The sequence below is a fragment of the Ovis aries genome, chromosome 12 (assembly GCF_016772045.2).
Source record: "Ovis aries strain OAR_USU_Benz2616 breed Rambouillet chromosome 12, ARS-UI_Ramb_v3.0, whole genome shotgun sequence".
Taxonomy (NCBI): domain Eukaryota; kingdom Metazoa; phylum Chordata; class Mammalia; order Artiodactyla; family Bovidae; genus Ovis; species Ovis aries.
The window spans coordinates 34,228,950-35,382,382 of NC_056065.1; the positions used below are offsets into that span (position 1 = coordinate 34,228,950).

General features: G+C 39.7%; 7 protein-coding genes and 3 pseudogenes across 26 annotated transcripts; 5 read left to right on the top strand and 5 right to left on the bottom strand.

The window, feature by feature from the left end:
- Positions 1–2,829: 2,829 nt before the first annotated feature.
- Positions 2,830–46,769, bottom strand: EXO1 (exonuclease 1). Of its 11 annotated transcripts, none has more exons than XM_060396459.1 (16): positions 46,719–46,769; positions 46,116–46,310; positions 44,832–45,005; positions 41,792–41,911; positions 39,934–40,057; positions 37,459–37,596; positions 36,340–36,552; positions 34,690–34,877; positions 33,900–33,996; positions 26,918–27,143; positions 24,147–24,390; positions 15,251–15,809; positions 11,976–12,077; positions 7,176–7,361; positions 6,256–6,449; positions 2,830–3,399 (listed from the first exon to the last, which is right to left on the bottom strand). In XM_060396459.1, exons 3-16 carry the CDS (start codon positions 44,990–44,992, stop codon positions 3,261–3,263), a joined length of 2,691 nt encoding a protein of 896 aa, XP_060252442.1. In that variant the 5' UTR covers positions 44,993–45,005; positions 46,116–46,310; positions 46,719–46,769; the 3' UTR covers positions 2,830–3,260. The 11 variants fall into 11 exon arrangements, 9 of the variants coding, with proteins under 9 accessions (XP_060252442.1, XP_060252440.1, XP_060252441.1 ...); XM_060396457.1 differs by having other exon boundaries at positions 24,147–24,393; XM_060396458.1 differs by having other exon boundaries at positions 24,147–24,393; positions 46,536–46,769.
- Positions 46,770–57,235: 10,466 nt separating this feature from the next.
- Positions 57,236–192,116, bottom strand: WDR64 (WD repeat domain 64). 2 transcript variants are annotated; one of them, XM_027975586.3, is made up of 29 exons: positions 191,972–192,116; positions 178,521–178,651; positions 158,478–158,580; positions 155,677–155,780; positions 152,734–152,763; positions 151,395–151,505; positions 147,995–148,209; positions 144,256–144,390; positions 134,173–134,252; positions 132,458–132,597; positions 120,356–120,482; positions 116,306–116,454; positions 114,095–114,218; positions 111,666–111,841; positions 103,656–103,824; positions 101,772–101,782; positions 97,960–98,090; positions 95,194–95,295; positions 93,932–94,001; positions 93,019–93,055; positions 92,311–92,453; positions 86,024–86,129; positions 79,579–79,637; positions 76,453–76,562; positions 72,043–72,231; positions 69,069–69,174; positions 65,285–65,365; positions 64,368–64,481; positions 57,236–57,638 (listed from the first exon to the last, which is right to left on the bottom strand). In XM_027975586.3, the coding sequence occupies exons 1-29, from the start codon at positions 192,114–192,116 to the stop codon at positions 57,555–57,557; spliced, it is 3,282 nt and encodes a 1,093-aa protein (XP_027831387.1). In that variant the 3' UTR covers positions 57,236–57,554. The 2 variants fall into 2 exon arrangements, with proteins under 2 accessions (XP_027831387.1, XP_060252439.1); XM_060396456.1 differs by lacking the exon at positions 101,772–101,782 and having other exon boundaries at positions 103,648–103,824.
- LOC132657505 (protein-L-isoaspartate(D-aspartate) O-methyltransferase-like) lies at positions 75,773–80,681 on the top strand (annotated as a pseudogene).
- Positions 192,117–200,231: 8,115 nt separating the features above from the next.
- On the top strand, positions 200,232–211,580 carry CHML (CHM like Rab escort protein). 2 transcript variants are annotated; one of them, XM_012187226.5, is made up of 3 exons: positions 200,232–200,595; positions 202,423–202,508; positions 204,713–211,580. In XM_012187226.5, the coding sequence occupies exon 3, from the start codon at positions 205,045–205,047 to the stop codon at positions 207,010–207,012; it is 1,968 nt and encodes a 655-aa protein (XP_012042616.1). In that variant the 5' UTR covers positions 200,232–200,595; positions 202,423–202,508; positions 204,713–205,044; the 3' UTR covers positions 207,013–211,580. The 2 variants fall into 2 exon arrangements, with proteins under 2 accessions (XP_012042616.1, XP_004013714.1); XM_004013665.6 differs by lacking the exon at positions 202,423–202,508.
- A 23,009-nt stretch (positions 211,581–234,589) lies between these two features.
- Positions 234,590–303,911, bottom strand: KMO (kynurenine 3-monooxygenase). Its single transcript, XM_004013666.6, is given in 16 exon segments — positions 234,590–238,510; positions 238,513–238,650; positions 240,641–240,700; positions 240,789–240,890; positions 242,072–242,154; positions 253,024–253,081; positions 259,944–260,091; positions 262,039–262,160; positions 263,780–263,851; positions 264,937–265,102; positions 266,683–266,770; positions 270,622–270,670; positions 276,382–276,471; positions 277,669–277,766; positions 278,294–278,363; positions 303,764–303,911. Coding segments are annotated over 16 exon segments (1,461 nt in total). The 5' UTR covers positions 303,818–303,911; the 3' UTR covers positions 234,590–238,447.
- Positions 303,912–320,918: 17,007 nt separating this feature from the next.
- FH (fumarate hydratase) lies at positions 320,919–345,670 on the top strand. Of its 3 annotated transcripts, none has more exons than NM_001161891.1 (10): positions 320,919–321,050; positions 327,436–327,570; positions 330,756–330,866; positions 332,560–332,736; positions 334,857–335,039; positions 337,958–338,123; positions 339,654–339,857; positions 340,621–340,748; positions 342,642–342,795; positions 345,298–345,440. In NM_001161891.1, the coding sequence occupies exons 1-10, from the start codon at positions 320,919–320,921 to the stop codon at positions 345,438–345,440; spliced, it is 1,533 nt and encodes a 510-aa protein (NP_001155363.1). The 3 variants fall into 3 exon arrangements, with proteins under 3 accessions (NP_001155363.1, XP_042112771.1, XP_027831354.1); XM_042256837.2 differs by lacking the exon at positions 320,919–321,050 and adding an exon at positions 321,178–321,324 and having other exon boundaries at positions 345,298–345,670; XM_027975553.3 differs by lacking the exon at positions 320,919–321,050 and adding an exon at positions 328,451–328,587 and having other exon boundaries at positions 327,435–327,570; positions 345,298–345,670.
- Positions 345,671–453,407: 107,737 nt separating this feature from the next.
- On the top strand, positions 453,408–926,161 carry RGS7 (regulator of G protein signaling 7). Of its 6 annotated transcripts, none has more exons than XM_015099194.4 (17): positions 453,408–453,560; positions 454,791–454,919; positions 727,855–727,951; positions 811,964–812,014; positions 845,558–845,664; positions 851,428–851,479; positions 860,095–860,159; positions 861,512–861,588; positions 861,695–861,776; positions 891,026–891,100; positions 899,738–899,836; positions 901,040–901,101; positions 902,056–902,166; positions 903,410–903,535; positions 909,740–909,926; positions 913,019–913,108; positions 925,459–926,161. In XM_015099194.4, the coding sequence occupies exons 2-17, from the start codon at positions 454,842–454,844 to the stop codon at positions 925,507–925,509; spliced, it is 1,410 nt and encodes a 469-aa protein (XP_014954680.1). In that variant the 5' UTR covers positions 453,408–453,560; positions 454,791–454,841; the 3' UTR covers positions 925,510–926,161. The 6 variants fall into 6 exon arrangements, with proteins under 6 accessions (XP_014954680.1, XP_060252449.1, XP_014954679.1 ...); XM_060396466.1 differs by lacking the exon at positions 851,428–851,479 and adding an exon at positions 915,281–915,361 and having other exon boundaries at positions 861,512–861,598; positions 925,459–925,475; XM_015099193.4 differs by lacking the exon at positions 925,459–926,161 and adding an exon at positions 915,281–915,361.
- LOC132657506 (E3 ubiquitin-protein ligase ARIH2-like) lies at positions 547,968–597,284 on the top strand (annotated as a pseudogene).
- Positions 926,162–952,067: 25,906 nt separating the features above from the next.
- Positions 952,068–955,766, bottom strand: LOC114117269 (chromobox protein homolog 1-like). Its single transcript, XM_042229323.1, has 2 exons — positions 955,551–955,766; positions 952,068–952,670 (listed from the first exon to the last, which is right to left on the bottom strand). The coding sequence occupies exons 1-2, from the start codon at positions 955,764–955,766 to the stop codon at positions 952,068–952,070; spliced, it is 819 nt and encodes a 272-aa protein (XP_042085257.1).
- Positions 955,767–967,596: 11,830 nt separating this feature from the next.
- On the bottom strand, positions 967,597–968,376 carry LOC101121872 (small ribosomal subunit protein eS4, X isoform-like; annotated as a pseudogene).
- Between the last annotated feature and the right edge of the window lie 185,057 nt (positions 968,377–1,153,433).

The window sequence follows — 1,153,433 nt, forward strand, 5'->3', positions numbered from 1 at the left end:
CTTTTATAGGTCTTTTCCAAGCTCTCGTTTCTTTCAGTAAAAAGTGGTATATTAAGACTAGTGATTGGGATGCTCATTGGTACAGGATTGGTTACTTTTTTCTGGGTCTCTTTAGTACCTGTGGGTAGGTCTTCTGCTTTGTAGGCAGATGCTTTACCACTTAAGCTACCAGGGAAGCTATATGTAGGTACACATACACATATATGTATATGTGTGTACATATAGTATGTGTGTATATACACATTCATAAGTTTACCAGTACTTCCAACTCGTTTATAACTACATTCAAAAAAATTAAGCTGTTCTGTATTTTGTCTTAATCTCCTTTTTCCTAGACATTAAGAATCTTGGGGGTGGGGAAGTATCTTGGTTCTCAAGAAAATTGGGGATGAATTAAAATATCCCACAAACACTCATTTACCCTATCCCACATTATATACAAATAGTCCTAAAATAACAATTATCAGACTACTTCAAACTAAACCAAATGTTTTACATACGTTCTATTCTCTGTAGCTGTACTATCTATGTCATCTGGGCACATAGTCATTGCATATCATATTTCCCTTTTAGCTCTCATTTTTAGCTGTACAAGTCACTATGTTTGATGGTCATCATCAATCTTTATGGTGCTATTTCTCCAGTTATTTTGGTTATTTTCTGATTTCTCAGGAAGAGCTTAAGTGAGCAATAATTTCCAAATTCTTGTTTGATAGATGTTTGTATTCTATATACTTGAAAGTTGATTTTGTTGAATATAAAATCCTTTGCTTACATTTTCCCTTGAGTATCTTTAACACATTACTCAATTTCTTCAGGTATAAAGAATAATTGTGGAAAAATCTCATTATTATTCTTACATGTCACCCACTGTCCTTGCCTACCCAGAGGATTTTTCCTTCTTTAAAGTAACTTGTTACTTACATCTTGGTGTTAGCTGTTTTGGATCAATAATCCTGGGTGTAACAGTGCATTTTAAAAATATTGTTTCAAATCTTAAAATTTAAAATTTTTCTGAAATTATAGGTTGTTTTTCCTTCAGAGATTCTTTTTATCTGTATATTGGACCTTCTGCTCCATCTTCAATATCTGTGACTTGCTAATCTTTTAAGGTGTTTTTTCCTTTTTTTTTTTACCTATTTAAGGCATCATCTATCTGTATGATTATTTGTGTTCCTTCTAGCTTTAATTTCTGAAATTTTTATTTCTAATGCTCTCCTGAGCTTGCCTCTTTTTTTCCCCTCTTTTTCCAGTTCTAAATTTCCTTCATATTCCATAGCATTTATTTAACTTTTAGCACATTTTCAAATACACTGGTTTTGATTGGCTCAGTGGGCCTTTCTGGTAGATTTTCATTATTTATAGAGATGTTATACTGCTTGACTCTTTAAATCAGTTTTGTAAAGGAGTGACCTAAACATTTTTCTGTAGTTTCTTTTTAAGTAAAAATAAATTTCCTAAACTTTGAGCAGGCATGGCTCACGGGAGCTTCTCAGCTGTTTTGCTGCTATTGTTGCTTTTTCAGTGTTCAAAAAGTTTTCTCCTGAGATTTCTTGGGCAACTATTCCTCTTGCTTTGTGTCTACTGTCTCTTTCCCACTCAAGCTTTTGTTTTACTTGGCAGCAGTTTCTCTTCTGTGGGAGACCCTGTTCCCCTAGAAGGGAACCTTGGCAAATACGGTAAATCATTTCAAAAGTTCATATGGACTGCATTGCTTCAGTCCTTCAGATATAATTGCAGGCCTCTTGCACTCACTTACCATTGGACTACATAACAGTTTTAAATGCTGTTTGCAACTTGGTCCACTCTGTGTTTCAACAATTATTTTGTATAAGTTCTGTTCTCATGTCCATTAGTGCCCTATTGCCATTCTCTACTTCTCCCATACAGATGTCAGTACCACCTTGCAGTCTTGTGGCTGCTGGTGGTTTGTCTTCACCTACTTACAGTTTGGGATTTAAATATATGACGCCATCTGAATTTGTTGTAATGTTGTTCATTAGTGTTTTGACTTTGTCACCCAGTTGCGGTAATGTGGGGGTTCGGAGACTGAAAAACTACAGCACTGTTGCCATCTTCCCTTTCTTAATTTGTTGTGTAACAGGAAACATTCACAGAAAGTTCAATTTTGCTTTTGTTCTTTGTAGCCTTTTCCAGATTTTGAGAAAAAAATTGTCTCCATTTAAAAATTTTATGCTGTTTCTTAAAACATTATGTTTTTTTCCACTTGGACTCTTTATCCAAGTCCTCTACTAAGTCTCACATAAAAATTAAACTGCTCTGAATCCCTTTCATTTATCCTCTATATCTCAGACACTTTTACAATCGTTTTACTTCTGGTCAGATTGTCACTTTACTTCCTTACTTCAGATCTTCACTTGCATACCTGGTTTTAGTTCCCATCTATTTCTTTGCAGAGTATGGACAAATCATCGATTCTGTAGCTTTAGTATTAATATCTTACATCACACCTAGGACATAAGTTTTAAATATAAGCTAAGGAATTTTTAGCTTACACTTCAAAAAAGATATACAAGAGAAACAGGCTACTTTGGAAGCTTAAGAATATGAATGATGTAAGTAGTTCCTTTCATATGATGCTGAAAGCAATTGTCCTTCACTGTCAATCTGTAACCTACGAAACTCTTCAGGGATAACAGAGGACTGTCCCATTTATGCAATGATCTTTAACCCTTCCAACAACCCCTCCCATCCCAGCAACTGTATTTCCAATTCAACCCTGAAAGACAGGAAAGACAGGTGAAAAAAAATGAAAGCATGGAAAAGTATAGTAATTTCTTACAGTATAAAATGATTACAGAATTGTGGTTTTCCATTTATCATCTTTGTATTTGACATTATAGAAATCTTTAGAATAGATTTTTGTTTTAAAACTATTTATTTTGGCCGCATTGGGTCCTAGTTGCAGCAGGGGGACCCTTAGTTGTGGCAAGTGGGATCTAGTTTCCTGATCAGGGGTCGAACTCAGGTTCCCTGCATTGGGTGCAAGGAGTCTTAGCCGCTGGACCACAGGGAAAGCTGTAGAGTAGATTTTCCAAAGTTATTTCTCTAGTTAGCTTCTTATAAAAATATAAAAAGCCAAACAAGAACAGTTACAAAATTATTATAAAAAATTGTGTTCTATTTAAAATAAATAGCATAGATCTAAGAACAAATCTTTCAGAATGGCCTCATTTCCAAACAGGACTTGAAATTGATAGAGATTCTCTTGCAGGCAACAGTCTCCCAGCTGCTTGCGTTTACTGGAATAGTGCTCTCTGAACAAGCATACATTCAGAATTGTTAAATATATCCTCTTCTTCTGGAGTTAGCTGGATGTTATCTTTGACTGGAGACAGGGGATCTGGCTTCTTACAAGAAGGAAGCTTTTCAGAATCTCTGCAAAATATAATATAATAAAACGAATTTGGTGTTTTTATGGTAGTGTTTATTAGAGAATAATCTGCCTGGACAAAATAGAGGTATATAAAGAGGATAAGAACCTCTACCGTATAATTTCCCCCAATTCATTATGTAACACAGTCAAATTCTTCTGAGTACTCCCTGCAAAATTTGAGTTTTGCTTCTTAGTACCCATTCCTGCTTTCTAAGTCATCTTTCAAAGTAGGTACCACACCACTACTAAATAGACACCTGTCTTTGGAAGGAATGATGCTAAAGCTGAAATTCCAGTACTTTGGCCACTTCATGAGAAGAGTTGACTCATTGGAAAAGACTCTGATGCTGGGAGGGATTGGGGGCAGGAGGAGAAGGGGACGACAGAGGATGAGATGGCTGAATGGCATCACTGACTCGATGGACATGAATCTGAGTGAACACCTGGACATGAATCTGAGTGAACTCCAGGAATCGGTGATGGACAGGGAGGCCTGGTGTGCTGCGATTCATGGGGTCGCAAAGAGTTGGACACGACTGAGCGACTGGACTGAACTGAACTGAAGGTAGAATGATTTCAGTAAACAAACTTTAGTTTTTTTCTTTCTAGCATCCTTCTCAAGTCTGGGTGAGAAGCAGCATGAGTGGAGCATGAACCAACGTTTAAGCCCTATCTTTTCACTCCTTCCTCACTCCCAACTTCTGGAAGGAAGTTCTATGTCTATAGAAACTAATCCTATTCCCAAGACCCTTTTGAGAGGTTTGTAATATTTAAAACTATTTTCATAATAGTATTTAGACTTTATCTGCTTTTCATACTGTGCTGACACTTGTATCAGTAATCTAAAAAAGGACACTTGTGCTGATAATAAGTAAAGCTGCTGGCAATGAATCAACACAGTGTCACCAAACTGTTTAAGAAATACTGATAGTACTAAAAAAAAAGTCAGTCTCACTATGGAAATTCAAATTTAAGTATTTAGCAAAGGGCTTCTCTAAAATGAACAGAGATTATTTGTTATTTCTAAGGAAAAAAAAAACAAACCTAACAGCATTTGTTGCCAGAGACAAAATTCAAGCTTTCCAGTGAAAATTAGAATTTTGGAAAACTTTTATCTGCCCCTTGTCACTTTCCCAATACTTAAAAGACTGCTGGCAAGACTTCGATTTTTAAAAATATTGCATAACAAAAATGTGTCAACAATTGAAAGATAAGCACAGCTCAGTAAGTTCACATTTTTCAAATGATTTACACCAATGTTATAAAATTATGAATGAGTAAAAGATGAACACCAAAATACAATATGAGCTAATAGACTGTAATGTATAAAAATCAATCAATGTGGTTTCATATCCTATATTACAACTTTTAAGAAACTACCACGTACTGAATTTTGGTGTAATATAAAAGAAGAAAAATTAAAATTAAATAAAACATGCTATTAAGCTAAAGTGCATTTACATGTGAGATCAGATTTTCTTCCTATAACTTAACCAAGGCATAACAAATCAAACAAAGAAGCAGATATAAGAATTCAGTTCAGTTACATTAAATTGGACAGAAAAGATTTGCAAAAATGTAAAACAATGTCATTCTCATTTTTGTTCTGAAAAACATAGTTTTGCAAAAATATACTATCAATTTTAAGATGAAATGAGATTGCTATTTTAAAATAAATATTTTCTAAATGTCCTTTTTAATAACACATTAAAAAGAGATATAACACACATAAACCAAAGCACTTTTGGGCTCTCAGTAATTTTTAAGACTATAAAGTGTTCCTAAAGGCAAAAAGCTTGAGAACTGCTGCTATATGGTTTAATCTAGACTTTACACAATGTAAGTAAAAAATAATTGTCCAGCATTTATTACAAAGTATTTCCACTAATACTATCTCAACTGATTGTGATAACAATATTTACTAGGTAAAGTTTAATCTTTGGCCACCTCATGTGAAGAGTTGACTCATTGGAAAAGACCCTGATGCTGGGAGGGATTGGGGGCAGGAGGAGAAGGGGACAACACAGGATGAGATGACTGGATGGCATCACCAACTCGATAGACATGAGTTTGAGTGAACTCCGGGAGTTGGTGATGGACAGGGAGGCCTGGCGTGCTGCAGTTCATGGGGTCGCAAAGAGTCGGACACGACTGAGTGACTGAACTGAACTGAACTGAACTGAACTGAAAGTTTAATCTTATCACTCCATGTAAGACACCTCCCTCCACCCCTTTCTCTTTGCTTTTATTCTTGGCACATTTGCTGTAATAAGAACAAGAAAATAAATTAACTATAAAGTCATGCTACTCTTTGGTTAATTTTGTTGTCTAACGGAAGAAATGTGGTTCAAAAAATGTAGATATATGCAGGGTCAACTCTCTTAAAACACTGTTTGCCATATACAGTAGAAATCTGGCTAATTCATCATATAAACTCATAAACTTACTGACTCTTTCCATTTTAGATGAGGTAATTTAGGGAAACAAACTGCCTTAAGTCCAGAAGTAACCATACAGCATTATCTTTCCATTCTCAAGTCTGAAACAACTTTTAGAAGGAAAAAAAGCTGAGGCACTTAAGCCCTGGAAAAGTAGTTTGCTTAACAACATAGAGACCCCAAAGCCAGACTGAGAACTGAGGTTTTCAGTTGGCCATCTTTTCACTAAAAAGAAGATACAGAAACTGAGAGTACATATTCTTACAAAGAGTCAGTTACAGGGACCAGAGGAAATTAAAACTCTAAGGGTAAGAGGAAAAAGAAACTGATTCATAGGAAAACAGAAACAGGAGACAGGAATTGAGATTATAGAGAAAAAATGATTTATCCTATTTTAGAATCAGTAACATGGTAACTCACTTTTTAAATACAAAATTTTTCCAGAGTTCATTGATTTTGATCTGCAGTCCTGGCTTGTTTTCGGCATTGTGATGATTTCTCTTATGGATGCTTGATGGCTTCTTGCTCAGCCCACTGGCTCTGGCAGGTACTAAAGGTTTGATCTTGGTTGTAGAAAGACTGTCCACAGAACTGGATTTATACAGCCCAGGAATCTGAAGATTAAATGCTTGTTTTAATACTACTGTGTTAAAACAAACTACCTTTAATCTCAAACTTTATACACTGAAACAAATTATTTATACACTGGAACAAAAAATAACCTATAATCAACGTGCAAAAGTGGGTTTAGGTCTGCAAAACTTATATAATATTTTTAATAGGTGATCCATGTACCTAAATTCAAGAGTTACAAAAGAAAAGACAGAAAAGTGAGTCGCTCTTACTTCCTCACTGCCTTTAGGCAATTGCTATTACTGGTTTCCTGTGCAATGACTGAATTCATTTACACACACACACCACACGACTGGCAGCATACTAAAAATCGTGTCATACCACAACGTGCACTTTTTTTCTTGCTTAATATATCTTGATTTTACCGAGTAATGTATCTTTAAGATTTTTCCATTTCACATGTAGAACTGAATTTTGTTTTGAATAGGTTGCTTATCTTTTCCATTGTATATGTGTTCCATAATTTACTTAAACAGATCTCTACTGACATTTAAGTTGATCTATTCATTTTTAATTGAGGTATAATTTATAATATTGTATTAATTTCAATGGTACAGCAAAGTGACTCAGTTATATACACATATATATTATATATAGATTCTTTTCCCTTATAGGTTATCACAAGATACTGAGTATACTTCCCTGTGCTGTACAGTAGATCCTTGTTATTTTATATAGGCAATGGCACCCCACTCCAGTACTCTTGCCTGGAAAATCCCATGGATGGAGGAGCCTGGTGGGCTGCAGTCCATGGGGTCGCTGAGAGTCGGACACGACTGAGTGACTTCACTTTCACTTTTCACTTTCATGCCTTGGAAAAGGAAATGGCAACCCACTCCAGTGTTCTTGCCTGGAGACTCCCAGGGACGGGGGAGTCTGGTAGGCTGCTGTCTCTGGGAAGCACAGATTTGGACACAACTGAAACGACTTAGCAGCAGCAGCAGCAGCAGCAGCAGCAGCAGCAGTGTGTATATGTTAATCCCCAACACCTAGCTTATGTCCCTACCCTACTTTTCCCGCTAACCCCTTTGGCAACTTAAGTTTGTTTTCTATGTCTGTGACTCTATTTCTATTTGTAAATCAGTTCATTTGTATCATTTTTTTTTAAAGATAATTAAATGATGTCATATGATATTTGTCTTTATCTGCACCTTGGATTCATTGACTTGTATGCTGCTGGAAATGTGGAGCCATTAAAGTTTTGTTACTGTTTTTTTAGGACAGTATGAGTGTGGTAATATAAAACAAGGATTTAAAATTGATGAACCTAGTAGAGGGTGTATAAAGAATGAAAAGATTCACACCTGAAAGATGAAATATTAAATTAGGATGTTGGTGATAGGAAAAAAGGAGAGCAAGAAATGAGACAGAGAAAGAAACAGGATTTAGATAGGTATAGATGTCTTGATTGTTTTTCTTTAGCCTTTGAAATAGAAGGATCCAGCTGGATGTTATAAAGAAAGAGGACAACCCAAAGATTTTGGAACTGAGCAAATATTATTAAGTGACACAGAGCAAATATTACAGCTGATAAGTGCTTTAAGAAGTACTGGTTATATGTTTAAAAAGAAAGATGAGTTTGATTTTATATACTGAAGATGGACACCAGGGAGCAAGAGGGAAGGTTCATCGGGGGAGTTGTCACCAAAACAGAAGTGACAGTTAAAACACTGACAATGAAATCTGAAAGTGTAATAATAATAAAAACATGATGATTTAATGCTCAGATGTAACTTCTTTTGAGAAAGTACTTTCTATATCTTTAGTCCTACCACCGCAAATAATTTTAATTTCTTTCCAGACTTTTTACCATGATTATACAAACATGGGCTTCCCTGGAGGTTCAGATGCTAAAGAATTTGCCTGCAGTGCAGGAGATCCAGGTTCAATCTCTGGGTCAGGAAGATCCCCTGAAGAAGGGAATGGCAACCCACTACAGCACTCTTGCCTGGAAAATCCCATGGACAGAGGAGCCTGGTGGGCTACAGTCCAGGGGGTCAAAAAGAGTCGGATATGACTAAGTGACTAACAATCACATACAAACATATACAATATGCGTATTTTCAAGCATTTAAGCAAACAAAAACACCATACTACACATATTATATAATAGTATGGTTTCTCTTTTCATTCAAAAATAATATGGACATTTTTACAACACAGGATCTGTTTGAAAGTCTTTCTCACTCAGAGATTTTTAAAAGAAACTTATATTTCCTGTTGGCTCAGCTAGTAAAGAATCCATCTGCAGTGCAGGAGACCTGGATTCAATCCCTAGGTTGGGAAGATCCCCTGGAGAAGAGAACAGCTACCCACTCCAGTATTCTGGCCTGGAGAAGTCCTTGGACTATACAGTTCATGGGGTCCCCAAAAAGTCAGACATGATTGGGCAACTTTCACTTTATATTTACATATTTTGCATTTATATATATTTATATAGTATGAGATATGACTTTCTTTCAAATAGATATACTAGATCACTTATTAAAAACTTCTGTAAAGTTTCTATGCTTTTACAAATAAACATAAGAAGGTAACATATTAACTATATAAATATAGTTTTCTTATATAAGAAAAATAATATATGTTCACTAAAACCAACAACGTATTTAATGTATTTCACACCCTTATTTTTTAGATATTTAGATTTTTTTTTCCAATTTTTCACTATTGCAACCAATGCAAGAATAAGTAGTCTTGTATTTAAATTCTCATTATCTCTTTAGGCTCAAGTTCTAGAATGTACTTACTGGGTTAAATTATTTGAACTCTTTCAAATTGCTTTCCAGAAATGGCACAGCAATTCTTATTCTCCTCAATATGATTATCCTAAGTAATTATTATCCTAATTAATTAATTATTGGGATAATTAATCATACCAATTAATAGGATTATGCTATCTTAAATGTGATTGTTCACTTCAGCACTTTATACCCTTATAAAGTTCAGTAAATTAAAAACTTTTGGAAAAATAAGAGGTAAGAAATTATATTTTATTACTTTAATTTGTGTTATTTGATTATTAATGAGGTTGAACATGCTTTTATATGTTAATCATCCCCTTGCGCTTTTTGCTTTTGTGATCTCTGTTCATGTCTCTTGCCCATTTTGAAGGTAGGAATTAGTATTTTTATATTGGCAAGATACTTAATACATAAAATGGACTTTTGACTTATGAGCTTTCACTATGCAGGCACATAAATATTTATATAGTCTCACTGAAAAAAACCCTTGACTTATCAGGGACCCAGTTTCTAGAAGGCCTTTTTGCAATACACATCAAAGCTTTACAAATACCTGCCCTTGGACCAGTAATATCACTCCACAGAATTCATCCCCATGAAAAATCAAGAATGTGTATAGTACTCAAACATTTATCAACAAAATCTTCATTGCAGTACTGTTTGGTATAACAAAAATTTTTAGAGTAAAGGACAAACATAAGAAGATTAGTTAAACGCACACCACGGCATATTTTAGTCATTATAAGTAATGTTATTTAAGTACATGAAATAGATCTTTATATACTATAAAGAAAAAAAAAAAAGCAAGTTTTACAACTTAAATACCTATTAGGTTGGCCAAAATGTTCATGAGGTTTTTTCCATAAGATGGCTCTAATGGCACTTCCCTGTCTATAACTTCATTTGAAACAATTTTGTTAGATTGCATTGTGACAGCTTTCATATTAGTGTGCTTCAAAAAAAAAAAAAAAAATTAGTGAATTTCTGTGCAGTCATTTAATACTGAAGATGGAATTAAAAATTATTATACAAAATGAAGTCAGAATGGATCAAAATCTGCAAGCAATAAAATGCCCTACACTGTTGCAAAACTAGTTATGGAGAACAGTGTGGAGATTCCTTAAAAATTGCAAATAGAACTACCCCTGATATTGAAAGAGACACTGTTTATAATAGCCAGGACATGGAAACAACCTAGATGTCCATCAGCAGATGCATGGATCAGAAAGCTGTGGTACATATACACAATGGAGTATTACTCAGCCGTAAAAGAATTCATTTGAATCAGTTCTGATGAGATGGATGAAACTGGAGCCGATTATACATGGAATTTAGGAAGATGGCAATGAGGACCCTGTACCCACAGATCTCAGTGGGGATGATCATTCTGGTATACTATCATGCTCAGTTGGTAAAGAATCCACCTGCAATGCAGGAGACCCTGGTTCGATTCCTGGGTCAGGAAGACCCACCGGAGAAGGGATAGGTTACCCACTCCAGTATTCCTGGGCTTCCCTTGTGGCTCAGGTGGTAAAGAATCCACCTGCAATGCAGAAGACCTGGCTTCAATCTCTGGATTGGGAAGATCCCCTGGAGAAGGGAAAGGCTACCCACACCAGTATTCTGGTCTGGAGAATTCCATGGACTGTATAGTTCATGGGGTTGCAAAGAGTTGGACATGACTGAGCAACTTTCACTTTCATTTTTCACTTTTCATTCCAGAAAAGGTACAGATTTCTCACTAGACGAAGATCCACGGGCACGTAGACCAATTCAAGTTGACAGTGATCAAAGGGAGACACAAACTGAGATCAAAGTTATACCACACAGGAGATAGCTCACTCACATACTCAAAATATCCAAATCAAATGTTGAAAATCATATGCACCAGCTTGCTTATGTTAATTGCTTTGAAGTTTAGGTTCCACATAAGTGAAAAAAAAAAAACAAAACCTTCTTGACAGTATTTCGGCATGTGATTCTCTACTTAAACATAATTAAAACATTCTGCTATAAAAACAAATTGTGACAGGCAATCAAAAGTGGATACTGTTCAACAATGTGGAACAGAAGAGATTACGGAACAGAAGAACTACCAACCATACTGACGGACAGTCTTTATCCAAACAAAGTGATGTGTACATGGTGGAACTGGAAAGGAGTCCTCTATTGTGAGTTCCTTCTGGAAAACCAAACAATTAATTCCAACAAGTACTGCTCCCAACTGGACCAACTGAAAGCAGCACTAGGTGAAAGTCAACAGAAAACGTATCCATCAGGATGCCACAAGGTTTCTTTGATGACCAGACAAAAACTTACAGCTAGACTGGTTTTCTGATTTAACTGCCATATTCAGATATTATAACTTCGGATTTTCATTTATTTTGGTCTTTATAAAATTTTGAAAATAATGTACCTGGAACAATTCTTTACTCAAAATGATAAAAGTTTTGGGAAGATAGTTAAGACGTTGTCTGGAAAATGGCAGAAGGTAGTGGAACAAAACAACAAATATGTTGTTCAATAAAGTTCTTGGTGAAAATGAAAAATGTGTCTTTTATTTTTACTTAAAAATTAAAGGAACTTTTTGGCCAACCCAATACAAATCAAGTACAAAATGGTCCTAAAAGATCTGAAGGTAGACATTTTTGTGTAAATAAGAATATAGGCACTTTGAGTTTTAATTTTGCTTATATTCATATTTCCTGGTAATAAGCATGCTCTGCTTCTGAAATTTAAAAGTAATTTATATAAGTGTTTTACCTTGTTTCTTAGAAGCGTGTCTTTCTTTGAAAAATCAAACAAGTGTAGCTTGGATTTCTGATCACCTTGTTTATCAAGTGACTTAAAATTGCAATCAGATTCCTAGATCCCCAAGATCGAAAAATAAAGCAAAATTAGATTTTTACTATCAAGATTTTATGACAACTGACCAATATTCAACAAAACATAAAACAAGTAAATTGAGAAAAATCAGTGTAAATAAAATGTTGCTTCTCAGAAGAAAAAGGTATTAAAAGCATGAAATACAATAAAAGAAAATTAATGTGGAAAGAATGATCTTTGCCAGTTTCACTACAGAAAACTAGTAGGAAGTTTCAGCTGGAGAAGTAAACTGTATAAAATATCAATTAAAAAGCTCCAAGTGGGGTCTCTAGAACCAGAGGGAGCACACAGCTCTTCTTAAAACTGAAGGTGTTTATGACTGGTGGCTGAGATGGTAAAGAATCTGCCTGCAATGCAGGAGACCCAGGTTTGACTCCTGGGTCGGGATGACCCCCTGGAGAAGGGAATGGCAATTCATTCTAATATTCTTGCCTGGAGAATTCCATGGACAGAGGAGCCTGGTGGGCTATGTCTATGGGATCACAAAGAGTTGGACATGACTGAGCGGACATATGCCTGAGATGAAATTGACTTCTATCCAGGCAAGAGATACACTTCTGTGTGTACAAAGCAAAGAACAATGCTCAACAAAAACAGAGTAATCTGGGGAAAAGCAACTCATGTTCATGGGAACAGTGGCATGCTTCATGCCAAATTTCTAAGCAACCTTCTGGCTTAAGCCATTGGATACAGAATCCATGTGATGCTGTACCCTTTCAAGGACTTTAGAAAGTAAATAAATAAATTCAGGAGACTTTACATTTCTGCATTTTTCAAGAGGATTTAAAATATATATATTTACCTTGGGATTTTACATAGCATTATATACTTAAAAAGCAATCCAAAAGTCAAAATTTGGATTGTAATTTACAGAAACACTTCCTTACTCATAGTAGTGATGACTCTGGGCTATATTGTTTCTTAAAAGAAAGATCAAGAGTAAGATCCTAAGATTAATTAACCTCAAATAGGGTTAATGAACTTAATAAACATAGAGTATACAGTTGTTGCTTTTCACAGTGAACCACCAATGGAAATCTCCAACGCATTTTCTTCAGAATCATACAGTAAAAATGATATTCAAAATGAAACGTCAGTCACACTCTAAAACATTTTCTGAATAAAGAAAGATAACATAATTTTTAAGTTATCTGTTATTGTCCCAATTGTTTGACCATTAATCCTTTTATCGTAAGAGAAATTTACCACATCTGGTGGCAAGAGATGATTTAATGAATGATTTTTAGTTTAGTTTGGTTTTTTTTGGTGAGGGGAGAGAATTTATGTTTCTATAACTGTAAGCACAAAAATGATTGCCCAGAAGACAGACATGTGGAGCGTTTTGTCAGCATGATGAGCTCTTAGGCTGTGAGCTGGTAAGTCTTCTCAGTAAAACATGCTAAAAGCTATACAAAGTTAGTAAAACAGGAAGATGTCTGCTGGAAAAGGAACAAAAATACTCCAAAGGAGTTCAGAGGACTTGAAAGTATCCTCATAAAGAGATGGTGATTTTTAATGAAAGATATTCAAGAAACAACAACTACGATGGAACCCAAATAGTGCCATGAGAAAAATGCAGTAAGACGTGGAAAATGAAAAAGATGACATTAAAATGGAGGCTCGTATTAAAAGAAACAGAGTCTTTGAGACCAGTATGGATGAACTGAACACAAAGTGAGCGAACAAGAAAAGAGTAGCAAAAGCCTCAAGGGTTTGGTTTGGCATTTTGTTGTTGTTGCCAAGTCGTATCCGATTCCTTTGCGACCCCATGGACTGTACCCCACCAGGCTCCTCAGTCCATGGGATTTACTAGGTGAGAGTACTGAATTGGGTTGCTGGTTCCTTTTCCAGGGGAATCTTCCTGACCCAGGGATTGAACCTGCATCTCCTGCATTACAGGCAGAGTCTTTACAGCTGAACCACCAGGGAAGCCCCTCTTACTTAAAAATCTGGAATGGATTTGAATACATTAACTGATTTCAGCTTTCTCTAAATGAAAACAATTTGTTTCCACATTTTAACTAGGCTTTTTTCTTTGAGTCCAATACAACTCAAATTTCCTTTAGGAACTTGAATAAAATATTTTCCTTTTGATAAACATAAGATATACTGATTTATTGGGCTTCCCAGGTGGCGCAGTATTAAAGAATCTGCCTGCCAATGCAGGAGACACAAAAGATGTGGGTTTTATCTCTGGGTCAGGAAGATCCCCTGGAGAAGGAAATGGCAACCCACTCCAGTATTCTTGCCTGGAAAACTCCATGGAGACACAGGAGCCTGGTGGGCTACAGTCCATGGGGTCGCAAAAGAGCTGAATACAACTGAGCAACGGACCACAGGTACACAGAGACATACTGATTTATTAGATGTTTAATATTCAGGATTATCAGTCCTCAAAATTCCGTCAAATATTACCAAGGTTATAATTGTTCTTACAACTTGGTAACTATAGTTGTGAACATAAAATGAAGTATGTTAAATTAGTAAATTTGAGATAACTTATGCCATCATATCATTTTAAAATATGACATCACTGGGTCTTACTAGTAGTAGTTATTTGGAGCTTTGATTTAAGTAAGAATAAAGCTATTTTATGAATAAGAAAAAATTGGCTAGGATGCTTTTATTAATTTAAATAGAATAACATAAAATCTCTTACATTACTATCTTATTTTATCATAAAGGGGACTTACAACAAGAATAATACGAGTAAAAAATATATATATTTCTTAAGTATTAAAACTTAAGACAAACACCATCATGTTAATAGGGTTATTTAGTTATAAGGTTTCAAACACTGTCTGAATTCAAGACTATATTAAGGATTTAAATATTAAATTTATAATAACTTCAATAAGCTTATCATTCTTACGTCTTAAGTGTTCCACAACTTGAGACACTTATCAGTGGAACACATAGTGATGATTCAAGATATATAGCTAGATTAAAAGTATGAGTCTAAAATATGAAAGATACAGAGAAGGCCTTCAGATGAGTAAAACATGAACTTTCTACACAGTAAGGTCTAGAGTGAAAAATTAAAACAACCAATTATTTCCGTAACATGAGCAAAATTTCCTCAATTATCTGATTAACACCCTATTTTCTCTTACATATGAATTTGAAAACAAAGGCTTCAGAATGTGACTTACCTCTGAATCTGAATCCTTACTAGAAGGCTGAGAAAGTTTTGATGCATTTAAATTGTGCGGTGACAAGTCCATGCTTTCCTGAGACTGTGAGAAGCAACCCACGTCATGTAAGGGATGTGATTCATCACTTGACTCATCACTCTTTAACGGAGCTACATCAGACATCTCAATATTCTCAGGCAGAGAGGTGGAAGAATCACTCTTTCTACGGAACTGCTGCAATGCTGTGCTTGGAGAGGGGCTTGGAGTTCTTGAAATATCTCCAAGACTTCCAGACCAACTGAAACAACTTCTTAGTGTCCCCAAGGTGGGTGGTGAGATGGTCCTCGTGAATGCGCTGGTCTTAAAAGACTGAGACTCTTCAGCCATCACAGTCACACCATCTGGAGTCTGCTCACTGGAATTATGCGATACACTGGTATCACCCAACTTCTTGTCCTCTAGACAATCTGGTTCACCTGCATCGGTTTCTTTATCTGTGACAGCAGTTTCAGCTAGAGGCTGGCTGCTTGCTTTCTTTGATATACAGTCAGCAGAATCCAGAGAATTGGAAAAAAACCTAACAGAAAAAAACAACGGAAACAATGCAGAAATATTTGAGTTTGCTCACGAAGGTGACAACATTTATAATGGAAAGATGGTTGCTTCTTTTTAAAAATAAATACATTAATTTCCTAAGTAAAGGAAAAATACATTTTACACACAGCTGATCCACCTGCCAACACAGGAGCCACAGGAGCTGTGGGTTCGATCCCTGGGTCGGGAAGATACCCTGGAGCAGGTAATAGCAACCCACTCCAGTGTTCCCGGAAAATGCCATGGACAGAGGAGCCTGACAGGCTTCAGTCCATGAGGTCACAAAAGAGCAGGACACAACTGAGCAACTCAGCAGACATGCATGACACTCAAGTATTTGAGCAGATAAAGAAATATGCAACAGAAAGGATACTTAATAACTATTGTCTCTTATTTTGTAATTTGAATACAAATTAAATAAATAAATTAAAATACAAGTAAAATAAATTAGCTATTTACCTCTCATTTTAGCTTAATTCCTAGTAGTAAACCGTCTGGGAACATGTAGTAGCATACTAATCTACCAAGCTTTCTATAGACCCTATATATTTCTATACTATTTTAAATACTGAGGTTAAGACTTTCAAATTAATTACTAAATTCTCTATTACTAAAGAGGTACTACTTACTCAGGGTAGTAGCTTTAAAAAAGTCATTTTAACCTAAAGAAACTAAAGACCTACATATAGAAAACTATAAAACACTGATGAAAGAAATCAAAGAGGACACTAATAGATGGAGAAATATACCATGTTCATGGATCGGAAGAATCAATATAGTGAAAATGAGTATACTACCCAAAGCAATTTACAAATTCAATGCAATCCCTATCAAGCTACCAGCCACATTTTTCACAGAACTAGAACAAATAATTTCAAGATTTGTATGGAAATACAAAAAACCTCGAATAGCCAAAGCAATCTTGAGAAAGAAGAACGGAACTGGAGGAATCAACTTGCCTGACTTCAGGCTCTACTACAAAGCCACAGTCATCAAGACAGTATGGTACTGGCACAAAGACAGACATATAGATCAATGGAACAAAATAGAAAGCCCAGAGATAAATCCACACACATATGGACACCTTATCTTTGACAAAGGAGGCAAGAATATACAATGGAGTAAAGACAATCTCTTTAACAAGCGGTGCTGGGAAAACTGGTCAAACACTTGTAAAAGAATGAAACTAGATCACTTTCTAACACCGCACACAAAAATAAACTCAAAATGGATTAAAGATCTAAATGTAAGACCAGAAACTATAAAACTCCTAGAGGAGAACATAGGCAAAACACTCTCAGACATAAATCACAGCAGGATCCTCTATGATCCACCTCCCAGAATTCTGGAAATAAAAGCAAAAATAAATAAATGGGATCTAATTAAAATTAAAAGCTTCTGCACAACAAAGGAAAATATAAGCAAGGTGAAAAGACAGCCTTCGGAATGGGAGAAAATAATAGCAAATGAAGCAACTGATAAACAACTAATCTCAAAAATATACAAGCAACTTATGCAGCTCAATTCCAGAAAAATAAACGACCCAATCAAAAAATGGGCCAAAGAACTAAATAGACATTTCTCCAAAGAAGACATACGGATGGCTAACAAACACATGAAAAGATGCTCAACATCACTCATTATTAGAGAAATGCAAATCAAAACCACAATGAGGTACCACTTCACACCAGTCAGAATGGCTGCGATCCAAAAATCTGCAAGCAATAAATGCTGGAGAGGGTGTGGAGAAAAGGGAACCCTCCTACACTGTTGGTGGGAATGCAAACTAGTACAGCCACTATGGAGAACAGTGTGGAGATTCCTTAAAAATTGCAAATAGAACTACCTTATGACTCAGCAATCCCACTGCTGGGCATACACACCGAGGAAACCAGAATTGAAAGAGACACATGTACCCCAATGTTCATCGCAGCACTGTTTATAATAGCCAGGACATGGAAACAACCTAGATGTCCATCAGCAGATGAATGGATAAGAAAGCTGTGGTACATATACACAATGGAGTATTACTCAGCCGTAAAAAAGAATTCATTTGAATCAGTTCTGATGAGATGGATGAAACTGGAGCCGATTATACAGAGTGAAGTAAGCCAGAAAGAAAAACACCAATACAGTATACTAACACATATATATGGAATTTAGGAAGGTGGCAATGACGACCCTGTATGCAAGACAGGGAAAGAGACACAGATGTGTATAACGGACTTTTGGACTCAGAGGGAGAGGGAGAGGGTGGGATGATTTGGGAGAATGACATTCTAACATGTATACTATCATGTAAGAATTGAATCGCCAGTCTATGTCTGATGCAGGATGCAGCATGCTTGGGGCTGGTGCATGGGGATGACCCAAAGAGATGTTATGGGGAGGGGAGGTGGGAGGGGGGTTCACGTTTGGGAACGCATGTAAGAATTAAAGATATTAAAATTTAAAAAAAAAAAAAGTCATTTTAAAAACTCCAATATAAATTAAACAAAGATTGCATCATTACTTGGAAGGATGTATTCAGGTAGCATTTTTAGGTTTAAAAAGGAAATCCTAGAGCATAGAATCAGTTAAATATGAAACTTACAAAGGATGTATCTCCTTAATAAGCATTAGTTCAAAACCAAGATGATAAGCTGAATATTTACTAAATGCTCGAGAGTAAAAATCCTCTTACCTTTTCATCAAATCATTACCTCATCTGTGTAGGTATAAGGCAGAAAGGAAGCAGCATGTGAAAGGAAAAGTTTTATCTGGTTTTTCATTGAGCAGAAAACATCAGCTTCTTTAACTGATCACATAGTTCATTTTTCAGCAAACAATAACCTCTATGATATCTAAACATATTTCTATATATTATTTCATAGGTAAGAGAAGTTAGAATAACAGAGCCCAAGGTTATAAAATTAATCAGCTAAAGAACAGAGGATGATGGTTGGATGGCATCACCAGCTCAAGGGACATGAATCTTAGCAAACTCTAGGAGACGGTGAAGGACAGGGAAGCCTGGTATTCTGCAGTCCATGGGGTCACAAACAGTTGGACATGATTGGGTGACTGAACAACAAAGAACAGAATTAAAACCCAGAACTCCTCCCAGTTCATGGTTGCTTCTTTCCAAATAGCCTGTGGTGTTACTTAACTGTTAATTATACTTCTAGATCTCAAAAAATAAAATATGCATTATAAGTATCTATATAATAAAGATTAAAACAGACTTTCAAAAGACAGGCAATTGGAGACAAACTTTTGCATATTTAATACACTTCCTGTTATGTTACATTAAAAAGAATGGGTTGGGAATGACCACTGGCATATATATTAGTGACTGGGCACCTGTGCCAGCTGTCTGATTCACATAGCTTCTGCTAGTCTTGAAACAGTCTTATATATATTATCTTCTATATATTATTTAACCCATATTTTATATTTAAAAAGTAGGCTTAGAGAAGTTAAATGGCACGGGAAAGACTAAGTAAAGAACAGAGCAACAGTTCAAACCCAGGCCTACCTGACTGTGTGCTCCTTTCACACTACAAGGTATGACTAATCAACTATGACTAGGAGTCTTTCCTATCACTATTACTAACTATACAACCCTGGCAAAGTTTCTTAACCTCTTAGAGCCTCAATTTCTGAGCCCAGATCTGAAGAGATACACAAACATTATTCTCATTTGCTTTGCTTGTTTGTACTCAGTCATGTCCAACTCTTTGTGACTCCTGTAGCCCGCCAGCCTCCTCTGTTCATAGACTCTTGCAGGTAGGAATACTGGAGTGGATTGCCATCTCATTCCCACTAGCTGTCTTCAAAGAGGCAGAAAAAGGAAATTCTATTTTCACCCAAAAGGAAAGATAAAACACAAATTTCAAAAATTTCTCCCAATGACAGAATTCAACTTTCTAGAATGTATAAAGCAACATATATCATCTAGAAACCCATTTTCCATTTGTGCAGCCATGTTTTCATTATTGCATTGTTAACAAACACCTTTAATGAGGGTGGTAATTCTTTAACAAAGGAAGAATCAGAATGATCATTTCACTGTACTGTGAATGTTTCCTTGAGAAGATCTGATGGGAGAAGGGTTTGACACATCCCTTAGAAGGAGCTTAGGGATTACCAGTGGTTCATTTCTTCATGACCATTTCCCATCATCATGGTTAGACAAAATTGGCTGCAACCTAACTTATTAAACTTGAAAAAAAAAAAAAATCACATTCTAAGTCTTCTGGAGAAATAGAGAAGCTGATAAATTTTCTTTTTCTTAAAGTTACTAATTCTTGTTTCTAGCTGTGGTACCACTATCCGAATTCAATGAAACAGAGCTATTCATTGTCTGTCTACCATCTATTGGGCACTATTTTACATACTTTACTTATGTTAATAATTTAATTCCATCAGCAATCCTAAGATGGCTATACTTGAAGAAACTGAAGCACCCATAAATTAACTTGCGCAAGTCAAATATCTCATGAGTAAACAGGACAGGATTCAAAATCCAGGTGGTCTAATCCCAGGGTCCAAATTCCTAACCCCTAAGTAGTATTGACTCTTCAAATTCTTATCTTCACTAGCAGGGACTATGACAACAGCCACTGGCCCTCTAGAATCCACTCTTCACAGTGTGTTCAGAGTGGTCCATCTCAGGGGTCTCCAATCATGGAGACTGGTCCATGGCCTATTTGGAACCAGGCCACAAAGCAAGAGGTAAGAGAAGGGTGGATGAGCAAGTGAAGCTTCATCTGTATTTATAGTCACTCTGCATTGCTCACATTACTGCCTGAGCTCTGCCTCCTGTCAGATCACCGGTGGCATTAGATTTTCACAGAAGCGAGAACCCTATCATGAACTGCGCCTGTGAGCGATCTAGGCTGTGTGCTCCTTATGAGAATCTAACGCCTAACGATCTAAGGTGGAACTGAAGAGGTGATGCTAGCTTTGGGCAGCAGCTGCAAATACAGATTATCACAGGCAGAGATATACAGAGATCATAACAAATCACACGCTTGCAGACTTACATCAAAACTCTATCAGTGATGGCAAGTGACAATTAAGTGGCATCTGGTGGCAAGCTTTACAGTGGTAAGAGAGTTGATGTACTTCAGTTGTACATATACATCTGGTAGCAGGCTTTAAGTCAGAATCCAATGCTTATTTTTAGTTCATGTGTGGCCTGCCCATTATTTTATTTACTGCCTCTAATTCCTTGCCTCTTTTCTGCCCTGCACACTTGTCTCAGTCAGTTTTGGTAAGCCCACAAGCTAACCCTAGTGAAAATGAGTAAAAAAAAACCCAAAACATTACTGGAGAACTTCTTTGAAAAGGGGGAAAGACCCAATGATGAAACAGCAGAGCACTCTAAGACTGCCAACAAAAAGGAACCTGCATTTAAAAGAAAATACCAAGAGTCCTACTTAAACTATGGGTTCATTGAAACATGCAATTCACATTCTCCAAGCCTGCTTTGTATAATATGTGGTGATTAGCTATCTAGAGAAGCCATGAAACCTTCAAAACTACTTTGCCACATGGAGACCAAGCACCCAGGATTAAAAGACAAGCCTCTGGAGTTTCAAAAGGAAAAAAACGTGAACATGAAGAACAGAAGCAGTTCTTGAAGGCCACCACTTCATTAAATATGTCTACACTGAGAGCATCATTCTTAGTGGCTGACTGCAAGGCTGAAGCTAAGAAGCCCTTTACTCTTGGTGAGGAATTGATCCCACTAAGGACATTTGTCAGGAACTTTTAGGAGAGGCTTCAGTTCAAAAGGTGGCACAGGTTGCTCTCTTGGCTAGCACCATAACTAGACAAACTGATGAAACAGCAGAGGATATTGAGGCATAATTGTTAGAGAGGATTAATGAGTCACCGTGGTACACAATCCAGGTTGACAAGTGGTACACAATCCGATGTTGACAAGACAACAGTGCTTGTTTTTGTGTGATCTGGTTTTCAGGAGGATGTGCATGAGGAAATGTTATGTGCACTTCTGTTGGCAATCAACACCACAGTTGCAAAACTATTCAAGTCTCTGACTGATTATGTGTCAGGAAAACTGGTCATTTTGTGTTCAGAAATGCACAGACGGAGGGGCTGCCATGACTGGACAGCTTTCTGGTTCCACTACATGGGTCAAAAAGCTCATTTCTGAACGTGAGTCTGTGTACTGCGTCATCCATAGAGAAATGCTGGCTAGCTGAAAAATATTACCTGAACTTAACGTTTTGCAGGATATGATTAAAATAATCACATTAAAGTACACACCTTTAATTCAAGTCTATTTGCACAACTCTGTGAGGAGATGGACACACGTCTTCTCATACATAGAAGTGAGGTGGTTTTCTAAAGGTAGATCACTGGCCAGAGTTTTTGAGTTATGAGTCACTCCAGAGATTTCTTTTAGAAAAATAGTCACCACTGTTAGCACATCTCAGAGAAACAGAAGGGGTTGCAAAACTTGCTTGTGTGACATATTCAACCTGCTCAGCAAAATCAGTCTGTCACTTCAGGGGAGAACAACTGTGTTCAAGTCAGCAGATACAGTGGCTGCATTCAAAGCCAGACTGGAATTATGGGGGCGACAAGTGAACACTGGGATTTTTGACATTTCAAACATTAGCAGAGATTTTGAAAGAGACTGAGCCAGAGCCTTCTTTTTCCCAGCTGGATGCATGATCACCTGTCTCAGTTTTCAAAAGAGTTTGAGCATCACTCCCCTACCACGAAATACCCCTGGACTGGGAAGCAATGGATCCGTGACCCATTTGTGAACAAGCCAGGTGAACAGACTTTGTCCATGCTAGAAGGGGATCACCTGCTTGAGATCGTAAATGATGGTGGCCATAGAAGTATGTTTGAGACAACTTCAAACCTCCATACGTTTTGGATTAAAGTCAAGGTGGAATAGCCTGAGATTGCCACAAAAACACTAAAAAGTTGGCTTCCCTTTCCAACATCCTAACTCTGTGAAGCAGGGTTTTCTGCAGTGACAGCAACCAAAACGAGATTATGGAGTAGACTGGACATAAGCAACATGCTTCAGGTGTCACTGTTTCCCACCACCCCCAGGTGGGACCATCTAGTTGCAGGAAAACAAGCTCGAGGCTCCCACTGAGTGCACTCTCCCAGAATGCACCCATTCTGCATTATGGTGAATTGTATAATTATTTCATTATATATCACAATGTTATAATAGTAGAAATAAAGTGCACAATAAATGCAATGTGCTTGAATCATCTTGAAACCATCTCCTCATCCAGTTCATGGAAAAACTGTCTTTCAAGAAACTGATCCTTGGTGCCAAAAAGGTTGGGGACCATTGGTCTACTTAAACCAGGAATCAAATCATAACCCTCCCCTGATTAAAACCTTCTAAATGTTTCCTATCACCCTTAAAGACTCAAAGTTCCTTAGGTTGGCCCACAAGCCTTTCATGAACTGGCTTCCTTATTTCTCCTCCTTCATCATCTACCTTCCTGCTCCTTTTTCATTCTTTTTCCAATTTACATTGTGGTAGAAGTAAAAATAGCAGTGATCAACAGCAAAGACTTGCGCCCATGCTCCACACTGCTGCTCACCTCCATACCTCTGTCCAAGCTACATGAATCTGCTGTAAAATACCTGGCTCCATTCTTCATCTGCTTCACCCACGAATCATTTAAACGTAGGTAAGAGCACCTTACATGCGCCCCTTCCCTCTCACCCTTTCCGACCACTGTCTCAGCATTCAGTTCAGTTCAGTCCAGTCGTTCAGTTGTGTCTCAGCATTAGATGCCCTCAAAACACTTTATGCATGATTTTGTCACTGTACTTACCACACAGTATGGAATGATTTTGTTACTATTTTTTCAACTAGGAAAAACTATTTGTTTCTCAAGAGCAAAAACTATATCTCTCATTTCTGTAACTCAGCACCTAGTATTATATCAGATTATCAATTAATAAGACAATTTCATAATCATCTGTATTTAAATAGATTTATAAAAGTACTTTGTGAAATTATATATAACTCTTAGACAAACTAAAAAAATAGAAAAACAAGGTGGATCCTCCCTGCCCCCTGGCAAAGTAACAAAGGGTAGTCCAATACAAAATCCAACAAGGTCTACAATTCTTATTTTAGTTCTGTATCAAGAGATAACAAAAGTAACAGAAGTCCAAGTGGAACTAAGGCAATACATGATAAACTCGATTAAGCCAAATCCTACACCTGTTTCATTAGATTCAATGCTATTCATAACAATGAAAATAAACACCAACAGAGTATATAATCTAATAGACACACAACATTCTTTAGATGTAACAATACCTGCTTCTGGTGCCTGGAACCACAACTGCACCACTTTCTTCATTTTTTCTCTGTAAAAACGTTGCAAATTTGTTTCTTGTCGTAGGTGGTGTGCTTAAGCTTTTTTTAATAGTAGTTCCATCTACCAGGTCAGGCATAAATAGTTCAGAAGATTTCAATGACTTATTACCTTCACAACTATTATTCTTGATCTTCTTTGTAAAGGAAGTAGAATATTGATCCATCATATCATCTTCTGACAGCTCTTCTAAATAAAAATGAAATTATTTGTAAATTTTTATTTCATGACTAGTTAGAGATTTGGTCTCAGTTTCACAGCCTATGTTCTATTGCCCTAAAGATGAAGTCTTTTTTTTTGATTGTGCATCAGAAAAGGAAATAAAACAACAATTAAAAAAAAATTCCCTTGGCTGTGTTTTACTGTTTCAAAATTAACTATGATTTAAAGTCAATTATTTGTATGAATTTCAGAATACAATCAATTCTGCAAGGCTCTACACTCGTTATACTATTTGAATGTAGAAAAAAGGGTCTCATTTTGAATGCAAAAAAAAAAAAAAAATTAAGTGAAGTGAAAGCCACTCAGTTGTGTCCAAATCTTTGTGACCCCATGGACTATATATAGTCCATGGAATTCTCCAGGCCAGAATACTGGAGTGGGTAGCTGTTCCCTTCTCCAGAGGACCTTCCCAACCCAGGGACTGAACTCAGGTCTCCCACATTGCAGGTGGATTCTTTACCATCTGAGCCATCAGGGAAGCCCAAGAATACTGGAGTGGGTATCCTATCCCTTCTCCACCGGATCTTCGTGACTGAGGAATCAAACCAGAATCTCCTGCATTGCAGGTGGATTCTTTACCAGCTGAGCCACCACGGGAAGAAAAAAAAATTAAACCTATGATTAATCTATGTTTGGTTTAAAAGAATGTTTCATTAAAACCAGGTGCTATACTTAATATATATATACACCATCACTGAGATGGTTTTGAGGTATATTTGATTGTCTTATAGTGGAAAGTAATTTGTACTCTAGCTCTGATCCTCATTACATAGCTATAGAGTTCTAGAAGATTGTTGTGTAACAATCTAATGGTATAAGAATAAATCATAAGACTAAATAACGTAAAAGTGGTAAAGCTGAAATAGGCAAGCACATAGACATAGCATTAATGTGCTTAAAATTAATCCAACTACTTCTCAGTCTAAACAGCTTCCACTCACATGGGAGTAAATGCTCATGATTAAGGCGTGGGTAGAGCAGTGGAGGGTGCCTAAATACTAGAGACAAGGTGACATCGCAAATTCAAAAATGTACAGGTTAAAAAAAATACCTACAGGTCAGCAAACTTGTTTAAAATCTGTTTATTATGTAGGAAACTGTAAGTTCTACAGAAGGAAAAAAAATATTGTAGGATCCCCAGAAAACCCTCCACCAAGAAGTTACACTATGCTAACCTCATTTTCTTTTTATGATAACATTGTTAGACTATCTATTTGGAGAAATTCATAGATTTAATATATCCTGAATTGATCAAGACACTTCAGTGTCTCATATTATCATAGTGGACAATGCAGAGCAAAAGTTATTATATACTAGTTACAAGAATTTGCAGCAAGTTGAATAACCAGACAATTGGTGACTATCGGTCTGAAAGGAGGTCTGTCTCTACTACACGGCTCTAGATTTCCACTAGAACTAATATGTGATTTTAGTAAGGTTCAAAACACAAGATTAATATACAAAAGTCAAGTGTATTTCTATATACTAACAATGAACCAAAAATTGCAGTTAAAAATATCATTTATAACAGCATCAAAAACCTGAAATATAGGCATAAATTTGACAACATATGTGCAAGACCTGTACACTAAAAACTACAAAGCATTTCTGAAGGCTTAAACTAAAGAAGACTTATATAAATGGGTCCAAAAACTTGGTATCATTAAGGTGTCAATTCTCCACAAAATAATCCATGCGTGTGTCAAGTTGCTTCAGTTGTGTCTGACTCTTTGACCCTGTGGACTGTAGCCTGCCAGGCGCCTGTGTCCAAGGGATTCTCCAGGCAAGAATACTGAAGAAGATTGCCATGGTCTCCTCCAGGGGATCTTCCCACCCCAGGGATCGAAATTGAGTCTCTTACTAAGTCTCCTGCACTGGCAGCTGGATTCTTTACTACTAGCACCACCTGGGAAAATAATCTATAGATTTAACTAAATCCCAATCAAAACCTTAGCAGGCTCTTTTTTTTTTTTTTTTTCAAAGAAATTGACAAGTTGATTCAATCTGTATGGAAATGCAAAGAACACAAAATAGTCAAAACAACTTTCCAAAAGAAGAACAAACTTAGGGACTTACATTACCTGATTTCAAGACTGACTATAAAGGTACAGTAATCAGGACAGTTTTTCTGGCATAAAGTAGGAGGAGACCAATGGTACAGAATAAGAGAGCCCAGAAAGAGACCTGCACATATATGGTCAACTGACTGTCCACACACGTGCCAAAGACAATTCAATGGAAAAAGGATAATCTCTTAAACAAATGGTGTTTGAACAACTTAATTGCCATATACAAAAAAAAGTGAACCTTGATCCTTACCTCACACCATATAAAAAATTAATTCAAAATGGATCAAAGGCCTAAATGTAAGAACTAAAACTATTAAACTTCTAAAAGAAACAGGAAAAAAATATTAAGGACCTTAGATTTAACAAAGACTTCTAAAATGTGACCAGTTCTCACTAGTATTTCACGAAAACAAAATACATACCACTTCTTGGTCTTTTTACAATGGATGACTTCCTTGGAAGATTTAACCCTTTAGTACTAATCACTTGTTTAATGCCCACAGTACTTGGATTTTCCTTCACCCTTGTAGTATCTGAAACAATATCCAGTTCACGTCTAGGGCAATAATTCCTATGCCAAATGCTATTAATATTAGATGATTTTTGACATGCTCTGTCAGTCCAACTATGACTTCTTGATTGGGCAAGCTAAAGTGGTAGAAAGAAAAAGGTTAAAGAAGAAAAATAGTTAAATCATTTCCCTCTGTATCAACATTAATTATAAGCAAATAATTAAATTACTCCTTTGAACTGCTTTTGATGAAATATCCATCCTCTAATAACACTTTCTACTTTGCTAGTCCTATTTGCTGTTGTTGAGTTGCTAAGTCATGTCCGACTCTTTTGCAACCCCATGGACTGTAGCCTGACAGGCTCCTCTGTCCATGGAATTTCCCAGGGAACAATACTGGAGTGCGTTGCTATTTCCTTCTCCAGGGCATCTTGCTGACTCAGGGTATCGAACCCACATCTCCTGCATTGCAGGTGAATTCTTTACCATTGAGCCTCCTGGGAAGCTTGTTTGCTAGTCCTATGCTGCTGCTGCTGCTGCTGCTGCTGCTGCTAAGTCCCTTCAGTCATGTCTGACTCTGTGCAACCTCATAGACAGCTACCCACCAGGCTCCCCCGTCCCTGGGATTCTCCAGGCAAGAACACTGGAGTGGGTTGCCATTTCCTTCTCCAATGCATGAAAGTGAAAGTGAAGTTGCTCAGTCGTGTCCGACTCTAGTCCTATACTTTTCATTATATGTGTCTTGTATTCCTAGGTCTGTTTTTCCCCTAATTGAGGGTCAAGCAAACTTGTTAGATCATTTTTAAGAAATAAAAAATATACCTTCCTAAGATGAGTAGTGCAAGAAATAAAACTACACTTGAAGAAGTATGACCAGAAAAAAAATACTTTTAAAATGTGACTAATATTTCAATATAAAATATTTAGTTAATAATCATCTAGCAAATAAGCCTCTAGTTACTGACATACCCTTTACAAAGGATCTGAAAATCAAAACCATAAAATTACATATTTAATCAACTATCCTATCTTTAGAACTTGGATGAGCTCAAATGGAAACACTTATTTACAAAACAATAGCTTCTTTTTTAGTGGACAATATCTATGTATTAAATAGGCAAGTATTAGTGAACAATATCTATGTATTAAACAGAAAGCTACTTTGGTCTACACTAAGTCATGCATAAAACTTTCTCTGAGAAAGAGCTTATTGACAGTAAAGATTGGTAAATAATCATTTTAAATGCTAATACAAGTTATTCACAATAAATATATTTTAGATGACAATGAACTGCTTAAAGGGTGTCAATGATACTCTAATAGAGCAGAAGAGGCAAAGGGAAAAACTAACAATGGTATAAAAAATGCTGGTACTAAGGGTGTGAATTCCGCGTGACAAAAGTCCCACTCGAATTTGGAATCTAATCTTTCAATTAAAGAAAGGATTAAATATAAAAATAAATTAAAAATAAGGTGACATTATTCATAATATATTTTAAGAATGAATAAGAATCAACAATTAACTTGGAATCATTGAGAAAAAAGGTATAATAAAAACAGCTTAAGCAGTATATGCCATGGCATTAGATCTCACTGATGGTTTCATTAAAAAACAGAGAGAGAAATAGGAGAGTAGAAAATCTGATTGGGAAGAATACGTTTTTGATAAATAATAATAATTAGTTTGATATACAATTAGTGGTTCTGAAAGAAATGTCCTCATGAAATAAAAGATCTGATAAGGATTTGGTCTCACGAAGGATGGCCATCTTAGTGATCCATAACATTCCCAATGATATCTGAACATTTGCAATACAACCAATTATTTTTGAGTTTCTGAGACAAAGGAGAAACTTGAGAATCATTCTTGATGAAATTATATTAATATCAGTAATTCAAATGTGTAAAGAAGATAGCAGAATAAAGACTTTTCAGTCCCCTTAGTCTAGAAACTTACAATTATAAGATAAACAAGTCACACAGCTGTAACGTACAGCACAGAGAATACAGTCATCCCTTAGTGGCTGTAGGGGATTGGTTATAGGATCCCTTCAGAGATCAAAATCCATGATGTTCAACTCCCTTACATAAAATGGAGTAGTACTATCAGCCCTCCACATCCATGGATTCTGCATCCAAGGATTCAATCTAATTGGATCTGCGGTTGGTTGAATCCGCAGATGCCCATGGATATGGAGGGCTGTACAGTCAATGATATTGTGGAACTTCCCTCATGGTCCAGTAGTTAAGACTCTGTGCTTCCAATGCAGGAGGCATGGGTTTGATCCAGATCAGAAAACCAAGATTCCTCATGCTGGCATGGCCAAATAATAAAAATATAATAACTCTGTATGGTGAAAGATGGTAATTAGATTGATCATGATAATTTATTAATGTATATAAATACTGAATCACTATGTTTACACTTGAAACCAATATGTCAATAATAATTCAATAAGAACACAATCACGCCCAAACCAATAAGAAGAAACAAATACAAACTCCTTGTGCAGAAAAATTAGGAGATTTCTGTGACTTCCAAACCGTAGTGAAAACAAGAGTATAGACAGAAAAATTTAAAGAACCTAGCCCAAGGAGGGAGGGGCAAGTTAGGGGTAGGAGATTAAGAAGTACAAACTATTAGGTGTAAAAAAGCTACAAGGATATACTGTACAATACAGAGAATATAGACACTATTTTATAACTATAAAGTATAACCCTTAAAAATTGTGAATCACTGTGTTGTACACCTGAAACATTTATTATAAATCAACTATATCTCAATAAAAAGATAAAAATAAAGAACCTAGCTTAAGAAAGATCAAACTCATGTGTCTGCAGAAAAGAATGACGTTAATTCCACATACAGAAACTCAGAGAAAGACTTGAACCAAGTACCACGGAGGCTGCAATTAGGGGGAGAGCTGAGAAAAGGATTATATGGCTCCTGGGCCCTTATCTTTGATCTGTCCAATATGGTCAATTCATACCCATCTGCCTTCAGAGCAACCAGACCTTCGAAACCCACAAACAGTAACATGAAAACTTCAAAAGGTGAGAAGAGCCATTTGTCTACACAGGGACCAAATGCAAGGTTAAATATTGAATGGTGGGACTAGCCCTACCCCTTCCTAAAGAAAGAAAAGAATGTTAGTCACTCAGTCCTGTCAGACTTTTTGTGACCTCATGGACTGTACCCACCAGGCTCCTCTGTCCATGGGATTCTCCAGGCAGGAATACTGGAGTGGGTTGCCATCGGGTTGAGATCTTCCCAACCCAGGGATCAAACCCAGGTCTCCCACATTGCAGGCACTCTTTACTGACTAAGCCACTAAGGAAACCCACCCCTTCCTGGTCCACCCCAATTTATTTTCCCTATCTTGCTCTTAAAATGTTTACATAGCTAAGTAGAAACTGGAGGATCCCATTTTGGAAAAAGAACTATACAGACATGCTGATGTTTAAGAATTCACAAACAAAGCCAGCTTGTTGCTAACCAGTTCAACCAAGAGTAATAAAACCCAAGACTATAAGCCCCACTCATTTACACAAAGCTTCTTAAGCTTCTCAGTGCCTGTCCCTAAAAGGAACAAACTAACAAGAAGCTAGGTGTTAGAAAAGTCTCCACCATAAAAGAGAAAAGCCAAAACACATAGGAAAAAAAAAATCCAAAGCCAACAGAAATAATGCAGAGAGAAGAAAACGTACAAGAAAATGTACATGTATTTAATATTATAATTAAATTTCTGAGAGGAGTGGGAAAGAGGAGAGTATATTCATGAAATGAAACAAGGTCTTAAAAAAAACACAATTGTAAGGGTTCTTAGATATGAAAATGATAGCAAAAACTAAATATTCATCAGAATTTTCTATAATGATAGAAAAGTTCTGTGCTGTCCAACATGGAAGCCACTAAGGACTTGAAAAGTGACCAATGCAACCGGAGAACTAAAATTTAATTTAATGTTAATTTAAATAACCACATACTTTGCCAACAAAGGTCCATCTAGTCAAGGCTATGGTAGTCATGTATGGATGTGAGAGTTGGACGGCGAGGAAAGCTGAGCACCGAAGAATTGATGCTTTTGAACTGTGGTGTTGGAGAAGACTCTTGAGAGTCCCTTGGACAGCAAGATCCAACCAGTCCATTCTGAAGGAGATCAGTCCTGGGTGTTCATTGGAAGGACTGATGTAGAAGCTGAAGCCCCAATACTTTGGCCACCTCATATGAAGAGTTGATTCATTGAATTGGGGGAAGAAGGAGAAGGGGACAATAGAGGATGAGATGGCTGGATGGTATCACCGACCTGATGGACATGGGGTTAGGGTAAACTCTGGGAGTTGGTGATGGACAGGCAGGCCTGGTGTGCTGCAATTCACAGGGTTGCAAAGAGTCTGACATGACTGAGTGACTGAACTGAACTGAACTGAACTGTGGTCAGTGGCTAACATACTGGATAGCACAAACTTGAAAGACAAAATAGAAAAAAAGTTTCCCCCAGAAAGAAAAGAAGACAAAGACATGAGTAAGATAGAAAAGTTCCAGAATCTAAAGACCAGGATAAACCAATATCTAACTAATAGAAGTTCCAGAAACAGAACAGGGGAAACAGAAAAGAAACAGCAACCTGAATATAAGAATTATATAATTTGAGCTGATGAACATAAAGTTCTTTTTTAGTACCATTATACATTTGCGCTGTCTTAATAAGCTTGGCTTATTTCAGCTGACAGTAATGATTCTGCTCAATGCTCAACTTGTCACCAGTTTCTCTGCGGCCATCTTCTTTAGGCTCATTTCATTTTCTTTCTCAAGGTGCTCTGATTTGTTTAGCAGGTAAACACTGAGACTTTTCTTGGTCCAGCCAGAATGAACTACTTTGAGTACCTTTAACATGCTATCCTCTTCCATATATGCTATTCCTTTAGCCTCGAACCACTCACCCATTTTGAAAATCTCAACTCATCTTTGTAAATCCAGGACACAGACTAGCTCCTCTATTAGGAGACACTAGAGGGCTTGGCTTGGAATCAGAGCTTCCCTATGGATTAAATGTATGACCTGGCAAGTCACCTAATCTCTAATTGTTTCCTCATCTGTTAAGTAGAAATAATGGTACTGCCCTCAGAGGCTTGTACAGAGTAAATAAGTTACTATGTGTAATGTGCTTAGAATGGCACTTAGAAAACAGCTCAATAAATGTCTGTTATTAAAAGGTATTCTCTCTTTTGGTGGAGTTAAGTGCATCCCCTTTGTCTCCATGGAGCCTAGAATACATCTCTATTATGGGACATACCATATTTCTATGTATATAACCATGTGTCTTTCCGTTAGACAACGACTATGTTACAAGCCAGGATTATGCTTTGTTCTTCTTTATATTCCAGAACATTCCAGAGTATGTTCATTATAATAATTAATGCTTAGTAAAGGACTGAACGGTGAGTAAAGGTAAAGATCTGGATTAGACTAGAAACTATGAGAAAGAAGTAACTATTAACCAGAAAGACAAAAAAGAAGTAGGAGGACTTAGCAATGAAAGAGAAGCCAGGGGTGGGGGAGGAGCAAAATAGATGAAGGAGATTAAGAGGTACAAAAGACTAGGTATAAAAAAAATAAATTACAAGGATGTAATGTACAGCAGAGTGAATATAGTCAATACTTTATAATAACTTTGTATGCAATATAATCTACAAATCAGTTAATATGCTGCTGCTGCTAAGTCACTTCAGTTGTGTCTGACTCTGTGCGACCCCATAGACGGCAGCCCACCAGGCTCCCCTGTCCCTGGGATTCTCCAGGCAAGAACACTGGAGTGGGTTGCCATTTCCTTCTCCAATACATGAAAGTGAAAAGTGAAAGTAAAGTCGCTCAGTTGTGTCCAACCCTTAGCGACTCCAGGGACTGCAGCCTACCAGGCTCCTGTGTCCATGGGATTTTCCAGGCAAGAGTACTGGAGTAGGGTGCCATTGCCTTCTCTGAATTTATGGTGTAATATGTGTTAAAAAGAATAAAGGTTATAAAAGGAAGCTGATAAGAAATAGAGTTTGCTTTTAATTGTAGATAGATTTAAGGTTATAAGAAAGTATTTATGCAGACACAGGAGACATTTAGAATTACTGTGGCTGGTACACAGATTAGAGACTGTTAAAGATGTGCAAGTTCTCTGCATAAAATAAGATAATTAGAGTCATGGTGGTGGTGGTTTAGTTGCCAAGTCGTGTCCAATTCTTGTGACCCCATGGACTGTAGCCTGCCAGGCTCCTCTGTCCATAGGATTCTCCAGGCAAGAATACTGGAGTGGGCTGCTATTTCCTTCTCCAATTAGACTCATAAGAACTTATTAAGGAATAAATTTGAACACAAGAGAGAACAGAGACTGGAAATATGAACAGAAAAGAGAGAACGATGGGAGCATACATCACAAGAGATATATAGACATACTATTGGGAAAAAGTAGAAGAAAATAGGAAAGGACTGAATGACATACAGCAGAGGTACTCAGTAAGTACTGCTAAACTGTGAATGAGAGAAAAAGAACTTTTTACTCCCGAGAGGTATTTCTAGATTTGAGTCTTCAACAATGCCAAATGCTAGAGATGGGATTGGGTGAGATGAGAAAAAGGCATTAAGCACTTGGCATAGTCACAAAAAATGTTCAAGTATAAAGGTCTTATATTATGTGATCACTTTTTAAGAAAATTAACCAATATACCCATTGGTTCTAAGAGATATATTTTCTCTAGAATTGAGTTGTTTTCAATCAACACTCTGTACGGTGCTTGGATGTAGAAATGTTTAAAAGATGTTTACTACGTGAAGATTTGCCTTTAGTCTTAGTTCCTAAGCAATAACAAAACATGCTTTTAGAAAGAAGTCTTTAATATGTTACCATGGCAGTGTCTGGATTGTAGTCATCAATCTGCTCGAGAGTATTTATATCTTTATTCCCAAGTGCTATTTGAAGAGCTATGGAATCATCAACATATCTAGGTTGTTAAGATTAAGGAAAAACAATTTTACTAACAACCAAACAAACAATACTGTATTAAGACAGCAAAGTGTGGTCTATTGTCAGAGAAAACCTTCAGGTTTATGACTTCAGTGGACCCTACTTTCCACATTTGGCTTCACTGAAACCGCATCATAGTTTACTAGTCACAGCAGGAGCTGGCGATTTTCTGAAGCAGAGTCCCAGGGCATCACCTACTCCTCGTCAAGGGAGATGGAGAGGAAAGCCCTGCCATTACCCAGGTGACTCACAGCTCCACATCACCCTGTATGTGTGTGGCCAGTGGCTCTGCGGAGAGCAACCTCAACTGGTGTACTCAGATGACCAGAGTGTTCTTCCTGAACAATTGAGCTTGCTCACCATGAGTGGTTCTCTTCAGGGCCACCTCTGGAGTATGTACGTTAAGTGACTGACTACATGTTTCTGTCAAATCAATCTAAGTAATTAACAAGTTATGGATGGGCTTCAGGTTTATAAACAAATAGTTACTCTAAATTTTTAACTTGCATGATAGTTAAATTTAACAAAATAAAGATTCCACTATTAAAAAAAAAAAAGAAAGAAAGCCAAAAACAATCTGCCAGCTTTTGACTGAAAGTCTAGCTAAAAATACCACCACAAAGATATGGAAGGAGTGCAAAGTTCTACCATTCTGGTTCAGAAAGGATACTGCCCAGCATAGCTTAGTGTTTTGGGATCAACATCATCTTCATAGGCATTCAGAGGGATGAGTTTCCTTTCGATGGGATCAAAAACTAGCTGATAGAGGAAGGTATTGTTGGCCCGAATAAATCCTTTGATGTAATCTTCTGGTACTGTTATGTTCATCTTGAGATAATGTCCAATTTTCCTGATGACCTAATAATGAGTATAAATATATTTATGAGTTACTTAATACCTGAAGATAAAGAATAGGGGAAGTATTATTCCCAAGATCCATCACTTTGCATTAGAGTAGGATGAGGAGGGAAGAAAAATCAATTGCCTTTTTTTTAGGGGGGGAGTATAATTGCTTCACAATGTTGCGTTAGTTTCTGCTGTACAATGAAGTGAACCACCACATGTATACACAGCTCCTCCTTCCTGGGCCTTTCTCCCATTCACCCCAACCCACCCGTCTAGGCCATCATACAGCTACAGTAAAAACCTCAACCAGTAAACACGTCATGACTTAAAATTCAAAGATATGTTCTTCGCCTTCAAAGTCTCTTTCATCCAGAAAGCAAAAAACAAAACACACAATTAGTTGAGAATTTAAAAAAAAAAAAAAAAAAAAAACCACAAATATTTTCACATGATATTTCAAAAAAGAAGTCAACATTTTAACTTCTATTAGAGTCATGGATGATTAAAGCTGGAAGAGACGAAGAACAGAAGACCCAGAGAACCGAAGGGATCCTGAAGTCACAGGCTAGTTAGTACTATGTTGCTCTATTTCAAAATCTGCTACCATCTCCCAACCTTGAGACCTCTCTACTTTAGTATACCACCCTTGGCCCTGAGGACTCACATGTTATAATCTTGGAAATTCTGCTCTGCAAACTCTAAGGGCTTAAGAGAACTACCCAAGGTACGGTGAGGGTAGGAATAATCTACTTCATTTTTTAAGGAAAAGACATCAGAGAATTTATACAGCAGTGATGTAATGAGGTCTCAGAGTTTCTCTAGAAAATACATGACACTTCCTCAAATTGTATGAAGAAGTAAGAATCTGGCTGTATTTTATTAAGCCATGTTAAAAGGATTTACATACATGTACAATTCCTCTCATAACTTTCATTTGCTTTAGAAGACAACTACTTCTCATAAAAATATGATATCTATGTCAAAATGCAATGCATTAACTATTGGTAATTTTAAGTGAATTAATAAACATTAAAATTCTTCAATTTCTGACTCAGTAAATTTCAATAGCTATAACCCATATAAACAAAAATAATTGTCACAAAGAGTTTTTAAGAGTGTAAAGGGATCCTGTGAGACCAAAAACTTTGAGAATTATTACTACAGAGTAATAGGACAGAAATCAAAAAAATCATGCATTTTAGCATTAATTCAACCCTAGAATATCTTATTCTGAAGTTTCTTTATATTAGTCTTCATTTTCAAAAAAACTACTACTAATTTTTTGTCAACTGCTGAAAACAGGATTCATCTGCTGCCAAAAGCAAAGCTGTAGTGTTTTAATCATTTTGCCTTTCAATGACACAATATTGGTTATGGATATAATAGAATATTTAAGATCCATATTCTGATTGATTCATCTATTATTTAAGAATTGCTTAGAAACTGAAAACAACAGTTGGTAAATCACTCTTACCTTTAAAATATCTGGATTATTGGCTAGTCTTAGTAGTTTGCAGGCCTTGGCTAATCCAATCCCACGCAGTGATGAAAGATAGTCACAGCCTGAAAGAATGCACATGTAACGGAACTTCTCTTCTGTGAACACATCCCCAAGCTGTTTGCACATTCCCAGACGAGCCTGATCAACTTCTAGTCCATTTCCAAACTGGTCCATTTTTAAAATAACCTTCAAGAGGAAGGGAAACTGTGAACACCTGTAAGAGTCATTTTTATTTTTCATCATCTAATCCACTATAGCATTTCTAAGAAATCTTTCCTGTTCTTTATCATAAGTGAGCAGACAGATACGTAGGCCAGGTAGTTATTGTGAAATTTGCAAATAAGTTGAATTGAAACATGGGCCATGGCTGGACAGTGCCATATGCCAGTACTCAATCGTTCTGCCTCTGGTGTAAAGAAGGCCCTACTGCACCTACTTCCTACCTGCACTACAGGGTTATCGTGTCAAAGAGCAGTTCTTACAAAAAGCATCTTCTCCTTACCTTTCACTTTTACATATTAAAGTAACCCTTTGCTTAGTCTTAAAGTATTACATGTTACTTGTAGAAAATTTGGAAAACAGAAATTCAGGAAGAAAACAGAAATTGCCCCAAATGTCTTATCTATCACTATTACCCAGCATCAACCTTTTCACAGATCCTTCTCATTCATTTATAAAATAGATAATATAAATAACATAGATATTAACAAAAATGAGATCACCCTATAGTTTTATATCTTAATATCATAATAAAAATTTCCATTAGTTTTATACTTAATTCTAAAAAAACTGCAAAGCATCTCATTAGTAGATAAGTTGGCTTATTTACCTAATCTAATTGAGAACTATAAACCATATAAGTAATCATTATTAAAAAATGAGGCTACATTCCACTATAGAATTTAGAGAAAACAACAAAATCCTCTAACTTTAAGGGCTTAATCTGAAGAATCATTCAGATTATACAAATGTCAAGCAGCAAAACCTTTCTTCCCATTTTAAATAAAATAATTATTAACACCATAAGTAGATATTAGTTACAGGTATTATATAAGATAAAAAAACTTCAGCTCCTTTATTTATGTTAGGTACCTTTTTACAGCCAAAAGCAAGAAGATCAGAGTCCTCCGTAATGACAGCTTGTACAATGCCAGCCTTGTTAAGATAGGCCAGCTGTGCATCTGCTTCATATGGAGCCACAAGACAATCTACTCCCTGAGACCGAGCAGCCTGTGAGAAAGGATGAGTCAGTCTCAAGAACAGCATCTGGAAAGCACTGAACAATTTCCTGTATCAAACCCATTTATCACCAGCCTCAACAAATATTGAATACATGCTAGTATTATTTTTGGAAGTCATTTCCTTTGAAGTACAGGTTTCTAGTTTTAGTCCTAAATATTGAACTATTAGTTCAGTTCAGTTGCTCAGTCGAGTCCGACTCTTTGCGACCCCATGAATCGCAGCACGCCAGGCCTCCCTGTCCATCACCAACTCCCGGAGTTCACTCAGACTCACATCCATCGAGTTGGTGATGCCATCCAGCCATCTCATCCTCTGTCGTCCCCTTCTCCTCCTGCCCCCAATCCCTCCCAGCATCAGAGTCTTTTCCAATGAGTCAACTCTTCTTATGAGGTGACCAAAGTACTAGAGTTTCAGCTTTAGCACCATTCCTTCCAAAGAACACCCAGGGCTGATCTCCTTCAGAATGGACTGGTTGGATCTCCTTGCAGTCCAAGGGATTCTCAAGAGTCTTCTCCAACACCATAGTTCAAAAGCATTCGGCACTCAGCTTTCTTCACAGTCCAACTCTCACATCCATACATGACCACTGGAAAAACCATAGCCTTGACTAGACGGACCTTTGTTGGCAAAGTAATGTCTCTGCTTTTGAATATTGCTATCTAGGTTGGTCATAACTTTCCTTCCAAGGAGTAAGCGTCTTTTAATTTCATGGCTGCAGTTACCACCTGCAGTGATTTGGGAGCCTCAAAAAATAAAGTCTGACACTGTTTCCACTGTTTCCCCATCTATTTCCCATGAAGTGATGGGACCAGATGCCATGATCTTTGTTTTCTGAATGTTGAGCTTTAAGCCAACTTGTTCACTCTCCACTTTCACTTTCATCAAGAGGCTTTTTAGTTCCTCTTCACTTTCTGCCATAAGGGTGGTGTCATCTGCATATCTGAGATTACTGATATTTCTCTTGGCAATCTTGATTCCAGCTTGTGCTTCTTCCAGCCCAGCGTTTCTCATGATGTACTCTGCATAGAAGTTAAATAAGCAGGGTGATAATATACAGTCTTGACGTACTCCTTTTCCTATTTGGAACTGGTCTGTTATTCCATGTCCAGTTCTAACTGTTGCTTCCTGACCTGCATACAGATTTCTCAAGAGGCAGGTCAGGTGGCCTGTATTCCCATCTCTTTCAGAATTTTCTACACTTTATTGTGATCCACACAGTCAAAGGCTTTGGCATAGTCAATAAAGCAGAAATAGATGTTTTTCTGGAACTGTCTTGCTTTTTCCATGATCCAGCGGATGTTGGCAATTTGATCTCTGGTTCCTCTGCCTTTTCTAAAACCAGCTTGAACATCTGGAAGTTCACAGTTCACATATTGCTGAAGTCTGGCTTGGAGAATTTTGAGCATTACTTTACTAGCATGTGAGATGAGTGCAATTGTGCAGTAGTTTGAGCATTCTTTCGCACTGCCTTTCTTTGGGATTGGAATGAAAACTGACCTTTTCCAGTCCTGTGGCCACTGCTGAGTCTTCCAAATTTGCTGGTATATTGAGCTATATGTAATCCTATATATTGAATCATATAGCCACTAATAAATCTTTTTAAAAAATCAATGTATGAATTAGGGATAAAGAAATATTGCTACACATTTCGGGGGGGAATACAAGCTGCAAACTCAATTTTTCAAATTATAGAAATCGACCATCTGAAGAATGATTGTGCTCTAAAGAACACAAGTTGCTTGTTTCCCCATAATCTCTCACCACAGAACACAAGCCTGACACTGAATTGATGAAACCAACAGACTCTGTAACTATCTATCTTCCCATTTGTTTATCAAATAGTTTGAACACAGACCTGAAAAGGGGCTGTGTGGGCTGTGACTGTGGGTGTGCTGACACTAAGATTTATAGTAATAGGTAATAAGAAAAGAAGCTTCTAAAGCAGGTCAAGTGGAACTGATCTGCTGCAAATCTCCTGGGCTGGCCAGTTGACTTCAGCCGATACAAACACTCAAGAGTGAGTGTTGAAGATTATGAGAATGGAGTGGGATTGAACCTCTAGGAATTTATTCCTTCTGTCTCTGCAGAAAACATTTATCTACGTAAGTGACTCATCTAGAAAGTGAGAGCTGAGCTGTTTGTTCCTCAGATTTCTTCTTTGGAAATTGCTGGACTCCTCTCTTCTACCTAGATATTCTTCTCTTCTTCCTCTGACAACCAGCTTTCCTAAAGGTTAGACCCAGAGTAATCCTCCTCCCTTCACCTGCTTGCTCTCCCAGTAACCTAAATGAACCCTGTAATCTGTTAGCTTCTTATTTAGCTCACTTTAATTACGTTGTGGGCCATAGTATGTGTGATATTGATAGAACGTGTGAAACATTCTCTGGCTTCCGAGACCTTCCCTTCACGAAGAAGCTGCTTTCCCTTAAGGAGATTGGCTTGTCGTCTTCTGCAAGATTAAAAAAAAAAAAAAAGTGAGAAGAGGACTCAAATATTACAATATTATACCCTTGAATTGTATTCAAGAATTTTTTCTGGAATAAAAAATGCTTGACTCATATGAAAGTGCACACTTGTTCCTTGACTATGCTAACCCAGATCTTCTGGGCTTCTAGACAAAAAGAACACAGATTTACAGCGCCCACATGCACAAGCTAATCATCAGACTTTCTCACAGCACTGCCACATGACAAAAGAAAGTGAAGTAATGAAGACACGTTGGGAAAACGTAAGTCAAGGCTTTTACACCATTAAAACTAACTTTCCATTATAAAGGGTACAACTTTATCAACCCCATTTAGTGAGATTTACTTCTATTTGGGGCTGACTCACACTAGCTTTAACAGCTAAGCCCAGTGGTATCTCCCGTACAGCATAATGACTCCTAGAAACCAACAGAGGATAAAAACAAGAATAGATGAAAGTAGTAGAACAGACGCTTCACTAAAATGCAGAAATTCTTAAAAGAAAAATATAGTCTACTGTAAAAATACTAGATTCTGTTGAGTTAAATGTGAAAGATACAATTTCAATTAAAAGTACTAAAAGAATAAAAATAGAGTACATCACTTTTCAACTAGAAATAAGGGACAACAATAAGAGTGGAAGAAACAATCAACCCAGAAATCAAACAAGGTGGGAGGTATATATTAGTAATTAAGAGCAAGGTAAAAAGAATAAAACTACAGTTTTAAAAATGACAAAGACTGATGGAATCGATTAAAAAAATTACAGTGATGTGTTCTTCATAAAAGACAAACTTAAAACCAATGACATAGTAAAAGTTAACAGAAAAAGAAATTAGAAACATACAAAAGAAAATTGTTATGGCTGTATTAACATCAGACATAATAGACTTTAGAACAAAAAAGCACAGAAATTTAAAAAGTCAGTGCATATTGTTCTAATATGCCAAAAAAAATAACAAATTCTAAACCTGAATGCTACCGATAAAATAGCTTCAAAACAAACAAAGCAGGAAAAAAAAAGGACAGAACTACAAGGGAACTGACAATTCCGCTATTATAGTGAAATTTTAACATACTTTTCTTAGTAATTGATGGATTCAGTAAAGTGAAAGTTGCTTAGTTGTGTCTGACTCTTTGTGACTCCATGGACTATAGCCAGTCAGGCTCCTCTGTTTATAGAATTCTCCAGGCCAGAATACTGGAGTGGGTAGCTGTTCCCTTCTCCAGGGGATCTTCCCAACCCAGGGATCGACCCCAGGTCTCCTGCATTGCAGGCGGATTCTTTACTGTCTGAGTCACCAGGGAAGCCCAAGAATACTGGAGTGGGTAGCCTATCCCTTTTCCAGGGGATCTTCCTGAGCCAGGAATCGTACTGGGGTCTCCTCCATTGCAGGTAGATTGTTTACCAGCTGAGCTACCAGGGAAGCTCATTACGTAGGATTAAGTAGACACACATTTAAAAAAACATTCAAAAAATCAATAAGGATATGTAAGATTTGAACACAACCAATAAGCTTGATTTACTGGACAGACATAAAACTATCCACACAATAACTTAGGAATACACATTCCTTTCCAGCATATGTGGAACATTTAAGGAAATCAATTTAGGTACGAGTTTAAAACAAGCCTCGACAAACTAAAACAAAAGAGAAACTTGTATCATAGAGACCACAATGTCAGACCTTAAATAATTACGTTAAGGTATCACTTACTCTCTTCTAGATTTTTCCACTTCCTTTTTAGAAGGTAAAGTACATCCATCAAATACCAGGATAGGCTTGATCCCATGAGATAGTAACATATTTACAAATTTCATACAAAATCCTACATACCTATGAAAATGAAGAAAAATAATTAAGAAACATAAACTCTAATTTAGACTTGGATTCAAATCCTGCCTTGGATCTTAAATGGGCTATGGGCTATTTGTTTTCTTCAGGTGTAGATTAAAGACTTTTTCATTCCTGCAGTTCTGACATTGTATTATTCTAAATCTAATCTTTTTACCTCCCCACCCCTACCCCTGTTTTCTTTTGCTTTGAGAAATTGAAAAGTTAAAGGAATAGTAGAACACCTGATTTCTCCAACAACACCATTATTACACCCAAGAAACCTAATAGTAATATAATATTATCTAATATACAGTTATACAGTCTATGTTAAAATTTATCCAATTGTCTCAGTAAGGTTATAACCAGTGGTGACCTAATAAACGTGCAACAACCAGTTTTGGGGAAAGGGGTGGCTGATTTGTAGCATTTGTCAATTTCCTTGACATGAATATTCTACAGCGGTGGATAAACTACTAATGTAGGCTCATGAAATGCTGAACTGGGAGAAGATGGTGTATAGCAAGCTCATATAAGGTGACTGTAGCACAGCACTGCTACAGCTTTTCCCCCAGTGCAGGATGCAAACAAGAATCATGTATCACATTTAGATTTTTATTCTGGCAAGACAATTAAAATCACTATGTATAGGTTCATTCCAGGGTCACAAGGATGGTTCAACACATGTAAATCAAACAAGGTGATACATCATATCAACAAAAGAAAAGACAAAAACCACATGATCATCTCAATAGACACAGAAAAAAAATTTGACAAAATTCAACATCCATTCATGATAAAAACCCTTATGAAAGTGGGTAAAGAGGGAACATATCTCAACATAATACAAAGTTATTTATGACAAACCCACAGCCAATATAATACTCAACAGTGAAAGCTCAAAGCCTTCCCACTAAAATCTGGAACAAAACAAGGATATCCTCTCTCACCACTTCTCTTCAACATAATACTGGAGGTCTTATCCACAGCAATCAGATAAGAAAAAGAAATAAAATGTATTTAAATTGGTAGTGAAAACATGATACTATGTATAGAAAACCCTCAAGTCTCTACACATAAACCACTGGAACTGATAAAGGAACTTAGCAAGGTAGCAGGATACAAGATTAACATACAAAATCGGTTGCATTCTTTTATATTAACAATGAAATGGCAGAAAGGGAATGTAAACAAACAATCCCTTTTGAAACACTTAGGAATAAATCTCACCAAAGAGGTGAAAGACATATGCTGAGAAGTATACAACATTAAAAGGAAATTGAAGATGATTCAAAGAATGGAAAGATATCCCATGCTCTTTGATTGGAAGAATTAATATTGTTAAAATGGCATATGACCCAAAGCAACCTATGGATTTAATGCAATATCTATGAAAATACCAATGACATTTTCCCCAAAACTAGAGTAAATAATCCTAAAACTTAAATGGAACCATAAAAGACCTAGAATTGCCAAAGCAATCTTGAGGAAAAAGAAAACACAACAAAGCAGGAAGCTCCTGCTTAACTTCCGGACACAATACTGCAAAGCTATCATAATCAAAACAACATGGTACCACCACAAAAACAGGCACACGGATGAATGGAATAAAATACACAGCCCAAGAATAAACTCACACACCTCTGGACAGCTGATCTTCAACAAAGGAGGCAATATAGAAAACAGACTTATGGTTGCCAGAGGCTGGACCCGTGGTGTTCATTTCTGATAATAAAAGATATTCCCTGTACTCTGGATAGCTCTTTCAGTTACTCAAAAATATTAGAATCCTTAACAAATACCAATAAATAGGAGATAAAGTTCTCCTCCTAGGGAAGAGAATTAAAAGAGACACTGAAGGCAGCACTGAAAAACTTGCAGTTTTGAACTATTACTGCTACTGCTCAAATTCAGTTCAGTTCAGTCACTCAGTCATGTCCGACTCTTTGCAACTCCATGGACTGCAGCACGCCAGGCTTCCCTGTCCATCACCAACTCCCTGAGCTTACTCAAACTCATGTCCATTGAGTCGGTGATGCCATCCAACAATCTCATCCTCTGTCGTCCCATTCAAATTCAGTGGTGGAAAACAAATCACTTTGCAAAAATGATTACAACAGTTGAGAGTGGCTGAAATGCCCAGACTGTCCACTTTTGGTCAAATTAACTTGATAGGCCTGAAAGCCCCAAACATACAGCTCCTCTTCAATGATGATTTCTCTATTGCTGTCCTTCCCCACCCCCTCCTCCATTTTCTGTAAACAAAAAGGGTCATTAATGTCCTTTGTTCTTAAGTACATCAGACTAAGATCTGTGAGCCTTTCCTCTAGGAGATAAATTATGCATTGCAAAAAAGAAAATACATAATAGTGCCCAAATCCCTGTGGAAATCTCAGTCTAAAAAGTATGTTTGCTTGTTTTTCTAGTGTTTTTATTTAAAAAATAAAGAAGGCATTTGTCCTGCCTCAAGTGAAGGCACAGAGTTATGACTGGATATAAGGATGGCCACTGTTTTTGGCCCCAAGTGAAGTAAAAGGGAATAAGAACACCACGTCTTAGAAACAACTGCCAAAAACTGCCTTGTTTGGCTAACAGGGCTTAGCAAATGTGTTGCCTATACCCAGTAAAGTAGAATTCTGAAATCACCATGGATTTTTAGAATATTGTTGAAAAGTTTAACTTAGATAATAGAAAAAAGAAGAGTCTTTGGCTTTTGTCCATTAGTGTCCTAATACTCTGGCTTATTAGAAAGAATGGAAACTAGAACTACATCAAAGAAGGAAATGTTCCTTGGCAATATTCTAAAGTATATGTTCTCACTTCTTAATAACCCTGAACTGAATAAAAATGACTCCTTTCTGAAAAAAGGTCATTTTAAGTCTCATTCTTAACTGGCAAAGAGTTAATATAAGATCCAACTTACTTATCAGTAGGTTCACCTTTGGCTAGCTTTTCTGCACAAGCAACAGCTCCTTTGTGAAGCCAGCAATATGTATCCACAGCTACCACCTGCCCTTTATACTTCCTCATGTGGATAGGTTCAGAAGCTTCTTTGATAAATTGCAGCAATCCATGTATCCCCATAGTGCCAAGTTAACTATATGATATAAAAAGAGAAAGGGAAAACAGCAAAATTTAAAGCAAAATATATTTACCCCAAAGTTTTGGAAAAATAAAAACAGCTTGGAAATTGATAGAGCAACTGTTATTGTTCAGATATTTGAGAATCACTGCTTTTAATGAAAAATAAAACAAACAATTCTAGGACTAAAGCTGTACTTTTTTAGGACTGAAATTTACCACCATCAGAATGCTTTATTCCAAGCAACAAACATTCTGTAAATAAGCAGTGGTGGTGCCCAAGGGCAACTCCATCAGACTCTCTGAAAACTATCCCCAAATAAGGAGAAACTGCATCTGCTGTCCAATTAGTTTCAAGAAAAATGTTTTAGCTTTCCACCCTCTTCCATCCAAGTTGTAGCCCCAAGCCTCCTTTCTACACAGAAACCTGTAGCTGCCAGTCCTTTCCCAAGCAACTACTGTCCCCTTCTCTAAGCCCAGGACAAAAACTGAGCAGTTGCTTAGCATTTCCTAAAATAAATCTCTCCCAAGAGATAAGTCTGGGAGGAAAAGAAGAATGTACAAGATCAAAAGACAGACTCAGGCTGTTGATACCCTGTATCAAAGTTCTGATAGTCTAGTACAGCAGTTTTCAAATTTCAGTTCTTCCTACAGTCTAAATTCCACTCCTAGGGACTATGATTCACTAGTCCTCGAGTGAGGTGGGAATTCTGAATTTCAAACAAGGCAGGTCATTTGGATGCAGGCGGTCCTCACACCACAATTTATGAAAAACAATTAGCCTACCTCTCAGAGGTTCCTAAAAAGAGTTTTCTTTTTTTTGAGGAAAATTGACATAGTACATGCTGGTGTTTAGTCGCCAAGTCGTGTCAGACTCTTTTGCGACCCCATGGGCCGTAGGCAGCCAGGCTCCTCTGTCCATGGGATCTCAAGGCAAAAATACTGGAGTGGGTTGCCATTTCCTCCTCCAGGGTATCTTCCCCATTCAGTGATCGAACTCTCATCTCTTGTCTCCTGCACAGGCGGGTTCTTTACACTAGCGCCACCTGGGAATCCCCAAGGCGGATTATTTACCACTGAGCTACCAGGGAAGCCCGACATAATATATATATTTCGTGAAACTTACAAGTTTCTCCTAAATGTTTCCTTTTTAGCACAATGAAACAATGGAGGAGATCGGGGATTTTAGGCACAAAGCGTCCTCAGGGGACCGCCCGCGGCACCAGGTAGTACTGACAGCACAACGTCATCGCTCCATTCCTTCTCTCACGAAGTGGAAGGAGGGCCCACACGCCCTTTCCAGAAGACACGTTCCTTTGGCCTGCACAACGTGAAGAATATACTTGTCAAGCATTTGGAAGGTGGGAGGTTGCAGGTAAAACTGCCCTGGTAGCTTCCGCAGGAAAACGAAAGGACCCTCCTTCAGTCAGCCAAACCGCAGCCCTGGTCTGGCTGAGCGCGCTGCCCTGGTCTGGCTGAGCGCGCTCCCCTGGCCCATACACCCCCGCACCGTCCCCCAGGGCCGCTGCAGGGTCTAGTAACTTGCCAGATCCTCCTCTTCTGCCTCTAAGACCCGGGATCCCAAGGGCAGGAGCGGGGACCAGCCCGGATCCACCGCTTGCTGTGCACAGCCGGCTCCGCTTGCTTCCCGGGGAGGTCCCTCCTCTCCCGTCCGTCCGATGGCAGCTGGGTGCGGACTCAGAAGCCCAAGGCCACGGCCCCCACTCACCTGGGCCGCAGCGCGCCAGCCCGCTGCGCCGAAAGCTAGAAGCAGGGAAGCAGCGCAGCACGGAGGGCCGGACTTTTCAATTTGCGCGGGATGGCCCGAGACTCCGCCCAGAAGAAGTGACGTCAGCTCCTCTGCGACGTCTGCTCCGCTTCCCACGGCTTCCCGCTTCCGGCCTGAGTCACCAGGTCCTGGGCACCTGGATCCCTGCTGCCTCCACCAGAGTCAGCCCCTGGACTCCGAAGCGTCCTTATGGAGGGGTGAGCGGAGCTGGCTCAGCTGCCTTACAAGGCATGGCTCCGGGAAGGTGCGTTGAGTTCCTTCTCCTGATGGAGTCGTGGATCTCTCCCAATTACGGCCTCAGGTAGCTGAAGCTGGGAGAACGCCGCCCTGTGTTTATGTTGAGGTTTCTCAACTTAAAAAGGGTCCTGGCTGGATTTGTCCCTAGAGCTTGTGTTGTGGGGCTTACCCTGGCTCTTAACAGGCGCTGCACGTCGGTTCCAGGGACACAGAAAATGCAACTTGAGTTATATATTCCTTGGACCCTTCCTGTAGACTTCCGGAAGGGAAGGAAGCGCTTACTAAGTAATTTAATTGATAAGTGACAGAGAGTCTTTACTTAACCTGACTGGACGGGCTCCTCTGCCCTCTTCTCAACTAGGACTCAACCTTGGTCTATAAAGACTTGAACAAACAGTAACATAATTTGTAACATCAAGTCCACATCCTTTGGGCTTCCCTGGTGGCTCTGGTGAAGAACCTGCTTGCCAGTGCAGGAGACACGGGTTCCATCCCTAGGTCGGGAAGATCCTCTGGAGAAAGAAATGGCAACCCTCTCCAGTATTATTGCCTGGAAAATCCATGGACAGAGGAGTCTGGCGGGCTACAGTCTATGCAGTCGCAAAAGAGTGGAACCCGACTTAGCAGCTGAACAACTACCACCACATCCCTTAGGTCACCCCAGCCCCACTTGAAGTGCGTAACTGAAAAAGCTCAAGGCTACCAAAAGAATTCAGCATTTGTTCCCGTCAACATCCAAAGACAAGATCTCTATCCCCAGGGTCTCTAAGAAGGGAGGAGTAAATTCTGGTCTCAGGTCAGTTCTCCAGTTCTCCTTCCCATTCTGTTTTGTTTTTCACTCCTGACTCTACTGAATCACCACGCGCGCACACACACACACACCTATTTTCTCTTGAAACTGCCCAGTCACTTCTGTATAAATCCAAGGTGAGTTCACTTCATGATTGACACTTTTCCTTATTGCAGTGTATTACTGACTGAAGTCTGTCCTAACTACCTTACCTAGTTTCCTGCTTTATCTTTGGCCTGGAGAAACTAACCAAGCAGTCATGAAAATGAGTTATGGTGCATAGACTTTAAAGACATTTTTTATTTTGGCAGCCACATGGGGTGAAACTTCAAGTCCTCATGATACTCTGGGCCTGATTACTGTCCTCTTAGGAATATTGCAGAAAAAGAAATTGGAAAGAACCTTAGGTTAGACCACAGAGTATACTCTTGGCCCAGGGATGGGCATGAATGATAAATTCAGACTCAATTTAAGGAGTTAAAGGAGAAAAAGTGATTTTTTAAAATGCTCCCATTTTGACTGCTCCCACTCTGCATGTTTTTCCTCATACTTCTTTTTAAAGTCTTTTCATGATGAATCTAACATCTATCATGTCAACATACTACCTTATAAATTGTTGGAAAGGTGCCACTTGGGGGAAATATGCTAAGTGGGAATGTGGCTGCCTCCCCCAGGTCTAGTCTTAATAGCTGAGGCTAGGAGAGGAGGTCAGAAAAACGATCTTCCTTTGTGGTTCCAACACCTGTACAGTGGTAGACCTCACTCTGGATCAGCTTGGAGCTGCCTGTAGTGAAAGGTGGGGGACAGTTCCAAACTGTAGTAAGTGGAAAAAGGATCTAAATGTAGGGGGGATGACGGGAGGGAGAAGGGTGGGTCTTAGAAAGGAGCCCAAACATCAAAAATGTGCCCACTGCATCATGAGACTTGACAGATTACTACCCTACGAACAAGCCATTTCTTTATTACTAGTTTGACTCCAAAGGTTCTAGACAGGACCCTTGGCTATAGTGTTTAAAAACTAAAGAAGAAAATATCAGTTAACAATGATTTTCTAAACAGAATATTTTTACACTTTGGGAAGGTAAAACCATTTGAATCAATTCATGCAGTTACTTACTATTGGGTTGGCCAGAAAGTTTGGGTATTTCCATAACATCAGTGCATGCCTTAGGTGTGCCTGTCCGTACTAGGTGATATGGGGAACACAAAGAACTGGTTACTGTCTTTAAGCAAGTTTCTGTACACAAAACATATTCATCAAAAAGTAAAATCACAAATCATGAAGATGTGTTCATAATTCTGAACTGAGTGGCACAGACCACACAATTATTCAGCTTAAGATTCAGTTGTCTTAACAGCTCTCTGAAGTCTTTCCTGACACCTGCCCAAAGATCCTGTGATGACCTCTGCCTTGACCCTTCTCATACTATTTTATTTGACTTTGTCCCCCAGATTTACCAGATAATAATATAGGCCCAGTTACATTTGAATCTCAGGTAAACATATTTTTTTAGTACAAGTATGCCTAGTGCAATATTTGAAACATTCTAAAAAAGTTTGCTATGAAAATGGCATCTGGTCCCATCACTTCATGGGAAATAGATGGGAAACAGTGGAAACAGTGTCAGACTATTTTTTGGGGCTCCCAAATCACTGCAGATGGTGATTGCAGCCATGAAATTAAAAGATGCTTACTCCTTGGAAGAAAAGTTACGACCAACCTAGATAGCATATTCAAAAGCAGATACATTACTTTGCCAACAAAGGTCCATCTAGTCAAGGCTATGGTTTTTCCTGTGGTCATGTAGGGATGTGAGAGTTGGACGATGAAGAAAGCTGAGTGCCGAGGAACTGATGCTTTTGAACTGTGGTGTTGGAGAAGACTCTTGAGAGTCCCCTGGACTGCAAGGAGATCCAACCAGTCCATTCTAAAGGAGATCAGCCCTGGGATTTCTTTGGAGGGAATGATGCTAAAGCTGAAACTCCAGTACTTTGGCCACCTCATAAGAAGAGTTGACTCTTTGGAAAAGACTCTGTTGCTGGGAGGGATTGGGGGCAGGAGGAGAAGGGGACAACAGAGGATGAGATGGCTGGATGTCATCACGGACTCGATGGACGTGAGTCTGGGTGAACTCCGGCAGTTGGTGATGGACAGGGAGGCCTGGCGTGCTGTGATTCATGGGGTCGCAAAGAGTTGGACACGACTGAGCGACTGAATTGAACTGAACTGAAAAATATTTCCACGTTTTATCTGAAATTCAGATGCACCTGCACAACTGTGTACATAGCACATCTTCACCCATTCACCCATCAGTAGACACTTGGGTTGTTTTCACATCCTAGCTATTGTAAATAATGCCGTAATGAACATAGGGGTGCATATAATTTTCAAATTAGTGTTTTCAGATTCTTTGAATAAATACCCAGAAGTGGAATTGCTGGGTCATGTGATATTCCTAGTTTTAGTTTTTTGAGGATTCTGCATACTATTTTACATAGTGGCTGCACCAATAGTGTAAAAATTTTCTTTTTCTCCCACATTCTCTCCAGTATTTCTTATCTTTTTGATAATAGGCATTCTTAATAGAAGTGAGGTGATTTATCATGGTGGTTTTGGTTTGCATTTCTGTAATAATAAGTGTGCTTGAAAATCTTTTCATGTGCTTGTTTGACATTTTATATCTTCTTTGGGAAAATGTCTGTTCATATCCTCTGCCTATTTTTGTATTGTTTAGATTTCTTTTTATGTTGAGTTGAATGAGTTATATATATATACATATACATATACATATACATATATATACACCTATAAATTTAGGTATATAAATATATGCCTATATATATTTATATTTAAATATATACCTATTTACCTATATGTGCTTGAACATCTTTTTTTTTTTTTGTTTATTAATATGAATTTATTTTCCAAGTTAAAAATCATTACATTTATGTATCACAAAATCAACCAATGAGGAAAAATGAGCCTCTTCTGATAAACACAAAAGTCTGAAATCAAGGTTAAGGGAACTACATTCTTATACTAACATTCCATTTATTTTATTTATTTTTTATTTTGGTTTTACTGTATTGAGACAATTTATATACAGTCATGTATGCATGCATGCTAAGTCACTTCAGTTGTATCTGACTCTTTGTGACCCCATGGACTGTAGCCCACCAGGCTCCACTGTCCATGGTATTTTCCAGGCAAGAATACTGGAGTGGGTTGCCATTTCCTACTCCATTGAACATCTTTTCATATGCTTGTTTGACATTTTATATCTTCTTTGGGAAAATGTCTATTCAGATCCTCTGCCATGAACATGGAATATCTTTACATTTATTTGGGTCTTTAATTTCTTTCATCAGTGCCTTATAGTTTTCTGCATACAGATCTTTTATGTCCCTGGTTAAATTTATTCCTAGATATTTTATTGTTTTTGATGTAACTATAAATGGGATTATTATTTTTTTATTTCTCTTTTTGATAGTTTGTTATCAGTGTATAGGAATGCTAAAAACCTGTGTGTTGATTTTTTTAAACTGAAACTTGACTGGATTTATTTTAGCAGTTTTTTTGTGGAGTATTTAGAATTTTCTATGTATAGAACACTACATGTTTATGAAGGATATTAGCCTATAATTTAACCTTTTTGGATTGCCTTTGCCAGTCCATGGGGTCGCTAAGAGTCGGGCATGACTGAGCGACTTCACTTTCACTTTTCACTTTCATGCATTGGAGAAGGAAATGGCAGCCCGCTCCAGTATTCTTGTCTGGAAAATCCATGAACAGAGGAGCATAGTGGGCTGCCGTCTATGGGGTTGGACACGACTGAAGCAACTTAGCAGCAGTAGCAGCAGCAGTGTTTATATTGGGTTAATACTGATTTTGTAAAATGTGTTTGGAAGGGTTCCTTCCTCTTCAGTGTTCTAGAAGAGTTTTTAAAAGATAGGTATTAATTTTTTTGAATGTTTTATGGAATTTATTAATACCAGTGAAATCACTTGTTCTTGGGCTTCTGTTTGTTGGGAGTTTTTTACTATAGCTTCAATCTTGTTACAGTAATTGGTCTATTCAGATTTTCTATTGCTTCATGACTCAATCTGATAAGATAGTATGTTTCTAGAAATGTATCCAGTTCTTGTGTATTGCCCAATTTGTTGGTGTATAATTGTTCATAATAGTCGGGTATCATCCTCCGTATTTCTGTGGTTATCAGTTGTAACATCCACTCTTTAATTTCTCATTTTATTTATTTAAGGCCTCTTTCTTTCTTGGTTAGTCTAGGTAAAGGTTCTTTTCAAAGAATTAGCTCTTAGTTTCACTGATACTTTAGTCTCTTTCATTTATTTCCACTTTGATGTTTGTTATTTACTTTCTTCTAATTTGGGCTTTGTTTGCTCTTCTTTTTTCTTCCTAGTTCTTTTAAGGGTAAAGTTAAATTATTTAGGATTTTTCTTGATTTTTGAGGTATCCTGTGCTGCTACAAACTTTCCTCTTAGAATAACTTTTGCTGCATTTATAAATTTTGATATGTCCTATTTCTGTGTTAATTCTCTCTAAATATTGGTAAAGTTTCTCCTTTTATTCTTTGATGACTCATTCATTATTATTCACTGTCCAGCAGCATATTGTTAGGTCTCCATATTTTTGTGTTTTTTTTTTTCTTTTGATTGATTTCTAGTTTCATACTTTTGTGGTCAGAGAGATTGCTTGATGTGATTTCAGTCTTATTGAATTTACTGATACTCTTTTTGTGATCTAACAGGTGATGTATCCTGGAGAATGTTCCATGTACACTTGAGAAGGATGTGTATTCTGCTGATTTGGGATGGGATGAAGTATGTATATATTAAGTCTATATGATTTAATATCATTTGGGTCTACTTTTCTATATTGATTTTATGTCTGGATGACCACTGATATTTATTCTCAGGTGTCCCCAACTTGGAGGGAGCAAAATCTGCTAGCTTGGAATAAATCTAATTATGTCATCCTAAAAGGTGCTAGGATATCACCCAAAATATTCTAGCCACACCCAGAAGGTTGGGTGGACTTGGCTTCAAAACTGGGCCAAATAGCAGATGGGATTTCAGGATATTATGAAATAAAAATAACCAGGATTTTGTGACCAACAGTATATCTTCCACAATAAATGAATCCAAGAATTCGTTTAAATTAGTATAAAAAGTATAAGCTTTACCTGCATTTAAAAAGTTTATAATTTAATTTGACGAAAAACAAACTTAGAAAATAACAAAGCAAACAAAACACAAGATATATAAGTGAATACTAATAAAAAATGGCATATGTCCAAGCTTGGCTTCAACAGATTCTTTGGACACTCTGCTGAAGTGTGCATAGTCTGAAACAGCTCTGGTTAATATTTCTTTGTTGTTTGGTCCTGTATCAAAGTATTATATCCCTTATTCTGTAATCTTGAATTTTCTGTATTAGTAGAGCTACTTAGTGATGACAGGCCATTCCTTTGGTGTCAGAATATTTTACCATCTCCTTCACCCTCCTAGTTTACTACTTTTAAACTCTGACCGCAAGTTAGGAGTGATCATATAGAATGATTAACAACAACAACAAAAATGATGTCTAGACCTTGCCTCAGTTCAGTTCAGTCGCTCAGTCGTGTCCGACTCTTTGTGACCCCATGAATCGCAGCACGCCAGGCCTCGCTGTCCATCACCAACTCCCGGAGTTCACTCAGACTCATGTCCATCGAGTCCGTGATGCCATCCAGCCATCTCATCCTCTGTCGTCCCCTTCTCCTCCTGCCCCCAATCCCTCCCAGCATCACCGTCTTTTCCAAAGAGTCAACTCTTCTTATGAGGTGGCCAAAGTACTGGAGTTTCAGCTTTATCATCATTCCTTCCAAGAACACCCAGGACTGATCTCCTTTAGAATGGACTGGTTGGATCTCCTTGCAGTCCAAGGGACTCTCAAGAGTCTTCTCCAACACCACAGTTCAAAAGCATCAATTCTTCGGCGCTCAGCTTTCTTCACTGTCCAACTCTCACATCCATACCATGACACAGGAAAAACAGTAGCCTTGACTAGACGGACCTTTGTTGGCAAAGTAATGTCTCTGCTTTTGAATATGCTGTCTAGGTTGGTCATAACTTTTCTTCCAAGGAGTAAGCGTCTTTTAATTTCATGGCTGCAATCACCATCTGCAGTGATTTTGGAGCCCCCCAAAATAAAGTCTGACACTGTTTCCCCATCTATTTCCCATGAAGTGATGGAACCAGATGCCGTGATCTTCATTTTCTGAATGTTGAGTTTAAGCCAACTATTTCACTCTCCTCTTTCACTTTCATCTAGAGGCTTTTTAGTTCCTCTTCACTTTCTGCCATAAGGGTGGTGTCATCTGCATATCTGAGGTTATTGATATTTTTCCCAGCAATCTTGATTCCAGCTTGTGCCTCTTCCAGCCCAGTGTTACTTATGATGTACTCTGCGTATAAGTTAAATAAGCAAGGTGACAATATCACAATAAACTGTGGAAAATTCTGAAAGAGATGGGAATACCAGACCACCTGACCTGCCTCTTGAGAAACCTATATGCAGGTCAGGAAACAACAGTTAGAACTGGACATGGAACAACAGACTGGTTCCAAATAGGAAAAGATCTTGCCTAGGAGATTGAAATTGAAATTAACTATAGCCCCTTCTCTCTTTGTTTTTTTTTTTTTTTTTTTTCTGTTGCTGTAACAAAGTATGACAATCTCAATGGTTTAAAACAATACACATTTGTTATCTTACAGTTCTGGAGACCATATTTCTGAAATGAATCTAATAGGGCTATGTTCCTTCTAGAAGCTCCAGGGGGAATCTGTTTTGTTTCCTTTTCTAGTTTCAGCAGCAGCCTACATTCTTTGACTTGTGGCACCTCCTTCTATCTTCAAAGCATATTACTCCAAAGTCTCCTCTGTCAGACCTCTTTTTATCAACGTTGATCCTCTTGAAAGTAAAAAGTGAAAGTTGCTCAGTCATGTCCTACTCTGTGACCCCATGTAGCCCACCAGGCTCTTCTGTTCATGGGATTCTCTAGGCAAGAACACTGGAGTGGGTTGCCATTCCTTTCTCTAGGGCATCTTCCCAGCCCAGGGACTGAACCCAGGGCTCCTGCATTGCAGGCAGATTCTTTACCATCTGAGTCATGAGAGTAGCCCTTGACCCTCTTGCCTCCTATCTTATAAGACTTATGTGACTAGTTTCTGTGATTTGTGTTTATCTACATACCAGGATAAACTCCTTAAAACCCTTTTTCTCCCCATATGTCTGGATTGTAACGTAAATACTGTGTTTTAAATCAGTAAGGAAATTTAAAAGACACAATTTTTCTACATATTTTGTATGTCATTAAATATTATACTGCCATTCTTAACAGTGTGCTGACTAAGATATAATCATTTATTACATAATGTGCAAAAATTCCAAAATATTTTTTTAGTCATAAGAGGGTCAAGAAATTATATGTTTCTGTGTAAAGAGGCCAGAGAGACTCCTTCAGTCAAAAAAGAAGAGGCATGCTAATTTAGAGCCCTGAATGCCACATTAAAGGGATTTAATGCATGGCAGGGTATTCAGTATTGTTTTATTCTAGGAAATCTGTGGGGATGAAATGACCTTCTTTTACAACTGAGATTAAAGACAGGAATGAAATCATTTTTGTGAGGTCCTTTGAATTTTCATTTTATAGAATTTTTTTAAAAAGGGGTCTTCTGGGGGCAAAATGGGTGAAGGAAGTTAAAAGGTAGACATCCAGTTATAAAATAAGTGTCACGGGAATGTAACGTATAGCACTGTAATTGTGGTTAATGATCCTCTGTTGTATATCTAAAAGTTCCTGAGAGTACATGGTTAAAAAAAAATTCCTCAGCATCCCTCAGGTACCTGCGCTGTAGCTGCTCCCCCGTGTGGTCACAGAGAGTAGATCATGAAAGTCCTCTTGAAGTGAAGTGAAGTGAAGTTGCTCAGTCTTACCAGACTTTTTGTGACCCCATGGACTGTAGCCTACCAGGATCCCCAGTTCATGGGATTTTCCAGGCAAAAATACTGGAGTGGGTTGCCAATTCTTTCTCCAGGGGATCTTCCCAACCCGGGTTCGATCCCTAGGTTGAACCCACATTGTAGGCAGACGCTTTACCGTCTGAGCTACCAGGGAAGCCAGTTTGCCCACTACCAGGGAAGCGTGAAAGTCCTCTTCGACTTTTTTAACACCAAAAAAATTGTAACTAACTATGGGGATGGATGTTAAGTTAATTAGGCTTACTATGGTTAGTACATGCCTATACATAATAAAAGGTTTTTCTTAGTTTAGTTTTCCAAAGTTGTTATGATTTTCAGAACCATAAAACCCTTCCTAGAATGTAAAGGCAGTATCAAATGCTCAGGGACCATAGGTTTTTCTTCCCACATGGCCTTGTGCTTTGTGGAAAATAGACTAATACTTGACAGGGGAATGCTTTTATTACTTATAACCATAAATATTTTCCCAAAGAGACCCAGTTCAGCCAGTCTTCAGGCTTTAATTCTTGATACCTTCTTCATTTGACTTATTTAAAATCTCATTTATTATTCATCAAATGTAGATGCTTTTATTTTTTACATGAGTACCCAAAGGTAATTAATCATTTGATCAAAATACCAGAATTAGTTAATATGCTGCTGCAGCTAAGTTGCTTCAGTCGTGTCCGACTCTGTGTGACCCCATAGACGGCAGCCCACCAGGCTCTCCCATCCCTAGGATTCTCCAGGCAAGAACACTGGAGTGGGTTGCCATTTCCTTCTCCAGTCTGCTGCTGCTGCTGCTGCTAAGTCGTTTCAGTCGTGTCTGACTCTGTGCGACCCCGTAGACAGCAGTCCACCAGGCTTCCCCATCCCTGAGATTCTCCAGGCAAGAACACTGGAGTGGGTCGCCATTGCCTTCTCCAATGCAAGAAAGTGAAAAGTGAAAGTGAAGTCGCTCAGTCGTGTCTGACTCTTAGCGACCCCATGGGCTGCAGCCTACCAGGCTCCTCCATCCCTGGGATTTTCCAGGCAAGAGTACTGGAGTGGGGTGCCATTGACTTCTCTATCAGTTAATATAGGTATTAGTAAAAGACAGATCCTGGCAATATCACATAACCATTTAAATTCTAACATCTGGAGTCAATATAGACTAACTTCAAATAACTTCTAACTTTAAGAAACTCTAGACATTTTCTTCCATATGACATTTCTCTAAATAAATAAGATGAATGCTAGAGGCCTGACTGACACATTTTTTTTTAAAATAATAATTCTCTTCGATTGCACATGACCGGTAAGTGATTTGCCTCCTGCTGCAAGCATTCTGATAATAATTCAGATTATAAATTAGAGGTGGAAAACTAGTCATTGGTAACTGTATTATTTTAAATCTACTTTATGCTATTTATTTTCTTTTTTTCTTTATATGTCATTTTCCTGACAGTGAATGAGAAATATTACCTATTCAGTAAGTGATTTCCATGAAGGAAAAACATTGGCAAACTGGCTGCTTGCTACTTGCTTGATATTCAGAGATGAGGTCATCTGAGCACCCTGAGTAATCTTCCCCACAGATAGGATGGTGTGAGGATACAGAGATGGGTAACAATATCTGATTGATAGACCCTCACTTTCATCCTGAAATAAAGACTGGAGTATAACTGAGTCCTTGCCCTTTGATGTACAGCTCAGATAACAGCAGCCACTTCTAATTTTTCTCTTTTCACTTGGGGATGGTTGGGAAGAAAGAAGAAGCCAGGTTTACTTGTGGGACCAAATTTCTTTTCAGACTTCTCCTTCGTTGTACCTGAGAAATAAAGGACAGATCAATTAATAACTGGATTATATGATGAACACAATTTTTCGGAGTCAAGTTTTGCCACTAACTTTTGTAGATATTTTAATCCTCCTAAAAGAGGATAGTTAAATAATATCCTAAAGAGGATAGTTAAATAAATAGTAGTTTGACTCTCCTATGTGCCTCCAGGGTAAAAATGTGTTTAAAAAAATACAGGAGGTGGGGCTGCAGCAGGGCATGGAAGAAGAGCAAAGCCTTTAAAACTACTTAACTCTGCAGTTATCCATTCTTGGGATTTGTTGCCTGATCTGTAAAAGGTTAGTTAAAAGAAAACATAAAGAAGCTTCCTAGGTTTTTGTAAGGTATAAATATTCTATATTAATATCATCAGAGTCCACTGACTTACAAAAAAAAAGTGATGATTCCACAAATGAGAAAGTTTTCAATTAGATATTTTTGGAAGACATGCATATAAAAAGTTAAACTCATTTGATTTCAAAAGTCTAGGTTAAGAAATGTCTAAATTTGTCAGAGAGGAGACAAGATGGTACAGTAGAAGGACTTGAGCATACCTCTTCTCATGAAAACATCAAAACCACAACTAACTGCTGAAAAACCATTAACAAAAAAGACTAGAACCAACGAAAATGACAAGGAGATGATAGGAGGGGTTCATTTGCAATACAACCTGGCTCACCAGAGGGACAAAACTTAGTTCCACTGGCTAGAGGTTAGGTATCAGTTCCTTCCACCAGGAACCCTGCACAAACCTCTTAGGCCAGACTCAGCTACCAGGGGCAAACACCAGAAGCAAGAGGAGCTACATGCCTGCAGAATGGAGACAGTAAAAAGAAAGGCAAAATGAGATAGCAGAGGAATATGTTCCAGATGAAGGAACAAGACTTCAGAAGCTTAAGTGAAATGGAGATAGGCAGTATACCCAAAAAAGAATTCAGTGTGATGATAGTAAAAACCATTCTATATTTTGAAAAAGAATGGAAGCACAGATGAAAAAGATGCAAGAAATGTTTACTAAAGAGCTAGAAGTTATAAAGAATAACAAAGTTGAACAATAGAGTAACTGTGATGCAAAATACATCAGAAGGAATCAATAGCAGGATAAAGGAGGCAGAAAAATGGATAAGTGAGCTGTAAGACAGAACAGAGTGACATGATATATTTAAAGTGGTGAAAGGGAAAAACTGACAACCAAGAATACTTCTGCATAGCAATGCTGTTGTTCAGATTTAAAAGAGAAAAGGTTTATAGAAAAGCAAAAACTAAGAGAATTCAACACCACGAAACCAAACTAGCTTTAAACAAATGCTAAAGGAACTTTTCTCAGTGGAGAAGAAGACCACAACTAGAAAGGAGAAAATTGCAAATGGAAAAAAGCTCACCAGTAAAGGCAAACATGCAGTAAAGGTAGGAAATCATCCACTACAAACATGATGTCCAAAATTAGCAATTGTGGGACTTCCCTGGCAGTCTGGTGGTTAAGATTCACACTTCCAAAGCAGGAGGTGCAGGTTCAGTCCCTGGTTAGGGAACTTTTAGTTTTCCACATGCTGCACATCCAAAATAAATAAAAATTAAAAAAAAGAGAGAAACAGCAATGGTGATAATAGGCGAGTACAAATGCAGAATATTGGAAATGCATTTGAAATTTAAGAGAACAGTAACTTAATCTTGTTTATATATGGACTGCTATATCAAAACTTTGTGGTAACTGTAAATCAAAAATATACAATAGATATATACACACAAAATAGAAAAAATAATACCAAAACAACACTAAACATAGCCATCAGATCACTAGAGAAGAGAACAAAAGAGGAAGGGAAGAAAAAAAGATGAAAACAAATTCAAAACTGAACAGAATGGCAATAAGAACATACATTTTGAGAATTACCTTACATAAAATGATTAAACGCTCCAACAGTCTAAAGACTTAGACTGGCTGGATGGATACGAAAATAAGACCCATAAATATGCATTCTATGAGAGATCCACTCTAGATCTAGGGACACATGCATACTGAAAGTAAGGGGATGGAAACATATTTCATGCAAGTAAAATCTCTAGAAGCTAGATTAGTAATACTTGAATTAGGTAAAATAGACTTAAAGAGTTTTGAAAGAGACAAAGAGGGACACTACATAATGATCAAGGGATCAATCCAGGAAGAACACATAACAATTGTAAATATATGTGCTCCCATATATATTGGAGCACCTCGATATATGAGGCAAGGCTAACAGCCATAAAAGGAGAAATCAGCAGTAACACGTAATAGTGGAGGACTGTAACACCAACTTTCATCCATTGACGGATCACCCAGAAACAAAATTAATAAGGAAATATAGCCCTTAAATGACACATTAGACCAGATGGACTCAATATTTATAGAGCATTCCATCCAAAAGCAGCAGAATACATATTCAGGTGCACATAGAATTTTCTCCTGGATAGATCACTATAATAAAAAAGATGACAATAAAATAAAACCCACGGAGGCTGGCTGATTTGCAACCAAACAACCAGTGGATCACTGAAGAAATCAAAGAAGAATCTAAAATATACTTGGAGACAAATGAAAACATGATGATCCAAAACCAACGGGATATAGCAATAGCAATTCTAAAAGGGACGTTTAGAGCAATAAAAGCTTACCTCAGGAAACAAGAAAAATGTTAAACAACCTAACCTTACACCTAAAGCAACTAAAGAAGAACAATCAAACCCAAAGTTATTAGAAGGAAAGAAAGCATAAAGATCAGAGCAGAAATAAATGAAATAGAGATGAAGAAAAGAATAGAAAAGATCAATGAAACTAAAGTCTTGTTCTTTGAAAAGATAAATAAAATTGATAAAGCTTTAGCCAGACATCAAGAAAATGAGAAAATAAAAGCTTACTTCTCTTACGACTCAAAAAAAAAAAAAAAAGAGGCTCAAATCAATAAAATTAGAAATGAAAAAGGAGACAAGAAACAACACAGAAATATAAAGGATCACAAGAGACTATTGCCAGAAATTTATGCCAATGAAATGGACAAACTAGAAGGAATGGACAAATTCTTAGGAAGGTACAACCTCCCTAGACTGACCCAGGAAGAAACAGAAAACATGAATCTTCCAATCAGAAGTACTGAAATTGCAACTGTGATTTTAAAACTCCCAACAAAAGTCCTCACAGGCAAATTCTATCAAACATTTCCGAAACTATTAAAAAAAAAAATCACAGAAGAAAGAACACTCCCAAACTCAGTCTATGAGACCAACATCACCCTGATACCAAAACCAGACCAAGTTACCACAAGGAAAGAAAATTAGAGGTTAGTATCATTGATGATACTGTGATTTTGGGCTCCAAAATCACTGCAGATGGTGACTGCAGCCATGAAATTAAAAGACGCTTACTCCTTGGAAGACAAGTTATGACCAACCTAGATAGCATATTCAAAAGCAGAGACATTACTTTGCCGACTAAGGTCCATCTAGTCAAGACTATGGTTTTTCCAGTGGTCATGTATGGATGTGAGAGTTGGACTGTGAAGAAGGCTGAGTGCCGAAGAATTGATGCTTTTGAACTGTGGTGTTGGAGAAGACTCTTGAGAGTCCCTTGGACTGCAAGGAGATCCAACCAGTCCATTCTAAAGGAGATCAACCCTGGGATTTCTTTGGAAGGAATGATGCTAAAGCTGAAACTCCAGTACTATGGCCACCCTATGCAAAGAGTTGACTCATTGGAAAAGACTCTGATGCTGGGAGGGATTGGGGGCAGGAGAAGGGGATGACAGAGGATGAGATGGCTAGATGACATCACTGACTCGATGGACATGAATCTGAGTGAACTTTGGGAGTTGGCGATGGACAGGGAGGCCTGGCGTGCTGCAGTTCATGGGGTCGCAGAGTCGGACATGACTGAGCAACTGAACTGAACTGATCATTGATGAATATAGATGCAAAAATCCTCAACAAAATACTAGCAAACAAAATCCAACAATACATTAATAGGGCCATACACCACAGAGTGGATTCATTCCAGGGATGCAAGGATTGTTTGGTATCCACAAATCAATCAGTGTGATACACCACGTCAACAAGTTGAAGAATAAAAACTATATGATCATCTTAATAGATCAAAAAAAAGGTTTTGACAAAATTCGACACCCATTTATGATTAAAAACTCTCTAGAAAGGGGGCACACAGGGAACCTACATTAATATAATAAAGAGCATATATGACAAACCCACAGCTGACATCATACTCAATAGTGAAGAGGTGAAACCATTTCCTCTATGATCAAGAACAAGAGAAATTTGCCTACTCTTGCCACTTTTATTCAGCATAGTTTTGGAAGTCCTAGCCAAAAATAAACTCAAAATGGATTAAAGACCTGAATGTAAATCCAGATACTATAAAACTCTTAGAGGAAAATATAGGCAAAATAGACTTTGACCTAAATCACAGCAATATCTTTTTCAACCCATCTCCTAGAGCAATGGAAATAAAAACAAAAGTAAACAATTGGGACTTAAACTCAAAAGCTTTTGCACACCAAAGGAAACTATAAACAAAACAATAAAATGACCCACAGAATGGGAGAAAATATTTACGAACAATGTAATTGACAAGAAATTAATCTCCAAGATTTACAAACAGCTCCTGCTGTTTATCAGTATCAAAAAAATGAAAAAAAAATGAAAAAATAGGCAGAAGACCTAAATAGACATTTCTCCGAAGAATACAGACATAACCAAGAGGCACATGAAAGTTTTTCAACATCACAAATTATTAGAGAAATGCAAGTCAAAACTACAAGACACCAGCTCACGCCAGTCAGAATGGCCATCGTCAAAAAGTCTACACACAATAAGTACTGGAGAGGGTGTGGAGAGATGGGGACCCTCCTACACTATTGATTTGAATGTAAATTGGTACAGCCACAATGGAGAACAATGTAAAAGTTCCTTTAAAAACTAAAAATAGAACTACCATATCATCCAGCAATCCCACTCCAGGGCATATATCCAGAGAAAAACATGGGCCAAGATTATACATGAACCCCAGTGTTCACTGCAGCACTGTTTGTAATAGCCATGACATGGAAGCAACCTAAATGTCCATTGACAGAGGAATAGATAAAGAAGATATGGTGCATATATACAGTGGAACAACCGTAGCAAAGAGCAAAATGGTGCCACTTGTTGCACCATGGATGGATCCAGAGATTATCACAGTGGAGTAGTTTAGGCAGAGAAAGACAGATACGGTGTTTATATGTGAAATCTAAAAAATTATACAAATGAACTTATTTACAAAACAGAAACAGACCCACTTGACTTAGAAAAGAAACTTATGGTTACCAAATGGGAAAGGTTGAGGGGAGAGATTTAACAGGAGGTTGGGATTAACATATGTTGTGTGCTTAGTCGTGTCCAACTGTTTGTGACTCATGGACGGTAGCCCACCAAGTTCTTCTGTCCATGAAATTTGCCAGACAAGAGTATTGGAGTGGGTTGCCATTTCCTTCTCCAGGGGATCTTCCGGACAAAGGAATCAAACCCATGTCTCTTGCGTCTCCTGCATTGGCAAGCGGATCCTTTACCACTAGTGCCACCTAGGAAGCCCTGGGATTAAAACATACATACTACTATATAGAAGATAATCAACAAGGACCTACTGTATAGCACAGAGGAGACTAGTTAATATGCCGGAATAATCTATATGGGAAAAGAATCTGAAAAAGACTAGAAGTGTGTATATATGTAACCTAATCACTTTGTTGTACACCTAATATAACGTTGTATGGATAAATCAACTATACTCCAATATAAACTATAAATTAAAAAATGAAAATAGAATTCCCTGGTGATCCAGTTGTTAGGTCTGTGTGCTTCCATTGCAGAGGGCTTGGTTTGATCCCTGATTGGATAACTAAGAAATCCAACATGCCATGTGTTGTGGTCAAAAAATTAAAATTAAAATTAAAATTACTATTTGTTAGATCTTCCTCTTAATATTTTATCAATTTGAATAACTAGATACAAGGCCATAGTTTAAATTAGGCTCATACAAACTTCCTAGAACTAATAGAGCAGTTTTAAGGTTTTAGTTTTTTAGGCTGTTTAAGAGATTGAGTATGATATTTGGAGTAAAAAGTTGACTTCAGGTTATGACTTAATTTTATATGATCTTTGGTAAGTCATTTTAATCACCCTTTTGGTTCCATTTTTTTCCCAGTTCTGAAATGAGTGTATATTTTCTTTGTGATCTTTGTGAAAATCAAAGAATCATTTATAAAAATACCATGTTAGCTGTAAAGTTTTCTGTTAGTTTTCCTACTAATACATGGAAAACATTCTCCTTGACTTGGCTGGTGAGCCAGAAACTTACTGTTATCGTGGCTCCATCCTGCAGGTACAATAATGTTAGGAAGTAAGGATGGCTACGCAGCTATCAGATATGTCATGCCATACTGCCTGGCTTTTAAAATTAGTCAGTGAACCTAAGTTTGAAATTAACTCTAGGATGTTAATTTGCTCAGGCTCAGAGATCCTGCTTGATTTTTCTGTCTGTCCTGGAAATTTATGTTTTCCTTCTCACTGAGCTAAAACATATGCATCCTGGAATATTTGTAGACAGAGTCAGACCTGAGATAATTTTAGGCCCAGAAATAAGAAACAATCCAAACCAAAATGGTATGCACTGTGGAATTCTAAGTACTAACTCACTTTTTCATGTTGAACATGGCCTCCCTTCTTCTTTCCATGAATGCCATCTGAAGATTCCCTTTGTGCTTCTGAACCAATTAGTGGAAGGAATCTTAGACTAGTGGGGCTTGGTACCTAGGAGCCATAAATAAAGAATAAGACATACTTATGGTGATAAATTCTGTAATATGAATTCAGGGGTGGGGGATAGGGAGTGAGAAGGTCTAACTACTTTAAAACATACCCACCATCCCAGGAGTCCACTATTAATTCTGATGCTTTCCCCTTGGCAGCATCTATAGCTTAACTGTTTAATACCTGTAGGAGGTTATCAACATGGTCTTGGGAAAGAGAAGTAACATTTTATAAAACAATATTATATGTTAAAATTAGGGTGCAATGTTTTGTCTTTGGTTTATTATTCTTGGTTAATTTAACAGCAGAGATTATCTGGGTTGGAGACTTGAAGGAGAAGTAGGGATTTGGAGGGAAACAAGGGGTGGATGAGTTACTGGCAGAGGAGCAGCACAGGCAGTCACAGTGGAAGGAAGGGCAGTGATGTTTAAGGAATGGTAAGTTAGCACACTGGAGTGTAGGGTACATGGGAGAATATGGTGGAAAATGGGGTTATACAGTTCAGGTGGAGGTCAGATCATGAGAATGCCAGGCTAAAGGCATTTAGTTTTATCCTATAGGTGATGAAGAAGCAGGGTAAAGTTTGAAATACTCTTCTGTAGTATTTGTTCAGTGGGGAATGACAGAGAATGATCAAAGCCACTGACACACAAAACTAAAGGTTTCTCTGGTTTGAGATGCAGCATGTTTATGGAATCATCCTTCTGCTTGGTTCATGTGATTGCTTGCTCAGGGTCAGGAATGAGATGCCAGATTCCCTAATTGTTCTGGAATCACTCTAGTCCTAGATACCTCCAACTCACCCTGTATATGGGCAGAGAACCAAAAACAATCCCTGCCTCTCTGTTTTCAGTCATGAAACCTTCCAAGGCATGTTTTCGAATCTGCAAAGAGAGGAGTGAATGTTTAATGAAAAGGGCACATTATATCAGTGGCAAAATTCCTGGAATCAAATTTTTACTCTTCCACTTATTAGTTGCATGATCTTAAGCAAATTCTTTCCCTGTTGACAATTTATGAGGACAAAATGTATATAGTAAGGTGCAACTCAAATGTAAGATTTAAATCTATTGTATTATTATTACTAATAACAATATGTCAAAAAGAAATGAAAAGAAGTGAACAAATGTTATACAATTGTGAATGAAAAGGAATGGGAAAAATAAAATTGCTAGTAGAAATCAGATTCCTACGTGAAATGTATTTTTATATCAAGCATTAAACCTTTGTTATTTTACCAACCAACTGAGAAGATAAAGATGTGGTAAGAAGAGGCCAAGCCTTATAATATTGAGTGCATTCAGTTGTTTCAAGAGCTTTAAAACCTCTAAAGATTTTCCCAAATTTATTTAACATTTCAGTTAAATTACTTTAACAGTTACCACTTCAAATTGGAAAAGAATATTAAAAGTGAATATCAATCTTTATTTTTAGGTTGTGCTGTTCAGCAAAATCGAGCATTTGTTACGTGCTATACATCTATCTTTGCCCATAAAGAGCTTATGATTTATTGGTGGAGGGGAGAAGTAAGAGTCAGTATACCAATAGTTCAACTTCAGTGTAGAACATGGTAAGTGAACCTGTTATGAGACACAAAGCAAGGAGAGGTTGGGGCCTTTGGGGAAAGTGGAGTTCACATTTACTGAATGCCTACAATGTACCTTGTATACATTTTCTCATATAATCCTCAAAAAAACTTTTTGAGAGATTAGATTATTAGTTATTAGATAAAATAACACCTGTGAAGAAGGCTGAGCGCCGAAGAATTGATGCTTTTGAACTGTGGTGTTGGAGAAGACTCTTGAGAGTCCCTTGGACTGCAAGGAGATCCAACCAGTCCATTCTGAAGGAGATCAGCCCTGGGATTTCCTTGGAAGGAATGATGCTAAAGCTGAAACTCCAGTACTTTGGCCACCTCATGCGAAGAGTTGACTCACTGGAAAAGACTCTGATGCTGGGAGGGATTGGGGGCAGGAGGAGAAGGGGACGACAGAGGATGAGATGGCTGGATGGCATCACGGACTTGATGGACGTGAGTCTGAGTGAACTCCGGGAGTTGGTGATGGACAGGGAGGCCTGGCGTGCTGTGATTCATGGGGTCACAAAGAGTCAGACACGACTGAGTGACTGAACTGAACTGAAGATTAAACTGAAGTCTGTTACATTCCACTGCCAAACTCTTTCTTGCCTGTCACCCTGTCTTCTGGGTGAAGCTATCCGAGTTCCTTTTGGACAGAAAGCGAGGGCTTATAAAATGATTTCATTTGGAAAGTGTAAAATACTTATTGAACATGAAGCTGATGCTGTGAAAAATGACATATTTCCGTTTTATAAACTGGAACAATGTCCTCAACTTGAGGTTGTCAGTGTCCTGTGCCCAGTCCTCTTCATCTTCTCTTGAACATAATGACCATCTGAATGCTGTGTTCTTAATTCTCTTGCTTTTGTTTATATAATTTTACCTTTTATTTAACTTTTTGCCAAAACAATATTTTATTTACTTTTACCTTTCCTCTATTTTTATCAAAAAGAAATGACTATATATATATTCTTACACACAACTTGTCTTATTCAGTAGTATGTTTCAAACATCCATCCGTGTAGGGAAGTGTTATTCCAGTTCATTCATTTTTACTGCTCCATAGTATTTTAATTTATAAATAGGCCATAATGTAGTTACCAGTTATACTATTGATGAGCATTTAGGCTGCTTTCAGATTTTTGCTGTTACAAATAGTACTGCTAGGAGCTGTCTTGTTCCTGCCTCCTAAACACATGTTTAGGAATTTCTGTTGATACTTAGTAGAGTATGCCTATTTTCAATTTACTAGATAATGCCTGTCACATAATTTCCCAAAGTGATTCTAGCAATTTATACTACTTCCACCAGCAGATTAGTGTTCTGATTGTTCTAAATGCCCACCGATTGTCAGACTTTTTGATATTTGCCAATCTGGTGGCTATAAAATGCTACCTTATAATATTATTGATGTGTGTTTCCATGATTACTAATGAGGCCGAGCATCTTTTCAGTTACTTATTGTTGTTTTTTTTTCCTTTTGTGCGGTATCCAAGTATTTGACCATTTTTTAAACTGGACCATCTTTTCTGATTATTGATTTTTTCCTATACTGGATACTAATACTTTGTCAGTGGCAAAGTAGGATGGACTTTGACAGAGAGAGATGATGGATATGGCAGGGGTAGCCCAGGTGGACTGTAGGGATAGGAGACTGAGAGAAATGTTCAGAAAAAAACAATTAGTCTGATTTATAGAGGGTCAGATTGGAGAAGGAAATGGCAACCCACTCCAGTGTTCTTGCCTAGAAAATCCCATGGACAGAGGAGCTGGTAGGCTACAGTCCATGGGGTCACTAAGAGTCGGACACGACTGAGCGACTTTACTTTCTCTTTTCACCTTCATGCATTGGAGAAGGAAATGGCAACCCACGCCAGTGTTCTTGCCTGGAGAATCCCAGGGATGGGGGAGCCTGGTGGGCTGCCGTCTATGGGGTCACACAGAGTCGGACACAACTGAAGCGACTTAGTAGCAGCAGCATAGAGGGTCAGACAACTATAGGTTAGAAATGAGAGATAACTTTTAATCAGAGGTAAATTTGGTTTGTATTGTGCAAGATCTTGAAGAAATCCATTTTAACTAATTAATGCCAGTTGTTGGTGGTGATGATGTTCAGTCACTAAGTTGTGTCCTATACTTTGTGACCACAGGGACTGCAGCACGCCAGGCTACCTGTCCTTTACCATCTCCCAGAGTTTGCTCAAATTCATGCCCATCAAGTTGGTGATGCTATCTAACCAGCTCATCTTCTGACACCCTCTTCTCCTTTTACCTTCAGTCTTTCCCAGCATCAGGTCTTTTCCACTGAGTTGACTCTGCATCAGGTGGCTTTAGCATCAGTCCTTCCAATGAATATTCAGGGTTGATTTCCTTTAGGATTAACTGGTTTGATCTCCTTGCAGTCCAAGGGACTCTCAAGAGTCTTCTCCAGCACCACAACTTGAAAGCATTTAGACCTTAGCCTAAAGGCCCATGGGCTATATTCATTTTTTAGAAGTTTTAGAAATTGAAATAGAATAAATCAGTGTACATTTCTCTCCTATTCTGCATGAAGAGAAGTTTTTCTATCTGTGATAGGCAGAATAATGGCCACCAATGATATTCACACAGTATTCCTCCCACCCCAAATCTGTGAATATATTGCTTCATTTGGCAAGTGGGCCCAATCTAGCCACAGGAATTTTTAAAAGCAGAGAACATTTCCAACTGTTCAGAGAGATGAGATCACAGAAGAATAGGATTTTCTGGCTTTGAAGGCAAAGGAAGAGAACCACAAACTAGGGAATATGAGATTCTGTCTAGAGGCTCTGGAAGGAGGCACAACTCTGGCGACACCAGTGAGACGCAAGTCAGACTTCTACAGAACTGTGAAATAACTAACTTGTATGGTTTAAACCACCAAGTTTCTATTGACATGTAGCAGCAGCAATAGGAAACTAATACACTGGACATATTAAATTCAGAAAAACAAAAGCAAAGTGATTTTTTTGTTTGTTTTTTAAAGCTACCTTAGGAGAAGAAAGAGACTTGAAAAACTTAAAATCATGTTCCACTTCAAAAGCCTTAGGAGGTGTACGTCTGAAGAGCAAAGACATCGAGCTCATTTTTTGCCATCTGCATATAAAGATACACACACATATTAAAAACATTAAGGACATACCTATGCCTACTCAACAAGTATCCATCATGTCCTTTGTCTGGGCCTCCAAATTCTCTGGCTCCCATGGCACCAGTCCTAATGATGTGACCTTTGCACTTAACTCTTATTTTACTTTCCAGAGTTCCCTCCAAAGAAATCACCAAGATTTCTACTGAACCTCAACATTCCATGAAGTTAACTTCATTAATAGCCATTGGTGGGGGTGGGGGGGGGGACAAAAACAGAAATCTCTGGTATAAAACTAATGTTTGATTTTTTGTGACTCAGGTCAAACTTCCACTATAGTTAAAACTTACTCATGTATATATTTTAAAAGTCATAACTAAGTATTAAAAATGTAAATGTATGTATTCTAAATGTAAACATATATCCTACTTTAACGTAGCCCAAATATATCATATTGTTTCATACTTTGTATCTATCATTTATATCTGTTGCCTCTGCTTATAAAGTTCTCCATTAATCATTCTTTATTTGTTCCACAGTATCTTTTGAGTGCCTACTATGTGCTAAGCACTGAACTAAGAACTGGATATATAAAGATACATAAAACATGCTCCTAGTCTTCAAGGAACTCAAGAGAATGGTAAATAAGATGCATACTAACAAATCAGAATATAGTGTTTTAAGTACTAAGATACATGGATTCTCAAGACTCAGCAATTACCCAAGGAGATTCATCAACTTTGCCTGGTGAACTTGGCCATATCCTGATGAATCTTGGCTTTACTATCACACTTCTTACATTTTAGCCAGATTTTTCCCCAGTACTCCTTACTGCCCAGCTAAGACAAGCCTTGAACACTTCGGTGTTGTTTGGCAATCATTTGGAACCCTCGTTAATTGTTCCCCAACTGTTTCTGTTTTGAACCAAGTTCTGTGTGGCTTATGACTCTTAGCTTCAATTCCTGTTTACAACTATTCTACTGACTTTTGGACTAGATGATGGCGTTGTGTCTCCTCAGCCTTGACTTACTCAGGATTTCCCTAAAAGACTCTATCTTAGACACTCTTCTCTGATTCTTTCCACTTTGGACTCATCTTGTCAGTTATTCCAGTTTTAAGTGAGTGTGTGAATGAGTGGAAGTCATTCAGTTGTGTCTGACTCTTTCTGACCCCATGGATAGTCTAGGAATTCTCCAGTCCAGAATACTGGAGTGGGTAGCTGTTCCCTTCTCCAGGGGATCTTTCCAACCAGGGGGTTGAACCCAGATTTCCTGCATTGCAGGCAGATTCTTTATCAGCTGAGCTACCAGTGAAGGCCAAGAATACTGGAGTGATCTGCTGGATATTACCAGTCTAGGTATTCTAGTCCTATGAGGGCTAGACATTTAGACATCTACCATTTAGGGCTGGGCTTTGCTGATGTTGAAAGCTCAGGTGAGCACTAGTCACTTCCATTATGACAAATATTCAGCTGCAGTCAAAACCAGGACTGAGCTTTGCAAAAGCATAAAACAACTTTTCACCAGTATTTCATTCTTTACTGGGGACTGTTCTCCATCCCCTATGCCTATAAGCATGCTCAAGTCTCCCTCACAAACAAGCAAACTCATGAAACAAACTCTTCTTCAGTCCTACAGCTATTTGACTTCCTAGCAAACTAACCTATGCTGTCATCACCTCACAGCTCCCATTTATTTCTCAGCCATGATGATGCAATTTTTACCCATCACTCTTTGAAACTTAGAATCATTAGTGACCTTTCAGCTGACAGACATGCTGGATCCACTGTTTACTTTTCTGTTCTCCTATGTGATTTCTCCGCCACATTCTACAAATATGTCCTCTCACTTTTCTTCCTCTCATCCCTTGATTTCCATCGCCCCATTTGTTTCTGGCTTTCCTTTCAACCTATTGGCTATTCCTTCTTAATGGTTTTCACTGATTTCTTTGGTCTGCTCTTTACAGGCTATTTCTTGATTTCTTCCTCAGTTTTCTGTTTCTGCTCATTCTGTATACCGGACCTGAGTGACTTATCCAGATTGAAAATACTACTATGCTGAAAGACTCTGATGCTGGGAGGGATTGGGGGCAGGAGGAGAAGGGGACGACAGAGGATGAGATGGCTGGATGGCATCACGGACTCGATCGACGTGAGTCTGGGTGAACTCCGGGAGTTGGTGATGGACAGGGAGGCCTGGCGTGCTGCGATTCATGGGGTCGCAAAGAGTCGGACACGACTGAGCGACTGAACTGAACTGAACTGAACTGATGACACCAAAACTTTTACCTATAGGTCTGACCTCTTTGGGGAGCTCTAGACAGATCTGTCTGCTCATTAAATATCTCCACTTGGAAGTCCCACAAACATCTTGGACTTAAACCTGTCCAAAACCAAATTCACCATCTTTTTCTTCAGACCTCCTCTTCTCCTTATGTATTGTATCATAGTGATTTCTGTAGTTAAAAATCCTTATGTTGGGCCTTAAAAGTCTTATTATGCTTTGGCCCCTATAGACTTTTCTTGCTTTATATTATGCAAGATATTATATCCTCACTACTTGCTCCCTGGACTCCAAGCCTTGAAAGACTATAACATGGTCTTTCACTATTTAGTGTGTATGCTTAGGCAGTTCCTTGATCTTTGTTCAGTTAAATCCTGTCTGCCTTTCTGTGGTCATTTTAAGAACTCATGTTCCTAGAGGTACTATTATACCAAATTATAGCTTTTGTTTACTTATTTCTCCCTTTCCCTCAGTTGCAAAGTTACTGAAAAGTTCTGGGCTTTTCATCTTTGAATTCTCCATGTTCACCACAGTGTGACAGTATCATATAGTTTAATTTCATCTGCTCACCTAAAGAATACCAAATGCTCTTACCTTTGTCGGTCAAATACCAGAGGATATTCATATGTTAGCTTCTTCTCTGTGAATTTGCTTTCTTCTTTTATTTCTATGGGATATTCAGTAACATCACAAGGCAAAATAAAATCACTTGTCTGTGATAGTTCAAAGGTCCTGCGCTGTCCAAAATATCCACAGTAATGACCATTGAGGGCATGCCAGAGCCTGGGGAAAGGCAAAGGTAGGGAGAAGAAAGTAACTGGAGTTCAGTGGAAGTTACTCTGTTTAGGTCACTTATGTAGATTTTTCTTGGCCCAGCAGGGATTTTAAACTCGAGTCCAGAACCCTACCTATTAAATACGTGGAGCTAATCATAACTTAAACATTTTTACTAGTTGGAATTCTAATCTACAACAATTTTGGAAATGTCATTTTAAATCTATACTTATGATAACCACTTATTAAACTCAGAAGACTAGAAATGGATTTTTCCCAAAATAGTAGTGCTCATTCAACTGTCTAATTTCTGTATCAGCTGTCTAATTTCTGTATCAGCATCAACAGAACTTATGGGAGGAGACATCTACTAATGGTTTCACTCTTACCAAAATCATTTCAACTGCCATCTGCATTTTCTACTATTTTGGAAACGCCATACTATTTTTTACAACTGAGTTCTTCAATAAGGTGGCAAAAGAAGTGATTCTTTATATATATGCATTATTTCACTCCAAGAGGTCCTTCTAAATAACCCGCATGGTTTAAAGTCATACAGAATGTCATTAGTAAGAGTATGTACCCTATGTCTTATGGAAATAAGACACAAATAAAATAATGTCCGACAGATCTTCCACTTATGTCTTGATTTCAAGCTCAAAATAGCAAGTGATGAAAACAATCATAATGTGCCTACCTCAAAGACCCAGGAGGAGAATAATCTAAATGGACTAAGAGTAGATTCTACAAAGTCTAGGTAGTATCCCAGTTCGAAGAGGTAGGCACTGAGGAGGAGGTAAAACAGGGGAATCCAGTCAGGGGTCCTCACACCTTACAGTGGCCTGGAAATGTACCCTTCCTTTCATACTTTAATTCCCCAGTGCTACGTAGATGTTTTTATGGACTTCCCAGAGACCTGGCTAAAGTGGAATTGACAAGCCTTCTCAATGCAGAAGTTAGACAGATGAGGGACTGGCTTCAGGACAACTCTACATTCATTCTGCTGGAGGCAAGGACTGAAGTAATTTTTGGTCTTCTTGTTTTCTGGTGTTTCCTGCTTTATGTGCAATGTTCCCAAATGACTAATCCCATCTCTCAGCCTGGTTTTCTAGGAGTCAGATATAGGTTTGGATCTTTACCCCTCTCTAGCCTCTGTCCCAAAGCTAAGCCTTTATTGTGCTTTTTCCTATGATAAAATCAATCTTTTTGACAAACAAGATTTAGAGTGTTAAATGCTTCCCTGGTGGCTCAGTTGGTAAAGAATCTGCCTGCAGTGCGGGAGACCTGGGTTCAAACCCTGGGTTGGGAAGATCCCCTGGAGAAGGGCATGGTAACCTCCTCCAGTATTCTTGCCTGGAGAATTCCATGGACAGATGAGCCTGAGGCACTACATGCAGTCCATGGGGTTGCAAAGAGTCAGACACAACTGAGTGATTTTCACTTAGACTTAGGAAGTGGCAGTGAGTATTAGCAGAAAGACTTATTTGTGAAAAGAACTGTATTCTGAGATAGCTGTTAAATAGAGCTAAGTTTTTTGAACTGAGTATTTAGGGATAGCTTCACTTGAAGAAATTGTTAAGTAATTCCTCCATGCTATAGATAACTGGTTTGAGCAGGAAAAGCTTATAAACGATAGAGGTGTGCACACATATAACGTGTGGGGAGTGTGTGTATGTGTGTATTATAATGCCCAATTAACACTTCTGATGACCACTGAAAATAAGCTAGAGCAGAGATTCAAGGGAGAGAGTTTTGGAAAACATCTATAATAATTAAATGTAATTTTCATGTCAGTTCATTTTTCCTATGAATAAAACAACCGATCTCTTTGACAGAGAAAGCAGCTCTGTTTGCCCTCAAATAAGATCTTATCTTGAAGATTTATCTTTAACTCGGTATTTCTGAAGATTTTCATCTTTCCATATTTTAAATGTTTTCCTTTTTTAGTGCTTCTTTTCTCAATGAATGACACTAGTATTCATCTAGTTTTATAATGCCTGGAATCATTTGACATCTATCTCTTACCTTCTCTTTCAGTTAAAGTTTATGTCTTCTGGATTTTGCCTCCTGGATAGTTCTCAAATCCAAAATATTTATTCCTACCACTGTAACCACTCCCTGAGTTCACACCACTGTATTCACCAGTGACATCTAATTGGTCTTTGTGCTCCCAATTTTGCTGCTCCAAAATCCATACCTCACACATTATTACTTTTAAAACATATCTCAAATTAAATGAGTGTTAGTCGCTCAACTCCTCTGCCCATGGAATTCTCCAGGCAAGAATACTGGAGTGGATAGCCATTCCCTTCTCCAGGGGATCTTTCCAATCCAGGGATCGAACCCAGGGCTCTCGCATTGCAGGCAGATTCTTTACTGTCTGAGCCATATATAAGCTCTATTAATTATGTTACTCACCCACTTAATATTTTTTGGTGGCTATTTATTTCAAGATGAAGATCCAAATCCTGAACAGTGTCTGCTACATTGCTATATGGTCTTGTCCCTGTCTGAATCACCAGGCTCAAGCTCATATAGCTAGCTAGGGTCTTCTGAATTTCAGACCATGGTCATTCACACAACATAAAATATTTCTTCCTTTTCATCTTCATTATGTTTAAACTCTTGGAAACCCTTTGAAACCTCTTTATCTCCCTTGAGCTTACCTACTTTTATGCCCTTAAGAGGCCAATTTATTATCATGATTTTTAATGTAATTTTTTAAGCTTGCATTTTATATTAAAGTATAGTTGATTAAAAAAGTTGTGTTGGTTTCAGGTGTAAAACAGAGTGATTCAGTTATACATGAACATGTATATATTCTTTTCCAAATTCTTTCCTCAGGTTATTACAGAGTATTGGGCTTAGTTCCTTGTGCAGTATACTAGGTCCTTGTTGGTTATCTATTTTGAATAGAGCAGTATGTACATGTCAATGGCAAATTCCCAATTTATCCCATCTCCCTGGTAACCAAAAATTCATTCTCTAAGTCTGTGAGTCTGTTTCTGTTTTGTGAATAAGCTCATTTGTATCATTTTTTTAAGATGCTGCATTTAAGTGATATCATATGGTATTGTCTTTCTATGTGCGACTTTACTTAGTATGGTAATCTTTAGATCCATCCATACTGCTGCAAAAGGCATTATTTCATTCTCTTTAATGGCTGAGTAATAGTCTATTGTAAATATGTACTACATCTTCTTTATTTGACAGTGGACATTTAGGTTGCTTCCATGTCCTGGCTATTGTGAATAGTGCTGCAATGAACATTGGCTTGCACGTATCGTTTTGAAATATGGTTTGAATTATATATAGCAATTTGTCTCAAGAATGGTCACGAAATTTCCTTTCTCCTTCTGTGTGTGTGTGTATATATATGTGTGTGTGTGTGTGTGTGTGTGTGTGTGTGTATTTTTAGCATTTCATGTATGTATACCTAGCATCACTAGGCAATTAAAAACAAGTAGGCTTGGTAGAGCATGGCCACTATAGTTATTAATTCTGAAGTAGTAGATCTCTAAAGTCCTCAATAGAAGGAAAAAAAATTTTTTACTATGTATGGTGACAAGTGTTGACTTATTAAGGTGATCCTTTTACAATATATACGTATATTGAATCATTCTGTTGTATATCTGAAACTAATGTAATATTATCTAAAACCTCAGTTTTTTAAAAAAGCTGATCCTAAGGGGAGGCTTTCTAGAGACTATAATTGATTACAGTCCTAGTAAATCATCTCTGTTTGCTCCAAATGTAGCACTGTGCTCACCCCTCTGAAGTAAGAGGAGCAACCAAGGAAGAAAAGAACCACAAAAACAAGTAGACTTTAATGTCAATTACATTTTCATTGAAACAATTACTTCACTTTCACTTTTCTCAGTATTAGTTGTTTTTTCCTTTATTTTGTAATGACTTCTCATCCTGTGTATCCTGTAGTCTTCCCTGGGCTTGGGTCTATCTCTCTGAGCTATCCATATTGCTTAATGATTTGAAATAAGTCTATAAGAACACTTGTATTGAAAGTACACCTTTTAGTGTTGATGAGCATGGCATCTCATTTTCTTGAGTGTGGAAAATTACAAATTAGTGACTACCTTCTCAAAGTCCTTTGGTGCCACCTTTTATTTGTTTTAATCAGCTAATCAAGATTCCACTAATGGTATATACTCAAAGTTTAGCTTAAAATCCTTTACCTCATACAACCTAAATTCACAATATGAAGGTCCATACCTTACTGAGCCATCGATGGAGGCAGTAAGTACCACTTGTTTCTCTTCTACATAGATTATTTGAACAATTTCTAATGAATGAGCACGCCAGGCAAGAAGCTGCTTGAATTTCTAGATAGCAACAATAAAGCATATCTTTTAAAAAGTACATACTGATCCAAATACAATCTTGAACAAAAACATTAATCATTAAAGAGCTAAGCTAATGAATGAATGGTGTAGACATCTGTGCAAGACAGTGAAATCCCCACCCCAGTTATCTCTTCTATTGCTTGTTGAGGTACCAAAAATTCTATTTTTAGGTATTTGTTAATCTATGCATATCTCTGGGACAGGAAATATCTTACCCTTTAGCAGCTTATCATTTAACTGAGGATTAGCAATTCATTTAGTTGAAAACTAGTAGAAGACTAGATGAAAGAAAATCCTTAGAAGGGTTGTGGGGGGACTATATAATATAATATAGCAATATTACATATAATATAATCAGGAGCAGGAGAAAGCAGAGTTAAAAGAAGACGACCAAAGGGGAGATTGGCAAGAAGACTTTTCCTGTTTCCAAGTTTTATCCAGAGATTCCTGGGTAATTTTTTGTTTGTTTTGGAGGGGGGCTGTTGGTGATGATTGCAGGATATATATGTTACTTACATACCACAAAGAATTAACAAAAGGATTGGACCCAGCTCATTCTCTCACAAAGACATCTTGACACTTCAGTATGTGACTTATCCTCAAGTTTAGAGCCTCTAAATTGGCTCCAGAAGAACTTTTTAAACCATGTGGACTAGAGTTGTCAATTGGGAGACTTATTCTATAGTTATATCCCCATAAAACATGTTCCCTCTCTGTCACTGATGAACCCAGACTAAGTCCTTACTTCTTGCTGGTCATCTATGTGGGAGATAGAATTCTGGCAGCTCAGAGTTCTATGAGACCCAAATTCATTTAGACTTTAACATAGTAAGTTAGGTGTAATTCTTCCAATATTTCTTGACCTTCTGATTCAGTTCCCTATTCTTAAAGAACTAGGGTAAAAGCTACACCCTTCTACTTATTTTCTCAAAGCTTTTCAAGAACATTGGTTGCCCAAAGGTTCTTTCTCTGCCATGGGACGGAATTCTCTTAAGGCAAGGATTTCATGAATATGGACCATATCTATAGTAAGAAATACATTTTACTTCATGACCCAGTAAACACAAGCAGTACCTGCACATGCATTTGAAACCAGTTTCAGTATCCTTCACTAAGGATACTTAATCTATATTGTGTATAATGCACAATTGATACTGTCTGTTGTTCTATTGTATTGGGTTGGCCAAAAGGTGTCCCAAACATGATAAACTATTTGTCTTTGTGTACATAGATTTTGCCTACTGTATCTCTTAGACTATTGGTATTCCACAAATCATCTTTTAAACAGTATTGTCTCAAGAGAACCAGATTAACCTCTGATTTATAGGCTGACTTATTAAGTTTTCACTGTAGTTGTAATCCATAACTGAATCTTGTTTAATGCATGGTACATATTAGTGTATGTAATAATGAGATGTTTTATGACCAGAATCCATTGTGCATTTATAAATAGGCAGCCAGATACAAACTGGAAAATCACATTGTTCAAATAAAGAGAAGGTTGAAATCAGGTTGGATAGGGAAGAATTTAGACATGTTATTAAAATAGATCCTCTTCATTTCAATTGGTGAAAATGCTTTTAAAAGTCAATCCCACTATTATTCTAATTCAGTATCAACACATTACTTTGTTTTAAATATTTTCTCTAAATTTTGAAAGGTCTCAGTTGCCAGTTTGTAGGAAGTCCACTTGTGAAAATGAAGGTTTTGAATTGTATTTTTCATCTGCTAAAATTAATATGAGAATATTGATAATTATCACAAGTAAGAGAAAACGATTAGATAACCTTCTTCTCATACATGATTCAAGCATATGATTGTTTTTGTTCCTCTCACAGCATGCCATATAATTGATAGAGTAAGTTGAAACTTAGTGCTTTCCATTTGCTGGTGGTAAGTGCTACATGTGGAAAGAGAATTGGATTAGAGGACAGGAACCCTGATTCTGGCTCTGGCTTCATCATTAACTATGATGTGATCCCAGGCAAGCTGCTTTCTGATTTCCCTTCTGCAAACTGAAGATAGTCATACTGAAGCTAAGTATCTGAACTTTATAAAAGCTATAAAGGGCTCTTGGAAACAAAAACTCTGTAGATCAAATGAGATAATGTTTGAAACAATAAGCATTCTAAAACACTCTACAAGGAATCCCATCCTAATCTATGTATCTATGCATTAATAGTAATACCTGTAATCCAAAAACAACATTTCTGTTTAAGCTACTATTTGGCTTTTGGATTTGAAGAATTAACTTACAGGGAAATAAGCCTATGATAAAATAGTGTTTCCTTGCTGTAGTCTTTGATTAGTTTTGAATTTTTATAATATATGTAGATATATTGGCATATCCACACACACACACAAGAAGTGCATTTTTTTTTTTTTTTAGCCATGCTGCGAGGCATCTGGTATCTTAGTTCCCCAATCAGGGATTGAACCCGCTCCACTTGCAATGGAAGCATGGAATCTTAACCACTGGACTGCCAGGGAAGTCCCAGGAAGTACATATTTAAATGGTTATCAACTAAGGATGGTGACATTTACATTGCATTAACACTAAAAATAGAATAACATATTTAATCATAAGGATGATTTTAGACTATAGGGGAAGAGTTTCTTGAAAATAATAATGTCTGGGTACCAGGTGGGGCTTCTAGGAAAGGTTATGAAACTTCCTTCTATGAAGTTGTGTAAGATAAAGGCAATGACTGTGGAGGACTGCCTGATGTATGATGCTCTTAAGCTCTGGGCAGACTCTAACAAATAAGTCAAAACATGAAGTAGATGCAGAATGACCAGTGGCTTGTTTGCTCACTCACTCATTCATCCCCTATTTTCTCCTGTATTTGTCATATAGCTTATGTTTCAATAGTATCACATATGACTTGACAGTAGGTAGTCTTGTCCTGTATTTCTATCTTTTGTGGCATTTGGCACAGAGAAATGCTCAGTAAATGTCTTGATTCATTAATTAAACTAAAACTGAAGTTCTTACCTTTTCATCATGAGGTGATTCCAAGAAGGAACTGATACTGCAAAGGATAACGTGTCCTTCTGTATGAAATGTAAACATTGGACTTTTAAATTAAATATTCTCTTGTCTAAGTAATTATTAATACTACTCAGACTTGTTTTGATCAAGTTGTTTTGATTCAAGCATTTAAAATGGTAAATAAAATAGTATCTGAGAGGTGTAGTGCCGCCGCAGCAGCTACAGCAGGGACTCGAGCAGGGTGATGACCATGCGGGAGGTGGCCTCCCTCTTGGAGACACCGCAGGGCACCATTGCTGCACTGGTTCTGTACCTGCTCTGAGTGTTCTTAGCGATGGCCTGGAAATCTGGGGGTGCCAGCCCCTCAGAGCTAATCCACAACCTCCACAAAAACGGAATCCTCAAGGCAAAGTATTTGAAGTCATGTTGGCCTCAGACTGCTCTCACTATGCAAAATGCAACCTTTATATGGATTCTTCACATGGATTCTTCACAATCTATGGGGTTCCAAGCAACAATTAGTACTCCACATATGCATGCGTATGTACTAGAACTTCTGTTCGATCTGCTGCATGAAGGAGCTAAAGCTGTAGGAGCTGGAAGTGGGACCCTTAAACTGCATGTTTTGCATGTATGGTTGGGTCTAGTGGAAAAGTCATAGGAACTGATTACATTAAAGAGCTACTAAACCATTCAGTAAATGATGTCCAAAAGGGTGATCCAGTGCTTTTGTTTCCAGGGAGACTGCAGCTGCTTGTAGGGGGTGGAAAATGGAGTATGCTGAAGAAGCCCCTTACGGTGCTGTTCATGTAGGAGCCACAGACCCAGCTGTGTCCCCAGGCACTAATAGACCAGTTAAAGCCTGCCAGAAGATTGATATTACAAGTGGTCTGCAGATGAAAACTAGATATTGGAGTAATGTGGCAAGCTACGTGTTGGCAGTGTCAAAATGAAATCTCACAATATTGTGATGTGGACAGAAAGGTGATTCAGTTATATATGTATATCCTTTTCCAGATTATTTTCCATTATAGTTTGCTGCAAGATGTTAAATGTAGTTCCTTGTGCTGTACAGTTGTTGTTCAATCACTGTTGTGTCCGACCCTTTGCAGCCTCATGGACTGCAGCACACTAGGCTTCCCTGTGTGTCCTTCACAATCTCCTGGAGTCTGCTCGGACTTACATCCATTGAATCAGTAATGCCATCCAGCCATCTCATCCTCTGTCGTCCCCTTCTCCTCCTGCCTTCAATCTTTCACAGCATCAGAGTCTTTTCCAATGAGTTGGGTCTTCACATCAGGTGGCCAAAGTATTGGAGTTTCAGCTACAGCAACACTCCTTCCAGTGCATATTCAGGATTGATTTCCTTTCGGATTAACTGGTTTTTTATCTCCTTGCAGTCCAAGGGACTCTCTCAAGAGTCTTCTCCAACACCCCAGTTCAAAAGCATCAGGTCTTCAGTGTTCAGCCTTCTTTATGGTTCAGTTGCACATCCATACTCGACTACTCAAAAAACCATAGAGCTTTGACTATATGGACCTTTGTCGGTAAAGTGATGTCTTTGCTTTTGAATATACTGTCTAGGTTTGTCATAGCTTTTCTTCCAAGGAGCAAGCATCTTTTGCTTTCATGGCTGCAGTCAGCATCCGCAGTGATTTTGGAGCTCAAGAAAATAAAGTCTGTCACTGTCTCCATTACTGTGTACTGTGCTCTACATCTACAGTGGGACCTTGCTTGTCTGTTTTATATATAGTAGTTTGTATCTGATGATCTCAAGCCCCCAATTTACCCTAATTTATCCCTCCTCCCCCACCTCTCCATTTGGAAACCGTAAGTTTGTTTTCTGTCTCTGTGAGTCTGTTTCTATTTTGTAGATAAGTTCATTTAAATAAAGATAGCTTTAAATAAATGCTGTCAATCTACTGGTAATATTGAATGCAAACATAAATAATTATTTTCTACAATCTCCAGAAGACTCAGGCAATTGTTAATACAAAATAATACATTGAGACTTTTGTAAGGTAACTTTTGTAATGAAAAATTAGTTTTAAAAGAGGAGACATAAAATTTAAATATAGTATAATAGCAATATCTGGATGCAGATCTCAAGATTACATTAGAAAATAATAAGGTTTGGCTGTGGTAAAAAGAAGTATAGGCTAAGCTTGAGAGAAAAAAAGAAAGCTTAGGCTTAATTCAAAAGAAGAGAGGAAATAGGAAGGAAGCATTAAAAAAAAATAGTGTTACATGAAAGAATTAAGACCAACTATATTGGTTATGGACTTCCCTGGTGGCTCAGATGGTAAAGCATCTTGTCAACCTTGCAGGAGACCTGGATTCAAGCCCTAGGTTGGGAAGATCCCCTGGAGAAGGAAATGGCAATCCACTCCAGTACTATTGCCTGGAAAATCCCATGGACAGAGGAGCCTGGTAGGCTACAGACTATGGGGTCGCAAAGAGTTGGACACAACTGAGCAACTTCACTTTCACTTTCATATTGGTTATAACAATAAAAGTCCCCTATGAAGAACAAATAATCCCTTTCTTCTCGTGCATGACTCCCTTTAGAATGAAGGTTAATGCAACATAACCCTTTTAAGATTATAAATAAAATCTTTACATTATTCCCAATATGCAAATAAGGGAGTGGGAGTCCTATACAGAACTCCTACAGGACTGGGAAAGCAGACTATAGGAGGGCACAGCAAAACCTTATGCTCACCAGGACCTAGGAGAAAGGAGCAGCGACCCCACAAGAGAATAAGCCAGTCTTGCCTGTGAGTGTCCAGGAGTCTCTGGCGGAGCGTGGGTCAACAGTGGCCTGCTGCGGGGTCAGGGGCACTAACTAAGCAGTTCATGGAGCCATGGTGTGCTGACATAAGTCCCTTTGCAGGAGGTCACCATTATGCCATTAGCCAAAACTACAAGGAAGGAATACAGCCCCACCCATCAGCAGAAAATTGAATTTAAGGTTTATTGACCATGGCCTTACCCACCAGAACAAGACCCAGATTTCCCCACAGCCATTCCCTCCTACCATGAAGCTTCAACAAGCCTCTAATCCTCACCCATCAGAGGGAGACAGAGTGAAAACCACAATCACAGGAAGTGAACCAAACTGATCACATAGATCACAGCCTTGTCTAAATCAAAGGAACTATGAGCCATGCCATGTAGGGCTACGCAAGGTGGATGGGTCATGGTGGAGAGTTCTGACAAAACGTGGTCTACTGGAGAAGGGAATGGCAAACCACTTCAGCATTCTTGCCTTGAGAACTCCATGAATGGTGTAAAAAGGAAAAAAAGATGTGACATTGACGGATGAACTTCCCAGTTGGTAGGTGCCCAATATGCTACTGGAGATCAGTGGAAAAATAGGTCCAGAATGAATGAAGAGGCTGAACCAAAGCAGAAAGAACACCCAGCTGTGCATGTCTCCTGTGGTGAATGTAAAGTCTGATGTTCTAAAGAACAATATTGTATAGGACCCTGGAATGTTAGGTCCATGAATCAAGGCAAATTGGAAGTGGTCAAATAGGAGATGGCAAGAGTGAACATCGACATTTTAGGAATCAGTAAACTAAAATGGACTGGAATGGGCAAATTTAATTCAGCTTACCATTATATCTACTACTGTGGGCAAGAATCCCTTAGAAGAAATGGAGTAGCCATCATAGTCAGCAGAAGAGTCTAAAGTGCAGTACTTAGATGCAATCTCAAAAATGACAGAATGATCTCTGTTCATTTCCTCGATTACTCTCATAGTAATCGAGGTCTATACCCCAAACAATAATGCTGAAGAAACTGAAGCTGAAGACCTACAAGAAGACCTTCTATGAAGACCTACAAGACCTTCTAGAAATAACACCAAAAAAGATATTATTTTCATTATAGGAGACTGGAATGCAAAAGTAGGAAATCAAGACATACCTAGAGGACCAGGCAAGTTTGGCTTTGGATTACTAAATGAAGCAGGGCAACGGCTAACAGAGTTTTACCAAGAGAATGCACTGGTCATAGCAAACACCCTCTTCCAACAACACAAAAGATGGCTCTACACATGGACATCACCAGATGGTCAATACCGAAATCAGATTGAATATATTCTTTGCAGCTGAAGATGGAGTCACTATACAGTCAATGAAAACAAGACTGGGAGCTGACTGTGACTCAGATCATGGACTCCTTATTGTCACATTTAGACTTACACTGAAGAAAGTAGGGAAAACCACTGTGCCATTCAGGTATGACTTAAATCCCTTATACAGTGGAAGTGACAAATAGATTCAAGGGATTAGAGTGCCTGAAGAACTATGGACAGAGGTTCATAACATGGTATAGGAGATGGTGATCAAAACCATCCCCAAGAAAAAGAAACGCGAAAAGGCCAAATAGTTGTCTGAGGAGGCCTTAAGAATATGTAAGAAGAGAAGAGAAGCAAAAGACAAAGGAGAAAAGGAAAGATATGCCCATCTGAATGCAGCGTTCCAATGAATAGCAAGGAGAGATAAGAAAGCCTTCCTAAGTGAACAATGCAAAGAAATAGAGGAAAACAATAGAGTTGGAAAGAGAATCAGAGACACCAAGGGAACATTTCATGCAAAGATGGGCACAATAAAGTACAGAAATGGTATGGACCTAACAGAAACAGAAGATATTAAGAAGAGGTGGCAAGAATATACAGAAGAACTATACAAAAAAAAAAAATCTAATGATCCAGATAACCACAATGGTGTGACCACTTACCTAGAGCCAGACATCCTGGAATACAAAGTCAAGTGGGACTTGGGAAGAATCAGTACGAGCAAGCTAGTGGAGATGATGGAATTCCAGCTGAGCTATCTCAAATCTGAAAAGATGATACTATGAAAGTGCTGCACTCAATATGCCAGCAAATTTGGAAAACTCATCAGCGGCCACAGGACTGGAAAAGGTCCGTTTTCATTCCAATCCTAAAGAAGTTCAATGCCAAGAAATGTTCACCCTACCCCCACAATTGCACTCATTTCACATGCTAGCAAAGTAATGCTGACTTAGCAGCAGCAGCAGGCTTCAACAGTATGTGAACCAAGAACTCCCAGGTGTTCGAGCTGGATTTAGAAAAGGCAGGAGAACCAGAGATAAAATTGCCAACAACTTTTGGAAAAGCAAGAGAATCCCAGAAAAACATCTACCTCTGGCTGACTATGCTAAAGCCTTTGACTGCATGGCTCACAACAAACTGTGGAAAATTCTTCAAGAGATGGGAATACTCTATCACTTTACCTGCCTCCTGCGAAACCTATATGCAGGTCAAGAAGCAACAGTTAGAACTGGACATGGAACAACAGACTGGTTCCAAATCGGAAAAGGTGTACATCAAGGCTGTATATTGTCATCCTGCTTATTTAACTTATGTATGCAGAGTACATCATGGAAATGCCGGGCTGGATGAAGCACAGGCTGGAATCAAGATTGCTGGGAGAAATATCAATAACCTCAGATATGCAGATGACACCACCCTTGTGGCATAAAGTGAAGAAGAGCAAAAGAGCCTCTTGATGAAAGTGAAAGAGGAGAGTGAAAAAGCTGGCTTAAAACTCAGCATTCAAAAAAAAGAAGATCATGGCATCATGTCCCATCACTTCATGGCAAATAGATGGGGAAACAATGGAAACAGTGATAGACTTTATTTTCTTGGGCTCCAAAATCGCTGTAGATGGTGACTGCAGCCATGAAATTAAAAGATACTTGCTCCTTGGAAGAAAAGCCATGACATAGACATAGACATAGACATAAAAGCAGAGATATTACATTGCCATCAAATGTTCATATAGTCAAAGCTGTGGTTTTTCCAGTAATGTATGGATGTGAGAGTTGGTCAATAAAGATGGCTGAGTGCTGAAGAACTGATGTTTTTGAACTGTTGTGTTGATGAAGACTCTTAAGAGAGTCCCTTGGACAGCAAGGAGATCAAACCAATCAATCCTAAAGGAAATCCATCCTGAACATCATTGGAAGGACTGATGGCTGAAGCTGAAATTCCAATACTTTGGCCAATTGATGCAAAGACTTGACTCATTAGTAAAGACCCTGATGCTGGGAAAGATCAAAGGCAGGAGAAGGGGATGACAGAGGATGAGATGGTTGGATGGCATCACCGACTTGATGGACATGATTTTGAGCAAGTCCGGGAGATGGTGATGGACAGGGAAGCCTGGCATGCTGCAGTCCACAGGGTCGCAAAAAGTCAGACACAACAGAGCAAGTGAACAACAACAGTCCTATACCCAATTTAATGACAGAAGAAATCATATGTCTTGCTTTAAATACAGAGCTTCTGTTTGCTTGGCAGCTTGGGCATCCTTCCTTTTGTTTCAGTAAATTTCACAGTGTATCCTATATCCATTTTTATATCATGCAGGTTTTTAAGATACTTGTGGCCAACTGCATAACAGCAGTGACTTACCCGTATTTCCAGTCAGTAGTATTCTTGCACATGAATCAGTGAACAGCGATGTCAGAGAAATGGCAGCATGTTTTGTGAAAGGTAGAATATCTTTCAGTAGTCTTCCCTGTATAAAATATGATAATAAATTATATAAACATCAGTATTGGAGTTGAGTTTATAGATAATTTATCCCAAGAGCTATGTACTAATTATAACATGATTTCTCTTCTAATTATAGCATGATTTCTCTTCTTCATAATAAAAATAATTTGAAATTATGATGCTTTTGAACTGTGGTGTTGGAGAAGACTCTTGAGAGTCCCTTGGATGGCAAGGAGGTCCAACCAGTCCATCCTAAAGGAGATCAGTCCTGGGTGTTCATTGGAAGGACTGATTCTAAAGCTGAAACTCCAATACTTTGACCACCTCATATGAAGAGTTGACTCATTGGACAAGACTCTGATGCTGGGAGGGATTGGGGAAAGGAGGAGAAAGGGACGACAGAGAATGAGATGGCTGGATGGCATCACCGACTCGATGGACATGAGTTTGAGTGAACTCCGGGAGTTGGTGATGGACAGGGAGGCCTGGCATGCTGTGATTCATGAGGTTGCAAAGAGTCAGACACAACTGAGCGATTGAATTGAACTGAACTGATATAGACTTATTTCCTTGAAACTAAATATTAGTAAAAGTGGGGTCAACTGTTAATTAGTAGGCTGCAGTCCACAGGATCGCTAGGAGTTGGACATGACTTCACTTTCACTTTCATGTGTTGGAGAAGGAAATGGCAACCCACTCCAATGTTCTTGCTTGGAGAATCCCAGGGACGGGAGAGCTGGGTGGGCTGCCGTCTATGGGGTCACACAGAGTTGGACACGACTGAAGCGACTTAGCAGCAGCAGCAGCAGACTCTTATTACTGCAGATCACCTCTATACTTGTAGGTTGTTCTCTGTCGCTTCCGATAACCCTCTTCATGCAGTTCCTCAACCCCTTTCCAGTGATATTTCTCCTTTTAAATAAACATGATTTTCAGATTTAAGTGTTTCTCACTTACTTTAAGCCAGAATGTTGTATTTGTCCTTTCAGAAATATCTATTTTTGAATATTGGTACAAGACAGATTGCAAGAGATTCAAATTTGGCAGGTTGTTTTTCAGTGCTTAGTGTAAATCATCACTGACTTTCATATACAATTCTGTACTTACTTGGAGAATAAAAGTCAAAACATAGGAAGGAAAATTTTGAATCTGCTACTTGTTTCCTGAGATTTAGTTGGATATAGTATTTTCTCCTCCTATTGTTCTCACACTTTTATTATTTACCTATCGTGGGGGGAGGAGGAAATGTCACTGCTCTAATACCTGGGTCGTCTCAGGGAAAATCATTGTTTACAGTATTTCATAGCATTTTCAAACCAAGAAAGTGAAGTCGGTTAGTCGTGTCTGACTCTGCGACCCCATGGACTGTAGCCTACCGGTTTCTTCCATCCATGGGACTTTCCAGGCAAGAACACTGGAGTGGGTTGCCATTTCCTTCTCCAGGAGATCTTCCCAACCCAGGGATTGAACCTGGGTCTCCCGCATTGTAGACAGACACTTTACCATCTGAGCCACCAGGAACCAAGAGTTTCTCACTAATAAGTTAGAATCAACTGATCAACTGGAGGTTTTATACAGCAGACAGTATGCTGTTCTGTGTTGTCAAACCTCACTATCTGCCATACAAAACTTGCTGTTTTCTGGGTTTCCCTCTAGAAAGGAATCTTATAAGTGATGCCACCTCCCTTTCTGTTCACCATCATCAGTCTAACTCAAGATCCTTACTTCTGTCATTTCTGTCCATCTAATTCAAACCCCCTGCCCTACTTTCCACCCCCAAATCATTTAAAATCTTTCAGTAAATGAAAGTTATCCTTCATTGTAAAGTGTCTAGGACCCTCAGTATAATGTAATAACTTCTTCCAGTGGCTTGGAAAGCTAAATTTTCATGTATATTCCACATTTCAGTGTTCTTACACTCTTTAATGATGTATTCATCATTAATACTATCATGTTATTTAAATCTTAGTTTTCTGAATGCTGTTTTAAGCCAACTTTTTCACTTTCTTCAAGAGGCTCTTTAGTTCTTCTTCACTTTCTGCCACAAGGGTGGTGTCATCTCTGTATCTGAGGTTATTGATATTTCTCCTAGCAATCTTGATTCCAGCTGTGCTTCATCCAGCCTGACATTTCCTTGATGTATTCTGCATAAAAGTTAAATAAGCAGGGTGACAATATGCAGCCTTGATGTATGCCTTTCCCAATTTGGAACCAGTCTGTTGTTCCATGTCCAGTTCTGTGATTCCTGATGTGCATACATATTTCTCAGGAGGCAGGTCAGGTGGTCTGGTATTCCCATCTCTTTCAGAATTTTCCACAGTTTATTGTGATCCACACAGTCCAAGGCTTTGGCATAGTCAAGAAAGCAGAAATAGATGTCTTTCTGGAACTCTCTTGCTTTTTCCATGATCCAACAGATGTTGGCAATTTGACCTCCAGTTCCTCTGCCTTTTCTAAATCCAGCTTGAACATCTGGAAGTTCATGGTTCACATATTGCTGAAGCCTGGCTTGGAGAATTTTGAGCATTACTTTGCTAGTGTGTGAGTTGAGTGTAATTGTGCAGTAGTTTGAACATTCTTTGGCAGTGCCTTTCTTTGGGTTTGGAATGAAAACTGACCTTTTTCAGACCTGTGGCCACTGCCGAGTTTTCCAAATTTGCTGGCATATTGAGTGTAGTACTTTCACAGCATCATCTTTTCGGATTTGAAACAGCTCAGCTGAAATTCCACCACCTCCACTAGCTTTGTTCATAGTGATGCTTCCTAAGGCCCACTTCACTTCACATTCCAGGATGTCTGACTCTAGGTGAGTGATCTCACCATCATGGTTATCTGAGTCATGAAGATCTTTTTTGTATAGTCTTCTGTGTATTCTTGCCACCTCTTTTTAATATCTCCTGCTTCTGTTAGGTCCATACCATTTCTGTCCTTTATTGTGCCCATCTTTGCATGAAATGTTCCCTTGGTATCTCTAGTTTTCTTGGAGAGATCTCTAGTCTTTCCTGTTCTATTGTCTTCCTCTATTTTTTTGCATTGATCACTGAGGAAGGCTTTCTTATCTCTCCTTGCTATTCTTTGGAACTCTGCATTCAAATGAGTATATCTTTCCTTTTCTCCTTTGCGTTTCGTGTCTTTTCTTTTCTCAGCTATTTGTAAGGCCTCCTCAGACAACCATTTTCCCTTTTTGCATTTCTTTTTCTTGGGGATGGTCTTGATCATTGCCTCCTGTACAATGTCACTAACCTCCATCCATAGTTCTTCAGGCACTCTATCAGATCTAATCCCTTGAATCTATTTCTCACTTCCATTCTATAATCATAAAGGATTTGATTTAGATCATACCTGAATGGTCTTCTGGTTTTTGCTGACCGTATAGAGCGTTTCCATTTTTGGCTACAAAGAGTATAATCAATCTGATTTTGGTTTTGACCATCCGGTGATGTCCATGTGTAGGGTCTTCTCTTGTGTTGTTGGAAGAGGATGTTTGCTATGACCAGTGCGTTCTCTTGGCAAAACTCTGTTAGCCTTTGACCAGCATCGTTTTGTACTCCAAGGCCAAATTTGCCTGTTACTCCAGGTATCTCTTGACTTCCTACTTTTGCATTACAATCCCCTATAATGAAAAGGACATCTTTTTGGGTGTTAGTTCTAAAAGGTCTTGTAGGTCTCTGAACCATTCAACTTCAGCTTCTTCAGCATTTTTGGTCAGGGCATAGACTTGGATTACTGTGATAGTGAATGATTTGCCTTGGAAACGAACAGAGATCATTCTGTCGGTTTTTGAGATTACATCCAAGTACTGCATTTTGGACTCTTTTGTTGACTATGATGTCTACTGCATTTCTTCTAAGGGATTCTTGCCCACAGTGGTAGATACAATGGTCATTTGAGTTAAATTGCCCCATTCTGGTCCATTTTAGTTCACTGATTCCTAAAATGTCAATGTTCACTCTTGCCATCTCCTATTTGACCACTTCAAATTTGCCTTGATTCATGGACTAAACATTCCAGGTTCCTATGCAGTATTGCTCTTTATAGCATTGGACTTTACTTCCATCACCAGTCACATCCCCAGCTGGGTGTTGTTTTTGCTTTGGCTCTGTCTCTTCATTCTTTCTGGAGTTATTTCTCCACTGATCTCCAGTAGCATATTGGGCACCTACCAGCCTGGGAAGTTCATCTTTCATTGTCCTAATTTTTTGCCTTTTCATACTCTTCACGGGGTTCTCAAGGCAAGAATGCTGACGTGGTTTGCTATTCCTTTCTCCAGTGGACCATGTTTTGTCAAAACTCTCCACTATGACTCGTCCGTCTTGGGTGGCCCTACATGGCATGGCTCATAGTTTCACTGAGTTAGACAAGGCTATGGTCCATGTGATCAGTTTCATTAGTTTTCTGTGATTGTGGTTTTCATTCTGTCTGCCCTCTGTGGGATAGGGTTAAGAGGCTTATAGAAGCTTCCTGATGGGAGAGACTGACTGTTAGGGAAAATGGGTTTTGTTCTGATGGGCAGGGCTATGCTCAGTAAATCTTTAATTTCCTGTTGATGGGTGAGCTGTGTTCCTTCCCTGTTGTTTGACCTGAGGCCAAACTATGGTGGAGGTAATGAAGATAATGGTAACCTCCTTCAAAAGATCCCATGAATGCACTGCTACACTCAGTGCCCCTGACCCTGCAGCCGGCTACCACTGACCCATGCCTCCACCAGAGACTCCTGGGCACTCATGGGCAAATCTGGGTCAGTCTCTTGTGGGGTCACTGCTCCTTTCTCCTGGGTCCTGGTGTGCACATGGTTTTATTTGTGCCCTCCAAGTGTCTGTTTCCCCAGTCCTGTGTAAGATCTGGCAGCTCTATGGTCAGGTTAATGGTGACCTCCTCCAAGAGGGCTTATGCCATACCCACATTAACTGCACCCAGAGCCCCTGCTCCTGCTGCAGTCCACTGCTGTCTCCTCAGGAGACACTCAAACACAGTTCTGGCTCAGTCTCCGTGGGGTCTCTGAGCCCTGGTGTGCACAAGGTTTATTTGAGCCCTCCAAGCATCTCTGGCGGGTAAGGGATTCAATTCTAAATGTGATTTCACCCCTCCTACAATCTTGCTGAGGCTTCTCCTATGCCCTTGGATGTGGGGTATCTTTTTTTGGTGGGATCCAACATTTTCCTGTTGATGGTTGTTCAGCAGTGGGTTGTAATTTTGGAGATCTCACAGGAGAAGATGAGCACGCGTCCTTCTACTCTGCCGTCTTCACGACATCATCTCCATCACTTCATGGCAAGTAGATGGGGAAACAGTGGAAACAGTCACAGACTTTTTTTTTTGGCTCCAAGATCACTGAAGATGGTGACTACAGCCATGAAATTTAAAAATGCTTGCTCCTTAGAAGAAAAGCTGTGGGTTGGTCAACCTAGATGTCAACCTAGACATCATGTTAAAAAGCAGAGACGTTACTTTGCCAACAAAGGTCAATCTAGTCAAAGCTATGGTTTTTCCAGTAGTCATGTATGGATGTGAGAGTTGGACTATAAAGAAAGCTGAGCACCAAAGAACTGATGCTTTTGAACTGTGGTGTTGGAAAAGACTCTTGAGAGTCCCTTGTACTGCAAGGAGATCCAACCAGTCCATCCTAAAGGAAATCAGTCCTGAATATTCATTGGAAGGACTGACGCTGAGGCTGAAACTCCAATACTTTGGCCACCTGATGTGAAGAACTGACTCATTGGAAAAGTCCCTGATGTTGGAAAAGACTGAAGGTGGGAGGAGAAGGGGACAACAGAGGATGAGATGGTTGGATGACATCATCAGCTTGATGGACATGAGTTTGAGTAAGCTCCAGGAGTTTCTGATAGTTTCTGTTGCAGTCCATGAGGTTACAAAGAGTTGGACACGACTCAGCAACTGAACTGATTATTTAAATATCCAGTGAAATATATAGTGGGATGTATTCATAGCTCAATGTAAAGAAAGATTGGAAATACAGTAGTTGTCTTAGCAGTTTTGATGATTTGATCTTTTGAGTTACAAAATTGACCTAAATTTTTGAGTAGTATTTTCAGTGAGTAGACTGCAAAACCAGCCATTTGGCTAGAAGATTGAACAGTAATAAAATTAGATGCTATATCAAACCTTAGGGGCCTAAAGTTTATTCAATAATCCTTTTTATCTTTCCCATTTTTTGCTGTTCCAGGTAAATGACAGGCCCTGACCTCCATAGTCCACAAGCGGAGATGTCCGTCCTCATGTGCAGTGACAAGGATAGGTGGTGGTTGAGTATCTGTTTCATTGGTGCCTCCAGGAGGCTTTTTGTCCACTGGCTGTTGCTCTCTCATTGCAACATCTGTTTGCTCACCTGTTGGAAAATTAGTGAGTTACCAGTGTTTGTTATACTTGGCATTTCAAATTTTATAGAATATAAAAGAGGAAGCAAGTAGGAAAATAGAAAAAAAAAAAACTCACATTCTTTTCCCTAGAATTTTTTTTTTTTAATCTTAGAGAACTTCAGTCAGTGCAGAGAACAAAATACCTTTAACAAATGGAATCCTGTATCACTGGAAAAAACTAGAAGAGCTCATTTTGGGTTCTATTACAAAAGCCTCTGCACTGTACGTGGTAGTTAAAACTAGGTATACATCCAGTATGAGTCCTACACAGTCAAAAAAGGCTTATGAATCTAGTATAAGCTTCAGGGCAGCAGGCTGGAGGCTAAGAAGCTCAGTAGTACTTTGGATTTTTAAAATCTAAAGTTAATAGTCATAAAAGCATCATAATAATGTAAACTCTGCTTCTTAGATGACTGAGTCCTATAGCACCTCAGCGTTTAGTCACAAAAAAGAATACACATTAATTCTAAGCAGTCTATCACCTAAACTCCCTATGGCAAAGAGGTTAAGAAAGGGAGGCGATTGCACACTAACCTTTAACCTCACTCTCATGTATGCTCTGTTTGCTTCCCTAAATTCAGGGAGAAAAAGAGAATATTTATGATATTGTAAGGAAATGCGATACACTGAATGAATAGATTTTTTTCATAGTTAAATTTATATCTCTAAGCATTAATTTTAAAGTTATTTTACAATTACTTCTTTGAAAAGATGCATTGCAGTGATTTTCATGTTTATAAATAAGGTATTTATAACACAGCCTTTTCCTAGTGGCTCCAGTGTAGCATAATAACGAGAGTAATTAAATACCTAGAGCTTGCTACGTTCTTGGTGTATAATGTCTCTAATTCCATTAACAACCATACCAGTTAGGTTCTACTATTCCCTTTGTATTGCTGAAGAAATGGAAACTCAGAGGTTAAGTGACATCTCTAAAGCTAATCAGATAATAAATGGAGTGCTTAGATTTAAGTACAAGTCTGTTTGACACATCCTTACAAGCTGATTATTTCCACTGTGCTAGTGCTTTTAAAATAATTTATGCAGTGAAGACTTTCCTTCAAACAAAATCTTAACTAGAAATAAAAATGTGTAAAAAATATGAAATATGGAACCAAGAACACAGTTTGAAAACCATTTCATTACATTGTGTTGTAACATAATCACATGCTGTCTCTTTCCTCTGTGAAATGTATATAATACTTTTTAGTAAAAGAGATAGTCTAAATTTATTATTTAATGAACATAAAAATAGCCTATGTAATTTATTTTATTCATGATTATTTGCAGATAGGAAAGCCTTGAAAAATAGTGGGGAAAAAGATAAAAGCAGTTTAGACATTGCTTTTTAGGGAAAACAAAAAAGATTTTACCTACTACATGCAACAAATTATTGAGCCAACATTGGCGATAACAGGAAGGCACACTCTCCTTTTCTCTTGCTTACCTTGCTACTCTGTGGACCCTTGCTAGAATCACATTGGGATGAAGAACATACAGAATCCTGACTTGATCTCCTATAGGGAGAGGGAGGAAGCCCAAGGAGGAAAAGTTACAATACTCTTTCATACTCAGAAGGTGCTCTCCTCTGTTTTAATTTCAGCTGGTTACTTTTTTTAGCATCTCTGGATTTTAGCGTGGATACTGCTCAGGTGTAGGAAATAAAAATCTGTTCTTTCCCACTGTTAAGGCTAGACTTAGTCCCAGAGGCTCTGACACTGAAATGGTGGGGAGTGAGGTGGCTGTGAGGAGGCCTGGAAAACCTAGTAACTTCTGCTCTATAGTTTCTAATTCTGCTAGAATGGGCTGAAAAGGGGCTTAGTGTTCTGGTGCAGATATATACAGATGAGGTCCTCAAAATATTCTCAGAATGAGAACGTTTCAAGCCAAGGAGTAAGGAAGATGTTATATTCTGGCTCACTTCTGCATGATGAGATAGTATAGAAGCCTTTGACTTTTCTCCAGAGATGTGTTTTTCGTTGCCTATTGAAATCAGAGTTCTCGAGCAAATATAAATAGGAAAAACACCTTTTCTTAAACTTAAAAAAAAAATCCCCTGCTCTCTTGGGAATGGGTGACAGTTGCTCAGTTATAGCAGATGTCATATGAAACCTGTTTCCATATGATCTTTCATATTTGCTCTATAAATCTTTTTTTTTTTTCTGCTTTATATCAGTGCTCATAGAGTTGTATTTTAGCTGCAAGCAGGGTCAAGTGAGCATTTTTCCTCTCTGCTGTGAAACTGAAATGGTAAGGGGAAACTGGATAACCGCACAGCAATTAGATCCCCCTGGGGCCACCCATTTACAAAAACAGTAATAGGGAAGAAAGCTGAAGCCAAGTATGACAGTCCAGATATATCTTCCCTCAGTTGTGTGTGTGTGTGTGTGCTCACTCATTCAGTTGTGTCTGACTCTTTGTGACCCATGGACCGTAGCCCACCAGGTTCCTCTTGTCCATGGAATTTCTCAAGCAAGAATACTGGAGTGGGTTGCCATCTTCCTCCTCCAGGGGATCTTCTGGACCCAGGGATCGAACCTGCATCTCCTGCATCTCTTGAATTGTCAGGTGGAATCTTTACCACTAGTGCCACCTGGGAAGACCCTTCTCTCAATTGTACCTTCCTAAATGCTGGGATGAGGAGAACTCTTTTTATATCATCCACTTAAGTCCCCAACAATATTTTTTGATCAATAAATGCTGAGTTACCTTACACATTCAGGATTACGAAAGAGAAATAGTATGTCATTAATTCTAAAGCGTTTAGGGTCCAAATCAGGGTCTACAGTGAAGCAATCTTCTGGTCTATACCTAGGAATAAGCATACATTCACAAGATAAAAATTTACAAATGAGGTAACGTACATTATTATATATTCCATGCAGAGGTAATCAACTCCTGAAATGTTGATTATCATTGAACATGGAGAGAAAACCCAAAAGTATAGCATTTGAACTCTTTCTTAATAAACATCTATATAACAACATGATCTTTTAGTGTTTAGAAGTCTTTTAATTCAATCAGTTTGTGTATTAGTTCAGAGAGTGAGCTTATACAACCTCCTGGAAGTTTCATACAGTTTAAAGAATAGATTTCTACTCTTTGAATAAGTGAAATGAGACATTAGAATAAAATGTAGTTACTACCCTCAAGCACCTTATAATTAAGTGGAAAAGGAACGCAGGTAATTCAGTAATCACACTATTCTTCCTGCTCCAGTCTCCAATTGACTCAGATTCCCAAAAACACCTTCCTAGGTAGTTTCATGGAAGCAGAAGGATGGTCCCCCACTGTCTGCCCTGGCACTTCGTAGTAGGGTTTTAAAGCCATGTTTGCTATTCCTTATAGGAAATAGATGTTATAACAAACTGTTCTTTTTCCTTTAGTGAAAATTACCTCTCCTAATTTGGATCGACAAGTGATGAAGGACCTGCTGGGGAGTGAACCAAGCTCAAAGGAGGAAACTGCAAATTTGATGACTTGTTGAGCTCCAAATTTTTATGTATATCTGCTCTGCAAGTGAACTGCATGGTAAAGTGGATTATTCATTAGCAGTAACAACTTCTAGTTTGCATCCAAAAAAGCATAGGACTTGGAACAGAAAAATAAGGACTATTTCTCCTGACTGGTAAAAGGCTCTTAGACAAAGTTTGAGGTAGAGGTAGAGATAGCCATCCTTTAAATTTAGAGTCTTTAAACTGGACCTAAATTACTTTGGACAGTTGAATTATATGTTTTGCAAAATACTCCAGTGATTCTAAATCAGCTGTTTCAATATAATCATCCTTTGGTGGGAGGAGGACACTGTATGACCCATTGTAGTCAGCTGTTCTTCTGTGGGTGCTGGACTTGCATGCACCCTTGGCAGACTGCCTAGCACTCAAGAATAGGTTCAAGAAGCATCTCCACCTTTGAACTGGGGATATTCTCAGGGGAGCTGCGATCTCTTTTAAGCTGTGGCAGTAGATTATGGCCTTTGCTTTTTTAGTCTGGTAGATGCTTTCCCAAAATAGTGAGTCATACATAAGCTGACACAGTGTGGAAACTATATTAATAAGAAGATGAGGAATTGTGTGGTGTTATTATTTAGGAATAAAGTGACACGTATACAGTCTGTGAGAAAAGCCTAAGGGCAAGGATTGGAGGAAAGGAACTGAAGGATGACAGGAACTCTAGGGGCAGGGCCCAGCAGACCCTGAGCTGAGGTAAAGAGGAGGGGTTTGCAGAAACAGCTACTTCAGCTTAAGGTTCAAAGCAAAGCATACCCAGAGTCCCAGAAAGAAAGGAATATTTCCTCCCCAAACTTGGCGAAAAGAAAAAACTCTGACATAGACTGAGAAGGGGCATAGAGTCCAGGAAGACTGTGCAAGTGCTGTAGCTAGGAAAGGCAGAGATTTCTTTCGCCTTTTCTTCTTCTTTTCCCTTGTCTTCTCTGACTCTCTTCTCCTTTATACCTCTTTCCTTCCCCAAAATGCTTAAATAGAATTGATTTTATTTTTAATTCATTGTTAAGGTTCTTGGCCATCTTACACAAAGTACAACTTTAGAAACTCTCTTGATATAGGGTGACACATGGCCCTTGCTTAGAGCCCAATTACACAACTGAGGAAAGGTTATTATTTTTAACCCATCCATAACAAATAATACAATGTTACTTTATATCCTTTATAACCAGTGGTAAGCATGTTTAGAACTGGATTTTCAGGGGAGGGTAAATTTTGTGGAACAGAGCAAATCTAGTTGGTTGAGATGTAGAAATGAATGTGTAATGCCCTTGTTAGTACTGACCTGTAGTATTGGGTGGAGCTCTTTTTCCATAAGAGCTTATGGGAAAAACCCAAAAGAACTTTTTGACCACCCCAGTAAACTGGATGTGTTGGAGTGGTGAATGAGAAGGAAAACCCATCTTAATCACCTCTCACCATTTGATGCTGGTGTCACTGGGAATACCAGATGAGATGGGGGAGGGTAGATTGGGAAGAAATCTTGGGCATGTTGGACATTAAGGGTCTTGTTAGTCATCCATATGGTAATTGCCAGTAGGCAATTGGATATGTGTGCTTGAAACTCTTAGATTATTATTTAAAATTACTACATATTTTAAACATTTTTTAAAGTTATGTATTTGGACAAGATTGTACATGGAAAGCATATGCTAACTTTAGTGCATGCTTTAGTACATACTCTGGGCACATAAAGTACATACTCTAGTACATACTCAAGAAGAATAGATGTAAAAGCACTTGGGAATACAAATAATTAAGGTTTACTTTATTCATATCACTCTGGGATTTAGACACTTAACACATATGCTGCTTATAAAGATAACCTCCAGGAAAGGCTCCTTGAGAAAATCATCCTCACTTTTATGTATTGCTTTTTTTTTTTTTTAAGTAATGAATATTACTTTGACTCTTCTGCAGTGCAGCTTTTTAAGGAAATGAGTATAGTATTTAAGGAAACAATGCAACTCACACTTCTTTGACAGTTGATGTTACAAAATTCCATAAGATGATCACACCATTTAAGGTTCCAGCAGCTATCAAATTATATCCTTCTATTTGTAATAGATCAATGCAGTTCACTTCTATGCTAACAGCAGAATTCTGAAGAGGGAAAGAAACAGAACCAGTGACCATCATGAACACAGTATCTAAGCACAATACAAACCCAATGTGTATACTTTGTTGCTCTCTCACTAACAAACCAAAAAAAGTATATATTTAAATCCTAAAGCATGAAATTTAGTAAAATCTAAATTATTTTGGCATAAAATACTTTAATTTGTAGAATTTAATAAAGCAAGAAAAAATATACTCTTCATCAAGATCAGCCCTGGGATTTCTTTTGGAAGGAATGATGCTAAAGCTGAAACTCCAGTACTTTGGCCACCTCATGTGAAGGGTTGACTTATTGGAAAAGACTCTGATGCTGGGAGGGATTGGGGGCAAGAGGAAAAGGGGACAACAGAGGATTAGATGGCTGGATGGCATCACCGACTCGATGGACGTGAGTCTGAGTGAACTCCAGGAGATGGTGATGGACAGGGAGGCCTGGTGTGCTGCGATTCATGGGGTTGCAAAGAGTCGGACACGACTGAGTGACTGAACTGAACTGAACTGAACTGCTTGTCTTCTTCCTTCAGCCTAAACTATCAACCAGTAAATTACCTTTCCATCTTTCTCTTCTCTTCAAACTTTTTGAAAGAATATCCTATATTAGCTCTTCTAACTTACTGACCTTCCTTTCACCCATGGCCTAGCTTCTGCTCCATGCCACTCTATGAAAGCTTTTTCTAAATATCACTAGGGACTTTCTTTTACCAATGCTATTTGATATGTTTCAGTTGTCTTGCCTCAAGTACTTTTTGGTACCTACTATGTTAGGTTCTTGGGATATATAGTTAAACAGAATGTCAGTAAACCCAGAGAAAATTTTAATACAATTCAAGCATTCAGATAAACTGTTTAGATAACTGTTAATTCAGATAAATTGTTATTATGTACAATTTTTTTTTTTGAGAGTTTATGTTTTATTTGACAGACATACTAAGGACTTTAAGCCCAGGAGATAGCATGTTAAGTAATCCTGGAAAAACTGCTCCAAGGAGGTGAGGAGGAAGCTAGGATATATAGGAATATCCAACAAAGGACACAAAACATTACTGTTAATAAAAGAAAACTCAGTTTAAGGAATTTAACACTTTTCTGTGTATGAGAAGATGCAGGAGTCTGAGCTCTCTCCATGCCTTTGATATGCACCTCAGCTATCTGGAGCCAGTATCCTGTTTTCACATCCCGAGTTTCCTCAGGGCTCGCCATCAGAAGTGGCTGCAGTCTGATGGCTGCTAGATGGTAAGTATTCTTTGTTTCCTTCCTGAGCTCCCTCAGGACTTACCAGCTCACCATCAGAATTGGCTACAATCACTGAGGACTGTGATATCTTTTTTTACTGATATGGCAGACAATATTTTATTTCTCAGTTCTTCATCTTGGTCCAAAATTTGAGACATTTCATGACCAATTTTTGTCCCATGGTGCTGGGACGTTCTTCTTAGATCTGGCAAAAGTTTTTGTTGATTTTCCACTTTGGATGTTAATTTCTGGATTAGGTTCTGTTGATAGCTAAAGATTCTCTGGATCCTCTGTCTTACTAGTCCATTATGATCCAGGAAATGTTTTCAGCTTATTGCTTCTTTCCGTACCTAGAATCACACTGCTGCTAAGTCGCTTCAGTCATGTCTGACTCTGTGCGACCCCATAGATGGCAGCCCACCAGGCTCCCCCATCCCTGGGATTCTCCAGGCAAGAACACTGGAGTGGGTTCTCATTTCCTTCTCCAATGCATGAAGGTAAAAAGTGAAAGTGAAGTTGCTCAGTCGTTTCTGACTCTTAGCAACCCCATGGACTGCAGCCTACCAGGCTCCTCCATCCATGGGATTTTCCAGGCAAGAGTACTGGAGTGGGATGCCATTGCCTTCTCCAAGAATCACACTATTAGAATTATTTTATGAGTCATAAATGTGATATATTTCCTCAAAATGTTTACCATCATTAGTTTTGTCACAGGGTCTAGTTATACACTGGGTACAGTAAGAGACAACAACCTTATAAAATAGACAGGATATAAGTAATACAGCTAGTAATATTAACAAAGTCCTAGGGCGGCATGGAGACACAAAACACATTTGGAAATGAAGAACAGATTAAAACAACGATTACATCTTTGTTTACAAAGCTCTACTTTATTAACTTTGTTGTAAGTTATAGCATAAGAGGAAACCTCTTTTGGAAAACAAAGATTAAAACTAGTATATTGTCCAAAAAGTCATAAAATTATAAACCATGTTTATCCGTTCATCTGATCCCATAAAGTTAATTCCTGTTGATCTGGATGAAGTCATCAGATTTTCCATTAGAGTTTTGTTTTGAGAGTTCTGGGGAAAGATAGCATGTCTTTCAGTTTATCAGTCATTTTTTGTTGTTCATTTGCTAAGTCATGTCTGACTCTTTGTGATCCCATGGACTGCAGCACACCAGGCTCCTCTCTCCTCCACTATCTCCCAGAGTTTACTCAGATTCATGTCAGTTGGTGATGCTATCTAACCATCTCATCCTCTACCGCCCCCTTCTCCTCTTGCCTTCAATCTTTCCCAGCATCAGGGTCTTTTCCAGTGAGTCGGCTCTTCACGTCAGATGGCCAGAGTAATAGATCTTCTGCTTCAGCAACAGTCCTTCCAGTGAATATTCAGGGTTGATTTCCTTTCAGGTCAACTGGTTTGATCTTGCAGTCTAAGGGACTCGCAAGAGTCTTCTCCAGCACCTCTATTCAAAAGCATCAGTTCTTTGGCGCTCAGCCTTCTTTATGATCCAGCTCTCACATCTGTACATGACTACTGGAAAAACTACAGCTTTGACTATACAGATGCCCTAAAGCAATAAAACAATGGTGGCATGAGACCCACATCCTGCCCAGTGAGCTCAGTAAGTTAATGACCCCTAGGACAGGATACATAGTAGGTGCTCATTAAAAATACATGCAGTGACATACAAAAGTCTCAAAAACGTACTAAAGAATATTTAAGTATTACTGTGTGATTCAACTTACATAGCATTCTAGAAGAAGTAAAAACAAATCTAAAAAAAATTAGAACAGTAGTTGTCTTGAGTGAAGGGCAAATATTGATTGGCAAGAGTATGAAAGTGTGTTTTATCTTGATGGGGTTTGGATTGTGTTTTGAATATATTCCTATTCAAATTCATTGAATAGCACACTTGAATTCTGTGCATTTTATTATTTATAAATTTTACTAAAAAATGTAAATAGTGAATTCTAGTTAAAGATACATATACTGAAGTATTTAGGGGATGATATGTACTGATATCATCATCTTACTTTGAAATATATTTTAAAAACAAGGTGGATTGAAGGGTATGTAGGGGATGAATATGTAACTACATATGCAACAAAGCAAATATTACAAAATATTTGTAAGAGTAAATTTTAAGTGGAGGGTTTTATAGGTACTCATTTTATAAAGCTGCCAGTTCTATATTTGTGAAATTTTTCATAATGAAATGTTGAGAAAGAAATACTTATGAACCATACACTCTTCAGGAAAGAGATTTTATAATTACAAAGACTTTTTACACCCCTGCAAGTCCATCCATGGACTGAGAATTCAAGGATCCTAAATTAGGGAGTTAAGGACCCTGGTTCTGTAACTCTAAGGATCTACTACTAAGGACTTGTCAGGAGATACCTCTTTTTATCTGTGTGTGGAAAACAATATTGGTTTCTTTCAATTTACTTACAATTTTGAAAATCAGAGAATATCCTGTAACAGAAATAGTCTGATGATATATTTTCCTTATTTAGATTTTTCAAACAATATTTAGGACAGCAAGAAAAAATTAACCAGATATCAATAAGTGATATCACCAGAGCAATATAAGAAGCTTACAAAATAAAAGCTGAAAACAAAAAGTTGAAATTTTATTAACTGGTATTGGAAAATCTAGTTAAAATCATATAATGTAAACATGGTGAAATAATAATTAGACAGAAAATGTGAACAACAATTTTGTGACCTCTTGATATGACCCCAAACTTACCCTTCTTGTCAAAATCTAGGAGATGTTAAAACAACCTAGCTATTTTTAGATAGATGAAAACATGAAATGCTCCTGAGTGGAGCTGAAAGAATACTTGTGATTATTTCCAAGAGTAGTTTCTAATAAACTGTTGAAACTTCATCTACACCAAGCTGCTCAGAAATTAACACTGCCATGGGAAAAATGACCATACACAAAGTGAAAACACAAATAAGAAAATGGGAAAAAATATTTGAAACTTCTCTCACAGAGGACTGGTACTCCTAATTAATATTCCTAATTATTTATACATATATGTGTGTATTCTTATATTCCTAATATATAAAGAGCTTTTTAATATATTAGAAAAAAGAAAAATCTAGATAGAAATATAAACAAAGAATAGACAAATGATGCATGTACATAAACATTTAATCTAAAAACTTGTCATACCTGAAACTTATCCAGAACTACTAGGGTCATATCAAAAGAACTCAGAAACCTGAAGTGTCCAACTAGCTTGAGATGGGACAATTTGAGAATTAATCAATAATGCAGTAGATGGAAACACATCAAGAATATTTAAATTTGTTATCTGATAATGATACTGAACAAATAAGATCCACTGAACACTTTTGTAAGATGCTAGAAAACCAATTTCCTACTTTGAAAACTGATAAATGTAAGAAAACAGTCAGTTATTTTGATTTCCTATCTGAACTGTACCTCGGGAACACTAAATAATTGATAATAGTTTTTATTTAGAGACACATTCCAGCTAACAAATTAATCAGAATGGTAAAATGGCAACTCTGAGTGAAATAATAAACCTAGGTAGTGATCATTAATGGCTACTGACATCCCCTCCAAAAAAAAAAACATTGTGTGAATTTTAATGGAGGTAATGACACGTGTACTATAGTGACCTCCATGTAGTATAGAGTCTTTTTTTTTAATCAAAGCTGTATGCACCAGATATAATTACCAGGTTAAAGGAAGTAAAAAAGAACCTCTTCAGTTTACCACAAGGGTGCAATCAGCAAAATCTGGAAAGTGATAAACCAATTGTCTAGTATCGTCAAGAAAAGAATTACAAGGGGAAAAAAGATAGGGAAAGATAATTATAGCTTTAAAGAGACATCAACCAAATGGACCTTGATTGGATTCTAGTTGAAACAAACTGTAAGAAGTATATATTATATGAGAAGATCTGGGAAAATTGAAAACTGTGATGTGATTATATTAAAGATGTCTTATAAATTATTTTAGAAAATATTTGAGAAAATACTGGTACCATTGTTCTATTTTTGAGTCATTACTATTTAGAGATACATCCTGAAATATTTAGGGATAAAGTTACACAATGTTGAGGATTTGCTTCAAAATAATCCATCCATTGACAGTGGTCATGGAGAAGTCATAGAAATAATGAGGAAAAAAATTGGCCATAATAGATACTTTTTGAAGCTGGCTAACAGTACATGAAAATACATTGTATTATTTTCTCTGCTTTTGTATATGTTTGTAGTTTTTCACACTATAAAGGAAAAAAATTCAAGAAGAAACTTACACCAACACGCTGAGAAAAGTTTTTCTCAACTATCAACTCTACATCTGGGAAGGGAATAGCCATGCTTCTTTCTTTAGTAGATACCCTTAGATGCACAATACGATTCCCATTTTGTAGGACAGGCACAACATCAGGTAGCTCCCATATCACCGCAAGGTAAATATCATCTTCTTTACCCTTTAATAGAAATTCAGTGAGTACATGAAAAATTCAGTTAAATATTTTGAGCTGTTTTAATGGCATAGAGAAAAATAGAACATACAGTGATATACTTGCCACTCAGCTTTGGTGGCTCAGACAGTAAAGCATCTGTCTACAATGCAGGAGACCAGGGTTCGAGCCCTGGGTTGGGAAGATCTCCTGGAGAAGGAAATGGCAATCCACTCCAGTACTATTGCCTGGAAAATCCCATGGACAGAGGAGCCTGGTAGGCTACAGTCTATGGGGTATCAAAGAGTCAGACATGACTGAGCAACTTCACTTTCCCACTTTCAGCTTTATCAGATCTTAAGCTCTACCTGCCCCCGTCTAATATAATTCCTCTTTCTTATTTACTTTCTTGAGGTAACTAGTAACCTGAATAAAGTTAGTCATCAAAGTTTATACCCACATGCCATATTCAGGTTTTATTCATATATATAGCTTCCCTGGCAACTTAGATGGTAAAGAATCCACCTACAATGCAAGAGATCCATGTTTGATCCCTGGGTCAAGAATATCCCTTGGAGAAGGAAACGGCAACCCACTCCAGTAGGTGAAGAATCCCATGGACAGAGGAACCTGGGAGGTTACAGCCCACAAGGTCACAAAGTGTCAGACATGACCTAGTGACTAACACTTTTCATATGTATGTTACATGATATGATATTGCTTTCAGGCTTCTAACCTTTTTATAAAATGATATCAAACTTTATGGATTCATACTCACCTTGCTTGTTTCACTTAATTTATTTTTGAGATTTATACAAGTAATTACATGGCACTCTAGTTCATTTTAGAGAAGGCAATGACGCCCCACTCCAGTACTCTTGCCTGGAAAATCCCATGGATTTTGAGGGATTTTGAGGATTTTTGAGGACCCTGGTAGGCTGCAGTCCATGGCATCGCTAAGAGTAGGACATGACTGAGCGACTTCCTTTTCACTTTTCACTTTCATGCATTGGAGAAGGAAATGGCAACCCACCCCAGTGTTCTTGCCTGGAGAATCCCAGGGACAGGGGAATCTGGTAGGCTTCCATCTATGGGGTTGCACAGAGTCAGACACGACTGAAGCGACTTAGCAGCAGCAGCAGCAGCAGCAGCAGCTAGTTCATTTATTTTTAGGCAGCAGTATTGTATGAATATACTACTATTTACTTATCTATTCTCCTACTGGTGAATGTTCAGGCTGTGAATTTTTCACTGCATGTTTTTATGGAGAAATGGCATATTTTCTAGCGCATGTGCCTGGTATAGAATTATTAAATTGTAAGATATGTGCATCCAGTTCTTTCTTAACATTCTTGTCAAAACTTGGTTTCATTTGACTTTTAAAAAATTATTTTTGGCTATCTGATAGTTTTAAAATAGGACATTAAAATTTTTTAAATTTATTAATCACATTATTCACATTTTCCTAATTTTGTAAGTTGAACATATTTTTCATGTATTTTTGAATCATCTGATTTTCTTATCTGTTCTTTGTCCATTTTCTGTTGAGCTGTTTCTTTTTCTTCTGGATTTGTGTCGTTTATTTTGATAGTCTGGTTCCTAATCTTATTTACCTGGAGTGCATTTGTCTTTTCACAGTCTGTGACTTATTTTTCTACTTTGTTTTCTAAGACAGGTGTTTATTTTTAATTTGATTGTAGTGAAGATATCTTTGTGATATCTCATTTATTCAGGTTGTCTTCATGTCCATCAAGATCCTCACCGCAAGAACCTTGTATGTTACTGTTGTATTTGTTTTAGGTACCTTTGCTTTTTTTTTGCTATTGTCATCATTCTTTCTGTTTTCTAGTTGGTTATTGTTGGTGAGATGCTTTTAGTTTTAGAATTTTCAACTTTTATATGGGAATAAAAGCTACTCTGTAAAGGTTATTTTGTTGGCAGAGCAGGGATCTTTGTAGGTTGAAAGGCAGCTGTGGTAAAATGAGAATATTGGTTCTAGGCATGGTGACATTGTGTTTCTAGTCTTAGTCCTAGTGAGACCTAGGACAAAGTATATATCTTTATGGGGCTTTATTTTCCTTAGTTCATAGTTAAAAGTCCTATTTTAAAAAACTTTATGTTTCTAGGTGTAGATCTAACATCTCTGTTATCTCATACGTATGTTAATTCAAAAGTGTAACCCAATGGTACTCCTATATACTAGTTGATTCTTTAGTGTTTGCACCATCATGGGATTAGGAGGAATCTCAGCAATATCCAAATAGTGATCATATATGGATATACTGAGCAATAGCTTGGTTAGGGTGGTGGGCTCCCTTGATGAGATAAATTGGTTACAGTGGTTTTAATAAGTTTAGCTGCTTTTAGCTGAACCATTTCAGATAGTAGCTCTCAGACTTTCTGAATTCACAGAACACTAAATTTAAAAAATCTTTTAAAAGATTGATTTAGAGTTACTAATATTTCATTTTACCAAGAAAGGACATGGGGTGACCATTATTCAGAGACACTCCTAGGATGAGATTTGAGCATGATGTTTCATCTACAAGTATCCTTAAATCCCCAGAGGTGTGTGTGGAGGGGGCAATGTGTGCTATGGTTTATGCGTAGTTTTCCTTGCTTCCAAGGATGTAGAGGAGTAGCTGAACAAGTGTGTAACAGCCTTTGATACTTTTGAAATTGGGAAGAGAATGGGCAGCAGAAAAGCTTACTGATGGTATCCCAACAGAGGACTGCTGTGGGGAATGCTGAACCCCAACCCTCAAGAACACCATGGCTGTATACCCCTCTTTGGGATTGTCACCTCTTGCATTTTTCTAGTAGCCAAAGCCCAGTGAGAAGAAAAACTGTAGTTAAGTGGGCCTAGAATCTAGAGAGAAGAATGGACAAAACATGCAGAGCAGATGAACTTCTGGGAAGTACGATAACTTGAGCAAACCTGAACAATACTTCAGTTCAGTTGTTCAGTCGTGTCCAACTCTTTGCGACCCCATGGACTGCAGCATGCCAGGCTTCCCTGTCCATAATCAACTCCCGGAGCCTACTCAAACTCATGTCCATGGCGTCAGTGATGCCATCCAACCATCTCATCCTCTGTTGTCCCCTTCTCCTCCCACCTTCAATCTTTCCCAGCATCAGGGTCTTTTTCCAATGAGTTGGTTCTTTGCATCAGGTGGCCAAAGTATTGGAGTTTCAGCTTCAGCATCAGTCCTTCCACTGAATATTCAGGACTTATTTCCTTTAGGATTGACTGGTTGGATCTCCTTGCAGTCCAAGGGACTCTCAAGGGTCTTCTTCAACACCATAGTTCAAAAGCATGGGAGTTCAAAGCAGAAACAAAAACCAACACATGATCTTCATGTTTAAGAATTTGGTTGATGAGTTAAAGGAGACAGTGCCTGTATGAGACCTGAACTAATAGCCTAGCAGTAGAGAAATATTTCAAGAGTTAGCAAAGCTAAAACAAAACAAAAACAGAGGAAAAATATAAGAAATCTGGAGGACAGATTTAGAAGACCTAATGAGTCAGACACGACTGTGCAACTGAACTGAATATGCAAATAATATGAGTTTCTGAATTAGAAAAAGAAACATATGCCAAACAGACATCTAAGAAACAAATAATAATACAACGAAAATCCCCTGAGCTGGAAGAAATACCTAGGACTTCAGATTGAGTTTCCTGTGGAATTGATGAGAAACGATACACACATAGGCATAGACTTTAAACTTCAAGGACAAAGATACCATCTTATAAATTTGCAGAAAGAATAAGTTGCTTACAAAGGAAGAAGACTCAGACCAGTTTTGGATTGCTCATTGACAGCACTGTCACTTGAAGACAGTGAAGTTACATATAGACCAAATAAAAGGTCTTGTAACTCATGAATGGAGAAAGAAACAGCAACCCACTCCAGTATTCTTGCCTGGAAAATTCTATGGACGGAGGAGCCTGGCAGGCTACAGTCCATGGGGCTACAAAGAGTCAGACATTACTGAGCGATTAAGCACAAACAGGCACTAAAGTTTTGGTCTGCTATTTACTTACTATATTGTCATCTCTTTAAAACCAGCTAGGAGATGGCTCAGATGGTAAAGAGTCTGCCTGCAGTGTGGGAGATCCGGGTTCAATCCCTGGGTTGGGAAGATCCCCTGGAGAAGGAAATGGCAACCCACTCCAGTATCCTTGCCTGGCAGATTCCATGGACAGGGGAGCCTGGCGGGCTACAGTCCATGGGGTCGCAAAGAGTCGGACATGACTGAGCGATGTCACTTTCAGGAGATTTAGAAAATATTTTATCCACAATGTTTCATGGCTTTCAGTGACTGTCCTAAGTAGTTATCTAATATAGAATCCTGGGATTTAGAAAAATACCTACCGTATGGGGAGCACACAAAATATTTCTTGAATTGTGTTGAGTTTAGTTGGAAATCAGAGGAAAGCAGTCTTCCCTGACTCCCAGATTAGGCTAGGCACTACCTGCCATCATTAATTTCTATAGCACTTTGTGCAAGCATTCATAACACATAAAACAGGTGGGTTAATATCAGTCCTTCTTATTAAATTATAAGTTTCATTGTGAAATGGGAGATATCTCTCTGGTTCATGGTAAACATTTGGTAGATGGTTACTGAAAAAAAAATGAGTGAATAAATGAAAGTATTCCAAAAATTAAGTATGTAAATCAAACCATATTTTACTTTGAATAGGCAGATAATAAGTGGTAAGCAAATAATAAGGAATCAAAATAATAAAAATAATGTTTTCAACATTATCCTTATTGTAAATTTCCCCCCTCAAACATTAATAAAATACCCTAAAATGCCCCATAGATTTACTGTTGTATACCTTGCAAGGGCTTTCTTATATTTCTTCATTCTGTCAATCCTTAGTGAACACCTACTCTGGGCAGAGCAAGAATACAAATATGAATAAGAGAGGTTTTCAGTCCTCAAGTTCAATCTACAGAGTTCTGGAGACATAAAAAATTAAAATAATCAAGGCAAAAATGCTATAGTAGATCTAAAAGCAATTCTGACACGGGAACAGCACCATGCTACATTGCAGTTTTTAAAAAGGAGGGTTTATAATAGCAGATTTTGTCTGTCAGGATTGTACCAACTTAAAACAGAGAAACTAATACATTGTCACATTTGAGAAAATATTACTAATAAGTTCCTTTCTACAGTGCCACTTTTTTAGGGAGTAAGTGAGCTTGTTTAATTTCAGTTCAGTTCAGTTCAGTTCAGTCGCTCAGTTGTGTCCAACTCTTTGTGACCCCATGAATGGCAGCACGTCAGGCCTCCCTGTCCATCACCAACTCCTGCAGTTCACTCAGACTCACGTCCATCGAGTCAATGATACCATCCAGCCATCTCATCCTCTGTCATCCCCTTCTCCTCCTGCCCCCAATCCCTCCCAGCATCAGAGTCTTTTCCAATGAGCCAACTCTTCACATGAGGTGGCCAAAGTACTGGAGTTTCAGCATCATTCCTTCCAAAGAAATCCCAGGGCTGATCTCCTTCAGAATGGACTGGTTGGATCTCCTTGCAGTCCAAGGGACTCTCAAGAGTCTTCTCCAACACCACAGTTCAAAAACATCAATTCTTCGTGCTCAGCTTTCTTCACAGTCCAACTCTCACATCCATACATGACCACAGGAAAAACCATAGCCTTGGCTAGATGGACCTTTGTTGGCAAAGTAATGTCTCTGCTTTTGAATACGCTTATCTAGGTTGGTCATAACTTTTCTTCCAAGGAGTAAGCATCTTTTACTTTCATGGCTGCAGTCACCATCTGCAGTGATTTTGGAGCCCCCAAAATAAAGTTTGACACTGTTTCCACTGTTTCCCATCTATTTCCCATGAAATGATGGGACCAGATGCCATGATCTTCATTTTCTGAATGTTGAGCTTTAAGCCACCTTTTCCACTCTCCTCTTTCACTTTCATCAAGAGGCTTTTTAGTTCCTCTTCACTTTCTGCCATAAGGGTGGTGTCATCTGCATATCTCAAGTTATTGATATTTCTCCTGGCAATCTTGATTCCAGCTTGTGCTTCTTCCAGCCCAGCGTTTCTCATGATGTATGTATTACTTCTTTATTTTTTAAACATTATAGCAATTAAATATTCCAAGGGATAAGAGGATAGAGATGAGTTTAGTTTTATTTCATCTCTCTAGAAATTGAGTAGATTTGTAGACCAAGCTCTGATGAAAGTAAAGTTGTCAACATGAATGACTGCATGAGCTTGGGCAAGGGGTGTGCACGTGTGTGTCAGGAGCAGGTGGTAAAAAAAAAAAAGGGAAATAAAGAAGAAGAATGTTCAGTCTAAGGCCATCCATTGAAAAAAATGGTAAGCTATAAGAAAGACTAGTGCCATCTCTAGCCAAAACTTTATTTAGGCCCAAAGTTCCTACTCTGAAGTCACTCAGTCGTGTCCAACACTTTGTGACCCCATGGACTGTAGCCTACCAGGCTCCTCCATCCATGGGATTTTCCAGGCAAGAATACTGGAGTGGGTTGCCATTTCCTTCTCCAGAGGCTCTTTCTGACCCAGGGATCGAACCCAGGTCTCCTGCATTGTAAGCAGGCGTTTTACTGTCTGAGCCATCAGGGAGGCCCAAAGTTACAGTTTCCTAATGACCTCTTTGCTTTGTGTCATCTTTTAGGTTCTTCCTTCACAGGCTGAAAACCCACAAGTGTCTATGCCCAGTTTGCAAGGATAATGCTATTTGCAGGTTCTGTTTTCTGAAGGAATGTGGCTATGTTTAGATGATACTTAAATTATTGCTTTATTTTGTCAATTCAGCAAAAAAAAATCATACTAAACGTTCATTTAGTCATGTATTGACTTGGCTATCAACTTGTTTTCACTTTGCTACAAATTACTTAATACATAATTAAATAGAATTGTGTTGATTCCTTGACTGTGTCTCAATTATCTAAAAGAACATTAATCTTTTTCCTTTGGTCTTTATGTTATTCAAATTTTAACCCCGTTTCTCAGTATTTCATTTTATATATTGAGTAAATTGTGTCCATCAGTGAGAATTCCACATTCTCCTCATGGCAGAATTACAAAGAAAATCTTTTAAAAGAAATTTACAACTATTTCTTTCCACTGAAGAACTTCCTTTCTAGTACAGTGCCATTTTGGATTGCTCAGACAGCAAAGAAAGATTAGTTAAATTAAGGAGGTTTTTCACTCCTATCTTCAAAAGGGGAAGAATAAGGGCAAAGAATCCTTGAGTTCTAGGCAGGGAAATATCCACTCAACAGCCAGGGTAAATGATCTAGTTTTCATTTTAAATATGAAGAAGGCTTTAGTGTACTTAGGTGGTAAAAGACACTCAGGAAAAACAAATTTAGTCTACTTCAATCCTTCCAAAACATACCTAAACTGATTGCCATGTTAACCATTAAGTACACAAAGCAGTTTTGATGACAAACTGAAAAAGTGACTTGAACATCCCTGAATGCATTATGGGTTATATGGTTCAGAGCGGAATCATTGCTCCCTTTCATAAAGCCTACTGGGGAGCAGCTCTGCCAGTGAGTTATCCTCAAATGAGGATATAAACCATGTCAGAGGTGGTAGCTGTATGTAAATTTAAACTTTTTGATATCTACTCCAGAGGGATCCTGGCTAATCCCTTCAGCAAACATTGGATGGGCAGTGTCGACCAGCTAGTCTTTTTTGCTCTTTGCTTGGACATGGGCAAGGTTAATTAGGAACATCGTAGGAAGGCTGGTGGAGAAATACTATCCTCCGCTGGCTGGCAAGAGAAGAGTTAAATGGGGATTATCCACGCTCAGCTGATTTTCCCAAGAAGAGGACATAGAATACGTGGAAGTGGGACTGCAAACCTGGATCATTCTGATCTTTCCGTTGCGCTCCAAAGAGAGGAGCAAGTATTGGTGTTTCTCCTGAGCTTTCAGGAAAATCAGGCGGTGCAGCCAGTGCTCTTCCTCTTTCCAGTCTTTCCCTTCTGGTAACACCTTCAACTCTTGTCCACTGCCAAAGTCCCAGATTTTAACTGTTCCTGAACACACAGAGAAAAGATCCTATAAGCAAAAATCATTTCTAGGAAGAATGGCTTTTATCTCAGAGAAAATCAATCTAACTGAAAGCTTTCTGCAACAATTTATCCTAAATTTATTCCCTATTGAGATTGACACCTGAGTCTCCCTAGCATTGCTGTGTACAAAATATATTTCTGTATGCTTTCATTGTCACAGGCTGATAAAAAATGAACAGGACCAGGCAATATCTTGAAATTTGTGAACATATTCTTTGAAATTCTCAGACTCTCCTGTGTGAGTTTTCTGTCTTCATTGGGTCTTTTCTGCTTTTATTATCCCAACGCTTTCCAGTCTGCTAAATACTCTCCAATATCTATCTATCTAAAATCATACCACAGTGATTATTAACAGTAAAAGGTCACTCCAATAGTGTTATTTCCTAAGGTGCTAACATATTTTAGAACTAGATCCTACTGGGTAATAAAAGGATTAAAAGAATTCCAGCAGGTAGAAAACAAAATGTTTTGAGTTGTTGGTTACATAAAAAGGAAATGCAAAAAGGGTGTCTGACAAGTTTCTTCTTACATTGAAATTATACATTCTAATTAATCTGGTTCATGTAGGAGATCCTCATGAAAGGGCCAGGTGAAATGATAGCATACTTATTGAATGCCTATTTCTAAGTCATTACTCGGTGTAGAGAACTATCTTCTAACATGGATTTTTAGAGTGACCTCAGGTTGCATTATTCACACCCCATCAACTCAGCATTCTAGATTTTATTTCATGTATATTGTTATCTGCTCACACTTTTAAAACTCTGACTTTTACTGAAGATACTCAATTCATCAACTGGCTTACAAACAAGAATTTATCTAGTAAGTATATCCCTAGAAGAAATATAGGCTTCCCTTGTGGCTCAGCTGGTAAAGAATTCGCCTGCAATGTGGGAGAGCTGGGTTTGATCCCTGGCTTGGGAAGATCCCCTGGAGAGGGGAATCACTATATGTGTATAGTGACACAGAGGGTCGTATTGTCTAGGTCATGTTGTCTCTCTTGTGGGAGTTCAGAATAAGGTAAAGTGAAAGGAGAGAAGGCTGGTTCCAGCAAGTTCTATGAGCTCTCCACAGCAGCAAATGACACAGCCCAAATGGAGCGTGACATTCTCTCAGGGGTGACATGACACATGCCCTTAAGCATCTTAGACTTTTCAGTTCAGTTCAGTCGCTCAGTCGTGTCCGACTCTTTGTGACCCCATGAATCGCAGCACGCCAGGCCTCCCTGTCCATCACCAGCTCCCGGAGTTCACTCAAACTCACTTCCATTGAGTCAGTGATGCCATCCAGCCATCTCATCCTCTGTCGTTCCCTTCTCCTCCTGCCCCCAATTCCTCCCAGCATCAGAGTCTTTTCCAACGAGTCAACTCTTCGCATGAGGTGGCCAAAGTCCTGGAGTTTCAGCTTTAGCATCATTCCTTCCAAAGAACACCCAGGACTGATCTCCTTCAGAATGGACTGGTTGGATCTCCTTGCCATCCAAGGGACTCTCAAGAGTCTTCTCCAACACCACAGTTCAAAAGCATCTTATAAACAAGTCCAATGTAGAATCCTAAATGTGATATGGCAAAGTTGGATGGATATTTTGTCTGGTCCAATATTTTCAGTAAAAATATTATGAAAAGCACTAAATAGAATTTCTGTGTCAGCTGATGGGGCTTCCCTGGTGGCTCAGTGGTAAAGAATCCTCTTGTTAATGCAGGAGACATAGATTCAATCACTAGTGGAAGATCCACTGAAGAAGGACATGGCAATCCACTCCAGTATTCTTGCCTGGGAAATACCATGGACAGAGGAGCCTAGAGGGCTACAGTCCATGGTTGGGATCACAGAAGAGTTGGACATGACTGAGCGACTAAACACCAGTAATAACTATTAGCTGATGGTACTCAAAATTAGAGGGACAGAATGAGTCAGTGCAACACAGGTAAGTCTCATTTAAAATGGACTGAGATGGTATATATGAAAGACTTTGCAAACTGATACACATCTATATAAGTAAGGTATCTGTTACGATTAACATCAATATCAGGACATTAATACCCATTAGAGAAGAGCCTAGCACTGTTCAGTCAGTCACAGCAGTCTCACTGGCATGTTTACATATTCCAGCTCGATTCACACTTCCCCTCTAACCCAAACAGCTTGTGATGAGATCCTAGAACAAATTCCTGGGACACTAAAGCAAGGGGGCCATATTCTGGATATTGGTCTGACCGTTATATGCTCCTGTGGCAAAAAGAAATCCACTTTCATCAGTAGCTGCAGCAGTCAGTTCAACATTGAAGCCATGAGGGTCTAAAATCTGGTATATTTGGAGGCCAGTTTCGAGTTCCCATACCTACAAAAAAGAACAATAAAATACTTCATAAGGCCTTCAGTTTTCATCAATTTTATAATATTCAAAATAGCCTCAAAATTGGCACAGGGCATACCTAACACCTTTTCCAACATTCTGCCATGAATGTTGGTTTAATCAAAGAAAGGTCAAAAGATGTAGTCTAATAGTCACTGTGCTACCCCAGAGTGTTTCTGTAATATATATATAGGTGGGATGAGACAAGCCACAACTGTTCCAGGCAGCCCCTGTCTATCTAGGAAGCAGTCAGATGCTATTCTCAGCATGAGGCAAGCTTAGCAGCAGGCTAGAAATATAACAGGAGGTCAGCGGACAAAGAAATAAAGTTGAATGTATTCTCTGTTGTCATTTATCCAAATTATCTAGACATCATGGGACAGAATCTACAATTAGCAGTGTGAAATCTGAGAGACCCTGAGGAAAGGGCTCACTGACCTTTCCAAGGAGTGTTCTGATTAGGGACATGGGCCCAGTTCTTAACAGAGAGAACAGGGGAGGAAAGGCAGGGGAGGCTGAGACTTCAGAGAAGGTTAGGTATAATCAGAAAGCCTAGAAACATGTCCAAGCTCATCATTATCTCTTTAGAAATGCAGTAGAATCATGAAACCTGCAGTCTCGGTCTGAATCTTTCTCTCTTCATGGATCTGCCAACTTCAGGTGTCTATTAGACTTCCAGTAAACAAACTGAACTGGCAACACAGTTTGAACTCGAGGTATTTGGAAACAGAGGCAGCATAAACAAAGGGCCAGAGATGGGAAGGTACAGGGTTCCTCCAGGAAACTGAAAGTCAGTTGTTGCAGCTAGAGTGAAAGCAGGAGAGTGGGAGGAGATGTAGCTGATGTAATCACTGGTCTGGAGACCAGATAACAGGGGCCATTGACTGAGCTGTGGCAGAGCCAAGATCTGAATGAAGTCAGGCTGGCCCTAAGGCCCATGCTGTTAACCTGTGTGCTCCCCTGGGTGTAGATGAGGTCCTAAAGGGAGAATGAGGACTAAGGACCACTACAGGAAGGGGTCTCAGGGGCCACCCATTTCCTGGCTTAAAGTCTGATCTGTCTCCAACCAGTCAGGTTTGAAAATTCACCTAGATATCTTCTTTTCCCCTCCCCACCTTGCGAGGAAGACACTTTCCCTTTAAGAGGTCAGTGTTTCATGAAGATAGCCAGGTTTTAGTTTCCCTCTACTCATTCTGTGGGCATTATTAGAAATAACTGATAATTCCATGAACTTAGGAGATTTTGGTCTGAGAAAATCTCCAGCAGATGAGCACAGAAGGTCAAAGGTTGAGAGGGAATTTGAAGAGTCTCTGAGAAATGCTTTCTGCTGCTCCCTATGTCTCCTTTTGGAGAACATGCATGAAATAAAAGGATAAACACTTCAGGCAAACACCTCCAGCCATCACTGCTAGATGAAGTCAGTGGTCGTAAATACAAATACAGTTAGGATGGTCCAGAACTCTGGCCTCTAGGGAACACATTAATGACATGGCCTGAGGATTGCAGAGGAAAGTACGTTGGTATTCACCTCAGAAAAACCTGGGTTCGTATCCCAGCCACGATGCGTACTAGTTATATGAACTGAGGCAAGTTGCTTGATCTTTGAATCCTAATTTCCACATCTTTAAATGGAACTTCACACAGAGAACTAGTATGAGGATTAAACAAAATTGTGGATTTAAGACACTTGGCACATATCCCGTACCTATCGGGGTTAGAGTAAACATCTATACATTTCTTTCCCTTCTTCTTAACAGTCTCCTATAGCTCAGTTTAAAAATTTTTTACACACACACTAGGCTTTTTTCCTTGACATATTTCCCTTAAAATTCCTGTTTGATCATAAGAACTGGCTTCATTTTTAAAATTGAACTTGTAGCCTAACAGCAAGCAGTCTGAGCTGCATTAAAATGCTTTTTTTTTTCATGTGTTCATGAAAGCTTAAAAATAGCTCTAACATAAGGTTCCATCATATATGCCATTACCTTTATTTAATCACTCAAAGACTCATCTATAAGAAGAGAAAATTCTATCTTTTCTTTTTTCTTCCTGAAGAGTCAATATATACTCACCTTAATTATGGACTCAGAGCAGATGGTAAGTACTTGGTGAAAATATTTGTTGTAAAGCATGACATTGATTTCTCTTTCATGGGTGTGAGGGACCTGTTTTGTATCTTGTATCATCCTAGTTAAAGGATACATGTCCATAACACTAGATCCTTGAACAGAAATAAGAATCTCATAAATAACAAATATTAGAAGATTTGAACCACAAAGCATTTTATTCAACTAATTGTGTTTGGAAATAGCTGATCAGTGAGATTATTAATGCCTAGGAGACCGAATGAGGTAAAAATACATTCATTTATTCAAAAACATCTTTGACAAATGAAACAAATATGATTTAGCCAGAGAAAAACATTCATTTGGGGCTTCATTAATTTTCAAGTGTAGGGTACTTGGACTTCCTTGATATCTTCTTTTCAGTGACCACTATTTTCCTACTTTTTATAGTCTAGTTTGTTCCTTCTTTAGAGTGCCTGCTACATTATCTAGCGTACAGTAATAAAGATGATGGCCACCTTTTTGCTGATGGAAAACTTCCATTTAGTGATTGGGATATGTTAGAAAGCTGTTCCAACCAACAAATAGTAAAGCACTCTGTAAACATGGTCTTGTGCTTCCCTGGTGACTCAATGGTCAAAAAAATCTACCTACACAATGAAGGAGATGAGCGTTTGATTCCTGTGTCAGGAAGATACCCTGGTGAAGGAAAGGCAACCTGCTTCAGTACTCTTGCCTGGGAAATCCTATAGATGGAGAAGCCTGGCCAACGACAGTCCAGAGGGGTCACAAAAGAGTCAACCTTAGCAACTAAACAGCAACAACAAAACATGCCAGTGCTTGCAACAATATTAAATAAGATTAATTTCCAAATTACCATAGTGAGTTAGATGGAGAGCAGGTATTTCTTACTTGCATTTTTTTAAGTTATGTGTTTATTTTAATTGGAGGACAATTACAATATTGTGATAGTTTTTGCCATACATCAACATGAATCAGCCATAGATACACATGTGCCCCCCCAATCCTGAACACTCCCTCCCACCTCCTTCCCCATCCTGTCCCTCTAGATTGTCACAGAGCACCTGCTTTGACTGCCCTGCTTCATGCATCGACCTCGCACTGGTTATCTATTTTACATATGGTAATATAAATGTTTCCATGCTATTCTCTCAAATCATCCCTCCCTCTCCTCCCACCGAGTCCAAAAGTCTGTTCTTTATGTCTGTGTCTTCTTTGATGCCCTGTATGTAGGATCATCAATACCATCTTTCTAGATGCCATATGCAAGCATTTAATATACAGTATTTGTCTTTCTCTTTCTGACTTACTTCACTCTGTGTAATAGGCTCTAGGTTCATCCACCTCATTAGAACTGACTCAAGTGCATTCCTTTTTACAGCTGAGTACTATTTCACTGTATACATGTACCAAAATTCCTTATCCATTCATCATGGCATTGGTTTGCTTTTATAGTAATCCTATAAACTGCAAGTATGATTTAACTCTCAAAATCAACTATGTATTCTGTTTTATGATTCATAGTGTTATAGTTATAGTTGATAGTTGATATCTCTAGTGTAATGTCTAGAAATATACATAAGGATCTCAAAGCATTCCACAGTTCAAACAGAAAAGAAACTTCTTCCTAAGTTATTGGTGTGGAGATTAAGCTACCAAAGACTGGCCCTTCTTTTTCTCAAGTCTCTCCATAGAAATCTGCACTGCAGCAACAATTTCAGCAAGAGTTACTGAACACTTTCCTAAAGTGTTTGAATTCTAGGATAAAGTCTACTCATGTGTAAAGAGAATGGAGGGGGCTCTTCTGGTAGTATTTCTCAATGCAAATACAACAGGGTGGAAATCTGAGAGGGATGTGGAAACCAGATAATCAAACAACACATGGAGCGCCTTCATATTCTACTGACTGTAATGGATTTTATCTGCACTGACAACAAAGCTAGATATGCTTATGAACAAGTGGCAATCCGCTCCATGTTTGGCTAGATACACAGTTTAGCAGTATAGAAACAAAGCAATACAGAAAAAGAAAGTAGATCCTGGAGTCAGAAACTTTGGGACTGAATCCCACCTGTATATCTCAGTCCCACCTGTATATCTCAATCCCACCTGTATATCTCAAGTCTTTATACTAGTTAGCTGAAATAGTTAATATTTAGTCTTATCATTTATAAAATAGGACGAATAATAATTCCTACTTCAGTGGTGATTGCGCAGCTCAAATGAAATAAAGTCCATGAAAGCACTTTGTGAAAGAACTAATCAAATGGTAGTTGTCTTATTAGAGTAACAAAAACAACAATGGTGACAGTAACAGCAGCATATTCTATAACGTGGTGTTGCTGTCCCTGGGGTTTATAAGATTACTATGGCTGCTTCATTTGAACAAAAGCACAAATTAAAATCTGAGAGCTAAGCTTCATTAAATTCTGATGTCACATTGATGGTTGCCGTCAATGTATGTGATTTTAGTGATTAAGCAATACGCAGAGCTCTATATTGTAAGCAGAGTATTATCTGAATTACATAAAGTTAGGAAGAAATTTTGATCTTAGAGTTGTCTTTTGTGTTTTTGCTTTTACATTGATACATGAGGCTTTAGTTACTCTGATGATAAATGGGATGGAAATGCTGAGCATGGATGGGGGCGCAAAGAGTCGGACACGACTGAGCAACTTCACTTTCACTTTTCACTTTCATGCCTTGGAGAAGGAAATGGCAACCCACTCCAGTGTTCTTGCCTGGAGAATCCCAGGGAAGGCGGAGCCTGGTGGGCTGCCGTCTATGGGGTCGCACACAGTCGGACACGACTGAGGCGACTTAGCAGCAGCAGCAGCAGCAGCAGCAGCAAATCAAACATGCCAGTTGGGGCACTAAGAGAAAACTTGTTTGTAGCCATTTTTATGTTATTCTAAGAGGAGATAGTATAGAGGAGGGGTGCTTACAATGAGTTAATTTCTGTTTTAGAAGGTAGAAAATTATCCATCAAACATGAAGTTCTAGTTCACTTCTAATCCAAAAAACACCTAAAAGTTAAAAAGTGATTCATATTCTCCACTAGCAGAGATAGCACCAATCATTTCTCTGCCGTATTAATCCCACAGAAACTCAGGGAAGATGGTCAATAGGAAATGCATTCTGGGTTGGTGTTACAGAAGGAGGAACTGTTGTTAATACTGTTCATTTCTTCTAAAGCTTCTTCTGAGGATATGCATGTGAGTAATGTTCAACCCAAATGCCTAACAGGGTCTTTTGTCTCTTTACTAAGCATGTTTATCAGGGGCAGCAGGAAAAGGAGAAAAATAATCTGTGAGCATCAGTGCTGCTGGCTCTGTCATTCAGAACCCTATCTTCTCTCTTCACTGTCCTTTGTCTAGAAGCAAAGGCAGGTGGGAGGGCCAGCACCCTCCCCACTGAGTAACTGTCTCAGTACCAGAGTACATGGGGCCAAATTGCCTCCCTGAAGAAAAGGGGCACTGACTCAGCATGCTGGTACAGCTGTGCTAAGATGGGTCATATTCCTGCTCCAACACTCAATGCAGAGCTGGATTTGCCCTGTGTGTAGCAGCAGCTTTAACCCTACTACCTTGCATCCTAGGTTCAAGACCTCATCCACCAAGCTATAGAAAAATAGAAAGCCATAGAAAAATAGAATTGAACTGTTAGCTATTGTGAGAAATCACAGTTTATAAATTTCCCATCTAGTTTTGTTTTTCTTCTGGTCAGTGAGCAAGTGCTAGTTAAAAAAAAAGATTTAAAAAAATCAAGATTTTATTTGTCATTAACTGGGTACAGGCATGCTAAGTCGCTTCAGTTGTGTCTAATTCTTCGTGACCCTATGGACCATAGTCCAGCAGTTTCCTCTGTCCATGGGATTCTCCAGGCAAGAATATACTGGATTGGGTTGCCATGCCCTCCTCCAGGGGATCTTCCCAACCCAGGGATAGAACCCATGTCTTTTATGTCTCCTGCATTGGAGGGTGGGTTCTTTACCCCTAGTGCCACCTGGGAAGCCCATTAATTGGGTGCACTTACCTGTAATAAGCATGCGATGATTGGAATCAAATATCATAGAGTAAATCTGCATGTCTCCTGGTCCTCCTTGGCTATCGTGGAAGACTTGTAATAGTGAAAGAGTCTGTATATCCCATACTCTGAAAACCTGGAGGGATAAAGAACATGGGTCACCATTTTTCTACTTTACTTTCCCTACTCAAAGCTATTGAGGTGAACCATCTTCAGAATCTGCAATATGCTCTTAAAAACTTGCAAGAAAGTATGATTTGTATGATGAGCACTCATTTGCTAAACTTTAATTTGGTTCTTGATTCAATTGTTATTCATTAATGTCAGAAGAAAATAAAAACAGTGACTAAAAGTTTGCCAGTAGGAACTAGATTTTTTCTGTCCTCAAAAAAGATAGGGGAAAGACATAGAATTTATTATCCTTTAAGAATCTGGAGGAATAATAAAGGGCTCGTTATGACTAACAGTTTATCTGAAGCCATATTTCTCTTTACACTATAGATTCGAAAATAGAGACACAGCATAGTTCAGGTGAAGGGTTTCAAACTGCTCTTTCATGACTTAAGATGAGAACGTCTTGCTAAATGAGGTTTCTAAGAACCTTCCCTGTTCCTATCCAGGAATGAAGAATTACAGAAAGCAGTTCTTAGGGATGGTGTAGATATAGGAGGGACTTCCCAGGTGACACTAGTGGTAAAAAAAAAAAAAAAAATCTGCTAATGCAGGAGACCTAAGAGATGCAGGTTCAATCCCTGGGTCAGGACAATGCCCTGGAGGAGAAAGACTATAGGTAAATACATTATTAGTGCTCTCCTTAGAGGAAGGAAAGAGACCTAGGTTAGTTACTCAGATAGAACTTGGGATAATATAATTGAAAGAACAATAAAGTATAAATTCAGCAAAACTAGGTCAAGTTTGTCACTTGAAATAACTAGTCTTAGTATTCTTCATTATTCTTTTTTATTCTTTTTCAGAAAGTTACATTGTGATTAAACTTCAGGGAAGAAAAGTGATTTGATCAAGGATTACAAGTCCTAGCATGCATCAGCATTAAATAATATTTTTATGTCATAACAGTCATTATTATATATACTACCTATTGCTATATTATATAGTACTTACTAAATTGCAATATTTGTTGAATAAATGGGTGATAATTTTATAGAACTACATATAAAGATTTGAAAGGTAGTTTTGTTAACAGAGGTATTAACTTCTTACTTAAGACACCTAGAGTTAATTAAATTCAAAACTTCACTATTGTGAAGGCAGGTTGGTACTTATATGCAGGAACATAAATATGTCAAAATCATGTGATCAGGAGCTTGGATCACATGTATACCATCTACAGGCCACTATTACTCAGAACCTGTGCAACTGGGAGTCATTACTTCCTTTGTGCTAGCAAAAATATAAGTTTGGGGAGTAGCTACAATATTGAAACTTACCACTGTTTGCATGACAGAGTAGAGGAGTCCATTAGGACAATTTATGAAGTTGGGTTCAGAGCCTATTTATGAATTAGGTTCAGAGAGACCAGTAGGGGAAGAATCTAAAAGTGGAATCAAGGAGTGTCAAAGAAGTTTATCTCTGTTTTGTTTCCAGTTCTATTGTTTTGTTTGAGATGCTTCGTGGTTGGTGGTCTTTTTACTGTTTGTGTATGTGCTCTGAACTGTGGTTGGTGGAAAGAACAAAGTGAGAGTGAAAGTTGCTGTTGTGTCCGACTCTTTGCGACCCCAAGGACTTCTTCATGGAATTCTCCAGTCCAGAATACTGCAGTGGATAGCCTTTCCCTTCCCCAGGGGATCTTCCCAACCCAAGGATCAAACCCAGGTCTCCCAAATGCTGGTGGATTCTTTACCAACTGAGCCCATGGAAAGAACAAAGGATGAGGCTTTGGGTTTCAGTTCTAGTCCATCATTTAAATTTCTTAAGCCTCCGTTTTCTTGTTTCTGGAATGGACATAATAACACCAGCACTCTCCACCTCAGTGAATCAATACGAATATCTTTTGAAACCTGTGATGTTTTCTGCACAGTGATTCTATTTTCTACTTCTTTTGTGTGTTTTTAGGGAAGTGGTGATTGCTGGGCTGGCAGAAGGCGCAAAGACCTTCCTCATTATGTTGCATCTCTCCTCTAGGTTTTTCTGCTGCCCTCTCCCCTTAGGTTGTTCTAGTTACTGTCATACCAAACTGCTTCCAGTTCCTAAAACCTCTTTTTCTCTGTTGTCTGCACATTCACACATACTCTTGCTATCATCTACTGTTCCCTCTCCTCACTTTTATCTATCTAGCTAACTGCACAAGCTGGGATCAAGATTGCTGGGAGAAATATCAATAACCTCAGATATGCAGATGACACCACCCTTATCGCAGAAAGTGAAGAGGAACTGAAGAGGTTCTTGATGAAAGTGAAAGAGGAGAGTGAAAAAACTGGCTTAAAATTCAACATTCAAAAAACGAAGATCATGGTATCTGGTCCCATCATTTCATGGCAAATAGATGGGGAAACAATGGAAACAGTGAGAGACTTTATTTTCTTGGGCTCCAAAATCACTGCAGATGGTGACTGCAGCCATGAAATTAAAAGACACTTGCTCCTTGGAAGAAAAGTTATGACCAATCTAGGCAGCATATTTAAAAGCAGAGACATTACTTTGCTGACAAAGGTCTATTTAGTGAAAGTTATGGTTTTTCCAGTAGTCATGAATGGATGTGAGAGTTGGACCATAAAGAAAGCTGAGTACTGAATAATTGATGCTTGTGAACTGTGGTGTTGGAGAAGACTCTTGAGAGTCCCTTACACTGCAAGGAGATCCAACCAGTCAATCATAAGGGAAATCAGTCCTGAATATTCATTGGAAGGACTGACTTTGAAGCTGAAACTCCAATACTTTGGCCACCTGATGTGAAGAACTAATTCATTGGAAAAAACCCTGATGCTGGGAAAGATTGAAAGCAGGAGGAGAAGTGTATGACAGAGGATGAGATGGTTGGATGGCATCATGGACTTGATGGACATGAGTTTGAGTAGGCTCTGGGAGTTGGTGATGGACAGGGAAGCCTGGCATGCTGCAGTCCATGGGGTCACAAAAAGTTGGACATGACTGAGCGACTGAACTGAACTGAACTGAATGGATCCAACTAAGAGAGACATACAAAACGAGTGGGCTCCAGTCAGAGCCCAGGCACTGTCTGGGGCAGAGTGGCAGCAGGGGAGCAGCTCTAGCTGGGCAGACAGGGCCACAGGCACTCTCACCACTCCATGGCAGTGCCCAGAGCAGTTCTCCTGGTTCAGGAAAAGGAGACTGAGAAGGAACTAAACCAAAGCAACCTCTGGTTCAGGAACTAGATCTGTTTCTAAACTGAGGCCTCTGTGCCTATGTGAGGAGATATGGAGTAGCAAGCATATAGATACACACACACATATACAGACATCATGCTCCTAAATATTGAAAACAAACCTATTTTTAGAAAAGTTTAGAGGATATTTTTATGAACTTGAGTTTAAAAAGATTTATTTTTTTAAAAAAATCATTATTTTATCTTATTTTTTTCCATCATTTTTAAAAGTGAATAAGCTAAGCAAATACATATTTTAGATTTTTTTCCCATGTAGGCCATTACAGAGCATTGAGTAGAATTCCCTCTGCTATACGGTAGGTGCTTATTGGTTATCTGCTTTATTTATAATAGTATATTTATGTCAATCCCAATCTCCCAATTTACTGCTGCTTCTTTCCCCACTGGTGACCCATAGGTTTGTTTTCTACATCTGTGACTCTATTCTGCTTTATAAATAAGTTCACTGATACCATTTTTTGAAGACTCCACATATAAGCAATATCATATGATATTCGTTTTCTGTGTCTGACTTACTTCACTTAGTACGACAATCTCTAGGTGTATCCATATAGCTGCAGATGGCATTATTTTGTTCTTTTTATGGTTGAGCAATATTCCATTTTATATATATACCACATCTTCTTTCTGCACTCTTTTGTCAGTGGACGTTTAGGTTGCTATCATGTCTTGGCTATTGTAAATAGTGTTGCAACGAACATTGGGGTGCATGTATCTTTTCGAAATAGTTTTTGTCCTTGCCAGATATATGCTCAGGAATGGGATTGCTGGATCATATAGTAACTCTATTTCCAATTTTTTAAGAAACCTCCCTACTTTTTTTTTTTAGAGTGGTTGCACCAATTTACATTTTCACCAACAGTTAAGGTTCCCTTTTCCACACACCCTTTCCAGTGTTCATTGTTATAGCTATGTTAATAGTGGCCATTCTGATTGGTATAAGGTGATATCTTATTATAGATTTGATCTGCATTTCCCTAGTAATTAGTGATGTTAAGCATCTTTTCACATGCTTGCTGGCCATCTGTATGTTTTATTTGCAGAAATGTCCATTTAGATCTTCCTCCCATTTTTTAATTGTTTTTTCATACCGAACTGCATGAACTATGTGTATATTTTGGTGGTTAATCCCTTGTCAGTCACTATGTTTGCAAATATTTTCTCTCATTATGTGGGTTGTGTCTTTTCATTTAAAATTATTTTTAATTGGAGGATAATTGCTTTACAATGTTATGTTGGTTTCTGCCATACAACATGAATCAGCCATAAATATACATATGTCCCCTCCCTCCTGAACCAGATCACTTACTCTTTCTTCTACATCACTCAGTTTACTACTTATGGCTTTTTAGCTCAGCTTTCATCTTGGCAAATGATTTTTTTTTCTAATTTTAATTGGCTCTTCTTTATAGTTTCTTGTGTGTTTTTTTTTTCTTCTTAATATTAATAGGCATTTCTGTCAATAGCCTTTCTTAATTTCTTCAGTATTTCTATTATCTTGGGATCTAGTAGGCTGGACAGGTCTGTTTCATTGTTCTTTCATGGGAATTCTCTTTATCTTTTAACTGAGAGGCTCCTGTGCATCTTCATTTTACTTATATTTCTCTACAGTTTGACAGTTGCCACTGTCATCTTGAAGGGCTGCTTTCACGTGAGACCACCCCGTGTACCCGCATGAATCTTACATTTTTGGCACGAGGGCCCTTTTTACTTACGGATGCCTGGCGCATCTTTCCTCAGTGTGCCACTCTTCTTTTCACTTGAACACTTAGGGGACGATATGGTGTTATTAATTGCCCATTTTCAATCGTATCTCAGGGAAGAGGGAGGCAGAAGAGGGGAGATATGGAGGAACAGCCAGTTGGTGGAGTCAGAACACAAACAGTATCTGTCGATCATATGGGCATGGTGTATGGTGCCCTGAAACAATTACAGTAGTAACGTCAAAGGTCACTGATCACTGTAACTCATGCAGTATTAATTGTGGAAAAGTTTGGAATATTCCAAGAATTCCTAAAATTTGACATGGAGACACAAAGTGAGCAAATGCCATTGGAAGAATGGTGGAGATAGACTTGCTGAACTCAGGTTGTGGCAAACCCTTACTTTGTAAAAACCTCAGCATCCTCGAAGTGAAATAAAACAAAGCACCATAAAACAAGGTCGGCCTGTATTCTGTTATCCTCCTCAGCTTTCTCAAATGGCTCACCCAAGGTCATAAATTATTAGAGCCAGAACTTAAATTTAGTTTTACCTGATTTCAGAGGCCATGTGTTAAGCCATGTGCCTGAAATAGAGACAGGGCAGGAAAAAAATCTTCACTTAGGATAATATCTTAGACATAGTCATGGATAAGATGAAGCCCAGCTGAGCAACAGGCCAGATGGGCAAACCTCTGACTTGCTATGAGTTATCCACTTGGCACTTGGTTTCAGGACATTGCTTCTTGCTCTAAGCCATACCCACAGCCTAGTTAAACTTTACCTTTCCTGGGGTCCTTTCATATCACTTTCCAAAGCAAAAATTTAAGAAAATAACAATGTTTAAACCCTCATTTTCATCTGTTATAAATCATAAAAGCATGTCTCCTTCTCAGAAAAATAACTGCTGATAACTGTAGAGTTGTGCTTGGCAAGATTGCGTGTGTGCTAAGTTGCTTCAGTCATGTCCGATTCTTCGCGACCCCATTGACTACAGCGCGCCAGGCTTCTCTGTCCATGGGATTCTCCAAGCAAGAATACTGCAGTGGGTTGCGATGCCCTCCTCCAGAGAATCTTCCCAAGCCAGGGATGGAATCTGTGTCTCATGTCTCCTGCATTGGCAGGCGGGTTCTTTACCACTAGCGCCACCTGTCAACCATTATTCTTGTTTTTGTTAATAAAATAAAAGCAACTGAAATTTATTTCTCTCTACTTTTTCAATGTTTGTCAGCTCTTCAGGAGCAATAAATGTGGCATAGCTATTAAATACTTGAGCTCTGCAACTAGAAAAATTTTTTTATCAGTGCAGGAGAAAATAATATCCTGGTGGAAAGTCTGCAAATCTCAGAGGAATGATGAAAATCTACTCTAAGAGCTTAGATAAAAGCATAGAGTAGGCATATGACTACCCGTGGTGATTTATTAAAACTTGATGTGATGAAAGCTAATTTATATGAAGTAATATGAAGGAATGTTAAATGTGTAAAACCTGTCTATGATTTTTATTGAGAAGAAGAAGGAGAAAGGGGGGAAAGGAAGGAGACGGAGAAGAAGAGGAAGCTAGCTTAAGCAAAAATATGTATGTGCCTGTATTGCCATTCTTTGCGCCTAAATTGCTCCTTGCCAAGATCTTCATGGGGCTGGCTCCTCTGGTCATGCAGGTTTCAACATTTATGTCACCTCTTCAGAGGTGATACTCAATCATATCACATTGTTGTATTTTCTATTCATTGGAATAGTTATCATTTTGTTTTCTTACGTGTTTGTTACTTTGCTTGTCTCCCTCTTCCCCTAGAATGTACACTTCCTGTGGCAAGGTCCCTGACTGCCTGGTTCAGTTTTCTGTCTCCAGAACCCAGAACAGTACCTGAAACAGACAGGACACTCAAGAAAGAAATGCTTGCTGAATAACTAAATGAATGATCTCTCTCTAACAGTCTTGTGAGCTAAGCACCACTACAGTTTATAGACAAAGAAATTGGGGGGAAAGATATTAAGTACTTTGCCCAAGTAGAGCTGCTAGGGTGCCTGAAAGAGCATCACTGAGTACACTCACCACATCTAAAGGAAAGGGGAAAGCTAATCTCTGCTGTCTCTTCACCTCTGGACATGAATGGCCTGAACTTTTTTTGTTTGTTTTAATTAATTAATTTATTAATTGAGGGATAATTGCTTTACAGAATTTTGTTGTTTTCTGACAAACCTCAACATGAATCAGTCATAGGTATACATAAATCCCCTCCCTCTTCAACCTCCCTCCCATCTCCCTCCCCATCCCACCCCTCTACGTTGATACACAGCCCCTGTTTGAGTTCCCTGAGACATACAGAAAATTCCCATTGGCTGTTTATTTTACATATGGTAATGTAAGTTTTTCCATGTTACTGTCTCCATACATCTCACCCTCTCCTCCCCTCTCCCCATGTTCGTAAGTCGGTTCTTTATGTCTGTTTCTCCATTCAGTTCAGTTCAGTTCAGTTCAGTCACTCAGTCATGTCCGACTCTCTGCGACCCCATGAATCACAGCATGCCAGGCCTCCCTGTCCATCACCATCTCCCGGAGTTCACTCAAACTCACATCCATCGAGTCAGTGATGCCATCCAGCCATCTCATTCTCTGTCGTCCCCTTCTCTTCCTGCCCCCAATCCCTCCCAGCATCAGAGTCTTTTCCAATGAGTCAGCTCTTCGTGTGAGGTGGCCAAAATATTGGAATTTCAGCTTTAGCATCAGTCCTTCCAATGAACACCCAGGACTGATCTCCTTTTGAATGGACTGGTTGGATCTCCTTGCAGTCCAAGGGACTCTCAAGAGTCTTCTCCAACACCACAGTTCAAAAGCATCAGTTCTTTGGCACTCAGCTTTCTTCATAGTCCAACTCTCACATCCAAACATGACCACTGGAAAAACCATAGCCTTGGCTAGACAGACCTTTGTTGGCAAAGTAATATCTCTGCCTTTGAATATGCTCTCTAGGTTGGTCATAACTTTCCTTCCAAGGAGTAAGCATCTTTTAATTTCATGGCTGCAATCACCATCTGCAGTGATTTGGGAGCCCCAAAAAATAAACTCTGACACTGTTTCTACTGTTTCCCATCTATTTCCCATGAAGTGATGGGACCAGATGCCATGATCTTTGTTTTCTGAAAGTTGAGCTTTAAGCCATTGCTGCCGTGCAAATAAATTCTTCAGTACCATCTTTCTAGATTCTGTATATATGCTTTAGTATACAATATTTCTCTTTCTCTTTCTGACTTACTTCACTCTGAATATAGGCTCTAGGTTCATCCACCTCATTAGAACTGACTCAGATGTGTTCCTTTTTATGGCTGAGTAATATTCCATTGTGTACATGTACCACAATTTCTTTATCCATTCATCTGTCGATAGACACCTAGGTTGCTTCCTTGTTCTAGCTATTGTAAATAGTGCTGCAATGAACAATGGATACATGTGTCTTTTTCAATTTTGATTTCCTCAGGGTATATGCCAAGAGTAGGATTGCTGGGTCATATGGTGGTTTTATTCCTAGTTTTTAAAGGAATCTCCATCATAATGTCTTAGTTTTTATGTCTCAACAATTTTACTGTCTTTCCAGTACCATTTTAAAAATTAAAAATAGTCTTATAAAAGCAATGTATATTTTTTGTTAAAAAGATATAAATACAAGAAAAAAAGAAAAGAAAAACACAAAAAGGGGAAAAAAATTAAATCCATCCACAACCTTGCTACCCATGTAATCACTATCATCCCTGATAATATATGAAGCGAAGAAGCGAAGTTCTGTCTGACTCTTTGCGACCCCGTGAACTGTAGCCTACCAGGCTCCTCAATCCACAGAATTCTCCAAGCAAGAATGCTGAAGTGGGTTGCCATTTCCTTCTCCAGGGGATCTTCCCAACCCAGGAAACAAACCTGGGTCTCCCGCATTACAGGCAGATGCTTTACTGTCTGAGCCATCAGGGAAGCCCGATAATATATGATAGACACATATATTAAAAATGGGTTAATATCTTACATAATATTTTAATATATTTTGCATAATATAGTGTGTATACATTTTCATATCAATATTCACCCATTTGGTGTTGAAAGTCTATGTGACAATTTCTATGATATAAAAAGAGATCTCATAAATTGCTGATTTAAGGGGAAGAGGAAGTAGAGAAAGGTGGTCAAATGATACAAACTTCCAGTTAGAAGAAATATAAGTACTAAGGGTGTAATGTATAGCATGATAACTATAGCTAACACTGATGTACGACATATAAGGAAGTTGCTAAGAGAATAAATCCTAAATATTTTCATTAGAAAGTTTTTTTAAAAGCATTTTTTTTCATTTTTTGGTTTCAATATTAGATAATGAATGTTCATTAAACCAACAGTGGTAATAATCATTTCATGATGAATGTAAGTCAGATCATTATGCTTAATGATACATTAATCTTAATCTCATACAGTATCATATATCAATTATATCTCAATAAAACTGAGAGAAAATAAATTACTGAGTAAAAGCCTTATTTTTAGAAATTGAATTTCTCACTCCCTATCCCTTACCTTTCCTTTTCATCTTCCTTTTTATTCCTTTTCTTTTTTCTTTTTTAAACCAATATAAGCAATAGCACCATAAACATCCTTTTACATTGATCTCTGGGCACTTATCTGATTATTTTATTATAATAAATGCCCCCCAAATTTTTGCCAGCTTTACCCCCAGCAGCACTATGTAAACATGCCTGTATTCTTTCCCTTCTCCTTCCTTCATCCTATTTTCCTACTGATTTGTTAAAGTTTGTTTTTTATTTGTATAAGAATAGTATTCCAGTTTATGTCATTTATGTTATACACTTCCCCGTCTGTTATCTGTCTTAACTTTTTTATGGGGGTAAGAAGGCTGTCTGGGGTCAGGATAGACACAAGATTGGCTACATTTATTTAATGCAAGTATGCAGATGTCATTTTTCTTTACATGTGCAAAATTGGGATAATTATAGGATTGTTACCAGCATCAAATAAGTTGTGATGTAAAATAATGAGGACAGTGCCTGACTCTTGGTAAGCATTTGATAAATGACAGCCTTTATAATAATTTACAGTTTGAGTGTTCATGTAGTCACTTTTTTTTTCTTTTGTTGTAGATGTCATACATAGGAATTACCTGATGACTATATGAATATTCACCTGTGTTTTACTACTATACATTTAAAATATTTAATCTATATGGAATGTATTTTGTTGGTAATTATGAAATAATGATTTGATTACTTATTTTTTCCTAATATGGTTAATCAGTTTTCCCAACATTTAATGAACAAACCATCTTTTGCTCACAAACTTAAAATGCTACTTCTATTATATCTGAAATTCCCATTCACACTTATGTGTGAATCTTCTCTTGTTTCATAGATGTGTCTATTGCTGCCTTGACTGCTGTTCTGTTTTATTTATTGATGCTTTATTAAATGTTTTAATATCTGATAGGGAAAGTGTCATCTTGTAATCTTATTTTCTAAAGTTTCTAGGGTATATTTGTATGTCAACACTTTTATAGTAACTTTAGATTTGGCAAACTGAGGTCTAAATAATCCTTTCCTGTCTGTGCTAAGTCACTTCAGTCCTGTCCGACTGTGACTCTATGGCCTGCAGCCCACCAGGCTCTTCTATCCATTGGATTCTCCAGGCGAGAATACTGGAGTGGGTTGCCATGCTCTCCTCTAGGGGATTTTCCTGACTCAGGGATTGAATATATGTCTCTTATATCTCCTGCATTGGCAAGTGTGTTCTTTATCACTAAAACCACCTGGGAAGCTCCTAAATAATCCTAAATAGCATTAAATATACCTAACTTTATTTGATGCAGAATACCTTTTATAGTACTATACTCTCATTTAGGAAAGTCCCTACATTCATGTTCTTAAATAAATGTACCTCAGAACTTCATAGTTATCTTAACATTAATAGTGAATATTGTTTGTTAAGATTGTTTCTAGGCATTTCATACAATTTTGCTCTTGTGAATGCTATCCATTTGACCGTTTTTTCCTAACTGGTTTCTATTCTTATATAGAAATTTATTTTTATAAACTGCAATCATGAATATAACCACCCACTTTACTGAATTTATCTGTCTTAAAACTTTTAAGCTGGTTTTCTTGAATTTTCCCAGCAATCACATTATTTGCAAATATGCAGTCACCTCATTTCTAATAGTCATAAGTCATTTTTTCTTTTTTATTACTTTGTTTAGAATATTTAAAACACTGTAGTGATAGCAACAACAACAGAAATACTTTTTTCTTTCTTTGCTTTTTTAAAAATTGAAGTATGGTTGATTTGCAATGTTATGTTAGTTCCTGGTGTAGAGAAAAGTGATTAGGTCATACAAATATACATATTGCTTTTCATATTCTTTTCCATTATGGTTTATCACAGGATATTGATATAGTTCCCTGTGCTATACAGTGGTGGTGGTTTAGTCACTCAGTCGTGTCCGACTCTTGCGACCCCATGAACTGCAGCCCACCAGGCTCCTCTGTCCAGGGATTCTCCAGGCAAGGACACTGGAGTGGGTTGCCATTTCCTTCTCTGTGCTATACAGTAGGACGTTTATTTTGTTTATCTAATAGTTGTTTATCTATTTTATATACAGTAGTTTGTATATGCTAATCCCAAACTCCTAATTTATCTCTCTCCCACCCACTTGCCCCTTTGGTAACCGTAAGTTTGTTTTCTGTGTCTAGAAATCCTTATTTTTTCTGTCTTTAATGATCACAGAAGGGCCATATTATGTTTTACTATTGAGAATAATGGCTCTCTTCCCAATGTTCTATTCCTTTTACTCTTGTCTTTAAACATATGTTCTTTCTTCTGTTGATATCAATAGAAACAGAGAACAGTGACTTCTTATTTTCTCACCCATATTAACAACATTTTTCTCTTTGACTATCAGCTATTTCAGTGAAAAACTATGTATTCTGTATTTTCCAATAGTTGACTTTAAGGGAAAGAATCGTTCTGTTTCATTTTTGTTGTTTTCTTTTGGTTACCTTTGCAGAAGAAAGGCTGATAACGTGTTGCTCTTTCTCGTTTGTCACGATCTCGGTGATACTGAACATGTGCCCCACAAGTTTCCCCACTGGCTTGGTGCTGATGTTGGGGTGCCACAACCGGAGCACTTTATCATCTCCTGAAAGAAGGACATGTGCAGATTGTTATGTTCTCAGGAACGCAGACGGGCACAGTTTAAAGCGTCTTTCTCATCTTTAATCATGTCCTAATAGCTCAGCTGGAAAGAATTCTCCTGCAATCAGGAGACCCCAATTTGATTCCTGGGTCAGGAAGATCTGATGGAGATGGGATAGGCTACCCACTCTAGTATTCTTGGGCTTCCCTTGAGGCTCAGTTGGTAAAGAATCCTGATGCCTGCAATGCGGGAGACCTGGGTTCCATCCCTGGGTTGGGAAGATCCCCTGGAGAAGGGAAAGGCTACCCACTCCAGTATTCTGGCCTGGAGAATTCCATGGACTGTATAGCCTATGGGGTCACAAAGAGTTGGACACGACTGAGAGACTCTCACTATCTTTCTTCTAATATCAAATCACAGTCTGTTTCTTCCTGGATGCTATGATTGACTTGCTTTGGATCTGCTTCTTCTTGTCAATGCTGTTTTGTAATCATTGTATTTACATATATAAATTTGAATTCTCATAAATATTCTATGAGTTCTTTTCTTGATTTAATATGTTCCTACTCATTTATGCATTAATGTATTATGCGTGCATGCTCAGTTACTCAGTTGTGTCCGACTATTTGCAACGCCATGGACTGTAGCCTGCCTGGCTCCTCTGTTCATGAAATTTTCCAGGTAATAATACGGTGTGGGTTGCCATTTCCTATTCCAGGAGATCTTCCAGCCCAGGTATCAAACCTGTGTCTCTTGAGTCTTCTGCACTGGCAGGTGGATTCTTTACCACTGCACCACCTGGGAAGCCTGAGATTGAATCTTAGAGGAGTTAAATAACCTATCCAAGGCTTGCTAGTAAAAAAAAACCCTAGTATTTGTTCCTAGACAGTCTGACTCCAGAGCCTAGGCTGAAAGCCATCACAGGCCTAGTATCCTAGCTTGACAGGTAAGGAGTCAGGCCAGCAGGATAGCTTAGTCCTCTCATCTTTCTCCTCAAGTCTCTTATATTTGTCATCTTTCCTGTTACTCTCAGCAGATAATCTGAGCCCTTAAATGTTGGTAGTTACAAGCACTCTATCGTTAGTCCACTTCTCTGTTAATGCTAAATCGTTGGCTTTTGATCTTTTTGTCAAGGACTCCTTGAGGATTTGATAAAATTTTGGACTTTCTGTCCAGAAAAATGCATGTAGACACACAGTCATTCAGCCTAAGGGGCTATAGGACTCCCTTAAAGTCCACACATGGGCCCCAGACTAGGAATTCATGCTCTCACACACTGAAACAGATTCTAGAGAGATTAAAGGTAAACTGTAAAACGAACAGATTTGTAGTAAATATAGGAGAATTTGTTTCACACAGTCTCAGGCTAAGGAGGGCCTTTCTAAGTGTGCGACCACACCAAAAAGCCACAAAGAAAAAGAATGACAGATTTGACTTTAAACAAACTTAAAAATTCTCTAAAAGGTTTTGTTAGCAGTAAAATGCTATAGCTGTGTGAAAACTCTGTAACTGTGCTAATTAAGGAGAGCACCATTTGCAAAGTAGAAAATCCCTGTGTAACGTGGACTGTCCTCTTACCTCCAGTGACAATCACGTTTGCTTTCATACAGTAACAGAAAGTGTTTGCTCCTCTTGGCATGGCAAACTCTCTGACAGGCCTGCAAAACACAAGCTAAATGTAAAACTTGTTTATTTTTCTTTCTAAAGTTAATTCCAACTTATAAACAATGTTCAAGAAGTTCATCTCTAAGTCATTGTAAATCTATTTACCCACAGGAAAACAATTGTAAGTAATGATTAAATTCTCACTGACCCACAGAATCTATTTGTTCTATGATATGATATTAATACAGCATTTGCATTGTTTCTGTTTAAAAAGAAATCCATTCCTCTTCCCTGGAGCTGAAGTTGTGCTGGTGTTAAGAATGGACAGAGATATATCACCTCTTAAGCCAGAAAGTACATTGTTCAGCTCAATGAGTCTTTCTCGTAGAACAAAATGGCAGGAATGTGTTTGGACATTTCTCCCTCTCTCATTACCCACATCCAACTTTCTGTCAAGTCTTGTTGATTTTCCCTCCTAAATAGACATGAAATTGACCACTTCTTCCCATTTCCATCATAATATCTTGGTTTGGGCTTCCCTGGTGGTCCAGTGGTTAAGAGTCTGCCTTGCAATGCAGGGGACACGAGTTCGACCTGTAGTCCAGGAAGATCCCACATACCATGAGGCTACAAAGCTCATGCACCACAGCTACTGGGCCGCAGACCCTAGAGCTTGTGCTCCCAGCAAGAGAAGCCACTGCAGTGAGAAGCCCACACACCACAACAGAATAGCCTCTGCCTACTGCAGCAAGAGAAAGCCCACCTGCAGCCAAAAATGAATAAATAAGTTAAAAACAAATAATATCCTGATTCAACTCTCCATCCCCTCTCACCAGAACTACTGCAATAAACTAATTTCTCAGCTTCCACTATTTTCTATTCCTCTTTCCCCAATCCCACTCCAAATCCCGTTAAGCTGCAGCCAAAGTGACCTTTCTAAAACATGAATGGATCACATCACTTTTCTCCAGTGGATTCCTGATGCTCTCAGGAATACCAGGTTCCATCACTTGGCCCACAAGGCCTAGGTAGCACTGGGTGGTCCCTGTCATCTTTCCAGGCTCACCCTACACCCTCTTCTTCCCTTTGATCAAGCCTTGTGGTCTCTTCAGCCTCCTTTCTAACCTCACTGAACTCTCTTCCTCCTCAAGAGCTTCTGCACAGGCCAAAGATGTTTCTCCCCTGGATTGTAGCCACACTAGCAACCACCCTCCTCCAGGTGTATGTGCTGTGCTTAGTTGGTCAGTCATGTCTGACTCTTTGCGAACCCATGGACTCCTTTGCAAACCCACCAGGCTCCTGTGTCCATGGGGATTCTCCTGGCAGGAATACTGGAGTGGGTTGCCATGCCCTCCTCCAGGGATCTTCCCAACCCAGAAATCAAACCCAGGTTTCCCTCATTACAGACAGATGCAGGTGTCCACTTGAATATTAATATCCTCTGAAAGGCCTTTCCTAGACTCCACCCTCCTGCCCCCACCAACTACATTAAACCTTTTGTGTTATTTTCTAGTCTGGTACCGTGTTATTTTCCCTTAGGCATAAAGCACCTGACCTTAGTCTACTCTTGCCCTGTATGTTTCCTTTTCTTTGTTCATAAATAAAATGGTAGTATATACTATTCTGTTCCTTGATTTTCCACTTAATAATAAATCTTGAAGATCTTTCCAAATCTGTACATTAAAAAACGTTCTTATTCTTTTTAAAATTATCATAGAGTATTCCCTTGAATGAATAAATCCTTTAATCTCTGAGGAACATCAGACTGTCTCAAATTTTTTGTGATTACAAATAATATTGCAATGAGCAGTCTTGTAAAATTGCCATTTTTATATAAGTTCTTAGAAATGATACTGCAAGTCAAGGGATACTTGCATTTGTAATTTTAAAATATATTATAGTTTCTTTTTAATTCTTTTTGCTCACCAGACTACACTTCTTTAAATGGGGCTCTTTCCAAAAACTGGGCCTTATAAAGCATAATTTATTATATATAGCTTGTATTTGAGGGCTATCTTTGAAATAATGAACCTTAAGGGACAATACCCAGAAGCACCTTGGATTGCAATTATCACCTTAAACATCAGGTAAGAATAAATTTTCTTTGTAAGTGCCCAGTTGTGGATTTGGGTTATAAAAGAAATAGATATGAATTAAACACAAGCTGTAGAGTTCCCAGAACACAATCACAGAGTCAATGAGAGAACATGGAAATGAAATCTGATGGTTGGACATCATGTCTACAGGAATACTTGGAAGAGTACTGAGATGAGGCTAATTGGAGAGGAGAGCCTAGGGCAATAGAGATACAGAATACAAGAGATTCAACAAGAATTTATTAGGCAATATAGACAAATTTGTGATTGATTATTTGTGAAAGTTGAGGGAAAAGGGAGTCATGTGGGGTTGCTATTTTTCTGCCCAGAATGATTTGATGGATCATGGTGCTGAAATAGGAGGGAAGGGGGCATGGCACAAACGTTTAAAACATGATGTAGCCCAAAAACACGACATGGACTGATTAGAATTAAATAGATCCTCAGATGTTCGAGAATCTGGCTGCAATGCAGGAAACCTAGGTTTGATCCCTGAGTCAGGAATATCCCCTGGAGGAGGGACGAGCTACCCACTTCAATATTCTTGTCTGGAGAATCCCATAGACAGCAAAGCCTGGCAGGCTATAGTCCATGGTATCACAGAGTTGGACACAACTGAGCAACTAACACCTTTCAAGATGGCAGGCTAGTCAACTTCCACTAGACCTTGAGCCTCAGTATATGCTCACTGTACACCGGAACGTTAAATGACACACTCATTGGCACCATGATAGTTCCAAGTACAACCATCAAAGATCAAAAAGTGGGCAGAGGCCCAATTTCTGAAAATTTCTGCCCTCTCCCCAAAATAGTTAGAATAATCCTCTCACTCATTAGCCTATGAAATTATTAACCAAACCGCATTTCAAGGCTTCTCTCTCTCATTCTGAGATAGCCCACACTGTCCATGGAATATGTTTCTCTCCAAATCTATTTCTTACCTATCACTTTGTCTCTCACTGAATTTTTTCTGAGCTTCATTAAGTCCTGAAACCAGGTGTGTGATCTCAGCTAAAAGGTTCAAGTCCCAAACTGAGGTGCATAGTTTCAGCTGGCGAGTCATGAAGGGACAGTGATAAGGTCAGAAAACGCGGAGAGTTAGCTCTCAGTCCTAAAGGGGCCAATAGGACACCATGAGCCAGGTGTACTGGGGAGGATGCTCTGCCAATGTCTGCTCATTTTTGACTGGTGGGTCAACCCTGTATGCTTATGCATATCCAGCAGCAGGTCCAAGACAGAACTATTAATCTCTGTACTCTTTGAGTTTTTGCTCCTACATTCTTAATCACTCCTGCTATATTTCTTTCTTTTGTTAACCCCAGAACACCTGTGTGACCACCAAGATGAACTTTATTTTACTCCCCTCCCTCTGATCCTTATAAGTATTGACCCTTTATTCCCAGCTTGCAGCCACAGCAAGTCCCACTCATAATGGACACCACTGGGGATAACTTCTGTTCAGGTACTAACACCTGGTTGGAAAAATACCTCGGAAGGGATAGCAGCTAAAATCATAAGGGCAGTCCTTGACCAAATTATGGATGGATTTTGACTTGAATGGAATTTTGGATAGCATGGGAGTTAATCTCCTCAGGTTTAGGTCTGAAATGAATCAGATTGCATCAATCCCAACAAATTACCTCTCTGGGCCATATCCTCCAGGACTGGGAAAGATTCAGACAACAGAAATTAAAAAGAAAAATATTTATTAGGTACATAACCTACCATATGGGCTTCCCTGGTGGCTCAGTGGTAAAGAATCTGCCTACAATGCAGGAGACACAAGTATGATCCCTGGGTCAAGGAGATCTCCTGGAGAAGGAAATGGCTACCCACTCCAGTATTCTTGCCTGGGAAATCCCATGGACAGAGGAGCCTGGCGGGCTACAGTGCACAGGGTCACAAGAGTCAGACATGACTTAGCGACTAAACCACCGCCAACAACAACCTACAATATGAGTTAGGAAGCCAAAAAATGTGACCACTCAGTGGGTCCCTGAGTTGTACTATATTGCAGTTGGAAGCAGCTTTTTCAGTAGGAGCTACTCCCTGACCGCTAGGAGGAGCTATTGCCCCAGGGGAAGCCAAGGTACTAACCTCGGCGACCACCATGCTGGCGGAAGCTTCTCCTTCAGCTAAGGCTATTACCCCAGGTGGAGTAGGTAGGGATGAAAAGAGGTGCCTCCCCTCATATTCAGGAACCTCTTCTTTGTACCCTGAGACACTCAAGGGGCCCATCCTTAGCCCAGCTTGCATTCACAGTAATTATAAGTTACCAACCAACTGCCCCTTCAGTTTTGCCTCTGAGAGAAGGTCCTGATAGAAATCAGGGAACAGTAAGAGGTCCATGTACCTTCCTCAATGTCTGATCTAAGTATGGCAGAAGACAAGCTGAGAAGTTTATCTGAGGATCCTGAACTTTTTCAAAGGGGTTTACCCAACTAGCGAGAACTTTTGATCTCACCTGAGGAGATTTACAGAGCTTACTATCCCGCTGTTGCACCCTTGAGGAAAAGCAGCGCACAATACTGGTGGCCAGAGCCCTTGCAGACCAGCTGGCAGCCCGAGTCCAGTAGACCCAGGCAGGGTCTACCCCCAGTGGGGAGTGACACTACTCTTAGACAGACTCACAGTGGATCGCCAGGTAAATTCTACTGATAGAGACTGGACCATATGATTAACTGGTTAATAGAAGATATGAAGGAACTTGGGCTTCCCAGGTGGCGCTAGTGGTAAAGAACCCACCTGTCAATGCAGGAGATATAAGAGACATGGGTTCAATCCCTGCTTCAGGAAGATCCCCTGGAGGAGGGCATGGCAACCCACTCCAGTATTCTTGCCTAGAAAATCCCATGGACGGAGAAGTCTGGAGGGCTACAGTCCATAAGGTTGCAGAGTAGGACATGACGAAAGCTACTTAGTGTGTGCGTGCACACACACACAAACACACACACACAACACACAAATAACCTTAGAGTAAAACCCGTTAATTATGAAAAAGTACAAGAGGTCCCCAGATATCAGGTGCAAAATTCAGAAAGCTACTGCTGGTCCTCAAACTCCAATGAGTGATTTGCTCCAATTGGCTTATTCAGCTTTCAATAATGGGGATATAGCCAAAAAGGCTGAACACACCCAAAGAAATATACTAAGAGTCCAAATACTTGCAGTGACTTTGTCTGCTCAGAGACCACCAACTGGGAGGCTGACTTTGCTAAGCCAATCTGTCCCTAGTGGACCACAGGGTCCATGGGTACCCATACAAGGCCAGTGTACTCTGTGTGGACAAAAGGGGCACTGGAGGGAGGATGGCAATTAACATGCCTTTGCAAACAGCCAGAACATTGGAAGAGGGAATGTCCTAGATGCCAGAGAGTGACCACTGAGGACCGCTAATGGTTTCACAATCAAAAGACTGACAGGGCTCAAGGCTGAAAGCTTCTCTGCCTAGAGATACTATCTACATAACAAATGTTGAGTCATGAGTGATCATTGATGTGGTGGGCCATTTGATAGAATTTCTTGTAAACACTATTGCAACCTTCTCCATAACAACCCAAAGGGTTGGAAACCTTAGCAATCATAAGGAATACATAATGGAGTGTCAGAGCTTCCCTGGTGGCTCAGTGGTAAAAAAAGAATTCACCTACCAGTGCAGGAGACTTGAGTTTGATCCCTGGGTCAGGAAGATCAGAAATGGCAACTCACTCCAGTGTTCTTGCCTGGGAAACTCCATGGACAGAGGAGCCTGGCAGGCTATAGTCCATGGGGTTGCAAGAGTCAGACATGACTTAACAACTAAACAACAACAGAGTGTCAGGGAAGAGACAAGGGCGTGGTTTCCTGGAACCCCTTCTGTGAAACATCAGTGGCTAATTGTCTTCACATTCAGTTTGTGCCTGATTGTCCCATCCCTTTAACAGGGAGAGATTTATGAACTAAATTAGGGACCACTCTGTTTCTGGAGGAGCAAGGAGATCACCCTCATCACCAAATGGTTCTAACGGAAAGTGAAAAGGAACAGATTGAAGCTGATATGAAACCCTTAGTAGACCCTGGAGTGTGGAGTATGGAGGTTCCAGGCTTGACCAAAAATATCCAGCCGGTGGTTATTAAGTTAAGACCTGGGCAGGAATATCCCTGCAAAAAGCAATACCCCCTAAAACCAGAGGCACAGAGAGGAATCTTTTCCTTTAGTAAAGGAATAACTTTTGGATGGATTGATGGTGCTCTGTCAGTCACCATGTAATACGTCAGTATTGAAAGTGAAAGTTGATCGGTCATGTCCAGCTCTTTGTGATCCCATGGACTGTAGCCCTCCAGGCTCCTCTGTCCATGGGGATTCTCGAGGCATGGATACCAGAGTGGATTACCATGCCCTCCTCCAGAGGATCTTTCCAACCCGGGGATTAAACCCAGGTCTCCCGCATTGCAGGTGGACTCGACCAACTGAGCCACCAGAACACAGTTTCAAACCCACTAGGGAGTATCAATTTTTACAAGATCTAAGAACTGTTAATGAAGCAATGGAATATATCTACTCTATTGTGCCTCATCCTTATACTATCATGACTCACATGCCCAAGTCCAGATGATACAAATATTTATTGGTAGTGGTAGACATTCACTGGATGGGTAGAGGTTTTTCCCACATAGAGAACAGGCCTCAGAGGTAACAAAACACTTGCTTAAGGAGATAATCCCATTTTGGATTACCTCAATCTGTACAAAGTGATACCTCTGAATTTACCTCTAAAATGCCCCAACAAGTAGCTAAAACCCTGGGGGAAAGTACTCCCTTCATACAGCATAGAGACCCCAATCCTCAGGGAAAGTGGAAAAAAATGAATGATACTTGGAAGTGAACTATAGCCAAATTATGCCAAGAGACTCAGGAAAACTGAGTCCAAATATTACCAATTACTCTAATGAGAATAAGGGCAGCCCCCCAAAAAAGCTAAGATGCAGTCCCTATGAACTAATGTATGGGAGACCCTTCTTAACAAATGATTTTGTATTAGATGAAGAAACAGCTGTGCTTCTCTGGTGGCTCAAATGGTAAAGAATCTGCCTGCAATGCAGGAGACTCGGGTTCAATCCCTTGGGAAGATCCCCTGGAAAAGGGAATGGCAACCCACTCCAGTATTCTTGCCCAGAGAATTCCATGGACAGAGGAGCCTGGCTGGCTACAGTCAATGAGGTCCCAAAGAGTCAGACATGACGGAGCAACTAACACACAGAGAGATTACAAAGAGATTATACTATAAACTCGGACCAAGTACAACTTGTCCTAATAGATGGGAGACCCCTGTAATTTAATGATCACTCAAGAAAGCTATCGGATCTTTGCGGAATAAAGCACGCCTGCTTAACTATAAAGTGTGAGATATGCCTCGAGTCATTAAGTGAAAGAAAAAAATGTTACCACCTTTCAGCTGATTTGAATAAGCACTATGACAGTCCAATGGCGTCCCACTCCAGTACTCTTGCCTGGAAAATCCCATGGACAGAGGAGCCTGGTGGGCTGCAGTCCATGGGATCGCTGAGGGTCGGACACAACTGAGCGGCTTCACTTTCACTTTTCACTTTCATGCATTGGAGAAGGAAATGGCAACCCACTCCAGTGTTCTTGTCTGGGGAGTCCCAGGGATGGCGGAGCCTGGTGGGCTGCCATCCATGGGGTCGCACAGAGTCGGACACGACTGAAGTGACTTAGCACCATGACAGTCCTAGTTTGACCTCATATGGTCAGACACTCTCCCACCCAATAGGAATGAGGAGCTAGTGATGTAAGCCTGGCATCTACTTGAAGAATGAGGAAGAAGGCAGTCTTTTCCCCCTCCCTCACTTTCCTTTGATTATAAAAATGTAGCTCACTTAATCCTCAGGGTCCCGCCAGCCTGTCTGCATTTCTCACAAGTGTCCTATGTTAGTAAATCTACTTTTTGCCTATCACTTTGCCTCTCACTGAATTCTTTCTGTACTTAGGTACAAAGAACCTGAGCCACAGTAAGTTCTGACACCAGGAGAGTGATTCTAATTAAAAAATCGTGAATTCAGGTCCCAATCTGGCTTTAGCCTGAGTTCGCATCCCACTACATGGGGTCAAGTCTCATTCTGAGGTGTACCATTTCAGTGCTACCAAGAAAAGTTAAAATGCTATAAAAGGCATAGATTAAAAGGGGAGGGAAGTAAAATTTAGCTATGAACAATAAATTTAAGGGGCTATGAGATATCTAGGTGGACATGGTGAGTAGGTATAAGTAAGTCTAGTTTCAAGACAGCTTGGGTTTCATCAGTATACAAGTATTAATATATTGGGATAGAGGAAAATAGCCCAAGATTTGCAGAGAAAGTGACTATTAAGGTTGGTTAAGGACAAAACTCCGGAGAATGCCACCACAAAAATAGTGGATGCAAAAAGAGAAATCACAGGGGAAAAGAACAAACATAAGATATTGGGAGAAAACTCTGGCTTCCCAGAAGCCAAGAGAATAGAGTTTTAGGGAGGGTGATCAGTAATACCGCCAAACTATCTTCCAAGGTGGCTGTGCTCATTTTACATTCCCAGAAGCACTGAATGAGAGTTCCTATTGTTCCACATTCTTGGCAGCATTTGATGTCAGTGTTTTGGATGCTGGGCACTTGTAGGTGTGTAATGATCTTATTGTGACTTTAGTTTGCATTTCTCTAGTGATGTAGGATGTGAAACATCTTTTCATATACTTATTGCCATCTGTATACCTTCTTTGGTAATATGTCTGCTCAGATCTTTTGCTTATTGTTCAATCAGGTTGCTTCATTGTTGTATTGTAAGAGTTCTTTGTATATTTTGGATAACTCTCCTTTATCACATACATGTTTTGCAAATATTTCTCCTAATCTAGGGCCTGTCTTCTTGTTCTCTTGATGGTGTCTTTTTCAAAACAGAATTTTTAATTTGAATGAAGTCTGGTTTGCCAGTGATTTCTTTCATGCAGTTGTATCTTAAATGTTATTGCCAAACCCAAAGTCATCTGGATTTTCTTCTAGGAGTTTTATAGTTTTTCATTTTATCTTTGGGTATATGATCCATTTTGAGTTATTTCTCTAAAACTTGTATAATGACTATGTCCAGATTGAGAGTTTTTATCAGGAATGGGTGTTGGATTTTATCAAGTGCTTTTTCTGCACCTATTGATGTGATCATGTGATTTCTTTCTTCTTCAGCCTTCCCTAATCCCAGAAAGTTCTCTCACGCCCACTTGGGATCCCTACTTCCCCCTGCTCCCAGGCATCCACTAATATACTACTTTCTGTTTCCATCAATTTGTTTTTTCTGGGCATTTCCTTTAAATGGAATTCTTTATATGCCGTCTTTTGTGTCTGGCTTGTCACCTAGCATAACATTTTTGAGGTTTATACATGCAGTAGGATATATCTCTCTTTAAAAAATACAATGGCTGTTTTACAGTTACTGTATATTAGTATAAACTTGCTATACATCAATATAACTATTAATAAATATTTAACTAGGGAGGAACTAAGATTATACACTAGTCAAACTCACCTGTCTATAAGAAAGCCATTTTGTTTATTTATTAAACATGAAACATGATGATTGTGCTATAGATACTCGTAGGTAATTGGCTAGTCAATTGACCTATGAGAATGATTTTTAAAGTATAAAGTTTTACCAATCGAATTATATTTGGAAAAAATAGATATATCAACATTGATTTAATAGAATACAGCAATAAACAACAAATGAGCAGAATTGCTTCTAAGAAAAGAGAAATCATGTTCATATTTGTATAACTTCAACTTCCTTCTGAAAAATCTAATTAATCTTATTGAACAAATGGGATATTTAACATCTGATTCTTCTAAAAACCAATTTAAAAGCTCCAAGGCTGCCGTGAGTTTAAGGAAAACACCTGAAAGTCACAAAATGTTTATGTATATAAACAATTGTACTTACAAATTATCCTCAATTCTTTTCAAGGATTCCAAAACTAATGAATGAACATTGTCTAAGGAGCAGGATCCAAAGCAATTTAAGGCTGGAATATATCTAATTTTCATTACCCAGTCATTATGTAGCTTCCTTTTGACACTGGGAATTACAAGAAAAAAAAGGGGGGGGGGATTATGTTAGACTCACAGACACATCATGTTGAATTTCTGTTTGGTATTTCACTTTTGCTTTAACCAAATTGCAACTCTGAGCTATAGTAAAGCCTCCATGTATTAACAGTATCCTATGCATTGTGCAACTTTCAACTGTTTAACTACATATTCATCATCTAGCATATTTTAAAATAAAAAATAAAAGTTTGTTATCAGATTTGGAGCTATAGATTCAGAATTAAATTTTAATCAAGATGAATTTCTGTCCAATATTAACCCTATCATCTTTTGTTGCTGTTGTTTAATAGCTAAGTTATGTCCAACTTATTTTCAAACCCATGGACTATGACCTCCCAAGCTCCTCTATTCCTGGAATTTCTCAGGCAAAAATACTAGAGTGGGTAGCCGTTTCCTTCTCCATAGGATCTTCCCAAAGCAGGGATCAAACCTGAATTTCCTGCATTGGCAGGTAGATTCTTTACCACTGAACCACCAGGGAAGCCACTATCATCCTTACCCTATTGAAAAAATTCTGATCAAGCAAACGGAAGACTGTTTTATAATATTTTTTATCTTCTGTGAGTCAATTCATTTTCATATTTCCCATGAGTACATTCAAAACTGAAGAACAAGGAATTTTGCAATCCCAGATCACTGGTGAAGCTGAGGCTAGGACATCTGTCATACGGGTGCCGTGTCTGTGCTCAGTCGCTTCAGGTGCATCTGACTCTTCGCGACCCCATGGACTGTAGCCCAGCAGGCTCCTCTGTCCATGGGATTTCCCAGGCAAGAGTACTGAAGTGGGTTGCCATGCTCCCAAAGATAAAACCCATATCTCTTGTATCTCCTGCATTGCAGGTGGCTCCTTTACCTGCTGAGCCACCAGGGAAGCCAATGTATTTGTTTCCTCAGTCAAAAACACTGGTTGAGCTTTATGGCCTCAATCCTAGGTACTGAGGACATAAAGATGATTAATGTAAAATCCTTACCATCAAGTTTCTTAGATTGTAGTTGAGAAATAAACATGATTATAACTCAAGGCAGAAAAGTTTGACAATATTGGATTAAACAGAGTGAAGAGGGAGATTTCTTTTTTCCATGTCACATTGTGTTAAATTTTGAACTCTGGATACTGGCTACTTTTTTCAATTTCTACAATGTTTTGCCTCAACACTCAGCCTAAATGTGTGTGTGTGTGTGTGTGTGTGTGTGTGTGTGTGTGCACTTAGTGGCTTAGTCATGTCCAACTCTTTGCAACCCCATGGACTGTAGTCCACCAGGCTCCTCTATCCATGGGGATTCTCTAGGCAAGAATACTGGGGTGGGTTGCCATGCCCTCCTCCAGGGGATCTTCCCAACCCAGGGATCAAAGCCAGGTCTTGTGCATTGCAGGCAGATTTTTTACTGTCTAAGCCACCATATATACTTCAGTCTCAAATAATTTAAGTCATACCCAGGTGTCTCAATGGTAAAGAACCCACCTGCCAATGCAGGAGACTTGGTTTTGATCCCTGGGTAAGGAAGACCTTCTGGAAAAAGAAATGGCAACCCACTCCAATATTCTTGCCTGGGAAATCCCATGGGCAGAGGAGCCTGGTGAACTACAGTCCACAGAGTTGCAAAGAATCAAACACTGCTTAGTGACTAAACAGCAGCAACAGCAGACACATATCTCAGTAAAGAGAAGATTCATGTCTCGGCATCTAAGAGCCTGTCGTAATAGGAATAAAGTGCTTGATAATGGATAGAACAGCCCATCATATTTTGGGAAAGTCTCCCATTAGAGGCTAGTACTTTGGTGGAACTAAGTCATACTGTTCATATTTGAAAGATGGAAAATGGAGCCAGACAAGTGTTATGTCATTCTTAGGGTTTCAGCAATGGACTAGACTTAATCCTGTTGTAGCAATAGCTGTAAATGAGCTTTTAATTACATATTCTCACTCTGGGATAAAACATTTGCTATATTAACAACAAAATATAATCCTGTATTTTTAAGGTTTTTTCTTATTGTGAAAGAAAAATTTTGTTTGTACAAAATTTAGAAAGTAGAAAAACATAAAGAAGAAAATAAAAGTCACTTCTCTTAGGTTCCAAAGAGAATCACTGTTAACATTTGGGTATATTTCCATTCATCATTTTTCTTTCTACGTAGAAGTACACAGACACACACGGACACATATACATATGGATATCTGTGCATTTTTTAAATTAAACTAGATTCAAATGTACATAGAAAAACAAAAGTTTTTTTACTTCATATTATATTATGAATATTTTCCATATTATTAAATATTTTTCAAAACATAATTTAATGGGGATGCATGGCATCCTCTAATATGGTTATACTGTGATTTATTTTCAAGACTTTGATGCCTTAAATATTTTTTAGGACTCTGATAAAAATGTATTTTACATATAAATATATTACACATGTATAGACACTTTTAAAATATGTAAATATACTTATAGAATTTATATTATATTAAACATTTATATAATGCATGAATTATTTATTTAAATGGTTCCTTATTTAAATTAATCATTCCCCTATTGTTGGACACTAGATGTTTCATTATTAGAAATAATGCTGTGATAATCATGCTTAAATTTTTAAACACATGGGGATCACAGGTCTCAATGTATAAATGTTTTTTAAGATGCAGATGCATCTGCACAAACTGCTTTCTAGAAAGGGATTCAATTCATTTTTTCACCACAAGCAGTAAGTGAGAATGCCTATCTCACAGCATGTACCCATTTTTAATCTTTTCTAATTTTATAAGTGAGAAGTTGTATATAACTTTAAGTTGCACTTCTTTGATTAATAAAAAGGTTGTATTTAGTAAAAAGTCTGTTTTTCTGCTAATAAAATTAATATATACCTTACTCTAAAAACTTCAAAAACACTACAGTTATAAAGAAGACAATAGAAATCACTCATAATCTCATCAGCTGGAGACATCTGTTGTTAGCATTTTTGCCTGATGATCAGTTTGAAACTTTCATTGACTATTTCTACTGTGTGGGTATGTGTGTAAATAATCTGTTCATCATCTTTGCCAATTTTTATCTTGAGAAATTATTATTTTTAACTGAATTCTAATACCTATTAAAGATTAGTAACCTACTGTCTGTCATATTTTTATATTTATCCCAGTTTGCTATTTATTTTCAAGATATTATCTTTTGATTTTGTGTACAGTCAAATCTATCAAACTTTTTGAGTCCTGTATCCATTGGTTTTATGTTTAGAACATTCTTGCATATTTAAATACTAGTAAACAGTTATATGTACCTTTTCCATTTTTATGATTTAATTTTTCATGGAACTCTTTAATTCATTCAAGTATCTATAGATTTTAACTGTCAATAGCATTTGAAATAAGGATTTCAGTTGCTGATTTTCCTGTCTTCCCTGTTATAATGGAAGTCCCTTGAGGTGAAAAAAAAAAAAAACAAAAAAGAAATTCTTTTTTAGCTTTGTGTTTAAAATATCTACCATGAGGTCTGGCATATTATTTTCATTATATAAATAGTTGAACAATGTCTACATTAAAACTATTGGAATACCCATATAATATCCTTACCTTTTGAAGTTCTTTGAATCTAAGACCTGATTCTGTAATCTTTTTTTTGATTTTGCCTGCTTTAATCCAAAGTCTTCACTATTTACTGTGAATTTGCTCACAAAACCACCATCATCCCCCAAGAGGATGTCATCTCGGCAGAGTTGGTCAGGCAGAGACACTACACACACACAGAGGAGGCAATGATCCATAGGTCTTATGACAAAATAGTTTTCCTAGAAACAGAAGAATGCTTTAAATATTATTGTGTTGCTCTAAATATCTAAATATTAAATTTAAATATTGCTCTTATTCTTTATAAGATTTTACTTTTCTGATGTTTTTCATTTTAGATACTCCCACTGTTAAAGGAACTTGAAAAAAACTAAGTTAACTAAGTAGAAGTTAATGAACACTTGTTGTGAGCCCAACACTGTGCTTTTGGGTGTTTTGTTGGAGAAAAGTGTGAGGTATCTATCTTTGGCCCAATAAATAATGAGATTTTCTGATATATTACTATGCATATTCCTTTCTTGAATTTGTAAGGCAATATTAACAGGAAGCAAAAAAAAGTTCAGGTGTTAAAAGACCATTGAAATAAAAATGATTGGTAAATAGGCAAATCTAATATCAAAGTCCCTATTACTTTACAAGGATAAAAATGTCCTAACACCTACATGTATCCAGAAATATTCAGCAAGCATCTGTCATGCTGGCTCTGTATTATCAAACTGGGTTCACTAAGCTATATAGCCATTGCTTTCCTGGAACTTAGTTTCTACCTAAGAGAGAAGAAAAAAGTATTTAAAAATTTCTAAATCTCTCTTGTTTCCTATAGAATGAATAAAACTTGAACATTGACAGGTTCATTCAGTCATTCAACAAATATTTATTGAGCACCTACAATATGGCAAGAACCATTCTAGGCACTGGCTGTTAGTGATGAACAAAAGTTTCTGACTTTGTGGAACTACTATCCCAGTTGGGGGAGACAGATGAATAAGACAGATAATTCCAGATAATGGGATGTACACTTTAAAAAATAAGCCAGAGAGCTGTGATAAAGAGTTACTGAAGAGGTCACTTTGGGTCCCATGGTCATGGAAGTTGACCTTGGATCTGGGATCTGAATTGGTTGAGAGGAGGATTCAGAGGAGGTTGAAAAGGAAGATCCTAGGAGAAGAGAATAATGCCAAAAAAAGAGAAAGGTAAGAAGCCTTGTTCCGGACAAGGCAGAAGAGGATGGGGGGTGTGGGATACAGAGAGAGTCAGATTTTGTTTTTAGAGAGAGGAACAAAGAAAGGAAGGAAGTAGTGTTGCATTCTTAGTTAAAGCTTAATTAAGGCTGGAATGTGAAAGAGGACAAACCTTCCAGACTCACTATTCTCAGAGACAGGAAGAAGTTAATCTGCTGAAAGGGAACACTTGCCAGGAGTGGGAAAGTGAGTTGGCAAGAATCAGAAACAGGTTGATAGAAGACACTTGAGTGCTCAAGTAAGGTGGCAGACCCTTACTTTGTAGCGATGCCAAATAGTTGGTTCTGAGTTCTTCTCTAGCAGTGCTTAGCCACTGCAAGGGAGTAAAGCAGGGCTATAGCATCTACCTGAGATTCAAGTTTTGAAGGACAGAGATTTAAGAGATGACCCGTCTTGGGGGTAATATGAGAAGGGAAAGAGAGAAGAAGCAGGGGTACTGAAGCATGGAAGAAGATGCTTTCAACACAGTGTGCCTCATAGACGCTTCGATGAGATTGAAAAGCAAGAGTGAAAACGAGTGAGAAGCAAGAGATTATAATCAAACTATATGACATGAGATAGTGATGCTTTTGAACTGTGGTGTTGGAGAAGACTCTTGAGAGTCCCTTGGACTGCAAGGAGATCCAACCAGTCCATTCTGAAGGAGATCAGCCCTGGGATTTCTTTGGAAGGAATGATGCTAAAGCTGAAACTCCAGTACTTTGGCCACCTCATGCGAAGAGTTGACTCATTGGAAAAGACTTTGATGCTGGGAGGGATTAGGGGCAGGAGGAGAAGGGGACGACAGAGGATGAGATGGCTGGATGGCATCACTGACTTGATGGACTTGAGTCTGAGTGAACTCCGGGAGTTGGTGATGGACAGGGAGGCCTGGCGTGCTGCGATTCATGGGGTTGCAAAGAGTTGGACACGCCTGAGCGACTGAACTGAACTGAACTGAGTGACAAATCTCATATTAAAACACATTAAGCAAACACCTGTCTTCTTTAAAATCATCTTGGCATCATTAGTGATAGTGAAGTCGCTCAGTCGTGTCCGACTCTTTGCGACCCCATGGACACCAGGTTCCTCCGTCCATGGGATTTTCTAGGCAAGAGTACTGGAGTGGGTTGCCTTTTCCTTCTCCAGGGAACTTCCCAACCCAGGGATCGAACCCAGGTCTCCCGCATTGTAGACAGACGCTTTACTGTCTGAGCCACCAGGGATTAGTTGGCCAATATTGTGGACAAGCATAGGACATTTACTTTTCATTGAGATGAGTATGGCACAGAGGAAGGGTAAATTATTTCTTAATCTTCCATGTCCTTCAAAGTCAGCCTGCTTCCTGAGAGCATATTTAAATAACCCCAGTTCTTAGTAATCTCACCTTTCCCTGAGCTCTTGTTCTTTTTTGCTTTATAATTTTCTGTACCATTGTATTACATATTATGTTTGTTCACGAGATTCCTCAAGGCTGAGTTTTGTTTCAGTACAGGGAACATGTTCTTTGTTTCTGTAGATGCTCAATAAATACTGTAAATTGGTTAAGCTGTAACATTTCATTTACTGAAAGGATTAACATTAACATCTACCCCATTAGATTGTTTTGCCACAATTAGGTATTTGATTTTAGTAATTCTCTTGCCAAATAAAGCTGGACTGAAGGGAAAGTCTGAACTGGATAACATGAGCATAATCAAAGATAATACTTGGATTCAGAGAAAGGTGTAAAATGAGAAATGAACTAGTCAATCTCTCGCTCTCAAAAACAGAACAAATTAAACATACGCTAAATGAAAATATGTTTCCTTTTAATTAAGGCTCAGAATATTACTGCTGGACTAGACTATTATATTAATAGTTAATCCCTGATTTTATGGGCTTCCCTGGTGGCTCAGCTGGTAAAGAATCTGCCTGCAGTCCTGGAGATCTGGGTTCGATCTCTGGATTGGGAGGATCCTCTTGGGGAGGGAACGGCTACCCTCTCCAGTATTCTGGCCTGGAGAATTCCATGGACTGTATAGTCCATGGGGTTGCAAAGAGTCAGACACAACTGAGCAACTTTCACTTCACTTTCATTTTATATATGAGGAAACTGATGTTCAATAGAGAAAGTGAGCTGCCTCTATCCTACCTGTATGGAAAAGACAATCCAATTTCTTTGAGTATTTCCCTTAACACAGTACCTGGCTGTTCCCTTGAGCTTTATAATCCCAGACAATAATGGTCCTTTCAGTAGTAGCAACAATTCGTTTCAGCTGTGAGAGGTAATCACATCCTGTAATCCAGGAGGTATCCTGATGGAAAAAGATGGAATCGGAATATTGTGTTTTGGACTATATTGTGTTTTGTTCTATCACATAATGACTGGCTTCTAAGGAGTAGATTAGTTACATTAAAAGCACCGTTTTGCAGAGGAGCCACACAATATCTCTTCTTTGATGTCTTGACAAGAGGGTCTCATCTTTTTCCCTTTTATCCTGAGTTTCTCAGCACCATCAGCTGGAGAATGGCACAGCCAGGGCCTTGGCACAGCTCCCTGAAGCACATAGCCACTGGCCAAGCAATCATCTTTGTGCACTGTTCTTCTACATGAGAACACTTTTTCATAGGACGTAGGACTAGATTTATAGCACTGATTAAGCAAGTGCTTGGGCCCTGTCCTCATGCTTAACATTTTCCGCTGGATGAGACCTTGATGATCATCTGGTCAGGGGTCAACTTGAGGCCAACAAGTTTGCCTCATGCCTTCCAAAAGCCACCAGGTTGGCATGGCCTGGACCCATACTATCACTGACAGCACACGATGTTACAGGAACAAAGGCTCCCCCTGGTGAGTGTGTCTGTGCCAGAAACTGCTCCAGGCGCTCCAGGTATGCCCTGAATCTTCTGTAAAACCCATTAGGAATTTTAAGAAAGTTTAAGAAACAGAGACTCAGAGACTCCTCTGCCTGGTATCTCAGTGCATTTCAGTGCATATAGGCAAGGTGAAAGCCAACCATTCCCCATCCCCCATAAAGCCACCGTGGGAAGCCAAGGATTCTACAGCGGGAAGTCACCATAGCTTTACAACATTTGCCACAAGATTACTGTTCCAATTAGTAATATGGATTAAATCAATTACAAAATTGCACTCGAGTTTTTTATGCTGTTTTCAAGTTTTAAATGTTTTCAAATAACTATCACTGACTAATTCCTTGTCCTCACAATGTGTGGGTTTTACCCCCCTTTTTTTTTTTAACATTCCTTAATAGTGAGCACTTAGAAAAGCAGCCAAAGCTTTTAAATTGAAGCTTTCAGGGAATAATCAGTTTCCAAGCAAATTAACTTAGAAAACAAGATCTGTATCCTCTTTGCTGTTGCTCAAGGTTTAGTTTGGATCCTAATCAATAAAGATAAAACTACAACCTATGAAAATATCTTATTCTCAGAGCCTATTCAGGCTCTTCACTGAGATTTTGATTAGTTATGGAAGAATCATCATCAATCATCTTAACTTGATTAAGAATTTTAAAAAGTACTTACTGTAACATTGGTACTGGTCTGAACTTTCATCTATTAAAAAAAAGGAAGAGAATAGTGAACCCCCATTGGCACTATAATTAAAGATGAAAATGCTGGTTATAAAGCACTATGGTATCTCCTTGGTTTAATCTCAATTGTCATTTCTGCCTTCTGTGAGTCTTCTGGTTCCTCCTGCTTCTGAAAAGCCTGTCTCTGTGGAATAATGCACTGTTCGCTTTGGGCAACTTTATGCTTCTGTGTCTTATCTTTAAGCCCAGTTACTGTGCTCTTAAACTTTATTAATTATTTTGTTCCTTTTATTTGCATACTTCCTCACATTCCTTAACTATTCAGAGCAACTTCTGATACTAAAATTTGGGACTGCAAAATAATGCTAACAGCAAATGGTAAGAATGGTAAATAGGTCAATATGAATAGAGATTGAGATAGAAAAAACAGCATTTTATTTGAAAGTTATCTCTCAAGTTACTGAGATTTAAGAACATTCTATCTAGTGGGTTTTCTCTTTTATTCAATAAATATATGTGTATGTGTTGGTCCCTCAGTCATGTCCTACTCTTTGCGATCCCATGGACTGGGATCCTTTGTCCAAGGAATTCTCCAGGCAAGATTACTGGAGTAGGTTGCCATTCTCTTCTCCAGGGGATCTTCCCAACCCAGGGGTCGAACCCAGGTCTTCTGCATTGCAGGCAGATTCTTTACCATCTAAGTCACTAGGGAAGCCCCAATAAATATGTATTGAGTGACTATAATATCCTAAGTATTATACTAGTGAAGAATCATAGATTTATCTAAGGAGAGCTAGTAAGTGCATGAGCAGCCTCTTATACCCTTGTTGTTTAGTTGCTAAGTCATGTCTAAGTCTTTTGTGACTCCGTGGACTCTAGCCCATCAGGCTCCTCTGTCCATGGAATTTTCCAGGCAAGAATACTGGAGTGGGTTGCCATTTAATTCTACATAGTATTTTCCCAACCCAAGGATCCAACCCTCATCTCTTGTGTTTCTTGCACTTGCTGTTTACCACTGAGCCCCCACGTAAGCCCTCTTATACCCTTAAGACATGTTAACTGCTCCCAAGGTAAAGGTAAGGGTCGGAAGTTTATTAATGACTTAGTTTCTTTTGCATGCTCAAATGGTATTTGGGAAAGCTTAGAAAATGGCTTTCTAGAAGGATGGATTATGTGAAAAGAAGAAAATGTGAATCAAAGAGATTACTCGAACTGTTAGTTGTGGTCATCAAAGACTGTCTTTCATCTGAAGAGTTCAAAAATACTTTTCCAACCAGGGACTTTTTTCGAAAGGAAAAAATAAAGGGATTAGAGAAATTCCTCTTCTATTTCTCTCCATCTTTAGTGGAATTCACTTTAAAATTCCCTTATCTGCTCTAAAATTTTCATAATCCTTTGTGTATATAAAAGAGAAAGAGACACACACATGCATCTCTGGAAATTTGATAATGCCATCTCATTTATTTCACATAGTCCTAAACTATTTCATTATGAACATCATAATTTTTCTTCTCACTGTTTTTCTTTAGATACCATATTAGTTCTATTTTTGAGGAATTAAAGGTAAAAAAAGGAAAAGGATAATAATGCATAGAGAAAAAAAGAGACTGAGGAAGGTTTCCATGCTTAATGAGTGAGTGTCCAACTCTTTGTGACCCAGTGGACTCTACAGTCCGTGGAATTCTCCAGGCCAGAAAACTGGAGTGGGTAGCCTTTCCCTTCTCCAGGGAATCTTCCCAACCCAGGGATCGAACCCAGGTCTCCTGCATTGCAGGCAGATTCTTTACCAGCTGAGCCACAAGAGAAGCCTACTTCATGAGGCAAATCCATTTTTATTTTCACATTATTTGTTCATAATTACAATTGTCATTATATATCAAGGGTTTACAACGAAGCTAAGTGATTTATGTTGATTAAATCATGCAAACAGCACAACTACCTAGGGAGAGATGTTCTCTGGTCTGGATAAGGAGGAACTGGGGCCTAGAAGTAACATGCATAGCTGTGGTGGAGCTCGGTAGGGGGAGCCAGTCTCCATCCACATCTGCACTCAGAATCTCCTGCTGCACCTCTGGGTGCAGGCGGTCCTCTTTGACGCAGTCTGGCTGCCTGTGATGAAAATCACTGAAAGGCTGAAAATCATTGTTGAAATTTCAATCACGTGATAATTATTTTAAACATATTTTATTTGTATAAAGCTTGACTCTACTTAAAAATAAATTAATAATTAAGTCAATTTTTGTATATTTAACACCAAACACTTGTCTAGATCATATTTTATCATGTCATCATATATTCCATTACAATCGCTCATATTTTGAAAATAGAAGTCCAAAAACATAAATTTAGAAAGAAATGACATTAATAATAATAATGCCTTAAAATGTTTCCACATTCATTATCTCATTTGATGTTCACTATAGTGCTCTGAGGGTGAGGGGACTGATCCTGTTGCCCTCATTTTACAAATATGAGAAAAAGAGACACGAAAAGATGTAAGTTGGCTCATTAAGTTTCCTGCTTAACATATAGGATGGTAAAATAGAGGAGCTAGCATCTGAGCCTTTTTTTAAGCCTCAAGCACAAGGTTTCCAGTTGGAATCTTTTATTACTTGGTAGTATTATGACAAAATCGCTTGACTTGTGAGTTTTTATCATTTTATTTGAGAAATTATCTAAGGGCATCCTTTAATTGTGTTGATGCACGTGGTTCAATAGGGTACCCTGAGGAACAATGACAAATGTGGTTACTAAATTCTCAAAAGCTGCTCTGGGGTTGAGCAAGCTTCTTGTTTTAATAATACCCGGCTTTGTTTCTTGTAATAATTCTTAAATATGGTTATGGTTTCTGCTGCATCTGATACATAGGCGTAATGCATAGACAAAACAAAAGAGAAAGGTAGGAGAGAGGATGGAAGCCAAGCTCTCAAATTACCTGGCTATTGAAGACTGTTATCATTCCTTTCTGAGAAGCTGTTATTAGTAAATCCAAGTGAGGAACCTTGACAATGCACTTAATCACATCCCGTCTTCTACTCCCTGTAAATGGCACACACTCATTTCAGCTCCTAGCAGTAAAGACCCTAAAAGTCACTTGTTAGAGTTTTAATCAGAAAAGAAAAAGGAAACAACCAACATTAAGCTAGAAAGGCTCTAGTTACTTTAAAACTAAAGTAGAATATAACCCAAAAAACGAGCAACTATTGCTTTTTAATTATCCTTAGAGATACTAATCTGACTTTTTAATGCTTTCCAACTAAACGTAGTCCATGACTTCCCATAGAAGTTGTTAAGATCACAACCTAGCCCCACCTTCAAGTGCACATTTCAGAGAAATGAGTTTTCCAAATGTCTTTTAGAATTATTTCTATCTAAAGATCTTCACATTCAGGAATTCTTTCTTTGAACTGTCACCATATAATTTACAAAGAACGAAAGTTTAATACTATCTCAGGCCTTCCAGTACAAAAAAATGAAACTGCCTTAATACTGTTTTAGGCCTTCTTTTTTTTTTACTTTATGCATTTTTGAGAAAACACTTTCATGTTTCTTTGCCTACGTGCTGAATGATAAAGCCACACATACTGAGCCTCTTCCCAGGATGATTTAAATCAAGTTTTTATAATTGCAAATGTTTAGAAAGGAAAAGCAAGGGAACAAATTTCATACTCCAGTATTATCTGCCTAACCCACACATTCTCAACAGAGAAATTATTTTCTCCAAAAGGGTACAAATTGGTTCTTGGTGGGCAAGGCATGTAAACAACTCTTACTCTCTGTGTCAAAGTTTCGGATGTACATACAGTACATAGGCAGAGACACAGTATCTGAGAGATTAAAATGTCGGAGGGTTGGGGGAATGAGGTTGAGAGGGTGTTGGGGATGGAAATTTTTCCTGCAGGATTTACCTGCAATTAGGAAAAAAATTCCAAAAGACTCCTTGGAGGAGTCAATATGAAAAAAAAAAAACCACAAAAGCTGTTGAGAATATTTTATGCCAAGCCACCATCATGTTTTCTGCTTCCATTTCTTCCCCACTATAGACCACTTTAGTCACAGAAGCCAGAACATTCATTGAAGTGTAACTCAGGCCAGGCCCTCTCACAGCTTTGTCTCAGAAGTCTTTATTGTGGCCACAAGGCCCTGGACATCAGTGCCCTCACCGCTGATGCTTCTCTGACCTCCCCCGCTTCTGCTATTCTCCCTCCCTCACCACTCCACTCCAGCTTAGAGGGTGTGCTTTACCCTCATATCTCCTTCAGGTCTTTCCCAAATACCCTGTTTAAAGTCCCAACACATGCTCGCATGTCCAAACCAACTTCTTCCCTCACTCCTGCTTTATTTTTCTCCACAATCTGCTCACTTTATTATTTTTTTCTATAGCGCTTAATTTACTCACTTTTTTTTTTTTAAATTGTCTGTCTCTTCCCCTATTAGAATATAGATTCCAGGAGGTCAGGGATTTATGATTGTTTGTTCACCGCTGTGTTCCCAGCACTTAGAAAGTCACCTAGTTCACAAAGTTATTTAGTCACTAAGTCATGTCCAGCTCTTTTGCAACCCTATGGACTGTAGCCAGCTAGGCGTCTCTGTCCATGGAATTCTCCAGGCAGCAATACTGGAGTGGGTTGTCATTTCCTTCTCCAGGGGATCTTCCCAACCCAGGGACTGAACCCACGTCTTCTGAGTTGGCAGGCAGATTCTTTACCACTGAGCCACTAGGGAAGCCTGGCTTACAAAGTAGACCTTAACAAATATTTGTTGAGTGAATAAACAAGTTACAGAACTCAACAGCCATCTATAAAGATGCTTTTGAAATTCTAATTTAGGAGGCCAGAAACACATCTCCCCTGGTCACTGGCCCCTCCTGAGTAAGTGATGACAGCAGCATCACCGCTGTTCCCTGGCTTCTGTTCTTTGATGACAGTTGCCATGGAGAAGCCCAGAGTTTAGGCTCTGGTGAACAAGGAAGGGTCAAAAACCAGGGTGGGTTTTGTTCACAAAGGACTGACGTAAGTTCAGGATTTTTTTTTTTTTTTCTTCTCTTTTAAAGAACACCAGATTTGATCTAGACTATGCCCTTCATCTCAGAATTTGAGATGAAATGCTTGAGGACAGAGACAGATTCTGGAGGATTCCTTTCCACATCCTGGGAAGAAAAGAAAGAAAACCCATGGCTTCAGTAGTGGACAGGGAAATGAGTTCATGGGACCCAGGCTCAAATTTTAAAGCAAATGACATATCTAAACTGGAGACCTCAAACTGAGCTAACACTCCTCTGTTATTGACCCAAATTCACAGTTTGAGAGGTGTTAATGCTAACCTCCATAAGATAATCAAGGGTGGGAACTTGGGAAGAGTTCTAATAAGTGAAAACTTGAAAATTCCATTTCAAGAATATATATTTTTTTAAATGTGATTGATCCATTTGGTACTGGAGCACACCTTATTGAGGTGACATTGTGGAGACATTTAACTTGAGATCTGAACCATTTCTGAAAAATGGGAATTTTCCCTCCTTATATTCCCTACTTAGTATCTTTCAGAGCAACAATAATATTTCCAATTCGACCGTAAGTTTCTTCTGATACTGCATTTGAAACTGTCACTCCCCTCTCGTTTTAATTACTGATCAAGTAAATAAGATGGAAAATGGTTCAATGTTGTATTCCCACTATTTATTTTTGAGAAAATATTAAAACCCACGTTAATTTGTTAGGGAAATTAAATTATCACCTGAAATTACAACTCGCTGTTTTCTAGAAACGAGGAAAACCAAATTTTCTTGATCCATTTGGTTAATAAGAGACTCTTCTTCAGAGGAAAAGTAGCCAAAGATCTGAAAATCCAAACAACACAGGGAAACACTCACAGTATCTCAGAAATGGCTGCAGAGTAAGAGATTTAATGTCGGTTGAATCTGAAGGCTTACTTTGAATTAACAATCAACACGTTGCTTTATAAATACGAACTTCTGATATAAATATCAGGAGGCAGTTTAATATTATTCAGCATACTGCATGCTGATGGGCATGAGTTTTGAGCAGTTATAGATTTTTCTTTCCAATGGATAAACTGATGTCCCAGGCTGATGTCCTTGCTCAGACTGATAGTTCAATTAGGAGCTGGCATGTGCTTGGAAATCAAATCAGTCTTCATCAGACAGTTCTCAGTGCTCAACTGAGAACCCTGATGCTGAATTTTGCCACTGTCCAATAACTCCTACCCATTTTCCATAAATCTTCCTGAATAAGACTTTTCATTTCTTTATTGGTGGAGGTTGGGGGGAGGTTGGGCTTTCCCTGGTGGCTCAGGCAATTAAGAATCTGCCTGCAGTTCAGGAAACCCGAGTCTGATCCCTGGGTCAGGGAGATCCCCTGGAGAAGGGAATAGTTACCCATTCTAGTATTCTTGCTGGAGAATCCCATGGACAGAGGAGCCTGGCAGGCTACAGTCTATTGGGTCACAAAGAGTTAGACACAATTGAGAAACTAACACTTTCACTCACTTTGGAATTTTGCTGTTCCAAATCCTACCCTCCAGGAATTGCATTAATCAATTGCTATAAAAAGAATATCTTGAAGAAATAAAGTGCTTTTTATTTGTGAATAAATTGTCAAGATTGTGTAATTCCAAGGAATTTGAAACATGAGATAGCTATTTTTCAGTTGTCTTATGATATGCAGAAATAAAGTTCTTAGAGGTTAATGACACACTGTATTTCTCATAAACTTGAGACTAGCTGGTCTTGTTAGTAAATGAACAGAATGAGCTTCTGAAACTCAAGTGTGGATATGAACCACTGGATCTTACTCAAGTGCAGTTCTGACTTGTAGGCCTGGGAGCGCACCTTTCTAAGAAGCTGTCCGTGAGGGACCAATCAGTCTGTTACAATAACATTTGTTTACTTTGATGTAGATAATGGCTTAGCATTATGTGTTTACATGTCCTTCCATCAGTTATTTCGCAAAGGTAACTACTTCCTCCTTTACATTCTCCCACATCCAAACCTCACAACATCTATCCACTGCCTGAATAATTTCCTACAGTTAGGTTTTATTCCTTGGGAAGACAAAGATTATCAAAGACTCTTTTGTATTTTTCCATTTTTCTTTCCATCAGAAAAAGCAATATTCATTAAAAGATTAAGACATTTATTACTTTTCAGAAATTGCTGTTAACTTTCCATGAGTACAAAACATGGTGCATGCAGCATCTAAGTCCCTTTGAAGGATTGAGAGCATGCTGAAAGGAAGGCCCAAGGTCCTCATGTCCTTGCTAACTGTCAGGTGGGGCTGCCCCTACCTTTCAGAGGCCTCTTTTCAGTCCTACTACTTGGGGCCTTACATCTCAGCACCAGCAATGGTGCTTCAAATCCTTCACACTTAGAATCTACTTCCACCTTCTTCTTCCCTTTTTAAGGACTCCTGCGATTACATTGTGTCCACCCAGATAATCCAGAATAGTCTATTTTAAGGTAACTAATTAGTCATGATTAGCAATACTGCATAGGAACCTGGAATGTCAGGTTCATGAATCAAGGCAAATTGGAAGTGGTCAAGCAGGAGATGGCAAGAGTGAACATCGACATTCTAGGAATCAACGAACTAAAATGGACTGGAATGGGTGAATTTAACTGAGATGACTATTATATCTACTACTGTGGGCAGGAATCCCTTAGAAGAAATGGAGTAGCCATCATGGTCAACAAAAGAGTCCAAAATGCAGTACTTGGATGCAATCTCAAAAACGACAGAATGATCTCTGTTTGTTTCCAAGGCAAATCATTCAATATCAAAGTAATCCAAGTCTATGCCCCAGCCAGTAACGCTGAAGAAGCTGAAGTTAAACGGTTCTATGAAGACCTACAAGACCTTTTAGAACTAACACCCAAAACAGATGTCCCTTTCATCATAGGGGACTGGAATGCAAAAGTAGGAAGTCAAGAAACACCTGGAGTAACAGGCAAATTTGGCCTTGAAGTACAGAATGAAGCAGAGCAAAGGCTAATACAGTTTTGCCAAGAGACCACACTGGTCATAGCAAACACCCTCTTCCAACAACACAAGACAAGACTCTACACATGGACATCACCAGATGGTCAACACCGAAATCAAATTGATTATATTCTTTGCAGCCAAAGATGGAAAAGCTCTATACAGTCAGCAAAAACAAGACCAGGAGCTGACTGTGGCTCAGATCATGAACTCCCTATTGCCAAATTCAGACTTAAATGGAAGAAAGTAGGGAAAACCACTAGACCATTCAGCTATGACCTAAATCAAATCCCTTATGATTATACAGTGGAAGTGAGAAATAGATTTAAGGGACTAGATCTGATAGACGAGAGTGCCTAATGAACTATGGATGGCAGTTTGTGAGGTACTGGAGACAGGGATCAAGACCATCCCCATGGAAAAGAAATGCAAAAAAGCAAAATGGCTGTCTGGGGAGGGCTTACAAATAGCTGTGAAAAGAAGAGAACTGAAAAGCAAAGAAGGAAAGGAAAGATATTTCCATTTGAATGCAGAGTTCCAAAGAATAGCAAGGAGAGATAAGAAAGCCTTCCTCAGTGCAATGCAAAGAAATAGAGGAAAACAACAGAATGAGAAAGACTAGAGATCTCTACAAGAAAATTAGAGATACCAAGGGAACACTTCATGCAAAGATGGGCTCGATAAAGGACAGAAATGGTCTGGACCTAACAGAAGCAGAAGATATTAAGAAGAGGTGGCAAGAATACACAGAAGAACTGTGCAAAAAAGAGCTTCACAACCCAGATAATCACGATGGTGTGATCACTCACCTAGAGCCAGACATCCTGGAATGTGAAGTCAAGTGGGCCTTAGGAAGCATCACTGTGAACAAAGCTAGTGGAGGTGATGGAATTCCAGTGGAGCTCTTTAAAATCCTGAAAGATGATGCTGTGAAAGTGCTGCACTCAATATGCCAGCAAATTTGGAAAACTCAGCAGGGGCCACAGGACTGGGAAAGGTCAGTTTTCATTCCAATCCCAAAGAAAGGCAATACAAAAGAATGCTCAAACTACCACACATCTCACACGATAGTAAAGTAATGCTCAAAATTCTCCAAGCCAGGCTTCAGCAATATGTGAACCATGAACTTCCAGATGTTCAAGCTGGATTTAGAAAAGGCAGAGGAACCAGAGATCAAATTGCCAACATCCGCTGGATCATGGAAAAAGCAAGAGAGTCTATTTCTGCTTTATTGACTATGCCAAAGCCTTTGACTGTGTGGATCACAATAAACTGTGGAAAATTCTGAAAGAGATGGGAATACCAGACCACCTGATCTGCCCCTTGAGAAACCTGTATGCAGGTCAGGAAGCAACAGTTAGAACTGAACATGGAACAAGAGACTAGTTCCAAATAGGAAAAGGAGTACATCAAGGCTGTACATTGTCACCCTGATTATTTAACCTATATGCAGAGTACATCATGAGAAATGCTGGGCTGGAAGAAGTACAAGCTGGAATCGAGATTGCCGGGAGAAATATCAATAACCTCAGATATGCAGATGACACCACCTTTATGGCAGAAAGTGAAGAGGAACTAAAAAGCCTCTTGAAGAAAGTGGAAGAAGAGAGTGAAAAAGTTGGCTTAAAACTCAACATTCAGAAAACGAAGATCATGGCATCTGGTCCCATCACTTCATGGGAAATAGATGAGGAAACAGTGTCAGACTTTTTTTTTTTAGGCTCCAAAATCACTGCAGATGGTGACTGCAGCCATGAAATTAAAAGACGCTTACTCCTTGGAAGGAAAATTGTGACCAACCTAGATAGCATATTGAAAAGCAGAGACATAAACTTTCCCAAAAAAGTTCTGTCTAGTCAGGGCTATGGTTTTTCCAGTAGTCATGTTTGGAAGTGAGAGTTGGACTGTGAAGAAAATTGAGCACTGAAGAATTGATGCTTTTGAACTGTGGTGTTGGAGAAGACTCTTGAGAGACCCTTGGACTGCAAGGAGATCCAACCAGTCCATCCTAAAGGAGATCACTCCTGGGTGTTCATTGGAAGGACTGATGTAAAGCTGAACCTCCAATACTGTGGCCACCTCATGCAAATAATTGACTCATTGGAAAAGACCCTGATGCTGGGAGGGATTGCAGGCAGGAGGAGAAGGGAACGACTGAGGATGAGATGGCTGGATGGCATCACTGACTCAATGGACATGAGTTTGAGTGAACTCCAGGAGTTGGTGATGGACAGGGAGGCCTAGCATGCTGTGATTCATGGGGTCGCAAAGAGTGGGACAGGACTGAGAGACTGAACTAAACTGAATTAGTCATCGTAAGTGCATCTGCAAAGTCCCTTCACAGCGGTACCTAAATTACTTTGATGTTTTATTGGATGACCACAGGACAAGAATCTTGGGGCCGGTGGTTGGCATGGGGGACATCTTTAGCATTCTGCCTATCACATCCTCCTTTTATAAATGCAATTCAATATAATAAGCTATTTGTGCAAAATACAACACAAATACCAATATTAGCAGGCTATTTAACTTCAGATAGTCATGTGAGATAATTTTCAGATAATAATTAGAAATGACAATAGGAATGAATATTTGTGTTAACATCCTCTTTGAAAGTTCTAAACTGTCCACTGGGGCACCTTTGCTGCTTGCCTGGTCAGTACATTAGCCACGCAATCTGTCATATATGTGGTTTATAGTCAAGTCTATGATAGGTGCCATCCTATAGGACATCTGCTCTTATGAAAATGATGCATTTTGCTATTTTTAAGCTTAGTGATACAATATTGCAATGCTTACCATAAGCAATTTCCAAAGAACACTAAAAACACCAAATTACTAACATTTATTGAGAAAAAAATTGAGATATTATACCACATAAAGGCCTTTCAAAGAGACCCCTCTTTAGCTGTCTTTATCTGTTATTACACTTTGAAAGAAAATGTTTACAATAAATGTTTTTAAAGAGCAGAAAACATCTCCTTTCTTGTGATGGGCTATAGCCTCAAGAATCTCAAAATTTCTCTTTCAAAAGTTTAAATTTCAGTCTAGTAACCAGCGGAACATTTTAGAGAATTTTATGACTATTGATGATGCTTTAGAGTATTAATTTTCTTTTAATTATTTTATTTAAAGGGCTTGCTACATGCATTAAGTGATCCATCTTTTTTAACTATACTTTTTTTTTTCCTGATTACCTAAGGAATGCATGTTCAATGTAGAATATTTGGAGAAAATAAAAAGCAGATAAAGGAAAATAAAACCAGTATGCAGCTCATTTTTTAACCTATCCTGGAGCATTCTTTTCATTTTTTAAGTTAACAAATAGTTTCAGATTTACAGCATTTTTGTTGCTTAGTCACTAAGTCACGTCCAACTCTTTTGTGATTCCATGGACTGTAGTCGGCTAGGCTCCTCTGTCTATGGGATTCTCCAGGCAAGAATACTGGAATAGCTTGCCATTTCCTTCTCCAAGGGATCTTCCTGACCCAGGGAGGGTTAAGTGAACCTGTGTCACCACCTGGGAGGCAGACTCTTTACCACTGAGCCTCCTGGGAAGATTTAAACTAGCTCAATTTAAATTTACTTTGGGGGAACACAGTCATAGACATCCCAGGTGTCTATGTGCTGGGATGGCTCTTCTTTGAGTTAACTGGATGTGCTCCTAGAAGGAACATGTTTGTGAATTGCTCACTGGAAATTTAGAATAACATACTATTGCAGGAAAAGAAGATTGTATCTTCTTTTGAATCTTCTAGTGACTGGCTTTATAAATTTAAGACAGTCACATTTCTTTAGATCTCTTTACATTTACTTTCCCTCATTATAAACTAAAAGCACAGGTCTAGAGGACATTTTAGTTGAGTCTTAAAGTTTCATTACTCTATAAACATCAGTTTTTTCCAAGTACATTTGTATCTAAAACCTAGAGAAAGAAAATGTACCTTTTTGTGGCATTGCTAATACAATGAGGGTGGCCAAAATGTTTTTTTTGGGGGTTGGCCAAAATGGTATTTTACTTATTTTTTGTAAGATGGCTCTAGTAGCACTTAGTTTTCTTTACCTTCATTCAAAACAACTTTGTTATGCTTCAACCAAAGGACACAGTCTTGATGAATGGATACAAAACAAGACCCATAGATATGCTGTTTACAAGAAACCCACTTCAGACCTAAAGACACATATAGACTGAAAGTGAAAGGATGGAAAAATATATTCCATGCAAATGGAAGCAAAAGAAACCTGGAGTAGCTGTCCTCAGGTCAGACAAAATCAACCTTAAAATAAAGAAGATTATAAGAGATAAGGAAGTGCCAGGAGCCACCACGGGAGATCCCACCCATGACAAGGTCATGTGGAAAAGAACTGTTAAGCAAGGCTTCAGAACTCAACGGGCTCCCTAGGCTTTCTTGAGTATCTACCCCCCAAACCAGAATCTGTCTGTTTTACTATTTCATGACTTTCACCAACTCCTCTGACATTAACAGGAGGCTATTCCTGACCACATTTCTCTGGAGAAAATCAACTTAGGGCTATAGCTAATAAGTCTTCTGGACATGAGAAGAATATTTCCAATCAAAACCCCCTCTGTTAGCATTTTAGCTTTCTTGGCAGATATATCCAGACTCTTGCAGCTACGCGTATGATTATTTACATCCTCCCAACTGTGAGAGGCATGGAAAGCCTAAAACATAGAGCCTTTCAAAGAGTTAAAAGTTATTAGAGTAGTGTTAATGTAGGATTTCATTATTTGGCCAATGCTTGTTGCTAAGTTCCCATATCTCTTATCCACTGTGCACCTGGGAGTGCATTAGTTAACATAGTTGGAAAGTAAGAAAAACAAGTGTAGCCTTGAAATGAACCACATCAGACTTTTGAGCTAATTGGTTCTTTCTTGTAACTCACTGCACCTTTGCTTCGTGAGAATGTAACTCTGTTTAATACTTTTTCAGGCTGACATAGATTAGAAATATAAGAAAAAACATTTCAAGGGAAAATAAGTTTTCTGGTTAAGAAGCCTTTGTCAAAAGAGGGTCATAAAATGTTCACAGGCCTCCAAGGACAAAAGATAATGTACACAATATTGTTTATGGGAAAGGTTTGCGGAAAAATCCTGGTTTTGATAAAGACAAAACAGATATAATGTTTGGGCTGACTCTGTATGACTTTGCATCTTTCATTTCCCTCTTTGTACAAGTAAAGGTATAAAAGACCCTTTTAAAAATAAAAACAATGGGCCTCGCTTGAAGAAGCTTGGTCACCCCGTGTTTTTCTTTTTTCTCTTTTTTTTCTCTCTTACTTTCTTTCTCAGGCTGATCCCTTAGAACATAGAGGCTCCCTGAGTTCACTTATCTGCCCAGGTTTCTAAGACCTAAACGAAGAGACGTTCTGCGTCTTCACTCCCTCGGGAGACCGGGAAGGCACCTGTGGCCTCTATGAACAGGGCGAACTTCTTGTCTCGAAGTTTTATTGGCTTTCTATGTAAACCAAAAAATATCAGCCTCTTTCTCTCCTTTATTTTCTTATCTACAATATTCTTTCCTTATCTCTCTCTAAATCATCTGCCAACGCCATTTTTCCTTCAGGTTCCCCTGGATCCTGCAGGGGCTGGACCCCAGCAAGGAAGGACACTACATAATGATCAAGGGATCAATCGAAGAGGAAGACATAACGATTGTAAATATCTATGCACCCAATATAGGGGCACCTCAATACATAAGATAAACACTAACAGACATAAAAGGAGAAATTGACAGTAATACAATAATAGTAGGAGACTTTAACACCCCACTCACACCAATGGTGGCTCAGACGGTAAAGCATCTGCCTGTAATGCTGGAGACCTGGGTTCAATCCCTGGGCGGGGAAGATCTCCTGGAGAAGGCAATGGCAACCCCCTCCAGTATTCTTGCCTGGAAAATCCCACGAATGGAGGAGTCTGGTAGGCTACAGTCCATGGGATCGCAGAGAGTCAGACATGACTGAGCAAATTCACTTTCACTTTCACACCAGTGGGCAGATCATCAAAACAGAAAATTAATAAGGAAACAAAAGTCTTAAATGATACATTAGATGAGATGGATCTCATGGATATCTTCAGGACATTCCATCCAAATGCAGAAGAATACACCTTCTTCTCAAGTGCCCATGAAATATTCTCCAAGATAGACCACATCTTGGGTCACAAATCAAACCTCAGGAAATTTAAGAAAATTGAAATCATATCAAGCATCTTCTCTGATCACAATGCTATGAGACTAGATATCAATTACAAGAAAATAACTGTAAGAAACTCAAACACATGGAGATTAAACAGCACATTTCTAAATAACCAACAGGTTACTGAAGAAATCAAAAGGGAAATAAAAAAATTTCTAGAAACAAACGACAATGAAAATACAACTCAAAACCTATGGGATGCAGCAAAAGCAATTCTAAGAGGGAAGTTTATAGCAATACAACCCTACCTCAAGAAACAATAAAAACATTGAATAGACAACCTAACTTTACATCTAAAACAACTGGAAAAAGAAGAACAACAACAAAAACAAAACAAAACAAAACACCAAAACTAGTAGAAGGAAAGAAATCATAAAGATCTGAGAAGAAATAAATGAAAAAGGAATGAAAGAAACAATAGTAAAAATGAATAAAAGTAAAATCTGGTTCTTTGAGAAGATAAACAAAATTGACAAGCCTTTAGCTGGGCTCATCAAGAAAAAAAAGAGAGAAGAATCAAATCAACAAAATTGGAAAGGGAGAGGTTACAACAGACAATGCAGAAATACAAAGGATTATAAGAGACTATTAGGAACAACTATATGGCAATAAAATGGATAACCTGGAAGAAATGGACAGATTCTTAGAAAAGTTCAATCTTCCACGACTGAACCAGGAAGAAATAGAAATTATGAACAACCCAATTACAAGCACTGAAATGGAAGCTGTGATCAAAAATCTCCAAAAAAACAAAAACCCAGGATCAGATGGCTTCACAGGAGAATTCTATCAAACATTTAGAGAAGACCTAATGCCTTCTAAAACTCTTTCAAAAAATTGCAGAGGGAGGAACACTTCCAAACTCATTCTATGAGGCCACCATCACCCTAATACAAAACCAGACAAAGAAAACACACAAAAAGAAAACTACAGGCCAATATCACTGATGAACATAGATGTAAAAATTCTCAACAAAATTTTAGCAAACAGGATTCAGCAACAAATCAAAAAGCTCATACGCCATGATCAAGTTGGGTTTATTCCAGGGATGCAAAGATTCTTCAATATATGCAAATCAATCAATGTGATACACCGTATTAACAAACTGAAAGATAAAAACCATATGACAATCTGAATAGATTCAGAAAAAGTCTTTGACAAAATTCAGCACCCATTTAAGATTAAAACTCTTCAAAAAAGGAACTTACCTCAACATAGTAAAGACCATATACAATAAGCCTACAGCAAATATTATTCTCAATGGTGAAAAACTGAGAGCATTCCCCCTAAGATCAGGAACAAGACAAGGGTGTCCACTTTCACCACTATTATTCAATATAGTTCTGGAAGTCCTAGATCCAGCAGTCAGAGAAGAAAAGAAAATAAAAGGAATCCAGATCAGAAAAAAAGTAAAGCTCTCACTGTTTGCAGGTGACATGATACTGTACATAGAAAATGCTAAAGATAGTATCAGAAAATTACTAGAGCTAATCAGTGAATTTAGCAAAGTTGCAGGATACAAAGTCAATACACTGAAATCACTTGCATTTCTATATACTAACAACAAAAAATCAGAAAGAGAAATTAAGGAATCAATTCCATTCACAATTGCAACAAAAAGAATTAAATATCTAGGAATAAATTTACCTAAGGAGACAAGAGAACTGTACACAGAGAATTGTAAGACACTGATGAAAGAAATCAAAGACAACATAAACAGATGGACAGATATCCATGTTCCTGGGTAGAAAGAATCAATATTGTGAAAATGACTATACTACCAAATGCAATCTACATATTCAATATGATCCCTATGAAATTACCAAAGGCATTTTCCACAGAACTAGAACAAAAAATTTCACAACTTGTATAGAAACACAAAAGACCCTTAATAGCCAAAGCAGTCTTGAGAAAGAAGAATGGAGCTGGAGGAATCAACCTTCCTGACTTCAGATTATACTGCAAAGCTACCATCATAAAGACGGTATGGTACTGGCACAAAACCAGAAATATAGACCAATGGAACAAGATAGAAAGGCAAGAAATAAACCCATGCAACTATGGGTATCTCATTTTTTACAAAGGAGGCAAGAATATACAATGGGGCAAAGGCAGCCTCTTCAATAAATGGTTCTGGGAAAACTGGACAGCCACATGTAAAACAATGAAATTAGAACACTTCCCAACACCATACACAATGATAAACTCAAAATGGATTAAGGACCTAAATGTAGGACCAGAAACTTCCACTAAAACTCTTAGTGGAAAACTTAGGCAGAACACTCGATGACATAAATCAAAGCAAGATCCTCTATGACCCTCCTCCTAGAGTAATGGAAAAAAACAAACAAACAAAAAAAAATAAACAAGTGGGACCTGATTAAACTTAAAGGCTTTTGCAAAGCAAAAGAAACTATAAGCAAGGTGAAAAGACAACTCTCCAAATGGGAGAAAATAATAGCAAACAAAACAACTGACAAAGGATTAACTTCCAAAATATACAAGCATCTCATACAATTCAATGCCAGAAAAACAAATAACCCAATCAAAAAGTGGGAAAAAGATGTAAACAGACATTTCTCCAAAGAAGACATACAGATGGCTAACAAACCCATGAAAAGATGCTCAACATTGGGCATTATTAGAGAAATGCAAATCAAAACTACAATGAGATTATCACCTCACACCAGTCACAATGGCCATCATCAAAAAGTCTACAAACAATAAACACTAGGGAGGGTGTGGAGAAAAGGGACCACTTTTGCATAGCTGGTGGGAATATAAATTGATACAGCCACTACGGAAGTCAGTATGGAGATTCCTTTAAAAACTAGGAATAAAACCACCATTGACCCAGGAATCCCACTCCTAGGCATATACCCTGAGGAAACCGAATTGAAAAAGACACATGTGTCCCATTGTTCATTGCAGCACTATTTACAGTAGCCAGAACATGGAAGCAACCTAGATGTCCATCGATAGATGAATGGATCAAGAAGTTGTTGTACATACACACAATGGACTATTACTCAACGATGAAAAGGAACACATTTGAGTCAGTTCTAACAGGTTGATGAACATAAAGCCTATTATACAGACTGAAGTAAGTCAGAAAGAGAAAGATAAATATTGTATACTAAGGCATATATACAGAATCTAGAAAGATGGTACTGAAGAATTTACTTGCAGGGCAGCAACAGAGAAACAGACATAAAGAACAGACTTATGGACATGGAGAGAAGGGAGGATGCCAGCGTGAGGAACTCCGCCCATGGCAAAGGTCATGAGAAAGGAGGCTTCGGCATATGCAAAGGCGTGATCAAGCCTCAGGAAACCCCCTGTTTCCAAGCATCTACCCCCAAAACCAGGGTCTGCCTACGTTACTGTTTTATGCTCTCACCTATACCTCTGACTTTACGGGGGGCTGACCCCCATTACCTCTCTCGGAGAAGGAGTTAACTTACAGCTCCAAGTCAATAAAAATTCCTGGGTGTGACAAGGGTGTCTCAGGTCAGACCTCTCTGCTGGCAGACTAGCTTGTGTGACAGGATTATCCATACTCCTGCCACTAGCACATGATTGTTTACTGCCTCTCAACCATAAACAGCACAGAGAGTTTAGAGTATTTTGAAAATCTTAATTAGCATAGGACTTTTCTCATTGTTGAGTCAACTATTGCCGCCAGGCCTCCATATCCTTAGGCACCTGGGAATACACTAATTAATGTATTTGGAATATAGAAAAGGAAATATAGTAGTTCTTGATGTTAGCAATACTAGACTTTTTGAGTTAATGAATTTTCTCTTTTGTTATAGATCACTGTACTTTGTTATAAATCACTGTGTCCTTGCTATGTAAAAACGTAACTTTATCACTATCTTAAGACTAACTAGATCTTAAGGGGAACATTGGTGAAGGGTTTTCATTTGTTGGGTTGGTGTTTGCTGCTAAATCTCCATATTCCCTGCCCTTATAATGAATATAACAAGCATATAGGAGAAATAAGCATTAACCTTTAAGATTAATCATGTTAACTTTAGGTTAAATAAATTCCTTTCTTAGTTGTAACCCACTACACCCTCACCCTATAGGAATGCAATCTGGTACCTTCAGAGGGTGGCAACTGGTTTAAGAAAAAACACCCTTGGAAAAAATTAGTTTTTTGGTTATCAGAAAGAACGGGTCATAAAATGTCAGCAGGTCTCAGGCCAGAACATGATGTAAAACCCCTAAGACCTTTTTTTAATACATTTATATGAAGCACCTGATTTTGATAAAGGTCAGGACTGCTGACCCCCGCGTGACTCTGTATTCATCCCTATGTATAACAAAAGGTATCTAAGCAAACTTAAAAATAAAGAAATGGGATCAGTTTCTGGAAAGACTGATTCCCCCATGTCGTTTCTTTCTTGCTCCCCATTTTTCTGGCTGAATTCCCATCTGGAATGTGGGTACTCACCAAGCCTGCTAATTTTGCCTGGGCTTCTAAGATCGGACCGGGGAGGCCTCAGTGCCTCCTCTCCTTCAGGAGAACGGAAAGACACCTGTGGCCTATGTAGGTGGTTATTGGTATTCCATGTAAACCAAGTTATTCAGCCTCTTTTTCTCCACTAAATTTCCTACTACACTGTCCGTTTCTAATCTCTCTATATATCTGTAATTAAATAAATTTTTTCCTAGGACGCCAATTCCGTCCCCACCTTCGAATTACCCTGGATCCACTGGGGCTAGACCCTGACAGGAGGAGAGGGTGAGATGTATGGATAGAGTAACATGGAAACTTACACTACCATATGTAAAATAAATAGCCAGTGGGAATTTTCTGTATGTCTCAGGAAACTCAGACAGGGGCTCTGTATCAACATAGAGGGGTGGGATGGGGAGGGAGAGGGGAAGGAGGTTGAAGAGGGAGGGGATTTATGTATACCTATGACTGATTCATGTTGAGGTTTGACAGAAAACAACACAATTCTGTAAAGCAATGATCCTTCAATTAAAAAAAAAAACTAAAAAAAATGAGAACAAAAAACACTAGGGATGTGAAACAGTGTTTAGCAATAATAATTATACTGGGAAAATAGATACATAAAATATGAATTTTGTCCTCAAAGAATTTATGGTCTCCCAAAGTATATCCACGATGGCAAGTCCTTCACAGCAGTGTTGTATTTGAAAGAGGACATGGTAAGCCTGGAGGCTGGACCAGCTCATGACGAGTCTCAGAAGCCAAGTAAAGAGCTTGAAATTGACTCTATCAAAGGTGAGGAACCAATGAAAGCTTTAGTTAGGCTGAGAATTTAGAATAATCACAGTGGTATGAATGAGATTTACAGCAGGAGTGCAGACAGAAAGACAAATTTAGATGTCATTTTGAAGGTTCAGATGAAAGGGTGATGGCTTGAACTACAGCTGAGGCAGCAGTGTAGAGAAGAGAAGACGGATTTTGCTCTAGTCCTTGAGTTTTGTTGACTGCTTAGCTGTGGGACAAGGGAAAAATTAATGGCTCCCTTATTTCCATGATTGTGCTTTCAGGCAAGATGATGAAAATTAAATGAAGAGAAGGTGTGTCCAACATAGACATAAATGTTGTTAATACTCAGCAGTGTACATTCCTCATATTTGGTCTCAAAGGGAAGTATCCAGTTAACATCTTCTCTTGGACTCATTTTATTTTAATTTTGTAACTAACACCTGTTTGTATGGCTCTAATAAAAGTAACTATTAAAGTTGGTATCACACAGCCCAGAAACAAAAAAAAGTTACTTATGTCTCCACATAAGTAATGTATTCCCTCTCATTCATAATTTAAATCTCCATTTCTAAAATCTATGACATTCTTAATTATTAGTTTACAGATATTTTGTTTGCTGCAATTTAAAAAAATTCTCACTTCCTTTTCTCCTAAGTTTTGTCAGTGTGGTTGTAGTACCCTGAGCCCTTCAATTCAGTTCAGTTCAGTTCAGTCTCTCAGTCATGTCTGACTCTTTCTGACCCCATGAATGACAGCACACCAGGCCTCCCTGTCCATCACCAACTCCCAGAGTTCACTCAAACTCATGTCCATCGAGTTGGTAATGCCATCCTGTCATCTCATTCTCTGTCGTCCCCTTCTCCTGACCCCAATCCTTCCCAGCATCAGAGTCTTTTCCAATGAGTCAACTGTTTGCATGAGGTGGCCAAATTATTGGAGTTTCAGCTTTAGCATCATTCCTTCCAAAGAACACCCAGGACTGATCTCCTTTAGAATGGACTGGTTGGATCTCTTTGCAGTCCAACGGACTCTCAAGACTCTTCTCCAACACCACAGTTCAAAAGCATCAATTATTCGGTGCTCAGCTTTCTTCACAGTCCAACTCTCACATCCAAACATGACCACTGGAAAAACCATAGCCTTGACTAGATGGACCTTTGTTGGCAAAGTAATGTGTCTGCTTTTCAATATGCTATCTAGGTTGGTCACAACTTTCCTTCCAAGGAGTAAGCATCTTTTAATTTCATGGCTGCAATCACCATCTGCAGTGATTTTGGAGCCCCCCAAAATAAAGTCTGACACTGTTTCCACTGTTTCCCCATCTATTTCCCATGAAGTGATAGGACCAGATGCCATAATCTTAGTTTTCTGTATGTTGAGCTTTAAGCCAATTTTTTCACTCTCCTCTTTCACCTTCATCAAGAGGCTCTTTAGTTCCTCTTCACTTTTTGCCATAAAGGTGGTGTCATCTGCATATCTGAGGTTATTGATATTTCTCCTGGCAATCTTGATTCCAGCTTGTGTTTCTTCCAGTCCAGCGTTTCTCATGATGTACTTTGCATATAAGTTAAATAATCAGGATGACAATATACAATCTTGACCTACTCCTTTTCCTATTTGGAACCAGTCTGTTGTTCCATGTCCACTTCTAACTGTTGCTTCCTGACCTGCATATAGGTTTCTCAAGAGGCAGGTCAGGTGGTCTGGTATTCCCATCTCTTTCAGAATTTTCCACAATCTATTGTGATCCACACAGTCAAAGGCTTTGGCAAGAACCCTTCAGAAAGCAAGAAATGACAAAAATCAAATTTATGGGGGTGATGTTATTAATCATGATATTATATCATGATAACTCTATCATATGAAGGGGTTTTTAAATCATGGTTATATTTAATTTCAAAAAGAGTTTTATTTGGTAATCAGCTAGTCTCAGTCTGTTATAGCTGGAATATAGACTTTTGTCTCATGTGGAAGCTGAAATAAGTTTTACCAAATACTCATCTCCATGTTTTGAAATAGAGCTGGAGGGAGCTTTATGCAGACACCAGTTAATTATACAGGGAGTAGTTTTACCCTAATAGGAAAAAATAAGGTGGTAAAATCTAACAAAGTGTTCAGGAGAGTTAAAGAAGTTTGTTAGCTAGACTGCTTTGAAATGAAGAGGCACAAGCTGGAATCAAGATTGCTGGGAGAAATATCAATAACCTCAGATTTGCAGATGGCACCACCCTTATGGCAGAAAGTGAAGAGGAACTAAAAAGCCTCTTGATGAAAGTGAAAGAAGAGAGTGAAAAAGTTGGCTTAAAGCTCAACATTCAGAAAACGAAGATCACAGCATTTGGTCCCATCACTTCATAGGAATAAATGGGGAAACAGTGGAAACAGTGTCAGACTTTATTTTTCTGAGCTTCAAAATCACTGCAGATGGTGATTGCAGCCATGGAATTAAAAGACACTTACTCCTTGGAAGGAAAGTTATGACCAACCTAAATAGTATATTGAAAAGTAGAGACATTACTTTGCCAACAAAGGTCCATCTAGTCAAGGACATGGCTTTTCCAGTGGTCATGTATGGATGTGAGAGTTGGACTGTGAAGAAAGCTGAGCACCAAAGAACTGATGCTTATGTGGTGTTGGAGAAGACTCTTGCGAGTCCCTTGGACTGCAAGGAGATCCATCCAGTCCATCCTAAAGGAGATCAGTCCTGGGTGTCCATTGGAAGACTGATGCTAAAGCTGAATCTCCAATACTTTGGCCACCTCATGCGAAGAGTTGACACATTTGAAAGACCCGGATGCTGGGAGGGATTGGGGCAGGAGGAGAAGGGGACAACAGAGGATGAGATGGCTGGATGGCATCACCGATTCAATGGACGTGAGTCTGAGTGAACTCCGGGAGTTGGTGATGGACAAGGAGGCCTGGCATGCTGCGATTGATGGGGTCGCAAAGAGTCAGACACGACTGAATGACTGAACTGAACTGAATATACAAAATGCATTCAACGCAGTTTTAAGTGTGCAATGAACCTTGAGAACCTGGCTGTGATAAATTGGATTTTTTCAAAATGTAAAAAAATAAAAGCCAATTTTATTAGTTTGTCACAGCTGTCATATCAGCATGCATTTTTTTTTAAACATCAAATTGGTGGATTTTTATGTAGCCATTTTTAATATTGAATAAAGGGAAAAAAGCAACATTTTGGCATATTATGCTTCATTATTTCAAGGAATGTTAAAACATAGCTGCAATGCAAAAAAAAAAAAAAAAAAGGCAAAATGTTTGTCCTCTGTATGGAGAAGGTGCTGTGACTGATGAAACATGTCAAAAGTGGTTTATGAAGTTTCATGCTGGAGGTTTCACACTAGACAGTACCTTGTGGTCAGGTAGAGTGGTTGATGGCAATCCAATTAAGACACTCACTGAGAACAATCAATGTTATACCACGTAGGAGATAGCCAATATACTCAAAACATCCAAATCAAGCATTGAAAGTCACTGGCACCAGCCTAGTTATGTTAATCACTTTGATGTTTGGGTTCCACATAAGTTAAGTGCACAAAACCTTCTTGACCATATTTCTGCGTGCAATTCTCTACTGAAATGTGATGAAAACTTTCCATTTTTTGAAAAAAAAAATTATGACAGGCAATGGAAAGTGGATACTGTATAATAATATGGAATATAAAAGATTATGGGGCAAGTGAAATGACACCAACCACACCAAAGGCCAGTCCTCATCCAAAGAAGGTGATGTAGTGTACATGGTGAGACTGGAAGGAACTCCTCTATTATGAGCTCCTTCCAGAAAACCAAAGGATTAATTCCAACAAGTACCACTTACAATTAGACCAACTGAAAGCAGCACTCAATGGAAAGTGTCAGGAATTAGTCAACAAAAAGTGCATAATCTTCCATCAGGATAATACAAGACCTCGTTTCTTTGATGACCAGGCAAAAACTGTTACAGCTTGGCTGGGTAGTTCTGATTCATCCACCATATTCACCAGACACTGCACCTTCAGATGTCCATTTATTTCAGTCTTCACAAAACTCTCTAAATGGAAAAAGTTTCAATTCCCGTGAAGACTGAAAAGGGCACCTGGAACAGTTCTTTGCTCAAAAAGGTGAGAAGTTTTGGGAAGACGGAATTATGAAGTTGCCTGAAAAATTGCTGAAGGCAGTGGAACAAAGCATTGAATACATTGTTCAATAAGGTTCTTGGTGAAAAATGAAAAATGTGTCTTTTATTTTTATATTAAAGGCCAAAGGAGCTTTTTGGCCTACCCAATATATCCAGTGATCATTTTTGGATGCAAGAGTTGGACCATAAAGAAAGCTGAGCACCAGTCAATCCTAAAGAAAATCAGTCCTGAATATTCATTGGAATGACTGATGCTGAAGCTGAAGCTCCAATATTTTGGTCACCTGATGCAAGGAACTGACTCCTTAGAAAAGACCCTGATGCTGGGAAAGATTGCAGGCAGGAGGAGAAGGGGATGACAGAGGATGAAATGGTTCGATGGCATCACTGATTTGATGAACATGAGTTTGAGTTGTTAGGTTAGATCAAAGGAAATCCTGCTGTTTGCATTAACATGCTGGACCTTGAGAGTATTATGCTAAGTGAAATAAGTCAGATGCAGAGAATCAGGGTATGTGATCAGCTTGTGCTCACAATCAAAATCAGCTTGAGCTCAAATTCCCTGATTAGCTGATGTGTTGGAATCTCCATTTTCAGGTTTCTGGTTCTAACTAGTCTGGGGGCTACATGCCAGGGGCATACTGATACAGCGAACTTCTGGTTAAAGTTGCAGTCAACCTGGTGGGTGTTTTAATATCTGCAAAAGTTAGGTACATGTTTCATACTTAGGGTTATGTCTTTAAAACAGAATCTGAGGTCTTTGTGATAGATTTGTTATGTTTAACTCCTTAAGCTATAGCCATACTGCTCAAGTTATAGGAACTCTCCTGCCTGACTCTCCTGTCTTTGTTTCTTCATTCTTTACTTCCCCAAACATTAACTGCTAGGGCCTGTCCTTTGCTCTACATGGAGAGCCTAGGGATTCATGGTATATTTCTAAGACTGCTTTTCCCAATCAACAACAAGCGGGGACACAGAGCAGTCTATATTGTCCCAGACCTTCTGGGAAGGTCCTGCAGGCTCTTTCTTGGTTTCAGTTCAGGAATTTTGTGTTCCTTAAAGTCTTAATAGAAATACTTTTTTGTTTGCAACTTTTTCCCCAAAATTAATTGATGAATTTATTTGTTTGACTTTGAGGATCTGAGCTATCATCTACTATTGGTTTCTAATTTTATCAAATTGGAATCAATTGAAATATTACTTTTAGCTTTCCACATAGTCAATTTTGTGATGGCCCCATATATAATTGAGAAGATATATCTCTTCTAAATCTTTGATGCAAAATTCTATATACACATATTTACTAGTTCCTTAAATGTGATAGTCAAATCCATTAAATCCTTGCTATTTGTTTCTCTACTTTATCTACTGATTTTTCAGAGACAGCCAAATAATTTAAGAGATCATTTTGATGACTCTGTGTGCAATTTTTTCAATTCTAAGTTACCTCAAATCCTTTTAGATTTATAAACAAATCAATAGAATGCAGTCTCCTGTGAGTTTTAAATGAGGAGTGAAGAATTTCCCCTCTCTTTTTCCATAGTTCACAGATTACTTTGCAATCAAATATGCTTCCTCACATTTATTCTTCCAATAACACAGAATGATATCTAAGGAGTCAATACTGGATTGATAAGAAAATGTCTCGGGAAACATAAGAGCTGGTCAACCTCATTCTTCTCTTAAAAATATGGATATACTGAAATTTATATACATTGACACTACTGAAAAAGAATATCTCATTTAGAATGTAATGAAAACCTTACTCTGTCTGCCTTCTGCTGCTGCTGCTGCTAAGTTGCTTCAGTCGTGTCCGACTCTGTGTGACCCCACGGACGGCAGCCCACCAGGCTCCCCCGTCCCTGGGATTCTCCAGGCAAGAATACTGGAGTGGGTTGCCATTTCCTTCTCCAATGCATGAAAGTGAAAAGTGAAAGTGAAGACGCTCAGTTGTGTCCGACTCTTAGTGACCCCATGGACTGCAGCCCACCTGTCTGCCTTACTCACTTTTAATTATGGGCAGTGCCTTGCCTTCAATGGATATAGGCATTGAAACGTGCCACAGGCACACTGTGGTTAACCCTTATGGGGTTAACACTTTTTTTTTTTTTTTTGCTAAACAAGGGAAAGTAATACCAGGATTTCATATTATAAACAAGAAAAGTGGATACCTCACACCAGTCTATAGATGCATCTGGGTTGTTGCAGAGCTTCCTATAAAAGCATTTCACATCTTGACTCTTAACTTCTGGACCAAAGAGTTCCTGTACCATCTTGTAAAACTTGTCATAATCAACTGCGTCTGCATTGTAACAAAGAACAAGAACTTTGTCAGAAAATTCAAAGGACTATACTGCATTTTTAGTTGCTTTTTCTATTTTCTAATTTATTTCCTGGTGGTGATGGTTTAGTTGCTCAGTCATATCTGACTCTTTGTGATCCCATGGGTCACACCAGGCTCCCACCAGGCTCCTCTGTCCATGGGGATTCTCCAGGCAAGAATACTGGAGTGGGTTGCCACACCCTCCTCCAGGGGATCTTCCCAACCCAGGACTGAACCCATGTCTCCTGCACTAGCAGGTGGATTCTTTACCACTGAGCCACCTGGGAAGCCCAATCTATTTCCTTATTTCAACCTATAAAAACTTCTAAAGTTTAAAGATATTTCCATGGGAACATAACTAAGTTCTTGGCTAGAATATTACATAGTCAGAAAGAAATAATTTACTTTGGTGTTTAGTATCTCCCCCATAGACTTTATTTCAATTATTTTAGAAGTCTTGTTCAGGAATACAAAGGTAAGAAAGTGAATTACTTCTTTCCTATTAGGAATAAGTTTTACTAACAGGAGTATTTCCTCAAACTAATATTGGGTAGATGATAAAAGTGAGCAAAGAGCATGTCTTCTTTGGTTTTGTTTTGTTTTGTTTTGTTTTTCTCACCAAAATTATATTATTTTTTCATTATGTCATTAGTTCATCTCAGCATATTTTTATATATGATGTAAAGTGAGGGTGTTTCATTTTGGATTCTCTAAGAAGCAGAGCCCAAGACAGATGCAGAATTGCAAGAAACTTACTGGGGGTGGGGGGAGCTCCTGTGAAAGAAAGAAGAATGGGAACAGGAGTATGTGATGAGAGAGTTCAGCTCATAATAAAGTTCTGATACATGTTAAGGGAAAGAAAGGTGAATTCATTCAACACCTGAAAGACAGGTCTCCATACCACCTTTCAGTGGAACTCCCACAGATCCTGAGCCCTCACTTGCCCCTTACTCTTCTTAGGTTTCAGCAAAGAGACTGTTACTGGAAGTGGTGTGGTAACAATCTACCTGCAGGTTCCTTGAAGAACCAGAATTCTCCTGCCCCTACACCCTTGTAATGCATTATTTTTCACAGTTTATCCCAATCCTTTACATGCAGAACTTATTCAGTAATGTTCTTCGTCTCTATTGTCATTATTTGTGTAACTTCCCTCTTTCTCTTTAACATTTGCGGTTGTTCTGTAATTGTTGAAAGGCTCCAATCTGTTTTCCACTATCTCTTCTGACATATCTCTCCTTGAAATAATTTCTACTAATGTCAAGTTTCCCAAAGTCTTGATAACATCTGACTTTTCCTGAATTTTTATCACTAACTTGCCACATGCTGCTGCTGCTGCTGCTGCTGCTAAGTCACTTCAGTTGTGTCCGACTCTGTGCGATCCCACAGATGGAAGCCAACCAGGCTCCCCCATCCCTGGGATTCTCCAGGCAAGAGTACTGGAGTGGGTGCTAGAAAAAGTAAAAAAAAAGAATCTGGACTCTAACTGTATGTAGGTCAGGAAGCAACAGTTAGAACTGGACATAGAACAACAGACTGTTTCCAAATAGGAAAAGGAGTACATCAAGGCTGTATATTGTCACCTGCTTATTTAACTTCTATGCAGAGTACATCATGAGAAACACTGGGCTGGATGAAGCACAAGTTGGATTCAAGATTGCTGGGAAAATATCAGTAACCTTAGATATGCAGATGACACCACCCTTATGGCAGAAAGTGAAGAAGAACTAAAGAGCCTCTTGATGAAAGTGAAAGAGGAGAGTGAAAAAGTTGGCTTAAAGCTCAACATTCAGAAAATGATGATCATGGCATCCGGTCCCATCACTTCATGGGAAATAGATGGGGAAACAGTGGAAACAGTGTCAGACTTTATTTTGGGGGGCTCCAAAATCACTGCAGATGGTGATTGCAGCCATTAAATTAAAAGACGCTTACTCCTTGGAAGTAGTTATACCAACCTAGAGAGCATATTCAAAAGCAGAGACATTACTTTGTCAACAAAGGTCCATCTAGTCAAGGCTATGACTTTTCCAGTGGTCATGTATGGATGTGAGAGTTGGACTATAAAGAAAGCTGAGCACTGAAGAATTGATGCTTTTAAACTGTGGTGTTGGAGAAGACTCTTGAGAGTTCCTTGGACTGCAAGGAGATCCAACCAGTCCATCCTAAAGGAGATCACTCCTGGGTGTTCATTGATAGGACTGATGTTGAAGCTGAAACTCCAATACTTTGGCCACCTCATGCGAAGAGTTGACTCATTGGAAAAGACCCTGATGCTGGGAAAGATTGAGGGCAGGAGGAGAAGGGAATGACAGAGGATGAGATGGTTGGATGGCATCACCAACTCAATGGACATGAGTTTGGGTGGATTCTGGGAGCTGGTGATGGACAGGGAGGCCTTGCGTGCTGCGATTCATGGGGTTGCAAAGAGTCAGACACGACTGAGTGACTGAACTGAACTGAACTTTGTTAATTATTGATTTTTTGTGAGCCATACTAGTAACTTAATATTCCTGACTTTCTACTTTCCCATGTATTAAATGGGCATAATAATTACAATCATTATGAAGAACAATTGTTGACTATTTGACACTGTAAACACACATGTAGACAAACCACACCATTGACTGAATGTTGATTTTGACAAATTTTGTGATTCACTAGGGCATAGCTATTGAGTTACAGGACAACAAGGAGTTATACACAAATATACATTACGCAACTCATGTGTCAGACCTGAGCTAGACAGTGCTCATAGAATGGAAAACTAGGTAGCCAAGACCCCTTCTTCTGGTAGTTTATATTCTAATGGAATAAACAGAAAATCAAGTGAACAAAATATTTATGGGCTGTGACAGGCAAGACTAATTACTAGAGATGGACACTGGATTAGTGGTTATCTGTGTAACAGGGCATGAGAACATTCTGGAATGGTAGAGATATTCTCTGTCTTGATCTAGTTGATACCTACAGGCATGTGTACATATGTCCAAATGTATTGAGTTATACACTTAAGAACAGCACGCTTTCTGTGCTTTACTGTAAGTAGGTCATATCTTAGTAACAATGTGAGAATCACTAAGTTGAAAGTGAGATAAATGCTCAGAAGGAAATCAATAGGGAGATGTGATATTAACAGAATTGTCCTGTGCTGGTGGGTGAGGGTGGACCTGAGGGAATCCCTTTCTAAGGACAGATAAAAAGCAACAAAGCTGAGACCTGATAAGCAAAAGGAGTCAGACATATGCTAAAGCTAGAGAAGAGCATCTTAGGTAGAGGCTGACAAACACAAGAATGCTAAGGCAGGAAAGAGCTTGGTGCATTCTTTAAAGGTCAGTGATATGAAGTATAGTGAGAACTGGGGAAAGTTATCATGAGGTGAGATCAGAGAGGAAGGAGGGCCAAATTAGAGTTAGAAGTTTGTATTTTATTCTAAGCATGATGGCGAGCTATCACTAGAGCGTTTGAAAGACCCTGGTTGCTATGAGGAGACAAGGATGAAAACTATAAAGTTAGTGAGGAGTTTGAGATTCAGATTTTAGATGTGGAGGCTTAGGTCAAGAAGATACATTTATGCCTCTTTTCTCTGTGAGTGTGTGCTCAGTTGCTCAATTCTGTCTGACTCTTTGCCACCCCATGAACTGCCAGGCTCCTCTGTCCATGGGATTTCCCAGACAAGCATACTGGAGTGAGTTGCCATTTCCTCCTCCAGGAGATCTTCCTGACCCAAGGATTGAACTCACATCTCCTGTATTGGCAGGTGGATTCTTTACCACTGAGCTACCTGGGAAGCCCACCTATTTTGTCCACTCAATTATTAACAACAACCCCTTTCATTCTTGAAAGTGTCCTCAGCTGGATGATAAGTGGTATAGGCACTGATGGTAAATAATCTGCCTGCAATGCAGGAGACCTGAGTTCAATTCCTGAGTAGGGAAGATCTATACCAACTCCCAGAAACCAGTCCAGAATTCAATGGACAGATGCTGGAAGCCAGCACGGGAGATCCCACCCATGACAGCCTGGGGGGCTACAGTCCATGGGGTCGCAAAGAGTCAGACATGACTGAGCAACTCATACACACCTACACACACAGGCACCGAAGAGAGATCACTGAGATGGTGAGATATGGCTGGAAGTAGAATTGCAAAGACTTGCTAAGAGCTTGGAAGTTTGGGGGACAGAATTTGTGAGTGAAGGACAGGCTGGATTCTAGAGTAATGGTTGTTATTGGGAGAGTTTGACCTACCTCTCTCATAGGCTATTTGGCAATGTAAGCAGACATTTTTGATTGTTACAATGAGGGATGAGGATGCTACTGACATCTGGTGGGTAGAAGCCAGAGATGCCACTAAATATTCTGCAGGGCACAAGATAGCCCGCCCCCATTCCTGGCCTCACACACATACACATAGAATACACATACAGACAGAACAAAGAATTATCAAGCCCCAAATGTCAACAGTATTAAGGTCGAGAAACCTTGCTCTAGAATGACACTCAGGTTTCTGATTTCAAAACTGAACAGATATTGGTACTATTTACCAAAACAGAGGCAAACGAGTAAGAGTCATATTTCTTGAGAAAAATAAACCATTCAATCTTGGTAATATTAAGTTTGAAATTCATATGAGAGATCCAAATAGCTTAGCTGTTTTAAATTCATACCAACTAGTACAGATAGATGTCTATTCTAAATGCCACTAGATAAGAAATGTAAGACTTTTCTTTCCTCAGATGATTTTAAGTCTATTGGGTAATTAACAATAAGATTTAAGAGCAATATTGCACAGATGAACTCCTACAATATACTTGATACAGTTTTTGAGGTAAACAATGGTGCCGTTAAGAAACATTCTCTGTAGTTCTCAGCTTCTTGCCTATCTTGCCTATGGTGAGAGGTAGACCCGATTTGGGGCTTCCCAAGTGGCTCACTGGTAAAGAATCCACCTGCCAGGGAGGAGACACAGGTTCGATCTCCAGGGTTGGAAACATCACCTAGAGAATGAAATGACAATCCACTCCAGTATTCTTGCCTTGGAATTCCAACGGACAGAGGGGCCTGGTGGGCTACAGTCCATGGTATCTCGAAAGAGTCAGACACAACTAAGCAATTAAACAACAACAACAACAAAAATGAATGTATGCCAGTATTAGCAGTCTGATCAAAATTCAGATTACATTTCTCCCTTCGCAATCTTTTAGTTTAGTCCCAGTCATAAAGGTAATTTATCTAGCAGTACTTAGTTTTGATCAAATCTAATACACATACATATACATATATAACTATAAACTACAGTCACTAGTACATTGCACTTCAGTAATAACAGAATGTACTATAAAAATGTATATATATATGTTTATAAGATATGTGTTCTCTCTCTAAACATAAATATATATATATATATATATATATATATATACGTATATGTGTGTGTATATAAACATATATTGATATTTCTCCCGGCAATCTTGATTCCAGCTCGTGCTTCTTCCAGCCCAGCGTTTCCCATGATGCACTCTGCATATAGGGCGTCCCTGGTGGCTCAGAGGTTAAAGCGCCTGCCTGCAGTGTGGGAGACCTGGGTTCAATCCCTGAGTCAGGAAGATCCCCTGAAGAAGGAAATGGCAACCTACTCCAGTATTCTTGCCTGGAGAATCCCATGGACTGAGGAGCCTGGTGGGCTACAGTCCACAAGGTCACAAAGAGTCGGACATGACTGAGCAAGAGATTTCACTTTCTTTCAGTTCAGTTCAGTTCCTTCCGTTCAGTGGCTCAGTCATGTCTGACTCTTTGCGACCCCATGAATCGCAGCATGCCAGGCCTCCCTGTCCATCATCAACTCCCGGAGTTCACCCAGACTCACGTCCATGGAGTCCGTGATGCCATCCAGCCATCTCATCCTCGGTCGTCCCTTTCTCCTCCTGCCCCCAATCCCTCCCGGCATCAGAGTCTTTTCCAATGAGTCAACTCTTCGCATCAGGTGGCCAAAGTACTGGAGTTTCAGCTTTAGCATCATTCCTTCCAAGGAAATCCCAGGGCTGATCTCCTTCAGAATGGACTGGTGGGATCTCCTTGCAGTCCAAGGGACTCTCAAGAGTCTTCTCCAACACCACAGTTCAAAAGCATCAATTCTTCGGCGCTCAGCCTTCTTCACAGTTCAACTCTCACATCCATACATGACCACAGGAAAAACAGTAGCCTTGACTAGACAGACCTTAGTCGGCAAAGTAATGTCTCTGCTTTTGAATATACTATCTAGGTTGGTCATAACTTTTCTTCCAAGGAGTAAGCGTCTTTTAATTTCATGGCTGCAGTCACCATCTGCAGTGATTTTGGAGCACCCCAAAATAAAGTCTGACACTGTTTCCACTGTTTCCCCATCTATTTCCCATGAAGTGATGGGACCAGATGCCATGATCTTCGTTTTCTGAATGTTGAGCTTTAAGCCAACTTTTTCACTCTCCTCTTTCGCTTTCATCAATAGGCTTTTTAGCTCCTCTTCACTTTCTGCCATAAGGGTGGTGTCATCTGCATATCTGAGGTTATTGATATTTCTCCCGGCAATCTTGATTCCAGCTTGTGCTTCTTCCAGTCCAGCGTTTCTCATGATGTTCTCTGCATATAAGTTAAATAAGCACAGTGACAACATACAGTCTTGATGTATTCCTTTTCCTATTTGGAACCAGTCTGTTGTTCCATGTCCAGTTCTAACTGTTGCTTCCTGACCTGCATACAGATTTCTCAAGAGGCAGGTCAGGTGGTCTGTATTCCCATCTCTTTCAGAATTTTCCACAGTTTATTGTGATCCACACAGTCAAAGGCTTTGGCATAGTCAATAAAGCAGAAATAGATGTTTTTCTGGAACTCTCTTGCTTTTTCCATGATCCAGTGGATGTTGGCAATTTGATCTCTGGTTCCTCTGCCTTTTCTAAAACCAGCTTGAACAACTGGAAGTTCATGGTTCACGTATTGCTGAAGCCTGGCTTGGAGAATTTTGAGCATTACTTTACTAGTGTGTGAGATGAGTGCAATTGTGTGGTAGTTTGAGCATTCTTTGGCATGAGAAACGCTGGGCTGCAAGAAGCACAAGCTGGAATTAAAATTGCCGGGAGAAATGTCAATAACCTCAGATATGCAGATGATTCCACCCTTATGGCAGAAAGTGAAGAGGATCTAAAAAGCCTCTTGATGAAAGTGAAAGAGGAGAGTGAAAAAGTTGGCTTAAAGCTCAACATTCAGAAAATAAAGATCATGGCATCTGGTCCCATCAGTTCATGGGAAATAGATGGGGAAACAGTGGAAACAGTGTCAGACTTCTTTTTGGGCTCCAAAGTCACTGCAGATGGATGGTGACTGCAGCCATGAAATTAAAAGACGCTTACTCCTTGGAAGAAAAGTTATGACCAACCTAGATAGCATATTCAAAAGCAGAGGCATTACTTTGCCAACACGGTCCGTTTAGTCAAGGCTATGGTCTTTCCATTGGTCATGTATGGATGCGAGAGTTGGACAGTGAAGGAAGCTGAACACCAAAGAATTGATGCTTTTGAGCTGTGATGTTGGAGAAGACTCTCGAGAGTCCCTTGGACTGCAAGGAGATCCCACCAGTCCATTCTGAAGGAGATCAGCCCTGGGATTTCCTTGGAAGGAATGATGCTAAAGCTGAAACTCCAATACTTTGTCTACCTCATGCAAAAGTTGACTCATTGGAAAAGACTCTGATGCTGGGAGGGATTGGGGGCAGGAGGAGAAGGGGACGACCGAGGATGAGATGGCTGGATGGCATCCCTGACTCAATGGACATGAGTCTGAGTGAACTCCAGGAGTTGGTGATGGATAGGGAGGCCTGGCATGCTGCAATTCATGGGGTCGCAGAGTCAGACATGACTGAGCCACTGAACTGAACTGAACTGATAAACATATATACTAGAGAAAGAAATTTTCAGTGTGGCTTTGTAATTGCAAGCATGTCGATTTAACCAAGGTTTATTTGTTTAGCACACATTTAAGGAGTGCTTCCTGGCTTCAGATTCTGGGCTAACCCTGAGGTTGCCAAGTCTTCAAAGCACTCACAGTTTAATGCTGGAAAGAAAGGGCAGAAATACAGCATGTATATCAATTTCAACAAGTTAAGATTAGCAGGTAATTCCTTGAGATGCAATAAAGTGCATAAAAATTTCTAAGGATGGCTTTGTTCAGGAAAAGTTTGGAAGTTTTTGTAAAGAAGTGATGTTTGATTTGGATCTTGAAAAATACGGAAGTATTCATAGACCCTCCAAAAGGGAGGAAATGTACATGCGATGACATGTGCAAAATCAGAGTGGTTAACAGTATGCCAGGTTTGGAAATGCTGAGAAGTTAATGTTAAGACAGAAGGTGCAGGCAGGGCAATTCCAAGGAGCTACAACTGGAGTAGGTTAGGGGACGATGCCATAATGTATATGGATTTTAAGAGTGCTCTAATATACTAGGGATGTGGAAATTCCAAACAGATTTTTAAAGGAAAGTCTCCCAGTAGAACTATACTGAAAGGAATCACTCTTGGCAAGAAGACCATTATATAAAGAAGCTGTTATAATAACCCAAGAGTGAGATGCCGTGAAATAAAGAGTCAAAATTTATACCAAGACACCTGGCTTAGAAGACTAGGTAGTTGATGTCTATGCTATAAGACTGAGAGACAATGAAGGCAATGCTCAAGAAAAAAAGAGGCAAAGAAAGAATGAGAAGAGGAAAAAATAAGAGGAGAGTGGTGTTAATGAGTAACACAGAAGATAATTTCTAGAAGCAGAAGCAGCTGTTTATGTAGTGAAATGGCCAAGTAAGCTGGAAAATATAAACAAGTTGTTGAATTTGGCAGGCATATTAGATGATCGAATACTTTGGTAAGAGGATTTTTCAGCAAAGTGATGAAGGAAGCCATACTTGATTGAAAACGAAGTGGTGACACTATGGGGAAATTTAGCAGAGAAGCAAAGGAAAAACATACAAGCTTAAAAAGGAACAGAAAGTCAAGGTAAGGACTGTCATCATAATTTTAGTTTTAGAGAACAAAACCAGTGGGAAAGGAAGATTTTACAGTTGTTGCAGCAAGGTAGCAACAGCTCTGGAGGGGAGGAGGCATGGAAGAAAGGACAGGTATTGCTTCAGGTAATTTGAAAGTGGAAGAAAGAGAGTTTGAGGGAATTCTTATCTTTTGGCTTTGCTTTCACTTATGATGTTGAAAGCTTGACTGAGAGAAGATGAGATCCTATTGAGGACTCAGAAAAAGTGCAAGGGTTTGGAAAATCAGTTACAGAGAGAGTTAAAACAAACTGACAAGGGGACTAAGGAAAGATGAAAGCTTATTGAGTAGTTTAGAAAACCCAGGCAAGTTCTCAATCATTTAACAAAAGCATATCTATTAATAAAAGGTCTGAGTCAGCTCTAACACTTAGGAATTGAGTGACTTGAACAGATGATTTTTACATATTTGTCATTTGTTAACAAATAAAATGGAGCTAATAGCAATAAGGAACCTGGCAGACTAGAGTCCAGTTCAGTTCAGTGGCTCAGTTGTGTCCAGCTCTTTGCGACCCATGGACTGCAGCATGCCAGGCCTCCCTGGCCATCACCAACTCCCAGAGTTTACTTGAACTCATGTCCATAGAGTCGGTGATGTCACCCAACCATCTCATCCTCTTTCATCCCCTTCTCCTCCCACCTTCAATCTTTCCCAGCATCAGGGTCTTTTCATATGAGTCAGCTCTTCACATCAGGTGGCCAGAGTATTGGAGATTCAGCTTCAGCATCAGTCCTTCCAATGAAAATTCAGGACTAATTTCCTTTAGGATTGGCTAGTTTGGTCTCCTTGCTGTCTAAGGGACTTTCAAGAGTCTTCAACACCACAGTTCAAAAGCATCAATACTTTGGCACTTAGCTTTCTTTATGGTCCAACTCTCACATCCATACATGACTACTGGAAAAAACATAGCTTTGACTAGACATCCATGGGGTCACAAAAGAGTTGGACATGACTTAGCAACACAACACCAAAAATAGCAATGACAGTAATATTTGCCTTTTAGAATTGTTGTGAGAAGTAATTAAATTGTATTTATTAAAATGATTTGTAAATTCTTAAATACTATCAACTACAAATTGGCAGTTGCCAAGGGCATTTGCCATCTGCCTTTGCTGGGATTAAATCTGTGCTGCTGTAGCAGCTGACCTTTGACACTTCCCAAAGGGAGTTCAGGGTGGAGAGCAGGGGTTCCTAGGTAGCACTAGTGGTAAAGAACCCACTTCCCAATGCAGGAGTTGTAAGAGACTTGGGTTTGATCCCTGGGTCGGAAAGATCTGGAGGAGGGCATGGCAACCCACTCTAGTGTTCTTGCCTGGAGGAAAGGAGTCTGATGGGCTTTAGTCCATAGGGCCACAAAGAATATGATAAGACTGAAGCGACTTAGCGCAAGCTCCAGGAAAACTGGTGGAACAGGTCTTTAGATAGTTAGATATTTTCAGGAACTGATTTAATGATCCCAACCCTTGCAATCTCCTCCTATCTACAAAAATCCTAAATCCCTTAATGGTGACATCAGCTCCTTGTGACTAGCAGAAAATCTTTTGTAAGGTAAGTGCTTGATTGCATGAACTCCCATTTCACCAAAATCCCATATGTTGACCTTCCCCCACTACCTCTTGGAGCAGTCTCTCAGAGGTATCTGAGGTGCTGTCTCCCAGACGGCAGTCCCCATTTTGCCCCCAATAAAATTTAACTTGCAACTCTCAGGCTGTGCATCTTTTTTAAGTCAACAAGGCTATTCCAATAATACTGGTTTGGGTCTGAACACCCAAAGTCAACATTTTCACTTGTTTATCACTATGTTGTTCTCACTGTTGTTCAGTCACTCAGTTGTGTCCTTCTCTTTACAACCCCAAGGACTGTAGCCCAGCAGGCTCCTCTATCCATAGGATTTCCCACACAAAAATACTGGAGTGAGTTGCCATATCCTACTCCAGCCTGGCATATTAAGAGGCTGGCCATGCTGACCCTCTAGCAGTCATGTGAGCCCCACTACTTCCCTTACAACAGCAGGATTTGTTCTGTTAGAATTTTACTCTATCATTAAGCCTTACTGCTGCTGCTGCTAAGTCACTTCAGTCGTGTCCGACTCTGTGCGACCCCACAGATGGCAGCCCACCAGGCTTCTCCGTCCCTGGGATTCTCCAGGCAAGAACACTGGAGTGGGTTGCCATTTCCTTCTCCAATGCATGAAAGTGAAAAGTAAAAGTGAAGTCGCTCAGTCATGCCCAACTCTTAGCGACCGCATGGACTGCAGCCTACCAGGCTCCTCTGTCCATGGGATTTTCCAAGCAAGAGTACTGGAGTGGCTTGCCATTGCCTTCTCCCCATTAAGCCTTACTCTTCACTGCTATTCTCAATGATCTGAAGCTACACACTACACCACTCCCCTTCAACCTTGACCATGGAGCTATACATTCAGTTCTGTGTTGGTATCTGATTCTAGTAATCCTGGCAGATCACTGCTCACCACCATCTGCTTACCTTGGCATGCTTGAAATTATTCCAGCCTAGAGACAGGAGGAGAGGCCCAGAGGGTGAATCATGGTGAGGGAGGAAACTTTGCCTTACTTAGAAAATTCTTTATGATCTTGTGATACCCTTAAGTAAAGTGATGGCAGGTAGTTCATGTGGCTTACTAGTGATCACTATGCACTAGTCACTCAAGTGGTAAAGAATCTGCCTGCAATACAGGAAACTTGGGTTTGATCCCTGGGTCAGGAAGGTCCCCTGGAGAATAGAATGGCTACCCACTCCAGTATTCTTTCCTGGAGAATTCCATGGACAGAGGAGCCTGGCGGTCTGCAGCCCACGGGGTCACAAAGAATTGGACACAACTGAGTGACTAAGCATGCCTGCAATGCCCTATTGAGAGTCCCAGAGCAACCAGTAAGACGTCAAATGATAGATTCCACATAAGAAACCTTAGAAGTCATTTAACCCATCCCTCTGATTTTACATTTGAGAGAGCTAACTGGGAATACCAGACCACCTGACCTGCCTCTTAAGAAACCTGTATGCAGGTCAGGAAGCAACAGTTAGAACTGGACATGGAACAACAGACTGGTTCCAAATAGGAAAAGGAGTACATCAAGGCTGTATATTGTCACCCTGCTTATTTAACTTCTATGCAGAGTACATCATGAGAAACGCTGGACTGGAAGAAGCACAAGCTGGAATCAAGATTGCCAGGAGAAATATCAATAACATCAGATGTGCAGATGACACCACCCTTATGTGAAGAGGAGCTAAAAAGCCTCTTGATGAAAGTGAAAGAGGATAGTGAAAAAGTTGGCTTAAAGCTCAACATTCAGAAAATGAAGATCATGGCATCTGTTCCCATCACTTCATGGGAAATAGATGGGGAAACAGTGGAAACAGTGTCAGACTTTATTTTGGGGTGCTCCAAAATCACTGCAGATGGTGACTGCAGCCATGAAATTAAAAGATGCTGACTCCTTTGAAGGTAAGTTATGACCAACCTAGAGAGCATATTGAAAAGCAGACACATTACTTTGCCCACAAATGTCCATCTGGTCAAGGCTATGGTTTTCCAGTGGTCATGTTTGGATGTGAGAGTTGGTTGTGAAGAAAGCTGAGCACCGAAGAATTGATGCTTTTGAACTGTGGTGTTGGAGAAGACTCTTAGAGTCCCTTGGACTACAAGGAGATCCAACCAGTTCATCCTAAAGGAGACCAGTCCTGGGTGTTCATTGGAAGGACTGATTCTGAGGCTGAAACTCCAATACTTTGGCCACCTCATGTTAAGAGTTGACTCGTTGGAAAAGACTCTGATGCTGGGAGAGATTGGGGGCAGGAGGAGAAGGGGACGACCAAGGATGAGATGGCTGGATGGCATCACTGACTTAATGGACAGTTTGGGTGAAATCCAGGAGTTGGTGATGGACAGGGAGGCCTGGCATGCTGCAATTCATAGGGTCACAAAGAGTCAGACATGACTGAGTGACTGAACTGAACATTCAGAGAAATGAAAGAGCTTCTTCAAGTCCACTTAGCTATTCAAGGACAGAGTCAGATGAGGAACTGTACACCACCCTTCCATTCAATGTCTTTGCTATTCAGCTATGTTGCCTCTCCCTGTTACAAGAAGTAATTAAATTATATTTATTAAAGTAATTTGTAAATTATTAAATTCTATCATCTTCCTGTTTGATAGTATTCCCAGTTCTAATCAACAGACCAAACTGGACTGCCCCATGTTCACTGATCTTACCTTCTTTTTGGGCAAACACACCAGCTCTTTCATCTCTTTTCTGTGCTGCTACATGTTCAACCAATCTTTCAAACCCTCTCAAGGCTGTCCTGAAACTGCTAACCTGCAGTGCAGTGTTGATATGCTTTTCCTCCCCGATATCCATAAGGACACAGGGAATCTTTTATTTTGTCCAGAAATAACAGTGTAAATTTGCCAACTTGGAAAACCTTCCAGTTGTTGCAATGCCTCCCTGCTGCCTCAATTTTTGCCCTAGGTCTCATTCCTTTGATCTTAACATCCCATACTGTGGGTAGGAGTATAGCAGGGAAAACACTGACTTAGGTCTAACGCATTTCATATAGGCAAACACCAGTAAAACTCCTGACCTCATAATGTTACCAGTGCCCTTCATATGGTCCTTATTGCATCATAATACCTTTGTAACATCCTCCTTCCTTCATAAAGAGGAAATTGAGATTTCTTTCTCCACAAATTTGTGTGTATGTATGTGTGTGGGTGGGTGTGGTGTGTGTGTATATATTGCCTAAGAGGAAAGAAAAATGGATAAAGGCCAAGTATGGAAACTGGGTATTACCTTCTCCCCCCATATCTCTTTTCACCTCATTTTGCCTTCCTTAGGATATGCCCTGGAGAGTAAAATTCACATTCATTCTTGCAGCCATACTTGATTGGATACCTGAACTTCTAAAAATGAAAATGTATTTCAGTATCTGACCTTTCTATGACAAATGAAGATAGTTTTTGAGGTCATAGAGAATAAAAATACTTTTTCTTCGTTTATGTATTGTCCTTCAATTAAAATAATAAAGCAAGTCAGTATGAGGAAGAGGTAGTTCCTGACTGAGAGGAAAGTTCTTTCAAGGTATCATTAGTTGAATGAGAAGAAGCTTTCTCTTTGTCTCCTTTCCTCTAATTGCAAGCTCCAATACTCCAATACTATTTAGTGCAATTGCTATTAAATCAAGTTTTCCAATATTTAACTCTTTATGGGAAGGAGAGATTATCTAATATTTTATCCACCATGAGCTAACTTCCTATGCTTTAGGTGAGTTAGATGAAGTCCATCTTTAAAAACATTTGCAAGACCTTGCATTCAGAAGTGAATCAAGTAGCATTGCTGGGTATAATACTGGGTGTAATACTGTCTCCTTAATATTCATCTCTGGCTACTAAAAGGACAAAATAAGACTTTCACGTAGGAAAAAAATCTCCTAATTTCTTTTGTTCCTTTTTTTCCCTTTAAAGCTTTCAAAATATAGGTAGTGACACATGAAGGACCACTTTTCCTACCATTCTCATGCATTCTCAGTCTCATTCATTCAGCAGATAAGCACCTGCTTCACCTTAGGTACTATTTTAGGCACTGAGGAAACAACAATGAACAAAAGAGCTTATTGAGCTTTCAATCTGATGGAGAAGACACACAAACAAGCCAGTAAGTAATATGGCAGTAGGTGATAAATACGCTAAAGAAAAAGAGTATAAGTATGTTGGGTTGGGGGATAAGTCAAAGGACATGGATGAGGGAGCTCAGAAAAGGACTCATTAATAGAAAGACACTTGGACACAAACCAGAGAGAAGTAAGGTAGCAAGCCATGTGGACAAATGGTAGAAAGGTATTCCAAGAAAAGCATGCATAAAGTCCCGATATCAAACTGTGCTTAATACGTCTGAGAAGCAAGGAAGCAGTTATGTGACTGGGGTGATATGGTATGGGAAGGGAAGGTGGGGAGATAACATCAGAGTCAGAGGTGGAGCCAAATCTGTTGTAAGCACAGTCTATACAGTAATCACTATTCTGTCATTGAGTAGAATGCTGATGTCTGAGTCACAATTGAAAAGGATTGTTTCAACTGCTTGTTAGTCGCTCAGTCGTGTCTGACTCTTTACAGCCCCATGAACTGCAGCCCACCGGGCTCCTCTTTCCATGGGCTTTCCCAGGCAAGAGTACTGGAGTGGGTTGCCATTTCCTTCTCCATTCAACTGCTTAGTAGAGGTAAGTTGAAGGAGAGAAAGAGTAGAAGCAGGAAAACCAACTAGGTGGCAATTTCAGTAATCCAAGTAAGAGATGATAGTGGTTTAGATGAAGGTAGGGCTAAGATGTCAGGCTCTATGAAGATAGATGTGATAGAATTTGCTGATAGATTAGATGGGAATGTGATAGCAAGAAAAGAATCAAGAATAATTCCAGGGATTCTGGGAGGATAGAATATTTACTCACTTCTGGGGAAGAAGTCAGTGGGAGAAGGCAATTTTGAGGGGAGAATTAAGAGTTTAATTTGGGATGTGTTAAGTTTGAGATGTCTATTAGATAAACAATTGTGGATATTGAATAGTCAGATGTAAAAATCTAGGGTTCAGGGGAGAACTTAAAAACCATCAGCACTTGCTCTGCTGTGTATAGTTGCTCAGTCATATCCAGCTCTTTGCAACCCCATGGACTGTAGCCTGTAAGGCTCCTCTGTCCATGGAATTTTCTAGGCAAGAATACTGAAGTGGGCTGGCATTTCCTATTCCAGGTGATCTTCCCAACCCAGGGATTGAACTCACGTCTCCTGCATTGGGAGATGGATTCTTTACCACTGAACCCCTGGGAAGCCACCATCAGCACTTAGGTGGTATTCAAAGCCATTGGACTAGATGAGATCTCCTTGAAGAAACAAAAAAACTGAGGACCAAACCTTGAGCATGCCACTGTTCGGAGGTCAGAGTGATCAGGAAGAACCACTGATGGAAACTAAGTAGGAGTGGCCAGTGAAGTACGAGAGTCAAGAGAAAGGAGTATTTCCAAAACCAAGAGCAGAAAGTGTTTTGAAAAGAAAGGAGGTGTTGGAAAGACTAATAGTTTACTCAATAAAGAAATTCAGCTGTAGGTGTGAAGAGAATTGATGTTCAGAACTTGAAGGTATGCTAGATTTTCTTTAAAAAAAAAAAAAAAAAGTTCAATTACATTCACTAACTTATGTTTCCTAAGACCGGAAATGGTTTAGATATATTTGGCCAGAATTTCCTCAAGGCTTCTTCTTCTTCTTACTGGGGATCAAAGTTTAGACAGGCCTGGGAAAGATTTGCTCCTTGGAGAGAGATTACTTGGTTGAGTAAGTATCGAAGTTTCCTCTTAGCTGTCATGTGCATGACACAGAAGGCTAAGTATTATTAGTGATTCTGAACAAGAGTGGCAGATAAAACCTGTCTTCTTGGGGACTTCCCTGGTAGTCCAGTGGCTAAGACTCGGTGCTACCAATGCAAGGGGCCCAGGTTCAATTCCTGGCCAGGGAGCTAGATCCCACATGCTATGACTAAAGATCCCACTCTGATGCAGCAAAATAAATAAATTAAATTAAAAACAAAAATACCCCAAAAGCTTGTTTCCATTGACACTGCCATACTTTGTAAAAGACTGGTTTGAAATATAGAGGTTGTAATGAATTAATGCTCCCAGTATGGGAGGATACTAAAATAGTCTTCTTTCTGTCTTGCCAGAGGTTCCATGGTACAATAGGCTTGAGGAATTCCCCCATTTTTTTAAAAAAGGGTCTATACAGCCCATGAAGGATGATGTACAGAGGCACTGAGAAACCAATTCTTCACACATTAGTCTATTCCCTCCTTCAGAAGGCTTAAGAGAAAGCAGGTTCATTACGAGGTTGAGGAGACCCTTAATGAACACCTCCAGACAAAATTTTTAGAGTAGTCATGTGACCATAACTTTGGGAGGAATGCTATTGGAGAAGACTGCCTGGAGGGTCTAGGGGACCCTAATCAGGGTCTTAGAGGGAGAACTAAGGCTCCAGCTGACAGAGAGGCACTGCCACTGTCAACAGAGTTGTGGGAAAAATTTCTCCAGTGACCTCAGGTCCTCTAAAGACTCCATAGATCACCCTAGGAGAGAAAAAGGCAGACTGAAAATTTGCATAAGCAGAGGGCACCAATATCAGATGACAACTTTACCAATCAAGGAAGATTTTCCTCAAAATCCCAGAGGGGCCCAGAGAAGCATCAAAGGTGGTACTTAAGGAAATGGGAGAAGCTGGTTATTGTTCCCTCCACTCCCACCTCCCCACCCCCCAAAAGTTCTCCAGGCTACAGCACGCTCTGTTTTGGAGGGTTGACAGATGATTTTTCTATGAGTTTTAATGTGTCAGTATTACAATATTCTGGACTTTATATTACTTGAAAGTGATCAGAAAGGCTTTGAGAACTGATAAAATGTCAACCAAGGGCAGTGAAGAATAGGTGGAAAGAAAATATTTGAAATGAGTAGTACCAAAGAGAATAAAATTACTTTTTGCTTGCACTGTGCTGGACAAAGGAGCCTGGCAGGCTACAGTCCATGGGATCGAAAAAGAGTTGAACAGGACTTAGCAACTAAACAACATACTGAGTCCAGCTCACTCAGTAAATTGTTTACATTTGCATATACTGTACTTTTCCTACTTTGGGGGAGTGAGATGCAGGCATAATTAGCATATGCTTTTTAGTGCATTAAAATATACATCACATAAAACTTACCATTTCAGTCATTTTAAATGTGCAATTAAATGGCATTAAGTAATTCACAATTTTGTGCAACCATCTCTACTATCCATTTCCAGAACATCTGCAACACCCCAAATTGAGGTTCTGTACCCATTAACCACTAATTCCCCATTTCTTCCTCCCCTCTGGTGAGTGCTACTCTACTCTCTGTTACTATGAATGTGTCTATTCTAGGCACCTCTTATTACTGGAATCTATAATATTTGTCCTTTTGTGTCACGCTTACTTCACTCAGCCTAAGGTTTTCAAGGTTCATCTATGTTGTAGCATATATTAGAATTTCATTTATTTCTATTACTGAGTAATATTCCATTGTATGTACATATCTCATTTTTTATTCATTTGTCTATCAATGGACATTTGCTTTATTTCCACCATTTGGCTATTGTGAATAATACTGCTATGAACACTTGTGTACAAATACATGCTCCAGTCCCTGCTTTCAATTCTTTTGGCTATACTTCTAGGAGTAGAATTACTAGATCATTGATAGATGTGTTTAACTTTCTGAGGAACTGCCAAGCTGTTTCCACAGTGGCTACACCATTTTACATTCTCAGTAGTGGCACAGCAGGGTTCTAACTCCTCCACATTCTTTCAATGCTTTTTAGTTTCCTTTTTGTTGCTGTTTTTAGTTTTTGGTAATAGCCAGTCTAGTAGGTCTGAAGTGGTATTTCATTGTGGTTTTGGTTTGCATATTTCTAACAACTAAAGACTCTTTATTTTAAATTTTATTTAAATTTTAATTAGAAGATGCTCCCAGGAAGGAAAGCTATGACAAACCTAGACAGCAAACTAAAAAGCAGAGACATCACTTTGTGACAAAGTTCTATGTTGTCAAAGCTATGGTTTTTCCAGTAGTCCTATACGGATGTGAGAATTGGAACATTAAGGAGACTAAGCGCGGAACTGATGCTTTCAAACCGTGGTGCTGGAGAAAACTCTTGAGAGTCCCTTGGACAGCAAGGAGATCAAACTAGTCAATCCTAAAGGAAATCAACCCTGAATATTCATTGGAAGGATTGATGCTGAAGCTCCACTCCTTTGACCACCTGATGCGAAGAGTCAACACATTGTAAAAGACACCGATGATGGAAAAGACTGAAGGCAAAAGGAGGAGGTGGCAGAGGATGTGAAATGGCTAGATAGCATCACTGACTCAATGGACATAAATTTGAGAAAACTTCAGGAGACAGTGGAGGACAAAGGAGCCTAGCATGCTACCGTCCATTTCCTTCCATGGTTGCTATTTCCTTCTCCCTGGGATCTTCCTTACCCAGGGATCAAACCTGTGTCTCTTTCATCTTCTGCATTAGGAATTGGATTCTTTACAACTAGTGCCATCTGGGAAACCCCAAGTATAATAGATAACCTTAACAATTCATAGTATTATAAAAACAAATCTACCAAAATTCTTAAACATTTACCAAAAGCCTCTTATCCCTTTTTCCCCCCACTATTATTCCTCTTACATAGGCATTGCCTTAGACTTTAAAGCCAAAGTCATTTTACTAAAATAGCCAAGAACCTGCAGCCAATCACTGCTCACCTACTTCTCTGCCCTTATTTTGCAATTCTCATTCCACCCAGCCACACTGGTTTCTTTATTTTTCCTCCAATATGTCAAGCATGGACCCACTCCATTACATCTACCCTGTGCCTGTTATACTCAGGGTGGCTATGTGTAACCATGCTATACAAAATAACAAACTCTTCCCTTCCTCCCAAATACCTTTTCTCTGCCTTCAGTTCAGCCACTCAGTAGTGTCCAACTCTTTGTGACCCCATGGACTACAGCTCGCCAGGTTTCCCTGTCCATCACCAACACTTGGAGCTTACTCAAACTCATGTCCATCGAGTTGGTGATGCCATCCAACCATCTCATCCTCTGTCATCCCCTTCTCCTCCTGCCTTCAATCTTTCCCAGCATCGGGACCTTTCCCAATTAGTGAGTTCTTCACATCAGGTGGCCAAAGTATTGGAGCTTCAGCTTCAGTATCAGTCCTTCCAATGAATATTCAGGACTTATTTCCTTCAGGAATAAAAGATAATTAGGAATTATTTGCCTTATATATCTTTAAAAAAATTGTATGTATTTATTTGTTTTTGGCTGTGCTGGGTCTTCACTGCTGTGTGAGCAGGGCCTACTCTGTAGTTGCAGGGCTCAGTAGCTGTGGTTCCCAGGCTCTAAAGCACTGGCTCAATAGTTTTGACACACAGTGTTAATTGCTGAGGCATGAGGAATCTTCCCCCACCAGGGATACAACCCTTGTCTCCTGCATTGGCAGGTGAATTCTTCACCACTGAGCTACCAGGAAAGCCCTGCCTTATTTTTCTTAATGCCACATTTCACAACACTACATATGTACTTGGTTGATAATTGTCTGTTCTCCCAACACCACCACAATGCAAAGTTTATGAGCAGAGACTCAGCATCGATGAATGAATGAATGCTTTAGGGAAAAATATGAGTATTTCTTCATTCATTCAACTAATATTTATTGAGACCTTGCTGTAGACTAGCCATCAGGGAAGCCCTCGACAGTAAACATAGTCAACATTAAATATATAGAACTTGTTAAACGGTTGCATAAATCTAAAATACAAAATTATATGAATTTTTTTTTTTTTTTAAAGAAGTGCTTGGGTTAATCTCATAGGTAAGTCCAGACTGGAAGCCTTAAGGACAAATCAAGATTTTGAGGGCAGAGCACACTGCCCCTCAGCTATTGCTCAATGCACCATGATGGAGAGCCACCCTGCCCTGACCATTAGACATTAATTCCAAAACACTTGTAATGGGAGTTCACAGACCCTACTCATTCTCAACCCATCTTTTGAATAGAGGAGGGAGGAGGCATACACCTTCGTGGAGGGCAGGTCCTTTGCCCTTGAACAGACACTGTGCAGGCCAGCGGCGCCCAGGACAGCTTGCGGGCCTGGATAATGGCTGCATTCTCCTTGGGCCCTTTTGTGGCTTGCGTAGAGGCAGTGGCGCAGCCCTGTAATGACTTTTCGGTTCATGGACCTGTGTTTAACTTGCCATCTATTTTCACAGTATAAAAGGTCAGAGGAAGTGTTCTGCTTCAGAGACCACCTCTGAACCTGCTAGATGTGGTGTGGAGTTGGAAGGTGGCCGCAGCGAGGGCCTTAGTGACTGGGAGTATCCATTTCTGTTGCAGGGAGGACACGAAGGACTATGAGCAGGCCTGGGGTGCTGCCTGGGTTTGCATTAAATGTGCGACACCATTTGGCAGCGGTTCCTAACAGCTTCCTGGGAGGAGAGAAGCCAAGGCTAGGGGTCGCTCGTGTAACCCCTCATGAGCACGTGGTGGGCCAGAAACCCATAAATGTTCCTGAAGGAGTGAGTGAGTGGTGAACGCCAAGAGGTCTTCCGGCTGGGCTGGGGGAGCGGTGGGGATGCGAAGTGAGGAGCCACTGTGGTCGATCTCCCTTCCGGCTCTCACGGACTGGGAGGGCTGGAGCCCGCATACAGGGTGGGGAGGGAGAAGGGGGCCAAGAGACCGCGGACTCCGTCAAGACTGCGACAGGGGGCGGGACTAGGCGGTGCGCCGGTGGGGCGGGGCTACAAGGCGAGTCAGGGCGGGGCCACAGTGGAGGGAAGGGGCGGGGTTACGAGGCGCGCCGCGGGCGGGGAAAAGCTCCGGAGCCGCATCTTATACCGTCTAATGCCTCGGGGCGCCCTGCGCCCCGCCCAGAACCGAGCGCGCCGGCGCCTGTGTGCCAGCCGGGAGGCGCGGCGGCGGCTGGCGGAAGGGCGGGGTAGTCAAGCCTCACCGAGCCTGTCAGCGAGGGCGCCTACGAGCGCGTGTTTTGCTTGGCTCCGTGGGGCTTCCGGGCGTGGGCAGCAACCTGCTAGTGCTCGTCATCTACCTCAAGTTACCGCGGCTCTGCAGCCCCGCCCGCCTCCTCCTGCTCCGCGTCAGCCTCGGCGATCTGCTACCGTCCGTCCTCCAGGCCGCGCTGGCTTTCGCGTTCCCCCTGAGGGGCAGCAGGGTTGGGGGTCACCACGATCGGCGAGTGGGACGGCGAGTGGGCTTCAGCAGCAGCAGCCTGTGAGGTGAGTGGTCGGGGTGGACCTCCCTCCCGCTCCTGCTCCCGGCCCCGCCCCCTCCCGCTTCGGGACCTCAGCCTCGCGGCGGGGCTCCTCTGACTTCACCTCCCCACTGACTTCTATTCCTCTGACCTCCCCTCCTCCCCAGCCCGGCTTTTCCCTCGTGACTTACCTTCCTCCATCTCACCCACTCCGCGCACCTCTCCTCCTCCCCCGTTGACCTCGTCCTCCTGCGCTCGCTCACCTCCCTCTTTCCCTGTGCTCACCAGGCCCCACGCCCACCAAAACCCCAGCCTGTCTGCAGCCCCCGCTCCCCGGTGGGCCCAGTTCCTCCATACCCCATCTCTGTCGCTGTCCTGCTCATCTACTTCTCTGCTTTCTGTCTCCTCATTTAATTCAACAGGGCACGAGACAATGGCTTATTACTTTGAGAAAAGAAATTAAGGGCCGTGGAGTTGAGATTCAAGGAAAAAGATGATTGATTTGTGAAAGTTGGAGAGGGTGATGAGATCTAATTCCTATATTAATTTCCTAAAATGAGAGGTAGAAACCTAACATAGTCGCGATGTGTAAATTCTTTTTAAAAATTTGCCCATTAGCAGTTGTAAACCTTTGCTTCCTAGAAAGTGAGATAGTTTTATTCAGGTCCTCAGAATGCACACTGGCATGTACCCTATTAGCCATTTTTTCTGTTTTCTTCCCTATAGTTTCCAGCACACGAAAGTCTCAGGTGAGATTGCAAATGGATGAAAGAATCCCAACTCAAAATGAACATATAATTAGCTGTGAAACCAGTAGGTTTCATTAAGTAGAATTTGATAATACAGTACTCTTAACCCAGATGCAAGATTTAAATCTCACTAACACTTGACATTTTGAAGGATGAACCACCCAGCTGTTTCACTGAGGACATTATTTTTTAAGCTTGGAAAAGAAATTATCATTTTGTATGTGCTCCAGAAATTTCATTTGTACAAAAGTTTGAAATAGAAATGTATATTTCTCAGGTCTTAAATTTCCTTTAAAAAAAATTGATAATTCATTAGTGCTTTTACCGTGGCAAGTTTATAAGAATAAAATCGTTGTAGCATTATCAAGCGTATTTTCTTGATCACCAACCTTCTATGTGATGACAAACCCGCATATTATATTTGTTATGATTCCTTTTTTATATGTTGAGGGACACAAGAAAATGTCATAGAAATCATAATTTTATTTGTCTCTGATTCTAATATTCTACTACTACCTACCCCTTCCCCAATAAGCACTTAAAGTTCTTATTTTCAAGAAGTGCATTTTCTGTGCTGGGAAATTCAGTTTCTATTCTAACTCAGTGCTTGGGAGTTTGGAAACAGGGGTGTGTTGAGTTTTTTCTTAGTACCAGCATTTGTTTTCTTCCTCATCCCTTCTATCTTGTGGCCTCACTCTACTGTATCTCCTTTTCTCTTCCATCCTCTTCCTCCCTCATCATCCCTGCTCCATTCCCACCCCAATCTGAAAGGATTTTCTAAGACTGCTAAAAATGTTCACCACACAGTATTTTGCCTGACCACTACTCTTTTTCTGGGCATTTAGTTAGTGCTTTCAACAGTGGCTTTCACCTGCCTTTAAGTTAGAGGTGGAAACTCTGGGACAGAACGTTCTGAGTCTTGTTCAAGCCCTGGGAGACAGGTCAATAGTGGATTATGATAGAGCTGAAAACATTTTTGTTGTTTAATTGCTAAGTCGTGTTTGACTCTATTGTGACCCCGTGGACTATAGCCCACCAGGCTTCTCTGTCTATGGGATTTCCCAGGCAAGAATACTGGAGTGGGTTGCCACATTTTTCCCCAGGGGATCTTCTCAACCCAGGGATGGAACCTGTGTCTCCTGCATTGACTGGCGGATTCTGGAGTAAATTCCAAACATTATGCTTCTAGGTAAGAGTTAAAGAGAGGGAGGGTGCTTTCCTCATTGCTAGCCCTAAGCAAGAACTAACTAACCCTGGAGTAGTGAAGGGCAGGACATTCTAAAATATCAAAAGTGACTGCTTACTTCAGAGGCTTCTAGAGAGGCTGCTCTGTCAAATGGAAAGACCACTGGCCTGATGGTGTGAGCATGGGTCCCACTTAATCCTGTGGCTAACCCATCATGTGGACTCTCCCAGTCACTTAATCTCTCCAGTCATCAGTTCTCTTACCTGGGGTTACAGGGTAATTGAGCTAAATGTTCTTTAAGGTTGTCCTGCCTTGCCTTGTATTATGAGAATTCCGTTGATACCTGTAGGTTAGGAGGTGGCTGGTTTCAGCACTTATGGCTTATATCCTTTCTCTTACTCCCAACCCTCTGCTATATCCCCTTCTAAGCCAAAAATAGGTACATACTATGGTTACACTTCTTCACATACCCTCATGGGTTCTGGGTTCTGTCTTCCTCTCCACACTCTGCAGGAAGAAAGCAGAATAAGTAATTCACATATATATATGAGTAGGCCAGGCGACCACTTCATTCTGTGCTCAATTCCTGGTTTCTTAGGGAATGCTGAAAGCAAGTGGAATCCCTAATATTCTTTAGGCAGAGGCTTTGACCAGATAAGACTATGAAGATTGCCATCTCATTTAAACTGAACTATCAATTCAGTGAATTAGTCACTTCAAGTTCCAGTTGAATGGCTTGTTATATGGGTATCCAGGATACCCATCTAGTCATCTCAGCCTAGGCAGGCCCAGTATGCACTGATCTAGGTTTCAGTAAGTGTAGCAGTAGGAAAAATCAGAGCTCAAGAAACTTACTCTTACCACGCAATGATAGGAAGGCCATCAAGCATGTGGTTTGTGTAATACTTCAATCTAATAACTTCCAGGTGAGTATGCCTTTCAGCCCTTTGGCTATTGCACCTCTGGCAACACCTACCACCATGCAGGTGTTCTGCACGTGGAATACAACAGAATGATGCTACAGATTAACAGGAGAGACTTTCTTTACTACCACCTCCTACCCCTTCAAAAATAAGAACAACAAACAACATGCTAATCTTGGCAGAGGATGTTTAGACCTTCATCTTGAGATGAAGAGATTCAGTCTCAGAGCTAGGGTCTCATAAAATGCATGTCACCCTATGTTGACATAGGTTTTTAGAAGCTGTACTTCAGTCACTCAGTTGTGTCCAACTCCTTGTGACCCCATGGACTGCAGCATGCCAGGCTTCCCTGTCCTTCTCTATTTCCCAGAGTTTGCTCAAACTCATGTCCATTAAGTCAATGATGCCATCCAACCGTCTCATCCTCTTGTTGTCCCCTTCTCTTCCTGCCCTCAATCTTCCCCAGCATCAAGATCTTTCCCAATGAGTCAGCTCTTTGTATCAGGTGGCCAAAGTATTGGAGCTCCAGCTTCAGCATCAGTCCTTCCAGTGAAGTAGATGTTATTTTATACTGCAGTGTTTTAACATATGGACCCAGGACTTTTCCTTTTTAACTTACACCTAAAAACCAAACCTGTGCATATGCACATTTATATAAGGATTTCTTACAAATGCATTTTCAGTAGACTGATTCTTTCATATACCTAAACATTTCAATATGCTATTTTATTGAATTAATCCTTTTCTGATTATAGCAGTGGCCCATTCAATAGAAATAGTCTCATGTTGTTCCCATAAGAGCCTAAAGGTGGGTGGGGCATGAGAAAGTCTTTTATTCATCATTTGTCTTAGAAGCATCTACAGACTGTATGGGCCACAGAAATATGCATAATCACAGCAGCATGCACATAGTATATAGTATGTTTCCATAAACACAGTGGAGCCACCTGTTACTTGCAATTTAATCTCCTAGTTGTGTACCATTTATTCAAATACTTAAAACCAAAAGTTATAGAATTGTACTCCACTAATTCTTTATTTTTGTGGGATGTTGTTATATCCATTCTTCATTGTTGAATTGCCTGACTTGGAGGAGTCTATATCTTTTGCTTATTTTCAAGAAGTTAGAAAACATGTGAGAAAGCATGTAATGACTTGCTTTAGTAAAATCTTATGTCCTGATATCAAGTTGTGTTCCATAGGATTATAATTGTTGATGCTTGAAATTATTATTCTCTTAGTGTTGTTAATAATTGTATTCTTTCTTGAATTTTCTCCTTTCAGAGCAGAATTCCAGTCACAAATCCATATGTGATACATTTTGACATGCACTGCTAAGATGAAACACAAAAATGAACACCGTATACTTGTTTTATTATTCTCAGATATGATTAGATGTACTTTATCATGGTTTTATGCTACTGACCTAGAAGAAAATAATACTAAAAAAGGGTAGCAGTTGAATACCTGGGACCTGCAACTTCAGTATTTCTGGGATGATCTGGAATATCACAAGGAGAGATTTTATTACAGCATAGTCACACCTTCTCTGAACCCTCAGCCCAGATTCATACACATTTTCTTCATTAGAAGTTGTCACCAGATACTTTTCCAGGATGGCCAACAGTCTCCCAACAGAATTTGATGTGATAGTGATGGGGACAGGTCTGCCTGAATCCATCCTTGCCGCTGCATGTTCCAGAAGTGGTCAAAGGGTTCTGCATCTCGATTCAAGAAGTTACTATGGGGGAAACTGGGCTAGTTTCAGCTTTCCAGGATTGCTGTCCTGGTTGAAGGAACATCGGCAAAACAGTGACACTGTGGAAGAAAGCCCTGCTGCATGGCAAGACATGATCCATGAAACAGAAGAAGCCATCCCTCTTTGCAAGAAGGATGAAACCATTCAACACGCCGAAGTGTTTTGTTATGCCAGTCAGGGCATGGATGGCAATATTGAAGAGCTTGATGCTCTGCAGAAAAATCCTTGTGTAGCATCTAGTACCCTCATAAAACCTCTGGATTCTACAAGCTTGTCTGAGGAAACTCACTCATCACACATTACTAGCTATGAAGTGCCTACACAAGACAACAATGTAGACAACAATCCAAAAAACAATGAAGAAATAACTGATACGGCAGAAACTTCTGTGAAAGAAGAATATTGTGGGTATGATACTTATAAACACACACTTTCAGATGGCACTAAAGATGAAATCAAACCTGTATTGGAAAACAACAGTGTGCCACCAAAGAGAAAGAGGATTGCTTACTCTCAAATAGTTAAAGAAGGCAGGAGGTTTAATATTGATCTGTCATCGAAGTTGCTTTATTCTCAAGGACTGTTAATTGATCTGTTAATCAAATCAAATGTTAGTCGTTACGCTGAATTTAAAAATGTCACTAGGATTCTTGCATTTCGAGAAGGAAAAGTAGAGCAGGTGCCTTGTTCCAGAGCAGATGTCTTTAATAGCAAAGAGCTCACTATGGTTGAAAAGAGGATGCTAATGAAATTTCTTACATTTTGTTTAGATTATGAACAACATCCTGAGGAATACCAAGCTTTCACACAATGCTCATTTTCAGAGTACTTGAAAACCAAAAAATTAACCCCCAGCCTCCAACATTTTATACTTCACTCGATTGCCATGATGTCAGAATCATCTTGCACTACAGTAGATGGCCTTAAAGCAACAAAAAACTTTCTTCAGTGTCTTGGACGGTTTGGCAACACTCCCTTTTTATTTCCCTTATATGGCCAAGGCGAAATTCCCCAGTGTTTCTGCAGGATGTGTGCAGTTTTCGGTGGAATATATTGTCTTCGCCATAAAGTACAATGCCTTGTAGTTGACAGAGAATCTGGAAGATGTAAAGCAATTATAGATCACCTTGGTCAAAGGATAAATGCTAAATATTTCATTGTGGAGGATAGTTACCTGTCTGAGGAAACATGTTCCAGTGTGCAGTATAAGCAGATATCCAGGGCAGTGCTCATTACAGATCAGTCTGTCCTAAAGACAGATTCAGATCAGCAGATTTCCATTTTGATAGTACCTCCAGTGGAACCAGGAGCACATGCTGTCCGAATCATTGAATTATGTTCTTCAACCATGACATGCATGAAAGACACCTACCTGGTACATCTGACCTGTTCATCTTCCAAAACAGCAAGAGAAGACTTAGAATCAGTGGTGAAGAAATTATTCACCCCGTATTCTGAGACAGAAGTAGACAAGGAAGAACTTCCAAAGCCAGGACTCTTGTGGGCTCTTTATTTTAACATGAGAGATTCCTCGGGAGTCAGCCGAAGCTCATATAATGGCTTGCCTCCCAACGTTTATGTCTGCACTGGGCCTGACTGTGGACTCGGAAGTGAGCATGCCGTCAAGCAAGCTGAAACACTCTTCCACGAGATCTTTCCAAGTGAAGAATTCTGCCCCCCACCTCCAAATCCGGAAGACATTTTCTTTGATGGTGATGAAAAGCCATCAGAGCCTCTTGGAACCAGTAATATAGTAATGGCCAAACTAGAATCCTCTGAGGGAAGTAAAAACCTAGAAAGTTCAGGGAAGCACCTTCAAAATTAGAAAAAAAAACAAACTGGAAATGCTACTTTGGGCCTTTGTCCTGGCATCAGAATATTCTCATTTAAAGGACAGTTTCCTATAGGAGTAATTAGATGTGGTTATATGATGAATGTCATGCAGATGTCTATAATTCTCTTTGTGACTTTTAGTCATTGGATGCCTTTGTTAACCTATCAATGACTGATGTATTGGGTATTGGACTTGTTTTGTTTCAGAATGGGCTCCATGACCCAGAATTAGCTTTATTTTAGTACTGGGTATATATGTGAGAGTTCCGTGTTAGCAATGGTGCTTAAAGGAAGATGATATTATATCTGCTGATTATCTTCAAATTTTATTATTGTCTACAGAACGGTGATATCTAAGGAATATTTAAATTATTTTTACAGCTATTACAGTTGCTACCACCTCTGAGTAGTGAAACACAGGAAATTATGTGGGTCTTTTGTTTATAATAGAAACATATAGATATGGTGGCAGCAATAGCAACTAATGCAAGTGCCAATGTGATAAAATATGTAATTGTTGGAAGAATAGTTTTGCATGATCTTTTATTTGTAAAGGTGATGTTTAGAATTCACCTTGCAGTTTAATTCTCCTGGTTGACCCTTGTAGTCAATGAGGCAGTGATGTCATCCCAGTCTTATACATTGGAAAGAGTCAGAGAGTTCAGTTAGTAGTTGCAAAGCTCATTCTTGGGAGGTTTGGTCCAAAGAAAATCTAGGGGGAAAGATTAGTTCTGGTTCAATACTTCAGAAGACTTATGCAGAGCACAAAAGAACTTCTAAGTAATTCAGGCTAAAGAAAAAATAAACTGCTCCAGGAAAAGATATTTCAGAATGCCTGAAGCATTTTTAACCTGGGATTACAGATGGTTTTAAAAATCCATCTGTGAGTAGATTTCCCAAGATTTCTCAATGGAAGTGAAGTATACCATTTTGTTGGCACCACCGCTTTAATTAGTAACACTACAGTTGTTAGGAGTAAATCAGAGGAAGCTTTACCATGCCCCTTTGGTTGTGTCCCAGCAAGTAACGAGGTGGACACCTTCATAATCAGCTCCTGCCTCTTAGCTGTTATCTAGAAGATAGAAATATTTTTTTCCAGAACCACCAGAAGTTATAAAGCTGCTTATATTCTAGCAGAGCAAGCTTGTGAAACTCAGAAGAAGTAAATTTCCTTCCTAAGTCACCATTTCTATTCCTCAGACAGAGAATGATAATCCTATAGGAAATAAGCCCTTTAATTACATTTCTTTTGCCCTGGAACAGAGCATTTACTGTGTGCTACGCACTCCAGTACTCCTGCCTGGCAAATCCCACGGATGAAGGAGCCTGATAGACTGTAGTCCATGGGGTCGCTAGGAGTCAGACACGACTGAGTGGCTTAACTTTTCACTTTTCACTTTCGTGCATTGGAGAAGGAATGGCAACCCACTCCAGTGTTCTTGCCTGGAGAATCTTAGGGATGGGGGAACCTGGTGGGCTGCCGTCTCTGGGGTTGCACAGAGTCGGACACGACTGAAGCGACTCAGCAGCAGCAGCAGCACACACTTACTGTACTCTCTCATTATAGTTTCTCAACAACTCTGTGAGGCAGATAATACATTTTCAGAGAGGAAGTAAAGACAGTAATTCACTCTGAGTGTGATTTGTGGCAGAGCCAACATTGAAATCCAGGCTTCCATGATTTCAAAATCTTTCAACTAATGTTAACTGTTAGTAGAGTGTAGGTACTGAAGGAGAAAGAAAAGATTACTGGCTCATGAGAACCAGTCCAGCATTGCTAGTGAAGCAAAGTAGGCAGACTCTCAGCTTATTACTGAGTCAGAGAAATAGGAAAGTAAAGATTAATTAAAAATACATGTAACTTAGAGCTATGAATCTCACTGAAGTAGAATTTGTCTAAGCTTTAACACAATTATTCTTTTTAATTTACCTTTTGATTATGATGTTATAAAAAGTAACATGTTACTAGGGCAAAATACGCTCTAAATAGACTTTTGTTGCTCTTCTGTATGTGAGAAAAATGAAACAAGAACAATTTAAATTTCAACTTACTGAAGTAGAGAAGTCATGAATTGATATTAATATATATATTTTGAATCTAGCAAATCTGTTATTGCTTGGCTTCTAGGCTTATACTTATCGAAACAAATGAAATGTCTGAAATAGACCTAAAAATTAGTTATTAAAATGTAAAAGAATTTGAGATGTTAAATGGAAGTGAAGGTAACCCAGACCTATTGAAAATATTTTAATTTCAATATGAGGAATATTTTTACTCATAAGAATTTGAGAATATCAGTGAGATGTTGCAAAAGATGATAGAACCACAGTAATAGAAACAGGAAAATGTTAGATTAGATAAAATAAGTGTTTTGAAAACTAAGAAATGAATTTATTATTTTCCTACTTGAATACAAATAAGTTGGAAATAAAAAATTATTACCAGAGAAAAGCATTTTAAAAATTAGAGGAGAGTATAATTTTCTTTTCATCCTTTTTTTTTTTTAAAGATTTATTTTTGATGTGGACCATTTTTCTAAAGCCTTACTGAATTCGTTACAGTATTGCTTCCTTTTTATTTTTTGGTTTTTTGGCTGTGAGGCATATGAGTGGGATCTTAGCTCCCAAACCAGAAACTGAACTCACACCTCCTACATTGGAAGGAAAGTCTTAATCACTGGATCACTAGGGAAGTCCCAACCTAGTATAATTTTCTGACAAACCCATTTTACTGTTATGGGCTTATTGGTGAATTTTTTCAAATGTTCAAAGAATAAATAATATCTATGTACCAGAAAGATATATACTAACACTTGCATTTTGAAGTTAATATCGCCTCAGTACTAGGAGGAAACATTTTGAAAAGGCTCTCATCTGAACAAATGCAAAATATTAGCAAATGGAAAATAGTTATTTACTGTCACTCAGAATTATGCAGTTAGTGTTCAACAGGATAACCATTAAATCAATATCAACAGAACAAAGTAGTAAAAATTCAAAGTATTAACTACAGGTAACTAAAAATATTAATAAAAATATTTATCTCTGTTAATGACTGTGTTGGTTTCTCATTGTGATAAGTAGTTATTAAAACTGAGAACTTATATCATTCCTGTTAGGGAAAAATAAATAATTCTCAACCGGAAATTAAATAATCTTGGTACTATTTTTTGTATATAGTTGAGGAAAACTCATCATTGTAATAAATCCTTAATAAGCATATGTAAATGAGAAAGATAAGGAGAGCACAAATTTTTCCTATTAGTATGGCTTTTAAATTAGTGAAACCTGTAGTATCATAAACAAAAGACTAATTCAGAAAATTGCAGGATATATAATGTTTAAAAATTAATCTTATTTCTAGATTCCAGCAATGATAAGCTACAATTTAAAGTGTTTGGGTATTAGTATATGCAAGCCATTTAAAGAAAGTTACACAACCGTGTTGGGATAAATTAAGAAAGATGCTTATATAGAAGCAGATTGAAGCAGATATACTACATCCTAGTATAATGGAAGGGAAGTAAATAGGAAATCTGAAAACCATAATTGTAGTCCTCACTTTACTACTTACAGTTGTATAATCATGGGAAAATCATGCCTACTTTTCATCATCTATAAAGTAGAAATAATGTTTTCAGAATTATTGCGAGGATTAATGTAAATGAAATTATGTCCGAAGAACTGGCAATAAGGTGAAGTTAGTATGTAAATTTGCTACACTCCCACTTAACATGTATGGATGGATGATTTATATAATTTGACAGAACTGTGATAATTTAGGCTAATAAGCAAGCAAAGATATGTCTTTTTAACTTAGGAGGAAAACGGGATTCTTGCCTCCCAAGAGATGGGATAAAACCTACCTGCATTATACAAGGATAAAGTACTCTATTTTTTAAAAGGTAAATGCAAATCCATAAGGCTTACTCGGCAAATTTATGAAAGAATTAAGTTCAAACAAGAAGATAACAAATAGAAGTTAATTCTTAGAATGGTATTCAGATTTCCTAATATTAAAAATGCAAACTAAGCAACTTTGATGTAGTTCATGCAAAAAAATTTTAGTTGCATGTATCCTCATACCAGTAGCATTATTATATCTGTTTTTTGAAGAACTATTTAGAAAAATATAAGAATCCTATAACCAGTCTGTCTTTTTATAGATCTAATTCACTCTGAGTTAGCATATGCCCAGGAAAATATTTTAAAAGAAAAAAGGCTATTTGTATAAAGATATTTCTAGTGAGTGCATTTATTTGAATTTTTAAAAGAGCCCAGTAATTGGGAACTGGATAAGTAAATTTTCATGTATTGCTATTGCTTTCATAGACTGTTATATAGCCATTAATAGTATTGATATATGTAAAACAGTATGGGAAATGTTTTAATGAGCCTCAAAAGTGTTAAGTTATTGTATTTACTGATTGTGTAAAAATTGAGGTCTCTACATCGGAAAGAATCAATAAAACATTGTAATTAGAGTGTAACATTAAGAGGCCCTTTTTTTCTATAAAATATTGATGTGTGAAATAAAAAATAAAAGATTAATTGATAAAATGGTTTACTGAATTGGAGACAATATTATTGATTTCTTTGAAACTTCTAAAGTTCTCCTTTAAATTAAGAATATATATTTAAATGTTAGTGTCAAAAGATAATCTTCAAAAGCATGGACAGAAAGTTTTCCAGCTCTTGTGGTCAAGATGGATTTTGTGTCTTTTGTATCTTTTCTCAGTTGCCCAGCATTAAGGTATACTATGACTATAGATAGACTTTTTTTTCCCCCCAATGGTAACCTCAGAACCAGAGGTTGAAATAATAGAAATGATATTAATACATTCCAGGACATCAGCATGAAGCCATTATATTGAACACACGTTGTATTGACACAGTCACACAATACACATGTTGTATTCACACATTAAAGTGTATGAATGTCGCTCAGTTGTACCCGACTCTTTGTGACCCCATGGACTGTACAATCCGTGGAATTCTCCAGGCCACAATACTGGAGTGAGTAGCCGTTCTCTTCTCCTTTCCCTTCTCTGGATCTTCCCAACCCAGGGATCGAATGCAGGTCTTCCACATTGCAGGCAGATTCTTAACCAGCTGAACCACAAGGGAAGCCCCACACTAATTAAAAGTATCACGCCAAATCCAAGAACAAACTTCATTTTGGAGTCTTGGAGGCCAGGGGAATGAAAGTTGGGTTTAGACTGGCAGTGAGAAATGAAATATTTCGTATCATATCAGTAAACAGGGAGGTCTCAGTCATTGTAGTCCTCCAACGTGAGCTGGTGAGCCCCATGGGCGCTTAGGAAGAATGGGAGCCATCAGACCACACCAGTTCCTATGGTGAGCCCCGAGGAAAGGAAGCTCAGGATGTGGAAACACAGGCTACTGTCCTGGATAGCAGTGAGCCCAGACTTGCATCTTCCCACACATAGAAAAGCACTAAATTCCTCAAATTAGTATATCTGGTTTTCTTTAATTAACAATAATCTTTTGATGTTCATGCTACCTGCTCTTTGTTACAAAGCTTCTATATAACCTGGCTCCTCCCCTCACCTCCTTGGAGCAGTTTTATCAGAGTTACTTGAGATGGTGTCTCACAGGCTTGAAGTTCTAAGAAGTCTTGCTGAGTAAATCAGAACACTCAATTTTTAGGTTGTAAATATTTTTTAAGTCAGCAGTAGTGGCCAAGCCTGGGCCTGAGGAGTGTTTTCAGGGAGACAGGTGCTAGGGACAGATCTCAAGGTACTGAGGATGCTGGCAGACTCTTATCAATCTGAGAAATCCAAATCAAGGTGATTTAATGCAACAAAACCAAATCAAGGTGATTTAATTCAAACAAAGAATTGTGGGTTATGAATTTGCATTGTTCTAGGGATTAGAAATAGGAAAATAGATGACAGATTCCCTGTAGCTGAGTACCAGTCCCTTAGAGGATGTGTGTTTTATTTTACTTTAATTTTTCTATCAATCATACTCCCCATTATAACCACCTCCTCTCTCTTCCTCCACCCCAGAAGAAAAGGAAAAACAAAAATGTGATTTGTGATGCATGTACCAGGGGGTACCAAAATCTTTGATTATGCAGTTGGCAACAAGTAGCTTAATAAAAGTTAAAAGGTAGATCAGCTAATACTTTCTGAAATCTTTTTCCATTAACATTCAGTTAATTAAGAAGTTTCTGCCACTAATCAAGCTTTCTGGTCTACCTGGGGAATGGCGCGAAGAGATGGTACGAAAGATTGGTTAGGGTCCCAGAAGCCCAAAGTGTTTAGAGGTCAGGAAGTAGAAGTACAAAGAAATCAAAATGAGAAGCAGATCATACAGGTTCAAAACCAAAAAAAATCTGATTAGGATTAGTTTTACCTACCTTGGTCTTGGCAGGAAATTTGGAAGTCGTGGTTTTATTGCATTAGGGTAGTTGCTTCATTTTTGAAGATTTAAACATTTTTATTTCAGTATTTTTACTCTCATAAAGGGACATTGTTTCCAGTATAAACCATATGTATGTGGTTTCCCTGGGCTTCCCTGGTTGCTCAGGGAACGAGGCGTCGCTCAACCAAGGGCTTCCCTCAACCAAGGGCTTCCCTGGTGGCTCAGATGGTTAAGCCTGCACTGCAGGAGACCTGGGTTCGATCCCTGGGTTGGAAAGATCCCCTGGAAGGAAATAGCAACCCACATCAGTACCCTTGCCTGGAAAATCCAATGGACAGAGGAGCCTGGTACAGTTCATGGGGTCGCAGAGAGTCAGACACGACTGAGTGACTTCAGTATATGTATACTCACATTTCAACAGCAGGGGGCACAATACCTTCAGCTTTCTGTAAGGCATGAACAAAGATGCTCAGGGATTCAACTGAAATAATTTAACATGAGTATTAACAGTTCTGCTACAGCATTTGTAGGATTTTTTCTCCTAACAATTACATTTTTTATATGAACTTCAGGACAAGTGTGTAAGGTAAGATAGGGCAGATATTTATATCCATTTTACAGATAAGACTTGGAAGAATTAAGTGATTTGACTTGCCTGGACTCTCTCCTAGTAAATATTCAGATCTGTTAAGTAGAATTGAGATGTAGCTTCTGCTTTGCCTTCATCTCAAGATGGTTATTTATTGCATATAAAAATGTACAGCACATCACTATTTTAAAAGTGGTTGTTTCTAGAATTTTAGAGTACCTTTATTTTTTAACAAATAAATCATCTTATAAATTACAGTTTGTGTAATTAAACTGGGTCAACTAGAATTGGAAGAAGGAGAAGGGAGTTTAAACTCACACTTGAAATCAAAGCAAACTGTTTCTCCTGTTTTTTATGTCAAGAGCTTCATTTCTATAATATAGTATTTTTGTTTCTGTTGATATCCTATAATTTGCTTGTGATATAGGTTTTTAATCCTTAGTACATGAATAAAGGGATAGATATCAGAGGAAAAGACATGACTTTGGATTTGAAGGTGCAAGGTTAACAAAGTGTAGTAGGAAGATAAATATGTGTTTGTAATTCAGTCAGAAGGAAATACATATTTAGGCATTTTACAGTTTTAAAGAAACAGGAATCCTAGAGGATACCAGTGCGATGGGGTTTATGTCAATTCTTTTGATTATAGGTCATAAAATTAATGCCCCTGGGTGTCCCATTTCGGTTTGTTTGACACTTTTGCTTGTTCATTCATTCATCTTGAGAAATGGAATATTTCCTGCCATATCAGTAAACAAGGATGTTGTGACCAGGAAGCCTGCCATCACGGATGGAGAGCTGGTGAGCCCTGAGGGAACTCAGGAAGGAAAGAAGAGCTGCCATCCTACAGCTATCAAACGGCAATCACTCCCTTCCATGAGCCCCGAGGAAGCTCAGGACATGGAAACAAGATCCTGGCCCCAGAGAGCTGAGGTGCCTATCAAAGGAATTATTTCTGTGAGTCCATTCTCTAGCATCGTCCCATACATAGAAAAGTGCTCAACCCAATACTTTGGATATCTGGTTTTCTTTAACAATAATCTTTTGCTGTTCCTGACTACCTGCACTTTATTGCAAAACTTCCATGTAACCTGGCTCCTCCCCTTGTTTCCTTGGAGCAGTTCTCCCAGGGTTGCTTGAGATGCTGTCTCCCAGGCTCGAAGTCCTAAAAATTCTCACCAAGTAAAACATAACTCTCAACTTTTAGGTTGTGGATATTTTTTTAACTCTACAATCTCATACAAATACAAATAAGAACAGAAATATTATGAATCAGTATGGGGAAGTATTAACTTGACTTCATTATAACTTCATTATATGTGTTTATCTTTAATTGATTGGTACAAAGACTTTGTACTAAATAAACCATCCATATGGTTGGAAAACTAAATAAATATATGGATGGAAGACTAAATTTCAGTAATGAAATTTGGGGGAATGGACTGCTGAGGAAGAAGCAGGGAATCTTGTTTTTAGCTAATTAATGTAGCTGTTAAGTTACTAAAATGATTTAAGTGAAGTATTAAAAAAAGCTGTATGTCCTTTTGTTTCTTTAACAATTCTATTTTATGACTACATACCTTTATTTGCAATGCCCTCTGTTGCTGAAACAAGTATAAACCAGGTGTTTATTAAGAGGAAAAAGCAAAAGAGAACTGCACTGGAAATTGTCATGAGATCGTAATCTCTTTTAAAACAAAGTCTGTGTATGTTGTACCTCTGTATTCCCTACAATGTCTTGCACTTCACAGGCATGCAAAAAAATTTGCAAAACGAAATACCAACTAGCAGTTTCCAGCACCTCTGTTCTAGTTTCAAACCGAGGAACAGAGTACCACTGGGAACAGTCTGGGAAAATTTATCAAAAACCATAGTCCTGGATCTTTGTATTATTAGCACAGGTAATTAGTTTTAGGGTAAACCTGTATGAGTCAATAAAGCTACTTAAAAATAGGGAACATTTCAATAATCTATGAAATGTTTCATCTAATCATTTTACTAATTTTCTCTCATCAAGGCAGTGGTTCTCAAACCAGGGTGATTTAGCTCTTTGGGGGACATTTGACAGTGTCTGGAGACATTTTTGGTTATAAAATCTCAGAAGGGGCTACAACAGGCATCTAGTGGGCAGAAGTCCTGCTAAACATCTTAAGATGCCCAAGATAGCCTCCCCACAAGAATTATTCAGCCCAAAATGTCCAGACTGCCAAGTTGGAGAAATTGCGTTTGAGTAAAAGTTTCTTTTATGCACCCCACGTGAGCCTTTCTTCCTCAGCATCTTCAGACTCCCTCAGTGCTTCTTCATCAGGGTCACTGTGGGCAGAAACTGCTGTTGCTCCCTTACATACCATCCCTCTACTCCTTCACCTCTGTTCCCTCACAGATTAGCAGAGGCTTCCACCCGAAGGTTCATGATAAACTCCAAAACAAGACTCATAGATATAGCGAATATATCTGATCCTGCCCCAATAGTCAGATACAGACTAGAGATGTTGGGGAGTTTTAGAAAAAATCATTCATCTCATTCAGGTATAGAATAAGTCTGCAAAGCAGTTATAGAAATGAAAGGATGATATTTTTGTATTGTTTTTGTTTTAGTTTTTTTGGTCGTGTTCTCTTATTATCTTTTAAATATCTTTTTAAAAAATATGTTTCTCTCTACACACTCCAAACAGCTACCTCAAATCAATGTAAAAGTATTTTAGCATAATTTTCTTGGAGTGGTATTATTTACCTGACAGGCTATGGGCAAATGAATCAAATTATACGTATATAATAGCCAGTATCTTGATTACCAGACTCTGTCCGAGACTTAGATCAAATAGAGAACAACCAAACCAGTGACGGGAGGGGAGAAACATAATTCTAGTGATATATTTCAGGTCCTTAATTTATCTGGCTCACATTATATTTCTATTGGAAATACAAAACTGGCATAGAAATAGGAGATGAGTCAGGACAGAGGTTGTAGAAACCAAGGTGAATTTTAAAAAGAGCCTGGTCTAAAGTGTTGATGCTGCAAATGTTTTCTTAATAGCAAGTGATGGGTCAATTGATAAAATCATAGAGCTATGGTTTTAAATTGAAGAGTTCTTATGATTCAAATGGGAATGTCTTTAAAATACAGATTACCAGGGACCACTCTTACATTCTGGGTCAGTGAATATACAAAGAGCAATTGTAGTTGATTGCTGCGTGGGTGGTGGCTTATCATGCAAATGACATTAAAGCAAATATCTTATGATAAGGTAGTAGGGATTTAGTCTATCTTCTGGTGGATAGTTTAGAGAGTTGTAGTGAAGGCATTAAAGTTTTGTACACTTTCTCACCTAACAATTATATTGCCAGAATTTATCCTAATGAAGTAATCATGGATGTGCGTAAATATATAGCTAATAAATTATAATACCCATGGCTAACACTTGTTAAATATGTACCCTATGCCAGGTACTGTTATAACTGCTATATGCATATTCATTAACTCTATCTTCATCCCAATTCTGCAAGCTAGCTAGATAATATACTATTACCCCATTTTATAAAGAAATTAATGCACCAGGAGATTGATTTTCCAAGGTCACATAAAAATTGGAGGATATGGAACCTGAACCTAGGCCCCCCGTGTTGTGCTATCTCTTCTCATAGCACTGTTAGAAGAGTGAAAAATTGCAAATAATCCAGAGACCCAGAGTGTGACATCTGAGGGAGCACATGTTCCAGAAACGAACATACCTCTGAGCAAATCATTCAGGTCCCAGCCTCTGGAAACACATTTTATCTTCTCCTGACCCCGCAAAAGATGAGGAGAACAAATCTGGTCCTACTTCACAGCCCTGCTGAGGTCAGTCTTCACCAAAAGGGAAAGCCTTTTATTGGCCATGATTGCATCCACATCTCTTTATGTTGTTCAGTTGCTAAGTCGTGCCTGACTCTTTGCAACCCCTTGTACTGCAGCACGCCAAGCTTCCCTCTCCTGGAGACGGTTCTCCTGGAGCTTGCTCAAACTCATGTCCATTGAGTCAGTGATGCCATCCAATCATCTCATCCTCTGTTGCCCCCTTTCCCTCCTGCCCTCAATCTTTCCCAGCATCAGGGTCTTTTCCAATGAGTTGGCTCTTCGCATCAGGTGGCCCAAAGCATTGGAGCTTCAGCATCAGTCCTTTCAAGGAATATTCAGGATTGATTTCCTTAGGATTTCCATTAGGATCTCTTTATGGCTCAGTGTTACTTCTTGTTATGGTCCAGTCCTGAGCTCCCACCATGTGCACTCAGAGCATCCTCTCACAAGCAGCAAACTCTCCTATACCTTCAACATCTTTCCAATATTTTCTGTACCTACTTACTTTCCCTTAACCCTTGGTGCCCTCAAGGACCTGATTTCTCAACTCCAGGCAGGAGCTAGGTTTTTTTTTTTTTTTTTTTTTATGGTGAGCTGATGTTTCAATAACGGCCCATGAGAGAAAATGAAATAGAGTTTATCACTCACAGCCCTGGAGGAAGGACATGGCACACCTCAAGGGGTCACACAGGGAGGCTAAGGCAGAGTGCAGCAGAGAGGGTCAGGACCTGAGACACATTACAATCCATGGGTTGAGGGCTTTGGGGTTGGTGGACTAAAGTCGGATATTCAGTTCAGTTAAGTTCGGTTGTTCAGTCCAGTTCGGTTGTTCAGTCGTGTCCAACTCTTTGCGACCCCATGGACTGCAGCACGCCAGGCCTCCCTGTCCATCCTGTCCAGCATCAGTCCTTCCAATGAATAGTCAGCACTGATCTCCTTTAGAATGGACTGGTTGGATCTCCTTGCTGTCCATGGGACTCTCAAGAGTCTTCTCCAACACCACAGTTCAAAAGCATCAATTCTTCGGTGCTCAGCTTTCTTTATAGTCCAACTCTCACATCCAAACATGACCACTGGAGAAACCATAGCTTTGACTAGACAGACCTTTGTTGGCAAAGTAATGTCTCTGCTTTTACAAAAACTGTCTAGGTTGGTCATAACTTTCCTTCCAAGGAGTAAGCATCTTTTAATTTCACGGCTGCAATCTCCATCTGCAGTGATTTTGGAGCCCCCAAAATAAAGTCTGACACTGTTTCCACTGTTTTCGCATCTATTTCCCATGAAGTGATGGGACCAGATGCCATGATCTTCGTTTTCTGAATGTTGAGTTTTAAGCCAACTTTTTCATTCTCCTCTTTCATTTTTATCAAGAGGCTCTTTAGTTCTTCCCTTTTATTCAAGCCAAAATATAGCAGGGTTTTGTCAAGTTCCACAGGGATATTTAGTGGCCAAATAGGGGAAATGACTTGGTTCTCAAGCTTGTTATTCGGTCACTCAGTGTCCAACTCTGCAACCTTATGGACTACAGCATGCCAGGCTTCCCTGTCCTTCACCAACTCCTGGAGTTTGCTCAAACTCATGTTTATTCTGTCAGTGATACCACCCAACCATCTCATCCTCTGTTGTCCCCTTCTCCTCCCGCCTTCAATCTTTCCCAACATCAGGGTCTTTTCCAATGAGTCAGTTCTTTGCATCAGGAGGCCAAAGTATTGGAGCTTCAACTTCAGCATCAGTCCTTCCCGTGAAAATTCAGGATTGATTTCCTTTAGGATTGACTGGTTTGATCTCCTTGCAGTCCATGGGACTCTCAAGAGTCTTCTCCAACACCACAGTCCAAAGACATCCGTTCTTCAGCGCTCAGCCTTCTTTGTGGGCCTACTCTCACATCCATACATGACTACCGGCAAAACCATAGTTTTGACTAGATGGATCTTTATTGGAAAAGTAATGTCTCTGCCTTTTAAAATGCTACCTAGGTTTGTCATAGCTTTTCTTCCAAGGAGCAAGCATTAATAGACTTGTATTTAAGCTCCTGAGTTCCACCCACTCCTGTGCCTTTGCTAACTTTCTACCACTTAAAGCAATTTGGCACCCAGCTACTCAATTACTCAATAATAATACCTTCTATATGACCATTTTACTAACTACGTTTGTATTCTCATTTAATACTTACACAAATACACACAATAAGACAGCATTTTGGTACAATTATTCCTATGTTACTGGTGAGCAGATGGAGGTTCAGAAATGTTGATTAATTTTCCCAGAGACATGGTAGTTATGTACACAAATTGGAATTGAACTCAAGACTTTGGCCTCAAAAGCATTCCTCTATCGTAGAATTTATCAAATTGTTTCATAATCATTTATCCCCCTGTTTATAATTCATCTTTGTTTTTCCATTGTCGAGCACAGTGCCTGGCATATTATGTGTGCATGATGTATGTCTGTTGGTCAGTGCTGTAAATAGTGCATAATCATCAAGCTATATCACAAAGAACTTTACTGGACTCAAACTAATACGTGGAGTTAACATTTGAATGCCTCTTTTCATGTCCATGCTTTTGTGTGCACTATATCCTTGAAATTTCCTTTTCAACTTGATAAACTCCCTCCATATGGTCCACATCAAAAAATAAATCTTTAAAAAAAAAGAATGAGAAGAAAATTATACCATCCTCTAATTTTTAAAATGCTTTTCTTTGGTAATAATTTTTTATTTCAACTTACTTGTATTCAGGTAGGAAAGTAATAAATTCATTTCAACTTGATAAATTTGCTCCAAATATTGGTTTCTCTTAAAATCTTCCCCAGCAAAGAGTTAAGTACTTCCTTTATTGCATTCTCCAGGTCCCCAAACACAGCTCAGTTTTAGTACCTATCACATGTTTATAATTATTTGTTTACATGTCTGTCTTCTCACGTGTCTGTGAGATCTTTGTCATATCTGCAGGCAGAGGGAATAGCAATATGAAAGCAGCTGACTTTCGTTTTGGTTAGGGTTTGGCTTTGAGAATTTCTGATGCATTTTAAAATTTTTATTGAAATATAGTTGATTTATAATGTGCTAATTTCAAGTTTACAACAAAGTGATTCATTATACATATATAATATGTATTTTTTCAGCTTCTTTTCTCTTATAGGTTATTATAAAATGTTGAATATAGTTCCCTGTGCTATACAGTAGGTCCCTGTTTGTTATCTATTTTACATATAGTAGTGTATATATGTTAATCCCAAACTCCTAATTTATCCTTCCCCACCTTTTCCTGTGAGTAACCATAAGTTAGTTTCCTATATCTGTGAGTTTATTTCTGTATACTTTCATTTGTATCATTACATTTTAGATTCTACATGTAAGTAATATCATATGATATTTGTCTTTGGGTCCTCCCTAGTAGCTCAGCTGGTAAAGAATCTGCCTGCAATGCAGGTGACCTGGTTCGATTTCTGGGCAGGGAAGATCCCCTGGAGAAGGGATAGTCTACCCGCTCTAGTATTCTTGGGCTTCCCTGATAGCTCAGCTGGTAAACAATCAGCCTGTAATGTAGGATACCTGGGTTTGATCCCTGGGTGGGGAAGATCGCCTGGAGAAGGGAATGGATACCCACTTCAGTATTCTGGCCTGGAGAATTCCATGGACAGGGGAGTCTGGTGGGCTACAGAGGAGTCATGGGGTCTCAGAGTTGGAAACGACTGTGCAACTCAGCAGAGCATAGGCCTATTTCACTTAGTGGATGGGAGAGGAATAGATACATACCTATGGCTGAGTGCTTTTGCTGTTCACCTGAAGCTATCACAGCATTGTTTGTTAATCAGCTGTGGACCAATAATAAAAAGTTTAAAAACAATTTAGAGGAAAAGCAGAAGGGAAACATGAGTCTAAGTAGTTGATCATTTATGTGTGTGTTTTTATGTATACATGTCTAAGAATAAATACACAAATTAGATACAAATGTGTATATGGAATTACTAACATTTATGAATCATTGGATATATTTAAAGAGGAAAGTAATCTATTTTCCAACGTTTATGTTACCGAATCCAAGCTCATATTGCTCACTGAACAATAGGCCAATAAGTCAAAGATGAGTTATTGGGGCAAGGAAAAGAACCATCTTACCTGAATTTGAATTCATGCCTCTTTTATACTGAAAGAAGAGGCAGTAAAGTCAAACACTTACTGGTTCCAGTCAGCCTCCAGAAGAGATATGTTCATTTCTTCTTTCCTACAGTCTTTCACAGGTAGGCCTGGTCAGGATGTTTCTGGAGCTAAACAAAGTTATATTAGTTTAATGTTTAGTTATTCTAGCTTAAAATCCATTACCTGGGAGTCAGTGTTCCCAGAGGTAGGTCATTATGTATAGTTGAAGCTTACAGGTAACATCCTTTTAGTGATTAACTTGTAATAGAGTACAAGGTTTCTTCCCTAGTACAGTCATATTTACATTACTCAGCTCTTTAAACATGTGGCAAAAAATTTAAATATATATCTTTTAAAATATGGGAGTATATATAGTTTTTCAAAATTCTATTAGGAAAAATACTAGAAAAAAAATTGAAGATCCCTACTGTCGACCATGGACAGCCATAAAAGGCATGGTCAGACTTGTACCAGCCTGGTAATGACTATTATTTCTACCTCTCCACATATCTGGAGTCTAAGAGGTTCTTAGAAGAACTCAAAGAGGATTGCTTTACCTTCATAGAAGTTCTCCTTTCAGTCAGAAATGCGCACCCTGATACTTTGTTAACACTGAGCTCATCTTTTAAGATCCAGCTTATCTTCCATTGCCTCATGAAGCCATTGGGATTTAATTTTTCTGGCTTCCAATCCAATTCCAATGTTCACTCAGTCGTGTCCGACTCTTTTGCGACCCCATGGACTTTAGCCTACAAGGCTCCTCTGTCCATGGAATTTTCTAAGCATGAGTACTGGACTGGGTTGCCATTTCCTTCTCCAGGGGATCTTCCCGAGCCAGGGATCAAACCCAGATTGCCCACATTGCAGGCAGACACTTTACTGTCTTGGCCGCCAGGGAAGCCCACTGGTTTATTGTTGCACAGTAAACTTATGATTACATATCACCTTACATTGCCCACCTTACACTTATGAGTTGGTCTTGGCTTTATAAGAGTATTGTAATCTCCTTGAGGGACCACGTGTCTCTGGTTTCTCCTACAAGACATACTCAGCAGACTGTTGTTGTTCAGTTGCTAAGTCATTTCTGACTCGTTGTGACCCCATTGACTGTAGCCCACCAGGCTCCTCTGTCCCTGAGATTTCCCAGGCAAGAATACTGGAGTGGTTTGCCGGCTCCTTCTCCAGGGGATCTTCCCCACCCAGGGATTAAACTGCATCTCCTGCATTGGCTTGGGGATTCTTTACCACTGAGCCCACTCAGCAGACTAACAGGCACTTAATATGTACGTGATCAATTCACATCTTTACAGGGTAAGCAGAGTCATCACACTTCCCGCATGGATGTTGTGGGGTAATAGAAGTTGCCCCACAGTACAACAGGTTGTGTAACAACAAAATCATGAGTTTTGAAGTCAGCCAGTCCAGTCCTGAGTTGTCAAAACTATCTTCACCATCTCTTACCCATTTTGAGCCGCAGACTGCTTTTCTCAGCAACAACAAAAAAAAAGGGTAGAGGACATCTTCCATAGAATGATTGCCTTGGGGCTTGTTTCATAATAGATGCCCAGTTTGCAATAGTCACCTTCCCCTCTCCTGTCCATAGTCAAAGGAAATAGAGGTTTAGGCTTAACATCAGTTAAGTTTTAATACAGTCCATGCATTTTCATCCTCCCAGGATGTGTTCTGGGAATCAACTAGAGTATAACAAGCAATTAGGACTCAGGATTGAAATCCATTAGTAAATAAAGTATTAAGGTGGGGGAAAGGCTGATATATGTATTTTGCAAGAAAGGGATGTAGTTTAGTTCTGTTTAAATGAGCCAGGCTGGAAGACTAAATCTGTGTGACTAGGCCCGCTGCTTATATACACCCATGCTATTGGGAGGACCTAAGCAATGTAAGGTTTGCTGTCTCTAGGTCTCTACTAACTAGTCATGGAACAGAATAATAGTAATTTAATTCAGGACTTGAAGCCCAGTGTGCTTTCTAAGACACAGGTATAGTCAAATTTTATTATATTAAGTTTATGTAATATTTAAAAAATCTTGGGACTTCCCTTGTGGATGCAGGGGATATAGGCTCGATCCCTGGTTGGGGAATTGGGATTCCCACATGCTGTGGGGCAACTAAACCTGTGCACTCTGGAGCCCGAACGTTTCACCTAGAAAGAAGCCTGACATTGCAAGGACGAGCCCTCTGGCTGCAACTATGACCCAGTGCAGACAAATAATACATAAAGAAAAAATTTTTCGTTGACCGAAATAATAAGAAGGGAAAATGTAGTCAATTCCTGCATTCTGACATCACAAAGCTGGGCTCCCTGTTTCAGCTCTGAGCACAACGAGGCTTTAGTGACATGTGCACCTTTCCCTTATGACTTCTCTCATCTCACCTCACCTTATTCTCTGTCTCTGAGTTATCTCGTCTTTTCATAGCACTTCACTAGTTTACCTGTTTTACTTTCTGGGTTGTTTTTATCTCTTCTCTTTTACCCTCTGGACTGTGATGAGTTCCACAAAATGCTTGCTTCACTCACCACTTTATGCTGAGTTTCTAGCACAATGATTGACACATGTACTTAAGGAATAAATGAGTGAATATATGAAAGTTAAAATTATACTAATTTATTGTTTTAACCATAAGAGCACATTTATTGGTCGGTAAAGTGCACTGAGATTTGTTAACCTACAACATAATTATTTGCACTAAACTTCTTTGCCAGTAAAGGATTAAATCTTGCTGAAATTGAAGGTCAAGCTATGCTTTAACATCAAGTATTAATACATAATTAAACACCATTATACTTAATAAGAAAGTTTGTAAATTAAATAAAAACAACAGTATTTTATCAGAGTCAGTTTATTGTGTCACTATTTTTAGATTTTCTTCTATGAATATACTCAAAGAAGATAATATCAGTCTTTCAGAAATAAATGTAAAAGGTGAAAATAGATGACTAGCTCAAAGATAGCATATCTAATTGGACGTTATTTGGCCTCCAGAATTTCCTATTATATTTAAATTTAAATCCATCCTTTACTATTATTATCACTATTTTCTGAATTATTTCCTTCTACCATATTCCAAAACTTGATCTTTCAGTTACTTATGTATTTACTAAATACTCACTCATTTATTCAGTGAGTGTTTATTGACTAGCACATGTATCAGACCCTGGGAGTTATACTGTCCTTGCAACAAAATATTTATCATGGTATAACCTAGTCTCCACACTCCTACCGGTTATCATGACACCAGTTTTATCTTCATTCTCCATCAGAATCACTTTTCCTAGAACCACTCTTTTTTTTTTTTTTTTTTACTTTAAATGATTTAAAGCATTTATTTTTTTTTAAGATTATTTATTTTTGACTGTGCTGGGTCTTCATTACTGCACAGCACTTCTCTAGTTTGGGCAACTGGGGGCTACTTTCTAGCTGCCATGAACAGGCTTCTCATTGTGATGGCTTCTCTGTTGTGGAGCCCTGGCTTTAGAGTGCTTGGGCTTCAGTAGTTGTGTCTCCTGTGCTCTAGAGCACGGATTCAATAATTGTGGTGCACTGGCTTAGTTGTTTTTCGGCATATGGGATCATCACAGATCAGAAATCGAACCTGTGTCTCCCTCATTGGCAGGCGGATTCTTTACCACTGAGTCCCCAGGGAAACCCTCCTAGAACTACTCTTGATCCATGCATTCAACAAATGTTTATGCTGCTGTGTTCTAGGGATCTCACAATTTAATTTTCTCCCTCATATTGAAAGGGTTAGCAGTCAGGTAGGAAGGTCCCCAAGTGGCAGGAGGAAACAAATGACAAGCCAAGCAGCTGACTACCCTACTCCACCTCACCCCACCCCACTCCATTCCTTTAGCCACAGGAGGCTCCTTTTGATCCAATGTTGTTGTGCTAAGATGATAACCTCCTTAAAGTAACTTTTTTCCCAAACCTTGAGCTGCTCACTTCAGTTCAGTTCAGTTCAGTTCAATCGCTCAGTTGTGTCTGACTCTTTGCGACCCCATGAATCACAGCACTCTGGGCCTCCCTGTCCATCACCAACTTCCGGAGTTTACCCAAATTCATGTGCATCATGTCGGTGATGCCATCCAGCCATCTCATCCTCTGTCGTCCCCTTCTTCTCCTGCCCCCAATCCCTCCCAGTATCAGGGTCTTTTCCAATGAGTCAACTCTTCGCATGAGGTGGCCAAAGTATTGGAGTTTCAGCCTCAGCACCAGTCCTTCCAAAGAACACCCAGGACTGGTCTCCTTTAGGATGGACTGGTTGGATCTCCTTGCAGTCCAAGGGACTCTCAAGAGTCTTCTCCAATACCACAGTTCAAAAGCATCAATTCTTCGGCGCTCAACTTTCTTCACAGTCCAACATGACTACTGGAAAAACCATAGCCTTGACCAGATGGACCTTTGTGGGCAAAGTAATATCTCTGCTTTTTAATGTGCTCTCTAGGTTGGTCATAATTTTCCTTCCAAGGAGTAAGTGTCTTTTAATTTTATGGCTGCAATCACCATCTGCAGTGATTTTGGAGCCCCCCAAAATAAAGTCTGACACTGTTTCCACTGTTTCCCCATCTATTACCCATGAAGTGATGGGGCAGAATGCTATGATCTTAGTTTTCTGAATGTTGAGCTTTAAGCCAACTTTTTCACTCTCCTCTTTCACTTTCATCAAGAAGCTTTTTAGTTCCTCTTTACTTTCTTCCATAAGGGTGGTGTCATCTGCATATCTGAGGTTATTGATATTTCTCCTGCCAATCTTGATTCCAGCTTGTGCTTCTTCCAGCCCAGCATTTCTCATGATGTACTATGCATATAAGTTAAATAAGCATGGTGACAATATACAGCCTTGACGTACTCCTTTTCCTATTTGGAACCAGTCTCTTGTTCCATGTCCAGTTCTAACTGTTGCTTCCTGACCTGCATACAGGTTTCTCAAGAGGCAGGTCAGGTGGTCTGGTATTCCCATCTCTTTCAGAATTTTCCACAGTTTGTTGTGATCCACACAGTCAAAGGCTTTGGCATAGTCAATAAAGCAGAAATAGATGTTTTTCTGGAACTCTCTTGCTTTTTCCATGATCCAGCGGATGTTGGCAATTTGATCTCTGGTTCCTCTGCCTTTTCTAAAACCAGCTTGAACATCTGGAAGTTTATGGTTCACGTACTGCTGAGGCCTGGCTTGGAGAATTTTGAGGATTACTTTACTAGTGTGTGAGATGAGTGCAATGGTGCGGTAGTTTGAGCATTCTTTGGCATTGCCTTTCTTTGGGATTGGAATGAAAATTGACCTTTTGCAGTCCTGTGGCCACTGCTGAGTTTTCCAAATTTGCTGGCATATTGAGTACAGCACTTTCACAGCATTATTTTTGAGGTTTTGAAACAGCTCAACTGGAATTCCATCACCTCCACTATCTTTGTTCATAGTTATGCTTTGTAAGGCCCACTTGACTTCACATTCCAGTATGCCTGGCTCCATTATGATTATCTTGGTCATGAAGATCTGTTTTGTACAATTCTTCTGTGTATTCTTGCCACCTCTTCTTAATATTTTCTGCTTCTGTTAGGTCCATACCATTCCTGTCCTTTATCGAGCCCATCTTTGCATGATATGTTCCCTTGGTATCTCTAATTTTCTTAAAGAGATCTCTAGTCATTCCCATTCTGTTGTTTTCCTCTATTTCTTTGCATTGATTGCTGAGGAAGGCTTTCTTATCTCTCCTTGCTGTTCTTTGGAACTCTGCATTCAAATGGGAATATCTTTCCTTTTCTCTTTGCCTTTCGCTTCTCTTCTTTTCACAGCTATTTGTAAGGCCTCCTCAGACAGCCATTTTGTTTTTCTGGCATTTCTTTTCCATGGGGATGGTCTTGATCCCTGTCTCCTCTACAATGTCACAAACCTCCGCTAATTGCCAAAAAAATACATCTCACTCAAGAAAATGTTTTTCTTAAACTATGTTAATGAAACTATGTATCTTGCTTGGAGATCTGTTTTCCTTCAAGGCATGACAATTGTTTTATGGATTCAATATATCTTGCCCAGAGACAACTCTTCCCCAGTCATTGCCCCTTGTGCAGATATGTATGTTGGGGGAGAGAAACCCAGGTGCAACTCTCTCAGCCTTGAGGTGTTTCTTTTATCTGTGATCAACAGCTTGCTAACAAGTATAAGATGCCTTGCTAAAAACTGGCAAGGGAGTGTCTTTTCTGTCCCCTTCTGATGTCTATGTCAGAAGCTTTCTTTCTCTTTTAGACTTTAATAAAACTTTGCTACATAAAATCTCCATGTAACCAAGCTTCCTATCTGGCTCCAGATGGAAATCCTCTTCTCTGGAGGCCAAGAATCCCGGTGTCATCCATGGGTCATAGCCGCAACGTCTCACTATCTACCATATATTTTGTAGTAGATTTTTGTCTTCATTAACCACTCTCTTTACTCATCAGGCAGGTCAGAAACCTCCAAGTAATTCTGACTCAACTCTCCTCTCTCTTCACATTCAAGAAGGTGGAGGATTCTGATGATATTAATTGCTAAATGTCTCTGGAATACAGACTTCACTGTTCATGCCTATAAAAATATCCTAATTCAGGCTCCATCATATCTTGCCTGGACTATTGCAAAAGCCTGCTAGATGGTTTCCATGCATTGAACTGTGTTTCTGATTCTACACAGCTGCTTCAATGACTGTTTTTTTTTCAGAGGAAAAAGACAGAGGAAGAAAAAGAGAAGCTAGCTATTGTCACTTCTATACTTAAAAAGCATGACAATGTAATGGATTTATAATTTACTATTTTAAGCAGGAAAAGGTCAAAAAGAAAAAAAAAAAAAAGGAACAAACAACCAAATGAAAACTTCAGCAAGAAATTAACAGCCTTGCTTAGTAAGACCCTATCTGCTCCTTGTGACGTTATTTTTCTTTTCTAGTTATTCTCTGAGCCCCGGTATCTTGGAATCCTCTTTTCATTGTTAGACCATTTTCTGTCGTTTATTGCCTCCATGTTCCAGGACATAATTCTTCATTCTTCCTGGAATGCACTTCTCTTGCCTTATTTACAAGTGCCTTTTTCTGTGATTCCTACGGTATATTGTATCAAAATTGTAACCTTTACTTCCTGTATGGTTTTTACAACTGCTTAACTCATCTGCCTCCCCTCTAAAAATCTAGATTTCTGAGTTTCCATCATCGTTGAGTTGCCAGTGTTGGCTCAGTACCCAGCACACAGTAGGTACTCAAAAGGAGCTTAATGCATGAATAAATCACTCTCTCAGGAGGTGCAGAGAAATAAAAGAATAATATTGTTAAAGCCTAATTGTTGCAAAATAGAGGCATAGAGGAAGACACAGTCTCGCAGACTTCCATCCCTTGTCAGAAGTCATGCACGTGAAAGCTCAGAGGCTGTCAGTGCTAGTAGGTAGGTTGACACAGCTCCTGCACGATTTTACCATCCCTTTGGGCAGTTCACACCTGCGGAACCTACTTTGACATCATATCTGTAGCTGAGTCAGACAGTTGAGAGAAGTCAAAACCAAGAGATGACTGTTTCAGTGACTCTTCCTGAACCACTCCAGAGTTTCTCTTTGGAGTTTTTCTCTCTCAGAAAATTTAACACAACAGCTGCACCATTATGCCAGAGCTGATTTTAGAGCTTTTATTTTTGTCCTGCTATAATTCACATGGGCTTCCCTGGTAGCTCAGCGGTAAAGAATCTGCCTACCAATGCAGGAGACTCGAGTTCAATCCCTGGGTTGGAAAGACATCCTGGAGAAGGAAATGGCAACCCACTCCAGCATTCTTGCCTGGGAAGTCCCATGGACAGAGGAGGCTGTTGGGCTATAGTTCATAGGGTTTCAAAAGAGTCAGATATGACTTGGTGACTAAAGAATGCATGCCATCTTCCACTCCACACTTTCTGAGTAAATGTATCTCCAGTTGAATTTCCTGAGGACTGTGAGGCATAATTTCCTCTTAAGATATTTTGGGTTTTGGAGCACTTTGTTGGTTCCAGATGCTCTGTAAGGTATTGTGGTGATGAACGTATCACTCCTGGTCAGTCTTCCCAACTCCCCTATACCCCCACCATGCCCTGCTATGCTGTCCCACTTTCTCTCCTTGAAGGGATTGTTTCCATCATCACCCTAACCAGGCTGGCATATGAGTGTTATATTTGCATGATCCATGCCAGAGTGATCAATTTTCCCCAGGCCTGGAGGACCATTCCTTGCATCTGACTGTCCTCAATAGTGTGGTCAGGATCATCTCTCCTGGGCTGGAACAACCACATCCTGGACATGCATGGACCAGGCTGCATTGGGGACTGGCCATCCAAGGACATCCGCCACTCCTCCTTTGTGTTTGTTTCTTGGCTGCCTGATGGTGTCACTGCTCATTGTTACGGCCATATTCTGTTTTCCATTCAAAATGTGAGCCGAAGACTATGAACACCCCTCCCTCAAACTGTCCTCAGTAGAAATTTTCCCTCAGAAGAGAATCACTCTTCCCCCACAGCTGGTGCAGCTCTCGGGGACTTCCTGTTTGATAAATTTTGCACGATGAATCACTGTCTTAAAAATAATCAATGAGGAATTTACTCTCTCTACGTCACTCTCTAAACCAGAAAAAGGAAGGAAAAGTGTTCTTGATGGGCACAGTCAACAAACCCCAAAACCCTACATTCTCAAGCTCTCGTAAAGGGGATTTCGCACTTCCCATAAGTTTATTCACCGAATCTGCACTAGAGAATGGTACAGATATTTTACCTGGAAATCACTTTTTGAGTCATAAAAGACAAGAACTGACAATGGCAGGTTTCTTGTTAAGTGCTAACAAGAAGGAAGTCTAAAGTAACAGACCGGGGCCATGCTTCATATTCCAGTTTCTAACTTCAGTCACGTATGTTTTCCTTACTCATTGCTTTTTCCTACTTTTTTCTCTTCTCTCATCAAAATTCTCTAGTCTCCCGCTCAACCTGCCAAACCCCTCTAACTTTCACCTCTTTAAAATCACTAGTCACTTGTATTATTTTAAATCATGACCCATTATTCTCAACTTCATGTTCCAACATTTTTCATGCACATTCATTCTGAAAACAAAATCAAATCCGTTGTTCAATCCAACTATGTGTTTTCTCCATGACTGTAGTCAATAAGATAAGCTGGAGAAAAACAACATTGGATTCCCAGCATCTGTACTCAGTGAGCAGTGAGACTTTCTGTTACTGTCTAGTAATCTTTGGATCTCTGGATGATCCAGTCTGTGTGTTTTGTGTGTGTGTGCGTGTGTATGTTAAGTCACTTCAGTGGTGTCTAACTCTTGGTGACCCCATGAACTGTAGCCCCCCTGGCTCTTCTGTCTGAGGGATTTCCCAGGGATTGAACCCAAACCTCTATGTTTCCTGCATTAGCTGGCAAATTCTTTACCACTAGCACAACCTGGGAAGCCCAATCTACTCTCTACTTAGTTGCTATTGCTATCACAAATCATCAGTTCTCAACTTACTCTCTTGTCCTACTATGCCCCACCTCATTTTTATGAAACAATCATGCTTCTTATTTGTTGGGCAAAATAAAGTAATTATCAAGAAATTCCTCAACTCCTTGACTCCATGTTCAAACTCATTCTTAGACCTCACTCTTTAGTTGCAGGGTAATGGGAGGGATCTCTCGGGACCAATCTGATTCTATATTCTTGTTTTCTTCCCCACCCCCATTCTCTGCCTCAGGGACCTCTCTCAAGGAATAATTTTCTCTTTTACTTAGATCCTCAATTTCTCCCTTACTATGGGCTCAGTATCTCTAGCATGGTGGTGGTGGTTTAGTCACTAAGTGGTGTCTGACTCTTGTGACCCCATGCCAGGCTCCTCTGTCCATGGGATTCTCCAGGCAAGAATACTGGAGTGGGTTGCCATTTCCTTCTCCAAACTCTAGCATATAAGCATGCAAATTTAATTCAAAATATATTCTCAACTCCCTCTAGCTTATCACTTTATTTTTCTCCTCATCACTGTTAACTAAAAGAAAATTGATGCCACATCATCACTCGATAAGCATTTATTTGACCAATATTTATCAAACATCTAAAATGTACCAATTGCTTGCTGTTATGGGCTGAATATTTGTGCCCCTCATGTATTCAATGTGATGGTGTACGAGATGGGGCCTTTGGCAGGTAAATAGGGACATATGAGAATGGGGTCATGAGGGTGGGGTCCTCGTGATGGTTCAGTGCCCTTATAAGAAGACAAAGAGAAACCACTCTCATTCTCCCTCTCAACTGACAGGAGAATGTAGAGGGAATGTGGCTATCTACAAGCCAAAAAAAGAGGCCTCAGAATGAAAACCTTACTGGCAGCTTGATCTTAGACTTCCCAGTCTCCAAGTCTGTGAGAAATGAGTTTCTATTGTTTAAGCCACTCAGTAGTAATGTGTTATGGAAGCCCAAGCGAAGACAATTACTAATCACTGAGGATACGTAGTGAATAAGGTTGAGCCACAGCCTCAGAAAGTCTACCATTTAGCAAATTCACATATTTGTTCCTCAACCCATTGCCAATTGGCGATTCCTTCTTCTACCACACTCTCACAGAAACAGGACTCATTAAGGTCATTGATGGTCTCCCACATGTTAGAGCCAGTGGACAATTTTCAGGTTTTTTTTTTTCCTGGCATCTGTGGCATTGAGACTTGTGACATTGTTGACAACTCCCACTTAATTGTGAGTTTCTGCTCTCGGTGTTTCTAGGACGCCTTTCTATGTTATTTTTGTTACTGACTCTCTGGCCCCACCTTCTTGTCTCATTCAAGGGCTTCTTTTCCTTGGGCCTCTTTATTCTCACTTTCTTTTAAATCCATTCACTTTATACTGCTACCAGATTAATTGTTCTCAAGTGCAAATTTTCTTGCATCACTACCCAGAATAAGTCCTTTAAGGGTTCCATTGCCTTAACAATTAAAAATAAGGCCCCTGAGCTGACTCTCAGGCCCTGCATAGCCATCTCGTTTTTCACACACCAGTCTCATCCAGTCTCATTTTTTCCACACACCGTCCCTTTAGCCACCTCAGGCTCCAGGCAACTGTAGTATTTCTTGTCCTCAGAAATTGACATGTTATTTTACTTCTTTGTCTTAGCCCATTTCCTTTCCTTGGAACATTTTGTCTCTCCTGCTTTTCTAAACTCCTCCTCACCTCAGAAGGCCTGAGATCAGGATCTACTTGCTATTACCTACCTCTGGATTGGTTCTCTCTTGTATATTCCCATAGCCCTCACCAGTCACCTCCCTCGTGGCATGTATCACCTTTGGCAGCAGCATATTTATGTACTTGTCACCCTTGCCGAATAGCGAACTTCTCAAGAGAGACTCAGTCTTATTTCATTTCTACATACGTGCAATAGGGACAAGCAACTATTTTTGGAAAGAGTTACAGAGGGCATAGGAAGAAGGGGTGAAAGTACAAAGAGGTATGGCTGGGTCTCTGCTGCCATTTCAGTAAACAAGTGTTAGGGGAAACACACTGACTGAAAGTGCCCACTTTGACCAAGCACCAAAGTAATCATTTCCATGAGTTATTTTATGACAGGAGGTCCTAATAAGGAACATGGAACTAACAAGCCACTACCAACCGGAAGAATTTGGGAAAGGTCAAAAGGAGATGCCACGTGTCCTACCACCTCCCAGAATCCTCCTTGCTGAAATGCATCTTGGCTGAGCAGTATGTGCACCCCTACGAATGACCCCGTGTCAGAGTGATTAGCCAGAGTCAACCCGGAAACTAATCCTGTTGCTGAAACTGCAAGGCACGTGACAGAGTAGTTCTCCTGGGTTCTTTTACCTTGCTGCTCTCTGCCTGGGCTTCCCTTCCCAACAAGATCTCTTGCTTTGTCAGCCCATGTCTCTGTGGACAATTCATTTCTGAGTGTTAAACAAGAGCCCACTCTCAGGCCCTGGAAATGGTCCCCCTTCCTGAAACACAAGGATGTCAGAGTCACCAGCAATTGCAGCCACCACACGTTTATAATACTAATAGGAGGAACTTCTGTTACTGAGTCCAAGATTGTTCCGCAAGCCACATGACATGTAAATAAATTGGGAGACAAGGTTTTGGGATGAGGAGTGAATGACTTTATTTTAAAAGCCAGGAGTCCCAGAAGATGGCATACTAATGTCCTAGAGAACCATCTTGCTGGGGTCGGGATGGTAGCTTCTTTTATAGAACAAAGAGTGGGGAGATGAGGAGGTAAAGTAAAAAGGGCATATGTGTGTGTGTGTTTGTGTGAAGTTGCTTCAGTCCTGTGTTCAATTCTTTGCAATGCTATGGACTCTAGACTAGCAGGCTCCTCAGTCCCTGGAATTCTCCAAATAAGAATAACTGGAGTGGGTTGCCATGCCCTCCTCCAAGGGATCTTCCCAGCCCAGGGACTGAAACCATGTCTCTTATGTCTCCTGCATTGGCAGGCGAGTTCTTTGCCACTAGTACCACCTGGGAAGCCCCAAAAGGCCATAAGTTGCAAATATTTCCTGGTTTTAGCCAGACCCTTGGATGGGATGTGTAGGATATTTCACTGACTATAATAACAATTCTAAAACCTACCAATAGAGGCTTGCACTTGTTAGGTAAAATTTTATTAAAATCAGAGTTTAATACATCAGAAAACATTTTATGTTTAGTAATGATAACAAATACAAAGTTAATAATTTATTTACAATTCTTACTGTACTATGCAGATTACATCCATTATCTTTGCAAAACTCCATGAAATAGATACTAATACTATTTTATTTATGGATTTATGAGCTAGGTTCAAAGGAGTTAAAATTTACTTGCTTCATGACACTTTGGTGCCTGGATTTTAACCTGGTTTGCTGTTGTATATTTTTACCAACTGATATGTAATCTTGATACAAGGAAAAAAACTCTTAACCTAATTAAAGGGACATTAGAAAGTACATCAAGCTGAAACTCTGCTAGGAAGGGCCTTTTCTGTCTCTGCTTCCCACAATATCCCCAGATTGTACACCTCATAAGGGCTCATTAAATATTTGTGAAATGAATTAATGTTCAAAATGCCTTAAAGAAACACATCTAGCTGCCTTTATGGAAGGTTCATGCAGTTTGAATCTATGGATATTATACGGCATTGAAAGAGACTTATGTAGTAAAGTTAATAAGAATTATAAAAAATGAAAGACATTAAATTCCAGGGTTAATTAAGTAGACTGAGCATTACCACCTAACTCCACATCAGCTAATAAGTAAAAAAGAACAACCCAAATTAAATTAATCCAATTTTCCTAAATGTCAATCCAGAGTAAGGGCCAAACTTTTACTTAATATTCGACTTTATTTTCTCCCTGCCCAGTTTTAAAGAGCCCTCTTGCAGCTTTTATGTTTCTAACTGATGAGATGCCAGACACCAGATAAAGACCTATCTGCAGTTGGGAGAGAAATGCGTTTAAGATCCATTGTGATGTCACAGAAAGACAGGGACAGGCCAAACAAAAAAAGTGACTTTTAACTCTTCTTCCATCATTTTTATCATCACTAATGATGAATCATTATCAGTGGGTGACAGTGACAGAACCAATGGGTCAAAGTTTGATGTAATCCAAGTTCATCCTTTATAGGATTGAATAACAATAATGAAAGATGGGACTAAAATCAGATGCTACTTAGACTATCATTAAAAGGACCATTTTGAAATTCCCCATTATATATAATATTAACAGAGCTTTTGTGATTCAGAAGGAAATATGAATTGCTCTTGGACTCTTTGACCTCAGGGAGTAATTGAGCAAGATAGATTCTTTTAATTCAGTGGTTGCTTTATACAATGGAAAATCACTTGTGGCACAAAGTGTGTATCAGGCACCATCAACTTCTAACATGTCAGAAATTTTCACTTTAATGCATATTTTTCAATGACTGAATTTTCCAAAGGACATAATGTATTTCTCAAAAAAAAAAAAAAAAAGAAAGAATGAAAGAAATCCTTGGCAGTTAAAACGCCTGTTTCATACACATGTGTGAAATTGCTAGAAAATCTCGGATTTTCTGTAGTGTTGGGTCCTATTTAGTGTCATGTCAAATGTTTGCTCAATCAAATTTAATTCTAGGATGAAAAAGAAAATAAATTCCTTAATTTTATGTGAAACCAAAGACTGTTGCTCTATGTGTAACATGATAAAGAGGAGCTTCAGACAAAGTGTTGCTGAGCAACTTCTAGAAGATACCATTGCAAAGCAACACACAAGGATTTCGCTGGTGGCTCAGATGGTTAAAAGCAACACACACACATACATACAAATGATGAATTTCAAGGTGATCAAGATTTATAGGCAATCATGCATTAGCAGTGGATGTACATGGTAAAGCTGGTGTTTATGGAAGATAGATGTCTCCATCTATTTCATTTCAAATATGAACATGGTAGGATTAGCCTCTCTTAGTGATTTCTCATAATTTTCCAAGAATTCTAGATTTAGAAAAAAGGTTCCAGTAGAAACCAAACAAAGCTACATTTGAAGGAGAATGAAGTAACTGTAGGGCTGTATTCATGAAATGTGTTATTTAATCTTCATTGCTTTTCAATAAATCCACTGCTTAAAGAGTGGTCAGAGCTACTGAAGAGGCCATTTTTTCATAGTCATTATTTAGACTAAACATGGATTGTTAGGACTCAAGGATTTCTTTCACAATGTAGGAAAGTAAGTGAATCATTTCATTTCCTAATTTTTATTTCTTATATGACTATTCTAGTGGTGTTGCATCTTCATAATTAATCACACTTGAAAGAAAGTGAAGTCGCTCCTTTGTGCCTGACTCTTTGTGACCTCATGGATAGTAGCCTGCACCAAGCTCCTCCGTCCATGGAATTTTCAAGGCAAGAGTACTGGAGTGGGTTGCCATTTCCTTCTCCAGGGAATCTTCCCAACCCAGGGATCTAACCCAGGTCTCTCACGTTGTAGACAGACGCTTTACCGTCTGAGCCACCACTTGAAAGACTGCTAAATGATCCAGTTGGCCTACTGAAGAAGGAAGAACCAAAAAAAGAATTCAGTAAATGAACTTTCTTGCTTTGTTTTTGAAGAAACAGATTTATTTTTTGTTTTCTCTGAATTGTTCTTTATTCTTGTATTTCTAAATCATATTTAAGTTGATACTCTAAGTTATAACAACCTAAGATCATGTATAACAACAAAAACAAATTCCAACTGTCAGTGCAAATGAGAATGTCTATATAATTTAGAAAAGACAAAAGTTCTCCACATAAAAATTTAAGTTGTCTAATTGCATATATTTCTTTAAAATTGAGTAATAAAGCTTGAAGGTACTTGGTGGAGATTTTAGGAGGGAAAAAAAAAAAAGCTTTTCCAGGCCTTGTTTTAATTGTCAATGATTCTGAAACTTTAGTATTTCTGTGAAAATTACTGACATTCTCAAAAGAAATGTAAAATTGCATGATTTGGAAGAATACTGATTTCCTGTAAGATAATTAATGCATTTAACAAAGTATATCCAATGATTTAGAAATAATACAGAGGCCCAGAGATGTTAAAAACATGTCCAATGCCACACGTTTAGTTTCTACTGAATCTTGGACCAGAGCTTTGCTTTTCTGATTCACAATCTAGTGTTCTAATTGAACTATTAAACATCAAGTTTATCCCTGGTTTTGCAGTATATAGTTTAAGAATGTTATTAAGTTACTTCTGAAATGGAATAAACATGGCTTCATCTTTCTATGAAACTGTTTCCGCCTTTATGTATATAGATATTTAATTTATAAGACTCTTCCTATCCTTTACTTAGTATGGCTTTAATAGCCTTAAATATGGTTAAAATAGTATGTTTTATATTATGACTTTTACCACAAAATTTTTTTAATTAAAAAATAAATTTTAAAAATCTTCAGAAGGTAATACTGGCATTTGAAGACTGGGAAATAAAACTGATTCATTTTAAACTCTTGAGAAAGCCCCCTTTGTTTATTTATACTTCTAGTTTTAGCAAGAAAATCTGAGCTCTGTGTTTGAGTAAGTTTCATCCAAGTGATGAAAAGTACAATTACTACTAATCCATTAGGCAAATTGTGACTTTTAGTCCCAAGTGTTAAGTCAATCCTATCATGATTTCTATTAAGTCCTTTAAAGAAAAGTATGATCGTGACTTCTTGAGGTCTCTAGGGCCTTACTTTTTGAGAAGTGAAAGAGACCTTAGTCATTGTGCTTTTATATTTAGAATGATCTGACCTAACAATAGTGCTGTGGGAAAACTGCATTTTACAACTGAAAGTGATGGGTTATTTTTTCAATAATTACAATAAACTTGCAGAGAAATTCTACATTGAATTTGATTATAAGCTGATAAATATCTTCCATTAGTGAATTAAATGATAATGGAAACATGATTTTTTCCTGTTTTGGTTACAGAGAAATCAAATATTTGCTACTTCAGGATCTTTTTATCACTTGCTAATGACATAGGGAATTTGTTCTAGTGACTCCAAGGAATTTACAGGGAAACATGTCCTGTATTCTGGAAGTAAGTGACCCACTCTGACGGTCTTCTCAAGTAGTCCAGGGGTCTCGGTGATTTGTAGCGCATAAGTAGGTAAGTACCACTGACAGCTATCAGTGTTCCAAAGAGAAAAAATCCTCTATTTATCACCTGTAAAAAGAGTAAGAACTTTCCTTTTATTTGTTCAAGAGGTTAAAATCTTGAAAATAGACTTCATTCTTAAACAGCATTGTTTCCTTTCCTATTTGTTCTTCAATGTGAAACAGATTTCATTGCATGACCACTAGGTGAAGTCCTGCAATGGCTGGCAATTTGAAGCTTCCTACCTTCTTCTCTTTCTCCTCTCTCTTCCCAGAAATTCCTGATTCCACATGTTCTGTGTAAAGAATTCTTAGCATTCAGTCTTTGTCCAGCCACAAAGAAATCCACAATTGAAAAAAAAAAAAAAAAAAAAGAACTTTGAACTCTGTCTTGGAAGAAGCCACAAGTGATTCAGTCACTGTTCAGACCCTGCATGAAGTGTCCCTAAGAAGAGTGGTGGGTCCAATGAACCTCTGTGACTTGGAAGATGCACATTCAAAGACTTAGGCACCTTCACTGTCTACAGTCTATCAACCATACAAGCCGAGGAGTCCAGCCTGGGTTGTGTGCATTCCCGTATCATCCTGGCCTCTAACATTACACCAATGGTCCTACATTTAACTGCCTATTGCTATCTCTTTCCCTTTGGACTTTTAGCTTTTTGAGGGCAGGGACCTTATTTTATTCATCTATGTATGAATAAATCTCGATTCATTCCAATCTAGTCTCTATAAGCAAAGTAATATTTCTAAAATCCACACCTGAGAATGCAAGTCTCCTTTGTTTTCTGATTTTCCTTAAAATAATATTCGTGATGTTTCAGGTCCTACTTGCTATTCCAGCTCCTTCTCCTGTCATTCTCACACATATGAGCTTCTTCCAGCTCCACCGAATATTTGCCACTCTGAATGTCTGAGAGGTTTTTTCAACCTCCACCCTCCTTCCCCAAGTCTACGACCATTCCCCTCCGGGGCAGTGCCTCTCCACTGCAAGTGGCCATTTCCTGTACTAGTCTCTGGCTATACAAAGGGTAAGGGCTGCCTCATGTTCATCACCTTGCCTAGCTCAGTGTCTATGTACTAAATAGAACTATTTATTTAGTGAATGAAGTTGTAATATTTCCACAGTGGAAGATCAGGAATCTGAATCTCCATATATGGCATCTGTGAGTGGACTGCCCAAAATTAATGTGGATTAGATTGTGTTTTATAAGTGATTTGACTTTGTCCAATTTTTTATGTTAAAATCATAGGAATCTCAGCATTGGAGGGAATCTCATTGCATTCCCATCTTAAGTCATTGTCCATCACTACAATACTTAGATGTTTTTCTCAAAGAACAAATATAATTTTGTATTACCTGTGTTTTTTTTTTTTTTTTTTCAGAAATAGAATCATTTGTACTTGTTGTTCAGTTGCTAAGTTGTGCCTGACTCTTTGCAACCCCATGGACTGAAGCATGCCAGGCTTCCCTGTCCTTCACTATCTCCAAGAATTTGCTCAAACTGAAGTCCATTGAGTCAGTGATGCCATCCAACCATCTTACCCTCTGTCACCCTCTTCTCCTCCTACGCTCAATCTTTTCCAGCATCAGGGTCTTTCCTAATGAGTCAGCTTTTCACATCAGGTGGCCAAAGTATTGGAGCTTCAGCTTCAGCAAAAGGCCTTCCAAAGAATATCAAAACCAGTCAATCCTAAAGGATTTTGCCCAATTTTATAAATTAAACCCATAGGAGTATTGCATGAAGAAAGTCAACTGCTAAATAAAAGTAAAAGGTCATGCTGCTAAAATAAAATAAAAAGTTTAGAAATATCAGCATCAGTTTCTTTTTGGAATTTCTTCTCTTTAAGAATTGCCTCTTAAGAGGCAATGGGAGTTGCCTCTTCTTTGTAATTTTGTTCATTAGGCATTCTATCACCTGTGTAGCCAGGACATTTTTTATTGGAAGGCAAACACTTGGTGTCTGTTTCATTATTTCCATATTTGTCTGAGGTAAACATAACCATAACACTGTAAACGTCAACATATCAAATTACAAGTAAGCGTAACTTGTTCCCACCTTTTTCTGCCAGTACCAATGCAGCACTGCTTCATGGTACCTTATTCTGGAAAAGGTGACCTGTAAAAGTTTAAAAAGTATTCTTCAGTATTCTGTAATGACTAAACAGAAGATTAAAATGAGGAAAAGTCTTAAATCCAGACCTTACCATGGTATAAAGAGGAATAAAGGTAGATGGCATAATAGCATGAAGAAGTCTCTCTATGTTCTTTTGGAAGATGAACCACCTTGAGTTGACGTGTGCTCGCATCTGAAATAATGTAAGGAGTCCCAAAGCGTATCTTTTGAAACGTACCTTTAATTGTTTACTACAACTTATTATCACTCTTCATTCCCATTCACCACAAAGCCAGACTCAAACTAGTCAAATAAATTCTTGCTTCCTATCCATTTCAGTCATTTTCTTTTCAACCAGTGTCACAGGACAATAACTTGAAAAGGTACAGCAATTATGCAAAACCTGTTAGAACTCTATTTTGCTCGAGGGTCAATTCTATTTCAGCAAGTGTTTGCATGAATCTGTGAGTTGTCTGTGAGCCCAAGATTTGATTAATTTCTGTTATTTTCTGGTCAGTTTGCAACATTATTTTGGCAAGAAGAGATCTTTTTAAAGCTATGCCTCTAGGTTTAGTCCATATTCAAGATAAATCTTATGTTATAATTGTCTTGTTTTAAAGACAAGACAAGATATCTCAATGAGAATTCCAGAAGCTTACAGAAGCTTAACTTCACCACATATGAAAAATTCTGCTTAAGTTGAAGTCTACTTTATTTATTTCTGTCTTCAGGAGATAGAAAATGGCTACACTCTTTGTAAAAATTTATCTTGTAAATTTCTTCATTTGATTGAAAAACTATAACCATAATCATTTACTGTGAGTTTTCATGTGACTGGCTCAAAATAGAATTGTGGTTTCCTTCTGAGTATTAATCTATTGACTGTGAATTTCTTTGGTGTTACATATTTCTTTCAGTACAAAAACCCCCAAAGATTATTTAATGCTACTGTAAGTTCACAGCTTATAATGTTAAGAATGGAAAGGTTATTCAATGTCTCTTAAATTTTCCAAATATATTAACTCATATCAAAAATATTTTTCATTAAAACAGTGTATTACAAACTCTACTAAATGTCTAAGGCTTGAGCTTATGAATGATCAGATACTGAAACCAGACACTTTTTCATTTTTGTTACCTTCTAAATGTCCCTGAAATACAGATGAAGATGGTGTGTGGGGGTCATTATCACTGTCTCTGCCTTCATATCTCAACCATGTAAAAAGGAATGCTCTGTGTGTGTGTGTGTTTTCTTTTTGCACCTATTCTTACACAGCATGCATAAGGTGGGGCTGGAACAAAGATAAATTAAAGAATGTTTATTAGAATATCAGTGCATGATCTTATTGAAAAGAACAAAACCTTCTCACTTACCTCTGTGTAATTGTACATGGATAGGTCTGAAATTGCATGGTCATCTGGAACTCTAAATCTTGAGAATTCTGGAAGACACATACCTAGAATCCAAGTTAAATAAGATATCTTTCCCAAAACTGTCTGTTAAAAAAATGTGCTGAACTCTATACAGTTCAAATTAAATGGTGTATTCTCTACCAGTGTTCTCTCTAACCTTATAAAGCTATGGACAACAAAGCTGTATGACCAACAATCTATGAATACTGAGCAATAACAATGGACATTTCCCATCACCTATAGTTTAATAAAATTATGATAAAGACTATGAAATATACTAGATTAGTAAATCATCATTTTTTACTTCACAAATGGAAAGCAGTACATACTCTCCTTTTTGTTCTTCCTTGCTACCCCATGTAAATTTGTTTCATTTGAACCTAAGTCACCTGGCTTCCTTGGTGGCTCAGATGGTAAAGCATCTGCCTGCAATGTGGGAGACCGGGGTTCGATTCTTGGGTCGGGAAGATCCCCTGGAGAAGGAAATGGCAATCCACTCCAGCACTCTTGCCTGGAAAATCCCATGGACAGAGGAGCCTGATAGGCTACAGTCCATGGGATCGCAGAGATTTGGACACAACTGAGCGACTTCATTCCACTTCACTTCACCTGTTTCTGTAGTGTAGTGGTTATCACATTCGTCTCACATGTGAAATGTCCCTGATTCTATACAGGCAGAAGCAGTCTTCGCTTTGGGCTTCCCTGGTGGCTCAGACAGTAAAGAGTCTGCCTGCAGTGTAGGAGACCTGGGATTGATCCCTGAGTCAGGAAGATCCCCTGGAGAAGGGAATGGCTATCTGCTTCAGTAGTCTTACCTGGGAAATCCCATGGGCAGAGGAGCCTGGAGGGCTACAGTTATGGGGTCACAAAAAGTCAGATATGACTGAGCAACTAACACTCACCTCAGCTCACCCTGTTAGCTTAAACATCAGCTCCTCCATTATTCTCTTATCTCTCAGTGGAAGGCCCCATGTTTTACTCATGTTTGAAAACTTAAACTGGTATATGGTAAATACTGAATAAATATTTTATAAAGTAATGATTGATATAACTTCACAGGGCCAAACAACTCTCATTTTTGGGAAGCCATTTCTAAAGTCTGAGAGTGCGCATGAGTACAAGTCCCAGCTTCATCACTTTCTAGCTACTTGGCTTTGGGCAAGTTACTTAAGCTTAAATTTCCTAAGTTGTAAACTCTAAGCTTAAATTTCCTCGGCTGTAAACCAGGCACAAGAATAGTACCTATGCCCCTTGTTTTTCATGAGATAATACATTTTAAAAAAAATTGCAAGATCCCCAACACATATTACATGTTCAGTGATGTTAGTTATTATTGTGATAATTAGTTTTATCTATGTCTTATAACTAAAACCAATATTGACAGTATGTTCTGCTATATAAGCTCTCAATCTATCTCCACCATTGTCATCACATGCTAACCAATGACACAAGGACTAAGAAGAGAGAAAGCAAAATACCTCTGGATCCTAAGCATCTCAGATAACTGGGAAAGAAAGTAAGAAATCCAGAAGAAATTTACCTAGAATCCATAATCTTCTCAGATTCAGACACTATAGTGTCCACTGACACCCTATAACACTCAAAATTTTTTTTACTCTGAGCTTACTTTATTCCAGCCTTTTTTTAAAACTTTTTTTTTTTCCCTTGAGGGATAGCTGATGTACAATATCTCAGAAGGTGCAATGGTAAAGAATCCACCTGCCAATGCTGGAGACCCTTGAGATTGGGGTTCAATCCCTGGGTTGGGAAGAGCCCGGGAGTAGGAAGTGGTGACCAACTTTGAAAGTCCATGGACAAATGAGCCTGGCAGGCTACAGTCCTTGGGGTTGCAAAAGAGTTGAACACCACTGAGCCCACACAAACAGTCACAGTCACATTACATGAGTTACAGGGGTATAACAGTGATTCACAATTTTTAAAGGTTATACTCCATTTATAGTTATCATAAAATAGTGGTTATATTCCCTGTGTTGTACAGTATATCCTTATAGCTTATTTATTTTATACCTCATAGTTTGCCCCTCACCTTACCCTTTTACCCACTAGTAACCACTAGTTTGTATCTGTGAATCAGGCTTTTAAAAAAAAAATGCTTTACACAAGTCACTTGATTTAACCCTCACAGCTTTCTGAAGTTGGTATTATCCCCACTTTATTGATGGAAAAAAAAATGAGACTTTAAAAAAATAAAGTGACTAGTTCAAGGTCAGAGGGCTAATAAGTTGGCAAGTCAAGACTGGAATCTGGAGAAAACAGAAGGCAGAGGAGTAGGTGGACATGGAGTACAACTCTCTCCATGGACACATCAGGAATGCACCTTCAGACACAGAAGTGCATGCAGAACACTAGCTGAGTGTGGACAGGAGTACCTGACCAGAGGGAAAGAATATATAGAATCACGCAAGACTTGGTAGGATGAAGGAACTAGGGGAAAAAACAGGAGTGTTAGAAGGACTGGACCTGCCCTCAGTGGGTGGGGGCACTGAAGCAGGGGTCCGATCCCCTCATCGGGGCAATTGTCTGAGTCAAAGGAGAAACATTAAAAGCTGAGAGTGAAACAGCTGATCTGTGGCAGCCTAAATGGATTGAGAATCAGACAGTCCTTGCTGCAGCCGTACATACCTCAGAGAGGGACACAGGTCTCCTGGAAGGCGCAGTGGCTGGGAGTTGAAGTTTAGGGATTGTGGAGCAATCCCAGGCTGAGGGCTGCTGTTGACTGTGGAAAGACAGATCAAGGGGATATGAGGGAAGAGACTGTGGTGGGAAATGCCTGTGGAGGAAAGCCAGGCAGCCACGGAAGCAAGGCGATACTGCTTTAGCCTCTCTCTCTCCACATACCAGCATCAGCTGCTGAACAATAGAGAGGCTGGCCCATCAAGCGCCTGATGCACTGAACTACAGAGCAGGACCCCACCCGAGGTGCTCCTTTAAGTGACTGATGTGCCGCTGATCTACAGAGTAGGATCCCAGCCACGGAGGCCCCTCTATGCGCCTGATGCATGGAACAACAGAGAAGGACCCCAGGCAAGGGAGCCCTCTAAGTGCCTGAATGGACAGAGCTACAGAGAAAGACTGGCCAAAGAGGCCTACTGATCGTCAGCTACTAGAGGCTCGAAACAAGACTGTTAGGGCCATGACTCCTATGGTGGAGGCAGTCCATGTTCCCACACACTTGGTGCTGCCAGGGTCCCCACAAGCCAAGCAGCTGCACCACCTTCACAGTCAACTCTCACTGGGGCAGAGCTGCCACAGGCAAAGAAGTCTTAAGTCTATGGGCACAGGGTTGCTTCGGTTGTGTCTGAGTCTTTGTGACCCTGTAGACTGTGGCCTGCTGGGTTTCTCTGTCAGGGAGCAGGGTTCTTCAGGCAATATTGGAGCATATTGGCCAATACTGGTTGCCATACCCTTCTAGAGCACTATATTTCTTGCTGTCCTAGCCGCCAACTACCCTGAGTACCTGGTGCTGCCAAAACCCCTGCAACCCAAGCAGAGGTACCACCTCCATACCTGGCCCTCACAGGGGCAAACCCAAGTACTCCAGGGGGGACGCATGAGCAAACCCCAGTGGATGACCCACATGCAGAGGTGGAAATAAAACCACAATTAAAACCCAGGGGCAAGGTGGCTAAGGAAGAAGACCCAAAACCTTCCCACCAGCTGTACAAGCTGCAGATTAAATCCACAGGATCCACTAGACAGAATCTGTGTCTACGGAATATACAAAAGATCATTGAGAGTACCCGCAAAAGAAAATGCACTAGTTCTGATAGCTGCGGACATTGGAGGCAAGAACACATAGGAGCAGGACCAGATCAGAATCTGAGCTGCCCCCACAGCAGGTCCAGAGATGAGCACAGTGTTGGAGGACATCCTAGGCAGGTGAGGTGGACTGTGACTCCCATTGAGGGAAAGGACTCTGACAGCAGTAACTCAAGAAAAACATTTATTATTCTTATGTTTTGACTTGTTGTGTAAATTCTTTTGGATCTTTTTTCTTTGTTTTTCCTCCACCCCCCCCCCACCTTTCTGTTGTAGTTGTAAATTTAATTGGCACTGTGAAATCTAATTAAGCTTTTGAGATTTTTTTTCTTTTTCTATGTCACATTTTTTATTGTTGTTATAAACCTCTGCCTCTACACTGGGCTTTTGCAGTTCTGTGGAGTTTCCCCCCACCCCCACTTTTTTTCTTCTTTTCTCTTCTTTTCAATTTTAATTTTTTAAACCTATTATTATTATTATTTTCTATATTTATTCCTTTGTTTGCTTTTCCTACTATTCTTTTCTCCTTGCAGTTAATCTTGAAAGTATATAAATCTTCTTCATATACCTCTATTTAACTTTACATATCTATTTTTTCTTTCTTTTCTTTCTTTCCTTTTCTCTCAATATATTTGTTAGTTTTATTTTTATTGCTTTATTCCCCAATTGGCACCTTGCCTTAGTTTTGTTTTCCAGTTTGTGCTTTAGTTAGTTTTGTTCTCATAGATATAATTTTTTATTTCCTTTGTTCTCAGGGTCAGTCTACTCTATTTTTGTTGGACTGTTTTGACTTTGCTTATGGGTATATATGTATATGTGTATATTCTATTATTTTAATTATTACTTGCCTGATTTTGTAACTGCCATTTGTCTGAGGTTCATCTATGGTTTCTCGTTTTCAGATATTTGCTTTAATCTCACTTAATGCCATAACAAACCACTTATGGAAACTTTATTCCTGACCAGAGATCAAGCGTTGAGCCTTTGGAGTGGGAGCACTGACTTCAAGACCCTAGACTACCAGAGAACTAACCCTAGGAAGTATCAAATAGTGAGAACTCACACAAAAGGAAACCACTTGAATACACTACCCAGCATTGCCCAACCACTAGGAGAACCCTGTGCAGGATGCCTCATCTAAACAGCAAACAAAACAAAAGTACACACCCAATTGTCAGCAGACAGGATTGACAGGATTACCACCTCTCTCAGCCTTGCCCATCAGAGGAAAAACAAACAAACAAGAAAAACTCAGCACAAATGTCACCCTATACAAAGCTTACACAAACCACTGGACCAACATTAGGAGGGCAGAAACCAAAAGGAAGAAAGAATTAAACCTTGAAACCTGGGAAAAGGAGACCTCAAACACAATACGTGAAAAAAAATAATGAAAAGGCAGAGAAATACTATACAAATGAAGGAACAAACTAGAAATACAGAAGTCCAAATAAATGAAGAGGAAATAGGCAAACTATCTGGAAAAGAATTCAGAACAATGATAGTAAAGATGATCAAAAACCTTGAAAACAAAATGGAGAAAATGCAAGAATCAATTAACAAAGACCTAGAAGAATTAAAGAATAAACATACAGAGACAAGCAACACAATTACATAAATTAAAAATACTCTAGAAGGAATCAATAGCAGATTTTCTGAAGCAGAAGAATGAATCAATGAGTTAGAAGATAAAATGGTAGAAATAACTTCTGAAGAGAAGAATAAAGTAAAAAGAATGAAAAGAACTGAGGATAGTCTCAGAGACCTCTGGGACAATATGAAATGCACCAACATTTGAATTATAGAGGGCCCAGAAGAAGAAGAGGAAAAGAAAGAGTATGAGAAATTTTTTTAAGAGATTATAGTTGAAAATTTCCCCAACATGGCAAGGGAAATAGTCAATCAAGTCCAAGAGGCACAAAGAGTCCCATACAAATAAACCTGAAGAGAAACACCCGAGGCACATACTAACCAAACTAACAAGACTAAACACAAAGAAAGTATATTAAAAGCAACATAGGAGAAGCAACAAGTAACGTGCAAGGGACACCCCATACACTTAACAGCTGATCTTTCAGCAGAAACTCTGCAGGCCAGAGGGAATGGCAGAATATATTTAAGTATTGAAAAATCTACAACCAAGATTATAGTACCCAGCAAGGATCTTATTCAGAATTGATGGAGAAATAAAAAGGTTTTCAGACAAGCAAAAGTTGAGAGAATTCAGTACCACCAAACCAGCTTTACAACAATATTAAAGGGACTTATATAGTCAAGAAATACAAGAGAATAAAAAAGATCTACAAAATAAACCCAAAACAATTAAGAAAACGGCAATGGGAACATATATATCAATAATTACTTTAAATGTAAATGGATTAAATGCTTCAACCAAAAGACACAGATTGGCTGAATGGATACAAAAACAAGACCCATATATATGCTGTCTACAAGAAACTCACTTCAGACCTAAAAACATATAGACTGAAAGTGAAAGGATGGGAAATTATATTCCATACAAAAGGGAAGCAAAAGAAACCTGTAGTAGCAGTCCTCATATCAGACAAAATAGACCTTAAAATAAGGAAGATTACAAGAGATAAGGAAAGACACTACATAATGATCAGGGGATCAATCCAAGAGAAAAAATGTAATGATTGTAAATATCTATGCACCCAACATAGGAACACCTCAATACATAAGACAAACACTAATAGACATAAAAGGAGAAATTGATAGTAACACAATACTAGCAGGAGACTTTAACACCCCCTCACACCAATGGACAAACCAAAAAAACAGAAAATTAATAAGGAAACAGAAGTCTTAAATGATACATTAGATGAGCTATATCTCATTGATATCTTTAGGACTTTCCATCCAAATGCAGAAGGCTAGAGCAGCAGCAGCAGCATACCTTATTCTTAAGTGCACATGGAACATTCTCCAGGATAGACCACATCTTGGGTCATAAGTCAAACCTCAGTAAATTAATTGAAGTTATATCAAGCATCTTCTCTGACTAGAATGCTATGAGACGAGATACCAAGTACAAGAAAAAAACTGTAAGAAACACAAACACATAGAGATTAAACAACATGTTTCTAAATAACCAATAGGTTACTGAAGAAATCAAAAGGGAAATCAAAAAATTTCTAGAAACAAATGACAATGAAAACATGACAACTCAAAACCTATGGGAAGCAGCAAAAGCAGTTCTAAGAGAGAAGTTTATAGCAATACAATACTACCGCAAGAAAGAAGAAAAACATTGAGTAGACAACCTAACTTTACACCTAAAACAACTGGAAAAAGAAGAATTAAGCCCCCAAATTAGTAGAAGAAATCATAAAGATCCAAGCAAAAATAAATGAAAAAGAAATGAAAGAAACAACAGTAAAAATTAATAAAACTGAAAGCTGGTTCTTTGAGAAGATAAACAAAATTGACAAACCTTTAGCCAGACTCATCACGAAAAAAAAGAGAAAAGAATCATATCAACAAAATTGGAAATGAAAAAGGAGAGGTTACGACAGACAAAGCAGAAATACAAAGGATTTTTAAGAGAGTATAGTTGAAAATTTCCCCAACATGGCAAAGGAAATAGTCAATCAAGTCCAAGAGGCACAGAGTCCCACACAGGATAAAACTGAGGAGAAACACCCCAGACACATAATAAACTAACAAGACTAAACACAAAGAAAGTATATTAAAGCAAAAATAGATACAAAAATCCTCAACAAAATTTTAGCGAACAGAATTTAGCAACCTCAGAAAGTTCATACACCATGATCAAGTTGGGTTTATTCTAGGGATGCAAGGATTCTTCAATATATGAAAATCAATCAATGTGGTACACGATGTTAACAAATTGAAAGATAAAAACTATATGATAACCTCAACAGATGCAGAAAAAAGACTTCGACAAAATTCAGCACCCATTTCTGATTAAAACTCCTCAAAAAAATGGGCAGAGAAGGAATCTACCTCAACCCAGTAAAGGCCATATACATAAATCTACAGCAAAAATTATTCTCAATGGTGAAAAACTGAAAGCATTCCCCCTAGGATCAGGAACAAGATAAGGGTGTTCACTTTCACTGCTATTATTCAACATAGTTCTGGAAGTCCTAGCTACAGCCATCAGAGAAGAAAAACAAATAAAAAGAATTCAGATTGGAAAAGAAAAAGTAAAGTTCTCACTGTTTGCAGATGACATGATACTGTACATAGAAAACCCAAAGATAGTATCAGAAAATTACTAGAGCTAATCAGTGAATTTAGCAAAGTTGCAGGATACAAAATCAATACACAGAAATCATTTGCATTTCTGTATACTAACAACAAAAAATCAGAAAGAGAAATTAAGGAATCAACCCCATTCACCACTGCAACTTAAATAATTAAATATCTAGGAATAAACATACCTAAGGAGACAAAAGAAATGTACACAGAAAATTATAAGACACTAATGAAAGAAATCAAAGACAAAATAAACAGATGGACAGATATTCTGTGTTCCTTGGTAGGAAGAATCAATATTGTGAAAATGACTGTATTACCAAATGCAATCTACATGTTCAATGTGATCCCTATGCAATACCAAAGGCATTTTTCACAGAACTAGAACCAAAAATTTCACAATTCATATGGAAACACAAAAGACCCGAAGTAGTCAAAGCAATCTTGAGAAAGAAGAATGGACCTGGAGGAATCAACCTTCCTGACTTCAGATTATATTGCAAAGATACCATCATCAAAACAGTATGGCACTGGCACAAAAACAGAAATATAGACCAATGGAATAAGAAAGAAAGGCAAGAAATAAACCCATGCACATATGGGTACCTCATTTTTGACAAAGGAGGCAAGAATATACAATGGGACAAAGACAGCCTCTTCAATAAATGGTTCTGGGAAAACTGGACAGCTACATGTGAAAGAATGAAATTAAGAAACTTCCTAATACCAAACACAAAGGTAAACTCAAAATGGATTAAAGACCTAAATGTAAGAACAGAAACTATAAAACTCTTAGTGGAAAACATAGGCAGAACACTTGATGACATAAATCAAAGCAAGATCTTCTATGACCCACTTCCTAGAGTAACAGAAATAAAAACAAAAGTATACAAGTGGGTCCTGATTAAACTTAAAACTTTTGCACAGCAAAGGAAACTACAAGCAAGGTGAAAATACAATCCTCAGAGTGGGAGAAAATAATAAACAGCAAATGAAACAACTGACAAAGGATTAATTCCCAAAATATACAAGCAGCTCATACAACTCAATGCCAGAAAAACAAACAACCCAATCAAAAAGTGGGAGAAAGACCTAAACAGACATTTTTCCAAAGAAGACATCTAGATGGCTAACAAACACATGAAAAGATATTCAACATCGCTTACTATTAGAGAAATGCGAATCAAAACTATAATGAGATATCACCTCACTCCAGTCAGAATGGCCATCATCAAAAAGTCTACAAACAATAAATGCTGGAGAGGGTGTGGAGAAAAGGGAATGTTTTTGCACTGTTGGTGGAAACGTAAATTGATACAGCCACTATGGAAGACAGTATGGAGATTCCTTAAAAAACTAGGATAAAACCACCATATGATCCAGCAATCCCACTCCTAGGCATATATCCTGAGGAAACCAAAATTGGAAAAGACACATGTGTCCCATTGTTCATTATAGCACTATTTACAATAGCCAGAACATGGAAGCAACCTAGATGTCCATCGACAGATGAATGGATCAAGAAGTTGTTGTACATATACACAATGGAATATTACTCAACCATAAAAGGAACACATTTGAGTCAGTTCTGATGAGGTGGATGAACGTGGAACCTATTATACAGAGTGAAGTGAGTCAGAAATAGAAATATATATCATATTCTAACATATATACAGAATCTAGAAAAATGGTACTGAAGAATTTATTAACAGGACAGCAGTGGAGAAACAGACATAGGGAATAGACTTATGGACATGGGGAGAGGGGAAGAGAGGGTGAGATGTATGCAGAGTAACATTTGGAAACTTACACTACCATATGTAAAATAGATAGCCAATGGGAATTTGCTGTATGGCTCAGGAAACTCAAACAGGGGCTCTGTATCAATCTAGAGGAGTGGGATCGGGTGGGAGATGGGAGGGAGGTTCAAAAGGGAGGGGATATATGTATACCTATGGCTGATTCACATTGAGGTTTGACAGAAAACAACAGATTTCTGTAAAGCAATGATCCTTTAATAAAAAAAGAAATTAAAAAAGGCTGGAATCTGGGTGTAGATTCAAAACTGGTTCTTTAAGTAGTCCCTTATCTGCCACAGGTTTAATTTCAGAGGTGACCTTTGAGAGCATGTGGAGCTGAGAAGCAGTATAAATTATCCAGTTCTATTGTTTTCAATTTCTTTTACAGATGAAAATTATGTACATTTAATTATTTTGAGTTATATATAAAAATTTAAAACTTCAATACTTGTAAAATTATTTGTGGAATTCATTTTAATCAAAATGTAAATGGAAGTATTATATGCAAACTATGACAAAGCGAAAAACAAGAAAATGCTGGAGCATCCAAAGGTGTTCTGAGGGCAAGCTGTAGGGAATATAGGCATGCGTGTTAACTAGACTGAGAGGGAGATAAAGGGGTATGTGTGCATGCTAAGTAGTTTCAGTTATGTCTGACCCCATGGACTGTAGCCTAGCCAGGCTCCTCTGTCCATGGAGTTCTCCAGGCAAGAATAATGGAGTGGGTAGCCATTCCCTTCTCCAGGATCTTCCTGACCCAGGGATCAAACCAGGGTCTCCTGCACTGTAGGTGAATTTTTTGCCATCCAAGCCATCAGGGAAGCCCAGAAAGGAGTATACCTTCACCAAACTTTGGTACTCAGAACTTTTTTTCTTGGTATAGACCTCCATGTAAAAACTTAAAAGAAACTGTTTTTTCCTTTCTGGGTGTTTCTTGTCTGCAACGAGCAACAACAGTGGCATAGAGTGTTTTAAAAAATTATAATTCTGATTAGGAAATCTAATTCATAATTTAAATTCTTCCAGGATCAGAAACAGGTGTACAATTAATCAGCAAGATTAATCCATGTCCCACTGAGAAATTTTACTTACTAAAGTCATTATTGAATTTATCCATTAACTCATCAAATACCAAGCAGTCTTCAAAGCCCTAAAACAAGAAAAAATGGGAAAAAATGAACTGGAAATAATAAATATTTCATCTAGCAATTTTGAATAGACTTTTCATTGGTGGTATAACTCACAGGATATTTGTACCCTAAACCAGTATGTAACAGCTGAATAGTCACACGTGGTATTGAATTCTGATTAAAAATATCATTAACAGCATGTTTGAGGGTTTTGTCTTTGCCCACTTTATTCATTTATATATATATAAATATATATAAATAAATAAATATATATATATATATATCAGTTCAATTCAATTCAGTTCATTTTAGTCTCTCAGTCGTGTCCGACTCTTTGTGACCCCATGGACTATAGCATGCCAGGCCTCCCTGTCCATCACCAACACTCAGAGTTTACTCAAACTCACATCCATTGAGCCGATGCCATCCAGCCAGCTCATCCTCTGTTGTCCCCTTCTCCTCCTGCCTTCAACTTTCCCAGCATCAGGGTCTTTTCATATGAGTCAGTTCTTCACATCAGGTAGCCAAAGTACTGGAGTTTCAGCTTCAGCATCAGTCCTTCCAATGAATATTCAGGACTGATTTCCTTTAGGATGGACTGGTTGGATAGCCTTGCAGTCCAAGGGACTCTCAAGAGTCTTCTCCAACACAACAGTTCAAAAGTATCAATTCTTCGGTGCTCAGCTTTCTTTATAGTCCTACTCTCACATCCATACATGACTACTGAAAAAACCATAGCTTTGACTAGACAGACCTTTGTTGGTAAAGTAATGTCTGTTTTTTAAAAAGCTGTCTAGGTTGGTCATAGCTTTTCTTCCAAGGAGCAAGTGTCTTTTAAAATCATGGCTGCAGTCACTATCTGCAGTGATTTTGGAGTCCCACTGTTTCCCCATCTATTTGCCATGAAGTGATGGGACTGGATGCCATGATCTTAGTTTTCTGAATGTTGAGGTTTTTTTTTTTAAATTTATTATTTTTTTAATTTTAAAATCTTTAATTCTTACATGCGTTCCCAAACATGAACCCCCTCCCACCTCCCTCCCCATAACATCTCTCTGGGTCATCCCCATGCACCAGCCCCAAGCATGCTGTATCCTGCGTCAGACATTGACTGGCAATTCGATTCTTACATGATAGTATACATGTCACAATGCCATTCTCCCAAATCATCCCACCCTCTCCCTCTCCCTCTGAGTCCAAAAGTCCGTTATACACATCTGTGTCTTTTTTGCTGTCTTGCATACAGGGTCGTCATTGCCATCTTTCTAAATTCCATATATATGTGTTAGTATACTGTATTGGTGTTTTTCTTTCTGGCTTACTTCACTCTGTATAATCGGCTCCAGTTTCATCCATCTCATCAGAACTGATTCAAATGAATTCTTTTTAATGGCTGAGTAATACTCCATTGTGTATATGTACCACAGCTTTCTGATCCATTCATCTGCTGATGGACATCTAGGTTGTTTCCATGTCCTGGCTATTGTAAACAGTGCTGTGATGAACATTGGGGTACACGTGTCTCTTTCAATTCTGGTTTCCTTGGTGTGTATGCCCAGCAGAGGGATTGCTGGGTCATAAGGTAGTTCTATTTGCAATTTTTTAAGGAATCTCCACACTGTTCTCCATAGTGGCTGTACTAGTTTGCATTCCCACCAACAGTGTAGGAGGGTTCCCTTTTCTCCACACCCTCTCCAGCATTTATTGCTTGCAGATTTTTGGATCGCAGCCATTCTGACTGGTGTGAAGTGGTACCTCATTGTGGTTTTGATTTGCATTTCTCTAATAATGAGTGATGTTGAGCATCTTTTCATGTGTTTGTTAGCCATCCGTATGTCTTCTTTGGAGAAATGTCTATTTAGTTCTTTGGCCCATTTTTTGATTGGGTCGTTTATTTTTCTGGAATTGAGCTGCATAAGTTGCTTGTATATTTTTGAGATTAGTTGTTTGTCAGTTGCTTCATTTGCTATTATTTTCTCCCATTCAGAAGGCTGTCTTTTCACCTTGCTTATATTTTCCTTTGTTGTGCAGAAGCTTTTAATTTGAATGTTGAGTTTTAAGCCAACTTTTTCACTCTCCTCTTTCACTTTCATCAAGAGGCTCTTTACTTCTTTGCTTTCTGCTGTAAGTGTGGTGTCATCTGCATATCTGAGGTTATTGATATTTCTCCCGGCAATCTTGATTCCAGCTTGTGCTTCATTCAGTCCAGCATTTCTCATGATGTACTCTGCATATAAGTTAAATAAGCACGGTGACAATATACAGCCTTGACGTACTCCTTTCCTGATTTGGAACCATGTTGTTCCATGTCCAGATCTTACTCTTGCTTCTTGACCTGCATACCGATTTTGCAAGAGGCAGGGCAGGTGGTCTGGTATTCCCATCTCTTGAAGAATTTTCCACAGTTTATTGTGATCCACACAGTCAAAGGCTTTGGCATAGTCGATAAAGCAGAAGTAGATGTTTTTCTGGAACTCTCTTTCTTTTTCAGTGATCCAGCGGATGTTGGCAATTTGATCTCTGGTTCCTCTGCCTTTTCCAAATCCAGCTGGAAATTCATGTTTCATGAACGGTTGAAGCCTGGCTTGGAGGATTTTGAGCATTACTTTGCTAGCATGTGAGATGAGTGCAAGTGTGTGGTAGTATATGCAGATATAGATATAAATTTAGAATATAAAAATTTTAGATTAAGTTGTAATTTTGACAATTCTGTTGCCTCTTAAAGATGCAAAAATAATTATATTGTTCTACCATGAGCATTAGAATAATATTTAAACTATTTAGGGATTTAAGATTCACATTTAGAGTAATTTAATGACAGTATAGAACTCTCATATGAATTCATTTCCCATAAGTCAAAATTAAAGCAAATTTCTAATCAACAAATCCACAAAATTAGTAAGGTACTCTGCTAAGTGCAGTAGGGAGAAGAAAATAGAAAGCTATGTTTCCTGCATTTTAGGAAATCAAACTATGGTTTTTAAGATCATATATAAATATGTAAAGGTTAAGAAATAAAATACTTCTATATCAATTACACATATCAATATTATACTAGAGGCAAATAAATTTGTCAATTATATAGGCTGTTAATGCTATAGGAATATAGAGATAAGAGATATCATATAGTGATGAGACAATACTCTTGAATTCTTTAATTAATTCATTTATTCCTGGAGAATTCCTATGAGATAGGTCCTATTAAAATCTGAATTTTGAGGGGGGGAGGCTCAAAAAGAAAGGGATGTATATGTGAATATGGCTGATTTGTGTTGACTACCGCAACATTGTACAGCAATTATTGCCCTCCCCCAAAAAAGCTTGTTAAAAAAAAAAAACAAGAAATAATAAAGCAGAAAGTATTAAAAATAAAAATCTAAATTTTACAGATAAGGAGTAAAATTAGTTGTGTGGGAACATATTCTAATAAATCATGAAGCCAGGCTTTGAACAAAGGAGTTCTAATGCCAGAGTCCACACCATGCATCCACTGCTAAAATTGATGTGTTTTTTAGTTTTAAAAAAAATTGAAGTATAGCTGACTTACAATATGTTACTTGTTTCAGATATACAACTTAGTGATTTGATATTTTTATAGATTATACTCCATACAAAGTTATAAAATATAGGCTATATACTATGTACTGTGTATTACAGTTTGCACCTCATAATCCCCTTTTTCTTTCTTGCCTCTCCCCCTCCCCTTCTACCCACTGGTAACCACTAGTTTGTTCTCTGTATTTGTGAGTCTGTTTCTGTTTTGTTATATTCATTTACTTGCTTTATATTTTAGATTCCACATATAAATGAAAACAAACAGAATTTTTCTTTCTTTGTCTGACTTATTTCACTAACCATAATACTATACAGGTTCATCCATGTTGTTGCAAATTGCAAAATTTCATTCTTTCTTATGGTTGAGTAATACTCCATCATATATACATACCACTACTTTTTTATCCATTCATTTGTTAATGGACACTTAGGTTGTTTCCACATCTTGGCTACTGTAAACAATGCTGCTATGAACATGGGGTGCATATATCTTTTTGAAGCAGCATTTTCATTTTCTTTGGATATATACCATGAGTGGAATTACTGGATCATGTGGTAGTTCAGGTTTTAATTTTTTGAGGAACCTCCATACTGTTTGCCATAGTAGTTGCACTAATTTACATTCCCACAAACAGGGTACTAGAATTCTTTTTCTCTAGATCCTTGACACACATGTTTGTCATTGTCTTTTTAATGACAGCCATGGTAGCAAATATGAGGTGATAGCTCATGGTGGTTTTGATTTGCATTTCCCTAATGAACAGTGAATGGCAACCCACTCCAGTACTTTTACCTGGAAAATTCCATGTATGGAGGAGCCTGGTAGGCTGCAGTCCATGGGATTGCGAAGAGTCGGACACGACTGGGCGACTTCACTTTCACTTTTCACTTTCATGCATTGGAGAAGGAAATGGCAACCCATTCCATTGTACTTGCCTGGAGAATCCCAGGGAAGGGGGAGCCTGGTGGGCTGCCGTCTATGGGGTTGCACAGAGTCGGACACGACTGAAGGGACTTAGCAGCAGCAGAAGCAATGAACAGTGATGTTGAACATTTTTTCATATGCCTGTTGGCTATTTGCATGTCTTCTCTGGAAAAATTCCTATTCAGTTCTTCTGCCCATTTTTGAGATCCGGTTGTTTGTTTCTTTGACACTGAGTTATAAAAGTTTAATATATTTTTGGATATCAACCCCTTATCAGACATTACATTTGCAAAGACTAAGTTATTCAATTGCAGCTAATTTTGTTCTTTTTGAATTTGATTAAGGTCTCCCATTCAGTAGGTTGCATTTCCATTTGTTGATGGTTTCTACAATTTTGTTTAACTTTCTCTTGTTGTTCAGTCATGTATCACTCTTTGTGACACCGTGGACTGTAGCACACCAGACTTCCCTGTCCTTCACTATCTCCCAGAGTTTGCTCAAACTCATGTCCATTTAGTTGATGATGCCATCCAACCGTCTCATCCTCTGTCACCCACTTCTCCTGCCCTCAATCTGTCCCAGAATCAGGGTCTTTTCCAATGAGTCAGTTCTTCACGTCAGGTGGCCAAAGTATTGGAACTTCAACTTCAGCATCAGTCTTTCCAATGAATATTCAGGGTTGATTTTCTCTAGAATTGACTGGTTGGATCTCCTCGATGTCCCAGGGACTCTCAAAAGAGTCTTCTCGAGCTTTTACCATCTCTATGAAATTATGTGAAAGTTACCTATCCTGGTCTTGAAGGTATGTTCTGTGATGTCTTATTCAGTCTGCATGCACCTAGTGGCTTTGGTGGGAGAGCGTATATGAAGTGAGCATGGGCCACACTTTCCCTTAGGGTGTGCTGGCAACCACCTCCTTGGTGAGAGACAGGACTGGTTTTAGAGGGACTAAAGCCAGATCCGGGTGCAGCCAGGACTTCTCCTTGGGAGAAGGGAGGAAGGGAGGAAGTAAGCTCAGGGTCCTCCTACTCTGCTAACTTGATCCCACCTCCCATTATGTTTTGTAATACAAATATTTACCACTAATTAGATGAAAATATAATTGATTATACTCAACTCACAAGTTATTTATTCTTGGAATATATTCCATAAACCAAAACAATATAAGACTATGGTTATAAAACTATAATGCTAAGTCTGCTAAGTCACTTCAGTCGTGTCCGACTCTGTGTGATCCCCTAGACAGCAGCCCACCAGGCTCCCCCATCCCTAAGATTCTCCAGGCAAGAACACTGGAGTGGGTTGCCATTTCCTTCTCCAATGCACGAAAGTGAAAAGTCAAAGTGAAGTCACTCAGTCATGTCTGACACTCAGTGACCCCATGGACTGCAGCCTACCAGGCTTCTCCATCCATGGGATTTTCCAGGCAAGAGTACTGGAGTGGGGTGCCATTGCCTTCTCTGATAAAACTATAATATTAGTAAACAAACACACATGCACATAAAATAATTGTTTGTCTAGACAGTTATTTCAGAATTCCTTAAATTAACATTCAATATTTGAACAGTATTCCTTTCCTGATATATTGTTGTAGCCAGAATGGTAAAATTTCCATGGAAGCAGTAGTATTTCATGTCTAGTCTGTTTTATCATTCTATTCAACTCTATTAATTGTGTTTTCCTTTCCTGTGGAATGAAAAAGCAGAGGGGGAAAGAAAAGATAATTTGGGATATTTTTCTTTCTTCTTTTTTAATTTTTGGCTACACCCCATGGCTTGTGGGACCTTAGTTCTTGAACCAGGGGTCAAGCCCACCTCCCCTGCATTGGAAGGCAGAGTCTTAACCAGTGGACCATCAGGGATGTCCCTGGGATATTTTTCTTTTTTGATACTAACATTATAATCTCAAGAAAAAATATACTTTAAAAATGAAGTGTTGGAGACTTCCCTGATGGTCCAGTGGCTAAGACTCCGTGCTCCCAACGTAGGGGGCTTACATTTGATCCCTTGTCAGGGAACTAGATCTCACATGCCGTGACTAAGAATTTGCATTTCACAACTAAGACTTGGCACAGCCAAAGAAATATATACTTTTAAAAATTAAGCCTTGAATTTCTGACAGTCAAGTTCCTAAATTTCAAGTTATCAATACATTTTCTAACTGAACAGAAAACTATCTTATGCTTTATCCTTTTTTATACATTAAATGTCTGGATCAAGTAATCCAAGAATCGATTATACATAGAGATCAATCTAGTTAAATAGCTGGTGAGGTTGTTGAATTGATTATTTTCTCAGAGATTATGTAGGGGTAGTTTTAACCTTTTCTTTTTTCTTTAAGCTTTTTTAGTTGAGATGGGCCCAGAAAAGTTTGAGGGACTTACCTACTGAAAAAGAACTTACCGCATTCATTCCTTGCCCGAAAAAGGGCACTATGGCATGGGCAGCATCTCCCATCAGCAAGCAATGTGATTTAAAGTGAAAAGAAGAGCACTTAACGGATATCATAGACTGGGCAGGCAACAGAAAGAAATCTTGTACGAGGGCTTGCCTTCAGAAGAAAACAATCAAAATGTAAAAATGTTAAGCTGGGTATTAAATACTGCATAATTCTTTCAGATTTGCTGGCTTTGTCAACATAATATTTCATTGAAAAATACATGAGAATGCCAGGAAGAAAACAGGAGAGGAAGTGGTGAAGTTTCTCCTAGTTCCCAAATTCCATTGTTCTGATTGCATCCTTAATTTGAAACAATGTTAATCACATCCAAAAAGAACAAGAGTAGCTGAATTTGAATAATTTGGAATGTGCCTGTGTTATATGTCAGGAAAACGTCGTTATCTAGCACATAAATCACACAACGTCCAGCTACGTTGGTATGTTTCAGGTTTCCTTGGAAAAAATTGAGATGCAGTTGTGTATTTTAGTAACACCCAACAAACCAAAATTAAGTTAAGTGAGTCCATGTGTATCTGGAAATGAACAACTGGACTCAAGCTAGTATCTCTCAAGCATCTACAGAGGTTTTGTGGGCGCTTTTGTGGAGAAGTACTATGTACATTTATCACGTGTACTCGCTCAGTCATGTCTGACTCTTCGTGACTCTATGGACTGTAGCCTGCCAGACTCTTCTGTCTGTGGAATTTCCCGGGCAAGAATACTGGAGCGGGTTGCCATTTTCTCCTCCAGGGGATCTTCCCGACCTGGTGACTGAACCCATGTCTCCGGCATCTCCTGCACTGGTAGGTGGATTCTTTACCACTGAGCCATCTGGCAATCCTGTGTACATACACTAGATGATTTTACATCTAGTGAGAGATGCAAGCCACAGAACAAGCTCCAAAACTATCTAAGGGCTAAATTTGGCATGCAGAGATTTCCCTTCAATGCCAGAGAAGGAGAAACCAACAGCAATTGAATTGATATGCAGGAAAGGACGAGAACTGACAATTTTTAAAAAGATCTGCTATGACTTGGCAGTGGGCTATCCCTTTTACATAATTAACTCATTTAATTTTCAAAATTGCCCTAAAAGTAAGGCATCCTGATGTCTATTTCAGTGATGAAAAATCTGAGACCCAAGGAAATCAGGGACAAGAGTAGTGTTAAAACCTTGCTCTTTCTGCAGCATTGTGCTGCCTTCATGAAGATGTCACTGGAGGTGGAATATGAGTTAGGTTCTAGGACAGAGGGATAGGGGAGAGAGGCACTGAGTGAGACCAAATGACAAGGTCCATGTGGTGATGTTGAAATGGCCCAGAGGAGCTAAGACTCATAAACCAGATGGCTGGTACAATTAGCTATCAGTTTGGAAAAACTTTATACATGCCTGGCCCTGTGCTGAATGGTTTATAGGCATTATTCCCTTTACTCTGCACAACAACCCTTTGGGGCAGGTACAACTATCATCAGCATTTTAGAAGGGTATGAGACATAGAAAAGCTTATACAGCTAGCAACTGGTGGACTTGAGGGTGCCATCATATAGATTTGTGTTCCCACCAGCAGAAGGAAGCATAGCCAAGCTCTGTGACACACCGAGACCTATGGGGCCTGAGCACCTGCACAGGGAACATAAAAGGCCCAGGGACAATGGTGGCTTGTCTTTCCCAGAGAAACTGGCCCCACCTGTTTTTTTTTTTTTTTCAGAATTCCTGTTTGCAGCACAAGATCCTCTTGGACTTTTGCTGTAATCTAGGTTTCCCATCCAGGTCACTGCATGATCAGGAGATCCCCTGGAGGAGGGCATGGCAACTCACTCCAGTATTCTTGCCTGGAAAAACCCTGTGGACAGAGGAGCCTGGCGGGCTACGGTCTATGGGGTCTCAGACTCGGACATGATGGAAGTGACTTAGCACACAGGCAGGTTTCCCGTCCAGGTCACTGCATTACAGGTCATTTTTAACAAAAGCTGAAATAAGGTGCATTAGCCTTTATCTGAATTTTGAATACCTCAAACAAGGGGGCAAAAGGCATAATTGGACATCTTGAAACTTACTTTCCAATTAGAGGGATGGAATCCGGAAAGTATTTCTGGAAGAAGTCCAGCACATCACGACTAGTTAGCAGTTTTTCAAACTCTTCAAAAGGCATGAACAAAGTACATGTGAAAGATTTGTTCTGTGATGAGAAGAGGAATAGTGTGTGAGAGATTGGGGGTCAGGCAATGCTGGCCCTAAGACAGATCCCTCAATCTCTGAGTGCTTGCTGTGGCTTAGGGGGCTCTGGGAGGAGTGTCCAAGCAGACAGGAAAGGCACCCTCACTTTCTTCCCTCACTCCCCAGGAAAAGCTCAGTAAGGGGTCCCCAGGTACACCCCTGCTTCTTGGTTATTAGGAAACTTTCTATACTGTAAACTTCAGATATTTTCACCAAGCAAACACTGCACTCCTTATACTATTAATAGGTGCATTGGATTTGAATTCTCTTTTTTTCTTTACTGTTATTCCATTTAAGACACTATGACATTAGGGCCTTGGACCCCAGGATTCTTGACAAGAGAAAGGAAAAAAAAGGTAAATAAAAGACCAACCAGAGAAATATAAATAGATATATGTCTATATTATATATAGAGATTGTTGTTGTTTAGTCACTAAGTCATGTCCAACTCTTTAGTGACCCCATGGACTATAGCCCGCCAGGTTCCTCTGTCCATGAGATTTCCCAGGCAAGAATACTGAAGAGGATTGCCATTTCCTTCCCCAGGGGGTCTTCTGGACTCAGGGATTGAATTCACGTCTCTTGCACTGCAGTTGTATTCTTCACCACTGAGCCACATGGGAATCTCCATATAGAGATAATAATAACTACATATATATTCTGTTCAGTTCAGTTCAGTTCAGTCACTCAGTTCTGTCTGACTCTTTGCGACTCCATGAACTGCAGCACGCCAGGCCTCCTTGTCCATCACAAACTCCTGGAGTCCAACCAAACCCATGTCCATTGAGTCGGTGATGCAATCCATCCATCTCATCCTCTGTCATCCCCTTTTCCTCCTGCCCTCAATCCTTCCTAGCATCAGGGTCTTTTCCAATGAGTCAGCTCTTCACATCAGGTGGCCAAAGTATTGGAGTTTCAGCTTCAACATCAGTCCTTCCAATGAACACCCAGGACTGATAGCAAAAATGTCTCTAAGGTCTAATGAAAGAACAGTCATGTTCCTTTTTGATAATGAATATTCAAATATCCTACAGACCTTAAAGATGAAAAATACTTCCTAATATATAACCTAAATATCTTTGGCTTTATTTGGGGCAGTTTCTTCCTGCACTGTCTTGGGGGAGGTGGCAGTCAGGTACCACCACACACAAACCCCCATTAGTCATTTGTATATCTTAAATATCCTTTCCAAAGTAAATAATTGTATTTCTTCAGGCTTTTCTTGAATATCCCCAAGTTTCAGATATAATCATTAAACAGACTAGACAATGATGAAGTTGACTACATACATGTATATAGTATATAAAAGTAAGTAATGCCCTGTAGCTCAGTGGTTAAAGCATCTGCCTGCAATGCGGGAGACCCGGGTTTGATCCCTGGGTTGGGAAGATCCCCTGGAGAAGGAAATGGCAACCCACTCCAGTATTCTTGCCTGGAGAATCCCATGGATGGAGGAGCCTGGTGGGCTACAGTCAACGGGGTCGCAAAGAGTAGGACACAACTGAGTGACTTCACTTTCACTTTAATGAAAAACATTAATCATATAGGCAAAATGACAGTTAATAAAAAAATTTACACTACCGTGTTAGGAAGTGCAATCATCATAAAGGTATCTCTAGGCCAAATATGTAGATAATTAGGTTCCATGGCATACTGCAGGGGAAAAAATATATATATAATTAGTGTATTAATGCAGCTCATCTGCATTAACAAATAAGGCGCACCAACTCTGTTAATGTTGTACTTGTACACACAGCAATTTAGATCACTGCAAGTCCCTCCAAACATAAAGTCTAAGCAAAGACAGTTTGCCTGCTGTGAAAAAATAGCTTTAAGATGAACTCCCACTTAATTCCCCAGGTGTTAGAAGTGTTAGTCATTCAGTCATGTCAGACTCTTTGCGACCTCATAGACTGTAGCCCGCCAGGCTCCTCTGTCCATAGAATTGTCTTGGCAAGGATACTGGAGTGGGTTGTCATTTCCTCCTCGAGAGGATCTTCCCCACCCAAGGATCAAACCCGTATCTCCTGCATTGGCATATTCTTTACCACTGAGTCACCTGGGAAGCCCACAAAAGTGGTATATAATATTGCTATCCCAAACAGACTAGATGTTTGAATTTCAAATAGGATGGGTTAAATCAGTACCTTAAAATGTATGTTTTACATGCAAATCAAGTATTTAATGCTGTGTACCTTTTACTACTTATAAGCCAAGATCCTCATTGCTTCTGTGGGTATTTTAATTTTCCTCAACATACAATACACACACTACATATTTGCCTCTGGCCACATATGGTTTAACATGGACTCCAGGAAATAAAAAACATACAATGCAAGTCTCTCTGAAACAACTCCCTTTTCACTTTATTTAATAACTTTTTAAATTTAATCATGAGTATAAGAACTCTGGACTGTCAGTACACAAAGCTGATTCCCAACCTGTTTTTTTTTTAAATTTTTTTCCCAAGATATAATAGAAAAAGTAGTTGTAATTCCTTTCCTTTCTTCCCTATTCAAGAAAACATATCGAAAGGTAAGGGAGTGAGTGATATTATTAAAAGGATACCTGTACATCCAGTTTATTATGTGTTATGGAATACATAGTACTTTGGCAAACCTTAAAATGGATCAAGACATGCTGCTGAGAACAACTGTACTAGAATACACTTCTATACTAATATGCGGCAGGGGAGGGGGAGAGTTGTAGGAAGGAGGAAAGAAAGGGAAAGGACTTACATCCCCATTCTTAGGTGGAATACTCAGCTCCATGTACCCATGAGGAATGTATTGTTGACTGTAATCAAAGCGGGGTTTCTTCATGAGGTGAGTTCTAACAGTGGAAAAGGCTCCATCACATCCTACAATGAGGTCACAGGTGACATCTTTGGGAACTTTGTCCTGTCTGAAAAATAAAATAAACCATCAAAAGAAAAAAAGTTTAGTGGTGAAAATGATGAAGTACCTCTATTGGGTATGAAAAGTAGTGACTTAATAGTGGAGTCACTGCTCACTTTTACATATCTGATTTAGAGCTTTGAGTTGATAGCTATAAAATGAAGATAACACTTGTCCCAGTCATGGGTTTGCTATGAGAATGAGGGTAACACACAATCATACTGATTCCTACAGACATGCTAAGCCACAGAAGCCTAAGAGCTGAGTTCCCTGCATGAAGGAAAAGAACCTTGAAAAGAAGGAAAAGTCTTTCAAATGGAGAAAGTATATGAACAACCACAGGGACGTGACCAAGATCTTCTAGGAGCAGCATGTTTGTCTTAGAGGAGATCAGAAGAGGAGTTTAAGAAAAGAATACAACTGGAGAGGGAGGAGAAGAGAATTTTGAATGTTAAGATGCAAGGTTTAAATACATTATTCTGGCAGCTGGGAGAAAACAATATATTTCCATTGGGCAGGTGGTGTATGAAGAGTAGTCATTTAAGACAACTTAAGAGTAAGTTACATGCAGTGGAGCCACAGTGCAGAAGGAAGAGGAAATGGAGACAAAGTGATCATAGTAGCCTACATGCGTGGGGGTGAGAGCCCAAAGGTTGTGGTGCTCAGGAAGAAGGTCAACATAGGCTCTGAGGCCGACAAGAAGTACGAGACACTGGGAAATGTTTTCAGGTCAAATGGGAGAAAATAAGGAAAGGGGTACATCAAAAATGATTTTAATTATTTGGTTAAAAGTACTAGGTAAGTCAGCTTCCCAGGTGACTCAGTGGTAAAGAATCTGCCTGCCAATGCAGGAGACACAGGTTTGATCCCTGGGTAGGGAAAAGCCCCTAGAGAAGGAAATGGCAGCCCACTCCAGTATTCTTGCCTAGAGAATCCCATGGATGGAGGAGCCTGTGGTCTATGGTTCACAGGGTCACAAAGAGTTGAACATAACTGAGCGTCTAGACAGCAACACAACAAACTAGGAAAGTTAGGAGTAGGACAAACAGATGTTCAAAATTTTAGATACATTTGAGATTATGGCAAGAAGTACTTGCGAAGGTGTTTAAAGGAAAATTAATATTAAGATTGAAATAAGGGTTATTATTATTATTATTACAAATAGAAATGCGAATTTACAAGTAGTTGTTGAACAAACTGTGAATCCAAGATATTTCCCCCAAGTGGGATATGAGGCTTGGAACTTTAGAGGAAATGGGCTCGGCCAAGGGGAGACAGACAAATATTATTCAGAAAGAGGAGAGGAGAAGCAGAGCAGTGCAGAGTTATCTGTTTCAAGTTAGGAGAGGGTTAGAAGCAGAGTGTGGTTACCAGTCTAGAATACTGTTAAAAAGATGAGTGAGCAGGAGAATCAGGAAGAATACTGGTACTACTGATCAACATAAAATTACTTGACTGTAGAAACTACTTGAATTACCCTGTTAGTAATCATTTAACTCTTTCAAAACAGTCAAGAGCAAAGTTTACAGGCACAATTCTCCACTTCAACCCTTCACCTCTGAAGTCAAAGGGCCGACCGGTTCTTACCCAAGAACTGTGATTACTCCTTTCTCAGGATAACATTTCACCAGCTTGTGGCCAAAGTGCACTTTTACATTGGAGTATTTCTCAACAGCTGAAGAAACAAAGAAAGAAAACTAATGGAAATGAAATTCCAATTCTCATTTCACTTAAATTGAATTCATTATTTTCTGAGAATGGTGTGATAGAGATACTTAATAATGTAAACACGAATTAGTTAAACTGTGATTTGGCAACTGTTGTGCAAATGTTCTAGGATAATCTGGTAGTAAAAGAGATAAATAAAAATCAACTGTCTCCATCTCAAAAAAAAAATATCTAACTATGTATATTCTTGCATCACTGTAATTGTTGGCACCCTAGGAAAGAAGCAATCATTACATATTTTAAAGCTGCCCCCAAATTAAGGCTTAATTTGTGATTGGAAATATTCAGTCAAATTTCTTTTTACATACTATGTCTGACTCTGTATCTCTTTTTAGCAAGTCCTCTAGACTTCTGAGTCAGTTTGTTATAAATATAGATCATTGATATATAAATATAGATCTTTTTGTAATCAAACGCTGAAATAGTTACGGGAAAGTGAATAAGAAGATTGGAAACTTCTTAATAGATAGAATCAAATTATTTTAGTGCTTTTTTGGCCTGCTAAAAATCTATAGTGAATTTCATTTTCTGAACTATTAATTATGTTCTTATCACTGTAGTAAAACATTATTTTTGTTCCTAGTTTTTTTCATGAGCAGGAGATCTATAATTAGGGGCTATTTATTGTTCTTAAAGCCACAAATCAGAATGTAGATGTTAGAGCTGGTGTAGACCTCAAGATAGTCTATTTCAAAACTCTTCATTTCAGAAATGAAGTAACTGAGCTTCTGGAGGGAAAGTAAGATGACTAAGATCACACAAAGTAAAGGATTTAGGAAAAATAAGCCAGAAGTCTGACTTCCAATTCAACATTTCTATCTGTGCCCATCTCTCCTTTTCATCTCAGGTTTTGTATTTTTGTTGTTGTTGTTGTTGCTGTTGTTCTGCTTTGCTTGAGTTTGATTTGGGGTTTGCAGACTTTCTTGAACACAGGATTGGAAGCTTCAGAATATTGAAATTGGAGATATGCCAAAGACTTATCTATGTTTAAGAAATCTTTTGACAAATAACTTGGAGAAATCAGCGTTTACTCGAACCACTATGGGTATCTTTGAAAAATACAATATGTGTTTGTGGAATCAACCTTTTTGTAAATTTTTTTTTTCAAATTAAATGTAGAGAAATGCAGCTCAAAGAATTTTCCGTGGAACACTAGTCTGTGATAACTGGAATAACTGTTCCGTGGTCATAGTCATTACAGAAATGCTCACACTCTGACCCTCTGACTGTGCTGTCTTAGTCCCCAGATACAGGTGGCTCTTAAGTGCTTAAAATGTGGCTGTTCTGAATGGAAATGGGATGCAACCACTGGGTTTTGACAACTTAGTAAAAAAAAAGAATAAAATGTCTCATGAGTAGCATTCTTACATAGATTATACATTGAAATAATATTTTGGATACATTAGGTTAAATATACTATTAAAATTAAGTTCACTGATTTCTTTGTAGGTTTTTCTATTGTGATTAATATAAGGTATTAAATTATGCATATGGCTGGCATTTGTGGTCACATCTTAGACAGCATTACCCTGGAAAATCCACACTGCAGACTAGTAGAATAAAGGCCCTGAAAGTACTGTAAGAAAAGACTTTTAATAGTTACTTATGTATTTATCTGGTGGCACCGGGTCTTCATTGCAGCGTGTGGGATCTCTTAGTTGTGGCAGGTGGGATCTAGTTTCCTGACAAGGGATTTTACCTGGGCCTCCTGCATTGGGAGCATGGAGTCTTAGCCACTGGGTCAAGGGAAGTCCTAGAGCTTTAAAAACTAATTTGATGCAGGGTTTGCCTGTGTGTGTGCTAAGTCACTGCAGTTGTGTTCAACTTGTTGGGCCCCAAGGACTGTAGCCCACAAGGCTCCTCTGTCCATGGGATTCTCCAGGCAAGAATACTAAGGTGGGTTGCCATGCCCTCCTCCAGGGGATCCTCCCGACCCAAGGATTGAACCCACATTTCTTACGTCTCCTGCATTGACAGATGAGTTCTTTACCTCTAGGGCCACCTGGAAAGTCCAATGCAGGTTTTAAGTTTATCAAATTTACCTGACCACATATCCTTTTTATGTTTGTTTTACTTAACAGTTATTAACATCCCACAGGACGGTAAACCATGAAACAACCGTACATGAAAAGCTGATGCAGGAAAATGATTTAGTTCCAGCACTTTCAGAGGAGAGCTGTTCTATCAGAAGGAATGAGTATTTATTTATCTGTGGAATAGGTGGCTCACAATCTGATGCCATGTAAAGGAATAAGAGCTGTGTAAAAGAACTTTATATGCCAAATAGTTTAGAAGTCAAGAGGTTCAGCATTCTTTTTATTAACATATTTATGCCATTTATGAAATTGTATGCTGTGCAGTGTGTACCTAATGAAAAACAGGGGAGCATGCAAGATGGGTCTTCCCCATGTTTTACCTCCTTATTATCAGTGTTTCATTTATATTACTGGAGGCAGTGACTGTAATAGTTAAAAGCATGGACTTTGGAATAGACAAACTCAAGTTCAATCCAGATTCTGCTACTTATTAACAGTGTAACCTGCTGTACTGTGGCCCTCTCTAAGCTTCCTTTATCACGTACAAAACTGAGGTAAACATAATTCTTACGTCATAGAGTTGTTTGGAGGCTTATACAAATTGATGCAATATAAAGCAGTTATTAACATAGTGCTTAACACATAAAAGATATTTTCTATTATTTTTAAAAGCTGTCTTGTAGTTTCTTTTCTTAAGATCAGCTTGAATATATAAAGCAACCTAGCCATGTATCTACTCATCCAAAAGTCAGCCTTACAAGTAAAGAAATGGAATTAAGATGAATACCAAACCCTATTTCTGAGCCCTCATGAATCAACTGGAGTGACCTTCCCCTTCACTCCTCCTCCCAGTTCAGTTCAGTTCAGTTCAATTCAACAGATATGTTACAAACTCACCCTGGGTAGGGGATTGTGGAGAAACACAGATAAATAACTGGAACCTCTGGTCTCCAAAAGTCAGAGGTTGCTGGAATGCATTGAGAGGGATTGATTGATTTAAAAGATAGTAGAACTACTAATGGCATGCTTTGCATGGAATGAATTTGTTTAGTACAAATGCTAAAGAAGAAAAAAATATGATCAAGGGTTACATGAAATGTGATTGGATTGATTATCCAGGATACAAATTTAATTTGCAGTCCAGGGGCTTTTCAATTAATGGATAGGTCTAGGTCTTTTTAGTTACACACATGAGAATCTTCAGGCTTATGTACACCTTCCTCTTTATCAACTTCCTATACCCTGCATCTAATTTTGTCTCCTACAGATATCTTGAATCTATACCTCCTCCCAACTGGAGGGCTATAGCTTTAGTCCAGACTCTTGTTTTTGCACACAGCAATTTTCATAATACTTAAAAAAAAACTTCAGTCCTCTATCAGCCTTCACACTATTGCTTTTCATATTTCTAATTAAAAAAATCTGCTTGTGTCTCTTTGAAAATTGTTATATATGTATATCTGTTTTTCCACTAGATTGTGAGTTCTTCACTGAGGCACTCATTCAACCCAGTGCCTAGAAGACAATAGAATTCAATACATGCTGAACAAACAATTTTTATTTAGACCACTGATAAGATGGAAAAGAGATGCTGGAAGATGTACTACCAGTATTTTTAAAGAAACACTTTGCATTGTACATAGTCTTGCTCTTAATAACTCCTAAGAAGGAATGGTAAACAAGTTTCAGTTAATCATATGACGAGATCAGTCTCATGCGCTTTGCTGAAAATGAGGGCTGGTGAATAAAGCATTGGACTTACCCGTCAGTAGATCCTTGTTTAGATTTTCTCTGCTTATAGAAAGAATATACTGCAAAAAAAATATAGTAGATACTATTTGTTTCTGGAGAATGGGCAAATATGCTTCTATGTTATTCACTTAGCAATAGAAAATACTAATTATTTATCAGAAGGTTGCAAGCTCAGCTTTACAACCATTTAACTAAGTAGCCTTTTTTTCTATAAACACTTTAATCAAATATATGCAATACAATGTTCAGGTTTAAACCTAGGCTTTTTCAAAGTTTGATACTATATAAAAACAAATCTTTTTTGGTACCAAAAATATTATTTTCATTAAGATAGTTTTGTTTTAACTATCAAACATAAATCTCAAATATTCATCTTAGGTCTCCAAATCACGGTGTGTAAAAAAACTTCAGAAATGACAACATTCCTAGAATAAATGTACCATTTCCCAAAGAAACTACTTTGAAATTTTCATTTCAATTTGAAAGGCTGTGTGAGTGTGTGGTGTGGTTGTGGCAGGGTGAGGGTTTTTAGGAATAGGTAGATCCCATACATGGTACATGGACTGGCTGTTTCTGACTTCACAGTACCGATTGTTCCATGGGACCCAGTCAAACAGTGCATAGGGCCTATGATACTTTTAGGGGTTCATGAAAATAATTTTAGTTTATTTCAAAATCATAAGAAAAAATAAATATAAGAATATGAATATATATTAATTCTTTAAAAGATAAGAATAAATCCAGTCTGGATTATATTAAAGCTTAATGTAATCTTTATATCAATGTGCTCATATAGTCTAATTTTTAATATTTATTGATTTATAGGGTCCCACAAAGCAAAAGTATCTATGTGTTTCCCTGGTGGCTCAGAGGTTAAAGCATCTGCTTGCAATGCAGGAGATCCAGGTTCAAACCCTGGGTTGGGAAGATCCCCTGGAGAAGGAAACAGCAACTCACTCCAGTATTCTTGCCTGGAAAATCCCATGGACAGAGAGACCTGGTAGGCTACGGTCCATGGGGTTGCAAAGAGTTGGACATGACTGAGTGACTTCACTTACTCTTACTCACTTAGGGCTCATGAAAGCCATAATGCAGTCATGCAGTTCAGGACAAGTCTATTGCTTTAAAAATTTAAAGCACATAAATTTCAAAATTATGGGACATTACAACATTTAACACAAATATTGTCTTTTATTCATCTTGATCCCATTCAAATATAGGCATGTAAAATTAACAGCTGAATCTATACTTGGTATAAAAATAACTTGCTCATGCTAAAGAGGCAATAGTAGACTGAGGAGGAGCTTCCTGTGTCTTTGTCGTAAATTAAAATTAACAGGAACTTCGTAATTCTCTGCCTTATGGTTCTGTTTTCCAGTCTTCTACATTATTAATGTTTGTCTTTCAACAGAAACCACACTTGTTATACTTCTAAGTATACTAGGAAACATTCAAATTATGAAGTCTTATTAACATAAGGAAAATATTCTTTCCTTGCCAGTTGATCCCTATCAGGCTTAGTTGAGATAAACTGGGGACTGATCATCAGGGAACCAACAGACATGTTGGTCCTGCAGAAGACCAGGGAGAGTCCTGGTCTAATATCCTCCATATCTTTGGGCAGTTTCCTATTATAACCATAACTTAGAGTCACTGACATCAAGCTTCACTTCTCCAACACATATTCTAAAAGGCTTACCATGTGAAGAATAAGTAAGAACAAGAACAAACAAATGAAGAGCTGTAAAGTGAGTCTTGTAACCAAAAAACCCACTAAGAAAACCTAAAGGGCATAGGACAATCTTTGGAGATTTGTAAGACAAAAGTTGCAGTGCTGACTTTTTCAAATATGCTAGGAAAAAGTGTTTACATTGTTGTCCTGATAGCCTTCAAATGAGAATGTTTTTTAGTAAGGGGGTGTCATTTCTTTATTTTGGGCTCAGGAGTTTAAGAATCGGAATTGGGGGAACTCTGGCCTGCTCTGTATATTAGAGAATATTTTGATATTTGGCAATTGGGGAAGGAAATGAGAAGAATCCGCAAGACGGTCATAGCAAAGGAGAAAGGGCAGAAAAAATAACAGCTAGAGGAGGAAGGCTCAGAGAAAGGGGTATAGAAAAGATTTCAGAAGTCAAATTGTATACAGTAGGAAGTTATGAATCGTTTGCTATGCACTGCACAATGTGGGCCTTCCATGACCCCCCAGGTCTTCAGTATATTCATGTATGTTTTTTTCTTCAAATATAATTTATTTAACACTGTGCAAATTACCATGAGCTTTACATACTGTAATGAGTCATGGATTATTTTTAGCTGTTTGTACAGAGACCTGACCACAGCTGCTTATATAAACTACACTTTTTCTTTTTCCTGCTTAATAAAAAGTCTAGAGGTATCTCAGGGACATCCACAAATTCATCAGCGTCCTCCTCCTTTCTACTCCATCATTTTTGGCATGTAGCTTCCTTCTGTAAAGTTACCTCATGGTCAAATATGGCTGCTTCTGCCCTGGCAATCTTATTTGTGTTCCAGGAGGAAGGCTATTAATATGTATTTTGCATGTGGAAATGGGTAAAAATCATGAGTTTCATGTATGGTCATCATGGTACATAACCAAAACTAGAGGAGAAGGAGTGGACACCAAGAGGCAGCAGAGGCCAATATGTATACTCCCTGGATATTGGAAGAAATCTTGGGGTGACGGGGATGACTTTGCACTTCCACAGGTTATGGAATCGACCAATTCAAAGCAAATGTATACAGTTCTTAAAAGATAAGGAGGGCCCATTTTCAACTCCAGTATAAAAATAATGATGCAAACCTATAAATTTAGCATTAACTCAGTTCTTAAGAATTGAGGAATGGCAGGATTGATGTAGAAGGATCATTTCCTTCTTCTGTATTAAAGGCCTTGAAATGAGAACTTGCACTGACATTTTCACCTTCCTGGGGAGTCACTGGTGATGAAACTGTTTCTCCCTCACCCCTCTCTCATTCTCACTCGGTGAAGGTAAGGAGGTTAGCAGTTTTAGTCTCAGGTCCAAGTCACTCTCCTCATCCGCTTTCCCTGCTATTTTGAACCATATTTTCCCCCTGGATCTATTCATACTCTATTGGGCCAATCTCCAAGGAAGAGATGAATACAATGAATTGAATTTCCTCAGCACAATCGGTATTAATCCAAAAGAAAGGTGGAATGACTATTATGCCTATTATGGGAAGAATATCACTCTCATTTTAGAAAAAAGAAATAGTGTAACTAAGCAGCACTTCCAGCACTCCTGTGAGGGCTTCCTACACCACGCTCACTGGTTGCTGTCTATAAGGAAACTTGTCCAGTTTCTCCCTTAATATTGACCTCCTGTAGTCATGCAGCCTGTTTCTTTATCGTAAAGCAAGGTGGTTGGAGTCCATGCATCTAAAGCTGCTGACCACTGTGAGATTCTGTTATCTGAAAGTACATTTGCAAGCTATCTCATCCAATACACACCTGACACTTAAAAATTTATGTTTTTTAGAAATTTGGTCTCACCCAATTCTCCCCATAGGAAAATTATCATTTGATTGGAATGATGCTATTTTGTTGCCAACTGAAGATTTAAACAACTATCTGTTTCAAGCCTTACTTTCGCTTGTCTGAAAGTGAAAGATTTCCTCCCTCTCTGAAAGTAAGAGCTGAGTGCTCCTACCATCCCTTGGCTGAGGTCTGTTCATAGTGAACATAGAGAACTTTCAATAGAACAGGTTGCAAGCTCTTCAGCAACTCGCCCACAGGAAGACAATCATTGTTTATAGAAAAGGTGCATTTAGTTAGTGTAGTCTGTTCTTGACTTGCATGTGCAAATCACGTCATGTCCAACTCTTTGAGACACCAATGACTGTAGCCCACCAGGCTCCTCTGTTCATGGGATTTTCTGGGCAAGAATACTGGAGTGGGTTGAGATGCCCTCCTCTAGGGGATCTTCCTTTCCCAAAGAAAGTGAAAGTGAAGTCACTGAGTCGTGTCCGATTCTTTGCGACCCCATGGACTGTAGCCTATCAGGCTCCTCCATCCACGGGATTTTCCAGGCAAGAGTGCTGGAGTGGGTTGCCATTTCCTTCTCCAGGGGATCTTCCCAACCCAGGAATCGAACCTGGGTCTCCCACATTGCAGGCAGACGCTTTACCGTCTGAGCCACCAGGGAAGCCCCTCCTAAAGAAAGGCAATGCCAAAGAATGCTCAAACTACCACACAATTGCACTCATTTCACACGCTAGTAAAGTAATGCTCAAAATTCTCCAAGCCAGGCTTCAGCATTACGTGAACCGTGAACTTCCGGATTTTCAAGCTGGTTTTAGAAAAGGCAGAGGAACCAGAGATCAAATTGCCAACATCCGCTGGATCATCGAAAAAGCAAGAGAGTTCCAGAAAAACATCTATTTCTGCTTTATTAACTATGCCAAAGCCTTTGACTGTGTGGAACACAATAAACTGTGGAAAATTCTGAAAGAGATGGGAATACCAGACCACCTGACCTGCCTCTTGAGAAACCTATATGCAGGTCAGGAAGCAACAGTTAGAACTGGACATGGAACAACAGACTGGAAATAGGAAAAGGAGTACGTCAAGGCTGCTTATTTAACTTATACACAGAGTACATCATGAGAAACGCTGGGCTGGAAGAAGCACAATAATCAAGATTGCAGGGAGAAATATCAATAACCTGAGAAATGCAGATGACACCATTCTTACGGCAGAAAGCGAAGAGCTAAAGAGCCTCTTGAGGAGGTGAAAGAGGAGAGTGGAAAAGTGGGCTTAAAGCTCAACATTCAGAAAACTAAGTTCATGGCACCCAGTCCCATTACTTCATGGCAAATAGATGGGGAAACAGTGGAAACAGTGGATGACTTTATTTTGGGGGGCTCCAAAATCACTGCAGATGGTGACTGCAGCCATGAAATTAAAAGATGCTTACTCCTTAGAAGGAAAGTTATGACCAACCTAGACAGCATATTCAAAAGCAGAGACATTACTTTGCCAACAAAGGTCCATCTAGTCAAGGGTATTGTTTTTCCTGTAGTCACGTATGGATGTGAGAGTTGGACTGTGAAGAAAGCTGAGTGCCGAAGAATTGATGCTTTTGAACTGTGGTGTTGGAGAAGACTCTTGAGAGTCCCTTGGACAGCAAGGAGATCCAACCAGTCCATTCTAAAGGAGATCAGTCCTGGGTGTTCTTTGGAAGGGCTGATGTTGAAGGTGAAACTCCAATACTTTGGCCACCTGATACAAAGAGCTGACTTATTTGAAAAGACCCTGATGCTGGCAAGGATTGAGGGCAGGAGGAGAAGGTGACGACAGAGGATGAAATGTTTGGATGGTATCACTGACTCAATGGACATGAGTTTGGGTAAGCTCTGGGAGTTGGTGATGGACAGGGAGACCTGGAATGCTGCGGTACACTGGGTCACAGAGTCGAACATTACTTCTGAACTAAACTGAGGGGATCTTCCTGATTTAGGAATTGAACCTGCGTCCCGTGAGGCTCCTACATTGCAGGTGGATTCTTTACTGCTGAACCACGGGGGAAGCCCATTGAATGCTTATTAGGGACTGGGCCGTTTCTAAGCATCTCCTATGAATTAGCTAGTATATATATTTGAATTCTAAGCAAGCAAACAATGTCAAAACAGGGCTAGAGAAGAAAGGCAGGGTCAGCAAGCAAGTAGCTGGTTCAAGATATTAGACTCAGCTATTACCATTTTACAAAAAAGTATCTCCAGGTAAACCTACCTGTGACTTTGTCCCATAGGGGATAGCAGACTTTTTTCCTGAAAGAGAATGTATCATTCTTGCCCTCATGGGGATACCATAGGCTACAACCTGAAATAAAATCAGAGATGTCTATTTCAATTTGCATAATGTGGCATCATGTCAATAAAATAGATATTGACTTTACAGTGTGATTATTCAAACATTTTCCAAAAATCAAAAAATAATGTAAAAGACCATGGGAATACAGTATGGTAGAAATTTAATAAAAACTATGCTCCTACAAATTTTAGTTTTTAGGGTTTTTTTAACTTTAGGTTTTAGAATAGACTTTAAAGTTAATCTAGACCTAAGTCGAATATTACAAGTGAGGAAACGGTTCACTGTCAGAGATTAAGTTCTTTTTTATGATTGCAAAAGAATAAAGCACGAGGAGTAAGTCACAGGATTCCTGAAATGCAGTGCAAAGTATTTTCCTACACATGCCTAAGAAAAATGTGGAAATGCAAATAGCACTTATGTGAACTTATCATTTCAAGGACACACTCTCACAAAAATACTGTCAATAAAAATATACTATTTCTCTTTACATTTCCAAGATACACGATAGTGAGAAATTTGACAATCTTGAGTCTGTATGAGGAAAATCTATAACAGGCCCACAATCTTTATCCAAACACTGAAAGCTCATTGGTTTCAGAATTCAGAACTTTTCAAAGTTTAGATAGGTAATGTGTGCATATGTGGGTAGTTTATGACACACAGACCAGTCTAGGGCACCACCCCATGACACAATATTTCTTTAGTAAAACATATTCACAGTAAATGAGATTTCTTTTAGAGGCTATAAAAAGTCTGCATCAGGTCAAGTTTGCTGCCGAATGGGTGATGAAAAAGCTTTCTAGTCCCAGAGTTTTTTTGGAGTACAGAATTGTGATAAGAGATTATGGACCTAAGTAGTCCAAAGAATGGGTGTCGCCTGCCTCCTCTCACCCCAGAGGCCATCCCAGGTCAGACACAAATAAAAGGCAAAGATTAACCATCTTGTTGATGGCCCAGTGTCAGAAGTGATAATCAGGTTTCCACCTGATGCAACTTCCACCTGCCCTACAACGTACTCTGCACCCTCTGCAGTCATGTGCCTCAAGTGTGGGAATTTAGAAGTTTGAAAACCTTTGTAAAACAAATTCTCATGCAGCAATTTTTGTGGCATTGAGTGCTGCTTCGAACTAAGAGAAATCAAGACCATGCAATTGTTGAAAAACAACAGGTGTTATCTTCTGTAAGGAAAATGCATTCACAAGGTACCTGATCTTCCAGGCCAACGGCTTTCAAGGCTTGTCGTCCTCTATAAGAAAGGGCCAAATTAATGCTTCTTCCACGTGCAAATTTAGTCACTCGGATGTCTAAGACATTGGAAGTAGACCTCATGTTACACGCAATTCTTATATCCTAAGACAGGGTGAGCATAGACACCTCAAAAACGGGTGCCATCTGGACCAAATTAAAAGACTTTGTTAACTCTTTTAAAGAAAACACAGATAGTAATGAATTTGAATTAAATTAAATTTAGATAGTTGAGGGTTTTAATGAAGTCTAACAGTTTACCTTGGGCTTCCCTGGTGGCTTAGAGGGTAAAGAGTCTGCCTGTAATGCAGAAGTCCTGGGTTCAATCCCTGGGTCTGGAAGATCCCCTGGGAGAACGCAATGGCAACTCACTCCAGTACTCTTGCCTGGAAAATCCCATGGACGGAGGAGCCTGGTAGGCCATAGTCCGTGGGGTCGCAAAGAATCGGACACGACTGAGTAACTTCATTTTTTTCTTTCACTTTCAACAGTTTACCTTAAACATTTTTTTTTTCTTTTTAAAATCTAAAGGAGTAAGACGTCAAAGAATCAGAACCACATCTCACATTGTTCAGTATTGTCTCACCTTCTCTAGCTTCATATATATCAACTTGGAAATTCCTCTTGGCAAGGAAGCATGCATTTAATGATCCAACCTAGGAAATCAAAGCAATTTTTTTCATATTTTTATCTGATTTCACAAATATAGGGAATTTTTGCTGGCTAAGTGTTGAAGCTGAAACTCCAATACTTTGGCCACCTGATGAGAAGAGCTGACTCATTTGAAAAGACCCTGATGCTGGGAAAGATTGAAGGCAGGAGGAGAAGGGGATGACAGAGGATGAGATGGTTGGATGGCATCACTGACTCAATGGACATAAGTTTGGGTAAACTCCAGGAGTTGGTGATGGATGGGGAGGCCTGGTGTGCTGTGGTTCACGGGGTCGCAAAGAGTCAGACACGACTGAGAGACTGAACTGAGCTGAGGTGCAACATCATGTGTGGCCATAACCTTAGTCATCATATTGATTCACCCAGTCACTAGTGGAAAATGCCATTTGCAAGAATAATAGGATTAACTGAAGATTAAACTATATAGTTTTCAAGGAAGATTTAGGGTTTTTTTTTCTTTTTTAACTCTCATATCATGAGATATAACTTTCATACAGAATGACCACAAACCATGAGTACGGTTTACAGAATAATTAGAAAAAAAACCCAAATACCCATTTACTGACTCTGATCAAAAAAAGTACAACATTTCCAATCTCCTATAGCTCCCCCAGCTTCCCCATAGTTACAGTCCTCAAACTTTCTCCTAGAGGTAAACATTCTGACTTCTGTGATAACCAAACTTGGCTTCTTTATAGTTTTTCCACTTATGTATACATCCCTAGGCAACATAATTTAATTTACATGCTATTGATACTTGTGTATTTTTTTGCATCTGCTTCTTTAACTCACTTGGAGAAGGAAATGGAAACCCACTCCAGTATTCTTGCCTAGAGAATCCTGTGGGCTGAGGAGCCTGGTGGGCTGCTGTCTATGGGGTCTCACAGAGTCGGACATGACTGAAATGACTTAGCAGCAGCAGCAGCTTTAACTCAGTAGTATCCTGGTGAGATCATCTGTATGATCCCACATAAACTCCAGGCCATCCTTTCATTACTGGTTGATTCTTTTTTTTTTTTTTTTCCTGTTTGATTCTTCATTGTATGAAATCTCACAGACTACTGCAGATAGTGACTGCAGCCATGAAATTACAAGATGCTTGTTCCTTGGGAGAAAAGCTATGCCCAACTAGACAGCAGACACATTACTTTGCCAACAAAGGTCTGTTTAGTCAAAGCTATGGTTTTTCCAGTAGTCGTGTATGGATGTGAGAATTGGACCATAAAGAAAGCTGAGCACCAAAGAATTGATGCTTTTGAACTGTGGTGTTGGAGAAGACTCTTGAGAGTCCCTTGGACTGCAAGGAGATCCAACCAGTCCATCCTAAAGGAAATCAGTCCTGAATATTCATTGGAAGAATTGATGCTGAAGCTGAAACTCCAATACTTTGGCCACCTGATGCAAAGAACTGACTCATTGGGAAAGACCCTGATGCTGGGAAAGATTGATGGCAGAAGAAGGGGACGACAGAGGATGAGATGGTTGGATGGCATCACCGACTCGATGGACATGAGTTTGAGCAAGCTCCAGAGTTGGTGATGGACAGGGAGGTCTGGAGTGCTACAGTCCATGGGATCAAGAAGAGTTGGACATGACTGAACTCAACTGAACTGATTTAGCCATTTTACTGTTGAAGGACATTTGAGTTGTTTCTGGCCTGACAATATTATTTTTCCAGTTTTATTGAGATATAATTGATATATTGATTATACAAGTTTAGAGATATACAGAATAAGGGCTTGATGTATGTGAATATTGTGAAAAGATGGCCTGAGAATATTAAGAAGCTGCAAAGAACATTTCCATACATGTATCCTGGTGCATGTGTGCATGATATTTCTTTAGCATTTTATTCACAGAAGTGGAATCTCTGGTCAAAGGTTTATGTATCTTCAACTTTATTATGCCAAACTGTTTTCCAAAATTTTGTACTAATGTGTTTTCCCACCAGCAGCCTCTGAGAGCTTATATTTGCCAGATGTTCATGCTGGGTTTAGAAAAGGCAGAGGAACCATAGATCAAATTGTCAACATTCACTGGATCATAGAGAAAGCAAGGGAATTTCAGAAAAACATCTACCTCTGTTTCATTGGCTACACTAAAGCCTTTTGACTGTGTGGATAATAAAAAACTGAGGAAAAATCTTAAAGCGATGGAACTACCCTACCTATCTTACCTGTCTCCTGAGAAACCTGGATGAGGGTCAAGAAGCAACAGTTAGAATCCTGTATGGAACAACTAACTGACGGACTCAAGATTGAAAAAGGAGTATGGCAAGGCTATGTATTGTCACCCTGCTTATTTCACTTATATGCAGAGCACATCAAGCGAAATGCCAGGTTGGATGAGTTACAAGCTGGACTCAAGATTGCGAGGAGAAATATCAATAACATCAGATGTGCAAATGATACCACTCTAATGCCAGAAAGTAAAGAGGAACTAAAGAGCCTGGTGATGTGTGTGGATCATAATAAACTGTGGAAAATTCTGAAAGAGATGGGAATACCAGACCACCTGACCTGCCTCTTGAGAAATCTGTATGCAGGTCAGGAAGCAACAGTTAGAACTGGACGTGGAACAAAAGACTGGTTCCAAATAGGAAAAGGAGTACTTCAAGGCTGTATATTGTCACCCTGCTTATTTAACCTATATGCAGAGTACATCATGAGAAACGCTGGACTGGAAGAAACACAAGCTGGAATCAAGATTGCAGGGAGAAATATCAATAACCTCAGATATGCAGATGACACCACCCTTATGGCAGAAAGTGAAGAAGAACTAAAAAGCCTATTGAGGAAAGTGAAAGAGGAGAGTGAAAAAGTCGGCTTAAAGTGCAACATTCAGAAAACGAAGATCATGGCGTCTGGTCCCATCACTTCATGGGAAATAGATGGGGAAACAGTGGAAACAGTGTCAGACTTTATTTTTGGGGGCTCCAAAATCACTGCAGATGGTGATTGCAGCCATGAAATTAAAAGATGTTTACTCCTTGGAAGAAAAGTTATGACCAACCTAGATAGCATATTCAAAAGCAGAGACATTACTTTGCCGACTAAGGTCCGTCTAGTCAAGGCTATGGTTTTTCCAGTGGTTCATGTATGGATGTGAGAGTTGGACTGTGAAGAAAGCTGAGCGCCGAAGAATTGATGCTTTTGAACTGTGGTGTTGGAGAAGACTCTTGAGAGTCCCTTGGACTGCAAGGAGATCCAACCAGTCCATTCTGAAGGAGATCAGCCCTGGGATTTCTTTGGAAGGAATGATGCTAAAGCTGAAACTCCAGTACTTTGGCCACCTCATGTGAAGAGTTGACTCATTGGAAAAGACTCTGATGCTGGGAGGGATTGGGGGCAGGAGGAGAAGGTGACGACAGAAGATGAGATGGCTGGATGGCATCACTGACTCGATGGATGTGAGTCTGAGTGAACTCTGGGAGTTGGTGATGGACAGGGAGGCCTGCTGTGCTGCGATTCATGGGGTTGCAAAGAGTTGGACATGAGTGAGCAGCTGAACTGAACTGATAGCATCTTCAGTGATGAGAATCTCTTTATTTTCGTGTAGTAACATTTATCGGAGAAGGCAATGACAACGCACTCCAGTACTCTTGCCTGGAAAATCTCATGGACAGAGGAGCCTGGAGGGCTACAGTCCATACAGTCTCTAAGAGTCGGACAAGACTGAGCAACTTCACTTTCACTTTTCAGTTTTCACTTTCATCACTGGAGAAGGAAATGGCAACCCACTCCAGTGTTCTTGTCTGGAGAATCCCAGGGATGGGGGAACCTGGTGGGCTGTGGTCCATGGGGTCATACAGAGTCGGACACCACTGAAGCGACTTAGCAGCAGCAGCAGCAGCAGCAGTAACATTTATCAATCTTTTATACTATTGCTAATGCATTTGGTATACTGCTTAAGAAATCTTTCCCTACTTTGAGATTATGAAGACTTTTTGTTTATTGTCTTCTTGAAGCTTTAGTGTGTTGCTCTCCTGAATAGCTTTATACAGATTGCAGTGATTTGCTTATCACTACTGAGCAACTTGAATTTGATAACATCATCTACATATAATTATCACAAATTTTCAGCAGTGTTCAATACTGCTAACTAACCTTTCTCCTTGAAACACTAAACTTTCTTCATTTTCTTTTTTTTTAATGCATCTCTAGCCATTTCCTCTTTTTGTCTTTCACCCATGCAAAGAAGGACAATCAAATGTTGGGGTTTCTTTTTTTAGTTGGTGAAAAATTATTTTACAACTTTGTGTTTTGTTTTCTGCTGTACAACAACTCAAATCAGTCAAATATATATACACACACACACACACATATAAATACATGTATGTATGTGTGTATGTATATATATCCCTTCCCTCCCTCCCTTCCCTCCCCTCCCACCACCCCACCTCTCCATGTCATCACAGAGCACCAGGCTGGGCTTCCTGTGCAATTTAGCAATTCCCCACCACCTATTTTGTATATGATAGTGTTTATACGTCAATGCTATTTTCTCAACTCATCCCACCCTCACCCTCCTCTGCTGTGTCCATGGGTCCATTCTCTGCTAGGTTCATCAGTACCATTTTTCTAGATTCCATATATATCTGTAAATATACAGTACTTGTTTTTCTCTTCCTGACATTTCTCTCTGTATAAGAGACTCTAGTTTCATCCACCTCACTACAACTGGCTCAAATTCATTTCTTTTTCTGGCTGAGTAATATTCCACTGTATATATGTACCACATCTGTCAATGGACATCTAGGTTGCTTCCATGTCCTAGCTATTGTAAGTATTGCTGGATTGAACATTGAGGTACATATGTCTTTTAGAATTGTGGTTTTCTCAGGGTTTGTGCCCAACAGCGGCATTGCTAGGTCATATGGTAGATTTATTCCTAGTGTTTTAAGGAAACTGGATACTTTTTTCCATAATGGCTGTATCAGTTTCCATGTCCACCAAAGTGCTGGGATTTCTTAAGCATCCATTGTGGTCCACCTTCTATACCCATGGTGATGCAGAAACTTACATCTCCCACTCAGATCTCCTTTTTTGAGCTCATGCATATAGATGTTTAAGGGCTTCCCAGGTGGTTCGTTGGTAAAGACTCTGCCTGCTAACAGGGAGCTGTGAGTTCAGTCCCTGGGTCAGGAAGATCCCCTGGAGAAGGAGATGGCAAACCACTCCAGTATTCTTGTCTGGGAAATCCCATGGTCAGAGGAGCTTGGCAGGCTATAGTCCATGGAGTCACAAAGAGTCAGACACAACTTAGTGACTGAATACCAACACAACCACACATATTTAATTGATGTAGCTTATAAAATGTCTCAAAACACATCTGAATCAACAGATACAAATTGAAACTTATGATCCTTACCCCAAATCATGTCAGTTCTCTTCACATGGAATGGATGGGATATCTCAGAGAATGGCATCTCATCCATCCTGTTGCTCAGGCTAGAAATCTAAGAGTCATCTGTGGCGCTTCATCCTCCACATCCAATCCATTCTAAGTTCTGTCAATTCTACCCTGTAATTTTTCTCCATCTATCCATCTCTTCTCATTTTCACCATTCTGCTGCTAGTTATCATAATCATTCTGCTTGATTAATGTCAAGTTTGCTTCTATTCTATTAGCATTCATCTGACTTCTTGACCATTGATTCTCTACAAGCAGTCATTTAATGACCATTTAATGATTGTCTACAAGCAGTCATTTAAAGACCATTTAATTATCTACAAGCAGTGTAATGGTAAAATAGGCGATTTGAATGAACTCTTCTGCTAAGAGAAAAAGAAAGCCCAGACAAGAGAACTTGGCATTTGGAGCCACATCTAGGGTTATCTACTGATTGCAGAGGAGGCAACGCATTTCAACAGAATTTTGGATAGACCCATGATGCTACAAGGACAAAATCTGGAGTTTAGGACACATACCCTGACATCACGCTCAGGAGGGTTTAATAAATGCCCAGGCTTTGGGCTAGGACCCTCAATAAGTATCTAAGAAATAGGGTCACCTGGAAATAAATCAATGATCAAAGGGACCAAAGTAGGTCTAAGAATCTTCTCTAGCACTGATTGGATTGTGTCCATCCAGGATTGCTGGTAACCACAAATATAATCCTCCCAGCAAATATGATATAATCCTCCCAGAGAAACATGACATCACTGTAGGTCTAAGATTTTCTTCATAATATTTTTAAATTATGGAGATCATATCACTTTCCCACCTCAGCTTTGCTAGCCTTCTTTCAGCTGCTTGTTCTCACCATGCTCTCCTTTACCAAAAGATTTCAGTGGTGAACAATCTTCTCCTCTTTTCTCTTTCTAGTAAATACCTATTCATCCTCAAGTTTCCACTCAGCTTTACTTCCTTAAGAAAGCCTCCTTTAGCTGTTGTAATGATCTCAAACTCCCTACTTATGAGTTCTCATAGCACTACAGACTTCTTCTTTGAGAAGCATTAAGGGTTGAACTGTGGTTCCCCAAATTCATATAGGGCTTCCCTGGTGGCTCAGCAGTAAAGAACCTGCAATGCAGGAGACTGAGGAGATGTGAGTTCTATCCCTGGGTTGGGAAGATCCCCTAGAGGAGGAATGGCAATCCATACCAGTATTCTTGCCCTGGAAACCCCATGGACAGAGGAGCTTGGAGGAGAGGGCTACCATCCATAGCACTGCAAAGCATCAGATATGACTGAGCAACTGAGTGCAAGAATGAACATGAAATTCATATGCTGAAGCCCTAACCCCAGTACCTCAGAGATGAGCTTATTTGGAGACAAAGTCTTTACAGAATTAATTAAGTTAAAATGAGGTAACTAGAGTACCCCTAAATCCAATATAATGGGCATATTTATAAAAAAGGGGAAAACTGAGACACTCTCAGAGGGAAGATGATATAATGAGACACAGGGAGAAGACAGCCATCTACAAGGCAAGGAGAAAGACCTGGGACAGATCTTTCTCTCATAGCCCTGAGAAGGAGCCAAACCTTTGGACACCCTGATTCTAGACCTCTAGCTTCCAGAACTGTGAAATGATAAATATCTTCTGTTAAATCACCTGCTTGTGGTACCTGGTTATGGCAGCCCTAAGAAACTAATAGAAAGTGCTTATCACAACTGAAAGCTTACATCCTTAGGATATTCCTATAATCAATATCTATTTACCCCACTGAGCTGCAGACTGTTTTTTCTAATCATTTTATCCCTGGCCAAAAGCATTGTGTTTGAAACATAATAAACACTGGATTGATATTTGTTGAATTTATAAATGAATTACATTTTTAAGTAAAATTTGTAACCAAATCAAGCCACCTATGTATATCTATGGAAAGGAAGAAAACCACTGGAATCAAGCAGAGTAGGATTCAGCCATGTGGTTGGAATAGAAAGCAAGGAGTTGAAGTATTAGTTGGATTGAAGGACAATAGCAATTAAGCTAGATGGGAAGGAAGGAAAACAGAAAAGGCTAATGAATGAGGTGGGTAGGAGGTCCCTGTGAAGAACAGATGTAGCAGAAGCAACTGAATGAGAGAGTTAGGAAGTCAGGAGGTTTTGAACAAAGAGCCCTATATCCAACATTATTATTGTAGATGAGGCAGTTCTGTGGAATGACAGTGTCAAGGTCCAGGGTGTCATCATGGGACTTGGAGGCTGAAGTACAGTGGAGGTGGAAGGGGTTGAAAGTAGAGAAACCAAGGAACTGAGAGGCTAGGGGATTGGCTAAGACAACAATGCAAACTTTGATAGTCACTCAAGGCAATGGCAGGGCTGGGATACAGACAAAAGATTAGATGTGAAGTCTTCAATATTGGGTGGAAATGGCCTAGAGGTTGATTGATGACAAAAGTGAGGGGACAGAGGTGATAAAATAGTGCAGGTAGCCTCAAAGGATTTACAGATAAAAATGGAGACAGAAGCTGCAGGCTGGAAGTTGCAGTGTAGAGTAAGGATACCATGGCAACTTCCAATCCTGAGATGCTTGTGCTGTGGGAGAGGGCTGTCAGACTGTTGCTGTCCTCAGGTTTAAGCTAAGGTCAGGAGTCTCAGGGGCAATGCAGTAAGTAAAGAGAAAACACTGGAAATTTTGCATACCAAAAAACAGATCCAGTGGACTCTGTGCAAGATTTTAGAAGGAACAATAGCAAAGAAGTCAGCAGGGAGACAGGATTCACAGTGCTGGATGAGGGTAAATACTAAACTAGAGAAGCTCTGAGATGTGAGGCTGGGGGGTTCACAGCAGCCCCCAGTGAATGTGGGAATAAGTAGAGGGTGTTGCACCTGGGCAGTGTGTAGGGGACCTATTAGTACAGTTGTGGAGTCACAAGAGCTTCCCAGGTGGTGCAGTGGTAAAGAACCCACCCGCCAATGCAGGAGATGCGGGTTTAATCCCTGGGTTGGGAAGATCCCCTGGAGTAGGAAACGGCAACCCACTCCAGTATTCTTGCCTGGGAAATCCCATGAACCAAGGAGCCTGGTAGATTACAGCCCATGGGGGTTACAAAAGAATTGGACACAACTTAGTGATTAAACAATAACAACAACATATCACTCTGGTAGGGGAGGTTGATAATGAGGCCAAAGGTATATGAGGTGGGGGGATAGGAGGGAGGTCCAAGCAGTGGAGAGGGGGCACAGAATATGTGTATACATGTGGCTGATACACTTCATTGTACAGCAGAAACTAACACAGCATTGTCAAGCAATTATACTCTAATTTAAAAAAAATAATATCTAGTAAAGGCAATAGTAATAAGTTGTATCAAGGAAAGAAAAACTGTAAGCTAACAGTAAAGTTCATGCAATAAAATAAATTTCTTCAAATGGCTAAATTGCTCTGTTGCATTAGAAAAAAAATAGAAGGGATTAAAAGCTAGATTGAGTAAGTCTCACTGAAGAAAAAAAGGTTTGTGAATCTCCTCTTTCTTTCACAGTGTTATGATCACTGGAGAAGAGAATGGCAATCCACTCCAGTGTTCTTGCCTGGAGAATTCCATGGACAGAGAAGCCTGTCAGGCTACAGTCTGTGGGGTCACAAAGAGTTGGACACAACTGCACAACTAACACACACACCCACAGTTCATGATCATAACTGCTTTTATGCTTATGGAAAACAGGACAGGAGAAGGATACTGATCAGGAGACCAAGAGGGTCAGGAAAGCTGGAATGAGGGTAGAGGAAGTAATTCCGAAATTAGGTTTTTCTTTTATTTCCTTATTTACTGGGGTATAGTTGCTTCACAATGTTGTGTTAGTTTATGTTGCACAATGGAGTGGACCAGCCACATGTACACATATATCCCCTCCCTCTTAAACCTTCCTCCTAACCCACATCCCATCCACTAGGTCACCAGAGGGCACTGAGCTGAGCTCCCTGGGCTGTACAGCAGGTTCCCATTAGCTATCTCTTTTACACATGACAGTGTATATTTGTCAGTCTCGATCTCCCTATTCATCTCATCCCCACCCCGCTCCCTGTCTCCACACACCCATTCTCTATGTCTGCATCTCTATTCCTGCCCTGTGAATAGGTTCATCTGTACCATTTTTATAGGTTCCACATACATGTGTTATTAGACAATGTTTGTTTTTCTCTTCCTGACTTACTTCACTGTGTATGACAGGCTCTAGTTCCATCTACATCTCTGCAAATGGCCCAACTTCATTCCTTTTTATGGTTGAGTAATATTCTATTGTATATACTGGGAAAACAGTCCAGGGAGAAAGACAACAGGACACGAAAACCACAATCTAAACAGCAGAAGATCAGTGAACTTAATATAGGGAAATGATATAACTGAGCAGGACCATATGGGGCCTTTCCGGGGAAGTCCATTCTCCCGTAACTTCTGCTTTAGCTCCTCTCTGAAGTACCTAGATAACAGTACCTGATGCACATTTCCTGAGTCACTTTTTAACAGATGTGAAAGCCCCAGACCTCCTTGAGCCTAAACACTGAATGTTAACCCCTGCAACACCACCCTTTCCTTCACTATTAACCAATCAGAGAATTGTGCACGAGCTGATCATATACCCTGTGACCACCACCCACCCTCTCCACCTCACCTGGCCTTTTAAAATGCTTTGGTGAAACTCTTCAGGGAGTTCATGGTTTTTTGGACATGAGCCACCAGTCTCCTTGCATGGCCCTACAATAAACCTTCCTCTGCTCCAAACTGACATTTTGGTTCGTTTAGCCTCACTGTATGTCAGGCACACCAACTTTCCTTTAGTGACAATAATAGAAAAGTAGAGAAACTGAGATTCAGACGCAAGAAGAACATTCATTTGTTTCCAGGGAATTCAATTTGAATTATGGAATAAATGAGTTATAACAAATGATGTACAAATATTAATGAGAGTCAGTGACTGGGCTCAGAAGGGGCTCATTTCCATGACCTACCCTCATGGGTTTGTTGTGTTACTTTTCTCTGACCAAAATTTGATTCCAGCATCTAGGGAGACAAAGCTGACTCAGGTGAAGATATGCTTCAAATTTTTCTAAAGTTTCCAAGTGTTGATCCCTACCTCTCCAACACTTCCTGTATGTTTGCCAGTCAAGCCTGCATAAATAGTTCCTTATGAGGCAGAAGGAAAAGAAGGAATATCACATGATATGGAAATAATAGGATTAAGTATAATCTTGTTTCATGAAAATTTTAAGTGCTAGAGAGGGTGAGGGTCAGTAGGATCTCATATGCATTGCTTGCAGCGATTTCAAGTTGAGTTTTCACATCTCTGACAAATCAGCAATTCCTCTTCAAGGCATATACCCAAGGGAAACTCCCAGAGACATATGCCAGAATATCCAGAGCCACAGTTTTCATAACTGAAAATAAGTAAAATTCTGGAAACAGTTTAAATAGCCATAACAGAGGTAAGGACAAATAAATTATGGTATGCTGCTGCTGCTAAATTGCTTCAGTTGTGTCGATTCTGAAATTATGGTATAATTACATGATAAAATAGTATAATATGAATATATGAGTAACACTATGAGTAAAAAAGTCCCAGATGACTTCAAACTGCCTGATACTCACATAATAAAGACAACTACAACTAAATCACATGTATGTGTATATACACAAGTTTTAGAAGTATGTTATTTACGTGTGTGTGTGTATATATATATATATATATATATGACCAGCGTATATCATGTATACATCATAAAACTTTTACATATATTTATGTAAGCAAGAGAAGCAAGATTTAGAGCAATGTAATGGGTTTTTCCAGTGGTCATGTATGGATGTGAGAGTTGGACTGTGAAGAAAGCTGAGCGCCAAAGAATTGATGCTTTTGAACTGTGGTGTTGGAGAAGATTCTTGAGAGTCCCTTGGACTGCAAGGAGATCCAATCAGTCCATTCTGAAGGAGATCAGCTCTGGGATTTCTTTGGGAGGAATGATGGGAAAGCTGAAACTCCAGTACTTTGGCCACCTCATGCGAAGAGTTGACTCATTGGAAAAGACTCTGATGCTGGGAAGGATTGGGGGCAGAAGAAGGGGATGACAGAGGATGAGAGGGCTGGATGGCATCACCGACTCGATGGACAGGAGTTTGGGTGAACTCCGGGAGTTGGTGATGGTCAGGGAGGCCTGGCATGCTGCAATTCATGGGGTCGCAAAGAGTCGGACACAACTGAGTGACTGAACTGACTGAATGGGTGGAAGAGAAGCACAGAGGTTATTGTAAGTCATTGCATGCTCAATCGCTTCAGTTGTGTCTGACTCTTTGCAACCCTATGGACTGTAGCTCACCAGCCTCCTCTATCAATAGGACTCTCCAGGCAAGAATACTGGAGTGGGTTGCCATGGCTTCCTCCAGGGGATCTTCCCAACCAAGGGATCAAACCCTCATCTCCTTTGGCTTCTGCATGGGCAGGCGGGTTCTTTACCACTAAGCCACCTGGGAAGCCCCATTAGAAGTCACTGCACTGCATCAGTTCCAGTTGAGTGGTGAGTTCAAACATACTGCTGCTGTTTCTTATTATTAATAAGCACAAAAGAATAAACAACAATGCTTTCTCCAAGACCAGTCATAATAAGATGTCCAATTCTGTATTACTAAGGTTTGAATCCATCCTAAAGGAGATCAGTCCTGGGTATTTATTGCAAGGACTGATGCTAAAGCTGAAACTCCGATACCTTGGCCACCTCATGCGAAAAGTAGGAAAAGACCCTGATGCTGGGAGGGATTGGGGGCAGGAGGAGAAGGGGACAACAGAGGATGAGATGGCTGAATGGCATCACCGACTTGATGGACAGGAGTTTGGGTAAACTCCAGGAATTGGTGATGGACAGGGAGACCTGGCGTGCTGCCATTCGTGGGGTCACAAAGAGTCAGACACGACTGAGCAACTGAACTGAACTGAACTGAAGGTTTGAATAAAACTAAAAGGAAAAGTTATTTGTAGATATTATATAAATTCAGCTAGAAAGATTAGTAACATGGCTTATAAAGTACTTTTTATACTCACTCTAACTTTATTTCTCCTTCTCACTTCTACGTAAAATGCTCTTAATCAGGAATTGGACTGTAGCCCACCATGCTCCTCTGTCCATGGGACTCTCCAGGCAAACATACTGGAGTGGGTTGCCATGACCTCCTCCAGGGGATCTTCCTGCCCCAGGGATTAAATCTGAGTCTTCTGTATTATGGGGAGATGCTTTACCATCTGAGCCACCAGAGACTCTTTAGTTGTTACACAGGCAAAAATGCTAGGAAGACCCAAAGATATAAATGGAAAGGAAAATATGTGTATATCATGCTAAACCCAACACATACTATTGGGTAAGGCCCAGCTGCTTCCTGTGATTCAATAAGGAGGGAGGCTGGTGAGAGGAGGGAAGAAACTATATGTGGTTAGACGCCTAGGAGCTATTAGCAGTTTTCATGCCAGTTCTTAGAGTAAAGCCTGAAAGTGAAAAGTCACTCAGTCTTGTGCAACTCTTTGCAACCCCATGGACTATACAGTCCATGGAATTTTCCAGGCCAGAAAACTGGAGTGGGTAGCCTTTCCCTTCTCCAGGAGATCTTTCCAACACAAGGATCAAACCCAGATCTCCCGCATTTTGCCCGGATTCTTTACCAGTTGAGCCACAAGGAAAGCCCAAGAATACTGGAGAGGGAGGGTAGTCTATCCTTTCTCCAGCAAATCTTCCCAACCCAGGAATCAAACCAGGGTCTCTTGAATTGCAGGCAGATTCTTTACCAACTGAACTATGAGGGAAACCCAGACAGAGGTAAGCCTGGACATAGACTATTATGAAAAATCTCCATATTTGTTTTGCAGCATCAACAGTTCGCAGCAGTAAACAGTTTTGATTTAAAAAAAATCTGAAAAGTAAATGTTTTATTAACAACTGGCTTAGCTTGTTTGTGCTTCAGCAGATTCTGAGGTGATTCCTTGGTTATGTAATCATGGATTTACCCAACTTACTGCTCTTCCATTTCCCCACTTTGTCTCTTCTAACTTCCTTCTTTAAGGGTCATGTGCCTGGACCATTATAGTCATGCCTAACTCACTAATTTAAACGATAATTTGAAAATTTCTTTTATATAAATGTGGAGTTATGCTTCTCAGGCATTCAGCCAGTGTATATCATGTGAATATCATGTTGAGCAGTAGGATCTACTACCTTTCCGCTGATTCCCATGTGACCTCGGCAGCAAGGATTGTTCAAGTATCCATTGATCATGAGAAAACTAAGTTTATTGGATTAGCCCAAAATTTATTCAGGTTTTCTATAACATCAGGAAAACTCAAACAAACTTTTGGGCCAATCCAATATAAATGCTGACCTTGATAGGAAGAGACATCATGATTTTTAAAATGTCATACTTTCTATGCCTTTTAATATAGTATGTTTGAAATTGATCTGATAATGTATTGTTAAACATCAGTCAACTAATTTTGACCTCATGAAGCATATAAAACTCTCCCTAGTCACATAGATTGCTTGTTTCTGAGTCTGTCACCAAACAAGCTTTAGCAAAGCTTATTAATAACCTCCTACTCATGGAACTGATGCTCCATCACTTCAGTCCTGTCCAACTCTTTGTGACCCCATGGACTGTAGCCCACCAGGCTCCTCTGTCCATGGTTTCTCCAGGCAAGAATATTGGAGTGGGTTGTCATTTCCTACTCCAACTCATGAAATTAATGTAATGTTAAACATGTGTCAACTATTTGTGACCTACTGAAGCATGTAAAACTTTCTCTAAGAGTCATAAAGATTGTTTGTTTCTGAGTCTATCACCAAACAGGCTTTAGTAAAGCCTGTTAATAACCTCCTACTCATGGAACTATAGCTTGGTCTTTGAAGAATTCGATCTTTGACCATAGCAATGTAATGAGAAGAACCAGATTGTTAATTGCGCTTACTCTGAAATTAGCAAATAAGAATGTCTTCATACTTTGTAACTATTACATCTGCTAGAATTGAGAAAGTGAAAGTGTTAGTCTTTCAGTCATGCCGGGCTCTTTGCAACTCATGGACAGTAGCCCACCAGGCTCCTCTGTTCACAGGACTCTCCAGGCAAGAATACTGGAGTGGGTTGCCATTCCCTTCTCCAGGGGATCTTCCCAGCCCAGGGATCGAACCTGGGTCTCCTGCACTGCAGGCAGGTTCTTACCATTTGAGCCATCCGAGGGCTCTAGAATTGTGAATGTTGTGTCAAATGTTTTATTATTTAGATCTTACTCTGAACTCTCTTACCTGTATCATCTGAATTTGGTCTCTAAGGTCAAGCAACAGTTGTGATTTTCCTTCCTTTGTTGATGATAAGATGAATGTCCCACACACTTTCAAGTTGGGGCTCTTAAGAAAGTTTGTTCATGACTTTTTCTCTAGCCTAGATACTCCTCCAGAACACCATCTCTGACTACTGAACCTCTCTTCCTGGGTGTCTTCGTAGGAAGATTCCTAGGAATCTTCATTTCAGCATACCTCACATTCAACTTACTCCCCTCCTCAGTCTTCAGACCCTTCTCCTCCTCTGCATTCATTCTCTTAGTGAATGACGACTCTACCTGCTATTACCCAACGAGGGTAACTCGAAGAATAGTTAATGCCCTCTCTACCTACAAATATATGTTTAACGAGGTAACAAGTCCTATTTATTTCACCTTTCAAATCTCTCTGAAAATAGATCTCCTTCCCATACCTTCCACTGTTCATATATGGGGCTCCCATTGCCTATCACCTGAACTACTAGAAGTTTTCTAGTAATTCTTCCTCCCCGTCAGTTCAGTTCAGTTCTGTCGCTCAGTCGTGTCCGACTCTTTGTGACCCCATGAATTGCAGCACGCCAGGCCTCCCTGTCCATCACCAACTCCCGGAGTTCACTCAGACTCACATCCATCGAGTCAGTGATGCCATCCAGCCATCTCATCTTCTGTCGTCACCTTCTCCTCCTGCCCCCAATCCCTCCCAGCATCAGAGTTTTTTCCAATGAGTCAACTCTTCGCATGAGATGGCCAAAGTACTGGAGTTTCAGCTTTAGCATCATTCCTTCCAAAGAAATCCCAGGGTTGATCTCCTTCAGAATAGACCGGTTGGATCTCCTTGCAGTCCAAGGGACTCTCAAGAGTCTTCTCCAACACCACAGTTCAAAAACATTAATTCTTCGGCACTCAGCTTTCTTCACAGTCCAACTCTCACATCCATACATGACCACTGGAAAAACCATGGCCTTGACTAGACAGACCTTTACTGGCAAAGTAATGTCTCTGCTTTTCAATATGCTATCTAGGTTGGTTGTAACTTTTCTTCCAAGAACCTATTTAAGTCATACTTCCAGAAGAGCTGGCTATTGTCTAAAACAGAAATTGAATGATGCAGTTCCTTTCTTAAAATCCTTCATTGGCTCCTCATAAATCTTTAAGAAAAAGTCTCAAGTTTTCAACATGGCATAAAAGATTCTTACATTTGATCCCAGCCTCTCAAGCTCATTTTTTTTTTTCTTATTCTCATGTACTATCTGTAAGAGGTAGACCAAAGTCACTGTATATTTCCTGAATATGCCTTGTACTTTTATACTTGTGTGCATTTGAATCTAATGTTCCCTTTGCCTGTGCTGTTTTCTCCTCCTTTAGCCTTCATTCAAGAATCATATCCTCTGTACAATTTCTCTCAGTATCTCTCCAACTCCAAAAGACGTGTTTTTTCTTCTTTAATTCCATGGATGTGTATATGTGTTTTAATATCTTTCCTAATTAGCTGAATTATTTATTTACCTTCCTGACTGACTTTCCCACTAGGCTGTGAATGCCCAGGGATTCATGATATGTGTATGGCTTATATTTTGTCCATCTTTCTATTTCCAGTACAGACCTGATACTTAGTAAAAGACTCAACAGTTTGTAATAAAAATTTAGAAAGTATTTGAAAGAAAATGTAATCTTCCACACCCTTATCACCAGGGAGAACCAATATTAACATTGCCTATGTATATAAAGCAAATGATATTTCTTCTTAAAATGGTAGTAGGATATATATTTTATTATATAATTATCTTTTAAAAAGGAATAGTATACTGTGAATGTATTTCCAAGTCATAAGATATTTTAAATCATAATACTTATGAATTGCTTTACATTTTGTTGTATGCAATGCCCTTATATTTGTACATTGGAGTTATTTTAAATTTTTAGGGTTATAAACAATTGCATGGTACCCACTGAGTTCTTTGGGTAAAATCACAATAATGAAATGGTCCATCAAAGCACAGGTTTTAGTGACAGGGACCAAACTCCCAGAAACTTCTGAGATCCATACTCTCTTTCTGCCTGCCCTATTGGTTCTTGGGCCTTAGTATCAGGAGGAATGGAGGAATTTATATTGTTTAGTATCAGGAGGAATTTATATTGCTTAATTATAAACAGGTAATGAAAGAGGAGTAGAAGAGAGTCTGAGATAAGTTGAGGAGAGGGTTTTGATGGCTTGGAGTGTGGCAGGAGTTAGTTGTATCTTCTTTGGTTTTGCTTTTGGAATAACTGCAAAGTACGTGGAAGAGGTTGAGAGTGAACGAGATTTTTAGAAGGTTTTGTTACAGGTTTTGTGCATACTCCAGATCTGGTGTATTTGAGAGTCTGTATTAGATTCTAATGCTTTTAACTCCCCTCAGATTAAAGGATAATCTTCCCTCTAAAGGCAAGGCATTGCTGAAGCTGACTTTCAGAGAGAGAGGGAGCATGTTGCTTTCTTCAATTCCTCCATATTTTTAAGACTATCAGCATATATTTTTTCCAAATTGTCTTCAAGAAAAAAGTGCCAACTAAGATTATCATCACCAGTGGAGGAGTGTTCTTTTCTCTTTGAGTTGACAGACATATGAATAGCTGAATGAAGAGATGTGTATGGACAGATGGACAAACAGAGTATTTTGGAACCAATAAAAAGAAACGTGAACGTGAAGTCGCTCAGTCATGTCCTACTCTTTGCGACCCCATGGACTGTAGCCTACCAGGCTCCTCTGTCCATGGGATTTTCCTGGCAAGGGTACTGGAATGGATTGCCATTTCCTTCTCCAAGGAATCTTCCCAACCCAGGGATCGAGCCCAAGTCTCCCACATCTTTAACAGACGCTTTACTGTCTGCGATCTCAGCCAAAAGGCCAAGAAGCAGAACACTTTCTTGGTAGGCAGTTAGCAAAACTGATCTGTCTAAAGTTATTGGTTCCATTTCAGATACTGTTCATTAGGCAGCAAATGAACTAAACTCTGAACAAGGACTTTTGTTTTATGTAGGTGAGAACAGGGTTTATGAGGTACTTTATCTATCAGTGTAGCAAAAAATACTCAAAATGTTAGTCAGGCCTGTTAGAGAAATACAGATACGTGAGTGAGATAGCTGAAAGAAAACTTATTTGGTGAGAGGAATTGGAACATAAGCAAAACTACAAGAGAAATTGACAAAAGCTAGTAGAGTGAGATGAAAACTTGTCTCTTACTTATTGAGCAAATTCAGGATGACATCTGTGGTCACAAAGAAACTGACTGCACTTCTGTTTTTACAAGGTGCTAGAAATCAGGGCAGTAATACAGGTTTATCATACATTGGTTTTTGTGCCTGAGGAGCGGAAAACAAGAGTGAAGTGAACAGATATTTTAATATTAATGAAACAAAATAATAATAGTTATTAAGCTATTTGCATGGTTTGGCTCATCAATATTTGCATAAAGTAAAAAGTATACACTTGAACCAACTATTAGTTCAGTTCAGTTCAGTTCAGTCACTCAGTCGTGTCCGACTCTTTTCAACCCCATGGATTGCATCATGGCAGGCCTCCCTGTCTATCACCAACTCCCAGAGTTGACTCAAACTTGTGTCCATTGAGTCGGTGATGCCATCCGACCATCTCATCTCCAACCATCATCCCCTTCTCTGGCCTTCAATCTTTCTCAGCATCAACTATACAGAGAACTATCAGTTCAGTTCAGTTCAGTCACTCATTCGTGTCCGACTCTTTGCGACCCCATGAATCACAGCAAGCCAGGCCTCCTTATCCCATCAGCAACTCCTAGAGTTCACTCAGACTCATGTCTATCGAGTCAGTGATGCTATCCAGCCATCTCATCCTCTGTTGTCCCCTTCTCCTCCTGCCCCCAATCCCTCCCAGCATCAGGATCTTTTCCAATGAGTCAACTCTTCACATGAGGTGGCCAAAGTATTGAGAGTTTCAGCCTCAGCATCAGTCCTTCCAATGAACACCCAGGACTGATCTTCTTTTGGATGGACTGGTTGGATCTTCTTGCAGTCCAAGGGACTTGCAAGAGTCTTCTCCAGCACCACAGTTCAAAAGCACCACAGTTCAAAACCAAAAGTTATGAAACATTTGATGGTTTATACATGTCTAGAATATTTATTTTGGAGAAAGTGAAAAATCTAGGTGACATTTGATTTCTATGTTTATAAAGACTAGATTGAGAACAAAGCTAGTGACCTGTGAGGAAGGAAGTATGAAAAGGAAGCAGCAAAACTGCAGAGCTAAAAGACTTAGGGACCTAGTCTTAGCCCATGATGAAGAATCCAAGACCTGGAGAGGGTAAGAGTTCCTGCACTTCCAGCAGATTGCAGCCTTTCCTGTGCATTCTCCTCACTGTCTTTTGCTGCTTCTATCCAACTGAATTGAGTGAAGAGTGAGCTGTGAGGTGGAAAGACCCTAGGGAGACAGGGTAGAAAACACTGTCTAGGGCCAATTTGACATAAGGTCCATTTTGAGCCTATAAATTTGTGACAGAATTTAACATCTCTAGACATGAGATATAACCTCTCATAGCATCACAATCAAGCAGTTTCAAAGGAAGTTTCATCAGTTGTTGTTTAGTCCCTAAGTCATGTCCAACTCTTTTGCCACCCCATGGACTATAGCTCACCAGGCTCCTCTGTCCATGGAATTTTCCTAGCAAGAATACTGGAGTGAGTTGCCATTCCCTTCTCCAGGGGATCTTCCAAACCAAGGGATTGAACCTGCATCTTCTGTGTCTCCTGCAGATTCTTTACCACTGAGCCACCTGGGAAGCCCCAATTTCACCAGTAGAGGCCACTAACAACTTGAATACTAGGGGACAGGGCCCCAATTAACAATAATAAGTCATGGAAAACACATCTCCTTGACCTGATGTTTTGAACAAATTTACCCTCTATATAAGCTCTTAATGAAGAATTTTGCTGGGTCAAACAAAGGGGAAAAGGAGTTGCTTATCAGCTAGGGAGACAGAAGAAATGCTTCAATATTGCCCTAAAATACATCTTCAAAGTGTGTGCTAGAACAATGGACACACACTACAACAGCAGGCAACAACTAAGACTGCTATTCTCAATAATCCTTACAGCTGAAACTCTAAACTTCAGCCAAAAAATGAGAGATCAGTAGCTGTAACTGTCACTGAAAACTCTGATCATTTCCATCATACTTGTAAACACTGAAAACAGTCACCTCAGCAGCAGCATTTCCAGATACCAAGAAACTGAATACCTACACATCTTCAGGACACATGTGCAATGGCCTTTCTTTTGACTTCTCTGGATTGTCATTTGGTAAAGAAAACCAGTCTCACTCTAATGTAAACTCATGTGGCAGTTTTTTACCCCTGGGTTGCCTTAGGTTAGAATTGGAAGACTGTAAAACTCCTTCCAAATGGCAACCCACTCCAGTATTTCTGCCTGGAGAATCTGAAGGATAGAGGAGCCTAGTGGGCTCCATAGTCCATGGGGTTGCAAAGAGTAAGACGCAACTGAGTGACTAAACAACAACAAAACTCTTTTCAGCCTGAAAAGTAGAGATTGTTTTTTAAATCTTCTTCTTTTTTTTTAATGTTAGTCCTTCAAAGTATTGCATTCATTATGACTCCATTCTGAAAAATAGTGTCTTTGTTTTATTTTCCCATAACATCTAAGAGCATGATCCTCCACTTTGTTCTGAAAGCAAACTCACGCACACAAGATATTTTAGTGTGTTTGACAATACAAGACACTGGGATACCGTTATAAAAGAAAAGGGGGCAGGACCCAAAGATAAGAAAATATTTAGACTCGAAGTTACAGAAGCTTCTATGGGGAATAAACCATGCATATCTACAAATGTGGGTGGCTCAGTGGTAAAGAATCCACATGCTGGTGTAGGAGATGCAAGAGACACGAGTTCGATCCCTAGGTTGGGAAGATCCCCTGTAGAAGAAAATGGCACCCCACTCTAGTATTCTTCCCCGGGAAATCCCATGGATGGAGGAGCCTGGCTGGCTGCAGTCCGTTGGGTCACAAAACAGTCAGACATGACTCAACAACTAAACAATTATCTCTTTACAATCATTATGTCTATAACTTTAACAGAATGCAGTCTGTGATAAAGGCAAGCACAGTCCTGTGTACATTCGCAGGAGAAGTTACACCCCCAACTTCCAGGAGATAATCCCTATTGCAGGGGAAGGGATTGGGAGCAGCGTTTCACACAAGAAGGAAAATAACTAAGTGAGTATAGTGATTTTTGTAAATACTCAGATTAACATTCTTGAAAAACTGTTTTAACGTCTTTTCCCACTCTTCAATAGATAACTTTAACCAGTTTATGATCATTGTTTACAATTTCTTTCACCTTTAGTTTCTCAAAGACCTTCATTGATCTATTGGTTACTTCTGACCTCTTTGACTTAACATGTTTTCAAAGAACAAAAATCAATTGGTTAATCACAGAATCAGATGATCACTACACTAGAGCAAAGACAAATTCTTGAGTAATCTTTCACTAGGCAAGGTATCATTGGGGAAAAAAATCAGTTCGTTATATTATTTGGACTTCTGAGTAAAGGTTCTCGGCTCTTGCAGTTTTTCCCCTGGGGTCCAGAGAGAGCCTTTAGTGTATCAGCCTTTAATAATCAGAGATCCTATTCTAAAGGACTAGGATCAGTCCATGGGGAGGAAGATAAGGGGAAGGGTGAAACACACACACACACACACACACACACACACACACACACACACACACACACACAAGAAAGTAGATGGGCAAGAAAATAATTTTGTCCTTTATGTATTGAATTTAACCTTCTTGAATCACTTTATGTAATCAGAATTCTTTTTTAATTTTTTAAATTTCCTCAATATTAAGTCTTTCATCCACTATGAAATTTCCTTTACCTTCATATCTTTAAGAAGAGTTTTTCATTCCTTTCATTAATTTATCTGTCAAATACTAAATAATGACATTAAGTAATATTAGGTGTGGTTCCAGCCACGAGAGGCTATATCCTTGTAGGAATAGATGCTTAATAAATAGCTTACCTACTTACTCCAAACAAATAAAGTATATAATTTCAGGTGCTGATAGGTAATATAAAAAACAAAAACATGGAAAGGATGAGGCCAGGCAGGTAGACAGACTCAGTTCCTGTAGGGCTTTTGGTAAGGAGTTTAGATTTTACTTTATTTGTAATGGAAGGTTGTAAGCAATGAATGGTAATTATCACACTAATGATTTGAAAGGTTGATTCTGGCTGCTGTGTGACTGCCTATGGATAAGAGTAGAAGCTGGGAGATCATTTAGGAGGAGGCTGCAGGAGTATGGATAAAGAATGATGATGGCCCTAACTGATGGTAGCAATGACCAGAATTGAAATATATATTTCGTTATAGAGGCACCAAGGCTTATTGGTAGAACGAAAGGAACGGGGGTTTTCATAAAATGAAAAGAAATGAATCAGACATGATTCCTAAGTACGGACCTGAGCAATAAGGTGAAAAGAAGTCCTTTACAGAGGAATTTTAGTTGCTTTTTAAATATGTGTATTAGTTCATGTCTTCCATTTTCTATCACGTGTATGTGTGCCCAGATAATGAAGTGGTTTGATGATGAAGAGTTCAAGTGTTATTCAGGGAGAAACCTGTGGATGATACTCACAATTTTATGCCTTCCAAAATCATATATCCAATCACATATTTGTTATCTCCCCTAGCTCAGTTGACAAAGAATCTGCCCGTAATACAGGAGACCCCGGTTTGATTCCTGGGTCAGGAAGATCTCCTGGAGAAGGAACAGGCTACCCACTCCAGTGTTCTTGGGCTTCTCTTACGGCTCAGCTGGTAAACAATCTGCCTGCAATGCAGGTAATCTGGTTTCAATCCCTGGATTGGGAAGATCTTCTGGAGAAGGGAAAGGCTACCCACTTCAGTATTCTGGCCTGGAGAATTCCATGGACTGTATAGTCCATGGGGTCACAAAGAGTTGGACATGACTGAGTGACTTTCACTGTCACTTGGATATCTAAGAGCCATTGTAAGAGATATCACTGCTGCCACCCTAATCCAAGCCTTGGACAAACACAACAGCCTCTTAACTGGTCTACCTGGTCTTAAAAATTTCCCAGTTCTTCTCTATATAACAGCCTAAGGAATCTTAAAATCACAGCTTGCTTTCATACTTAAAATCTTCCAACAGCTTTCCATTGCATCTAGGATAAAATCTGTCTGCCTCGCACCCTAAGATCTTAGACTCTCTGGGTATATCATTCTCCCCAGCCTCAGTGGCTACTCCTTTCCAGTCTCACTCTTTGTGCCTTTCTGTCTGCTCCAAGAAAAGTGCTCAGCTCTTTATCTCATTGTTTCTCTCCAGTCCTTCATCTACCCCAAAAGCTCTTTCTGTAGCCCTTCACATGATGGCTTCCTTCTCATTTTTCAGGTCATATGGCTCCTCAGAAAAGCTGTCCCTGACCACACTCTATAAATGGGTACCTCAAGACCCTACAGCATTACCTGCTTGAATTTTTTTTGGAGTGCTCAGGCCTCACTGAACTTACTTTTCTTCTGCATTGTCTTTCTCTTCCCTGAATGCTCATCACTATATTCCTGGTACCTAAAACACTGTTGGCACATAGCTGGCACCCAATAGGATTTTGTTGACTCCATAAATTCACATTTTATGCAAAATTTTGATAGGAACAATTGGATTGAAGCCAGGTATGAAGTATGAAGAAATGAGGATGTGTGCCACATGCATCGGCCAACACAGCATGTGATAGTGAAGGAGGAATCAGAACAGGCCCTATCTTGAAAGTGGGACTCCATCTTGGGCTAGACTGTGGACTCTGAGCTATACTCCCAGTTTCCATGCCCAGTATCCATGGAAACGACAAACCAACTGGAAAACCAGGCCCCAGGAAGGAAGAGCCCTGGGGCTCTTCCTTTGCTAAAGAGTACCCTAATTATCTGTGTAACCAATAGAATCATACATTCTGTTATACTTATTGAGGTATGACCACAGGCCTATTGATAACTGTCCACTGTTAACTACCTAGGCTTAAGGCAAATGAATCACAGGTTAACTTTGATTGTCAGGGAATATGGAGAGGTGAGTTTGTGCATGTACACTTCGGGTATATAAGGTTTTCACAAAAACTGTTTTGGGGGGGGGGGTCCTTGGCTAAGAGAAGACTCTGCCTTGGGCCCGCTGGTGTAATAAACTGCACTCCACTATCTGCATTGTCCTTCTGAGTGAGTTTGTTTCCCAGAACATGTGGCTACAACAATAGCAAACCAGAAATGTTAGAACTGTCATCATACTTTAGGGAAAACACAAAAAGGAAGGCAACACCCAAGTCAGAATTAGCACAAACTGTATAACTCTATATGTGGTACAAAATGTACTCATTTACATACAACCTAGAACAGTGTCTGGCACATTATTAGGCCCTCAGCAAATTTTCGCGGAGTAAGTGAAATAAATAAATACCTATGATCTAAAAGTGTGCACATGATTAAAACAAATGCAAAGCCAAAATGATTAAACTTTAACTAATGGGGATATTTTGATTCCACAATAGCTGTTCTGCTAAGGGAGGGGAAAATACAGTTTCACTGAGGCAGCCCCACGTTAAGCAGAACTAGCTTTCCTATAATAATGGTGGAAGCAGAGAAGAGACACCTCCTCCTCTCATCTTGCTAGATGTGGGGCCATCTCAGCCCATTCATCTCACCTGCTCTGTGCCTCACTCCACCAACTTGGGACCAGCCAGTTAGGAGGACTGAATAAGTATTACTCCCACTTATTCAGAGAACTAGTGAACATTCAATGTGATAATTCTGCATTAACTTCATGTTTCTTGATACTTTTATTCTTACTAGACAGTATAAACTCTTATTAACCAAAGCAGGGCAAATATTTTGATTAAAATAACTATTTATATTAATATTTGTTTTAAAACATAGTCTATTCAGGGATTAATCAAATTCAATTTGCTTTATTTTCCATTTTGAAAAATGCTATACAGAAAAAACAAGGGAAAATGGACACCTTTGTATTTAATGGAAATAAGATAGCTCTTTTAGGAAAGAGCAAACTAAACTAATACCACATTTTTAAAAGGTGTATTTAAATATCAGAAAAGTTTCAAAAGAAAGTGAACAATCCTTACAAGTGATTAATAATATTAAAATAAGTGAAATAGGTGAGGAAGATTAAAGGTATAATATCTTTATACAACAACAAAGGTGGTCAAAAAATACAAACTAACAGTTATAATATAAATAAGCACCACAGATGTAACAAGTAATGAACGCCACTGTATGTTGCATATGAAAGTTGTTAAGAGAGTAAATCCTTAGAGTTCCCATTACAAAGAAAAAATACGTTTTCTTTTTCTGTTATTTTATATCTCTCTGAAATGAGAAATACTCACTAAACTTCTTGTGGGAATCATAATGTATGTAAGTGAAATCATTATGCTGTACATTTGAAACTTACAGAGTGCACTATGTCAATAACACTGCAGTAAAACTGATAGAAAAAGTATTAATAAAAGCAATTAATCTCTGATAAAAAAGCAAAAAAGAGTAATGATAATATAATACCACTACCAGGAATAATATATCCAAATAGATTCTTACCAAGCCACCACCAATGATAGCTATATTTTTCCTTTGAGTATCAGAAGAATCCATCACTGCTGAAGTGTTTTTCACAGCTGTTACAGCTCTTGTCACAGAGAAAACTGACTCCTAGACACTGACTTCCCTCGTCTTTGCCTTAAGCCCTGCATTGGTGAGCCAGCAGCAGCATTTGAATAGGGCTGTTTTTCCTTGAACTTAGAACTTAGAAGGTAGCATTTAACCCATTATTTGCCTGAAGGACAATCAGCTCAACTTTACTGGAAAGGGAATTTGTTGCAATAACCAAATTTTGAAAAATCCAACCAAGTGAAGGCTGAACACTCTCCTATGTGTAAGACAGAATTTTTAAAGCACAAGTTTTGTGGCTTTTCTTCTTCCTTTTCTATACCATGTATTCTTAGTTTCATTTTCAACCATGACTAACCCATGAATGAAACTTCCCTGATCTGGTGTCCCAGAGCATCTTACACTTCTCTCAATAAGATGGCGTGGTTTTCCAATTGTTTTGTGGATTAGTCTTGTTATTAAGACTGGTCAGGAATTTCACCTAAACAGTCCTTATGGATTGTCTTTAACAGACTATACCAGGGAAAACATTTTTCATACTCTGAATATTCTCCTGAGCAAAATTTTGAATTATAAAACTGACAATACTTCCTTTTTTGTATCAAATGCTAGAAACATTAGAATCTAATTTGTGAATTAGTCCTAGGGGAAATGGATAATATTATGCTTTTTGTAAATTCATTCATGGCTTCATACTGTCTCTTCAATTCTTTGTCTTCTTTCGCTCCATTTTAAATGTATCTTTTAAATTTCTGTGCGTATTTTTGAATTGGAGGTTTTTTTATAAAACAGAACATGACAGGTAAAATCAAGTAAGAATGTAAATGAAGATGCTTCTTCACTTCCTGGTGAGAGCAGGAAGACTTCAGACTGGTTTTCCTCTGATGAGGAACTAGAGTTCAACATCATTCGATAGTGACCTCTTGTGGATAAGTATAATCAGCATTGACGTTAGGAATTTTTTTTTCCTTTTTTTTTTTCTTTTTGGAGTGCTTACTTATTTATTTAGAATAGTTAATGAGCTCCCCATGTGGCAGTGGTAAAGAATCCACGTGCAATACAGGAGACATAGCAGACAGGGGTTTGATCCCTAGCTTGGGAAGATCCCCTAGAGTAGGAAATGGCAACCCACTCCAGTATTCTTGCCTGGAAAATTCCATGAACAGAGGACCCAGGCAGGATACAGTCCATGGGGTTGCAAAGAGCGGCAGGATATAGTCCATGGGGTCACAAAGAGTGAGACATGACTGAGTATACACACACACACACAGAATAGCTGATACATTTACATGGTATGAAATACAAAAAGTACAAAAAGGTATACAATGAAGAGTCATTTTTCTTCTAATCTTGTCCCTTGGCCACCTATTTCTCCTAAGATAACCACTGTTTTTTATTCCCTCTTTTATGAACACCTCTCTCCTGCTTTCTCTCTCTGTCTCTCCCTCCCTCATACCTTCTTCCTTTTTTTTTTTCATAAAAAAAGGAATTGTTTACACTTTTCCACACTCCAGGTTTTCATTTACAACATAAACTCAAGAATTATTTAATGTCAGTATACAGAGAGCTGTTTCATTTGTTTTTTAACATTGTGGACTATAACACCAAAAACTAAAGCACGTAAAACCCAAGTATACAGTCCAATAACTTGTTGTAAAGCAAGTACTCATGTATTTACCACTCAGACTATGAAAAAAAAAATTGCCAAGGCCCCAAAAGTCTACATGTGTCCATTGCCAAAAGTCTCTTCACAGAGGTAATCGCCATTCATACAGGCAACCTTATAATCCTTTAGTTTTGGACTTCCCTGGTGGTTCAGAGGTTAAGAATCTCCCTGCCATGCAGGGGACACAGGTTCAATCCCTGGTTGGGGAAGATTCCACATGCCTCAGGGCAACTAAGCCTTTGTACCACAACTACTGAGTCTGCACTCTAGAGCCCACTAGCCACAACCACTGGGGCCACACAGTGCAACTGCTGAAGCCTGCATGTTCCAGAGCCTGTGTCTGCAGCAGGAGAAGCCACCGCAATGAGAAGCATGCACACTGCAACTAGAGAGTAGCCCCTGCTCACTGCAGCTAGAGAAAAGTCCGTGCACAGCAACAGACTCAGTGCAGCCAAAAATAAATAAATAAGTAAACTTTAGTTTTGCCTCTTTGCTTCAAGTTTTACTGCAGTGAATTTATGCTGGTTTTTTTCTTTGAAATTTGCTTCTTTTCCTCAGTATTTTATTAATCTGTGTTATTCCACGGTGTTCTAATTCCCTTGTTTTCATTTATCCATTCTACTGCTGATGGACGTTTGGGTGTTACCAGTTTTTCAATACTGGGTGGCCAGAAAGCTTGTTAGGGCTTTTCCATAAGATGTTACAGAGAAACCCAAATGAGCTTTATGGCCAACCCAATATTTAGAATAATGCTGCTATGATCAACCTTGGATATATTAGTACAATGTAGTACAAATACAAGTGAGCATGTATATTAGCACAGTGTGGTGCACATACATATGAGCGTGTATATTAGTACAATTTAGTGCACATACATATGAGCGTGTATATTAGAACAGTTTAGTGCACATACATGTGAGCTACATTAGTACAATGCAGCACACATACATATGAGCATGTATAGGAATTATATACTGGTTATGCTTATTTTTAACTTTCTGAAAGAAAGTTATGTTCCAAAGCATTTCACTTTTACTTGACACAGTGTATAGAAATTTCTCTTCTGCTACATCCTCATCAACATGTATATTGTTGGTATCAACATGTATATTGTTGGTATCTCCAGCATTTGCTGGTGGATGTGTACTCTATCCCACTATCATTTTAATTTGCATTCTTTGATTATAAATAAAGGTGGGCACCTCGTTCACATTTGCTTTTCTTCATCTGTATACTGCTCAATTTTCATTTGGGTTGTCTTTTTTAACTGACATTGGATATGAGTTTTATTCTTTATGTATATTGAAAATAACTTCTTCCACTGTCTGGCTTGCCTTTTTGCTTTCTTAGTGATGTCTTTTGATGAAAAGATATTCTGAATTTTAGCATATCAAATGTACCAACCTTTTCCTTTAAAGGTTTGTTTTGATAGTTATTTATTTGGGTTCAGGAACTCATGTTACTTAATTTAATTATGATTATTTTAAACTGAGTGCTCAAAGCTGTATTTAAAAAAAAACAAAACTGCAGGAGGGAAATCAAGAAGGCAGAACAGAAGGATGTGGATCTTACCACCTCCCACAAAAGCATCAAAAATACATCTACATGTGGAACAATTCTCACAGAACACCTACTGAATGCTGGCAGAAGAGCTCATACAACCAAAGTTACAAGATAGGTTACAATGTAACCAGGTAGGATGAAAGAAAAAAGCAAAGGATTTGTAGGGGAGGGGGTCGCAAAGAGCCAGACACCACTGAGCGACTGAACTGAACTGAACTGAAGCATCCCAGAGCTGTGAAAGAGGAAAGTTTCCCTTACTCAGGAACACCCTTCAGAGCCTGAGATGACAGACAGGATAGATTGGGAGCTTCAGAGGCTCAGAGGAGAGTGTAGCAGCCAGATTGTTTGGGCAGAAAGGAGAAAGACAAGCACAGACAGTCCTGGTTACCTTCCTGCGCTCCCTAGTCCAAGGTGCAAGTCTGCTGGTGTGGAGAAATCTGAGCTTCAGCAGACAGACCAGGGGAGAGAACTGGGGATGGCTCCATGGAAACAGCCTGAAGGGGCTGGAGTATGGTCCAAACAGCAACCAAGGGTGTAGACAGGAGGAGCCCTGGTCCATCAGAGAAGCCCTATCATTAACATAAGCATAAAAGGAGGGACATTGCCCCACCATAACAGTCTCATTTTCAGCATGCTCACTGCAGGCAAGGCTCCAGTGTGCAAGCAATGGTGGGTTGTGCACAAGCAGAGGCGGAGTGAAATCTGAACCTATGCCCAAGGGCTGCATAATTTAGGAAGAAGGACTGAAATCTGAGCCATGGCCCAGAAGCTGTGATCTAGATTTACACCATCAGTGGCCAATTTGTGAGCTCAGGTCCTGATGAACTTTAGAGTGGGTTATTAGCGCTCCCACATCTGGAGTGGGTCCTGTGGTAGCAGCTTGCAGTCTTTGTGGGTGGGCACATGCAGAGGCAGGGCTGGGACTGAAATGATTCCATAGTCCCCATAGCAGATGTAAACATACGACTATCGTGGTCCCAACGCCTGACTGCAGAGAATCTGTACTGACGAATCTGCACTCGCGACTTTGTGAGCACACTGCCTAGGGACACCCAGGCCAATCACCTGCATTTCCCTGGTAGAGCTGGGTCTGAGGGCATTGTCAAAATCCAACCGTGTACTTTGTGAGCCCGCACAATGGGTGACAGATGACACCACAGTGTACACTTCATGGGGGACAGCTCCTGTGAAGGGATACCCTTCTACTGGAAGAGAAGGTCAGTTTCCCAGGGCAATAGAAATAAAACACAAAAATAAAGGAAAGTGATCAAACCAAACGTTAGAGCTTTTGCACAGCAAAGGAAATGAAGCGATGTGGAACGTGAGAAAGTATTTGCAAACAATGTGACCAACAAGAGCTTAATTTCCAAAACATTCAAACAGCTCATAATATGTTGGCCAAATAGTTGGCAAATACAAACTACTACATACAAAACAGATAAACAGTAAGGTCCTACTGTATAGCGCAGGAAGCTATCTGCAATATCCTATAAAAACCAGTAATGGAAAATAGTACCAAGAGTAATATACATATGTATAACTGAATCACTTCGCTATACAGTAGAAGGAGCTCACACCTGGGTGTTCACTGGAAGGACTGATGATGAAGCTGAAACTCCAATACTTTGGCCACCTGATACAGAGTTGACTTATTGGAAAAGACCCTAATGCTGGGAAGGATTGGGGGCAGGAGGAGAAGGGGAGGAGAGAGAATGAGATGGCTAGATGGCATCACTGACTCGATGGACATGGATTTGGGTAGACTCTGGGAGTTGGTGATGGACTGGAAGGCCTGGTATGCAGTGATTCATGGGGTTGCAAAGAATTGGACGCGACTGAGTGACTGAACTGAAGAAACTAACATTACATTGTAAATGATTATACTTCAAAAAGAAAAAGAAAAAAGACTGCAGTAGTCTGAAGCTCAAGCTAGCAGTACACTCACTTAGAGAGGATTTATTTTTGCCTCTGCCTTGTGCCTATAGGTGATTTCACACTCATTCGGTATATAGAATTAGCAAGGTCTGTCTGTTTCTGAAATTGTTGTTCCGTTGGTGACTGCATGTCCCATATGACACTAAACAAGTGATCTTCATCTTTTTGCTCTCTTTCAACCTCGGAATTGAATAACTTTTTTCCATAACATGTCATGTGCTTATTTTGAATGCTATTTATCTGAAAGACAAATCTTTTGGAAGTATTCATTGTCAGTTTAGCCACAGATAAAATAGCCTGAAATTTCCGTATAATTTTCTGCTTGATAACTGCAAACTTTTTCTCTTCTGCTCAAAAAGTACATCTGATAAGATATTATTACCCGAGTAACAGTCTGTCTGTTTCAATTATTTTTTAAAAATCTTAAAAAAAATTTCAAACCCTAACTCTATATATGACATTGTTGATCCACTTCACAAATGACCTAGTTAAAACAATGTATTAGTACATTAAGAGTGACTATGAGGATGGTGATAACTGTTATCTTAAGATGTTTCAAGAACATTAATGGAGTGGATCAAACTTACCATGTTTGAGCCAAAGAAACATACATCAAGCAAGTAGATTATGTAAGAGTTAATGATGAATCATGTGGTTCTATACAGTCTACAACAACATGCTAGTGGACTGATAGGTGATGATCATCATCACTTTAATTACTTTACTGGCAAGACTCTGGTCTTATCTCAGTTCACTCTCAGTAGAATAGGTAAAACTATTCTGCATTATTGCCTCCCAGGAATTTCCCCAGTCCCCATATCAGGGCGAATCAGTACTACTGTTTCTCCAATTAGGTGACAATTTTCAAGACTCATTTGCCTTTCTTTTTCTTTTTTGACAATACAAATCTAAATGAAATTTGAATTATAAAGTAGCTACATTTTGTAAGACCTGAATAATGTGGATTTGATGTTCTTTGGGTTGGAGGAGAATGAAAGAGAAAATTAACTTTTTGTATGAGGTTTGACAGGAGAAAACAGATCTGAGTAGATTAATAGAGTCAATAACTTTATAAATTGAAGGATAGCATGAGGTCCCTGCGCATCTGTGAGAGAAAGGGCACCAAAAGCTTGTAAAAAGTTTTAACTATTACAAAGCTATAATTTTGGCCATGGCTACTTGTCTTTCTAGCCTTCCTAAAAATCTAGTAGAAAGAGTTGCTTCAGAGGGGCTTCAGCAAAGTTAAAGATGACAACATTCCTTTTCTCTGGAAGATTTTCTTAAGAAAAAAAGAAATTAATAAATTTGTTTTCCTCCTCCTCTGAGCCTGAAGAATGTGAGGCTGTGGGACAAGGAATTTATGGGGTAACTATTGTGTCAGGAGCAGCTGCATTTCACCCTCCTTGGGATTTGATTACTTGTTAATCCTTTAATCAGGTCCTTTTCCAACAGAATGACTCCAAGAGGGGCATACTTTACAGTATGTTTACTTTACAGGAGACACTGAATATTTCTATGTTTCTCTACATTTAAGTTTTTAAAAATCTGCATTATTGGGAGTAATAAAGTTTATAAAAATTAAAATTTAGTAGAGATTACAAAGGAGGCAAGAATATACAATGGAGTAAAGACAATCTCTTTAACAAGTGGTGCTGGGAAAACTGGTCAACCACTTGTAAAAGAATGAAACTAGATCACTTTCTAACACCGCACACAAAAATAAACTCAAAATGGATTAAAGATCTAAATGTAAGATCAGAAACTATAAAACTCCTAGAGGAGAACATAGGCAAAACACTCTCAGACATAAATCACAGCAGGATCCTCTATGATCCACCTCCCAGAATTCTGGAAATAAAAGCAAAAATAAACAAATGGGATCTAATTAAAATTAAAAGCTTCTGCACAACAAAGGAAAATATAAGCAAGGTGAAAAGACAGCCTTCGGAATGGGAGAAAATAATAGCAAATGAAGCAACTGACAAACAACTCATCTCAAAAATATACAAGCAACTTCTGCAGCTCAATTCCAGAAAAATAAACGACCCAATCAAAAAATGGGCCAAAGAACTAAATAGACATTTCTCCAAAGAAGACATACGGATGGCTAACAAACACATGAAAAGATGCTCAACTTCACTCATTATTAGAGAAATGCAAATCAAAACCACAATGAGGTACCACTTCACACCAGTCAGAATGTCTGCGATCCAAAAATCTGCAAGCAATAAATGCTGGAGAGGGTGTGGAGAAAAGGAACCCTCCTACACTATTGGTGGGAATGCAAACTAGTACAGCCACTATGGAGAACAGTGTGGAGATTCCTTAAAAAATTGCAAATAGAACTACCTTATGACCCAGCAATCCCACTGCTGGGCATACACACCAAGGAAACCAGAATGGAAAGAGACACATGTACCCCAATGTTCACCGCAGCACTGTATATAATAGCCAGGACATGGAAACAACCTAGATGTCCATCAGCAGATGAATGGATCAGAAAGCTGTGGTACATATTCACAATGGAGTATTACTCAGCAGTAAAAAAGAATTCATTTGAATCAGTTCTGATGAGATGGATGAAACTGGAGCCGATTATACAGAGTGAAGTAAGCCAGAAAGAAAAACACCAATACAGTATACTAACACATATATGTGGAATTTAGGAAGATGGCAATGACGACCCTGTATGCAAGACAGGAAAAGACACAGATGTGTATAACGGACTTTTGGACTCAGAGGGAGAGGGAGAGGGAGAGGGTGGGATGATTTGGGAGAATGGCATTCTAACATGTATACTATCATGTAAGAATTGAATCGCCAGTCTATGTCTGACGCAGGATACAGCATGCTTGGGGCTGGTGCATGGGGATGACCCAGAGAGATGTTATGGGGAGGGAGGTGGGAGGGGGGTTCATGTTTGGGAACGCATGTAAGAATTAAAGATTTTAAAATTTAAAAAATAAAAAACTAAAAAAAAAATTAGTAGAGATTAATTAGTACAATATTCACTCTGTTGTTTTCATCATTGCTAAACCATTGAAGTTGAAAGAATATGGTCTCACTTTGTTTGATGAACTCTGCTTGCTCAATAATTGTTTACTCATTTCACCAGGTCTTTGGCACTTGCAGCTCTATGTTTTCTTCTATCTTTGCAGGGCTGGCTCTGAGTGTTTAGGTCCAAAAAGAAAAAAGGTGTAGGGAACGAATGTGCTTGGTCACTACAGTTGTGTCTGACTCTTTGTGACCCAGCAGACGGTAGTTGCCAGGCTCCTCTCTCCATGGAATTCTTTAGGCAAGATTACTGGAGTGGATAGCCACTCCAGGGGATCTTCCTGACACAGGGATCAAACCCGTGTTTCCAGCATTGCAAGCAGATTCTTCACCACTGAGCCACTGGGGAAGCCCAGGGGATGAATAGAAATGAAATGAAATATTAAAATAAATTAAGAATGGATCTAATACTCTATAATGTGCCATAAATTTAGGTGTGTGGTTAATTCAACCCTTGAGGTCGCTAAAAAGATTTTTTTTTTTAAACCAGGGAGAAAAAGGAAAGATCCTCTAAGACGGAGCTCTGAGTCACTTCTTCATCTTCCGGTGAAGGGCTAACAAAGAATAGTAATGAAGGAATAACTATAGGGAGATTCAATATTGCAAGATCAAGAAAGAGATTTCCAAAGGGAAGGAGAGTCAATGGCATCACTGCTACGGAAAATATAGGACATTGCCTATCGGATTTGTGTTGCAGCAAAAAAGAATTGAAGTTTCTCCTCTCCTGAGAACAAGTAAAGAGAACAGAGAACAGGAAAAATGAGCCTGAGTTGATCAATCTTAGTTTTTTAACTTACTAATCTGCAGTGTCACTAACTAGATTTTTCCTTCACAAAGTTAACCTATCAGTGCCCCCTCCCCCAACCAACCTCCTCTGCCACACTGTGTAAATTATATCCTGCACCTGGTGTTTATTCTCCCTGAACTCTCTTGCAGCAAAAAACCAAACAAACAAACGAAAAAAAAAAAAACAACCCTTATAGCTGTTTGTATTTCAGAAAGAGGGGTACAGGTCAATAACCCAGAGACAAACAAACACAGTTGACGCCAGCTGAGACTGTTTTGAAATAATGCAGGAAGAAGGATGCAAGACCTTCATTCAGTTCAGTTCAGTCACTCAGTCGTGTCTGACTCTTTGTGACCCCATGAATCGCAGCACACCAGGCCTCCCTGTCCATCACCAACTCCTGGAGTTTATCCAAACTCATGTCCATCGAGTCGGTGATGTCATCCAGCCATCTCATCCTCTGTCATCCCCTTCTCCTCCTCCCCCAATCCCTCCCAGCATCAGGGTCTTTTCCAATGTCTTTGCTTTTCAATATGCTGTCTAGGTTGGTCATAACTTTTCTTCCAAGGAGTAAGCGTCTTTTAATTTCATGGCTGCAGTCACCACCTGCAGTGATTTTGGAGCCCCCCAAAATAAAGTCTGACACTGTTTCCACTGTTTCCCCACCTATTTCCCATGAAGTGATGGGACCAGATGCCATGATCTTCGTTTCCTGAATGTTGAGCTTTAAGCCAACTTTTTCACTCTCCTCTTTCACTTTCATAAAGAGGCTTTTTATTTCCTCTTCACTTTCTGCCGTAAGGGTTATGGTATCAAACCTCTTGGTAACACTGTTTATGTTATTTTGTTGCTTATGAACTTGATTGGTACATATTTAAAATTTGAAAATTTAAATGAGAGAGGATAATAGTTGAAATACCATCTAAACATTGAAACATTGTAGAAACCCACCACCACCAACTTTTTGTGTTTCAGTATCTTCTCCTTCCTTTAAATAGATGAAGAATTTTTTAGACGTTAGAAGGTCAGAATCAAAGATAGTGGAATGGTTTTAGAAAACAATGAACCATCCATCCCATATGTTTATGCTTTCCACCATACTAAACAAAAAGACAACACACCAAAGTTTAGTATGAGGATTGTACTGTTAGTGTTGTCATCCATTTGATAGAAAACTACAGAAATGAGCGCTTAAAATTACTATCATTTCCTAGGAAATGCTAACATTTTAACGTACTTAATTTATACTTTGTAAAATAAAATAAATTACAAATAGTGAAGTGGCATTGTCTTCCACATCTCCCTAGAAACTATTCTTATTTTGATATACTACTCATCAGTGTATTTTTTTGGTTTCCATATTGGTATGCAAACAAAGCTTTTAAAAATTTATGGTTTTATACTTGAATATACCTGTTCTATACCTGAATTCTATTTTTACCATCTAGCCATTATCTTTTTACTTAATAGTATTCCATGGCTTGTATTTAGCACATATTATCACATCTTCTTAATCTTTTTAACAGTATTTCATTGAATGAATATAAAGCTTTTTATGCAGTTTCTTAATGAACAGTAATTTTTTTGCTATTATATATACAATGCTTCAAAGATTTCTTTATAGGTTGTCTTTCTTCATTGGGTAACATCACTATTTCTGTTACTTGTTATTTAACATTTTTTAAAAATATTGATTTCTATGACAGTTTTATATTAGTTATTATTTGCCTGATATATGTTTCTCATTTTATTTTAGATAATTCTTTTTTATTTTGAGGATATTGCCTGTTTCCATGATACAGGTTGTCTTAATGTTAACTGACAGATGTTTTATAAATGAGCTGTTTTAATCCCTTTTTGCAATCACCTACTGATACATGTTATGATTTAGAAAATTTTCTACATGTTATAAGTTATAAATTCTTTTAACACTCAGAACAACCTTATGAGGTAGGTCCTATTATTATTCATACTTATAGAAAAGAAAATTGTTGCCTAAGATCATCCAACTAGCCCACAATCTTTATTATTTTGCAGACACATTGTGGGGTTTGTTTTTTGTATCATTAGTAATATTTCTCAGGAAATGGAACATGGCACTGAAGAATGATTAAAAATAATTTTTAAAATGTGTATGGCAAAATTTATTTTCCAACAACAATATCTGCCATCCCATTTGCTTTTCTCAGTGTGACTTTTTCACATGTGAGTCTAAATGGTATCTTCTCCTTTAATAGGCAGGCAGATCTTATGACTCACTGATAGCCAATAGAATCTGAGAAAAGTGACCGCTGAAAGTAGGTCAGAAAAGGCTGTGCTACTTCCCTGTGATTCTCTTGAGACAACTGCTGCTGCTAAGTCGCTTCAATCATGTCCGACTCTGTGCGACCCCATAGACGGCAAACCACTAGGTTCCCCCATCCCTGGGATTCTCCAGGCAAGAACACTGGAGTGGGTTGCCATTTCCTTCTCCAATGCAAGAAAGTGAAAAGTAAAAGTGAAGTCGCTCAGGTTCAGGTTCAGTCGCTCAGTCGTGTCCTACTTTTGCGACCCCATGAATCGCAGCATGCCAGGCCTCCCTGTCCATCACCAACTCCCAGAGTTCACTCAGACTCAAGTCCATTGAGTCAGTGATGCCATCCAGCCATCTCATCCTCTGTTGTCCCCTTCTCCTCCTGCCCCCAATCCCTCCCAGCATCAGGGTCTTTTCCAATGAGTCAATTCTTTGCATAAGGTGGCCAAAGTACTGGAGTTTCAGCTTCAGCATCAATTCTTCCAATGAACAACCAGGACTGATCTCCTTTAGGATGAACTGGTTGGATCTCCTTGCAGTCCAAGGGACTCTGAAGAGTCTTCTCCAACACCACAGTTCAAAAGCATCAATTCTTCGGCACTCAGCCTTCTTCACAGTCCGACTCTCACATCCATACATGACCACTGGAAAAACCATAGCTTTGACTAGATGGACCTTAGTCGGCAAAATAATGTCTCTGCTTTTCAATATGCTATCTAGGTTGGTCATAACTTTCCTTCCAAGGAGTAAGCGTCTTTTAATTCTGTGGCTGCAGTCCTCATCTGCAGTGATTTTGGAGCCCCCCAAAAAATAAAGTCTGACACTGTTGCCACTGTTTCCCCATCTATTTCCCATGAAGTGATGGGGCTGGATGCCATGATCTTCGTTTTCTGAATGTTGAGCTTTAAGCCAACTTTTTCACTCTCCTCTTTCACTTTCACCAAGAGGCTTTTTAGTTCCTCTTCACTTTCTGCCATAAGGGTGGTGTCATCGGCATATCTGAGGTTATTGATATTTCTCCCGACAGTCTTGATTCCAGCTTGTGTTTCTTCCAGTCCAGCGTTTCTCATGATGTACTCTGCATATAAGTTAAATAAGCAAGGTGACAATATACAGCCTTGACGTACTCCTTTTCCTATTTGCAACCAGTCTGTTCCATGTCCAGTTCTAACTGTTGCTTCCTGACCTGCATACAGATTTCTCAAAAGGCAGGTCAGGTGGTCTGGTATTCCCAATCTCTCAGAATTTTCCACACTTTATTGTGATCTACACAGTCAAAGGCTTTGGCATAGTCAATAATGCAGAAATAGATGTTTTTCTGGAATTCTCTTGCTTTTTCCATGATTCAGTGGATGTTGGCAATTTGATCTCTGGTTCCTCTGCCTTTTCTAAAACCAGCTTGAACATCAGGAAGTTCATGGTTCACATATTGCTGAAGCCTCGCTTGGAGAATTTTGAGCATTACTTTACTAGCATGTGAGATGAGTGCAATGGTGCAGTAGTTTGAGCATTCTTTGGCATTGTCTTTCTTTGGGATTGGAATGAAAACTGACCTTTTCCATTCCTGTGGCCACTGGTAAGTTTTCCACATTTGCTGGCATATTGAGTGCAGCACTTTCACACCATCATCTTTCAGGATTTGAAATAGCTCAATAGGAATTCCATCACCTCCACTAGCTTTGTTCACAGTTATGCTTTCTAAGGCCCACTTGACTTCACATTCCAGGATGTCTGGCTCTAGATAAGTGATCACACCATTGTGATTATCTGGGTCGTGACGATCTTTTGTTACAGTTCTTCTGTGTATTCTTGCTACCTCTTCTTAATATCTTCTGCTTCTGTTCAGTTCAGTTCTGTTCAGTTGCTCAGTCGTGTCTGACTCTTTGCGACCCCATGAATTGCAGCACGCCAAGCCTCCCTGTCCATCGTAGGTCCACACAATTTCTGTCCTTTATCGAGCCCATCTTTGCATGAAATGTTCCCTTGGTATCTCTGATTTTCTTGAAGAGATCTCTAGTCTTTCCCATTCTGTTGTTTTCCTGTTTCTTTGCATCGATCACTGAAGAAGGCTTTCTTATCTCTTCTTGCTATTCTTTGGAACTCGGCATTCAAATGCTTATATCTTTCCTTTTCTCCTTTGCTTTTCGCCTCTCTTCTTTTCACAGCTATTTGTAAGGCCTCCCCAGACAGCCATTTTGCTTGTTTGCATTTCTTTTCCATGGGGATGGTCTTGTTCCCTGTCTCCCGTGCAATGTCACGAACCTCATTCCATAGTTCATCAGGCACTCTATCTATCAGATCTAGGCCCTTAAATCTATTTCTCACTTCCAGTGTATAATCATAAGGGATTTGATTTAGGTCATCTAGCGGTTTTCCCTACTTTTTTCAATTTAAGTCTGAATTTGGCAATAAGGAGTTCATGATCTGAGCCACTGTCAGCTCCTGGTCTTGTTTTTGTTGACTGTATGGAGCTTCTCCATCTTTGGCTGCAAAGAATATAATCAATCTGATTTCGGTGTTGACCATCTGGTGATGTCCACGTGTAGAGTCTTCTCTTGTGTTTTGAATCCGCTCCATCATGTTCAACTCTTAGCGACCCCATGGACTGCAGCTTACCAGTCTCCTCCATCCATTGGATTTTCCAGGCAAGAGTACTGGAGTGGGGTGCCATTGCCTTCTCCGCTTGAGACAGCTACTGTGTGCTAAGTCATTCACCAGTAAAAAGTGTGACTGCCTTGAAACAGTTGTGCTTATCAAGCAGGCATTCTAGTCAACAGCTTAGCAGAGCTCCCAGCTGACACTTACCATCAATTCTCACTCTCACTGTGAGTGAGCAGTCTTGGATATCTACCCCAGATGAACTCATATAACTAAAACTCTACCAAAGCAAACTTGGGTCTGCTTGCCTGTGCACAGTAAAGCCAACCTACTGACACTCTTCTTCCTACATTATCAGTTTTGTTACAGGGAAGAACTGACTTCATTTCAGATGTGTTTCTTTTACAGATCTTTTACCTTGTTTCCCATTGCTTTTGATCTCTAAAAAGACACTCTTCACACCTAATGGATGGCCTTGGGGAACCCTGCTCCTCTGCCTGAATGTTTAACCAAAATGCCTTTGTTCAGGATCCTGTCCACCCATTGCTGTCTACAGGAAGGAAGAAATTAACATCTCCTCCCTGAGGCTTGCCATTCCAGGAAATATTTGTAAGATTAATGGCCTTTTATATTTTACCTCCTCACCTCACCTCCTTTCTCACCCCCATCTTTGTTCTATAAAAGAACCTGGCATCCATACTCCAATAAGATGGTTATTTTGAGACATTAGTCTGCAATTTTCTTGGTCAGCTGGCTTTCTGAATAAAGTCCTATTTCTTGCCTCAACACTTGGTCTCTCAGATTTATTGGCCTGTAGTGTAGCGCAGAGGGAACTGGGATTTAGTAACAGTTTATTTCTCTTTCTTGAACCATTGCCGTAAACAAATACTGTGAATTTTCTGTATTATCTCCTATGTTTAAAAACAAAGCAAAATGAAAAAACTGCCTCAACGTTGCATTCTGCTTCAACTACCTCTCCATTCCTAGGGCATATTTGCTCACCATCTTCATTCTTCACCTTTCATTTTCTCTTCAGTTTACTACAGTCTACCTTCAGCTCACATTACTCCACTGATACTGCTCTTGTTAGGTTCACCAGTGACCACCAAGTTATAAATATTGTCAAGATCCTGACTCCTTGTCCATTGATGCTGAATAGAAATAAGCAGACAGAGTTTGAAAGAAATAGAAAGTGTGGCTTTATTCGTTTTGCCAGGTAAGAGGGAGAACACAGGAGACTAACAGCTCAAGAACTCTACTCCATTCACCTAGGGGGATTAAAAGAGGTTATATAGACTGGGACTCATTGTCTGAGGTAGAAAAATGATAAGCCTCAAACTAATGAAGGTCTTATATGCAGAGTACATCATGAGAAATGCTGGGCTGGAAGAAGCACAAGCTGGAATCAAGATAGGCAGGAGAAATATCAATAACCTCAGATATGCAGATGACACCACCCTTATGGCAGAAAGTGAAGAGGAACTAAAAAGCCTCTTGATGAAAGTGAAAGAGGAGAGTGAAAAAGTTGGCTTAAAGCTCAATATCAGAAAACTAAGATCATGACATCTGATCTCATCACTTCATGCGAAACAGATGGGGAAACAGGGAAACAGTGTCAAACTTTATTTTTGGGGGCTCCAAAATCACTGTAGATGGTGATTGCAGCCATGAAATTAAAAGACGCTTACTTCTTGGAAGGAAAGTTATGACCAACCTAGATAGCATATTCAAAAGCAGAGACATTACTTTGCCAACTAAGGTCCGTCTAGTCAAGGCTATGGTTTTCCAGTGGTCATTATGGATGTGAGAGTTGGACTGTAAAGAAAGCTGAGTGCCGAAGAATTGATGCTTTTGAACTGTGGTGTTGGAGAAGACTCTTGAGAGTCCCTTGGACTGCAAGGAGATCCAACCAGTCCATTCTGAAGGAGATCAGTCCTGGGTGTTCATTGTAAGGACTGATGCTGAAGCTGAAACTCCCGTACTTTGGCCACCTCATGCGAAGAGTTGACTCATTGGAAAAGACCCTGATGCTGGGAGGGATTGGGGGCAAGAGGAGAAGGTGATGACAGAGAATGAGATGGCTGGATGACATCACCGACTCGATGGACATGAGTTTGGGTAAACTCCAGGAGTTGGTGATGGACAGGGAGGCCTGGCGTGCTGCGATTCATGGGGTCGCAAAGAGTTGGACACGACTGAATGACTGAACTGAACTGAACTGAACTCTAGAAAGTTTGGCTTTGCAGGTCCTGAACCTTTGACTCCTGGACATCATCCAAGGGTTCTCTTTCTTGATTAACTGTCAATTGGTTTCAAGCAATTCAAAAAGACAAAAAAAGAAAAAACTGTGGTTTCAATGCAATTTTATATCTGTTCCTACTCTTCTATCATGATCTATAACAATGATACACCTTTAATTTGAAAACATATGTTATCAATGCAAAAGACTAGAAGAGCCTGAATGTAAACAATAACAATTCGGAAAGCACCTATGACTATGGACATCTTCAACACTATATTTAAAAACAAGAGTTCTTAGTGTACCTACCTATTCAGAAGAGAAAGGAAACTGTACAGACCGCAAGACAAGTTAGACGAACTGAGTAATTATCAGGGTTGGTTTTTTTATACATAATTATTATTTCATTCTCTGTTTTCTAAAATTTCTATACGGAAGATGTAACCTGGAACAGATGAAAATAGAGCAAATAGAACATGTATTATGTGATTACATGGTAGATAAATGACCCAGGGATCGAACTCGGGTCTACCACATTGCAGGCAGATTCTTTCCTATCTGAGCCACCAGGATGTTCCACATAAATGAATAAGTAAATTCTTCTCTCTACTCTAAGCCACTAACGAAATACAGACTCACTAGATATTAGCCCTCTGTTAACCACAGTAACACAGGAAAACTACTCCTGTCTTTGAACAACGAAACTACTGGTTCAACAAACCACGAACTCTCTTTCCCATCATTCCTTTCCCTTAAGCTTCCCAGGAATCCTAGGGCTCAAGAGGAGGCAGTTAAGCCCGCCCCCTCACGCTTCCCTGGTCATTGGCCGTTGGTCCCGCCAGCTAGGTTTTGAGGCTGTTGATTGGATACGAGTGGGGACCGTGGGCGTTCTGACAGCCTGTGTGGAGGCGTGGCCATAACGCCCGGAAGCTCTACCAAGGCCGCCTCGCTATGGATCGCGCGCTCCGGCTCCTCGCGCGTTCGCGTTTACTCTCGCGGAATCCAGGTTCCGCCCCCAGCCCTGGCCTTGGCCCGGGTGGCCCAGCAGTCCTCCTGCTCCGGCCTCCGAACGCCGCTCGAATGGTGAGCTCGTGCTGCCCGACCGCCCTGGCCGCCCCGCGGTGACCTTCAGGCCTCCCGCCCGCCGGCCTTAGGGTCTCGATACTGGCCCATGTGTTGGAACTTCGCTGCGGGCCCGGGGCGCTTCCTCAGTTGGAGGAGCGCTCTGGAGGGGCGGCAGCTGTGGGAGAGAGTCACGCCGGGCCTCCTGGACCGTGCCCGTGCCGCGCTCATTTCTGCGGCGACTGCCCTTGCGAGGATGCTGAGGTGGACGGTGTGAGGAGGGGGCGGCCACGAGGTGGTACACTGTCGGGAAGGGGCAGCTCCGCTCCTGCCCTTGGTGGGCCCGGCTGAATCCAGCCCCTCGGAGCTAGCTTCTGGGGTCACAGCTGAGCAGTCGGTCTCCAGGCGGGATTGGAAGGGTCTTGTGAACTTAAGAGATTTTACTTCTCATGAAATTGGCCATTTAGTTTGTGAGGTTGTTTTTCCCCACGTAACTTTTGTAAAACCTGGAAATATGAAACTGGCAGAATGTCCTGAAGTACGTTGGAGGAAATTGCATGGGACCTAACTATTGCTGAATCAGCACTTTTAATTGAGGCACGCCTTCCAAGGAACTAAACGTCCAATTTCAGGTTGGATACCCTTACTTAGGAGAAGGCAATGGCACCCCACTCAGTACTCTTGCGTGGAAAATCCCATTGATGAAGGATCCTGGAAGGCTGCAGTCCTGGGGTCGCTGAGGGTCGGACATGACTGAGCGACTTCACTTTGACTTTCATGCATTGGAGAAGGAAATGGCAACCCACTCCAGTGTTCTTGCTTGGAGAATCCCAGGGACGGGGGAGCCTGGTGGGCTGCCGTCTATGGGGTCGCACAGAGTCGGACATGAGCGACTTAGCAGCAGCACCCTAACTTACACGAGCTCTTTTTCAATTTAGAAAGTAACCTCCGGAAATTTGGGCTTTAGTAAATAAACATTGAATAGGTATGCTCACATGTGTGTTATCAGGAAAAGTTTGAGAAATAAATGCTGGTTTAGGAAGGCTTACTATTTTACCCTAGTCACTCTGATTTGTGATTTGAGCTTTTATTCAGAGAGATGTGACTTCAGACTCTATTCTGTTACTCAGAGTTGGGATTTTGGTCAGGTAATACTGTAATACATACAGTATTATGTAATACATAATACATGAAAATAATTACAGATACTCAGCAATGTTGTCCCTGTGGAAATTCTTTGAATTTGGGACATGGTGAGTGCTTTATTAAATGAATGCTTCCATCTAGGGGATTTCAAAGGCCCAAGACATTTTCTGGACTATACACTTTAAGATAATTTGATGACATCATTATATCTGAAACTAGAAATCAAGGATGCTTTATATTTCTGCAACTCCCTGATCGAATAATTTTAGTGCACTTTAAAGCCTTTTAAAAAGTTATTTTTCACTTACTTAGTGTTTTGTAAAAAAGGAATAAAAGACTGAAGAACTGAATCTATCCTGCTGTTAATGTAAAAAAAAAAAAAAAGAAAAAGGCACCATCTCGCGTTTAGTGTTGTAGTGTTAGCTAACATCAGGTGAGGATAGATTTTTTTTTCTTCATAATTCTAAATACATCTTTTGCCCTCTAATCTTCTCAGCTCCAAAAGCTCCGAGTTGATCTAAGTTTTTCTTGTTCCTAGTGTTAAGAAATAAACTATATTCAATACCCAGTGAGAAACCATAATGTAAAAGAATATGAAAAAATATATACGTCTAACTGAGTCACTTCGCTGTACAGAAGAAATTAACACAATACTATAAATCAGTTATACTTAAATAAACTTTTTACAAAAAGAACTTCAAATAACCCTAAATGCCCTAAATTACCTTTTGTCTCAGTTAAGAATACAAATTCATCAGATAGGAAGATTATGTTGAATGCCCCCTGTGTGTGAAGCAGTCAGTGTGGGCACAGAGTTTAGACTGCTTGTGTGTGCCTGCATCCCTGCTCAGTCGTGTCCAGCTCTTTGCAACCCCATGGACTGCATGCAGTCTGCCAGGCTCCTGTGTCTATGGGGGTTGCCATCCCCTTTTCCGGGGATCTTCCCAACCCAGGAATCAAACTCATTTCTCCTGAATTGGCAGGCAGATTCTTTACCACTGTGCCACCTGGGAAGACATTAGAGACTACTGCGGCATGTTAAGTAAATAAAGCAGTTATTAGTAAATAAGCAAAGATGTCACGCACAGTTAATTAAAATGTGATACTGAGGAGAAAAATAGAGAATATACAGTGGAGACCTGCTACATGATACTGCCTTGGTAGCATGGTGGACAAAGAAGTTCTACATTTTTTAAAGTTACTTCGTCTTCAAGATGGCCATCAAGGCTGAAAACATGGATAATACCTTACTCTATATTGCAGTACAGTATCAATAAACCACTTATTACATATTTGTCAGTATTTTAAGACTTGGTAGTCACCCTGTACTTTAAGAACTGAAAGACTTTAAAAAGTCTGTTTAGAGAAACTGGAAACCCAAACACAATGAAGTCACATTTGGGATTTTTAACCTCTTAAGATAGTCTTTCTGCCTAAGAAATGGTTTGGATTTTCTTGAATTCTGAAATATTCTTTGAAACCACCTAAGGCTGAGAATGTGAAAGGCATTTTACCTTTTATGTAAGAGATATCATGGTTTAGTTCATGGTTATCTTACACATTCGTGGGGATATATTATAGGCCTAAGGCCTGTACCTTTTTACTAACCTTTAGACGCTTTAGACTCTGATAATTCTCCAAGCCAGGCTTCAACAGTATGTGAACTGAGAACTTCCAGACGTTCAAGCTGGATTTAGAAAAGGCAGAGGAACCAGAGATCAAACTGCCAACATCTGTTGGATCACAGAAAAAGCAAGAGAGTTCCAGAAAAACATCTTATTTCTGCTTTATTGACTATGCCAAAGCCTTTTACTGTGTGGATCACAACAAACTGGAAAATTCTTCAAGAGATGGGAATACCAGACCACCTTACCTGCTTCCTGAGAAACCTGTATGCAGGTCAAGAAGCAACAGTTAGAACCAGATGTGGAACAATGGACTGGTTCCAAATTGGGAAAGGAGTACATCAGGGCTGTTTATTGTCACCCTACTTATTTAACTTATATGCAGAATACATCATGAAAAATGGTTGGCTGGATGAAGCACAAGCTGGAATCAAGGTTGCAGGGAGAAATATCAATAACTTCAGATATGCAGAAGACACTACCCTTATGCCAGAAAGCAAAGAAGAACTAAAGAGTCTCTTGATGAAGGTGGAAAAGCTGGCTTAAAACTCAACATTCAAAACCAAAGATCATGGCATCTGGTCCCATCACATCATGGGAAATAGATGGGGAAACAATGGAAACTGTGACAGTCTATATTTTTGGGCTCCGAAATCACTGCAGGTTATGACTGTAGCCATGAAATTAAAAGATGCTTGCTCATTGGAAGAAAAGCTATGACAAACCTAGACAGCATATTAAGAAACAGAGACATTACTTTCCTGACAAAGGCCTGTCTAGTCAAAGCTATGGTATTTCCAGTAGTCATGTATGGATGTGAGAGTTGGACCATAAAAAAAGCTGAGCGCCAAAGAATTGATGCTTTCGAACTGTGGTGTTGGAGAAAACTCTTGAGAGTCCTTTGGACTGCAAGGAGATCCAACCAGTCAATCCTAAAGGCAATCAGTCCTGAATATTCATTGGAAGGACCAATGCTGAAGCTGAAACTCCAGTACTTTGGCTACCTGACTCATTGGCTGGGAAAGATTGAAGGCGGGAGAAGGGGACGACAGAGGATGAGATTGTTGGATGGCATCACTGACTGAATGGATATGAGTTTGAGCAAGCTACGGGAGCTGGTGATAGACAGGGAGGCCTGGCGTGCTGCAGTCCACGGGGTCACAAAGAGTCAGAAACAACTGAGTGACTAAACTGAACTGACTCTGACTGATAGCATGTGAACTTGGAGACCACCTCATCAATTCCAGGTTACTGGGGTTAGTGGATGGTAATTGTACTTGAGATTTCAAGGACCAAATAGCTATCACACTGCAATGCACACTGGCCATATTATCCTTTCATGCTTTTCTTGGAGGGGAAGCAATTGTGAATAAAGATGGATCTCCCAGGACACTGGGAAATTGCAGTTTGTGCCTGCACTATGCCTAGCTGGTTAGACTCTGTAAATGTCTCCCAGAAATTCTGTTCTCTGAATTATGGGATATAAAGACATGATTAAAAACAATTTTTTTTAATAATAATGGATTATAATAATTAAAAACTTATTTATATTTAATAGATTCCATCATAACCTCACTTTTTCATCAAAAGCACTGATAATTGTTTTCATTAATTTAGTTGAGCAGTCTTCTTGCCTAAGCCAGTGGGAAGAGATAATGTAAGAAGGTTTTGAAAATCATACACGTGTTTTTCAAACTTCAGGTGGACTCATTAGTGGATGGAGAAATCAATGTAGTGGACAGTTAACAGCATTGGGGTTTTGACTGAATAACATAGATAGAAAATATGAGGGCAGGACAGATTGTTTCACAAAACGTTTGTTTCTGGCTTGTGTGTATATACACGTGTGTTTATGTATAATATAAAGGTTTTTTCCTCTGTAGGTCATTGTAGAGAGCCAGGCTCTTTTCAAATTACTGCTTCTGCCCTGGGTGCCAGAGTGTGAAATTTTGTCTGCACTCTTTGAGAGGGGAGTTTCTATTTCCCACAGACCTCTGGCCAAAAGTGAGGCCTGTAGCCTCCAAAGCCAAGGAACTCTTCTCAGTGCAAGACCCCCAGGCTAGGGACCCTGACACTGGACCTGGACCTCTTTTTCCTGGGGGAGAATCTCTGCAATTGTAATTATCCTCCTGTTTGTGGGTCACCTCCCCCTAGGGGAGTATAGGTCTTGACTTTACTATGTCTTCACTCCTCCTACCTATTTTGCCATGGTACCTGTATATCTTCAGTTGTAGAAGCCATTTTCTGCTAATTTTTCAGCTTTACTCATCAATCATTGCTCTGTAAATAACCATAATTTTGGTGTGCCCATGAGAGGAAATGAGCTAAGTCTTCCTTCTCTGCCATCTTAGCCACTCCTCTCCTCTGCAGACTTTTAGACAGAAGAAAAAAATGTACCTCATTGATTATACTCCTGTATTTCTCACTAGATACAAGGATATTTTTCTTTTCATACAATTTAAAAAGTTTTATACAAAGTTTTGTTTGTTGTTGTTGTTCTGTCTTTCTAGTCCCAAGGGATAACTACAAAATTATTTTTTTTCCTATTCAGAGGACTATTTACTAAAATAAGATTACTTTGCTAGGTATTTTTAAATCTTTTGAATCATCTGATCATCTTTATTTTATAATTAATGCAAGGTGAACATTAATTAAAATTCTGAGTATCTCTTTGAACTCTCTTTAAAATAAATATATGTAGATTCCAAATGTCTATTTTTTTTTTTTAATTAGTATAAGTTGATGTACTTGGTAGAATCTTATGTTCTCCATAGAAGGGATTTTGGGTCATGGGTTCTTATCCTGGGGAATGAGTTGACTTCAAGGTATAAACCCCTTAAAATCATATATAAGATTTTACATATATTTATATTTATGTTAATTTTTCTAGAGAGATGATCCATAGCTTTCCTCGTATTCTCAAAAGGTTCCAATACCCTGAAAAAGGTTAGGAACTGATCTGGCCCATGTCTCTGTAATTACACCGTTTACTGTAATTATAGATTAGAAAAGCTGACTTGCTGAAGATGACACAGCTATCAGGTGGTGGGCCATCTCACTGCAAAGCCTGGAATATTTTGTGTTGCACTAAGCGCTCTCTCATGCATAATATTTGTAGACAATGGTTGAGCTTTGGTTAAATATATAATATTTTCAAACTCTAAAAGTATTGTTCTTAGGTTATTTTCCAAATTTCTTAGTAAAATCATAGATCAAAGATTGACCAATAATAGGCATATTCCTGAATTGGAAAAGATTACTCTTTTGACTTCAAAGGCTTTCTTTGTATTTATCATGTGCATAGTGTATGGATCCTAGAATACATAATTAGCATCTGTATTAATTTGTGTGACTAAAATTTTCAAGAAAAAAACTGGAAGTGGGGGAGAACAATGAGAATCAAAGTGGAATTTTTTTGTCTTTGTGGTACTTAAGGATTTCTCTTCCCAGATATCATGTTTCCTGTATATTGGAAACATATTTCCGATTATTTTAGAATTATAAATTTATATTTCCAATATTAAAAATTTCCAATTATTTCCAATAATTTCCTGTGTATTTCCTGTATGTGATGTTATTTCTCCTGATACTTGTTTTCTTTTCAAGCTGTAACAGTGTCTTGTCTTTATTTTTAGGCAAGCCAAAATTCTTTTCGGATAGAATATGATACCTTTGGTGAACTCAAGGTCCCAAATGATAAGTATTATGGCGCCCAGACTGTGAGATCTACAATGAACTTTAAGATTGGAGGCATGACAGAACGCATGCCAGTAAGTGGCTTTTGTGGAAATGTTGGCTTATTTTAGATGAACTAGACATTATTCAATATTATGAGTTATAAATTACCTTATAAATATTTTACAGAATTAAAATGTAAAGTCATTTCGAGAACTAGCTACAAAGCTAGTAATCAAGTGTTTCTCTCTCGTTAAACTTTTTCAAGTTTAGTATGTTAGTGCTTTAACCTATGACTTTGAGTCTTTTTGATTTTTATTTGATAGAACTAAGTGATTTGTCTTTCATTCTTGCTTGGATTTTTCATATTTTTGCTAGAATGTTGTAGTTTGTAAACATTTTTAATTTTGATTCTTCTTTATTGATATAAAGCTTTTAAGAAACTGATTTAAAAGAAAACTTTTTTTTAAACATTTTATTTTGTATTGTGGTATAGCTGCAATATATTTATATGATTAATCAAAGATTAATAAATATTAATATATTAATTAATAAAGAATGCTGTGATAGTTTCAGGTGAAGAGCAAAGGATCTTAGCCATACACATACGTGTATCCACTCTCCCCCAAACTCCCCTCCCATCCAATTTTTCTTTAATATTATACTTTCTATCTTGGCTTCAGTTTGTAGAAAAGTGTACACTAATTCATAAAAGTACTATTTGTCATGATGTCTGGCATATAACATAATATATAAGTATTTGTTCAGTGCTACATAATGATTTAATGATGAGAAAACTTTTTTATTTATATGAAAACAAATATTTCATACAAATATATATGAAAACCATATTTCATTAAACCCTTACCTTAGAACTAATCTTCAGTTAGACCTGATATGTACTGCTAAGAAAGAAAAAGTCTGCCAGTTAAAATTGTGTCATGTCATTGATTGGAAGATACATCTTGATTTCAGAGATGTTAAAGTGTGAAAAGAATTGACGAAATATATTGGATTGGCTTCATATCCTACTGGAGCCCAACTAGAGTATGAAAAATAGCACAAGAATGCAGGATAGGCTAGTAAGCCTAGAAGTCCCCAAGCCTCATCTGGTGAGATACTGCTACCTTTATCTTTTAAATATACTTTTTATCTAAACAATTTTAACTTCCATATTTTAGCTCATTGCTAGGATTTCAAGACTGAATCTTGACAGGTTCATACACCTTTCCAAAGTGCAGTGGATCTCCTTAGAAAAATACTTCTGACATTGTTAACCCACAGCCAATCTAATGGTGAGGGCCAGACTACATGGTTGGGAGAGAGAGGGTAGCAGCTGATCCTGAATATTCTCATATAGTTCAACTCCTGGGGTTAAAAAGATCAGTCTTAAGCAATATTAATTGGAGTAAGCATGGCTCATGTTTTGACTTTCCTGCTTCAACCAGCAAGGTGTGTGGTTCTGGGGTGGCGTCATTGCTGCTGCTGTACCAGAGACAGAGCAGTTGTTTGGATCTGGACAGGTGTCTGTAAAAGATGGATACAAGGGCTATCAATTTTTACATATTTGGCTTCATCTGGATTAATTTTCTGAACTACATAAGATATAAAGCAGACTCTTTGTACCTGAGGTCCTTAGGAAAACAAAACCAAAAAAAAATTATGGACTGCTAATCTGAGTAAAGAATGATGAGACCCTTTCATCTTCAATGATATATTTACCATTTTGTTTTAGTAGTGCCCAGTGAAACTCTGTACTGTGACCTTTTTTTGTTTTTATGCATCCACAAACACCGTGGGGTCAGTCACTCCATTTTGGTAGCCAGAGTTGATTGGCATTTGGTTGTGACTTCAGCATTTGTTTGACCCACTGCAGTGTTCCTGTAGAAAATGAAACTCTGATTTGTTTCATTCATGTGTACGCCTATGTGTCATATATCTCCATTTCATTTGGGTGAAACACTTGTAATGTTTTAATTTCCTGGATTTAGCAGGAAATACTCTGAAACAGATTAGTGCTGCTAACCATGGGGGAAGAGGGGGGTGGTGCACTGTGGCATACTGGTTCCTGGTCCCTCACCAACCCCCAGGCCCTACATGTGGCCCCCCACCCCTTACATCCTCCAGCCACCACATTTTCATTCTCTTGATGGTTTACCGTGAAGAGGCTTTTTAGTTTGACGTAGTCCAATTTGTTTATTTTTGCTTTTGTTGCTTTTTCTTTTGGACTCTTCCAGAAAATCATTTCTGAGACTGATATCAAGAAGCTTACTGCCTATGTCTTCAAGAGTTTTATGATTTCATGTCTTATATTCAAGTCTTTAATCCTTTTTGAGTTCATTTTTGTGTATGGTATAAGACAGTGGTCCATTCTCATTCTTTTGCATGTGGCTATCCAGTTTTCATAGCACCATTTTGCTGCCTTTATTTTGCTTGTTATTTTATTCTTTTCTAAAGAGAAAGAAAAATTATTACGTAGCATGGAATCCAGTGAGGGGAAATAATGTTGTTGTTCAGTGGCTAAGTGGTGTCCAACTCTTTTGAGACCCCATGGATTGTAGCCCACCAGGCTCCTCTGTCCATGGGATTTTTCAGGTAAGAATACTGGAGTGGGCACCCATTTCCTTCTCCAGGGGATCTTCCCAAAACAAGGATTGAAGCCCCTGTATTGGCAGGTGGGTTCTTTACTACTGAGCCACCAGGGAAGCCCAAATAATGGTATGAGTGAAAGTTACTCAGTTGTGTCTGACTCTTTGTGACCCTATGGACTGTAGCCAACCAGGCTCCTCTGTCTGTGGAATTCTCCAAGCAAGAATAGTGGAATGGATTGCCATTCCTTTCTCCAGGAAATAATGGTGTAGGCTGTTGAAATGGTTGAGTATCATTTGTTTTTAAATATGTGATGTAAAATCATGTGTGTTGTAATATCTTTTAAAAAATAGGACAAATGGTATATTGTACATCTGTGTGAATATGTGTGTATGTGTGTGTAAGGCATACATACGTGTCTATGAAAAGTCATTGTATTTGCTTTTGTTTGGTTGCCTATACAAATAGATAAATGATGGTTCTTGGTTTTTATATGCCTATCTTTAATCTTTCTCTATATCCTAAACATTTTAATATCATAATATTATTTTTATTTTTTAAATTTTTTTAATATCATAATATTATTTAAGTTATTGTTTTCTGTACAATGTTTGTACCTGCATAAGATAGTAATTTTAAATTTTCCTGCTTAAATTGCAAATTGAGATGTTTTTCTGATTAAAAATTTTAGATCCCAGTTATTAAAGCATTTGGCATCTTGAAGCGAGCAGCTGCTGAAGTAAACCAGGATTATGGTCTTGATCCAAAGATCGCTAATGCAATAATGAAGGCAGCAGATGAGGTAAGAGGTGATAAGAGTGTTTACTTGTTGGCATTAGATCCCTATTATCTTCTGGATAATGATAAGCTCTGGCCTGAGGAAGGTGAATTCGCCTAGTTGTATCCGACTCTTTGCGACCCCATGGACTGTAGCCTACCAGGCTCCTCTGTCCATGGGATTTTCCAGGCAGTAGTACTGGAGTAGATTGCCATTTCCTTCTCCAGGGGATCTTCCCTACCCAGGGATCGAACCCGGGTCTCCCACATTGTAGACAAGCATTTTACCGTCTGAGCCACCAAAGACACTGAGGAAAGGGGCACTGAATTCTTGAGTTAATGTGTTTTAGCATAGGATGACAATGTTATTGTTTGGTGAGGATATTAATATGATGCTTCAAATATATACTGTGGCAAATTTTCTGGATGATTTTATACCTTTCATTTCTGATTCTCTTTACTTTTCCTTGTAATTTATATAGTTTAAAGATAAGTTTTTAAAGAGGCACTCTTTGAACTTATATATTTAATTTCTTATTTTATGTATAAATGATTCCCTTTAAAACTAGTTGGTTGTTTGATAATATGTGTGCAGAGTGTAATTTCACTCTTCCACCAATAACATGATTGTTGTGCAAAGATAAGCAGAGATAACAGTTTAAAAGCTTTAGATATAATGTTCATTGCAGTACTGTTTTTTATAGCAGCTGTTTAAACAAGTTAGATTGTGAAGCCATAGAAATTTAGTGTTTTAAAGAATGTCATAGAACAAAGCCTAGCGTATAGCAAGTGGGGAGGAAAGATTGCAAAATGCATATATTTTATGATCCCAATTTTGTTTAGAAAAAGTAAATAGAAAACATGTTTGTCTGCATATATACTCCCATCACTTGAAGTAGAGACTAGAAGGAGGTGCCAAAGTTCTAATCATCTTTATTTCTGAGGGTAGAACTATGATGACTGTTACACTTTTCTTAGTTCTCAGAATTTTTTACACTAATCACCTATTATTTTTATTCAGTTAGGAAAAAAGTTTTAGTTTTAAATGAACCAGTTTTTTTAAGGTAATAGATTTCTAACATGCACGCTGATTTTCTTAGCTTAAAACTAAAATCATTCCAGAAGATGAAGTTAAGCACTCACTTTCCCAGAGAACTTAAAAAACTAACTAACTCAGAATACAAAAATATGGCAAAAATAGAGACAAATCTAGACATGTTTATGTCTGAGCTTGGAGGTTGCTACTCATGGGACATTTGTGGGATGCAGTAGCTACTAGTGAACTCACACTGATAAGTCGCTTGTTGGTTATAATGCTGACTCTGGCTGTAGCATCTGTTGGGTATTCCTGCTGAGTACCAACAGTGAATTTATCTAGAGACTTAACACATTTGCCAGCATTAACAAGTGGCCCTGTCTGAATATTACAGAGGGCAGATGGAGAAATAGAAGAAAGATATCTTTGATTCAGTTTTCATTTGGAATCAGTGAAATTTTTATGCCATTTACAATAGATTATCTTTCACCTTTTAAAGTAGCAGTGGTTACACTGCAGAAGCTTCAATTTGCTCGACAACCAGGAACTATAGTAGCACATGAAAAATATGCTTTAAAATAGTACTATAAATGATGCCGGCAATCATTTGATTCAAACAGCTTAATGAATATAGAATTTTTCTTATTTTTTAAAATACATTTTTTAACATTTTGTTCTGCAGGTAGCTGAAGGTAAATTAAATGATCATTTTCCACTCGTGGTATGGCAGACTGGATCAGGAACCCAGACAAATATGAATGTAAATGAAGTCATTAGCAATCGAGCAATTGAAATTCTGGGAGGTGAACTTGGCAGCAAGAAACCTGTACATCCCAACGATCATGTTAATAAAAGCCAGGTCAGTATATGACTTCTTTTCCTTGTATAAACTGAAAAGAATCCTGAGATTTTCCTTGTAAAACAGGCATTAACTTTTGACAGGGAGGATTAATTCTGCTTATATTCTTTAATGGAAAGGACTTCTTTTATGTTCTTCTTATTTATTTTAGGAATCTTGAGTCTATGTCTTAAATTTCATGAAAAGCACCTTTGGGGGTAAAAATCACTTTTAGGATACTTGAATTTAGTATATGTGTATATTTTCATTGATTTATATTTTTAAAACTCTTTCTTTTGAAAAATAAAATTATTTATAAGAATTGCAAAGATATTTCAGAGTGTCTATGTACCCTTTACCCAGCTAACCTTAATGTTAAATATTTTACATAACCCTAGTAGATTTGTCACACGAAGAAATTGAGATTGGTACAATACTCCTAAGCAGGCTTCATTAGTTTTCTATTGATGTCCTTCTTTTAACCAGGATCCAGTCCATGCTCCACATTGTATTGTCATCACATCCCCTTAGTCTTCTCTAGTTTGAGAGTTTGCCTTTTGTCTTTGTGACTTTTGAAAGCAGTGGTCAGATATTTCATAAAATGTCCCTCAATATAGGTTTGTCTGTTGTTTTCTCATGATTAGACTGAGACTGTGGATTTTGGGGAAGATTGTTAAGAAATGAAGGGCTCTTCTTGCATCATATCAGGGGTACATGATAATAGCACAAGTTGGTACTGGTGATGTTAACTCGAATCACTTGGTTAAGATGGTGTCTTCATTTTCCAATAGCCTATACTCCAGCTACTGCACTTAAGCTCTATTTCCTACAGGGAGGAATATCAAAAAATTTGTGGACATGTGTTAAAATAACCACGAAATTAATAGAGAACTTTGAGACTATGAAAACAGCCTCTTTTTCCCTAAACTTTTGCCTATTAATTTTTAACATTCATCAGAGGATCTTGCCAATAGCAATTACTGCTGTGATGTTTTAATAGTAATTTTCTTTTCCCCCTTTCTTTTTGCATTTATTAATTGAAATTTTTCTGTAAGGAATATTTGTCTTCTCTCTCCCCTCAGATTTATTTCTTTATTTAATCATTTATGTATGTAAGCATGAATTCATTAGTATTTTTTAAGGTTATAATCCAGTATTTTTGTTCTTTATGTTGCTACTCATATCGTTCCATAAAGCCACAGCATGTTGGCTCCTGTGTCCTTTGAACATGCCACCATCCCTTTTTTATTTTTAAGGCACTTATTTTTTCCACTACAAGCTGGTCCAGGCTTATCATCTTGTATTTTTCCTATGCTAACCCCCCTAAGCAATCATTTTTCCAAAGACCTTTTGGAGGATCTTATTGGGAAGTGATATTTAAAAATCAGGATGTGGGTACCTAGCGTAATTTAAAATATAGGGAAGTTTATTTATTTTTCCCATAAATGCATGGTGTGAAGGATTTTGCAAACCTAGGACTTGCATTTCAGTATGAGTTTATCTTTTATGTATACTGAAGTCTGAAATCTACTTCAGAATAACCTAGTGTGTATGGTCAGGTAGAGGACTGAGGTGGAGTTAAAGATAACATCGTAATTTAAAAGTACAGGTTTACATTTGACAAAAGAGCATGGTGTTTAGACTACCTGGTCAGGTTCCAGTTCTGCCAACCCTAAATACTTCGGCATGGCACATAATTTCTTTGACAGATTCTGTTCTGTTTTTAAAGTGGTGACCTATCACAGAATTTTCCTCAAGTTCAGTGAAGGAAGGAATGTTTGTGAAAGACTGTATGTGTTATTTAACTGTAAGATGTTTTATTACTGCTATCCTTACATCTGCTAGGTGTATTTCTTTGTGTCTTGCTGTTATTTATTAGCAGGTAGATATAGTAATATGTAATACATTCATTGTAGGTAGTCTGTGTAATACAAACCTAAATACCTTCTGCAAAGGAAATCAGGTTGCTTCTTTTGCTTCTTGTTTGATCCTAAGTGACTTGGCACACATAAATATAATTGAGTACTAAATATGCTACGTTTTGAGTAGTCACTTAGTGAGATTTTTAACTGAGACATTGAAGTTTGTATTTTTTGCCTATGATTTAACATTTTATGTTTCTTTTGAAAACTTTCCGACAGAGCTCAAATGATACTTTTCCCACAGCAATGCACATTGCTGCCGCAATAGAAGTTCATGAAGTGCTGCTCCCAGGACTGCAGAAGCTGCATGATGCTCTCGAAGCAAAATCCAAAGAGTTTGACCAGATCATCAAAATTGGGCGTACTCATACACAGGACGCTGTTCCACTTACTCTTGGGCAGGTATGTTGAGTGTGATTAGATTTGGTTCCATTGTGAGCTTGGTACAAATGGCCAATATATTACCCTCTAAATCACACTGGTTTAAATGGACAAGTTTATAACAATTCAGTTCAGCAACAGAGATGATTCCGCATTAACCTGTCAGTGATTTTTATTGGCATCCACTCAGGAGAAGAGCAGGGCATACTGGTTATGAGCCAGATTCCACATCAGTCCTCTTGAGTTTAAATCTTAGCTTTGCTATGTGCAAACTATTGGACCTTAGGAAACTTAGCTTTTCTTTGTGTCAGTTTTTCTAGCTGTAAAACCAAGAAAATAATATCTCTTTCATAGAATAGTTATGAGGTTCAAATAAGCTAATTCATGTAGAATGCTTAGAACTATTTCTGACACATTGTAAGCACATATTGGTGTTAGCTATCATCATATTCATCAGTATCATTATCATAATTTCTTCCTTTGTCTCTCTTATTCTAAATTAGTAAGTTCTTTAAAAATTAATTTTAAAGTAGTTCAATGTTTTGGCCACATGTAAAAGAGGTATTACTCTTTTCCAAAATACAGAAAGCATTTTTATGTTTCTTTATGATGGCTCAGAGGGTAAAGCGTCTGCCTGCAATCTGGGAGACCCAGGTTTGATCCCTGGGTCAGAAGGATCCCTTGGAGAAGGAAATGGCAACCCACTTTGGTACTCTTGCCTGGAAAATCCCATGGATGGAGAAGCCTGGTAGGCTGCAGTCCATGGAATCGCAGAGTTGGAGACTACTGAGCGACTTTACTTTCACTTTCAGTGATACTTTAAAGAATGTCTAATAGTACACATTGCAGAGGAAATACAAGGAACAGATTTTGTCTCAGTAAGCTCACCACTTTGAGGTAGGACATACACAAATTCTATATCAAGTATCAGTAACAGTATTTTTGTAGAAATTCAAGTTAGTGTGAGAGTTTGGCTGCTGGTTATTTGGAAGGATTTCATTTGTAGTTTTGTTCATCTGATAGCAAACGATGGAAAAAAACATGATCGTTTACCTTAAGTTTATGACAGCAGGAATAAGGAAAACTGGAAATGATTAATTGAAGTACACATGATGTGACTAAATTAAGGTTACTAAATTAAGTTGCTTCTTAAGCTGTATTTTATTTCTCTTTACATCATTGGCTCTTCAGTTCAGTTCTGTCACTCAGTCCTGTCCGACTCTGCGACCGCATGAATCGCAGCACGCCAGGCCTCCCTGTCCATCACCAACTCCCGGAGTTCACTCAGACTCACGTCCATTGAGTCGGTGATGCTATCCAGCTATCTCATCCTCTGTCGTCCCCTTCTCCTCCTGCCCCCAATCCCTCCCAGCATCAGAGTCTTTTCCAATGAGTCAACTCTTTGCATGAGGTGGCCAAAGTATTAGAGTTTCAGCTTTAGCATCAGTCCTGCCAGTGAACACCCAGAACTGATTTCCTTTAGAATGGATAGGTTGAATCTCCTTGCAGTCCAAGGGACTCTCAAGAGTCTTCTCCAACACCACAGTTCAAAAGCATCAAATCTTTGGCGCTCAGCTTTCTTCACAGTCGAGCTCTCACATCCATACATGACCACTGGAAAAACCATAGTCTTGACTAGATGGACCTTTGTTGGCAAAGTAATGTCTCTGCTGTTGAATATGCTATCTAGGTTGGTCATAAGTTTCCTTCCAAGGAGTAAGCGTTTTTTAATTTCATGGCTGCAATCACCATCTGCAGTGATTTTGGCTCTACCACACATAAGTTCTAAGGAGATACAGTATCTATTTTTGAAACTTTTGAGTATCCCTCTGATTTCTAGTTTTTTTCCTATTTTGTGTGTGTGTTACATGTAGGAAAACCGTTATATGCTAAAGTCCATTTGGGCTATGACTCAGCTTCCTATGTAAAATCATTCTTTGTGACAGCAAGTTACATTTTTCTGTTTATCTTACCAGCGGCATTTATACTTGCTTTTATTGAAATAGTCTTTTGAGTTTCTTGAGTGTAATTTTTTCTCTAATGTATTCCTTAAGTGAATTAACCTGGTATATATGTAAGTGATATTAGATCAGATGGAAAGAAGTTGTATCTTCTAAAAAATGTTTTCTTTAGAGCAGTGTGAAATCCCAGTAATAATCAAAAGTATTCATGGTTTTTCAGTGTTGTCAGACAGGGGAAAGAAAAGATAGATTGAGTGTAACCATATATCCTCGCTTGCTCAGTTGAGTTCTAGTTTATGCCCTCTGTCCTTGCATAGTTCTTAATAGGGCCCTTGCTGTGTTCCAAACGTGATGATTTCTGTGGTTACTTTACTTAAAGTATGTTGTACTTTGGGAACCAGTATGGCATTCATACCAGAGTTAAAATGCATCATGAAGCTACCGAGGGTCTTATTCTACCCTGTTACCTTCTTAGGCTGTTCAGTAGGTCACTTAGCTTCTTGAGACCCTTTAAAACACTCTCAAATTCCATGTCAGGTTTTTTAACTGAAATTGTATGGAGGCTATTTCTATATTTGCATTTTTCTTGAGGAGATTCAGTTTTTTTCTTTCTTCAAGTTATTTGAAATACACCAACAAAATAAATCATTTGCATATAAACCAATAATTTAATCTAGTAAAGTTGTTTTTTTTTATGTTTATTTCCTATGTTGGTTTTCTTCGTTTTCTATTAAAAGAGTAGTTTATAAGTAGCTTGCATGTTGCTATCAGTGGCATTGGCTAACTGATAGGTTTATAAATGCCCTTTCACCCTTGTACATTGTTTATCATATAAATTAATATAATTGCCACTTGAGTAGCTTCTAATTTTGTACCTGAGATGTGTTTTCTAAAAACTTATATTTAATGCAGTTAGAGTGACTTACATGCCATTAGGAAATTGTATACTCTCTCATCTTAATTTCTTTATTTTTTCAGGAATTTAGCGGTTATGTTCAACAAGTGAAATATGCAACAACAAGAATAAAAGCTGCCATGCCAAGAATTTATGAGCTTGCTGCTGGGGGCACTGCTGTTGGCACTGGTTTAAATACTAGAATTGGCTTTGCAGAAAAGGTTGCTGCAAAAGTGGCTGCGCTCACAGGTAGGTGATAACATGGCTCACTACTCATTACCATTAGACCAGTCTGTGTTTTTCTCGGTGTTTCTGCTTTGAATTCTTACAGATTAAAGTTAGAAATAATACTTCCTCATCAGTCATCTACTTTGTGTCTGTTTTAGAAGTTGTGATATTAATCCTGGTATTTTTAAAAAGTTTTCCCTCTGTAAGTTCATACAGCATGTAATTATTAAAATCTACTAGTGCTAATTTCATTTACTATCTGGTAGTATTCAATTATTTTCCATTTAAAGCTGTTTTAGGCTTCCCTGGTGGCTCAGTTGGTAAAGAACCTGACTGTGATGTAGGAAACCTGGGTTGGGAAGATCCCCTACAGAAGGAAATGGCAACCCACTCCAGTAATCTTGCCTGGGAAATCCCATGGACAGAGGATCCTGGTGGGCTATAGTCTATAGGGTCACAAGAGTCACATGACTTAGCAACTAAATCACCACCAAAGCTGTTTTGAATACTCTTTTTCAAAGCAGGAAGAATCAAATGATTGGTGAGAAATTGATTTGAATGACAAATATGTTAGAGATTGGCTGGCTTAATTTCTTTTTTCCCTATGGTATACTGTGACATTTCTTTGAATTAATGACCTTTTTGAAGGTCTCAATAATGGTAACTGTTAATAGAGCTATTGTCTCCAGAAAACTCTTTTTAACATGCAAATCTTAACAGAGAGCACAGATAATTCTACATTTCTTATTATTGCTTGCTAGCAGAGATTTGACTTTTAATTAAACTTTAATCAGTGAGAATTGTAATATGGGGTCTAGAATATGTAGATCTTTAAAAATTTGAACATGGGAGCGACTGAGAATGTCTAGTTCATTTTGACTTCCTAATCTCTGAGAGGAGCTTGTAGGTCCTGGCTAGAGGAGAGAATGCATGTGTGCTCAGCCGTTTCAGTCGTGTCTTTTGCGAGTCCATGGACTCTAGCCCACCAGGCTTCTCTGTCCATGAGATTTCCCAGGCAAGAATACTGGAGAGGTTTGCCATGCCTTCCTCCAGAGGCTCTTCTCAACCCAGGGATCAAACTTGCAGTTCTTACATCTTCTGCATTGGCAGGTGTGTTTTTACCACTAACGCCACCTGAGAAGCCCAGAGACAAGAATAGGATGCCTAAAATGGGGGGGAAATTGTACTAGAAAAGGAGTTTGGAATCGAGTGGAATGAATTTTACCTACTTTTCATCTTTACGCACGGCATCATACACGTGTTTGCAATATCAGAATGCTTTTTCGTTTAGTATTTTATATTTCTTTCAACATTTATTGTACTTGTTTTATCTTTTAAATGTGCTACTATCATTAGATTCCTTCTACTCCTCAGGACATCTTGATGAAATGTGGAGAAAGCTTGAGTCTTAAGCATTTCTTTCTGAAGTTGAATTTTTATTCTGTTTTTGCTTATGTTCATATACTGACAGTTTCTGTTTAACTTGCCGATATTAGAAAAATGTTTAATTTTACCTGTTAACTCATACAGGTTATTGATTTTTTTCTTCAGGCTTACCTTTTGTCACAGCTCCAAATAAGTTTGAAGCTCTGGCTGCTCATGATGCTTTGGTTGAACTCAGTGGAGCCATGAATACTACTGCTTGCAGTCTGATGAAGATCGCAAATGATATTCGTTTTCTGGGTTCTGGTCCTCGCTCGGGACTGGGAGAACTAATTTTGCCTGAAAATGAACCAGGAAGCAGTATCATGCCAGGTAATCATGTAGCTGGCTCCCAGGTGGCTCAGTGGTAAAGAATCCACCTGCCAAGCAGGAGATGCAGGTTCGATCCCTGGGTCAGGAAGATCCCCTGGAGAAGAAAATGGCAACCCACTTCAGTATTCTTGCCTGGAAAATTCCATGAATAGATGAGCCTGGTGGACTATAGTCTGTGGGGTCGCAACTAGTTTGACATGACTTAGTAACTTAACAACGACAATCATCACATAGCTGGTAAATGTTAGAACTGAAACTTGATTAGAACCCAGGCATTCTCATCTACAAAGCATGTCATTTTTAGTTTAACATGATCTGTAAGTAGATGGGGATATGGGTGGCACACTTGTTTCAGAATGTGTTTAGAGCTACCTTTGATCAGAACTTCTGGGAGCATCACTAACAATATAGGAGAAAACAATTTTAGTAAGTATCATGTATTCTGATTTCCACATTAGAAAATGTGCAAATAGTTCTGTCTTTCACAATCCAAAGCAAATAGAATTCTAGAACAGGCTATTAAAGTGATCTTAATGGGTTGAGTAAAAAGAATTACATCACATGTCTCTTATTTCATTTTTTGCTCTGGGCTTTGGCCAGTGAGGTATGGGAGGCTACACCCATATAGTTGGGGCCTTGCTTTATTATATGTCTTGCTTTGTCTTTGCTTCTTTTCTTGTTTATTGGACATAAAACCTAATTCTAACTCACACTTGAAGCCATCGGTGTGTTTGATGTGGTGTCTTTGGTGGTTTTCTTGAAGGAAAGGTGAACCCCACGCAGTGTGAAGCAATGACCATGGTCGCAGCCCAGGTCATGGGGAATCATGTTGCTGTGACCGTTGGAGGCAGCAATGGACATTTTGAGTTGAATGTTTTCAAGCCAATGATGGTAAGTTTTTTATTTTTATTGTCTTTGACCCAAAGCTAGTTACCTTGGTTTTTGTCTTTCATAAAGATTTCTTAAAGTTTGTTAGGTACTAAGATAATATGAGTAGCAATTGGAAGTCAAGCATATATTAATGTTAGAGGATTAATCGTGGGTATTTAATTAGGTGACTTTTAGCTTAAGTAATCAATGGTTTGCTTTTTGTAACAGGAAGAAAAATTCTGGAAGTGGGTTATAGGTTTCTTTCTTGTCCCTAGCCACTGGGGACACCAACTGCTAGAATTACATTCTAGTTCCTCAGTTAATAAACAGAGGAAAGAAACTCTCCCTCCATTCTGTCTCCTTTTCATACTGCTGCTTTCTTCCTCTCCAAATTCAGCCGTTTTAAAGGAATGCCCGCTCTCACTTGCATATGCACTGCAGTTGGGCTTCCACCCTTGCACTTGTATTTGAATTGTTCTTTTAGCACTGTTGAGTCCAGCAGACATGCCACAGCTCTTAACTGCCATCTGACCTAGACTTGTCCCTTGAAACACTTTTGTCCTTGGTTTATTCACTAATTTCTACCTAGTTCTCTTCCCTTTCTCTCTCAAGGCTTTCATTGGTTTTGCTCTTCCACATACCTTGAAAACATTGTGTCCACTCAGTGTTCAAGTCTGTTCTTTTTCCTTCATCTTCGTGAAGATGGAACAAATGGCATCATCTTTTATCCAGTTTACCCAACTTCAGATAATGGAACTGTTACCATTTAGATTCCTTTATTTGTGCGAAGTGTTATATCTAAATATATATTAAAGTCTTATTTCCAGTTTGTATCTGATGTAAAGTCTTATTTTAATTTGATAAGAACATGCAAATGACAAATATTATGTTTATTCATTCACTGTATTCATTAAATATTGATTGAGTACTAGTCTATGTAAGGCACTATCCTGGTTGCTAGTGATAGAGCAATGAACAAAACAGATTTTTTTGCCCTTATGTAATGTGCATGTTAGTGGAAAATAGAAGACAGACCAAAGCACATCTCATATCAAAAAGCTTTTCCTTTCAGGTCAGATTCCAAATAGTTAACACCAGCTGCCTGGCAGATACATGTGCATAACATTAAATGTCTTGCAGTTTTTTTTTAAAAGATCTGTTTTGTTTTTAATAGAAAGTAAGTTGAGATAATCAACATTTGCCATATAATAAATTCATTAGTATTAAATTAAACCTTGGAAGTTCTGTGTGAGTCCACTGTTGGAAGTACTGTTTTCAGACCCTGGGATTTTAGACCAGAGAGATGAGGATGTGGCTATATATATATTTATTTTAATATATGTTGGAAATGTCACAAAAAAATGCTAAAACTAACTGACGTAATACTGTTTTAAAATGTGTGCAAGGTTATTTTCAAGTGACCATGGAATATTTGTTTTGTGAAGCATAAAAAACATGCTGATCATTAAGAACTGAGAAGCCCTGGCTTCACTGATTGCCTTACACACATGCTGAACTTTCCAGCCTCTGCATCTTTGTTTCTCTTTCTTTGCTTGGAAGATTCTTTTTCCATCTCCGGCTATTTCAGTTCTCTCCATCAGTAGAACTTCATCAACTCCTACAACTGGAATTGATTTTTCTTTCTCTGCATTCTTTAACATTTCATACCTGTATTTTATAATACCACAAACTATCTTGTGCTTTAGTTATTTGTGTTTATGCCTTTTTACCTCTTAAAAGAGCACTTCTCCATCCTCAAATGTTTATAGTTTTCTTTCTTATTTTCTGGGGGTATGATTCCTTACAGGTTGTAAGAGTGCTATATGTTAATTGAATTATATTCACTTATGAAGCAGCAAATGTGTTATTGAACAAAGAAAAAAGCTATGCTTAATAAATCTGTCTCTCTCTCAGATTAAAAATGTGTTACACTCGGCCCGACTGCTGGGGGATGCATCAGTTTCCTTCACAGAAAACTGCGTGGTGGGAATCCAGGCCAACACAGAAAGGATTAGCAAGCTGATGAATGAGTCCCTAATGTTGGTGACAGCTCTTAATCCTCACATAGGTATGTGTTTAAAGAATAATAATGCCATTTTGAATATACAGTTTAAAAGCTGAGAAAGTTTTAAGAGACTAAGACTACTGGATCAATGTTAGTGAACAACAGATTTCTTTTGAACATTGTCTTAAGACATTTGGAATTGTTTTGAAAGACGCTATATGTATATTATTTATAACCTTTATGGTATAATATTTCTTTCAAAAACTTGATTGATTATACTTCATTTTATTTGAAATGTGGCAAGTTCAGAAGTAGAACTTAAAGCTTATTTTAATCTTAATAGAATTTAGATACTTGGGACATTGAATTCAGATACTGAATATCCTCTCAGTTTGTATTGTTGGGACTTGCTTACTAACAACACTGAATGAACTCATTTTTCTACCTTCTCTAGATGTTACTATACTTTTTTTATTGTTGTTTTATTAACTCAGAAATGGATTAAATTTTTTTAAAAAAGGGTTATGTATGCATTTCTTATAGGGAAAGAGGGGAAATATTTTGTCTAAAACTGTGGCTTTTGTGTTGCAAGCCTTTTCCAGATTTATAAATATTTCATTATATAGATTCAAATTTGTTAACTTGGGTTATAGATCGACCATAATGATCCCTATTAAATACACTCTTTTAACTCATAGATTTTGAGGCACTCATTTCTTTATGTTGTAATGTATTAAAAGCCTTTTCCCACCATTTCCTTACTGCTGAGCTGAAGTTATTAATGTACTCTTTGGTTTTGTACATTAGAACAAGTTATGATGCAGTCTTTTGGTGTGATATGAGTACTGTTTTAAAATAGTCTTCAATAATCCTATACTTCCAAGGCTGATTTTCTATTCTTGGCTTCATGTTGAGCTATAATTTCAGTCTTATGAAGTTAGAGCTCATGACTGCTTCAGGTAGCTGTGAGCCCAATATGCTGTCTGTTTTTGGAATAGTATGAAAAATAGCAATAATCCTGGATTCTTTTGAAATTATTTTACCTTAGCATTCAGCTGGAGAGATATACTGAGGAACCCAGAGGTTCATGGGAGAAATGTTTCACCATGTTTATATTCCAGAATTTGTTACTAAAATGTTTAAATTAGAGATACTCCTAAAGCAGAATGATTGATACCTTTCTTAGAGTCGGTTTAATGTGAGGTAAAGGCCGTTCAAGGATAAGTGGGCAAAAGTACACCTGACTGGTGACAAAGCATGAGCCTTACAACTCCACATCATGGGTTCTGATTGTGCTCGTTATGTGTAACAGGTAGTCATGTTTTTGGGACTTGAATGAAAACTGAAAGGGTTAGCATAATGCATAGACTTTAATGTCATTATTAACTTTAAAGTATGGAATGTCTAACCCCAAAGGTTTAACATGAGAATTCTTTCAAAGTTGGTTTGATCAGTAAATGCCCATTTCAACATGTTCTAGCATTCAGTGTTAATTTTATATTAACTATGTCCATAATGTTTTATAGGTAGATTAATTGATACTATGCGTAACATCTTATATGTGGTTGATAATCACGCATGACACACAACGTTTTGTAGGTGGTTAATAATTGCACATGACACATAACATTTTTAAAAAATATTTATTTATTTGGCTGCACATCTTGCTTAGTGGATAATCATTGCAGACTTCTCTTTGTTCATATCCCTCTAATCTTGTTTTTTTTTTTTTTCTCCTTCATTGGTTTCATTTTTGTTAATTTCTCTTTTTGGTTTTTGCCATTTTAAAAAAATTACATTAAATCAAGATAACCAGAATTTCCCTGCCTCTATTAATTTTAAAAGCAAATAACTTTGATGTAAACAGTAGACCTGTGACCTCTTGTGCAAGTGTATGTTTGTACTGAAACTTCCCTACTTGTACTGTGTAATGTCTGAAAAGAGTGCAGAACAGAAAGAGATGCTGGAAGCTCTGAAGGTGTGTGTCTCCTCAGAGCCCTGCCTGCCCCTCCCTCATTGTGAGAGGACTCTCCTCTCTTTTCCCTCTTAGATCCCTTTACCTTTACCACAGTTCCTGGGCATGCAGTCCTTTATTTTTTGTAGTCCTGCAGCATTGAGCTTATTAATGCTTTGTTAGATAATTATTTTTGGTTAAACATACTATTGAAACAGCACATTTATACTACCCAGGTGTATATTTCTACGTCTTGGTGCTACATGTATATGTGTGTGTTTGTATGTGTAGAGAGAGATGTCTATGTGTATATATTTTCCCCCTTATGAAAATATCTGGATTAGTGAGCATTTCTGTTTAGGGACACATCTTATAGAATGTGAGGTACGTGTTATTTAGGAAAAGTAAAGAAGGGTTTTATTCTGTATAAGAAATGACAGCTATCAAGATAACCCACTGCTAAATATTTTTAAGATTAAAAAGTGTTTACTTAAGAGGTTGGTTCAGTTCAGTTCAGTTGGTAGTATCAAATAAATAATAATGATTACTCTTGCTTTAGAAAACCAAGTTTCACTACTAACTCCTATGTTACCTTCTAATCTTTTCTTCAGGGTATGACAAAGCCGCCAAGATTGCTAAGACTGCACACAAAAATGGATCAACCTTAAAGGCAACTGCTATTGAACTTGGCTATCTCACTGCAGAGCAGTTTGATGAGTGGGTAAAACCAAAAGACATGCTTGGTCCAAAGTGATTTAAATAAATTTATAATAAAAATGATTATGTCATATAAAATAAAAAGTGATACAGACTCCTTATATTTCTTAAACAAAAATGGATAAATGTGAAGGAAAATTGCTATTGAACTTGACTGTCTAGCAGAGCAGTTTGGTCAGTGTATAAAACCCCAGGACATGCTAGATCCAAAATGAATTTTAAAAGTGTCAAATAAAATCACTAAATTGTATAAAATCAAAAGGAAAACAGACTTATTTTTCTTTTATCTTAGTTGACACAGTTGAATCTGTGCTTTTTGTGTATGGGTGTTCATCATTTCAGATGTTTTGTAAGAGGCACATGAATTTTTAGAGTTTTCATTTTTTCAGTTGGTGGTGTTTTAAACAAATTTTCCTGTAGTAAAAAAAGTACCTGTGAGCTCATTCCCAAGGTATGTGTTCAGACATCTTTTATTTTCCTGTAATTTGGGAGCATAAGCTGACCGAGCTTTTGCCCTCCTAAGTGAGAATGTGAGCCTGTGTGCGTGTGTGTGCATGCACATATATATAAGGTAACAGGCTGGATTAACAAAATTAAGAAATACACCTATGTGCTAATTGCACAGATACACACACACCTCCTGTTCTTATTTGAATTATCGTAGAAAGACTGAAAAGACTATGAATCAAAAACTATAGGACATGGATTAGATTAGAAAGGACAAGGGGTGCAAGCAGGAAGCTTGGAAATAAAGGGAGGCTGTCATGAAAGAGAGTCTTGCCCATCATCTCTCTGCAAGAGTGCGAGGATTTTTCCATAGGTAGCTTCAACCTCAGGGAATTTTGACTTAGCAGTTCTAGGGAGATCCAGGTTAAGTTGATTTGAGCTTGAAACTGAAGGCTTCATTTAAAATAGACCCAACCTCAAGTATGTAGGGAGTTGGAGCAATTTGGTTTGTTTTTTTTTCCCCTTCAGCATGTATAGAGTCCTGAGTTCTATCCCTGGGTTGGGAAGATTCTGTGGAGGAGGGCACAGCAGCCCACTTGAGTATTCTTGCCTGTAGAATTCCATGGACAGAGGAGCCTGGTGGGCTACAGTCCGTGGGGTCAGAAAGAGTCAGACGTGACTGAGCAACCAAGTACACACACATGTATACAGTATTACAAAGACCCACTACTTAAAGCATCTTGTCTGTAAGTAGTATTGTATCAAGTATCTTTAAAAAACAATGGATACTTAACCTTGATATGTATTTCTTAGAAAAACAATCATTAATACCAACTCCCCAGTGGTATTTAGAGGATAGCATAGATGGCATTTAAAAGCATAATTAAAGCATTAAAAGCATAATTAAATTCTAATGTTAATATGCCAATTGTATCTCAGTTTTTAAAAGTTGTAGAAGCATTGTGATGAAAAAATGAAATTACATTCTTATAACTAATTTCTTAGGCCTGAGTGGGTATTCTTTTCATTACTGTGAAAGGGATTTCAAACCGTTTAATGGAAGTGTTGAGCCCATAGATTCTTTTAGCCCATGCTGCATTGTTCTCAGCAGTGTTTTTCACATGTTGATGATGATGTGATGCTTGTACAGTTTGATTTCCTACAGCCTATATTGTTTAAAATGAAAGATTTTTATTGGAAAAAAAAAACCAAAATCAGATTGTACCCGTAACTCAATAACCAGACTGGCAACTGAATGCTATTTTGCCTTAGCAGACATCCTCAATCTAAACAGGCTGATATTTGAGGGCTCAACGAGAAACATAACCACTTATATAATAAAGATAACAGCAGATCAAGTTTGTAGCCTCCAACAATCTCTGTATGGCTGTCTACTATATGCTAGCATATTATGAGCCATCATTGAAACCTTTGAGCTGAAACCTTTGCGTGATGTTAGTCAAGTTTAAAACACTAGACTTTCTGATGAAATCCTAAATAAGGGTCTTAGAATTCTCTGTGAGAAGGTTGTGCTGAAAATCAACTTCAGGATTTGTACACTTGGGACAGTGTTGTCTCACAAGACATTTGGTAGTGTCCAGAGAAATTTTTGGTTACAACTGAGAAAGGTGCTACTGGTATCTAGTAGGTGAAAGTCAGAGATAACTGCTGAACATCCTGTAATACACAGGACAAACCCCAAAATCCCCAAGGGACTTTCTACTCCCCAGATGTCACTAGTGGTGAAACTGAGAAACTTAAACCCCAGAGCTATTATTTCTGGAGATGCTCACCATTCATTTAGGCTTCACTGCTTGTGTATGTGTATATGTTGGCATCACAGAGACTTTATTAAACCATGAGGTATCTCAGATGTGAGCATGAACAGAAAAGTGTTAATGAACCACTAACTGATCACGGTGCTCACTCCTTGGAATGACCTACTCCCAGCAGGATGTCCAAGAGTTTGTGCTGGATAACCATGATGATGGAGGAGTGGTAGTCAAGAATTTACAAAAATGCCAAATAAATATGTCTTAAGGTGGAGACAAAATCAATCCATTGATCCTGGTTAGCAGGTATATAGAATGACAGGCAAACAAATTTCAAACGAAAAAAGTCATGGGACTTAAGGACTGATTAGACTGAAACGACACCAAACTTGCCACGCAGACACAAAAGGGAAGTTCATAGAAAGCCATGGGCCAGAAAAAAATATGCTTTCACAAGAACTTATGAGGATATTTCATACCCAAATATATTTTAAAGATCATGCTTCAGTATGGCCATGTTATTTGTCTTGCACTGTTCTTTTGCCTTGCACCAGCAAGAAGTATTTGAGAGACAAGTTTAATGTTTTTTTAAAAGATATTTAAAAGATTAAAACTTCTTGATAAGGTAAAATGAATTGTTTTGTTTTTTTAAAGCAAATTCATTAAATTGGCCATTTAGTAACTGTCTTTCAGCAACTAACCTAGCGCTGCTTCCATCTGGAATCTGAGTGAGATAAAAGAAGCTGCTGATCACTGTCTGCCATTTGTGATGCCAAGAAGCAAAGAGTCAAGACCACAACACAACTGTGTGAAGCCAGGCAGTTGAGGACATTGTCTTGATATCTTCTGATTAACCTGAGATACTGGCTGACACTTGACGCTGTTCTTCAGAGCTCCCACAAAAGACAATTATGGCTGTCCAGCCACAGGGCAGGGTGCTGAGTACCAAAAGAGTTCATTAAGATCTATTTGCTGTATTAGCATCAAACGTGTTGTTTAGTCGATAAGTTGTGTCCGACTCTTTTGCGACCCCATGGACTGTAGACCACCGAGCACCTCTGTCCATGGGATTTCCCAGGCAAGAATACTGGAATGTGTTGCCATTTCGTCCTCCAGGGGATCTTCCGACCCAGGGATCAAACCAGTGTCTGCTGCATTGGCAGGCAGATGCTTTACCACTGAACTACCTGGGAAGCCCCAGCATCAGACATACTCATTGATAAACCTATGGGGTCCAGGATTGAGAAGACCTCTGTCTCTAGTATTAAGGGGTAGAAGATAATGAAATATGTTTCCTATATAAAGCACTACTCTAATAGGTGAGCCTTCTCTTTAAGAATTTGTGATCAAGTGTGCTTATTTTTTGCCTCAGTCAGATGAGAAAGGGATTTAGAATGAAGAATTTTCAATGGAAACTACTCATTTTCATCAATAATTTGGGGCTATTCATACCAAGACATTTAAACAAAGGAAATCTGAAGCTGTAAAAGAGAATGGCCAAGCAAGAGGCAGAAGGAAAATGAGAAGTAACCACTGAAGTAGATAGATGTGGTCATGGAGGTTAAATTGGAGTGGCTCCTAGATACTAAGGTGGAGAAGGGGGAAGCTGGTAAATCCAGTACAGTTCAGCTTCACCTCTGCTGCCCACTAGTCATGTTCCTGGCCACCACTTTATGTCTATAAACCCATTTCCTTATCCTTAAAATGGAGTTACTGATAACATTGCATACTTATAAAGTACCAAGTGCAATCCCTGCCTCAATTATCTTTTTCAGTCCGCCCCCCCACTCCCTGAAGAGAATGGACAAAATTACTAAATACCTAACAGATTTTAGAGGTAAAATTGGATTAGCCATTTTTTCCTTCAGGAAGACTGCTCAACCACATAAGTTATAATATCCAAGCTGGAGAATTCTGTGTTCCAGTACAAAAGAAGGTGCTAAAATAATTAAAATTGTATAATTAAAACTTTCATTGACTGCAATTTTATCATATTGATGGATCTATTAATCAGGCTACTCAAACTTTAATTTTGAAGATTTTCCCCCCAAATACCCAAAACACAGGTGTATATGTGTACATTAAAAGGCAAAAAATTTTAAACTATTACCTGAACATTAAAAGTGAGAGAAGCAAAAAAAAAGTGAGAGAAGCAAAGTTAACATCAGCATCATGACTGGGTGAGACACTCATCTCTCCCCTTCAATCTACAACCAGCAAAACACTGACAACGAAGGTTCCTCTGCTCAACGCATGGGACCCTGGAGAATTCCACATACCTGTACATCTGAAAGTGGGTAAACTGGAACTCATAGAGGAGAGGGAACCTGGAGACAGCAGAGGCAGTGCCTGCAATCTTGGCCCTCTGATTGCAGCAGCTCGGCCTGCCATCCCAGAGAACCCGGGAGCAGCAAGGGAAACCACACACCACTCTGGCCTCTCAGCTACAGTAGCGCCCACAGTCAGATAGATAGCGGGGCAGCAGTGGAAGTGAAACGTGCCTGCAAGAATCTGGTCCCCTGCTGCTTTCCCACACCAGTGCAGCCCATGAACCTGACATGGCAGAAGGGGCCGCAACCCAGGCACCTCCAACCCTCCACTCCCTGTGGTGGCTGAGCCTGTGGCTCAATAAATGGCTAATGTGACTTTAGTGCCCAATGTCCTGGTACCCCTGGCAGTGATGACAGAGAAAACAGCAGCAGCAGGGCACAAGTGACCCTGGAGCAGAAGCAGCGACCATGGGGATACTGGGCATCAACTCTAAGCAGAGACAGTGGGTGGAAAAATGCTGCTTTTCAAACACAAGTAGCACAGGCAAAAGAAACCGAACACTTGTGCTATAGCACCACCTTCTGGAAAACTCAAGAAAGGCCTCTAATTTTTGACCTGTTGAATCCTCGAGTGTGTGTGTGCTCAGTCGCTCAGTTGTATCCTATTCTTTGCAACCCCACGGGCTGTAGGCCACCAGGCTCCTCTGTCCATGGGATTTCCCAGTCAAGAATACTGGAGAGGGTAGCCATTCCCTTCTCCAGGGAATCTTCCTGACCCAGGGATTGAACTCAAGTCTCCTGCATTGCAGGCAGATTCTCTACCCTCTGAGCCACCTGGGGTGCCCAATAGGAACATACATATCGGTAATTACCTTAAATATAAATGGATTAAACACTCCAATCAAAAGGATAAACTGGTTGAATGGATACCAAAACAAGACCAATATATATGCTGTCTACAAGAGATCCCCTTCAGACCTAGGGACACATCCAGACTGAAAGTTAGGGGATAGAAAAAGATATTCCATGCAAATAGAAAAAAAAGATGGCTGGAGTACCAATACTCATATCAGACAAAATAAGACTTTACAGACTGTGACAAGAGATAAGGCAGAACACTATATGGTGATCAAGGGATCAATCGACGAAGATATCACAATTGTAAATATACATGCACCCGTCTTCCCTGGTGGCTCAGAGGTTAAAGTGTCCCCCTCCAATGCGGGAGACCTGGGTTCAGTCCCTGAGTCGGGAAGATCCCCTGGAGAAGGAAATGGTAACCCACTCCAGTATTCTTGCCTGGAGAATCCCATGGACAGAGGAAACCTGGTAGGCTATAGTCCATGGGGTCGCAAAGAGTCTGACACGACTGAGCGACTTCACTCAGGACTTCACTCACTCAACATACGGTACTCCAATTTATAAGGCAAATGCTAACATTGATGAAAGGGGGAATCGACAGTTACACAATAATAGTGGGGGACTTTAGCACATCGTTTGAGGACTTCCCTGGTGGCTTAGATGGTAAAAACATCTGCCTACAATACGGGAGACCTGGGTTCGATCCCTGGGTCAGGAAGATCCGCTGGAGAAGGAAATGGCAACCCATTCCAGTACTCTTGCCTGGGAAATCCCATGGATGGAGGAGCCTGGCAGGCTACAGTCCATGGGGTCGCAAAGAGTCGGACACAACTGAGCGACTTCACTTCACTTCACTTCACTTAGCACATCATTTACACCAAGGTACAGACTTCACAACAGGATATTTTTGTTGCAATTTTATCTTAATAATAAAATATTTTTCAAAAGCAGTTTTTCTGTATTACTAACAGCCTTTTGGTGAGAATAGTAAAATCACAGTTTCTTGGAATGTTGTGACACTTTCCCAAAATAAAAATTTCCCCCACTCCCACATGCACGCGTAGCACATATCATCTACTGCTATTCTGATTTTAACGTAATATGTAACTTTATACTTTCATAATTGTTAGATGTCATTTTATTGAGATTCCCCACTGTCACTTTCAATACTCCCCAATCATAAATGAACATGCATTCTAAAAAATCATCCTAAATTTATGAAGAAAATAAATATCACATATTTTTCATTCTATATAACTCTCCTTGTCATAGAATCATAATAGTCAAACCGAGCTGAAGACGAAGGTATTTGCATATAGTTTACTGTGGTTAAATCAAAGAACTTCTCTATTTCTCAATCATTTTAACTGAAAAATAGGATAAAAATCTTCCCATCATCTAAGTTTTCTAGATATTTGACCAGCATCCTAGTGTTTGCCTCACTGACTACCCACTATTCTTATTTTACCTTATTTCATTGAAATATTATTTTGAACTATTATAGACTTATAGACTTACAGAATGGAGAAGGCGATGGCACCCCACTCCAGTACTCTTGCCTGGAAAATCCCATGGATGGAGGAGCCTGGTGGGCTGCAGTCCATGGGGTCGCGAAGAGTTGGACACGACTGAGCGACTTTACTTCACTTTTCACTTTCATGCATTGGAGAAGGAAATGGCAACCCACTCCAGTGTTCTTGCCTGGAGAATCCCAGGGACGGGGGAGCCTGGTGGGCCGCCGTCTATGGGGTCACACAGAGTTGGACATGACTGAAGTGACTTAGCAGCAGACTTACAGAAAAGTTGAAAAAATAATATGAGAAAATGTTCCTTTACATCTCTCACCCTGCTTCCCCTAATGTTATCATCTTACATAACCATGATACAACGATCAAGAACAGGAAATTGCCCTTGATACAGTATTATCAACTAAACTATAAGCCTTTTTCTCAAATTTCAGCAATTTTCCCACTATTATCCATTCTCTGTTCAAGAGCCTCTTGATGAGGGTGAACGAGGAGAGTGAAAAAGCTGGCTTAAAACTCAGCATTCAAAATGCTAAGATCATGGCATCTGGTCCCATCACTTTGTGACAAATAGGGAAAAAAGTGGAAGTAGTGACAAGTTTTCTTTTCTTAGGCTCCAAAATCATTGTGGAGGGTGACTGCAGCCATGGAATTAAGAGACACTTGTTCCTTGGAAAGAAATGTCTGACAAACCTATACAGCATATTAAAAAGCACAGACATTACTTTGCCAACAAAGGTTCATATAGTCAAAGCTATGGTTTTGCCAGTAGTCATGTACAGATGTGCGAGTTGGACCCTAAAGAAGGCTGAACGCTGAAGAACTGATGCTTTTGAATTGTGATGCCAGAAAAGACGCGAGAATCCTTTGAACTGCCAGGAGAGCAAATTAATCAATCCCAAAGGAAATCAAGCCTGAATATTTATTGAAAAGACTAAGGCTGAAGGTAAAGCTCTAATACTTTGGCCAACTGATGAGAAGAGGCAACTCATTGAAAAAGACCCTGATGCTGTGAAACATTGAAGGCAACAGAAGGGGGAGGCAGAGGATGAGATTGTTAAATAGCATCACCAACTCAATGGACATGAATCTGAGCAAATTCTAGGAGATTGTGAAGGACAGGGGTGCCTGGCGTGCTGCAGTCCACAGAGTCACATAGAGTAGTACATGACTTAGCAACTGAACCACAACCATAAAATCTTAAATGTTTTTAATAATAATAAAATTTTTAACTTTTAATGAGTTTGAATATCTTACTGGTGGTAAGATATTAGGAAATTAATCGTATCTTGAGTATAGTTAGTATTTCCTAGAAGCAACCACAAAGGGATAGATATCCATTTTTGCAGGTCTCACAGCCCAGTTTTCTCTGAAGTATAGATCTCAGAAGGCCAATATGCACAGAGAGAACCACAGGAAAAGAAGAGTGGAGGAGAGGGAGTAGGGGAAGAGAAGTAACAGGAGCATGGGTTGAGTAAAGGAACGAAGACCAGGGATAAATAGGGCTAGAAAGGAAAAAATGAGATGCCAACAATCTGAGAGTTGCCTGCCATTTAGTTACCTGAGCTGTGTTTCAAACCTCCTGCTCTACTCAATTATTTCTTGGCATAGGCCAGAGTCCTCAGATAACTTTTTTTCATTTTTCCTATCATTCTCATCCACAATCTCAACTACAATTGCCTTTGAAAGGTACTCATCTGCTTCTCAAATGTTGTTCCCACAGAAAGAAGTCTTTAGAATCTGAATACTATTGTGTGTCCCAGCCATTAAAAAGAGCATTTATGGAGAGAAATTGGACAAATTGAGGTTATAAACCCCAGAAGGAACAATGTATTTTGACAAGAAAAATTGGTTGGCAAATGTTGAGATTTTTATGAGTAACCATGATGATTTTTTAAAGTAATTTATAATTTGTTCTGTGCTTTGTCACTGTTGTTTTGACTTGTGGCTTTTATCAGTGCATAAAGTTATTTTGTTGTCCTTATTTTTAGGAAGAGATTCACAGTACTGAAATATTTCAAATGCCAGTGATGTTAAATTTCTTGAATATTTTCCCTTTCTAGTGCCTGATGAGTCACTGGACTATCATTCTGTCCCAAGAACATTATGGTGACACCAGTCTTAGTCACAAATCCATTACCATTGTGGAGGCGGGGTGGCAGGATATGGGAAGAAATCTACACAATGAGAAGAATCTGTTTTAGCTTTAAAGTTGGAATTATTACCCACATATTAAAAGCAAATGTATTTTAAAGTAGACTTCCTAGCCTATAATTGCTCATTTACCCTATATCAAGTCTTCCCTGGTGGCTCAGATAGTAAAGAACCCACCTGCAATGCAGGAGACCTGGGTTCAATTCCTGGGTTGGGAAGATCCCCTGGAGAAGGGGACGGCAACCCACTCAAGTATTCTGGCCTGGAGAATTCCATGCAGTCCATGGGGTCACAAAGAGTCAGACACAACTTTCACTTTCACTCTCACTTTCACCCTCAGTTCATTTCAGTTGCTCAGTCACGTTGACACTTTGTGACCCCATGGACTGCAGCACACCAGGCCTCCATTTCCAGCACCAGCTCCCAGAGTTTACTCAAACTCATGTCTTGAGTCGCTGATGCCATCCAGCCATCTCATCCTCTGTCGTCCCCTTCTGCTCCTGCCTTCAATCTTTCCCAGCATCAGGGTCTTTTCAAATGAGTCAGTTCTTCCCATCAGGTGGCCAAAGTATTGGAGTTTCAGCTTCAACATCAGTTCTTCCAATGAATATTCAGGACCGACTTCCTTTAGGATGGACGGGCTGGATCTCCTTGCTGTCCAATGGACTCTCAAGAGTCTTCTCCAACACCACAGTTCAAAAGCAACTGTTCTTCGGTGCTCAGCTTTCTTAATAGTCCAACTCTCACATCCATACATGACTACAGGAAAACCATAGCCTTGACCAGACAGACCTTTGTTGACAAAGTAATGTCTCTGCTTTTTAATATGCTGTCTAGGTTGGTCATAACTTCTCTTCCAAGGAGTAAGCATCTTTTAATTTCATGGCTGCAGTCACCATCTGCAGTGATTTTGGAGCCTCCCAAAATAAAGTCTGTCACTATTTCCACTATTTTTCCATCTATTTGCCATGAAATGATGGGACCAGATGCCATGACCTTAGTTTTCTGAATGTTGAGCTTTAAGCCAACTTTTTCACTCTCCTCTTTCACTTTCATCAAGAGGCTCTTTAGCTCTTTGCTTTCTGCCATAAGGATGGTGCCATCTGCATATCTGAGGTTATTGATATTTCTCCTGGCAATCTCAATTCCATCTTGTGCTTCATCCAGCCAAGTGTTTCTCATGATGTACTCTGCATATAAGTTTAATAAGCATGGTGACAATATACAGCCTTGATGTACTCCTTTCCCTATTTGGAACCAGTCTTTTGTTCCATGTCCAGTTCTAACTGTTGCTTCCTGACCTGCATACAGATTTCTCAAGAGGCAGGTCAGGTGGTCTGTATTCCCATCTCTTTAAGAATTTTCAACAGTTTTTAAAGATTTACTGAGAATGACCCCACCCACCAGAACAAGACCCAGTTTCCTCCTCAGTCTCTCCCATTAGGAAGCTTCCATAAGCCTCTTATCCTTCTCCATCAGAGGGCAGACAGACTGAAAACCACAATCACAGAAAACTAACCAATCTGATCACATGGACCATAGCCTGGCCTAACTCAATGAAACATGAGCCATGCCTTGTAGGGCCACTCAAGACAGGCAAGTCATTGTGGACAGTTCTGACAAAATGTGGTCCACTGGAGAAGGGAATGGCAAACCACTTCAGTATTCTTGCCTTGAGAACCCCATGAACAGTGTGAAAAGGCTGAACATTAGGACACTGAAAGATGAACTCCTCAGTTGACAGGTGCCCAACATGCTACTGGAGATCAGTGGAGAAATAACTCCAGAAAGAGTGAAGGGATGGAGCCAAAGCAAAAACAATACCCAGTTGTGGATGTGACTGGTGATAGAAGCAAGTTTCAATGCTATAAAGAGCAATATTGCATAGGAACCTGGAATCTTAGGTCCATGAATCAAGGCAAATTGGAAGTGGTCAAACAGGAGATGGCAAGAGTGAATGTTGACATTCTAGGAATCAGCGAACTAAAATGGACTGGAATGGGTGAATTTAACTCAGATGACCATTATATCTACTACTGTGGGCAGGAATCCCTAGAAGAAATGGATTAGCCTTCATAGTCAACAAAAGAGTCCGAAATGCAGTACTTGGATGCAATCTCAAAAACAGACAGAATGATCTCTGTTTCTTTCCAAGGCAAACCATTTAATATCATGGTAATCCAAGTCTATGCCCTGACCAATAATGCTGAAGAAGCTGAAGTTGAACGATTCTATGAAGATCTACAAGACCCTCTAGAACTAACACCCAAAAAAGATATCCTTTCAAATATAGGGGACTGAAATGCAAAAGTAGGAAGTCAATAAACATCTGGAGTAATAGGCAAATTTGGCCTTGGAGTATGGAATGAAGCAGGGCAAATGTTAATAGAGTTCTACCAAGAGAATGCACTGGTCACAGCAAACATCCTCTTCCAACAACACAAGAGAAGACTCTACACATGGTCAATACTGAAATCAGATTGATTATATTCTTTGCAGCTAAAGATGGAGAAGCTCTATACAGTCAGCAAAAACAAAACCAGGAGCTGACTGTGGCTTAGATCTTGAACTTCTTATTGCCAAATTCAGACTGAAATTGAAGAAAGTAGGGAAAACCATTAGACCATTCAGGTATGACCTAAATCAAATCCCTTACAATTATACAGTGGAAGTGAGAAATAGATTCAAGGGATTAGATCTGATACAGTGCTTGATGAACTGTGGATGGAGATTCTTGACATTGTACAAGAGAAAGGGATCAAGATCATCCCCAAGAAAAAGAAATATAAAAAAGCGAAATGGCTGTCTGAAGAAGCATTACAAATAGCTGTGAAAAGAAGAGAAACGAAAGTGAAGGAGAAAAGGAAAGATATACCCATTTGAATGCAGAGTTCCAAAGAATAGCAAGGAGAGATAAGAAAGCTTTCCTCAGTGTTCAGTGCAAAGAAATTGAGGGAAACAATAGAATGGGAAAGACTAGAGAGCTCTTCAAGAAAATTAGAGATACCAAAGGAACATTTCATGCAAAGATGGGCTCAATAAAGGACAGAAATGGTAGGGATCTAACAGAAGCAGAAGATATTAAGAAGAGGTTGCAAGAATACACAGAAGAACTGTACAAAAAAGATCTTCACGACCCGGATAATTATGATCACTCGTATGATCACTCACCAAGAGCCAGACATCCTGGAATGTGAAGTCAAGTGGGCCTAAGAAGCATCACGGTGAACAAAGCTAGTGGAGGTGATGGAATTCCAGTTGAGCTTTTTCAAATCCTGAAAGATGATGCTGTGAAAGTGCTGCACTCAATATGCCAGCAAATTTGGAAAACTCAGCAGTGGCCACAGGACTGGAAAAGGTCAGTTTTCATTCCAATCCCAAAGAAAGGCAATGCCAAAGAATACTCAAACTACTGCACAATTGTACTCATCTCACATGCTACTAAAGTAATGCTCAAAATTCTCCAAGCCAGGCTTCAGCAATAAGTGAATGATGAACTTCTATATGTTCAGGCTGGTTTTAGAAAAGACAGAGAAACCAGAGTTCAAATTGCCAACATCCATTGGAATATAAAAAAAGCAAGAGAGAGTTCCAGAAAAACATCTATTTTTGCTTTATTGAAAGAGTACGTCAAGGCTGTATATTGTCACCATGCTTATTTAACTTCTATGCAGATTACATCATGAGAAACGCTGGGCTGGATGAAGCACAAGCTGGAATCAAGATTGTTGGGAGAAATGTCAATAACCTCAGATATGCAGATGACACTGCCCTTATGGCGGAAAGTGAAGAAGAACTAAAGAGCCTCTTGATGAAAGTGAAAGAGGTGAGTGAAAAAGTTGGCTTAAAGCTCAACATTCAGAAAACAGACATCATGGCATCCAGTCCCATCACTTCATGGGAAATAGATGGGGAAACAGTGGAAACTGGCAGACTATTTTTTTGGACTCCAAAATCACTGTAGATAGTGACTGCAGCCATGAAATTAAGATGCCTACTCTTTGGGAGAAAAGTTATAACCAACCTAGACAGCCTGTTAAAAAGCAGAGACATTACTTTGCCAACAAGGTCCGTCTAGTCAAGGCTATGGTTTTTCCTGTAGTCATGTATGGATGTGACAGTTAGACTATAAAGAAAGCTTAGTGCCAAAGAATTGATGCTTTTTAACAGTGGTGTTGGAGAAGACTCTTGAGAGACCCTTGGACTGTAAGGAGATCCAACCAGTCCATCCTAAAGGAAATCAGTCTTGAATGTTCATTGGAAGGATTGATGTTCAAGCTGAAACTCCAATAGTTTGGCCACCTGATGCAAAGAGCTGACTCATTTGAAAAGACTCTGATGCTGGGAAAGATTGAAGGCAGGAGGTGAAGGGGATGACAGAGGATGAGATGGTTGGATGGCATCACTGACTCAATGGACATGAGTTTGAGTAAACTCCAAGATTGGTACTGGACAGGGAGGCCTGGCATGCTGCAGTCCATGGCATCACAAAGAGTCAGACATGACTGAGCGACTGAATTAAACTGAAAGCCTTTGACTGTGTGATCAGCACAAACTGTGTTTTAGCATCTCCTGTGGAGGTACGGGTCAGCAGTGGACTGCCGCAGGGACAGGGGCTCTGGGTGCAACAGAGTTGGGTATGGCATAAGCCCCCTTGGAGGAGGTCATCATTAACCCCACCATAGAGCTGCCAGAACTTACAAAGGCCTGGGAAATAGACTCTTGGAGGGCACAAACAGAACCTTGTGTTCACCCAGACTCTGGAGAAAGGAGCAGTGATCCCACAAAAGACTGACCCAGACTTGCCCCAGAGAGTCTTGAGTCTCCAGTGGAGGTGTGGATCGGTGGTGGCCTGCTGCAGGGTTGGGAGCAGTGAATGTAGCAGTACACGGGATCTTTTGAAAGAGGTTGCCATTATCTTCATTATCTCCACCATAGTTTTGCTCCAGGTAAATGGCAGGAAGGGAACACATCTCCACTCCCCAACTTTCACCCTATTATCATGCTATCTCCATGTCCATGAAGTCCTGGGTTTCAGGGATATGCAGTTTGGATGCTATAGCTCATAATTCAATTTTCTTTTCATCAGCATGATAATGAGGTTTGGGTAGATTATCCTACAGAAAGACTGCATTCAATTACTAGATAGAATGAATGTAAGTCTTGATGTGTCCTCTTATGCCCTGTTATACCCCACTAAGAACAAAGCTGGAACACACCTACAGACTATCTGCTTTGTTTCCTTATTAAGCATGAAACTCATAAAAACAAGGCTCTGATAAACTTTCATATAGAGGAGATGAATACCAAATGTTGGCAAATTAGCAAAACATTGCATATTGTTGAAAAATCTAAACAGAAGAGCTTTTTTTCAAACATGATAAATAGATCAAATAGTTCTGTAAGAATTAAAACAGGTTGTTTTCCTAGTTATAAATATAACACAATATTAAGCCTTTCAGGTTTTCAGGGAAAATGAATTACAAGTGGAACATCAAGTAGTATTGACTTTGTTTTTCAATGCACCTCCAAGCTGGATGTTCAGGGATGTGATGATAGCCAAGGTCTGAATGGTAAACGCTGCAACTTGTCTCCTTTTTTAAAAAAACAAATTCAAACTCAAAGAAACTGGCATGGATATTCCATGCCATTTAATATTTTTCAACAGTTGGTGTATAACATTGACTACATCTTTGGTTTAATTGGATCTAAGTTTTGAAAGATAAATAAGGTAGTCTTGACCTTACCATTCAAGTATGACCTAAATCAAATCCCTTATGATTATACAGTGGAAGTGAGAAATAGATTTAAGGGACTAGATCTGATAGACAGAGTGCCTGATGAGCTATGGACAGGGGTTCCTAACATTGTACAGGAGACAGGGATCAAGACCATCCCCATGGAAAAGAAATGCAAACAAGCAAAATGGCTCTCTGGGGAGGCCTTACAAATAGCTGTGAAAAGAAGTGAAAAGCAAAGGAGAAAAAGAAAGATATAAGCATCTGAATGCAGTGTTCCAAAGAAATAGCAAGGAGAGATAAGAAAGCCTTTCTCAACGATCAGTTCAAAGAAATAGTTGAAAACAAAAGAATGGGAAAGACTAGAGATCTCTTCAAGAAAATTAGAGATACCAAGGGAACATTTCATGCAAAGATGGGCTCAATAAAGGACAGAAATGGTATGGACATAACAGAAGCAGAAGATATTAAGAAGAGGTGGCAAAAATACATAGAAGAACTGTAAAAAAAGATCTTCATGACCAAGATAATCATGATGGAGTGATCACTCACCTAGAGCAGACATCCTGGAATGTGAAGTCAAGTGGGCCTTAGAAAGCATCACTATGAACAAAGCTAGTGGAGATGATGGAATTCCAGTTGAGCTATTTCAAATCCTGAAAGATGATGCTGTGAAAGTGCTGCACTCAATATGCCAACAAATTTGGAAAACTCAGCAGTGGCCACAGGACTGGAAAAGGTCAGTTTCATTCCAATCCCAAAGAAAGGCAATGCCAAAGAATGCTCAGACTACCGCACCATTGCACTCATCTCACATGCTACTAAAGTAATGCTCAAAATTCTCCAAGCCAGGCTTCAGCAATATGTGAACCGTGAACTTCCAGATGTTCAAGCTGGTTTTAGAAAGAGCAGAGAACCAGAGGTCAAATTGCCAACATCCGCTGGATCATGGAAAAAGCAAGAGAGTTCCAGAAAAACATCTATTTCTGCTTTATTGACTAAGCCAAAGCCTTTGACTGTGTGGATCACAATAAACTGGAAAATTCTGAAAGAGATGGGAATACCAGACCACCTGACCTGCCTCTTGAGAAACCTATATGCAGGTCAGGAAGCAACAGTTAGAACTGGACATGGAACAACAGACTGGTTGCAAATAGGAAAAGGAGTATGTCAAGGCTGTATATTGTCACCCTGCTTATTTAACTTCTATGCAGAGTACATCATGAGAAACGCTGGGCTGGAAGAAGCACAAGCTGGAATCAAGATTGCCAAGAGAAATATCAATAATCTCAGATACGCAGATGACACCACCCTTATGGCAGAAAGTGAAAGGAACTCAAAAGCCTCTTGATGAAAGTGAAAGAGGAGAGTGAAAAAGTTGGCTTAAAGCTCAACATTCAGAAAATGAAGATCATGGTGTCTGGTCCCAGCACTTCATGGGAAAATAGACGGGAAACAATGGAAACAGTGGCAGACTATTTTTTGAGGCTCCAAATTCACTGCAGATGGTGATTACAGCCATGAAATTAAAAGACGCTTACCCCTTGGAAGGAAAGTTATGACCAACCTAGATAGCATATTGAAAAGCAGAGACATTACTTTGCCAACAAAGGTCCATCTAGTCAAGGCTATGGTTTTTCCAGCGGTCATGTATGGATGTGAGAGTTGGACTGCGAAGAAAGCTGAGCACCAAAGAATTGATGCTTTTGAACTATGGTGTTGGAGAAGACTCTTGACAGTCCCTTAGATTGCAAGGAGATCCAACCAGAGTCCCTTAGATTGCAAGGAGATCCAACCAGTCCATTCTAAAGGAGATCAGTCCTGGGTGTTCTTTGGAAAGAATGATGCTAAAGCTGAACTCCAGTACTTTGGCCACCTCACGCGAAGAGTTGACTCATTGGAAAAGACTCTGATGCTGGGAGTGATTGGGGGCAGGAGGAGAAGGGGACGACAGAGGATGAGATGGCTGGATGGCATCACCGAGTCGATGGAAGTGAGTCTGAGTGAAGTCCGGGAGTTGGTGATGGACAGGGAGGACTGGAATGCTGCGATTCATGGGGTCGCAAAGAGTCAGACACGACTGAGCGACTGAACTGAGATGAACTGAACTGATCTGATCTGAAAGACAGAGGACTGCTCAGGGCATCATGGCAGACAGTGATGGGAAATTATCTCTAGCAGATAGCTTGGCACATGTGGGCAGAGGGGAGCCAGTAAGGCAGTTGTCATAGACTGAGGGCCAGGGCCTGTCATCATTTATTTGAATTTCATTTTTAAAAAAAGATTGGTAAACTTTAACTTCAGGCTTTAGGTGACAGTGATATATCAATGCAGATTCAGTAATTATAATAATAAATGTACCACTCTGGTGGGGGAGTTGATAATGGAGGAGGCTATGCATATGCGGGAAAAAAATGCATATGGAGAATCTCAGTATTTTTCTCTCAGTTATGCTGTGAAGTTAAAACTACTCTACAAAAGACTATTAAAAAAACATTAAATAATAAAATATGATAATTTCTATTCTTTTACTTCCCCTCATAGGCCTTACTTACTTTTAAGTAGTTTGAAATTACTATTATTTTCTCAAACAGCACTGCTAATTTATACATATATTTGATACACAGCATTTTGATTCAACACTTGAAGCATCCTAGTAAAGAAATCATTTGCCTTTAGTTTCATTTTATAGCCTAGAAATACGTGTAACACTAACCCTTACCTCATTGCTGATCTCCATTCACATCTACAGGTATGACAGTGCGAAGGAGGAGGTATATGTACCTTATGGCCTCAGTTTTTCTCCATAAAACAGAAAGTTGACCTTCCTAACAGACCTTCTACAGATTAGTTAGGTTGGATGTCTGCAGGAACATTGCCTTTGAAATGATCTTATTTTGGGTACTACTTTGTTGTACCATTTTAGTAAGTGGATTAAGAGATATGGTTTCTGTGTTCTTCAGGCATTGATTTACTTTGGTTTTTCTATTTCATCATAATTAACACTTGAAATTACTAAAGAGTTTTAGAAACAAAATAAGTTCTCATGGAAGTGTTAGTAAAAATACTGTTAATCCTGTTTTATATAAATTTTATACATATTAATTTTTAGTCACTCAGTTGTGTCCGACTCTTTGTGACCCCATGGACTGTAGCCCACCAGGCCCCTCTGTCCATTGAATTCTCCAGGCAAGAATACTGGAGTTGGTTGCCATGCCCTTCCTTTTTCAAGGGATCTTCCTGATCCAGGGATCCAACATGAGTCTCCTGCATTGCAGACAGATTCCTTACCATCTGAGTCACCAGGAAAACCCAAATTGTATACAAAGAGATTGAAAAAGATCCCCTAACACAGGATATCTAGAGAGAACTGACCATTTGATCCAGTTCTGGTGATCAGAACTAATGTTTAATTGGTTTTCCAGAAATTGACCAAACCTGCAAATTGTTTTTGCCATTTGTAAATACAATGATGATATATAAGCTGAGACTTTCTGTCTGCTTCAGTTCAGTTCAGTTCAGTTCAGTTCAGTCCAGTCGTTCAGTCGTGTCCGACTCTTTGCGACCCCATGAATCGCAGCACGCCAGGCCTCCCTGTCCATCACCAACTCCCAGACTTCACTCAGACTCGCGTCCATCGAGTCAGTGATGCCATCCAGCCATCTCATCCTCTGTCGTCCCCTTCTTCTCCTGCCCCCAATCCCTCCCAGCATCAGAGTCTTTTCCAATGAGTCAACTCTTCGCATGATGTATTTCTCCAAATTCCTTTCTTTCCTGTCTGTAAGTTGATTGTTGAATGAGGAAAAATTATTTTACTTGGTTCTGACTATTAGGCAATTAATAGTCAATCTTTCATTATTCATCAGGGTTGGAAGGAGGAAAACTATTTGTCTGATGTTAGCGACTTAACATTATAAGAAATTATTTTTGGTGCTTAAAAAAATCTTATCAAAAACAACATATTTTAAACAGTGCATAGAACTAAAAATATTATTTTATTTAGAGGTTACTTTTATTTTTATTGCTAATGAAAATTTCTGATGAAAACTACTCATGCTTTTTTAATTTGTTAATTAATTTTAATTTGTTAAATAATTTTACTTGTGAATTATGTAAAATGTTTTATTTTGGAAAATTAAAGAAGCAAAATATGCAAAGAACTTTAAAAATTTAACAATAAACAGCCCAATTAAAAAGCGGGCTAAGAATCTGAGCAGAAAATCCTCAACAAAGATATACAAATGGAAAATGAGTGTATGAAAAGATGCCCAACATCATACATCATTGTCACTGTGCTATGCTTAGTCACTCAGTCGTGTCCTACTCTTTGCGACCCCATGGAATGCAGCCCACCAGCCTTCTCTGTTCACAGGATTCTCCAGGCAAGAATACTGGAGTGGGTTGCCTTGCCCTCCTCCAGGGGATCTTCCCAACCCAGGTCTCCCCATTGCAGGGAGATTCTTTACTGTCTGAACCACCAGGGAAGCCCAAGAATACTGGGGTGGGTAACCTATCCCTTCTCCAGGGGATCTTCCCAACCTAGGAATTGAACTGGGGTCTCCTGCATTGCAGGCAGATTCTTTACCAGCAGAGCTACCAGGGAAGCCCATCATTGTCAGTAGGGAATTGCAATCATAATGATGAGATACCATTACCACCTATTCGAACGGTGAAAATATCAAACACTGATAACACCAAATACCAGGGAGAATGTGGAACACCAGGAGCTCACGCTCATTGCTGGTGAGAATGCAAAATGGTACAGCCATTTTGGAGGACACTTTGACACGTTCTTACAAAGCTACACTTACCATAAAACTAGCAATTGCTCTGTATATTTTGCTCTGTTTGTTGTTTATACAAATGAGTTGAAACCTCATGTCCACACAAAAACATGCACCGCTTTATTCATAGATTCCAAAAATTAGTCTGGTATATCCATACAGTGGAGTAATATTCAATGATAAAAAGAAATGAGCTATCAAGCTATGACAAGACATGGAAGAAACTTAAATGCACATTTAGTGAAAGGTGCTAAATGAAAGTAAGAAAAACCAGTCTAAAAAGGCTGGATACCATATGACATTCTGGAAAAGAAAACTATGGAGACAGCAAAAAATGAGCTGTTATCAGAGGTAACATGAACAATTTTAGAGCAGTGAAACTATTCTGTACGAAGCTATAATGATACATACATGACACTATGCATTTGTCAAAACCTGCAGAATGATACAACACAAATAATAAACTCTACTGCAAAATATGAACTTCAGTTAATAATAATGTATCAATATGTTGTTTATCGATCATAGCAAATGTACTTTCTGCTAAGTTAATTTAAAATATGCAAAAGTGTACAGAATATAAATGGATTTTTACAAAACAAATACTATAGTCAAATACATATACTATAGAATACTTGATATAGAATAAGCTTACTAGAGAAGACTTACTATGGAGAAAACAACAAACAAAACTAATCAAAGCTGTTGAGTGCGGTGCTATGCTTTGTTTTCACCTGAGAAGAATAGCATATACTACCTGGATGAGTTTCTAATTTGGAGGGAACGCCAATATGTTACCATATTTTAACAATTGTAAGATGGTTTAAAAAGCTTTTAGAGCTACATCTCTAAAATTGAATGTTCCTTACAATTGATGGCATTTTATAATTGGTTAATTGTCTTTTTCTCAGTGATACATAAAATTTTTGGATTTTGGAATTCAGTAAAATGTGGTAGCTGTTACTTTGTGGCCTCTCAGATTTTCTTTCTAAACTTAAACAGAGCTGATTCAAAGATCTAGGAGACCAGATTCTGATGTTGGCACTGTCATGAATCATGTATTGACTGTGGCCACATCCATTACTTTTTCCGATCCCTGGTTTCATCATCTAAAAAATGGAAGAAGTTAAACGATCCTTAACGTTCTTGCTTACTCAACATTTGAATCTAGGCCACTTGGTAGTGAGATAGGCTAGACATTTACAGCTAGCTTCATGTTTACACTTCCAGGTAGAAATAACACCAGGAACAGGATAAATAGCTGGCCTTTGTCTGTGGTGGACACTCTGAGATAGCAGTAATGGTAGGGGCAGAAAGAGGCTAAATACTCTTGGTTAAAAGATCAAGAGACATATTTCTCATCCTTGGGGCCAGTGAGAACTTAACTACGCATATGGTAGAAAGGCTCCTCCCGGTCAAAAAGGGAGGGCCCTGAGTCAAAGTAAAAAGTAAGACTGGTCAGAGGAAACCAAATACCCAGAAGATCACCCCCTTATAAATGACTCATGCTTCCCAAAGGCACGACTTCTATCTGAGCTTGCCCATGCACGTACTCTGCTTTTGTAATAAACGCCTTACTTTCCTCTCTACCTTCTGTCTCCTTGACAAAAAACATTTTTTTTTTTTCCCAAGGCAGGAAAGAACGGGGACCCAAACTTTAGTCGCTGGCCCTCGTGGTCTCTTGGCTAGGATTTGGCATTCTTACTGTCCTGGTCAGTGTCTGATCTTGCTTCCAGCTGCTGCTCACTGCTATCTCTCTGAAATCAGCAGAACAAGACAGTCAAAGTGCCAGAGTGATACAAATGAAACTGAATTATTCTTCTCTCCCTGTGAAGCACCTGGGTTGTTTCCAAATAGAAAATGCACTTACTAATAGTTGTGAGCAAGAAGTAGCCAAGCTTAGTGAGGAAATAGCAGCAGAATCACAGGACTTGGAGTATGCGATCACACATTTTATATATTTGGCACTACCTTGGGCTTTCATATGAATAAAAATGAAGAAGTTTTTAGTTTTTGAAAATAAAATGTTTCAGATTTGATTTGCCTCTGATTTATACTTAGAAGTAAAGGGAAATTAACTAAATCTCCAAGACACCCTCCAACTCTCCATCTGTCTGCTCACCCCATGCATTCCCAATATCCTTCTGCCTACCCCACCACCAGTGCCACTGAGTATTGTTCCCAAGCCACTTCTCCAGGCATCTCCCATGGCTCAAGTTTCTGCATATAAACCTATACTCTGCAAATTACCTTCACTTCCCAAGGCTACTCTAGAGTACAGACTCTATCCTTCCAAACACTCCCTGCAAGTCTGCAAACAGTGTCCCAAATGTCATAGCTAATATCAAAAGCTAGAGAGCCTCTTTTAGGGTTGACTATGAAACTGTGGATTTTATATTTCTTATAGTTGTGATTTGTGAGCAAATTAACAAATTCAGAAAGGGTGCTAATCTTTGCTATTTGCTTACATTAACACTGGAAAAGACCCTGATGCTGGGAGGGATTGGGGGCAGGAGGAGAAGGGGATGACAGAGGATGAGATGGCTGGATGGCATCACTGACTCGATGGACGCGAGTCTGAGTGAACTACGGGAGTTGGTGATGGACAGGGAGGCCTGGCGTGCTGCAGTTCATGGGGTCGCAAAGAGTCAGACATGACTGAATAACTAAACTGAACTGAACTGAACATGGTTTTAATAATATAAATACATTATTTGTTAATGATAGTGATGTTTTATTATAGTAATGAACTATTGTTCTTTCAAATTAATGCCACAAGGGCATTACATTAGTTATAGCCTTGAGTCTTGCTTAAATCTATTAATTAAGTGGCCAGAGGTATCTATGTAAATCAACTGCATCTCCCCTGTAACCCAAGAGCCATCTACGTGACAGAAAACTGCTGATCGTTTCCTTGAGAATCTGTCTCCTGACAGTTCTGGTCAGAAAGAAAGATGAGTAATGTAATGAATAAGCATCAGAAGGGAAGGTTTAGGACAATTAAAATTAAATTATTTGTTTTTCTGAATTCCCCACATAGAATGTGATAGAGAAATTAATTCATGATTTTAAATACTGGAGTCATGAAAGCCAACAGTATTTTCATTAGAACTTGAGAACAGATATACAGATTTGTCTTCTTCTTCAGCTTATTGATAGTTATTATTTTCATACTGTTGTAAACACACGTTCTGGCAAACAAACTCACTCAGAAGGACAACACAGATAGTGGAATGTAGTTTATTACACTGAGGGGCCCAAGTCAGAGTCTCCTCTTAGCCAAGGACCCCAACTAGTTTTTGTGAAAACCTTATATACCCTAAGTGTACATGCTCAAACCCACCTCCCCAAATTCTCTGAAACTAGTCAGAACAAAGGAAAAGAAAGATACAATCAAAGTTAACCCATGATTTGTATGCCTTAAGCCTAGGTAGCTAACAGTGGACAATTATCAGTAGGCCTGTGGTCATACCCCAATAAGCATAATAGAATTGAGGATTCTATTTGGTTACACAGATAATTAGGGTATTCTTTTAGATGATGGAAAGTCTAGGTATGAGCCCTGGGGCTCTTCCATAAAGTGGCAGGGGTGGGGGTCTAGTTTTCCAGTTGGTATGTCGTTTCCATAGATACTGGGCATATAGCTCAAAGTCCACAGTCCGGCCCAAGATGGAGTCCTGCTTTCAAGATGGAGCCTGTTCTGTTTCTTCCTTCAATACATTCTGTGTTTATTGGTTATCTTGGTTTTTGGAGGATAATAGATTTTAAGAAAAGCCTTTGTTTCTCTTTTTACATCTCTCACCCTGTTTTCACAGGTTAAGCAGAATAAAAAAATGATCACTTACTTCTCCCTTCTTTCTTCTTCATCACCTAGTCTATATCAATAATTACTTTTTAGATTTGTATAAGTATAGAGATTGTTATATTTGTGAGTTCATAGCAATCAAAATTAACTTGATAACAGCATTCAATAAATAAGCTGGCCAACTAGTAAACTAGCTACTTGAACTATTTCTCAGACTTTTGCTAGCATGGTTGCTACTGAGAAAAATACAAAGAAAATGCTTTTGAGCAAGATGGTGGCATGAGAAAAAGGCATTTTTATTCCTGCTCCCAAATTACTATTTAAATGAACAGTAAAACATACAAATACATTTTAAAATAACTAAAAACTAGACATGAATAGCATCGATACACTAGGGGAAGGAAATACAAAACCCTAGAAGAATTCTTCTAACAAGGTATAAAGTTCAAGAACTGAAGCAATAACTCCCTCTTGCCTTTGTCCACCAGTAGGATTTGTATTCCACCATAAATTCATAGGTCCACATGATCATTCTTGTATCAGCCTATAAAGTAGAAAACTAAAGTCAGCTATGGTTTGCTCCTTACTCTTGTGAGACTATGAGGAAAAAAGTGGCAGGAGACTTGTCTCTAGTGAACTAGCAATAACAATCGTATAGAAAAGTATTCATTAGGCAAAAATCTATGATTTGTGTTTGGAGAAGGCAATGGCACCCCACTCCAGTACTCTTGCCTGAAAAAATCCCATGGACGGAGGGGCCTGGTGGGCTGCAGTCCATGGGGTCGCTAGGAGTCGGACACGACTGAGCGACTTCACTTTCACTTTTCACTTTCATGCATTGGAGAAGAAGATGGCAACCCACTCCAATGTTCTTGCCTGGAGAATCCCAGGGACGGGGGAGCCTGGTGGGCTGCCGTCTATGGGGTCACACAGAGTCGGACACGACTGACGACTTAGCAGCAGCAGCATGATTTGTGTTCCCTCTCCATGCCCTAGACCATTAGATCATGACAATGGTTTATAACTGTAAACTTTCCTTTAAAATGTGTGGCCTGAGATAAAAAATATTCATCTTATTTCTTGCTTGGTTCAAAAATTCACAATGAGATGAGTTAACTGAAATATTGTAGAATATATGAAAATACACTGCAGTTCACATAAAATGGATCACTCAAAAATAATTACATCCATTGCCTTCTTCTGAAACGGATTTTCTGCCTGATTGAGAAGGAAATTCTAACTTCTAGTGAAATTGTTAGTTCATTGTATATATATGATTTTATCATAAGTATTTGTGAAGTGAAGTCAACTTTAGAACAGAAAGATTATATGGAGGTGAAAAAAATATATATTGAAAAGCAAAGGTGGTTAGGAGAGGGCATAGGAAAAGAAAAAGTTAACAATTAATAATAATAAATGATAGGGAGGCTGGGAGAAATCAGGTTAGTCTTTCATTCCCTTATGTAAGAATTAGAAAAAAGTACAGAACACTTAGGGGGAAGATAACTTTTCAAACACAGTTCATATAGCCGAATAGGCAAATGCAAGAAGAGAACAGAAATTTTTAAAATGAAAGAAAGTATGATATTTGATATATTATGCATATCAATATGTTTGAAAATGTAAGTGGATTAAAATCCTGGATTAAACAGAAAAAAACTTTAGATTGGATTAAAAGAAAAACAAAACAACCCCAAATCCCTGATATATACTGTTGGGGCCCAGAGGCGGTCACACCAAAATGTGCCTCAATGGCACATTGATTATTCTGAATTAAACTTACTTAAGAAGTGGTGAAAACAAGGGGGACACTGACCCTCTTGTTTCCCTGTAAAGCAAATTTCCCAAGTGAAATATATGCTCCCTGCTTCAGGAGGGAGGACATACTTATCACTAAAGTTAGGAAGTTCAGGCTGAGAAGCCTGTATAAACAAACCTTGCTACTTCAAGTTACTACCCCAAGTCCAAACTCTGTTTAGCTTCTTCACTAATTGAGCACCCAAACCCTAACTTTCTTTGTCCTATCAATTCTTCACACATGTATTGTTTCTTTGTTTAAAAAAGTATAAAACCTGCCTACTTCGGTCACTTCTGAGGTCCCATTTCTTTTTCTAAAGTTCATTTCTATTTGTTTTTGGCTGTCCTGGGTCTTCATTGCTGCAGGGCTTTTTCTCTTGCTGCCGTGAGCGGTGACTACTCTTGAGTTGAGTGCACAGGCTTATCACTGCAGTGGCTTCTTTTGTTGCAGAGCATGGGCTCTAGAGACTCAGTAGTTTTTGCTCCTGAGCTCTAGAGAACAGGTTCAATAGTGGGTGCAGGGGCTTAGTTGTTCCCTGGCATTTGGGATCTTCCTGGATCAGGGTTCGAACTCATGTCTCCTGCATTGGCTGGTGGATTCTTATCCACTGAACTTCCAGGAAAGCCCCTGTGGTCCTGTTTCTATGCGACCTCTAGGTACATGAATTAAAATTTATTTCTGGAGTCAAGATGGTGGAATAAGAGGACATGGAATTCACCTCTCTTCACAAATACATCAAGAATACATCTACAAGTGGAACAAATCTCACAGAGTACCTGCTGAATACTATTGGAGGACCTTGGACACCTAGCAGGACAAGAAAAATCCCCACACAACCAGGTAGGACTAAAGAAAGAAAAACAAAAAGAGGAAATGAGAAGGGACCAGCACCCCTGAGGGGAGCTAAAGGTGAGGAGAGGTTCCTGCACTCAGAGAAGTCCCCTCACAGTGGGAAAATCAGCTGGGACAGAGAGGGAGCTTTGGGGGATCAGAGGGGAATGCAGCAACTGGTCAGTGGAAGGCAGGACAGAGTAAGATCTGCACTCACGGTCCATGCTGCAGCCCCATGCACCCCAGCCTGAGACATGTGTCTGCTTGTATGGAGGGGGGTTGTGTGCTGGAACATGGGGTTTGGAGAGTGAACCCTGGAAGGGGACAGCTGTTAGATGTGAAGAGACAGCCTGAAGGGACAGGAGTAAGTTTGACCAGGAAAGTTTCTGGGGGAAACCTTGGTCACCATAGAATAAAGGTGCTGCTGTTGAGTGGCATGGAAAGGGTGGGACGGCCATTGTAACCCCCCTCCCCACCCACTGGCCCCTGCCTCCACAGGCACTGGGAGGGGTACTCGTCTGAGCGGGCCCACCTACCCCTCAAGCCAAGTCCTCTCTGGCCCAAACAAGCTGCAGGGACTCACACACCACCCCTGCCAAAGCCTCCTGGGGAGCTGACACTGGGCACCCCAGGCTGAGGTAAGTGTCTTGCCCATGCTGGAGGGAGCAGGATGCTAAAGTGTGGGAGAGTGGACCAGGGAGAGGACTGCTGTTGGTTTCACAGAGATGGCCTGAGGGACAGAAGTAAGGAGCTCCCTAGCTGGGAATGATCTTAGAGGAAGCAAATCTGCCTTGGAAATGAGGCACCACTGTTGAAAGGCAAGCAAAAGGTGGGGCCGCCATCATGGACTCTCTCCCCGTATGCCAGCCCTTGCCTCTGCAGGCACTAGGAGAGACTCCCACTAGAGTGAGCGCACCCCATCTGACTCAGCTTCCTGTCAGTCCCTGCCTCCGAGGGCACTAGAGGGGGATCCCATCAGAGTGAGTATGGACTCCCCAGGTGTGGCTGCCTTATCCCTTTCTGGCTGGAGTTGAACAGGCCAAAGACATAAATGGACATTTCTCCAAAGAAGACATACAGACGGCCAACAAACACGAAAAGATGCTCAACATCGCTCATTATTAGAGAAATGCAAACCTAAACTAGAATGAGGTATCACCTCACATCAGTCAGAATGTCGATCATCAAAACATCTACAAACAATACATGCAGGAGAAGGTGTGAAGAAAAGGGAACCCTCCTGCACTATTGGTGGAAATATAAATTGGTACAGCCACTATGGAGAATAATATGGAAGTTCCTAAAAAAACTAAAATTAGAGTTACCATATGACCCAGTAATCCCACACCTAGCCATCTATCCGGAGAAAACCATAATTTGAAAGGATGCATGCCCTGTGATATTCTTTGCAGCACTAATTAAAGTAGCCAAGACATGGAAGCAATCTAAATGTCCGTCAATAAAGGATGGATAAAGAAGATATGGTTCCTATATACAATAGAACATTTCTCAGCCATATAAAGGAATGAAATAGTGCCATTTGCAGAGATGTGGATGGACCGAGAGATTGTCATACAGAGTGAAGTAAGTCAGAAAGAGAGAACAAATATTGTATAATATCGCTTGTATGTGGAATCTAGAAGAGTGTTAGCGGTGAACTAATATGCAAAGCAGAAACAGAGACACAGACATAGAGAACAAAGTTATGGTTACCAAGGCTGGAAAAGGGGGTGCGCTGAATTGCGAGATTGGGGCTGACGTATATATATAAAACACTGTGTGTAAAATAGATAACTGAGAACCTGCTCTATAGCACAGTGAACTCTACTCAGTGCTCTGTGATGACCTAAATGGAAAAGAAATCCAAAAAAGAGGGGATATATGTATATGTAAGGCTGATTCACTTTGCTAAACAGCAGAAACTGAAACAGCATTGTAAAGCAACTATACACCAATAAAAATCAATATAAAAAATGGGAAAAACAATTTTTTTTTCTGCTGCTAATCTGTCTTGTGTCAATTTTATGGGTAATCCAGCCACAAGAATTTAAGGGGAGTAGAGGTGGAAAATTTCCCCTCCCAACAATATCATTTACAAGGAACATACCTAAAATAAGGAAAATGAACATTTAAAAAGAAGTGCAATGATTTATTATACAAATACAAAATATAGAATATTGATGTGTTTATTATATTCCTGTTCATTCATTTTCCTTTTTCTGTAACCTTGTATGTGCCAGCCAGGTAATTTCCTAGGCACAGGAGATACAACTGACTAACACAAAGCTCATGCCCTACTTGAGCTTGCTTTGTAGCGGGGACACAATCTAAGCAAATAATTACATAATATAAAGTAAAATAATGATAAATGCTACATAGGAACTAAAGCAAGGAAAAAGGAGACAGTGAGAGAAGCAGCATTTTAGAAGAGAAGGCTTCTCTGAGGAAGTGACATTTGTTCCAGGGCTTGAATGAAATGAGGAGCTGTGGAGTAGTTATTTGGGGGTACTTCAGTGGTCTAGAACAGCATGGTGTATGGAATGTCTATTTCTGATTGATGGTAAGATAAGGAGAATATCCTAGAATGCAAACCAACTTCATTATGAAACACTGTTCAGTCCTGCTAACATTTTTCTTTCGTATTGAAAGACATTCTTGATGAAGAAAGCTGTGTGTCAGTTTGCACTCTGGCTCATTATCTCTGGCTTTTTATCTTGTTAAATTTTGAGTAATCCTGGTAGACAGAGGAAAGAAAGGACAAAGTTCAGTTCAGTTGTCGCTCAGTCACGTCTGACTCTGCGACGCCAGGTCTCCCTGTTCATCACCAACTCCCGGAGTTCACTCACACTCATGTCCATCGAGTCAGTGATGCCATCCAGCCATCTCATCCTCTGTCGTCCCCTTCTCCTCCTGCCCCCAATCCCTCCCAGCATCAGAGTCTTTTCCAATGAGTCAACTCTTTGCATGAGGTGGCCAAAGTACTGGAGTTTCAGCTTCAGCATCAGTTCTTCCAGTGAACACCCAGGACTGGTCTCCTTTAGGATGGACTGGTTGGATTTCCTTGCAGTCCAAGGGACTCTCAAGAGTCTTCTCCAACACCATAGTTCAAAAGCATCAATTCTCCGGCGCTCAGCCTTCTTCACAGTCCAACTCTCACATCCGTACATGACCAGTGGAAAAACCATAGCCTTGAGTAGATGGAACTTTGTTGGCAAGGTAATATCTCTGCTCTTGAATATGCTGTCTAGGTTGGTCATAACTTTTCTTCCAAGAAGTAAGCGTCTTTTAATTTCATGGCTGCAATCACCATCTGCAGTGATTTTGGAGCCCCCCAAAATAAAGTCTGACACTGTTTACACTGTTTCCCCATCTATTTCCCATGAAGTGATGGGACCAGATGCCATGATCTTCGTTTTCTGAATGTTGGGCTTTAAGCCAACTTTTTCACTCTCCTCTTTCACTTTCATCAAGAAGCTTTTAGTTCCTCTTCACTTTCTGCCATAAGGGTGGTGTCATCTGCATATCTGAGGTTATTGATATTTCTCCTGGAAATCTTGATTCCAGCTTGTGCTTCTTCTAGCCCAGTGTTTCTCATGATATACTCTGCATATAAGTTAAATAAGCAGGGTGACAATATACAGCCTTGACAAACTCCTTTTCCTATTTGGAATCAGTCTGTTGTTCCAAAGGACAAAGGCCTGAGGCAAAAACATAATTAGCATATTAGGCAAAGTAGATAGATTGAGTAAATACAGCTAAATGAGTATATTTAACCTAAATACACTAAAAAGTAAAATAATCATTTGACTTAAATGATTGTCTTAATTATTGAAATTAATAATATTCCTTTCATAGATATCAAGATCTGTAAAGATCTCTATCCTGAACTCATGACTCATATAGATATATTCAATATATAATTTTCAATTAGAACTCTCCATTTATGAGTAATAAACATTAAAACATAACATGCTCCAAATTCAAGTTCTGATTCCAGTCCCTCATATCTTGCCTTCCCAGACCATAGTCATCACCACCTTTGTTCAGTCCACCAGCCTCTAGTGCAGATATTCTTGCCATAGATTCCTAGATGTCCTCCATGCTTCTATCATTGCCCTCTCTCCAGCCTGTTCTCCACTTAGAACCCAGAGTAGTTCTTTCAAAATGTTAGTCAGCTCATCCCAGGATCTTTGCTTGTTAGCCCTTTTTCTCATTTCTCTTAGGACTATTTGTATATGTGAAATTTTATCTGACAATCGCAGATATAAAGGGCTTCCCAAGTGGCACAGTGGTAAAGAATCTGTCTGCCAAGCAGGAGACACAAGGGACAGGAATTTGATTCCTTGGCAAGGAAGATCCCCTAGAGTAGGAAATGGCAACCCACTCCAGTATTCCTGGCTGGGAAATCCCATGGACAAAGGAGCCTGGTGGGCTACAGTCCATGGGATTGCAAAAAGTCAGACATGACTAAGCACACACACACACACCATAGATTCAATTTTGACTCATCCCCAAGCAAACATTCTCTCACTTACCTAGTTTTATCTCCAAAACACTTCATATCATTTAATGTTTGTTTTTTCTTATCTGTCTCTCAACCACTCCAATAGGCATGAGAGAAGGAATTTGTTGTCTTTATCCGTAGCACTAAGAATGAACTCAATATACATAGTTATAGATTTACATATCTAGATACATATATATATTCATTTACTAGATGAAAACAAGAAAAAGCACATTAACAGAAAAGACTAGAGGTAGAAGAGAAAGTCTAGTTTTCTCCTGTCAAACAAAAAGCAGATATGGAAAAACTACTTATAAGGATCATTGCAATAGGGGTAGAGAGACAATTGCATTGGATGGGGGAACTATTACAACAGTGGGAGGGTGTCCATTGTAGTTCAGTTCAGTTCAGTTGCTCAGTCACTTCAAACTCTTTGTGACCCCATGGACTGCAGTATGCCAGGCTTCCCTGTCCATCACCAACTCCAGGAGGCTACTCAAACTCATGTCCATTGAGTTGGTGTTGCCATCCAACCATCTCATCTTCTGTCATCCGCTTCTCTTCCTGCCTCCAATCTGTCCCAGCATCATGGTCTTTTCCAACGAGTCAGTTCTTCCCATCAGATGGCCAAAGTATTGGCATTTCAGCTTCAACGTCAGTCCTTACAATGAATATTCAGGACCGATTTCCTGTAGGATGGACGGGCTGGATCTCCTTGCTGTCCAACAGACTCTCAAGAGTCTTCTCCAACACCACAGTTCAAAAGCATCAATTCTTCAGTGCTCAGCTTTCTTAATAGTCCAACTCTCACATCCATACATGACTACTGGAAAAACCATAGCCTTGACTAGATGAACCTTTGTCGGCAAAGTAATGTCTCTGCTTTTCAATATGCTGTCTAGGTTGATCATAACTTTTCTTTCAAGGAGCAAGCGTCTTTTAATTTCATGACTGCAGTCACCATCTGCAGTGGTTTTGGAGGCCCCCAAAATAAAGTCTGTCACTATTTCCACTTTTTCCTCATCTATTTGCCATGAAGTGATGGGACCAGATGACATTATAGTAGGGAGAAGGCATAATGTGTACAAGTGTCTCAAAGTTCAGGTAGAAAAGGCTTTTTCTGTTTTAAAGAAGGCAGGAGGAGAAGGGGACGACAGAGGATGAGATGGTTGGATGGCATCACTGACTCGATGGACGTGAGTCTGAGCGAATTCCGGGAGTTTGTGATGGACAGGGAGGCCTGGCGTGCTGCGATTCATGGGGTTGCAAAGAGTCAGACACAACTGAGCGACTGAACTGAACTGAACTGAATGAAGTTTAAAGAGAACTCTGTATTCAGGAGTCGAATGAGTAGGTGATATGAACAGGCACTTCATACAGGAAAGGGCCTTTAAGGGGGAGATATTCTGCATTTTAGTGCTTGCTTAAGCTAACTTAAGCTTATGGATGAGACAAGCTTCTGCCGCCTGGGGGAGGGAAAGAAGCCTGCTAAAATTTAAATGAGTTAAGTTAGTGGACAGTTTTCAGATTGTTCAGTGTGGACCAATGATTTAGCTAATCATTCATGAGTTAGAATCAGAACTTGGAGAACTTTTGTCTGCCTTGCCACGGGTACACAGGAGCCACCCATGAGCCCCATCCAAGTCGCATGGGTCAGAAGGCTTTCTGCAGCCAGCTGTCTCCTAAAACACAAAACAGGGGAGGATTATTGCCCGTCATTGCTTTCCAGGAACACTGGGCTCAGGTAAAACTCCACATTGTTAACGCATAGAAGTTTGGCCCCAGTGAGGCTTTGCACTATCTTCACGGCTGTAAAGTGGCAGCTGTGGTGCCATTGCTCAGCCAGCCCTCCTTCTACCACATGTAGTGCAGGACTTAGGCAATGGGTCTCCATCTGCCACCCAGCTCACAGATTCTTGAATCTCATTTTGCTACCTTTCCTTTGGGTCATTGAAAGAAATTAAAAGGTAATTCAATGGAGAAAGTCAAAATAAATGTCCAATTTTGTTTACTGCTCTGCCAACCATTGTGATATGATATTATTAGAGCTAAAATAGCAATGATTTCAATTATAAATTGTTAACTATCCCCCAGAAAAGTGGGAGTTAAGTTGCTTATGCTTTCTTCATTTTAAATAGCTTACTCAGGGAGCCAACTGTTTCCTAAATCCTCTTTGGCAGTGATGTCCAGGATTCTATAGATTTTATTAAATACATAAATCTTGTGTTTTCTAAAGCACTGCTTTATATGAACAAAGCATCTCAAATTCTTACCCTAATTTTTAAGAGATAAGAACTTTGGGGGATACTAGGGCCATATTGGTCTTATCCATAAAATTCTAACATTTAAAGGATGGATATATAAGAATGGCTTTAGAGAGGCCACGCCCAGCCACCTAGCTCAGTTCAGTTCAGTGGCTCAGTCATGTCTGACTCTTTGCGACCCCATGGACTGCAGCACACCAGGCTTCCCTGTCCAGCACCAACTCCTGGAGCTTGCTCAAACTCACTTCCGTTGAGTCGGTGATGCCATTCAACCATCTTATCCTCTGTTGTCCCCTTCTCCTCCTGCCTCCAATCTGTCCCAGCATCAGGGTCTTTTCCAGTGAGTCAGTTCTTCCCATCAGGTGGCCAAAGTTTTGGAGTTTCAGCTTCAGCATCAGTCCTTACAATGAATATTCAGGACTGATTTCCTTTAGGATGGACTAATTGGATCTCCTTGCAGTCCAAGGGACTCTCAAGAGTCTTCTTCAACACCACAGTTCAAAAGCATCAATTCTTTGGCACTCAGCTTTCTTTATGGTCCAACTCTCTCCTCCATACATGACTATTGGAAAAACCATAGCCTTGACTAGCCAGACCTTTGTTGGCAAAGTAATGTCTCTGCTTTTTAATAGCTGTCTAGATTGGTCATAACTTTTCTTCCAAGGAGCAAGCATCTTTAATTTCATGGCTGCAGTCACCATCTGCAGTGATTTTGAAGCCCAAGAAAATAAAGTTTGTCACTTTTTCCATTGTTTCCCCATCTAGTTGTCATGAAGTGATGGGACTGGATGCCATGACCTTCATTTCTTGAATGTTGAGTTTTAAGCCAGCCTTTTCACTTTCTGCTTTCACTTTCATCAAGAGGCTCTTTAGTTCCTCTTCACTTTCTTCCAAAAAGGTGGTGTCATCTGCATATCTGAGGTTAAGTAATGCTCAAATTCTCTGTTTATAGAGAAAAATCTCAGGGTACCAGTCCTATGAGCAACTTCTCCCAGGCTTCCCTATGATAACTCCAAGATATGAAGAAAATTCAGATATCCCATAAAAGAAGGATCAAACTGATATGGCCTCAGACTCTGGCACTTGAAAGAAGTAAAACTGTAGCACTCAATAAGCATTGAAAATATTACTTTACAGTTATCTAGAATTTAAGCTTTACAGAGCACTTTTAAATATACCATGTCATTAAATTTCACAACAATTTGGCAAGAAAGAAATTATCTCCATTTTGTTGATGAGTAATACGAGCTATTATCTATTTCACACATTTCTTGCCAGGCACCATGCTAAGCACTCGTTTAATCCTCACAACAATCTTATGACGTAAGTGCTATTATTATCCTGGTAATACACAGATTGGAAGTTAGACTCAGAAAAACTAAGGAAATTGCCTAGGGTCAGGCAACTAGAAAGTGGCTGAGTGAAGATTCTCCCTTTTCTAACTCCAAGTTTTTCTGACTCACAACATTCTAAATCATCAGCCTTCATGCAAGTTTGGCCATGTAACTTTAAACTTATCTATGTACTACTATGGGGGCTTCCGAGGTGGTTCAGAGGCAAAAAATCCACCTGCCAATGCAAAGAGATGCAGGGCACATGAATTATACCTCTGGGTTGGGAAGATCCCCTGGAGAAGGAAATGGCAACCCACTCCAGTATTCTTGCCTGGGAAATCCCATGGACTGAGGAGCCTGATGGACTACAGTCCTGGGATCACAAAGAGTCAAACATGACTGATCTACTGAGCACATGTACTAGTCTTTGAACATGTGCATTAAACACACAAAATAGTTTAGAAGAGACTAAGATAAAGATACATGTAAATAGAAGTTCTAGTTTCTCCTTATACCTTAGTATAATGTTTTGTATCAAATTGCCAACATCTGCTGGATCACCGAAAAAGCAAGAGAGTTCCAGAAAATATCTATCTCTGCTTTATTGACTATGCCAAAGCCTTTGACTGTGTGGATCACAATAAACTGTGGAAAATTCTGAAAGAGATGGGAATACCAGACCACCTGACCTGCCTCTTAAGAAACCTGTATGCAGGTCAGGAAGCAACAGTTAGAACTGGACATGGAACAACAGACTGGTTGCAAATAGGAAAAGGAGTATGTCAAGGCTGTTTATTGTCACCCTGCTTATTTAACTTATATGCAGAGTACATTGTGAGAAATTCTGGGCTAGAGGAAGCACAAACTGGAATCAAGTTTGCTGGGAGAAATATCAATTACCTCAAATATGCAGATGACACCACCCTTATGGCAGAAAGTGAAGAAGAACTAAAGAGCCTCTTGATGAAAGTGAAAGAAGAGAGTGAAAAAGTTGGCTTAAAGCTCAACATTCAGAAAACTGGTCCCATCACTTCATGGCAAATAGATGGGGAAACAGTGGAAACAGTCACTGAGTTTATTTTTGGGAGCTCCAATATGGAGATGGTGATTGCAGCCATGAAATTAAAAGACACTTACTCCTTGGAAGGAAAGTTATGACCAACCTAGACAGCATATTGAAAAGCAGAGACATTACTTTGTCAACAAAGGTCCGTCTAGTCAAGGCTATGGTTTTTCCAGTGGTCATGTGAGAGTTGGACTAAAAAGAAAGCTGAGAGCTGAAGAATTGATGCTTTTGAACTGCTGTTTGGAGAAGATTCTTGAGAGACCCTTGGACTCCAAGGAAATCTAACTAGTCAATCCTAAAGGAGATCAGTCCTAGGTGTTCATTGGAAGGACTGATGTTGAAGCTGAAACTCCAATACTTTGGCCATCTGATGTGAAGAGCTGACTCATTTGAAAAGACCCTGATGCTGGGAAAGATTGAAGGCAGGAGGAAAAGGGGATGACACGGGATCAGATGGTTGGATGGCATCACCAACACAATGGACATGGGTTTGGATAGACTGGCAGTTGGTGATGGACAGGGAGGCCTGGTGTGCTGCGGTTCATGAGGTCTCAAAGAGTTGGACATGACTGAGTGACTGAACTGAACTGAACTCTATATGAACTGTGCGGATGAAATAACTAAGGCCCACTGTGTCTTGGTAAGGTGCCTATCAAACAATCCAGGAAAAGACATTAGAATCTCAACTCTCATCTTCTAACTCCACATGCCTTCCCTAGTCATCCACTGCCTCTTGATCTGCCTCTGACTGTGATAGTCTGTGCTGTGTGCTCAGCTGGAAGCCTACAGTTGCCACCTCCCTCACCTTCCCCTCATTCCTACATATACACAGAAAGACCCACTTGTCTCAGAAGAGAACCCTCCTCAGACTCTATGAAGAGCAAGAGATGTTAGCACTCTAACTACTGTAGTTGTTCGAATGAATTGGGTCCAAGTACACTTCAAGCCCATTTCTCTTGATAGAGAATATCTGTTGTCACTGAATAATTCCTAACCTCTCATTACTTGATGCTGTGGAGGACTGCCTCTTTAGCATGGTTCAACATAGATTTATTTTGGGGAGGTGTGGAGTAGAGCTTGTATATCACAGACTGTACTCTTATTTGGGGGCTGAGCACTCCTTAATTTAATATTCATCACTTTACTTAGTGCCTTTTGGTAACTTCCAGTGATTCTGTGAGTTCATTTTAATATGAACAAAACACACTCTTGCTCTAGCCATCTACACATTCAAATCAATGTAATTGGGCTTAACTTTGCAGGTGTCCTCAGCATACAAGATCCATTTTGTCAGAGCCCTCATTGCCAGGTGGCCAGAGTGAATTAGTCCCTGGATGTGGAGTGAGATAGAATGAGAAGCCTAGAGTCATGTCTTTACCCAGAGGGAGTATGAGCCTAAATAAGCTGTGTCTTGTCAACAAGGATCCTGGACAAGAGTCCCCAGGGCTCACCACACAAACTCAGGAGCAGGAATAGGAATCCTGAAGCTCAGAACTCTGGAAAGTCAGTGAGGGGAGCAATTGCTTTATCAAGCTTCTCATTCCAAGGACCCCAAACCTTTACCTCTAAGAATCACTAGAAAACTTTCCAGCTTTAGCCATTTTTTAAAAAAACAATCCACTCTCACCAAATTATAATACAAGGCAGATACAACAGAAATACCAGAATGATAATAAAATATATATGATCCTCCTGACCACCTATTTAAACTCTCTGTAGAACCAACTCTTTGTGCTTTACATATCCCTCAACTGTGCCCCTGATACAATATCTTCATATGCTTCTGGGCTCTGTGGTCTCCAGCTGGAATGTAATCAGCTTGACACAGCGCCCTGGTCTGTTGTGTCTCCCATTCACAGAACACTTCTTGGACCTTTACCTGTTAATTAATTTAATGAATGAGCAAAACAATGAACAAACAAGTGCATATCTTGCTCTGTAAATATTTTGCACAAAGGCTAATTCTGCTAGATTCTTGCCAAGGGAGAGTGGTTACATTCAAGGAGACCAAAGGTTTGCCTTTCACAAACCAGAGCTCCAGTATTTATGATCCGCCATTCACTTGAGGGCATTAATTTACATATCCACAAAGCCTTGTAGACCCTTGGCTAGAGTTGTCTGACTGACTGAATTCATAGAATGACTTTCACACGCGACAGATGTCAAGTCTTCCTAAGAGGAGTGAATTATATTCAGATAATAGAGTGTTCTGCACACAAGAGTCCCAGGATAGTTCCTCAGGAAAAAAAAATCTTTCTATCATGTTTAAAAAAATTTTTGATTGGCATATAGTTAATTTACAATGTTATGTTAGTTTTTGCTGTACAGCAAAGTGAATCAGTTATATATATACATATGTATAACTTATTTTAGATTCTTTCCTCATATGGCAATACAGAGTATTGAGTAGAATTCCCTGTGATATACGGTAGGGATATTTTAAGCAAGCACTTTTAACGCAAGAAACAAAAACTGTCTCATGCTACCCCTAGTGATGGCATGTGTATGGAGGAAGAGTGTGGTTGTTATTGTAATGGCATATATGCAGGAGAATGCAGGGGAACCTGGACAGTTAGGCCTCAGGAAAATGGTAGTTCTGGATGAAAGTTCTGGATCCAGCAAAACATAGTGGATTCACTCAGATAGTCTAGCTACATGCCATACATCTGTTTCTCTTATCAGTGTGTGTGTGTGTGTGTGTGTGTGTGTGTGTGTATGCATGTGCTAAGTCGTTTCAGTCGTGTCTGACTCTTTCACAGCTCCATGGACTGTAGCCCACGAGGCTCCTCTGTCCATGGGATTCTCCAGACAAGAATACTGGAGTGGGTTGGCATGCCTTTCTCTAGGGGATCTTCCCAAGCCACAAATCGATACCGCATCTCTTAGGTTTACCTACATTGGCAGGAGAGTTGTTTACCACTAGCGCTACCTGGGAAGCCAAAGTCCTCTCTTATCTCTACGAACTCTCAATTATAGATATTGATATAAATACGAATATTGAAGCAGGTGTCTTTTGTCTACTTCAGAGCTTCTGTTTAGTCATTTTTCTGTTACCACTTCACTTTGGCTTACACTGGTCCACAATGACACCCTCCGCCAACCTACTCCAGACTACCTCTACATCACAGTCTTTGTAAGGACACACAAAGATATGAGGAAAGAGATTTCCCTCTCCTCCTTTTTCTTTGAGCATTTACTGTAGAAAATATCTAATTATAAATGCTTTCTCTTCTCTGAAAGTGAAGCCGCTCAGTCATGTCCGACTCTTCACAACCCCATGGACTGCAGCCTATCAGGCTCCTCCATCCATGGGATTTTCCACGCAAGAGTACTGGAGTGGATTGCCATTGCCTTCTCCAGAGGATCTTCCTGACCCAGGGATTGAACCCAGGTCTCGCACTGTAGGCAGACGCTTTACCATCTGAGCCACCAGGGAAGTCTTCTCTTCTCTGAAATGTATATAAATCCTTTTGAATGCTAGACAGGTCTTACTGCTGCTAAGTCGCTTCAGTCGTGTCTGACTCTGTGCAACACTGTAGACAACCTCCCACCAGGCTCCCCCCTCCCTGGGATTCTCCAGGCAAGAACACTGGAGTGGGTTGCCATTTCCTTCTCCAATGCATGAAAGTGAACATTGAAAGTGAAGTCTCTCAGTCATGTCTGACCCTTAGCGACCTCATGGGACTGCAGCCTACCAGGCTCTTCTGTCCATGGGATTTTCCAGGCAAGAGCACTGGAGTCGGTTGCCATTGTCTTCTCCAGAGGATCTTCCTGACCCAGGGATCAAACCCAGGTCTCCCACACTGTAGGCAGACGCTTTACTGTCAGAGTCACCAGAGAAGTCCTTCTCTTCTCTGAAATGTGTATAAATCCTTTCGAATGCTAAAGTGAAAGTGAAGTAGCTCAGTCATGTTCGACTCTTTGCAACCCCATGGACTGTAGCCTACCAGACTCCTCCCTCTATGGGATTCTCCAGGCAAGAATACTGGAGTGGGTTGCCATTTCCTTCTCCAGGGGATCTTCCCAACCCAGGGATCGAACCCAGGTCTCCCACATTGCAGGGAAATGCTTTAACCTCTGAGCCACCAGAGAAGCCCTTTGCTAGATAAGGGTTACCTATTTGAATGCTAGCTAGGTCTTAGGTCAGCTTTATTAGGAGGAATGTCTTTCTTAAGGATCCAGGAGCCATCTTTCTGAAATGCAGACATCAGAGAAGCTATTGACCTTGCCTTCTAGTTTCTGCATCAGGGCAGAAGTTTTCATTGGATTGTTAAACTACTTCCAGGCTTGATTTTCCTTTGGATAAAGCCAATTGGCTAACACAGATGGTTGACCCAACCACCAAGTAAAGTTAGGAAGAATTGCGAGTGACAAATGGTCCTGTCAAGTTCTTGTATTGAAGACTAGTGATTGTTTATTTTGAGCACATGCACGTATCTGGTTGTGTCTACTTGGCTATGTAAAATGGTGGGGTTTCTTTCTGTCTTTGCAGTCTCTGAGCAGATTGCCTGTGGTGCTCATCATGTCCTGGTTTAATGCTTATTCATGAGCAAGAGTGTTTTCTTTCTCTAGCACTTTGTGAAGAAGCTTTCTGGGTCAGGAGAAGATTCTGCTTTTACTTATTCCCCCCTCCACCCACCCCCCCCCCAAAAAAAAAACTTTCACTTTTATCTCCTAAGGCTACTTCACTGATTTTTCTTTTTCTTGCTCAAATTCCTTGGAGAATGACTGTCATTTGGTCAGGTCTCCTTTTGGAACATGGTGGTCACCCTACGAACTGGCTGTCCATGGGTAAAGTGCCTGTCCCTGGTCCAATCTGTAAGGCCAGGGTTGAAGCTGGATCACCTGTTCTACGTATGTGCTGAGGTCTGCTCCATGGCAGCGGTTGTGCTTGGAGGTATCTTTTCTTAGTGGCTGTGTGTCAGCAAATATTTTTGACAAGTACACTGCCTGGCTTATCACCTGAGACTTTCAAATTGGCAATTGGCATTTAAACTTCAGATAGCTACACAACTTTTCACAGAGAAAAAGTCCAGTTCAGCTCCAGAACACCAGGTTCTACTCATAACCTTGGGGAGTCATCTTGTAACTTAAGGTGCTAGAGGCAGAAAGAGATCATGGGGAACGGGGAGCTGAATATAAGCCCATTTGGAAGAGATTACTCAGTGAGCACATAGTTTCCTGTGGTGGTGGCTCAGTGGGTAAGAATCTACCTGCAATGCAGGACATGCAGGAGATGTGAGTTCGATCCCTGGGTCAGGAAGATCCCCTGGAGAAGGGCATAGACACCCACTGCAGTCTTCTTGCCTGGAGAATGCAATGGACAGAGGAGCCTGATGGGCTACAGCCCATGAAGTCTCAAAGAGTCAGGCATGACTAAAGTGACTGAACTCTCACAAATACATATTTAGGGAGCACATTGTTTCTGGTGGCAAGAGTAACAATTTCCACAGGAAAGAGGAACATTGAGTATGATATTCACAAGGAAAAAAAGATGTGGATTAAGGTAGAGAAAAGAATAGAAAGTGGGAGGAGATATCAACTACAATATGGAGACAAAACAGGAAGACCTGAGCTCAGAGGAAAAACAGCAAGAACAGAAGAGAGAGGTCCCTATTGTTTTCACAGTACAATGGGAAGAAGGAGCTTTTGCTGGAGTCAGATACCTGCGGTGATTTTAAGTACTATGAATGATTACTATGCATATATTTTAGGAATTTAAATCAGATCATATTTCTTTAGCAGAAAATCCTGCTATTCTTTGATAACACAAATTCTGGGTTGCTTGGCTCCGCTGCACAACTATGACCATCAGGCTCTGTGAAATTTCCCATTTCCTCTGGAAAACATCACACAATTTCATAAACTAACTTTTGTCTTCAAGACAGAGTTTTATTGGTTCTACACACAGTCGAGGGATTGAGGGCAGAAGGAAAAGGGGACGACAGAGGATAAGATGGCTGGATGGCATCACTGACTTGATAGATGTGAGTTTGAGTGAACTCCGGGAGTTGGTGATGGACAAGGAGGCCTGGCATGCTGCGATTCATGAGGTCACAAAGAGTCATACACTACTGAGTGACTGAACTGAACTGAACCGAACACACAGTCCAGAAATTATCCCTTTTAGAGTATGGGAAGTCTTGATTATCCCTTCTAAGTTAGATTTTTCCTCCTCTGTGTAACTTTTAATCAGTACAGGTTTGCCAGGAGTAAGGCAGTACATCCATAAAGTGAAACACCTCAGGCTTTCCAGACTGACATTTCCCAGAAGACATATCATTTCTTATTTCATCCTATGAAGAAAAATGGTGGAGAAAGAAAACACTTATGGAGACATACTATGTTCCTCGCTCTATGTGAGGTGCTTCATATGCAATAAGACTTCATTGTGTACCAGCAACACTCTTATGATGTAGATAACATTTTTAAAAGGTTACCTGACTCTCAAAGAGACTGAGTAATCTGCCCAAGCACTACCGTGCATGAAGTGCTGGAACATGGATTTGAATCCAGCTTGGACTCCAAATCTTTGGTCTTTGTATTATAACTGCTTAGTACTATTAGCCTTCAGTTAGGCCTGGGCTAAAAACAAGGCTGAAATATTGCTAAGCACATATGATTAATGCAGTTGAACCACCCCTTTGCCGTATACATGGAGTAATGAATCTTAGAAAGCTCTTCCCCTTATCTAGTACAAGACCTCAGCTCTAATTTTGTTCCTGTATTGGAGACACTATTTTTTTTAAAACTCCCTCGGAGGTGTTTTCTCTTTGTTTTCTTTCTTTCTTTCTTTCCTTCCTTCCCCTCCCTCCCACCTCTCCTTCCTCTCTTTTTTCTTTCTTTCTTTCCTCTCTCTCCCCTTCTAGGAGGTGGAGTCAGAGGCACTGACCAGAAAATCTTTTCCTTAGCTTATAATGTATAGTGAAATAGCATGGGCTTTGGGTTCAGACAGATTTGAGGTTGGATCTTCCTTGGCCACTTACTCCCTGGTACCATTGGGCAAAACTCATCTGCATAAGGGGAGAGCATACATTTAGGCAATTTAAGGTGCTGTGAGAAGTAAAGAAGACTGTCAGATGTCCAACATTGTGCCTGTCATGTGGTTGGTAGCTATTGATTTTAAAGTCTAAAAGCAAGGGCCATTCTGACGTGCTCTGGAGGTTTCCCTGAGAAGATGACTATTAAGAAGTGAGTGGGAATGAAATATATGCTCTGGACGTGGTGGCTCAGAATCGTGTAGAAGCATGTGTGGTAGTTTATGCATCTCTTGCTGAGAGTCTGAGTACTCTGGACACAAAATGAGAGCCCTGTTCAAGTGCCTCTGGGTAGTTGACTCAGTGACTCTAGAAAGCCAAACAGAAATAACACCTGTTCCCTAAAGACCCCCAGACCTCATTTTCTTCTGGAGTAGTTAGCTTTGTAGCTTTCCATGAGGATGATTTGATCTGTGGCTTTCCTAACCAGCTCACCTATGGCTTTATCAGGCTGTCCTACTTATTAAGTTAGAACAAGGAGCTTTCCAGAGGTCAGCCCAGGGAATCTACTTTGGGGTTCTGGAGGTGCTAGCGGCACTTACAGGGAGTAAAGATGATGGACACTCCTTTTTTGAGACTATATTTTACTCTGGTCAGGATCCTTTGTGCTACCACTTCTTATTTCCTATTTAAAGTGAAATAAATTAGGAAGCATATAAATCAGAATGGGAGTGGAGAGCTCTGAGTCTATGAGAAAGGGTGATTTGAGGATTCCTATTGTGTGTACGTAACCCAGATATGCCTGACTCTTCTTGCATTTGCACTTGCCCTTGTCCTTTCCAGTACCTGACACACACAAAGCTTTTTATTTTTATTTTTTTGCCTGTGTTGGGTCTTTGTTGCTATGTGCAGGCTGTCTCTAGTTGCAGTGAGCAGGGGATACTCTCTAGTTGCAGTGTGTGGGCTTCTCATTGTGGAGGCTTCTCTTGTTGTGGAACACAGGCTCTAGGGGACCTGGGCTTCAGTACTTGTGGCTTGAAGACTCTAGAGCTTGGGTTCAGGAGTTGCAGCATACAGGCTTAGATGCCCCAGGACATGTGAGATCTTCCTGCACCAGGAATCTAATCTGCCTCCTCTGTATTGGCAGGCAGATTCCTAGCCACTGGACCACCAGGGAAGTCCATACAAAGTTTTAACAGCTGTCCCATCTTGACTGCCCACCTCTCAACTCCACTCCCTAATTTTAACCATGTTGTCAAGGTATTGAAAATGCTTTATGGGAATATGAAGGAGGAAAATAAAGAAGGACATTGCACAAAATATTTCACTTCTAGTCTTTATCTAAAGTTGATTTCCACATGGCAGTGGCCACATCTCTCTTTTTTGATCACTCCCTTACCGTTAACTTCCCACTTAGTCATCATAGACCATAAACTCCTTGCACCTTTTCCTCTCCTCTATTTCAAATTCCCCATATAATGTATCCATCTACAAAAGATCTCTAGCCTGCCTTAGATTATCCTATCAACTGCATTTCCTATTTTGTATTGCTAATATTGGGCTTCCTAGGTGGCACTAATGGTAAAGAACCCACCCTCCAAAGCAGGAGACATAAGAGACACAGGTTCGATACCTGGGTAGGGAAGATCCCCTGGAGGAGGGTATGGCACCCCACTCCATTATTCTTTCCTGGAGAACCCCCATGGACAGAGGAGCCAGAAGGGCTACAGTCCATAGGGTTGCAAGAGTCAGACACGACTGAAGCAACTTGGTATGAATGCATGTATTGCTAATATTAATCTAAACTTTTTTGGTAATTAATCATAAGAGAACATCAGTCAGTTCAGTTCAGTTCAGTCTCTCAGTTGTGTCTGACTCTTTGCAACCCCATGAATCGCAGCACGCCAGGCCCCCCTGTTCATCACCAACTCCTGGAGTTCACTCAGACTCACATCCATCAAGTCAGTGATGCCATCCAGCCATCTCATCCTCTGTTGTCCCCTTCTCCTCCTGCCCCCAATCCCTCCCAGCATCAGAGTCTTTTCCAATGAGTCAACTCTTTGCATGAGGTGGCCAGTACTGGAGTTTCAGCTTTAGCATCATTCCTTCCAAAGAAATCCCAGAATTGATCTCCTTCAGAATGGACTGGTTGGATCTCCTTGCAGTCCAAGGGACTCTCAAGAGTCTTCTCCAACACCACAGTTCAAAAGCACCAATGCTTTGGCGCTCAGCTTTCTTCACAGTCCAACTCTAGAGCCTAGGGCAAAGACTGATACATTAAAGTAAAAGTAAAGTGTTGTGTCCCACTCAGTTGTGTCCCACTCCTTGTGACCCCATGGACTGTACCCCACTAGGCTCCTCTGTCCATGGGATTTCCCAGGTAAGAATACTGGAGTGGTTTGTCATTGCCTTCTCCAGGGAATCTTTCCCACCCAGGGATATAACAGAGGTCTCCTGTATTGCAGGTGGATTCTTTACTGTCTGAGCCAGCAGAGAAACCCAATAAAAATTTGTATTGAATTTAAAATAAATATTATGCCTGAGGAGATATTTTAGATGACTGGAAGGGTTTATTTGAACATTTAAAAGGTTTATCCTTTACTCTGAAAATTGTAAAATTCTGTTCTAAACTGAAACATGGAAATGACATTGCTTGAAAATTCCTTACAAATCTGTGGTCTATATAAGCCATGGAGGTCAATACTGAAAGGTTGGCAAGAATACATAGAACTATACAAAACAGAACTTCATGACCCAGATAACCACGATGGTGTGATCACTCACCTAGAGCCAGACATCCTGGAATGTGAAGTCAAGTGGACCTTAAGAAGCATCACAATGAACAAAGCTAGTGGAGGTGATGGAATTCCAGTTGAGCTATTTCAAATCCTGAAAGATGATGCTGTGAAAGTGCTGCACTCAATATGCCAGCAAATTTGGAAAACTCAGCAGTGGCCACAGGACTGGAAAAGGTCAGTTTTCATTCCAATCCCAAAGAAAGGCAATGCCAAAGAATGCTCAAACTACCGAACAATTGCACTCACCTCACATGCTACTAAAGTAATGCTCAAAATTCTCCAAGGCAGGCGTCAGCAATACATGAACCATGAACTTCCAGATGTTCAAGCTGGTTTTAGAAAAGGCAGAGGAACCAGAGATCAAATTGCCAACATCCACTGGATCATGGAAAAAGCAAGAGAGTTCTAGAAAAAACATCTATTTCTGCTTTATTGACTATGCCAAAGCCTTTGACTGTATGGATCACAATAAACTGTGGAAGTTTCTTCAAGAGATGGAATACCAGACCACCTGTCCTGCCTCTTGAGAAACCTATATGCAGGTCAGGAAGCAACAGTTAGAACTGGACATGCAACAACAGACTGGTTCCAAATAGGAAAAGGAGTACGTCAAGGCTGTATATTGTCACCCTGTTTATTTAACTTATATGCAGAGCACATCATGAGAAACACTGGACTGGAAGAAACACAAGCTGGAATCAAGATTGCCAGGAGAAATATCAATAACCTCAGATATGCAGATGACACCACCCTTATGGCAGAAAGTGAAGAGGAGCTAAAAAGCCTCTTAATGAAAGTGAAAGAGGAGAGTGAACAAGTTGGCTTAAAACTCAACATTCAGAAAACGAAGATCATGGCATCTGGTCCCATCACTGCATGGGAAATAGATGGGGAAACACTGGAAACAGTGTCAGACTTTATTTTTTGGGGCTCCAAAGTCACTGCAGATGGTGACTGCAGCCATGAAATTAAAAGACACTTACTCTTTGGAAGGAGAGTTATGACCAACCTAGATAACATATTGAAAAGCAGAGACATTACTTTGCCAACAAAGATCGGTCTACTCAAGGCTATGGTTATTCCAGTGGTCATGTATGGATGTGAGAGTTGGACTGTGAAGAAAGCTGAGTGCCAAAGAATTGATACTTTTGAACTGTGGTGTTGGAGAAGACTCTTGTGAGTCCCTTGGACTGCAAGGAGATCCAACCAGTCCCTCCTAAAGGAGATCAGTGCTGGATGTTCATTTGAAGGACTGATGCTAAAGCTGAAACTCCAGTACTTTGGCCACCTCATGCAAAGAGTTGACTCATTGGAAAAGACTCTGATGCTGGGAGGGATTGGGGGCAGGAGAAGGGGACGACAGAGGATGAGATGGCTGGATGGCATCACCGACTAGATGGATATGAGCTTCAGTGAACTCTGGGAGTTGGTGATGGACAGGGAGGCCTGGTGTACCGTGATTCATGGGGTCACAAAGAGTCGGACACGACTGAGCGACTGATGTGATATATATACATTATTTTTTAAAATATTCTTTGCCTTTATGGCTTGTGAATATTGAATATATTTCCCTTTGCTATACATTAGGACCTTGTTGTTTATCCATCCTATATATATTCGTTTGCATCCACGGAATCCCAAACTTGCAATTCTTCCCTCTCCCACCCCTCTTCCCCTTGGCAACCAAAAGTCTGTTCTCCATATCTGTGAGTCTGTTTCTGCACCATAGATAGTTTCATCTGTGTCACATTTTAGATTCCACAAATAAGTGATATCATATAGTGTTTGTCTTACTCTTTCTGACTTACTTCACTTGGTTTATTGATCTCTAGTTGCTTCCATGTGGCTGCATATGGCATTGTTTTGTACTTTTTTGCTGACTATTTGTAGACATTTTTGACTAGTGTGTGGTGGTACCTCACTGCAGTTTTGATTTGTATTTCTCTGATAATTAGCAATGTTGAGCATCTTTTCATGTACTTACTGGCCATTTGTATACCTTTTTTGGAGAAAGAATATTATATTTAGATCTCCTGCCCATTTGTTGATTGAGTTCCTTGGTTTTCTCTTGTTCATTTGTATGAACTATTCGTATATCTTGGAAATTATTTTTCTTTTCTTTTTTTAATATAAATTTATTTATTTTAATTGGAGGCTAATTACAATATTGTATTGGTTTTGCCATACATCAACCTGAATCTGCCACGGGTATACACGTGTTCCCCATCCTAAACCCCCCTCCCACCTCCCTCCCCGTGCTACCCCTCTGGGTCATCCCAGTGCACCAGCCCCCAGCATCCTGTATCATGCATCGAACCTGGACTAGCGATTCATTTCATATATGATATTATACATGTGTCAATGCCATTCTTCCAAATCATCCCACCCTCTCCCTCTGCCAGAGTCCAAAAGACTATTCTATACATCTGTGTCTCTTTTGCTATCTTGCATACAGGGTTATCATTACCGTCTTTCTAAATTCCATATATATGCATTAGTATACTGTATTGGTGTTTTTCTTTCTGGCTTACTTCACTCTGTATAATCAGCTTCAGATTCATCCACCTCATTAGAACTGATTCAGATGTATTCTTTAATGGCTGAGTAATACTCCATTGTGTATATGTACTACAGCTTTCTGATCCATTCATCTGCTGATGGACATTTAGGTTGCTTCCATGTCCTGGCTATTATAAACAGTGCTGTGATGAACATTGGGGTACACGTGTCTCTACAATTCTGGTTTCCTTGGTGTGTATGCCTAGTATTGGGATTGCTGGGACCTATTTCCAGTTTTTTAAGGAATCTCCACACTGTTCTCCATAGTGGCTGTACTAGTTTGCATTCCCACCAACAGTGTAAGAGAGTTCCCTTTTCTCCACATCCTCTCTAGCATTTATTGCTTGTAGACTTTTGTATCTCAGCCATTCTGACTGGCGTGAAATGGTACCTCATTGTGGTTTTGATTTGCATTTTTCTGATAATGAGTGATGTTGAGCATCCTTTCATGTGTTTGTTAGCCATCTGTATGTCTTCTTTGGAGAAATGTCTATTTAGTTCTTTGGCCCATTTTTTGATTGGGTCATTTATTTTTCTGGAATTGAGCTGTAGGAGTTGCTTCTATATTTTTGAGATTAGTTGTTTGTCAGTTGCTTCATTTGCTATTATTTTCTCCCATTCTGAAGGCTGTCTTTTCACCTTGCCTATAGTTTCCTGTGTTGTGCAGAAGCTTTTAATTTTAATTAGGTCCCATTTGTTTATTTTTGCTTTTATTTCCAGGATTCTTGGAGGTGGGTCATAGAGGATCCTGCTGTGATTTATGTTGGAGAGTGTTTTGCCTCTGTTCTCCTCTAGGAGTGTTATAGTTTCTGGTCTTACGTTTAGATCTTTAATCCATTTAGAGTTTATTTTTGTGTATGGTGTTAGAAAGTTGACCAGTTTTCCCAGCACCACTTGTAAAGAGATTGTCTTTAACCCATTGTATATTCTTGCCTCCTTTGTCGAAGATAAGCTGTCCATAGGTGCGTGGATTTATCTCTGGGCTTTCTATTTTGTTCCACTGATCTATATTTCTGTCATTGTGCCGGTACCATACTGTCTTGATGACTGTGGCTTTGCAGTAGAGCCTGAAGTCAGGCAGGTTGATTCCTCCAGTTCCATTCTTCTTTCTCAAGATTGCTTTGGCTATTTGAGGTTTTTCGCATTTCCATACAAATTGTGAAATTCTTTGTTCTAGCTCTGTGAAAAATACCGTTGGTAGCTTTATAGAGATTGCATTGAATCTATAGATTGCTTTGGGTAGTATACTCATTTTCACTGTATTGATTCTTCTGATCCATGAACATGGTATATTTCTCCATCTATTAGTGTCCACTTTGATTTTTTTCACCAGTGTTTTATAGTTTTCTATATATAGGTCTTTAGTTTCTTTAGGTAGATATATTCCTAAGTATTTTATTCTTTTCATTGTAATGGTGAATGGAATTGTTTCCTTAATTTCTCTCTCTATTTTCTCATTATTAGTGTATAGGAATGCAAGGAATTTCTGTGTGTTGATTTTGTATCCTGCAACTTTACTATATTCATTGATTAGCTCTAGTAATTTTCTGGTGGAGTCTTTAGGGTTTTCTATGTAGAGGATCATGTCATTTGCAAACAGTGAGAGTTTACTTCTTTTCCAATTTAGATTCCTTTTACTTCTTTTTCTGCTTTGATTGCTGTGGCCAAAACTTCCAACACTATGTTGAATAGTAGCGGTGAAAGTGGGCGTCCTTGTCTTGTTTCTGACTTTAGGGGACATGCTTTCAATTTTTCACCATTGAGGATAATGTTTGTTGTGGGTTTGTCATATACAGCTTTTATCATGTTGAGGTATATTCCTTCTATTCTTGCTTTCTGGAGAGTTTTTTTCTTTTTTTTTTATCATAAAAGGATGTTGAATTTTGTCAAAGGCTTTCTCTGCATCTACTGAGATAATCATACGGCTTTTATTTTTCAATTTGTTAATGTGGTGTATTACTTTGATTGATTTGCAGATATTGAAGAATCCTTGCATCCCTGGGATAAAGCCCACTTGGTCATGGTGTATGATCTTTTTAATGTGTTGTTGGATTCTGATTGCTAGAATTTTTGTTAAGGATTTTTGCATCTATGTTCATCAGTGATATTGGCCTGTAGTTTTCTTTTTTTGTGGCATCTTTGTCAGGTTTTGGTATTAAGGTGATGGTGGCCTCATAGAATGAGTTTGGAAGTTTACCTTCCTCTGCAATTTTCTGGAAGATTTTGAGTAGGACAGGTGTTAGCTCTTCTCAAAATTTTTGGTAGAATTCAGCTGTGAAGCCATCTGGTCCTGGGCTTTTGTTTGCTGGGAGATTTCTGATTACAGTTTAAATTTCCATGCTTGTGATGGGTCTGTTAAGATTTTCTATTTCTTCCTGGTTCACTTTTGGAAAGTTGTACTTTTCTAAGGATTTGTCCATTTCTTTCAAGTTGTCCATTTTATTGGCATATAATTGCTGATAGTAGTCTCTTATGATCCTTTGTATTTCTGTGTTGTCTGTTGTGATCTCTCATTTTCATTTCTATTTTTATTGATTTGATTTTTCTCCCTTTGTTTCTTGACAAGTCTGGCTAATGGTTTATCAATTTTATTTATCCTTTCAAAGAACCAGCTTTTGGCTTTGTAGATTTTTGCTATGGTCTCTTTTGTTTCTTTTGCATTTATTTCTGCCCTAATTTTTAAGATTTCTTCCCTTCTATTAACCCTGGGGTTCTTCATTTCTTCCTTTTCGAGTTGCTTGAGGTGTAGAGTTAGGTTATTTATTTGACTTGTTTCTTGTTTCTTGAGATATGTCTGTAATGCTATGAACCTTCTCCTTAGCACTGCTTTTACAGTGTCCACAGGTTTTGAGTTGTTGTGTTTTTATTTTCATTTGTTTCTATGCATATTTTTATTTCTTTTTTGATTTCTTCTGTGATTTGTTGGTTATTCAGCAGCGTGTTGTTCAGCCTCCATATGTTGGAATTTTTAATAGTTTTTCTCCTGTAATTGAGATCTAATCTTACTGCATTGTGGTCAGAAAAGATGCTTGGAATGATTTCAGGTTTTTTGAGTTTACCAAGGCAGATTTATGGCCCAGGATGTGATGCATCCTGCAGAAGTTTCTGTGTGCACTTGAGAAAAAGGTGAAATTCATTGTTTTGGGGTGAATTGTCCTATAGATGTCAATTTGGCCTAACTGGTCGCTTGTATAATTTAAAGTTTGTGTTTCCTTGTTAATTTTCTGTTCACTTATCTATCCATAGGTGTGAGTGGGATATTAAAGTCTCCCACTATTATTGTGTTATTATTAATTTCCCATTTCATACTTGTTAGCATTTGTCTTACATATTGCGGTGCTCCTATGTTGGGTGCATATATATTTATATTTGTTATATCTTCTTCTTGGATGGATACTTTGATCATTATATAGTGTCTTTCTTTGTCTCTTTTCACAGCCTTTGTTTTCAAATCTATTTTATCTGATATGAGGATTGCAACTCCTGCTTTCTTTTGGTCAATATTTGCATGGAATATCTTTTTTCCAGCCCTTCAATTTCAGTCTGTATGTGTCCCCTGTTTTGAGGTGGGTCTCTTGTAGACAGCATATATAGGGGTCTTGTTTTTGTATACATTCAGCCGGTCTTTGTCTTTTGGTTGTTGCATTCAGCCCATTTACAGTGTCAGACTTTATTTTTTGGGGCTTCAAAATCACTGCAGATGGTGACTGCAGCCATGAACTTAAAAGATGCTTGCTCCTTGGAAGAAAAGTTATCACCAACCTAAATAGAATATTCAAAAGCAGAGACATTACTTTGCCAACAAGGTCCATCTAGTCAAGGCTATGGTTTTTCCTGTGGTCATGTATGGATGTGAGAGTTGGACTGTGAAGAAAGCTGAGCGCTGAAGAATTGATGCTTTGAACTGTGGTGTTGGAGAAGACTCCTGAGAGTCCCTTGGACTGCAAGGAGATCCAACCAGTCCATTCTGAAGGAGATCAACCCTGAGGTTTCTTTGGAAGGAATGATGCTAAAGCTGAAACTCCAATACTTTGGCCACCTCATGCAGAGTTGACTCATTCGGAAAAGACTCTGATACTTGGAGGGATTGGGGGCAGGAGGAGAAGGGGACAACAGAGGATGAGATGGCTGGATGGCATCACTGACTCGATGGATGTGAGTCTGAGTGAACTCTGGGAGTTGGTGATGGGCAGGGAGGCCTGGCATGCTGTGATTCATGGGGTCGCAAAGAGTCGGACACGACTGAGCAACTGAACTGAACTGATGATCCCATTTTCATTTACTTTATTGTTTTGGGTTCCAGTTTATATACCTTTTTGTGTTTCCTGTCTAGAGAAGATCCTTTAGCATTTGTTGGAGAGCTGGTTTGGTGGTGCTGAATTCTCTCAGCTTTTGCTTGTCTGTAAAGCTTTTGATTTCTCCTTCATATTTGAATGAGATCCTTGCTGGGTACAATAATCTGGGCTGTAGGTTATTATCTTTCACCACTTTTAGTATGTCCTGCCATTCCCTCCTGGCCTGAAGAGTTTCTATTGAAAGATCAGCTATTATCCTTATGGGAATCCCCTTGTGTGTTATTTGCTGTTTTTCCCTTGCTACTTTTAATATTTGTTCTTTGTGTTTTATCTTTGTTAATTTGATTAATATGTGTCCTGGGATGTTTCGCCTTGGGTTTATCCTGTTCGGTACTCTCTGTGTTTCTTGGATTTGGGTGATTATTTCCTTCCCCATTTTAGGGAATTTTTAAACTAATATCTCCTCAAGTATTTTCTCATGGTCTTTCTTTTTGTCTTCTTCTTCTGGGACTCCTATGAATAGAATGGTGGGGCATTTAACATTGTCCTGGACGTCTCTGAGATTGTCCTCATTTCTTTTAATTCGTTTTCCTTTTTCCCTCTCTGAAACATTTGTTTCTACCATTCTATCTTCTACTTCAGTAATCCTATCTTCTGCCTCTGTTATTCTACTATTTGTTCCCTCCAGAGTGTTTTTTTAATCTCATTTATTGCATTACTCATCATATATCGACTCCTTTTTATTTCTTCTCAGTTCAGTTCAGTTCAGTTGCTCAGTCGTGTCCGACTCTTTGCGACCCCATGAATCACAGCACGCCAGGACTCCCTGTCCATCACCAACTCCCGGAGTTCACTCAGACTCATATCCATCGAGTCAGTGATGCCATCCAGCCATCTCATCCTCTGTTGTCCCCTTCTCCTCCTGCCCCCAACCCCTCCCAGCATCAGAGTCATTTCCAATGAGTCAACTCTGCATGAGGTGGCCAAAGTACTGGAGTTTCAGCTTTAGCGTCATTCCTTCCAAAGAAATCTCAGGGTTGATCTCCTTCAGAATGGACTGGTTGGATCTCCTTGCAGTCCAAGGACTCTCAGGAGTCTTCTCCAACACCACAGTTCAAAAGCATCAATTCTTTGGCGCTCAGCCTTCTTCACAGTTCAACTCTCACATCCATACATGACCACAGGAAAAACCATAGCCTTGGCTAGACGGACCTTGGTTGGCAAAGTAATGTCTCTGCTTTTGAATATTCTATCTAGGTTGGTCATAACTTTTCTTCCAAGGAGTAAGCGTCTTTTAATTTCATGGCTGCAATCACCATCTGCAGTGATTTTGGAGCCCAAAAAAATAAAGTCTGACACTCTTTCCAGTGTTTCAGCATCTATTTCCCATGAAATGATGGGACCAGATGCCATGATTTTTGTTTTCTGAATGTTGAGTTTTAAGCCAACTTTTCGCTCTCCTCTTTCACTTTCATTAAGAGGCTTTTTAGTTGCTCTTCACTTTCTGCCATAAGGGTGGTGTCATCTGCATATCTGAGGTTACTGATATTTCTCCCGGCAATCTTGATTCCAGCTTGTGTTTCTTCCAGTCCAGTGTTTCTCATGATATACTCTGCATATAAGTTAAACAAGCAGGGTGACAATATAAAGCCTTGGTGCACTCCTTTTCCTATATGGAACCAGTCTTTTGTTCCATGTCCAGTTCTAAATGTTGCTTCCTGACCTGCATACAGATTTCTCAAGAGGCAGGTCAGGTGGTCTGGGATTCCCATCTCTTTCAGAATTTTCCACAGTTTGTTGTGATCCACAGAGTCAAAGGCTCTGGCATAGTCAATAATGCAGAAATAGATGTGTTTTCTAGAACTCTCTTGCTTTTTCGATGATCCAGTGGATGTTGGCAATTTGATCTCTGGTTCCTCTGCCTTTTCTAAATCCAGCTTGAATATCAGGAATTTCATGGTTCACATATTGCTGAAGCCTGGCTTGGAGAATTTTGAGCATGACTTTACTAGCGTGTGAGATGAGTGCAATTGTGCAGTAGTTTGAGCATTCTTTGGCATTGCCTTTCTTTGGGATTGGAATGAAAACTTACCTTTTCCAGTCCTGTGGCCACTGCTGAGTTTTCCAAATTTGCTGGCATATTGAGTGTAGCACTTTCACAGCATCATCTTTTAGGATTTGAAATAGCTCCATTGGATTTCCATCACCTCCAGTAGCTTTGTTCATAGTGATGCTTTCTAAGGCCTACTCGACTTCACATTCCAGGATTGTTAAACCCATCATGCATCTTCTCAGTCCTTTTCTCCAGGCTATTTATCTGTGATTCCAAGATTGTGGATCATTTTCACTATCATTATTCAGAATTATTTATCAGATCGATTCCCTATCTCTTCCTATTTTGTTTGGTTTGTCGGGCATTTATCCTGTTCCTTTACCTGCTGGGTATTCCTCTGTCTCTTCATCCTGTTTATATTACTTTGTTTGGGGGTGGCCTTTCTGTATTCTGGCAGTTTGTGGAGTTCTCTTTATTGTGGAGTTTTCTCACTGTGGTTGGGATTTTACGGGTGGCTTGTCAAGGTTTCCTGGTTAGGGAAGCTTGTGTCAGTGTTCTGGTGGGTGGAGCTCGATTTCTTCTCTCTGGAGTGCAATGAAGTGTCCAGTAATGAGTTATAAGATGTCAATGTATTTGGATTGACTTTGGGCAGCCTGTATATTGAAGCTCAGGGCTATGTTCCTGTGTTGCTGGATAATTTGCATGGTATGTCTTGCTCTGGAACTTGTTGGCCTTTGGGTAATGCTTGCTTTCAGTGTAGGTAAGGAGGCGTTTGATGAGCTCCTGTCGATTAATGTTCCCTGGAGTCAGGAGTTCTCTATTGTTCTCAGGATTTGAACTTAAGACTCCTGCTTCTGGTTTTCAGTCTTATTTTTACAGTAGCCACAAGATTTCTCCATCTATACAGGACCATTGATAAAACATCCAGGTTAAAGATGAAAAATTTCTCCACAGTGAGGGACACTCAGAGAGGTTCACTGAGTTACATGGAGAAGAGAAGACGGAGGAGGGAGTTAGAGGTGACCTGAATGAGATGAGGTGGAATCAAAAGAGGAGAGAGCAACCTAGCCAGTAATCACTTCCTCATGTGCTCTCCACAGTCTAGACCTCTCAGAGATGTTCACGGAGTTAGACAGAGAAGAGAAGAGGGAGGAAGGAGACAGAGGTGGCCAGGAGGATAAAGGAGGGGGACTCATAAGGAGCGAGAGAGATCCAGCCAGTAATCAGTTCCGTAAGTGTTCTCCAACGTCTGGAACACACAAAGAGATTCACAGAGTTGGGTAAAGGGGGAGGAAGGCGAGAGAGGTGACCTGGTGGAGAAAAAGGAGAGTCCATAGAGGGAGAGATCAATCAAGCCAGTAATCTCACTCCCAGGTAAAAATGGGTACTGAAGATTGGGTTCTTAAAGGTACAAATTTGATAACAAATACCAAAAAGCAAAGATTAAAAAATCTAGAGATTGGATTTTCAAAAATACAATATTAAAAAAAGAAAAAAAGGTCACAAAATGATTATATATATATATATATATATATATATATATATATATAAAGTTTGCTTTAAAAAATAGGGTCTCTTTTTTTGCAAAGTAATAGCAGGTTATAAAAATGAAAATTAAAGGAGTAATAGAGGACTTAAAATTTGAAATAAATTAAAAAATGATAGTAAAAATAGTAAAAATATATCTAGGACTTTCTCTGTTGTTGTTGTGGGCAGTGTGGGGCCAGTTCATTTTCAGCTAGTTCCTTTGTCTGGCTTATATTTCTCAAGATCTATAGACCCCTTCCTATGTAGTCGGTACTAACTACAGGGTTTTAATCTATTGCACCTGTCACTTTCAAGACGGTTCCCTCTTTTTAGCTTCTTCTGTTTCCTGGTCTCTTCAGTGTCTGATTTCCACCCTGACACAAAGGGGTGGTGGTGGACACTTTTTTAGGTTCACTTGTTCAGTTGCGCTGTGAGGAGGGAAGGACGCTGCAAACAGATAACACTGGTGAGTGCTTGCAGTGTCTCAGCCACACTGGGCCTGCCCCTGCTCACGGCACATGTGCCCTCCCTGCCCACACTGCTCAGGCTCTAGGTTGCTCTGCCGGGGACTGTCTGAGGCTGGCCCTGGGCTGCATGCACCTCCCAGGTCTAAGCCGCTCAGGTTTAGGCATTGGGGTAGTCCTCAGAGGTGCACATTCGGTTGGGCCTGCATTTGCGCCCTTCCCAGGTCCTAGCAGCTTAGGTGATGAGGTGTTTGGTGAGCACAGTTGCTGCGACTTATCACCTCCCTTGTCCCTGCCGCTCAGTTTTCTGGGCGTAAAACAGGTGCGCCTTCTCAGGCGGATGTTGACCGTCCAGAACACCAGGAAGTGTTAGTTAGCAAAGAAACCTGCTTGCAGTTTGGTAGATAATGTCTCTCTGGGGCTGCGATTGCCCCCTTCCGGCTCTGCTGCCTGTCACTGGAGAGGGATGGTCTGCTGTCGGCTATCTCTGTTCAGTCCTTTGTTCTGTGAGTGGGCCTGGCGGTGTCTTAGGTTAGGGCTTTCCGCGTGGTAGCTATCCCACAGTCTGGTTTGCTAGCCCAAGTTAGTTTCCTCAGATTGTCCTCGGGGCATTCAGGCCCGGTCCTTACTCTAAGCAGTGGAGTCTGTGCCTCCTTGCCCAGCCCCCACTTGCTAGTGGCGGGTGCAGGTGTCTGCGCTGCTTCTCCGCTGGGGGAGTTACTGTTGGGCTTGTAATCTGTGGGTTTTAATTATTTATTTATTTTTCCTCCCAGTTGTGTTGCCCGCTGTGGTTCCAAGGCTCGCCACAGACTTGGCAGTGAGAGTGTTTCCTGGTGTTTGGAAACTTCTCTCTTTTTAAGACTCCCTTCCTGGGTTGGAGCTCTGTTCCTACCTCTTTTGTCTCTTTTTTTGTCTTTTATATTTTTTCTTACCTCCTTTCGAAGACAATGGGCTGCTTTTCTGGGTGCCTGATGTCCTCTGCTGGCATTCAGAAGTTGTTTTGTGGAATTTACTCAGCGTTTAAATGTTCTTTTGATGAATTTGTGGGGGAGAAAGTGGTTTCCCCATCCTACTTCTCTGCCATCTTAGGACCGTCTCCTATCTTGGAAATTAAGCTCTTGTTGGTTTCATCATTTGCAAATGTTTTCTTTCATTCTGTAGGTTGTCTTTTCGTTTTGCTTAAAGTTACCTTTGCTGTATTAAAACTTCTAAGTTTGATTAGGTCCCATTTGTTTGTTTTTGTTTTTATTTCCATTGCCTTGGGAGACTAACCTAAGAAAACATTGGTACGATTTATGTCAGAGAATGTTTTGGTTATGTTCTCTTCTAGGAGTTTTAGAGTGTCATGTCTTATATTTAAGTCTTTGAGCTATTTTAAATTTATTTTTGTATATGGTTTGAGACTGTGTTCTGATTTCATTGATTTATATATAGCTGTCCAGCTTTCCCAACACCATATGCTGAAGAGACTATGTTTCTCTCATTGTATACTGTTGCCTCCTTTGTGGAAGAATACTTCACCATAGGTGTGTGGGTTTACTTCTAAACTGTGTATTCTTTGCCATTTATCTTTATGTCTGTTTGTGCCAGTGCCATACTGTTTTGATTACTGTAGCTTTGTAATATTGTTTGAAGTCTGGTAGGATTATGCTTCTTGCTTTGTTCTTTTTCCTCAGGATTTCTTTGGAAATTCTAGGTCTTTTATGGTTCCATATGTTTTAGGTTTATTTGTTCTAGTTCTGTGAAAAATATAGGTAATTGATACTGAAAAAGTCAAAGTGTTAGTTGCTCACTTTGCAACCCCCTATACTATAGCCCAAGAGGCTCCTCTGTCCATGGAATTCTCCAGGTAAGAATACAGAAGTGAGTAGCCATCCCCTTCTCCAGGGGATCTACATTAAATCTTTAGATTATTTTGGGTAGTATGGCCATTTTAACAATATTAATTCTTTCAATTTAAAAGCAAGGGGTATCTTTCTATTTCCTTGAATCATCTTCCATTTCCTATATTAATGCATAATTCTTATGTATAAGTTTTTCACCTCCTTGGTCACGTTTATTACTAAGTATTTCATTTTGGGGCTTACAATTTTTAAAATTTTGATTTTTTACATTTCATTTCTTATATTTTATTGTTAGTGTAAAGCAATGCAACTAAGTTCTGTATGTTAATCTTGTATCCTGCTATCTTGCTGAATTCTTTTTTTAATTCTAGTAGTTTTGTGTGGAGTCGTTAGGGTTTTCTATATATAATATCATATCAACTGCATATAATGAGTTTTACCACTTTCCTTCAACTTTGGATACTTTTTATTTCTTTTTGTTTATTTGTTTGATTGCTGTGGCTTGGACTTCCAACACTATGTTAAATAGAGGTAGTGAGAGTGGGCATCCTTGTCTTGTTCCAGATTTTAGTAGGAAGGCTTTCAACTTTTCACCACTAAGTATTATGTTGGCACCAGGTTTGTATCAATAATAAATACCTTTTATTATGTAGGCATGCCCACTTTGGTAAGAGTTTATCATGTGTAGATGTTGAATTTTATCAAATTCTTTTCTGCATCTAATGAGATGATCATGCAGTTTTGTCTTTTCTTTTTTTGATGTGGTATGTTACATGATTGGTTTGTGTACATTGAACCATCCTTGAGAACTTGGGATGAATCCCACTTGGTTGTGGTGTATGATGTTTTTTTTATGTGATGTTGATTTGGTTTGCTGATATTTTGTTGAGAATTTTTGTCTCTGTTAATGAAGTGAAAGTGTTAGTTCCTCAGTTGTGTCTGACTCTTTGTGACCCTATGGACTGTAGCCCACCCAGCTCCTCTGTCCATGGGATTCTCCAGGCAAGAATATTGGAGTGGGTTGCTTTTCCTATCTCCAGGGGATCTTCTCAACCCAGGAATTGAACCTGAATCTCCCACATTACAGGCAAAATCTTTACTGTCTGAGCCACTAGGGAAGCCTGCATCTATTAATATATTTACAAAAGAATATTGGTCCAGAGGACACTAATAGATGGAGAAATATACCATGTTCATGGAGCGGAAGAATCAATATAGTGAAAATGAGTATACTACCCAAAGCAATTTACAAATTCAATGCAATCCCTACCAAGCTACCAGCCACATTTTTCGCAGAACTAGAACAAATAATTTCAAGATTTGTATGGAAATACAAAAAAACCTCGAATAGCCAAAGCAATCTTGAGAAAGAAGAATGGAACTGGAAGAATCAACTTGCCTGACTTCAGGCTCTACTACAAAGCCACAGTCATCAAGACAGTATGGTACTGGCACAAAGACAGACATATAGATCAATGGAATAAAATAGAAAGCCCAGAGATAAATCCACACACATATGGACACCTTATCTTTGACAAAGGAGGCAAGAATATACAATGGAGTAAAGACAATCTCTTTAACAAGTGGTGCTGGGAAAACTGGTCAACCACTTGTAAAAGAATGAAACTAGATCACTTTCTAACACCGCACACAAAAATAAACTCAAAATGGATTAAAGATCTAAATGTAAGATCAGAAACTATAAAACTCCTAGAGGAGAACATAGGCAAAACACTTTCAGACATAAATCACAGCAGGATCCTCTATGATCCACCTCCCAGAATTCTGGAAATAAAAGCAAAAATAAACAAATGGGATCTAATTAAAATTAAAAGCTTCTGCACAACAAAGGAAAATATAAGCAAGGTGAAAAGACAGCCTTCGGAGTGGGAGAAAATAATAGCAAATGAAGCAACTGACAAACAACTAATCTCAAAAATATAGAAGCAACTCCTACAGCTCAACTCCAGAAAAATAAACGACCCAATCAAAAAATGGGCCAAAGAACTAAATAGACATTTCTCCAAAGAAGACATACGAATGGCTAACAAACACATGAAAAGATGCTCAACATCACTCATTATTAGAGAAATGCAAATCAAAACCACAATGAGGTACCACTTCACACCAGTCAGAATGGCTGAGATCCAAAAGTCTACAAGCAATAAATGCTGGAGAGGGTGTGGAGAAAAGGGAACCCTTTTACATTGTTGGTGGGAATGCAAACTAGTACAGCCACTATGGAGAACAGTGTGGAGATTCCTTAAAAATTGCAAATAGAACTACCCTATGACTCAGCAATCCCACCGCTGGGCATACACACTGAGGAAACCAGAATTGAAAGAGACACATGTACCCCAATGTTCATCGCAGCACTGTTTACAATAGCCAGGACATGGAAACAACCTAGATGTCCATCAGCAGATGAATGGATCAGAAAGCTGTGGTACATATACACAATGGAGTATTACTCAGCTGTAAAAAAGAATTCATTCGAATCAGTTCTGATGAGATGGATGAAACTGGAGCTGATTATACAGAGTGAAGTAAGCCAGAAAGAAAAACACCAATACAGTATACTAACACATATATATGGAATTTAGGAAGATGGCAATGACGACCCTGTATGCAAGACAGGAAAAAAGACACAGATGTGTATAACGGACTTTTGGACTCAGAGGGAGAGGGAGAGGGTGGGATGATTTGGGAGAATGGCATTCTAACATGTATACTATCATGTAAGAATTGAATCGCCAGTCTATGTCTGATGCAGGATACAGCATGCTTGGGGCTGGTGCATGGGGATGACCCAGAGAGATGTTATGGGGAGGGAGGTGGGAGGGGGGTTCATGTTTGGGAACGCATGTAAGAATTAAAGATTTTAAAATTTAAAAAAATAAATAAATAAAATAAAATAAATTTAAAAAGATTTAAAAAAAAAGAATATTGGTCCATAATTTTCTTTTTTGGTGGTGTCTTTTTCTGGTTTTGATATCAGGTTGGTGGTGCCTTCATAGAATGTCTTTGGGAGTGTTCCTGCCTCTTTTCTTTTTTTGCAAATCTTATTTGCTTTCTGATCTTTATTATTTCCTTCCCTCTGCTGACTTATTATTTCACTTGTTGTTTCTAATTCTTTTAAGCATTAGAATAATTGGTTGAGATTAGGTTAGGTTGTTTGAGATTTTTCTTGGTTTTTGAGGAAGGTCTGTATTGCTATGATCTTCCCTCTAAGGACTTCTTTTGCTGCATCTGATAGATTTTATATGGTTGTGTTCCCATTGTCATTTGTCTCAAGGTATTTTTTACTTCCCCTTTGACTTCATTGTTGACTATTGGTTTTTAGTGACATAGTATTTAGTCTCCATGTAATCAATTTTTCCTCACTCATTTTTTACTTGTTGATTTCTAGTTTGTGCTGTTTTGGTCAGAAAAGATGCTTAAAATAATTTCTATACTCTTAAATTTTTTGAACCTTGTATTGAGCCCTAGTATGTGGTCAGTCCTATAGAATGTTCCATGTGCACTTGAAAAGAATGTGTATTCTGTTTTTGTTTTTGGATGTAATGTCCTGAAAAATCAATTAAGTCTAACTGTTCTATTCGATAATTTAGGATCTCTGTTGCTTTATTGATTTTCTGTCTAGAAGATATGTCTGTTTATATGGGTGGGGTGTTGATATTTCCTACTATCATTGTATTCCTATCAATTTATCCTTTTTTAAAATCTGTGTATTTCTTTTATGTATTTGGGTATTTACGTATTTGGGTGCTCCTATGTTAGGTGCATATATGTTGATGAGTGTAAAGTCCTCTTCTTATATTGATCCTTTTATCATTAGTGTCCCTCTTTATCTTTCTTTAGACCTTTGTTAAAACTTTTATTTTGTCTGAGTATTTGATCTGAGTATTGCAACTCCTGCTTTCTTCTTATTTCCATTTACGTGATATATAGTTTTCCATTCCCTCACTTTCAATCTATGTGTGTGTTGCCTGCCTTACAGTGCATCTCTTGCAGGTAGCATATTGTGGGTTCCTGTTTTATTATCCAGTCTGCCACTTTGTATCTTTTGATTGGAGTATTTTGTCCATTGATATTTAAGGTAATTCTTTACATATATGTATTCACTGGCATTTTAAACTAGTTTTCCAGTTGATTTTGTGTTTCTTCTTTGTGTGGTTTGTTGATTTCTTTTTATTTTTTCCTTGTGCTTTTTTTTTTTTTACACTTACTGTGTTTTTATTTGTGGCTACCTTGTTTTTTTGAGTGGGTTAACTGCTTCCTATATCTACTTGTCTTAGACTGACAGTCATATAGACTCAAATGTATTCTTTAAAAATAAATTTTTAAAATCTACTTTTTCTTACACCCCTTCTCCACATTTCATAATTTTGATGTCCTCTTACATCTTTTTGTTTATCCTTTACTATTCATTGTGGTTATTATATTCACAAAAAAATTTTTTTTTAAATCTGTGTACTAGTTTAAATGATTTACTTTTCAAGTGTAATTTTCTCTTTCCTATAGATTCTTGCTTCTTTTCTCTTTAGAGAAGACCTTCCAATATTTCTTTTAGGATAGGTTAGGTATTGCTGTATTCTTTTAACTTTTACATGTCTAAGAATTTCTTTATCTCTCCTTCTATTCTAAATGATAATCTTGTGGGTAGAGTATTCTGGGTTGCCATTTTTTTCCATTTCAGGAGTTTGAATATATCTTGTTTCTCCCTTCTGTCCTAAAATGTTTCTGTACAGAAATCAGCTGATAACCATATGAGGGTTCCCTTTTAATTAACTGTTTGTTTTTCCTCTTGCTGGCTTTAGAATCCTCTCTTTAAATCTTACCATTTTTATTATAATATGTTTTGGTGTAGGTCTGTTTGGATTTATCTTGTTTGGAACCCTATGTGCTTCCTGTATCTGGATTTCTGTTTCCTTATTCAGGTTTGGGAAATTTTTCAACCATAATTTCTTCAAGCATATTTTTGGTCCCCTTTTCTCTTTCTTCCTCTTCCAGGATTCCTATTAAGTGTAAACTGTCATGCTTTGTATTATCTCATAGTTCTCTTATATTGCTTTCATTTTTTTCATTTGACTTTCTGTTTGCTGTTCTGATTTGATGATTTCCATTGTTCTATCTTCCCAATTACTTATTCATTCTTCTGTATTATTCATTATGCTATTCATTGCCTTAAGGTCTGTTTTCTCTCTGCAAATGTGTTTTCTGATTTTCCTGGGCTCTTCTTTATAGTTTCTAGATCCTTTGTATAGTACTCTGCATTTCTGTCAATAGCCTTCAGTATTTTTATTACCTCCTTTATCGAACTTGGGATCTAATAGACTGGAGAGATCTGTTTCATTGTTTATTCTTTGAGGGGAATTCTCTTGGTTTTTTAACTGGGAGTGGTTCCTCTGCTTCTTCATTTTATTTCTATTTCTTTTACTCTGTGAGTTTAGGAGAAACAATTATCTACTGTGGTCTTGGAGGGATATTTATATATGCAAGCAGCCCTGTGTAGCTTGTGTGGATTTAATTTTTGGCATGAGGGCTGTTTTTAGTATGGGTGCTTGCTGCCTCTTTCCTTAGCATGTACTGGCCATTATTCCCTTGATAAGGGTGTGTGGATGCAGTGGCTGGTGTCCACTCCTGTGTTCCTGGCAGCAGTGGCAGCTTGTGAGCGCCCCTGGAGCCCTAGAGGGCAGCTCATGTCTCTCTTGGTGCCCAGGAGGGCAACAGCTGCCATGCTATCTTTTGAGCAAAGGGAGTTGTGGATATGAGAAGCAATAACAACAATTCAAGCCAAGACAGCATATCTTATTTCCCAAGGGAGCAAGAGTCACAGTTGAGAGGACTCTGTCTTTCAGGCCCCTGCAGAAGGCATTGCTGGATGGCCCCCAAGGCTGGTGGAGAAAGTGAGAAAACACACAGGGCTCCTCCTAGAGACTGTCTCAGGCATCTGGTTCAGGTGCCTGGGTGCTGTGCCCTGAATCTGGGGTCTTATTTTGGTGATTTAGTGGCCTGAAGGAGCTTTTGGCAGTGATTACATACACTTGGCTCAGGAACGAAGCATATGCTTGGCAGAGCCCAACTCATTATTTTCTGATAATGTTTTCATCCTGAGCAGTGTCCTCAGATTAAAAATATCACCCATTGTGTGGTGGTGTCCATGTGCAAATGCAGCTCAGGACAAGAGTGCAGGCTCTGTTCTGGGCTTTCCACAAAGTTTCTCATGTGGCTACAGGCACACTGACTTGCACTGTAGTTCTCCTTTTCTTCTTCTGTGATATACTTATACCCCAAACACAGATTTGATGATTAAAATGATCAAATGCTAAGAAGCACCAGTTTTTTTCCATCACTCAAATCTAGATTCAAATCCCAGCTCCAAAACTTAGTAAATGGGTAAAACTTAGCAAGTAATCTAGGCTCCAAGCCTCAATTTACTCATCAGCGAAATGGGAATACTAACTTACCACTCACTGCCTAATTTTGAGGAATACATTATATCATGCATTTAAGCTGCTCTTCAAGGAAATTGACATAACTAGAGTGTAAGAAACACTATTACTAGTGGCAAATCTGTCTCCAGAGCTGCTTCTGTGAGTGGGGTGGTAGGCAACCATTTTCCTGCTGATTTATTCAGTGCCTGCAGCTGAATTCATTTCACCTGAAATAGAAATTTTTATCTGGAAGGGGATGCTGCAAGTAAGAGTCTAAAATGTGGAATTGGCTGAGTGAAAGAGGTGGGACTTTGGTCAGTGAGGACTCAGATATTTCAGGCTACAAATCTGGTGACCCTCATTACTTGGTAGAAAAACATTTGGTCAGATTGCCACCTGCTGTTCGGAATATAGACCATGTGCCATGGCAGCTTTGCCATTAGCATAAGTAGTAGGAGAAATTCAGAATCCTGGCATATGGTTACACATTTTTTTTTCCCCCTGAAGGAGAGGTCTGTACTCAGACTAGAGTTAGCTAATCTGTAAGCAGAGATGGGAGAGGTATTCTTTATCTGTGGCCTGCATTCTAAATTCACTGAGAAGCCTATATTTTAAAAATAAGCTTTTAAAATAAATGTGTTTTACCAAACTGAGACAACAGATAAGGAGAGTGAAAGCAAGACTGAAGATTTAGTAGATCAGTACCCTAGGACTTTTCTTGTACACAGTTCCCTAAGCGTTTTCTTCAGTCAAATGCTAATTAACTAAGATCACATTACACTTGTTATCTCCCCACTAAAGCCTATTATATTGTAAATTACCTCAAAGCATGGCCATTAAGTTATGGAATAGAGGACTTGCAAGAGCCAAGAGATCAGTAGGTGAAAGAAAGGAAACTTCTGGCTAAATATCATGTCCGAAGTGAAATGAAAGTGTTAGCCCCTCAGTTACGTCCAGCGCTTTGCTATGCTATGGACTGTAGCCTACCAGGCTCGGGCCTGCATCAAACAGGGTTACCCTACCTGGGTCTCCGGACATTGCATCAAGCTTTGCTAGTACCTGTTGGGACTCAGGTGGAAGAATTGGCAGGATGATCTCCCCAAATTCTGGACATTCTGTGAAGAGGCGTGTTTGGGTTGTATCATGGGTCTTCTGCTCTTCTGCTTTTTTATAGTTTAAGCAGGAGAACAGTCATTCACAGGACTAAAGAGGCTGGGTTTAGGTTTTGTGCTGGCTGTTTAAGGGAGTTGTCTGGGTTTGCTGCTTTCTAACGTCTAGCTTTTCCTGAGGAAAGCTAGGGCTAGGTAGGCAAGGGGAGCTATCATTCAGGCCTCCAAGCCACCCTCAGTTAATCCTGTTTGACTCTAATTCCCTGGGAAGACATTTATTTGCTTTTAATATATATTTTTCCCTCACTAACTTCATGAGATGTAATATTAAGCATAGAGTCTCCTTGTCTAATGAATATATAACTGAATTCTAGTCATGAAAAGTGATTACATCTTAGTTACCTATATAATAAGCATCTGAATGATTTCATTGGTTTTTCTAATTTTTCCTGATTTTTGTTTCTGGATTTTTAGGCAATTACAAAGGAAAAAGCCCTATAAAAGATAGCAGTCTTCCAAACTCCAAGCAAACCTTAACTTGGAAGGCCTGAAATTGAAAGCACTTGTAACGTATTTGCTCAAATCAAGCAGAATAAAGTCTTCACTGCTGGCATGAATAAAATCAATCATAATCTTCAAGAAACGTGTACTAGATGTTGTGATTATGCATCTCCTTTTAACATACTGATAAGGCAAACACGAAATGGCATAAAATAATGAGGATTTCTGCCTGTCTCTCCTTTTGCTTCCATTATTACTTTTAACAGAGATTATAAGGTCATAGTGGCTTACCAGTCAGACCTGGCTCATACACCAGCTATGTTTGGCCCAGTATTTTAAGAGATTTTCTAAGTACTTGTTAAGCCAATGGATCAGAGACTGTCTAAGAATACATCTGTAGTTAAGGACATTATATTTCCTTATATTGTTGCTACAAGGGTGATTGTACTCTGGGGAAACCCCTGGGAAATTTCTGGTAAAGGGTTGTTTTCTTTTAGAGGTCGTTTTTTTGTATTAGATTTTGAGGAAGAATTGGGAAACAAAAACTAGTTCTGGATTTCAGGCTACCAAGAAGCTAGGAAAATTCAGAAACTGAGTATCTTAATAATTTGTATCTATGATGAGGGAGCATTAAAAGAATCTAAAGACTGGTTTGTTAAAGAAGCAGTATCCATTCAGAAATAGGCGATGTTAGCCAGAAGAGGAGAGGTTTTAGCCATTTTCCTGTCATAGGGTAACCTCATCTGACTTGTTCTCAACATGGTCTTGGAGTTGCCTTATTTATTTTGTTTTGAGTATTATAATTTGGGGGCAACATTGTGGTTTGGTTGTCAACAAGTTCATTGTTTTACTTTCTCATTATTAATGTTTAAAAACCAAGAGATTTTCACTTAATCTGAATGTGTCTTCTTTTGAAATGATGAAAATATTGGAAATTGTTGGTCTTTATTTCTAGATGACACTAATTGGCTATTTTATATCCAGTTTGCCAGTCTCCACACACTTCTTAATGTTTACCAGGCATGCTTTATTCTTTTATGTTATTTTCTTTAACTTTATAGACATATGGATTTTAACCTCCAGTCTAGATACTTAGCTAACTTCTGTTTTGTAATGGCCTATGATTTTTTAAACATTTTTAAGCAATGAAGATGTTTAATTCTCAAAATATCTTCACAGTTATTAAGATGAAAGTGGTTGTTAGTCACTCAGTCATGTCCCGCTCTTTGCCACCCCAAGGACTGCAGCCTACCAGGCTCCTCTGTCCGTGGAATTTCCTAGGCAAGAATACTGGAGTGGGTTGCCTTCCCTCCTCCAGAAACTGAAAGCATTTGCCATTATTTAACTAAATCACACAGACTGGTTCCAAAGAGGAAAAGGAGTACGTCAAGGCTGTATATGGTCACCCTGCTTATTTAACTTATATGCAGAGTACATCATGAGAAACTCTGGACTGGAAGAAACACAAGCTGGAATAGAGATTGCCAGGAGAAATATCAGAAACCTCAGATATGCAGACACCACCCTTATGGCAGAAAGTGAAGAGGAACTAAAAAGCCTCTTGATGAAAGTGAAAGAGAAGAGTGAAAGAATTGGCTTAAAGCTGAACATTCAGAAAACAAAGATCATGGCATCTGGTCCCATCACTTCATGGGAAATAGATGGGGAAACTATGGAAACAGTGGCAGACTTTATTTTGGGGGGCTCCAAAATCACTGCAGATGGTGACCGCAGCCATGAAATTAAAAGACGCTTACTCCTTGCAAGAAAAGTTATGACCAACCTAGATAGCATATTGAAAAGCAGAGACATTACTTTGCCGACTAAGGTCCGTCTAGTCAAGGCTATGGTTTTTCCAGTAGTCATGTATGGATGTGAGAGTTGGACTGTGAAGAAAGCTGAGTGCCAAAGAATTGATGCTTTTGAACTGCGGTGTTGGAGAAGACTCTTGAGAGTCCCTTGGACTGCATGGAGATCCAACAAGTCCATTCTGAAGGAGATCAACCCTGGGATTTCTTTGGAAGGAATGATGCTAAAGCTGAAACTCCAGTATTTTGGCCACCTCATGCGAAGAGTTGACTCATTGGAAAAGACTCTGATGCTGGGAGGGATTGGGGGCAGGAGGGGAAGGGGACGACAGAGGATGAGATGGCTGGATGACATCACTGACTCGATGGGCATGAGTCTGAGTGAACTCCGGGAGTTGGTGATGGACAGGGAGGCCTGGCGTGCTGCGATTCATGGGGTCGCAAAGAGTCGGACTAGACTGAGCGACTGAACTGAACTGAACTGAACTGAACTAAATCACTATGCATTAAATTTGGCCTATATTACTTTTAGGAAAATAAGATGAGAGCCTCAAAGCATCATATATCATATTTCAACTGATTGATCAGTCTCTAAATGGTTCAGCTGATATATGTTGAATTTTAAAGGGAGTAGCTAAAACACATCTTTCAATCAAGTTAAATCCCATAAAATACTTAAAATTTGTACATCAGTAGGGCTGTTGAATACAAGTGATAGAATAATCTCACTCAGATTGGCTTTAACAAAAAGAATCTATTGACTCATATAACTAAAAAGGCAAGGGGAATATTTGTCTGTACAACCCGATCTAGGCACATAAACAGAGCCATCTCTGGATACAGTCTTTTCCATTTCTCATCTAGTTTTCTTTATTTTGGCTTCCCTCTCAAGCTTGGCATGATAATGGCAAATATATATTAAACTACAAACATAGTTTAATATTTTACTCTTCTTCTTGAAAGCTGCACATTCATTTTTTAAAAAATTTCTCAATTTGATCAATCCATTGCATCCCTTTTGTGAAGAAATCAACAAATCTCATTAAAAAATCAGCATTGTATGCTACACCATATAGCAATGCCACATTTTTTTCTTTCAAAGAGAGTATAGTTCATTAGAATATTTAGACAAATGGGCAAATAGTCACAGTCTAGTGGGATGAATGCTATCTTACCTATATGTATATGATGCTAAGAGACCATAGCTATCAGATCCAGCTCTGCCTGAGGAGGGTGTGGGTGGGAAGGGAAGGTTGCATACAATAAGCAGTCCTTGATCACTTATGCTGTTCAGATGCTATGCTGAGGGATGGGGTCACAGTGGAGATAAGAAAGCCCTCACATACTTTACCATCCTTAAAAGATGAGGAGGAATTTGTCAGATGAAAGATTGTTAGTGGCATTCCTAGCAATGGAATAATAGATAATTGGTGCTGAGATATGAAGACATGGCTTGTTTAGAAATTCAGTGTGCCTGGGAGAGGGGCAGAAGGTGAAAATAAAGAGAAAGGAAAACTATATCCCAAAAACCCCTGAGTAAATGAATTGTACATTGTAAAAATGAGAAGCATTTGAAGTCTTTTCATTAGGGTAGTAGTGTAATCAAATTCCTATGTTATGAAGATAATTCTAGCATTGATGCGGAAATGGACTGGAGAAAGCTGAGATAGGAAGAAGGAAGACTAATTAGAGATATAAGTTAATTTTTGAGTTTGGGGTTTGGACTAAGGGATGAGCAGTGGAGGGAAATTTTAAGAGATATTTTAGAAGTAGCATTATTTGAAATGAGTCAAGTCCACAAATGAAGGTTGAAATGATTCTTGGGCTTTGCCCTTTGGCATCTTGGTGATTAGTGGTGCCATTAACTGAAGCAAGGAAAGGAACAGAAGACTGGATGTCAGCAACTGCAGTGGCTAGTGACTGCTTTCCTCCGCAACCAGATGGCAAGCAGTAATATTTTAGCTGCCAGTCTTTTTCATAGTATCAGTTTATTAGCAAAATTACCTACCAAGTGGTTAATTTTCACACCATGCATATACTCTGACTGGGGTCGGGGCAAGAAGTCCTCCTGCATATCATGTTGTTCTCTGAGAAAGAGTAGTATTTGAGGGCATTGCTACATTGATGCAAAGTTGAGTGGTTTGTCATGGTTATTACCAAGTGACAGATCTTATCTGAAGTGCTTTTAACTATTCTGCATACTTCATATGTCTTCATTTTAATTTCATCTTGGAAGTCCTTGGCTCTTGACGGAATGCTAACTTGAAGGTAGGCTCTGCTCAGTGGCTCTGCTGTCTCTTTGGGCTATCTTTTGGCCACACACCAGACGGCTACTGCCACTTCTCTTTCTGTGCAGTTATTTGAGCCCTGAAACCCTCCTGTGGAACAGCTTTTCCTCTTCCCCACTTTTGTCTCCACTGGAGAGTCAGCAGCTTCTGTGGATGTTTTTGAAGCTTTGGAGCCCAGTGGAGACTGAAATTTCCCCCTGTGTTTCCTGCAGATTTTAGACTCTAAGCACAGTTCCTTCTGCTCCACCTTGTCTGCAGGTGTGGGATACAGCTCTGCTGTTGCACTTTTTAGAACTGACATGTTGTGTTCAATTTGTTGATTTTATTCATTCTTTTCTTTCTCTAAAACTTGCAGGGCCCTGTTGGCTTCAGGCCTTACATGTCCCTGAAGTTCATTCAGCTACTCTGGAAGTATTTTAAAATGTTCAGCCTAAAAAAAAAAAAGAAAGAAAGAAAAAGTTCAGCCTTTTGACACGTGTGTGCTCAGTCACTTCAGTCGTGTTGGTCTCTTTGCGACCCTATAGACTGTGACCCTCAAGCAGGAATACTGGAGTGGGTTGTCATTTCCTCCTCCAGGGGATCTTCCTGACCAGGGATCTAACCTGCATCTCCTGCATTGCAGGCAGATTCTTTACCGCTGAGCCACCAGGGAAACCCCAGCCTTTCGAAAAGCTACCTCTATTCAAGGCTATCCAATTCAGAGTTTGCTCCTTCACCCTGAGAACAGAATGGAGTTTGAGCAGTGATTCTAGCATTTTCCACCTAGGCTTTAAATTAATAATTTAAAGGTAAATTCTCCCCAGGGTCCTGACAATATTTGGAATGTCATTGCCTTGAAAATTAAAAGCAAAACTTTCTACTCAACAATACCTAAAAGGTACATAGAGAGATTCTCTTTGTCTGAAAGTTGAATCTTTACCTCAGTTACAAGTACTCAGAGAAATTATGCTTTCTAGTCCAAGGTCAGCCTGTGGAGGCTAGCACCTCCCTGCATGCTGACAGTTTGCACTATTTTCCAGCGTGCTGGTGCCTGCAGCTTTGTCTCCATAGAAACAGCAGTTCACTGTGGCAAAGTTGCCATAAACTCATGTGAACCGCTAAGATGAAAAACCCAACATGGCTGAGCCTCAGGCCCAAAGGCACATGCCTTGGTGATAACAGCTAAAAACTAAATAAAGCTGTAGTCGTTAAGACACAGCCCCATGGCTCAGAATGGCCTCTCTATTTCAGTATTTTAAAAACTAAAAAGAAAAAAAAAATGTTCATATGGATGTAAAGTAATTGAAACTCTCTACACTGGTGGTGGGAATGTAAATTGGTAAATCCCTTTGTATAAATTGTAAATAAAATAAGTTATAAATCCCTTCAGAAAACTGTTCATACATTCTAAAGCTAAGCACGTGCCTACCCTATTACCCAAGAATTTCATTTTAAGCTGTGTGCTTACCAAAGCCCACACCTAAATTCCTGTGCCCTGGCCTCGGCTAAAGACTCACCACATGTTATTTTGGTCTGATTCTCAGATTTCTGGCCCAAACCAGTAGATGTTGTACAAATCTGCTGTTTTCCCCCTCTATCCAAATATTGAACCACTTGAAAAAAAAAAGAAAATATACATATACTATAGACTGGATGTCTGTGTCCCCCTGCAACCTAATGCCTAAAGTGATGATCCTAGGATGTGGGGCCTTTGGAAGGTGATTAGGTCATAAGAGTGGAGCCCTCACAAATGAGATTAGTGCTTTCACATTAAAGAGAAGCCAGAGCATTCATAGAATTATCACAGTAGCACAAAGATGAACTCTAATGGTGTGGGTCTTTTGGTGAATTTATATTGCATTTCTCTTGGGTAAACACTTGGAAAAGATCCTAATGCTTGGAAAGATTGAAGGCAAAGGGGTGACAGAGAATAAGATGGTTGGATGGCATCACTGACTCAATGGACATGAATTTGAGCAACCTCTGGGAGATGGTGAAGGATAGGGAAGCCTGGCGTGCTGTAGTCCATGGGGTTGCAAAAAGTCAGATATGACTTAGCAACTGAAAAACAACAGCAATAACAAACACTTAGAAATGTAATTCTTGGGTTATAGGGTAGGCACGTGCTCGGCTTTAGAATGTATGAACAGTTTTCTGAAACTGTTTGAATAAGCTCCCGGAGTTGGTGATGGACAGGGAAGCCTGACATGCCCCAGTCCATGGGGTCCCAAAGTGCTGGACATGACTAAGTGACTAAACTGAACTGAGGGTAGGCACATGCTCAGCTTTAGAATGTATGAACAGTTTTCTGAAGGGATTTATAATTTATTTTATTTACAATTTATCCACAGGAATTTACCAATTTACATTCCCACCACCAGTGTAGGAGAGTTCCAATTACTTTACAACACATGAACATGTTTTTCTTCAGTTTTCAAAATTTTGGCCATTATGATGGTTGTGTCATCATTATCTCTTCATGCTTTTGGTTTCTATTCTTGTAATGATTAACAGTTATAAACATGTTTTCGTATGCTTACCTGCCCTTGAATATCCTCTTTTGTGAAGTACTTGATGAGGCATCTCATCTAATTTTCTATAGGGTTGTTTGATGTTTGCTTATTCATTTATAGGATTTCTCTATACATTTTACATTTGCATCCAGACTCAGGACATCTCTTTCAATACTGCAGTGTGTCCTTACATAAGCAACCTGGAAGTGTAGGGACTTATATCACCTTTTAGCATAAAAATTTGACCAGCAGGGACAAAAGTTGAGGGGTTAATGGGTTCTCTTTTTATCTCACCTGGACAAACATCCTGAAAGCATGCTGTGTAGTCTTAGTCAGTCCCATGGAACTGTACAGCCAGTTGTCTGCATCAGAGGCCAATAATTTGTCCTTAAATTATTTATCAATGATTTATCCTTAAATTCCAATAAGCTTCCCTGGTGGCTCAGATGGTAAAGCATCTGTTTGCAATGCAGGAGACCCAGGTTCAATCCGTGGGTTGGGGAGATCCCCTGGAGAAGGAAATGGCAACCCAGTCCAGTACTCTTGCTTGGAAAGTCCCATGGACGGAGGAGCCTGGTAGGCTACAGTCCATGCGGTTGCAAAGAGTTGGACATGACTGAGCGACTTCACTTTCTGCTTTCTTTAAACTCCAATATCAAAAGCATTTTTCCAAGATTTTTTTTTAAAGAGCTGTCTACCCTCAACTTATCACTTTGATGAATTTCTCTAAATATCACATAGCATTTTTTTACTGAGTAGCTCAAATTTATTTACCTCTAGCTTCTACACAATAGGTAAGTTTGAGAATGCATTTGCTATGTTTACAGCACAGTGCTCAACCCTTTATATGTATATCAGCAAATTCTCTCTCTCATACACACAAAATATTTACTATTGTTAGCTGTATTTTACAGATAAGAAGATTGTATGTAGCTGTTTTGTAATTTACTCAAGGTTATGTAACTAGTATGAATTGAAACAGAAAACGAAACTCAGATATTTTTTCAAAAATCCTGTTTGATTATTTACAATGCTCTACTGCTTTGCTTTGATTGTAGTTCTAAATTCAAACATGATAAATTTGCTGCTGATATAATATGACATAATTTTCATCGTATTTCCTAAGATTTTTTTCTCAGTGTTTTCATATGATAATGAAGAGGCAGAGAAGGAGGATAAAGATGAGGATGATGACAGTGAATCACCTAGTCTGGCTTCCCTTATGAAAGAAAAAGTAGGAAAATCTCTGGGGGAAAATGTCATTCACCTCAAGAGGAACAGATGGCTCAAGCTTACGAGGAGCTACGCAAACACAACTGGGAAACTGGAGCCTTTTCTAAGCATACAGTGGACTAATAAAGAAAACAAACATTTACTAACCAGTGTTGGATGAGATAACAAGAAAAAGAACTGTACCATAATAATAAAGAACAGCAAGCCAGGGAGAGCATAAAGGGAATCTTCCCCATATAGCAACGTGATTAGCTTCCCATTTGCCCATCCTGAGAATATTTAATCTCTATTTTACTACTGCTGGTTTGCTGAAGGTAGAGACTGGAGTGAGAGGACCAAAGACTTCGGGGCTCTGCATACTTGGGCTTAATACCAGGACTAGGCTGCTTACCAGCTCTATGTCTTTGGGGAAGTTACTTTCTCTCTCTATGACTCACTTTTCTCATCTGAAAAATGAAACTGATAAAAAGCCTGGTGTTCCTGGAATTTTGTGGAGGTAGGTGTCTGGGTTTGTTTCCTTGGCAAACATAATGAAATAATAATTTGCATGCAAGAGTTTTATTGGGCTGTGTTCTGGATCACCGCCTGGTGGGGAGCAAAGGAAGCAAGTCTGGGCTGAGCAAGAAGCTGAGGGCTATTGCAGCAGAAACCTCAGCTGATCCTGCAGGAGCTCTGAAGCTGAGAGGACACTCAAGAGTTGTCCTGCCTGAGGCAAAGGGCCAGGTTTTTATACCCCCCTCCCTGTGGACCAGACATTGAATATGGGTTGTTTCCAGTGGGGAGCTTAAGACCTTGTTCTAGGGGTCTCTCTTTAGCTTAAGCAGATTACCCAAGAACTGACATGCTTCAGGGATGGCAGAATGAGTGCTTCCATTGTGAAGGGGGGGTGGGGCACCTAGGTAGTGGCCCACAGTATCCACTAGAGTAGGTAAAGCCCCAATCCCATGACTCAGCAGGTGCCTCTTCACCTTAACTCTCCTCCCCAGAGTCTCACTGTGTGTTTCCTTAAGACATTATAGTTGGCACTTTGAGCTGCCACCGTTGGAGTCCACTCTAGGAATCGCCCATCTTCCAGGCCCCAGTTTCAGCTTCCTTACCTGAGGTGACAGCATGCCTTTTAGGTAAGACCCAGTCATTCAAGTCAGAGACTATCTTTGAGAAGTTCCTGAGAGCTACCACCTTGGAAAGCCTAGATCCTGGAGCTGTTTATCTTGAGGGTCTTCGCATATTTCTGTGTATCTCTGCTTTACTCCACATACTTGAGTTTAATTTCTGAACACACACCTGGCACAAGTCAGCACGAAAAAACTGCCTAGCCTGATGCTAGCTGGACAATCAGGTAGAAATCAACAAAACAAGCTCCACTGAACGTATTTGCACGGAGGTCAGGCCTTTTCCCATAATAGAGTCAGAAGAACAAGTGATCTGGTTGGGAATAGCTAGCTAGCTGCCAGATGGCACCCTTCTCACATGCCCTGGGGCTGAATGTGTTTTAGTTTGTATATTATGTGAACCCTGCAAGGTATCAGTGCCAGCTTTGATTAATGGCAGCTAATATTTATCGAGCCCTTCCCATGGGTCATGTGGGTTATCTCGTTTTATCCTCGCTGTAACTGTGTGGGGTTCCTGTGAGGAGGGGAGGACTAGTGTCTTCATTTTGTATCCTAGGAAATTGAGGCTTAGCATGAATTTACTTGTCTAGGGTCAATGTGATTTGAATCTAGGTAGTCTGACTGTCAACATCTATGTGGGAATTATGGCTTAAAACATTAGATGTGCAGAGTACAGAGCCTTCTCCCTTAGATCTAGGAAGGATCTCTTTATGTCAAGGGGGAACATGGTATATAGTGGGTTGAATGGTATTCCCACCAAAATTCACGTCTAGCCAAAACTTTGAATATAATCTTCTTTGCGAACAGGGTCTTTATAGTTAAAATTAGCTAAAGATCTTAAGATAAAATCATCCTAGGTTTAGGGTGGCCCCCAAATCCAAAGACATGTTATTAGAAGATGAGAAAGAGTATGTCAAGGCTGTATATTGTCACCCTGCTTATTTAACTTATATGCAGAGTACATCATGAGAAACGCTGGGCTGGAGGAAGCACAAGTTGGAATTAAGATTGCCAGGATAAATATCAATAACCTCAGATATGCAGATGACACCACCCTTACGGCAGAAAGTGAAGAAGAACTAAAGAGCCTCATGATGAAAATGAAAGAGGAGAGTGAAAAAATTGGCTTAAAGCTCAACATTCAGAAAATTAAGATCATGGCATCTGGTCCCATCACTTCATGGAAAATAGATGGGGAAACAGTGGAAACAGTGGCTGTCTTTATTTTTCTGGGCTCCAAAATCACTGCAGATGGTGATTGCAGCCATGAAATTAAAAGACTCTTACTCCTTGGAAGGAAAGTTATGACCAACCTAGACAGCATATTAAAAAGCAGAGACATTACTTTGTCAACAAAGGTCCATCTAGTCAAGGCTGTGGTTTTTCTAGTGGTCATGTATAGATGTGAAAGTTGGACTGTGAAGAGAGCTGAGTGCCGACGAATTGATACTTTTGAACTGTGTTGTTGGAAAAGACTCTTCAGAGTCCCTTGGACTTCAAGGAGATCCAACCAGTCCACCCTAAAGGAGGTCAGTCCTGGGTGTTCATTGGAAGGACTGATGCTGAAGCTGAAACTCCAATACTTTGGCCACCTGATGAGAAGAGCTGACTCATTTGAAAAGACCCTGATGCTGGAAAAGATTGTGGGCAGGAGAAGAGGGGGACGGCAGAGAATGAGATGGTTGGATGGCATCAAGAACTCAATGGACATGGGTTTGGGTAGACTCTGGGAGTTGGTGATGAACAGGGCGGCCTGGCGTGCTGCGGTTCATGGGGTCACAAAGAGTCAGACACGACTGAGTGACTGAACTGAACTGAAGAGAACACCAGAGTGACACACACACAAAAGGAAAGTCCACGTGGAAACAGAGGCAGAGATTTGACTGATGTGGTCACAAGCCAAGGAATGCCTGGAGCCACTAGAAACAAGAATAAGCAAGGTAGGATTTTTCCCTAAAATCTTCCAAGAAAATGTGGCTCTTTTGGTACTTTGATTTCAGATATCTGTGCTCCAGAACTGTGCAAGAGTAAATTTCTGCAGTCTTAAGCCAGCAAATTTGTATAATTATGTCATCCCTAGGAAACTGATCTGTGATAAAACAAAAACAGACCTAAACTGGGAACCATTGGCACCAACTTCTTCTCCTTCTATAAAATGAGGAGTTTGTTTTAAATGACCTCTAGAATCCCCCACATCTTTGGAGTGTATGATCCTAAATCTTGCCTTTCCCTAGCATAACCTTAGCATCAGCCATTTCATATCACAGTCACTCAGATCCTTCACTATACATTTTAAAATTTTATTTTATTTTATTTTTAATTGGAGGATAATTGCTTTATAATATTGTAATGGTTTCTGCCATATACCAACATGAATCAGCCATAAGCGTACATATGTCCTCTCCCTCTTAAAATTTCCTTCCACCTTCCTCCCCATTCCACTCTCTAGGTTGTCACAGAGCACCAACTTTGGGTTCCCTGAGTCATACAGCAAATTCCCACTGGCTATCTACTTTATATATGGTAAAGTATATGTTTTAATGCTACTCTCTCAAATCATCCCAGCTTCTCTCTCTCCCATTCAGTCCAAAAGTCTGTTGTATATGTTGGCATCTCCATTGCTGCCATGTAGATAAGTTCATTAGTACCTATCTGTCTAGATTATATATATGCATATATGTTATTATATATATATAGCATGGCTTTTCTTCTACAAGTCTCTTAAATATAATCTAAAATGAATTCAGTTTTGAAAATACTCTTCATTTGTCCTTGTGACCTCTTCACTTCCTAATATGGACAATTTTAGCAGAGATGACAGCATCCAAAATTAACGCAAACATTTCAATTTGCCTGAATTTGTCGCTTTTCAATGGGCTATGTCAGTAATGATTAGGTTCTGGAGAAAACTGACTCCCAGAAGTAGATAATCATATCAATAACCTAAAAAGGCAAAAGGCTATGAAATGCAGGATAGATAAAGCCCGTGTAAATGGCCTTCCTTACTTAAACATCTGCAAGACAAAATTGTGACCAATACCTCTTCATTATGGGAGTGACAAAGCTAAAACAATGCAAAAGTAGATTTCTATCCCTAAAACACTTTGCTTCTCAGTAACCCCACAACAATCTGATATGGCTCACATGCCTTCACAGTAGAGATCCTGTTTATATGCCCATGGCTGAGTGTTAAAAGCAACAGGGAGCTGAAGAAAACTAAGGTTAATTAACTTGTCCAAGGTCACCCAGTCAATAAGTAAAGGAGCCAGGTTCAAAGTTAACAGTCTGACAACAGAGGGTGTGCTTTTAATCCCTGCTGTAGTTACACAACTTCCCCAACTGTGATTTGGAGAATGGATTTGATAGAATCAAGAATGAAGAAAATGAGACCAGTTAAGAGACTAATGTAATTCCCTAGGCAAGAAGTGATACACAGTTGAATTAAAATAGGAATAATACTGTAGAAGGGAGTAGATTACAACATTAAAAAGGTAGAAGTAAGATTGATTTGCAGGGGAGAGAGATTTGAGATAAATGACATCCTGCTTTGCCTCTTGGTCAGTGAATAATGGTGGTGTTATTCACTTGGGTAGGGAGCACAAAAGGAGACAAGATAAGTTTGAGTACAGATAACAAGTTCAGTTTTGAACACATCAATTGTATCTCTATTCCTGTGAAGACGTTCAGTAGATATCTAAATGTTTTATGTGCTATGCTCAGTTGCTCAGCCATGTCTGACTCTTTGCAACCCCATGGGCTGTAGCCCATCAGGCTCCTCTGTCCATGGGGAGTTTCCAGGCAAGAATATTGTAATGGGTTACCATGCCCTCCTCGAGGGGATCTCTCCAATCAAGGTCTCCCACATTGCAGGAGGATTCTTTACAGTCTGAGCCACCAGGGAAGCCCAAATATTATACATCTTAGTCCCAATTTTTACACGTCTCAAGATTTTCTTGGCTTCTCCTGCTTTCCAAGCACCTGAACACATGCTCAGAGAAGAACTTGGATGGTTGCCACTTTGACTGTCAACATTGCTGGTAGTTCTAGTCACTGCTGGGGAAGGCCAGGCTCTCACAGTCTCCATTGTCCCCAGGACTGTGGGAGCCACTGCAGTTCTGGCGTCCTAACCTAGCCTGAATGGATCAGAGATGTTGCATCTCTTACCACTCTGGACATAGATAAAGTACTACCCTGGGAGGTTGGTTTCTCAACAGCTTCCCACAGCCTGGAGGTATAGAAAATAAATGTTCCGGGTGTTGAAATCTGACTTATAAGAGACAAAAGACAGAGAGAGCCAGCAGGTACCTTGTTCTTCCTACTTCCCCATGACAACTATTTCATGGCACAATAGTTCCAACACCTTCTCTGGAGACATCCCCTGTAGAAAAGGAAAGCAACGGTGCTTATTTGGAGGCTGTAGCAACTTGGCCATGTACCACATTGTATTTGTTTTCTTTCTTTTTCTTTCCCCCTCACTCTTGATTTCCTGGATTGTACTTCTTCCCTGAATAGAGTACTAATATTAGCTTATAAGCTTTGCCTTTGCCTCTGTTTTCCAGGGCGTGCATGCTCAGTCACTCAGTTGTGTCTGACTCTGTGAGATTCTTTGGACTCTAGCCCACCAGTGTCCTCTGTCCATGAGATTTTCCAGGCAAGAACACTGGAGCTAGTTGCCATTTCCCTCTCCAGGGAATCTTCCTGACCCAGGGATTGAACCTGCATCTCCTGCATTGCTGATGGATCCTTTACCACTGAGCCATTGGGGAGCTTGGGTTACAACAGTTGGTATAAGAAGTGGCTCTAGAAAGCAGACGGTGGCATGAGGTTTTGACAGTGTTTCTGTCTCCTCTCTGAACTCAATAAGAAGTTACTGCTGGAGCAAGTGTGATGGCAAAACCCCTCTGGCACATAGAACATAAATACTAAAGCCTTCACATGCATTTAATTGGCACAAGATGCAGGTGGAAGGGAAGAAGAAAAGAGATCAAGTAGTCTCTAGATTGGTATAAGGGCAAGAATAATTGCAAGTTGTGCTATGAAGTAAGTACTTTTTGAGAGCAATAAAGACCTTGCAAGAAGTATCAATAAGTCCAGAGTAGGTAATTGCCATCTTAAGGAATACTGTGACAGTTAGGTTACCTTTGTGGCAATTTTGAAAGATTCAACTATAGCCTCAGGGCATGCTCTGCTGGAATATCAAGTCATATATTTCATATATATCAGATATAATTTGATCAAATTATAAGTGCAGTTGAGTTATAAACAAGGCTTGATGTATAGACTGATAGGCTTTCTACATCAAAGTCAGGGCCTTTACAGGGAAACAGTATACCTTGTGATCTGGGATGAAGACATTTTGGTTGGACTAATCTGAGCATCTTATATATATTTACTTGTAAATTCCCATAGATCCTTCTAGCAAGGAAAATAACCTTTTTTCCATTGCTGAGAAGAACAAATTTTACTTGCCTGGAAATTGTACAAAAACCTCATCTGAATGAAGTTACTTTCATCCTATCCACTCCTAATTGGCTTCAGGCCAAGAAACAGGGCCAGACATCAGTACAGTTTGAGCAAGGAAATGCAGCCTCTGTTTCATAGCCAAACATATCAAAATATTCAAAGGGCATGACTACTATGTCCCAGTAGGAAAGGGGAGAATATTTGTGAAAGGAGATATTTAGGGTATTATGTTGTGGTATGGAGCAAACTGGCATCGGATGAACAGGCAAGAATTTACTGACATGGGGCAAAGTCACTCATGACTTGGGATTTAATCTTCTTTCCTAGAAAGACATATGTGTGCTAAGTATGTCAATTTCAAGGGACTGGCATGTTGGTGAAGTTTTCAAGCAAAAACACTTGCCTAAAGCTGATGGCTCAGACGGTAAAGCATCTGCCTATAGTGCGGGAGACCTGGGTTTGATCCCTGGGTCAGGAAGATCCTCTGGAGAAGGAAATGGCAACCCACTCCAGTACTCTTGCCTGGAAAATCCCATGGATGGAGGAGCGTAGTAGGCTACAGTCCATGGGGTCGCAAAGAGTTGGACACGACTGAGCGACTTCACTTTACTTCAAAGCTGATTCTTATGTTTTGCTGGGATGACTCCTTGAAGCCTAGACATGACGTTGGCCTCAAAGAGATAAAATATAGAGGACAAAATCTCCTTGGCCCAAGATTGAGGAAGGAGTCACATGTTCAGGGGATTTGCATGTAAAACCCTGAAGCCATCACTTGGCAGTGCTGCCGCAGGAGTAGTCAGGAGGAGATGGCTGCTTCACCAAGGCAATCAAGAAGGACAGAGTCTTTAAGAGGCTTGGTAGCATTCTATTATGAGGGTTGGCAGAAGGGTAATGCTGCCATGGAACTGGACTCCCCCTGTCTTTTTTAAAACGTTTTAAAAATAACATTTATTTCTTAAAAGTTAGCTTGTGCATAATAGGAAACCAAAAAACACAAGAAGCATAAAGCAGTCATTCATAATCACAAGAAGTTTACCATTTGATGTGTACTTCTGGGTCTCATTTGTATATTTTCACAACTAAGAATCCATTTTTATATAATTTAAATCATACAGTTATGTATCATGCTGTTTTACAGATCATGAATATTTACCATTTCAAAGTCCCAAAGTTTTGAGTATTTTGATAACCAAGAATACACTACACCAAGTCAATCTGGAAGGAAAAAAATGAAATCCTGCCTCTCTTGGCAACAAAAATTTCAGAGAAGACAAAAATGGCAACAGGCCTCTAGATAAAGATATTGGCAGAGCTATGATTAAAATACTACATTCCGTTTTAACAATGGGTATGATGGGGTTCTGGAAAGTCAGAGGCCAGATGTAATATTAAATCTCAGAAAGCAAGTAGACATATGTGTTACTTATATATTGCTAAGTTCATTTATTAATTCTAACAGTATATCTGCAGATTCTTTGCATAAAATCTTCTTTCCTGTATAAAAATGGAGCGTCATATTACCTCCTTTCCAGTTCTCGTTATCTTTTATTTCCTTTTGCTGTCCTATTGGTTTGGTTTAACAAATTTCACCTTTCTCACACTGCTAACATCTTTATCTCATCCTTGATCATGGGAAAATATTTCAATGTTTCACAATTAAATGTGATGTTTGCTATTGAATTTTTTTGTAGGTATCTATGACTAGGTTAAGAAACTTCCATTGTCTTCCAAGTTTGCTAAGAGTTTTCTTTATTATTATTTATTGATGCTAAATTTTTAAACTTTTTTTCTGAATTTATTAACATGATTTGTCTCCTTTTGTTAATGTGGTGAATTACCTTCATTGTTCTTAAATGTTAAAATGTTTGTAGAATAAAATCAATGTTTTTGTGATGTATTCCTGTTTTGTATCACTGGATTTTATTTGCTTTTTTAGCTTAAGATTTGACATCTTTCCATGAGAAACATTGATCTTAACTTTCCTTCCTAGTAATGTCTTTGTCACATCTTGGTATTTTGTTAATACTGTCTTCAAAATGAATTGGGTGGAAGAATCAATATTGCTGAAAGACCATATTACCCAAAGCACTCTACACACTCAACGCAATTCCTATCAAATTATCAGTGGCATTTTTCACAGAAAGTGTTAGTTGCTCAGTCATGTCCAACTCTTTGCAACCCCATGGACTGTAGCCTGTCAGACTCCTCCATCCATGGAATTCTGCAGGCAAGAGTACTGGAGCAGGCAGCCACTCCCTTCTCCAGGGGGATCTTCCTGACCCAGGGATCAACTCCAGATTTCCTGCGTTGCAGGCAGATTCTTTACTGTCTGAGCCATTAGGGAAGACCCTTTTTCACTAAACTGATGCAAAATTTTTTTAAATTTGTATAAAAATACAAAAGACTCTGAATAGCCAAAACAATTTTCAGAAAGAAGAAAGAGCTGGAGGAATCATGTGCCTTGATTTCAGAGTCGTCAAAACAGTATGGTACTGGCACAAAAAACAGTCCCATAGATGAATGAAACAGGTATAAGGTCTAGAAATAAGTCTATGTTCTTATGGAACAAAGAAGGCAAGAATACACAGTGGAAAAAGACAGACTTTTCATTAAGTGGTGTTGGGAAAATGAGACAGTTATATCTACAAGAATTAAACTAGAACATTCTCTAACACCATATACAAAAATATACTCAAAATAGATTAAAGACCTACAGGTAAGATCAGATACTAGAAAAATTCTAGAGGAAAATATAGTTAGAAAGGTCTTTGACAAAAGCCAAAGTAATATTTTTTGGGATCCATCTCCTAAAGTAATGGAAACAAAAGCAAAAGAAAAAAAAAGGGGGGGCCTAATTAAACTTAAAAGATTTGGCACAGCAAAGGAAATCATCAACAAAATGAAAAGACAGCCCTTGGAATGGGATAAAATATCTGCAAATGATGCAACCAAGAGATTAATTTATAAAATGTATGAACAGTTTATACAGTTCAACAACAACAAAAATAATTGAATCAAAAAATGACAGAAGACCTAAACAGACATTCCTCTAAAGAAGATATACAGATGGCTAACAAGCACATGAAAAGATGCTGAACATTGCTAATTATCAGAGAAATGCAAATCAAACCTCCAATGAGGTATCTGACACTGCTCAGATTGGCCGTCATTAACAAGTGTATAATATAAAATACAAATAATAAATGTTGGAGAGGATGTAGAGAAAAGGAAACCCTTATAAACTATTGATGGGAATGTAAATTTGTGCAGCCACTATGGTGAACAGTACGGAGGTTCATTAAAAAACTAAAGATAGAGTTGCATTTGATCCACCAATTCTACTCCTAGGCATATATCCAGAAAAGACTAAAATTCTAATTTGAAAAGAATCAGGCACTCCAATATTCATAGCAGTACTATTTACAATAGCTAAAACACGGAAAGAAACTTAAATGTTCGTTGACAAATGGATAAAGATGTGGTAGATAAATGCAATGGAATATTTCTCAGCCATAAAAAAATTAAATAATGCCATTTGCAGCAACATGGATGGATGTAGAGATTATCATACTAAAAATGAAGTGAGTCAAAGACAAATATCATATTATATCACTTGTATGTGTAATCTAAAATAAAGATACAAATGAACTTATTTACAAATTAGAAAAAGATTTGCAGACATAGAAAACAAATTTATGTTTACCAAAGGGGAAAGAGGATGGGGGAAAGGATAATTTAGGGATTTGAGATTAACATATACACAATACTATATATACAATAGACAAGAAGCTTTTATCATATAGCATAGGAAACTATATACAATATCCTTTAATAAATCATGAATAAAAACTTGAATAAAAAACCATGAATAAAATTTATGAATAAAAATATTCATTAGAATATAAATATATTCTTATATATATTCTTTCTATATATATACCTGTATATGTATTTCTGTAACTGAATTACCCTGCTGTATAGCTTAAACATTGTGTTGCATGCCTGAATCAACTATATTTCAATTAAAAAAATAATCAATAGCAAAATAAACTAAAAAGAAACAAATTAGGAAATGTTCCTTCCCTTTCTAATTTCTGAAAGAGTTTGTTTAACATTGGTATTACCTCCTCTTTCAATATTTGGAATAATTCATTAGTGAGACCATCTAGACCTGTATTTCTTCATGACAAAAACTTTAATAATGTGTTCAGTTTTGGTCATTATTTCATGAGTGTGGCTAAGTTATTTTTTCAATGAGTATAGAAGAACTAAGGAGTAAGGGTCAGTATCTCTCAAAGGGCTAAAAAAAAGGGAATGAATTCAGAGAGAGGAACCTCTTGAGGTCTATTAGAGATGTCCAGCATTTGAACTATTTTAGTATTCTGAGGCAGGGGCTGCTTTATAATAATGGTGTTGAACACCAAGAATGTAGCTCTGGTGTCATTAAGGATTGGAAGAGATTCATCTCCAGTATGGAGAAAAGTTTCTCCAAGCCAATTAAAGAAGAAGATGGGGAAGATCCCCTGCAATTCCTTGGAGCCCCCTTTTGGAGTATGGGGAGTAAGTTAGGAAGGTTGATTAGAGAACAGTCATTTCAATTTGTAACAATCTCTTTTCCAATGTCCTGGCTCTTTGCAATAACGCCAGAAATCAGGAGAGTTTTGGTTTTGATTAGGAACCTTCATCTGATGGAGTGTAGATTAAGAGCTGATTGCCAGCATAGCTAAATTAGGAGTGGACATAATTTCCATCCTATCCTGTTCTTTTTTACCAAAAGAAAAAGGTCCTGGTTCAGCAAATTAATAAACATAGAGTTAAAAGCTACTGAGCTTCCCTGGTGGCTCAGGCAGTAAAGAATCTGCCTGTGATGCAGGAGACCAGAGTTTGATCCCTGGGTCAGGAAGATCCCTTGGAGAAGGGCATGGCAACCCGCTCTAGTATTCTTGCCTGGGAAATCCCACGGACAGAAGAGCCTGGTGGGCTAAATCTATGGAGCTGCAAAGAGTCGGACAGGACTGAGAAAATAACACTTTTACTTACTTTTACCAAAAGCTACCAGAGCAGAATCAATATCTGAAGGAAGACCAGAATTTCCTTTAAAGACAACCTCAAGGTGCTTGTAATAATCATAAACAGGTTTTTCAGATTTTTGTATTTCAAGACTGAATTTTGTTTCAATCAGTAAGCTTCAGAAAAGTTCTAGGAATTGCTAGGTTGATAAATCTGAATGACTATACTAAATTCTTCAGCAAATCTGTGAGGATCTTCAGTTAGTTTGGGAACATCTTTGACTATGGCTTGTAGTTTTAGCCCAAGGAGTATAAGAAATTAAGAGTTTAACCTTTGGATTCTCAGATGGCTTAATTTTAAAGGGACAGGTTCTGACCAGTTCAGAGGAAGATGGAGTGGAAAGATTTTCAGAGAAAGGGAGAAGTTTGGGAAGATACTTAGTATCAGAGAATTGAGGCTACTATGGAGGCATAGGTGGCATAGAAGGGAAGAAGGCAAAGTCTGACCGCAAGGAGTTGAGGTAGACAAGATGGTCCTGGAGGCAGAGCCTGAAAGAGAGAAGCCAAAAGAGAAGACCCTGGGCTCTGGGAGCCATTTTATCTCTCTTTGATCATTTGTTTGCCTCAGTTAATCTCAAAATATTATTCTTTAGTGAGGCAATTTCAGACTGCTGACATTAGGAAGCTTCAGAATACTAACAGAAATAAGCATTCCACAATACTCTGAAAAACTTTGAGCCATTGTAGTCCAATTGTTTTAAGAGAATAAAGTTTGGGGATTTCAAAAACTCCCCAGAAAGGCTATTTATCTTCTAAATTGTCTTTGATCATCAGATCAGTCCATTTAATTAGAAATGCATATGAGGAAAGATTGTGTTTTTGTTTTTTCAGTTGTGCTGCGTGGCTTGCAAGGTCTTAGTTCTCTGACCCAGTATCGAATCCAGGTTATAGCAGTGAAAGCACAGCGTCTTAACCACTGGGCTACCAAAAAATTCCCAGGTTGTGATGTTTAAACATAAAATCAACTGGAGTTCCTGTGAGGGGGCATCCTCAAAATACTTAGATAACTGGGATCCCATTTTCTAGAGGTCTTTTTTTCTCTAAAGAACAATTTTCAAACAGCTTAAACAGCTGACAGCACAAATGGCTCAATTCAAACAGTTTGCAAGCCTAAGAAGATAACTTATTCTGGGAGGAGTCAGGTCTCCAGAAGACAGCTCCTTTAAAGGGACAGACTGTGAGCTGAAAAACCAGCACGGTTTCAGTTGAAGCAGCCCCTTCCCAATGGAATTGAGCTGAAGGTATTCTTAGCTAGCTTTGGTTGAGTATCCACAGACTTCACACAGAACAAGGCCTAACGAGGATGAAACCTTTAAATAGATCCCAAGTAAAGCCTGTGCTCAGTTGCTCCATCGTGTGCGATTTTTGGTGATGCTATGGACCATAGCCCACCAGGCTGTGTCTAGAGGATTCTCCAGGCAAGAATACTGGAGTTGGTTGCCATTTCTTCCTCCAGGGGATCTTCCTGACCCACGGATTTAACCTGTATCTCCTGCTTGGCAGGTGGATTCTTTACCAGCCAAGCCATCAGGGAAGCCCCAAATAAAACCTAGAGAGCTTCAAATGCAAAGAAGGTGTGAGCCTGGACCCAGGAGAAAGATGTGCTTTCAAATTCCAGGGTCAGAGAGAACAGCAGTGAGTGACAATGGGCTCCGCTGTGGATACCGCCGCACCTGTTTGCTTACCAGCCACTGAGCTGTGGGGGAACTCTGTGGTCCCCACACATGCCACCAAAATGTTGATCTGAAACAAAGAGACTGCTAGATATTTCTCCGGCCAAGATGGATGTATTCAGGATGAGCAGAGAATTGTACAATTGTGAGCCACATGCAAGTCTCCACATGGCAAGAGAAGGAGGATGCTTTTACGGAGAGGAAAAAGAACTTGGGAAGGCCACAATAAGCAGAGTCCATGGCTTTTCACCGGCTGAGTCCTTGCCAGGAAAGAAGAGGAAACCTTTTCTTGTTGGATTCTGCTTTTGTCCTAGGGCATGGGAGCTCCCTTTCTGGTTTCTGAGCTCTATTTAATTGAGTTTTCTGTTTATTATTTTTTCACATTTCTGATAGCCTGATATGTTCACTGGAAGCCTTCCCCCTAGCAAATCCTGAACTCTAATTTTTAGTGAGACTACAAAAACCACTGCTATGAATTTCAGATTTCTGCTCAGGTGTCTATCTTTCCAAGACATTCAGCTTTAGAAATAGGCAAATTCCTAGAGGGCAGAATGATCCCCCACCAGATTCACTTTCATTCTTCCTTACTCACTGAAATGTTGCCTCCTTATTTCCAATGTTGCTTCCCTAGTCTTGTGAGATTTACATAGCGTTTTCTGGTTTCTGTTCTCCAGCTATGGTCCCTTGCCTGGGAAAACCCCAAATTATCAGTCTCAGTTTGGAACTGGGATTAATAATTGCCCTCAGGAACAAAATAGCTGCCTTTGTGGATTCAATTTGCATTTCCCTGATGACTAACGATGTTGAGCATCTTTTCATGTGCTCATTGGTCACAGGTCTATCTTCTCTGTGATATACCTGGCAAAAATCTTTTGTCCATTTTTAAACTGGGTTTTCATCTTTCTATTGTTGCATTAGAGTGTTCATACATTCTGGGAACTTTCCAGGTGGTGCTAGTGGTAAAGAACCGGCCTGCCAATGCAAGAGATATAGGAGACATGGGTTTGATCTCTAGGTCTGGAAGACCCCCTGGAGGAAGAAATGGCAACCCACTCCAGTATTCTTGCCTGGAGCATCCCCATGGACTGAGGAGCCTGATGGGCTGCAGTCCATGGTATCAAAAAGAGTCAGATACAACTGAGCAACTAAGTACACACACATATACACACAGAAGTGTCACTAGACATAAGAGATGTAGTTCAATCCCTGGGTTGGAAAGATTCCCTGGAGAAGGAAATGGCGACCTGCTCCAGTATTCATGTCTGGAGAATCCTATGGACAGAGGAACCACAGCCCACAGGATTGCACAGAGTTGGATATGACTGAAGAGACTTAGCATACAGTGCATTTGTTCTGGACACAAGCTCCTTATCAGATATATAATATCAAAATATTTTCTTCCAATCTGTGATTTATCTTTTCATTTTTTAATGGCATCCTTTGAAAAACAAATGTTTTTAACTTTAATGAACTCTATTTATATCCTTTTATCCTTTGTTCTTGTGCTTTGGCTGTCATACCTGAATTTTTTCCCCTAACTTAAGACCCGGAGAAGGCAATGGTACCCCACTCCAGTACTCTTGCCTGGAAAATCCCATGGACGGAGGAGCCTGGTAGGCTGCAGTCCATGGGGTCGCTAAGTCAGACACGACTGAGCAACTTCACTTTCACTTTTCACTTTCATGCATTGGAGAAGGAAATGGCAACCCACTCCAGTGTTCTTGCCTGGAGAATCCCAGGGACAGGAGAGCCTGGTGGGCTGCTGTCTATGGGGTCGCACAGAGTCGGACACGACTGAAGCAACTTAGCAGCAGTAGCAGCAGCAACTCAAGACCATGAAGATTTATTCCTAATTTTTTCTTTGAGTTTTAGAGTTGACATTAAAGTCTATTATCCATTTTGAGTTATCTTTTTAAAAGTGGTATGAGTAGAAATCCAATTTCTTTCTTTTGTGTGTGGGTGCTAGTTGTCCCAGCACATTATTGGGAAGCTATTCTTTCCCCATTGAATGGTCTTGGCATCCTTATCAAAAACCAACTGGCCATAGATATATGGGTTTTATTTTGGGCTCAATTATATTTCTTTGATCTATGTGTCTATCCTTATGCCAGTGCCAGACTATCTTTATTTCCATAGCTTTGTAATAAGTTTGGAAGTATGTAAGTGTGATTCTCCAATTTTTCCTCCTTTTCCAAGATTGTTTTGGATATTATAGATATTTTGAATTGTTATGTGATTTTTAGAATCAGCTTATACATTTCTCAAAACAAGGCAGACATTTCTATAGGGCTTGCATTGAATGCATTGCCAGTGTAGTTTTAAATTACATTTATCTTATGAATGAGGAGAACATATTTTTCATATTTTAAAGTCCATTTGTATTTCTTTTACTGCAATAAGAGCTCGTATCTGACTCTTTTCTCATTTGAGTGTCAGTTCCAGTTCTATTCTTATAACACTCAAATTATGTTTGAGAACAAGCCTAGAGGGATGGACATTTTTCACAGCTATCCTCACATATAGGTAGGCTTCTCATTGCAGTGGCTTTTCTTGTTGTGGAGCATGGGCTCCTGGGTTTCAGTGGTTGCGACCCGTGGGCTCAGCAGTTGCAGCTCCCGTGTTCTAGAGAACAGGCTCAGCAGTTGCAGTGCATGGGCTTAGTTGCTCCACAGCATGTGGGATCTTCCTGGACCAGGGATCGAACCTGTGTCTCCTGCATTGGCAGGTGGATTCTTTACCACTGAGCCAATGAGGAAGCCCCAACCAGGCCCATATTTCAATTATCAAGGGAAAGCCTGTTGTTTTTTCTCTTTCCTCAGAAGACCAAGTGTATTATTATTATGTCCATGAACTAAAAATTCCAAAATGACTTTTCATCAAAATGGCTAGACAACTCATACTCTGAAGAAAGTTGTTTCACAAGACACATCAATTTATTATTAATGGTTTTTTAATTAGTGTCTTTCTCTTCAGATGTTTTATTTCATTACTGTCCTTGGAGAGAATTTGTGGAATTCTTGCCCTCTTTCTGTTTTGAAGGAATTTTCCCTGAGTTCTGTGTATGTTATTTTTCTATCATCCCCTTACCTGGTATGGGCTAGCAATGATTTATGATTCTTTTGTATTTTTCAGTTTTCCAACTGTAATTTGAAGGTCTTAAATTTAGCCAAGTCATGATCCTTGAAAGAAAAAGGCTTAGGTGTATAACTATGTCTTGGTTAGTGAGAAAAATAGCTCCCAGATGTTTCAAGGCCAGATATGCAATGTCAACCATGTTATGTCCAATTATAGAGAAATAAGAAACATCAACATAGTGACCAGGGGTCAGTGGTCAGTGGTTTTGCTGTCCTCTCCACTAAGCGAGGAATTAGCTTATAAACACAGGTGTTTCAGAGCTTTTGTTTCAAATAGGAAGGCCTCTTATTCTATTCCCCTAGAGTGCTGAAATGGAGAAGGCAATGGCACCCCACTCCAGTACTCTTGCTTGGTAAATCCCATGGATGAAGGAGCCTGGTAGGCTACAGTCCATGGGGTCGCGAAGAGTCGGATACGACTGAGCGACTTCACTTTCACTTTTTCACTTTCATGCATTGGAAAAGGAAATGGCAGCCCACTCCAGTGTTCTTGCCTGGAGAATCCCAGGGGTGGGGGAGCCTGCTGGGCTGCCGTCTATGGGGTCGCAGAGTCAGACAGGACTGAAGAGACTTGGCAGCAGCAGCAGCAGTGTGCTGAAAGGATGGGATGCATTTTCATTTACTCCAAACCGACTCTCAGTGTCAATGGTCATTAATCAATTCTAGATCACTAAACAGCTCTGTGAATTCCTAAATGGCTCTGACTGTTCTTGATAGCACATTAGAGGAACAAATAAGCAGTGAAATTATAATAACTAAATTTAAATCATAAGCAAAGATGACCATGTGTTTTAAGGCAGTTTTCTCTAAGAGCTCGGTTCTGTATCTTTTCATATTTGTTTCTGGGAGCAGCTAATGTTCTCTATCTGTCCAGTCTTTCTCACTTCTTTATTGTAAATTGTCCTGTGTGCTGTCTCATCATTCTTCTTGGTGACAGACACAGTTTTTCTAAACATTGACCTGAGTTCATAGCATAGAAAAAAAAGAAGAATATGTTAGGGTTTTAATGTGGTTAAGCATGGCATTTCCAGTGAAGAATGATAAGAACAGAATTTTGCTTCTATCTATTTAACATCTTTCTCCTAAGGAGGTCAAAACACTTTATAAATGTGACTGTGAATCCGCTTTGCATTATTTGCGAGTGGTACCAAATTCACAGTTTTCATGGCACTAGTATTAACAGAAAACACTGACAATTTGCCATTTTCAGTTAACCGTGTCCTCTAGGTTTTTTTCAGTTTAGTTGTTTCAGAGGACAAGATTTTTTTCTAGTCCAACTAAAGCTATTTTATCAAGAAATTGAGGAAAGAAAGAAACTAACCTCTATGTAGGTCCTGACGTGCCAGAAAGTGAAAGTGAGAGTCACTCCATTGTGCCCGACTCTGCGACCCCATGGACTGTGTAGTCTGTGGAATTCTCCACGCCACAATACTAGAGTGGGTAACCTTTCCCTTCTCCAGGGGCTCTTCCCAACCCAGGTCTCCTGCACTGCAGGTGGATTCTTTATCAGCTGAGCCACAAGGGGTCATGTGCCAGAGACCATGCTAAATGACCAAGAGATGTTACCACATTCGGTCCTACCACAGGCTTATGGAAGTGAAAGTGAAGTCACTCAGTCGTGTCTGACTCTTTGCAACCCCATGGACTGTAGCTCACCAAGCTCCTCCGTCCATAGGATTCTCCAGGCAAGAACACTGGAGTGGGTTGCCATTTCCTTCTCCAGGGGATCTTCCCAACCCAGGGATCGAACCCAGGTCTCCCACATGGCAGGCAGATGCTTTAACCTCTGAGCCACCAGGGAAGCCTGAGGTAGTGTTTATTATCTGCCTGTTTCAGATGAGGAGACTGCGGGTTCTGACACTACAGAAGAGGGCTCTGAATCCTAGTTTAACTCCACAGTTTGAACCTCCTCTCCCATATACACTATCCCAGCACCAAGGAGGGAGCCTGAAGGGCCTGTGCTCAGGATACAAAAGAAGTAGTCTAGAGTCTCCCTGGCCGAAGAGACTCTAACTCCCTCGTGTTCCATACAATTATGTTTCTATTATATTTCAAAGTGTGTGTTTTTTCCTATGAAGTTTTAGAAGATGTTTTCAGTTCCTGTAGGATAAGGGCTATATATCACACTTCTAGCCAAGTTTACCGAAAATGGGACTTTTCTCAGAAGAGGCTAAGCAAGACAGAAGCCTATGACAAGTTAGCTTTATCAAGGATTGTTTATGAATGGCAGCTGGGGGCCCCTTCACTCTCTGCAAATGAATTCAAAATCAGAATGTTCACTTGTGGAAGCAACAGGGATATATTGTACAACACAGAGAAATATAGCATTATTTTTTAATAACTTTCATTTCAGTTCAGTTCAGTCACTCAGTCATATCCGACTTTTTGCAAACCCATGGACCGCAGTATTTTTTAATAACTTTTATTTCAGTTCAGTTCAGTCACTCAGTCGTGTCCGACTCTTTGCAAACCCATGGACCGCAGCATGCCAGGCCTCCCTGTCCATCAGAAACTTCCGGAGTTTACTCAAACTCATGTCCCTTGAGTCAGTGATGCCATCCAACCATCTCATCCTCTGTTGTCCCCTTCTCCTCCTGCCTTCAATCATTCCCAGCATTAGGGTCTTTTCCAGTGAGTCAGTCCTTCACATTAGGTGGCCAGAGTATTGGAGCTTCACCTTCAGCAACAGTCCTTCCAGTGAATATTCAGTACTGATTTCCTTTAGAATGGACTGGTTGGATGTCCTTGCACTTCAAGGGACTCTCAAGAGTCTTCTCCAATACTACAATTCAAAAGCTTCGATTCTTCTGCTCTCAGCTTTCTTTATAGATCAACTCTCACATCCTTTAAATCGTGTATAACCTGTAAAAATATTGAATCACTATGTTGTATACTTGAAACTAATATAATATTGTAAATCAACTATATTTCAATTAAAGAAAAGGCTCATTTGTGGAGAAGTCGTGCTTCTGTTACTATGTAGGCATGTCCAGAAAATGGGAGGAAAAGGAATATGGAAGTAGCTTAGACCAAAATTGAAAAAATAAATGAGCTAAATATGCCTGGGAATTGATGGCCATATCATGTCAACTCCACTGACAGTGCTAAGGCTGATCTATCAGGGATATCAGAACTGTAAGAAAGCAGAACATTCAGTCTAATCTACCCATTTTTTTCAGATGAAAAACTTGAGCTACATGGAGATTAAGTGGCCTGCCCAAAGTTAGCAATGTGAGTCTCAACACTTGGTCCCATACCCATCCCATGGCACTGCAATTACTTGAAGGCTCTGAGATAATACATGGCTTATAGTTTTCCTGTGTTTAATCTGAGCTATGATGCATTTTATATACAGTGCGTGCACTTAATCATTCCAGTCATGTTTGACTTTTTGTGACCCTATGGACTGTAGCCCACCAGGCTCTTCTGTCCATGAGGATTCTCCAAGCAACAGAATCCTGGAGTGGGTTGCCATGCCCTCCTCCAGGGGATCTTCCCAAGCCAGGGACTGAACCCAGTACACTTAATTTAATAAGATGGAATTTTCTTGGGAAAGCAATAAGCCCCTCTTATTTTAGCTACAGAGATTTTGTTATCTGTCTGTCACCACAGCATAGCCTGCCTGTCCTGAATAATATGTTTCTCTATCGAGTTGATCACACTGTTTTCTCTCTTCATATATTTATTGAAAGGTAATGTTAAAAGATTTTGATATTGACTTATCCTTGCATTCTTGAGGTAACTCCAAGATTATGGTATAGTATACTGACAAGGCCAATTTGATATATACTACATTTAATAAAATTATTTTATCTATTTCCTGACTCTAGGATCACAAGTGAGATGACTCTATCATGTGTTCTTCTCACCCTGTCCTTGTCCAGTTTTGACATTAGATTTCACTACATTGGTTGGCTTTTCCTCTTTTTCTATTTCCTAAAACAGCTTGTGTAAGACAGAGATGATCATCTCTTGAATTTTGGGCAAGGAGAAATATAGCATAAGATGAACTTGGAGAGGTGATGAGGGGCCAAATGATTAAAGATTTTGTAGGCCACAGTAAGAAGCTTGAATTTTATTCTAAGGGAATTAGGAAGCTATTGAAAGATTTAAGCTGCCAAATATCATCATGATTTATTACATATTTTAAATATATCACTCTGGCTTTATTTGAAGACTGTGTGAATATAGCTAAGAATGGAAGCAGAAAGAGTAGTTAGAAGGCTATTTGAGTAGTCTGTGTAGAAAATGATGGTGGCTTAGTCTAGGAGGTGGCAGAAGAGGTGGGAGAATAGAATTATCTTGATATGATATTTATTTTGATATATACTGAAAGGACTTACTAATGTATTGTACAAAGGAATGAGTAAAGGAGAAGGATTATGGTTTCCTTGAATGATTCTTATATTTTTGTTTGTATACTTGGGAAAAGAGTATTCTACTTACTCACATGGGGAATTCTGGAAAAGGAATAACTTGGGATGTAGGTTGGGAAAATAGAATTTCTGTCTTGGACCTCTTTAAATAGAAATGGCTGTGGTGTCACAGTGAAGATGTAAACAGTTGTAAATGTGAGTTTGGAGTTCTGAGGGATGGGGTAGAAATCAGGATTGGGATGTAAATTGGAGTGTCATCAGCATGATGGCCTTTGTAGCCAGTGAGTGGATGAGGTCACCAGGAAGAGTACTGGGGGCCAGCAAAGAAAGTGAGCTGGGAAGAGACATTCTCCAGGGCACTTTACTAGCACTCTGGTATTCCTAATTTGGGTCTGGGTGATTCTCCATCTATTTGGTCTGTGATATTCGTTTAGAAACTTGTCAGACACAGTGTAGGTGCTTAATGAATAAAGATTTAATGATTCAGAAAAGACACTGTTATTTTGGGGGGAGATGCTTGGGAATCCACAGGAGTTGTTACAGTGACTTCCTGGGCCTTCCTCCACCTGCAGTGGCTTGATAGAGAACTTCAGACCCTCCCTCAAAGATCTAGAATAAATGATCTGCTTTCAGTCAGCATAGAATTGCGTCAGCCAGATAGTTGAATTCAACTGGACTTTTCACAAATGAGTCTCAGAAGAGAGGGAGACCCTTAAGCCAGGATCATTCCTGAAGGCCTGCAATGCCACATCCTTGGGTCAGGGCAGGACTGTTAATCAGTCATAGCATTCTTTCTGCTGATCGCACAAATGATCACCTCTTTCTCATCAAGCAGAGCTCAAAGCATCTAAGCAAAAACTTCATTGCCAATCAAGGAATAGACAGCTGCTAGATTTAAGAACTATGGTATTTGGAGCACTCAAGAACATGTTTAGCAGCCCCAGAGGACCAAAAGAGATGTCTCCCAGGGCCTTGCTCTGCTCTTTAGGGCGTTTCTCTCCCAGGTGGCCACAGACTGTACTGGGAAACTCAGAAAAGCCTTGTTTTCCAAATTTGGGCTTTATTAGTCAAAAACAAATAACATTGACTTTTGCACCTTGAAAAATTATCACTGGAGTAACCAATGGTAAGAAAGAAAAAGAACTCTTTCTAGGGGTCTAATATTTAAGGAGAGTTGGAAAATGCCATAAGGATTGTCAAATAGATTGAAAGCTGCAGGTAGAACTCTTATGGTTAAAGTAGCATAAAAGCAAAATTACACAGCATGGGGAGAATCTTAATACTGGTTCTAAGTTCTTTGCTGTAGACTGCTTGGCCATCTTTCAGTTACAGCATTATTCTTTGTACAGTTTTTGAAGTTGATAAACATAACTAATTTAAGGTCAACTTCATTGGCAGGCAGATTGTTTACCACTGAGCCACCTGGGAAGCCCAATGGGTGTATACATGTTCATATAAAATGCATATCTTAAAGTTATCTGATCAATCAAAAAATGCTTTTCTATAAATTATGAAAGTGTATTCCATAATTTGAGTCTTCAGTTTAATCTTTCTTCCCCCCATTGCTTTTTTTTTTTCTTTAAAACGAGTTTGCTGTTGTTGTTCAGTTGCTAAGTTGTGTCTGACTCTTTACAACCTCATGGACTGTAGCACTTTAAGACTCCTTTAGGTCTGCAGAAATTCAGTAGTGTTAATGCTTGGCTAGTTAGAAGAGCTAGGAAATATTTATAAGTAGAGAGAATGGAGAATCAAAGGAAAGGAGAATAAGAGAATTACAAATGAGGTTTTGAATCTTGGGGTGAACAGTTGCTCTTTGTCCTGAGCGTGATAAATTAGCAACCTCTGAGAAACTACAAACTGCTGATGAACAGATACATATAAGACAACTGTGTGGTGAAGACCAACTTGTTGATATCAGATAACACATGTTTCTGGGTGTGCAGCTTCTCTCACAGTCACACTTCAGCAACAACCAGCCCACCCCTTCTGTACCCAATATTTAAAGCTAAGCAAGTCCCTTCTCCTGCATAAGGTCTCCCCTGACACAAAGAAAGCCCAAATAAAATCAAAGAGATGTTTTATTATTAGTATTCTTTGTCTGTCATTTTTAATATTTCAGGTCAATCCTGCCTCAGTTTAGATGAAAATTATTGTAAGTCTTCCTAGGAAAATGGTGTTCAGTTTTCAGGGTTAAGTTTCAAATCATTTTCTCGTATGCCATCTCATTTTGTAGTTGGACAACATGGATTAGAAGTGACCATTGCAGTCACCTACCCCAGGAGCCTCAGTGGAACAATAATCCCTAAAGACCATTCATCAGGTCCTCAGACACCTCCAGGGGCATGCAACTCACCTCCTCAGTAAGGCCGTTTTGAACAGCCCTAATTGTTAGAAATTACTTCCTTGCATCAAACTGAAATCCACCTGCCTGAAACATCTACCTTTTAGATTTAAATTTGTCCTCTGGTGCTTGAAAGATTGTGTTTGATTCTTTTTCCACAAGAGTCCTTTAATGTTTTAAGACAGTCATCACAAGTCACCCATGCCTTTTCTTTTTAGGACAAAGTTTCTCTGTTTCTCCTCCTCATCAGAGTGGCTTTGAGCACTTTCACATCCTAATTACTTGCCTCCAGATTAATTTCATCACTCCTTCAACATGTTGTTCCCTGCTACGTGCCTGGCACAGGTGTAGGCACTGGGTGTACAATAGAGTGCAATAAGTAGTAAAAACAGAACAAAATCTCTGTGCTCATGGATTTTAAATAGCAAAGGAGGAGGCAGAGTTTTAACAAATGATGGAGTGTGGCATTCTATGTCTTTGGTATGTGGAATCATATGTGTCTATAGAGAGCAGTGCTGTGGCAGGCCCTGTTTCTAACTCCATTCATTTCATCCATATTTCCCCATCACTATGTTTATAGCAATGAAGATTCAACCAGCCTGCCTTGATCTCCCTGGGTGTTGCTGCCATTATCCAGTGTATTAACTATTCTTCATAGCTTTGTGCCATTTATAAATTTGATTAAGTGGGCTACTTACACTTTTGAGTCATTGCATAAGCCCAATTAGAACAGGGAAATTCTAATGTCAAAACTCTGAATCTTCTCCATGAAGTCCTCCCTTCTGGTGTGTCCTAATCTGTTGATCAGCTCTTTTTTCGGGTTTTATTCAGTCTATTATGAATCCAGCGAACTGTTATTCAAGTCCTTACTTAGTAATCTTCATGTTTACAAAGCTCTCACAAAAGAAACTGTCAAATGCCCTGTTGAATAGTACATTTTACCTTCATGTAGTCCTCATTTGCCAGTCTAGAGACCATACCTACAGAGGAAATGCATACCTGCCGCTGATCTGCTTGAGGTTGTGGTGGGTGTACGCTCATTTGGCTCTTCATCATCCCGGCTCTTCTCTTCAAATTTTCAAACCCCATCCACTTTCTGATTGCTTAAACCCCAAACTTCCAGGGTGAGCTGTAAGTTCTTCAAAATCTGGCCCCAGTTTATATACCATCTTCATCTCCATCAAAGTCATTCCTTCTATTTGCAACCATCCATATCAAACTTCTTGCTGTTCATCAAACATTTGTCTCTTATTTATATAATTCAGCACATGTCATTCCACCCAACTGAAATGCTGCTGTGCTATTCCTCTCCTTTGACCCTCTGGAAAATTTCTATCACTTTTAGAGACTGATAAAATGTCTTTGACTTTAAATTCTATGCTTCCTTACCACTTTGTAGACACATGCATTGAATACATCACATTATAGTGATTTGCCCATCTCTCTTCTATTGGACTTTGTTTTGGAAAAGATCAATTCATCATCATGGACTAGCATAGTGTCTGGTATGTTGTAAAGGACTTAATAGACATGTGTTGAATTCTATTGTAGAACTTTCTTATGGGCAGGCTCTAGGTGCATTTTCTTGTGCAATTTCTCCCTTATTTTGGGCAAACTGGCTCTATTTTACTATCGTCTTTCCTCTATCATGCTTTGTAACTTCCTGAGGATTTCACTTCCAAATCTCTCAGTGCCAGTGACCAGAACGTCTCTGACTCTAGAGATAAATTACTTAAGACAACTGAGTGCCGCCTTTTTTCTTCCTTTATCCTGGGAAGGGAAGTTGCCTCTTAGAGGCAGTATCACATAATGTAAGAATCATTAGATTTGGAAACTTAAGATTTAAGTCCTGACTCTTACTCTGCTGAGCTATGTGACCTTGGGAAGTAAATGCAAGTAATTGAAGCCCAGTTTCTTCATTTGGTTTTTGAAGGTTACCCCTTCCATTAAAAAAATAATTTAAAAAATTTATTTATTTTTGGCTGTGCTGAGTCTTTGTTGCTGTGCCAGCTTTTCTCTAGTTGTGGTGAGCACAGGCTAGTCTTCATTGTAGAGCATGGACTTCTCATTGAGGTGGCTTCTCTTTTGTGGAGCATGGGCTCTAGGGTACACAGTCTTTAATAGTTGTCACATGTGGGCTCAGTAGTTGCAGCTTCAGGCTCAATAGTTGTGGTGCAAGGGCTTAGTTGCTCTGGGGCATGTGGGGTTTTCCAGGATTAGAGATTGAACCCATGTCTCCTGCATTGGCAGGTGGATTCTTCACCACTGAGTCACCAGGGAAGCCCCAATCCCTTCCATTTTTATTATTTTAATATTCTAATATTCTAATCACATCTTCTATCATTTCTAATTTGAAGACTGTTCTTGGCTCAGAATTTGGAAACTAAATAGGAAGTGAGTTGCTTTGTGTTTTCCTACCTTCTGAGGCCATGACCCCACTTACCCTTGTCCAGCTGCTGGACCAGACATCCCAATACCAGCCCTGTTGAAAGCTCCAGACATAGCCTGTTCTTGCCATGCTTAGCCTTCCTTCGGGAGATCTGCCTTCTATCTCTCATTATACCATTCTGATTTTGTCATCTGGTTTTCGATACTTTCTAGACATCCTACCTTGCCTGTTGGATGAACTGTTTCAATTACTGTAGCCCCTGGTGTCTGACCAACGGAAATGAGGGTCTATTTCTAGGTTTCTGATCTGATCAATATGACTGCTATCAGATTGTCATTCTAAATACTTTATTTACCTTTCAATAAAAAGATTTTCACAGCAGAACAAAACAGATAATATGAGTTTTGTTTTATTGTTAAGGACACTGAGGCTTAGAATGGTCAAGTCACCCATGTGACCTAGATTTTAAGCAGTGGAGTCAGTTAAAACTCAAGCATTCTCATGCCCTCTCTAGTCCTGTTCCAACATGCCAAAAGGTCAGGAACAAAGTTGCAACATTTCTATATTCCTTCCCAAACTTTATACAGCATCTCACTCATAATATGTGCTCAACTAATTTAAAAGTGTATATAACATTTAAAAATTGTGTCATTTTGAAAGTAATCTATATCAGAATTTAAACATTTTAACAACAAGGAGGGTTATGATATGATTTCTTTTGTGTGATGATTCCTACTTATCCTGAGTGAAAGTTGTAGGATTTATGCTATGTTAAGCCATGCTAAGTAGTTCAAAATGGAGTCACAGTGGCCAATGTGCTTTCATATTAGTTGATTTGACATGTCTGCTGTAAGACTGCAAGTGTCTTTGAGCAATAGACTAACAGTGCTAATTTAGATAAGCGATTTACTAGGCAAATTGGGATTTATGTCACTAGAACTGAAGGAGCAACCGATAGAGACAAGATCCCCTGGCATGTAACTGTTTCGCCTACTGACAGATAGACTTCTTAAAATTAGACCATGGAGCTGAGTAACTGTAAGGCTCTTTGCTGGAAGACCTAACTCTGAGATGGTGAGAGTTGTTCCAAGGATACTGCTGGGGGCTCCCTCAGAGCTTCAGATGACTTTCCACTCATACTTGTCCCTTGCAGTGAGCCTTGCTGCTGAACTTGAGACTCCTCCTGTCCAGGCTTCTCCTTAGGGCATTTCATTACCCCTTTCCATTTCCCCATTTTGACTAACTCACGTTGTGCAGTTATTCTGTGCCATATACCTAGTGATTTGTGAATTGAATTGGCTACAATTCATATGTCTCTAATTTTGTGACTCTTACCTGGCTTCATGGCTGGACCCTAATAAACAAGGGGAGAGGAATGTACTCCTGATAAAGACAAATTTTAGTTTAAACTTTTTTTTTTAATGCCAGCCCTCTGACATTGGTATGGGAGTTCTAATTAGGAAGGAGATGCCCATAAAATAGATAAAAGGATGGTAAACGTGGGGAATAATTCATTAATGAGAGTATTGTGCCATAAATAATTGAGTGTTGACTACAAAGAAGAAAGTATTTCTTAAAAATCTGTTATTTGGGAGAAGATTTCTTCAACTGCTTTGTGTTTTTCACTCTGCCTATATCAATCTCAAATCAATGATCCCTTAAAATGCCAATGTAATCCATTTAACATGTCCTCATCTTTATCCTTGCCCCTGTGTCACTTACAGTTTGTTCACACAATAAAAGCCTCAAATTAATAAAGTGCTTTCTTCTAGAAATTCAGAATGCTTTCTCCATGTTGCTGTTTAATTAATTCTCAAAGCATTTCTCTGTGGAGTGGGAGTGGAGTGGGAAAAGGAATTATTCTTTCCTTTTATGACACAGGAAACAGGTTTGAAGAGCAAATCATGTCTATATACTGTGAAACTTGATGTTAATTCAGTCTTGTTCAAACTCATAGACCATGGTCTTCTAGCACACCTAATCTTTCAAACAGAGTCATGTTCATGGATTTATTCACTCAATAAATCATGAAATAAGTATTGGGTGCTCACTATATGTCCGGAGAAGGCAATGGCACCCCACTCCAGTACTCTTGCCTGAAAATCCCATGGACTGAGGAGTGCGACTTCACTTTCACTTTTCACTTTCATGCATTGGAGAAGGAAATGGCAACCCACTCCAGTGTTCTTGCCTGGAGAATCCCAGGGACGGGGAGCCTGGTGGGCTGCCATCTATGGGGTTGCAGAGTTGGACACGATTGAAGTGACGCAGCAGCAGCAGCACTATATGTCGGGCTTCCCTGGTAGCTCAGTCGTAAAGAATCTGCCTGCCAAGCAAGATCCCTGTGTTGAGAAGTTCCCCTGCAGAAGGAAATGGCAACCCACTCCAGTATTCTTGCCTGGGAAATCCCATGGATAGTCCATGGGATTTCAAAAGACTCAAACAAGACTTAGCAACTAAACAACAACAACACAATATCCTGTTCTAGACCCTGGGGATGTAATGAGCAGGAGAGGAAAAATGCCTGACCTCACAGAACTTAAATTCTTTCAGAGGGAGAGGGACAACAAACTAGTCAATTGCACTGTATATTCTCCATGACTGGACAAATGGATACATTATTACACCTTACAAATCAATTTGTTTGGGAAAAATATCTCAAAATACAGGGTTCATGAGGAAAAAGATAAGTGATTTTGAATGATGATAGCTAAAAATCACATATTTACATGGTTTTGGAAAGAGACAGAAAAACATCTTAGAGTAACCATGTTGTTTTGGTGCTTGCAACATAAAAAGTCATTAAATGGGCCAAAAATACAACAAGAACATATTAAAGCCTCATGTTATAAGACCCAGCTGGACTTTGAGGGATAATCTAGTCTAATTCCCTCAGTATACATATGCAAAATGTGAGTCATAGAAATGTTGAGATGATGGACATGATTTTGTTTCCAGCACCCTGTAACAAAAATTATGAATTGCCTAATGAGGCTTAATAATAACAGTAGAAGAAATAGTGAAACGTGCTGTTCCTTGAATCTTCGTCCTTGATATTTGCCTTGCAAGGGTAAGTGGTCAGAAGCATTCTTGAGTCATAAACGCACAGAGAGAGAGAGGTGTAAGTCAGGTACATGGAGGGATGACAGTGAGATGAGAGATGAGACAGAAAATAGAATGAAAGGCATCTTGGTGGGAAACCCCTGGAGTTTTTTGAGCTCACACTGTTGCTGGAGGCATTTTTGCACATTATTTTCCATAGGACTTTGGAGACGCACAGAGGCATATTTGAATCCGATTTCTAATAGAAGGTATATGACCACGGTCAGGTTTCCTAACTTGAACCCGTTCCTTTACATAGCTTGTGGGATAAATTTTGTCAGAAATTTTAAAAAATGTTGAGAAGGAATGTAGATACAAATGATGTCTATATATAAATACAGATATGGTAGGAATCCAGCAAATTTTAGTCTCATTACAGTAATTTTCCTAATGTGTTTCAGAACTTCTTGTGTCTTACTGGAAACCCTTTGCCTCTCATCATCTCTACATGGAGATATGCTATCAGTCCTTGAAGAGTTCAGGCTTAATGTCGCCCCGTTTCCTTCAGTCAGTTCACACACCCTCGATCACCCAGTTTTGCACTTTCACATAGTTATTGGTCTCAGGGTTTTATCTCCCTAACTTGGATTTCTTGTAGAATAGTGAAAAGCACTAGGAGGACTTGGATTTGAACTCTGCCAGCCACTCAGTTTGAATTTGAGCAAACTCCAGGAGACAGTGAAGGACATGGAAGCCTGGCATGCTGCAGTCCATGGGGTTACAAAGAGTCGGCATGACTTAGTGACTGAACAACGAACAACAATAACAAGCCACTCAGGGAAATAGAACCAGTATGAGTATAAAGGAATAAGAGGCGTACTACAGGAACAGTAGTTTATACAATTGTGACGGAAGCTGGGGAAGTTACTTTCTAGAAGGAGCAACTGAAATATCTGAGAAGAGTCATTACCAGACCCTCTGAAGCCATTTTGTGAGTGGGTAAGTTGAAGCCTACTTGTTGAAGCTTATCCCTTCCCAGGGATATCGGGGAAGCCAGACATAGCCAGGTACTGGAAGGTACCTGAGGGAGCTGGTAGAAAGTCAGTGGGAAGCTGTGGTCTTCGCATGGCTGCTGCTCCTTTAGGTCCACATTCAGGCCCTTGGTATGTGCCTGGGGTGACTGTTGCTCATAAGGGTTGGGAATTAGGAATATCTGAATGTGAAGTGAGAGCATGGACATGCTAGAACATTCTGGGACTCTGAGTGTGTCACTGTAGTCACACTACAAAGTCCTTCAGAGAAGAATAGGTGTTATCTCACTATTTTCCTACTTTTGCACAAATTCCTCCTTTGGCAAATTCCACTCACATGCATACAGAGAAGGCAATCCTGAAAAATGTAGTTTTAGCTCAGCAAGCTGGCACAGTACAAATCAACACAGCCACTTATTGGTTATGTAGGTTGTATCCAGCAGTTTATGTAAGCTTTCTAATCCTCCCCTTCCCCACTGGTATCCAATATAAAAGAGATGACAATTATAACTACTTTCTCATGTGGCGCTAGTGGTAAAGAACCTGTCTTCCAATGCAGGAAACATAAAGAGAGATGGGTTCTATCCCTGGGTTGGGAAGATGCCCTGGAGGAGGGCATGGCAATCCACTCCAGTATTCTTTGCCCAGAGAATCCCATGGACAGAAGAGCCTGGAGGGCTACAGTCATAGGATTACACAGAGTTGGACATGACTGAAGTGACTTGGCATGCATGCACACATTCAGGGTTTTACTAAGGATTAAATGAGATAACCTAACACATTGGAGAAGGAAATGGCAACCCACTTCAGTGTTCTTGCCTGGAGAATCCCAGGGATGGGGGAGCCTGATGGGCTGCCGTCTATGGGGTCACACAGAGTTGGACACGACTGAAGTGACTTAGCAGCAAACAATGTATTCTAAATATAAAAAATTACTTATCATATTATTATTATTAGATGCATCAGTTCATTTAGTTAACATGCATCTACTGTGTGCCAGAAACTGTACTATGCTTGGGATGTTACACAGCAGTGAGATAGACAGACAGTATCCCGCCTGTCATGAAGCTGATCAGACACCAATTAGACATTCAAATAGAGATGTTAAGGAGGCAGTTGACAGACTGGATTTCAGAACATGAGTCTACATGAAAGGAATACATTTGGGAGTTATTACTATTTAGGAAACATTTAAAGGTCTGAGTCTGATTTATCTCACCTAGGGAGTTCTCATAAAATGAGAGGAGTAGAGGCCCAAAGATTGGGATATGAGGCATTCTAAAATTTAGAGGCAAAAAAGATAAAGAGGAACAAGCAATGAGGCTGAGAAACAGCAACCGGTAATGTAGAAAAGAAATAAAAAGGGGTAGGGGAAATGAGAGAAATAGGGGAGAGAGATTAAGAGGTACTTACTTTCCATTTATAGTAGTATGGTGGTTTAGTTGTGTCTGACTTTTGCCATGCCATGGACTGTAGCCTACCAGGCTCCTCTGTCTATGGGATTCTCCAGGCAAGAACACTGGAGCGGGTTGCTATTTCCTTCTCCAGGGGATGTCACGGGTATAAAATGTACAGCGTGGGACACGTAGTCAATAATTATGTAATATCTTTATATAGTGGGAAACAGTAACTAGTCTGACTGTGGTGATCATTTTGAAATGTATAGAAATATTGAATCACTATGTTGCAACAGGAACTAGCAAGCCTTGTAGGTCAATTATACCTCAGAAAAAAACAAGGACATGAACACATTCAAAGAAAAACAGATCAGATTTGTGGTTACCAGATGTTGGGGGTGGAGAAAGGGAATCAGATGAAAGCAGCCTAAATGTACAAATTTCAGCCACAGATAAATAAGTACTAGAAAGGTAATGTACAACAGGGTAAATATTAACACTACTGTACATGGTATATGAAAGTTGTTAAGAGAATAAATCCTAAGAGCTTTCACCACAAGGAAAAAATAATTTTTTTTTCTTTCCCTTTGCATCTATGAGATAATAGATATTCATTCACTAAGTTTACTGTGGTAATCATTTTACAACGTATGGAAATAAAATCATGGTGTGTACAGCTTAAACTTATATAGTGCTGTATGTAAATTATGTCTCAATAAAACTAGAAAAAAAAGAAATAACAGCCAGTGGTACCCTGATAACCAAATGTAGAAAGTTTTCGAGAAAGTGAGAGGCATAAACTTTAACTTATGTCAATTCACATATTAAGAACTGACCATTGATATAGTAACAAGGAGATTATTGTCAGAATAGAATGGGTTCAAGGCAGAATGAGGGAAGAGGACGTTTTTGGTGTAAAAGCAGAAAAATAGGACAAAAGTAAGTGGGAAGTGTGACAAGGGAGAGTTTACACATACCCATATCTGTATCTATGTATAGATGTTTTATGTACATATCTTATGTGAGATAGTCTACATATAGATATTGACATATAATGGGCAGATAGGTGGATGAGGTAGATGGATAATGGGTAGACAGATGGATTTTATACTCTATGCATACAACTGGTGCATATTTTACACCTCATCCATAAAATATAAAATGTTAGCTCTATTCTGTTAGTTTGCTGATTGATGGGAATGTTCCATCAGTGCTGAGCTTGGGTGAGACCCCACTATTGGGATAAAATCTCTATCTTTAGATGTGAGGGAGAAAGACTGCTTCTTCCAGGCAGTCCTCCTTAACACAGTATTAACCAGAGACATATCTCTTACATAACAAATCACCAGCCACAGGTGTTAGTTTCTGCAAATATCCTACAGTCAATAATGAGTTAAGAGAAAAATGTTCAAACAGTTCAGTTCAGTTTCTCAGTTGTGTCCAACTCTTTGCGACCCCACGAACCGCAGCATGCCAGGCCTCCCTGTCTATCATCAACTCCTGGAATCCACCCAAACCCATGTCCATCGAGTCGGTGATGCCATCCAGCCATCTCATCCTCTGTCGTCCCCTTTTCCTCCTGCCCTCAATCTTTCCCAGCATGAGGGTCTTTTCAAATGAGTCAGCTCTTCGCATCAGGTGGCCAAGTGCTGGAGTTGCAGCTTCAACATCAGTCCCTCCAGTGAACACCCAGGACTGATCTCCTTGCAGTCCAAGGGACTCTCAAGAGTCTTCTCCAACACTACAGTTCAAGAGCATCAATTCTTCGGTGCTCAGCCTTCTTCACAGTCCAACTGTCACCTCCATACATGATCACCGGAAAAACCATAGCCTTGACTAGACAGACCTTGGTTGGCAAAGTAATGTCTTTGCTTTTTAATATGCTGTCTAGGTTGGTCATAACTTTCCTTCCAAGGAGCAAGTGTCTTTTAATTTCATGGCTGCAATCACCATCTGCAGTGATTTTGAAGCCCAGAGAAATAAAGTCAGCCACTGTGTCCACTGTTTCCCCATCTATTTGCCATGAAGTGAATATGCCCAATTATTCTTTCCAAACTTATTACTCCAATTCATGACAACTTCCCAGAATTGACTGAATGAATGGCAAGAGAGAGGGGCTGAAGGGGAAGAAGCAGGTTTTGGCTACAATAAGAAAGTTAAGGACATATTTAGCAAAGAAGTTGAAAAAGTGGCAATTTTTCTGAAAAAGATCACAATTTCTAGAGCACACCATGGAAAGATTTTGGGAACTGGGGAAGAGAGGGAGATGGTCAGACTAGGGTGTGTGTAACATAGTTTGGGCTAGGAATCTCTGCCCTGTATTATTCAGAATACAGGGTAGGTTGAAAAAAAGACATGTTCCCTGGTTAAAACCTGACAGGAGCCAGGTGGGACTGAGGAAATGCACTTGAGGACACGTCCTGGGTTTACTTTGACGGGCTCTCCTGACCAGCTGTAAGTTCCATTTTTATCTAGGAGGTTAGGAAGAGGCTAGCTTGATTATTTTCTGTTTCTCCCCCACACCTGGCCCAGCTGTGGAAGGAAAACCTCAGATATTTTTAACTGCACGACCCTGCCCCTGAAAGCCAGACACACAGCGTTCTTTACTATAATTGGGACAAAAGTGATTTTTCTTCTTAATGTCACGCTAATCCTTACAGAAGAACTAGTGACAGCACCCTGAAGAATAATTATGCGGAAATCATCACTCCGCCCTCATTCTTTGAAAACTGCTGGAGGGTGAGAGTTAAGTGGGTGACAGGTCCTCCGAGCATCTCTTGTCTAAAAGAGAAACCAGATACTGTGACTATACCTTCACTGTAACAGGTGGCAAGATGTGCACTTCGAGTTGGCCGTCTCCAAATCGTTTCCCATTTCTAACTTAGGGGGAAGCTGTGAAATTTGCAGGCAAACGAGCTGAATGACTCATTTGATCCTGGACATTTCTTTCACTCCTAGGATGTCTCAATATCTCTCTACTCCCGTTTTTAAAGCACAACGATAATCAGTCATCGGCTACCCTCGCACTGTCAGCGTAGTCACCGGGCACGTGACCAAACGGGCCCGCCGCAAGGGGCTACCTCCATTCCTGCATGCCTCCATCCATCCATCCACCCACCTACCCATCGCCCTTTCTGTTCTCCGGCTTAACACTCCCATCTCCAGGCCTTCAGCGGCGCGCACACTGGCGAGCCGGGTGTGCAAGGGCCCGGGTTGCACGCGCTTGGGGGCAGGGCGGCCACTTTCTCTGCCCGAGACGGTGGGGCGGCGGAGGAGACAGGGCAGCGAGGCCGCGCGGAGCCGAGCCCCCCCAACCCCGCCCGGCTCCCCTCCCCGAGCCGGCACCTAGGGACGCCGGGTCCCACGTGACAGTCCCCTCCTCCCTCCCCAGTCGCGCGCACGGGCCGGGCGTCTCGGTCCCGCGCGCGCTCGTGGTCCGGGAGTCCGGGAGCCAAGCGAAGGAGGGAGCGGTGGAGCGCGGGCCGTCAGAGCCCTGTGCCCGCGCGGAGGTGATGAAGCTGGCCGCGCGCTGACACCGCCGCACCCAGCCGCCGGGAAGCAGGCGCCTCGGGCCGCGACCTTGAGGAGGAGGTACGAGGCTGGGCACGGGGATGGGGGTGGGTTGGGGTGGGGGCGGAGGTCGGAGGCGGTGCCCCGGAGCCCCGCGCCCGGGTCCGCGGGGCTGACACCGCCGCCGGCCCGGCTCCAGTGCGCGGCTCGGGCTCGCCTGCCATTTGCTGCCGCCGCAGGCGAGCCGGGCTTGCTTGTTTTCCCCTGTCTCTGCCTGGTCGCTCCGAGGCTTCCGCAGTTGGCGCTGCTCACGGTGACCCAGGTAATTGCCTGAAGGGCCGACCTCCCACCTGGTCTTGTTGCCAGGACACCTTCTCTGCCTTCTGGCCGGGGTTGGGCAGGGTTACGCCGTGACTTCCGAAGCCGAGTTGGGCCGAGGGGAGAAGCAGCAGTGGCCGGGCAGTGCAGGCAGGTGAAAGTCGAGGAAGCTCCCTTGACTCTGTGCGGGAGACCTAGGGGAATGAAGAGGAAACACATGACTGGAGAATGGCCCAGGAATGGGCCTCTGATGCGCTAGCATGCGGGGAAACTAGACAGACACCTGGGAGAAAGTGCTGCCACAGGGTGTTGCCTTTTTAACCATTCGGGGAGGGAGGGGGAACACCATCCGGTGGAGATGCAAGTATTGGGAGAGAAGAGAACTCTGTAGGATGGAAATGGTAACCGTTTTTTTTTTTTTTTTCCCCTCTCCAGTGAGCCTCAAACACTTTAAAAAATGAATATCCAGAAAATCAAGTCAATTAAAACCCTAGTCAAGTGACAATTTTAACTAAAAGATTGTCATTTCTTAAAATTTCCTGGGAGGACTGTAGGTGTAAGTTCTTTTTTTTTTTTTTTTTTTTTAATCTGTTTCTGTGCTACTTTCTACAAGCCAGCCCCAGCATATAAGCATGCTCCAATGTTGGATGAGGGAGATGAATCAAGAGTCAACCTTCTTGGATAGTTAGGGAGTTTGGAATAGTCATGTACACGCTGCTGTATTTAAAATAGATAACCAACAAGGACCTATTGAACAGCAAATGGAACTCTGCTCAATCTTATGTGCCTGCCTGGATGGGAGGGGGTACCTGGGGGAGAATGGATACATGTATATATATGACTGAATAGCTTCACTGTTCACCTGTAACTACCACAACATGGTTAGTCGGCTGTACTCCCATACAAAGTAAAAAGTTTGAAGTTTGGAAAAATAAGAGTCAACCTTCTTAAGTACTACCATTAAGAACTCACTGAAGTCTCTGTCTCTTGCAGGGTAGACTGATAATTCCTGTATCTGAGAGTGGACCACGGGTGTGTGGTGACATGGCCCAGGGGAATAATTATGGACAGACCAGCAATGGGGTGGCAGATGAATCACCCAACATGCTGGTGTACAGAAAGGTAAGGATTTCTTCACTTTCCTGGAAAAAGGGAAACTTCTGGCTTCTTTGAATATTTCTTTTCCCCCTCAGATCAGAGTATCTATCAATTTTGTGACCTTAGGGATTCTCCAAATCCCAGATGACTGCACATTGTACTTGAGGATGAGCTGACATTCATATGTGTAATGCATATGTGTAGAGACATAGTGAAATACATGAGGCTACTGATACTCTGTTCTCACACTTTCCCAGTGGATCCTACATGGATGAAGCTGCAGGCAGCAGCAGCAGCAGCAGCAGCAGCAAATTTGGACATCCCACATATTTTGTTGGTCACATACAGGATTTTATAGCATCTGTAATAGTTTTTAAAAGCTTTTTTTCTAATACTCCTCCTAAGCATTTGGGTTGTAATGATCATGCAGATGTATAACATTTTAGAAATGAATGAAGACTACATTGCATTCCTGGGGCAAGAGTGAATGTGGCTATGTCTGTATGGTTGGTTTAATAATTTTGCTTCTAACTAAATAATTCCAGTTTCTTTTTTTAAATCTTAGCTTAAGGTATTTTTTACTTTGTGTTATTTTTATAATTTTACTTATGGGTATTTATGTTCTAGTGCCATATGCCCATTAAGTAAATCTTTATATTTTAGAAGCTTTTTTTCCTCCAAACTAATCTGGCAGCTTTATGCATTTTATAACGATGCTGTCAATACCAAACGTTTAGATATTGAGCCACCATAATAAAGGTGTATTTGAATATTGTATGTGCTTCAGAGTGGTTGCTTAGGTAAATTCTTTCTGCTTAGAATCAATAATCTGACTAAAATTAAGGAAGCATCATTCTTCATTTAAATGCTGGTACAGAAATTACTGCATTTTCTGGGGGATTATTTTTCTTTATCATATTATCTGTAGTGCTTGTTGGGGTAGGATTTCTTTAGTTAACACTAGCAGTGGTAAAAAGGAGGTTGGGCCTGGAAACCAAGAAAACTGTTAACGACTTTAATTAGTGTGACCCCATTGAAGAGTCTAGGATGAGTTTACTAGAGGATCAGAACTGGTTATGGAGAAAGATGAAACGCTTTCCACCTTGACCTGTACTAAATTCAGACTTTCCTTCAGTGTGGCCCAGTGTCATTAACAGGTGCTGATGATATGTGTTTGCAGAAATCTTGTTATTGTTTCTGTGTGAATATGCATGGATATCCTGATGATGCTAACCTTGTAAACTATAGTATGTTGTGTACCTGTGAATGGAGGGGTGTCTGTGTGTGTGTCACAGCACAGTAAAACTTTTTCTTCACAGGGAAAAAAATTGCCTATTTTAGTCTTAAAGCATCCCGACTGGATAAATCAAGGAAATAATCCCTTTGAGCTTAATTATTACTATTCTATTCCTATCCTGATTGAAATTATTGGATATTTGCCCATTCTATATAAATTCAGTTAGAAGAAGACCTATTTTGGGGCAAGCTACATGTTTCTAAGGAAGTTGTAATATTCCTTATTTTTTTGTATGACTTAGAATATCGTAATATGAAAGATATGAGAATTGTAAATTCTGTCTTGTAGGTTTGTGCAGTGTTGAGAGTTGGACTTTTGTAAAATTACTAAGTTAGCTATTTTTGTTAGGTCAAACACTGTATTCTCCATTTCCCTATAAATGATCCTAGGCTAAATGGATTGGACACCTAACAGTTAATCTTGATTAGAAATAAACAATATGACATCAATCTGTGTGTCTCATTTAGTCAGTTATCATGAGAATAAGTGAAAACTGAGGCTGGGAGTTTTATAGATAGTTATTGGATTGTTTAGTGTACCTAAGGTTCATACTGCTAACTTTGAAACACTAAGTTGTTTAGTATCAAATTGTCATTATGGTTACTTAAAAATGAACAGGCTATGATGACTTCATAGCCTGGGGAGAGAATGTAATTCTTTTTCATTCTTTTAAGCCTTTCTGTTCTGTTGTGTAAGCTTGGAACTACTTTTGCTACTTCTTTTGCCCTCCTTTGTTTAGGGTAGTGACACATATAATTAATTTCTAGAAAAGATTTCCCTGAGAAATCCTTATTAGAAAAATGTAACTCCAGTAAATTTTACTCATAATGCTTAATTGTGGGTTGCTTGTCTATCCTTTTATTCTCTGAATGTATATATTTTTTGTTTTTGTTTGTGAGACAAATAATAATATTAATACATAAATACCAGATAATTTATATAAAGAAACACAATGTTCTTGATTATCATTTGCTGGTTACCAAGTCTCATGGTCTGTCTCTGTAGGCAGATATACATCATGACATCATGTGACCATTTAACTTCTGTTTTTTTGTATCTTATGTGGGCTTTGACATTTAATATCTTCTCCGTAGAGACAAAATTTTAATGTGAAGAACAGCAAAGTAGTTGGAGGAGGGTTGTAGGTTAACTTAATGTATTAGAATATTTCAACTGGTGGACTTGCATGAAAGAATAAGTGACATGTTGCAAATTCTAAATCAAAGGTAAGGAAAGAATTTCAACCTCACAGCGCCTTGCTCAGTATCAGTGAGGAGAATGCTTGGAGAAATTGCTGTTTTATTGATTTATGCCAATTTTCCACTTCTGGTTAATTGTGGAAACATAGCTTTTAAAGTAGGCTCTGAACTAGAAATGTTCATGGTGTTCTCACTATTTCCCCTCCCTGCAAGCCACCCAGGATTCAGATGGCTTATACCTACTAAAGATACGCATGCACTAATTCCGTGTTCTCTTGGTAAGTTATGCATGAGGTTTAGGAATGTTCTCGTGTGGGATAGGAAACAGTGAATGGTTGTCAAAGTGGAATACACAAAAGAGTTGGGGTTTGTGAATTTCTTGTGTTGGTCTGATGCCCCTCCACTATGATTGCCCTCATATGGATTATTGTGGTTCCTGCAAATAATGGGAAAATTCCAGGAATCTTTTTTCCATGGAGAATTCCTTTGTGATATTATGGGGAAAATGTACAATGGGTAGAACTATGATCTTCCAGGTAGAGTGAGTGCTACCATTGTAAAAGCTACAGGCATTACTAACACAGTTACTGACCAGGGTTCTTGGACTCCTTAATCAATAGAAATTGATAAGATTCTAGATGAGAAATTCAGGCAAGATTTTATTGGCTTTAAGGCTTTATTGCTTACTCCTCGAGGTGGAGCAAGGTAGCCCATTAAATGGGGTGAGGGTAAGGATGAATGTGTGGTTTGGACTGGACAGATGCCTTGGGTGGTCTGCCAGCCCCCTTGGTGGGGCTGTGTGCAGGGATCATGCACAGTACCCGGCACGCCTCAGAAGTGGCAGCTGGGTTTTTGGTCTTTTTGTATCTTGTTCATAATTTGCCAACTGCATATGTACGCAGTTATTTTTAGTGTCTTACAGTTTCTTTATATTCTGTTGCTTGAGATGAGCAGATGAGGAGATGTTCATCCAGGTGCAAGCATTGCAGCAAAGGGTCCCAGGTCCAGTCCCAGCTTGTCTCAACACTGCTTCATGATCGGGGTTGGTACCTGCAAATCAGTCTTGGATATTTGCTGGTACCTTTTTGACTTAATGTGAGACTCTCTGTAGGCTTCGTTTGATAGCAGAGGTACATTTTAAAAAATCATACGGACAAAATATTATCCTTACCAATTTTTCAATTTATAATGTTGCTTTTTCCACAAGCGAGTGATGAAACTAGAGTGGTTATGTCATTTTATATATCTGAAAACATTAAAAAATGTATAAAATGTGAGGCTTAACCACTTTTATTGGGGGCTTCCTAAGTTCCTTTTGGTAGGCCCTAACTAGAATGGAATAGAAATAAATCAACTTCCCGAAGAAGAGACCCACCTAGCTCCAACTCACCCTGGATTCAGACTAGCTTCTTGAAATGTATGTAGAGGTGACAACTCACATGTCAAACACTGCTCTCTTTCTTGGTCCTCTCATTCCTGGGGGTGGTACTGGCTGTGAAGGACTGCTGAGCTAGAACCCAAGATTATAGGGAGACACATTCTAAATTTGGTATCTGGCCAGCATGCTGCCCACTAGACAGCATACATCACTTTTCGTCCAGAAGCTGACATTCCTGCATTTGAAAAACAAAATATCTAGGGCACCTTGTGGGCCAGTATTTCAAATTGGCTGGCATGCTGGCTTCGTACTAGCAAAAATGTTCAGAATGACCAATAATTTCTGGTGTTATTGCAACAACCATTTATGCTCCAGCTGTCAGAAAAGAAAAGGAAAATATTTTCCTCATTTACTGTTTTAGTGGAATGAACACATCTTTTGGAAATAGCAAACGTATAAAGTTCACTATGCCTCTCCCCTCCACAAGCACCCTGACCCTTTTCCTCACCCCTTCTCGCTTCCCTTCCTCTCTCTTTGTTGTCCATCTAGTCACTCTCTTTCCATTTGTTTCTTCCTTTTTATTTTTCTTTTCAAAAAAGACCTAAGGGTGAAGATATAATTTTCCGTAAGATGCTGCTCATTTTAATTGTGAAACAAAAAGTTATGTTTTGGAGGTGAGAGCAGGTACTAGCCTTGTTTTGACTACCTCTTAGGCACAGACACTCAGATGGGTGCTTTTAAACTTGGTATCGTATTGTGGTTGTGGCAAAGGTTTAGTCTTGAAGGACTCAGTTCAGTTCAGTCGCTCAGTCGTGTCTGAGTCTATGTGACCTCATGGACTGCAGCACGCTAGGCTTCCCTGTCTTATCACCAACTCCCAGGGCTTGCTCAAACTCCTGTCCGTAGAGTTGGTGATGCCATCCAACAATCTCATCCTCTGTCGTCCCCTTCTCCTGCCTTCAATCTTTCCCAGAATCAGGATCTTTTCCAATTAGTCAGTTCTTAGCATCACGTGGCCAAAGTACTGCAGCTTCAGCTTCAGCTTCAGCGTCAGTCCCTCCAATGAATATTCAGGACTGATTTCCTTTAGGATTGCCTCGTTTGATCTCCTTGCAGTCCAGTGGACTCTCAACAGTCTTCTCCAACACCACAGTTCAAAAGCATCAATTCTTTGGTGCTCAGCTTTCTTTATAGTCCAACTCTCACATCCATACGTGACTATTGGAAAAACCATAGCTTTGGTTAGATGGACCTTTGTTGGCAGTGTCTCTGTTTTTTAATATGCTGTCTAGGTTGGCTATAATTTTTCTTCCAAGGAGCAAGTGTTTTATAATTTCATGGCTGTAGTCACCATCTGCAGTGATTTTGGAGTCCAAGAAAATAAAGTCTGCCACTGTTTCCCCATCTATGTGCCATGAAGTAATGGGACTAGATGCCATGATCTTCGTTTTTTGAATACTGAGTTTTAAGCCAGCTTTTTCACTCTCTTCTTTCACTTTGATCAAGAGGCTCTTTAGTTCCTCTTCACTTTCTTCCATAAGGGTGGTGTCATCTGCATATCTGAGGTTATATTGATATTTCTCCCTGCAATCTTGATTCCAGTTTGTCCTTTATCCAGCCCAGCATTTCTCATGATGTATTCTTCATATAGGTTAAATAAGCAGGGTGACGATATACAGCCTTGATGTACACCTTTCCCAATTTTGAACCAGTCTCTTGGTCTGTGGCTGGGTCTGTGGCCGGTTCTAACTGTTGCTTCTTGACCTACATACAGGTTTCTCAGGAGGCAGGTAAGGTGGTCTGGTATTCCCATCTCTTTTAAGAATTTTCCACAGTTTTTTGTGATGTACACAGTCAAAGGCGTTACCATAGTCAATGAAGCAGAAGTAGATGTTTTCTGGAATTCTGTTGCTTTTTCTGTGATCCAGCGGAGATTGGCAATTTGATCTCTGGTTCTTCTGCCTTTCCTAATTCCAGCTTGAACATCTGGAATTTATCTGTTCACATACCGTTGAAGCCTAGCTTGGAGAATTTTGAGTATTACTTTGCTAGCGTGTGAGATGAGTGCAGTTGTGCAGTAGTTTGAACATTCTTTGGCATTGCCATTCTTTGGGATTGGAACAAAAACTGACCTTTTCCAGTCCTGTGTCCACTGCTGAGTTTTCCAAATTTGCTGGCATATTGACTGCAGCACTTTCACAGCATCATCTTGTAGGATTTGAAATAGCTCAGCTGGAATTCCATCTCCTCCACTAACTTTGTTTGTAGTGATGCTTTATTGAAGGACTAAGATGGCTCTATTTTTAAAGATTAAGATGGGACAATTGGCCTTTCTTACATAAAATGTGTAGGGGAGCTCTCAGCCCAGTCAGAAGATCACCTCTGCTAATTGCTTTGACGTAGACATTGCCTTGGGAAGCTCTTTGTGTAGACAGTCTGTTCTGTGAAAACAGATATATCTGCAAGAGAGGGGAGTGACTTGTTTTCCTCTTTGGAAGAGAGTGAGTCACAGACATCACTAGTTTCTTAGTGGTGAGTTAGCTGACATTTTCAGCATTAACTCAGTGAATTTGTCTTTTCAGGATTGTCCAGTCTGGTCAACCCTGAAGTTTTCACATTTCTCCCTCCTCAAGCTCCTTTATGAAAAATAGCTTTTGACATTTTTGCACTTTCATTATCTTGATCTGTCTGTGTATAGGGTGCTGCTGCATGTTAGTGTAGAATATTTATAGGTGATAAAATGAGAAAGGTTTGTTAGAAAACAAAGGAATGTTTGCAAATGGATAATCACAAAAGGCATTTAGGTCCTCAGATTTCTAAACTAGGGGCTCAGATGGAAGGCAGGCATCTATTCCATTTCTAGAAAATTCCAGAATGAAGTGTCTTCTGTATATATGACTTGAAAGCTCCTTCCTAGACTAAAGGATGTGTCTACTGTAGATATGAGTTTAATCTGTTTGAATCAGATGCAGACCTGTTTTTTCCCTCAGTGATACTAATGTGCCCTGAGATAGAATAGGACCATCATCTGTGATACTTCTGAGAAGTAGACAGAGATGTTTTATGAGTAATAATTTAATAATGAATTTTGGATAATAATTAACATGAGCTTGGAGCAAAGAAGCCTTCCATTGAGCTTTTTTCCTCACCAATTGTTGCTTGTCAGTGCTGTTTGTGGGATTAAGGTAAGGATTTGTGGCTTGAATTTTATTTCCTTCCTTTCTCACCTCCAGCCTAACCGAAATCTTAATTGATCAGAGGAAAGTGCAGATGCAGAAAGGAGAAACTATGTAGAGGTTTTTAATGCCTTATAATAGCCTTTGTGGCTTTGTTGAGTGATGGAAGCAGGGTATATTTAGGTAGAATGGTTGATGGAATGGGATCACTGCAGAGAATATGAAATTATTTTGGATTTGGATATTTATGACTTAATAAATGTTAGGTCTCCTTGAAAACGATATTGCAGCACAAGTAATTGGCCCTTGCTCTCCGTTTCTCCCTGTGCAAAGGAGGCATTTGAATGTCAGTGTTACGGAGGCTTCTATCTTACAAAATATCAATCTAATTATAAAATAATTGTAAATGTTAAAGTGGGTACGCAGTTCCTCAGGGAAAAAAAGACCCAATTCTCTGACATTTGCCCAAGGCAATATGAAAATTTAACTTACCCTCCTTTTAATTCCCTTTGTCTTGTGTCTAATTCAATTAACAAAGGTCTCAGGACATTGGAACTCTAATAGACAATCATGAACTTGATTCCAGTTCCATTAAAATTGGCACTTGGCCTAGGCTAGAAAGAATTTTGGCTGAGGGGCCTATCCAGGGAAATAAGTTGTTGTTCTGTCTTCTGGAAAAATATATAGGAAAATGGTAGCTTTGTGATATTAGCTGGGTTCTTAACAGTAGTCTAGGAGCCTTCTTATTTTAGGTCTTCTTTTTTTTTTTTAGTTGAATTTATTTATTTATTAAATTTAAATTTATTTATTTTAATTGGAGGCTAATTACTTTTGCAATATTGTATTGGTTTTGCCATACATCAACATGAATCCGCCATGGGTAGGTCTTTTCTAATGATTAGCACGTAAAATTCTCTTTAGGAGTCAATGTGCTAAAGTAGAAGCATGTGCACTGCAGCTGAGTGGTTTTGGTTTTAAATCATGACTCTGCCATTGTTTAGCTCTGCAGCTGTGGGTTAGCAACCTGCTGCTGCTGCTAAGTTGCTTCAGTCATGTCAGACTCTGTGCAGCCCCCGGAGGGCAGGCCACCAGGTTCCCCCGTCCCTGGGATTCTCCAGGCAAGAACACTGGAGTGGGTGGGTTAGAAACCTAACTCCCTTCATTTCAGTTTTCTTACATGTAAAATGTAAAATGATAAAAAAAAAATTTCCTTCATAGAGCTGTTTGATGATGAGTTCGCCTGTTAAACAGCCTCAATAAATGTTTCAATAAATGCTGTAATAATAATAATATAATTATGCAATTATAACAATGTATAATATGTCATAGTTACATTATATATTATAATTCTAATAATTATTCTTCCCCTATTACTATTTAATGAGACACATTATATATGCCATAGGGTCCAATATGTTGCTATATTTTTTGATAAAGGTAAAAATATGAACATTTTAACCACTCCCAGTCATGTCTTTCTGGTAGTTAAAAAGGCAGATTCTGTAGAATGCTGTGGTAATACCATTTTTATGACACAGTGAGTGTCCTAACTTACATTCTATATAGCTAGCTTCTTCTAATTTTAATAAACCCTTTGATATATTATCTAATATATGCTTGAAGTCTGCACAGTTCTTTAGATATTACATAAACTAAATAAAGCCTTTGCCTCTGGAATTTCAGAGGTGAAAAGAAACTAAGAATTTATCTTTTTAATTTTACAGATTATGAAATTTAAGATCAGAGGAGTAACATGATTGGTCTAAGTTACACAGGATGACTTCAGGTCTTTATTTATTTGTTTTTCTGTGTTATATGTATTTCTCTTTCTCTTAAAATAAATGCAATAAGTCTTGTGTTTACGGTTTAGTTTCAGTAAGAAATAAGTGTCCTGGTTATGCTGTGGCATCCATGGATTATTCCAGGATATTTAATCACCCACTATACTAGATGACTAGATTCCCTTTTCCCTTCAACTATAGTTTAGCATTTGAAGCCCTAGGAATAAGATTGAGAACTAGTCTGACCTACTCTGGTAGTAGTTTTGTTCTTGATTTAATCCTGACTGGAAGTTCTAGGCTGATGAAAACCCAGAATTTTATGTTCTGTGGCAGCACTGTCCAAGAGAGCTTTCTATCATGATGGAAATATACTATGTACTATCTAATATAGTAGCCACTAGCCACAGAGGACAGTTGAACCCTTGAAATGTGGCTAATGTGACCAAGGACTTGAATTGTAAATTATATTTAATTTTAATTAATTATAATTTAAATTTAAATAGTCCCCTGTGGCTGGTGGCTATTATATTTGATAGCACAGTGATTATGGAATAAAGCTCATAGAAAAAGCAGTATCAAAGAGAAAAGATAAAAGAGAAGGCTGTACTTAGCTTGAGACTTGGCATGCAGTGCTTGTAACAATGTTGCAACAAAAAAATTGTTCAACAAACAGTTTTAAAAATTATAGTACAGCTAAGATGGCGGAGGAATAGGATGGGGAGACCATTTTCTCCCCTACAAATTCATCAAAAGAACATTTAAACGCTGAGTAAATTCCACAAAACAACTTCTGAATGCCGGCAGAGGACATTAGGCACCCAGAGAAGCAGCCCATTGTCTTCGAAAGGAGGTAGGAAAAAATATAAAAGACAAAAAAAAGAGACAAAAGAGGTAGGGACAGAGCTCCGTCCTGGGAAGGGAGTCTTAAAAAGAGGAAAGTTTCCAAACACCAGGAAACACTCTCACTGCCAAGTCTGTGGCGAGCCTTGGAAGCACAGAGGGCAACATAACAGGGAGGAAAAATAAATAAATAATTAACACCCACAGATTACGAGCCCAATGGTAACTCCCCCAGTGGAGAAGCAGTGCAGACACCTGCACCCACCACTAGCAAGCGGGGGCTGGGCAGGGAGGCGCGGGCTGCAGTGCTTACAGTAAGGATCTGGCCTGAATGCCCCAAGGGCAATCTGAGTGAACCAACTTGGGCTAGCAAAACCAGACTGTGGGATAGCTACCACCCGAAAAGCCCTAAGACACTACCAGACCCATGCACAGAACAAAGTACTGAACAGAACTAGCCGGCTGCAGACCATCCCACTTGGTGACAGGCAGCCAGAGCCAGAAGGGGGCAATCACAGCCCCAGAGAGGCATTATCTACCAAACTGCAAGCCGGCTTCTTTGCTAACTAAGACTTCTCGGGGTTCTGGACAGTCAACATCTGCCTGAGAAGGTGCGCTGGTTGTACACCCAGAAAACTTGAGTGGCAGGGATGGGGGAGGTGATAAGTCGCAATGACCACACTTGCCAAACACCTCACCATCTGAGCTGCTTGGACCTGGGAAGTGCACAAAACACAGGCCCAACCGAATCTATGCCTCTGAGGACTACCCGAGTCCCTGAACCTGAGCGGCTTAGACCTGGGAGGTGCATGCAGCCCAGGGCCGGCCTTAGATCGTCCCCAGCAGAGCAACCTAGAGCCTGAGCAATGTGGGCAGGGAGGGCACACATGCCGTGAGTGGGGGCAGACCCAGGGTGGCTAAGGCACTGCAAGCACACGCCAGTGTTATTTGTTTGCAGCATCCCTCCCTCCCTACAGCGCGACTGAACAAGTGAGCCTAAAAAAAATGTCCACCACCGCTCCCTTTGTGTCAGGGCGGAAATCAGACTCTGAAGAGTCCAGGAAACAGAAGAATCTAAAACAGAGGGAACCATCTCGGAAGGGACAGGTGCAATAGATTAAAACCCTGTCGTTAGTGCCGACAACATAGGAAGGGGCCTATAGATCTTGAGAAATAGAAGCTGGACCAAGGAACTATCTGAAAATGAACTGACCCCACAATACCCACAACACCACCAGATAAAGTCCTAGATATATTTTCACTATTTTTACGATCATTTAAAAAAATTTTTTAAAATTTTAAGTCCTCTATTAGTCCTTTAATTTTCACTTTTATAACCTACTATTACTTTTCAAAAAAAGACCCTATATTTAAAGCAAACTTCATATATATATATATTTTATAATTTTTGTGACTTTTTTTTTTTCTTTCTTTCTTTTCTTTAATATTGTATTTTTGAAATTCCAACTCTACTCTAGATTTTTAATCTTTGCTTTTTGGTATTTGTTATAAATTTTGTACCTTTAAGAACCCAATCTTCAGTACCCATTTATACTTGGGAGCAAGATTACTGGCTTGACTGATCTATCCCTCCTTGGACTCTCCTTTTTCTTCACCAGGTCACCTCTGTCTCCTCCTACCCCCTCTCTTCTCTACCCAACTCTGTGAATCTCTGTGTGTTCCAGATGGTGGAGAACACTTAGGGAACCTATTACTGGCTGGATCTGTCTCTCTCCTTTTGATTTCCCCCTTTTATCCTCCTGGCCACCTCTGTCTCCTTCCTCCCTCTTCTCTTCTCTGTATGACTCCGTGAACATCTCTGAGAGGTCCAGTTGTGGAGTGCACATAAGGAAGTGATTACTGGCTAGCTTGCTCTCTCCTCTATTGATTCCACCTCATCTCATTCAGGTCACCTCTAACTCCCTCCTCCCTCTTCTCTTCTCCGTGTAACTTTGTGAACCTCTCTGGGTGTCCCTCACTGTGGAGAAACTTTTCATCTTTAACCTAGTTGTTTTATCAATGGTGCTGTGTAGAAGGAGAAGTCTTGAGACTACTGTAAAAATAAGACTGAGAACCAGAAGCAGGAGGCTTAAGTCCAAATCATGAGAATACCAGAGAACTCCTGACTCCAGGGAACATTAATCAACAGGAGCTCATCAAACGCCTCCATACCTACACTGAAAGCAAGCATTACCCAAAGGCCAACAAGTTCCAGAGCAAGACATACCACACAAATTATCCAGCAACACAGGAACACAGCCCTGAGCTGTAATATACAGGCTGCCCAAAGTTACTCCAAAACCATTGACATCTCATAACTCATTACTGGACACTTCATTGCACTGCAGAGAGAAGAAATCCAGCTCCACCCACCAGAACACCGACACAAGCTTCCCTAACCAAGAAACCTTGACAAGCTACCTGTACAACCCCACCCACAGCAAGGAAACTCCACAATAAAAGGAACTCCACAAACTGCCAGAATACAGAAAGGCCACCCCAAACTCAGCAATATAAACAAGATGAAGAGACAGAGGAATACCCAGCAGGTAAAGGAACAGGATAAATGCCCACCAAACCAAACAAAAGAGGAAGAGATAGGGATCTAGCTGATAAAGAATTCTGAATAATGATAGTGAAAATGATCCAAAATCTTGAAATCAAAATGGAATCACAGATAAATAGCCTGGAGACAAGGATTGAGAAGATGCAAGAAAGGTTTAACAAGGACCTAGAAAAAATAAAAATGAGTAAGTATATAATGAATAATGCAATAAATGAGATAAAAAACACTGGAGGCAACAAATAGTAGAATAACAGAGTCAGAAGATAGGATTAGTGAAGTAGAAGATACAATGGTAGAAATAAATGAATCAGAGAGGCAAAAAGAAAAATGAATAAAAAGAAATGAGGACAACTGCAGAGACCTTCAGGACAGTGTTAAATGCCCCAACATTTGAATCACAGGAGTCCCAGAAGACCATGAGAAAATACTTGAGGAGATAATAGTTGAAAACTTCCCTAAAATGGGGAAGGAAATAATCACCCAAGTCCAAGAAACACAGAGAGTCCCAAACAGAATAAACCCAAGTTGAAACACCTCAAGACACATATTAATCAAATTAACAAAGATCAAACACAAAGAACAAATGTTAAAAGCAGCAAGGGGAAAACAGCAAATAAAACAGAAGGGGATTCCCATAAGGATAACAGCTGATCTTTCAATAGAAACTCTTCAGGCCAGGAGGGAATGGCAAGACATACTTAAAGGGATGAAAGAAAATAACCTACCACCCAGATTACTTTACCCAGCAAGGATCTCATTTAGATATGAAGGCGAAATCAAAAGCTTTACAGACAAGCAAAAGCTGAGAGAATTCAGCACCACCAACCCAGCTCTCCAACAAATGCTAAAGGATCTTCTCTAGACAGGAAACACAAAAAGGGTGTATAAACTGGAACCCCAAACAGTAAAGTAAATGGCAACAGGATCGTACTTATCAATAATTACCTGAAACATAAATGGGTTGAATGCCCCAACCAAAAACAAAGACTGGCTGAATAGATACAAAAACAAGACCCCTCTATATGTTGTCTACAAGAGACCCACCACAAAACAGGGGACACATACTGACTGAAAGTGAAGGGCTGGAAAAAGATATCCCATGCAGATAGAGACCCAAAGAAAGCAGGAGTAGCAATACTCATATCAGATAAAATAGACTTTAAAACAAAGGCTGTGAAAAGAGACAAAGAAGGACACTACATAATGATCAAAGGATCAATCCACAGAAAGAATATAACAATTATAAATATATATGCACCCAACATAGGAGCACCGCAATATGTAAGACAAATGCTAACAAGTATGAAATGGGAAATTAACAATAACACAATAATAGTGGGAGACTTTAATACCACGCTCATACCTATGTATACATCAACTAAACAGAAAATTAACAAGGAAACACAAACTTTAAATGATACAATAGACCAGTTAGACCTAATTGATATCTATAGGACATTTCACCCCAAAACAATGAATTTCACCTTTTCTCAAGCACGCAAGGAACTTTCTCCAGGATAGATCACATCCTGGGCCATAAATCTAGCCTTGGTAAATTCAAAAAAATTGAAATCATTCCAAGCATCTTTTCTGACCACAATGCGGTAAGATTAATTCTCAATTACAAGAGAAAAACTATTAAAAATTCCAACATATGGAGGCTGAACAACACACTGCTGAATAACCAACAAATCACAGAAGAAATCAAAAAGAAATAAAAATATGCATAGGAATGAATGGAAATGGAAACACAACAACCGAAAACCTGTGGGACACTGTAAAAGCAGTGCTAATGGGAAAGTTCATAGCAATACAGGCATACCTCAAGAAACAAGAAAAAAGTCAGATAAATAACAACTCTACACCTAAAGCAACTAGAAAAGGAAGAAATGGATAACCCTAGGGTTAGTAAAAGGAAAGAAATCTTAAAAATTTGGGCAGAAATAAATGCAAAAGAAACAAAAGAGACCATAGCAAAAATCAACAAAGCCAAAAGCTGGTTCTTTGAAAGGATAAATAAAATTGACAAACCATTAGCCAGACTCATCAAGAAACAAAGGGAGAAAAATCAAATCAATAAAAATAGAAATGAAAATGAGAGATCACAACAGACAACACAGAAATACAAAGGATCTTAAGAGACTACTATCAGCAATTATATGCCAATAAAATGGACAACATGGAAGAAATGGACAAATTCTTTGAAAAGTACAACTTTCCAAAAGTGAACCAGGAAGAAATAGAAAATCTTAACAGACCCATCACAAGCATGGAAATTTAAACTGTAATCAGAAATCTCCCAGCAAACAAAAGCCCAGGACCAGATGGCTTCACAGCTGAATTCTACCAAAAATTTCGAGAAGAGCTAACACCTATCCTACTCAAACTCTTCCAAAAATTGCAGAGGAAGGTAAACTTCCAAACTCATTCTATGAGGCCACCATCACCTTAATACCAAAACCTGACAAAGATGCCACATAAAAAGAAAACTACAGGCCAATATCACTGATGAACATAGATGCAAAAATCCTTAACAAAATTCTAGCAATCAGAATCCAACAACACATTAAAAAGATCATACACCATGACCAAGTGGGCTTTATCCCAGGGATGCAAGGATTCTTCAGTATCCGCAAATCAATCAATGTAATTCACCACATTAACAAATTGAAAAATAAAAGCCATATGATTATCTCAATAGATGCAGAGAAAGCCTTTGACATAATTCAACATCCTTTTATGATAAAAATTCTCCAGAAAGCAGGAATAGAAGGAACATACCTCAACATAATAAAAGCTATGTATGACAAACCTACAGCAAACATTATCCTCAATGGTGAAAAACTGAAAGCATGTCCCCTAAAGTCAGGAACAAGACAAGGGTGCCCACTTTCACCACTACTATTCAACATAGTTCTGGAAGTTTTGGCCACAGCAATCAGAGCAGAAAAAGAAAAGGAATCCAAATTGGAAAAGAAGAAGTAAAACTCTCACTGTTTGCAGATGACATGATCCTCTACATAGAAAACCCTAAAGACTCCCCCAGAAAATTACTAGAGCTAATCAATGAATATAGTAAAGTTGCAGGATATAAAATCAACACACAGAAATCCCTTGCATTCCTATACACGAATAATGAGAAAGTAGAAAAAGAAATTAAGGAAACAATTCCATTCACCATTGCAATGAAAAGAATAAAATACTTAGGAATATACCTACCTAAAGAAACTAAAGACCTATGTATAGAAAACTATAAAACACTGGTGAAAGAAATCAAAGAGGACACTAATAGGTGGAGAAATATACCATATTCATGGATTGGAAGAATCAATATAGTGAAAATGAGTATACTACCCAAAGCAATCTACAGATTCAATGCAATCCCTATTAAGCTACCAACGGTATTTTTTCACAGAGATAAGACAAATAATGTCACAATTTGTATGGAAATATAAAAAACCTCGAATAGCCAAAGCAATCTTGAGAAAGAAGAATGGAATTGGAGGAACCAACCTGCCTGACTTCAGGCTCTACTACAAAGGCACAGTCATCAAGACAGTATGGTACTGGCACAAAGACAGAAATATAGATCAATGGGACAAAATAGAAAGCCCAGAGATAAATCCACACACCTATGGACAGCTTATCTTTGACAAAGGAGGCAAGAATATACAATGGATTAAAGACAATCTCTTTAACAAGTGGTGCTGGGAAAACTGGTCAACCACTTGTAAAAGAATGAAACTAGAACACTTTCTAACACCATACACAAAAATAAACTCTAAATGGATTAAAGATCTAAATGTGAGAACAGAAACTATGAAACTCCTAGAGGAGAACATAGGAAAAACACTCTCTGACATAAATCACAGCAGGATCCTCTATCACCCATCTCCCAGAATACTGGAAATAATAGCAAAAATAAACAAATGGGATCTAATTAAAATTAAAAGCTTTTGCACAAAAAAGGAAACTATAAGCAAGGTGAAAAGACAGCCTTCAGAATGGGAGAAAATAATAGCAAGTGAAGCAACTGACTAACAACTAATCTCAAAAATATAGAAGCAACTCCTGCAGCTCAATTCCAGAAAAATAAACAACCCAATCAAAAAATGGGTCAAAGAAATAAATAGACATTACTCCAAAAACATACAGATGGCTAAGAAACACATGAAAATTTGCTCAACAGCACTCATTATCAGAGAAATGCAAATCAAAACCACAATGAGATACCATTTCACACCAGTCAGAATGGCTGAGATCCAAAAGTCTACAAGCAATAAATGCTGGAGAGGGTGTGGAGAAAAGGGAACCCTTTTACATTGTTGGTGGGAATGCAAACTAGTACAGCCACTATGGAGAACAGTGTGGAGATTCCTTAAAAAACTGGAAATATAACTGCTTTATGACCCAGCAATCCCACTGCTGGGCATACACATTGAGGAAACCAGAATTGAAAGAGACACATGTACCCCAATGTTCATCACAGCACTGTTTATAATAGCCAGGACATGGAAGCAACCTAGATGTCCATCAGCAGATGAATGGATAAGAAAGCTGTGGTACATATACACAATGGAGTATTACTCAGCTGTTAAAAAGAATTCATTTGAATCAGTTCTGATGAGATGGATAAAACTGGAGCCGATTATACAGAGTGAAGTAAGCCAGAAAGAAAAACACCAATACAGTATACTAATGCATATATATGGAATTTAGAAAGATGGCAATGATGACCCTGTATGCAAGACAGGAAAAAAGACACAGATGTGTATAACGGACTTTTGGACTCAGAGGGAGAGGGAGAGGGTGGGATGATTTGGGAGAATGGCATTGTAACATGTATACTATCATGTAAGAATCGAATTGCCAGTCCATGTCCGACGCAGGATACAGCATGCTTGGGGCTGGTGCATGGTGATGACCCAGAGAGATGTGATGGGGAGGGAGGTGGGAGCGGGGTTCAGGTTTGGGAATGCATGTACACCCGTGGTGGATTCATGTCAATGTATGGCAAAACCAATACAGTATTGTAAAGTAAAATAAAGTAAAAAAAAGAAAAAAAAAAAAGAAAGCTATGGTATATATACACAATGGAGTATTACTTAGCCATTAAAAAGAATACATTTGAATCAGTTCTAATGAGGTGGATGAAACTGGAGCCGATTATACAGAGTGAAGTAAGCCAGAAAGAAAAACACCAATACAGTATACTAATGCATATATTTGGAATTTAGAAAGATGGTAACAATAACCCTGTATGTGAGACAGCAAAAGAGACACAGATGTATAGAACAGTCTTTTGGACTCTGTTGGAGAGGGAGAGGGTGGGATGATTTGGGAGAATGGCATTGAAACATGTATAATATCATATATGAAATGAATTGCCAGTCCAGGTTCGATGCATGATACTTGATGCTTGGGGCTGGTGCACTGGGATGACCCAGAGGGATGGAACGGGGAGGGAGGGGAGAGGGGGCTTCAGGATGGGGAACACGTGTATACCTGTGGTGGATTCATGTTGATGTATGGCAAAACCAATACAATATTGTAAAGTAATTAACCTCCAATTAAATAAATTTATATTAAAAAACAAACAAAAAGATCTCCATAACAACAGGATTATAAATAAGAGTGGAAGGTTGTGAGAGTCTGAAATATTTATTAAGGTCATCTCTGGATGCTGTTTACATATTTTATACCATTTTCTATTTTGTCTAATGAAGCATTGCTTTTTATGGTCAGGCAAAACTAAATGCTATAAAATAGACTATTGCTTCAGGATAAACAGCATAATAGAAATAAAATAAACACACAATTGACTGAAAAAAATTATAGTACAGATGTAAAGCTTTAAAGGAGATCCATGGTCTGCTAAGGAAATATTAGGAGATATTGTAATAGATTACACCAAAGGTTTATGTTTTGGTTTTTTCCCCACCATATGGAAACTGAAAGTGGTCTGCAGAGGTGGCCCTCCAAAGGTCAGATGATAGAGGTTGTTTTGCAGTAAGACTAAAATCTTCATGCACCATGAATATCCCAGGAAATGCACTTGCAGCATCTTAGGTGATTTACTAATGTTGAAAGCATTCTAATTAACCTATGTATCTTATGGAGTCTCAATCATGCATTATAGCCATTCCAATTCCTGTTAAGACTGAGGGGAAAACCAGAAGTTCTGGGTACAAGGAATTTAAAGTGGTTGTAATCCTTGTTGAGAATTTAAAATTGGGGTGTAAAGAAATCCATTTTTTTAAAGCTTACTTCTTTTTCATATATATCAGAATGTTGAAAGGAAGGCAGTAGTCTAGGGAAAGTAGTTAATTCATGATGCAGTGACAGAGTCTTCAAGTCAGAAGAGCTGGATGTGAACCCCTGCTCTGCCCTTGATTGGCTGCATAAGTCAGGGCAAGTTTGTTAACTTCTCCTAGAGACTACTTTACAGAATCATTGAAAAGATGAACTGTAAGTGAGAATGTTTGACTGAAAGTGATTGACAGGTTATGGTACAGACTGTTTGGGAATTGTGGAAGATACTGAGGTTCCTTGCAAGAATAAATTTTGCTAAACTCTCCTTGACCAAACTGGGAAGAAGTTTGCTGAGTGTCCCTGTGGCTATAGGTCATTTAGAAGCCTAGCTTCTCTCCAGTTGGTCATTGAGGGAAGTTGTCGTCAAGATTGATACACACACACATATATATATATATATATATATATATATATATATATATATATATACACATACATACACACACACACACACACACACACACACACACACATGACCATCTTTGGCCACACAAAACCTTTTGAAAAATCAGGCAGACTGGTTCAGTAGAAAGTTTTTCTCTAGTACAGAATCTAGGGAAAATGTTCAACTTTAGTATTTAAAATGATGTATACCAAAGCATTTTGAAGGAAATTAAGTATCACATAGAACATATTATTATTCATATTTCTCTTGCCAAACTTTTGAAAATACATTTTTTTCCTGGAAATCAGGGCTATTTGTCACTTGCTCCAAGTATTATATTTAGTATTTTGGGTTTTGACTTTCAGTTTATTGTTAACTAGAATAGTTGTCATTTATTGAATGCTTACCATGTATCAAGACCTTCATGTATATTATCTGATTTCCTTAAAATATATTGCATATTATTACCATCCTGCTTTTCTAATAAGAAAGCTGAAACTGACATACGCAGACTAAGCGGCTGTCCAAGATTGCTCAGGGATTAGTAACAGAGCTGGTGAGCTCCATGAGGATGGAGACTCCTATCTTCAGTGCTATGTTCACAGCACCCAGAGAAATGGTACATAGTAGATGTTTCTGAATATTGAGTGCCTAAGCACATGAATCAGTGAATGAACAAATGAATGACTGCACAAGTGAATGAATGCTTGATCCAAAGTCTGCATTCTCGCCTCTTCACTGTGTTGCTTTCATTTAGATTAGTGAATGGATAGCATGTTCAAAATTCAATTCTGTACACCATACATACATTGAGACTCAGCTAAGATTGAACCTTGTGGTGGGCCTTGGGAATAGAGTTTTGAACTAGACAGATAGGGTTTGAATCCTCACTGAGCTTACTTTACAGTGGTGAGATCGGGTATCAGATAACTTACTGTAGAGTGATTATTGCCGTGAAAAAGGAAGAACCGAGTGTTAGGAAAGTAAATATATATTGGGTCATCTGGTTTCTAAAATAAATATGTTGATCTGTGTCTTCTGTTTGCAGTTCTAAGTGCTTATCACAGTGCCCAGCTTCTGACACTTAGTAAGTGCTCAATAGATGAACTAAATTGAGCTGAGCTAATGTTGAAAGTCTTCAGAAATTTACAGAGACAGATGAGGCAAGAGTGTTGATCTTATCCCTTCTATCTTATGATAGAAGATCAAATCTCTCCTTCCATAGACTTAAAATTTACTCAATACGTGTGAACTTGAATAAAATTATTTTGCCTCTTTGAGTCCCAGTTTCCTCATCTATAAAATGGAGATAGTAATAATAATAATGATGACGATGACAGATTATTATAAGGATTAAATAAATAGTATATGTAAAGCTTGGATAGGTAGGAAACATTCAATATATGTTAACTATTACTTATAAATGCTGCCCCAAAGGGTTTCTTTATAAGTGGAAGAGATGTCATATGGAATTCTCCAGGCAAGAATACTGGAGTGGTAGTTATTCCCTTCTCCAGGGAATCTTCCCGACGCAGAGATCCAACCCAGGTCTCCCACGTTGCAGGCAGATTCTTTACCATGTGAGCCACCAAGGAAGCCCCTTATAATGAGCATGCCCCTTAAAATTTTTTCTTTCTTAGGCTTATTTTAGAATTTAGAATTTGCTGCTCTTCATTGGCTCTTGATGATTTTGTTTAAAACTTTTTCATATGGTAAATGTACAAAAACAATATTAAAATTTTTCATTATAGCACAATTCAAACAAGTGCAAAAGTAGAGAAAAATAACATAAAGAATCTTCATGTGCCAATCCTGTAGTGTCAACAGTTCTTAACTTGGTAAATCCTGTTTCATTTATATTTCCTCACTTTGGAGTTCCCCCAGTTGGTTGTTTGAAGCAAATCTCAGAAAATATATGACTTAAGATATAAGTTTTTTAGTGTGTATAAGTACTTTTAAGGACGATAAAGGTAACTAAAATGATTATTATTTGTACTACATCCTTAAAACAATGACATATTTTACTCCATAAGCTTTTAAATTCTTTCACATTGCTCAAATGAGTCTATCATTCTTTCCATGTTTCCAAAAAAAAGAAGCACAACTTTTTTTTTTTTTTTTTTACAACTTTTTTTATGTACTTATTTATTGGCTGCTCTGGGTCTTCGTGTTGTGGCTCACAGGCTTTAGGCTCGAGGGCTCAGTAATTGTGGCTTACAGGATTAGTTGCTCCACAGCATGTGGGATCTCCCTTGACCAGGAATGGAACCTTTCCCAATGGAACCTTTCCTTTGGGCTTCTCTTGTGGCTCAGTAAAGAATCCCCCTGCAATGTGGGAGACCTGGGTTTGATCCCTGGGTTGGGGAGATGCCCTGGAGAAAGGAAAGGCTACCCACTCCAGTATTCTGGCCTGGAGAATTTCACGAACTGTACAGGCCATGGAGTTGCAAAGAATTGTACATGATTGAGCGACTTTCATTTCTTTACCACTGGAACACCAGGGACGTTTGTTTCTGTTTCTTTTTGGTAAAATACATATAACATAAAATTTACCATTTTAAACATGTTTAAGTGTACAGTGGATGAAGCACAGCTGGAAAGAAGATTGTTGGTAGAAATATCAACAACCTCAGATATGCAGATGACACCACCCTTATGGCAGAAAGTGAGTAAGATCTAAAGAGCCTCTTGATGAAAGTGAAAGAGACTGAAAAAGTTGGCTTAAAGCTCAACATTCAGAAAACTAAGATCATGGCATGTAGTCCCATCAATTCATGGCCAATAGATGGGGAAACTGTGGAAACAGTGACAGACTTTATATTTTGGGGGCTCCAAAATCACTGCAGATGGTGACTGCAGCCATGAAGTTAAAAGACACTTGCTCCTTGGAAGAAAAGTAATGACCAACCTAACAGCATATTAAAAAGCAGAGACATTACTTTGCCGGCAAAGTTTCATCTAGTCAAAGCTATGTTTTTTTCCAGTAGCCAAGTATGGATGTGAGAGTTGGACTATAAAGAAAGCTGAGCTCCAAAGAATTGATGCTTTTGAACTGTGATGTTGGAGAAGCCTCTTGAGAGTCCCTTGGACTGCAGGGATATCTAACCAGTCCATCCTAAAGGAAATCAGTCCTGAATATTTATTGGAAGGACTGATGCTGAAGCTGAAACTCCAATACTTTAGCCACCTGATGTGAAGAACTAACTCATTTGAAAAGACCCTGATGCTGGGAGACTGAAGGCAGATGGAGAAGGAAACAACAGAGGCTGAGATGGTTGGATGTCATCACCGACTCAATGGACATGAATTTGAGTGAACTCTAGGAGTTGGTGATAGACAGGGAGGCCTGGCATGCTGCAGTCCGTGGGGTCACAGAGAGTCAGACACGACTGAGTGACTGGACTGAACTGAACGGAACTGAAGCATACAGTTCAGTGGCATAAAGTACATTCACAATGTTCAGCAACTATTACCATCATCCATCTCCAGAACTTTTTTCATCTTCCTAAGCTGAAACTCTGTACTCATTAAAAAACAACTCTTCATTCTCCTTTCCCTCAACCCCTGACAGTCACCCTTCTACTTCCTGACTCTGAATTTTACTGCTCTTGGTCCCTCATCTAAGTGGAATTATGCAGTGCTTATCCTTTTGTGATTGGCTTTTTTAACTTAGTATAATGTCCTCAAAGTTCACCCATGTTATCGCATGTGTCAGAATTTCCTTCCTTTCTAAGGCTGAAAAATGCTCCATTGTATGTATGTACCGCGTTTTGTTTATCCTTTCATACATCAACGGGCATTTGGGTTACTTTCTCTTTTGACAGTGTGTGTCATGCTGCAGTGAACACTGGTGCATAAATATCTGACCGAGACCCTGCTTTTAATTCCCAGAATTAGAATTGCTGGATCATATGGTTATTGTATTTCTAACTTTTTAAGGAACGGCCATATTGTTTTTCATAGTGGCTGCACCACATTTTACATTCCCACTAGCAATGCACAAAGACTTGAACTTCTTCACATTCTCGCCAACACTTGTTACTTTTGATAATAGTTTCCTAATGGGTATGAAGTGGCATCTCTTTGTGATTTCGGTCTGCATTTCTGTAATAATTGAGCATCTTCTCCTGTGCATGATTGGCTCTTTTCATATATTCTTTGGGAAATTTGTGAACTTTTAAAGACAGACTAGATTGTCCATATCTAGAAATGGTTATATGAACTATATGATCATATATGTCTAACTATATGTCTAACCAGAATTCTGTTATTTTTGTTTGGATTTCTGAGCTACCTTTTAAATAATGGTGAGATTTTCAAAATCCTTTCTATCTTAAGGTTCCAAGTTTATACAGTTAAAGTGTAACTTCCATTTTTGACTCTTTCAGATGATGGTAGGGATGAAACTTAATGAATACAAAAATTAAAAAATAGCACATTTAAAGATAAAATTCAGTCTTGTTTATCTTGAATCTATGAAATAACTGCTTTTGGGGCATTGAGGTGGGACAGGCAGTCCACATCTCTTAAAGAATTTTGTAAATGTTTGAAAGAATATCCGACTCTCTGAAATTATATATTGTCTTTCTTTAACTTTTATTTAGTCTCTCCACCTTTTTATTCCTGGCACATTTAAATGTACTAGGACAGTGCTAGTGAATATAGAGCACTCACTCTATTCTTTTTTTTTAAATTTAAATTTATTTATTTTAATTGAAGGCTAATTACTTTACAATATTGTATTGGTTCTGCCACACATCAACATGAAACTGCCATGGGCGTATACGTGTTCTCCATCCTGAACCCCCCTCCCACCTCCCTCCCCGTACCATCCCTCTGGGTCATCCCAGTGCACCAGCCCCAAGCATCCTGTATCGAACCTGGACTGGTGATTCATTTCTTATATGATATTATACATGTTTCCATGCCATTCCCCCAAATCATCCCACCCTCTCTCTCTCCCACAGAGTCCAAAAGACTGTTCTATACATCTGTGTCTCTTTTGCCGTCTTGCATACAGGGTTATCATTACCATCTTTCTAAATTCCATATATATGCATTAGTATACTGTATAGGTGTTTTTCTTTCTGGCTTACTTCGCTCTGTATAATCGGCTCCAGTTTCATCCACCTCATTAGAATTGATTCAAATGTATTCTTTTTAATGGCTGAGTAGTACTCCATTGTGTATATGTACCACAGCTTTCTTATCCATTCATCTGCTGATGGACATCTAGGTTGCTTCCATGTCCTGGCTATTATAAACAGTGCTGCAATGAACATCGGGGTGCACGTGTCTCTTTCAGAATTGATTTTAACCAGAAAAGTTACTATTCATTTAGATTAGGGTAAAAAGATAATTGCAAATGAATTTCTCCTTTTATCTTAAACCTTGCTTTTATACAGTTATATATTCTTTTCATAACATTTCTTTTAACTGATTTGAAGTGATTAACTGATGTGAAGGTGTTGGGATGGGACTTTCAGTGGCTTCAATCAAAATAATTTATCTGTTGGAAATGTGTTCCAGGATTCCTAATTACTGTCTTACTCTGAAAGTTTACTAGAATAAGTTAATTTGCTGTACACTGTGATTTGTTTGACTTGTACCCTATTGATTTGTTTGACTCAAAGCTCATTATCACTTTATAAAACTATGTAAACCTGTCTGCCATTCATATTTCTTTTCTTCTTCCATAGTAATAGCACCCTGCATTTTCATCAAGGCATATGGCCTTTAGAATAAAGATTGCATTTCCCAGGTTCTCAGGCAGCTAGGTGTAGCCCTGTGATATATTCTGGCCAATGAGATGTAAACAGAGGAGATGTATAGTATCTGGGAAGTGCCCTTAAAGAAAGGATTCCTTTCTTTTTTTCTTTTCTTGCTCTTCCTGTTTGGAAAGCAGTCATCTTAGCCAGGAGGTGAAAACTGAGTTGTGGATAGCAGAGTGAAAAGGGAATGAACCTGGTTCCTTGATGGTTATAGAGGCAGCATAGCAACTTAATCTGCCTATGTAATTGTATTAGAGAAAAATTAACTTATGTCTTCTGTTTTTTTAAGTTTTTTTGTTTGGAGTAGTTCTAGGTTTACAATAAAATTGAGAGGAAGGTGAAAGTCACTTGGTTGTGTCTGACTCTTTGCGACCCCATGGACCCCAGTCCATGGAATTCTCTAGGCCAGAATACTGGAGTGGGTAGCCCTTCCCTTCTCCAGGGGATCTTCCCAACCCAGGGTTTGAACCCAGGTCTCCTGCAAGGCAGGTGGATTCTTAACCTGCTGAGCCACCAGGGAAGCCTATGAACACTGGAGAGGGTAGCCTATCCCTTCTCCAGCATATCGTCCCAACCCAGGAATTGAACTGGGGTGTCCTGCATTGCAGGTGGATTCTTTATCAGCTGAGCTACCAGAGAAGCCTGGTAAAAGTCTGGGAATTGAGAGGAAAGAACAGAGATTTCCCAAATATTCCCTATCCTACTTAACCAACCTTATCAATGTTCATCAGAGTGGTCGATTTTTGCCAAAGATGTACCTATATTGATGCATCATTATCATCCAAAGTTCTTAGTTTACCGTAGAGTTTGCTATTTTTATAAAAAAAAACCCTATTTATTTATTTTGCTTTTGATTGTGCTGGGTCTTTGTTACTGTGTGGGCTTTTCTCTAGTTGCAGTGAGCAGGGGCTACTCTTTTGTTGCAGTGCTTGGGCTTCTCATTGAGGTGACTTCTCCTGTTTTGGAGCATAGCCTCTAGGGTTCAAGGACTTCAGTACTTGCAGTTCCCAGGCTCTAGAGCCCAGGTTCAATAGATGTGGTGCATAGGCTTAGTTGCTCCAAGGCATTTGGGATCTTCCTGGACCAGGATTTGAACACATGCCTTCTCCATTGGCAGGTAGATTCTTCCCCACTGAGTCACTAGAGAAGCCCCAGGATTCACTATTGATGTTGTACATTCTGTGGTTTTAACAAATATATAAAATGTATCCATCGTTATAATATCTCTCAGAGTATTTTTATTGCCATCTTTATGTCTTCTAGATATTATGGTTTGAATTTTCTGTAACTTGCGACCAAATCAAATTCTAACCAACTCAACAGTTATATCCAAAACCTTTTATTTTTAATCTGTAAGATAGTAATTGGGAAGAAGCTTTTTTATTTTGAATATAAGTTTGTTGTTTTATTTAAAAAACCATCTATTTGTTTTCTAGGAATAAATCTAATTTCTTTTAAGCAATATAATTTGGAAATTCTGACAAATAATTATGTAAATGGTTCAATTTAATTTAGTAAAAATTTGTTGAACAGTTATTTTGTGCAAGTTAATATGCTAGAAGTATCAGGGGATAAAGAATCAGTGATGACAATAATATATTCTTTATTAGAGCACTTTACAATCCCAAGATAGGAGGATCAACATTTTTACAATTAATTTCATGTATGTATATGTGTAGTTGTAAAACCTCAAAAAATTGATGGTCCACTTATTCAGTTAACAAAAAAAGCTCTTGTTTTCTTTTGGGGAAACTAAGGCCTGGAAATATTACTTGTCCATGTCAAAAAATGCACATTAAAACCATATATTTCATTTTGTGTCTTAGTCGCTCAGTCGTGTCTGACTGTTTGCCACCTCATGGACCCTGCCAGGCTCCTCTGTCTATGGAATTCTCCAGGCAAGATTACTGGAGTGGGTTGCCGTTCCCTTCTCCAGGGGATCTTCCCAACCCAGGGATATAAGAGGAAAAACTTCATAAAATTTTGAATTTATTTCTTTACCTTAGAAATTAGTTACTCATAGGACAGTTTTTATAGCTGAATATGTTCTTAGAGTGCCTTTGTTGCTTGTAAGTTTAACTGATTTGAAAATGGAATCATTTTACATAATAAAACACAAACCACTTGAAAGTTGTGGAGCCAGGCCAGTACTGCTTAAATTTATTTGAACAGTATATTTGAACCTTATTTTATGTCTGGAAGCATTTTGTTGAAATTATTTATGAAAAATAGTATGAATTTCCCTTCTTGGTAGCATCTTTGTTGGAAATTGTACATTCTTAACCATGTAGATAAGGTCCTGAGTTGAATTTTAACAAAGCGAGTCAAATCAGTGCAATGAAAACAATTTATTTACACTAGCTATTCCATCAATCTGTGGTGCCCAAGTATATCAGAAATATCCACACAACAAAGCAAAATATAGGCATTTCTGCTGTGGCATAATACATTCCATTAAAGAAACACCACACTCTGCAAAATCACATGCTAAAAATAACTGGCATTTTGAAGGAAATAGAATAGGAATAGATCACTTGAAATGTTTTACTCACCCCAAACATTTAATGTTATAATTAAGCAATAACCAAAACAATCTTATGAAAAATTCTAGCACAGCTATAAAAACATGCTGACTTCCTTATAAGTAAAGCAATAACACAGTGATACAAGCCATTGCCTTTAGAAAGTAAAGGAGAGGGTGGCTTGATGGAAGAGTGTATAGGGGAGTATTGTGTGCTGAATTACGGAAAGGAGAACAGAAGGACATTATCAGATGGAGAAAAAGTAACAGGCTTACCATGAAATAGTCCTAGCCTGTTATCTAGTGTTTGCTTGTTCATTTTGTACAGATCTCTAAGAGAAATGTGGAGTAAACCCTTTTGACACCTAATGGTTAAGCCAGAGGAAGAACGGGTCATATGAGCAGTGCTACATTCCTCCAGAGCTTGCTGTACCCACACCTTTTGGCTTGTTCCCACTTTCCTGGATATTTGAAATGATTAAGGATATATGACTTAATCATTGTATGACTGGATATTTGAAATGATTAAGGATGTGTGGTGGGGGTCATGCTTTATACATATAGTCTATAGGTTATAGGAAGTCCTGTGGTTATGAAGGTAGAGCTCAGGAAAGCTTAGTGCTAAATGAAGTCTTGTGATGCCTTCAGGCTTCTCTGGTGGCTCAGATGGTAAAGAATCTGCCTGCAGTGTGGGAGACCTTGGTTCGATCCCTGGGTTGGGAAGATCCTCTGGAGAAGGGAATGGCTATCCACTCCAGTATTCTTGCCTGGAGAATACCGTGGACAGGGAAGCCTGCGGGGCTACAGTCCATGGGGTCACAAACAGTAGAAGATGTCTGAGTGACTGACACACCAACACTGTATATATATATGTGCATGTGTATAAAAATTTATATAAATATGAACATAGATATAGTAGTAATGCACCAGAGTCAGCTTAGTGCACATCGCTCCCTAACACCATGTTCACATACAGCCTGTGTACAGATTGAAATCTGCCATAGTGGGAATTGGCAAATGCTATAAAATCAGGGTTCTTTTACCCTCTTCCTCTTCTTAAATGTTAAACATTTACTAGGACATCATGGTGTGTGCGTGTGTGCCCGTGTGTGTGTGTGCCCATTTGTGCATGTGTGTGTGTGTATGTGTGTGTGTGTTTTAATCTTTTTAAGTATTTAGAAAGAGGATCTGGTTCTGGTTTCCCTTTGTGTCCCTAGAGAAACTAACGTATCACCTGGCAGAGTTAGTGAATATTTAATATTACCCTGGTAGCTCAGCTGGTAAGAATCTGCCTGCAATGCAGGAGACCTCGGTTCCATTCCTGGGTTGGGAAGATGCCCTGGAGGAGGTCATGGCAACCCACTCCAATATTCTTGCATGGTGAATCTCCATGGACAGAGGGGCCTGGCAGGCTACAGTCCATGTGGTCGCAAATAGCTGGACACAACTAAACAGGCACACACAATAATTGTTTGACAAATTTAAGAAAGAGAATTGTGGTTTAAAAATTTTACAACAGACTCACTATATTTGTTTCTATAATTTTATTAAAAAGTAATTACACAGACTAAAATGAAAATAGCATTTTTTTTTGCAGTTTGCTGTGTAAGTTGTTAAATTGATAAGAGTGGTATTAATGCCCCAATCCCAAGATTGTTTAAACAACCATTTAAGCCTCCACATAGTAGAAAGTACGTTGGACTGATGTGAAGTCCCTGGTCCTGACTTTGCTTATCTTTATTGGCTTTTTGTTTTTGACGGTCTGTCTGGATCTTAATTCTTTGATTTGTGGAACTTGCGTGTATCAGTGCATGTCAGAGGGGCATAGCTGATGCAAAGATGCTTTCCAAAGCCGTGCAGAGCTTTCAAGGCATGATTCAAGGTGCCAGAGTAACTTCCTGTACTCTCCTAGTAACCTGAGAGATGTAATCCATTTCCCAGTCCATTTCCCCCTTATGAGTGAGCTTAGTCTTTAGTTTCATGCTGCACTGTTTCATTTTATCTGGTTTAGGCCTTCTTATTAGTGTGGAGATTGGAATAATCAATGTGCAGGAAATTAATTGTCTCATGTATATTATTTTTGACTGTTTAAATGTTAGATTGGCAAAACCTAGTGTTCCTGCTTGCTGATTGTTAATGACCTCTAATATGTCATAATTTAATAATGCTTGTGAAATAAATGTTTGCTTTATTTTGTGTTTGTGTATATTAGAGTCTTTGCATAATCAACTGATTATTATTTTTTAATTAAATAACTTATTTTAATTGGAGGCTAATTACTTTACAGTATTGTGGTTTTTGCCATACACTGACATGAATCAGCTATGGATGAACATGTGTCCCCCATACCGAACCCCTCTTCCACCTCCCATCCCATCCCATCCCTCTGGGTTGTCCCAGTGCGCTGGCTTTGAGTGCCCTGTTTCATGCATTGAGTTGGACTGGTAATCTATTTCACATATGGTAATATACATGTTTCAGTGTTATTCTCTCAAATCATCCCACCGTCACCTTCTCCCACAAAGTCCAAAAGTCTGTTCTTTATATCTGTCTCTTTTGTTGTCTCGCATACAGGATCATCATTACCATCTTTCTAAATTCCATATATATGTGTTAGTATACTGTATTGGTGTTTTTCTTTCAGGCTTACTTCACTCTGTATAATCGGCTCCAGTTTCACCCACCTCATTAGAACGGATTCAAATGAATTCTTTTTAATGGCTGAGTAATACTCCATTGTGTATATGTACCACAGCTTTCTTATCCATTCATCTGCTGATGGGCATCTAGGTTGCTTCCATGTCCTGGCTATTATAAACAGAGCTGCGATGAACATTGGGGTACACGTGTCTCTTTCAGTCCTGGTTTTCTCGGTGTGTATGCCCAGCAGTGGGATTGCTGGGTCATAAGGCAGTTCTATTTCCAGTTTTTTAAGGCATCTCCACACTGTTCTCCATAGTGGCTGTACTAGTTTGCATTCCCACCAACAGTGGAAGAGGGTTCCCTTTCTCCACACCCTCTCCAGCATTTATTGTTTGTAGACGTTTGGATAGCAGCCATTTTGACCAGCGTGAGATGGTACCTCATTGTGGCTTTGATTTGCATTTCTCTGATAATGAGTGATGTTGAGCATTTTTTCATGTGGTTGTTAACCATCTGCATGGTTGGTTGGAGATATTTGGAGAAATGTCTATTTAGTTCTTTGGCCCATTTTTTGATTGGGTCATTTATTTTTCTGGAATTGAGCTGCATGAGCTGCTTGTATATTTTTGAGATTAGTTGTTTGTCAGTTGCTTCATTTGCTATTATTTTCTCTCATTCTGAAGGCTGTCTTTTCACCTTATAGTTTGCTTCGTTGTACAAAACCTTTTAAGTTTGATTATGTCCCATTTGTTTATTTTTGCTTCTATTTCTATTACTCTGGGGCATGGGTCTTAGAGGATCTTGCTGTGATCTATGTCAGAGAGTGTTTCGTCTATGTTTTCCTCTAGGAGTTTTATAGTTTCTGGTCTTACATTTAGATCTTTAATCTGTTTTGAGTTTATTCTGTGTATGGTGTTAGAAAGTGTTCTAGTTTCATTCTTTTACAAGTGGTTGACCAGTTTTCCCAGCACCACTTGTTAAAGAGATTGTCTTTAACCCATTGTATATTTTTGCCTCCTTTGTCAAAGATAAGGTGTCCATAGGTGCATGGATTTATCTCTGGGCTTTCTATTTTGTTCCATTGATCTATATTTCTGTCTTTGTGCCAGTACCATACTGTCTTGATGACTGTAGCTTTGTAGTACCGTCTGGAGTCAGGCAGGTTGATTCCTCCAGTTCTGTTCTTCTTTCTTAAGATTGCTTTGGCTATTCGAGGTTTTTTTTTTTTTTTTTTGTATTTCCATACAGGTTGTGAAATTATTTGTTCTAGTTCTGTGAAAAATACCTTTGGTAGCTTGATAGGGATTGCATTGAATCTACAGATTGCCTTGCGTAGTATACTCATTTTTGCTATATTGATTCTTCTGATCCATAAACATGGTATATTTCTCCATCTATTTGTTCCATATTTGATTTCTTTCATTTCAACTGATTATTCTTGAAGTGATTTTATAGCTAGGACTAGTGATAGGATTCTTTGCCAAGGCATAGCCTTTTTCAATGCAATTCCTTCTTTTTATAAAAATACATAATGGTCATAATATTAAAAAAAAACAAACTGAAAAATCCATTGTTGTTCAGTTGCTAAGTCATGTGTGACTCTTTGTGACCCCACAGACTGCAGCATGCCAGTCTCCCCTGTCCTTCATTGTTTCCTGGAGTTTGTTCAAATTCATGCCCATTGAGTTGGTGATGCTATCTAACCATCTCGTTCTCTGCCACCCCCTTCTTCCTTTTGCCTTCAATCTTTCCCACAGTCAGGGTCTTTTCCAGTGAGTCAGCTCTTTGCATCAGGTGGCCAGTTTTTGAGCTTCAGAATCAGTCCTTCCAATGAATATTTAGGATTGATTTCCTTTAGGATTGACCAGTTTGATCGCCTTGCAGTCCAAGGGGCTCTCAAGAGTCTTCTCCAACAGTTCAAAAGCATCAGTTCTTCAGCTCTCAGTTTTCTCTGTGGCCCATCTCTCATTTCCATCCACAGTAATTTTGGAGCCCAAGAAAGTTAAATCCATGGACTTAATGTTACTTTTTAAAAAATACAGTAAAGAAGGAGACTTTTGTCAACTGACTGGGGGGTCCTGCTTCTTGGGAGGAATTTTTAGTTTGCCCCCTCCTCACTATATTGCCCTGTGATAATACAAAATAACTTTTTAACAGCCATTCAACTGGAAAACGAGTCCCTTCAGGATAGGAAGTCTTTCTCTAGGACTTACCTGGTGGCTCAGACGGCAAAGCGTCTGTCTACAATGTGGAAGACCCAGGTTTGATCCCTGGGTTGGGAAGATCTCCTGGAGAAGGAAATGGCAATCCAGTCCAGTATTATTGCCTGGAAAATCCCATTGACAGAGGATCCTGGTAGGCTACAGTCCATGGGGTTGCAAAGAGTTGGACACGACTGAGCGACTTCACTTTAAGAGTGAGACTGAGTGTCATTGAGGTTGTTAAAGCATTCTGTGGTCTAGAATGATTCTTAGAGATCTTTATGACCCAGACAATCTCTAACTAAGAATGAACTCCTATTTCAACCATTGCCCTTGTTCTTAGTAGAAACTTTAATTACTGTTTAAAGGGAAAACTGTTTTAAGCTACCAGTTAACTACCATGTTCATAATGTCTAGAAGCTGAGAATTCTGAAAAGCTTTTACTTTTTCTCTTCCATCATTGCTTATTCTAGAGGATTTTATTTCTGGTTTACTCTCTTTTTGAAGGAAATAAAACATTTTTGATATATATTACATTGAATTATTCTGATAATAGATTTCTGAGAAAGTTCCCTGTGGTTATGGCTTTTGTTTTACTTAAATATAATGAAACCAAACAGTGTTCACAAAATTATATTATAATTGCTATTTATGTAGAACTTTCACAGAAGCTTATTAAAATAGAGAAATACAAAGGACTATTTTTCTACTAAAAATAACACAGATGTAAAATAAATATAACATTTTTATATTAATAAAGAAATCTAAAAGTCAAAATGACCTTTTGATCTTGCTAATAGATCATACAACCTATACAAATAGTTTTGATGGTCTTACAAAAAATAATAAACTATAGGACTTTCCTGCTGGCACAGCATATAAGAATCTACCTGCTGATGCAAGGGACACGGGTTCAATTCCTGGTCTGGGAAAATTGACACGCCTTGGAGCAACTAAGCCTATGTTTCATAACTACTGAGTGCACACTCTAGTGCCATGTGTTGCAACTCCTGAGCCTGTGAGCTGCAATCACTGGAGCCCAGTGCCTAGAGCCCATGCTTTGCAAGAAGACAAGCCAATGCAATGAGAAGCCCATGCACCACACCCCAACAAGAGAATAGCCTCCACCCCCCACAACTAGAGAATAGCCCCCACTCTCCACAACTAGAGAAAGCACTTGAGTAGCAACCAAAGACCCAGAGCAGCCAAAACTAAATTAAATAAATAAACAAATATAATTATATAAAAAGGAAAATATGGTGTATTCCTTTAAATCATTGTTAAATTATTGAATTTAAGGAGTCACATCATGACTATTAGGCTCAGTGAAAGATTGCTATAGCTAACATCTAAGCAGTATTTTGAACTTTACAGAGTACTTTTAAAGATGCTATTTCTTTTTAGTCCTTATCCTGTGGAAGTTATTTTCCTTATTGAGTATGGCAGATGAGAAAGTTCAGTCGTAGACTTAGCCAAGATTATAGATATGAGGACACAAATCAAGGTTTTCTAACTCACAAAGTGGTTCTCGTTCTAACCTAAGTCTTTACTTAGTCATCTAGATGCCATTTTGAATGCATCTGTTATAATGGCCTCAAAGTAAAAATTGGAATGATCTGGCTGAGATATATCTAGTCACTACTGGATTACTCACAGCAGATTTTCACCTGTGAATAAACAGACTTTATGAAGTTGCTGTACCTCAGTAACCTCATCTCAGCAACTGTGTGTTTTTCTGTCAATCCCTAGTAAGCTAGCAGGACTTCAAAAGTTAGTGGTGAAGAAAGCTAGGGGAGGCAAATGACAGTGTTATAGTGGTTGATGCCTTTAAGGAGTGACTGGGTCTGCCTCTCTATTGATCTGTTTGGAAACTCTTTCTAAACTCCCAACTACTGAATTTCCTCTCTGTGAGAGACTCTTCAGAACAAAGCCTTGATTTGTTATCCTTTTCTCCCCAGGTGAGAGTGAATTGAGACAAACTCAGTCATGACTATTCACCATTTTGGAATAAAACTCTCCACCCCTTGCAAGAAGCAGTGAAAACAAAGGCTGGTGGGGGAAATAGGACTATCTGTTGCATTCCTGTAATGTCTGAATGTGGTTCAGAAGTTGAAATGTTGATTTTTCTGTTCATGTCAGTTAGTGGGGAGGATTCAAAGGCTTTATTTTATCCACATTCTAGCTAAATTCTCTAAGGAAGGTCAAGTTGCCAGTAAGTTTCTGCTTCTCATTTGTTTATAGTATGCAACCAGGAAATACACCACGATCAAGTTTTCAAGGGTTTACACAGTTAATTAGGTTTTCTCTAAAAGAGAAGTACCTCATTGTTTTTGATATTTCATTGGCAGTTTATGAAGTAAAAAATTATAAATCTGAATGGTACTTTTTGGAATAAATGTCTAGATGAAAGGACTGGAGTGGAGGCTGATGGTACAGTGGGTGAGAGGAAGATTCACTGTGAAAGTACAAGAACAGTTTTGGAAACTAGCCTGTGCTCTCAGTCTATTAACAATTTTAACCTTCATGGAATAACAAAACTCCTCTATCTGCTGAACTCTGCCAGCATTTGACTGATGTTTCTTTTATGATGCTAATCACTTTTCATCTCTGCCTTACCATATATCTTTGTATTTGTGTGTATGTGAATGAAAAATTGCCATGTGACCCTCTAACTTGGAATATCTAAATATAAGCTGTATTTCTCTCTCTTTTTTTTTCTATAAAACATCACTGGGAAAACTGCTAGCTGGTTAATAAAATCACCCAGAGTTCTGCCTATTAGCTACGTTTGGCAGAGCCAGGATTCAAGCCCACATTAAAAAAAAATGTTCTTTCCACTATTATATTATTATAATGCAGTAAATTAAATAGATTCTCAATCAGGTTTCATTAACAGTTTCTCACCCTCAAAGTGAAGCTAAGTGGTTTTGCAACCTTAGTGATGACTTTAAGCTCAGTAAACAAAAGCACAGTGGATAAGTAATAATACCCGCTAAAATTAGAGTTTTTCTGTCATTTTTGATAGAGAGGATCTGAAATTGGCAATAAAATAGTACGTATATTTAAGTGCCTCTTTAGTTGGATTTTGATATCTGACAGAGTAGTTTTAGAAGGAAAAATCCACTAAATGGGAATTAATGTAGGAATTATGTATAAGCTATACTAAATAGGGATGAAATGATGAGTGATGAAGACACTTCATCCAAATAGAAACAGGGTTTTATTTTGCTTTGTAGTATGAAAGCGTATGCCTTTAGATTCTACAGTGAATAAATAGTTTCCATAATAAAATTCAACCACAGAGTAGCTTGATTAGTAGAGAGCTCTGGACATTATAAATCTGTTTTTGCATGAGTGTTTTCAACAGCTCTTTGTTTTGTCAACCACCTTACAGTTTAGTTCACATTGAACTTGCAATCAAAGGAAGACTCCAGGTATTTTTCAGAGAAGTCTATTATATAGCAAGGCCCCCTTCAAATTCTAATTTGATGATTATTTAAACCTAAACGCTGGCTTTACATTGAAATGTGTCTGATTACATTTTATTAAATTCAATTCAGCTTTCCATTGTGTTGGGTTTTTTTTTGTCTGACAGATTATATATTCTATTCCATTTCACTATCAGATGTGTGACATGGGCCACTTAAAGCTGATCATATCAGAAGACAGAGCCATGAAGCCTCACTTTAGTTAACAATTTCCCACCAAGTTTTCACTGATATATTTACCAGCATTTTCTGTAAACTCTAATTTGGAAACATCATATATATCTTGTACCTATATATTACCCACCAGGAGCATATAAGGAATTTTTTCGTATATCTTCCAAGATTTCAGTTAAGTTCCTAGAGCTAAAGAACATTGTCATTTTATCTAGTATGAAGGACAGCACCACACTGTTCAGCAATTAAGAACCCATGGGAATCTGCCCCTTAAGTGGTTGCTGTTGACTTAGCTGCCTTACGGAACAGTGTTAGTTGGAATGTATGGTCAGCTGATATCACCAAGCCTTATGTAGAAGATTAACTCTTCATTGCATTTTCACAACTGTAAAGTCTCTTGTGAACCATTTTGTGTAGCATGATACAGGAAAGAGACTGATATTTCACCTTTAGTGATGGATGTACCATCTGTGAACAGTTCCAAGCAACTGTAACTGGATTCACAATTATTTGGACATTTAAATACCCTTAAGCAATTGAGTGCATTTTGTATGCTTTCTGATCTTCATTGCTGTTGTTCAGTCCCTAAGTCATGTCCGACTCTTTGCAACCGCATGGACTGCAGCGAGCCAGGCTTCCCTGGCCTTCACTATCTCCTGGAGTGTACTCGTGTCCATTGAGTTGGTGATGCCATCCAACCATTTCATCCTCTGTCACCCCCTTCTCCTGCCTTCACTCTTTCCCAGCGTCAGGGTCTTTTCCAGTGAGTCGGCTCTTTGCCTCAGGCCTCTCTCTTTTTACATTTTATTGTTTGTTTATTTATTTATGACTGCACTGGGTCTGCATTGCTGCAAGCAGGCTTTGTCTACTGTGGTGAGTGAGGGCTTCTCGTTGCAGGGTTTCTTTTGTTGTAGAGTGCGTTCTCCAGGTGTGTGGGCTTCAGTAGTTACAGCACATGGGCTCAGTAGTTGCAACATGTGGGCTTCATAGAATCTTCCCAGACTAGGGCTCAAACCCGTGTGCCCTGAATTGGCAGGCAGATTCTTTACTGGGATACCAGGTAGGTTCTCTATTTTCTAATGATATTATCTTTGTATCTTATCAAGGTCAGATTGGAATGATTCTGCAATTCTTTTGATACATATTGATTATATATGTAACTCATCTGTGGACCTTGGTATAGAAGGTTTTGGTATAGATATGGGTTATAGTCAAATTTGCCCTGAGAAATTTAGGGGATAAGTGACAGCCCCAAAGTTGGCCAGTGAGGGACGATAGATGTTGCTACTAATATTTTACAGATTGCTTTTTTATTAACTGGAAATATATCAACTACCTAACAAAAATGATTCTTTTCATTCCTTTATGTTGTCCATAAGGGAAATGAGAGAAAGTATTGTTTACGAAGATAAGTCATGTTGGCCTCTATTTCACATTTATTGTTGATTTTTTGATGTGAGTCTGTGTTCTGGAGGAAAGAAAAAAATCTTTGTATCCTTGGTAGACCACTTGCCTGAGCATCAGCTTTGTTTTCAGGATGATTCCACAAAAGAAATCACCCCACTATAGATTTATTTTTGGATATTTAACAAAAGATAAGATGGACTTTTCTAAAATGTTATTATAGAGACTAAAGATTTAATAAACAGGGTTGCAGGAAGACATCATAAGGTATTAAAACAAGCATCCCAGACATTAGCCAAACCTGGGAAATGAAAAGGGCTTCCAAGGGGTGCAGTGGTAAAGAATCTGCCTTCCAGTGCAGGAGACGCAGGAGACTCAGGTTGCATCTCTGGGTTGGGAAGATCCTCTGGAGTAGGAAATGGCAACCCACTCCAGTAATTTTGCCTGGGAAGTTGCATGGACAGAGGAACCTGGCGGGATATAGTCCATGGAGTCACAAAGAGTTGGACATGACTGTGTAACTGAGCAAGCACACACACAGGAGATGAAGAAGCATGCTGGAGAGTTTAGCTGTCAGAGATCAGAACAGATAGCCATGATGCCAGTGGGGCATATGGAAATTAGAGGCCAGAGCAGGTGAAACGTTTGAAGTTCAGACAGGTTAAATTAATCTATGTTGAAAACTAAATTAAAGTCCTAGCCGTTAGATTATGGTTAGCTCACACTGGCATAAACACTTCATTTAAAACCTGCCAGGATAGATATTAATTCTGTAATAGATGTGGACCTGGGCCTGTAGTTTCTGATAGTTAGAACAGCTACACCCTGGCTTGGAGTTGGTGAGCAGTTAGTGGTCTCTTCAAAAGTCTACAGTTGACAAAATATTGGGGATTCAGTGGACCAGGTAGTCCAACAGTTTTAGTTTATATATGAGAAGATGAAACTTTCTAGAAGCTAAGTCATTTGTCCAGGGTTACTAGCTAGGGGCCGTAAGGCTCTGAACATGCTGCCTACCACATATCTAAAGATGGTAACATGAAGAGACTTTTGTGAAAAATTAGGATAGGATTTCACTTATTTTCCCCCCGGGGTTTCATTTTTAACAACTTGTGAGTGGATCAGTTTTTAGCCAAACACACATTCCAGGCTTTTCTGTGGCAGTTCTGACTTCATAAAAATTTTCAAAGAGCCATTAGATGTAAAATCAAATTTAAAATGTATGTAATCTTTTATACTGGAGAAGCCAATGGCACCCCACTCCAGTACTCTTGCCTGGAAAATCACGTGGACAGAGGAGCCTGGTAGGCTGCAGTCCATGGGGTCGCAAAGAGTCGGACACAACTGAGCGACTTCAATTTCACTTTTCCCTTTCATGCATTGGAGAAGGAAATGGCAACCCACTCCAGTGTTCTTTGCTGGAGAATCCCAGGGGCAGTGGAGCGTGGTGGGCTGCCGTCTATGGGGTCGCACAGAGTCGGACACTACTGCAGCGACTTAGTAGTAGTAGTAGTAATCTTTTATACAAATACTGCACCCCCCAATCCAATACTTTTTCAAGTCATATCTCCTTATTTCTGTTTTGAAAAATTTGGTCACTTTAGCTGTATTATAATGTGACAGTTGTACTGTTAGGAACAATTTAAAATCAAAACCCTGAGTTAGACTTTAGCCACGGAATGAATTCTTTAACTTCTAGGTTAGTCGGTTGTTAGATTTTTTCATAAATGACAAACAGCAGTGTAAAGGTGTATATTTGTACTTAAATTGTATTATTTAATGACTGATTTAGTTGCTTATGTGATAAAATGGTGAACTTTTGTCCTTGTGCTGTCATTTACTCAATAATAAATCCAAAATGCAGTACTTGGATGCAATCTCAAAAACGACAGAATGATCTTTGTTCATTTCCAAGGCAAATCATTCAATACCACAATAATCCAAGTCTATGCCCTGACCAGTAATGCTGAAGAAGCTGAAGTTGAATGTTTCTATGAAGACCTGCAAGACCTTCTAGAACTAACACCCAAAAAAGATGTCCTTTTCATTATAGGGGTCTGGAATGCAAAAGTAGGAAGTCAGGAAACACCTGGAGTAACAAGCATATTTGGCCTTGGAGTACAAAATGAAGTAGGTCAAAGGCTAACAGAGTTTTGCCATGAGAATGTACTGGTCATAGTAAACACCCTCTTCCAACAACACAACAGAAAACTCTACACATGGACATCACCAGATGGTCAATACCAAAATCAGATTGATTATATTCTTTGCAGCCAAAGATGGAGAAGCTCTATACAGTCAGCAAAAACAAGACTGGGAGCTGACTGTGGCTCACATCATCAACTCCTTATTGCTAAATTCAGACTTAAATTGAAGAAAGTAGGGAAAACCACTAGACCATTCAGGCATGACCTAAATCAAATCCCTTTCGATTATGCAGTGGAAGTGAAAATAGATTCAAGGGATTAGATCTGATAGAGTGCCTAAAGAACTATGGATGGATGTTTTGACAAGCTCTAGGAGGCAGTGATCAAGACCATCCCCAAGAAAAAGAAATGCAAAAAAGGCAAGATGATTGTCTGTGGAGGCCTTACAAATAGCCGAGAAAAGAAGAGAAATGAAAGGCCAAGGAGAAAAGGAAAGATATAAGCATCTGCATGCAGAGTTCCAAAAAATAGCAAGGAGAGATAAGCCTTCCTCAGTGATCAATGCAAAGAAATAGAGGAAAACAACAGAATGGGAAAGACTAGAGATCTCTTCAAGGAAATTAGAGATACCAAGGGAACAGTTCATGCAAAGATGGGCACAATAAAGGACAGAAATGGTATGGACCTAACAGAAGCAGAAGATATTAAGAAGAGGTGGCAGGAGTACACAAAACTATACAAAACAGAACTTCATGACCCAGATAACCACGATGGTGTGATCACTCACCGAGAGCCAGACATCCTGGAATGTGAAGTCAAGTGGGCCTTAGGAAGTATCACTATGAACAAAGCTAGTGGAGATGATGGAATTCCAGTTGAGCTATTTCAAATCCTGAAAGATGATGCTGTGAAAGTGCTGCACTCAATATGCCAGCAAATTTGGAAAACTCAGCAGTGGTCACAGGACTGGAAAAGGTCAATTTTCATTCCAATCCCAAAGAAGGGCAATGCCAAAGAATGTTCAAACTACAGCACAATTGTGCTCATCTCACATGCTAACAAAGTAATGCCCAAATTCTCCAAGCCAGGCTTCAACAGTATGCGAACCATGAACTTCTTTTCTTGGGCTTCATAATCACTGCAGATTGTAACTGCAGCCATGAAATTAAAAGACACTTGCTCCTTGGAAGAAAAGCTAAGACCAACAGCATATTAAAAAGCAGAGACATTACTTTGCCAACAAAGGTCTGTCTAGTCAAAGCTATGGTTTTTCCAGTAATTGTGTATGGATGTGAGAGTTAGAGTATAAGAAAGCTTAGCACTGAAGAATTGATGCTTTTGAGCTGTGGTGTTGGAGAAGACTCTTGAGAGTACCTTGGACTGCCAGGAGATTCAACCAGTCCATCCTAAAGGAAATCAGCCCTGAATATTCATTGGAAGGACAGATGCTGAAGCTGCAATCCTTTGGCCACCTGATGTGAAGAACTGACTCATTGGAAAAGACCTTGATGCTGGGAAAAATTGAAAGCAGGAGGAGAAGGGGACAAGAGAGGATGAGATGGTGAATGGCATCATCAACTTGATGGACATGAGTTTGAGTAACCTACGGAAGTTGGTGATGGACAGGGAAGCCTTGGCGGCAGTCCATGGGGTCGCAAAGAGTCAGACAGGACTGAGTGTGAACTGAATTGAAATAGTAAATATGAATGTGTCTAAAAAAGCCCCCTGAGTTAGGGTAATTATTTTATTGGGAAAATGAAATGAAAGAGTTTCAGATTTCTATATAGTTATTTTTTCCTGTAGAAATTTCAATAGTAAGAACTGTATAAATACCTTTATATGTGTAACTGTAAGACCTCAACATATAAACTGATTGATTCTTGATTACTTCTGACTTTTGCTCAAGAGTAATAGTCTTTCTTTTCTTTCCATCACCATCACTATCTTCAGCATAGCATTGTTTGACATTCTTGTCACATTTCCCATTGAATGACAGCCTTATTTTGGGTGTCTAGTTTTGATGCTGCTGTTTTTGTCATTATAATACTGACTCACATAGTGGAACTCAGGAAACAATTGATGTCCATATCCTGGGCTCAATTATGAAAACTTATGCTACAGTGTTTTCTTATTGCTTACTATGTATTGCTTATTAAGAAATCTCATGCAAATATATTTTTATTTTTCAGGCTGTTTTGTTCATCTCCTTTAACACTGTAATAGAAAAATACCCATGCCAGGCCAGTATTACAAAGTTTATTTATGATACTGTGTGTCCTATAACCAACTGCGCTTTCCCTCAAACATTAGTATGTTTAGAGGTCATATCTGTGGCCTGCCTTGAATAGAGTGTAAGGATGAGAGGCAAGTATTATAATTACCTAATCATGCTTATGGTATCATTCTACTTTTTCTTCTGTCATTTTTGCTTCCTTGGGATTTTCTAATCATTGAAATTTAATGTATCTTCATAATTGACCATATATATATTTTTTTAATAAGGCGTGGCATAAATAATAACGTAGATAAACTTCAAATACATTTTTTAAAGAACAAGATGAAGTACAAACAATAAATATATGCAAAATTTGGTACAGCTCTTGTTGGCAGACTTACAGATAATGTTGGTTCACAACCTCAGTAGCTTCCTGGCTGAAATCTGAAACCTGCTGATGGAGGGGAATGGGAAATGGAAGAGGCAGACACTCCAGGTTGTTGTTGTTGTTCAGTAGCTCAGTTGTGTCCGACCCTTTTCAACCCTATGGACTGCAACATGCCAGGCTTCCCTGTCCTTCACTATCTCCCAGAGTTGGTTCAAACTCATATCCATTGAGACGATGATGCCATCCAACCATCTCATCCTCTGTTGCCCCCTTCTCCTTCTGCCTTCAGTTTTTCCCAGCATCAGGGTCTTTTCCAGTGAGTCAGCTCTTTGCATTAGGTGGCCTAAGTATTGGATCTTCACTTTCAGCATCAGTCCTTCCAATAAATATTCCAGATTCCAGGTGGCAGGTGGAATAAGCAGGAAACATACATATGAGACTTGCCTTGGGTGACTGTAAGACAAATGGGTCTCCACACCTGCCCTCCAGAATCTTAAAAGTTTACCTGGTTGTATCAACTGTACCTCAGTAAAAAAATAATAATGCTAAGTTTGAGAAACTCGGAAGGAAAATTTATCTGGAGGCCTCAATAGGATTCAGTCATGTATTCATTTCAGATGGTCTCAACACCACACTGCTCTCTGAAGCCTGCCTCTGTCATCATGGCTCCTGTTGGAGAGCCCTGCATGGAATGTGTACTCCAAGGACAGGGACCAGGTGAGGAGTCTCCGAATGCCTAGAGGCAGCTCAGGAGTCGACCTGCAGTCCTATCCTCTCCATACTTTGTTCCAGCACATACACAGAGAAACACTCTCATAGGGATTGAAGAAAGGAAGGCGTTAGCTGAAGGATTCTCTACGTTGAAGTGATGGTGCAAATGAGGAGGCCAGATATGCACAACAGACAGTCTGTGGCAATAAGCCATCTCTCCTGGAGTGACCTGAGAGAAAGCCAGACCAAGAGTGGTTTCCTCTGCTCCTCACTCAGGAGTTGATGTCATAGCACAACTGGGGTCCCCTAAGTTGGATGTCGAGGGATTTCTTCTTTCCCTTAGTCTTTTTCCATTAATGGTGAAACTGGAGATGTAGCTCTTAAAGGTACCTCTGTCTGGATATGAATCCTGAGGGAGGAAAATTGAAGTTATTAGTGCTTGAACAGTGTTATGACTTTTCCGAGAAGCCTAATAGCCCCTGGGGAAGCTGACCTTTGCTGGGAGAGGTGGCAAAGGAGTCCCATTGTTTTATCAGTAGATTCTATTACCCTGTACCTGAGTTTATTTAACAGTATAGTCTCTAGAGAAGCAAGTACTTGTGATATAGTAAAAAAAAAAAAAAAAAAAAGGAAAAGAAAAAAGGAAGACGAAAAAGCTAATGGTTGTTCCAAGTTATCCTGTTTACCTGGAGAAGTGAGGAAAATTACATTTTCCTCTGATCAACTTACAGATATTCCCTCCCTCTTTCCTTCCTTTCCTCCCTCCCTCCCTGCCTTTCTCTCTCCTTCCCCCTTCCTCTTTCTTTCTCTCCCTCACCCTCTCTTTGTGTCTTAGTACTTGATTTGTATTTAATTAAAAAAGTACATAGTTTCTGAGCATGTTATCCTACAACCCAACAGACACATGCACAACAGATACCAGATCTAAAATCTGCACTTGACGCCTTGGAGTTTGAAGAATGATCTCTATAAGAAATATTGGAGTGACCCAAATGGGTCACCGTTTCTCTTGCCAGTAGGCATATCCTGTTACTCTCCTGTAGAAATGAAGTGAATGTCAAACAAGCAAGTAGGTTTGTGTACCTATGTCTCACAGTGGATTATGCATACATGAAAGATGTCTTGAAGCTAGTCAGATCCTTTAATTTTCTCCTGATTCCAGCTCTCATGTTAGCAACATAAATATCCCTTTTACCATTGTGTGGTCATAATGTAGTTTTGTATTTACAGCTTTATGGGAGGTACTGGAGATGGATGAGTGCAGTAGTACTTATTGTATGATTATTTTTGCCTTTTAATTTTTCCAGTTTTGTTGAGATATAATTGACATATAACATTGTTTAAGTTTCAAGTGTACAACATAATAACTTGATATTTCTATATATTGTGAGATGATTACCACATTAAGTCAAGTTAACATTGCATCACAGTTATACATTTTTTTCTCTTTGATGGGAACTTTTAAGATCTACTTTCGTAGCAACTCTCAAATATACAATATTGAGAAATGTATTGAAAATGTACATCATGCTGTACATTACATCCCCAAAACTTATATCTAGAACTAGAATTTGTACCTTTTGACCACCTTCACCCACCCCACCCACCTCACTGGCCTCTGGAAACTACCAATATGATTTCTGCTTCTATGAGCTTGGTTTATTTATTTTCTTAATATATGTATTTTATTGAAGTATAGTTGACTTACAGTGTTTCAGGTTCCCAGTATAACAGATTCAGTTATACAAATACATATGTTATTTTTCAGATTATTTTCCATTTTAGGTTATTACAAGATATTGACTATAGTTCCCTGTGCTATACAGTAAATCTTTGTTGCTTGTTGCATATCTATTTTTTTTTAATTAGATTTTTTTTAAGATTCCGCATATAAATGAGAACATACGGTATTTGTTGTTTTCTGTCTGACCCACTTCTCCTCGAGTAATACTCTTGGTACGGTGTGTGTGTGTGCTCAGTCGTGTCTGACTCTTTGCAGCCCCATGGACTGTAGCCTGCCAGGCTCCCTTGTCCATGAGATTTTCCAGGCAAGAACACTGGAGTGGGTTGCCATTTCCTTCTCCAAGGGATATTCCCAACCCAGGGATGAAACCCATGTCTCTGGAGTCTCCTGCATCAGCAGGCTGATTCTTTACCACTGGCACCGTCCAGGAAGTTCTCATAAATGCCTTTATGGTTCACCAATATCATTGCAAATGGGGGTGCAGACATCCTCTGGGGTAGTGTTCCTGTTTCCTCAGACACACATCCACAAGTTGAACCACTTCACCATATGAAAGATCTGTTCCTAGTTCCCTGAGGAACCTCTTCACTGTTGTCCTCAATGACTGCATCAGTCTGTACTCTCCCCAAGAATGCATGAGGCCCACCCTTACCCCTGCCAGCACTGACCATCCCTCAGCCCCCTGATGACAGCCATTTCATCAGTTGTGAGGTAACTGTCGTCCTGCTCTGACTGTCTTAATAATTCCATGCATGTGCTAGCCACCTGAATATCTTCTTTGGAAAAAGACCCATTCAGGATTGTATGACTTCCACATAACTGGTAGATATGAGGATCCCCTGCTAGTGTGGGTCATGGTGATCATTCATTAAGAATTTGGTGAAAAAGGTTGCATAGCTCCTTCATGTCTGGTTTCACTTTGTTGTGCTTAACACCACCAGGAAGGCCTGCCATTGTAGTGAGTAAAAAGTTTGTCACGTTGATATAGGGAAAATCTTCATTGTGTAAATGATTGTTTTGTTTTCCGTCATTAGGATCCTTGAAATCTCCTTAGAGTCCAATTGTTGTTGGGGACATGTTGATGGGGAACTGTGGATGTTGAAATATATTATGCCAACTATTTTTGAATACATTTGCCAGTATTTTTCTCATATCAAGGTTACCTTGTTTATGAACTCTACATTCATTTTATTTTTCCATTCCTCTTCATTTGAAATGTAGCCACAGGTTTTTAAAACTTTTATTTATTTATTTATGTTTGGCTGCATTGGTCTTTTGTTGCTACAAGTGGGCTTTTTCCAGTTGCGGTGAGTCAGAGCTACCCTATTGTGGTGCCCAGGTAGGCTCTAGAGTGCGGGCTTCTGGTAGTTGTCGTGCACGGGCTTAGCTGCTCCAGGGCATGTGGGATCTTCCTGGACCAGGGATCAAACTCAGGTTGCATTGGCAGGCAGATTCTTAACCACTGGACCACCAGGGAAGTCCCATGGCTACAGATTTTTAAGAAAATGTATAATTATAAGTTTATAATAGAATGTGAAGTGTTATAGTAGAAATACAGATTGCTCTGACCACAGAAAAGGAAATTTTAGATTCTGAATATAAGTATTAAATATATTTCATAAGGAAAGAGCAATATTCTGAACCTTGAAATAGGTCAGATTTTTACATAAACACATAAGTTAGAAGGGGTATCTAGCCAGGGAAAATTCATCGATATGAGAATGAGCCATGAAAAGTTGATAGGCAGCAGTAGAGAATGATGCCAAGAAATGAGATCAGTTTGTAAAAGGTCGTCATAATAATTATAATAGAATTTAGCCTTTATGCAGCAGATGGTGGTGCTCTATAGGAGAATTTTTAATTGAAGATGACTGTGAATTAGGAGGTCTTTTGAAGCAATACAAAGATTGCATGTGTGAGAAGACAGGAGACTCAATGATGAGGTCCTCATAAAATCCCCAAGAGGGTAATGAAGGCATAAGTTGTGCTGTTTGTAGAGAAAATGGGGAAAAGGGCATTGGTTATATATGAGATATAGCATCAGTAGGTAGTGATGGATAAGCAACCATCATCTAGGTTAAAAGGCAAAATATGTTCTGGGTTTCTGCTTCCATATCTATTCTTTTCCTTTACAAATTTTCTCCATGACAATGCATTGTAGATTTAAAATATTCACTATTATATCTAACTGTTTGAAGTGATAAGATAGTGATAAGTAGTTAGGTAGTCAGTTTAAATTTAAAGCTCATTTATTCCTCTATTGAGTAGAAAAGAAAATTCTCATTATTATTGTCATTATCACAATTGTGATCATCATCTAACAACATTGAAGGGTATTTGTGCTCAGCACTATTGTTCATAATTTCACTTATTGCTTATAATAGCCCTTTGAGGCCCTCTTATTATACCCATTTTACACATGAGATACACGAGGCTTAGAGAGATTAAATAGCTTCAGTTCAGTTCAGTTGCTCAGTCATGTCTGACCCTTTGCAGCTCCATGGACAGCAGCACACCAGGCTTCCCTGTTCATCACCAACACCTGGGGCTTGCTCAAATTAATGTCCATTGAGTTGGTGATGCCATCCAGCCAGCCATCTGTCTTCTCCTCCTGCCTTCAATCTTTCCTAGCATCAGGGTCTTTTCCAGTGAGTCAGTTCTTTGCATCAGGTGGCCAAAGTATTGGAGCCTAAGCCTCAGCATCAGTCCTTCTAATGAATATTCAGGACTGATTTCCTTTAGGATGGACTCGTTGGATCTCCTTGCAGTCCAGGGGACTCTCAAGAGTCTTCTCCAACACCATACTTCAAAGCATCAATTCTTCGGAACTCAAGTTTTCTTATGGTAAAACTCTCACATCCATACATTTCTACTGGAAAAACCATAGCTTTGACTAGGTAGACCTTTGTTGGCAAGGTAATGTCTCTGCTTTTTAGTATGCTGTCTAGGTTGGTCATAGCTTTTCTTCCAAGGTACAAGTGTCTTTTAATTCATGGCTGCAGTCACCATCTGCAGTGATTTTGGATCCCAAGAAAATGAAGTCTGTCACTGTTTCCATTGTTTCCCCATCTATTTGCCATGAAGTGATAGGACTGGATGCCATGATCTTAGTTTTTTTAATGTTGGGTTTTAAGCCAACTTTTTCACTCTCCTCTTTCACTTTCATCAAGAGGCTCTTTAGTTCTTTTTCACTTTCTGCCGTAGGGCCACATAGGTAGTAAGTGGCAGAGCTGGACTTTGGGTTCAGGCAACACTGGCTTTAAAAAATGACACTTTTGCCTTTGTGCCTCTTTGCTGCAGCAGTTTATCAAGAAAAGATTAAATTCTTTTATTTATGAACTTCCAGAATTTACTCAAATTATTTGGACATATTATGAATCTGCTGTGTTGGAGTTTGGGTTATATTTCAAATAGTCATAACCCAGTGGGTTGACTGAAATCAGATTCTCAAGGTATCAGGACCTCAGACAGCTCTCTAATGGCAACTACTTTGGTCTGGCATCTTTTAAAAATAATTCTATTTATTTATTTTTGGATGTACTGGGTCTTTGTTGGTGCATTGGCTTTTCTGTAGTTGCAGTGAGTGGGGACTACTCTCTAGTTGTGGTGCTTGGGCTTCTTATTGCGGTGGGTTCTCTTGCAGGTGGAGCACAGGCTCCAGGGCACATGGGTTTCAGTAGTTGAGGCAAGGCTGTATATTGTCACCCTGCTTATTTAACTTCTATGCAGAGTACATCATGAGAAATGCTGGACTGGATGAACCACAAGCTGGAATCAAGATTGCAGGGAGAAATATCAATAACCTCAGATATGCAGATGACACCACCCTTATGGCAGAAAGTGAAGAACTGCTAAAGAGCCTGTTGATGAAAGTGAAAGAGGAGAGTGAAAAAGTTGGCTTAAAGCTCAACATTCAGAAAACGAAGATCATGGTACCCGGTCCCATCACTTCACGGCAAATAAATGGGGAAACAGTGGAAACAGTGTCAGACTTTATTTTTGAGGCTCCAAAATCACTGCAGATGGTGATTGCAGCCATGAAGTTAAAAAGTTATGACCAACCTAGACAGCATATTAAAAAGCAGATGCATTACTTTGCCAACAAAGGTCCGTCTAGTCGAGGCTATGGTTTTTCCAGTAGTCATGTATGGATGTGAGAGTTGGACTATAAAGAAAGCTGAGCGCCAAAGAATTGATGCTTTTGAACTCTGGTGCTGGAGACTCTTGAGAGTCCCTTGGACTGCAAGGAGATCCAACCAGTCCGTCCTGGGTGTTCATTGGGAGGACTTATGTTGAAGCTGAAACTCCAATACTTTGGCCACCTGATGTGAAGAGCTGACTCATTGGAAAAGACACTGATGCTGGGAAACATTGAGGGCAGGAGGAGAAGGGGATGATAGAGGATGAGATGGTTGGATGGCATCACCGACTCAGTGGACATGAGTTTTGGTGGACTCTGGGAGTTGGCGTACAGGGAGGCCTGGCATGCTGTGGTTCATGGGGTCGCAAAGAGCTGGACATGACTGAGCAACTGAACTGAACTTGAAAATCCCTTGGACTGCAAAGAGATCCACCCAGTCCATCCTGATGGAAATCCGTCCTGAATATTCTTTGGAGTATTCCAAAGATGCTCAAGGTGAAGCTCCAATACTTTGGCCACCTGATGCAATGAACTGCCTCCTTGGAAAAGACCCTGATACTGGGAAAGACTGAAGGCTGGAGGAGAAGGGGATGACGGAGGATCAGATGGTTGGATGGTATCACCAACTCGATGGACATGAGTTTGAGTAAACTCTTGGAGTTGGTGATGGACAGGGAGAGTCCTGGTGTTCTGCCGTTTATGGGGTCACAAGAAGTTAGACACGAGTGAGTGACTGAACTGACTGACTGTCATTATCTTACATTTCATAGAATGTTTGTTAGAAAAAAGTAGGGCCACTGACACTATGACTGTGTAGAACTAATACTTCCTGCTCTACTGTCAGTAGGATTTCCAGAACTAACACCATCAATAGTAGTCATGTTGGTATTTATTATTTGATGCCATAAAGACCTTCAAGTTTTCTGAGGGTGGAACTTAAGGAACACCTGAGGGGTTGCCTAGCATCAAGGTTTAGTTCACCCATAAAGGAGAATTTTTGCAGCTGACAATTCAGTTCAGGGTGGTAGATAATAAAGTCTTTTTTACTTTCACTTTTATAAGTAGGTTATTCAACCATCAGATTATTTTTCATTAACTTTCTTGATATGAAATATAAACAAATGGCAGATAAGCCGCTATGTAGGTTTTCTAAAACAAACTTCTGATATCAGTTATAGCGTGCTCATAGAATGACTAATATCTTACAATACCTGAATCTATTAAGGAATGGCACTAGTAGATTATGTGGAAAAGGAATGTGTGGATTATGTGGAAAAATAAAATAATCCTGGAATGTCTTATGAATAATTATTTTAAAAGATCCAGTCATTCACTTATAGTTCTGAAGTTGTATACCTACTCTGTCCTCACTGCTGTGAGAGGCCATAAAAATGAGAAAGATATGTTAGAGGTGTCAAGAGAGATATAAGTCAAATGATTGAGAGTGTAGAGGACAGAGATGTTACCCTCGTATGTGCAGACTCATGGAGGAGAGGTGTGGATGAGTTGGGTGTGAATAGACAGAATGGAAGGAATGTTAGTCCAGTTGAAAAAAAAGAGGAGAGCACAGATGTAGGGTTGAAGGCGAGTTCTCTGAATGCTACAAGACTACCACAAAACCTTTTGGAGATGACGTATAGATTTTTACAAAGGGTATATGGTTTACCAGTGAAGGAGGCAGGTTGGAGCCAGTTTGTGAAGACCTTAAATTCTAGACTCAAGGTTTGGACTTTGTTCTACAAATAATGAACAGGAATTATACACTTTAAGTCAAGGACACATTTTTGAGCTATATTTTAAGAAGTCTAATCTGGGTACTATGTTTGGGATATACTAGAAAGATTGTTTAGGATTATGGTTATAAATTCCTAGGTATATTTTATTCTTTAAGTTTTGGAGTAAATATCTGATACAGATGGTAATTCTATGTGATAATTCCAGATAAATGTGGTAATTCCAGATACATGTGGTAATTCCAGAACTGAAGCAATCACAGCCTCCTGTGTTTACATTGTTATGTATAAATGACAGTATTCTTTGGTTTGAAGTAGTAATTTTAGGAAAAATGTTTGAAACAGTCTGATGTTGAAAACTAGACAGCATATTAAAAAGCAGGGACATTACTTTGCCAATAAAGGTCCATCTAGTCAAAGCTATGGTTTTTCTAGTAGTCATGTATGAATGTGAGAGTTGGACTGTAAAGAAGGCTGAATGGCAAATAATTGATGCTTTTGAACTGTGATGTTGGAGAAGACTCTTGAAAGTCCATCGGACTGCAAGGAGATCAAACCAGTCAATCCTAAAGGAAATCAGTCCTAAATATTCTTTGGAAGGACTGATGTTGAAGCTAAAGCTGCAATCCTTTGGCCACCTGATGGGAAGAACTGACTCACTGGAAAAGACCTTGATTCTGGGAAAGATTGAAGGCAGAAGGAGAAGGGGACGACAGAGGATGAGATGGTTGGATGGCATGACCGACTCGATGGACATCAGTTTGAGCAGGCTCCAGGGGATGGTGATGGACAGGGAAGCCTGGTGTGCTGCTGACCATGAGGTCGCAACGAGTAGGACGTGACTGAATGACTGAACTGACTGATGTTGAATTAGTTAGAAATCTGGCTTTTGATTCTGAATCAAGTGGAAAGTTTTTCACTATCCTCTTGGAAATTGAGTCTGTGTCCATTAAACTTCATATTTGTGGAATGTCATGGAAGAATGTTGGTTGAATTAAAAGAGATGTAGGGTCCAGATCCATCTGGGGACTCTGAATTGCTTGGAAGCAGAAAGCATTGGAGACAAAAAGACTATTCATGCTTATTAGGTTATTAATACAAAAACAACTTTGTTTCTTTGGTAGGTAGGAAGGACAGTAATGCTGAAAGATGAGGTGGCTAAAAGTGACTCTGATCTTCTGTGATAATTTGATCTGAAAGAATTTCTCCCTGTGGCGGTACAGTTTAAGGAGAAATTTATTATCTCCTCCCCACCACCCTGCCCAAGTTTGGACCTAGGAATCATACTCATGCTTGTGCTAAGTCATTTCAGTCGTGTTCAACTCTTTGTGACCCTATGGACTGTACCCCACCAGGCTTCTCTGTCCATGGGATTCTCTAGGTTTGGAAACTAATGAAATTGTTGCCAGATTTAAATATTTATAAAACCTTCATGAAATTCCCTTTTTCAGATCTAGACTTCCTGTAGTGAGTGACAGCATGTCCTCCAATCTTTCTCTATGGGCCAGTGCTTATAACAGTGAGTTTTTGCTGTTTCCTCTGTCCATTCAAGTTATATAATGCTGCTAAGTCGCTTCAGTCATGTCCGACTCTGTGCAACCCCAGAGACGGCAGCCCACCAGGCTCCCCCATCCCTGGGATTCTCCAGGCAAGAACACTGGAGTGGGTTGCCATTTCCTTCTCCAATGCATGAAAGTGAAAAGTGAAAGTGAAGTCCCTCAGTTGTGTCCGACCCTCAGTGACCCCGTGGACTGCAGCCTTCCAGGCTCCTCCATCCATAGGATTTTCCAGGCAGGAGAACTGGAGTGGGGTGCCATTGCCTTCTCCAAAGTTATATAATATTGAGTGTTTACCCTGATGTTAGTCAGGTAACTGTCCAGTCCAATTTCTATTTTGCTTTGTATTGTAGACATAGCTGCATTTGGATTTTTTTTATTACAATATCTTTATTTATTATTATTATTTTTTAAATTTTAAAATCTTTAATTCTTACATGCGTTGTTATTGGAACAAGGAAGTCTTATTCCCACACCCCAACCAACCCCCCCACCCCCACCCGTTTTTTGCTACTGTTGTGGAAAGTGCCTGCCTCAGTCCAACACTCAGCAACCTCTACTGTAACTGTTAATGTACCTCCTGTCTCCACTAGTCTGTTTGTTGAGAGAAGAAGCAGTGTCTCTCCTTTCTGTGTGCCAGTGCCTGACACAGGGCCATCAAGTGATGTTTAGTCAGTAAATGCTGTTGCTGCTGTTTAGTCACTAAGTCTTTCTGACCTCAAGGACTGTAGCCCACCAGGCTCCTCTGTCCATGAGGTTTCCCAGGCAAGAATACTGGTGTGGGTTGCCATTTCATTCTCTGTGGGATCTTCCTAACTCAGGAATCGAACTCGAGTCTTTTGCTTGGCAGGCAGATTCTTTACCACCGATCCCCCTGGGAAGCCTCAGTTAATAAATACTGCTAATTAAATTAATGGATTGACTCTTTAACAAGTGGTGCTGGGAAAACTGGTCAACCACTTGTAAAAGAATGAAACTAGATCACTTTCTAACACCGCACACAAAAATAAACTCAAAATGGATTAAAGATCTAAATGTAAGACCAGAAACTATAAAACTCCTAGAGGAGAACATAGGCAAAACACTCTCAGACATAAATCACAGCAGGATCCTCTATGATCCACCTCCCAGAATTATGGAAATAAAAGCAAAAATAAACAAATGGGATCTAATTAAAATTAAAAGCTTCTGCACAACAAAGGAAAATATAAGCAAGGTGAAAAGACAGCCCTCGGAATGGGAGAAAATAATAGCAAATGAAGCAACTGACAAACAACTAATCTCAAAAATATACAAGCAACTTATGCAGCTCAATTCCAGAAAAATAAACGACCCAATCAAAAAATGGGCCAAAGAACTAAATAGACATTTCTCCAAAGAAGACATACAGATGGCTAACAAACACATGAAGAGATGCTCAACATCACTCATTATTAGAGAAATGCAAATCAAAACCACAATGAGGTACCACTTCACGCCAGTCAGAATGGCTGCGATCCAAAATCTGCAAGCAATAAATGCTGGAGAGGGTGTGGAGAAAAGGGAACCCTCTTACACTGTTGGTGGGAATGCAAACTAGTACAGCCACTATGGAGAACAGTGTGGAGATTCCTTAAAAAATTGCAAATAGAACTACCGTATGCCCCAGCAATCCCACCTCTGGGCATACACACCGAGGAAACCAGAATGGAAAGAGACACATGTACCCCAATGTTCACTGCAGCACTGTTTATAATAGCCAGGACATGGAAACAACCTAGATGTCCATCAGCAGATGAATGGATAAGAAAGCTGTGGTACAGATACACAATGGAGTATTACTCAGCCGTTAAAAAGAATTCATTTGAATCAGTTCTGATGAGATGGATGAAACTGGAGCCGATTATACAGAGTGAAGTAAGCCAGAAAGAAAAACACCAATACAGTATACTAACACATATATATGGAATTTAGGAAGATGGCAATGATGACCCTGTATGCAAGACAGGAAAAAAGACACAGATGTGTATAACGGACTTTTGGACTCAGAGGGAGAGGGAGAAGGGAGGGTGGGATGATTTGGGAGAATGGCATTCTAACACGTATACTATCATGTAAGAATTGAATCGCCAGTCTATGTCTGATGCAGGATACAGCATGCTTGGGGCTGGCGCATGGGGATGACCCACAGAGATGTTATGGGGAGGGAGGTGGGAGGGGGGTTCATGTTTGGGAACACATGTAAGAATTAAAGATTTTAAAATTAAAAAAATAAAAAACTAAAAAATAAATAAATAAAAATAAATAAATTAATTAATGGATTGAGTTTACATGACTAATTGTAAGTAACCTTTCTTAAGACTTCAAATCACCCAGTTGGTTTAACTGTTCTAGTCAAAGGGCCAATCATTGAAATGAAAGAAAGGACAAAGGCCTACCATTTATTTAACTTATGGGAATGTCAACGTTGTTCATTCATTCATTTTTTTAATTCAGTAGGTGCTGTGCTAAGTCACTTGGGAATAACACTTTCTGCAGGTATTTCAGAGTGATAAATCCTTACTGTTGATGAATACAAGGAGGGTGTTGTCCAAAGGATAAGCACTTATATTGCACTTGAGAGCCCAAAAAGTCTTCCTGGAGAAGGTGATGCTGAGTTTTGGAGGAAAATTGGAGTTAGTTACTTTAAGAACATAGGGTAGGATGCTTTTTAGGAACAGGAAGTTCCTTAGTGGTCCAGTGGCTAAGACTCCGCACTCCCAATGCAGGTGACTTGGGTTCAATCCTTGGTCAAGGAATTAGATCTCACATGCCACTAAGAGTTTGCTTGTTGCAACTGAAGACCCAGAATGTCGCAACTAAGACCTACCAGAGCCAAATAAATAAATAAATAAGAGTGTATATTAAAAAAGATATCAGGTATAGATCTACAATGGTGCAGAGTTGGAGTCAGCATAATGCTTCAGTGAACTACATGTACTTCAGCATGGCTAGGGAAAAGCCTGGGAGAGTAATTAGCTTCTTTTGGACATTTACCTTAGATAAGAAATTATAAAATATTTTCTTAAAGATATTTAACTAGTAAAATGAGATGGTAATGTTCTCTTTTTTTTAATTTATCCTTATTAAAAATAAAACTTACTTTCTTCAGCCCAGTAGTAATATATGATTGTTATGGAAACTTGGACTACACAGAAAATAAAATGAAACTCCTCCTTTAATCTCTCCATTCAGAGAGCCTACTGCCATTAATATTTTGGTGTATTTTCTTACTGATTTTTAAGATATCAACATTTAACAGATATCAGTAACAATAATAATTGATGTGTTTTTATATTTTTTCTTTTGTATGTTTCATATCTAATTCCATTAGATGTGTAGAACATGAGAAAAGTCAAAGTCAATCAATAAATCATTTCATCAGTAAATCATTTAATGATCAATAAATCATTAAACCATTCTCCTTTTATTTCAGAAAAGGAGAAGAAAGTTAGCATCATAGACAAAATGTTAGGTATTTTCCTATGAAATATTGTCAGCCAACCAAGTTAGCACTGCGAGAAGAATTCAGACTATAATCCCTAGAAGTACTCATTGGATGTTATGTTTCTGTGGATTACCTGCTGCAGTTCTGGTTGTTCATGTGGTCATTTTAACAATCTGATGAATTACATGAAAAATCACAGATAATCCTAATGTAGTTTATGGATCAGTGCTCTTCATTTGATCATTTCTTTCTACCTTCTGTGTTTTTTTTTTTTTTTTAGGGTCATGTACCATGCATGTTTAAAGGGTTAAGCCAATGCAGTCTTTTCTAAAGGATACAGAGAAATGAATAACCAATTGCTTTATAATAATTTAAAAAAAAACAGTACAAATGTTGACTATTTTTACTTGTAAAACAGAACTCCTATGTTGAAAGCCCTCAGAGTAGGAGCACTTAAATGCTGGCAATTGCATGCATGTATTAATACATAAGAATAGTTTAAAATGCTATCATATATAAAAACCAACTTTTAAAAGTGGCAAGCTCTTAGAGATAATCCACTTGTTATATTTCAGCCAAGTATTATTTTACAGTTAATGTGAAATACTGTAGATGTGTATAATTTTATAGCTATTTTCTTGTTAGAGCTGAGATATTTCCAGTAGTGTTTGATGTTTGGATTACCATATTGACTCAATAACTTTAACTTACTGTCCATATATATGTCTTTATTTTGCCTTTTCTATCAGAATGTTTACTCTTTGGCTATAAACTCCTGAGTGGCAGGAGATATATCTGTAATACATAAGCAAATGTATTAAACAAGGAATAAGTATGCTCATTCTTCATTGAGGAGGTGAAATGGGTCAGGAGCATCAAGATGGCAGGAAATAGCTTTTATGTGGAATATGCAAGAAAGGATTTAGTTTATGTAAGGAAGCCAAGGCCCTGAAAGGGAATCTCAGAATAACTGGTACGGCATATGAATCACTGTTTACTGCACAATGTTATCTTCTGCTTTGGCAAAGAAGATGATGATATTATTGTCCTTTAAGATATATTCAGAACCTAAGAATACATCCAACAACAGCAACTGAGGAGTGGCTGAGAAACAGATGTGTGAAATCTTGATAATCCAAAGAGATATGTCTATAGTGTAAATAATTTATATGTTTATTCCATGATGTTTTATAAAGGTTGCATACTTTGATATGTGGGAACCACACTGGTCTCTCTTTTCAAAACCTGTCATCAGAATCCTGGATGACTAGGCATGTGGTTTAGTATGGTGGGTTCCTACATGAGATCTTAAAAAGCCGCAGCTGAAGGGTTGATGGCAGCTTCTTCTAGGCATATTGAGAGACCCATGAAAAGATAAATGCAGAAAGCAAGAGGCAAATCTATTCCCTATTTTTGGCTCCAAGTCGTCTTGCTTACTGGAAACCAAGCTGCAATTATAAAGCTGACTTGTGATGTTTCACAAGAGTCAGTTGTTAAACAGCTCATACAACTCAATAACGAGAAACAAAACAACTCAATCAAAAAATGGACAGGAGACCTAAATAGACATTTCTCCAAAGAAATAACACAGATGGCCATTAGGCACATGAAAAGATGCTGCACATTGCTAATTATTAGAGAAGTGCAAACCAAAACTATAATGAAGTATCACCTCACACAGGTCAGAATGGCCATTATCAAAAATTCTGTAACTGACAAATGCTAGAGAAGGTGTGGAGAAAAGGGAGCCCGCTTAACACTGTTGGTGGGAATGTAAATTTGTGCAGCCACTATAGAGTACAGTGTGAAGGCTCTTCAAAAAAACAAAAATCAAGTTACCATATGATCCAGCAATCCCACTTCTGGGCATATATCCAGATAAAACTCTAATTTGAAAAGATACACGCACCCCTATGTTCATAGCCACACTGCTTACAATAGCCAAGATATGGACGCTAAATGTCCATTGACAGAGGAGTGGATAAAGAAAGTGCGGTATATATATATACAATGGAATAGTACTGAGCTATAAAAAGAAAAATCAAATAATGCCTTTTGCAGCAACATGAATGAACCTAGAGATTATCATACTAAGTGAAGTCAGACAAAGAAAGGCAAATGCCATAGGATGCCACATACATGTGGAATCTAATATGACACAAATGAACTTATCTATGAAATAAAAACAGACTCGCAGACATAGAGAATAGACTCATGATTGCCAGGATGGGAAGGGATGGATTGGGAATTTGGAATCAGTAGATGCAAGGGAGCCCTGGTGGCTCAGAGGTTAAAGAGCCTGCCTGCAATGTGGGAGACCTGGGTTCAATCCCTGGGTTGGAAAGATCCCCTGGAAAAAGGAAAGGGCAACCCACTCCAGTATTCTTGCCTGGAGTATCTCATGGACAGAGGAGCTTGGCAGGGTACAGTCCAGGGGGTCACAAAGAGTCAGATACAAGTAAGCGACTTCACTTTCACTTTCTCTTATTATACATGGAATGAATAAATAACAGGGTTCTACTGTATAGCAGAGGGAATGGTATTCAATATCCTATAATAAACGTAATGGAAAAGACTATAAAAATAATAGATGCATATAACAAAATCACTTTGCTATACAGCAGAGATTGGCACAATATTGTAAATCAACTATACTTTAATAAAATGAAAAAAGAGTCAATTGTTAAAGTCTCAGAAAGTTTTTGTGTTGGTTTTTAAACATAGCCATAAATAATATAAATTTACAATTCTGTAAATTATATTAAATGAGATAATAAATACTAAAAGCTCATTATTTCCTATTGTTTTTTTTTCCAAATTTTATTATTTTCTGTGCTTTTGAAATTATTTATCTTGTCAATAAACAGCTTATTGCTTCCCAACTTTGGGTTCCAGATTATACATTGTGTGAGTACTAAGTCGCTTAGTCATGTCCTGACTTTTTGTGGCCCTGTGGACTGTAGCCCCCCCGGCTCCTCTGTCCATGTGATTCTCCAGGCAAGAATACTGGAGTGGGTTGCCATGACTTTCTCTAGCAGATCTTTCCGACCCAGGGATTGAACCTGCATCTCATATCTCCTGCATTGGCAGGTGGGTTCTTTACCACTAGCACCATGTGGGAAGATATATTATTCATCGGAAGCTTGAAATCAACCACAATGGGGTTGTTATACCACAAAAATTAGCTAATAGTATGAATGAGTTGCTTACTTGACTGTTTCTTATTAAATTCTAGGTCTGAGAAAGTGATGGTGAAAACATTGACAATGAAGATGCAAACATATAATACATTGTGTTTGTAGCTGTTACATTGTGAACAGCAAAGAAAACAGAAGTGTTTTAATATTCAAAAACTGTTATCTGAATAAAAAAACTTACGCACATCATTGATAAGCAAGTTAAATTTTGATAATCATCGTCCCTGTTTTACTTGTTAAAATAAAAATATCAACCAGCATCCCTGCCACATATAAAATTATAACAAAAATTTTATTTGGAAAGGAGCTATGGCTTGAGATTCAACTCCATTTGTCAAATCATGGTTGAATTCCAACCATAGTTGGCTGTGGATAGGACAGTTGGGTAGGAATCAATGAAAGCATCCTGTGAGAATCAATTGACTATATAGAATTTACAATAGAAGTATGTTTATTTTATTCTTGGTTAATTATGTGGCAGTCATTCTGCCAGTAAGTGTGTGTGTGTGTGTGTGTGTGTGTGTGTGTGTGCGCGCGCACACGCTCATGTGCTCAGTCGCTCAGTTGTGTCTGACTCATGGCCTGCCATGCTCCTCTGTCCTTGAAATCTTCCAAGCAAGAATACTGGAGTGGGTTGCCATTTCCTCCTCCAGGGGATCTTCCCAACCCAGGGATCAAACCCATGTCTCTTATGTCTCTGGCATTGGTGGGCAGATTCTTTACCACATGGGTATAATTTATAATAAACTTATGTTTATACTTACATTTTTGGAGAGCCAGGTTGTCATTTATTAACATAGTGCTGCCAAAATAGAAGCTGATTGGCAATACCACCTACCCCTTGACCTTCAAAGTTGGGCTTGTTTATCGGACTCTGATTATGAATCTGTGGAAAAACCCTTTCTCCTCCTTCATCTTGATTAGAAATTTATTTCATAGACTCAAAGCTTCCTGTTTGTTTAAAATGTTAACATTCCCAAGAGAAGTGGCATGTTATTCTTTATTAGTCATTAGCGTTATCGTATGCTTGAACTTATTGTATTGCTTCATTGATAAGAGAGTCAGGGATATTGTGGCAGTGAAAAACTCAAAACGGAGAGTCAGAAATCACAGAGGAATTTTACCCACTTCATTATTTTGTTCAAGGGCAGCAAGGAATTTAGAGTTAGATTTATTTATGAATATTGGCCACAGGAGAATTTAGCATCCTTTGTGGGATAGCGATCTTAAATTACTTGCTTCTTTTACTGGGGTCTTTTCTGGTCAGCGGTTCTATGTGACATTCCACAGCTCAGGGGCGGGAAAGTTAGTAAGGTAGGAATTTTGGTATTGTTCAAAACATAAGTCAGCTGAAATTATCAGGAAGAACTCGTATTAGAGAATGCATTCAAATCTTTGGTACTACAAGGAAGTGACTCGCTGATTACTGATATATTTTTTAAGCCATTAAATTCCTGAAATCTATTTACTCCTAATCTGAAATTTTTCAACAGTAAGCCATAGCAATTTTCAGACATCAGAGAGTTAACAGGATAACTATGCTGGAGGAAATACAGGACTCAAGAGGAACACTTTAAGTTCATTATTTAAAAAAACATGAAGTCAAAACTTTAAAATTCCTTTGGTAAACAAAGTGGGGTGGTTGATTTTGAGACTGATCACTATTCAGTTTCAAATAATTCTGTATGAGGTTTGTCTTTTCCTTAGGTTGAACTCTGAGCACTATTAAGTAGATCTTAAATGCTGGCACTCTTGTACTCCCTAGCCCCACCCTCATTTCTGTCATCATCGACATCTCAAAAAGTGGTACTGCCATTCATTCCATTGTTTAAGTAAAAAATCTGGAAGGTATTCTTGATTCTGTCCTTTTTCTTTTCTTTTCTTTTTTTTTTTAAGAATAGTGTTTTTATGTCTTTATTGAGTTTGTTACAATATTACTTCTGTTTTATGCTTTGTTATTTTGGTCAAAGACATGTGGTATCTTAGCTCCCCAATGAAGAAACAAACCCACGCCCTCTGGGTTGGAAGGTGAAGTCTTAATAACCACTAGACTGCTGGGGAAGTCCCAGATCCTGTCCTTTTCCTCAAGTTATAGTCCATACATCAACAAGTTCCCTTGGCTCTACCTTTAAAATATGTCATGACTTCATCCACATTAAGTCATTTCCATAGTTACCACTATCATCTTTTACATGAAAGTGAAAGTGAAGTCGCTCAGTCGTGTCCGACTCTTTGCGACCCCATGGACTCTAGCCTACGAGACTCCTCCATCCATGGAATTTTCTAGGCAAGAGAACTGGAGTGGGTGCCATTTCCTTTTCCAGGGGATCTTCCCAACCCAGGGATCGAACCCGTGTCTCCCGCATTGCAAGCAGACACTTTTATCACCTGAGCTACCAGGGAAGCTGTGGCTTTACACAGCTGTGTATCTTGTCCTAGATTACAAATCCGTATGGGATTTGCTGTGGTCATTGCTATGACCGCTTGTTTCACCAAATCTGTGAAAGGCAAGGGTCTGTCCCTGGCCCTTTGCTACAATTGCATTGGTCTCTGGATGAGTTTCCAATGTGCCAAGCTCATCCTAATGCAAGCAGTTTACACCTGCTGTTCTTCCGTCTGAAATTCTCCTTCCCCAGATAGTCACATGAGTCTTGATTTCACTTAGGTCATTTGTCAACTTGCTTGAATTCCCTGCATTATTCTCTTTGTTTTCACCCTGGTGTACTTCTCAGCATTAATCATTATATGATATTATATTAGATATGATTTTTAGTGTTTGTTGTCTGCTTTTCAATGAGGACTTCTCCTTGATCACATAATTTAGTAATGCTGTTTTCCTGATATTTCTAATTCCCTTTCCCCTTTACTCTTATTCATAACATTTATCACTTTCTTACATTGTATGTAATTTGTATATTATGCTTTTGTTCCTAATTTGTTTCCCTCACTAGAATGTAAGCTCCATGAGAATAGGTACCTTTGTAGGTTTTATTCACTGATGTATCCTCAGTGCCTAGAATAGTGTCTGACACATAGTCGGTGCTCAGTAAATAGTTACTGAATGAATAAATATCAGGAATGAACATTTGCTGAGTGATTGGAAAAAGTAAGGAAAAGTTCCCTATGGTTTGTAATCTAGTGATATTAATTCCCTAATCAAATGTCCTTTGTGAGGCTTAAAGTTAATAATATGCTAGGAAAGTCCCAGTTGTGGCAAAGTCACTTTATTTTTTAATAGTAATACCTTTTATTGAACACCTACTATATGCCAGTCTTTTTACATTCATTATGGCATTGCATCATTATAACCCTCTTAACTAAGAGCTGGACATGGAACAACGGACTGGTTGCAAATAGGGAAAGGAGTACATCAAGGCTGTATGTTGTCACCCTGCTTATTTAACTTCCATGCAGAGTATATCATGAGAAACGCTGGGCTGGATGAAGCACAAGCTGGAATCAAGATTGGTGGGAGAAATATCAATAACCTTAGATACACAGATGATACCACCCTTATGGCAGAAAGAAAAGAACAAGTAAAGAGCCTCTTGATGAAAGTGAAAGAAGAGAGTGAAAAAGCTGGCTTAAAACTCAACATTCGGAAAACAAAGATCAGGGCATCTTGTCCCATCACTTCATGGCAAATAGATGGGGAAGCAGTGGAAACAGTAGCAGACTTTCTTTTTTGGGCTCCAAAATCACTGCAGATGGTGACTGCAGCCATGAAATTAAAAGATGCTTGCTCCTTGGAAGGAAAGTTAAGACCAACCTAGACAACATAGTAAAAAGCAGAGACATTACTTTGCTAACTAAGGTCTGTCTAGTCAAGGCTATGGTTTTTCCAGTAGTCATGTATGGATATGAGAGTTGGAGTATAAGGAAAGCTGAGCGCCAAAGAATTGATGCTTTTGAACAGTGGTGTTGGAGAAGACTCTTGAGAATCCCTTGGACTGCAAAGAGATCCAACCAGTCCATCTTAAAGGAAATCAGCCCTGAATGTTCATTGGAAGGACTGATGCTGAAGCTGAAACTCCAATACTTTGGCCACCTGATGTGAAGAACTGACTCATTAGAAAAGACTCTGATGCTGGGAAAGATTGAAGGTGGGAGTGCTATGTATGTATTCTACTTAAGTATCAGGGGCAAAGAGAATCAGTTTAAATTATTTGGGGGCCTTATTTTCCATTTTGGGAACACATTCCATGGTACAGTCAGTTTGGCTATACCACTCATTTGAAATCACAAATTTGTTCCAAAACAATTGCTATATTAGAGAGCAGTTTGCATATAATAGAAAGTTGGCTTTTGAGTGAATGAAGAAAATGGCACCCAGCTGAATTGAACCATATAAAATGCATAAAATGTACATTTCATAAACATCTACCAACTACCTCACATTTCAGACCCTTGCCATGATCCACACTCACCTCCATATGGTGGTGGTGTTTATTGTTTAGTCACTTAGTCACCACGTCTTTATTTGTTTTTATGTTGATGGACATTTAGGTTGGTTCCATGTCCTGGCTGGGCTTCCCTGATAGCTCAGTTGGTAAAGAATTTGCCTGGAATGTGAAGTCAAGTGAGCCTTAGGAAGCATCACTGTGAACAAAGCTAGTGGAGGTGATGGAATTACAGTTGAGCTTTTTCAAGTCCTGAAAGATGCTGCTGTGAAAGTGCTGCACTCAATATGTCAGCAAATTTGGAAAACTCAGCAGTGGCCACAGGACTGAAAAAGGTCAGTTTTCATTCCAATCACAAAGAAAGGCAATGCCAAGGAATGCTCAAACTACCGCACAATTGCACTCATCTCACATGCTAGTAAAGTAATACTCAAAATTCTCCAAGTCAGGCTTTAGCAATACGTGAACTGTGAACTTCCAGATGTTCAAGCTGGTTTTAGAAAAGGCAGAGGAACCAGAGGTCAAATTGCCAACCTCTGCTGGATCATTGAAAAAGCTAGAGAGTTCCAGAAAAAACATCTATTTCTGCTTTATTGACTATGTGGATCACAGTCACTTTGACTGTGTGGATTACAATAAACTGTGGAATATTCTGAAAGAGATGGGAATCCCAGACCACCTGACCTGCCTCTTGAGAAACCTGTATGCAGGTCAGGAAGCAACAGTTAGAAATGGACATGGAACAACAGACTGGTTCCAAATAGGAAAAGGAGTATGTCAAGGCTGTATATTATCACCCTGCTTATTTAACTTATATGCAGAGTACATCATGAGAACCGCTGGGCTGGGAGAAGCAAAAGCTGGAATCAAGATTGCAGGGAGAAATATCAATAACGTCAGATATGCAGATGACACCATCCTTATGGCAAAAGTGAAGAACAACTAAAGAGCCGCTTGATGAAAGTGAAAGAGGAGAGTGAAAAAGTTGGCTTAAAACTCAACATTCAGAAAACTTAAGATCATGGCATCCGGTCCCATCACTTCATGGAAAATATATCTGGAAACAGTGGAAACAGTGGCTGACTTTATTTTTCTGGGCTCCAAAATCACTGCAGATGGTGATTTCAGCTATGAAATTAAAAGACACTTACTCCTTGGAAGGAAAATTATGACCAACCTAGACAGAATATTAAAAGCAGAGACATTCCTTTGCCAACAAAGGTCTGTCTAGTCAAGGCTATGGTTTTTCCAGTGGTCATGTATGGATATGAGAGTTGGACTATAAGGAAAGCTGAGCACCAAAGAATTGATGCTTTTGAACTATGGTGTTGGAGAAGACTCTTGAGAGTCCCTTGGACTGCAAGGAGATCCAACCAGTCCATCCTAAACCAGTCCATCCTAAAGATCAGTCCTGGGCGTTCATTGGAAGGACAGATATTAAAGCTGAAACTCCAATACTTTGGCCACCTAATGAGAAGAGCTGACTCTCTGGAAAAGACCCTGATGCTGGGAAAGGTTGAGGGCATGAGGAGAAGGGGATGACAGAGGATGAGATGGTTGGATGGCATCACTGACTCAATAGACATGGGTTTGGGTGGACTCCAGGAGTTGGTGATGGGCAGGGAGGCCTGGCATGCTGTGGTTCATGGGGTCACAAAGAGTTGGACACAACTGAGTGACTGAACTGAACTGAATTGAATGCAGCAGACCTCGGTTCAATTCCTGGGTTGGGAAGATACACTAGAGAAGGTATAGGCTACCCACTCCAGTATTTTTGGGCTTCCCTTGTGGCTCAGCAGGTAAAGAATCCACCTGCAATGCAGGAAACCTGGATTCAATCCCTGGATTGGGAAGATACCCTGGAGAAGGGAAAGGCTACCCACTCCAATATTGTGGCCTGGAGAATTCCATGGACTGTAAAGTCCATGAAGTCACAAAGAGTCAGACACCACTGAGCAACTTTCACTTCACATGTCCTGGCTATTGTAAATAGCGCTGCAGTGACCCTGGGGTTCATGTATCCTTTTATGGCTTTTTTTGGGATTCATGTCCAGAAGTGAGATTGCTGGGTCATATGGTAGTTCTGTTTTTAGTTTTCTAAGGAGTCACCATAGTGGCTGTATCAATTTACATTCCTATGGGTGAAATTTTGAGTGCTGTGCTTCTAACTACATTTTCCCTCTGATAAGCTGTGTGGATTTTATTGCACAGTTTTTTGTACTGCACCGTTTTTAGGAACACCTATGTTGTGTTTTAACACAACAACAAAAATAGCAAAATTGTGTAACAAAAATGGTATGCCATTTTTTATTTTCATAGTGATTCTTTGAGGAAGATATAAATGAAGAATCAAAACATGAGAGAGAGTTGAGAACCTTGTCAAGAGTCAAAAATCAGTCAATGTCAGAACTATAGTCAAACCCAAGCCTCTGTCTCTTAAGTGCAGTTCTCTGCCTCAGCAACTTCAAGGACGAAGATTCGAGGATGCTGGCTTATTTCTTTGATTAGTGTCTTGCAGATGTGCATTCCATATTCCTCTGTGGGAAACTGTCAAATGAATACCTTTGATTGAACAATGAATTTTAAAAATAACAACAAGAATATTAAGGGTTTTAAAATTTCCCATAACAGCAGAATATTGTTTAGTCACTAAGTTGTATTCAACTCTTTGCAACCCTATGGACTGTAGCCTGCGTGGGTCCTCTGTCCATGGGATTTCCCAGGCAAGAATACTGGAGTGGGTTGCCATTTCCTTCTCCAGGAGATCTTCCCGACCCAGGGATCAAACCTGTATCTCTTGCATGGCAGGCAGATTCTTTATCACTGAGTCACCTGCAAAGCCCAACAGTGCAGTAGGAAAAAAAAATTTTAAATTGGGTGAGGGAGGTATTTATAGGCTATGGGAGCATGATTTCGTCATCAGTTGCTCCTAAAAGTCCCTTTTCATGGATAGTCATTACCTCCCTGGGAATTTTATGATGCTGTGATTTTGCCCTGGGTTTTGATAACATTCTTTACTGTAGCAGATGGTATGTTGGTAAAAAGAACACATTCCTGTCTTCCTGTGTTGACTGCTTCGTTCTGTCTTTCATATCTCTCTCTCTCTCACACACACACACACACACACACACACACACACACCCACTACTTCTTCATCCAGGTCTTAACTTACACTAAGATAAACATACTTAATGGAACATGGTTGACTTGACTAAATTAGAAGATAGATTTGCTGCTAGGAGTCAATTTCTCAAGTTCTTGACTTTTTTGATAAAGAAAAGAATGACTGCAAGTATTGGTTTTTTGCTGTCCTTAAAATGAAAGTTAGTCCTTTGAAAATAATCCACCTTTCAGACATCAGGAAGAAGCAAACATGCTGTGTGCCTTGGAAATATGCCTTATTAACTTATAATGGAATTACTCACAAGACAGCTTTAATGGCATTTTTGGGCCGATGCATCTCCTATCTTGCTCTGGAATGCTAGCATATTTGTGAGTAGCAGAGTCTGCGGCATTTAAACTCCACTTACTAGGGTTCTTAAAGATACTCATGTCAGTGTGAAAAATAGATTATTTTAAATTAATAAGAAGCTGAGCACTGTATGGTGAGAGGTTAAACTGAGGCAATCATGCAGATTCATGAATCTGTGCTATTTCAATTCTCACGTTAACCGAAGTATTGTAATTTTAGATTAATTCTAACATTTGCATTTTGCCTTGCCTCCTCTGCCAGAGAATTAAATGTCACAATCTGTATTCTTTTCTTGAGTTTTTGGTGAATCAGGAATCTTTTATAGGAAAAGACACTGTAATGCATAACATTGTAACACATTATTCCTCAGATCTTTGTTATTATACTGACTTTATCACTTTTGCATTCTAGTAATGCTTCACTATATGAGTTTGTTGTTGAAATCTTCTGTTTCCAGGGGCAAATGTCAGATCCCTACAGTTTTATTGCCAGATGCCATGGCTTTTGAATGATTTCTTTTGATAACAAACTTTCTTTACAACAGCTTGGAATATGACCTAGATGATTGGATGATTTCTGTTCATTATGGACTCCTTGGCTTGCTTATTCTTGTCATTTTCTAATGAGTGCTTGCATGCCTTGAATATTACAGGAGAGATTATTGGAAGATGAGTGAAAGAAAGTGAACAGTTTTGAGCTCCTCATTTGTCCATGTGCTCAGTCACTAATGCCTCTCTGTCATAGGTGATGGCTGTTCCTCAGTTTAGAGAGGATGATGGCGAGGAAAACAAAGGAGACCTGATGTTATAAGAACCAGTATTTAAGGAGTTACAAACATTTTTAGTTTAAACATCTGCATTAGCTCGCCTTTTTTTTTTTTTTTTGTAAATAAATCCTGCTTGCTTTCTTTTGCTGACGATTTTTGTCTGCGTTAAGCTTGGAGGACCCCCAGACAGTGGGCTCATTGTAAGTATCTGTGGTGTGAATCAGTGTTTAATTCTGGAAGCATGCTGTAAAAGGCAGTCAAGAGTCATGGTCAGATCTACTAGGTTACAGATACTTATACCCTGGCTATGTTAGAAACTTTAAAAGTACTTAGCAACGGTCTAGCTCAAGGCCTTAAAAGTACTTACACAGCTGAGCACATCCCTTTCTAAGTCTTTCAAGAAACAGTTGTTGTTGCACTGTGGCCCACCAGGCTCCTCTGTCCATGGGGTTTTCCAGGCAAGAATACTGGAGTGGATTGTCAATTCCTTACTGAAGGGATCTTCCTGACCCAGGGATCAAACCTACATCTCTTGTGTCTCCTGCATGGGCAGGTGGATTCTTTACCCCTGAGCCACCAGGGAAAGCTTCTCAGGAAATAGATCTGCTGATAAAATATACAAAAAACAAACAAAAAAACCAAACTATTTGCTCTGACCCCGTATCAGGCTTGTTGCTGTCATCTTACAGAGCAAATGTTCAAAGTGTGATACTTTATTCAGGTGCTTGATCAACATGAGTGTAAAAATGTAAAGTTGATTTAGTTTTGCTTAAACATGACTAGAATATTTTACTATAGCTGAGTTGTAAGGCGATACTTTTATGGTCCTGTTTTAAATACCAAAATGGCATCACAGCTCTTTCTGTCTTTAGTGGACTGTAAGGGATTTGTTTGGAGGCTGGACTGGTGGTGTTTTTCCATTCTGGTCAGTATGCCCTGGGCTTCAGGCTAAAGAGAGCACTAAGTGCCCCCCTGCCTCATCTCCCTAGCAACTGCAGTGGCATCAGTGCCTGAAACAGCACTTGAGAAAGGATAAAGATCATTGTGTCCAAAGTTATTCCTAATTTCCAAGAGGTAAGGATGTGTGTACATCCATCTGCACATTTTAAGTAGAAAATCACGAGAGTGAAAAACATATTAGAATGGGGGAAAAAACAGTATCAACAGAGAGCTGGAATTCTCATTGAACACATATTCCTATTGCCATCTATATCTGTATCCTGAGATCAGGAGAAGCTTTGACTTTCTCACCAAGGATACCCTCTGAATGCTGTGGAGCTTTGGGTCAGCAAAGCTGTCTTCTGTTAGCTGCCTTGTTAGATAAGACATTCCATTCATTCAGTTGTTTGTGTGTTTATCCATGCTAAGTCGCTTCAGGCATGTCTGACTCTTTACAACCCTATGGACTGTAGCCTGACAGGCTCCTCTGTCCATGAGATTTTCCAGGCAAGAATACTGAAGTAGGTTGCCTTTTCCTTCTCCCGGGGATCTTCCCAACCCAGGGATCTAACCCACGTGCTATTGTGGGTTCTTTACCACTCGTGCCACCTGGGAAGCCCTCAGTTGTTAATATTAACTGAGTATTTATGTGTATCAGATTCTGCAGGTGCTGGGAGACACAACAGAAACACAGAACAGATTAAGACCCCTGCTATTACAGAATTTCTTTTCCAATGTATACTCATTCATGTATATGACTTATGAAAAGGGCTTAGGAAAATACCTTTCATATAATGGGTGATCAGTGACCAGCATTCTCTGGTGAAGATGAAGAAGTGACCTATCTTCTCTTTACCTGAATTTCAATTTCCCTAAAAAAATCATGTGTCTTTTAGTTGGTTTGAATGAATAACTAAATCTCTTAGCAGTTTGTTGCGATCTATTGAGGAATTAATAGAAATGTCTTTGAAAGGCCTGTTTACTGCCTTTGCTCAATGGGAAGTACCGAGATAATCGATGCACTCAAAACAGTCTGTTGTTTATTTTTATATAATATGCATTTGGTATTTATCTCCTTTGGCAGTTGGTTACACCAATTTCTATTAGACTCTTCCTCAATAACAGATTAGTGAATTTAGGAAATTTTCCTTTAACCACTTTTAAATTCATTAGGATGTAGGAGAAAGTACACACTTCCAGGCTCACTTGGAGTGTTTTGGATGTTCTCAAAGTGTTCCTATAAATATCTCATTCAATAGATTGCATGTAAAGATTGGAAAGGAAGAAGAGCATTTTTCTATGGTCACATTTATAATAAAGCTGAGGAGGCTCAGGAAGGAGGAGATATATCCATACACACACACACACACTATTATGGCTGATTTGTGTTGTTGTAGTCAGAAACCAACACAACATTGTAAAGTAATTATCTTCCAATTAAAAATTTAAAAATGTACTACTAATAAAGCCGGAAAAAGCTAAACCACAAGACACACAGTAGATTTCAATGAAAATCTATTTTAGCAAAAAACAGTGGATGAACAAATACTCATTTGCCTGCCAGGGGCTTGATTTCATTTTTATAGCCTTTCTCCCTTACAAACCACTTCATTACTTTGTTACATTTTTGTTAGTGTGCTATGAAAGGAAATACTGTAAAACCAGTCATATGATGCTATTTTGCCTAACCCCTTCTGTTCCACAGTAGGCTTCTAGAGGTGTGTGTGAGTGTGTGTGTGTGTGTGTGTGTGTGTGTAAGAGAGAGAGAAAGAAAGAGAGAGAGAGAGAAAGGAGAGAGAATGAGTAGGGTGTCTTCTTGTAGTTACTTAGAAAATATATTAGTATTTCTCTTTTCTAGTCTACATTCCATCCTCCAAGGCCATGAACTATTTCCAACTTCATTTCTACTGGTTAGTTGCAAGTTAATTACCTTGGAGGAAGTTACTTCACCTCTTCACATCTTTTTTCCTTCTATAAAAAGAGAGTGGGAGAGTAAAGTTTGTCAGAAGACCTTTGAAGTTCATCCAGTTAAGAGATTATTTTATTCTTTTAATAATCTCTCTGAGGAAAATGCCCACCCAGGTTCTTTGCACACTTTTTCTATTATCCTGACACATATTTTAGCAAGTGTGGTCATGTCTGATCCTATGAGAGCATGGCAGTCACTGAGGTTGAACTTGATCTAGAAAACAGGCTGAAAATAATGTGGCATTGAGCATCAGCTTCATATTAATGCCTGTTTCTCCAGTTATATATTTCTTAGTTAACATAGGAAAACTGGACGGTCAGTTCATTTCTCTACCTGGCATCTCCTGGCACCTCCCCCAGTACCCTCTCAGCCCTTTGCTGAGTGATTTTATTTTATATACAGCTTGTGGCACTTAGAAATTGAAGTCCTGCCTGAGCCATATTACACACTTTTAATCATCAGATACCTCCTGTGAAGTTGCCCAGTCGTGTCCAACTCTTTGTGATCCCATGGACTGTAGCCTGCCAGGCTCCTCCAACCAGGGGATTTTCCAGGCAAGAATACTGGAAGGGAATGCCATTTCCTTTTCCAGGGGATCTTCCTGACCCAGAGATCAAACCTTGGCCTCCCGCACTGCAGACAGACTCTTTACCATCTGAGCCACCAGGGAAGTTGGAACCAGATACCTCCTGGGCCACTTGCAAATAGCAAAAACAACAACTGAACAACTCCAATCCATTGAGAACTTTGATTGGATGTTGTCATTCAGTCCCTAAGTCCTGTCCAGCCCCATGGACTGCAGCACACCAGGCCTCCCTGTCCATCACTATCTCCCGGAGTTTGCCCAAGATTCATGTCCATTGAATCAGTGATGCCATTCAACCATCTCATCCTCTGCTACCCTCTTCTTTTGCCCTCAATCTTTCCCAGCATCAGGGTCTTTTCCAATGAACTGGCTCTTTGCATCAGGTGACCAAAGTATTGGAGTTTCAGCTTCAGCATCAGTCCTTCCAGTGAGAATTCAGGGTTGATTTCCTTTAAGGTTGACTGGTTTGATCTCCTTGTAGTCCAAGGGACTCTCAAGAGTCTTTTCCAACACCATGATTCAAAAGCACCGATTCTTTGGTGCTCTGACTTCCTTATGGTCTAATTCTCACATCCATACACGACTACTGGAAAAATCTCAGTGTTGACTATACAGACCTTTGTTAACAAAGCGATGCCCTTGCTTTTTAATACACTGTCTAGGTTTCTCATAACGTTCCTTCCAAGAAGCAAGTGTCTTCTAATTTCATGGCTGCAGTCACCATCTGCAGTGATTTTAGGGCCCAGGAAGAGAAAATCAGTCACTGCTTCCACTTTTTCCCCTTCTATTTGCCATGAAGTGATGGGACTGGATGCCATTGTTAGATGTACTTCAAGACAAATCTAGGATCTGATGCTTCTCACCACTTCAACGGTTGTTCAGTTACTCAGTTGTGTCTAATTCTTTGTGATCCTATTGACTGCAGCACAGGTAAGGCTTCCCTGTCCTTCACTGTCTCAGGGAGTTGCTGAAACTCATGTCCATTGAATTGGTGATGCGGTTACACCATGCCATTAAGCATGACTGTGGCTCTCCCAGGTGGGTGAAACACCTAACTCTTATCTCTGCTTCTACACTTGCCTCTCTGGTCTTTTCTCTGCTCAGCAATCAGAGTGGCCTTGGTAAAATGTAAACTCATCAGGTGGTAGACCAATGAAAATTTCTCTTATAGACATATTCAAATAATAAGTGGATAGAATGTAAAATGTTATCATGTTGGAATGATCATCAATAGGCTCTTACTAACATAAAATAAAACTTAATCTATATTACTGTTCCTCCTGATAAAAATACTCTTTCTTCACCTGTAAAGGAGATTTGTCCAAAAAATGGAAATGAGTCTGCACTAGCCCCTTGATCTTACGGCCAGTTTATAGGAGATGGGATCATGTTATGTGAAGTCAGAAGGCTGCAGTCGGCAAAATCCAGTCACTTCAGTTCAGTCACTCAGTCGTGTCCGACTCTTTCCGAACCCATGAATTACAGCACGCCAGGCCTCCCTGTCCATCACCAACTCCCGGAGTTCACTCAGACTCACGTCCATCGAGTCCGTGATGCCATCCAGCCATCTCATCCTCTGTTGTCCCCTTCTCCTCTTGCCCCCAATCCCTCCCAGCAGCAGAGTCTTTTCCAATGAGTCAACTGTTCGCATGAGGTGGCCAAAGTACTGGAGTTTCAGCTTTAGCATCATTCCTTCCAAAGAAATCCCAGGGCTGATCTCCTTCAGAATGGACTTGTTGGATCTCCTTGCAGTCCAAGGGACTCTCAAGAGTCTTCTCTAACACCACAGTTCAAAAGCATCAGTTCTTCAGTGCTCAGCTTTCTTCACAATCTAACTCTCACATCCATACATGACCGCTGGAAAAACCATAACCTTGACTAGATGGACGTTTGTTGGCAAAGTAATGTCTCTGCTTTTCAATATGCTATCTAGGTTGGTCATAACTTTTCTTCCAAAGAGTAAGCGTCTTTTAATTTCATGGCTGCAGTCACCATCTGCAGTGATTTTGGAGCCCCCAAAATAAAAGTCTGACACTGTTTCCCCATCTATTTCCCATGAAGTGCTGGGACCAGATGCCATGACCTTAGTTTTCTGAATGTTGAGCTTTAAGCCAACTTTTTCACTCTCCTCTTTCACTTTCATCAAGAGGCTTTTTAGTTCCTCTTCTCTTTCTGCCACAAGAGTGGTGTCATCTGCATATCTGAGGTTATTGATATTTCTCCTGGCAACCTTGATTCCAGCTTGTGCTTCTTCCAGTCTAGTGTTTCTCATGATGTACTCTGCATAGAAATTAAATAAGCAGGGTCATAATATACAGCCTTGACGTATTCCTTTTCCTATTTGAAACCAGTCTGTTGTTCCATGTCCAGTTCTAACTCTTGCTTCCTGACTTGCATATAGGTTTCTCAAGAGGCAGGTCAGGTGGTCTGGTATTCCCATCAAAATCCAGACCGTGGCAAACTCTGTGGAGTAGACAACCTGTTTTTTTCAATAACAGCAAAAACAAGTGCAAGGGAAAAAAAAATGTTGGTGACTCTGCAGATTAAAAGCAACTTTAGAAAAAGCAACAATTGCAAAGTGTGGGTCTTATTTTGATCTTTGTTCAAACACACAGACTAAAGAATATTGTAAGTTTACCAAGGAAATATGACCACTAACTGGGCATCTCTGGATATTAATAAAGCATTGTTAATTTTTCAAGCATGAATCTAAAGTATGATGGTAAATATTTAACAAATGGATCTCCATAAATTAAAGTCCTGATTTTCATATTTGTTGATTTCTGTGAAGTATGTTCTCCCTTTGTGGCCAATTTCAAGTAATCTGTTTGAGATCAGTGATCCCTAAATGGGAAGGGATATGCACACTAGTGCTTACTGGCCAAGTCAGTATGAACTGCTTCAGCCCACACTCTGGGTGATAATTATTGATATATTACAGTGGTGTTAAAAAAGAGTGCCTATATAAAATACATGGGTTTCTGTGGTGGCTCAGCAGTAAAGAATCTCCTATCAATGCAGGAGACATGGGTTTGATCCCTGGGTAGGGAAGATCCCCCGGAGAAGGAAATGGCCAATCAATCCACTTCAGTATTCTTACCTGGAGAATCCCATGGACAGAGGAGCCTGGAATCGCAAAATGAGTGGGACATGACTTAATGACAAAGCAACAACCACCACTAAAATTCATATATAGTATTGTAAGGTAATTAGTCTCCAATTAAAATAAATAAATTTATATTAAAAATATATTTTAAAAATTCATATAGTTGAAATGACAGGATGTCTAAGGCTTTCCTCAAAATGATCTGGGGTGAGAGTGGATAGGGAGTATAAATGAAATAGTATTTTAGACTTAGTCACAAGTATACTGGAATTTCTTATACATTTTCCTCCACCTTATATGTGTCTTAAAAAGTTATATTTTCTACTGAAAATCCTCCAGGACTTCCTATCTGAGTAGATGCTGAAGTCCTACCTACAGGAGGACAGAAGGTTAAGAAGCCTACACTTAACCTTCTCCTTTCACTCTGCTCCACTGCTGTTTGCCTACCTGCTGGCCTTCAGTGTGCTAAGCCTGGTCTCTCCTTTGGGCCTCTGTGCTGTCTCTGCCCAGAATACTTTCCCCAGATGACCATAGAATTCACACCCTCACTTTCTTCAAGCCTTTGCTTAGATGCTGTCATCCTAACAAGGGGCCTTTTTAAGGCCCCTTTCTGCTCACAGCTCCAGCCTAGTACTCTTGATGCCCAAAACATCATTTTCTGACACATAATATTATTTACATATTTAAATGAGTATAAACTACACATTTAAGTAGTAAGAAGCGCCTGGAATGCAGTGGTTACTCAAAATAATTTTTTGTTGAACAAAATGAGTGAATGAAGGTGACATCTGTGAATGTCACAGAATTTTTCTTCTCTTTTATTTGACACTTCTGATTTTATTACCTGCACTGACTACAAGATTTTTATTTCTGGAAGCTGTAGCTGCTGGAAACACTTCTTAATATTGATAACAGTAGTACAGATTGTCTTAGATTCTCTTCAAAACGTCAATATTAGCTAGTTTCCACACCAATAATGCAGAGGTAGAAACCTTTTATAAAAGACTCCATTATCAGTTCAGTTGCTCAGTCGTGTCCGACTCTTTGCAACCCCATGGAGTGCAGCATGCCAGGGTTCCCTGTCCATCACTAATTCCCAGAGCTTGCTTAAACTCATGTCCATCGAGTTGGTGATGCCATCCAATCATCTCATCCTCTGTCATCCCCTTCTCCTCCTTCCTTCAATCTTTCCCAGCATCAGGGTCTTTTCCAATGAGTCAGTTCTTCGCATCAGGTGGCCAAGTATTGCAGCTTCAGCTTCAGCATCAGTCCTCCCAATGAACATTCAGGGCTGATTTCCTTTAGGATGGACTGGTATGATCTCCTTGCATTCCACGGAATGTGCAAGAGTCTCCTCCAACACCACAGATCAAAAGTATCAATTTTTCAGTGCTCAGCTTTCTTTATGTTCCAACTCACACACCCATTCATGGCTACTGGACAAACCATAGTTTTGACGAGACAGACCTTTATTGGCAAAGTAATGTCTCTGCTTTTTAATCTGCTAAGTTTGTCATAGTTTTTCTTCCAAAGAGCAAGTGTCTTTTAATTTCATGGCTGCAGTTACCATCTGCGGTGATTTTGGAGCCCCTCAAAATAAAGTCTGTCACTGTTTCCATTTTTTCCCCATCTATTTGCTATGAAGTAGTGGGACTGGATGCCATGGTCTTCGTTTTCTGAATGTTGAGTTTTAAGCCAGCTTTTTCACTCTTCTCTTTCACTTTCATCAAGAGGCTCTTTCGTTTCTCTTTACTTTCTGCCATAAGGGTGGTGTCATCTGCATATCTGAGGTTATTGATATTTCTCCTGGCAATCTTGATTCCAGTTTGTGCTTCATCTAGCCTGCGATTTCTCATGATGTACTTTGCATATAAGTTAAATAAGCAGGGTGAAAATATATAGTCTTGACGTATTCCTTTCCCAATTTGGAACTGTTGTTCCGGTTCATTGTTCTTAAGTGGCTCTAATTGTTGCTTCTTGACCTGCATACAGATTTCTCAGGAGGCAGGTAACTTGTGTGGTATTCCCATCTCTTGAAGAGTTCTCCAGTTTGTTGTGATCCATACAGTCAGAGGCTTAGGCATAATCAACAAAGCAGAAGTATATGTTTTTCTGGAATTTTCTTGCTTTTTCGATGATCCAGCAGATGTTGGCAATTTGATATCTGGTTTCTCTGCCTTTTCTAACTCCAGCTTGAACATCTGGAAGTTCATGGTTCACATACTTTGAAGCTGGGCTTGGAGAATTTTGACCATCCTTTGCTAGCATGTGAAATGAGTGCAGTCACACAGTAGTTTGAATATTCTTTGGCATTGCCTTTCTTTGGGATTGGAATGAAAATTGACCTTTCCTAGTCCTGTGTCCACTGTTGAGTTTTCCAAATTCGCTGGCATATAGAGTGCAGCACTTTAACAGCATCATTTTTTAGGATCTGAAATAGCTCATGTGGAATTCCATCATCTCCACTAGCTTTAAAGAGATCATAACACATATCTTCAAAACAAAATCAGTAAACTTCAAGAGGAAAAAGAATGACACTTTGATTAGTTTACTTCTAAAATGTCTTGATCATTATTTTAGAGGGTTAACGATTTTTAGTTAAGAGCTGGTTCTTTTGGATTTTAGCATATTTGCATGAATCAGAATTCCCCCACCTCCACTGTTCCCCCATTATCTTGCAGGGCATACTTAGATAACTTGCTTTTTTTCAGTACTTATTCATCTAGGTAGATTAATGTAGACACTCCATAACCATCATCACTAAATGTTCAGGGGAACATATTGTCAGAACTTCAATGAAAAACAAATCTCCTTACTTTTTGGACCTCAAAGAAGCACTGATAATGCTAGGTAAAATTCCTAAGCACTGATAATGCTAGGTAAAATTCCTAAGCACTGATAATGCTAGGTAAAATTCCTAATTGCCATGGCCCAAGCAGGGAACTCCAAAACTTGTCTGAATTTTTTTTCATACGTGTTATTAGGGTGTATGCTAAGTCACTTCAGTCATGTCTGATTCTTTTGGATCTTATAGACTGTAGCCTGCCAGGCTCCTCTGTCCATGGGATTCTGTAGTCAAGAATACTGGATTGGGTTGCCATGCAACTAGGGGATCTTCCTAACCCAGGGATCGAACCAGTGTCTCATATTTCTCCTGCATTGGCAGGTGGGTTTTTTACCACTAGTGCCATCTGGGAAACATGGGCCTGACTTCTGTATTGAATTGTGCTGTCATTTTTTCCTCTTTGTTTCTACACAGATTTGTTTTCCCTAACTATCAAAGTTAGCTATTTCAGTGACCCAGGAATAGGAGCGTTTCAGTGTAGAATGTGAAAACCATGGTTGGTTTTTTTCTTAAATCACAACCAGCTAATGACTGAAGGGCTTGGTTTTCATTCTGTTGCATGGCTTTCAGTGGGACACTCAGGTATTGAGTAAAAGGAGAAAGGCTTAGAAAGTAAGCATATGTGAAGGTGCTCTACTTTGTATGGTGTTAGTCACTCAGACATGTTCACTCTTTGCAGCCACATGGAGTGTAGCCCACCAGGCTCCTCTGTCCATGGAATTCTCCAGGCAAGAATACTGGTGTGAGTTGCCATGCCCTTCTCCTTCCTGACCCAGAGATGGAGCCCAGGTCTCCCTCATGGCAGGCAGATCTTTTACTGTCTGACCTACCAGGGAAGCTCTATCTTCAGTTCAGTTCAGTCACTCAGTCATGTCCGACTCTTTGCAACCCCATAAACTGCAGCAAAGCAGGCTTTCTTGTCCAACACCAACTCCCAGAGCTTGCTAAAACTCATGTCCACTGATTGGTGATGCTATCCAACAGTCTCATCCTATGTCACCATCTGCAGTGATTTTGGAGTCCCCAAAAATATAGTCTCTCACAGTTTCCATTGTTTTCCCACCTACTTGCCATGAAATCATGGGACTGATTGCTATGATCTTAGTTTTCTGAATGTTGAGTTTTAAGCCAACTTTTTCACTCTCCTCTTTCACTTTCATTGAGTGGTCCTTTAGTTCTTCACTTCCTGCAATAAGGGTGGTGTCATCTGCATATCTGAGGTTACTGATATTTCTCCCAGCAAACTTGATTCCAGCTTGTGCTTCATCCAACCTGGCATTTCACATGATGTACTCTGCATAGAAGTTAAATGAACAGGGTGACAATATACAACCTTGACCTACTCCTTTCCTGATTTGGAACCAGTTCATTGTTCCATGTCGGGTTCTAACTGTTGCTTCTTGACCTGCATACAGGTTTCTTAGGAGGCAGGTGAGGTGGTCTGGTATTCCTATCTCTCTAAGAATTTTCCATAGTTTGTTGTGATGTACATAGTCAAAGGCTTTGGAGTGATCAATAAAGCAGAAGTAGATATTTTTCTGGAATTCTCTTACTTTTTCTATGATTCAATGGACGTTGGCAATTTGATTTCTGATTCCTCTGCCTTTTCTAAGTCCAGCTTGAACATCTGGAAGTTCATGGTTTGCATACTGTTGAAGCCCGGCTTGGAGAATTTTAAGCATTACTTTGCTAGTGTGTGAGATGAGTGCAATTACACAGTAGTTTGAACATCCTTTGGCATTGCCCTTCTTTGGGATTGGAATGAAAACTGACTTTTTCCAGTCCTGTAGTCACTGCTGAGTTTTCCAAATTTGCTGGCATATTGAGTGTAGCAGTTTCACAGTATCATCTTTTAGGATTTGAAATAGCTCAACTGGAATTCCATCACCTCCACTAGCTTTGTTCATAGTGATGCTTTCTAAGGTCCACTTGACTTCCCATTCCAGCATGTCTGGCTCTAGGTGAGTGATCACATCATTGTGGCTATCTGGGTAATGAAGATCTTTTATTGCATAGTTCTTTTGGTATTCTTACCACCTCTTCTTAATATCTTCTGCTTCTGTTAGGTCCATACCATTTCTGTCCTTTATTGAGCCCATCTTTGCATGAAATGTTCCCCTGGTATCTCTGATTTTCTTGAAGAAATCTCTAGTCTTTCCCAGTCTATTGCTTTCCTCTATTTCTTTGCATTGATCACTGAGGAAGACTTTCTTATCTCTCCTTTCTATTCTTTGGAACTCTGCATTCAAATGGGTATATCTTTTCTTCTCTCCTTTGCCTTTAGCTTCTCTTCTTTCCTCAACTATTTGTAAGGCCTCTGCAGACAACCATTTTGCCTTTGTGCTTTTGTTTTTCTTGGGGATGGTCTTGATTGCTGCCTCTTATACAGTGTCACAAACCTCCATCCATAATTCTTCAGGCACTCTTTCAGATCTAATCCCTTGACTCTATCTTCACTTCCACTGTATAATCATGAGGGATTTAATTTAGGTCATACCTGAATGGTATAGTGGTTTTCCCTACTCCCTTCAATTTAAGTCTGAATTTGACAGGAGTTCATAATCTGAGCCACAGTTAGTTTCGGGTCTCATTTTTGCTGACTGTATAGAGCTTCTCCACCTTTGGCTGCAAAGAATTGCAGCCAGATTGGGATTTGGCAGTCAAATTGGGATCGACCATCTGGTGATATCCATGTGTAGTCTTCTCTTGTGTTGTTGGAAGAGGGTGTTTCCTATGACCAGTGCTTTCTCTTGGTAAAACTCTGTTAGACTTTGTCCTGCTTCATTTTGTACTCTATAGTCAAATCTGCCTGTTGCTCCAGGTGTCTCTTGACTTCCTACTTTTCCATTCCAGTCCCCTATGATGATAAGGACATCTTTTTTGGGTGTTAGTTCTAGAAGGTCTTGTAGGTCTTCATAGAACTGTTCAGCTTCTTCAGCATTACTGGTTGGGGCATAGACTTGGATTACCATGATACTGAATGGTTTGTCTTGGAAAAAGCAGAGATCATTCTGTTGTTTTTGATCATTCTGTCTGACTTAGGGAAATGCAAATTAAACAACAAGATACTACTATATGCCTGTCTGTTCTGGAAATCCAGAACCCTGACAGCACCAAATGGTGTGAAATATGGAGTAACAGGAACTCTTCATTCATTTTTGGTTGTATAGTTACTTTGTAAGACAGTTTGGAAGTTCCTCAAAAAATTAAGCATAGTCTTATCTACAGTCCAGCAATCACTTTTCTTTGTTATTTATCCAAAGATATTGAAAACTGTATCCACACAAAAGCTTGTGCATGGATATTTATAGCAGCTTTATTCATAATTGCCGAAAGTTGAAGGCAGCACAACATCCTCTAGTGGGCTAATAGATGAATAAACTGTGGTATAACCAGACAATGTAGTATTATTCAGCACTAAAAAGAAATGAGCTTTTAAGCCATAAGAAGACATGGAAGAACCTTAAATGCATAGTACTAAGGAAAGGAAGTCAATCTGCAAAGACTACATACTGTATAATTCCAACTATGTCACATTCTGGGAAAGGCAAAACTATGGAGACTCAAAAGACAGGTGATTTCCAGGGATTAGCAGGGAGGAAAGGACACATAGGTGGAGAACAGTGGATTCTTAGGGCAGTGAAATTACTCTATATGATCCTATAATGATATTTACATGTCACTATACATTTCAAAACTCACAGAATGAAAGTACAATACCAAAGTGTACCCCTAATGTAAACTATGGACTTCGGGTGATTATGATGTGTGAGTGTTATTGGAGTAACAAATGTACCCCTCTGGTGGTGGATTGATAATAGGGAAAGCTTTTTGTGCATTGGGAGTTAGGTGGAATATGAGTACTCTCTGTATTTTCAACTCTGTTTTGCTGTGAACCTAAAACTGTAAAAAATAGTCTATTTAAAAAAAAAGAGACAAACAGGAAGGCTTACTAAAACTGAGAGGAGAGTAAGTTAATGTGTTAATGTGACTAGTTAAGGAATGAAATGAGAGGCTGCTCCATAATTCTCATACCTTTGTTAATAGATTGTTATCTGTTGATATGCAAGTATAACTGTAAATAGATTTCAGGAATGAAAATCAAAGCTATATTCAAAATTAGAGTGTATTAGACCTCATAGTCTTTCCTGTTTCCTGCAAAAGATGCTAGATGTGTAGCGATACTGGCTTCAAATCATTTTCTAAATATTCCAGTTGCCATAGCAGCCAAAGCTGATGATGGAATTTATATACAGAGTCTTCAGAAAAGAGATTTGCTAAAAAAGTCTTAATAGTTGCTCAGGACGGTTTTTCATTTCTCATCTTCAAAACATTTTTTTGATTATAAGTTTTCTGCATTTATTTTAGTAATTAATATGGTAGTATAAATATTTTTTGACCTAAAATATGGGCCTATCATCTAAGTGACATATATGAAATGGTTAGTGTAGTAAGTAGTCAGGATAATTGAAACACTGACTTTTCCGGAGAATATGAAGACTGTCAACAAATCTGGGAGTGTCAGTGGCTGAACGGGGAAGCTCAAGAGTCTTTAGAACTCTATTAGCTCAGATTTGTTAGCCCTTCTTTCTCTTTAAACATATTATTATTTCTTGGGGATTGATCCTAGATTTCAGATTGTACACACTGGAATTAAAATTAAAGTGGGGAGTGAGAAGTACTTGTCATGTCCTGGGTTCCCCTGGGTATGTAGTTTTGCCGCCTGTTTGTCTGCGATCTATGTGGTGGCAAACATGCCTCAGCGTTGTGCACAGCTCAATTGACCTTATTACATTTATTTTTGTATTTCTTTTCTAGATGTTTATCTTAAGGTTGCCAGAAATGTTGTGAAAGGAGTGAAAACAATGGACACTAAATTCTTTCTCCGTGACTCTGTGATATCCTTGGGAGTTCTGGAAACTTTGAGAGAACTGACCTTTATCAGTGTTTCTACTACCAATTAACATGGTTTCCCTGTTGACTGGTGCCACTGTCTGCTTAGTGTTTAACATTCATAGTAAAGAACAAGCCTTATTTGGGGAAAAGTATTTGTGAGTTGCTTGTCTACCCTCTGTAGGCGCCAGAACAGTCTCTAAAGTTGGGTTGTGGTTTCTACTTAGCCTAAGCGTCTCTTTCATAATACACAAGGGGGTAGATGACTGTGCTCAGTGCAATGAAGAAACAGTAAAATATGCTATCAGGGAATATGGAAAAACCTGAGTTAGTTGGAGAAGTGAGATGAGAGAGGATCTTCCTGAAGTGGTAACATTTAAGCTGGGATCAAGAGAGTGAGTAGGTGTCAGTCAGGCAAATGACTCTTCTTGGATTAACTGACCTTATTTTAACTTTTCAAACATAATGAAAGCTTCCTGATCAGGGTCTTCAAGTTACTTAACATTGGCTTGATGTGCGGGTCCTCTCCTGGTTTCTGATGATTTTTGTGATCATCCATTTCTTAGTCTTCCCTAGTAATCCACAGTCAGGAAGTTAAGTTTCTTTCTTTATCATCTGAACTTGAGTAATACTGAATAATTTTGTGATTCCTCTTCTATGTCCCATTAGTCACTGTCCACCCAACATCTCCTTTGAGGGGAGTGAGTTAATGTACTGGTAGTAGATCCAGTGGGAATTGAATCAGACTTGGCTTGAAAAAATTTCTGTGTTGTTCAAGTTCCCTTTAATAAAATAATTTTAGTGGTTTTCCGGTTGACTTTCTTTAATACATTGCTTTACCGTATATATGATGTTTCAGTGTTCGGTTTAAATCTTGTAGTAAAGTTCGCAACATTGCAGTTGTTTCTTTACCATTTCATTGGGCACCTTCAGACTGAAGTAGGTGCCACTTTGAGTCACTTTGACTTTGCTTTCTTTGATTCTGTTCATTAGAAAAGGATTCTTTACCATCTGAGCCACCAGGGAAGCCCAGAAAAGGATTCTTACTACCTTGTACACCTAACATCTCAGGATTAGGACACTCTGAAAATCTGAAACTGCTTGTATCAACCCATTATTGAAGTCCAGATTAATGGGGGCTTTAAGGATTTATGAAGTCAAAACTGTCCATGGCTTAGTGCTATAATTGTTTACATGTCAAGAATTCAGCCCTGGCTTTTATAGACTTCAAAGGCCCTCAAGCTTTACCATGTAGTTTTTCCTGGTATTGGCCAATTACACTGTTAAATTTTCACCCAGTGGTGGTGTCCCTAGAGACAGGTTCATTCTTATTTGCTAATGAATTCTTAAATTTCTGAAATGAGGTTTTTAGAATCACAGAGTTTGTTACTGATTTTTCTCCTCATGGAGCTGAATAATCAAAGCCATGTTCAAATTACATATGAAGAAAACTGATATTCCTATACCTTGTTACAAAAATTTCTATCTTTTCCTTATATTAGTAGGGCATTCTTGTTGTGTCCTCTCTGAATTGAGTCCACTCATCTTAATTGAGTGCTTCTAAAATGATGCTGCTATGCTTCTGGAAATTTATTCTCATAATTTATCTGTCCTTTCCATCCCTCCTTTTACACATTAATCCCATAAACATTCATTGAACACATTCTATGGGCCAGACAGCTATCTAGGTTCTAGGACTACAGCAGTTAATTAAAGATACACAAATCACTTTCTTGATGGAGTTCACATTCTAAAGGCATGAAGTGAGTGAAAGTCGCTCAGTCGTGTCTGACTCTTTGCAACCCCATGGACTATATAGTCCATGAAGTTCTCCAGGTCAGGATACCAGAGTGGGTAGCCTTTCCCTTCTCCAGGGGATCTTCCCAACCCAGGGATTGAACCCAGGTCTCCTGCATTGCAGGCGGATTATTTACCAGCTGAACCACAAGGGAAGCCCAATCTAAAAACATGAAGCAATGAATAAAAGAAATAGAGAAATACATCATCTTAGTTGGTGATGAGTGCCATAGAAGGAGAAAGGAGAGAAATGGAGTGCTGGTGGGCAAATTCAATTTTAAATCAGGTGGCTAGAGGGGGAAAAAAAACCCTAGCTGAGAAGCTTCCCTTGGAGTACAGATGTGAAGGAAATGAGATGATACTATCGGAGGAAGAACGTCCAAGCAAAAAGAGTAGCAAGAGGGAAGATCCTAGAGGAGAAAAGATGCCTTGAAAGATCAGGGGTCAGACTGGAAGGACCCGCAGCAAGAGGGAAAGAGAATAAGGTCAAATACGTGACAAGGACCAGGACATATAGGGCTATGTGGGCTACCTAAAGGACATTATAGATTTTACTGTGAGGGAGATGGAAAAGGCCCTGGAGTTCTGAGGAGAGGAGTGATATGATCTGATTTACACACAAGCAGGTTTACTCTGACTGTTATATAATAGGCTGAAGGGGATATAGGGAGACTGGTTAGGAGTTTGTTGCAACAATCCGTGCAGGAAGTGAAGGTGGTATGGATCATAGTGGTGGCTGTGGAGGTGGTGAGAAGGAGAAGGATTCTGGGTGTATTTGTCAGGTAGATGTAGAGAGTTTGTTGATTGATTGGGATGTGAAAGAAAGCATCACATCAAGAAGGACTCCAACTTTTTTGGCTCAAGCAACTGGAAATGTGAAATTACTATTAAAAGAGGTGGGGGCTTCCCTGGTGTCTCAGTGCTAAAGAACCCGCCTGCCAATACAGGAGACGTGGGTGTTCGATCCCTGGTCTAGGAAAATCCCACAGGCTGTTGAGCAAATGAGTGCGTGTGCCACAACTGCTGAGCCCACCCCCTAGGGCCCTTGAGACACAGCTGCTGAGCCCCCGTGCCCCAACTACTGAAGCCCTTGAGCCCTAGAGCCCAGGCTCCTCAACAAGAGATACCACTGCAGTGAGAAACCCGTGCAGCACATCTAGAGAAGAGCCCCTGCCCTCTGCAACTAGAGAAACGCCTGCACAGCAACGAAGACCCAGCACAGCCTAAATTAATTCATTAAAAAAGAGAGAGTTGGGGAAGGTTGGAGGAGTATAGGTTTGGTTGAAGATCAGAAGTTTAGACACGGCCTCTTCCTTCCTCCTCCTTTCTTAACAGCTACAGTTGTTCTCAGTCCTGGCACACACACGCTCACTCCTTCCCCACTGAAGGTGGTTGACAGCTTCCTAGGCACTAGAGTCTCATTCAGTGCTGAACAAAAGGGGCTGGAGCAGGGGAGAGGATCTGTGTAGAGACAGAGTTGCCTTTGTAACATTTGAATTTTGTATGGAGTCCTGGAGGGCCAGGGACTTGAAGAAAAAAATGCAAATTATATTATACTTCATATTTAATTTTAATATAATCTCAGAAAGAGTCAAATGGAGAACTCTGGTTGTAGTTGTTCTGATACACTGGTGTGTGTTTTCCTCTTTCTAGTCAGAGTTGAGACCTCAAGCTAGAAGCCATTCCTCTGGGATTCAGATTTTTAATTCCCTCATGCTATCCCTCTACTCCTAGGCCCCTTCTGCCTAGATTTAGATCTGGCTCCCAGCCTGGTATATTGGGTGCATATTTGCTTCTTCACTGCTGAATTTGTTGACTGAATGGGGTTCAGATCTATGATATGACTTGTGCCTTAAAAACTTCTCCTTTTAGAACAGATCATACTCTCATTTGTAAAAGGATTTCACATTAAGATTGGGCTTCACTGGGAAGAGATTCATTAAGATATGGGTACATAAGCTATTTGAATGTAACAAAGAAAATGGAATCTTTGAGATTCAGAATTCTCAGAGATAATAGCATGTTAGTCGTTTGTTAAACTGTATTTTATCTAGTAATGTTTACATGTTTATACTATAAGGCCACTTTGAAAGAGGCTCACCTAAAAATATTGATTTAAACAAAAGTTAAGTAAGTAATAGTACAGGAGGGTCACAGTAATAGCAAAAATTGTGAAAGTTTGGATGTAAATAAAAAGTTAGGAGCCTTGTTGTTACTTAGTTGCTAAGTTGTATCCAACTATATTGTGACCCCGTGGTCTGTAGCCCGCTGGGCTCCTCTGTCCATGGGATTTCCCAGGCAAGAATACTGGAGTGGGTTGCCATTTCCTTCTACACGCGATCTTCCTGATCCAGGGATTGAACCCCATCATCTGTCTGGCAGGTGAGTTCTTTACCACTGAGCCACCAGGGAAGCCAGTTCTAAATAATCAGCTGATACTTGGAAGTATTCTTCTGTATCTTTGCACATTGATCATTCAGCCTATCATTGTGTATGTTGAAGACTGGAGATTTTTCATGGCACAAGGTCATTTCAGACATACTGGGATTTATGAGAGTTCTCGATTGTATTAATGATATTTTCTACTGAATCTAGTAATTGTAAGAAGCATATAAGGATCTTGAACTCTCAGTTCCCCTGGGCTGCTTCTCAAGCATGTTTTATTTGTTGTTTTAGTACTGTTAGTAACAGTAATTAGATAGGTAGCATGTGTATGCGCTCAGTTGCTCAGTCATGTCTGACTCATTGTGACACCATGGACTGTAGTCCACCAGGCTCCTGTCCATGGGATTTTCCAGGCAAGAATACTGGAGTGGGTTGCCATTTCCTCCAGGGGATCTCCGTGACCCAGGCATAGAACCAGTGTCTGCTACGTCTCCTTGCATTGGCAGGCAGATTTTTTTTACCACTGAGCCCCCTGGGAAGCCTATTGGTAGCATTGATTCAAATAGTTTCAGGTATTATCTACTTTGGCTCATAGAAATGCCAATAAAATGAATAAAAGAAAAATCAATTTAGGTGAAAAAGAGAATAGACTGAACAGCTGATTCTTGTCCTTTTCCCAAGCTGGCCCTTCGGGACAAGGAGAGACATAAGCAAGACCCAGTGTTTGATGTAGGTCTTCCCCAGTGTCTCAGTCGGTAAAGAGTCTGACTACAATGCAGGAGACCCAGGCTCAGTCCCTGGGTTGGGAAGATCCCCTGGAGAAGGAAACAGCAACCCACTCCTGTATTCTTGCCTGGAGAATTCCAGGGACAGAGGAGCCTGGTGGGCTACAGTCCTTGAGGTCACAAATAGTTGGACACAACTGAGTGACTAACACTTTCAATGTTTGGTTTGCTTTTGCAAGGATGTTTAGGTGTAAAAATTTCCTCTTCAGTACTAAGGAAAAGTATTAGTTTGATTATGGAGTCGCTAAAACTGTGTCTTAAAAAACAATTAAATCCAATTTGAATTGATAAATATATTTTAGTCCACAAAGCTAAGAATTAGTCTGTCTCTCCCAACTGGTACCAAACTGCTTGGTAGATTTTTATCATTCTAGTTTTTAAAGAAAATATCCTAAGTCAGGCAGTGTTCACAGACACCTGCAACCATGCTGAGTCCCGCACAACAGGATTTGAAAGAACAGCTTCATTTCTATGCATTTCACAGCCTGCAATGTAGTTGGCGATGGGCAGAGTTAAAAAACAACAGTTGTCCTGTTGGTTGCTGTGGTGATGGCCTCAAGCTGGTAGCATTCCAGAGGTGAATGTCTTAGCTCATTTGGGTGAGGCAGAAATGACGCGCTGCTTAGAGCCCGGCTCTCCAGGTGTGTTTTTAACGTGACAGTTACTGCAGAGAAATGTCTATTCTGAGACTGGTTGATTTTATTTTTAATGTTTCACCTGAAAACATTTTAATGTCACTTGACACCCGCCGCCCCATCACCATTTCCAGCAGCCGTTCCTCAGTGCTCAGTCTCTCTGAATGTGGGGCCACGTTTACCATTGAGGGTGGCGTAGCATTCTTGGCTCCTTTTCTCCATGGTACTGAAATAGGGGCTCACCTTTCTGTTTGTCTTTCGTGGCTCTGTCAGCGTCCACTTTTCTTTGTTACAAAGTATGATTCTCTGAGGTTATTCCTGTGTCCTCTGTCTGACTCTTTCTTTGTCCCTTCTCCCTTCTCCTCTCTCTCTCCTACTCTTAATTTCCCCACCTTCTCTTAGCCAGCCACCACTCATGTCTATACAGATGATTCCTGAATCCATGTAACCAGCCCAGAATTCTCTCTCAAGTTTCAAATTCACGTTTCTAATTCACTATTAGAATCTTAAGATACCCCTTTGTTGTTCAGTCGCTAAGTCATGTCCGACTCTTTGTGACCCCATGCCAGGCTTCCCTGTCCTTCACTATCTCCCGGAGTTTGCTTGAACTCATGTTTATTGAGTCAGTGATGCTATCCAACCAGTTCATCCTCTTCTGCCCCCTTCTCCTCTTGCCCTCAATCTTTCCAGGCACCAGGGTCTTTTCCAGTGAGTCGTCTCTTCGCAGCAGGTGGCCAAAGTTTTGAAGCTTCAGTTTCAGCACCAGTCCTTCCAGTGAATATTCAGGGTTGATTTCCTTTAGGATTGACTGGTTTGATCTCCTTAGATGCTTTAAACTCAACTTGTTGAAAATATACTCCTACCTCAATTTTTGTGAATAATATGGGTCTCTAATTAGCCACCCAGAATTGAGTCCTTGAGGCCATCTTTAATCCTCCCCTCTCCCATCTGTATCCAAGCATTGGTTGAGTTATAATCAGACACTCAGGTCTACCACATCCTCACCTTCGTCACCCAGGCTTAGCCTGACACTTAGACTCTTAAAATAGTCTTTCACTTTAATTGATTCAGGATGCTACTTGCTGGAGTAATCTCCAGAAGCACAGTTTCAGCCGAGCCTTCCCTGGTACTCAGAATATGCTCTGTGGACAGAAGAAAATCTCTGTTCCTAAGTGTGGTATTCAGGGCCCTTTCTGCCCTGTCCCCTTTCCCTATATTCTGCCTCAGCACAGCTATCTGCACCCACATGCCAGTGCTCTGGCTGCTCAGGAAATGGGTTTTGTTTTCTTTTTATAAAATAATTTTATTTATTTATGTATTTGTTTTCGACTCTGCTTGGTCTTCTTTGCTGTGCAGGCCTTTCTCTAATTGTGGTAATTGGTGCCTACTTTCTCATTTGTGGTGCATGTGGCTTCTCTTGTTGCAGAGCATGGGGCTTTAGGGCATGTAGGCTTCAGTATTTGCGGCACATGGACTCAGGAATTGCAGCTCCTGGGCTCTAGAGCACAGACGCAGTAGTTGTGGCTCATGGGCTTAGTTGCTCCACAACATGTGGGATCTTCCTGAACCAGGAATTGAACCTGTGTCTCCTCCACTGGCAGGTGGATTCTTTACCACTGAGATACCAGGGAAGCCTGGGTTTTACTTTCTTACTGACTTGTCTTTGCTTTGAAAACTCTTTCCCTCAACCTCTGTCATCTTTACATTTTTCTTATTATATAACAAACTTTAAATGATGAATATAACCTCACAGAAATTTTGAAATACAACAGAAAAATTTTAGAAAGGATCTAAAATTCTTACATAATCACGTCACTCAGATGCAAGAACTGGTGTGTGTTTATATATAAATATATATATATATTTACCATACATTTAAGGGCTTCCCTGGTGGCTCAGATGGTAAAGAATCTGCCTGCAATGGAGGAGATGCAGGTTTGATCCCTGGGTAGGGAAGATCCCTTGGAGAGATGACAACCCACTCCTATATTCTTGCTTGGAGAATTCCATGGACAGAGGAGTCTGGCTGGCTACAGTCCATGGGGTCGCAGAGAGTCAGACACAACTGAGCTACTAACACACATGCCAAACTTTTAGTTTTGTGATATTGATAAACACTGTATGTACAGATTTTACATCAGCTCTTTTTACATTAAATTATGTTTTAAGCACTTTCTGGTGCATTAAACATCATTTTAGAATATGTGTCTAATGTCTGCAAAATATTTTATCATATGAACATACTGTAACTGACTTGAAATCTACTGGTCTGTGTAGTAAGTAATTTTAAAGAGGTGTAGTTTTCCGTTGCATTTTAAAGATGATTATCCCTATACTGTTTCTTTAGGACACATGGTTTATTTCCTCTGTCCTCTCTCTCTTATCTCTGTTATTATCCCTTTATTTTCCCTAGAATGAGGAGTGTTCAGTGTAGATTAAGCATTTGGCTGTAAGCAGGGGCATGGGCTTGTCCATGGATCCACCCACCCTTGGCTTGAGTGCTTATAATGTCTTCTCACACCCACAGCCTGGACTGGTGGTGCTATGAGCAGTTTCTAAGTCCTGCACTGGTCTGTTGGATTAATGGGATCCTCTTCTACCCTCACTATTTGTCTCTCTAATGGGCTAATAAAGGGACAAAGCACATGAAAATCCACAGCCCTGGTGTCTCCTAATGTTATCAGGGCTCTTCAGACTTTGCTGTAGAAGCCACCTTATAGCGTTTTGCTTTGTACAGTCATACCCCCTTTCAAGAAGTGCTTTAAGTCTTAAGTGATCCTGTTTACATCCTCTCTTCTCGTTTTAAGGAGTTAGTTTGAGAAAAGTTGAGGAAAGAATAGTATGCATTAAAGTTGAAGGCAAGACACCATTCCTCTCATTGATTGCACTACAGAAGGAGTGCTCCTAGAACTTTGAATACTGAGAATTCCTTGGATGGAATTAGAAGAATAAGGAGTGTCCAATCTCTGCTCAAGCTGGTAACACTGTCCCATTTTAGGCAGTAAACCATGTTCTGGCCAGTTACAATCCTCAGTTCAGCTCTGCAAGTTGGTGACCAGTGGAAATTCTTTAGAGTTCTTTATTGGAGAACCGTCTGCCTTAGCCTCTCTTTCTGTGTTAACATGTTACTTCAGTTGTGAGACTTATTAACTGTAAGCCACACATCAAAAGCGCCCCATGGCTCTGTGAAGCCCATCTAAAATGGCCTTTGCATGAACTGATCCTGATGTCCAGGGGAACTTGGCCCCAAATCTTTCTCCCTGTGTTCTCTTAACATGTGGGTTATTCTACTTTCATTTGGCATAATCTGTGTACAGTGGCCACAGGACTGGAAAAGGTCAGTTTTCATTCCAATCCCAAAGAAAGACAATGCCAAAGAATGCTCAAACTATCGCACAGATGCACTCATCTCACATGCTAGTAAAGTAATGCTCAAAATTCTCCAAGCCAGGCTTCAGCAATATGTGAACCGTGAACTTCAGATGTTCAAGCTGGTTTTAGAAAAGGCAGAGGAACCAGAGATCAAATTGCCAACCTCTGCTGGATCATGGAAAAAGCAAGAGAGTTCCAGAAAAACATCTACTTCTGCTTTATTGACTATGCCAAAGCCTTTGACTGTGTGGATTACAATAAACTGTGGAAAATTCTGAAAGAGATGGGAATCCCAGACCACCTGACCTGCCTCTTGAGAAATCTGTATACAGGTCAGGAAGCAACAGTTAGAACTGGACATGCAACAACAGACTGGTTCCAAATAGGAAAAGGAGTACATCAAGGCTATATATTGTCACCCTGCTTATTTAACTTCTATGCAGAGTACATCATGAGAAACGCTGGACTGGAAGAAGCATAAGCTGGAATCAAGATTGCAGGGAGAAATATCAATAACCTCAGATATGCAGATGACACCACCCTTATGGCAGAAAGTGAAGAGGAACTAAAAAGCCTCTTGATGAAAGTGAGAGTGAAAAAGTTGGCTTAAAGCTCAACATTCAGAAAATGAAGATCATGGCATCTGGTCCCATCAGTTCATGGGAAATAGATGGGAAACAGTGGAAACAGTGGCAGACTTTATTTTGGGGGGCTCCAGAATCACTGCAGATGCTGACTGCAGCCATGAAATTAAAAGATGCTTACTCCTTTGAAGAAAAGTTATGACCAACCTAGATAGCATACTCAAAAGCAGAGACATTACTTTGCCGACTAAGGTCCGTCTAGTCAAGGCTGTGGTTTTTCCAGTAGTCATGTGTGGATGTGAGAGTTGCACTGTGAAGAAAGCTGAGCACCGAAGAATTGATGCTTTTGAACTGTGGTGTTGGAGAAGACTCTTGAGAGTCCCTTGGACTGCAAGGAGATCCAACCAGTCCATTCTGAAGGAGATCAGCCCTGGGATTTCTTTGGAAGGACTGATGCTAAAGCTGAAACTCCAGTACTTTGCTCACCTCATGCGAAGAGTTAACTCACTGGAAAAGAGGTTGATGCTGGGAGGGATTGTGGGCAGGAGGAGAAGGGGACGACCTAGGATGAAATGGCTGGATGGCACCACTGACTCGATGGACGTGAATCTGAATGAGCTCGCGGAGTTGGTGATGGACAGGGAGGCCTGGCCTGCTGCGATTCATGGAGTCACAAAGATTCAGACACGACTGAGCGACTGAACTGAACTGAACTGTGTACATTTTAACCCCTTTGCCAGTCTAAACTCATTAAGGAAAGAAGTACCTTATTTACCTTGCCATTTTCTCAATAGAAATCTGGGAAAAGAGGTGGGGTGAGTGGAAACAAAAGATGAGTGCATATAGCACACTAGGTCAGGTGCATGATACTTTCCTTGTGCCACTGCATATGGCCGTTATATTCTGATTAATTGCACACCTGTGTGTGGGTCTCCTTTTCAGTGCCAGTGTCACATTAAAAAGGAGTGATCACAAATATACACATATTTACAAATAAGTTTAGTTATTAAAATCCATCTAGTCAATCTTTGTAATGTCTACACTCATTTCCCATTGACACTAGAGAAAACGGAGCTTTGGAGAGTTTACAGAATTTATCCAGACTCACATGACTATGAAGCGACAAAACTGGTATCAAAATCCAGATCAGATCAATGGTAAAACCTCTTTGTCTTCCTCCCACACCCCCTCCTTCTGATAAATTCATGCTGAGGTGTTCAGTTAATGTGCAGTTGAGTACAGAGTGCATTATCTTTCTTTAATACTTGCTTTTAATTGGAGGATAATTGCTTTACAATGGTGTGTTGGTTTCTACTGTAGAAAAATGTGATTCAGCTGTAAGTAGACATATATTCCCTCCTCGGGAGCCTCCCTCCCTTGCTCCCATCCCACCCCTTTAGGTTGTCACAGAGCACTGACCTGAGCTTCCAGTGTCACACAGCAGCTTTCCGCTAGCCGCCTATTTGACATGTGATGGTGTATATATGTCAGTGCTACTTTCTCAGTTCACCCCACCCTCTCCTTTCTCCTGCTGTGTCCACAAGTCTGTTCTCTATGTCTTCATCTCTATTGCTGCCCTGCACATAGGTTTATCAGTACCCTTTTTCTAGATTCTATATATATATATATATATTCAGTTCAGTTCAGTCGCTCAGTTGTGTCTGACTCTTTGCAACCCCATGGACTGCAGCACGCCAGGCCTCCCTGTCCATCACCAACTCCCAGAGTTTACTCAAACTCATGTCCATTGAGTCGGTGATGTCCTCCAACCATCTTATACTCTGTTGTCCCCTTCTCCTCCCGCCTTCAATCTTTCTCAGCATCAGGGTCTTTTCCAGTGAGTGAGTTCTTCTCATCAGGTGGCCAAAGTATTGGCATTTCAGCTTCAACATCAGTCCTTCCAATCAACATTCAGGACTGATTTCCTTTAGGATGGACTGGTTGGATCTATATATATATGTATGTATACATATGTATGTATAATATGTATGTATACATATTATACATATATATGTATTAATATACAATATTTGTTTTTCTTATTCTCTTTTTTAAAATCAATCTTACTTGAGAAGAAGCCAACATTTCCTTTCTATTTTGCAAAAAAAATATAGAAACAGAAGATTTTTATTTTGCATTCAGAGATAGTGAATAATGGGAGAGATGTTTAGGTATTTGGATTTCATGTAACTATGCTAATTTTCTACCTCTTTGCTATCTTTTTGTAAGCTTTTGTTAGAGAAGTTACTCATGTATCTTAAAAATTTAATCTGTTGGCTAGTGGACTGTGTCTGAGGGAAGTTTGCCCATGTTCTTTGGAATGCTACTTTGTTTTCAAACCATCTGAGTTGCACATTTGGCATCAGCTGCTGCTATTTTTCTCTTGATCATCTTGCCTATAGCAGTTGTGGGTGAGACATTATTGCATATGCACTCCCTAAAATACATGCTTCTCATTTACAAACACTTGTACATATGAACCCTACTTGCTAATGTGGCATTTGATTTTTTAAAAAGATTTAGGTATTTATTGACTGGTGGGTCTTTCTTGCTGCATGTGGGCTATCTCTAGTTCTGGTGCACGGGCTTCTCATTGTCATGGCTTCTCATGTTGTGGAACATGGACTCTAGCTGTTTGGGCTTCAGTAGTTGCGGCGTGTGGGCTCAGAAGTTGCCACATCCTGGCTTAGTTGTTCCATGGCATATGGGATCCTCCTGGACCAGTGATCGAACTGGTGTCCACTGCTTTGCAAGGCGGATTCTTAACCACTGGACCAGGGAAGCCCCAGCATTTGATTTTAGAGGGAGATTTTCATATGTGTTTGCAATTAAGTGAAGTCTCTCAGTCGTGTCCAACTCTTTGCAACCCCATGGACTGTAGCCTACCAGGCTTCTCCATGGGCTTTTCCAGGCAAGAATACTGGAGTGGGTTGCCATTTCCTTCTCCAGGGGATCTTCCTGACCCATGAATCAAACTCGGGTCTCCCGCATTGCAGGCAGACGCTTTACCCCCGAGTCCCCAGGGAAGCCCCGTTTGCAATGAACTAGAACATAAAAACTGAGGTAGAAGACTGAGATACACTGCGGCTTTCTTTTCATATGTTCTAATGATATCATCTTTGGTGAGATCAGAAATTCCTTGAGAGAGGATTCCAGCTGAGTTTGGATAAGTGATGACACCACCCCCTTCCAGTGCACTGGGTGGAAGGTGCCTCTGTGCTCTCCCTTGCCTCCATAACTCCTGCTCTTACTTAAGTAGCACCAGGCACAGTCATGCCTCAACCCTGTTGTCTTCCCTGCCATTCCCCGTCTCCCCTCCAAGCAGGTTGTTTGAGAGTGTGTTTGATCTCTGATGCACAAGAAAAAATGAGATGTGATGAAGGCTTCCTTCACTTAGAATAAGAACTCAGGAACCCATGTGCTTTCTAAATATGCTTTGAGGTTGCTCTGTAAATATTGGTTCACTCAATAAGTAAGATAAGTACACCATTTTGTTAAGGACTTATTTAAACTACTGTGTCATTGAATCTGAAACTATAAAATTGGATGAGTTGTATAGAATCTAATTGTTGAGGAAGGTTACTAGATGTTACTGTACGACATGGTGAGCATTATGATAGAAGCCTGGAAAGGCTATTAAGTGAAGTTCTGTTAAGTTGCTCAGTTGTGTCCGACTCTTTGCGACCCCATGAATTGCAGCACGCCAGGCCTCCCTGTCCATCACCAACTCCTGGAGTTCACTCAGACTCATGTCCATTGAGTCGGTGATGCCATCCAGCCATCTCATCCTCTGTTGTCCCCTTCTCCTCCTGCCCCCAATCCCTCCCAGCATCAAAGTCTTTTCCAATGAGTCAACTCTTCGCATGAGGTGGCCAAAATACTGGAGTTTCAGCCTTAGCATCAGTCCTTCCAAAGAAATCCCAGGACTGATCTCCTTCAGAATGGACTGGTTGGATCTCCTTGCAGTCCAAGAGACTCACAAGAGTCTTTTCCAACACCACAGTTCAAAAGCATCAATTCTTCAGCACTCAGCTTTCTTCACAGTCCAACTCCCATATCCATACAAGACCACTAGAAAAACCATAGCCTTGACTAGACGGACTTTAGTTGGCAAAGTAATATCTCTACTTTTGAATATGCTATCTCGGTTGGTCATAACTTTCCTTCAAAGGAGTAAGCGTCTTTTAATTTCATGGCTGCAATCACTATCTGCAGTGATTTTGGAGCCCCCCAAAATAAAGTCTGCCACTGTTTCCACTGTTTCCCCATCTATTTCCCATGAAGTGATGGGACCAGATGCCATGATCTTCGTTTTCTGAATGTTGAGCTTTAAGCCAACTGTTTCACTCTCCTCTTTCACTTTCATCAAGAGGCTTTTTAGTTCCTCTTCACTTTCTGCCGTAAGGGTAGTGTCATCTGCATATCTGAGGTTATTGATATTTCTCCCTGCAATCTTGATTCCAGCTTGTGTTTCTTCCAGTCCAGCGTTTCTTATGATGTGCTCTGCATAGAAGTTAAATAAGCAGGGTGACAGTATACAGGCTTGATGTACTCCTTTTCCTATTTGGAACCAGTCTGTTGTTGCATGTTCAGTTCTAACTGTTGCTTCCTGACCTGCATATACGTGTCTCAAGAGGCAGATCAGGTGGTCTAGTATTCCCATCTCTTTCAGAATTTTCCACACTTTATTGTAATCCACACAGTCAAAGGCTTTGGCATAGTCAATAAAGCAGAAATAGATGTTTTTCTGGAACTCTCTAGCTTTTTCCATGATCCAGTGGATGTTGGCAATTTGATCTCTGGTTCCTCTACCTTTTCTAAAACCAGCTTGAACATCTGGAAGTTCACAGTTCATGTGCAGCCTGGCTTGGAGAATTTTGAGCATTACTTTACTAGCATGTGAGATGCGTGCAATTGTGTGGTAGTTTGAGCATTCTTTGGCATCGCCTTTCTTTGGGATTGGAATGAAAACTGACCTTTTCCAGACCTGTGGCCACTGCTGAGTTTTCCAAATTTGCTGGCATATTGAGTGCAGCACTTTCACAGCATCATCTTTCAGGATTTGAAATAGCTCAACTGGAATTCCATCACCTCCACTAGCTTTGTAATGATGCTTTCTAAGGCCCACTTGACTTCACATTCCAGGATGTCTGGCTCTAGGTGAGTATCACACCATAGTGATTATCTTGGTTGTGAAGATCTTTTTGTACAATTCTTCTGTGTATTCTTGCCACCTCTTCTTAATATCTTCTGCTTCTGTTAGGTCCATACCATTTCTGTCCTTTATTGAACCCATCTTTGCATGAAATGTTCCCTTGGTATCTCTAATTTTCTTGACGAGATCTCTAGTCTTTCCCAGTCTGTTCTTTTCCTCTATTTCTTTGCATTGATCGCTGAGGAAGGCTTTCTTATCTCTCCTTGCTATTCTTTGGAACTCTGCATTCAGATGCTTATATCTTTCCTTTTCTCCTTTGCTTTTTGCCCTTCTTCAGAGCTATTTGTAAGGCCTCCCCAGACAGCCATTTTGCTTCTTTGCATTTCTTTTCCATGGGGATGGTGTTGATCCCTGTCTCCTATACAATGTCACGAACCTCCATCCATAGTTCATCAGGCACTCTATCAGATCTAGTTCCTTAAATCTATTTCTCACCTCCACTGTATAATCATAAGGGATTTGATTTAGGTCATGCCTGAATGGTCTAGTCATTTTCCCTACTTTCTTCAATTTAGTCTGAATTTGGCAATAAGGAGTTCATGATCTGAGCCACAGTCAGCTCCCAGTCTTGTTTTTGCTGACTGTATAGAACTTCTCCATCTTTGGCTGCAAAGAGTATAATCAGTCTGATTTCAGTGATGACCATCTGGTGATGTCCATGTGTAGAGTCTTCTCTTGTGTTGTTGGAAGAGGGTTTTTGCTATGACCAGTATGTTCTCTTGGCAAACCTCTATTAGCCTTTGCCCTGCTTCATTCTGTATTCCAAGGCCAAATTTTCCTGTTACTGCAGGTGTTTCTTGACTTCCTACTTTTGCATTCCAGTCCCCTATAATGAAAAGGACATTTTTGGGGGGTGTTCTAAAAGGTGTGGCTTCCCTGGTGGCTCAGACGGTAAAGCGTCTGCCTACAATGTGGGAGACCCAGGTTCGATCCCTGGGTTGGGAAGATCCTCTGGAGATGGAAATGGCAACCCACTACAGTACTCTTGTTTGGAAAATCCCACGGATGGAGGAGCCTGGTAGGCTGCAGTCTATGGGGTTGCAAAGAGTCGGACATGACTGAGTGGCTTCACTTCACTTCACTTCTAAAAGGTGTTGTAAGTGTTCATAGAACCGTTCAAATTCAGCTTCTTCAGTGTTACTGGTTGGGGCATAGACTTGGATTACTGTGATATTGAATGGTTTGCCTTGGAAATGAATTCTGTCATTTTTGAGATTGCATCCAAGTACTGCATTTCAGACTCTTTTGTTGACCATTATGGCTACTCCATTTCTTCTAAGGGATTCCTGCCCACAGTAGTAGATATAATGGTCATCTGAGTTAAATTCACCTATTCCAGTCCATTTTATCTCGCTGATTCCTAGAATGTTGATGTTCACTCTTGCCATCTCCTGTTTGACCACTTCCAATTTACCTTGATTCATGGACCTAACATTCCAGGTTCCTATGCAATATTGCTCTTTACAGCATCGGACCTTGCTTCTATCACCAGTCACATCCTCAGCTGTGTATTGTTTTTGCTTTGTCTGCATTCCTTCATTCTTTCTGGAGTTATTTCTCCACTGATCTCCAGTAGCGTATTGGGCACCTACTGACCTGGGAGTTCCTCTTTCAGTGTCCTATCATTTTGCTTTTTCATACTGTTAATGTGGTTCTCAAGGCAAGAATACTGAAGTGGTTTACCATTCCCTTCTCCAGTGGACCACATTCTGTCAGACCTCTCCACCATGACCCGCCGGTCTTGGGTGGCCCCACATGGCATGGCTTAGTTTCATTGAGTTAGACAAGGCTATGGTTCGTGTGATTAGACTGACTAATCCAATCGCCCGAGGTCGGGGCGATGGCCAGTGAGGAGATACCCCTCGTCCAAGGTAAGGAGCAGCGGCTGTGCTTTGCTGGAGCAGCCGTGAAAAGATACTGCACGTCCAAGTTAAGAGAAAGCCAAGTAAGACGGTGTTGCGAGAATGCATAGAGGGAAGACACACTGAAACCAGAATCACAGAAAACTAGTCAATCTATTAAGGGAAAGCAGAAGACAAATAAATCAAGCTTGTGAATTAGGGAATATTTCCTGATAACTGGACAATGGAACTAAAATTTTAAATATGAATGGGCATTTACTAGGTGGAGAATGTCCACAGGATAGAAAGAAGAAAAAAATGTATGCAAAAAAAAGTGCAGTTTTAAGAGAAAGATGATACGTTTAGGGACCTGCAGTTAGTTTGAATTGATGGACTGGGCTGAACTCGAGCATCAAGAGAAGCTGAGCAGCTTCAAGGAGTCCAAGGGTGCCCTTGGTGAGCGTGTATGACCAGCTTATTAGCCTCTGTCCTAAATGTACCTCACTGAGTTGCTAAACTTACAGTAATTAATTTCCACTGGCAATTCACATAGATAGTGGGCTAATACACGTCTAATTCTGCTCAGCTTCTCATTGAGACTCGAGTTCAATCCATTCATTGAAACATGTCCCCACAGCCCATCCCCTGACCACTGCACAGTGTGTGTGCGGTTTGTGTGGAAGGAAAACCTACTTTCTCTAGCCTGTCATCACCAGTTTTGCCACAGCCACTGGGAGAAGCACTGCTCAGTACTTGTCAAGGATGGTCTGGGTGTGAGTGTTTCTTGCATGGCTCAGGACTCCCTGCTTCAAATACCAGAGGACTTCTTGTTTCTGTTGCTGCTCAGTGAAGAATCGAGACAAATACAGGCACTACCTCTTCAGGGACTTCGTGGAGAGTCACTGCCAGCTCCAGCTGTGTCCTGGTGCACACTGCCCCATGGTTATCAGGGTACAGGAGCCCTGAGCTCACCAAGTACAGTGCCAGTGGTACAACAAAGTCTTCTGTTTTAAGTGTCATCAGATGTATCATGCCTCCACAGACTGCGCTACAATCTGGAAATGGATCTCAAAGTGTGCAGATGACTCTGAGTCAGCCACTGCATTAGTGCTCACACTAAAGACTGTCCCAAGCACAATATTTGCATTGAGAAGAATGAAGACTGCAGTCACATGCAATGCTCCAAGTGTAAATATGACTTTTGCTGAATATGTCTAGGAGATTGAAAGACCCACAGGAGCGAGTACTGTGAGTCGTGGAGTTGGTACAAGGTGAACCCTGACATTGTCAATCAGAGACAGCAAGTCCAGGCTAGGGAATCCCTCAAGACATTCTTTTTCTACTTTGAGAGAGGCACAGACATACCAGTGGATTCATGAGAAGATTCAGGAGAGGATCATGAATAATCTGGACACACGGATCGATCAGTAGTACCTACAGAAGGATGCCAGCTCTTGGACAAGTGTTGATATATACCCTGCAGGACACATACCTGTGTGCATAGTACATGGAGTCTGGACTCAGGAAGAAACTGAATACCAGTGGATTCAGCTGGAGGTTGAGATCCAAAACCTGTCATTAAAGGTGAAGCGTGTGGACAACTATGACCAGATGCATATACCAGAGCAGTGGAGGAGAACCCTGCTGAAGGGTTTTTGTGACACATAGGTTGGGACATGGACAGACTGGTGGGAGGAAGATGTGGCTGCAAGGTCTTGCAGTTGGCCTACTGCATGCTGCAGGCTATCACAACCCTAGGCAACAGCCAGAGCCTCACTCCTAAGAGACGGTGGCCACATACCTCTTTTTTTTCATCTTTTCTTTCCTACCAGGGTAGAGGCCATGTTGAATTGGCCTCTTCTCAGGACCTTTAGTTCCCCCAGGATGGTTGTTGGGAGGGGGGAAAATTTTTCCTAAATGACTGGTAACAGTATAAGATCATTGTGCTTGTGCTTAGTCACTCGGTTGTGTCCGACCCTTTGTGACCCCATGGACTGTAGCCTGCCAGGCTACATGGAGATTCTCCTGGCAAGAATACTGAAGAGGGTTGTCATGCCCTCCTCCAGGGGATCTTCCCAATCTAGGTCATTACAACCTATGTAATATTTAGTGGTTGTACAATTATATGAAAAAGGAAGGAGGGGGAGCAAAGAAACCATAGAATTACACAGAACTCTTTTAAAAATAAATTGGCATTGGAATGTTAAAAAGTAAACAGAAAGTAAGTGATAAAAGATGGAATCTTAAAATATCAGGAAGGAGCAAAGAACATGTTAAGTGAAAGTATGGGTAAACACAGTAATTTTCCTTCTCCTCTTCAGTTTTCTGTTTTGTTTGACAATTGAAGCAGAAACTACAACTGTGTCTAATGTGGCTAAGTGCATATGAAGGAAATATTTAAGGCAACTATATTGTAAAAAAGAGAGGACAAAGATAGATAAAGTGAGTTAAAGTTTCTGTATGTCACTCAAGTTGGTAAAATAATGATACCCAAGTAGATTTTGATAAATTATGTGTCTATAATGTAAAACCTTAAAGCAACAAAAAAGGATTACTCACAGAAATTCACCTAACAAGACTATAAAGGTATCAAAATGAAATTTTATAAAATTTCAAATAATCCACAGGAAGGCAGGGTAACTAACGCATATGCAAAAAACAGAATAGAAAAAAATTACAAAGGCAGACTTAAGACCTAACATTTCAGTCAATCATTACATTAAGAATAAATCACTCAGTGAAAGGTTGTTGCTGAACCGCAAAAGACGCCAGGATTCTTGGCCTCCCGAGGAGAAGAATTCAATCCTGGGCCAGAGACGAGGCTTGATTGCTCAGAGCTTTTGTGTAATAAAGTTTTATTAAAGCATAAAGGAGATAGAGAAAGCTTCTGACATAGGCATCAGAAGAGGGCAGAAACAGTACCCCCCTGCTAGTCTTCAGCTGGATGTTATATAGTCACTAGCAGTTTGTTAATGAAAGAAAGGAGTGTCTTAAAATTCAGAATGGCACCAGGCCCCTTATCCATAAGATGTATTTTGGGATAATCTTGGCACCAGATGAGTCATCCCCAGCCATAAAATGATTGACTTGAATCTTGTAGAAGGGCAGATTACCATACAAATAGTTTTGTTTACATAGATTAGGGGAACGATGTCTGAGTACAACATACTGGTTTGTCAAGTAGGTTCTGAGCCATTAGGCGAACTGACTTGAAGACAGAGTCTGGGGTAAATGCATAGTACATTAACATAGCTTAAGACAAGTATTTCCATAGGAAAAATACATTGGTTAACTCAAAGTTTGAGAATAGTTAACTTCAGGTGGAACCAGGTGTCATTAGGACAACACAGTATTTTAAGAGAAACCTTTTAAAATTTGTATAGAGAAGGGAAGAGAAAAAAATCACTAGTTTGTTTCCTCCTGCCACTTAAGAGAGAGAGAAGAAAATGTCTGACACTTGCAGCCTATTCCCTCTGTTTGGAGACCCCTGGCCTTCTTGTGTTTTAGTTACCCTCTCATCAAGTATACCAATAAAAACAGAGTTTGGCAAAGTGGATCTGAAAACATGACCCAACTATATGCTGTCTATAAGGAACTGACTTCAAACACAACAATAAACAGATAGAAAGTGAAGAATAGGAAAATTTATACAAATATTAAAAGAAACAATAAGTGACTATATTAATATTATATAAATTAGGCTTCAAGGTCAAAAATTACTAGAAACAGAAGGGGACATTATGTAATGACAAAAATGTCAATCTAGCAAAAAGATAGCAGTCTGAAATATGTATACATCAAAAAGTAGTTGCAAAATATTTCAAACACAGCTCATAACATTGAAAGGAGAAGTAGACAGATCTACAGTTTAGCTTGAGACTTCAACAATTCTCTCTCAAAAGTGGATTAGAACAATTGGATAGAAAAACAATACGGTTGTAGAAGAACTGAGCAACACCTTCAACCAGCAGGATCTAATCAATATTTAAAGAATACTCTATAAGTAAGATATATATTTTGGTTCAATCCCTCGGTCATGTCTGACTTTTTGCAATGCTATGGACTATACAGCATGCCTGACTTCCCTGTCCTTCACCATCTCCTGGAGCTTGTGCAAACACATGTCCATTGAGTTGATGATGCCATCCAACCACCTCATCCTCTGTCATGCCCTTCTCCTCCTGCTTTCAATCTTATTATAAAGACACACACACACACACACACACACACACACACACACACATACATTTCCAAATCCTTATGGAACAATGCCAAGATAGACCACATCTTAGGACATAAAACTTCTTTCAATAAACTGTAAATAATCTAACCCATAAATAGTGTGTTTTTTGACCACAGTGGAAACAAATTAGAAATTAATAACAAAATAATAATAGGAAAATCTCCAAACACTTGGCCACTAAACAACATAGTTTCAGATAAATCATGAGTCAAAAAGGAAGACAAATAGGAAATAGTTAAGATAGATCTGAATGAAAATGAAAGTACAGTATATCAAAGTTTGGAAGAAAAAGGAATTCTCTCTAAAATTGAACAAAGAAAAGATGTTTACCCTCACCACTCTCATTCAGCACAGTGCTTAAAGTTTTAGCCAGTACAGTAACTCAAGAAAAGGAAAGGACATTCAGTTAGAAAAGAAGAGGTCTCTGTTTGCCGATGACATGATTGATTATGTGGAAAATTCCAGTGAATCTATGAAAAAGCTCCTAGAACTATGAAGTGAGTTCAGCAAGGTCATGGGATACATGATACAAATCTTAAACTCACTTGTATTTCTATTATCATAGCAGTGAAAATTGTGAACACCAAAATTAAAAATGCAATGCTTTTTACAACTGCTAAAGATAAAATTGTAATGTTATATATAAATATAATGAAACAAGATATATGTTGAAACTGTTCAAAGCTGATCTAATAAATGAAAGATTTAAATGAATGGAGAGACATACTATGTTCATGGATTGGATGACTCAAAATATTACAGTGTTGATTCTCCCCTGAATTGATATATAGGTGTAATATAATTTCTATCAAAATGCCAACAAATATTTTTGTAAATATAGGCAAGAATGCTCGAAAATTTATAACGAAAAGCAGAGGAATTAGAATAGCTAAAACCATTTCAGAAAGAAAAATAAAGTTGGAAGAATCTGTTTTCTCAATTTTAAGACTTATTATATAGCTACAGTAATCAAGATTGTGTGGTATTGTCAAGAGGGACATATATATAGATTAATGGAACAGAATAGAGTAACCAGAAACAGACCCATACAAATATGACCAACTGATTTTTGACAAAATTGCAGAATTTGAAGGAGGAAAGGTAGCATTTTCATTGAAAGGTGATGGGATAATTGGACACTCGTGAGGAAAAGTGAACCTCGACCTCTCATATTTCTCATACTAAAATTAACTGAAAATGGATTATGAGCTTAATATAAAGTAAACTGATAAAGCTTTGAAGAAAAACTTAGGAGAAAACTTTAAAAATAAAGAGTTAAGAAAGATATTAAAAGCATAAAATATAAAAGGAAAAAAATAAAAGTGGACATCATCAAAATTAAAAGCTTTTGCTCTCTGAAATACCCCATTAAGAGAATGAAAGGCAAGCTTTGGATTAGGAAAGAATATTCGCAAACAATATATTTGGCAAAGGACTACTACTAGGAATATATAAAGAGCTGTCATGATCCGTCTTTGAAAAACCAAACAATGCAGCTTAAAAAATGGCAAAAGAAATGAGGTTTTACACAGGACAAATGACAAGTATATAAAAATATGTTCTACATCATTGCTTATAAGGGAAATGAACCTTATTGTTGTTAGAACCAACAATAAGAAGCAACTACACAGCTTCAAATGTCTAAAATAAGAAAACAGTAGCAGTAGCAAATAATGGGGAAAATGCAAAGAAACTAGATGATTCATACATTGCTAGTGGGAGTGCAAATTGTGATAGGCATGCTGGAAAATAATTTGACAAGTTCCTAAGAAAATAAACTTGCAACTATTATTCTCAGTTCAGTTCAGTTCAGTCGCTCAGTCGTGTCCGACTCTTTGAAACCCCATGAACTGCAGCACGCCAGGCCTCCCTGTCCATCACCATCTCCCGGAGTTCACTCAGACTCACGTCCATCGAGTCCGTGATACCATCCAGCCATCTCATCCTTGGTTGTCCCCTTCTCCTCCTGCCCCCAATCCCTCCCAGCATCAAACTCTTTTCCGATGAGTCAACTCTTCACATGAGGTGGCCAAAGTACTGAAGCTTCAGCTTTAGCATCATTCCTTCCAAAAGAAATCCCAGGGTTGATCTCCTTCAGAATGGACTTGTTGGATCTCCTTGCAGTCCAGGGGACTCTCAAGAGTCTTCTCCAACACCACAGTTCAAAAGCATCAATTCTTCAGCGCTCAGCTTTCTTCATAGTCCAACTCTCACATCCATACATGACCACTGGGAAAACCATAGCCTTGACTAGATGAACCTTAGTCGGCAAAGTAATGTCTCTGCTTTTGAATATACTATCTAGGTTGGTCATAACTTTTCTTCCAATGAGTAAGCGTCTTTTAATTTCATGGGTGCAGTCACCATCTGCAGTGATTTTGGAGCCCAAAAAAATAAAGTCTGATACTGTTTCTACTGTTTCCCCATCTATTTCCCATGAAGTGTTGGGACCGGATGCCATGATCGTTGTTTTCTGAATGTTGAGCTTTAAGCCAACTTTTTTGCTCTTCTCTCTTACTTTCATCGAAAGGCTTTTTAGCTCCTCTTCACTTTCTGCCATAAGGGTGGTGTCATCTGCATATCTGAGGTTATTGATACTTCTCCTGGCAATCTTGATTCCAGCTTGTGTTTCTTCCAGTCCAGCATTTCTCATGATGTACTCTGCATAGAAGTTAAATAAGCAGGGTGACAATATATAGCCTTGACGTACTCCTTTTCCTATTTGGAACCAGTCTGTTGTTGCATGTCCAGTTCTAACTGTTGCTTCCTGACCTGCATACAGATTTCTCAAGAAGAGGTTAGGTGGTCTGGTATTCCCATCTCTTTCAGAATTTTCCACAGTTTATTGTGATCCACACAGTCAAAGGCTTTGGCATAGTCAAGGAAGCAGAAGTAGATGTTTTTCTGGAACTCTCTTGCTTTTTCCATGATCCAGCAGAGGTTGGCAATTTGATCTCTGGTTCCTCTGCCTTTTCTAAAACCAGCTTGAACATCAGGGAGTTCACGGTTTACGTATTGCTGAAGCCTGGCTTGGAGAATTTTGAGCATTACTTTACTAGCGTGTGAGATGCGTGCAATTATGTGGTAGTTTGAGTATTCTTTGGCATTGCTTTTCTTTGGGATTGGAATGAAAACTGACCTTTTCCAGTCCTGTGGCCACTACTGAGTTTTCCAAATTTGCTGGAATATTGAGTGCAGCACTTTCACAGCATCATCTTTCAGGATTTGAAATAGCTCAACTGGGATTCCATCACCTCCACTAGCTTTGTTCATAGTGATGCTTTCTAAGGCCACTTGACTTCACATTCCAAGATGTCTGGCTCCAGATTAGTGATCACATCATCATGATTATCTGGGTCTTGAAGATCTTTTTGTACAGTTCTTCTGTGTATTCTTGCCACCTCTTCTTAATATCTTCTGCTTCTGTTATGTCCATACCATTTCTGTTCTTTATCAAGCCCATCTTTGCATGAAATGTTCCCTTGGTATCTCTAATTTTCTTGAAAAGATCTCTAGTCTTTCCCATTCTGTTGTTTTCCTCTATTCTTTGCATTGATCACTGAAGAAGTCTTTCTTATCTCTTGTTGCTGTTCTTTGGAACTCTGCATTCAGATGCTTATATCTTTCCTTTTCTCCTTTGCTTTTCACCTCTCTACTTTTCATAGCTATTTGTAAGGCCTCCCCAGACAACCATTTTGCTTTTTTGCATTTCTTTTCCATGGGGATGGTGTTGATCCCTGTCTCCTTTACAATGTCACGAACCTCATTCCATAGTTCATCAGGCACTCTATCTATCAGATCGAGACCCTTAAATCTATTTCTCACTTCCACTGTATAATCATAAGGGATTTGATTTAGGTCTTACTTGAATGGTCTAGTGGTTTTCCTTACTTTCTTCAATTTGAGTCTGAATTTGGTAATAAGGAGTTCATGATCTGAGCCACAGTCAGCTCCTGGTCTTGTTTTTGTTGACTGTATAGAGCTTCTCCATCTTTGGCTGCAAAGAATATAACCAATCTGATTTCGGTGTTGACCATCTGGTGATGTCCGTGTGTAGTCTTCTCTTGTGTTGTTGGAAGAGGGTGTTTGCTATGACCAGTGCATTTTCTTGGCAAAAGTATCAGTCTTTGCCCTGCTTCATTCTGTATTCCAAGGCCAAATTTGCCTGTTACTCCAGGTGTTTCTTGACTTCTTACTTTTGCATTGCAGTCCCCAAAATGTGCATTCCTGGATATTTTTATCCCAGATAATTGAAGATTTTTTGTAATTTTTTCTTAGTAATTCACGTCTGACTTTTTGTGACCCCACCTACTGCAGCACACCAGGCTTTCCTGTTCTTCACTATCTTCTGGAATTTGCTCAAACTCATGTTCATTGAGTTGGTGATACCATCCAACCATCTCATTCTCTGTCATCCCCTTCGCTTCCTGCCTTCAATCTTTCCCAGCATCAGGGTCTTTTCTAGTGTGTGAGCTCTTCGCATCAGGTGGCCAAAGTATTGGAGCTTCAACTTCATCATCAGTCCTTTCAATGAATATTCAGGGTTGATTTCCTTTAGGATTGATTGGTTTGATCTCCTTGCAGTCCAAGGGACTCTCAAGAATCTTCTCAGTACCACAGTTTGAAAGTATCAATTCTTTGGCGCTCAGCCTTTTTCATCGTCCAACTGTCACCTCCATACATGACTAATGGAAAAACCATAACTTTGAGTATACTATTACTTTTGTTGGCATAGTGATGTCTTTATGTTTTAATATGCTATCTAGGATGTCATAGCTTTCATTCCAAGGAGCAAGCATCTTTTAATGGCATGGCTGCAGTCACTGTCTGCAGAGATTTTGGAGCCCAAGAAATTGCAATCTGTCACTGGTTCTACTTTTTCCTTTTAAGCCAGCTTTTTCACTCTCCTCATCACCTTCATCAAGAGGCTCTTTAGTTCCTCTTCACTTTCTGCCCTTAGAGTGGTATCATCTGCATATCTAAGGTTATGATATTTCTCCCAGCATTCTTGGTTTCAGCTTGTGATTCATCAAACCGGGCATTTTGCATGATGTACTCTGCATATAAGATAAATAAACAGGGTAACAATATACAGCCTTGCCATTCTTCTTCCTTGATTTTGAACCAGTCACTTGTTCATGTTAGGTTCTAACTGTTGCTTCTTAACTCACCTACATGTTTCTCAGGAGGCAGGTAAAGTGGTCTGGTATTCCGGTCTGTTTAAGAATTTTCCACAGTTTGTTGTGACCCATGCAGTCGAAGGCTTTTGTGTAGTCAGTAAAGCAGAAATAGGTGTTTTTTTTTTCTGGAATTCCTTGCTTTATCCTGATCCGACGAATGTTGGCAGTTTGACCTTTGGTTTCTCTGCCTTTTCTAAACTCAGCTTTGTACATCTGTAAGTTCTCACTTCACGTATTGCTGAAGCCTAACTTGAAGGATTTTGAACATAACTTTACTAGCATGGGAAATGAGCACAATTCTCTGATAGTTTGAACATTCTTTGGCCCTGCCTTTCTTTGGGGTTGGAATGGAAACTGACCTTTTCCAGTGCTGTGGCCACTGCTGAATTTTCCAAATTTGCTGGCATATTGAGTGCACTTATTTAACAGAATCATCTTTCATGATTTTAAATAGCTCAGCTGGTATTCTAAACTCCACTAGTTTAGTCTGTAGTAATGTTTCCTAAGGCCCACTTCATACTCTAGGATATCTGGCTGTAGGTGAATGACAACACTATCATAGTTACCTGGGTGATTAAGACCTTTTTTTTGTATCATCCTTCTATGTATTCTTACCATCTCTTATCAACGAACTTCCTTTGGTGGCTTAGCTGATAAAAAACTCGCCTGCAATGCAGAGACCTGGGTTTGATCCCTGGGTTGGAAAGATTCCGTGGAGAAGGGAATGGCTACCCACTCCAGTATTCTGGCCTGGAGAATTCCATGAACGGTATAGTCCTTGGGGTCACAAAGAGTCAGACGCAACTGAGCGACTTTCACTTTTTTCTTATCTAGTCTTTCCCATTCTGTTGCTTTGCTCTATTTCTTTGCACTGTTCATCGAAGAAGGCCTTCTAATCTCTCCTTGATATTCTTTGGAACTCTGCATTCAGTTGGATGTATATTTCTCCTCTCCTTTGCTTTTCACTTGTCTTCTTTCCTGAGCTATTTCTAAAGCCTCCTCAAACAACCACTTCGCTTTCTTTTTCTTTGGGATGGTTTTGTTCACTACCTTCTTATGAACCTGCATCCATAGTTCTTCAGGCACCTCGTCTACCAGGCCTAATCCCTTGAATCTATTTGTCACCTCTACTGTACTATATAATCATAAGGGATTTGATTTTGGTCAAACCTGAATGGCCTAGTGGTTTCCCTTACTTTCTTCAGTTTAAGCCTGAATTTTGCAACAAAGAGCTCATGATCTGAGCCACAGTCAGCCCCAAGTCCTGTTTTTGCTGACTATATAGAGCTTCTGCACCTTCAGCTGCAAAGAATATAATCAATCTAATGTCAGTATTGACCATCTGGTGAGGTCCATATGTAGAGTTGTCTCTTGTGTTGGAAAAGGGTGTTTTCTATGACCTGTGTGTTCTCTTGACAAGACTCTGTTAGCCTTTGGCTTACTCTAAGGTACTCCAAGGCCAAACTTTCCCATTACTCCAGGTATTTCTTGACTTCCTACTTTTCAATTCCAATTCCTATTCCAATTTCCTATGATGAAAAGGACATCTTTTTTTGATGTTAGTTCTAGAAGGTCTTTTAGGTCTTAGAACTTCAACTTTTTCAGTGTTAATGGTTGGGGGCATAGACTTGAATTACTGTGATATTGAATGGTTTGCCTTGTAACGAACAGAGATCATTCTGTTATTTTTGAGGTTGCACCCAAGTACTGCATTTCAAACTGTTTTTTTTTGTTTTGTTTTGTTTTTTTGGACTGTGAGGGCTACTCCATTTCTTCTAAGGGATTCTTGCCCACAGTAGTAGATATAATGGTCATCTCGATTAAATACACCCATTCCCATCTATTTTAATTCACTGATTCCTAAGATGCCTATATTCATTTTTCCTATTTGACCATGTGAAATTTGCCTTGATTCATGAACCTAACATTCCAGGTTCCTATGCAATATTGTTCTTTACAGGACTGGACTTTGCTTTCACCACCAGACACATCCACAATTGATGTATGGATCATTTCCACTTTGGCCCAGCTGCTTCATTCTTTCTGGAGCTATTAGTAATTGCTCTCTACTCTTCCCCAGTAGCACATTGGACACTTTCTGACCTGGGAGGCTCATCTTCTGGTATCATATCTTTTTGCCTTTTCATACTTTTCATGGTGTTTTTGTGGCAAGAGTACTGGAGTGGTTTGCCGTTCCCTCCTCCAGTGGGCCATGTTTTTTCAGAGCTCTCCACTGTGACTCATCCATCTTGGGTGGCCCTGCAAGGCACAGCTCGTAGCTTCATCGAGTTACACAAGCCCCTTTCCTATGCCATGACAAGTCTGTGATCCATGAAGGGGGAAATTTTCATTATACAAGATGAATAAGTCCTAGAGATCAATCATTCAGCATTTTGTCTATAGTTAACAGTACTCTATTGTAGACTTAAAAGTTTATTAAGAGGATAGATCTTAACTTTTTTATCATAAAAGTAAATAGAGAAGGCAGTAAGAAACTTTTATAAGTGATGAATATGTAAGCATAGATTATGTTGATGGTTCTGTGAGTGTATACTTTTCTCAGCATACTTAATGTGTATTAAGTATTGAATACTTAAATGTGTACAACTTTTGTATGTCAGTTGTAACTCAATAATGCCATTTGAAAACTGTGGTTAAAAATATAAGTGTGATAGCATTGAGGAAAGCAAGCAGAATAAGATGAGCAAAAGTTATAATGATTTAAAAAAATGATAAATATGTAAGAGAAAATGAATCAGCATACACATATTTACTATTTCTGAAAAAAAGAAGCAATGAAAAGAAAAAAAAAAACTAAAGACACAATTTAAGAAAATTTTTCATAACCAAAGGAAGCCTTGAACCCAGGATTCAAGTGCCAAAAATTTTTGATGCAAAAGAATCAAAATACCTGTATATTCTAGTAACTTCACTAGTTCTCAAAATTAGAAAAAATGATTTGGGTATAATATGATAAAAAAAAAAAAAACTGAGCCCAGTTTTAGACATTCAACAAATTATCTACAGCAGAAATAGAAGCCATTGGAGCAATACCCTCTATTGTTCTTTACCCACCTCCCCCCAATTGCAGCAGTGCTTTTAACAGCAAAAGAATCAAAGCAATATGTAAATGCAATAATTAGAGATCTATTTAAATGAATTATAATATTAAGTTATAGTATATACATGCATTGGGAGATTATATAGCTATTAAAAGAATACAGCAGCCCCAGTGGTAATATTTGGAAAGACTTCAAAGATACACTTTAAACAAAAAATCCAGTGACATGCTACTCTGTATTATTTTAAGATATATTTTTAGAAACTAATAGTAGAGGTTGTCAGCAGAGGTAAGAGGGATACTGTTAGCTCTGTCTCTTCTTTTTTTTTTCTCTGTGCCCATGCTATTAAGTAAAAGAACTGAAACAAAAAGAAATGAACTTGTTTATTCAAAATATGTTCTCTACCAGAGCCTGAAAATTCTGTTAGAGTCAACCTTCAGTTTAGCCACTGATTTCCATTATAAGGTGATACTCATAGGTCCAGAGAAGGCAATGGCACCCCACTCCAGTACTCTTGCCTGGAAAATCCTATGGATGGAGGAGCCTGGTAGGCTGCAGTCCATGGGGTCGCTAATGGGGTCGCACAGAGTTGGACATGACTGATGTGACTTAGCAGCATTCATAGGTCAGGTAGCATACTGTGGTTTCCTTGGGAGAAATGGACCATTATAATTCGTTTGTTTTTCTTCAGAACCAGAGAAGATGCTCCACAAACACTGCTTGTCTGAACATTCACTAAACTAAAATGAAGCAACAGAATAGAATCCTTAAGATGATTCATATTATTGCTTGAATATGAAAATTTTACCAGATTGTCAGCATTGCTCCTGAAACCCATTTAGCCAAATGAAACAGGGAATTGAGAACTGGAAATAAAATTAGCACTTCCAAGCCGTTTTTCACTCTGCTGTGAGACTTGTATTTTTCCTTTTTGATCAGCAAGATATATCTGTGCCTGTCAGTAGAATAATATTAACCTTTTAGGCTTTATCAGGAGCTAAGTATACTAATGACAGGAGTTATCCTAAGTTAATTGTTTTTAGTCTGAACTGTTTATAGAATATTTTTGAGGTCCCTAGAGCATTCTGTGTTCTGATCCATTTTGAGCTGATCTTAACGTCTCTTACTTCATTTCCAAGTTCTGTAGGACAGATCTCACTGTAACCCCTGTGGTTCCACTATTGACACAAGAGTTATGACGGAAAAAGCTCCAAGGGATCTTCCTGACAAAGGGATCGAACCCGCATCTCTTATGTCTCCTGCATTGGCAGGCGGGTTCTTTACCACTAGTGCCACCTGGGAAGCCCCTCTTAAATAGGGTAGGGTGATAAAATCATTGGATCATCTCAGTGTTTCCCATACAATCACATGATTATTTCTCAGCCATCAGCATGGATCATTTTGGTGTTGATTTAACCCCCACAAGCCCATGTAAGGCACCTTTCTAGATTCATTAAAATCTTCAGATAACTAAGTCTCCATTTGAATGATTGGTGCTTCTAAAAACAAGTAGGTTTTTCTTTTGTGTGCTCAGTCACTTTAGTCATGTCCAACTCTTTGCGACCCCATGGACTGTAGCCCACCAGCGTTTGCTGTCCATGGAATTTTCCAGGCAAGAATACTGGAGCAGGTTGCCATTTCCTCCTCCAGGGGATCTTTCTGACCCAGGGTTCAAAACTGTCTCCTGTGTTGCCTGCATTGGCAGGTGGATTCTTTACTTGCTGAGCCATCGAGGAGGCCAGGTCTTTCTTTTACTGACTTAGTTTTGTTTCCTACTATAACTTTTTGAGAAATGTATATACAAGTGACAGAACTGAGTGAAAAGAGCAAGGGAGAAGTAGCTAAAATGCCATCTGGAATGGCAGTGCTTGGACTCTGGCTAGTTTAAAGCATGCAAGCTTGATTCTTTCCCTATTGTGCTCAAGTAGGGCTCTATGAGATCACTGAAAGCTTTTATAGATGAATACCTTGCCTGCTCTTAACTCTGTTTTTTTTATTCAGGCCATTAATAAAGGCCTACTAGCTAATCTTAATTGCTACAAGAGAGAAAAAGGTGCCCTCAACTGTGGCCAACATTTCCTATCACAGAAGATTTTAAAAATATCTTAAGCTACTATAAGATGCAGATAGAGAGACACAAAACTCAAGATGGCGGAGTAGAAGGACATGCGTTTCTTATGAGAACACCAAAGTCACAGCTCACTGTTGAGCAACCATGGACAAAACTCTGGAACTTACCAAAGAGATACCCTACATCCAAACACAAGGAAGAAGTCACAGTGAGATGGCAGGAGAGGTGCAATCATGATAAAATCAAATCCTGTACCTGCCAGTTGGGTGACTCACAAACTACAAAATAATTATACAGCAGGAGTTTTCCCACTGGTGTGAAAGTTCTGAGTCTTATGTTAGGCTTCCCAGCCTAGAGGTCTGGCAATGGGAGGAGGAGCACCCAGAGAATCTGGCTTTGAATCTAAGTGGAGTTTGATGGCAGGAATTACACAGGACTGGAGGAAACAGAAACTCAATCCTTGGAAGGTGTACACAGGGACCCATGTGTACCAGGACACAGGGGGGGGAAAGCAGTGATCCCATAGAGACTAGGTTAGACATAACCTGCTTGTATTGAAGAGTCTCCTGCAGAAATGGGGGCTGGCTTTGGCTCAGTGTGGGGACAAAAACGTTGGCAGCAGCATTCTGGGAGTACTCATTGGCATGAACCTTCCCAGAGGCCACCAGTAGCCCTACCCAACAGACAGCACAATGATCCAAAACTTACAGGATGCAGGATAGGCACTTTTAAGATGGAAGTTTGTAGCAATACAATCACAAATAAACAACCTAACTTTACACCTAAAGCAAATAGAGAAAGAAGAACAAACAAAGCCTAAAAATAGTAAAAGGAAAGGGATAATGAAAATCAGAGAAGAAATAAACAAAATAGGAATAAAACAATAGAAAAGATTAAGGAAACTGGAAGTTGATTCTTTGAAGAGATAAACAAAATTGAGAAACCTTTAACTAGACTCGTCCAGAAAAATAGGGAGAAGGTTCAACTCAATAAAATAAAAAATGAAAAAGAAGTTACAGTGCACACCACAGAAATACAAAAAATCATAAAAGACTACTACAGGTAACTATAGTCCCAAAGATGGAAACATAGAAAAAAATGGACAAATTCTTACAAATGTACAATCCCATAAGACTGAACTATGAATAAGTGGAAAATATGAACAGGCTAATCACAGGCATTGAAACTGTGATTAAAAATCTTCCAACAAACAAAAGTCCAGGACCAAGTGGACTCACAGATGAATTCTATCCAGCATTTAGAGAAGAGTTAACATCTACCTTCTGAAACTATTTCAAAAAATTGCAGAGGAAAGAATTCTCCCAAACTCATTCTATGAGGCCGCCATTACCTTGATACCCAAAACAAAGATACCACAAAAACAGAAAATTACAGGCCAGTGTTACTGATGAACATAGTTGCAAAAGTCCTCAACAAAATACTATCAAACTGAATTCAACAATACATTAAAAGAATCATACACAGTGATCAACTGGGATTTCTTACAGGGATGCATGGGTTTTTCAATATCTGTAAATTAATCAGTGTGATTTGCCACATCAATAAGCTGAAGAATAAAAACCATATGGTCATCTCAATAGATCCAGAAAAAGTTTTTGATGAAATTCAACACCCACTTATGATAAAGACTCTCCAGAAAGTGGGCACAGAAGGAAAATACTTTATCCTAATAAGGGCCATATATGATAAACCTATAGCTAACATCATATTCAACACTGCAAAGTAGAAAGCATTTCCTTTGAGATCAGGAACAAGGCAAAGATGTACACTATTGCCACTTTTGTTCAACATAGTTTTGGAAGTCCTAGCTATAGCAGTCATAGAAGAAAGAGAAATAAAAGGAATCCAGATTGGAAACAAAGTAAAACTATCACTGTTTGTAGATGACATGATACTACATAGAAAATTATAAAGATGCTACCAGAAAATTACTAGAGCTCCTAGAGCTCATCAATGAATTCAATAAAATGATGAGAAACAAAATTAATATACAGAAATCTGTTGTATTTCCATACACTAACAATGGAAGATCAGAAAGAGAAATTAAAGAAACAATCCCACTTACCATCACTCAGAAAGAATAAAATACATATAAATAAAGCTTCCTAAGGAGACAAAAGAATTGTACTCTGAAACCTGTGAGATGCTGATGAAAGAAATCATGGACAGCACAAACAGGTGGAAAGATATACCATGTTCTTGGATTGGCAGAATCAATATTGTTAAAATGACGATAGTACCCAAGGCAACCCACAGCTTCTGTACAATCCTTAACAAATTACCAATGGCATTTTTCATAGAACTATAACAAAAAAATCTTAGAATTTGTATGGAGACACAAAAGACCCCTAATAGCCAAAGCAATCTTAAGAGATGAAAAACAGTTGGAAGAAAGGGCTCTCTGACTTCAGACTATACTACAAAGTTCAGTTCAGTTCAGTTCAGTTCAGTCGCTCAGTCGTGTCCTACTCTTTGAGACCCCATGAATCGCAGCATGCCAGGCCCCCTGTTCATCACCATCTCCTGGAGTTCACTCAGACTCATGTCCATCGAGTCCTTGATGCCATCCAGCCATCTCATCCTTGATTGTCGCTTTCTCCTACTGCCCCCAATCCCTCCCAGCATCAGAGTCTTTTCCAAGTTACAACAGTCAAAACAGTCTTGTACTGGCAGGAAAAAACAACAGAAACATAGATCAATGTAGTACATTAGAAAGCCCAGAAATGAACCCATGCACTTATGGTCAATTAGTCTACAACAAAGGAGGGAAGATTACACAATTGATGAAAGACAATCTTTTTAATATATGGTTCTGGGATAACTGGACAGCTATATGTCAAAAAATGAAGTTAGAACATGCTTTAATACCACACATAAAAATAAACTCAAAATGGATTAAAGACCTATTTGTAAGACTGGATACTCTTAAACTCTTAGAGGAAAACATAAGCAGGACACTGACATAATTCATAGCAATATCTTTTTGGACTCATCTCTCAATCTCACACAGTAATGAAAGTAAAAACAGAAGTAAACAAATGGGACTTGATCAAACTCAAAAGATTTTTTGCACAGTAAAGGAAACCAAAAAAAAAAAAGAGAGAGAGAGAGAGAGAGAGAAAACAACCCACAGAAAGGGAGAAAATATTTATTTTCCATTATACAACCAACAAAGAGTTAGTCTTCAAAATTTACGAACAGCTTATGCACCTCAGTATGCCAAGAAGCACGTGAAAAGATGTTCAACACCACTAATTATTAGAGAAATGAAAATTAAAACTGCAGTGATATAGCACCTCACACCAAGCCAAATGGCCATCATCAAAAAAGCTATAAACAATAAATACCGGAGAGAGTGTGTAGAAAAGGGGACTCTTGTACACTGTTGGTGGGAATATAATGTGGTACAGCAACTATATTGATACAATGGACTACTACTCAGCTGTTAAAAGAATGAACTAATGCTATTTGCAGCAACATGGATGGACCTGGAGATTATCATACTAAGTGAAGTAAATCAGGCAGAGAAAGACAAATATTATATTATATTGCTTATATGTGGAATCTAAAAAATGATAGAAATAAACTTATTTACAAAACAAAAACAACAAAGTTTTGGTTACAAGGAGGGATAGAATTGGGAGTTTGGGATGGACATGTACACATTACTATATTTAAAATAGATAACCAACAAAGAGTTACTGTGTATAGTACAGGGAACTCTGCCCAACATTCTGTAATTATGTAAATGGGAAAGAATTTGAAAAGGAATGGATGCTTGTATATGTATAACTGAATCACTTTGCTGTACACCTGAAACTAACACAACATTGTCAATCAACTGTACTCCAATATAAAGTAAAATTTTTAAAAACATCCTCAGAAAAATAAGATGCAAATAGGAAGTTCACATACTCCTAAGGTGACCAAGTCTAAGAATGTATAATCTAGTATCCTGTTAAGGGTATGTTATACCATGTGTGTTTTAAGGAATCAAACAACTGATTGTACAGACTCTTCCTACTAAATATCACCTTTCTTCAGAAAAGATAGCTTCTTTCACTCATCATAGGAATTAGTAAGTACTTAGCAATGTCTTGTCTGTCCTGCATCAAAACATTATTGCTGGACTGTGGCTTTAATGTATGACTGTGGTTGCTTCTGAAGTGTCAGCTATTATCAGTCTTCATGGTGAAAATCTGTTATGCTGAGCCACCCCTAACTTTCCTCTGTACTGGGTGCCATGAGTGCAGTTATAGTACACTGTTTTGACTGTTAACTTTCACTTCTGTCAATAAATCCAACTGGCTATCCAGATAATACAGGAGTGCATCCACCTTGCCAAAGTTAACTTGAATAATCAATCCATCCTGTATAAGGAAAGGTCTTAGTGCTCTGGTTGTGGTATGATCTGAAAGAATGTATTTAGAAGGTGAATGATACAGATAATTTAATATAATTTCTCAGTTTAATATAAACCAGGAGAAATTTAGGATTGCAATTTTCCATTGTCAGTCATGAGATTGGGAGGAAATACCAAATGTAACCACAGGGCATTTCCATGGGCAGTAATTAGGTTTTACTAGTAATATAATTGTATTCATTTTAAACCTGGGAATGTCATGAGTAATAAGCCAATTCAAACCATCCATTAAAAATTTTCTAACTTAATTTCTGTATTTTCCATCTAAATACATTAGAGTTTAGCCTTCTCAGTTAATATCATAATCATATCTCATAGATTAAATGGATATTTCTTCATCTGTAAAATTGCAGCAGATATCCATGGTATAAAATCACAATAAATAATATTAGTTCCAGGTAGAAATTGATTTGGAATGGCATTATTACTAAAAGTTATTTGAATAGTTCTGTTATTTGTGCTGTTACTTCTTCAAAAAGTTCAGGGGACGTTTAGTTTAATTAACCTTTGTCCAGCTAGGTGTCTGGGTAACACAAGCAATTTGGTGTCTAATTGTGTCTAATACCACTTTCCTCTTTTTACACATTCAGTAAAAGTTTGCACATTTACACATTAGAAAGTGGTGTCTAATACTACTTTCCTCTTTTTGCACCTTCAGTTAAAGTTTGAGTGGCTACCAAGTATCAGCACCAGTCCAGATGCTGAAAATATAAAGATGAAGAAAATTTCTGGTTGGATGAAGGAAGTTGCAAGGGAATATCACTCCCACACTAACTTTGACATCAAGCCACATACTCTACAGTATTATAATCTTTCAAATCTACCAGAAAAGAAAAGAAAAGAAAGCCAAATTAACTAAATGCCAGATAGCCAAAAGCTGTTTTTATGAGAGGAGAGACTCATAGTTGCTTTCATTCTTGGTAGATCATCAGGAGAGCAAAAATCTACCATAAGCAAAAAGATAAAGAGAAACCAGCTTAACTTTTTACAGTTGCATGTGAGTTGGCATGAAAGATTAGAATTCCAAGGAGCTCCAGACACAGACTATCTGCAGCCATTTGCCAACTCTTTTCTAGGGCCCTTCACCAAATGTACAGAGGTACAATGCCAAATAATGGCATCAGAACAAGTTTGCTGAACTCACTTATCTCTGAGATATGAGAGGCCTTCCTGAAATACAAGTCAGAAGACTACCGAAAGCTAGGGGTAGGGCATGAGGGATAAGACAGCTCTCTCTCAGGGGTTTTAGACCTTTGTCAAGTACACTGTAATAGCCACCTTCATTGGAAGCACTGATGCTGAAGCTCCAATACTTTGACCATCTAATGCAAAGAGCTGACTCATTAGAAAAGACTCTGATTCTGGGAAAGACTGAAGGCAGGAGAAGGAGACGACAGAGGATGAGATATGGATGGCATTGCTGACTCAGTGGACAGGAGTTTGAGCAAGCTTTGGGAGATGGTGAAGGACAGGGATGCCTGGCATGCTGCAGTCCATGGGGTCACTAAGAGTCAGACATGACTGAGCAACTGGACAAAAACAGAAGGCTGCCAGTGAGGCAAGAAAGCTGAGATCATCTCCCTAGAGTAATTAGGAACTTCACAGAATGTATTGGAAAAGCTTTCCAAAGACTAGGGGTCAGGTAGTAATGCTAAGAGAGATATCTTGAGGTGCACAGAGCTATTAGTGGGACTGGAATAAAAAAGATAACTCCCTAGAAACCCAAACAAACAAACAAAAAAACTAGAAGATGGACTGAAAAGTAAGTAGAGATTTTTCAGAGCTTGAAAATTGGGTGGCTGAGTGCTAAAGGAGAACTTTAGCAACTCTTGTAGACTTGCCAATGGGCCAGTCTTGCTGAAGGGAAAGTCCTAATCATGTCTTTAAACTTTTGAAGCCAGTGCAGAAGTAAATGTGAGTAAAGCTAAATTTCAGCCTGGATGCATCTCAACTACAGATTATTTGAACTCTGTCCTGACAGAAGAAAGAATGTATTCTTCCTTGGGAATTACAATTATTTTCTTTAGCCTCTAATATTATTTTACCTACAATGTCTGAACCACAATAAAAGTTTATGAACTGTGCAGAGATATAAGGAATATGACTTGACGTAAAGAGAGGAAATAGTCAATAAAAGTGGACTAAGGGATGGACTAGATGATGGAATTATCAGACAGACTTCAAAAGCCCATAATATAATTCATTAAAGGATCTGTGGAAAAGTGGACATAATATGTAAACATACAGGCAATTTCAGCAGAGAGATACAAGCTATTTTAAAAAGCCAAAAACTATACTAGAAATGAAAATTACAAAATAAAAAAAAATTACTTGATGAACTTAATAGCAGATAGAGGAAAGGATCAGTATATTGAACAAATGAAAAGTGAACAAATGACCCAAACTGTAAAATAAAGAGAAAAAAAGAGAAAAGTATGAAAGAAACTACTTGAAACCTGGGCAGAATTTCAAATGGTCTAATCATAAGAAATTAGAACCTATGGAAAAACAGCAAAGTAGCAGAGAAAAAAGAAATATTTGATGGGAGAGTAATGGAGAATTTTTCAAAATTGATTGATGATCTCAAACTTGACAGAAAATCTAGAGAAAGACTGGATATATAGATGGGGTCAAGAACCTTTCAGATTGGATTTTCAAGGAATGCTTATATGAGATTAGCATAATTTGAACATAAATCATTAGCCATGGTAAAATATAGTTGAGAGAATTTTAGGGCAAGAAAAAACCAAGCAAAGCCCTAAATTAGTATTAATAGTAATCCTTGCGTGTTTGAGGGCAGCAGAAAGCCAGTAAAGGAAATGCTGTGGAAATAATGTGTAGAGATCAACAGAGTGATATCACATGACCTTGAGTATGCCGTTGAAAGATGTGATGGGCAAATTCTGCTAAGGGAAGATATTGGCAAGTCTTTCTGCATTTAATTGGAATAGTTTGAACTTTGGAAATACCCAGACAAATTTTGACATCTGATTTCCTTTTTAATCCTTTTGAGATAAAAACTTTTCAGTTCAGGAAAGGGTATTTACTGGTTTTTCTAGTCAAGCTCATCAGGAAACTCTGACATCATCCTTGGGTAAAGATCATAATAATTTTATTATTTTTGATTTCTTGATGATGATATTTATTAGCATTGAATTATATAACTGTCTCCAGATAAAATTAGAGAATTTCTGTTTGTCTTAGTTTACTACTTATTTATTTATTATTAAAATTTTTTTTACTTATTTACTTACTTTATTAATCTCTATTAGAGTATAGTTGCTTTTCAATGTTTTATTAGTTTCTGCATATAGCAAAATGAATTTGCTATACATATATCCCCTGTTTTGAATTTCCTTTCCATTTAGGTCACCGCAGAGCATTGCATAGAGTTCCCTGAGCTATACAGTAGGTTCTCATTAGTTATGTATTTTATACATAGTATCAATAGTATATATATGTCAATGCCAATCTCCCATTTCATCATACCCACTCTTACCCCCTTTGTGTCCATATGTTTTTTCTCAATGGCTGTGTCTCTCTTTCTGCTTTGCAGATAAGATCATCTATACCATTTTTCTAGATTATACATATAAGCATTAATATATATATTTTTTCTCGTTCTGACTTACTTCACTCTGTATGACAATCTCTGGGTCCATCCATGTCTCTACAGATTTCCCAAATTTGTTCTTTCTATGACTGACTGGACAATATTCCATCATATATATGTACCACATCTTCTTTATCCTTTTTTCTGTCGATAGGTATTTAGATTGCTTCCATATCCTGGCTATTGTGGGTAGTGATGCAATGAACGCTGGGGTACATGTGCCTTTTGAAATTATGATTTTCTTTGGGTATGGCCTATTAGTGGGATTTCTGGGCCATATAATAATAGAAACCTCCATAGTGGCTGTATCAATTTACATTTCCATTAACAGTGCATGAGTATTTCCTTTTCTCTGAACTCTCTCAAATATTTACTGTTTGTACATTTTTTAATAATGGCTATTCTGACATGTGTGAGTTGATTCCTCATCATAGTTCTGATTTAAATTGCTCTAATGATTACTGATGTTGAGCATCTTTACCTCTTGGCCATTTGTATGTCATCTTTAGAGAAGTATTTATTTGGGTCTTCCACCCATGTTTTGATTGGGGTATTTATTTGTTTTATTTTTTGATATTGAGCTGCATGAGCTGTTTGTTATTTTGGAGGTTATTTCTTTGTCAGTTGCTTGTTGCAAATATTTTCTCCCATTCTGAGGGTTGTCTTTTTTTTTTAATTTTTATTTTTACTTTATTTTACTTTACAGTACTGTATTGGTTTTGCCATAAATTGACATGAATCCACCACGGGTGTACATGAGTTCCCAATCCTGAACCCCCCTCCCACCCCATATCATCTCTCTGGATCATTGTCTTTTTGTCTTGTTTATTATTTCCTATACTGTGCATAAGCTTTTCAGTTTAATTAGATCCCGTTTATTTATTTTTATTTTCATTCCTCTAGGAGGTGAGTCAGAAAAGATCCTGCTGTGATTTATGTCAAAGAATATTGTGCTTTGCTTTATTGTGCTGTGCTTTCTTCTAAGAGTTTTATAGTGTCTGGCTTTCTATTAAGGACTTCAGTTCATTTTGAGTTTATTTTTGTGTATGGTGTTAGGGAGTGTTCTTATTTTGTTCTTTTATGTGTAGTTTCGCCAGTTATTGAAGAGGCTGTCTTTTCTCCATTGCATATTTTTGCCTCCTTTGTCATAGATTAGGTGACTATATGTGCATGGGTTTATCTCTGTACTTTCTGACCTGTTCCATTGGTCTATATTTCTGTTTTTGTGCTAGTACCATGCTGTCTTGATTACTGTAGCTTTGTTGTATACTCTGAAGTCAGAAAGCCTGATTCCTTCAGCTCCATTTTTTTTTTTCTCAAGATTTCTATGGCTATTTGGTGTCTTTTGTGTTTTCATACAAATTGTAAAATTCTCTGTTCTAGCACCATTGGTAATTTGATAGGGATTGCATTGAATCTGTAGATTGCTTTGGATAATATAGTCATTTTCACAATATTGATTCTTCCAGTTCAAGAACATGGTCTATTAGTCCATCTGTTTGTGTCATCTTTGATTTCTTTCATCTGGATCTTATAGTTTTCTGAGTACAGATCTTTTGCCTCCTTAGGTAGGTAAGTTCCTGGGTATTTTATTCACTCTCTGGCAATGGTACATGGTATTGTTTCCTTTATTTCTCTGTATTATGTTCATTGTTAGTGTATGAGAATACAAGAGATTTCTGTGTATTATTTTTGTATCTTGTGACTTTACTAAATTCATTGATTATTTCTAGTGATTTTCTGGTGGCATCTTTTGGATTTTCTATGTATAGTATCATGACATCTGCAAACAGTGACAGTTTTACTTCTTTTCCAATTTGGATTCCCCTTATTTCTCTTTCTTCTCTGATTACTATGTCTAGGACTTCCAAGACTGTGTTGAATAATGGTGGTGAGAATGAAAATTGTTGTCTTATTCATGATCTCAGAGGAAATGCTTTTAGTTTTTCACCACTGAGAATAATGTTTGTTGTGCATTTGTCATATGTGACCTTTATTATGTTGAGATAGTTTCCCTCTATTTCATGGAGATATCTTCCCTCTATGTCCACTTTCTGGAGGGTTTTGTTTATTTGTTTGGCTGCAGCAGGTCTTAGTTGTAGCATTCAGGAACTTTAGTTGCAGAAATGTGGGATCTTGTGCCATGACCAGGGGTCAAACCAGGGCCTCCTGCATTGGGAATGCAGTCTTAGCTACTGGACCACTAGGGAAGTCTCTCTGGAGAGTTTTTATTATAAATGAGTGTTGAATTTTGTTGAAAGTTTTTCTGCGTCTACTGAGATGATCATGTGGTTTTTGTTCTTCAGTTTACTAATATGGTGTATCACATTGATTGATTTGCATACATTGAAGAATCTTTCCTTTTTTGGGATAAAACCCCACTTGATCATGGTGTATTATCCTTCTAATGTGTTGTTGGATTTGGTTTGGTAGTATTTTGTTAAGGAGTTTTGTGTCTATGTCCATCAGTGATATTGGTCTGTATTTTTCTTTTTTGTGATATCTTTGTCTTGTTTTGGTATCAGGGTAATGGTGCTGGTAGAGTGAGTTTGGAAGTGTTCCTCCCTCTGCAGTTTTTGGAAGAGTTTGAGAAGCACAGACGTTAACTCTTCTCTAAATGTTCGATAGAATTTTTCTGTGATACCATCTGGTCCTGGACTTTTGTTTGTTGGAAGATTTTTATTTTTTTTTTTTTAATTTTAGTTTTTTATTTTTTAAATTTTAAAATCTTTAATTCTTACATGCATTCCCAAACATGAACCCCCCTCCCACCTCCCTCCCCATAACATCTTTCTGGGTCATCCCCATGCACCAGCCCCAAGCATGCTGCATCCTGCGTCAGACATAGACTGGCGATTCAATTCACATGATAGTATACATGTTAGAATGTCATTCTCCCAAATCATCCCACCCTCTCCCTCTCCCTCTGAGTCCAAAAGTCCGCTATACACATCTGTGTCTCTTTCCCTGTCTTGCATACAGGGTCGTCATTGCTATCTTCCTAAATTCCATATATATGTGTTAGTATACTGTATTGGTGTTTTTCTTTCTGGCTTACTTCACTCTGTATAATCGGCTCCAGTTTCATCCATCTCATCAGAACTGATTCAAATGAATTCTTTTTAACGGCTGAGTAATACTCCATTGTGTATATGTACCACAGCTTTCTTATCCATTCATCTGCTGATGGACATCTAGGTTGTTTCCATGTCCTGGCTATTATAAACAGTGCTGCGATGAACATTGGGGTACATGTGTCTCTTTCAATTCTGGTTTCCTCGGTGTGTATGCCCAGAAGTGGGATTGCTGGGTCATAAGGTAGTTCTATTTGCAATTTTTAAGGAATCTCCACACTGTTCTCCATAGTGGCTGTACTAGTTTGCATTCCCACCAACAGTGTAGGAGGGTTCCCTTTTCTCCACACCCTCTCCAGCATTTATTGCTTGCAGATTTTTGGATCGCAGCCATTCTGACTGGTGTGAAGTGGTACCTCATTGTGGTTTTGATTTGCATTTCTGTAATAATGAGTGATGTTGAGCATCTTTTCATGTGTTTGTTAGCCATCCGTATGTCTTCTTTGGAGAAATGTCTATTTAGTTCTTTGGCCCATTTTTTGATTGGGTCGTTTATTTTTCTGGAATTGAGCTGCAGAAGTTGCTTGTATATTTTTGAGATTAGTTGTTTGTCAGTTGCTTCATTTGCTATTATTTTCTCCCATTCAGAAGGCTGTCTTTTCACCTTGCTTATATTTTCCTTTGTTGTGCAGAAGCTTTTAATTTTAATTAGATCCCATTTGTTTATTTTTGCTAGAATATACAATGGAGTAAAGATAATCTCTTTAACAAGTGGTGCTGGGAAAACTGGTCAACCACTTGTAAAAGAATGAAACTAGATCACTTTCTAACACCGCACACAAAAATAAACTCAAAATGGATTAAAGATCTAAATGTAAGATCAGAAACTATAAAACTCCTAGAGGAGAACATAGGCAAAACACTCTCAGACATAAATCACAGCAGGATCCTCTATGATCCACCTCCCAGAATTCTGGAAATAAAAGCAAAAATAAACAAATGGGATCTGTTGGAAGATTTTTAATCTCAGTTTCAATTTCACTACTTTGATGGGTGTGTTCACATTTTCTATTTCTTCCTGATTTAGTCTTGCAGGACTCTACTTTTTGTCCATTTCTTCCAGGTTGTCCATCTTTTTTTTTTTTTTTTTTCATATATTCCTTATAGTAGTCTCTTTTGAGCCTCTATTTTTCTGTAGTGTCACTTATAACTTCTTTTTAATTTCTAATTTTATTGATTTGTGTCCTCTCTCTTTTTTTTCTTGATGAATCTCACTAAAGTTTAATCAGTTTGTTTAACCTCTCAAAGAACTGTGCTTTGGCATGGACCCTCTCTGTAGGTCTCACTCTGTCCAGTCTGCCACAGACTGGTTGTTTCACCCTTCTCCAACAGCCTCAGATGCTCCTCCTCTGTTCCAACTGATCTCCCTGTTGCTGAGGGGTCTTCCTGGATGTGGGAAACTCTCCTCTTCCTCAACTCCTCTACGAGGGACACAGGTCCCATCCGTCCTGTCCTCTTCTTTTTCCCTTATTCTTCCTCTCATCATAGCTGGCCATGTGGGGATCTTTCCTATCCTTTCCAGTGTCCAGGGTGTTCAACTAGTGTTCAGCCAGTGCACCGTGATAGTTGTTCCTTCTGTAGGTGTATTCTTGATGCATTTGCAAAGAGAGATAAACTCTTATTTTCTCCTACTCCTCCACCATCTTGAAATCCCTATGGTCATAATAGTTTGATGTTTTAAAATTAATGTATATGTATTTTTTGTCTGCACTGGGTCTTTGTTGCTTTGCATAGGCTTTCTCTGGTTGTGGCAAGTGAGGGCAGTTCTTCATTGTGGTTCGAGGGCTTCTCATTGCAGTGACTTCTCTTGTTGTAGAGCACAGGTGCTTGGTACAGGGGCTTCAGCATTTTGAACACCTGGGGTTTAGAGCAGGGCTCAGTAGTTGTGGTGTGTGGGCTTAGCTGCTCCATGGCATATGGAATTTTTCTGGACAAGGGATCGAACCTGTGTCCCCTGCATTGCCAGGTGTGCCAATCCACTTATCCACTGTGCCACCAGGGAAATCCCATAATAATTTTAAAGGTTATAAAGTATATTTACATTTTTTGAGTTTTAAATTCACATTTTAAAAGAAACATTTTAGCTAGGTTAGTTTCCACCACCAGAAAATAGGTCAAATTTCCACATAGGTCAGAAGTGAGATGATGAGTGTTTCGGCCATTGTCATGATATTTAAAATATCATGCAGAAGTCAAAAGGGATGTTAAATATCTGAATGGGGAGTTTTATTTCTATGAATGTTGCTTCATAGTCATTCTGAATGTCAGGTCTTTTGTACTTCTCACGACTTAGGACAATAACCTACCTGAAGAATAAAAAGCAAATTCACTAGAACTTCAATTGGTGGAATTTTCTTTAAACTTAGAATTCTTTAAACTAAGTTAAAACTTGAAAGTTTTCTTTACTAAGACAGATGCTTGACCTTTGAGTCATCAGTATGCTTTCCAAGGCCAGGCTGGAAAAAACTGCTTGAATTTTCATGTAAGCCATGGAAATATGGCTTAAATTTTGTCTGTTAAAAAATAAGTTTAAGTAGGTTTGGAATGGGTTTTTATTATTGTAAGATTTATAATTCAAAAACCAAATGACCCCAGAATCATTTAAAGAGGAGTATTTCTGCCCCTTGAGATTGATGGAAGGAATAGATGTCTGCTGTTTCATGTGTTCAATTTTAAACATGCTTCTAATTAGGCCAAGGGCACAGACATATTTGTGCCATAGAATGTTTTTAGCCTTATTCTACTCTGCCTACTGAGGTGGAGAATTTCAATGGGAATTGACCCTGCAGGAGAGGGACTGACATTTTAATGGATCCTTGAGAGCAATCAAGGAGGCAGAAGCAGGCATCCATCAGTGGAGCCAGTGGAAATCAGGCAGGGCTGACACAGTAGGTCTCCCAGAGTGGGTGAGGCTTACACCAGTTCTGAAATTAGTGAGGTGAACTAACTAAGATTTTGTAATACTCAGGGTCTCTGAGTTTGTTTTAAAAAAGCTTATATCTGTTCCTCTGTGCTATCCAACTCATTTCAGGCTTGCTGATAAATGTGCTGCCAAAAGTAATGATGTTCAGAAAAAATGAGCTGTTTTTAATTAAGCTTCATAACACCCTAAGTTTGCCAACTACTTTTAAGTCCATGGCCCTAAATGGCTAGGATGATTTACAATGATGGATTTGTTCTTGTATTGTTCGGGCACTAATGTGAAAGTCTACTGGAAAATTCATAGATAAAGTTTTGAAAAACTGGCACTTCTAATTTGGGATACTGATGATGCTTTTAGATAGAGGAAATGTTTTTATGGTTCAAAGAATATCAGATCGCCCCATTGTCATCAGAATGACTTTCCTTTATTTTTAAGTTTCTAACTGTTCCATTTTTCTCTTTCTTTTTCAGTTCTTCTGACTTAGTCTTTTCCTTTTCCTTGGTTTCTAAATCTGACCAGAGGCATATGAATAGACAGGCTGAGAGCGTGCATGTGTGGGTACGTGCTCAGTCATGTCCAACTCTTTGCGACCCCATGGACTATAGCCCTCCAGGCTCCTCCATCCATGGAACTTTCCAGGCAGGGATACTTAAGTGGGTTCCTATTTCCTCCTCCAGGAGATCTTCCTGGCCAAGAGATTGAATCCACATCTCTTGTGTCTCCTGCATTGGCAGGTGGATTCTTTACTTATGTGTCACCTAGGAAGCCCAAGCTGAATGCACATTTTTGTCAGTTGTTCTTGGAAAAAGCTTTGGAAAATTGTATGACAGTTGTATTACCACTCCCACCTAATAAAATCTATCAAGCTAGAAAGACATGACTTGGCAGGAGTCCTTGTTTGAGGAACCCTGGGAATGAGATGTGTGGTACAATCCTTCACATTTATTTTTACTTGCTGGCACCCCCAGATGTTGTGGTTGTCCAGTGGGAGGCCTGGGAGGTATCCCCTCATTTTTCCAAAAAAGCATCACTGGACAAGAGTGTCATCTCCTTAGTCCTCCTACCTGTTCATCTGAGGCTTTTGAGAGTTTTAAGTTTTAAAAGGTTACAGAAGAGTTACAAAAAGAGTTTTCTTAAAAAGAGGCCCTGGATTCTGTCAGCTCCTCCATTTTCCTTAAACTATTAAAGATAATCTCCTGGAAACATGAGGTAATTGACTTGAGTTAGGAAAAAAAATGACAAGGATGATCAGTATCATGCTATATAATCAGTCCATAAAATTTTTGGGATAACTGCTGAAGAAATTTCTCCTATATTTATCTAAACAAAGAATTGAAGTTGTAAAATAATAGTACAAATTGCTAGTTGAGCATGGAGCTTTGAACACGTGGTTCACCTCAGCATCCTAAAAGTCCTCGTAAATGCTGGTGCAAGATATAAAAGTTTAAGTTCAGTAGTCAAGAGGAAGGAGAGAAGTCAGGAGTGGGCTGGGAGTACCCAAACATTTCTGGAATAGGTAAAGAGGTTGTAGGGGTGGAGACTGATACAGTAATGGGATAAAGCTATAATTTGTGCTTGTAGATGTTATCAAACAACACTCACATGATTCTCAGAAAGGCAGCATGATTGGAGGTACCGATCATGGTATCCCCAGGTATCATAGATAGCAAGGATAAAGTACAGGAAAATCAATTTACGTACGACATTTAAACCTGCACTTTCCCTCCCATACCCCACGGTGCCAGGCAGCCACTCCTACCGTTGCTTCTGTAGGAGCCTAGGCATCTGCAACTGGGAAAACAGACTGGAGAAACTGCTACCTCAGAGAGCCCAGGCACTTGGCAGGCCTGGGTTCTCAAGCAGGGACTGTTTTGCTCCCCACCGTCTGGGGGAAGCTTGCCAATATCTAGAGACCTTTTTAATTGTCAGAACTTGGGAAATTTCTGGTGTCTAGTGGTTATAGAGGCTAAACAGCCCAGCAGTGTCCAGGATGGCCTCCCATAGCAAAGGATTGTTTAGCCCCAGATGCCATTAGTGCTGAGGCTGAGAAACCCTGCTCTGGGGTGAGCAGAGGCACAGGGCTGGATGAAGGGAATGAAACCAGAGTCTGCCTGTTGAACACTGGGAACCCCAGTTCCTTTCCCTACGCTACTCTTGGAGTACCAAACGGCAGGCAGTCGCTCAGAGGTGTCTCTTCTGCAGCAGAGAAGAAAAGGTCATGGGACAGTGTCCAACCAGCAACTGGCAAGACCACCAATACACACAGAGATCAGTCAGCTTGTTACCATTTTAGCTTTAAATATGAGTGACAGGAATTAATGTTAGAAATATTTCAGACTCAGGTTGTTATTTTAGAACAACCTCTGAAAGAAAGCACACACATACTTACACTGAAATTAAAACTGTACAAAGTATAAACAGAGAACACTAAAAAAAATGTGTAGAAAAGAGAACGCTTCAAAAAAAAAATCTCATAATATCCTCAGAGAGATATTAGAAGTTTCAAGGTATGCTATACTAAAAAGAGAAATCAGAGAGCAGGAAAGAGCAGAAAAAATGTGTGGTGCTAAATAAAATGGGAGCATTAAATGAAAGTTGAACTTTTCCAGGAAGTAAAATAAGAAGCAAAGAAACTGACAATTGGAGAGAAAAGATGAGAACTGCAGTTCTATGTGTCTATTGAAAGTTATGTAGAAAGAGAATAGAGAAAATATAGGTGAAGAAATGAATGAAAACAGTAATGTGAGATTAATTCCCCAAACCAAGGAATTTGAGGCTCAAGAGGGGAAGAACTGCCAAGCAATCAGCACCAAAACTTGGAAGAGAAAAATCAGGTCAAATTGTTGTGAATTTTTGGAACACTAAGAGAATTAATAGGTCCAAAGAAAGGATTGGGAATAAAAATTGGATCAGGCTTCTTAGCAGCAACCTGATCCACTAGAAGTTAATGGAACAATCCCTTCAAGAGTTATGAAGAACAAATGGTGTGGCCTGATCACAGTCATCAAACTAGAATTCTAAACCCAGTCAGACCTTCTGTGAAAGGTGAGGAAGAAAAAGGCATTTTCAGATAAGCAAGAGGCCCCAAATCTACATTTTATGCAGCCTTTTCTGGGGGAAGATACTGAAAGAGGGGAGAAGCTATCAGAGATGAACCTGGGATCCTGGAAGCAGGGTACCAAGGTACCTCCCAAGCACTTTACCTAGGGAGCACAGTGGGTAAGGGAACTTGCAGTTGGGCCATTCTGGACCCCTCCTGGTTTGCTGCAGATTGTTAAGACACATATAATGTTGTGCCTTGATACCTCAGGGTCTTTCTTTTATCTCTTGCTCTGTGTATGTGTTGTCTACTTAATCCTTTCCTGCACTAATTACTGCATTTACCTTTCCCTCTCTTGTGACATCATGGGAAAAAAAATCAATCTACAGTCACTGCTTTGATATACTCAGTATTATGAGATAAAATATAGCTTGATGGAAACCTCAAGATTGTCTCCCTTGATAACTTCATTTCGTAGCTCAGGGAATGAAAGCTGTGGCATGACTTGATCATAATCCCATAGTATTGCTGCTGGGCATAATGTTATTAAGATAAAATAGTCATTTATTTGATTGACAATGAGATACTTTGGAATTTCCATTCAGGAGCCATAGACGGCTTGGGTCTTCACCAGCTGAAAAGGGACCTTAAATATTTTAAGAATTAGAACAAGGGGTCATTAGCCACATACACATAACTCTCCTGTGTCATCTGCGGTACTTGGGATCCATCCAGAGAGGCCTCCTTCCCTTCTTCTCCCTAGCACACTGTAAATGACTAAGGCATTGCAAGGGGGAAAGATTAATAGAGTAGGGCAGTGGGCTCTAACCCTGAAGATGAAGAGCTGAAATTCAGACTTTGAGGATATATTGTTGTGGTTTAGTGGCTAACTCATGTTCAGCTCCTTTGCAACCCAATGGCCTGTAGCCCTCCAGGCTCGTCTGTCCATGCAACTTTCCAGGCAAGAATACTGGAGTGGGTTGCCATTTCCTCCTCCAGGGGATCTTCCTGACCCAGGGATTGAACCCGCATCTCCTGCATTGCAGGTGAATTCTTTACCAATGTGCCACCTGAGAAGCCCCTGAAAATATATAAATGTGCTGTAATGTTGTTAAATAATTTTATTTCACTTGAAAAATCCTTTTTCCACCGATCTTTGAAAATAACTTATTTTTCCTGGCCCATCCACAGAGTATATATGCAATATATATTATTTTCATTTCAATCTGAAAAGTGCCTTCATTTTTTAAAAATGTACAAACACACTATAAAAATCAGGGCAAATAGCATTTTTTACTTCCGGCTTTCCTAACTATCATAATTTTCTATAGGTCGGAAAATCCCATGGATGGAGGAGCCTGGTAGGCTGCAGTCCATGGGGTCGCTAAGAGTCGGACATGACTGAGTGACTTCACTTTCACTTTTCACTTTCATTCATTGGAGAAGGAAATGGCAACCCACTCCAGTGTTCTTGCCTGGAGAATCCCAGGGACGGGGGAGCCTGGTGGGCTGCCATCTATGGGGTTGCAGAGTCAGACACGACTGAAGTGACTTAACAACAGCAGCAGCAGCAGTATTACTAAATGGTTATTTTTCTCTACTTGGTTACAGTTAACATCAAGACTACTGGTCCTTATTTAGCAGCTGTCTTCCAGGTATAAAGGGTGGCATAGAATTCTAGAGCTGGAAAGGATTTTTGTTACCATCTCAATTATTGCCCTTATTTTTTAAAGAAGTAACTTGAAACCCAGGCAGAGCTGAGACTGGAATATATATATATGAGAAACCAGACAATTTGAGGCTCCTGTTTGTGTGACAAGGCTTGAGGAGTGCCAGCAGGACTCCTTTGCTAAATGTCTGCGCCACTGTCTGTCATCCAAGAGGGCATTGGAGCCTTTGAGGCTTGAGGAAGCTTTACGTTAGAAGTATTCTGTTGAAACACAGATGTCTGATGGAGGAGTCCCATCTTAAGTCCATTTTATTTTATTTGTTTAAAATTTTTAATTAATGTATTTATTCTGCTGTGTCAGGTCTTAGCTGTGTCATGATGTGGGGTCTTTGTTGTGTCACGTAGGATATTTTGTTGCGGCACACAGATTCTCTAGTTGTGGCTCAAGGGCACAGTAGTTGTGGTGTGCATGCTTAGTTACTCCATGGCATGTGAGATTTTAGTTCCCTGGTTTGGGATTGAACCCGTGTCCCTGTATTGCCGGGCCGATTCTTAACCACTGGACCACCAGGGAAGTCCCTTAAGTCCGTTTTAGCCAACTTTGTGGATGTTTGCTGGAACTGTATAAGGAGTTAGCAGAATGAGGCACAGGACTGATCTGGATTTAGGTCACAGAGAACAGTGGGATATAAAAGAAAAGGGCATTCCAATGCTTTGTTACTGACTTTCATGACAATATTGTCTACATATAATGTAGATACTACTATCCCCATATTAGAGATAAGGAGCCCATGATTCAGAGAGGTTAAGTGACTTATCCAAGGTCTACCTACAGAACAAAATAAAATGTTCCCAAACTAAACAATAGAGCACTTTAATCTTTTGTCCTATGCAAACCTAAGTTGAATGTCTTTTGAGTTTTTTTTTTTTGTTTGTTTGTTTTTTGAGTTTTGAAACATGAATGCTTGGATTAGCTACCTTGTGAGAAAGCATATGTTACTTTGAAGAGAAGTCAGGCTTTTTCAGGCAATAAAGGTAATTAATATACTCAACATAGGTGGACAGAAACAATTACGTTTCATTTCATGATGATTCAACCACTGAACAGGTATTAAGAGCCATGTTGTCTGTGTCCAGTAGAAACCAGGAACAGAAGAGCAGTAATCAGTCCCTACCCTCCAGTCACCTACAGTGTGTTTGTGAGCATTTCCTACGAGGAACAATAGAATGTTATTAGGACAACTGTGTGGCTTAGCCTACAAGTGTTGTAGGAACTCAAAGAAGACTGAGACCAGTAGAGCCACAATGGTTAGAGGAGTTCCAAGGTGAAGGTGGAGCTTTCAGTGGACAAGCAATGAGAATTTGGATGTATACAAGACAAATGTAGTATGAATAGGAGGCAATGTGGTGTAGCTGAACAAACATAGGGAGTCAGATGACTTTGCATTCATTCTGATCTTCACCATTCAACAAGCTGATTATGGAGTTATAAACCAATATTTTAATCTCTAGTCTGACTTTTAAAATGAGGGAATAAGACTACCTGTCCTCTAAGGTCCCTTCTAGTGCTAGCATTTTATAATCTTAAATAGTGGCAACTAAGTGGGTATCAGGGGTATCAGTAAGAGTGGGTATCAGTTGAGATTTGAGTACTATCTCATGGGACTCAGTGATGCAGATGATGTGCCCTGCTTCGTCCTAGACCCTTTCACTCTTTGGCCTCAGAAACAGTTGTGTTTGCTATTAGATTAGTATTTTAGTGGTACATAATTTGCTCCTGACTTTGTTCTTTCTTTGTTTGTTCTTTCTTTTTAGTCTTTATACTTACCACATCTTTATATGTCATCCCAGTGAGTACATTAAGTGATAAGCTCCTTGAAAACAGGACCATACCTAATTAATACTTGCCTTGTACAGCGTGTGCCACACAGTTGCTGCTAAATATTTTTCAGATAGAATTAAATAGAACGTTTGAAATGCTTCTTGACTTTTTATGAGAGATATTGCATTGGTCATTAGAGTTGGTGCTGGAAACTGAGACGAGGGAGAGTGGGACAAGAAGGGAAAGTGGCCTTGGTTATGTGGGCTGAAAAACCGGAATTGGGGCTCATATCTCTATCTGTCTATAATTTCCTGCTGTGTAGCATGGTTCACTGATGGAACTGACATTTCCTGTAGTATTGGAGAATCATCATTTCTATTTAGATGTAGAAATAAAAAAAATGATGGTGTAGATTTAGACTAATTGTTTTCTCTGAGGTACTGTAGGATGGTAGTATGGAAATGTGAATTCCCATGTTGCTGGGCAAAGTCACTTGGTGTAGAAATTTTTGCTTATATCTTACGGCTTGTAGATCATTTGAGTATTCCTCTCCTTACTTCCCCCTTGAAGTTTTGCTTGTTAAAATTCAGGCTTCGATGATGTCCACAGAATTTCTAGCCCAAATCAGTTCTATTAGAAACTACCTACACTTGTCTGTTCCTTAATGGGCTTGTAAGTTGTTTGACTTGCGTGACCTTAGCCTTTCCTAGTGTAGGCATGGATTGAGAAGAACCTGTGGTTGCTTGGGGGGAAAATTGCATTTTATGACTTCCTCATTTTTTCTACTTAATTATGTTCCTTAAAAGGCATGGCATGCATATATGAGTACTGAAAGGCTGCTGTGGTTCTCACTAAATATTTAAGTAAATTGCCTTAGAGAAGGTCATCAAAATCTTTGTGTGATTCAATACAACTGAATTCTGCCACTCAAATTCTATTACTTCTTGTGTCTGAAACATGTAAGACTTTTAGTCCGGAATAGTTTTTTCATTTCTTTCCCACCCACATTTCCTGTCAATTTGTTTTATCTACTTTGAATCTTGGGCTCTTCTCTCATTTTCACAGGGATTATGGGGTTCACTAAGATTATTAAAGTGCTGCAGTTAATTCCATTTCTGGAAGAAAGGGGAAGTCTTTCCACTTTCCATAAATTAAAATGAATAGGATGAAATGAAAAAAAAGAATTAAACCTCTTGCCAACCTGGTATATCAGATCTCATTAGATAGTCACTAGACAGTTCTTTAATTGTATTCAATCTCTGAAGGAGATCTAAATTTTTATAAGGTTGTGATATATATCTTTATTATTTAAGTCCTCCTATGTGTGTGGTGTTGTTCAGTTGCTCAGTCCTGCCCAACTCTTTGTGACCCCATGGACTGCAGCATTCCAGGCTTCCCTGTCCTTCACCATCTCCCGGAGTTTGCTCAAGCTCATGTCCATTAGGTCTGTGATGCCATCCAGCCATCTCATCCTCTGTCCCCTTTGCCTCCTGCCCTCAATTTTTCTCAGCATCAGGGTCTTTTCTTTTTTTGCATCAAGTGGCCAAAGTATTGGAGCTTCAGCTTTAGTGTCAGTCCTTCCAGTGAATATTCAGGGTTGATTTCCTTTAGGATTGACTGGTTTGATCTCCTTGCTGTCCAAGGGACTCTCAAGAGTCTTCTCCAGCACCACAATTTGAAGGCATCAGTTCTTCGGCATTCAGCCTTTTTTTATTGTCCAGGTCTCACATGCATACATGACTACTAGAAAAACCATAGCTTTGACTATACGGACCTTTGTAGGCAAAGTTATGTCTCTGCTTTTTAATACACTGTCTAGGTTTGCTTTTCTTCCAAGGAGCATCTTTTAATTTCATGGCTGCAGTCACCATCTGCAGTGATTTTGGAGCCCCCCCCCCCAAATAAAGTCTCTCACTGTTTCTATAGTTTCCCCATCTATTTACCATGAAGTGATGGGACTGGACACCATGATCTTAATTTTTTGAATGTTGAGTTTTAAGCCAGCTTTTGCATTCTCCTCTTTCACATTCATCAAGAGGCTCTTTAATTCCTGTTTACTTTCTGCTATAAGGGTGGTGTCATCTGCATATATGAGGTTATTGATATTTCTTCAGGTAATCTTGATTCCAGCTTATGCTTCATCCAGCCCAGCATTTCACATGATGTACTCTGTATATAAGTTAAATGAGCAGGGTGACAATATACAGCCTTGATGTACTCCTTTCCCAATTTTGAACCAGTCTCTTGTTCCGTGTCTGGTTCTAATTATTGTTTCTTGACCTGCATACAGGTTTTGCAGGTGGTGTTCTGGTATTTCAATATGTTTAAGAATTTTCCACAGTTTGTTGTGATCCACACAGGCTTGGGCATAATCAATGAAGCAGAAGCAGATGTTTTTCTGGAATTCTTTTGCTTTTTCTATGTTCCAATGGATGTTGGCAATTTGATCTCTGGTTCCTCTGCCTGTTCTAAACCCAGCTTATATATCTGTAAGTTCTTAGTTCACATATCCTTGAAGCCTAGCTTGAAGGATTTTGAGCATTACTTTGCTAGCATGTGAAATGAGTGCAATTGTGCAGTAGTTTGAATATTCTTCGGCGTTACCTTTCTTTGAGATTGGAATGAAAACTGACCTTTTCTAGTTCCGTGGCCACTGCTGAGTTTTCCAAATTTGCTGGCATATAAAGGCAGCAGTTTCATAGTATCATCTTTTAGGATTTGAAATAGCTCAGCTGGAATTCCATCACCACCACTAGCTTTGTTTGTAGTTGCTAATTTTCAATGATGTAAAGGAACTGGGTTCTTTCTGCTTATTTAATGATTGGTCTAGTAGACTAAAACTTAATTCTAATTCTAGCAAACACTTTTTGCATGAAATTGGGCATTCCATTTCAATTCTCTGCACCTCTGGTTCCTTATCTGTGAGGCAAGGTACAAAGTTTTTCTTCTCTTTTCTTTCCTTTGTGTGTACCTGCACGGTGAGTGAGAGAATAAGAAGTGGGGAGAAAAAAAAGATGAGGAGAAGGCTGTGGACAAACAGTGAGAATTTGGGTGTCGACAGTTAATCTTCACTTCCCTCATTCAGTTTAAACACAGGGGATGTTTTTATTTTTGTTGTTCCCTCAAATTCAGTGTCTGTTCATTTTTCTGTCTGTCCTTAGAATGCTTTTGGGTTGGTGTTTCCTGTCATAAGCATTGAATTCCTCGAAATTGTTTGATTGAGTTTGAATGACACTGTATTGAAGTAATGGGCATTACTAACTGCTTCTGTCAATGACATAGTGGAAAGAAGGTTTTTAGGTGATGATTAATGCCAGTCTCTCTGTAAAACTTGGCTTCAAAACTAAAATCAGAGTTATTTCTAATTCCCAGGAGAAGCTTAAAATACTGTTAGTAGACCTGAATGATTCAGAACCAGTCATATCTCATTGCTTTGTTTCATGTTTATCATCCAAATAAGTTGAAAATCAGTAGTTGCTAACTAATAATTATATAAATAGAGTCAGTGTGAGATACTGTTCACTTATTTAGAAGAATTGTGAGAACTTTAGCAAACTAGTTCCTAAGGTTATATATCCTCAGGGTTAGAAAAGATTTCAACAGTCATCTTCAGCCCTCTTTGTGCCCCAATTTCTTCATCTTCAAAAGGAAAGAAGGCCGAATAATTGGATAAGATGATCTACCAACTCTGAAATTCTTTGAAATTTTGTGTTGTGGGTGTTTCAGCACTTGAGTAGGTGAATTCTAGGATCAGTCTCAAGAATAAATCAAATATTTCAGGGGAGAATGTTAGAAATGTTGGTTTCTAGCATTTTCCAGGTGGTAAAATACTTGGTAATATAATTCTTAGTATATAATTATTGCTTTGCAATTTATCCAGTTACTTTTCTGAGAATATTCTGAGATTAGACAATATTATTCTGAAAATAGTCAGCATCTTATAACTAATTTATAAATAGACAGCTAAGACCTCAAAACCTAGCATCCTATGGACTAAATGTTTGTATTCCCCCAGAGTTTTATGTTGAAGTCCTTAATTCCTAATGGGATGGTATCTGGAGGTAAAAGTTTGGGGAAATAATTGGGCTTGGATGAGGTCATGACAGTGGAGGCTTCACGGTGGAACTGGTGCCTTCATGAGAGGAGAACAGGCCAGAGTTTTCTCTCTCTGCCATGTGAGGGCACAGTAAAAAGGCTGTATGTAAACCAGGAAAAAGAGGGCCTTCACCAGGCTTCCCAGGTGGCACTAGTGGTAAAGAAGCTGCCTGCCAGTGCAGGAGACATAGGAGATGCAGGTTCGATCCTTGGGTCAGGAAGATCCCCTGGAGTAAGAAATGGCAACCCACTCCAGTATTCTTGCCTGGAGAATCTCATGGACTCAGATGAGCCTGGCAGGTTATAGTCTATGGGGTCACAGAAGAGTTGGACTTGACTGAGGCGAACCAGTCTGGCACCCTGATCTCAGCCTTCCCAGCCTTCAGAACTGGGAGAAATACATTTTTGTAGTTTAAACTACCCAATCTATGCAATTTTGTTAATAGCAGCTTGAAGAGAACAAAACACATCTCAAAAAAAAAAAAAAAGGGAAAGAAAAACTCAGTCGCTCAGTCGTGTCTGACTCTTGGCGATCCCATGGACTGAAGCCCACCAGGCTTCTCCGTCCATGGGATTCTCCAGGCAAGAGTACTGGAGTGGGGTGCCATTATGTGACAGCAAATGATAGGCAGACTCTAGGAGCTGAGGGCCTTACTACTACAACCTCAAGAAATAAATCTTGTCAAAAAATGGTGAGGTTGGAAGAAGACCTCAGACAGGAGTGCAGATTAGCTAACGCCGTTATTGCAGCCTTCTTTAACCCTGAGCAGAGGACTGATGTAAATTGTGCCGAGATTTATGACCTGTGGAAGCTATGAAGTAAAAAATGTATGTTGTTCAAAGCTGCTAAGAAAACACATCATGTCAAACATCTGTGTAGAGAAGGTGAAAATGCCATAACATCTATCCTTGAAGGATTTAAAATTTATTTGTAGAACTAGCTAAATTGGATATGTATGGGTGGGGGGAGTTGTGAGGCTTAGGAAAACTCAGGTGAGAGACAACCAAGTATGGTTCAAGACCTCCTATCCCTCTAAATTCTATGATCCTCATGGAAAGGGGTCATCCAAGATCTTTTAGAAGGTGAAAAGTGAAAGTGAAAGTTGCTCAGTCATGTCCAACTCTTTGCCATCCCATGGACTATACAGACCATGGAATTCTTCAGGCCCAAATACTGGAGTGAGTAGGCTTTCTCTTCTCCAGGGGATCTTCCCAACCCAGGGATCGAATCCAGGTGTCCCACACTGCAGGTGGATTCTTTATCAACTGAGCCACAAAGGAAGCCCAAGAATACTGGAGTGGGTAGCCTGTCCCTTCTGCAGTGGATCTTTCCGACCCAAGAATTGAACTGGGGTCTCTTGCATTGCAGCCAGATTTTTTACCAACTGAGCTATCGGGGAAGCCCCAGATCTTTTGGAAATAGCTACTAAATGAACTGAGAAAACACTGAGATGAGTGTAACATGTTTCCCAAGTATTGAGACTTGACTTTGTGATGTTTCCCAAAGAAAGAAAATCCCAATGTGTTGTTCACGGGGCGTGTCAGGGAGATGAAGAGAACTTGGTCTTCACCTCCTGGTGATAAGCTCACTTTTCAGTTCCATTTGCTTTTAGAATCATCAAGAAGGAAGTGCAAAAGTTAGCCTTTTCTTAACATGTGGTTATGAAGGACCATGTCATACCTGCAGTGCCATTCTCTGCAGCCTCATCCTGTAAATCTGGGTATGGCTGGTGAGGGTTCTTTTGCTCTTAGCAGATCTCCCAAATAACTTGCTTCTTCTGGTGGCCAAAGGATTGGCTCCTTATGATTTAAATGTGTGGCTTCATTTTTGGAACTTGAGCATACATTCTTGAAAAATTCTGGGCCTCCTGTGAACTGGAGAGCCCTTTGACTGGAATGATCTTCACTCCAGTCAAACTTCATGTGCTTTATTCCTTAGACTATTTCATTTCTTTGCTTTGTTCCTCACCGTCATATACTCTCTACAGTGAGAGCATAATAGAACACATTTCAGGAGAGGTTCTTTTCTTGCTGAGCTGCAATGATAAAGGTAAGATATCTGAGTAATAATTAATATCTTTAAAGCCCAGGGTGGTTGTTGAAGGCTTCAAGTACTTTTTTATTAGCAGCAAACACAAAATTTAATTAAAAGCAGCCAGGGATTAATTTTTAATCTGTACCACTGGTAGTACCTTCTCAGTATCAAATAATTACTTGATTAATGTCTCCAAAATGTTGTGAAAGTGTGTTTAAATTTTCAAAGGATTCAGTATTTGGTGCAAAAATACAGGATTTGAAAATATACAGTGGAAAAGACATGTTATTATTTAAAGAGTCATCAAAAAATAAATGTCAGAGTATCAATCAAGAACACTTATTAAAAACCAGACCTAAGTATAAAGGATTCAAACATTAGCAAGGCTTAATCCTGCCCTTGAGGTGAGCAGAGGAGGCAGACCTAAAAATAACAAATATAGCGAATAGCTTATTATTCAAAGGGCCTTTTAGAAATCACCTGGGCTCAGCCTTCTTGTTTTTTTGAACTTCCTGATGGTATCAATATTTCTTGGTTTGAAAGAGCTGTTATTTCCTCTTTAGTTACAGAGTCTCATATTTGCTGCGTGACAAATGACAGGCGTCATCTGACACATGTCCAAACACCCATGGAACAGCCATTTATCAAAATGACTAGTGCTTTAACGACACAGTGCTTACCCCCAAGTACAGAAGGTTTGTGCACCAGAGAGATCTGAAAGAAAATGGAGAGGCAGAAGAGAAAAGCACTGCCTGCTTTATCTTACATGGTATTTTTTACAAAGATTAATTCTCACAGTTTAAAGTACATTTGTTACTCTGGAGGTAGTGAATGTTGAAAACCACAGTGTTAAAATGTTCATATTGGTGACTCCAGGTATTATTTAGAGCATCATTTTGTTATTCATAGGTCAAACATAGAAAGATATGTTATGAATAAGCAATTACACATTTTTAAAAGCAAAAGAATCATAAGTGCTCGTCATCAACTGAATGTTTGTGTACACCCCCACATTTATATCTTAAAATCCTAACTCCCTAAAGTGATAGTATTGGACTCTGAAACCAGGAGGTGATTAGGTGATAAAGGTGGAGCTCTCATGAATGGTGTTAGTACCCCTATAAAAGAGACCCAAGAGAGCTCCCTCCCCACTTTTGCCATGTGAGAATGCAGTGTGACATCAGTGTACTGGGAAGTGGGCTCACATTAATTTCCCAGTGCCTTGATCTTGGACTCCCAACGTCCAGAACTATGAGAAGTAAATTTCCATTGTTTATAAGTCTCCTAGTATATTAAACAACTTAAATGATCCTTAACAGAGGAGTCAGTTCAGTTTAGTCGCTCAGTCATAATGCATACATAGTGTGGAATATGTAATTATCAAAAGCATTGATTGACCAGTTTCTCCCGTTTCCAGTCATCCATTTATCTTTCCACACATTTCTGTGTGTGTGTATTCAGATTTGTGTAACTAGGGGGAGTGACTCCTGTATTAAATGTTTCATGTTCTAAGTCACAAACTGTTACATATTCTAAGGCACAATTGAGTTTTTCAATTGGAGGGAAAAGTGCATCCCCTGCTTGAGGTGGTAGCGGGTTTAAGAGAGGGGGGTGGGTCCAGGAAAAGCTGAGAAAACACATACTGACAAGTAAAAATAACGAGATGATGGTTTTAAATCATAATAGACTATTTTTCATGGCTCAAGTAAACTTATTGCCAAATTCAGACTTAACTTGAAGAAAGTAGGGAAAAGTATTAGACCATTCAGTACCAGACCACCTGACCTGCCTCTTGAGAAATCTGTATGCAGGTCAGGAAGCAACAGTTAGAACTGGACATGGAACAACAGACTGGTTTCAAATAGGAAAAGGAGTACGTCAAGGCTGTATATTGTCACCCTGCTTATTTAACTTCTATGCAGAGTACACCATGAGAAACGCTGGACTGGAAGAAACACAAGCTGGAATCAAGATTGCCAGAAGAAATATCAATAACCTCAGATATGCAGCTGACACCACCCTAATGGCAGAAAGTGAAGAGGAACTAAAAAACCTCTTGATGAAAGTGAAAGTGGAGAGTGAAAAAGTTGGCTTAAAGCTCAACATTGAAAAAATGAAGATCATGGCATCCGGTCCCATCACTTCATGGGAAATAGATGGGAAACAGTGGAAACAGTGTCAGACTTTATTTTTTTTGGGCTCCAAAATCACTGCAGATGGTGACTGCAGCCATGAAGTTAAAAGACAATTGATTACTCCTTGGAAGAAAAGTTATGACCAACCTAGATAGCATATTGAAAAGCAGAGACATTACTTTGCCGACTAAGGTCCATCTAGTGAAGGCTATGGTTTTTCCTGTGGTCATGTATGGATGTGAGAGTTGGACTGTGAAGAAGACTGAACACCGAATAATTGATGCTTTTGAATTGTGGTATTGGAGAAGACTTTTGAGAGTCCCTTGGACTGCAAGGAGATCCAACCAGTCCATTCTGAAGGAGATCAGTCCTGGGATTTCTTTGGAAGGAATGATGCTAAAGCTGAAACTCCAGTACTTTGGCTACCTCATGTGAAGAGTTAACTCATTGGAAAAGACTCTGATGCTGGGAGGGATTGGGGGCAGGAGGAGAAAGGGACGACAGAGGATGAGATGGCTGGATGGCATCACTGACTCGAAGGACATGAGTCTGAGTGAACTCTGGGAGTTGGTGATGGATAGGGAGGCCTGGCATGCTGCGTTTCATGGGGTCGCAAAGAGTCGGACACGACTGAGTGACTGAACTCAACTGAACTGATTCAGGTATGACCTAAATCAAATCCCTAACAATTATACAGTGGAAGTGAGAAAGATTTAAGGGACTATACCTGATAGACAGAGTGCCTGAAGAACTATGGACGGAGATTTGTGACTTTGTACAGGAGACAGGGATCAAGACCATCCCCAAGAAAAAGAAATGCAAAAAAGCAAAATGGCTGCCTGAGGAGGCCTTACAAATAGCTGTGAAAAGAAGAGAAGCCAAAAGCAAAGGAGAAAAGAAAAGATATATCCATTTGCATGCAGAGTTCCAAAGAATACCAAGGAGAGTTAAGAAAGCCTTCCTCAGAGATCAGTGCAAAGAAATAGAGGAAAACAATAGAATGGGAAAGACTAGAGATCTCTTCAGGAAAATTGGAGATACCAAGGGAACATTTCATGCAAAGATGGGCTCAATACAGGACAGAAATGGTATGGACCTAACAGAAGCAGGAGAAATTAAGAAGAGGTAGCAAGAATGCACAGAAGAACTGTACAAAAAAGATCTTCATGACCCAGATAATCACGAAGGTGTGATCACTCACCTAGCGCCAGACATTCTGGAATGTGAAGTCGAGTTGGCCTTAGGAAGCATCACTAGGAACAAAGCTAGTGGAGGTGATGGAATTTCAGTTGAGCTATTTCAAATCCTAAAAGATGATGCTGTGAAAGTGTTGCACTAATATGCCAGCAAATTTGGAAAACTCAGCAGTGTCCACAGGACTGGAAAAGGTCAGTTTTCATTCCAATCCGAAAGAAAGGCAATGCCAAAGAATGCTCAAACTACCGCACAATTGCACTCATCTCACATGCTAGTAAAGTAATGCTCAAAATTCTCCAAGTCAGGCTTCAACAATACATGAACCATAAACATCCAGATGTTCAAGCTGGTTTTAGAAAAAGGCAGAGGAACCAGAGATCAAATTGCTGACATCTGCTGGATCATCAAAAAAGCAAGAAAGTTCCAGAGAAATGTCTATTTCTGCTTTATTGACTACTCCAAAGCATTTGACTGTGTGGATCAGAATGAAATGTGGAAAATACTTCAGGAGATGGGAACTGAGAAACCTGTATGCTGGTCAGGAAGCAACAGCTAGAACTGTATATGGAATAGTAGACTGGTTCCAAAAGGAAAAGGAATACATCAAGGTTGTATATTGTCACCATGCTTATTTAACTTCTGTGCAGAGTGCATCATGAGAAATTCTGGGATGGATGAAGCACAAGCTGGAATCAAGATTGCCGGGAGAAATATCAATAACCTCAGATGTGCAGATGACACCACCTTTACGGCAGAAAGTGAGGCGCTAAAGAGCCTCTTGATGAACGTGAGAGGAGAGTGAAAACGTTGGCTTAAAACTCAACATTCAGAAGACTAAGATCGTGGCAACTGGTCCCATCACTTCATGGCAAATAGATGGGAAAACAGTGGAAACAGTGTCAGACTTTATTTTCTTGGGCTCCAAAATCACTGCAGATGGTGACTGCAGCCATGAAGTAAAAAGACGCTTACTCCTTGGAAGAAATGTTATGACCAACCTAGATAGCATATTAAAAAGCAGAGACTTTACTTTGCCAACAAAGGTCCGACTAGTCAAGGCAATGGTTTTTCCAGTGGTCTTGTATGGATGTGAGAGTTGGACTATAAAGAAAGCTGAACACTGAAGAATTGATTCTTTTGAACTGTGGTGTTGGAGAAGACTCTTACGAGTCCCTTGGACTGCAAGGAGATCCAACCAGTCCATCCTAAATGAAATCAGTCCTGAATGTTCATTGAAAGGATTGATATTGAAGCTGAAGCTGCAATACTTTGGCCACCTGGTGTGAAGAACTGACTCATTTTAAAAGATCCTGATACTGGGAAATATTGAAGGCAAGAGGAGAAGGGGACGACAGAGGATGAAATCGTTGGATGGCATCACCGGCTCAATGGACATGAGTTTGAGTAAACTCTGGTAGTTGGTGATGGACAGGGCGGCCTGGCATGCTACTTTCCATGGGGTTCAAAGAGTCGGATAGGACTGAGCGACTGAACTGACTGACTGAAGTAGACTATGCTTGTGGTAATGTCTACATCTGCCCCATGGACTGAGGTAACCTTTCTCCATACGATGTTTCTAGGGAAAGAAGAAAGCGTTTTATGCGGGATGAAATTCAGAGTCAGAGATAATACCTAACTTGAATATTTAAAGAGATGTATTATCAATTTGTTCCATAACTGCTGAAAAAAATGTACTTGTTACAGCAGTGTATGCTTATAAGAGGGCTTTCCGTATGGTGCTGGTGGTAAAGAACCCGCCTACCAATGCAAGAAATGTAAGAGATGAGGGTTCAGTTTCTGGGTCAGGAAGATCCCCTGGTGTAGGGTATGGCAACTGACTCCAGTATTCTTGCCTGGAGAATCCCATGGACAGAAGAGCTGGGAGTGCTACAGTCCATAGGTTCACAAAGAGTCAGACATGACTGAAGTGAATTAGCATGCACTCATACTTATAAGAAGAGATGTCTGGAATATAGTCACTTAAAAGCTCATGGTGGCCATCTTTGAGTAGTGAGATTTCGGGCTTAAAGTTTCTTCTTTAATTTTTATACATTGTTTGATGTTTTCCAAATAGCCAAGTATTATTTTTACAAAGTCCAAAAGATGATTTTAATAAAATGCCATTAGTCTTTGCATGTGATCATTTCATTAGGGACATGAAGCTGACTAATATTTAAATATGTTAATTACTTTTTGAACTTTGATAATGTTTTCAACCATCTACAGATATTCTTGTACAAGCTTCTAAAATTGAAAACGAACTCTAGAAAGAAAATTCTTCTTTTCTGACTTGGGAATGTTATAATTTTGAAGATAATCTGTGGATTTACAAGAGTCCCTCTTTTGTCTTTACATCTTTGCTATTCAATTTTCACCTCTTTACCAATTGTCATAAATAAGTTCAACAGAGTTACCAGGATATCTGAAAATGGTATGTGTTTTGTAAAAATTTTCCTTAAGATCTCAGAGATAAGAGCGGAGATGGCCAAACAGTTGTTTTTTCAAAAAACAATTTCATTTATTTTTGGCTGTGTTGGGTCCTCGTTGCCAGGCAGGCTTTTCTCTAGTTGCGGTGAGCTGGGGGCCAGTCTCTAGTTGTGGTGTGCAGCTTCCTCATTGCGGTGGCTTCTCTTGCTGTGGATCATGGGCTCTAAAGCACAGACTCCGTAGTTGTCGTGTATGAGCTTAGTATCTCTGTGGAATGTGGGATCTTCCCAGGTCAGGGATGGAACATATGTCTTCTGCACTGGCTGGTGGATTCTTTAGCACTGAGCCACTAGGGAAACCCCAAACAGTAGTTTTTAATCTACTTAAAAATTATCTTGAAATAACTTTTGTAGTAGACTCCATATAAAATTGTGGACTCAGGAAACCATTTAAAGTATATCTCAGATACAGTATAGTTTGATGACACTGCTTTAATAAATTACTTTCCTGGTTTGACGTCCATTAAGCTACTCCTTGTAATAAGTAGAGGAAAATCAAAACAGGAATCCTTCACCATCTCCCAGAGTTTGCTCAACTCTGAGTGATGCCATCTAACCATCTCATCCTCTGTTGCCCGCTTCTTCTTCTGCCCTCAATCTTTCCCAGCATCAGGGTCTTTTCCAGTGAGTCAGCTCTTTGCATCGGGTGGCCAAAATATTGGAGCTTCACCTTCAGCATCAGTCCTTCCAATTAATATTCAGGGTTGATTTCCTTTAGGATAGACTGGTTGGATCTCCTTGCAGTCCAAGGGACTGTCAAGAGTTTCTCCAGCACCACAATTAAAAAGCAGCAATTCTTCAGCACTCAACCTTCTTTACAGTCCAACTCTCACATCCACATATGACTACTGGAAAAACCACAGCTTTGACTATATGGGCCTTGATACGCAAACGGATGTCTGCTTTTAATATGCTGTGTAAATTTGTCATAGCTTTCCTTCCAAGGAGGAAACATCTTTTAATTTTATGGCTGCAGTCACCGTCTGCAGTGAATTTGGAGTCCAAGGAAATAAAATCTGTCATTACTTCCACTTTTTTCCCTTCTATTTGCCATGAAGTGATGGCACCAGATGCCATGATCTTAGTTTTTCGAATGTTGAGTTTTAAGCCAACTTTTTCACTCTCCTCTTTCACTTTCATCAAGAGGCTCTTTAGTTCTTCTTCACTTTCTGCCGTAAGGGTGGTTTTATCTGCATATCTGAGGTTATTTTTATTTCTCCCAGAAATCGTGATTCCAGCTTGTGCTTCATCCAGCCAGGCATTTCTCATGATGTACTCTGCATGTGAGTTAAATAAACAGGGTCACAATATATGGCCTTGACTTACTTCTTTCCCAATTTTGAGCCAGTCCATTATTCCCTGTTCAATTCTAACTGCTACTTCTTGACCTGCAAATAGTTTTCTCAGGAGACATGTAGGGTAGTCTGGTATTTGCCCTTCTTTAAGAGTATCATTTGTAAATTTATGGAATACAGCCTGGTAATTTGATACATATATAATTGAAAATGATTGTCACAATAGGATTAATTAATATTATCTTAATAAAACTGGAAAAAGCAATATAGGATATAGGAATACATTAAAAATTTTTATTTATATTGTGTTATAGTTGATTTAAAATGTTATATACTTTTAGGTATCCAGTTATATGTACACATATTTCTATTCTTTTGTAGTTTCTTTTCCCATTTATTATAGTATATTGAGGAGTCCTCTGTGCTGTACAGTAGGTCCTTGTTGATTATCTGTTTTATGATAATAGTGTGTAATATATTAATTCCAAACACCTCATTATCACTCCCCTCCATGTTCCCCTTGGTAGTCATAAATTTATCTTCTAAGTCTGTGAGTCTGTTTCTTTTTGTAATTAAGTTCATTTGTATCATGTTTTTAGATTCCACATATAAATAATATCATATGATATTTGTCTTTCTGTGTATGATTTATTTCACTTAATATGATAGTTTTCCAGGTCTATCATGTTGAAAATGGCATTATTTCATTCTTTTTTATGGCTAAGTTATAATCCATTGTATGTATGTACCGCATCTTTTTTATCCATCCTGCTATTAATGGAGATTTATTTTGCTTGCATGCCTTGGTTATTGTGGATTGTGCTGAAGTGAACATTGAGGTGCGTGTATCTTATCAAATTATATTTTTCTTCAAATGTATGCTTAGAAGTGGGATTGGTAGATTATATGGTAGTGCTATTTTTAATTTTTTTAGAAACCTCCAAGCTCTTCTCCACAGTGGCTATACCAAGATTCCCACCAACAGTGTAGGAGGGTTCCCTTTTCTCCACAGTGTCCCCAGCATTTATTGTTTGTAGATTGTGATGATGGGCACTCTGACCAGTGTGAAGTGATACCTCATTATAGTTTTGATTTGCATTTCTTTAATAATTAATCCACTCATCTCCCATGCTAGTAAGGTTATGTTTAAAATCTTACATACTAGGCTTCAGCATTATATGAACCCAGAAATTCTATATGTCCAAGCTGGACTTAGAAAAGGAAGAGGAACAAGAGATCATATTGCCAACATTTGCTGGATCATAGAGAAAGCTAGGAAATTCCAGAAAAATATCTACCTCTGTTTCATTGATTATGCCAAAGCCTTTGGCCTTGTAGATCATAATAAACTTTGGAAAGCTCTTAAAGAGGTGGGAGTACCACAGCATCTTACCTGTCTCTTGAGAAACCTGTATGCGGGTAAAGAAACAACAGTTAGACCCCTGTATGGAACAACTGATTGGTTCAAGATTGAGAAAGGAGTACGACAAGGCGGACTGATGTCACTGTGTTTGTCTAATCTATACGCTGAGCACATCATGAGAAATGCTGGGCTGGATGAGTTACAAGTTGGAATCAAGATAATTGAGAGAAACACCAGCAACCTCAGCTATGCTAATGGTATCACTCTAATGGCAGAAAGCAAAGAAGAACTAAAAATCCTCTTGATGAGGGTGAAGGAGGAAAGTGAAACAGCGGGCTTAAAACTAAATATTAAAAAATGAAGATCATGGCATCCAGCCCCATTACTTCATGGCAAATAGAGGGGGAAACAGTGGACGTAGTGACAGATTTCCTTTTCTTGGGCTTTAAAACCACTGCACATGGTGACTGCAGCCATGAAATCAAAAGATATTTGCTTCTTGGCAAGAAAGCTATGACAAACCTAGACAGTGTATTACTGTCTAGGTAATTACTCTAGCAGAGATTACTCTGCTGACAAAAGTCCATATAGTCAAGGCTGTGGTCTTTGCTGTGATCATGTACGGTTCTGAGAGCTGGACCATAAAGAAGTCGGAGCACCGAAGAATTGATGCCTTTGAACTATGGTGCTGGAGAAGACTCCTGAGGGTCCCTTGAACAGCAAGATCAAACCAGTCAATCTTAAGGGAAATCAACCCTGAATACTCATTGGAAGGACTGATGCTGAAGTTGAAGCTCCAGTATTTTGGTCATCTGATGCAAAGAGCTGACTCATTGCAATGTCCCTGGTGCTGGGAAAGATTGAGGGCAGAAGGAGAAGGGGGCAACAGAGCATGAGATGGCTAGATGACATCACCAATGCAATGGACATGAACTTGGGCAAACTTTGGGAGATAGTGAGGGACAGAGAGGCCTGGCATGCTGTAGTCCATGGAGTTGCAAAGTGTTGGACATGACTGGGACACTGAACAACAACAGTAATTAGTGAGGTTGAGCATCTTTTTCATGTGATTTTTGGCTAAATGTATGTTTTCTTTCTAGAAATGTCTATTTTGATCTTCTGCCCATTAAAAAAATTTTTTTTATATTGAGCTGCATGTGATGTTTGTATATTTTGGAGGTTAGTCTCAGGGCAGTCACATCATTTGCAAATACATTTTGTAATTGTTCTTTCATTTTGTTTATAGTCCCTTTGCTGTGCAAAGGCTTTGAGGTTTAATTAGGTCCCATTTATTAATTTTTGTTTTTATTTTCATTGCTCTTTGAGGTGGATCTGAAAAGATGTTTTCTATGATTTATGTCAGCAGTATTCTGACATACATAGAAAATACAGCAGTATTCTCTAAGAGTTTTGTAGTATCTGGTCTTACATTTAGGTTTTTTCTGTGTATGGTATTAAAGAATGTTCTAATCACATTCATTTACATGTAGCTGTCCATTTTTCACAGTACTACTTATTGAAGAGACTGTGTTTTCTCCCTGTATATTCTTGACTTTTTTTTTCATAGGTTAATTGACCATAGATGCATTGATTTCTGGTTTTATATCGTGTTTCATTGATCTATATTTCTGTCTTTGTGCCCATACCATACTGTTCTGATTACTGTTGCTTTCTAATATATTTTGAAGTTGGGGAACCTGATGCCATCAGCTCCATTATTCTTTCTCAAGGTTCCTTTGGTTATTCAGGGTCTTTAGTGTTTTCATACAAACTGAAATTTTTTTGTTCTCATTCTCGGAAAAAATGCATTGGTAATTTGACTGAGATTGCATTGAATCTGTAGATTGTCTTGGATAGTGTAATCATTTTGACAATATTGTTTGTGCTGATCCAAGAACATGGTATATCTTTACATCTTTTTCTATATCTTTGGTTTCTTTCATCAGTGTCTGAGAATTTGCAGAACACAGTTCTTTTGCCTCCTTCGTTGAGTGTATTCCTGGAACTTTATTTTCTTTGATGTGATGATAAATGAGATTGTTTCCTCAATTTCTCTTTCAGATCTTTTATTATTAGTGTTAGAAATGCGGCAGATTTCTGTGTATTGATTTTGTATTCTGCAGCTTTACTGAATCTATTGATGAGCTCTAATAGTTTTCTGATAGCATATTTAGGATTTTCTATGTGTAGTATCATGTCATCTGTAAATAATGACAGTTTTATTTTTCCAGTTTGAGCTCTTTTTTTTCTTCACTGATTACTATAGTTAGGACTTTAAAAACTATGTTGATTCAAAGTGGCAAGAGTAAAAATTCTTGTCTTTTTCCTGTTCTTAGAGGAAATGCTCTAGACTTTTCACTGTTGAGTATGATGTTAGCTGTGGTTTTGTCACATATGGCTTTTAGTATATTGTGGTATGTTTCTTCTACATCTACTTTCTGGAGAGTTTTTAATCATAAATGAGTGGTGAATTTTGTCAAAATCTTTTTCTGCATCTATTGAGATGATCATATAGTATTTACTCTTTAATTTGTTAATTCAGTGTATCACACTGACTAATTTGCAAATATTGAAAAATCCTTGCATCCCTGGGATAAATCCCACTGGATCATAGTGTATGAGCCTTTTAATGCTTTGTTGGATTTGTTTTGCTTGTATTTTTGTGCCTATGTTCATCAGTGATATTGGACTTTGTGTTTTATTTTTTTTAGTGGTATGTTCTTTAGTTATGGTATCAGGGTGATGATGGCCTCATAAAATGAGCTTGGGAGTGTTCCTTCCTCTGCAGTTTTCTGGAATAGTTTAAAAAGGATGAGTTGCACTCATCTCACACACTAGCAAAGTAATGCTCAAAATTCTCTAAGCCAGAGTTTAACAGTATGTGAACCATGAACTTTCAGATGTTCAAACTGGATTTAGAAAAGGCAGAGGAACCAGAGATCAAATTGCCAACATCCATTGGATCATCAAAAAAGCAAGAGAGTTCCAGAAAAACAGCTACTTCTGCTTTATTGACTACAACAAAGCCTTTGACTGTGTGAATCACAACAAACTATAGAAAATTATTCAAGAGATGGGAATGCTAGACCACCTGACCTGCCTCTTGAGAATCTGTATGCAGGTCAAGAAGCAAGAGTAAGAATTGGACATGGAACAACAGACTGGTTCCAAATCGGGAAAGGATTACATCAAGGCAGTATATTGTCATCCTGCTTATTTAACTTCTATGCAGAGTACATCATGAGAAATGCTGGGCTGGATGAAGCACAAGCTGGAATCAAGACTGCTGGAAGAAATATCAATAACCTCAGATATGCAGATGACACCATCCTTATGGCAGAAAGCAAAGAAGAACTAGAGAGCCTCTTGATCAAAGTGAAAGAGGAGAGTGAAAAAGTTGGCTTAAAACTCAACATTCAGAAAACTAAGATCATGGCATCTGGTCCCATCATTTCATGGCAAATAGATGGGGAAACAATGGAAATAGTGAGAGACTTTATTTTTGGGAGCTCCAAAATCACTGCAGATGGTGACTGCAGCCATGAAATTAAAAGACACTTGCTCCTTGGAAGAAAAGCTATGACCAACCTAACAGCCTGTTAAAAAGCAGAGACATTACTTTGCCAACAAAGGTCCCTCTAGTCAGAGCTATGGTTTTTCCAGTGGTCATGTATGGATGTGAGAGTTGGACTATAAAGAAAGCTGAGTGCTGAAGAATTGATGCTTTTGAACTGTGGTATTGGAGAAGACGCTTGAGAGTCCCTTGGACTGCAAGGAGATCCAAACAGTCCATCCTAAAGGAAATCAGTCCTGAATATTCATTGGAAGAGCTGATGCTGAAGCCGAAGCTACGATACTTTGGCCACCTGATGCAAAGAACTGACTGATTGGAAAAGACCCTGATTCTGGGACAGATTGAGGGCAGGAGGAGAAGTGGGTGAAAGAGGATGAGATGGTTGGATGGCATCATCAACTCAATGGACATGAGTTTGAGTAAGCTCTGGGAGTTGGTGATGGACAGGGAAGTCTGGCGTGCTGCATTCCATGGGGTTGCAAAGAGTTGGACATGACTGAGTGACTGAACTGAACTGAAAAAGAATAGGTGTTAAATCTGTACATCATTTATAGAATTTGCCTCTGAACCATCTGGTCCTGAACTTTTCCTTCTTTGGAGTTTTAAAATCACACTTTCAGTTTCTGTATTTGTGACTGATTTGTTCATATTTTTATTTCTTCCTGCTTCTGTTTTGAGAGATTGTACCTGTCCACAAATTTTTCCATTTCTTCTAGGTTGTCCACTTTATTGGCACATAGGTCCTTGTAGTAGTCTCTTATGATCCTTTGTATTTGTATGGTATCAGTTGTAATTTTTTGTTTTTCATTTCTAATTTTATTGATTGAGCTCTTTCCCTTTTCTTCTCCATGAGTCTTCCTAAAGGTTTATCAATTTTATCTCTTCAAAGGTCTAGGTTTTACTTTCATTGATCTTTTCTATTGTTTTCTTATTTTCTATGCTGTTTATTTCTGCTCTGGTCTTTATGACTCTTTCCTTCTACTAACTTTGTGTTTTGTTTGTTCTTCTTTCTCTAGTTTGTTTAAGGTGTAAGGTTAGATTGTTTACGTGAGGTATTTCATGAGGTAAGCTTATATTACTGTAAACTTCCCTTTTAGAACTTCCTTTGCTGTGTCCAAAAGTCTTTGGATTCCTTTTTTTTTTTTTACATTTTAATTTTTCTTTAAATATTTTTTGATTTCCTCTTTGATTTCTTTAGTGATCCATTGGTTGTTTAGTAGCATATTGTTTAGCCTCCACATGTTCGTTGTTGTTTGTTTGTTTGTTTGTTTTTGTAGTTGATTTCTAATCTCATAGCGTTATGCTCCAAAAGGATGCTTGGTATGATTTTAGTTTTTATAAATTGACCTATGCTTGTTTTGTGGCCCAGCCCATGATATGTCCTAGAGAATGTCCCATGTGCACTTGAAAAGAATGTGTATTCTTCTGCTTTTGGATAGAGTGTTTTGTAGATATCAATTAAGTACATTGGATGTAATATGTCTTTAAGGCCTGCATTTTCTTATTTTCTGTCTGGATGATCTGTCCTTTGATGTAAGTGGAGTGTTAAAGTCTGCCACTATTATTGTGTTGCCATCAATTTCTCCTTCTTTGGCTGTTAGCATTTGCTTCATATATTCAGGAACTCTTATTTTGGGTACACTTATTGTTGGAGAAGGGAAGGACTACCCACTCTGGTATTCTGGCCTGGAGAATTCCATGGACTGTATAGACCATGGGGCTGCAAAGAGTTGGACACAACTGAGCGACTTTCACTCACATTGTTGTTCAGTCTCTCACTTGTGTCCAATTCTTTGCGACCCCATGGACTGCAGCGCACCAGGCTTCCCTGTCCTTCACCATCTCCCAGAGCCTGCTCAAACTCATGTCTTTTGAGTTGGTTATGCTATCCAACTGTCTCATCCTCTGTCATACTCTTCTCCTCCTGCCTTCAGTCTTTCCCAGCATCAGGGTCTTTTCTAATAAGTCAATTCTTCACATCAGATGGCTCAAGTATTGGAGTTTCAGCTTCAGCATCAGTCCTTCTAGTGAATATTCAAGGTTGATTTCCTTTAGGATTGACTGGTTCGATCTCTACATTCCAAGGGACTCTCAAGAGTCTTCTCTAACATCACAGTTCAAAAGCATCAATTCTTCGGCACTCAGCCTATCTATGGTCCAACTCTCACATCTATACATGACTACTGGAAAAACCAATAGTTTTTTGGATGCGTGTATATTTATAATGGTATATCTTTTTCTTGGATAGATCCCTTCATCTTAATGTAAAGTCCTTCTTTCTTTTGATGGTATTTAAAGTCTGTATTGTCTGATATGAGTATTGCTATTCCAGCTTTCTTTTAATTTCCATTTGTGTGATATAGTTTTGCCATACCCTTACTTTCAGTCAGTATGTGACCCTTGAAAGTGGGTCTCTTGTAGACAGCATATATTTGGGTCTTGTTTTTGTGTATGTTCTGGAGAAGGAAATGGCAACCCACTCCAGTATTCTTGCCTGGAGAATCCTATGGACGGAGGAGCTTGGTGGGCTACAGTCCACGGGTCGCAAAGAGTCGGACACAACTGAGTGACTTCACTTTCACTTCACTTTGTGTATGTTCATCCAGTCTGTGCCTTTCGCATGACGCATTTAGTCCACTTATATTCAGTGTAATTGTTGATATATATGTTCCTATTGTCATTTTGTTGTTTTGGTTTACTTTAGACAGGTTTTTTTTTTTTTTTCCTTTCCTTTTTGTACTCTTCGCTTGCGATTTGGTAACTAAATTTAGTGTTGTGTTTGGATTCCTTTTTCTTCTTTGTGTGTATCTATTGTAGATTTTCACTTCGTGGTTCCCATGAAATTTGTATATAGCAGTTTATGTATGAACAAGATTGTTTCAGTTTGTTGCTTTTTAAATTTACAATTCACTTCAAATAGCCTGCGTTTGTACTCTCCTAAGCTTTCTTGGAGTAGGTTGCCGTTAACCCCACCATAGAGCCACCAGAACTTACAAACGGCTAGGGAAACAGACTATTGGAGGGCACAAACAAAACCAGGAGAAAGGAGCAGTGACCTCAAAAGAGATTGATCCAGATTTGGCTGTGTGTGTCCAGGAGAATCTGGCAGAGGCATCGCTTGGCAGTGGCCGGCTGCAGGGTTGGGGGCACTCAGTGCAGCAGTGCATGCCTGGGGCCTTTTGAAGGGGTCACCATTAAGTTCATTACCTCCACCATAGTTTGGTCTCAGGTCAGACAACAGGAAGGGAACATAGCCTCACCCACCAACCGAAACTTGGATTAAAGATTTACTGAGCATGGCTTTTCTTGCTCCTTGGAAGAAAAGCTGTGACCAACCTAGACAACATATTAAAAAGCAGAGACATTACTTTGCCAACAAAAGTCTGTCTATTCAAAGCTACAGTTTTTCCAGTAGTCATGTATGGATGTGAGAGCTGGACTATAAAGAAAACTGAGTGCTGAAGAATTGATGCTTTTGAACTGCAGGGTTGGAGAAGAGTCTTGAGAGTCCCTTGGACTTCAAGGAGATCCAACCAGTCCATCCTAAAGGAGATCAGTCCTGAGTGTTCATTGGAAGGACTCATGTTGAAGCTGAAACTCCAATACTTTGGCCACTTGATAATGAAGAGCTGACTCATTGGAAAAGACCCTGATGCTAGGAAAGATTGAAGGCAGTAGGAGAAGGGGACAACAGAGGATGAGATGGTTGGATGACATCACTGACTCAGTGGACATGAGTTTGAGAAAACTCTGGGAGTTGGTGATGGACAGAGAGGCCTGGCATGCTGTGGTCCATGTGGTTGGAAAGAGTCGGACATGACTGAGCAAGTGAACTGATTGGTCTATAATTTTCTTTTCTTATAATGCTTTTATGAGATTATCATAACAGGGTTATGCCAGCCTCATTAAACTAATTAAAAATTGTTTCCTTGTATTTTCTGAAAGAGTTTGTGTAACTGCCATATGAGTTTTGACCTTAAACCTTTGGTAGAATTTGTGAGTAAAGCCATCTGGTTTGGGATTTTCTCTGTTAAAAAGCTTTAAAAATTTGTATATATATATTTGGTTGTTCTGAGTCTCCATTGCTGTGTGCAGGTTTTCTCTTGTTGCAGCAAGCAGGGACTACTGTGTTGCAGTGCATGGGCTTCGAATTGTGGTGGCTTTTCTCTTTGCAGAGCAAGGACTCTAGATGTATTGCAGCTTGCAGGGGCTCTAGAGCACAGGTTCAGCAGTTGTGGTATATGAACTTAATTCCTCTATGACATGTGAGATCTTCCCAGACCAGGGATCAAACCCTGTCCTCTGCGTTGGCAGGCAGATTGTTTTCCACTGTACATCAGGGAAGTCCTGTTAAAAAGTCTTTAATTATGAATTCAATTTTGAAAATGGATACAAAGGTCTTTGAATATTTCTGTTTTTTTCTTGTGCTAATTTTGGTAAGATGTGCTTTTCTAGAAATTTTTCCACTAGCTCTAAGTTGGTGCAATTACAGGCAAAAATCATTAATGTTTTTGTCTTCTTGGAAATTTGAATCCCTTTTCATTATGTAATAAGCCTTTCCAGTGAGTAGTACTAGTGAGTGATATTTCTTTTCTGACATCTACTTTAATATTAATAAAGCTATTTCAGTTTTCTTTTGAGTTGTGTCTGAATGGAATATCTTTTTTTCATTCTTTTGCTTTTAATCTATTTATGCCTTTATATTTAAAATGGTATTCTTAGTATGCAGTATATAGTTGGGTCTTGCTTTTTGTCTAATCTAAAACTAACAGTTTATCTTTGAATTAGTATGGCTTACATTTAATCTGATTATTGATATGGTTGAATTCAAATCTACCATCTAACCAGCTATTTCCTTTTACAGATCTATTATTATTATTATTAATCTTATTTGATTGGCAATTTTGGGCTTCCCTGGTGGCTCAGATGGTAAAGAATGTGCCTGCAATGTGGGGGACCTGGATATGATAAAGGGTTGGAAAGATCCTCTGTAGAATGGAATGGCTCAGTATTGTGTCCTGGAGAATTCCATGAACAGAGGAGCCTGGTGGGTTAGTCCATGGGGTCACAAAGAGTCGGACACAACTCAGCAACTTTCACTTTTCGCTTGATTTTCAGTGCTGTGTTAGTTTCAGGTAAATAGGGGAGTGCTTCAGATTTTATATTATATACATACATACATATATATATATATATATATATATATATATATATATATATATATCAGTTCAGTTCAGTTCAGTTGCTCAGTCATGTCTGACTCTTTTCGACCCCATGAATCGCAGCACGCCAGGCCTCCCTGTCCATTACCAACTCCCGGAGTTCACTCAAACTCATGTCCATCGAGTTGGTGATGCCATCCAGCCATCTCATCCTCTGTCATCCCCTTTTCCTCCTGCCCCCAATCCCTCCCAGCATCAGGGTCTTGTCCAATGAGTCACCACTTCGCATGTGGTGGCCAAAGTATTGGAGTTTCAGCTTCAGCATCAGTCCTTCCAATGAACACCCAGGACTGATCTCCTTTAGAATGGACTGGTTGGACCTCCTTGCAGTCCAAGGGACTCTCATATATATATATATATTCTTTTAAGAATTCTTTTCCTTTATAGGTTATTGCAAGATATTGGGTATAGTTCCTTGTGCTATATAGTAGGTTCTTGTTGGATATCTATCTTATATATCAGTTCAGTTCAGTTGCTTAGTGGTGTCCCACTCTTTGCGACCCCATGAACTGCAACACACCAGGCCTCCCTGTCCATCTAATAGTGTATATATTTTAATCCCAAACTCCTAATTTATCTGTCTCCCTTTTCTTTTTTGGTAACCCTAAGTTTGTTTTCTGTGTCTTTGAGTCTTTTTCTGTCTTCAAATAAGTTCATTTGTATAATTGTTTAATATTCCATATCTAAGTAATATCATATATCTTTCTCTATCTGACTTACATCACTTAGTATGAAAATCTTTAGGTCCATCTGTGGCATTATTTTATTTTTTTATAGCTGAGTAGTATTGGTGTATAGGTATCACATTGTGTTATCCTTTCCTTATATTGTTCAATATTTAAGTTGTTTGCAAGTCTTGGCTGTTGTAAATAGTGCTGTAGTAAATATTGGGGGGCATATATCTTTTCAAATTAGAGTTTTTTCATTTATGGATTTATACCAAGGAGTGGGATACTGAATTGTGTGGTAAGTCTGTTTTTAGTTTTTTTAAGGAACCTCCATTCTGCTTTCCATAGTGGCTGTACCAGTTCACATTCCCACCAGTGGTGTAGCGGGGGGTGGGGGGGTGGGCGCGGGGGAAGAGGGGTGGGGGTTGCGGGGTGGGGAGAGTCCTTTTTCTCTTCACCCTCTCCCTCATTTAATGTTTGTAGACTTTTTTGATGATGGCCATTTTGATCAATGTGATATAGTACCTCACTGTAATTTTTATTTGAATTTCCCTACTAATTAGTGATATTGAGAATCTTGTCATGTGCTTGTTGCCCATTTATATGACTTCTTTGGAGAAATGTCTGTTTAGATCTTCTGCCTATTTCTTGATTGGCTTGTTTGTTAGTAATGTTAATTCTTGAATATTTTAGGAATATGGCAAAAGAATCTCTGCTACCACACTCAATTTTATTATACCTATAATTGGATTGTGAGTGAGTGCTCATGCTCAGTCGTGTCTGACTCTTTGCAACCCTGTGGACTGTAGCCTGCCAGGATCCTCTGTCCACAGGATTTTCCAGGCAAGAATACTGGAGTGGGTTGCCATTTCCTCTTCCAGGGAATCTTCCTGACCCAAGGATCGAACCCCTGTCCTGGCGGGGGATTCTTTACTATTGAGCCACCTGGGAAGCCCCCATAGTTGGTTTATTGCTTACCATTTTTCCACTTTTTCCTTTCCTTTCTGGTTTATACAATCAGATTTGACCTAGCACTTGTCTGTGTACTTAAATCACTTTCTAAAAAGGCCATAAACAGTTCTTGATGTACATTTTCCTTATCTTGCTCTTCTTGGGAAATGCTACATAATAAACCAAAATAGGTAAAGCAGAGGCTTTTGGAAGGCAGAAAAGATTTATTCTTTGTAGCATTTAATAGGGCCTAGATTTTTTTCCCCCTGAAATTTATATATGTTAATCATAAGATGGATTTTTAAAAAAAATACTAGAATTATTTTGAGCCCTTGGTCTATGGAAAATTTTCTTCCTATAGCTTTTCTGCTCAGCACTATTGTCAATTTTTAACCTATGTCAACTTCAAATTCAGACCGAAATCATATTGGTTTTTTAATGATTGTAACTTGGGCATGATAATAATGCTGGGACCTTTCACCTGAGTTTTCCTGGTCCTATATTATTCACATTCTCTCAAATCTAAACAAGCTCAGCACAAATCTGACTGAGATTATGGCTCAGTTGCAGATAAAGTGCACAGTTTAATAAGATATGTCTTCCTTATCTGTAACCAATGTGTTAATTAGAAACAGGAAATCAATAAGTTAACACTATTCTCTCTATGTGATGGATGTGCAGAAGTCCTTGTTTTGGGTCAAATGACAAGGTGTTAGCAAGAGAAATTAGCATCTGTGGGAGATTTAAGTGGGTCATTTGGTGTCTGTAAATTTGTTTCATGACTAACTCTACACACTGAGGAAAAATAAAAACCTTGAGCTGTGAAATTGCGTATTACATAATATAATATCCTGAATACATTTCACTTTGTATTAGTTTCCAGATTAAAAAAAAACAAAAACAAAACAAAACAGATGACTGCTTCCTTTCTAGGTGTTTAAATATGTGCATTCATGTGCTAGCTTGTTTGCTTTGTGCTAATCATGAATTCAGCTATGTTCCTATTAATAAAACATCAGGGACATAGAATATATATATCAGGGATATTTGTTACCTTGGGGTATTCTGCTTGCTTCTCCTCTTCCTCTTCCCCACAGCATCTCAGTGGGAAGCAAATCAAGGTATTTGGCTTCATGTTAATAAATCTGGAAGACCTCAGAGGTTCCTTGCACTGCCTCGTTTCCACTCAGAGGCAGACACAATATCCAGAGTTGACTAATCAGAATCTTTTCCATATACTTAAAGTCCTGAGTGACATATAAGCTGGAATACTTTGTGACTGAAAATAGGAGATGAGCCAGCTTACGGGTGGCTTAAGCAACAAATATATGATCTCATATAACAAGAGCTCTGGAGGGAAATATTTGGTGGAGTGAGGAGTCATCAGCCCAGAAACATCACTGAGGACTCCCTGCTTCTCTTCAACGTTTCTCAGAGGGCTGAGTTTTTTTCATTCTTATGTATATCATCTCATGGTCCCAAACTGTGGATGTTATATATTCACATCGGCACACAGAAGATTTAAAAACAGAGTATGAGGGGTTGTCAGGAAGCTGGAAAACACACACACACAGTCACATACACACACTTTCTCTCAAAAAACAAACATTTCCTAGGGCACTTCAAGAGACTTCCCCCTGTGTTTCATTTCCCTATGGCTAGTTAAGGGAAACCGGGAAGATGGACACTTGGCAGTCTGAGCCGCTATCCTAGGAAGCTGGTTTCAGTCTGCAGGGAAGAATGGAAGAGGGGAATGGGCCCAAAACCAAAAGCAAAAATCCCACAACTAGAATGAAGAAGCAAGCAGTAGATATTGCTGGAGCTTATAAATCCATTCCATTGGCCACATCACCATAAGTCATGGAGCTAATATTGCCATGGAAATTTTATAGAGCTGCCTGGTGTCTGTCTGTCCCAAATCTTGATCTTTTACATACCCAGATTTTAAAAATATTTCCCATTTTGCTTATGTTAGCCAATTTGCTCTTTACCAAAAGAACCCTAACTGATTCAAAGAATACTAAGTTGGAAGCCAGATTAATCTGGGTTCTGACATCAGTTCTGCCATTCAGTGTTTGTGTGACCTGGAATTAATTGTGCAACCTCTTTGAACTTCAGCTTTTCATCTATGGAATTGGATTGTTTAATGGCTTTGCATGCTATTGTCATTAACGGCTATGATTTTGTACAATCTATTATTATATTCAATTATAGGCCTTCACTCTGCTTGAATATCCCCAGAATAATTGCATAAATTAGTCTTTTTCCTGCTACATCAAAAAAACAAAGAGCTTATTAGTATCATGAGAAATAAAATAAATTAGATTAAAAAAATCTGAGAGGCTTCTGAAGGCCATATTGTATACCTAATATATTATAAATTTAGTACCCTGGAAATAGAATGAAACTTGAAGGTGATATTCCATGAAGTTTTTTTTTTCTTCTACTTTTGCTATTTCTTTGCAGTAAACCAGCAGATATCAGCTAAACACCTACAAGGTGTTAACACTACATCAGTTACTGAGGATGCAGTGAAGTGTGGTGTATATGTTTGGATTAAATTTGGCAATAGGTAGCAGAGACCCAGAGACACAACAACTTGAATCAGGGAGCAGTGCATGTCTTTCTCATGGAAAGCCCAGAAGCAGGTGACCAGAGTTGCATGTAGAGATGCAGGCTCTTCTCTTATTGTTGCTTTGCTATATATGGTGCCCCATTCCCAAGATCACCACATGGTCAGGATGGCTGCTGCTGATCTGCCGGTCAGGTTGGAGACTGGCTAGCAAGAAGGAGAAAAGCGTAAAGAAGGAAAACGTGAACACGGGCTGTTTTGGAGGGAAGATTTCTGGAAGCTGCCTCATGAAGTCCTGCTCACTGATCACGCCATACTCACGCTGCTACATCTAACTGCTGGGAGGTTGGGAGATCCGGTCTTTGGTGTCTTTTTGTTTTTGTTTTTGGCGGTGTTGTGCTTACTAAAAACTTAGGGACTCTGTTTCTTTGGAAGGAGAAGGTGAATATTGATGAACAACTAGCAGATTTTCCTATTCACGGTTATTCAGTTTCTCAAGATGTGTATATAAGAATTTAGTTAAAATGCAATATGGAAAAAACAATGATGGACCTCCAATTTTAGAGTTTTGGAAGCACATAAGAGGAGCTCTGTGTGTGCGTATGTGCATGCGTGCACTGTGCTCATGCATTTCACAGTGGAAGGTAGGGCAGGTGGAGAGAAATCAAAAGAGATTTCTAGGATACGAATGTATAAACTAGATATAAGATATAAATGAAAATTTAAGCAAGAAACATCGTAGGATTGCAGGGTGCTACCAGTGCGAAGGAAAGAAACACTCTTGAGTTGTGGGTGATAGGAAATGATGTTAATTAGCAGGCTGATATGGTGTCATGAAAATCTTTTCATACATTACATGACTTCTGTAGAAAGGTTATAAGATTTTACTTTATAAAAACCAGTGGTCTACAAAACTAATTTTATGTATACTGGCAGCAAGCAATTTAACAATGAAAAAAGAGCACAGTTTCATTCATAATAGCATTAAAAACTCAAGTCACTTAGGAATATGTGTAACAAAAGAAGTGCAAGGTGTGGACATTGAAAATTACAAAACATGGATGAGAGAAATACATGTTCATGGATTAGAAGACTTAATATAGTCAAGATGGTAATTCTCTAGTTAATCTATACAACACAGTTGCTGAATCCCCTCTGGCTTTTGTTTTTTCTAGAAATCGATGAGCTAGTTTTAAAATTTATATGAAAATGTTAAAGACTCAGAATATCCAAAGCAGTTTTGAAAGAAAAAAGTAGACTACTCAACTCAAAAACTTATTATGATCTTACATTAACTTAACAGTATGTTATTGGCTCAAGAATGCACATATAGATCAGTGGAACGAATAATGAGATCCGAAATAAATCCTATATTTATGGTCAACTGATTTTTCAACAACAATGTCAAGATGATTAAGAGGGAATAAGAACAGCTTTTATAGTACTGGGACAATTAGATAACCACATGTAGAGTGGTGAATTTAGATCCTTACCTTCTATGATACACATAACATAAAATAGATCATAGACCTAAATATAAGCTCTAAAATTATAAAACTTCCAAAAGAAAACAGTAGAAATTTTTTGTGACCGTGAATTAGTTAACAGGTTCTTAGACATGACACCAAAAGCACAATCATGAAAGAGAAATTAATAAACTGAATTTTGTCAGAATTAAAACCTTTTGTTCTTCAAAAGACACCATCAATAAACTGAAAAGACAAGCCTTAGCCAGAGAAAATATTTGCAAATTATGTGTTTGATAAAAACATGTGCTGTAGAATATATAGAAAAATCTTACAACTCAGAAATAAGATAATTTGGGGAGGGAGAAGGGAGGGGGTTCAGGATGGGAAACGTGTATACCTGTGGCGGATTCATGTTGATGTATGGCAAAACCAATACAATATTGTAAAGTAATTAACCTCCAATTAATTAAATTTGTATTAAAAAACTGAAGGCAACAAAAAAACAAATAATAGCAAAAAAAAAAGAAATAAGATGATTTAAAAATGGGAAAAAAGCTGAGTAGCTATTTCATCAAAGAAGATGTATTAATAACCATTAAGCACTTAAAAGATGTTCAACATCTTTTGTCATTAGGGAATTGCAAATTAAAACCACAATGGAGTACCACTTCTCATCCAATAGGAAATGTCTGTTATCAAAGACAGACAATTACCAGTGTTGGTAAGGATGCGGAGAAAATGAAATTCTCATGCATTACTGGTGGGAATATCAAATAATTCAACCACTTTGGAAAACAGTTTGAAATTTTCTTGAAAAGTTAATTATGAACTTATAACATAGCACAGCAATTTTATATTTATCTATTTATCTAAGGGAATTGAAAATATAAGTCCACACGATAATATGTACCTACATGTTCATAGCAGAACTATTCATAATAGCCGAAGTTGCACACAATCCAAATATCCATCAAATGGTGAATGACTAAAAAATGAGTATATGCATACAGTAAGCATATTTATAGCCTTTAAAAGGAACAAACTACTGACACAAATTATAATGTGTAGGAATCTCCAGAAAGAAGCCAGTCTTAACAGGTTACATTTATGTGAAATGGGCAGTACATGCAATTCTATAGAGAAAAAAAGCAGATAGTGGTTTCCTAGGGATAGGTTGGAAGCAGGCTTTACTGTATATGAACAGAAAATCTTTTCAGTTCAGTTCAGTTGCTCAGTCGTGTCTGACTCTTTGTGACCCCATGGAGTGCAGCACGCCAGGCTTCCTTATCCATCACCAACTCCCGGAGCTTACTCAAACTCGTGTCCATCGAGTCAGAGATGCCATCCAACCAACTCATCCTCTGTCATCCCCTTCTCATCTTGCCTTCAGTCTTTCCCAGCATCATGGTCTTTTCCAATGGGTCAGTTCTTTGCATTAGGTGGCCAAAGTATTGGAGTTTCAACTTCAGCATCAGTCCTTCCAATAAATATTCAGGACTGATTTCCTTTAGGATAGACTGGTTGGATCCCCTTGCAGTCCAAGGGATTCTCAAGAGTCTTCTCCAACACCACAGTTCAAAAGCATCAATACTTAGGCACTCAGCTTTCCTTATAGTTCAACTCACACATCCATACATGACTACTGGAAAAACCATAGCTTTGACTAGATGGACATTTGTCAAGAAAGTAATGTCTGTGCTTTTTAATATGCTGTCTAGGTTCATCATAGCTTTGCTTCAAAGGAGCAAGTGTCTTTGAATTTCATGGCTGCAATCACCATCTGCAGCAATTTTGGAGCCCCTCAAAATAAAGCCTGTCACTGTTTCCATTGTTTCCCCATCTATTCTCCACGAAGTGATGGGAGTGGATGCTGTGATCTTTGTTTTCTGAATGTTGAGTTTTAAGCCAGCTTTTTCACTCTCTGCTTTCACTCTCATCAAGAGGCTCTTTAGTTCTTCTTTGCTTTCTGCCATAAGGGTGGTGTCATCTCTGTATCTGAGGTTATTGATATTTTCCCCAGCAATCTTGATTCCAGCTTGTGCTTCATCCAGCTGGGCATTTTGCATGATGTACTCTGCATACAAGTTAAATAAGCCCAGTGACAACATATAGCCTTGACATACTGCTTTCCCGATTTGGAACCAGTTTATTGTTCCATGTCCAATTCTAACTATTGCTTCCTGACCTGCATATAGGTTTCTCAGGAGGCAGGTCAGGTGGTCTGATATTCCCATCTCTGGAAGAATTTTCCACAGATTGTTGTGATCCACACAGTCAAAGGCTTTGGCATAGTCGATAAAGCAGAAATAGATGTTTCTCTGGAACTGTTTTGCTTTTTTGATGATCAAGTGGATGTTGGCAATTTGATCTTTGGTTCCTCTGCCTTTTCTAAAACCAGCTCAAACATCTGGAAATTCACGGTTCACATATTGCTGAAGCCTGGTGTGAAGAATTTTAATCATTACTTTACTAATGTATGAGATGAGTTCAATTGGGTGGTAGTTTGAACATTCTTTGGCATTGCCTGTCTTAGGGGTTGGAACGAAAACTGACTTTTTCCAGGCCTTTTAGGCATTATAGAAATGTTCTGAAACTGAATTGTGGTTAAGGTTGCCAAAGTTTGTAAATTTATGAAAACTCATTGAATTATGCACACACAATGGGTGAACTTTATAAATGTAAATTATACATCATTAACACTTTTAAAGCAAAACACAGCAATCTGAATTAGAATGGTCCGTGTTCTGGATTAGAGAGGTCCGTGTTCTGGATTAGAGACACATGTCAGAAGTTCTGAGAAGACTTCTTAATATATACATGCTCAGACACCCTCCCTCCCTGCCTCCTGCCCCAAGGTAGTCCTGATTCTGTAGGTGAGGAGTGGGCGTAGGCAATTTATTTTATGAAAATTTCCCCAGCTGATTTTTGCAGCCACTCTTAGATGATACTGTATGCAAGAGACACTGAAGACTTATAGTCAGGAGAGACCCAGGGTGACATTTATCTATTAATGAACAATGGCAATTTAGTGGAGAGTAGATTTGAAGATAATTAGACTGTAAGCAGAGCATGTTAGAGGAGATTATTACACTTGTTCAGGGAAAAAATGATAAGGACCCAAATGGAGATAATCTAAAGCACCTGTTTCCTTATCTATAAAATGAGCATAAGAGACTCATTTTTGTTAGACCATAGTTCATAGAGTTGTTGTGAGGATTAAATGAGTTTGTATGTGTCATGTGTTTAGAACAGCTTCTGGCAGAGTATTATATAAGCATTTGTAATTATTATTATATTATAATTAGCAGCAGCTTGTTATTGTTGTCATTGTTTTAGTCACTTGGTCATGTCCAACTCTTTCGTGATCTCATGGATTGTAGCCCGCCAGGCTCCTCTGTCAATGGGGTTCTCCTGCAAGAATACTGGAGTGGGTTGCCATTTTCTTTTCCAGGGAATCTTCCCAATCCAAGGATTGAACCTGGATCTCTGGCATTGGCAGGCAGATTCTTTCCCACTCAGCCTCCAGGAAATTAGCAGCAGCTTAAGACATGTCTAATCATCAGAAATACAGATTCGAATAATCCGGTGAACAATGGTAATACTGACTCTATAAGAGAAGGAAAGTCAGTAGGATAAGGAATCAAGATGACCCAGGAGAGAAGTGGGGAGGTCGGGGTGGGATTGGACCCATCACCCTCTGTGACAGGAGGAACTCAAGTATGGATGTGGTGGTGGGTGTGATTGCAGGTGAGGAGGAGATGGGGAGCTGCGCTTGCAAACAGGCACTGGGGCGGCATCTCGCTTGCTTGAGGGAGGAGAAAACGAGTTTTTCGGCTGAGGGGGCATAGTTGTGGACCTGGGGAAGTCATATAGTGCCCAGTACATTCTTGTTTCCTCATCTCGAGTTTTACCTCTGTGCATTAGTACTTCTGTTAGTTCTTTGTACCCTCTCCTGTTTCCCATAGTGACCTTAAATTCCTTAAATTTTCTATGCTTTTCTCTTTATCCTTAGGTGAAAATTTTTTCAAGTTGGCTTTGATGAAGCTAGGTCTAAAATGACTTCTGTTTTATTACTTTGTTTGTAAAATAATTGTATGACTGGACAGAAGGATGACATAAATGCCCCTTGAGGCCAGACAGAGAAGATTCTGCCAGTGTTTTTGCATTTTATAAAGCAAAAGAGCATCCATTTATTTATCCCTTTTGAGGATGTAAAACATAACAGGCTATTTGATGAAAATTAATGTTACCCTCTTCAGTTCTAATGAAAATTTCTTTGTTAGCATAATATCTTAATAGATATCAAGTGTCTTGCTTTTAATGATTTTCCAGAACACCAGTGGTAGAATCACATTTTGCTTTGCTCTTACTCTGGAAGACAGCTGGGGATGAGAACAAGTAGCCTGATGAAGTGACTGTAGTACAGACCAAGACCTACAGCTTTGAGGAGTTATTTGACATCTTATGGAAATAATAAGATGTGATTTAATTTCATAAATAGTGAAGTAATTGAAGAAAGAAGAGAGAGAAATAAATTCTTCCTGAATATAAAAAAGTGAAAATGAGCAGGGATATATAGTACTTGTATAATGAGCTAGTTTATCCACTCTGGTTGGAGAACAGTGCATTCTAGTTTTGTATGATTCTGGTAGTTTTCTGTACAAACCTAAGGACAACTAATTTTCAAGGACTCATAATAAAAGAAGTCATATTTGACCCTATGGCTTTATGCTCAGTTGTGTCCAACTCTTTGTGACCCTTTGGTCTGTAGCCTATCAGGCTCCTCTATCCATAGAATTTTCCAGGCAAGAATACTGGATCAGGGTGCCATTTTCTCCTCCAGAGGATCTTCTCAACCCAAGGATCGAACTCCCACCTCTTGTGCCTCCTAATTCTTTTGCTGCACCATCTGGGAAGCCCTATGGCTTTATTAAACATAAGTTACCTATGCTTAATGATTCGGAAGATGCTCTCAGGCATTGTACAGACTTTGGGGTCAATATTATTGCTCTCTAAGAATACTGAACTATGAGAATAAAAGATGGACCATGGTTAATGGCTCTGTGTAGAAAAGTGAGTCTGTGTGGCCCCAAATTGTTGTGTTTTCTTACTACATTGACACACATCAAATAGGAATTTCCAAGAATGATAAGGCAAGGACTTCAGGTAGAAAGCAGTCTGATATTAGAGAGACACAATATAGTACAGTAAAAAGAACCTTGAATATGGATGTTGGAGGTTATTAGTTTTATGAACTGATGAAGATTGGTCATCTTGTAACCAAAATTCTGAATGTTGGGCAGCAACCCTTAACATTTAACTATAGAAGTTACCTGTTTTCTGTTATAGATCCAAAAACAATATGTTTTTGGAACAGTCTGTTCTTTTGGTTTCGAGACAGGAGGCCAAGCCCAATGCTATTCTGCTCCTTTGGTATCTTTATGTTCGTGAAAGTGAAAGTGAAAGTCACTCAGTCGTGTCTGACTCTTTGCGACTCCGTGGACTGTATAGTTCATGGAATTCTCTAGGCCAGAATACTGGAGTGGGTAGCCTTTCCCTTCTCCAGGGACTCTTCCCAACCCAGGGATCAAACCCAGGTCTCCCACGTTGCAGGTGGATTCTTTACCAGCTGAGTCACAAGGGAATGCCCTTTATGTTCATTGATAAGTTTTATGAATGTCCCCAGGATTTGAAGATGGGAGTTGGCAAAATTATTTTTAAGTGATTCTGATTATTGACCCCAGAGTTATCCTTCGCTTTCTCCTTTATGGTATGACAGGGTTCCCAGACCCCTGGTAGATTGATAAAATACATGTTTCCTTGAGGGAAAAAGGAATTGGCCCACTCTACCATTTGTAAAAGCTCTTTAAATATCTTACTCAACCTTCTTTGGTGCAACCTCATTTTTTCACATATTAATAGTTAGAGCAACTCAATTAGCTTTGGAAGGCAGTTTCAGAGAGTGTTCAGCTAGTTTGTGGCCGCAAACAGATGGCATCTAATGGTGTCTCATCTCTGAACAAGGGCAAGTAGAGTGGAAGCTACAGGTGTGAGGACTCTCAACTAGACGAGAGCTTGTGTCTGCCAAGAACTCAAAGACCAGAGAAGAGGTCTAGACATTTCACTACTGTGGAAAGTTTCCCATCATCTACTTCTGAAGTTAATTTTCTCAAAAATGTTTTGGCTGCAATGTGCTTGACTGTAGCTGCAGTGTGTTAGGATACTGCCTCCAAAACAGGGCCTGAACTACCAGTCAGTTGACCGTCTATTCTGACTTTATCAGAAAGTTGCGATGGGTGAAGCAAACGAAAATGGAATACTTTCTAATCACCAACAATGGTATTTTCCAAACACAGTGTTAAAAAAACCTTACTAAGTAACTAGTGTTTTCCTTTTTTAAAAAAATTTAGGTCAAATTTTATTTAGATCCGATTATGCCTTAAAAATTTTGCAAAAATACTATGGAAATCTTGTATACCCCTCTCACAGCTTCTCTTAATATCAGCACCTTATATATTGTCTTAGTGGAATGATCAAAACCAGAGGATTAACATTAGTACAGCTCTATTAATTATAGATCTCATTCAAATCACTATGATTTTTCTGCTATTGTCCTTTCTCTGTATTCTTCCATTTTTCAATATATAAGGACACTGAAACATAAGGAAGATTTTTAAGGACATAATCAGCTTGGATCAGATTCTAAAACATGTGATTTTTTTTGAAATGGCAACCCACTCCAGTGTTCTTGCCTGGAGAATCTCAGGGATGGGGGAGCCTGGTGGGCTGCCGTCTCTGGGGTCGCACAGAGTCGGACACGACTGAAGCGACTTAGCAGCAGCAGCATGATGTTTGGTCTAATGGGATTTCCCAGGTGGCTCAGTGGTAAAGAATCCGCCTGCCAGTGCAGGAGATGTGGGTTCTATCCCTGGGTCAGGAAGATCTCCTGCAGGGGGAAATGATAATCCACTCCAGTATTCTTGCCTAGAAAATTCCATGGACAGAGAAGCCTGGTGAGTTGCAGCCCATGGGGTCACAAAGAGTCAACAATGATTGAGCACACAGGCATGCTTGGTCTAATATTTTGGAAAGAACGCTGGCAGAAATCTAAATTCCTTTCCTGGATCTGCCTTTAACTATGTATCTTGATCCAAGTCATTTTTCTCTGGGTCTCAGTGTCCTCAATTGAATGTCAGATGATCATTTTATTGTTATGATTTTATCATTCTATTTATTTTTCTATGATCTAGTTAACTTAATCTTGCTGTGCCTTAGATTTTTCATCTGTTTAATGGGCTCAGTGCTCATACTAACCCTTACAGGGAAAACAAAAACCAAAACATTTGTTTTAGTCATTTATTTTTGGATAACAAACAAACTCGCTAAGCCTGATGGCTCTAATTTATATTTACACTATTTCATTATGCTTATGGTTTCTGAGAGTCAGGAATTTAGACAGTGGGGTGTTTTGTTTTTTTTTTCCCCCCTGCTCCATGATGTCTAGGGACTCAGCCGGAAGGACTCAGATGGCTGGGAGAATCACTTCTTAAACAGCTCCTCTATTCTCTTTTTGACCTCTTGGCTAGAATGGATGGAAGACTGGGCTCCCCTGGGACGAGTCTGGAGCATCAGTACGCAGCCTTTCTAGTGTGGCAGTCAGTCTTGGGGTGGTCAGACCCTTCCGTGGTTATGGCTTCTCCAGAGCAAGTGTCCCAAGAGAACCAGGCAGAAGCTCCATGGCCTTCCTGACCCAGTCTGAAAAGTCACTCGGGGTCACTCCTACCACATTCTGTTGGCTACTAACAAGTTATAAGGCAGCCCAGATTCAAGGGGAGGTAAATTAGGCATCACTTTTTTTTTTTTAGGATAATTACTTTACAGTGTTGTGGTGGTCTCAGCTGTATATCAACACAAATCAGCCATAGTGTATGTGTGTGTGTGTGTGTGTGTGTGTGTGTATGTATCTATATCTTCTATCTTGAGCTTTCTTCGCCTTCCCCATTTGACCCCTCTAGGTCACCACAGAGCTACAAGCTGGGCTCTCTGTGTTGTACAGCATCTTCCCATTAGCCATCTGTTTTGCATATGATCGTGTATATATGTTAGTGCTGCTTTCTCGATTTGTCCCACCCTCTTCTTCCCCCTCTGTGTCCACCAGACCATTCTCTACATCTACATCTCCATTTCTTCTCTGTAAATAGGTTCATCAATACTATTTTTCTAATATATGATATTTGTTCTTCTCTTTGGATGTCACCTAATGGAGAAATGAGAAGATCTCATTGGAAAAGAATATGTGGGAGGAGAGATATGGTGGGGAACATCTTTGGAAAACCGTAGTATGCCACCACATTAAATAAAATAATGATAATAAAGAGTTCTAAGCTACATAGAAGTGCCCTCAGGGTACCTGGTTAATCAAATCACTATTGCTTGTTAAAATTCTGTGCATCTTTAATTTGAAAAATGTCTTTTTTCGACCCTGAAATCTGGCCTTTTGCATAATGAAGCCAAATAAAACTTTTGAGCTTTAGGCTTCATACCAATTACCTGCTATCTGACCTTACCTTTTCCCTCTATGAGCAATTTTTGCCACTGAGTTTATTTTACCCATAGGTAGATTTCATCATATTCCAGTGCATTCTCAGCCATTATCACTTGCTGGCTGAGCAACCTGAGCAGTATCTCTTATCTCTGTGAGTCCCTTATCTGAAGTGTGAGGAGTTCAGGATATACAGTTCCTATATTCCCCTACACCTCTTCTCTCGTGTATGCATGCACATGGATCTATTCCAATACATGGGCTTTATTTTGCTATTCTAGATCCCAGCTAAGAAAACTTTTCCCCAGCTGACATAAGTGAATCTTAACAAGTTTAGGCTTACTCACCAGAGCTGAGCTTTGCATTGTCAGTTCACAGTCATTATTGCATCAGACCCCAGATTGCCTTCCCAGATTGCAAGAGTGACACATGTTCTTACACGTTGGAATGTCGTGAATGATCATGACAACCTTTAGTGATGTCATCTGGGCAAGTAAAACCCATTTTGTGTTACCATATTTTTTTTAAACTTTTGATAATTCAGAATTTTAAAAAATCAAGCAAGACAAAGCAAAAACCTTGTGCAGAATAAATTGTTGAAGAGTTTTGAAAAATAATGATTTGTAAATCCATCTGAGGGTAAAATAAACTTGGTGGCAAGAATTGCTTATAGAGGGAAAAGGTAAGGTCAGATAGCAGGTAATTGGTATGAAGCCTAAAGCTCAAAACAGAGTTTTATTTGGCTTCGTTATGCAAAAGGCCAGATTTCAGGGTCAAAAAAAGACATTTTTCAAATTAAAGATGCACAGAATTTTATTTTTTATTTTTTATTTTTTTAGTTTTTTATTTTTAAATTTTAAAATCTTTAATTCTTACATGCATTCCCAAACATGAACCCCCTCCCACCTCCCCTCCCCATAACATCTTTCTGGGTCATCCCCATGCACCAGCCCCAAGCATGCTGCATCCTGCGTCAGACATAGACTGGCGATTCAATTCACATGATAGTATACATGTTAGAATGTCATTCTCCCAAATCATCCCACCCTCTCCCTCTCCCTCTGAGTCCAAAAGTCCGTTATACACATCTGTGTCTCTTTCCCTGTCTTGCATACAGGGTCGTCATTGCCATCTTCCTAAATTCCATATATATGTGTTAGTATACTGTATTGGTGTTTTTCTTTCTGGCTTACTTCACTCTGTATAATCGGCTCCAGTTTCATCCATCTCATCAGAACTGATTCAAATGAATTCTTTTTTTTTTTTTTTTTTCCGTGATTTGATTAACCAGGTACTCTGAGGACACTTCTACTTAGCTTAGAGGGCACTTCTACCAGGCTTCCCTGGTAGCTCGGTTGGTAAAGAATCTGCCTGCAGTGCAGGAGACCCGAGTTCGATGCCTGGTTGGGGAAGATCCCCTGGAGAAGGAAATGGCAAATCACTCCTTTATCCTTGCCTGGAAAATCCCATAGGCAGAGGAGTCTGGCAAGCTGCAGACCATGGGGTCCCAAAGAGTTGGGCATGACTGAAGGACTAACACACATACCTGTCAAGGGTGATGATGACTTTCTCTGATCAATTCCTTTTTATCCTTTATCATTCACCTGAAATGTCACCTGGAAGTAATCTGTCAATTTTACCAATTTTCTAAATTCCTAATCTTATTTATCTCTTTTATAACATTTGCCACAAATGTTATATAATTGAAAAATTATTGTGTAATGGATATTATATTGTTAATTATTTTTTACCTTCACTTTTGTATAAGCTTCATGATGATCTTACTCATTATATTCCCCACTGCCTGGTCATTAATAGGTGCTCAGCAAAGTTTCACTGTCTATAGAAATGTAGGATAGGAAATGCCCTGAATCCTGTATATTGAGATAGCGTGCATGCTTGCGTGCATGCTCAGTCATGTCTCACTCTTTGCAACACTATAGACTGTAGCCCACTAGATTTCTCTGTCCATGGGATTTCCCAGGCAAGAATAGTGGAGTAGGTTGCCATTCTCTCCTCCAGGGATCTTCCTGACCCAGGGATTGAACCTGTGTTTCCTACATTGGCAGGCAAATTCTTGACCACCGAACCATCCGGGAAGTCCCATATTGAGATAGAGAGATCATCTAAGCATTTTACCTACCAGACTCGGAGACTTGCCTTATCTTGAACATGACTGGAGCAAGTACTCACAGAAAGGATGCTAGCCTTCCTTGAGCTCCTTCAAGGGTACGTGCAGACTATGATGTAGCCAGCTTATTGTTTCATACATTTTAGAGGAGTATTTAATATTTAATAAAACATTTTATTTGTGTTCCTCACTTAGAGGGTAAAATAGATTTTCTCATTCTCTCTTCCTTTTCTCAGAGAGCATCTTTATTTGGCTAATGCAGTTATCTGCTTTTGTAGATGGGTGTTAGGGACATGAGGTGCTCTCACCTCCAGCATTCTTGGTGTGAGATGTAGCTGCTGAACTGTCCTTGTGGATGAAACAGTACCCTCTTGATGATGTGTATTTCTCTTGGCTCTGAGCCCAAGTTTCAAGTGGTGTTGCAGATATCAGTGCTCTTGAAGAGGTTTCAAATATTTAGTTCAATAGATCAATTTTTCCTTACTCCTAGTACTGCTAAATGGCAGTCTTTTCTCAGTGGCAGCAAAAAAGGCGACTTAACATGGAAACTGCAATTGGGAAGTTGGCATACAGCTCCTGTTTATATCTCGCTCAGGCTGGACTGTTATCACTGTTGATTTCTGTACCTCACAAGTCAGAAATAACTGAGCTCAAGAAAGTATTCATACTTTTACCCTCTCTGTCAACATGAACTTTAAGATGCTAAATAAGTCATATGCTCAAAGAGCAGCTTGGTGGAAATATCATAGTCACTCAAAGGTCTTGTAATATCTCTTTAAAAGGCACATTAAACATTTCATTTTCAAAGCCTGCTCATTCATTCATTTAGCCTGTCTTTGTGGAGCAGATGCTGTGTGCCAGGTGCTGGGATACAGCAGTCAATATGAGAAGAATCCTCCCTGACTTCAGTGTACTACTATATTTTATAAGGGAGGAAGCTGAGCATAGAATTTGAAGATTCATTAAAGTTCTTATGGTATCAGCAATGAAGTGTATGATGCCTTAAGCCAGTATATTTACTATATATGTCTTTTTTGGAAAATTGCATGAATTAGATCTTTTAAGCCTAATTCTTTTACTTTTCCCTGAATTATAGGAACCTGTCTAAAACATACTTTTCCTGAATTACACATTTTCCTCAATTTTCCACTATGCTCTGAGTGCAGAAGCACAAACAACTTTTTTTTGGTCTAGGTCATTTCCAAATCAAACTTTTGTTGAAGACATTCTATGTGGCAATCACTCTGCTATACATGGTAGGGGAACCAAAACTGTAGTTTGGGCCTGTTTAGAAACTCAAGTGAAAGAGGAGAGTGAAAAAGTTGGCTTAAAGCTCAACATTCAGAAAACTAAGATCATGGCATCTGGTCCCATCACTTCATGGGAAATAGATGGGGAAACAGTGGAAACAGTGGCAGACTTAATTTTGGGGGGCTCCAAAATCACTGCAGATGGTGATTGTAGCCATGAAATTAAAAGATGCTTACTCCTTGGAAGAAAAGTTATGACCAACCTAGATAGCATATTCAAAAGCAGAGACATTACTTTGCCAACAAAGGTCCGTCTAGTCAAGACTATGGTTTTTCCAGTAGTCATGTATGGCTGTGAGAGTTGGACTGTGAAGAAAGCTGAGCGCTGAAGAATTGATGCTTTTGAAGTGTGGTGTTGGAGAAGACTCTTGAGAGTCCCTTGGACTGCAAGGAGATCCAACCAGTCCATTCTAAAGAAGATCAGTCCTGTGTGTTCTTTGGAGGGACTGATGCTAAAGCTGAAACTCCAGTACTTTGGCCACCTCATGCGAAGAGTTGACTCATTGGAAAAGACTCTGATGCTGGGAGGGATTGTGGGCAGGAGGAGAAGGAGACAACAGAGGATGAGATGGCTGGATGGTATCACCAACTCAATGGACATGAGTTTGGGTGAACTCTGGGAGTTGGTGATGGACAGGGAGGCCTGGCGTGCTGCAATTCATGGGGTCGCAAAGAGTCGGACACAACTAAGTGACTGAACTGAACTGAACTGAGAAACTCTTGTTGTGGAGAAGGTGAGACAGGCACAAATTCAAGAAAATAAATGGAATGATCACTCCTGGTAGCTGCTAAAGAGAGACATTGGCCTCCGTTCTCTCTCAGGAAATCTTTTATCCACTGATGTATTTGGTGGTGTTTACATTAAATATCGGAGAAGGCAATAACAACCCACTCCAGTACTGTTGCCTGGAAAAATCCCATGGACGGAGGAGCCTGGTCGTCTGCAGTCCATGGGGTCACTAATAGTTGGACACGACTGAGCGACTTCACTTTCACTTTTCACTTTCATGCACTGGAGAAGAAAATGGCAACCCACTCCAGTGTTCTTGCCTGGAGAATCCCAGGGATGGGGGAGCCTGGTAGGCTGCCGTCTATGGGGTTGCGCAGAGTCAGATATGAGTGAAGCAACTTAGCAGCAGCAGCAGCAGCAGCATATTAAATATAATGAACAGTTCACAGTTAGCCTCCTGTTAAGTTTTCATCAAGCAACACCTGCCATATTATTGTCATGAATTTTTGCTAATTTTAGTAATGCGAAAAGAGAGACCATATTCTACTGACGTTGGAATCAATACACTATATAAATAGAGAGTGTGTATTTTATTCACTAGTTATAGGACAAGACATTTCATAAAACATCTTTTCCTGGAAACCTATGATATGTAAAGATAGAATCTTAGAAATACACTTGGCTTTAACTATCTTCTTATTCCTTTCTAGTGCCAAAAAACAATTTTAGTATCTACTTGAACATTGCAATGGATGAGACCTCGCAAATGTGATAATAGAAACAAAATTACCTAGCATTTTATATGCTTTTTACAAAATACGTTTTCTCATTAAATTACCCCAGAAACCTTGCTTGTTATTTTTAGAACAGCACTAATTATTATAAAGTCTTCTTTATATCAACTACAACTTCCTTTTCTTGCAAAATGCAACTTATGATCCTAATTTAAATCTCTAGAGATAAGCAGAATCTGCTTATTTTATTTGGATAAGCACAATAACCTCTTTTAGTTGACAACTTTCACAATATTTGAAGGTATTACCAATCTTCTCTTTTTCCAGTCATTTTTTCTCTCCACTCATCAAGTTAATTTTGCCTTTTTTGTGTCAAACTCTTACATATTATTTTAACCTCTCCCTTGTGGAAATTGCTTACAGACTCTCCAACAACCTGATCATCCCTTTCTGGACACAAATTTGCTATTGTCTTTAAAAAGAGGTGCTGGGGCTAGAGCATAGATACCTGACTGTATGTTGCACAGTGAAATTCTTACTTATCTTTTTTTAAATTTTATTTTATTATTTTTTTTTTTAGTTTTTGATTTTTAAAATTTTAATATCTTTAATTCTTACATGTGTTCCCAAACATGAACCCCCTCCCACCTCCCTCCCCATACTTATCTTAATCAAGTCATTTTATTCAGGTGGATGGGAGGTGTCATAGCCTAGAGTTCAGAGTGTAGACTGAAATCAGCAAGACCACTGGTTTAAACTATGGCTATCTGACTGTGGCTATAAGCTCTTGAGCAGTTTACCTAGTCTTCTCAGTTTGAGCTTTGGTTTTTTTCAGCTAAAACACGCAAAGCATACTATTTACAAAGCAGTTTTGTTGTGAGATATGTGTATAACCTTCTTGTTACTATTAATAACAATAATAATATAGCTCAAGGACTTTGCTGTGAGGCAGGCACATCATGCTGTTCTTTTATATTATGCTTTTCACCCACAGACTCTTGGTTTCTCTTACACGTTACTTTTCAAATCTGGTCTCTGTCATCTTGTGGACCATTTGTTCTCCAACTTATCACCTGGGGAGCATTTAGAAATTCCAGTGCTCAGGCTGTACTTCAGAAACCAATTAAATTATACTTTCTGGGAGTAAAGACCAAGCACCAGTATTTTTAAAGGCGCTTTTTTTTTTTTTCATACACAGCTAATTTTGAAAGCCATTGCTGTAGAATGTAGCTTCAATATGATCTAATTAAACATCTACCATGTTATTCCTATTAAATACACAAATGTTAGTAGTTGAGCACTGTGAAAGTCCATTTCCCATTTACTCCACATCCAATATGGGTGTTTCTAGTTGTCAGGAGGACTTCTGATGCACAAATTCGAACTCCTTCCATTTTGTCTGTTGTTTTTGTTGTTGTTGTTTAGTTTCTAAGTTGTGTCTGACTCTTTTGTGACCCCATGAACTGTAGCCCACCAGGCGTCTCTGTCCATTGAATTTTCCAGGCAATAATAATGGAGTGAGTTGCCATTTCCTTCTCCAGGGGATCTTCCCGATCTAGGGAATGAACTTCCATCTCCTGCATGCGTCTCTGCATTGCAGGCTGATTCTTTACTACTGAGCCACCAGGTCTAATTCTTTTGAGTTCTTCCTAAAAAGTTATTGTCTTGATTAGGGCTCTTCAGAGACACCAATAAGTAGGATATGGACACACACACATATAGTACATATTCATGTATGTATGTATTGGGAGAAGGCAATGGCAACCCACTTCAGTACTCTTGCCTGGAAAATCCTATGGATGGAGGAGCCTGGTAGGCTGCAGTCCATGGGGTCACTAGGAGTTGGACATGACTGAGCAATTTTACTTTCACTTTCATGTATGTATTTATATACATAATATGCATAAATACAACTATGTGCTGTGCTTAGTCACTCAGTTGTGTCTGACTCTTTGCAACCTCATGGACTGTAGCTTCCAGGCTCCTCTGTTCATCAGGCTTCTCCAGGCAAGAATACTGGTTTGGGTTACCAGTTCCTCCTCCAAGTGGGTCGCCACTTCCTCTTTCAAACTACAACTATATATATATGTATATTAAAGGATTTGTTTTAAGGAATTTGCTTACACAGTAGTGAAGGCTGTCAAGTCTAAAATCTTCAGGTTGGGTGGCTAGTAGGCTGAAGACCCTGAGAGGAGCTGATGCTATAGTGCAAATCCATTGTCCCTCTATTGTAGAATTCTCCTCTGCTCAGAGGATATCACCTTTTTCTTCTAGTCAGACCTTCAACTGATTGAGTGAAGCCCACCACATTATGGCGGGCAATCTGCTTTATTCAGATGGAACTAAATATGAATTTATTTCTAAAACATCCTCACAGAAATATCCAGAATACTGTCTGACCATCTGTCTTGGCACCCAGTGGTCCAGCCATGTTATGCATGAAAAGTTTTCATTAACCATCTGTTCATATCACACTGGCTAGAATTTAGTCACATCACTACAATCAAAGACAAGAAAAGTTGGAAAACATGGTTTAGGTGTCTACTTAAGAAGAGAAGAAACAGGTAAACATCTAGGCTGTATAAGGGCTTCCTTGATAGCTCAGTTGGTAAAGAATCCACCTGCAATGCAGGAGACCCTGGTTCAATTCCTGGAGAATGGATAAGCTACCCACTCCAGTATTCTTGGGCTTCCCTGATGGCTCAGCTGGTAAAGAATCCACCTGCAATGCAGGAGACCTAGGTTCGATCCCAGGGTTGGGAAGATCCCCTGGAGAAGGGGAAGGCTACCCACTCCAGTATTCTGGCCTGAAGAATTCCATGTGCTGTATAGTCTATGGGGTCACAAAGAGTTGGACACAACTGAACAACGTTCCCTTTCAGGCTGTATAAGCCCACCTACATTAAAAAAAAAAAAAAAACAGAGAAATAAATATTAGCTCTTATCAACTAATAGAGAGTTGTGTTCTTGTTTCTTCTTTAACTAAAGTGAAGAACCTTATTTTTGTCTCCCTCTGTTTTTTAAGTTTTTCATTTCTTCTTTTTATTTCATTAGAATCTAAATCCTTAGTATACTTGTAGAGTATCAACAATATTAATAATATTAACAGTTACGCTGCCACTATAGGAAGAGTCTCCCTGCCCTAAGATTAAAATGGTCTTTATAAGAACCCAATAGGGTTCATAACACTATAACACCGCATCTAATTTGAAATCTGTCTCCCAGTATCTTCTCTCCCTTATTTGAGGAGTTTTCTACCTTTCCCACTATAAAAAAACAGAAAGAAGAAAAGGGAGAATGAGAAGGAAGAAAAATAATTTTCTTGTGGGAATAGACTACTTTCAAAAGTTATTGATCCTAAACACACATTAGAAATACCTGTGGAATTTAAAGTATATTCTGTGTTGGCCCTGCCTCTAGACATTTTAACTTAATTTTTCTGCAGTTCAGCTCAGGCATTGATATTTTTAAAGAGATTCCTAGGCAAATGTGACCAGAGTTAAGAACTCAAAATTACTTTTATTGGCAGGGTTAAAATCTAAAATTGCAAAATTGAATATTTATTTAAATACTAAATACTGTAAAGTTATATATATATATAACATTTTCAAATAGGTAACATAACCAAATGAAGCAGACCATAATCGCAATCAGGTGGAAAATGTATATGACAGAAGTGTCGAAAGTAGAAATGTACTTCTTATTTGCATATCAGGTTAGTCAGTCAGTCAGTGGCCAACTCTTTGCAACCCCATGGACTGCAGTGCGCCAGGCTTCCCTGTCCATCACCAACTCCCAGAGCTTGCTCAAAGTCCCGTCCATTGAGTCGATGATGGCATCCAACCATCTCAACCTCTGTTGTCCCCTTCTCCTCCTTCCTTCAATCTTTCCCAGCATCAGGGTCTTTTCCAAGGAGTCGGTTCTTCTTATCAGGTGGCCAGAGTATTGGAGTTTCAGCTTTAGCATCAGTCCTTCCAATGAGTATTCAGGACTGATTTCCTTTAGGGTGGACTGGTTGGATTTCTTTGCAGTCCAAGGGACTCTCAAGAGTCTTCTTCAACACCACAGTTCAAAAGCATCAATTCTTAGCCACTCAGCTTTCCTTATAGTCTAACTCTCACATCTATACATGACTACTGGAAAAACCATAGCTTTGACTAGACAGACCTTTGTTGGCAAAGTAAAGTCTCTACTTTTTAACATGCTGTCTAGGTTCGTCATAGCTTTTCTTCCAAGGAGCAAGTGTCTTTTAATTTCATGGCTGCAGTCACATCTGCAGTGATTTTGGAGCCCCCGAAAATAAAGTGTCACTGTTTCCATTGTTTCCCCATCATTTTGCAATGAAGTGATGAGACTGGATGCCATGGTCTTCGTCTTCTGAATGTTGAGTTTTAAGCCAGCTTTTTCACTCTTCTCTTTCACTTTCATCAAGAGGCTCTTTAGTTCTTCTTCACTTTCTGCTGTAAGGGTGGTGTCATCTCTGTATCTGAGGTTCTTGATAATTCTCCCAGCAATCTTGATTCCAGCTTGTGCTTCATCCAGCCTGGCATTTTGCATGATGTACTCTGTGTATAAGTTAAATAAGCAGGGTGACAATATATAGCCTTGGCATACTCCTGTCCTGATTTGGAATCAGTTTATTTTTCCATGTCCAGTTCTAACTGTTGCTTCTTGACCTGCATCCAAATTTCTCAGGAGGTAGGTAAGGTGGTCTGGTATTCCCATCTCTTGAAGAATTTTCCACAGTTTTTTGTGATCCACACAATCAAAGGCTTTGGCATAGTCAATAAAGTGGAAATAGATGTTTTTCTGGGACTCTCTTGCTTTTCAATGATCCAGTGGATGTTGGCAATTTGATCTCTGGTTCCTCTGCCTTTTCTAAGTCTAGATTGAACATCTGGAAGTTCATGGTTCATGTACTGTTGAAGCCAGGCTTGGAGAATTTTGAGCATTACTTTGCTAGTATGTGAGATGAGTGTAGTTGTGTAGTAGTTTGAACATTCTTTGGCATTGCCTTTCTTTGGGATTGGAATGAAAACCTTTCCAGTCCTTTACCAGTCCTGCTGAATTTTCCAATTTGCTAGCATATTGAGTGTAGAGCTTTAACAGCATCATCTTTAGGATTTGAAATAGCTCAACTGGAATTCCATCACCTCCACTAGCTTTGTTCATACTGATGCTTCCTAGTGCCCACTTGACTTCGCATTCCAGGATGTCTGGCTCTAGGTGAGTGATTGCACCATCATGGTTAATTGGGTCATTAAGATCTGTTTTGTATAGTTCTTCTGTGTATTCTTGTATCAGGTTAGAGATTAGCAAGTATTCTTGGTATGGAATTTAAAGATTGCCATTATGTGGAACTTGTGATATCATATACATCAGATAAAAAAATGTCCATTGTCATCTGAATGGCAATTTAGAATGAAGGTGATGTTTATGAGGAAGCCCAAAGCAAACTACCACTTCTTCTGTTGGAATGATCATTTCAACTCTTGGCTTTGAGATTTAGTTAAGCCAAGAATGAAAAAAATTAAGGAATGAATGAAGAAATTTTCTACACATTAAAAAAAAATTTTATTCACCTTTTAATACAGGAATATAATATGAATTAAGATATGTATGTAGTGGGCAAAGAGTAAACAAAATATCCTTTTCTCTTTGACCTTCGTTTATCTTCCTTGTACTGTTTTCCTGGAAACAGATAAAGATGGCTTGGGTCAACTTTGTTACCAGGCTTCATTGTAAAACTGACCCATGTTGGTATTGATTGGTCCTGTACCTGGACTGAGAGACCTATAAATGCCTGATAGGAAGGTTTAATTTTGGCCCCAGACTGTGACTTGAGTAATCAACATGTCCCTTTTGGGGGTCCTGAAACCTAGGTCTGTGGAGTTACTTTAGAAATATATGAGGCATGTATTTTCTGAACCAGGATGCTCCTCACACCTACCAGAGCTGAACCTGGCAGCTCCTGATGACCGGGTGAGGTACTACAAGGACTCCCCGGAAGGCAAGATGTATCTGTAGCATTTTTATTAGTGGTTCTTAAAGTGTGGTTCTCCAGGTTAGCAACATGATTATCTCCAGGGAACTTACTGAAAGTTCAAATTCTGGGGCCTTATCTCAGGACTCCTCAGTCAGAAACCCAGGTGGAAGGGGAGAGGTGGGGAATAGCAGTCTGTGTCTTAATAGTCCCTTGAGGTGATTCCAGTGCATACTCAAGATTGAAAACCATTGCTCCAAGTGAACTTGACACTAAGTGTGGCCTATGGTAGTCTTATGCTGAGTGTTTAATTGAACCTATGATGGTGCTCTTCTCTCGTGGGCATTGTACATTAACTATACTCGAAAGTGTGTCAGGGAAATGCACTTGTTTTTCCCAGGGGTTAGAAGTGGTTTTAGTGTTTACTGAGGATTTGACATGTATTTTATGGACCATAACATGAAATAATGTTCCTATTTGTGGTAAAACTCACTGAGTCCATTTTACCTATTAAATTGCATTTCACAAGAGCGTGGTCCGTTGGAGAAGGGAATGGCAAGCCACTTAAGTATTCTTGCCTTGAGAACCCCATGAACAGTATGAAAAGGCAGAATGATAGGATACCAAAAGAGGAACTCCCCAGGTCATTAGGTGCCCAATATGCTACTGGATATCAGTGGAGAAATTACTCGAGAAAGAATGAAGGGATGGAGCCAAAGCAAAAACAATACCCAGTTGTGGATGTGACTGGTGATAGAAGCAAGATCTGATGCTGTAAAGAGCAATATTACATAGGAACCTGGAATGTCAGGTCCATGAATCAAGGCAAATTGGAAGTGGTCAAACAAGATATGGCAAGGGTGAACGTTGACATTCTAGGAATCAGTGAACTAAAATAGATTGGAATGGGTGAATTTAACTCAGATGACCATTATATCTACTACTGTGGGCAGGAATCCCTCAGAAGAAATGGAGTAGCCATTATGGTCAACAAAAGAGTCCAAAATGCAGTACTTGGATGCAATCTCAAAAACGACAGAATGATCTCTGTTCATCTCCGAGGCAAACCATTCAATATCACAGTTATCCAAGTCTATGCCCTAACCAGTAACGCTGAAGAAGCTGAAGTTGAACGGTTTTATGAAGACCTACAAGACCTTTTAGCACTAACACCCAAAAAAGATATCCTTTTCATTATAGGGGACTGGAATGCAAAAGTAGGAAGTCAAGAAACACCTGGAGTAACAGGCAGATTTGGAATGCGGAATGAAGCAGGGCAAAGACGATATAGTTTTGCCGAGAAAAAGCACTGGTCATAGCAAACACCCTCTTCTAACAACACAGGAGAAGACTCTACACATGGACATCACCAGATGGTCAATACCGAAATCAGATTGATTATATTTTTTGCAGCTAAAGATGGAGAAGCTCTATACAGTCAGCAAAAACAAGACCAGGAGCTGACTGTGGCTCAGATCGTGAACTCCTCATTACCAAATTCAGACTGAAATTGAAGAAAGTAGGGAAAACCACTAGATGATTCAGGTATGACCTAAATCAAATCCCTTATGATAATACAGTGGAAGTGAGAAATAGATTTAAGGGCCTAGATCTGATAGATAGAGTGCCTGATGAACTATGGAATGAGGTTTGTGACATTGTGCAGGAGACAGGGATCAAGACCATCCCCATGAAAAAGAAATGTAAGAAAGCAAAATGGCTGTCTGGGGAGGCCTTACAAATAGCTGTGAAAAGAAGAGAAGCCAAATGCAAAGGAGAAAAGGAAAGATATAGGCATCTGAATGCAGAGTTCCAGAGAATAGCAAGAAGAGATAAGAAAGCCTTCTTCAGTGATCAGTGCAAAGAAATAGAGGAAAACAACAGAATGGGCAAAACTAGAGATCTCTTCAAGAAAATTAGAAATACCAAGGGAACATTTCATGAAAGATGGCCTCGATAAAGGACAGAAATGGTATGGACCTAACAGAAGCAGAAGATATTAAGAAGAGGTGGCAAGAATACATGGAAGAGCTGTACAAAAAAGATCTTCACGACCCAGATAGTCATGATGATGTGATCAGTAATCTAGAGCCAGACATCTTGGAAAGTGAAGTCAAGTGGGCCTTAGAAAGCATCACTACAAACAAAGCTAGTGGAGGTGATAGAATTCCAGTTGAGCTATTTCAAATCCTGAAAGATGATGCTGTGAAAGTGCTGCATACAATATGCCAGCAAATTTGGAAAACTCAGCAGTGGCCACAGGACTGCAAAAGGTCAGTTTTCATTCCAATCCCAAAGTAAGGCAATGCCAAAGAATGCTCAAACTACCGAACAATTGCACTCATCTCACATGATAGTAAAGTAATGCTCAAAACTCCAAGCCAGGCTTCAGCAATACGTGAACTGTGAACTCCCTGATGTTCAAGCTGGTTTTAGAAAAGGCAGAGGAACCAGAGAGCAAATTTCCAACATCTGCTGGATCATGGAAAAAGCAAGAGAGTTCCAGAAAAACATCTATTTCTGCTTTATTGATTATGCCAAAGCCTTTGACTGTGTGGATCACAATAAACTGTGGAAAATTCTGAAAGAGATGGGAATACCAGACCACCTAACTGCCTTTTGAGAAATCTGTATGCAGGTCAGGAAGCAACAGTTAGAACTGGACATGGAACAACAGACTGGTTCCAAATAGGAAAAGGAGTACGTCAAGGCTATATATTGTCACCCTGCTTATTTAACTTCTATGCAGAGTACATCATGAGAAACGCTGGACTGGAAGAAACACAAGCTGGAATCAAGATTGCCGGGAGAAATATCAATAACCTCAGATATGCAGATGACACCACCCTTATGGCAGAAAGTGAAGAGGAGCTAAAAGCCTCTTGATGAAAGTGAAAGAGGAGAGCGAAAAAGGTGGCTTTAAGGTCAACATTCAGAAAACGAAGATCATGGCATGCGGTCCCATCACTTCATGGGGTATAGATGGGAAAACAGTGGAAACAGTGTCAGACTTTATTTTTTGGGGCTCCAAAATCATTGCAGATGGTGATTACAGCCATGAAATTACAAGACCCTTACTCCTTGGAAGAAAAGTTATGACCAACCTAGATAGTATATTCAAAAGCAGAGACATTAGTTTGCCAACAAAGTCAAGTCAAGGCTGTCGTTTTTCCTGTGGTCATGTATGGATGTGAGAGTTGGACTGTGAAGAAGGCTGAGCACCGAAATATTGATGCTTTTGAACTGTGGTGTTGGAGAGGACTCTTGAGAGTCCCTTGGACTGCAAGGAAATCCAAACAGTCCATCCTGAAGGAGATCAGTCCTGGGTGTTCTTTGGAAGGACTGATGCTAAAGCTGAAACTCCAGTACTTTGGCCACCTCATGCGAAGTGTTGACTCATTGGAAAACACTCTGATGCCGGGAGGGATTGGGGGCAGGAGGAGAAGGGGATGACAGAGGATGAGATGGCTGGATGGCATCACGGACTCGATGGACGTGAGTCTAAGTGACCTCCAGGAGTTGGTGGTGGACAGGGAGGCCTGGCGTGCTGCAATTCATGGGGTCACAAAGATTCGGACACGACTGAGCAACTGAACTGACCTGAACTGATCTGATAAAGCAAAAGTTCTCACCTTGACAAATGGTAGTGAAGGAGGTTAAAAGAAGATATTTGAGACTCTTTTGCAAGAAGCGCATTGTGTCCTTCCTATTAGAGTTAACAGAATTTGAGGGTGACGAAGAGTGTAATTCAAGGACACATAACACACCCACATACATACATACATGGGCTTTCCTGGTGGCTCAGATGGTAAAAAATTTGCCTGCGATGTGGGAGATCCCCGGGGGTTCAATCCCTGGGTCAGGAAGATCCCCTGAAGAAGGAAATGGCAACCCACTCCAATATTCTTGTCTGGGGAAATCCCATGAACAGAGGAGCCACACACACTCTCACACTTACATGCACAGACACACCAGTTACCCTCCCTTTTCCCCTTTGACCTTTCTTTCCTTCTTCCTTCCTCCTTCCCTCCCTCCTTCCTTATTCTTCAATTTTTTTCTTTTTTCTCCAATTATTTAATTCTCATAAAAATATTTCTTTTTGTTAGTGCCTCAAAATTGGAAAGAGACATACCAGTTACATGGTTAGCCTTGTTTGTTTTTAGCACTTTTAAAATTTATTGAAAGCCACCTGAGAGTTTATCCTATAGTAAAGAATTTTTTATTCCTATTTTCAGTATTGTCCTCTTGTGTCAACTTGAGATAATCCTGAGTGGCTTATGTGAAATGGCTCTGGTTTGAGGAAAATGTAATTAGTCCAGGCTTAACACATAATAGTTAAGTGAATAATTGATGGCAATTGTGTGATTGCAAAGTCCCTTTAGTTTAATTGGAACCTTGATTTTTGCCAGTTAACTACTTGGAAAGGTAAAAGGAAAATTTTTAAAAGTAAATTTTAAAGCTTTTTGTTAAAACAGTGGATTTTTAGTCTTAATGGGGATATTTTACTGAATACAGTATGGTTTTTCTTGAAGGGGAGTTTTGTCAGTGGAGTAAATTGGCACGATAGGGTTGTAATACAAATCTACCTATGGAACCCTTACTGCCGTATTGTATGGTAACAATATTCATAGTTTTAAGTGACTCTTAACTATATTAGCCTACTCTGGCTGCCATGACAAAATTCCCCAGATTGGGTAGCTTAAACAACATGCATTGATTTTTCTCATGATTCTGAAAGCTAATTATCCATCATCTACTAGTTCTGAAGGCTAGTAGTCCATTATCAAGGTTCCAGCAGAATTGGTTTCTGGTGAGGACTCACTTCCTGGCTTGTAGACTGCCACCTTCTCCTTGTGACCTCACATGGCTTCTCCTTAGGGTGCTCATGGGGTTGGATGAGTAGGAGAAGGAGAAAGAACTTTCTGATAGCTCTTCTTTTACCTTATTTAACCTTAATTTTTCCTTTGAGGCCCCATTTCCAAATACAGTTGCACTAGGGGTTTAAGGCTTTAACACGTAAATTTTGGAATGACACAAGCATTCAGTCTGTAACACCAGCTTAATTGAAAATGTCTTGAGGGCTATTAATGTGGTCAAATAAGTGAAATTTCAGATCCGTTTATCAAAGTTGCTGGATGCAGGCTTAAATGAATCTGTTGGGACTCTTTTCTATATTTCTTAGCTTTGATTTTTATTCTCAGCTCGACTCTCAGCAAGAGATGGCAAATGATCACTACCAAGTTCCAAGTTTATGTTCTGTCATCTAACTCAGTGAAAGAAAGCTTCACGTTACCAACTGTTCTGTTCAGATTCCCATGATGGTATCTTTTTAAGCATATTTGAGCCACAGATTCATTCCTGAGTCAATTACACTGATCAGGAAACCAGCTGGTCAGACCCAGGTTATGTGGCCAGATCAAGGACTGGGGCTGCTGCTGCTGCTGCTAAGTCGCTTTAGTCGTGTCCGACTCTGTGCGACTCGATAGACAGGGGCCCACTGTCTCTGGGATTCTCCAGGCAAGAACACTGGAGTGGGTTGCCATTTCCTTCTCCAATGCATGAAAGTGAAAAGCGAAAGTGAAGTCGCTCAGTGGTGCCCGACTCTTAGCGACCCCATGGACTGCAGCCTACCAGGCTCCTCCGTCCATGGGATTTTCCAGGCAAGAGTACTGGAGTGGGCTGCCATTGCCTTCTCTGAGGATTGGGGCAGACATGTACAAAAACACGGATCAAGATTAAAGAAGAGGGTTTCCCCGCTAACTCAGTGGTGGAGAGTCTGCCTGCCAGTGCAGGAGACAGGAGTTTAATCTCTCATCCAGGAGGATCCCACATGCTGCGGGGCAGCGAGGCTCTTCTGCCACAACCGTTGAGCCTCTGCTCTAGAGCCCAGAAGCTGCAACTATTGAGCTCATGTGCTACAACTACTGAAGCCTATGTGCTCTGAGCTGGTGTTCCACAACAATAGAAGCCACCGGGTTGAAAAGCTCCTGCACTGCAGCTATAGAGTAGCCTCCGCTCATTGCAACTAGAGAAAAGCCTACGCAGCAACCAAGACCCAGCACAGCCATAAATAAATAAAATTACTTAAAAAAGAAGAATTTACACAAAGGAAACTCTTTATGCTGTTGATGAAAGAAAAGCCCGTTCTTGGCATGCAGAAATGATACCTGCACCATAACTTGCTAAGCAGAGTGGACTTTCCTCCAGAAAACTGCTTATCTCTTCCTGCAAATCTGGCTGGTATTGATAGGATTCTGTCTTAGTTGATATGTATTTTTTCTAAATTTGAGCTGGATACCTGAATACTTTTTGAAGGTTTAAGTATAGAAAGTCATAGTCAAACCAGGTATGTTTTAAATCTTTAGAATTAAACTGTCCATGGTTTTTTCTTTCTTCTTTTTAAAGAAGAAATGTACATAGTTATCTACCCTTACAAATAGATGAGCTGAAAGATGAGATACTTCAATAGTACCAATTCTTGGAGTATACTTTTTTCTGTTGGGAATTTAAAGACATTATTCTCCTCACTCATATGAGATACAAAAGGCATTGGATATTTACCAGCTGCAGCTACTGAGCCTGCACACTCTAGAGCCCATGCTTTGCAGCAACAGAAGCCTGTTCACTCCAATGATGACCCAGGGCAGCCAAAATTAAAAAAAAGATAATAATGAAAAAACTTGTAAAAAAGAATGGTAAACTCTAGGGGAAAATTTTAAAAACCAAGTCACTGGGAAGTAATCAAAAGCAGACAGAAGTTAGAATACATCTGAAACAAGTCCTTAAGCTCTGATTATATAAGAACAGTGTATTTTGCTCCAGGACATGTTCCTCCTTGTTAACAAGAACCTTCTGACTAATTTTGTTATCTTAAGATATATGTTGTGGGAGTGGGTCTGTTAAAAGTAAATAAGGCCTTGATAAGACTAGCAGGGGAGCTTTCTCTGTTCTTTTTTCTGTAATAAAACTTCTGCCACATAGGTACAAGAAGAAGAATCTCTAAGAATCTTAGCCAATATATGTAAAAAAAACACACACACACACATAGGTGCATCTACTGAAGTCCTGAGATTAAAAGAAAACCTTAAGATCAACCAGAGAAAAAAATAAATACTACATCTTGGATAAAAATGATGAGAGTTTAAAAGTTTTTAAAGATATGTCATTGGAAATAGTTGAGGCCAGACAAAATGGAATGATATCTTTCAAGTATTGGGGGAAAAACATTGTTGATCTAGAAATCTGTATTAAACAAAATCATATTAAAAAAAAATAGAAGCACAATAAAGGTGTGTGTGTGGGCTCAGTCACTAAGTTGTGTCTAACTCTTTGTGACCCCATGGACTATAGCCTGCCAGGCCTCTCTGTCCATGGGATTTCCAGACAAGAATACTGCAGTGGGTTGCCATTTCCTTCTCCAGGGGATCTTCCCAACCCAGAAACTGAACCTGTGTCTCCTGCATTGGCAGGTGGATTCTTTACCACTGAGTCACCTGGGAAGCCCACAAGAAAGACATTTTCAGATAAATAACAACTTAATTTGTTGCTGATATGTCTGCAATTCTAGATAGGGTAAAACAGAGTATTCAGGCTAAAGGCTAAAGTATTCAATATTCAGGAAACTTAGAAATACAGGGGAAAAAAAGCAAAGGACATTTTTGGTATGCAGATAAATATAATGAATGTTTTAGTTTCTAAAATTACTTGAAGTCAACTGAATGTTTATACCTAGACTAATGACAGTGTATTTATGGGGTTAATAACATGGGTTTTCTCCTTGGGATAAAAGCTATGACCAACCTAGACAGTATATTAAAAAGCAGAGACATTACTTTGCCGACAAAGGTCTGTTTAGTCAAAGCTATGGTTTTTCCAGTAGTCATGTATGGGTGTGAACTGGACCATAAAGAAAGCTGAGCACCTAAGAATTGGTGCTTTTGAACTGTGGTGTTGGAGAAGACTCCTGAGAGTCCCTTGGACTGTAAGGAGACCCAACCAGTCAATCCTAAAGGAACTCGTCCTGAATATTCATTGGAAAGACTGATGTTGAAACTGAAACTCCAATACTTTGGCCACCTGATACGAAGAACTGGCTCCTTGGAAAAGACCCTGATGCTGGGAAAGATTGAAGGCAGGAGAAGGGGATGACAGAGGATGAGATAGTTGGATGGCATCACTGACTCAGTGGACATGAATTTGAGCAAGCTCTGGGACTTGGTGATGGACATGGAAGCCTGGCGTGCTGCAGTCCATGGGGTCACAAAGAGTCAGACATGACTGAGCGACTGAACTGACTGATTGACTAAACATGGGTGAGTGTACTTTGCCTGCATACATGTTTAGACACTTAGCTGTGTCCAACTCTTTGCGACTCTGTGTACTTTAAACAATGTCCTAATTTTTATGGTGGCAATTAAAAGATTGCTATAAAGGGGAGTACCAAAAAATTCAGTAATAATGTTGAGTGTGACTCTGAGGAGGGAGGTGGGTGTTGACTAATGTTTTTGTTTGTTTGTTTGCTTTTCCAGTAATCTTTATACGGAATTCAAGGGGGCTTTCTTTTTTCCATTCCTATGGCTAAGTTTCACCTCCTGTCATATATGGTCCAGTTTCACTTGAGTTATGACAGCCTAAGATAGATAACTTGATTTGCATTCAGGATTCATTCTGATTTGTATGCGATGGGCACAAAGTAATAACTGGAGCAGAGACATTTCAGTCCTTTGCCACCTCAAGTGAGATTTATGATTGGTAATGAAAGCCCAGTATCTGATACCCAAGGACATGCTTGTAAACAAGACATTACCTAGCAATAAGTCCTCATCCTTCAGGAGCAGTTTAATAGATAAATAATGCATTCCAAATGCTTTCCAAGTCAGCAGCATCAAAGCAGAGTCCACAGTATGTGGCTGAAGGTTATTCTCAGGTATATTTCACCAGGAAGCTAAAAATAATTGAGGGTAAATAGAAACAAGGAAAAATAAAAAAACACACTTGGATTAATATAAGGTTTGACCCATTTTCTCAGTAACTGATACCAGGAACTTTGGGGAAATGTGAGAGAGTTCCCAAATAAATGGACCTCAGACCAAGGAGCAATAGAAGGATGTGTTGATTCTGGAAGCAATATTTATAACCTGGGACACAAAGCTGTTCCTGCAACATCTCTTTATGTTCCTGGGCAAGTCATTCATTAGACAGAATGCAGAGAGTGTACCGCTGATGAGCTGGGGACCTTGGAAAAGTCGCCAAAATTCTGGAGGCCTTTGTCTTCAACTGAAATGAGAAGGTGGGACTGACTGATATCCAAGGTCCCTAGGGTTCTGATTCAGTGCTGCAGTGCTGAAGCCCTTTCCTGCTCAGACAACCAGAACTTCCTCCTCTAAGCCCACCTTTTTCTCTTTCTCCCCCACCCTTGGTACCTTTAGATTCAGCTTGTATTATCACTGGCAGGACTGGCTACATAATTTGTGAGGTCTAGTGCAAAATGAAAATGCAAGGCCCCTTGTTCAGATACTAATTAAATTTCAGGTTGCAGAGAGCAGAGCATGTCTTAGAAGCACAGGGCCTTTTAAACATATTGCCCTGTGTGACTGCCCAGGTTACATGTCGGTGAAGCCATCTCTGCTCCCTGTGCTTTGAAGATGAACGCTTAGCAGTGACACAGATTATCCCAAAAGACAAATATGCAAGTATTACATTTTGATGTTAGAGTATTTATAAACTATAAACTGTCTCCTCATAGTATAAATCCAATATCTGACATGGTAGAGAAATGGTGATAGGGTTAATAATAATTTTTATTGACTGAATTAATTTAATTACTGGTAATGATGTTGATTTTCTAATAGATTTTATTTTTTTAGAGCAATTTCAGATAGTGAAATAGAATGGAGGGTATGTGTGTGTGTCTGTATCACTCACCCACCTCACCACACACACACATAGCCTCCTTTTCTTTATCAATATCACTCACCAGAGTGCTGCATTTGTCACAAATTGTTGAGCCTACAGTGACATGTCATTGTTACCCAAAGTCCATCGTGTACGTCAGGGCTCACCCTTAGTGCTGTATATTTTGTGGGATTAGGCAAATTTAAAATGACTTGTACTCATCATTACAGTATCATATACAGTAGTTTCACTGACCTGAAAATCCTTCATTCATGGTTCACATATTTGTCCTTCCCTCCCACTTAACCCCTGGCAACTATTGATCTTTCTGCTGTCTCATAGTTTTGCTTTTTCCAGAAGGTCATACAGTTGAATTATACAATATGTAACTTTTCAGACTGGCTTTTGTCACTTAGTAATATGCATTTAATTTCCTCCAGGTCTTTTTGTGACTTGATAGTTCATTTCTTTTTAGTGTTGAACAGTCCATTGTCTGAATGTACCACAGTTTATTTATCCATTCACCTACTGAAGGGCATCTTGGTTGCTTCCAAGCTTTGACATATATGAATAAAGCTGCTGTAGACATTAATGTATACGTTTTGTGTGTATGTAGTTTTAAATTCTTTTGTACAGTTGCTGGCTTGTGTAGTAATGTAGTCAGACACTCAGTCGTGTCTGACTCTTTGCAACCCCAGGAGTATAGTTGGCCAGCCTTCTCTGTCCATGGGATTCTCCCAGCAAGGATACTGGAACAGATTGTCATTTCCTACTCCAGGGGGTCTTCCCGACCCAAAGATTGAACCGGCATCTCCTGCTTCTCCTGCATTGGAGGGAGGATTCTTTACCACTAGTGCCACCTGGGAAGCCCGGCTTGAGTAGTAAGTGAAAGTGAAAGTGAAAATGCTCAGTCTGGTCGGACTCTTTGCGACTCTGGACTGTAGCCCACCAGGCTCCTCCATCCATGGGATTCTCCAGGCAAGAATACTGGAGTGGGTTGCCATTTCCTTCCCCATGTGTGGTAAGAGTATGTTTAATTTTGTAAGAAACTGCCAAACTGTCTTTGAAAATGGCTGTACCATTTTTTATTCTCACCAGCAATGGGTGAGAGTGCCTATTGTTCCACATCCTCACCAACATTAGGAGTTGTCAGTTTTCTGAACTTTGGTCATTTTAAAAGGGGTGAAGTGATAATTCATTGTTTTAATTTCTATTTCCCTGGTTACATATCATGAAACATATGGAACATCTTTTCAAATGCTCATTTGCCATTTGCCTGTATTCTTTGATGAGGTGTTTGTTCAACTCTTTGACCATTTTTACAATCAAGTTGTTTTCTTATTGTTGAGTTCTAAGAGTTGTTTGTATATTTTGGGTGACAATCCTTTATGAGATTTTTGTTCCCCTAAAATATTTTCTCCTAGTCTTGTCTTCTAATTCTCTTGACTTGTTTCTTGTTGAGCAGTAATTTTAATGAAATCTAGCTTTTTCATTCTCTTGTTCATGGATTGTGCCTTTGGTCTTGTATCTAAAAAATGTGATTTGCAGACTGAAAGTTATCTAGATTTTCTCCTATTTTATCTTCTAGGAGTTTTATGGTGATACTGGTTTTCTGCTTGTATGACTTGTCACCATACACTGAGTGCTTTTCACCTAACATAATTACATTGGGTTTTTAGAGTCCCGTGAAAAACAGTTGTTTTCCAGATTAAGTAACTGAGGCCGTGAGACAGAACAATGATTCAGAGCCATTTCTTTTTACTCTTGGTCTAGTTTTCTTTCTTTGAGACCATGATACCCCACTGCATTACCTCCATGGACTAAAACTAGATGAAATACAGAGACACTTTTCATTTAGGAAGTTCAGACTGCTCTAGGTGTGGTTACTTACATAAGATTGTTTTGGTTGTTTTGTATAAATAACACCGATACAGCTGTGTGTGTGTTGTGTGGTCAGTGGCTTAGTCATGTCCTACTCTTTGCGACCCCATGGACTGTAACGTGCCAGGCTCCTCTGTCCATGTGATTTCCCAGGTGAGAATACTGGGATGGGTAGCCAGCCCCTTCTCCAGGGGATCTTCCCAACCCAGTAACCCAACCCATGTCTCTTGCGTCTCCTGCATTTGCAGGCAGATTCTTTATCACTAGTGCCACCTGGGAAGCCCCCAAAACTGGTATAGCAGATGCTATTAAAAAAAAAAAAAAAAAGCTTTATGACTACCAGCCATATGCTAGAATAGCCTTGGCTGCAAAGTCTTTTGTGATTTTTTTTTCTTTTGTTGAGTACAGAGGAGACTTACCTCTGCTCTGAATGGCTTGGTCCCCATGCTTTGCATTTCTTGTCGTTGAGCTAGAGTAATGGGGTCTTTACTTATGAAGGTTAAGAGTTTCTAAACTTTACAATAAAGTTGCTGTTTTAAGAATGAAATGCATTGTTCAAAGATAATATTGAAAATATTATCTACTTGATACTATACTATGCCTATCTTTCATTTTATGGTGGGATTGGGATAGTTAGAAGAGGATAGCCTGATGAATTAATAGGAGTTCAGTTCTATCACTTACTAACTCTAACACTTTGGACAAGTTACTTAATCTTCCTGTGCCACTAAAATATTGGAAAATATTGTACCAACAAAAAAGGGTTGTGCTGACTAAAAGAAATAGAAACCACATAGTTAGCTCCCTAAAATTCAGATAACAGCAGTTTATTATTTTAGAAGGAAATAAAGTGAAGAGTTGATAGAACAATGTTCTATGAGTGATTTTGTTAGTGACTTGATGACACACTCCAGGAACTAGCATGAACATTATGCAAAATGGGAATATAGTGAGATGGCAAAAATGGAATGAAAATGACAAAAACATAATTTAGGAGAAAATGTTAATAGTAAAAAAAAAAAAAAAAAAAGCAAGCACACAAAAACAAACAGCTCAGTCAAAGCAAAAAATACCTGAACTAAGCTTTGGAAAAGTAAAATTACCCAAATCAGATTATGTAGGAAAATAAAAGATGCAACCTTTAATTCAATTAATTTATTTATCCAGAACAAGCATTATTCTGAAAGGCAATTTAAAACTAATGTAAAATGGATTTAGGGACTTTTGAAAACAATTAAGGTCAAGGTAATGTGTGCTTAAGTTCAAATTCATATGATTATAAGTTTGCTTTACATCAATATACTCTTGAAATATCTGTTTGTAGCATATTTCAAATTAGTAGATGGGAATTCTCTTAAAATAGTTACTTTGCTCAGGGGAAAGTAAGCTATAAGCTTATGAGTAAGTCACAATCCCTGCCTATGGGTAATCAGGCATATAAAAGTCAATAAATGTTTATTGAATTTAATGGAAACACACAGAGGTACAAGTGGAGGCCTTCTCAGAGGACTTTTGGTTTGGTAACCATAATATACTGTTAGCCTTGGATTTCATTATATTGATGTGTTATCAAAACAGTGCCTTTAATTTATTGATAGACTCGCAGGGTAATGATCCTTGGCAATCACTTGGTCCTATGTCATCTTGTGTCTACAGCTTGTTAATCCTCCACAAGGTTTGATTCCCACTAGAAATCTTTTTATTGACTTTTATTAAGTCCCTTCTTATTGTCCTTCACATCTAAACCTTGTTCTTTGTAATTTGGGAAACAAAGTAAACACTCTGTGGAATGTGCCTGCTATTATTTCCATGACCACTCCCTGCAGAAGTGCAGACACCAGGGGGACAGCCCAAGGCTTGAGGACCCCTGCAAGCTGTTATGTTTTTCTCTTTCTGTTAAATAACAGAAAGGTCTAAATATACCAATCTAGTGGTTGCGTAGCCTCTCTTAAAGAGAGTTAAAGAGAGACTACATTTTTTCTACAACAAAATATAATACTTTCAGTGCAGACTGATGTGGACAAACTAGAGAAGCATTATTAATTCTCTTGTTCTGGGCATTATTCTTTAACAATGCTTGGTGGTGGTGGTTTAGTTGCTAAATTGTGTTTGACTCTTAGATCACATTAATATTTTTGACAATCTCAATTCAATATTGATGCATTTTAAGTTACTTTATAGTTGTTTGTTCACTTGTAGAATGGGAATGCCAGTAATTTATTACACTTCAAGGGTTTTGTACAGAATGAATGAGTTAGTGATTTTGAAATATTAGACACTTTAAATGACTAGAGCAGTGCTCGGTACATGTTAAACCCTTGATATTTGTTAGTTGCTATTATGTTATGATTTTATTATTATTCTTATTGCTGTGCTTAGTCACTCAGTTGTGTCCAACTCTTTGCAACCCCATGGACTGTAGCCCACCAGGTTCCTCTGTCCATGGGATTCTCCAGGCAAGAATACTGGAGTGGGTAGCCTATCTCTTCTCCAGGGTATCTTCTGAACCCAGGGATCGAACCCAGGTCTCCCGCATTGCAGGTGGATTCTTTACCGTGTGATCCTTATTAATGATCAGTTAAGATTCCTGTTTTAATCATATTGATGTTCAATAGCATTCTTCCTATCCATTCTAATGGGGGTTTTGTTTTATCTTTAAGGGAAAGATTTGGATTTACTAAATAGAATCTCATTAAAGATCCGTTATGCCACATTATCTGAATCAAGATACTCTTATCCAATTCATGCTGTGTTCTTGTGGACTGTGCATTATTTCACATGTGATAAGTGTGTCATCTGTGTGCCCCAGGCTGTTAAGTCTCTGTTAAAGGTGTCAGGTTGGACAGTGCCCTGCAGCAGACCACTAGAGACACTGCTCCAGGTTGACACTGATTTAGTAATTAGTTTTCTTTGGAGATAGATGCTCAGCCAGCAAAAAGCTGACCAGAATTTATTACCATTCCACCTGTATTCCATGTGCAGTAGATCCTGCATCCAGAGACGTGGTGTTGACAGAGGCCTCTGCCTTCATAGGCGCTCTTCTTCTGCCTGAGTGCTCCGAGATTTTCAACTGTGGTGCTGTGATCTCTTTGGCAAGTTCTTTCACTGCCTGATAGTGCCATTAAAACAACGAAGCTCCTCTTATCTCACCTGAATATCTCTCTGTTAATTATATTTTCAAATCTCTCAGGGTTTCTTCCCTGTTTTCTGGACCACCTAGGCACATTGGAAAGAACAAAACCATTGCTTGAACACAGAGCTTCTGTAGTATTGTGAGCATGTTTGGGATTTTGTTTCTGATTCTGGTGTGGCACTGGCTTGGGACATATAGTTGGAATAGGGAAACTACAGTATCCTACCCACCTGGAATGTTTTTCTTTGTCATGGTAAAGGAAATTGTATAGGGATATGGCTAACTGGGAAGGGCTAAGGGTTGAAATTAGACCAGTTGACTGGGGTGCTCATTGTCACTGCCTTTCCTCCATCTTCAGAAAGAGAATACTCGTGTGGTTTTGGAAATGCCTCCTGGTCTGTGGACATCACTGAGCCTGTCACAGTAGCCTCATTCCAGTGATCATTGATTGACTCAGACATGAGCATGAGATGTAGAGTGTGAGGCACAGGCCAAGTAGGAAGATATGTGTCCAAAACAAATGCTAAGAATTACAACTATTTTTATTTTAGATAAGAAAACAGAAGGCAATGATATCAGAGCTTCTACTCAAAATCCCACAATATGTAAAGAGGAAAGAATTAGTCTACTCTTTAGTCTGAACACTGAGCCATTATTTTCTTTTCCAGTGGCAGCAGTTCAGTGAACCTTCCGTTTGAGGAGTAACCCACTCCAGTGTTCTTGCTCCAGGGATGGGGGAGCCTGGTGGGCTGTCGTCTATGGGGTTGCACAGAGTCGGACACGACTGAAGCGACTTAGCAGCAGCAGCAGCAGCATGGACAATTAACTGCTTCTGTTAATTGATCCAGGGGACTGAGATATAAAAATTTTTCCAAAACATTTTTACTTGAACACTTCACTTGATTTTTTGGTGAGTTTGGTTAATGAACCCTTTTGAAAATGCCCATTGTAAAGCTCTTTGCCAGTACCTCTTATTTTATTACCAGCAGTTATCGCAGCCTGAAATTTTCTTCTTGTCCATTTTCTTGTTTGTTTTCTGTCCAGCTCAGTGTGGGTTGCATGAAGACAATGGTGTTTTCTGTCTCATATTTCAGTGTCTGGAATATGTAGTTGCTTTATAAATGTTCACTGAATGAACAATCAGATTTGTAGCTATCTATCATATCAGTATGTAAACACATTTTCAAGTGCTTTCTCTATTCCTGGCATAGTGGTAAGCAAAATATCTCATATGTGATTCTTAATTTTTAAAGGAGAAAACCAGAGAAGGAAGGATGGTAGATAGGAGGAGAGAGAGAGGAGGAGGGAGGAAGAGATGGAAGGAAGCGAATGAGGGAAGAAAGGACGAAAGGAAGGAGGGAAAGGGAAGGAAAAAGAAAAAAAGGAAAGAAGGAGGGAAGAAAGGAATCACAGTTCTGGAGGCTGGGGAGTGTGCAAAATCAAGATGCCAGCCAATTTGTTCCCTGGTCTTGCAAATAGCTCTCTTTCTGGTTTGCAAATAGGTGCCTTCACCCTCTGTTCTCACCTTGTCTTCCCTTAAAGTGTGCATGTGGAGATCTCTGTCTCTCTCACTCTTCCTTTTCTTATAAGTGCTCTAATCCCATAATAGGGGCCACATCCTTTTGACCTTTTTTGTCATTGTTCACTGAGTCTTGTCTGACTCTTTGTGGCCCTATGGTGGTTTAGTCGCTAAGTCGTGTCCGACTCTTGCAACCCGGTGGACTGTAGCCTGCCAGCCTCTTCTGTCCATGGGGATTCTCTAGGCAAGAATACTGGAGTGGGTTACCAGTTCCTTCTCCAGGGGATCTTCCTGACCCAGGAATCGAACCCAGGTCTCCTGCATTGCAGGCAGATTCTTTACCAACTGAGGTATGACCCTATGGACTGCAGCAACCTAGGCCTCCCTGTCCTTCACTGTCTCCTGCAGTCTGCTCAAACTCATGTCCATTGAGTTGGTGATGCCATCCAACCATCTCATCCACATTCACCCTCTTCTCCTCCTGCCCTCAATCTTTCCCAGCATCAGGATCTTTTCCAGTGAGTCAGCTCTTCGTATTAGGTATCAGTCCTTTCAGCATCTGCTTTGACTATACAGACCTTTTGTTGGCAAAGTGATATTTCTGCATTTTAGTATGCAGTCAATTTTGTCATAGGTTTTCTTCCAAGGAACAAGTGTCTTCTAATTTCGTGTCTGCAGTGATTTTAGAGTCCAAGAAAATAAAATCTGTCACTGTTTTCTCTTTTCCCCCATCTATTTTGACCTTATGTAACCTTAATTACTTCTCAAAAGTTTTATTTCTAAGTACTATGATATTGGGACTTATAACTTCTTCTTGGGGGTGGGAGATGCATTCAGTTCACAAAGGAAGGAAAAAAAAGAGAATATGAATGAAAGAAGAAAGGAGGTAATTTGAGATAGCATGAAGCATTATGGAAAAAAATTAGGTTGAACCATGTAATGTGACTGGAGAATTGTTAAATTGGATGGTCACATGGCCTCTTCAAAGAGGTGACATTTATTTAAGATTGACATGTGTAGGTGACCAAGAAGAGATTTCCAAGCAGAGTACTTAGGTAGTCCAGTGTTCTGAGGAGGAAATAGCTCAGTGTATTTGAAGAACTGAAGGTCAATGGGGTAAGCATGGTAGGTGAAAAGATGGTGACAAGGAATAACGTTAATCACATTCGTGGGAGTTCCATAAAAGATAGATATGTAAATCATGGTTAAGAAGTTCTAATTTATGCAGAAAGTATGGGAAGCCAATGAGAAGTTTTTAAAAGAGTAAAACCCTCTGATTAGATTTTTTCAAAGTTCACTCTTTCCATCATGAGACAAATGTATTATAACTCAGTAAGAGTGGCAACAGGAGACTTAAAAAGCTATTGTATTAGTTCTTGACATAATAATGATATGTGGGACCAGGTTGGTTATAATGGGGATGGGGAGATGTATTTTGGAATCAACTAAAATTGATAATAGATTAGAAGTGGGGGCTTAAATGCAAAAAAGGGACATACTGCTTAGTTTTGGATTGAGCAATGAGCTTCACAGCTGTGAGAAAAGTCCAGTGTCTTGCAAATTTCCTCCACAGTTCTTTTCACCCAAACTGTGAATTAATTATCAAGACCCATTACCTCTTGTTATCATTACTGGTACCTTATAATCCCTTTTTTGGCCTTCTCTGGTGTCTTAGTTGTGAACAATTTACCTGCCAAGCAGGAGATGTGGGTTCGATCTCTGGGTTGCAAAGATCCTCTGAAGAAGGAAATGGCAACCCACTCCAATATTCTTACCTGGAGGATTTCATGGACAGTGGAGCCTTGTGAGCTACAGTCTATAGATTGCAAAAGAGTTGGACACAACTTGGCAACTGAAAAACAACAATAATCCTGTTTTAGGAGTTTCTTCAAAATTAGAATCAGGAAGTGTTCAAGATAATGAGTTTCCATTTTTCTTCATTAGCTAATTATTTAATGAATTAGCAAAAATGTTCAAAAATAATGATTAACATGAATGTAGGGGCCGATCTATGGATTCTGTTACTGATCCTTGAATTTAAGATTATAGATAGAATGAGCTAAATCTATTAATGAATAATTTCACTTTTGTCTATATGTGTATACATACAGTATGCCTATATATGTATGTGAATATTACTTGAAACTCAGCACTTCTGAGAGCAAGATGTTTAAATATGAATTTTTAGTATAAGACATTTAAAAGCCCTCAAGTGGAACATTTTATTTTTGATACTATTTAAATATATTTTCTGTTTTATGGCTTATGTATTGTTACTCTGTGAAAAGCCGATTTAAAACATTAATGAAAACCACAGAGTTTTCCTCCATTAACATTTCTTTTAATATATTCACTATTTTTTTTTTTTTTGGTAGCAGATGGGAAGAAGAAAAAAAGCAAAAAGGCAATTAAGACAATGGTCTCTTCTCTTTTGTTGATACATCTACTAACTTTAAAGAGAGCTCCCTAAATTGGATTCTTTCATTTTTAAATATTTCTGTTCTAAATTGGCAGACACCATAATTGTTAGCTTTTGAGAGAGAAAGGAGTGCTCTAGTTACCTTGATTTTATTTTTTTGCCTAATGAATGTCTCCTTTATTCACCAAGAAAACTGTACAGTACCCACTTCACATTTATGATGTGTGCTATGTGTTTTAAGACTTTGCACATCACACCTGTCTGCACCCCTCCCCATGGACTATAGGATAAAGAACATTCTGGAACTTCACAGGCAATTGCAATGCTTAACCTTTTCTTCTTCAGAGTTCTCTTTCTGTGGGCTCCTTTCCATTTTAACCAGTATCCTCTTCTGTTATTTGTTAACTCTGATGCTTGAGCTCCCTTCTTTGTGTGGTTTCTAAGAGTATTTTACCCCATATCATTCTATCCCTCCCCCTTCACACATGTCTAAGTTCTTCCATTCTTTTAAGGTTCATTCTTTCTGATCCCTGCAAACATTTTATCTGTTTTCTGTCCCTATATTTTGTCTTTTCCAGAATATTTTATACCTTTTATACAGAGTAATGGAGAAGGCAATGGCACCCCACTCCAGTACTCTTGCCTGGAAAATCCCATGGATGGAGGAGCCTGGAAGGCTGCAATCCATGGGATCGCTGAGGGTCGGACACGACTGAGCAACTTCGCTTTCACTTTTCACTTTCATGCACTGGAGAAGGAAATGGCAACCCACTCCAGTGTTCTCGCCTGGAGAATCCCAGGGACTGGGGAGCCTGGTGGGCTACCGTCTATGGGGTTGCACAGAGTCGGACATGACTGAAGCAACTTAGCAGCAGCAGCAGCATACAGAGTAATATTGTATGAAGTCTTTTGAATCTAGCTTATTATACTTAATATAACATTTCAGATTCAACTATGATATTGCCAGGTATTAGTGTTCTATTTTTATTGCCAAGTCATAGTTTATTTCATAGATGCATCTTTGTTTATTTAACCACGAGATTAAAGATATTTGGATTGAAATTATGAATAAATCCTCTATGAAATTCATAAACAGGTTTTTGAGTCGAGCATAACAGTTTGAAGGGTAGGTCAGTTCAGTTCAGTTCAGTTCAGTCGCTCAGTCATGTCTGACAGAAATGGCTTAGTATCTGCTTTGTAATATTTTTATTATCCTTTCGGTATTTGTTAAGGTTTATAGTGATGGGCATTTTGTATCTCCAGTGTTGATATTTGTATCTTCTCTCTTTTACTCTTTATCAAACTGGCTAAATATTTATCAATAGTGTATTTTTCATGAAGGAACCTTTGATTTTATCTATTGTTTTTCTGTTTTCAGTTCCACTGGTTTCTTTTCATAACTGTCATTTTCTTTCCTCTGTTTATTTTGGCTCTGGTTTGCTTTTATTTCCCTAACTTTTAATATGGAAAATTATTCTTTTTAAATTTTAGTCTTTAATGCTATGAATTTTCCTCTAAGCAGTCTTGAATGCATCTGATCATGTTTGATATATTGTTTTCATTTTCATTCAATTAAAAATCCTTTCTGTTTTCCACTGTGACTTCCTTTTTGGTTCATGGCTATTTAGAGGCACGTTTTTAAATTTCAAAACATCTGGGGATTTTCCAGTTTCTTTTTGTTGTTAAGTTCTAGTTTAATTCTATTATAATGAGAATTTGCAAGATTTTAATTTTTATGATTTCTTAAGTTTTGTTTCATTGCTGAGATTATGGTTCAGCTTGGTGGATGTCCCAATGCACTTTAAAAGAATGTGTGTATTCTGCTGTTGGATTGAACATTCTATAAATATCAATTGGTAACTTTGGTGCCATGGTTGAGGTCACCTGTTTCTTCACCTTTTCTGTCTGTTCTGTTGATTACAAAAAGTCTTGAAATATTGAACTGTAGTTGTGAATTTGTTTCTTTCAGTTCTATCAGTTTTTGCTTCATGAATTTTGAAGCTCTGTTTTTATGTGATCATGGAGATTTCATATTAAAATAGGATGAAGAAGTAGAATCAATTGTTGTTCAATCACTCAGTCCTGTCCAACTTTTTGGAATCCCATGGATTGCAGCACGCCAGGCTTCCCCGCCCTTCACAGTCTCACAGAGTTTGCTCAAACTCATGTCCATTGAGTCAGTGATGCTATCCAATCATCTTATCCTTTGTCATCCCCTTCTCCTCCTGCCTTCAATCTTTCTTTCCCACCATCAGGGGCTTTTCTAATGAGTCAGCTCTTCACATCAGGTGGCCACAGTATTGTAACTTCAGCTTCAGCATCAGTCCTTCCAATGAATGTTAAGGGTTGATTTCCTTTAGGATTAACTGGTTTGACCTCCTTACTGTCCAAGGGACTCTCAAGAATCTTCTTCAACACCACAGTTTGAAAGCATCAATTCTTCGGCACTCAGCTTTTTTATTGTCCAGCTCTCACATCTGTACATGACAACTGGAAAAAACATAGCTTTGATTATATGAACATTTGTCGGCAAATTAATGTCTCTGGTTTTTAATATGCTGTCTAGGTTGGTCATAGCTTTTCTTCCAAGGAGCAAGTGTCTTTGAATTTCATGGCTGCAGTCACCATCTGCAGTGATTTTGGAACCCAAGAAAATAAAGTCTGTCACTGTTTCTATTGTTTCCCCATCTATTTGCCATGAAGTGGAAATAATGGAATTGTTTATTTCTCTTTAAGAAATTAGTTTAAAAGGAGAATCATGTTCATTCATAAATCATGTAGGCACAGTTTTTGTTGTTCTGTTCATTAGATTACGTGGTGGTTCTCAGACTTTAAGTTAAAAATCCTACATGATTGTAAATCCACATCCATGTATACTTCATGGATAACTTCAGAAATTTAAAAGGATACATTTAACTTCCTTTGATTTTTCCTTATGTACTTACTTGAGAGCCCAATCTCTTATAAAAACGTACCTCCACAATATTTTTTCTCCTTTTTTCTACATGAAAATGTTCAAATTAAAGGTTAATTTCTCCTTAGTAGATGAATCTGAACTTGTACATCTTTTCAATTATGTCTGTATCATGGCACTTGAAAATATATTATATCTGATAGCTACCTTCCAAGAATAACTTAGCCATCTGTTTATCCATTGCTTGTCATAGCAACCTGACATGTGCTTAGGTCAATAGGAGTTGTTTTTAAAATAAGTAGGTATAAAAATAGCTATAAAAATTAATATATTCTGTCATCTTCAACAAAGCAGCTAGGTAATTTATTTTTTTCTGGGCTCCTGACATCACAGTAATTGTGGACTCATGATCCTTAGTAGAATGTGGTGGTTGTTGGTGGTTTAGTTGCTAAGTCATGTCCAACTCTTGGATTGTAGTATTCTATCCATGAAATTCTCCAGGCAAGACTACTGTAGTGAGTTGCCATTTCATCCTCCAGGGGATCTTCTCACCCAGAAATTGAACCTTGTCTCCTGAGTTTCCTACATTGGCAGGTGGGTTCTTGACCACTGAGCCACCTGGAAAGCCCTTTAGTAGAATATGTCACTCAATACATTTTTAATTTTTTACTCAATGCATTTCTTGATTAACAAGCCAGAACTCTTTATGTTAGCTATTAAGTGACTTTACTTTTTTAATAATATAACCCTCTTTTTGTCTGTTGATTGGCACAAAGTTGCCTCATCCTTACTTATAATACCCAGAGGTGAATTGCGCTCCATTTCCCACCCTCTTCTGCTGTATCTATCTGGCTTCTACCAAGTGACAATCACTTCTTTTAGCTACCTGGTGTCTTTTTCCTGACAGTGATGCCACAGATGTTTTTTGGTCTGAAGATGCCTAAGGGATGTCAGGTTCTCTGATGTCATCCTTGTGCCAAGGTCATACAGAAGTAGGGAAAATGCTCTTCTCTCATTACTTTTCCATTTTTTCCACATGGTTCCCATGGGGTTCACAAATGTTTTTCTTTTATAACCTCTCTTTCCCAATCTCTTACTAGAATTCAGACAGGAATATATGGGAAGACTGGGCTGGATGACAAATCTGAACTCATAAAATTAGTCTTCTTCTTTACAAATTATCTTTGCACTTGACCCAGCTTGACTTCTTCCTAAGAGTGAACTATTTCCTTAGGAAATTTTTCAGTACCATCTACAGATAGACTGTTTATAGGCCTGACCCATCTATCTACCACACATACATAGATTACTTTTTTCCAGTTGTCATCACAGTTGTGATAAATGAAGGATGATTTATTGTGCCTTGAATATCTACAGGGCCTATTTAGCCGTCTGCAACAGGATAAGCCAGACGAGAAAGGTTCTACTCCTGTCTGGTGAGATAGAGCAGACCGTGGCTGAGCTGAACCTTTCTCAGATGCTGACAGTAGAAATCAAGTCCCAAAGATAGACACACACTCAAATCACACTGCAGTCATTGTTGCAAAGAAATAATTATTGATAGAGATTTCTAGAAAGGGTAGTGTAATAGGCATATGTGTGAAGTCCAAGGACTGAGAGCTAAGACATAGTCAACTTGTATATCTAAGCAGGAAGGCAAGTCATATTTGGGTGATCTCTAATAGGGAGAAGGACCAGTCCTCAGACTTAGCTGTGAATCTGGGCTTCAGGGTTTGGTGAATACATGGCAGTTGTAAATTTCACAGACAAATGTAGAGGAAGGTACAGTGGTTTCCCTGCTGCTACACATGCATAACCTCCCCCACTACTGGCATCCCACTCTAGAGAGGCTGTCAATAGTGAGATAACCTGGAGTAACAGGCAAGTTTGGCCTTGGAGTACAAAATGAAGCAGGGCAAAGGCTAATGGAGTTTTGCCAAGAGAATGCATTGGTCATAGCAAACACCCTCTTCCCACAATGCAAGAGACAACTTCTCATCCAAGAACTGGACATCACAAGATGGTCAATACCAAAATCAGATTGATTCCATTCTTTGCAGCCAAAGATGGAGAAGCTTTAGACAGCAGAAATAAGACTAGGAGCTGACTGTGGCTCAAATCATGAACTCCTTATTGCAAAATTCAGACTTAAATTGAAGAAAATAGGGAAAACCACTAGGCCATCCAGGTATAACCTAAATCAAATCTCTTACAATTATACAGTGGGAGTGACTGTATAATTCAAGATTAGATTCAAGGGATTAGATTCAAGGGATAGATTCAAGGGATTGGATCTGACGGATAGAGTGCATGAAGAGCTATGGACAGAGGCTCATAACATTGTGCAGGAGGCAGTAATCAAAATCATCCCCAGGTCCAGGTTTGATGCAGGATACAGGATGCTCGGGGCTGGTGCACTGGGATAACCCAGAGGGATGGTACGGGGAAGGAAGTGGGAGGGGAGTTCAGGATGGGGAACACGTGTACACCCGTGGCAGATTCATGTTGATATATGGCAAAACCAATACAATATTGTAAAGTAATTAGCCTCCAATTAAAATAAATTAATTTAAATTTTAAAAAATAAACAATAGAAATGACCCAGGAAAAAAATAAAAATAAAAGTACAAAGCAAAAAAAAAAAAAAATCATCCCCAGGAAAAAGAAATGCAAAAAGACAAAATGATTGTCTGAAAAGATACTAAAAATAGCTGAGAAAAGAAGAGAAGTGAAAGACAAAGGAGTAAAGGAAAGATATACCCACCTGAATGCAGACTTCCAAATAATAGCAAGGAGAGATAAGAAAGTCTTCCTAAGTGATCAGTGCAAAGAATTGGAGGAAGACAAAAAAAATGGGAAAGACTAGAGATCTCTTCAAGAAAATTAGAAATACCAAGGGAATATTTCATGTAAAGATGGGCACAGTAAAGAACATAAATGGTATGGACCTAACAGAAGCAAAAGCTATTAAGAAGAGGTGGCAAGAATACACAGAAGAAATATACAAAAAATATCTTCATAACCCAGATAACCACGATGGTGTAATCACTTACCTAGAGGCAGACATTCTGGAGTGCAAAGTCAAGTGGGCCTTAGGAAGCATCACTATGAACAAACCTAGTGGAGGTGATGGAGTTCCAGCTGAGCTATTTCAAATCCTAAAAGATGATTCTGTTAAAGTACTGACTCAATATGCCAGCAAATTTGGAAAACTCAGCAGTGGCCACAGGACTGGAAAAGGCCAGTTTTCATTCCAGTCCCAACAAAAGACAGTGCCAAAGCATGTTCAAACTACTACACAGCTGCACTCATTTCACATGCTAGCAATGTAATGCTAAAATTCTCCAAGCTAGACTTTAACAGTACATGAACTGAGAACTTCCAGATGTTCAAACTGGATTTTAAAAAGGCAGAGGAACCAGAGGTCTAATTGCCACCATCCTTTGAATCATAGAAAAAGCAAGAGAATTCTAGAAAAACAGCTACTTCTGCTTCATTGACTATGCTAAAGTCTTTGACTGTGTGGATCTCAACAAACTGGAAAATTCTTAAAGAGATGAAAATACCAGACCGCCTTACCTGCCTCCTGAGAAATATCTATGCAGGTCAAGAAGCTACAGTTAGAACCAGATATGGAATAACAGACTGGTTCCAAATTGGAAAAGGAGTATGTCAAGGCTATATATTGTCACGCTGCTTACTAATGCAGAGTACATCATGCGAAATGCCAGGCTGCGTAAAGCACAAGCTGGAATCAAGATTGCTGGGAGAAATATCAATAACCTCAGATATACAGACACCACCCTTATGGCAGAGAGTGAAGAAGAACTAAAGAGCCTCTTGATGAAAGTGAAAGAGGAGAGTGAAAAAGTTGGCTTAAAACTCAGTATTCAAAAAATGAATATCATGGCATCTGGTCCCATCACTTCATGGTGAATAGATGGGGAAACAATGGAAGCAGTGACAGACTTTATTTTCTTGGGCTCCAAAATCATTGCAGATGGTGACTGCAGCCATAAAATTAAAAGATGCTTATTCCTTGGAAGAAAAGCTATTGACATCTTATTACAAAGCAGAGACATTACTTTGCTGATAAAGGTCTGTCTAGTCAAAGCTATGCTTTTTCCATTAGTTAGGTATGGATGTAAGAATTGGACAATAAGGTTGAACCCCAAAGAATTGGTGCTTTTGAACTGTGGTGTTGGAGAGAACTTATGAGAGTCCCTTGGACTGCAAGGAGATCCAGCCAGTGAATCCTAAAGGAAATCAGTCCTGAATATTCGTTGGAAGGACTGATGCTGAATCTGAAGCTCCAATACTTTGGTCATCTGATCCGAAGAACTGACTCATTAGAAAAGATCCTGATGCTGGGAAAGATTGAAGGCAGAAGGAGAAGGGGACGAAAGAGAATGAGATAGTTGGATGGCATCACTGACTCAATGGATATGAGTTTCAGCAAGCTCTGGGAGATGATGAAGAACAGGGAAGCCTGGTGTGTTGCAGTCCATGTTGTCGCAGCGTCGGATATGACTGAGTGACTAAGGTGTCTGACAGAGCAACTGAACAACAGTAGTAACTAGAGCGGTGCATTTGTTACAGCTGATAAACCTACACTGACATAGCATTACCACTCAAAGTCTTTAGTTTACATTAGAGTTCACTCTTGTTATTGTACATTAATGAGTTTGGACAAATGTATAATAACATGTATATACCACTCTAGCATCATGCAGAATAATTTCATGACCTGAAAAATTCTCTGTATTCTTCCTATTCTTCCCTCTACCCTCTAGCTTCTGAAAACCACTGATCTTTTTACTGTTTCCATTGGCTACTTTCACTTAGTTACATTTTAGATTCTAGTGGTACTGTTCTTCTCGGTTTATAGATGAGAAAATAACAGTGAAAGCTGTGTGACTTGCCTAGGGTCATACAGAAGAAGTTTAAGTGGCTATGTGTCCGACTTCAGAGCTGGAGAGAGCTCCACACCCCCTTCCTCCTGCTGACCTTTGTTGGTAGCAAAGTCAGGAATCCCCAAGCCCCTTGACTCTTGATCCATTGCTCTTTCTATGGTGCCATTTTGTTTCTCAAATAAGGTGCTATTACAATTTAAGAGAAGGGCTTTCCTGGTGGCTCAGGGGTAAAGAATCTGCAGTGCAGGAGATACAGGAGATGTAGGTTCAGTCCCTGGGTTGGGAAAATTCCCTGGAGCAAGGCATGGCGGCTCACTCCAGTATTCTTGCCTGGAGAATCCCATGGACAGAGGAGCCTGGCGGGCTATAGTCCATGTGATCGTAAAGAGCTGAACATGACTGAAACGACTGAGCACACATGCACTCATAAAACAAGAGGGGGGCTTCCCAGGCGGCTCAGGTAAAAGTATCAGCTTGCCAAGCGAGAGATGCAGCTTCAGTTCCTGGGTCAGGAAGATCCCTTGGAAAAGGAAATGGCAACCCACTCTAGTATTGCCTGGGAAATCCCACGGACAGAGGAGCCTTGAGGGCTACACTCTATGGGGTTGCAAAGAGTAGGACACAACTGAACGACTGAACCACCACCACCACCACATACAAATGCAAGAGTAATTATAGGGATGGAAACCTTATTCTCTGCTTGGAAACACAGTGCCACATGCGGGCTGTGTCCTAGAGATCTGTTCCTCCGCATTACATTTCCTTATGGTTGCCATGCAACAAGAAACATGCGTCAAGGTGTGTTCTTATATATGATGTTCTGGGACTGATAATTTTTAAGGGAGAAGAAAACACACACACACACTTTACTATGTTCTTGTGTTCACCAAACATTCAGCTAAAGATTCGTATCCACCTTATATTTGAATTATACTGAAGAGTGGATGACTATTAACTATGTAGGACCTCACATTTGTAATTTTTCTATTATTACAATGTTATATTTTTATTTAACATTTCGTAAAGTGAAAGACATATACCTAAATAGATTTTAGAATTCCAAAAGGCCTGGAAATGTACTCTATATTCCTTTGTATCCCTCATAGTACCTGTCGAAGTGCTTCCTGTGAGTATGATTTAATATAGATTTGCCAATTAACCTGTCCCTAAAACCAAACTGTGATAATCGCACACCTTTTAGCAGAAACTCTTGGTGAATTTCTTCTTGGGTGTCCACATACTGTGATATTATATTCTTCTGGAATTTGGTGGAGAATTTGACTAAGAGGCTTTTTAGATCAACTGTGTATCAGTAGACTCTCTATAATTATTGTGAGGGAAACTGTAGGTCAGCGTTGTCCATCTGCACCTCTGTGGCAGTGAATCGTGTGCTTGTGGAGATTTTTTATGCACCAATATTATGAATAATGGCAGGCTTTAGAGGTACATTGCTATTTCCCTGCTTACACAGGACTTTGCTCAATTTTGGCTACCTCATTTCAGTATGTCAAATGGGAGTGCTAACCATCTTTTACTTGCTCTAATTTAGTGCTGCAGTGACTCAGAATAAGTGATTGATGATTAAATTATCTATAAACTGGAGTTTTTGAGAATCTACAAAGTATTTGACATCTGTTAAATTCTAAGACTTTATCTATGAACATATCAGGCCTGTTCCCACCCTCATAGATCTAACAGTTCAGTGAAAGTGTATTCAGTGATGCATGTGTCTTTAGGCTGAGCTACAATGTTATAGGCATCTTTAAAATTCTACACAGTGAGAACTAAAGATATATAGCATAGTTTGATATATATCTTGGTATATAGAGCACAGATTGATATTTATCAGTCTTACAGTAGGATCTAAAACTGATGCATGAGAGATAAATAGAAGTGATAATGAATAAAAGTTTATCTTTATTCCAAACATCTGGTGTGAGTAAATGTATTAAATTTTACCTGGATTTTCATGTCATATCAGTAAAACCTAAGATGCATTCTTTAGAAACTATATCCGCAAGAAATATAATCTATTTGCAGAGTATGATAGTGCCTTATATTATGCAGTGTATCAACCTCATTATATATACTATTGACCACATCCTCCTTGAAACATCTGTTTCTATTGGCTTCTGTCTATCACATTCCTTTGGTTTTCCTCTTATTGCAGTGGTCCTTGATGGCTATTCACTATCAGCCTCCAAATGCTCAACTCCCAGGCATTGATATTGGGCATTCTTCTCATCTCTATGATTAGTCTCTCCCTAAGTGATCACAGCTAGTGCCACAGCTTTAAAGCCATTCAAATACTGATAATTCCCAAATTTGTATCTCTTACTCTCAATAATATCCTAGACTCTTAACTTATGTATACAACTACCTTTTTCACATCTTCATCTAATTATTAGTAGAAGTCTCAACTATAATGCAACTAAATTGAATCTCTGGATTTCCCTCTTGTTTATTCGCTAAGTTGTGTCTGACTCTGCAACTCCACAGACTGCAGCATTGCCAGGCCTCCCTGTTCCTCACCATCTCCCAGAGTTTGCCCAGGTTCATGTCCGTTGAGTCAGTGATGCTATCCAACCATCTCATCCTCTCCTGCCCTCTTCTTCTTTTGCCTTCAATCTTTCCCAGCATCTGGGTCTTTTCCAGTAAATTAATTGCTCCCATCAAGTGGCCGAAATATTTGAGCTTCCAGCTTCAGCGTTATTTCTTCCAGTGAGTATTCAGGGTTGATTTCCTTAGGATTGACCGTTTGATTGAAGTAAATTGAACCTCTGGATTTTCCCCTGCCCTTCCCTTTTCCTCCAGTTTTCCCAGTCTCAGTAAATGCCACCTCCATCTAGGTAGTTGCTTAGGCACTTAAGAATAAGACCTAGGATTTGGCTTTATTCTCTTTTTCTCCTCATTCTTACCCCATTCTCACCAAGAAGTCCTGCTGGCTCAATCTCCAATATATGTCTTAATTCTGTTCATTCCTCTACCTCCCCACTGCCACCGTCAGTCCAAGCTAGTATTGATTTTCACCTGAATTTTGGCAGTAGCCTTGTAACTATATTTTATCTCAAAATTTGCTTTCCTGCAGTCCTTGCACTCAGCATTCAGAGTGCATAAAGTTATTTGAATAATTTTATTTGTCCTAAAAGGACATTCCCTTGTTCAAATTTTTCCAGTGGCTTCCTATATTCACAGTAAAAGCCAAATTCATAAATACGGTCACAGATGATCTGGCCAGCATGAACTTCTCTAACCCCCTTTTCCAGTGTGTTCCTCATCCATTTTTATGCTTTAGGTTCACAGGCATTCTTTGTTTTCATTGAGCATGCCATATGTGTTCTTGTCAGAAGACCCTTAGATCTATTACTTCTCTCTGTGTTTGATGCCCTCCTCTGGCCCTTGACTTTTTACCACGCTGGTGTCTGCTCATTCATTGCTTCTTCAGACAGGTCTCCTTTGGCCAGCTCTATGAAGTAGCCTTTCACTCACTTTGTGATGTGATCAGAGTTTATTTCTTTCATGGCCTGTTTCATTATCTCTTTACTGACTGTGACAGGAATCTTTATCCCCAGACCTGAATGTAAGCTCGCTGAAAACATGTGCTTTTCCATATTGTTTATTGTTCTCTTCTAGTCAGTCAGAATACCCATCAAGCCCTCAGGAAGTACTGCTTGCATAAATCCCTTAGCTCTGTGCATAGGCTCAAAGTCCTATTCAGTTTGGTGAGATGGTACTGTGTCAACCTGATACATCGCCATTTTTAGATCTTGGAAGGCCAAGTTGCATAGGGTCCTACTCCAATACTTTGGCCACCTCATGAAAGAGTTGACTCATTGGAAAAGACCCTGATGCTGGGAGGGATTGGGGGCAGGAGGAGAAGGGGACAACAGAGGATGAGATGGCTGGATGGCATTACCGACTCGATGGACATGAGTCTGAGTGAACTCCGGGAGTTGGTGATGGACAGGGAGGCCTGGCGTGCTGCGATTCATGGGGTTGCAAAGAGTCGGACGACTGAATGACTAAACTGAACTGAACTGATTGCTGGACAGTTTCTCCTGCCTAATCCCAGTATTTCCCAGAGGAGGGAATCAGCACAACAGACTACCAGAGGATCCTGCCTTGTGACTTCACTCTCCAGGATTTCCCTCAAGATGTAAAGACTTCAGAGTAGGGTTTATTTTTCCTTATAAGGTTAATATTATTTTTGCTGTTCAATCACTGTCATGTGTCTGACTGTTTGCAACATTAAAGAATTGATGCTTTTGAACTGTGGTGTTGGAGAAGACTCTTGAGAGTCCCTTGGACTGCAAGGAGATCCAACCAGTCCATCCTAGAGATTAGTCCTGGGTGTTCTTTGGAAGGACTGATGTTGAAGCTGAAGCTCCAGTACTTTGGCCACCTGATGTGAAGAACTGACTCATTTGAAAAGACCCTGATGCTGGGAAAGATTGAGGGCAGGAGGAGAAGGGGATGACAGAGGTTGACATGGTTGAATGGCATCACCGACTCAATGGACATGGCTTTGGGTAGACTCTGGGAGTTGGTGATGGACAGGGAGGCTTGGCATGCTGCGGTTCATGGGGTTGCAAAGAGTCAGAGACAACTGAGCGACTGAACTGGAACTGGAACTGGACTGCAGCACACCAGGCTTCCCTGTCCCTCACCATCTATAATGCTGTTATTGAGCTGTGCTGTGCTAAGTCACTTCAGTCATGTCCAAGTCTTTGTGACCCTACGGATGTAGCCCACCAGGCTCCTCTGTTCATGGGATTCTCCAGGCAAGAAACTAGAGCGGGTTGCCATGCTCTATTCCAGGGGATCTTCCCAACCCAGGGTCTGAACCCACATCTCTTATGTCTCCTGCATTGGCAAGTGAGTTCTTTACCACTAGCGCCACCTGGGAAGGTGAGTATTATTGTTAGTCATAACCTAGAGCTCACAATACACTTTAATGGGGAGACTTGAGAGTTTATGAGTTTTAATTACCTCAAATGCAGCTGCATTTTACCTTTATTTAAAATATAAGCTCCTGGTCCATGTTTCCTGTCCCAGTGGTTGTGTATATTTCTCAGACCTTCATTTACTACTCTTGGGTTTAGGATCCTTCAGTTCAGTCACTCAGTCATGTCCAACTCTTTGTGATCCCATGGACTGCAGCATGCCAGACTTCTCTGTCCAAAACCAACTCCCAGGGCCTACTCAAACTCATGTCCTTTGAATTGGTGATGCCATCCAACCATCTCATCCTCTGTTGCCCCCTTCTCCTCCCGCCTTCAATCTTTCCCAACATCATGGTCTTTTCCAGTGAGTCAGTTCTTTGCATCAGGTGGCTGAAGTATTTGAGTTTCAGCTTCAGCATCAGTCCTTCCAATGAATATTCAGGGCTGATTTCCTTTAGGATGGACAGTTTGCATCTCCTTGCAGTCCAAGGGACTCTGAAGAGTTTTCTCCAATACCACAGTTCAAAAAGCATCAATTCTTGGGCACTCAGCTTTCTTTATAGTCCAACTCACACATCCATACATGACTACTGGAAAAACCATAGCTTTGACTAGATGGACCTTTGCTGGTAAAGTAATGTCTCTGCTTTTTAATATGCTGTCTAGGTTGGTAGCTTTTCTTCCAAGGAGCAAGTATCTTTTAATTTCATGGTTGAAGTCACCATCTGCAGTGATTTGGGAGCCCCCCAAAATAAAGTCTGTTACTGTTTCCATTGTTTCCCCATCTATTTGCCATGAAGTGATGGGACCAGATGCCATGATCTTCTTTTTCTGAATGCTGAGTTTTAAGCCACCTTTTTCACTCTGCTCTTTCACTTTCATCAAGAGGCTCTTTAGTTCTTCACTTTCTGCCATAAGTGTGGTGTCATCTGCGTATCTGTGGTTACTGAGGATCCTTAGCCAATTAGAAAAGTTCATCTGACTTCTAGGTAAGTAGTGTTCTCCTAGAGGGTAAAATGAGTGCTCGGAAGATATTGACTCAGAAATAAAGCACTTCAGATGAGTGTACAAACAAGCGAACAAGCTAATAACTAAGATTTTAAAAGCATCTCAGGCAGCTTTGGTCTTCCCAAAGCTCGGCTCTGAACCTAACCCTGAAAGAAATCTTTCAAAGCTTTCCATTGCTGACACATCCTATTTGAGGATAATGCTCAAGGACTTTTGATTTCTGCCATGACCCCCCTTCACGACCGTATCCCCCATGTCTTTCCTTCCTAGGATGGCAGAATAACAAAGGGAAGCCGGGGTCTGGCTGCTGGTGTGTCTGCCTTGTTTCAGCTCTTCCTCCTTTCACATATGATCTTCCCTTGTTTAAATTTATTGAAGTTTAATCCTTTTTGCCTCCTTTGTCATGGATTCCTCCCACCGCACTTCTGACACACTTCTCTCCTTTAAATCTCATATTTCTCAGTATCCTCTTATATATTAAATTACCACATTCTGGCTACCTTTCTGGCTTTGATGCAGATGTTCACTTTCTTTCCTAGTCTGCAAGCACCTTATAGTCTTGCAGGTCTGTGAAGATCTGTAAGCCTTGCACAAAAGCCTGGGCTTCCTTCTGAGAGGACCTCTTCCTCACATGTGGCATCCTGGGGGGTTATTCATGGAGCAGTGAGTGAGGAAGTGATACTCAGAGAGTTACATGAGATCCCCACAGACTGGGGTGGTGGTGACTGAAGCCGCCCTGCTGTGACATCCCGTTCTGCTCTCTCCTATGTGCATGTTCAGTCGCTCAGATGTGTCTGACACGCTGTGACTCCCATGGACTGTAGCCTGCCAGGCTCCTCTGTCCATGGAATTTTTCAGGCAAGAATACAGGAGTGAGTTGCCTTTTCCTACTCCAGGGGATCTTCCTAACCTGGGGATCGAACCTGTGTCTCTTGCCTCTCCTGCATTCGCAGGAGGTTTCTTGCACCACCTGGGCAGCCCCTGGTAACCATATAAAAGTAGTGATGAATCTTACATGCTGCTAATGTGTAACAGGAGACAGAGATGCCTTCTGTTTCTCACGTATCTTTCTTTTGATATTTTCTGTGAATTGGAATCTAGAAACACATGGAAGATATTTTCCCTTTCAAATCTTCTAAAAAAGAGCTCCATTATTTCTTTTCCAATATTCATAGAGCTACACAGAGTGCTCTTCCTACTGATCACTAAGTGTAGAGGAAAAGAAAGGGGTTGCCCTGGTATAAGCACTTTGCCACTTAATTTTTAAAAATAGCTCAAGATTGTAATGTGTTTTAGCTTTGGGTCCACCACTAATATGCTAGACTTCCCAAGTGGCTCAGTGTTAAAGAATCCTCCTGCCAATGCAGGAGATGCAGGTTTGATCCCTGGGTCGGGAAGATCCCTGGAGGAAGAAATGGCAACCTACCCCAGTATTCTTGCCTGGAAAATTCCATGGACGTGACTGAAGTGACTGAGCATGCACGCTAACTAGCTGGTTCCTCATAAAATGGGAATTAGTAATAGTCTCACCTGAAAGAGTTTTAAGGATTAATGAAAATACTTCATGCAAAGCACTCAGCCTAGTGTCTGGTGAAGAGAATGATTAAGATATTAAAAATAAAAGTTTCCCTCTGGTATGCCGTGTAACACTTTGAGTTTTCATTAGCATTAATAGCTCACTCTAATTCTGTGGATCTGAACCAATGCAGTTCTTATTGGAACAGAAGAATCAGCCTCTTACAAATTTGTACTTTGGGCAAAGTAAAGATTTACATTTCTAAAATTGCCTCTTGCTTTCTGACTCTGGTTTTAACACATAGAAATTGCTTTTGTGGACAATAATTTTAAGTGGTGGAATGCTTCCATGATAGATTTTCAATTCTCTCAATGTGGGACTTCAAGCAATGTTCAAAGTTAACCATGTTATTTAAAAATTGGGTTGTGTCTTATTAATTTCTTAGGATCACTAAAATTCTTGGTAAATTCCTCAGGATTAATAAAAGAGGGCTGTGAGCTCCTATTTTTCTTTACTTTCCCTTCAGCAGATCTCAAGGTGGGTGGTAAGTGAATATACGAAGTCAGTCCACTTGGAAATAAATTTGTACTTTTAAACGGCCGAACTCTCCATACACTGACTCAGAAACATGAATAGCACTTCCTCTCTTGTCCTTCCTCCAGAGTAAGCGTGAGTAAGTGTGTTCTGAGTAAACTAGAAGAATGGGAATATGGACTCGTTTCTCAGTACTGTCTCAAGCTGCACCTCTTTCTGTAAAACTGAAGTATCATCTGGCTTGACTAGTAGGAGAGCAGAAGTGGTGGTTGGGTGGATGGGTAGTTGGGAGACAAAAATTGGCAATTATTAGATTATCATAAAAATAGCTAACTTAGAGCCATGTAACCACTTTTCTCTCAGGCAAGTCAACCATACTTTCTATATGCTTTGAAATAAAAACTTCTAGCTATTAAATTTCTAAAATATGTTGATATACATTATGATGTTTGATATTCATAACAACTCTATGACCAAGGTAAGTCAGGTGTCTTTATTTATTTATACAGAAAAGCAAAGGAAGAGTCAGGCAATCAAAGTATCAAAATTCACTGGAAGAAGTTAACTAGAACAGAGGCTTGTGTATGGAATCCAGAGGATGTGGTTCAAATCCTAAACCTGCCCCATGTTAATGGTGACTCTGCCAAAGGATATAAAACCTCTGAACCTCAGCTTATGAATCTAAAAAATGATTATAACTGACATTATGTATGATTTATTACAGGGAACATAAGTTGGAAGCTACATTTAAGATATGAAGATGGTTTAATAATCTCTAAGGAAAAAATTTGCAGTGGCTTATTTATGCTTCTCTTTCAAGGACCAAAAAGTTATGCCAGGAAAATTCCTTGGCTCCCTTTTACTGCAAAAATGTGATAGAAAGGCCTGACTGTCATGTATCCTTCAAGTTGCTTGCCTTTTTGCTCTTTAAAGGAGCATTGTGAATTTTGGGGAAAAAAAGGAAAAAGAAGTGCAGTTACTGGTAGATAATCTCCACTGTTTATTGCATTCTTTATGAATTTTAGAAATAAAATTTCCTTTCCTGCTGATTTTGTTCTTTCCTACTTGACAGAAACAGATGACTCATTTCTCCAGGTTTGAGGACGGCAACGATTTAATGTTTTCAAAGTCATCAGCAAATTAACTGACATCAAAATCAAAGCTGAGTTTAGACACAAAATCAGATTACTTTGTCCTTGGATTGTCAGCTCAAAATCTGGTGAATTCTTTCTAATGTGAGTCCAACTTACTGTTCACAAAGCATTAAACTATGCTCTGTGTGTGTGTGTGTGTGTGTGTGTGTGTGTGTGCATACTCAGTTGTGTCTGACTCTGCAACACCATCAGCTCCTTTATCCATGGAATTTTCCAGGCAAGAATACTGGAGTAGTTTGCCATTTTCTTTTCCAGGGAATCTTCTTGACCCAAGGATCAAACCTGTGTCTCTTGCATCTCCTGCACGGCAGGCAAGTTCTTTACCAGCTGAGCCACCACTATGGATAGGACCTTAATTTTAGTCAGTAATTTATAAATGTACAGTCCAGCGAATCTATCCTATTCTTTGCTCTAGTCTTCTGGTTAAGTATTGGATTTTGAGATACTGTTTTTTTTTTTCTTTACTATGAGTAAATGTAATTATTTCAAATCCTGGATTTGAAATAATATTTCAAATAAAAATATTTTTGTTTTACCATTATATCTTTATGTTTTGCAATTTCTTTATCAAAGTCAATGTGTTCATTCCCCCCAAAGCATAGCTAGTGATGCCAGCAAAGATCATAATATCTAGACTGCTACAGGAGCTGTGCTTTTTGAAAAAATAATGTGGCAAAATCAGAAACAGAAGACAAAACCAAATATCTTAGCAGCACAGAAGTGACTGTATAAACAATAGTTTCATTGGAAAAGCAGTTTCTAAAATACACTGAGTCCTGGTAGAGAAATCCTAGTTTGCTAAAGGCTCATCTGAGTATAATCAGTTAGGCTGACCTTTCCATCACATAATTTTCCACTCGTCAAATTGTGAAGATGATGCAGTCTTTTTTTTCTTTCTGGGTTGTTAATTGGGATATTTCAAGAGTAGCACAAACACTAAATTTACACAGTTTTAACAGAAATACATTGACTAAAGAAACCTGTAGTCAATCCCTTTGTGACAGATGTATTAACTTTGATTTCTTTGCACTACTGGAGTGAGTGATTAAGAAAGCATTACAAAGGTGTTCTAATTAACTAATTATCTAATGAATATAGAGAAAGCTTGAGTCATTTCTATTTACTGTACCTATTTCTCTCACAGATTAGGTACAGAAATAGTCTGGTTTTCAAAATATCACATGTGTTAAGATATTCGCACATTGTTAACTAATGACAGGTACTAGAAAGTGATTTAAAAACCTCTAGAACTCACTTTTTATAAAACTGAGCTTCAGAGGAGTTTTGAATCATATTGTACTATAATTGTAGATTTACATTTATATTTAAAGTTTCTGGCATTTTATTTTGTGGAACTATTGGTCATATTAATGTTCAATAAATTTGTGTTGAATGAATGAATGAATGGATCTGTGAAAGAACATTTATAGAAGTTAAAAGAACTGCGTGCTTGCTAAGTCACCTCAGTTGTGTCCCACTCTCTGTGACCCTATTACCCTACCAGGCTCCTCTGTCCATGGCATTCTCCAGGCCAGAATACTGGAGTGGGATACCATATCCTCCTCCAGTGGATCTTTCTGACCCAGGGTTCGAACCCAATTTTCTTATGCCTCCTGCTTTGGCAGGTGGGTTCTTACCACTAGTGCCACCTGGGAAGCCCTGAAAGTACTGAGTCACTGTCTAAGATTGTGTGGCTGTGTCTCAGTTAAATTGTCAGCACAGTGGGACTGATATCTGATTCATGGGATTATGGTGAGAAATGAAAGAAAACCACTGATAATTATTTAAATGTAATGTGATGCTTTATTTAGTGTGGTAACATTTAGTTTATCCAACATTGGGAAAATGATATGTTTGATGAATGAAATTTCTAGGCATTCACCAATTCAGTTCAGTTCAGTTGCTCAGTCATGTTCGACTCTTTGCGACCCCGTGGACTGCAGCATGCCAGGCTTCCCTGTCCTTCTCCAACTCCCAGAGCTTGCTCAAACCCCTGTCCATGGAGCCGGTGATGCCATCTAACCATTTCATCCTCTGTCATCCCCTTCTTCTCTTGCCTTCAATCTTTCCCAGCATCAGGGTATTTACTAATGAGTCAGCTCTTCACATAAGGTGGCCAAAGTATTGGAGCTTCAGCTTCAGCATCAGTCATTCCAGTGAATATTCAGAATTGATTTCCTTTAGGATTGACTGGTTTGTTCTCCTTGCAGTCCAAGGGACTCTCAAAAGTCTTCTCCAACACCATAGTTCAAAAGCATTAGTTCTTTGGTGTTCAGCTTTCTTTATGGTCCAACTCTCACAACCATCCGTGACTACTGAAAAAACCATAACTTTTGACTATATGGACCTTTTTCAGCAAAGTAATCTCTGGTTTTTAATATGCTGTCTAGGTTGGTCATAGCTTTTCTTCCAAGGAGCAAGCGTCTTTTAATTTCATGGATGCAGTCACCATCTGCAGTGATTTGGGAGCCCCCCAAAACTAAGTCTCTCACTATTTCCATTGTTTCCCTATCTATTTGCCATGAAGTGATAGGACCAGATACTATGATTCTTTTTTTGAATGTAGAGTTTTAAGCCAACTTTTTCACTCTCCTCTTTCACTTTCATCAAAAGGCTCCTCAGTTTGTCTTTGCTTTCTGCCATAAGAGTGGTGTCATCTGCATATCTGAGGATATTGATATTTCTCCCAGCAATCTTGATTCCAGCTTGTGCTTCATCCAGGCCAGTAATTTGAATGATGTACTCTGCATAGAAGTTAAATAAGCAGGGTGACAATATGCAGCTTTGACATACTCCTTTTCCAATTTGGAACCAGTCCATTGTTCCATGTCCAGTTCTAACTGTTGCTTCTTGACCTGCATAATTTAAATAGTATTAAAAATAACTAATTTGACAGAAAAACTCTAAAATGTGGCATGTATTTCTTTCCTTTATTGAACAGAACATAATGAACATAATTTAACCTTGCTCTAATGACTCATTGTTACAAAGTGTGCTGCAAAGTAATAATTTTTTCTTGATTATTCAGTTTGTAGGACTGATGGCTCCTACATCAAATGGCCCCTGACTGCTTTGCTTTTAGGTTACTCCTATCACCGGTCACTTCTAACTATCTTAAGAAGATGACTTTATTGCTTGTAGTCTTTAGTTCTCTGTGTCTTGGATGAGGTAGGATTCATAGGAGAAAGTGGGGATCTAAACATGTTGAGTAATATATTGTTTTTTTGTCACTAATTTGTTTCCGACTCTTTTGTGATCCCCTGGACTGTATTAGAGTGACTGCCATTTCTTCCCAACCCAGGGATCGAACCCAAGTCTCTTGCATGGATAGTCAGACTGTTTAGTACTGAGCCACTGGGGAAGCACTTTTGAATAATATTTGTTATTGTTGTTCAGTCCCTAAGTCAGTCCAGCTCTGTGACCCCATGGCCTGCAGTATGACAAGCTTCCCTGTCCTTCACTATCTCCCAAGTTTTCTCAAATTAATGTACATTGAGTCAGTGATGCTATCTAACCATTTCATCCTCTGCCACCCTCTTCTGTTTTGCTTTCAATCTTTCCCAGCATCGGAATCTTTTCCAGTGAGTTCACTATTTCCATCAGGTGGCCAAAGTATTGGAGCTTCAGCTTCAGCATCAGTCCTTCCAATGAATAGTAAGGGTTGATTTCCTTTAGAATTGACTGGTTTGATTTCCTTGCAGTCCAAGGGATTCTCAAGAGTCTTCTGAAGCATCGTAGTTTGAAAGCATCAATTCTTCGGTGCTCAGAGTTCTTTATGGTCCAACTCTCACATTCATACATGACTACTCTAAAAACCATAGCTTTGACTATGCAGACCTTTGTTAGGAGAGTGAAGTCTCTGCTTTTTAATATGCTGTCTAGGTTTGCCATAGCTTTTCTTCCAAGGAGCAAGTGTCTTTTAATTTCATGGCTGCAGTCACTATCCACAGTGATTTTGGAGCCCAAGAAAATAAAATTTGCCACTGTTTCCGTATTTTCCCCATCTATTTGCCATGAAGTGATAGACCAGATGCCCCTGTGAGTATGTGTAAATAGTATAGTTTAGTACTGTGGTTATGGTTATAGTCATTTGAGTTAAATGTTTTTCAGTGATATTCAGATTATGTAAAACCTTATTGGAAAATCTGAGAATAGTTACTTGCATTCAGACTGAGGACAAAAGTTTCCTCAATATTGGAGTTTATTGATCCCAAGTACATGTTAGGATATGTCCGGTTGGTTATTTGCAAACTGGTGCCCCATGGACAAAATCTGCCTAGTTGATAATGTTTTGTTTGTCTTGCACAGTATTTTTTAAATGTGGCAAACTTCACATGCATATTTAGATACCTGGCTTCTTGATAATGTCCTTAGCAATGGTCTGCCAGGTCTAATTAGAAGCTACCATATTCAGATGGATTAGGGGCTTCTCAGAGTAACAGTACCCCACTGGTCATCTGACACCTGGCTTTCATTCCTTTATGTTACTTCCTTGGCCCTCCTGTAGACTCATGAGTTTTAAACCTGTCATCGTGTTATATAACAAGCATTAGTAAGCATGTGTGATGTGAAGAGATGATTAAGACAGCCCTAGGCCTCCAAGCACACACAGTCTGTTGGGAAAGACAGGCACTGAAGCAAATAATTATAATGGTAAAGTGCCATAATGAAGATTTGCATAAAGTATTAGAGGAGTTATTACTACTTACTGCAAAGAAGCAAGAGAAAAGGAGAAAAAGTATCCAAAGGTTTTTTGTTCTTTAGAGATGAAATGCCACAGATATGAGGAAGATTTTTTTTTAATGCAGAATAATTCTTGGACAAGTGCATGATTTCCACTGGGCTTGTCCTTCCCTTTTTTCCCTTTTTATATGTAACTGTTTTGTTTATTGAAAACATTTGATATGTGTTCCTCTTATCTTTACCACTGAAGGTAGCAATGTAAGGTTATTGATTTTGTCTTTTTCTTTCTTCATGTTGTCATGCACGTGATAAAATATTTCATTTCAGATTACTGCTTTTTCAGTGTCACCAGAAACAAATGATAATAAAAAGTAATTAAGCAAAGCACTACCAACCACCACCACCCAATGTGTTTTGTATTTGGCTGACACTGTTTTTATTTTAGCTTCATCAATGATTTGTTTTACTTTTCATCAGAATCATTGTTTTTAACCTGAATGTATGAAACATGATAATTGCCTGGGTAATTATGACAGAAGTACTATTTCATGTAGGATTTAGCATAGGAACACTTGGAGAAATGTCTCCCTGTAATTTGTGATAGCATTCATATTTGTTTGTTCTTGTGACCTCTGCCCAAAGGAATTTTTGTTCCTCCCAGGAGTATGTACCTCATTTTATCTGTGTTAACTGGGCTTCCTAGATGACTCAGCGGTAAAGAACTCGCCTGCCAATTCAGGAGACAGGTTTGATCGTTAGGTTGGGAAGATCCTCTGGAGGAGGAAATGGCAACCCATTCCAGTATTCCTCCTGAGATAATCACATAGACAGAGGAGCTTGGTGGGCTACAGTTCATGGGATTGCAAAGAGTCTCACACAGCTAAGTGACTAAAGCACATCTGTTTTAATTACTAGTGGAAAAGGAATGAAGCACTGGGATCACTAGAGAAAAAGAGGTTCTCAGGCTAAAAGTCTAAAGATTTTTGTGCATGAGACTATCTTTGTGTTTTTTTTTCTCAATTGGAAGGTAGTTGCTTTACAATGTTGTATTGTTTTCTGCCATATAAAAATGCAAATCAGCCATAAGTATACATATATATATATCCCCTCTCTGTTGAATGACATAGTAAGGTCTATCAACAAAGAATTTTCTCTAAAATGAAGGTGAGATACTAAATGTAATACTCAGTTTAGTTCAGTCACTCAGTTGTGTCCGACTTTTTACGACCACATTGACTGCAGCATGCCAAGCCTCCCTGTCCATCACTAACTCCCGGAGTTTACTGAAACTCATGTCCATTGAGTCGGTGATGTCATCCAACCATCTCATCCTCTGTCATCCTCTTCTCCTTCTGCCTTCAGTCTTTCCCAGCATCAGGGTCTTTGCCAATAAGTCAGTTCTTCTCATCAGGTGGCCAAATTATTGTAGCTTCAGCTTCAGCATCAGTCCTTCCAATGAATATTCAGGACTGATTTCCATTAGGATGGACTGGTTCGATCTCCTTGCCGTCAAAGGGACCCTCAAGAGTCTTCTCCAACACCACAGTTCAAAAGCATCAGTTCTTCGGTGCTCAGCCTTCTTTATAGTCCAACTCTCACATCCATACATGACTACTGGAAAAACCATATTTTTGACTAAATGGACCTTTGTTGGCAAAATAACATCTCTGCTTTTTAATATGCTGTCTAGGTTGGTCATAGCTTTTCTTCCAAGGGGTAATCGTCTTTTAATTTCATGGCTGCAATCACCATCTACAGTGATTTGGAAGCCCCCCCAAAATAAATTCTGACACTGTTTCCACTGTTTCACCATTTATATGCCATGAAGTGATGGGACCAGATGCCATGATCTTAATTTTCTGAATATTGAGTTTTAAGCCAATTTTTTCACTCTCCTCTTTCACTTTCATCAAGAGGCTTTTAGTTCCTCCTCACTTTCTGCCATAAGGGTGGTGTCATCTGCATATCTGAGGTTATTGATATTTCTCCCTGCAATCTTGATTCCAGCTTGTGCTTCATACAGCCCAGCATTTCTCATGATGTGCTCTGCAATAAGCAGGGTGACAATATACAGCCTTGATGGACTCCTTTACCGATTTGGAACCAGTCTGTTGTTCCATGTGCAGTTCTGACTGTTGCTTCTTGACTTGCATACAGAATTCTCAAGAGGCAGGTCAGGTGGTCTGGTATTCCCATCTGTTTAAGGATTTACCACAGTTTGTTGTGATCTACACAGTCAAAGGGTTTAGCATAGTCAATAAAGCAGAAAAACCACTCCTGCACCGTGCATCTGCCAAGTGTAATACTGGATCCTGGAGTGTCAAAAATTTTTTTAATTGATTTTTTAAAAATAATTAAAAGCAGAGCAGAACTTATTAGTTTACAGTATAAGTTGACAAGAGTGCTGAGATCTTGTGTCTTCGAATCAACCAACATGCTCTCTACAGATAAAACACATGAAAAACTACATTAAAAATGGAAAGTTCGTTGTGACCATGTTGTATATAACGTTGCATATAACTGTTCCAATCATACAGTTTCAAAGTAAACCCCAGGACAGCTGAATTCCCATCTTTGACAAGATGGGTGTTATGCAGTTATCTCCTCAAAGCTGCATTTAAGCCCTGGGACTGAACGTGTTGAGGTAAATCACCTTGTTTTCGGCAAAAGGGTTGGAAAGTCACTACAGTTGCTTTCTTTAAGTACCTTCTTTTCCTGCCTTCTTCTGATTCAGCCCCTATTCATCTCATTGACTGAATTAAGCCACAAGTGGTCCTGCTTTCCTACCCATGGAAGTAGTCTTTCTTTAAGGAGCTGTTGTGTATAACTTCCGATTGTATAATTTTCAAAGTAAGCCCCAGGATAACTGAATTCTCATCTTTTCCAAGTTCTTGGAACATAATGCTGTCATTTCCAATATACTAACTCTTAAGTATCCATTCTAAACATATAATAGGCTTAATGAAGGAAATAGCTATCAAGGAACTGGGAACTATGATTTAAAAACAGTTTCAGACTGCCTTAATTCAAATAAGTGCTCTGCTAATTACTGGCTCTGTAGATTTCACAAAGAAACGTACAACTTTATGTCTCAATTTTAACATCTGTAAGAATAGTTATGATTAAATGAGATGATATACACATAAAGTTAAGCAAGTTTCCTGACATTTATTGAAGTAAGCGTTAAGTTGAATGTTAGTTATTAGTATTATAGTACATGGCATTTTTAATCATATCTTAAAAACACCAATCAGATGCAGTGGGCTGACCAAGTCTTGATTTTCTGGGTGCAATGAGTTCTCTGAGTCAGGGGTAGAATTTTCAGGATCCTTCTGACTGCTACTTTTGATCCATTGGTATCTATCATCCCCTCTCATAACATACTGCATCAGAAATTATATTTCAGTTATTTCAGACCTCTGCATATGCAGATACAACCTGGGAATGATGTAGTTTCTATTTTGTAACTCCTTAAAGAGGGTGTTTTATTTTATGAAGATTTCTTAGTCATTCCTATAGATTATTTGGGTGTCTAACTAAATACACAATGCATCAGCTATCATATTCCTTATGATTTCAAACCAGCAAAATGTGATAAACAGTATGAATTCCTAGCATAGTGCCTAGCCCTTGAAATGATTTGCTGGAAAGATTAACTGTAATTAATGTCTGACTAGGCATCATAATCCCTATGGTAATTACCTTAATTTTATTTAGTCATATAGAAAGAAGTAATTGAGGCTTAGAGAAAAGAAGACGGAACCCAAAAGGATTTCTTATTTTCAGCCTGTGGTCCATTTGGCCTTTTCTAAAAACCAGACAAAACTTAAATATTATCTGAAGAATCACTCTACATGAAACACAGTGCTCAGTTGTAAAATTTGTGTCTGTTTTTTTATTTTTTAAAATAGAAGCTGACTGGAATTCTCATTTGCAGACTAAATTGTTTATTTGCGGATAAACAATTTTACTTTAAACATACATATTTTACAGAACTTTATTTTGAAAGGTGTTTGATTTCTTAATTGACTGAACAGCACAGGTAATTACCTTGTTTTTCTTCAAATGAGCATAAATTTTGGATATTGGGCTTCTCAGGGCTTTCTGACAGTTCTCAAATTTCTTGGCTTCTCTTTGGATCCTGTAAAAATACAAATGATGCCTTGTTTCTTTTTTTTTTTCTTTTCACAAATTGTTCTGTGCAAATCTCCATTTTTATTTTTTGAAGAAGATGAAAAGCAGAGTGAAAAAGTTGGCTTAAAGCTCAACATTCAGAAAACTAAGCTCATGGCATCTGGTTCCATCAGTTCATGGGAAATAGATGGGGAAACAGTGTCAGACTTTATTTTTGGGGGCTCCAAAATCACTGCAGATGGTGATTGCAGCCATGAAATTAAGAAGCTTACTCCTTGGAAGAAAAATTATGACCAAGCTAGATAACATGTTGAAAAGCAGAGACATTACTTTGCCAACAAAGGTCTGTCTAGTCAAGGCTATGGTTTTCCAGTGGTCATGTATGGATGTGAAGAAAGCTGAGCGCCCAAGAATTGATGCTTTTGAACTGTGGTGTTGGAGAAGACTCTTGAGAGTCCCTTGGACTGCAAGGAGATCCAACCAGTCCATCCTAAAGGAGATCAGTCCTGGGTGTTCATTGGAAGAACTGATGCTGAAGCTGAAACTCCAATACTTTGGCCACCTCATGAGAAGAACTGACTCATTGGGAAAGACCCTGATGCTGAGAGTGATTAGGGGCAGGAGGAGAAGGGGACGACAGAGGATGAGATGGCTGGATGGCATCACCGACTTGATGGGCTTGAGTTTGGGTGAACTCCGGGAGTTGGTGATGGACAGGGAGGCCTGGAGTGCTGCAAGACACGACTGAGCGACTGAACTGAACTGAATCAGATTAATTATTTTGCAGTATCAACCAGTTAAAAGTATTTCTTTTGTTTTCATTGTTTGTGTGCTCTCAGTAGCTCAGTCATGTCTGACTCTTTGCAAATTTACCATGAAATTTGCCTTTTGGCAGTTTATCTTGAGATCAGTGAGTTTGTGATAAAGTTCTTTTTTATCCTCTTTATTGATTTTTTTTTTTTTCATATCTGGCCTGCACTCTTTTTGGAAAATAGCATGGCTGTTTGGACAATTTTTTTTTTAACTTTTTGCAAGTTGCTGTCATTGTTGATTATATCTTCCCTTGGAGTGATCATTTATTAGACAGTCTCATATCCCATCTCTGCTGTCACTGACAATAAAATCAGGTAGCTGACCCCAAGTTGTCTATCATTTCTCTCTCCTCTTTGCCCTTGTCAGGCAGTATGTCTCTGGGATTTGCCACCTTTACCTTGGTACAAGTTTTCAGATTTTGGCATCTGCAATAACTGCCTAAGGCTAGGTTCTACTTATCTTGCACTTAAAATATTTTAATGGCCTCAGCCCTGTTTCCTTGGCATTCATGGAATGAATATATATATATCCAGCAATGGGTTCATTTTCAAGTTAAAGTTAAGTCGCTCAGTCGTGTCCGACTCTTTGCAACCCCGTGGACTGTAGCCCACCAGGCTCCTCCATCCATGGGATTCTCCAGGCAAGAGTACTGGAGTGGGTTGCCATTTCCTTCTCTAGGGGATCTTCTTGACCCAGGGATCGAACCCAGGTCTCCCACATTAGAGGCAGATGCTTTAACCTCAAGAGCCTTCTAACAACTTTTCCTTCTCTGGGTGCTGCCCTGGCTCTCACTGACCTTTTCTTAAAGTCCCCCTCCTGTCACTGCTACCTTTACTCTTATGTCCTGGGCTCACCCCTTTTCTTCAGCGTGAGCCACACTGGCCTCCTAGGAAGACACACTGGTTTCCCCTTGAGCTCTAACAATTGCTGCTTCCTCAGTTTGAGACTCTGCTCTCCCTATGTCTCCTTGAGGCTCTTTCCCTCCCTACACCAGGACTCTAATAGAATTCTGTTTTCACAGACCAGAGTTAACCATCTGCCCAAAGAAGCCAGACCCACTCTTCTCTATCCTCTTGCTCTTCCTTATTTTTCTCCACGGTACTCATTAGTATGCAAAAATATTTTATATACTTATCACTTGTTTGTTGTCCATCTTCCCCCATGACAATATCACCCACAAAACAAGACTTTGTCTGTCCCCTTCACTGTTTATTCTGTGTCCTTATGCTGGCAAAGGTCAAAAGTCAAAGGCAAAGATTCGTACACTGACTATCTGAGAAATTATACATCTTGATAAAATTACACATTAAAAAAAACTTTTTATTTATGTATCTTTGATTTACAATCTTTTATTAGTTTCTGGTGTACAACCAAGTGATTCAGAGATATATATATATACACACACATATGTATATTTTTCATATTTTTCATTTTATGCTTTATTACAGGACATTGAATATAGTTCCTTGTACTATATATAGGACCTTGTTGTTTATCTTTTTATACACAGTAGTTTATATCTGCTAATCCCAAACTCCTATATTATCTCTCTCCTATCTCTTACCGCTTTGCTAATCATAAGTTTGTTTTCTATGTCTGTGATTCTTTTTCTGTTTTGTAAATAAGTTCACTTGTATCATATTTTAGATTCCATATGTAAGCGATATCATATTTGTTTTTCTCTTTCTGACTTACTTCACTTAATATGATACTCTCTAGGCCCATCCATGTTACTGCTGCTACTGCTGCTAAGTCGCTTCAGTCATGTCCGACTCTGTGTGACTCCAGAGACGGCAGCCCACCAGGCTCCCCCATCCCTGGGATTCTCCAGGCAAGAACACTGGAGTGGGTTGCCATTTCCTTCTCCACTGCAAGTGACATTATTTCATTCTTTTTTATGACTAGTATTTCATTTTATATACATCCACACATTCTTTATCCATTCTTCTGTCAATGGACATTTATGTTGCTTCCTTGTTTGGCTATTGTAAATAGTATTGCGTGAACACCGGGGTGCACACATCTGTTTGAATTACAGTTTTCTCTGGGTATATACCCAAGAGTGGTATTGCTGGATCATATGGCAACTCTGTTTTTTGAGGAACCTCCATACTGTTTTTCATAGCGGCTGCAGCAATTTACATTCCCGCCAACAGTGTATTTGGGTTCCCCTTTCTCCAAACCTTTTCCAGCATTTGCTATTTCTAGACTTTTCAATGATGGTCATTCTGACCACTGTGAGGTGGTTCCCCATTGTAGTTTTTTTTTTTTTTTAATTTTAAAATCTTTAATTCTTACATGCGTTCCCAAACATGACCCCCCCTCCCACCTCCCTCCCCACAACATCTCTCTGGGTCATCCCCATGCACCAGCCCCAAACATGCTGCACCCTACGTCAGACATTGATTTACATCAAGTTAAACATTTTCATCATAAATAGAAACACTTGCAAGCATTTAAAATATACCCAGATAAGAATACTATCCTTACTTTTGTGTAATAGTACTGTACCCCCTGGAATACTCTCATCCTCCTCACTTCCAAGTCATTTGTCTTCCCTCTTTCCAACCTTAGCCTGTGGCTGGGGTCTTCTCCATTAGACCTTTCTGCTGCTCTGTTTGAGGTGCCTAATAAACAGTGCTTGCTTCCCTGCCCAGATTTTGGGCAAGTGGAGACACAAAGCATAGCGGTAAGACTGAGGAGACCACATTACCACCATTATTCCTGGTGAAGGCTACCCTGAGAGATGGGGTTTAGATCTGCAGGCAAATATGCTACCCAGTGCTGAGCATTCAAAGTAGATACACTGATCTGTGTGGCCACAGGTGGCACTCATCTGGGCCAGACCCCTCCTCTGCTAGGAAAAGCTTACCTTAGGGGTACAATGGAGAATATTTCCATTAATGCATTTTTATGTAGAAGACCATGGATCTAACCACTTTTCCCCCAAATGATCTCATCTCATATGTATAACTTGCACAACTCTCATCTTCACCAAATCATGCAGTACCTCATTATGTACATTATAATGTCATGCTCATACCCAGCAATTATTTTTACTTTTAAAGTTGATTGAGCTGAATTGCATAACACCTTGAAGGCAGTGCTTGAGTCTCAAGGTACCTGTAGGATTACTGTGCTGTCATTGTAGTTGTTAGCACTTCTGACACTATTCCTTACAACGCTACCCCTCATTTATCAGTCTGATATATGTACCTCATTTCTGTCTTACAAAATGAACACAATCCATCTGTGGGTTTATGTATAGATCCACAGTGCCTATTCATTACCAGTTGATGTTTACTGAGTGACACTTAGATGGGGAATGTACTACCTAAATTACTCTGACTTCCAATCAATCAATTCATAGACCTTTTTAAATAAAAATATTATACTGACTTCCAGTCCAGGCATATTTAGTAAATGACCTGATCAGCAAATATCAGTATAGTGAAGTGAAATCGCTCAGTCATGTCTGACTCTTTGCAACCCCATGGACGGTAGCCTACCAGTCTCCTCAGTCTATGGAATTTTCCAGGCAAGAATACTGGAGTGGGTTGCCATTTCCATCTCCAAATATCAGTATAGAGACATGCAATAATACATTTATTACAGTCAGACTCAGTTAGGGTATGGAAACTAATAACCTGCAAATCTCAGTGGCTTAAAACAAAGTATTCTTCCTTACTTTTGTCTTTACCCATTGAAACAGTGCTGGCTACTGGGATAGGAGGAAGAAAGTGGTCTCCTCCCAGCAAGTGTGCAAAATTCTTGGCACATCTCTCCCACTCACACAGTGGCCAGAGCTAGCCATTTAGCTCTGTTCAACACAAGGCTCCAACTCTCATACTCGTAACATTTCCCTAGACAGTGGGGAGCCAGGAATGCTCGGTAAAGGGCATCAGGGACTATGTCAGCACGGTAGCACGTGTGACGTTGTAGCATATGTAGCCTATAGCTGCACTGAGTCAGAAATTAAGCAGACTGTATTGTGGCTAAAAGCATGTGGAACATTCACCAAGCTTAGTGAAAAGACAAAAAAATGACAAAAAAAAAAAAAAATAGCAGTTACTATTAGATACAGTTCTCAGTATTTCTAAATAACTTAAAAGAGCCATTCCTAGGGTACTGCTGCTGTATCTTCAGTGAATAATACTTTTTCAGTAACAATGCAAAAATATACCACTTGAGACCTATTTTTAAAGTAAGATACATTGCGTGACATTAGGACATTATTTTGTTGATACTTTGAAACTGGGAGGATTTTGTTCCAGAGTTAGAGTTAAATTATCAAGAAAAGTATCAGATACATATGGCACTGGTGTCCAGCTCTACACTTTCCTTTCTCTTTAGGACTTTGGTCTGCCCTAAAATCCCACTTTTTTCACTCTCAGTGAACTAGAGTCACCTTTCTTCCTCATTTTCCATTAAGTCACTCATTAAAATTTCCATCAGCATCAATAAGAATACTATTTACAGGGTCACACATTAGGTAATAAAGGGAAATAAGAAGCAAATAAGTGGAATTTCTGGACTAACTTTGTTGTTTAAGTGAATGTACCATAGACATAGTTTGCAAAGATGGCTCAGTTCACACCCCAAGGTACAGTAAAAGTTGGTATAAACAATCCCCTGGCATCAAGAAGTGGTGTCCATTCACAACACATATAGACGTCAACGTAAAAATGTGTCACTTCCTCTGAGATGAAGTTCTTTGCTATTAATTTAAGAGAAATTCTACTTGATGTTTTTCTGGTTCTTCTAGCAAATGTGTGATAGTGCATTTTCTCATTATAATAGCAAAGCAGTGGAAGTGGAGTCATCTTATTAGATGCACCCCAAGTGTTTTGGCAGCCTGGAATCCAGACCTAAAAGGATTCCTAGTTCACTATTTCCTGTATTCACCTGCTAGCTCCCGTCTGTGCTCCCCTTGACCGAACTAGAACTGGATGTTTCTCCTCTGGTCCTTATTTACAGTCCCTTCTGAATACCACGTGCTAAGTGAACGCCTCAGTTTCCTTCTGCTAGAGTCTCTACACATGCCTAGGCTGCTTTCATGGACATGGTCTAAGGAGCTCAGGCTTTCTTTACTCTGACACTTAGGGGGCACAAATTGTAGTACCCACTCTTCGGGGCGCCTTCAGAACTAATAGCCAGCACCATCTCTCTTATAGATTTTCAGGCATCAGTCAGACAGACATCAGGCCAAGCCCTACCTGCCTTGTCTATCTGTTTTATTTTATGGGTGAGGGAAACATCAGGTGCCGTGACATGCCTTAGGCCACACATAGTGTAACGAGTGTTATCATTTAGTATTATGATTATTATTTACATTTCAACTGACCCTTAGAGTTGTACAGGGCTAAGTGCTGGGAATAAAGTATTGAGACATAGTCCATGAGAAGTTAAAACATACTTAGGAAACAAAAGGATTTCTCACTTACACTAACCAGTGTTACCAGCAGAATCTATCCATTACTTCATGGCTAAATGACATGAAGTGAACAGAACATTTAAAATAACCACATAGTACCTGTAAAGCTGTTTTGCCACTGGGCATATCCATATAGTTACAGCTTCTCAGCCTTAATGTGTTTCCTCGAAAGGAGTAGTCATTCGATGAATATTTGTTGAACAAGGAATGAATGAGAAAGAAGTAAAGAGGTTAGAAAAAGGCATATTTTTTGAGTCCCCTTATGGTATTGTGCTGCTTTCTTACAGTGTAATACTTAATCTGGATGGGATATTTAATCTGCTGAAAAAGAAAAAGAATAGTTACTTTGTGGAGTAACTGATTCTCAGAATGCTTTAAAGATGCATTTTACTGGTACCCTGCATAGAAGTTACATGTTGAAACTGTGATTTACTGGGGGTATTAGACCTATTAGACAAAAGATTCAGATGAATCATTTATGCTTATCATTATCAAATCTTTTTTTTCTGTTTTTCTTTAATCATAAAATATGGAGAAAATAAAATTCATTGTATTTTACAGACAGAGAAGACCCAAACAGGTAATGTGGCTTAATCGGTCATATAGCAAGTAAATTCACCCAAAAATGAGAAGAGAATCCTACTTCTAGGTTAAGGCTCTAGGTTAAGGTTTGCTTGTTGTTGTTCAGTTGCTTAGTTGTGTCTGACTCTTTTGCGACCCCAGGAGCCTGCCAAATTCCTCTCTGTCCATGGGATTTCCCAGGCAAAAATACTGGAGTCAGTTGCCATTTCTTTCCCCAGGGGATCTTCCTGACCCAGGGATCAAAACCATGTCTCCCTGCATTGGCAGGCAGATTCTTTACCACTGAGCCACCTGGGAAGCCTAAGATTTGGTAACCAGAATGAATAGTAGTGGTGGTCTGATCTTGCAGCAGACTGAGATTAATTTAGATTTTGCCTTTTTTTTTTGGTATGTAGGGAACGATCATACTGGATCCAAATGAGTGGGGAAGGAAAAGAACCAAGGACTGTGAATTTCTTTGCATTAATCAGTGTGTCTCCCCATTCTTATAATAATCTCTGGACCTTTCTCTGACTAGCCAGAGAGTAATTTTTTTTTTTTTTTCCTGGAGGTTGCCTTTGCTAGAATGGAATCTTGTGTGTATGTGTTGTTAGTTACATGTGGTATGCTAGAAGGAGATGGTGATTGTCAACCCAAGGGATGCTTCAGGTATGAAAGAGATGTGCAAGTGAAGTCACAAAACTTAGCTATCAATAAAGCAAAAAAAAAAAAAAAAAAAGCCTTGAGAAATGCAATGAGTGCCCTGTGGGGAGAAAGAAGAGAATATCTTATTTTCTTATTTTCTTGCTTGGATATGTAGTTTATGTTGGGAATCTTGTCCCCAAATTATCTATGTCCAGAGCTCAGCTATTGTGACAGGTTTTCCAGATGAGTCCTCTGATGCCGACAGTTTACTGAGAAGGATAAGGGAGCAATTGTGTGACTCTGCAGCTGCATCAGTAGCTTTTGGAAGTGCTTTTGGAAGAGCACATTGCCTTCCCTTCGTCAGCTTTCTTTATCTGCCATCCCCACCCCCAGCAGAGCAGAGATGTGGTTACCTCTTTATCTCCAGCCAACAGACAAAAACACCTTGCCCTTTCCAAACTGTGACTTTTCCCTTCAAAGGTCCACTTAAGGGATTAAAAAATCTTATAGCTTACATCTTCCTCAAAATAGAAATATCAGGAAATTTGCAAGGCAGGAGAGCCCTCAAAGAAAATGCAAAAATTCACTCTAATTATCACCACTAGAACTGCTAAGTAAACTGCGGATAAGAACGTGGGATTATAGAATGTAAAAACATAGCAGAGGGACCTTGAGGGCTGTCTAATTCAACTTGGAACCTAAAGTGCAAAGTTCTTGTCAAAAATCCTGCTTGAGTCCTTCCAGTGGCGGAAGAGTTGGTTTCTCTCAGGACAAAATGCTCCCTTTTTATAGAGCTCCAATTAGTGTGAGAATGTGCCTTTCAGACTCTGCCTGGAGCAAATAGGCATAGAAACCTTTTTTTTAAAAATAAATAAATAAATAAATGATACCAAAGCCTGAGGTGGGGAAGCAGGAGAAGGAAGGGAGAAAGAGCCAGCTCCTCCCAACTTACTAAGCCGTCTTTTTGGAGAGAGTAAGATGTCAAGGAAGAAAAAGAGGCAAAAAGAAAAGAAAAAGAAAAAGAGGCAGGAGCGGTAGCAGACCTCATGCTCTCTTGCAACACTGACTTGTTCAAGGGCTTCCTGCCCCGCTGGCAGCTTTGAGGTTGACTGGTTGGATGTCAGCCCTGTGCATCAGGCTTGTGGCTGCTCGGGGGATGGAAGGCTCCAAATGCCAAGTTTAGCATCCCTCTGCTTCTGTCTGGCAAATGATAAACAGCACTTACTGAGGCAGGCCCAGTACGGAGCAGTGGCAGAGATGATTAGGTTTCTGCTGAGGAGGCCAGCCCTTTGAAAGCACTTGCCTGGTGGGTTAATCTGCTACCGCAGTGCACATCAGTGAAATACTACGTTTATGGCTTCCCAAGGAAGGTGGGGTATTTTGAAAGTTTACAGAGCTGCCTCTGCAGATAATTCTCTGTGCCTCAGTAAATGATAATGGGGTCTAGAAGTTCTTATTGATAAGGCCTTTCGCCAAACATCACTGTGAGACTGATAGGGGGCTCTACGGGACATACCTACTGTGTATGTTGCTGTGTGCACACATGCCCGTGTGCATAGTACCTCCAGGGTGTGCACATGTGTGCAAGGGCATAAGATAGATGCGTGTACAACAAAGATTTGGTTTAAAGACCAGTGGAGTAAATAGCATACGCACCAGCACACAGATAGCAGTTTGAATGAGAAGTTGAGTTTTTTAACAGCATGTGCTGTGGTCTCTCTTCCAGAAGCAGGCCATCTGAAGAATGCTTTTAGTTTTATATATATTGTCAAAACAAACTTGGAAAATCAGTAAAATCTGTGCACTACTATTTCAGCTAAGTAAGTAGTTTAATTCTATGGAAAATATATTCCTTCCTTGCTTGCTTTAAATATTCCATTCAGAGCTGCCTGCTTATAGCAGTGGTTCTTACTTCAAGAGGGAATAGCCATCTCTTTGAGGGCTGTCAGGAATGCACATTTCCAGTCTTGCTGCCAGAGAGTCCAGCCCAGTGGATCTGGGAGGTCAGGGCCCTGCACTGGAGGGACTGGTGATTCTTAGCCTCTTGATCAGGCCTCATAACTGCTCCTTCTTGGGCTGTCCCTCCAAGGGGTTTTGGTTGGGGCTCTGATCTTCGCTTGCCTTCACTCCCCATCAGGAGTGAAGTTCAACAGTCAACAATCCATAGCTCCAATTTGGGTAGGGAACATCTACTGTAAAAGCACACTGGCTCTTAGAGACATTGTACACTTTTGGGGTTGAAGAAAGATGCTTTGGCAACTTTAGGAAAACTGAAAGTGTACCTTTCTTATTTTTATACTGAGAAGGGTGAAGGCGGTGGGATTGTCTTCTACTGCAAGTGACTGCAAAAACAAGATAGGGAGGTGACTGTTCTCACAAGAAACCCAAAAGCTGTGAAATCAGAGGGGAATGGACGCTAGTGGGTAAACTGTGTCAACTATGCCTAAATCAATGACTTCAAGATAACTGTTAATATTATATTTTTGTTTTGTGCATATTAATAATAATATTTTGCTTATTTTTGGTGTCAGTCAGTGAGCCAGAAGGAAGGAGGATGGACATTTGAAAGTGGCTATTTGAAGAGAATGAAAGATGCCCAATCCAGAGGGTGGGCAAGGTTAAGGAAACCATCAGGGAATGGGGGAAAATAAGGGACCAGTCACTGCAAGGAGCCCTTCATGGCTCTGTGCTGATGGTACAAGGGGAAGGAGGTCTTGGTGGGAGCTGTCAGGAACCTCCAGCCACAAGAAAGGGCCTGCCTGGCAGGACTGTTCAATAGGAAAGGATACAGGGCATGGTTCTCCAATCCTGCTATCCTGCTGCCTGTGTTCCACTCATAAGCCAAACACAAGGAGCTTAGTGTGGAGGAAGAGAGAAGGGGTGAGGCATGAGTATGGCAGATGTGGAGAGCCAGTGAGAGTATGCTGTGAGGTCTGTCTCTGCAGGGTAGTTTGTGTAAGGAGCAGCACTCAGAAACAGGATGGTTGTTGGGTATGCTCTCTTAAAAAATCTATTTGGGTTGAAACCAAGATTATGACTATAAATGTTAGTTGAGGCAAAGCTTTTTGGGAGAGTGTTTTACTAAATTGGGGAATTATAACAATGAGAAAAAAATAGTTGAGAATTTATTGTTGTGTTGTTCAGTCTCTCAGTTGTGTGTGGACTCTTTGCGACCCCATGGACTGCAGCATGCCAGGGTTCCCTGTCCATCACCATCTCCCAGAGCTTGTTCAAACTCATATCCATTAAGTCAGCAATGCCATCCAGCCATCTCATCCTCTGTCATCCTCTTCTCTTCCTGCCTTCAATCTTTCCTAGCATCAGGGTCTTTTCTAATGAGTCGGCTCTTTGCATCAGGTGGTCAAAGTATTGGAACTTCAACTTCAGCATCAGTCCTTCCAGTGATTATTTCAGGACTGATTTCCTTTAGGATTGACTGGTTTGATCTTGCAGTCCAAGGGACTCTCAAGAATCTTATCTAACACCACAGTTCAAAAGCATCAATTCTTTGGTGCTCAGCCTTCTTTATAGTCCAACTCTCACATCTATATATGACTATTGAAAAAACCAGTTAAGAATAGTCAAATGAAAGTATTTTGAAATGAACACTTTATAAGAAAGCCTGGCATAAACACACAAGAAGATACAGAGTATCAATAGTCATTAGGGGAATGCAAATTAAAAGTACAGTGAGATAGAACCACACACCCAGTACAGTGGCTATCATCAAATAGACAGAGAATAATATGTTGTCTACCATGTGGAGAAATGGGAGCCTTCAGACTTGTTTGTGGGAATGTAAAGTGGTGCAGCCACTATGGGAAATAATTTGGCACTCTCTTAAAAAGGTAAACAAAAGCTTATCATCTGACCCATTGTTTCTAGTCCTAAGAATCCATTACCTACCCAAAGGAAAGAAAAATATATTTGCATCTGAAGAATAGTATGTTAATGTTAGTGGCTGCATTATTAATCATAGCCCCAAAGTGGAAAAAACCCAAATGGTCATCACAGCTGGTGAATGGATAAACAAAATGTGCAAATATTCACTCAGTGGAATGCGATCTGGAGAAAAGAAGGAAGGAGGAAAGGGAGAAAGGAAGGGCACAATCCACCAAAACATGAAACAACACAGATGAACCAAAAACAGCATTATCCTAAATAATCAAGTCAGACATATATTTTATGATTCTATTTTTATAAAATGTCCAGAAAAGGTAAATCTATGGAGGCAGAGTTTTGAAGCATTTTTAATCTTTGATGATATTTTACTTCTCTTCCTTCCTAGGAATTGAGTATTACTGATTGATGATTTTGTATCAAATATGCAAAAAGCCTGAAGCTGATACTTCATTCACTTCATATTAGGTACAGTCCTTTAGCCCTAGTCTGAATTATGAAGATCTTTTATTTCTTAAAAGCATATTATGGGAGGAACTTCCACAAAGATGTTTAAGAAAATTGGAAATAATGCTAAAAGCTTTTAAAGAAATATATTAATAAAATAAATATTTATGTGGAGAAATTCAAGTAGTAACCGGAAAGGGTGGATGACTTTTTTTTAGATACAATTTTTTAAGAAATGGGAGTTAGTGAAGTAAGTAAAATAAAGAGGTTGCAGAAGACTCTACACATGGACATCACCAGATGGTCAATACCGAAATCAGATTGATTATATTCTTTCCAGCCAAAGACGGAGAAGCTCTATCAGTTCAGTTGAGTTCAGTTCAGTTCAGTTCATTCGCTGAGTTGTGTCCAACTCTGCAACCCCATGAATCGCAGCACGCCAGGCCTCCCTGTCCATCACCATCTCCCAGAGTTCACTTAGACTCACGTCCATCGAGTCTGTGATGCCATCCAGCCATCTCATCCTCGGTCACCCACTTCTCCTCCTGCCCCCAATCCCTCCCAGCATCAGAGTCTTTTCCAATGAGTCAACTCTTCGCATGAGGTGGCCAAAGTACTTGAGTTTCAGCTTTAGCATCATTCCTTCCAAAGAAATCCCAGGGTTGATCTCCTTTAGAATGGACTGGTTGGAACTCCTTGCAGTCCAAGGAACTCTCAAGAGTCTTCTCCAACACCACAGTTCAAAAGCATCAATTCTTTGGCGCTCAGCTTTCTTCACAGTCCGACTTTCACATCCATACATGACTACTGGAAAACCATAGCCTTGACTAGATGGACCTTAGTCGGCAAAGTAATGTCTCTGCTTTTGAATATACCATCTAGGTAGTTCATAACTTTTCGTCCAAGGAGTAAGCGTCTTTTAATTTCATGGCTGCAATCACCATCTGCAGTGATTTTGGAGCCCCCCAAAATACAGTCAGCTACTGTTTCCACTGTTTCTCCATCTATTTCCCATGAAGTGATGGGACCAGATGCCATGATCTTCGTTTCCTGAATATTGAGCTTTAAGCCAACTTTTTCACTCTCCTCTTTCACTTTCATCAAGAGGCTTTTTAGTTCCTCCTTCACTTTCTGCCATAAGGGTGGTGTTATCTGCATATCTGAGCTTATTGATATTTCTCCCGGCAATCTTGATTCCAGCTTGTGTTTCTTCCAGTCCAGGGTTTCTCATGAGGTACTCTGCATATAAGTTAAATCAGCAGGGTGACAATATACAGCCTTGACGTCCTCCTTTTCCTATTTGGAACCAGTCTGTTGTTCCATGTCCAGCTCTAACTGTTGCTTCCTGACCTGCATACAGATTTCTCAAGAGGCAGGTCAGGCGGTCTGGTATTCCCATCTCTTTCAGAATTTTCCACAGTTTGTTGTGATCCACACAGTCAAAGGCTTTGGCATAGTCAATAAAGCAGAAATAGATGTTTTTCTGGAACTCTCTTGCTTTTTCAATGATCCAGCGGATGTTGGCAATTTGATCTCTGGTTCCTCTGCCTTTTCTAAAACCAGCTTGAACATCAGGAATTTCATGGTTCACGTGTTGCTGAAGCCTGGCTTGGAGAATTTTGAGCATTACTTTACTAGCATGTGAGATGAGTGCAATTGTGTGGTAGTTTGAGCATTCTTTGGCATTGCCTTTCTTTGGGATTGGAATGAAAACTGACCTTTTCCAGTCCTGTGGCCACTGCTGAGTTTTCCAAATTTGCTGGCATATTGAGTGCAGCACTTTCACAGCATCATCTTTCAGGATCTGAAATAGCTCAACTGGAATTCCATCACCTCCACTAGCTTTGTTCACAGTGATGCTTTCTAAGGCCCACTTGACTTCACATTCCAGGATGTCTGGCTCTAGAAGAGTGATCACACCATCGTGATTATCTGGGTCGTGAAGATCTTTTTTGTGCAGTTCTTCTGTGTATTCTTGCCACCTCCTCTTAATATCTTATGCTTCTGTTAGGTCCATACCATTTCTGTCCTTTATCGAGCCCATCTTTGCATGAAATGTTCCCTTGGTATCTCTAATTTTCTTGAAGAGATCTCTAGTCTTTCCCATTCTGTTCTTTTCCTCTATTTCTTTGCATTGATCTATACAGTCAGCAAAAACAAGATTGAGAAGCTGATTGTGGCTCAGATTATGAACTTGTTGCAAATTTCAGACTTAAATTGAGGAAAGTAGGGAAAACCACTAGACCGTTCAGGTATGACCTAAATCAAATCCCTTATGATTATACAGTGGAAGTGACAAATAAATTCCAGGGATTAGATCTGATAGACAGAGTGCCTGAAGAACTATGGACGGAGGTTCGTGACATTTTACAGGAGGCAGTGATCAAGACCATCCCTAAGAAAAAGAAATTCAAAAACGTAAAATGGTTGTCTGAGGAGGCCTTCTGTGAAAAGAAGAGAAGCAAAAGGCAAAGGAAAAAAGGAAAATTATACCTGACTGAATGCAGGCTTCCAAAGAATAGCAAGGAGAGATAAGAAAGCCTTCCCCAGTGATCCCCAAAGAAATAGAGGAAAACAATAGAATGGGAAAGGCTAAAGATCTCTTCAAGAAAATTAGAGATACCAAGGGACTTTTCATGCAAAGATGGGCTCGATAAAGGACAGAAATGGTATGGACCTAACAGAAGCAGAAGATATTAAGAAGAGGTGGCACGAATACACAGAAGAACTATACAAAAAAGATCTTCATGACCCAGATAACTACAATGGTGTGATCACTCATCTAGAGCCAGACATCCTGGAATGTAAAGTCAAGTGGGCATTAGGAAGCTTAATGATGAACAAAGCTGTGGAGGTGATGGGATTCCAGTTGAGCTATTTCAGATCCTGAAAGATGATGCTGTGAAAGCGCTGCATTCAATATGTCAGCAAATTGGAAAACTCAGCAGTGGCCATAGGACTGGAAAAGGTCAGTTTTCATTCCAATCGCAAAGAAAGGCAATGCCAAAAAATGTTCAAACTACCGCACAGTTGTACTCATCTCACATGCTAGTAAAGTAATGCTCAAAATTCTCCAAGTCAGGCTTCAACAGTACATGAACTGTGAAATTCCAGATGTTCAAGCTGAATTTAGAAAAGACAGGAGAACCAGACATCAAATTGCCAACAACCGCTGAATCCTCGAAAAAGTAAGATAATTACAGAAAAACCTCTACTTCTGCTTTATTGGCTATGCTAAAGTGGACTGTGTGGATCACAAGAAAATGTGAAAATTCTTCAAGAGATGGGAATACCAGACCACCTGACCTGTCTCCTGAGAAATATGGATACAGGTCAAGAAGTAACAGTTAGAACTGGACATGGCACAACAGACTGATTCCAAATTGCTAAAGGTATAAATCAAGGCTGTATATTGTCACCCTGCTTATTTAACTTATACGCAAAGTACATCATGTGAAATGCTAGGCTGGATGGAGCACAAACTGGAATCAAGATTGCCGGGAGAAGTATCATTAACCTCAGATACTCAGATGATACCACCCTCATGGCAGAAAGCGGAGAATATCTAAAGAGCCTCTTGATGAAAGTAAAAGAGGAGAGTGAAAAAGTTGGCTTAAGACTCAACATTCAAAAAAAGATCATGGCATCTGGTCCCATCACTTCATGGCAAATAGATGGAGAAACAATGGAAACAGTGAGAAACTTTATTTTGTGGTTCCAAAATCACTGCAGATGGTGATTGCAGCCATGAAATTAAAACAACAACAACAACAACAACAACTTGCTCCTTGAAAGAAAAGCTATGACCAACCTAGACAGCATAATGAAAAGCAGAGACAATGCTTTGCTGACAAATGTCCGTCTAGTCAAAGCTATGGTTTTTCCAGTAGTCGTGTTTGAATGTTAGAGTTGGAGCATAAAGAAAGCTGATTGCTGAAGAATTGATGCTTTTAAACTGTGGTGTTGGAGAAGACTCTTTGGAGTCCCTTGGACTGCTAGGAGATCCAACCAGTCAATCCTAAAGAAAATCATTCCTGAATATTCATTGGAAGTACTGATGCTGAAGCTGAAACTGCAATACTTTGGCCACCTGATGTGAAGAACTGACTCTTTGGAAAAGACCCTGATGCTAGGAACGTTTGAAGGCGAGAGGAGAAGGGTATGCCAGAGGATGAGGTGGCTGGATGGCATCACCGACTGGATAGACATGAGTTTGAGCAAGCTCCGGGAGTTGGTGGTGGACTGGGAAGCCTGGCATGGTACAGTCCACGGGGTCATAAAGAGTCAGACATGACTGAGCGAATGACCTGAAACTGAAACAGGGTATCAAATTATATTAATTATCAAATTCTAAGCATCTGTGACCCTCGCTGGATCAAAACAATAGGTGTGATAATTTTAGCAAACATTCTGTGGAAGTCAGGTGTGCCTGGGGGCACTTTCCTTCTCAGAGAGGCACTGTGCCTCATGTTGGCCTCCTGTTTACCTGCAGGGTATTTAGCTTCAGTTGGCAAACTCTGCTTAGCCTGTTCAGTATCCTTAAATCTCTCCTCTTCCCACTCTCTTTGTACTTCCTCTCTAATGCCTCCTTCTTAATTTTCATTCACTACAACACCCTTTTCTGGTTGCCCATAGCATTTGTTACTGATGTTACAAATTTTAGCTTTTGATTAAAATAAACTTGTATTTTATGTTATTATTCTCTAATAGCCTTGTGTTGATTAATACAATCATTTCAAATTGATAGCATTCAAGTTCCCCTTGGTAGTATAAAACCATACTTTGTGATTGAGCGACTGAACTGAACTGAACTGAACTGAGAAATAGTGGTTTACTGGTAAACCAGCTCTCTGGGAGAAAGAAAAGGCCCTGATTTGTAACATTTGTCAACTTTTGTGGTTTAAATACTCCTGCCATGGCCAGTTTCAATCTAGCTATTATTTAACAGGAACTTCCCTGGTGACTCAGAGGTAAAGAATCTACCTGCCAACACATGAGACTTGAGTTTGATCCATTGGTTGGGAAGATCCCTTGGAGAAGGAAATGGCAACCCATTCCAGTATTTGTGCCTGGAAACTTTCATGGTTGGAGGAGCATGTCTGCCTATAGTCCACGGACTCACAAAGAGTCAGACACAACTTAGTGACTAAACAACAAACAACAAATTGTTTAATGATCTCTCACACAATTCCTGAAAATTTAGCCTTTGGCTCCTGCAAACAGGGGTGTGCCAGGTCCAACCCACACCACAACTAGGTAGAGACTAATGATGTCCAGCAACTGGCTTGGAGAGTCTGAATCAAATCACAGTGGAGGTTCCGGCAATTGAAATTTTAGGATCTTATAATGAATATTAAAATTTGGAAGCTCAAAGTCATAAAAGACCCCTTTGTACGCCCTTGTATGTTCATACTCCCTACAACAACAATAAAGAAAAAAAATAGACTAATAGCGTTCTGTATTAAAAGGGCTCAGTATTTTTTATTCAGATATGATTCATTATTTACCTGATGTAGACTCTGTGCCACTCTCTGACTTAAACACCAGATAAGTGAAGACTTAGGAGACATAACTACTCTTCTCGATGAATTCATGGTAGGAAATGGAAAAAAGTAAAAAGAAATGCCTATAAAATACAATTTTTACTGGAAAGGAATGATGTCTGAGCAGAGCCCCTAGAGACCATCTCTCCCTGAGAAACTAGCCTTCTCAGCTTACTGGGCAGCAATTAATCATAATAAACATTGTTTTAATAAAGAAATTTATAATAGAATTTTCCTTTTTTTTGAATGGACATCAAGATGATCCAGGCAACCAACAGATTAACAGAAGGCACATCTTCATGGCTTCTTTGGGCTTCTCGTAACTCTAACATATGAAAAGTACACATTTTTTTTTTTTTATGCAAAGGATGAGAAAATAGTCTAGATGCCAAGTCATTGTGAAAGCAAAATAAGAATAATATAATTCCCATTTGTAATTTTTTAACAGGTGAATTTACAAATGCACTTGAGCTGGGACTGTGGACATTCCCCCTACCAATTGAAAATGAAAACAAGGTAGAACAAATTAGCTATTTTTTGGTATTCTTTAAAAATAAAGAGCATAATCGTTTTCAGGTGATCAGGTAATTTTGTTGCTTCTTCACCCCAACTTTCCCAGTTGCTGCCTAGCACCTTTGTTCCTGGAGCTCCTGACCAGATGCACAGTGCTGCACATGGCCAATCACTGAGATTTTGTGCTGACTGTATGAGCTCTCTCAGATGACACACACCTTTTGGGTGTCTCCACTCACCACTAAACCACTAGGAAAGTTTTCATAATGTGCTTTCCAAGGAAAATCTCCATTGTGACCATCTGTGGAGACAGTGGAAACCTGCATTTACTTTTTATTTTTTTGACTTTTTTATTTGTTCTTTTTTTTTTTTAATTGAAGCATAGTTTATTTACAATGTTGTGTTAGTATCTGATGTACAGCAAAGTGATTTAGTTACATTTATATGTATACATATATACAGGGGCTTCCCTCATGGCTCAGACCGGGAGAATCCATCAGCAATGCAGGGGACTTGGGTTCACTCCTTGGGTTGGGAAGATTCCCTGGAGAGGGAACAGTAACCCACTCCAGTATTCTTGCCTGGAGAATTCCATGGGCAGAGAAGCCTGGTGGGCTACAGTCCATGAAGTTGCAAAGAGTTGGACACTACTGAGCAGCTAACACTTTCACTTTTCATACGTATACATACTCAGTTCAGTTCGGTTCAGTCGCTCAGTCATGTCTGACTCTTTGCGACCCATGGACTGCAGCACGCCAGGCTGCCCTGTCCATCACCAGCTCCCGGAATTTACCCAAACTCATGTCCGTTGAGTCAGTGATGCCATCCAACCATCTCATCCTCTGTCATCCCCTTCTCCTCCTGCTCTCAATCTTTCCCAGCATCAGGGTCTTTTCAAATGAGTCAGCTCTTCGTATCGAGTGGCCAAAATATTGGGTAATTTACATGAATTAGCCAGCAACACCTATGCTGCCTGCTCTTCCTAACCCACTTTCTTTCATTGCCTCATTGCCCCTGGCTTATCTCTGTGTCATCCTTATACATATTCAGTTATATATATATATATATATATAGATAGATAGATAGATAGATAGATAGATAGATAGATAAATACATAATATATACATGTATCTATTATTTTCTGTTATAGGCTAGTAGAAGATATTGAATATAGTTCTTGTGCTATACAGTAGGACCTTGCTGTTTATCTATTTTATACACAGTCGTTTGTATCTGCTAATCCCAAACTCCTAATTTATCCCCTCTTGCCCTTTTCTCCTTTGGTAACCATAAGTTTGTTTGCTATGTCTGTGAGTTTGTTTCTGTTTGTAAATAAGTTCACTTTATCATATTTAAATTCCATATAAGTGATGCCATATGGTATTTGTCCTTGTGTATTGTACTTCACTTCGTAGGATAATCTCTGCATCCATCTGTGCTGCTGCATTATTTGGCATTATTACCATGGCATTATTTCATTCTTCTTATGACTGAATAGTATGCCATACACCAAATATTATTTATCCATTCATCTGATGATGAGGATATAAATTGATTTCATGTCTTGATTACTGTAAATAGTGCAACAATTAATATTGGAGTTCAGTGAATATGGTTTTCCCTGAATATATACCCAGGAGTGGGATTGATGGATCACGTGTGTGCCTGCTAAGTCTCTTCAGTTGTGTTCGACTCTTTGCTTCCCTATGTGCTGTAGACTGTAGACCGCCAGGCTCCTCTGTCTATGGAATTCTCTAGGCAAGAATACTGGAGTGGGTTGCCATCCCCTTCCCCAGGGGATCTTATCAAACCAGGGATCGAACCTGTGTCTCTTATGTCTCCTGCATTGGCAGGTGGGTTGTTTACCACTCGTGTCACCTGGGACCTGGGAAGCCCTTGCAGGATCTTATGGCAACTCTAATTTTTAGTTTTTTGAGGAACATATATACTGTTTCCCATGGTGGCTCCAGCAATTTATATTCCCACCCGTAGTGTAGGAGGATTCCCTTTTCTCCACACCTGCTTCAAAATTTATTATTTTTAGACTTTTTGATGATGGCCATGCTGACCAGTATGAAGTGATACCTCTTTGTAGTTTTGATTTGCATTTCTTTAATCATTACTGATGTTGAGCATCTTTTCAGGTGCCTGTTGGCCGTCCGTATGTCTTCTTTGGATAAATGTCTATGTAGATCTTCTGTTCAATTTTTGATTGGATTATTTGTTGTTTGTATTGAGTTGTATGAGCTGATTGTGTATTTTGGAAATTAAACCCTTGCTAGTTACATTATTCTCAAATATTTTCTCCCATTCTGTAGGTAGTCTTTTAATTTCGTTTATGGTTTCCTTCACCATACACAGCTTTTAAGTTTGATTAGGTCCCATTTGTTTATTTTTGCTTTTATTTATTTTGGCTTGGGAGAATGGCCTTAGAAAATATTGTTATAATTTATGTCAGAGAATGGTTCGTGTGTGTCCTCTTCTAAGAGTTTTCTTGGAAGAAGTCCTCTTCGTAAAGTGGTGTCCCATTTTATATTTAAGTCTTTAATCCATTTTGAGTTTATAGTATTTGAGGGTATGCAGTGAGAGAGTATTCTAGCTTCACTGATTTATATGCAGCTGTCCAACTTTCCAACATCACTTCCCAAAGTCATGTATGTTCTTGCCTTCTTTGTCATAGATTAATTGAGTGTATGTGTGTGGGCTTATTTTTGGGTCTCTGTTCTGTTCAGTTGACCCATATGTCTGTGTTTCTTGATTCAGTTTTGATAGACTGTAGGTTTATAGGAACTTGTTCATTTCTTCTAACTTGTTGAGTTTGTTGGCATATAATTGTTCATAATATTATCTTATGTTTTTTTTTTTATTTCTGTGGCATCAGTTGTTATTTCTCCTCTTTCATTTCTTGTTTTGCTTATTTGGATTCTCTAAAAGATGACCGATTGTCACATAAACAGATATTCTACTTATAACATATACTTTTATGTTTGTATCTCCTTTCTCTTAAAAGTAAACATCATGGTTCCTAACGTCATCAAAACATCTACTTATTTTCTCTATTGTACTATAAAATCCACTAAACAGTTTCAAAAGTAGAATACCAATACTACTAAAAACAATAAACCTACTAATATTAAGATAGGTTTTTCAGACTATTTTCCCCTTAGACTTATATATTACTAAAATTGGACAGCTATATTCAAAAGTTATTTGTAATAATTTTGTTCTGTGTGGTTATCAATTTGAAGTACACTTAATCTTGTTTCTGTTCCTATTTAATTTTATATAAAAACTTTTTTCTTTTTTATAATTACTTTCATAACTGTATTTCTTCACTTTACTAATGTAAAAAAACAGTATTTAAGTTTATATTACCGTTATTTTATTGCAGGATGATTAACCTATGATATTATATTAGTTTCAGGTATAAAACATAGTGATTTGATTTTATATATTACACACTGATCTCCATGATAAGTGTAGTTACCATCTGGAACCATGCAGTTATTATATTATTATTGACTATATTACATATGCTGTACATTACATCCCTGTGACTTACCTATTTTACAACTGAAAGCTCATGTTTCTTAATCTCCCTCACTCATTTCATTCATCCTATCACTTATCTCCCTTCTACAAACATTTTGTTACGTGTGCCTATAGGTCTGTTCCCCTTTTGTTATATTTGTTCATTTTCTGATTCCCAATATAAGTGAAATCACATAGTATTTACCTTTCTTTATCAGATTTGTTTCACTTATCATAATACCTTTTAGGTCCACCCGTGTTGTCTCAGAGGCTGGATTGCATTCTTTTTCATGGCTGAGTGTATATATATATATATATATATATATATATATATAAATACACACATACACTACATCTTCTGTGTCCACTCTTCGTTGATGGACACTTGCTTCCATATTTTGGCGGTTTCAAATATTGCTACAATGAACATGTGAGTGCATGTATCTTTTTGAATGAGTATTTTTATTTTCTTTGAAAAGTATACAGAAGTGGAATTGCTGGATCATATGGTAATTCTACTCTTAATATTTGGGAAAATTCTATACTGTTTTCCACAGTAGCAACACCAACTTACAATCACAAAAGTTCCCAAGTGTTCCTTTTTCTCCACATCCTTGCCAACACTTTATGTTTGTTATCTTTTTATTAACATGTTCTGACAGGTATGAGGTAAAAATCTCAAGGTTGTTTTGATTTGCATTCCCCTGATAATTAGTGATGTCTAGTATCTTTTCATGTTACTGTTAGCCATCTATCTTCTTTGGAAAAATGTCTATTTAGGTCCTCTGCCCATTTTGTTACAAACCAGATCTTCAAAAACATTTTGAATAGTATGAGTTCTTTATTTTAGATTATTAACCCCTTTTTGAGTATGTCATTTGCAAATAAGCTCTTCAGCAGGATGCCTTTTTTTTGTTGTTGATTGTTTCCTTTACTATAAAAAGCCCTTTTATTTTATGCAGTTCCATTTGTCTATTTTTGCTCTGGCTTGCCTTTGCCTGAGGAAAGTGAAAGTGAAAGTCACTCAGTCATGTCCGACTCTTTGCGACCCCATAGACAATACAGTCCATAGAATTCTCCAGGCTAGAATACTGGAGGGAGTAGCCTTTCCCTTCTCCATGGGATCTTCCCAACCCAGGGACTGAACCCAGGTCTCCTACATTGCAGGCAGATTCTTTACCAGCTGAGCCACAAGGGAAGCCCAAGAATACTGGAGTGGGTAGCCTATTCCTTCTCCAGTGGATCTTCCTGACCCAGAAATTGAACTGGGGTCTCCACCTTTGCAGGCTGATTCTTTACGAACTGAGCTACCAGGGAAGCCCAGTAGGAGACATATTCAAAAATGCATTGCTAAGACTGTTGCCAAAGAGCATACTGCCTATATTTTCCTGTAGAAGTTTTATTATGCCTACATTTTCCTCTGGAAGTTTTCTGGCTTCAGGTCTTTCATTTAAGTCTGCAATACATTTCGAATTTACTTTTGGATATGGTGTGAGAAAGTAGTTCAGTTTGGTTCTTTTGCATGAATATATCCAGTTTCTCTAGCACAAATTATTGAAGAGGCTATTTTTCCCCCATTGCATATTATTGTCTCCTTTTTCGTAGATTAATTGACCATATAATCATGGGTTTATTTCTGGGTTTTCCATTCTCTTTCATTGATCTATGTTTTGTTTTTTGTGATACTATATGGTTTTGATTACTGTAGCTTTGTAATATAACTTGATGTCAGGCAGAATTATGCTTAAAGCTTTGTTTTTTTGTTTTTTTTTTTGTTTTTTTCCTTCTAGATTCTTTAGGCTGTGCGGGGCCTCTTTGTCTCTAGTCAAATTTGAGAATTAGTTACTCTGGTCCTGTGATAAATGCCATTGCTATTTTGGTAGATACTGCAGTGAACCTGTAGATTGCCTTGGGAAATATGGTCATTTTACAATATTAATTCTTGTGTCTGTTAGCATGGCATATTTTTCCATTTTTTTGTGACATATTTCTTTCATAAATGTCTTACAGTTTTTCATGTACAGGACTTTGATATCTTTGATTAAGTTTAACCTATTATTTGTTTCTGCTGCAATTGTAAATGGAATTGCTTTTTAAATTTCTGTTTCCAATTCTTTACTTTTAATGTATAGACACAAATTTCTGTATATTAATTTTGTATCCTGTAACTTTACTGTGTCATTGTTTCTAATAGGTTTGTGTGTGTGTGTGTGTGTGTGTGTGTGTGTGTGTGTGTGTGTGTGTTCTTTATGGAAAAGTCTTTTTCTGGACTTTTTATATATAGTATGTCATCTGCAAGCAGTGACAGTTTTATTTATTTTCTGATTGCTGTGGCTAGGACTTCAAGTACCATGTTGAGTTTCTTAAAAGTGTCAAGAATGGGCATTTTTTTCTTGTTCTTGATCTTAGAAAAGTGCTTTCATAGTTTCCCTGTTGAGTATGATGTTAGCTACATTTTTGTCACATATGATCTTTATATATTTAGATGTGTTCCCTCTATACCTACTTTGTTGATAGCATTTTTTAATAATAAATGAACGTTAAATTTTGTCAAAAGTCTTTTCTTTATCTATTGAGATGATCATATGAGTTTTATTCTTCAATTTCTTAATGTGATGTGTCACAGTGATTGATTTAAGGATCTTGAATCATCCATTAATCCCCAGGGTAAATCCACTTGATCGTGATGTATGATCCTTTTAATGTATTTTTGAATTCAGTATATTATAATTTTGCTTTTGTTATGCTGCTTTTAAAATTCTTTCTGTATCCTTTTTTTTTTCCATTTTATTTATAATGTATCTCGAAGTGGAACTCTTTGCAAAGATTGGTCATGACCCTGTATGGCTTCTGGTATCTGGATGTCTGTTTCCTTTCCCAGGCTAGGGACATTTTCAGCTATTATTTCTTCAAGTAAGTTCTCTGCCCCTTTCTCTCTTTCTTCTTCTTATGGAACACCTATAATGCAACCATAGTACATGTCATGTTGTTCCAAAGGCCTCTTAAACTATCCCAATTTTTAAATATTACTTTTACTTTTATTCCCTTCATTGGGCTATTTGCACTACTGGGTTTTTCCTTTTGCTGATTCATTCATCTGTATCATCTAACTTACTGTTGATTCCTTATAATGTACCTTTTATTTCAGTTGTATTTTTCAGCTCTTTTTCTTCTTCTTTATGTTTTCTGTTAGTTAAACCTTTCACCGTTGTACATTCTTCGCTCAAGTTTGTTGAGCATCTTTATGATCATCATTTGAACTCTTTATTGGGTAAATTGCTTTATCTCCACTTTGTTTAGTTTTTCTTCTGATGTTTTATCTTCTTCATTTGTGATATATTCCCCATCTCCTCATTTTGCCTAATTTTTCATGTTTTTTTCTATGTATTATGTATGTAGGTTGGTTACATTTCGTGTACTTGGGGAAGTGGCGTTATATAGGAGCTCTCCTATAGGGCTCAGTAGCACATTATCCTCTGGTCACCAGAGCTGTATGCTCTAGGGGCGCCCCATATGTGAGTATGCCCTGAGCCCTTCTGTTTTGCCATGGCAAACTAACGTGTGAACACCGGTAGGTGGTGCTTGCCCCCAGCCTGGTTGGCTATCAGCTCCTGTCTCTAGTGGTGGCTTTCAGCCAGCTGGTTGGTGAGGTTGGGTTCTAGGGTAGCTGGCTAAAGGCTAGCAGTGGCCCAGGGCTTGTGCTGACCTGCTGGTGGGCAGGTCCAGATCCCAGGGCAGCTGGATGCAGAGCCTAGGGGCTAGGTCTGTTCCTGGCCTACTAGTGAAGTACGCTGGTTCCTGGGGAAGCTGGCTGCATGGCCTGAGGAATTGTGTAGCTGGTGCTCACCTGCTGGTGGGCAGGGAACCCCCACCCTGGCACTAATAGGCTAGTGGGAGGATTCTAATGCACCAGCACGGATGTCCTCATGATTGAAGGAACTCCCCAAAATGGTTGCTGCCAGCATCTAATAGATCCTCAGAGGGATTCCCAGTTGGCTCCTGCCTTTCAAAGAGGCTCTCTGAAGTGTCTTGAGTGAGGCTGCTTTTAATTTACTGCCTCTCTGTTGGGACTCAATGTACATGTGATTTTTGTTTGCAGCCTTTTACAGAGTCTCTGTTTCTTGCAGCGCTCCCATTCTCCCATACGCAAGCCCCACTGGCTTTCAAAGTTGGATGTTCTGACGGCTTGTCTTCTTGTTGCAAGGCCCCCAGGCTATGGAGCCCAGTATGGGCTTGAATTCCTTAATCCTTGGAGAAAACCTCTGCAACTGTGATTATTCTCCTGTATGTGGGTTGCCTGCTCAGGGGATATGAATCCTGACATACTGCATCTTCACCCCTCCTACCTGTCTCATTGTGGGTACTTCATGTGCCCTTTAGTTGTGGAAATCTTTTCTGTTAATCTTCATGTTGTGCTTATCAATAGTTGCTGTGTAAGTAGTTGTAATTTTGGTATGTCTATAGGAGGAAGTTAGCTCAGCATCTTCCTACCCCATCATCTTGGCCACATGTCCTCTGCATTACAATTTTTACAACCTGTTACATTTCTACAGTGTATTATGATATAGAATATTTTGCTCATTTTTTTTTATTTTGAAATTCCTTTCTTATAAGTCAAGTTGTTGAAAAATTTTAATAATAAATCTAATTTTTAACCTTGAGATTGCTTCTATTCTGTAAGATTTGGGGCTAATGTACCCCCTCAAGAAATGCAAGTATCTCTTATAAACTTGTGTCAATGTATTCCATAATGTCCTACACTCATGCCAGTTGTATTTAGTTATTTAGTTGCTTATTTTTCCCTTTGATTAAAAAAAATTTGCTTGAGACTTTTCTCTCAAGCAGTTGGTGTATTTTTGTTCCTAGCTGACAAGCTGTCAAAACTGATGAAGAGAGGGATTTTTTTTTTTCCTATCCAAAGCACAGACCTGGGCCTATGCTTTCCATGAATGGTTATTAAGTAAATATGCAAATGAACATTTTTCTGAGCTTCATTCTACGCATGGAGACAGGGGAAACATTCAGTGAAGTCCTTGTGCTATTATAATAAAATATTTATGGATTTCTGCATGAAAAATATTAGTCTACCCCAAATCATCCTCCTTCTTAATTTTTGTAAGAAACATGTACAAGCAGAATATTTTGCATTGTCTGTAGGCTCTCAGAAAGCTTTGAATTGTATTTGTGAGAATTTTCTATTAGTGAAAAAAGGGGCAGAATCCTTGGCTTGTGAACAATGACAGTCCTTCAACAGGTCCCTCACTAATAGACTGCTGCTGCTTTCTTTCCTTTTATTTAATCTAATACGTCACATTTTCTAGTTAGGGTTGATAATAATGCTGCATTTGGTTTGCTAAATTTTTGAGCATCATCTATTAACAGGATATGTAATGTGATTCAAGCTAGTATAATGAACCAGACAAGTAAAAGAAAAAATGTCCTTCATTCTCTGCTTGATTAATCAACATTTCTTTGCATTTTATGGTAAGATAGCTAGCAAAGGAAGTCAAAGATTTTTTGTTTCTTTAAGAGAGAAAAAAAAAAATCAGTGAAGTAACATTGGATGTTGGGTTTAATCAGCTCCAGCTTGTACATTTGTACTGCTCAGATTTGGAATCATAAATAAGTAGAAAAATGAGAGCTGTGATGTTATGAGAGATACATGGTATATCCTTAACAGTTTAGGTGTCCTTTTTCTTATGAAATATTTTCCTACGCTGTGCCCAGTTCCCGCATGTATGTCTAATGAGACAGTCTCTACTTCATACTTACCAATCATTACCCATCTTCTAGAACAATAATCCCTAACTGTGGACCTGATACCATTAATGTCAACCACCTTATCCTGGAAAAATGTTACAAATGCAAATTTTCAGGCCCTACTTCGGATCTACTGACTTGGAAACCCTGGGGGTGGGACCCAACACCTCTGTTTTAATAAGCCTACCAGTTGATTCTGATACAGGCTCAAGTTTGAGAACTGTTGTTCTAGAAAGAGTGAAATATCATTATTTTGGTGGTTAGATTCAAGTGAGTGAGCAGAGATCCAAATTCCTTTACTTTTCCAAATAAACATTTCATTTCTTTCACATGTGCTGAGTGTTTAGTTTAATTCAAGGATGAGTATGACTCATGAGTGACTCTGGAAAGGTGTTTTTAAGGTACAGAGAGGAAAGTCTATAGGAGAAACACATAGTTTGCTTAATTTTTTTTTTAAAGTGAATCATGTCATTGGTATGGACACATCATTCTTCAAACTGGCATTAATTCAGTTAATATACCTTCTTAAATTGTCGCCATCTCTATCATGTTAGCCATGAAATTAAAAGACGCTTGCTTCTTGGAAGGAAAGTTATGACCAACCTAGACAGCATATTGAAAAGCAGAGACATTACTTTGTCAACAAAGGTCCGTGTAGTCAAGGCTATGGTTTTCCAGTGGTCATGTATGGATGTGAGAGTTGGACTATAAAGAAAGCTGAGCACCGAAGAACTGATGCTTTTGAACTGTGATGTTGGAGAAGACTCTTGAGAGTCCCTTGGACTGCAAGGAGATCCAACCAGTCCATCTGAAAGGAGATCAGTCCTGGGTGTTCATTGGAAGGACTGATGCTGAAGCTGAAACTCCAATACTTTGGCCCACCTGATAGGAAGAACTGACTCCTTGGAAAAGACCCTGATGCTGGGAAAGATTAAGAGCAAGAGGAGAAGGGGATGACAGAGGATGGGATGGTTGGATGGCATCACTGACTCAATGGACATGGGTTTGAGTGGACTCCAGGAGTTGGTAATGGACAGGGAGGCCTGGCGTGCTGCAGTTCATGGGGTTGCAAAGAGTTGGACAAAAGTGAGCGACTGAACTGAACTGGACTACCATGTTACAACCAACTCTCCTTTCAGATCAGAATTATCCTGGCCTCTTATTTTCTTTTACTTTGTAGTTAAAAACCTTTTTTCCTATTATTTCATATTTAATTGCTAATAACACTTATCTCCAAAGATGAATGGTGCAGAGGAAGGAGTTGTCACCTTTAGACTGTATTTGAAAGGAATATTAAAAAGCAAAGACATTCAATCCAAACCCTTAATGCTTCATTCAGGTAAGGAAATGGTGTTCAAGAAAGTTAAGTGGCTTGCAAATTTAGGATGCTTGGTGGTTTAACAGAGAATGTTTACTGGTGTTTGTTGTTAGCAATTCTATATAGTTAGGAAAAAGATTTTAGAATTATTGACTAAGAAATATGTATTTTTGGCATGAAGTCATGACTGATTTTATCTTTGCCTTTTTCTTATTGTCTCCTTTCTTATTAATAGACATGAATAATTGAAAGCTTCCTATAGAATTTATAGAAGTAATTACTTGCTCATTACAACAAGTAAATGTTGCCAAGTAGAAGGGAGATTCATTCCAGGACTTTTTTTGTGAGTCAAAATGATTCTGGTTCTCGAAAATGAGAATGAACAGTGGTCCATAGTACAATTCAAAGCATCAGTAGAGAGCTTAGTGCTTTTTTTCTTTGTTGTTGTTAATCACTTAAAATGTGTAATTAACTCTCAAATTAATCCCTGGAAAATTAAAGGAGCATCTGGTGAAGTGCATTGTTTTGAATTTTTTTACTTAAAAGTGGTTACCAAGTGAATGCTTGCTGGGCTAGAAAAAATTGTAACCTCAGCCTCTTTTTCTTCTCCTTTTTAAAGTCAGCCAAATAGTGCTCATTCTAAATAGAAGTAATGGCTCCATCTATAGAAAGCCTGATTGCTTAGTTGGTAAAGAATCCACCTGCAATGCAGGAGACCCTGGTTTGATTCCTGGGTTGGGAAGATCCACTGGAGAAGGGTGAAGTACCCACTCCAATATTCTTGGGCTTCCCTGATGGCTCAGCTGATAAAGAATCCGCCTGCAATATGGGAGACCTAGGTTTGATCCCTGCGTTGGGAAGATCCCCTGGAGAAGGGAAAGGCTACCCACTCCAGGATTCTGGCCTGGAGAATTCCATGGACTCCGTGGACTTTGTGTCCATGGGGTCGCAAAGAGTTGGACACAACTGAGAGACTTTCACTTTCACGCAGTAACACTGATGATTTGAAGATTGTGTTTACTGAGCAGTGATAGCAACTTTCTGAGTTATAGTCTTACCCTAGATTCAGATAGATAGATCAGTAGTTATATACATCAAAAGCTTGTGATTCTAAAATACCTAGAAGATATTCAGTTATGTCATTAATTTGATCTAAAAGTAATGGATGAAAAGCAGTTTTAATAATATATCTGAGATGAACTTTGGTTGATTACCTAAGAGTTATTCCCCTGACCCCTGCACACACACCCAGTTTTATGTAGGCATTCATACTCACTCGTGCTTTAGAGCAATACAAAGCATGCTTACAAGGATCAGCATCACCTAGGAGCTTTTTGAAAATGCAAACTCATAAATCTGCATTTTAATAAGCTCTCCAGATAACTCCAGTGCATACTCAAGTTTGAGAACCACTGCTTTCTGGGTGGCTGATTTTGTGTATTCCATTCTCTTTGCCAGTGATGGGCTAATCAAGCACATGTAACCAAATTCTGGCTGATTTGACCTTAAGAGATCTCCTTTATAGGGCTGCTAGGAACATTTCTTTGCTATTTGAAGGAAGCACAGTAAGTGCTAGGCCCATTTTGTTTGTATTTCAAACTGGAGTATGAAATGTGATGCCTGAAACTGTTGCAGCCACCCTATGATTATGAAGGTCACAAAGATGTAACCAGATCTCAAGCCACTCTATCTCAGGGCCTCTCATTTTGTGAGATCTTAGAACAGACAAAAATAATCTGTTATTTTACTGCTTAAAGAATTTTCATTCAGGTTTGTTTTGTGTGTGTGTGTGTGTGTGTGTGTGTGTGTGTGTGTGTGTGTTTCCCCTGTTTGTTTCTGGTGGCCGATAGCCAAGTGCACTTGAACACACAAATTATTTATGGCATTTTGCAAATAAATCTTATGGTTGATTTCAGTGTTGAGACTGAGGGTGAAAAACTCACTTCTTTTTTTGACTTCTATTTGGAAAGTTCTTTTTCAGTGTTCCGTTGCTCAGTCATGTCCGACTCTGCGACCCCATGAATCGCAGCATGCCAGGCCTCCCTGTCCATCACCAACTCCCAGAGTTCACTCAAACTCATGTCCATCGAGTCAGTGATGCCATCCAGCCATCTCATCCTCTGTTGTCTCCTTCTCCTCCGGCCCCCAATCCCTCCCAGCATCAGAGTCTTTTCCAATGAGTCAACTCTTCGCATGAGGTGGCCAAAGTATTGGAGTTTCAGCTTTAGCATCAGTCCTCCAATAAACATCCAGGACTGATCTCCTTTAGGATGGACCGGCTGGATTTCCTTGCAGCCTAAGGGACTCTCAAGAGTCTTCTCCAACACCACAGTTCAAAAGCATCAATTCTTCAGCGCTCAGCTTTCTTCACAGTCCAACTCTCGCATCCATACATGACTACTGGAAAAACCATAGCCCTGACTAGACGGACCTTGTTGGCAAAGTAACGTCTCTGCTTTTCAATATGCTGTCTAGGTTGGTCATAACTTTCCTTCCAAGTGTCTTTTAATTTCATGGCTGTAATCACCATCTGCAGTGATTTTGGAGCCCCCCAAAATAAAGTCTGACACTGTTTCCACTGTTTCCCCATCTATTTCTGATGAAGTGATGGGACCAGATGCCATGATCTTAGTTTTCTGAATGTTGAGCTTTAAGCCAACTTCTTCACTCTCCTCTTTCACTTTCATCAAGAGGCTTTTTAGTTCCTCTTCACTTTCTGCCATAAAGGTGGTGTCATCTGCATATCTGAGGTTATTGATATATCTCCCAGCAATCTTGATTCCAGCTTGTGTTTCTTCCAGCCTAGCATTTCTCATGAAGTACTCTGCATATAAGTTAAATAAGCAGGGTGACAATATACAGCCTTGACATACTCCTTTTCCTATTTGGAACCAGTCTGTTGTTCCATGTCCAGTTCTAACTGTTGCTTCCTGACCTGCATACAGGTTTCTCAAGAGGCAGGTCAAGTGGTCTGGTATTCCCATCTGTTTCAGAATTTTCCACAGTTTGTTGTGATCCACACAGTCAAAGTATTAGAAAAGTATAATTTTGATAAAGTTATGTTTCCCTCTTCTCCATAGTGTTAATTGGCACATAAATAGAAGCTGTCCTTCTGTCACTATTTCTTGGTAGGAACATCAATACAATCATTTAGCTGTTTAAGCATTATTTAATTTGTCTTCTTTCTGAGCTTAAGAGAGCATATAGGATAGAGGATGAAAATGTGAGTGTATCCAAACTGAAAAAATCTTAATAGAGTTCCCACCTCTTTTGTAAAGTTCCCTACCTACTTCTCTGATGAGCTGTTTTATTATTATTATTATTCTGTATGTTCAAATAACATTTAAGTAGTCAGTTTTTGAGCAATTGCTTTGTGAAATAATTTTGAAATATTTTGTAGAGTTGTAGAATATTCATAGATACTTACATAAATATATGTGTTTTATAATTTAAATTTTTTGATATAGTGAAGTCATTTCTGACCTTTTAGTTACATATCTCTCTATATTTCCATTTGAAGCTAAAGATTTGTTTATCCTTATATATTTATGAAATATGTTACATTTTTGCAGAGAAAAGTCTCTAAAACTATGTTTTTACATCTAGATGTATATACCTAGATGCATGTTAATACCATAGTTGGCAGTCTACCTTGTTCAAGTATTTACTTCTATTTTAAATTTAATTGATAAAATAGTATGGAAATTCTTTTTAAATGGCTATTTCATCTTTACTACTGTACCTAGTTTAATACTGTACCATAATGCACATGGGGCTTCCCAGTGGCCTCAGTGGTAAGAACTCACCTCCCAGTGCAAGAGACTTAAAAGCTGTGGATTTGATCCTTGAGTTGGGAAGTCCCATGGAGGAGGGCATGGCAACCCACTCCAGTACTCTTGCCTGGAGAATCCCATGGACAAAGGAGCCTGGCAGGCTACAGTCCATAGGGTTCCAAAGAGTCAGACATGGCTGAATTGACTTAGCATGCATGTGTAGTACACTTAGTAGGCACTCAGGAAGTATTTCTGGAGGGGAGGAAAGAAGGAAGAAAGGAAATAAAAAAGGAAGGAAGAAAGGGAAGTGATAGGAAAAAGAATGAAAAGAAAGGAGGGACATGAACAATAAAATGGTAATATGTTCGATTTAATCATATGCTTAGTATTCTGCAAGGTTGGTTTCTGTAGTTAGACAATGCTGTCACCAAGAGAAAAAAAAATCGACTCAGGGTTGCTAAAAAAGAATGAGCAATTTGAAAAGAAGACATAATTATAGCCAACAGTTATGTGCTGTTTTTTTGTACCAGGCACTTTTCCTAAGCTCTGTGGTAGGTGTATGGGGAGCTGGGGGTAGGAGGGTGTAAACTCATTTAATCCTCACAATAGCTCTGTGAGGTGGATACTATTATTTATCATTTCTATTTTTCAGATGCTGAGATTGAGGCGATAAAATGTTGACTAAGTTTCTCAAGATCAGAAGCTACAATAGCAGATCTGTGATTTTTATCCAAACAGTGTTGCTCTAGAGCCTAGTTTGAACCACATGCTGTGCATACTACCCCAATAAGTACAAATGGGAAAAAAACCCTCAGATTTTAGCGATTTTGAGAGAAAGCGCAAAATTTGAAAACTTTTTTCTTGGTGAGACAACATTGTCTCCTGGCCCTTGACTTGGGTTTTTAAAACTCCAGGTTCTAGCTGTTGTTCTGCCCTTTGCTGCCTGAAGGCCAGTTTTGGAGTCATTTAATCCACTTCTGTCTCCTCTTCTCTCTCTCTGCACATTGAAAATGAGAGCATTTTTCCTTTGTTAGAGGGCAACTGTGAGATAATGTCTGACGTTCATATTCCTAAGAGGAACTGAGATCTGTGTAGTTAAGGGGAATTAATATATGCCTTTCCCTTTATAAATTGAATGGTGTGTGTGTGTAAAACTCTCTGTCAGCCCAGGCTGTTTCCATGCCAGCTCACAGCGCAGAGAAGCCTCTATACTCAGAGAAATAAATATGTATGTATCTATTATATTCTAAACACCTACTGTGTGTCTAAATTAGTTTTGAAAAATAGGATGATTGCTTTATTCTTTTTGCAGCTGGCATGAGAACTTTTCTTACATAGAGAATTGACTTGGTTGAGAACGCATGCTTGGAATAGAAGCTGAAGGCTGAGTGTGGGGGAAGAAGCTGATGTTCAAGAGAGCCAAGGAGAAACCCATGACTCTTCTGCAGAAGAAAGGAAGGATGAAGTCAGTGTGTCGCACACACACATACGAACATGCATACATGCATCAGAAGTATTTGGATGAGGGAAAAGGAGGAACAGAGACCAGAGCAGCCTTCTCCATGTTATCTTCTCAAATACTGAGTGAATTCTAGAAAACCTTTAATTGATGTGAGTAGCATTCTTATGGAGAGCTATGTAATTGTTGATCTTGAGCTCACTATATGCAGACACAGAATGATGACCCTCTGTCTGTATAAATCTGAGCCAGGAAGAGATTAGCCGATATCCCAGAACAGCCTAAAACTTCCTCATGTCATTCATTGGAAGGTCAAAGAAATTCTACATTAAACTCCAAGGACATAGCATTCCACCTGACATCTAGATTGTGGTTCATGAAGCAAAACGACAAGACCATGCCTCAAATATTTAAGATCCCAAGAAACATTTTCCACGTAATATCTTTGTTTTTGTTGTTGTGTTTAGTCACTAACTCATGTCCAACTATTTGCGACCTCATGGACTGCAGCAATCCACGTTCCTCTGTCCTTGAATATCTCCTGGAGTTTGCTCGGATTCATGTCTTTTTAATCGGTGATGCTGTCCAACCATCTCACCCTCTGCTGCCCCCTTCTCCTTTTGCCTTCAATCTTTCCCAGCATCAGTGTCTTTTCCAATGAGTCAGCTCTTTGCATCAGGTGACCAAAGTAATGGAATTTCAGTTTTAGCATCAGTCCCTTCCGGTGAATATTCAGGCTTCATTTCCTTTAAAGTTGAATGGTTTGATCTCCTTGTAGTCCAATGGACTCTCAAGAGTCTTCTCCAGCACCACAGTTCGAAAACATCAATTCTTCCATGCTCAGCCGTCTTTATGGTCCAACTCTAGCATCTGTACAGACTACTGGAAAAACCATAGCTTTGACTATACAGACCTTTGTTAGCAAAGTGATGTCCCTGTTTTTTAATACATTGTTTGTCATAGCTTTCCTTCCAAGGAGCAAGCATCTTTTAATTTCACGGCCGCAGTCACCATCTGCAGTGATTTTGGAGCTTAAATTAAAAAAAAAAAATTGTCTTGGGGAAAGACAAATCCTTTATTCTCTTTCTGAGTGTGGGGAACTCTCCTCCCCTTCAGTTCTCCTCACCTTTAGCTTCCCACTATGATTTCTGGTTCCTTTTTTGATTCCTCTTTTCCTTTTTTTCCCCTTCTTTTGTCCTACCCAGTTGCAAGGAGATTTTTCTCATCCTTTTAGGTATTTGATGTCTTCCTTCCACTAAAGTTCAATAGGAGCGCTGAGAGAATTGTTCCATTTGTGATATATTGTTGATGTACTTGTGAGAAGCAACGAATTCTACATCCTCTTCTGCTGCCTCCTTGACTCCTCCTACAGTTGTGTTTTGGATGTCTTTTGGGGGATAGGTGATCTCAATATTTTCTCTTAGTGTGCCACCTTGGTTGATCTCCTACAGCCTGATTTTTAACATATATATGTACATCATGAAATGATTAACACAATCAATTTAGTAAGCATCTATCTCATAGGTACAAAATTAAAGACAAAGCAGCAACTTTTCCTTTTGATGAGAGCTCTTAGGATATAAAATTACCCTGGAATACTGTTAATTCATGCTATACAACATAATGATTCGATATTGCTTTGTATTTCAAAATAATCACAATGATAAGTCTAGTTACATGTCACTGTGCAAAAATATTATATAGTTATTGACTGTGTGTCCCACACTGTACATTTCATACTCCTGACTCATTTATTTTGCAACCAGCTGTTTATACCTCTTAATTTCCTCACCTACTTCTTTTTTCCCTCTACTCCCCTCCACCTGTATGTTCTCTGTATCTGTAATTCTGCTTCTGATTTGTTATGTTTGTTTATTTGCTTTGTTATAAAAATTCCACCTATACATGAAATTATACCTGACATCTATGCTTTAACTATAAAATAATAGACACAGATGTTCTAGGAGGAAGTTTAAGGCAAACTATTTTTTTATCATGAAATTGTTGAGTATTGTCAGGAAGAAGGCAGCTAGGAGTTCTGAATTCCTTGGCATGAGAATTTTGTTTTCAAGAGGAAAAAAAATCAAAGTATGGGTGATATAAAAGAAATGTTTATTCAATGAGAAGTGATATATTTTGTGTCTAGTTTTGGACCTAATTTGTATAGGAATTTTGTATTAGCTTGATTATTATGTATCCTAGTTTGTCTTTTAAGAGTCGAGTTGAGTGAGTGAAGAGCTGCACTAAATTCGGTGTAGAGAGCTTTTTTTGGTAGACATATCAGTTATTAACAGGTGATTTTTGCCAAATCCCCATCTCCAACCTTCTACATGTGAAGGGTGAATCAGAAAAGTCACATGGAATTTTCCCTTATTTATAGCTAACTGTTCAGTAGGTTGGAAACATTAATATTTCTGTTCAAATGCTTTTGAAAAAATAAAACCCATTTTTGCCTGGTAATGCCTGAATTGGTAGCTTTATGACAGATAAAAGAGGAATTTTTCCCCTTTTGATTTCTACAATTTACTTATTGACTTCAGAAGAATTCTAAGAAACTGAACTTTAAAAATCATTTTATGAAATAAGTAAACCAAGGAATTCATGTAGAGAAGATCAACATCAGCAGCAGTGAAAACCAATTTAAAACTTTGAAAAACATGAAATATAAGGCAGATAGCCAAATCATTGTATTTTCATTTTTAGAGTGTGCCTCTGAAGTAGGTAAACCTTCATCATTAGCATGAGTATGCTTTTGTCCATTTAAAGTGCTTTTGATTTACCTTCAGGTTATAATCCTTAATTTTTTTTCAAAATGGGAGCCACAGACAGAGTATTAATTCTTACGCTAAGCAGGCTGGATTAACCTGGGCTAAACAGTAATCACGTATCTGGTGGTGGTGATCATAAAACATTGTTTTGGTCATTCTTGTTACAACAATAGTGAAATCATTCCCGTAGCCCTTCTACCCACACTTAATCTAAAGCCCTCATTTTTTCTCAGCGGAAACAGAACATAGCTAGTGCTAGTGACTCCAAAAATAACACTCCATGCACTGACAGGTCTCGTCTGGAACAGAACGCTCAACCAGGATTTTCTGAGAATATTAAACCCTAATTGCCTGAGGGTTCCATGTTATGTAAAAAGTTAACTGCTATACTATCAGAATGCCACTACCCCACTACCAACTTTGAGAGAATTCAGAAAATAATCACGAATATCATATTTTGAAGGGCTTAATTCTCTTATGGAATCCCTGATGGGAAAGAAGCCTGGGCAGAATAGTACTTCCTCTGTCATTGTCTTTTGCAGTTTTGCGAAGGAACGAATAGTCCAATCTAGGAGAACCTAGGTTATCAATGAAACCACTGGATAAACTTTTTTTAATAGTCCCTGAAAAGGGTCTCACATTTCTGACTCCTGAGCCCTGACAAGAATGTTCAGATTCTAGGTCTTCAGGCATATAGATGGGCAAAGAACTGCCTGGTGCTTCCAGGCTGGGAAAAAACACAACACATAGTGAATACAGATCTTGTCTACCTAACTCCGAAAGTTTGCCATATTTTTCTACTTGATCAATGCTGCAAGTACACTTGTCTCTTAAATTTCCTTCTCAGTGCACCTTCCTTTCTGGTCTTAAAAATCTCTTGACAGTTTTCTATATCTGAAGTCTTCCTGGGGTAGTGATGAGACTTAGGGAACTTAACCTTATATTTATAGCTCTAGCTGGACTGCTGGTTTTTCGAATAGTCATGTATGGATGGGAGAGTTGAGGATAAAGAAAGCTGAGCACTGAAGAATTGATGCTTTTGAATTGTGGTGGAGAGGACTCTTGAAAGTCCCTTGGACTGCAAGGAGATCCAGCCAGTCAATGCTAAAGGAAATCAATGCTGAATATTCATTGGAAGGACTGATGCTGAAGCTGAAGCTCTATTTCAATACTTTGGCCCCCTGATACGAAGAACCAACTCATTAGAAAAGACCCTGATGTTGGGAAAGATTGAAAGCAGAAAGAGAAGGGAATAACAGAGGACAAGATGGTTGGATGGCATCACTGACTCAAAGATACTACTGGAAGTATTATGGTCTGAGGTCTTTCATTTAAATCTTTAATTCATTTTGAGTTTATTTCTGTGCTTGGTGTGAGAGAGTAGTTCAGTTGGATTCTTTTGCATGTAACTGTCTAGTTTTCCCAAAAGTGGCCTTGTTGAAGGTTATCTTTTCCTCACTCTATATCCTTGCATCCTTTCCCATAGATTAATTCCCCTATAATTGTGGTATAGTTTCTGTGGTCTCCCTTTTGTTCCAGTGATTTATGTGGCTTGTTTTGTCCCAGCATCATACTGTTTTGATGCCTGTATTTATGTGGTACAGTTTGAAATTAGGAAATGTGATACCTTCAGCTTTGTTCTTCTTTCTACAGCTGATTTTGGCTTTTGTGGGTCTTCTGTATTTCCATACAAATGTTAGAATTATTTGTTCTAGTTCTGTGAAAAATACAGTGTGTATTTTGATAGACCTTGCATTGAAGCTGTAGATTAATTTGGCTAGTATGGTATTTTAGCAGTATTAGTTCTTCCAATCCAAGACCGTGGTATATCTTTCCATCTGTTTATGTTTTCATTTCCTTCATCAGCATGTTACAATTTTCCATGTTCAAGTCTTTTACCTCCTTAGATTTATCCCTATATATTTTATATTTTGCTGCAATTGTAAATGGGATAGTTTTCTTAATTTCTTTCTCTGATTGTTTGTTGTAAATTGGTAGAAATGCAATAGACTTCTATATATTAATTTTAAATCTTGCATCATTGCCCAGTTCGTTGATGAGTTCTAATTTTTTTTTTTTTTTCGGTGACTTCTTTAGGATTTTCTGGGTAATTTGTCACTTGAAAATAACTGTTTTACTTCTCTTCCAGTTGGAATTCCTCTTTTTTCTTGATTGCTGTGTCTAGGACTTCTAATACTATGGTGAATAAAAGTAGTGAGAGTTGGCATCCTTTTCCTGTTTGTGATCTTACAGGAAAGAAGTCCTTTTCATCCTTGAGTATGATGTTGGCTGTGGGTTTGTCATTGTTGTCGTCCAGTCACCCAGTTGTGTCTGACTCTTTCTGACCCCATGCAGCACACCAGGCCTCTCTGTCCCTCACCATCTCCTTTTGCCCAAGTTCATGTCCATCACATCGGTGATGCCATCCAGCCATCTCATCCTCTGATGCACTCTTCTCCTTCTGCCCTCAATCTTTCTCAGCATCAGGAACATTCCAATGAGTCAGCTCTTTGCATCAGATGACCAAAATACTGGAGCTTCAACTTCAGCATCAGTCCTTCCAACGAGTATTCAGGGTTGATTTCCCTTAAGATTGATGTGTTTTGACTTCCTTGCTGTCCAAGGGACTCTCAGGAGTCTTCTATACCACCATAGTTTGAAGCTATCAATTCTTCAACCCTCTGCTTTCTTTAGTGTCCAGCTCTCACAATTGCATGTGACCGCCTATGTGGGTTTATCATATATGGTCTTTTTACATGAGGTTTGTTTCTGTTATACTCACTTTGTTGAGTGTTGTTTTAAATCATATATAGATATTGAATTTTGTCAAATGCTTCTTTCTGTATCTGTTGAGATGTTCATATAATTTTTATTCTTTAATTTGTTAATGTACTGTATCACATTAATTTACAGATATTGCACTGTTGTTGATTCAGTTCAGTTCAGTGCAGTTGCTCAGTCATGTCCAACTCTTTGTGACCCCATGGACAACAGTACATCAGGCTTCCCTGTCCATCACCAACTCCAGGCACTTGCTCAAACTCATGTCCATTGAGTCGGTGATGCCATCCAACTATCTCATCATCTGTCATCCCCTTCTCCTCCTGCCTTCAATCTTTCCCAGCATCAGGGTCTTTGCAATAAATCATTTCTTTGCATCAGGTGGCCAGAATATTGGAGCTTCAGCTTCAGCATCAATCCTCCCAATGAATATTCAGGACTGATTTCCTATAGAATTGACTGGTTCAATCTCCTTTCAGTCCAAGGGACTCTCAAAAGTCTTCTCCAACACCACAGTTCAAAAGTATCAATTCTTGGGGACTCAGCTTTCTTTATGACCCAACCATCATATCCATACATGACTACTGGAAAAACCATAGCTTTGACGATATGGAACTTTGTTGGTTAAATAATATCTCTGCTTTTTTAATATGCTGTCTAGTTTGTCATGCCTTTTCTTTCAAGGAGCAAGCATCTTTTAATTTTGTGGCTGCAGTCATTTTTTCTGCAGTGATTTTGGAGTCCTTGAATATAAAGTCTGTTACTGTTTCCATCGTTTCCCCATCTGTTTCCCAGGAAGTGATGAGATGGGATGCTATGATCTTTGTTTTTTGAATGTTGAGTTTTAAGCCAGCTTTTTCACTCTGCTCTTTCACTTTCATCAAGAGACTCTAGTTCTTCGCTTTCTGCCATAAGGCTGGTGTCATCTGCATATCTGATGTTATTGATATTTCTCCCAGCAATATTGATTCCAGCTTGTCTTTCATCTAGCCTGGTATTTCATATGATGTACTCTGCGTATAAGTTAAACAGGGTGACAATATACAGCCTTGATGTACTCCTTTCCCAATTTGGAACCAGTCCATTGTTCCATGTCCGGTTCTAACTGTTGCTTCTTGACCTGCGTACGGATTTCTCAGGAGGCAGATAAGGTAGACTGGTATTTCCATCTCTTGAAGATTTCACACTTTGTTGTGATCCACACAGTCAAAGGCTTTGGCATAGTCAATACAGCAGAAGTAGATGTTTTTCTGAAATTCTCTTGTTTTTTATATGATGCAACAGATGTTTGAAATTTGATCTCTGGTTCCTCTGCCTTTTCTAAATTCAGCTTGAGCATCTGTAAGTTCTCGGTTTGCATACTGTTGAAGCCTGGCTTGGAGAATTTAGAGCATTACTTTGCTAGAGCATGAGATGAGTGCAATTGCTTGGTAGTTGGAACATTCTTTGGCATTGCCTTTTTTTGAGAAATACAGATAGATAGGTAGATAGATAGATGTATATATACATGTCTTATTTGAAAGGTAGGACATCTGAGTCTTTAAATTAAAGGTATTAAATTAAATTAAAGCTATGACATCTGAAGCCTTAAATTAAATCATCTCAAAGGGTTTTATCATTTATTAGAGTTACTTTTTTAGTCTCTTCCTATCTAGCTTGCTATTTAGTTTGTCTGCTCTTATTTTCTAATCTTATAATGAGAATGCTGGTAATCAAGCATGTTAAAACCTGCTTATTTTAAAAATAGACTCTGAGTGAAAGCTTAAATGAGTTTAGAATGATTTTTTATTATATGTGGCCTTTGTGACTGATCTCAGCTTTTAAAAACTAGATTGAATTTATCTTTGTTTTCTCATTTTGTTTACTCTTTCTATTTCATGAGAGAGTTCATGCATAGATCATATCTGAATTAAGAAAAAAACAGATGAATTCATTTTGATCATCACATTTTCAATCTGGAATACAAATCCTGTTTTTACATGAATTTTTAAACTTTTTTCTTCCTGTGGAAATTATGGCTCAAGAAAATGGAAGATTTTAAAATACAACCACATAGTTCAGTTCAGTTCATTCAGTCGCTCAGTCATGTCCAACTCTTTGCAACCCCATGAATCACAGCACGCCAGGCCTCCCTGTTCATCACCATCTCCCAGAGTTCACTCAGACTCACGTCCATCGAGTCCATGATGCCATCCAGCCATCTCATCCTCGATTGTCCCCTTCTCCTCCTGCCCCCAATCCCTCCCAGCAGCAGAGTCTTTTCCAATGAGTCAACTCTTCGCATGAGGTGGCCAAAGTACTGGAGTTTCAGCTTTAGCATCATTCCTTCCAAAGAAATCCCAGGGCTGATCTCCTTCAGAATGGACTAGTTGGATCTCTTTGCAGTCCAAGGGACTCTCAAGAGTCTTCTCCAACACCACAGTTCAAAAGCATCTTCGGCGCTCAGCCTTCTTCACAGTCCAACTCTCACATCCATACATGACTACTGGAAAAACCATAGCCTTGACTAGACGGACCTTAGTCGGCAAAGTAATGTCTCTGCTTTTGAATGTACTATCTAGGTTGGTCATAACTTTTCTTCCAAGGACTAAGCGTCTTTTAATTTCATGGCTGCAATCACCATCTGCAGTGATTTTGGAGGCCCCCAAAATAAAGTCTGCCACTGTTTCCACTGTTTCCCATCTATTTCCCATGAAGTGATGGGACCGGATGCCATGATCTTCGTTTTCTAAATGTTGAGCTTTAGGCCAACTCTTTTGCTCTCCTCTTTCACTTTCATCAAGAGGCTTTTTAGCTCCTCTTGACTTTCTGCCATAAGAGTGGTGTCATCTGCATATCTGAGGTTATTGATATTTCTCCCGGCAATCTTGATTCCAGCTTGTGTTTCTTCCAGTCCAGGGTTTCTCATGATGTACTCTGCATATAAGTTAAATAAGCAGGGTGACAATATATAGCCTTGACGTACTCCTTTTCCTATTTGGAACCAGTCTGTTGTTGCATGTCCAGTTCTAACTGTTGCTTCCTGACCTGCATATAGGTTTCTCAAGAGACAGGTTAGGTGGTCTGGTATTCCCATCTCTTTCAGAATTTTCCACAGTGTATTGTGATCCATACAGTCAAAGGCTTTGGCATAGTCAAGAAAGCAGAAATAGATGTTTTTTCTAGAACTCTCTTGCTTTTTCCATGATCCAGCAGATGTTGGCAATTTGATCTCTGGTTCCTCTGCCTTTTCTAAAACCAGCTGGAATATCAGGGAGTTCACAGTTCACGTATTGCTGAAGCCTGGTTTGGAGAATTTTGAGCATTACTTTACTAGCATGTGAGATGAATGCAATTGTGCAGTAGTTTGAGCATTCTTTGGCATTGCCTTTCTTTGAAATTGGAATGAAAACTGACCTTTTCCAGTCTTGTGGCCACTGCTGAGTTTTCCAAATGTGCTGGCATATTGAGTGCAGCACTTTCACAGCATCCTCTATCAGGATTTGAAACAGCTCAACTGGAATTCCATCACCTCCACTAGCTTTGTTCGTAGTGATGCTTCTGTTAGGTCCATACCATTTCTGTCCTTTATCGAGTCCATCCTTGCATGAAATGTTCCCTTGGTATCTCTAATTTTCCTGAAGAGATCTATAGTCTTTCCCATTCTGTTGTTTTCTTCTATTTCTTTGCATTGATCGCTGAAGAAGGCTTTCTTATCTCTTCTTGCTGTTCTTTGGAACTCTGCATTCAGATGCTTATATCCTTCCTTTTCTCCTTTGCTTTTCACCTGTCTTCTCTTCACAGCTATTTGTAAGGCCTCCCCAGACAACCATTTTGCTTTTCTGCATTTCTTTTCCTTGGGGATGGTCTTGATCCCTGTCTCCTGTACGATGTCACGAACCTCATTTCATAGTTCATCAGGCACTCTATCTTTCGGATCTAGGCCCTTAAATCTACTTCTCACTTCCACTGTATAATCATAAGGGATTTGATTTAGTTCATACCTGAATGGTCTAGCGGTTTTCCCTACTTTCTTCAATTTAAGTCTGAATTTGGAAATGAGGAGTTCATGATGTGAGCCACAGTCAGCTCCTGGTCTTGTTTTTGTTGACTGTCTAGAGCTTCTCCATCTTTGGCTGCAAAGAATATAATCATTCTGATTTTGGTGTTGACCATCTGGTGATATCCATGTGTAGAGTCTTCTCTTGTGTTGTTGGAAGAGGGTGTTTGCTATGACCAGTGCTTTTTCTTGGCAAAACTCTATTAGTCTTTGCCCTGCTTCATTCCTCATTCCAAGGCCAAATTTGCCTGTTACTCCAGGTGTTTCTTGACCTTTTACTTTTGCATTCCAGTCCCCTATAATGAAAAGAATATCTTTTTTGGTTGTTAGTTCTACAAGGTCTTGTAGGTCTTCATTAAACCGTTCAACTTCAGTTTGTTCAGCGTTACTGGTTGGGGCATAGACTTGGATAACTGTGACACTGAATGGTTTGCCTTGGAGACGAACAGAGATCATTCTGTCGTTGCTTCTCCCGAGGTGGCTTCTCCTGGCCACCCCTGACCTTGGACGTGGGGTAGCTCCTCCTGGCCACCACTGACCTCGGACGCAGGGTAGCTCCTCTCGGCCGTTCCTGCGCCATTGCAGCCTGGCACTCTAGGCCGCTGCCCCTGACCTCGGACGTGGGATAGCTCCAGGTTACTCTTAATTCCCACGCTCATAACCTTGGTCCTTTGAAATTCAGCAGACTGAGAGGCAGACCTTAATTCCACACCCAAAACCAGAGGTGATGATCGTTACATGCTGGGGAGCTGAACTAATTAAAGTGAGAGTCAGAGAGGTTTCCATGTCCAAGCTGATCATACAAAGGTTTACAGGCTGATATTAGGTAAAGCAAAGCAGCTTATTCGTCGTTTCTGAATGTTGTGTCAGATGAATGAAGGACAAACAACAACAAAATAAAAGTCATAAAAGTGGATCTTTTTTCATGATTCTGTAATTGGATGAAATATATTTACTACATGTGAGGAATTGAATATGTTGGGGTGTTTGGGGGTCTGATCTTAGGAAAAAGACTTCCTTTCCTATCTGAATTCAGAACCCACTGAAACTCACAACCAGAAAGTAAAGCAGTTAGAGATCACAGTAGCACCTTGATTGCTGACAAAGCTATTATACTAAAGAGTATTTGTGAACACGGGAGACTTAATCCTAAAACCTAGTACCTAACTGACTACTCACCCACTGGGGTGGGCCTCTCTAAATCAGCAGATTTGGGTAGGGGCTTCCCCACAGGATAGTGATGGGCCCAATAGGCCAATTTCTCTTTACCAATCCTTCTGCTTAAGTCAGCCCAGTTCCCCAGAGTGGAATGGATTAGGGAACAGAGAGAGGCAGGAGAATTCAGCTGATGGTGCTGCTTTCACATGGAAAAGGGACATAAGGAGTGGAAAATGCACGTCTCCAAGTATCAGGGGTGTTTATAGACATCGGAAGCCCAGTATGTGCTGTCTGCCCATGTATGGTGCTTTATGTATGCTAGCTGGTTTAGTAAATTACCCCTTTTGCCCCAACCCAATCCTACAAATATTGTGAAAGAGTAATTATAAATATTATTATATGCATTTTATACATGAGAAAATGAAGCCTTAGCAAACTTACATAGCTTGTTCAGAGAGTCATAAATGATAATAAGAGCTTATATCCATTCTTCCCACATCTCAGTTTCTCATGTTAATAAACCTGAAAATACTTACCCACGCAAGTAAGATTTCTTCACTGAATATTGTTCTGAAGTTGTATTGGTTGATAATTGATTGATAAAACAATTAGACATTGAGGGGAAGAATGGGGGGAAGGGATATTTAGGGAGTTTGGATGGACATATATATACATCTATATTTTAAATGGATAACTAAGAAGGACCTACTGTATAGCACATGGAACTCTTCTCAATGTTATGTGGTGGCCTGGATGGGAGGGGAGCTTGGGGGAGAATGGATACATGAATATGTATGGCTGAGTCCCTTTGCCACTCACCCTAAACTATCACAACATTGTTAATCGACTACACTCCAATACAAAATATAACTTTTTTAATGTTTTATTTTGAATAATTTTAGATTCACAGAAAAAGATGCAAAAATAATGCATAAAGTTCTCTATATGTCCTTTACTCAGTTTCCTCTAATTCCAGCATATTATATAATTATAGTATAATTTTCAAAAATGGGAAATTTATATTGGTACTACACTATTTAATGAAACCTTACTCAAATTTTACCATTGTTTTCAGTATTGCCTGAATTTTTTTTGAAGGCAGCCAAGTGTATTATATTCATTTTCACATCCATAGTGCCTTCCGTAAGTCTGGTCTAGAATCCAGCATCAGTAATTTTGTTGTTTTTTAGTCGCTAAGTCGTCTGTAGATGGACTTCCTAGGCAAGAATACTGGAGTGGGTTGCCATTTCCTTCTTCAGGGGATCTTCCTGACCCAGAGATCGAACCCGCATTTCCTGTGTCTCCTGCATTGGCAGATGGGTTCTTTACCACTAAGCCATTTATAGGATCATAAATGAATAGATTTTGAGATGAATACTGTTCATACAACATATGTATCTTTGTGTGTAAATATATGCCATAGGTTTAGAAGCACATACAAAAGTCTGAAGCTGTGATTTGAACAAATGTTTTTTAGAACTAAATTTCATATTAGACTTTGTAAAGCAAAGCCCTTTAAAACTGAAAAATTTATAGAAACAGAAGAGAATGTACTAATCAAATTGAAAGAAAAATACATATCTTGGAAGGTAGTAAATAGGCAAAAGGCTATCATGTGACATTTATTTTATTAATTGTGTACATGTGTGTTCATGCATGTACATTTCATATCTCACTTTAGTAAATGCCTGAACAAGAGAAGCAACAGTCCTGTATTTCTAGGCAAATCACAGGTTGTAGAAGTTAATGTTAATTTAAATCATAGAAACTCTCTTGTTTGAAGAGGAAATCCCAACTGATGCTTTTAAGTCTTCTATTTTCTTTTGCACTGAGTTCAAGAGATAGCACTAATGAAATGTGGATCTTATTATCACAATATTTTCTATCATTTATAACCAAAGAATATGAAAACAGGAGAGAGGCAATATTCTAAGCACAAAATTATTCTTAAGCTTAGTGGACTCAAAAAAACCCATCTTTCTGTTTTCTCAATCATCTTTTAACCAAACTGAAAATATTTATATGATAAAGTGTAGAAAGACAAAAATATGGCATTATTCTTAGCTAAGTAAAACAGATATTCAAAATTCTTATGAGAACTTTTTTCAAAAGGTTCAACTTTTAAAATGCTTTAATCATTTTATTATTGTTATTTAGATGGAAGACGTCATAGCACGCATGCAAGATGAAAAAAATGGAATTCCTATTCGTACTGTCAAAAGTTTCCTCTCCAAGATACCTAGTGTCTTCTCCGGTAAGTCTGCATTCAGTGTAACACTATTTCCTCCAGCACTTTTCACAAAACTATTTAAAATCTGTTCTAGCCATTTACTTATTGAAGCTCTTTCTAACTCATTAGGTCAACATTATGTTGGATACTTGACAGTAAAACAAGTCAAAACTGCAAAAAAAAAATCATAATCTTACCAAAATTTAATTGCAAAAATGTAATAAATAAATGTGAAATAATAAAGAATAATATTAAAATAAAAATGTGTGAACCAGTATGATGTAGATTATATAAAGAAGTCTGAGGGTGACTGAAATCAATGGGGAGTCAAGAAAGGGTTCCTGAGGAGTAGTGATAAGCTGAGTTTGAAAAATGAAGAATTTTATCAGGCTTAAGACTACTACTCCAACCAACTCTGCATGTAGAACTTGGAGGGACCAAACTGCTGAGAACTGGGTGGATAGATGGAAACAGCTAGAGTTGGGTCAAATAATGAGGGTCTTTGAAAGCCAACCAAAGAGTTTAATTCTGATACAGTGGGAAATATGGAGACATGTACAATGTTTGCTGCGAATGTTATGATGAAAGTGCTTAGGAAAATGTGTTCTGGCTCCAGGAGACAATGAACGGCCAAGCTCAGGGTACTCGGGTGTGCTCTGGCCTTGGCTTGCACAGCTTAGAAAAGAGAACAAAATCAGAAAGACCAAAGCCTTAGCAGTGATTAAGCATAATAAGGAGGCTAGTGCTGACCATGTGGAGGGGCAGTGCTTGATAAGAGTCATCAGCAAGAGTTGTACAATGCTTCCTTGTGAACAAGGATCAAAAGAAGACCAGTGATCGAGAAGAATTCAGCCTTGGGACTGTGCTAATAACTAGGACCAGAACACAAGAAGGCAGGCCCAGATGTTGGTGTTTAATAACTGCATTGCTCTCAGATGAAAGAGAGAGAGCAATGGAGCAGATGAAGGCTGAAATAGAATGATATTTTGCTCTAATGAAATGTATTCTCTTTTTTCCTGTTACTGTCTTTTAAGCCCACTTTGTTCTAGTTTCTTGTTCTTTCTTGGTGACGCCTTATATTTTCCCACATCTGGGACTTCCTTCATCACTTATCCACTTCCAGACTTCCAGGTCATTCTGACCATTAAATACTGTCCATTCTTCAATGGTTATCTCAGAAAGCTCTTTGGAGAAAACTATTCTGAACCTTTTCCTCTGTTCTCTCAAAACATTTGTGATTATTATTTTGCCTCTATTATTATACCTCACCTTGGCTTATAGTTATTTTCTGTATGTCCTATGCTTGCATGCTTGCTAAGTCACTTCAGTCGTGTCCAACTCTTTGTGACCCTGTGGACTGTCAAGCTCCTTGGTCCATGGGATTCGCCAGACAAGAATACTGGAGTGAGTTGCCATGCCCTCCTTTAATATGTCCTATGTCCTCAAGTAAATATTAAACTCCTTGCCATCAGTAACTCAAGAGAGTTAGCTTTACGTTTAAACACAAAACTACTTATTTTGTCAACCATTGAAAAAGAGAACGTATATCCTTAAACTACTTCAATACAAGGGCTGTAAACTGAAATGCATTCAGAATCCAGGCACATAAGTTCACTAAGTTTTCCATCTGAACTGGGATTATAGTCGATTCAATAGTGCATAGCCAGCTTCCCTGGTGGCTCAGTGGTAAAGAATTCACCTGCCAATGCAGAAAACATGGGCTGAATAGTATTCTATTAGCCTCAAGTTTTAGGCTCAAAAAAGCTCCCTTAATTCTCTAGAATCCATTCAGTCCATTTTTTCCCCTCTCTGTTCTATTCTTATTCTCAGCAAGTTTGATAACAAAGGAAGCCCTTACCAGTAATATGTTGAGCTGCTCCAATTACATAGAAAGAGGAACTATTGTATTTCATATTACTGGATAAGGAATCATTATTCATATTTCATTATTATTTTGGCCCTCTAATAAATTATACAGTTCTCTGTGATCTGTTGTTGTTTTCAGGCATATATATAAAATGAGTAGTATGTATGAGCTTAAAAATTAAGTTGCTCTTAAATGAGATAATTTGAATATGTCCTGCCTCTTATATTTTCTTCTTCCAAGGCTTGTATGAATATTTGTTAGTTATCATGGAGAAATGATCTGTGTAGCCTTAAAGTTATCTTGTGGGTAGCTGCATGGGTAAGAAGAAAAAGGAGAAAGCTTGATGATATGAACTGGCTGAATGCAAGTTTAGTTAGTGTATATTTTATACCTAAAAGTTTTTGAGAAAGCTTTTAAGATGCCTTATCACTTAGACTTGACTACATCTGGAGTCAACTTAAAGACAATAAAAATAAATAATGTGGAATATTTTTCATAGAGACTGTCTAGGTAATTCTAAGATACTTCTAAGAGTCTAAGATACTCTTTTCTGAAACTGACATCTTACTGTGAAATATTTTTCATCTGTCATTGGAATGGCTAGCATGGGTTCTGCAGAAACTCAGAGAGAAATAGATTGCTTTTCAAAACAGTTATAAAATATTTTGGCATGAATCATGCTTATAATATTTTGCTCTTATAAATAAGCTAAATATGAACCAGAAAAAAATGGCATACTTGGGTTTTATCCTTATTTTTTTATGTTGATTGTTACTGGGAATTTCAATATTTCTGTGTGTAGTACACAGGAAATGAGCACTAAGTGGAAAATTAGTGTAGTTAATATCAATAATATTATTACTTTTATTACCACTTTCAGAAGCCTGGATTAGGCCCAGATTAGACATTCTCCGTCCTCCTAGATAGTTCGTGTGTTGCAAGATCATGAGTAACCACCTCTGTTGGAGACTCTGTAGCATGTACCATAAGGTTTTTTTAGTACATCCTTAAAAGGTATTTTTTGAATGCCTTCATTAATTGGTGATGATTCCCCACATTCTCAAGGTATAGCTTATAGATTTTAACACTATTTAATGTCTCCTATCTTTTATTTCTCACAAGTAACTAAGCATATGAAATTGAAATCTCCTACGGAGATGAATGCATGTTGATGGCTCTTTCGTATAGTTATCATTGGAACTTAAGATCATTACATATAGATACTGATTTTTCCTTAAATAAATCACATTTTGGCTTTCTTTTTTTTTTTTTTTAATAATTTTAAAATCTTTAATTCTTACATGCATTCCCAAACATGAACCCCCCTCCCACCTCCCTCCCCATAACATCTTTCTGGGTCATCCCCATGCACCAGCCCCAAGCATGCTGCATCCTGCGTCAGACATAGACTGGCGATTCAATTCACATGATAGTATACATGTTAGAATGTCATTCTCCCAAATCATCCCACCCTCTCCCTCTCCCTCTGAGTCCAAAAGTCCGTTATACACATCTGTGTCTTTTTTGCTGTCTTGCATACAGGGTCGTCATTGCCATCTTCCTAAATTCCATATATATGTGTTAGTATACTGTATTGGTGGCTTTCTTAGCTAATTTTTTTTTCATTATCATCATGTCAATACCCAGCTAATTATGCCATCTGTGCTTTAGTGAAACAATAGTGTAGTGAAAGTCAGAGGCAACCTTCCAAATTTGTTTAAGGAGATTTAACTGATGTGGGTATGTTAAATTTTCATTTTGTATTTACCTACTCTGTGAAAATTTTCACAAATGTTGACCTGTCTTTAAAGCAACAGACCTGAAAACCTTAATTTTGTTCATTGGTGAGTTATTTTCTAAAATCCTAGAAATGATAGATTGCTAAAGAAAAGCCTGTCAATGTGGAGCTTTTCTTCTTTTAATTAATGCATTAGCATTGCTTTCTTTGGGGAGGAGATCAAAATTGACTGTAGAGACAGACACTTAGTTGGGATGACACTAAAGCCTTAATTATCTCCAAGAATGAATAAATCTTGATGACTGAATTGCTGGTCTGGATATGTTTTTGAAATGATGAATCAGTGCACGATGATTGAGGTACACCATTTTGCTCTGCCTTCTTATCCTGATGCCACCTAGGTTTCTCTTCATTTCTGTCTCTCTCTCTCAACATACTTTGAAGGGTTTCCATTTTTCACATCCTAGAAATTCTAGGGTAGAGAATTATCCTGTCTTTATCCCCATCCCACCCTATCTGCATCCCCAAGCCAGCCTGAATTAATCATTCCTTTCTTTGGGTCTTTCTAGCACTGCGTCCTTTTTAAAAAATGTACTGATTTTTTAATTGAGTGATAATTGCTTTACAGAATTGTGTTGTTTTCTTTCCAACTTCAACATGAGTCAGCCATAGGTATACATATGTCGCCTCCCTCTTGAAACTCCCTCCTATCTCCCACCCCATCCTACTCCTCTAGGTTGAAACAGAGCCCCTGTTTGAGTTCCCTGCAACATACAGCAAATTCCCATTGGCTATCTATTTTACATATGCTAATATAAGTTTCCATGTTTCTGTCCCCATACATCTCACCCTCTCCTCCTCTCTCCCTGTGTCCATAAGTCTGTTCTCTATGTCTGCTTCTCTATTGCTGCCCTGCAAATAAATTCTTTGGTACAATCTTTCTAGATTCCATATGTATGCACTAGTATACAGTATTTATCTTTCTCTTTCTGACTTACTTCACTCTGTATAATAGGCTCTAGGTTCATCCACCTCATTAGAACTGACTGACTCAGATACTTTCCTTTCTATGGCTGAGTAATATTCCTTTGTATATATGTACCACAACTTCTTTATCCATTCATGTGTCAATGGACATCTAGGTTGCTTCCATGTTCTAGCTATTGTAAACAGTGAACACTGGGGTATATGTGTATTTTTTCAGTTTTGGTTTTCTCAGGGTATATGCCTAGGAGTGGGATTGCTGGGTCATATGGTGGTTTTATTCCTAGTTTTTTAAGGAGTCTCCATACCATATTCCATAGTGGCACTATTGATTTACATTCCCGCCAACAGTGCAGGAGGGTTTCCTTTTCTCCACCACCCTCTCCAGCATTTATTGTTTGTAGACTTTTTGATGACGGCCATTCTGACCAGTGTAGCACTGTGTTCTTCTTCATGGAATTTGTTTTATCTCACATTTTGTCCTCAGTGAGCATGTGTTGTGATTCTTACTCATGGCTGTAAGCACCTGGAGAACAAGAGTAACTTCTCATTTCAATTTGTATCTTCTGTACATCCAGTGTCTGGCACATGGTAGATACTCAGCAAGTGTAATGACTTCTCACAGGACAGCTGATATCCCAGGCATTTGGGTACATCCACAATGAATTTCACTTTTTGATTCAGTAGTGGTGGAAAGAGCACTCAGGATAATTATTTGCTATGTTGGCATCCAGCGCTGTATGATCCTTTTATTTTAGTAGAGAACACTAGAAAGCTGACAACTCTGCATTGCTGTCATCTACTAGCTTAGAAGAGTTTCAGGATGGAGACTCAGGATAGATTCCAGAGCCCAAAGCACCCTCGATTTAAATTTTATTATTTGGTTTAAAGTGAATGTTTAGAATGTCAGACATTCCCATATTTAAATGTATTCTTCAACATCTGCCTAGAATAGTGGAAAGAGTATATATGTTTTGGTATATATTCTCTTGTGTATATACTTTTTTATATATATTCTGGAGACCTAGATTTCCATCCTATTTTTCATGTTGTAAAGGAGAACATTATATGTTAAGTGATAGCTCTAGCTCCAGTGCATTTACGAATATGAATGTTTTGGTCATAACTGCTGTATAGGAACTACTGGCACTCACAATATGCTTGATATTCAGTAAATATTTACTTTCTAGATGTATTCATTTATGTATCATTGTCCTTACAAAAATAAGTAAAAGAAACTACAGAGAAACTAAATAACTTGTCCAAGGTAATGCTGTTAATAAGGTCCTAGGTATTTTCATCATCAACACCTTTGCTGGAAATAGTTTCATAGCAAGCTAACTGGCTATAAAGGCATTTTGCTATAAAAGAAAAATAAATGATTAACAGTTTTTTTGGATTGCAGTAGAAAATGATAAACCAGTTTTGCAAATCCTTTGGTGATCCCTCCCATATGTCAGAATCAGAAGTTCTCCATGGTAAGCAAATTTTGTAAGAGATGGCTAGAGATTCCCAACAGTTTTTGAGAGCACTAATGATCGATCCTTTACCTAATTTAGTTACCATGACTTGTTCTCTCTTGCTGTCTTTCCCAAAGTTATGACATAATATTAGAAATTGTAAGCAAAAGAAGAATAAAATCAAGCTCCTTCTATCCTCCTGCCACCCCTCTACCTCCCAGAATTGGTTACATGATTCCTGACTCATTTAAGTTTCTTGGAAACATTGAAAACTTTAATAGAATATGGCTAAATTAGATCACCAAAGGATTTGCAAGAACTGATATGTTACTATTTTCCAGTGTGATGAAATGGTCAATCATCTTATCTTCTACAGCAAAATGGCCTCACAGCCAGTTAGGTGTATGAGAAACTGCTTACCTGGAAGTTATTCATAGGAAAATAGTGGACATGTATTAGGTAAACTGTAGAGCTGATGTTAATCTAGTGTGTGTGTGTGTGTGTGTGTGTGTGTACAAATGTATACAAATTATGATAATACATATCATTATATAGATAGTATATATCATGGTACATGATAATACATAATATGTATATCATTATATATATAAAACATTTATATATATGTAAGACATTTATGTTGAAAGAGGGTGTTTGCTATGACCAGTGCGTTCTCTTGGCAAAACTCTTATTAGCTTTTGCACTGCTTCATTCCATATTACAAGGCCAAATTTGCCTGTTACCCCAGGTGTTTCTTGACTTCCTACTTTTGCATTCCAGTCCCCTATAATGAAAAGGACATCTTTTTTGGGCGTTAGTTCTAAAAGGTCTTGGAGGTCTTCATAGAACCGTTCAACTTCAGCTTCTTCAGAGTTACTGGTTGGGGCATAGGCTTGGATCACCATGATATTGAATGGTTTGCCTTGGAAACGAACAGAGATCATTCTGTCGTTTTTGAGATTGCATCCAAGTACTACATTCTGGACTCTTTTGTTGACCATGATGGCTCCTCCATTTCTTCTGAGGGATTCCTGCCCGCAGTAGTAGATATAATGGTCCTCTGAGTTAAATTCACCCACTCCAGTCCATTTTAGTTCTCTGATTCCTAGAATGTCGACGTTTACCCTTGCCATCTCCTGATTGACTACTTCCAATTTGCCTTGATTCATGGACCTGACATTCCAGGTTCCTATGCAATATTGCTCTTTACAGCATCAGACCTTGCTTCTATCACCAGTCACATCCACAAATGGGTATTGTTTTTGCTTTGTCTGCATCCCTTCATTCTTTCTGGAGTTATTTCTCCACTGATCTCCAGTAGCGTATTGGGCACCTACCAACCTGGGGAGTTCCTCTTTTGGTATCCTATCATTTTGCCTTTTCACACTGTTCATGGGGTTCTCAAGGCAAGAATACTGAAGTGGTTTGCCATTCCCTTCTCCAGTGGACCACATTCTGTCAGACCTCTCCATCATGACCCGTCGGTCTTGGGTGGCCCCACACGGCATGGCTTAGTTTCACTGAATTAGACAAGACTGTGGTCCGTGTGATCAGATTGGCTAGTTTTCTGTGATTATGGTTTCAGTGTGTCTGCCCTCTGATGCCTCTCACAACACCTACCGTCTGACTTGGGTTTCTCTTATCTTGGAAGTGGGGTATCTCTTCATGGCTGCTCCAGCAAAGTGGAGCCACTGCTCCTTACCTTGGACGAGCGGTATCTCCTCACCTCCACCCCTCCTGACCTTGAACATGGAGTAGCTCCTCTCGGCCGGGAGCTGACTGTGGCTCAAAAACAAGACTGGGAGCTGACTGTGGCTCAGATCATGAACTTCTTACTGCCAAATTCAGACTTAAATGGAAGAAATTAGGGAAAACCACAAAACCATTCAGGTATGACCTAAATCAAATCCCTTATGATTATACAGTGGAAGTGAGAAATAGATTTAAGGGACTAGATCTGATAGATAGAGTGCTTAATGAACTATGGATGGAGGTTCATGACATTGTACAGGAGACAGTGACCAAGACCATCCCCATGGAAAAGAAATGCAAAAAAGCCAAATGGCTGTCTGGGGAGGCCTTACGAATAGCTGTGAAAAGAAGAGAAGTGAAAAGCAAAGGAGAAAAGGAAAGATATAACCATCTGAATGCAGAGTTCCAAAGAATAGCAAGGACAAACAAGAAAGCCTTTCTCAGCAATCAATGGAAAGAAATAGAGGAAAACAACAGAATGGGAAAGACTAGAGATCTCTTCAAGATAATTAGAGATACCAAGGGAACATTTCATGCAAAGATGGGCTCAATAAAGGACAGAAATGGTATGGACCTAACAGAAGCAGAAGATACTAAGAAGAGGTGGCAAGAGTACAATAAGAACTGTACAAAAAAGATCTTCATGACCAAGATAGTAATGATGATGTGATCACTCACCTAGAGCCAGACATCCTGCAGTGTGAAGTCAAGTGGGCCTTAGGAAGCATCACTACAAACAAAGCTAGTGGAGGTGATGGAATTCCAGTTGAGCTATTTCAAATCCTGAAAGATGATGCTATGAAAGTGCTGCACTCAATATGCCAGCACATTTGGAAAACTCAGCAGTGGCCACAGGACTGGAAAAGGTCAGTTTTCATTCCAATCCCAAAGAAAGGCAATGCCAAAGAATGCTCAAACTACCACACAATTGCACTCATCTCACACGCTAGTAAAGTAATGCTCAAAATTCTCCAAGCCAGGCTTCAGCAATACGTGAACCGTGAACTCCCTGATATTCAAGCTGGTTTTAGAAAAGGCAGAGGAACCAGAGATCAAGTTGCAAACATCCACTGGATCATGGAAAAAGCAAGAAAATTCCAGAAAAACATCTATTTCTGCTTTCTTGACTATGCCAAAGCCTTTGACTGTGTGGATCACAATAAACTGTGGAAAATTCTGAAAGAGACGGGTATACCAGACTACCTGACCTGCCTCTTGAGAAACCTATATGTAGGTCAGGAAGCAACAGTTAGAACTGGGCAGGGAACAACAGACTGGTTCCAAATAGGAAAAGGAGTACGTCAAGGCTGTATTGTCATCCTGCTTACTTAACTTCTATGCAGAGTACAGCATGAGAAACGCTGGGCTGGAAGAAGCACCAGCTAGAATCAAGATTGCTGGCAGAAATATCAATAAGCTCAGATATGCAGATGACACCACCCTTACAGCAGAAAGTGAAGAGGAACTAAAGAGCCTCCTGATGAAAGTGAAAGAGGAGAGTGAAAAAGGTGGCTTAAACCTCAACATTCAGAAAACTAAGATTATGGCATCTGGTCCCATCACTTCATGGGAAATAGATGGGGAAACAGTGGCAATCTTTTTTGGGGGGGAGCTCCAAAATCACTGCAGATGGTGACTGCAGCCATGCAATTAAAAGACGATTACTCCTTGGAAGGAAAGTTATGACCAACTTAGATAGCATATTAAAAAGCAGAGACATTACTTTGCCAACAAAGGTCCGTCTATTCAAGGCTATGGTTTTTCCAGTAGTCATGTATGGATGTGAATGTTGGACTGTGAAGAAAGCTGAGTGCCGAAGAATTGATGCTTTTGAACTGTGGTGTTGGAGAAGACTCTTGAGAGTCCCTTGGACTGCAAGGAAATCCAAACAGTCCATCCTAAAGGAGATCAGTCTGGGTGTTCTTTGGAAGGACTGATGCTAAAGCTGAAACTCCAGTGCTTTGGCCACCTCATGCGAAGTGGTGACTCATTGGAAAAGACTCTAATGTTGGGAGGAATTGAGGGCAAGAGGAGAAGGGAACGACAGAGGGTGAGATGGCTGGATGGCGTCACTGGCTCAATGAACATGAGTTTGAGTGAACTCCTGGAGTTGGTGATGGACAGGGAGGCCTTGCATACAGCAGTTCATGGGGTCACAAAGAGTCAGACATGACTGAGTGACTGATCTGAACTGAAGACATTTATGAAACATATATGTATATATATAATGTCTCCTACTCTGATCCCATAAAATAACTTGAATGCTTCCTGTTTCATTCTGCATTCAGCTTGGAAATGCCTCTTCTATTTTATCCAAAAAAAAAAAAAAAATATATATATATATATATATATATATATATATATATAAGTCCATTAAGAGACCTATGAGAAGATAAGGTAAGGCATTTTTTGTTTTTCGAGACTTGATTACTTTACAAACATCCATCCATTCACCATAGTATTTGGGTGTTTTATCCAATGAAAAACTGCCATGTTTATTTAGGAGATATGCACTGTAGATGGGACTATAACCATGAAATAAAAGATACCTGCTCCTTGGAAGGAAAGCTACGACAAAACTAGACAGTGTATTAAAAAGCAGAGACATCACCTTGCCAACAAAGGTCTGTGTAGTCACAGTTACGGTTTTTCCAGTAGTCATGTACGGATGTGAGAGTTGGATCATAAAGAAGGCTGAGTGCTGACGAGCTGATGCTTTTGATTTTTGGTGCTAGAGAAGATTCTTGAGAGTCCCTTGGACTGTCAGGAGATCAAAGCAGTCAATTCTAAAGGAAATCAATCCTGAGTATTCATTGGAACAACTGTTGCTGAAGCTCTAATACTTTGGTCACCTGATGCAAAGAGCTGACTCATTCTAAAAGACCCTGATGTTTGGAAAGAGTGAAGGCAAAAGGAGAAGAGGGCGACAGAGGATGAGATGGTTGGATAGCATCACCAACTCAATGGACATGCATTTAGAGCAAACTCCAGGAGTTAGTGGGGAACAGCGGAGCCTGGGTTCATGGGTTTGCAAAGAATTGGACATGACTTAGTGGCTGAACAACAATGATAGTCAGTGAAGGAGAAGAGAACACTTGCTGACAACAGTGGAGTGGAAAGAAATAGAACAAAACAGAGCAAAAACAAATAGAACAATAGCTAGAGTGTTGAAGAAGGGACCATACTTATGTAGATTTCCCTGGGGACCTAACACTGCAACAAATACACTTCCTTCCTTTCCACTTACTCTGAGCAGCAAACACAGGGACATCCCACGAATATTCCCAGAACTGGGGCACACTCAAAATTCCATAGCTCTGTGCCCATCACTTTTATCCAAATACCGAGACTGTCACGTTTCATAATTTTCACATTTGTACTTATTATTGGTCACCACAGAATGGTCTTGTGTCCCAGTTAGCCATTTTGTCTCTCATTTATTTTGGGGATCAGATTTCTACTAACTTGTGTAATTTGCATAACCACTCAGATCTTTTTCCAGCGAAACAGTTATACTTTTCATGTAGATGTAAGTTTTTTGTCCTAACTCCACTTTGTCACATTTTCTTACAAAGAGATATTTCGGATAGTTGTTTACTTTTACAATTTCTACCTTGAAATGATTTCTTGTGGAAATCATGTACAAAATGACTTATCCCTTTTACTATATGCAGAACTTTATTGAGAAATGAGAACGTTGACTGAAGATCATTTGTTTGGCCAAGGGAGAGTTAGAAAAGTTATAAGATTGGACTTTTAGTTTTGTCTTTAGCCTATGGTGTGGAATTAATTTAGAGTGTGATTTCTCCAGCATGAGCTGGAGATTTGGGAAATTATTTACACAAGATCAAATTTTCCATGAGAGCAAAATGACGATTTTGGAAACTACGCCCTTTCTTTTGCAGCGTTGGAGTTCTTCACTGAGTCAAAATTTCCCCACTGTTTATTGCAGAGTGCTGCATTGTCTGTGTCTGTGGTTGTGAATGGTGGAGGGAAGGTATCATGAGGGCTGGGGAGGGGGAGGCTCATCACTAAAAGGGAGAGGGATATGGAGGCAAATGAAGAACATTCTGTTAGTAGAAGAGGCTCAGTCTGAGAAACATGACACTTGAATCGAGTAGCATCATCTTTTCCACCCATCATGACAGATATGAATCCCTCCTGTGGAGTCCTCCAGGTAGACTGGCTCAGTATAACAAGAGGATGGCTTTGAGTGTTAATCCATTGCAAGTTGAAACTGAAAACTGCAGATTTCAAATTGTTTGGGAACAGAGTTTGCTGATGGATGAATCATTTTAAGAGCCAGTCTAGAAAATACCATCACTAGAGTTACACTGATGATTTAAAATGTTTGGAAAGCATCTATGCTCATCAGTGATATTGGCCTGTAATTTTCTTTTTTTGGGGCATCTTTGTCAGGTTTTGGTATTAGGGTGATGGTGGCCTCATAGAATGAGTTTGGAAGTTTACCTTCCTCTGCAATTTTGGAAGTTTGAGTAGGATAGGTGTTAGCTCTTCTCTAAATTTTTGGTTGAATTCAGCTGTGAAGCCGTCTGGACCTGGGCTTTTGTTTGCTAGAAGATTTCTGATTACAGTTTCAATTTCCATGCTTGTGATGGGTCTGTTAAGATTTTCTATTTCTTCCTGGTTCAGTTTTAGAAAGTTGTACGTTTCTAAGAATTTGTCCATTTCTTCCAAGTTGTCCATTTTATTGGCATATAATTGCTGAAAGTAGTCTCTTATGATCCTTTGTATTTCTGTGTTGTCTGTTGTGATCTCTCCATTTTCATTTCTAATTTTATTGATTTGATTTTTCTCCTTTTGTTTGTTAATGAGACTGGCTAATGATTTGTCAATTTCATTTATCCTCTCAAAGAACCAGCTTTTGGCTTTGTTGGTTTTTGCCATGGTCTCTTTTGTTTCTTTTGCATTTATTTCTGCCCTAATTCTTAAGATTTCTTTCCTTCTACTGGGCGTCCCTGGTGGGTCAGAGGTTAAAGTGTCTGCCTGAAATGTGGGAGACCCTGGGGTTCTTCATTTCTTCCTTTTCTAGTTGCTTTAGGTGTAGAGTTAGGTTGTTTATTTGACTTTTTACTTGTTTCTTGAGATGTGCCTGTATTGCTATGAACTTTCTTCTTAGAACTACTTTTACAGCGTCCCACAGGTTTTGGGTTGTTGTGTTTTCATTTTCATTCATTTCCATGTGTATTTTGATTTCTTCTGTGATTTGTTGGTTATTCAGAAGCGTGTTGTTCAGCCTCCATATGTTGGAATTTTTATTAGTTTTTCTCCTATGATTGAGATCTAATTTTACTGCATTGTGGTCAGAAAAGATGCTTGGAATGATTTTGATTTTTTTGAGTTTACCAAGGCTAGATTTATGGCCCAGGATGTGATCTGTCCTGGAGAAGTTTCCGTATGCGCTTGAGAAAAAGGTGAAATTCATTGTTTGGGGGTGAAATGTCCTATAGATATCAATTAGGTCTAACTGATCTATTGTATCATTTAAAGTTTGTGTTTCCTTGTTAATTTTCTGTTTAGTTGATCTATCTATAGGTGTGAGTGGAGTATTAAAGTTTCCTACTAATATTGTGTTGTTAATTTCTGCTTTCATACTTGTTAGCATTTGTCTTACATATTGAGATGCTCCTGTGTTGGGTGCATATATATTTATAATTGTTATATCTTCTCCTTGGATTGATCCTTTGATCATTATGTAGTGCCCTTCTTTGTCTCTTTTCACAGCCTTTGTTTTTAAGTCTATTTCATCTGATATGAGTATTGCTACTCCTGCTTTCTTTTGGTCTCTATTTGCATGGAATATCTTTTTCTAGCCCTTCACTTTCAGTCTGTATGTGTCCCCTGTTTTGAGGTGGGTCTCTTGTAGACAACACCTATAGGGGTCTTGTTTTTGTATCCATTCAGCCAGTCTTTGTCTTTTGGTTCAACCCATTTACGTTTCAGGTAATTATTGATAAGTATGATCCCATTGCCATTTACTTTATTGTTTTGGATTCGAGTTTATACTCCCTTTTTGTGTTTCCTGTCTAGAGAAGATCCTTTAGCATTTGTTGGAGAGCTGGTTTGGTGGTGCTGAATTCTCTCAGCTTTTGCTTGTCTGTAAAGCTTTTGATTTCTCCTTCGTATTTGAATGAGATCCTTGCTGGGTACAGTAATCTGGGCTGTAGGTTATTTTCTTTCATCACTTTATGTATGTCCTGCCATTCCCTCCTGGCCTAAAGAGTTTCTATCAGCTGTTATCCTTATGGGAATCCCCTTGTGTGTTATTTGCTGTTTTTCCCTTGCTGCTTTTAATATTTGTTCTTTGTGTTTGATCTTTGTTAATTTGATTAATATGTGTCTTGGGGTGTTTCGCCTTGGGTTTATCCTGTTTGGGACTCTCCAGGTTTCTTGGACTTGGGTGATTATTTCCTTCCCCATTTTAGGGAAGTTTTCAACTATTGTCTCCTCAAGTATTTTCTCATGGTCTTTCTTTTTGTCTTCTTCATCTGGGACTCCTATGATTCGAATGTTGGGGTGTTTAACATTGTCCCAGAGGTCTTGGAAAGCAAAGTTTGATATAAACTTGATGTGAAAAGTCACTGGCCACTTGGTCATTCTCATCCCACAAATAACGGTATCTTAAAGTGACACACTAATTTGGTAGTTCAATTTAGGACACTTTTCAGTGCCCATATGTCTTTATTGGATCATATGCTTTTTAGTGATCTTTCTTACTCAGAACAAATTTCATGTTAGAAATCTTTCAGGGCCCATCTGTGGAAGGTACTAATATGATAGAGGACTGGATTGCCTATGGAAGACCTGCGTTCTCTCTTTGTCCCCCTTATCAGACATTTTAAGAGAGGGTTAATGAAGCCTAGGTATGAAATATTTGGTTTTTAAAGCTTTTTGCTACCTGACCTCTTTGTTAGACTAAGCCTTAGAGAACCAAAACACAGAGTTAAAAATAGAGTTAACATTTTCTTTAAAAATTTAAGCATCTTCCTCTTTTGGATGAGAGCAAGGAGGTTTCTTTTAATATTTGACTTTTCCCCCCTTCTCTTTTTTGGCAGCCTTCAGATGTACAGATCTCACTGAAGTCATTCCAGAATGAAAGCATTTATGATCAAATACCAGAAACTAAAAATAATTATCCTACCCTTTCTCTAGAGGTTATTGAATATTTCTCTTAACTATTCTGGTCAGGTGGCCTTTTAACAAGAGATGGATTTTTATGGTTGCAGGGGCAGGGGGTGAATGTAGTAGAAGATTAGTAAATAACTCAAAATAATTGCACTCAAAACCACCCTTTAATGCCAAGCAATCTGGCTTGTTTCACAATTCAAATAGTTTTGGAAAACGGTGATGCAGCTCAAACTCCAAGGCAATATTAGATTACACCAGTTAGTAACTGTTGTGTTTGGTGATGTCTCAGCCATCCTCCCCTTTCCTGGCACTATCTCCGTAGATTTACATTGTGCAAATATCTCGTCCTACTCTCAGTCCAAGTGGTTTGAGTGGGGCCACCCAGTCTGTGGATCAAAGTGAGGGGATGGAATGTGACTCAGGTTTGGTGAATCTGAAAGTCATGACCAGTAGTTTTGCTGAAACAATTGGAGAAAGAGACCTTTTCTTTCTGCATGTTGTTGTTAGTAGGTATAAACCTAAGGTGAAATTTGTCTGAAAATGAAACCAATACAGAGAAGAGCAGAGTCATAGAGCAGAGTGAAATTTGGTCTTGACAACAGCTTTTTTTTGGCTATTATTTTATCTATTTTATGTTTTTAATTGGAGGATAATTGCTTTACAATGTCGTGTTGGTTTCTGCTGTACGTGAACTAGCCATAAGGATATATATAAATATATACGTGTGTGTGTGTGTGTGTGTGTGTATACAGCTGTGTGTATGTGTGTGTGTATATGTATACCTTCTCTCTTGTGCCTCCCTCCCTCTACCCACCCCTCACCCCTCTAGGTTGTCACAGAGCAACAGGTTGGACTCCCTGTGTTATATAGCAGCTTCCCATTAGCTGTTTTGTTTTTTTTTTTTTAGTTCCTCCTGGATTCCATGCTGTAATTGAAGCTTTTCAGTTACTGAGCTAATAAATTCCCACTTTGCTTAAGTTATCTTAACCTGGGCTTCTGGTAATGAGTTATGAATTATACATTCCTCTTAATTATATTCAGTCCTAATTTTTCCCTAGAAATTCTTTGCATCTGACACTAAACTTGGTTATTTTGATTTGTTTTGCGGGGGGGGTGGGGGGGGGTGGGGTGGGGGGGGGAGTAAAATTTTTCTTTCTAGGTTTCATGTTTTTATTTCTTTGAGCTGCAAGGCTAAAACAATGCATCTTTTGTCCCTGTTAAAAACAGAGCAATCTAGGACACAAAGTTAAGCTCTGTCTACTTGTATCTCTGAGGTTTGTGGCCTAGACTTGACTTGTCACAGTTGCAGAGATTCAAAGAAAGTTCACATTTGTAAAGGATGTTAAATGGTGCATTTATTTTACAGGATATTGCCCATTAACTTTTTAATTATTTGACTATAATAAAGTTTCTGTGGCTTTTTCTTCTTCTTAGGTGCTTAACACTAGAAAGAAGCATGGTCATGCATACTCTTGTTCCTATTGCAAGTTTTCAGAGTCAAACCTTTCTGAAGGAATTTCACCACAGTATAAACCACAAGAAGTAAAACTTGTGTTTTATTTACCCTCAGATCATGTGTCAGTGGTCAGTGCCTCTCTGGAACCAGAGAAGTAGATGGGAAACAGCCTCATTGCAGCCTTTTGCAGAATGGAGGGTCTCCTGCAAGGTAGTCTGTGCAACAGTTTCTCACAGACCACTTGTCTTGCCATGTACCAGGAAGGATGGCCAAGAACATTCTGCATGAACATGATCAGATTGTAATGGAGCCTAGCCTGCATGATCTGTGTGAGCATATGCAAGGTCCCAGGGCACTCTGGCAAAACTGTCCCCGACATGTGTCATTTCTCAAGGTCTTCTGCTGTTTCTTGCACTGTGATATTTTAATGACAGCTTTAGTTTTAAACTCTACCCAGTTTAACTCATCAGATATGCTGTGTTTTTATCTGATGTCTTTTAAAATGTTTACCGCTTAGGTGACTAGATTATGGATCTATTCTGAGAGGTGTCAGAAATATTACCGTCTAGTTCTATCCATTTCCTTATTTCAACCTTTACACATTTTGTATAATTTGAAAGTGATAAGGCATCTTTCAGTAAAAGGAAAAGACTAAGGGTCACATTTTTTAAATCATTTTTAAATCTTCATTCCTTCCCCTTTTCTTTCTCGTTTTCATACTTCCCTTCCTCTTTCCTTTTGCCTTACTTGGGGTTTGTAGTGTAATGTTATGTTTGTCTATGGATGGAGGTACTTGGAATGTGATTTAATTAACTTTATTGAGTGAGGAAATGGCAATCCACTCCAGTAATCTTGCCTGGAGAATTCCATGGACAGAGGAGCCTGGCAGGCTACAGTCCGTGGGATTGCAAAAAGTCAGGTATGACTGAGCGACTATTACTCACTCAGAGAGTGAGCGAAAGTCAGGATATAGGTCTAGATTTCTTGAGTGGACCTTTTGAAAGGTTGTTGTTGAATCATGACGCCGGGATTCTTGGCCCCCGGAGGAGAAGAATTCAATCCGGGGCCAGAGACGAGGCTTGATTGCTCAGAGCTTTTGTGTAATAAAGTTTTATTAAAGTATAAAGGAGATAGAGAAAGCTTCTGACATAGGCATCAGAAGGGGGTAGAAAGAGTACCTGCTTGCTAGTGTTAACAATGGAGTTATGTGCTCTCCAGTAAATCAAAATCCATGTCTGGAGGTTGTAAAGACCTCACCAGACCTACTCCCATAATTTACATTGTAAGATAACGGAATTAGCCAGAAGGTTTAATCCAGAGACTGTCCTCAGGCAGAATACATAATACATTGTTGTTATATAATCCTTGTAAAGAGCAGGTCTACTCCCATAATTAAAAGAATTAGCCAGAAGGTTTAATCCAGAGACTGTCCTCAGGCAGAATACATTGCTGTTATATAATCCTAAGGAATGTAGAGAAGGAAAAAAAGTTTGTCCTTTCTTCCTCCTTGAGAATTCCAGACCCCTCTCTCCTTGGGGACCCCTAGACTTCTTATCAACCTGCCTAGGAAATGACTCTCTCACTTTGATTGTTAATTGTTCTTTGTCTGGTGGGATTAATCATAAAAATAAGAAATGTGTAAAAATTTAGCACAGCATACTTTCACATATTATATTCTTAGTAAAAGTTTACCTTAAAAGTAATTTAGTATCTAAGGATTAACAAAGATTTTACATGCCATTTTATTTGAGCCTGTCAGTACCCTATGGAGAAGGCAATGGCACCCCACTCCAGTACTCTTGCCTGGAAAATCCCATGGACTGAGGAGCCTGGAAGGCTGCAGTCCATGGGGTCGCTGAGGTCGGACACGACTGAGCAATTTCACTTTCACTTTTCACTTTGATGCATTGGAGAAGGAGATGGCAACCCACTCCAGTGTTCTTGCCTGGAGAATACCAGGGATGGGGGAAGCTGGTGGGCTGCCGTCTATGGCGTTGCACGGAGTCGGACACAACTGGAGTGACTCAGCAGCAGCAGCAGCAGTACCCTATGAGGTAAGCCTGACTGCTTTTTCACTATTTATGGCAAAATAATTAAAGATTGGGGCTTTCCAGGTGGCTCAGTGGTACAGAATCTGCCTGCCAATGCAGGAGACTCAGGAAACACGGATTCAATCTCTGGGTCGGGAAGATTCCATGAAGAAGGAAACGTCAGCCCGCTCCAGTATTCTTGCCGGGAAGATCTCACAAAGGAGACTCATGGGCTACAGTCCATGGGGTCACGAAGAGTTGGACATGACTTAGTGACTGAGTATGAGCGCAAACTGAAGACCAGAGAACAACAATGTCTTGACCAAAACACACTGCCGACAAATATAGAAATAAGATTTGAACCCAGGCCTGGCACAGTTGTCCGTAGTTATAATTATCTTGAATCTCACACATGTTCTCTCAGGCGCTGTTATATCCTGAATTGTGTCCGCTCCAAATCCATATGCTGAAACCCTAATGCTTCGTAATTCCGAATGTAACTGTTTTGAGGTACAGGGCCTTTAAAGCAGTATTAAGTGAAAATGAGGCCCTTTGGGGTGGGCCCCAATCCAATCTGACTGGTATCCTTATAAAAAGAGGCGATTAGGACAAAATAGAGACACCACCTCAGAGAAAAGCCACAGGAGAGCACAGTGGAAAGGTGGCTGCCTGTAAACCAAACACCAAGGCCTCAGGCAAAGCCAAACCTGCGGACACCTTGATCTCGGCCTTCTAGCCTCCAGAGCCATGAGAAAGCAAATTTCTATTGCTGAAGTCATCCAGTCTGTAGTGTTTTTTTGTTTGTTTGTTTTTGCTTTTATGACAGCCCTAGCAAACTAGCATAGGGACAAACAAAAACTAAGGAATTCGTTAATTCAACCATGTTCTTACATCAAAACCAGCTTTCTGTTCAGGACTGGTTCTGAGCGGAAACCATGGAATATCTACTCAATTAGTGCTATGAAAGATGAATGGATAACTTTCTATACTGGAGATGTTTAAAATATCTGCCAAGGCATGCTGTCTCTGAGAAATACCCTGTTACCTAAGAATATAATCAGTCCAGTCCAAAACCTCCTACTGAGAAAGTGAGTTAGAAAACTAAAATTGCAGAGAATTCTCTTCCAGCTATAAACTAAGGTGAAGTACCGATAGCAATAGGAAAAAATTAAAATGGTCATAAAATACCAAGTTTTATAGACAATGCCACATGCACCAAGGTAACTAGAGAACATGTTTAATAAAAACCAAAGAAAGGAAGACAACTGACCTTTTAAAATATTTATTTATTGTATTGGAGGATAATTACTTCACAGCATTGTGATGGCTTTTACCATCCATCAGTATGAATAAGCCATGGGAATACAGTTGTCCCCTCCATCCTGTACTCCTCTGCCATCTCCCTCCACACCCCATCCCTCCATGTTGTCACAGAGCACTGGCTGTGGGTGCTCGATGTCATACATCAGATTGCCTTATGGGAATTTACTTATGGTAAATGTCAATTCACTTATGGTGATGTACACGTTTCAGTGCTATTCTCTCAGAGCATTCCACCCTCTCCTTCTCCCACTGAGCCCAAAAGTCTGTTGTTTATGTCTGTTTCCTTTGCTGCCCTGCACATAGGATCACTTCACTTTTACCATATATATTGTATGAGGTTGAAAATGTCTCTCTAACAGGGCTATTGTGAGGATTAATGGGGCTTCCCTGGTAGCTCAGATGGTAAAGAATCTCAAATCATCCCAGCTTCTACCTTCTCCCACTGAGTCCAGTTGATACAGTTTTTATAAACTACACACAAAATGGAAGCCCAATGTTATTGTCAAACTTTTTGAGAAGAAATGGGCATTTTTTAATCCCCATCATTCAGTTTGTCCTTCTGAGTTATGTGAATATGATGAATTTTGTGCCATTTCTCTTCTAAACAGAGAATATCCCACATAGTACCTGTTAACTGGTTACCCAAGCATGACCTTCTGTTGGGCTGTTTCTCACAATATTTTCTTATAATGGTTTGCCAAATTGTATGCCTAAGGAAATTATTACCCATCCTAGGCATGCCCTGCACACCATCTGGGTCTCTTCTTGTGCCTGCTTCCCAGCGGGGCAGCTCTGCCCACAGTGTGGTCATCCTCCTCTGGAGGCTTGTCTTGTCCCTAATCAAGCCCTGAAGAGGCATCTCCTTATGGCACTCACAGATGGCTGTGTGGAAAACATTATCTCATCTTGGGAAAGCTTTTGTAAGGTCATCTTTAGGCCAAGGTGAACTTAAAAAAAAAAAAAAAAAAAGTTGTTCAAAGAGGCTAGAAAACAATTGCTTGGCTAACATTGGAAAACCTCTAATTCCCCAGCTTATAAAAGTGACAGAGATCATAGATAAACTGATTTTGTTCAGCCTACTCTACTTCCCAGGTGGCTCAGTGTTAAAGAACTGACTTGTCAATGCAGGAGACACGGGAGACATGGGTTCAATCGCTGTGTTGAGAAGATCCCCAGGAAGAAGGCATGGCAACCCATTCCAGTATTTCTGCCTGGAGAATCCCATGGACAGAGGAGCCTGGTGGGCTACAGTCCATGGGGTCACAAAAAGTCGAACAAGACTGAGCAACAGGCATGGAACTAGCCTAATCTAATGGCTTCTTGGCTGGGGCCTTCTTTGAATTTTTACCAAACTATGGAGAGAATCTCACGGGTTTATTTGGATTACTGAGCAAATTGTCAATGAACAGCTGATCAACTTATGTTTCATAAAAGTGACCAGTTCAGCTGCTGCTGGTGGACTTTCTTCCCCTGCTTACCTTTCTAGATGTTACATTTGCAGTCCCTCTTCATGTGTCCTCTCTAGCCCTGTCCACTTGCTCCCTACCCTTGGGGTCAGGGAGCAGTTGTGCACATAGTCTCCTTGTCAGGAAAAAGAATGTTTCCCTTCTTTGAATGGTCCTGTGTTATCATAGACAAAGGCTTTGTCATCTGAGCTTCTTTGAACCTGCCTAGCTAGTACATGCCACTAGGAAAAGTATTTAGTGTATCTGAGACTCAATTTTCTCAGTAAAATGAATATAACCATGCCTTTCTGTTAAGATTGTTGTAACATTAAATGTAATTTATATGCATATATATCTCATATCTGCAAATGCATATATACCGAAAACCAGTAAATATAAGATTTCTTCTAAGTACAGGTTCTGTTTGATTGTTTTGTTTTTTTCCTTCAGTCAGTTAATTTGATTTCATTGTAGTTTTTTCAAATAGCATGTTCCTATCAAGGGCACTTTTGACTAGTACATTCACGCATTTTCACATGTCAGAAATAAGTCGGGAATGAAATGTGTTTCTTTTACATTTTCATGAATCTTTCACCATCTCAGTAGTACAAAAAGCCACATATGAACAATTAAATACATGTAAAAGATGCTATACTATCCCTTCCTTCCTTCCCAAAGTAATCTGAAATCATTGCATGATTTCTTCTCCTCATGAAATATTTAAATTTTTCTCTTACTGACTTACATAGGAAAGATAAATTGTATTAGCATGTTTGCACCTGTTACTCTTTATTGCTCTGAGGTGTTGGAGGCTCACTACGAAGTGCTTATGCTTTTAAATTAGGCATAGTCAGATTTCTCCATTTCTCTAGAGACATGGAATATGGGGGAATCAGAGTTACCAAATACACTACTAGTTTTAAAATATTTATATGTATCTCTGATAATATAAAGATTGTGATATTGACCAAAGATGAAAAAACATTTACTCCTATTGTGCTTCTTGTGTTTTAAACATCTTTCTCCCCAGTGCCAAGACCATACTGCTTTCCTGTACCTTCCATTAACAAACGCCCTCAGAGAAGAAACAGTGAGAGGTCATGGATATGAGTGCAGACCCTGAAGCCACACTCCCCAATTTAAACCAGCCCTTCTGTTCACGAACTTTGTGACCTTAGATTCTCTTGTGCTTCTGTTTCTTCGTCTGTGGAAAAAGAACGATGGGAGTTGTTGTAAAAATTAAATGAGTGAATAAATATATGTAATCTATTACTGTAGTAGCTGGGCCATGATAAATGCTCAGGAAATTTTTAGCTATGGTTCTTAGCTGTCATAGAGATGAACAAGAAAGAAAAGCTAAAGGGAATCCAGAGATTCCTTATTTCTTAGGTTACAGGATGGTTCTATAAAAAATTGGATTTACAAATAGTATTTTAGATAGATGATTAGAAAGGAAGAAAGAAAAGAAAGAAAGAAATGAAAGAAGGAAGGGTGAAAGGGAGGAAGGAAGAAAGGTAATGAACCCCACAATTTAGTAAGCTTTATTTTCTCTGGTCCAAATATGGACCCACCCATTGAATTAATACAGTGCATTCTGTATTGGCTTCTTCATTAGCTTCTTTCCACTGCTGACTGGTGGAGAAGCTTATGGTCAGCAATAACACATCTCCTGAGTTGCTGTCAAGTCTGCTCCCAGTTGATATTATTGCTTTAAAAAAAAAAAAAAAACAACCTCAATGTATGACTTGACTTTATATTCCATTTTGGACTCAGCCCAGATCATTTAGATGGGAGCAATTACCTGTACATCTTACTATTAGATAAGAAACCAACCATAGAAAATGTAACAATTTATTGTTCTGATTATACTGATTTCTATAATTATTAATATATTTGCAGATCTTGTACTTAGAAAAATTCTAATTTTCAAGTAGGCTGTTGATTTTTCATGACTATTGACTAGCTGTATGTATAGGTATCTGGAAGTCCTGGAAAGCTACCTCACTCAGTCCTTGCTTACTTAGACATTATAAGTGTCTGCTAAGTGTCAAGCTAATGTCATGGAATACAGAGTTAAATCAGTGACGACTCTTACACTTAAGGAGTTCCCAGCCTACTGGGAGAGTAAAGCAGACACACAATGATCTTCATAACACGGTGTTGTAAATATTATAATAGAAAGGAGAGCATAGCTAAGTCAAGCTACAGCACACAGAAGAGTTCATCCCTTTAGCTTCGTTTAACTGGTGTGGAATTTCACCAGAATGAGTATGTTAAGGCTTAACAACATTCAACTGGAAACTTCACACAGCTAATTAGTACTTAAGCCCTTTGGGAAATCCAAACCTCCTGATGCTAAACGATGTAAAGTTGGACAGTGTGTTTTAGTGAAGGAAAGATACATTTCTCCTCTTTTTACCAGATCAACAAATTAGTGATTATTCTTGCCAGTGATTGCAAAAGCTCCTTAACAACCAAACTCCTAAACAATCTTACCTGAAGATTCTTTCTTATTTCCTCCTACAACAAAGGGGCAAGGGGTTCAGTTTCACAACACGAGGAAGTCTTGCAATAAAGAGCCACACCATGCATCTGATGGATTTCAGTTTTGCTGTTCTTGTTCCTCTGTCAATCAAGTACTTTCACTTAAAAGCTTCAGTGAGTGTCTAAGTGGGTCTTAGATGGGAGGGTAGTTATTACTGGAGAAGTGAAAGATGAGAAGTAGACAGTTGGGCACATCTGAAAGAGATGAGGGCTCGTCAGAAAAAAAGAAAGAAGTCTGTAAGAACTATGTATTTAGGGCACAATGTTGCCCACTGTAAATGTTTAATCAAATCCCATAGTTTAATTTTTTAATAGTAGTGAACTTGGTGGATGGTTAGAGAGAAGGAAACAAAATGAGCTATTCAACTAACCATTTAGCTACAGGACTTCTGCAAGTGTAGTTCCTTTATTGGTGGTGCTTATGCTTAAGAAGCCCAGCGCAAAGCAGAACTGAAAGTGTCTTTTTTTCAGCATGATCGTTTGCATGGACCATCCTAGAATGAGCTCGGTGGTTCAGAGTTATACTGCTCTTCATAACATGGGATCAATGCATGTACGTTTCTGATTGCTTATCCATTCACTGATACAGATAATCTTGAGGGTAAATGAGGAGTGCCTTTATAGATAATAGGTTAGAGTTAAGAGTGAAATAAAGATCAAAATTTCATAAAGGTGGTAATTGATTTTTCTAGCATGAGATAAATGAGTTTGTCATTTACTGCATTATTATAGTGTATGCTTGTGCTAAACTTAATTCTTCATAAGAATTGAAATAGCTTACATTCTCTTTTTATGTATTGTCAGTAACTACTCTCTGTGTGGTAAATAATACTAAATAGCATTATTAGAGTGCATACCATATGCCAGATATTGTTCTAAGTACTACATATGATTTACTTTATTTAATCTCCATAACAATTCTATGAAAGAACTATTAGCCTAATTTAATACTTGGGATGTTTGAGGCTAATAAATAGTTCATCTAACTTCACTCAGCTAATTAATATTATTTACATCCACGTAATCAAATTATAGCTCTTCCATGTGACAATACACAGTCTCAATAATATCTATTGGATGGATAAAAAAATTGATGAATAAATTAAAAAGTGATATTTTAAAAATAAATGTAAGCAATGTAGAGAGAATAATAAATGTTTTCTGTTATTGAACATTAACTTTGTATCCAGACTTTCTGGTAACTTAAACTAAAATATTGTGGTATGTATAATTCACATTGATATCAAAGAGAAACAATGTTTCAACCAAAAAAAAGTGAACTTGATTCTGGTGCCATATTCTAAAGGGAATTTAACATCTGACATTTTATATATCAGAAAGGTAAGATCTTAAAGAACAGCATTTCAGAAGAGTTTTTATATGGCTACTATTAGTTTGCCGACTAAGGTCCATCAAGTCAAGCCTATGGTTTTTCCAGTAGTCATGTATGGATGTGAGAGTTGAATTGTGAAGGCTGAGTGCTGAAGAATTGATGCTTTTGAACTGTGGTGTTGGAGAAGACTCTTGAGAGTCCCTTGGACTGCAAGGAGATCCAAGCAGTCCATTCTGAAGGAGATCAGCCCTGGGATTTCTTTGGAAGGAATGATGCTAAAGCTGAAACTCCAGTACTTTGGCCACCTCATGCGAAGAGTTGATTCACTGGAAAAGACTCTGAGGCTGGAAGGGATTGGGGGCAGGAGGAGAAGGGGATGATAGAGGATGAGATGGCTGGATGGCATCACTGACTTGATGGATGTGAGTCTGAGTGAACTGTGGGAATTGGTGATGGACAGGAAGGCCTGGTGTGCTGTGATTCATGGGGTCGCAAAGAGTCAGACACGACTGAGCAACTGAACTGAAGTCACTGACTCTGTTAAAACTGGCAAAATTGATGGAGGGAGGGTAGGTAAAACTTGGAGAGCACCCATCCAAGCCATCTTTTGCTGGGTGTTTATCTGTAAATATTTCAGTCTCAACAACTAACTTGTCATTGTTCCTTGCTAACTGTCCCAGTTTTATAGAAGAAAAAACCAAGACCTGCACAGATTAATTAGCTTGTCAAGCTTATGCAACTAGTAAGGAGTGAAGGTTTATCTTTCTCTTTCCAAAATCCATGCTTTCTTCACTACACCATGTTTTAAACATAATGATGGCTCAAGCTAGAGTCTCATATATATGACTTTCTAGCAATGTTACACTTAAAGGAAGTAATTTTCAAAGAAGCTCTAGCACTAGATTCTATTTTTTCTGGGTATATTACACAGTAACAAATAAATTTTAAAAAATTAAAAGAGAGAATAGAATGTCTAGGATAATTATTTATTGTGACCTGGGAAGTTTCAGTCTATCCAATTCAAGATGAAAGATCTATCCAAGACTGGATGTAGAGGGGGTATGGTATGGAGAGATTGAAATCCTATTAATTCTCTAGTCATTTGTTACTTCCGAGCATTTTCTGATACTATAGGATGGCATCTAAAGAAAGGAAAGGCAGGTGAAAGCAGAAAGTTTTAAATGGCTATCAATTAGATAAATCCCATACTTTAAAAAAGAACAGATCCTCTGTTTGAGGTGTCTGTTCGGGGGCTAAATTGCTTGCTTTCTGAATTTCCCATGCTCAGTAGCTGGAATTCTGCTCTGAATCTCTGTGTAAGAGTCTGCAGTTCTCCTGGCAATTGATGAGGCCCTAATCCAAGCCAGAAAAAATACTCTTATTGCGTATTTTAGAGGGGAATAATGTGTGCTTGCGTATGAAATGTTCTAATTCTTCAAAACTAGTAGCTGTTAACTCTCATCAAAGTATTTAGTATAATTTGCGGGTTTCCTACATCACTCACACAAATCAGATTTTCACCAGTAATCCAATGTTGGTGGGAAAATTTGAAGGAATACAGCTAAATAAAAACTAGGTGAGGATTATACAGTTTTGGTGTTGTTCTGCCAGGCACTTGAGATGATGGACAGTATGAAACAAGGAGAGGTTGGCTACATTTAGCTGGAAAATTTACAGTTTTGGTTAAATGAATTAGTTATGCTTAGCCATACCGATTTCTATATTGTCTGAATATGTATTTATGAATACAGAATTCTAATCAGTTGGTCATTTTTCATTAGAAGGGAGCCCCTTTATGTGTACTTGTCTATACTCTGTGAGAGACTTCCTATAGAAGAGAATTTCTAATAAGACTTTGAAAGGTAGTGATTATACAAACTGACATTTTTAATGATCACTGAAGGAAAAGCAAAAACGGAAACTGAGCAACTACCTTAACTGGAATGGAACAAATTGATCTATGATTCTTGACTGTTGGGATGCAGCCAAGCACGAGTCTTGGAGCTTGAGATACTTTTCAAGTGATAGTGAAGATTCAGTGCAGCAGATTTAGTAGGTTACAGAAAAAAAACAGATAATGATTTCAGTTCAGTTCAGTTCAGTTCAGTTGCTCAGTCGTGTCTGACTCTTGGCGACCCTATGAGCTGCAGCACACCAGGCCTCCCTGTCCATCACTAACTCCCACCCAAACCCATGTCCATTGAGTCGATAATGCCATCCAACCATCTCATCCTCTGTCATCCCCTTCTCCTCCTGCCCTCAATCTTTCCCAGCATCAGGGTCTTTTCCAATGAGTCAGCTCTTTGCATCAGGTGGCAAAAGTATTGGAGTTTCAGCCTCAACATCATTCCTTCCAATGAACAACCAGGACTGATCTCCTTTAGAATGGACTGGTTGGATTTCCTTTCAGTCCAAGGGACTCTCAAGAGTCTTCTCCAACACCACAGTTCAAAAGCATAAATTCTTTGGCACTTGGCTTTCTTTATAGTCCAACTCTCATATCCAATAATGATTTAGGCCCACATGAAGTATTGAAAGCGCTGAGTCAAGATAATGAAAAAATCCTACCAAAGGAGTTGCTTGTTTCACCTAACTTCCCAAACCTTCATCTGGTGAATTTATCTCTCAAAATCTAGTTCAAGCATCACTTCTTTTAAAGTCCTATCTCCTACCCTCCCCTTCCTTAACTGATTTAATTGTCTTCCTGTATGCTCCTGTTGCTGCTGATGCAAGGCATGTCAGTCGTGTCCGACTCTGTGCGACCCCATAGATGGCAGCCTACCAGGCTCCTCCGTCCCTGGGATTCTCCAGGCAAGAACACTGGAGTGGGTTGCCATTTCCTTCTCCAGTTCATCAAAGTGAAAAGTGAAAGTGAAGTGGCTCAGTCGTATCCGACTCTTAGCGACCCCATGGACTGCAGCCCACCAGGCTCCTCCATCCATGGGATTTTCCAGGCAAGAGTACTGGAGTGGGTTGCCATTGCCTTCTCCGGTATGGTCCTGTAGAATCCTGTTTATGTCTGTAGCTGCGCACTTACTTGGAATGGATGGGCCTCCCTACTGGCTCAGGCAGTAAAGGATCTGCCTGCAATGGAGGAGACCAGGGTTCGATCCCTGGGTTGGGAAGATACCCTGGAGAAGGAAATGGCTACCCACTCCAGTATTCTTGCCTGGAGAATTCCATGGATGGAGGAGCCTGACGACTACAGTCCACGGGTCGCAAAGAGTCGGACGTGACTGAGTGACTAACACTTTCACAAATTTTAGAAGTCTTTTATACTGAGATGGCAAAACTATTGTGTAACTCTACAATGTAATAAGAATTAAATAATACCAAATAACAAAATCCACAAAGCTCTGAATTTGTCCACTGGTGCTTGTTCTATATGAACTTTTTTGTTAAGTATACAACAGTGCCGGGAGCCAGCGTGAGGAACTCCGCCCATGGCAAAGGTCATGAGGAAGGAGGCTTGGCATACGCAAAGGCGTGATCAAGCCTCAGGAAACCCCCTGTTCCCGAGCATCTAACCCCAAAACCAGAGTCTGTTTTATGCTCTCACCTACACCTCTGACTTTACAGGGGGCTCTCCCCCATAACCGTTTCTCTCGGAGAAGGAGTAAACGTGCAGCTCCAAGGCAATAAAAATTATTGGGCGTGACAAGAGTGTTTCAGCTTACGGACTCCTCTGAAGGTTATCTAGCCCACCTGTATAGGTTCGTCCAGCCACATGTGATTGTTTACAGCCTCCCAACCTGAGAGGCATGAGATGTTTTAGACTTATTAAAGGCGAATTCTTTTGGGGAGTTAGAAATTATTAGTATAATGGGTTGGTTAGGAATTATATTGGTGAAGGGTCTCTTCATTTGTTGTGTCAATAATTGCTGCTAATTCCCTGCTCTGGGTGGGACAAGGATGTTTCAGGTCAAACCTCTCTGCTGACAGACTAGCTTGTGTGACAGGATTATCCATACTGCTGCCACTAGGCACATGATTATTTACTACCTCTCAACCGTAAACAGCACAGAGAGTTTTGGAGTATTTTAGAGTCTTAATTAGCATAGGACTTTTTCTTGTTGTTGAGTCAATGATTGCCGCCAGGCCTCCATATCCTTAGGCACCTGGGAATATATTAATCAATATATTTGGAATATAGCAAAGGAAATATAGTAGTTTTTTATGTTAGCAATACTAGACTTTTTGAGTTAATGGATTTTCTCTTTTGTAATAGATCACTGTACTTTGTTATAAATCACTGTGTCCTTGCTATGTAAAAATGTAACTTTATCATATCTTAAGACTACACAGATCTTAAGAGGAGCATTGGTGAAAGGATTTTCATTTGTTGGGCTGATGTTTGCTGCTAAATCTCCATGTTCCCTACCCTTATAATGAATATAACTAGCATATAGGAAGAAATAAGTATTAACCCTTAAGCATATAGGAGAAATAAGTATTAACCTTTAAGATTAATCTTGTTAACCTTGGGTTAAATAAATTCCTTTCTTGATTGTAACTCACTACACCCTCACCCTATAGGAATGTAACTTGATTTGGAGGGTGGTGCCTGGTTTAAGAAAAAACACCCTTGGAAGAAATAAGTTTTTTGGTTATCAGAAAGAAAGGATCATAAAATGTCAGCAGGTCTCACTCATGGCCAGAAGATGATGTAATATCCCTAAGACCTTTTTTTATGCATTTATGTGAAGCACCTGATTTTGATAAAGGTCAGGACTGCTGACTCCCACGTGACTCTGTATTCATCCCTATGTGTAACAAAAGGTATATAAGCAAACCCAAAAATAAAGAAATCGGATCAGTTTCCGGAAAGACTGATTCCCCATGTCGCTTCTTTCTTGCTCCCGTTTTTCTGGCTGAATTCCCATCTGGAGCATGGATGTTATTCCACGTAATCCAAGTTATTCAGCCTCCTTTTCTCCACTAATCTTCCTACTACACTATCCATTTCTAATCTCTCTATATCTGTGATTAAATATGTATTTTTCCAAAGACTCCGACTCCGCCCCCACCTTCGAATCACCCTGGATCCACCGGGGCTGGACCCCGGCACAACAGTATAGTTTTTTTTTTTTTTTTTTTTTGTACTAACTGTATCAAACTCTTTTAATTTTTTTCTCAGCATCTTTGGTTCCTTGTTATGCTAGTATTCTAAGTATGAGGTTAATCTTCCTGTTGGACAGTTTTGTTTTGTTTTTTTCTTTTTACTTAAATGGCCCATTTGTGTGTTTATTTTCACCAATATACAGTGAGTTTTTAAAAGGAAAATGTGTGTTACAAACTCTGTATTACAAGAGTTTGTCAAATATTGGTTGAACTGGACATAACTGTTCCTTGATAGACAATAGAGAATTTGGTTGCACTGAGTCCAGAATATTGGTCAATAGGCATTAGTGATTCATCTCAGTCTGTAGGTTTGGGGCCTACTCCAGTCCTTAAGAAGCAAATTGGTGGATGGAGGTGGAGTGGAAGGGGGAAAAAAGGAATCACTTCCTTTCCTAAAGAGACAAGAGAATGAGATGGATGCAAATGTAGGATTCAATATATCAAGGCTAGAAAAGCAGCAAATGTAATTTAATAGTGAGCTTGAAGTCTTAGATCATTATTTCTTAATTCCACATTACTTCCCATTCCCAGTAGGCTAAGAATTGGTTCTTGAAATCAAGATACTAGAAATCATGCTGAAAATATTGGCTTATTAATTGATTTATTGAAGTATCTCCTCATTCATATTTATTCATTTGTTCAACAACAGGCTACTGCATGTCAAATTATGTGCAAAGGATACCAAGGTTAACACTGACATACCTAATCTATAACATAACAGAGTATGCATACTGCTGCTGCTGCTGCTGCTAAGTCACTTGAGTCGTGTCCGACTCTGTGCAACCCCATAGATGGCAGCTCACCAGGCCCCTCTGTCCCAGCGATTCTCCAGGCAAGAACACTGGGACCAGTAGGAGTTATAATTGCATGAATGACATGACTTGTCCAAAGTGGTGTTTAGATCAGTTTCTCACTGTAAATGGATTGGTATTTGCTCTGACTGTCTGGTGCATAGATATTTTTAATATTCACTTATTTTACAGTGAATAGCTACAATGTAATTAGAACACAGATTTCCATTTTTATGAGTTACTTTGACTGACGTCATAGAAAATAACAGGAAGAAAGTCATTGTAGTGACCTAGGAGAGATGGGAGAGTGCTAGCAGCCTAGATATTGGAAGTGCCAGTGGAGATGGAGGGAAAGAGATGGGTCGGAAAATTACTTAGGTGATAGGGTTAAGGGAGCATGGTACCTGACAGAATGTGGGAAATGTGGGAAATTCTCTTGATCTTTTCATTGGGAGTGGTCCCTCTGCTTTGTCATTTTACTCATATTTCTCTGAATCTTTGAGTTTAGGAAAAACAGTTTTCTACTGTGTGCTTGAAGGACTATTTTTATGTGGAAGTATCCCTGTGTAGCATGTGTGATTCTGATATTTTTGGTGCAAGGGCTGTTTTTAGTCTGAGTGCTTGCCATGTCTTTTCTCAGTGTGTGCTAGCCATTATCCTCTTGATAAAGGGGTGAGATTAGTGTTGCGTGACCAGGAAAGAATGTTGGAGTGGGTTGCCGTGCCCTCCTCCAGGAGATCTTCCCAACCCAGGGATCAAACCTGCATCTCCTGCGGCCCCCACATTACAGGTAGATTCTTTACCACTGAGTCACTGGAGAAACCTGCTTATACTTATCAGCTAACATCAAATATATGGTAACGTGTTTCATGAGTCTCTAAACTAACAATTCTCAGGATGAGTCTCTCAAGGTGATTCTTCATGAAACAACTGACAAGGGATTAATCTCCAAAATGTATAAGCAGCTTATTCAGCTCAATACCAGAAAAACAGCCCAATCAAAAAGTAGGCAGGAGACCTAAACAGACATTTCTCCATAGAAGACGTACAGATGGCTAATAAACACATGAAAAGATGTTTAACATCACTCATTATTAGAGAAATGCAAATCAAAACTTCAGTGAGGTATAACCTCACACCAGTCAGAATGACCATCATCCAAAAATCTACAAACAATAAACCCTGGAGAGGGTGGGGAGAAAAGGGGACCCTCGTGTAGTATTGGTGGGAATATAAATCAGGACAGCCAGTATGGAGAACAGTATGGAGATTCTTCAAAAAACTAAGAATAAAATTACCATATGATCCAGCAATCCCACAACTGGGCATATACCCCAAGGAAACCATAATTGAAAAAAACACATGTACCCCAGTGTTCATCGCAACACTATTTGCAATAGGTAGGATATGGAAGCAATCTAGACGTCTATCAGCAGATGAATGGACAAAGAATCAGTGGTACACATACACAATGGACTATTACTCAACTGGAAGAAGGAATGTATTCGACTCAGTCCTAATAAGATGGATGAACCTAGAAACTATTATACAGAGTAGTAAGTAAGAAAGAGAAAGACAAATATTGTATATTAATGCATATATATATGGAATCTAGAAAGATGGCACTGTTGCACCTATCTGCAGGGCAGCAATGGAGATGCAGACATGGAGAACAGACTTGTGGACTCAGCTGGGAGAAGAGGAGGGTGGGGTGAACTGAGAGAGATATGTTATGGGGTGAACTGAAACATATATGTTACCATGTGTAAAATTAGATAGCTAGTAGGAAGTTGTTGTATAACACAAGAAGCTCAACTTGGTGTTCTGTGACAATCTAGAGGGGTGGGATGGGAGGCTCAAGAGGAAGGGGACATATGTATACCTATGGCTGATTCATGTTGCTATATGGCAGAAACCCACGCAATATTGTAAAGCAATTATCCTCCAATTAAAAATAAATTAATTCAAATATTAAAAAAGTTTTTTAAAGATGATTCTTCATGAGAGAAGTACTTGATCAAATAATTGAAGATTGTGTTATATACTGTAACTTCTTTATGGAGTTTCGCAATGTTCATTAGCATTTTTAAGGTTCTGAAAATTCCTGTAGTAATGATACTTAAAAAAAAAAAATATTTCTTAACCCAGCACTTCTGAGCATATTTGAAAATAAACTCTCCCCATCTTTTTTTTGAAGGCAACCTCATTTTCAGTTTAGAGTGTGCTTTGGAAATTTATGTTCTAAATTAAATATTCCCCAAAGTTTAAGGGGCTGTCATCCAGTTACTAACCTTATTTTGCCAAGTGAAGACATAAAAAAAAAACCCATATAATCTGTTATTGTTATAATTTATTAAAAGAAAGGGCATTTTATCACCCTAAAATTTTAGAAAGGGTAGTAAAAAATAAACTTTTAAAAATTAAGGATATTTAGTTTCATAAAAACTTCAACATGTCATTTTAATTTTTCTCCCTTCATTTTAAACCAATGAGAATTTCATCATGAGTATATAAGACATTTCAGTGTTGTTTTTTTTTTTTTTGCTGTGGAGCATCCCTTCCTCCTTTTAACATCAGACCCTCCTTTTTTCAATAAGAAGGCCTGTATTCAATGTAGTTTGTTTGGGGGTGGTATGAGGGAACTCACTGTTCCCTGGTCACAGGTATGAGTGTGATTTGGGGCTGGTCCAGCTGAGCTCCCCCCATCACCTGATATGACCTTGAACTGTCAGCCTCCATTTTTGTTATTATGTGGATAGGATTTTCTAAAGAGGAGTCTGTTTTCATTATTACTTTGGCTGTTGTGTGAAGAATGGCTTTAGGAGGAAGAATGGAAACCAGGAGACCCAGAGAGGTCCCATGGCATAGTCCAGGGGAAAGATAATGTTGCTTAGACTAGGGTAGTGACCGTGGAGATGAGAATGAATCAGGTTTTGAAATTCTTTTGCTGATAGAGCCAGTAGGACTTGTTGATGATGGGGATGAGGAAAAGAAAAATCAAGGAGACTCTGGTTTTGGATTTGCACAACTGGATGGGAGGTGGAACCATCTGCTGAGGGGTGCATTTTTTATGAAAAGTTACATAAGTTGTGGTAAAAACAGACCAACTTAAAAATTTATCTTGATGCTCTGAAGGAGAAAAGAAACTAACCTCTCAGTCAGTACCCGACGTACCTTTTGTCTCAACAAATCATGGCTGATGTGAAAGAAAAGAGAAACCACTTTTAAGCCTCCCAGTCAACCCAGTTTTGTCACTACCTGGATGGAGTAGGAGGGAAACCATACCCAGCTATTCCTTTAAATAAATTTCCAAACATTATTGAGAAAGTGGCAATTGAAGAAGAGTGATCTTTACACTTAGCTTAATTAATAGCTTAAATCAAAGGCTCTTGCCCAAACCTGGAAGCTGTATATTGTGATGTGCATCACTCAGGAAGGCCTTCAGAAGAAAGCTGTAAACCATCATCAGTAAAATAGAAATGTCTGTTATTTGTGCCTCTTCATTTCACATGTGGGCTTCCCTGGTGACTCAGACAGTAAGGAACCTGCCTGCAATGTGGAAGACCCAGGTTCTATCCCTGGGTCTGGAAGCTCCCCTGAAGAAGGGAATTGCTGCCCACTCCTGTATTCTTGCCTGGAGAATTCCATGGTTATTGGAGCCTGGCAGGCTATAGTCCATGGGATTGCAAAGAGTCAGACACGACTGAGCCAACTAACACTTCCACTTTCCTTTCACGTATAGCAACTATCAACTATATTTTAAAAGGTGAATACCATCCAGGAGAATGGAAATAAGTTAACGCTAATACAGTCCTTTTGGTAGCTGTTGTTTAGATCAGAACTGATGCACACAAGAAACCATATCTGTATATTTGTGTATCAATGTTGTGAAATCAAAGGTTAGAGACAAGCTGTCAGTAAGAGTGTGGTATCCCCTGTAGGGGGAATTAATTATTCAATTTAGCAGTAAATAGATTAGTATGCTGGGAAAACTGATGTTAAATTAAACCCTGGAATGCAGGGTAATAGAATAATCATGGGTTTTATTCTTGTTCAGATTAACATTCATCTTAAAGGCTTAAAATATTAAATGTCTTAGTTTTCACATGCCACTGAACTCAGAATATTCTGCTCAAAAGGCAACAACAGGCTCTACAGCAGATGGGTGGAAGCTCATTTACAAAATATTTCACTTGCCACCAAAGTCTTTTTAAACCACAATTCCAAGACCTATTTCAGCCTTTTTTAATTAAAATGGTAGACTTGAGGAGAGGTTATGTTTAGAATGAATGAACATAATTTTATGGGTTTTTAAATTTCATGAAAAAAAAAAAACAACACTGAAAGTAAATATTCATGTCTGTTCCTGAAGCTAAAAGAAAAACGGGTACTGTTGACTTTACTGAATTCTTAATTTTTTCTGCATTTTTTTGTCAGTGAGAAAATCACTGGATTTGTGCCGCCTGGTAGAACATCTTCCTCTAATTTCTGCTTTTTTTCCTACTTCATAAACCTCACCCTACTTAGCCATTTCCAAATTGCTCCTGACTTCAGTCTTATTCTCCATTATCCTAAGGATTATTTTGTAACCCAACCGAACAACTGATTTCTCCTACCTGCCAACATTGCTCAGACCCGTACCTGGAACATCCTTTTTCCCTCTCCGCATGCATCTAACTCCTAGTTTCTCAAAAATATGGATGAAATCTTGTATCTTTCAAAGCTTGTTTTGGATTTGTCCTAACTACCCAGATGAAAAGCCTCTCAAAAATAAGAATATTGTTGAATACAGTTGTTGACTCCTTCATGTCTGGTTTGTGTCTCTTTACTTGGCCTCTCCCTTTTTACCTATCTAAAGGTATCTATACTATACCCTCAATGGAACTAGCATTGCCTATTTGGATTCTCATTGGTCTCCTTGTTTGCTTTCATCTTACTTGACTCTTAAGCAGCATCTCTTGGCTGAAACACTTTCTTTGGTTGGCTTTTGCAGTGTGATGCTCTCTGGGCTCTCCTTCATCTCATCCTCAGTTATGTATTCTTGGCTCAAAAATCTAATACGAAAGTTAATCCACTGGCACAGACTGTGTATCATGCTAGCTTTTTTGATTCTCTAACTACATATCATCTGTAGCTATATAACAAGTATAATGTTATAACATTAAGGCTTTGGATATGCACACACTATAATTGCATTTATTTCTACAAGCTGAGTATGAGTTCCAAACTCTGTCCTAGCAGACAACTTAATCTAGACACTTTCAATTCAATAATGTGATTTCTTGGTCGAAGGGATGATTGTTAACATGTCCCTGGCATTTAGTAGTGCCTCTTATTCATAAGATCTTTTTGATTTTCTTCAGAGTGCTTAATATCTGAAATAATTTCACTTATGCAATACTACAATTGTCTGTCTTCTTCACTACTATGTAAATATACATGATCTTGCTTATTGACTCATTGTTATGAAAGTGGCTGTTCCCATCCAGAGCTTAACATTTCAGATACCAACCAAATAAATGTTCATTTAATTATTTACAAATCTTTATGTACTACAAAGAGGTTTAAAATATATTAAAGAGACAACTTGCCGATATCCATCTAGTACTGCTACATTTAGAATATATGCCTACATTACCATATGCCATTTATACTACATACTGAATAAAAAGTATAAATAATTTAGACTGTATTTCCCCTGGGAATTTATCATCCCATTATGATTCAGTTTTAACACCAGCATGCCTTCACTTTAAGAAAATTAATATGCTATTGCTTACATTATTGATCTGTTAATCATCTAGTAGGCATCTGGGCATTTGGGTTCTGTACTACAGTAGCTCCATCAAGTAACTGATTTCACTGAAAATGATCCCCATACTAGTTATGTTCTTTTTATGAAGTGTGGTATTCTCTATTAGAAGAGGCAGAGCAGCCAGAGATCAAATTACCAACATACATTGGATAATGGGGAAAGCAAGAGAGTTCCAGAAAAAATATCTAGTTCTGCTTCATTGACTGTGCTAAAGCCTTTGACTGTGTGGATCACAACACACTGTGGAAAATTTTTAAAGAGATGGTAATACTGGACCACCCTACCTGTCTCCTGGGAAACCTGTATACTGGTCAAGAAGCAACAGTTAGAACTGGACATGAAATAGCTGGCTGGTTCAAAATTGGGAAAGGAATACATCAAGGCTGTATATTGTCATCCTTCTTATTTAACTTATATGCAGAGTACATCATGAGAAACGCTGGGCTGGATGAAGCACAAGCTGAAATCAAGATTGCCGGGAGAAATATCAACAACCTCAAATATGCAGATGATAGTACTCTTAATGGCAGAAAGTGAAGAGGAACTAGAGAGCCTCTCCATGAGGGTTAGAGAGGAGAGTGGCTTACAACTCAACATTCAAAAAATAAGACCATGGCATCCAGTCCCATCCCTTCATGGCAAATAGAAGGGGGAAAAAGTGGAAGCAGTGACAGATTTTCTTTTTTGGGGATCCAAAATTACCGCAGAGAATGACTGCAGCCATGAAATTAGAAGACACTTGCTCCTTAAAAGGAAAGCTATGACCAATCTGGGCGACATAATGAAGCAGAGACATCACTTTGCTGACAAAGGTCTGTCTAGTCAAAGCTATCGTTTTTCCAGTAGCTGTGTACAGATGTGAGAGTTGGACCATCAAAAGGGCTGACTGCTGAAGAACTGATGTTTTCAAACTGTGGTGTTGGAGAAGATTCTTCAGAGTACCTTGGACTACGAGGAGAACAAACCAGAAAATCCTAAAGGAAATCAACCCTGAATATTCATTGGAAGGACTGATGTTGATGCTGAAACTCAAATACTTGTGGCCACTTAGTGCGAAGAGTTGACTCATTAGAAAAGACTCTGATGCTAGGAAAGACTGAAAGCAGAAGGGAAAGGGAGCGGCAGAGGACGAGATGTTCAGATAGCATCACTGACTCATAAAGTCTTCCCTGGTGGTTCAGTAGGTGATAAGTGTGCCTGCAACATGCGAGAGCTGGGTTCAGTCCCTGGGTCAGGAAGACCCCTGGAGAAGCAAATAGCAACCTACTATGGTATTCTTGCCTGGAGAATTCCATGGACAGAGAAGCCTGGTGGGCTACAGTCCGTGGAGTCACAAAGAGCTGGACACAACTGAGTGACTAGTACTTTCACCGACTCAAGGGACATGAATTTGAGCAAACTCCTGGAGATAGTGGAGAACAGAGAAGCCTGGCATTCTACAGTTCATAGGGTCACAAAGATTTGAACAGGATTTAGCAACTGATCAACAACAACATCCTCCATCCAAAGAAAAGCTTCTGTATTATAATTTCCCATTTTTATACATGCTTCATCTCTGTGGTTCTCCAGGCCAAGATAAAGGAAAGCGTTATTACTCCTTCCCCAAAATTTGATTGTAGTGATTTTTAGCAATGCAGAATATGAAAAGCTCCCTGCCATAGCCCCAAGCCCTAGCCATGTCAAGTGGTTAAGAGCATGAACCCGGTATTGGGCTGAGGGTTTGAACCTCAGCTTACCGGTTCTGTAACCTTGAGAAAACGCCTGAACTTTTCTGTTTTACTTTTATTATCTGTGAACCTGGATAAAGAAAGCATCTAAAGGATTATTGTGAGGATTATAATACTTAATACATATAAAGCCTTTGAATCAATCATAGGCAATTCGAATATGTTCTATACAGCATAGAAGCAGTACTGTCTATTGACTACTGGCCTGTCTTCAAATATTGTGTATTTTAACTTTCCCTGATAGCCCATATCCTCCACTATATGTATGCATTTGAGAGTACATCACTTGTCTTAAAATACTTTGCATTTCATGAGTTGAAATATTTTTTTCTCAAAAACCAAAGGATGACATTCACTCTTCCCAAGAGTATTTTAGACTTCCTGACAATAAAGCCTGAAACCAGTTGACCCCTGAGGCTACTTCTTGGGGACACAATGGAATGAAAGCATTTGCAGTCCTTCAAACTTTCTAAAATCAGTAGCTCTCCATAGGAAATTATCGAAAAGTAACATGGGTATATGCATGCATGCTCAGTCAAGTCCAACTCTTTGCAATCCTTTGAGCTGTAGCTTGCCAGACTCCAAATCAGACTCATGTCTCCTTGCAAGAAAATTCTTTACCTGCTGAACCATCATAGAAATTAACATTTTAATGGTACATTTGTGCATGTTCAGTTTCATCTGACTCTTTGAGACCCCATGGACTGTAGCCCACCAGGCTCCTCTGTCCATGGAATTCTCCAGACAATAATACTGAAGTGGGGTGCCATTTCCTTCTCCAAGGGGATCTTCCCAAGCCAGGAACTGAACCTGAGTCCTGCATTGACCGGTGGATTCTTTACCACTGCGCCACTTGGGAAGCCCCAACATTTTGATAACAATCAAAAATTGCTTTGACCTATTCTGCTCTAGATAAAAGGATGAAAAGATCACATTTCCTTTTTAAAATGGGCACAGTAGAAAACTGACCTAAATTATCCTCAGTTAATACATAGTCATTTCAAATTAGTGAGCTGCAAGGGTTTTTTAATTTCAGTATTTTTCTTTGGAGTATAGTTGATTTACAATGTCTTGTTAGTTGCAGGTATACAGCAAAGTGATTCATCTATATGTGTGTGCGTGTATACATATATATATATATATGTATACACGCACACATATATATATATATATAAGATTTAGAATTAAATGGACCCATCCATAAATTCCTATTTAATGAGATCATAGGCAGATCACTTAGCCTTTTTGTTTATTTATTTAAATGGAAGGATAATTACTTTACAGTGTTGTGCTGGTTTTTGCCATACATCAGTATGTATCAGCCATAGGCATACATTTGTCCTGTCCTTTCTGTACCCCCTTCCCCCTCCCTCCCCACTCCATCCCTCCAGGTTGTCGCAGAACACTGGCTTTGGATACCTTGTGTCATACATCAAACTCCCACTGGCTGTCTGTTTTACATATGGTAATATATACATTTCAATGCTATTTTCTCAAATCATTCCACTCTCTCCTCCCAGAGTCCAAAAGTCTGTTCTTTATGTCTGTGTCTCTTTTGCTGCCCTACACATAGGGTCACTTCACTTTTACCATATGTATTGTATGAGGCTAAAAACATCTATCTAATAGGACTACTGTGAGGATTAATGGGGCTTCCCTGGTGGCTCAGACAGTAAAGAATCTTAGTGTAATGTGAGAGACCCTGGTTCAATCCCTAGATCGGAAGATCCCCTGGAGAAGGAAGTGTAACCCGCTCAAGTATTTTTGCAGGTCTTGAGTATTACAAGCCTTGCATATATCAGTTGTCAATAAATGAGAGTTAATATAGTTCTCTTAGCTGTCTCTTAGTTCCTTAGCTTAACTAATATGGTTCCTGTTCTGCCTCAAAAACTGCTGCCTTAAACAGCACAGCATAACACACAGTGTTCAGAGAGAACCCAAGGGGCAACTAGCCACCTTTATCATACCCGCTGTTAGGCCTCCCCACTTAGAAATGCCATATGTTCAGTTGCTTATCCTTTCCCACATTTCTCTCAGGCTGCTCAGGTTGAACAGAACATCTGCTCCAGTATTGGGAAATAAACCAGGGCAATGGAGGTGGAACACCAAGTGATCAATGATTATTTAATAATGGAAACTGATTAGCTTTTGCAAAGACACAGAACTAAACTGTTATCCACTAGGAATGTTTCCACATACATTTTTAATAGTAGTGAAAAAGACATTCAGTCTTGGTTGATAGTCTGTCTTCCATCTCCTTGTTACTCTTCATAATTTTAAAAGTGCCAGAGAATCTAAAACTGTCCACACACCACTGAGTCAGCTAATACCTAGTTCTTATTTTGAAACTGGGTAAATGGTCTTGTGAATCCATACTTCTAGTAAACTGTGCAATTTTGTATTGTTCTCTACCCGTCAGAGGTGTGTTTGCTGTCTAAATGATAGGTATATGCTCAGAAATGAAGCTGAAGCATTATATCTAAGAGAATATTTAAACATTTTGAAAACAAATTACAGATCTTGGAAATTAAGATAACTATATTTTGAAACAACCTTTTTTAAATTTAGAAATGGAATATTATTGTCTCTTTGCTCTCTTATTTACCCAGCTCTATGTCTCATCCCTGGCATGTGCACTGAACCAGTGAGAAATAAAACAACAAAACTGCTTATCACAGTAGAATGAGGCCTTCTAAGCAGCTGCTGTAGTGTGACAGAGGGGGATAGATAAGCATAAATTGTTCATTGCTACTGATGCATGCAAAATAGAACTTCTTTGGTTCTGGATCCCAAATTGAATTTGAGAAAGAAATTAAGATGAGGCAATAAATGCAGTTATGTTGACAGCACTAATAAGGAGGTCTACCAACACTCCAAGTCTTTCTGTCAGCATTTCTAATTAAACTGTAAACATTAACTGAATTACCCTTCTGTCTAAATTTCCCATTTACAACATAAGAACCATATTATTTGCTTTTACTCTACTTAAAGGAATGATCCAGAGTTGCTTCTGAAGATAAAATATTGTGATCCACTCTAGAAGAAAACTATAATTTGATATGGTTGATCATGTTTCATTGAGTATTTAGCCCTTATGATTATATAGTGGAATCTATTGTGTTGGGCAAGGAAATAAACACATTCCACTCTGGTCTTCTAGGGAAACTAGAGCTTTACACAAAGATTTAAGATGAATCCTTTGACTAAATTGATAAGTTGTTTCAGTGCAGCAACCAATTTAGCTAATGCATTTTTGTAAGTTGAATGGTGATCCTTCAACAGCCCCTAACTCCTAGAACCTGTATTTGAGCTTATTTTGAAAACAAAAAAAGCCTTTGCAGGTGTGCTGAAGTTAACGATCTTGAGATTAGGCCACCCTGCTTTATCTGGTTGGGCCATAAACCTGATGAGCGTCCTTATAAGAGATAAGAAAGGAGGACTTTCCTGATGGTCCAGTGGTTAAGAATCCACCTTGCCAGGTGGCGCTAGAGGGAAAGAACCTGCCTAGCCATGCAGGAGATGTAAAGAGACCCAGGTTTGATCCCTGGGTTGGGAAGATCCTCTGAAGAAGGGCATGGCAACCCACTCTAGTATTCTTGCCTGGAGAATCTCTATGGACAGAGGAGACTGACAGGCTACAGTCCATGGGTCACAACGAGCCAGACATGACTAAAGTGACTTAGCATGCATGCATGCACACCAGTGCAGGGGACATGGGTTTGATCCCTAGTCTGGGAAGATTCCACATGCTGTGTGGCAGCTAAGCCTGTGTGCCATAGCTGTTGAGACCTGCATACTCTAGAGACTGTAGGCAGCAATGAAGATCCAGCACAGCCAAGTATAAATAAATAAATATTTAAAAAATTAAGATAAGAAGGGGGAAGAAAGAGAGAAGAAGGCCAGGTGAAAATTGAGGCAGAGATTAGAGTGATGCTACCACTAGAAATGCCTGGCACCACCAGAAGCAGGAAGACGTGAAGAAGTATTTTTCCCAAGATCCTTCAGAGGGAGCATGGCCATTCCAAAACCCTGATTTTGTACTTATGGCCTCCAGAACGGTTTAAGCCTCCAAGTTTGTGGTAATTTCTACGGCAGCTCTAGGAAAGTATACAAGCACGTTCTATTGACTTAGAGAAACCATGTCCCTGGAAGGAGCGATTTGTTGGATTATTCTGTTTTGTTTAGATGCAGCATGTGAGACAACTAGTAGATGAACTATTATAAAAGAAAACCCACTGAACTATAAAAATATGCCATGTTTATGTAGCCGTAAATCAAGTAGGCAGATCAAGAGTTCATTCCTTTCTGAGTCAAATTTGTCTGTTGGCATAATGGAGAGTGGAATCATCATTGAATGAACATCAGATTTTAAAAAATGCAAAAATGGATTTAGTAACTCACTAAGATTCTCACAGAAAAGAAGAAATGTGACTGCTACTTTCACCTCCAATATACAAAGAACTTGTAATTCATCACTCCCATCCTTACAATGAGAAAAATCTGGACAAACTTAAATCAGTGACCTATCCTAGACCTATCAGAGAACTGAGGTCATCAGTCTACCTGCCACCCTGAAAACTATAGAGAGGTAGTTGCATTCATGGAAATACCACATGAGAATAGGAAGGGAGTGGGCAGAATTCCTTATGGGGAAAAGAAGATACAAGATATATTTTTAATTAGTTGTTATGTTGTTTAGTTGCTGAGTCATGTCCAACTCTTTGCAACCCCATGGACTGCACCCTGCCAGGCTCTTCTTTCCATGGGATTTCCCAGGCAAAATACTATGGATTGCCATTTTCTTCTCCAGGGGATCTTCCTTACCTAGGGATTGAACCTGCATCTCCTGCATTGGCAGGCAGGTTCTTTACCACTGAGCCACCAGGGTAGGAACACTTAAATAGTAACCACAATGAACTAACTGGTGGAGACTGAGGGCAGAGTAGCATGAGAGTGAGGGGGTCCAAGTCATGGTGAGGTCCTCATACATTGTGGGCTTTCCCTTTAGAAAGCACATAAGGTTCTTAGGGTTAGACTCTGAGAAGGATCCTCTCAGAACTTTGGCAGAGGGGATGGAAAGGTAAGCGATCCAGACTGTTTTCAGCAACAAAGGCCTTCCCTTCAGAGGGAAGGAATTTTCTGGAACTTTATCATAGCTAGGATAAGGGGATTCTGCTCCAATTCCAGCACTATCTACCCTGAGGAAAAAGAAAAGCTAGTCATCAAGGAGCAGCTCTTTAAAGAAGTAGATTGGAAATACCCAGAGAAGAGAGCAGGGAAAGTGGGGGAAAAGCACAGATTTATATCCCTTGAGGAAGTTAGGACAAAAACACATATGAAGGTCACAGCCCCACTAAATAACTGAGAAGCATTCAGAAAATTGTAGAATGCTCCTATCTGTTATGCCCTACCACTGTATCAATACGCCTCCAATATATTAACACTGTATTAGAGTTTGAAAACCAGTAAAGCCCAGATCTTCTTGAAATCAAGAGGGCTACCAAGAGTAGCCCTCAAATCAAGAAGAAGACAAAAATCAATCAAGCAAAAACAGACAAATGAAAAAATGGAACCTGGAGGATTGGAAGCCTCTGATCCTGTAGCTGCAACTAATAGCTGAAATCTTAGCCATATTAATAGAAATTCTCACATTAAAGCCTTATTTTTCTTAGTCCCTATTACTTGATACAGCAGGTCTGGCTTTCAACAAGAAATTACAAGGCATGCAAAAGACGAGAAAAAACACAGTCAAATTAATCATCAGAATCAGACTAAGATACAGCACAGATACTGGAATTATCAAACAGAATTTAGCATAACAGTAATTAAAATATAAAGTGCTATAGTCGGGCTTCCCAGGTGGCACAGTTGGTAAAGAATCTACCTGCCATTGCAGGAGATTCAAGGTACATGGGTTTGATCCCTGGGTCAGGAAGATCCTTTAGAGTAGGAAATGACAACCCACTCCAGTATTCTGCCTAGAAAATTCTACGGACAGAGGACCTGGGGGGCTAGAGTCCATGGAGCCGCAAAAAGTCAGACACGACTGAGCACACACAACAACTAGTAGGAAAAACAGACAATAAAGAGAACAGAAGATGAAGTAGGAATTCTTTTTAAGGAATAAAAGAACAAAAACAAAATCCTAAGCATATTATACTTATTGTGGTAAACTAAAAACAGAAAATCTTCAAGAAAGACAGATGAGGATAAAAATTACCTTTCATGTAGGAAAATGCACAAGAATCAGAGAAGACTTCTCAGAAACTATGCAATAGAGAATAAAGTGAACTCCTTGAAATATTGAAAGAAATATCTGTCTTCCTATGATTCTATGTTTAACTGTAGTGTTGGAGAAGACTCTTGAGAGCCCCTTGGACTGCAAGGAGATCCAACCAGTCCATTCTGAAGATCAACCCTGGGATTTCTCTGGAAGGAATGATGCTAAAGCTGAAACTCCAGTACTTTGGCCACCTCATGTGAAGAGTTGACTCATTGGAAAAGACCCTGATTTGGGGAGGGATTGGGGGCAGGAGGAGAAGGGGGCGACAGAGGATGAGATGGCTGGATGGCAACACGGACTCGATGGACATGAGTCTGAGTGAACTCCGGGAGTTGGTGATGGACAGGGAGGCCTGGCATGCTGCGATTCATGGGGTCGCAGAGAGTCGGACACGACTGAGCGACCGAACTGAACTAAACTGAACTTGACTTGAACAGAGACATAGAAACATTTTCTCAGGGTGAAGTAGACTTTCCTTGCAAGAAATGTTAAATTATTCAGGCAGAATATAAATGACATAAGTGAGATGCTTACATGTACACAATGAAAGAAAGCATCAGAGAAGAAATAAATGAAGGTAAAGCAAAATCTTTTTATTTTCTAAATCTCTTTATTTCCTTTTAAATTATCTAAAATACAACTTTTAAAATCAACAATGAGAATAATGGTAGGTAATTATAGTACATGGATAAATGAACTAAATAATAGCAATGTTAACAGAGATGAGAGGAGGTAGAAACTCTGTTATCAGGTTCCTGTACTTCGAATGAAGTAATGTAGTGTTAATTGAAAGTGGATTTAATTTAAGATGTATTTTATCTATCCCAGGGTAACTTCTAAGTAATTTTTAAATTATTGAATAAAATTTTTTATATTAAAAACAAGCACAAAAGCAGAGATAAATAGAGTGATATACTCAGTAAGCTAAAGCAGTAAAGTAAGTGAAAAAAGAGCACGTGCAGTGAGCAGAAAACAGATACAAAGATGATAGATTTTACTCCAAATATATAAATAATCATTTTAAGTGTAATAGTATAAAGTACCAAGTTAAGACAGAGATTGTCAGATTGGATTTAAAAAATAGATCCAACAGTATGCTGTGTATAAAAAACACACATTTTGAACATAGAAATTCAGGTAAATGCTATGTAGATGGAAAAAAGAGATTCTAGTCCCAGACCTCTCCCTAAATTGATATGCATTACAAAACTCAACATTCAAAAAACTAAGTTCATGGCATTAGTCCCATCACTTCATAACAAATAAAAGGGGGAAAAAGTAGAAACAGTGACAGATTTTATTTTCTTGGTCTCCAAAATCACTGCAGACAGTGACTGCAGGCACAAAATTAAGACACTCGCTCCTTGGAAGGAAAGCTATGACAAACCTAGACTGCATATTAAAAAGCCGTGACATCACTTTGCATTGAACGATCCATATAGTCACAGCTATAGTTTTTCCAGTTCAGTTCCGTTCAGTCGCTCAGTCGTGTCCGACTCTTTGCGACCCCATGAATCACAGCACGCCAGGCCTACCTGTCCATCACCAGCTCCTGGAGTTCACCCAAACTCATGTCCATTGAGTCAGTGATGCCATCCAGCCATCTCATCCTCTGTCATCCCCTTCTCCTCTGCCTCCAATCCCTCCCAGCATCAGGGTCTTTTCCAATGAGTCAACTCTTCACATGAGGTGGCCAAAGTATTGGAGTTTCAGCTTCAGCATCATTCCTTCCAAAGAAATCCCAGGGCTGATCTCCTTTAGAATGGACTGGTTGGACCTCCTTGCAGTCCAAGGGACTCTGAAGAGTCTTTTCCAACACCACAGTTCAAAAGCATCAGTTCTTCGGCACTCAGCTTTCTTCACAGTCCAACTCTAGCATCCATACATGACTACTGGAGAAACGATAGCCTTGACTAGAGGGACCTTTGTTGGCAAAGTAATATCTCTGCTTTTTAATATACTATCTAGGTTGGTCATAGCTTTCCTTCCAAGGAGTAAGTGTCTTTTAATTTCATGGCTGCAATCACCATCTGCAGTGATTTTGGAGTCCAAAAAAAATAAAGTCTGACACTGTTTCCACTGTTTCCCCATCTATTTGCCATGAAGTGATGGGACCAAATGCTATGATCGTCGTTTTCTGAATATTGAGCTTTAAGCCAGCTTTTTCACTCTCCTCTTTCACTTTCATCAAGAGGCTTTTTAGTTCCTCTTCACTTTCTGCCCTAAGGGTGGTGTCATCTGCATATCTGAAGTTATTGATATTTCTCCCAGCAATCTTGATTCCAGCTTGTGTTTCTTCCAGCCCAGCGTTTCTCATGATGTATTCTGCATAGAAGTTAAATAAGCAGGGTGACAATATATAGCCTTGATGTACTCCCTTTCCTATTTGGAACCTGTCTGTTTTTCCATGTCCAGTTCTAACTGTTACTTCCTGACCTGCATACAGATTTCTCAAGAGGCAGGTCAGGTGGTCTGGTATTCCCGTCTCTTTCAGAATTTTCCACAGTTTATTGCGATCGCTGAGGAAGGCTTTCTTATCTCTCACTGTCAAAGGCTTTGGCATAGTCAATAAAGCAGAAATAGATGTTTTTCCAGTAGTCAGTCACAAATGTGAGAGTTGGACCATAAAGAAGACTGAGCGCAGAACTGAGGCTTTTGAACTGAACTGTAGTGTTGGAGAAGACTCTTGAAATTCCCTTGGACTGTTAGGAGTTCAAACCAGTCAATCCTAAAGCAAATCAACCCTGAGTATTCATTGGACGGACTGATGCTGAAGCTGAAGCTCCAATACTTTGGCCACCTGATTCAAAAAGCTGACTCATTGGCAAAGACCCTGATGCTAGGAAAGATTGAAGACAAAAGGAGAAGAGGGCAGCAGAAGAGGAGATGATTAGATAGCATTACTGACTCAGTGAATGTGAATTTGACCAAACTCCGGGCTTCCCTGGTGGCTCAGATGGGAAAGAATCTGCCTGCAATTTGAGAGACCTTGTTTTGATCCCTGGCTTGGGAAGATCCCCTGGAAGAGGGCGTGGCTACCCACTCCAGTATTCTTGTTGGAGAGTCCCATGGAGAGAGAAGCCTGATGGGCTACAGTCCATGGGGTTGCAAGGAGTCAGACATGACTGAGCAACTAAGCGCAGCACACTAGGACATAGTGAACGACAGGGAAGCATGGCATGTCTAGCTCTAGGTGAGTGATCACACCATCATGATTATCTGGGTCGATAAGATCTTTTTTGTACAGTTCTTCTGTGTATTCTTAATATCTTCTTAATATCTTCTGCTTCTGTTGGGTCCGTACCATTTCTGTCCTAAATTGAGCCCATCTTTGCATGAAATGTTCCCTTGGTATCTCTAATTTTCTTGAAGAGAACTCTAGTCTTCCCCATTCTATTATTTTCCTCTATTTCTTTGCACTGATTGCTGAGGAAGGCTTTCTTATTTCTCCTTGCTGTTCTTTGGAACTCTACATTCAGATGTTTATATCTTTCCTTTTCTCCATCTCTTTCCCTTCCCTTCTTTTCACAGCTATTTGTAAGGCCTCCCCAGATAGCCATTTTGCTTTTTTGTATTTCTTTTCCATGGGGATGGTCTTGATCCCTGTCTGCTGTACAATGTCATGAACCTCTGTCCATAGTTCATCAGGCACTCTATCAGATCTAGTCCCTTAAATCTATTTCTTACTTCCACTGTATAATCATAAGGGATTTGATTTGGGTCATACTTGAATGATCTAGTGGTTTTCCATACTTTCTTCAATTTAAGTCTGAAGTTGGCAATGAGGAGTTCATGATCTGAGCCACAGTCAGCTCCCAGTCCTGTTTTTGCTGACTGTATAGAGCTTCTCCATCTTTGGCTGCAAAGAATATAATCAATCTGATTTTGGTGTTGACCATCGGGTGATGTCCATATGTAGAGTCTTCTCTTGTGTTGTTGGAAGTGGGTGTTTGCTATGACCAGTGTTGTCTTGGCAAAACTCCATTAGCCTTTACCCTGCTTCATTTTGTACCCCAAGGCCAAATTTGCCTGTTACTCCAGGTGTTTCTTGACTTCCTACTTTTGCATTCCAGTCCCCTATAATGAAAAGGACATCTTTTTTGGGTGTTAGTTCTAAAAGGTCTTGGAGGTCTTCATTCAACTTCAGCTTCTTCAGCATTACTGGTTGGGGCATAGGCTTGGATTACCATGATATTGCATGGTTTGCCTTGGAAACAAACAGAGATCATTCCGTCGTTTTGAGATTGCATCCAAGTACTGCATTTCAGACTCTTGTTGACCATGATGGCTACTCCATTTCTTCTAAGAAATTCCTGCCCACAGTAGTAGATATAATGGTCATCTGAGTTAAATTCACTGATTCCAGTTCATTTTAGTTTGCTGATTCCTAGAATGTCAATGTTCACTCTTGCCATCTCCTGTTTGACCGCTTCCAATTTCCCTTGATTCGTGGACCTAACATTCCAAGTTCCTATGCAATATTGCTCTTTACAGCATCAGACCTTGCTTCTATCACCAGACCCACACAACTGGGTGTTGTTTTTGCTTTGTCTGCATCCCTTCATTCTTTCTGAAGTTATTTCTCCACTGATCTCCAGTAGCATAATGGGACTTGTGGAGTTGTTCTTTCAGTATCCTATCGTTTTACCTTTTCATACTGTTCATGAGGTTTTTAAGGCAAGAATACTGAAGTGGTTTGCCATTCCCTTCTCCAGTGGACCACATTCTGTCAGACCTCTCCATCATGACCCGTCGGTCTTGGGTGGCCCCACACGGCATGGCTTAGTTTCACTGAATTAGACAAGACTGTGGTCCGTATGATCAGATTGGCTAGTTTTCTGTGATTATGGTTTCAGTGTGTCTGCCCTCTGATGCCCTCTTGCAACACCTACCACCTTATTTGGGTTTCTCTTACCTTGGACGTGGGGTATTTCTTCATGGCTGCTCCAGCAAAGCTCAGCCACTGCTCCTTACCTTGGACAAGTTGCCCCTCCTGACCTTGAAAGTGGAGTAGCTCCTCTTGGCCCTCCTCCGCCCGTGCAGGTGCAGCTCCTTGGACATGGGGTTGCTCCTCTCGGCCGCCGCCTTTGACCTTGGTCGTGGGGTTGCTCCTCTCCTTCATTGCCCCTGTCCTTGGACATGGGGTAGCTCCTCTCGGCCACCACCCTGACCTGGGATATGGACTAGCTGGTCTTGGCCGCTGCCCCTGACCTCAGACGTGGGGTAGCTCCTCTAGGCCACGCTGAAAAAGTGGTGAAAATCCTAATTGGAAATGAGAAGTTTTATTTGATAGTTTTTGCATTATATTTTGTCTTTTAATTTGTAGCAGCACAGTGAGCCTAGAAAGTATGGTGCAGATGAACATAATGAAACTTAAAATTTCAGGTAAAGTGAAAATGCATCATTAAAAGTCATCACTTTCCTTAGCTCCCCAGAAACTGACTTAGAACATCTCGCTCTTTCTCTGTGAGCCTGGAGATGAAAAATGCAAAGCTTTTAGAAACTGTGGTTCTTTAAATTTAGAGGTATCTTAATCATGAGTTTGAACATGGGTGAATTTTTCAACTCATGCTTCAGTGCTCATAAACATGCAGGAAAATGAAGGGGTATTCTGAAATCTGGCAACTCTTTTAGTTTTCAGTTCAGTTCAGTTCGATCACTCACTCATGGCTGACTCTTTGGGACCCCATGAATCACAGCAGGCCAGGCCTCCCTGTCCATCACCAGCTCCTGGAGTTCACTCAAACTCATGTCCATCGAGTTGGTGATGCCATCCAGCCATGTCATCCTCTGTCGTCCCCTTCTCCTCCTGCCCCCAATCCCTCCCCAAATCAGGGTCTTTTCCAATGAGTCAACTCTTCGCATGAGGTGGCCAAAGTATTGGAATTTCAGCTTTAGCATCAGTCCTTCCAAAGAACACCTAGGACTAATATCCTTTAGTTTCGTCTCACTCTATTTACCAGTGCCCCATCTGAACTAGATTGCATGTTGTTTCCATTAAAATTTCTGTGTTTTGTATAAGCAGTTGTCACGCCTGTTTATCTCCATGTGGGGTATCATCTTTAAGTCTAGGAAAACTTACCCATTCTTCAAGGCCAGCTGAAATGCCTTATCTACTCACCAGAGCCTGAAATGATTTATTTCTTTCCAAGATTTTCATAGTTATTTCTATCCACTCATGTGGAAACTTTCATACTGCAGTTATTTGTGAGAATATTTTAATTCCTTTATATGATCATACACATCATAGTATCATGGTACTTCCTGAACAGAATAAATATACAAAGAATAAGTGAATAGGTTGAGCAGTCTTCATGTTTGGGAAATGACTATAGTTACTTGGTTGGCCCAGTAATTTCTGCTGTCTTAACAGTCCTATAATAGCCTTTGCTCTATTGCCAAAAACACGAGAGAGAGCTTGTAATAGTTCAATTCTGAGGATACCTGTAGTTAAGTAATATAGAGTGCATCTGTCCAGTGGATTTAAAATTAAAGTGCTGCGTGATCCATTAATGTTTAAAACTTTATTTTTAGATAAGATTGCATAGAAGGCTAATATCATAGACATATATAGATAATGTCTAGACAATGCCGTCTGTTTATTGGGTGGACTCAACTTTTATTTTGAGGAGTGGATGTAAACAAAGGGATGCACAGAAAGAAATAATTTTAATTTTCTATGCTAGTTACTGTTGTGCCATTTAGTTTTTGCATCTTAAGACATATGCTTTGCTTAGTCGCTGTGTTCAACTCTTTGCAACCTCATGGACTGTAGCCCGCCAGGCTCCTCTGTCTTTGGGGATTCTCCAGGCAAGAATATTGGAGTGGGTTTCCATGCCCTCCTCCAGGAGATCTTCCCAACCCAGGGATCGAAGCCAGGTCTCCCGCATTGCAGATGGATTCTTTACTATCTGAGCCACCAGGGAAGCCCATTTGAGACATAAAACTCAGTAAATGTAGAAAATGGAAGATTGTAGGGCAAAAAGAAACTCTACAACCTTTTTAGAAATAATGTTTTAAAGCCTTTCATCTAGAAAAGACCATCATCATCATTTCTCAAGTTAACGTCCTAATGCTAGTGAAGTTCCCTGAGAAGGGCATTCTCTCTGTAGCTCTCATTCTCTGAAATTTTACTGAGTAGGATTTAGAAATATTCATTCACATTATTCTGCTGAAAGTTCCCATTAATATTCTGACTCTCAGGAGTGGCATCACCTCTCTTTGTCCCCTCCTGCCCTATGTCTTTCACTAATATGTTATGGTGGAGACATTTTAATTATGGAGTATAACACTAGGTAATGTCTCTATTTTCCTTTTTAAGTTACAGCTTCTTAAATCCATTACATCCATTGACTAGGTTGATTTCCTTTTGCTGTGCATGAGTGGAAAGAGGCACATTTATTGAGCTGAATTTCTCATCAGCAGGGAGGAAGCAATAGTCAAGCCTTCTGAGCTTTGAAATGGAGAGGAATTTCCCTTTTGAACCCCTAGTTCAGGTTTTTAAAATTAATCACAGCATGACATCAACAAAAACATACATATGCATCATTTTATTTCTGAAAATTGACCTGAACTTCCTTGTGAGCCCTGTTTCAATTCATTCATTTCCAGTTTCATGAAATGTGACTGGATTTTGCCTGTTATATATAACTGAATCACTTCGGTTTATCCTGTCACTTCCCAGTGACTTACTGTCATTTGGGTAAAGTTTCTTCCCTGATCCCCTTTCCTTCTCCTTTCCTTTTCATGGACCACATTCTGATGCAGGGGATGGGGGAGGGGTGGTAGGTTAATATGACATCATGCTTTTGCCAGAGGGGCCTTGGACATCTTGCTGGCTTCAGGTCCTTATTTGTTCCTTGGGCTCTCACTGGCCTTCACTGAGGTTTTTCTTGCCGTATTATATTATCTTTGCATCTTGCCCTCTGGGCTGGCTATATCCAATGTTCAATTTACCAGCATTGGTGCAGCCCATGTTCTGTTCTCTGGGCATGGTCAATGTTAGACACTCCTTTCCTCATCAGCACCATCATCCCTGTTGTCTATAACTGGCCACCTTCATCTACAAGTCCCTCATTCCACAGTGTAGAGGACCTCAGTAGGCAACATATTTAATTCTCACCTGGCATCCATGCCCAACATTCAAGGGCCTCAGGAATGTTTGAACTTCTTCAGCCTCTGACAGATCCTCCTTGAGCAAACAGAGCCAGATTCCATTATTTCTTCCTGAGTCTACTCCACTTTGCTGTCAGCCATTCCATGAGACCAGTCCCTCCCATGATGCTAAGAAGGAAGTGGGACATGTGTTATTCTACCTTTGGATCCCCAAACCTATCTGGGTCGTAATAGACTGATAGGTTCTATCCTTCTCTGACCGTCAATTAGGACTTTCTGCTAAATGTTGCATTAAAAGAAAGCAAAACATAAGAATGAAAAAAAAAACCCAAAATCCTTGTGTGTTTCTTAGACTAATCCAAAAGGACTAGCCCTCCCAGAGAACATACTCCTCCAGGCCTCTTTTTATAGGCTTTTCTCTGCTTGAGACAAAAGAAAATTTCCTTTTATATCACTAGAGTTATATATTTAGTTTTAGTTAAAATAAAATGCATAGAGTTCTTGTTAGATACCAAAACAATCTGTGTGCAGTGTTTCTGATGAGAAGATAGAGCATCTGATGGAGCTCTTCATCTCTTGCACAGGAGCTAGTTGTCATTCTCCCTCTTAGGACACCCTAGATGCTGAGTTTCTCAGATGAGACCCATTGATAATATCAGCTGGAAATTGCAGCATTGGCCTCAAAAGATGTTTGCTTGAAAGTCACAGAAACACACAGTTAGTTATGAATGTTAACTAATATATAGATACATTCCTAGAAGAGATGTTGAGCTTTTGATCTATGAGTTTTAATTTAGTTTCTCCCTCTTGGCCTTCTCTGCTAGGTTGGAGAGCAGAATAAAATAGCCCAAAATGCAGTCTCGTTCTTGGCATGTTGCAGATAATCAGCAAATTGTTCCTCTCTGGGTGGTAAACCTGCTTGGGAGAGATGATCAAAGAAAATGATTCTTAATCCTTTTGGGACTTTCTCCTGATGTGTTCAGTTAGGAACAGGAAAGCTATGTTGCTAAACGTTTCATCTTAAAACTTTATGTCTATGTGTATTCTCTTGCTAATATTTATTCGCAGAGGGATCCAGTTTCTTTGGCTCTATAATAGGTGTCTGCACTTTGGACTATTAACACCATTAGATATTTTTTCACAGCACCAACAGGGTAATTGCTTTAGAGCAAAGTGCCCTTCAGGTGCTCAGACCCAGGTAGTCATACCAAATCTCTTGTCTTTTTACTTTAGCACTACCCAAATGCCATATCATTTACTCTATTGCTTGGCCAGGGCTGCCATAACAAAGTTATCACAGACTAGTTGGCTTAAACAACAGAAATGCATTGCCTCACTGTTCTGGAAGCTGTACACCTGAGATCAAGGTATTAGCAAGGTTGGTTTCAGGTGAGGCCTCTCTCTTTAGTTTATAGATGCCCATCTTCTCCATAGATTCATATGGTCTTCTTTCTGTGTGTGTGTCCTGGTTTTTTCTTATAAGTACACCCATCATATTGGATTAGGGCCCAACCTAATGACCTTCCTTAACCTTAACTACATTTTAAAACACTATGTCCAAATACAGTCACATTCTAGAGTATTGGGAGTTAGGAATTCAACATAGGAATTTGGGAAACATGATTCAGCCCATAACATTCACTTAACTCTATGGTTTTATAGTTTCAGCTGACTTAATTTTGCTTTTTGTTCCCCTTTGCTGACTCTTCTTTCAACCACATATAGTTTGCCCTCCAGCATGCCTATTCAATGATGATGATGACAGAGAGGTTCACTTCCATTTCTTGATAGTCTTTTTGATGTCAGTCTGTCCCCAGAGGTCCAGATGATGCTGGCAGTTCTCAGCTTGGTGACTGAAGAAATTTGTGAACAGCACCTCCAATTGGAACTATAATCTCCAAAGCTATTGAGCAGTCTTGGAATTCATACCAGTGTAAACTTCACCATGGAGACCCAGGGATCCTTCTGTGTTTCCTCTGCTCTTTGTCTGATATCTGACAGCTTCTCTTCCTTTATTCTACAACACAAATATTTATGAAGTCACTCAGAATTGACTTACACTCCTCATGGTCAGAAGCAATGTCACCTGGGCATTTGTTAGAAATGGAGACTACTGGGTCCCAATCCAGTTTTACTGAGTCATAACCTGCATTTTAACAGGATTTAAGCAGTGTTATTAATATGCACATTAAAATTTGAGAAGTGCTGGCCTTTCTGGCATCTCTGTCATTCCAGAGGAGATAAAACTAAAGAGTTTTAGCTCAGTCACTAAGTCTTGCTTATATATAGAAACCTTGTCATGTCTCTCTTTTTTATTTTTTTAATTTTTATTTTTACTTTACAATACTGTATTGGTTTTTCCATACATTGATAGAGATCTTTTAGACTTCTGGCCTTAATAGAAGCTTGGTCTTTCCTGAAAGATACTGCTTTCTTTATAGCCCTGTAGAGCAGAGGCTGAACGTGCGCATGTATCTGTGTGTTTGAGATGGGGCAGGAGAAAAGAGATTTTTAAACTTTATTGTCATTTTAAGATTCTTGAATCTTTTCTAATACTTTCAACCATTTTTCTAGATTTCCTAGATCACTGAATGGCCACCAGGGCCTATCCTTGTGCCCCACACACCTTGGAAACCTCCTGCTTCCTCTGTGAGCTTGTACCTGTGCAGCTGAGAGCTGTTGGTGGAAGCCTCTCACAATGCTTCCTAACCTCACCTGGGCCCTAAGTGTCTCTCTTCAAACCTTTGTCAGCAGCCTCTCCCACTTATAGCAGCACTTCCAATTCCTCACTTCTTTCTTCAAATTCCAGATAGTAACCACACCTGACTCAAAAGACCACCCTGCCCCCTGATTCATGGGAAAATTTTGAGATATTTATATACCAATTTGCATATGTTGAGAGTACTTTCAATTTCTAGTTCCATCTTTCTTTCCATCTCAGAAAAAGTGTTTTGGTTTGCATCCTGTCTGAATTTTTCCCGTACTTTGATTTGAATTCTGTCCTATCTCTTCAAGAAGTTTCCTTTCCTATGATTCCGTCTCATACATAAGTTCAGCCTTTCCATCCAGATGTTTGGAAAAACCTCTCATGCTTCCAGATTACACCAGGATCCCTTCTTTTAATCTTTCATTGTTCCCTTTAGTTTTTGGTCATGATATTTGCCACTTCAGTTATATATTTGATTTGGGATTATATGTACAGTATTTTCTCACTTGCTAGAGTCTGAGTGCCATATTGTTTTCTATGAAGCTTCCTTTTTTCTTTAATATTAAAAAAAAAAAAAAACTTGAGGGCAAAGTACAGTTAAGCCCTTGAGGAGATGGAATAAAATGAGATAAAAAGGGATTTGCTTTGGAAAGGAAAATAGAATCCTCTTCTTCAGAAACTGGGGAAATAGGAGGGAGGAGATACAAAGACAAGCAAATTTATGCATTAGGGGCAGTAAGTTGATGGAGTTAATCTTCGTTAGCCTCCATTTTTAAATTGAAGTGTGAGGTGAGGGAAGGTCACTTGAATATTAAATTGAAATTTATGGACTCTCTCTTACCATTGGGTTTTTTATGCCCACTCTCTAACTTTTAAGGTTCAGAAATAATTCTGCTTGTCAAAAGCAGGTGGAAGGTATTCACATTAAAAATGAAAACTTGAGCCTATAATAAGAAATGGCTTGAATATTCATAGAAGTTTTATCTATAATGACCGTAAGCTAGAAATAACCCAAAGGTCTATAAACAAAGTGCAGTATATTCATATAATGAAAGAACCCATCAATTATAAGGAATGCTGATGCATGCAATAATATGAATGATATTAAAACAGTATGTTGAGCAAAAAAAGCCAGGCACAAGTAAGTGCATACTGTACAATTTTGTGTTTTGGAGTTCTGGCATAGGCAAAACTAAACCATGGTGATAGAAATGAGAGTCCTGGTTTCCTCTTATCTGGAGAAGGGATTGTCTTGTCCAAAGGTGATCATGAGGGTATTTCAGTTAATATGATGATGAAAATGTTCTGTGTTGTAACTGAAGTATAGCAACATCTGTCAGAACTTACCAAATTTTATACTTGAAATAGATGTATTTTGGTGTGTATAAATTATACCTCAGTAAAGCAGGACGTAAGTTTTAGTTAACTTAAGCTTCTCTATTTTTCACTCATTTTGAGCAACCTCATAGCAGTTGAGAAATTTGAGCCAGCAGTGAAAGATTGGAGTAGTCACCATAAAGAACAGGAGAGGAAGCTAACTATGAATGCCAGTTCCTGCTGTCCCATCTCTTTCCTTCTCTCTCACCTTATGTTAGGTACCCTATGTACTTGTTCCTCAGAGGGCTGTTCTTAGGTCTGTTCTAGCGCTAACCACATCTGTTTCCTTGCCTCAGCTGCCGTTCGGTGAAAATGAGCATAGTACTTTTTTTTTGCCTTCTCTCTCCAGTGTGCCAGTGTCTCCATTATTACATAACACATAATGAGTGAATGAGGGGAAAATAAATTACTGAGTACCCGTGAGTACCAACTCATTGGAAAAGATCCTGATACTGGGAAAGACTGAAGGCAAAAAGAGAAGAGGGAGGCAGAGGATGAGATGGTTGGATAGCATCACTGATTCAATGGACGAACTTGGGCAAACTCCAGGAGATGGTGAGGGACAGGGAAGCCTGGCATGCTGCAGTCCATGGGGTCGCAAAGAGTCAGACATGACTTAGCGACTAAACAACGACAACAATCAGTGAGAAAGGCTGAGGTAGGAGACTAAATTCCTAATGGAGGTCTATGAGTTGTGTGAAATCTTCAGGATTTTCAGTCTTGGAATAAAGGCACAAGGTAAGAAGGTTCCAACTTTCTTCCCTTTATGCAGCTGCCTTCCCTGACTAGGCAGGAAACTTCTTCTAGGTAGAAGTCATGCTTCTCTTATGTTATTCTCTTGCAGAGCCCAGGAGGTGCTAAGTGAATTTGTCTTAATGACCAGGTGTATGAATTCCTGTGATGCTTCGCTGGAGACAGATTCAGGAGTAGGAAGGCGAACCCCTTCATGAATTAGAATTGGGTACTGGTTTTTTTGTAGTAATTATATTTTAATGCAAATTCAGAATCCCTTAAGACAAAACACTTTATGTGATTCTGTTATCCTCAACACTGAGCTTCTTTTTAAGAGTGAGGTTGATACTCAGGAAACTGGACTCACTCATTCAAAACACCAGAATATCAGATTGTATTGACACTTTATCTGAGGGAGGGGTATTGCAAACAATGCTGAAATGAGTATGTTATTGTGTTAGTTGTGTCCAACTCTTTGCAACCCCATGGACTGCAGCATACCAGGCTTCCCTGTGCTTCACTATCTCCCAGAGTTGCTCAAATTCATGTCCATTGAGTTGATGATGCCATCCAATCATCTCATCCTGTCGCCTGCTTATCCTCCTGCCCTCAATCTTTCCTAACATGATGGTCTTTCCCAATGAGTCGGTGCTTTGCATCACGTGGCCAAAGTATTAGAGCTTCAGCTTCAGCATCAGTTCTTCCAATGAATATTCAGGATCGATTTGCTTTAGGATGGACTGGTTTGATCTCCTTGCTGTCCAAGGGACTCTCAAGAGTCTTCTCCAGCACTACAGTTCAAAAGCATCAATTCTTTAGCGCTCAGCCTTCCTATGTCAAGGTTTCGCATCCATGCATGACTACCATTAAAACCATAGTTTTGACCATATGTACCTTTGTCATCAAAGTGATGTCTCTGCTTTTTAATGTGTTGTCTAGGTTTGTCATAAGTTTTATTCCAAGGAGCAAGCAGCTTTTAATTTCATGGCTGGAGTCACTGTCCACAGTGATTTTGAAGCTCAAGAAAGTGAAGCCTGTCACTGTGACAGCTATATAGATAGCTAAAATTTAATAAACTATACAAAATTATTGTACAAAGGGACTGAACTCTAATTAATGTATAAATATTCTAGTTCCCTATCCTTTCCTCAAAATGGTACATTATAAAAGATTTTTTCCATTTTGCCAATTTATTGAGTATAAATTTTATGTATATGCTCTAGAATTTATTTATATATGAGTGAGGTTATTTATTTAGTATGGACTATTTCTATTTAATTTTTAGTGAATATCTTATTCATATTTCTGCCTGCTTTGCTGTTCAGTTGCTCATCGCTGTTATTTTCTCAAAGTTTTAAATTTATATTCATCCATTCATTCATCACCGTTTATTGAATTATCTTATGCCAAAACTACTTAAGGCACTGAAGGTACAATCATAAACAAGGCAGATCACAGGCTTTTCTGCATGGATCTAATATTTAACTTGGGGTTGAAGACAAACACCCACAAATCTAGTGTTAATAAATATAAAACGTAATGTCAAGATGAGTTCTGAGAAGAAAACATGGAAGAAATACGTCCTTTTCAAATTTGACTACAGAAACTTCACAATTGTCCTTTTTATTATTTTGTTTATATGTCTTTCCTTTTTTTGTATAGAATTTTTTAATTTTAAAAATTCTCATCTTTTAGTTATTTATTTTATAGCTTCTTGATTTTATATCTTGTTTAGAAAGTTTTTATCCTTACTATTCCACTTTTTAAGTAATCTTTAAGTTTCTTCTGCTATAAATTGATTTGAACTTCTTTTATTTTCAGTTTGGAACAATTTTTTGAATTCCCTTGCTTTTTTTCTTACTCTTACTACATGGAAATGTTACTTCCAACTTTAGTGGAAGAAATACAAACACATTTTTGTTGTTGTCATATGGCTTTATATTGTGTTAGATTCTGTGCTGTTTACTTTCACAAGCATAATCTCATTTGAAAAATAAGGTTTAGCCTGTGAAAACACATGCATATTCAGATAATTGTTCTTATAATACTTTAATATCTGGACCAGTGCTGTCCATTAGGCTTTCTGTAGTGATGAAACTGTCCAGTGTCTACAGTTCCAGTACAGTAGCCACTAGCCACATGAAGATATTAACCACTTGAAGTGTGACAAGGAGGAACTAAATTAAAAAAAAAATTCACTGGAGTGGAGTTACAATGTTGTATTAGTTTCAGATGTACAGTAAAGTGAATCCGTTATAGATATATATATATATCCATTCTTTTTTAGATTCTTTTCCCATATATACCATTACAGAGAATTGATTAGAGTTCCCTGTGTTATATACCAAGTCCTTATTAATCATCTCCTTTATATATAGTAGTATGCGTAGTTCAGTTCAGTTCAGTTCAGTTCAGTCGCTCAGTCATGTCCGACTCTTTGCGACCCCGTGAATCGCAGCAAGCCAAGCCTCCCTGTCCATCACCAACTCCTGGAGTTAACTCAGACTCACGTTCATCAAGTCCGTGATGCCATCCAGCCATCTCATCCTCTGTCGTCCCCTTCTCCTCCTGCCCCCAATCCCTCCCAGCATCAGGGTCTTTTCCAATGAGTCAACTCTTCGCATGAGGTGGCCAAAGTACTGGAGTTCTAGCTTTAGCATCATTCCTTCCAAAGATAAACCCAGGGCTGATCTCCTTCAGAATGGACTGGTTGGATCTCATTGCAGTCCAAGGGACTCTCAAGAGTCTTCTCCAACACCACAGTTCAAAAGCATCAATTCTTTGGCTCTCAGCTTTCTTCACAGTCCAACTCTCACATCCATACATGACCACTGGAATAACCACAGCCTTGACTAGATGGACCTTTGTTGACAAAGTAATGTCTGTGCTTTTGAATATGCTATCTAGGTTGGTCATAACTTTCCTTCCAAGAAAAAAGCATCTTTTAATTTCATGGCTGCAATCACCATCTGCAGTGATTTTGAGCCCAAAAAAATAAAGTCTGACACTGTTTCCACTGTTTCCCCATCTATTTCCCATGAAGTGATGGTACCAAATGCCATGATCTTCGTTTTCTGCATGTTGAGCTTTAAGCCAACATTTTTGCTCTCCTCTTTCACTTTCATCAAGAGGCTTTTTAGTTCCTCTTGACTTTCTGCCATAAGGGTGGTGTCATCTGCATATCTGAGGTTATTGATACTTCTTCCGGCAATCTTGATTCCAGCTTGTGCTTCTTCCAGCCCAGTGTTTCTCATGATGTACTCTGCATATAAGTTAAATAAGCAGGGTGACAATATACAGCCTTGACGTACTCCTTTTCCTATTTGGAACCAGTCTGTTGTTGCATGTCCAGTTCTAACTGTTGCTTCCTGACCTGCATATAGGTTTCTCAAGAGGCAGGTCAGGTGGTCTGGTATTCCCATCTCTTTCAGAATTTTCCACAGTTTGTTGTGATCCACGTAGTCAAAGGCTTTGGCATAGTCAATAAAGCAGAAATAGATGTTTTTCTGGAAATCTCTTGCTTTTTTGATGATTTGATGGATGTTGGCAATTTGGTCTCTGGTTCCTCTGCCTTTTCTAAAACCAGCTTGAACATCTGGAAGTTCACGGTTCACATACTGCGAAGCCTGGCTTGGAGAATTTTGAGCATTACTTTACTAGCATGTGAGATGAGTGCAATTGTGCAGTAGTTTGAGCATTCTTTGGCACTGCCTTTCTTTGGAATTGGAATGGAAACTGACCTTTTCCAGTCCTGTGGCCACTGCTGAATTTTCCAAATGTGCTGGCATATTGAGTGCAGCACTTTCACAGCATCATCTTTCAGGATTTGAAATACCTCCACTGGAATTCCATCACCTCCACTAACTTTTTTCATAGTGATGCTTTCTAAGGCCCACTTGACTTCACATTCCAGGATGTCTGGCTCTAGGTGAGTGATCACACCATCGTGATTATCTTGGTCATGATGATCTTTTTTGTACATGTCAGTCCCAATTTCCTAATTTATCCTTCCCCAAGCTTCCACCTGCCCCCAGTCATCATAAGTTAGTTTGCTGTATCTATGACTCTATTTCTATTTTGTAAATATGTTCATTTGTACCATTTTTTAAAGATTCTGCACATAGTGATATCATATGATATTTGCCTTTCTCTGTTTCACTTATTTCACTCAGTATGACAATCTCTATGTCCATCAGTGTTGCTGCAAATGGCATTATTTCATTCCTTTCTTATGGCTGAGTAATGCCCCATTGTATATTTGTACCACATCTTCTTTATCCACTCCTCTGTCAAAGGACTTTTAGGTTGCTTCCATGTCTTAGCTATTGTAAATAATGTTGCAGTGAACACTGGGGTGCATGTGTCTTTTCAAATTATGGTTCTGTCCAAATATAGGCCCAGGACTGGGATTGCTCAGTCATATCATAGTTCTTTTTTTAGTTGCTTAAGGAACTTTCATACAGTTCTCCAAAGTGGTTGTTCCAGTTTACATCTGCACCAACAATGTAGGAGAGTTCCCTTTTCTTCACATCCTCTTCAGAATTTATTTTTTGTAGGCTTTTTACTGATGGCTGTCCTGAATGGTGTGAAGTGATACCTCATTTTTAGCTTTGATTTACATTTATCTAATAATTAGTGATGTGGAGTAATGTTCATGTGCTTTTTAGCTATCTGCATGTCTTCTTTGGAAAAATATCTCTTTAGAACTTCCACCCATTTTTTTTTTAATTGAGCTGCATGAGCTGTTTGCATATTTTGAGATGAATCCCCTGTCAGTCACTTAATTTACAAATATTTTCTCCCATTCTATGATTATCTTTTTGTTTTGTTTATGGTTACTTTTGCTGTGCAAAAGCTTATAAGTTTAATTAGGTCCCATCTATTTACTTTTGTTTTTATTTTCATTACTCCAGGAGGTAAATCCAAAAAGATGTCCTGGAATTTATTTCAGAGTGTTCTGCCTGTGTTTTCCTCTAAGAGTTTTATAGTTTTCAATCTTACCTTTAGGTCTTTAATCCATTTTGAGCTTATTAATATGTATGTTGTTAGAGAGTGTTCTAATTTCATTTGTTTACATGTAACTGTCCAGTTTTCCCAGCACCACTTACTAAAGAGACTATATTTTCTCCATTGTATATTTTTGCCTCCTTTGCCATAGATTAGGTGGCCTTAGGTGCATGGGTTTATCTCTGAACTTTCTATCCTGTTATGTTAATCTATATTTCTGTTTTCTTGTGCTAGTACCAAACTGTTTTGATTACTACAGCTTTGTCATACAGTCTTAAGTCAGGGAGCCTGAATTCTCCCCCTGCATTTTTCTTTCTCAAGATTCCTTTGGTTATTTGGGATCCTTTGTAGTTCCATACAGATTGTAAAATTTTTTTGTTCTAACTCTCTGAAAAATGCCATTGGTAATTTGATAACTTGAATTCAATCTACAGATTCAATTTCTGCATTGAGTCTGTAGATTGTTTTGAGTAGTGTAGTCATTTTGATAGTTGTGATTCTTCCAATCCAAGAACATGGTATTTCTCTTCATCCATCGTGTCATCTTTCGTTTCTTTCAATAGTGCCTTGTAGTTTTCTGAGTACAGGTCTTCTGTCTCCTTGGGTAGGTTTATTCCTAGTTATTTTGTTCTTTTTGATGTGATGGTAAATGGAATTGTTTCCTTAATTTCTCTTCCTGATCTTTCATTGTTAGTGAATAAGAATGTGAGAGATTTCTGTGTATTAATTTGGTATCCTGTAACTTTGCCATATTAGTTGATTTGCTCAAATAGTTTTCTGGTATCATCTTTAGGATTTTCAATGTATAGTATCATGTCATCTACAAACAGTGATATTTTTACTTCTTCTTTTACAACTTGAATTTCTTTGATTTCTTTTTCTTCTCTGTTTGCCATGTCTAGAACTTCCAAAAGTATGTTGAATTAGGAGTGGTAAGAGTTGGCATCATTGTCTTGTTCCTAATCTTAAAGGAAATGCTTTCATTTTTTTCACCACTGAGAATGATGTTATCTGTGAATTTGTCATATATGGCCTTTATTATATCAAGTTAGTTTCCCTCTATGCCCACTTTAAAGAGTTGTGGTTTTTTAATCATATATGAGTTTTTGAATTTTGTCAGGACTTTTTTCTATATTTATTGAGATCGTGTGGTTTTTATTCTTCAATTTATTGATGTGATAATCACACTAGCTGATTTGTGTATATTGAAAAATCCTTTCAGCTCTGAGATAAATCCCACTTAAACATGATGTATGAGTTTTGTTTGATCATGTTTACTAGGATTTTGTTGAGGATATTTGCATCTATATTCATCAGTGATATTAGTCTTTAAATTTTTTCTTTTAGCTCTTCATCTGGTTTTGTTACCAGGGTGATGGTGGCCTAATAGAATGAACTTGGGAGTGTTCCTTCCTCTGCAAATTTTTGGATTAATTTGAAAAGAATAGTTGCTAATTCTTCTGTAAATTCTTGATAGAATTTGCCTATGAAGTCACTTAGTCTTGGGCTTTTGTTTGTTGGAAAATTTTACATCTCAGTTTCAATTTCATTACTTATAATTGATCTGTTTATATTTACTATTTCTTCTTGGTTCAGTCTTCGAAGGTTGTACCTTTTTTAATAAGAATTTGTCCATTTCTTCCAAGTTGTCCATTTATTGACATGTACTTGCTTGTAGTAGACTCATGATCCTTTATATTTCTGTGGTGTTGGTTGTAATTTCTCCTTTTTCATTTCCCCTTTCCTTATTTTGAGTGCTATCCCTTTTTCTTGATGAGTCTGGCTAAAGGTTTGTCAATTTTGTTATGTTCTCAAAGAACTAGCTTTTAGTTTTATTGATCTTTGCTATGTTTTAAAAATTCTATTTCATTATAATTTCTCTCCTACTAACTTTGGATTTTGCTTGTTTTTCTTTCTCTGGTTGCTTTAGGTCTAAGGTTTAGGTTGTTTGAGTCTTTCTTGTTTCTTGAGGTAGGATTGAATTGCTATGAATTTCCCTCTTAGGACTGCTTTTGCTGCATCTCATAGGTTTTGGGTAATTGTGTTTTCATTGCCATGTGTTTCTACATTTTAGTTCCCTTTGATTTCTTCAGTAGTCTCTTTGTTTTTTAGTAGCATATTGTTTAGCCTCCATGTGCTTGAGTTTTTTACAGTTATTTTTTTCCTCTAATTGTTTCTTTTTTATTTATTTTAATTAATTAATTTTAATTGGAGAATGATTACTTTACAATCTTATGATGGTTTTTGCCATATATTAACATTTCTAATCTTATAATGTTGTGGTCAGAAATGCTACTTGATATGATTTCAGTTTTCTTAGATTTACCATGGTTTGATTTGTGCCCCAAGATGTTATCTATCCTGGAGAATATTCTGTGTGCATTGAGAAGAAAGTGTATTCTTCTGCTTTCTGATGGAATATCCTATAAGTATCAATTAAGCCTCTCTGATTTATTTTGTCATTTAAAACTGTGTTTCCTCATTTATTTTATGTCTATATATTCTGTCCACTGGAACAAGTGGGGTATCAAATCCCTCCTCTATTATTGTGTTACTGTCAATTTTCCCTTTTTTGGTTATATAAAGTTTTTCTCTTTATGTATTGAGATGCTTCTATGTTGGGTGCCCTGATCAGACATATCATTTAGAAATATTTTCTCCCATTTTAGTAGGTTGTCTTTTTGTTTTGTTGATAGTTTCCTTTGCTGTGAAAAAGCTTTAAAGTTTAAATAGGTCCCATTTATTTATTTTTGCTTTTGTCTCTTTTGCCTTAGGGTACAGAAGAAAAAAAATATTTATGTCAGAGAGAGTTCTGTTGGTACTGTCTTCCAGGAATTTTATGGTTTCAGCTCTTATATGTAGGTAATTTATTTTGAGCTTATTTTTCCATATGGTGTAAGAGAAATACTCTAAGTTCATTCTTTCACATGTAGTTGTTCAGTCTTTCTAGCACCATTTATTGAAGTTTTATCTTTTACCCATTGTGTATTCTTACCTCCTTTACTGGAGATTAATTGAACATAAGTATGTGAGTTCATTTCTCATCTCTGTATTCTTTTTCAGTGTTCTGTGTGTTTTTTTGTGACAGTTTCAAATACTGTAGCTTTGTAGTACTGGAGCATGATATGTCCATTTTTGCTCATTTTTCTCAATACTGCTTTAGCTATTTGGGTCTTTTTTGTTTATATACTTTAGGATAATTTGTTCTAGTTTTGTCAAAAACATCATGAGTATTTTGATAGGGATTGCATTAAATTTGTATTTGGGGTAATATAGATGTTTTAATAATGTTAATTCTTCCAAAGCATGAATACAGTGTGTGTTTCCATTTCTTCCAATTGCTTTTACCTATGTATTATAGTTTCCAGAATATAGGTCTTTAAACTTGGTTGTTTATTCCTAGGTGTTTAACTTTCTTCATGTGATTTTAAAATGGAGTATTTTCTTTTTCTCCTTCTGATAGTTCATTATTAGTATACAGGAAAGCAAGAATTTTGTATATTAATTTTGTATTCTGCAATTTAGAGATTTCATTAATTAGTCTTTTGGTGGAGACTTTTGGGTCTTCTTTATATAGTATCACTTCATTTAGAAATGCTGATCATTTTGCTTCTTCATTCCCACTTTGTATGCATTTTATTTCCTTTTCTTGTCTGATTGCTGTGACTAAGACTTTCAATACTATATTAAATAGAAGTGGTGATAATGGACATCCTTGCCTTATTTCTGATTTTAGAGGAAAAACTTTAAGCTTTTCACTGTTGAGTATGATATTACTTGTGGGTTTGTCATCAATGGCCATTACACGTTGAGATATGCTCACTGTATACCAATTTTGATGAGAGTTTTTTTTTATTATGAATGGATATTAAATTTTGTAAAATTCCTTTTCTGTGTCTATTGAGATTATTATGAGATTTTTACCCTTCCCTTTGTTAATGTGTTATATGACAGAGTTTGATGAATGGATATTAGGCTATTCTTACATCCCTGGGAAAAACCACTTGATCATGGTGTATGATGCTTTTTATATATTGTTGAATTAGGAATGCTAATATTTTGTTGAGGATTTTTCCATGTGTATTCCTCAGATATATTGGCCTGTAATTTTCTTTTGTTTTAAGGTTCTTTATCTGGTTTTGGTGTCAAGGTAATTGTGGCCTTGTAGAATGACTTTGGGAGTGTTCTCTTCTCTTCACTTTTCTGAAATAGCTTGAGAAGAATAGGAGAAGAGGTGTTAGCTTTTCTTTATATGTTTGGTAGAATTCCCCAGTGATGTTGTCCAGTTATGGACTTTTGTTTGCTGGGAATTTTTTTATTGTTAATTTAATTTTACTACTAGTAATTAGTTTGTTCCGATTGTCTGTTTCTGTGTCATTCAGTCTTGGAAGATTTAATGTTTCTGGAAATTGAAACAACCTGTTTGTCCTCATATCCTCTTGCTTTTAACTTCACTGACTCTGTTCCAGTTGTACCTACCTTTGTGCTGCTTCTCTAATAGGTCAAGAAGGATTCTAGGTTTGGGCCTCAGAATTCATTTTCTCTGTCTGGAATATTTTGCCCCATATATCTGTATAATTTATCTCATTCCTTCCCTGATAGCTCAGTTGGTAAAGAGTCTGACTGCAATGCAGGAGATGCCGGTTTGATTCCTGGGTTGGGAAGATCTGCTGGAGAAGGGAAAAAGCTATCCAATCCTGTATTCTGGCCTGGAGAACTCCATGGACTGTATAGTCCCTGGGGTCACAAAGAGTCAGACAGGATTGGGCAACTTTCACTTAGTTCCTTCAGATCTATACTAAAACCATACTTTACCAGAGATGTCTTTCCTGACCACTCTATGAAAGATAGTAGCATGCCACCCACCCTCAACATCAGGCTTCTTGCCTTGTTACACTCTTATTTTTACTACTGCCATTATCATCACCTGACATATTTACATATTTATTTGCTTATTTTCTGTCTATCCTCATCAGAATATAAGAGCCAAGAATGTTGTTCACTGCTGTTTTCCTAGAACAGGACCTGCCCCAATGTAGATACTACAGTCTTTCCGAAACTACCATTTATGGAGTGGCCATCCTCGCTAGACTGTGTACAATGCTGAAAATGTATTTTCTATTTACATCATACTGAGACTTTGGAGAGAAGCATAAAATTTTAATAGAGAAGTAAGCAGTTGGACTGTAGGCATGTTACATATAAATTAAGTAACTTAGTAATTGAATAATATGCAACCAGATTTTAAACTTCAAGAGAATGAATAGAATGGACATATTAAGAAAGGTGAAAGTCTTCTAAAGGAATGAATCAAAAGTAAATCTTTTAAATGGATTGTAGAAATTTGATCTGACAAAGGTGATAAAAAAGAGTATGAGTGAGAAGCTGAAATAGAAAGAGTAGACAAGGATTCATTTGCCAATTAGGTATCACCTCCATTTCCACTGGTTTGCAGTTATAACGTGATTTTATTCAAGAAAATGAAGCAGAAAACCAGTAACCAATAACCATACTCTGACCATTGTGGATTTATAATACAAATTCTGACTTTAAAGGATCAAGTTGAGTTAATAAGTCTATGAACTGATTTTTTATTGAAATACGCTGCTGCTGCTGCTAAGTCACTTCAGTAGTGTCTGACTCTGTGCGACCCCATAGATGGCAGCCCACCAGGCTCCCCCATCCCTGGGATTCTCCAGGCAAGAACACTGGAGAGGGTTGCCATTTCCTTCTCCAGTGCATGAAAGTGAAAAGTGAAAGTGAAGTCGCTCAGTCGTTTCCGACTTCACGACCCCATGGACTGCAACCCACCAGGCTCCTCCATCCATTGAAATATGAGAACTTGCCAAACAAAGTTATATTATTATATGTCTTTTTTTAAAAAATCTGTGTCTAGCCTGTATCACAACTTACTAGCCTGTATTATAATAAGTTGTGAAATGAGAAAGTGAACTATAACAAAACAGGAGATATGTTGAAGAGCACTTATTTATCCATGATTCTAATACAAAATTTTTCATTAAAAGTTAGGATAATTATGATACTTATTTTTATAACTATTTCATAGAGTGGATAAAGTACTTTAATTCAGTTCAGTTCACTTCAGTTCAGTTGCTCAGTCATGTCTGACTCTTTGTGACCCCATGGAGACTGTAGCACGCCAGGCCTCCCTGTCCATCACCAACTCCTGGAACTTGCTGAAACTCATGTCCATCGAGTTGGTAATGCCATACAACCATCTCATCCTCTGTCATCACCTTCTCCTCCCTCCTTCAATCTTTCCCAGCATCAGGGTCTTCTCCAATGAGTTAGTTCTTTGCATCAGGTGGCCAGAGTATTGGAGTTTCAGCTTCAGCATCAGTCCTTCCATTGAATATTCAGGACTGATTTCCTTTAGGATTGACTGATTTGATCTCCTTGCTGTCCAAGGAACTGTCAAGAGTCTTCTCCAATACCACAGTTCAAAAGCATCAATTCTTCAGCACTCAGCTTTCTCTATAGTCTGCATAAATTTAGAGGAACACTACTGAACTGATAATGAAGAATGTTGTAGAGTAAATTATGGAGAGCTAAGATTTGACAGTTTTCAGTTTTGTTTTGTTTTGTTTTGTTTTTTTCCAAGAGAATGCTTGGTGAGAATGGTAAATTTGAAAGTATCTGTATTCTAGGAAACTTGCATTCATAATGTAACCATTAAAAAAAAAACATTAAAAGATGTTGAAGTGTTAACTTTCAGGAAAATGGATTACATATATCTCTACTTATTCTTCCTGGTAAGTACAACTAAAAACTGTAGTCACTATATATGGAAAAAAATGTAACGTTCTGGAAGGTAGATAGAACAAATTAGGCTATGAGAACTCACGAAACTAGGAATGCCATGGTTGTGAATTCCCTGGGTTATATGTTTGCTTCATATATCTCAGACTTGAAGTGGAAAAGGTCAACAACCCAGAAATGTTAATGGGTATAGGCAAAAAAGGGGCTTCCCAGGTGACCATGATGGTAAAGAACTGGTCTGCCAGTGCAAGAGTTGTTAGATGAGGGTTTGATCCCTGGGTCAGGAAGATCCCCTGGAGGAGGAAATGGCAACCCACTTCAGTATTCTTGCCTGGAGAATCCCATGGACAGAGGAGCTTGTCCACAGAATGTCAAAAAGTCTGACATGACTGAAGCAATGTCGCATGCATTGCACCCATAGACAAAAAACAAAAGAGTAAAACACCAATTAGGTCCATGCATTCAAGCCAAAGGATTAGGAAAAGGACAACCTAGCGAGTAGGTAGGTAGCTTTTATATAATAATTGCTTCATTCCAGTGAAACACCACAGGAAAAGCTATAGCCCCAATCTCAACCATACTAACAAAGGCCAGGTAGAGAGCCTAGATTTCTCTCCATGTGTGGGTATAATGAAGTAATCTCATCCTGACACTGGTGTGGTGTTAGAGAAGGCCAAGCAGGGAACCAGGAGTTTCATCCCCACTGGCCAGTAAAGAGGTCCCTTCCTCGGGCCCTGCTGTCAATGGATAACCACACCCACCTGGTAGTTTAAAGGCACCTGCATCGCCCCACCACAGTGGTATCAGGAAACCTAGTGGAGGGTCAAGACTTTGACCATCAGTCAGTGGCAACCAGGCTACCCCTCTGCAGTGTCATATTTCTACCTTCACCTGACAGTAACGAAAAAACAACCCCTTCTCCCTAGCAGAAGTAGTGTCAGGGAAAGCCAGCAGAAGGTTTAAATAAAATCCAGAGTCTCATAATATAAAAAGGTTCAGATTTTAAGTAAGAAAAGCACTTTCTACATCTAGAGCCAGGAATATCTCAAGCTTAATGAAAAACCATCGATAATACCAACACTGAGATGACAGAGATGTTAGATTATCTTACAAAGATTTTGAAGCAGCTCTGATAAAACTTCTTCAATGAATAGTAGTGAACATTTTTTTAAAAAGAAAAAAAAAACACTGAAAGCTGTCAGAAAACAAACAGAAATTCTTAGCAAAGAAATATGAAATATAAAGAAACACCAAGCAGAAATTTTAAAACTGAAAAATACAATAACAAATGAAAAACCTCAGTGGATGTGCTTGACTGAAGACTGGATGAAACAGAGGAAAGAATCAGTAAAATAGAAGATAGAGCAATAGGAATTCCCTAAGCTGAACAGCGGAGAGACAACAGACTGACAAAAATGAGCACAGCCCCTGACACCTGTGAAACTATAACAAAAGATCTAACATTTGTGCCATTGGAGTCCTGAAAGGTAAGGAGAAACAAGGTGAGAATTTAAGAAAGCTCTCAAAGAAATAATGGCTAAAAAATTCCCAAATATAGGATAAGACATAAACCTAGTCTAAAATAGGGTACATAAAAATCATCAAAGTCTATGCTAAGATGTGTCATAATTAAATTTCAGACAACAGGAGAGATTTTTGAAAGCTGTCACAGAAAAATGATACTTTAATGGAAAAATAATTCAAATGAGAACAGATATCTCATCAGGAAACAGAAAGAAATGGCATGACATTTTCAAATACTGTAAGAAAAAATTGTCAACCCAGAATCCTGTGCCCAGCGATCATTTCCTTGAGGAATAAAGTAAAGATAAAGCATTCTCAGATGAATGAAAACTAAGAGAATTTGTCACAAGCTGACCTAGTTTAACAGAATGACTATAGGAAATTTTCTAAATTAAAAGGAAGCAATAAAGGAAGAAAGCTTGAAACAACAGAAAAAAAGAAAAACATGGTAAGCAAATATGTTTTTGCTGTTGTTTAGTTGCCGTCATGTCTGACTCTTTGAGACCCCATAGGCTGTAGCCCTCCAGGCTCCTCTGTCCATTGGATTTCCCAGGCAAAAATACTGGAGTTGGCTATCATTTCCTTCTCCAGAGGATCTTCCTGATCCAGGAATCAAACCAGCATCTCCTGCATTGCAAGCAGACTCTACCACTGAGCCAACAGAGAAGTCTAAGTAAATAAGTAGGTAAATGCAATAGGTTTTTCTTCTACTCTTTGGTTTTCTAAATAATTTCATTGCTGAAGAAAAAAATATAGCAAAGTCTGATATGCTTCTAAAAGTATATAGAATACTTAAGAAGTATTACAAACTAGAGATTAAAGGGACATAAAGGAATATAAGGTTTCTATCCTTTACTAAAACTGGTAAAATGATAGTGCCACCAGAAGTTGTGATGTTACATGTATGTACTGTAATTTTGGCATCAGCTATGAAATGCTATACAAAATGATACCCTCAAAACAACTCAGATAAATCAAAATGAAATTCTTAAGAAATGTTAATACAACCCATAGGATGGCAGAAAAAAGGAACATAGAGACAAGAAAATAATGTAGATAAACCATAAAATGATAAATAAATAGCATATATTGACATATCAGTAGTTACATGAAATTTGATAACACCAATTAAAAGACAAAAGTTGGCACAGTGGACAAAATATCATAACCCAACTAAATACTCTCTACCAGAAAGTAACATTAAACATATTTTAATCAATGGAAGGTAGGAGTAGCTCTGTTAATTTCACATTAAGCATTACAAGGAAATATTCATTATGTTCATTCCAAGAAAAGGTATCAAAGATCAAGAAAGATAGTAAATAGAGAGTTTAGTTCTCTTAAGAAGATGTAACAAACTTAAATGTGTTTATACCTAAAAAGAGAGCATCACAATACACAAACCAAAAATGGACAGAACTGAAAAAGAAATAAACAACTACTTTATTACAGCTAGAGATTTTGACATGCTTCTAATTGATAGGTCAAGCAGCATTTCCCACACTTACTCTCGGCATCCCAAACAAGAAACACAGTGGTATTTTTCAGAACACGATTTGGAAAAAACTTTTCTGGTTGATCAGTAATTATCTTGAGCTCTGGGACAGGGTGAGAAACAATTCTTAAGATCGTCTTGATTCATTATAGTCATTTATACTGCCTTCTTGTTTTTGCAGGCCATGTTTACAGTTTAGGCCTTGAAAAGACCCATACATAATCCTTGCTTTGTGTCTAAAGAGATTTTTTTATGGCTTATGGAAGTTACACAGCAAAGTTTAAAAATCTAGATAAAATTCCCAAGGTCTTGATTAAATATCTGCGTAAAAAACAACCAGGGACCTTTTCCCCCATAACTCCAACTTACTTTCACTGTGCTCTATTAGAAGATAGAGAAATGTATTTTTATTCTATCTTCAGTGCACACTATTAGTACTTGCTATGAATATTTGGGCTTTAGTCTCTTTAATTTGCAGGTTCAGGTTATGTTTAGAAAGACCAGTATTTTCTGTGATTCTACTTTTGTTCAAGGGCCATAGAATTCTGAGTAAGAACCTGAAAAGAAAATGTAATCAAGCATATAATTTGGTTTTGCCATCTCATCTACAAATGCATTTAAATGCCCTTTTTTCTACCTTTTTAAAGTGTTGTAGACCAAGGCTTAAAATGTGTTTCAGATTTAGCAAAAGCAAAAATTTAGCAAATGTACTGTTTTGATTAATAGCCTCCCAATGGTCTCTGGATGTCAGGGATGGTATTAGGTTTGGAAGATTGAGAGATGTGCTATTATAACTTCAATCCAGTCTCAGACTGTGACCAGACGTAATTTTAATTCTACAAATACTGGAAAATGTTTTCTAAATGAAGCTGATATATGAAAAAACAAAACAAAACAAAACAAAACAAAAAACAAAACCAGACATAGGGGCGTCGCGAGGCGGGGAAGATGGCGGCGCGGCCCGGCCCCCGGACGGCCGCAAGGGGCAGCGCCTGCGCTCCGCTGGGCCCGCGCAGCTTGGCCTTCTCCCAGCCCGCCACAGCCGCCGCCGCCGCCGCCGCCGCCGCCGCCTCCACGGCCGCCCCTCCCCCGGCCCGGCCCTGCCCCGCCTCACACTTGCCGTGGATGGGCCGCGCATGGCAGAGCAGTTGTGACCGCGCTCCGAGGGCAGGTGTGAAGGGGCCGCGTGGGGGCCTAGCGGGCACCGCCAAAATGTCGGATCAGTTCAGTTCAGTCGCTCAGTCGTATTCGACTCTTTGCGACCCCATGAATCACAGCGCGCCAGGCCTCCCTGTCCATCACCATCTCCCGGAGTGCACTCAGACTCAAGTCCATCGAGTTCGTGATGCCATGCAGCCATCTCATCCTCTATCGTCCCCTTCTCCTCCTGCCCCCAATCCCTCCCAGCATCAGGGTCTTTTCCAATGAGTCAACTCTTCGCATGAGGTGGCCAAAGCACTGGAGTTTCAGCTTTAGCATCATTCCTTCCAAAGAAATCCCAGGGCTGATCTCCTTCAGAATGGACTGGTTGGATCTCCTTGCAGTCCAAGGGACTCTCAAGAGTCTTCTCCAACATCACATTTCAAAAGCGTCAATTCTTCGGCGCTCAGCTTTCTTCAGAGTCCAACTCTCACATCCATATGTGACCACTGGAAAAAATGTCGGATACCAAGGTAAAATTGCCCTCCGGTCCGGTCCCTGAACAGACGAGAACTGGAACTCAACACCAAGTGCATGGTGGAGATAGAAAAGAATCAAATGGTCCTGCACCCTCCTCCTTTTAACACCAAACAGGGAGAAAGGAAACCTCCCAAGGTATTTGCATTTGATTATTGCTTTTGGTGCATGGATGAATCTAACTCTACAAAATATGCTGGTCAAGAAGTGGTTTTCAAGTGCCTTGGGGAAGGAATTCTTGAGAAAGCCTTTCAGGGGTATAATGCTTGCATTTTTGTATATGGGCAGACAGGCTCAGAAAAATCCTTCTCCATGATGGGCAATCCTGAGCAGCGAGGCCTCATCCCAAGGCTCTGCTGTGCTTTATTTCAAAGAATCTCTCTAGAGCAGAATGAGTCACAGACATTTAAAGTGAAAGTATCCTATGGGGAAATTTATAATGAGAAAGTCTGGGATCTTTTAGACCCAAAAGGGAGTAGACAGTCTCTTAAAGTTCGAGAGCATAAAGTTTTGGGACAATATGTAGATAGATTCGGAGAAGGCAATGGCACCCCACTCCAGTACTCTTGCCTGGAAAATCCCATGGACGGAGGAGCCTGGTAGGCTGCAGTCCATGGGGTTGCAAAGAGTCAGACACGACTGAGCGACTTCCCTTTCACTTTTCACTTTCATGCACTGGAGAAGGAAATGGCAACCCACTCCAGTGTTCTTGCCTGGAGAATCCCAGGGATGGGGAAGCCTGGTGGGCTGCCATCTATGGAGTCGCACAGAGACGGACACGACTGAAGCGACTTAGCAGCAACACCAGCAGTAGATGGTTTATCCCAACTGGCTGTATCATAAGAGATTACTATCAACAATTATATGCCAATAAAGTGGACAACTTGGAAGAAATGGACAAATTCTTAGTAAAGTACAACTTTCCAAAACTGAACCAGGAAGAAATAGAAAATCTTAACAGACCCATCACAAGCACAGAAATTGAAACTGTAATCAGAAATCTTCCAGCAAACAAAAGCCCAGATCCAGACAGCTTCACAGCTGAATTCTACCAAAAATTTAGAGACGAGCTAACACCTATCCTACTCAAACTCTTCCAGAAAATTGCAAAGGAAGGTAAACTTCCAAACTCATTCTACGAGGCCACCATCACCCTAATACCAAAACCTGACAAAGATGCCACAGAAAAAGAAAACTACAGGCCAATATCACTGATGAACATAGTTGCAAAAATCCTTAACAAAATTCTAGCAATCAGAATCCAACAACACATTAAAAAGATCATACATAATGACCAAGTGGGCTTTATCCCAGGGATGCAAGGACTCTTCAGTATCCGCAAATCAATCAGTGTAATACACCACATTAACAAATTGAAGAATAAAAGCCATGTGATTTTCTCAATAGATGCCGAGAAAGCCTTTGAAAAAATTCAACATCCGTTTATGATAAAAACTCTCCAGAAAGCAGGAATAGAAGGAACATACCTCAACATGATAAAAGCTGTATATGACAAACCCATAGCAAACATTATCCTCAATGGTGAAAAGTTGAAAGCATTTCCCCTAAAGTCAGGAACAAGACAGGGGTGCCCACTTTCACCACTACTATTCAACATAATTTTGGAAGTTTTGGCCACAGCAATCAGAGCAGAAAAAGAAATAAAAGGAATCCAAATTGGAAAAGAAGTAAAACTCTCACTGTTTGCAGATGATCTTCTACATCAGTTCAGTTCAGTTCAGTCGCTCAGTCATGTCCGACTCTCTGCAACACCATGAATCGCAGCACGCCAGGCCTCCTTGTCCATCACCAACTCCTGGAGTTCACGTTCATTGAGTTCAGATTCACGTTCATTGAGTCAGTGATGCCATCCAGCCATCTCATCCTTTGTCGTCCCCTTCTCCTCCTGCCCCCAATCCCTCCCAGCATCAGAGTCTTTTCCAATCAGTCAACTCTTCGCATGAGAGGCCAAAGTACTGGAGTTTCAGCTTTAGCATCATTCCTTCCAAAGAAATCCCAGGGCTGATCTCCTTCAGAATGGACTGGTTGGATCTCCTTGCAGTCGAAGGGACTCTCAAGAGTCTTCTCCAACACCACAGTTCAAAAGCATCAATTCTTTGGCGCTCAGCTTTCTTCACAGTCCAACTCTCACATCCATACATGACTACTGGAAAACCATAGCCTTAACTAGACGGACCTTAGTCGGCAAATTAACGTCTCTGCTTTTGAATATGCTATCTAGGTTGGTCATAACTTTTCTTCCAAGGAGTAAGCGTCTTTTAATTTCATGGCCACAGTCACCATCTGCAGTGATTTTGGAGCCCCCCAAAATAAAGTCTGACACTGTTTCCACAGTTTGAAAACCCTAAAGACTCCACCAGAAAATTACTAGAGCTAATCAATGAATATAGTAAAGTTGCAGGATATAAAATCAACACACAGAAATCCCTTGCATTCCTATACACTAATAATGAGAAAAAGGAAAGAGAAGGAAACAATTCCATTCACCATTGCAAAAAAAAGAATAAAATACTCAGGAATGTATCTACCTAAAGAAACAAAAGACCTATATATCAGTTCATTTCAGTTCAATCGCTCAGTCATGTCTGACTCTTTGTGACCCCATGAATCACAGCACACCAGGCCTCCCTGTCCATCAGCAACTCCCAGAGTTCACTCAAACCCATGTCCATGGAGTCGGTGATGGCATCCAGCCATGTCATCCTCTGTTGTCCCCTTCTCCTCCTGCCCCCAATCCCTCCCAGCATCAGGGTCTTTTCCAGTGAGTCAACTCTTCGCATGAGGTGGCCACAACATTGGAGTTTCAGCTTCAGCATCATCCCATCCAATGAACACCCGGGACTGATCTCCTTTAGGATGGACTGGTTGGACCTATATATAGAAAAGTATAAAACAGTGATGAAAGAAATCAAAGAGGACACTAATAGGTGGAGGAATATACCATGTTCATCGATTGGAAGAATCAATATAGTGAAAATGAGTATACTACCCAAAGCAATCTATAGATTTAATGCAATCCCTATCAAGCTACCAACGGTATTTTTCACAGATCTAGAACAAATAATTTCACAATTTGTATGGAAATACAAAAAAACCTCAAATAGCCAAAGCAAACTTGAGAAAGAAAAATGGAACTGGAGGAATCAACCTGCCTGACTTCGGTCTCTACTACAAAGCCACAGTCATCAAGACAGTATGGTACTGGCACAAGACAGAAATATAGATCAATGGAACAAAATAGAAAGCCCAGAGATTAAATCCATGCACCTATGGACACCTTATCTTTGACAAAAGAGGCAAGAATATAATGGAGAAAAGACAATCTCTTTAACAAGTGGTGCTGGGAAAACTGGTCAACCACTTGTAAAAGAATGAAACTAGAACACTTCCTAACACCATACACAAAAATAAACTCAAAATGGATTAAAGATCTAAATGTAAGACCAGAAACTAAAAAACTCCTAGAGGAGAACATAGGCAAAACACTCTCTGACATAAATCACAGCAGAATCCTCTATGACCCACCTCCCAGAATATTGGAAATAAAAGCAAAAAGAAACAAATGGGATCTAATTAGAATTAAAATCTTCTGCACAACAAAGGAAACTATAAGCAAGGTGAAAAGATAGCCTTCTGGATGGGAGAAAATAATAGCAAGTGAAGCAACTGACAAAAAACTAATCTCAAAAATATACAAGAAACTCCTGCAGCTCAATTCCAGAAAAATAAGCGACCCAATCAAAAAATGGGCCAAAGAACCAAACAGACATTTCTCCAAAGAAGACATACAGATGGCTAACAAACACATGAAAAGATGCTCAACATCACTCATTATCAGAGAAATGCAAATCAAAACCACAGTGAGGTACCATTTCACACCAGTCAGAATGGTGGCTATCCAAAAGTCTACAAGCAATAAATGCTGGAGAGGGTGTGGAGAAAAGGGAACCCTCTTACACTCTTGGTGGGAATGCAAACTAGTACAGCCACAATGGAGAACAGTGCAGAGATTCCTTAAACAACTGGAAATAGAACTGCCTTATGACCCAGCAATCCCACTGCTGGGCATACACACCAAGGAAACCAGAATTGAAAGAGACACGTGTACCCCAATGTTCATCACAGCACTGTTTACAATAGCCAGGACATGGAAGCAACCTAGATGTCCATCAGCAGACGAATGGATAAGAAAGTTGTGGTGCGTATACACAATGGAGTATTACTCAGCCATTAAAAAGAATACATTTGAATCAGTTCTAATGAGATGGATGAAACTGGAGCCGATTATACAGAGTGAAGTAAGCCAGAAAGAAAAACACCAATACAGTATACTAATGCATATATATGGAATTTAGAAAGATGGTAACGATAACCCTGTATGCAGGACAGCAAAAGAGACACAGATGTATGGAACAGTCTTTTGGACTCTGTGGGAGAGGGAGAGGGTGGGATGATTTGGGAGAATGGCATGGAAACGTATAATATCATATGTGAAACGAATCGCCAGTCCAGGTTTGATGCATGATACAGGATGCTTGGGGCTGGTGCACTGGGATGACCCAGAGGGATGGTATGGTGAGGAAGTTGGGAGAGGGGTTCAGGATGGGAACACATGTACACCCGTGGCAGATTCATATTGATGTATGGCAAAACCAATAAAATATTGTAAAGTAATTAGCCTCCAATTAAAATAAATAAATTTATATTAAAAAAACAGACATAACAATACTCAACTGGATGTTATTTACTTTAGAAAATAATTTCCTTAAAAGGATATACACTCATATCCAAAACCCCAATGAATTTCTTTGCATATATACCATGAAGTTCTTTTGCATAATTTTTATCACACATAAAGTGTGGCTTTATTCACACACACAAAGATGTATTCATACTCTGCCTTTCAGGAATATAATAATTTCATAGAACAGAACACATTTATATTTATAACAAAGCAGAATAACATGCTCATTTCATTGACATGCTTTTGAGTTCTACCTCCTTCCTCTTCTGTTTTTTTCTGATGGAAATATAAACATTAAAGAATTGAAGGAAGCTGTGTTTTAACCTGTTGTTTTGTCTGCCAAGTACTCACATTTCTGGACACTGTTTTGTATATGCCTCCAACCAGTATACCAGTGTTTGTGACCTCACTTTTCTTGCCACAGTTGATTGATGCAGGAATGAGGAATGCAGAAATGCAGGAATGCATTTCCTTCCCCAAACTTAGACCACCACCCCCCACACAGCATGTGAAATTAGGAGTTGTGCCTACAAAATTTTAGTCTCAAACTTCTTGATGCCTTTAATGAAGGAGATGTAAACCCAAAAACTATGAGCCCTCATGATCCACCTTGTAGGAAAGAAACAACAGAGGCTGTTTTTTAGACAGAAGTGTATCCTGAGAGGAACCGTGAGGAACTCTCATGTCATCAGAGTCTTGTTTCCATTTTTCCTTGAAGCCCAAATGTATCCTTTTTCTCTGGTCCAAAGTTGTTGTTGTTTAGTTGCTAAGTCATATCTGACTCTTCGCGACCCTGGAATACTGAAGTGGATTGCCATTTTGTACTGCAGGGTATCTCCCCGATCCAAGGATTAAACCTGTGTTTCCTGCATTGGCAAGTGGATTCTTTACCCTTTCGCTACCTGGAAAGCCCTGTTTTTTCAGTTCAATTCAGTTCAGTCACTCAGTCGTGTCTGACTCTTTGCGACTCCATGAGCCGCAGCACTCCAAGCCTCCCTGTCCATCACCAACTCCTGGAGTTCACCCAAACCCATGTCCATCGAGTCAGTGATGCCATCCAGCCATCTCATCCTCTGTCGTCCCCTTCTCCTCCTGCCTTCAGTCTTCCCCAGCATCAGGGTCTTTTCCAGTGAATCAGTTCTTCGCATCAAGTGGCCAAATTATTGTAGTTTCAGCTTCAGCATCAGTCCTTCCAATGAATATTCAGGACTGATTTCCTTTAGGATTGACTGGTTTGATCTCCTTGCTGTCTTTGGTTGCTTACAGGTCCTCATATATCATATTTATGAAAACTTAACAATATTTTTCTTTTGGTGAACTTCATTTTCAGGTTCATGGTGGGGATAGTTATAGTTGTCACTTGTGAGGAGATGTGCTATAATCTCGAGAGGCTATATGGCTATATGGAAATACAGTAGCCTCAGCATAGAACCTAGTCCTGTCTTGTCACTCAGCATCGGAGGAGTCTTGAGAAAGCCCCTTTTCTACTCAAGTCCATAGCATGGGTGAGGAGATAATATTTATGTCTAAATGTCTTTGATTCTTTTTCTTTAATTATGGATGGAGTCCTGAAGTGATTGCCTTGGAAAGGGAAGATTATCACTATGAAGAGAATTTATGGTAGCTGAAAACTATATGCCAGTCAAATATCTTTGTGTGACCACTGCCTTTGTTTTATAAATTCCCTTAGAGTAGGATATGAGGGGGGAAATCTTGCTGTTTGTTCATTCTTTTAACACTTGCTCATCACCTTTTATATGTCAGCCACTGGTCTGGGTGTTTTGGATCCAGGGATGAGTAACACACACCCCGACCTTCAAGGAACTCAAGATGCAAGGGGAAGACAGACAAAAATTAACAGAGGATTATAAAACCGTTGACAAGTGTAATGAATGATGAGGATATTAATAGGTCTTAAAGGAGAAACGCATTACCTGGCAAGGTGGAGGTGAGGGTGAGAAGAGTAGGCTTCCTGAAGTAGGTAATATATGAACTGAAGTTGATGAAGTCAGCTAGGATTAACTGAAGGAAAAAGAGAATAGCATAACCAGTCATGGAAGTAAGAAACAATACGGCATGTGGAGAACTATGAGCAGTGTGTGAGGAGCACTTGCTTGCTTATTTTGCTTGTTTTCACGCCAAATCATAGAGTATGGGATTGTACAATAATGTAATTTACACTGCTTCTGTTAAGTAGAGAGGACACATAATTTTGTAACTCTAAAAGTGATAGATGCCTCTAAGATTTCAAGACAAAAGCACAGATCAAGGCTCAACTTTCCAGAAGCTGCAGTGACAGGGGCGACTTTTATCTCTTAGGGTATAAGATACTGTTACATCTCTTTTTTTAAAATTTTAATTTATTTTGCTTTACAATACTGTATTGGTTTTGCCATACATTGACATGAATCAGCCATGGGTGTACATGAGTTCCTAATCCTGAACCCCCCTCCCACCTCCCACCCCATATCATCTCTCTGGATCATCCCCTTGCACCAGCCCCAAGCATCCTGTATCCTGTATCGAACATAGCTGTTACATCTCTTAACTAGTTTCACATTGTAGCTAATTGATAGCTCTAATGCAAGTTAAAAGAAGAAAAAAAAAATCCTACTTGTTACTCTGATGTCCTCAGTATAAAGATAAATGAAACGCTGAAGTATTCTGGATATAACATTTGTGCATGAAAATTTTAGCAGATCTGCCCACTTATTTGTTAATGTTAAAGATAAAGCTTAGAAATTGCTACAAAGGTGCTATTCCTTTCTATAACCCTCCTGACTATAAAGCCATTGAATCAGTTCTTAATGTGACGATGATAACACATTTCCCTTTCAATCTTGTGGTTCCATAAAATGCTGGAACTTTTTACTTCCTTTCTCTGTCTAACTGTCACAACTGGGGGTTAAGGTCTTGCTAACATAGGTGCCTAATAGATGTATATGATGAACATGATATGAATATGATACATTTAACAATAAAATAATAATTCATAATGTGTTAACTTAAAGCCATAAATATATTGGGTGATCACACAACAATAAAACCACTATGATTATACTGCTGCTGCTGCTGCTAAGTCACTTCAGTCGTGTCTGACTCTGTGCGACCCCACAGACAGTAACCCACCAGGCTCCCCCATCCCTGGGATTCTCCAGGCAAGAACACTGACAAGCAATCAAACTGGCTTTTTTACGCTGAACTGAGACTACCTCTGTGACAGAAATAACCAAAAACCAGGCCAGTAAAATAATTTTCTTGTTTCCTGTATTAAATGTAACTTCAAAAATTAGGCTTCTTTGCATTTCTTTCTGTTCAGGAAAGTGGGGTGGAGGAAGAGAGAAGAAAACCTTAAAACAAAACAAAACAAAAAGAATCTTTTTCTGAAGGTATTTTAAAATCATCTTTCACAATAAGAAAAAAATATAGTCCTGGAACCAATATTTGACTCTCTTCAAAAGAATAGACATTTTCCAATGGCTGCTTGTATATTTTCCCTAAATAGATGCTCAACTGTGAAAAATAAGCAGGGTTCCTGGAGATAGCTAATAAGATTTAGGTACTTGAAATTCTACATTGGTCAAGTAGCACTACATATTTGAAAAGCTGAGTTTCTGCTTTTTTCAAAAGGGAAGCCCACTCCTCAAGATAACTTAGGCTGTTAGTGGCAAGTTAGGTACAACACTTTGCAATATCCGTGCTCTTGTGAATGGTTTCCTATCCTTCATTTCCTCAGAGCTTCCTTTAGGATCTAGATGAATCCATCATCTCAAATGCATTTAAATCAATGGCAGTTTTAAAGGAACAGCTATGAAAGAGCACAAGTTAGAGTCAATATTTTCAAAATGCGTGCTTATTAAAGGCTATTTTGGGTGTAAATGTTTTCATAAATTTTAGGAAATTTCATAAACATTATTGTCATTTGATAATCAAGTTTATTTTAAAATTAATTTGGACCCATTCTATTTTAAGCAACTGGAACTATTTGTCCGCTGTTAATGTCATTTACTAGATCTCAGGTGGGTAGGCTACAACCCTACCAAGTCTCCAAAAGAGGTAGAAATGGAATCTCGATTTACACAGAATTTCATCCATGCACCACTGAGGCAGTTTACTGAGTGTGTATAGCTATTTACGTTACATATTTGTTGTTGTTGTTGTTATTTTATGTAGAAATTAGTTACACTGAAAACCAAAGTTACACAGAAATGAACATCTTAGGTAAATCTCCTCTTCTAGAATCTCCCATTTCTGCTCATATTTTTACCATTCTGTTCATCCATAATGCTTGTGGACTGGGAACCTTGAGTCCTCATAGTTCTCCCATTGGCCAACTCCAGCCCTAATTAGTCACAAGTCTGATTTTGTTCTAATTCTCTTGTACACTGAACTAGCTCAGGGCCTTTCAATCTTGGATCACATTTAGCAGAAATGTTGACTACTCTGCTTTTCTTTTGACTGGCTTAAGGCTCTCCATGCACACTGCCAAAGGTGAGGATCAAGGGAAGTTCTACTGTGTAAATCAATCTTGAGTATCTTGAAAATAGTGGAAAGACCTTTCAGTCAAAGAGAATAGTACTATAAAGGCTTGAAACACAAAGGAGTTTCAAAAACTGATAGCACATTTGGGTTGACTTGAGAGTAGATATAGAGATGGATGGGGCAAACCAGAAATGAGACAATTATCATCTTATAAAAAAAGTATTGGCTTTGCCATACTAAGAATTGTGCTTAAAAGATAGTGGATACTCAGCAACCATTCATTAAGTGAATAAATAAATGAATCACTTTATCCACTACTAGTATATTAAATCTTTCTGTTTAAACATCTCATATTTAGTAATTGACTAGTTTGCACTTGAGTCATTGAATGAAGACAATGTAGTCACACTATTTTCAACACCTTGTATGTAGCTGATCCTAATCTGTTATAACAATTAGAAACATTCCTTCTCCTTATGAGTGCTGTTAAATGTTCTTGAACTTAACATGTATAGATATTCACATATATTTGTGTTTTTCTTTTTTTCCTATTCTAGGGTCAGATATCGTTCAATGGTTAATAAAGAACTTAACCATAGAAGATCCAGGTAAATAAATCATTTTCCCATAGAATTATTTTCTTTGTGGTTTTAAGAAATATGTTTCCTCAGGGCTAACATGACAAACAAACTTGGCAAGCAAGCCTGAAAAATTATATTTAATTATATTTTTCACATATATACAGATTTTATGGTAATCAGTGTATATTTAACTAAAAACTATAGTATATTTAACTATTTAATTCAGTTTACTATAATTTTTTTCAATATGTAATGTCCTATTTTATAATATTTAATTCAAGTGATTGGTGGCTGTTAGAATTGATGAGCATTATACATGTCCATAAATAATTATACATGTAACTTACAGCAAGTGATTATGAAATAGTGAGATTTCTCTTATGAAAACACACAGAACTAAATCTCATTAATTTTCCCTTAACTATGTTTTTTTGTGTGAGGTTTGAAAACAATTTTATTTCAAATTCCAACTTCTTTTTATCATGCCTATATTTTGTTTTTAATGGTCTTATTACAGTCATGGACTCATTCATTGTGGTAGGCATTTTGTATATTCTGCAACACAAAACCAACATGCAGAGTTTGAAAACAGTTTCTATGAGCACACGTTTTCATTGCCTAGAACATATTCCTAGTTATGAGGAATTTAATGAATTTTTAAAAGCATCATGTAAGAAGAGCCTTCATGTGTCACAAGTTTTTCACATCCCTGAAATTAAAATGAGATGTGTTTTGTTTAGAGAAGATGCATTGAACTTACTAAGGCCTCATGGTGTTTTTCTGTTTTACTGCCGGTTGCATGAGAATAATTCAGCTGTTCTCCTACCATTCTGAAATATGGTATTCTTTGAGTTCTCCAAGGTTCTTTCTGCATGGGCACACCATTTATTCTTTACAGTATAAGCCTTCTGGCTTTTCACATCTCTATTGAGAAACAAGAAACAGGTAGTCTGTGCTCTTAGATAAAAAGGTAGTAACCTTTTGTTTGTTTTCCCCCCATTGTTTGAAATAGTATTCTATCATATCGATTAACTTTTGCTGTGTAACAAACTACCCTAAAACTTAGTGGCTTGGAATAAACAGCTCTGTGGATTGGCTGGTCACGTCTTCTGGCCAGTTTCCTTGGTTGACTCCTGCTGGACGTTCTTATGGACTGTAGCCAGGTGGTGGGTGGATGATCTAGGATTTCTGACGTATTTGGTACTCAGCATGCTGTCAGCCAGGTGCATCTCATTCTCTCCTCCTTCAGCCTGCTAGCAAGGGCTTTTTACCAGGGTGTTTTCAGGGATCCAAGTGCAACACAGGCTTCTGCTTGTGTAACATTTTCTCTTGTTTCATTTGCCAAGGCAAACACTGTGGCCAGGAGCAGAACCAGTGTAGGAAGGTACTATCCAAAAACATGGATACAGAAGGATGCAAGCAAATTGGGACACTTACTAAAAAATCTTCCACCTTTATATTTCTTCTGCCTTCCAGATCTGCCCTCCTATGATATGTCCTACTAGCTTTTGGTTTGGAGTTGCAAAATCTACCCTCCATCACCTGTTCATCTTTTCTTAGTAAATATGCTTTGTATCCAATATCATATCATACTAATTGTAGATGTGATTTTGAATGAATTTATCAAAAGATAAAACTTCAGTGAATTTTCTATCCTTCACAAAATAATTGGCAAACCATCAGTAACTCCTTGATATCACCCTGCTCATCTGTGATCCTTGCTGCCTCTCACTGGAAGGGTCACTGTTACCAAACTCTTGAAATTATACTGATGAAGGTGAGTAATACCTCAGACTAATGAGTAGTGATGACCTCTGGAAATCAAAGATCATTAAACATGTATATGTTCCCTAAGTGGCACCCTAATCACTCTACTTTTCTCTTATCAGCCTATGCTTCTTGAGATCCCAGTATTCCTTGAGAGGCATCCTGGAATTGAAGATGGGTCATGGGCTTTGCTGACATGCTTGAGCTTGAATCTCTATATATACTTACTCTGTATGGGGCATTGGGCAAGTTACTTAATTTCTCTGTTTTTACTTTTTTTCTTCTTTTCAGTAAGATGATTTTAGTACAGTGTTTTGTGAAGCTCAAATGAGTCAACATGCAAGTGTGCCAAAATCCTAATTTTTTTTTTTTAATAGGCCAGATTCTTTTAAAACCCTGAACATTTGCAGGCACATTTAACTAAATTGAATTCTCTAAAAATGTATGCAATTTTTATATTAGCCTTCAAAAACACTACCTGTTCCATGAGACCTTTTATTTATCATTCAGCTCCCATTGGCTTTCCTTTACCATGAATATTTTCCAAGCATATTTACATGTTAGCTTAATTTTATTATCTTTTATATTTAATTTTATATGTTGGTCTTATTGCTTCAGTCAAATCTCCATAACATAATGGCAGAGAACATACATCCTGTCCAGTCATTGACTGAAGTGCCAAGATTAATCAGTTCTCAATTATTACTTGATTTTTTTTAACTTATGGAATCCACAGAAGTGATATCAAATTTATAACTACTGATTTAGTTTGTGATCTCCTAAATGGATGAGGAGAACTGAGGAGGAAGAAATTTCAAATGAACTTTTCTTCGTCTAAACCAAACCCAAAGTAAAATAAATGGTTTTAAATGCACACAGAAGAATAAGATTAAGGATAAGTGTAGATTTATCCAGGATAAAAATTTAATTTTGAACAGTTGCATTTTTTTCTTTAGAAGTATCATCTATGTAAACAAACAAACAAACAAACAAACTGTGAAAATTGAGATTTGTACAAAATTGAGATTCACCTGGATGTTTTATCAAACTAAATTGACTATCTTACCTGAATTAATTGAATCAATCTGTTGTGTTCAGCATTACAGAGTCTGTCATCTGCCCCTAAGTCCTGCCACAAGTCCTCTAGAGAGAGTGATCTAAATTCTATTCTGTTATATATGGCCTTTGTATTCCCTGGATTTGGTTAACTTGCCAGTGAGATCAGTATGTTTCAGATTTGAGAAAGTATAGAATATCTCTGTTTTTAGTTTTAAAATATAGTTTTTAAATAGATCACTTCATCTGAATACCACAAAAATATCATAAAGTAGCCATACAGACATAGTTATTTTACAATTGGAGAATCAACTGAGAGGAAACTATGAATGCCCTAGAACTGACAAAAACCCATTTAAACTCATTGAAACTTTTCCCCAGTCTCTACCCTGTGTGTATGCTCCTTTTTGCACAATTATTTCCAAACTAGATCCTGCTTTTCCTTAAATGATTGGCAGCCATGGTAGCTGCATAGATCTACCTGATAAGATGTTTCAGTATCTTTTGGAATAAAGTACTTGATTTTCTGGGATTTGTTGTTATATTTACCTATTACATTCTGAGTATACCTTTTGTCAGAGCTATTTCCTATATATCTCAATTCATATGTAATATAGGCAGAATAGGAGATCTTTTCTGTATACTCTTGTTTCAAACAATAGTCTTACTTGGATAGTGGAAAGTAGAAGCATTTAAAACACTCTGAACCTATAAAAATACATATTTTATTGTCCAGTTGACAAGTTATCATGTCAATATGAAATAAATTAAAGTGACTGCTCTATTAATTATTGTTTCAATGCTAAAGAACCATTATAAGAAAATATTCTGTGTTTCTAAGGCATAATTTTAAATTCTGATGATAGTAATCAAGAAATCATAGACTGGAGCCATCACATGCACACTTCTAACAAGGCTGATTAGTTTAACATTGTTCAGAGTGATAGATATTACCCAAGCATACATCTTGCAAATTTGCATTTTCTATTACAAGTAGTGTTTAAAGAAAACGCTAATAAATTCCTCATATTCTTTGAGTACCTGCTCCCAACCCATGTCCCTTCTCCTGCCTCTGTCTATGGAATTCTCCAGGCAAGAATACTGGAGTAGTTAGCCATTCCCTTCTCCAGGGGATCTTCCTGACCTAAGAATCAAACCCAGGTCTCCTGCAGGCAGATTCTTTACCATCTGAGCCACCAGGGAAGCCCAGTTATGTATGCAGGGAATACTATATGTTGTTCTAATTATTTTCATGTGAGATAGGCAAGAACCATAGTTTCCATCATGCATTCATTTTAGTGTCTTATCACCTTTTCTTTTTTTCATGTACTCCATTGGAACCCCAGGTTTAAAAATACTAAAATATTTAAAATACAAATACGATATTAATACCTTTATATTGAATATATTCAGGAACCTCTCTTTTGGTGGGCTTTGCCCCCTTGGGAATGCTTTAGCATGACAGAAAGTAAAAAGTCTGCAAATGTTTGCTCTATGGTATCTTCCAGTTAAAATAATCAAAACCAGAAAGTAAATTTTAGTCATATCTATGCTACTGGCATCAACTCTTTCATTTAACTTATATCCTAGCCACACATCCTTCTCTTCCGCTCCCCCATTTATCTGTATTTTGCATTTGCATTTAAATACCATATTTCATAATGGAACAAGTAAGTGCTAGTATCATTTTGTTTATATAATCATGCAGTTACTCTACATAATTAAAACTCAAAGCCCAGAATATACTGAAAAGTATTTAGAAGTCCATAAATCAAAGTTTTGATTGCCAGAATAGAGGCTGTAATTGCCAGCATGTCTGCCATGGTGTACCTATGAGGAGGCCATCTTTCCTGCTGATAAAGGCTTTTTCTGGTTTTGGCTTCTGGCTGTCTTCATCTCCTGCCTCAATTACTATGTTACAATAACAGAAAATAACTATAATACATTAGCACTAATTAATCAGATGCCCCCAGGTACGATGCTATATGTTTTCTACCTGTTTAAATCATATGAATAGGAAGGAGACAAAAAAATTCACATGTACCAACTATGTGCCACGTACCTGTTGAAAATTTGGTATACAGTTGACCCTTAAACAACACAGCTTTGAACTGCATAGGTCCACTTATTTGTAGATTTTTTCAATAGCAAATACTGCAGTACTATAAAATCTGAAGTTTTAAATCTGAGGATATGAAACCCTGGATATGGAGGATTGAGTGTAAAATTATACTTATATTTTCAATTATGTGGTGGGTTAGTGCCCCAAACCTCCACATTGTTCAAGTGTCAACAGTATGTTGTTCAATATCAAAGAAAAAAGAGAGAAACTTCATATAGTAGGTGGTAGACCAGAAAGCTAAGTCTCAGATCATGGAACTACTAATCTCTAACAAATATATTGAGTTGCCATCATGTTTGATACATGAGCTGTGAACCCCTACTCCACATCTCAGCTCTGTTCTGAGTCTCAGGAACCTCATCTGTAAAGTGAAATGATATTCTTTGTCTGGATCTGAAAGTGTTCATTTTTTCTATATCAAATGTATCTGGATTAATTTTTCCAGATAAAAAAATGAACAGCAGATGCTCTCTGGCAATGCTAGTTTTTACTAGCTAGCAGCATGCATCTATAACTGGCTAGCAGCCCCAGAGTTTTGTAACCTCCCTCAAGTTTACCTGATTGTCTGATTTTTTATATTTTACTTATAGTTGCCAACTGTTAAGGAATATACTAAAAGCAGCTGGGAATGTGATTAGAATTGCTGTCTTTTTTGCTTGTAAAACTAGAATAAGCATAATGATAGCCTTGTTCAGTGTACTTTTTACTAGGTGATTAACTCCCCTTAGGAACATGTTCTATCTCAGCAGAGCTTGATATTTCTATCATTTCCTCTAGAAAACCCAGAAATATGGATTACTCCACAGATCAAAGTGCCCTGTGACATTGTCTCAATTCTTTTAGGAGCTGGTTGACCTGATTGCTGTCTTCTTCTTTTTAGGTCTTCACTTTATTTTTTATTAATCTTTTTGTGTACACATATTCCTGAATATTTTATTTTGGAGAATAAATGGGGCATGTATCACTTTTTAAAAAAGGAAAGGAAGGAAAACAGAAAGTAGAAAGGAAAGACAGAAAAAATTATAAAGAGGAAAAGAAGAATAAAAAGAATTAGTAAAGCTAATAAAGCTGGAGCATAAGATATCATTGAAAATATACCTATTCATCAAAGTAGACTACTCAGAAAAAGAAGAGAAATGTAAGTAATTATATCTTATCCAGAGGAAACCATAGACAGTTGTATAAGAGCTATCTAAAAAGTCAGGCCCCTTTGTTTTTTATTAAATATAACAGTATTTTTTATCTCCTAGCTGGAGAATGAATTAGGTTATTTTCCCCTTTGTATTTGAGTTTGAGGGCATTGCTACTTGCTTTATTTCTATATTATAATAGTGAAGCTTTTCCTTTTATTACCACTAAGAATGATCAGAAATGATAGCTACAATAGTACAGAAAACATGAGAAGTGCTGATAGAAGCTTTGTGATGTAAATATGGTCTTACTATGGCATGAATATACTTGTCTGTTCAGCTATCGTTTGATCACAAACCATACATAAAGGTTACTGCTCTCACAGTAAAAAAAAACAATTACTCTTTTAAAAATAATGTCTGAGAAATTCAATGTAACATACAATATGATTTTTAAATTTTGAAAATTACCCTCTAACTGAGGAATTCTTGCATCTAATAAAACTAAAATGCTTTTGAAAATTTTGCAGTTATATTAAAATTTAAGTGATTGGACCTTTTGAATTATCCAGAATTCCTCCTTCCTAATACCTGGGCACTGAGACCCATTTGAATACATACCATAGAATTCTGATTAACTCCATTTCACTTGAGGCACACACTCAGAATATGGTTTGTGTTATTTTTCTATAAATAACTGCTCATATGATTTAATCTAAATTTTTGGAAAGAGAACTTGTAGGTGTCACTAACACTTTGATGCTATTGAATGGCCCAAAGAGAGTGTCAGTTTACTGACTCTGGGAATTACTTGTCTATTTCAGCAAATCTGAAGTTTAATTCTTCCTTTGCTGAGGTTCATCCTTGAAAACATATGTGGTTTGTGTAATTGGGAGCTTCTGTAAGCAGTGATAAACATAAGTTCAGTCACTCAGTCGTGTCTGACTCTTTGCGGCCCCGTGAATCGCAGCACGCTAGGCCTCCCTGTCCATCACCAACTCCTGGAATTCACTCAGACTCACGTCCATCGAGTCGGTGATGCCATCCAGCCATCTCATCCTCTGTTGTCCCCTTCTCCTCCTGCCCCCAATCCCTCCCAGCATCAGAATCTTTCCCAATGAGTCAACTCTTCTCATGAGGTGGCCAAAGTACTGGAGTTTCAGCTTCAGCATCATTCAGCATGAGTTGTGATAAACATACAGCTTCTTTAATCTGTTTCTGGCTGTTTGACCAGTGAAGCTTTCAGTTCAGTTCAGTCACTCAGTTGTGTCCAACTCTTTGCGACCCCATGAAGTGTAGCATGCCAGGCCTCCATTTCCATCACCAACTCCCGTAGTTTACTCAAACTCATGTCCGTTGAGTCGGTGATGCCATCTAACCATCTCATCCTCTTTCGTCCCCTTCTCCTCTTGCCTTCAATCTTTCCCAGCATCAGGGTCTTTTCAAATGAGTCAGTTCTTCGCATCAAGTGGCCAAAGTGTGGGGAGTTTCAGCTTTAGCATCAGTCCTTTCAAAGAATACTCAGGACTGATTTCCTTTAGGATTGACTGGTTGAATCGCCTTGCAGTCCAAGGGACTCTCAAGAGTCTTCTCCAACACTACATTTCAAAAGCATTAATTCTTCAGCACTTAGATTTCTTTATATGCCAATTCTCACATCCATACATGACTACTGGGAAAACCATAGCCTTGACTAGATGGACCTTTGTTGGCACAGTAATGTCTCTGCTCTTAAATATGCTGCCTAGGATGGTCATAACTTTTCTTGCAAGGAGCAAGCGTCTTTCAGTTTCATGACTGCCGTCACCATCTGCAGTGATTTTGGAGCCCCCAAAATAAAGTCTGTCATGGTTTCCATTGTTTCCCCATCTATTTATCATGAAGTGATGGGACAGGATGCCATGATCTTGATTTTCTAAATAAGCCAACTTTTTCACTCTCCTCTTTCACTTTCAGCAAGAGGCTCTTTAGTTCTTCTTCACCTTCTGCCATAAGGGTGGTGTCGATGTCATCTGCATGTCGAGGTTACTGATATTTCTCCCGGCAATCTTGATTCCAGCTTGTGCTTCATCCAGCCCAACATTTCTCATGATGTACTCTACATATAAGTTAAATAAGCAGGGTGACAATATACAGCCTTGACATACTCCTTTTCCTATTTGGAGCCAGTCTGTTGTTCCATGTCCGGTTCTAACTGTTGCTTCCTGACCTGCATACATAGTTCTCAGGAGGCAGGTCAGGTGGTCTGGTATTCCCATCTCTTTAAGAGTTTTTCACAATTTATTGTGATCCACACAGTCAAAGGCCTTGGCATAGTCAATAAAGCAGAAATAGATGTTTTTCTGGAACTCTCTTGCTTTTTTGATGATTTGATGGATGTTGGCAATTTGATCTCTTGTTCCTCTGCCTTTTCTAAATCCGGCTTGAACATCTGGAAGTTCATGGTTCATGTACTGTTGAAACCTGCCTTGGAGAATTTTGAGTATTACTTTACTAGCATGTGAGATAAATGCAATTGGACGGTACTTTGAGCATTCTTTGGCACTGCCTTTCTTTGGGATTGGAATGAAAACTGACCTTTTTCCAGTCCTGCGGCCACTGCTGAGTTTTCCAAATTTGCTGGCATATTCCATGCAGCACTTTCACAGCATCATCTTGTAGGATTTGAAATAGCTCAACTGGAATTTTATTACCTCCACTAGCTTTTTTTGTAGCGATGCTTCTTAAGGCCCACTTGACTTCACATTCCGGGATGTCTGTCTCTAGTTGAGTGATCACACCATCGTGGTTATCTGGGTCATGAAGAACTTTTTGTATAGTTCTTCTGTGTATTCTTGCTACCTCTTCTTAATATCTTCTACTTCTGTTAGGTCCATACCATTTCTATCCTTTATTGAGCCCATTTTTGCATGAAATGTTCCCTTGGTATCTCTAATTTTTTATCTTCTAAGACTAGAAGAGATCTCTAGTCTTTCCCATTCTGTTATTTTCCTCTATTTCTTTGCACTGATCTCTGAGGAAGGCTTTCTTATCTCTCCTTGCTATTCTTTGAAACTCTCCATTCAAATGGGTATTGCCTTTCGCTTCTCTTCTTTTCACAGCTATTTGTAAGGCTTCCTTAGACAACTATTTTGCCTTTTTGCATTTCTTTTTCTTGGTGATGGTCTTGAACGCTGCCTCCTGTACGGTGTCAGAAACCTCCATCCATAGTTCTTCAGGCACTCTTTCTATTAGATCTAATCCCTTGAATCTATTTCTCACTTCCACTGTATAATCATAAGGGATTTGATCTAGGTCATACCTGAATGGTCTAGTGGTTTTCCCTACTTTCTTCAATATCAGTCTGAATTTGGCAATAAGGAGTTCATGATCTGAGCCACAGTCAGCTCCTGGTCTTGTTTTTGCTGACTGTATAGAGCTTCTCCATCTTTGGCTGCAGAGAATATAATCAATCTGATTTTGGTATTGACCATCTGGTGATGTCCATGTGTAGAGTCTTCTCTTGTGTTGTTGGAAGAAGGCATTTGCTATGACTCTTCATTAAATGATCTGCCAGTTTTTCCATATGTATTTCCTCAAGTGTACCTTCTGCTCTGCTTGGCGGGTGGTTCAATATATCTTTTGGGAGGATAGATGTCAGATATCAGATGTACATGTTGTACTTTAGTTATATACATTTTTCTTAAAATATTCTGAACTATTAAAAAGATACATAAATCTACCATAAATAATTTAGGAAATGTGAATAAATATAAAGAGGAGAATAAAAAGTTCTCATAAAAAGCACTCAGGTAATCACCACTAAAATTCTGGCACATTTGTTTTTTCCAGTCTTTTTTGATGGCCTAAGTTCTTTCTGACTTTTTTTTAACTGGAATTTGTCTCACTCAATGTCTTTCCCTCCCCATGTATGGGAGTTTTCCTCAGCCACTTAGGAGCCAGTATCTAATGTCCCTTTGCCCTCATCAGTTTATGAGGCCCACATCCTTGCCACAGCTTCAGTTGTCCCTATAAGATTGCTGTGTCCCAGCATGATGACCCCCTGCCACCACTGTCTGATCCCAGCTAAGGGCACCATTCTTACCTTGAAGCTATGAAGTCTGTCCTTCTTCCCAACTTCCGCTTTCGTCTCTCAGACTTTAACTCTTCACAAGATTTGTTTGTCTCATGGAGAGTAGTGGGAAAATACATCAACAAATGTAGCTATCACCCCTTCATAGTCCAAATTTGTCTCTGGGTCCTTTAGAAGCTGACTCCCTCTTGCCCTCTTCATGTCTAGTGACAGTGGCCAATATCCCCAACACTGACAGTCTTCCAGGTATATTCAGGCCCAGTATCTGGGCTAAATTCACTCCTAGTCAGTGAGAAAAGGATAGAATTTGCCTTCATTCTACTCTTAGCCAAAGTTTCTAAATTCTCATTGCTGACTCTAGGATTGAGCTTTCCTAAGGACATCGGAGGACTGACCTTTGCTAAGGATATTTTTAGGACTGACCTCTTTCAAGAGCATGTTGACATAACACCACCCCTGTGGACAGAGGCCTGGGATGCCCTTCTGTTGTCACATGATGGTCTAATTTCAGGACATTTCCCAAAGTCTGAGGCAAATTTTCACTAGACTGTGAACTTTATAAGTAGAAGGACTTTGTTTTGTTGTTTGCTCCATATCTGGCATCTTTACTGTGCTTCTCATACATATTGAATGTTAAAATATTATTTAATTTTAAACATTTTTAACAAAGAGAGTATTAATATAAAAATAGACTGTTTTATTTTAATATTTCACTTAATGTTATATAGAGGGCATTTTCATTTTTATTATTCCAGCTCTAGATAGAGGTTTATCTCAAAGTATAAGGTTCCAGTTACCCTACAAGACACAAAGGGTTTAATCGTAGGACATAAAATGAAATATCCTGGGCTTATCAATCCATAGGTTTCATATCACGTATTTTTCTCTGAGAAAAGGGAAGAATAAATGTTATCCAACCATAGGAAAGTATTCTAAATGTTCTGAGGCAGCCTAAAGAAGTTGTTTTTATTGCATGGAAGTATGAGTTTTATGGTCAAGTGGTAGCTCCTGTTAGAAATAAAACATGATTTACTGGTTGAAATATTGTAGCACTCTGGAAAACCCAAAGCAAAGGCATAGTAAGGACATAATGAGAGTCTCAAAAAAGTCATAAAAAAGCCAACATAGTTTGGAAGTTTACTTTTAGGCCTCAAATAATATCGTATTAAGTGAAATAACTATTTTAGGTTATGATTTGATTATTTTTCTGAGAACTTTTCAAAAAAAATATAAGGCCATTAGAAAGTATCCTGAAATCCATTAGGAATTCTTTTTTTTAACATGATTCAAGTCTGACGACTTGCATCCAGCTTAGAAAAGTAGCAGTCGAAGACATTTCTTTTTCCTACAGTTCAGGTGAGAGAGTGGATCATTCACGACTACTGAACTACTTACTCTTCTGGGACCTTTCTGTTCAACTGGTGTGTAGTGAACAAGCTATGAAGGAAGGAGAATACCTTGTCCCTATATAATAGGGAAATTCCCCTTGCCTCACTTTTTTACAAACATGCACTCTTAGATTTATTAATGTCTTCTAGTTCCCAACTAGAAGATGTCCTTTTCATCATAGGGAACTGGAATGCAAAAGTAGGAAATCAGGAGATACCTGGAGTAACAGGCAAGTTGACCTTGGAGTACAAAATGAAACAAGATAAAGGGTAACAGAGTTTTGCCAAGAGAATGTGCTGGTTATAGCAAACACCCTTTTCCAACAACACAAGAGACAACTCTACACATGGACATCACCAGCAGCCAAAGATGGAGAAGGTCTATACAGTCGGCAAAAACAAGAATGGGAGCTGACTGTGGCTCAAATCATGAACTGCGTATTGCCAAATTCAGACTTAAATTGAAGAAAGTAGGGAAAACCACTAGACTATTCAGGTATGACCTAAGTCAGATCCCTTTTGGTTACACAGTGGAAGTGACAAATAGATTGAAGGGACTAGATCTGATAGGCAGAGTGCTTGAAGAACTATAGGCAGAGCTATGTAACACTGTGCAGGAGGTGGTATCAAAACCATCATCAAGAAAAAGAAATACAAAAAGGTTGTCTGAGGAGGCCTTACAAATAGCTGTGAAAAGAAGAGAAGTGAAAGGCAAAGAAGGAAAGGAAAGATATACTCATCAGAATGCAGAATTACAAAGAATAGCACAGAGAGATAAGAAAGCTTTTTAAAGTGAGCAATGCAAAGAAATAGAGGAAAACAATAGAATGGGAAAGACAAGATCTCTTCAAGAAATCTAGCAATATCAAGGGAACATTTCATGCAGAGATGAGCACAATAGAAAAATTATACAAAACAGATCTTAATGACCCAGATAACCACAACCGTGTGATCACTCACCTAGAGCCAAGTCAAGTGAGCCTTAGGAAGCTTCACTATGAACAAAGCTAATGGAGGTGATAGAATTCCAGCTGAACTATTTCAGATCCTACAAGATATTGCTGATAACATCCAGCACTCAATATGCCAGCAAATTTGGAAAACTCAGCAGTCGCCACAGGACTGGAAAAGGTCAGTTTTCATTCCAATTGCAAAGAAGGGCAATGCCAGAGAATGTTCAAACTACCACACAGTTGCACTCATCTCACACTTTAGCAAAGTAATGCTCAACATCCTTCAAGCGAGGCTTCAATAATACATGAACCATGAACTTCCAGATGTTCCAGCTGAATTTAGAAAAGGCAGAAGAATCAGAGAGCAAATTACCAGCATCTGTTGGATCATAGAAAAAGCTAGAGATTTTCAGAAAAGCCTCTGCTTCTGCTTCATTGACTACACTAAAGCCTTTGACTCTGTAGATCACAACAAACTGTAGAAAATCTTACAGAGATGGGAATAACAGACCACTTTACCTGCCTCCTCTAAACAGTTAGAACCAGACATGGAACAATGGACTGGTTCCAGATTGGGAAAGGAGTATGTCAAGGCACCCTGCTTATTTAACTTATATGCAGAGTATATCATGCAAAATGATGGACTGAATAAAGCACAAGCTGGAATTAAGATTGCTGGGAGAAATATCAATAACCTCAGATATGCAGATGACACCACCCTTATGGGAGAAAACAAAGAGAAACCAAAGAGCCTCTTGGTGAAGGTGAAAGAGGAGAGTGAAAAGTCTGGCTTAAAACTCAACATTCAAAAAACGAAGATCATGGCATCCGGTCCCATCACTTCATGGCAAATATTTCGGGAAACAATGGAAACAGTGACATACTTTTTTGAGCTCCAGAATCACTGTGGATGGTGAAATTAAAAGAATATATTAAGAAGAGGAGGCAAGAATACACAGAGGAAATGGGAATACCACCCCTTTAATGTCACTGCAGCCCTGAAATTAAAAGACGCTTGCTCGTTGGGAAAAAAAAAAAAAGGCAATGACAAATCTAGACAGCCTATGAAAAAACAGAGACATTACTTTGCCTACAAAGGTCTGTATAGTCATAACTATGGTTTTCCAGTAGTCATGTATGGATGTGAGAGCTGGACAATAAAAAAGACTAAGCACCGAAGAACTGATGCCTTCAAACTGTGGTGCTGGAGAAGACTCTTGAGAGTCCTGTGAACAGCAAGGAGATCAAACCAGTCCATCCTAAAGGAGATCAGTCCTGGGTGTTCATTGGAAGGACTGATGCTGAAGCTTCAGTACTTTAGCGACCTGATGCCAGGAGCCAACTCATTGGAAAAGACCCTGATGCTGGAAAAGGTTGAAGGCAGGAGAAGGTGATGACAGAGGATGAGGTGGTTGGATGGCATCACTGACTCAATGGACATGAGTTTGAGCCAACTCTGGGAGATAGTGAAGGAAAGGGAAGCCTAGGGTGCTGCAGGAGTCAGGGGCTGCAGGACTCCATGTGCTCCATGGAGTCACGAAAAGTCAGACCCGACTGAGCGACTGAACAACAAAGCTCCCAACTGGCCTCCTAAATTAATAAATACACCTAATTTACTAAAGGGCTTCTCTGGTGACTCAGTGGTAAATAATCTGCCTGCAATGAAGGATAGCCCCTCCAATGCAGGAGACGTGGGTTCTATCCCTGGCTTGGAAAGATCCCCTGGAGATGGAAATGCAACCCACTCCAGTATACTTGCCTGGTAAGTCCCATGAATAGAAGAGCCTGGTAGGCTACACTTCATGGGGTCTCAGCAGTCGGACATGACTTAGAGACTAAACCACCACCCCAAGTTACTAACAGATGTGCGATGACAACCTAAAAAAGATGCAATATCATAAAAAGGAATAAATTATTGAAAGTAGGAAAGACTTCTTAATCCAGTGCCTTAATTTGCCTTTCATCACATCCCCACTGTTCCACTCAGTCCTTTACAAGAAAAGTTGTTGCAAATAGTTGAGCATAAGTGTCTGGAAACTCGGAGCCCCTCCTCAGTGGTGGTGTTGAGAGGAAGGGGATCATGGTAGCTGCTTCTCAGGCCTGTGCTCATTGGCTTTCTGTACCTTCTGTCAATTCTGCCTTTCACTTTGCATGTTCATTCACTGTAGGGAAATCCTAGGGCCATGGCTTGCAGAAGCTGCCACCAGAAGTTAAATAAAGCTGTGCAGTTGGGAACACCTCTAACTAATAACTGAAACATCTTAGCATGTAATCCATCCCGGGCATATCATGTCACAGAAAAAGATTCAAGCAAATTGACAGTGATGTGGACAGTTTAAAAATAAAGAATAGGATAGAAATATAGCTGTTTGTATAGATTATATCATATAAACAATGCAAAACTTTCCCATCTTAAACAGGACCTCTGTAGAATATAACCTGTAATGAGAACAGTAGAAGTGTGGGAGAGAGTTCATTGTGAAGTACAGAGGTTATTAAAGAGTTAGAAAACAAACTTATGAGAACAATAGAATAGGGCCAGAGTATTTTACTGGGAGATGCAGAAGTAAAGTAGACAATTTAATGCATGAATCTTTTCAACTCTGAAGAGTTCTGATGGTGACCAAGCTACATGTGCAAATAGAGGACACAGCCAAGCTTTATGAACACTTGAGACAATAAGTGTATGAAAGGGAAAATTATTTAAAATCAGTCGCTTCAGGCAAGGCAAAGGGATATTCTTTTGAAGAACTCTTTAGAAATAGACTTTGTCCCTTTACCTTTGGTAGTCAGAAGGTAAATTGAGTAATATTTTATCTCCAGTTAGAGTTAAATAACCTTTCTGTCTGCCGTAAAGTAAACAATCTGAAAACTCTCTGTGGTATGATGCTGTGATAAAATAATAACAAGATAAACCAGGATTTCAGACAGGACCATTCATACATTTATTAATTCCATGCATGTAAAATGTGTCCATCCTGCAGTGGAAATGCAGTAATGATCAGTGTGTACATATAATTCCCCTCTCACCAGCAAGATAGACGTTGGAGAAATCATTACACCAGCAGCATAGCAATCAGCCTCTTCAACTCACAAATGCTCTGAATTTCCCCTCAGCGTGTCCTTCCAACAGATTCTCTGACAGAGTGCTTAATCCTGGCTCACTCTCATTGTGTTCCTGTGTTTCAGATGAAATAGTGCATGTGCTATTGAAAAATCACTCAGTGCCACGGCTGATCAATACTAGGATGTCATGGCTTCAGATTCCGATCATGCCTTCAAGATTTCCTGGCAATTATAGATTTTAATCACAGGAAATGACTTATCCAGTGGGAGTGATTGTAACCTTCATTTTCCTAAAGTTCCCTGTCACGCTCATTCTGTCATCCTCGGCATCAGACCAGAACTTTTCAGAGAAAATAATAGAGTAGCTTTCTCAACTTTCTAACTTTTCCTACCTCATAGAAACATAACCATATGTATACTTGTTGTCACCTCCTCTCCTATCTGAGTTATATTGCCCCAGGGTTCTTGTTGCACCCTTCACATTTCTATTTTCTGTTTTAAACTACCATATATTTTTTGGTTTACTCACCACAGTTCTCTCCCGTCCTGAATGCCATGTTGACCCATGATACACTCTACCTACTCTTCTATATCTCTCCTATTTTTACAAATTCATTTTCACTTGCTATCTCTAATTCTTCTCTCTCCAGTTTCTCAATTCATGAAATCTTGCCTGTGTCCTCCACTTATAAACTGAAACTTTTATTCAGTGTGGTGAGTGATATTCTTCTTTTTGCTAAATTCAGTGGTCAACTCTCAGTCCTTGTCAACATCCTTGCAGTGTTTTTCACACTTATCTGTATTTTATTAGTCCACTCTCTGGCTTGTGCTATCATGTCCTCATCCTTCAACTTAGTATCGTTCCCAGATTTCTCTGCCTGCGTCAAAAACTTTCAGGGTTTTTGAGACCCAAGCATCTTTTTTTCCCCTATTTATTGGCTCTATAGCTTATTTTATAAGCTTTATTGGCTTATTTTATCCACTATTGCTGTGAATATACATATAAAATCCCTTCTGAGCCCCTCACCTATAAATCCAACTGTCTAATAGAGATTTCCACTTGGATTTTTTATCAGGCATCTAATGTATGCAAAAAAAAATAAAATTTACCTCAACATTTAGTTCCCAAATCTGGGTAGACTTTTCCTCCTAAATATCTCTCAGATTTGCCCACTTATCTCCATCATCTCTGCATCTTTCCTGATTTCGTACACAGTTACATCTCACTGGGAACTACCATTATCTTCTAACTCATATTCCCTCTTTCCTTGCCCCATAACCATATATTCATTTCAATGCATCTAAGATGATCTTTTCAAAATGCAGACCTAAGTATATCTGTTCTAGGGTTCAATAGATCCCCCATTGTCCTCAGGATAAAGTCCAAACTTTTAAGATTGAATGTAAAACCCTTTTTGATACAGCCTTGTTTATCATGGCATTTACTCAGATGACAAATTTTTGTGCCCCCCGCCACTGTACTTTCTAGTCACCAAATTGATGTCTGTTAAGTGACATTATACTCCTGATTACAAGCCTTTGAATATACTGCCTTTTTGATAAAACTTTTAAATTTATTTTTTTATTTTTAATTGGAGTAATAGGCTGCTTTCTTTGCTTGGAACCTCCTACTTCCTTTATAGTTATTCTTTTTCATTAGAACTTGTATTATGTATCAATATATAATGATATGCTGATTATGTATCAGCTTCTCCAGGAAGGGTTCTTGATCTCCAAAGATTTCACTGGATGTCCATTTAATGTGTTTCCAGAACACACTGCATTTGCCTCATTGGCACTTTTATCACAAAGTATGTTTGCATGCCCATTTATACACCCCATATTTATTAAGGATTGGGCTGGCACTTTGTTTAGTACATTTTGCCATGTATGAGCTATATAGATTTGGTAGTAAAAGCTATGAAATTAGAGGAGCTTGCCAAAGAAGAAAGAATATGGAAAGAGTAAAGGAAAATGGGAGCCTTGCAAAGAAAAATTTCAAAGTTTGGGAGGAGAAAGGGAAGAAGAGATCAGGAGTCAGAGGGAAAAATACTAAGGTAGATAGAGTATGATGGAAGTCAAATGGGAGATCCCTGGAAGAAATTCATCAGTAGCTTGTTGAGCAAAAAGGAGTGAGGGAGTGGGCGGAAACTAGGAATTTTGCACTGGGAGGTCATTGGTGACCCTTTGAGAGAGCAAATTTAGTAAAGCTTTGGATTCAGAGGCAGGGTAAAGGAAGCTAAGGAAGAGGTTGAGAGCAGGAAGTTAGGGGCATGTGCACAATACTCTTTCAGGAAAATTGACCTCAAAAGGAAGGGGACCAAAGGGTGATAGGGGGTACTTGGGACAGTAGCCAAACCAAGAACAGATTCTCTCCTTCCCTTCCCTCTTCCTTCCTTCCTTCTTGCCTCCCTCCTTCCCTTCCTCTTTCCCTCCCTTTCTTCTTTCTCTTCCCTCACCTTCCTTCTTTCCCTTTTCTTACTTCCTTCTTTCTCCTCTCCTTGCTTCTCCTTTCTCTAATAATAATTCTTTCAGTATACTTATATTAATAATGAGAAGAAAACTGAATGAAAATAAAAACTTGATGACTCAGCAAAGAAAGGTTTACTTGACAAAGTCTCTGAAACTGTTGAGTGAGCAAAGCACTCATAGTGAAGAGAACTGGATTAGGAGTACAGATTGGGACAGTCTTGGAAAATAAGATAAATGCCCCATTTATGAACAGAGAGACTTAGTGCAAGGATAACATTCAGTGTGTGTTTGAAAAATAACAATTAATGGATTTCAAGTCATCCGAATCCTATATTTTCAGCAAAGTATCAGATAAATACAAGCACAAATTTAGAGAAACAACCTTGATATCTGAGCCTGAGTTAAGTGCAAAGTTTTGAACAATATATTAATCAATTAAAGATAGAATGTGAAATATCAGAATTATGATGGATAAAGACTTCAAACTCTTTAAGTTTCAGAACTCTTAAAATATTTTAATGCCCTTGAAAATGTTCCTTCTCCTACAAACTGTTATCCGCAGAAAGATGTAAATTTAATACCAAATGCCCTTTGGCCCCCATTAGGTGGACTTCATTACATACTCTCATTGTAGACAGGGAATGTTACAAATTTAAAATTAGAGTATGCCAATAGATAGCATGCTGCTTGTCAAATAAAATTTTCTGGAATCAGCCATTTGTTATTCATGGCTTTTTTTCTATTTTATACCACTTTCAAAATTTCTCTCAGCATTCAAATTCAAATTATAAATGTACTAAAGTATTAATGTAATTAAAATTGTTTCTCCCATTAAACATACCTTTATTCATAACTGTACTTCATAAGTCATTCCGGTCAGACATTTTTGTAATTAGACTGAAGTCCATTGAAAATAATTTTTCATGTGAATAAAGATATTTGCATTTTCACCATGGTTGTCTCAAGCTGTGTTGCTCTTATAAAGAGAATTTTCACATCCAGTATTTGCTTCTGTTAGTTTCTTCTTAAAATGTGTTTTCATCTGTCAGGAAATGCAGCATCACTTCCCATTGGCAAAATTAAGGGACTATGAATAGGTTAGTTTATGTCATCCATGAATGGGTAAGGTCTAAAGTTCCATGAGTTTTGTCTCAGCTACCATTAGTCTACTGAGTTTTTTTACTGAATTTTTCAAGCTGAGTTTAAGATGTATGGGAGAAATATAAAGGGATCTTTTAGTCATTTTCTGATCCAAATGTATCAAAGCATGTACTTGAATTTCAAAACATGGACTTGTGGGTTAAAATAATTTTTGCATTCACACTAGGTATTAATTAAAAACAGGGAAGATGACATTTGAAGTTTGTTACCCTCTATGCTGTTTTAGAAATTGAACAAATTCTCAAAACTTCTTCTGGTAATGTGTGATTTTTAGATATAAAGTAACAAGTATAAAATTCTTACATATAAATTATGTATTTTCTTCATATTCTTAGAGCAAGCATTAGATGTGCCGCTTGTTTCAAGACATTGTGACTCTTTTAATTTAGTCCTGCAGAGGTGATATATCACTTCCAAAAATGCAGGCTTTTAATCATATCTGGTATCAAAGCACAGTGGGTATATGAGTATTAAAGAAACACTCAAAAGTGAATATTTTCTTTAGAAATTAAATTTCTCCCAAATCATCCCACCCTCTTCCTGATCCAGAGGGATGGTATGGGGAGGAAGGTGGGAGGAGGGTTCAGGATGGGGAACACATGTACACCCATGGCGGATTCATGTTGATGTATGGCAAAACCAATACAATATTGTAATTAGCCTCCAATTAAAATAAATAAATTTAAATTTAAAAAGAAATTAAATTTCTTTTCCTTGCTTTATTTTAAATACAAATGATATATTATTCCACTTTACATTTGTGAATTGTTTGGCCAGAGGAAAAAAAAGAGTTTAAGCAGAGTTCCTGTATTTCAGGATGTTAAAGAAATAATAGGAAACACTAATACCAGAACACAATTAGTTACAATAAATGACATCAGGTACCGGAGGCTCATTGGAGGGTGAGCTTGCTCCTAAAGGAATCAGAAAAGGCTTCATGAGGGAGGGCTATATTTGAGTAGATCCAGGGAATTGCAAAGAATTCTACATGATAGCAAGGAGGCTTTTCTGGCAATAATGACACAGAGCAGAGAATGATCTTCTCCAGATCACTAAGTGATCCAGTTTGACTGGAAGGATGAATGTATGAATGTAGTATAGTGGCAGGATTTGGCCATAATGAGTTCTGGGGAGCCACTTTCTTATAGAGGAGGGATAAGAGGTGTCCTATAGGACATCATTAGGGAGTGAATTGGGTGATGCGCAGAAGGTGGAGCTTTGAATAGATTTAACTTGGAAAATAGAAAAGTAATGTCCACATTTGTTTGTTTCTAATATGTTCCAGATAGAGTTAGATATTTTAGCTGCATTATCTTTTATCCTTACAGCAAACACAAGGTTAGAGTTTGTCCTTTAAAAGATACTGTGGAGAATATATTAGAAGGCAACCAGGCTAGGAGCGCACTGGGGAGGTGACTCATGCATATTTCATCTTTTATTCCTTTTATTCTGTGTACTTGAAAACAATTTCAACTCTCCCACATTCTTGAATACCATTCACATTGGTTGCTGTCCACACGCTCTCCAACTTTCAGTTTCCCTTGTTGTTAATGGCTTACATTTGTATGATACATTAGTCAAAAATAATGAGCCAATCAGTTCAGTTCAGTTGCTCACGTGTCCAACTCTTTGCGACCCCATGAAGCATAGCACGCCAGGCCTCCCTGCCCATCACCAACTCCCGGAGTGTACCCAAACTCGTATCCATCGAGTCAGTGATGCCATCCAGCCATCTCATCCTCTGTCATCCTCTGTCATCCTCTTCTCCTGCCCCCAGTCCCTCCCAGCATCAAGGTCTTTTCCAATGAGTCAGCTCTTCACATGAGGTGGCCAAAGTATTGGAGTTTCAGCTTCAGCATCAGTCCTTCCAATGAACACCCAGGACTGATCTCCTTTAGGATGGACTGGTTGGATCTCACTGCAGTCCAAGGGACTCTCAAGAGTCCTCTCCAGCACCAAGTTCAAAAGCATCAATTCTGTGGCACTCAGGTTTCTTCACAGTCCAACTCTCACATCCATACATGACCACAGGAAAAACCGTAGCCTTGACTAGACAGACCTTTGTTGGCAGGAAATTTCTCTGCTTTTTAATATGCTATCTAAGTTGGTCATAACTTTCCTTCCAACGAATAAGCATCTTTTAATTTCATGGCTGCAGTCACCATCTGCAGTGATTTTGGAGCCCCCCAAAATAAAGTCAGCCACTGTTTCCACTGTTTCCCCATCTATTTCCCATGAAGTAATGGGACCAGATGCCATAATCTTAGTTTTCTGAATGTTGAGCTTTAAGCCAACTTTTTCACTCTCCTCTTTCACTTTCATCAAGAGGCTTTTTAGTTCCTCTTCACTTTCTGCCATAAGGGTGGTGTCATCTGCATATCTGAGATTATTGATATTTCTCCTGGCAGTCTTGATTCCAGCTTGTGCTTCTTCCAGCCCAGCATTTCTCATGATGTACTCTGCATATAAGTTAAATAAGCAGGGTGACAATATACAGCCTTGATGTACTCCTTTTCCTATTTGGAACCAGTCTGTTGTTCCATGTCCAGTTCTAACAGTTGCTTCCTGACCTGCATATAGGTTTCTCAAGAGGCAGGTCAAGTGTTCTGGTATTCCCATCTCTCTCAGAATTTTCCACAGTTTATTGTGATCCACACAGTCAAAGGCTTTGGCATAGTCAGTAAAGCAGAGATAGATGTTTTTCTAGAACTCTCTTGCTTTTTTGATGATCCAGTGGATATTGGCAATTTGATCTTTGGTTCCTCTGCCTTTTCTAAAACCAGCTTGAACATCTGGAAGTTCACGGTTCACGTACTGCTGAATCCTGGCTTGGAGAATTTTGAGCATTACTTTACTAGCATGTGAGATGAGTGTAATTGTTCAGTAGTTTGAGCATTCTTTGGCATTGCCTTTCTTTGGGATTGGAATGAAAACTGACCTTTTCCAGTCCTGTGGCCACTTCTGAGTTTCCCAAATTTGCTGGCATATTGAGTGCAGCACTTTCACAGCATCATCTTTCAGGATTTGAAATAGCTCAACTGGAATTCCATCACCTCCACTAGCTTTGTTTGTAGTGATGCTTTCTAAGGCCCTATAATCTTTTTAGACTGCCTTCTTTCAAGTGGTAATATGAATTTAATAAGGGTACGCAGAATGTTGGAGGTATGCAAATGGACACAGAAACCAATCGAGAGAGTTCCCATTGGAAAGATGGAAAACATTTTGCAACAAAATAAAGTAGTATTGTCATATTGGGGAAAGAACAGACATATAGATCAATGGATCGGCCCAGAAATAGACCCACACAAATATAGTCATCTGACCTTAGACAAAAGTGTAAAGGATATTTAATAGAAGGAAAGGATTGTTTTCAGCTTTTAAAAAATTGTTTTACATAACAAATTGCTGTGTTTTTTAAAAAGCAATGAACCTAGACTTTTACTTTATGTTGATGATATAAATCTCATTGTAAAGTGACATTTTCCCCACCTTTTTCATATTTACTCTTTGGAAAGAAATTCCTAAATGTAGCTCAAACTAAAGGAGTAAGAATTTATGCTCCAACTCATTCAGGGTGAAATGTATACATAAATTACTCCATTTTTTTTGTTTTTTGTTTTTGATGGAGAACTTTGTCCATATCCTCCACTTATTCAGTCACTTATTTATATCAGCATGAACCTCTGGGTTTTTTATACTTCCTCACAAAGTTTGGGAGAAGGAAGAAGATTGATTGTGGTAGAATCCTTTTTTTATTGATTGTTGAATTTAATTTGATAATATTTCATTGAGGTTTTTTTTTTCTATGTTAGTAAGAGAAAGTGGCTGTCATTTTCCTTGTTGTAACATCTTTCTCTGAGTTTAGTATTCAGGTAATACTAATCTTATAGAAACTGTTAGGAACTGTTCTATCTGCTTGTAATTTTCTGGAAGAACTGGTAACACTTCTTCCCTAAATATTTGGTAGAATTTACCAGCAAAACTTTCTAGAACCATTGCTTTTTTTGAAGGGAGTTTACTATTGATTCCTCTCTTTGAAAAAATAGAGCTATTCAGGTTACCTGTTGCCTCTTCTGTATGTTTTGGTTTATATCTTTCAAGTAATTGATTATTTTACTTAAGTTATCAAATTTGTGGGCACAGCGCTGTTAATAGTGTTACTTTATTATCTTTTTAATATTCATAGGTTAGTAGTAATGATCCACAGTGTCTCCCCTTTCATTTCTGATATTGGCAATTTGTTTTTTCTTCTTTTCCTAGTTAGCCTGGCTGGAAGTCTATCAATTTCATTGATTTTTCTCTATTGTTTTCTGGTTGCTTCTGTAATTTTACCCTTTCTTTAGCTTTAAATCACCCTTCTTTCTCTAATTTCTGTGATACTAAAGTTCCACCTTACGTTATTGATGCATTTAGCACTATAAATTTCCCTCTAAGCACTGCCTTTGCTATAGATACAAGTTTCGATAAATTATATATTCATTCAGCTCATTATAATTTTTAATTTATCTCTAGGATTTTTCTTTGACATATGAATTATTAAGATGTAAAGTATTTAATTTTGAACATTTGGGTATTTATCAACTGTCCTTATTTTATTGATATTTAGTTTAACTTTATAGTATATGTAATTCTATTATAATAATACTTTGTATGATTTTTATTCTTTTAAATATTTTAAGGTTTGTTTTATGGCCCAGAATGTGATTCATCTCTTTGAACATTGATGAATATTTCATGTGTGCTACAGAATAACTCTACTATTGTTGGATAGAATATTATATACACATCAGTTACATCAAGTGATGGATAGTGTTCTTCAGGTTCATCTAAGTCTTATTGATCTTTTTGTCTATTTTATGTATCTATTACTGAAAGACTGGTGCTGAAGTTTACAACTATAATAATGGATTTGTATATTTCTTCTTTCAGTCCTATCACTGTTTGCCTTACATATTTTGACACTCTGTTAAGTTTATAGACATCTAACTTGTTCTGTCTTCTTGGAGAATTGACCTCTTTATGATTATTCATCATCCTCCATTAGCCCTGACAATCCCCCTGTTATAAAGTTTGCTTTGTCTGAAATTAATATATCTACTATAGTTTTTGCGGGGAGGGAGGGAGGATTCCCTGGTAGCTCAACTGATAAAGAATCCACCTGCAATGCAAGAAGCCCTGGTTTGATTCCTGGGTTGGGAAGATCCCCTGGAGAAGGGATAGGCTACCCACTCCAGTTTTCTTGGGCTTTCCTGGTGCCTCAGCTAGTAAAGAATCCGCCTGTAATGCAGGAGACCTGGGTTCAATCCCTGGGTTGGGAAGATTCCCCTGGAGAAGGGACAGGCTACCCACTCCAGTATTCTGGCCAGGAGAATTCCATGAGCTGTATAGTTCATGGGGTCGCAAAGAGTCAGACATGACTAAGCTACTTTCACTTTTATAGTTTTTTAAAGAAAGCATATTTTATAGGTTCATTTGGTTCATTCCTTTAAGTTAATTAAGGTAAAGAAATCCTTTAAAATTTATAAGCTAATACTTCTCAAATAATGCAAATTTGTTTGTTAACCTCAAAATTATCAATGATGAATTCAGCAAGGTAGGAAGATCCAATATTAAAATACAGAAATCGGTTTCATTTCTTTATACTAACATTGACATATCATAAAGGGAGTCAAAAACAGTACTTTTAAAAATTGCATCAAAAATGAAATATTTAGGAATAAACTGACCAAAAAGTTGAAAGACTTACATGCTGAGAACTATAAAACTTTGATAAAGTAAATGATTCAAAGAAATGGAAAGATATATTGTGCTCTTAGACTGGAAAATTAATACTGTTAATATGTGCATACTATCCAAAGCAGTCTACAAATTTATTGTGATCCCTATTAAATTACCCATGACATATTTCACAGAACTAGAACAAATAATCCAAAAATTTATATGGAACAATAAAAGACCCAGAAGTGTCAAAGCAATCTTGAGGAAAAAGAACAGAATGCTGTTCTGAACATTCTGCTGGATGCAGAATCCTCCCAGATTTCAGATAGTACTACAAAGCTGTAGTACCCACAACAGCATGGTATTTGTACAAAAAGAGACATATGGATCAATGGAACAGAATAAAGAGTGTAGAAATAAACTCACACACCTATGGTCAAATAATCTTTGACAAAGGAAGCAAGAGTATACAGTGGAGAAAACACAGTCTCTTTGACAAGTGGTGTTGGGAAAGCTGGATAGCTGCATGTTAATCAGTGAATTTACAACACACACACCCACCATACACAAAAATAAGCTCAAAATGGCTTGAAGGTTTAAATATCGATATAAGACTTGACATCATAAGAGTCTAGAAGAGAACATAAATTAAACATTCTCTTAAATAAATTGTATGAGGACAATAAAAATTTTAAAAGAGGCATCAAAAGGAATGAAACAATTTCATTTGCAGAGCTGTGGATAGACCCACTATCATATCATATCAGAGTGAAGTAAGTCAGAAAGAAAAAAACAAATACTGTGTATTAATGCATATATATGGAATTTAGAAATACCAAGAATACTACATGCAGGGCAGCAAATGGAAACTTCTTTAACCTGGAAAACGAAACAGTCACCTAAGTCCAGAAAGTGCAGAAAGTCCCATGCAGGATAAAATAAGGAGAAACATGTCAAGACCCCTGCTAATCAAAATAGCAAAAATTAAATATAAAGAAAAAGTATTAAATGCAACAAAGGAAAGGCAGCAGGTAATATATGAGGGCATCCCCATAAGATTTTCAGCTGCTTTTTTAGCATAAACTCTGCAGGTCAGAAGGGAGTGGCATGATATCTTTAAAGTGAGGAAATGGAAAAACCTACAACCAAGAATACTCTACCCAGCAAGGCTCTCATTCAAATTCATCAGAGAAATCAAAATCTTTACAGGAAGAAAAGCTAAGAGAATTGAGCAGTACCACATCATCTTTACAACAATTGCTAAAGTAACTTCTCCAGGTGGGAAAGAGACCAGCAACTTCAAACAGCTTTCTACATATATAGACTGTTAAACAAAAAACTTATGGGGAATGCAAACCAAAGAACTACAATATATACACAAACAAAAAAAGAAAAAGCATCCCAAACAGAACACTAAAGATGGTCATCAACAAGAGAACAAAGAGGAAGGGAAGAAAGAAAGACCTATAAAAATGAACCCTAAACAACGAAGAAAATGGCAATAGAAGAAAATCCCTGGTGGTCCAGTGGCTAAGACTCTCTGCTCCCAATGCAAGGAGTCCGGATTCGATACCTGATCAGGGTATCTACATGCGGCAACTAGCTACATGCCACAACTAAGAGTCTGCATATATCGGAAGATCCCGCATGCCACAACTAAGATCCAGTGCTGGCAAATAAATAAACATTTTTTAGATGAAAATGGAAATTTTGCAGAATGTATATTGAACTTTAGAAGGAATGTTGCTTTACACTGTAATTTATTATTGCCTTGGCTCTTGTGATTATCACGCTTTCCTTACACTATTCTTGAATAAACTCAGTGTGATTTTTCTCTCCTCTGAATACTGTTCTAGCACCTAATCACACATATAAATAAAACAGAATCTTGTTGAAGTGTGGCTCATTTTATACAATGATGCACCTACCAGTTTTACAAAAGGGTATACTGTGTCAGTGAAATGAACATCCTGATATAATATAGTTACCAGATACCATGGATCTTAAACCAGTCCTCCACACCAATATCACAAAGATATTACCTATGTGATATCTTTCACTTTTAAAATATTTCAGCACTGTTCTTCATATTGAAATAATTTCCTAAGCTTTCATACTTAACCATATGAGGCAACTAGACTACTCTACCCTGTGTGTGTGTGTGATAAGGGCTATTGATGTATGATCCTATTACTTTCAGTACTAATTTTTTAATGAGTTAATTTTTTTTGAGTCCTGGGAAAATATTATGCTTCCTTAAGAAAGCACCTCCATTGTGTCTGCTGGCCCTGCGCTTCCTCTGTCACCGTTGTTTTTCAGCATTGCCAGGTTCTGTGCCCTTGTGTTAGTCCTTCCCACCCTCTCTTGAACTGGGGGAGTTCTCACTGATCTGTTGCATTTTCATGTTTCAGATTGTAAATCCCGTGTGCAGAATATGTTACCTTTGGAAAATTTTTCCTATAGCTGTGATACCAAATCTTTGGAATTTGGGTAGTGTTCTTTGCTTCCTAGGAATAATTGTAAGTGTATTCCAGAGCAGAATCATCATCTATAGACTAAAGATTCCAGTTGGATCACCTGGAGGACTTTAAAGAGTGTTCAACTGGGAGTGTTCAACGTGATCTGGAAGCCTAGGTCAATACCAGCCACTAGGTTCCCCACTGCCTTTTGCGCTAAGTGCTACCAAATGTGTTCTTTCATTAATATTAGCCAACTCTAATAACTCATATTTTTGGAGCTCTTCTATGTGACTGGCCTTATTTTAAGTGCATTTCTCATTTATCTCAGTTGATCCTCATGACAAACTTTTAACATCAGTGTTTTATTATTGTCTTCTTTCTACAAATGAGGACTCTAAGGTCCAAAGAATGTATCCTCTGCCCCAGTTATACAGTCAGCACATGAGGGCATCAGGGTTTGAACTGGAGCAGCTGGCTTGCATATTCTAGTTGCTTCACCCCATGCTGTGCTCTTTTGTTTGGAAATATTATTTACCTGTTTTAATTACCTAGTGTCATCTTCAAAGTTGGTATAAATTAAGCTTGTTTTTATTTCTCCCAAGTAAAATCTTTTTATCTAATCTGTATACCATCTTATACACTTACAAACCCTGGTTTGTGAGTACCAAAAAGCAAGTGGCACTTCATTTTCCTATGTGAAAATGATGTTTTTTTAAAAAAGGAGGAAAGCCTGAATACTTACTGCTTGCACTAACTCTTACTATTGAGAAGATAAACTTACCTCAGAAGTCCCTAACTATTGTCATTATTTCACTTTTATTTGACCTTGTTTGAGAAAAAAATCTGCATATGTGATTTTTTTCCACATGATTCATCTTACCTTGCAGATGCCTATTCTAAAAAAAGTATAATATTTTAAAATATTTCTATAACCACTTCCCTATCTTCTTAGAGAATAACAAGTTTAACAAAATCTTTCCTTTATGAGACACATGAAGATAAATGTCTGTTATTTTATTAATACTATTTAATAACTTACTTGTGACTACTTTTTAGCTTTTCTTGCCTTAATGTCATATTATCCATGTCTTTTTTTTCTGTCTTGAGTGAATTTCCTTCTAAAATACTTCTCCCCATTCACTAATCATATTTGCTACATCTTGTATGCTGTGTTGATAAATGAATCACATTTGCTGATTTATATACCCATAAAATAAAAGTAAGAATGCATAACAGGAATAAAAAAGTAATTTTTAGTGAATATTTTTATTATTATTTTCTTGACTCAGAAGCATTGTTGTATCAATGTCAAAATATAGGGTGTATCTGGGAGGTACTGAGACTGCCAGCAGTGGGACTGCTGTATAAAGAAAATATACTGAGTTCTAAAAATATGTTATAATTACAAATTTAATATAGAAATATATATATTTCTACATATGGAAATATAGAACTGAACAACACAAACCTCTTTTATAGTACACTTTTTATCCTTTTGACTTTCTGAAGTAGTTATGGTTCCAAAGCAAATTACACCATGTAGAATTCCTTTTGCTTTGTGGAGCTAGACCAAATAGATTTGATAGATTTTGATAATTCTGTTATTTAAAGGTTCGAGGTGAAGTAATGAAATTAGTACATCTGGCTTAACACAGCCACATTACACTGTTCACATAGTAACAGTTGTCTAGAGATGCAGTTTACTCCTGAGTTTGTTCATGCTTGAATATCCAAATGAAAAATAAACTGGAATCTTACAGTAAATTTGTTGTTGAACTTTATTTAGCTGTGTGGGTGATGTGGATAACACATGTACAAGATGATTAATTATTTTGCTGAGAAGCATAATGTTGTGGAGCCATCTGCTGTGCCATTATTGGGAGGGTGATCTTGCTAGATTACTCACTAAATTCTTTCAACACTTAAATCCAGGACTGCCAGTAGTCCTCCAGATTCTCGTTAAATTAAGGCTATTGTGGAGATTCAGGAGCAGCTGGACCATGTGGAAAAATGTCTTCATGTTATTACTACCAGTAATTCAACCTTGAGAAAAGTATCTCAAGCCCACTCTAAGATCTTTTAGTGGGATTTCAGTCATTTATATCACTGTTATCTTTTCCCATATAATATACCCATAACAACCCCACTTTAAAAGCTTTAAAAGTATTTTCAAAAGGTATTTTGAATATCTACATTATCTTGGCAGAGCTTAACAAGCTCCTCATCGTCAAACACACAATAGTTTGTATTTTTTGTGCAATACTATGTTTTTCATATTCCGTATACCATTTATTCATAAATCTGCTTATTCACTCATTCAGCAAACATCAATAGCTACTTTTGCTATTGCTATGCTAAATGCAAGGTTACAGTCTTAAATGAAATGAAATTCACCATGATGCCCTGATTTTTATCTTAGCATTCATCTCGTCCTAGAGTCATGTTCTCTGGAGGTCCTGTGATAGAGCATTATAACTTCTGTAATCTCAAACTTTCCAGGTTACTATTTGACCAATGAAATTAAAATCATTTTAAATGGTTTGTTAGAAATTCAGTCCTCTTAAATATTAAGTTAAATAGTTTGGCTTGACCTCTGCATTGAACTTTGTGTGGGCCATATAGAAACTAAATTTTGATCTTATTGATATTCCCACAAATGTGTATCTGTTGGATTGAGGGCATTTAAAAAACCTATCAAAAACAATTTTCCTTATTAATAAAATTATGAGCCTGAGAATATCTTAGAGGGTTGTAAAATGAGAATATATATGATTAAACACAATAAAATGGAGTATTTGTACCTCAAAAGTGGGAGGCTGAGATTGCTTGCTAATTCACTTTCTACATATATAGATATTATTATTATAATTATATAATAATTATTATTATATGTATTATTATATATTATTATACATATTGTTATTATGTATTATATTATTATGCATAATGTAATTATTATATACATATATTATTATATACATTATTATACATATTATTTTTTCTAGCAAGCATTTATGTAGGACTAATTATGATAGTGAAGAAAGCCTGCAGAAGAAAGCCAGTATTCATCTTGCCTCTAGAAATGTTTGATTTATCATATAATTAGTAACTATTGAATACAGTAAGAACTTATTCATTTTCTTCTGATTTTCTTTTCTTCAGCTTCCCTATATTTACTTTCACTATGTTTTTCTAATCCTCATCAGCATGTTAGCATCGTTTTGTTTTGGTTTTTTGTTGGTGTTTCTTTGTATTATTTTAGTCACACTCTTTCCTGTATTTAGAGTTCAGAAGCTCTTAATGTTAATCTTTCTGGGCATCTCAGTTTTCCTTTTTGTATCTATATTTTGAAAATTTCCTAATGTGCCATAACTCAATTTCTCTTTCTGGAAAATAGGACTAATAATATTTTCCCAGGCCACAGACTGTTGGAATAAAGTGAATAAGGATGGTTGTGACAATATAGGTAATACCTACCTAGAAGATAAGTAGGCCACCTGACTTTGAAATCCTCAAAAATTGTTCTTTCTAGTGCTGCCAACATGAGTAACCAGGGATTCTGAACATGACCAAGGCTGTAAGCACCTGCTCATTATTATAGGCCAGCATGCCTCACAGATATGCTTGCCATTTTAGTTTTATAAATAACACACAAAAAGAAGATGGACTGGCTGATGCTATTTAGGAATGCCAGATCCTCCCTCAGCCTAGTTAAAGACCAATTATGGAAGTGGATTTCCTGAAAGTACTTTGGAGAAAAGTAAAAATCATCTGGTGTGTAAATAATGAAGCACAACATGCTCTGTGCTCAGTTGTGTCAAATTCTTTGTGACCCCTTGGACTGTAGCCCGCCAGGCTCCTCTGTCTATGGACTATTTCAGGCAAGAATACTGGTGCGGTTTGCCATTTCCTACTCCAGGGGATCAAACCTACATGTCCTGTGTCTCCTGCATTGGCAAGCGGATCTTTTACCACTGAGTCACCTGGGAAGCCCAATGAAGCAAGCACAAGAGCTACCATGTATTGAGTATCTACTATGCACAGGATACTATTCCAACTTCTTCTCTTTAAATTTTTTTTTATTTTTTAAAATCATTTTTATTCATTTATTTGGCAGCATCGGGTCTGCACGTGGAATCTGTCAACATGGTGCATGGACTCCAGTTGTGGAGTACAGGCTCAGTAGTTGTGGCACACAGGCTTAATTGCTCCAGGGCATGTGGGATCTTAGATCCCTGACCAGTGATTGAATCCACACCCACCTGGTAAAGTGGATTCTTTACCACTAGGCCACCAGCAAAATTCCACAACTTCTTTATATATATATATGTATTATTTGATTTTCATATGAGCTGTGCAGGGTGGGTTTATTACCTGTATTAATGGATAGGAGAGGTGCAGAGAATTTAAATAACAAAAGTGAAAAAGTGTTTCCAAATGTTTGATTCTTCCCATCATATAACACTACCTTCTCAGCTTTAATGAGAATCACAGAATATGTGAGTATATACTTATAAGCAGCACAGACTTTGAGAAGATCTTGATTTTGAACTAAAAGGATGCATAAAGGATGAAATATCCTCCTTTGTAGAAAAAGAACACTCTATGAAGAGAGGTGTGTAATTGATTGGGTGTGTAAACAGGATAACTGGGTCACTTAATAACAGTCTTCCAGGCCCATGGTAAAGAGGACGGTCAGCAGTTGTTCTTTCTTATTGACAAGAACAGTAGAGTGGAGGCCAGAGGTAGAAGTTACCACTTAAAATTTTGCAATATGCTAGATAATATTAAAAGGGGCACTATAGTACCCAACTACAGGTTAAATAAATTTAACAATTATTTCATTATTAGCAGTATAGACGTGGGAAGGGGATAGGAAGAGATTCTTGTGCTTAGGTAGGTGGGCCATAGCAAGCAGTTTAGGGACTCAGTACTAGCTGAAGTGTGAAAATTACCTGTGATTGACAGATGGAGTTAGAGATACACATAGTCCTGGAAAGTCTGTTAGAATCCTAGAGTTAAAGAATCATTTTAGCTGTTTATCTAAAAATAGAACTAAATCTATAAATTGCACATTAAAGTGTAAAAAAGTGTCAGTTGCTCAGTCGTGTCTGATTCTTTGCAAACCCATGGACTGTAGCCCACCAGGCTCTTCTGTCCATGGAATTATCCAGGCAAGAATACTGGAGTGGATAGCTGTTCCCTTCTCCAGGGGAGCTTCCTGACCCAGGGATTGGATCCAGGTCTTCTGCATTGCAGGCAGATTTTTGACCATCTGAGCCACCAGAAAATTGCACCTAAAGATACACAAACAAATCAATAAACCTAACTTTTTTATTTTCTATATACGTATATGCTTATGTTGGACTAAAAAACTATCTTGAATAGTTCCATAGTTTCTAAGCTTCAAGTTAGCAAACTTTATGTTGTCCCTGCACAAATGCAGTAATAATCCTAGTGATCAAATTTTATTATCCCTTTTGTTGGGCCTTTGTTGGGCCATTAACTGCTATAGAAGGACTGTGAGTATTACAGTATTATGTTCCAACTATTTCTCAGACTACTGGGAAAATATAATGTTTTCATTGTTATATAAATCTCTACATAGTCCATGTCTAGAATATTGTACATACAGTAGCAAAAGCTAGAGCAATCTAGCCAGCCACAGACTGCAGGCACACTTAGTGCAGTATAAATTGTTCTAGATGCCTAAACATTGCCTATTAACATTATCTAGTAATGATCCATGTCATTAGAAGAATTGCTAATAGTATTGGATATTCATATTACAGGACAGGGAATGATGCAAATGAGAACTTTTTAGAAGTTTTAAGTGCTATGTAAATGCCAAATATATTTGTTTTTGGAAGATTATTAACCCATAGCAAAACATGTCCCATCTATAAAATGAAGGCAGCAGATTTTTTGATTACTGAAAGACCTTCAGTTTCAGCATTCCATAGCTTTATGTTCTCATGGTCTGGTCACATGCACTGCTGGTCATTGTGGTCACTACCAGGAAGCAGAACCATCTTGGTACCTTAGGTGAAAGAGCTGAAAGAAGTACAAAGACAGGCTTTTCTGGGATGCTGAGTATTCCAATGTAGGAATATGCTCAAAAGAAACAAGATAAAACTCTACCTGCCTATGAATGAACAGCTTTAAAGAGTTATATATGTGTTTTCCCATTTGTTTTCATGAACTAGTGGAGGCACTCCATTTGGGAACGCTAATGGCTGCCCACGGCTACTTCTTTCCAATCTCGGATCATGTCCTCACACTCAAGGATGATGGCACCTTTTACCGGTTCCAAGTAAGTTTATTAAAAGTATTATTTAAAAGTAAAAATACGTCTGCATTTTCATTGTTTGTACAGAAATTTTGAGACTTGATTTATTTTACTTTGACTTGAGCTAGTTAGAATCTAATTAATAATTTGTGAAAGCTGAGTTGTGTAATGATTGAAGTTACATTTTATATAAAAAATTTGAGAAAAATTCAGAGTGACAGTGGAATTCAGGAAAATGAGAGTCATCTGTAAATTATATTTATTTGCTAGGAAGGAAGATGAGAGATGGTAACTAAATTTGTTATACTTTGGACTCTATGTCATCCAGAGCCATCTACAGTCCAACCAGTCATGGGAATGCTTGAAGCTCCAGGATAGAATTAACTAATAAATACATATCCTCTGCATGTCTGAGACCTTCTATAAGTCTGTGGAGAAAGGGGCAATGGAGGATGAGATGGTTGGATGACATCACCGACTCAATGAACTGGAGTTTGAGCAAACTCCAGGAGATAATGAAGGACAGGGAAGCTTAGCATGCTGCAGTCTATGGGATCACAAAGAGTTGGAAATGACTTGGTGACTGAAAAAGTCTATGAAGGACACGCATGATGCTTTGCATGTATATAGGAGGCCATCTTAGATAACTTATTAACTGACAAGAGTTATTCTAAGTCATTTTCAAATGAGATACCTATAAAGAATAATCTTTGAGGAAATGATTATGGACTCCAATTTTGGTCATTGGGCACACAGTTGACACTTGCGTTACGATGATTTACCTGAAGTGTATTCTACATTTCATTAGACATTATGATTCATTAGTAACTGACTAGTGGATTCCAGTCTGTAAAATTAAGGCATATATAATGCCAGAGTTCAAACTCTAGCTCTAGGTACTTTCAGAGGATTCTTCCCATTGTCCCACTTTTAGACATTGGAGCATTCTTCTCAGTAGCTCTGATTTATTGATTAAATAACTGACTTGAGTGCCTAAGGACTTGCTTGGGGAAGCGGAGAACAGAGGGAATATGTTTTAAAAAAAAGTTGTTCTCAAAGCTCATTGTCCTCCTAGAGTATTCTCACTCTTACAAAGCACTTCTATCCCAAGAAATAATCATTGGATTTTACACTGAATAGCTAGGAAATAATGCAACCTCCTGAAATTGTGATACTGACCTAAGTATTCAAGCAATTGAAATTAGTTGGATCACTTAATTTTAAAAGTCTTTAAAATAATGAAGCTTTATCCTTAGAACAGTTAAATTTAAAGTAATAGTGCTTAAAATAGCTTATTATTAAGTTAGAGTAACTTGTGGTCCTAAGGTTAGCATTTTAGTGAATAAAAATTACTAGTTATTAGAAAAGAAATTTTGTATGTGCTACTAACACTTTTTGATTTTTTAAAGGAGTTACTTTGGTATTGCAGGGTTATATTTTCCATAAAATCTTATTTTCTTATACGAATTTTTCATATATAAAGTAAACATTAGGCCTAAATTTTTTTTTACAAATTCTAAATGAAAGATATTTTTTTGATAAAATGCCAACTTTTATCCATCTTTACTGTCAATTTACAAGTAAAATCATCTATGTATAAGATTAATATATCTGTAAGGGAGGCATTGAATATAATCTGCGTGTGTGTGTGTGTGTGTGTGTGTGTGGTAGGTCACTTCAGTCATGTCCGACTCTTTGCTGTCCTATGGACTGTAACCCACCAGGCTCCTCTGTCCATGGGATTCTCCAGGCAAGAATACTGGAGTGGGTTACCATGCCCTCCTCCAAGGGTTCTTCCCAACCCAGGAATTGAACCCTGGTCTCTTATGTCTCCTGCATTGGCAGCTGGGTGCTTTACCACTAGCACCACCTGTGAAGCCCTGAATATAATCTACCTTTGACAATTATTGAATTAAAAATTTCCCTCAAAACAAATTAGCTGAGGCATGGATGAAAATTAGTAGTGATGTCTTGAAAGTGAAAATGAAAGTCGCACAGTCACGTCCGACTCTTTGCGACCCTGTACAGTCCATGGAATTCTCCAGGCCAGAATACTAGAGTGGGTCGTCTTTCCCTTCTCCAGGGGATCTTCCCAACCCAAGGACCAAACCCAGATCTCTTACATTACTTCTAGGTACAGGCAGAAGATTGCCAAGTTTGATATACCTAAACAGATGATCAGTTCAGTTCAGTTCAGTCGCTCAGTCATGTTCAACTCTTTGCAACCCCATGGACTGCAGCACACCAGGCCTCCCTGTCCATCTCCAACTTCTGGAGCTTACTCAGACTCATGTCCATTGAGTTGGTGATGCCGTCCAACCATCTCATCCTCTGTTGTCCCCTTCTCCTGCCGTCAATCTTTCCCAGCATCAGGACTTTTTAAATGAATCAGCTCTTCGCATCAGGTGGCCAAAGTATTAGAGTTTCAGCTTCAACATCATTCCTTCCAATAGATGATAGATAATCTTTTAAATTATATGAATTAATGTTAAATACTTTAATGACATATACACATGTTCAAAATAGGATATAATATGATATATTTGTAAATCTAATAACCATACACTCTTAAAACCAAGGTTTTAAAAGCAAACAAAAGAAACCTCACTAAAGTCAGGGATAATTTAATTCCTGCTACAGTGTCTACCAAGGCATTAATTAATCTATACTTGAACAGCTCTAGAAATAGAAAACACATTATTGTTCAAGGTATATGCTTCCATTTTTGCATTGGTTCCAGGCAGCATTAAGTTCTTTATTACATTAAATTGAAATTCAATTCCATGAAAGGATTTTAAAATTCATGAATTAAACTAGGAAGCTTGCAATGTTGTGTTTATAATTGCTTCAGGAAATGATTGAGATTCTGGCCATCATTAGGAATCTGAAGAAGCTTTGGGTCATAAGTTTGAGACAAACAGTTTCACTGGTATGCTGCATTGTGTAAATTTTCAATCATGTGACTTTTGTATGTACTGTAAACTTGTAATTGTCTAATTATTCTCCCTCGCTAACTGAAATTGAGATCCAACATGATTATCCAGATCACTTTCATGACTTTCATCACATTAGTATATGTGCCAAAGATTACTGAGTGATGGCTAGACAGTTTTAAATCTGTTTAATCACAGCTAAAGAACCCAACTCTGAAAAACACTAACGTGTCCTACAGTCTAGCTGAACTGTGAAAGTAAATTTTTAAACTCCAGCAAACTATAAGATTTGTTCTTCTTTAAATTGCCTTTTGTGCTTTGTGCTATGCAAGTCATTTCAGTCACATCTGACTCTTTGTGACCCTATGAACTGTAGTCCACTAAGCTCCTCTGTCTGTGGGATTCTCCAGACAAGAATACTGGAGTGACTTTTTCTCCTCCTCCAGGGGATTTTCCTGATCCAGGGATCAAACCCATGTCTCTTATATCTCCTATATTAGCAGACAGGTTCTTTACCACTAGAGCCATCTGGGGAAGAAATTTTCTTTTACTATAAGTCAAAATATGTTTCCTAGAAAAAAATATGCAATATTAGTAAAGAGTGTTAGTTTTATGCCTTTTGCACTTAATGGTATTGTTGTTCAGTTGCTTAGTCGTGTCTGACCCTTTGTGACCCCATGGACTGCAGCACACCAGTCAACCTTCTCTTTTGCCATCTCCTGAAACCTGCTCAAATTCATGTCTGTTGAGTCAATGATGCCACACACCCAACCATCTCATCCTCTGGCGTTCCTTTCTCCTCCTGCCTTCAGTCGTTCTCAGCATCAGGGTCTTTTCTAATGAGTCAGCTCTTTGCATCAAGTGGCCACAGCATTGGAGCTTCAGCTTCAGCATCAGCATCAGTCCTTCTAATGAATATTCAGGGTTGATTTCCTATAGTATTGACTGGTTTGGTCTCCTTGGAAGACTTGGAAACATCTTTCCACATAATATCACAGGATAAAATAGTTTCAGTTATCTATTTTACAGTCAGGGTGTTTTCATTAAATAAATGATAGAAAAATAAAACTGTTTAAGAATACTGATGAAAACATTCCTGGTAGTTTTGAGGAAAAAAAAAAAAAAAGTATGTGTTTGACCAGTCTGATTAGAGTGAATATTTTAAAAATTAAATAAATATGCTTGCATATACACACACATCCCCCAAACTAAAGAAGCAACCCAAAGGGAATAATGCATTCTCTGAGAAGTATCTCAAACACTGCCAGCCTGCATGAAAAGAAGATTTTTTTCTGTTTCTCTATGCTTCCCCTAGAACAGTGACCCAATTTTGCCCTCAAATTGGGTTAAGTGAATTTATTTGCCAATGAGGGAGTAGTGTATAAAGCCTTGATATCCCCCTTTATCTAGTGCTTCAACCTTTTTACCCTCTAAATTTGTTCACCTATATACAGAATTAGTATTAGTAGCCTTCTTTATGGTACTGGAGCAATTTCCAAGAAAGTATAGAAAGTGAATCAAATCCCCTGGGGGTCCTGAACAGTTTGGAAGGACCCTCTCTCAGAGATGCAAAAAGTTCTCCCAATTACCCTTTTCCCCTCCTTGAGAATCCCTCTTCTAGGAGGCAGAATTATCAAACTGGTAATCAGAGATTGGGCTTCCCAGGTGGCGCAGTGGCAAAGAATCCGCTTGCCAGTGCAAGAGAGGTAGGAGATATGGGTTCGATCCCTGGGTTGAAAAGATCATCTGAAGAAGAAAACAGCAACCCAATCCAGTATTCTTGTTTGGAAAATTCTATGGACAGAGGACCCTGGCTGGCTACAGTCCATAGGGTCGCAAAGAATTGGACATGACTAAGTGACTGAGCATGCATGCACGCAATCAGAGATTACACCAAGTATGCTTGCTACACACAGATTGTTAATGTAATTGACAAATAAATATAATCAGATCCACAAGTCTGATGTCTGCAGAGACTGTTCCATTGAATCCCAGGGCCATCATCGTCCAAGGAATGATTTGAAACAGCAGACAGATAGTCATGGAGTTTGCTCAGGGTTTGGAGTCAAGCATGTCCCGCCATCAGGGCTAGAAAAGGCCTATCAGAAAATATAATCTGCTGATGATAATAATTGGTTTTCCCGATCAGACATTTTCTTTGTAGTTTCATCAGTCAGTTTCTAGAATTTGACAGAATCATATATGTCTATTGTTAAGCAGTCAACTAAGATATTAGTTTAAAAAACTAATCTCTGACTTGTGCAGTTTAAAAATTTAGAGCAGTAAGTGTTTCTATGAAGAAATGTTTTTTAAAGTGAAGGAGAAAAGTTGTTTTAATCTAGCTGGATAATGTTGAGACCTGCATTATATAATTGATAGAGCCAGGCAACTGTTTGCCCATCTTAAGGAAAGATTCTGATGGTTGTGCTTTTGGATATATGGAGGGCAATGATGAAATACATGAATCAACAAAAATAATGTGCTAAATATAAACTTATTTCATCATGAGTCTTAGTGAATATAAGACTTTGCTTTCAGTCCTTGTGGATTAACACTACTATATAAATAGTGCAACCAGTCCTTTTACCTTTATATCAGATGACATACAATTGTAGCAAAGGTACGCTGTTTTCTGTACATGCTGTACTTATTTAGAGGCTGAACAATTGATTAGCAAAGTAAATTTAAAAGGAAAACCTTACAGTGCCTCTCTGAGTATTTTTTTCTAGATAATAAAACACATTGTTAGCAAACTGTTCTAGATGATTGCTGAAGATAAACACGGCTCGTAAACCAGGAGCCCCACTAATTCTTTACGTGTTTAACCTAAGTTCCACTTCTTTTCATTCCACAGACACCCTATTTTTGGCCATCAAATTGTTGGGAGCCGGAAAACACAGACTATGGTCAGTGCAATATCTCCTCATTTTCTTGTTGACAGTACCATTACGTATGGATGAGCACATGCTTGCATTTTATGGTTTGTCACTGAGAAGAGAATACTAAAATTTTCAATATGAGAGTAATATTTCTAACATTGAATTTATAAATGACCTTGTTTAGAAAGTCACCAAATCTGGTGGCAGCTTATTCCATGTTATAGTGTCTCCTGTGACTATTAAAAAAATACAGTTCCTTTGAATAGCTTAAAGAGCTATAAATAAACCTTAAAGGACTATTATTATTATTATTTTTCTGTACCACACTGGTCTACTGGAAAGAGTAACAAAGGGGTTCAGAGAGCCAGAATTTTTGTTCACCTCTTCTATTTAGCTATGATTTGTAGTAAGTCCCTTGCCTTCCACACTGCACTTTTCTCACTATTATTTGAGGGATCTTGTGATTCTGTTAGCAGAAGGTTTTGTTAAACATGAAAGGCCAAATGCAAACAAAAGAAAAGATACAGTAGGAAATTCAATCATAGTGAATCAACTTCAGTCTACTTCAAATCTACTTCTGTCTAACTCAGTTCAACAACCATGATTTTAATTAAACTCTTCAAGGAAACAGGCTCCTAATAAGTGCCGCTTCTTACATTTTCCTGAAGGCTACAGTTTTCAAACATAATATTGTATGGTTTTTAAATATCATTTTTACGAGTATTTATTGAGGCTTTGTTTCAACGCCAAGAGCCATAGTAGGTGCTGGGATAAGGAGACTCTGACTTTATCTATACTATTGAGTAACTCATAGGCTAGATGAGAAAAGAGAATTACACAAAAGAAGTTGCTGTGAAGTGCCTAGTGAATGTTAATAGTGGTATATGTAAAATAGATGGAAGTTTGTAAGAATAAGAGAATTACTTCGAGGGTTTCCAGAGTGATCTCACAAAAGAACTGAGAGCATTTGAGGTGGATTTTAAAAGAGGGGAAATTTTTCAGGAAGCAAGGCAGAGAAGGCATTTGAGGCAGAGAAAGGGCCAGCATATGCAAAGACAGAAACTTGACAGCAATCTGGCTTTCTTTGCCTCCTGGAAAGACATTTGATAGAAAACCATAGGAAAGTCCATAAAAAACCAATGAAGTCATCCCTCATTTTTGTCAAACTTGGATTTCATAGTTCATCCAGGTGGTCATGTGCCAACCAAAAATTCAAACTAACATAACTTACGGAAAACAATCTAAAAACCAGAGTACTTAACAATTAATAGAATAGATTATTCTTTTCTAGTGGGGGGAATGTTGCTTTTTTTCATCCAGGGTACCCAGCAGGGTATACTTCCCAAGTGGCTCAGACGGTAAAGAGTCTGTTCACAATGTGGGAGACCCAGGCTCAATTCTTGGGTCAGGAAGGTCACCTGGAGAAGGAAATGGCAACCCATTCCAAGTATTCTTGCCTGGAAAATCCCATGGACAGAGAAGCCTGGCAGGTTATAGTCCACGGGATTGCAAAGAGTGGGACACAACTGAGCAACTAACACTTTCAGGGTACACATTCTTCAAAACTGAGATACTTAAAGAAGTTACTTAAAAACAAACAAACACACACACAGCTTTCTGATTGGTATATCTGAGTTGGAGAACTTTGTGGAGAGTTTTGTCCATCCTGGGATTGTTCAGTTCAGTTCAGTTGCTCAGTCGTATCTGACTCTGTGACCCCATGGACTGCAGCACTCCAGGCCTCCCTGTATCACCAACTCCCGAAGTTTACTCAAACTCATGTCCATTGAGTCGGTGATGCCATGCAACCATCTCAACCTCTGTCATCCCCTTCTCCTCCTGCCTTCGATCTTTCCCAGCATCAGGGCCTTTTCAAATAAGTGATTTCTTTGCATCAGGTGGCCAGAGTATTGGAGTTTTAGCTTCAGCATCCATCCTTACAATGAATATTCAGGACTGGTTTCCTTTAGAATGGACTGGTTGGATCTCCTGGCAGTTCAGGGGACTCTAAAGAGTCTTCTCCAATACCACAGTTCAAAAGTATCAGTTCTTCAGCACTCAAATTTCTTTATAGTCCAACTCTGACATCCATACATGACTACTGGAAAAACCGTAGCTTTGACCAGACGGACCTTTGTTGGTAAAGTAATGTCTCTGCTTTTTAATATGCTGTCTAGATTGGTCATAACTTTTCTTCCAAGAAGCAAGCATCTTTTAATTTCATGGCTGTGGTCACCATGTACAGTAATTTTGGAGAAAATAAAGTCTGTCAAAGCTTCCAGTTTCCCCATCTATTTGCCATGAAGTGATGGGACCAGATGCCATGATCTTAGTTTTATGAATATTGAGTGTTAAGCCAACTTTTTCACTCTCCTCTTTCACTTTCATCAAGAGTGAAAGTTCTTCTCTTTCTGCCATAAGGGTGTTGTCATCTGCATGTCTGAGGTTATTAATATTTCTCCCAGAAATCTTGATTCCAGCTTGTGCTTCTTCCATCCCAGCATTTCTCATGATGTACTCTGCATATAAATTAAATAATCAGGGTGACAATACACCACCTTGACGTACTCCTTTCACTATTGGAACCAGTCTGTTGTTCCATGTCCAGTTCTAACCTGGGATGGTGCCTTGGAATTATTTCACCAAAGAGTATGGCATATTAGTGAAGAAAACACCTGGACATCTGAAAAGGAGCTCATGGAGAAAAACCCAGGTGATGGAGGCAGACAGACCTGAACTCAGTTGGTATGTCACAGCGACATACCAACTGTGTAACTCTGGGCAAGGCTTGTTACATTTCTGAGCCTGTCTGCTTGCTTTTCAAGAAAAAAAGATAATAATACTGACTCCCTAAAATTGTTGAATGAATCAAAATTAATATGCCTAAGAAAACTGGTATTGTTGCTCTCATACTTAATGGATCAAAATTGTTTTCACTTGTCATTATTATTTACTGACAGATACGCTTTCCCTGTTCCTTGCATAAAAGCAAATTCTTATTCTTAATGTTCTCTCAATACATCTTTTGTGTTTTTCATGAATATGTTAGTGTTTACAATTGCAGTTCATATTTCAACACTTCATGATAGATTAATGTTTTAGTGCTAAACATGAGGAAATGGCATGACTTACACAGAAAATAATTTATGGAACATCTCTCAAAGTCAGTCATCTCAAAATTATTAATGTCATTCGGTTTAACATTAGCTCTTGTCAGAGTCCATTTAATGAGAGTCATTGTCTAAACTTTCTCCCAAACCTGGAGAGCATTTAATTTTTAACTAAAAGTAGGCATAGTCTTTATTATTCTGGTTTTTTTTTTCCCCTGAATAAACATATACCTGTTTATGTCTCATTTGCTTGGTTTAGTATACAAGTGAAGATTAATATGCAAGTGTATTATTATACAAGTGAACAATAAAATAAATATTCGATAAAAGGTTATAGACAAAGAGAAAGTGAAATGATAATGATCTCAGTCACTATACCACTCCTATAGGCAATGATGCTTTGTCTTCTGTGATTTTTCATTTTACGTACAAGTATAGAAGCGATTCAAAGTATCCAACTTTGAATTTCCCACCACTGTTTGTTTAAAGAACATTTATAAAGCATGAACACTTTCTTATAAAGAGGATGTTGATGCTGTAGTTGGGTTGGAAGGCCCAACAGAAATAATAGTGATTACTTAGCTGTTTTTTCTGAAACAGCTTCAGACAGACAAAGCTTATTGATTAAAGAAGATTTAAAGAATGCTTCTTATATTCTGTCAATATCTAATGTCTGTTTTCATCACCAATTGAAACTTACTGGAAAGCCTCTGCAGAACATAAACATCTACAAGCCAGTTTAGATGGAGGAACACTTTTCCATGATTACCTTGGTTTTGTAGAAAAATAGGATATGTTGATCGTGTTAAGGGCTATGGGAAAAAACACCAGTTTTTTGAAAATTAAGTTGTGTGAGATTTCTGATATTTTTTCACCCAAGTACAAAAAAGATAATCCAATCCAATTAAAATGGGGTCAGGAATGAATTTCCCGTGTATTTACATCAAGAATCATCTAGTATAAAGGGATTGCAATGAAAGCTGGAGGCCAAGACCCAAGGAAGTTTTTCAGAGAACTATGGTAAGAAGTGGAGACTATAGTGGTGATAGAAAACTCAAACAGAAGCGAGAGGTGGGAAGTTCACTGGTATTATAAGCAAACAATGCACATTGAAATTCCTGCAGATGAACACACATCAACCAACATCTTTCGTCTGTCTCCTGTTAAGGGTGCAATCTCCAGTGTTCAAACAGAACGTGGACCTCAAGAAATTGAAACTTCCAATAAAGACAGGAGCTGATGCTATACTTTTATGACTCTCCTCATTCACTTCACCCAAATCCTGGCCCTGTTGGAGCATGTCCTTATTGAATACTTTTATATTTTGTTCATTGTAGATTTTTTTGCAGTTTTATTTTTGCATGTTACATTGCTGCTGCTGCTAAATCGCTTTAGTTGTGTCTGACTCTGTGCGACCCCATAGGCGGCAGCCCACCAGGCTCCCCCGTCCCTGGGATTCTCCAGGCAAGAATGCTGGAGTGGGTTGCCATTGCCTTCTCTGATATGTTACATTAAAGTATTATTTATTTTCTTGATTAGTGGGTAATTTGGCAATCTCTTGACTTACCCTGTAGGCAAATGCCTCACTCATCTCATCCTAGGGTCAACTGAGACCAATGCATGCTAACTGCAGAAAGGCAGACATGTTCTCAACATAAGGAACTTTTAACAATTTAACAATGGAAATTGTCCAGAACTTGCCTTATCTTGCAGAATGATGGTTTGTGCCCCAAAATATTCAGCTAATGCTCTATTTCCTCCAGGATGTTTTGAGGACCTCTAGCCTATATAGAAAGGTTCTGGGACTTCCCAGATGGCTCAATGGTAAAGAACCTACCTGCCAATGCAAGGGACATAAGAAAAGCGATTTTGATCCCTGGTGGAGAAGATCCCCTGGTGGAAAAAACCCTGGTGGAAAAAATGGCAACCCACTCCAGGATCCTTGCCTGGAGAATCCCTTGGCTGGAGGAAACTGGCAGGCTACAGTCCATTGGGTTGTAAAAGGGTTGGACACGGCGTAGCAACTAAACAACAACAATAAAAAGGGCTTTGACAGTGTCAGTGTACAGCCAGACTTCCCATTTTGCTTAGGCTTAATAACTACAGGAAGCTCATTTATTTCATTTAAAGTTTTACTAAAGAAAAGTAGTTGTGGTGGCCATGAAAATAAAAGACTGCTTACAATCCTTATATAGACTTTTTGACGATCAAAGAATGAAAGGGAAAATTTAAAAATTAAAAAAAATGATCTCATATAAATGAGATCATTTATAATATTGTTGTTCAGTCGCTAAGTCATGTCCAACTCTTTGCGACCCCCTAGACTGGAGCACACCATACTTCCCTGTCCTTCACTATCTCCCAGAGTTTGCTCAAACTCATGTCCATTGAGTCAGTGATACCACTCAACCATCGCATCCTCTGTCACCCTCTTCTGCTCTTGCACTCAATCTTTCACAGCATCAGGGTCTTTTACAGTTAGTCAGAATATAAGTAAGCACTAATAGGCAAACCTTACCTGCCTCCTTAGAAACCTGTATGCAGGTCAAGAAGCAACAGAACCAGACATGGAAAAGCAAACTGGTTCAAAATTGGGAAAGCAGTACATCAAGGCTGTATATTGTCACCCTGCTTATTTAACTTATATGCAGAGTACATCATGTGAAATGCCAGGCTAGATGAAGAACAAGCTGGAATGAAGATATTTGATTGCTCTATCAACTATTAATAACCTCAGATATGCAGATAACACTACCCTAATAGCAGAAAGTGAAGATAAACTAAAGAGCCTCTTGATGAAGGTGAAGGAGGAGAATGAAAAAGCTGGCTTAAAACTCAACATTCAAAGAAGTAAGATCATGGCATCACTGACTCAATGGACATGAATTTGAGTAAGCTCTGGAAGATGGTAAAGGACAGGGAAGCCTGGCATGCTGCAGTCCATCTACAAATTAGCGATACTATTTCATGAAGACTCAGTTTCCTCAAGTCTAGCAATTAAAGCTGAAAAACGTTCTTAGTGAATACACAAATCAACAACAGAGGCATTATTTTTCATTGTTTTAATATAGAGTGGCTGGTAAGGTGCAGACTATTATTCAGTCAGGTTTTGGTCTTTGAAATTTTCTCGGCCTGGGAAGTTAAGAGACAGAAACTTCATACCCTAGGAGGTAAATATTCTATATCCTAAGACTTTCTGGATAGATAATAGACATTTTTTTGTGGCATAGAGCTGAAATAAGACTACTTCTAAGTCCGAGTGATTTGTCAAAAAAAATTTTTTTCTTTTAATTAAAACCTGCTTAACAAGAAATTTGGATGTCTGGTTTCACATTTTCCTTAAGCAGGGAGAGGGTGTGGGGATTTTAGTATTTTGTTTCTACATTCTCTTAACAGAAAGGAGATTTTGTTGTTGTTCAGTCACTCAGCCATGTCCGACCCTTCGCAACCCCATGGACTGCAGCACGCCAGGCTTCCCTGTCCTTCACCATCTCCCGGAGCTTGCTCAAACTCATGTCCACTGAGTCAGTGATGCCATCCAACCATCTCGTCCTCTGTCATTCCCTTTGAAGGAGATTTAGATTGTTTTAAATCACACTAGACAAAAGCTCTTGTAGGAACCCTGAAGAAAGTGAAGTCAGAGAGTAAACTTGAACACCTGGCAAGGTTCCAAAGTTTCTTTTGGCAAAGCAATGGCATGCCCTCAACTCTTCCTTGACTCAGAATGTCCATGTCAGTGTTAAATCATGACTTTATCCAGTAATGAAATTTCAGAGCTGGAGGGAACCTGAGAGGTCATCCAATTTGACCATCTCAGCTAAGGATGAGGCAGCTGAGTTCCACAGAGTGACAGGATTTGTTCAGTCAAGGTCAAGGGCCAAGTTTTCAATGCACGAAAACGTGAGATAAATAGAAGATTGCTGATATCTAACTTAGCAGAGCATTCAGTAAAGACTTTCAGTAATATATTGAATAGTTGCTACTTTTCTCAGCTATTAAGGACATATACCAAATGTGGGGCTTCCTTTGTAGCTCAGTTGGTAAAGAATCCACCTGCAGTGCAGGAGACCTGGGTTCAATTCCTGGGTCAGGAAGATCCTTGGAGAAGGAAATGGAAGCCCACTCCAGTGTTCTTGCCTGGTGAATCCCATGGACAGAGGAGCCTGGCAGGCTACAGTCCATGGGGTCGCAAGAGTCGGACATGACGTAGTGACTAAAGTACAACATGTACCAATTGTGGGGTTTCCCTGGTGGCTAAGTGGTAAAGAATCCACCTGCAATGCAGGAGACATAGGTCTCATCCCTGGGTCAGAAAGATCCCCCAGAGATAGAAATGGCAACCCACTCCAGTGTTCTTATCTGGGAAATCCCGCAGACAGAGGAGCCTGACAGCCTACAGTCTTTGGGACCACATAGAGTCAGACATGACTTAGCCCTGAGCAACAACAAAATAAAAACAAATGTGCTGTGTCTTTGCATTTCTATCATTGTTACAGAACAAATTCTGGCCAGATAAGTTTTCTGTGACTGACCTGAGCTATGCTTTCATGCCAAGTCTGAGGTGTCAGGTTCTTGTTAAAGAAGTTTATCTTCAGGCCTAGAGATATTATTCCAAGGCTGCTCAATCTCCTACTGTTGCTCCTTGGACTCTTTGTGAAGCTTTGGGCAGCTGTTATAATAAAAGTAAGGGATACCGCACTGTACTCCCAAATCACCATGCTGTTTGTCAAGCTCCAGTACTCCTCAGGCTGATTTCCTGGAATGGGAGGCAAAGGGCCTGAATTGCAAAGCCGTCATAAACATTTCTCTTTTAGATATAGTTTACCAGCTGGGGAAGAACAGCATCTCTGCTTAGTTTATAGGAAGGACCTAGAATTCTTCTGCCCAGCTGACTAACTGTTCAGTTCAAACCACCAGATGAAATGCCTTGGAGTTAAAATGTGTCAAGAGGAACTTCATAGAATGGAATCACTGGAACATGACTGAGCAGTTGCTGAGTGCTTTTTGGAGGTTAAATCCTATCTAGAGGCTAGTACAGTACCCTGAGAGAACTTTTAATGATATATGAAATAGTTACCAAGCTTCTAAACATGTCTATTTTCTTATAACACCTTTTAAAATTACCACTGTGTTTGAGTGACTCAGACAGTAAAGAATCTGCCTGCAATTCAGGAGACCTGGGTTCAATTCCTGGGTTGGGAAGATTCCCCTGGAGAAGGGAATAGCAACCCACTCCAGTATTCTTGTCTGTAGAATCCCATGGACAGAGGAGCCTAGCAGGATACAGTCCTTGGGGTCACAAAGAGTTGGACACCACTGAGCGACTAACACTTTCTCCTCACTTGAATTTCAGTAATGATGTTACAGATTATTTTTTTTGCCCCCCCAAAAATGATAAAATCAGAAATTTACAACTTGGGGAAAAATGACAAAGACCAATATGCTTTGGTTTATAATGCTCTATTTTTTATTTTTAGTGCCTCAGTGTAAATAAGCAGGCAAGAAATGATTGTGGTTTTTTCCCCCTTTCAGCGGTTTACCTCTGCAAAAGAACAATGCAAAACAAAGCAAGGCTGGAGCTGGCCGACTATGAAGCTGTAAGTACCAAGGACTTCCTGGCAAAGAAAGGTATAAGATGAGCAAGAATAAGGCCTATGGTCATTTCTGGGCACTCTGAACTTTCTACATTCATGAATCTTAGAGATCAGATTTCCAGGGAGGGACAGCATAATTACTATATCCCTTACTTGCTTACTTCCTCTCATCATTCACAGTGATGATGAAATTCTAAATACACAAATTCAGGGAAGAAGTAGGAAGTATATATTATTTGCTAAAATTGACTTTAATGTAAAAGTTTTATGTATGTTGTCATTTGTTTTTAGTCACTAAGTCGTGTCTCTTTGTGACTCCATGAATGTAGCCCTCCAGGATTCTCTGTCCATGGGATTTATGCCAGGCAAGCATACTGGAGTGGGTTGCCATTTCCTTCTTCAGGGGATTTTCCTGACCCAGAGATCGAACCTGTATCTCCTGCATTGGCAGGCAGATTCTTTGCCACTGAGCCACCAGGAAGCCCAAAATCTTTATGTGTATACATACACACACAATCACACACACACACACACACACACACACACACACACACATATACTATATATAATGAAGATATCCAAACTTAGAGAATTAAAGAGTGTTTACACTGAAAAATGGTTTTTGCAAAATCTTTAGGTTGGTCACCATCAGCAGATTAAATTGACCTCATGTAATCTGTTCAGATGATCGCTATCTTCTGATTTACTAAACTTAAAGCACTATCTGTAAATGGGTAGTAGGGGGCCAAAGGTTTACATTTTTCTCAAAAACCAGATAAACTTATTGAATCAGTAGTAGAAATGTACTGATTTCTTATTCAGTAAAATGGGCAAAGAAAAAACAATGGATTACTCTTGAGCACTTTTTAATGTAAGTTTAGTATTTGGGGGTTTTAGTCATATTCACTAATATTGATGTTTGTAATAGGCTTTCCTATGTCCTCTGTGACTGTTAATTGGAGGATTAGCTGCATTTAGTGAGCATGACTTATCATTCCAAGTACACTTACTCCAAGGAATTTTTATTTGTTTTCTTGGTAAGTACATATGGTATGCAACCGGGCAGAAACAGATAGCTTTTGGGCTTCCCTGTGGCTCTGCTGGTAAAGAATCCGCCTGCAACGTGGGAGACCTGGGTTTGATCCCTGGATTGAGAAGAGTCCCTGGAGAAGGGAAAGGCTGCCCACACCAATATTCTGGTCTGGAGAATTCCATGGACTATATAGTCCATGGGGTCGCAGAGTTGGACACAACTGAGTGATTTCCACTTTCACTTTTCACATATGGTAGATAAACTAGAAGGGGGCATAGTAAGACTGAGCTCCAGAATGTCTTCTCCATGGTATATTTTACAGGAGAGCTTGGCCAGGCTACAGAGAGCATTTGCCCGGAAGTGGGAGTTCATTTTTATGCAAGCAGAAGCACAAGCAAAGTGAGTCCTTGTGAGTCTTTTGGAAGATTTGTTCAAGTTGTGGCCTTTTATCCACAGAGGCACTATGATTAACACTGCTTACTCTTCATTGTTGTGATGTTAACAGAGTGGACAAGAAGAGAGACAAGATTGAAAGGAAGATCCTTGATAGTCAAGAGAGAGCGTTCTGGGATGTACACAGACCTGTGGTGAGCAAGCACATGCCCCAACATTGTCTGAATTCATAACTTCAGCCTTTGGAAAGTAAAGGAAGAATGTAGTAATTCCATTTCCCGCCGCCCCCGCCCCGGAAGTCATGGTGAATTTAGGAGAAGAGTGCCACTTGTATATAAAGTGACTAGAGGATTCAATAGTATAATATTTAATTTACAAGACTGCATTTTTCTAACATGACATTACTTGCATGCTCACTTTTGGCTTCTGAGGTGCTTGATACTTTCATACACTTGAAGGAAAAAAGTCTGCAACAAAGTAGTTTTGCATGGCTTCCAATCTACATTTTTTTTCTGAATTTATAGTAAAAGTATGAGTTAAAATGTTATTCCTCCACCAAGTTTTCTTTTTTAAAACCTACTAATAGCCTGCCTTGAATGTCAGCTTTAATGGAAACGTTTTAGGTGGCTCTGCTTCAGCTTAGCTCATTCTTCTAATGATGTAACTGGTCATTGACTCTACATACAATAACTTAGCTGGTTTTCTTATATAGTAATGTTATAGTATTAATAATGTTAAACCATATGAGCCAGAGTAACAAATAACAAACAACCTTGATTAATACCAGAAAACTTTGTGTAAGGAGTTAAACAATGGTTATGAGCTTATATCTTTAAACACAGACCTAGAGAATGATATTTATATAGTATTATTAAATAACAGGATCACAGCAAGAAATGAATCGAGATTCTTTGAGACTATTTTAAAATTTTCCTCTCAACTACCTGTGGGAATGGGCCAAAACAGGTCTGTTTTCCAAAGGTTTGTATATACATGTCTATATATATATGATTAAAATTAAAATTTTATATATATTTAAATTCTAGATATTAATTCAACTGTCAGATTTCATATGGAATTTTTTTGAATTCACAAAAAATTAGAATTGAGACTTAACTGTCTTTCCTACTCAAAATTCAGCTTGAGTTTTATTTCTCATGGTGTGAAAAAGATTGTTAAGGTCACATGCATAAGTATTACAAGGATATGAAGTAGGATTTTTGCTTGTTTTAAGCCATCTCTAGAAACTGATTAATAAGTTATGTCCTCATGTTCATCCACTTTATGCTCCTGAACATCTGATGGCCCATCTCCAGCCTAGTTTAAATCTGATGACTCTTGGCAACTCAAGAGGACTTGCTCCATGTCAGATCCCCTTCTCTCCCCACATCTATTCCACAGCAAAAACTCACGTTCTTAGATCATGTAAACTGATCCCACCTCAACACACTTGCCTGTTCAGTTGCCCAGGAATTACTCAGCCAGTCCCGTGCCTTCTATGTGCCCTGTAACCATTGTGAGTAGGCTCCAGTCCTGTTTCTCCACAGAGCAAGGCATGTATGAATGTTCTCCAGGGGGCCCTGCTGTACCCCTCACTAGATGTTCAGTTAGAAAGTCCTCCCAAAGAGCGCCTGGAGGCAGAAACCACCCTGAAGCTGTTAGTTCCATTTCCCTTATTCAATTTGTGGATGCCTCTGTGGGGCTTTATATCTCTTAAAATGAACATGTTGTACAATTCTTGGTTACTGTTTATTTTCCAGAGGGAAAAAAATAATAGAGCTTTGGGTTATCTGCACGTTTCTGAGAATGTAATGCACCTAATCCAACCCTACCTTCAGTTATTTTTTACATTACAACTTAGTATCCCGTTAGAAGAAATGTTTTCGAAGTGGTCCCAGGTGCACGTGAAGTGATGACACTTGTCTGGAGGCCGTATCAGTCACACAGGTCCTGCCTTGTGTCTGGATTTTAGAACTCTGAGTGCTTACTGAGGATTAGTTGACAGAGATGATGCTGGCAGGATTGTTAAGCAAGACATTCCTAAAAGAGCTTTTAATGGCTATTTCCCCAGCAAAATACACAAGCTATACTTCTATTCACTGGCTGTGGTGTTAAATAAACAATAATAAGAAGAACTTTCTAAGATAACTATACCTCCAAAAATGTCCTTATTTTTATTTTGGTTTTGAAAAAGTCTTATTACAAAATTGTGAATACACTACTGCCTGTTTTTAAAGTATAGAAAGTAATATTCTCATTGGAATAAAAGACTCTGTATTCAATTTCACAGATGTATAACACAATTTAATTAAAACACTTTTAAGCTATATAATTATATTTTTCCTGTATTGCTTTAGATTTATGAATATATTAATATCTTTGTTTTCAAAGACAAAAATGGAGTTATCCTAGCAGTACTATTTGTTGATTTGTTTCATTTTATTTCCTCTTGCATAATCCTACCCTTAAACCTTCAGTTCAGTTCAGTTCAGTTGCTTAGTCGTGTCTAACTCTTTGTGACCCCATGAATCGCAGCACTCCAGGCCTCCCTGTCCATCACCAACTCCCGGAGTTCACTCAGACTCACGTCCATCAAGTGAGTGATGCCATCCAGCCGTCTCATCCTCTGTCGTCCCCTTCTCCTCCTGCCCCCAATCCCTCCCAGCATCAGAGTCTTTTCCAATGAGTCATCTCTTCACGTGAGGTGGCCAAAGTACTGGAGTTTCAGCTTTAGCATCATTCCTTCCAAAGAAATCCCAGAATTGATCTCCTTCAGAATGGACTGGTTGGATCTCCTTGCAGTCCAAGGGACTCTCAAGAGTCTTCTCCAACACCACAGTTCAAAAGCGTCAATTCTTTGGCACTCAGCCTTCTTCACAATCCAACTCTCACATCCATACATGACCACAGGAAAAACCATTAGCTGAGAACAATTAATCCTGATAAAACTTTTACTAGTTTAAGTCAAGGTGATATACTGTATTGCATTTTGTTTGGTTTGCTTTGATTTGATCTGGTTTGATGCTGTCATTTATTTAATTAAAATAGGTTGGAAACAATTAGCCAGAATTATAGTCAGGAAGGGGAAATCTCAAAAAGAAGCTCAGAATCTTTAAAGTATACTTAAATTTAATGTAGAATATTATAAAATATTATGAGTTTATACTTAGAGATGTAGAAAATATATGTATTGTGATTTTTTTAGTGAAATCACTTAACACAGTATACTCGTTTATTGCATTTAATACCTTTTTGAAATAAATTTAGTTTCCTTAAGTACGTGCATGTTTACTCCCGAAAAAAAAAAATAAATGAAGTCATAACACTGAGAAGGACTCTTCAGTTATTAAGGACTCCAGACAGAATTGTCAAACACTAACTACAGTATGTCCCTACATCTGAACCTTCACATTGCAAACTTGAGAATGTGCGCCCTCATGTCCGAACACATAAGTTGGTTCACTTGTCTGGCGCACATTGTCACGTGCATACATCCTCTACAAGTGGTTGTGTTTTTGCGTGCTTTACTGTACAGTAATGCATAGAATTCAGTAGTACAGTATATTATAAGATTTAAAATGTTTTCTTTATTTTTTATTTGTTTCTATGTATTATTTGTGTGAAAAGTATTGTAAACCTGTTACAGCAAACAGTTACTAGATAGCTAGTGGTGTTAGTTGGGTACACAGGCTAACAATGTTAGTCTTAATGAAAAAAATTAGACTTCCCAAGGTGTTCTTGGAATGGAACTCATTTATATGTAGGGGACTTACTGTATTCAAGATAATGGTAGGGGAAATAGACCAAATTGTAACAAATGTCAAAGATAATTTGGGATATGGGTTGACTTGTGTATTTAGTGTTTTGATACTTTTATAAAGCCTCTTCAAGGGCTAACGGAGTCTTATTGTTGTTGTTCAGTTGCTAAGTCAGTTGCGACCCCATGGACTGCAGCACAGAAGGCTCCTCTGTCCTCCACTGTCTCCCAGAGTTTGTTCAAATTCATGTCCATTGAGTCGGCAATGATCTAACCATCTTAGTCTATATTAACTAAGTTCGAGCAGCTAGTTGGGTGCCAAGTCGCTCATTCGTGTCCAACTCTTTGGGACCCCTGGACTGTAGCCCACCAGGCTCCTCCATCCATAAGATTCTCCAGACAAGAATACTGAAGTGGGTTGTCATTTCCTTCTCCACTGAGCAACTAGTTAAATTGCAGTAAAAATTCTGTTTGTCACAGTGCTAAAGAGTTTCATTAACACTAACTTCCTAGTACTTGTTTTAATATCTTCAGATTATAATTTCTTAGAGATCAGAGTTTGTCTGAAATATTCTATACATTTCCTGTAAATTTTTTTTTCTTTGAATACATTAGTGTGGAGAGTCTGGTGAAGCATGTATGTGTATGCACAAAGTCCTTTAAAATTTGGGGTTTAAAAGTGTCTGAAGAAGAGGTTATAAATTTGCATAAGAAGTTTGAGAAGTTCAATAAGATTCAAAGTTTTTATAACCTACTGAATTAGATCTAAGTGATTCTAAGGAAATACAACCATCACGGAGGGGGAAAAAGTAGTCTAGTGAACTGGCCTTTCAAAGTAGAATGGTCCTGATATCTAGAACCAAACTTGTTCCTCATGGCCCCATTGTGGTGCCCCTTATACCCTTAGCACTGACTTTGGTTTTTTGTTTGTTACATTTTTTTCAGCCTCATGGAGGTGTACTTGACAAACTAAATTGTAAGATACTTAAAGTGTACAATATGATGATTTAGTTACATTTTCTTCAGCTTCATGGAGGTGTACTTGACAAACTAAATTGTAAGATACTTAAAGTGTACAATATGATGATTTTATATATGTGTTCTTTGTGAAAGGACTCCTACCATCAAGTTAGTTAACCCTGACTTTGAAAGTTGATCTAAAGAGATGGAGTGTAGGGAACCTGGGCACATTCATATGTGCAAGGTAGAGTCAGCTGTATAGAGTGAATCACCTCTCCTCTCACCTTGGAAATCCATAGTGAACTATGGGAGCTCTAGGGTTATACTTTAAGGCAGTACTGTGGGTGAACATTATTTATACTGCAAACTATAAAGCATAAGACCACAATTATAAATATTCTTGCAGATACACTATGACGGGCATCACCTTGGCACATTTTTGTTGAGGAGGGTAGGGGGAACCTGATATTAGGTTAAGATACAGATATTTTAAAAAAAATTTTTATTGAAGTATACCATACATAGAAATGCATACCAAATCCGTAATGAAATAGCACCTCACACCACTTAGAATGGCAGTTCTAAGAAGATAAGAGATAATAAGTGTTGGTGAGGATATGAAGCAAAATTCTGTGCATTGTCTTGGTGGGAATGTAAATTGGTGCAACCACTATGGAAACAGTAAGGAGGTTTCTCAAAACATTAAAAATAAAACTGTAGTATGATCCAGCAGTTCCACTTTGGGGTATTTATCCAAAGTAAATGAAAACATGAACTTAGAAAAGCACCCTCATGTTTAATGCAACATTATTTACAGCAGATGCAACCTAAGTGTTCATTGATGGGTGAGTGAATAAAGAAAATGTGGACCCAGGCATACCTCAGGGATAGTGTAGGTTTAGTTCTAGGGCACCACGATAAACAAGTCATACAGAATGTTTGCTTCACCAGTGTATATAAAAGTCATGTTTACATGATATGGTGAGCTATTAAGTGTGCAAGAGCATTATGTCTAAAAACTAACGTCCATGCCTTCATTTAAAAATACTTTCTTGCTCAAAAATGCTAACCATCATCTGAACCTTCAGCAAGTCATAGTTGTAATGTCAAAGATCACAGATCACTATAACAAATATAATAATAATGAAAAAGTTTGAAATATTGTGAGAATTACCAAACTGTGACTCAGGGACACAGAATGCACAAGTACTGCGGGAATAATGGTGCTGATAGATTTGCTTGACGCAAGGCTGTCACAAACCCCTTCAGTTTGTACAATGATGCAGTATCTGTAGCTCCCCAGCTGGCGCAGTGGTAAAGAATCTGCCTGCCAATGCAGGAGATGCAAGAGAAGTATGTGGGTTCAATCCCTGGGTCAGGAAGATCCCTTGGAGGAGGAAATGGCAACCCACTCCAGTATTCTATTCTTGCCTGGAAAATCCCATGGACAGCGGATCCTGGGGGGCTATGGTCCATGGGGTTGCATAAAGAGTGGGACATGACTGAGCACTGATATGCATGTGACATCTGTTAAGAACAATAAAAAGTGTGATAAAATGAGGTGTCCCTTATGTATGTACATGTGTGTTTGTGTACACATATGTACATACACAAACACATTTATAATTCAGTCATAAAAATAATAAAATCTTGCCATTTGTGACAGCATGGGCATGTGAAATAAGTTAGAGAATGACCAATACAATATCATTTCACTTACGTGTAGAATCCAAAAAAATATACTCTTAGACACAGATTGGTGGCTGCTAGAGGTTGGGGGTTGGGATGCTGGGAGAAATGGTGTGAAGGGGATAAACAGGTACAGATTTCCAGTTTTAAAAGAAGTAAATCCTGGAGATATGATGTACAGCACCTTGACTTTAGTCACTAATACCAAAGTGTATATTGAAAAGTTGCTGAGACAGTAGATTTTAAAAATACTCATCATGAGGAAAGAAGTTTAAACTGTGTGGTGATGAATGTTAAGTAGACTTATTATCTAGTTTTGCAATATATACATATATTGCAATATTATTTTGTAATATACACATGTATTAAATCATTATATTGTATACCTGAAGTGAACATAATGTTATATGTCAATTATATCTCAATAATAATTTTCTAAAGGATCTCTACATACAGAAAATTGCACAAGCTTAAGTGCACAATGAATTTTCATGAATTGAACAGAACCAATTCACCAGCCTTGACTGGCAAAGCAACGACAAACCTAGACAGCATATTAAAAAGCAGAAACATTATTTTGCCGACAAAAGTCCATTTAGTCAAAATTATGGTTTTTCTAGTAGTCATATACAAATGTGAAAGCTGGACAATAAAAAAGGCCTAGTGCCAAAGAACTGATGCCTTCAAACTATGGTGCTGGAGAAGACTATTGAGAGTCTCTTGGACTGCAAGGAGATCACACCAGTCAATCCTAAAGGAAATCAACCCTGAATATTCATTGGAAGAACCAATGCTGAAGCTGAAGCTCCAATATTTTGGCCACCTGATGAGAAGAGCTGACTCACTGAAAAAGACCCTGATGCTGGGAACTATTGAAAGCAGGAGAAGGGGACAACAGAGAATGAAGTGGTTGGACGGCATCACCGACTCAGTGGACATGAGTTTGAACAGCTCCGGGGGATGGTGAAGGACAGGGAAGCCTGGCATGCTGCAGTCCATGGGGTCACAAAGGGACACAACTGAGTGACTGAACAACAAAAGCACCAGGATCCCAGAGCCCTGCCAGGGACCATTCCAGTCACTGCTGCCTAGCAGGGGTAACTTCTCATACCATAGATAAGTTTGCTTATTTTGTCTTTATATAAATGGAATATCACTCTTTTCATATTCAACATCTTCTTTTGAGAGTCTTTCATATTATTGCATATAGTTATAATTTGTTTATCCCCATTACTGTATTAGTATTTTGCTATATGACAGTAGAGGATTTCCTTATATATTGACGCTAAATTAACTTCCATAGTGTTAACACTCCATTATGTTATCCATAATTTTGATTTTCAATTTATTATTTCACTAACTTGTTACATTCATGATTCAACTTAAGTTACTCCAGACTTTTGCTTATCACACAAAACCATCATCTCAGTCTCTTTAATTTAGGTTCAAAAGCAATGCAGACCTCAAAATAAAATAGAAAAATAAGGTGAATGATATTATATTATATGTTATCACATATAATAAAGGAGTAATTTTATTTATATATAGAACTCATACATCAGTGAGAAAATATCAAAGAAGTAAAAAATGTAATGGGAAACATTTATATCTTTACCTATTAAATTTTCAAACAATTTTTAAAAGGTAATATGACCACATATTTGCATACAATCTTATACTCTTAGGTCCAAAGGTCCATTTTAATTCTTTGGTTGTTGCAAGAGGCATAGGTAAATAGATAGCCAGGTGGATGGAAAGATAGGTATATAGTTAGATAGACAAGACAGAGGGACAGGCAGATATGTAGAGAGAAGACTGAAAAGATGTATACATGAATATCAATGATAATTATGAATGCTGAAATTCTGTTGATTTTATCTTTTTATGCTAATCTGTTTTAAAATTAAAATTTAATGTGTTTACATATACAGTAAGAAAAATCAATAATAGTTTTAAAAAATAAGTCAAGACTTCCAGTCCAGCATTGAAAGATCTTGGAAATTATCACTTTTAATCTCACAATAAGTAAAAGAGCTGAATAAACTGAAAATCCACAATTTTTCTTACATCTCAGAATGAAGTCATTAGGCAAAATGCTGTAAGTCCCCAAAACTGGAGAGACAGGTGAATATAGGAAATCACAACTTACCAGAAGCCCAAGAGCAGAAACCTCCAAGGAACAAATACTCGGGTAAGAAACTTAACCTGTAATGGACAAATTGCTGGAGGTTCAGAGAAAACTAACTTAACTAACTAACTTAACTAACTTAACTGAAAGTTAAGACTCCAAGGGAGCCCGGTCTTGAGGCGACACCACACACTTGTGAGTTTTGCCTCCAGGAATTCTGCTAGATTCTCACAGTGAAATCCAAAGAGAAATCCCTTTGTACGTCTCTCAGGGGAAGGGAAAAAGAAACTATTTTCAAATACTCTCAGAACATTCTCATCTTCTTAACAAGGTCTGCCTTTAAGAGAAACTGATCCGAGTTGTGCAGGAACCTCACCACCACACAAAAAAGGAAATACCAGACTAATGTTGGTCTCTCCCAAGTGAGGGGAAAAAAAAAATTGGAGAGAAATTTGTAAAGGTTACAGCCCCAGAGCACAGGCTCACGAAAAGACTGGCACCTAATCCTAGAACTATAGAATGCTTCCACTCCCTCTGCGCCAGCGACAACATTAAGAGAGTCTAAACAACAACAGGGAACTGCAAAAGAAAAAACTGAACATCTCAAGCCTTATTTAGGAAGCCTTAAGGGCGGACTCTATTTTGGGGGGCTCTAAAATCACTGCAGATGGTGACTGCAGCCATGAAATTAAAAGACACTTACTCCTTGGAAGGAAAGTTATGACCAACTTGGACAGCATATTAAAAAGCAGAGAGATTACTTTGCTGGCAAAAGTCCATCTAGTCAAAGCTATGGTTTTCCAGTGGTCATGTATGGATGTAAGAGTTGGACTGTGAAGAAAGCTGAGCACCGAAGAATTGATGCTTTTGAACTGTGGTGTTGGAGAAGACTCTTGAGAGTCCCTTGGACTGCAGGGAGATCCAGCCAGTCCATCCTAAAGGAGATCAGTCCTGGGTGTTCATTGGAAGGACTGATGATGCAGCTGAAACTCCAATACTTTGGCCACCTGATGTGAAGAGCTGATTCATTGAAAAAGACCCTGATGATGGGAAAGATTGAAGGCAGGAAGAGAAGGGGATGACAGAGGATGAGATGGTTGGATGGCATCACCGACTCAATGGACATGAGTTTGGGTAAACTCTGGGAGTTGGTGATGGACAGGGAGGCCTGGCATGCTGTGGCCCATGGGGTCGCAAAGAGTTGGACACAACTGAGCGACTGAACTGAACTGAGAGAGAGGTTTCCCTGGTGGCTTAGTGGATAAGAATCCATCTGCCAGTGCAGGAGACATGTGTTTGATCCCTGATCAGGAAGATCCCACATGCCAATCCCATGTGCCGCAGCTATTAAGCCTGTACACTAGAGCCTGGGAACTGCAACTACTGAAGCTCAGGAGCCCTAGAGAAGCCACTGCAATGAGAGGCCTGTATACCTCAACAAAGAGTAACCCCCCTGCCCCTCCCCGCTTGTCGGGTTAGAGAAAGCCCTTGCAGCAATGAAGACCCAGCAAAACCAAAAATAAAGAAATAAATAAATAATGTTTGTGTTTTAAAAAGCCTAAGGGAAACCTGAAAACAACTGGGGAGACAAAAGCAAGGAAAGCAGAGGAAAGTTTATCTCTGATATAACAAAAGAAAGTAGTAAATACAGCTTAACCTCTAGCTAGATATGCATGAAGCCACACAATAAACACCGGTTTACCTCAGGGCCTTTACCCAATGCATGTTATCTGGCTTTCAACAAAAAATTCACATAGAGTAAAAGCGAAAAATAAAAGCAGCTCAAACAGGCACATTGAGCATCAGAATCAGACTCAAATATGGCAGAGATGTTGAAATTATCAAACTAAGGATTTGAAACAAGTATGAAAAATGTGCTAAGGTTTCTCATGGAGGAAATGAACAACATAAAGGAATAAAGAATAGAGGTATAAACATAAATATAGAAACTCTAAGAATCAGAAGAAAATGTTAGAATAAAAAATGCCTTAACATTAAATGAAGAATGCACTTGATATGCTCGTAAATAGACTGGACATGGCCAAGCAAATAATCAGTGAGCTTGAAAAAATGTCAGTAGAAATTTCAAAGCCCGACTGCAAAGAGAAAAAGGATGAAAAAGACAAGAGCTGTGAAATAATTATTAAAGGTGTCACATGCATATGATAGGAATACCAGAAAGACAAACAAGAGAGCAAGAAGAGAAGAAATATTTGAAGCAGTGATGACCCATCATTTCTGAAAATTAATAGCTAACTGAGAGCCAAGAAGCTTAGAGAACACCAACCAGACTAAATATCAAAATATCCAAACCTAGACATAACACATTTAAATTTTAGAGAGTGGAAACAAAGTGAAAATTTTCAAAGAAGCCAGAGGAAAAAGAAACACTTTACATAGGGAGGAAAAAGATTAACAATTGCATCAGACTTTGAGAAATCATGCAAGCAGGAGAGCAGAGTGAAATATTTTGTGTTGAAAGAAAAAAAAAAACTTTAGAATTCTATCTAGCAAAATTATCCTTTATAAGTGCAGGAGAAATGAACATTTTCTCAGATAAACAAAAATTGAGGGACTTTGTCATCAGGAAACTTTCAAGAAATGTGGAAAATCTTCAGAAAGAAGGAAATACCATAGGTCAGAAACTCAGGTCTTTTTTTTTTTTAATTATCGTTCAAATGATAATAGCAGTGTTAAAGGGTACAGAAAGGAGAAGGCATTGGGAATAACCTATTAAAAGGTAATTAAATGGAGTAGTATAGTGTGATTTGAAAGAGGAGTCTGATTAGATGTAAATATGTATTGCAAACCAAAAGGCAACTGCTGAGGAAAGTTTAAAATGAAATAGAATTAATATGTTAAGAAAGGCAAACAAAAGGAATAACAAAAATTCTCAACTGAAAACATAGAAGGTAGAAAAACAGAAAAAATAAAGAAAAGGAAAAGAATCAGAGCAATGGCAATGAATAGAAAACTGTGAAAAAGATATGGCAGATATGAATCCAGCTATATTATTATCTCTTTAAACAGCGGTGGCCTAAATACACCAACTAAAAAGGAGAGACTATCAGAGTGAATGAAAACCTAAAACCTAATTATATATTAAGAAACTCAAGTATAAAGACAGAGGTATAGATTAAAAGTAAAGTAAAGCTATGGAGAAAATAAAGGGTAAAGAAAGTAAAGTAAAGCTAACACTAGTCAAAAGATAGGTGGAGTTGTTGTTGTTCAGTTGTTCAGCCATGTCTGACTCTTTGTGACACCATGGACTGCAGCCTGCCAAGCTTCCCTGTCTTTCAGCATCTCCTGTAACTTGCTCAAACTGATGTCCATTGAGTTGGTGATGTCATCCAACCATCTTGTCCTTTGTAGTTATCCCCCTCTCCTGCCTTCAATCTTTCTCAGCCTCAGGGGGTTTTCCAATGAGTTGGCTCTTTTCATCAGGTGACCAAAGTATTGGAGCTTCAGCTTCAGCATCAGTCATTCCAATGAGTATTCAGGATTGATTTCCTTTAGGATTGACTGGTTTGATTTCCTTACTGTCGAAGGGACTCTCAAGAGTCTTCTCCAACAGTTCGAAGGCATTATTTCTTTGGCCAAAGTTCAAAAGCATCATTTTTTCAGCACTCAGCCTTCTTTATGGTCCAAATCTTACACCCATACATGACTACTTGAAAAACCATAGCTTTGACTATACAGACTTTTGTAGGCAAAGTGATATCTCTATTTTTTAATACACTGTCTAGGTTTGTCATAGCTTTTCTTCCAAGGAGCAAGTGTCTTTTAATTTCATGGCTGTGGTCCCTGGGTGCAGTGATTTTGGAGCCCAAGAAAATAAAGTCTATCATGGTTTCCATTGTTTCCCCATCTATTTGCCATGAAGTGATGAGACCAGATGCCATTATCTTTGTTTTTTGAATGTTGAGTTTTAAGCCAGCTTTTTCACTCTCCTCTTTCACTTTCATCAAGTGGCTCTTTAGTTCCTTTTCACTTTCTACCATAAGGGTGGTGTCATCTGCATATCTGAGGTTGTTGATGTTCCTCCCAGCAATCTTGATTCCAGCTTGTGCTTCATCCAGCCCAGCATTTCACATGATGTACTCTGCATATAAGTTAAGTAAGCAGGGTGACAATATACAGCCTTGTCATAATCCTTTCCCAATTTTGATCCAGTCTGTTGTTCCATGTCCAGTTCTAAATGTTATTCCTTAACCTGCGTTCAGGCTTCTCAGGAGGCAGGTAAGGTAGTCTGGTATCCCCACCTCTTCAAGAATTTTCACAGTTCGTTTTGATCCATACAGTCAAAAGCTTTAGCATAGGCAATGAGTAGCTGTATTAATTTCAGATGAAGCCAGCTCCAGATCAAGAAAAATTATCAGAGATTAGGAGCAACATGTAATGACAAAGAGATCCATGAAGACATAGCAATCCTTAATGTGTGTACACAGTAGACCATCAAAATATGAGACAGAAACTGATAGAACTGCAAGGAGAAATAGACAAATACACCATTATAGTTGTAGTCTTCAGCACACCTCTGGCATTGATTGACAGATCTAACAGGCAGAAAATAAGAACATAACTGAACTGAAGAGTGCCATTAATCAACTGTATTTAATTGATATCATAAGCTGCTTCATCCAATAGCCGCAGAATATACCTTCTCCTCAAATTCCCATGGAACACACTAAGAAAGAACACATTTGGGGCCACAAAACTCACCCTAATTAAGTGTAAAAGAATTTTAATGGAAATTATATGAAGTATTCCCAGGCCACAATGGGATTAACTAGATACCAGTAATAGAAAGATAGATGGAAAATGACAAAATACTTAGAGTTAAGCAACACATTTCTAAATAATACATGGGTCAAAAAGAAGTGTCAAGAGTAATTGTAAAATATTTCAAGCTAAATGAAAATACATGTTATCAAAATCTGTGGATGCATTGAAAGCTGTACTTGGCAATTTATAAATATATGCATTGATACATATGTTAGGAAAACCTAAAATCAATAATCTAAACTTTAATATTAGAAAACTAGAAAAACCCAGAAGAAAAGAAATAAAAATTAGAGCAGAAATCAATGAAATTGAAAACAGGAAAGTGATAGAGAAATACAACAACACTTAGAAGTGGTTCAGTAAGGTTGATAAATTGCTCCTCAGTCCGTGGAATTCTGCCCAAGCAAGAATACTGGAGTGGGTAGCCATTCACCTTCTCCAGGAGATCTTCTCCACCCAGGGATCAAACCAGGTCCCCTGCATTGCAGGCAGGTTCTTTACAGGCTGAGCCACCAGGGAAGCCCCTCTAGTTAGAGAGCAGACACAATTACTAATAGAAATAAAAGAGGAATGATTACCACTGAGCTGCTGCTGCTGAGTCGCTTCAGTCGTGTCCGACTCTGCGCGACCCCATAGACGGCAGCCCACCAGGCTCCGCCGTCCCTGGGATTCTCCAGGCAAGAACACTGGAGTGGGGTGCCATTTCCTTCTCCAATGCAGGAAAGTGAAAAGTGAAAGTGAAGTCGCTCAGTCGTGTCCGACTGTTAGCGACCCCATGGACTGCAGCCTACCAGGCTCCTCCGCCCATGGGATTTTCCAGGCAAGAGTACTGGAGTGGTTTGCCATTGCCTTCTCCTGATCACTGATCACACAGGTGTTATTTTGATAACAAATGAATGTTGTGAGCAACTCTATGCCCACGAATATGAAAACCTACATGAAATGCACAAGTTTTGTGAAAGACAAGTTTACCAAACCTCACCCCAAAAGTAATTAATATGAATATGCCTACATGTATTAATGTATAGTGTACCTATTATTAAAGATTAAACAATCTTTTCAACAAAAGAATTTAAATATATAACAAATAACCTTCCAAAATAGAAAGCAAAATCCCAGATGAATTCACTGAGGAATTCCAGCAAGCATTTAAAGGAGAAATTATACCAATTTTTTTTCTTTTACTATTTTTCCTGAAAAGAGCAGAAGGCCTACTTCCTGTGAATAACTCAGTCTATGATTCCAGCATTACTTTAATACCCAAACCTGACAAAGTCATTGCAAGAAAGGCAAACAAATGTCTCTCGTGACCCACAGCTGCAAAATTTTCCATAAATTATGAATATGTGACATCCAACAATTGTATAATAAGAAGTATACACCACAACCAAGTGGAATTTATTCTGTGTACACAATGCTAGTTCAACATTCCATAATCAACAGTTTAACAATAGAAGCAGAAAAATTGTAACAGAATCCAACATTCATTCAAAGATAAAAATTGTCAGCAAACTAGGAATAGAGAGGAACTTCCTCAACTTATTGATAAAGCACATTTACCAAAAACCTGCAGCTAATATCATACTTAGTGGTGAAATACTATTAATAGATGGTTTCTCTCTGACATCAGGAACAAGGCAACATGTTCCTTCTCACCACTCCTATTCAACATCTTACTGAAGGACCTAGCTAATATAATGACAAGAAAAGGAAATTAAACATGCATAAATTGTGCTGTATGTCTCAGGGAACTCAAACAGGGGCTCTGTATCAACCTAGAGGGGTGGGATGAAGCAGATGGGACAGAGGTTCAAGAGGATGGGGACATATGTGTGCCTATGGCCGATTCATGTTGATGTTTGACAGAAGACAAAATTCTGTAAAGCAGTTATCCTTCAATTTAAAAATAAAGTAAAAAAAAAAAATACACAAACGGGAAGGAAATTGGGAAGGAAGAAATAAAGCTGCCTTTGTTCACATATAACATGGTTTTTTTCTATGTTAAAAATCACAAGGAATCAACAGTCACAGCAACAAAGCTATTAAAATTAATAAACTGCAATAATATAGTTGCAGGATATAAAGTTAATACACAGAAGTCAACTGATTTCTTATATATTAGCAATAAACAATTGGAATTTGAAATTAGAAACAATACCATTTCATTAGCACTAAAAGTTAAATGCTATTACATATAGATTTTAAGTCTAACAAAACACATAAGAATAATATGGGGAAAAAAATAAAGATCATGATAAATGCAGGGAATATTTCATGTATGGAGATAGAAAGACAGTATCGTGAAGATGTTAGTTCTTCAATACTAGGTCTATAGATTTAACACAATCCAAATCAAAATGCCAGCAAATTATTTTGTGGATATTGACAAACTAATTCTAAAATTTATGGAAAGGACAAATGACACAGAATAACTACCACAATACTGAAGAAGAACCACAAAGTCAGAGGACTGTGTTCATGTTCAGTTGCTCAGTTGTGTCTAACTCTTTGCACGCCAGGCTTCCCTACCCTTCACCATCTCCTGGAGTTTCTTCAAACTCGTATCCATTGAGTAGGTCATGCCATCCCATCGTCTTATCCTCTGTTGCCCACTTCTCCTTCCGTCTCAGTGTTTCTCAGCATCAGGGTCTTTTCCAGTGGGTCAGCTCTTGGCATCAGGTGGCCAAAGCTTCAACTTTAGCATCAATCCTTCCTATGAATATTCAGTGTTAATTTCCTTTAGGATTGACTGGTTTGATCTCCTTGCAGTCCAAAGAACTTTCAAGCGCCTCCTTGAGCACCACAGTTTGAAAGCATCATTGCTTTGGCACTCATCTTTCTTTATGGTCCAACTCTCACATCCTTACATGACTACTGGAAAAATCATAGCTTTGACTAAATGGACTTCTGTAGACAAAGTGATGTCTGTGCTTTTTAATACGATATCTAGGTTTGTTATAGCTTTTCTTCCAAGGAGCACATGTCTTTTAATGTCATGGTTGAAGTTCACCATCCACAGTGATTTTGGAACCCAAGAAAACAAAGTCTGTCACTGTTGCCATTTTTCCCCTTCTATTTGCTATGGAGTGATGTGATTAGATTCCCTGGTGGCTCAGATGGTAGAGAGAATATGACTGCAATATGGGAGACTCAGGTTCAATCCCTGGGTCGGGAAGATCCTCTGGAGAAGGGAATGACAACCCACTTCAATATTCTTGCCTGGAAAATTCCATGGACAGAGGAGCTTAACAGGTTAGAGACCATAGGGTCACAAAGAGTTGGACATGACAAAGTGATTGACCCACACACGTGCGCACAGATGGGACTGGATGCCATGATCTTAGGGTTTTGAATGTTGAGTTTTAAGCCAGTTTTTTGCTTTCCTCTTTCACCTTCATTAAGAGGTTCTTTAGTTCCTCTTCACTTTCTGCCATTAGGGTCGTGTCATCTGCATACCTGAGGTCACTGCTGTTTCTCCCAGAAATCTTGATTCCAACTTGAGCTTCATCCAGCCCAGCATTTCGCATGATGTACTCTGCATATAAGCTACTGTAATCAAAACAGTATAATACTGATAACTAAGAAAATATGTAAATACATCAGTTGAATAGAGAGCCCAGAATTATATCCACATAAATTTATAGTCAGCTTATATTTGACAAAGGGTGAAACAAGTCAATGGAGAAAGAATAGTCTTCCCCAAGAATGTTGCTGAAAGAACTGAAGACCTACATTCAAAAAACGGAAGGAAAACATGAATCTAGATATAGACCTTACACCTTTTTAAAAAATTACCTCACAATGGATCATTCACCTAAATGTAAAATGCTAAACTGTAAATTATTAGAGAATAACATATGAGACAATTTGGATGACCTTTGGTTTGGTGAATATGTTTTTAGATTCAATACTAAAGGCATGAAAGAAAAATTTGATGTCAGTTTATTAAAATTAAATCTTTGGGGTCTGTGAAAAACACTGTTACGAGAATGAGAGGACAAAGCATAGACTGGGAGCATAATATCAAAATAAATAAGTAACTGAAAATTGACTAGTATCTAGAATATACAAAGAATTCTTAAAACTCAACAGTGAGAAACAAATCAACCAATTAAGAATGGACAAAAGATCTGTATAGACACCTCACCAAAGAAGATACACAGATGGCAAGTAGGTATACGAAAAGGTGTTCAATATCATGTATCATTAGGACATTTTAGCACATTACTGGCCTGTAGAAGGGAGGTACACCTCCCCACTGTGGAACATATTACTTTGGAGCCTCTTATATCCTTTGGAATTAAAGGATATTGAGTTCAAGATCACTATTGTAATTCAAGGCACTATTACATTCAATATATGTAATTCATCATATGTTCCAATATGATTTTTATAAACTTTTCATTTTCTAATTGTCTCATGTTATCTATTATAATAATTATTATAAGCCTTTTGAACTTACTAAGAGTTATTTATACTAACAGAAATTTTATTTGGTTCTTCCTCACGTTTTACATTACACCATTAAATCACCAGTACTAGCAATAGTAATATTTACAAAATTAAAAATTGTTGTCACCAATTTGGTCACATTTTCCTACTTTTTGGGTTCTCAATTTTTATGCTGTAGGAAATTTTTGTTGCCATCAGAGAGCTAGCCTAGGTTTCATTCATTCATTCTTACATTCAGTAAACAGAGTCAAAGAGTTAAAATCAAAACTTCTAAGTCATTTGATGATATTCAGTCCGAGGATCAGGGATTCCAGGATTGTATGTTGCTGCTCACCCTTCATGAATGAGATCCCGGAGAGACAGCAACACAGTGTGAACCAAAAGCCACGTCACTGGTGCTTATGGAAGCATCCTAGAAGCCAACCCAGGACTCCTCTGTGTATGGCAAGTTGGAGCTTGTATGCTAAATCCAAGACGGATCTTTTTAATCTCCCCTTTGAAAAATCTTTGCATGTCCCCAAATTATAACCAGATTTTTGTAAGGAAAGAATCATAAAAAGTGCTGGAGATCAGTCACTTGTGTACATGGCAGACCAGGTGCAACAGAACAAAAGGGTCCACGCACATGCGCCTCAGGCTTTATCTCTTCAAGGAGCTCATATTCAATATTTTATTCAAGGTAAGTACAATAACTAACTCTTGGTGGGTTTTTTTATTCCTGAATAATTCTAGCTGGGAATATTTTCAGTATTTTAAAACTGAACCTGAAACGTGAGCAATGCCATTGATCACAGAGAAGCTCTAGGCAGACTTACTTGTTAGACTCCTCTTGGTAGCTTGTGGAGAACTGTAACAGTCTGTGTCAACACCACAACAGCTAGTATATAAAATGGAAATATCATTGAAGGGTGAACAGACCATTCATGGATGTTAAATGGAAGGGTCTTATTTCAATCAGAGCAGATTAGGAGAATGTGAAGAATAAGGAAGTATAGCCAAGACTCTGAACAAGGAGGCTGCTCTACCACCCTGTTGGTAATTGACCATTAGATAATAATCTTGCACATTTCAGTGATGTGCTTAAATCAGCAATGATGTTGCAAAAAGGCAAAGACACAAAAGGTAGGGTCAGAGGCAGGTTACTGTACAAACATTTCTGTTGGAGATGATCTGTGCCATCACTCAATGATGCGTGTGTGTTCAGCCATGTCCAACTTTGTGCAACCCCATGGTCTGTAGTCAGCCAGACTCCTCTGTCCAGGGAATTTTCCAGGCTAGAAAACGAGCAGGTTGCCATTTCCTCTTCCAGGGGATCTTCCCGACCCAGGGATCAAACCCACCCACTTATCCTACGTCTCCTGCACTGGCAGGTAGTTTCTTTACCACTGCGTCATCTGCGAAGTCTCGTGACTCTTGATAATGACTGCATAAGGAGCTGCATTCCAATTGGAAAATTCAGTAAATATTAAAATCACATGTAAATACAATATCAGAATTATATCTGACTCATGTCTTCACTTCCATTTATTTCTGTCCCAGGCTTCCTCATCTCAGCTGATGGCAACTCAGTTGCCAAAACCTGGAAGTCATCATTGACTATTCTCTTCCTTTTAGCTCCCAAACCCAACACATCAGCAAGTTTTACTGATTCTGGCTTCAAAATGTATCCCAAATACAACACCCATGATCTTTCGTGCTGATGTGCATATGCCCTCAGCATCATTTCTTGGCTAGATGGTTACAGTAGCCCTGTAACTGGTGTCCCTGTTTCCACTTTTGTTCTATCCCTATCCTGATAATCAATCCTAAAGGACCCACAATTCCTAATTTGTTTGTTTGTTTGTTTTCAAGTAGACTTTCTTAGAGCAGTTCTAGATTCACAGAAAAATTAAGTAAAAAGTATAGGTAGTTCCTATACCCCTCCTTCCCTTCCCACACACAGCCTCCCTGCCCCATTATCAACATCCCCAGAATGGTACTTTGTTACAACTGAACCTACACATCACTGTCACCCAGAATCTATAGTTTACATTAAGGTTCACTCTTGGTATTTTACGTTCTGTGGGTTTGAACAAATGTATAATGACACATATCCACCAATATAGTATCATACAGAGTAATTTCACTGCTCCCCCAAATCCTCTAGCTCCACCCATTCTTACTCCTTCTTCTCAATCCCTGGCAACCACTGATTTTTTTTTACTGTCCCCAAGGTTATGACAGGGAAACCTGGTGTGCTGCAGCCCATGGGGTTGCAAAGATTTGGACATGACTGAGCAAGTGAACAACAGCAATTTTCCAGAATGTCATATAGTTGAAATGATACTATGTGTAGCCTTTTCAGATTGACTTCTTTCACTAAGTAAGATGCATGTCAGTTTCCTTCATGTCTTTTCATGTTTAACAGCTCATTTGTTTTTAGTGCTAAAAAATATTCCACTGCATATCTTTACCACAGTCTATTTATCCATTCACCGAATGAAGGACATCTTGAGTACTCCCAAGTTTTGGCAATTATAAATAAACCATCCATATGCAGGTTTTTGTGAGGATCTAACTTTTCAACTCTTTTGGATAAATACTAAAGAGTACAATTGCTGGATCGTGTGATTAGAGGTATATTTAGTTTGTAAGAAACCACCAAACTGTCTTTCAAAGTGACTGTACCACTTTACACTTCCATCAGCAGCAAATGAGAGTTCCTGTTGTCTCACATTCTCTTGCATCTGGAATTGCCAGTGTTTTGGTCTTTCTAATAGGTGGTGTAATGGTACTTCATGGTTGCTTTAATTTACAGTTTCCTAGTGACACATGATGTGAAGCATCTTTTCGTATGCTTATTTACCATCTGTATATCTTCATCAATGAGTTGCCTGTTCAGATCTTTTACCCATTTTTTAACCATGTTATTCATTTTCTTATCATTGAATTTTAAGAGTCTCCGTATATTTTAGATAATAATCCTTTATCAGATCTGTATTTTGCAAATATTTTTCCTAGTCTGTGACTTACCTTCTTGTTTGCTTGACAGTATCTTTCATAGAGCAGAAGTTTTTAATTTTTATGAACTTCAACTTATCAATTATTTCTTTCATGGATTGTGCCTTTGCTGTTGAATTAAAAAGTCATCGCCAAACCCAAGATCACCTAAATTTTCTTTCATATTTTCTTTTTTTTTTGACTTGTATTTATTTATTTTTTTTAAGTTTTTTATTTTTTAAATTTTAAAATCTTTAATTCTTACATGCGTTCCCAAACATGAACCCCCCTCCCACCTCCTTCCCCATAGCATCTCTCTGGGTCATCCCCATGCACCAGCCCCAAGCATGCTGTATCCTACGTCAGACTCATATTTTCTTTTAGGAGTTTTATAGTTTATCATTTCACACTTAGTCCATTTTTTTATGAAGGTTATAAAGTTTGAGTTTTTAAAAATCTAGAGCATAACAAGCCACTATCATGTTTGAAACACTCCAGTAACTTCCACTTATGTTTAGAGTTGAACCAGAGATTTTTACCGTAATCTAAAATTTCTACCTAAGCTAACCACTTTCCACAATTCCAGGCTGTCATGGTATATTTCTCTCCCCTCTGCCACAGTAGACTTCCTTGTGCCTCTTGACATGCAGAGTTCATTCATAACATACACAAAAGTAGGATTACTTAATTAACAATCTATAGACAACAATTAAGACTGAGTACAAATCGAATGAGTAAATATTATAGAGGAGAGTGAATGTAGTAAATTCCAGGAACTTCCCTGGTGGCTCAGTGGTGAAGAATCCATCTGCCAATGCAAGAGACATGGATTCAATGCCTGGTTCAGAGTTCGATTACTTGGAGTGGAGCAACTAAGCCCGTACACCATGACTGTTGAGCCTGTACCCTGGAGCCTGGGAACCACAGCTGTTAAAGCCTGCACACTCTGTAGCCTGTGCGCAGCAGCAAGAGAAGCTGCTTCAATGAAAAGCCCAAGCACACATCTAAAAAATAGCCCCTGCTCTTCCCAACTAGAAAAAAGTCCTCACAGCAATGAAGACCCAGCACAGCCAGTAAATAAAAGATTATATTAAAAAAGCCAACTCCTTCAAGAAAAGGGGAGAAGAATTCCAGCCACAGACAGCTTCTTTCAGTTTGTGTGTAGCTTTTAGTAAATGAGTGGGTCAGCCAAGCTGAAAGGATCAGGAGTTAAATCAATTGGCAAGTGCCCAAGAAGAGAAAGAAAAGTTTGAATTGGATCTTTAAAAAATATCCTGAGGTTGAACACTTTAAAAACCTAGAATTGCTTTGTATAAGAATAAGGGATCATTTTAACTGAAGTACAATATGTTGCAAATTGAATTTTTAAAACTGGTACAGTGTTAGAGAAGGACAAATTGTTTTCAATAATGTGTTTGTTTGAACTAATAATTAACATATATTCAAAATGTTAATTTTCCCAGAGTCAAGTCTGAATTTTTAATTTCCAGGAATGTGTGTATCTCTTACTATCAGCTCCATATGCCACCTGATTCTTAAATCTCCACTTATTTGTCCCTTAGGACATTGTTTTACAGTTACATATCACCATAGTGATTGAATTTAGGGAGTTGTTTTCTCCATTACTGTTAATAATGCTGTTCTTCATCAAAGAATCCTTCAGGTATCCCAAGTTATTCTGAACTCAGGTGTGCCTTCTGCTACAGTTAATAAAAATGCATTATGTCATGAGAGGAAATAAGTGATTTTTAAATTCTTTTAAATAAAATGTCAACAGTAAAACCAAGAATTCTAGCTTCTGTTTTGCAACTCTTTAAGACACATAAATGAGCACTGTGTCAGTTATAGTTCTCAATAGTATGGCTCCTTTTGCCCCTGCAGGAATGGATTCCAAGACATTAAATTCTGCTTTTAGCAAACAGTATTATAGTAGTGTTGCAACACAGCTTAGTTTTGTTGAAAATAAATTCTCCTTTGAATCACTAGAAATAGTTCTTTTCGAGGCCAATGTAAATGCAATTGTATTACTTCTTAAATCCAACAGTAATGTGTACTTCGTTATATCTGTAAAATAGTACATGTTTGACCATTTTTACTGAGTGCCTACTTGGTAATGGTACTGTCATTTGTACCTTATTGGGAAGATACATTTTGTAGTACAGAAAACCAATTTATGCACAACATTTCAAGTGAATCTGTTGCCAGCTAGTGGTATGGGTTTGGGTGGACTCCAGGAGTTGGTGATGGACAGGGAAGCCTGGTGTGCTGTGGTTCATGGCGTCGCAAAGAGTCAAACATGACTGAGCAGCTGAACTGAACTGAACTGAACTGAACTGAGTGGTACATATTATATATGTTTCAAAAGGATAACTGCCTTTTCAAAATAACCAAGGGGCATATCAAATTTACTTTAAAACAAAGTTTAAAAAATGTTTATCTGCCACATTGGTGAGGAACAGCAGTATTCACATAAGCATGGATGTCTGGAATGTCCTCTTGATGTATAATGGCGCTCTGCCATCTACTGTCTAGTCCTTATGCTCCCACACTGTGATGATTCATCTGTCTGGCATCCTTACTATACTAACAGAATATTGAGGTATGATCATACCTTCATTTTTATACCTTACCATTTATCACTAGATTTAGATACAAAAATAAATTTTCTTAAAATTATTATTTAAAAAATTCCAAAGAATTATTCCCATATTTCATCCACTTCAGTGCCTGATTTCTGAAAGTAGTTATTTTGAAATGACATTAATTATTCAGAAATATACTAGATGGCTTTGAGCATTGAAGCTTTTTCAGTCTTCAAGAATCCCCTGTTTAAGCTTAGATACCAGAGACCGATCTAAGCATGAACTTCCTAAGGGGCTCTTTAGAAATGAAAGGAAGCTGGAAGTCCACTGAGACATGCATCCCAGGTTCAGTTTATTATTTTAACCATTGTGCCATTAACAAAAAATTTTGAACTAGCCTATTTCATTAGCCTGGAATGAGAGCTGAGTTATGAGACATTACCTCAGGGTTCAGTCTTCTAATAATATTTACTTTTAGGATCAATGACTTATTAATTTGCTGATCAATGGTGTTAAAAATTGGTTCAAGTAGAATTTTAGATGTCTGCTAATGGCTCATTAACCAAATTTGAAAGACCAAAATCTTTTAACTTTAAAAAGGAAAATTCTCTTTGAGAGGGCAGTCAGATACATTTTTATACAAAGAGAAACTATCTTTCTACTTCATCCCTTCAGTGGTTGACACAATTTCTAGGGCCATTTATCAATACCCATTTGGTATGACTTGATATGAAGTAAGATTGATTTAGAATTCTAGCTTATAACAGAAGGCGCTTTCAAATTCTATTAGTTCAGACTCCTCATGTGTATATAGAAAATATATTTTCTGGGTTTTTTTTTTTAATATATGATTGGCCTATTTATCTCAGAAACATTTGAAGGATAGTCTTCAATGTGTGTGCTCTGTATGATGCAATCATTTAAAGCATCTGCTAGGTAAATTTTGGGTAAGTGATCACACTTTCAATTTTCTTCCACCTTTCCCTGCCTCTATGCGAGGTAGTTTTGATAGGAGTTTGGAGTATAAATGCTTTGTTTTTATATGATCGCATACAGTGGAAGAAGGGTCAATGGGACTTCTGGCTTCTTTCTGATTTCTGTTTTAGATACGTCAGTCGAGTTTATTCCTGGGACTGCTATCACAGGAATACCATCTCATCTTTGGGTGCTCACTGGAGTTTGTATTCCAGACATTTGTGCTACCGGCATAAAATTCCTGCACACTTTGGTCTTGTCTCAACCTCAGGTTCCCATCCATCTATTAGTCTCAGAACTTCTGCCTCCTTTACCACTGAGGCATGCAACAAAATCTGGGTCTCTTGCCTGCTGCCTACAGGCCCTGAGAAACACTATCTCAGCTTTATCTCTCTTGCCAGCTCCAATTGTAGACATTCACATTGTGTGTGATGGCATGTGGTGATTCCTCTAGGTAAGTGGGACTAGCTATCCAACCCACACATTATAGGCTCCCTCATAATTGACTGGGCATTTCTATCACTCTTTTCATTCTGCATGGGCTGTCTTCTCCAGAGGAAGAAATGAGGACACATGTTGGATGCTGCATCTTACCTTTATTTCTCTTTTCCCCCTCAGTTACAGAGGGACATGCCTTCCTTTTCCTGTATATCACATTCTCATTTATCCCACTCCTTTAAGTATAGAAGAAAATCTTCTATGATCTGTCTTGTCATGCTTGACTCTTGATATATCAATAGGAAATGGAAATTGAATAGGAAATGAACACACACTGCTTTAATATTTTTAAAACCTTATCTTTGTCACTTCTAGATAAATGGTTATGAATTTTTGTTGTTGTTCAGTTGCTCTGTCTTGTCTGACTTTTTGCAACCCATGCAGCACACCAGGCTTCCCTGTCCTTCAAACTCTCCCAGAGCTTGCTCAAACTCATGTCCATTGAGTCAGTGATGCCATCCAACCATCTCATCCTCTGTTGTCCCCATCTGCTCCTGCCTTCAATCTTTCCCAGCATCAGGGCTTTTTCTAATGAGTTGGCTCTGCATCAGGTGGCCAAAGTATTGGAGCTTCAGCATTAGTCCTTACGATGAATATTCAGGATTGATTTTCTTTAGGATTGACTGGTTTGAAATCCTTGCTGTCCAAGGGATTCTCAAAAGAGTCTTTTCCAGCACCACAGTTTGAAAGCATCAATTGAGAAGGTGATGGCACCCCACTCCAGTACTCTTGCCTGGAAGATCCCATGGACGGAGGAGCCTGGTAGGCAGGCTGCAGTCCATGGGGTTGCGAAGAGTCGGACACGACTGAGGGACTTCCCTTTCACTTTTCACTTTTATGAATTGGAGAAGGAAATGGCAACCTACTCCAGTGTTGTTGCCTGGAGACTCCCAGGGACGGGGGAAGCCTGGTGGGCTGCCATCTATGAGGTCACACAGAGTCAGACACGACTGAAGTGACTTAGCAGCAGCAGCCTTCTTTATGGTCCAACTCTCACATTCACACATGACTACCGGAAAAACCATGGCTTTGACAAGATGGTCTTTTGTAAGCAAAGTGATGTCTCTGCTGTGTAATATGCTGTCTAGGTTTGTCACAGATTTTCGTTCAAAGGGCAAGCATCTATGAATCCTGGCTGCATATTAAAATCACCAGTGAGAGAGGATATGGACTGGCTGGTAGTGGGGGAGAGGGGACTTGTTAACATACACTTATACTTAGAACCAGCCACAGAAAATCAAATCAGAATATCAAATATTGGATCAATCTGATGCCAATAAAGTTTAAGTGAATCGCTCAGTGTCAATTAGTAAATAAGTCTCACCCAAGAGGGTGCTCTTCCTTTCTCCCACACTTCTAAGCAGATCATGGTGCTAAACCAGCTACTTCTCTTGTTTTTGGAAAAATTATTTATTTACTATTTATTTTTGGCTGAGTTTGCCTTTTGTTGCTGTGTGGGCTTTCCCTAGCTGCATCAAGTGCGGGTTGCTCTCTACTTGTTCTGCACAGGCTTCTCATTACAGCGGCTACTCTTGTTGCAGAGCACAGGGTCTAGGCACGGGGGCTTCCATAGTTTCAGCTCAGTAGTTGTAGCTCACAGGCTCAGGGTGCAGGCTCAGAAGTTGTGACGCACGGGCTTAGGTGCTCCGGGGCATATGGGCTCTTCCTGGACCAGGGCTCAAACTTGTGTCCCCTGTGTTGGCAAGTGGATTGATAACCACTGGACTACCAGGGAAGTTCTTTTTTTTTTTTTTTTTTAATTATTTATTTGTTGGCTAATTCTTTTTTAGAAATTATTTACTTACTTTTTTTTGGCTGTGCTATTTCTATTCTTAAATAGATATGCAAACCAAATTTACAGTTTATTTAATGTTTACAGGGCAGTGTATTATAGTACATATATTTCACATACAACCTACAAAGAAAACAATTCAAGAGAAAAGTGCTTTCTTCATTTACTTCTTTATCCCTTACAACATTGTAGTGGAGTATTGTCATAATGGTTGGACTGTCAGGAGAAGGTTCTTTAAGAAAAATGTCCTGGGTTTTCGTTATACAAAGAGCTAATCCCTATTGCTTACCAGGGCTTGTGGAGAATAACTTCTTTCTCTAGTCATATCAGTGCTGCCTTTTGCCCTTGCCTTCATGTCCTCCCAGATCCTCAAACTCATTTTCTCCACTTTCATATTTTCTCTGGAGTCACTTTCAAGAGTAACTTATGATATTTCAGTCTGTGGAGAGAAAATAAAGAACTTGAGCAGAGATATACAATGTAATAATTTTAATTAATACCAGAGATTCTTGCATCCTGTATCAAAAGTTGCAAGTAAAGGAAATACAACCGTGTAACTGCTAACTTCCAGTCAAATCTAAAGGATAAGTGATGTCTAAGGAATGCTCAAACTACCGCACAATTGCACTCATCTCACACGCTAGTAAAATAATGCTCAAAATTCTCCAAGCCAGGCTTCAGCAACACGTGAACCGTGAACTTCCAGATATTCAAGCTGGTTTTAGAAAAGGCAGAGGAACCAGAGATCAAATTGCCAACATCCACTGGATCATCAAAAAAGCAAGAGAGTTCCAGAAAAACATCTATTTCTGCTTTATTGACTATGCCAAAGCCTTTGACTGTGTGGATCACAATAATCTGTGGAAAATTCTGAAAGAGGTGGGAGTACCAGACCACCTGACCTGCCTCTTGAGAAACCTATGTGCAGGTCAGGAATCAACAGTTAGAACTGGACATGGAACAACAGACTGGTTCCAAATAGGAAAAGGAGTATATCAAGGCTGTATATTGTCACCCTGCTTATTTAACTTATATGCAGAGTACATCATGAGAAATGCTGGGCTGGAAGAAGAACAAGCTGGAATCAAGGTTGCCAGGAGAAATATCAATAACCTCAGATATGCAGATGACATCACCCTTATGGCAGAAAGTAAAGAGGAGCTAAAAACCCTTTTGATAAATGTGAAAGAGGAGAGTGAAACAGTTGGCTTAAAACTCAACATTCAGAAAACGAAAATCATGGCATCTGGTCCCATCACTTCATGGGAAATAGATGGGAAACAGTGGAAACAGTGTCAGACCTTATTTTGGGGGGCTCCAAAATCACTGCAGATGGTGACTGCAGCCATGAAATTAAAAGATGCTTACTCCTTGGAAGGAAAGTTATGACCAACCTAGATAGCATATTGAGAAGCAGAGACATTACTTTGCCAACAAAGGTCCTTCTAGTCAAGACTATGGTTTTTCCAGTGGTCATGTATGGATGTGAGAGTTGGACTGTGAAGAAAGCTGAGCGCCGAAGAATTGATGCTTTTGAACTGTGGTGTTGGAGAAGACTCTTGAGAGTCCCTTGGACTGCAAGGAGATCTAACCAGTCCATTCTAAAGGAGATCAGTCCTGGGTGTTCGTTGGAAGGAATGGTGCTAAAGCTGAAACTCCAGTACTTTGGCCACCTCATGTGAAGAGTTGACTCACTGGAAAAGACCCTGATGCTGGGAGGAATTGGGGGCAGGAGGAGAAGAGGACGACCGAGGATGAGATGGCTGGATGGCATCACTGACTCGATGGACATGAGTTTGAGTGAACTCTGGGAGTTGGTGGTGGACAAGGAGGCCTGGTGTGCTGCAATTCATGGGGTCGCAAAGAGTCGGACATGACTGAGCAACTGAACTGAACTGAAGGACCTTTCTCCATTTAAGATCTCAAGTATTTTTAATCTCCTTTCTTCTGTTTCCTGATTTGTGTTTTCTCTCTCCCACCCTCTCTCTCTCTTTCCTATTCTTCTTTCTATTCCGTCTCCTTCTTCCTTTTTCTTTCTCCCTCCTTTTCTCTTCTCTAAATAAGAAAGACGCTTAAGAGCTCTTTGCTTCTTTGCAACAGAAAAATAAATGTGGCAAAATGATATTCCTGTGGTTGTCAAAAAACAAGGAGCAAACTGTCCAAACTTTTCCTCCAACCCACCCTGTTTGAAAGGGGCTCGCCTGTCTATGGAAAAGGAAAGAGGAAAGTTAGGAATTCCGAGAAGAAGCGTGGTCTGTTGATTCCCGGTTGCTTTCTTCATCTTCCACACTTTGACCATTAACTCCACTGCACATTCTGTCTATTGACAAACAAATATTCCAAGTCACTGGACGTCATAGATCCCTGTAGAAAAATTGCTCTGGGATTTGAGCTCGTTCGACTGAATGCCATTGATTTTCTAACTTAGGAGATGCACACAGCCGTCTAGTAAGTGTCATCTCATCCAAAGAGGGTAGACTCTGAGGGAAGCTGAATGCAGATACCAGCTAGGGGCCTCACCTTATTTGGTCTCTGGATACCCTTGCTCTGAATCTGTCGGGTTAGCAGCTAACACTCATTTTCACTTGCAGATCTCTTGTATTTCTTTTTCCCGTTTCTCTGGTAGCTTTTCTAGAATGGTATCTGAAGACTTTTAAACTTAAGGTGTGAAAGAAGGCAGTGCCTTTCTCACTGGATAACTGCCCAGAGAGGTGGCTGGGGCCATTTGGACAGGGCTGCGGGGGGCTTGTGTCATAGCAGCGTTTACTGGGGTCCTGGAGAGTGAATGTGCACATCAGAAACTTTACACCCAAAGATTCCTTTGTCTCTCTGTTTTCCATTTCTAGCCTGGATGTGTAAATACCACTGAAGTGGACATTAAGAAGTCATCCAGAATGAGAAATCCACACAAAACACGAAAGGTAAAATCAACATTTGTTGTGCTGATCTTGCAATGTGTGTCCTGTTTATGATCTCAGGTGGCCTCGGCCTGCAGTGGCTTAAAGTGGGGCTTCCGTTCCCCAGCCAGAGATTGAGGCCAGGTCGCAACAGTAAGAGCACGGCATCCTAGCCACTAAACCAGTGGTCAGTGACAAGGGCCCTGCCCCTTCAACTTTGCAGAAACGAATTTCCTGAGATGGAAAGTAGTGAAAAAAGTATTTATTTAGAGAAGAAAGAGTACATTACGTGTGGCTAGACACATGGGCAGACTCAGGAGAGTCCCTGAGTCACGCCCTCTTGGCAGTTTGAATTATGGGGAATTTCTTCCTGGTTTATTTTGGCCAATCATTTTAATTCGCCTGGTTCACAGTCCATATTTGGTGTATCCAGGACCCTCCCATGTGTGTGCGCACATCTCAGCCAAAATGGATTTCACAGAAAAGGCGTATGGGCAGAACATCCCTTGGCATCACTCCCCTTTGGCCTCCAAGGAGTCTTTCTGCACATGTGTGGTCAAGGAAGTCTCCTGACTTCAAGAATGAGAAATATGTAGTCTGGGCAGGGCCCAGCCTCCCCACTTAATTGTCCTGCTACTCTCGTCTTGGATTTTCAGTCCACAGGGAATGAATTTCCAGTCACTTTACCCTGTAGGGAACTGGGGGAGTATCTACCTCCTGCCTCATTTAGAGGACGTCAACCACAAAAACAAAAAGCAGACAAAAAAACCCTCTTCTTCCATTTCGTGAGTCCTTTATAGCATATTCCCTGCTCTTCCTTATTACTTGGCTAGAAGAAAACCTGGGGGGTCAAGCCCTGGACTTCTGTCAGTTCCTCTCTCACCAGGAAGGAGACCCCATCCTGATTCTCAAACACGTCAAGGTCTCAAGGTGTGGAGGTGGCTGTGACAGGAACAGGATGCTGAGAGGAGAGCCATTAGCAGAAAAAGTATCTCTTTCAGAGCCCAGGAAATGAGGAAAAATAAGTAGAGTTTATCTGAGAACAAGTGGTACTCATGAGAGACAGGCATTGTTAGAGAAAAATTTGAAGAAAAAGACATCATCATAAAGATGTGTAATTATAGGTACTGTATGAAGACCACATTTTAATATCAAAATTTTGTGGCATAACTATAGGATCATGGCAGTAGGTTTAGGATCTCTTATATGAGGAAGTATGTAACAAAAATGAACTGCTATCCTGAATTCAATGATGTTTAATACAATCTTTTGAAAACACATAGCTGAAGTACCTACACTTTTTAAAGTAGCACATGCATATAAAAGGCGTTTTTTCTTTGGGCTTCCCCGTGGCTCAGACAGTTATTATAGAAGATATTTTTCGATGGTAAAGAATCCGCCTGCAATGCAGAAGCCTCAGGAGATCTGGGTTTGATCTTTTGGTTGAGAAGGTTCCCTGGAGGAAGGCATGGCAACACACTCCAGTATTCTTGCCAGAGAATCCCATGGACAGAGGAGCCTGGTGGCTACAGTCCATAGGCTCTCAAAGAGTCGGAAATGACTGAAGCCACTTAGCACCCACACATAGATTCATTTTGAACTTCCCTGGTGACTCAGATGGTAAGTATAGAAGATATTTATATTTATTCCATAAAAAATGACTGATGCACGTAAGGATATCTGGCCTATAGTAGTCACTCTGAGGACACAGCCAAAGGTCAGTGCCACTAGATCTAACCATTCCACAGAGGTTAAGACCTTCTCTTCCGTAGCTTTTTACTTATGCAGCGTTTTCTGGGATATGTGTCCAGGCAGCAGGTACTAAGCTTTTTCTGTAGTCTAATTTTTTAATGTCTTTTTCTTTCATCCCTAGAAATAAGTGTTATAGTCTAAGGCCTCACTATGGTCAACGTACCTTTTCTTGTTGTTGTTCTTTTAAAACTGTTGACCTTGATGTTAGGATAAAGAAGCCACAGGAAAAGTGCCATAAAACCCATTCAGGTGAGGTGCTCAAAAGCTTTTGGTCCTAGCATATCTCTGAGAAAGAGAAGCAAAGCCAGACCACAGCAAACCTGTTGGCCCCTCTCTCTTATGATCAGCCCTAGGCATTTCCTCTCACCCTCCACTCACAGCATGGCCTAGTGTACCGGGACTAGCTTTGTGGTACCAAATTCAAACATGCAGTCAGCTACCCCAGAGTGCATTAAGTCACTTCTCACTACTTTCTGAATTTTGAAGAGTTCAAAATATATTACTTTGTGTCTGGTTTCCCCTATAGACACCAGCTGAGATGTGCTCTGAATCAGATGAGAAAGTATCTGGATTGATGAGATAGAACTTAAAGATTAATAAAATGTTTACACTGTCCCTGTAGCTCTGTACTCAGTTATGGTGTCTTACCAGTGCTTCACAGGGCATCATTGTTTTTGAAAACTTGGAAATCATTAGTTTTCAGTGTTGCTCTTCAGATACCATCAGCCCTCACTGACTGGTAGAGAAACATTGTCATAGCAAAGTGAAATGTTGTAAAGAGATGATGGAACCATGGAGCTCAACTCTGTTGGTCTAGTTGGTAGCCTAATTTCCCGTGAATCAGTAATAGTAGAACTGGGGAGCTAATAGCAGAGCTGTATAGCACTAAAACCACTAGAGAAAAACAGAAGTTCTGCAGGATGCAGATAGCGTACATACCCTTGTTCTTAGCAATTGGAGAATACTGATTTTCTCACCTGATAAATGCAGCTTTTCATACTGAGAAGTACTGGATTTTCTTTAATTTTCACCAATAATGTTACTTTATATAAAAGGTTAGAGGACTCTAACTCACATACTGGTTTGTCTTTAGAATTCTTACCGCTTGTGCTTTAGCTCATATTTGGCTAGGAACAGGAATGATCCATTCAATCAGCAGATTTAGCAAATCTCTGCTTTATGCTGGGTATGTACTGGTCTTTCGTTATTCAGAAATAAATGAGACAGGCATGGCCTTGCTCCCGTAACTTGCGGTCTTAATGGGAGTACACATATTGAGCAAGCAAGCAAAACAAATGTGTGTATGTATGCGACATATATACTAGTGTATAACAGTTGACAAAATTGTGTGTGATATATGTATGCTATGACTATTCTAACAAAATACTGCAGGCTGGGGAGCTTAAACAATAAGAATTTATTTTCTTCCAGTTCTGGAGACTGGAAATCTGAGACCAAGGTGCTAATAAATTTGGTTCCTGATGAGAGCTGTCTCCCTGGTAGCAGATGGCCAGCTTGTTGTGTTCTCACATGGCAGAGAGAGAGAGCTCAGTGCTCCTTCTCTTCTTTTTAAGGGTACCAGCTCCATAGGATTAGGATCCCACCGTGTGATCCCACTTAACCTTGATACCTCCTTTCCCACCCCATCTCCAAATGCAATCAGAGTGGGCTGCAGCTCAGGAATTTGGGAGGGACACAACTCAGTCATGTTATCAAGGGCATTTAAATGGTTTGTGATTCTAAACTGTCACACCATTTTATTAATGATTGGCTTGACAACAAGAACAAACTGTTTCAACATACTGTGAAGACTTCACAGTTCTGTCCTTCAGGAGCAAGCAGTTCTGTGAGAGTCTAGACAGAAATGGCAGAGGCCAGCCTGCCACCTGTGGAAGCTGCCTTCGCCTTCTGCTGTTAATTGGCAAGTGTCCTTTGTTCCTGTGTGGTCGCCCTCTGTGCTATGCTGAGGCTGGTAAGGAAGTGGAACCCCCGGACTGTACTTCATCTTTGAAAGCAGCTACTGCCCTCAGTGGAGAGAGCTGCCGTTCCATTCTTTGGGATTCAGCTGTGATGATATTGCTTGTGATTATGTGTCACAGAACACAGGACATACATGTTAAGAATAAAAGACCAAGTGAGTTCCTTGAGTATTCATTTAGCACATGTACCTGAAGAATATCAGGGTTTGGGACGTTATATTTAATTATTTAATTTCAAATATATTTGTCAAATATGTGAAAAGAAGGCTGAGACGTACATCTGATTTGAAATACTTTTGAATAGGTAGGGCTAACCAGTGTTTAAACCTGTCTTTTTATTTGAACATAGTTTACTAAAATACAAAGAAATAAGTGAAGTGTATATCCTCAATTTTCTGTGAAGGAATGATAATGTAGCATAAGCAAAAATACCTGGAGAAAGAAATGGCAATCCATTCCAATATTCTTACCTGGAAAATGCCACGGACAGAGGAGCCTGGCAGGCTGGTCTGTGGGGTCACAAAGAGTCAGACACGACTTCACAATTGAGCACAAGTGGAAATAAATCAGCCTAATCTAGGCAAATTTTAAGGGGCACTATGTACCTAACTTTCTTCAACTGATTCTAAAATTTTAACTCTAATAAGTCAGGCTATGTTTGTATTATAGCCAAATTTCTCCAGAGAAACAGAACCAAAAATAAGGAGACATATAGATATCTGTATGCAGAGAGAAAGAGAGAGAGATTTATTTTAAGGTACCGACTCACATGATTCTAAAAGGCTTGGCAAGTCCAAAATCTGATGAGGTAGGCCAACAAACTAAGGATCCAGGGAAGAATTGCCATCTGTTGGCAGGATTTCCTCTTGGTTGGTTGGTGGAGGTCTTTTTGTTCTATTTAGGTCTTCAACTGATCGGATGCAACTGCATTATTGAAAATATTCTGCTTTACTCAAGATCCACTTATTTAAGTTTTAATCTCACCCAAAAATCATGCTTATAGAAACACCCGAAATAATGTCTGATCCAATATCTGAACACCATGGTCCAGTCGAATTAACACATAAGATCACCCTTCTATATGACAATTGCTAGAAGAGGTCCTGCTGCTGCTGCTGCTGCTGAGTCGCTTCAGTCGTGTCCGACTCTGTGTGACCCCATAGACAGCAACCCACCAGGCTCCCCCATCCCTGGGATTCTCCAGGCAAGAACACTGGAGTGGGCTGCCATTTCCTTCTCCAGTGCGTGAAAGTGAAAGTGAAGTCACTCAGTCATATCCAACTCTTAGCGACCCCATGGACTGCAGCCCACCAGGCTCCTCCATCCATGGGATTTTCCAGGCAAGAGTACTGGAGTGGGGTGCCATCGCCTTCTCTGAGAAGAGGTCCTAGAAAAACACAAAACATAAGGAAAAGTGACAAAAGCATTTGTGCTTACATGACTGCAGCCACACTTCAGATCGTTTCCTGTAACTCTAGAACCCACATTTCAAAACAACAGTAAGTTGTTTGCTGTCTCATTATCTTTCTTTCCTCTGTTACTTGCATTTGGACATAATGGCATGTAAGATTTTAGTTAACAGCTAAAGTGCACATCCTGGAAGAACAGTTAGCAAATTCATGATTAATGCCTAGTTTTCCTACTATTAATGCAGTGGTTATAGCCGTTCATACTTTAAAAGATTGGTATTTCTTTACTTCCATATGCCAAATGTGAAATTTTAAATTTTAATGTGTTACATAACAGAATAAACTATTCATATCTTAGTGCAGCACAAAAGTGTTTCAAGTAAGAAGTACAATACCTTTGCAAGCAAGAGAAACTCTGCTCAAAATAGATGAAAGAGGAGAATATTCTAAAACCTTAGGAATAGGCAGGGAGTTAGCCTAGATAATCTTGGATGCAGAGACTTGGACACTGGCAAACTTTCTCTCTCAATCTTCTCTAGTCTCCTCTCACTGCTCTGTCTCTGCACTGGCTTCTTCCACGTGGCATTGGACATGGTCCTAATCATTCTCCAGTCGAGCTGAGCATCCCCCCTCCTCCACCCATCATTGCACTCCACATAAAAAAGCATCGAAACTTCCTTCACTCTTTAGTTCTTAAAGTCCCTTCCCCTTGACCAAAAATAAAGGAAAGAATTTTCTTATCTCTTCTGAGATATAAAAGGAGATCACATATGAACAGATTAATGTAGAAAGTCAAATCTGTTTCATTTAATGAATAACCCATTCAGTATTCATTAGGATGGTGCTGCATATGTAAAGTGTTAATCCAGGCACCCTGAGGAATAACAACAACAACAAAAAAGGTGTTATAAGTCAAAGCCTCTTGGTTTAGTAATTATCTTTGCTATTAAAACTCAAAGTGGATCCAAATTGGTTAACTTAATTTTCCCCGTCTGCAAATATTAAGACCTTAGACAATTCCATTTTTCTTTCTCACTAGCCCTATCTGCTCTATGCCAAGATTTCTAATATATTTCAGTTTTCTAAAAGGTGCAAATCCTTTTACATTGCAAATGATCCTCATAACTTATTGGCCAAAATAGGATCAATTTTCTTACCTCCTTTAGCATAAAGTAAGCCCTGAGCATAAAATTGCATTATTTGTGGCTATTTTCACTCTAGCCAAGAATCAAAGTTAAAAGCTATTACTGATCCCCAGAAAATGAAAGGTACCCTGAGTGAGGAAAGAGAGAATTCATGATGTTTACTTACATGTAAGACAAAAAAGGAAACATCCCAGTAACCTCAGAACCAGTGGCCAGGCTGCTGGAAGACTATTTGAAACAGCACCGCCCAATGGTTTGAGTGTTTTATGGAACTTCATGATGATCATGTGAAATGCATGTATATTGAAATAATCATAGAAATGTAGAGATAGAAGGTAATTTATTAATTATTTTACTTCTTTGGCACCATAAATTGTGGTGTTTTTCTAGCGCTCTTTTAAATTATTTTAAATCTTAACCAACAAACTCACTGTTAGAACTGTCAGCTGTTTTGCCTTTAAAACATTTTTTACATGAACTAGAGATTCTTATGAAAGAACTTTAAGTAATTAAACCAAGGTTAAGTGAGAATGGGAAGTTTAAACCTTAGATGTCTTTTTTATTTTCTGTATCAAAAATTAGTATGACACAACTAAAAAAATAGCAGACATTGGAAAGTATAATTGTTTCATAATTGGTGGTCTCTTACTTCACTAATTTTTAAATACCCGCCTCAACTGTTACTTCCGAGTTCAGAGGGTTATGTTGTTTAATCACCCTCAAACACAACCAGCAGTAGTTCATGCAGACCTTTCATTTCTTCAGTGAAAATTAAGTCTCCTTGTATTCCAGGTACTGTACTCTTGTCATTCTTTTCTTTCAGAATACTTATCACAGTTTTAATCATATGTTTATTTATGTGATTCTTTGTGTAACCATTAGGTCATAAGTTCCAAGGAAGGAGGAAGCATACCTATTTTTGTTTGCATCTATATCCCTAATGCTTAACAGTTATATACAGCATATAATAGGTGTTTGATACATGTTGAATGAATGATAGAAGGAAAGAAAAGACAGTTCAAGCCAGTTAGTTCAGTCCAGTTAGTAATTAACTGACATCATGTGTGCTAGTCCTCGGGTTGAAATGTATGCCCAGTAACAAGAATTGAGTTTCAAGGAGGTTGGAGTTATGTCAAAAGAGGGAAAATTGAAGTTCCTACCGAAGATAGTCAGAAGACCAAGTTAAAAATGTTAAAGGTGGGCTAAGAGCAAAATAGTGGGAACTCACAAGGGAAAAGGGCCCAGGTACAGAGCCAAAAGGTTAACATTAAGACGAGGTGGAATCCAAGTGAAAACAGGTCAGTTAACAGGATGAATTTAAATTTAGAGTTACTGGTAAGATTGGTGATGGGCCTGAAAATTGGCTTGGTTAAACATCTACCTTCTTCTGATTTCAATAGCTTCTTTCCACTATTTGGCAACTTTAATTTTGTAGGGCTCATGAAACTTTGTCATGTCCTCCTCCATCCTCTTGTCCAAAGAAAAAGTGCTTAGTAGCTAACATTAAATTCTTTATTTTAAAGTAAGAGTGCTTTAATATTAAAGAAAAGGTAATTTAGCCTCTCCCTTGAGTTGACATGTAAGATGTCTCACCTTCAGTTAGGGATGAATTTTTGTTCTTGAAGTCCCCAGATTTTTGTTTATATTTACTAAGCAATGGGTCTTTCCCAAAAAAGAGCATTCCTAAATAGTAGGGTTCACCTTTTGACAAAATAGTAAAGAAGCACTGGGATAAAGAATTTCAAAGATGTACAAAACCTTAGAGGTCACTGACATTTGTAAATGGCACCTACTGAAACCAAACGACAAGGTCAGTATCGTGAGGTAGATAACCCAATGTTGAGCTGGGAAAATAGGAACATTCTGGTGTGTGTTTGATGATACCATCAGAGACAAAATCAGCAATGGAATTCTTAACCTAGTTTCTCTCCTTATTACTCCATTCCTTTCCTATGTAAAACAACTAGATTATTTTTACCCTTTTTGCCTTATTACATTTTTATTCTATTATGTATCCACCTCTGTTTTATTCCAAAATTAATACTTATTTGATGCTATGTTGTGCTGTCATTTCCCAAATTAGTATTCTCAACTCACCCCATATTTTATCACAGTTACCTAGTTTTATTCATATAGTCAATTATTCTGTCAGTTAATAATACAACCACATATTTTTTCCAAAAACTCTGTGCTTTCATTTTAGATTCGTATGACATTTATGGTAGCAGTGCCTTTTGAATTTTGATAAGCTTAATCCAATATGCAGCAAAGTTTTAAGTTACCTTAATGAATATATAACACAAAATTACCTTTTAGAAAGTCTGTGACTATAAATGTAACTTTCTCTTAACATATTTCTTTTTTATTTTAATATAGTCTGTCTATGGTCTACAAAATGATATTAGAAGTCACAGTCCTACCCACACACCCACACCAGAAACTAAACCTCCAACAGAAGATGAGTTACAACAACAGGTGGGTCAACCTAGAATAATGGTTTACAGAGTAGATGGTGTACAGAGTAGCCAGTATGCAGACCAGATGTTGATGTTAATAGGAGATTTTAAAAATTGATTTGTAAGATTGTATTTAAAATGTAATTTTAAAATATGTATTCTCTTGAAGATTTATTAATATAAGGAGATAGTTTTCAAAACTCTTCCCTTGTTATTTCTCCAAATCCTTTTCCCTCTAACTAATTTTTAAAAATCACACACACTGACTCATAGATGATTCCATTATTGAGTTAGTTTATATTCCATAATTCTGTTCTAAAAAATGAGAAGACAATAGGTTGGTGACATTTAGATCATGTGTTTTCCACCTCCAGTCATGTGATGTGATGTTCACAAGAGTGCTCAACCTTGTTTCTGCGGTACTGATCTCTAGAATCCTCTTGAAATTTTTCCTCATTAGCACTGATGAGCAGATATATTGCTTCTTGGTATAGCAATGGTATAAATTGCTTCTTGTTGCATCTGTTGATGAATAAATAGCTTTGGCTGCAGTATTTCAAAGGCAATACCAAGTATCTCTTATCAATTCATCATCAAATCTCTTGGCTAGTTGTCATGAGACTTTTTCTCCTTTTGCTTATTTCTTCCTACCAACTATGTAATATATACTTTTTCTAGTATATTTATAATCACCTTGAAGGAAAAGTAACTCAGAGAGTTTTAAATTTCCACATGTTGTTATGTCCCTGTGAGAATTTGCTCTGAAATGTTGATAAAGTTATTCCTAAAACAAATATCATTGATGCTTTTGTTGGGCTAGTATTAGGAAGTAGGGTTTATCTTGAAATTATAGTAACAAATAGCAAATACATTTATTTTCTGAATTCACTGTTTGATGGAGAAATGTGATTCTAATTTGGATAATCACCATGAATAAATGCTTAAAATTTCTATAATACTTTAAAAATAAAGTTATTTTGCTGATGTGGGCAGAATGTTCAGCCTCACTGCTGTTCTAAAGCAATACTGGTTATGTGTTTACAGTCAAATAGAGTTTAATTTTTATTAACTCTTTCAGAGCCCTCATGTTTGAGTTTTTCTATAGACTGAAATTTTCCTGTCTAGAACATATTCTTGTTTAGAATTACTCAATCTATTAGAGTTTAGAGTTGAAAATTGGAGAATGTCACTACTTACGTAACTACTTATCTCTTTTTTCCAGATAAAGTATTGGCAAATACAGTTAGATAGACATCGGTTAAAAATGTCAAAAGTTGCTGATAGGTAAGTGTTGCAACCATGCCCATATAAATTAAAAAATGTTCAGATGACAATTAAATGTGTTCAGTATGAACTGGTGGGAGGAGAACTGATATAATTGGAACCCTGTAAGAAATGTTATTTTCTTTTCCCTTTTGAACACAGAAAATTTTCACAGAGCTCTTTTGTTGCACTTCAAATGACAGAATGATCGTTATTATCTTAGATCTCTAGAGGCCCAATCTTTGTGCAACCACAATCAAATACAGAAGATAATTCCAAGGAATTGAATCTTTTCACTCCTGCTAGGAGAAATAAAACTCAATTCATTAAGTTACTTGTTGGCAACTTAGAAACTTTCTGTTAATTCTTCTTAACATTTATACTACTCAGTTACTTTATGACTTCAGAATTTGAATTAAGCTTAGATTTTTACATATTTTCTTCATTCAAATCTGTTAAGACATTTCTATTCTGCACTTTGAGGCATTGCCAAATCTTACCTCTCCAGTGTTTTTCCTTTCCTTTCTCCCTTTGTTTTAAAAACAGATTTTTTTCCCCAAAAACCGTGTTGTAAGTGATTCCCCCTTTACCTAATTCCTGTGAATACTGTTGACAAAAATTGCCTTTTAACTCCTTCTCCAAGTTGAGCTAACATCTGTTCTGCTGTGGGTAGGCTAGTTGACCAAGGGTTGGAATTGCTCCTTGGCACTTCCTTCTATACACTGACCTTTTCCATTTTGTCTCATTTTAATGACATTAAAATGTCTCATTTTAATTCATATTGCTAAGGCATTGGGAAAGATGGAATCCTTAACCACATTTATCTTCAAAGAAGCATGAAAACTGCTATCAGATTTTATTCTATAAGCAAGCAAGAATTCCTTGGCCAGATGTTTTTATAGTGTGTCCCTTACAAAGATCAGTTTTACCTCAACCAGAAAACTAAAGAAAATGAAAATGTTTCTTTTTCTCAAGTCTGCTAAGTTACACAGAACAGTATGTAGAATATGACCCGTTTCTTGTGCCACCTGACCCTTCTAACCCATGGTTGTCTGATGATACTACCTTCTGGGAACTTGAAGCAAGGTAAGTGACATTTTCTCTTCCTTCCAAATATTTCACTTATTTCAGGATTTGAGTGATATAAAAAGAATCCTACAGCAGACTAATTGTAAAAGTAATTTTACTCTGTGTCTACATTAACCATGATATAAAGCTCTTGTTCAAGGCAATGGTTTTTGAAACTTAGATGTTTGCATTATATTAGATTTGCATTTCCAGAAAGATTGGCACAAAAAAAATCAGATGTGCAAGGGTTTCAAGGTTGACTAGTTAGGATCTTTAGTTCTTAAAATTTAGGTCATTGTTTTTAGCTTCCTTGAAAATCCACATAGCCACAAAGGTCCATCTATTCAAGTAAAATGAATGCTAAATCCATACTTACTTAAGCCCAATACAAGTATGATGCCTTTATAAATTCTGTTTTGGAGCAAAACGAATTTACCATAAACACTCTAAGAGAAACTGACAAGTGTCTGACTTCTTAAGAAAACCAGAACACAATTTAAGACTCCCTGGTTTGTTTCATCAGCTATATAAGAGAAGAATTATATCACTAATCTTGATAGAGTCATAAAAAGATCACTGCATACCCCTTCACAGAGTGAGGATTTAGTATTCTGTAGCACTTAGCTAGATTGCATTTATGGACCTTCTCTTGCTTTTATGTCCGTTCAGTGGTTCTCAAATGCTTGACAAGTATATATCTCTTCATCCCCAAGTTCTTAGTTTTATAGATGTGAAAGTTGGAATCCCAAAATGTTGTGACTCAGCCAGGACTATGTCATACATTTAATCAACAACAAAGTCATAAACCAGAATGTAAGCCTTTTGATCTCAATGCATTTTCCTCCAGTACAGTGTGCCACCATGAGACTTCATAGTGTAGTGGTTAAGAAATTGAGTCCTGGGGTCAGAATGTCTGGAATACTACCTATTTGACATTGGAAAGTTATAACCTTGTATCTTTGACTTCCTCATTTATAAAATAAGAATTATAATAGTACCCATCTCACTTTTGAGATGGATCTCAATCCATCTCTTGGCATTTAATGCTTAATAAATGTTAGACTTTTTATTAATGCCTAACTTTCATCTCACTATAATTTCATGCAGAGTCATCAATCAGAGGTGGTTTTTTTTTTTTTTCCTGAAAAATATGTTAAAGATGGGAGCTTCAAAGAATATATGATTTTGAGGGGAAATGTAATAGCAGAATATAGAATTTATAATGAAAGGAGTATATTTGGCTTTGTTTTATTTTCTGTAGCAAAGAACCAAGTCAGCAGAGGGTAAAACGATGGGGTTTTGGCATGGATGAAGCATTGAAAGACCCAGTCGGGAGAGAACAATTCCTTAAATTTCTAGAGTCAGAATTCAGCTCAGAAAACTTAAGGTAAGACATGTTGTTTGAATCTTATATTCTAAGCAAGAGTGACCTTCTTATGATGAGTCTGGTGATTTTGCACTCGACAGACCAGTTACTATCCCACCAACATCATGATGAAGCTATGGACCTATTGAATTTCTGCCTCTTGATAGAGGAAGAAAAGGTAATGAAGGCAAAGCACTTTGTCCAATATTATCACTTCTTCATAATGGTTTATTTTACACTGTCTCCTGATCTTTTAACTATGTAAATCTGATGCATTTGAAATGGACTGCATAAAGAAGCATCAGACTAGTACTTGGCTAAACAAAGAATCATCAGTAATGCATATGTAGTTTAATTAACATATCACCTATTTATCATATTGGTCTTCTTTGTGTATTGCATCTCAAGTAAGATCTAGAAAAGGAAGTCAAGTGCCTGAATGAAATAACTTGAAACAAAATGATGGAGGCAGTGCATTTACTTCGTACATTTAAACACAGCCTCAGGGCAGTTGAGAGCAGTACCAGACTGAGCTGTTAGTGTCTGCTAGAGAGGTGTGTATCCTGCTTATCTGTTGTAAACATCATCCTCACATATTTTTGAAATTTTTCTGACTTAAGAGGCACCTGGAAATTGAATTTTTAAATGTGAGACACTGGAATAGATTTTAGTAGCTCTAAGATGACTGAAGTGAGCGATAACTTTCCCCTACATAAAATGGTTTTTCCCCAAGCTCTTTCATTCAGTATTCTTTTGAAATGGAACTCTCTAATTTATTTTCCCATGACTTATTCAGTCCTGTGAAATCCATTTAGAGAAAGTTGCCAGCATTCCTTTATTTTCACTGCAACTTAGCAGTTCCAGAATCATCACATTCTTTGCAGGAGATTTAAGAGATACCCAAACCAAACCATTTAGAAGAACATAGAATTTTGACCGATGTCCCATGGATTAAGCAAGTTGACCACAGGCAGAATCTGGAGAAATTTAATTATGCCTGTCATAGGTTTCAGGCACGCAGCTTCCTATTCTTTTTCAAGTTTACTGAAACTTGAAAGCTTGACCAGAGTTTCAAGAGGTCTGCAGGTGCTAAGGATTTTTTTGGACCTAAATAATATTTTCTGTCATAAGGTCACATCATCAGTTATTGAGTACAGAATGCTTTAGAAAATAAAGCAGAGATAAATCTAGTTTTAGTCTTTTATGGAGTTTCCTCTAATTCTCTGTGTTTTTGAAAAAAAAAATGCTATCATCATGGGTTTCATGATAAAGAAATAAATGAGCAGTACTTCACCATTATCACCCAATCAAATAAAAGTCCTTCCTGATTTTATTAGAAGTACAGCTTATGCGTGAATACAAAGATGAAAACAGATCACAACACAAAAGGATGAGTGTTAGATCTGAGAAATACAGGCGAATGGCAAACCCAGAGGGAGAGATCACTCAAAGCCTCCTCAGGGAAGGAGATGCTGCTGCTGCTGCTGTCGCTTCAGTCGTGTCTGACTCTGTGTGACCCCGTAGACGGCAGCCCACCAGGCTACCCCATCCCCGGGATTCTCCAGGCAAGAACACTGGAGTGGGTTGCCATTTCCTTCTCCAATGCATCAAAGTGAGAAGTGAAAGTGAAGTCGCTCAGTGGTGCCCGACTCTTAGCGACCCCATGGACTACAGCCTTCTAGGTTCCTCCGTCCATGGGATTTTCCAGGCAAGAGTACTGGAGTGGGGTGCCATTGCGTTCTCCATGATAAGGAGATAACCAGGTGAAAAAGGAAGAGGAAAGAGACTTTGGGACTGAAAGATTAGCATGTGCAAACTATCTTTCATGAATGAAATTGATCACTGCTGATTTTTTCCATGCCTTATCTTATTTCCATTTTTATTTCAACAATCCTGTAACACACTAAATTGCCTGATAAATAATTGCATATATGAAATGTTACACATTTCATTGTAAGAAAATGTATAAATATCATCCAAAAGGCTTTCTGCCCTATATTTTGAAAATACAGAATAATTGCATTTGAAGTAGTCCCAGCCCTAATTCTATAGAGCTTGGATATTTCATATTTTTATGGAAGAAATGTTTAGTTCTGGAAAGGTAAATGCTTGTGTATATTTTTGCAGCCTGGAATCTCCCTTTCCCATTTCTTCCTTTAATTTAAATGGCCCATGTATATGTCCTTCCCTACTGTGTTAGGAAAATAGGGGCTGGATATACCAAGAATCAGAGGTTATATAAAAATGTTGCAAATAGACAGCAGACATAAGTACCTACCAAACGCTATTTTTAATTTTGGTCTAAACTGATCATTTGGAAATAGACTTATTGTGTTTAATTAGAATGATTTCTTAAATCTGAACTAAATTGCTTTTTAAGTCCTTTTTTTCTTTTTAAGCATTATAATCTGTTAATATTTTATTGCATGTTATGTTGAAATAAAAACAAAGTTATATAAAAAAAGAAACATTACATATTTCTTATGTAGTGACATATATACTTCTTGGGTATATACTGTAGGTCTGTTATATGTTTCCCTATTAAGAACAGATAGATAGAGACAGACATCAAGTCTTGAACACCTAGTATATGCCATGTGTGCGTGTGTGCCTAGTCGCTTCAGTTGTGTCCACTCTTTGCAGCCCTAGGGACTGTAGCTCGCCACTCTGTCCATGGGATTCTCTAGGCAAGAATACTGGAGTGGGTTGCCATGCCCTCCTCCAGGGCATCTTCCCAACCCAGGGATTAAACCCACATCGCCTGCGTCTCCTGCATTGCAGGCAGATTTGTGACCCACAGAGCCGCCTGGGAAGTCCAGTGTATGCCATACCATGTTATGCTTTATATTCACTACTTTTATAAGTATGCCATGCCATATTTTGTATTTATTGTTTCTGATTATCATTCAACTAATCATCACTTCAAACATAAAATTTAAATATTAATATCCTTGCCCCATTGGACAGGCAAGCAAAATATGAATAGAAGAAGTTAAGCATCTTTACAAGTCAGATTGCTAATAATTGCCATCCTAGGCTTTCTATAAACCAGTACTAAGCTTCTGTCCACTGCTCTTCCTGTTTCTGCCTAGGTATCTGGTGTCACAGGCCAAGAGAGACAAAACAGTCCATTTAACCAGCAGGGCTAATTACACCTAAATACATCTCAGTGCATCTTATTTAGCATCTGCTATTTATGGAAGTATGGCACTCATGTGAGCGTTTTCTTCAGGTATTGAGACAAAAAATAGTCAAGAAATACTGCTCATTGATAAGTACTTATTTCTCAAATAGAACTTCTATTCTCACTTGGTGTGCTTTTGCTCATTCCTCTTTCAGGTAAACAGAGTAAGTACCAAGTAAATTCAGTAATATGAGAGTTATATGATATGAGTGCCTAAAAATATCTCAAGCACTTCAAAAGTGCCCTTTACATAATTTATCTCATTTTACCTAATGGAAACCCAGTGAGATAAGCATTATTATCCCATTTTACTGATGAAAAAAAAAATCAAGGCTCAATGACATTAAGATAATTCCTCATATTCCAGCTTTCATATATTAAGGGGGGAGTCGAGTTTTAGTGAGTTCCCTTTACATTCTACTAAATTATTGCAATGATGACTATGCTGAGGATAAGAAAAACAATGATGCATTTAGTGAGGCATTCAAGAGAGTGCTTTTGAGAATGTCATCTGCTGCAGATCTGGGAGCAAACCCTATATACGGCACTCACAGTGGGCAACTTAAATAAGTGACTTAGTCTTCATATATTCAGATTTCTCTGAAGTGGGGGAAATATTAGCACATACTCTATAAAGTTGAAGGGATTGCATCTTTTAATATAGCTAAATCACCTAGAATAGTGCCTGCACTTAGAGTGTAGGTGCTGTCATTATTACCTCCTCAGCCCTTTGATTTCTCATCTATAATTTCAAGTCTATTTAAGATGTCACTGCATCTGTATACCTTCCTAGAATTCCCTTTTCTAGTGCAGTAGTTGCCCCAGCAGAGGGGCTCCTTCCTGCTCAGCATTCCCAGACTGTCTGGTTTGTGCCTATTCCTTGAGAATCTCTCAGGTGCTTCCTTGTATTATGGTCATTTGAATGGTGTATCTTTGCTAGTTTAAGAACAAAGACATTATTTTTATCTGTATGTTCAAAGAGTGCTGAAATGAACTTCTTGTCATTCAGTCTCTTAAATCATGTCCGACTCTTTGAGACACCATAGACTTCCCTGTCCTTCTCTATCTCCCAGAGTCCACTCAAGCTGATGTCCATAGATTTGGTGATGCCATTCAACATCTCATCCTCGGTTGCCCCCTTCTCCTGCCCTAAGTCTTTCCCAGCATCAGGGTCTTTTCCAAAGAGCTGGGTGGCCAGAGTATTGGAGTCTCAGCTTCAGCATCAGCCCTTCCAATGAATATTCAAGGTTGATTTCCTTTAGGATTGACTGGTTTAATCTCCTTGCAGTCCAAAGGAGTGACTCTGAAGAGTCTTCACCAGCACCACAGTTCAGAAGCATCAATTCTTCAGCTCTCAGCCTTCTTTGTGGTCTAACTCTCACATCCATACATGACTACTGGAAAAACCATAGCTTTGCCTATTCAGACCTTTGTCAGCAAAGTGATGTCTCAGCTTTTTAATATGCATCAATTATAACACTTAGGCTCCTTCAGATTGCACAAAGCATTTCTATTAGATTGCACATTGTCAGAACCTGTATTTTAAAAAGAAATGGTCTTGACCCTTGCCTTCTGAAAGCAAAAACATTTAAGATATAGTCCATATTGGATTATCTGATACCTGTATATAGGAAAATGGTACCTAGAAACTGGAAAATTACTAGATTAAGTAATATTTTATATTCTAATTCTAGCTCAACTGCTTTATTACTTATTTTTTGAACTTTCCCTAATTCCTAAGTTTAAAACGTAATAGTTATGAAGGGACTGCTTATCCCCTTCTACTTCTGTTAAAACTCTATAGCCTGTGTTGTGTGTTAGTTGCTCAATCATGTCAAACCCAGGTCTGCTGCATTGCAATTAGACTCTTTACAGTCTAAGCCACCAGAGAATCCCCTGTAGCTTGTAGTCATTCATCTCTGTGGTCATCTTCTCCATATCAGGATCATATCTGGCCCTTATTGAGGATAACAGATCTAGTATTTCCTTTTTCAAGTGTCCTTTTTGTTTGTTTGTTTAAAGACACTATTATGACATACATATTCATGTTTCATCATTATTTCTAGGTCTAAACAAAAAGATATAATATAGGGCAAAATTGTAAAAAATGAAACCCATTAATATGATGTGGCTTTTTATTAGACTTTGCTATTTGCATTTATCAACCAGAATATGTCCTGGTGTTCTTTCCTTTCAGGATAGACTATATTCTATACAGAAGGACATAAAATATATATTTTATATTTAGAAGTAGGTCAATATTATTTTTTCCAGAGCTTCTGAATTGCTATGATGCCTCTGCAGATTTAAGCCTTTTGAACAATTACATGTGAAAGCTTGCTGCTTCTGTCATTTCATAAGTCTCGGAATTAAATAGCCTAAAATTAGTTACTTGCCCTGATTTCTCCAGCTAGGGCATTTTCTAATCTGTGTCCAGGCCTCTTTTCATTCCCATAAAGCTTCATGGTAATTCCCTTACCAGGTAAAGCAGAAAATCCTCTCCATACTAACCCCTCATTGCTCAAATGGACAAAAGAGCCAAAAAATAGAGTATGTGGTGTACTTTATGCCCCCAGTCAGATGATCCATGTCACTCCCCCTAAATCCCTTCAAACTCCTCTTCCGGTCTAACAAAAGGTTCTTCAGTACTGCTACATCGTTTCAGTAAAAATTTGAGGTTGTGTGGAATCAGGGCCCTGGCAAGTCTGCCTTTCAGTGTGTGTGTGCTTAGCGGCTCAGCCGTGTTCGACTCTTTTTGACCCCATGGACTGTAGTCTGCTAGGCTCCTCGTCTGAGCCACCTGGGAAGCCCCTGATTTTCAGAGAACGCCTAAAAAGGATTGTTTTCAATATTTCCTTTCCCCAAATGTTATATCTTTGAATACAACTAATAAAAAAAATCAGTAGAAGCCTGTTTCTGGACGCCCTCAGAGAAAATTAGCTTATTATTATGCCTCACTGTGAATTATATGATGAGTCAATATTTTAAGAATTTTCAGACTATGAGACATCAGACATCAGATTATGTCTCATTTTGTGTAGATTCTGGCTAGCAGTGGAGGACCTGAAGAAAAGGCCTATTAGAGAAGTTCCCTCTCGAGTTCAGGAAATATGGCAAGAATTTCTGGCTCCAGGAGCCCCCAGTGCTATTAACTTGGATTCTAAGAGCTATGACAAAACCACACAGAATGTGAAGGAGCCCGGACGATACACTTTCGAAGATGCTCAGGTTGGTACATGGATGGAACTCACATTGCATCACAAATGTGCTCCTGAGAAGTTGAAAGTTGAGATACTTTTGTTTTATTTTCATTATAATCTGTGGCTATGTCTAACATTTTCAATTTAGGGGTGTGTGTGTGTGTGTGTGTGTGTGTGTTCACGTGCGCACGTGCTAAGTCGCTCAGTCATGTCCAACTCTGCGACCCTATAGACTGTAGCTGCCAGGATCCTCTATCCATGGGGATTCTCCAGGCAAGAATACTGAAGTGGGTTGCCATGCCCTATTCCAGGGGATCTTCCCAACCCAGGGATCAAACCCAGGTCTACTACATTGTAGCTGGATTCTTTACCATCTGAGCCACCAAGGAAGCTGTATGTAAAACAATTAAATGATCTATAAGAAAACGGAGATACTTTAAAAAGAAGAGTTTTTAAAGCCTGGAGATTTTTGTAAATTTGAATGTTTTTACATGAAAATTTCTTGAAGGGAAATATTTTAAATATTTGAAAGCTTTTTACTTTAGTTTCAACTCTGATACCTCAGTAACACATACTTGAACTCTTTAACTTACCTTCTAATATGGAGAGTCTGTGATTCTGACCTTCCTAAATAATATATTATTATGAATAGTCAGAACTGAATTAAATTAGCTTAAAGTTATGTAAAACTCAAACCTGTTTTGTCTCTGATGACACAACGAAACAGTAAAAACCAGTTTTGTCTCTGATGACAAACTGAAACAGTAACTTCAGGCATTTTTAAATTTTCCAAGTTACTTTTTTAGTCTACAAAAAGAAGGAAAAATGAAATTGATATTAATATATTAACTTCCTAAGACATAGTTTTATTTAAGTGTGTTTTTTTTCCTGAAACTAGATGTAGTTGTCTCCTTAGAAGTAATTTTAATTTCTACTTTCTCTTAAAAAAGTATATTGTGCTCAAGAGGAAAAATAAATGTGTAATGAGAGGATATCATTTCCTAATGATGTGTTGAAATTGGCTTTTAAACCTGAACAAACATGTTTCATAATTTCTTAAAACCTATTTTAGAGAAGAATGTTAGCTCTAAAAAGTGTCTTATTTTTTAAATAGCTATGTCACTAAGAGAAAATATAGAAGATGAAGCGTGAGGTACAGAAATTTCCTTTCTTATTTTTACTCTCAGCATAAAATATATTTATCACTGGCTTTGGTTTGAAAAGAAATGAGCCACTGTGCAGGAAACTAACACAGGTTGAAACAGCCAACCAGAAACCCATTCATTCACCCTGGCTCTGCCATGGTCTTCTATGTGGAAATAATTACATTTTATGGAGACACATGAGAGAGAGCAGGAGGAAAATTCTGTTGCTTATTTCTCTTATCTTTCTTTCAATTCAAGATAAACTTTCAAGCATTTTTGTAGACTCAACAATGTGTAAAATATTTGGAATGACCTTCCCAAAAGTCTGAAAAAGAACATTTCTTTGTTATCTGTGTCATTGAAAAATATTTTTGCTTAATGTGTCTTCAATAAAAGGAAAAGGCATAATTTTCTATAGAAAATATTACCACCTGGCCATAGGCTTTTCTCAGTCAACCTCAGCTATTTAATCCCAGTTTTTTGTGGGTTTATAAACCCTATATTCAAAAATATAATAATAAAAATTCTTGCCGCTGTTTAAGAAGAGATACAGTGTAATAAGAAAGCAGATTCTGAAGGCGAATTGCCTGGGTTCTATTCTGAGCTCCGCTCTGTGACCTAATGCAAGTACTTCTTTGTGTTTTAGTTACTTTATATTTAAAATATATATGAAAATGGTTGCCAACCTTGTTGAGGTTTTGTGAGAATATAATTAACTAACAGAGGCAAGCACTTTGAAGTGTACCTGGCACATACTCAAACATATTTGAGCACTTACTATGCATTCCCTTATACTTTGCTAAATGTTGATCATTCCTCAAATCCTGACCATAACTCTAGTTTATAGACTAGAAGATTGAGGCTCAGAGAAGTGAATAAAATTGTCAAAATTAACATGTTTGTAAGTGGTAAATCTTGAGCAAGATAGGACCTGAATCCCAAAATGCTTGAGTCCAAAATAAAACATCATCCCACTTTTCCAACAACAAATTCTGATACAGTTCCAAATGTACCATACTTTTGGAGATGAACCTTGGGCTAGAGCCTGAATGTCAGGATTACTGAGGATTAATCCTGAATGTCATTAAGTGGATTCACAGTAACTACAAATCATTACTGGTATATTTAAGACCAGGAAACTAAGTCATCTCTTAAAATATATGTTTTCTCCAAACAAGTAGACACTGGGACATTCAGGATACTCTCAAATAGTTCAGAACTCTGTCTCTAACAGACTAGAATGAGCAAGGAGCATTTATGCTCCCTTGGGCTGCAATAAACCAAAGCAGAATCTCCTTGGATTTGGGCCAACATTGAATTAAATGAATTTTTTTTCCTTTGTCTACCAATATTCATCTTTGAAACAAAACATTACAAACTGATTAGGATTAAATTATCAAATATTTACCTAATATATTTCAGAATAAGTCAAAACATGCATACAAATTAGGACATTAAGTAATTAAATATCACAAAATTTATTTCTGAACTTATGCTCTGGCCTAAAGTAGATTTGCGTGACAATTTTCACCAATGAGATGATTCATTTGGAAAGTCTGAACCCTCCAAGTACGTATAAATGCCAAGGTATCTAGAATGATTATTGAATCCTGACTTTGCATCATTCTCTTTTGGCTTAATCTTAAGAGATAGCAGATTTATTTATCTTAATGGTCTATGTAAATCAACAACTTGATTTGAAATTATGTGATGACAGTCTACTAACTAAATCCCATTTTTTTAAGGACTGGATTTGATTTGCCTTCTCCATAGTTCCCAAACCAGTTTAAACATGGATCCTTAAATAAAAGAATAAATTTGAAGGTCTAAATTGTTCTGTAAGCATAGAAAATATTCTCATCAGCATTATCATTATTACAGATTTGTTTTTGAATCCGATGTTGCATTCTTATTACAGTATTTGATTTTTCCTGAGAAATAATAAAAAGGCGCTTCAACCATTATTTCTTTATAGGAGCACATTTACAAACTGATGAAAAGTGATTCATACCCACGTTTTATAAGATCCAGTGCCTATCAGGAACTTCTACAGGCAAAGAAAAAGGTATTGGTTCTTTGTGAACTTTTATGACTTAGTTCTCAGTTATAGTTATTTGGAGTAGTTATCTCTGCTGGGACCACAGTATTGGACAAATGGTAAGTGGATATACTCCAAGACCCTTCCCCAAACCCCTTCCTTTTATCAGGGTCATTTAAGTTGTATGTGTTTCTGCCTGTTGATTGCTTATTTTCTTTATTGCGTGTCTGTCCTGGCAGATGTCCATGCTTTACAAAGTTTTTAAGATGCTGTTCTCATGTTTCATGTTAGTCTTCTGTATGCCAGTTTAAGGAAATAATAAAATACAATAAAGAAAAGAACAATGCCATCAGATCAAAAACTCTGGGAGGATTTTCCTCATCCTGTAAACTGGAATGTATGTATATGCCTCATAACTCATTTTTTTCCTATGATAGTTGCCAAAATGCAGCAACTATCAGTAAACTAAATGTTTGCTTCAAAATATTTTCATTTGGCATTTATCCTGAGTCACTTAGTATCCCTGCAATGAGACTGCATACCTAAGAGCTCCTAGCATATTTTTGAAGAACTGCAGTAGGCTACATTGTTCAATTAATGTTTATAATCAAAGTCTCACTGTCAGTAACACCTTATTAATCAGTTTAACAGAAAATGGAAAATCTGGATGTAAACATCAACATCATTCATTATTTTGTAATATTAAAATAGTCCATAGCTTCTTGAAATTCTGAGATGAAATAATTTTGTATAATTCATGAGCATCACTTAAGCTAATGATATTTTTCAAAGTCCATTGACTTTACAGCCAGACAGTTTCACTGACCAGTACAGCAACCACCAGCACATGCAATGGTTTAAAATTAGTTAAGACTACATAAAATTCTAACCGAATTTCTCCTACTCAATGGCCACAGCTGAAGACTTTTGAAAGTATAGAATGAAGTTTCCATGCTTTCAGAAAGTTCTGTTGGACAGCAGTGGTCTACAGAATTAATGATATCAACAGAAATTTAGTACCAGTAGAAAATTATGAGGACATTCTGAACATAAGCCACTGGATTTTCAATAGTGTAGGCTTTGAAGATGTCAGCATAAAACCTAAACATATCTACTTTATTTCAGTGTCATTCGCTTTTGCTTGAAATCACATCATTTTGTTTGCACAAGAAGAGTTTTGGTGTTATAAGTATAAGCGTTAGTGCAAACAGAGCCCACGCCCTGTGACAAGAGGCCTTCGGTGGCAGCTCTCCTGTTTTCCTGATCCCTGTGATTTAGAACATGAATTTGGTGTTGCGTCATTTCATCACCCTGTCTTTTTCTGCCTTTTTTTTTTTCTGGCTTTTGCCTTCCTTCCTTTCTTCCTTCCTTCTCTCTCTCTTTTTCTCTCTGTTTGTTATTTTTCTTTGCCCCGCCCAACCCCACACATGGACTGCAGAACATGTTTTGAAAACTTTGCACAGAATGTGGTAAGTTTTCATTTTTAAAGAATTGCGAATCATGAAGTCCAATTGGGAAATGTTCCCAGTGTCAAGCCCCATCTTCCATCTTGCATCCTTTGATGTAACAGCAAAAGTATTTATTGTCTTTATTCAAGTTCAGAACTTCCTACTTACTTTTCTGTCCCAGCACTTCCTAGAGTAGATAAAGATATCATATGTGAAAATCTGTATGTATCAAACTAAGACTTGGAAAATAGTGGGTACTATGATACATAAAATGAAGAAATAACTATTTATATTTTAATTTTTATTCTATATATCTGTCTTTGTTAACAATAGTGCATGTATTTCTGTACTGTTTCCCTTAGCTCTTCCTAAGGCTTAAAAGATTAAGAACTACGAAGGTTCTGTGTCTCTTACTTTTGCAAAGAGAAAATGACTAATTTAACAGTGTAAAGCCAGAGCCAGACTCAGTATGAATGGGGGTTGGTGACAATATATGCCCACCAAAGACCCACTAGCATGCCTTTCTCATTCGTTATTTTTCAGCAAAGTGTTGAAAACTATTGCATAAATCATCCAGGAAACCAGTTGTTTTCCTACCAGTGTTTTCTTAGTATCTTGCCATGTGTTTTAGTGATATATTTGTTTGTGAGATTCTTTATTTTTTTTTTTTTTGGTATTGTGCCAGTGCCTTTGGAACTTTCTGACATTGTATAAGCTCAAACTAAAGCCTTCAACACATTTATTTTTATAGGGCAGAAACATCCCTATTTTCCCATGCCATAAAAACTGTACACCAACACTGAGGGCCAGCACTAACCTGTTATGAAAAGAGGTAGAAAAATCTTGGTTTATACTCCAGTTTGTCTGCATTGTCTGTTGAGTTGTGTGGTCAGCTCCATGCTGCTGCTGCTGTGGGTGTGTGTTGTGGCTTTTGCTGTGATGGCCAGTTAAGTGGAGTTATGTGTGTTGAAATGTAAGCTAATTGGATTCAGCAAAAATATGGTTTTTGTTTTTAGTCTCCTTCAAGGCTCCTTGTGGTGGGGAATGTTAATCAGTTCTTTTTATGAATTCCCAATTAAAAGACTTTAAAAAGCAGTATATACTTTGAACATTCATTGTGATTACACAAATTAAAGGACTGGAAAATGAAGGACTCCAAGAATTAATCACACTATTAACTTCCCAAAATTTTGGCTGGATCTTTTGGAATCTCTGACCTTTAACAAAAATTTTTCTTAAGCATGCCTCATAAGTCACCATGGGAAGATAAAGACAATGCTAAAGAAATGCCTCAAGATTTTGCTGGAGAAAGTCACCATAGGATGTTGCACAGTGCTCTGTGTATTGTTTAAGAATTGTTTCAAATTCATTCTTTTCTAACATAGTGCTGACAGAATATTGTTCTTGAGATTGGATTGAAAATTGCTATGATATAATTAAAAACGTATAATGTAACTTAAGGAAGATGGAAAGGGAAAGCAAAATGGCTGTCTTTCCTCCAACACCATCCCTACATCTGACCAACCTCCTCAAATCTTAAAGTAGCACCACATTGTCATTCATTGCAAACCTTAAGAAAAGATCAATAGAAAATAAGAGGCATGAGGAAGTAATCCTATGCACCTTCAATCAAAAGTTATACACCAAGTGCCAACTAGACTCCAGACATTGTACTATATCTTAAAAATAAGACCTTAATTGCTATGGTACATAATGATATAAACAAAATATTATGATGTACAGGAGAAAGATAAACTATTTCTATTTATTAGGGTAAATAAGTAGAGTCCATGAATAATATGAGAATTTCCAGAAGTTACATTTAACTGGGTAAATAGGATTTCATTAGGCCGAGAAAGGCAACCATCTTTTTAAGGAGAATGGTACGAAAGGCTGAGATTACTGAAGAAAGATAAGTTGAGTAACATTCATACCAGAACACGTATATACACACAACATACTGATAAATTTCAGATAACCTTCAGACAGTTATTTAAGGTTAATCCTTTTCCATCCAGGAAAATGAAAAGTAATATCTTTATTGAATACTTTGTTTTGATAGTACTCTAAAGAAATGGAGTAAAAAATTAGAAAGGCTCTCTAATTTCCTCAGTAGATTACAAATTACTATATTTATTTGATTAGTCATGAGAAGTGAATTTCTATCCTGAAAATTATTTTTATACAAAAATTAAAAATACTGTATACCATTAAATCTTTTGATGGTTAATTTCTATTTAAAGTTCCCTTTAACTTTCTATTTTCGTTTATTTTTTTATTTCCTCTTGGGTCAGTGTTCTTCAATATTCCTTTTAGAGTCAGCAGTTGTGATAGGCATCTGAAGTACTTACATAATAAATTTTATGGGATGCCTTTATAGAATCAATAAAATGATTTTAACACAAGATAATGAATGAGTGGTTCTATTATAACTAAATAGAAATAATGGAGGAAAGATAGAGTTTAAATAAACATTTTAAAGGAGTTCTATGTGAAAGTTGCTCTGGTAAATATAAGGAAGCTATGAGATAAAGTGTCTAAGAAATGAACTTTGGGAAATACTTTTAAACAATATGTAGACTCTGAAAGGAGCTGGAGAAAGTGAGATAATGATAGTAACTCACGTTCACTGAGTACCTGCCATGTGCCAGGCTCTTCACTAGGTACTTTATATTATCTAATTAAATTTAATCTGAACCTGCTAGTTAGGTAATATAATACTCATTATTTTACCCATTTTATAGGTGAGAGAAGGTCAGGACTAGAAGGAAATTTTTCATTCATTACTTTATAGAGTACTCATTTTCTTCCTATTATACCCAGCACTGGAAACCTGAAATGTTAATATTTAGGCTTGAAACCCAGTCTCACACTTTCTTGCCATATGAATTTTTAGAAGTCAGTTAAACTGCTGCACCTCAATTTCTTCATCTACAATTTCTTTAGCCAGAAATAGCTGTAAATAGTACTTGTATAAATAGATTTAAGAAACTCTTTAAGCATGCTTTTGAAACATGCTTTATTTGCTTAAATTGCATCAGAAATATCTTCCAGGTCATTTCATATTCTACACAATTCTGTTTATTGGCTGCACAAAATTCCTCTGAGTGGATATACCTATAATTTATTTTTCTATTCCTCTATTGATGGACATTTATGTTATTCTTTTTTCTTTCTTTCTTTATTCACTGCCAGTATAGCTCAAAGTGTCATAGGCATTCATCAAGTTAAATATTGATTTTTTCTTATAAAAAATTGAATTGCTCAGTTAAATGGAATACAAAATTACAAAAGAAGAGATGTCTATTTATTTTTCTCTCTCTTATCATTTTGTTTGCCCTAATGCAAGAGATACATACACTAGAAGGGAAAATAACTTGGAGAAGGCAGATATCATAGTTTGTATTCTTGATTTCCAAAGCACTTGTATTACACATTAATTAATAGCAGTCTTCCTTGTCAATTAGTTTTCAATCTATGAAGAATTACAGTGTTTTCTGGGAGTTTTACACTGTTTTAAGATGCTATCTAAAACTCTATGGATTATTTCTAGTCCCTGGTCAAATTATTTTTATCTTGGTTTTATTAAACATGAAATATGGCATGAAATTTCCTTTCCATATGCTAACAATCACCATTATTGTACACTGAGCCCACCCTTCCCGCCCGTGAATAATATAGATTCCAGGTTTTGGAAATACAACCTGACCAGTTATGGAGCAAACCTGGGAGAGGGCAGTGCTGTGTCAAATCTATTCATGCAGACTCACAACACTTGAGAAGTAACTGAACCAGCATAGATTAGAAATAGCAAATGCCCAATGGTAAAGAAGAAACATATAACTTGCACGGTTCAGCCTGAAAATTGCATCAGATGGCAGTCAGAGAAGCCAGGTTACTTGGGGCTTAAAATGTTTTTTAAATCTAGAATTTTTTTTTCTTGTGAACTAAGATTATATCTCCTCGATCTCTTTTGCTGTTAGACTTTTGGTTTATTGTTTGTTTATCAATTTTCGTGTTAGGTCAGTTCTTTATTCTTCTTTCCATTAAATTTTATCTTGTGAGTTATCACATTAGGTAATTTTTTGGAGTATCTCTTTGTTATCCTGTCTTTTAACCAAGATTAGCAAATTGGCATCATTCATGCATTCATTTTAGTAGAATTATATCAATTTAGTCAAGCAAATTGCTGATTAAAATGTCATAAGAACAGAAATGAAGAGAGATCCACTGCTCCAAAAATTAGCACACCTTAAAGGTAGTTGTTTATTTAGTTACGAACTTCCTCTTTTTCTGTCTTATTCACAGAAATACCATGAAAGACTGCTAAATGCCTTATTTGTTTAAAGCAACTTCCTGTCCTCAAGTCCGGTGAACTCTTTTTAAAAACAAGTAAATGAGCATGTACTTGACAAAGATTTAATGTGATTTATATGGGGAGTTCTTTGCAAAAAAAAAATAATCAGAAGAGCAATACGCCATTACAAAAATAAGCAAAGGTCTTGATCGGTTTTAACAAAGGAAATACAAATAGTCAATAAATATATAAGAAAACAAAAAGAAAACCTATATTAATAACCAAATTTAATTCAAAAGGCAACAAAATAACTTTTTCCTCCAATAGATTAGTTTTTTAAAATAATAATATCTCAGATAAGAAAATTAGTGAATTCACATATTGTTCACACTTAGTAGGGATATGAATTGCTAATCACTTTCATGCAGAGAACTTTATACAATGTGTCAAAAGCTTCAAAAATATTCTCTCACATTCAATTAGTATTTCAGCTTCTAACAATTTAATTCTAACAAAACCCAGATGTTTATACACAAACAAAAATATTCATTGCATCATACAACTGCCAAAAATAAGATAGAATCTGAATATACAATTGTGAATTTCTTAAATGCATTAAGGTATATCAACCTGATGCAGTTATTAAAGAATAGATTTTAGAGCATTGGCTTTCATCTTTTTTTATCACGACCCATTACTATGACATAGTAATGCAATATGTATATGTTTGTGAGTGTGTGTGTGTGTATATAAACTGTACTTATGCATGTTTATATGTGTATAGGACTAAAATAACCTTTTAGAAATAACACATTCCCTTATTATATGCAACTTACCCTAATATGTTCTTATTTATTCTATGTTATGGGATTTTTCTCTAAATGTTGATAGCATCTTTCTAAATTGATTTCCTTTCCCACTAGAGTGATGAATTTGAACAAAATATATGTTACATGGGTAATTGATCAAAATATGATCATTTTTAATTCGCACATTACTCATAATAAGCTTTAGTACTATGCATAGTATAATTTTAGTTTAAAAAAAAGAAATAAAAATATTTTTGTATAAAAAGTAGAAGGATATATTAACATGTAAATAATTGTACTTTGAGTAATGTTTATTTCTTCTTTATATTTTTCTATGTTTTCCTCATTTTCTCTAATGGATATACGCTATTTTTATTTCAGGAAGCTATTCTTAACTAAGGAGATGAAAGTATTTGGCTTTACTTTTTCTATCTCAAACCATACAAGAAGCTACTAATAAGAACTGGTATATAAATATGTTCACAAACCATCTCTTTTAAGTACATAACAGAATTTCTTCCTGTGTTCAACATTAAATATACCGGCCTCCAAACTAGCTATAGAATCCCCTTCCTTTCTTTCTTTCTCCCTCCCTTCCTTCTTTTCTTTTTCTTTCTTAATTCTCAATAATTGAGTTTTCTTTAATTTTTGAGGAACTCACACTTTTCAGTTTTGCTGCAATTATCCACTGTGTTTCAGTAAACTTACCTGAAAATTATCCTAGGGGACTTGGTTTCATTTGAAGCAGGGTTTTTCCAAACGATTCATGGGGTCGCAAAGAGTCAGACACGACTGAGCGACTGAACTGAACTGAACTCAGCTTACCTAGTTCAATTCCCTCAACATATCCCCACTTAGTTTCACTGATAGCAACAACCAGGGCAAAATAAAAGTTAAAAAGACCCAAATTCTATCAGTTAATTACTTAGTAGTTAGGGTGTGTCCAACATGCTCCCATTTCTCATCCTACCATGCCTCTCCTCTCCTAAAAGTTACTTGTACCAATACATTTGAATCTCATTACCGTGGTTTCTAGAAGCTTATTCCTAAACTATGACTTCCAGTCAAGGAACTCAACTCATGCAAAGAAACAAGTACATTTTTGGAAACTTCTATAGTATTAAGATTGTTTAACAGCTATCAATTGTTTTATCAAGCCAGATGACTTAGAGGATTGTACAAAACAGCATTTTTAAAAATGCACTTGCCGTTGTTTAGTCGCTAAGTCATGTCCAACTGTTTGTGACCCCATGAACTGTAGCCCACCAGGCTCCTCTGTCCATGGGATTTCCCAGGCAAGAATACTGGAGTGGGTTGCCATGCCCTCCTCAAGGGGATCTTCCCAACCCAGAGGAAAAAAGTACTGACAAAAAATCAAGAGGGGTAAACTTCAGCAAAAACATGAGTAAGAAGTTTATCTGAAGAGTGAGTAGAACCCAAGCTCAGAGAGTAGCAGGTGCAAAGACCAGCCAGGGAAGCCAGGTTCGGAAGGATTTTGAAACCCAGGCAAAGAGGTTTATATTTTTAAAATGAAACAGGTGCAATTTTCATATGAGAATAAACAAACAAATGTTTCCTTTAGTTCAGAGGCCTGTCATGAGCATGTACGTTTCTTATCTCTAGTCCAACAGCATCTCATTACCATCAAACAGTCAGCCCTTTTTATTACGCAGCTGTGGGGCTCAGCACAGATCCGGTAACTGGGTCACATACACCAGTAGAAAATCAATGACACGATTTGCCCTCTCCTGGTCCCAGAGCCTCTGGAGCTGACAAGGCATTCTAGAAGGTGTTTCTAAGTCTATAGCAACACATGGGAAAGACTAGGAGGTAGTGATATGAAACAAGCAAGTAGGAATAAGAGTTAAGATGTTAATATTTTTTTAATCCAAAAGATCCTGGTAATTTCCTACTCTTTAAGCGCTTTCATGGCTATCTTCTAAAAATCCATCCCTTCAGTTAGTGTTGGTTTGTTTTGTGTCCTGTAGACTGGTAAAGACTGAATACATTGTTTTTATGTTTTATGACAGCAATAAAGCAAGTAGATGGTCACCCAAGTGAATATGGCTTCTCCCCTACTTCCTTCATGGATTAGTGTCTGCAGGAAAGGCGTGTGGACATTTGCTTCCATCTCCCAAATGCTGAGGGGTCTCATACGGAGCTAAGAGCCTGATCTTTATTTCCATTTCTAGGGATTCACAGCTCTTTGTCAACTTTCTGTTATTACTTTAAGACCAAGAAAAAAATTTTAAATCATGTGAAATTCATAATGTTTGATACTCAACTTGAGAAAACTAAGAATGAGCACATAGGTCGTTTTATTGGGGGGAGTTTTATTTTCTTAATTATAACAAAATCTCCATGCAACATTTTAAAAGGAAGGAATTAGTTTGGTGGAGATGAAATTTTATTGTTAGACACTAGAAAAACTGCTTTGTTTATGTGATAGCTATATTGTAGATTATCCAGAGAATCTGTCTTCACTTAGATGCCAGTTAAAGTCAGGTTAATTTTGTCCTGAAATTGATCATGTGCTAGCATATTGTCCATTAACTAGATATTATAAAATCTCACAGGATGCTGAATTTTTGTTTTGAGTTTCTGTCTTTGTCTTTCTCTATAGATTTCCATTTCCAGTATAATCTGTTTCCTTTCTTTTAGCTTTTATTTTACATTGGAGTATAGCATAGTTGATTAACTGTGTTATTTTTAGGTACACAGCAAAGTAATTCAGTTATACATAAACATTACATGTATCCATTCTTTTTCAAATTCATTTCCTTTAGAATCTATTAAGAACGGGTATAAATGACATAGCACAAATGTAGTCATTGGGTTGAAAATAGTTATTATTCATACAGAATTCAATTGTAAGCAACTTGATAAAAACAAACAAACAAAAAACATACTATTGGTTAAGGAATTTTAGCCCTTTTAGTTTCCAGAATTAAGATTTTTAGAACTTAACTATGAAATTGTCCCAGATTCTTTAACTTAGAAAAATTAGCAAAAATTAGATAACTTCAGGATTGTCTTTTAAGATGATTTAATACAGCCTCCAAGGATCCACACTGAAAAGGATTATTATAAAACATCTGGTGTACGAGTATATTCTTTCTTACCTGCAAAAAAAGAATTAGTGTTCTTTTTAAGATTTTTCCAATAAAGTGAGAAACTGATATTGCTTTGCATGCTAGAGAGTACACAAAATACCTTTGCATGGCATTTTTCTTTCCAGTACATGAACAAGGCAAGATTTGCACAGGGCTTACATCACATCCACGTGATCTAGGTCTTTAAATCTAGATAACTCACTTGGGTGTCCATGCTATTTACTTTGACCCTTGGGTGAGGCACATAGTTGTTTTTTTTTTTTTTTTAATATTAGATATACCTAAATTTGCCTTTTAACTGTCTCAATACACAAAACCCTTATTATGTATTTGGTGAGTCCACATCTTACAAGAGTTTCTTGTGTGGGTTTGTTAACATATATACATATGTTCTCCCATTTCTGTTCATCTGCTTTCTTACTGTCACAAACCCCAGATTTACTGTAGGCCTGTATTTCTCCATGGGCTTCCATGAGTGAGTATTTTTAAATTATTTCCTGCTATAACAGCTTACCAAGCTAAATCTGTACCTCCCCGCCCTTTTAAAAATGAAGCCAATACCAGGACAATACTAATAACTTCATAGATATTTGAGGGGAAAACTAGGTAGAGAACCATATTACCATTTGTTACATTTACAAATATGACATCGTTTCCACTGATCAAAATGAAAAATGACTCTGAGTTGCGAATGGCTTCCTATTCAACCTAACTATGTTATTAATCCTCCCAGTAGTTAGAACCAAATTATATTAATCTGTAGTTTTACTATAAATAGTTTTATGTTAGCATCTTCCTCTTCCTCCTCAACTGTACATGAATTCATTCCTATACTTCAACCAGTATAGCTTTTCCCCACCCCACAAATGGCATTAGAAACAGCAAGCACTTTAAAAAAATGCATTAGTATCAGAATGAATATATATATAAGCACACATTAGTAGCATAAGAGAAAAAAGTAGATGTATAAAATAATGTAATTTTCAAGTATAGAAAAGTAGTTTTTTAAGGCAAACATTATTTGATTAAGGTACTGGAGTGTGAAAGTAGTATAATTTTAGCTTCCAAATTCATGAAAAATTTTGTGTTCTTTTCAGAGTCAGAGAAGTGACTTTGGGTCTCAGTATCCTGATGAGAAAGAATGTAACAGTAGTAATAATACTAATAATAGTAATAATATAATAAGGTAATGACTAGCCAACTGAGTACACAGAATGTTCTGAAGTTGTTTTAAGTAATTTACTTGTATTATTCTTTATGAAAAGCTTTTAAAATAGGTACTTTACTTATTCCCATTTTGTGAATGAGGAGGAAACAAGCGCAGAAGTGACGAGAAGAAGCAAAGCATAGTTTGCCTAGAAAGTCAATGTGAAATAGGGTGTCCTGTGAGAAATCTGCATTTTCTTTCAGTATTTTTCTTCCCATAAAGTGATTAGAGCGTAGCTAAGTGGGAAAGTCCTTTGCTCAACTGGCTCTTCTACAATCAGAACTCAAAACTTGCGAAAAGCGAAGTTATGAACTCCTTTTCCCCAGTTGAAAGAGAATGGTGCTTCGTTTTTGTTACTGCTGTTCAAGTATACAAAAAGACCTTATCAGTTACTGTACAGTATGTAAAGAAACATTGATTCTGGGATTACTAATCATTTTTTACATACATCATTCTTTTTCCAAAATATAGTCATGAATGCTGATTTCTCTCCCCAAACCACACCATTCATTTATCAAACTCTGAGCCACGTTAAATAGTAAGTCAGGACTATTGCTATGACTAACATTTTAAAATATATTTCTCAAAAAATCTTTTGATTTTCCCTTATTATTTTATCCTCTAAGGAGTAAAAATTCCTCCTATTTTTTATACTAAACATATACAGTGAGGGATAAAACAGAAATAACCAAATTGACAGTCTGTTATTCTGATCAGAAATTTAAAATTTCATACCTTTCTCTAGAGTATTTGCAATTTACAGGGACAGTTTTGACTATCAAGATGTTCAAAATAATGAACATGTATAATAGTTTTAACACAATAAGTGGGATCAGAATTTATGGGGTTTTTCTGAGATTGAGGTTAGAGGAAATCAAATGGAAAAGGAAGACACTTACAGTTTGAAGTACAAAGCAAATAGACTTTTCTCAACTTTTAGGCACCGATTGTTTGTTTTTCCATTGCCATATAGGATAGGGAATAGATTTAATCATGAGTTTCCAGCAGTCTCACCCTCAAAAATCATTTTGCTTAATTAAATCATACCCTGTGCACATCTAGATATTTATAAATGCAACACTAATCTTAGCAGTTGGACAAGAATGCATCACATCGCTGACTTGCAGAGCGACTTCCTTAAGTTTGCTATAACATGTTATAGCCAGTTGCAAACCTAGGTGTTGCATCATTGCTAAGCCTCAATGGAACATTTTGGACATGTTTTATGATTTGCTGATTTGTGCTGTGAACCCATCAGTCTGTTTGCAGGGGGAGGAAGTGGGTGGAGGGGTGGGAGGATGGAAGAAGGGAGGATCATTTTGTTTGATGTGTTGGTGGAGGAAGGGAGGGAACTTGGTCATGAAATTTGAACTAAGATGCATCTAAAGGGTTCCATTTTGACCCTTGTACAGTATCAGCTGCAATAAACAGATGTTACTCATAAGCAGGTTTTCAGTGATCATATTGTTTTCTCTTTTTTCCCTTGTTTATATTTTTTCTCAGGGGAAATCTCTCACGTCAAAGAGGTTAACAAGCCTCGTTCAGTCTTATTAAAAGGATCATCTTGTAGCATGAAAGCGAACTGGAGTCACTGCATATACTTTGTAGTTCTTTGTTGTTACCTGGAGCAGAGGACATTAGACCAAGATGTTGCATGAGCAAAGGACCTGAATTGTTCTTTCTTTGTGTACATTAAGGCACTGCCATCTCCAAGGGACTCTACCATCTTGACGCCTCCATTTCAGAATGTCTGCTAACTTCTTCCTTGTACTAAGCTGGATCTGTGTCTTTTCCTTTTTAACAGTTCAAGTGAAGTAAACCTTTTGTTTTCCCCCTTTCTCTCTCTCTTAAACCTTCTTCTAGACACACAGGTCACTAAAAATTCAGTCACAAACTGGAAGAATCGTAAAAGGAAAAAAGCATATATCAAGAAGTATACATACAGCTTCACATTTATTAAATAATAAATTAGCAGAGAAAGTTTCATTTCACCAATGTATCACAGTCAGAAACAAACTTACGTCTTTGTCTGTTGTCTGTACATTCTTGGTTAATGTTTCTTGCATTTATTTTTATACCATATTTAAATAAGAGACACCTTTTACTCCAGATGTATCAAAGTTGATCCCTTCTCTGTAAATTTGTGTATGTTTATATTGTTGTTTTATCTTTCATTAAAAGATGCGTAATCTCGTTGCTTTTGTAACTTTTGACTTCTGTGCTAATTGAAAATGAAAATACTGGGAGGGCATTGACAAATGTAGTCACAATGTAAGCTCTCACCCTAGGAAGTTTATTTCAGGGTTTCAAGACAAGCTTGGATGGTGGAGCAGCCAGGAGCAGATTCAGAGTGATTCATCTGGGAGCTTACCCCAGGTCAGGAAAATGGGTTTGCTCCCAAGGAAAATAACACAAATGACCTTCCACATTTCCCAAGTTATTTATGAGGCCTTTCTAATTATGAATATGAGTCTCTATGTTTTACCAATGCATATTCTATTAGAATTACATTTTAGTGTGACTTCTCAACTCAGGAACTGATTCTTTAAAGTATAATCTTAAAAATGCCTTAGGTCAGTGGCTTTTAACTCTGGTGGTTGCAAATTCCTTTGAGAGCATGATGGTAATTACTAATATTTAGTGAGTGCTAAGTACCTACCACTGTATTATGGGCTTCACATACCCACAAAATTTTCCCATTTAATTCTCACAGCAGGCCTATAAGGTTATTTCTGCAATTTTGAGAACACAGAAGCAGAGAAAATTTGCATCGTTTGTTCAAACAGCCAAGTCGTATGTTGTGATACAAATCCAGGCAGTTTGACTCAGAGGCTACATACTACACTGATCCACCATATCACACAAATTCTTCTGGTAAAAGTTTTACATGAAAATAACACTCTCTCACATAGGGAACATTTGCACTGAATTTTAAGACATTCACAAAATACCCTCTGAAATTCATCCAAGGACCTCAGGTAAGAAACCTGACTGCTTTTAAGGAATGGATCAGTGACCCAGAAGGTCTCCCAGCTGAGAGATAGGCCTAATTTGTTTGGTTTTGCATCTACCACAAGGTTGCAGACTCTGGCTATTAAAAAAAAAGAAAGAGATCATGTTATTAGTGGCCATTAATTACTGTGAGTAAATTTAAATTCTGAAAAAGTTTACCAACACTGGTGCAAAATCAGTAGGGAGTTTGTTAGCTACTTTATAAACTGCCACAAAATGGAAAAGACTTATAGATAGGTTGTGATCAGGACACTGTGAATAATTTAAGAAAGATTTGATTATATGCTCCTATGGCTTTTTAAAAACAGTATATAAAATGCAAATAAACCTAAGTTGATAGTTGTTCTTTCTTAAAAACACTCCTGTCAGAACAGCTTTTGGCACTGAAGCTAAATTGAAACCCTATCTAAAGAGAACAGTGCTTGAAAGAAAGCAATACCCCTTTTATAGTAATCTGATGCATAAACAGTATGCCTTGCACAAATATGATCGGTCATTTTGGAGACTATTTTTAAAAAATCATTCTTACTAATTCCAAATCATGGAATTATACAGAAATGAAACACATATGAATGACAATAGAGGACAAAGAAGTGAAACCCTCAAGCAAGTATCCCCAAGTCAGGAGCTCCCAGTGAAAATGTGAGTTAGTTTATAGGTGCAAGTACTTAAAAGTGGAACTAATGACTCATTTTAATATGGTTTAGACAAGACTCAAGATACAAAACTGTGGTATTTCAGGATAAACACTTAGAAAAGTTTTAGAATTCTTTTCACCTAACTGAAATAAGCATGGGAAAACAGTGACAGATTTTCTTTTCTTGGGCTCCAAAATCACTGAAGACAGTGACTGCAACCACAAATTAAAAGATGTTTGCTCCTTGGAAGAAAAGCTATGACAAACCTAGACAGTGTATTAAAAAGCAGATAAATCATTTTGCCAGCAAAGCTTTGTATAGTCGAAACTATGGTTTTTCCAGTAGTTGTATGAATGTGAGAGTTGGACCATAAGGAAGGCTGAGAGCTAAAGAATTGATGCTTTTGAACTGTGGTCCTGGAGAAGACTTCCGAGTCCCTCCTTTGGTCGGCAAGGAGATCAAACCAGTCAATCCTGAAGGAAATCGACCCTGAATGTTCATTGGAAGGACTGATGCTGAAGCTGAAGCTCCAATACTTTGACCACCTGCTGCAAAGAGCTGACTCATTTGAAAAAACCCTGATGCTGGGAAAGATTGAAGGCAGGAGGAGAAGGGGACGACAGAGGATGAGATGGTTGGATGGCATCACCAATTCTGTGGACATGAGTTTGAGCAAATTCTGAGAAATAATGAAGGCAGGGAAGCCTGGCGTGCTGCAGTTCATGGGGTCACAAAGAGCTGGATATAACTTAGCAACTGAAGAGCAACAACTGTCTCCCTCCCCAGTTTGATCTATAATGCATAGGATAAAAATCTTTCAAGTTTCTAATGACCAAAATATTTTTAAAAGTCTTTTCTACCTTAAAACAATTTAAAAGGTTATTCACCAAAGCAGTGACCCAGTGATATATTACACCACAAGAGTAATATATTCTCTAAATTGCACTGACTGCTTCTTCCCCTTGTGATGTATGTTACAGTAACCGTTTGGTGAGTCTCCAAAGGAATTCCTGCTTGAACCAGTGTAGTAGACAGTGGTCAGCAATCTTAATTAAGCCATCTCCTGTCAGATGCCAGGAAAATAGATGAAGGCAGAAACTCTCCCTTTTCGTTATGATAAGTACATGAGATGCTCTTGCTACTTAGGAGTAATAGTTCTCACTTCTCTTTGTAGATTTGTGATTTTTTAAATTAATTTTCATCTGTGAGGAAAGGCAACTTTTTGCTACTAACATGAATTTAGTCCAGTTATATGCACTAATTGTCTCCACGCATAGGATTTTTGTGTTCTTAGAAATATGCTTAAAAGAGCACATTGAAATATTCAACAGTTTTACTACTCCCCGTGACTATCTCTGCATATTATAATACCTTGTAAAATATCAACATGATATAACCGAAAGTCCAATCCATCTTCTAAGACATTTTAGAAGATAAGGGATACTGAAGAATTTTATGAATGTAAAGAATGAGGAGAGAAAACTAAACTCATGTAACACACAGTGGTATCTCATATATTTTGTCATGCAACCATGTATTTGCATCTTTTGATTGAGAATTTTGTACCACAAATTTATCTTTAAAAAGATACCAAATGATGTATCAAGCCAAAATATTGTTATTTTAGAAGTGCATTAAAACAGAAACTGTTGTATATGCCCTTGAATGCCTATGGCAGTTTCCTTGGAGTTGAAATAAAATGCATTTATAACAATTTAACTTAACTTCAAAAAGATCATTAGTTGCTGGGAAGACATGAATACTTCTTGACTAATAAATTGATCAATAAATCTTGGTGCTTTTATTAGGTTATAGGACCTTAATCATTTCACACTTGTTTGGAAATCAACTAAATTGGAGTATGTTTGACATCCTTTTAAAGGTTAATGACATCTAACACCAGTATTGGTTGAACTGATTAAGAGTGTGTCTAAATCATCAAGCAAAGTATTTGGTATGTATTTGGTAGTCAAGAAACAATATTTAACTTACTCTCTTCCCTTTCTTTTCCTCCAAAAGGTCATCTTTGTAAAACAATAAAAGATGCATCCAAACACCTTTCCTAGCTGGGGTGGAATCAGGAGTGAAGTTCAGGAGACAAAGTGAAAGTCACTCAGTCATGTCCAACTCTTTGCGACCCCATGGGCTATGCAGTCCAGGGAATTCTCCAGGTGAGAATACTGGAGTGGGTAACCTTTCCCTTCTCCAGGGGATCTTCCCAACCCAGGGATCAAACCAGGGTCTCTTGCATTGAAGGTGGATTCTTTACCAACTGAGCTGTCAGAGATGCCCTCAGGGGATAAAACAAAGTGCCAAATCAGGATATCAGAGACCAAGGGGAAGGTGTGGAGAACAGTCAGGTGTGATGTTGGTTGAGAACCAACCAGATAAAGTCAATAAAGAATCAGGACCAAATGAGTGACCAAAAACTGAAATTGATAAAGGAAATTAAGCAAATTGAGCAAATTGATTCTGGAAAGGATGGCTCTGGAAAGCAGAAATGGGGCTTTAAGAGAGCATCAGTGGCCTCAGCTGTGGATAGAAAAGAAACTTGCGGGAACCTATCCAGTATGAGCTAGAGATGAAGAACAGGGTAGATGGCTATGACCATGAAGAAGAGATTATATCATCTCTTTCCCAGTTCAGGGTGTTCAAAGGAATCTTTATCTGGCCCCGAAGTACAAGGACTTCTCTCTCACACACACTGTAAATTTCCAGAGGACTCCTGGGCTAACAGGGGGAAGTAGGTATTTAGTAACTAAAACATTCCATTTTGTAATCAGGATCTTATAAAAAATACACATTTACTTTACTAATTTAGTTCTACTTTCTTTACTTACCATTAATTCTTCATTCTTGCATATATTCTTCAAACTTCTTTTTTTTTCCTTGATAAAGACCATTCTCTATCAAGAAGTAAACTTGGAAGTTGAAAGTAGCAGAGTAAAAGGAAATAAAACACTTCAACTTGGTCTTATTTGTGAGAACTGAAGTGGGAATTAGGTTTCTATTTAGCTAGAAAAACACATTTTAAATTTGAATTAACTATATATTTATACAGTATAGAATATGAATATTGAAAAACACCATGTTTTAGACAATAGGGAAATGATGAAAAAAAATAAAGCTAGATCTACACAATTGTAAATAAGAAAGGTGAAGGGAAGTAACATCAAACTAAATGGCAAACACAAAATAACATGGAATAAGTTCAAATATATTAGTAATTAGAATGCAGGAGATGATTTAAAAGTGTCTCTTAAAAATACCCAGGTTAGACTAGAAATGCATCTGGGCATAACAGTGGTAAAGAATCCATCTGCCGATACAGGAGATGCAAGAGACACAGTTCTGATCCTTGGGTCAGGAAGATCCCCTGGAGTAGGAAATGGCAACCCATTCCAGTATCCTTGCCTGGAAAATTCCCTGGACAGAGGAGCCTGATGGGCTCGAGTCCGTGGGGTCACTGAGAGTTGGACATAACTGAGCATGCACTCAGACACACAGTTTATAAGAGACACCTAAAAGCAATACTACCCAAAGTTCTAATCTAAGGTGGCAGTGCAGCAAGACCTTGAACTCACCTTTTTCTCATGGACACTTCATATCAACATTTGCACATAGAGCAGTGCCTCCTGAAGAAGGGCTAATTGAACAGAAACTGTACAAAATAAATGACAGAGATGTTCATAGGAGATGTGTGCCTAAAGAGATGAATAAGAGATGGAGTCCCCAGGAACCCCACCCTTGACACTGTGACACATAGTAGGGATGCTTATCACTGAAGGGCAAGTGCACAGACTCGCTTGCCCTAGGAGAAACAGTGGGCTAAAGGGCACCTAAATTATTTGTGAGGGAAATTTATTTATCACCCTTAGAGCTTCTGCCACATGGGAAGGACCCTGCTGAAACTCTCTTCAAGGTCAGAGGTGACAGACAGCACCTCTGATTTTGTGTATTCTCCTTCCACTGTGCTATCACAGGTGGGGACACTATGTCCAGGTGCCACTTTCCCCCCTTGGTTTCAGGTTTTACCTGATTGAGGAATTAGGCAGGTACTTGGGACCTGTATTTAATTTTCTGATGTACAGAGAGATGCAAGACAAAGACAGGAAAGAAAATGAAGTAAAATGGATAAATTTCACATCAAAAATTTTTTTTGTCTTGGTATACACTCTTTTAGACCCTAGGAACTTAATTTATAAAACCTTCTTCCTCTGTGTGCCTTGGTAGATTTATTCTTGCCGTGGAGGTCTCTCCTCTAGAGAGAGAGAGTTCTCCTTCTTTTTCTCTTTCCTCAGTCTTGTTACAGCTTATGTCCATTATTATGTTCTGAACAATATTTAGGTGAATATTTTGGAACTAGCGCTAACATTGCTAAGCAATTAATGTAGGCTATCCTCTGAGCCTGTTCTTTAACCAGCCCCTCCATGACTGCAAACTCTCATGCCCACATGCCGCTGGTCCAGGATCCCAGTGCAATTAAAGAAAAAGAAGAGACTTTTATTCCAAAAGGCTTGATATCTTAAGGTGTAGAGTTTGATGACTTTTATATCAGTGAATAGATGTTTTCTTTTAGTTGTAGCTTCTGATTTTCACTGTAATCATACCACTCTCAGCCTGGTCTTTTCATCACTATTTGATTTTTTTAGGGCTTTGCAGTTGTCTTCTTCCTCAATATAACTTGGGTCCATGGCCACCTGTGTGTCAGCCACTCTATCACATGGACTGCAAAAATAGCAAACTGTCCTTAAATTTTATCCTTGAAGAAAACAGATTATACTGGCATGAAACATAGATTTGCAAACTCAAACAAAATTGACCCCTAATAGAAATGTGACCCTCATGAAATGGTTGTCAAAGTCATGGAAAATCTCTTCATAAAAAGGTGGAGAAAAGACTTATGGACATGGGGAGAGGGGAGGAGAGGGTGAGATGTATGAAAAGAGTAACATGAAAACTTACATTACCATATGTAATATAGAAAGCCAACAGGAATTTGCTGTATGGCTCAGGAAACTCAAACAGGAGCTCTGTATCAGCCTAGAGGGGTGGGATGGGGAGGGAGATGGGAGAGAGGTTCAAGAGGGAGGGAACATATGTATACCTATGGCTGATTCATGTTGAGGTTTGACAGAAAACAGCAAAATTCTGTAAAGCAATTATCCTTCAATAAAAAAATAATTTTAAAAGAAGGTGGAGAAATGAATGTGGTTTCTGAGCAGCTCTGACATCTAGTGGTCAATTGGCATTTCTAAGGTAGCTACAGGAGCCAGTTCTGCTCAACTGAATTGTCATGGAGCTGTGGTACAGACACTGTCAGCGGACAGACTGACGGAGTCCGTGCAATGAAGTTAAAAGGTAAGGAATGGAAAATTGTGAAAGCCACCCAGATATTTGTTATACCTATGACAGACCACTTAAGTGACTGTGGACTCAGAAATATGAGTTCCAAGCAATCACTTCTTAAGGAAAATGGGGCATGGAAAGGAAAATGTACATAGGACAGTGTTTCTTGATGACAGTAGTAACTATGTTCCATGATAGCATATGACAAGTCTTACACTAAATGCAGCAAACATCTCTGTCTTCCCAGCAACCTTAAAAAATAAGTAACATGATATTCATGGCTGATGAAATTGAGAGGTTCAGTGACTTGCTTTGCTGCCCAAATTCTATAACAAAAGTTAGTAGAGAAAAATCTCTTACCTTCCAACTTGGCTATAATAGTGCAGCATGACGTAACAGGCAGAAGGAGAGATGAGCAATTGTTCTTCTCTGATTATGGGATCATTATGAGCTAATAATATCATGTGTGCTGTGCAAAGTCGCTTCAGTCGTGTCTGACTCCTTGCGACCCCATGGACTGTAGTCCGCCAGGTTCCTCTTGTCCATGGGGATTCTCCAGGCAAGAATACTGGAGTGGGTTGCGATGCCCTCCTCCAGGGGGATCTTCCCAATCCAGGGATCGAATGCACATCTCTTATATCTCCTGCATTGGCAGCTGGGTTCTTTACCACTAGTGCCACCTGGGAAGCCCAATAATATCATACTATGACTAAATATAAATACTACTGTTAATTAATATTATTAAAATAAGGGATAAACTATTATCACTATCCATAAGTTGAAGACAACTAAAAAATAATCCTTTGCTCTAACAGAGTTTTCAATTTTATTTATTAGTCAATTAGCATGTGTGTGAATTATTTTTAAGATTTGAAAATTTTCTCCGCATTTTATTTTTTGTCAAGCTATGAGTAACATATAACGTTGTATTAGTTTAAGTTGTACAATATGATGCTTTGAGGTATATATACAGCAAAATGATTGTCATGATGTGTTTTCCTTTGCCCATGTGGGCTTGTCTTGTCATTCTCTTTGCCACCCTATGGACTGTGGCCTGCCAAGCTCCTCTGTCCAAGGGATTTCCCAGGCAAGAACACTGGAGTGGGTTGTCATGCCCTCCTCCAGGGGGATCTTCCCAACCCAGGGATTGAACCCACACCTCTTAACATCTCCTGCACTGGCAGGCAGGTTCTTACCACTAGCGCCACCTGGGAAGCCCCCTGTTTTCCTTTGTAAGTTGCTTTAGTTGTGTCTGACTCTGTGCAACCCTATGGACTGTAGCCAGCCAGGCTCCTCTGCCCATGGGATTCTCCAGGCAAGAATACCAGAGTGGGTTGTCATGCCCTCCTCCAGGGGATCTTAACCCAGGGATCGGACCTGTGTCTCTGAAGTCTCCTGCATTGGCAGGCAGGTTCTTTACCATTAGGGTCACCTGGGAAGCCTTACATTTTCCTTTAGAACATCACAATTTGCAGCTGGAGACCATGTTAGAAGAGAAAAGACAAAGACAGAAGCCCTTACTCCCTGCACATCTCCATTTTTCTGACCAGAGATCAACTTTCAACACAACACGATTGCTTGTCCTCGACCCTTTAGAAGCTTCTTGCCATGCACTATGGTTGCCAAATGGGACAGTACTCCAGGTAGTCTACTTACCTAAGCCTAGCCCTCAGAAAGCTCAGTGAACTCCTCTAAGATTTTAAATTAAAAAATTATGAGACTCAGTCAATTAATATGGTAGGGCCTTAAATTGTTTTGCAGGCTGAGTCTTCAGTTACTCGAAAAGACCTCTGACATTATTCAGTTTGCAGCTCATAATCTCTGGAAGAACTCCTCTGAATGACCACGATATCTAAGAAACTCGTCAGTGTAGAACCCTCATCTGAGTCAGAAATCCCTATCCTACATGAACTAGAGTGAAACTCTAGGGGCAACATGATCCAAAAGGACACTGAGCATATAACCTAGAACAAGTTCATAAGTGTAACAAAGGACGAGTAGGCGGTGATGTGCAGAAAGGGCCTAAGGGTAGGTGCCCAGAAACTCATTAAGCTATGCACTGCCACTGCTCACAGGTTATTGGTTGTCTAATGTTGGGGTGCTTGCTGTGGAAAGAAGTATCAGGTCAGGAAACTGGCAGGCCTGGGATCAGGACAAGGAGAAATTTTCTTTCTTACGCAAGCCAGAATGTTTCTTCATAAGAGAGGTTGACTCTGGTCAACTGCCTGACTCTTGGAATGAGTGGATGTGGATGTGGATGACTGTGAAGCCTGTATGTTCAAAGAGCTGTGTGATCAGAAACCAAGAGTGTCGAAGTCAGCCTATTGCTAACAAACTAGTGAATAAAACAAACAAGGAGCAGACTCAGAGATAGAGGGGAAAGGATAGCGGTTACAAGTGGGATAAGGAAAGGGGAGAAGGGCAATATAGAGACAGGGGAAGAAAAAGGGTTATAATGGGGTTATATGAAATTATCTGTGTGAAAGTTTTTAAATTAATTTATTTGTCATGCTGGGTCTTACTTGTGGCATGCAGGATTTTTAGTTGCGACATGTGGGATCTAGCTCCTTGACCAGGGATTGAATCCCGGGCCCCCGATTGGGAGCATGGAGTCTTAGACATTGGACCACCAGGGAGGTCCCTGTGAGACTTCCCCTCCCTAGGTGGGGAAGCTACTTTGGAATTTAAAGAATCTTTCACTCAATAATTTTTTTTTAATATTAAAAGAAACAAAGAGAGACTTCTTGATCCTTTCCATGCTGAGAAATCATTGCTGACCCAGCAGTGGAGGTCCGGGTCCACTGCTTCCAGCTGTGTTCAGTCCTTCGCACCTCTGGGATGCCAAATTTTGGTGGCATTACAGCTATGTCATATGCTGGCTAACCAGGGGACAATGACTGAACCAGATCACCAAAGATGGTTCCAATAGCAAGACGGTGGGGCAGCAACAACTACAGCGATAACGCATTTGAGTCAGTTCTAATGAGGTGGATGACCCTGGAGCCTATTATACAGAGTGAAGTAAGTCAGAAAGAGGACAAATACCGTCTATTAATGCATATATATGGAATTTAGAAAGGTGATACTGGCGATCCTACATGCAGGGCAGAAAAGGAAACACAGATGTAAAAGAACAGACTTTTGGACTCAGCGAGAGAAGGCGAGGGTGGGATGATTTGAGAGGATAGCGTTGTACATTCTAACATGTACACGCACATGTTAGATAAAATAGACGACCAGTGCAAGTTCGATGCATGAAGCAGGGGCCCCAAAGCCGGTGCTCTGTGACAATCCAGAGGGATAGGGTGGGGAGAGCGGTGGGAGGAGGGTTCAGGATGAGGGGGACACATGTATACCTGTGGCTGATTGATTTGACGTATGGCAAAGACCATCACAATATTGTAATTATCCTCCAATCATAATAATTAATTAAAAAACTACCATTGCTCTGATGAAATGAGTCATATCTAGGACTGATCCTTTTGGACAGGATTTGAAAGGCACTGACTTAGGATTCTTTAAGTCTTTATCTTCTGGTACCTGACCTACCCCCAAATTGTTTTTTCCAACTTGTGTTTTTTCGGAGTTGAGACAAAAACAGTCTTTTCATTATATAAGTATTGTCTGTGAAGTATGTCTAGTCAACTGGTTTGTTGGCTGTATCACTACAGGCAATGTCAATTTTCAAATTATTTAGCTAGTGAGTTCCTGAGAGAAGGAATCAGAGGTAAGTTTGATTGAGGTGAAGAGATTATCATTATTTTTTAAAGTTTTATTTTATTGAAGTATAGTTGATTTACAATGTTGTGTTAATTTCTGCTGTACAACAAAGTGATTCAGGTTTTATATATATGTGCATTGGTTTTTTATTTTGTGGGGTGGGGGTGGTCTTCCCTGGTGGTTCAGCAGTAAAGAACCTACCTGCCAACACAGGAGACACTGGTTCTATCCTTGGATCGAGAAGATGCCCTGGAGAAGGAAATGGCAACCCATTCCAGTATTCTTGCCTGGAAAATCCCATGGAAAGAGGAACCTGGAGGACTACGTTCCATGAGGTTGCAAAGATTGAAACAACTTAGCGCGCACACACACACACACACACACACACACACACAGACCTATATGTGTACATTTCTGACAAAGAGTCGGACATGACTGAGCACAGAATACATTGTTTTTTATATTCTTTTCTATTATGGTTTATCACAGGATAGTAAATATAGTCCCCCATGCTATATAGTCAGACCTTGTTTACCCATCCTAAATATAACAGCTTACATCGGCTAACCCCAAAGTACCAACCCATCCCTCCCTCACTTACCTCCCACTTAGCAATCACAAGGCTGTTCTCTGTGTCTGTGAGTCTCTTTCTGTTTTATCGACAGGTTCATTTGAGTCATATTTCAGATTCCACATGTAAGTGGAATCATGTTGCATTTGTCTCTTCCTGACTTACTGAGGTGGAGCTTATTGATGATTGCTGATGTTTGACAGCCAAGAGACAATAAGAAAGCACAGTGTATGTGTGGCAGGGCAGAGGGAGAAAATTAGCAGACAAGGTAGCAGTCATATTTTCCCAAAGACCCACTCGTTCCCACCCCTTTGCAATGGTGGCAGCAGAGAGGCACAGGGACAGAAGTGGTATGTGAGCAGGTAGCCAACTCCGAATTTCTAAATCACTGTGTTAGACCTCCAATTCCTACCTGGAATCGGACCGGGGGCATCACACTGCCTTTGTCACTGCTGTGGGGCTGTGGTATTGACAGGTCGGTGTTTGCATCTGTGCAGAAGATTCTTAAGTTCAATGCTATAAAAAGTAAGGATTCTCTACAGTGAAGATCTTGCAGACCAACACTGTCACTTCTGATGGATGACAGTCTAAAAACCACAGAGGAAAGAGGACTGAGCGCAATGGACACCGAGGAAGAAACTTGAAATTTACACCTCAGCTCTGCCACTGACATTGAGCAAGTTACCTCACCTTAGTGAACGTCAGTCTCCAAGTCTATAAGACAATGTTCTATGGTAGCAGGTTTTGCAAAGAGTAAGAAGGCATCTGCAGTGCTCAGGGGTTCTATTGGAAAGACAGAACCAGTGAATCATATATGTATATGTGTATGCGTGGATTGACTGGCTGCAAGGAATTGGCATATGCCATTGTAGGGGGCTAGGCAAGCTTGAAATCTGTAAGGCAAGCTCATGCAGGAGTGGTCTACAGTGCACCGGTGGAATCTCTCCTCCTCAAGGAAACTTCAGTTTTGTTCTTAGGGACTTTAAGCTGACTGGATGAGGTCCATCCACATTATTGAGGATAATTGCCTTTATTTAAAGTTAATTGTAGATGATGTTAACCTCATCTACAAATGCTTTCGACCTAGCCAAGTCACACATCAAACTAACCAATGCAGCACCCAAGCTTGTTTTTCCTTGCCTTTGCTCCAGTCTCTGAGACCTGGAGGAATATCCTTGGGGCACTATTTCTGTGGGACAAACAAAAGATTGTAGAGGTGTGTAGAGATGCCAGCCCTCTGTGGAGAGAACTCTGCCTTCCGGTCCTTGGAGTGTCTGTCTAGGAATCATCAACCAGGGAATTGCTTGTGGTTCCCAAAGTGAAGGTGCAGAGGCCCCTGAGGCAGGAGATAGGTAGGCTCCAGGTTAGACATTTGCAGCTGGCCTCCTGTCTGCATCTCCTGAGACAGGATATAGCTGGGTTTCAGGTAAGGCATTTGCAACCTCCTGCTTGCCCGAGGAAATGGAATCAACAACAGAAAGAGGATAAACAAATGACCTTTGTCTCTTGTAAACAACTTAAAGTAATAGTCATGGCAAGGACGGAGAGGCAAAACCCCGTTTGAGTAAAGGATTATGGGATCTCCCTCCCCGCTTTTTGGGGACAAGGAGACAATGCACATGTGCAGAAAGGCTACTTGAGGGCTCAAAAGTAAGGAGATAATGCTAGGCCATAAGGAGTCTTGTCATCCCAGAAGTCTTCACTTCAAGATCTGCCTTGGCTGAGGGTTGCACGTGCACCCAGGAGAGGGTCCCAGGGTAGGTCACATGTGGAAAAGGAAACCAGATAATTGGCTAAAGGAAAACCAAGACCTGGAAGAACTGCCCTATATCGATGATGTAACTGCCTTTTTACTGCTCCCCTCCTCAGTAGGGGAGACACCCACACTCTCTCTCCAGGTGAGCCTCTCTGCCTTCTATCATCTGAACTAAACAAATTATTTTTGTGTGCTTTCCCACTTGTTGTGTTATGTCTCTAGTAATAAACTTTGTATCTGCATTTACAGTTTTTGTCTCCATGATAAATGCATTTTTCCACTGAGGGCAAAGATCCAGGGGATATTAGCTTCTAGCCTCTAGCACTTGCTGGTCTGGTGACTAGAATTCCTGGTTTTCATCCAAGCTACTCAGATTCAATTCCTGGGCAGGGAATTAAGATCTCACTTCATGCCTACTCACTGCTGCTTTGCAGAGATCACCCCTGCCCTCTTCCACTGTTCTCACAGGCATGAGGGAACAGGAAGAGCAGTGGTGGGGACCCTGGGCAACCAAGAGAAAACTAGAATCTGTGAAACCTGGAGTCAGCGCAACTTGTCGGGTCCATATTAGGGCTTAGATAGAATACACCTGGGGCTGGAATGAGACGTTGGCCACATTCTTGTTCTCAATCGGAAAAAATCTGGAATTAGCATTTTCTGTTCATGACCTCTCTGACTTGCCGTGCCTCGGGGCATAACTGGGTGTGTGTTTACATGCATCTGTGTGCCCCGTGCATTTCTTTAACAGGGGGTTTTCTGTTCCTACTGGAGACGTCAATAAACCTTTGGGGGCAGACTCACGGTTTTAGAAGAGCACTTTTGGGGTGCAGGGTTGTGAGCAGGAGCATAACAGGGAGTTTGGGGTGAACTGGGACTGGTTCCAGAGAGGCAGCTGTGATGGCCCCCCACATCCCTTCAGATGGTGTGGAGCTTGGAGGTTGTTGAGCAGAGATTGGACAAGGGTAGTTAGGACTATAGTGATCTTTTACAAGGAAAGAGATTCAGATCTCCACTTTTTCTCTTTGTGGTTCAGCTTTAGTGAAATATACTGGATGCTCCCCACCACCACCTTCATGGATTATAGCCTTTTCATGGCAAAGCAGCTTGTGTAACTCAATGAAGCTATGAGCCATGCCACAGAGGGCTACCCAAGACAGATGGATCATAGTGAAAAGTTCTGACAAAACACAGTCAACTGGAGAAAGCAATGGCAGCCCAGTCCAAGATTCTTGCCTGGAGAACCGCATGGACAGCATGAAAAGTAAAAAGATATGATGCTGGAAAATAAACTCCCCAACCACCCTGCCCCCTCAACCCGGCCACCAGGTTGAAAGGTGTCCAATATGCTACTGGGGAAGAGCAGAGAACAATTCTAATAGCTCTAGTAAGAATGAAACAGCTGGGCCAAAGTGGGAATGATGCTCAGCTGTGGATGTGTCTGGTGGTGAAAGTAAAGCCTGATGCTGTAAAGAGCAATATTCCCTAGAAACCTGGAATGTTAGGTCCATGAATCAAGGTAAATTGGATGTGGTCACGCAGGAGATGGCAAAATTGAACATCAATATCTTAGGAATCAGTGAACTTCAAAATGGACAAGAATGGGAGAATTTAATTCAAATGACCATTGTATCTACTACTGTGGGCAAGAATCCCGTAGAAGAAATAGAGTAGCCCTCATAGTCAAAAAAGGGTTCAAAATGCAGTGATCGTTTAGTCACTAAGTCATGTACGACTCTTTGGCAACCTCATGGACTGTAGCCTGCCAGGCTCCTCTGTCCATGTGATCTTCCAGGCAAGAATACTGGAGTGGGTTGCCATTCCCTTCTCAAGGGGATCTTCCCGACCCAGGGATCGAACCCGTGGTGCCTGCTTTGGCAGGTGTATTCTATACCACTGACCCACCAGGAAAGCCCTGATGACTGGCTTCTTTCACTTAGCACATTGCTTTTGAGGTTCGCCAACCCACTCCAGTACTCTTGCCCGGAAAATCCCATGGACAGAGGAGCCTGGTGGGTTGCAGTCCATGGGGTCGCTAAGAGTCGGACACGACTGAGCGACTTCACTTTCACTTTTCACTTTCATGCATTGGAAAAGGAAATGGCAACCCACTCCAGTGTTCTTGCCTGGAGAATCCCAGGAACGGGGGAGCCTGGTGGGCTTCCGTCTATGGGGTCGCACAGAGTCGGACACGACTGAAGCAACTTAGCAGCAGCAGCAGTACTTCATACATACTTCAGTATGTAAGTACTTCATACCTTTTCATTCTAAATAATAGCCATCTTTTTTCTACCCATTCACTTGTTGATGGACATTTGGGTTGTTTCTACTTTTTGGCTATTATGAATAATGATGCTGTGAACATTCATGTATAAGTTTTTATGTTGAGTAATGTTATTATTATCCCCTCTTCATATATGAGGAAACAGGCTCGGAGAGCTTAGATGGGTTGTACAATATCACACAGCTACTAAAGGGTAGAAGTCAGATCATGTGATGGTAGGTCTCCCTAGCATGCTCCCATCCACAACGTCATATAGCCCCACTGCACATAGAGTGGATCTAGGAGGAGCAGTTGTTTTCTCTGCTTGTGCCTCCTCTTGGTTTCTTGTCAGATGCCCACCAGGTTTCTAGAACTGCCGTAGCAATTAAGGGATGGATCTGTACTCACGCCAGGAGGGAACCAGACTATAGGAAAACAGTCAAGCAAGAGACGTGGTCATCATGATATCAGCAGGATCTCAAGGGCAACCTGGAAGATTGCCATCCTCCAGGAAGGCCTGGGTGACAGGGAAGCATTTCGAGGGGATTCTCAGAAGTTTTTTTGATACAGATTTTGGCAAAAGCGTGAATTTCTTGGTGTAAGTAAAATATAGGTGTGTTCTATTATAGTTTGGGTTATTAATGGAAATGAGATCTCAAAGTCTAGTGAAGTCTCAAAAATGTTGATTGTCTTTAAAAGGAGATGGTTAAACTTATTGATGAAAATGTGCTGTAGTTGAAACATTGAAAAAAATGGTTTGTAAATCCAAGAATTAACTTTGCATTTTTAAAAGATTTTATTAACATAATCGTTTATAATGACTAGACTTCAAATCAGGGGCCCACATGTGTAAGTTATGCCACTGTTTGGTAAGCCTGCTGCCAGGAGGGCTATGAGCAGGATGACTCTATAAATTTCTCACCCAGCGAAGAGGAAGCGATATGGGCAGCACCGATACCTTCCTGTCGCAGAGGGAAATCAGTGAGTCCTTGGGAAACATGGAAGGTGACCATTCTGGCTTGTCTGGGACTGAAGACCTCACTGGAACATGGGATCTTCATTTTGAAACCAGACAGCATAGGTTTGCCCAGGATTAGTTGATCAACCTGCAATGCGGAACACGTGATTGTGGGAGGACCGCTGGGAGGCACGAATCCTGCTGTTTTGAGCATAGAAGGAATGAGTCTTTTTCCCAAAACTGACAGGTCAGAAATGAGAAGTAGAGACTCACAGATGAGCACTCCTTTGTAGGCTTAAATCCCTACTGCTGCACTTTTCTCAGCATCCTGTAGGTGGGGCTATTGCTCAGCACATTATGTACAGAAGGAAACCAGAGGCTCAGAACAGCAGATAGTGTTCGAGGCGCTTAAAGCAGCGGCTTATTTCATTACAGACGGGGCTTTTCGTTTGTCCCAGCTATATCGTCGGAGAAGGCAATGGCGCCCCACTCCAGTACTCTTGCCTGGAAAATCCCATGGACGGAGGAGCCTGGTACGCTGCAGCCCATAGAGTCGCTAAGAGTTGGACACGACTGAGCCACTTCACTTTCTCTTTTCACTTTCATGCAATGGAGAAGGAAATGGCAACCCACTCCAGTATTCTTGCCTGGAGAATCCCAGAGACAGAGGAGCCTAGTGGGCTGCCCTCTATGGGGTCGCACAGAGTCGGACACGACTGAAGTGACTTAGCGGCAGCAGCAGCAGCTATATCGTGCGTTTCCCTGCCAAGTGCTTGATAGGGTCTGAGACATAGAGATGTAACTGAGCAGGACCCTAAGAGGCCTTCCCAAGAACAGGCCTTCCTGTATATCCTCTGCGTTAGCTCCTCTCTGAAGTAACTGTGTGTGTTAGTCGCTCAGTCATGCCCAACTCCTTGTGATTCCATGTAGTGTAGCCAGGCTCCTCTGTCTGTGGAATTCTCCAGGCAAGAATACTGGAGTGGGTAAGCCATTTCCTTCTCCAGGGGATCTTCCTGACCCAAGGATAGAACTTGAATCTCCTGAATTGCCAGCAGATTCTTTACCACCTGAGCTGGAAGGCTGTTATTTCCTAAAGTACCTAGATGAAAGTATTCGATGCAAATTTCCTGAGTTGTTTTGCAGATGTAAACCCCTCTCCATCTCCAGCAAGACTTAACTACTTGACAACCTAGAGCACAAAGCCCCAGGCCTCCTGGAGCCTAAGGGCTGATAATGTTTACCCCTGTGACACCACCCTGCTACCTCACCAATGTATCTGCCAGTCAGAGAACTGTGTACAAGTTGATCACATACCCTGCAAACCCCTCCTTTACCTGGCTTTTAAAAGTGCTTTGCTGAAACCTTTCAGAGTTCAGGGCTGTTTAAGGCAATCAGCCACCCGTTTCCTTCCATGACCCTTGCAACAAACCTTTCTCTGTTCCAAACTACAGCGTTTCAGTTTGTTTGACTTCACTGTGCATTTGGGCATACAAACTTGGGTTAATAGAAACACTGCATACAATCTTAAGATTTTCTTCTCTCACAGTTGTTGCAAAACTTCAGATTTGTAGCATGGCCTAGAGTTGGTAAGATTTTATAGAAAGGGTCAAGAATCAGAGTTGGTGAGTCCTGCAGGCTCACGGCACTCAGAAGTACAGGTGCAGGGTTTATTTACTAATTCAGAACCCAGAGGCCCTGGGCTTGTGAAAGTGAAATTGCCCAGGATCAATTATTAGATTGTTGTTTAAGAAGCAAAAAGGACTTTCCTGGTGACTCAGATGGTAAAGAATCTGCTCACAATGCGGGAGACCTGGGGTTTGATCCCTGGATCAGGAAGATCCCCTGGAGAAGGGAATGGCTACCCACTCCAGTATTCTTGCATGGAGAATTCCAAGGACAGAGGAGCCTGGTGGGCTACAATCCAAGAGGCCACAAAGAGTCAGACACGACTGAATGACAGCCACTTTCACTTAAAAGGCGGGAACCCATCAGTGGGTTTACACAAGGAGGGAAAGGGAAGTAGAGAAAGCATAACCTTCCAATGCCCTGGTCTCTTGCTGTGTAGCCCAAGTCCTGTATGAGGCCTGAAGAGTTACACCGTGGGTGGGACAAGGGTGCGTTCTTGAATGTGCTTAGTTCATTTAATGAATACCCAGAAATCTGGAGTGGCAGTAACTCCATGAGCAAGGGCTTTGGTGTAGGCAGAAATGTATGTGTATGTACATAGGGTAATTTGGGGGAAGATGGCTTAAAAAGAAGGGATCCATAGTTTTTATGATAGGTCCTATCACCTTCCACAGTTGAGATCTGCCGATCTACTATACTATCATGTTTGTTAGTGACATGGTCAGCCCATGGCTTCAACTTCCAACATATGTGCCAATGACCCATAAGATTCTCGCGAATAGTCCTCTTCTTTTGCTTCCACATCCATAGGTGCTATGGCCTACAAGACATCTCCAGTCTGTGTCTCATGGGCACCTCAATGTCAACACATGGAAACCTGAAGTTAATAACTTCTCTTTCAATATATTCCCTGTTTAGGTGAATGACATCACCACTGACTCAAGTACTAGAGCCCTGTGAGTTGTCAGAGAATGGCTCTCTTCCTTCTGATTAGCCAATAAACCTGGTCTATGCCACCTCAGTAATACTTTTTGGTTCAGCTGTACCACTTCCTTTTCTCAATCCCACTGCCATTTCATTTATCCAGATGTGGAAACCACGGTAATAGGCCCTCTGCCCTCTCAACCTCACTGAGGAAAAATACCTCAGCTGTTCGCTTTTCCAAGGATGGTTGAGTCAAAACTTCTTTTGAAATACAGGCAAGTCTTTGGTGTATTCAAAGACCAACTGTAGTCTCCTTTCAGAGTTTCAGTGTCAAGTCCAGGAAGCCAGAAATGGAGGCTCCCTTGGCCAACAGAGAGAAGATTCTGGAAACAGCCCTGTAAAAGAGCCTGTGTGATTAGAGATGGAATTCAGAGTCAAGAGCAACGAGGAAGCACCTGACTCCAGTTAAGTTCTGTTATGCCCAAGTCGCGAAATCTCCCAATGACCACCAGGGAGCCGGTATCCAATGCAAAAGCAAGAGAGTCTTTATTACCAAGCTCGAGCTGGGGCTCCCACCATTACTGACGCAGCAGCTAAGGAGAGGAGCCCCGAGTTTGGGGTTACACTGCTTATATAGGGAATATTCAGGTGAAAGGGTAATAAAGGGAGTGTTCAGGCTGAAGGACTACTGATTGGTTACCCTCTTCTATAGGGTTGTGTGTGGATTTCTGATTGGTTTTTTTACTTCCACGGTAAATCATTACTTCCAAGGTAAATCACAATGGTAACTCATTACTTCCAAGGTAAATCACAAATTCTTGAACTTAAAGTCAGGAGGTTTAACCTAAGGGCTGATTGGCTCGTGCACGGTGGGGCAAGTTTAGGCAGTATCCAAAGTCTAAGTCTGTTTGCCTGGTACCTTTTGCAAAATGGAGCTCTTTTACAAGATGGAGTAACTTAGGCTCTTCAGTTCATCTTTAAAAAGGAATATTTTCAAATTTTAAATATTTTATAGACTGATTTTTAATGTTTTATTTATTTATTTTATTTTTGGCTGTGCTGAATCTTTGTTGCTTTGCACAGCTTTTCTCTAGTTTTGGGGGCTACTCTCTAGTTGTGGTGCGAAGGCTTCTCATTGTGGTGGCTTCTTTTCTTGTGGAGCACAGGTTCTAGGTGTGTGAGCGTCAGTGGTTGCAGCTCACGGGCTCTAGAGAGCAGGCTCAGTAGTTGTGGCACCTGGGCTTAGTTGTTCCATAGCACGTGGAATCTTCCCAGAACAGGGATTAAATCCTCATCCCCTGCATTGGCAGGGCAATTCTTGTCCACTGTACCAGAAAGGAAATCCTAAATATTTTAAACACTCAGTTCCACGCCAAAGAATTGACTCTTTTGAACTGTGGTATTGGAGAATATTCTTGAGTCCCTTGGACTGCAAGGAGATCCAACCAGTCCATTCTGAAGGAGATCAGCCCTGGGATTTCTTTGGAAGGAATGATGCTAAAGCTGAAACTCCTGTACTTTGGCCACCTCATGTGAAGAGTTGACACATTGGAAAAGACTCTGATGCTGGGAGGGATTGGGGGCAGGAGGAGAAGGGGATAACAGAAGATGAGATGGCTGGATGGCACCATTGACTCGATGGATGTGAGTTTGAGTGAACTCCAAGAGTTGGTGATGGACAGGGAGGCCTGGCGTGCTGCAATTCATGGGGTTACAGAGAGTCAGACATGACTGAGCAACTGAACTGAACTGAACTGAAAAAAAGCTTTGGAGTTCCTCAGCTGTGATAGAAACCCGTTGTGTGCACAGTCTCTACCCAGGCCACTTGGCATCATCCTTGTGGAACTAAAGAGGCAAGAGGAACTGATGCAGCCGTGAAGGGCATGCTGCCTACTCTGTCATAAGTGATGACCTTCTTTGGCCAGGGAACTTCATGTCTTTTGCCAGCATCCATAAAACTGGCAGGCTAACTTGTAAATGTGGAAGGAGGACATAGTCTTAAAACCTTCACAGTTCTTGACAATCTTGATGTTGAGGTGTGCCATTCCCATGTATGTTCTTGCAAATTTCCTAATATATATGAATCTATAACTAACCCACTTGTTTTATATATCTTAAATTACAGGTAAATGATTGTAATCTTTACAGGTCATTTGACACATTTTTAAGAATTCAATGAATGATTTAAAAATAAAACCACATTTATAAACTTAGTTACAATTAATTCATTCATTCTAATTGTTCTATCATCATTTATTAGATAGTTTTCCATTTTATGAACAAATGAAAGTGAAAGTCACTCAGTTGTGTCTGACTCTGAATCCATGGACTATATAGTCCATGGAATTCTCCAGGCCAGAATACTGAAGTGGGTAGCCTTTTCCTTTTCCAGGGGATCTTCCCAGCCCAGGGATTGAACCCAGGTCTGCTGCACTGCAGGCAGATTCTTTACCAGCTGAGCCACCAGGGAAACCCAAGAATACTGGAGTGGGTAGTCTATCCCTTCTCCAGTGGATCCTCCTGACCCAGGAATCAAAGCGGGGTCTCCTGTATTGCAGGTGCATTGTTTACCAACTGAACTATCTGGGAAGCCCTAATAAGACTTATGAACAAATCTTAGTTTATTTCTGAGAGCCAGCTTCCTGAAGAGAACCAGAAAAAACCATCTTGCAGTAAAAAGAGTCATGGCTGCCAGGGACCTGGGAGAGAGGGGATGAACAGGTGGAGCATAGAGGGGTTTCAGGGCTGTGGAAATACTCTGTGTGACACCATAAAGTAGGGTACATGTCATAGGTTTGTGCAGACCTATAGAATGCACAACACCAAGTGTGAGCCCTAATGTGAACTATGGACTCTGGATGATGATGGTGTGTATGTAGATGTTGCAGGGCAAGTGGAAGTGTTAGTTGCTCGTCTGTGTCTGACTATTTGTGACCCCATGGACTGTAGCCCCCTAGGCTCCTCTGTTCATGGGATTCTCCAGGCAAGAATACTGGAGTGGGTTGCCATTCCCATCTCCAGTGGATCTTCCCAACCCAAGGATCAAACCTGGGTCTCCTGCATTGCAGGCAGCTTCTTTACCATTTGAGCCACCAGGGAAGCCCCAGGTGTTGCAAGCCAATTATGACTCCAGGTTGGAACTGTTTCTTTGACTTCTTTTTCTTGCTTTTGTTATTTTAATCATACATAATGGCCTGTCTCAGAGAATCCAGCCCCTCTGCCTATTAAGCTGTGGTGCCTTGGTTCAGAACCCTGTCCACCTGTGACTGACAGGAAGGAAGAAGTTAACACATCCTCTGCCTGAGGCTTGCCATCCTGGGAGATATTTACAAGATGCACGGCCCTTTTAGTGTTTCCTCAGCTCCCCAGCATCTATGTTCTATAAAAGAAACCGGCATCCAGACCCCATAAGATGGTTATTTTCGAGACCATTTCTACCATCTTCTCCATCTGCCGGTGGTTCATTCATTGGCCTGTCATGCGCTGAGCAAAGTGAGCTTGGACTCAGTAACATAGGTTCATCGGTTGTGACAAGCATACCATTCTGGATGGGGGATATTGACAGTAAAAGAGGCTTGTAGGTGTGAAGGCAGGGGGTTTATGGGAAATCTCTGTACCATCCTCTCAATGATGCTCTAATGAATAGGGTCTACTAAGGAAAAAAACATCTGTCTTGCCTTTTGTGATGTAGCCTTGGAAGTCTTATATCCTCACTTCTGTCATAGTTTCAATGCCCCTGGATTCAAGGGGAAGGGAAGGGGGACTCTACCTTTGGATGGCAGGTGGGTCACAGTCACATTGGAAGAAGAGCGCATGGCCTGGCAAATGTTCCTACGGCCATTTTTGAAAAAAATAAATAATAATGTTAGTTTAGCATTTATACAGTTCTGTATATTTGCAATGCGGCAAGCATAAATATTTCAGTGCAATGCTCTTAAAAGGTAGCAAGCAGAGTAGGAAAGCAGTTTTCTGATTGTATGGCCCCCTGGGGTGATTCTTTCTTCTTGTTTCTATCCAAATACAAAAGAAAATACATGTCTCAACCTCCCCACCCACCCCTGCAATTTTTCCTTAATGGATGGTGAAAGTTATTTACAAAGACTGAGGCAGGAGGTAGAGGCCCACCCCACCCACTTCCACCCCCTCTGCCAGGGTAGATTCTGTGTATCTAAACTCTGAGGAGAAGAGCAGAACAATTAAAGGAGAGGGCTGGGCCCTGCCCCGACCACAGATCTCTCATTTCTGAAGTCAGGAGACCTCCCCGAGCACACATGCGCAAAGAAGGCTCCCTGCGGATGTTAGGGGGAGCAATGTCAAGGGATGCTCTACCCAGACACTGGTAGGATCCATCTTAGCTACAAGGGAGCGTAGCGTGCGCACACAGGGAGGATCCTGAGATATACCAAATATGGACTCAGAACCAGGCAAACCAAAATAATTGGCCAAAGGAAACCCAGAAGAAATTCCTCGTAGAAGTAATTCAAACTGCCATGAGACTCAGCAACCCTCTTTCTGAATCTGCCTGTATGTCTCTCCACACGTACTATACTTTTTTCCCTCTTAATAAATACTTTACTTGTTTCACTACTTTCCATCTTTGTGGAAATTCTTTTTGGCAAAAGTAAAGGGCCAGAGCCCTTGTCACTGACCACTGGTCTACTAGCTAGGGTCCAGTGTTTTCCCAGTCTCTGGCTGGGAATCCAAGTCCCACTCCAAGTCATTACAGGCTGAGGCCACCCAAGATCAAGACTGTGGTCTCCAATAATGTGCTAGAGTTATGGGTGGAGAACAGTCCCTTTTAATCCTGGCTAATAATCAGTTACAATCGTAGCAAAGCCGCCATCACAGGGCCTTTTATGATGCAACTTGTGGATCTAAAAAACTCAGTTGCTCAGTCGTGTCCGACTTTGTGTGGCTCCATGGACTGTGGCCCCCCATGCTCCTCTGTCCATGGGATTCTCCAGGCAAGAATACTGGAGTGGATTGTCATTTCCTTCTCGAGAGGATCTTCCCAACCCAGAAATCAAACCTGCGGCATCTTTGTGTCTTCTGCATCTCAGGCAGATTCTTTACCACCGAAAAGTGAAGAATGGAGGGTAAATGAAGTTAAGTAGAGTAGGCAACGTAGAAGGTGTATTTGATGTAAAATTCTATGATCACCAAAGATACATTCACCATTATTTATGATAAAGACTTCAATAATTCTCTGTATATTTCTTTCTGTGTAGCTCTTTAACTCTTCATAAGATGTTTTCTGTTGGTTCTGATGTGGATGACTCTGAATTCTTCATGATAATGGGAATAATGGGAAAGTTTTAAAAATTAATTCCCAAACCTCACAGTAGTCATTAGTTTAACCTTTTGCTCCCTCTCCACCTGTCCGACTGTTTGTGTGGGTGGCTTGGTTAAGCAGCACACATTGGCTTATTGGCATTTCACCCCTTCTTTTTCATTTGAAGATGTTACTAGTAACAAGACAAATACCTGGTATTTGTATTGTGCTTTGGAACTGATAGCACATTTCCACACTATCTCAAAAACAAAGATGAGAGAGACTCATGGAGAATTGTCCTAAACACTGCTCTTAATCAGACACTGGTAACTGTGTTTGATTGTAGCTATGGATCCTCCTCTCTGCCTTCCAGGCCACCCTGCAATTGCTTTCAGCACGTCTTCCTAAAGTTCTGTCTGAATATATTACCTCTCTGCTCCAAAACCTTCAAGGACTCCCTCTTGGCAACATAAATATAAAGGTCAAATTCCTTAGCCCGTCATTTAAAACATTTCAAAATTGAGTCAACATACTATTTGAGTCTAGTCTCCCACTAGTCTTTTGTATGTATGTATAAAATGCATGCTCCAACCAGTCCTCTCTTATTCTTTTCACATCCAAGTTTCAGCTCTTACTGTTCTTTTCATGTGGAACTATCTCCTTTCATCTTTTCCTATTAAAACTCTAACTTTTATTTTTTTTATAAATCTATGTAGTTTTATTAAGACAAAAAACTGACAGTGTTGATATGAAGTTTACATTTAAACAAAAGTTTTCACAAAAACCTAACACACGCCTAAAAATTACAATGGAGTTCTAGATGCAGATCAAGACGGTGTCAACCACTGATGGATCTCATGACTCAAGACAGCGTTTTGGATTTTAGTTAATTCTTAGGATTAAAAAATTTGTTTTGTTTTAAAGTGAACCACTGCCCCAGTATGAAAATTTATCTTCTCCTGAGACCAGGGCTTTTGGAATCATTCAGCTCTTGAACTCGTGCTGTCAGTGACTGAACCCTGCCACCAGTGGTTTCAAAGTTCAAAAAACAGAGGCTCCAAGAGTTTTCCACCCTATGAGCACCGGCCCTTGTCTTTCCCTACCCACTTACCTCCTATACCACTCTCTGCCCTTCCCTAAATACTTCACCAGTGGCTTGGATGGAGAAGCTGATATTTGTAACTTCACAATAGGAAAAGAAAGGGTCTTCTTGTCAGTTTCATGAGTAGCACCTCTAAGACAGAATGATCTGCCTGTGTATACACTCCAATAAGACTTTTCCTCCTCAACCAGTTTCCATCTCCCAAATGGCAGCTTTGGTAGCTTCTCATTCCTTTGTTGGGAACAGCATTAAGCTCAGGCAGGGGAATACCTTGGCTTCTAAGTTTCAGGCATTCACAGCTTTTAAACAGTCTCTCACAGTCCTCATTTAGGTTGCCAATGACATTTTTTGAAAGGATACAATATTCTGGACACTGAACCCAATCATCATTAGTTGTTCTTTCCTTTGTTTCACCGTTTCCCCAAATTTTAACAAAAATGATCCTAACCCATCTCCCTTCTTTCCCACCCCACCCCACCCACCCCAAATAATACACCAGTAATAGCCAAAGACTACACACATGCTACGCTGTAAAAATGCAGAGTTAACCCTATCGGGAAGAAGGCTGTGTGGGTTGTGGAGATGCTCTTTGAAGAGCTACAGTATCTCTTGCTCTCCCACATCCTATTCTACGTTTTGTCCTTCATAGAAGGCCCTTTGCTTTTTTTTTCAGCAAAGTTCAGAATGGGTTGCCTTGAAACACTGACCCTCCTTCCCCTCCACCGGGATGGGTGTGCAAACTGTACAGCATGGAGCGGCTGTACAGTACACTGGTTCCCTGGGCTGCTGTAGGGCACAGAAACTATACTGGCTCTTCAAAGGACATCTTCTCAAGCCACCTTCATGGTGTCAAGACAAGGAGAACTCCTTCTTTCCCCACTTGAGACCCACAGTCAGATGTGACGGGGCTGGTATTCAAGAAAGTTAACTCTTATCATCTTTTTTGTCGTCATCCTCTGAGGGGTAGGAATGCCACGTCAGCCTTTCTTCATAGAAGGATATGACAACCTGTGGGAACTTGACATTGGCTTCCTTGGCAGGGACCAGATCAGCCTCATCAGAGTTCTTCCATTTCATTAGGAACATGAGTTTTCCACTGGAGTCCGTAGCTCCAATAATCCTCTCTGGTTCCAAACCCCGGGCAAAGCCTCTTGGCTTTTCTGACTCTCCTTTCTTCTTCTTTGGTTTGCTCTCCTCCCCCTTATCTTCTGAATCAGAATCAGCTTTGCGCTTGCCTCCCTCTGATTTATCTGTCTCGTGTGCTGTTTTCTGTGACTGCAGAAACTCAGCAATGAGGTCAGGGCAATCCAGGTTCTCTTCTGGTTCCCATGTGTTATCCTCATCTGAGAAGCCCTTCCACTTTAGGAGATACTCCACTTTGCCCTTTACCATTCGATGGTCTAGAACTTTTTCCACCACATATTCTTCTTCCTCTTCTTCTAGCACGTCCTCCACTTTCTTCTTGTTTTGTTTTTTCCCCCATAGTGCCCGCCAGCTTTCTGGTATAAAGGATGACACTGCTCGGGTCTTGCAGTCGTCAACCCTCCCTACACTGGTTCAAGCGCCCAGGCTGCTCCGTCCGTCCTCTTCCCAATTTACTATGTTTCCTCTCCAGCCCAATCCCCCAGCCACCCACCCAACCCACGTAGCATTGTCTTGGTCTACTCAGGCCGAAGGGCGACCCGCAAACGCCAAAACTATAACTTTGTGTGTCCAGCACAAAATGCATCTTCTCCACTGAGCTTTCTCTGATAGCCTAATCATTCTCTCTCTCTTTAGCCTCCTCTACTATGTTGTTTGTATGACCCCCTATTTCTGTTTTGAATTTATTCTTTTCTGGCTGTGTGGTCTTTGTTGCAGCCCAAGGGCTTTCTCTAGTTGTGGTGGGGAGTGGTTACTCTGCATTTCAGGGGGTGGCTACTCTCCGTTTCAGTGGGCTTCTTATTGTAATGGCTTCTCTTGCTGTGGAGAATAGGCTGTAGGCACGAGGGCTTCAGTAGTTGCAGTCTGAGGGCCCTGAAGATTGCACTCATCTCACACGCTAGTAAAATAATGCTCAAAATTCTCCAAGCCAGGCTTCAGCAATACGTGAACCATGAACCTCCAGATGTTCAAGCTGGTTTTAGAAAAGGCATAGGAACCAGAGATCAAATTGCCAACATCCACTGGATCATGGAAAAGGAAGAGAGTTCCAGAAAACATCTATTTCTGCTTTATTGACTATGCCAAAGCCTTTGACTGTGTGGATCACAATAAACTGTGGAAAATTCTGAAAGAGATGGGAATACCAGACCACCTAACCTGCCTCATGAGAAACCTATATGCAGGTCAGGAAGCAACAGTTAGAACTGGACATGGAACAACAGACTGGTTCCAAATAGGAAAAGGAGTATATCAAGGCTGTATATTGTCACCCTGCTTATTTAACTTATATGCAGAGTACATCATGAGAAACTGAGGCTGGGCCTGGGCTGGAAGAAGCGCAAGCTGGAATCAAGACTGCCGGGAGGAATATCAATAACCTCAGATATGCAGATGACACCACCCTTATGGCAGAAAGTGAAGAGGAGCTAAAGAGCCTCTTGATGAAAGTGAAAGAGGAGAGTGAAGAAGTTGGCTTAAAGCTCAACATTCAGAAAACCAAAGATCATGGCATCTGGTCCTATCACTTCATGGGAAATAGATGGGGAAACATTGGAAACAGTGTCAGACTTTATTTTGGGGGCTCTAAAATCACTGCAGATGCTGATTGCAGCCATGAAATTAAAAGACGCTTACCCCTTGGAAGGAAAGTTATGACCAACCTAGATAGCCTATTCAAAAGCAGAGACATTACTTTGCCAACAAAGGTCCGTCTAGTCAAGGCTATGGTTTTCCAGCAGTCATGTATGGATGTGAGAGTTGGACAGTGAAGAAAGCTGAGCACCGAAGAACTGATGCTTTTGAACTGTGGTGTTGGAGAAGGCTCTTGAGAGTCCCTTGGACTGCAAGGAGATCCAACCAGTCCATTCTAAAGGAAATCAGTCCTGGGTGTTCTTTGGAAGAGATGATGCTAAAACTGAAACTCCAGTACTTTGGCCACCTCATGCGAAGAGTTGACTCATTGGGAAAGACTCTGATGCTGGGAGGGATTGGGGGCAGGAAGAGAAGGGGACGACAGAGGATGAGATGGTTGGATGGCATCACCGACTTGATGGACGTGAGTTTGAGTGAGCTCCGGGAGTTGGTGATGGACAGGGAGGCCTGGTGTGCTGCGATTCATGGGGTCACAAAGAGTTGAACAGGACTGAGTGACTGAACTGAACTGAAAGCTTGGACTCAGCAGTTTGGCTCCTGGGCTTAGTTGCTCTGTGGCATATGGGATATTCCTGGACAAGGGATTAAACCCTTGTTCCCTGCATTGGCAGGTGGGTTCTTAACCACTGTACCAACAGGAAAGTCCACCTATTTCTTATCTTTCAAAAACTGGTTAATTTAAAATGTGTCTAATTTTCTTTATTATATTGTATAGATATTCGTCTTTGTTAAGGATCTTGTGTGTGTATGCATACTAAGTCTCTTCAGTCATGTCTGACTCTTTATGGCCCTATGGAATATAGCCCACCAGGCTCCTCTGTCCATGGGATTCTCCAGACAAGAATACTGGAGTGGGTTCTTCCTCCAGGAGATCTTCCCAACCCAGGGATTGAACCTGCATCTCCTAGGTCTCTGGTATTGGCAGGAGGGTTTGTTACCACTGGGAAGTGCCACCTGGGAAGCCCATTAAAGATCCTACATGCTACAATAGGTAAAATATTGATACTCAGTATTGACTGGTTTTTACTCCTGCGATGTTCCAAGGTGGCACCCTGGTTGGAAGAAGCCATGTTGTGACTCCACCATTTTTAACACAGATTCTCGAGTTTCCCTTGGTGGTGGTGGTGGTGGTGGGTGTCTTCTTTCTTTCCTGTCAGCTGGCAGGGGAAAGAACATGAACAGGTATGTGCGGATGGTTCTTATCAGAGAACTGGAAATAGTGTGTTCCACTTCCTGTCATATTCCATTAGAAATCTGTCAAGCCGAGCAGCGGTGGGAAATTTCTAGATCTGTACATAGGAAGGAAAGGAAAGGAGTTTGTGAGCAAACTCATCAGGTAGCTGGTGTCCTCACAGAGTAGTATAACTTCCCTCTTTTCTCTGTGTTCCAACATCAGCTCTTAAAGGAACTCAGTAATATTTTTTTTTCCTCTAGGAGTTGTTTTTTTTTTTTTCCTCTAGGAGTTCTGAAGAAAAAGATTCTGCCACTTCTCTACTCTTCACTTGCTTTTCCCCATGAGGGGAGAACTAGCTCAACTTATTAGGGAGATCAGTGATAAGTGGATACCCCTGGGCCAGGTTAACTCGAGTTCAGGGTGCAGGACAGACTCACACTGTGTGATACCGGAAGCTGAATAATTTCAAGAACACAAAACTGTGTGCACAGAACTGTCAGAGCCCCCAGGTCTTTGGAAGGGCTTTTGCAGGTAAGGGTGTAAAACTTAAACTCCGCTAGCTCCATGATGAACCCCCGGCAGGCCACCACGTTGGCCACCAGAACAGCCGGAATCCCTGTCCAGAGCTCTCCATCAGGATGTGAGGTGGTCATGCCTCTCACTGCCATTTTCTAGACCAAGGCTGCCAGGCCTGCCCCAAGGTCTGAGTTTAGACAAGTGCCTTGTTTTGGCTTCAGGTCCAAGCTGCATTCTCTAGCCCAATGTGGTGGCTTTGTAATATGTGAATCTAGGTAGCATTTGTGTGTGCTAAGTTGCTTCAGTTGTGTCCAATTCTTTGAGACCCTATGGATTACAATCCACCAGGCTTCCCTGTCCATGGGATTCTCCAGGCAAGAATAGTGGAGTGAGTTGCCATTTCCTCCTCCAGGGGATCTTCATTACCCAGGGATCAAACCCACATCTCCTGAGTCTCCTTCCTTGCAGGTGGATTCTTTACTGCTGAGCTAGCATTAAATGCCGGAGAAGGCAATGGCACCCCACTCCAGTACTCTTGCCCGGAAAAATCTCATGGGCAGAGTAGCCTGGTAGGCTGCAGTCCACGGGGTCGCGAAGAGTCGGACATGACTGAGCGACTTCCCTTTCACTTTTCACTTTCATTCATTGGAGAAGGAAATGGCAACCCACTCCAGTGTTCTTGCCTGGAGAATCCCAGGGACAGGGGAGCCTGGTGGGCTGCCGTTTATGGGGTCGCACAGAGTCGGACACAACTGAAGTGACTTAGCAGCAGCAGCAGCCACTCGGATAACATGCAAGCTTTTCGTAGCAACATTAAAACAACCTTGGTCCCTGAAAGCAGGTTATAGATGTAATGGATTTAACCAATGATTACCCTTGGTTTCAGTGAGACCCCCATTTTCTGGCAATGCAGTTTACCTGATTGTTTTAAACAACTATGTTGCAAAGGTCTTAACTTCATTCCCCCTTCCCCATAGCTCTTCAGTTTCTCCCTGAGTCTTCTATTCTAAACATTCTCGCAGCTTCAGATTTTCCTCATTTGATGTGATTTCCAGAGCTTTCACCGTCCTGGTTCCCTTTCTGTTTTGTGCTGTGGTCCGGCAGAGAATGGAACGCAGCTTTGCAGGCATGATCCTCTGCTGTGCTTAGTCACTCAGTCATGTCCGACTCTTTGCGACCCCATGGACTGTAGGCCGCCAGGCTCCTCTGTCCATGGGGATTCTCCAGGCCAGAATACTGGAGTGGGTAGCCATGCCTCCTCCAGGGGATCTTCCCAACCCAGGGATCCAACCCAGGTCTCCTGAATTGCAGGTGGATTCTTTACCAGAGCCGCTAGGGAAGCCCAAGAATACTGGAGTGGGTAGCCTACCCCTTCTCCAGGGGATCTTACTGGCACAGGAATCAAATTGGGGTCTCCTGCATTGCAGGTGGAATCTTTACCAGCTGAGCTTCCAGGGACGCCACAGGCATGATCCTACTTTTTCAGTAATCACCAGAACTACGATCTTCCTGAATTCCAACACTCTACCTCTGACAAAAAGTCTCTCTTTGACCAAACTAGGCTCCCCTGAGCCCTTTCTCAACAAGGCCTTAACTTTGGCCTATGAAGATATCAGTGAACAAAACACTGGTATGATTTCTAACAGCTCAAGGACATATCATAGCCTAAGCTTCCCAGCCAGGCCTCTTCACCGTTCCCCATCGGCATTTTACAGCCGGTCTTCTGGCCACCCTGGGCCTGGGAAGGAAGACTGTGTTCCTGAATAATCACAGCCCACACTTCAGGCAGCAAGAGCCCTGGGGCTTCAGAAACTCAAGGGCAGGGCCCCCAGCCCAGCCTGCCCTATTGTCACGGGGGTGTGTGAACCCAGAGCCTCCTGTCTCTCTCATGTATACCCATTTAGCATTCCCTCCAAAGAGGGTCCTCCTGCCCCCAACCCAGGTAAATGCAAGATCTGCCTTTCCCACCAGGGCTGCCAAAACTGGTCTGCTTTCCCCACCAGAATGATGTTGTTATTGTGAACCAGGGAAATGGGAAAAAAGGTACAGTCTCTATCCTCATGGAGAAGGCAATGGCACCCCAATCCAGTACTCTTGCCTGGAAAAATCCCATGGGCAGAGGAGCCTGGTAGGCTCCTGAAGAGTCGGACATGACTGAGCGACTTCCCTTTCACTTTTCACTTTCATTCATTGGAGAAGGAAATGGCAACCCACTCCAGTGTTCTTGCCTGGAGAATCCCAGGAACAGGGGGAGCCTGGTGGGCTGCCGTCTATGGGGTCGCACAGAGTCGGACACGACTGAAGCGACTTCACAGCAGCAGCAGCAGCAGCAAGGACATGTCCCTAGGATGACACTAGCCCCGCTGAAAGTACCTGCCTAAGAAAACTTAAGGCAAAGAACTGACTGTTCCAGCCAACACCTGAAGATAGAGTCTTTATTTCGCAGCCTCTGCGGGAGGTAAGTGCCAGTTAGCAAATCTGGATGAGGATCACAAGGATCAACCACCCCCCACTTCCTGTTTTTTTTCTTTTTTTTCAATTTTTCATTTCCCTGACTCTACTGAGCCCCTGCTCACCCTCTTCCTTCCTATTCTCTCATTCTCTCTTTACCCAATCACCGCTGTGCAAGTCAAAGTGGAGTAAATTCACACTGCACTCTTTTCTCTATTGCAATAATATATGACTGATTAAAACCTGGCTGATTCATGTGAATGTATGGCCAAAACCACCACAATATTGTAAAGTAGTTAGCCTCCAATTAAAATAAATTAAAAAAAAAACAAAAACCTGTCCCTTAGTGTCTGATTTTGTTTACCTTGGATACCCCTCTCTATTGGTGCTACCTGAGACTCTTGGCATTTGGGGGCAGCTATACCAGGTTACTAAAATGCCTGGGTTTCCCCACATCAGCTGTTATTAAGGCAAATTTGTGCATCCTGTATCCTGTGTGGTCAACTTACTAAAATCTATTTGCAGGACTTTAGTCTTATCTCTTACAAAAGCATCTGTTGAATTTTAGCCTATTAAATTATTTTTGGGTGGAATTCTGCTGTATAATGCATCATTAATGCTCCCCACTCATGTCTCAAAATTGTCTCTCTATATATTAACAGAAATATTGAAGAGAGCACAGATGTGTGAGAGTTACAACTGCCAGCAACCACTTTGTTGGGTAAGAGAGGCAAGTGAGTGAATGTTCAGTTGTGTCCGATTCTGTGCCACCCTAGGGATTGTAGCCCATCAGCCAGGCTCCTCTGAATTCTCCAGGCAAGAATACTGGAGTGGGTTGCCATTTCCTCCTCTAGGGGATCTTCCTGACCCAGGATTCAAACCTGCGGCTCCTGCATTGGCAGGTGGGTTCTTTACCACTGAGCTACCTGGAGACCCAAGAGAGGCCATTCAACATTAATTCTTAGTTAACGGGAAAATTGAATTAAACCTTCCAGTATCTGACCCTTCTTATTAGCTAATGTTCATAGAATTATTGTTAAATGTTTGAAGAAATATTGTGTGAGTGTCCCCAATTTGGGGCATACATAATACATATCAGGCACTGCTACTGGGGATTTGAACTTGCAGATGAACCAAACCAACCATCAGACATATTCAACTAGCCTGAAACTAATTTTCCTGAGTTCCTGAGTGTTTGTTTCTAGTTGATTTTCAGGGTCCTCTCCAGCCCTTGGGCTTCCCTGGTGGCTCAGAGGTAAAGAATCCGCCTGCAATGCAGGAGATGCAGGTTCGATCCCTGGGTTGGGAAGACCCCCTGGAGAAGGGAATGGCAACCCCAGCAACCCATGCCAGTATTCTTGCCTGGGAAACCCCATGGACAGAGGAGGCCAGTCCATGGGGTCGCAAGAGTTGGACACAACTGAGCGACTAAAGCAATAAGGACTCCAGTCCTTCCTGAGGGGAAGCCATGCATATCACCGTGATACTTTGCCTCTCCTGGAGATTTCCGTGCACAGATTCAAGGTCACTATCTCTCCCTCAACAGTCTTGGTTTTCGTTCCAAGCGTTCTCTGTAGAGAATGGAGATGATCCGAGAAAATCGCTGCTTCTGTTTCTGTTTCTCTGCCTCTTCCTCTTCCCTCTTTTCGCTTACTCACCGGGGAAGGACACGGGAGGAGGGATATGGGATTCAGGGGGAGGGAGATATGATCAGATTTGCCCTAGTGGTGGCAGGAGAGGAAAGGAGCCAGCTTCATTTTCAATCTACGGGCGTGTGTGGCCAGCCTCCTTGAATCAAGGAGCTAGCAAGCTGAACAGTCAGAGACAACCGTGTGACCCAAAATTCTGCACATCCCCTCACCCCCACTGCCATGTAGGATTGTCCCAGAGCCCGAAAATCTTCATCTATGGACCACCGAAGGTGACTGTCCAGACACCCCACATCCGCTAGCTGCCCCAGCCTCTTTCCACGTCAATCTCGCCCGCCGACACTAGGTGGCAGCAAAGCGCCAATTCACCAACCGTTCCTCGCTGCGTCCTGTCTCCTGGCTGACTGCAGAATTTAAAAAAAAGAAATGTTACTGCAGATTTTCCTTTTAGAGAAAGAACTACCCATGCAAAACGTATCAGCTTTAAAGAGAGCCATGGCGATAGCTGAAACGTCATCAAGATGAAAGCTGCTTTTAAGAATAGGATAGGCAAACAATTAAAAGAGCGAAACAAACTAAAACCCCTAAACCAAACCATCAATATGAAACACCTATGAGAACACAATGCAGTGTTGGCTTTAGAGGACGTAGTTTTCCAAGCTTTAGGGACCTCCAGCTTCCAGTCCATGCTTGCAGGATCTGCAGTATAGTGAGTGTCTTATAGACGGCATATGGACCCCAGGCAGGTGTAAAGGTTGGGCTTTCTAGCTGACAAGGATTAGTGCAGGAGAAGAATCCATCTGCTTTTAAGGCTGAGCCCTCAGAAAGTAGATGATTCAGACCATCTCCTTGTTGCAGACTGCATTTCTGAGGAAGGAAAAGGACAAATGGCAAGGAGACATTGTGTCTTGGGAGAAACTCCGAAGACAAGAGTACTCTACTAGGATTCAGAACACCCGAGTTCTGTCTCCCAAAGACCAAATGGGGCTTAGAATTCAGTAAACTCACCCCATCACACCCACCCCCACCTGCATACCCTGCTGCTTCAACAGTAAATTTTTAGGGCACTCTTGAAGTCCTCTGGGGCTTCCCAGGTCGTGCTAGTGGTAAAGAACCTGCCTGCCAATGCAGGAGACATCAGAAGCACAGGTTTGATCCCTGGGTGGGGAAGATTCCCCTGGAAGAGAGCATGGCAACCCACTCCAGTATTTTTGCCTGGATAATCCCATGGACAGAGAAGTCTGGCAGCTATAGTCCATGGGATCACAAAGAATTGGACACGACTGAAGTGACTTAGCACAAAGTCCTTTAAAAAGCCAGCCTGTTTCAGCTGAGGCTGTTCTTCCTGCAGAAGCCATCGTCTTGGTGAAGACGAGATCTTCAGCTTGTTTGAAGCTGTTCACAGGGCTCTAGAGATGGCATGCAGACTTCAAAAGGCAAGGGAGAGAAAGCTAGACTCAGAGGGGTAGCTCTCAGAACCTCTTCCTTTTCCCTTTTGCCATCATCTAAGCAGCCCTGAATTTCAGTGCAGGTGAGAGCTGTAAGTTTACAGGGGGGTGAGACATCTGATCTCGCCCAAGGCTTTCTGAGAGGTGTACGCTGCTCCTAAGTGCCGCAGTCAGGGGAGTCGAGAGTAGAGAATGGGACAGATCTGCAGAAACCAGGCACAGGACCTGCCTCTTGGGAGGAAGAAATCATCTATTTAAGTGCACCTATTCCCATGAAGGCAGAGCTGTAGGACACTGCACTGCCTTGCCAGGTTAGGGACTGGCAAGCGAAGGGGGTATCCATCAGTAACAGAGCCTGGTTGATGGAGAAGCCCAGGATTCCAACTGGCAGCTGATCCTAGTGGGGACTGACACTGGTCCCTTGGCAGCGGCCGCCTCAGACGGATGTATGGGGGACTCTCTCCTCTCCTGGAGGCTCTGCAAATGATTGGGGTGGATCCTAGCTCCACAGACCTTGACAGCCCCAGCTGCCCAAGGCCTGCCTAAGGGGTGGCTATTCTGCAGATGCACAGCACACTTCAAAGGAGCCAGGGATTGGGAAGAAGGCAAGGGGCAGGGGGGAGTGGTCGGGTCACAGGAGCAGGCTCTTGGGAGGACAAGGTGTCTACCTAAGGCCAAGCCCTAACTTATCCCAACAGGCATATGCCCACTGCAGCCAGAGCAGGAGAAAACCAGACTGCCCTAAAATGGGACCAGGGACAATGGCCAGGGTGTCCCTCTGTAAGAGGCATCCAGGGGTCCTGGTGGCTAGAGAGGCCTGGGACCCCATCAGGCAACAAGTCCAAATGGGAACTGCTAAAAAAGATGTAACAGCCTCAAAATGGAGTCACTGGTGCTAAGTTCATATCACTAGACCAAAAGCTTAAGACCTAACCTAGCTGCAATCTCGACTTTCCCCAGAAATGTAGTCTGAACCTGTCAGTCTGGAATTTTCTGGTCAGTATCGATGAAGTAATTTGGCACATAGGCCTTTTCCATTCTGAAAAGAAGATGACCCTCCCCTTTCCCACTTATATACATCTTCATATTGTAAAATTCCTGGCAGCTCCTCCCTACTTGTTAGGTGGGATGTTGTTGTTGTTCTTCTTCTTCTTCAGTTATTAAGTCATGTCTGACTTTGTGCGACCTCATGGACTGTAGCCCACCAGGCTCCTCTGTCCTCCACTACCGTTCAGAGTTTGCTCAAATTCATGTCCATTGAATTGGTGACGCTATCTAACCATCTCAGCTTCTGCAGCCTCCTTCTCCTTTTGTCTTCAATTTTTCCCAGCCTCAGGGACTTTTCCAATGAGTCAGCTCTTCACATCAGGTGGCTCAAGTGTTGATGTTTCAGCACCAGTCCTTCCAATGAATATTCAGGATGGATTTCCTTTAGGATTGACTGGTTTGATCTCCTTGCAGTCCAAGGGACTCTCAAGAGTCTTCTCTAGCACCACAATTCAAAAGCATCAAGTCTTTGGTGCTCAGCCTTCTTTATGGTCTTCAAGGTGGAATGATCCTAATTCAATAAAGTCAATCAGATCTTTTAAATTTCCTCGGTTGAATTTGTGTTATTTAACAGGAGTGACAGTCACTCACTTGCTGCTACCTTCTTAGAGCAATATCTGGGAATGGGCTCCCTCCTTCCTGGAGGCTATGCAAGAGGTGGGGGTCAGCCTTAGCTCCAAGACCTGGAGGGCTCCTGCTGCCCAATGCCTGATGAAGGGGTGGTGCTCTGCATGCATATGCAAGCAGAGCTCAGGGGATCCAGGGATCTGGAACAGGGTGGGGTTCTTGAGAGGACTTGTTACAGGAGCTAGCTATTGGGGAAAGGCATCTGCTTAATCCCAAATCCTGTGCTGTGCTATGCTTAGTAGCTCAGTTGTGCCCAACTCTTTTCGACCCCATGGACTGTAGCCTTCCAGGCTCTTCTGTCCATGGGGATTCTCCAGGCAAGAATACTGGAGTAGGTTGCCATACCCTCCTTCAGGGGATCTTCCCAACCCAGCGATCCAACCTAGGTCTCCTGCATTGCAGGCAGATTCTTTATCATCTGAGCTACCAGGGAAGCCCAAGAATACCAGAGTGGATAGGCTATCCCTTCTCCAGGGAATCTGCCCAACCCAGGAATCAAAGTGGGGTCTCCCGCATTGCAGGCAGATTCTTTACCAGTTGAGCTACCAGAGAAGCCCATCCCAAGCCCTACCTAACACCTTCGTATACATGTTTCCCTTTAAGCAGAACTGTAGGAAACTGCACTGTCTTGCCAGGGCAGGTCTGGCAGCTTGGTGTGAGTATCCCTCAGTAAAGGTCATTTGGAAACCCTGGATCTCCATCAGGTAGCTTGTACCAATGGGGGCTGACTGCTGCCCATTTGAACGGTCATTTCCATGTGATTTTGGGGAGTTTGGGGGGTTGGGCTTCCTCTACAACATAGGCTGTGCAGGTTCTTGGGGCTGCACCCTAAATCCACACACTGAAAGAACTTGGGGCCCAAGGCCCCCTGAAGGGGTTTGTACTGCACATGTGCCTGCAGCGTTCTAGGGAGCCAGGGATCTGAGACAGGGCAAGGTTTCAGAGAGTCTTGGTCATGGTATCTGACTCAGAGCAACTGGATTTCTACCTTGTTCCAAGCCTGGACTTAATCATTGGAGGGTGTTCTCACTTAAGGCAGAGCTGAAAGGAAACTGACTGCTTAGCTAGCTAGCCACATTATCGTCCCATAATAGAAAACTGGGAGCCCTGCTGGGTCATTGGAGAGACCTGGATCCCTTTAAGGCAGCAGCTCCTAATGGAGACTATCTGTTGTCCATTCCCAGCTGCTGCTTCAGAGTGATTTGGGGGTGTTTTCTCCCTCCATCCTGGAGGCAATGGAAGGATTGGGGCCGGGTAAACAGATCTGGAGGGCCCTGGCTGCAGAAGACCTGCTGAAAGGGTGTGTGCTGCACATGCGTGTTCAGCAAAGTTCACTGTGGTCAGGGATGTGGCACAGGGCAGCGGTTCAGAAACGTCAGGTCAAAGGTGTGGGTTCTTCGGAGAACAAGGCGTCTACCTAATACCAAGTAACCCATATTCCCTTGAACTTAGAGTTAAAGAAATTAGACTTCCTTGCTCAGGTAGGCCCTAGATGGATGGACTGGGTGTTCCCTCCAGACTCCGAGAGCCAGAGTGGCTGAGTAGCCTTGGGTCACATTGTGTGTCCATTACAAATGGGATCAGACCATCACCATTTTGCAGCTGCTGCTTCAGGGCAACTTGCTGGGACTGGGCTCCTTCTACCCTGGAGGATAGACAGGTTTTGCAGACCAGGCCTAGTTCACTGACCTGGAAGAACCATTCTGAAGCAATGTATACTGCTTGTAGCTCAGGTCAGGGGAGCCAGAGATCTGGAAGAGGGTAAAGGCTGGGAAAAGCCATCTCTTAGGGGTGGACTGTTGGGTGAATAAGGCATCTACCTAATTACAGTTGCTTGGTCACTGAAGTCCAAGCCTTGGTAGGGTGACTTAAACTCTTCCATGTTTATCACAATTGGGTCCTGGATAAACAACCTAAAGGAAATCAACCCCGAATATTCATTGGAAGGACTGGTGCTGAAGATGAAGCTCCAATATTTTGGCCACCTGATACGAAGAGCCTACTCATTAGAAAAGACCCTGATACTGGGAAAGATTGAAGGCAGAAGGAGAAGGGGACGACAGAGGACTTGGATGACATCACCAACTCAATGGACTTGAATTTGAGCAAGCTCTGGGAGATGGTGAAGGACAGGGAATCCTGGTGAGCTACAGTCCATGGGGTTGCAAAGAGTTGGACACAGCGTAGTGACTGAACAACAGACAGTCATGACGATAATGGATGGAGATGCTGTGAGCTCTGCTAAGATAGGTAAAAACCAAATTGAAAATTGAGCTCTACGTTGATTAATTCATCATAATGTTTTTCCTCATTGTCTCCTCTGTTTCTGGATTTTTTAATCTTTTTTTTTTTTAATATTCATTTTTGGCTGTACTGGCTCTTTGTTGCTTTGCATGGGCTTTCTCTAGTTTCAGGGAGTGGGGACTACTCTCCACTGCGGTGTGCGGGCTTCTCATTGTGGTGGCTTCTCTTGTTGCAGAGCATGGGTGCTGGGCATGTGGGTTTCAGTAGTAGTGGCACATGGGGCTTAGTTGCCCCCTGGCATGTGGAATCTTCCTGGACCAGGGATTGAACCTGTGTTCCCTGCATTGGCAAGTGCATTTTTATCCACTGTGCCACCAGGGAAATCCTTGTTTCCTGACTTTTAGACATAGTTTTACTAATTTTTTCTTGAATATCAAACTTAGTATGCTTATTGTAGAAAAAAGAGAGTCTTGTTTATTAAAAGCTATGCAAATGCTCTCCAAACTCAAAGGATACAGCGAAGGTGACTGGGAAGACTGGAAAGAGAGGAGACTGAGCACAAACCAGTGCATCATGCTTTTGACTGGGGGACTCTGAGCAAACTCCTGGGCACTCCTAAGGATGAAACTCTCCTTCTACCCCCAGTTCTTCTTTTGCTGGATCTTGTGGAACAGTGTGGGGGAGTGCAAAAGGCACCACCATATTGGGAGCAGGGCAGACCTAGTTTGAAACTCTGTTGCTATGGTGAGCATCTTGGTATCATTTTTAAAGCTTGCTGAACTTTTGCCTCCTCATCCATAGAGTGGGGGGAAATAATACTTAATCTGCAGAGCTATTATGAGATTAGAAGGCGAGGATACTTGTCAAGTGCCTGGTACTTTGCAGGTAGTGGGTTTAAAACAGAAGCAAGTGGATCCAATCTCCTGTCTAATATCAGAGTAGGCACTGCTAGGATATTATATGGTGGCCTGGCCATGAGATCTGTCGGGAGATTGACTGCCCTCCTTCATTCAGAGCTCCTTAGTGCTTGGGCAGGAGAGTAGTATCTCCTCTTCTACGTGATGCTCACGTGTATTCAGTCACTTCAGTACCCATCATCCCAGCAGCACTGAGGCTGAGTTGAGAATTTCCTTCTCCCTTCCACAGTCCTCTCCTGGGCTCCAGGATTTATATCTGTTTTTCCCTCTGGACACCACACCCTTCATGGTTTACTAAGCCTGGTTGTTGTTTAGTTGCTCAGTCATGTCCAACTCTTTCATGACCCCATGGACTGTAGCCCACCAGGCTCCTCTGTCCTTGGGATTTTCCAGACAAGAATACTGGAGTGAGTTGCCATTGCCTGCTGTAGGGGATCTTCCTGACCCAGGGATCAAACCCACATCTCCTGTATCGGCAGGCGGATTCTTTACTGCTAAACCAGTTAAGCCTGGCTACTAATTGCTTGTTTAAAATCACGGTTTTTGCATGTGCTTTGGGGAGAAGAAGGCATCTGAGAGCCGCAGTAGATGCTCCCAACCCTTTAAACCCAAGAGATGCCTGATCTCAGTTCCCTTGCCCTGCACGTGGCTCTGTCTTGGTGATGTGTCAAACAGGGGTCACTCTTTTTTGTGCCTTTCTGGAAGAGAAGAGTCCTGTTAAATACGTGCAGAAATAGCCCAGGAAGGTAAGGTGACAACATTAGAAAAACAGGGTGACTGTATTTTCAGAAACAGTATGAGGATCCAGGGGCAAAGTAAGCTATTTAACCTTCATTTAAAAAAAATTATTTATTTTGACTGTGCTGGGTCTTCATTACTGTCTGGGCTTTTCTGTAGTTGCGACCAGCAGTGGCTTCTCTTGTTACCGAGCACAGCTCTAGGGTGCATGGGCTTCAGAGCACAGCTAACAGCTGTGGCGCATGGGCCTAGTTGCTCTGAGGCATGTGGGATCTTTCTGGATCAGGGATTGAACCCGAGGCTCCTTAATAGGCAGGCAGATTCTTTGCTACTGAGCCACCAGGGAAGCCCCTCAACCTTCATTTTATTGCGAGCTGAAGTCAAGTAACTGGGTATATAGAGGAGGAATCTGTTTTAGGCAGTTCTAAGTGATGGACAGGGAGGCCTGGCGTGCTGCGATTCATGGGGTTGCAAAGAGTCGGACACAACTGAGCGACTGAACTGAACTGAACTGAAGTGGTGTTTATAGTGTTTCCCACTAGGGAAGCACCCCTCAGCCCCTGCACAGGCCAGTTAACTCTCTAAGAGTTATACAAAAGGACTTTTAAAATGATTGCTTAAATTTAACCCCCAAGATCTTTGCCATCTCTTGTCTTTACGGGTGGTGTAGGTTTCTTTCTGTAAGAAGCACTTCTGAAGTGGCAAAGAAAATACCACAGGATTAGAGAAAATTTAGTAAAATTATAAACACTGCTTTCAATCTTCTCACTTTTTTATTATTAATCACTTGGTATTATCTTTAATTAAGTACAAAGACTTTTCTAATCACATCACGTAGAGATCATTTTATCCACTGCTCTGTTTGGCTGCCAGTCTCCCGTCTCTCCTCAGCAACAGTAAGGCGAATGCCCTTCCCACAGGGAACAGAGAGCCACCATTTGTTGTCTTTGCCGATAATGAAAATGTTCGAGAGCCATGTGGCAAAGCTGTTGCCGTTTGCATCTTTCATATGAAGTACATCAAAAGAATCTGATGTCTCTCCTGGTTGGTAATCACACCAGTTCTTCCCAGGTTAGCACCTCCAGTCACCACGCACAGGTTACCAGTGTCAAACTTAAATCAGTAATCTTGCCAGTCTCCAAGTCAATTTGAATGGTGTCATTCACCTTGACGAGGGGATTGGGGTAATGGATGTGCGAGCATCATGGGTCACCAGATGAAGGATTCCTTTTGTCCCCACAAAGATCTTTTTTACTTTGCACAATTTATACTTGGCCACCTCAGGTGTAATACAATGAACAGCAAACGATCCCTGGTGTCACAGATCAAATGAAAATTCTCCCCAGTCTTATTAATGCTGATGACATCCATAAAATCAGTAAGGTAGGTTATATCAGTGTGGAGTTTGCCATTGATCTTAATGAAATGCTGCATGCAAATCTTCATTTCATCTCCTGTTAGGGCATACTTAAATCTGCTCCTTAGGAAAATGATTAGGGGTAGACATTCCCTCAGCTTGTGGAGACCAGTAGATGGACAAGTGGCAAACATACCAGTCAGTTCATCCAGCATCCAATGTTTTGGAGCTGCTACGTGCTTCGGGTGCTTCTTGGGACCCTGCACCATGGCTGTGCTAGGCATGCAAAGAGGCCTGCCTTCTTCCCCATCTTCTCACTTTGCTCAATGATTTCTATTTTTCCATATTATTTTTCCATGCATACACATATCTATTTAATTGCAATCAATTTGAATATTATTTTGAAATGTATATTAATTTTATACTATGAAGTCTTCCTCATATTTTATAGACTATTATAATATTAATTTCTGTGTACTATTCCATCTTGTTTGTGTAAATTTATTAAATCATTATCAGACTGCTGTATGTATTTAGCTTTTCAACAAATATTTTCAGTGTATGGTATATACTTGGGACTGTACAAAGTCGACCTTTTTATGCTGTAATGAGCAGTTTTGTGCCTATATATTTTTTCTTCTCTTTGTTACTTTAGGGTAGCTTCCTTGGATTGGGATGACTAGGCCAAAAGCTGTGAATTTTTTTCCGACAAATGCTTTGCATTAACAATCCAAAATGATTGTACTAGTATATCGTGACAAGCAGAACATGAGTACATTAATTTTGCCCTGTGCTCACTAGCATTAAGTGTTATCATTTTTTATGGTTTTTCTAAAAGCATCATTTCCCAGAGAACCCTAAAATAATCAGGAGAAAGCAGCATTTACTGCCCTGAAGTTGTCCGTTTTCTAGCCATGCTTACATGATGGCAATGAGGTTTTAATCAGGTAACTATGCTATCTTTTTCTTTTTCTTTCACTGAAGTGTTTTCAGTTGAGGGGAAATGTTCATCTATTGACTCAGATTCGTGTCATCCCTTTGCTTTAACACCTCCAACAAGTTCCTTGAAGACAGACCATGTGAAGGCAGGGGTGAGCTGGTGGTGGGTATGGAGGTGGTGACATGAAGTTGCCCAGTGACTCAAAACAGACTAGCCCCACCTCAGGGAGAGGCCACGTCTGGCACCTGCTGTGAGAGCTTCCCCCCACCTCCCCCGCGCTGGTCCTCCCACTCAGGCGGCTGCCTGCAGGAAGATCTTTGTAAGAAGAAGAAAGAATATTATATTCAATACCTAGAAAAAAGCATGATAGACACGGCTGGCTTCTAAAAATTGCTGAGCTTAATAGAAAAGACTTTTGAAATCTTGCTTGGGTCCAGAAATCTTCACTCTGTAGAGCAGCTGATTCGAGATTTTTAAAAATGAAGCTTCTCTTGTGGTTCTCTTCTTGCATTTATTCATGCATATTTATTCCCCAGTGTGTTTCGAAAAGAGTTCGGTGCACATTTCCTTTTCTGCAGAGGGAGATTGGAAATTTAAAAAAGAGTCAGGTTTCTCTCAGGCCAGGCAAGGCAGCGGGGAGCCCTGCTGAAGAGATATGGAGCTATGACTTCAGAGTATTGCAGGTAAAAGTGAGAAATAGCAGAGAGCTGCAGGCAGATAAGCAGGCTATTGATAAAGACCATATTTTAAAAAAAAATTCTTAAAGAGATTCTGAACATAGGCATCCCTCATTTTATTGTGCTTGACTTTATTGTACTCTGCAAACACTGCAATTTTGACAAATTGAAGCTTGCCAGCTGCATGTTATGAAATGATGGTTAACATGTGTTTTAGCAATGCTGTTTTTAAATTAAGGTATGGACATTGCTTTTTTAGTTCTTTTTAAAATTTTATTTATTTTTAAATTGAAATATAGTTAATTTGGGCTTCCCTGATGGCTCAGATGGTAAAGAATCTGCCTGCAATGAGGAAGATCCAGGTTCATTCCCTGGCTAAGAAAGATCCCCTGGATAAAAGAATGGCAACCCACTCCAGTATTCTTATCTGGAGAGTTCCATGGACAGAGGAGCTTGGTAGGCTACTGTCCATGGGGTTACAAAGAGTTGGACATGACTGAGCGATTGACACATTCACTTTTATAGTTGATTTACATTGATGTGTTAGTTTCAAGTGTCAGCAAAGGGATTCAATTATTTTTCAGATTCGTTACCATTAAAAGTTATCATAAGATACTGAGTATAGCTCCCTGTGCTATTCAGTAGATAAGGTATGTACATTGTTTTTTAAGACATAGTGCTCTTGCACACTTAATAGACTTCAGTATAGCGTAAACATAGTGGGAAACCAAAAAAAATTTTGTGTGACTGGCTTTATTGCAATATTCATTTTTTTGTGGTAGTCGGAACCAAACCTTCTGCATCTGTGAGGTATGACTATATTTTGAAGTGGATGCAGTGATCAATTCCTACAGGAGGAAAATATAAGAAATGAACATCATTCTACTTTTTAAAACAGGGAAATTAATTTGCAAGCTCAGGGAAAACTGTGGATGGAGAGTGTATTGCCTTTGTGCTGGCTCTTAAGGAAGTATGTGTTGCGCTGGAGAAGACTGTATACCATTTGACTGAATGTTATTGTTGTCAGATGTACCCAGACCTGCTACAGCAAATAGTAACCCCTTCCAGCCCATGGGATGGTCTCTGAGGCTCAGGTCTCTGTTCTTGACCTTGGCTTTTTCCTGTTCAAGAACATGATTCAACTGAGGAAAGAAACATTATACAATCCAGCAGATGGGACAAAGCTCAGAAGAACCTAGTAACAGTGATGGTAGGACAGAGATTTAAGAATAATTTTAGTGGCCTGGAATTAAAAACTGAAACTGAAATTAACATGATGAAGTGAAAAACTTCAAAGATTTTTAAAAAGTAATTGTTCAAATATAGAACGAGAACGGCTCCTGGGAAAAGATCTGGGAGTAATGAGATACAGCAGCTAAAGAGATGACGGGGATTCAGAGACACACAGGCTCTAGATAAGCTTGCAAACATTTGCCTGTGGACGCTGGTCCAGCATTCCCTGGCCTGGAGTCCCCTAGAATTTCCATCTGAGGGACTCAGAGGCAGCAGTGCAGTCAGAGCAGGCCTGCAGGAGGGTTAGAAGGCTTGAGAACAAAGAAAAAGCCAACAACCCCCCCTCCCCACCCACCCCACACAAACCCTACACAAAACAGGAGTATTTTTAAAAAGTGTGAAACATAAAGGGGGACTTGAGAGTTATTCTTAAATCTTGCAATAGATTTTATATAGAAGTGGGACTGACTAGTTTTAGGTGACATCGTACACCAGAACTAGTTCTCTAAACCTCTCTAATCCCATCTTCACCCACTCGGTTCCCAGCAGCTCCTCTAACAAGGCTTCCCTGAGTGTCTGGAAAAAATATCAGCCCATTATCCTTTCTCCCATATTCCTCTCCCTGATGTGTTTTTCTTCACAGCACATGTAAGCAACTGAATACTGATATTTACTTGTTTCTGGGCAGTTTTTGAGAGGCAGTATGCCTTGGTGAATGATGCTAGGCAGTAGAGTCTGACTTCCTGGTTCAGAGCCCCGTCTTGTTTCTTTCTAAGCATTTGACTTTAGGCATGTTTGTTGACCTGTCTGAACTCCTCATCTCCTCCATCTCCTCATCTATAAATGGGAGATCGTGAGTGTACCTGCTTCACAGGGTAAGCTTGTGCTGTTTTTCAGTTGTGTCTGGCTCTTTGTGACCACATGGAATCTAGCTCGCCAGGCTCCTCTGACCATGGGATTCTCCAGGCAAGAAGACGAGTGGGTTGGCATTTTCTCCTCCAGGGGATCTTCTGACCCAGGGATTGAACCCACATCTCCTGCATTGCGAGGATTCTTTACCTCTTGAGCTATTGGAGAAGCCTCTCAAAGGGTAGTTGTAAGCATTAAATGAGTTGTTTTCCTGCAAAGAGCTTAGAAGCATACCCACCTATGTCCTCAAAATTTGTTTTCTGTTCTTGTTTTCCATTATTACCACATAAGAATGCAGACCTCCAGAAAGGCAGGAACTCTGTTATGTTTTAGTCCTATGACAAAGTAGGTGCTCTCTAAAAATTTATTGAGCCAGTAAGTTTAATGAGTGGAAGTTTCAAGCAGCCAGACGGTATTTTGTTGTAAATGGGAAGGAACTTGCCCCAAATCAAAGCTCATTAAGATTAGAAAAGCTGTCTGGGAGGTAATGGATCCAGGCACCTGAGATCTTGAGGAAGGGGTTGGTGGTCCTTGATTTGGGTGGGGTACAAAACATCTCTGCTTAGGGTTGGATGGAGGATCTGTAGTTTCTGAGTGGGGAAGTGATCTGATGATGAGACAAAGATCATCACTGACTTCATGCCAGATTTGGCTCCTTTGTGGGCTTTCCAGGTGGCCCAGTGGTAAAGAATCTTCCTGCCAAGTGGGAGATGCAGGAGATGTGGGTTCGATTCCTTGGGTTGGGAAGATGCTCTGTAGTAGGAAATGGCAACCCACTCCAGTATTCTTGCCTGGGAAATCCCATAGACAGAAGAGCTTGGAGGGTTACAGTCCCTGGGGTCACAGAAAGTTTGACATGACTGAGTGACTAAACAACAACAACAAGGGTTCCTTTGTGTGTAAATAACACAAACAGACCCTGGGGCTCACAGCTCACTGGGAAGCTGGAGAAGCAGGCTTGGCAAACAGGAGGGGACCAGCTTGGTCCTGGTGGGTCAGGAAGCAGGGAGCACAAAATACTTTAATCCTAATTCTGAGTGATATGTCTTCACTGGCTTCTGCAGTGTGAATGGGGTGGATGCTCTCCTATGAAGACCCACAAAAGAGGAAATACCCCCAGGCAGGAAGTAGGTTGGTTGCTAGGGAGCATGGCCAACATCCCATGTCCCAACCTGTTGAATGTACATCTTCCCAATGAGCTCTGGTGCTGGGAGGACAGTCTTGTTCTACAGACCGGCGTCATGAAGAGAATTTATCCTCAGCACCCAGCCAGCAGCTTCTCCTTTGCTATTTCTTCATCTGCCAGTCATCCAGCTTGGCGATGTGCAGTGTGTCTCTTCATGGACCACAGCTGATGCCTCACATGTGGTGACTTGGTGACTGTAACCTTAATGGTCTTGTAACACTAACAGTGCTTCCCTGGTGCTCAGTGATAAAGAATCTGCCTGCAGAGCAGGAGACGTGGGTTCGACCCTTAGGTCAGGGAGATTCCCCTGGAGAAAGAAATGGCAACCAACTCCAGTATTTAAGCCTGGGAAATTCCATGGACAGAGGAGCCTGGTGGGCTACAGTCCATGAGGTCACAAAAGAGTCAGACACGACTTAGCAACTAAACAACAACAAACACTATCAGTAGTACTATACTATTCAGAAAAATGATTGCTGTGATGTCTGAGATTGCTCCAGATGTCAAGCACTGAGTCTGGCCATTTACACGCATTACTGCTTTAATTTGGGGGGCTCCAAAATCACTGCAGATGATGACTGCAGCCATGAAATAAAAAGACACTCCTTGTAAGAAAAGCTATGACCAACCTAGACAGCATATTAAAAAGCAGAGACATTACTTTGCCAACAAAGGTCTGTCTAGTCAAAGCTATAGTTTTTCCAGTAGTCATGTATGGATATGAGGGTTGGACTATAAAGAAAGCTGAGTGCTGAAGAATTGATGCTTTGGAACTGCAGTGTTGGAGAAGATTCTTGAGAGTCCCTTGGACTGCAAGGAGATCTAACCAGCCAATCGTAAAGGAAATCAGTTCTAAATGTTCATTGGAAGGACTGATGCTGAAGCTGAAACTCCAATACTTTGGCCACCTGATGTGAAGAACTGACTCATTGGAAAAGACCTTGATGCTGGGAAAGATTGAAGGTAGGAGGAGAAGGGGACGACAGAGGATGAGATGGCTGGATGGCATTACCAACTTGATGGACATGAGTTTGAGTAAGTTCCGGGAGCTGGTGATGGACAGGGAAGCCTGGCATGCTGCAGTCCATGGGGCTGCAAAGAGTCGGACATGACTGAGCAACTGAACTGACTGCTTTAAATCCTCATATCCTTGAAGAAGTTATACTTTTTGCATTTGATAAATGGGGAAACTGATGCTGATAAAGGTAAAGTAACTTTGCCAAGGTTGTTGAATTAAGAAACATGAAGCTGGGATTTGTAAGCCTTTGTTGGCCTCTGAGTCTCCCATCATGTAGGCAGAAAACCAAAGGTGAAGAGATCTTCCATCTTTACCTTTGCAAAATGTAAAAAGAAGATCTGTCACCTGGAGATTGGTCTTCTCTAAAACTTTTTTCATTAAGCGAAAATATGTACTTGTAAAGAGTACTTGTAAATATGTACTTCTAAACAGTAACCCTGGCCCCTGGCCCAGTCACACAGGTGCATTCAAGTCCCAGCAGGCATGGATAGGCTGCCCTGGAGAAGGTGCAACTTGAGAGCTGGAGACTGGGAGTGTCCCCTCTCACATCTCTTCTTGGTCACTGCCTTTCTTTCCTGTCCTAGGAATAATATGCCATATGGTGCCTGCTCCCTTGCCCTGTCTTGTCTGAACTTTTCTCTCCTCTCTTCTTCCTTCTTCTCCCCTTCTCATCTTTTCTTTTGTTGTTTTTCTTCTTCTAGCTTAAGACTATTCCTCTTCCGGCCCAAATACCTTAGGAAAATCTCCCTCATTCACTAACTTCTTTTTTGGTCTCCTCCTTTTCCTCTTTCAATTTGCTTAGTTGATTTGTGGACCAAAAAGAAGAGGAATCTTATTAATAATAAACTCATGAATATTGCCACCAATGTATCTGTATAAAGGAAAGGAAAGTTCTAGAGCTGAAGTGATATTAGACAACTGGGATGACCAGGATATAAAGTTCTGGAAGTCAGTTTGGAAAATTCACACAAGTGGATTTTATTCTCAAGTACAGGAATTCAATGAGTAAAAACATTCAGTGGTGGGCTATGAGCTGAGACCAGGAAGGCAGAAAAATAATTCAATAAGAATACTCCATGCCCTTAAGGAACTCTCCATCTAATTTTACTCATTATTTAGAATCACTTTTGGGTACTAATTTCTTATATCACACACACTCATGCCTCCCCCCAAGTGGTTTTTCTTTTTGCTAATGTGTACCAATTCAGCTACTTAGTGGGATAGAAATGTTTTATAGGTGGTTTTGGAACCTAGTCATCTTTTATAAGAAAATAATTCTATGGGGAAATGGCTTTTCCATTTGCAAAAACTGAGTTAAATGCAAATGGGGCATTATTCCTTCGTAGGTGGGGGTTGACTACCTGCCAGAGTGTTGTTGGGGTGTTTCTCTAAGTCATTAGTGTGACTTGTGGCCAAAAGGAATCTGTATCTGGCACCATCTGGTGTCTGGAGGTAAAGGAAGTGCTGCTCTCAACATTTATTCTAAGACTTGACCTTAGTACGACACCAAGAAAGCCCCAACTTGGAAATGATACCCAACGAAGTAGATACAGGTTTCTGAATGGGTCCTGTTATCTCTACCAACTATTGGCATTGAACTTTGACTTTTAGCTTTCTGTCCATCCTCCTGCCACCTTTCCTGACTCCAGCCACTCTTCATCTTTCTGGGACACTTTACCACATGAGTGAGCCACTCTGTCCACGGAAGTCTGGTGGTGGTCTGGGAATGGATGTTGCTGTGGGGAGACTGGGGTAGAGGGCCACTGGAAATCTTGGTTCTCCACTGACAACTGAGGGAAGATGCAGGTGAAATGACATGAGGGCTTGGTTGACTGTGGCCAGTGTGGTTATGATGGTGATGATTACACATGATGGAAAGCTTATGCAGGAGAAGAAGGGGAAGGAGGAGGTGAGTGCTCAAGTCTTCTATTCCTGGAAGTCATGAAAGGAGCGGCAACACTGCATACTTCAGAATAGACAGTCAGGGGAGTCCGTTTAGATAAAAGCTCGTCATGAAAAGTAGGCTGGGTCCGCAAGGCCAGACTGGACTTACATTGGGCAGAAGGTCCAAAGAGAGGTGGGCCAGTTTGATAGACTCTTCTCTTTTACATTTCCTTTCAGATTTGATATATATTTTTTAACATCAGTGATGAGACCAAGGCTTCGTGAAGGTATGAGTTACGAGTCAGGAGAGAGAAGAGAATTAAGAACATGTAGATTTCTCAGTGGAACGGCCCTCATGTGCACAAGGAAGGTGACTAGGTAGTTACTTGTGAGTCTATCAGCAAATTCTGACATCCTGGCTTTTGAAAGCGACCTTTGTGGTTGATAAACCAGAACACCCTAAATATTATCACTGGCATCTAGCACCCTTGTCTGAGCACTCACGAATGCTTAGAAGATGTATGATTAAGTCAGCAAATTACGCATTCAGCCAGCGTTCACTAAATGCTAGACTTCATTGGTGGTTTAGATGGGAACGAATTCACCTGCAATGCAGGAAACCTAGGTTCAATCCCTGGGTCAGGAATATCCCCTGGAGAAGAGAATGGCCACCCACTCCATTATTCTTACCTGGAGAATTCCATGGACAAAAGAGCCTGGCAGGCTATAGGCCATGGGGTCGCAAAGAGTCAGACAGGACTGAGAACTAAGCACACACACTCATCTTACAGATGAAGAAACTGAGGCCCAGAGAGGCAGGAAATCTGTCCCACAGGTCAGTGGGATGGCCAGGTCTCTGATCCCATCAGTGGTCCAGGATTCCTTCCCTTAGCATTGCAGGGTTCTGTGCTCTTTGGAAAACTGCCACTCTGAAGATGAGATTCAAGTCTGTTTGTTGTTGCCACCTCTTAGTCAACCAGACTCAGATTGCACTCCTTCCCTGCGGCTCTGCTCCCCCTCCCCAACCACCTTGCTCATCCTTCTGGAGTTTGGATATCCTTGGAAGAAACGAACCCTCCTCTTGGCACTGAGAGCTGAGTCCAAGCAGGGGGTGTATCTGGAATAATTGAGGGCTTGAGAATATGGCTGAGGATTGATGTATCATACAACTCAGACATCTGTTCTTTCATCAGATATTTCATCAGAGCACCAACTAGGTAACAAGCATCATGCAACAGGCTGAGATGACTGGTTAGTTTTTAGGCTAATGAGAAATAAGCAATTAGCTTGCAGCCTAGGAAGTGCCATGAGGTGAAAAACAGGAGCCATATGAACACAGGAAGAAGCCATCAAACCCAGTGTGGGCAGGGGATGAGCAGTCATGGGTGCTTAGGCTAAGATTTAGTGGGGACAAACTTTCCAGGCAGGAGAAAAGCCCCAAAACAGGTGAGGTTGGGAGGGAGACAGAGACAGAGATGGGATCAGGCCAAGGGATATTCAGGGTCTGCACAAGGCTCAGTGTCTGAAGCTCTTCTTGCTCGTGCAGGGCTGTGAGATGGGAAAAGTCGGTGGAGCAGATAGTGAAGATTTTTTGAGACATTTATGGAACTTGGGTTTTAAATGATAGGTAGTGGGGAGCCATTCCTCTTACTTAATAAAAACTTAGAGAAGACTTTGTGCCAGATGTTGTTCTAAGCTCATTATTAACCTCAGTCATTCCTTCAAGCAGTTCTTAAAAATTTTTTTTATTCATCTATTTATTTATTATATTTTTGGCTGCACTGGGTCTTTGCTGCTGTCCAAGGGTTTTCTCTAGTTGCAGTGAGTGGGGGCTACTCTACTTTGGTGGGCAGGCTTCTCATTGCAGTGGTGTCTCTTGCTGCAGAGCCCAGGTTCTAGAGCCCAGGGGCTTTAGTAGTTGTGGTGCATGGGCTTAGCTGCTTCACAGCGTGTGGGATTGTCCTGCACCAGGGATCAAACCAGTGTTCCCTGCATTGGCAGGTGGATTCTTAACCACTGGATCACCAGGAAAGTCCTCAAGCAATTCTTAGTGAGACAGATACTACTACAAAACCCATTTTACAGATGAGGAAACCAAGGCCAAGAGAAGTGAAGTCACTTTCTCAGGGTCCCTCTGGGTAGTAATGAGAGAGTCAGGATTTTAAACCAGGCAGTCCAGCTTCAAGGACCATGATCTTAGCCATTGTGCTCTGTGGCCTTGTTTATGGGTTTTTAAGCAGAGAAGTGTCATGACCAGACAGAATTTTGAGTAGGCCTATGTCTGCAGTGAGGGAAGACCTGCCAGTGAGGAAAGGGGCCTGAGGAGCTGCTTGGAGAAAGGTGGGTGTGTCTGCAACCACCCAGAAATGCTGTTCCTGAACCCGGAGGTCATAGTTGCTCCCTCCACAGTGGGCATTGGAGCATCTCTTGACAGTTTCCTGACTATTACCATTTTAGGTAAGAAACAGACACATCTTTGGGGTGTTAAGGAGAGAGCAACAGACATGACTAAGGAAATAGAGGAGGGACAGTGATAGAGTTAGATCACTGAGCCGACTGCCTCCTGAGGGCTTGGTGGAAAGCTAGGGAAGGGATCAGGTAGGCAAAAAAGTAGGAGGGGCTGACATAGAGAGGGGTAGGCTCTGTCAATAGTCCATGAACCCAGGAGATACGAAGGACTCCTCTGAGGATTCTCAGGGGGAGGGACTCAGAGCACAGTCCCAATATGGTCAGGACCCAGAAGATCGCACAGCCACAGCAAGGGGAAGTGTGGGAGGTCAGCGGTTGTAGGTGAAGTCGGCCCCTCTGCCCGCTGTGAGAGCCAGATGGAAACTGGACCGCCTCTACCCAGCTTAGCTGTGCACGCCATCCACAAAGGGCTGCGTGATGCATCCTCATTTCTGCTCCTGGCCTGGCCCCTCATGGGCTGCTTCGCTTCTGGGTCAGAGCCTCTAGGGAGAGTAACTCAAGCAGACAGTGAGCTGGGAACAGGCAGGAGCTCCTCCAATCTCAGTTGACCTGCCACGGTCCAGCTCTGTCTATTCACCTGGAAGGCATCCCTCTTTCCCACTGTGTGAAGGGGAAGTGAAAGTGGAAGTTTTAATTGCCCAGTTGTGTCTGACTCTTTGCTACCTCATGGACTGAATCCAGCCAGGCTCCTCTGTCCATGGGATTTCCCAGACAAGATTACTGGAGTGGGTTGCCATTCCCTTCTCCAGAGGATCTTCCCGACCCAGGGATCGAACCCAGGTCTCCTGCATTGCAGGAACACTACAGTCTGAGCCACCAGGGAAGGGGCGATAGAGAAAAATGGCCGAATGGGCCTGACCCAAGAAGCTGCCATTTGTCAACCTGCACAGCTCTAATTCCGTAACACCTGGCACAGTACTTAGCATGACATCCTACTCAACAAGCATCAATGAACGGATGGATGAATGCCTGCAGTGTGTATAAGTCTGGCTCAGTCCAGTTTATAGCTGGGGATATTGAAGACACCAGGGATAGACAGATATGAAGGGTCAAGGATGTATCTAGAGTTTTGCATTTGGAAACCCAGACCATGGAAGACTTGAGTGGCCATCATTCCTGCTAGGGGAAGGGTACAGTTGTTTCTGAGGCAGGCCACTGTCCTCATCATTTGGAAACCTCTGAAATACTCTACCTTTTGAAATAGAGAGAAGTGACCTGTTACTTAGGGTTAAAAACTCACTTTGCAAGAAAACTCCAAAGAGTTGCTGAGTTACGGTGGGGAGGGTGGAGGCTGTCCTTGCCTCCCTCCCCCCTGCTGCAGGCTGACTCACACTCCTCTGCGGCAAACAGATTGCGTCTTGCGTGGGGGCGGCTCTGCAGAGCTCAAAGCTGTTCCCTGAGAGTTATAGGGATTACAACCTGCTGCAGAGAACAATTGTTCTAAATGTGTTCTTTTAATGATACTTTATTTTTATGATCATTTCATTAATGAGTTCCTCAGAGGAAACAGCAGGTCCTACTGTCTTGGGAAAATCATTTGCTTTTCTCCTTGGGGGCACTTGGTCTATTGGCTCTGAATTTTAAACCCTGCAGTGCCAGGTCAGGCCTGACTTTAAGTGCCTCTGTGTCTGGCGTAAGTCCCAGGCTAAAATCCCTTTGTAAGGCTGTTGTCTTGGGATCAGCATCTCTGGGCGTTCTTCTCCACGGCAGATGGTATCATCCTGGGGTCTGATGACTTAGCAAGGCCTCCAGAGAGGTATTACTGGCTCATTATCATCAGGCTCTGTCAGGACAGAGAGCTGACAGCCGTCAAGGCCTCCAGGGCAACGAGAAGGAGCAGATATCGTGGGCGTGATTTTTCCAGGTACCAAGGCCGAAAGAGCTCACCCAGACCTGGCTGGCAGGGGCTCTCACTGCTTGTGCGCTCACCCCTTAACCCTAGATAATTGCTTTTGGTTCCATTCTGTGGGAGATGTGGGCATAGTGAGCTTTCTAACCATCCCCAGCTTGCAAAGCCCTGGTAGTGTGCGGTGGCCCTTGGTAAAGCAGGTGCCATTCATGTCAGTGTCTGCTGTGTGAATATGAATGGGAGAGGGCTCTCAGAACAGCAAGAGCTACAGTGAGTATTACTAGGAGGCAGGCTGCAAGGAATGCCCAACTGGCTTGTTAATCCAGTGCAATTCAGCAACTGTTTGCTGGCTGTCTGCTAGAGGCCTGGGGCAGAAAAGTGATAGCAAGTGGTTCCCAAAGTATTTGATTAAAGCACCAAGAGTTCAGCGTCCTAATATATGAAGTGGTGGTGCATGCATGCATGTGTTCAGTTACTCAGTCGTGTCTGACTCCTTGCGACCCCATAGACTGTAGCCTGACAGCCTCTTCTATCCATGGGATTCTCCAGGCAAGAATACTGGAGTGCATTGCCATTCCCTTCTAAAATGGAGATAATAAAAACTTAATGGTGGTCTTGGGAAGATTTAAAGGAATAATGCATATAAATTAAACCATTTTGTATGTGGCCTGGCACATAGTCATGCACATTACTGGTTGAAGGAATCAATGAATAAAGATGAATCAGAGACAAAAGTGGATCAAGCATGTGTATCTTGCAGATTGCTATGAAGTCTAAACTGGCGTCTTAACCCATTCCCAGATGGGGGGTAATAGAGGTTAGTTTGGGAAGGGGCTGACCTATTATCCAAGTCAGGCAGTGTTGAAATCATCACAGAGGCAGTGCTAGGTTGGACTGGAGACACAAAGTTAAAGTGTCATGAGACCAAGGAGGCCTTAGCTGACTACTGGCATCCAGAGTGCAGTGTGGATGAGGGTCAGAGAGGAAGGGCAGGGTGAAGGGAGTGTGAACAGAGAGGGTGAATGGACTTGGAGGCCTGGGGCCCTACCTGCTGGGCTATCATCTCTGTTGGAGGTGTGTCTACATGAGCTAGCCTTGTCTTTCAAAGCAGGTAGAGGAAGGAATCTCCTGCCTGGAGGTGTTTACATTCATCTCTAACTCCTTATTCCGAGCACGTGGTGATGATTTAGTTGCTGAGTCATGTCCAACTCTCATGCAACCCCATGGACTGTAGCCCACCAGGCTCTTCTGTCCATAGGATTTCCCAGGCAAAACTATTGGAGTGGGTTGCCATTTCCTTCTCTAGGGGATCTTCTTGACTCAGGGACCAAACCCACATCTCCTGCACTGGCAGGTGGTCTCCTGCCAGTTGTCATGTATAGACCATAACGAAGGACCCTAAAGAAGGCTAGGTGCCAAAGAATTGACGCTTTCAAACTCTGGTGCTGGAGAAGGCTCTTGAGAGTCCCTTGGACAGCAGGGAGATCAAAACATTTAATCCTAAAGGAAATCCACCCTGAATATTCATTGGAAGGACTGATGCTGAAGCTGAAGTTCCAATACTTTGGCCACCTGATGTGAAGAACTGGCTCATTGGAAAAGACCCTGATGCTGGGAAAGATTGAGGGCAAGAAGAGAAGGAGGCGACAGAGGATGAGACGGTCGGATGGCATCACTGACTCAACAGACAAGAATCTGCGCAAACTCAGGGAGATAGTGAAAGACAGGAAAGCCTGGTGTGCTGCAGTCCATGGGGTCACAAAAAATCAGACTCAACTTGGAACTGACCAACAACAACTCCTGCATTTCAGGCAGATTCTTTACCAACTGAGCCACCAGGGAAGCCACAGTGTTAATACCTACCTATTGAATAGAATCTTGTTTCCCTTCTACTTCTTCTGCTGGTTCTTAGCACAGTGTAATAGTTCAGAGTGGGGACTGTAGGGCCAGGCCGCCCGTGTGTATCTCTGCTCGGCCACTTAATAGATGTGCAGCCTTGCTGGGCAATCTCTCTTGGACTCAGTTTTCTCATTTGTTAAATATGAAAAATATCTCATTGGGATATTATGAGGATTGGATGAGTTAGCATAAGTAAAATGCCTAGAATAGTACCTCACACGTTCTCAATTCTCCATAACTTTTAGGCATCACTATTATTGCTTTCAGAGAAGGCGATGGCATCCCACTCCAGTACTCTTGCCTGGAAAATCCCATGGACGGTAAAGCCTGGTAGGCTACAGTCCATGGGGTCGCGAAGAGTCGGACACAACTGAGCGACCTCACTTTCACTTTTCATTTTCATGCATTGGAGAAGGAAATGGCAACCCACTCCAGTGTTCTTGCCTGGAGAATCCCAGGGATGGTGGAGCCTGGTAGGCTGTCATCTATGGGGTTGCACAGAGTTGGACACGACTGAAGCGACTTAGCAGCAGCAGCAGCATTATTGCTTTCACCATTGAAATAAAGATCTATGGGATTCTGGTGGATAACCAAGTATGGGAGTCCTGATCCAAAGAAGGATCTTTGGATCTTATCTTGTATTGCTGTATCCTAAGGCCCAGGGCCTAGCACACAGTAGGTACTCAGTAAATATTGTTATTTTCAGTCGTGTAGAGTGGAGTTGCTGGGGCAGAGAGGGGAAGGGTTAAATTTGAATTTATGCTGGATCTGCTTCTGTGACTTGAACCTCCATCCACTTTTGTAAGCATACTTAATGGCCTGCCTCGGGGAGATAACCTGAGCCGCCCACCTGTGAAGGAAGGTAGGCCTGACACATTCTCCTGCCCGAGGCTTGCCATTCTACGGCACATTTGCAAGGACTGAATAGTCTTTTTACTTTGTTTCAAACCTCCCCAACTTCTCTTCCATAAAAGAACCTGGCAACCAGGCCCTGACAGGATGGTTATTTTGAGGCGCTAGTTTGCCTTCTTCTCGGTCAACTGGCTCCCGAATAAAGTCCCTTCCTTATCCCAACACCTCCTCTGGGATTCACTGACTTACCTTGTGGCCAGCAGAGCAAGCTCCTTCAGGAAGGTGAGGGTTTGGGACACAGGCATGCTTGGGATCCTTGAGCAAAAGATTTGGGGTCTGACCAGAAATGGGAAGCTGGGAAGGCAAAGGAGAGGGACAAGTAAGAATGACTCTGGCCGGGGCCAGCTCCATACTTGTGTGGCAGAAATCTGAGTTTGGGTCTGTGTTCAGCTTTTTACTTTGAATAGGATGGGAATTGGGATGGAGATAAATATTTCTCATCATCTAGTATCTTACCTGTAAAGTGGATATGATAATACCAAAAATATTTCCTCCTTTTCTGGGTTTGTTAGTGAGCACCAAGTGAGACTATATCTCTGAAGGTGCTTAGTCAACTCAAATACCATGAAAATATTGTGGCTAGTATAATTTTCTATCTCATTGAGACTTTGATTCTCCAGCATGTCCTAACAACTTTTCCTTCTCAGGGATATTTTCATTTTCATAGATGGTCTAGGAAAAAAGTCAAAGGAATGAATGGTTAATGCTGAAATACCACTTTTATGCAAGAGAAACTTGTGATTTTTTTTAAATTGAAGTATAGTTGATTTACTATATTGTGTTAATTTCTGATTATAGCAAAGTGATTCAGTTTTATATATATATGTATATATATATACACAGACATATATATATATAAGTGGTTCAGTTTTATACTATCTATATATATGTAAGTATATGTATACTTACATATGTATATATTTGTTTCATATTATTTTCCATTTTGGCTTATTATAAGATATTGAATATAGTTGGCTGTGCTATACAGTAGAACCTTGTTTATCCATTTTATATAGAGTAGTGTGTACATGTTAATCCCCAACTTCTAATCTACCCCTCCCACCTTTCCCCTTTGGTAGCCATAAGTTTGTCTTCTATGTCTGTGAGTCCGTTTCTGTTTCACAGATAAGGTCATTTTTATCATATTTTAGGTTCCACATATACATATCACATGATATTTGTATTTCTCTAACTAACTTACTTCACTTATATGATAATCTCTAGGTCCAGCCTTACTGCTGCAAATGGCATTATTTCATTCTCCTTTAGGGCTGAGTAGTATTCCGTTGTACACATATATGTGTGTGTGTGTATATATATATATATACACCACACATCTTATCACATTCCTCTGTTAATGGACATTTAGGTTGTTTCAATATCTTGGCTCCTGTGAATAGTGCTGCTGTAAGCACAGGGGTGCATACATCTCTTTGAATTATAGTTTTCTCTAGATGCATGCCCAGGAGTGGGACTGCTGGTTCATACAGCAACTCTATTTTTAGTTTTTAAACAGAGTGCCTCTAAGATGCTTCTAAATTTCCATTACTTCTTTGAACTCCCACTGCTCTTTCCCTTTTTTTAGCCTTTTTAAGTTGTCAAGTGTCATAGGGGGTTGGAACGAGAAATCTCTCGGCTAAGTAAAGGTGAAAGCAGGAGTCAGCCTAGAGGGGTGTGGAGTACCGTGGACCAAGTGAGGACTGGTTCTGACTAGGACGGAGGGTGATGGTTGGGAGAAGGAAGCGTGGGCTCTGTGGTTTCATTGGTTGCTGCGCCCTTTCTTTCCTCCATCAGCTGGGAAGATGCCAGGGAGATAATGGGCCCTGAAGAAATAGACTTTGATAGAAATGTCTCTGACATTTAGCCACACAGACCATTGTCCAAACATCATGAACTACACTTACTGAAATATACCCCTTAGATATGCTTTCACTCACAACAGGAAAATAGAACATTTTGGGAGGTGACTGATAGAGGCTTGCTTCATTTTTGAACGTTTTTTTTTTTCTTTTTCTTAACCAATGAGAGATAAACAGCATAAAGCAATCAGTCTTGAATATGAATCAATGATCTGTTCCCAGAGAGTAAAATTCCTCTTGTTTTCATATAAATGCTATAAATAAATTGAAAGCTATATAACATGGAGATATTGAATCTACTTGCACACATTAAAAAGTCCCCACATTGGACCATATGGGAAATATTCTTCCATTTCTTTTCTAGTGTACATGAACCTATTTTTTCTGGCATTGGTCAATCCTATGTAGCAAATGCATGTATACAGAAGGAAATAACTCCCTTCTCTCTTGAAAGAGAGAGTGGCATCTTCTTTGTTTTACAAGATAGTTGTGATAGGTAAATCTGATTCTTACTTTTTACAAATTAGTGAGAAATGAGAGGAGTGAACTAAGGACAGGTGTAATTAGAGAAGAAATATGGGTTTCTTGGGAACTCATTACCTAGTTGCATTTATCAACCTGTTGGGAAGAGAATGATTAAGAGAGTGAGTGAATTTCAAGTGCTTCCATGTAAGTGAGGTACCTTGAAATGCCACTGTTTTTTCTCACATAAAAATGTTTGTGACTGCCCTCCTCCTTTTTATCAACTATGAGCAATATTTGACAGGGAGAATCAGTTCAGTTGCTCAGTTGTGTCCGACTCTTTGCGACCCCATGAACTACAGTATGCCAGTCCACCCTGTCCATCACCAACTCCTCAAGTTTACTCAAATTCATGTCCATTGTGTCAGTGATGCCATCGAACCATCTCCCATCTCATCCCCTGTCATCCCCTTCTCCCGCCAGAAGAATAGCACTTATACATACTTTGCGCCTCAGATTCCCTTTCCATGGTTGCTGATAAATGTGCTCATTTGCTTAAAAATATTAATTGAGAACATTTGAATTTACAGTATGATTTTTTAAAGGCAATTAATTTTAAAGTTTATTTATTTATGGCTGTACTGGGTCTTCATCGCTACATGTGGGCTTTCTCTAGTTGTGATGTGCCGACTTATTGCTGTGGCTTCTCTTGTATGTGGAGCACAGGCTCTGGGTGTATGGGCTTCAGCAGTTGCTGCATGTGGGCTCAGTACTTGCAGCTCCCGAACTCTAGAGCACAGGCTCAGTAGTTGTGGCGCATGGGCTGAGTTGCTCCAAAGGATGTGGGATCTTCCTGGATCAGGGGTAGAAACTGTCTCCTGCCTTGGCTGGGACAGATTCTTTGCCACTAAAGAAGCCCTAAAGACAGTTTCTAGAGCAGTTTCAGGCTCACAGCAAAATTAAGAGGAAGGCATGGATATTTCCCATGTACCTTCCACCTATGCATAGTCTCCCTCATTATCAGCATCCCCCATCAGGGTGATACGTTTCTTATAAGTGATGACTTATAATGACACATCATAATCACCCCAAATCCATAGTTTTCATTAGGGTTCACTCTGAGTGTTTGTTTGTTTTCTTAATCATGAATCAGTGTTGGATTTTGTCAACTGTTTTTTTCTGCATCTGTTGATACGATCATGTGATTTTTCTTTTCTTTTTTTTAGCCTAATGTGATGGATTGCATTAATTGATTTTCAGATGTTGAACCAGCCTTGCATACTTGGGTATATCCCACTTGTCTGTGGTGTATGATTCATTTTTATAGATGTTGGATTTGATTCGCTAATATTTTATGAAGATATTTGCATTTATTTTCACAAGACATACTGGCCTATAGTTTTCTTTTCTTGTAGTGTTTTGTCTGGTTTTTGTATTAGGGTAAAACTGACTTCATCAAAGGAGTTAGAAAGAAATACATGTGCTCTTATCCTCTGAAGGAGACTATAGAAAATTGGTATCATTTCTTCTTTAAATATTTGTTAGAATTTACTAATGAACCCATCTGGGCCTGGTGCTTTCTGTTTTGGAAGGCTATTAATTGTTGATTCAGCTCCTTAATAGACATCATCGCATATGTAGAAATGATGACACATTTCTGCATATATATGAAATGGAACCTCACTCACAATTTTTTGATGGAGGACGTTAGCTTAACCACAGTAGGGCTTGTCTTAGCGTACAGATATAACAAGATGAGGGCTCTTTTAGCATGAGGAAGGGCTTCTCAACCTTCTTCACTTTTTGCTAGATAGTAATGGTTATAATTATACTGAGCAGAAACAATGCTAGTAATTGTAGGAGACACTGAGGTTAACCTTGGGGGCTCCTGATCATGTGAGGGGTCTGGTTCTGCGACTCTTGCCTCCAATCACAGCCCAGTAGCCCTGGAGACCTGGAGCAAATGGTATCTCCTGGTACACCGGTGACCCATTTGCAGCATGCTGGTAGAAAACTCTGGCTTGAGGATCCATATGTCTTCCTCAGAGGAGAAAGAGTCAAGCCTCACAAGCATCACTGAAGACCAATGCTGTGGAGCCAAAGATCAGGGTCAGCATTGAGAACAATATTCATTTTGCAGTACTCTCGCTTAAGCACTGCGAGTTAAATGATGCTCTTTGAGTGCCTGTTAAATGTCATGCTCTGTGCAGTGAGCAGAGAGAGTGCACTCAGCTCAGAACTGAGGTGGGGGTGGGGTGTGTGGAGGAGGGAGCATCATTTCTGCTACTCAGGTCAGGGCCCTGAGGCCTCTGGCTGGCAGCTGGTGGCAGGCGTTGACAACATCTATGATTTAGCTACCCAGGACAGGAGGCGACAGCTTTGGCTATAGCTGAAGGCCTTTTTATGGGGACTCTGGAAGCTTAATTACTTGGCGGAGTTTTTGAGCTCCAGACATCTCAGCATCAGAGTAGGAGAAAAGAAAACTGGCTGATGCTAGTATTGTGAGCACATGGAGACATTTCTTGGGCATTAAGCTAGGAAGTGACAGAGCTGGTCTTTTATCCAATATGTGTCTAAATTCAGATTTCATACTCTTCACTCTATCACTCTGATTCTCTGCACTCTGGGAAGACAGTTTGTTTTTTGACTATTTTAAGTCTCTCTTTCATTCTCAAAAATATACACATATGCATATTACATCATTAAAAATATGTAGCTCAGTATTATTGGAAAGTAAGACCCACATTTTCTAGACAGGAGATGAAATGTCTTCCCTGCTTCTTTAATGAAACTTTGGACGATTTTCATAAGGAAGAAAAGTTCAGATGAGTGTTATGGTAAGTGGACTGGACCCTTCGGTACTTCCAGCAATTCATCCTAGAAGATTCCATTCCTTGATGGGTAGAGAAGGAAAATTTGGGAAAGTTTAAGGGGAATTGCAAGCCAGATGGCTAGATCAAGTACCCTTATAGGGTTTAACAGCTGAGTGAATTTTGTAGGAAGTAAATATGAGAAAGAATAATCTCAAGCTAGTGTTGGGAATGAAGTAATTTGAGGGATGTTTTGGGGAGATCACCTTTATCAGCACCATTAGTACTTACTGAGAGGCAGTGTGGTAAGCACTTTATACGTATATTACTTTACTTAATCATCACCATAGCTTTATGAAGTAGATACCATTAATATCCCCATTTAAATGATGATACAACTGAGGCTTGGAGATATTGTTTTCTCTAAATGACTGGCTGGGGCTTCCCCAATTGTTGTTTAGTGGCGAAATAATGTTTAATTCTTTTGCAGCCCCAAATCCAACTCTTTTGTAGCCAGCCAGGCTCCTCTGTCCATGGAATTTCCCAAGCCAGACTACTGGAGTGGGTTGCCATTTCCTTTTCCAGGGGATCTTCCTGACCCAGGGATCCAACCCTGGTCTCCTGCATTGTAGGCAGATTCTTTACCATCTGAGCCACAAAGCATTAGGTACTTTATAAATATTATTTTACTTATCATCACAATAGCTTTATAAAGTAGATACTATTAATATCCCCACTTAACAAATGACAAAGCTGAGGCTTAGAAATACTGTTTTCCCTTAAATGACAGGCTTAGGCTTCCCTGATGGGCTACTGGTAAAGAATCTGCCTGCAATGCAGGAGACACAGGAGACGTGGGTTCAATCCTTGGGTCAGGAAAATCCCCTGGAGAAGGAAATAGCAACCCACACCAGTATTCTTGCCTGGATAATCTCATGGACAGTGGAGCCTGGTGGGCTACAGTCTATAGGGTTGCACAGAGTCAGCCACAACTGAGCACACATACAAATGACTGGCTAGTTAACTATGAACAATAAGGATTTTGATAATAGTGAATATTGTCTGCGTGGAGGGATATTACACTGTTTGGGGGCAGATTGGGCTTGACTCAGTAAGCAGGATGATTTAGTGAAGGTTTGTAGGCAAGAAGCAATGTGTTTAGAATGGTGTTTTAGCACAATTTTCCAAACTATATAGGATATACTGAAGCAGAAAGACTGGTAACCAGTTAGGAGGATGTTGTGTGGTTTGGGGGAGAGAAGTTGAATATTTGAACTGGGTCATGGTAGGAGGTCTGGGAGCAAGGAAATTGATACCAGCAACCTTGAGGCAGTCCAAGTTAGAGGCCATGGTCCCTGAGTGAGTAATGAAGTAGGTTGGGCGGGGGGTGGCGGGCGGTGAAGGACTTCAGAGTGATTTCAGGGTTTCAGATTTAGACACTGGGAGAATAATTCAACAGAAGAGGGAAGTGACAAGGTAGACCTGTTTGGCTAGGCTTAAGGGCATCAGAGAATTCTGGGTGAACTTATAAAGCAGGTGGCAAGAGGTCAGGTTTAAGGGTAGAGATTTGGGCCTCAGCTTTAAAGTGGTGGTGGTAGTAACTTCACAAAGTGTCTGCTCCCAGGCTGGGCATCTAAAGCCATAGGATCCATCCTTGACCCTGACCTTTGGGAACTGGCTTGTTCACCTCACCCTTCTATCTCAGGCCTGCCAGCCAGTCCATGCTGAAATTTGGTGTGAATTAGAAAAAGCATCCTTCCCCTAAACATTTTTCTGTTATCTACCAGAAAGTGTCAAAATACCTGTAGAAATCTACAGTGATTATGAATGAATAGTGCCCCCTGAAGTTGGACAGCACATCTGATAAACACCAGTCTAGTCACCTATGTCAAATCTCATGGTCCTGATATTTTGGCTTCGCACGTACCCTCCTCCTTCTGAGCTTTCCCAGCTAGGTTTGGTGTCTGGCTCTGGACTGGGTGTTTCTCAGTTGACTCACTAGCACTGGGGACTCTGCGGTGAGGTGTCCCAGGGATCCAGCTGTTGGGGCACCTATGGAGGCCTCCTCAGATTCTCACTTTGCCCAAGGTTACTGAGGGAGGGAAGGCTGAACTAGTAGAAAGGTAGCCAATATCAGGACTTTAGTGATCAGTATCTTTATAAGTGGAAGACACAAGGAGACAGGAACTCATTATGTGAATAACGCAGAGACCCAATCTGTTGATGCACAGTTCATTACTTGTGCTACTAACCTACACATCCTCCATTTAACAAGCCCTATGCAGGGGTTCTTGATCTTTAAAGCAGTCTTAACGTATTGCTAAGTCGCTTCAGTCATGTCCAACTCTGTGTGACCCCATGGATGGCAGCCCACCAGGCTCCGCCATCCCTGAGATTCTCCAGGCAAGAACACTGGAGTGGGTTGCCATTTCCTTCTCCAATGCATGAAAGTGAAAAGTGAAAGTGAAGTCGCTCAGTCGTGCCCGACTCTTAGTGGCCCCATGGACTGCAGCCTACCAGGCTCCTCCGTCCATGGGATTTTCCAGGCAAGAACACTGGAGTGGGGTGCCATCGCCTTCTCCTTCTTAATGTATTATGTAGTGCAAATGTCATATTTGTGTGTTTATTCATTCTTTAAGGACTCTTTTGTATCATTCACCCAACTAATGTAAAACCGAATTGCAATTTCTTAACCAAGTCTTCTGCCCCACCCACCACAGGGTTAGATATTTTCTGCTATCCTGTATACGCTCACTTGCTCAGTCTTGTCCGACTCTTTGCGACCCCATGGACTGCAGCCCGCCAGGCTCCTCTGTCCATGGAGTTTTTCAGGCAAGAGATACTGGGTTGCCACTGCCTTCTCCAGGGGATCTTCCCAGGGATCCAACCCGCATTCCTTACATCTCCTGCATTGGCAGGGGTGTTCTTTACCATTGAGCCACCTGGGAAGCCCTTTTGCTCAGATGTTTGTTGTGTAAGTACAGGTTTTTCTCTGCTTGATTGGTGTGCATCTGGAGACCAAGTGCTGCATCTTATTATTTGCTTAACATGATGAAGCAGGCCGGTAAGTGCTGATAAGTGCTGTTGGTGAGTCCATCATCTCCCTATGCAGCGGGTTAAGTGGCCTCAAATACAGCTATTTGTTAACCTGTAGGTCAACAGTAGGAGCTAATTGGATGGTGGAAGGATAAGGAGTGGAGGGAGGTAGGAAGTTCTGCCTCAGGACAAGTCATGTGACATCAAGGAGTAAAAAAGAAAATGATTGGGAGCACAGTGGTGAATTTCTTGCTGTACTCATATAGGTATTGTGGCAAATTTCTGAAAATTTCCTTCTGTCCAATCTAACTTTGGTGCATTACAAAATATCAGGAGAGATCTTGTAAGGTAGTCAGATTGGCAAGCACCAGAGCTTTTTAAAAAGCAAATAACTAAAGGTTAAAGATTTTAAAATTAAAAAATAAAAACTAAAAAAAAAAAAAAAAATGGTTTCGTTAGATGAGGAGAAACCAAACCATCTAAGGATTAGGAAACGGATTAATGGTGTTGCTGAGGATTTAAGGTCCGTCTAGTCAAGGCTATGGTTTTTCCAGTAGTCATGTATGGATGTGAGAATTGGACTGTGAAGAAGGCTGAGCACCTAAGAACTGATGCTTTTGAACTGTGGCATTGGAGAAGACTCTTGAGAGTCCTTTGGACTGCAAGGAGATCCAACCAGTCCATTCTGAAGGAGATCAACCCTGGGATTTCTTTGAAAGGAATGATGCTAAAGCTGAAACTCCAGTACTTTGGCCACCTCATGCGATGAGTTGACTCATTGGAAAAGACTCTGATGCTGGGAGGGATTGGGGGCAGGAGGAGAAGGGGACGACCGAGGATGAGATGGCTGGATGGCATCACTGACTCAATGGGCACGAGTCTGGGTGAACTCCGGGAGATGGTGCTGGACAGGGAGGCCTGGGGTGCTGCAATTCATGGGATCGCAGAGAGTTGGACACGACTGAGCGACTAAACTGAACTGAACTGAACTGAGGATTTAGGAAATGGATTAATGGTGTTGCTCACTTGCTTCCAGAATGATGCTGAGCCGAGCTGAATGAAATGCTGTCACACCAAGTTAACTGCTTTTGACTGCCCACCTGAAAGGGTTTGATTAATAGTTTTATGGTAAGGTGAATGGTGTTGTGAAATATTCCACATTATATTTTGTCTTATAGGTGATATTTAAAATGTTCAGCTTGTTCCTTTCTGAGATTTTTTCCATTTTAGTTTTATAAAGTCACAAAATGCCTTTTCACACTTAATCAATTAGGAGTCCTACTTAGGACGTATAACATTAAGGTGAGCTTATGAGCTGGAAGGCTATGGTAGTAATCACCCTTTGAAATTGTAATGCTTCAAAATATTATATTGCTGCTGCTAAGTTGCTTCAGTCATGTCTGGCTCTGTGCGACCCCATAGACAGCAGCCCACCAGGCTCCACCGTCCCTGGGATTCTCCAGGCAAGAACACTGAAGTGGGTTGCCATTTCCTTCTCCAATGCATAAATGTGAAAAATGAAAGTGAAGTCATTCGGTTCTGTCCGACTCTTCGCGACCCCATGGACTGCAGGCTCCTCCATCCGTGGGATTTTCCGGGCAAGAGTACTGGAGTGGGGTGCCATTGCCTTCTCTGAAAATACTGTATTAAGGGGTTGCAAAAGGAAACAACATACATGTGACAGTTTATTTTTAAGACTCATTTGTAGGTCTGTGCATGACATTGGGCTTCGTCCCCTGGTTTCTCAGTCACCTTTGGTATATTACTCTTTGACATAGGTTGTCCGTACATAGTCTTTTCTGAGTCAAAATACTTTGACTTGGTGAAATAAAAGCATTTTTTGATAATTAGATTTTTAAATATTTATTTATTTACCTTCACCACGTGATAGTTGTAGCACACAGGATCTTCGATCTTTGTTGCAGCATACAAGATCTTCAGTTCCAGTGTGCAGGCTCTAGTTCCCTGACCAGGGATCACGTGTGGGCCCTCTGCATTGGGATATTGGCTGTGCTGGGTCTTCACTGCTGCATGAATTTTCTCCTAGGTGTGGTGGGTAAGGCTACTCCTTGTTGTGGTGTGTGGGCTTCCCATTGAGGTGACTTCTCTTGTTTTGAAGCACAAGCTCTAAGTACAGCGGCTTTAGCAGCTGTGGCACATGGGCTCAACAGTCGCAACTCCTGGACTCTAGACTGCTGGCTTGGTAGTTGTGGCACCTGGGCATTTGGGATCTTCCTGCATCAGGGATCAAACCCATGCCTTCTGCACTGGCAGGCAGATTCTTTACCATTGAGCCACCAGGGAAACCTTCAGTCAATATTAGTCTTTTAGATTGTCCTGAACCTAAATTCTTTAACAAGCTCATGAAAGCCATACAGTTTCCCCAGAAAAGGGCTGCGTGTAATTTGAGGAGATTCAGGGTATGGACAACAGCTAAAAACCCGGCTTTATTTCATCTTAAGAACTTCAATTGCCAGCCTTACTATCCTTCTTCCTTCTCTAGAAACCCTTCATTTCCCACCTAAACCAGGAACTGCACAGAGTGGGGAATAAGGACACAGCTGAGAGGAGCAGTTCATTTCAGAATGAGGCTGGTCTCCATTGACGCTGCCCCTAGAGTACTGTGCTATGAGCGCTTGAGCCTAAATTTGACTCAGGCCCAGTTACATCATGAATTCATTTAACAAATAGCACTTAAGCATACCACCCTACACTGGGCTTTGTGACAGGTCTGAAAGTGGCCACGGTCTCTTACCTCAAGGGACTTATATCTAGTGGTGGAAACTGGTCTTGGCTCCTTTACAAGGTCAGGTGGCATCTTAAAGCCCAACCAGCCAGCTCACAGGTGAATAATGTTTCTCGTTAGGATGTGAGTGACAAATTTTCACAGGAAAAGCAGTTAAAAATGCATGTCTTGTCAACAATGAATAACTTTGTACAAATTTCTTGATAAGTTTCTGAGAGTGGGAGTATTTCTATTGAGTAAGTTTCCACAAGTGGATGTGCAAGATCAAAGGGTTTAATATTTAAATATTTAATAAAGAGACCCAATTCCTTCTAGAAAAGTTTATGTCATTTCCTACATCAGGAAATTTCCTGTCATTTATGAATGAGGATACCTGTTCAGCGATGAAGTTTGCCAGAAATATTGATATTCCCTTTCACAGTTGTTCCCTGACTCATTTGAAAAGACCCTGATGCTGGGAAAGATTGAAGGCGGGAGAAAGGGACAACAGAGGATGAGATGGCTAGATGGCATCACCGACTCAATGGACATGAGTCTGAGTGAACTCCGGGAGTTGGTGATGGACAGGGAGGCCTGGCGTGCTGCAGTCCATGGGGTCGCAAAGAGCTGGACACGACTGAGCGACTGAGCTGAACTACACAGCTGTTGTTTAGTTGCTAAGTTATAGTCTGACTCTGCCACCCCATGGATGGCCGCACGCCCGGCTTCCCTATCCTTCATCATCTCCTGAATAGGAGTTCTTTTTTCCTTCTGTTGGAGCGTTACTTGTCTTCCCTGTGAGAATGCCACTGTAAAAATGACTTTACGCACTGTTGCATCTCCAAAGCATTGTTTTTGGAATTTCACTTATCCTCGTCCTCCCAGTGGCCGGTTCACAAAGCCTCTTTCTCTTTGGCTGCTCTGGGCCTAGGTCTCCTCTTCTGCCATCTGCCTTGTCTTCATTCCATTTTTTTCAGCATCACATCAGGGCCTCTGGGGGTGAAATCTAACATGGCTTGCTCCAACCCTCTGCAACAAAGAGCATTCATGTCTTTTCCCTTTGAGGCAGGGAGGGGGTGGATCTGGCTAAGCATGCATCAGATTCTGAGTTGGGGAGGATAAGATGGCTTGAAAGGGAAGAGGGACACAGCAAATTTTTTCCTTAGTGATGGGAGCAAGCTTTCAAGTTTTATGTTGGTATCAGATTTCTTTGAATGTGACTTCCTGTTGAGAATGGTTAGGAGGTAAAAACATTGCAGCTTGGTGTTATGAAGATCTCAGGGGTTAGGGCCACCACTAGCCCGCTGCCTTTTTGCTAGATGTGTCCATAGCTACACCAATGTGAGAATTAGTCTTGGATGGCACCTTTGCACATATTTAAAAAGGCACTAAGTGCTTTTCCTCCAGGTGAACTGGGCTCCGAGCCACAATGCTTAGTGTTGTCAGAAAAGGGCCAGTTGCATTTCCCGGGTAGTCCAGTGGCTGAGAATCCACGCTCCTCATGCAGGGAGCCCAGGTTCCGTCCCACATGCTGCATGAAAACTGGACACAGCCAAACAAATAAATACATAAATACATAGCTTTTTTTAAAAGGAAAGGGCATGTTACATTTCAGCCCCCACTCGTACTCTTGGCCGTGGCCCTTTGCGCATTGCCTGCCCACAGCAGTCCTGATAGCGGATTTTACACCTAATGAGGCTCCTGCAGGGCATCTGTACAGTGAGCAATGGCTCCTCTGGGGCATCTGTACAGTGGCCTGTGGTGTCCTCAAGGAGACACAAGGCCTCGGCCCCCACAAGCTCATCTTCCTTCCAGCTTTCCAGCCTCTGCCTGCTCCCAGCGCTTGCTTCTTGCCCCGTAGTCTCTTCTGTGTCTGGACAAAAACAACGCTGCTGAGGGATTTTGCTGTAGCGTGTTTCGTTTCAGTTAGGGAAGATTGTGTCTTTAGCTCTGGTTGGTGGCTTTGCATTCTGGACACAGCTATGGTGTCCCCTCGGAACTGAGAGTCCTGGCCTGAGGACTCATTGGATCATCTCATTGGCTTAACCTTGTTGGTGATAATGCTGCTGTGTTAAGGTGTTAATTCAAGCTGCTCTAACAGAGAAACTCAGAGAAAGCCCAGCCTTCTAACCCAAGAGATTTTTTATTTCTGATTTATAAAACAGTTCAGTGACTGTGTTCAATGTGTGAATTAGGGAGCCAGACTCCTTCTAGTCCTTGCTCCCTGTCATCTAAACCTCGAGGCAGGAGAAGGGGTCAGAGACGGTGGAGATGGCCTCATTTGACCTGTGAATGACCTGCATCACTTCTACTCCCCTTCTGTTGGTAGGAATTGGTCACATGTGGCCTAAATCCATGATTCCCTGGGAAACAGACCCTTGACTGGGTGGCTACTTCTCAAAACAGCTTTTCCCCACAGAAGAGGGGCAGTGAACTTGGGTGGGCAGTAAGCCATTCATGCGGGGGACCCAGCTCTGAATGGTATTCTCTCCTCTGTGCAGTTGTTATCCTTTCACTCTGTAGGGAGAAGACCTTATACTTTATTGAGCAATGGGTTCTGCTCAAAGGTGATTTTATTATTAATTGAGGTTCCAGGTGAGAACAGGTTGGGAGAAGAGAGCTTTAACCTTTCTTTAGATTGGATTTACCGCGTTCCTCTTCTGCCTGCTAAGCGCGTAAGCTCCGTAGCCTGTTTCTCCTATACATTTTCTCTTTCCCCAGTTTCAAAGCAAAGTCACAGATAAATTTGCCAGCGAACTATTCAGGAGTGCCCTCTGTGATTCCCACTTTTTTTTTTTTTTTTTTTTTCGTAAGCTTTTGACCAGAGGGTGCTAGGGAAAGAAAGAACTTTAATAAAACGAACTCTTCTCCTTGTATTTGCTAACGTGGGGAGCGGTGGGAGGACAGTTCTGAGAGTCCTGGAGACACTCAGATACTTAATAAAATCTGACAAAGGCCAGCGAAGTGCTGATCCAGAAGGCGAGAGCCCACTTTCCTGCGGAGGTGTCCTCCCTCGGTGACGTCAGAAGCGGCTGCCGTTGCCTTGGCAACTTCACCGCTCCTGAAGCTTTGAGCACGCATGCTGATTTCAGGGCTCTGTTCTTGATGACGAGGAGCTAAAAATGAATCTCACTGTCCTTCCAAATGCAACTTAATCATTGGGAGATGCAAGCCAGTGCTCATGCAAATTGTGGGTAAAAACAGCTCAAAGGAGGGGATGATGTTGGAATAATAGGAGGGATATGTGGGGGACCATGAATTCTTTCTTTTCGCATCAAACCTTTATGTTCCAGAGAAAGGAAACTGCTGATCCACCCTCCAACAGTGCTTTTCACTTCCACCTGCTTCGCATAAAAAGTCTCTTGAATCATGTGTCCATTACCCATGAGCTCTGCGTAGGATTGGAGGGTTCAGGAAATATTGCAGAGGTGGGCAACCTTACGCGCCAGTGTGGTAGACGAGGGGCAAAGGGCACACTCAAAGCCAAAAAATCCTCAGCTCCCCACTGTCAACAAATGTATTGTTTTTCTTCCCATTTTCTGAGGGGCTGAGAAGTTTAAATATGCCAGTCACAAGAACTAATACATGAAGATGAGACAGAATTTCCTGGTGGCTAAGCAGGGGCATTTGCCTCACATTGACCCAGTGACTCTGGAGAAGGACATGGTAACCCATTCCAGTTTTCTTGCCTATGAAATCCCATGGACAGAGGGGTCTGGTGGGCTATGGTTCAAGGGATCACATAGAGTCTGACACCACTCAGCAAGACCTAGTGACTCTGCCACTTCCTTGCTGTGTGATACAGGCCCAGTTAGTTGGTGCCACTGAGCTTCAGTATCTTTGTCTGCACAATGATAGCAATGTCTACCCTATGGCACTTTAAGAGATAAAGAACATAGTGCACGTAAGATGCCTAGCACAGTCTCTGGCACATGATCTTAATAATTACTCATATAAATCATATTAATATATTTCTCCTATTTAGAATACTTCTTAAATGTTCCTAGTCCAGAGCTGACAATAGTGCATATTAAATCTTTGTACAGTTTTATTTTTAATGTACCTCTACCTCTGCTGGCCAATAGGTTGAAACCAGGTGCTTCCTTCTCTAGCCTGTAGCAGAACTGTGCAGGCTCAGAGGTGGATGGCCTGGCTCAGAGGTGGATGGCCTGGCCCAGAAGTGTAACCTTCATGTAGTCATTCAGCAGCCGTGGCTCCTACCTCTTCCTTCTACCCTGTCTTAGCAAGTTTCCTGAAAGGGATTTTGAAAGAGTTAAATCTCATAGAAACATTAAGAAATTCAAAGTAAATAAGTGCTAGAGGGAACAGAAGTTGCAAGTAGCTTTAACTGCAGGAAATCAGGCATGAGTTCACTGAGGATGGTCGTATCTATGCTCTTGCCAGGAGTGAGCTCTCTTAGGTCACTCACAGTGACCTTCCTGTCTGTTTTGAGTTGCTTGGTTTTCTCATTTTCCTCCTTGTTATTATTTGCTGTTGTTTAGTTGCTAGGTTGTGTCTGGCTCTTGCAACCTCATGGACTGTAGCCCTCCAGGCTCCTCTGTCCGTGGGATTTCCCAGGCAAGAATACTGGAGTGGGTTGCCATTTCCTTCTCCAGGGGATCTTCCCAGGTTGGGGATCAAACCCACATCTCCTGCTTTGGCAGGTGGATTCTTTGCCACTGTGCCACCTGGGAAGCCCCTCCATAGCACTGTGAGACTGGTTAAATCTTTGACTTGTGTGTCAACCTCTGGCACAACAAGTTTCTGCAAACTGCTTACAAACCAGCAGCTGCCTGGAAAGCAAGAGATGCCCAGAATTCAGAATCACTTCTCTGCACTTCATTTCTCTGCACCTCATCTTCTCCCACAGACTTGGGCTGCTTGGGTAGCACTGAACTTGAATTTATGTCTCTCTAGCCACAAAATCACTGCAGATGGTTACTGCAGCCATGAAATTAAAAGACGCTTACTCCTTGGAAGAAAAGTTATGACCAATCTAGATAGCATATTGAAAAGCAGAGACATTACTTTGCCAACAAAGGTTCATCTAGTCAAGGCCATGGTTTTTCCAGTGGTCATGTATGGATGTGAGAGTTGAACTGTGAAGAAAGCTAAGCGCTGAAGAATTGATGCGTTTGAACTGTGGTGTTGGAGAAGACTCTTGAGAGTCCCCTGGACTGCAAGGAGATCCAACCAGTCCATTCTAAAGGAGATCAGCCCTGGGATTTCTTTGAAAGGAATGATGCTAAAGCTGAAACTCCAGTACTTTGGCCACCTCATGCGAAGAGTTGACTCACTGGAAAAGACTCTGATGCTGGGAGGGGTTGGGGGCAGGAGGAGAAGGGGACGACAGAGGATGAGATGGCTAGATGGCATCACCAACTCGATGGACGTGAGTTTGAGTGAACTCCGGGAGATGGTGATGGACAGGGAAGCCTGGGGTGCTGCGATTCATGGGGTCGCAAAGAGTCAGACACGGCTGAGCAACTGAAGTGCTGAACTGAGACACGAAATACTGGTCAGCTTCTCAGCATTTGGCTCTATGTTGCTTACAGATCCGTGTGTGTGTGTGTGTGTGTGTGTGTGTGTGTGTGTGTGTGTGTGTACATATATCAATTAAAAAAATGGTAGCTATTGTGTTGCTGTTATCATGTGCTGAGTTTAGTAAACCTGGGTACCAGTCTCTGCTCAGCCTCAGGGCCTTGGGCATATCATTGCCCTTCTCTAGGTTTCTTTTTCTTCTTCTGTATAATGAGAGTTTCAGATAAGATGATCTCTAGGTTTTTTTCTACCTCTTGCTATCTCTAATTCTGGTGTCATCTGTGGGTACAGGAGAAGCACAGCGCTAGTTGGTTTTGTAGGGGTCAAAGAGGTGGAATCTTTGCCTAGAAGATGCTTCCAGTGTCATCATCATATTGGCGAAATAAGGTCTTCTTATATAGAAAGAATTAGAGAACTGAGAATTATTAACAAATGACAAGACAAAGATTTCAGTTCAGGTCTAATGAAATGATACAGCTCAATGTTATGAGCTCTTGTCTCTAGAAAAATAACCACCTAAAGCCTCAATACTTTCTTGTCAGCACAGCTTGGTTAATTAATCCATGATTGATCAGAAAGGTTAATTGAATTCATAGAACTTAACTAACATCATGATGGATTTAGGATCCCAGTGGAGTTGCAAGTCATCTAAATTTGGTTATTTGCACAAGCTATAATTTAGACCTGACAACTGAGTTTTTTGTAAGCAGTGTGGCAGTTAAATGGATGGCAGTTGTGTCCAGATTAAATAGGATGGAATTAGGTGGTATTCTGCAGGCTCTGCAATTTAATTTGTTTACTGGGAAGGGAGTCAAGAAAAAAGTAATAAAAGCCCTTGGTTATGTAAGCATTGGACCAAAGCTGGGACTCCACTGGGAGTTCTTTTATTCATCTTTGCCTCCTCAGCCCCCTAAAATAGTGACCAGTGAATTGTCAATGATTAACTACCTCGGTTGTCGTTGCTGTTTAGTCACTAAGTCATGTCTGATTCTTTGCGAACCCGTGGAAGCCTGCCAGGCTTCTCTGTCCTGGAGAAATATCCCAAGGCAAGAATACTGGAGTGGGTTTTCCTTCTCTAGGGAATTTCCTTCTCTAGCGAATCTTCCCCTCCCAGGGACTGAACCTGGGTCTCCTGTATCTACTACCCTGGAAGACAGATTCTTTATCACTGAGCCAACTGGGAAGTCAACTACTACAGTAACTGTTAATAAATGAAGAAATAAATGATTCCTCCAACCACCTGTGCAATAAATGTTAAAAAAAAAAACAAAAACACAACCACCTGCACTAGCCCTGTGGAAGGTACTGGGAAACAAGCCCCAGGTGCTACGCTGGGAAGGCACCCAACTTACTCAAAGTAACTTTCCCCTGACAAGCAATAACACAGTTTGATGTAGTAACCGACCAGGGAAAAGACTGGGATGGGCTGGAAGACTCTATCCAGAGAGAGAGTAAAGGATCTGAGGGAGTGTGGAGGATTTCCAGGGGAGATGACATTTGAGCTGGGTCTTCAGATAGGAATTTTCCAGGCAGAAGAGGGGGGAAACCACATTGCACAAAGAAGGAGAGTTTGTGTGTGGAGGATGGAGGGGTGAAAACAGAGAGCCCTTGATGAATGGCCTGTGGCTTCAGGTATGTGGAAGGGAGAAGTCAGGTTGGGAAGAGCCTAGAATGCCTATTTAGGGGGTCTTGACTTTTTCTGGACCTGGTGGGGAGTCTTTAAAGGATTTTCAGTATGTGAGTGATATGATCAGATTTATGATTTGAAAAGGAATTCGTAGAAGTGCATGGCAGGTGGGCTGGAGGAGAGTGGGACTCATGGCAGAGAAAACAGTGAGTAGTGGGTGGTGACTGGCATGAGGAGAGGGCAGCAGGGAGGCCACAGTCTGGGCATAGGTGGACCAAAGTGTTGGGCTGGGCATAATTTCTCTGGGCGTCTTCAATTTCTCTTATTTATAAAATGGGAACTGTAATTTCTATCTGTCCAGGGTTAGTTTGATGTTTTGATGAGAAATTGCATGCAAACACTGAAGTATATAATTATCTGGCACATAGTGAAAGTATTCCCTGGTGGCTCAGACTGTAAAGCATCTGCCTGCAATGCAGGAGACCTGGGTTCCATCCCTGGGTCAGGAATATACCCTGGAGAAGAGAATGGCCACCCACTCCAGTATTCTTGCCTGGAGAATTCCATGGACAGAGGAGCCAGTGGACTATAGTCCATGGGATTGCAAAAAGTTGGATACGACTGAGCGACTAACTCTTTCACTGTTTTTCACTTTATGTATTATTTACCTGGGGAGGGATGACAAGCATCCTGGCTAAGACAGCAGTAATAGGGACAGAGAGGAGGAGGATGAAAATGGGAGATAATTAGGAGGTAGGCTGGAATTCTGAGTGCTGTTGGCTTGTCCTAGAGCAGACAGGCAGTCAGTGCTGACTCTTGCTGCAGCAGAGCTTGCTCTGCTGGTCTCATTATAAAACCACAGATGAGGCCCTGGGGCTTTTGACCTTGGGCTATCCTGGACTCTCAGGGGGGACCGGAAAAACTAGGAGTTAGTTGCCAGCAAGAGAGGCCCTTCTCTGTTTGAAGGGAGATGCAACTTGATGCTCTGCCTTCTTGCTCTGATCCCTGCAGGAGCCCAGGCACGTCCTGTCTCTGCTCTGTGGTGCATGATGCTCAGCATCGTGATTCTGAGCAGCAGAGCCTGGGGCCCCTCTGCATGAGCAGCAGACCAGAGGAGGACCAGACATGAAGAGCAGCTTCAGGGAGTCCGAGAGGGCGCTGCTTACCAGGGAGAGACTGAGGGTGCAGTGAGGGCCCCACATACTATAATTCTCTGGGTCTGCAGTCCCACCATTAGGAACTGAATTGCTTGGTTTTAAAGGCTCTTTGTCTCTGACTGAACACAAATAATCCAGGGAAAAGTACTGTCATTAAGGGAAAGGATAATAATAATAACAGAAAATAACAATAATAATGCTAACAACTGATATTTGTGGAGGACGGCTTAGTGCCAGGTACCGTGAGAAGTACTTTTACCCACAGCCTCATGAAGTTTTTCTGATAGTCCTATTAAGTGAATGTGAAAATGAAAGAGTTAGTCGCTCAGTCGTGTCCAACTCTGTGATTACCCATGGAGTGTAAACTCCCAGGCTCCTGTGTCCATGGTAATCTCCAGGCAAGAATACTGGGGTGGGTTGCCATCCCCTTCTCCAGAGGAATCTTCCCAACCCAGGGATCGAACCCAAGTCTCCTGCATTGCAGGCAGATTCTTTACCATCTGAGCCACCTGGGAGTGAACATTATTACATATGAGTACATGGAAGCTCAGAGAAGTTAAGAAACCTGATTAAAACACACAGCATACATTTTTGAGGGTGCTATGACAGAGTGAACTAGAACCAGGGTAAGAGGAAGTGGAGGTGGATGTTGGGTATGGGATTTGGTAGGAAAGGAGAGTAAAAGAGAAATGAAATGGTAGAGAAGCAGCTAACTTTTGGCCAGGATGGGCACTGTTTACCTCACAGTCACCATTTGCCCTTTGTCGCTAGTTCTCTCAGCCCTTATACTTGTTAGGAGGCTTAAGGATGATCATGAGACTCCTGAAATGGGTTGGGTTGGAATAAATGACTCCTGACAGAACTGCCCGAGAGATTCAGCTTTATCCAAGTTTATCCAGCCATGGTCAGAGTGGGCAAAGCAGACCCCCTCATGACCAAGACTGGGGACTAACTGTCCTTGCGTTCCCCATGCAAGGCCCAGAGTATGGTACACAGTAGGCATCCAGTAGATGCTCACTGGATTGGGAAGATCCTCTGGAGGAGGGCACGACAACCCACTTCAGTATCCTTGCCTGGAGAGTCCTATAGACAGAGGAGACTGGCAAACTACAGTCCACAGGGTCGCAGAGAGTCTGTCACGACTAAAGTGACTTAGCACGCACAGATGCTCACTGAAAGAACGTCGCCTAGAGTTCCCACTGGAACTTGAGCTTGCTCCCCTCAGAGCCCTGCAGGTGCCTCTGGCTGTTCTCCCTGTGTCTAGTGATAAAGGAATTGCAAGTCTCTGCTTATGAATTCAGGAGGGACCAGATGAGGATCAAATGTAATTAAGCTTCTCTGTTTATTAGTGATTGCTTGCCCAGCTCATTTGGACCATTTAAGATCGTAATCCTAAATTCCATGTTTCCAATCAGGATGTGGACAGAGAGGATACGGATAAAAAAAGAATCTGGACTGATTTTCAGGGTCATGGTGACACATGTGTCCTGGACGCGGGGTTAGAATGGCTTGAGGTGCGTCATCCAGTGACTGACTGTATGAGATGTAAGGTAACCCAGGCAGCTCCACAGTGGGAGGAGAAAGCCCTGGAGGTTTGGAGTTCTTCGTTTTGCCATTAGCTCTGTGACCTTGGACATTATGTCCCTTCTTTGGGTCTCAATTTGCTGGTCTGTAAATTGGGCCGTTGGATTAGATGAGTGTTTCTTTAGCTCCATGGAAAAGATTTGGAGAGCTCTGAGGTCTCCTGGGGTGGGTCTTCTTTGATCTATTTAAAATAATGTATCTAACGTATCAACCGACAAAAGAGCACCAGTGCCTGACACATCAAGGGGGCCCCTCAGACATGAATTTATTTGTCTATCTGTATGTATATATGTATACATCTGTAAAAGCTCTTTGAAAAAGAAATAACCCCTAACTGGAATGACAAAAATTGGAGCCATAGATTGGTACATACAAACTGCCATCAGAAGGATACCACAAAACTGAAATATCCCCAGACTATTTCTGCAACCTCCTTTTCAAGCTTTATTACCTTTGGGTGAAGACTTATGGCTCCAGGGAAAGCTCAGTAAAATGCAAATAATCATGTGGCTATTCTCCCAGAAGTATTAATACCTGGATGACCTATATAGTTCAAATTCATAGATATTTTGAATCTTAGATTTTCACTTATCCATATCATCATTTTTAGCATTATCCTTTTCCTTGTAAAATTTTCATATGAAAGCCTGGATGCAGATATTTAAAATATGCTCATCCATTTGTCCCCCTTCCCCTTTTAATACAGGGTATATTTTGGAAGATGTTTGGTTCCCAGGAGTATCAAAGAAGAATGGGTGGTATGCCTGGGACCACCCTGCTTCCTTTGCAGCATCAGTCAGGCTGTCCTGGAAGATGTGTGTGTGTGTGTGTGTGTGTGTGTGTGTGTGCAAATGCGTGTGTGCGCCCTCAGTCATGGCTAACTCTTTGTGATCCCTTGGACTGTAGCCCACCAGGCTCCACTGTCCATGGAATTTTCCAGGCAAGAACACTGGAGCGGGTTGCCATTTCCTTCTCTAGGGGCTCTTCCAGACCCAGGGATTGAACCTGAATCTCTTGTCTCTCCTACATTGGCAGGTGGGTTCTTTATCAGCTGAGCCCCTGGGCAAGCCCTCTTTGAAGGTGAGATTGAGTTTAATTAAACTGCTGCTGCTGCTACTAAGTCGCTCCAGTCGTGCCCGACTCTGTGCGACCCCACCAGGCTCTGCCATCCCTGGGGTTCTCCAGGAAAGAACACTGGAGTGGGTTGCCATTTCCTTCTCCAATGCATGAAAGTGAAAAGTGAAAGTGAAGCTGCTCTGTCGTGTCCGACTCTTTGCGACCCCATGGACTGCAGCCCACCAGGCTCCTCTGTCCATGGGATTTTCTAGAAACTAGATCCTTTTTAATCCCTACTCTCCAGCGAGCCCAGCTAGTTAGGGATGCTTTGAGAACTTGGGAAGCTGGAGAATGTTTGGTGTGAGGCATGAGTAGAAAGAAATTGCTTCTAATCAGTAAATTACCTGATGCGGGATGATTGCCTGCCTCTGTTCCACTTTCCAGTGGCCTGAATCCATAACAACTTGCAGATTTTGGAACGAGCTCCAGGGGCAGAGAAACACTCCCATGACTGACACTAGATTTCTGGTTCTTCTGGAATTAGACTTCTAAACTTGAAAACAAGTTTAAATTTGGAAATATTACAGATAACACATGATCCCAGTTTTAGGTTTGAGGCCTGTTGTTCAGTGCCATGTTCTTGAAAAGATGCTTTGAATTAAAATAAATACTTAAGGAAAACTATAAATAAATTTTGTGGACAGGTAGGGCTTTTTGAAAGTTCCTACCTTCAGGTTTATTAAGAACTAGTACTTGGAACTGAGGCATATTCACATTGTTAAAGACTAGGAGAAAATTGACCAAATACATTGGTTTTGTCAAGATAAATAAATCACAGGTAAGTTTTCAGTTTTCTTTATTTTCTGAACTTTATATGATATGGTTGTATATTATACAGTGAATTTATTTGCAATCTTTACCCCAACTCTTGAACTTGCTTAAGACATCTTTTCTCCTCACTGCACTGAAACTGGGTCACCAGTGCTCTGCAGAACAAAGGGCGTATTTTAGCCTCTGGAATCTTTAACTGTTTGACTGCAACCACTGTTTGTTCTCTGCACCTATGACTTTTTTCTTTTGTTTTGTTGTGTTTATTTATTTATTTATTTATTTTTTAATGTTACACACAAGTGAAATCATATGGTATTTGTCTTTCTCTGTTTGACTGATTTCACTTAGCATACCTCTGAATAAGTTTATCCCTGTTGTTGTGAACGGCAAGATTTCATTTTTTATGGCTGAGTAATATTTCATTGTGTGTGTGTGTGTGTGTGTGTGTGTGTGTGTGTGTGTATAAACATATACATATATAGGTGATAATCCATTCATTCATAATTCATTAATCCATTCTTCTATTTATGGGAACTTGAATTGCTTTTGTATATTCCCTAGTGGTTATAAATAACGCTGCAGTGGATATAGGCTTGAGCAAACTCTGGGAGATGGTGAAGGACAGGGAAGCTTGACATGCTGCAGTCCATGGGATCACAAACAGTCTGACATGACTGAGTGACTGAACAAGAACAGCAATGTCTTTTCTAGCAGATTGTTTAAACTGTCTAGTATGGCTTTATGTATCATCATTAGAATTAATATAATGACTTATTTATTGAAAAATAGCAACAAGTTATTACCGTGTTCTCATAGTTGAAGGGGTGGATGGATATAATAAAATCTAAAAGTTTTCTGACTTGATTTGTAAATAATTTTGACACATAGCAGTGCTTTTGAAAGATTAAACAGTGAGAATTAATTCGGCCAAAACAAAATGAAGATGCATATTTTATTGTTATTATTGATCTCATCTTTGGGGAGAGAGGTCATAAGGATTCAACATAGTCTTATCTCCCTGATCACTTAGTGTTGATGTTCAATCAGATTCATTGAATAAAGTAGTCTCTTGCTGAAATAAAAGTAATGAGTGAGTGTGTTTTTGTTTTGTTCTGTTATTTTTAATGCTGATATCCAGTTACTATACTAGATCTACTCTTTGATTAGTTTTTGTTTTGTGTTTTTAGGCAAATTCCTTAACTTCTTTGAGCCTTAGTTTTGTCACCATGTAAAAGGAAAACAATCCTGGCAATCATACTCCAATCATAGGCTCACTGGAGGTTTAAAGGAGTTTATATATGAAAAGTGCCTGACACAGCGCCTGGCACATTGTGTTGAATAGGTTCTCATGCAATCTAGCTGCCACTGATGTAAACATGAAGACACATGTACAAAGCATGTGGCCTCAAAGACAGAAGAAAAATCATGGCTTTCATACAGACAGGAAAACTGTCTAACAAGTCGTAGAGAAATGAAGCCGTACTGAAAAAGGAGAATGGCTAGGGCAGGCAAGTGGACTATTTCATTGAAACCACTTAAGGCAAGACTCATGATTTTGGGGGAATCTTAATGTATTTCATTTTGTATGCTTGTTGGTTGCTGGCCTGCCTTGACATCTTACAAGAGTTTGGATTAAAATTTCTCTTTCTTTCAATTACTCATTCCCACCTAAGTTGACACTATTCTCAGGAAGAACTGGAAGGATCTTTTGTGAACTTATTTTTCGGAATCATGTCTACAAACCTACCTGCAATTTAAGACATTTTTATTTCACAGTGGGTGAGGCAAGGTATTTCTTTTTAAAGCAGACATGTGGTGGGTGAGGAACGGTCTGAGGTGAGGGGGTCAGAGCAAGGAAAGAGTGAGGATAAAATTGGTTACAAATATCTACATCACTTTCTAATTTAAGCTATGACATTTGGACCCTTTCTCAAATTACTCAAATTTCCTCTGAAATCTTAGATTGCTTTTCCAGGATGAAGTCCCTGAGGTTCCCCAGGCCAGGCTTTGTTTAGAATTAGCTGACAAGGTGGATCACGCTTGCCAGCTTGAGACTTCTGGGACAGCTCTGAGGATTGGTGGGGGCATAGAGCCAAATTAGAGAGTGGTCAGGGATGGGGGCCAATGACAATGGCCTCCGAGCTGCTCTTTTCCAGAGTGCATCTGGGCTGGAGAGGAATAGCGTGTGAACGCCAATGCGCAAGTCCCGGGTCTGATTAGTTAAATGAATTCTGCAAGTCACTTAACCTTTTTGTTTCTCATTTTCTACATCTGAAATGTGGGAATGATGTGATCTGCTTTACAGGATTGTTTTGAGGCTTGAATGATATAATTTCTCTAAAGATTCTTGGAAAAGGAGAAAGCACAGTATAAACGCAAAACACTTCACGCTAGAATTGACAGCCTGGGCTGCTTGAAAGAGAAAAGTAGGACTGAAAATGTCACCAAAAGGGCAAGATTGACAAGTAGAGGGGTGTGGTAAGCAGACAGGCAGTATTGGATGCTTACTGAGAGTTCAGGTCTGGGCTTGAATCCCAAGGCTATCATATACTGCATGTGTAATGTGGGCGTGCTATTTAACCTCTCTTCGTCTATTTCACCAGTTGTAAAATGAGAATCAGAAACTATTTTCCACCTGGGTTATTGTGAGGATGAAAGAGAAAGGTCATGGAATGTGTTTGCTACCTTGTAAGCCCTTTAGTGATTGTTGCTGTGCTGTGCTTAGTTGTTCAGTCATGTCTCACTCTTTGCGACCCCATGGACTACCCCAGAGTAGCCCACCAGGCTCTTCTGTCCATGGGGATTCTCCAGGCAACCATACTGGAGTGAGTTGTCATGCCCTCCTCCATGGGATCTTCCCGACTCAGGGATCGAACATACAGCTGGGTTCTTTACCATCTGAACCACCAGGGAAGCCCCAAAATACTGGAATGGGTAACCTATGCCTTCTCCAGGGGATCTTCCCAACCCAGGAATCGAACTAGGGTCTACTGCATTGCAGGTGGATTCTCTACCAGCTGAGCTACCAGTTAGTGATTGTTGGTAATATGGGAATAGATTTGGCAGTTCTATCAGCTTGTGCTGTGGGATGACTACCTGTATATGAGAGTTGGATCCTTTTTTTCTACAAGATCTTTCTCAAGTTCTTTATGCCCTACATGACAGAGGGAGAATGGAGAATATACAGATACTGTGACAATTTCCTAATTGTCATACTGTGCATATTTTTTTTGCCTATAATGTGGAAATCTCACGGGTTTTAGTCCTTTCAGAAGGGGGTTTGGTAACATAGATTGAATATTTTTTAGAGTGGCCTTATCTATGAGGTTGTCTAAGAACATTACTATCCATTCATTCAACAAACTTTGACTGAGAACTTACTATGTGCAGGATGATGAGGTAGGCTAGGAGATAAGTATCTGGTGGTGAGTAGGAAAAATAAAGTTCCTGCCCTAAAGCAGCATATGCTCTGATGGGGAAGGCAAAACATTACATGTTTCATACGTAGTATGTGCTAACAGGAAAAAAAAGTAGGGAAAGGGAGCAGTAACATCTTTGGGAGGACTTAGGGTGGAGAGCGGAGAAGGCAATGGCACCCCACTCCAGTGCTCTTGCCTGGAAAATCCCATGGACAGAGGAGCCTGGTGGGCTGCAGTCCATGGGGTCGCTGAGTCGGGCACGACTGAGCGAGACTTCACTTTCACTTTTCACTTTCATGCATTGGAGAAGGAAATGGCAACCCACTCCAGTGTTCTTGCCTGGAGAATCCCAGGGACGGGGGAGCTTGGTGGGCTGCCGTTTATGGGGTCGCACAGAGTCAGACACGACTGAAGCGACTTAGCAGCAGCAGCAGGGTGGAGAGAGTGGCCACTCTCCTTTGCTCTGCACTCAGGAATGCAGACTGCAGGGCGTGGCTCTGAGGACGTTGCCCCCTGACTGCTCTCTGTGGTTGTATTTCCTTGTTCAGGTCATTGGAGAAATGGAATGAGAATGACCGCATATCACTCTGTCTTTAAGGTTGCTGTTATGATTTTTAGGCTAAGATAAAAGTGAAGTGAAAGTCACTCAGTCGTGTCCGATTCTTTGCGACCCCATGGACTATACAATCCATGGAATTCTCCAGTAGCCTTTCCCTTCTCCAGGTGATCTTCCCAACCCAGGAATCAAACCCAGGTCTCCCGCATTGCAGGCTGATTCTTTACCAGGTGAGCCACGATGGAAGCCCAAGATACTGGAGTGGGTAGCCTACCCCTTCTCCAGCAGATCTTCCCGACCCAGGAATTGGACAGGGGTCTCCTGCATTGCAGGCAGATTCTTTACCAGCTGAGCAACTAAGATAAGGCAAGTGACAATCTCCTCTCACCTGTGCCCCTGTCCTGGCCCATCACCCTGTGTGTATGCGTACGTGTGTATGTGTGAGCACTTGTGTGTGTCGGTGTGTGTGCATTTCTGTGTGTGTCTCTGTGTCCATTTGTGTGTGTGTGAGCATTTGTGCGTGTGTGTCTGTGAGCACGTGTGGGGATGGGGCCAGATTGGGGTATAGAGGTAATGTTAAGGACACATAAAGTCTGTCTCAGAACAGTTGAAATGCAGACCTCATTTGGCAGGACTTTCTGTGACTCGGGTATATTATCTTTGCAGCTCACAGTTTCATGGGACATTTGTGCAGATGAAATTGATCAGCAGGAGGAGGAAAATAGCCGTCACCTAGGCAACCAGCTGATGACTCATCCTGGCATTGAAGCAGCAAAAGCCTGAGACTGCAGTAATTTTCCAGATGCTTAACCTGCCCTCCTCTTTCTCTCTCTTTGTTTCCCACTCCCCATCCTTCACATCTTCCTCTATACCCACTTACCTGGGTTCTTCCAAAACTTGACACAGCTCCTTTGTGGGGTCTACCTGAGTCCTGAGCTCTCTGGAGCAGTTATGCAGACCCCACCCCTCCAGTAATTTGTGGGTGGCTTAATTTGCTGCTGCTCCTTGTCTCTAGCAACGAGGAAATGGCCAGGCTGCAATAGTCTGATGCCACAGAGCCCCCAAGATGTGGCTTGCTGCCCTTGATTAGAAAAGCCTAGAGGGAGTCTAGCATTTTTTCCCTTCTAATCTAAGCTAACCTGAGCTCATCCATTTATCTCAGAGAGCCGCAGTGTATTCTTTTGTGGAAGAGCAGCTATACCTTGGACCTCCCAAGCGAAATTGTGAAAACGACGTTTAAAGGTGACAACACTCATCTTTGACAGCTTCTCTCCCTGCAGGGTTTTCCTATCCTCTTTTCCTACCTTTCTCCACTCATAACCTAGTGTCTGATGTTTCAGCTCCTTCTTAATTATCCATCATAATCCTCTCTAAAACACAATGTGATAGAAGCTTAAACCATTCCCTGTCCCAAAGCATTCTCATTTTAATAAGGGTTTTCAAAGTCAAACTATTTCAAGACCCAGAGAGTAAAATAAACTATTAGCCTTTCAGATACAGATATAGGCACTGGGGCTTGGATAGTGGGCTATGAGAGGGTCTTTCTCTGCACATCTTATGTGTATCACCTATGTTGCTGTTGATTCTCACTTAAAGCATTTTCTATGTTCGGTATAGGTTGCCTTAATTCTGTTTCCCATGCAATCCATACATATGCATTCCATTTACACATGTGCACACAACACACACACATACCACCTTGAGCAACAGCAATAGCTGGTGAAGAAACAACACCAAACCCTCAATGATGATTGGTCTACTCACTTTTATTTACTTTATGTATGTCAAGCATTTACCATGCAGGACATGGTAGTGGGCAGTGCAATTGTGGTGTCCTGTTGTTTAGTTGCTCAGCTGTGTCCGACCCTTTTGTGACCCTATGTACTGTAACCAGGCAGGCTCCTCTATCCATGGGATTTCTTAGGCAAGAATACATGAGTGGGACCATTTCTTCCTTCAGGGGATCTTCCCAAACCAGGGATCAAACCCTGGTCTCCTGCACTAACAGGTCGATTTTTTACCACTGAGCCACCAGGAAAACCCTGATTGGGGTTGTCCACATCTTTCAAAATAGCTTATGGTCAGCAGAGGTATGATCGCCATTGGGGAAGTGAGATATGAGACTGTAACATAGGGGACTCTGGGCCAGATGGGGTGGGAGGTAGGACCAGGGAAGTCCAGGAATGACTTCCCTGGGAAAGTGATGCAGGGGTCAGAGTCAGGCTAGCTGGGTCTACAAGGTGATAGTGGAGAGAGGGAAGAGCATTTTAGACAGAGGGAATAGACTGTGTAAGAAAGCACCTTGGGATGAGAGGGACCAGGCCAGGTCTGAGAAAGGGCAAGAAGACCAGTATGTCTCAAGAATTCGGTGAAGGAGAAATGGCTGTGAGGCTGACAGCAGATGGAGCGTGAAGGCATCCAGGACACTAGTGGAGGTGCCAGCTGACTTGCAGGGCAGCCCAGGTGGGACACAGGGATGGTTTCTTTCTACTCTTCCCCCCCCCCACCCCTCCCTTTCTCTTTCCCCTCCTCTGCCCCTTCTCCTCCCTACAGGGCCTATCACCTTCCCTGTCTTTCCCCCACTTCAGTCTCCTCCTCACCCTTCTTTGTCTTTGTGGGGAGATCAGCATCTAATTTTGTCTTTCTCAGAAACTCCATCTGCCGAGGAGCAAAAATTTCAGCTCCAAAGCTTAGTATGACACAAAAATATAAATAGTCCCTTTTGAGTAGACCTGCTTAGACTCAGCTACCCATGCAGGTAACTCTTCAAGCTGGCTTCTAAGAGTATTGGGGTGGGTTCTGGCTTTGCTTTGTACTTGCAGCAGTGTGACAGAAAGGACCTTGGAGCCCTGTAGTGACCTGGAATATCTCCTGATTTTTCCGGTCTCTGCACAGTGTCGCTGGTCTTCCCAGCCCATGTTAGCTGATCCTGTGGCTGCAGTCTGCTCCCTGTGTACCTTGTAGCTGGGCCATTGACTGATTCTCTCTTTTTCTCCCTCCCTCCCTCAAAGTGGTCAGAGCCTAATTGTCTCCTGGATAACTCAGCCTCTCCCCAGATCTTGCTATGTTTCTGTCTTGTCCTCCAAATGGCCTCTGTGTACTGTGGGGAACCCTGGGGTCTGGGGCAGCCAATCTTGAGTCTGGATTAAGCCAAAATAGAGAATAAAAGAATTCAGAAAAGCTTCCCTTTGATGGCTGTTGGCTTGTGGTTAAACATAATTTCAAGAGGTTTTCAAAACCTGGATACTCCCTCCCTTTATCCCCCTCGGCGTTCTTTCTTTGGAGTCCTAATCTTTTCTCAGCAGATAGACATTCTGGCCATCTAAGGAGAAGCTGATTTTTTAGGGGAAGGCAAAAGATAAAAGCGTGTGGGTATGTGTGTATGCTTCAGAATAGGATTTCTGTTACTACACTATTTTAAGGATTTGGGATTCTTTTTTGTAAGATCATTAAGAAATCGCTGAACCATTTTTAGCAAGGAAGTGATAGGTTCATATTTGCATTTTTATAAAAATCCCGGTGGCTGCTGTAAAGAATGGATTGGATGGGAAATCTACGTGCAGGCAGATCAACCAGTGGTTATTGGCTAGTAGCAAAGAAGATAACCAGAGACTTGAGAGATGTTTAGGAGTTTGAGAGATAGGGTACGAAGATTTAGCCACATGTGGGGATAAGGAAAGGCAGAGATGACTCAAAGAGCCTCAATTTCTGCTTTAGGTGATGGGAGAGATTTGAGGATTATGCGCTGAAAATGGGAGAAGGAGGCCTCGATTTAGAGAGTTGCGAAGACAGTAATAAAACCGGTAGGGTATTGGAAGTTTAAAGAGTCTTTGAGAAATGCAAATAGAAGTGACCAGTAACTGGGTATTTGACTTTGGAGCTCAGAGGAGAGTCATTCTTGTGAGCCTTGTTGCAGTGAAATCGCAGTGGAAGCAGGTAGCCTGAGGAGGGAGCAGCTAGGGAGGAGAGAAGTGAGACTGGAGGAACTCAAGCAATGAAGGGAGATAAAGGGGATTTATAAGTAAGAGGGATTCTTGAAGCTAAGAAAGCCTCGGGTGCGTGTGCTCAGTCGTGTCCAGCTCTTTGCGAACCCCTGGACTGTAGCCCGCCAGACTCATCTGTCCATGAGATTTTCCAGGCAAGAATGCTAGAGAGCATTCTTGAACCCTAGAGAGGGTTGCCATTTCCTCCTCCAGGAAAGCCTTGAGCATATAGAAACATTCAATCCTAAACACTTGACAAAGCGACAAAGTGTCTGAAGAGGAGGAAGTGGATGGTTTTAGAGCACACCTACAGGGTTCATCCCAAAGAGGGCAGAGCCTCCTTTCTCCCTGTCGTGTAGAGGGCAGCCAGGCTTGGAGCAGATGCATTAGGAGGTAGGATCCAAGGAGCTGAGGGAGTTTCCATTGATGGCCTCTGTTTTTGTTGTCACAAAAGAGTCAAGTCCTCTTGAAAATGCATAAGGGTATTGGTTGGACAGGGGGCTGTAGGGGTGATTGAGGTGGTGCTGCTGAGGAAACAGGAGACAGACAGACTGGAGTAAGTAGAGTGAGTAATAGGATTTTGTTGTGCCATCTCCAGTCTCAACTTGTGCACCATTTTTCTTCACCTTTTCCATCCACATACAGCCAGGATATAACACAGATAGCCAGGATATAACACAGATAGCCAGGATGTAACACAGATAGCCAGGATATAACACAGATAGCCAGGATGTAACACAGATAGCCAGGATATAATCACTCTCTTCTTGACTGGCTTCTTCCATTTCTTCTTGCCCACCCCCACCCCTGCTCCTCCCGACCCTTCTAAAAAGATTACTGTCCAGAATTTGAGAAAATGACCCACCCCAATGAGTTAACAAATCAACAGATCACTCTTTAGAGACAAGCCATCATTTATTTAAATAGGACATTAAAAACAAACAAAAAACTCACTTCCATCCATTCTCTGTAGCAAATTGAAGCCTTCCCCTTTAATTCCCTTTTTCCTTCTCTCCAAACTAGGCATACTAAGTTTTCCTTTGAGTTGCCCTTCTGCTAAGAGATTAAGAACTCTGAAGGGAAAATGAGGTTATGAGCATTGCAAGGCTTCAAGGATTCTGAAATATCCAGCTAAGACCATTATAAGCTTTGCTAGCATTAAAGAGAGGCATCATTTGTATAGAAAAAAAAAATTGAAAAGCACAGTAATTTCAAAATATCTACAGTGATTACTTTGTTTTGGTCTGAGATGAAAACATTAAATTGAAAACCTTCAGATTTAAAAATGAAAATAGCTAATGCTAAATGGCAATCTTTATAAGAAAACACTGAAAACAGTATGTGTGCATTCCCTCCATAACTGTTATATATTTGTGTACTTTTTTCAGATTCATTGAAAATATATCACCCCAATTCTTGGAGGGTAGCAAGATGGTGTTAGCTATAGAGATGATTTTTCATCTTAGAATTGTGATTAAAGCTGAGACAAAAGGCAGTTAAGCCCATATATTCCAAGTTCAGAGGACCAGAGTGAGTTACTAAGTCCAGTCATATCTTCGGAGGAATAATTTCACTGCATGTATTTGTACAAGAGGATTGAGGAGGAGAACGGAGGCCTCCTTTTCGAGTAAGGCAGTGTTTATAATGTGAAGAGCGAATCATTGGAAAAGACCCTGATGCTGGGAAGGATTGAGGGCAGAAGGAAAAAGGGGCAACAGATGATGAGATGGTTGGATAGCACCATCAACTCAACGGATATGAATTTGAGCAAACTCTGGGAGATAGTGGGGGACAGAGGAGCCTGGCGTGCCACAGTCCATGGAATTGTAAAGAGTCAGACGTTACTTAACAACTCAACAAATGTTTATGATAAGAAGCAAGTCCTTTCCCTCCCTCCCCTCTAGTCTCCTGTGGGAAGATCTTCCCCAAATTGTGGGAGGATGTCCCAAGGGAATTGCCTATAGAAATTCCTACCTGGGAAGGCTGTTGTGAAAATGGAGTGAGGTAATTTGTATCCTGTGCCTCTCAGAACGTTTGGCTTGTGGTGGATGCCTTTTTCAAAGATATGCCCTGTGGCCACTCCAGGCTAAAAGCGAAGGAAGAGGATTTCAGCAATTCGATTCTTAATCCAGTACACAGTATCTCAGTATATCTTGGTCTGTATTTTGTAGAAAATATCTTGTGACTCAGCTGGTCAAGAATCCGCCTGCAATGCAGGAGACCTGGGTTTGATCCCTGGGTTGGGAAGATCCCCTGGAGAAGGGAAAGGCTACGCACTCCATTATTCTGGCCTGGACAGTTCCATGGACTGTGTAGTCCACAGGGTCGAAAAGAGTCGGACATGACTGAGCATCTTTCACTTTCAATTTTGATCTTAATTTTTGACTCCATTTTACCACCAGTCTCGAATCTTAGTAGACTTCTGCGTGGCAGTAGTATCTGCTACCTCCTGCCATGACCAATGGGCGCCTTTCTAATGAACTTTCAGTGTCCGTGTGGAAGGGTGCAACGCAGCTTTGCTGCACTGTCTGCAGCCTGGAGCTGCCTTTGCCACGTTGCTGTTTAGCATGCTAATGCACTTGGCAGAGAAATGGCATCAGGGATGTCATGGTCTTTTTCATTTCGAACCTGATTCTGTCAATAAACTCCTGAAGAGGAAGTGAAGCACTTTCCCTCCTTTGGGCCTCTTGGGTACCATTTAGGAAAGCATGAAGTCGAAGGAGTAGTGAACCCCACTTCTCTCGATGGTCTAGCTAGTCTAGATGGCTTGGGACATGTATGGGTTGTCTACAGGTAACTGCCACTGTGAACTACTTTCTTCTATCTGCAGAAGAGGAAAACAAAGAAGCAGACCATTCTAAAGGAAACTATGTTCAGATTTACTAATCTAGGACTTTTTGATTTGAGACTGATACCATTTGATGTGTGTGTGTATGTGTGTGCTCAGTCGTGTCCAACTCTTTGTGACCCCATGGACTGTAGCCCACCAGGCTCCTCTCTCCATGGGATTCTCCAGGCAAAAATACTGGATTGGGTTGCCATTTCCTACTCCAGGAGATCTTCCCAACTCAGCAATCAAAACTGCTTCTCCTGCATAGGCAGGCAAGCTTCTTTACCTCTAATGCCACCAGGGAAGCCTGATATCATTTGATGTCGAGGTTTAAATAAATCAATAAAAAATATCAATCTCTAATCTTTAGAAATATCAATCTGGATGAATTTCTTTTTATTTTTTGTAACTAAATGTTTCCTCTAGAAGGCATAAAATTGTATTATAGAAATAAAACTTTATTACCAGTTTTCTTAATGCCATAATTATTACTGTCAATATAATAGTAGTTGTCTTTTGCGGCTTCCCTGGTGGCTCAGTGACAAAGAATCTGTCTGCCAATGCAGGAGAAGCAAGTTCGATCCCTGGGTTAGGAAGATCCCCTGGGGAAGGAAATGGAGGCCTCCTCCACTCCAGTATTCTTGACTGGGAAATTCCATGGACAGAAGAGCCTGGCAGGCCACAGTCCATAGTGTTGCACAGAGTTGGACACTAAACATCTTGAGCAACTAAACATCTTTTATTAAATCATTGCTTTATTAAGTCACTTCAGTTGTGCAACTCTGTGCGACCCCATAGATGGCAGCCCACCAGGCTCCCCCATCCCTGGGATTCTGCAGGCAAGAATGCTGGAGTGGGTTGCCATTTCCTTCTCCAATGCATCAAAGTGAAAAGTGAAAGTGAAGTCGCTCAGTCGTGTCCAACTTCACGACCACATGGACTGCAGCCTACCAGGCTCCTCCATATTATGTGTTAAATACCATGCCAAGCGCTTAACCTATATAATCTCTTATTATTTTTTATAACAATCCTGTAAGTAAAGAATTACTGAACCCTATTTTACTGCCGAGGAAACAGAGGCTCAACAGGAAATGACATACCTTCAATTTCACTATAAGATCTTTTCCTTACTACTCTACTTACCTTACATAGACAGTTGCTTTCTGAATCTTTGTGTATATGTTTTTAGACTTTCCAGTCACTTCCCTCATAATTATATCAAATGTGATCTGGGCTGTGAGCTTAGTATGTGAGCTTTGATGCTTTGATGTATGTGCTATAGTTCATCAGTATGGGATGTTTAGGAACTTTTCTTTTTGGCTTATACTCTAGGTTGATGAGAATGTCAGGGCACTGGCTCTCAGAAAGGAGCTGTGGTCCTGTGTTATTTTGTACACTTGGGAGTAAATATATGTGGCTTGATAATTCTGCAGTGAGACAGGCTCAAGATATAATTTTTTAAAGAAAGTTTTTAGATGAATTTATCCAAGAGACTTTACTGTGAACATCAGAGATGGCATGGCTGGCGCATCTTCTTTGTCCTTAGGTCCTGCTTCTCCCAGGTACACTTTCTTCAGTCCCTGAAGAGATCTTCCTCAGTTCTGCTTATGATAATGGTGCTGTCCCTTTCGCCGTGCTGCAACCCTTTTCTCCCAAGCATGGATGCGGTGGGTGAGGGAGAGAGAAGCAGCAGCCTGGTGGCTGGTTTCTCTCCTTGACTCTACCACCAGCCAGCTGTGACATTGCTGGGAAGACAATCTCGCAGGTTTCCTTACTTGTAAAAGAATGGCATCGGACTCATAGATCTCCTGAGAGGCCATTTCAACAGAAAATTATGCTGTTTAGAATGGAGAAAGTCATCAAGCTGTAGTAGGGAATAAGCTACTGGTGCCAGTGACAGCCTGTTGGATTAATTGAGCATAGCTATGGAGCACAGCAGCCATTCCTATGTTTATATTATCCGAATATTGCTCCCTTCCCCTAAGATGTTGAAAGTATCTCTTCATTTCTCAGATGAGAGAACAGAAGCAGAATTGACCATTAGCTGGCCATGGACTATTACTTACTGCTGGTTGCTTAATTTGCTGGGCAGATCAGTCGCAGTGAGTGACAGCTGATGTCGTGCCTGGGAGTAGTCACCAGTGAAATGGAGAGGGCTGCCCTCCTTTGCTGTAGTGACACAGGATGTTCCTGCAGAGGCTCCTGTGTGGATCCTAATGATTTTTGTTGAGTTGATGAAACGTAGGACTGCACATTAATTTTAGCCTTTTTTCCCCTGACATTTTTCGTTTAAAAGGTGGTAAAACTTTAAAATGAACAAAAATTAAAAATGACTGCTTTACTCATGGGGAAAATTGCCTCTTTACAAAAATGCTTTCTAACCCATGGCTGATTCATGTCAATGTATGGCAAAAACCACTACAATATTGTGAAGTAATTAGCCTTTGATTAAAATAAATTAATTAATTTTAAAAATGCTTTCTAAGGAGTATTCTTGATTTGACTGACACATTTACATGGCATGACTTCCCTCACTGACCCTATTTCCCTTTCTTCCTCCAAGCTATTTCTGCTCCAATGTCCTTCTCTCTCTCCCTCCCTCATTCTCTTTTTTCCTTCTTTCCTCCTTTCCTTCCTTCCTTCTCTGACCTAAGACAGCTTTTCTCCTTTCTAAGTACCAATACTTTTACCTACACTTTGAAATATTTTTCCTGATTTTAAGAACCAGAGATATTCATTATGAACAACTTGGAAAATATTAAGAAGTAAAAGAAGGAATTAAAATCATTCACAATCCTCTTAATTATAGACAGCTGCTATTAATGTTTTTGAGGTCTTTCTTTATGGTTTTTCTTTTAAGCATACTTTAAAACAATAACAAAGTTGATATTCCACTATACACTAGTCTGAATATTGCTTTTTTAAAAATTAGTTTTACATCACTTTCCATACCTTTCAATATTTTTGAGAACCTCATTTTGATGACTATATTATAATTTATTGTGTGATGATGATATTATACATGGTCATTCTCCTATCATCTGGTATTTAGGCTTGTCCCCTGTACTTGACCCTATCCCTTCTTAGCTTCCCTGGAATTTTACTTATTTTCACTCATGTCTTCTCTTCCCTGATTCCTGCTTGTCATTTGTACCTTTCTCTGTGACTTCATGGGCTTCCCCGGTAGCTCAATGATAAAGAACCTATCTGCTCATGTAGGAGATGTGGGTTCTATGTCTGGGTCAGAAAGATCTCTTACAAAAGAACACAGTAAGCCAATCCAGTATTCTTGCCTGGGAAATCTCATGGGGAGAGGAGCCTGGTGGGCTACAGTCCATGGAGGGGCAAAGAGTCGGACATGACTTAGCAACTGAGCATAGACTTCACACATTGCAGTTATGCAGACATATCTCTAGTCTCTCGGAGAAGGCAAGGGCATCCCACTCCAGTATTCTTGCCTGGAAAATCCCAAGGACAGAGGAGCCTGGTGGGCTGCAGTCCATGGGGTCGTGAGCAACTTCACTTTCACTTCTCACTTTCATGCATTGGAGAAGGAAATGGCAACCCACTCCAGTGTTCTTGCCTGGAGAATCCCAGGGACGGCGGAGCCTGGTGGGCTGCTGTCTATGGGGTCACACAAAGTTGGACACGACTGAAGCGACTTGGCAGCAGCAGCAGCAGCAGCATCTTCAGTCTCTAATGGATCATGCCTGGTGCCCTTTCTGAATTTTGGCATTTTTGTATTTTCCACATTTTAGTATCTTTCCCTTTTAAATACCATAGCTAATCTAAAGCAAAGTTCTGAGCATGCCATTTCTGCCGATAATCAAGCACCAGCCTCATTAGCGCTTCACTGCGCCCATCATCTAATCTATTGCATCATACACACAGCCATTTTGTTCATCATCTCCCTTCTGGCTTTCCATCCTTGACAAACAGGATAATCATTCATCTAAGCCACTGATGCGAACGTTAAACCTCAGCCCTTTGGCCCAACACTAGAGACTTACTCAAGAGATGACACCATTCTATTCATTAATATCCTATAAGCAAAGATTATTTTGCCAGCTGATTATGTGAGAAATTGCCTTATACTGTGGCCCATATTATTCCACTCTGCCTTCTGGGATATTATGAAAGTTGATATTTTGGAATGTATCAGGTATACTGTATCTCCACATTTTCTTGATCAAAATATCCTCTAAAAAAAAAAATGAAATTGTCAAATCCTAGTCTTTATGAACTGGTACTAGTTCTTGGGATCACTGCTGCCTTTTCCAACAGTTCTTAAGGCTTCTTCAAGAGCCACTCCAAACTAGTAGATTTCTCTTTCTCTCTTTATAAAAAATTAAAATGATATGTATGGATTGTTTGCTGATACCCATAAGGTAACAAGTGGAAGGGGCAGGCCATGGCCCTGGGTGGACTTGAACTGGATAGGTGGTCTTTGTAGGCATTTGTTCTGTGGAAGACCTAAGTATTCTGCTTTTTCTCTCTTTCAGAGGCCCTACCCAAGGTCCAATGCCCTCTCAAATGCTGTGGTCACTCACTGACATGGTAGATGTGATAAGGAGAATAATGCCCCCCTAAAGTCATGAATGGTCTGTCCCTGGAACTTTTGAATGTGTTGCTTTACAGGATAAAACATATACAATATTGGGGTGGGTACTATGAAACTGGGTTTCCCTGATGGCTCAGTGCTGAAGAATCCATCTGCAATGCGGAAGCCACGTAAGATGCGGGTTCCACCCTTGGGTCATCCCCTGAAAGAGGACATGGCAACCCACTCCAATATTCCCACCCAGAGAATCCCATAGAATGAGGGGCCTGGTAGACTATAGTCCATAGGGTCACAAAGAGTCAGACCCAATTGAAATGACTTAGCACACATGCGAGTAATATACAATTACATTGGATTTTAATAGAGTCAGAGAAAGATTTGAGGATACTTGCTGATGACTTTGAAGACAGAGGAAGGAATCATGAGCCAAAAATTCAGGCAGCATCTAGAAACTGGGAAAAAAATAGTGTACATGTTCTCCCTTAGAGCCTCGAGAATGAACATAATGATGATGATACCTTGATTTTATTCCAGGGAAATCCAATGCAGACTTCCGATATTCAGAACTGTGAGGTAATAAATGCGTCTTGGTCTAAGTCACCAAGTTTGTGATAATTTGTTATAGCAGCAACAGGAAACTAACACAGTGGATGTTTTAAATTCTTGAGGTTTGAAAAGGACCTTAATGACTGTCTACTCTAGATCCCTAACTTTGAATTCCCTTTTTTGCTGCCTCTGTCAAAGGAGGAGCCTGTGGTGCCTGTGGTGTGTGTATTGGATTTGGGAAAAGGAGCACATGCCGAAGGAAATGGCAATGAGGAAACATTCTTTATTTAGAATAGCTTTTTGGAGATACAATTCATGTAGTCTATACTTGACCCATTTAAACAGTACAATTCCATAGTTTTTATTATAGTCATAGAGTTGTGCATCCATCGCTACAATTGATTTATTAGATTATTTCATCACCCCATAGGACTTTCCTGGTGGCTCAACAGTAAAGAATTGGCCCGCTAATGCAGGAGATGCAGGTTTGATGCCTGGGTCAGGAAGATCCCCTGGAGAAGGAAACAGCAACCCACACCAATATTCTTTCTTGGGAAATCCCATGGAGAGAGGAGCCTGCCAGGCTACAGTCCATGGGGTCACAAGAGAGTTGGACATGGTTTAATAACTAAATGACAACATCACCCCATAAAGAAACTCTGGATCCATTAGCCATCACTCTTCATTCCTCTGCCCCCACCTCCTGGAAATCACTGATCTACTTTCTGTCTCTATGAATTTACCATTCTGGTTATTTCATAAGAATAAAATCATATATCATAAGGCCTTTTATGCCTATCTTCTTTCATGTAGCATGATGTTTTCAAAAATTCATCTATGCTGTAGCATGGGTTAGTACTCCATTACTTTTTATTGAAGAATAATATTCCATTGTATGGACAAAACACATTTTGTTTATTCATTCAGCTGATGGGCATTTGGATTATTTACCCTTTTGGATATTATGAAAAACATTGCTATGAACATTTGTGTACAAGTTTTTTTGGTAAACATATGTTTTCATTTCTCTTGGGTAAATACCTAGGAGTGGAATTGCTAAATCACACGGTAATCCTATGTTTCACTGTTTGAAGGACTGCCAGACTGTTTTCCAGAGTAGCTATATCATTTTACATTCCTGTCAGCAGTGTATATGAGAAAGCATCATTAATAAAAATTCTTTCTGGCCCCTGAAAGTGTAAAGAACACAGAATATGAAGTGTGGCTTAGAAGGAGTGGCCTGAATATTTCCAGAAGTAAAGCAACATCAAAAGAAATGTGGGTCCTCAGAAAATTTGCTTGGGAAATCTGGAGTGACGTCTAAATTTTTTTTGAAAAAAAGTTCATATTGGCCAAGTTCCATTGTTAACTGACTGCAATAAATTCTCTTGATGGTTTTAGCCTGTTTGGTTTCCATAAATTTTGTTTGATTAACTTTGGAGAAATTCTGATGAATGATGACTCAGGAGAGCTTCATGGACAACACTAAGGCATGACTATGTGCACTCTATAAATAAACTTAGGCCATTCTCCTTTGGTAAAAATAAAGTCAATTCAAGGTGACAAGCATTTTGAAGTTTATGTTAGTTTGCTTGGGTTTTCATAAAAAAGGACCATAGATTGGATGGCTTAAACAACAGAAATTTACTTCTCATAGGTCTGCTAGGTCTAAGTCTGAGACCAAGGAGTCCACAGGGCTGATTTCTTCTGAAATCTCTCTTTGGCTTGTGAATGTCTGTCTTCTCCTTGAATCATCACCCCTAGTTTTCCCCTGTAAATACCCATGTCCTTACCCTCTCTCTCTCTCTCTTTTTTTTTTTTTTTAATTTTAAAGGCACCAGCCATTAGGACCCACCAAAATGATCTGATTTAACCTTAACTACTTTTTCAAAGACCCTATCTCCAAATAGAGTAGCATTCTGAGTTACTGGGTGTTAAGGCTTCAACATGGCTTCCCAAGTGTTGCTAGTGGTAAAGAACCCACCTGCCAATGCAGGAGACGTAGAGAGGTGAATTCAATGCTTGGGTCAGGAAGATCCCCTGGAGGAAGGCATGGCAACCCACTCCAGTATTCTTCCCTGGAGAATCCCATGGACAGAGAAATCTGGCAAGCTATGGTCCATAAGGTCGCAAAGACTCGGACACAACTGAAACGACGTAGCACCCGTGCATGCACACAGGGCTTCAACGCATGACTTTTGAAGGGGATACAATTCAGCCCACACCAAATTACAAAACATAAAACTGTTCTTACTACACTGAACGAGTCTGGGCTAAGGAAGAAAAACGATTTTAAAATATGAGTTATTCCTGTTGTGTGTCTTTGGATGAAAGAACGAGCCTAAGACCCTTGTCTTCTTAAGAGCTGCAAAGTGTTTATTCTTGGTGCAAGATGTCCTTGAGGGCACCGCGACCTGGAGTGGAATCTGGTTAAGGAGAAGCATCCTTAGTTATCCTTCAAACTTTCCTTCTACTTTTTTGTCCAAGACAGTTATGCACCAGTAAAGTATCAGTAATTTTTTTCTTTATTAAATGACCTAGAATATACTTTAAATTTGTTACATAATTCTTCCTCTTTCTAGGTGGAAAGAACAGGATAGTAAAAATTCTAAGCCAAATTTATACATATATTGTCCTAAAATATTATGGGAATTACATGAAATTTGAGTATTTTATTGCTATGTCTGCTTCTATTAAAAAGCCTGTTCTCATGATCTGAAACTTATTCATACCATACTGTAAATATCCGATAATCACTTCAAAAGTTATTCTACGCTTTATGTTTCATTTTGTCAGAAACCAAAGTCTTAAGTCAAAAGAACCACACTTCAAGGGAATTTTAGGGATCTGTCTGAGGATGCAAAAAGTATTTTCCAAGGTCCTTTATCAACACTGTGGAGATTACCTTTCTCAGACAATCGCTAACTCACCCTTTCATAATATTAGCCTTGATAAGAATGCAAGATCAAAGATATGCTTAATTAAAAATAAAGTCTACTTCTAGAGATAGGTATCTTGCAAAAAATATTCTCCAGTCCTAGTTCTACTTAACTGAATTGCTTAAGATGGTGATACAATTCTTTTCAAAAAATTACTTATTTGTGGCTGCACTGGGTCTTCATTGCTGTATGCGCTTTCTCTAGTTGCAGTGAGTAGGGGCTACTGTCTGTTGGGCTTCTCATTGAGACGACCCCTCCTGCTACAGATCAAGGCCTCCAGGGTGCGAGGGCTCAGTAGCTGTGGCTCACGAGCTTAACTGCCCCACAGCATGTGGAATCTTCCCGGACCAGGGATTGAAACTGTGTGCCCTTCATCTGCTGGTGGACTCTTAACCACTGGATCCCCAGAGAAGTCCCTGTGATACAATTCTTGATGTGAGTCAATATGAGCTGGCTCCTATTTTTGGTTTTCCTAGGTTTTTGTCTGCCTGCTGTGTTTTCAGAAGAACTAACATCTCGTGAATATTAATACTGTTGGATCTGAGCAATGTTTGAGTTGGCTGGTTAGTGGGGTGAGGCTGGGCAGCTGAGTTTCATGTTGATTTCCTGTCTGCAGAACTGTTATCAGTCATGTAGTCTGCAAATTCCAATTTGAAAGGTGTTCACAAGGTCATTCGCTTGTCTGAAGAGCAACACACTGTGAGTTAATAGTGATGACAGCAAAGAATGAAAGAATGAATATATTTGGTCTTCATAGTTTCTCGTTTTTAAGTATAATACCTTTATTGAGATAAAATTTCACATACCATAGTATTCCATCATTTAATGTGTACAATTTGATGGCTTTTAAAATATATTCACAGAGCTGTACAAATATCACCACAATCAATTGTAGAACATTTCTTCACTCCAAAAAGCTATGCTTATTATGTCACTACCCATTTCCTCTACCTTCCCCCTCTCTCTTTGACCCTAGACAAATCACAAATCTACTTTCTGACTGTATGAATGAACATCTTCTGGAGTGGTCCTCATGGTTTCAATGTCTGAAGCGGTGGCTGAATTTCTATGTGTCTCTTTCCTTTCTAGTTGATGAAAATATGTTTGACTCAGTGGCAAGGTCCTTCAGAATGCACGCTACTGGATTTGTCAGGGCTTCTTAATTTTATACAAAAGGCTGCTTCTACATTGTGAGAATATAACTAGGATCATTCTATCATATTTGAGGAACAGTCAGAAGCATAGCAATTCAGGGGAGAAAATGGACAGAATACCTTTGGAACCTCATTTGACTATAACTAAATGACTGAATGACTTCACTTTCACTTTTCACTTTCATGCATTGGAGAAGGAAATGGCAACCCACTCCAGTGTTCTTGCCTGGAGAATCCCAGGGACGGGGGAGCCTGGTGGGCTGCCGTCTATGGGGTCGCACAGAGTCGGACACGACTGAAGCGACTTAGCGGCAGCAGCAGCAAACTTAGCTCCAGAGAGTAGATTTGTAGGTTTTGAGTAGAGATAATTTTCTTCTCTACTTCTGAGTGTGTGCTAAGGTGTTTCAGTCATCGCAGACTCTTTGCGACCCTAAGGACCATAGCCCATCAGGTTCCTCTGTCCATGGGATTCTCTAGGCTAGAATACAAGAGTGAGTTGCCATGCCCTCCTCTAGGGGAGCATCCCAACCTGGGGATCGAACCCGCGTCTCTTGTCTCCTACCTTGGTGGGTAGGTTCTTTATCACTAGTGCCACCTGGGAGATGACTTTAATAGCCAAAGTTTGAAATTAGTTTAATTAAAGGCTAAACATCCATCTTCTATTTTAAAAAAGAAAAGATCAATATTGTTTAAATGTGCTAGAATATTGTCACACGGTCCTTTCAGGGGAACTTGTGACAAGACATCTTCTGGGAATCCCAATTATATTTAGCTAAAGATTTCAAAAATATAAAGAAATAAAAAGAAAAAAGATTTAAAAAGTGTAGTTTATGATCTGACTACTGGGAGTTTGCAGTTTAAAGGAGATCATTGTTTCTCAATGAAAGGCTATTTTGTCCTCCAGGGATATTTGGCAGTGTCTGAAGCCTTTCTGCATGTCACAGCAGAAGGTCGTTCCTACATCTAATAGGTAGTGATGCTGTTAATCACCCTACACTGTACAGCTCAGGCTCCCACAACATCCACCCACAAATATCAGTAGTGCAGAGGCTGAGAAATTTATTAGGTGTACAATGGCTCAGGCTCCTTTTCTGTTGCTTGGTAGGTGGTAAGGATTGATAGTTATTTAGCCTCTATGTGTTACCTTTTTCAGGGACTTCCTTTTTAAAAAGAATGATCGCTTCTTCCTTTGTACTCTATTAGGTCCTGCATATATGTCTGTTGTAGCACTCAGGACACTTTATTGTACTCTGTCTGACCTTGGGCAATGTATGCAACCTCTCTGGCCCTCAGTCTTCTCATCTACAAAATGGGAATACTAACACTACCAACCTCAGACGGTCATTGTGAAGATGAAGTGTGTGAAGACATACAAAGTGCTTGTCACTGTGTTCATCACACTACCTGTGTGCTTAGTCACTTCAGCCATCTCTGACTCTTTGCAACCCTATGGACCACAGCCTACCAGGCTCCTCTGTCCATGGAATTTTCCAGGCAAGAGTACTGGAGTGGGGTGCCATTTCCTCCTCCAGGGGATCTTCCTGACCCAGGGATTGAACCCGTGACTCTTGCATCTCCTGCGTTTGCAGGATTCTTTACCACTGCTCCATCTGGAAAGTCCCCGTTTGTCATGCTAGGTGCTCAATAAATGATACAGGATGCTTGGGGCTGGTGCACTGGGATGACCCAGAGGGATGGTATGGGGAGGGAGGTGGGAGGGGGATTCAGGATGGGGAACACGTGTACACTTGTGGTGGATTCATGTTGATGTATGGCAAAACCAATACAATATTGTAAAGTAATTAGCCTCCAATTAAAATAAATAAATTTAAATTAAAAAAAATGATAGTGGTAGTTGTTGTTGTTTATGATTTATTTAGCTGTTTTCCCCTGCTAAGCGATAAATAACATCTTTTGAGGATAGGAATTGCATTGGCATATCACGGATGTTTAATGATTTTTGGAGGAAGGATTAAATGAATCCTTTTAAGCCTCATAATCTTCATCTGTAAAATGGAGTTTCACTTGTTATTGTCACATTTAACAAGATAATGTAAGAAAAAGGAGAAATAAGGAGCCTAGCACATAGATACTATATAACTTTTCCTTGCCTTGGCACCATAAAAAACCTTTATTATAAGAATTTTAAATCTACAAAAAAATAGAAACAGTAATGTAAACACCTGTATATCATCCAGATTTAACAACTGTTAACATTTAGTCATATTTTCTTAATATATTTTCAGAAGTTCTTTTTGGCTGAAGAATTTGAAGTGGATACAAACACAATTTTATTTTACCCCTAAATATTTATTATGTATTGGGATTCCCTGGTGGCTCAGATGGTAAAGAGTCTGCTTGCAATGTGGGAGACCCGAATTTGATCCCTGGGTCAGGAAAATCCCCTGGAGAAGGAAATGGCCACCCATTCAAGTATTCTTGCCTGGAAAATTTCGTGGATAGAGGAGCCTGGTGGGCTACATCCCATAGGGTTGAAAAGAGTCAGACACGACTGAGTGATTTCACTTTCTTTCTTTTACTCAGTATCCTTATTTTTTTATTTTTTTTAATTTTTTTTTTTTTTGTGGCTTAAAAAAAAAATTATTTGGTTGTGCCAGGTCTTAGCTGCAGTGTGCGGTTCACTTTTTTGCGGGGGGGGGGGATCGCATGTACACTCATGGTGGATTCATGTCAATGTATGGCAAAACCAATACAGTATTGTAAAGTAAAATAAAGTAAAAATAAAAATAAATACTCAGTATCTTTAAAAACACATTCTCCTATAATGGCAATGCTATTTTTGTCTAACAAAATTAATAACTATTTCCCAATATCAGCAAATATTTAGTCTATATTGGTATTCCCCAGTTCAGTTCAGTCAGTTCAGTTGCTCAGTCCTGTCCGATTCTTTGCGACCCCATGGACTGCAGTACGCCAGGCTTCCCTGTCCCTCACCAACTCCCGGAGCTTACTCAAACTCATGTCCATTGAGTTGGTGATGCCATCCAACCGTCTCACTCTGTCATTCCCTTCTCCTCCTGCCTTCAATCATTCCTAGCATCAGTGTCTTTTCAAATGAGTTAGTTCTTCGCATCAGGGGGCCAAAGTATTGGAGTTTCAGCTTCAGCATCAGTCATTCCAATGAATATTCAGGACTGATTACCTTTAGGATGGACTGGTTGGATCTCCTTGCAGTCCAAGGAACTCTCAAGGGTCTTCTCCAACACCACAGTTCAAAAGCATCAACTCTTCGGTGCTCAGCTTTCTTTATAATCCAGCTCTCACATCCATACATGACTACTGGAAAAACCATAGCTTTGACTAGACGGACCTTTGTTGGCAAAGTAATGTCTCTGCTTTTTAATTAGCTGTCTAGCTTGGTCATAACTTTTCTTCCAAGGAGTAAGCGTCTTTTAGTTTCATAGCTGTAGTCATCTGCTATGATTTTGGAGCCCCCCAAAAATAAAGTCTGTCACTGTTTCCATTGTTTCCCTATTTACCATGAAGTAATGGGACCAGATGCCATAATCTTCGTTTTCTGAATGTTGAGTTTTAAGTGAACTATTTCACTCTCCTCCTTCACTTTCATCAAGAGGCTCTTTAGTTCTTGTTTGCTTTCTGCCATAAGGGTGGTGTCATCAGCATATCTGAGGTTATTGATATTTCTCCTGACAATCTTGATTCCAGCTTGTGCTTCATCCAGCCTGTCATTTCTCATGATGTACTCTGCATGAAAGTTAAATAAGCAGGGTGATAATATATAGCCTTGACGTACTCCTTTCCTGATTTGGAACCAGTCTTTTGTTCCATGTCCATTTCTAACTGTTGCTTCTTGACCTGCATACAGATTTCTCAGGAGGCAGATCAGGTGGTCTGGTATTCCCATCTCTTTCAGAATTTTGCACAGTTTGTTGTGATCCACACACTCAAAGGCTTTGTAGTAGTCAATAAAGCAGAAGTAGATGTTTTTCTGGAACTCTCTTGCTTTTTGATGATCCAATGGATGCTGGCAACTTGATCTCCAGTTCCTCTGCCTTTTCTAAATCCAGTTTGAACATCTGGAAGTTAACAGTTCACGTACTGTTGAAGCCTGGCTTGGAGAATTTTGAGCATTACTTCACTAGCATGTGAGATGAGTGCAATTATGTGGTAGTTTGAGAATTCTTTGGCACTGTCTTTCTTTGGGATTGGAATGAAAACTGACCTTTTCCAGTCCTATGGCCACTGTTGAGTTTTCCAAATGCGCTGGCATATTGGGTGCAGCACTTTCACAGCATCATCTTTTAGGGTTTGAAATAACTCAACTGGAATTCTATGACCTCCACTAGCTTTGTTCATAGAGATGCTTCCTAAAGCCCACTTGACTTCTCATTCCAGGATGCCTGTCTCTAGGTGGGTGATCACGTATTCCCCAGTTATTTCCAAATGTATTTCACAGCTGGTTTATTCAAACAAGATCCAAATAGAAACTTTTCATTAGAGAAGCCTATTTTTTCGTTGTTGCCCACTTCAGGGACTGGCCTGTTTTTTCTGTTTGCCGGTTAGCAGAGCTGAAATTCTTTCAGTAAATCAAGATAGGAATATATTTTAAGCAAACTCAATTCAAAACACAGATAAATTATTCACAACAATTAATGACTCATTTTTTTTTCCTGGGATCTGCAGAAACTATTCAGTTGTAACCTTCCTCTCAGTGCATTCAGAGATGGTAAAATGATTAGTGATAATGGTTCTCTGGTAATGCAAAGAAGAAGCAAACTAAAGTATTAGAAGACCTGCCAAATGAAATATACATAAGAGAAACAAAGAGCTCTGGGAAACACAATGTAAATCAACAAGAAAACTGGATTCAATGTGCGGAGTGCATTTTGTGCACAGACTCTCCAGAATATGCAATCATTCCAATGGTATTCACAACAGCCTGAAGAACAATCTATTGCATAAACCAAGGTAAGCAACATACTTCCTTGAACCATAATACCACAGCAACCATGTGGGATAGTCTCTTGCTTTTTGGTTTTCATGGGATTGGGTTGCCCCTAGACCAACAAGTGAACATGTCAGTTAGGGATGGTCTGGAGTGTCCTGTAGGTAAAGTGGATTTGATTTAAAAATAGTAGTCATCTAACAGAGATCCTTGAACAGAGGGCACAGAGGGCTGAAGTGATGGTGAGGAAACATTTGACAAAAGTTGACTTTTACAAGGATAAGCAAGGTGGTCTGGAATAGCAGCAAATTTGCATTAAGGACTAAGATGAGTTACCAGCAAAGATGTTACTGGGTTAATTCAGGATGAAGTACATTTGGGATGAAGTAGACTTGGTAGAAGGGTTTCCCTGGTGGCTCAGAGGTTAAAGCGTCTGCCTGCAATGCGGGCAATCCAGATGCAATCCCTGGGTCGGGAAGATCCCCTGGAGAAGGAAATGGTAACCCACTCCAATATTCTTGCCTGGAGAATCCCATGGATGGATAGAGATGTCATAGAGAAACTAATGGAAATATTAATTCTACTTTTCTTGATTCTCTTTACTTTCCACCTGATTTATGCTATTTGTGTCTATGTCTTATTGCTATCCTCACTGGATTGTACACACTTTGAGGTCAGTGTCCATGTCTTTGATATTTCTATATAGTACTTTGCACATGATACGTGCCTAATACATAAAATGTTTGTACTTATTTTTTAAAGATACATTCAGCACTTGTTAAAAAAGTAAGTGCTTATAATTATGTGACAAGATAGAGATGCTAATTATTGCTACAAAGGCAATATATTATAATATATAAACACATCAATCACATGTTTTATATCTTAAATTTATATAATATCATTTGTCAAATATATTTCAATCAAATAAAATGCCCCTCCCTAAGGGGGAAAAAAAGTACATGCTTATACATGTAAAACTTGTTCACAAAGGTTAATATTCCTTTTGTGGTATGATCTGATAGAAAACTATGGAGTGTGAAAATGTTCAGACACAAGCAAGGATAAAATAGAAAAGCCAGATACATGAAAGGAAGATTAGAATTAAGGGCCTTGAGAAATAATCAGTATCTAGAGAGTAGAATGGTGCTTACCAGAGGCTGGGTGGTAGGGAAATGGGGAGATTTTGGTCAAAGGCCATAAACTTCCAGTTATAAGATGAATGAGTTCTGGGGATCCAATGTACAGCAGGATAACTATTCTTAACAATTGTGCTTGAAATTTACTAAGAGAATAGATCTTACCACATATACAAATTATATTTTGTGAGGGGATGGAGTTTTATAGTAACCCTATTGTGGTAAGTATTTCAACAAAGTATATGTTGCCTTAAATCATCACACTGTACACCATAAACCTACACAGTGTTATATGTCATCTATATCTCAGTAAGGATAGGAACAGAAAAGAAATAAAATTCTGGCTTGATTTGGGTAGAGCATAAAGCTAGAGAGAGATCTAAAGTGGGAATAGTATGGCTAGAAGAGACTGGATGAAGATGGAATGGAATTAGTAATTAACTTGTATAAATTTAATTTACCGTGTAAAGTCATGACTCAGTGAAAGGGCACAGATCTGGGTTCAGATTCAGACCCATTCTCTAGTTGCATGACCTTGGCCAGATTACCAAGACTTTCAGGCCTCTTTTCCTTTCTGTGCAGTGCAAATAATTTCATCTGCCTTTTTCATCTTGTTCTTCACCAGGGCTTTCTTAGATGGTAAAGAATCCACCTGCAATGCGGGAGACCCAGGTTTGATCCCTGGATTGGGAAGAGGAGGAAGGCATGGCAACCCATTCCAGTGTTCTTGCCTGAAGAATCCCCATGGACAGAGGAGCCTGGTGGCCTGCAGTCCATGGGGTCGCAAAGAGTCAGACACGACTGAGAAACTAAGCATAGCCTACTTCATGGACAAGGACTAGAATCTGTGAAGGCAGAATTCCATATTGTAGCTACACCATGAAGAGTATCTATGATTATTGTAATAGTTCCTTTCCTTTGGTGGACAATACTGTCACTTCTATTGATGATGGCATCCCAGAGACAGTTGTGCTCAAACATATGATTACCTAGAGTGAAATAAATGTAGGAGACAGGGATTGGATATTCTGTACTATTTTGAGCAAAGGCATTCTTCCCTGACCTCTGCCCATCTCCTAGCCCTCTCTGTCTACATAGGCGTCTTCTGCTGTCCAGGGTCATGAGACCATCCATGACTGAAGCCTTTTCCTAACTCCTGGTTGCCAACAGCTTGCAAGGCTCTATTTCCTGCAGGCCCTGCTTTCCAGGATCAGTTCTGAATGTAACCCACTGGCCAGAGGCTTTTAGAAGGAACAACATTCTCCACTGAGCTCCCAAGCAAGAATGACTTCCCCTAAACTCCTTGCTGCCCAAACTACTTTTATCTGAAGCAAACTGTTCTTAAAGAAGTTAGAAAGCAAGACATCTTTGTTTGTTCAGGAGAGAGGGTTTCTCTACAGCATTTGGCAGGTTCCTGTCATGGTCGTGAAGAGACAAGCAAAAGATAGCTCAATATCTTTGCAAATCGTGGCTGTCTACCCTCTAGAACTACAGTCTTGCTCTCAGATTTTAGCTTTCATGAGAATCACCTTGGTATTTAAAACCTGGATTCCTGGATCCCACCATTAACAAGTCTGGGATGGCCTGTACTTTTAATGAGCATTTCAAATGATAACACTGCAGGGGGACTCAGGCAACATATTTGGAGAAATAAGGAAGCAAGCCCATTTGCCCAAATGTTGGTCTGTGGAATTGACTGTCTGGGAATTAGTTTTTAGCAAAGTGACCAGGAGGCTTGGAGACACTGCACTAAAGAAGGGAAGGTATTTTCAGCAAGGTTTCAGAACTGTAAATCACTACAGTCATTTCTTGGTTTGGGGGCCATGATCTTACTATGAAACCTTCCATGGACACTAATAGTGCATTCGTCATTTCACAAGACGCTTTCAGATATATACATATAGACGTATTTGTATTTTTCATCACTCCTCGCCTTGTTGGCTTGAGCTTCTTAATTATGGAATGATTTTGATAAAGCCTGCTTTCAGATGATCAAGATGGTCTGAGGGTGACACTGAGTTAGAGAACAATTCCAAGCATAATCTTAGTAACTTTGAAAATTTCTTTTGTTTATTCATTCTTTTTCATGACAGTTATAATAACATTTTATTTATTAAAATGTGTCAGCTGCAATTAAATTAGTATTTGAAAAAGATATGCAATGTCAAAGGCTAGTAACATTTTAAAAAATTATTATATTTTAGGAACTTAATTGAGTCAGTTGAACTGAGGTGGACGAACCTAGAGCCTGTTATATAGAGTGAAGTAAGTCAGAGAAACAAATATCGTATATTAATGCATATATATATATGGAATCTAGAAAAATGGTACTGATTAACCTATTTGCAGGGCAGGAATAGAGAAGCAGGCATAGAGAAGAGACTTGACACAGCAGGGGCAGGAAAGGGTGGGACAAGCTGAGAGAGTAGCACTGATACATATATATATACACACATATATATACTATATATATATACTAGCATGGGTGAAACAGATAGCTATTGGGAAGCTGAAGCTGCTGTATGACCCAGGGAGATCAACTCGGCGCTCTGTGCTGACTTGGAAGGATGAGATAGGCGGCAGAGGGAGCTGGGAGGAAGGCTCAAGAGGGCAGGGGTATATGTATACTTACAGCTGATTAGAGCTGTTGCATGGCAGAAGCCAAGACAACATTGTAAAGCAACTATCCTCTGATTACAAATTTTAAGACATTTATTTTTAATTGAAGGATAGTTGGTGGGCAATATTACAAGTACAAAATAGAGTGATTCACAATTTTTAAAGATTATGCTCCATTTATAGTTATTATAAAATACTGGCTATACTCCCTGTGTGTACAATATATCCTTTTGGCTTGCTTTATACTTTAGTTTGTGCCTCTTACTTGCCTACCCCCGTGTCGCCTCTTCCTTCTGCCTACTTGTAACCACTAGTTTGTTTTCTGCATCTGTGAGTCTGCTTCTTTTTTTTTAACCTTCACTAGTTTGTTGTATAAAGTGGTACCGCACAGAATTGATATCATACAGTATTTGTCTTCCTCTGCCTGACTTATTTCACCTAGCACAATACCCTTCAAGTCCATCCATGTTGCTGCAAATGGCAACATTTCTTTCCTTTTTTTAAATGGCTGAGTAGTACTTTATTATATACATATTTTTAATTTTAGTAATAGCACTTTATTATATATATATAATATACATATATATATATATATTATATATATATATTCCAGGTGGCTCAGTGGTAAAAAATCCACCTGCCATATACTAATGTATATATCTCGCATCTTTATCCATTCATCTACTGATGGACAATTAGATTGCTTGCATATTTTGGCTAGTGTAACAATGCTGCTATGAAAATTGGGTGCAAGTGTATTATTGAATTAGTGGTTTGGGTTTTTTCGGATATATACCTTGGAGTGGAGTTGTGGTCATATGGTAGTACTATTTTTAGTTTTGGAGAAACCTCCATACTGTTTTCCACAGTGGCTGCCCCAATATACAGGAAACCCTAACATTAAAAGACGGTGAAAGGAGGAGGAGCCAGCAAAGGGGAGGTTGAGCCAAGTTCATTTTTTTTCGTATGAAAAGTTTAGACATTAAAAACTGGAAGAAACCAGGTATCAGAAGGAGACTGAATTATAAGAGAGAGACGTTTCAATATTGAAAAATGCCTAGGAAGGCAGGAAGGGAAGGATCCAGTGTCTTGTGTCTCAAAGAGGTTATGGTGACATCATCACCAAATATCTTGCAGAGTTTATGGCAGGAGACAGATGCTATCAGAGGTTTCACAGGGCTGGTACACTTTGGTTTTAGACCTCGACTTGACATTTCTTGCCTGGGAGCAGATATTTCAGTGACGTTCCAAGAACTGCTCTCTTTTGCAGAGAATCTTTCAGGGTCCCTAAGAGTTTCTGCGTGATGAAGTGCGTTTCTGATCCCAGTGCATTCCCGTCATCTCAGTGTCCACAACACTCTGTGCCCTGACTTGGCCTCAAAAGGAAGGACTTAGGATAGCAATACTTTTTTTTTTTCCTTTTCTGTTTTCCTCCACAGAATTATCCAACCATACGGAAATCCTATTTTAAATTCCATGAATCAGCTCTCCCTAGTGAAAGAGTTTAGCATTTGGGGGCAGATTTTGTGGAAACATTTTGCAGGATGTGAAGCGACAGCTGCCCTCTTTTCAGACACCCTGATTCCAGCTGCATTGGTGCTTTGGGTTCCAGAAAATTATCAGACTGGAAGGACTCATGCCATAGACAGAAAATAACCAATACACTTAATGCCACTGAAGTTGGACTCAGATCCTATAATATCCCTGGAGAAAGTGTCACATAATGAAATGATTGTTGGAAAAATGTGCTAATGCTGACCCTGAAATGAGATCAGATTTGACAATCAAATGGGAAGAAGAATCAGGACTTGGGATGAAATTGTGTATAAAGAGGCACTAGGGTGAGGACTGGGCTTCCCTGGTGGCTCAGGGGTAAAGAATCTACGCACAACGTAGGAGACATGGGTTTGATCCCTGGGTGGGGAAGATCCCCTGGAGAAGGAAATGGCAACCTACTCTAGTATTCTTGCCCGGAGAACCCATGGACAGAGGAACCTGGAGGGCTACAGTCTTTGGGGGCACAAAAGAGCTGGACACGACTTAAGTGACTATCATTAAACTACAACAATCAACAAAAGGAAGTCAGTGAGCAAGAGGCAGCCAGGACTGGATTTGGGGATGGGGACGCCCGGAGAAATGATACAAAAGGGACAAGTGAGGCCCAGACTGATGCTGGTTGCTGTGAGGGAGTTTTCTTCTAAGGACTGTATGTGAACCTGAGGCCTAGGAGACGAATGCAGTATTTTGTTCATTTTTTTCCGATTTTTTAAATGCTCAGAAATGTTAAACAAGAGAGTTCTGATTTCAGCTAGGAAACTGGAACTAGTTTCAGAATCCCGATAGACATATGAACCAGTACCAAAAGGGCACTGAAAAATGAATCATTGTTTGCCTTTTGCTTACTCTGCATGCTCCTGTCCTGAGAGTCTCTCATACAATAGGAGGTTGGTTTGTGATGGGTTGAGTAGGTAGCTGGGGAGCAGGTTCTGATTCTAAAAGCAAAACTTCTGAAAGAGTTCACTGCCCTGGACTACAGCACTGGAAAGTCACTGAAGTGCTGACAAACCAGTAGGGACACATTTTGTTACCACCTTTATTAATTCATTTATTACCTTATATATAGTATCTATGGAGCTTCCCAGGTGGCTTAGTGGTAAAGAATCCGCCTGCAATGCAGGAGACATGGGCTCAATCCGTGGGTTGGAAAGATCCCCTTGAGCAAAAATGGCAACCCACTCCAGTATTCTTGCCTGGAAAAGTCCATGGACAGAGGAGCCTAGTGGGCTATAGTCCATGAGGTCACAAAGAGTTGGACATGACTGGGCACACATGCATGGCTAGATGGGTGGATATAGCACCTATGTCTCACTGATACCACTCATATACTATCATGTATCTATCTATATATTTAAAAATTGTGTATATATATATATATATATGTATTTAAAATTTACTATCATATATCCTTAATGGTGGCACTAGTGGTGAAGAACCTGCCTGCCAACGCAGGAGACATGCAGTCCATGGGGTCGCAAGGAGTCAGACACGACTGGAGTGATAGCCACAGTAGCAGCAATGCCTTTTACCTGCCTGGCACAAAATAAACTCAATCATTCCTTCTCTGTAATCCTCTATGTCTAATTTTTCCTAGAAATATTCTCTCAGCAGTTGTTTATTCTGGTGCTATCAGGCTGCCCTAGCCATCTTTCCCCAGGAAATTAACCCTTCAGAGCACCCTGCCCAGAGGAACTCATTTCCATGGAGGTCTTCCCAGCAGAGGATGCAGTTCCCAAGCAGCCTGCAATTGCAAAAGCTCTAGTTCGGAATTATTTTTGGAAAGCAAGAGTGACAAACACACCTTGCTGTACTGTATCAGGAAAATGCCAAGTATAGAGGGAAAGATGGTATGGAAAAGGCTGTGAACATAAAAATAAATTGCTGGGGATCAAACCAGCAGGCGAACGGTGAGAGAGAGCCCGGCTGGCATCCTTCATCCTGACAGGTCCTGAGGCATAGCCGGCACCTTCCCAAAGAGTCATTTCAGCCTCCTGGAGAGGAGCGGGCAGCTGCAACCTGCCGAAGTCAAATGCCTGTTTACAGGCAGGAATGAGGCACTGCGGCAAAGTGGCCCTCACGAGGGCTTTTACTGAGGGGAGGGAAGGAAGGAGGCAGGGCCAGGGGCTCCTGCCCCGGACAGACAGGTACTTGTGTACATCTCCCCACCGGGTCTCTGGGCATCAGTGGACAGAAGGCAACTGAACCTTTTTGGTCCTTGATCTACAAAAGATGTTCAGAAGATGTTAGTCCTCTTCCACTGGGGCCACATTTCAGGCCTGGCACCTGCAGAATTTGTCTGTGTGATTTTGCACAAGCTGTTCGACCTAAGGTGGCAAAAGCAACACACCCAGGGCTTTTTGCTACGTGAATGTCACTGCAAGCAAGTGGGGCCTGCTCAGGGGGACTCTTCACAGTTTTTGTTAGTTTTGTGAACCATCCTCCAGTGGCAACCCCTGTCCAGATGATACAAGCTATTTATGGGTGTGTGTGCTCAGTCGTGTCTGACTCTTTGTGACCCCCATGGACTGTGGCCCGCCAGACTCTGCTGTCCTTGGAATTTTACAGGGAAGAACACTGGAGTGAGTTGCCATGTCTTACTCCAAGATATTTGTAGGATGCCCACCTTGTGTCCTACACAGTGGATAGGGACCGTGAAATAAATTTGCAGAGCTATTCAGAACATAGCCTCCCCATGTTCATAATATGGATGGGAAGGTGACACTGACACTTGATAGATTATAAATGCTGAACTCAGAAACAGACACAAAACTCCAGACATGGTCTGTACTGCAGAGCACAAGAAAGGCTCAGCATCCTGGCATGGAAATGCTATATTTCCATCAGTGCAGCAAAAGATGACAGGGCCTCTAAGGCAGCAGCATCTCAGGCTGAATTAATTAGATCTAGAAGCACTGATAAGGACAAATAAAAGCCCTTAATTTTTCTAGAATTCTTTTGTGACAAGCATCGTTCCACATTAATCTTTTCTATAACCAGTAAAGAAAGAAAGAAAAAACCCTAACAAAATGCTCTCTTATCATGGATTAACAGACTCTTTACCTGGACCCTTGGTTTCCCCTTTCACCTTTCCTGAGCCAAATAATGGGATGATTCTATAGCTGAGACAGACTCCTGGTCTGTCAATCAGGAAATGGTATCTGCTTTCCCATCTAGCCCTGGATAGGTGGAAGGTGGGGAGGGGGCTTGTGGACCATGTTGTTGTGTTGATACTGTTCATCCTTCAGGGTGAAGTTGACACCTTGGAGCTGGGCAGCCCTGCTTTGCCTGGAAAATCCCATGGATGGAGGAGTCTGGTAGGCTGCGGTCCACGGTGTCATGAAGAGTCGGACATGACTGAGCGACTTCACTTTCACTTTTCACTTTCATGCACTGGAGAAGGAAATAGCAACCCACTGCAGTGTTCTTGCCCGGAGAATCTCAGGGACGGCGGAGCCTGGTGGGCTGCCATCTATGGGGTCGCACACAGTCAGACACGACTGAAACGATTTAGCATCAGCAGCAGCTTTGGTTAGTTCTGGGGAATGCGGCCACATTGTGTTAGTCTTCCTGCTGACGTCAGGAACGTACTTTGTAAAGATTAGACTCTCTTGCCTTGATCTCCTTGGGAAGCAGGGTTGGTGACCCAAAGATGAAAGGTTATTTCAGGTGGAGAATTTAAAGTCTAAAGTGATCCAAGGAGCTCCAGGGAATGCCAAGAGGATTTGGATGGGTGTTGGGCATGCATTCCAGCACTTGGCCAACCTAAAAAAATTGCTCAGCATCAAGCCCATTCTGAGAAAGTCATACTCTTTATTACAAGGGCAAATAACCAGAACTCATGCTGCTCTTCTCTCGTCAGGGAGCTGTGGATCAGTTGTAACACTCTTTGAAACTCAGCCCAGTCTTCTTGGCATTTGAAATCTTTTCAACAAAGAGCTCTATGAAAATTTACCAATTTTCAGGGGCTGTCACTTGAAATTTATTTGTTTGTTCATTCATGTGACATATATTTATTGAGCTTTTACTTTATGCCAAGCAATGTAATAGGCACCCAGATAGAGTGCTGGGAAAAATGAGAAAATATTCTTGCTCTTCAGAGTTTAAAGTTCAGTGGGAGAGCTACATGATATGCATATAGTCATGCCAACAAATAGAAAATTGCAATGGTGACTGTGTGTTGAAGGAGACATATTTAATGGTCATAAACAAAAGATTGCTCCAAGTCAGAGAAGTCAGGATGGCTGAGCTGAGACTTGAAGGATGGCTAGAGGTTAATCAGGTTGAAGGTAAGGGGTGGAAGAACATGTTAGGCAGAGCTTATGCAATGTGAGGGAGCATGGTGAGTGTGAAGGTGTGGAGGGGACTGAAGCAGGTAGGCCCAGGTCCTGTTGGGTTTCCTCAGCCAAGTTGATGGGGTTGATTCTTATCTGAGAATAATAAGAGGCAACCAGGGAATTTTCTGTTGATACAATGTGTGCTCTGGAAAGCTCACTCTGGATAGAATGGGTGTGGAAAATAGATTGGAGGAACTCATTGGGAATATGGGTAGACCAGTGTCCTGGATCATGGTGTTACTGGCATTTTGCATTGTGAGTGGTGGTTAAAAAATTTCTTGAAATCACCTGCTCTAGAGGCTTCTAAGGAAACCAGTCGGTTCCTGGGTTCTGTTGTTGTTCAGTGGCTCAGTCATGTCTGACTCTTTGCAACCCCACGGACTGCAGCACACCAGGCTTCCCTGTCTTTCACTATCTCCCAGAGCTTGCTCAAACTCATGGCTATTGAATTGGTGATGCCATCCAACCATCTCATCCTCTGTTGTCCCTTTCACCTCTTGCCTTTAAGCTTTCCAAGCATGCGGGTCTTTCCTAATGAGTCACTTCTCTGCATCATGTACTCAAAGTATTGGAGCTTCAGTTTCAGCATCCAAGGAGAAAAAACTCAGTACTGAAAGGAGGAGGGGCTTTAGAAATTCACTCCGATCTTTGGACTTTGGCCAGGATGTCAGAGGGTTTTCTAGGATGGTTCCATATTTCTGGACCTAGAGGCAAGGAGACATCTCGTGTATCAAGGTCAATGCCAGAGCCAGAGTATAAACCCACTCTTGCCCATCCCATGCATGCTACTTGCTGAGAGGAAGGACATGAAAGAAAGCAGATTTACTTTTGAGGGCTCATGATTGCCCCCAGGGGTCCATTCACATGCATATCTGCTAAGGCATCTGCTAAGGATTACCAATGACTACATCAGGCCTAAGACCTCCTTTGGTCTTCACCAAGACCCTCTCCCAAGTCTTCTCAAACCAGTTAAGGAGCTTTCCCATCTCTGAAGATTTCTAGGCTTGAAAGCTTCCTAGTCTATCCTTTTCTATATTTTCTAGGTTGGGTAAAGACTTTGATGGAAGCTTCTATACTGCATCCTTGTACCTGTGGCTCAAGCTGAGAATCAAGGGCTTCTGAGAACATCAGAGCTCAGATGTTTAGGATGTTGAGCATGTTGTAGGCACCCTGCATTTAGAAATCTGACATATGAGCCATAGAGAACTGGTTCTCTCCGTTGCCACAGAAACCAAATTGAGCTGGATTTAGCATTAAATTACAGGGCACACACAGAGATGGAGTTAAACATTTTCTATCACTACTTTTTTTTTTTGGCTTTTCAAATTGAACCGTCCCAGCAAGTGGCAGCAACACCTGCGAAGCTAAACGAGGGCAGCAGAACATGTTGTGCCAAAGGAGTGAGGGTTCTGGAAGCTTTGTAAGCAGCAAGGAGATAGAATTCCACCAAAGGCAGGGTTACTGCCCAGACATCTTCCTCCAAAGCTTGATTTCAGTAGCCTGCACCAAGCTCCTCCACCCATGGGATTTTCAAGGCAAGAGTACTGGAGTGGGTTGCCATTTCCTTCTCCAGGGAATCTTCCCAACCCAGGGATCGAACCCAGGTCTCTCTCATTGTAGACAGACACTTTACCGTCTGAGCCACCAGGGAATTCCAAGGCTTTATTTAAGTCCTACCAATTCAGAAGGAACAGCTCAGAGAAGATGAGAAAGAGAGTTGGATAGAATCTAAGCTGTGGCTTCTGATACAGTTGCCACATGCGGCTTCTGAACACGAAATGCGGCTAGTTCAAATTGAGGTGTATTATAAAGACGAAAAACATGTCAGATCGCAAAGGCTCAGTGCCATAAAAAGAATGTAAAATGTCTCATTAATTTGTAGTACCTATTACATGTTGAATTGATAATATTTTGGAGCTTCTGGTTTCCATGCACTCTATTACTAAAATTAATTCCACCTGTATCTTTTCTTTTTTTCCACCTGTATCTTTTAACAACTTTTAATGTTGCTACTAGAAAATGTAAAATTGTACCTGTGGCTCATATTACATTTCTACTGGACAGTGCTGCTTGAGGTATTGTTGTTCTAATGATGAACTGATTTGCTGCAGTTGTTTAATATTGAGATACGAGATACTTCAGGTTCTTTATCTGCAAAATGGGGGTACTAACACCCTCTGTAGATTCTTCAGAGGTTTACTCTGAAGATTTAATTTAATTCTAGAATGGATTTGGTTGTGCTTTGTTCAGATTTCCCCTTTAGGTACTTATTCCCCCAGTTGCCAGAGTGTTGACTGCTACGGAGTCAGAGCTGAGTCCCTCTTCAGGAACTGCTTGCAGCTGAACTGTTGTTTCAGATGGGTCTGTAAAATGCAAGTGGCTCATCCAATATCAAGCACAGGCAGGGCCAGAGATCCCTGGAAGGTCCATGAGCAGATGGCTCAGACTTCCGTGTCACGACTATGATTGCATCTCCTTCAGCTGACAGCCATCCCTGTGGCTCCAGTGGAGCCTCCATTATCCATAGCTTATGGAGGAGAAGAATGTCATGTTTGGGTCACAGATGGGTTGGCTTTATCTGTGGGTGAAGGCTGAAAGTGGACTGCTGTGAACCATAGTCCTGCTTGCTAGTAGTTCATAAAGAGAGAGGAGAGGAAATCTGCTCAAAGGCAGAAACTGGAGTGGTAGTCCTGGCCATCTATTCTGTGCAGGAAGGGAAGTGAACCAAAGGGATAACAGACCTAGACTTCTGAAGAATAGTGTTTGGCTATGGGTCAGGAGCCTGGATAGAAAAAAGTTTACAAGATTGAGCGCATAGGGGCTGGGGAAGAGGTGTGTGCGGGAACTTCTGGGAGTGGGCATAAAGTGTCCGGATTTATACGCAGCATACTAACATAACTGGAGAAGGCTTTCCTGGTGGCCCAGTGGTCGAGAATCTGCTTGCCAATGTGGGAGACACAGGTTTGGTCCCTGGGCCAGGAAGAGCTCACAGGCCATGGGCCCATGTGCCACAACTATTAAGCCTGTGCTCTGGAGCCTGGGATTCACAACTACGGAGCCCATGAGCCACAGCTGCTGAAGCCTGAGTGTCCTAGGGCTCACGCTCCACAACAAGAGAAGCCACGGCAATGAGAAGCTTGTGACCACAACCAGGGAGTAGCCTTACTCTCTGCACCAAAAGTCCACACAGCAGCACAGACCCAGCACAGCAAAAAAAAAAAAAAAAAAAAAGCCCTTAAAAGAGAGCAGCACGTGGCGAGCAGCCACCATGGGAGAGGCACTAAATAGCTAAGTAAGTGAAATGACTCGGCCAGTCAACACCAGTCAGCCTCTGTTTTTTCAGCCACCTCAGTCTCTGAGCAATGGGTGGTGGTCCCCTGGTGGCAGGGGTCAAGGAAATCCACATGGCACACACTCCAAACAACACTATAGGACACTGTGGCCCCATAAGATAGAATAGAGGGATCAGGAACCAAAGGGGAAAGCAGGAGAGGTCCGGCTTCCTCCCCTTCCCAGTGACTCACCCGTGGGATTTGTGCTCCCCAGCCCCGCAGTGTAGACTCCATGGATCTAAGGGTGCTGGTTTCCAGAAGGGGATGCTTGCATCAGAACATACAATAAGAGCTTGTTATACTTTAAGCTGTCATCGCCATCTGGCCTCTTTTGGCTCCTTGTACCCAGAGATTAGTAGGTGAGGAAAGAAGTCACCGTACCAACAGGAGCCAGAGACCCTGGTAATCAGGAGAAACCAGGCTGTTGTTATATGAAGGGGCAGGGAAGGGTGTGTTCGGCAATCACTTGCTCCGTGGGGGCATCTCTTGGTACTCCCCTGCCCGATATGAGGATAACTATGACGATCATGGCAGGATATAGGTGTGGTGACCAGGCTGTGGTCTCTTTAGGGATGAGGGCCTGGGTCACCTTACCTGGTCAGTTACCTAGAAAAACAAAGGTGCTGGCCTAGGGTGAGAGGAGTCTAGAATGAATTACAGAGCGGGGAGATGGGAGAGTCATTGGCAGTCTCAAGATCAGGTGTGGTAATGGTGGTTTTTCCCACTAATCTTTCTCTGATGGTTTTCTCTGGTGAATGGGGTAACCAGAATAGCACAGATCTGGCTCCCAGAAGGGCACACTTAGAATATGCAAGTGGTGGTATATATGCAAAAATGCACTGTGTCGGATGCTGTGGTATGCTGCCCAGAATTCCTGTATGGAATATGCGCTCAGTCGCTCAGTCATGTCTGGCTCTCTGTGACACCATGGACTGTAGCCCTCTGTCCATGGGATTTGTTTCAAGCCAGAATACTGGAGTGGGTTGCCATTTCCTCCTCTGGGGGATCTTCCCAACCCAGGGATGGACTCGTGTCTCCTGTGTCTCCTGCACTGGCAGGCAGCTTCTTTACTGCTGAGCCATCTGGGAAGCCCAATATGGAGTATTGGAAGTAGTATATGAAACGGAAGCACTTATTCTCTCAAGTGTTGGGAGTATTGGCTACTAATGACTCAGATCAGAGCTTTCTGATCTGCAGTGAGAAGCATGTGACCACAACCAGGGAGTAGCCTTGACTGTCCCTCATCTGAAGGTAGCCAAAGGTCACAGTTCCTCCCCAAAGGAAGGAGCAACTGGTTGGTTTGGAATCTGGACTGGTTCTTTGTCTTGATTCAGGATAACTTTGTAGGGAAGCCCAGCTCCTGAACTTCCTATATGATTCAACTTCTCCGTTTCCCTTACCTTTCTTCTCTCGCTGCGTTAAAGGGATAGCACCCCCAGTAAATTTCCTGCATGCAAACATTTTTCTCAGAGTGTGTTTCCCAGATCATCCGACACTAAAGTGATGCCCCTGGTCTCTGTGTGTTACAAACCCCACCTCATATAGCCTGGGAGTTCTGGTTCTAGTCAGAGCTCTGCCACTTCATGAGTGGTGATAACAGCTTAACTTGCCTGGTTGACCCAAGTTCTCCATGTATAAACTGAAGACAGCAAGGAAGTAATTCAGACTAGGTAGTCTAAAGTCCCTTTCAACTGTGACTCTTCGTATATGTGAAATGGTTGAGGATAACATCTGGGAGGACCTTTGGAGATGCACTTTACTTTAAAGATGAGAGAACTAAGAATCAGAGACGTTGTTATTTTCCTATGACTGCCCTGCTAGAAGTAGCAGAACTGAAGTTTGGACCCAGGCTTGAGTGTGACATCATGTCTGGAGTTTATCCCCTTCATCATCTCTGAATCTCTGATGTCAGTGACTATGGCAAAGATGAAGGAGAGGGTGGAAAGAGGACATTCAAGGTTGCTTAGGGACTCCTGACCAACTACCTGCTCCTCCTGCACAGCTCTGCATTCTACCCATCACTCAGGACCTTAACCTCCATTGCCAGGAAGTCATAGCCTCCTAGGGCAGTGCTTCTCAAACTCCGGTATGCAGATGAGCCAGACGGGCTCTTGTTAAAGTTTAAAGTCTAATTCAACAGGTCTGAGGAAGGGCCTGAGGTTTGCTGTTCTAACCTGTTTTTTCTAGGTGTTGATAGCTGGTCCACAGACTATATTTGAAGAAGCAAGGGACCAGAGAGCAGTTCTCAAATTCTGTAGTTCATCAGAAACATCTTGGAACTTATTAAAACTACTCACCCTCACAGATTCAGATTTAGCAGGTGTAGGGGTTAATAGATGGACAGGCCTAATTTTAACAAGTGTTCTTGGTAATTGAGGTAACCACCAATGTTTGAGAATTTATAACTGTGACCTTCCTGTGTGTGCTGTGTACTAAGTCACTTCAGTCATGTCCAACTCTTTGCAACCCTGTGGACCAAAACTCGCCAGGCTCCTTTGTCCATGGAATTCTCTAGGGGAATACTGGAGTGGGATGCCATGCCCTCCTCCAGGGGCTCTTCCCAACCCAGGGATTGAACCTCAGTCTCTTATGTCTCCTGCATTGCCAGACAAGTTCTTTACCACTAGAGCCATATATTTTTCCATGACCTTCACAGTTGCAATGAGCATTTGTGTTCATGATTAAGTTGAACAGGCAGCATATGACTCTTGCATGAAGAAGAACCGAAACTGTAGCCTGAGCATCTCTGGGGCCACAGCTATTGCAGATGCACTGAGTGTTCAGCGCAGCCTGGGTGCAAGTAAACACAGAAAGAACCTGTGGGACTTAAAAAATAATTGGCCTTAGAAGGTTATAGTTTTATTAAAACAATCAAGAGATTGAAATAAAATGTTATTTACAAAATATGGTTTCAAAGTAGCCCTAACTCTTGCAATAATTAAAGAGCTTCTCTATCTCAAGGTGATGGAGGCTGACAACATACTTGTGAGCTGTGAAATTCGCTCAGTCGTGTCCGACTCTTTGCGACCCCATGGACTATACAGTCCATGGAATTCTCCAGGCCAGAATACCGGAGTGGGTAGCTGCTCCCTTCTCCAGAGGATCTTCCCAACCCAGGGACTGAAACCAGATCTTCTCCATTGCAGGTGGATTCTTTACCATCTGAGCCACCAAGGAAGCTCTAGCTATGAGCTGTGCATTAGGCCATTTTCTAGTTGTCTTCCTCGATGGTTTAGCAGGTAAAGAATCTGCCTGCAATGCATGAGACACAGAAGATGAAGGTTTGATCCCTGGGTTGAGAAGACCCCTGGAGGAGGAAATGGCAACCCACTCCAGTATTCTTGGCTGAAAAATCCCATGGACAGAGGAGCCTGGTGGGCTACAGTCCATGGGGTAGCAAGAGTTGGACACGAAAAAATGTCATAAGCGCATGCGCAGCAGCAGCATGACTCTGCTGAAACTGAGATGATATTATAGACTCAGGCTGTGGGAGCAGAGGGTCCTGTTGAGAATGCACTGTTTCATCCTGTGAGCTCCATTCCAGAGCTTGTCCGAGGTGCCAGTCTAGACGGCGTCAACATTCTGCTAAATGTCTTCCTTTGCCTATTTCAGGTGTGAACACCCAAATAGGTTCTTCAGTGATGTTGTGTGGGCAGAATAGAGCTACCTGCCCTCAACTGTCTCCAGATGGTTCACCTGCCAGCCAGCCCACTCCTCAGAAACACCACCTCTATCTTCCCCACTGCTCACTACCTCGTGCTTGACAAATGGATGTCCTCCCTGCCTGACAAAGGGAAGGTTCTACTGCTTCAGCACGGGGTGGGCTGAGCATGGAGAGTGAGTAATGGCAGGTCCCTGAGAAATCCACCCTCCCTGCCAACTGTGCATGCCACTTACACCCACGGAGAGTCTGGTTGCCTTTGAGCATCAGAAGAAAAATCATTTTAACCCTGAAGGGGGCGCTGTTGGCGGGACAACCAGGACTGCTGTCCATGGTCTGCCCACAGCGGCCCTCAGCACTGGGGGATGGAGGCCCCTCTCACAGCTGACCTATAGGACCTGCCACAGAAAGCCTGGGGGCTGCTTGGCTAGCTTCACAAATCCTGGTAATTGTGCAGGTTGGAATAGTGCGGGAGAGGAAGAGTCCTTCAGCATGTAGAGCCTGCAAAGAGGTGGATTAATGGAGCTGGAATCTGACCAGCACAGCAGTGCCAGCCCCATTCTCTAGTGAGGGCAGTGGTCCAGACACCTGCAGACAAAGGCCTTGGTTTTGCTTATGCCTAACACAAAAAAAGTTTTTTTTAATTTTAATTTTTTCATTTGTATTTTTCTAGCTTTTTTGTTGTTCAGCCGCTAAGTCATATCCAATTCTTTGCGATCCCATGGACTGCAGCATGCCAGGCTTCCCTGTCCTTCACTCTAGCTTTACTGATGTATAATTGATTACATAATATTGTGTGAGTTCAAGGTAGATGCAGTTTCAGATCTTACATTTAAACCTTTAATCCATTTAGAGCTAATTTTCATGAGTGGTGTAATTGTTGTTGTTGTTTATGTCTGTCGTGTCTGACTCTTTGGCAACCCCATGGACTGTAGCCTGCCAGGCTCCTCTGTCCATGACATTTCCCAGGCAAGAATGCTGGAGTGGACTGCCATTTCCTTCTCCAGGGGAATCTTCCCAAACCAGGGATTGAACCCGCATCTCCTGCATTGCAAGGAGATTCTTTACTGCTGTGCCACTGGGGAAGCCTGAGTGGTGTTACACGTGCAAGCTCAGTCGTATCCGACTCTTTGAGAACCCATGAACTATAGACCACCAGGCTCCTCTGTCCATAGCATTCTCCAGGCAAGAATACTGGAGTGAATTGCTATGTCCTCCTCCAGGGGATCTTTCAGTCCCAGGGATTGAACCCAGGTCTCCTGTGACTCCTGCCTTGGCAGGCAGATTCATTCACCACTGAGCCGTGTGGGAAGCCCACGAGTGCTATTATATAGGGATCCAGTGCCAATCCTTCGCATGTGGATATTCAGTTTTTCCTGGAGAAAGAAATGGCAACCCATTCCAGTATTCTTACCTAGAGAATTCCACGGACAAAGAAACCTGTCGGGCTGCAGTTCATGGGGCTGCGAAGAGTTGGACACGACTAAGCAACTAACACTAACACATTCAATTTTCCCAACACCATCTAATGATGTGATTATCTTTCCTCGTTGAACGTTCTTGACTTATGTCCACCTTTAAGAGACTTCTTCCCTCCTGCTATTCTCGGTATGGCCCCCAAATGATTCCTCCTTATACTTCAGTCTGGGCCTTTTTCACCTTCCTTGAAGATGTTTGTCTTTCACGTGCCTCTTGCCATCAATAGTTTGGTTTTATGAAATAAATTGCCTAATTAATTAAACAACTGATTACTGTAGACTTAATTTTTGCCACATACCTTGTTGGGAACTAAGTGAAAAACAAGATCAACCTGATAACCAACTAGAGTTTGTTGAGTGACTGAATAAATGTAGTCATAGTAGTTGACCTCCTGTGAGTACTTCCTGGGTGTGAGGTCTCAGTACCTCTTTATCTCAATCCTTACAGTTTTCCTAGCAGGCAACACTTCTATTATGCCCATTTTACAGATAAATAAAGTGAGATACGCAGTGGCTGTATAAGGCTTTAGAGCTTCCTTTGGTGGAAAATCATGACATTTGGCATTTTTCCAGCTCTGGGCTGTGACGCTGCAGTTCTGCTTCCAAGGACCTTTACTGGGGGTAGGAGGAGAGCAGAGGTAAGTGGAGTTCCCAACAGGATCTTATTTCCTTTATTTCAAGCGATGAACATTCAGAAAAATTGGGGAGAAACTTTGTCAAATGCAAAATCACTGTGTTTCTTATCTGTTTATTGGAGTAATTAGAAATAAAACCCCTTCCAGATTCCACATTGTGTTTGGTGGTATTGAGCAGCTTTAGTTGCATGCAGCAAATTCTGATAAATTCTCTTTTCATTGCTATTCTGTTACAGATATTTTCTAATTTTTCTTGCTATGGCTTCTTAGATACACCCGTCCTTTAAAAGCGGACATTTAATTTTCAAATACATGGGGTTTTCAGAGTATCCTTGATATTAATTTCTCATTTTGATATTAATTTCTCATTTAAATGCTTTCTTCTCGGCAATCACTCTCTGTGTTTTTTCAGTCTTTTAACTTTCTTGAGGCTTTCAATGGCTAAGTCAAAGATCGCTTGGCAAATGTCACATTGCCTTGAAAATCTGTGGATTATTTTCAAATATCTTTTGATATTGATTTCTAACATAATTCCACAGTGATGAGAGAACAGACTCTGTATGATTTCAACACCTTTAGACCATGAAGTTTTTGCACCTGATTTTATGTCCCTGGAGATGTTCCAGTGTCTCCTGGTTTTTAGTCTATGGGAACTTGAGTAGAATTTGTATCCTACTGTTGTGTGAAGACTGTATAAATCTTAATTATGCTGAATTGGTTCATAGTGCTTTTCAGGTCTACTATATCCTTCTGCTTTTCTGTCGATTCTGTTACTTTTTGAGACTTTGATATCGAAACTCCAGCTAAAAATCTTAATTTATCTACCTATTAATAAAAATAATTGTAATAAATAGCAATCTAACTGATATATAACATTGCATACATTTAAAGTGTACAATATGTTTATTTGATATATTTATACATTGCAATATGATTTCTGCTAAAATTTTTAAGGGGCCAGGAGAGTGAATTTTATTTCAGAGGCCCTTGAGAAATCAAAGTGGGGAGCTGGTTCCTATCTGGTTTACTGGCAGGAAGTCCTCTTGGATGCAAAGACTTCGATATTGAACCTCCTTTCCTGGGACCTGGGCTCTAATAGGAGCAATCACAAGTGAACACAAAGAGCTGCATTACGAAGTATAGTGCAGAGGGGAGAGAGGCCTGTAGCAAAGCAGAAGCGAAGAAACTTCAGCTGCAAAATTTCTACAGCAGGCAACGAGAGAGACATTTGAACTGTATGAATTCAATCCAGCCATTACTTGTTGTGAGAGAAGTCTGTGTGGGAATGAAAGGGGGCTACTGTGAGACCTGGGGCAGCCTATTCACGGTTGGAATCCTTAGCTGAACTAGAAGTCCCTGGACCGTCTTTCTATTCTGGGTTAGAGAGGAGAAAGGAACAGTAAGGAAGGAGAAGGACATGTGCTACAAAGGCTCTGCCAAGGTTTTTTGGGAGAGGTCACTGGCTCACTGTCTGACATGGGGGAATTGCTATCAGTTTTACAGGTGGCCTGTTTTCCTCTCACTGTGGGGGGATCTGACCTCTTCAGGCACCGAGTAGCTTGAAAATAGCAGCACTGCGGTTTCCAACAGCATTACTGTAGACAGAGATAGTTTGCAGCCAGAAGGTGGCGCTCTTTCTCCTGAAACAAATTGACGTCCGCAGCTTGGCTTGTACACAGAGCCAGGGATGCAAGCAGAGTGAAATCTCTGCAGTCTGCAGGCATCCAAGGGGCCTGGGTAAAATGGCTTGTCAGGACTGCCCCCAGGCTTAACTATCCCCTCGGCTGAATGTGCCTTGCAGGCTCCAGTGGGCTTGAGCTGTAGCACCGACCAAAGCGAATGTGCATAGGCACAGCCCCCTTTCTGACCTTAGCACCAGCGGCTGCATTAGCCGTGTCACAAATGACTGCACATTTAGACCATGACAGGGAGGAGTCACTCCGTTTTTGGATGAGACAAGCATACTTATCACTTATCATATGGGCAAGTGAGGAAGACCAGGTCTTCCTGCATGTTGGATGAGACAGTGCTCCATAGGGAACATTTAAAAACTCAATGAATCCACTCCCCTCAAATTGAAACATTTAGGTATAGTAAAAGGGAGGCAGGGTTCTGGGGGACCTGGGCTCTACCTGGGAACTGTTTCAATTTTTCAGAGAAGATTGAGTCTCCTTTCAAGACATAGTAAGCAGAAGCAAGCAAGCAAATAAAACACAAGACAAAATAATCTCATGATGGTGTGAAAAGATCACTGGATTGGAATTCAGAAAGCTGGTAAGGACACTAACTAGCTGTCTGATTTTAGGCAAATTCTTTTCTTTGGTCCTTAGCCTCACTTTGATCACCAGTAGTAGTTAATTGCTAAGGTCACTTCTAACCCCACATTTAATAGCATAGGTGTGTGTGTGAGAGAGAGAGGGACAGAGAGAGAGAGAGATAGACAAAGACAGAGACAGACACAAAAGAGAGGCTCTCAAGTAAGGCAGGATAGAAGCATGCATTCTTGGGGACTGAAAAAACCCCTTATTGCTGATTTCTATTTTAATCACTAAAGCCCATTCTGGCCACACCAAATGGAAAAAGCCATGCCACCGTCACCCTTCTGGGAACTGAGGTCCTTTCTTCAGAGGCATCATAACCAGCATCTATATGGTTATACTTTTCATGTAGTTGCTACTAATAGAACAGCCATGTGCCTTGCATGAAAACCCACATCTCCTGGCTTCTGGGGAGCAACTTTAACAAACCAAGTTTCCCATGTGGAGAGACAGTGAGCTCTTCTTTGCTCCTGGGGCACTGGAAACATTTGGTAGAGGTGAAGAGAGGGGAGACAGAATGGAGGATAGGTTGGGTGGAAGCGGGGAGTGCAAGATAACTCTCCTACTTAATAAGCTGGGCGGTTCATCAACCATCATCGGCCATCAAATACTGATTGATTACCTACTGTGCACAGTCTAGGCACTGAGGATGCTGCCGGGGAGCCCAGCACAATCTTTGCTCTCAAGGAGCTCATTGATTTGCCAAGAGGAAATGAAGTCTGTGCTTCCCTTTCAGCTCAAATATGCAAATGTAGGCCCTAAGGGGCTCACGGAAAGGCTCCCCCTCCCTCTGCTTAAGGTTTGGCAGGACACAGTCAGTAAGTAAAAAGTATATTTTTTAGACAGAGGGTCACAAGCTTTGCATTTACTTTGCCCCCAGTATCCAGATGGTCAGCAGGCTGCCCTGTGGAAGATTTTGTTTGGCAGAAACACGTTCTGATTCCTTAACTCTAAGCTTTGGGGGCCAGGTGGCTGAAATGAAGCAACTCTTCTGCACCCTCAGCAGTGTCATGCTATCTATGCTCCAAAACTCTATGAGGCAGGCACCCCAGACAGCCGCAGGGCCGCAGTGGGGTGCTGCAGAGGGCTCGGCCATGGCAGCTGCAGGACTCACTGAGCATAGCCAGCCAGCGCCAAGCCTGAGCTGCTGGCTCCTGGGTGAGCTGCTGACTCATTGCTGCAGCCATGCTGCTTGGAACAGCTCCGGGGAATTCTTTCTTCTTTTAAAGGGAAATGTGATGTAACTTTAGAGACAGCAGAAGAGGGCAACAGAGGATGGTCCAAAACCTGGTTTTTAACAGCAGCTATAACACGCATTTCCATCTGAATTCTTGGGCAGAAATGTTTTTATCAGCCCTGGAAGGATGTGGCCGCTTTAGGGCAGCTATTCAGTCAGTCAATATGTGTGTATCAAACAGCTTTTGTGTGCTCAGCACCTGTTGTTTGTTTAGGGAATAAAGGGAGAAACAGAAAGTGAAAGATGGTCCTTGCCCATTTGGGGATTGTTAGAAGGCTGACACCTAGAGAGACTTCCTTCCTGTAATGCTCCAGGCAGTGCAGTCTAGATGCAGTCTTGATTTTAACTTATGCATTCTCATGGAGGTCCTCTAAAACAACTCCATTATTTTTATCTATTCTGCTGTAAGCTGGGGATTCAGGATTTGAACCTACATCAGTTCAGAGTCAGAACTCTTTTCTGCCATGCCATTCGTTATCTGGGAGGCAGAACCAACAGAGGCACTTGGCTGTGGGAGAATAATATAGGATGATACATGGTTGAGTGAAAAATTATGTGTAAAAGATAAGCATTTATGATGAGTCCAGAATAACCCCCTGTCAGTCTACAGTCCTGGGCCAGCTGAAATGTGCAGATCTGCTTCTGTTTAGGCAAATACTGAGCCTGCGGAAGAATGCTTTTGAGAAGGCCGTGGGTCAAGATGAGAAACTGTCAGGTCAGGAAGTGGGAGCTGTCAGTAATGTGATAGGAGCAGCACTGGGCGGCCTGTGAGTCTAAGGGCTCTGGTTGCTGGGGGGAAACACAGCCCCATATCCTGGGGCTGCAGAATATGGAGGATGTTGTCCCAGAAATAGAAGGAAACAAAGTCCCTTGGAGAGAACTTGTTGAGGTTTTGGTTTCTGCTCTCCTTGGCCTATATCCTGGTGTGATGGGTGTCAGATGAAATCTATGTTCCTTGATAGCTGCCACATTCCTTGACTCTGGGAATGGGCTAGAAGTAGAGATACTTTCAAAACTGTTAATTTCTCCAGTTCCTCCAGAAACACAAAACACTAAGCATATATTTGCCCTTTGGGAATTTAGTCCTGTTGGATTTACATGACCAATGAATCAATTTAGGAGCTATGCGCAAAATAGAAAGGCAAAAACGAGAGGGATTATTAGAGGGAACAAAGGGCCTGTGACTCTCCTGTTTAGTCCTGAATGGGTCAACATTTGCATTAAGGAGGAGTCTGTGGGCCATTTAATCAGATGATGCTGGCAAAGGACTCAGAAGCTCTTGCTTTCATTTAGAAGTGTTGGCCACGCATTTGTGGTGGAGCTGGTAGAACAACCTGAGTCCTCCTGGTTTCCGATTTGGCAGATATTCTCGGGCAGCTGTCAGAGCAGCCTCTTATGAAACTCATAAAACACCTCTGTCTCTCAGGGGGTAGATGCATGCTTCCAAGGCACAAGTGTTCAGTTCTGTGACCCAATTCCCGATGTCCCCTATACTTTCCAGGCAACCTCCTGGACTCCATGGATTTAGATTCCAGGATCTCTTTTCTCCCTCCTCTAGCTATGTAGAGATTGATCAAAGCTACCTGTTTCTAATCTTGTTTTGTTCATAATTATTAGAGTTTCATGACCCAGGTTATAACATTTCTATGGCTGAGAAATAATAGAGGTTTTAAGAGCTCAAAAACTATGAGGAAGACAAGAGAGATAAGATCAGGTGCAGATGTCTGTCTTGGACACAGCTCCCTTGGTGGAGTGCTAGAAAAATCACAAAGGAGTCCAGGAAGACTTTTGGGATAGAGTCAAATAGGCTTCTTGTGACCAAGGAGAAAGCAGTGTGAACTGCACCCAAGGAGAAAGAAACACATCTTGTTATCCTTGAAAGAAATAGCTTTGGCCCTATTCCATGGGAATAGAATAATTAAAAGGTAGGGTGGGGTGGAAACAAGTGAGGAGGGAAGGATCAGAATTATTCTGAGCTAGGGAAAGAATAGCCAGAGATGACTGATGACCTTTAACACTGTCCCAAGCTAGAGAGAGTTCTGGGGTTTAGTTACAATTCTCAAGTAATATTTCTTACATTCAAATACCTCAATTCAGAGAACTAACATGGCTTTTAACTTCCAAATACCTGACTGCTCCTGCCCAGTGCTGAGAGACCATGTTACCAGAGCACTGCCTGAGAGTAAAGAGAGGAGCCGAAGACCGAGAGCCCTGCTGCTCCAAGCCCAAACCACCATCTCTTGGCATCACGTTTTCTTCGTGTGCTTACATTAGCTAGGCAGCTTTCTCTTTGGGGCTGTCCTTGGCCTATATCCTGGTGTAATGGGTGTCAGATGAGATCCATGTTCCTTGATAGCTGCCACATTCCTTGACTCTGGGAATGGGCTAGAAATAGAGATACTTACAAAACTGTTAATTTCTCAAGAACTGGATTGTGTCTCCTTTATCTCTTCATCATCAGCCCCTAAAAGAGTGCCTGACACATCATAGTAAGTCAGTAAGTGTTTAGTGAGCTGTTTTAAACAATCTGTGCTTTGGGGATTGGCCATGTGGAAGATACAAGATTTAAGAAAATGGTGCCCTATCTCCTTTGCCTCTGAATTATTTCTCAGATGATAAAATGTTGGCAGATTCCTGATCGTCGTCTAGGAGGCTGGGATTTAGGGCTGCAGAATATGGAGGATGTTATCCCAGAAATGGAAGGAAACAAAGTCCCCTGGAGAGAACTTGTTGAGGTTTTGGTTTCTGCAAGGACTGTGTGGTATACAGAGATGAGTTGTTCAAATGCTTTCAGGAAATGTTTTCTCAAAGGATGAGGGTCTGGGACATGGATGAGGACAGAGTGTGCAGAACAGATGGGGCCCATCTGGGGAACTCTGAAGGTGGGGGTGGGGAGGTGGGTGTGGTGTAGCCGGAGCACAAAGGAAAGGTGGAAGGAAGAGGCTGGAAGGGTTTTACCAGTGGGGTAGTAATGATTGCATTTTCATGACAGAAAGATAACCCAGAAGTAGTGTAGCAGGAGAGGGGGAAGGAAGGTGGGAGGCAGCAAGACCAGCCAGGAATCCACGGCAATAACCTGAGTGAGATGCGATAAGCATCCGAGAAAGAGCAGGGTCAGTGAGCAGGAGATGAGTCAGACTGGGCACTAATGAGAAGTAACACTTGTCTGAGCTTGTAAGTCGAATAGGGAGAAAGAGGAATGTAAGAAGGTGAACATCCAGAGTTTGAGGTTCTGGTGCAGATGATGAAGCTCTTTGAAGTTATTTTATCTTAAAAACTCATGCAGGACTTCCCTGCTGGTGCAGTAGATAAGAATCTGCCTGCCAATGCAGGGGATATGGGTTCGATCCCTCATCCAGGAAGATTGCACATATCTCGGAGCGACTAAAACCTGGGGGCCACAACTACTGAGCCTGAGTGCAACAATAGAAACCCTTGAACCTAGAGCGTGTGCTCTGCAACAAGAGGTGTCACCACAGTGAGAAGCCCATGCACCTCAATGAAAAGTAGCCCTCACTCACCGTAACTAGAGAAAGCCTGGGCAAAGCAAAGAAGATCCTGCACAGCCATTAAAAAATTAAAAAAAAAAAAACCTCACAAAAATTTCCATAAAGATATACTAGTATATCTCCAATATTCTTGCCTGGAGAATCCCATGGACAGAGGAGCCTGGTGGGCTACAGTTCATAGGGTCACAAAGAGTTGGACATGACTGAAGTGACTTAGCAGGCATGCACGCATGCTAGTATATTCATTGTTATGAAAATAATGTTTAAAACCACTTAAAAGACATAACTTTCCTTTCCGAAACTTCAAAGGAAACTGGAAAAACTCACCGTGGTTATGTGCGGTTTCTGAGGCTCCTAGCATCTTTGAGAAGTATGAGCATCCTTCTTTATCTGCCTGCATCCCTCTTTCCATCCTTCCCTTTGCCAACTGGTCTCCTCACCTTCAGTCTCCTAAACTCCTCATGAACATTCTGCTTCCCTGGTTTTACACATGATTAAGTTTTTCTTTCCACGTCTAGCCCATCATCAAAGTCCAGCTCAGATGTTCCCTCCTCCATACAAGATCCATAACACTGTCTCACCTCCTTCCATTTTCCTCACCTGAGATTTTGCAAACTGGTTTGCTACACTGATTTTTCTCTGAAAAAAAGGTGAAATAATAAATGAAATAGGTGAAATCATAAATGAAAATTATGAAAAACTGATTGCAAGTCCTATGAGGCCAGGGACCATGCTGTTATCAGTCAGTTCACTACTTTTTGAATAGATGCAGTCATTGTATATATATAAACCAAATTTATACATAAAAAGTAAAACAGTGAATAGTGTTAGTCACTCAGTTGTGTCTGACTCTCTGCAACCCCATGGACTGTAGCCCAACAGGATCCTCTGTTCTTGGAATCTCTAGGCAAGAATACTAGCAAGGGTAGCCATTCCTTTCTCCAGGGGATCTTCCCTACCCAGGTATTGAATCTGGGTCTTGTGCATTGCAGGCAGAGTCTTTACTGTCTAGCCCATCCCAAAATAGACATTAAATTTATTATCTATTTCCATTTAATGAAAGCTTTCACTTCTTTAGCAAAAAGCATTTAAATATCAGAAAGGGGAAAAGGAAAGATATACCCACTCGAATGCGGAGTTCCAAAGAATACCAAGGAGAGATAAGAAAGCCTTCCTCAGCAATCAATGCAAAGAAATAGAGGAAAACAATAGAATGGGAAAGACTAGAGATTTCTTCAAGAAAATCAGAGATACCAAGGGAAAATTTCATGCAAAGATGGGCACAATAAAGGACAGAAATGGTATGGACCTAACAGAAGCAGAAGATATTAAGAAGAAGTGGCAAGTATACACAGAAGAACTGTACAAAAAGATCTTCATAACCCAGATCACCACAATGGTGTGATCACTCACCTAGAGCCAGACATCCTGGAATGTGAAGTCAAGTGGGCCTTAGAAAGCATCACTACGAACAAAACTAGTGGAGGTGATGGAATTCCAGTGGGCTATTTCCAATCCTAAAAGATGATGCTGTGAAAGGGCTGCACTCAGTATGCCAGCAAATTTGGGGAACTCGGCAGTGGCTGCAGGTCTAGAAAAGGTCATTTTTCATTCCAATCCCAAATAAAGGCAATGGCAAAGAATGTTAAACTACCACACAATTTCACTCATCTCACATGCTAGCAAAGTAATGCTCAAAATTCTCCAAGCCAGGCTTCAACAGTACGTCAACCGTGAACTTCCAGATGTTCAAGCTGGATTTAGAAAAGGTAGAGGAACCAGAGACCAAGTTGTCAACATCCATTGGATCATTAAAAAAGCAAGAGAGTTCCAGAAAGACATCTACTTCTGCTTTATTGACTACATCAAAATCTTTGGCTATGGGATCATGGCAAACTGTGTAAAATTCTTCAAGAGATGGGAATACCAGAACATCTGACCTGCCTCCTGAGAAATCTGTATGCAGGGCAAGAAGCAACAGTTAAAACCGGACATGGAACAACAGACTGGCTCCAAATCGGGAAAGGAGTATATCAAGGCTGTATATTGTCACCCTGCTTATTTAACTTATATGCAGAGTACATGATACAAAATGCTGGGCTGAATGAAGCACAAACTGGAATCGATATTGCTGGGAGAAATACCAATAACTTCAGATATGCTGATGACACCACCCTTATGGCAGAAAGCAAAGAAGAACTAAAGAGCCTCTTGATGGAAGTGAAAGAGGAGAGTGAAAAAGCTGGCTTAAAACTCAACACTCAGAAACCTAAGATCATGGCATCCGGTCCCATCACTTCATGGCAAATAGATGGGGAAACAGTGGAAAGAGTAAGAGACTTTATTTTTCTGGGCTCCAAAATCACTGCAGATGGTGACTGCAGCCGTGAAATTAAAAGACACTTGCTACTTGGAAGAAAAGTTATGACCAACCTAGACAGCATATTAGAAAGCAGAGACATTACTTTGTCAACAAAGATCCATCTAGTCAAAGCTGTGGTTTTTCCAGTAGTCATTTATGGATGTGAGAGTTGGACTATAAAGAAAGCTGAAAGCCAAAGAATTGAGGCTTGTGGTGTTGGAGAAGACTCTTGAGAGTTCCCTGGACTGCAAGGAGATCCAACCAGTCCATCTTAAAGGAAATCAGTCCTGAATATTCACTGGAAGGACTGATGCTGAAACTGAAGCTCCCATACTTTGGCCACCTGATGTGAAGAGGTGACTCTTTTGAAAAGACCCTGATACTGGGAGAGATTGAAGACAGGAGGAGAAGGGGATGACAGAAGATGAGATGGCTGGATGACATCACTGACTCAATGGACATGAGTTTAAGTAAACTCCAAGAGTTGGTGTTGGACAGGGAGGCCTGGAGTGCTGCAGTCCATGGGGCAGCAAAGAGTTGGACACAACTGAGCAACTGAACTGAACTGAACTGAATAACTTTCCCCTTCCTCTTTTATGTCTTTTCCTTTCCTTTGATGGGACAAGTAAAAGGCATGACTGGGGTCATCTCAGGTGACTCTGATAGTATAAAAGCGTAAGCACTTTTTCTGTCCAGTCTACCTGAGCCAGTTTATAGCTGTTTAGTCACACATTTCTCTGCTTGCAAAATCAAAAGGTGGAAAAGCTAGGACAGGTGTGATAGAAATGCTTTTTAAAGACATAAATATAGACACATATCTTTTCCTGAAGCCTCCCTCCCTCCCCTGACTCCTCACTCAGTAGGTTAGTGGTCCCCAGTGGGTCACACTTTACTGCTAGTGCTTGTTTGTGCCTGAGAATGAAGCTTGCCCAGGGAATGTCCGTATCTATGCAGCTCATTATCATATGCTTAATCAGGTAAAATCTCATCAAAGACTGTATTGGGTCCATTCCTTAAGAGAACATAGGAAAAGAGACCTGAAAATGTGCCTAAGGAGGGATCATGATGCTTTTTTGTCCACTAAAGCTCTGAGTCTGATAAACATGGGATGAAAGCAATGGAGAGGGGGGAAAAATGGAGGGAATTTCTGGTGAGGCTGTCGACACAAGTAGAAAGAGGGAAGCCACATAAAAAATCCGAAGGTACACGTGGACTCAATGGTTGGGGCTATGCTTTGGAGGAAAGAAAACATTGGTTATCAGTTAAGTGGCTTTAGATTCAGAGAATAAATGGAGCCTTTCAAGTTCATTTCATCTCCTTTTACTTCATCTTGGAATCATTCAAGTTCTAACTATCTGGGCTTCCCTGGTGGCTCAGTGGTAAAGAATCCACCTGCCAATGCAGGAGATGCAGGAGACACAAGTTTAATCACTGGCTCTGGATGATTCCCTGGAGAAGAAAATGGCAACTCACTCTGGTATTCTTGCCTGGGAAATCCGATAGACAGAGGAGCCTGGTGAGCTATAGTACATAGAGTCGCAAAAGAGTTGGACACAACTTAGTGACTAACCCCAACAAAAACTATCAGGGCGCTAATTATCTACTGGATTTCTATATCCTGTGAATTCAACCCTGAGTTAATTTCCTATTCCTATAACAATGGAAGACACACTTAGTGGCTTAAAGCAATGCAGATATATTATCTTATGGTTCTGTAGGTTAGAGTTCTGGTAGATACCTCACTGCACTAAAACCAAGGTCTTGGCTGGGCTGCATTTTTTTTTTTTTTCTGTAGGCTCTAGAAGAGAGTTTGTTTCTTTGCTTTTTCCAGCTTCTAAAGGCCACTCTTGACTTATGGCCCCCTTCTTCCACCTTCAAAGCCAACAGCATTGCACTCACTGATATTGCTTCCACCATCACATTTCTTCCTCTCATCCTCTTCTTTTGCCTCCTTCTTCCACTTGTAAGGACTCTTGTGATTATTGTGGGTCCACTCAGATAGTCCAGGAGAATGTCCTTATTTTTAAAGTGAATTAAAAGTTTCCACTAGCAGCCTTTACATCCCTTTGCCATGTTACTTAACACAGTCACATGTTCTGGGGATTAGGATATGGGCAGCATGGAGGGGCATTATTCTGCCTACCACATCCCTGGTACCCTTGCCCAAATCCAAGTCACCATTACTTTTACCCAGATAATTACAAAAGAGTGGACTTTGGAGTCAGACTCCCTGCATTCAAATTCCAGCTCTCATCTACTGGCTGTGTGATGGATGTTAAGAAGACTCCCAGCCTCAGTCTCCTACCTGTAGTCAGGGGACACTAATAGTACCTACTTCATAAGATTGTTGTGAGCCTTAAACACATGCTTGGCATGCAGAATGTATTTACTCAGGGCTAGCTATTATTATCAATAATACTATCATTAGCTGCTCTCATCGCCTCCACTCTCAACCTTCCTTACTCATATCCTCCATGTGAAAAGCAAAAGTGTTAGTCACTCAGTCATGTCCAACTCTTTGAGAGCCCCTGGACTGTAGACTGCCAGGCTCCTCTGTCCATGGAATTCTCCAGGCAAGAATCCTGGAATGGTCATTCCCTCCTCCAGGGGATCTTCCTGACCCAAGGATCGAGCCTGGATCTCCCACTGCATTATAGTCAGCTTCTTTACTGTCTGAGCCACCAGGGAAGCCCCATACTCTCCATACTGAAGCCGTCTTTCTTAAACACAAGCTGGGCATGTTCCTCTTAAACATGCCATGACTGTCATTCATGTTACTCTCTTTGTGTGCCCATGGCACACCTCTATTTGCTTCAGGAAGTATTAGGTTTTCATAACAGGAATTCACAAAGAAAAATATTAAATATCCTGCTTTCGACACCCAGAGTAAAAATCATTTCAAAAAAATATTTTAGTTTTTTTTTAAAAGTTTTTTCAATAAGTTTTGAAATCAGGTTTCACAAATGAGAAAGATTTCAAAAACTCCTTATCTCTTTTAGCATATTAAAAGTCAGTTTGATTGTGTCAGGACTTGGAGATTCTTCCACGAAGGTAGAGAGGACACTGTTCTCTGCAGTCAGCCTGAGCATGAAGTGTTGTGACCCCGAGAAGAAGAAAGAAATTGTAGGCATTGTGTCATGATTGCAAAGGTAGACGCAAGAGGCATTTTTATGTCCCAGTTCCTTTTGGGACTTGGAAGAAACCACCTTCAAGGATCTGCGCTACTGATGAGGCATGGTTGTTGTGGTGGTATTTTGGTTCAGTCGCTCAGTCATATCCTGCTCTTTTTGGCCCCATGGACTGCAGATCACCAGGCTCCTCTGTCCATGGGATTTTCTAGGCAAGAAGTGGGTTACCGTTTCCTCCAGGGGATCTTCCTGGCTCAAGAACGGGATCTGAGTCCAGTGCATCTAATGCATTGGCAGGTGGATTCTTAGCCACTAGCGCCACCTGGGAAGCCCACTGAGGTATGGTTACACGGCAGAAAACCTTGATTCTAACTTCTGGAGATCTTTCTCTGCTTTGAGGTAAAGAGCAAGAAGAATCCAGAAATTGCTCCCTGTCCTGTTGACCAATGTGGAAAGCAATTGATAGTGCTTTGGGCTAGTAACTGTGTAGTGAAAGCTATATGGTAGACCCCTGGACTAGGGATCAAATGACCATCACAGCCAGACCCCAGAGGGTCATGCAATGCTCGTGAGAGTTGATCTAGAGCCGAGTCGGCAAGAAGGTTCACTAAGTTCAAAGCAAATCAAGAGATGACAGACTATGAATCTGACCAGCTGCTGTCTTTGGCCGTGAGCATTGGCAGGAAGACCACCAATCAAATGGACAAGAACAACCATTGCTTAGGGGGCTCAGGAGGATTTTAAGAGAGGCACTGAGACCCATGCGCAGATCCAAGCTCTCTCTACCCACCACCATGATCTCTGCCTGTATGCAGATGCTATCTCAGGTGGAAGAAATGAGAAGGGGAAGAGCTCAGGAAGACTGAGCATGTATGTGCTCAAAGGATGAGATGGTAGGATGGCATCACTGACCCAATGGACATGAACTTGAGTAAACTCAGGGAGATAGTGGAGCACAGGGAAGCCTGGCATGCTGCAGTACATGGGGTCACAGAAAGTTGGACATGACTTAGTGACTGACCAACAGCAACAACAATATGTGCAAAAACCTTTAAAAGGGAAAAAAGACTGTTTTAGATCAAAATGATTGATAAATAACTAACTGGGAAGTTACATTTCTGTTTTTATTCTTGCTACATATTTTTTGTTGACTATTGCTGAACTAGGGGTGAGGTAGGGATGAGTAAGATTTGATACTTAGTCACTGAATTCCTTATTGTATAAATCCAGGGTACCTAGTAGCCTTTCTGTTTAGTCCCTGAAGATAAGAATGGCTTGACTCTGCAGGAACACCTCTCAAAGTGTCATGCTTAGCACATTTTCTTCTGAATCTTGTTCCTAAAGGACTTAACAGCTTGTTTGGGCCATGTATATTCTTCCTTGTTGCTTTTGCTACTGAAATTTTATGTTTTCTTTTGTGTATAAAGGAAAACTTCACATCACAAGTCACTTTGAATCCTAAAAATTTTGAAGGTATCCTTAAGATTGTTTCCAATTTGCAGATGGGTTATAATTCAAAATATCATTTGACAGTTGGTTGTTTGGAAATCAGAAGGGATTATTTTCATATAAAAGTAGTGTGCTTATTGGTGATTAGATTCCTACATATATATAACTCAAATGCAGCTGAAATACAGAGTATTTGGAATAGTTATAACCATAATGGTACCATGCCAAAGATTAAACAAAACAAAACAAACAAAAAAATCAAATTAATCCATGTTTATTTTGAATGCTAGTATTTTAGGGGCAACACGTTTAATTAAAAATGGCTAAGAGGTATAGGAAGTTTCTGAAGAGGGTTTCTCAGCAATTTTCAGGGCTTTACTGGCTCTTTGAAAATATGATTTTCATTTGAAAGTTTCCAAATTTCCTTTCTCTTGTTATTGCTGCCACAGGCATGACTCTTATGTGTATTGGCTACAATGATGATACATTTTCCATTGTTTGGGGATGGGTGAGCTGGGAGGGGCTTCCCTGGTGGCTCAGACTGTAAGGAATCAGCCTGCAATGCAGGAAACTGGGTTTGATCACTGGGTTGGGAAGATCCCCTGGAGAAGGGAATGGCAACCCACTCCTGTATTCTTGCCTGGAGAATTCCACGGACAGAGAAGCCTGGTGTGCTGCAATCCATAGGGGCTCAAAGAGTACATGACTGAGCGAGTAACACTACTACTGGGCTGGGGAGATTTTCTCTGATGTGTCAGGCCCTGACTGATGCACTTATAAACCAAGGGGCAAAACAAAATTTCTGCCTTTGAGAAATTCCCTTTCTTATTCAGAAAGGGGGTATTCAGACAAAAAATGAATGAAGAGCAGATTAATATAATGTGATATAAATGTTACATGTATTATGTACAATAAAATATCAAGTAGTGACAAATGCTGTAAAGAAAGAAAACTGGATGAAAGTTTTGATTTTAGACATGTGGTCAAGGAAAATCTCTTTAAGGGAGTTGATAACTGACAAAATTCCTCAAAGAAGTAAGGGGGCGAGCAACATAGACACATGGGGGAAGGACATTCTAGACAGATGGACCTTCAAATGCAAAGGCCCTTAAATAGGAATTTGCCTGGACATATTCAAGGGACAGCAGAAGTTTATTATGAATGGAGTGGGGTTAACAAGGGAACCCATGCAGACCATGAGGTCAGGGAGATAGAAGCAACAAGTATGACTTTTCTGTGTGTGAAATTCTAAATTTTTCCAGGAGAATTGAGAAAGAATTGGGCCCAAGAGAAGGACAGCCAGAATTTTTATGCATTTATGTTTTGTGGTAGAAATCACTGTATGCCTTTTAATGTATTTATTTATTTTGTTTTTGGCTGTGCTGGGTCTTTCTCTAGTGGCAGTGAGTGGGGGGCTAGTCTCTATTTGTAGTGCATGGGGTTCTCACTGCTGTGGCTTCTCTTGTTGAGGAGCGCAGGCTCTAGGATTCAGAACTTCTGGAGTTGTAGCTCAAGGGCCCAATAGTTGTGGCTCGGGGGCCCTAGAGCAGAGACTCAATTGTCGTCACACGTGGATTCAGTTGCCCAGGGGCATGTGGAATCTTCGTGGACCAGGGATTGAATCAGCGTCCCCTGTGTTGGCAGGTGGCTTCTTAACCACTGGACCACCGTGAAAGTCCCAAGGGTTTTTGTTTGTTTCATCTGCTTCTGCGGTGTTTAATAAATATTTGTTGCCCAGTTCAAGACTGTTCACTGGAAAGGACAAGGCCTGATCTGAAAAGTCACAGGCGTGGGGAATGGGATGCAGGATATTTGAGAGCCTCCATGGGCAAGGAGACCAAATATTTAACTCTTCCCTGCCAACTGTTTCCTTGGCTCCCAAAGATCCTGTGGAGCTCTTAGCAAAAGAATGATTTAAATGACAAGCTCCATATGGGCCCTGGTGTTCTGTAGTACTTGGCATTTGCCTACAGGCTTTTCACCAAAGGAGGTTTGCTACCTAGATGGGATTACCAAGAGCGACTATACAATCCAGTTTGGGGAGTGCCTTGGGATGTTGCGCTTCTCTTCACTCTGATAAAGAGGGCTGGGTTTTTGTACCATCTCTTCCACATCCTAATAATTAGTAGGAGTTTCCTCAGATCAGATTAAAAGTAGTTCAGTTTAGGGACTTGCCTGGTGGTCCAGTGGCTAAGTCTTTGCTCTCTCAATGCAGGGGGCCTGGTTCAATCCCTGGTCAGGAAACTAGATCCCGCATGTCACAACTAAAAAATAAAAGAAGGTTGAAGATACCACGTGCCATAACTAAGACCTGGCACAATAAAAATAAATAAATATTTTTAAAATAGACTGACATTAAAAAAAAAAGTGGTTCTGTTTATACAACTTACATTAAGGTTCATACAGTTACTGCCCTCCCATCCTTTGGCTGGGCAGATGAGGTGGCAGCTACCTGCAAGGCTGCAGGGAAATCACCAGCTATGGAAATAGGCTGTCCTTTTAAGATCTTCCTTCCCTCATAAGTTTAGTTGCTTTTTGGACTATGAGAACCTTGAGACCAGGTTCCTCTCTACAACAAGAGCAAGACCCAGCAGGGCTGGGTTTGTCCATCTTTGTAGCCCCACAAACCAAGTTCAATTCCAAACCTTTCTTTTCTCCAGGAGGCATAAGTTGGTCTACACTGAGTGGTAACCTTGACTGATATTGGCCTGGTGACAACTTTTAGTTTTAACAAGGAGTGTCAGATTTTGGCAGCGGGATTCGTTTTGTGTCTGGTGTAATGCACTGAGCTTGAGGAGTGTTAAGTCAGAGCAGTTGGGTGGATCTCTATAGAATATGTTTTATTTCATGTTTATTGAGAACTGGTAGGGAGAGTGTCGGAGAAGGCAATGGCACCCCACACCAGTACTCTTGCCTGGAAAATCCATGGACGGAAGAGCCTGGTAGGCTGCAGCCCATGAGGTCAGTAAGAGTCTGACATGACTGAGCGACTGCACTTTCACTTTTTACTTTCATGCATTGGAGAAGGAAATGGCAACCCACTCCAGTGTTCTTGCCTGGAGAATCCCAGGGACAGGGAAGCCTGGTGGGCTGCCATCTATGGGGTCGCATAGAGTCGGACACGACTGAAGCGACTTAGCAGCAGCAGCAGCAGCAGGGAGAGTGTTCCTTAAAAGGGCATGTCTATTTTATTTCAGCATCTACAGCTTATAGAAGGGAGCTAGATCACAGCTGAATGGAGACTGCCTCTTTTCCTTTTCTCATCCAAGCAGGTTTTTTCATCTTCTTTCTCTTTTTTATTAACAGACAGACCTGCAAGTGACATGGAAGAGTAGTGGTGATAGAGTCCAGAGCTTATGTTCGGAAGATAACAGTGACTGTGTTACTGAATCCAAGCTTGGTCTGCTTACTGCGCATGCGTGCTGTGTGCTAAGTCTCTTCAGTTGTGGCCGACTCTTTAGAACCCTATGGACTATAGCCCGCCAGGCTACTCTGTCCGTGGAATTTTCCAGGTGAGAATACTGGAGTGGGTTGCCCTGCCCTCCTCCAGGAGGTCTTCCCGACCCAGGGGTGGAATCCAAATCTCCTGTGGCTCCCACACTGCAGGCAGGTTCTTAACTGCTGAGCCACCAGGAAGCCCCACTTGCTGCACAATAGACCAATAATCAGGGGACCAGGTGTTAAGGCAAGGAATAGTGATTTTATTTGGAAAGCCAGGCTTCTGAGAAGATGGCAGGCTAGTGTCCTTGAATACCATCGTATAGGGGTCTGATTGCTAGTAACTTTTACAGAACAGAGATGAGGAGGAGGTGAGGAAGTAAAGTAAAAAGGCTGTTAAGTCTTGTAAAATATCTCCTGGCTTGGCCAGCATCAGGGAGGGGACATGTCAATTTTTTTCTTTTCAGCAGTCATTCACAAGTGGACGGGATCAGAACGTCTCCATGTGAGCTGAACAAAGGCACTTTAGTTTAACATTCAGGCAGAGGGGCAGCACTAAGACAGGCCATTGTGTATGCTTACAGCTGTAGACAGCATCCTTTTTTGTAGTAGCAAAAGCAACGGCGGACAAAGTTTAAAGTCAAAGAAACAGATCCAACATGGAGTCAGATTCAGTTCTTCCCTGTTAAAATCGCACTGTCATCTTGCGATGATTTAAATGCAGCCTGGGACCCCATCCTTACACCCTCATGCAACTTGACTACTTCAGTACTCATTGTTGTTGTTGTTCAGTCGCTCAGTTGTGTCCGACTCTTTGCCATCCTGTGGACTGCAGCACACCAGGCTTCCCTGTCTATCACCAACTCCCGGAGCTTGCTCAAACTCATGTCCGTTGAGTCAGTGATGCCATCCAACCATCTCGTCCTCTGTCATCTCCTTCTCCTTCTGCCTTCAATCTTTCCTAGCATCACGGTCTTTTTCTAATCAGTCAGCTCTTTGCATCATGTGGCTAAAGTATTGGAGCTTCAGCCTTCATATCAGTCCTTCCAATGACTATTCAGGACTGATTTCCTTTAGGATTGACTGGCTTGATACTCATTAGCATTTCTATAAAGGGATAATCCTGGAAGGTGGGAAGCAAATAAGCCAATTTTGCTGCAACTTTCTTGTTCCAAAACTCAAGTAATAAGGGGGTGGGGGTGCTGAAATTAATGTCGAGGGTAGCAATTGAGATTAGTTATGTCTCAGCACTTCTCATTAAATTAGGATAAAGAATTCATTTTCTATTAGCTTAGGGAACCTTGTACATGTATCTATCACAGCAGGATTCTACTGAGTTGGAAGAGAAATATTATTGTCCTTGCAAAGATGCTCATGCCTCACACATATTTCTCCATTCTTTTTACATCATAGCCTCCCCAGTGGGGTATGTCAGCTTCAGATTGGTGCTTGCCAAGGGCATTTGCCTTTTCCCTCTGCAGAGATTGAACTCTGTGCTGCTGCAGCTCTTGACCTTCAATACACCCTGAAGGGGATTCAGGGTGGAGAGTGAGGCACTCTGTGCTCCAGGGAAACTGGTGGAACAGGTCTTTAGACAGTCAGATATTTTCAGGAACTGATTTCATAATTCCTATCCTTCAGTTCAGTTTAGTTCAGTCGCTAAGTCATGTCCAGCTATTTGGGATCCCACGGACTGCTGCACGCAAAGCTTCCCTGTCATTTACCATCTTCCGAAGTTTGCTCAAGTTCATGTCCATTGAGTCTGTAATGCCATCCAACCATCTCATCCTCTGTTGTCTCAATCCTTGCATCTCCTCATATCTAGAAAAGCACTAAATCCCTTCATGGTGACATCAGCTCCACATGACTAGCATAAAACCTCTTGTAAAGGAAGTGCTTGATTGCACTGAACTCCCCCTTCACCAAAATCTTATTTACTGACCTTACCCCACCGCTGCTTTGGGGCAGTCTCTCAGAGGTATCTGAGGAGTTGTCCCCCAGGCTGCAACCTCATTTTCTCCCAAATAAAACTTAACTTGCAACCCACGTTGTGAATCTTTTTAGTTGACAGGTGTAAGCATCCATTCTCTCTGATAATCAGTAGTTATATAGGAGTAATACATTAGAACTTCTATTTGTATCTAAAATAAGAAATTGCGCTCTAACACTGTAAGATTGACAATGATTTATGTATAAAATTTATAAGTGAATATAGATGTATTTTGGAGGCATATGTTCAAGATTTTTTACTCACAGGGATGGATGATCAAAAAATTTTGGAGATGATATAAATGATCACTAGGAGCAAATTCCCTTAGCATATCAGGAGTCTCTTTGAATTGTATAGTATTCAGAACAAGAAAGATATATTCATTTAGGTAATTATTCTATCACCAACATTTAAAATCACAGCCCAGGGCTTCTATTTCCAGAAATATTACTGTATATTACCTTGAAGCTCATGTCAAGACAAGGTGTCAAGACAGAAATGTTAACATGTCATGAAAGGGATAAATAAAATTTCATTAAGTTGTGATTTGGATATGGGAAGTTACAGAAAGGAAGTGACGGAAGGGGGCTTCCCTGGTAGCTTAGCTGGTAAAGAATCCATCTGCAATGCAGGAGACCTGAGTTCGACCTCTGGGTTGGGATGATCCCCTGGAGGAGGGCATGGCAACCCACTCCAGTATTCTTGCCTAGAGAATCCCCAAGGACAGAGGAGCCTGATGGGCTACAGTCCATGGCGTCACAAAAAGTCAAACATGACTGAGCAGCTAAGCGCAGCACACAGCACAGTAACAGAAGAGTTCCTGAGAAACTCTGAGAAAGGCGTAGCAAAATGGCCCCATGAGGGAGGGGTCTTGGTCTAATGTGCAGTTTTAGTGAGGTCCTATGTGGGAGGCCCTTGGGTAGTCAGGCATCATGTGGCACCAGCTGTGATGCCAGTGATGGCCAGCCAGAGTTGGGAGGCAACACACAGAAGTTAGGAGGTCCCTCTTTCCCCTGACCTTTCTCTTGTCAACCTTGTCTTTTTCCTTCACTCCAAGTATTAGGAGGCACTTGTTGGGGCTATCTCGAGAAAGGAGATGTGTACCAAAGGAATTAGGATAAATACAGCATGAACATTCTTAGCAGACAGAGTGCTGAATGGAAATACTGAGAAACAAGGCTGGTGCAAGGGCTAGTTTTCCTTACTGTTCAATACCAAGACCGCTCCTTTTGGTCAGACTCTGCAAGTCAGTGAAATGCTCAGCTTATCCTTTGGTCCAAAAAGGGTTGTAGTTTTATCTGTTGGACAACAGGTGAAGAAAATAGTCTCTTTGATTATTTCAAGCTTGATTTCTCCTAAGTAAGGGAGGTGAGTCCTGAGTCCTTGCTGTGAATCTGGAGACTGGAGGACTCCTTCCCTTTTCCTGGTCTGGACTCCCTCCCATGGGGCATAATCAGTGTTGAGTCAGCTGACTCAGAGGTTCATATGGTTGTAGGTACAACCATACAGATTGTTCATATGTACAGCCTCTGGTTGTAGGTCACTCTTCTGCCATTTTGAGGATCCTATTAGGGAGGACCTGGGGTGAGAAACTACTCAGTGGGGTTCCAATATAGCGACTATGGGAAAGTTCAGGCCAAAAGGTGGGCATTGGGCCACTGGGTAGGGAGGACTCATAGGCTCAGGGTCAGTGCCAAGGCCAAGGTCAGTTATTATACCTGGTCATGGACCCCTTATAAATGTCTTCCTATGAAGGGACATTGTGAGAATAAACCATCCAGTGTTGGGATCCAGGGAATTATGCCCACTTTCCTATGTTCTAGTTATTTGCTAGACCTTCATCTTTATTTTTTTGATATTTTTCTCTTGACTGAAAAGACATTTTTTTGAGTTTTTTATTTTATATTGGAGTATAACCCATTAATGGGCTTCCCTGGTAGCTCAGCTGGTAAAGAATCCACCTGCAGTGCAGGAGACCCCCGTTTGATTCCTGGGTCAGAAAGATCCCCTGGAGGAGGGCATGGCAACCCACTCTAGTATTCTTGCCTGGAGAATTCGCTTGGACAGAAGAGCCTGGTGGGCTGTAGTCGATGGGGTCTCAAAGAGTCGGACACCACTGAGCGACTAAGAGTACCCACACACACACACACATACACGCACACAGCCGATTAACAATATTGTGATAGTTTCAGTTGAACAACCATACATATATGATATCCCTTATAAATGGAATCTAAAAAGAAAGAATACAAATAAACTTACTTACAAAACAGAAAGAGACTCACAGACTGCTGTATTTAAAATGGATAACCAATAGGAATAGATACAGGTATATGAAAAGATTTTGAGTGATTTTTTGTTTTCGAATTCCATCTCTTGCCCATCAGCTTGAGTCCTGTTTGTTGTATGCAGAAAATTGGTTGGACATGTGGCATTTATGGGGGCTTCCCTGGTGACTCAGATGGTAAGCCATACATATTTGTATGGCTGAGTCGGACATGACCGAGCATCTGAGCACGTACGTGGCATTTATTGGTGATTTCCTTGTTCCTACAAGGTCACAGGGATGTCATTGTCTGAAAAGATCCAGAAAGCACAGCTCTGGTTTAATGCCCACTCTTTTCTTTTTTTCCTCCTCCTATCTGTCTGGGAGTGTTTAATGCCTTGTCAGTGTAGAATGCAGATATACAAAAATTTCTCTAACTTGCTTTTGTTTAGCAACTGGCTGTTTCATCTGACTTTAAATTTATCCTCTTACTAATGACTATGTGCATTTGGGAGGGAAGGCTGGCTTTGCAGATAAAGCAGCTCTGTGTCTCTGCTTTGCTCCCTCATCACATCCTCCTCTACAACCAAACTTCTCTCTCATTAGCTACAGGAAGCTTTGATGACCTCCTGTATCCAGGGCACCACTGAATGCTACAGAGGATTCAAAGAAGTAGGAGACCAAAACTCTGCATTCAATGCACTCACAGTAGGAGAAATAAACCATTTTTTAACATGAGAAAGACTGTGGGTGACAAACTTCAGCCTCGGTTTCAAAATCTGTAAAGTGGACATAATAATCTTTACCTTGCAGAGTGGTTTTGAGATATAGATATACTATATGTAAAGGTGTGACCTCTAGGAGGCATTATTCTCATTGATTTTTAAAAGGTCATAGTATGGAAATTTTACTGATAATGATGCCAATATCAAGTTAATCCCATAGATACTTAAGTTTTTAGTGGGAAGTTTGCAGATGTCTGCAATATATTTGAAATGCATAAAAAAGAAAATAGTTTGGTGGATGGAGGGAGGAATGGATAGATGTCTGTATGTGTGAAAAAGTGAGAACAGTAAAGTGTTAATGGCAGAAACTGGGTGGTGGATAAATGGGCATTCATGACAAAATCCAGTCAATTCTGCTTGAAAATTTTTAAGTTAAAAGTTTGGTAAAAATAAACTGTATCATTGCTATTGAGAAAAATATAATCAGAACAAACAATAAAAAATATCACCTTTTAGGTGATATTATTAAGGTGTTTGTGGAATGGCACAAAGGAAAACCAGAGGCAGAGAAGGACTGAAAGCAATCAGGAAAGATTCCGCAGATGAAGAGGATTATTGTTGTTGCTGTTTTTGTTGCTAATAGGAAGGAGACCAAGTGTCTCTTCATGTATTTCTCTGTGTCACACAAGGCTGACCTGCCTCCTTTCTGAAATCTTAGCAGCTGCTGCTAATGGAGAGCCCGGAGCCTGCTGCTAATGCTGAAAGCTCAGCTTCTCTGTACGCTGATGCCAGATTAAAATCTCAGAGACAGAGTTTTGGGTGAAGTAGAAAAGGAGACACAGCAGGCTAATGTCCTCAAAACTGTATATCCCAACTTGGGGAAGATAGTGACAAGTTTTATAGTAACTGCTTAAGAGAGCATGATCAGCTCATGGAGATTCTTCTGATGGGTGGGTGGTGAGGTAAGCGGTAGTCAGCATCAACCTTCAGATCCAACTGGTCTGGGATCTACATGCTTATGGGCAGCATATCATTCTTAAGACTTCTCCCACCTAGCGAGAGACTTCCAGTTCCTGTAAAATAGCTCAAAGATATTGTTGAGTGTATCCTTTGATGAGGAAAGAGGACCTTGCCACAAGGCTGCTCTTGACTGTTTCTCCCTGGTCTCGCATCCCCTCCCTTCCTTAATTAACAACTGCTTATCTGCTCATTGAAACTCAGAATGTCAGGGAGGCTGAATAAAGGCTGTTTCCTATAATTAAGGAAATAGGGACACAGAAAGGCTTTGTGCCTGGGAGCCCCACAGGGCCCTGGTTGGTACTGAAATTATTTACCTCAGATTGGAACTTGAACCCATGTACTGGGACTCATACCCAGCCAAAACCCTGCTTGGGTTTTGAACCCACAAGGCTGGGACTCAACCCAGCTAAAACCCACAGTACCTGGTTTCAGGACCTAATGAAGCTCAGGTTCTTGATGTCTCATCACAGAAAGAATACAGTGAAAGATAAAGTGATAGGTAAGAAGTGAATTTATTCAGATTCAGAGAAGAGCACCTTCCATAGACAGAGTGTGGGCCATCGCAGGGGGCAAGTGCAACTGCAAAATGTGGTGTGGTTAGTTTTTATAGGCTGGGTAATTTCATACACGAATGAGTCAGAGGATTAGTCCATCTATTTTGGAGAAGGGGTGGAGATTTCCAGGAATTGGGCCAATGCCCACTCCTTGGTCTTTTGACAGTGCCTTGGAACAGACTATGCCAAAGCTTTTGACTGTGTGGATCACAATAAACTGTGGAAAATTCTGAAAGAGATGGGAATACCAGACCACCTGACCTGTCTCTTGAGAAACCTATATGCAAGTCAGGAAGCAACAGTTAGAACTGGACATGGAACAACAGACTGGTTCCAAATAGGGAAAGGAGTACGTCAAGGCTGTATATTATCACCCTGCTTATTTAACTTATATGCAGAATACATCATGAGAAAACACTGGGCTGGAAGAAACACAAGCTGTAATCAAGATGGCCAGGAGAAATATCAATAACTTCAGATATGCAGATGACACCACCCTTATGGCAGAAAGTGAAGAGGAACTAAAAAGCCTCTTGATGAAAGTGAAAAGGAGAGTAAAAAAGTTGGCTTAAAGCTCAACATTCAGAAAATGAAGATCGTGGCATCTGGTCCCATCACTTCATGGGAAATAGATGGGGAAACAGTGGAAACAATGCCAGACTTTATTTTTGGGGGCTCCAAAATCACTGCAGATGGTGACTGCAGCCATGAAATTAAAAGATGCTTACTCCTTGGAAGGAAAGTTATGACCAACCTAGATAGCATATTCAAAAGCAGAAACATTACTTTGCAACAAAAGTCCATCTAGTCAAGGCTATGGTTTTCCAGTGGTCATGTATGGATGTGAGAGTTGGACTGTGAAGAAAGCTGAGTGCTGAAGAATTGATGCTTTTGAACTGTGGTGTTGGAGAAGACTCTTGAGAGTCCCTTGGACTGCAAGGCGATCCAACCAGTTCATCCTAAAGGAGGTCAGTCCTGGGTGTTCATTGGAAGGACTGATGCTAAAGCTGAAATTCCAATACTTTGGCCCCCTCATGCAAAGAGTTGACTCATTGGACAAGACTCTGATGCTGGGAGGGATTGGGGGCAAGAGGAGACGGGGATGACAGAAGATGAGATGGTTGGATGGCATCACTGACTCAATGGATATGAGTTTGAGTGAACTCCAGGAGTTGGTGATGGACAGGGAGGCCTAGCGTGCTGTGATTCATGGAGTCGCAAAGAGTCGGACACGACTGAGCGACTGAACTGAACTGAACTGGAACTGTCATGGTGTATCTGGGTGTGTCATTTTGCTTGCTGATTGAGGATCAAGGTCTATCTTGTCTGCCATCTTGGTCCCATTTGATTCTAATCTTTATGTTGTGTCCTTGGGCTATGTTATTCTTTCAAAAGTTGTGCCCTGCCAGGTTCCCTTCTGTTATAGTATCACTGCCTCTGAGGAATAGATTGTGACCAAGATTCTACATGTGGTCCCCACCAAATGTCACGAAAGCTAGCCCACTAGCTCAGTGCAAGAGCAGAAGGCGAGTTTATTACATCTTCACAGGCATCAGTAGGGAACAGAAGAGAGTCAGAAGAGGAGGCAAAATGTGGCAGGGGACTCAGGGCAATGAGGCAGCTGGAGAAGGGCAGGGAGTGGGCAAGAGGGGAAGAAGGGGGCGATAGTGTGGTCCTGAGAGAGAGCTGGCCTTGGCCCAGCCAGCTCCACCTTCACAGTGTTTGGAGGCAAATGCCGTGCATTTACCTTCATTTCTCATCTCCAATCCAGGAAGGCAGGAGAAGATCCTAGTTAAGAAGAGCCTGAGGATCATTAGTGATAAGAACCAGGTAGCTGAAATGCCTTGTTCAGCACTCTTTTCTATATTTCATCTCTGTAACCTTTTCTTTACCTCCTTCTACTAAATTTTCTTCCTCTTTCCTCCCAAGGGTCAAGGAGAAGAGAGGGGAGAGAAAATAAGATGAAAATGGAAGGAAGGTGACTTAGATTTGCCTATGTCTGGTTCCCCTCTTGAGTCTGGGATGCTGCAAACACTACCTCTTCCAGAGATTTTCCCTCAGGGTTACAGAGGCTAAATATCACATTGCACCAAGGCTGTCTTTATAAAACACCTTTTTGGTCCATTCTTATTGAGGTCTATGGTGTGTCTCTTTGGTGCACACATCTGATGGGAGAAGGCAGATCAGAAGAACCAAGGATGTAGAAAAGCAAAGAACAAGAGATGGAAGGTTCTTGGTGGTGAGGCCATAAAGTCCTGGCTACCGTAGGTATTGATTTCCACCCCTTCTCCTGCCTCTTCTGCCATCCGGCCCAGGTATAAAGTCACAGACCTCTTAATTCTGCCTCTGCCTTCCTTCCAGAAGACTTCTCTCAACCCCAAAGCTTGGAGGTAATTCCTTCTGTTTTACTTTATTTCACATTGACTTTCTCCTGTGGTTGCCATGCTCATGTGTGTTCATGGTCAGTTGCTCAGTCTTGTCTGACTCTTTGTGACCTCATGGACTGTAGCCCACTAGGCTCCATGGGGATTCTCCAGGCAAGAATACTGAAGTGAGTTGCCATGCCCGCCTCTAGGGGATCTTCCCAACCCAGGGATATAACCAGTATCTCTTATGCCTCCTTCCTTGGTGAAAGTGAAAGTGTTAGTTGCTCAGTCTTGTGCGACTCTGTGACCCCATGGACTGTAGCCCACCAGACTTCTATGTCCGTGAAATTCTCCAGGCAAGAATACTGAAGTGGGTTGCCGTTTCCTACTCCAGGGCAACTTCCCGACCCAGGGATCAAAGCTGGGTCTCCTGCATTATTGGCAGAGTTTTACCGTCTGAGTCACCAGAGAAGCTAGGTGGGTTCTTTACTACTAGTGCCACCTGGGAAGCCCCACAGTGATCAAACTATATCACAATTACATTTTGGTTGCTTTTCCCTCTCATTACACTGTGATCTACCTGGGTCTTTTCTCGCTATATCCTTTGGCATGTAGTGGATACTCGGTTGATGTACGTTGAGTGTTGAATGAATTAATTAATCCTGTCATGTAGAGCCTGCCACTCTTCTTTCCCAACTCCTGAAGCTCACCTGGCTCAGTTCCATTTCCCCAGGATATTCTTCTCCAGTGTCCAATGTGAGAACTGATCTGGAGTTCACCTAGCACCCATAGAACCTTCTTCAGACACCATTCTTGGAACGGATACATAATTAAGCCATGATGAGATAGTGCCTTATCTCTGCGACTCCTAACAAGTCTGATCTCAAGAATAGAAATGAAGGCTTTTTGAAGGAAAGGATGGACCTGAAAGCAACTGGTAGGCAATCAATCTAATTCTGTGGCCACTGACAGTGGTTACAAAGTCTCAGGTTACAGAACGGGGCCGGGTGGAAAGGGGCACGCGGCCCACCATCAGGTTGCAGGTAGATGGTCATACTTCAGACTCCAAAATCCCTTGGAAACAAGCTGAAATAAGATGACCTTCATTTTCAGTTGATCCCAGGGTAGTAATTTCTTGGAAAGTACAGATGGAGGCAATAGGACTGAGAATGAAGAACAATTCAACATGAATCAGAGGGATGGAAATTGCTTTTCACTCTGGGTTCTGAATAGGTGATGGTCAGAGATGGCAGCATGTCCAGGACATGTCAGCAGTGCTGGAAAAGAGATGTTCTTGCTGTAAATCTCTCCCCCTCCTTTCCCACTGCCCTCCTGGCAGCATCCTGTTCTCCATTGTTGAAAGCTTCTTACACAGGCTTCCTTGTCCTGGTAAGTACACCCAGAGCACTCTATACCACCCTTGGGCAGGGATCACTTTCTGACCTGGAGCAGTTGTGAGTGTAGCTGTCTTTTTCTCTCAAAGCCAGCCAGCACATTGCAATTCCTCACTCATCTGCATTGCTGCCTCAGTGCTTACAGACAACTTTCCTCATTGTAAGGACTCTCTAAGCATTTTTACTCCCTTGAATTAAATTCACCTTTTGGCTAAAGTGCCAGATGGATGGGGGCATTCACCAAGTTTGAGAGAAGTTTTGGCTTCTCAGTGGGAAAAAGTTGTCTGGCAACAGGTGTCCTGCATGGGGCTTCCTACTTGTCATTCCCAAGACAACTTCTCAGATGCGTCTTTGTCACTCCAACTGCCCATAACATTCTGCTATTGCCAAGGCCCTATGATCTGAGCTGGTTTTTCTCTCTTTGAAGCCATTCCTTCTTACTTCATCCTGTGGTATTCTTTATACCTAAAAGTCCTGAAGACTGGGCCCAGAGAAGCTAACAGTCCCCCTCAAATGCCTTTGCAGTTTTACACTTCACAGAGAAGTGACAGCCCCTCTTACTGCTTTTTCTGGGGGAGGCAGACTGGGGCAAAAACAAGTCAAGGGATCACACAAAGCTGACTTTAATTCCGTGTAAGTCAGAGACTGAGAATCCTAGTGGATGCTGTGCTCTGTTCTTATTTATGAGGGTGAGACCCTCTCAACTCCACCATCCTATCCCCCTTCTTAAGTGTAGGCTGAAGGATAAAACTGCGGTAGAGCAGTGAATAATAGCTGACATTTACTGAGAACTTATTGACTATCAGGCATTAAACCAGATTCTTTACATGCTATTTTTTTATTCTTTCCACTAACACTATGAGGTATTACTGTGGTCCCATTTCAACAATGCAGAAACTGAGCCTCAGAGAGGTTAATTTGCATGTTCAGGATACCCCAGCTGTAGTGTTGGGCCAGGGTTTATATCTTGCTTCCAAACAATAGGATTAACTAATAATCATCTCCCAACAGATGTCTCCTAAACTTCAATGAGGAATTTGCATCTTGAGGATGTCAGACTGAGCATACATCCATTTTACTTCTTCTGAAAAGAACAAACTGTTATAGTCTATTTCTTTATTGCTGGTCTAACAGGAAACAGTCTGCTTCCTTACTTATAAACCAGTTCTTAGAATTAAGACCATAAGCCTTGATGTGGTACAGGAAATGATGCATTTTGCATGCTCAGGAAGCAGTGACCAGCATAAAATATTTGGCAAGTTTCATACTCTGATTGAGAATCAGGGAGCTGAGGGAAATAGCTGAACATCTTTCCATTCTACTAAATATTTCTCTGCAGTGTGATTTTTTTGGGCTTCCCAGGTGGCGCTAGTGGTAAAGAACCTGCCTGCCAATGTAGGAGACATAAGAAACACGAGTTTGATCCCTGGGTCAGGAAGCTTCAGAGGAGCCTGATGGGCTATAGTTCATAGGGTCACAAAGAGTTGGACATGACTGAAATGACTTAACATATACACACACACACACACACACACAGAGTGTGATTTTTAGTGGCTGTATAATTATTTGAGTGCATGGTGTACCACAGTTTAGTTGCATGAAATCTGGGCACTGGCAGAGTTATTTAAAGCATGGAGAAATTTTGAAAAAGAGAATTGGAGGATTAGGTGTACCATAGCCAGATTTTCAGGCTTTATAGGTTTGCGTGGGACTAGCTCTGCACCAAAAAGGTAACATATACACTGTGTTATTTTCCAGGCAGTGAGGGGAGGGGCAATGAAGTCTAACTTCATCCCAGCCACCTCTATGAAAGGTCATCCAATTAAATCTTGTAGTGTTGGAGAAGGTCAAGTTCCAGTTCTCAACCATCTACAGAAGACATAATCCCATCTTCTTAATCCAATGGGTCAGACTAATTTTGGTTCAGAGACATAGAAGCCTTAACTAAGTGAAAGAAGGTGGAAGCTTAATAAGCATTCTTTCTTCCCTTTCTTTTGGCTGCACCAGGCAGCATGCAGGATCTTAGTTCCCCGACCAGGGACTGAACCCGTGCCCCTAAATTGGGAGCACAGAGTCTCCAGGGAAGCCCTTAACAAGCATTCTTAACTGGGTGACAATCATGGGAAGAATATCCATAATATGATTCTTTGTGCTTGCTACATTTGAAAGAACAGTACGTTTTGAAAAGAAACACAAAGAGAAATTAGTTTGACCTTATGTACTGGCTAAGGATCAAAACATTAAGAGAAGCATAAGAAATTATCTTTCCAAAGTGGGGGGAGTTTACAGATATTCAGTTCAGTTCAGTTCAGTTCAGTCACTCAGTCCTGTTCGACTCTTTGCGACCCCATGAATCGCAGCATGCTAGGCCTCCCTGTCCATCACCAACTCCCGGAGCTCACTCAGACTCATGTCCATCGAGTCGGTGATGCCATCCAGCCATCTCATCCTCTGTCGTCCCCTTCTCCTCCTGCCCCTAATCCCTCCCAGCATCAGAGTCTTGTCCAATGAGTCAACTCTTCGCATGAGGTGGCCAAAGTACTGGAGTTTCAGCTTTAGCATCATTCCTTCCAAAGAACACCCAGGACTGACCTCCTTTAGAATGGACTGGTTGCATTGCCTTGCAGTCCAAGGGACTCTCAAGAGTCTTCTCCAACATCACAGTTCAAAAGCATCAATTCTTCGGCACTCAGCTTTCTTCACAGTTCAACTCTCACATCCATACATGACCACTGGAAAATATTAGATATACTGAATTAATTCATCCATCAGAATAGTGTTCTACTAATAGATTGTACCCATGCACCTGGCCAAACCATTTCCTGTTTCATTTCAGATCCAAGATAATAGATTCTTACAGTGGAGAGGGACCTCTAGGGACACTCGATCTGGGCTCCTCTTTCAGACTGGACAATAATGATGGTATCTTTCAGGCAAAAAGGGATGGTATACTAAGATGGTAAAGGAAATAAAGAGCTTTCGAGCTTAGTGAGGGACCATGTCTTTTCACCATCAAAACTTAGCATAGCATCTGGCATAAACTAGTAGATACTTTATACATACTTTGAGAACCAATAAAGGATTTAGAGGTTGAAGAAGAATTGTGATTGTCCACTGCTTGGCACTTCAATGGAATGTGTAGTGTGTGGCAAAAGGTATGGAGTCACCCTTCTCTCTGGAATTATGTCTGGGCCCTTCTCAGCTTCTTAGATTTACATGTCAGGAATTTCCCAAGAGATCATTTTACTTCAGTCTTCTCAGGAATGGAAGTGATTAAGAAGTGATGGTGTCTAACTAGAAATTTACAAGAAGGGGTGGGTGGAAGGGAAGAGTGCTAACTTGAGCTTGTAGTGCCTCCCCATCAGTAATGTTTTGAGCTGTGGATAGAAGTTGGGAGGCTGTATCAGTGGGTACAGAGTAAGAGATGACCCGGTTGGCTGTGATTACTGACCAGTCTATTACAACGGAATGGCTGGGGACCACAAATTTAAGTAAATAATTCTGTGTATAATAAGTGAACCTAATCCTTAACATACTTGTCTTCTTTACAGGAAGATGGAAGGCTCTTCATCAAAACAAAGATATCCTCATGGTGACATATGCTGAATAGAAATCAATTCATGACATTTGGTTCCTGCTTTTTTAAAGCCAACGTGGTCCACATTTATATTCCTCCTCTTATGCAATTAATGTGAAAGTTCAGATTTGGGAGATCTCTTCTATAATAAGCTGTCATGAAAAGGCCTTCTCTGGCTTCCCTGGTGGCTCAGATGGTAAAGAATCTGCCTGCAATGTGAGAGACCTGGATTTAATCCCTTGGTGAGGAAGATCCCCTGGAGGAGTATTCTTGCCTGGAGAATCCCATGGACAGAGGAACCTTGTGGGATGTGGTCAGGGCTTTATTATGTTGAGAAAAAAGAGAAAAATTCCTGCAAATAATGGCACTTGGGATGAGAACAAATTTTCTGGGCAATTGAATGGTAGGAGACTCAGCATTTTAAGAAATTATTTCTGTTCTAGTCTATTGTTTAGCTATGACACTTCCTGTTCAAGCTATTAACAACTCAAGTTATATGTATTAATTCAGAAGGGGACTCGAGTTTACAGAATTCTCAGACACACAAGCATCACACGTACCTCCAGATCCAACAGGAAGCCACTTCTCAGGTGTTATTCTTGGCTGGGAATGGTGAAGAGGAAGCGGTGGCCGTGTCTCAGTGTGGTCTGTGGTGAGAAGTGGAGTGAGCGTGAGTCACTCCAAACCCTATCCGCAGTTCATCTGGCACCTTGCTTGTGAAGACACCTGCTGTGTAATGGCTCAGAGCCGCAGCTTTGGAGTCAGACAGTGTGGACAAGCTAGCCAACAGTTCTGTCTCTCAGGTCCGTTATCTGTAAAGTAAAGGGAGGGTGGCCAGGAGGGATAGCAGCAATTACCTCACCGGGTTGCTGTGACCATTAGATAAACTAATACTTGTTAAACAGTTACCACAATGCCCAGCACATTTGGTGAGTAATCGGTAAGTGTTTAATAACATTACACACACATGCATGCATATGGGATTATACTTTCAGTTCGGGCAGCCCAGGTGGTGCTAGTGGTAAAGAACCCACTTGCCAATGCAGGAGATATAAGAGATGTGGGTTTGATTCCTGGGTCGGGAAGATGCCCTGGAGGAAGGCATGGCAACCCACTCCAGTATTCTTGCCTGGGAAATCCCACGGACAGAGGAGCCTGGCAGGCTACAGTTCACGGGGTCACAAAGAGTCAGACATGACTGAAGTGACTTAGCACGTGTGCAAAAAGCCTTCATTTTAGGCTTCTGAATTTATGATCTGAGAAAATTGGTAAGACAACTATTTCCCACAGTGACTGGCAATTTGTAATAATTTGTGATAATAGAAGCCAAGGATAATAGTAAGTGAATACCCACAAGTAAACATCACACCCTATTCTAGTCAGATGATTCAATATCCTTCCCTGACATACAGGTCTTCCTAGAAGGCAGTCAAATAGAGCTTGACTTTCTCCTCCTAACCCTATGTATTTCCTATAGTAGGTACCATCTGTCATTTAATGAAAATTTTTGTTGCAAGAGGGCAAACAGGCAAAGCAAACAGCCCTAAAAATCCATGCATTTTTGATTCACACATTCTAATAGTAATGGACAACATAGATTAAAGTCATATTGAATTCCAATTATTTACCATTTGTACTCTGATTAAAATGTCATTTCCAACACTGATATCCCATTGTTTCCCATTTCTCCTCAAGAATTGTTACCTATCTTTAAGTACATTTCAATAAACCTTTATGGAGTAATTTTCCACTTGCCAGTCATTGTGCTAGACTTAAATAGGGCAATATCCCTTCCCTCCAAAAGAAGGGAAGGAAAACATATGTCTCCGAAACCAATACAAGGTTATAATATTGTATACATGAAGATTTGGGAGCCTAGAGCTTTGGAATAATTGATGATTTCTTGTAGCAGTGCATGAAAAAAATCCTCATTAGTTTTAGCCAGAGTGATTCCAAGATCATTCATTATGAAATGACCTAAGAATTGGTCATTTTCAAGGCTTCAATCAGCTTTCATGTAGCATAAATCAATAAGAAATGTGGGACAACCTTGGGAGCCTTGGAAAAATAAGGACCTGATATGAATGAGAGTAAAGTTTAAGTTTTTCATGGCAGAGTCAAGGTTTTCCAATTGATTTGCCAACAGAATTGAGTTTGGATTCTATATTGTGCACTGCTTCAGAGCAAATGATGCAACCCATTCCATCATTTAGTAATCTCCTGTGAGCCAGTTTCCTTCCTAACACAGGAAGGAGGCCTTCGTGATCCAGTTGAGCTCTTCTCTGTAACAGTACTGTTGTCCACTTTTTTTTCTGGTGAAGTTCTAGGCTCCTGACCACTAGGACAGCAAAACTAGAGCTAATTGGATAATGCTACCAGTGAGTCAGAGCTCAGTGAGTCACTACAATGCTCGAGGTCTTCTCTAATGATCTTTTCTGGTAGCTTTAACTCATGCTCCATTATCAAGAGTGAACTGGCAGGTCCAACTCCCAAGTCCAGAAGTTGACTGTATGTCTACTGGAGAGTTCCTTCTAGATAACCCACAAATCCTCAAATTCTGTTCATTGTATTTATTCCCCAAATCTGTTTCCCAGCCTGTGTGATTCGGGAATGACAAATATTTATGTAGTTGCCAGGGCCAGAAATCTAAGAATCATTCTTGTCTCACTCTTCACCACTATCCAGTAAGTTACTAAGGCATTTGAATCTCTGAGTATCTCTTGAATCTGTCTTGGCCTCTTCATAGGAAGTGACTTTTAATATCATAATCTGGGGTGGGAGTAGGGGGCCATTGGCAGAAATTATGCTGGGGGTGAAGGGTAGAGGGAGGGTAGGATAATTTCTTACCCTGCAGCTGTCATTCCCATCCTCATCTAAAATTAATGAAACAGTCTCAGTCTTGTCTGCCTCCAATCCAACTCAAAATTACTGCCCAAGTAATGTGTCTACAGAGGCTTCCCAGGTGGCACTAGTCGTGAAGAATCCTCCTGCAGGAGACGCAAGAGCTGTGGGTTCGATCCCTGGGTCAGGAAGATCCCCTGGAGGAGGAAATGGCAACCCACTCCAGTATTCTTGGCTGGGAAATCCCATGGATAGAGGAGCCGGTGAACTACAGTCCATGGGGTCACAAAGAGTCAGACACGACTGAGCGACTGACCACCACCACCACCACCACCAGTGTCTCTACAATGCATTCCTTTTGTAAGAATTATTAGGAATCTTTGGGGGAAAAAATGTAATGAAAGGCATGGAACCCTTGGTCATAGCAGATAATAAAACAGTTTAGCACTGGTTCATGAATATGAAGATGAATGAATGGAAAAACTAAGAAAGTCTAGAAATCTGAGAATAGATGGGTATTAAGAATATAGATAAATATGGCACTTCAAATCAGTGGGGGAAAATAAGGACAGTTAATCTTTGTTCTTCTTGTCTCCCAGCTTCCGCTACAAGGAGGCTTTTCTCCATCTATTTACTTGCCCTGGTAACACCTGAAGTGGTGTATGAGCACGTGTACTCCTTGAGTCCCGCATAGTTTTCCTAGTCTGTTTCTTGGGATGAGGGTATAACTACTGCTCAAAGTCTATTAGTAAGAACATGACCACATTTCTCTGCAAAGGAGGCTGGAAATTTAGATGTTAACTCAGTGGCCATCACACAGATAAAAGGGAAAAAAAATGGATCTGGGGGACAATAGCATTCTACCTCCTTCAGTCATCACGTAAATATCATTTTCAACACATGCTACTTGCCAAGCTCATTTGAGGCATTAGGGATACAGTGAACAAAACAGGCAAAAGCTCCATGCCCTATATTTACTTCAAAGGCAGAGCAGGAGTGGCTGCATATGTGCCTGCTCAGTCACTCAGTCATATCTGATTCTTTGTGACCCCATGAACTGTAGCCCACCCTGGGATTTCCCAGATAAGAATACTGGAGTGGGTTGCCATTTCCCCCTCCAGGGGATCTTCCTGACCTAGGGACTGAACCCAAAACTTCTGCGTTGGCAGGTGGATTCTTTACCACTGGGAAAGCCCAGGAATGGGCTGAGGGCACACCAAAAATAGCATAAAAATATATGTATATCAGATGATAATAAGTTAAATAGCCAAAAATAAAGCAGAGAAGCCACATGGGGAGTTTAGGAAAACACGTGGCCTGTTGCAATTTTAAGTATGGTAGGAAGGAAAGGCTCGCCTGAGCTGATGAGACTGGAGCGATGCCCAGATGGTGAGGGAGTGATCTGTGCAGATCTGTAAGGGAGAAGAGCCATCCTGGAGTGGTATGCGGATGTGCAGACACCCCAGGCAGAGTGATGCTTGGAACATTTGAAGGTCAAGGAGGTCTGTGTTGCTGGAGCAGGGCAGCAAGAGAAAGAGTAGTAGAAAATGAGATCAGAGGCATACCAGTGGGGAAGGTGAAGAGGGTAGCAGATTATATGAGCCTTGAAGGCCATTGTCCAAACTTTGAGTTTTATTCTGAATGGTGAAGAGGGCACTGGAGAGTTTTGAGCCAAGGACTGTCATGCTCTGACTTACATTCAAATGACTTCTATTTTGTAATTAGATTATGAAAGCCCAAGGATAGATGTTAGCAGGTGATTGCAATCATACAGCAGAGGGATGATGGTGGCCAGGACCCTCACAATGGTGAGGGTGGTGGGAAGGGATCAGGGCCTATGCAAAAAACTATAGTTTTTGAGTCCATTCATATACACAGCCCCCTCACACCTATGTGCAAGTATTCTAAATGAGTGAGTAAATGAATGAATGAGTAAATAAGCAACACAGTAAAAACTATATCTGAATGTATTGCTTTCCTGTTTAAAATTCTCCATTATCTACTGGGCCTCCAAGATCTAGCCTCCCCTTTGTTGCCAACCTTATTTTCTTTGCTCACCTCCTCCTTGTTGTAGTTGTTTAGTTACTCAGTCGTGTCCAACCCTTTCGTGATCTCATGTACTATAAGCCACCAGGCTCCTCTGTCCATGGGATGTTCCAGGCAAAAATACTGGAGTGGATTGCCATTTCCTTCTCCAAGGGATCTTCCTGACTTAGGGATCGAAACTGCATCTCCTATAAGTCTTCTGCAATGCAGGCAGATTCTTTACTCCTGAGCCACTTGGGAAGCCCTATTTCCTCCTCACTTGGATGCAAAAAAGGGATGCTGCTTCTACTAACCTCTTCCACTCTCTGCCACAAACCTCTCTGTGTGACTCTCTTTGGTCACTTTCACAGGCAGAAACCATTTTCTCACCATTGTTTGCCCAGCCTAAGCCTTTAGGTTCCTGGTGCATCGAAGGTATTGAATGAAATTTGTTAGGCAGAACTAATTTCCTGGCTCTCAGCATGCCCACTTATTCTCTCACTCCCTTATCTCTTGCCTGTACTCTATTTTTATTCTCTTTGTTATTTTTTCCTTCTCTCAAAAATGAATGCAAATACAAATTCAAATGAGCTCATTCAGGCCAGACACTAAAATTATCAACTGTTGGGAAGATAAAACATACTCACACTTATAATTCTCTCCTTTTCCCCTTTTAAAAAATTTTACATCAATGAGACCTGGGTTCAAATTCTTACTTGCTAGGTTTTTGACATTGGGCAAATTACTTAACTTTCAGGTCTCCATCCTTTTACCTGTAAAATGGGGACAATGATGATTATCTTTTAGTTTTGTGTGCAGATTGACTAAGTAAAGGTCCTTTCATTTCAGTGTCAGAAAAAACTTTATAGAAATAAGAGGCATTATTATTCTCCTTTTATAGATGAGGCTCAAATTTACATGTCGATAAGTGAGAGAACTAGATAGACTTTTCAGACTTATGCTTCCTAATCTAATTCTTTCCCCATTTCACCATCATCCCCTTTTGACTCCAGGCTTATAAAAAATTAGCATCTAATTGAGAAATGCTCAGTATGGATCAAGATTGCCGGGAGAAATACCAATAACCTCAGATGTGCAGATGACACCACCCTTATGGCAGAAAATGAAGAGGAGCTAAAAAACCTCTTGATGAAAGTGAAAGAGGAGAATGAAAAAGCTGACTTAAAACTCAACATTCAAAAAATGAAAATCGTGGCATCCAGCTCCATCACTTCATGGCAAATAGATGGGGAAACAATGGAAACAGTGACAGACTTTATTTCCTTGGGCTCCAAAATCACTGCAGATGGTGACTGCAACCTTTAAATTGAAAGACACTTGCTCCTTGGAAGAAAAGTTATGACAAACCTAGACAGCATATTAAAAAGCAGAGACATTACTTACAAAGGTCCTTCCAGTCAAAGCTGTGATTTCTCCAGTAGTCATGTATGAATGTGAGAGTTGGACATAAAGGAGGCTGAGCACTGAAGAACTGATGCTTTTGAACTGCAGTGTTGGATAAGATTCTTGAGAGTACCTTGGACTGCAAGGAGATCCAACTAGTCCATTATAAAGGAAACCAATCCTGAATACTCATTGGAAGGACTGATGCTGAAGCTGAAGCTCCAATACTTTGGCCACCTGATGCAAAGAACTGACTCATTGGAAAAAATCCTGATGCTGGGAAAGATTGAGGGCAGGGGGAGAAGGGGATGACAGAGGATGAGATGTTTGGATGGCATCACTGACTCAATGGACATGAGTTTGAGCAAGCTCTGGGAGTCGGTGAAGGACAGGGAGGCCTAGCGTGGTGCAGTCCATGGGGTCACAAAGAGTCAGGCATGACTGAGCAACTGCACAACAACAAACAACAGTATGTATGGTACCCTGAACTTTTGGAGTTTATCAGAGCAGAGTCCTAAAATTAATAAACTTAATTCATGAGCTCCTTGTTTTTTGCCCGGCACTACTACTGTTGCTTTAAGGACCATAGGTCAAAGTGAAATCATGTTCTACATCCTCAGTTAGAAGGTTGCATTGATAATACTGACATTTATAAAGTGTCAGTGAATGCTACAAGCCTGAATACACAAGGTGATGAAAGTCATGTACATGCTCTAAAACCTTCGGTTCCAGGGAACTGAATGAATAGAGGAAAGTGAGGCTGGGCTTCCTGTAGAGGGGAGCATGAAAACAGCCCCCAGGGGTAGGTATAGGATCTGGCCAGGCAGGGAGGAAGGAAGCAAGCAGCTAGGAGAGGAGATAGAAAGAAGTAGAGAAGCAGCAGCTCTGCCAAACTTCTGTGTTTCATGACCTTGATGTAATGCCAGTTATTATGGTTTAAAAATAACTAGAGGACAAGGGTGTCAGCAGCCTGGATTCTATTAGACAGCCAGGTTAAAAGATTAGAGCCTGCAGGCCTGCCCAGGGTCTGCCAAAGAGACTGCCTTGTCTGGACCCCACATCAACAGTACTTTGCATGTCTTCTGTCCTGCTTTTCTGCTTGGGGGGGCCGCTGTAGGCTGAGAATAGAGAGAAGGACATGTGCCCCAAGAGAGAGCTCAGGGAAGCCAGGGAACAGAAAAACAGAGACTGGCCTAGCTGCAGAAAGGAGCAGTCATTCACAGATGGCAATTTGTTAGGCTGGGAGCTGAGCTGGGCCAGCCACCTCCTGCTGAGAGGGAGGGGGAGGAAGTGCGATGGGGGCGCTTGTGTAAGGAGTGGCTGGGGACTCTGCAGGCAGCCCTCTTCTGGGGGCTGTCCCACGGCCCTGGGAAGGCTAAACTCTTTTTGAGAATCTGTGAGAAGGGCTTCAGGCTGCCCTGGTAGCTCATTGGTAAAGAACTTGCCTGCCAATGCAGGAGATGCAGGAGACCTGAGTTCAATCTCTGAGTAGGGAAGATCACTGGAGAAGGAAATGGTAACCCACTCCAGTATTCTTGTCTGGGAAATCCCATGGACAGAGCAGCCTGGTGGGGTTGCAAAGAGTCAGACACAACTTAATGACTAAAGAACAAGGAGCAGGGATTCAGTGAGAGTCTGAACTTGAATTAGGTGTTCCAACAAAGCCCAAGGAGATCAGCTCTGGGTGTTCTTTGGAAGGAATGATGCTAAAGCTGAAACTCCAGTACTTTGGCCACCTCATGCAAAGAGTTGACTCATTGGAAAAGACTCTGATGCTGGGAGGGATTGAGGGCAGGAGGAGAAGGGGACAACAGAGGATGAGATGGTTGGATGGCATCACCAACTTGATGGATGTGAGTTTGACTGAACTCCGGGAATTGGTGATGGACAGGGAGGCCTGGCAGGCTGCAATTCATGGGATCACAAGGAGTCAGAGCGACTGAACTGAACTGAACTGAACAAAGCCCAAGGAGAAAGAGATCACCCCTGACTAAAGAATAGAGACACACTCTGCTCACACTCCAACACCAATGTGAAATTCAAACAGTTTTTTTTTTTAAACAAACCCTTAAAATAGTCATAAACTGCTACAGAGCTCTCTTATATGTTGCTGATAGGATCGTACATAGGTATGGTAGTTTCAGAGGGTATTTTGGCATAATAAATACTCTCTTTGACCTAGCAATTCCAGTTTGAGGGATTTACTCTAAGGAAGTAACCATGAATATGGACAAAGATTTATTGAATCATTAGTCACAAGATCAGTTGAAGCATTATTTTCGAAATAGTAAAACTAAATGCTTAAGAACAGGGACTTGATTAAGTAAGTTACAGGAAATTCCTATAAGAAATACACTGCAAACATCAAAAATGATGCTTCCAGAGCAAGGATCCACAAATTGTTGCTTATGGGCCTAATCTGGTGAGCTGTCTGAGCTTTCCTGGCCCTTGAGCTAGGAATGGTTTTTACATTTTAACTCGTTATATAAGCACTTGTATAATAGCCTCAGTTTTGCCTCTTGGCCTACAAAGCTTAAAATAGTATGTAAGCCCTTAAGAAAAAGTTTGCTGACCACTGCTTTGGAAGAATATTTAATGAGAGGCAAAGTTTTCATTTAGGGACTTCCCTAGTGGCTTAGTAGATAAGAATCCACCTGCCAAATGCAGGGGACACAGATTCGATCCCTGGCTGGGAAGATTCCACATGTCCAGGAGCAACTAAAGTCTCTGTGCCGCAACTACTGAGCCTGTGTGCTGCACCTGCTGAAGCCCATTCACCTAGAGCCTGTGCTCCATAGTGAGAGAAGCCACCACAAAGAGAAGCCAGCACACCGCAATGAAGAGTAGTGCCTGCTCACTGCAATTAGAGAAATCCTGAGCACAGCAACAGAGGCCCAGTGCAACCAAAAGTAAATAAATGACTTTCATTTTATGTATACCTGGGTGAGCATACAGTTAACGTGTATGTTAGTTTTCTATTGCTATGTAACGACCTATTCTGGAATTAAAAGCTTAAGGCCACAGCCATTTTATTTGCAGGTCAGGAATTTGGACAAAGCAGAGCAAGGATGTCTGAGGCTTCAGGGGATGGTTTGAATGACAAGGGGCTGGCTTGGGATGATTCTTCAGGGAACACATGTCTTTTTACTCTGTTCATGTCTGTGAGTGAGCTCTTTGGTTCTTCTCCATGTGGCCTCTCACTGCATGGCGGGCTGAAGGTAGTAGGGTTTCTTACATAGCAACTTGTTCCCCCAGGGAGAAAGCAGAAGCTGCCACAGCCGCTGCTGCTGCTGCTAAGTCACTTCAGTTGTGTCCAACTCTGTGCGACCTCAGAGACGGCAGCCCACCAGGCTCCTCTGTCCTTGGGATTCTCCAGACAAGAATACTGGAGTGGGTTGCCATTCCTTCTCCAATGCATGCAGGCATGCTAAGTTGCTTCAGTCGTGTCCATCTCTGTGTGACCCTGTAGACGGCAGCCCACCAGGCCCCTCCGTCCACAGGATTCTCCAGGCAAGAATACTGGAGTGGGTTGCGGTTTCCTCCTCTGCCACAGCTGCTAAACCTAGGCATATTTTCACTCTGCTGCACTCCGTTGATTAAAGATGGTCACAAGAGAAACCCAGGTTTAAGGAGCTGGGAAAGTGTGCTCTAGCTTTTGATGGGAGGGGCAGCAACGTACGCAGAGTGGAAAGCAATTGAGGCTGCTATCTTTAGAGGCAATTACCGAGTGTAAAACACAGTAAATAGCATAGATTCATACCCACATTTGGGCTTCTAGTGATGACCATGAGAACAAATTTCAGGGGACACTAATATGCAAGGAGTTCCAGCCAGTCCATTCTAAAGGAGATCAGTTCGGGTGATCATTGGAAGTGTTCAGTCCTGGGGTGGTCATCAGAAGGACTGACGCTAAAGCTGAAACTCCAATACTTTGGCCAGCTCATGCGAAGAGTTGACTCATTGGAAAAGACTCTGATGCTGGGAGGGATTAGGGCCAGGAGGGGAGGGGGACAACAGAGGTTGAGATGGCTAGATGGCATCACCGGCCCGATGGACATGAGTTTGAGTGAACTCTGGGAGTTGGTGATAGACAGGGAGGCCTGGCGTGCTTCGATTCATGGGGTCGCAAAGAGTCGGACATGACTAAGCGATTGAACTGAACTGAACTGAACTGAATATGTACAGAGAACAGCCTTACAATTTTAGGCATCTGTAGTAGATGTCTGACATATTGATATTTACCCATCATCTTTTGAACAGCATTTTTAGACTTGGGTAAATGAGTTCATGTTTAAGATATAGATTTCCCTCCTTGCAGTTACGAAGCAAGCAGGTGAATGTAACACAAAACAAAATATTGAGAAATCTTGAGCTCTGGGGTCAGACTATCTGAGTTCAAATCTCAACTCTGCCGCTTACAGTGATTTTTAGACTGATTGGATAATTTTTATATGCCTCGTGCATGCATGCTCAGCCGCCTTAGTCTTCTCTGACTCTTTGCGACCCCATGAACTGTATGTAACCCACCAGACTTCTCTGTCCACAGGATTCTTCAGGCAAGAATACTGGAGAGGGTTGGGTCCCCCTCCAGGGGATCTTCCTGACTCACAGATCAAACCTGCATCTCCTGCGTCTCCTGCATTCCAGATGGACTCTTTACCGCTGTGTCACCAGGGAAGCCCTTATGTGCCTTACAAGCCCTTATTAGTCCTATAAAAAGGAATAATCTTGAGCCAAACTTTGAGGGTTGTCATGAGGCTTAAGTGATTTAATTCTTATAAAAGGCTTTTAGAAGAAGGCATGACACATAGTGAGTGATTAATAAGAGTTGGGACAGGGCCTGGACTTTCCAATCAGACATGAGCATGAAACCTCAGTTCAGATGTGAACAATATGAGACAGCAGCTAACTCTGCATGGAGCTCTGAGTTGTTGACACAGGTGGCTGTAAAGGTATATAGCCTCTCCCCTAGTCACAGATTGCAGTGGCATTGATGCTAGTAGCAGTCATCAGGTTCCAGGAATTTATACACAGCAGGCAATTTCTCCACTGGGTCAGTTCTGTGTAGTTTTAGGCATTATTCCTGGGAGCTTCAACTCTAACCTGTTTTTACAGCTAGTTTAATGAATCGGTGAACTAAAATTGTTCAGTTGCTCAGTCATGTCTGCCTCTTTGCAGCCCCATGGACTGCAGCATCTGTCCCTCATCTCCCGGAGCTTGCTCAAACTCACGTCTATTAAGGCAGTGATGCCATCCAAACATCTTGTCCTCTGTTGTCTCCTTCCTCTCCTGCCTTGAGCTAAAATATCTTTTAATACATTCTTTTTTCCCCTTTAATTATGCCAAGTAGATTCTATTGGTTGTAATCAAGAGCTGTGGCTGATACAATTATAACATGATTTCAGGGATGACAGGGAAGACCTCCTGGGCTATTTTGTGTATCTGATATTCTAGTATGAGGGAATATTCCTTAAAAGAATTTTCTTATACATTGCATGCCAATACAGGGCAATCCTGGAAGGGATCTATCACACACAAAGCTTTTGACTATTGTTATTGTGTAATGCGCTTTGTATGGAACTAGGAATCGCTAACCTGAATTCCTGCCTAAGCATCTTGAGCCTGGAATCAGATATGCTCTGGTTAAACCAACTCCTCCCTAGTTCTCCAGGACTTGGCAACATGACATGGCTTTGTCTTATCATATTTCTAGAGTAGTCTGATGATGACCAGAATTTCTCTTTATCTTAGAATGTTTTACATTCTTTCCCTTGGGTGACACTTAAAATTTATATAATGTTTTTGTATTTGTCTGATCCATTTAGACTAAACAAGTAAGTCGAGCCAAGAGATACCTTTGATGTTATGATTTGGAACATACCCACATCCATCTGGAAAATTTTAAGAACCCATTGGCAGGTCTTGTCGAAAGATGCCAGGAACCTAGTAGAAGAAAATGCAAACATTTGTGGAGTGGAGGTGAATCTTGAATGGCAAGCTAAGTCTACCATTGATTGCATGTGTAATACTTGTGATGAGGGAAAGGGGCTGAAAGTGGGAGAAGATGGTAAAACATTTAAATGGGAGAGGAAACCTTTTACTGCAGAGTTTGTATAAATCTACAAGGGGAATTGTATAAATTGAATATACACTTTTGAGCTAAGCAGGAATACATTGCTAATGCTTGTGGTGGTGTAAGAATCATGACATCAGAATAATTTGTTGATTCTATGAGGCAAAATAATGTCATCTCTATAGTTCCAGGAATACTCAGAGGGGTTCATGGTGTCAGTAACAATGACTAATGACTCATCTCAGAGAGATGAGTCCATCAGGCTCTCTTAAGATGTTTGATGGCTGCAAGACGGTGTTGACCTTATAGTCAGGGAGAAGGAAGTATTGATAGGGCACTTAGACAGCCAATATATTGGCTCAGCTCCAAAGAATCTGCCTGCCAGTGAAGGAGACTTGGGTTCAATCTCTGGGTCAGGAAGATCCCCTAGAGGAGGAAATGGCAACCCACTCCAGTATTCTTGCCTGGGAAATACCAGCAAGGACAGAGGAGCCTGGCAGGCTACAGTCCATGGGGTTGCAAAGAGTTGGACATGACTGAATGACTGAACAACAACAAATATTGGTAGTATTGACCGGGGTTTGAATTAGGGGCAATGAAGGGTGAGTTGGGGAAGGGTAAACACAGAACTACGGGGAATGAGAAGGGCCACTGAAAATAAGACATTGTTGAAGATAAACTCACATATTCGCTTTACATTTTCTTAAGATTACTTCTGCTCAAATAATACACAGAGGTCTGCCTGTGTAGCTTTTCTGTCTTCTTCCAATTGAGACTATTTTTATGGAACTTTGCTTCAAAGTGAGAAGAATTGAGACCAAGAAATCATGAGTTCTAAACCTGAGTTCTCAGGTTCCTTGTTTATTATCTATGTGTCCTCAAGCCTGTTGGTTCATTTTGTTATGTAAAAAAAAGTCACATCTGCAAAATGAGAAATAATGCTGACCTTACACCTGGGGCTATCTGATTACAATTTGGATGGGAAATGATACTAGAGAAGTATTATTAATTTTGTTACATGTAAAAAGGTTAAATCCCATGTTGCTTATAATCTGCTAAAATACTTGAGCAAAAAATAAATGTACATGTACAGCAGGATGTTCATATTGTGAGATCCAGAAGATGGATATTCAGGTTATTAACACTGCTTGATCTACTTCTCTGTGTATTTTTAATTTTCACAGTTGAAAGTTAGAGTAAATATCCATCTTAATTATCTCACAGGATTGTTGTGAGGATCAAATGAGAAAATGGATGGAAAGTGTTTATAAATGGTGAAGTGCTAAACATGTGTGGGTTTTAGTTCTTTTTGTTGTTATTAGGAATAATAATAACTTAATCCTGTGCATGCTCTTGATTTCTTTCCTATTTCCCTCACCTCCTAATAAGACCAAAACTGTGAAGTGAAAGTGTTAGTCGCTCTTTGCAATCCCATGGACTATAGCCTACCAGGCTCTTCTGTCCATAGGATTTTTCAGACAAGAATACTGGAGTGGATTGCCATTTCCTTTTCTAGGGGATCATCCCAACCCAGGGATCGAACCCAAGTCTCCTGCATTGCAGGTAGATTCTTTACCACTTGAGCCACCAGGGAAGCCCAATAAGGTCAAAGAGTTCACCTATTCCAAACACCTCAAGGGAATGTTTTCTGTTAAGTTTTTTTCTCATTGTGCAGAAAGAAGACAGCAAAGTCTACAGAGAGCTTTGGGGAACAGAGGGACTGGATTCCATTCCTCCCCACATGTGGGGAGTAGATTCTAAATGACAGCATATCCTAGCATCCATTTCTGATCACCAGCTTCTTGGCATCTGGAGACAGACCTATATGTTTAATGCTAATAATTAATGTTTTCAATCTTGAAGAAAGAAGAAAATGATGCAGGGCTAATTACTGGTTTTGTGGGATCACCTTTCAGCCATTTATCTGAGATTTTCCTCATAACTTTAAAGCCTTTAGAGAGAGAGTATTTGCAGAAAGAGTATTGATACCAAATGCCTATAGGCACTTTTATTTTCTTTCTTCCCAAACTCTAGGGGTTAATCCTAAGAGTGGAATACAGCTCCATGTTCCCCTTCATATGTTAATGAATATACATTATTGAATATCCTCTGCAATTTTATTCTCTTTTCATATAGACATAAATTTTTCTGAGAAACAGGGAGCACTGTGCTTAGTAAGATTAGATACTTTATATTCAGCTTATTTGCATATTAATGTTGCAGTACCATCCTTCATATGGATGATGTATTGGTGACATCGATATTAAACTGCTTGCTCTCTTGTACTTTGAATAAAACTAAGAACTGGGGAGAACAAAGTCTCAAGGCTGGCTAGAAGCTGGCCCACTCTTTCCAACCACTTGCATGGTGAGACCTTAGGTAAACTTGAAAAATCACTTTGCTTCTGCACCTTCTCTCTCTCCCTTTGTGAAATTAGAGCAACGGTGCGTTCAACCCATATATTTCCTTGGGGATGTGATTAATGGGAAGGTTGTGTACAAAATACTTTGGCTGCTTTACAAGAGATGTTCCACTCAAGGCAATAATAGACAATCTTATAAATCACTGGACCTCTGGGTAGTAATATGTTGTCTGGGTACAAATTATTCATATCGTTATTTTATATTTTGCAAATTAGATCTCTCTAGCACAGCTAGGATTAAATAGGATAGTCATTTTTTTTCATTTTCAGAAGACTTGCTGTTGTTTTAAGAATAGGAAAATAAATCTTCAATTAGCTATATACTAATGATAAACAAGATTGATAAAATATATGAAATAATTCAGTGGGTTGGAGAGAAAACTTTTACTGGAAAAGAATCAGAAAAGCTATTCAGCTGATCATCACTAAGATATATTTAAGGTACTCTACAAAGTGTTTATCTGGTAGCTCAGCAAATATTTATTGACCCCCTACCATAAAGATTTATTGATTACTTCCTTTTTGCCAAGTACTCCAAAAGGCATGGGGACTGGATAATAGCTCTCAAACAGAGTGGCGATGAATAGGAGAGACTTTGTGGAAGTAAAGAATTAAAGTGCAGTAAAATATGTGGAAAGGGCTACGGAAAATAGAGCAGCAGTGACAGATTAGCTCACTGTCCCTGGGGCTGCGTTTCTTAACCTTCACTCCATAAAATGGCATGGTCTATACTATCAGAGGTCTTCAGAAAAAAAATATCCTTGGTTACATAAGATAGGACATGTTGCTTCTCAAATTTATTTGAGTGTGAAAGTATCCCTAGACTCAACCTTCTTTCCATCTCTCTCTTTGGTTTCTAAGAGAATTTCAAATTCATCTATTTACTTTTGGCTGGGCTGGGTCTTTGTTGTGGCACACGGACTTCTCTAGCTGTGGCACTTGGATTCAGTAGTTGCCGCTCGGGCCTAACTGCTCCACAGCAGCACGTGGGTTCTTAGTTCCCTGACCAGGGATCAAATCCAAGACCCCTGCATTGAAAGGCAGATTCTCAACCACTGGACCGCAGGGGAGGTCCCTTCCATTTTTTTCTTGCTCCTCCCCTTTCTGTTCCACCTTCCTCCTCTTCTTATACTTCTGCCCTCTCTCCTCCTTTGTCCTTCTCTTCCTTCCTTAGTCTCTTCTTCCTTCATCCTTCTTTTTCTAGCAGAACCTCTGCTATGTTTCACAAGGCTCTCCTGTTCTTTAAGACATTTTGAAAAGTGTTTTGACTATTGTTCAGTTCATCAGAAAGATCCATTAGCTAAGAGTTCATAGTCTCAAAAGGTTCAGCTAATGGAGGTTTACTGTAGTTCCAAACCATGACTGGAATAAGTGTCCCAATAATAAGAAATTAACAATTTTTTTCTCATCACATATGTAGAATGGTGAAGCAATAATTAATATAATTTGACGGAATTTGATTATTAATCAGAAATGAAGTACTTTGGAGACATCACGTAATGAACGATTGCTTCCTGTTTTGCTCCAATTAATCAATATGCCTGGTACAAGAAATAATACAGAAGGTATAAGATTTCAGAGCAAATTCGTATTTGAGGAAATGCCCCTGACTGCCAATAAATGCAGGGTAAACCTCTGAATGTAAACAAAGTCTGTTTTGATGAAAATTATAGTAGTAATAGAGAATGTTGTAGTACTTTTTCTTGATGAGATTTCATCAACATCAAAAATATAAATCATTCCTTGGGGCAGTCAGATTACATACCTGTCTGTTTTTCTTGAAATTTTGTTTAGTTCAGAATGATTGTAGTGGAACACATCTCTGCATTCTATTTTAATGAGTTTATTATCTATATTACTTGTTTTATGTATTCTGTATATGTGTGGTGTGGCTTACATCATGTATCACAAGATTTCTGATTTTTGTTGTCATTTGTATGCTTTTTTGTACAGTCCTGCTTAAAGTTCTGTATTGTGGCAGTGATGTAAATACAATCTGGAAGTGGGGTTTCTGGAGCAACTTGAGTCATATGTATCTGTATTATGTGTCAGGTCAGTCTCTAGGGGAAGAGGAGACATTAAATTGGCCAGATTTTGTTTCTTACAATCCTTCAGTCTATTGCATTTTACTTTCTAGTCTTTTGTAATCCCTGGCAACAATTGTAGATCACCGATAAAAATCAAATAGCTAATCATGGGTTCATCAATAAAGTACCCTGGCAGCAAACTCATGTTTGTTTAGATCTCAGTTTTCTGTCACCTCCTCTAGGAAACTCTTATATAAGACTGGACTAACTGCTCCCCTTAGATGTCCCCTCAGTACCCTCCCTATATGGCTCTCTTTCTTCTGTTTTCCTATATTTCTTTGCTTATTAAAGTCTGTTTCTCTCTCTTATTTTACGGTAAAAGCTTCTGTATACATTTTTATTGGTCCTGGTTTTGACTCTTTATGAAAGTACTTACCTTGTCATATTGAAGTTGCTTGTCTGTAGACAAGTTATAAGACTCTCTAGACAAATTACAAGTTATGTGAGTGCAGGGGCCATGTCTGTCTGGTTCACTAAGGAGCTCCTGGTAGTTAGGAGCGCAGTCAGTCAATAAATGTGTTGAATATAATTGAGTTGGAGTGACCCCTGCACAGTTCAAACCCTGCTGCACCACTTTATGTATTTTACTGGGCTGGTGTTGACTTCCTCTCTCAAATGAAACTTTTTGGTTAAGTGACTTGCCCATGGAGCCACAGATAGTGTTTCTGGACTAGACTACTATCCTGTGTGTCTGCACAGAGCCTGAATATCTTCCAAGGATGCACTGCCTGAAATGTTCTGCCTCTCTAAATGGAGAGGGGCATGTGCAAGAACTTTTTCCAACTCCAGGACTACATTCCACTCCTCCATGCTACCTTTCTGAAATGTCCCAAGTGAACTTTACAGCTGGCATCTTCTTAAGCTGCAAGGACCCATGACGCCAAGAAACAGACCCAGATGTGTGTTAGTCCACAGTTATCATCTGGATCAGAGCTATCCTGTTTGTGGCCAACTATAGTGCCCTCCCTGATGACAAACCCATCTAGTTTCCTCCATTTGCTCATGTATATGTCAGTTATGAGTTCACATTAATCTTTCTTAATCTCTTTATATTTTTAGCTTATACCCAACAACCTTACATCTTTTTGAGGTAAGTTTCCATGTAAATTTTTATTTGTCTTCAATTTACCCTATTAATGCTTTGAGGACATTTTCTGGCTCTAGTCCTGTGCTTACTCTAAAATATCTTATGAGCTGGAGATGGGCTTAGGTAGTTGCTTTATGTCTCAGCTCAAAAACACTATAACTATCCTGCTAGTATTTGAGTCATGTCAGTGACTTCCTGTGTTCACAGTTTGTGATCTGTATCTTAATCACCTCTTGCACTGGGAGTCATAGTGATTACAATACTAAAAAGGTTACTTCCATTGCATCTATCAGCAAATAAAATATTGGCATAACAGGTGTGCCAAGCACTACGCAAAGAATTTTACATACATTACCTCATCTAATCTTTTTTTTTTTTCTGTTTAACCTTTATTTCCTTGTTTATTTATTTTTTTTGCCACACTGCACAGCTTGCAGGATCTTAGTTCCCTGACCTGAGATTGAACCTGAACCTGGGCCCCGGCAGCGGAAGCACAGAGTCCTAACCACTGAACGACTAAGTAATTCCTTCGTAGCTTCCCAGGTGGCTCAGTTGGTAAAGAATCCGCCTGCAATGCAGGAGACCCCTGTTCGATGCCTGGGTCAGGAAGTTCCCCCAGAGAAGGGATAGGCTACCCATTCCAGTATTCTTGGGCTTCTCTGGTGGCTCAGATGGTAAAGAATCCACCTGCAATGCAGGAGACCTGGGTTCAGTCCCCGGCTTGGGAGGATCCCCTGGAGGAGGGCATGGCAACCCACTCCAGTATTCTTGCCTGGAGAATCCCCATGGACAGCAGAGCCTGGTGGACTACAGTCCATGGGGTCCCAAAGAGTCAGACACGCCTGAGTGACTAAGCACAGCACAGCACAGTCTTCATAAGGTACTAGCAGGTAAATAATGTCCCCATTTCACAGACAAGAAAACTAAGATTCAGAGAGGTTAAGAATCTTGGATAAGGTTGCAAAGTTGGTAAGGGGCAGGCCCAGGATTTATATTCAGAAATGTTGCATATTATAGTTTGTTTTATTCTTTAAATCTCAGCAGAGGCTGGTACTGGACACTTCATGGAATCAACCAATTGTGGGGAGAATTTTGTTACATTTCTCATCATCTAGCCACCCAGGCCTACCTTTAAGAGGTTATAAAACCTCTGCCCAAGGACTTCCCTAGTGTTACAGTGGATAAGAACAACCTTCCAATTCAGGGGACACGAGCTTGATCCCTGGTCCAGGAAGATTTCAAATGTCACAGAGCAACTAAGCCCCTGGGCCGCAACTACTGAGCCTGCACTCTAGAGTCTATGAGTTGCAACTTCTGAGCCCACGTACTCAACTGCTAAATCCCCTGAACATAGAACCTCTGCTTGACAACAAGAGTGTGAGTGTGTGCGTGCTCAGCTGTGTCCGACTCTTTGCAACCCCATGACTCTTAGTGACCCCATGGACTGTAGCCTGCCAGGCTCCTCTGTCTATGGAATTCTCCAGGCAAGAATACTGGAGCAGGTTGCCATTTCCTACTCCAGAAGATCTTCCTGACCCCGGGATTGATCCTGCTTCTGCATCTCCTTCATTGGCAGGCAGATTCTTTATCCCTGTGCCCCCTGGGAAGCCCCATAAGACAAGCCACTGCAATGAGAAGCCTGTTCACAGCAACTAGAGAACAGCGCCCGCTTCTCAACTAGAAAAAAGCCCTTGACCAGCAACGAAGACAAAACACAGCCAAAAAAAAAAAAAAAAAAAAAGAGAGAGTCTCTACCCGAGAGTAGGCATATCCTAGGGACTGCAAAACTTTTAGTTTCCACACGATGGCTGTTACTGTGCTTATCAAATGATCTTCTTTGTTAATGAAGAGCTCGCTCCTTATAGCGACAGATTAAGAAACTCTAGTGTCGCCTCTTTCTCTCACACCTCATGTTCAGTCTATTAGGAAATCCTGCTGGCTGTATTTCCAAGATACATCCGCAGCTGACCATTTCTTATCACTTTCATCCGCTGCTAACCTGGCCCAAGCCACCATCCTCTTTAGCCTAAATTATTGAATGGCCTCTTGGTTGCCTCCTTTGTCACCATTCAGCCTTTTATAAACTCAGCAGTGATCTTTAACATCATATGCTAGACTACATTGCTCCTGAACCTGAAAACCCCTCATTATTCGACTAAAAACCAAAGTCTTTCCTATAGCCTCCAGTCTCTTCATAGTCTACCCAGACCTTCCCTTCTCTGAATCGCACCCACACTCACATCATTTTCCTGAACTCTCATTGTTCTTTGCCTTCCTCACCCCGTGCTAATCTCCTCAAGCACAAGGAGGTACAACTGCCCCAGGGCTTTTGCACTGACTGTTTACTTGCATGGAGCTCTTTCTCTTTGTATCCCCATGAAGATACTCTCTCATCTCCTTCACATTTTTCTCAAATATCACCTTCTCTATTTAAAATTGCAACTTTCCTGAACTTCCATCTCTCTTACTCAGCTCCATTCTCTCCTCACATCTTTATCAACTTACCTATGCTTCTCAATTTTCTTTTACATCATGTTTATGCCCTATTGTCTGTGTCTCCTCATTGGAACATAAATTCTGGGAGGGCAGAGGCCTTGCATCTGTTTATGAATATATTCTTCATGTACCAAGGACATGCTCTATTCTTCTGTGCTTAGTGAAAGGCAACTAAATAAATGAAGCAATGACTGCTTAGTTTTTTCATTTTAATCAGTGCTCTCTGCAACACAGAACCAACAAGATATACAAAACAGGATTCAGCCAAGTGCAGGTAATGTTTTTGCAGACTTGAAGGTCATACTGTCTTCCCAGTTTTAAAGATTTGAGGGGTTAGCTTTTTCTCTAGTTTTCCATTTTCTGATCTAAAGAGTTTTTAGCTTGTCAAGACTTCCTCTATTGTTGTTTAGTCACTGAGTCATGTCTGACTCTTTGCAACCCCATGGACTGTAGCTTGCCAAACTCCTCTGTCCATGGAATTTCCTAGGTAAAAACACCGGAGTGAGTTGCCATTTACTTCTTCAGGGGATCTACCTGACTCAGGGATCAAACCTGTGTCTCCTGCTTTGGCAGGTGGATTCTTTACCGTTTAGCCACCAGGGGAAGTCTCAGATGTCCTCTGATTTCAACTGTGTACCTATTGTTATTTAGATTACAGCTTTCTGGATCTCTCCTTCTTCATGGGAGTGAAGGTTCCTGTCTGGTCATGTATAAAGCGCATGCATATACTGTTGACTTTTTTTTTTTTTTTAGAATTCTGTCAGCACTCACATATCTAATAATTTTTAATAATCCATATTATCATAATTTCACCAAAGTATAATTCATACATTTCACCAAAACAGCAAAAAAAATTTTTTTTCCATTAGTGTCTTTTTTTATTTTTTAAATTTTAAAATCTTTAATTCTTACATGTGTTCCCAAACATGAACCCCCCTTCCACCTCCCTCCCCATAACATCTCTCTGGATCATCCCCATGCAACAGCCCCAAGCATGCTGTATCCTGCGTCAGACATAGACCAGAAACTGTAAAACTCCTAGAGGAGAACATAGGCAAAACACTCTCAGACATAAATCACAGCAGGATCCTCTATGATCCACCTCCCAGAATTCTGGAAATAAAAGCAAAAATAAACAAATGGGATCTAATTAAAATTAAAAGCTTCTGCACAACAAAGGAAAATATAAGCAAGGTGAAAAGACAGCCTACTGTTGACTTTTGAACAATGCAGGGGTTAGGGGCACAGACCCTCCACACAGTGGAAAACCCAAGTCTAAATCATAGTCGACCCTCCCTGTATGTGGTTCCTCTGCATCTGCAGTTCCTCCATAACTGAGATTCCACAGCCACAGATTCAGCCAACGGTGGCTCATTTAGTACTGCAGTATTTGCTATTGAAAAAGAAATCCACATGTAAGTGGATCCACATAGCTGACATGCCTGTTGTTCAAGGATCAATTGTACCAATCTCTCCAACAATTCCCAGAAAATTACCGATTCCAACTCACTCTGCTTGCCTCACAACAAGCCAATAAATCTGAGAGATGAGGCGTTGAGGCAAGGAATATGACTTTACTAATGTCTCAAAATAGCCATCCTATCGGGGTCCGGATGCCAGGTTCTTTTACAGAACAGAGATGGAGGGAGGTGAGGAAGCAAAATAATAATAAGCCCATTAATCTTGCAAATATGTCCTAGAATGGCAAGCCTTGGGGAGAGGATGTATGAATTTCCTCCTTCCTGTAGGTACCCACAGGTGACAGGGTCCTGAACAAAGACACTTTGGTTTAACACTCAGACAGAGGGACAGGCCATTGTGTATAAACAGATCCTTTTAGTGAGTAAAGGCAATGTGAAGTGAAAGTTAAAGTAACAGATCCAACGTGAAATCAGAATTGGCTCTTCCCTGTGACAAGGACTCTGATGGAACTTTGGTCTCTGCGTTGTGGGCTTACAGTGTCCAGGATCCATTTACTCAAGCCCTAGATACTTTTCTTGGATGTAACTGATAGTTGGATCCATTGACCTGTAATTGTAGTTTAATTTATGTTTCTGCCAGCTGCTTTTTTTGCTTCTTCACACAGCTAGAGAAGATTTTGCAGTTTCCACCAATTTGGCATTTTCCTATGAGAAATGCTTAGTGTCATTGGCAATTAGGAGATTGCAATATGTGCTCCATCTCCCATTTATAAAATGTCAACAAGTGCTTTCCCCAGCCCTCATCCGTAAAGGTTGCACTTTACGGTTCTGCTTCAACAGAAATATTGTGTATCCTTATTATTGGCCTCCCATTCCTAACTTAGTTCCATACACATGCCCTTTTATCCCGTGGCAGTTCATTAAAAATATATCTTTTGAGATGAAATTTTGAGTATCTTTGAGAGTCTAAATCAAGTGGTCTCTAGACTCTATTTTATTTTTATAGCTATCTTTTTATGGTGTGCTACCGTCCATGGGGTCACAAACTGAACAAGTACAATTTAAGCATGAAATAATAATGATGGATAATTCATACCTTTGCACAGCACTTTACAGTTTACAATGATTATGGGGCGATCACAGATTTTGAAGCCAGATTGATCCTAATTTGAAAGTCAACTTCAGGGTTTACTAGCTTTGTAACTTTGAGCACCTTATCTTACCTCTCCAAGTCTACCTTCCCTCATCTTTATAAACATGGCAAAAACATCTTGCATGTTTGTTACACTGTGAAGATGGAAGGATGGTTCTTGTAGAGGGCTGAACAGCGCCTGATGCAGAGCATGGGGATAAGTGCTCTTAATGTGGGGTCCTTTCCTTTCCTATTTCATATAGACTTTCTTGTCATGATCTCCACTGCCTCCACTGCCTCTCCACACAGGATTCTGTGTGGAAAAAAAATTCTTACCCTCATAGAGCTTTTATTTTAGAAGTGGTGACAGAAAATAAGAGCAAAGAAAAAATACCCAGGCAAGTAAACATGTAGTACCGGATAATAAGTGCTAAGAAAAAACAGAATAAGATGAGAGAGTAAGTAATAAGATGAGGATGAGATAGTGATGAGGAAGGGAGACTATTTTGCTTTTTATTTTTATTGTTTTACTTGGACAATGGTATTTTATTTTAGCCTAAAACAGTAATGAAAAAGAAAGATTTTCAAGAGATAGAAAAATAAACTACCAGAACAATAATATGTGAATGTAATAAAAATTATCTGGGCAGTGCTAATGAATGATATAAGTGCAATAAATTAACAGAGAAGCCAAGGAATGCCAAGAGTGCAAATAACCACCAGTGATGTTCAACCTTGTAAGCCCCAGGCTAGAACTCCAAGAATAGGTCAATTTTCAATTATTATACCATACCATAGTATTAAAGGCACTGGTTTGATCCCTTACAGTAAACATGGACTGTCCTTTTTCTGAAATCCATTGTAGTCAGTATTTTTCATAACATTCTGTCTTATTTTGTAATATTGTTATCTCAAATTGTTTGAAGACAAAACTGTTAGGCTATTTTTTGTGTGTTTTGTTTTATTCCAAGTTACCATCTTAAATAAGGTGTTCTTTGGCATTTTGTTGTTCGGTTACTAAATCATGTCTTGCACGAACTGTAGCATCCCAGGCTTTCCGGTCCTGCACTGTCTCCCAGAGTTTGCTCAAACTCATGGCCATTGAGTTGGTGATGTCATCCAACCATCTCATCCTCTGTCATTCCCCCCACATTTCCCTCTTGCCCTCAATCTTGCCCAGCATCAGGGTCTTTTCCAATGAGTTGGCTCTTCACATTAGGTAGCCAAGTACTGAAGCTTCAGCTTCAGCTTCAGCTTCAGCTTCAGCATCAGCATCAGTCCTTCCAATGAATATTCAGGGTTGATTTCCTTTAGGATTGACTGGCTTCTCCTTGTTGTCCAAGGACTCTCAAGAATCTTTTCCAGCACCACAGTTTGAAGGCATCAAATCTTTGGTGTTCAGCCTTCTTTATGGTAAAAGTCTCCCATCCATACTTGACTACTGGAGAAACTATAGCTCTGATTGTACAGACCTTTGTCGGCAAAGTGATGTCTTTGCTTTTTAATACACTTTCTAGGCTTATCATAGCTTTTCTTCTAAAGAACAAGTGTCCTTTAATTTCTTGGGTGCAGTCACCATCTGCACTGATTTTGGAGCCCAAGAAAATAAAGTCTGTCACTATTTCTACTTTCCCCCATCTATTTGCCATGAAGTGGTGGGACTGAATGCATTTGGGAGGTGCTTATTTGTAACAACAACTGTATAGATCTAAAGACTGCTTCAAGAACACACTGAAAAAATGTGTCCTGCCTTATTCATGGGTGTGTGCAGTGCTGCACCTAACATAGTGCTTGGTACACAACAGATAATACCGAGAAGCATACATCTGTAAATTCTGCACGGGAGAATATTTTATTTTCAGAGTTTTAAATGATTTTATAAGGAAGTAGATTTTTATATATAATTTATTTATTTGCTTGGTTTTGGTCTTTGTTGCTGCTTGGGCTTTTCTCTAGTTGTGGTGAGCAGGGCTCCTCCCTAGGTGCGCCAGCTTCTCATTGTGGTGGCTTCTCTTGTTGTGGACCACGATCTCTGGCATGTGCGGGCTTCAGCAGTTGCGGCACATGAGCTCAGTAGTTGTGGCTCCTGGGCTCTAGAACACAGGTTCAATAGCACAGGGACTTAGTTGCTCCACGGCAGGTGGGATCTTCCTGAGTCAGGGATAGATCCCATGTCGCCTCATTGGCATGCAGGCTCTTTACCACTGAGCCCCCAGGGAAGCCCTGGGAGACTGTCTTAGACAGAGGCTAGAGAAGGTCACGGAGTGAATAGGAGGCAAACGTGAGATCTGAACCCTTGTTTCTTGACTTTAGCTAACTCTTCAATTTTAAGTGTTCAGGAAAGCTGCCCTTTCATTTTCCCCAGCTTGCCTGGTACAAAGGGAGACATGCAGGTCTTGAATTTTCCAGGTTCTCCTTAGGGTCCTTCTTAGTCATGGAAGACGGCTAGGCTGTCAGTTCTCAGTCTCAGGGGCCATTTGGGAGGACAGCAGTTCAGGGGTTTTATGATTGAAATGACCTTGTTGTTTTAACCTGCAAAGCCTTACTAGAACTTATTCCTTGTTGAATCCCACTAAAACTTCTCAGCTTCCCTACATGCTCAGTGGTAAAGAATCCACCTGCCAATGCAGGGGACTCAGGTTTGATCCCTGGGTCAGGAAGATCCTTTGGAGAAGGAAATGGCAACCAGCTCCAGTATTCTTGCCTGGGAAATCTGATGGACAGAGGAGCCTTGTGGACTACAGTCCATGGGGTTGTGAAAGAATTGGACATAATATAGTGACTAAAGAAGAACAAAACTTTTCTAACACCAACACTAACATGCCATCATCTGTCCTGTGGGCCACTGTAGATTCCTTTCAGCTGGGCTGCTGCTAAGTCGCTTCAGTCGTGTCCGACTCTGTGCGACCCCATAGACAGCAGCCCACGAGGCTCCCCCGTCCCTGGGATTCTCCAGGCAAGAACACTGGAGTGGGTTGCCATTTCCTTCTCCAATGCATGAAAGTGAAAAGTGAAAGTGAAGTCGCTCAGTCGTGTCTGACTCTTCACGACCCCATGGACTGCATCCCACCAGGTTCCTCCATCCATGAGATTTTCCAGGCAAGAGTACTGGAGTGGGGTGCCATTGCCTTCTCCGTTCAGCTGGTCTGTGCATATCAATTATTGGTCCTTCCAATAGGCTTTAGGTTTACTTCTGAAGCACTATTCATCTTCCTTGTTCATCTACCTTGGATAGGTTGCGGAGGTGAAAGCAGCATCCAGACTCTCCAAACACATCTTTCGTTATTGACCTTATTCATCTTTCAAACTCTCAATTATCTTTATTGTGTACTTACCAATAAAAGAATTTTATGAACATAAAGGACACAAGGACTTTTTAGAAATGAAGTTTTATTCTCTTTAATATTCTTCCATTCTCTCGATAACCAAATTATCTTGAAAATTACCTCTCTTTATGATACCAGTGGAAGGAGAAAAGTCTAAAAGAGCACTCAAGATGGTCATTTGGAAGAGTATTCTTGGTAAGATATGCTAAAATAGTTCTAAAATATAGGTCAGGTCAGCTACATAAATACCTAAGACACGTTCAGAAACTAAATGCTACTCATAAAACATTAAGAGGAATTTAAAGTGGTTTTAAAGTTTGGAATAAATGACAAATTGAAAAAGAGCCCTGTGGTAATATAAATTTCATTTCTATATTTAGTGTTGAAAAGTCACAGAAATCCCTTGGCCAATGATTGTGGAAATTTAAGTTTGTGTCATTAATGTTGAAATTCCAGTTATTCAAAAGAGGTCAAGTATGTCCTTAAAAAATTACGATTAAATAATTCAATTTATGAGGTCTAGAATGTTCTAGAAAACTGGGAAAAGCTATGGTTAATTGATTTTATTGCAATACTAAAGTAGATGGTTTCATATATTTTATGTTCTAATTATTTTCTCTCCTAATGGATTATAAATTTCCCATTTGACCACCTGTCTTGATGGAATGAAGTCAACTAAATTGGATACTCATGTGTTTTATCTTTTTGGTGTATATGTGAATATAAGGAAGACAAGATTTTAAAAGGTGGTGGGTATAAATTTGATGTGTTTTGAGCAAGAATTTTATATATATATATGTATACATATGTTAATTTAATTAAATTAGTAAAACAAGATTTGAGACGATGATTATAAGACAAAAATATATTCTCAAGCTCTTTGTATACTAATAATTATTTGCTAATTGCAGATTATCTTTGTTTATTCATTAAGACACTTTCTTCAAAGACTATTAGCAGATTATACTTTGTCAACCTCTAACATTCTTTCATATTTGTAAAAGTAATGAAGCCATATTTCTTTAAAAAGTATTTTGTTGTTCAGATTTTTTACTAACCAGGTGGATCTTCTCTTGGTTTAGAACAATTTTGAGATTAGATTCTGTTGACTATCCTTGTTCGTAAAAGCCACACTTTTAAATCATTTCTTTTTACTGTGGTTTCCAGGAAAAAACTAAACATTCATGGGGAAAAAAGTCAACATCCTTGAAGGTTCCATTTTACTTTTAACATTTCTGCTGGCTTGGGGAAGAAAAACATAATATATCTTCCTCCCTAGTATCTGCTTAATTTTACACCAAATACCTTATGTTTGGTGACAACTTTCTTCACTTACCGTGTCTTTTAAATCCAAATCCCTGACTTTTAATGATTTGTTTGAAAAAGATGAAAAAGAACATACAAGTTTCGTCTAAAACTCTACATTTGTTCTTTATGACATATCTTTTTCAAAAACAGAACACATATTTAGTTTTGTGTCTGAGGAAAAGTTGTTTAATTCCAAACTTTCAGTTCTGCAAGTTTCTGAGAAAGGTAGTTTCAGGGACATCAGAGAAGTAACAAATCCAGATGGTCGATTTATTTAACATTTCCATTAGATATATTGTCAATAAGAATTTTATTAGCCATGTATTGTATATAAATATTTCCCTTTCTATTAAAATCCATATGGATTAATAGGATTTATCCAAAGGAAAAATCAGAATGCCACACTGGGAAGAAGTGAATACCTGCCTCGTGCCTGTGGACACTAGCCCAGTTTTTTTTTTTTTTTTTTTTAAATTGGGGGAAAAGGATTATTGCAAGGTCATGAGAGGAGACAAGTTCCTGGTTCTTTAATGTCTTGAAAAGCTTCAAATTCCCATGAAGGGCTTTGGTAAAGCAGTTTTAAAGGGCAGGTGAGCCGGGAGGGTTTCAGCGTAGGGGATCAGCTTGTATACAATTCCCTGGCTGATGATGAGGCAGCCCAGGGGTGTGATGGTGTCACAAGGGTTAGCATGATCAGTCCTTAGGCCCCAGGAGGCCTGGATCATGTAGTAGTTCCTGCATTTGGTGGGGGAAAGGAGATTCACATCTGCAAAACCACTCAGGAAATGTGCATCAGATACTAATATTTGGGTACTTCAGAGAGGAGCCAAAGATGGAGAAGCTCTATACAGTCAGCAAAAACAAGACTGGGAGCTGACTGTGGCTCAGATCATGAACTCCTTATTGCCAAATTCAGACTTAAATTGAAGAAAGTAGGGAAAACCACTAGACCATTCAGGTATGACCTCAATCAAATCCCTTATGATTATACAGTGGAAGTGAGAAATAGATTCAAGGGACTAGATCTGATAGATAGAGTGCCTGATGAACTATGGAATGAGGTTCATGACATTGTACAGGAGACAGGGATCAAGACCATCCCCATGGAAAAGAAATGCAAAAAAGCAACATGGCTGTCTAGGGAGGCCTTACAAATAGCTGTGGAAAGAAGAGAAGTGAAAAGCAAAGGAGAAAAGGAAAGATAAGAGCATATGAATGCAGAGTTCCAAAGAATAGCAAGAAGAGATAAGAAAGCCTTCCTCAGCGATCAATGCAAAGAAATAGAGGAAAAGAACAGAATGGGAAAGACTAGAGATCTCTTCAAGAAAATTAGAGATACCAAGGGAACATTTCATGCAAAGATGGGCTCGATAAAGGACAGAAATGGTATGGACCTAACAGAAGCAGAAGATATTAAGAAGAGGTGGCAAGAATACACAGAACTGTACAAAAAGATCTTCATGACCCAGATAATCACGAAGGTGTGATCACTCACCTAAAGCGAGACAGCCTGGAATGGGATGTCAAGTGGGCCTTAGGAAGCATCACTACAAACAAAGCTAGTGGAGGTGATGGAATTCCAGTGGAGCTATCTCAAATCTTGAAAGATGATGCTGTGAAAGTGCTTCACTCAATATGCCAGCAAATTTGGAAAACTCAGCAGTGGCCACAGGACTGGAAAAGGTCAGTTTTCATTCCAATCCCAAAGAAAGGCAATGCCAAAGAATGCTCAAACTACTGCACAATTGCACTCATCTCACACACTGGTAAAGTAATGCTCAAAATTCTCCAAACCAGGCTTCAGCAATATGTGAACCGTGCACTTTCAGATGTTCAAGCTGGTTTTAGAAAAGGCAGAGGAACCAGAGATCAAATTGCCAACATCTGCTGGATCGTGGAAAAAGCAAGAGAGTTCCAGAAAAACATCTATCTCTACTTTATTAACTATGCCAAAGCCTTTGACTGTGTGGATCACAATAAACTGTGGAAAATTCTGAAAGAGATGGGAATACCAGACCACCTGACCTGCCACTTGAGAAACCTATATTCAGGTCAGGAAGCAACAGTTAGAACTGACATGGAACAAGAGACTGGTTCCAAATAGGAAAAGGAGTACGTCAAGGCTGTATATTGTCACCTTGCTGATTTAACTTCTATGCAGAGTACATTATGAGAAATGCTGGACTGGAAGAAACACAAGCTGGAATCAAGATTGCCAGGAGAAATATCAATAACCTCAGATATGCAGATGACACCATCCTTATGGCAGAAAGTGAAGAAGAACTAAAGAGCCTCTTGATGAAAGTGAAAGAGGAGAGTGAAAAAGTTGGCTTAAAGCTCAACATTCAGAAAATGAAGATCATGGTATCTGGTCCCATCAGTTCATGGGAAATAGATGGGGAAACAGTGGAAACAGTGTCAGACTTTATTTTGGGGGCTCCAAAGTCACTGCAGATGGTGATTGCAGCCATGAAATTAAAAGACGCTTACTCCTTGGAAGGAAATTTATGACCAACCTAGAGAGCATATTGAAAAGCAGAGACATTACTTTGCCAGCAAAGGTCTGTCTAGTCAAGGCTATGGTTTTTCCAGTAGTCATGTATGGATGTGAGAGTTGGAATGTGAAGAAAGCTGAGTGCCAAAGAATTGATGCGTTTGAACTGTGGTGTTGGAGAAGACTCTTGAGAGTCCCGTGGACTGCAAGGAGATCCAACCAGTCCATTCTGAAGGAGATCAGTTCTGGGTGTTCTTTGGAAGGACTGATGCTAAAGCTGAAACTCCAGTACTTTGGCCACCTCATGTGAAGAGTTGACTCATTGGAAAAGACTCTGCTGATGGGAGGGATTGGGGGCAGGAGGAGAAGGGGACGACAGAGGATGAGATGGCTGGATGGCATCACCAACTTGATGGACGTGAGTTTGAGTGAACTCCGGGATTTGGTGATGGACAGGGAGGCCTGGCATGCTGCAATTCATGGGGTCGCAAAGAGTTGGACACAACTGAGCAACTGGACTGAATTGAGAGGAGCTAAAGCAGAGGACATGGGAGAGGGTTCCATAGGGTCCAGCTCGGTTACAATAACCTTCACCAGTCCAGCTGTTGCTAGAGCAAGATCACCCCCTTGAAAGGGTGTTGAAGTGAGTGAAGTCCCTCAGTCGTGTCTGACTCTTTGCGATCCTGTGGACTGTAGCCTACCAGGCTCCTCTGTCCATGGGATTCTTCAGGCAAAGATACTGGAGTGGGATGACGTTTCCTTCTCCAGGAATCTTCCTGACCCAGGGATCGAACCTGGTCTCCCACATTGCCGGCAGACGCTTTACCATCTGAGCCACCAGGGAATCCAGGCACCTAAAAATCCACATATAAGAGAACCATCACAATTCAAATGCATGTTGTTAAAGGGTTAATTGTACTTCTGCAAACTTAAGCAAGGTCAGTGGAAAACCACATGGAACTACTTCATTAACTAACTAGCTATACAGCCATGAGCAAGCTGCTTTTTAATCTATCTATCTATCTAATTAATTTTAGATACATTCAATGAGATAAAATAATTGAGTCCTTATATGGTCCCCTCCCTCCTCATATCACTGATTATCTTGGAGTCTGTTTCCATGTGGTTTTCCACTGACCTTGCTTAAGTTTGCAGAAGTACAACTGACCCTTGAACAAAACACATTTGAATTGTGATGGTTCTCTTATATGTGGATTTTTTTCAATAGTAAATACCACAGTGCTACACGATCCATAGTTTGGATCCACAGATGTGGAAGAACAGCACATACAGCGTCTACTATAAATTACACATGGATTTTTGACTACAGGAAAGGTTGGTACCTCTAAACCCCAAGTTCAAGAGTCAACTGTATTTAGACAAGAGCTTCATGGTATTTCATCTTTATCATGGCTCCAGCTCAGTCACTGAGTCATGTCTGACTCTTTTGTGACCTCATGGACTAGCCCACCAGGCTCCTCTGTCCACGGTTTTCTCCAGGCAAGAATACTGACATGGCCATTTCATCTTCCAGGGGATTTTTCCCAACTGATCCAGGGATCAAACTTCTGTCTCCTGCATCTCCTTCTGGGAATCCGTTCATGTCTAGATGCCCCATTTTCAGTGTCAAGGAATCTGTATTATTAAGGTTTGGTGGCATAATATTAAGGGGTTGAATTAGATTTTTCAAATACAAAATTGAGTGGTTACACTGTTCAGGCAACTAGAAACTCAGTACCTGTGCTAGGGTCATCATTTTTAAAAAAATCTGTTATGCGTATCAATGCAAAATATCTACTGTCTATTTGGAGATAAAAGTCATATGGAAAGAAATCTTTCTAACCAGAGAAAACTTGTTCCCTTACTTCATATTGTTACTGCTCACATGTCGCACTTTAGAGAGGCTATTCCTGACCACTCTGTTGACTTAGAAAACACTCACAACCTAAAAGTTGAGAGGTTTTCTTTGGTGGGAATTTTTGGGACTTCAAGCCCAGGAGACAGCATCTCAAGTAACCCTGAGAGAACTGTTTTGAGGCAGGAGGAGTCAGGTTATATAGAAGTTTGCAACAAGGGGCAAGTGGTCTGAACTTCAAAAGATTATTGTTAATTAAGGAAAACCAGATATCTCAAGGTGTTGGTGTCCAACATGACTGAGTGACTTGAACTGAACTAAATGGAACTGTTCATGTTTTGTTATTTGTTTATTGCTTTCCCCCTCCACTAGATTTAAGTTCTAGGAGGCTAAGGAGATTATTGATTGTCATATCCCTGAAATCTAAAACAGCAGGCATCAACATCAATATTTGTTGAACATAGAAATGGTTGGTATATATAGCATCATTTCCTCAGTCGTGTCCAACTCTTTGTGACCCCATGGACTGCAGCATGCCAGGCCTCCCTGTCAATCATCAACTCCTGGAGCTTTCTCAAACTCATGTCCATCAAGTCGGTGATGCCATCCAACCATCTCATGCTCTGTCATCCCCTTCTCTTCCTGCCCCCAATCTTCCCCAGTATCAGGGTTTTTTCCAATGAGTCAGTTCTTCGAATCAGGTGGCCAAAGTATTGGAGCTTCAGCTTCAGCATCATATGTAGTATAGGTCCAGGAAGCAACACACTTTTATATTAGCTGAAATTTAAAAAAAAAAGAAAATTCTGTTAAGAAACCCTCAAGAAGATGAATTACTATAAATACTTTCCCGTCTTTTAAGAATAGAAGAGAAATTCTAGGCAGTGGCCAAGCAGGAGTAAGGGAATATTCTAAAATTTCTCTCTAGGGTACGTAAAGAGGGCCAGAAATGGGATAGCAAAAAATACCAGGTTGGGCCCACCAACCCAACACCCCCCTATAACCTCAACAATATACTCTGGTCGGTCTGTTCATTCACGTTTAGAAAGGCATCTAAGGAAAAAAACCTACAAAACAGGTAGCAGTTTCGAGGAGTAATGCGAGAGAGTTCACATCAACTGAGAGCAAGAGGAGGGAATCAATTTACAAGGAGACTCCCCGGCCCCACCAGGGGAGGACTTAACCCACGTGCCAGCGCCGCTGTCCTTCCTGAAACAAGGCAAGTGACTTGGTGACTGGGGCCACATTATTACACTTTAAAGTGGGTTCTAGGACTGGACCCTTTCCTTTATATTCATGCAGCTATGGATAAACAGTAAGTTTACTTCGATTCATGAAACTTAAATAAGTCATGCAATTTTGACAGTTAAAATCCAGAAGCCATCATATCAGCACCTCACTGAAACCAGACTAAGCTTTCTACCTTTTTTCTCATTTTTCTAAACAATGGTAAGAGGATTATTCAGAATTTTCAACCTTATGCATAGGAATATGGTGCATTGTTGTTTTTTAAGGAAAAAATGACAAACCCTTTAACTTGCAAACAGAATTAAAAAATCAATAATGTTGAAAATTGGGGGGAAAAACCAACCATTAAGCAGTTTTATCTACTATTTTTATATGATTACAACATGACCAAAAAAAAAAATCCTTATTGCCCCCCTTTTCAGTCATGTCATCATAGAGGAGACAGTAAGCCTTCTTTTGTCTGAGACATCTTATGTTGATAAAGCAGAAGCCGGGTGGGGTCTTAATTCTCTGAATGTCCTTCATAGACTGAAACTAATCAGAGACTCAAGAAATTTTCCAGTGCTGCAGGACTGATGAATTTGATTGTGTCATAGACTGGGAAAGTGTAGGAGAAAGGGCACTACAGAGTTAGAGAATGAACACGTTCATTTGGCTTTCTCATAGCAAACTGTTCAAGCTCTCTCTCCTTAACCACAAAGGAATGCTGTGTTTGATTTTGTCTGTCACATGGCTCAGCTGTTTCAGGAAAATATCGCTTAGGTTTTCCATCGAACATCCTGTTGCTATTTCTAGCTGATATTGTGCAGGCACTGTCTCTCCTTGCAGGCATCCTTTCACTCTGCAGCTGACTGGTGTTATTGAGGCCAGTGTTGTGGACTCAGGTCAGAATAGTTGGCTTTGCATGAAGAACTTGGCTGAGGGGCAGGACCCTCCAATCTGCTCAGGGTCCTCGTGCTTCTGCGCTGTTGTTCCCAAAGGGAACAAGTTGGAGTAAAGGTCTGCAGAAGAGAAGCTTGGGATGTCCTCTGTCTTCTTCAGTCTGAAGGGTAGGCCAATAAATTATTAATGGTCTGAATTTGAAATTGCCGCTTTAAGTGAAAGATAATATATTTGTGACAAGAGTGATGGACTATGTGTGTGCTTAGTTGCTCAGTCATGTCCAACTCTTTGCAACCCCGTGGACTGTAGCTTGCCAGGCTCCTCTGTCCGTGAAGATTCTCCAGGCAAGACTACTTGAATGGGTTGCCATGCTCTCCTCCAGGGGATCTTCCCAACCCAGGGATTGAACCCAGGTATCCCACAATGCAGGTAGATTCTTTACTGTCTGAACCACCAGGGAAGTCTGAAGACTGATGGGATAGAAGGAATCTTTCCTTCTCTCTAGTTGACTGTTATTTGTTTTCATGTGCTCAGGTATATCGCATAACCTCTACATCCTCCTTAGGTTATCTCTAAGATGAGGAAGATGGTAATACTTCTTAATCTTTTCAACCAAATTAATAGAAAAGAGTAAATAGACAGATACAGTGGCTGTGTCTGATGGTACCAAATTGTTCGCAAGTTCCCTTTACCTATAGGATATTACAAACCTTTGTGCTTGCCATTAAGGCCATTTACAGTCTGGCTCCAATATATCTTTCTGCCCTGCTGTGAAATCCCTTGCTTTCATGAAGGTGTCTCTCCAATGTATCACCAGCATGGCTTCCTTTGTGTCTTTTCTTCATTGTCTCCTCAGCATGAACTGTTTCTCTTCTTTTCTCTACATCCTAGGCATCTCTTAGGCCCGGTTCAAATGCCATTTGCTCTGAAAGTTTTGTTTGATTCCCTCAGAAAGGATCCCCTGTCTTTAGCTTAACCATGACTCTCTTGGTACACATATTCTTTGCTTTGTTTTTCTATGTATTATTTCCTCTGCTGGTTTGTGTTTTTCTTGAAAATAATTATGGCATCTTTTCCATTTTGATATTTGTCTTGCTATACACCCAGTTCCATGTCTATCACAGAATCATGTGCATATTATATTTTAATTAAATTTAGTTGAAGTGATAAATAAATAAACTTAGACCATAAAGGGGTTAAGCAAGAGAGTACTAGTATAAAACAGAAATTCATCTGAATTAAACAAAAATAGCAAAATTGCCCTGTTGATCTTTCATCAATACTGTATGTAGCCTTTTAAAAAATTGTGCAAGTCAAGTTTACTTAACCCTTCACAATTCATAATGTCTTTTTCATATTTGATTATACTTCATTCTTAAAACGACCTTCAGTATAATTCTGACATTAACCACCTGGAATTGGCTCAAAATTCACAAGGAAAGTTCACAGTCCTCCACAAGACTGCCTTCGCTTCAGATGTCAGCCACAACTTTGGGGGTCCCCAGACCACCTACACTTCTGACCAACTGGCTACAAATTAGGGGTTCTTATGATCCCTTCAGGTTTGATGTTCACTAGAATAACTCACAGAATTCAGGAAATTACAATTACAGGTTTATTATAAAGGATGCAAATCAGGACCACCCGAGGGAGAGACCACTCAGGAGAGGTCTGGTAGGATTCCACACGCAGAGCTTCCGCGGCCCTCTCCCTCTGGAGTCAGGGCACATCCCGCTCAGCACACTGGTGTCTATCACCAATCAAGAAACCCCTCTGAACGTGTGCTCAGAGTTGTTATTGAGGTTTCTTCGGGTAGATGTGAATGACTAAATCATGGGCCACGTGATTAGAGTCTCCAGCTCCCTTCCCTCTTCAGCAGCAGGGAGGCTGGGCTGATAACATGTGACCCAAGGCTCTAACTCTCTAATGACAGGGTTGGGCTTTCTGGTATGACCAGCCTCCAGCCCAAGTCATCTCCTCGGCATGAACTCAGAGGTGGTCCAGGAACTGCCTATGAATAGCAGACATCCCTGTTGCTTGGCTTAGAACATTTAGTTCCAACAACTTGGGACAAAGGTCAGACAGATTCGTTATCGTACAACATTGGGAAATGAAATACTACCCTCAGTTTACAGGTGGTACAGAGGAAGAAGAAATGGCTTTTTCAGTGTCCAATCCTGGACCACTGACTTCAAGCCTGTTTCTTCCCACTGCATTGTGATGGCTCTCCTACAGGAAGGACTGCCACTGTCATCATAGCCTTTGAATTTCTTTGAGTAGCTGGATTTGACCTAAATGCTCCTCTGGGAACCATGATCACTGTTCCCAGTGGTTACTATCCCTTTGGTCTGTGGCCTGTTGATGCGGAGAATGGGAATGCAGCAGCCCATTGACCAGGACACGCAGAATGTGCATGCAACGTCAGTGGCTCAGTTGTGTCTGACTCTTTGTGGCCCCATGGACTGTGGGATTTTCCAGGCGCGAGTACTGGAGAAGGTTGCCATTTTCTACTCCAGGGAATCAAACTTGCTTCTCCTGTGTTTCCTGCATTGGCAGGTGGATTCTTTACCACTGCACAACCTGGGAAGCTCCACCATATTATGACAGGTACATAAAACTTTGCAGACTTTAAAGGTGAGACACAAGCCAGGGCTGCCGTCTCTGTGGAGCCCTGGGGAGCAGTGGAGAAAAGGAGTTAGAAACATTCAATTCTAATGTATTTTTCCCATAAGGAAAATCTCTACTCAATATAAGAACATTTTAAATTGGAAGGATATCTATATAGATGGCTCTTGAACAACAGGAGAGTTGACACACTGATCCTTCCCATGCAGCTGAAAATCCATGTGAAATTTTTGACTGTTTTCAAACTAACTAGTAATAACCTATTGTTGACTGGAAGCTTTACCAATACCACAAATGATTAACATGTAGTTTGTATATTATATGTATTATACACTGTGTTCTTACAATAAAGTAAGCTAGACAAAAGAAAATATTATTGAGAAGATCATAAGGAAGAGAAGATATATTTACAGTAGTGTGCTGTATTTATCAATAGCTGAAGTTTATATCATCAGTTTATAAGATGAATTGTCTGTTAGTAGCTACATCAATATTGTCTTATACAATACAAAATACTGTAGATGTTATATGTATTACTAACACTAGACATAAACATGAAAAAATAATGTGGAAAAGAAATTCACATTTATAGTTATAATGATTCATGCTGCTGCTAAGTCACTTCAGTCATGTCCGACTCTGCCCACCAAGCTCCCCCATCCCTGGGATTCTCCAGGCAAGAACACTGCAGTGGGTTGCTAGTTCCTTCTCCAATGCATGAAAGTGAAAAATGAAAGTGAAGTCGCTCAGCTATGTCCGACCCTCAGTGACCCCATGGACTGCAGCTTTCCAGGCTCCTCTGTCCATGGAGTTTTCCAGTATGCTTGTACTGGAGTGCGGTGCCATTGCCTACTCCGATAATGATTCACACATTAATAACAAAGAAGCCGTAATATGATTTATAGAACCTTGTTCTGTATGCGAGGGCTTCCCTGATGTCTCAGTGGTAAAGAATTCCCTTGCCAAAGCAGGAGATGAGGGTTTAATCCCCGGGTAGGAAAGATTCCCTGGAGAAAGAAATGGCAACCCACTCCAGTATTCTTGCCTGGGAAATCCTATGAACAGAGGAGTCTGGCAGATTACAGTTTATGGGGTCACAAAAGAGGTGGACACAACTTGGGAACTAAACAATAGAGGTATGCAAGGGTTTGTATGTTTTGAGAAATTTTAACTTTTATAATAGATTTGTGTATATTTTATGTTAATGATAACATAGACTAGTATCTACAAATATTTAATGCATTCAGGATATATCTAACTTTTTCCCTTTATATATATATATATTTTTTCAGACTACCTGGTTTATCCGCAAGTTTTTTTCAAAGTGTCACGAATCTCCAAAAATTTTTTCCAATATATTTATAATCCAACATATTACCTATAAATAGACCCACACAGTTCAAACTCATGTTGTTCAAGGGTCAAGTGCATATGAACCTGTATAATCTATCCATCTAATCTTGGTCCTCTCTCTCCTTTTCTCTCTCTCATTCTGTCCTCAAATTATCTATCTATCAACAAGTCTCCAGCAGCCCTGCAGACTGAGATGGCTGTGGCCTGTTTCTGATAATGATGAACTAAGTACAGGTACAGGTGAAGATTCCAGGCATGGCTGAAATACAAATAGATGATTTTGCGGATGTTGCTTCTTTCTCCCTCCCTCCCCCAGTCATTCTTATTCTCTTCTTCTTTCCTAGTTTCCAGAGTGCCTTTTTATTTCTTTTCCTACATAGAGATACATCATCCTACTTACATAACACTTCCTATATGTCAGGAACAATTCTATGTGTACATTATAATCTAATAACACCCAGAATCCTCACTATTTTTATCCACATTTTACATATGGGGAAACAGATGCAGAGAAACTTTTCAGGGTCTTTCAGCTAGTTAGCAGCAGATCTGGGCTTCCAACCTTGGCATCCAGATGCGCAAGTCTGTACTCTCAACCACATCACTAAACTTCCTTGATTAAAGAAAAAGAACTTCACTTTTGAAAGTTTTTTAAATTTGAGCTAAATTGCTATCTCTGTTCCTTTGGGCCGTGTGACTTCAGTTACGCTGTGTAAACCACAGGAGCATCAGTTTATTATTTTTTTTAATTTTTATTTATTTATTTATGGCTGTGTTGGGTCTTCACTGCTGCGCACTGACATTCTCTAGTGGCAGAGAGCAGGAGCTACTCTTGTTGCAGTGTTTGGGTTTCTCATTGAAGTGGCTTCTCTCATTGTGGAGCACAAACTCTAGGCACACAGGCTCCAGTAGTTGGGGCACATGGGCTGAGCAGTTGTGGCTCCTGGGCTCTAGAGCACAGGCTCATGGACTTATTTGCTCCATGGAATATAGAATCTTCCCAGATCAGGGATTGAGCCCATGTCTCTTGCACTGGCAGGCAGATTCTTTATCACTGAGCCCCTAGTAAAACCCTGGAAAACCCAGGATATCATCTTTTAAACAGGGTCAATAAGCCTTTCCTCCATGTGATGCCACAAGGACAGAATAAGGAAAAAGTACCTAGACTGTAGGTAGTATGCTCTCCACTCATTTTCTTCTTCCAGGACAGCAAAGCAAAAAGACTTTGAGAAGTGATTGGAGCTTCCTGTTTGAGACCCACACTCAGCTTGGGAATACAGCTGGGTTGCCATCTTCCAAACCAGCAACCCCCCAGAAATGACTTCATCCAGCAAGGAGCTGGCTCGGGCTCCTTATCACACCATGCAGCTGTGCCCAAGTCACTTTAGAGGAGGAGTTTCCTTGTGTCTTTGAACTTCGACTTTCAAGAAAGTGAGCCGCAGTACCCAGAAACCCAGACATGTCAAGTCACAGTACAGAAGTCTGTTTTGCTCACCTAAGACCATTTCTCGTTTTCTCTGTTCTGTGACATTTTTGGTCTCTGCAGCAGAGTGATTGTGGGCAGGAGCTTGTGACATAGGCTTTTTCATCTGGAAAGTCCAGCAGAGACTAAGGCAAGCCATAGTCATTTCCATCCTGGCTTTAACTGCACTGCTCTGTGTGATGACCAACAGTTACAGCCTTTTTGCTAGAAGTTTACCTCTTTGGGTTTTACAGCTTCTTAAGGAACTGCCCTGTACAGAGACAGTTCTTAACATCAAGGCCAAGCTAAAGTTCTAGCCTGAATCGGTGGAATTTCCTTGTTCCACCCAAAATAAGCAATTACCAGTCTCTTTAATGAGCTCCCTCTGTTCTACTTAGTCTTTGGTTTCACTAAATATTAACAGTGAGCTCCTGGAGGCCAGGAATATTGCTTTATTCCTTTCTTTGTTAGCTGCCTAGATCATTGCTTGGTACTGAGCTGATGTCCAGTAGATGACCGTTGAACTGAATAGTCTGCATGCTTGCCTGGCTTTGTATCTTTGCATATAACCATATTGTTCCAGAACTTTCAGGGTTCCAGAATTTTACACTGTTTTATCTTAGAAGCTCCTCAATAGTCACTTACACTGAGATTATTCCTTGAACTCATTTTTTTTTTCCCCTAAACACTGAGGCAGACTAGAAAAGCAGAGCAAAATTGAGACTGTCTGTCTGGGAGCAGACAGACCTGGTTTAGACCACCGATTCTGCCATGCTATTGCTGTGATGCTGGGAAAAAGGTTGATGATCTATGGGTCTCATGTCACAGCTATTAGATGGTGCTAGGACATCCAGCACCATGTTATAGCTGGATGCGCGGGCACAGGAGGGCCAGGAGGAGCTACTCCACGTTCAAGGTCAGGAGGGGCAGTGGTAAGGAGATACCCCTCGTCCAAAGTAAGGAGCAGTGGCTGCACTTTGCTGGAGCAGCCATGAAGAAATATCCCATGTCCAGGGTAAGAGAAACCCAAGTAAGACGGTAGGTGTTGTGAGAGGGCATCAGAGGGCAGACAACACTGAAACCATAATCGCAGATAACTAGTCAATCTAATCACACGAGGACCACAGACTTGTCTAACTCAATGAAACTAAGCCATGCTATGTGGGGCCACCCAAGATGGGCAGGTCATTGTGGAGAGGTCTGACAGAATGCGGTCCACTGGAGAAAGGAATGGCAAACCACTTCAGTATTCTTGCCTTGAGAACCCCATGAACAGTGTGAAAAGGCAAAATGATAGGATACTGAAAGAGGAACTCCCCAGGTCAGTAGGTGTCCAATATGCTACTGGAGATCAGTGGATAAATAACTCCAGAAAGAATGAAGGGATGGAGCCAAAGCAAAAACAATACCCAGTTGTGGATGTGACTGGTGATAGAAGCAAGGTCTGATGCTATAAAGAGCAATATTGCACAGGAACCTAGAATGTTAGGTCCATGAATCAAGGCAAATTGGAAGTGATCAAACAGGAGATGGCAAAAGTGAACGTTGACATTCTAGGAATCAGCAAACTAAAGTGGACTGGAATGGGTGAATTTAATTCAGATGACCATTATATCTACTACTGTGGGCAGGAATTTCTTAGAAGAAATGGAGCAGTCATCAGGGTCAACAAAACAGTCCGAAATGCAGTACATGAATGCAATCCCAAAAACGACAGAATGATCTCTGTTCGTTTCCAAGGCAAACCATTCAGTATCACAGTAATCCAAGCCTATGCCCCAACCAGTAATGCTGAAGAAGCTGAAGTTGAATGGTTCTATGAAGACCTACAAGACTTTTTAGAACTAACACCCAAAACAGATGTCCTTTTCATCATAGGGGACTGGAATGCAAAAGTAGGAAGTCAACAAATACCTGGAGTAACGGGCAAATTTGGCTTTGGAATATGGAATGAAGCAGGGCGAAGGCTAATAGAGTTTTGCCAAGAGAACACACTGGTCATAGCAAACACCCTCTTCCAACAGCACAAGAGAAGACTCTACACATGGACATCACCAGATGGTCCACACTGAAATCAGATTGATTATATTCTTTGCAGCCAAAGATGGAGAAGCTCTATACAGTCAGCAAAAAAAAGACTGGGAAGCTGACTGTGGCTCAGATCATGAACTCCTTATTGCCAAATTCAGACTTAAATGGACGAAAGTGGAGAAAACCACTAGACCATTCAGGTATGACCTAAATCAAACCCCTTATGATTATACAGTGGAAGTGAGAAATAGATTTAAGGGACTAGATCTGATAGATAGGGTGCCTGAAGAACTCTGGACTGAGGTTCATGACATTGTATAGGAGACAAGACCACCCCCATGGAAAAGAAATGCAAAAAAGCAAAATGGCTGTCTGGAGAGGCCTTACAAATAGCTGTGAAAAGAAGAGAAGCGAAAAGCAAAGGAGAAAAGGAATGATATAAGCATCTGAATGCAGAGTTCCAAAGAATAGCAAGAAGAGATAAGAAAGCCTTCCTCAGCGATCAATGCAAAGAAATAGAGGGAAATAACAGAATGGGAAAGACTAGAGATCTCTTCAAGAAAATTAGAGATACCAAGGGAACATTTCATGCAAAGATGGGCTCGATAAAGGACAGAAATGGTATGGACCTAACAGAAGCAGAAGATATTAAGAAGAGGTGGCAAGAATACACAGAAGAACTATAAAAAAAAGATCTTCACGACCAAGATAATCACGATGGTGTGATTACTCACCTAGAGCCAGACATTCTGGAATGTGAAGTCAAGTGGGCCTTAGAAAGCATCACTACGAACAAAGCTAGTGGAGGTGATGGCATTCCAGTTGAGCTATTTCGAATCCTGAAAGATAGTGCTGTGAAAGTGCTGCACTCAATATGCCAGCAAATTTGGAAAACTCAGCAGTGACCACAGGACTGGGAAAGGTCAGTTTTCATTCCAATCCCAAAGAAAGGCAATGCCAAAGAATGCTCAAACTATTGCACCATTGCACTCATCTCACATGCTAGTAAAGTAATGCTCAAAATTCTCCAAACCAGCCTTCACCAATACGTGAACCATAAATTTCCAGATGTTCAAGCTGGTTTTAGAAAAGGCAGAGGAACCAGAGATCAAATTGCCAACATCTGCTGGATCAACAAGAAAGCAAGAGAGTTCCAGAAAAACATCTACTTCTGCTTTATTGACTATGTCAAAGCCTTTGACTGTGTGGATCACAATAAACTGTGGAAAATTCTGAAAGAGATGGGAATACCAGACCACCTGACCTGCCTCTTGAGAAACCTACATGCAGGTCAGGAAGCAACAGTTAGAACTGGACATGGAACAACAGACTGGTTCCAAATAGGAAAAGGAGTACATCAAGGCTGTATATTGTCACCTTGCTGATTTAACTTATATGCAGAGTACATCATGAGAAATGCTGGACTGGAAGAAACACAAGCTGGAATCGAGATTGCCGGGAGAAATATCAATAACCTCAGATGTGCAGATGACACCACCCTTCTGGCAGAAAGTGAAGAGGAACTAAAAAACCTCTTGATGAAAGTGAAAGAGGAGAGTGAAAAAGTTGGCTTAAAGCTCAACATTCAGAAAACGAAGATCATGGCATCCAGTCCCATGACTTCATGGGAAATAGATGGGGAAACAGTGGAAACAGTGTCAGGCTTTAATTTTCGGGCTCCAAAATCACTCCAGATGCTGATTGCAGCCATAAAATTAAAAGACACTTACTTCTTGGAAGGAAAGTTATGACCAACTTAGATAGCATATTGAAAACCAGAGACATTACTTTGCCAACAAAGGTCCATCTAGTTAAGGCTACAGTTTTTCCTGTGGTCATGTATGGATGTGAGAGTTGGAATGTGAAGAAAGCTGAGTGCCAAAGAATTGATGCTTTTGATCTTTGGTGTTGGAGAAGACTCTTGAGAGTCCCTTGGACTGCAAGGAGATCCAACCAGTCCATTCTAAAGGAGATCAGTCTTGGGTGTTCTTTGGAAGGAATGATGCTAAAGCTGAAACTCCAGTACTTTGGCCACCTCATGAGAAGAGTTGACTCATTGGAAAAGACTTTGATGGTGGGAGGGATTGGGGTAGGAGGAGAAGGGGACGACCCAGGATGAGATGGCTGGATGGCATATCCGACTCAATAGATGTGAGTTTGAGTGAACTCCAGGAGATGGTGATGGACAGGGAGCCTGGCATGCTGCAGTTCATGGGGTCACAAAGAGTCGGACATGACTGAGCAACTGAACTGAACTGAGGACATCCAGGGCTGCTAATAGCCCATATAGTATCTCTGTGTGAATTAGAAAGGGAATCTCCTGAGGCCTCTAGGCCCTTGGCTTGGCAAGCTGAGTGTGTTTGGTCTTCAGCCTCTATTTGTGCTTTATATAGTTTTCTTTACTTATTTACGGCTGTGATGGGTCTCTGTTGCTGCGAGGGCTACTCTCTAATTGTGGTGCATGGGTTTCTCATTATAGTGGCGTCTCTTGTTGAACATGGGCTCTAGAACCTGTTGGCTCAGTTAGTTGAAGTTTCCAGGCTCAATAGTTATGGTACATGGAGCTAGTTGCTCCGAGGCATGTGGGATCCTCCTGAACCATGAACCATTGACAGTCTGTCCCTGGAGTCCCCTGTTTCTTCTCTGGACATTGTGTCCCCACCTCCACTGCAGGAGCCCTCATTCTCTCTCCTTCCTCTTCTCCCTCCTGCCAAAGAAATGCTGTTTCTGCAAAGAAGCTGATCTCAGTAGTTTGAGTCTTTTCTTTTTTCTAATTGTAGGCTGACAGACTTTCTCTGCTACTGGAGATAGCTCTAGCATTACTAAATATATACAAGAGCTGCTTGAGAAATGTGGACTATTTCTGGGTCACAAAGTAGCTGCTTCTTCTGAGACACAGGCAGATGTGAAGATGGATCCTAGAGGGGATGGTATTGTCCTGGCTGCAACAGATTCCAGCAGCTACTCCCGTAGATGCAAGGCATTTTGATAGTCATATTCTCACCAGACCCTATATTAAGCCAATAAACTTTAAACCAAGAAACGTATATACTAGCATTCCCTCAACCTTCTCTGCCTCCATTCCATCATCCAGTCTTACACAGGCTTGCTTTGCATTTCTCTCTCCTTATTTTCCCCCAGATCCTTCCTGCTTATCCCCAGAGAACACAGCGAAATCGCTCATGTCTTTGTCCTTGAAGTCCTTGTTTGCAGAACCTAGGAGAGAGCGTGGGAGGAGAGCTGACGCCAGTTTCATCCTTGCTCCTTAATGTGCCCTGAATTCCAAACAGGAACCAAGCTGAAGCTTGCCAGGGCAGAGATTTTAAGACACTAGACTCTCTCAAATTTCACTGGAGTCTTGGGCTGGATGCTCAAGGGTATGCTAATGATATTCAAGATTGCAGAACTTTCTCCCATAGGGACTCTGACACAGAGAGAGGGCTGGCCTTTTAGATGTTAAGTGTCCATTGGGACAGTGCAAGTCATGAATAAAGGTATGCATCTCATGTCTTTTTCATGCATCTCAGTTAAATTTATCTACATTTTGGTTGTTATTGTTAGCCTACTGTCAGGATAGCAGAGTGACTGAGTATTGGGTCATGAAGGTAAACAATCTGGATTTGAACGTCATCTTCCCCAACTATTAACAGGTAGCTGTGTGAATATGGGCAAATTGCTTTATATTTTGATATCTTGGTTGTCTTTCCAGCGAAATGTGAATGATAATGATACCTAATTTATCAGATTATTATAAGGGTTAAATGAAATAATCCATCAAATACAGTTTGGGAGGGTACTATTTATAGTTTTGAGGGTTTCCCAGGTGGCTCAGTGGTAAAGAATCCACCTGCCAATGCAGGACAGGGAGGTTTGATCCCTGGGTCAGGAAGATCACTTGGAGCAGGAAATGGCAACCCATTCCAATGTTCTTGCCTGGGAAATCTTGAAGGAACCTTGCAAGATTTAGTCCATGGGTTCGCAAAAGAGTTGGACACAACTGAGTAAATAAACAACAAATAACTGGCATGTAGAAGTGCTCATAGTTTTAGCTGCCTGTTAGTACTGGTGATCACAGTGACAACAAAAAGGATTCTCTTTTAGCCTGGGGAAGGGTCATCTCAAACACAGTTTTGTGTGAAATACATGAGAGGTTTCCCCTACTTTGCTGCAACACAGTATTGTGACCTGACTTTCACTAGACTTGAATCAAAAGAGCAATGTTTTGAACAATGAATGTTCATTCTGATTCTGTTTTTATTACACTAGAGTCTTGGGTGCTACACCTAACAGGTTTTGGCCTCTGCTACCTAATGTGCAAAACAAAAAGACTGGATAAGATAAACCCTGTAGTCCTTCCCAACTACAAAACGGTGTCATTCTTTGCTTCCACTCAGCATCTCTATGGGGTTCCCTGGTGGCTCAGCTGGTAAATAATCTCCTGCTGGAGATCTGGGTTGAGAAGATCCCCTGGAGAATGAAATGGCTACCCACTCCAGTATTCTGGCCTGGAGAGTTCCATGGACTGTATAGCCCATGGGGTTGCAAAGAGTCCGACCTGCCCGTGCAACTTTCACTTTCACTTTCAGCATCTCTGGCTCAAGGAAGAGTCTGAGTCTGGATTTTGATCCAGATGCTTGGCACGTTGGTTAGTAGCTGGAAGGCTTGGTTTGCTGCTGTCTTTGCCTCTGATGACTCACCTTTGTTTCCCCAAATTGGTGAAAGAAGGGTTCTGTCAACATGGACTTCTGCATCTTCTGCTGTGCAAGTGGCTTTACAGTAGCAACAGACTTCTCAGGTAGGTGGTTTGATGTGGACAACTTACTATGGAAAGAGAAACCAGAGGCCTGGCTGGGTCCCTTTACTTCTGTCCACTACTTCCTGTTCCCTAGCTCTTAACAAGTCTAACGTGTTAGGAAGTGAATTCCAGACATCTAATCTTACTTCTTGGGAAGATCCCCTGGAGAAGGGAAAGGCTACCGACTGCAGTATTCTGGCCTGGAGAATTCCATGGAGTATATAGTCCATGGGGCTGCAAAGAGTCAGACATGACTGAAAGACTTTCACTTTCAATCTTGCTCTAAAGCTGCACTCTTGGACAAATGCTCTGCTGTGTTAACAATACCAAATCACCATTCTAAAAGTTCTGACAATTAGTGTATAGATAACGGTCTGTGTGAAAATTAGTCTATGTGCAGTAAATTCCCGTAAGTCAGGATTAAGACATGATGTAAATGAGTAGAGTGAACCAGACATATAGCCCACTGAGCCCTAGAGTCATTTATGGTAGAAATGCCTTCACTCTAAGGTCAAATGGCCCCCAAAGAAGTCATGGCTACACTTCAACATGAAGTGAAGAGACTAGTAGTTTTTGGTCTTGTTTTAGGGCACAGAGAAGGTTTAGCGGTGAGGAAGGCAACGTGAGTGGCACTGATTCGTGTCACCTTGGCCTCCTTCCCCAGGGCAATTCTATGAAGCCTCTTCTCGGTTTCTTCCAAGGAGCAACCGTGACAACTGGGCCTGGCACTACCATGGATGGGCAGCCCAAGAATGGACAGAGTGGATTGCAAGGAATATTAGGGATGAAATAGCTAGAGTCTTTCAGGAGCTGTTATAGTCACCCCCTTACAGCAGAGTCAGACAACCCTGTACACATTGGCTTTGGGGAACATGAGGTCTGAGAGATGCAATTTTCTTGTCAAGCTGGCTGAGAAAACACTTTCAGGATAATATCATAGATTATGTTTGCTTTTTAAACGTTGAGAGACACAAAGGCATTTTCGGCTGACTTACAAAAAATAGAAAGTTGTGGGGCAGTGATTGCTTTCAGAATACATGGATACATGGTTTTTCAGGGTGCTCATCATATGTATGTAACCCAGATGTTTGCTAAGATTTCAGATGCGATTCAGCTCCAATCACTTTATGTATAGTTTTTCAAGGCTTTTCTTAAGAGTTCTGTAATGTTGCAAAGGGCCCTGTTTTGTAGTTATCTCTAGCTCTGAACTTCTGTTGTAATTTATTTAATTTAGTTTTTAGATTATGGTTTGTGTATAGTTGCTGTTCCACACTGGTTGGCAGGGCCAAGGGAACTCAGTTCTGTCCTTTGTTTCAGACACACACACACACACACACACAGAGAGTCTTTGTGGGTCTAGCAGATTCTCCCCAAAGACTGAAGCCTATACGCTGGGATTTCACCCTCCTTCCTAGTGATTCCCCAGAGATGGTTCTGCTTCTACAGGGATTCTGATGCCAAATGTTCAGATCATACCAGATATACTACATATATAACACTGAGAGGAGCCTTATTTAGCCCAGAGCTGGTTTTGGACCTATTGTTTCCAAACTGGTATCTGAGCAGTAAAATAGAGGTGAGTAAGGTTATAAGGCTTCTGTCTATTCATCATCAGATCATTCTATTATAGGCTTTCAGGGAGCTGACTACCTTTACAGTTATGTACATTCAAGACTTGAAGGTACTTCTAGAATCTCACTAATTCTTACTCAATGTCTGCGTAACCCTTGCTGATATGCTGATCTGTTGTTATTTAGTTGCGAAGTGGTCAACTCTTTTGCGACTCCATGGCTGATACCCCTCTGGAATTTGCCATCTATGATTATTTTTTATGTTGTAATTGTTTTTATTTTTTTTAACTAATCACTTTTTATTGGGAGTATAGTTGAATTGCAATGTTGTGTTAGTTTCTGCTGTACAATGAAGTGAGTCAGCTATTTGTACACATAAATCCCCCTCCCTTTTGGACCTCCCTGCCACCTCTCTATCCCACCCATCCAGGTCATTACAGAGCACCAAGTTGAGCTCCCTATGCCTTACAGCAGGTTCCCACTAGCTATCTGCTTTATACATGGAAGTACACATGGGGGGAGGGTGAACTGGGACTTTGGGATTGACTTACCTGTCATCTACTTTTATTCTCAGGGGTGAGACTCAGCACTCACTTTATGTTCCTCTTCGCCTCTGCTTAGGGAAATCCCACACTGACCCCTTCCTCCATCATCTCCCTTCCCCTGAGCTCTACACATGCAGAGGCACTGAGTCAGGTGGTATGTGTCCATGGTCTCAGGTGTATGGATTCATGCCTGAGGACTTCAGGCCAGAAAACTGCCATTTTCCTACGTCTCCCTTCTTCAGAGAAGTGCTCCTTCATGGGGTATGTTTTTCATGAAAACTTCCTTTTATCTTCAATTTAATCAATGAGTAAGAGCTTGTTGAGAATTCACTGAATTCTAGTAACTGTATTAGTTTCTTGAATTATTGTATTCTATCTTATATTGAAGTCTCCATGACATTTTTATTCCCATTTTATATCTGATTGAATCAAGGTCTTAAGCTGTTTTAAGTGAGTATAATTTAAATGTTCACTTCTGCTACATGCTACCAGTTTCTAAAAACTTAGCCACACGTTCTTATTTTGGCCCCAGAGGACAATTTAACTAGTTTTTTTGCATTGCCCAGAACCCAGTGAATTAGCTGATATGAACACTTAAAATAGCCAAGTGTCCTCCCCCACGCAGTGTAAAGTGGCGTTGAGTCACCACAAGGGAAAGTCCACATCTCAAGTGTTATTATGATCAGAGAGGGGGTGAATACCACATCTTTATCACATCAGAGCTGCTCATCAACTTCACAAGTCTCTGCTGAGCACAGCTTGTGAGAGAGCTGAACTGTGTAGGGTCAGCTGTGTGACCTCACGTGGCCCGCCATCCTAATTCCCAGGCTTGCCCTCTATCCCACTGATAAGGAAAGAGATAGCTGTTGTTCTTCAGTGGCTAAGTCATTGCGACCCCATAGACCGCAGCACGCCAGGCTCCTTTGTTCTCCACTGCCTCTCGGAGTTTGCTCAACTTCATGTCCATTAAGCCGGTGATGTTATCTAACCATCTCATCTTCTGCCATCACCTTTTCCTCTTGCCTTCAATCTTTCCTAGCATCAGGGTCTTTTTCAATGAGTCAGCTCTTTGCGTCAGGTGGCCGAAGTATTGGAGCTTCACCTTCAGCATGTCCTTCCACTAAATATTCAGGGTTGATTTTCTTTAGGATTAATTGGTTTGATCTCTTTACTGTCCAAGGGACTCTCAAGAGTCTTCTCCAGCACCACAACTCAAAAGCATCAATTCTTTGGCACTCAACTCTCACATCCATACATGACTACTAGAAAAAGATGGGTTTCCATCTTTTGGGGATGGAAGGGACACGGGAAATGACCATCACCTCAAATAGCCCAGACCAAAAAAACACTGCAGTGAAACAAGAGTTCACTTTTTTTTTTTTAATCAGAGGTCTGCTTAGTTGAGAATTGAACTAGAGGTGAGTGGTGGTGGTTCTGGGTGGTGGTAGCAGGGGTAGCTGAGAAGAAAGTTGTAAACCCACTGTCAAGGCGGGGGTGATGTGTGAAGGGCTGGGACCAGTGGCTGAGGAAATGGGAGGAAGGAAATTCGGGCTGGGGAAATGGAAAAAGTCATGTTCACTGGGGGTTTGAGATGATTTTCAGAGAGGAAGGTGACTTTCCTCCCTTTGCTGTGGGCCACTGGGCAGTGGGGAGAGAGGAAGCTCTGTTGTAGGATGCGTGTGAGGCTGGGTGTCGAGGAAATCAGGCTTGTCATTTGCTGAAGGGATGCAATGCACTTTGGGGTTACAGAGGAGCAGCGGTGTCATCCTCAGATCACAGAGGTGGAATCTGACGTGGTCTCAGACTTTGGTAACAAGCTGAATATACTCAGCTGACCTCAAGGGTCCTGCAGGGGTAGACTCAAATGCTCTAATTCAGAATTGAATTCTGAGGATCGCGGCTTCGCTATTGTTCCTTCAAGAAGCCTTCCCCTGACCCATCACATTAAGTTTCCTGGACATAGCCCTCATATGTTTCTAAATTATTTATTTATTTTTGGCTGTGCTGGGTCTCTGTTGCAGCGAGGGCTTTTCTCTAGTTGTGGTGAGGGGGGGCTACTCGTTAGTTGCAGTGCACTGGCTTTTCATTGCAGTGGTTTCTCTCATTGCCGAGCACGGACTGCAGGGCCAGCAGACTTCAGTAGCCTGTGGCTCTAGAGCACAGGCTCAGCAGTTGCGGTGTACAGACTGAGTCTCTTCCCGGCATGTGGGACCTTCCCGGTTCAGGGATCTAACCTGTGTCCCCTGCATTGGCGGGTGGATTCTTTACTACTGAGCCACCAGGGAAGCCTCTACCCACACTACTAACCGTTGTAATATTCCTTCTTAGCACTTACTGCAACAATTAATCAACTCTACGTTCACTGGGTTCATATCTGTGAGTCACCTGGACAATTGTCTCGCTCACCACAGTCTCTCGTAGCCCAGCATGGTTTAATAATTATCTGTTAAATGAATGAGGACATGAAATAAATGTTCATCAAGCTCCATCTATGTGAGGAAATGGCAAGATGAGTTGGCCCCAGGCCCACCCCTCAAGTCTTCAAGTGGGGCTTGCAGGCTGGTAGTGGAGCAATGCCAGGAACAACACAGCACAATGAGAATGAGCCCCAGGAGAGGAACAAAGCGGGTTCAGGAGGAGCTGGCAATTAGTGGTACTTTGTTTGCAATGGTCTGTTGCAAAGATGATGAATAAACTAATTCATCAATGTTTACAATGAGCCTATAAGGGATGCATGACAAACATTGCAATTATTATTATTATTATTATTCTTTTTACAGAGAGGGAAACCAATAATCAGAGTTGGTCTGAGATTTGCCCAAGTGGTGGTATCAAATTTCTTCCCCAGTACACTTATTTCTCATTCCTTTTGAGACAGACCTTAGGAATGAGAGAATATTGGCATTCAGAAATTGGTGGAAGGAATGGAAAGAGACCCATCTTTCCATTAGGAGGAGGAAACATTAGTAAAATCACAGCCGTTAACATTCTGAATGTGGAAATCATGGCACCAAGAATGTCAGGGAACATTCTAGACAGGAACATAGACCATCTGGCCTAGGCCCTTTATTTTACAGACGAAGAATCTGAGGCCTGGAGAGATTCAGTGGCCCATTCAACAGGCTCAGAGCTGTTGATGTGAGAGGGACTAGCTAGAACCGGGCCTTTGGCCTTTTAGAAAATTACATCTACCCCATAGGGTATATATGTTCAAGCTTATTTCTGCTATTGGCTAAAAGACGTGACACAGTCTTTGTTCAGAAGGGAAGCCTTCACATTACTGTATATAAACAGATAACTAATATGGACCTATTGTATAGCACAGGAAACTCTACTCAATGCTCTGTAATAGCCTATTGGGGAAAAGAACTGAGAAAAAAACAGTGGATTTATGTGTTTGTATAACTGATTCACTTTGCTGTACACCAGAAACAAGCACCACTGTGTAAATCAACTAGATCCAATATAAAATAATAATTTTTGAAACAATAGAAACTGCTGTGAGGGGATATCTGGGAAAAGTGTGACCTAAGAATTTAAGAGCACAGACTTGGATTATCTGAGACTCAGATTAAATCCCAGCTCCTCAAGTCTTTCTCTCTTTCTCTGGCTTAAACAACAGAAATTTACTTCTCACAGTTCTGAAGGCTGGGAAGTCTAAGATCAAGGTTCCAGTGGATTCAGTTACTAGCAAAGCCTCTCTTCCTGGCTTGCAGAGGGGCAACCTTCTTGCTACATCCACACAAGCAATGTCCTCAATGTGCATGGAAGGCGAGAGAGAGACAAAGAGAGAGGAAGAGAGGGATGGAGAGAGGGGCAAGCTTGCTCTCTGAGATCTCTTTTTATAAGGGCACTGATTCTTTGAGATCAGAGTCCCACGGTTATGACTTCATTTAACCTCAAACACTTATTTTAGGGGGCCTTGTCTCTCTATTTTCAGTTTTTTAAGAAACCTCCATACTGCTCTCCATAGTGGCTGTACCAATTTACATTCCCACCTAAAGTGTAAGAGGGTTCCCCTTTCTCTACATCCTCTCTAGTATTTATTGTTTAGAAATTTTTTTTTATGATGGCCATTTTGACCAGTGTGATGGGGTCACAAAGAGTCGGACACGACTGAGCGACTGAACTGAACTGAACTGATGTGATACCTCACTGTAGCTTTGACTTGCATTTCTCTAATAAGTAATGTTGTTGAACATCCTTTCATGTTCCTTTTTTTGGCCATCTGTGTGTCTTCCTTAGAGAAATGTATATCTAGGTCTTTGGCCCATTTTTTTATTTTTACTTTTTATTGAGCTGTATATTTTGGAGATAAACTCCTTGTCAGTTGCATTGTTTGCAAATATTTTCTCCCATTCTGAGGGTTGTCTTTTCATTTTTGTTCTAAACATCCATCAACAAAGGAATAGATAAAGAAGATACAGTACATATATACAATGGAATCTTAGCCATAGAAAGAGCAAACTGTGCCATTTGCAGCAACAGAGATTGTAGTAGTGAGTGAAATATGTCAGATAGAGAAAGACAAATATCATATGATTTCACTTATCTGTGGAATCTTAAAAAAAGGGTATAAATTAATTGTCTACAAAACAAAAATAGAATTACAGATGTAGAAACCAAACTTACGGTTACTAGGAGGTAAGAGAATGGAGGGATACATTGGGAAACTGGGATTGACATATACACACTGCTGCTGCTGCTGCTAAGTCACTTCAATATTTAAAATAGATACCTAATCCAGTAGTCATGTATGGATGTGAGAATTGAACTGTGAAAAAGGCTGAGCGCTGAAGAATTGATGTTTTTGAACTGTGGTGTTGGAGAAGACTCTTGAGAGTCCCATGGACTGCAAGGAGATCCAACCAGTCCATTCTGAAAGGGGATCAGTCCTGGGTGTTCATTGGAAGGACTGATGCTAAAGCTGAAGCTCCAGTACTTTGGCCACCTCATGCGAAGAGTTGACTCATTGGAAAAGACTCTGATGCTGGGAGGGATTGGGGGCAGGAGGAGAAAGGGACAACAGAGGATGAGATGGCTGGATGGCATCACTGACTCAATGGACGTGAATCTGAGTGAACTCCGGGAGTTGGTGATGGACAGGGAGGCCTGGCGTGCTGCGATTCATGGGGTCACAAAGAGTCGGACATGACTGAGCGACTGAACTGACCTGAGCTGAACTGAAGTGAATAAGAACTTACTGTAGAACATAGAAAAATCTACTCAATACTCTGTAATGACCTATGTGAGGAAAGAATCTTTAAAAAAGAGTGGATATATATATATATATATATGTGTGTAACTGATTCACTTTGCTGTACAGCAGAAACTAACACATTGTAAATCAACTATACTCCAATAAAATTTAAAAAGATGTGGCATGTTTATAAAATATATATTTACACAACAGGATATTCAATTCAGTTCAGCTGCTCAATTGTGTCCGACTCCCCGCGACCCCATGAATTGCAGCATGCCAGGCCTCCCTGTCCATCACCATCTCCTGGAGTTCACTCAGACTCACGTCCATCGAGTCCCTGATGCCATCCAGCCATCTCATCCTCTGTCGTCCCCTTCTCCTCCTGCCCTCAATCCCTCCCAGCATCAGAGTCTTTTCCAATGAGTCGACTCTTTGCATGAGGTGGCCAAAGTACTGGAGTTTCAGCTTTAGCATCATTCCTTCCAAAGAAATCCCAGGGCTGATCTCCTTCAGAATGGACTGGTTGGATCTCCTTGCAGTCCATGGGACTCTCAAGAGTCTTCTCCAACACCACAATTCAAAAGCATCAATTCTTCGGCGCTCAGCCTTCTTCACAGTCCAACTCTCACATCCATACATGATCATAAGAAAAACCATAGCCTTGACTAGGCAGACCTTATTCGGCAAAGTAATGTCTCTGCTTTTGAATATCCTCTCTAGGTTGGTCATAACTTTTCTTCCAAGGAGTAAGCATCTTTTAATTTCATGGCTGCAGTCACCATCTGCAGTGATTTTGGAGCCCCCAAAAATAAAGTCTGACACTGTTTCTACTGTTTCCCCATCTATTTCCCATGAACTGATGGGACCGGATGCCATGATCTTCGTTTTCTGAATGTTGAGCTTTAAGCCAACTTTTTCACTCTCCTCTTTCACTTTCATCAAGAGGCTTTTTAGCTTCTCTTCACTTTCTGCCATAAGGGTGGTGTCATCTGCATATCTGAGGTTATTGATATTTCTCCCGGCAATCTTGATTCCAGCTTGTGTTTCTTCCAGTCCAGCATTTCTCATGATGTACTCTGCATAGAAGTTAAATAAGCAGGGTGACAATATACAGCCTTGACGTACTCCTTTTCCTATTTGGAACCAGTCTGTTGTTCCATGTCCAGTTCTAACTGTTGAATATTACTCAGCCATAAAAAGAGTGAGATAATGCCAATTACATTACGTGGATAGACCTAGAGATTATCATGCTAAGTGAAGTAAGTCAGACAGAGGAAAACAAATATCATATGATATTGCTTATATGTGGAATCTAAAGAAAATGATACAAATGAACTTATTTACAAAACAGAAATAGACACAGATGTAGAGAATGAACTTATGGTTACCAAAGGGGAAAGGAGGAGGAGGGATAAATTAGAAGCTTGGGGTTAAAATCTATACACTACTATATACCAAATAGACAACCAAAAGGACCTACTGTATAGCACAGGGAGCTGTGCTGTATTTTAAAATTTATTTTTGGCTGTGCTGAGTCTTCATTGCTGTGTGGGCTAGCTACTCTCTAGTTGCAGTGAGCAAGATTTTCATTGCAGTGGCTTCTCTTGCCATGGAGTATAGCCCCTAATGCAGTCAGGCTTCAGCTGTTGTGGCTCCTGGGTTCTAGAGCACAGGCTCAATAGTTGCGGTGCACGTGGTTAGGTATTCCTCAGTATGTGGGATCTTCGGGATCAGGGATCTAACCTGTGTCTCCTGCATTAGGCAAGCTGATTTCTTTTTACCACTGAGCCACCAAGGAAGTTTCTATACTCAATATTTTATAATAATCTATAAGGGAAAAGAACTGAAAAAAATACTTATATGTTTATACATGTATGTATAACTGAATCTTTTTGCTGTATACCTGAAACTAACGCAACATTGTGAACCAACTATACTTAAAAAAGAAAGAGTTAGAAGCAATGGAGACATACAGAGCTGAGGATTCTTACCTACAGTTACAAAGTCAATCAATGGTGAATCTGATCTATGAACTTGAGTAGACTGTCCACCATCTTAACTCTATGATCCAGAGTTCAAGATGGGCCATGGGAAAATTTAATACAGCTGATCATCAGAGACATTACTAGAAATGGAAATTGCCTATTAGGTTAGTAAGTTTTTGATATTACTCTGCTTCTACCACTGACATGGAAAATTGTGGTGGTGTTTATTTTCAGGGGGTTTTTGGGTTTAGTTTGTGAAGTCTAGAAAAGTATGAAACGTGCTGCCCCTTTATCTTAGATGCTTTGCAAAAACTTCATGCCACTTACCCGCAGATTCAAACTTGACCTCTAGTTGTCACTTTCAGACAACTGCTGCTAGACTGCTGTTACACTCTCAGCTGACAGTCATGGATTTCTGGGATTCGATTTCCTATGGTCTTTCAGAGCACTTGTTTGCAGTGGGTTGATATCACTTAATGGATTAGGGAAAGTGAATACAAGCCCATCAATGTTTTAATATCATTTCCTATGTCCAAAAGTTGTGAGGGATTTAATACTTGGAAGGAAGGATGGAGGGAATTAAGGAAGGATGGATGGAAGGAAGGAATAGAAGGGAAATCATCTTGAAAGGTTGAATGACCGAAAGAGATGGCTGCTTTGAGGTTAAAGGTCTTGAATAAAAGTTCATCTGCTGCTTGGGGATGTGTGGCATCATATAAAGTCTGTGACATTTGGATGTCAGCATTGTCCAGTTAACCTGAGGCAGGTTAGTTGCTGAGGTGGGTCTTACCTCAGTCAAGAATAAACTGGTTTTATGATAGCTGTGGTAGTTATCAGATTTTATGATAGCAAGCAGATGCCGCTGGGCTTATGCTAAAAAAAAAAAAAAAAAAGTTCTATCAAACACCAGGGGACTTCCAAGTCCAACAAGAATGGAGTGTACTTGTGGGAAATGACAATTTCCTGTCATGTGTTAGAGGGTTTAGAGAAGGACTGACCTCAGTGTGTACAGCGTGAAGGCTGATCTCAAGTCTATTAAGCACAGGGTGAGAAGAGGCAAGTGTAGAATTTGCTCCTTGATGCAAAGGAGTGCTGTGGGTACCGACTTGGCCACCTCAGAATCCTGAACTTTGCCCAAGGCATTTTCTTTGGTTGCGAAGTCCCTCTCTTAATACATCATTTAACAAACTCCTACTCATCAGTTCAGTTCAGTTCAGTTCAGTCGCTCAGTCATGTCCGATGCCTTGCCACCCCATGAACCGCAGCATGCCAGGCCTCTCTGTCCATCACCAACTCCCGGAGTCCACCCAAACCCATGTGCATTGTGTCGGTGATGCCATCCAACCATCTCATCCTCTGTCATCCCCTTCTCCTGCCCTCAATCTTTCCCAATATCAGGGTCTTTTCAAATGAGTCAGCTTTTTGCATCAGGCGGCCAAAGTTTTAGAGTTTCAGCTTCCACATCAGTCCCTCCAATGAACACCCAGGACTGACCTCCTTTAGGATGGACTGGTTGGATCTTCTTGCAGTCCAAGGGGCTCTCAAGAGTCTTCTCCAACACCACAGTTCAAAAGCATCAATTCTTCAGTGCTCAGCTTTCTTTATAGTTCAACTCTCACATCCATACATGACCACTGGAATAACCATAGCCTTGACTAGATGGACCTTTGCTGACAAAGTAATATCTCTGCTTTTTAATATGCTGTCTAGGTTGGTCATAACTTTCCTTCCAAGGAGCAAGCGTCTTTTAACTTCATGGCTGCAATCACCATGCACAATGATTTTGGAGCCTAGAAAAATGAAGTCAGTCACTGTTTCCACTGTTTCCCCATCCATTTCCCATGAAGCGATGGGACCAGATGCCATAATCTTAGTTTTCTGAATGTTGAGCTTTAAGCCAACTTTTTCATTCTCCTTTTTCACTTTCATCAAGAGGCTCTTTAGTTCTTCTTCACCTCCTGTCATAAGGGTGGTGTCATCTGCATATCTGAGGTTATTGATATTTCTCTCAGCAATCTTGATTCTAGCTTGTGCTTCCTCCAGCCCAGTGTTTCTCATGATGTACTCTGCATATAAATTAAATAAGCAGGATAACAATATACAGTCTTGACGTATTCCTTTTCCTATTTGGAACCAGTCTGTTGTTCCATGTCCAGTTCTAACTGTTGCTTCCTGACCTGAATACAGATTTCTCAGGAGGCAGGTCAGGTGGTCTGGTGTTCCCATCTCTTTAAGAATTTTCCACAGTGTATTGTGATCCACACAGTGAAAGACTTTGGCATAGTTAATAAGGCAGATGTAGACATTTTTTCTGGAACTCTCTTGCTTTTTCGATGATCCAGCAGTTCTTGGCAATTTGATCTCTGGTTCCTCTACCTTTTCTAAAACCAGCATGAACATCTGAAAGTTCACAGCTCACCTATTGCTGAAGCCTAGCTTGGAGAATTTTGAGCATTACTTTACTAGCGTGTGAGATGAGTACAATTGTGTGGTAGTTTGAGCATTCTTTGGCATTGCCTTTCTTTGGGATAGGAATGAAAGTTGACTTTTTCCAGTCCTGTGGCCCCTGCTGAGTTTTCCAAATTTCCTGGCATATTGAGTGCAACACTTTCACAGCATCATCTTTTAGGGTTTGAGATAGCTCCACTGGAATGCTATCACCTCCACTAGCTTTGTTTGTAGTGATGCTTTCTAAGGCCCACTTGACTTCACATTGCAGGATGTCCGGCTCTAGGTGAGTGTGAGTGATCACACCTTCGAGATTATCTTGGTCGTGAAGATCTTTTTTGTACAGTTCTTCTGTGTATTCTTGCCACTTCGTCTTAATATCTTCTGCTTCTGTTAGGTCCATACCATTTCTGTCCTTTATCGAGCCCATCTTTGCATGAAATGTTCCCTTGGTATCTCTAATTTTCTTGAAGAGATCCCTAGTCTTTCCCATTCAATTATTTTCCTCTGTTTCTTTGCATTGCTCACTGAGGAAGGCTTTCTTATCTCTTCTTGCTATTCTTTGGAACTCTGCATTCAAATGCTTATATCTTTCCTTTTTTCCTTTGCTTTTCGCTTCTCTTTTTTTTACAGCTATTTGTAAGGCCTCCTCAGACAGCCATTTTGCTTTTTTTCATTTCTTTTTCTTGGGGATGGTCTTGATCCCTGTCTCCTACGATGTCATGAACCTCTGTACATAGTTTATCAGGCAGTCTGTCTATCAGATCTAGGCCCTTAAATCTATTTCTCACTTCCACTGTATAGTCATAAGGAATATGATTTAGGTCATACCTGAATGATCTAGTGGTTTTCCCCACTTTCTTCAATTTAAATCTGAATTTGGCAATAAGGAATTAGTGATCTGAGCCACAGTCAGCTCCTGGCCTTGTTATTGCTGACTGTATAGAGCTTCTCCATCTTTGGCTGCAAAGAATATAATCAATCTCATTTCAGTGTTGACCATCTCGTGATGTCCATGTGTATGTAGAGTCTTCTCTTGTGTTGTTGGAAGAGGGTGTTTGCTATGACTAGTGTGTTCTCTTGGCAAAACTCTATTAGCCTTTGCCTTGCTTCATTCTGTACTCCAAGGCCAAATTTGCCTGTTACTCCAGGTGTTTCTTGACTTCCTATTTTTGCATTCCAGTCCCCTACTCATCTGCCAAAAACAGAAAACAAACAAACAAACAAACAAAAATCAAACAATTTGCTTCTTTCTTTCTTAATCTTCCTTGATGGACTGTGGCCTCCTGTGGCCTGGGGCTGTGATTCTCACTCAGAGCTTCCAGCGTTTAGCCCAGGGCACTCAGGGGCACTCCTTCTTGAATAAAGAAGTCTTCCTCCAGAGCACTGCTTCTCCTTGCTTTTTCATCTAATCAAGAGTATCATTTCTTAGAGATGCAGACGTGGGGAACAGACTTGTGGACAGAGCTGGGGAAGGAAAGGGTGGGACAAATTGAGAGAACAGCACTGAAACATATACAGTACCATATGTAAAATAGTAGCTAGTGGGAAGTTGCTGTATGACACAGGGAGCTCAGCTTGGTGCTCTGTGATAAACTAGAGCAGTGGGGTCGGGTGGGATGGGAGGGAGGTTCAGAAGGGAGGAGACATATGTATACTTATGGCTGATACACATTGTTGTACAGCAGAAACCAGGCCAGTATTAAAATATCAATAACCTCAGATATGCAGATGACACCACCCTTATGGCAGAAAGTGAAGAGGAACTAAAAGCCTCTTGATGAAAGTAAAAGAGGAGAGTGAAAAAGTTGGCTTAAAGCTCAACATTCAGAAAACGAAGATCATGGCATCCGGTCCCATCACTTCATGGGAAGTAGATGGGAAAACAGTGGAAACAGTGTCAGACTTTATTTTGGGGGGCTCCAAAATCACTGCAGATTGTTATTGCAGCCATAAAATTAAAAGATGCTTACTCCTTGGAAGAAAAGTTATGACCAACCTAGATAGCATATTCAAAAGCAGAGACATTACTTTGCCGACTAAGGTCTGTCTAGTCAAGGCTATGGTTTTTCCTGTGGTCATGTATGGATGTGAGAGTTGGACTGTGAAGAAAGCTGAGCGCCGAAGAATTGATGCTTTTGAACTGTGGTGTTGGAGAAGACTCTTGAGAGTCCCTTGGACTGCAAGAAGATCCAACCAGTCCATTCTGAAGGAGATCAACCCTGGGATTTCTTTGGAAGGAATGATTCTGAAGCTGAAACTCTTTAATACTTTGGCCACCTCATGGGAAGAGTTGACTCATTGGAAAAGACTCTGATGCTCGGAGGGATTGGGGGCAGGAGGAGAAGGGGACGACAGAGGATGAGATGGTTGGATGGAATCACGGACTCGATGGACACGACTGAGCGACTGAACTGAACTGATCCTTCAATTAAAAATAACTTTTTAAAAGAGTATCATTCCTGTCATTTCTTCTCACGTCAAATAAATGGTCCCACTCCCACAAAGTGTGTCCTTGTCTGTAGCCGCTGCACATGCTGCCCCAACACCTCACTGCTCCAACAATGCCCTGACTGCACAGGGACCCTCTTCCCTTAGGGCGATGGGCAGGAGAACCTCCCTGCGCCAGAGATTTTGTTGATGTTAGCGGGGAACAGTTGTTCTGGAAGAGTCAAAGAATGAAGAGTGGAAATGATGACTCAGTCTATCTAATTCTCAGTCTATAACAAGAAATCTGCTTTCAGTGTGGGTGGGTCTTTGGCTTGGTTTCCGATATAATTTTGCCAAGAGAATATGAACAGCCAGAAGAGGCTTTCACCTGCTTCCTCCATCACATCTCCCAATCTAAAATACCTTTCCTTTCATGAATGAAACACCTCTGTTCCTACTGAAGCGCAATCTCCCTCAAGGGTCATGGACCTCATCTGCTCCTGCACCATCAAGGGCATCAGTCCAGCTTTTTTTCTCTTGAATAGTTTTATCTCTTTTGGATTTTCCAACTGACACCCTAATAATGCTGTGCTGTATCTTACCTAAAAATAAATTTCTCTTGAACACACCTGTCCCTTGAACTACTGACCAAATTCTTTGTTCCTCCTTATGGCTAAACTCTTCAAAAGGATTATCTCTTCTAATCTCCACTTCCTTTTCTCACCTCTTCTTTTGAACACATTGCAATCAATTATCTTTTTCTTTTATCACACAAAGATGAGGGCAAAACAAAAACCTGCTTTTGTCAAGGTCACCTAAAGCTAGGGTGATGTTTTGTCTTATTTTGTTCAGATTAGTTTTCATTGAGCCAATTGTGCCTATTCAGGTATGCCTATTGCCTTGACATATTTTAATTATTGAGAACTTCTTCCTTCACTCTCAAAAATTTTCTGATTTAGGCAAAAATTATACAATTGCTTTACCAACTGATGGCCTCTGTGTCCCAAATTCAAAGGTCAATTTTCATTTTTACTCCCCTTAATAAGGTACATTTGACAGTTTATTCCAGAAATGCTGCCTTCCCTAATCTCAGGGCACCGTTTTCTCTTGTTTCTTCTCTTCCCTCACTGGAAGTTGTTTTTCAGTGTCCTTTGGGATCCCTGAACCTTTATTCATATTCAGTGTTTTGATAACCTCATCCTATCTCACGGCTTTAAATGTAATCTAAATGTTGATTATGGCCAAAATTATACTTTGTACTTGGACTATCCTCTACACTCCAGCTTAATCTTTACTTATATTTCTTATGGTTATGGGCTTTCCGGGTGGCTCAGATGGTAAAGAATCTGCCTGCAATGCAGGAGACCTGGGTTCAATTCCTGGGTTGGGAAGATACTCTGGAGAAGGAAATGGCAACCCACTCCAGTATTCCTGCCTAGGAAATTCCATGGACAGACGAGCCTGGCGGGCTACAGTCCGTGGGATTGCAAAGAGTCAGACATATCTTAGCAACTGAGCATGAGCACTTAAAGTCAATCAACCTTAGCACATCAAGAGCCAACTGCTGATTTTCTCGCCAAACTTACTCTCCTTCAGTCCTCCTCATCTCAGTAAATGACAGCTTCTTTCTTTCACTTTCTTGGGCCAAAATCCTGGAACTATCTTTGCTTTTTCTCTTTCTCTCATAACTCCATGGAATCCATCAGCAAATTGGTCAGCTTTAAATTCAAAATGCATCCAAACTGGGATCTTTTTTCACCACCTTCACTACTGTTTCTATAGTCTAGGCCACCATCACCTTTTACCTTCTTTACTTTGGTTACTTGCTGTCTGGTCTTTCTGTGTCTACCTTGCCCCTCATCTTATTCTGTCTGTGCTCAGTCGCTTAAGTCGTTGCTGACTCTTTGCAGTCCCATGGACTGTAGCCTTCCAGGCTCCCCTCTCCATGGAATTTTCCAGGCAAGAATACTGGAGTGGGTAGCCATTTCCTCCTCCAGGGAATCTTCCCAACCCAGGGATTGAACAGTATCTCTTATGTCTCCTGCGTTGGCAGGTGGGTTCTTTACCACTAGTGCCATCTGGGAAGCCTCCTTCTGTATAGTGGCTACACAAAAACAGCCTAAGTGTGTCTTGCGATGGCCTATGAGACACTCCATGATACAGCCGCATACTTTTCTGACTTCATATATCTTCCCACTGTCCTCCTGGCCCACTTGATGGCAGCTGAGTCGGTTGTTTGTTGTTCCTCAAACACACTGAGCCTGCGCCCATTTCACCTGCCTGCTTTGGCTCTTCCCTCTGGATGGAATTCTCTTTACTTGGGTCCCCTGATCTTACTTCATCATGTCTGTGTTCAAGTCTCATGTTTCCTGACGGCCCTCACTATATAAAATAAAGCCACCACTGTTACCTCCCTGAAAGCACACTATGTCCCACCTACCCTGCTTTTTTTTTCTCTTTTATACTTAAAGTTGGTTGACATTATTTATTTGTTTTCTCTCTCTTCTGCGATAATCTCATAAAGACAGCGACTTCCTCTCTTGTTTTAAGCTTTGCTGCTGCTGCTGCTTCTAAGTTGCTTCAGTCATATCCGACTCTGTGTGACCCCATAGATGGCAGCCCACCAGCATTTAAGCAATTCACAGCATGCAATAGGCATATGGTAAATATTTGCTAAATGAAAGAATGTACAAGTTGATTTCTAGTCTTACAAAATGAGGTTGAAGAAACATTTTGAAAAAATGTCCTGATGTCCAAGAGTTGAATTGATATCCATTGGCAAGCATGAGAAATAGATATAAGATATTAAAAAAAAGGAAAGACTACCTAGGCTCCTTTGATATTAAAAGATGACAATACCATCAAAATTTTTCCAAAGCAGGGAAAATTTTCTTTAAATTATATCATTTCCATATGGGAAATATTATACAACTATAAAAGCAATTTTCAAAGACTGCTGTTGCTGCTGCTGCTAAGTTGCTTCAGTTGTGTCAAAGGCTATTTAATAGCAAAGCAAAGTGCTTGCAGTATAATGCTAACAGAAAAAGAAAGAAGATAACCAATTCAAAAAGAACTCAAATATGTAAACACATGTATATGTCTTTGGGGGGAAAAAAAAAACCATATTGAAAAGAAATGATCCAAAACATGAATAGTAGTAATTTCTGGTTAATAGAATTATGGACAACTTAAATTGCATTTATGCTTTATATTTTTTCTAAGATTTTCATCATAAATATTTATTGTTTTACCATCAGAAAAACATAATTTCTATATTCCTAAAATGACAGCTTTACAAACTCCCTGAAGTAAGACATTCTCTTTAAGTTTTTGCAAACATGATAAAAGATTAATTTTGCTAGGTACACAGTTCTCTCTGACTCTATTAAAGCTAAGAGTATGCATTTGGAAGTTAACTGGTTGAGCTTGGTAATTTCTCATGACATGAGAAATCACACTTCTAAAGTTCCTGGTATCATTATTATCTTCGCTCATTAAAACAGGATTGTTGGGGCTCCTAGCTGATAGCACCTGGTTTGCTTTTGCATAGTGGGTAAGAGAAGTTAGCATAATAATGTTTAATACAGAAGACCTCTGGGTAATGCTGCCTGAATATTAAAATATTATGAATCTGCTTCTGTGAGACTTTATTGTTAACATATCATGAATCTGCTTCTCTTTTTCATGCTAGACAGTGGCAACATTTTTCAAGAGCCTCTTTCAGTTACAAGAAGCTGTAGTTTAAGTCTGAGTGTGGCTTGTGAGAGTACTAAAAGTATTTCTGAGGTTGCAATTTATCATAGAGGAGGGGTTGACTAAACTTCACATGGGTTAACTATTCAAAAACCTAAAAATCAAAACTCAGACTAACTCTATATCTGTGAAATCAGAGTTAAAAACCTCTGTTTCTATTCTCCTTTGCTGTCTTGACTCTGATGGAAATCCTGAGATCTCATGAGGATCTCAGATAAAAGACACTGTTAACGTGCAGGTGCTTTTCCCCCCTTCCTTTTCGTATTTTTCTGAGTTGAGACTCGATTTTTAGATCATCTATTAAAAATTTATTTTTTGAAATCAGAAGAATTTGACAGAACAGTGCGCACAGGGAGTTTTGCGCGGTCACCAGTTTGCTTGTAAATGAGCTTGTAAATTGTATGGTCTCATCTTTGTTTCAAAATCATTCAAAAGATCCTAATTATAATACTACAATTTAAAGAATAATAACAGTAATAGCATTATCATACGCAGAATCTTTTTAAAATGATACTAATGAACTTACTACAGACTTAGAGAATGGATTTATGGTTACAAGGTTGGGGGAAGGGTAGGGAAAAGAGATAGATGGGGAGTTTGGGATTGACATGTACACACTGTTATATTTAAAATAGGTAACAGTTAAGGTCTTACTGTATAGCACAGAGAACACTGCTCAATATCCTGTAGTAACCTTAAAGGGAAAAGAATTTGAAAAAGAATAGAAAAAAAAAAAACCCCAAGTAATTGTTTGATGAAAAAAAATAAAACACAAAAAAAAACTACAAAATTAAGGTTAAATAATAAATATGGATTGATTGGGTGCCCAAGAAAAGAATAATTGTGAACAAAAGAATAATAATGAACAACGGTGCATATGTAGACTACAGATAGCAGTTTACACTAAGTTAGAAGCTTTCCTGAACTTTCCCCCAATACTACTGCCTCTCAATCCTGAGGTAAGCACTCTTCTGAATTTTGTGTTACTCACTCTTTCCCTTCATTTGCAGTCTTATCACTTACCTATGTACTCCTGCTCAATATATTGTTTAATGTATGCATATTTTTGAACTTTACATAGATGGTATTATGCTGGATGTGCTTTTCTGACATGCTTCTTTCTCTTGATTTTAATTGAGATTTTCCCATGTGGGTCTATGTAGCTGGAGTTCATTAATTTTTCACTGTTGCATAATACTCTATTGTATGATCATACCACCATTTATTCACTCAATAGATTGTTGATGGACATTTGGGTTATTTCCAGTGTTTACTGTTACAAACAAGGTTGCTATGAAGATTCTTGAATATAACTCCTAAAATACATGTGCAGAAGTTTCTCTAGGTGTAAACTTGGGAGTGACATTCTGAGTCATTGGATATGTGCATGTTTAGCATTAGTAGGTTATGCCAAATTGTTTTCCAAAATGCTTATATAAATGTATGTACAGTGAGTGAGTGTTCTCCTTTCCTCTATAAATTTGCTGACGCTTGGTATTGTTCAATTTTTCTTTTTTTACTTTTACCTTTCTGAAAATAAAAACTTGGTATTTCATTTCATTTGAATCTACTTCAAATGAGATTAGGTTTAAACATATTTTCATTTAAAGTATAGGTTTTTAAATTTCTTTTTCTAAGAAATACTTGTTCATAGGTTTTGCTCATTTTCTGTTTGTGTTTTTGTTTTTGGGGTGTTTTTTTTTGCTATTTTTGAGGAGACCAGAAGTCTTTTTCTTACTAATTGTAGGAGGTATATTTTTTAGGATACCAATTTTGCTGTGTTACATGTGTAGCAAGCATTTTTCTCATATAGTGATTTACCTTGTTGCCTTCTGTATATATCTTTACAAGAACAAAAGTTAATTTTGATGTAATTAAAATGTTTGACCTTTTCCTTTAGGGTTTTAGCTTTTGTGTTTCTAGCCATAAAGGTCTTCTATATTTTCTTCTAAAAGCTTTGCTAGCTTTTTTTTTTTTTTTTTTAACATTTAAATCTTTAATCCATCTGGAATTTTTGTTATTGTGAGGTAGGACTCTTATCTCCTTTTCCCATATGCAGTTAAGTAATAGTTCCAGAATCATTTGTTAAATTGCTGGTTCTTTCCTCTTTGATATGTCATCTGCTGTAAGTTATAGATTAAGTGGGTCTATTTCTAGCCTTTTATTCTGCTCCATGGGTCACTTTGTCTATTCTTTTCCTAACATCTCACTGTCTTAATTACTGATTTTAAAACAAGTGTCAGCTCATCTCTAGCTTCTAGGATGTGTCCCCACGCTTCTCCCCCTCCATATGTTTCTCCATCTAATTCAGTAGTCTTGCCTATTCTTGACAAGACAGCATGTGCATGTGTGTGCTAAGTCACTTCAGTCATGTCTGACTCTTTGCGACCCTACGGACTATACCCTGCCAGGCTCCTCTGTCCATGGAATTCTCCAGGCAAGAATACAGGAATGGGTTTCCATGCTCTTCTCCAGGGGATCTTCCCCACCCAGGGATCGAACCCACATCCCTTACATCTCCTGCATTGGCAGGCAGGTTCTTTACAACTAGCACCACCAGGAAAGCCTCCTATTCTTGACATTTTATTTCTAATTAGAACTCTGTTGCAGTATACCTAGTTGGTGACACATCCAAAAATGAATGTCATTTCTCTCCCCTTTTCCAATTACTCTTTGCCTTACAGAGTTGTTTTGAAAACCACACAATTAATAGAAAAAGTGCTAGAGGACAGAAAATTGTGTGCAGTGATTTCTAGAACTAGGGCTTTTTGGTTTTGTTTTTTCTTCCTTTTGGATTGTTCTGCTTCCTCTTCAGGCTCTGTGTTTCTCATCTAGTCATTATTTCAATTCATGTACTACCTGAGCTGAACTATAAAATGGACTCAGACCTCTCAGACTGAAAAAGTGTAGGCACAGGAACGTGCCTCAAAGGTGTAACTTCCTGCAGCTGCTCAGTTTCCTATTCTGCTTCTTAGACAAAGCAGGTTTGGTGATAACACATGAGGCCTTGAGGAATGGGAGAAGCACAATCCCTATGGAAAAGGTGCAGAATGAGACAGTGGAGGCTGAGAAATCCATCCGACTTCCAAGAGACCTTGCAAGAACCTTACTGTGTCCACCTCCACCCTTTCTTCCTGCACAGCTCCTTCCCTTCAAATGCTTCAGATGCTGCCAGGGAACATGGGGCCCAGGTCACAGCTCCTCCTACTCCTTCCTCACCTCTGAGATCTGTTCTTCAGTGGGCTAGGGGGAGTGGAGCTGCAGTGAAAGACCCTGCGGCTTCCTTGGTGGCAGCTGTGGGTGTGACCAGGTGAATGGGTACTTGTATGTGTGAGTCTGTGTCATCTGAGTGGGAAAAGAGCAGTAAAACACTGTGATCTTTGTGGTGGGTTTCCCTCTCGCTCCCCCCAACCTCTTCTATTTTAATCTGTATTGCCCTAGCCCTGGGTCCTTTGCAAATGTCACCACATCCCCCCCGGCCTCCCCCTCATTCTCTTCCGTGACCTTTTAGGGCATCCTATGGGCAGGGCTTACATTTAAGGGGGTTTGATGAATGATGTAGAATGCCTCCCCTCTTCTACTTTTAGGAGGTCTGAAAACCATGCTGCTGATGTCTAGCATCAGTTCAGTTCAGTCAGTTCAGCTCAGTCGCTCAGTCATGTCTGACTCTTTGCGACCCCACGGACTGCAGCATGCCAGGCCTCCCTGTCCGTGATCAACTCCCAGAGTTTACTCAAACTCATGTCCATTGAATCAGTGATGCCACCCAACCATCTTATCCTCTGTCGTCCCCTTCTCCTCCTGCCTTCAATCTTTCCCAGCATCAGGGTCTTTTCAAATGAGTCAGCTCTTCTCATCAGGTGGCCAAAGTATTGGAGTTTCAACTTCAACATCAGTCCTTCCAATGAACATTCAGGACTGATCTCCTTTAGGATGGACAGGTTGGACCTCCTTGTGGTCCAAGGGACTCTCAAGAGTCTTGTCCGACACCCTAGTTCAAAACCATTAAGAAGTCTAGCATAGTTGCCTAAAAGAAACACATTTTCTTTGTAAAACATTCTACTTCCAATTTCCCACACAAAAGATAGGGAGTCTCTCTTTTTTGCTCTCTTTTTTGTGTTAATAACTGAAAGGGAGGGATGCAGATAGAAGTAAAAGCAAATTTGCAGGGAGATGGGTGTAGCTGGTTGAGTTTGTCACCTTCCATTGATAACTCTTCCAATGTGCTTTCAAACTCCATTAACTTCCTAGTCCCAATGATGGGTGCAATGAAATGGAAAAAACATTTTATTCACTAAGGTTTCTTTTAGGGAACGTATTCTATTGTATTTGTTTGGGAGAAACACTTTGATAAGTTGCTTGGGTTGAAGTGTAAGACGTCAGGGAATGCACAAGCAATAAAATTTGCTCTCTCACTGTGAGACATGAGATAGAGACTACACTGTGTTCTGTTTTGGACAGGGATGGGGAGCTCACAGAGAAGGGGAGAAAGAGTGACTTGATAGAAGATTGTGAGCTGTGTGCTGCAACACCAGCTTTTTATCCCTCACTCCTCCCAGTTCAGTTCAGTTCAGTCGCTCAGTCGTGTCCGACTCTTTGCAACCCCATGGACTGCAGCACACACTCCTCCAAGAAACCAGTAAAGTTCCTCATCTCCCAAGTGCTTGAGGTCAGTAGAATTTTTGCCAAAATCTGAGGAGCTGAATTTCTTGGGGGTGGAGTTGACATAGAAACAGTATATGTAGGGGAAGATGCTGGAGACATGGTATTTTATCATGAAAAAGCAAAAGACTCTAGGAATTTGCAGAAACTGTGGGGAAGAATTTCAAAGTACAAAGGATGGGGAATATGAGGCTTCAACCTTGACCTAGATGTCAGAGGGGCAGAGAGGCATGTTATGACTACAGGTGTCAGGAAGCATTTAACAGGAGGCTTCCTGTGTGCTGTTTGGGTCTATAAGGAATTCTCTGTTCCTTATTAATTCCTGAATATTCAGGAATTAAGAAGAGAGGTAAGCCTCTCCCGGGGGCTGAGGAATCCAGACATTTCCCTCATTAGTTACCATATGGCAATATCTCTGCTGAAAATAGCTATCTTGTAAGACAGTATAAATACCTACACAATGTTGAGTAAAACACCTTTCCTCCATCAGAGCTCTGGTCCCCGTGTCTTTCTCTCTCTCTCCCCCTCTCTCTCTTTTTCAGGCTGATCCCCTGGTGTGCAGAGGCTCTCTGAGTTCACTTTCCTGCCCGGGCTTCTAAGACCCTCTCGAGAAGGCGCTCTGTGCCTTCACCCCATCAAGAGGGCGCCTGAGGCCTTCGTGAACTGAGCAAGCCCCGTGCAGGGGCTTTATTGGTTTTCTGCATAAACCAAGAAATATCAGCCTCTTTCTCTCTCCTTTACTTTCTTATTGGTCGACTCTGGACCACCAGGTTCTGGTCCATTAAAGGACCTCAACATACAAGATTGCATAAGGAAAGTGATTTGGTTTCTTATGAAAATCTGTGAAGTTTCGTACCTGATAGAATATAACTTGCATGTGTGCTCAGCCTTGTCCAGCTCTTTTTGACCTTATGGACGGTAGCCCACCAGGCTCCTATGTCCATGGCATTTCCCAGGCAAGAATACCAGAGCGGGTTGCCAGCTCCTTCTCCAGGGATTGAACCCGCGTCTTCGGCACTGGCAGGAGGATTCTTTACCCCTGAGCCACTGGAGAAGCAAGCCCTGAGAAAAGGCATACCATTCTAATTGACGCTATCTGCATAGTGTTGAAACGCTAAGGAACGAAATTGATGGTGAGAATGTAAAGTGGTACCATTTGGCAATTTAAAAAAAATTAATTAATTAATTTTAATTGGAGGCTAATTCCTTTACGATATTGCAGTGGTTTTTGCCATACATTGACATGAATCAGCCATGGGTCCCTCATCCTGAACCCCCCTCCCACCTCCCTCCCCATCCCATCCCTCAGGGTTATTCTAGTGCACTGGCTTTGAGTGCCTTATTTCATATATCACATTTGGACTGGTGATCTGTTTCACGTATGGTAATATACATGTTTCAATTATATTCTCTCAAATCATCCCACCCTCGCATTTGACAATTTCTCAAAAGTTAAATATGCGTCTACAGTGTAACATGATCCAGCCATGCTGCCTCTAGGTATTTTCTCAGAGAAAAAATAAGTTTATGTAAATACTTGTACATTAATATTAAGAACAGCTTTATTTATAATAGTTTCAAATTGGAAATATCAATATATAGTGATTAAATAAATTGCCATATAATCATACAATGGAATATTACTTAGCTATAAAGAGGAATGAACTATTGATATGCACAAATTACATGGAAGAAACACAAGCTGGAATCAAGATTGCCTGGAGAAATATCAATAACCTCAGATAGCAGATGACACCACCCTTATGGCAGAAAATGAAGAGGAGCTAAAAAGCCTCTTGATGAAAGTGAAAGAGGAGAGTGAAAAAGTTGGCCTAAAGCTCAACATTCAGAAAACGAAGATCATGGTATCTGGTCCCATCCCTTCATGGGAAATAAATGGGGAAACAGTGTCAGACTTTGTTTTTGGGGGCTCCAAAATCACTGCAGATGCTGACTGCAGCCATGAAATTAAAAGACGCTTACTCCTTGGAAGAAAAGTTATGACCAACCTAGATAGCATATTCAAAAACAGAGACATTACCGACGAAGGTCCGTCTAGTCAAGGCTATGGTTTTTCCTATGGTCATGTATGGATGTGAGAGTTGGATTGTGAAGAAAGCTGAGTGTTGAAGAATTGATGCTTTTGAACTGTGGTGTTGGAGAAGACTCTTGAGAGTCCCTTGGGCTGCAAGGAGATCCAACCAGTCCATTCTGAAGATCAACCCTGGGATTTCTTTGGAAGGAATGATGCTAAAGCTGAAACTCCAGTACTCTGGCCACCTCATCAGAAGAGTTGACTCATTGGAAAAGACTTTGATGGTGGGAGGGATTGGGGGCAGGAGGAGAAGGGGATGACAGAGGATGAGATGGCTGGATGGCATCACTGACTCAATGGATGTGAATCTGAGTGTACTCCGGGAGTTGGTGATGGACAGGGAGGCCTGGCATGCTGCGATTCATGGGGTCGCAAAGAGTCGGACATGACTGAGCGACTGAACTGAACTGAACCACTTGAAATACTAAGTACAATATGTTTACCCTAAGAAAAAAATACTCGATAACATACTTTTGAAACTTTAAAATATTAGGGCCAGAGAGGATTTTAGAAACCATGATGTTTAAACCCTCTAATTTTCTTCTTGAAAAATTATCCGAATATTTATTTTGGTTGTGTTGGGTCTTCATTGCTAGGCTTGGGGCTGTCTCAATTTGGCAAGAGGAGGGGCTTCTCATTGTGGAGCACAGATTCTAGGGTATGCAGGCTTAAGTAACTGCAGCAGGCAGGCTCAGTAGTTGTGGCGTAGTGGCTCAGAAGTTGAGATTGCAGGCTCGACAGAGCAGGCTCAATAGTAGTGGCTCATGGGTTTAGTTGCCCCAGAGCACGTGGAATCTTCCTGGACCAGGGATAGAGCCTGTGTCCCCCGCACTGGCAGTTGGATCCTTATCCACCTGGGAAGTCCAAACATCTAATTTTCTATGTGTAGAAAATGACTGTGACTTTAGAATTTTATGAAAAATTGGAGGTTACATTTATCTTCCTCACATTATGGATGAAGAAGTAAGTTTCTAGAGAGGTGAAACAAGTAGGGATCACAGACTTACAGGTCTTCTAATTAAGTGTTCTTTCAGTTTTACTATACTCATTGCCACATGGTTGGTTAATGCCGAGTGAGTCTAGAATTCAGTTCAGTTCAGTTCACTTGCTCAGTCATGTCCGACCATTTGAAACCCCATGGACTGCAGCAGGCCAGGCTTCCCTGTCCATAACCAAATCCCGGAACTTGTTCACACTCATGTCTATTGAGTTGGTGATGCCATCCAACCATCTCAACCTCTGTCATCCCCTTCTCCTTCTGCCTTCAATCTTTTCCAGCATCAGGGTCTTTTCCAGTGAGTCAACTCTTCGCATCAGGTGGCCAAAGTATTGGAGCTTCAGTTTCAGCATCAGTCCTTCCAATGAATATTCAGGACTGATTTCCTTTAGGATGGACTTGTTGGATCTCCTTGCAGTCTAAGGGACTCTCAAGAGTCTTCTCCAACACCACAGTTCAAAAGCATCAATTCTTCGGCGCTCAGCTTTCTTTATAGTCCAACTCTCACATCCATACATGACCACTGAAAAAACCATAGCTTTGACTAGACGGACGTTTGTTGGGAAAGTAATGTCTCTGCTTTTCAATATGCTGTCAAGGTCGGTC

Coding starts and splice junctions, on each gene's coding strand:
- EXO1 (XM_060396457.1), bottom strand. CDS start 44,992: ATGGGGATACATGGATTGCTGCAATTTATCAAAGAAGCTTCTGAACCT. Junction 27,144..33,899: donor ACAATCCAGACACTGCCATG/GTAACATATTAA, acceptor CTACCACTTTAG/CTTGCCCAATCAAGAAGTCA. Junction 6,450..7,175: donor CCATCCATGGGATTTTCCAG/GCAAGAGTACTG, acceptor TTTAATCTTCAG/ATTCCTGGGCTGTATAAATC.
- WDR64 (XM_027975586.3), bottom strand. CDS start 192,116: ATGGATATCGGGGAGGAAAAGCATATCAACACTGCACTGCAGGTTAGC. Junction 155,781..158,477: donor ACAGCGAGTTGTAATTTCAG/GTGATAATTTAA, acceptor TGCCATTTACAG/GGAGTAGAAGACGGGATGTG. Junction 111,842..114,094: donor TGCCACAGGAGCATATAACG/GTCAGACCAATA, acceptor CTGTGTGTTCAG/GAACAGTTAAAATCTGGGAC.
- CHML (XM_012187226.5), top strand. CDS start 205,045: ATGGCCAACAGTCTCCCAACAGAATTTGATGTGATAGTGATGGGGACA.
- FH (NM_001161891.1), top strand. CDS start 320,919: ATGGATCGCGCGCTCCGGCTCCTCGCGCGTTCGCGTTTACTCTCGCGG. Junction 335,040..337,957: donor TTCCACTTACTCTTGGGCAG/GTATGTTGAGTG, acceptor TTATTTTTTCAG/GAATTTAGCGGTTATGTTCA. Junction 342,796..345,297: donor AGCTCTTAATCCTCACATAG/GTATGTGTTTAA, acceptor TCTTTTCTTCAG/GGTATGACAAAGCCGCCAAG.
- RGS7 (XM_015099193.4), top strand. CDS start 454,842: ATGGCCCAGGGGAATAATTATGGACAGACCAGCAATGGGGTGGCAGAT. Junction 851,480..860,094: donor GCCGGAAAACACAGACTATG/GTCAGTGCAATA, acceptor TCCCCCTTTCAG/CGGTTTACCTCTGCAAAAGA. Junction 861,589..861,694: donor CAAGCAGAAGCACAAGCAAA/GTGAGTCCTTGT, acceptor TGATGTTAACAG/AGTGGACAAGAAGAGAGACA.
- LOC114117269 (XM_042229323.1), bottom strand. CDS start 955,766: ATGACCACCTCACATCCTGATGGAGAGCTCTGGACAGGGATTCCGGCT. Junction 952,671..955,550: donor AGCTTCCGGTATCACACAGT/GTGAGTCTGTCC, acceptor GACGACTGCAAG/ACCCGAGCAGTGTCATCCTT.